Source organism: Macaca mulatta, chromosome 4 (assembly GCF_049350105.2).
Source record: "Macaca mulatta isolate MMU2019108-1 chromosome 4, T2T-MMU8v2.0, whole genome shotgun sequence".
NCBI classification, from domain to species: domain Eukaryota; kingdom Metazoa; phylum Chordata; class Mammalia; order Primates; family Cercopithecidae; genus Macaca; species Macaca mulatta.
Genome location: NC_133409.1, coordinates 70834603 through 71988035, shown reverse-complemented (window position 1 = coordinate 71988035; position 1153433 = coordinate 70834603). Strand labels below are relative to the sequence as shown.

At 38.1% G+C, this 1153433-nt stretch overlaps 6 protein-coding genes, 2 long non-coding RNA genes, 1 other non-coding gene and 3 pseudogenes across 32 annotated transcripts; 6 read left to right on the top strand and 6 right to left on the bottom strand.

Annotated features, from left to right (window-relative positions):
* Positions 1–107789: 107789 nt before the first annotated feature.
* Positions 107790–233779, top strand: RGS17 (regulator of G protein signaling 17). Of its 3 annotated transcripts, none has more exons than XM_015137102.3 (5): positions 107790–107913; positions 193624–193767; positions 211146–211235; positions 213165–213399; positions 226144–233779. In XM_015137102.3, exons 2-5 carry the CDS (start codon positions 193649–193651, stop codon positions 226330–226332), a joined length of 633 nt encoding a protein of 210 aa, XP_014992588.1. In that variant the 5' UTR covers positions 107790–107913; positions 193624–193648; the 3' UTR covers positions 226333–233779. The 3 variants fall into 3 exon arrangements, with proteins under 3 accessions (XP_014992588.1, XP_077857360.1, XP_077857361.1); XM_078001235.1 differs by lacking the exon at positions 107790–107913 and adding an exon at positions 108525–108732; XM_078001234.1 differs by lacking the exons at positions 193624–193767; positions 211146–211235; positions 213165–213399; positions 226144–233779 and adding an exon at positions 108901–109223 and having other exon boundaries at positions 107790–108732.
* A 1744-nt stretch (positions 233780–235523) lies between these two features.
* Positions 235524–251001, top strand: MTRF1L (mitochondrial translation release factor 1 like). 3 transcript variants are annotated; one of them, XM_028847274.2, is made up of 7 exons: positions 235524–235806; positions 240452–240531; positions 243745–243903; positions 244414–244577; positions 246138–246255; positions 247759–247895; positions 248983–251001. In XM_028847274.2, exons 3-7 carry the CDS (start codon positions 243807–243809, stop codon positions 249181–249183), a joined length of 717 nt encoding a protein of 238 aa, XP_028703107.2. In that variant the 5' UTR covers positions 235524–235806; positions 240452–240531; positions 243745–243806; the 3' UTR covers positions 249184–251001. The 3 variants fall into 3 exon arrangements, with proteins under 3 accessions (XP_028703107.2, XP_014992590.3, XP_028703106.2); XM_015137104.3 differs by having other exon boundaries at positions 243720–243903; XM_028847273.2 differs by lacking the exon at positions 247759–247895 and having other exon boundaries at positions 243720–243903.
* A 3692-nt stretch (positions 251002–254693) lies between these two features.
* Positions 254694–255682, bottom strand: LOC144340722 (uncharacterized). Its single transcript, XR_013417005.1, has 2 exons — positions 255430–255682; positions 254694–254976 (listed from the first exon to the last, which is right to left on the bottom strand). It is a non-coding gene; the product is annotated as an uncharacterized LOC144340722 (long non-coding RNA).
* FBXO5 (F-box protein 5) lies at positions 255288–268844 on the top strand. Of its 2 annotated transcripts, none has more exons than XM_001096104.4 (5): positions 255288–256060; positions 263320–264037; positions 265927–266017; positions 266920–267102; positions 267956–268844. In XM_001096104.4, exons 1-5 carry the CDS (start codon positions 255958–255960, stop codon positions 268205–268207), a joined length of 1347 nt encoding a protein of 448 aa, XP_001096104.2. In that variant the 5' UTR covers positions 255288–255957; the 3' UTR covers positions 268208–268844. The 2 variants fall into 2 exon arrangements, with proteins under 2 accessions (XP_001096104.2, XP_014992589.2); XM_015137103.3 differs by having other exon boundaries at positions 255291–255683.
* A 12292-nt stretch (positions 268845–281136) lies between these two features.
* On the top strand, positions 281137–282216 carry LOC100429441 (uncharacterized protein C11orf98 pseudogene; annotated as a pseudogene).
* Positions 282217–348276: 66060 nt separating this feature from the next.
* On the bottom strand, positions 348277–354431 carry LOC100429520 (tubulin beta-4B chain pseudogene; annotated as a pseudogene).
* A 1217-nt stretch (positions 354432–355648) lies between these two features.
* On the bottom strand, positions 355649–355706 carry MIR548J (microRNA mir-548j). Its single transcript, NR_128373.1, has one exon. It is a non-coding gene; the product is annotated as a microRNA mir-548j (primary transcript).
* A 137879-nt stretch (positions 355707–493585) lies between these two features.
* On the bottom strand, positions 493586–502538 carry VIP (vasoactive intestinal peptide). Of its 4 annotated transcripts, none has more exons than XM_015137084.3 (7): positions 502374–502536; positions 501044–501160; positions 499042–499164; positions 497964–498068; positions 497078–497209; positions 496163–496248; positions 493586–494438 (listed from the first exon to the last, which is right to left on the bottom strand). In XM_015137084.3, exons 2-6 carry the CDS (start codon positions 501148–501150, stop codon positions 496206–496208), a joined length of 510 nt encoding a protein of 169 aa, XP_014992570.1. In that variant the 5' UTR covers positions 501151–501160; positions 502374–502536; the 3' UTR covers positions 493586–494438; positions 496163–496205.
* Positions 502539–530823: 28285 nt separating this feature from the next.
* MYCT1 (MYC target 1) lies at positions 530824–552554 on the bottom strand. The gene is made up of 2 exons (NM_001194146.1): positions 552357–552554; positions 530824–531707 (listed from the first exon to the last, which is right to left on the bottom strand). Exons 1-2 carry the CDS (start codon positions 552550–552552, stop codon positions 531196–531198), a joined length of 708 nt encoding a protein of 235 aa, NP_001181075.1. The 5' UTR covers positions 552553–552554; the 3' UTR covers positions 530824–531195.
* A 62157-nt stretch (positions 552555–614711) lies between these two features.
* SYNE1 (spectrin repeat containing nuclear envelope protein 1) lies at positions 614712–1144473 on the top strand. Of its 16 annotated transcripts, XM_028847246.2 has the most exons (147): positions 614712–614964; positions 622476–622762; positions 711377–711438; positions 729143–729238; positions 739351–739434; positions 747208–747228; positions 747694–747786; positions 748417–748595; positions 753295–753491; positions 756234–756343; positions 759863–759913; positions 770353–770460; positions 773578–773715; positions 775278–775442; positions 788302–788414; positions 788953–789121; positions 794525–794621; positions 795167–795369; positions 797119–797283; positions 798360–798512; positions 799507–799650; positions 802306–802479; positions 805172–805330; positions 805626–805790; positions 807452–807586; positions 809999–810157; positions 810371–810579; positions 811559–811667; positions 813559–813723; positions 816651–816818; positions 818706–818876; positions 819682–819822; positions 824895–825055; positions 827070–827220; positions 830324–830551; positions 830948–831046; positions 832769–832956; positions 833346–833469; positions 835621–835787; positions 841448–841601; positions 843815–844443; positions 847281–847460; positions 850819–850969; positions 851296–851454; positions 853331–853513; positions 856221–856322; positions 859426–859629; positions 860949–861156; positions 862021–862133; positions 863760–863965; positions 865080–865235; positions 869220–869511; positions 870327–870499; positions 873436–873745; positions 874970–875134; positions 879812–880168; positions 884607–884743; positions 884961–885138; positions 888278–888460; positions 891659–891802; positions 892148–892303; positions 893859–894023; positions 896839–897011; positions 899232–899385; positions 902063–902206; positions 902982–903146; positions 906561–906878; positions 907813–907968; positions 908124–908294; positions 909196–909522; positions 910782–910934; positions 911193–911360; positions 914306–914482; positions 922517–922663; positions 927542–927667; positions 930233–930409; positions 932966–933231; positions 935344–937504; positions 940593–940930; positions 941126–941270; positions 941931–942149; positions 943201–943460; positions 944759–944924; positions 945260–945412; positions 947140–947292; positions 947892–948074; positions 949137–949274; positions 954877–955062; positions 955228–955350; positions 955726–955908; positions 957114–957257; positions 963967–964161; positions 965247–965387; positions 971931–972098; positions 972309–972470; positions 981709–981903; positions 983856–984029; positions 985727–985918; positions 994664–994795; positions 995762–995871; positions 1001926–1002082; positions 1007305–1007436; positions 1007996–1008151; positions 1008652–1008861; positions 1014727–1014828; positions 1019381–1019500; positions 1021581–1021781; positions 1024766–1024939; positions 1027847–1027978; positions 1028495–1028691; positions 1030496–1030628; positions 1031331–1031513; positions 1033050–1033199; positions 1033748–1033924; positions 1034613–1034768; positions 1039720–1039875; positions 1040881–1041051; positions 1044002–1044135; positions 1044516–1044720; positions 1046380–1046562; positions 1047169–1047315; positions 1050496–1050650; positions 1051819–1051966; positions 1053979–1054073; positions 1057384–1057618; positions 1059251–1059445; positions 1063963–1064088; positions 1076971–1077126; positions 1085507–1085665; positions 1089183–1089349; positions 1101778–1101940; positions 1110318–1110505; positions 1111367–1111517; positions 1114223–1114405; positions 1114673–1114810; positions 1116684–1116875; positions 1117967–1118300; positions 1120790–1120858; positions 1122544–1122686; positions 1125010–1125136; positions 1125862–1126073; positions 1129173–1129373; positions 1130733–1130861; positions 1132505–1132717; positions 1133768–1133860; positions 1135207–1135265; positions 1143489–1144473. In XM_028847246.2, the coding sequence occupies exons 2-147, from the start codon at positions 622696–622698 to the stop codon at positions 1143727–1143729; spliced, it is 26484 nt and encodes an 8827-aa protein (XP_028703079.2). In that variant the 5' UTR covers positions 614712–614964; positions 622476–622695; the 3' UTR covers positions 1143730–1144473. The 16 variants fall into 16 exon arrangements, with proteins under 16 accessions (XP_028703079.2, XP_028703078.2, XP_028703077.2 ...); XM_028847245.2 differs by lacking the exons at positions 614712–614964; positions 622476–622762; positions 711377–711438; ... (33 more) ...; positions 832769–832956; positions 833346–833469 and having other exon boundaries at positions 835512–835787; positions 994661–994795; XM_028847244.2 differs by lacking the exons at positions 614712–614964; positions 622476–622762; positions 711377–711438; ... (33 more) ...; positions 832769–832956; positions 833346–833469 and having other exon boundaries at positions 835512–835787; positions 981697–981903.
* Positions 656262–679692, bottom strand: LOC144340303 (uncharacterized). The gene is made up of 3 exons (XR_013416253.1): positions 679615–679692; positions 664252–664356; positions 656262–656399 (listed from the first exon to the last, which is right to left on the bottom strand). It is a non-coding gene; the product is annotated as an uncharacterized LOC144340303 (long non-coding RNA).
* On the top strand, positions 722305–723527 carry LOC704129 (m-phase phosphoprotein 6-like; annotated as a pseudogene).
* Positions 1144474–1153433: the final 8960 nt, after the last annotated feature.

Sequence of the window (1153433 nt, the reverse complement as noted above, 5' to 3'; positions counted from 1 at the left end):
CCATTTCTTTTCTTGTTTTTTGTGGGGTTTTTTTGTTTCGTTTTTTAATTTTGAGATGCAGTTTTGCTCTTGTTGCCCAGGCTGGAGTGTAATGGCGCTATCTCGGCTCACTGCAACCTCTGCCTCCCAGGTTCAAGTGATTCTCCTACCTCAGCCTCCCTAGTAGCTGGGATTACAAGCATGCACCACCACGCCTGGCTAATTTTTTGTATTTTTAGTAGAGATGGGGTTCTCCATATTGGTCAGGCTGGTCTCGAACTCCTGACCTCAGGTGATCCCCCCCGCTTCAGCCTCCCAAAGTGCTGAGATTACAGACGTGAGCCACCGCACCCAGCCAGGAAGTCCAGTTTCTTTGCATTTCATCACAAATGTTTGTTGTTTTTCAAATTTGTATTGTGGGTTGCATTATTCGTTGAAGCCATCTTGAAGATCTTGATCTTTTCAAAGTCTTGTCATAAGAAATTGGTCCCCCAAAAACAAGCCAACTAACAAAAAACAAATTAAAAATGCTTTTTCTTCTCCCTGTCGGTGATGGTATAATGTTTTACTGAATATTATTTCCTGAAAATTGGTAAATTGTTAAGTGGTTATACATTTTCATTTTCAGAAAAAAACAGGAATAAATTTGAAAATCTCTCTTCACTATCAAATCACAAAATCATAATTGTGTTGTTTTAATTTTTTTTTTTTTTTTTTTCCTGAGACAGTCTTTCTCTGTCACCCAGGCTGGAGTGCAGTTACACTGATCTCGACTCACTGCAACCTCGGCCTCCCGGGTTCAAGCAATTCTCCTGCCTCAGCCTCCCAAGTAACCGGGATTACAGGCACCCGCCACCACGCTCGGCTAATTTTTGTATTTTGAGTAGAGACGGGGTTTCACCATGTTGGCCAGGCTGGTCTCGAACTCCTGATGTCAGGTGATCTACCTGCCTCAGCCTCCCAAAGTGCGGGGATTACAGGTATGAGTCACAGCGCCAGGACTGCTTTAATCTTAACAAAAGTAACTGCTGTGCTGTCATCACATATGTTCTCTACAAAATTTGGCAGAAGCAAGTATTGTATTTTATTGTATTGTATTAACAGTAATTTTTCCTATTCTTAATTGTTTTCCTCATTTTTTTTCTGTTATAAATCATAGGAACAGGAGAGATTGTGAAATTTTAAGTGGTTTTTTTTTGTATAAATGGTGATAGATGTGAATAAATTCATACGCAATAAACTTAGAAGACATAGATACCTATTACTTCACATTATTCCTTAGGGGTAGGTTTCTTCTGAAGTTCTCAGTTATTATATTTCTTAAAGAAGAAATGACTTCTTGTTTAAGAATAAATAATCTATTTTTTAGCTTTAAAGTCATCAATTTATGGTTTTTCTCTTATTTTGCCTAATGAACAGAAAATATAATTGTAGTACATTTTGAGATTTTGTTTTTATTTTATTCATTAAAAACACTTTTTCTGAGAATGTCCAATATAATATGGCCATTAAGAAGCAAATTCCTTCCTAGGTGTTCACAACTTACCAGTTAAACAAATCAGTATTCATAAGGACAACTCCATTGCTGCTATCAAGTGATTTTCATTGTTATGAAACCATATGATCTCAGAATTTTAGAAAACTTCAGAGAACAGAGACCCCAGCTCCCCTGAGAGCCCCAGCATAGCCCATCAACATCAACAATCGGTAATCACCAAGCTCTGACAGGGCCTCATTGAATGGCAGAAGCAAAAAATCTATGATACTGCTGACTACTACATAGATGTTTTAACATAATTTAAAACTGAAGTGCTCTGTTGTGTGTATGCTGCCTTACTAGCAAATATATCTGTAAAAAAAAGAAAAATTTTATGGAATTATGCCCAGCTTTGCAACTGCTTTCCATCACATTTTCTATCTATAACACAGCAGTGATCTCTCATTCTATATTCTAACTCAAGAAGCAGCAAGAATATCTGCTTTTCTTAAAAACTTTTGCATTGACTATAACATGCAATCTCAAAATTTACCATTTGCCATTTCATCGTTTTGAAAGGCAATAGCGTCAGTGAAAAAGAAGAAAACTAGTTCTTATATTTTTCTAGGTTTTCAAAAATGAAGTTTGCTTCTTCACTACACTCCAGGCATGCACCCTTCTAGTTCTTTCTAAATTATCCCTGAGCCTTTGCCTGAGGGTCTTTACTTCCTGTCACTTCCGTAATTTTCCTTACTAGTAATTAATTTAGACAGATATAGCCAGTTACTTCTTTCCTTATATCTCAGACACCTAACCACTAATTTTTCCATCAAGAACAAGAGACAAAGGGGAATTAAATGCATTCTTGAGCTCACCTGTGAAGAGTTCCCTCTCCTGTAGAGAAGGAAAACAGAGTATATCCTGTATTTAAACATGAGCTAAAATCAACTATAGTTCAAGTTTGCCCTTCTCTGCCCATCCCTCAGTTTAGCAATATGTACAGAACACGCGCTGTGCGTAGAACAAGCTGTGAACATCATCACCTCGACTGGCAGGCAGGCAACTAACTGTAGTGTTTTAGCGCCGTCTGGTGTTGGCGCCTAGAAAAGCAGCTGGCATAATTTATACCATATTTTGCATGTGACAGGTACTGATCTTTCTGCGATTTTCAAGGAGTTCTCTGTTGTAAGCAACAAACACAACTGAATGTGAAAACATATGTATTAATTGTTGAAAGGAAGAAAAATCTCACAATAGCCTTTTAACCTCTGCATCATTTTATTTCTATTCAATGTCCCTGTTATTTATCCGAGGAAAAGATTTTGAACAAAAACAGTATACAACATACTCTTTCCAAAAATATACTAATTAAGGAAATATAGAGAGTGCCCTCAATGTATTTAAAATTTATTTTACATTTCAGGGTGTTTAGGGGAATGTTAATCTTAAACAACAAAGAGATTAAAGTGATCAGAATTGCTTCATTCATTTTTTAAAAAATTATTTTTCTATGTTGCAACTCTTATTTCACAGATAAGAAAACTACTCTCAGAAAATTCGCTTTAAAATAAAAGTAGTTTGGTTTGTCTTTCACATGATTCTAAGTGTCTGACTATGCATTTTGACTATGAAAAGGGATGAGAAGAAATAGCCAAAACCAAGTTAATGCTAGAAGAACTAAGCAGCTGAACTTGCATAAGAGCCAAGCAAACATCTCCCAGAGCAGTGAGGGTTCGTTTAGCAAATGATTTTTTTCCAGTGAACTAAGGAGTAGCTTTATAAACCCCTAAAGGCAAGTCATTTATCCACCCTTCTCATGTATCTTTTGGACCATATTCATGTCAAAATTAAAGTTGTACACATGGAGGAAGACACAAAGTACAAGCAAACCACTTTCTCCTGAAATATGTTAAAACATTTTATGCCCTCCATAATGTAAAAACTACCCAAGCCAACATGCACAGAAGGAAAATAATTAAAGGCAGTGGTGTTGTCCAGAATCTAATTGTTAATGACTTTGAGAAATATGATCAATTTTAATATCCCTAGTCATTATATCCTATTTCACAAGCTCAATAACTTTTCATTACCATGTAAAATAGGCATAATAATGTTAATATACTGACTACTGTGCTAGAGAAGATCATTCTTAGCTTTCTCTAATGAGCAGTTTGAATTTAAATTGAACTTTTTTTAATTCAAAGGTTAGAAAACCAAAGCTGCTTAAAATGAAAGGTAAAATGGAACATTTGTTTTGCTTTTAATCAAGTAAAGCACAAGAAATTATAACCAATTCTTTATTTATTTAAAAGAATATAAGGCATGGTTACTTTTAAGACGTAACCATTTTCTTAATATAAGTAACCTTATATTAAGCTCCAACTCCAGATGGTACCTGGACATGGGAATGCTTATACATAATCATGGCAGAAGTGGGCAAGGCCCTTAGAGCCATGTGCGAGATACTGTCCTATGTTCTGAGTCCCCGCTTGCCCTTGCAACACAATGGCATTTTCCTTCCTGCTTGCTGGCACCTGTTGACACCCACTTCTGAAGTCAGGAGTTGGTGAATCTAGTGATCTGCTCTTTTCAGTAAGCTCAGAGCCTAGTGTCCCCTTCCTGACTCAGCCCACCATGATCTTGGCCATATTCTCAGTGTGGCTTCTGTCTAGGCCCTGAACCTTTGTTTCTGTCCTAAGGTCATACCGCCCCTTTCTACAGAAGCCCAATAATAGGTCTGAAATTTCCAAACTCATCTTCTTTCCCTACCTCCCTGGGAATTCCTAAATGGCTTCTGGGCCACATGGGAGCTTAGAAAGAACATGCACAGAGGAGCACAACTTCTGCTCTTTTTCTGTCTGAATGCACTATCACCACTTCTCAATTACTATGGCTGCACTAGTGCACACGGCGAAGTGATCTCGCCCCAAATCCCCAAATGTGAAACTAAGTATAGCCCTTTAATATCAGCTGTATGGATTTCCTTCAATCTTCTGTTTTTCCCATGAAAGATGTCTACATTCTGTTCCTGAGGGACAGCAACTTCCCATACATCAAAATCTTCTCCTACCTCAGAATCATTCACTTGCGCGCGCGCGCACACACACACACACACACACCCCACCCCACTGTATTCTTCACTAGCACTAAAAATAGTGGAAAGAATGCAAGAGGAGGAATCAGACCACCAAGAAGAGAAAAACATCCAGAGTTAATTCACAAATGTCTATTCAAATAAAAGTATTTCCTTGATACCCCTACTTATATGTGTTAGATAGGACTCTCCAGATAAAGGGAGTTTTAAGGAACACTTTCCCTTTTCCATTATCTGATTTCTTTTATTGTTTAATTTCTTATAAATTAAACACCTACAGTTATCTACATATGAGTGAAAATACAAGGTCATTACTTAGACCCTCTTCAAACAAATACTCTCTAAATGTTGGTTCAACCTCCAATTTTTGTCAGCATACTGAACCTAGCTAGAATATGTCTAGCATATTCTTTATGTACAAAATAAAGGACTGATTATGTTTAGTGATGGAACATTGCATTTTTACTTATTTGGAATTCTGTTTTACTTCAAAGTCTTCTTCATTCGTTACCGGATAACATTAGTCACTAGTATTTACTAGGCATCTAGATACTTTACTTGGATATACTAAAAATGGCTTTTTTCACTACATCAGTTTCATAAACTATGCCGCATCTCAGGAGGTATATTTAAAGGTTCATATTTAGATGGTTAAGTACAGTTCACTTCCATGTTACCATAGTACCTCCTGCATTATTCCAGTTTAGAAGGAAACAGATGGTAAAAAGAAACTTCAAACCTCAAGAGGCTTCAGTTGGCTGGTCTTGTGGTCAAATATAAGGTCTAAGTTGCCCCTGATAGTATGCACCTCTACCTCTACCTCAGCAAGACGTACGTTAGGAGAAACAAGACATGATGTCCTATTTTGTGCTCAAATGTATAGCCTATGTTGCAAGAAGCAAGATCATTTTACTTTTCATCAGTTACCTAAGGCCATAAGTGAAAGTCTGGCTTAACTGGCACTGTATTTTTGTCAAGTTTAGTGTCGTCTATAGATTGGCTGTCTGTGGTCCTTGGACCAGCAACCTTTAATCAGGCTCTACCTGGGTAACTAGATTAATTTTTGTCTACTAGGTAGTTTCTCTGGCTCTAGTCCAATTCCCCTCCAATTCAAACAACTTCCAGAGTGATTTCTCTAAAATACTCAAACAACTTCCAGAGTTATTTCTCTAAAATAAAAATATGGTCATGACAGATCAAATTCCTTTAGCTTTCAAAAATAGAGTTAAAACTCTCATATTGGTTAATAACACTCTTCATTTCCATGTCGTCATTTTTCAGTTACACTCCAATTTGGTCATCGTCCTCATCCTTGCTATTCAAAGTCCCGGGAACAGCAGAATCTAGATCTCTGAACTAGAATCTACATTTTAACAAATCCTTAAGTCATTCTTAGGCACCTTAAAGTTTGAAAAGCACCGGTATATAAAATATTAATATATTAACTATTTGTATGTATTTCAGAACTATAAAAAACTCAAAGGAGTACTCTTTTAAAAGTGGTTCATTTACTTGCAGCAAAATACATATACATCTATAAATTTGTCTTTGTCCATAAAATCTCAAAACATTAGCAAGACATTGGTCATGAAACTGAACTTCAGTTACCTGTCATCTTTTGGGAAAAAATTTGAGATGTATATTCCCAGGGATCTTGCTTTGTCGAAGAACCACGTAGTAGGGGCCAGAACTGCACTCATGCCTGCAGTTTAAGAGGGGCAGTATCAAGGGCTCTCGTCCCCAGCGCATTGCAAAACCTTACTAAAAGCAAACTCCTACTGTTCTTAAACCAATCAGGGATTGGTGGGAAAGGCTCTGAGGAGGATATGAACATTCTTCTAATATAAGCAAGACCACATTAGTCTCAAACCTGAAAACAGAATCTACACTTGCCAAAATTATTTCACTTCTGCCAGTTTCCAAAAAAATAATTGAGTAAAGCCCTATTTTTATTATTATCTTAATATTTTACTTATATAGGTTTTGGGGATAATTTTTGACATGTTGTTGAGTTTAAAACAAATCTGTATATTTAGGACGAATTTATTTTAGCTCATGGTACTTTTTTGGTTGAAAGATAACGTTAGCAGATGGAAAGTCCTGGCTGCGAGTTGTCCAGGTTCTTGGCTTGTTGAACGAAGAATTGAACAAAATGCACAAACACAGCAACAAAGAGTGAAGCAAGGAAAGCACAGATTTATTGAAGCAAAAGGACACTCCACAGACTGGGAGTGGGCTACAGCAAGCAGCTCAAGGGCCCTGATTGCACTGTTCCTTAGAGTTTTCGTTAGACTAAAATAATTTGGTAACACCCTTAGGTACCTTTTAGAGGCCTCCAACTGGTTACACCCTATGCAAATAAAGGCTTGGCCCATGACCAATCAGAGGCTGAAGTGAAGGCTTGGCCCAGACCAATCAGAGGCATTTCCCATTTGTGTCATGGGGGGAAGGGGTTTTTTCGAGGGAAAGCCCTCTAACCTCTTGTCACTTGGGCATGGAGAGGTAGGGTTTTCCTCTCAGTCCAATTCCAAGAAGTCAGCTGCAGTTTGGCCTTAGGCTCCCTGTCTCCAGACCCCATTCTCCTACCTCAATGATATCCTAGAAATCTAAAAAAATAGTTTGACAAGTGAGTAATACAAAAATACAGGCCAAGTGCATATACCTAACTTGTTACAATTTGCTGTTGATGAAATCATTAAAATGCATGTTATAAAAATGTCCAGTATTTTAAATTAGCTAGGAAGAATATTAATTTTTGCTTGTACTTTTCTTAATATTTTTATTTCATAAATTTCTATTACTAAACTCAACGCAAAAAGTATGAAAGTCAGGCCGGGCGCGGTGGCTCAAGCCTGTAATCCCAGCACTTTGGGAGGCCGAGACGGGCGGATCACAAGGTCAGGAGATCGAGACCATCCTGGCTAACATGGTGAAACCCCGTCTCTACTAAAAATACAAAAAAACTAGCCCGGCGAGGTGGTGGGCGCCTGTAGTCCCAGCTACTCGGGAGGCTGAGGCAGGAGAATGGCGTAAACCCGGGAGGCGGAGCTTGCAGTGAGCTGAGATCCGGCCACTGCACTCCAGCCTGGGCGACAGAGCGAGACTCCGTCTCAAAAAAAAAAAAAAAAAAAAAAGTATGAAAGTCAGGTGTTTTACTATGTATTTTCCTACATATTATGTTTTGAAATCTCAAAAATCAAATAAAATCACATTCTCTTGGTTTCCTTTCCTTTCAATTTATCATCATATATAAACAGGACTAAAAATTACTCTTTCATAACTTCTAAACATTTATTCTCTAAATAAGCTAGAGAGTAAATAAAATGTCATAAGTAATCTCTACATATTAGGAAATTGGTCCAATACCTCAGAAGTACTTGGCACATGGTATTCTCTCAAGAAAGCATGAAAAAAGAGATTTTAATAGAAATTTAACAGATAAAATATGTGTGTTGATCATATTAGCATATATCACCTGAAAAAGTAGGGTTGTAGATGCACATTTTTATTATTAAAATGTATTTTAAGTCTAGGCACGGTGACTCACGCCTGTAATCCCAGCACTTTGGGAGGCCAAGGGGAGTGGATCACTTGAGCTCAGGAGTATGAGACCAGCCTGGGCAACATATTAAAACCCCGTCTCTACAAAAACTACACAATTTATCCCAGGATGGTGGTGTATGGCATGTGCCTCTAGTCCCAGCTACACAGAAGGCTGAGGTGGAAGGACCATTGCTTAAGGCCAGGAGGCAGAAGCAGAGGTTGCAGTGAGCTGAAGTCGTAAAACTACACTCCGCCCTGTCTCAAAAGAAAAAGGTATTTTAAATGTTTTGTCTTCTTTCTAAATAGCCTATTTGTCCTTTAAATGGATTTGAAACCATATATATATAAATAAATGCCTTAGATAAGTTTGTATTATGATCTCACCTACAGCTTAGTAATTTTGATTTATTTCTTTTTTAGTTTAAATACCTCTTCTGTTCATATCTTTTAGTAAGTCTTTTTATCTAAAAGGCAATAGCAGACATTCAGAACTAAGAAAATGTATACCATGAACATACTCTCACCAAAAAAACTGAAAATGAATGAGATCAATTTGGCTACATATTAATAAAAACTTCTTTAGCCATCTGGGGTTTACTTTTGTGGAATAAGACTGAGACAAGCTAAGTTTTATTATTTTTATAATAAATAGTTTTGTATTCTCTTTTTTTTCCTGCTCAAATGCCCTTCTGCTTAATTGGAGGTTCCCAAACTTCCTTGGTTCATGGCACCCTTAAATAATGTAGTATTACCTAATAACTACTCTTAAACTATTCAATAACCACAATTACATATTAATGAAGCATGTGTGCCTACTCATCACAGCCATAACTTCTCAAACCTCAAAAGCAGATTGGACACCTCCAGCCTCATTTCTTGTTACACATCGATTTTCATATAGGATGTGCTTTTTTATCAAAACACCCATCAAAAATCCAGTTTCGCAAAAATGTGACATCATAGAAAGAAATGAAGTACAATCAAAATTATGAACTACCTTAAGCTAGTAATTGCACATATACAAAAGATGTCCTGTATTCTTCTGTTTCTCTCAATAACTGAAAACATCAAACATCCCATTGTGTCAGTTTATGGCAATACCCCCAGACATCTTGGCACATTGGAAACCACAAGATTCTTTTCTTAATCTTGAAATTGTATAATACTGTCATACTACATGGAAGTATTGGTCTCTTATAATTAAATATGCTTGCTTATAAGGACCCATTTTTATTTGTAATATTTGAGGTTTAAATGAATCCTTTAAAATTTTTATTGTTATATTTTTCCTATCAAAAAATATACCCAATATCTATAAATTGAATCCCTATTCTCTGTCATCCAAGTCTTACATCTCCCTGCTCCCTTCTGTTGCTTGGTTTTTATTTTTCTCCTCATTCTGAAAAAGATTCTGAAGTTATGATTCTTCCATATAGTCTTTCTTTCTTTCTTTTTTTTTTTAGACAGAGTCTTGCTCTGTCACCCAGGCTGGAGTGCACAGGAGCGATCTCCGCTCACTGCAACCTCCACCTCCTGGATTCAAGCGATTCTCCTGTCTCAGCCTCCCAAGTAGCTGGGACTACAGGCATGCACCACAACGCCCAACTAATTTTTGTATTTTTAGTAGAGACGGGGTTTCACCATGTTGGCCAGGCTGATCTTGAACTCCTGACCTCAGGTGATCTGCCCGCCTGGGCCTCCCAAAATGCTGGGATTACAGGGCGTGAGCCACCACAACTGGCCTCCATATTAGTCTTTTAACTTTCTCCAGTTTCAGTTCTGCCTGTCACTGCTTGAGGTATGTATTAGTCTACTAGGGTTATATCATATCAAAATGCTGGAGGACTTAAACAACAGACGTTTATTTTCTCACAGTTCTGGAGGCTGAAGTCCAAGATCAAACTGCTGGCAGGGTTGGTTTCTGGTGCAGACTCTCTCCTTGGCTTGTAGACATCACCTTCTCCCTGTGTCCTCCTGTGGCCTCTTTGCGTGTGCTCACTCCTGGTATCTCTTCCTATTCTTACAAGGACACCAGCCTTTTGGATTAGGATCCACCCTATGGGGGAGGCCTTTATTACCTCCTTCAAGACACTGTCCCCAAATACAGTCGCATTTGAGGTTAGAGCCTCAGCATAAGAACTTTAGGGTCACATAATTCGGTGCATAACAAGGTGTATATGGAAACTCTGTAAGTGTATTCATTTAAACACACCTTTTTCACTTCACTCGCTTTTCTGTTAATTTTGTATACGCCTCTTAGCTCCTCTTTCATCTTTTTGTTTTATCTTGTCTTTTATTTCTCATTCCAGATAGTTTATGTTTTTCTGAATTTAGTTAATAGAAAAAGAGGCCATCTTCTAAATGTTTTCTACAGGATATCCTTTCTCTGCTATAACCTTTGTCTTTTATGTTACAGGATGTCTCCACCAGACCCACTCTGTTGGTTTTCCTGCTATTCTCGTCTGTTGATTTATCTTTCTGTAAGTAGAAAACTACTATGACACCATTTCTAGTTTTTGTTTACAAACAAAATTAAAGTTCTGTGAATTATCCATGGCTCCCTTCACCGTACACCCGGTTGCTTTCAGAGTTATCTTTCTTCGGGTGGAAGCCTCATTGATGTGCATTGACTGACTCTAATGAATGTTTCAGCGCTTTGCAATCTCCTATTGAGTGTGAAACTGCAGGACTGAGAAGGGATTTAGTAGTTTCCATTACTTGGTCATCTGATTATGATAATTGGAGTTTATTTCTGAAGTCAAAAATAGTTCACTTATCTTTCTTCCCAAAAAAGTATATATGGAAGAAAAAAACCCAGAATGCACCACTTCTGTGAGTTTTCTAAGGTTACCCCTTTATATCTACTGATTTTATATTGAATGTAAAGTACTTTATTCTAAGCACTTCTGTCAATAGCTACCTTGTGTCAATGGAAACTGAAGTTCCAGAATCTGTTCATCAAACAAGTATTAATGGAGGAATGAGGGTAATGAATACCTATGGCTGGCGGCTTAAGAGAAATGGTTTCTCTTACTCAGGAATATACAAGCTTTGTCTGTAGTCTAGGTGAGCAATAGACACAGATATTTGGATGACCTAGGAATCTGCCAGTGGTTTGAAATCCACAGACTTTAAAATTGATCATGTAATTATACTCTCTGTTTAATATTAAAAAGATGAATATTTAATTGTCCCTTTGTCAGCATAAAAATCATTAACTTACAAGTGCTCCTGGCCTTCCTTTTCCCTACCCTCATAAAGGATCTTCTAAGTTGTCCCATTTGGGTCTCTTTTCTACCCCCTCTGCTTTATGGAGGACCTTCCTTATTAGACCTGGTGTTTTGGCTTTTGTGAGAAAGAATTGGAGGAAGGCTAAAGGGTATGAGGAAAATGTGAGATTCACAAAGATTACAGAAAAATTGTGGCCTGGAGAATGGCGGGCATGGGAGCAGCTTTGGGGTGAGTCAGGTGGACAGAAAAGGAAATTCAGGGAGCTTTTAAGCCCTGTTGAGGACCAAGTGTTCCCATTATTGTATGATTTTGAAATTACTCTTGCTTTTCAGGACATTTCCCTTTCAACAGCGGGGTTGAGTTACCCAGGTCAGCATTTCAAAGTGTTACATTTGAGGGTGGTAATGGGAGTTAAAGCCAAGGTTTGAAGCCAAGATTTAAAGCCAAGGTGTCGTACCCAGCTAGATTTCAGATTTAAATTACCAGCCTCAATCTGAGCTGCTTATGTATTTGCACCAAGTCTTCCTAAATTCTGAAGAAAGGGAAAATCTGGGCCCTGTATGAGCAGGGATGGTTTTGGGCCACCACCAGAAAATAAAAGGGGAGTGTGTGAAGACCACACTAAAGTTGGAATTTCAGTTTAGGGGAATGCCTGGTTTGGTCCTGGATGTTCCAGGCAGAAAACCAAATTCGTGCAATGTTATCCCAGTTAACTCAACTGAGAAAATGTTTTAAGCTTCCTTGGAAACGCCAGGAATTTGACTCTTAATTGGACACCAAATTTCTTACAAAGATGCCAGACCTATTGTCTTAGCTGGTACAAAGCTTCAGCCTGGCTCCACCTAATGCAAACAGCCTTATGGACATGGTCTTGGCTTGGAGATTTCCAGTTGGAACTCCCAGGGCAAGCTGCTTCCAGCCAGAAAATTGAAACATTCATAGAAAATCACTGGTAGAATTTAGAAAGGGCTTTCCCTTCAATAAATCAGGGATAAGAAATTCTAGACCTCTTTCTGTGTTCAAACACTTAGATAAGTTCCATTTTGTTTTAATTTGCAAAAAAAGGAATCAAACACATTGATCCCAACTTGTTTTTACAATTAATTTTTCTTATGTGAATAGTTACGCTAAATTTCAAAAGATATAAATTCAACTTCATTTGCTATGCTTCATAATATTTAATAAGTAGAGTACAAATGGTTTCATTTCAATATGGATGCACGTCCAGATTGTTTCTAGTGATTTGACCCTTTTTCTTCTTATTATATTTGTATGCCTTATTATTTTTATGTCCATAGCACAGATTCTAAAAAAACATGATTGTTGGGCCAAAACTGTCAAGAACTGTGAAAATTCAGATTTTCTCCCTTCCTGCAAGCTAACAAGGTAGCCTGAGACAATTTCATGAATGTTGGCAGATGACGTGAGATTCAAGGGTGAGAGAAAAACAATGGTTTATTACTCGTAGCAATCGCATTTCCACCAGTTCCTCAAGTTGCAATTCCCATAGTGTGCTGCAGAAAGGGCCAGGCACTCACAGTGGGTTTGGTTACAACACAGGAAACTAAACTTAAGAAACTTGTGACCAGGCACAGTGGCTCATGCCTGTAATCCCAGCACTTTGGGAGGCCAAGGTGGGCGGATCATGAGGTCAAAAGTTTGAGACCAGCCTGATCAACATGGTGAAACCCCGTCTGTACTAAAAATACAAAGATTAGCCAGGCGTGGTGGCGCATACCTGTAATCCCAGCTACTCAGGAGGCTGAGAGAGGAGAATCGCTTGAACCGGGTGGTGGTAGTTGCAGTGAGCAGAGATTGCGTCATTGCATTCCAGCCTGGATAACAGCTAGACGCTGTCTAAATAAATAAATAAATAAATAAATAAATAAATAAATAAATAAGAAAGAAAAAAAAAATAAAGGAAACGTGGGTCTCTCATAATTAGCAGTAAACGCACCTGCTTTTTGCTCCAGATGGAGATACCAGCTCTGTCTTCCAAGGTTCTTCATGATACGAGTATTTTTGAAAATATAGTTCAGAACAAAGGCAATCAGTGTGTCTGCTTTCAAGAAGTAAAGAAATATGGGAGACCCATAGAAAATTGCCTCCTAAAAACATGCATGTGTGCTGTTGTGTTTTCTTACTTTTAGTAACTATTGCCAAATGTTTTCTTTAAAAAAAGCTGGAGAAATTTAATGCTATAATACTTGCAGAAGCTAGTTTCCCTACATCTCACTGGCCTTGATCTTATGTGTTCCTTTTATTTTGGTTGAATGGTAAAAATAATATAGAACAGTTGCTTTCATTTCATTTCTCGGACTACATTAGAATTATGTACATCTTCATAATCTTATTAGGTATTTGTAGTTTTTCTTTTGTCACGCCTATTTATGTTTGCTTTTTACTCTAGGATTGTTTTTTGTTTGTCTGTTTTGTTTTATTTTTTAGAGATGGGATCTTGCTGTGTTGCCCAGGCTAGTCTGGAACCCCTGGCCTCAAGGGATCCTCCTGCCTCAACCTCCCAAAGTGATAGAATTACAAGGTGAGCCACTGCCCCTGGCCTTCATTTTTTAATTATACATTTCTAGGAAGAATTTATGCTAGGGATAATAAATGTTTGTTACAAATACTTTTTCTACTTTTTTTTAAGATTTCTTAGCTGACTTTTGCCATACACATTCTAAAATTAGGGGTTGGTAAAATTTTTCTTCCTTAATTTCTTTACTCTTTCAATCAAATCATAAACAAGTACCTCACAAATTTTCTTTTAAAATATTTATCATTTCATTTTGTATCAGTGGTTAGTTTAACTAGGACTTATTTTCTATGTAATGTAAGCTGAGAGTGTATCTCTGATTTTGTTGAAGAATTGCTAGTTACATTAACATCATCTACTTAATAAGCCATTCTTTTGCAACTGAATTGTAATACCAACCTTGTCATTCATTTCTCATATATATTTATATCTACTGTTGGTCCCTATATTCTGTTCCATTTATATACTTGTTCATTTCTGTGTGAGCATCATATTGTTTTGATTAGAATATAATCCAAAATAAGGTAAGTTCTCCCACCCAATGGCATACAGGTAAATAATTAACTGACTGTCTTCAAAACTCTGACTTATAAACTTTGCCTATTTCTGTGGTATAATTATTCCATCATGTCTGATTTAAGGGTACCAGTGTGATGTCACTTTTGTTTGCATGTGGAAGAGAGACACACAATTTGTACTTCTACTTTTTTTTTTTTTTTTTTTTTTTTTTTTTTTTTTTTTTACAACGTGGTGGTTTGTTTTTGTTTTTTTCAAGTTTTCTTTTTGTATTTCAATAGGTTTTTGGGGAACAGGAATTGTCTGATTAAATGAATAAGTTCTTTAGTGATGATTTCTGAGATTTTGGTGTACCCATCACCCAAGCAGTGTATACTGTACTCAATGTGGAGTCTTTTATCCTTCACCCCACCTCACCATTTCCCCTGAGTTCCCAAAGTCCATTGTGTCATTCTTATGCCTTTGTATCCTCCTAACTTAGCTCCTCCTTATGAGTGAGAACATACAATGTTTGGATTTTAAAATCATAATTACCTATTCTTTGACAGTTTGGAGTAACTTATCTATAAAATCGTCCTTGCCATGTGTTGTTTTCATCTTATTCATATGAATATGTGTTTATGTAAATGCAAAGATTGTTACTAATAATTTAGCTTCTTTAATGATATAAGATGATTCAACTTCCTATTTATTCCAAATTCAGTTTTGGTAGTAATTTTTCTACAAATATGTTCACTTATCCTAAGTTTTCAGATTTCAGCCAACCAAATTATTATGATATTCTACGTTCTCTTTTTAATATGCACTGTAGCTAAATTGTGCCCCCTTAATCATTTCTTAACAAAGTATTTCTGACTGTTTTCTTGTTATCTTGATCAATTTTGTCAAAAGTTTGTCGAAAAGATTTTTCTTTAAAAGATTCTTGTGCCTTTTCGATCCTCTCAATTATGACTTCATCATCATTATTTCTTTTGCATTCTTCTATCCTTAAGAAGTCTTTTCCTAAAATAAGAATTTAAGACTAAAAAGTTTTTGCTGGGTATGATGGCACACATCTGTAGCCCCAGCTGCTCAGGAGGCTGAGGCAAGAGGATCCCTTGAACCCAGGAGGTCGAGGCTGCAGTGAGCTGTGATCGCACCACTGCACCAATCCAGCCTGGGTGACAGAGTGAGACCCTGTCAAAAAAGGGAAGGGAAGGGAAGGGAAGTAAAGGGGAGGGGAGGGGAGGGGAGGGGAGGGAAGGGGGAGGGAGGGGAGGGGAGGGGAAGGGAAGGGAAGGGAAGGGAAGGGAAGGGAAGGGAAGGGGACAGGAGAGGAGGGGAGGTCAGGGGAAGGGAGGGAAGGGGAGGAGAGGGAAGGGGAGGGAAAGGAAGCTCCACAATTTTTTTGTAAGTACTGCTTTAGCTGTGCCCATACGATTTGATATATATTTTTGCTATCATTTAGTTCAAAATAGTTTCTAAATTTCAAAACTATTTTTGAGTTATGATTAGTTTTAATTCTTCAACTTCATAACACATAGCAGTTAAAAGTAATATTGTGTTAATTATTTCAAACTAAATTTCAGTCTTTGTAGATCTCTCCAGAGATTTCTCTGTTTTATGCATTTGTCCATAATGTGAGCAGGACATGCTCCAGCTGTCCTCTTGGGACTTGCCCTCAGGCTCCAGGCTCTAGAGTCCGTCCCACATGATCTTAGCACTGGGGGTCCTCTTGTCTCAGGAGACTGCCTCTTATGAGAGGCCACTCAAAGATTGTTACCTTTTATGGTATGTACTTACCATCTTGATTAAAGCAGCCTGCTTTAGCAAAGTGAGGAGAGAGGTCAGCAACTGGGGAAGACTGACTTCCCACCATTTTGCATAGCATGGAAGCATGAGTTCTAAATGTGTTCACACTGTAGACGAGGGAAGCTTTATTTTATCTTTTGATTTTTATTTTTTCGAGACAGGGTCTTACTCTGTCTCCCAGGATGGAGTGCAGTGACTCAATTATGGCTTCCTGCAGCCTTGACCACTCCAGGTTCAGGTAATCCTCCCACCTCAACCTCCCAAGTAGCTGAGATTACAGGTATGCACCACCACGTCCAGCTACTTTTTAAAATTTTTATAGAGACAAGTTTTCACCACGTCGCCCAGACTGGTCTATAACTCTTGGTCTCAGGCGATCCTTTCACCTTGGCTTCCCAAAGTGCTGAGATTATAGGCATGAGCCACTGTGCTGGGCCTGAGGGAAGCTTTGAATGAGACAAGGCTGAAATTGTGATACTATAAAATTTATGTAATTATGAAACTATGCCAAAACCATCTTTAAATGACAAAAAAATTATGAAGTTGCATGCCCCAAATTTTGTTCAGAAACTAGAAAACAGCCCACAGATGAGGATTTAAACTCCAGAAAACCCAGGACTCTACATACCTAATAAGTTGTATAATGATAAATTTCTTGTTCTTAAAATTTTATCTAAACCTCAAAGCAGAGGAGTAGGTAGGAATTCTGCATTCTAGGGAGTGATCATGAAGTTGTCACTCCTATCTTTTCAGGGATTGTCCAGCAATGGCAACCAGTTGTCACACCATCCAGCCCATATCAGCAGAAGATTGGAGTATATCTAGAAGAAAGAACCTGTGCTGGAAGTAGGTTTTTGGCCTATGAATGAAGAAAAGAGGAGAGATGCTGCCCCCTGCTCACATTGAGCACCAAAAGAGGGTTCTCCAAGAGATCTGCTTCAAGAGATGGCAGTTTTCGGTAAGAAGGAGAAGTTGGCCCCTCCCTCCCTGGCTTGATGTTTGCAGAACTGCTGGGAAGTGGAGCTGCTGGGAAGTATATTTCCACACCAGTGCACCGAAGTCAACTGGTAAAAGAGTTCCTGGGAGAGCTCAACTTGGATGCCCTGGATTTGGTAACCAAGGAAGAAAGAGAAACTTGGAAGCATCGAAATGATGAGAAAGTGGAAGTGAAAAGCAAGGAAGAATAGAAGAATAAACCAACTTTCTCCCACCCTTCTCTGCTGCAGGCCCACTAATGATAGTGGGGGCTTGAGCTAGAGAGAAGGAGAAGGTTTCCATCAGATGTGGGCTTGAACCTGATTGGAAACCTTAATACCTCTAAGTGGATGGATTGGCCTCAAATACTATCAAAGAAATGGTGAAGGGAGAAACAGGCAGAAAGTGTTTGAGGGCAAAAAGACAAACACATCTGCTACTCGTATCTCTTTGAGTTTAGTCCATTCAGTAAAACGCAAAGCAAATATAAATTTAGATAGAGAATAGACAGGTATACAACTAACATATTAAACTGTGAAGTATCATGTACATATGCATTCCTTTTTTAGTAAATGTTAACTTATCTCTGTTTTTTCTATCTTTTCTGTCAATATGAATTTTATTCATTTATTTCCTAATGTTGAACTATCTTATTAGTTCTATAATGGATGTATTTATGATGAAATCGTCTTTTAATATGTTGATGCACTGTTTGCTAAATTTAGAATTTTTTAACCTTAATATTTATAATTAAATGGAACTATAGTTTTGTCTGTGTTTTCTTTTGTTTGTATTACCTTATCTTTATGCTTCGTTATCAATCTTATCTAATTTCATAAAAAGATTTTTAAATGTTCATTATTTTTTTCATTTCCAGAATAATTTTTTTTTTTGAGATAGAGTTTCGCTCTTGTTGTCCAAACTGGAGTGCAATGGTGCGATCTCAGCTCACTGCAACCTCCGCCTCCCAGGTTCAAACGATTGTCCTGCCTCAGCCTCCCGAGTAGCTGGGATTACAGGTGCCCACCACCACACCCGGCTAATTTTTTGTATTTTTAGTAGAAACAGGGTTTCACCATGTTAGCCAGGCTGGTCTCAAACTCCTGACTTCAGGTGATCCGCCTGGCTCAGCCTCCCAAAGTGCTGGGATTACAGGAAAGAGCCACTGTGCCCAGCCTCAGAATAATTTTTAAAACACTGCCATAATTGGCTATTGTTCCTTTGTAGAAATAATTTTTCTAAAATATCAGTTTCTGTATACTTTCTATATCTTTGGGCAATTTGGTCATTTGTATTGCAAAAATGCAAAGCTAAATTGACAAATTCACTATCATAGTGTAGTTTTTAACATGGGTCTTAGTAATTGATAAGTCAGTCAAGTTTTAAAAATAAAAAATATTTGAACAACATAATTACCACCGTTTCAAATTTTACAACTTAAGGCCTACAAATGCCTAGATTACGACAGTATTTGTTTGCTAAAGGACCTTTGTCCGCTTTCCTGATCCTTCTGTCTGTAGCTCTCCACACTCACAGAAGGCAGTCAATGATGGTGTGTGCATCTTGAGTAAAAGTAGGGAACATCAGATAACTGATTCCACTAGTGGATGATCTATGAACGTGTGAGAATATCTCATGTAAGAGCGAATTGACAGGGCACCAACTCCTAAATGCAATTCTACAAATGCAATTAAGACTGTTGCCCTGGTTCTCGCAATGCACAGTAATACAGCATATAGGCGCTCAGGGTGAAGAGCTGCAAATGGACTTGGAATGAGGAAACAGAAAACCTCATTGCAGGCACATCCTCTTCGTGAGGGCAGTGCCTTGCCTCTGACTGTCAACTTAATGATCACTTCCTCTGGTGGTGAGCCCTGGCGACCCACCCCATCTTAGGGTCACATCTTCCCTCCAAGCAGTGCTGTTCAGTGAGATTCCTTTCAAGATAACTTCCTGCTATCTCCCTTTCACAGGAGTCACATCTGGTCCCCAGACATCCATATCACTGCACTGTTATCTACAGAAGAGTCAATGTCTCTCCACGCAGGCGTCTTTACTCCATTATCAAGCAGAGGTAGTCCCAGCCTCTTGTTTTTATTTTTCTCATAGTGAGAGTCAGTCTCAAACCCTTAAGCTGTCTCATAAACAGAGAGAATAAACATCTACTCTATAAAGAGAGACTATTTTAGAAGTTAACATTCTTGGAACTATAGAAGAAAATAAGTGAAAATAGGAAAATCTGAAAAATAGAATAATAAGGGGAAGACTAACTTTAGAACATACTCAAATATAAAGCTACAAAATTCCTAATCTTATTTGAAATCAATGGTGTCGGGAGAAGGTCTGGGGCTATTGCTACAAACGTCACAGAGTGTGAGTGGGAACCACAGGAAGAGAACACAGATGTTTCCCATCTCTCCCAATCCCCTGGAGACACACACTTGGGCTGGGCAAGTCACACTTTTATCGTGGAATGTGCTCTGGCAGTAAGACCTTACCAGCCTGCTGCTCTCATTCTTGTAGGTTAATGTAGATGCTGTCTGGCCAAAGAAGCTGCACAATTGTGCTAGAAGCACCCGAAGACCTTGTGGAAAGTTGAAACCAAGTGAACCCTTCTTATCAGGAGGAAGAGAAGCCACAGGTCTCCGCTACTGTGCCGTCAGGCCATGCAGAGAGAGCTATCGGGGATAGCAGGGGACAAATGTCTCTCCACAAATTGGAAGAAAAAGTTCATAAAAAGAACCAAACACATACAGGGACTCAGTACATGATAAAGGTAGAATCCCAAATGATGGAGGAAAGATAGATTACTCAAGCAGTTTCGAGACAGTGAGATAAATACTTGGAAATATACACGTCAGTGGGGTCCAAACTATGCCTAAACATAAGTAAATTCCAAATGCGCTGAACATTTAAATTGTTTTAAATTATAAAACCACGGCAACTTAATTCAACATATACATAAACACAGATACATATATACTTGTCGGTGTTTTATTTTTAAAATACAAACAGAAACACTGTGCACACTCCTCTGCATCCTGCTTGTTTCTACCTAATAATACATGGACACACACAGACATCTCTTGGAATATTAAATAAGTGACTGATAACAGTGGCGGCTTCTGCGGATGGGTGCTGGTGCTCTTTGAAAGAGACTCCAGGTACTTTATGCCTTTTACAATTTTGTCCCATTTACTTATATTGCACCTTACAAAATAATAAGCAAGTTCTTAAGGAAGCAAAAAGAATTCAAGATAAGTGAGTTTTGAGGATCTTTATGTTATGGGCTGAACTGCATCTCCCTAAAATGTATACCTTGAAGTCTTAATCCCCAGGACCTCAGAGTGTGACTATATTCGGAGACAAGGTCTTTATAAAGGTGATTAAGTTAAAACGAGGTCCTCAGGATGAATCCTAATCCATTGTGACTGGGTGTCATTACAACAGGAGGAGATTAGAACACAGACACGAACAGAGAGAAGACCATGTTGGAAACAAAGGGAGAAGACAGCTATCTACAAGCTAAGGCAAGAGGCTTCAGAAACCAACCCAGTCAACATTTTTATCTGGAACCTTCAGCTGCCAGAATTGTGAGAAAACAAATTTCTGTTTTTTAAGTCACTCACTCTGTGGTATTTGGTTACGGCAGCCCTAGAAAACTAGTATTACACACACACATACACACACACACACACACACACAGATATTTACATAAACATACATATATGCAGTAATGAAAAATCGAAAGCTGAGTTTAATTGGACTTTGTGGCTTTTCTCTGCTGTACTAATTGGAAATGAACCTTTTCTTCAGGATTTCTATTAATTCACTTGGATATTAGCATTCTTTACTTTTTAAATAAACTCAGGATATTGTCTTTTTTTTTTTTTTTTCTGACACAAATGCTGAGTTTTAAAGAGAAATCACCCTCATTACCAGGACAAAACAGTTCAAGGAATCATATGGCAGCCTCTGTAGGGCTTTCATAAAATTAATTGGTAATCTCATTATATTCTTTATGGAAAAGACTTTCATTAGTTATTTTTAGAACTCTTAAATGGAGTGGCAATTAACACTCATTTTCACTTCTTTTAATAATCAACACGTGGGAACCAACAGCTAATTGCCAAAGCTCAAGCATCCTGATATATGGCACCTCAAATCTTAGGATTTCCATAGTCAGACATAGGGATTCCATCACAGAGTGGATGGGGACGAGGGGACACCGGAGTGACTTATCAGATATTAAAAAGGGGGTAGGAGCTCTGTTTGGTTTGGAAAACCAGGCACGCCGGTTGTTCTTATTTTTCACTCTCCAGCATCATATTCACAATTTAAAATAACCAACACGCAGTGTCCATTTTATAATACACAGTGAAAATGAACCAAGCAGGAATATACCATGGTAAGCCATTGAACTCAGATTAGGAAATTTAGATTTTTTTTATTGCTTAACAGCAAGATGATTTGAAAGGAAAAACATGAAGGGGCCACATTTTCTCCTCTGTTGTCCCCCTCTCCCCATTCACCTCTCTGCAAAGTACACCCCGTTTCCAGGCTCTGCGAGTTTCCAGAAGCAACTGCGCTCCTTGCTATACACCAGATTCTTTCTTTTATTTTCCTCACTCTCAACTTCCAAAATATTTAACATTTTTCCGAGTCATGCTGGACTCGATTATTGAATGGATATCAGTTGTAAAAGAAGAAATGATGCTTCTGCTGCAGCTTGGAGCTCTATTCATTCATACGGCAGCAAGAGCAGAAAGGATTTTTTTTTTTAGTGTGTAAACCTTTGTGATGCTAAAGTTGATAATGAATTTCAATAATGAGGAAGACAAAATCCCTGCCCCCTAGAAGTTTGCAGTCTATGATATATCAGTTTGTTTTACTTATAAAGAATATATTCATATGTTATTGCCCTTCTTGTATTATACTGTTATTCTTCATAATACCAGAAGGGCAATAACATTTCAATATCAAAGGCAGTTTTTAGTAACTTTGAAGGAGAACGATTCCTAATCAGATGAATATCTACATAGGGACTGGGGGCTGAGGGCAAGTACAGGTTAAATTGGCACACTTCTTGTCTGGATTTCCAGCAGATCTGGGCAGATTTTGCAATAGAATGAGATTTCAGTAGCTCTTGAAATGATGAGATAGAGACGTGTTTTTCCTAGGGCATGTAATTTTCCAAATATTCTAGCACTTACTTCCATCCTACCCTCTTACGCAAGAGCATGACTTAAGATTATGTGTTTAGCCTATATCTGTCCTTTTCCTAAGGGTTGCGATTTAGGTAACCCACAGTCAAGGACAAACTTGAGATACTGAAAAGCCAACTTTAATCTTCAGGATGTATGAATTGTATATGAGTAGGCAGGTATTAACTGAAATAAAATGATAACATTGTGTCTATAATATTGTTACAACATTTTCCCCACCACGTATCACCTAAATTACTACCAAGTCAAGTATGTGCACAGAATTATCCTAGTGTTCTTTCCAAATGCATTTTGAGTTTGTTCAGGATTTAACATTTTTTTTCTAAGTGCAAAACTATCTTTTGATGTAGCTTACCCTCACTGGGTGAAAAGCAGCAACATAGCCAGAAATATTGTGGAATAAGAATGAGGAAAATAATGCCAGTGCAAGCCATCTACAGCCTCACAGTCCAATACAGTAACCACTAGCTACACATGGCTATTTAAATTTAATGTGCTAAAATTAAATGAAATTCAGAATTCCTTTTCTCAGTCACATCAGCCACATTTCAAGTGCTTAATCGCAACTGGCAGCTTGTAGCTACCATATAGGGCAACACAGAATGTGAGCATTTCTCTTATTATAGATTCTATTGGATGCTATTGATCTAGAGACATTTTTAAGTTGATGCTGAAAGTATTACTTGATGATTATTTCTGCCAGAGCATCCTGCGTTTTCACTAAGTAAAAGATAAAGTAATTCTGAATTTTTGTTTGGTATTATCTATGCACAAAAACATACTTAAATAACTTGCAATTATTAATTTCCATAACTACCCTCTATTTTGTAACAATTATTTAAATAGAAAAAATAATTTTTGGCAGAAAAATAGAATGGAAAAGAGAGGCTCAAACTTCCCACTGGTGTTGGAGCAGCGGAGGAGGAGGAAAGCTGTTGGTCTCTTCTGTGCAATCAAAGAGGAAAATGAAAAAGGAGAATGGAAGAGAAGATTCTCTTGATAGAACTCTACATGAAAAAGCCCAAGATAAAACTACATTCCCGTAGAGCTAGCGCTAGCAAACTTTGAGGCTTTCTTCTCATTCATGGAGGCACTTTGAGGTTCCTCAGCAATCCATTCATTTTGACTTCCTTTAATAAAATACTTAACAGAAGGGAAAGAGGGTGAAGAAGCAAAATATCCATTTGATACAGACAGTTCCAGCTGATGAAAATGAGTTAACATTATCACCTCATGTTTTTTCATCTGTAGAAAGGTTAAAAGCACTGCTTTTAAGCAATCACTTTCAATAACTTTGTCACCATCCTTAGGGTACTTGTAGGAAGAAAGAGAGGAGCAATAACCTCCTTTTTAAAAGCACCAGCTTTACGAATTATCTTAAATAATTTGTTTTTATGTCATTTTGTATCACCATAATTTTTCTTTCCATTCTAACTTTGGTACTCTGGCTTTTCTTCACCTAGCAATTAAAGTCCTTCAGTGAAGCCAAATTATAAGTAAAGCAGCTGTTCAGAGCTGAGATAGAGACAGGAAATTGTGGTTTCCTTAGCAATGAGAATTATTCGAATGCTTTCAGAAGCCAGTTTCTTGGCTTCTCCTTTCTCTTCTGTCTGTTCGCCTTGCCATTCCTCACAACCTCATTCACAAATTTATTTTTCTCTTGCTCTTGTACACATTTTTGCTATTTACCTTAGGATATATTTTAAATTTATTTATGTATGGTAACCATCATAATTTGACAATTGTCCTATGTATATATGCAGTGAAACATTACCTCGTACCCCATAAATATGTACAATTATTATGTGTCACCGACAAGGAAAAAATTAAATTTAAAAAGTGTCCAAAATAAGTAAATAAATTAATTTTTAAATCCCTTTTCTTCAAATACCACCGTATTTAAAATCATACATATCATATTTACCATCAATTGACAGTGTTGCTTACCAAGTATACTGACTGAACAGTGGTCTCCAAAATGTTAAGTCCTAATCCCTGAAACCTGGAAATGATGTCACCTTATTTAGAAATTTGGACTATGCAGATGCAGTTAACATAAAGATGTTGAGATGCTGTGTTAGATTACCTGGGAGATCCCTAAATGCTATTACACACATTCTTATAGGAAAGAAAGGGGGATCTCTCTCACACACACACAAGCATCGTGAAAATGGAAACAGAGATTCCAGTGACGTGGCCAGAAGCCAAGGAATGCCAGCAGCCCCCAGAAACTGGAAGAGACAAGGAAGGATCCTCCTCTAAAGCCTCTGGAAGGGGCATGGCCCTGCCAACACCTTCACTTCAGACTTCTGGCCTCCAAAACTGTGAGAGAATAAATTTTTGTTATTTTAACCCACCAAGCTGTGATAACTTGTTATAATAGCCACAGAAAACTAATACAACAAAAATAATTAAAAAGTGTTAATATCCTTTCCCAAACAGGCATAAAATATAAGTGTTATCACATGCCAGAAGTCTAGTGAAAATGAGCACACCATAACTATTAATAATTGGAATCTCTGTTGGGTTGGGAGTCGCAGATATTGTCAGAAAAGTATATTGCTAATTCTTAAGACTGGAAGTCAACCCACACCTCTGCTCTAAAAAAGCAATTATAACCCTAACAATATTCTGTGCTGTAACCAATAATGGTTACTAGCTGTTAAGATATTCCTGTTAATATTAACTGCTGAAATTAGTGACTACTTCCAAAGCAGACATGAAAGAATATTGGCTGTCTTCATTTTCTCTGTAAAATCCTTTCTGTGTCTAAGATGGAGTGAAATCACTTTATCCTTTGTCTCTGGTTAGCAGACAAGCAGTCCTATGTAGGGCAAGCAACTAGGAAAGACAGCCCCTGTGCTGCACTTGATGGAGGAAAGGGCCATGCTGTCCCCTGCCAGCTGGATTGGCTGTGACAGAAGGAACAGCTGTGCAGGAGAGGCTCTCCAGCTGTCAACTGAGAACATGCAATGACTATGTGCAAGTGTCTCTTCAGGCTTGCGAGTCAAGTCAAGTGTTGCCTAAGCATGGGGGATGGAATTTGGGATAAATGAGCCTTTCTAAAGGAAAGAGGAAAAAAAGGATTTTCTGGAAAGGTACTCTGTTACAATTTGGATATAGATCATGTACAAATGAGACCGTGGCAGAGTCTGCTTGAGGGAAATGCAAAACAGAACTTCCTCTCCTAGTGCAGTCTTGCATGTTGTCCTACTCAAGTGAGTGTCTTAAAGACATCCCCTAAGCGCTGAGTGGGGTGTCCAGTGTAATTCCCACCCCGCTAGCTTAAGGACTGGGATAAAGTTACAGACTTTATATATGCTGTACAAAAGTGTGGCTTGACTGTATCACTTGTGAAAGGGGACATGAATATCAAGGGCGGTGTGGGGACAATAAAAATAGAAAAAGCTAAGATGTTTTTCAAGTCCCCCGAATGGGGTCTTAACATAATTCTGTGGGGGGAGGGCTCCAGCTCTTCTCTCTACAGACACTCAGCAGGAGAAAATGAAACATCTATAGGGTACATGACAAGCACTGTGCTAGGCACTTTATGTCTGTTATTTCATGTAATCCCTAACAAAAACCCTATGGAATATCATGCTCCTACAAGCCATGAGATTTTCCTGTTTTTATAAACAGAGACAGAGACTAAATAACTTTGCTCGAATCACACAGACAGTAAGTGGAGAAATAAAATTTTGTACCCAATTCTGCATGACCTGAAATTCCATCATTATATCCAACCAGGACTTCTAGGAGAACTGGGTGAACCCCAAAAACTCATCAGATTAATGAGTCTCCCATTGCTTTATAATCAGTCAGAGAGGAGAAATCAACAGTGACCATGGTCTTCAAAACAGATGAGATGAAGAACAGCTTCTGTGAGACTATAAAAGCAGCTTGAATCCTTTAGAAATAGACAGATGTATAAGCCTACTGTTAGGACAAAGTAAGCTGAAAATTCCTCAACTCCCGTTTTCTTCACCCAGCTCCCAGTCCCACATATACATATGGGGACTATCCTTCTATTAAGAAAGAAATAGAAAACTTTCCTTCGTGGCAGTCGTGTCTTTGTTAATTAAGATGATAAGCCTTTATAATAAAAATCAAGCCAAGAAAGAATGTGTATTTACATAGCAGGGTCAACTACACCATTTTTGCAAGGAAGTTATATTCGCAGAAAGAATGTGCATCCCTCACATAAACCAGCAGTCTTCAGCAGAAACAAAATTAATTCCTGTATTGACAAAGTATGTTTACCTTTTTGTGTTTTAGGAAAGATCGCTGCCATGGAATAACTGAAAGTGAAAAACCAGATGCATTTTTACTCTTCACCCCTGTCCAAACTACCCCAGCTCTTGGAATCAGCAAAAGGCTAATCCAAGGAAGATCCCATGATATCTCATACAATGTGGTCAAGAAAGGAGGGGCTGCCATACTGGTTTCATTTGAATGAAGGCAATTTATGTGAAGAATAACAGGAGATGGAAGGCTGTAAAGAAAATAGAACTATAAGAAGAAATTAATGATGAGAGAAAGAGACAATTGCAGGGGCAAATCTTTGTGTTCTCTAGAAGGATGACTATGCTCTTGAAGAGATGGGCAATCACTCATCATGACAATATGGACATCAGGTAGCAGCTAGTTTGGCAGATTTGATGGAGAAAGAATGTGGAAAGCCTCTTCTGGTTGTCTCTATTTTCTCAGTAAGCTATTAGCTGAGAATAAGGAAGTGGGTATTGAAGAGTTGAGGAAAGAGGAGGACGTGTTGCATAGTTTCTGAGAAAGTTGACTATATAACAATTATCCATATGTCCCTAAAAACATAGCTAAAATAGATAAAACTTTAATGGGAGTTTGACATCTCCAAAATCATTATCAGGATATATTGGCACATGGCTCTCAGAAACTCCTGGACCAAGCAGACAAAAATAGAGAAGGTAAGGAAGTTTTGAGGAGTGTGATTAATAAGTTTGAGCTAATAGAGATCTAGTCTCCTATATAACCTCTCTTTCCAAAAAAAGAAATAGTAATAATGTGCTTTAAGTCAACTACATGTCTCAATGAGGCCCAAAGTTATTATCATATATATCGTTCTCTAACCCATTCTAAAAAACTTACAAGTCAATAAGCTCTTCCTATCAAAAAAACATAAGTTAAGAAACTAAAAAAAGAATTCACTCACAAATAACCTGTGGGTTAAGGAGAAAATGACAATGTACTGTACAAAATATTTAGAACTGCATGATTATGAAAGTGGTATTTATCAAAAAATAGAAAGAAAAAAATACAGAAAAAAAAGCAAGAAACGCACAAAGCCATGTAAAGAAATTAAATCTTAATTGTACCATCCAAAACTAATCAATTAACATGTGTTGTGTAATCTTTCAGGCTATCTACACTACTGCAAGGCAAGTTCCTTCATTCTTAGGAATGTGTTTGCCAGGCTGAATATTCAGGTCTAGTGGGTAAAGTGCTTTACACAGAGCGTCCTCCAAAACACAGGTAAGTTTTTTCCTCCAAAACACAGGTAAGTTTTTTCCTAAGGAGAATTTCATGAAGCAAAAGATTTTTTATTTCATTACTTAATGAAATATAATAGTTTTAATTAAAATTTCTATGTAAGGTCATGCTTACAATGAATGTTCTTTCTATTTACAATGTTTTTTATTCTTCTGAAGTTCAGTATGGCTTAAGATGTGAGATGTGTTTCTAACTTGATTGATTAGCATGCCAATTTATTTTCAAAAACGTTCCCCAGTTATCACGTATTAAAGAATCACTCTTTTCCTCTAAGGACCCAAAGGTTTGTGTTTTCTAATCTATTTATCTGTGTTTAAATTAACCCTTGCTGCATAAGAAAACACCACAAAGCCCAGTGACCCAAACACTGAGAATTCAGTCTTATACTTAGGAGCCTGAAAGTCAGAGTGCTTTCTGCTCACTGCTGAGCTCAATCACATACCTACAGCTAGCTTCAAAGTGGGTGGAAAACTCTAGGATCTTGGGTGAGTTCTTTCATGTACCGGGGGTCAGATGACCCTAGAATAGCCTAGGATGGCTTTGGTTGGAACCAAAGAGAAGAAAGAGAGCAAGGATACAAAAGGATAAGTCCTAATGTGTAAGAATCCCTCAAGTCTACGTTATATCATACTGACTCACTTCTTCTTGGCCCAAGCAAGACACATGACTGAGCCAAGTCAGGATGGAAGGCGACTGCTAAGTTATAGTGCAAAATACAATGGAATAGAGGGAGGCCATCAACATAAGTCATTAGTAAAATTAGTCTACCATGATCTGTGTTCAGGGATGAAAGTTCTATAAAGGAGTTTAATGTAAGGTAGAAATAGTCAACCTAGCAGAAAATTTTTTTTAAATCTTATTCCTGAGAAATTCATGAAGTAGATTTCATTGTGAATGCTGTATCTTTTTTATTCTACTTTTCAACTATTTAATGATGACTCTTTTCATTCATGTATTTCTTTTTCAATCAAACAAATATTATTTGATTTGGCCATTTTATACTTTTCATCTATGTAATGACGTGGTCTGAAAATAACAGTACCCAATCTCATGTTTTCTACTACTTATGGTTTTGTGTCTAATTCAGTGTGCTATAACTTATAAAATAATATCTTGTTCCAAAATAGATTGTAGATGTTTCTAATTTTTTAAAATGTAATATAAAGTTAGCTATTAAAGATATTTCTTATAAAATGAAAATATTTTCATTCTATTTTATAATCTAGAATGAAGTTGCATTTTATATAACTTGATATTGATCAAGATGATCAAAAAGTCTCCCTTGGATATGAATATGAAAAACTATGTTAATAAGATTCTTATTGATGAATTCCTGAAAAAATTCATTAGCACTATTTAATTATTTTGTGGTATTTGGCTTTATTTACTCATATTTAATATTTTTAATATTTTTGTCTATATTTATAAGCAAAATATCTCCGTAATATGGTGTATGTGTGGAGAAAACTACAGCAGTTTTGCTGTCGAGTTGGATTGGGAAGACATCTATGTCCCCAAGGATCTTAAATAATATATAAATTATCTGTTTCTGTAAAATTTGATGGATATCACCTGTCAGATCTCTTCAGCTTGCTTTTCATTATCAGAAGCCCAATCTAAACTAGATAAAGCACAAACATATAATACATACATTTGTGTTGGCTTACAGAATTGACAAGTCCAAAGTGACATAATTGACTTTGAACCCTTCTGGCTTCAAGTGCTCAGATGTAGTCTTGCAGCCTCTATACCATTCTTCACTAACTCAGCTCTGCCTTCTTTTGTGATTACCTTATTCTTAGGCAGACGCACTTCATGTAGTAGAAAAAAACATGGTCAAGAGAAGCTCCAGGCTTCTGATACCTACAGAGAAAAAAAAAAAAAAATGACCCTTTCCCACTCCACATCTATACATGTAGTAATAACCTTGGCTGAACTTGTTTGAATGACAACAATCACCTGGGCCATCCTGGAAAAGGAGGTGAAGAAATAGGATTGAATGCACCCAAGTCACAAACCTACCTGTGGATAGGACATTTAGTGCATGTGAAACCTTGTTAATAAGTCATCTTCTACACTGTCCTTGGTGAAAATTTTACTTTCCACCCTATCAATGATTATATCTGTATTGTAAGTATTCCTTGTTTTATCCTAGACCATTGGATTTTTTTAGAAGAAAAAAAATGAACCTGTGTAATTAGGGAAGAACAAATTACTATAGTAAAAGTAATATGAAAAACTAAGAAGTTAGAATACATAAACAGAGAGAGGATAATCAAACACATTTTAATCTAACAATTGTTACCATCCTCGTTAGCTAATTCTATTAAATCCCATACCTATAAAGCATTATGAATATTTTATATTAGACTATTATATTTTGTATTATCCTCAAGAATAATCAGAATACTAGAAAATTTATTTCACTTCATAATTGTTTACATCATGAAAATTCATATCAATATGTATTCAACAAAATAAAGTTACAGACTTAGAATATAACTTTCCGATTTCCTAACCTGCAATAATCATTTAAGCCCAACAATAGAAAAAAGAAATCTTTCAATGCTGCTATTTTCTTTTGTAAAATAAATAAATAAATATGCCAATAGTGCACAAATAACTATCTTAAGTACACTAAGTTCAAAACTAGTCGATGAATTTGTGCTTGTGTCTTGGCAATCCAATTTTAACATATTTCTACATAACTGAGTTTATCCTAAATCTAATCTTCTATAATTTCCTATCCTTGAAAAGAATTCCCTAATGAATATTCATTTTCAAATACAGCAATTGTTTTGTTTTGTTTTGTTTTTTAACATAAACTGGATATTGGAAATAGTCTCAAGAGAAACTAGCTCCATGGTCACTTAATAAATTTTAATTGGTCAGGGATTTAGGACTAATTACTAGTACTTTTAATTACCTTTGAATTTCTATATTTCAGCACTTTTCTCATGATTCTTTGGTAACTAGCTCAGATTCTTAATGTTTTTTCCCTATTTGAAATATTTTCCACTGCTCATCCTCTTTGCCTAGCTGACTCTTTAGCTTTCAGGGCTCAGCTTAGACATCACAACTCAGGAGATCGTTTCTCAAACTGTCATTCAGATGTATATCTCCCTGGCATATTTCATAACTGAACTCTGTAATATTTCTTCACATTTGTATCAGTGTTTATAATTTTATATCAACTACAAGGTAACCTCCTTGAGAACAGGTATTTTATCATTTTTCTTCACACTTTATTAGTAACATCTAGAACAGTGAGGAATACATAGGAAATAATAAGTATTTACTAAATTTGTTAAACAAACTGATTTAGATTCTTGGTGCCATAGTTAATAACAATGTATTGTATGCTTGATTTTCAAGATTTGCTAAGAGGGTAGACTTTTAAGTGTTCTCACCATACACACGAAAATAAATACGTGAAGTAATGCATATGTTAATTAGCTTAATTTAGCCATTCTCCAATGTATAATTACTTCAAAACATCCTGTTGTCCACTATAAATATATAGGATTTATGTTTTTCAATTTGAAAAAATAAATACATATTTTATTAATGTTTCTATTCTCCATGATGTGAGCTCAATGAGAACAGAAGATTTTCTTGTCACTACAACTTGCCAGTTCCACACCCAGCTTCCAGCAGAAAGCAGGTACTTAATACACTTTTGCTAAATGAAGAATGGAAAACATCAGCAAAAAAAAAATTCAATTCTGAGATGGTGACAATGGAGAAAGTTTCAATAAGCAGACCTCAGATGGACGATGAGCATAGCAGACAACAATGTGGCCTGCAATGAAGTTTGGGTCAACCACAGGGAAGAGAAGAGATGACATTTCGACTTGACTGGAGCTGAAATGCACAAGTTTTTGGAAGTCCCTGAATGATAAAAGTCTGCATTTTTTTGCCCTTTTTAATGGCAAAACCAGTTACTTTTGCACCAACTTAATATAAAGGCGCTAGGAAAGTATACAAAATTCTGGTAACCCTCTTTGTACTTAATTAATTAATTAATTACCTGAAGAAATCCATTTAAAATGAATTGATTGTATTTGAATGGATTTCATGGAATTCTGCTCATTTTTACACTGTTATATAGTGACAAACATTTCTGAAATGATCTCAAGGTTTTGTAGATAGAGACCAGCAAAGCAAAGACTACAGTCTCTTACTGAGCAATCCAAATTGACTGCCAAATAGACTATGCCCAATTTGGATCAAGTATTTAACCTTAGTCCGAGTGTCTCTGGCCAAGGGAGCAAAGTGACATATCATTAAACTGGCTACTAAGTGATAAGACTTGACCTGTGACCTGTGGTGTGTGAGAGAGTTGAGCCTCCAAAGAGAAATGAATTGGGTAGATACCATCTAGGTAAACCAACTTTAACTCACTACTTTATTTCCTGACATCTTAAGCTTCAACTCTTCATGAAGGAATACCAAAAGCAGTTAAGGAATGTCCCCTGAAATTTCCCTAGAAAGTATCCAGACGCTATATGGACCACACCAAGCAAATTTGGGGAAGTAGCCCAGATATTTACTTGCCCAACTTATTTTAGTCTTTAGCCAAACTCCATAACTATGCTTTCCTTATGCTGAAGTATTTTTAAAAAACTATCCAAGGGCCCTTTTTTTGATGTCTGAAAACTACCTATGTTAATTCCCAGTGAACTCTTGCCAAATATGCCAGATATGGGGATTAATATTATTTGCATTGACTTTTATGCTGAGAGTTGTAGTGTTTTATCCTGCTTTACAACCAAAATACCTCTTCACTAAGCCTTCCTTTATTTAGAGGGAATCATTTAGAAGGATAGAAATTCAAATCAGAAGCCACAGAGATTTAGAATCCACAAATCAAAAAGTAAATGCCTGCATTGGCCATGACTCTCATATCACTTTGGAACAACTCCTCAAATAACTTTTTTCTGGAAATACTGCAAGAGAGAGACATAAGTGCATAGACTTTATTTATGGTTTAACATCAGTTACAAGAGACAGATTGCAGAGACTTCTTCGTGTCTAGTCCTTTAGGTTTAATTTGGTCACTCTGAGACAATTTTAGCACAGACAACAGCAAGTTGGCCACACCCATATTTGTGTATTTGTGTCAGTCCTTAATTTTTGAGTCATGTGGAACAAGAAAAAATCTCGCCCTGACTCCCCCAACTCCTACCACAATTCTAGACAATTGTTCATGTCTACAACCCAATCAGTTATCCCAGAGCCTGATTCGAATACTTGAGTCTGCAATCAAGCCAGAATTTCCTTTCCCATTCTACCACTACTTATTGCCACCAATACGTTGTCTAAAACATTGGATTTTTAAAAAGGCAAAATGTTCTCCCTCCTCTTCCAGCACTCCAATGTCTTCTCAAGAGAGCCTAACCTCAAGCCAGCTGGCGCAGGCACCTGCAATCTTCAGGATCTAATTGCAACATCACAAAGCAAGGCAAACAAGGGTGAGTTGGGAGTTGAGAGGCAATACATTAATAACTGGCATAGTCTCCTCCTTTATATCTGCCGTATCTACATATCTATATCGACATCGATGATATTACAGCCACCCCCGCTTCTACTTCTTGATTCCCAGACCCAGGTCTTATGACTGTGGGGGAGAAAACATCCCGTAGTGCTGATTCAAAGAATATACTGTGTCCTGTAAGATAAAAGCCCCTCCTCTCAAGGTGTAGTCTTCTAAGTAGCATTGTCACTGAGACCTCAGGAAGCCATTCCACCTTTCCAGTAGACCAGTTGATAGTGGATGTCTGAAGACCAGGGAATTCCCTGGGCATGAGACACTGCTGCACTTCCTTCACTATGAATGAGTTCCTTGATCAGAGGCGTGGTGGCTCAGGCCTGTAATCCCAGTACTCTGGGAGGCCGAGGCAGGAGGCGGATCACATGAGGTCAGGAGCTGGTGACCAGCCTGGCCAACATGGTAAAATCCCGTGTCTACTAAAAATACAAAATTAGCCGGGTGTGGAGGCAGGCACCTGTAATCCCAGCTACTCAGGAGGCTGAGGCAGGAGAATCACTTGAACCCAGGAGGCAGAGGCTGGAGTGAGCCAAGATTGCGCCACTGCACTCCAGCCTGGACAACAAGAGTGAAACTTTGTCTCAAAATAAAAGAAGAAGAATGAGAAGCAATGCTGAGCAGGATCTCATGACTGTAGATAGTGTATTTTGTGAGTTTGTGGACAGTGGTACTGGCGAAAATGTCACAGTCAGGGAAGATAAATTTATATGCAGAATACACACCTTATCCAGTGAAGGTGGCTGTGCACCCACCGTGATGGAAACAGTTTGGTGTAACCTCTCAGCCACCATGCCTGGGACTGGATCCCCCAGGCTTCAGTGCTACATTGAGGATCCAGCCTTACTCTCTCTTTTGGGGAGGCTGAGTACTCGGCAATAATCAGTAGCCACAGCAGCCTATTTTAAGGGAAAGCCTCTGTTGTTCTGCTCATAGAGACACTTCATCTCTGTCATCACGGTCTCTCTGTTCTGAGGTCATCGAAAATCAAGCACTGAGGGGGTGCAGGAAGAGGCAGATTGATCTCCACCTAAAGTTATCCATCTGATTATTGAGATTGTTAAGAAGAACAGCTTTCAGGCCGGGCGCGGTGGTTCACACCTGTAATCCCAGCATTTTGAGAGGCCAAGGTGGGCAGATCACCTGAGGTCAGGAGTTTGAGACCAACCTGGCCAACATGGTGAAACCCTGTCTCTTCTAAAAATACAAAAAAATTAGCCAGGTGTGGTGGCAGGTGCCTGTAATCCCAGCTTCTTGGGAGGCTGAGGCAGGAGAATTGCTTGAACCCGGGGGAGGTAGAGGTTGCAGTGAGCCATCATGTCACTGCACTCTAGTCTGGGTGATAAGAGCGAGATTCCATCTCAAAAAAACAAAAAAAAAGAGAAGAAGAGAAGGAAAGAAAGAAAAAGAAAGAGAGAAGGAAGGAAGGCAGGGAGGGAGGGAGGGAGGGAGGGAGGGAGGGAGGGAGGGAAGGAAAGAAAGAAAGAAGGAAAGAAAGAAAGAAAGAAAGAAGGAAAGAAAGAAAGAAAGAAAGAAGGAAAGAAAGAAAGAAAGAAAGAAAAGAAAGAAAGAAAGAAAGAAAGAAAGAAAGAAAGAAAGAAAGAAAGAAAAAGAAAGAAAGAAAGAAAAGAAAGAAAAGAAAGGAAGGAGGGAAGGAGGGAATGAAGGAAGGAAAGAGAAAGAAAGAAAGAAAGAAAAAGAAAGTGAAAGAAAAAGAAAGAAAAGAAAAGAAAGAAAGAAGGAAGGAAGGAAAGAAAGAAAGAAAGAAAGAAAGAAAGAAAGAAAGAAAGAAAGAAAGAAAGAAAGAGAAAGAAAGAAAGAAAGAAAGAAAGAAAAGAGAGAGAGAGAAAAAAGAGAAGAACACCTTTCTCCAAAATCCTCTGCAAAATTCAGGACTCCTATTTTGCCTGTCTCTGGAATGCTACAATCAGGAGTACTTTCAGTCCATCTCTGCATTTTTGTCTTTTCCATTGTTTCTCTTTTTCATGTGCAGTTCTGTTCATTATGAATAGAATTTTAAATACTCATTTTCAGGAAGAAAAATGTGATTGTTGACATCCAACTTAAAATTAGATGTTTTCATCATGGAAGACATAGTGCCGTGACACACTCTTTGCTATATCATTAGGCATTTCCTGTGGCTGTGACAATTAAGTGGGTATTTACTTTTAATCAGGTTATAGCTAAAGTCATGTGGATTATACATGTAGACCACTACTTTAACCTGTGTCCCAATTCCATGTTCCCCCTAGCTTTCAAGATTTAAAATCTGATTGAGTTTTTCAGTTACAGCCTTTAAAAATATATCCCTCCAAATTTAAAAACTTGTGTTAGCAGTGCACTTTTCAGTTACTCAAGAACTGTCCCATCCTTGAGCCTGGCATGGACTTAGAGTGAAATTTCCAGGACTTCTAAAACTGTAATTTGAGTAGAAATTATCTGAACATATTATTAAAATGAAGAATCTGATTAGGTATATCTGGCATGGAACTTGAGATTCTGCATTTATAACAAATTCCTAAGTGGTGTTGATGATGAAATGCCAGTCTGTAGGACCATATTTCGAAAACAAAGGAGTAAACACACAAAACATGTGCTTTTCTGGAGCATGCTTTTATCAGTTTATGGAAGCCTGTTGTTAAATTTTCAGGCATTTTGCAAGCTGGTTGTTAAACATAGTGGTTATTTAAAGTTAAATTATATGAACTTCTAATTAAATAAATAATACTAAAGCAAAGGAAATAAATATGCAAAACTTATCATGTCCTAATTAATTTCCTACATTTACTTTGACCTATGCCCTTGAAGTTATTCACGTCTATCATGCCTGTGCGATGAAAATATTTGTAATGGTGTCCCCCAGTACATCTCTTTCCAGCTGTATTTCGGTGACATTGCATTGGTAGTCAGAAATGGCCACAGTGGTAGTATTTATAGCACGAAAATTGGCAAACACTACAAATCAGTTCCCTACTTTTTTTTCAAACAGCCTGTTGTGAAAACATTTGCCAGCACACCACTGGTCCATAAGCAGAGCCTCGGTCCTTTAATCTAAAATATTACCTTAGTCCATTCTGACTCCTATAACAAAAATACCATAAAGTAGGTAATTTATAAATAACAAATTTATTCCTTGCAGTTCTAAAGCCTGGGGAGCTATAGTCAAAACACCAGCAGATTTGATGTCTGTTGAAGGCTCACTCTCTAGTTCAGAGATGGTGCCTTCTCACTTGGTAGAAGGAAGAGGCAGCTCTCTGGGCCTTTTCTCTAAGGTCTCTAATCCCATTCATGAGGGTTCTGCCATCATGACCTAAGTATCTCCTAAGGCCCCACACTTTAATACTATTGCATTGAGGACCATGAACATTCAGACCATAGATACCCAAAGGGTAGACGAGGTAAACACAGAGTAACTCCACTCAAATCCCACTTGAAAGACAGAGAAAAAGGTCCCACTTTATTTCTTCCATATCTGAAAAGAACAGTACTCAGCACTGAAACGCATAATGACTAGGACAAAAGAACACATTTAGGGGCAATTGAAATTTGTGGGAATGAATACATGTTTAACCTGGCTGTTATGAGTAGCTCAGAACTTAACATAAATATTTTGATGATTATATTGTTTCTGCATTCATACCTTAAATAACACATTTATATTTGTTTTTAGTGATAATGTTCTTGTCACATTATAATAAATCAAAGGGTTTTAAAAAATATTTCTTTGAAAGCTCTGGCTCTTTTGCCATGCCAAGTAAATGGTTTTTCATTTAAAAGCTCCTTTTGCAGTGAAATTTTTGAGACTCTGTGGATTAGAATGTATGCGGGTTTTAGAAATCCATATTAATACTCAAAAACATAGCAGAAACTAAAGTACTCTCTGACAGTTCCTGGCTTTATTTACATTTTAATTGGTGCATATCTTCATATGCTTACCTTCCCATGGAGTTTTACAGGTTCTAATTTTGTCTTACACATATTTTTAGCCTTGATATATGTAGGAACACAGGGTAAAAACTTATCTCTAATAATAGACTCTAAATATATAAAATCTATTGTTTAATCTGTAAATACTTCACTCATTTAAGCTAAATTCAAATATTTCCTCACTCCCTCAATCTCCATTGATCAAAAAAGCTCAAAATAATCTCACCCGCCTCACCTCTGAGTTCCTGTAGTATTTTCTGCTTGGAGAAGAAAATCCACCAGAGCACCATTCCCACAGGACTTTATTCAAAACTCTCTGGCAGGAGAAGACAAGACTGTGAAGGAGGGTAGAAACACTCTAAATCGGGGAAGGGAGTGGAATATTTTAGGAAGTTTTGAGGTTGGTCAAAGTTCAACTCTTTCTGGAAATGCTTCTTCTTTCCAGAGGGATTTTTCATGTGGATTAGCAGCCATTGTTTGGGTAGCCTGGATTTGATCAAAAGAGTGAAGAGAAATAGTTAGGGTTTATGTTACATGCAAGAGAGGCTGGAACAGCTGCCAGGGATGGGCATGTGAAGGCCATAGTGGAAAAATCTCAGTCTCAAGTCCTTCAGTTTTACATTTATCTATCCACCATTTGTCTTTTTTAAATGTACCCTATCAGTCAGGGTTCTCTAGAGGGGCAGAACCAATAGACTAGATGTCTATATGAAAGGGAGCTTATTAAGGAGAATTGACTCATATGCTCACAAGGCGAAGTCCCACAATAGGCCATCTGCGAGGTAAGGAGCAAGGAAGCCAGTAGTGGCTTAGTCCAAGTCCCAAAACCTCAAAAATAGGGAAGCCAACCGTGTAGCCTTCAGAAGGCCCGAGAGCCACTGGAGTAAGTCCGAGAGTCCAAAAGTCGAAAACTTTGGCGTCTGATGTTCAAGGACAGGAAGCATTCAGCAGAGGAGACAGATGAAAGTCAGAAGCCTCAGCAAGTCTGTTTCCCCATCTTCTTCTGCCTGCTTTGTCCTAGCCATGCTGGCAGTTGATTGGGTGGTGCCCACACATACTGAGGGTGTGTCTGCTTCTCCCACTCCACTGACTCAAATGTTAATCTCCTTTGGCAACACTCTCACAGACACACCCAGGAACAGTACTTTGCATTCTTCAGTCCAATCAAGTTGACACTTAATATTAACCATCACACTAACTAAGGTGACCATAAAAATTATCCTTGACACATATATGAGTAAAAATAAATGCTATTAATAATTACACTGGGAAAATAGGCATGAACCACATAATCAGACATTCAGATAGTTTTATCATTTTTTTTTCTGTTTGTTTACTCTACCCAATTAAATTTTAAGTCTCCATGTATCACAAACCAGTACCAAAGAGACCTTAAAAATATCACTTGATTGACTGGAGTAAAATGATAAATATAAAAGACTCTTTATACAGAGGATTCACTAATTATAGCTGTGATATCCTTTCAGGTAACTTTTTTCCAGTTCATATTTATTACACTCTTCCCGAGGCATACTTGCCGTTTGTGCCCTTACACATCAATGATACCGTGAGGTCATCCAGCTAGTTTCCCTGATACACACTACCCGATTATTTTCCCTCTTTTAAATTTCCAAAGAAAGAAAAAATATTACTTCTTTGTGTAAAGGAGAAAAGTAATATATGTGAAAATCAGTAAATTGTACTGACTCTAGGCATTTCAATTTGTGGGAAATCACTGTACTTTTTAGTAGAACAGTCTTCAATTCAAGCATGATGGCTTTTTAATTATGTAACTATGAGATTTTTAAATTATACATTTTTTCAAGCCCAGTATTTACTGAAAATGTGTAAGTAAGTACAAGGATTTTTATGTAGGTTACTTAGAACTATATCGTATCTATGAAATAGAGAAGATAAATAAGAAAATTTGATGGGACCAAATTACCTGAACACATAAATATTTCATCTGTTTCCCATTTAGAAAAAAAAAAAAAAGAAAGAAAGAAAGAAAGGCAGAAAAGTGCAACTTGTTGCCAGAGCTCATTTCTCAGGGTAAACAGGAAATAGGTTAAGTTGGTAAATTAGGAGAATACAACATTAGAAAACCCACATCCAAAGTGCTTTGTATTATTAACTGATTTTATAAACCGTTTATTCTGCCTGTAAGTTTCTGTCTCCATAAGCAAAGTTGAATAAATTCATTCAATTCAGCCAATATTTAACAAGCATTATCCATATGTGGGAAACAGGCCATTGTTGAGGTGTTTTGTATTAAAATATTAATAGAATAGGATACCTAAAACTGAGGGGGCTTATAGTCCCTGATATGGTTTGGATCTGTGTCCCCAGCCAAATCTCATGTCCCACTGTACTCCTCAATGTTGGAGAAGCAGTTAGGTGGGAGGTGATTGGATGATGGGGGCAGAATTCTCAGGAATGGTTTAGTACTATCTCCTGGTGCTGTTCTCATCATAGTGAGTGAGTGAGATCTGGTTGTTTAAAAGCCTGTGGCACCTCCAGCTCCTGCCACGTAAGACACCTGCTCCCTCCTTGCCTTCCATCACGAGTAAAAGCTCCCTGAGGCCCCCCCTCTTCCCCCGCAGAAGCAGATGCTGCCATGCTTCCTGTACAGCCTGTGGAAACATGACCCAATTAAACCTCTTTTCTTTATAAATTCCCCCAGTCTCAGGTAGTTCTTTACAGCAGTGTGAGAACAGACTAATATAGTCATAGTCCTAAAGATAGAGACAAATATATTATCAACTGAGTCCAAATAACCCCACAGTTTAGGTATCTTCAGAGAAATGCATAAAGGATACTGTAGTTTACACAAAAGATAATTCCACCTGAGGAATCAGAAATAACTTTTGAGTTTGAAAAATAGTCAAATGATTCAAGCTAAGGAAAAAATTCACATTATTTTATTTTCAGCACTGGGCAAGTATTTTTAAATCATATTTTATTATAACATTGATTTACGATTACAGTTAATTTTGGAAATACACCAAATAAAAAGTAAAACAAAAATCACTCAGAATTCTAGCATTCTTAAATATCTGCTTCTATTTTTATATTTTGGGTTTTTTTCTATAAAGATACTTTAAAAATAGAATTTGAAATGAAAATTTATTAACCTGCTCTTTATTATTTAACATTATTAACTATGGGGATTGTCTCTGTCATCACATATATTTCAGAAACACAACTCTAAGTGGTTACAACATAATCTACTTTAAAATTTGTCTTTAGTAAAATATAATAGGAAAGAAAAACCTGTTTTCGTTTTTTAGTAGCACAAACACAACTATGATGAACTCTCTTACAACATATTATTGAGTGAATACATGCATTTTTCCCCTAAAATAAATGCTGAGAAGTGAAATTACTGAATCAAAGGAAATGAATATTTTAAGGCTTTTGATACAAGTAACTAAACTCCCTTTGAAAAAGACTGGTAATTTATGGGTCTGTCAACAATGTATTAGAATTTTCAATTACCTACGAACTCAAAGTTGCCATTATTACTTTAAAAACAAAATGACCAAAAAAAAAACAAAAAACAAAAAAACAAAAAACCTACACTTGTCATATTAGTAGGTGAAAAACAGATTGTCACTTCATTTTGCATTTCTTTGATCTCTAATTGGGTTAAACATTTTCACACTTACTCCTTCCACTTCTTTTATTTTTTTCCTCAACTATTTATGTTGCCTTTAAGACTTTTTTAAAAATGCTGAAAGCTTATTGACTGTAGTAAACACTGCAAATATTTCCCAGATTTGCCTTTGCCTTTTAATTTTATCATTGATTTATTTTAATTTTTCTTTGCCCCACTTAATGATTTCCAACTATTAAATGACTTTTACCTGGAATTCTGAATCTCTAACACTAATATTGTAAACCTTTCATTTGCCTGATAAATCTTGGCCTATTCTTTTATTTGGAAATCATTTTGTACTTTTTTATGATACTCTTAATAAATAAGATTTTTGTTTTTACCTTACCAAAGAGCTCCATCTTTAAATTAAAACAGCCTTCTGAAATATTTTATATGATTTTAGAATATTTTTCTTTACCTTTGTGATTTTAAAAATTGCCACAAAATATTTAGAATGGGTGTCTTTTTAATGCTATTGCTTATAATAACTCATTCCTCTCAAACAGAACACACAAATATTTTTTTTCCTAGCTCAGTTTTAGCCCATATATCTGCTCTAGCTTCTGTTTTCTTGTTTCAGGGTCTTGCTGCTTCTTTTGTTTTCTTTGCTATATAGGCTTTTTAGAAGTTTTATTTTACTTATAGGATCCACAGTGTTTCAGAAGACATACATTCTATTCTACTGTGTTAGCCTTTAAGTTTTTTGAGTTTTTCTAATTCCCATACTGGTCTTTGTTAATGTAATATTACATCAGCAATTATACAGCAATGGCTGTTAATGTTATATGTTTTAAATATCTTAATTTTAATTTAGAAAATATTTTTATTTTGTTCTTTTTGCTCAAGATTGCTTTAGCTGTTCAGGGTCTTTTGGGGTTCCACACAGATTTTAGGAACTTTTTTTTTCTAATGGTGTGAAAAATGTCATTTGTGTTTTGATAGGGAATGCATTGAATTTATAGATTGCTTTGGTTAGTATGGATATTTTAACAATGGCCATTTCATCCCATGAGCAGGGGATATCTTTCCATTTTTTGTGTGTCTTCTTCAATTTATTTGATAAATGTTTTATAGTTCTTGATGTAAAGATCTTTTGCCTCTTTGGTTAAATTTATTTCTAGTGTTTTTTTTGTACTTGTTGTAAAAGGGATTGCTTTGTGATTTCTTTTTCAGGTAACTCTATATTGGCATATAGAAATGCTACTAATTTTTGTATGCTGATTTTGTATCCTACAACTTTATTAAATTTATTAGTTTCATTTTGGGTGGGGGTAGAGTCTTTGGGGTTTTCTGTATATTAGATCGTGTTGTCTGCAAACAGAGATAATTTGACTTTCTCCTTACTAATTTGGATGCCCTTTCTTTCTCTTGCCTGATTATTCTGGATAGAACTTTCAGTACTATGTTGAATGAAAGTGGTGAAAGTGAGCATCCTTGTCTTGTTCCAGATCTTAGAAAGAAAGCTTTTAGCTTTCCCCCATGTAGTATGAAAATAGCTATGGATTGTTTATGTATGTGCTTTATTATGTTGTGGTATGTTCCTTCTATACTTACTTTGTCGAGAGTTTTTACCAGGAAGTGATGTTAAATGTTATCAGATGCCTTTTTTGTTGTTTTTGCTTCCATTGAGATGATCAGAGGGTTTTTGTCCTTCATTGTATTGATATATTGTATCATGTTTATTGATTTGCATATGTTGAACCATCCGCATATCCCTGGGATTAAATCCATTTGATCATGGTGAACAATTTTTTATATACTGTTGGATTCGATTTGCTAGTATTTTGTTAAGAATTTTTGCATATATTTTCACTGGAAATATTGTCCTATAGTTGTCTTTTTCTGTTGTGGTGTTGTATTTTCTGGTTTTGGTGTCAGGCCGATGCTGGCCTCATAGAATGAATTTGGAAGAATTTACTCCACTTTGATTTTTTTGCAATAATTTAAGAAGAATTGGTTTAAGTTCCACTTTAAGTGTTTTGTAGAATTTAGCTGTGAAGCCACCTGATCCTGGGATTTTCTTTGATGAAAGACTTTTTAATCACTGATTTAATTTTGTTACTTATTGGTATACTAAGATTTTGTATTACTTCATTATTCAGTCTGAATAAATTGTATATGCCCAGGAGTTTGTCCATTTCTTCTAGGATTTCCCATTTGTTGGTATACAATTGTTCATAATAGTATCTAATGATCTTTTGTATCTTGTGGTGCCAGACTCCATTTTCTTTTCTTTTCTTTTTCTTTTTTCTTTTTTTTTTAGAGTTTGGTAGATTCTTTAGTTTCTTTAGAAACATACAATGTACCCAAGTTATAGCAAATAGTTCTATGCATAGGTACATATCAATTGCACTTTTATTTAATTGTTATTAGTAGACTCCTTTTTCATCTCTGACTTCATTTATTTGAGTCTTCTCTTTTTTTTTTTCAGTCTAGCTAAAAGTTTGCCAATTTTGTTTATCTTCCCAAAAACCAACTTTTTTGTTTTTTAGGGTTTTTTTGTCTGTATTTTATTTATTTTTGCTTCAATATTTATTATTTTTTTCCCTTCCACTTATTTTGGGTTTGTTTGTTTTTGGATGGCATCACTCCACCTGACTTCAAAACATACCACAAAGCTATAGTAACCAAAACAGCATGGAACTGGCATAAAAACAGCGACATAGCAAAATGATACTGAATAGAAAGCCTACAAATAAACACACACAACTACAGCCAATTGATTTTCAACAAAGGTGCTAAGTACACCATGGAGAAAGAACAGCCTCTTTAATAAATGGTGCTGGGAAAAGTAGAAATCCACATACAGAAGAATGAAACTAGACTCTTATCTCTCACTATAAAAAAATTACTCAATATCAACTAAAATTTTAAACATAAGACCTGAAACTGTGAAGCTACTAGAAGAAAACATAGGAGAAAAGCTCCTTGAAACTGGTTTAAGCAAGGATTTTTTGGATAAAACCTCAAAGCATGAGCAACAAAAGCAAATACAGGCAAATGGGACTGTGTCAAGCTAAAAAGCTTCTGCACAGCAAAGGAAACAATCAACAGAGCAAAGAAACAACCTACAAAATGAAAGAATTTATTTGCAACCAATATCCAAAATTACAAGGAATTGAAACAACTCAACAACAACAAAGCAAGTAACCCAATTTTAAAATGGGCAAAAGACCTAAATAGATATTTATCAAAAGAAGACAAATAGCCAACAGATAAGTTTAAAAATGCTCAGTGACTGTAATTATCAAGGACATGCAAATCAAAACTACAAGGAGATTAGGCACTATCCAATTAGAACAATGGCTATCAAAAAATCAAAAGATAACAAGTGTTGGAGCCTTTATACCCTTTACACACTGCTTGTGGGAATGCAAATTAATATAGTTATTATGGAAAACATTATAAATGTTGCTCAAAATATTAAAAATAGAACTACTATGTGATCCAGCAATGCCACTACTGGGTATATATCCAAAACAAATGAAATCAGTATGTCAAAGAAGTTATCTGCACTCTATGTTTATTGCAGCATTATTCCAATAGCCAAGATATGGAATAAACCTAAACATCCATCAACAGATGAATGGAAAAAAAAGTGGTAGATATATACAAAGGAGTATTATTTGGCCACAAAAACAGAATGCAATCTTTTTGGATGAATCTGGAGATTATCTTCAATCTCCAGAAAGAGAAATATTGCATGATCTCACTCATAAGTGAAATATACAGAGTTGTTTTCATAGAGGTAGAGAGTAGAATAATGATAACCAGAGAATGGGGAAAAGAGGTTTTGTGAGAGTTTGGTCAATGGGTACAAAGCTACAGTTAGGAGAAATAAGTTCTGGTGGTCTATTGCATCTATAGTAGGATGGCTAGAGTTAACAATAATGTATACTGTATATTTCAAAATAGTTAGAAAAGAGATTTTTGAATATTTGCATCACAAAGAAATGACAAATGTTCAAAGTGATGGATATGCTAATTATCCTGACTTGGTCATTACATAATGTATACATGTATGAAAACATCATCTTGTTTCCTGTAAATGTGCAGAATTATTATATGTCATTTATACATTTTAGAAAATAAAATATTGCATTTCAATATTCTTCATCATTCCACTGAATCACAATATACTACAGTTAATGTTATTCTTTTTTTTATCTCCTCAGCCTGTCATTCAACTTCTGATTTCCATTTCACTTCTGTGAACTGGTGTTATTAAGTGATTTTTTAAAAGAATATCATAGAGGTGGCACTTTTATGTACCATTTCTATATCTGAATATATTTTTATCTCCCTTAACAAACAAAAGACAAGTTGGCTAATTATACAATTATTAGATCAAATTATAATTTTGCAAAATATGCTCTATATTTTTGGCATTTTAGATTGCATCAAACATTTTAGTAGATGATGTTTTTTTCTCCATGGTTGTTTATAAGGAGCTTGTTATACTGAAAGGGGTTGGTCATTTGATTTTTTAATTTTGCTTTCTTTGTACAGACTCAGGCTATGTCATAGTGTGAATCTGTTCTCATTATTAATGAGCCTTTCAATTTGCACATGCAAGGTAGTTTTAATTGGTTATAGCTTTAACTATTATTTCTCTCATTCATTTTTAATATTTTTTCAGCAATAAGATCAGTTTTTTTATTTTCTTATTGCTGTCATTTACCTCCGCATTCTCAAAAAACTTCTAAATGTTATCCTCCAAACAACTCTTCCCATTTCTCACTTTTTAATTCTGACAGTTACCCAATCCAGGGTGGATTATTATTCTATTTTACTTGCTGTCCTTCTTTGTCTCAGATATATTTTTTGTCATCACATCCTATATCTCCCTTTAGGGTTTTTCGATTCTGTTTCACTGGAATGATGTATTGCTGCATTCTACTGGGATTTTTTGTTATCTACCTAATGTGTTCTAGTCAATGCTTTACTAATAATTTTTAAATTCACCTTCTCCCTCTGCGTCTTCATGAAGATGTTTCTTATCCTGGTCCTGCACTGTTTCTTCACAGGATTTTATTACTTTTCTCTTTTTCCAATAAAGCAGAACGTATAGAGATGAAGCGTTTGCCAACAGATCTGTTATGTGATTTGCCCATGACACTGCTAATCTTATGTGAGTGACAGTTCAGTTGTGTTCTTGGGTTTACAGCTAGAGAACAGGTTACTGTGCAGGATCCCAAGGTCAGTATCTAGTCTCCAATGATAATTTATCTGGTGCAGTTTTGCTTCACTGGGGTTGATTCTTTTCTTCTATTCATTATTTCATTTCTCTGAGTTAAAAATAAATAAATAAACCTTATACACAGAATCCACTTTTGCCAGGCTTGTTCCATGTTTTTTGTGTGTGTGTGTGTCTTTTTTTCTTTTGTCCTCTATGTCTTGTTAATTGTTAGGTCAGTTATTGTTTTGTTTATTTTTATGTTGCCATTTGAGCTTTCACATTTGTCTGTGTCTTCTCAGATATTGGTGAGAAATTTAAAAGTGCTACATCTAGAGCTTCTGAGTGGAGGTTATTTAAAAATTAAACATAAACCCTCAGTTCTCACCCCTAGTGAAGTTCTTTCTCACTAATTCTTAAGTCCTGACTCTTCTAGCTGTATATTGTCCATTGTTATGGAATGAATTGTGTCCTCCCAAAATTTATATATTGAGTCCAAACTCCTGGTACCTCAGATGTCACTGTTTTTGGAGACAAGGTCTATTAAAGAGGTAATTGAGTTAAAATGAGATCATAAAAATGAGCCCTAATCAAACATGACTGAGGTCCTTTGAATAAAAGGAAATGTAAACACAGTTGGGTACAGAGGACAGACAACGTGAAGACTCAAGGAGAAGGCAGCCATTGACAAACGAAGGAGAGGGGCTTGGAACAGACCTTTGCCTTAAGCTCTCTCACACTTCCAGCCTCCCGGACTGTGAGAAAATAAATTTCTGTTGTTTAAGCACCAGTATGGTACTCTGTTATGGCAGCCCTAGTAGACTAATACATCCATTCTGTCTCCCGTACTGATAGAGGACCGTATCACCCACTCTCATCTTCCTTCAAACCCCCTTTCCCTCTTCCACCATCCTCACTCTCAGCTGACAATCCTGCTTATTATTTCACTGAGAAAATAAAAGCAATCAGAGAAGAACCTCCATGGACACCACCACCACTTCTACCCAGGAACACATACAGCATGTATGTGGAGCAAATATAGAACATATAGGACATCTGAAACCTTTCCATTGGCTGTTCCTATTGCTGAAGCACTCTTCCTTGAGATACCCCCAAGACCAATGTATTCCCCTCCTTCAAATAATTGCTCAAGTGTCACCTTCTCTGAGAGTTCTAGTCTGCCCAAACTAGTTAGAATAACAATGCACTTCCAATACCAAGCCCACCTGTACCCTGATTAATTTTTCCACAATACCTTCTAATATTCTATACAGTTTATGGCTGTATTATATTCATTATTTATTGTCTGGTCCAAGTATGTAAAAACATATGACTATTTGTTTGATAGTATATTTTATGCCTCCAGATCAATGTCTGGCACATGAGAGATATTTGTTTACATACCTCTCTATTTAATAAATAGGTATTTATTAAATCTATTAATAAACTGAATATCTTCAAACAATACCAACTTTCCTCAACCCAAACTCTCTGTGTTGTTTGTATCATACTTATAAAATAGAAAGAAAAAAAAGATTTGATTTGGCATCATATAATGAAGAGCAACAGGGACACCACCTTTCTGGGCACAGCAATGGATTATCAGTTTCCTAGGACAATAATGGATTTGGCATTATAATGAAACCACCTCACCTTCCTTACTAAGCAGAAGTGCCTTCTCTGCTACCTTGTACCTACAACCTATGAGGTATCCACATGAACATCAAGCGGCAGTCTCCCTAACTAAACCACTATTCTTAACCTTCTTTACTGGTTTACAGGCTCTTCCTTCAAAGCTGTTCCACTCTGACTCTCATTGTACAGTACCTGCCAGGCTCATTCCCCAGGGTATGTTTCTGTTCTTTCGCCCTTATGCTCATTCTTCTACAAGATGAGGCAAAGTTACACAGAGCTCAAGGTTGTGAGATTTGGAGCCAAGTAGCCTGAATCTGGGTCCTCCCTCTGCCCCTTCCTGGTCAATTTGACTCGTCTTATCTTCAGTTTTCTTAGACGTAAAATGGACCTAATGAATGTAGAGTGTACAGAGTTTGTGAGGATTGAAATAGATGATGCATGCACACTATTTAATAGTGTGTTTGCAATTAGTAAGCACCATTTTCAAATAATGTTACCTGTATCACACATTTGTTACCAGGTATCAACAAATGTTACCTGTTGTTGCTAACTGGCTCTGGTATCCATCCAATACAAAAGATTATTTTTTTTCTTAGAAACCCTTGCAAGGGCAATTTGTTTCACCATGTTCCCTTTAAATTGACATCAGCTACACTAGAACTTTATTTTGTATGTTTTCTTGGATATTGTAACTTGGGCTGCAGAAAGCAGACACATTTGTAGGTAAAACTAATTTTTCTCTAACCCTGCCCTGCACCAAGCCTGCCTTTGGAGCTCCTAAATGCTTGATGACTATGGATATCAGGGTTATCACAGTCTCCAGTGGAGAATTGCCTGGCTACCTGACACTCAGCCTCCCCAGGAGAAAGTTTTTTTCTGCTTCATAGGCTGTGATACCTCTAGGACACCAACTAACTATCTGGATCTGCACTTAATTTTGGCTTATTAGATTTTCATCATTTTATCTCTAATGTCTCTGATTGTGAGCTAGATAGATTCATATGAAAATTCTCTAAATCTTATCAATTCTCTCCCACTTAGACACAAACCATGATTATATATAAAGATGATATCAAGTCATACAAATTAGTTTTCTCAATATATCCCAATGTATGACAGCTTCATTTGGTAACATTTTATTGATTCCCTATTATGGGCTAGTCCTGAAAAAAAAAATAATCATAGTTCCTGTTCCAGCATTTTACAGTACAATAAAGGAAACAAATCTTAAACAGTTACTCCCAAACACTGACAAAGTGGTGAATAAAATAGCCTGAAATACAATATAGTGGGTTGTTAATTTTATTATGTCCAAATAAAGTTGCTTTACCAATGAGTACTGTTATACTTTAAGAATGCTTCATTGTTTTAATAAGAATTTTTGGTGAAATCTGTTAAATTACTTCTTTATAATCAAAGAAATGTGTGAAGGGAGAAACCTGTCACTTCTCATCATAATTCCTGATAAGAAATTCTTGTACATGATTGATATTCAGTAAATCTATTTTGAATTAATGCATGTATCTATATCTGTTATTTAATTAGAAAGAAAAGAACTTTATGAACAAGAGCTCAACTCTGGAGCTCAGCAAGAGGACCATTTTGATGTAGCCTCACAATTTACTGGAAAAATTTCACATTTTACCGTAGATTTATGGAGTGTTTGATCAAAAACAATTCAGTATGTTTAAGAGTCTCCTTCCGGTACCTTTGGCTTTTTGCCCAGTTTCAATCAAAGCAAGATTTTTATTATCAAGTGGCTCCTTTCTGTCCCTTTGATGTAGATTTAGCTTGTTAAATGCATGCTCAGTTCATTCCTATCGAACTTTTTCTCAGCCTGATTCCTAAAGGTAGACAGCATTTCCACATCCAACTCTAACTCTTCCACTTGCCCTATCAAATCTCAGAATTGCACACATTCAGGTAAGGACCAGCAAGGACAAGGGGAATGCAATCATCAATCAAAACCCAATACATGGTGGGCACGGTGGCTCACATCCGGCATCCCAGCACTTTGGGAGGCCAAGGCGGGTAGATCACCTGAGGTCGGGAGTTCAAGACCACCTAACCAACATGGAGAAATCCCGTCTCTACTAAAAATACAAAATTAGCCAGGCATGGTAGTACATGCCTGTAATCCCAGCTACTCGGGAGGCTGAGGCAGGAGAATTGCTTGAACCCGGGAGGTGGAGCTTGCAGTGAACCAAAATTGCGCCATTGCACTCCAGCCTGGGCAACAAGAGTGAAACTCCATCTAAAAAAGAAAAAAAAGAAAAAAAAAAAAAAACCCAACACATTGATTTTGGAATCTGGCCAGAGTGAACCAGTGGTTACATTTTCATTTCCTCATCTGGAAGGTCAAGTGTCCATCAAAACCCCTCAGTGCCATTAGGCTTCGGAAAATACCTGTAGCTTCTCTTTACAAACTTTTGGGAACCCACATCATTTGTAAATGAATATTGCTGAGAATACTACGTTACCGAGGTAATTTTCAGCTGATGGTTAAGGCTGCCCACACTGTCGAATGTATTTACTTTATTAATGCCAATATCTATATTTGAAAAAAAATCTAATAAATTACTTAACTATACTCGGCATACAAAAATACATCTGTCATGGCAGTAATTGTTGACTTACCCTCATGTGCTTTGGCTCCAGCTAGATTTTAGCAAAGACTATTGTCTCTTTAATTGTTACAGCCCACATTAGACCTTAATCTTTCAATGAATAGAAACCAAGTCTACATTTTCCCCACTGGATACCCAGAATTCTCATTATAAGAGCTTAATAACTGCTCAATAAATATTTGTAGAATGAATAAAAGGATGATTAAATACATAAATGAACAAACTAACTCTTAACGAATGATTTTTAGTTTTTGACCCAAACCTACCCCATGCCTGGAAACATGAAATCTGCAGCTAGATTGTTCAATAATGCTACATTCCTAAGCTTCCATTTTGTGTTGCATCTAAGAGTCCTTCCCTAATTTCCATTTGTTAGAAATCTTTGATCTCATGCTTATTTTAATCCTTTTGTTGATGAAGCCTGGGTCTCTCATCCTCACCATGTAAACTGAAATGCCTCAGCTCTATTCTCAATTCATGGTCATCTGACTCTTCTCTAAGGCATATTGAAATTTCAAAGTCAACCAGCAAAGAAACATGAAACAAAAGAAGCTGGGTTTTAAAGACTTCCAGTAAAAGTTGCCTTGAGTTTTTTTTCAGTTATCGTTTGTCACTCTAGATAACAGGTATTAGGCAAACAAAAACAACCTCGGTCACCATGGAAGATATCAGAATTTGCTATAAGATTTAGATGTCTATCTTACTGTCATCTTCCAGGAAACTTTCAGGGGTTCACTTGACGGAGAAAACTGATGCCTCAATTATTATCAGATTAGGATCTAGCTCTATGTCCTTGATGAATAATATTAAAAATGTAAGTAGCTTCATGCATATTTCAAAGCATTATAAATATAGCAACTTAATTTCTTTTACTTTTAATTTCAGGAGAGTTTGTAAGATCCTTCCAAAGAGGTGTCAAAAAGTCATTGTTAGTTTTCGGATCAAGTCTGATGAAGTTTGAGCAAGTCTCACCAAGAATGCAGACTTAGAGTAGATGCTTTTAGAGTAGATGCTTGTCTCCATTACTTCCAATGACCCCAATAAAATAATCACACATAGACAAGCTTATTACATCAGAGAGAATGGTCCATCCTAAGACAAGAGGTTTTTAACACATTTCTGAAAGACAGAAACAGAGTAAAAGCCTGTTGACAGATTTAAAACAGCATTGAAAAATATGCACAGGAATATGATAGCAATGGAGAGATTTTATCTTTAAGGCAGAGTCCAGAGAGGCTCCAGACACAGGTAGCAAGCAAACAGGACGACACGAGAACAAAGGGAGCATGATATTGAAACCTTCAGAACTAGTGACTTAAGCTTGAAATCTCCTTCATTTCACACTCCCAAGGCAGTCCAGGTTTTACCCTGGAAAACTCCTGAGAACTCCAAATAAATCTACCAAATAACTATGGAAATGAAGAGCTGATGGAAAGATTTCTGGAGCTCCAGGAAAACCTTTCCCATTCTGGTAGGTTGGAGGTCCCAGTCCAAAAACCAACTCCTTTTCTGCTCATCCTCAAGTGAAGCCTGCCATTGATAAGCCCTTTCCCAGACACAGAGATCACAGTCATATTTCCTATTCATTAAGACCTAGTGGGAAAACACCCTACACACACAACACTGGGAGAGCAACCCAGACTAGCTTCCTTCAAATTCAACCAAGTCCTGAATCTTAGACATGAACAAACGACTAAAGATCACCAGGCACATGAAGAAAAGCAATAGCCCTAAAAAATAAAAGAAAGAAAAACCTCCAAGGGAACACATGGAACATACTAAATAGTATAGTTTTAATTTTTTTGGAATCAGCCTATGAGCACAGATGAAATACTTCTTGTGGTTGTGAATTTAGTACAAATGTAATCCTGAGAATGTGAAAGTAAAGGCAGAGTTGATATAAGGTGGGAGAGGTGGGAGAAGCAGAAGCAATGACAATGGTAGAGTCACTGGTAGCATCATCCTTCAAGGTGGTCAAGGGTCTCAAGTGATGTTGCTTAAATCTGATGGAATAAGAAATATTGCTTAAATCTGATGGAATAAGAAATACAGTCTGTTACTTAGAGTAACTAAAGAAGGGCCTTATCAAAAAGTGTAATAAGAGGAGGGGAGAGCATACAGTAAGCTAAATCCTATTCTTTTGAATCTAAGCAAATAGGCAAATCAGCAAATCAAATGATAGAAGAGAGTAAATTACCAGAACAAAAAAATACATGAATTATTCATATTAGTTTTCTCTGGAAAATGGAACTGGAAATGTCGAAGTTATACAGGGGACTATTGTTTTTCTATTCTAATAAATCTTTCTGGCTGGGTGCAGTGGCTTACGCCTGTAATCCTAGCACTTTGGGAGGCCGAGGTGGGTGGATCACTTGAGGTCAGGAGTTCAAGACTAACCTGGCCAATATGGTGAAACCCCATCTCTACTAAAAATACAAAACTTAGCCAGGCTAGATGGCATGCACCTGCAATCCCAGCTACTCGGGAGGCTAAGGCAGGAGAATCGCTCAAACCCAGGAGGTAGAAATTGCAGTGAGCCAAGATGGCACCACTGCACTCCAGCCTGACAACAGAGTGAGACTCTGTCTCAAAAAAAATAAATAAATAAAAGAAAAATCTTTCTGTTTTATTTCATTTGTATCTTGTAAACAAATTGATTGAAAATAGTAACATTAAAATATTAAAGGAGATTAGTGGAAGAGAGAATTATTTTCTCTGACTAGTGGCTAGATTTCCAATGTTTAGATGTCATGAGCCATAACTTACTGAATTAGTTTCTTCATTGGTGCAAGCATTGGGTTGACTACACAGTCCTTAAGGATATGAAAAGGTCAGATCCATTTACCCAGAAACTCCCAGCCAAAATCCACATGTATCGTCACAGAGCAGTTGTGTGTGGCCCAAGGTGGAGAATCACTGTCTTGGGCAGCAGTCATTTAGACAGTCCAGACACAAGGCTCACTGCCTCTTCTCTTGGCTCTGTCCACTACTCATCTCCCCAATTCTTCCTGTTTCTGATTCTCCATGTTTGTCATCCTTTCTTGACATAGATTGTGGCCTCCTTTATTTTAACGACATTCAACCTGGACTTGTCTCAAGATCTATCTCTGGTTTAATAACCCAATTCCAATTCCTACTTATACCCCGGATTTATCGTTTGGGTTCAGCATTTTTTTCCTAAACTACTTTGGTGACCCCATAATCATCAAAACCTAAACACCACAGCATGAGACTGCCATAGACCAAATCATTTCTACAAGACACCATACAATTCTGAAGAGATTGCAGTGACAGCCCCTGAGGCTCATGAATTGATGTCATAACTTAGTAGTTATATACAGGATAGTTCAGATTAGGGAAATATCACCCAGCCAGAAACCTGGTTAATTCAAATTCATAGCATCATCATTCTCTGAAGGGTCTTTCTAGGGCTCACTTCCATTCATACTATATCCTAAAATTTCTCTAGTAACTATGTTAACTATTTAGGTTAGAGTTCGCTTTTACCAATTAACTAAATTAATATGGTAAAATTCTGTAATTCACACTTCATCACTTAATCTTTATTGCACACATGATAATGTATCTCAAAATTTACTTATTTTACACTAAGCTTTGTACAACAGAGGGTACTCCAGAACAAGAGACAGAGGCATCAAGATCATAATAATATTGGGCAGAGCATTTACCAACAAAAGTGTCACAAAATGAAGTTTCAGTAAATGTCTCAGTATTCCAGTGGTAGTTGCCTCACATTGCTCAAAACAAAACAAAACCTTCTTTCAAATATCAAAGAACCCTACTTAATTATTCACTAAATTAAAATATTGATTGATCTTTTCACAGAAAACTTAACAAAACTCAGCCATTACTTTAAAGGAAGCATTTCCAAGGATTTATTCTAGTAAAAGGAGCTCACGGTATTGCAGTAGGGATAATGCATGCTGAATTCCTTCTTTATTCTTCACCAGTTTCAAGAACTTGAGTAAGACTTGTAATCCTTCTGAGCCTCTTCCTCTTAAATATCCAAATGGGGATGTACTAGTCCGAGTTTTTGTTTACAAACAGCAGAGGCCAACTCAGACTAAATTAAACAGAAAGCAATGTATTGGAAGGCTACTGGATTGCTCAAAACCTGAAGAGTAGCCCCATTATAGGATCATAAAAGGCTCAGAAATCAGGGGAAGTGAGATAACACACAGGAACAGTCTGCTTAAGACAACATCTCTGGAGCCTGCACCACAGGCATCTTAGATTCAGGGAATCAGTTCAGACATACCCATTGAATCTTTGAATTCTTTCCCAGGCAGGGACACCTTGATGACCACGCCTGCCACCTACCTTGGGAATCTCTGAAAGTAAATATAATAGTTAATATTTTTATAGCAATTGCCACATGACTGGCGCTATTCTAAACCCCACATACATAATAATCCTCACAACATTACACAAGGATGACTTACTTTTATCAGGTAAGTAATAGGGTTGTTCATTTTGATCAACTAACTAATGAGGCACATCCTATGATGAGCCTCGTTACATAGATTAGGAAACTGAGGGAGAGAGATGTTAAGTCACTTGCCGAAGCTGGTGAATGGTGGTGCTAGAATTTTAACCTGCTCATTACACTCGTGTGTCTTCCAATGGCAAATAATAGACCAGTCTCACAGATTATCAGGGTGCCTGGCATAGCGTGTCTGCTCAGTAATTACATGATAATGTTATTTTCCCCTAAGGCTTCATGAAACAGAAATAACTGAATATCAAATATTTCATAACAGTTTGCTATGGTGTTTATATTTCAAAAATGCTGACTGAATTTTTGTAGTGTGAGAGGGTACAATCTCTCTTTAGTAGAAGACACATTGACATCTGCAGATCAAAATTCCACAGACAGTAGGGAAACACACTGGTGATAAAATCAAGAAAAGGACCTTAGCACAGTGCTTCTCATCCATTTCCCATCATGACATTCAGAGAAAAGGACAATATTCATACAGCATAAGAATGAAACCAACCAGAGTATTGGCAGCTGGAGCTGCTGTGGGCCCCACCTGGCCTTTCGTGAGAAGAGAAGGAATCAGTGTCTCTGGACACCTACAACTCGTTCATGACCAATCAGTATGAGTGACATGCAGCACCCGTTTGCCTTAGAGAACGTCTCAAATATCAATAATTAATATTTTAGATTCTTCTTTAATAAAATATTCCATTTCTTCTTTTTAAAAAATCACCGAAAGATGATTCACCAAAATCCTCAAACCTTCTACTTGTCTCACACGCAGAGATTTTCAAATTCATGCAAGCAGCATTTTTAAATGATGCTATGTCATAGCTCTCAAATATAAACATGGAGGTTAAAAAAAAAAAACTGCTTCATTAGTGTTGATGTGCTGGGCTGTTGTTCTCTGTTGAGTGTCTACCTCTACTTCCTGGGAGACATCTTCACGCTTGCGGAGGGATGCCATAGTTCACAGAATGCAGTGTGGAATATGTTGCTTTACATAAAATAATCTTTTCTCTTTCTCTCCCTATCTCTACACCCCTCTATACAAAGCTATTTATATTTCTGCAAAGGTAGCCTACTTTCTTCACCCCTGGCCTTTGCATATGCATAAAGCCAGAGGGACCCCATTTCTATTCTAGGAAACATAACCTGAAACACAATGGAGGATCGTTCGCAATTCACACTTTCTTGGCCACCTAAGCAACCAAAGCTACCTGGAAAACTGTCACACAGGAGAAGCTACCCCGCTGAGACTCTGGCACAGTCTTCCCCACATCTCCCCGCTGGACATTTAAGGATCTTTGTAACAGCAGAGCCTTTCTCATGACTGAATAAATTAGGAGCCAGGAAAATGAAGCCACATAATAAAACTAATTTTCAGAGCATAAACTGCTCTTAATGAGACTATTACATGCCCAAATCAAATTATTTTATTAACAATGTAAAAGACAAAAAAAATAAATTAAATTAAATTAAATTAAAAAGCTCAAAGGCTTAACAATAAATCTCTTCCATAAGTTGGGATATTTTAGGTAAAATAGTTAATTGACCTCTTTCAAAAGCTTCTCTTCATGAAAAACTGTGAAAATCACTAGAGTAAATAGCTATTTTTATTGCAAAGTTAGCCATGTCCTAAAAGTCCTAAAATCACCCCAAACATGCCAATTAAAATGTAACTGTGCTCTTAAGTAAAACGTACTGCTTTCTTACAGCCTCAAATGACTATAGCACAATACCAATTAAATTAGGATAAATGTTTCTTTCCCCAAGTAAGACAGGATTATTAATAATGCATCAGGACACATTCTCTGGATGGGCCAGGTTTTCAAAGTAAAGTTCCCATTACCTGACTGTGCTTGGAGCATTTTGGATTTACATTTTAGTGTGTGAACAGCTTCCAGCCTCTGAATAGATCACAGGTGGAGCTGCACGGCAGAGTCTCTAACCTGCTGTCACAGGAGATTTCACCAGTGCAGAGCCATGTGACAATCACAGCCATCTGGGAGGCATCTGGGAGGCAGGTTCAGCCTCAATTCTCCAAGCACCAAAAGGGAAGCTTTCACTTAGTATGAGGGAAGATGTGAACAATGTTAATCGTGTGCATTGCTGCCATTATTATTTATTGTTACATCTCTTCTTGCAGCTTTAATAGGTGATTTTAGAGATCCCATCCTAATTTTTAAAATCATTATTTCAGGAGGAAAAAGTGTACTAATAATGGCAAAACAAAACAAAACCATTCTCAGTTCTGAAACACTTCTATCAAAATCCCTGAATCTTCCACTCCAAGTTCACCAACAGAGTCCACAGTCTTGTTCAAAATCCTATCTGCTGCAGCTGCAGCCTCTGCTTGCCACTCTCTGCCATGGGGCTCCTCCCTCCTAGAGGGATCATTGTGCCTGGATGCAACCACACCCAGAGCCTGGCACAATGCTGTTCCCATCGGGACCTCCGTCCTAAGGTGGGTGCGAATGCCTCCCCACAAAATACGGAGTGTAGAATCACAGAAAAGATGGATTTATAACCCAGCCATATATTGTAAGGGACTAGTCTCTATTCCCTGCTCCTCCATTCCTGTCTGAATGCTGTATTCAAAAATAATTAAGTTGAGTTTGTTATCAAAGGAAGTTACACACTTTTTGGATCTAGAAGCAATAAGTGGGCTCACCAATTAGTTTCTTAGGATTATAGGATAAACCATATCACATTTCATAGACATATAGAAATAGAGAGTTAGAGTATGTGACTACTCATAATGACAGTAAGTCTACAAACCTTTAAAATTAATCTAATTTCTGTGTGCGTGTCTGTAGGTGTCTATATTCACAGTGTACACACACACACATTCACATTCATGTGCGTGTATACACCGTACTCTTCTCACTAAAAACTATCTCTGGTAATGCCATCCATACTCATAGCTTCAGTTATCACCAATAAAAAGGAACTCACAGATCTTCAGACCAAATCATTCCTCTGAGCTCCAGTCTTGTCTATTCAATGTCTTCTCAAAATGTCCACACTGAACACACATCATGCCATCCTGCTGCTCCCTCTTCCCATGGGGCAGGATGGGATTACAGGGAACCTTGGGCCTCTTTCAGTGTTTTTCACTGTACCAGCATCCACTGGCTATGTAGAGTATAAAACATAGACACTTAAGAGTCACCCTGTGTCCTTCTTCTTCCTCACCCTCGATATTCAATCGATCACCATGTAATATGTGTTTTGTTTTGGTTTGGTTTGGTTTTTTGTTTGTTTGTTTGTTTGTTTTGAGACAGAGTCTCACTCTGTTGCCCAGACTGGAGTGCAGTGGCACAAGCTCAGCTCACTGCAACCTCTATTTCCCAGGATCAAGCAATTCTCCTGTCTCAGCCTCCCAAGTAGCTGGGACTACAGGCGTGTGCCACCACGCCCAGCTAATTGTCGTATTTTTAGTAGAGACGGGGTTTCACCATATTGGTCAGGCTGGTCTCGAACTCCCGACCTCAGGAGATCCACAGGCCTAGGCCTCCCAAAGTGCTGGGATTACAGGCGTGAGTCACCGCACCCAGCTGTAATATGTGTTTTATCAGGTACTTTTCTGGCCTAGCCCAGCGTTTCCATGTCCTTTAATGTCATTACAGTTCCAAACCATTTAGGATTCTGAAGAAGTTGCTTTTTGCCACACTAGATCAAAGCAGAAGCCAGAGTTGAGAATATAAAGTAAAAGTTACTTCACATACTAAACACCCCAGAAGGCATTTGGGGACCAGATACATCCTTGGGATTTATTAAATATCCAAACCAGCTACAACCTGCAGCCATCATCCCACCATCTTCCTCCAGCCTACATAAGAAGATGACTGTGAGGAAGGAAGGGACTCAAGGGCAATAGTGGAAGTTATGGTTACAGCAGCGGTCTGCAGCTTTGTGATGCACCATCAGCCCCACTGACAGCATCCCTACTCCTATAAGTTCAGGTGAAGTGGGCTCCACGAAAATCTCTTATAGAGATTGGAAGATGGATTTTCATTGGCTTCTCTTTTTCTGGTACATCTGTTTATATAGTTTACATATACTTAAGTAGTCACAATACACTTGTGACTATTTAAGTGAAGAAAAGCAAGAACTGAAAAAGAGATGTCAATTTAGAGAGGCAGCCCAGAAACAGCCTGATTTCCTACCTTTGCTTGGGCAAGGATGAGTAAGTGTCCCACGGGTCCAGCAGACACTGTGGAAGTTCCTTGGGTGGGAGTCATCTTGCCAGCAACTTATGTAGGATGATGACTGCTGGGCAAGGAAGAGCCAGCAGTAAGAAGGCACAAGTAGGACATGAGAGATGGGAGCAAGGGCAGTGGCGCAACAAGGCGGCAAGGAGCCCCCCATGTGCTATGGAAGAACCCACACGTGCTCCATGGAAGACGGTGGCATCTGGGGAGCTGTCCCAAAGGGGACACTTGAAGCCCATTGGAATTCACCAGAAAAACAATGATGGTCAAGAGAGGATGGCATCATCATCACCACTAAGAGAAAAAAGCATCTGACTCCTTCTCCCTTCATCTCTTCTCCAAGTTCTCAACATACGAAAGGAGAAATGGCTAGTGGAATGGGGAGAAGGTACGGAAGCACACATAGCACTTTGTCATTTTTGGAAGTTCTTTAGCAAAGCTGGATGCAGTTGAGAGAAGAGAGAAGTATTCCAATGTGAACATGAGACTGAAGTTTTGAATGGGCCCAACGTGAACTGGACTAAATGATTAAACGTGTGCAAGCGGTATGGATCTGTTCAGATGTCACTAAGGGATGAGAAAATGAGATCTGACAAGGTTTACTTGAAAGAAGTAAGGGGAGAAAATAAAACGATTTCACTTCACATTTGTGCTTAAAGAAGTGTGGACCTTTTAAGGAACCAGATGTAAAACCTACTATATCTTTCAACCAGACAACTATGTGAAATTGCTCCAGGTCTACCAGCATCCACTCTGGTCTCTCTCAAATGTGATTATGAAAAAAATTACATCTAACTGTGTCACCTTCCCACCTCTAATTAAAGCCCTCCCATTTTTAAGACCCATTATTTTAAAGATGTTTTTATGTAAAGTATGAAGATCTCAATCTGGATTCCACCTAACAACCCAGCGTCATGTTGTTCCAACCTCTCTGCCTTTGCTATTTACTCCAGCCTTCTTTCAATCCTTCTTCTTGCCACTGTCTCTCATGCCACAGGACATTTGCACATGTTCTTCTCCCTGGATTCATCCCACATCTTTAACACTTAACTCTGAATAATTCCTTGGATCTTAGCTCAGAAATCATTTCCTCAGAGCATCCTTTCCTCTGTCTGCTACATCCTGCAATTAGAACTCTGAAAGCACGTGAATCACTCCTTCAGGTATTTATCAGAGATGCAATTTTGTATTAGTGTGTGTGTTATTTGGTTATGTCTTTCTCTGTGTGTTTATCTTCTCCCACCTCCCAACACTGAGCTCTGTGATGACAAAAATGACGTCTATTAGGACTCATTTTTGTGTCCCCATGGTCCAACACAGTATCTGCCACATAGGTATAATAAGTCAATGTTTAATGAATAAGTGAACTGCAAACTTTATATATTAGGATAAATAAAAATAATTGCTACTAAAGTTACAACCCTAGAGTCCATCCATAGCTTTTCTCTTAAACAAAATTATTGTTATTAAATATGCCAATGATCTCAGTATTTTGGTTCAGCTGGTCATAGTCCATAAAAACTTGAAAAATTGACCCTGAGATCCAAGATGTAAACAAGTTATCAAGTATTAACCCTGTAATCTGTGTGCCCCAGGCCACAGAGATGCTGCTCCTTCAACATCCTTAGATCCCAGCAAGCATTTAGGTAAACCAACTAGGGAATGAAAGGTAAAGAGTAGAAGAATACAGACCCACTAACAAGACCAAGCTCCCAATACAAAATGGAAGGGAAAGTATACCCGCAAAAGTACTGCAACAGTGGGTACATAGTAAGTCCCCAGCAAATGCAGGAGGATTCCCATAATTAGTATATATGCATAATGTTTTATTTGCTAATAAATCCTGACCATGTGCAAAATTCAGCTGCAATTTTCTTTGTGTTTCATTTTTAAATAAATCACTGTTTTTAAAATTCTGACCAAGTTAATTTGTTCTTTTATACTCTTAATAGCAAACTTGTCCAAGGGTCTAACTTTCTGGAACTTTTTTTTCACATTTTTAAGGAACAAATAGTACACTGTTATTAGAATTCAGAGACAGTGCTAAATTAATTTATTTTATATTTCTCTCTGGACACAGCTGAACCTTACAAACATGCAACAGCCAACCTGCCCAGCACCAGGCGGCACATGGAAAACCACCCAGATTTCTCTAAAATCATTGGTTAAGAGAGACTGTCATGGCTCAATAGTATTTTGTGTTTCTGATACTGACGCAATCTCAATGCTAGATGAACTTATTCTTAGTGAGAATTTGGCTGCTTACCTCTGGAAAGATCATCTGAAAATAACCTAATGTGTTCAAGGTTCCTCTTAGTGTGATTAAATAATTTCCAAATGGCTGCTCCAGGGTGAAAGAGGTTTTTTTTCTTTCTGGAAATAACTTCACCCTTTTTTTCAACCGCAGAATGTCATCCTCAATCTACAAAATAGATCATAAACGAAAACATTAAAGTAAAAATCAAACCTTATATGTACATCAAAGATTCAGCCTGTGTCAAGCAGTGGCAAGCTTTACAAAGAAAGGAAAGAAGAAAGCCAGCACTCTTTGGAATAGAAGTGCTCTAATCCCTTACTAAAAACTCTTTGATTTAAACATGTGGTCTAAATACCGTAAGCACAGGAGTATCGTACAATTAGAAACACACTTCAGGCAAGAATTTTAAAAAGACATATTTATGCAGTTCTGTACTTTACTCAATCTAAAGCAAGGTTAATCATTAGGATTAGTTTAAATGAAAGTGGCAAACTGCCTCTGTGTTTTTTTCTTGAATTTCCATGGTGAGCAATAACCAAAAAAATTAGTATTCCATGTTATTCATGATTCTCCTATTTCACAACTTTATCAGTATCATTTGTAAAAAGAAATTACGTTTCTGTGGTTGCTACTGTGTAAAGTCATTAAACAATGCAAGCAAAAAGCTTATGATAAAAGCAGCATGCTTTCATTCTATTGCCAATATTCCACCAGTGAAGGCTGAACATCTATCCAAATCATGTGGGGAGGGCTGAGATGCATGAGGGTGGAGAAATAGTTGAGACCACTGCCCACTGTTGGAGAATATAATGTTCACAACTCATTTTCAGGAAGCCATGCTCTCTGTGTTTCAATAACAGTGATGAGTTTGTCTTGAGTCATCCACACTCTTGCCCAGATGTTTCTGTGAGTCAGTGCTTAATTTTTAACAAGTACATTCCAGGAAAACAAACATATAGCACAAGATATTTATATTAATTTTTTAATGTTTATGAAAATCAACATGATATCAAATTACTATAATTTCTAAATAATCTCCTATAATTATGTATAGATTTACTCCACAAAATGATTTAGGTCATCAGTATTTTTTAGCACTGGTGGCTAAGGACTCATGCTGACTTCTAGCAGCTTAGCAGGGACTCTAGGTAACAAGCAGCTTAACAGGACAATTTTGTATTACTCATCATTTTATTCATTCAGTAAAATGATCCCATTCATCCACTGGGGTCATTTTACTGTGATTCCCAAATCCTTCAGGGCCACACAGATTTTTGACCCTTTGTTTCACAAGATAGGAAGCAGAAAAGATTTTCCAAGTTGGCTGCATGCTTAGCAAGATTATAGACTATTCTGATAAATCATTCTATTCACATTAGGCTGCATGGTCGTCTTTTCAAGGCAGTTTGTTTGAGTATCAAGTCATGATCATGGGGACTTTTTCATAAGTTAGTATGTTCTAATCAATGAAGTTGAGAGATGACAGATTAATTTGGAAATGAAACCAATGATTATCATTCATATCAACTTAAGTCATAATTACTCTTATAAATGCAAACTATATAATTAAAACATTGCTTGAGAACAAAAACCAACCTTGCTTTATTAGGGTGGTGTGCAAAGGAATATAAACTGAGCCAATAGAGTCCTTTTTGGGGACTGATGCTTAAGATTACAGAATATAGCCAGTGCAGTCTGTGTATGAGAATCTGAAATATTAGGCAAGGCCATGTCACATAATTGAAGAACTGTCACAACCAAAAATGGCTGCCACTTTTCTGAAAAGTCACACTGGGGAAGTGCTAGAGCCAGCCAATCCCTCTGCAGATCTCACACTTAGTGACAAGACCTGCTGAAACTCTGACAGGAGAAAATTAACAACAATAGACATAGAAAAAACAATTGGAATATTTCAGAAAGTACTATGTTGCAGGAGTACTACTATGAACTTCAGTGGCCCTGTTAAAAACCCTCTTCTAGAGAAGTCACGCTAGAACGTGCAAATTTACTTGATTTTTGTTAAAACCAAGTCTTAGTGAGTTAAAATAGGGAGTCCTCCTAAACTGTAGGACCTTCCTCTTTCTTGTCCTGCTCTATTTACATTGATTGCCCAATAAATAGAGGTTGTACAAGACAGAAATCATGAGATGCTCAGCATAGTTAATACTAGCAGTGGGTTTATAATAATCTGTATATCTATTTGATTATTCAATATAAATACTTAGAACCAGGAAGCTTAACTTGAAAAGTGGTTTTATTTAGAAAAGCAGATGTGCCATAGATAGATAATTCCTATCCTTCCATTATTATATGAAATAGAATTTGTAAAGAAAATATGTTGTTACAGAAATTCATAAAATATTTTTAAGCAGAGGACATTATCACATCTGCATTTTGAAAAATATTTTTGAAAGGCAATCTATATTGCTTTGAAGCAATTTGAAGAGTTTGAAGAGCATAAAATCAATTAAAAGTCTATTTCAATGGACTGGGGAAAGCAACAGCCTAAGACTGGACTCTTATCTGTTTGATCTGTGCCCCAGCCCACCACCACCCCTTACTCATCCACCACTGTTGGTAAAAGTTGAAGTGAAAGCCAAGTAAATATTCATTGCAGCTAAGGTAGCTGATATGGTTTGACTGTGTCCCCACCGAAATCTCATCTTGAATTGTAGCTCCCATAATTCCCACATGTCATGAGAGGGAGCTAGTGGGAGGTAATTGAATCATAAGAGTGGGTCTTTCCCATGCTGTTCTCATGATAAGGAATAAGTCTCACGAGACCTGATGGTTTGAAAACGGGGAGTTCCCCTTGCGCATGCTCTCTTGCCTGCTGCTATGTAAGATATAATTTTGCTGCTCATTCATCTTCAACCATGATTGTGAGGCCTCCCCAGCCATGTGGAACTGTGAGTCAATTAAACTTCTTTCCTTTATAAATAACCCAGACTTGGGTATGTCTTTATTAGCATCATGAGAACAGACTAATATTGTAGTCATCCAAAGTGTCTAATTAGAGTCAAAACTCAGGAACAAGGGAAGGTGATGGGCAGAGAAAAGACCAGCCCCAAATCACATTTTGGAAAGAAAGGCAGGAGTTAGAGGACTGAAGTGCCAGAACTTAGCAATGAGCAGTTATTTTTATGTATATATACTCTAAGTTCTGGGATACATGTGCAGAACGTGCAGGTTTGTTACATAGGTATACATGTGCCATGGTGGTTTGCTGCACCCATCAACCTGTCATCTAGGTTTTAAGCCCCACATGCATTAGGTATTTGTCCTAATGCTATCTCTCCCCTTGCCCTCCCATTCCCCAACAGGCATTGGTATGTGGTGTTCCCCTCCCTGTGTCCATGTGTTCTCGCAATGAACACTTTTTAATGGAGGCAGTAGGGAGATCCTGCTGTCAGCTGCTGGTAGAAAAGAAGCTCTCAGGGAGAGATGAGGCCAACTTGAAAAGCAATAGTACAGGCAAGCATTCTTGCGGGCTGAAAGACCCATTACAAATGTGGTGGAGAAGCAACCACAAATGTGAGTGCTTGATGTACTGGAGAACAAAGCACAGTGCCACAATGATTCTGCATGCAGGTGTGGAATGGGGGAAGTTGGACACCTTTCCCATGCTTCTATTTGGCTCCAAAGGTTGAATGATCCCAGACCACCAGACCATATTCACAGGAAAGTTTAAAAATGCAACTAATATCAAAATAATAGGTTTCTGTATTATTGTCTAGTTAGGATTGTTTCATCACCTACTCCAATTGCGCAGACAATTTGGAATAGACTAAACCTTTCTCTCATTTCTTTTCTATTTTCATATTTTATTGACTTTCATGTACTCACAATGTATCAAATATTTAGGATTTCATTATCAAATAAATATCATAATGTTTATTTTTAAAGTTACTAAAACTAGACTTAGTTGATACAAGTTCTCACTATGATTGCTTTTTTGTTTTAAAAGTAATTTGGAAATGGCAAGGATTTTGAACGTCTTGAGCACAGCTTCAGAGGTACATAGTTTAGTTTCATGTGTAGAATAAAATTTAGATAGAATCCAGTTAAACATTTCAAAGGAGTTTGTGTCATACATAGAATAGTCAAGGAAAGCACTTATCACATAGAAAGGGGGCTAGGAGCTTTACAGAAATTAAACTTCAACGGGTATCAACACTTATTTTTTATTTCTACCGTCTCATATGTTGTTTCCTTCCCTAAAAATTACAAAAACAGATAAATATAAAATACAGATTTTTATATAAAGGTTTTAATATTATAATTTAATCTTAAAAGTAGCCAATTTATTTTTAATATTTTTATTGTGACAAAACATATATCATAGTATTTGCCATTTTAGCCATTTTAAAGTGTACCATTCAGTTGCATTGATTACATTTACAATGTTGCACAATCATCACCACCATCTCTTTCAAAACTTGGCACCCGTAACAGTACCAATTAAACAATAACTCCCCATTCCCTCCTCTCCCTATCCCTTGGTAACCTCTAATCCAATTTCTGCGTCTAGTTGTCTAATCTAGATATTTAATAAAAGGGAAGTTATACAATATTTATTAGTTTTTATCTGGCTTGTTTTACTTAGCATAATGTTTCCAAGGTTCATCCATGTCATAGCACGCATCAAAATTTGATTACTTTTTATGGCTGAATAATAGTTCATTATATGTGTGTACCACATTTTATTTACCCGTTCTCCTGTTGATGGACACTTCACTTGTTTCTACCTTTTGGTTATTGTGAAAATTGATGCAGTGAACATTGTCATACAACTATCTGTTTGAGTCTTTTTTTCCAATTATTTTGAATATAAGCCTATGATGGGAGTTGCTGGATCGTATTCTGTGTTTAACTTTTTCAGAAACTACCAAACATTTTCGCAATGGTTGCACCATTTTATATTCCTGTTCATAATGTAAAGGAGGTTTCAGTCTCTCTACATCCTTACCAACACTTCTTATTTTGCTTTTTTTAAATTATACCCATCCTAGTAGCTGTGAAGTGATAGTTCATTGTGATTTTGATTTGCATTTCCATAATTACTAATGCCAATTTATTTGCAAAAACTACCTTTAATACAATAATTAATATTTTGTGCTTCTAAATGTTCATTACTAACATTTTATTTTCTTAGGTTGCCTTTAAAACTTTATATCCTTAGATAAATATTTTAAAATGTGTTTTATAAGAGAGAATACACTCATTGGCATTTTTAATTTGCAATATATTCTAGAGCCAACATTCAGCAATATCGTGATGAAAATATAGTTTTATTAGGTTGGTGCAAAAGCAATCTTTTTAAAGTACAAATACGCATGAGGCATTTCAAACAAAACTGACAGCAGCAGAGAACACCTTCAAATCCAAATACTGTCACACTTTTTAATAACAGCTTCTCATCCACCTGATTTAAATAATATATAACACTGTTACAGTTCTATGAGAGACTCTTTCAAAGGTTATATAAAGGACTTTTTCCTTCTATTGTTCCCTCCTTGACTAAAAGTACATGCCTGATTATTTAAAAATGTAAATTTATTTTAAAATACCTTAAGAATGTCATCTAGTCCCTAAAACTTTGTAATACACACACAAAAAAATTGCCTGTCTTTAAACTTAATCCCCTTTCCAATTCATGCCTGTGTTCATATTATTTTATTCCTCTCGAAGTGTAAAAATTGGAATTTATTTTTTAGGCACTGTTGTGCATGACAACCCGGAATTAATTATCATACTTTAAAATAAGCAAAGTGAGTCAACGATTATGATATGTAGATAACTTCATAATTAACCTATAATTTAGATATCCAGTAATTTAAATGCATTAAACTATGTACTCTGTGTAGAGACATGCAGATTACCCGTTCCTGATATTAACATATAGCTCCCTCCAAAGAACTTTTTGTTTTCATAATTTATTCTCCATTAAAGTACATATTAATTTAATATTTCCTAATTTCCTAATTTGTACTAGTGTGGAGAAAGAAATGAGTAATGATTGAACATACTATGATTAAATTATATTCAGTAGTCCAGTGACTATGAAATACACACATCTCATTTCTTAATGGCATTCCATTAAAAGTTTTAAAGCAAGGAGTAATGGAAGCTTTTCTGTCTTCTCTTTTTAAAAATGAAACTCACTTAGGAAAAGGATTGCCAATTTATCTTTAAGGTTTTCCTCTTTATCTGTTTCCAACAGCCACACTCACCAACAAACCTCTCCCACTCAAAAGCATTGAAATAGACATGCTGCAAATGCGCAGGATGTAGGTCTATGATGTGAACACAGGAGTGGGTTGCTTCACTTCCCGCTCCTTCTGGAGGATTAAACAGATACTAATCCTGAAAAATACACAGAGAAAAGCTTCTTTCCCAAAACATATGCTCACACACAAATCATTGTAGTAGTGAGCAGGGGAGGATCCTTTATCAGCCCTAACTTTAAAAAGGGGAGGGTGGCTTTTACTTACTATCATCCTAGTTTAAAACATAAACGATTATTGGTAAGTTGAAAATACCTATTGTCCAGAAGCCCCTAATGAATGCCGTTCACTAGCAATTCTTTAAGTAATAATGTGTACCAATGGACTGAATATTCACCAAAAAGACAGAAAATAGAAAGATCTGGCCTAAAAATAAAAAGCTGGCAAGTGTTTTACACTGGTCTGAACTAGTCTTACATCTAGTAAAGAGGATAAAATACATCTTGACAGTATGTAAGCATCTTCACCACTTGGCTAGGATGTGTCATCTTAACAACAATAAAATAAATAAATATATATTATATATAAAACAAAAAACCAATGGCAAAAATATAAACTTAGAATGTTTGCCTTTGCTCCTAAAGGAAATTGCTAAATCATGTCTGATTCTGAGGGACTTAACTTACAAAGTGGGATAAGAAAACATAATACCATCTTGCAGCAATGCCCCAAAGTTTCTGTAAGGTCATAGTGAGCGAAGTACTGACCAGGTGCACTTCAGCTTGCCCAAGAGAACTGTAACACCCAATTCCCCCTAATGCTTAAAAAAGGATGTGTCACTGAGGGAGCTCCATCTTTGTTTTTCTTTCAGACATGACTGCAAATTCCAGGACAAGCCCTAAGGAGCGAAGTCAGGAGACTCTCAGGCAAGAGCTTTTCACTAATTTACTCTCTCTTAATTGTAAAGAAGAGGTCATTTAAGTGATCAAAGGGGTTCTGCTGTTAGCTAAGTACCTGAGAAATCCTAAGGAATATATGAGTTCTCTCTCTCTATCTCTCTATATTCAAAGGCATATCTGAGAGTGAGATAAGGAACTAGTTCTCTGCTAAATATCTTGACCAAAAGAAATGCTTGGATATTTTCATCAGTCATAGTACATCACCTGGAGTTCTCATTTGCAGTAATTAGGAAAATGAAAATAATGGTGCTTCTAAACATCAAACATACACAAATACTTCCATCTTCTCTTGATAAACTGGCATAGATATCTCAAACAGGAATGTATTTTCAGTTGTTTTAGGTACAACATGTATAATAATGAGCATGCTATGCTATATCTTTTACTATACCACACCTAGTTTTGTAATTTTATATTTCATAGGTATTAGTCTGTTCTCATGCCGCCAATAAAGACATACCTGAGACTGGGCAATTATAAAGGAAAGAGGTTTAATAGACTCACAGTTCCACATGGCTGGGGAGGCCTCACAATCATGAAGGAAGGTGAAGGAGGAGCAAAAGGACGTCTTACATGGTGCCAGGCAAGAGAGCGTGTGCCAGGGAACTTCCATTTATAAAACCATCAGATCTTGTGAGACTTACTCGATACCACAAGAACAGTATGGGGGAAACTTCCCCCATGATTCAATTATCTCCACCTGGCCCCAACCTTGACATCTGAGGATTATTACAATTCAACGTGAGATTTGGGTGCATACAGACCTAAACCATATTGTCATATAAATACCCCTAGACCTAATATTCAAGGATTTATTTAAATCCATCTTCTCCAGGTTTCAGGAGCAAAGAACTTCCCTTTTAATATATAAATTAAAAACGCAAAGACCATTTGTTTCCACATTAGGAATCTACAGTCTTGCTGGTACTCAAAAGAGATATCTCACATTTGTCTTTGCAGCCAGTTTTCACCTACAATGACTACTTAATCACTGCTCCACCTTTCTCAAGTCTTCATCCAATGTCTAACAATAACTTTTTCCAGACTCTTACTTCTCAAGTGAGCATAAATAACGCTATTAATTCTTCAGTGCATGGTTAAAATAAGGCTGCGGCGTTCAACAAAAAAATTTTATTACTCTTATTTTCTAGCAAAATCAGTGATCTCCAAACCCAAAGAATGGCCCAGGGAACACAAAACAAATGCCTAACGACCATCCAAAACCAAAATAAACATTGTCTTCCCCCTGGGTCTAGGTCAGAAAAGGGAATTATCCTAGACCTCTGTCTTTGTTGAAGGCTGACTAAACACTGAACAACAGCGTGGTGTCTATGAAAATCACCACGGCTCACCATATTTATGACATCTCACTGATGGGACCTAGTGAGTAGGAAGTAGCATGTATGTATCCTCAATACCTTGTTAAGAAATGTGCATTCCAGAGTACAGATGATAAAGTACCAGGAAATCCAGGAAGCTGTAACCACAACAAAATTTTAGGCATCTAATGTTTGAACTGTTCCTCTCAGATCCACAGTGAAATGCATGTTGCCTTATTTTGTACATCCCATTGTAAGAGAAAGTCACAACACTTGGTTGCCTCTTTGAACTTTGGAGGCACTCCATACTGCATTTGGATATTCTGCTCTATTTACCAGGTAGCCCATGAGGCTGACAGCTTTGAGTGGAATCTGTACGAGTAAAGACACTAAAACTGGATTCAGTTGGGTCAGGCCCCATTGTAAGAAGCCATGTTAACTAGTCTCTATGAACTATTGTCCAGTAATCTGTTATGCCATAACAAATAACCCCAAATCATAATTATTTAAAACCACAACAATCATGTCTTTAACTCACAAATCTGAAATTTGGGCAGGGCTTTGTGGAGAAGACTCATTCCTCTTCTACTATGTCTGGGCCTCAGATGAGCTAACTCAAATGGCTGGGGGACTGGAATCTTTCCATGTGGTCTCTACCTATGATCTTTCCATGTTGCTTACATTTCCCTACAGCATGACACCTTTAGGATATTTGAATTTCCCATATGGATGCTCAGGGCTCTAAGCGGGAAAAGTAGAATCTGCCGGTCCTTTAAGAGGCTATCCTCAGAACTGGCTATGCATCACTTCTGCCATACTTTATTGGTTAAGCAAGTTAATAAGCTAGACCAGATTCAAGCAGAGAGGGATTAGGAAACTTTTCAGTGAGTGTTGTAAAGACTATGCAGCCATCTTTAATCTATGATAGTCAATGGATCCAATAGCACTCAAATTACCTGTGGCTGAACAGGTTTCTGTAACAACCCTATGGTAGGCCTTAAATTCAAAATCATAGCTGTGGACAAAGGCATGCCTCCTTTTTTTTTTTTTTTTTTTTTTTTTTTTAAGACAGGGTCTTGCTCTGTTGCCTAGCCAGGAGTGCAGTGGCACAATCTCGGCTCACTGTAGCCTCTAACTCCCAGGCTCACACCATCCTCCCACCTCAGCTTCTGGAATAGCTGGGACTACAGGTACTGGGTCACCAGGCCCGGCTAATTTTTGTATTTTTTTGTGAAGATTGGGTCCCACCATGTTGCCTAGGCTGGTCTTGAACTCCTGGGCTCAAATGATCAGCCGGTCTTGGCCTCCCAAAGTGCTGGGATTACAGGCTCTCCTTAACAAGTAGCTGCTCCCTTTTTGAGAAATGGTTCCTGTCTATGGCCATACCACCCTGAACACACCTGAACTCATGTGATCTTGGAAGCCAAGCAGGGTGGGGCCTGGCTAGTATTTGGATGGGAGAAACAGCTCCTGGCTTGTCGTTAAAATCCCGATACAGTTGAAACACATGAATACAGACACCAAGTGATCAAGTGAACTGAGCATGACATCAGGTGGGTGTTATCTGATATAGTATAGACTTACCGAAGACAGGCAGGACTAAATAAGCCTCTGTTTCCAAGTGGGAAAGATATGTACTTTATCAGGCTTTGGCAGCTCCTGAATGTGTTCACAGTAACATGGGTGGGATCTTCACATTCCCAGAATGTCTGTATTAGTCCATTTACATGCTGCTAATAAAGACACACCCGAGACTGAGTGATTTATAAAGAAAAAGAGGTTTAATAGACTCACAGTTCCAAATGGCTGGGAAGGCATCACAATCATGGTAGAAGGTGAAAGGCACGTCTTACATGGCAGCAGGCGAGAGAGAGAATGAGAGAACCAAGCGAAAGGGTTTTCCCCTTATAAAACCATCAGCTCTCATGAGACTTATTCACTACCACAAGAACAGTATGGGGGTAATCACCCTCCCTCCTCCTGTGATTCAGTTATCTCCCACCGGGACCCTCCCACAACATCTGGGAATTATGGAAGCTACAATTCAAGATGAGATTTGGGGGGAGACACAACCAAACCATGTCAATGCCTAATCCTGCTGCATGTTAATAGTTAGCCCTCAGGACATACCTGGGCCTCATTCAGAATTCCCTCTGACTAGTTGAGGAAAAAAAATGAAAAACAAACCTCAAGTCTGGCTTACAGATGGTTCTTCATGGCATCCTGGCACTACACAAAACTGGATCGTTACGGCTCTGCTTTTACCATTTTGAGTGGTCTGGAAGGTCAGTGGGAATGGAAACACCTTCAAGTGGGAAGAACTTCAATTACCATATTCCTTATCTATTGTGTTATCTAGGGTAAATGATTCTTACTATCAAGGAGAGAGGTAGGATTGCTGACGTATGACTGGAGATAAGGAGGAGAATGTCTATCATTCAGGAAATCCTGCTAGTTCCTTCCTAGTCCGCCCACATGCAGTTGAAGGAGTGAAGGAAATAAGTCAGCATCTTATAAAGGCAGGATCCACAGTGCAAACTTCTCAGGGATAAATTTCAAATGAACTGTCAGCTCAAGAAACTTTCCAATAAAGGTGTTGGCTGAAAACAAAGGAAATATGAAATGAGTAGTTAAAACAGAAATTATTGTATATCAAACATGACCTCATGAAAAGCTGTAAAAATGAAAACTATCATGAGGACCCCTATCTTTTTCGTTGGCCTGTTATGTTCTCATTTTTATATAATTCCTTTTATTTTCCACTCTCCCTTCTACCTGTGATTTTATACAGGATGTGTAGGTAATATCTCAGTGCACAGATTACAGGATACCAAAATACTGCTGAGTTATAAACTAAAAAGAGGATAAACATAAAGCAGAAATTAATGCAAGAACTGATGAGACTGTGTCATCACTTTCAAAGAGATGGTTTGTTTTTGTTTGTACAAGGAATAGATGCATTATGTTAGGCAGTAGCACTTTGAAGTTATGATGAGTTTATTTGGAACTTCAAATATCAGAAGATGGAGAGGGATGAAATGTTGCAAAGTCCAAAGGATGTAGTGGGGCACAGATGATACATTGACTCACCCAACACCAATTCTATCCCTTTCTTGGGCTTTCCTTCCTATACTGCAGTGACTGGAAATGGAATTTGCACACTAACATACCAAAGGAGCATAAACCTTATTTTAATAAATGCAAACAGTATCATTGTGTGAAAACCAACTTGTATTCATGATTGTTCAAAAGCTCTTAGCCAACAAGAAATAGAATTTAACTTCCCTAACCCAATAGAAGAATTAACCAACCACAGTAGCAAAAAATCACACCTCACGTTGAAATATAAAGGCATTCCTATTATCATATATGCTATTCCAAACTAACACAATAAATCAAGAAAAAGAAATGAGATATAAATATTTAAATAAAAAATGTGTCATCATTTTCAAGTGACACATTTGCATACCAAGAAAATAATAGTAATGAAAACAATTATAATACCATTTAACATTTATTAGGCCCTTATTATGTCAGACACTTTACTAAGCTGTTTATCTATATTAAATAACTTAATGAAAATAAATTAACATAAACTACATTTTTATCAAAAAGATAGATTCTTTAGATAAAATATTGTAAATTTTTTAAAGTCTGGCAAGTATTTGGATGTGTGCATAACATACACAATAAAATAATGTTCCTTTAAATAATAAAACATTTTTTAAAAGAAAAAGTCTAGTTCCCAAAATAAATAAATGGATTAAAAAGCTAGGAATAACCAAACAGATGATGGATAATGCCTATATGAAGAAAATTGGAAAATATCATTGAAAGACATAAATGGTCAAATGGCAAGATATGCCAATGTCTTAGAAGAAAGAATTTAATATGATACATATTTCACTTCTCCCCAACTTTATATATATAATTCAATGCAATCTAAATCAACATAGCAAGAACATTTTTGCTAAACATTGACAAGCTGATTCTAAAATGCATGTGAAAAAGTACATGTATAAGAATAACCAATAAATTAAATGACAAAATACTAAATAAAGAAGCAAGACTTATTTTATAATAATGGCAACTAAAACATTTTGTTATTCCACAGGGAGAAACAAATATATCAATGGAGACAACTTTGGAAACAATGGAAACAAAGAACCAAAAATAAACTTGCACATAAACAAAAACTCCATATATGACAAGCACAGCGTCATGAATTAAGTCAGACGGAAAAATAAAACAAAATACAATCCTACATGCATTAAATAAACGAGTACATAAAACAAGCCAAGTAGTTCAAAACTCAGAAAAAAAATAGAAGAATATTTTGTGACATTAATACAGGGAGAAATTTCTTAAAGAAGATGTAGGAAACTCAAATCATAAAGAAAACACTACAAAATTAACATATTCCCCATGATGACATAATTATAAACAAGGCTAAGAAATAAGCAATAAAGATGTTTGAAACATATATAACATGCAATAAGTAATTTTTTCAGAGTATATAAAAAACTCCCATACACGAAAAATTGAAAAATTAGTAGAGCATTTGAACAGCAATTCACTGAAAATGAAACTCAAATGGGCAGCAAATAAATTTTCCATCTCATTGGCCATTAGATTAGGTGCATATAAATGAGTTTTGGAAAATGGGATATGGGCAGAAGTGATGAATGCCACTTACGGTTCTGGGAAAAGAAGGAAATAAAATGGAGGAGGAGAAAGAAAAAATGTAAGAGGAAGAAGAGAGGGTAGACAAAGAGAAGGAGGAAAACAGAAAGGAAAAGAAGGAAGAGAAGTAGAAGCAACTGTCAACTCCGCTCTCTGATCCTCCCGCTAGCTTTCCCTCTGCTAAAACAAAAGCGAAGAAAATGTATTCATGATGGCAGAGCTAAATGATAAAGGATGGCCACCCCTTCCCCACCTGCTTCTTACTTGTTATGCAAGAAATTGTTTAGTGTTTGTTACCTCAGTATAGGCTAACCCTAACCTAATACGACACTCAACCTGGTTTAGCCACATTTGCGACATCCCAGCTAATGACAACTCCATCGCTTGAAATATTAAAATAAAACACTTGATGCTCTTTCCACCTCCTCTTTTTCTTTAACATCCAACATCCAATCCATCAGAGAATCTTATGGTTCTGCCTTCAGAAGACATTCAGAATCTAACTTTGACAGACATCTTCCAAGTGGTCATCATCTGTCTCTTCGATTATTGCAATGGTCTAAAAATTATTCTCCCTGCTTCCTTACTCATTCTCCTATAGTCTAATCTCAACCCAGGAATCATAGTGATTCTCTTGTAATGTATGGCGGAATTTCTGGAACGTGATTATGTCAGCAGTGTAGTTGTTTTAAGTGTCCCAAACTTGTCTTGAAAACCAAATAGAGAAGCTAGTATAGCTGAGATGATGGGAACAACAGCCCCAAGAATGTGGGTATATCCTGGGGACAAGGTAGCTACAGCCGCAGGACATGCACGATCAACAGTTGTGGTGAGAAAGCATGAAGTGAAAGACACTAAATAGCTTAAAAGTCATAAAAATCAAAAAGTCGGTAAGAAATAAACGTGACCCCCTCCCCCGCCCCCCCCCAAACACACACAAAAAAAGAATTTGCCCTGAGAGGAAATCTGGGAAGAAAAAGATATCTAAAACCAATTCATGATATTGGAAAAAGTCCTCACAGCCTCAGAATTGCAGATCAGCGCCAAAATGACACAGATGTTGGGGAAACTAACATGGGTATGGTGATTCTGGCCTTCAATAAAATCTCACACACTTCCCTCCAGTAGGACAAGGCCTCATTCCACTGGAAATAGCAAAACTGAAAAAGGAAAGAATCATGAGAATGAAAGGAGAGAGACACAACGAGAAAATGTTTGAGAAGCTCAGAGAAAGGAGGTATCAGGAAGTACTTTAAGAGCAAATGCTTTTGAGCTGCTCTTGCCAACAACAACAAAAAAAGTTGCTATGTGAGATGATGGATATGTTAATTTGCTTCACTATAGTAACCATTTTACTATCTACATAACATCATGCTGTAATCTTCAAATATACACAATCCAATTTTTTTAAAAAAGAATTCAGAACATATAGGAAAATATTTATCATTGTTAATGGATAAATAAAAATAGAGCAAAAATAATAAATGCAAGACCTGATGCTGAGAGCACAGCCATGGATGACAAGACAGTGGACCTCACAGATGAGTGGCAGGGAAGCCTTTCTTTCCTTCTTTTTTTTTTTTTTCTTTTCTTTTCTTTTTTTTTTTTTTTTTGAGACAGAGCCTCACTCTGTCGCCTGGGCTAGAGTGCAGCAATGGCGCGATCTTGGCTCACTGCAAACTCCGCCTCCCGGATTCAAGCAATTCTCCTGCCTCAGCCTCCTGAGTAGCTGGGATTACAGTCTCCGGCCACAACGCCCAGTTAATTTTTTGTATTTTTAGTAGAGACAGGGTTTCACCATGTTGGCCAGGCTGGTCTCGAACCCCTGACCTCATGATTTGCCCACCTCAGCCTCCCAAAGTGCTGGGATTACAGGCATGAGCCACCTCGCCCCGCCAGAGAAACCTTTCTTAACCAGATACGGCTTAGAGAAACAAAGCGACTCGTAGAGAGAGGACATATTTTTAACCTTCCCTGATAAAAACAGAGAAAAAAATTCTTAAACTGTGCTACAAAGAAAGCTACCTTGTCTTGTCTTTCTCTTATTAACCCAGAAAGTTCCATCTTATTTTGTTCCTCGTTCAAACATTGTGGGAAAAAAAAAAAAAAAAAAAAAAAAAAACTTTCTAGCACCATACCAAATTATTACAATAAAAAGTTAAATGAGGCCTTAATAAAATTAAGAAAGAATTCATCAGTAAAATGAGGTCATGAAACAGATGAAAACTGTCATATAACATTTAAGTATTAGAGAAGAATGAGAGCTTTAACAAAAACAGCACAAACAAGCAATAGAAAAAGCTCAGAACAAGTGAATAATCAGTAAAAAAAAATTAAGGAAAAAATAAAATAATTTCACAAAAGAGGACTAAATTAGAAAAACACAAAAGCAAAATGACACCATAAAAGGTACAGTAAAGGAAATAAGAACAAAGAAGGAAGAAAATTGAGGGGAAATGAAACGCATTTTTTTAATGATTCAAACAAAGGTTTTGAGAATTATTTGCCTGATAGGCAGAATAATGACCCCACAAAGATGTCTACATCCTATATCCTGAGGCCTATGAGAGTTGCTTGGAAGGCAAAAGGACTTTATGTGGTTAAACTGAGGATGTCCTGATGAAGTGATTATTCTTGATTATCCAGGTGGGTGCAATATCATTACCAGGGTACTTAGAGGCAGCAGGTTTAGAGTCAGAGGAGAGGTGACGATGGAAGGAAAGGTTCTAGGAATACAGGCCCTTGAGTCAGGTTATAGAGACAGCTTCTAGAGGCTGGAAAAGGCATGAAACTGATTTCTCCCTGGAGCCTGCAGAAGGAACACAGCGCTGCCAACCCATTTTAGATTTCTGACTTCCAGAACTGTAAGAAAATAAATTTGCGTTGTTTTAAGCCACTAAGCTTGTGATAATTTATTATGAACATCAGCAATAGGAAATGAATACAATGTGAGAGACATAGGACATAGGAAACCTAAGGGCCAACATACATAAAATTGATGTCTTCAAAGAAGAAAATAAAAATAATGAAAAAGAAATATTTAAAATTATAATTGAAAAATATTTCCTGAAATAAAATATTAAAAAGCACAGCACACTGTGTGTCAGATTTTGGGGTCTGGGTCCAGCCTATGCTGAAGTCCGAGGGGAGTGGGTGGATGAGCAGCAAGAACACTCAGGGGGCCGTAGGCAGGTAAAAGATGATTTTATTCAGCAGCAGCTCTCATCAGCAGCTTTCTCACACTAGCTCTCTACACTGCCTTTATCTTGGCTGTTTGCTCGGGCTCTGTGGCTCCTGCCACCCCCACACCTGCAGCTGCATGGCCAGCTCTCCCTTGCCTTCAGAGTCAGCAGCTTCACTCTTTCTCTCTCTGGGCACCAGCACAAGCCATGCTGTGGCTCACCTCTGTCCATCTGCAAGAAGGACAACTCTGGTTCTCTTTCTCTCTTTCTCTGGGTGCCAGTGAGCCTGCCATGTTAAGCCATGTTGAGCCAAGCCGAGCCTCAAGAGCCCCTGTACGGTGTTAGCAAGGCAATTATACCTTTTACAGACAATGGTGGCTCAGAGCCAAGTATGAACTTACACAAACAGGTTATATAACAAATGGAGGTGTGCACCTGTGCCCCAAACTCACTGAGTCAGGCAAGCCTGGATATCCGCCTCGGCCTATTCCTTGACCAAAGCACATCCATGTACCTTACACTCCACGCTCTAGGCCGAGGGAGACATAGACCTTGGACACACAGGTTTAATACACAGGTTTGGCACAAAGGCCTGACATATAAACTCGGGGCCTGATACGTACACATAGGCTTGACACATAAGCCTCACACATAAGCTCTGGGCATGCAAGCCTGATATACAGGTTTGGGCACACAGGCCCAATACATATACATAGGCTTTGATAAACTGTCCGGCTATTGATGCAGATTACCATAGGTGTCACCTCCTTGGTGATTACTATTCACACTGCCCTGAGTTTAGCTTATTAGCTACTTTGCCGACACCTGGTTTTAAACCATATGGTGTCAGTACTAGGCTGTTGTCAATACTGCAGTAGCAGCAGTAAGTACTCTGGCTAGTTCTATCTGTATACCATGCCCCACCAGGAGTGAGGGTATGCCCTTCCTTACGGTAAAGGCTCAGGGTCTAGGGGTGCCTCAGGCCCCATGGCCTTATCTTGCATTAAGGATATAGACCCTAAAATCTCTTGTAACTCTGCTGCTAAGGGACTTGTACTCAGTGTACATTACCGCTCTAAGTAGGCGCCCCACTTCGCTAAAGTGGATGTCTGTACCATCCCAGTTTGAGGGGTTGTAACCCATGAACACACCACCTTGCTGTCAGGTAAGTCATCTGCACGACGACTGTAGCCCATCCCGCCACACTCTTATGAGACTGACAGGCACCATATACAGTTACTAACCGTGTTCCCAGTCCCAGGGGATGGTTATCCATGAACACACCCATCCTGCTATTAAACTGTTTCTTTCTTAAGGAATACCAGAGCTCAGCTCCCTTCCATAGTGGGGACTAACAACCCACCGGAGCGTCCAAGCGTTCCATGCATTGCTGTAGGCCCTAGCCCAAACTATCTGTGGTTACATGTACTTCTAGTGTAAACGGGCACCCTTGGTTAGAAAGGCTGTCTCAGCCTTATCATCCCAATCTCGGGCAAGAGAGGTGTTGCCACTTCTCAACCTGCAAGAGAATTAGAAGTTAACATAATGTCATTAACAAAATCATGACACATGATGGGGCTACACATTGCTGCAGCAACACTGTAAAAGTTCATAGACGCCCTGAAATGAAGGCAAACTGTTTCAGGCACTCGGTGGATTGTCTCAGTTCAGTTGTCAAATGGTCCATTACGTCCCTGACAGACAGCACAGCTGCCAAGCCATGCAAAACATCCGCCCCCAGAGTGTCCTCAGCTATGGGAGAGACATACACAGTGCGTAAGCGGAGAGCCAAGCGGCCAACGGCAAGATGCAGAGATGTAGGTTTCACTTTCACTGACCAGCCTGTATAGCCATTAATAAACGCAGCTCCGCCTGAAAACTTATCCAGATTCAGGGACCAGTAGATTGCCAAGTCCGCATGTGGCTCTGGTTGTCTGGTTCCCCACACAAGCCAGGCATCTCGGCCAGTTCTCTTATCAATCAGAAAAGGCTTTACACTTCCGCCAACTGCAGCAGGTACTTTTTGAACTGGAACTCTTGGGCAGGACCGGGTTGCTCAGCAATGTCCTCCCCAATGACTTGCATTAAGTTTGTACATGACTACAGATGTTACTTACTTCACTCCTACAACTCAGTGGGGGCACAGGGATCATAGGAAGTGTGCTCCACCACAGTAGACGGGCTCTGGGCCCACCCTTGGGGCCCAACAGCTGCTCATGCTCTACTTTCTGACGGGTCACTGGGCGAGCCTGCAACGGAGGTTCTTCCTCCTGTGCTGGGTCCCGCGGGGACTGGGCATGCACTTCCCGCAGCACAGTCACAAACGCCCATCTGACTCTGCGGCAAAGGCATACTTCTCGGTGCTGGGCACTTCCAGGTGCTTCAGCTCCTTCTCCACACTCACGAGAGACCGCTCCACCACCTCCCACGTTTCCACTGGGGCCCGTCCAAGCAGCTCCGCTGCTACCGGCTACCACCGGCTACTGCAGCCACATAGCCGACCCGGGAGCTCTCAGGGGCTGAAGACCCACTCACCTCATCCCATCCTCATGGCCAATTGTCAGATCCTAGGGTCGAGGTCCAGCCCATGCTGAAGTCCGAGGGGAGCGGGTGGATGAGCAGAAAGAACACTCTGGGGGCCGTAGGCAGGTAAAAGATGATTTTATTCAGCAGCAGCTCTCATCAGCAGCTTTCTCACACTAGCTCTCAACACTATTCGCCTTTATCTCGGCTGTTTGCTCGGGCTCTGTGGCACCTGCTGCCCCCACGCCTGCAGCTGCATGACCAGCTCTCCCTCGCCTTCAGGGTCAGCAGCTTCACTCTTTCTCTCTCTTGGCACCAGCGCAAGCCATGCTGTGGCTCACCTCTGTCCCTAAGACAGACAGCTCTGGTTCTCTCTCTCCCTTTCTCTGGATGCCAGCACACCCATCATGTTAAGCCATGTTGAGCTGAGCCGAGCCCGAAGAGCCCCTGTACAGCATTAGCAGGGCAATTATACCTTTTATAAGGTATAACAGTGGCTCAGAGCCAAGTATGAACTTACACAAACAGGTTATATAACAAGTGGAGGTGTGCGCCTGTGCGCCAAACTCGCTGAGTCATGTAGGCCTGGATATCCGCCTCGGCCTATTCCTTGACCAAAGCACATCCATGTACCTTACACTGTGTATCTGAGAAAATTGACCAAAATTATGAACATCATGTCATATTCTAAGCAATGATTATTATATTCTTAAAATGAGTTGGAAAATCCCTGTGGTATCCAGACAAGAAGTTAAAATCACTTACGAGGAAACAACTATCAGATTGATGTAAAGAATTCTCAATAGCGACATTTGTTAGAAAAAGAATGTAGCCTTTTAAAAAATAATTTAATGGGAAGAAAATATGAGATGAGAATTTTATGTCCAGCCAAAGTCTTCTTCAAAATAAAAGCCACAGACAAACAGCTATAAATATGCAAGACGTCAAGGGATGTCATTCTCATAATTACTTCCTGACAAATCTACCAAAAAACCAAAATCTACCAAACACACGTCTGTTAAAGGTTTAGGAAATATTTAACTTAGTGGAACTAAGGTTATAAGATGGAAAACTGGTGAAACAATAATCTGTACTTTTTATATGTTCAAATATTAACACTAACAAAAATACAAGGTAGGAATAATGGATAGTGAAATAAACTTTTCTCATGTGCATTAACGGGAGGTAAATATTACTTGAAGCTAACAAATGAAGTAGTACATGCTTAAGCATATTTAAGACTTAAAATACATCTAACAGTTAACAATATATAGTAAATTAATAAATGAGGTAGAAGCATGAGTAATTTGTGATGTAATGATGAACACTAAAATAACGCTAGTGATTAAACTTGGAAGGTAGGGGCAAAAGTGAGGGACTAACTTTAGTCTTATTTGTAATAAGAAAGTCAACACAGAGTACGTTAAAAAGAGGTGATTAAGTAACGTTTTTAACGGTATAAATTAAACTACAAGATCTAAAAGTCAAAACTTCCTAAACACCAAAAGAAATACTGATAGCAAGATGAAACAAAGGCAAACACATAATTGAAAGAATTTAAGTAGAAATAATGAGCCATATAGAAAATATATCATAAAACAGAATAACAAACTGAGACCAAAAATATAAATCACTAAGTAAATGTAAACTAGATTAAAAATTGGCTGGGCTTGGTAGCTCACACCTGCAATCCCAGCAGTTTGGGAAGGCTGAGGCAAGTGGATTGCTTGAGCTCAAGGGTTTGACACCAGCCAGAGCAACATGGGGAAACTCCATCCTACAAAAATATATATATATAATATATAATATAATATATAAAATATATATTATATATAATAAATAAAACATATATTATATATAATAATTTTATATAATATAATAAAATATATATTATACATATAAATATATTATATATAAAATATACAATAAAATATATATTATACATATAAAAATATTAGCTGAGTGTGATGGCATGCACCTGTGATCCTAGCTACTTGGGAGGCTGAGGTGGGAAGATCGCCTGAGCCTAGGAGATGGAGGCTGCAGTGAGCCTTGATCTTGCCACTGCCCTTCAGGCTGGGCAACGGAGTGAGACCATGTCTCAAAAAACAAACAAACAAAAACCTAGCTTAAATTACCTACTAAAAAATTCAGATTACGAATACAGCCAAACACAATTCTTTCTTCATACTAAAAGTGCTACAAGCTATATTTCAAAAAAGCATGTGACATAATAATGTCTACCAAAAAACACAACAGTTCAAATCTCCTAATTCACTCCACAAGCAACCTCTCTTCCAGTTTTTATTATCATATATTTGATTTGCTTATTCTTAAATCCATATAAATAGAATCATTTGGGTCTGATTTCTTTCTCTCAATATTATGTTTCTAGATTTATCAACATTGTTGTGTGTTTCAAAATCATGTACATATTTTATTACGAATAATTATTTACTTTAAATATTATTTTTTAAAATATGAACTAAAATGGAAGTCAAGGCGAGTTTTTTTCACCAACATAAATGTCTGGCGCCATATGTTTAAAAGATATTCCTTTCCTCCATTGATTCCTATTGGTCACTCTGTTGAAATTTATTTAACTGGTAAGGTGTGGATCTACTTCTGGGTTGTCTAGTCTCTGTCACTGACTATTTATTATTCTTAAGCAAATATAATAATGTCTTGATTATTATATATTTTACAGGAATTTTTAAATCAGGAAGTTTTAAATCAGATTTTATATATAAGTCTTCAAACTTTTTCCTCTTTTCCAAGATGAATGTGTCTACTACAGGTATTTATGTTTACTGAAGTTTATAAAAATTGCTATAGAAATAAAATACAGATTCTTTTCCAAAATTGACTTTGTATCCTTAGGCCTTACCAAAGAAACTTACTGATTCTAGTAGTTTGGGGCTTTTTTCTTAAAATGTACTATGTTCATAATCACATCATCTGCAAATAACACATTGTTTCTTTCCAATTCTTATGCCTTGTAATTTTTCATCATTTATTGCACTAAGTAGGATCTCTAGTACAATAGTGAATAGAACTGGTAAGAGTACATTTCCTTGCCTCCTTCCTGATCTTAGAGGGAAAGCATTTACTACTTCACCATTAAATATGCTATTTACTGTAAGTTTGATGTAAAGTTTCCTAATCAAATTGAGGAAGTTCTTTATTTGTTCTTATTTGCTAAGAGTTTTTAACATGAACAGGAGCTGAATTTCATCAAACACATTTCCCCAATTTATTTAGGCAATCATTTGTTTTATTATTCTTCATTCTGATAATATGGAGAATGACATTGATTGATTTCCTTATGTTAACTCAACCTTGAATTCCTGAGACAAACCCAACTTTTATGATTTTTATGATCCCTTTAATTTATTGACAAATTATATATATTAATAACTTGGTTAAGAATTTTTTGTCTACATTTAAATGAGTACTATTGACCTATAATTGTCTTTTCTTAAAATGTAATTGTCCTCTTTGGGTCGAAAGCAGTGTTATTCTAGGCCAGGCATAATGGGTCATGCCTGGTAATCACAACACTTTGGGAGGCCAAGGCGGGTGGATCACTTGAGGTCAGGAGTTCGAGACCAGCCTGGTCAACATGGTGAAACCTTCTCTACTAAAAATACAAAAATTAGCCAGGTGTGGTGGCATGCACCTGTAATCTCAGCTACTTGAGAGACTGAGGCAGGAGAATTGCTTGAACCTGGAAGAGGGAGGTTGCAGTGAGCCTAGATCATGCCATTGTACTCCAGCCTGGGCAACAGAGCAAGGCTCCATCTCAAAAAAAAAAAAAAAAAAAAAAAAAAGCAGGGTATTCTAGACTCATGAGCTGGGAGGTGTTCTGCCTTTTATTTTCTGATACCACTCATACAAGTTTGGAATTATGTCTTTCTTAAGTGTCTATAAAATTCATCGTAATGCTATCTGAGCAGAGTTTTCTTGGTGAAAAATTTTTAATTACAAATAAAATTTTTTATAAAATATCAGGAGATTCAGGTGTTTATTACTTCTCCTAACATATTAGTTAAGTTTGTATCTTTCATTTTGTCAATTTTATAAGCTGTCAAATTTATTGAAAAAAAGACATTTATTATACTCCTTAATTATTCTTTTAATTGCTGTAGATCTGAGATGCTATCCCTAATTTTCCTCTTAATTTCAGCAATTGTGTTTCCTCTCATTTTTAAATTAAGTATTGATAGAGGTTTATCAATATTATTCATGAGTTTTAAAAACTTGTTTTTGGTTTTGTTGGTCTTCTCTATTGTTTTTTTCTCTTTCCTAGGTTCCCTTTCTAAACTTTATTATTTCTTTCCTTCTTACTTCTGGTTTGTTTTGCTCTTCTTTTTCTAGCGTTTTGAGGTATAAGCTTATTTCATTTATTTTGTATTATTTTTAATTTCTAATCATTTTCTTGGCCTGATAATTTTTCCTGCTTTTGTTGGAAAAAGGGAAGAGAAGTTAGGACTGAAAAGCAGAAATAACTTGCAACTTTGGACATTTTCACAGTGTTTAAAATGTCAGGCACTGCAGCAGAGGCGAAAGTGCAGCCCAACTGACTCTGGACTCTTACAAAATCACTAAAAAATATAATATCTAAAATAAAAACATACATTAAGTTTAACACACTAAAGAACACTGTAGGAAAAAATAGCAGTAAACTTAAAGACAGGTTGAATGACATAAATTATTCCAAATAGAGTTAAAAATTTTTTTTGCTTGGGTGTTGTAATATTAGAAAAGTAGACTTTAATACAAAAAATGTCACTAGAGATAAAGGAAAATTGCATAATGCTATAATCAATAAATCCAATTGTGTGGATAAATGTGTAATTCAGTATCTTGGATAATAAAAGTTAGATAGATGATTTTTTTTTTTTTTTTTTTGAGAGAGGGAGTCTCGATCTGTTGCCAGGCCGGAGTGCAGTGGCATGTTCTGTGCTCACTGTAACCTCCGCCTCCCGGGTTAATGCAATTCTCCTGCCTCAGCCTCCCGAGTAACTGGGACTACAGGCTCTTGCCACCACCTGCAGCTAATGTTTGTATTTTTAGTAGAGATGGGGTTTCACCATGTTGGCCAGGATGGTCTCGATCTCTTAACCTCATGATCCGCCTGCGTTGGCCTCCCAAAGTACTGGGATTGACAGATGGTATTTTTAGGTGTTGGTAATGGAACTGAAAAAATATATCCAAAAAAATCTTATAGAAAACATTATTTTACCAAAAAGCAGTGAGACTTATAATTAATAACAAATTAAAAAACAAAGAAGTCTTTTCCAGCTAGAAATTCTTTTTTCCAAGGGAAAGACATATTAAAATTGTAATTGCTAGAAAAATACTACGTACTTTAATCCTTGAGAAAGCATTTGAACAATCCTCAGTATAAAATTTATAAACTCAAATATTTATAACATTCAACATGAAAAATTATATTGTTCACGTCCTCGCTATTATTTTTTACTTTTTGATTGATGTATCCTGGGCTAAGAGAGATTTATTAAAATTTTCCATTGTTAATGTATTTCTATTTCTCCTGCATTTTTTTGGTAATTTCTGCTATATTAAAATTTACACTGTGTTATTTAAACTTATTATTTTGAATTTTGTTCCTTATAAAGTAACCTTCTTTATAGGTTTTTATAAATGCATTTTTTTGTTTTAATAAATGCCTTTTAGTTTGAAGTAATGCCAAGTTTGAGGGCTCTCCTTTCTTTTTAATGAATTTCCTGTTATACATTTCTCAACTTCTTCTTTTTAACTTTTCTGTATCATTTGTTTCAAGCATGTCTCTGGTATATTATATGGACTGGTTTTACTGTAATCTAACAGAAAAATCTCTTTTTGTGATAAGAGTAATAAGCCTATTTATTTTATGATAAGAGTGATAGCCCTACATATTAGTATATGAGCCCTGTTTAAGTCTCAATTCTGTCATATAATTTATATTGTTTACTAATTAAATTTGTGAGCTTTAATAAAATTAGAAATAATACAAATTTGTTTCTAGTTTTTTCCCTTCCTCTTGTCCTTCAACACCTAAATCCCTTCAATATTACTAGCCTTCTTAGTGTCTACCTTCGTACTAAAATATTGTTAAGTATTTACTAGTTAACAATGTCTCGATTTCTCACTTTAAATAATATCTTTTGACTTTCTGCTGTTGTTTAGGAAGACATTTGTGAGCTTATTCCATTTTTCTACACTCTCTCATTTTCCCCTAAATTTCTGTTAGCTCAATTATTTCTACATCATCAAAGCACATAATATATACAGACTTAAGATGGTTCAAATTAACAACTTTTTTATTTTATGGTGGTGTGAAATCATCACAATTTCGACATGTCAAAATTTGAATTCTGATATTTTCCAAGACCTGCAGTATGTGGCATAATACTCTCTTGCAATAGTGAGCAGCAGCAGCAAGCCGTGGTTCCCAGTCAGCCACTCCATCACCAGGGTAAACAACTGATACTCTACAATGCACTGTGTTGCCAGCATATTTTTGATATTGTGTTTTGCGTTTTTGCAACCCATTGTGTCTACAAAATGCCCATCTGTCTTACTGTGTTTAGTGTTGCTATAAAGGAACACCTGAGGCTGGGGAACTTATAAAGAAGAAAGATTTGTTTGGCTCACAGTTCTGCAGACTGTACAAAAAGCATGGCACCAGTATCTGCCTCTGGTGAGGGCCTCAGGCTGCTTCCATTCATGGCAGAAGGAGAAGGGGAGCCGGCATGGGCAGAAATCATATGGCAAGAGAGGAAGCAGGAGGTGGGGAGGTGCCCAACTCTTTAACAATCAGCTCTCATGGAAAGTAATAGCATGAAAATTCACTCACTCCCAACAAGGGAAGGTATAAATCTATTCATGAAGGATTTGCCCCATGACCCAAACCCCTCTCATTAAGCATGAGTATTATTCTATGTTATGTGCAAATGTTTATAGCAAATCCTGGGTAGTTCCAACACTTTCAAAGGCATCATGACTTTTATAACGTGAAGGTCAGTGGTGAAGCAACAAGTGCCAATACTCAAGGTACTGAAGCTTTTAGGGAAAAGCTGCACAGGATAATGTGGCTGAGAAATGTTTGCCAGAGTAAATATTTAATGTTGATGAAACAGATTGTTCTGGAATTGTATGCAGAGCATACTATACTACTCTGTTTTGCATTGCTATAAAGGAATACCTGAGACTGGGTAATTTATAAAGAAGAGAGGTTTATTTGGCTCATTTGGTTCTGCAGGAGACACAAGCATGGCACCAGCATCTGCTTGTCTTCTGGTGAGGCCTCAGGAAGCTTTTACTCATGGCAGAAGGCAAAGGAGAGGCAGATGTGTTATATGGCAAGACAGAGAGGAGGAGGTGTCAAGCTCTTTTTAAACAACCAGCTCTCGGGTGAACTAACAGAGTGAGAATTCACTCATTATTGCAGGAAGGGCACCAAGTCATTTATGAAGGATCCACCCCCATAACCCAAACACCTCCCATGTTGGCTAGACTGGTCTCGAACTCCTGACCTCACGTGATCTGCCCACTTCGGCCTCCCAAAGTGCTGGGATTACAGGTGTGAGCCACTGCATCTGGCTGATGGTAGTATTTTGATGGGAATTACATTGAATTGGTAGATTGCTTTTGGCAGTATGGTCATTTTTACAATATTGAATCTACCCATCCATGAGCATGGGATGTGTTTCCATTTGTTTGTGTCATCTATGATTTCTTTCAGTAGTGTTTTGTAGTCTTCCTTCCAGAAGTCTTTCATGTCCTTGGTTAGATATGTTCCTAAGTATTTTTTTTTCAGCTATTTGAAAGGGGTTTAGTTTGTGATTTGATTCTCAGTTTGGACTAATTTTTGTATATTAATTTTGTATCGTGAAACTTTGCTGAATTCATTTACCAGTTATAGGAGCTTTTTGAGTGAGTCTTTAGGATTTTCTAGGTGTACAATCATATCATCAGCAAATAGCAACAGTTTGACTTCCTCTTCACCGATTTGGATGCCATTTATTTCCTTCTCTTGTCTGATTGCTATGGCTAGGACTTCCAGTACTATGTTGAATAGAAGTGGTGAAAGTGGGCGTCCTTGCCTTGTTCCAGTTCTCAGGGGGAGTGCTTTCAATGCTCCCCCATTCAGTATAATGTTGACCGTGGGTTTGTCATAGATGGCTTTTATTACCTTAATGTATGTCCCTTCTATGCTGATTTTGCTGAGGGTTTTAATCATAAAGGGATGCTGTATTTTGTCAAATGCTTTTCTTGCATCTATTGAGATGATCCTGTTATTTTTGTTTTTAATTCTGTTTATGTGGTGTATCACTTATGCTAAACCATCCCTGCATCCCTGGTATGAAACCCACTTGATCATGGTGTATTATCTTTTTGATATGCTAGTTGGATTCAGTTTTGTTGAGGACTTTTGCATTATGTTTATCAGGGATATTGGTCCATAGTTTCCTTTTTTTTTTTTTTTTCTGTTATGCCCTTCACTGGTTATAGTATTAGGGTGATACTGGCTTCAGAGAATACTTTAGGGAGCATTCCCTCTTTCTCTATCTTTTGGAATAGTATTAATAGGATTAGTACCAATTCTTCTTTGATGTCTGATCGAATTCTGCTGTGAATCCATCTAGTCCTGGACTTTTTTTTTGTTGGCAATTTTTTTTATTACCATTTCAATCTTGCTGCTTGTTATTGGTCTGTTCAGAGATTCTATATCTTACTGGTTTAATCTAGGAGGGTTGTATATTTCCAGAAATTTATCCATCTCCTCTAGGTTTTCTAAGTTTTGCACATAAAGGTATTCATAGTAGCCTTGAATAATCTTTTGTATTTCTGTGGCATCTGTTGTAATATCTCCCGTTTCATTTCTAATCGACTTTATTTGGGTCTTCTCTCTTCTTTTCTTGGTTAATCTCACTAATAGTCTATCATCTTTTCAAAGAACCAGATTTTTCCTTCATTTATCTTTTTTTTTTTTTTTTTTTTTTTGAGAGGGAGTCTCACTCTGTCGCCCAGGCTGGAGTGCAGTGGCCGGATCTCAGCTCACTGCAAGCTCCGCCTCCCAGGTTTACGCCATTCTCCTGCCTCAGCCTCCCGAGTAGCTGGGACTACAGGCGCCCGCCACCTCGCCCGGCTAGTTTTTTTTGTATTTTTTAGTAGAGATGGGGTTTCACCGTGTTAGCCAGGATGGTCTCGATCTCCTGACTTCGTGATCCGCCTGTCTCAGCCTCCCAAAGTGCTGGGATTACAGGCTTGAGCCACCGCGCCCGGCCTCCTTCATTTATCTTTTGTATTGTTTTCAATGTTGTTGTTTCAATTTCATTTAGTTCTGCTCTGATATTTGTTATTTATTTTCTTTCTGCTGGGTTTGGGTTTAGATTGTTCTTGTTTCTCCAGTTCCATGAGGTGTGACCTTAGATTGCCTATTTGTGCTCTTTCAAACTTTTTGATGTAGGCATTTAATGCTATGAACTTTCATCTTAGCCCTGGTTTTGCTCTATCCCAGAGGTTTTGATATGTTGTGAGCTATTATCATTCAGTTCAAAGAATTTTTTAATTTCCATCTTGATTTCTTTGTTGACCCAATGATCGTTCAGGAGCAGGTTATTTAATTTCCATGTATTTCCATGGTTTTGAGAGTTGTTTTTGGAATTGATTTCCAATTTTATTCCACTGTGATCTGAGAGAGTACGTGATATAATGTCAATTTTCTTAAATTTACTGAGGCTTGTGTTGTGGCCTATCACATGGTCTATCTTGGAGAATGTTCCATGTGTTGATCAATAGAATGTATTCTAAGTTATTGGGTAGAATATTCTGTAAATATCTGTTAAATCCATTTTTTCAAAGGTATAGTTTAAGTCCATTGTTTCTTTGTTGACTTTCTGTCTTAATGAAATGTCTAGTGCTGTCAGTGGTCTATTAAAGTCTCCCACTATTATTGTGTTGCCATCTGTCTCATTTCTTAGGTCAAGTAGTTGTTGTTTTATAAATCTGGGAGCTCCAATGTTAGGTGCATATTTATGTAGAATTGTGACATTTTCCTGTTGGACTAGTCCTTTTATCATTATATAATGTCCCTCTTTGTGTTTTTTAACAGCTATTGCTTTAAAGGTTGTTTCATATAATAATAGCTACTCTTGCTTGCTTTTGGTGTCCGTTTGCATTGAATATCTTTTTCTACCCTTTAAGTTTTTGTGAGTCCTTATGTTTTAGGTGAGTCTCCTGAAAACAGCAGAAATTTGGTTTGTGAATTCTTATCCATTCTGCTATTATGTATCTTTTAAGTGGAGCATTTAGGCCATTTATAGTCCATGTTAGCATTGGGATGTAGTCCCAATGTAGTATTGGGACTACAGGTGTATATATATTTCATAATAAAGAGTATATAAGCAGTTTAAAACATATTAATACAAAATAACATGTATTTACACTTTGGAGAATTAAAACATTTGCCAATACCTCAGAAGTCCCTGAGCACACTCTCTAATTCTGGATTCTGTGTTGATTCACTCTTGTATCTTAAAAAATAACTTTGCTACACATATATTGTATTTGTTTTCTACTGCTTTTGTAATAAATTACCACAAACTTGGTGGCCTAAAGCAATACAAATACATGATCTTATAGTTCTATAGGTTTGGAGTCTAATGTGGGTCTTGCTGGGCTAAAATCAAGGTGTTCATAGGGCTGCATTCCCTTCTAGAGGCTCTCAGGGAGAATCTATTTCCTTGCCTTTTCCAGTTTCCAGAGGCCACCCACATTCCTTGGTTCATGGTCATTTTCCACCTTTGAAACCAGCAACATTGTCTTTCTCTGACTCCTCTTTCTTAGTCATGGTTCCCTCTAACCACAGATGGAAAAGATTTTATGCCTTTAAAGTTCCATGTCATTAGATTGGGTTCACCTGGACAATCTCTTCATCTCAGGTCTTTGATGTCATCATAACTACAAGGTATTTTTTGCTATGTAAGGTACTTTTTGCTGTGTAAGGTAAAACCATATTCACAGATTCCAGGGAATAGGTGTAGATATCTGGTGGGGGGATGCATTGTTCTACCTACCACATGTATATATTTTCAAAAAATATTTTGGAGGAATTGGGGATTAAGATGGCAGACAGGAAGCAGGACTAGCTTGCAGCTCCTGTTTGGATGCACAGAGCAGCATGTGGAGACTCACATTGTGAACTTTTGCTCTAAGAACTACCACAGGAAATTACCAGGAAAGCCAAGAGACTCCGCAGACACTTTGAAGGAACTGAATTACTGTTGCAGGCTCCCTGAGTTGCTGAAAAAACTGTTAATGGGCTTGCTTTCTCAAAGGGGAAGTTCATTATCTGGGGAAAGTTCTCAGCCCTGGTCACCAGCTGCCTGGAAATAGACTTTGTGCCATTAGGGGGGCACAGTGGGAGTGAGACTGGCCTTTAGGACTGTCGGCTACGTGGCAGCAGGGTGAGGCCAGTGACTGCTGGCTTTCCCCCGACTTCCCTGGCAACTTGTATGACTCAGCAGAGGCAGCCATAATCCCTCTGGGAATATAACTCCACTGGACTAGGAACCATATCCCCATCCCTTTCAGCAGCTGCAGCAAGCCCCCTCCAAGGAGAATCTGAGCTCAGATGCATCTATCCCTGACCCACCTGGTGGTCTTTCTCTATCCACCCTGGTGATCAAAGACAAAGGTCATAATTTCTTGGAAGCTCTATGGCCCTACCCACTGCCTGAGAAACTTGAATACTTAGCCAGGTGTCCCTAAGGCAAGTTTGCATGCTCCCTACAGGACCACAGCTGATGCGCTCTTGAAAGCATCACCTCCTGGCTAGAGGCCAACTAACACAAAACCAGTGCACTAAACAAAAACACAACCAAGGACCCTCAGAGAGTTCACTTGACACCCCTGCTACCTCTGCCAGAGCAGGTGCTGGTATCCACGACTGCAAGGCCTGATGATGGAGCACATCACAGGACTCTTTGCAGACACTCCTCAGTACCAGCCCAGAGCCCAGTAGCTCTGCTGGGTGACTAGACCCAGAAGAGCAAAACCAATTACTAAAGTTTGGCTCTCAGGAAGCCCCATTCCTAGCGGAAGGGAAGAACGCCACTTCAAGGGAGCACACCATGGGACGAAAAAAATCTGAACAGCAGCCCTTGAATCTCAGATCTTCCCTTTCACACAGTCTACCCAAATAAGAAGGAACCAGAAAAACAATCATGGTAATACGACAAAATAGGGTTCTTTCACACCCCTGAAAGATCATACTAGCTCACCAGCAGTGGATCCAAACCAAGATGAAATCTCTGAATTGTCAGAAAAGGAATTCAGAAGGTCGATTATTAAAGCTAATCAAGAAGGCACCAGAGAAAGGTAAAGTCCAACTTAAAGAAATAAAAGACATGATACAGGACATGAAAGGAAAATTGCTCAGTGAAATAGACAGCATAAATAAAAAACAATCACAATTTCTGGAAATCAAGGACACACTTAGAGAAATGCAAAATGCACTGGAAATTCTCAGGAACACAACCAAACAAACAGAAGAAAGAACTTCAGAACAAGGCTTTCAAATTAACACAATCCATCAAAGACAAAGAAAAAGGAATTTTAAAAAATGAACAAAGCCTCCAAGAAGTTTGGGACTATGTTAAACATCCAAACCTAAGAATAATTAGTGTTCCTAAGGAAGAAGAGAAATCTAAAGGTTTGGAAAACATATTTGAGGGAATAATCGAGGAAAGCTTCCCTGGCCTGCTAGAGATCCAGACGTCCAAACACAAGAAGCTAAAAGAACACCTGGGAAATTCATTGCAAAAAGATCATCAACTGGGCACATAGTCATCAGGTTATCTAAAGTAAAGACGAATGAAAGAATCTTAAAAGCTGTGAGTCAAACGCGTCAGGTAACCTATAAAGAAAACCTATCAGATTAACAGCAGATTTCTCAGCAGAAACCTTAAAAGCTAGATGAGATTGGAGTCCTATTTTTAGTCTTCTTCAACCAAACAATTATCAGCCAATAATTTTGTATCCAGTGAAACTAAGCTTCATAAATGAAGGAAATATACAGTCTTTTCCAGACAAACAAATGCTGAGAGAATTTGTCACTAGCAAGCCAGAACCACAAGAATTGCTAAAAGGATCTCTAAATTTTGAAACAAATCCTTGAAATACACCAAAATGGAATCTCTTTATAGCATAACTCTCACAGGACCTAAATAACAATAACACAATGAAAAAAAAAAAACCAAAGTGTTCAGGCAGCAACACAATAAATAGAATAGTACCTCAATAATGAAATATATACTTATGAAATATCTATAGATATTTGTTATAAAATTTATATATTATGAGATATATTTTATAATAAAGTGTATATAAGCCTCCCAACTAGCTGGGACTACAGGTGCACACAACCATGCCCAGGTAATTTTTTTTTTTTAGAGATGCGATCTTGCTATGTTGCCCAGGTTGGCCTGAAACCCCTGATCTCAAGTGCTTCTCCTACCCTGGTGTCCCAAAGCTCTGGGATTACAGGCATGAGCCATCATGCCCAATCTAAATGATATATTTCATATTTTAAAAAACTATGTTTAAAGACAAAAGCTATAGGCTAGAGTGTCTGCTACAGAGGCATCACCTTGAGTACACTGAATGGACATCTCCTAAGTGGGAATTATCTCAATACCCCATGACTAGATGGATAACAGGGCAGAGAGTGGAGATGGCAAGAGAGCTTCCTGTATTCTCTACCCTTTGGGATAGCAAGGCTATGTGAAGGTCTCATGATTGTGAAAACATCAGGAAACTTACCTGTGAGTCAACTTACTGGAGCCCCAGTCACGAAGGCCATCTACTCATTGAGGAGGCCTCAGCAATAAAAGTCTGTTGGGAGACCCCCCATGGCATAAACTGGTGTGAAAGGGGCTTGTAGAAGTACTGGAGCAGCAGCTGAATCTGAAATATCAGCGAACTATACAGGAGGAGTCCATGCACTGCCCTCCAAAGAACCCAGTGGCGCACCTGTAGTCCCTGATATTCCCAGTGTCTGGTCCTCACCACACCCATGAATATGCCAGCCTATTAGTGTGTGTCTCCAAAGCACAAACAGCCAACAAGGAGAGAATTGTGGCCAAGACCAGTTAAGTAAAGACATGCTTGCCCTTTTCTCTACATCTTTCCTCCCTGATCCCTCCCACCCTGTGGAACTGGACCCTAGCACTAGGAGGTGGGGAAGGGAATGACGGAGCAGACTGTACCCGGTCTGCATTCCAAGTCCCTTCAGCCAAAAGCCTGTCCTGTAATAAGAAAAAAAAGTTGTAGAACAGATAAATTAAAATTTTAAACTGTACTGGAGTTAGTTTAATAATGGAAAGTGACCAGATAATTATGGAATCTGCCCAAGATATCATAAAGGAATGGGAAAAGGAATTTCACACAGAAAAGTTTAAAACTGTATTTGGAAAAATGAAGACTGTCAACTTAATATTCTACCCAACCGAGACTGCTAAAAACAATGTTACATAGATGTTTATGGGGGTCACAGGGCAGGGTCACATGATCTCATCTAAGCAGCAGAATGTAATGCTAAAACTCAAAGGGGATTGTAGCTCCTGTACCAAGGGCTATAGTTTAGCCACTTTTTCACCGTAGATAACTTATCTACACTTCAGTTTACTCATGTATAAAACGTAGAATAATTTCTTAAAGTAAGTTTTTAAGTTTGCAACTTGAAAAATGATAATAATAGTACCTTTTTATGGGATTGTTGTGAGGATTACATCAATTATGGATACAAAGTACTCACCAGGAGGCTTGACACATGTGAGCTCTTATTGAAGGTGAAGTTTAATGACTGGCTGGGAGTAATGGAACTTGGAAAGACTCGTGGAGTTGGTGAGTCTTGGGCTAAAGTGTGAGTAACAGCAGAGAGAAAGGGATGCTAGTGATGGGGGAATTGTGGTATTGGTGATGGAGTGGAAGGGAACATTTCAGGCAGTGAGAACAACATAAGCAAAGAAACAAAGCAAGAGAAAGAAGCATTGTGATGTCAGCAGGATGGGGGAGGGCTGGTATACAAACATTTTGGTGTTGCCAGAGAGTAAATTTTTAGTCAAGAAAAAAGTCCGAAAAAGAGAAGTAAGGACGACATGGTGAAAAGCTTCAAGTACCTAGTTCCTACTCAATTTTTTTTTTTTTTTTTTTTTTTTTGAGACAGGTTTTCACTCTATCACCCAGACAGGAGTGCAGTGGCGCGATCTCGCTCCCCCTCCCAGGCTCAAGCGATTCTCCTGCCTCAGCCTCCCGAGTAGCTGGGATTACAGGCATGCACCACCATACCTGGCTAATTTTGTATTTTTAGTAGAGACGGGGTTTCTCCATGTTGGTCAGGCTGGTCCCGACCTCAGGTGATCCGATGGCCTTGGCCTCCCAAAGTGCTGGGATTACAGGTGTGAGCTGCCGCGCCCGACCTAGTTCCTATTCTTATGTGCTCTGCATATCAGAAAAAGGTCCAAACTCTTTAGCTAGCATACATCCAAGGTCTTTTTTGTTTTTGTTTTTTTGTTTTGTTTTGTTTTGTTTTGAGACGCAGTCTCACTCTTTTGCCCAGGCCGGAGTGAAGTGGCGTCATCTCGGCTCACTGCAACCTCCGCCTCCCGGGTTCAAACGATTCTCCTGCCTCAGCCTCCCAAGTATCTGGGATTACAGGCACCCGCCACCACGCCCAGCTAATTTTTATATTTTTAGTAGAGACGGAGTTTCGCCATGTTGGCCAGGCTGGTCTCGAACCAAAGTGGTAGGAGTACAGGCGTGAGCCACTGCGCCCAGTACCAAGGTCCTTTTTAATTTGATTACTGCCAACCTTTCAAAATTCATAATTTCATGCACCACATAGATAGACATATATCCTAGACTCCAGCACTACTTCAGATTCTTTAAACACATGGAAAGGTCTCATATCTTGCTTTTCTGCTCACACTATCCTTAATGCTTGAAACAGTCTGACTCTTCCGTCATCTGATTAATTCTTTTTTTAAAAAAAATTATGCAACTGACATCACCATCAGGAATTCTTCTATTATTTTTTATTGCTATTATTATTTAACAAATATTTATTGGGCACGTCTTCATACATGCCACTGTGCAAGAGGCTGGAACTGCCAATGTTAGCAAGCAAAGTCCCTGCCCACAGAGACAAAAGTCTCATGAGGGAGAGGGTCAAATAAACAGGCAATTACTAAACCATGTTATGACTGAGATCAGAGCAGGTCACTATGAGAAGCCTGGATTCCTATCCAGGCCACTGTGCTCAGAGAACATTTTCCTCCTACCAAGAATTCTCTTTCTCTGTTCCTTTTGCCCCCATTTAGACTGTTAGATAAAGGAGGAGGAGGAAGAGAAGAAGAAAATGAAGACATGTTAAAATTTATTGTGCTCTTAGTATGTGTCAGAAGCTATGATAAAACACTTTACATGAACACATTATTTAATTTTCCCCAAAACAGTAAGACATCTAGTTGTTATTCCCATTGTAAAATGAAGGAATCAGAGGTAAATTAACTTGCCAATGACACTCAGCTAGGAAGTGGGAGAGCCAAAACTCCAGCCTCAATCAAATTAACTCCAATCCCAGGCAGTAAAACACTATACCACACTATTTGCAAGGGAAAAAAAAAAAGTCTCAATTTTTTAAAAAAAGATGATTATAGATAGAGGGAAATTATCACAGTTCCCTTTCAAATATGTTTTCACCATTAGCCTATATCCTTCTCAACTCTAAGAAATTCTCTATGACCTAGACAATAAAGCATACAGAAGGCTCTATCTCTTTTAAAATTATTCACCTTTCTTCTGCAGATGAACCTAAGAGACAGACGAACCACAGTTAGCCTTCAGTAAATGTTAGTCTGAATGCACAAATACAAACATGAATGAGTCAATCCTTAAATGAATGAATTAACTCAAGGACTGGTAAGACTGAACACATGGAAAGAGCCACAGAGCTTTAGAGGATGGTGACAGTGGGCAACTGGCAAAGGTCCAGGATGGCAAGGTGCCAGCATCATAGAACTCCAACCATAGGCAGCAGGCAGATGTCCCGGCAGTCAGGCAGGCTCTGTGTCAACAGATTTAGCAACAGGAAATAGATGGAAAACCAGGCAGGCAGGTGGTTGGCATCAAGGATTTTGGAAGCAGGTAGCCAGTAATACAGCACTATATCAGGACCTCATCCCATTGAAGGACTTGGGTGATAGAATGTCACTCCTATCCCAGACAACAAAAGCGGGCATTCAGAGGCATGAGGATTGACACAAAAGAGCAAGGTCTGAAGCCGGGGTACAAGGCCCAAGCTGCACCAGCATGAGAGGCTGACAGATGCTGAGCCACCAGGCTGTGCTTCAGGACCCTCTGAATTTCCTCTGTCTGGAATCCCTATTGCTCTTTATACCTGGCGGCCCAGCAAGGACAGTGAGTTAAGCCTATTCACAGGAATGTATTGGTCTCAGTTGTGGGTACTGGAGGGCTCTAGGAGCAGGAATTCAAGCACATCATTATTAAAGGAAAGTTTCTGTGATTAGACCAATACCAGTGAAGTCTTTCTTGATGCCTCAAATTATTTTATGCCACATATCCAAACAGCAAATCCTACAAACTCAACCTTGAAAATATCTCCAGTCCTTGAAAATATCTCCAGTATCTGACTACTCTTGAACACTTTCACTGCTAGTACTCCGGTCCTTGCCATCATCATCCCTCGAACAGTCAACTCCAATAGCCGGGCGCCTTCCGCATTCTGTCTTTCCCCATACAGCCTATCCCCATTGTAGGAGCCAGCATCATTCTATTCTTATTCTGCCTCATTTTCTATTTGGTTGTTGTCTCTTTCTTACTTATATTTAGCATTTTTTTGTACGGCAATCCTTCATTGAAAATCCTTCAATACATCTCCAAGTCACCCAAAGTACAAGGCAACCTCCTAAGCCGAAGGTGGTACATAATTACCTTCCTTTTCTCTAACTTCATCTCTTGCCAGTCCCTTCATTTGTTCCTTGCTATTCTTTGTCTATGACTGGCATACCCTGACCTGAGGGCCTTTGCCCCAGTTGTTTCCTCTGCTGGAACGCTCTCTCTCCAGAGGTCCAGAACTCAACTCCTTGCTTTCTTCAGACCTTGACTCAAAATTTCACCTTCTCAGTGAGGTCTTCTTTGCACCCCTACATAGAATTCATAACCCCTTCCAACTCACATGCACATATACTTCCTATCCCCTTTTCCTGATTTGCTTTTTTCCCTTAGCATTTATAATTGTCATATTATATTTTGTTCTTATTTACCTTGATCTTTGTCTGTCTACCTCATTAGAATATAAGCCCTGTATGGGCAGAGATTTTTGTTTGTTTTAGTTCCTTGCTGCATTCTCAGTATCTGGGACAGTGCCTGCCAAATAGGCACATAATAAATGCTCAGTGTATATTGGCTGAATGAATTAAGAAAAATAGAGGTGAAGGACACTTCTGTGTAGAGCAGGTTCTGACTATGACTGAAGTTAATTTTAATTTTAGGTTACAGTGTCAATAAAAGTGAAATCCTTGATACCACATACACATGCATATGTGTATATATCTATGTATGTGTGCATGTGAGCTAGAAGGGGTTAAGAATTACATGTGGGGTTACAAAGAAGACATTGCTGACAAGGTGATATTTTGAATCAAGGTCTATAGAAAGCAAGGGGTTGAGTTCTGGTTCTAGTATGTGTTGTGTGTATGTGGGGTGTGTGTGTGTGTGTGTTTGTGTGTGTGTGACAGAGACAGAAACAGAGAGAGAATTTGCAGTATTTAGAAGGCATTGTGCCTTTTTTTTGAGCAAGGGGCTTTTCAGAGCTGTTAATATGCCAATGTATTTATCAAATCCTAAGAATGAATTTAGAAGGCAACTTTTATTACCCAAGCTTATTCACCAAGTGAATTCATTGTTTTCAAAGTACTAATTTTGGAGGGAAAACAACAGTTTGGGGGTTCTTCAAGAACTATGACCCTGATACTTGTGAATCCCCTTTTTCCAAATTATTTGACCCCCTCGACTAAAACAGATAACTGAAATACTAGGCAAATGTACTAACAGCATATTAGACATTGCTAATAATCAACATACTCTTTCTTGTCTAATCCCAGATACAGCCTCATAATCCTATTCAGTGCAGTACTACTGGCAATTTATTAGAATTGGTATGGAGATGAAACAACTTTGCCATACCTAAGATTTTAATCCCATTCCAACACAACGTAGCCTCAATCTGCATTTAAACTTTTATAACTTCATATAACTTAAAGCCATTAATTGAGTCAAAATACAATCATGATGCCATATTGTAACTCCTAACCCAAATGCCTTCCACAAATCTCAGCATACACAAGTGATCCCATTCTTTGCAGATCATTAGAAGGGCCACAGTCATCCACAGTCACTAAGCTGAGCATGATCTTTCTAGACTAGATGTCATTTATCACTTTGTTTCTTACGTTCTGACTCATTTTACAAACATCACAGAGCCCTGCACAATGCCTTGCATATTAAGGGTGCTTGTGATGGTTAATACTGATTATCAACTTGATTGGATTGAAGGATACAAAGTATTAAACCTGGGCGTGTCTGTGAGAGTATTGCCAAAGGAGATTAACATTTGAGTCCGGGGGGAAGCTAACCCACCCTTAATCTGGGTGGGCACAATCTAATCAGCTGCCAGCACAGCTAAAATATAAGCAGGCAAAAACAAAAAAAAAAACCAGGGAAAAGAGAGACTGGCCTAGCCTCCCAGCCTAAATATTTCTCCCGTACTGGATGCTTCCTGCCCTCAGACATTGGACTCCAAGTTCTTCAGTTTTGGAACTCGGACTGGCTCTCCTTGCTTCTCAGCCTGCAGACGGCCTATTGTGGGACCTTGTGATCATTTATTAAGTATTAAGTTAATACTTAATAAACTCCCCTCTGTATATAAATATATATTCCATTAGTTCTGTCCCTTTAGAGAACCCTGATACAGTGCTTAATAAACATTTTCTAAATGGCTGTCAACCAAAATTATAACAAATACATTCCTATTTTAAAATCTTATATTCTAAATTTCTCCTTCCTTAAATTCCTATTGCAAATCTGCAAAGCCATTAAAATTATTTCCATGCAAGGCAAAGAAAGTTTTCAGTGTGTGACTTCACTAGGCCACTTTGATCATTTATAATTTCTATGCTGTGCAGTTCAGAGTTCTGATTATAAAACACACAATTTCTTTTTCATCATTCTCTGGTGTAACTCCTGGAAAGAAAAGATAATACCACATTATCTCAAGTGTTCTCACTGAATTATTTTGGTTATGTTATGTATGTAAAGCCTATTTCTCTTGGATTATATATCCTGAAGGAAAGGGACAATATTTTCCATCGTATTTCTATTCCCCACAATGGTAGTGTAGATGCTTTCTGAGCCTTTTAAGTGGAGAATGAAGGAATGAATGAATGAAACTTGAATATACAATATTATTGTATTGGGTAAATTCTACTAATTTTCAAGTGTGAAGACTCGGACAAGACATTGTGAGGGATTCTCATATACTTCTTTAACATGTTCCACACCGCAAAACCAGTTCACAGAAAATCATAAAACCAAGGAATCTTTAACAAACCTTTTGCCATGTGAGTATAGAACTTCTGGTTTGTAACTTTAGTATATTTCAATATGAAACTCAAAAATTAGTCACCTGGTCCCTTCTAGATATTAAACATCTTTAGCAAACTACCTCTCTCCACACACATATACACAAAGATCACTGTTTACTTTACACATCTCTGAATTTGCTCTGCCATGAACCCAAACATAGTAAAGACACTGGACACTACAGAAAAATAAACCATTGTCTCTCTCTTTTCTTATTTCCGTCAGGCCCTGGAAGTAGGTCTGACAAGTCAGAGGTCTGTTCCACAACCCAGAAACTATCACCTAGGAACTTGCACAAATCTCAAGATGATATAATATTAACCATTAAGTTTTAGAATTTTGCTTCACCCACTAAGAATCTGACTATAATAACTAAACATTGCCTTGTTCTCTAGATAAGAGAATTTTACTTTTTTTTCAAGGAAGACTGTTATCCAACAATATGATAGATATGATAGGTTTGTTGAATGTGAATATACAGGGTCCATCTAAAGAATACTTTTATAAAGTATTTAGGGTGACCCCAAGCCAACTCTACATTGTCAAGGCATTGTGGGAATATTGTAGGACCATATGATATACAAAATAGGGCATAAATGATTTTAAAAATCCCATAAAGATGTTTATATCTACTTCTAGGGACTCACTGAATTACTTTGAGATATAAATTTACTAGCGCTATTCTGAAAGAGTAATAGTGAGCCTTTTAAGTTCAAAGCTGGTAAGTTAAACAATTAAAGGAACATTAATAGCTAACGATTTATTCAAAATTAAGTACAGGCTGGGTGTGGTGGCTCACGCCTGTAATCCTAGCACTTTGGGAGGCGGAGGTGGGCGGACCACCTGAGGTCAGGAGTTTGAGACCAGCCTGGCCAACATGGAGAAACCCTGTCGCTACTACAAATACAAAATTAGCCAGGTGAGGTGGTGCATGCCTGTAATCCCAGCTACTCGGGAGGCTGGGGCAGGAGAATCACTTGAACTCAGGAGGTGGAGGTTGCAGTGAGCCAAGATCGCGCCACTGCATTCCAGCCTGGGCAACAAGAGTGAAGCTATGTCTCAAAAAAAAAAAAAAAAAAAAAGTGTCTTTATAGCAGCATAATTTATAATCCTTTGGGTATATACCCAGTAATGGGATGGCTGGGTCATATGGTACATCTAGTTCTAGATCCTTGAGGAATCGCCATACTGTTTTCCATAATGGTTGAACTAGTTTACAATCCCACCAACAGTGTAAAAGTGTTCCTATTTCTCCACATCCTCTCCAGCACCTGTTGTTTCCTGACTTTTTAATGATCGCCATTCTAACTGGTGTGAGATGGTATCTCATTGTGGTTTTGATTTGCATTTTTCTGATGGCCAGTGATGATGAGCATTTTTTCATGTGTCTGTTGGCTGTATGAATGTCTTCTTTTGAGAACACATGCACACGTATGTTTATTGCAGCACTATTCACAATAGCAAAGACTTGGAATCAACCCAAATGTCCATCAGTGACAGATTGGATTAAGAAAATGTGGCACATATACACCATGGAATACTATGCAGCCATCAAAAAGGATGAGTTTGTGTCCTTTGTAGGGACATGGATGCAGCTGGAAACCATCATTCTTAGCAAACTATCACAAGAACAGAAAACCAAACACCGCATGTTCTCACTCATAGGTGGGAACTGAACAATGAGATCACTTGGACTCAGGAAGGGGAACATCACACACCGGGGCCTATCATGGGAAGGGGGGAGGGGGGAGGGATTGCATTGGGAGTTATACCTGATGTAAATGACGAGTTGATGGGTGCAGCACACCAACATGGCACAAGTATACATATGTAACAAACCTGCACGTTATGCACATGTACCCTACAACTTAAAGTATAATAATAATTAATTAATTAATTAAAAAAAATTAAAAGAAAAAATAGAAAATCATAATTAAGTATAGTACATAGAAAATATGAAATTCTATATTTCATTTTACAGTTTTTGGTGAGCAGGCTATCTTTCCGTTTTTCTCTTTTCTCTTCTCTCCCTTGAATACTGATGAAGAAACGCAAGTATTTTCCATCTAAATAAGTTTCCTGGGATGAACCTGTCTCAATGGTTTGATTAAAAGCAGTTGGAGAAACATGTTTAGCCCTATTTACTAAAAGTACAGAAAAAGTCTGCTGAAGCAGTCATGTTCTAATTATCCTTTCACATTCCACTCCGGAGAAGTCTGCCTGGCTGGAGCAGTCAGGGTTTTCTAGATTCAGCCAAACAATTAATTTCCTTTCCCTCTGCTTTTCAAAGGAAAACAGCTTCTTTTAAATAAGCATGTGGGAAAAGAGAATAAAATTTTAAAATGCTACATAATTCCTTCCTGTAAATACTTTTGTAGGGTACCAAACTCACTGAGGTAATTTCCAGCTCTCCTAATGATGACAAATATTCCTAATTATGGATAAATGTACACTAAATATTTTGATGTTGATAGTCTGTGCTTTTGCAATATTTTCTGTCTGCAAATATCTTGTCTGCAAATCTCCTTTGTGCCTTACTATAAAGCCATTATACCTGTTTAAACTGCTGCTGTGTCCAGCTTTTCTCTACTTGAAAAAAAAAAATTCATTATGGTAGGGAAATGCTCATGATCAAATGATCCTTTTCATAATTACCACATAGCTGTTTAATGACGACTGGCTCAGTGAGCCCTGAAATTCTGCATAAAGAGAAGGCATCCCCATTGCCAAAATGAACTGAAATCTATTTCTGAGTCCTATAGGATAATTGTATAAACATTTACTTTTGCAAAAAATTTGAAGACATCATGCCAGGCATATAGTAGATATTAATGAAGTTTACTGAATTGAATTATTGATCTGGTCATTACTTGATGTCAGTGGGGTTGCAGACAACTCCCTAGACCAAGTGTCCAGGTCTGTTTCGTGTTGCTATAATGGAATACTTGAGACAGTGATTGGGTTTATTTAGCTCACAGTTCCACAGACTGCGAAATTCAAGGGCATGGCCCTGCCTTCCACTGAGGGCTTTTATGCTGCATCACAACAGGGCAAAGAAGGTCAAACGGGAAGTGGACACATGCAAAGAGACAAGGCCCGAGGAGCATCCTGGTTTTGTAAGACTCTCCCCTCTAGGGAATTTGTTTTTCCCATGAGAACTTTTCCAGTCTCCTCCGAGTGAGAACTGACTCACTACCTGGAGAACTGCACTAAGGCATTCAAGAGGGATCCACCCTCATGACCCAAACACCTCCTGCTAGGCCCCACCTCCCAGCACCACCAAGTTGGGGATCAAATTTCAATACGAGTTTTGGAGTGGACAAACTCAAACCATACCACCAAGATATACACAGGGACTGCAAGCGATCAGACTCCACAAGGTGACTTTCATTAAAGTCGCAGCTACTGAACAACAAGCTGTGGTTGTTTCCACCCATCTACTCAACTCTCAGACGGTAGAAAACATTTTCAGTCCTACAATACTATTATTACAGATTCTGGCTCATGCATAAGGGATTACACAAAAAACTGCAACCATGAAAGAAAGTCACCAAGGGGTTACATTTGGCTTAAGCAATTAAATGAATGGCAGAATAGCCAAGTTGTCATACAAAAATTGCCCAAACAGTCATTATAAGAATTTATGGAAGTAAAGGTCCATTTTTTTATTGAGCATGCTTGTTTTAAAAGTGGGTTGTAGGAACCTTACCCTGACATCTAGTTTAAATGGGCACTCCTGCATGGAGCAATGTGTGATGATCTAGGCAGAGGAAACATCATGCACCATCTGGGATAGGTTGGGCAGAGGAAACAATGTGGCCTATCTGTTTACTTCTGAAAAGCAACAGATCCTCAAAGGCAGCAATTAGGATCCAAGAAGAAGCATCAGCAAAAAACAAAGAACACTTTTTCTAAGTTTGTTATTTATTCAATCTGTCCTTCATTCGCTAACTATTTACTGAGTATATACTATGTGTCAAATCTTGTTCTGGGCACTAAAGATAAAACACTGAAAAGTGAAAGCAAAGCTCTTGAGATCCTTTATTTTAGCAGGGGCTGAGGAGAATGAATAAGCAAACAAATGAATCCAAGCTGATTCAGATAGTGAAGTGTTTTAAAGACAATGAAATAAGGGGATCCAACAGAAAAGAACTCACTGGGGCAGATTAGATTGGGTGGTCAGATGAAGCCTTCTGAAAAGTGTTATTTCCGCAGACATCTATGTGATATTAAGGAGTCTACTATGCAAAGATCTGGTGCAGAGGATTCCCAGCAGAAAGAACAGCAAATACTACAAGTTATATTTCTTCAAGAAACCTAAATAAGCAGGTCTACATGGCTAAACCACAGTAGCTATGATCTACAGAAGCATGGTATAAGGTAACTAGTTAGGGACAATAGTATATAGAATCTAGGCTGTGGTAAGAATTACAAATTGTATTTGAAGTGCAACGAAAAAAAAAAAAAACTCATTTGAGCATGTTAAGAAAGGGCATGACACAACCTGATTGTTTTTAAAAGATCGTTCAGCTCTTAGGAGGGTGTTGTTTGGGGTTGTGGAGGATAGCAACGAGCAGACAGAATGGGAGACTTTTGTGGTTGCCCAGGTGAGAGATGACGATAGCTTGGACTAAGGTTGTGGCAATAGAGAATGATCAAAGTTGATGACTTGGAGATATATTTTGGAAGTGAAGAAAACGTGACTAATTAATTGAGTGTGGGGATGAATAAAAGCAACAAAACAAGGATGACTTCTAAATTTTTGGAATGAACAATGGAGTAGAACAATTTGAGGAGGAACAGGTTTGGAGGGGGTAGATATCCGGAGTTCTGCTTCTGAGATGCCTGTTAACCATGATAATAATAGTATCTACCTTGTAGGGTTGTTGTGAACAACGAATACGAAATATGAGGAGAATTTAGATCTGTACCTGACATGTAGTGATTCTTCAATAAATACCAGCTATGACAATTATTCCTCAAGTGGAGATGTAAAGGTAGTGGAGGACATAAAAGAGTTCTGTTGTGAGGCCAGGACTAAAGATATAAATCTGAAAGTTATACAGGATTCAATGTTGCTCAAACCATTTTTGGTGAAGAACTTTTATCTTTATCTACCATGGATCAATACTGCAGTGGACTAGATGTGTTTGAATCTCCAAAATTCATATGTTCGCATTCTAACCCCCAAGGTGATGATATAAAGAGGTGGAACCTTTGGAAGGTGGTTAGGTCATGAGGGTGGAGCCCTCATGAACGGGACTAGTGTCCTTATAGAAGAGACCCCAGAAAGCTCCCTTGCTCACTTCCACCACGTGAAGACACAGCAAGGAGTCGGCAGTCCATGAGCTCGGAATTGGGCCCTCATCAAATAAGGAATCTGCCTACATCTTGATCTTGGACTTCCCAGTCTCCAGAAGTGTGAGAAATCAGTTTCTGTTGCTTATAAGCCATCCAGTCTACGGTATTTTGTAATAGCAGCCTGGAAGACAAAGACAAGCACTTTTGTGAAATCCAACAGAACTGAAGGCACTTTCAAGAGCACTAGTACTCAAAGCCAAGGGAGGCCCTGGAGGAGGCCCTGAGCACATTTTTTTAACTCAAGTATCTCTGAGCGTATTAGGGTGGAGGCACAGGAGAGTTCAGTAGGCTGAAATAACACAACGCTTGCTTACATGAACACACGAGCAAGGGGAACTCACGCAGATTTACAAGTAATCTGCTTTAATTAGGTGTAAGAAAAAAAAGCCCATTCACTCCTGCAGGAACTCCCTCCTCTTCACACAGATGTGGTATCTGAAGAGCAAGACACTGCTTCTCCACTACCTCCGCACAAATACTTTAATCATCGGAGGTACAATCTAGCGCTCGGACTGCATAAAGTATCTCAAGCTCCTTCCCTACCAAGCTGGGCTCCACTTGGGCACAGAACAATTATCAGACCTGGTAACTACCAAGCTGTTCCCTAGGGATGCTCTAGGCCCCAAGCATAAGCACCTCCGTTAATAATTCACCACTCTTGCCTTGTCATAGGCTTTTCTCACTCAAAACTCTGCTCCAGCGAGTGTTCTGGGGGCCTGAGGCAGTTGGCATGGGCCAGGCCAGAGAGCACCTGCACTGATTCTTAGGAGAAAAGGTCCTCTTGCTGGGTGAGAAAGTCAGTAAAGTACAGGACGCTTTATAAAGTCCTTCAGGCAGCAAAACTTGCTTAACTTCACACTTTCTTGACAGGCAATACCCACGCAGGCAATACCTCCTCCGGGACCCGCAGCAGGCAGGCTGCTGTGCCTGGCAGGCCGGCTCCTGGGTGCAAGGCTCTCGCGCAGCCCAGGACAGCAGCGCGCGGGCTGCGGAAGAGTGGAGTTGCAGGGACCCGGCGGAGAGCCGCTGTCATTCAGGGAAGCTCTCGGGACTCCGGGGCTCCCGCGAAGCTCCGGACGGGCGTCGCCGAAGCCGAGAGTCCCGGCCCAGCCCCTCCGCACGGTGGGCGCCTCGCCCAGGCGAGCACGCGAGGTCGGACGGGGCCGGGGGCCGCCCGGGGAGGGGGCGGGGACGGGACTCTCGCGGCCGCGCGCCGGGGTTGGGAAGCCGCCCCTCCGGCCGCGGCGGGCGAGGGGCTGCGCCGGCCGAGAGGCGCATGCGCGCTGCCGAGCGGCTCCCGCTCCCTCCCCGCCCACCTCTCCCTCCTCCCCCTCCCCCTCCCCTGCATCCTCGCCGCTCTCCCTCTCTCCTCGCCCGCTGGGTGCTGAAGTTGGGCGGATGGCAGCAAACCGGCTCTGCTAGAGGACCGAGCCACCCAGCCCCGCTCCCCTGGACCCATCGGCGCGCTGCCCACATCTCCAGGCGACCGGGTAAGACGCTGCCTCCAAACCGAGCGGTGCTAAGTAAATGACATCAAAATGTCTGCTTTGCACCAATGGATGGATTTTTTTCAAGGTAGGGGGGAGGTGAAGGAAGGAGGGGGCGGAGAGCGCGACCGCCCATGCCCCGGCGGGGACGGTTGCGCGGCGCTGGGGTCTAGGCTGTGGCCGCTGCGCCCCGGGCGGGAGCGGGGGCTGCGCCGCGGGTCCGGGAAGTTGAATCCCGCGTCGCTGCCTAGACGCGGTCCGCTCGCTGCCCTCAGCTGCTGCGGGGAACCGAGCGAGTGTCCTGCCCGCCGGGAAACGCTCGGCCAGGTCCCAGAGTTCCCGCGGAGAGCCGGGAGCCTGCTGGGGGCGGCCAGGAGGACCGGGCCGGGGGCGCGGGAGACCCCGCGGGGGCGCGAGGTGCTGCGGGTTTTGTGCGGTTGGCTGGGAGCGAGGAGAATGTGCAATCAACAGTGTCCGATCGACCGATCACCTCGGGTGCTGTGTTTCCTTCTTTATGTCTCTTTACCTTTGGGAATATGCACTGCTCAGGTGGGGAAGGTGTTCGCAGAAGAGGTTGCGAAAATGAATCCTTTGAGCAGCAGTAAAATACCGGAGGGTTGTGTGTGTGTGTGTGTGTGTGTGTGTGTGTGTGTAGGGGGTGGGGGGTCTCTTTTGTTCCTTCCCCTCCCCTTAGTCAAAGGAAAGGGAGTCCTGGCGTGTGCAGCGCGGGGTGGATTCCACAGCCACCGAGGGGGCGAGGACGAGGAACGCCCACCAACCGCGAGCCGCTGCCCGGATGGGCGCATCGGAGCCTCCTTTGCTGTAGGTGATGATGGTCTTACCGTGATCGATGGAATCAGTTTAATCTCTGCCTCCCCGCCGGCCTCCCTGCTGTCCCTCTTCGAGTGCTGCGGCAGAGGCTGGGTGCAGACACGGCCGCTTTCTCTTCTCCCTGCCTCTCTGTCTCCCTGGAAAATGCCGGAGGACTAGAGGATGGCGGAGGGACAGAGCTGGCCTCGGAAGCTGCGGGTGGGAGCTGCTCCTCGCGAGCCGCAGGCTGCTGGCACCGCGTCCGGGGCAGCCCGCGCCAGCCTCGGGAGTCCCTGGGCTCCGGGAGAGCGAGCCGGGGTCGCCTGGCCACAAAGATGCCCGCGCGCCCGCCCGGCGTACGGGACCCGCCCTGCGCCCTGAGCCCTGCGCCTCGCCCGGAGCCCGGGACGCCGGCTTACCTGGGAGAACCCCTGTCGCCCAGGGACAATTGACCCTGGCTCCTGGCATAACTCTCCTGACCTCCCCTGACCTTTCCATAAATGCTTCTTTCCTTAAAAGAGTCACTGTAAGATTTGTCTGGAGAACTTCACACGCTTCAGAGTTCTTTCTTTTCTTAAATTGTTTTACGGCGAGATTCTCTCCAGCGTGGGATCGCTTTCACAAATAATAAAGAGAAATCTTAGTTTGGTTCCCATCTAGAATAAGCAGTTCTGAGGCTGGGTGCCATCTGCATTTCCGGCGTTCATACATACTGGTTTTCCGGGTGATGAACCCTTCTGAAAATCATTTAATTGAAGACGTGAGAATTGATTTTTATTCGTGTAGTGGAAAATAATGCTTTCCTCCTCAATTCATAGCTGCTAGACGCTGCGTGTACGAAATAATTTGCAAACCGTGAAACATTTAAAGTACATTGTACTTGTTTCCAAAGTCTTTTGTAGTAAGAGTATTATCCAAGAAATATACATTATAGCACTCCTATCTAATGAAAGGGTGGTTTAATACAAATGAATGAGAAGTTTGACCCCCTCCAGTTGTTACTATTGTTAAGCCATTTCTTCTGTTAACATGAACTAAAACAGTAATTAGCACACTCAGGGGAGACTGGATTTATTCACTAGTTTTTATAATCTTTTGAAACCTACACTTAGAGCGACCATAGGAGAGTAGTTTATTTAGTTTTAGGCAACGAGAAAATAAGCGTTTGTTATTACAAAAAGATGGGTGGTATTATTCATTAAATAAGATAAATCTCCATGGCAATGACATCTGATCTCAGAGCCACGGGCACTCATCCTTCCTCCTGAAACTAGTCTGAAAGATTAAGAAAACCGTCTAATTTACAGAACAAACAACATAAGGTGTCTGTTATGCAGATTGATTTCGACCCTTTTTGCTATAGTTCCTCAACGACTCCTTGGCGTTTAGTCCCCATGGAAGGGAATTAACAAGGACAGTTAATTTACTATCCTGTTCATTCTAAGTGAAACAGCATTTCCTTCTCAAATAGGTATCTCTTTGGTTGTAGGGCTCTTCCTCTGAGGTACTCATTTATTTGAATTCATCATGTTTAAGGTCTAAGTTCATTATCATTGCTATAAATATTTTATACTTTTGCATAATAAGAAATAATAATAAAAATAATAAACCTTCCTTAACATTTCCTACCACGAGGGCCACGGTCTTTGAAGAAAAGGAGAAATATATATTCTTACCCATTTGTTGTTCTTGTTACAGCCAAGTAAAAGTGAAAATTTTGAATCTGAATTGATCAAAATTCTGGTTGACTTACAGAGTAAAGTCTAAGAAAGAATTTACCTGTTAATCTAAAGCTGTAGAGATAATGGCCTTTGTGTCAGAAGTCCATTTGCTAAAATCATGGGCTTTCCTGGAAAAGGAAGGTAGGCATGGATGATGACCTATGACGCTAAGAGGGCTGGGAGTCCATTCAACCACATTTCTGCTGAGAATCCTGTTTCTGATACTCTCCAACTCTGCTTACTTAACACTGAAAATACTGCACTACCAAGGAGGGCAAATTGAAGGACCACTATATATCCAGAGGATGAGAATAATGCTATGTGATGTTAAAAGCATTTTATTTCACCTGATTGCTATAGTTAGAGTATAAGTGTGAATGCATTGGGGAGGCTTAAAATTATATGACATTTCCAAGGGAGTGTCAGGGGTCCTCAGACAAATATATTTTTATGGAAAACCTTAAAATAATCCTTTGCTATAGGTAGCCATTAGGTAGCCAAGACTGTCAATGTGAGATTGATGGATACTCCCACCTTCCTTCTCTCCCTACCCACAGTTATCTCTGAAAAAAAGACACTTTCCTAACTTCCAAAGAAATTCATTTAGACTATTATTTCTGCTATTGTGCCAGCACCTGGCACGGTATCTGGCAAAAGCAGGTGTAAAATAATTTTTCCTAAATTAATACATTTTGCAGGGTCGACATGGCTCACAAAAGTCTTCCAAGGTAAGAATTGCATTTTTAAAATCAGCACTTAATACTGTTTACCAAGTACACTAGTTGGGCTCCTGAAACTCATGTTTATGGTTCTACATCTTTGGAGGAAGCAATTTTCAGAATTGTCATTTTGAGAATATATATGTGTTTAATACAACGTTTAAGTTACTGATTTGTTTCCCAATTATAAAAGCAATATTTGCTTATTTTAGATCCCCTACAATACAAAATTACCTATTGGCAGATATGGATGTGAAGAGCACAAATTTTGGGTCAAGCTGGCCTTAGCTTGTATTGTGGCTCCCCCTTTAACAACTTTATTGCTGTAGGCAAGTTACTAATCTGTCCTGAGCCTCAGTTTCCTCAGACATACAAGAGGGATGAAGGCAGGATGCAAGCATAAATACAATGCAGTGTATATAAAGTACTGAACATAGTGCTTGGCATGTACTGAGTGCTTATAATTATCTCAATGTCTAAAGAACTGCTATTGAAAACACAGCATAGTTTACCACAAGTTTATTTCCTTTATATAAATGTACCATTGTTTTAAGAATTTGAATCATGTTGTAGAACAGGGGTCCCCAACCCCTGGGCTGTGGATGGGTACCAGCCCATGACCTGTTAGGAACCCAGCAGCACAGCAGGAGGTGAGTGGCTGGTAAGTGAGCATTATCTCCTGAGCTCCTCTTCGTGTCTGATCAGCAGCTGGCATTAGATTCTCATAGGAGCGTGACCCCTATTGTGAACTGCGCATGCAAGGAATTGAGGTTGTGCACTCCTCATGAGAATCTAATGCCTGATGAGCTGATGTGGAACAGTTTCCTTCCAAAACTATCCCCCCACCCCCACTGCCATCCGTGGACAAATTGTCTTCCACGAAACCGGGCCCTGGTGCCAAAAAGGTGGGGATGGCTGTTTTAGAACCTCATACTTCTAAAAAAAATTAACATTCCTTTGTTGCTGTTTCTCAAGAAATTAAAATTGATATTTTTAATGCGATTTAGTGACTGCAAAATAGTTCACCTTATGGATGTCTTTATTTAGCCATTCTTTTATCTTTGGGTTTTGATCCTCATGCCTAAATTTTGTACGCATATCTCTATTGCACTTTCTCCTTTGGGCACGATGCTTAGAACAGCTAGTTCTTGCCAACATAATGCCATTCTTTAAAAAATCTTTGCTAACTTGATAGGTGAAAATAATATTTTTCAAACTTTTATTTCTTTGGCTACCAATAAGACTGATTACTTTTTGACATACTGATAAGCAGTTTTTGTCTTTGAGGATGGCTCGTTCAAGTCTTTAGCCTGTGTTTCCACTGCTAGTCTGGTACATTTCTCTTATTTGTTTGAGTGCTAATATTAATTTTTTTAAAGGCAACAGCAAACAAGGAAAGGAAATGCTCAGTGACAAAGGCTCCATGTGGTAAAGATACAAAGATCACTGTGGCTAAACCAGAAAGGCTGGATCAGCCAGGGTATCGGGGTTCATCACATACTGCTATACCCCCGAGTTTTCCAGACTTTACAGTTCTTTTTAGAAGTCCAGAACCAGTAAACAATTTGCTCACAAACACCTTACTATGAGAAGCTTGTGTCTGAAGAGTTCCCAGATAGTCATGGATTGTTTCTGCCAGTTGCCAATGTTATGGAAGAACTTCCGAGTTTTTCTGAGATAAAGGGGTTGAAAGGAAAGATGGGAGTACATGGAAAGCTTAGGGACGTTCTTTGTGATTTCTCATCAGAATGACTCAATTAAGCTTAATTATAAAACCATGTCAGGTTAGAATCATATCTTACCTCAACTTGTAAGCTCTAGGTGAAATTTAAACATGTTAAAAGTAAGAATTTAATGTGTTACCTTAATGAGCTCTGTATCTGCGATGTTGCACATGATTCAGTGGTCTTGTAAGCTCCTGTTTTTGACTTTCAAAGTTCTGTAACTTTTGATAACTTTGTTTTCAAAAGTTTAATTATCTAGCTTGGAAAATCTACAAAGTCCTTAGGTATTAAACTATCTAGAAAGTATAAATGTTTTGTTTTGTTTTTTTGAGACAGGGTCTCACTCTGTCACCCAGGCTGGAGTGCAGTGACTCAATCATGGCTCACTGTAGCCTCAACCTCCCTGGGCTCAGGTGATCTTCCCACTGCAGGAGCTGGGACTACAGGTGTGTACCACAACGCCTGGCTAATTTTTGTATTATTTGTAGAGTTGGGGTTTCGCTGGTCTTGAACTCCTGGGCTCAAGCAATCAATCCACCCACCTCAGCCTCCCAAAGTGCTAGGATTACAGGTGTGAGCCACTGCGCCCAGCTGAAAGTGTGTAAGTTTATAGTCATCAGTGGTACCAGTTTATCAAATACAGTAAAACCTGAGTAATTCAGAATTTATAATGATGAGAGTTCCCTTTAGGAGAAGCAGTGACCTATGGTGGAAAATAACATCTATTTCAAATAGAAATGGATTTGAATTTTTACTATTTATTAGATGTGCAGAGTTTTTCATGAAATTATAGAAGTACTTTATACTTTGTATTCTAGCATAAGTAATAAATATCTAAAATCGCTGAATTTCTTAAGCTTTGTATGTGAGATTTTTTAAAATCCCTGTGTCAGTAAATATAAGTCTATTGTAGTCAATGATTGTGGTTCACAAAGCAAATATTTACTTCCTTATCTCGGGTCACAGGCTTTTCACAGTACAGTACTGTTGATTGGCTGTTGAAATACACAGGTTATAATTCAAGAGCCATCGCATTACAGTAAAACAGACACAACCTGGGGGAAATTATGACATAAATGGAATGAGCATGTGTTTATTTCATTTTAAAAATTATCTTGACTCTTCCCAATAGTATAGTGAGTTAAATCCAGTGAAAACTCTTGTGCAAGTTGTTACTTTCTCTATTTTCCAGTCTCTATGAAAGGTAGGAGCCTGTTTTTTTGGTGTATTTATGATAAGTCATGTAATCTACAGATTTTATGAGTTAATTTTGGCTCTTGGTAGATGACCCCATGTCCACGTCCTGTTACCCTAAACTCTCCTATTTTTTCAGGATTTATTTAATCAAACTCAACAATATTTGAAAGTTTGCTATTTGAAACACAGCAATCCATATGATTGAATTCATATGAGGCAAAAAAGCTTATGGAAAATTGCTCTTAAAAGAAGGAGACTTTAAAAGCAGAGAATGTAATTTGGTGGAAAGAGCCCAGGTTTTAGATTCAAATAACCAGGGATTTAGTCTTCACTTCTTTGAGCCTTAGTATCATTATCTGTAAAACTGAAGACAATTTTAAAAAGTTAAAGGATTAAAAGAAATTATGTCTATAAAATCCTTCATATATTGGTACTCAGTATGAAAATATCAGGTATTTTACTAGAGTTAATAAATCAAAATAGATACAAGAAACATCGTGTAAACAATAAGTGCTTGAAGGGGTTTTAATTTCGTGCCAGTATTTGTCTTGACTAATTGGTCCTTGTTAATGTTTAGGTTGTTCTCTATGTATTTCCTGTGTTATCCTTTCCTGACTAGTTTGTTTCACCAACCTATTTATAAACATATTTGAGCACCTACTATGTGCTAGACTCTGTGATGTTTTTGGATACAAAGATTAATTAAACATGGTCCATTTCCACAAGGAATTCATATAGAAGCTTCTTCAACTTATTTTTCTTTTATCCAGTGAGTACTGGTCATTCTAAGCTGTGAAGTCATAGCTAAATACAACATGGGAGTAATAGGCAACGATTTCCTTAGGGTTTAGCGATAGACTAATTGATCTCAAAATTTAGGAGCCTTTACCACTAATATTCAAGCAAGCTGCTAAGCAGAGACTCAGAGATAAGAAGAAAAGCAGGAAGTGGCTCTGTTTATGGATGATTTAACAACCTCGACCGTAATATCAAAACAACAGACTGGAGGCTTAACCCTCTTTGTGAACCTACCTCAACACCCAATTCCTTCTCATAGAAATAAAGAAAATGTATACATACATCTGTACTATGCCTTTTCCTCCCTCACTTACAGGCTACCCTGTGTAATCATTGTAATGTAAGTTATTCTAAAACGCTGGTGTAGGGGATGAACAAAGGGGGAAGGAGAGTGAGATCCCTGCCCTTCTTCAGGGTTCACATTTCCCATGCACTAGCAATATTTTAGAATTTGTTCCTGATACTGTTGCAGTTCCATCTTTGATTGCAATCTGTTTATAATATAGTACCTTGACCAAAAACCCAGAGTCCTCGGTTTGGATGAAAAAAAAAAATACATTTAATTTTGAGAAAGAAAACCATTTTCCATACCAGCTTGTTAAAATCACTAGGGCAATTTCTAAATCTAGCAGTTAGATTTGCCTTGATCTAGGAAGATTTTATATGATTTATAAGATCAGAGTGAAGACTTCAAACCCTTTTGAGAAATATGTCATGAATATATAGTTAATATGTCTAACTATGGAAATGAAAGACATTGACATTGTGAATCAATTAACTTGAAGGTTAGTTCTGCACTCCTGTCAGCCACTACATTTAACATGCTTGTCATTAAATCTTTGACCAGGCTGTTAATAAGTAAAAATGTATGCTAATGTAAGATTTGAACCTATTTCTTTCTCAATTTATTTATACTCAGCACTACCATACAGTATTTTACCTGTGACCTGTGAGTTTAGTATGATCAAAATTCACTAGATAAAAGCAAAGGAAAACTAGTATCTTTTATTGGAGCACTAAGGCATAGACATGCTATAAAGCAATACAATGACCTATATAATTTACAAACTATTATGATTAACTGATGCCGTATTGTGAATTGGAGTATTAAATACTCCAATGTAAATTGCGGTAAAACGCTTCATTGTGAACTGGAGTACTAACATTTTCCCTACATACTGTTTGGGTGAGGCTTGACATTTGATTTTCCCCACTCTTTCTTCTTATTATTATTGTTATTAGTATTTCTAAATAGATAAATTGAGGAGAAAGGAGTATCTTTGCTTTTTGTACATCTAATAGTTCATAGAAAAATAGATGTTTACTCTTATTTTATGTAATTTTAGGATGTTTACATAATTTTGTTGCCTGAAATTTAAAACGTATCAAGAGCTCAAACGTTCTGTCTGCCAGGAAACAAACAAACAAACAAAACCCTACTGTCTTATTTTCTTCTGGTAGTCAGGAATAAACTGCCCTGATTGTGATTTCTGTGCTAATTTATGAGAAAATAATATTGGCAAATTTGACTCAAGCTATTGGAGTCCATGTTTTCTTCATCTACTCAAGTCCAGTAACTTCAATTTTCACTGATGAAGAAATATTTTAGACTAAGTTACTTTTAGTAAATTCAATGTCTAATGACCACCTATGTTTATATAAATGATGGATTTCATTGAAAGTTACATTTATTTATCATTTTAAATACTCAAAACCAAGCCATAGAGAAGTCCTTCCCACACTGGAATTGTCTCCAAAATGTAATATCTTGAAAAGATGATTTTGTGTGTCAGTATATGCATATATGTGTGTTTCCCCTTTTATTTATGGGAAACAACTGACATGATGCCTGCATAATCCTAACTAAATATTCAGGAAGAAAGGATACATGCTTGAGAATAGAGAGGGAGGCACCAGTGAGATGAGAAGGAGAGTCAAGTAAAAAGCAGGAAGGCTGGGCTCAGAAAACAAGACTATTAGTTAAAAACTCATTATATCTTAAAGTATAATATCATTCAATACGTGATTATGTAACTCTGCTATATTATGTAACCACTTCCAGTTTCGTGAATTCATGTGACCTAATCTTAAGAAGGTAATTTTTCCCAATAATTCAGTAATTTCATTGACTGAACATCTGAGTAATGCAAGTGGGGTTTCATAAGGTAGAATTCCATTAAATAAATGTTAATTCCAGGAAGGAAAAAATGTGAAGCACTTTTCTTGACCGAACATAGGTTATGTTAAATAGTTTAAAATTCTCGTAGGTGATACTGAAATTCAATCACATTGATAATCTATCCCCAAGTTTTCTTTCTAAATGCAACTATTTAAGTACATCTTATATAAAATTAATTTTATCTTTGTGGTGCAAAGAACTTTATGTCTTGTTTCAAAATACCAGCAATGAATAAATGTGTATGATAAACTTTTTCTTTCTTTTTTTTTTATTGAGCAACAGGGCATTGCAATGACTTAATATCTAAAATATTTATTAAGACTTTGGGGGAGTGACAAGTGAGCTTGGAAAAGCTTGTCTGCTCATTGCCACTGAGATTGTTTTTAAGAGGATGGAGATTTATGACTTAGTAGGATCACTGAATGTGGTTACTCAGTGAGGTGGCTGATTGCAACCAAAATCAACTTTGGCACTTGGTGTGCTGGCCTCTGACTATTAGCCCCAAGAGAGTTCTAGTCTGGTTAGATTTTAGGGAAAAAGAAAGAGGTTATGTGCCTGAAAGTAGAGATCAGAGGATACAGTCTAAAAAGTTATATTAGAGAGAGGTAGCAACAAAGGAAAGAGAGAAAAGTCTTTCGGTGCATTGGTAAATACAGCCTGTGTGGGTCTGAATTTCCAAGTGTTTGCATTAGATTTGCAAGTTTTCTTCAGTTTCTGCTACTCATCAGTTTTACCTCTTCTGTTTCCTGCCTCCTTTTTCTTAATTAATGTGCTGTGTAATTCAATCCTTACTCTGTACCAAAGAATAGCAAAATTAAAAAAAAGAAAAAAATGGCCAAGTCTTAGGGATCCTAAAGAATAAAGAGATAAGACCTATATGTAAATTTCTGTTGTTGTTATATTCTAGGAAAGAACTAAAATGCTGTGAGAAGTCAGCAGCATGAGATTAATTTTAAATGGCTAGACCAGGATCTGGCAAAAGTGTCATAGAGGTTGTGACATTTTCTCAGATTATTGAAAGATAGAATTTTGACAGACAAAGAAAGGTTTCCAGGCTCAAAGACAATGTAAATAAAGATAGATGCAGAATCAGGAAAATTAAAACCATTTTGTGCACAGTATTTCAAAAGCATACCGCACTCACAGGAAATCACTAGATGATAAGGCTAAAAAATAAGATATATACTGGCAGCTGTTAATATCAGAGTAAAAAGGTGGAATTTTCCTTGCTAGGCAGAGTGCTGCTGAAGCTGTCTGAGCAGAGGATTACCAGGTAGGAGCTGTGCTATGGGACAGGCACTTCATCAGTCCATGCAGTGGGGTGGTCAAGGGAAGTAGGAACACCACAATTTCAGCTGTCCAGGTGAGAGAAGAAGAGGCCTAAACTGAGAAACAGCAAAGAGCAGAGTGCATGAGAAGATGATGATGTGAGAAAATGTTTGAGTCAGAGCCTTCAAGACTTGGTGAACAAAAAGATCTAGAAGATGTAAGAGGAGCTATAAAGCTGTCAGGGAGCATTTTAGTCTATGAGTCTGGGAAATAAAGATGTCATAAGACATGGAAGAGTCAAACTGATGAAGAGGTTAGTGAGGAAATAAATTGAGTTCGGTCTGGGAAATAGTTTGACATAGCCATGAGAGTTCTCACAGATGTTTAGTACGCCATTGATTAAAAAGCCTCAGGGATATTGGTAGATTAAGTAGGAAGCAACAAGTATGATCTTAGGCTATGTCAGTAGAGCCATATAGCATCTAGAATGAAGTTGGCAATTGTTATGTTCTATTCTGCATATCCAAGTCACAATTGCAATGTTATTTTGAACTTATTTTTGACACTATCGTTAGAAGTCAGGAATACAGGTGGTGAAATTAACTTACAAGACAAAATAATTTGTGTGAGACATGGTTGGAGGAATTTGTACTTTCTTAACCTGGAAGACAGTGGTTTCCCTGGAAGATATGTGTGTTTCACCATTTGGGGAAAAGCCGTGGGAAAAGATTATACATTCTAAATTGTCCCAATGATATAATGAAAATAATAAAACCACCTTGCAGAGTTGTAGAGAGATAATGTGTGCAGTGCCGCTAGAACACATTTCGTATTCAGTGTGTCTTTGCTCTTATTGTTACCTTAGGAATAGCATTAGAATCAGTGGACACGCATCATAGAGATGTTGCCATCCTATTGGAAATAACTTTTTTGGTTTTTTTGTTGTTGAGATGGAATCTTGCTCTTGTCGCCCAGGCTGGAGTGCAATGGCATGATCTTGGCTCACTGCAACCTCCACCTCGCAGGTTCAAGCAATTCTCCTGCCCCAGCCTCCAAAGTAACTGGGATTACATGTGCCCACCATAACGCCTGGCCAATTTTTTTTTTTGTATTTTTAGTAGAGACAGGGTTCCACCATGTTGATCAGGCTGGTCTCAAACTCCTGACCTCAGGCGATCCACCTGTCTGAGCCTCCCAAAGTGCTGGGATTACAGGCATGAGCCACCACACCTGGCCAGAAATAACTTTTAAGAGTCATAGCCAGCTGGTTAGGTAAACTGCCTTGAAAGGTAGCAAGTTTAATGTCACTGAAAAAATGTAGGGTAGACAAATACTTGACAGAGATGTCATGGAGGAAATTTAATGACTGGGAGGCTGAATGAACTACAAGGCCTCATTCTAACTCTGAGGTCCAGATGGTACCAGAGAATTTGGACTGCAAACCCAAGAGAATGAATAGAGCTAGAAATAAAACTTGAAAGTCTTTTACGTCCAGGTAACAATAGTAGAAAAGTGCCAAAGGAAAAAGAGAAGAGAGCAGGTGAGCTTAGAATTCTGGAGCATATTTGCATGAATGGACATGTGGAAAAAGAAGGAAACAAAATATACACATATGCATATATGTATACATGCATATATTCATGTATATACACATTCATACATAAGATGGTCAGAATAAAAATGTGTTATAAAGAGAATGAAGACACTGTAATATGCCATAAAACCAAGAATGTGGAAATTTTTTAGCCAGTTTTATTCATATATATATTAATCCTACACCAAAGATTAGAAAAAGTTTAAGAAAGGAGATCAGCTGAGTTATGTCATGTGGAGAAAGGGTGAGTAACATCAAGACCAGGATGACACATCAGATTTTGCAATGAGGAAGTTACTTGTGTTTGTCTAGAAACTACTTGTGATTAATGATTTATATATCATCTATTTCCAAAAAGTTTGAGGCAGCTTAAATAAAAGCACTTTCACACAAGGCAGTAAAAATAAAACAAAATAAAGATAAGAAACCACCAAGAGAAATAAATGGGGGAAATAGTGAATGTACCACAAAACCTGGATAAGATCGTTATTGTAATAGGAGCACTACCTTTTAGCTATGTGGTTCCTGGCAGCCAAAATAAAAGGGTAACAGGAAAGATTATGTATAATTCATTGGTTAAGGAAGGAAAACAGATCTTTAGGAGAATTTTTGTTTCCTGGCACTAAATTCCATGAAGAGTATATCCCATGCATTCTTAGATAAGAGGCTGTGACATGTTAGACAATGTGATCAACAGTGGTTCTGCTGAAGATGCAGGTTTGCTTTAAATTGCTATTTCTTCTTTAAGGCCTTGAAGGTCAAGTGTGCAATATTAAGATGAGGCTGGTAAAAGCCAATAAGGCAGTAATATTTCTTGTGGGCATAGACCAGGTGGGCGTCTGAATACTCCTGGGTGTGAAAAATCAGCATAAGAGAGCATTAGAGAAGAGGACATCTCAGAGAAGAAATGCAAGGATAGTACCATGAATGTGAGGAGAGAGAGCACCAAGCGTCCTGCAACCTCCTTTCCTTGGCACTTGCCACTCCCTCTGCCTAACAAGCTGTTCCCCAGTCTTTCTCATCATTCAAGTTTCCATTCAAATGTCACTACTTCAAAGAGACTCTAAGAACTGTCTTCTTAATGTGGTCCCTTCTTCATCCCTCCTCCTATCTGTCACTTATCTCTAACAATAATCCGTTTTATTTAATAGTATTTAGTGCTCTGTTAAATTATTTTATTTGTTATTAGTCTCCCTTATTCCAGAAACTGGAATGTAAGCTAGTACACCAAGCAGTGCCAGTGATTGATATGTTGAAGGAATGAATATTTTATGAATAGGAAAGAAGTCAGCTTGGTACTGATGTGATAATAAATAGGATGGTAGTATTGGGCATGGAGTAAATTCTTCCTAAAATGTTAGCTGAGAAGAGGATGATAATTATGATAAGGACATAATTTTGTCCTGGGAATATCAAGAACATTGGGGCTTGAAGGAAGAGCACATATTCTCTGTATACATTTCTGTCCACTCACAAAGTGCAGGAGTACTAATGTTAATGGTACTAATATGAATTGATCATGATTATAAGGGGTGGAGCCTAAGTGGGAAGAGTACAAAGAGTCCTATATCATGGCAAACTCCCTTTCCTCTCATATTGGATGAGATTGATAGTGCCTGATATGGTTAGGCTTTGTGTCCCCATCCAAATTTCATCTTGATTTGTAATTCCCATAATCCCCACGTGTCTAGGTAGAGACCTGGTGGGAAGTGATTGGATCATGGGGGCAGTTTTCCCTATGCTGTTTTCATGATAGTGAATGAGTTCTCACAGATCTAATGGTTTCATGAGAGGTTCTATGCCTTTTGCTCACATTCTTCTGTCTCCTGCCGCCATGTGAGAAAGTCCAAGCTTGCTTCCCCTTCACCTTCCGCCATGATTGTAAGTTTCTTGAGGCCTCCCCAGCCATGCAGAACTGTGAGTCAATTACATTTCTTTCCTTTATAAATTACCTAGTCTCGGGTATTTCTTTTTTTTATTCTTTTTTTAAAAATTATTATACTTTAAGTTCTGGGATACATGTGCAGAACATGCAGGTTTGTTACACAGGTATACACTTGACATAGTGATTTGCTGCACCATCAACCGGTTATCTACATTAGGTAGTTCTCCTAATGCTATCCCTCCGCTAGTCCCCCACCCCCTGACAGGCCTTGGTGTGTGATGTTCCACTTCCTGTGTCCATGTGTTCTCCTTGTTCAACTCCCACATATGAGTGAGAACATGCAGTGTTTGGTTTTCTGTTCCTGTGTTAGTTTGCTGAGAATGATGGTTTCCAGCTTCATCCATGTCCCTGCAAAGGACATGAACTCATCCTTTTTTATGGCTGCTTCGTATTCCTTGGTGTATATGTGCCACATTTATTTTATCCAGTCTGTCATTCATGGGCATTTGGGTTGGTTCCAAGTCTTTGCTATTGTGAACAGTGCTGCAATAAACATACATGTGCATGTGTCTTTATAGTAGAATGATTTATAATCCTTTCAGTATATACCCAGTAATGGGACTGCTGGGTCAAATGGTATTTCTGGTTCTAGTTCCTTAAGGAATCGCCACACCACACTGTCTTCCGCAATGGTTGAACTAATTCACACTCCCACCAACAGTGTTCCTATTTCTCCACATCCTCTCCAGTGTCCGTTGTTTCCTGACTTTTTAATGATTGCCATTCTAACTGGCGTGAGATGGTATCTCATTTTGGTTCTGATTTGCATTTCTCTAATGACCAGTGACAATGAGCTTTTTTTTCATATGTTTGTTGGCTGCATAAATGTCTTCTTTTGAGAAGTGTCTGTTCATATATTTCACCCACTTTTTGACGGGATTTTTTTTTTCTTGTAAATTTGTTTAAGTTCCTTGTAGATTCTGGATATTAGCCCTTTGTCAGATAGATAGATTGTAAACATTTTCCCCCTTTCTGTAGGTTGCTTGTTCACTCTGATGATAGTTTCTTTTGCTGTGCAGAAGCTCTTTAGTTTAATTAGATTCCATTTGTCAATTTTGGCTTTTATTGCCATTGCTGTTGATGTTTTACTCCTGAAGTTTTTGCCCATGCCTGTATCCTGAATGGTATTGCCTAGGTTTTCTTCTAGGGTTTTTACAGATTTAGGTTTTATGTTTATGTCTTTCATCCATCTTTAGTTAATTTTTGTATAAGGTGTAAGGAAGGGATCCAGTTTCAGTTTTCTGCATATGGCTAGCCAGTTTTCCCAACACCATTTATTAAACAGGAAATCCTTTCCCCATTGTTTGTTTTTCTCAGGTTTGTCAAAGATCAGATGTTTGTAGATGTGGCGTTATTTCTGAGGCCTCTATTCTATTCCATTGGTCTATATATCTGCTTTGGTAGCAGTACAATGCTGTTTTTGTTACAGTAGCCTTGTATAGTTTGACGTCAGGTAGTGTGATGCCGCCAGCTTTGTTCTTTTTGCTTAGGGTTGTCTTGGCTATACGGGCTCTTTTTTGGTTCCATATGAAATTTAAAGTAGTTTTTCTAATTCTGTGAAGAAAGTCAGTGATAGCTTGATGGGAATAGCATTGAATCTGTAAATTACTTTGGGCAGTATGACTGCTTTCACAATATTGATTCTTCCTATCAATGAGCATGGAATGTCTTTCCATTTGTTTGTGTCCTCTCTTATTTCCTTGATCAGTGGTTTGTAGTTCTCCTTGAACAGGTCCTTCAGATCCCTTGTAAGTTGTATTCCTAGGTATTGTAGCAATTGCGAATGGGAGTACACTCATGATTTGGCTTTCTGTCTGTCTGTATTGGTGCATAGGAATGCTTGTGATTTTTGCACATTGATTTTGTATCCTGAGACTTTGCTGAAGTTGCTTATCAGCTTAAGGAGATATTGGGCTGAGATGATGGGGTTTTCTAAATATACAATCACGTCATCTGCAAACAGAGACAATTTGACTTCCTCTCTTCCTATATGAATACCTTTATTTTTTTCTCTTGCCTGATTGCCCTGGTCAGAACTTCCAATGCTGTGTTGAATAGGAGTGGTGAGAGAGGGCATCCTTGTCTTGTGTTGGTTTTCAAAGGGAATGCTTCCAGCCTTTACCCATTCAGTATGATATTGGCTGTGGGTTTGTCATAAATAGTTCTTATTATTTTGAGATACATTCCATCAATACCTAGTTAATTGAGAGTTTTTAGCATGAAGGGTGTTAAATTTTATTGAAGGCCTTTTCTGCATCAATTGAGATAATCATGTGGTTTTTGTTACTGGTTCTATTTATGTGATGGATTGTGTTTATTGATTTCCATATGTTGAACTAGCCTTGCATTCCAGGGATGAAGCTGACTTGATCATGGTGGATAAGCTTTTTGATGGGCTGCTGGATACAGTATTTTATTGAGGATTTTTGCATCGATGTTCGTCAGGGATATTGGCCTGAAATTTTCTTTTTTTATTGTGTCTCAGCTCGGTTTTGGTATCAGGATGATGCTGACCTCATAGAATGAGTTAGGGAAGATTCCCTCTTTTTCTATGGTTTGGAGTACCAGCTCATTTTTGTATCTCTGGTAGAATTCAGCTGTGAATCCATCTGGTCCTGGGCTTTTTTTAGTAGGCTATTAATTACTGCCTCAATTTCAGAACTTGTTATTGGTCTATTCTGGGATGCGACTTCTTTTTGGTTTAGACTTGGGAGGGTGTATGTGTCCAGGAATTGATCCATTTCTTCTAGATTTTCTAGTATATTTGTGTAGAGGTGTTTATAGTGTTCTCTGATGTAGTTTGTATTTCTGTGGGATCAGTGGTGATATCCCCTTAATCATTTTGTATTGTGTCTATTTGATTCTTCTCTCTCTTCTTCTTGATTAGTCTGACTAGCGGTCTATTTTACTAATCTTTTCAAAAAACCAGTTCCCGGGTTCACTGATTTTTTTTTGAAGGGGTTTTTGTGTCTCTCCTTCAGTTTTGCTCTGATCTTAGTTCTTTCTTATCTTTTGCTAGCTTTTGAATTTGTTTGCTCTTGCTTCTCTAGTTCTTTTAATTATGATGTTAGGATTTTTATTTTAGATCTTTCCTGCTTTCTCCTGTGGGCATTTTAGTGCTATGAATTTCCCACTAAACACTGCTTTAGCTGTGTCCCAGAGATTCTGGTACTTTATGTCTTTGTTCTCATTGGTTTCAAAGAACTTATTTATTTCTGCCTTAATTTTATTATTTACCTAGTAGTCATTCAGGTGCAGGTTGTTCAGTTTCCATTTAGCTGAGCGGTTTGGAGTGAGTTTCTTAATCTTAAGTTCTAATATGATTGGACTGTGGTCTAGAGACTGTTTGTTATGGTTTCCATTCTTTTGTATTTGCTGAGGAGTGTTTTACTTCCAATTACGTGGTCAATTTTAGAATAAGTGCAATGTGGTACTGAGAAGAATATGTATTCTGTTGATTTGGGGTGGAGAATTCTGTAGATGTCTGTTAGGTCTGCTTGGTCCAGAGCTGAGTTCAAGTCCTGAATATCCTTGTTAATTTTCTGTCTCATTGATCTGTCTAATATTGACAGTGGGGTGTTAAAGTCTCCTGCTATTATTGTGTGGGAGTCTATATCCCTATGTAGACCTCTAAGAACTTGCTTTATGAATCTGGGTGCTCCTGTATTGGGTGCATATATATTTAGGATAGTTAGCTCTTCTTGTTGCATTGATCCCTTTACCATTATGTAATGCCCTTCTTTGTCTTTTTTGATTTTTGTTGGTTTAAAGTCTGTTTTATCAGGGACTAGGATTGCCACTCCTGCTTTTTGGTTTTTTTTGGGTTTTTTTTTTGTTCTTTTTTTGCTTTCCCTTTGCTTGGTAAATATTCTTCTTCTATCCCTTTATTTTCAGCTTATGTGTGTCTTTGCACGTGAGATGGGTCTCCTGGATACAGCACATTGATGGGTCTTGACTCTTTACCCAATTTGTCAGTCTGTGTCTTCCAGTTGGAGCATTTCGCCCATTTACATTTACATATATTTGAATTTCATTCTGTCATTATGATGCTAGCTGGTTATTTTGCCCGTTAGTTGATGCAGTTTCTTCATAGTGTTGATGGACTTTACAATTTGGTATGTTTTTCAGTGGCTGGTACTGGTTTTTCCTTTCCATATTTAGTGCTTCCTTCAGGAGCTCTTGTAAGGCAGGCCTGGTGGTGACAGAATCTCTCAGCATTTGCTTGTCTGTAAAGGATTTCATTTCTCCTTTGCTTATGAAGCTTAGTTTGGCTGAATATGAAATTCTGGGTTGAAATTCTTTTCTTTAAGAATATTGAATATTGGCACCCACTCTCTTCTGGCTTTTAGGGTTTCTGTAGAGACATCCGCTATTAGTCTGATGGGCTTCCCTTTGTGGGTAACCCGACCTTTTTCTCTGACTGCCCTTAACATTTTCTCCTTCATTTCAACCTTGGTGAATCTGACGATTAGGTGTCTTGGAGTTGCTCTTCTCAAGGAGTATCTTTGTGGTGTTCTCTGTATTTCCTGAATTGGAATGTTGGCTTGTCTTGATACATTGGGGAAGTCCTTCTGGATAATATCCTGAAGAGTGTTTTCCAACTTGGTTCCATTCTCCCCCTCACTTTCAGGTACACCAATCAAACGTAGATTTTGTCTTTTCCCATAGTCCCATATTTCTTGGAGGCTTTGTTCATTCCTTTTCATTCGTTTTTCTTTAATCTTGTCTTCAGGTTTTATTTCATTAAGTTGCTCTTCAATCTCTGATATCCTTTCTTCCACTTGATGGATATGGCTATTGATACTTGTGTATGCTTCACAATGTTCTCATGTTGTTTTTCAACTCCATCAGGTCACTTATGTTCTTCTCTAAACTGTTTGTTCTAGTTAGCAATACCTCTAACCTGTTTTCAGAGTTCTTAGCTTCCTTGCATTGGGTGAGAACATGCTTCTTTAGCTCAGAGGAGTTTGTTATTACCCACCTTCTGAAGCCTACTTCTGTCAATTCGTCAAACTCATTCTCCATCCAGTTTTGTTCCCTTGCTGGTGAGGAGTTGTGATCCTTTGGAGGAGAAGAGTTTGAGATCCTTTCTGGTTTTTGGACTTTTCAGCCTTTTTGTGCTGTTTTTTCCTCATCTTTGTGGATTTATCTACCTTTAGTCTTTGATGTTGGTGACCTTTGGATGGGGTTTGTGTGGACGTCCTTTTTGTTGATGTTGATGCTATTCCTTTCTGTTTGCTAGTTTTCCTTCAAACAGTCAGACCCACCTGCTGCAGGTCTGCTGGTGTTTACTGGTGGTCCATTCCAGACCCCGTTTACTTGGATATCACCAGCGGAGCCTGCAGAATAGTGAAGATTGCTGCCTGTTCCTTCCTCTGGAAGTTTTGTCCCAGAGGGGTACTTACCAGATGCCAGTTGGAGCTCTCCTGTATGAGGTGTCTGTCGACATCTGCTGGGAGTTGTCTCCCAGTCAGGAGGCATGGGGGTCAGGGACCCACTTGAGGAGGCAGTCTGTCCCTTAGCAGAGCTCGAGTGCTGTGCTGGGAGATCCGCTGCTCTCTTCAGAGCCAGCAGGCAGGAACATTTAAATCTGCTGAAGCTGAACCCACAGCTACCCTTTCCCCCAGGTGCTCTGTCCCAGGGACATGGGAGCTTTATCTATGAGCCCCTGACTGGGGCTGCTGCCTTTCTTTCAGAGATGCCCTGCCCAGAGTGGAGGAATCTAGAGAGGCAGTCTTGCTCCAGGGGCCTTGCAGAGCTGTGGTGGGGTCCGCCCAGTTTGAACTTCCTGGAGGCTTTGTTTAGACTGTGAAAGGAAAACTGCCTGCTCAAGCCTCAGTAATGGTGGACGCCCCTCCCCCCACCAAGCTTAAGCATCCCAGGTCAAGTTCAAACTGCTGCGCTGGCAGCAAGAATTTCAAGCCAGTGGATCTTAGCTTGCTAGGCTCCGTGGGGGTGGGATCCACTGAGCTAGACCACTTGGCTCCCTGGCTTCAGCCTCCTTTTCAGGGGAGTGAACAGTCCTGTCTCACTGGCATTTCAGGCACCACTGGGGTATGAAAAAAAAAAAAATCCTGCAGCTAGCGTGGTGTCTGCCCAAATGGCTGCCCAGTTTTGTGCTTGAAACCCAGGGCCCTGGTGGTATAGGCACCCGAGGGAATCTCCTGGTGTGCGGGTTGCAAAGACTGTGGGAAAAGCGTAGTATCTGGGCCATAGTGCACCGTTCCTCACAGCACATTTCCTCATGGTTTCCTTTGGCTAGGGGAGGGAGTTCCCCGACCCCTTGCACTTCCCTTGTGAGACGACGCCCCATCCTGCTTTGGCTTGCCCTCTGTGGGCTGCACCCACTGTCTAAGCAGTCCCAATGAGATGAGCCAGATACCTCAGTTGGAAGTGCAGAAATCACCTGCCTTCTGCATTGATCTCACTGGGACCTGCAGACTGGAGCTGCTCCTATTCGGCCATCTTGCCAGCCACCAGGTATTTCTTTATAGCAGTGTGAAAACAGATTAATATAGTGCCCATTTAAATTTTGGAGACTATCTGTGCTATTATTGCATTAATAATGTCACAGTGTTCTTTCTAAGAGTCATTAGCCAATGCATCCTTTTATGACTCTTCCTGGTAACTAACAACAAAACCCTTATTATATTGACGTGTGTGTGGGGGGGTGGGGAGCGGGGGGACAGTTAAGAGTGCATCAAAATTGCCTAAAATATAAAGCAAGTTGCTGACCTATAAATGTAAAAGCAGAGGTGCTGGTAGAGAGAAGCTCATCAGAATTGAAGAGGAAACTAGAACCAGGAAAGGAAAGACTGCAGATAAGACTAAGAAGTGAGCCAAACATCTCTTTGAATGTGGACTGGTTGTTTAAAAGAACTATGGAGAGGAGTAACTAGAGGAGACTTAACAGCAGCCCGAGATGGATAGTAGAACAAAACAAAACTCTCTTGACACTGATTTTGGGTTTATGGAGCTTCTTGGCCGTGAAAAGCAAAATTATCAATGGAGAAGGGTCAGGAAAAGTACCATGGAATATGCTGGAACATCAATTTTATTCATTCTTGAGAAATTTAAAATGTTTCCATATCAAAGTAAAAACAAGTATTAGGAAACAATATATCAGTTTTATGGATTCACTTGTTTATTTATTTGTATGTTTTTTAGGTTAGACCTCATGTTTGGAAGAAATTTTGATTATTCAGGTACCATATTGGGCTTTGCCTCAGGGCTCCAGGGGGCAAGTTTGCAGTTTAGAGATAGTGGAATTTCCCCAAGGTTGTGAAGCAAAAGGTTTTAGACTCATATAGCATGATAAGTTTAAATGGCACCGCGAAACTGTCTGAGTCCACGGGTCCTTTTTTCCCTCATTTCCTTATCTCTAATATTTTAACTCCTAACTAGAAGAAATATGTTGTGAGACAAATACTACAAATTGGTTTTTCTCTAGTGGCTTTACTTAAAGCATCTGAAATGACAAAAAGTATTTACAGCTTTGCAAAAGACAGATTAAAAAACAATCTAATTTTCCTTGCATGCTGAAAGAGGAGGTTTTATCATGATATTATCTGTATTACTTAGTCCATTAGCCAAATGTGTGGCTGCTAAAACAAACGCACAAGTAAGCAAACACTTTCTCGGCTGTAATTTGTTAGATTGTTCCACAAGGGGATGTCCCATCTAGTGAATGTTGCCTGTGTGCAATTGACCAAGTAAGAAGATACTCTTAAAAAATGGAAATGAACATTTAAAGGAAAAATAATCACGTCATAAACTAATTGGGAAAGTACTCTTTGGAATGCAAATATGAAATAAGGTAGATTTTCATATACACTCATCCCTTATTTGAAGGCAGAACAGTGACCTGTCATTCAAAATAAGGGGATAAACAGGAAATTGAAGTTGAAATAATAAAAATGAAAAAAAAATGGCGTGTAGCTGCAAATTTTTCAAACCATAGAGTAAGAAACTAAATTTACCTCCTGTCCTGTTTTATTGCTTGTTTATTTGCTTGTTTGTTGTTAATGTTTCATTGCATTTGGCTTTTATAGACATAGTCTGGGAAAGAGGAGTAATTGATTTTTTAAAAAAATACTTATTGAGCATCTACTATGTGCTAGCACTGTTCTGGGAGATGCAGATTAACTAGAGAACAAGACAGACAAAAATGCCTGCCGTCATGAGATGGCTATACTTGATCTTTGAGGTTTTTTTATGGGCTCATATAGCTCCATTTGGACTCCTTTGTAGAGCAAGGCTATAAAGATTTATCTGCCTGTCTATACACAAACACACACACACACGCACACTATCATTCATACATTAATTAGGTAGAAATATATAAGGCTAAGTGAAGGGGTACCAAAGGCATAGTGGCTGTATCAGATTGGAATATAGGGGAATTTTCTACATCTTAGTTTTTTTAATAAAACTGACATCAATCCATTTCAAACCAATATATTGTACTACAAATATATAATTGCAGTAGAGAAAATATTGGAATGAGAGGTCAGAAGAAGGAGATTCCACTCTCTTGCCTTCTCTCATTCAAGGAAATATATGGCTCATAGCATCTGAAGTCTGGGCACAAGCGGGAGAAGTGAGCTCATTTTTTCTCAGGCTGGAAACCTGACTTCCCTCCAGGAATTTCCCAGGAATGAATTGCCTGTTTCATCTTCATCCCTGTGCCATTTCTGCCATTTGCCTGCCAAATTTGTTTCCTAGTGCTCTGAGGTACGTTTCTGAGAATTTAGAGCATAATTAGCTGAAGCACAAGAAGTTTGAGGTATATCAGAAAATTTAGATCACATTTAATGGAGATAGAAAACTGAAAGGAATATGTTCCTCAAATGCATATTAGGTGATAAGATGGAATGCAGCAATTTTATTTTGTCTCAACTTTTGGGAAAATTATGAATGGAGGCTATATAATGTGCTCAGCCAGAATGGGAATGAAATGAATGAGAATCAGAAGCAGCCTCAAATAACAAAGAAGGATGTGGAACTTTTTGGGGGATGGGAGAGGATAGATATTTTACAGATTGCCCCCAAACTGACATGAACTCAGGGTTTCTAGTCATATCATAGGAGAAGTAGTATTTCCTGAAAGCACTCATTTGGAGCAATCTGAGCTCCCCTTTTACCTGTGATTTTTTTTTTTAATGACATATACACAATAATGGATGGCTTTGTTTTCAAGAATGGCACTGAAGCAAGAAATGAGAAATTATCAAGAGCTGTTAGGGATTTGATTGCTGCTAAGGGGAAATGAAAGAAAAGAATCTGAATGTATTCCAGGAAAATATGTAATGATAGCTAATGCACCAGTTGGTGTTTTATTTGTTTTTAAATGGTGGATGTGGAGAAGACATAGCAAGTATTCTACTGCTACTTGCAACAATTTAAGGTGAAACAGAGCAAGTGATATTTTTACAGCTGAGAGTTTTAAATAGTAATTTTTTAAAGTTGTGTGTTTGGGTGCAGTTAAAATTTCATTATCATAGTCCCCAATATAGTAGATAATATAATATAGGCTTTAAGAAGTTGATTTTGTACTTGAATTTTTTTTACAAACAGCATAAAACATTCATTACAGAATTTATTTGGTTTAACTTATAAAAACAGCTAATGGCTCCAAGGTGAAATAAAATATTTAAATAAAGTATTGTTAAATTTGTATTAAACCTGTTTTTGACATTTCAGACATAACTACAACATTAGTTGTTTGGAGAGAACATGGTGCCAGTGATTATGAATACCAAACTAGCTAAAAAATTTTTTCATCCAGAGATGACATCAAGAGAAATGAGTTCTAGCTCTGGCTATAAAACTCTGTGAATCCTAGTATGACAGAAAATTATAATATACATACGACTGGGTGTGGTGGCTCATGCCTATAATCGCAGCACTTTGGGAGACCGAGGCGGGTGGATCACCTGAGGTCAGGAGTTTGAGACCAGCCTGGCTAACATGGTGAAACTGCGTTTCTACTAAAAATACAAAAAATTAGCTGGGCGTGGTGGTGTGTGCCTGTAATCCCAGCTACTCGGGAGGCTGAGGCAGGAGAATCGTTAAATCCAGGAGGTGGAGGTTGTACTGAGCTGAGATCGCACCATTGCACTCCAGCATGGGCAACAAGAGCGAAACTCTGTTGTCTATATAATCACTGTGAATTAACGTCATCAGCACGTTTATGATGGCTACCATTACTCTCTAGGATTGTTGATGAACAGTGAACCCAGTTGCCTTACAAAACAGTGAATTTAGTGAATTCTCCCTTCCCGAAAAAACAGAAGTCCTGAATGTAAACCCCATACCATTCAAGGGCCAGCCTCTTCATCCCTTTTCTTCTATCCTCTCCTACTTGCAAAATTCCATATACTTACCCCCAGAAAATGGTTTCTCTTTTGCCTCTTCTGTGTGCCTTTGCTCAGCTGTTTTCAGCCTGAAGTGCTGTGCATACTTCTCTTTACTTTTCTAAGTCCTGACCATCCTTTAAGGTCTAAGGTAAAGTCCTAAGGCCTTTATGAATCCTTGCCTGGCCACCTCATAGTGACATCCCCCTCCATTGAAACTGCCTGCATCAGAACGTGACACGTGCATTCCTGTCTTCCCTATGAGTCACCCCTTTCCTTCTCATACTCTTACCAAAGGGTCTACACAGTCCCCAGGAGTCAACCTTGACCCGCTTCTCAGTCACACCCATATGTAAACTATGCATAACCAGGGCTCAGTCTACCTCTTTGGAACTCCTTACCTCTGTTCTGTTTCTCCGTTTCTGCTCTCCCAGTTCCCGTCATCCTCTTGCCTGGACTGTGGTGGCAGCCTCCCTGCCTCCATTGCCACTTCACTCCACTTCTCTTCCATGCGGGTGCCGAAGTGTTCACACGAGACTCCTGATGCCACACTACAGTCTGAAAACATTCACTACCTCCCCCATTACCTACAGAATGAAACCTAGAGACTTTTGCATGGCTCGTCCCCTGATTCCTTCTGCCTGTCTGTCCTTGGTTGCCACCACCTCTCAGACACCTTATGCCCCAGTCACACTGATGGATGAATGGATCTTTAAAAAGTAAGCCATGCTATTTAGGCCTCCTTGTTTTTGTCCATGCTGTCACCTCTAGATGAGATGTTTTACCTGCCTTCATCCACTTGGAAGACTTCACCTTACATACTGCTGTCAGACCTCACCTCAAATTTTTTCTTTAATTAAATTGTCTCTGGCTACTCCTGGCATGATCATAATTCTGAGCTTGCCCCTCCAGCAGCGAACACTTGGTATAGACCTTCATGATTTCACAGCTAAGTTATAAGCTCATTATGAGCGGCAACTACATCTTTTTTGTTGTTGTTTTTGGTAGGAGGCCGAGCCCGGGGTGGCAGCAGGATGCAGTGAGCACTTTTCTAAATGCCCAGCACAGATAATAGGTCTCTAGTAAATATTTGTTAGCTGTCCATGTTTTCTGGAGGCTTACCTGTCAGCCCTCTCTAGAATAAGCCACGTTTAATAGCACAGCGACAAGGTAGACAGAACAACAACTACATACCGGGTAGCCTGAGATTAAAGTGGACAATGAAGTAGACTTATTTGGGATGCCTAGGACAGAGTTATTGAACCTGACCAGGTTCGAAATTCCATGAGGCTATGTCCCTCAGGTCATCATTTTGTTCTGTGTAAATCCCAAAGAGTTTACATTGGCCGTCAAGGCCCAGTGTGATCTGTCTGTCCACCCCCCTGCCTTTGGTACTGATCACCTCCAGGCTCTTCCTTTCTGATTCTGCCCTGGCCATCCAGCCTCTCAGCTGTTCATGCAACGAGCCAGGACATTCCCAACCGGGCCATTTTCCTTCCTCCTGCCTGAAATGTTCCTCCCCCAGATATCCATGTAGCTCACTTCCTTATCTCCTTTTTCTTTCTCAAATGTCACCTTTTCAGGGGTGCCTTCCTTTTCTTTTTCTTTTTTTTTTTTTTTGAGACAAGAGTCTCGCTTTGTCGCCTAGGCTGGAGTGCAGTGGCACGATCTCGGCTCACTTCAAGCATCTTCCTTAGCCACTATTTAAATTATAAATTCCCCCATCCTCCTCCCTCCAACCTGTTTCTCTCTATAACTCTTAAATGTTCCATGTGATTTTAGTTATTTTATTCACTACTGTATCCTAGGTACTAAAATAGAGCGTAACTTACAGTAGCCATTCAGTAAATGTTTATTGAATAAATCAATGAATCCATCTGACATGTGCAACAGCTTTTCCTATGTATCCAACAGATACATTTCTCTTTGAATTATCTTTATGTCCATGTTCTAATTTCAGATCTGAGAGCTGGTTAATGTCTGACCTTAGTCAAACATGTTCTGGATTCAGAGTCATTTATCTTGGGTTTCACTCCTGGCTCTGTTACTTTCTAATTATATGACCTTGAGTGAGTCATTCAATTTTTTTAGGCCCGGTTATTCTCATTTGTAAAACAGGCCTAGTGATACCTAGTGAATTACTAGGAGTATAACAAACATGTCAACAACTATCAAGTTCTGTAAGCATGTTATTCAGTAACTCCTTTTATCTACTATCTGTGCAAGGAATTGAAGAAATAACATTGAATTAAGATGAGCTTGAACATAATAGTCAAACAGATAGGGATTTGAATTATGTCTCTACCCCTTATTAGCTGTGTGACTCTGAAAACCTCGGTTCTGCTCTTTTTCTGTAAATACATAGGATATTTTATCTCACAACTGATTGAAATATCAAATGAGTAATGTGCCATATTTCAATAATTCTAAGATGCATATTTTTCACATTTTCACATTCCAGAAATCAGTACACATTTTACAATCAATGATATCTTTGGTTCAATAAGATGTGGTAGCCTCTTGAAAGCTTTTATATGTGTAGCTGGATGGTAATTATGATTTAGAATCTTCCAGGTCACTCTGACAATTTAAGATGTTTACCTCTCTTCCTCTATTGGGAAAAAGTAGCTTCTACTGACTAATAATAACGTGGTTTTGTCTTAAAATGTTTAATAGCCATTCTTTTGTGGATTGTCTTTAAAATTTGTTTTCTGATTTTACCCAAAAGAAAATAAATGGTAGATTTTTTAAGCATTAACAACAAAATAATTTGCTCAATTGATTTCTTCTCAATAAGAGGCTGGCATTTGCTTTTTGTAGGTCTCCCTACCTGTGTCTTTGCCTCGGTTTGGTTTACACTTTCTCTTGTCTTTGGTTTGATCATGGAGGACAAGAATAGAAGAATATCCTGGCAACCTCAGCAACTGCACTTTAACATAATATGGTTGCTAGGAGAAAAGGGTGGTAGCAGCACTTGAGAGGAAGTGTGGCTCTGCTGTCCTGGAGGAGCCAGTGGCAGAAGCCAACAGCTCACAACAGCATCCTCCGCCCCACCTTCTGCTGAAGGTCACGGAAATATAACTATCGTATCAGTGATAATAATTTTGGCATGCATTAAATAAATTATGAACACAAAGGGAATAAAGAGTTACTTCAACACAAAGGGAATAAAAAGTTACTTCTAGAGATGTCATCATAAAAATATGAAACATCTCAGCCCATTATTCCTTAACTACTGTTCTATTAAACTGAAACGACTACTGCTGTGTTACAGTCCAGCAGCAGGTCATTACTCAAATGTTAGATCCTCCTGTATATCTTCTGATTTCTTGTTGTGTCCCTGGTTTTCAGCTAATGAAATTGGAAAAGAATAACTGAAGAGTGCTGTCTGGATTTTTGTAAGAAATTCTACACCCATTAGCCTTATTCTTTGTTCAGTGAACTACAAAAATTCTAAGATAGATGTAGTATACCTCTATAATACTTTTCAATAGCAAAAGCTTGTAGAATTCATTTTATTCATTCAGCAGTTATGGCTGAGAGTCTACTAACTGCCAGCCACTGAGTATCAGGGCAGTGACTAAAAATAAATATTTTAGGATAGAATGTGTAAAACGAGACACATACAGAATGAACATGGAATGCCTAATGTTTGCATTGTACTTTATTTGAAGGGGACAACAAAATGCTTTGGGCCTAACCCTTATTAGCATTTGAAAGAAAGTAATATTCAGAAAAGGAAAACATTCGAGGATCTGCCCACATAGGGCCAGACCTCAGTTGACAACTGTGATTAGATTCCTCCACATGTAGAGAGGGGCTGGAGGAACTCTGAGGGACCATCTGTGTGACGTTGACAGTGTTACTCACTCTCATGAGAACGGCATGGGGGAAACCGCCCCCATGATCCAATCACTGCTCACCAGGTCCCTCCCTCAACACGAGGGAATTATAGTTCCAGATGAGATTTGAGTGGGGACACAGAGCCAAACCATATCAGACGCTTTTTGTATTACTAGTAAAGATATGTATCATATATAGAGTTCCAGTATAATTGATTGGCTTGCTCCTGCATAGTCCAAATCGCATCAATAAGAATGTGACAACTCTGGAACTACTCTGTCTGAATTTTCACACAGGTTCACATACATACATACACGTTATTCTTGTAATTTTACTTGACAGGTAAGATGTGTTAATTTTGCCTGTTTTACCCCTAAAGAAAAACTAGAGACAAAGTGTGTCTCTGTCATGTTCTATTTCCTATCCTCCCTGCCGGTGTCCCATCAGACTCTCTTGGAGCATCATCTGGGGTCCAACTGTTAGTACTGAGTTAAGTGATGAGGCTTATCATTTCCCTTAATAGAAGACTGTGCAGAAGCAAAACACCTTTGAGTACAAAGGCAGATCGTTGCATTGATGGCAGAAATGCCAAACAATGGATTTGATACCTTGTTGGTAGGTACCAATTCATAACCACCTGTATTAGTCCATTTTCACACTACTGTAAATAGCTACCTGAGGTTAGGTAATTTGTGAAGAAATGTTTAATTGACTCACAGTTCTGCAGACTTAACAGGAAGCACGACTTGGGGGGTCTCAGGACACTTATAATCATGGCAGAAGGTGAAGGGGAAACAAGGTATGTTTCCTCTTGGTGGCAGGAGAAAGAGAGAGTGAAGGGGCAAGTACCACATACTTTCAAACAACCAGATCTCACGAGAACTCACTCACTGTCCCAAGAACAGCAAGGAGGAAGTCTGCTTCCATGATTCAGTCACCTCCCACCAGACCCTTCCCTCAACACGTGAGGATTACCGTTCCAGATGAGATTTGGGTGGGAACGCAGAGCCAAACATATCACCACATATGTAGTCACCAACAGTAGCATATACTGTTAACTGCTAAGGCCAACCCTGCCAGTTTCCAGTTCCATTTTATGAAGGAATTCTTCTGTATATAGACATGACATCTGCCATCACTTTTAAATCGATAGCATACAATATGATCACTAATAGATGCAGTCTTCCCTTGGTTTCCATGGGGGATTGGTTCCATGACCTCCCGAGGATAACCAGATCCATGTACACTCAAGTGCCCAGTTGGCCCTGCAAAACCCACCTATGGGAAAAGTCAGTGCTCCTTATACTATGCAGTTTTGCATCCTGTGAATACTGTACTTGCAGGTCACGTTTGGTTGGAAAAAGAAAACTGCGTGTAAGTAGACTCCACAGTTCAAATCCATGTTGTTCAAGGTTCAACTGTACAGAGTAGAGTGTTCATGGTCTTTGAAATCTGACACACTAGGTTCAAATTTTTATTGCATTGCTTGGAACATGGACAAATTACTTAAATTTTTCAAAACTCAAATTTCATTTTGTTAAAAGAGATACAGTAGCCAAATTAAGTTTAACCGAGTTTGAGCAAAAAATGATTCGTGAATCTGGTAGCCTCCAAGCCTGAATAGGCTCAGAGAGACTCCAGTACAGCCACATGTTAGAAGATTATTTATGGACAGAAAAAGGAAAGTGATGCTCAGAAAACAGAAGTGAGTGGCAGAAACAGCCGGATTGGGTACAGCTTGGCATTTGCCTTTTTTGAACATGGTTTGAACAGTTGACCACCTTTGGCCAAAACTCAGTGACTGGCACAAGAGTGGGTTACAGTCTGTTTACACCTTCATTTAGGTTATAGTTCATGATGTCCAGGGAAACCTTTAAGCCAAATTTAAAATATTTAAGGGGCTGCTGTAGGCTTGATTTAACAAACTTGATTTAAAATATTTAAGGGGCTGCTGTAGGCTTGATTTACAAACTTGATTTAACAACTTCTAAAATGCAGAGAACATTTACCTGGTAGATGTTCCTCTAGGAACGTTCCTGTAAGGAGTAAGTTAGGTAAAAGGAAGACTTCTAGCAATATTGGCATTTAAACTATTGTTTCCATTCCTTTTTTTTCTTTTTCTTTTTCTTTTTAGGTGATGGGTAATAATTTTACATATGTATAGGATATAAAGTGATAGTTTGATAATATGTGTATACAATGTATAATGATCAAATTGGGATAACTAGCGTTTTGCTCTATGAATTCTAATTCCAGTTCTAACATTTGATTCTAGTCAAAGGTTGATATGGAGAATTATGTCAGGATATAAACAAGTATCTAGGAGAAGTAACAAGTTTCTAGAAGAAAGAACAGATAAACTGTGTGACGAATAGGAGTTTATTATTGCCTCTTACAAAAAATATATGATGTAAACAAGAAAAATGTGGCAGTATATGCACATAAATAAAAGTAATTTTGTCTTTAATCACATAAATTGCCTGATATTAGCCTCATATAAAATTTTGGTTAATCAGAATGCTCAGGGTGTGTAGCCTCTAGGTAAATGGTCTGCCAGGTTAATTAAGGCTTCTTTAATTAACTAAGGCTTCTTTAATTTCTTAGGAAAAATTATTGTCAAATTGAAAATGTATTAATTTCCCTTTCTGCCCTATCAAGGATAATGTACTAAATATAGCCCTTGATTTGGGAACTAGTAGCACCTTGCAAATATCATTATTAAAAGTAGTTCTCATATAACAAGCTCTAGATTGAAACAGAAACTGGAAGTAGAGTCACTACGTGACATTTGAGGGACTGGGTGCCAGGTGCTGTGATAAGCCCTTTCATACATATTTTCTTATTTGATCTTCACCCACTCTGAAAAGTACTTTTTCTACTTGTGGAATAATAATTGTACAGATAAGGAAACTGAAGTATAGAGAATTTAGGTAATCTGCTTACGCTTAGTTATTGAACTAATGAGTGGTGCAACCAGAAACAAATACAAGACTTCTAATTACAAATCCTGACATCTTTTTTTCTACCCAAATGCTTTTATATTGTTCTTCACAAAGCCACTTGTGAAATACAAAATCACTTAGATTCCAGCAAGGGAGAAACTTGATATGGGCAGAATGCACACTTCTTCTAGGACAGATACAGCAATTTTTTTTCTGAATATATTTTAGAAAAGGGTTTGTCTCACTTACGCTTCTCTAATTATAGCAGGGTAAAAAAATAATTCAAGTTAAGTCAGGGTAATACTTATTTGAACTTCATTGTCTGTACAGAGATATTTAAAATTTAGCCCAAATATTCTCCACTAAATCTTCATATAAAGATTAATTAAAAGTCCTCAAGTTATCTAAATATAAATCAATAAGTAGTAAATGTTAAAAATAAAGAGACAAAGTCACTTTTCTCTAAACTCTCTTGCTAGGAGAAAAAGAGAAGGTAAGGCAAGGAAGTCATGCTTTCATTTTAAAAGTGTATGCAGAGTGAGTCGATTACACTTTTATTTCAGCTAAATGCCATGTGTATTTGTGTATGTGTATCTTACTGGTGTGTTCATTTTCATTTTTCAATCCACTGTATCTAGAGTGATCAGATAATTCATCATCCAAGTCAATTTCATTTTAGAAAGTGAAAAGGGGCATTGGAAACATTTTTTGGGGGGGACCAAGAGATGCACCATGAACATCTCCAAGCAAATCAATATAAATGATCACTTAACATTGACCCCAACAATCTTCTGCTCCAGTATTTTTGTTGGTTCCTTCTCTTTTACTCCATCAATGCACCAGGTGTAGTTCTGGCTAATTTTCTGGTTTATAATGTCAATTTCAGATTCAGGTTTATTCTGTTAAGATAATAGAATGATAGTGTTCTTATTGGAAGCAACTTTATTAAAAATCTGATTTTTGAGCCCCCCTTATGTGGCAGACAACCCCACATTTTCACTTGACTTTGACTTTTAAAACAGAGTTGCCACCCAGTATCTGATACATTGATTAAACCCTGTTTACTTTGAACTCTTTGTGCTTCCTCTCAATTGCCTGTCCCTTAGGTTTATAATTCATGGAGAGAAGCAAAGAAGCGCAGGACTTCTGTAAGGTAGCTGATCACCTCATGGAGAGATGAGACCACAGAAATCACTGCATGAAAAATACAATAATGATATAAGAAGGAGAAAAGCAAAGTGCCAAACAAAAGCAGATATTTTATAACATTTTAGAACCAATAAATATGTTGAATGCATATTCAGTTTTAGGAGTGGAAAGTATTAAAATCTGAAATAAATTTTTCAAAAACAAATTTAAGTGAGAATTCTAAAAGCAGTGGTTCCTGATATGTCATCATTAAAGATATTAGTTGGTCATCATGGAAATGTTTACTTTCTCTCCCCTTATATAAGTCACTACAGGAACTCCTCTTGACTAAGGTCACCCCCTCATCCATACTCCAATACCTGAAAGACTCTATATTTCCCTCTTTTGTTCCTGTAATCCAGTCCTCCCTAATTCCTGATAGGTCTTCAGCAGCAGCGGAAATCACTGTATATCCACCCTCTTTTCTGGATACTCCTTTTACTTTCTCGATCTAAGAAACCTGACTCTTCCATTAAGTCATTACGTCCCTGGCAGCTGTTGGAAGTGATAGTTTTTCACCCGTTTCTACCACTATCCAAGAGGCAGAAAAGAGGCAATGATGAGTGAGAAGAATTACTTATTCCACCTATTGGACAGTGGTAGAAAGGGGTGAAAAACTATCATTTGCAAGGGCTCCCTTAAAATCTTCAAATTTGAACCCCACATCATCAGATTGTGTCACCCTGTACCACTCATTATTGCCATCATTTACGTACTACTGTGTCACTCACCCTAATTTTCACCAGTCTTCACTCAGGCATACTGTCACTCTCACAACCTTCCTCCTCTTTCTAATCACTTCAGAGATCTCTCCTCGAGTTTCTTGACCTTCTCTTTCCTAGTGACCTTGTCCTCCACAGTATGCTAGACATTCACTCCCATGTCATACCTCCTTAGACTGAGGCATGAATTCCTTCTACAACACCTCCAGAATCTCAGTGTTGCCCACGTCTTTGACCCCAATGCACATCGTGCGCCCAGGCTTCCAAGGATCCTTTGGCTCCACAAGGACCTAAAATTCATGAAATTACTGTTCTTTAGTCCCTTAATGTCCTCTCATTCCTGGGTGCTGAAGTTTTCTTTTTAAAAAATCATTTATAAATTACTATTGTGGGAGGCTGCGGCAGGAGAACTGCTTGAGCCTAGGAGGCGGAGGTTGCAGTGAGCTGAGATCATGCCACTGCACTCCACCCTGGGCAGCAGAATGAGATTCTGTCTCAAAAAAAAAAAAAAAAAAAAAGAAAAAATTACTAAGCCCTACCAGGCACATAATGGTTGTTCAATAACCATTGAATTAAAGGAGAGAAAATATTTGGGATCAAAATTTACATCCATAGGTCATTTTTCCTAGCTTTTGCTCATAAGAAATATTTGATAATTGTTTCATGCAATTACAAAACGTATTTTATTAAAAGCCACAAATAATTGCTGGCTAGTTTATTTTTTCCATGATTTAAGGAACAAATAAATCAAAGTTCCTGTTAAGCTATTACATTTTGTTCTGAAGTCGCAAACCAACAAGATATTGAGTTGAAACAGCCAGAAAACAAACAGGTTCTTGATGCTTCCCCTATCATCAGTGTTATTTTATCTAGAAGAATAGGCCCTGGTATGAAGAAGGGACAGAGTCCACCTTGGGCCATGTTTTTCAGATGCTCTCTGTCATCTTTCTGAAATCTTTCAAAAAAAGTAAATATACCTGAAATAGAAATGAAAGTTAGAGGTGTTCAGTTTTGAATGGATCATCCAACCTGAAGACTTAAAAGCCAGTTCTATGACCCTATTATTCATCAAACTTGATATGTTAAAATGCTATAATGTACAGTATTCCTCATAGAAAAAATTTCCTAAATTTTACATATTTTACATTTTAATGTGAATTTTTACTTATGTGGCAATGATCATATAGCTATGACAGTCTTCGAGTTGGAAGGGACTTGAGATCAACATCTAGTTTGATCACTCGCCTGTTACAGAAAAGTGAAAAGGAAGCCCAAAGAGATTAAATGGCCAGCTTAATGTGGTAAGGAAATGAACACAAACTGACACTCAGAATCTCCAGTCTGCAGCCACTCATGCTTACTGAGCATTTAAGTCTGGAGTAAACACTTTGCCAAGCATTTTACATGCATCACAAAACCCTCAGTGAGGATAGGTTTTATTGTTTTAAATGAGGAAACAACCCAGAGAGGCTAAATAACATTTCTATATTGCACAGCAAGTTAGCGACAGAGCCAGACCTCAGCCACATTGAACTCCACTTTTCCTCAGCACTTACTAGTCTTGGCTAACATTATGCCCTTGCAGATGATGTATCTTTCATCTGTCAGGCCTGCTGACCCTCCTTCCCTCATTCTTAGCAGCCAGCTGAAACATCATGACTTGGAGAAGCCACTCTAGCCTTCCTCTGAGTTCCAGTAGCATCTTGTTCAAAGCTCTGTCAAAGCTGTTTATCTTGTAGATTATTTCTACCCAGATTATGAGATTTCTACCCCAATCTGTATTCCCACAAGACTATTGGCTCCTTGAAGACTCCTGCTTATCATTTTTCCTTACATTTCTTAGACCTAATACATATCTAGAACACAGAAGGTGCCTACCATGTTACTTGGATGTGTATTATAACACTACAGACAAACTGTGTGTTTCAGAAAGCTGAAGCTGCTTTGAATTTTAAGAGATGAAAACAATTTGGATCCTAAGTATCATTTGTAATGTTTTGCAAATCAAGCTATAAATATTACTATAGACTCTAAAGAATTAAGTGCCTTCCTTTATGGAGATTTATACATGCTTTTATGCCTCAACAAATATGAATAATATGTATAATTAGATCACTTTTCATAATTGGCCAATAAAATTGCAGATCCAGCATTCTGGTAACCAGTTTGATATCTTTCCTCTTTAAATACTTTAGAGAATCACGTGAAGTAGTTTTCAAAATTCAATTTTATATCTATAAAATAAGGTATCTATTATCCCAAAGCCTGCTATATCACAGATTCAGTTATTAAGTGGGTACATCTTCGTAGAGTTAATACACCTAGTATTTAACTTCAAAATTTATTTTTTCAATTGTGCATTTTTCCAGAACACAATGTAGAAATATTTTAAATTGTGACCATAACAATACTATTTCAAAATGTTTCTCCTGTTTTATTCATGTTATGTTCTTTTTTGCCACTTCGGTTTTTAAAACATATCTATTACATGGTGACAAAGATATACCACTTAAATGTTTTAATAGACTATCTTCAATATCCAAGAATATTTCATTATGAAACATAATGGTTTTCTCTTTCTGTTACTCTGGATCTCTTAATGATTTGCTGAGAGATAAACAAAACCAAATTTCATAAATACTAATCTAACCACAAAAAATGAGCCACTTAAATTTCTATTTTTCCCAAATTATTTTCTTAAAAACATGACTCTTTCAAAAATTCCCATAAACACATACTAAGCAAACCATATTAAACTCTTAATGGATATATCTGAGATTCTGCATCATTATTAATATTTTTATTTTTGGAGACAAATATTTACCTTCTTTTATGTATGAAGATTATGTTAACCACAAAATTCAATTCACAATTACGTTGTGAATGTAGTAATTATAAAAAGTGATTTAAAATGTTTAAAAATTAAACATTCTGATTCAGAAATTATTTGTAGAGCTTTCATTGATAAAACTGGTTATACTCTTTGAAAGAAGGTATAAAAGCCCTCCATGAAGGTATGTGCCCATGTGTAAATGAGGAAGGGAGAAGAAAGAAAGAGGGTCAAAAAGTTATTCTGAGACCACCTGCCATTCTTTCTCCCATTGACTGATTGTGTAATTTTCAGATTACTGACATATCGAGAATATCTCAAAACACTACAGGAAAAGCCTGACAAAAAATTAAAATCATTATGTTGAAGCCGATCTTTTTCCTAGTAATCCTGAGTCAACCTTCTTAAAACTGTAGAGTGTTCTGAGTTTTCTTATTTGATTTTCAAAAAGTATCAAAATGAAAACATGGAAATTAGGTAGAGAAAAGCAAAGGTACAAGGATGAGAAGTTATCTATAATTTGACTTAATTATCAATATTATTATATTATCTAATTATCAACTTTAAATGCATGTCATTTAAAAAGTTCAAAATTAGCCGGGCGTGGTGGCGGGCGCCTGTAGTCCCAGCTACTCGGGAAGCTGAAGCAGGAGAACGGCATGAACTCGGGAGGCGGAGCTTGCAGTGAGCGGAGATCGCACCACTGCACTCCAGCCTGGGCGGCAGAGCGAGACTCCGTCTCAAAAAAAAAAAAAAAAGAAAAAAAAAGTTCAGTAAGCCACTGAGCATGATGGCTCACGCCTGTAATCCTTGCACTTCGGGAGGCCGCGGTGAGTGGATTGCTTGAGCCCAGGAGTTCAAACCCATCCTGGCCAACATAGCAAAACCCCGTATCTACTAAAAAAAAAAAAAAAAAAAAAAACCCAAAATTAGCCGGGCATGGTGGCATGTGCCTGTGGTCCCAGCTACCCAGGAGAGTGAGGCATGAGAATCGCTTGAACCCAGGAGGCAGAGGTTGCAGTGAGCCAAGATCATACCACTGCACTCCACCCTGGGTGACAGAATAAGACTCAGTCTAAAAAAAAAAAAAAAAAAGTTAAGTATACCTACCTTAAGTCATGGATGTGTGTAATATATTTGGGAATAGTACATACAGAAAGCCTCCTCCATTGATGATAGCAGATATTACATAATCATATTTATATAATGCACTTTCATATACATTGTGACATTTGGGCCTGAGAACAATCCTGTGGGGTGCTAGAGAATTCATCCCTATATCACAGTTGGGAAAACTAAGGCTGAGTAAATTTAAGTGACCTGTCAAAGATTACCCAGGGGTTTAGTATAGGTAGGGCTGAAGTCCAAGTCTCCTGACTGCAAGATCAATGATCTTTTCACTAGAGCACTTTGAGTCTCCAGAAAGCTTCAAATGGAAATTAATCCCCTTATCTACTAAGTCAAGATTGTGTTGAGTAGGTGGTGCCATTCTGGGTGCCTTTCTGTTCTCTTTGACTATGTGGATTCTGTAAAGTGTGTGTATGATTTATCTTCCCCCTTAGGAACCTGCCCCAAATGTGTTCCAGTATTCTCACCACTTTTCCCCTTATTTAGTCCTCATCCTTAAAGTAAGGCAAGAAATGATCATCATCAGGAGTTGGGTCCCTTGCCTGGTACTGAAGAAGCTTGTGGAAGATAAAGTGAACATTTTCCTAGTGGAAAAAAGAAAGATGAACCAAACCAAGACTAGAGTCACAAATATTGCATTGACTTACAAAAAGGGTCATCACACTGGGTACCAGTGAGAAGTCATCCTTGGAGAACCATGAGTTTCAGAGATACAGAGAAAATCAGATCAGATTGATAATCTAAAATGTAGTTCATCTGCCTGTAGATAGCATGAACATACCATAAAAATAGCCATTGCTTTTATAGCCATTAGATAGCCATTAATGCAAATCTCTATTGTATTAACTATTCAAAATTAGAATCAAATGAGACACTAGATATGTGATATCTTAAAAAAAAAAAAGAATGTTTCAAGTACATAGTACTTGGTTGGAAGACTAATTAATTATTGATAATAATATTTCCTAAGTAGCATCTTTATGTTGTCTGGTTTCTTTAAGTTATTTGTAGTCTTTGTTAGGACTCTCTTCCCTGATAGAGGGAGAGTGGAAATTTAGTATTGTGAAGCCCTGATAATGCCAGGAGTTAGTCAGTCCATTTCCCCCCACCTTTCACTGGTTTTCAGATGAAAGCGAATCATAGAGGGAAATTGAAACCGTAACTGCTTCTGTAACACTTTGTTCCTCAGCGGGTAGCTGGACTGAAAGGATGCACAACAGCAAAATGCACTTAAGGTACAAGTTATATGAGTCATCAGACACTGTTTGTATAATTCCAAAACATTCACAGGCTAAATTGAACCAGGATAATTTGTGAGCAATGTTCTGACCTCTAGCATTTCCAAGTCTTATTTGACTCTGTAGCCGAGAGGTATTTTTTAAGTGTGCCACTTTAGTTGTGTGGCATCCCAAGCCCATTCTCCACCAAGCCATATATAATTGTACATGTTTTATCCAAAAGGCAGAATGAGTAAAGATGGGACTGGAGGCGGGTGGAGACAAAGGCATGCTGTGACAAAACAACCACATTAACTAACAGGGAGTTGCTTTAGAAAACTGATACCATAATACTATAGTTTCCTAGAGAGAGCTTCATAAAACATGTTAGTAAGAAACTTCAGTGTCAAAAGCCAAAGAGCAAACTCTCTTTTGACTTGTCCTAAAGCAATGTTACCTGAGTCTTCAACTGCTTCCTTCAAAATCATATAAATTTGTACCTTAGTGTTTAGATATATCAACATGACAGCATTTTATACAGGCAAAGAAGTGCCCAAAGTGAACAGTTTTCCATAAAATTTGAACACAGGACTTGTGTAGGTGGGTTTAAAGAAGATGAATTATGTCTATATTTTTAAAAGACAAAAATTCAAAAAGTAAGTCCGTGATCTTTTGCAATTTTTTTAATGGTTGGCTTAAGATTTTCAGGTGGTAGTAAATACAGTGGTAAATGTCGATCTTGAGATACATCCAGCTGAATCTGGACATCACATTTCTACTAGTTTTCCCAAAAGTGGGAATTTTTTTCTATTTTATCTAAAAAGCTCGTGGCTTGATCTAAAGATGTGTCTGGTCAAATATTGATTAAAAATTGAGATTCTTGTTTTTCATTTCCCCAGATTTACAGAATATGATTAAACAGAAATAATATTTTAAGGTCAAGTACTTTCATTAGAATCTTTAAAGTATGCCGGCTGGGCACAGTGGCTCATGCCTGTTATCCTAGCACTTTGGGAGGCCAAGGCAGACAGATCACTTGAGGTCAGGAGTCCGAGACCAGCCTGGGTAACATGGAGGAACCCTGTCTCTACAAAAAATACAAAAATTAGCCGTGTGTAGTGGCGCACACCTGTAATCTCAGCTGCTCAGGAGGCTGAGGCAGGAGAATCCCTTGAACCCAGGAGATAGAGTGAGCTAGGATTGTGCCACTGTACTCCAGCCTGGGTGACGGAGCGAGATTCCGTCTCAAAAAAAAAGAAAAAGGAATCTTTAAAGTATGGATGTTAAGTGTCATATCTTGTATGCATAATATGTAGTTATGGAGATTTTTAGCTCAACAGCCAATAATGAAGACGTTTTCTTAAAAATATTCATGTATTTACACTTAGCAAAATCTTGTAAGACAGTTCCCCAAACTAGCCATTATCTTCATGTTCAAGAGTGGAATGCAACATCTCAAGAAACCAGGGGAATGTATTTTAGAATCAATTGTGCCTTTAGATTGTTTTCCTAGGCAGCAGCAACATGTGAATATCATTCTGAAGTAAGATTAATGAGTGGGAATCTGTCCCAGGTTCATGCTATTTCTAAACCAAATTCTTTTTCCCTTGTAACTTTCTGGCTATATAATTAAGGAAATGCAAATACCAAAATTTTCTTTAAAATATATATAAATGTTTACATTACTTGGCATTTATATTTTCATCCTTGCCTAAATCATTGATTTATTATTTTTAAATTGTTTTGTTGAATGGTCTTACTTTGTTAAGTGTTCTTATTGTAGGTATAAGCCACCAGAGGAAAATGTGTACAGTAGTCCCTTTATCCTCAGGGGATTAGTTCCAAGAGCCCTGTGGACACCTGAAACGCCTACAACCCTGTATATACTGTGTTTTTGTACTGAACCCTATATGTGCTGTATTTTTTCAATCTGATTACCGAAACAGCCGTGACTGATGGAAGGTAGGACATACAGCATGGACACGCTGGACAAAGGGATAATTCATGTCCTGGGCTGTAGACAGCATGAGATTTAATCATGCTACTCAGAACAGTGCACAGTTTCAACCTTACACATTGTTTATTTCTGCAATTTTCTTTTCTTTTTTTTTTTTTTTTTTTTTTTTTTTTTTTTTTTTTTGAGACAGGGCCTCATTTCGTTGCCCAGGCTGGAGTTCAGTGGCTCAATCATAGCTCACTGCAGCCCTGCAGCCTCCAACTCCTGGGTTCAAGTGATCCTCCCGCCTCAGTCTCCTGAGAGCTGCAACTACAGGGGTGTGCTGCCACGGCTGGCTTTTTTAATCAGTAGAGATGAGGTTTCACTCTTGCCCAGGCTGATGTCAGACTCCTGGGCCCAGCAGATCCTCCTGCCTCGACATCCTGAAGTTCTTGAATTACAGATGTGAGCTACCATGCCGCGCCTGGAATTTTTGATTTAATATTTTTGGACCACAGTTGACCTTGAGTAACTAAAACCACAGAAAGTCAAACCACAGATAAGGGAGTCGGGTATTGTATTTTTACATCTCCCTGTTTTAGAAGCAAACACCTTCAGTAACCAAGAAGTTACCAGTTTCCCAACTTTTCCTTTTTCATAAATTGATAATAATTTTTCTTTTAGCTAAACTGATCGGTTTCCTTAACATCATACAGCACATAGCAGTTATGAAAAGGAAAATTTAAACTGGGAACAAAAAATGATTATTCATACATGGTTCAATCCTTCAGTTAATCTAAGAGAAGCAGTTAATCAAGAGTAAGATGCTGCTGCCAAGGGAATTGTCTGCTAATAATTATGTGGACTAGACACTGATGCCTGGAAAAGATTTATTGACAGTTTATCTTTTATATGAAAAAAATATTCATAACACATTTGGTAGACTTAATCTAGACATATTAACCAGCATGCTATAAAAGTTACAAAATATTTTTTAAAATTATATATACTTACATTACATATATAGGTATAGGTGTTTTTTAAAAAACTTAATGCATCTTTCTCTTTTCTCTACAATCAGTTAAATTATTACCAGATCTCTTTATTTAACAGCTTGTAAAATATCCAACGATAGTGGAGAAAAACTAAGTCCAAACAGATCGTGAATGTGGTTAATTGCCCTTAGGAAAAAAAAAAATTACCAAGTCATCTTTATCAACTTCAGAATAGCACTTTTTGGACACATCTACTTAGATTTTCTAAATATCATTTTCTTACACACAGACTGAAGTACCATGTCTCCTTAATGTGTTGATGGCAGAAGCAGCATTCACTAAATGACTGGACCCCTTCCTAATTGTTCGTTTCGACTGCTTAATCACCAGTATTACGGTTGGGTTAGATCCAGTATTTTCATTTTTATCAAAAATGGACTTTATTTCTAGATGAACTCTTAAGAGTTCTCATTTCAAAAATATAAATGTTTTTTATTAATTGGATTCTATTGGCAAAAACCACATATGTTTACTTCCCCCTACTCAAACCTCTTAAGATATATATATACACACATACACACACACACACGTACCTATGCACATTTGTAAAACGTGTTTCATAATGCATGCATACCAATAATGCAGAAAGAACAAAAAAAGTGTACCATTTGTGATCAGAGACTTTGAAGCATCCTTAAAAGACACACTACAAGAAAAAAATCACAGTCCAAACAGTGTTTGAAAAAAAATCCTCTTATAGGTGGGAGCAGTTCTTGAGATTCTGCAAACACATAGTCACAAAATACACAAAGTAGGGTGTGTTCCTGGGAAAATCATTAGGTGAGTAATTTCGAATAGTTGAAATATTACTCATTCCTTTTTCCCTTATAATAATCTGCGGGCAGCCGCAGTGTTTACCCTAGGCCAAAGTACTGAATCTAGCTAAAAATACATGGTACTATCTCAGGGAGGTCTAATCTGAAATAGAATGAGTAAACTACTTTGGGTATACCCCCAAAATAAGCTGCCTGCACAGTTACTTCCAGTATGTCACACTCTGCACCCCACAGTCACCAGAAGCATCTGCACGTGGGCAAACAAGGAATCTCACATGCCAGGATGAGTGGAAGGAAGACCACCAGTACCATGAAAGAGATGCCAGCAAGCTGAAGAACTGACACCTGAGAAAACAAAATAAAAATCTTTAACATAAGAATAATGATTTCCTCAGAGTTTATAAGATCCACATATCTTGCTTATAAAATAAACATATGAAAAGGAAACAATTAGACATACTGGAAATAAAAAAGCAATTTAAGAAAACTGTGCTTTATTTAAATGTATGCATTTATTTGTAAACATGAATAATTGGTCAGGTTCAATGCATATGAAATCTTTAATCAGAGTAACAAAATAAGGGTTCAATCTTATATCAAACTCAACATCTGTATTAGTTATTTACTGTTATATAACAAATTGCCCCAAAATTTAGCAGCAAAACCAATAAATATTATCTCACAGTTCCTGTGGGTCTGGAATTGAGGCACAGTTTACCTGAGTGCTTCTGGCTTAGAGCATCTCACAAAGTTGAAATTAAGGTGTTCGCTGTGGGCAACAGTCATCTCAAGGCTCAACTAGGGAAAAATTCACTTCCAAACTCACTTACATGGATGTTAGCAGGAGACCCCTAGTCCACCCTGATTGTTGGTACTCCAACAAGGACTGTATCAGTTCCTTGCTACCTGTGCCCTGGCATGAAATGACAGAGTGAGGAATGGAAGAGAGAGGGAGCCCAAAACAGAAGCCATGTTCTTTTAATAACCTAACCTCAGAAGCAATATCCCATCACTTCTGTCATATTTTCTTCCTTAGAGGTGAGTCAGTAAATGTAACCCACATTCAAAGGGAAGAGGATTATACATTGATGTGGAATACCAGAAGGCAGGGATCATGATGGGCCAGCTCAAGGTCCTCAGAAGTCTTCTCCCTTTACATAACCAGCTGGAAGCCATGAATTTCATTCTTTAAATTAGATCCAGGGATGGAGGAGGCTTCTTGGGTAGTTTCTTAATTAGAGCTCATTAAGTATCCTCTCTCTTCACTGCAGACTGAAGAGATGAGACATTATCTGCCTCCCACACACCCAGCATACAGTGGTGAGACACACAAAGGATAACTGCTTATAAACATTTCATAAAGGGGAAATGGAAAGCTCAAAAAAGCCACTGATCCTTAGAAATCCTGACATCCAACTGGGCAAATGTTGAAAGTTCTTGATTAGATCGCAAAGCCTAGAAATGATTTTCCATGGCTCTCAAATCTGCGTCTGAGTTATCTTTTCTTTCCTTTGGAATGGCAGCATGTGTTTGCAGCTGGCTAGTATGTGTGTTTGTATTTATAAAAGATTAAAGGATATAGATTCGATAGATTTGATAGAGAGACAGACAAATGTTAGCATTATTCCTGGGTTGTGAAATATTTTTCATCATTATGTATATCTGTGTTTTCTAAATCTCCTCCAGTACACATTTTCAGCTGTTTGTTTGTTTGTTTGTTTGTTTTGAGACAGAGTCTTGCTCTTGTCGCCCAGGCTGGAGTGCAGTGGTACAATCTTGACTGACTGCAACCTCTGCTTCCTGAGTTCAAGTGATTCTCCTGCCTCATCCCCCTGAGTAGCTGGGATTACAGGCGTGCACCACCACGCCCAGCTAATTTTTTAAATAAAGATGGGGTTTCGCCATGTTGGCCAGGCTGGTCTCAAACTCCTGACCTCAGGTGATCTGCCCGCTTCAGCCTCCCAGAGTGCTGGGATTACAGATGTGAGCCATTGTTCCTGGCCTTTTCTATTTTTCTTAAGGATGGGAGAAAACTTACTTAATTCAAATATCCAAAGATAATGTAATGAACTGATTTTTACTATCAGATCACAAGACCAAAAAAATGTGTAAACTATACTACCAACTTACTAATTGATGTCAATAAATATTACTGCTAGCATTTTTTTCCTGCATGAATAATAATGTGAAAGCTAAGTCATAATGAGAAGGTTGCATGGTGAACTCCCGGGTTCGTGTGGGACATGTGTATGTTTAGTCTAGGGTAAGTTATGTTATTAACCTCCCTGTATCTTAATTTACTCCTCTATATGATGGAGTTAGTTAAATAATAATGCCTACCTCTTGATGTGTTTGTGACAGTTAAGTGATTTAATATATTCTGTGTGCTTAGAATTTTGCCTGCTGCTATTAACAGTAGTAATAATAGTGTGTAAACACATGGAACCAAAAGAAGATACCTATTCCGGAAGCAACATTGTAGGACTTAGCGTTTCCTGCAAGGTGGCTATAAATCTATTATCTACCACGGTGTTTTTGGCATCACCTCTTCCTCTAGAGATCTTTCACTGTTTCTTTTCAGTATAACGTATGTACAGGCCAATTTGTAAAGTGAAAAATGAAATCAATGATCACTAGTATTTTGTTTTACCCAGGTGATACTATAGTAATTTTTCTCATACTTAGAATGAACTTTCAGATAGCCTGTGAGTTATAAAACATACTTCTAAAACCACTACATCAAAATGTATCATGAGTTCCGAAAATCAATTCATATTGAGTATGATGAATCATGACATCATGTCATTCTGTGTTTTTTTAGTATTTTTCGTTTTTTCTGTTCAGAAAAATACAAGAATCAGATGATCATGATTCATGTGATGGTTAAATTTATAAAAGAATTATAAAACAATTATTTTAGCAGTAGTCAGGAGAGCTGAAACCCATGAGTTAGGAGGGATGTAATTATCTTTCAAAAGTCTGTCTCTCAGACATACACAGATAAATATGATCCCATGAACTCCCAAGAACTTTCCTGAATTGTCAGACAATAAAATGACCAGGTTAGAAGCCTGTTCCCTCTACAGTTGTTTTTCCTGTGTCAATCTCTCTAAATAAAGCCATTTATATCTGCATGGTAAGCCCATCATTTTCATATTTGCACCCTGGGTACATGGGCTTTATTTTTTAAAGGGTAATCTCTTGGACACTTAATGGATTTGTTAAAGAAAAAAATGGAAGAGTAATGAAGGAAATGTAGCTATGAAACTTCAATAATATTTATTAATGCCATTCATCGTTACGGAGAGAGTCAGACATTTTGTGATTTTTCTTTCGGAGTTGTGCTACTCAAAAGTATTATCCTTGGACTAATCCTGATAGGTGACTGACAGCCTCTGATCAGCAACAGAATATAAATTAATGCACTGCTTCCCTTATTCTTTTGCAAGCCCCTTATCTCAGTGTGAAGCGGTAATAAACATTTTACAGACCAGAACTTTGAACAGTACTGAGCTGGAGCATTGCAGGTGACATCACTTCTGTTTCCTGCCCTCTGTCCGTGTTATGGCACAACGGTGTGGTTTTGACCCTGCTGCTCATTTCCAGTGTTATCCTGATAGAATTCACTTAAGTGCTTTGTTTCTTGGTCTTCTCTGCATGAGGAGGATGTGGTATCTGATAATCTCTGAAGTCCCTTGCAGAGCTGTAATTCACATTTATGCAATGATTACATTTATGTTAGTTATAGCCATGGCTAGCAATGAGAAAAGGCTAAGTCAATCATGGAAATTAAATATCATAGTATCAAAGTGTTGACTATGGATACTGTACAAGATAGAAACATGATTATAATAAGTAAAACAAACAGTATGTCCTATGCCATTTGCATATATACCTTACGACAACCATGGAAAAGTACATATACAAGAGAAGACTGAGGGTAAATTAAAACACAGTTTTAAAGCATTCTGAAACTATGACTTGTACATTCAATTTGTTTCTTTATCCAAATTTTTGTAACATGTTATCTTATTTACAAATATAAATAAATAGCATACAAATGTACTCAAAAATAATATCCCTATGATTTTTAAGTCTTTTTCTAAGTACTTTAATGGATGGAACTGCCCTATTTTCACTATTTGGAATTTCCTTTGGCATCTCTCAGTGTCTTGTTCTTGCATCACTTAAGGCTTTTCCAGAGCAAATGTGTGTATACTTCTGTCCACTCCAGAGACAAAGACACCATTCCCTAGACAGTGCTTACAAAACGTCCTGTTACATTAACGGAGGCACAGCTCCTCCTAACTAAGGCTGTCTGTCCACCTCTCCTTGAGATTGTACTCCAGTCTTCTGAGGAACCTTAAATCACTTCCATTTTTAAAAATAAAATTTCCTCCCTTGACCCTGCAGCCTTTTACAGCTGTTCTCTATCGTTCCTTTCCCTTTCACAACTTTTTAGAATGAGTCGTTTAAGCCAAGTGGCTCCCTTTGCTCCCTTCTCCTCTGTCCCTCGCCCACCTTCAATCAGTCCACCACCCTATGACTCTGTTAACAGCCCAGACCACCTCTGGCTCTCGTGACCCCCATGTAATGAAATCCATTGACTCTTTATTTCTGTGTCAGTTGGTTTTAGAATCCACTCTAGAATAAAACAGAAAACAAATTGATTAAGGGATTTTATGTAGCACCCAGATCTCTAAGAGGGCCGGGAAGACAGGCTCTATAATTGATCGTCCAGGAGTGAGATCCAAATGGAGCAACTGTAGAGAAAACACCACATCTGCTTCTGTTCTGCATTGATAAAGCTCCAGGCTGGATGGTAGTAGCTCTGCTACTCTCATCCTTGAGTAACCAAATCCTTCTACTGCCTTGTATGCCGGAAGACCAGTTCTCCCCAATGTGGCCATCTCCTCCTTCTGCTAAATAAAGGAACTAGTCATTCATCAAAATTTCAATGAGTTATTCATCACTGCATGCTGATAGCCTGAGGTCACCTGTCACACCTGAATGTTATGCATCAATACTGCAAATATTCCTATTTCATCATAATGAGATTTACAATGATTTTTAATATTTATGCATATTTTATAGGTGTGTGTATGTCTTCAAAAATAAACCCTTTATCGATAGAGCTGTATCACAGTTTTTCATGCGGCAAAACTAACATTGTTTATGCAAAATGAGAATACCATTGTATAATTTGTGGCATCAACAAATTCAAGCAAGTTCAGTTTGCCATTTCAGATTTTTCTTTGTTAGAATAAGGCTCCTGTGTTTAAATGTAATTGATGTCGTAGCAATACTTTACTTGCATTTCAATTCCAAGATCCAAGCCAGAAAGTGGTATTTACTGATTCAGTTTCTTGTTTGTTTCTCTTTCTATCCTCCCACATCAATATTATCCAAAAGTTAATGAATTGTGTCCATCAAAGATTAGTACTAATTACCTTATTTCCATAAAAACAGACTTACCACTCTGCCAGCTTTTTCTTCTGCAAGCTTGCCTGTAGGAAATGATCCATTAGTTAAAAATTAAAAAGAAATTAGAAAATATTTGTCTCCGTAAATCTGGCAACGGCATAGACCTTGGTTTGTTTCAGCTTTTTGCCAAAAGAGAATTTTTAAAAATCTATTATGACAACTATAACTATTTTCTTTACTCTGTTTCCTGAAAGTTAATGAAGAAAACTAATTTTCATAGTCTCATGATGTGTTCTTTGTAAACAAGACACAAATGTTTTCTCACCATTGGAATTCAGATAAACATTTAATTAGAGATACAATCTTATCTTGGAGAAGATGGTGACAAGAATTTGTAGGGAAGAGTTTCAGAGGAGGGAACTTTTCAGATAAAGAATATCAGAAATCTGCCTACGGTTTTCTTGAGTCTTTCCAGAGAACTAGACCATAAATGTAAAAGTGAAATTCTACAAAGCCAAGCTAAAAACAAGAGAAGCGCTGTAAACCAGAAGGTTCCCAGGGCTTACGGTAGGCAGAAAGCCATTCAGACTCCAGCCAGAATGGACACAGAGTCCAAAGTAATCACCTGGAGCATTTAATGTGGACTCTGGTGGGGTCAGGCCTACTAGTAGGACTGCACTGGCCCTGGAATGATGGCTACTTTAGACTCGTGCAGTAAAGCTTAAAATATGGGCCTTGATTGGTATGATTAATGGCCTGCCAGGACTAAGTCTAACTTCCATTAAAAGATGAAAACAAAATTTATGTATCTAACAATGTCAAATTAACATAGTATCCAGTGAATGATTACTAGATATGCAAAAACACAGTAAAATATGATTCTTAGCCAGAAGAAATATCAGCCAAGAGAAACAGAATTTTAAGAGAGAGTAGATTATGGAACTTGTAGATAAATGCTATAGCAGTTATAACAATGTTTGGGAATTTAAATGAAAACATGAACATGATGTGAAGGAAAATGGCAGATACAAAAAAAAATTACAAAGTAAAACTCATAGGTAAAAATTCAATACCTGCGGTCAAATAAAACCATTGGATGGGCTTAACAAAAGATTAGATTGTGGAAAAAAAATTTGAAGATTTAGTGATAACTTGAAGATTCAGTGATAGAATTTTTCCAGCTTAAGAGACAGAGAGGAAAAAAAAAATACTGAAATGAAAATTGACCCAGCCTCAGTGTCAAGCTGTGTAACGTATATGTAATTGAAATTCCAGAATTTGGAAGGGAGCAGTGCACAAAGTTTATTTGAAGAACGAATTGCCAGCAGTTTTCCAAATTTGATGAATTCTGTAAAGTCACAGTTCCAAAGAGTTCAATGAACTCCAAGCAAGATAAACCATGCCAATATACACTATTAAGTAAAAGCCAGTAATAAAGAGCAGTCTTAAAAACAGCCAGAAACCACACACATGCACAGTGTATAGAGAAACAAAAGTAAATATGACTACAAACTTCTCCCAAACACTGTGCAAGCCAGAAGATGATGGAATGACATTTTAAAGTGCTGAAAGAAACAACCAGGAATCTTTATATTCTCCCCAGTCTATCGTTCAAAATTGAAGCCTAAATAAAAACTTTATCCAGTCATCAATAACTGAGAAAATATGTGTTAAACAGAACTGTAATACAAGAAATATTAAAGTTATTCAGCCACAAAGTAAATAATACCATGTAGAAACAGATCTGCACAAAGAAGTGAAGTCTGTCCTAAATGAAAATGTGGATAAACATGAAATACTTTTTTTCTTTTTCTTTTTTTCCTTAAATATTTGTTTATTGGTTAAAACAAAAAGAGTAACATGTATTGTAGGATTAATAACATGTAAAAATGCCATGTAAAACAATAGTAGCACAGGAAACTGGGGGCATGTGAAATGAAAGTATGCTCTAGAAAGAAAACAGAGGGGAAAAAAAGAAGGAGATGAGACAAATAGAAAATGAATGGCAAGATGGTAGACTAAAACCAACCATATCAATAATCACTTTAAATACAAACAGTCTAAACATTTCACTTAGAAGCTAGACATTATCAAGACCCAACCATATATATTATCTACAAAAATACTGACTTAAAATATAAGGTACAAGTAGATAAAGATTAAAAGGCTAAACAAAGATATACTGCCAAATCAGTAACCGTAAGAAATCTGGAAGAACACATGAATATCAGAGATCTGGAGTTCAGAATAAAGAATATAGCCAAAAAAAGGACTTTAATCAAGAAGACATAACAATGATAAATGTGCATTTAAACAATAAGAGGACTTCAAGGTATCCAAAAAGGAAACTAGCAGAACTGACAGGAAAAACAGAAAAATTGACAATAATAATTGGAGATTTTAACATTCCTTTCTGAATAATTGGTAGAACAAGTAGAAAGGCTAGAGAAAGGATAAAGAAGAGTGAATAGCACTGTCAGCCAATCTAATTGAAATTTGTAAAACACTGCACCCAAATGCAGCAGAGTATACATTCTTTTAAAGTACATATAGATATATATCACAATAGATGCTGAGCCATTAACCAATTATTCTTAAATTTAAAGAACCTAAATTTAAGGTAAAAATTTAAATATACACAGTATATTTATTCCAAAATGGAATTAAATTAGAAATTAACAAGAGAAAGATATCTGAAAAATACAACAAATAGTAGTCAAATTACACCTTTCCAAATCATGGATAAAAAAAAAAAAAACAGGAGAAATGAGAAAATGTTTTGAACTGAATGAAAATAACATTATAATTTTTATAATGCAGCTAAAGCAGTGCTTAGGGGACATTTTACAGCATTCAGTGCTTCTTATGTTATTAAGGAAGAAAGAACTCAATTACCTACAATTTCAGAAAAAGTAAGCTAAAATAATAAGAAATTTTAATTCAAATTAGAGAGAATGAAATAATGATTTAATGCAGAAATCATGAAAATCAGGCAAACAGAATGGATAATAATACAATATTGATAATCATAATGATTTAAGATTAGAAATCGTAAAAATTCAGCAAATAATAGAATTGATAAAACAAAAGATGGTTAACTCTAATAATAATAAAATTGATAAATTTCTAATGAGACCGAAGGGGAAGGGACAGAAATTACCAATATCAAGAATGAAAAAAAGAGGATGGTAGCACAATAAATCTTATAATTATTGACAGAATAAAGAAATGCTATCAGCAGCTTTATGCCAATGATGAACAGTTTACATAAATAAATTTTTTGAAAGACATCAAAATGAGAAACAGAGGCTGGGCACGGTGGCATATGCCTGTAATCCCAGCACTTTAGGAGGCCGAGGCGGGCTGATCACGAGGTCAAGAGATGGAGACCATCCTGGCCAACATGGTGAAACCCCGTCTCTACTAAAAATACAAAAATTAGCTGGGTATGGTGGTGTGTGCCTGTAGTCCCAGCTACTTGGGAGGCTGAGGCAGGAGAATCGCTTGCACCCAGAAGGTGGAGGTTGCAGTGAGCTGAGACCACGCCACTGCACTCCAGCCTGGCGACAGAACAAGACTCCATCTAAAAAACTAAATGAAAATAAAAAACAGAAAAATCTAAATGTCTCTGTAACTATTAAGTTTGGAATCCAAAACTTTAAAACTTCTCCCCAAATAAGGTCCAAATAGCTGGTTAATTATCTCAAATATTTAAATAATTAAACAATATGAATCTTCACAAAGTATTTCAGAAAATGAAAGGAGGAACACTTTTCAACTCATTTAATGAGACCATCACTGCCCTTGTATGAGCATTAAATTTAAAAAAGAAAACTACAGATCAATATGCTTCATATTGATAGATACAAAAATCCTTTGAAATACATTAGCTATTCATATCCAGCAATATATAGAAAAGTTAATCGATTATGACAACGTAAGGTTTATTCCAGGATTATGAGTTTGATTTCAAAGTCAGTTAATAGAATTTCTTGTATTAGTGGAATAAAAAGAAAGCCCATATGATCACATCAGTACATATTTAAGAAATTACAAAATTCAACATTCATTTGTGATTAAAAAGAAATTAGCAAAGACAAATAGAATTCCCACAATCTGTTAGCATTTATGACAAATCAGTAGCAAACACCACAACACTGGTGAAATCTGCTTTCTTTTTATTATGATAAAGAACAAACCAAGAATGTTGGCTGGGTGCTTTGGCTCACGCCTGTGATCCCAGCATTTTGGGAGGCAGAGGCAGGCTGATCACCTGTGGTCAGGAGTTCAAGACCAGCCTGGACAACATGGTGAAACCTCGTCTCTACTAAAAATACAGAGATTCGCCAGGCGTGGCGTCATATGCTTGTAGTCCCAGCTACTCAGGAGGCTGAGGCAGGAGAATTGCTTGAACCCGGCAGGCGGAGATTGCAGTTAGCCAAATTGGACCACTGCACTCCAGCCTGGGTGACAGAGCAAGACTCTATCTCAAAAAAAAAACAAACAAACAAAAAAAGAAAAGAAAAGAAACCAACCAACCAAACAACAACAAAAAGACAATTTATCACTTCTTTTCAACATTGTTTTAGATACTCTAACCAGTGTAATAAGGTGAGAAAAAGAAATACAGATAGAAAAGGAAAAAGAAAAGCTGCCTTTATTTATAGAAGACATGGTTTTTGTAGAATATCCTGAGGATTTTTTTTTTCTTAACTACTGGAGTTGAGATGTAAATGTAGCTATCAGGATACAAAATTAAGATGCCAAAACCTACTGTATTTCTGTATGCTGGCAATGAATGACTAGAAATTGGAAGTAAATGTTACCATTTATAATATTGTTTAAAATCTGAAATATATATAGATAAATCTTTTTACAATGTATAATGCCATTTACCAAAAGCACCTGACGTTGTTTTCGTTTATATGATTGAAAATAAAGTTGCTAAAAGTACAAATTTTGTTAACTTCATTAATTTATAGAGAAGTGAGCCAGAAAATTTTATGATTACTCAAGATATCACTTTAATAAAGTATTATTTTAATATATAAAATTATGACACCAACTTTTAAAAGCAGTTTGTAAGTTTATATTGTTTCTTATGTGTCATTATAAACCCTATTGTATTTTATAAGAAATAAAGTATTTTTAAAAGGAAAAAATGTGCAAGACCTAAACTCTGAAAAGACAATAAAACAGCACTGAGAAATTTAAAAAGATATAAATATATGAAGAGATACCATGTTCATGGACCAGTAGAGTTAATATTTTTAGGATCTTTAATTTCCCCTAGTTAATCTAATTCAACCTCAATGAAGATCCCAAAAGGCTTTTTGCAGAAATTGACAAAGTGATTCTATAAATGTATACAGAAATGCAAAGCATCCAGAATATCCAAAACGATTTTGAAATAGAAGCACAAAGTAGAGAGGCTTACAGAAGCTGATGATAAATTTCCTATAAAGATAAGAGTAAGTCAGCTGGGCGCAGTGGCTCATGCCTGTAATCCCAGCACTTTGGGAGGCCGAGGCGGGCAAATCACCTGAAGTCAGGAGTTCGAGACCAGCCTGGCCAACATTGTGAATCCCCTTCTCCACTAAAAATACAAAAATTAGCCAGACGTGGTGGCTGGCTCCTGGAATCCCAGCTGCATGGGAGGCTGAGGCAGGAGAATTGCTTGAACCCGGGAGGCAGAGGTTGCTTTGAGCTGAGATCATGCCATTGCACTCCAGCCTGAATGATGGAGCGAGTCTCTGTCTCCAGAAAAAAAGATACGGTAAGTCATTTGCTCACATTGGAGACTCCAAATATAAACTCACAGATATATGGTATTTCTTGGAAGACAAAAAGCATAATCCATGAGAGAAAAAAATTAGTAAGTGTAACTTCATCATAATTGTAAGTAGCTACAATTTAGTTTTGTTGTCAGTGATAATTTTCTTCCTTTTATTTTTTGCCCCAACTTTCTAATTATGAAATTTGAAAACATACAGAAAGATATACTGCAATTTAGTTTTGTTGTCAATGATAATTTTCTTCCTTTTATTTCTTGCCCCAACTTTCTAATTATGAAATTTTAAAGCCTACAGAAAGATATGCCATTTAAAAGGCCACAGATGTCATAAAGCTACTCCTGAACTATTTCAGTATATATTGTCAAAGAATAAAGGCCATCTCCTACTTAATTACAGTACCATTATACAGCTAGTCAAATTAGCAATAATTCTATAGTATCATCTAGTATCCAGTTTCCCCAATTGTCCCAAGTATTATTTACAGCTATTTTTTTTCCCCAAACTGGATCTAATCCAAACTCATCTAGAACAATCTCCCTGTATTTTTCTCCCACACAGCATTGATTTTGCAAGGAGCCCAGGAGAACTGTATTTTAGAAATTCTCATGTTTAATATGTCTTATTGTTTCTTCTTAATATCATTTAACTTCCTCCTTTGTCTTTTTTATTTCTGTAACTTGAAAATTAGGTGTGGAAACTCGGTGATATTCAAGTTACATACTTTGTGGGAAGGCTAGCAGATGAGTGAGTATCTCCTTTGCATCAGTTATGAGGCACACAATGTCAGGTGGTCCCTCATTAGTGATGTTTTCTAAAAGTGGTCACTAAAACATTGCTTCATGATCAAAGTACATTTTTTCCTTTGTAATTAGTATGGAATCTGTGATATTTGGGCCCCATACAAAGGTTTTGTTCTTAGCCTTTCATACTACAGTTTCAGAATCCACTGGTAATCATTGAGTAAATCAATTAGTTTATTGGGGAAAAATGATGATTTTTAATTCTATCATTAGCCGGCACTCTTCTGTAAGAAGCAGCCTTATATTCCCCTATTTAGTGTTACTATGGACATGAATTTGTATCTATTCAGTGTAGTAAAATCTATCGCATATATTATTTTTTAGATGCTTAAATTACTCTGACCTGGCCAGGAGCCTCTTCAAACTGACTTCTATTTCTGTTTATGGGAACCCATTGGTCTTTAAGCATTTCTCTACTGTCTGACACAAGATGCCCTTGGCTCGTCTTAAGATTTTTCTGCGTCAGACCTTGAATCACTATTTCTCCATCCAGCTCTGGTTCCTTTTTGTGAGGAATGATATTTAGAACCCAGGATCCAGATACTATGTATGTTCGTTCATTGCCACTGGCGTATCGTTGCTTCTGAGACTTTCCAGTGGAAAGAACAAGGAAATACATTTTAAAAATCACAGGGTCTTGTGAATAATTCTAATTCAGTTGTAGTATTACAGTTTTTCTTCTATATTACGTTGATAATATTGGTTCTTAAGAATATTCCATTTATTTATATTTTTACATATTTTTGTTATTATATTGTATATAATAGTTTCATAATGACAATAACAGTGTCACTACCAACAGAACCCTACCAGGTGAAATTTAAGATTTCCTTGTTTATATCCAACCAAGGATGTACAGGGTGTAATGTTTAAAATTTGCCTAAATGGATCCTTCCGTGTATATATTAATAATTTAGCATATATTAAGGTTTCTTTGTGTGTGTATTCAGTTTTAGAATTTACAACTTTTTGAACATGATACATAACTCAAAAGTGAAAGTTCTGTAAAAAGTTACACTCTGAGAAATCTTTCTAATTGTCCCTATTTCCATTACTCTATTCCCACCCGCCTACTGTAAATAACCATTATTACTATCTGATTTCTCCCCTATGTGTCATTGTTTTGTAAAAGTAAGCAAATATGTATGCAGGTGTGTATGAATGTGTATGTACGCATATACACACACACAAACTTTTTTATACACATACACAAATGAATACATTGTTTTCTTTTTCATTTTTCACTTAACACATATGCTGAAAATTACTCGATATCAGTTTATAGAGATCTTTCTCATTTTTTTAACAGATGCACAGTTCTCCATTTTACAGATGTGCAGTGCCCTCCAGGGAGTTTTCTTAGGCTGTACTAACCATTCAGACTCAGAAGACTCTCAGTCTACTTAGAAGGATAAAGGATGAGAACCCTGAGGGCACCATCATTTGTTTCTCTCAGTTGTTCCATGCAGCAGTCCATGCCAGTGACAGCCCACAAGGCAGTTCAAGAGCTCTTTTCTCTAGGTGACACATCTCAGGTGCAAGAACATGAGATCCACATTAGACAGAGTAGAGGCAGGGATGGGGGAGGAGGCTAGTGGGGAGACACCCAGGCTCCCACAGAAGCCTGTATCTCTTGCAACAGTTGAATAGACATAGTTTTCAGGGTCTCCCTGAGACATATGCGCAGTTACAAAAGTGAAGGCATTTATAATTTATTTACAATTCTCCCCAGTGCAGATGCAACTTACAAGTTAGGGTCCCATTTTTATCAGAAGCAAAATTGCTGGGATATAGTTGGCGTTCTACCTTTATCAAGTGCTAGGATTAATGTTGGACAGTTAAAAGTTTAGACAAAAGTTTCAGTTTCCTTAAAGCTAGATTACCTAGTTTATCTTTGCAAATACTTTTTAAATATAACACAGAATAAAATGTATGAACTAATTTATCTATATTGTTTCTACTCATCATTTCATAAAATCATCCAAGTGAAATAATCAGCCCAATCTTGCTCTTAATACTAATGAGCATCCAGGGGAGGGCAGCGCGTGGTTTCATGCTGAACTGCACTAAACTGGGAGCAGTTGATGGTCCCTGCCTCGCCAAGTCTTTCGTGAAAGTGTACTTCCAAAGAAAAGCTTAAAGAGTGGATTTTAGGTTTCTTCCCAGACTGAGATATCCATGTAGAAAGCAGACTACCAGTCAATCAGTAAATAATCTCTCTTTGATACCAACCATGGACTGTTGTATATACCAAAAAAAATCCTTTTTAAAATATTATTAACCCAATTAATGATGAGAGTGAAGATTGCTGACAACATCCAATTTACAAAAACTAAGAAGGAATTTCTAATAAACCATATCCTGTTTATAACATCTATATACCTGGCAACTATGAAGGCAGCCTTTTCCCCCCTCAATTACAGAATTAAAGAAACATTTTTTATTTCATCTACTCCACAGTTGTATCAACATGGTAATTAAAGAGTTACAACTATTTCCAACATCCATTCTGCTTTAAACAGGGAGTATTGTAGTGAGGAAGCTGTTGGAAATGTAGAGTGTTCTTAGTAACTTTCTATGTGACTGGTTAAAGTTAAGGATGCAGACCCAAACTAAATGAAGAGGATGCATTAAGAGAAAGATTACCCATATTGAATTGATTTTGCCCACCTGTTAAAACCCTGAAGCACTAACTTGCAATCAACAGAGCACCGCTGGCTGTGCGGGTTCGGTAGAAATGAACAGCCGGAAGTAAATTCAGTGTTATAGAAACAAGCCACAGAAAACACTATCAGTTTTGGAAATGTAAAAAATTGTGTAAGTTTGTCTCATAAATGGGGGTAGCTCTTTTCTGGAGGATGTCGGGGTTCATTTCCTCATCAAGTTCATTTCCTCATTTAAACGCTGAAAAAACAATCTTGTTTTTGTATATCGAGTGACATGAAATACCTAATAGTGCTAAATTGCAATGGAATTGTTGCACAACTTGAGGTAGATCTGAGTTTCATTTCCTTCTTATTTTAGGTCTGGATATTACACTTAGCAACATACAGTAAGCTTGAAATCTCTCTCATTATATTTTGTCATCAAGCAATCAGTACACAGGACCTGAGAGAAAATGGGCCAACAGGACCTCCCTCCTGGCTGGATATCCACCATTTGCCCCTGCAGAATATTACCTTCTCTCCCTTTCCTCCTCTGTCCCAGGAGACTCATCTATAAGGGTTACATCAATTGGTTGGACCCTGAGCAAGCACTGACAGGAGGTGAAAGGGAGGACAGTTTCACCTCCTGTCAGTGAAAGGGAGTGGCTGAGAATATTTGTTTCCTGCACAGTCACCTAAGCTGATGGCTTCTCTTCACCTACCTATATTCACATCTTTGGTGGGAAGGGTTGTCTCCACACATCCCTCTCTGTCGCTAGATTCTGTTAACTGCTTTCTCTCTCCTTGTGCCTGCGTGGCTCAGAAGGGTAGTATCACCTACTACTTATCACCTAATTCCAGGGTGCTGCACTGTCCCTGGGGTTTCCCAACATTTGCCAACATCTTTTTTAAACAACCCATTTCTAAACACCCTGATTGACTGTGCCCTTGGTTACTTTCTGGGACCCTGACTGCTAAACCTTCTTTGAGAGCGTATCCTCAGGTTTGCAAAGGCATGTCTGTGGCACCTCAAGTGGAGTCAAAAAGTCGTAGATGCTAATAAGACTCTGTAAAGTGGACCAAGCCCATTTGGAGGAAAAGATAGTTACTGCATCTCCTGGGCTAGGGTGGAGGAGGGATTGAAAGAGGCAATGGAGCAGAGCAGGATGATTACACAGAAGATGAGAGGTGCATTTCCTTATGGTAATTCTGGTGAAGTAGCATTTACACTGTTTTCTGAAATATATTAGAAGCCCCTCGGTAGCTGTTTGCAGTGAAGGGGACACCTACATCCTACAAACTTTCATTACAAACTAAGTCAATGGAATTGGTATGTCATCGAGATGGAAAGCAAGACGCTGCCTTTGGCCTGATATGTGTGTAGTAGGAACTTAATACATGCATGTTTGTTGATTTTCTGAATTTGTAAAGCTTTAGTTATAAACCATGAGACATAGATTTTTAACTCTGGATCAAATATTTCACAACTCATATGAAATGGAAATCAAGTACTGTAAGTTTATTTGTATGATAAACCATGAACAGGTATTTAAGTGCTGATTTTTATAGGCTCCCTTGCTGAATAAAATAATTTAACTCAAGTGATTCCAAGTTATTATAGAAAAGTACAGAAGCCTAGTCCATTGAGGGAGATTGACAATTCATGCATCATGCATCATGGATGGACTCAGGCAACCAACCTTTCAGGGCATGAGGCCTCTACTTCTTCTAGCTGTGATAACTTCTTGAGTCCTATAAGGGCTTAGCCCTGGAAGTTTGTGCTAGTTCATGTTGCCAAGGAATTATTGACAGAGAAAGAAGGATTAGAGACTCTGGAGATACCAGTCTTAAATTTAAATGTGTAGGGATATTAACTGGACGTCCAGTGACTAAGTGATCTCTCTGATTTCAGTTTCCTTGTTTATAAAATGGCAATGTCTACCCTATAGGTTTGTTATGAGGGTTGTATGACAATCTATGTAAAAACTCCTCAATAAAAGAAGAACTACGTGCATCCCATTTCTATGGGTAACACATTGCTGAAGACCCTTACTTCATGAGACTGACTTTTGCTGAGACATGATAACCTATGTGTGTTATTTTTTAATGCTTCAATTGCTTACGAATTATTTGGAATAGAGCAATGCAATTATATGTTTTCCAACAGTGTGGTGAATTGCTTATATTTTTCATACTTCTTAATATTTCTGCTTCTTCATGACAAATTATCATCGTTAACTGAGCAGCCTGGACAGTTGGGCACTCCCTTAGATGCTGGGAATACAAGTAATAATGTGATAGGATTCTTATCCTCAAAAGACTTGTAGAGAAAGTACAAAAGCATAAAAATAAGGAGAATTAACATAAATTGAGAGCTCACCATGTGCCCAGCGCTGTGCTCATTACAAAGATCTTATTTAATACTAACAATCCAAACAACAACCTAGTAAATTAATTAATGTCTCGATTTTATAATTGCATGACTTAGTGCTCAGAATAGTTAGACAACTTGCCCAAAGAGTGAGAAGTAGAGGTACAGTTTGAACTGTCAGCTACTACTATAAAATAGATTATCCCTAATAATGCTAGTTCTGATATTTGGTACCGAAGGGAAGTGTTAGAACATGGCTACTCAATGTGTGATCTGTGGGCCTGTGCTCATTTTCAAAACGGTTGTTATTGGTTATTTGTCTAAACCAATAACAAAGACAGAAATTGAGAACGAGCATTTAGAAACTTTTATAGCAATTTGACACAGCAGTTTTATGTCTATTAAATCTAATAGTGAAAACGAATTGGGGCTTGTGTTTTGCAAGTTTTTTCACTTTATCGTTCATTTTAATTGTATTTGACAAAAGTATTGCTCTATGGCTGATTGGAAACTTAAAAATAAAACAACATAAAAACTACCTTGGTCCTACACCATTGATAGAGTCACTCTTCTAACCAGGAGGATTAGTGAGGTGGGAAAGTGTCATGGATGAAGTAGGAATTATGATGACAGTATGAATAGCTAATGAGAGCCAAGTACCTACTCTGTGCCCATTGTTACACTTAGTACCTCATAGTTTATGTGTATGTGTGTTTATATCTATGTATGTATGTACACACACACACACACACACACACACAATCTTCCATGGGGTACTGAGGGATGGCTGTATATAGACAGCCGGTATCCATGGAAGATTGATTCTAGAACCCCCAAGAATACCAAAACTCATGATGCTCAAGTCCCTTACAGTTCGTCCTCCATATCTGCAGGTTCTGTATGCTCAGGTTTTGAGGGATCAGATCAAATCCACTGTTAATTTAATCACAGATGTGGAACCCACAGGTATGGAGGGCCAACTTCTATACATAGATATAACTATTTAAAATCCTAGAACTTAATAAAGTAGATATTTATTATGTCTCATTTATCTGATTATGTTCTATATTTTGCTGCCATTATCCACGTCTCTCCCAAGAGTTATTCTTTGCTAAAAGCTGAACCAACTGGGCTGCTTTCATTACCAGTGCTCTTCCATGGATATGTTAGAATAGAGAATCATCATACTTTCCCACACCCCCCCAAAAAAAGAAAACAACTTGTCATTTTACTCATTATTTCTTCTGTATATCAGAGAGTACTTTAGTGGGAGGTTGGGAATAGCTGTGTCAGGGCTGCTGAGTAGCGCCTTTATTCCTTCATCATCTTACGAAGCCTTTCTACTAGCTGCTGCCCACTCTTCCTGGAATGAGCAAAAATGTTTTGCTATGTGAGGAGTGCTGATTGAATTGATTCCATCACTTCTGTACTTCCTGGAAGTTGATGTGTTTATTAAAAAAACAAAAAGGACAAAGATAGAACCGGCATGAGCTTTACAACAGGACCAGTTTGCTGAGAATACATTATATTAAAGGTAGAATGATGGGAAGACATGATTTTGATTCAACAGACATAATAAATAATGTACTGAAGTGAAAGAAGACCATACATCCTCTCCAACAATTTTTTTAATTTTTAATTTTTGTGGCTACACAGTATATATATATATATATATATTTATTATATTATATATATTATATATATACACACACACACACAAGAGGTGTATATATGTATGGGGTACATGAAATGTTATGATACAGGCATGCAATCCGTAATAATTATATCATGGAGAATGGAGTATCCCCTCAAGCATTTATCCTTTGTGCTACAAACAGTCCAATTATACTCTTTTCGTTATTTCAAAATGTACAATTAATTTATTATTAACTATAGTCACCTTGTTGTGCTATCAAATGGTAGGTCTTACTCATTCCTTCTATTTTTTTGCACACATTATCCATTCCCACCTACCTCCCACCCCACACCCCGATACCCTTCCTAGCCTCTGATAACCATTCCTCTACTCTCTGTGCCCATGAGTTCAATTGTTTTGATTTTCAGATCCCACAAATAAATGAGAACGTGCAGTGTTTTTCTTTCTGTACCTGGCTTATTTTACTTAACATAATGATCTCCAATTCCATTCATGTTGCAAATTACAGGATCTCGTTCTTTTTATGGCTGAATATTACTCCATATGTGCCATATTTCCTTTATTCATTCTGTAGCTGGACACAGGTTGCTTGCAAATCTTGGCTATTGTGAACAGTGCCACAACAAACAAGGGAGTGCAGATATCTCTTCAATATGCTGATTTCCTTTCTTTTGGATATATACTCAGCATTGGGATTGCTGGATTGTATGGTAGCTCTACTTTTAGTTTTTCGAGGAACCTCCAAACTCTTCTCCATAGTGGCTGTAGTAATTTACATTCTCACCAACAGTGTGCAATGGTTCCCTTTTCTCCACATCTTTATCAGCATTTGTTATGACCTCTTTTGGATGTAAGCCATTCTAACTGGGCTGAGATGATATCTCATTGTAGCTGTGATTTGCATTTCTATGATGATCTTTGATGTTGAGCAAATTTTCATATGCCTGTTTGCCATCTCTCTGTCTTCTTTTGAGAAATATCTATTCAGATGTTTTGCCTATTTTTTGATCAGATTGTTATATTTTGTCCTATAAATTTGTTTGATCTTTTTATATATTCTGGCTATCAATCCCTTGTCAGATAGGCAGCTTACAAATATTATCTCCCATTATGTGGGTTGTCATTTCACTATGTTGATTGTTTCCTTTGTTGTGCAGAAGCTTTTTAACTTGATGTGATCCCTCTTGTCTATTTTTACGTTGGTTGCCTATGCTTGTGGGGTGGGTTTTGCTCAGGAAATTTTTGTCCAGACCAGTGTACTAGAGAGGTTCCCTAGGGTTTTCTTGTAAAAGTTTCATAGTCTGATGTCTTAGATTTAAGTCTTTAATTCATTTTGTTTGTTTGTTTGTTTGTTTGAGATGGAGTCACACTCTATCATTCAGGCTGGAGCGCTGTGGTGTGATCTCGGTTCACTCCAACCTCCGCCTCCTGGGTTCGAGTGATTCTCTTACCTCAGCCTCCCAAGTAGCTGGGACTACAGGCGTGTACCACCATGCCCAGCTAATTTTTTGTATTTTGAGTAGAGATGGGGGATTCACCATGTTGGTCAGGCTGGTATCAAACTCCTGACCTCAAGTGATCCACCCACCTTGACCTCCCAAAGTGCTAGGATTGTAGGCATGAGCCACTTTTAATTCATTTTGATTTGATTTTTGTATATGGTGAAAGATAGGGATCTAGTTTCATTCTTCTGCATTTGGATATCCAGTTTTTCCAGCACCATTTATTGAAGAGACTGTCTTTTCACCTGTGTATGTTCTTGGTACCTTTGTCAAAAATGAGTTCATTGTAGGTGTGTTGATTTATTTCTGGATTCTCTGTTCTGTTCTGTTGGTCTGTGTGTCGGTTTTTAGCCAGTACCATGCTGTTTTGGTTACTATAGCTCTGTAGAATAATTTGAAATCAGGTAATGTGATTCCTCCAGTTTTTCTTTTTGCTCAGGGTAGCTGTGGTTGTTCTGGGTCTTTTGTGGTTCCATGTAAATTTTAGGATAGCTTTTTCTATTTCTCTGAAAAATGTCTTTGGTACTTTGATAGGGATTGCATAGAATCTTTAGATTGTTTGGGGTAGTATGGACATTTTAACAGTATTGATTCTACCAATCCATGAACAAGGAATATCTTTCCATTTTTTGGTGTCCCCTTCAATTTATTTCATCAGTGTTTTACAATTTTCATTATAAAAATCTTTCACTGCTTTGGTTAACTTAATTCCTAGGTATTTAATTTTATTTGTGGTGGTTGTAATGGGATTACTTTTTTGGTTTCTTTTTCAGATTGTTTGCTGTTGGCATATAGAAATGCTACTGATTTTTCTATGTTGATTTTATATACTGCAACTTTACTGAATTTATCAGTTCTAATATTTTTTTTCAGTGGAATCTTTAGGTTTTTCCAAATATAAGATCATATCATCTGCAAACAAGGAAAATTTGACTTCTTCCTTTCCAATTCGAATGCCCTTTATTTCTTTCTCTTATCTGATTGCTCTACTCAGGAATTCCAGTACTGTGTTGAATTACAGTGGTTAAAATGTGTATCCTTGTCATGTTCCAGATTTTAGAGGAAAGGCTTTCCATATTTTCCCATTCAGTATACTAGCTGTGTTTCTGTCATATATGGCTTTCATTATGTTGAAGTATGTTTCTTCTATACCCAGTTTTTTGAGGGTTTTAATCATGAATTTTATAATATCAGATGCTTTTTCAGCATCAATTGACTTTTTTTTTTTTTTAGACGGAGTCTCACGCTGTCACCCAGGCTGGAGTGCAGTGGCACAATCTTGGCTCACTGTAAGCTCTGCCCCTGGGTTCATGCCATTCACCTGCCTCAGACTCCCGAGTAGCTGGGACTACAGGTGCCCGCCACCACGCCTGGCTAATTTTTGATAGAGATGGGGTTTCACCATGTTAGGATGGTTTCGATCTCCTGACCTCGTGATCCGCCCACCTCAGCCTCCCAAAATTCTGGGTTTACAGGCGTGAGCCACCACGCCTGGCCGACATGTTCATATGTTTTTTGTCCTTCATTTTGTTGATGTGATGCATCACATTGATTGATTTGCATATGTTGAATTCATTTTTGCATTCTAGGGATAAATCCTACTGGGTCATAATGAATGATCTTTTTAATGTATTGTTGAATTTGGGTTGCTAATATTTTGTTGAGGACTTTTGTGTCAATAGTCATCAGAGATACTGACCTGTAGTTTTCTTTTTTTGATGTGTCTTTGTCTGGTTTTGGTATCAGGATAATACTGGCCTCATGGAATAGAAGTATTCCCTCCTCTATTTTTCAGAATAGTTTGAGTAGGATTGGTATTGGTTCTTCTTTAAATGTTTGATAGAATTCAGCAGTGAAGCCATCAGGTCCTAGGCTTTTTTTTTACAGGGAGATTTTTTATTATGACTTTGCTCTTGTTACTTGTTATTGTTACCACCAACTTACATTCTTATAATCTTACATTCCCACCAACAGTGTACAATGGTTCCCTTTTCTCCACATCTGTTCAGACTTTGGATTTCTTTCTGGTTCAATCGTGGTAGGTTGTATATGTCTAAGAATTTGTCCATTTCTTCTAGATTTTCCAATTTATTGGTACATAGTTACTCATAGTAGCCTCTAATGATCCTTTGAATGTTTGCAGTATCAGCTGTAATGTCTCCTTTTTCATTTTTGACTTTGTTTATTTGGATCTTCTCTCTTTTTTTCTTAGTCTAGCTAAAGGTTTTCCAATTTTGTTTTAACTTTTCAAGAAACCAACTTTTTGTTTCAGTGATCTTTTTTATTGTTTTCCTCATTTCAAATTCATTTATTTCTGCTCTGATCTTTATTATTTCTTTTCTTCTACTAATTTGAGGTTTGGTATTGTCTTGCTTTTCTAATTCTTTAAGATGCATCATTAGGTTATTCATTTGAAGTTTTACTTCTTTGTTGATGTAGGCACTTATATCTATAAACTTCCCTCTTAGTACTGCTTTTACTATATCCTATAGGTTTTGGTGTGTTGTGTTATCATTACCATTTGTTTTGAGAAATTTGTCAGTTTCCTTCTTAATTTCTTCATTGACCCACTGGTCTCCTGAATGCAGGAGCATGTTGTTTGATTTCCGTATATTTTCATATTTTCCAAAATTCGTCTTGTTATTGATTTCTAGTTTTATCTCATTGTGATCAGAAAAGATGCTTGATATTATTTCAGTTTTTTAATGTTTTGAGACTTGTTTTATGACCTAACATATGATCTGTCCTTGAGAATGATCCATGTGCTGAAGAAAAGAGTGTGTATGAAATGTTCTGTAAATATCTGTTAGATCTGTTTGGTCTATAGTGCAGATTAAATCTGATGTTTATTGACTTTCTGTCTGGAAGACTTATCCAGTGCTGAAAGTGCAGTGTTGAAGTCTCTAGCCATTACTGTACTGGGGCCTCTTTCTTTAGCTCTAATCATATTTCCTGTATATATCTGGGTGTTTTTATGTTGGATGCACATATATTTAAAATTGTTATATCCTCTTGTTGAATTACCCTCTTTATCATTATATAGTGACCTTCTTTGTCTCATCTTATAGTTTTTGTATTGAGATTCATTTTGACTGATGTAAGTATAGCTACTCCTGCTCTTTTTTGATTTCTGTTGGCATGGAATCCTTTATTCCATCCCTTTATTTTCAGTCTATGGGTGTCTTTATAGAAGTGTGTTTCTTATAGGTAACAGATCAAGGGGTCTTATGTTTTTATCCATTCAGGCACTCTGTACGTTTTGATTGGAGAGTTTAGTCCCTTTACATTCGATGTTATTATTGATAAGTAAGGATTTACTCCTGCCATTTTCTTGTTTTCTGGTTGTTTTGTGATCTTCTCTTTCTTTCTTTCCTTCTTGTCTTCTTTTAGTGAAGGTGATATTCTCTGGTGACATGATTTAGTTTCTTGTTTTGTATTTTTTATGCATGCATTGTATGTATTGTGGTTTGAGGTTACCATGAGACTTGCAAATACTATACTATTATCCTTAAGTATAAGCTGATAACAACACTTTTTGCATAAAGAAATAAAGAAGCAAAATGAAAACTAATAAAAACTCTAGGCCTTAACTTCATCCGCCTACTTTTTTTTTTTTTTGAGACGGAATCTCGCTCCATTGCCCAGACTGGAGTGCAGTGGTGTGATCTCAGTTCACCGCAAGCTCCACCTCCCAGGTTCACGCCATTCTCCTGCCTCAGCTTCCTGAGTAACTGGGACTACAGGCATCCGCCACCACGCCTGGCTAATTTTTTGTTATTTTTAGTAGAGATGGAGTTTCACCATGTTAACTAGGATGGTCTTGATCTCCTGGCCTCATGATCTGCCCACCTCAGCCTCCCAAAGTGCTGGGATTACAGGCATGAGCCACCGTGCCTTGCCCATCCCCCCACTTTTAAACTTTTTGTTTCTATTTATATCTTATTGTATTGTCTATGTCTTGAAAAGTTGTTGTAGTTATTTTTGACTGATTCATAGTTTAGTCTTTCTGCTTAGAATAAGGTAATTTACATACCACAGTTACAATATTATAGTACTCTGTGTTTTTCTGTGTACTTTCAGTAAGTTTTGTACCTTCAGGTGATTACTTATTACTTATTAACTTGCTTTTCTTTCTGATTGAAGTACTCCGTTAGCATTTCTTGTAAGATAGGTCTAGTGTTGATGAAACCCTTCAGCTTTTGTTTGTTTGGGAAAGTCTTTATTTCTCCTTCATGTTTGAAGGATATTTTTGTCAGATTTGTTATTCTAGTATAAAAGTTTTTTTTTTCTTTCAGCACTTTAAATATGTTATGCCACTTTCTCCTGGCCTGTAATATTTCCACTGAAAAGTCTGCTGCCAGATATATTGGAAGTCCATTGTATGTTGTTTCTTTTCTCTTGCTGCTTTTAGGATCCTTTCTTCATCCTTGACCTTTGGGAATTTATTTATTAAATGCCTTGTGATAATCTTCTTTGGGTTAAATCTACTTGGTGTTCTGTAACCTTCTATAACCTTCTTATAATTGGATATTAATATCTTTCTCTAGGTTTGGGAAGTTCTCTGTTATCCCTTTGAGTAAACTTTCTACCCTTCTCTTTCTCTGTCTTCTCTCTAAGGCCAATAACTCTTAGATTTGCCCTGTTGAATCTATTTGCTAGATCCTGTAGGCATGCTTCATTGTTTTTTATTCTTTTTTCTTTTGTTTCCTCCGACTGCGTATTTTCAAACAGCCTGTCTTCAAGTTCACTAATTCTTTCTTCTGCTTGATCAGTTCTGCTTTTGAGACTCAGATGCTTTCTTCATTATGCCAGTTGCATTTTTCAGCTCCAGAACATCTGCTTGATTCTTTTTAATTATTTCATTCTCTTTGTTAAATTTATCTGATAGAATTCTGAATTCCTCCTCTGTGTTCTCTTGAATTTATTTGGGTTTCCTCAAAACAGCTATTTTGAATTCTCTGTCCGAAAGGTCATATATCTCTGTTTCTTCAGGATTGGTCCTTGGTGGCTTATTTAGTTCATTTGGTGAGGTCCTTTTTTCCTACAACTATCAACAATGTCTTGATAGTTGTAGATGTTTGTCTGTGTCTGGGCATTAAACAATTAAGTATTTATTGTAGTCGTCACTGTCTGCGCTTGTTTGTACCCATCCTTCTCAGGATAACTTTGCAGATAGGACTTGGGTGTTGTGATGTTAGCTGTGTCTGCTTTAGGGGGCAAGCCCAGTAATGCTGTAGTTCTTGCAGACCTGCGGTTCTTGCAGCACCACAAGGTACTGCCTTAATGGTCCTGGGCTCTTTAGTTAGCAGGTGATGAATCCTGCCAGGACTGGGTGCTTCCCTTCAAGGCAGCATGTTCCCTTCTGGCCCAGGGTGTGTCTAGCAATGTCATCCAGAAGCTAGAGCCTTAAAAGAGCATCTCATGATTCCGATTAGTGCTGTATCCTGTTTGGCTGAGCTGGTATCCAAGATGCAAGACAAAGTCTTCTCCGCTTTTCCCTCTCCTCTCCTCAAGTGGAAGGAAGGGATTTATTTTGGAACCACAAGCTGTGCAGCCTGTGGTTAGAAGAGTGGAGATGACAGCATTCCGGTAGCTGTAGCCACCGTGACTGGTATCTTGATAGGTCGTGCCCCCAAGTCTACTATCTCTGCACCCAGTTCAGCATAGGACTCCTGTAAAAGTTATAGTCCTTGTAGCCTAGACTGCCTTTCAACTTCATTAAGGCCCTCAGGTACTTTAGCCCACAGTGGCGAGGTTTGAGGGAACTCAAGTTCCAACTTCTGAGAGTAGTGATTCCCCTCCAGCTGGGGCTAATATAAACACTCCCTCTGTGGGAGGGCATCAGCTGAATTTGGTCCAGTTTTCCCTTCTGCTCTAACAGTACAGCACTGAGCTCAAAGCCTTACAATTGCTGTGCTGTCCCTCCCTTAGTGCCTAGAGATGCTCTTCCCACCTGGCCACTGCTGTGGGGTAGGGAGGAGAGGTGGCAGGTTACATGGTGGTTCAAGACTGTTTCTCTTTACCTCTTCAGTGCCTCTTTCAGTGACATGATATTAAAACCAGGTATTGTGAGTGTGCACCTGATTTTTAGTTCTTATGACGTGCTCTTCTTGTGTAGATAGTTGTTAATTGGTGTCCTTGTGAAGGGTGGGGTGGGTGGGAGGCACAGGGATCTGCCATCTTGCTCCGCCTTCTCAATGCCATCTTTATTCACTCTCCAACAAATTTTTACCTTGAGTAGAACACGGATTTTTTGAAAAGGCTGACTGATTATTTGATTGTATCTTTCATATAGATATCAACTAGTTTAAGACAGAATATACGAATATAGTTTTGGAAAATATGGATAATGTTCACTGTCATATGCTTAATATCTGGAGAGATGGCCAAGTAGAGCTGTTCTTCAACATACAGGTATTACGAAGTACAAAAGAGAATCACAGGTAACCTACATTGTTTTAGTTGTTCAAAAAAAATATATAGGTATGTTACATTAAACATAAACATAAATGGGATACATTTCGTGTGTTTTAACTCCTTCTGGGGATAGTTCCATGTATTAATCTCTTCATTCCCATTTAAGGTATTTAAACATTGTCTTGTATTGAATTTCCACAGCTGTTATCCCTGTTTGTATAAGTATCTTAAATCATTATATGAATAATAACTATTAGGGGAAACAGTCTCTGGAATACCCTTTTTCAAATGTTGTGGGGTTTTTTTGTGTATTTTTTCACACTTTAAGTGGTTTTTCTTCTTTCCTTATTTTAACCTTATCTTCTTTATGTGTATTGAAATACTGAGCATGTCTGCTCTCTGAAAAAGAGTTTTATGAATCTCAAAATGAACATGTCACATATATGAAAGTGCTGTCAGAATTTTCCTAAGTAAACACATTATGACTCTATATTAAACACAGAGTTTTTATTTTAGAATGGCAGAGTAAAAGTAATAGGGCCATTCTAAGGGTTCTTGTTGTCACCATGCAGTATTTCTGACAAAAGCTGCTCTAACTGTAATGCATTTTTGGCCCCATTAAGACATTCACCCCAAGCTAATGCTGCTGTTCTAAAATAAAGCCTGAATAAGTCAGGTAAAAATTGGATTTTTAAAAGCATTACTTTGTCCATATTTATCTTCCAGTCTTTCTAAAATTTCTAAGCAATTGAATGACTTTCCACTTCATTTTAACTGTACACATCTGGCCTCTGTTAGAGAACCTAAGTGCTAACCTACACTAGAAAGATGCCTTCTCATTCTGCTTTTTACACTCATTTAACATACATTTACTGAACTCACTGGTTTTCAAGGTTATTCATGATGCTTCTTATCACACAGCATTCTCAAAATACTAGCATCAAAATAATTTTTAAATGGTTGTTCTAGATGAAATACTGGGTTCGGAATTTCATAATGGGTTTTTAAATATCACTGCAAGGGTGATAGATTTATTGTGCATTTGAAATTCCAAAATACACAAACATTAGTAGGCACCGACATTTTAAGGGGAAAAAAATGTGCGATAAACCTTATTAGAGACATTTCTCCTGATTAAATTATTTTTTTTCCTCTCTGAGCAAAATAGAACAATGGCTCCAGCTCACAAAATATCAGTGCTTGGTTGGAGCTTAATTGAAACTCATAATTATTTTTTCTTGTGTACCAAGAGTACTAAGATGAATGACCCAGCCTCTGCCCTCAACGAGCTCAGAGCCTTGTAGGAAAAACCTACAAATGGCAAAACTCTAAGTCAGTAGGGAATTACAGGCCAAAGAAGATAGAGCAGTGCTGGGCACCTTCCCAAAGGCCAGGAGGGTCTGCAAAGATTTTCTGGGGGATGTGCCTCTGCCAGGTGCTGGTGATACCAAAAAGGATGAGACTGTTTAGGATGTCCAAGTCCAGTGAGAGAAGCCAGCTTGTACGTAAATACAACTCAAAGTGGCAGGTGCACAGTACTATGAGTGAACACTGAGAGGGCCTATTTCTGCCCAAAGAGCAGAAGGAGAGGGTGAAACACAGGATAGAAGTTCAACAACCCCTTAATCTTTTCTCTCACTTGGGGCTTCACTAGGACACCCCGTGTCCTTCTGACTCTGGGAATCAGACTTCCCCTACACACCAATCACAATGCCTAGTAGGTCAGACCTTCAGGGTCACAACTCAGTGTGGCCTGAGCCAGTGCTTCCCAGGTCTCAGTGCCTGTATTACTCACCTGACCTGTAACTCTGTATTGGTTGATACTGTTAACATGCAGATTCAGACACAGGAAGCCTCAGGTGGGGCTTGAGATCCTCATTCCTAACAACCTCCTGGTGGAATGCCAGAATGCCGCCTGCTGGTCCAGGAACTAACTACATTTTGAATAGCAAAGACCCAAATTTTGACTTGTGTTAACATTGTTATTTGGTAATTAGCAAATAAATCTATCACCCTTGAATTGATATTTAAAAACCCATTATGAAATTCTGAAGAAATGTCACCAGCTGTTTGTTGTAAATATGAAAACAGAAATTGGGCCAGGAGTAATAGCAACATTAGAAACAATTGTTATAATTGGGATTACAAATTATCGAGTGCTTTTCACTTGGCTCCTTGTTTCAGTTGGTAGTAAAAACTAGTAATAAATAGGGTTTCTTTCATTCCTTACAATTACTGAATGAAGCAAGTATCATTTTCCTATTTTGCAAACAGAGGCAGAGGTTAAGTAACTAATTCAATGCCACACAGCCAGTACAAGGCAGAACTTTGTGATTCAATTCCAGATCTCTCTTATTCCAGAGCCAATACCCCCTAAAGGGCATAGCCAAAAGAAGCAAATGGAAAGTTGATAGAAGTGCAGAATAAGAAGAGTGAAAAATGTGATGGCCTGTGGCATACAAATGGCTTAACCTTCTGGGGACAAAAACTAGCAGCTACACAAGTGCCCATGTCAAAGAGCTCTGTTGAGTGATGCTTTTAAATGTGACCAATAGATACACATGAGCCAAAACAAGGAGGCAGCTGGTGCTAATCTGATTCAGTACGTTAATTGGGGAAAGCACCGGAGCAACTATTTTATACTCTTTTTACATATTATATATAACTACGTATATGTAAATATTACGAACATGAAGAGAGAACTGCTGACTCGCCATCAAGTGACATCTCAGTGAAGATTATATATCAAGTCGGAAAAGAAATTACATGGATATACGCACTGATGGAGCCAGATTCTGACCACCCAAAGTATGGACCAGAACCGTATTCTTAGCAGTTATTCAGTCTGAATGCACAAAGGATTTATTTCTTGAATTTCTGATCATTTTAATATAATCATAAAAATGGCGATTTAAAAAAAAATGCACTAACAAGTATACCGTTCCAGGAGTAGTAGTATTACTCCAGGGCAACTCTTTTCAGATAAATGGGTCATGAATTAAGAGGTGGCATTGAAAGCTTGCTCAGTTGCATAGATATATGCTGGCTTAGCTGAAGCAGGGTACCTATCAGAAATTTTAAATTGAGAAGTGAGTTGCTTTTCCTCACAGGGAAAATTTGTCACAACTAAGAATAACTATCTGTACTTGGTGAATGGCTTCCTTGTCCACCCCAGTGCTAAAGTGGGCTTCACAAATTTGGCTTATTTAGCAGATAAGTTCGTGGGACCGACACTGAATCAACAACAGCATGGTAAAACTGGATGCTTTCAACAACCATGACAAGACAGCGCGATTATAATGAAGTTTGATTGTTGGATAACGAGTTGATTGTGGGTACTATGAGTCACTTGAGGCTCAGTTCATTTACATGTGATAAAAAGCACAGTGTCAATGGTGAAATAATAAACCAAACCATTAGTCCTTCTTCCTCACTGACTAAGCCTTTGTGTAGAACCCTGAGATAGGAAGATCCCAGCCAATGAATACAAAAACTTTACATCCCACCATATAAGTGAAATGATCTCTCAGCAGGAAGATAATGACGAAAACCTTCAACATCTGTAGCACTAAAACATTGAACCACACTAACTTTTGGCAACATTATGAACAACTCTCCTCTGTGTTACCTTGAAAGAGCTACCACATACTGAGCACTTACTATAATTGTAAAGATTTGTTCCAAGTGTTTACGTGTCAGATTCATTCAGCTCTTGTAGCAGAATGGACGTACTTTTGTGTTCTATTATTATCAATTATTATCTGCCAATGAGGAAACAAGGATAAGAATAGGTAAAGTCAGGGGTCCCCAACCCCTGGGCCATGGACAGGTATTGGTCTGTGGCCTGTTAGGACCTGGGATTCATAGCAGGAAGTGAGCAGCAGGCCAGCAAGCATTACTACCTGAGCTCTGCCTCCCCACAAATCAGCAGTGGCTTTAGATTCCCATAGGAGCCCAAATCCTATTGTGAACTGCGCATGCGAGGGATCTAGGTTGCATATTCTTTATGAGAATCTCATGCCTGATGATCTGTCATTGTGTCCCAACACCCCCAGATGGGAATGTCTAGTTGCAGGAAAACAAGCTCAAAGCTCCCACGGACTCTACATTATGGTGAGTCGCATAATTATTTCATTATATATTATAATGTAATAATAATAGAAATAAAGTGCACAATAAATGTAAGGTGCTTGAATCATCCCAAAACCATCCCCCACCCCCATCCATGGAAACATTGTCTTCCATGAAACTGGTCCAAAAAAGTTGGGGATCGCTGGCTTCAGTAACTAACCAAAGGTCATCCAGTTGATAACAGAGGCAAGATTTGTACAGAGGCAGCCTGACTCTAGAGCTTGTTTACTCATCATATTGTAATACAGCTTGCGAGTGGTGATACAGGAGACTGCCCTGTTTATAGCTGTAAGTTTAAATCCTAAAAATTTGGTGACTTCAAGAGTGAAATGAGAACTAATTCTGATGTGTAGACTCATTTATTTTCCAATTCAGCCTAATTTTCCAAAATTGATCTTACTTCAACGGCATCTTGACCATTAAGAAAGATGGAGGAGCATTTTTTTTTCTTCCAAAGTTGAGAATATGAAACTTTTATTTTTATATTTATGTATAATATATATCAAAATCCCAGATGTTATGTGGATTTTAAAATAAAATAAAATATAAGTGTTTACATTGCAGCAGGTCATTCAGACTTCAATTTTTCCCTTCCTCTGTGAGGGATACTTTGGGAAAGGATGAGGAGCACCATTCAGACTTGACACTGTGCTTTAGGGCTGTAAGAATTATATGTGAAACTTCCAAATCTCTGCCTTGGGAAAATAGATGTTTTTAGTAATCAGAGAAATCTGTCATATTCATCATCCTCAATAATTAATATTTATTTTGCATCTACAATAGAGAACACTGAGATTCCAGGAAAACACACACACACACACACACACACACACACACACACACACACAGCCCTTGCTCATAAGAGTTTTTCAATCCTATTGGAAAACAATATCTAAACAAAATGGTGAAGAATAATATTAGTCAATGCTCAAGGATTGACAATATAATCTATAAGAATGTCCAGATTGATAGAAATAGAGATTCATCATCTCAGTCCCAGCTGTATTTTGAAGAGAGCAGTTAGGTTAGGCAGCCCCTTTCAGGAATAGTAACCTCAGAACCAAGAGAGATTTTCTGTCTAATCATCTGTGTAAACTTGAGGCCCCTTTAAATCAACCTCTTTCAAGGACTTGTTCACCGGTAACTTAAATACTCAAGAATGCTTGGCTTGAGGCTCATCTTACAGGTGAATTAAGATCTTATCTGAGTATCAGTGAGACTTTCTATATATGGAATCAAGAGTCTTTCTATTGCTTCTATTTGTCAATCCATGTTCTAACATTTGGGATCTTACAAGTGAATGCATATCCTCTTATCCTCTTCTACATGGCATCACCTCAGTGATTAGAAAATTATGATTTTGATTATCTTTCTCTTCTTTAGAGGAAACACCTTTGTTCTAAAAGTAGTGTTCTTGTAAGACGCTCATGAGTTCTTGTTAACTCTCCTCCTTTTAGTCTTCTGAACATATTTCAATTTATTTCTTAAATTGTAGTGAGCAGAATTGAACATATCTGTTTAACCAGCCCAGAGAATATCTATTACATCTTGTTTTAGAAAACATTTCTGTTAATGCATTCTAAATTCCCATTGACTATTTTAACATCACACTGTTGGTTAATGCTGAATTTACTGTCCCGAATTTTTCATATGCTCCTGTTAAACCATGTTTCTCCCATCCTAGCCGTAACAGTGTTTTTAGACCTAAGTTTGTAACCTTAAATTTATCCTTTTTACATTGTATTTTGTTTTATTTGGCTCATTGTTCAACCTGTGAGATGGTTTTGATCATTGCACCTGACCCTGGGGAAGGAAAAGAAGTAACAGAGTAAAACTGTGGACAGCGAGAAGTTAAAGCATTTCTTGGAAGATATAACTAATGCACAACAATGAAAAACCTTCTGTGATTAGTACACCTGATTTATATGAGTTCCTTACTAATAAATTTGCCTAAGCTTTGAAAGGAAAACCATTATGCTGAGTCCATTAGTATTTATTCCATACCAGCTTTCCCAGCACCTCACCATAAGGACTAGATGAAGTGTTTTTACAGGTGTCTGATAGGATGCCAGCTGTAAAACACTTTCCATCCTTGCTCAGCTCAAAAAAATCTGAAGTCCCAGTTTTGTGCACAGGTGCATCCTTCTTTGCAAAGGAGAGACCAGCTTCTCCTGCCTTGTTCTCCTCCACCATGTGAAATCAAATGGGTTTTTTACACTCTTCCTCCATAGGGAGGTAGGGAGGAGGAAAAAAGAATTGACCTCGACATATTAAAAAATATTTGAGAGTGTCAGTCCATAGTTATGCTTCATTTTACATAATTTTTCATTTTTTTAACTTATAACATTAAGAAAATGTGGTTGGCTTAAAAAATTAAAATCGGTGACCTGAAGGAAAAAAAAATAACAGACAGATTTTTTCCCTTCTGTATTTACTGATAAACCCACACCAATCCCCTGAGCACCAGTTTGCAGTGATGCACAGGAAGTAGAAGCAAATAGGGGTTCCTGGATGTGATCACCTGAGGGCATGCAGCCATTTTCCATGCTTACTTACCACGGGCAGGGGTTTGGGAAGGAGCTTCCTAGGCACTGTCACTAAGCAGCTCTCTGAGATAGTGCGTCTTCCGCCTGCTCTGTGTCTAATTATTCAGACGCGCCAGCTAGGTAGCAAAATATACCTCATTGCTTGCTGGGCGGTCCAGAAGTTTAGACTGGAAATACAGATAAGATGCTGAACTGCTGGTATTCAGGGACTTAGAGAAATCAGTCAGAAAAACAGGAGTGATTTGTTCCAAATGGTATGGAAACTACCCAAAGGAAATCAATGAGTAGGAATTTGTTTCCCGAAGGAAGATGATTATGGGACAGCATACACAATTACTTCAGAAGAGCACAAATAAAGCGTTTGCCTGTGATGTTTCTTTTTAAGCCAGCCGAAAGACATAGAAGAGAGTGAAAGTCTTGCAAATCGTTTTATTTATGTACTTATTTAGTTCTTTTTTTTTTTTTTTTTGAGACGAAGTTTTGCACTGTTGCCCAGGCTGGAAGTGCAGTGCCGCAATCTCAGCTCACTGTGACCTCCACCTTCTGGGTTCAAGCGATTTTCCTGTCTCAGCCTCCCAAGTAGCTGGGATTACAGACTCCTGCCACCATGCCTGCCAACTTTATGTATTTTTAGTAGAGACAGGGTTTCACCATGTGTGGTCAGGCTGGTCTTGAACTCCTGACCTCAAGTGATCTGCTCACCTCAACCTCCCAAAGTGCGGGGATTTCAGGCATGAGCCACTATGCCCGGCCTTGCTCTTGCAAATCTGACAAATAATATTTGAACCCCTCTACAGTGATTTCAAACCACAACAATCTCAGAGATTTCATGAATAAATGGATATCCAAGATGGCATTTACTTCGGATTGTTTCAAAATTGAGTATTTAACAGTGAGAAAATTAAGGTAGTCAATTCTCAAGAAAGTTTTTGAGTCTTTCTGCAAATTTTCAGGAGATAGACAAGAAATTCCTGCCTGGTATAAAGCTATATATATATATATAAAAAATGTGTGTGTATGTGTGTGAAAAAGAAAAGAAAATATAGATAAGTATAAAAGATAATAAAATAAATACTCCCATACCCAAAACCCTATTTCTTTTTTCTTTTTTTTTTTTTTTTGAGACAGGCTCTTGCTTTATCACCCAGGCTAGAGTACATGGTGCGATCCTAGGTCATGGCAGCTTCAAACACCTGGGTTCAAGCAATCCTCCTACCTCAGCTTCCCAAGGAGCAAGTACCTGGGACTACATATGTATGCCACCATGCCTGGCTACATTTTTTATTTTCTGTAAAGATAGAGTCTCACTGTGTTACCAGGCTGGTCTCAAACTCTTGGCCTCAAGTGATCCTCCCAAAGGTCTGGAATTACAGATGTGAGCCACTGTGCTCTGCCTCAGTACCAACATATAACTATAAATATTTTGCTTTTTCTTCAGATCTTTTTTAAAGAAATGATTAAAGTTGAAATTCTTTCTTTTCCAATCACACCCTGATCGTCATCCTCCCAAACACCCAGTAATGGATTCAGTCCATGCTCTGTAACTGCATATGTTACATATATTGTCCAGAAAAGATATGTATTGTTGTTTTGTATGCTTATGAAAATTATATTGATACTGTATTTAATATTTTGCAGCATTTGTTATTCAACATTGTTTTATGATTGCCTCAGGTAGATTCATATAGATCTAAGTTACTCATTTTAAGAGCTGTTTTGTATATTAACATATAACTATATCACCATTTTAAAATTCATTCCTGGAAAAGTGAGAATATTGGTTGTGTCTTAGCTCAGGCTGCGATAACAAAATGCCATAAACTGGATAACTTAACAACAGAAATTTATTTCTTATGGTATTTCTCTGAATGTTGAAAGTCTGAGATCAAGGTGCCAGTATGGTTGGGTTCTGGTGTGAGCCCACTTTTAGGTTGCAGACTACTGACATCTCATTTTATCCTCACAGGGTGGAAAGACAGCAGGAGAGTTATCTGGGGGTCCCTTTTTTAAGGGCACTAATCTCATTCATGAGGCCTCCACCGTCACTGTCTCATGACCCCGTCCATAGGCCCCGCCTCCTGATATCACCGTGGAGATTAGATTTCAACATACTCGTTTGAGGAGGACACACACATTCAGTATTTAACATTCTGCTCCTGGCTCTCCACAGTTCATGTCTTCACATGCAGAATGCATTATTTCCATCCCAGTAGCCTCAAAAGTCTTAACTTGTTCTAGCATTGGTTCTCAAGTCTCAAGTCCAAAGTCTTATCTAACTATCATATAAATCAGATATGAGTGATTCTCAAGGTGTCATTCATTCAGAGACAGAACTCCTCTCCAGCTATGAACATGTAAAACCAAATATTAGGTTGGTGCAAAAGTAATTGTGATTTTTGCCACTTTTAATGGCAAAAAACACAATTACTTTTGCACCAGCCTAATAAGTTGTGTACCTCCAAACTATAGTAGTGGGACAGATGTAGAATAGATATTCCCATTTCAGAAGCAAAGGAATAGGAAAGAAGAAAAGAGTGACAGCTTTTAAGTAAGTCCAAAACCTAGCAAGTCAAATCTATATCTCAGGGCTGGAGAATAATCCTCCTGTGCTTGATGCTGTGCACTCCAGGCCCACTGGGGCAGAGGTCCCATTTTCCAGACCCAGTAGACTTGAGATATTGCTGCCAAATTTGGGTCTCAATCCCAGGGTTCTGCTGGGCAGGCACCAAACCTCCAAAGCTCCTCCCAGTCCTACCCCTACACCTTTGACTGGAGGTAATCTAACTTGTTGAAAATGAGGCAATTCTTCCTCCACCCTTTGCAACATGGGATGAAGCCCTGATGATCTCTGAATCACTTTTTTGTGGTCATTCTTCCCTTGTCTTGAAGAATAGATCATGTTTGCAGCTGAAAAGTTTTATGGTCTTCCCGGTAAAATCCAAAAAGTCTGACAACATATCTTCATTCCTTCCCATATCCTTCCCATTCAGTTCAAACTGGCAGTTTTCCTGCTGAGGTAGCTAATTCAGTCCATGCTTCACACCATACTAATCTCCTTATCAAATGGTGGCTTGGTAATACTCTTAGTGTTCTCTTTTAAACATGCGTTCTCATTTTGTGCAATATGGATTGGCTGAGAATTTTCCAAGCTCATAAGTTCTAGTTTCTTGTTGTTTGATAAGTCCCTCTTCACATCATTTCTGTCTTCTCCGTTTTACTAAACAGTCAGGAGGAACAAAGCCACGCCTTCAATACTTTGCTTAGAAATATCCTCATCTAAATATCTGACTTCATTGCTCACGAGTCCCAACTTCCACAAAACACTAATAATATGAACACAATTCAACCAAATTGTTTGCTGCTTAATAACGAGAATTGCCTGTTCTCCATTGCACAAGATGGAGAAAAGGACAGTGAAATTTACAGTGTTAATGAGGATAATAACATGCTTTTACTGCAGTCTGAGAATTCATCAAAATGGCCTTCACTATCCATATTTCTACTAACACTCTGTCCATGATTACATATGTATTCTTTAAGAAGATGGAAGCTTTCTCTGCAGCTCTTCTCTTTCCTTTCTGAGCCCTAACCAAATCACCTTTAAAAGTCCCTTCATGACAGTCTTGGTTTCTTCTAGATGTACTTCACAACTCTTGGTTAGTTCCAAAGCTGCTTTCACATTTTTAGGTATTTGGTATAGCAGCACCCCACTTCTTAGTACCAATTTCTATCTTAGTTTGGGCTGCTATAATAAAATACCATATATAGGTGGCTTATCAATAAGAGACATTTATTTCTCACAGTTCTGGAGGCTGGAAAGTTCAAGATCAAGGTGATGGCCTATTTGGTGTCTGATGAGGGCCTGCTTCCTGGTTGCAGATGACTATCTACTTTCCATGTCCTCACATGGAGAGAAGAAGAACCAGCTCTCTGGCCTCTTCCTGTAAGAGTACTAATCCCATTCATAAGGGCTCTGCTCTTGTTACCTCTGAAAGGCCCTATCTCCAAATATCATTACATTTGGGATTACATTTCAGCATATGAATTTGAGGGGACATAAGCATTCAGTCCATAACAGATTGTTTCCAATTTAAGGTATTAAATATACTGTAATTAGTGTCTTCATATACAGGTTTGAGTTTCTCCAGTGTATAAATATAAAAATGGAATTTGTCATAGGTTATGTGTATTGTGAACTACGTGTAGTCAATATTGTTCTTCAAAGTGATTTCTCAATGTATATTCCTACCATTAATGTGAGGAGGAGTTTTTAATTTACCCAAATACTCTTCCAAAATTGATATTATATGACTTTTTAACTGTGGAAAATTTGGATGTGGAATACTTTTTTATCCACATTTCTCTGTTTAATAGTTCTGAGCATCTATTCATTTAATTTGCAGTATTTATATTTTCCTCTTTTATGAACTGCCTCCAAATTTGTTTGCCAATTTTTCTATTAGGTTTTTATGTTGTTAAATTGCAATCTGTTACTTCTTATTATGGATAATATTCCTTTGTATTTTCCAGTATGATTCTCTATTTTTCTTTTATTTATGGTTTCCTTATTTGCTCAAAAGTTTTTAATAAACTAAACTATATAAAAAGAGCTTTTCTTTTTGAGCTTGATCTTGTAGTAAGAAATCCTTTTCTGCTCTGAAGCTATAGTCTACATTTTTATGACAGTCTTAGAATTTGTAACTTTTTTTAATTCATTTTTTGAGTTTATTTTTGCAAGTATTATCACTTGGAGGTGTAATTTTTTATATATAAGTGCAAATATCTCAACACCATTTTTGAGTAGTCTGTCATTCCTAAATCATAAAGATGCATACTCTAATTTAAGCCAGGATTGCATAAATGCCTGAGAAACCTCAGCTGTCTGAGAGTTTTATTATTTCGATCTACATATCTGTTCCCATGCCATTGCCTAATTATTATGATTCTATATTATTAATAGAACAAATGCTCCCACTTATTTTTATTTTCAGACATGTCTTGATTATACTTTGCCCTTCAGTCTTCCATGTAAGTTTTAGAATTCATTTCTTAAGTTCCATGAATGATTCAATTAGAATTTTTACTGCAATCACATTGAATTTATAAAATAATTTATGACAGTTAAGATTTTGGTCTTCCCACTTGAGAAAATAACCTAACTCTGTATTCAGGTCTTATTTTATGTTTTTTGATAAAGTTTTGTAGTATTTCTATAAAGTTCTTATACAACTTTTGTTATAAATATTACCAGTTACTGTTTTGGTTTTGCTATTGATTTGAATTATGCCTTTATTTCTCTTATATATTCAAATTCGTTATTGCTAGCATATTAGAAGTATATGATATTTTAAAACTTAAACTGACATCCCTCTTGAGCTCCCTCTAATATCACTGAATCTCTTGGAATTTTTATGTAAATAACCATATCATTTGTCAATAGTAAACTTTGTGTTTCCTTTTCCAATATTTATTTTTTTCTAATTTTGATGCAGTGGCTGCAAAATTAATAATTTTGAATGTTGGGTATATAGACTTTATTGTTTTCTTCTTATCATTAATAGGAATGCTGTAAAATTAACCATTCTACAAATATTTGTGTACCTAGTATGTGCCAAGCATTTCACAACAATGAACGAAACAGACAAAAGTGTCTACCTTCATCAAATTTGTTGGCTTCTTGGTTAGACAAACAAACAGGTAAAACTTGTAGTATGACTAGTGGTGATACATTATATGGCGATAAGTTAAACAGGAAAAGGTAACAGGCCATACTGGGGATGGGGTGAGGGAGTTCATTTTTAAATAAGACGGTCAGGAAGGTTTCAAGGAGAATGTAACATTTCAGTAAATACTTGAAGGAGTGAAACCCTAAGTGTGGAACAAGTGCAAAGGTCTTGACGCCTAATTGTACCAAGCATGGCTGAGGAGCAGCAAGGAGGCCATTGTGATTGAAGCAGAGAAAAGGAGATACATTCAGGGGAGTAACAAAAAAGCAGACTGTAAGAACTTCACTCTGAATACAGATGGTAAGCCACTGGAAGATTTGGATTAGATTTGAATGGAAGAGTCTTTGCTGAAATTATCTGACTTAGGTTTGAAAGGCTCATACTGGCTGCTGTCTTGAGAACAGAATAAAATGGAATTGTAATAGAAGGAGACAGGAAGTGGTAGAAACAGAAAATGGGTGGGGGATACCAGTTTAGAAGTCTTAAATTTGCTGATCTGCTGATGTGACATCCAAATGAAATAGAGGAGTCAAGGATGAGTCCAGGGTTTTTTGGTGTGAATAATGAGAAGGATGAGGCTTTTCATTCACTAAAATTGGGAAAACTGTGGGAAGAACACTTTTTTGGGAAAAGATAATGAGGGCAGATTAGAGCATGTTAAGTTTGAGAAAGCCAAGTGAAGATATTAAGTAGCTGGATATATGCATCCTGAATTCAGGAAAATTGTCTTCACTGGGCATGTAAATTTGAGAATTTTGTACAGAAAGCTGGTAGACCCAAAAAAGTCTCAATGAGTTCATCAAAGAAGTGATAGAGAAGAAAGAACACTGTGGCCATTCAAAATTTGGAAGCGAGGAAGATGAAAAGGAAACAACAAAGTAGACTGCAAAGAAATGATGAGAAAGACAGGTGAGTGTGGTGCCCAGGAGGCGAGAGAAGAAAGTATTTCAAAGAGGGTGGAGTTAAAATAGTCAGTTTGGACTACTGTAGACAAAGTGTCATAGTTGGGTAGCTTAAAAACAACGTAAACTTGTTTCTCACAGTTTTGGTGGCTGGGAAGTCCAAGATCAAGGTGGTGGCCTATTTGGTGTCTGGTGAGGGCCTGCTTCCTAGTTGTAGAAGATTGTCTTTCTGTATCCTCACATGGTGGGGAAAAGCAATCCAGTTCTCTGGCCTCTTCTTATAAGGGCCCTAATCCCATTCATGAGCGCTCAACTATCATGAGCTAATTACCTCCCAAAGGCCCCAGCTTTTAATACCATCACAATGGGGGTTTGGAGTTCAACAAATAGATTTTGGAGGGGCAACTTCAGTCCACTGTAGTGTAAAATGCTGTTGGCCCAGAAGGAGATGGCAAAATAACTCTGGGACTTAATAATATGGGGACATTGAGATGTCTACAAAATCTGTTTCATTAGAGGGTTAGGGCAGTCCACTCATTTTTGTAATTGATGTAATCTTAAATTTAATTATTGAGTGTATCTATACAGAGAAATGTACTTTTATTTTAGCCAGGTCATTAAGTTCAGCATCCTATTTTACCAATTTGAGTTCTTTTTTCTTATATTCTACTCTTTCCCTCTAATTTTGTTTTCTTCTGACTGAAGTAGGTTCCAGCAAATATTTGAGTAATCTACTCAGTGAGTTTATCAGAAATAATCTTCACTCTTGAATTTTTATTTAGCTGCATATAAAATTGTAGGATGATTATTATTCCTCAGCACTTGGAACACATTACTCCATTGCCCACTGTCTTCAGCATCTAATATTGCTCATGGAAAGTCCACTGTCAATCAAAGTATTACTTGTGTGTGGGTAATTCAGCTTTTGTCTTTATCGTCTAGATGTGTTTTTACTATTTTGTGTAGAAGTGTAGATTTATTTTTATTTTTATTTTTATTCATCCTACTCAGCATGTGGCATACTCCTTTATGTGAGGCTTTGTTCTGTTTTGTTTTCTTCCAATTGTAGGGAGTTCTTGGCCAATTTTCCTTAAAATATTATGACTTTCCTGACAATCCATTATTTCTCCCCTTATGAAGAAAATCTTGTTGGGTGTATATTGGGACCTTTCAATGTTACTGGTCTATTTATCTCAATTCTCTTTTCATGTTTTAGCTTTTTATCACTCTTTGCTGAATTCTGAGTATATTCCTTGGCACCATCTTTGGGATTGTTTGGGAAAGAGCTGATTATGTGTAAATCTTTTAATAGCTATTTGTGTTTGTTTTTACATTCCCATTATGTCTTTTCTTATTTCATATTTGCCAATTTTGTTTTATAATTTATTTTATTTTATTATTTGTTTTTAATTGACAAATAATAATTGTACATATTCATGGGGTACATAATGATGTTCCAGTACATAAAATGTAGAGTGATAAGGTCAGGGTCATTAGCATATTCATCATCTCAAACATTTATCATTACTCTGTCGGGAATTTTCGATATCCTCCTTCCAGCTATTTGAAACTATATATTATTGTTAACTTTAATCATCCTACAGTGATGTAGAACACTAGAACTTATTTCTCCTATCTAGCTGCCATTTTATGTCCCTTAAAAAATGTGTCAATGTGTCCATATCCCTCCTTTACTCCTACCCTTCGCAGCCTCTGGTATGCTATGCCCTTCTTTTTACTTCTATGAAATCAGTGTTTTTTAAACTTTTACATATGAATGAGAATATGTGGTATTTAACTTTCTGTTCCTTGCTTATTTCACTTAATATAATGTCTCCCAGTTCCATCCCTGTTGCTATGAATGACAGGGTTTCATTCTTTTTAATGGCTAAATTAGTATTCCATGATGTATATATACCGCATTTTCTTTATTCATTAATCTATTTTTGGACACCTTGGTTTTGGACACCTTGGGTATCGTGAATAGTGCTGCAATAAACCTGGAGGTGCAAGCATCCAAAAGGCATCCAAATTGGAAAAGGGGAAGTCAGATATGTTTTCTAATTTATTGTTCTCCCATTTAAATTGTATTCTTTTCTTTATCACATTGTTTATCTTAAATATATATTTGTTAAACTAATTTTAGGTGATTCTGTTATTACCACTTGATCAGGAATATATTAATCTCCTAATTGTTGGTTGTCTGTTTTCTGGTGTTAATATGGATTTTTGCTTTCAGGTAACACATTGAGTGAGAGATGTATTTCTTACTGTCACTTACTCTTCATAATGTAATGCTTTTCATTTGTTTCCACTAATCCCCTTAAGACCCTTAGTCTTGAAGCAGCTCTTTTATCAGTATCTCAGGATTCCCTGCCATCTGGCAGTGATTTTGGAAAATTCCCTGACGCAGTCACTGAACAAATAAGCTGATTGGCTGAAGTCTAATCTGGATGGCTTTTTCTGCATCCTACCCTTTCTGCAGCTAGGCATTACTGAATAGCAGAAATAATTTTTTCAGTACTTTTTTGTGAATGGCACAATCACAGCCCCTGATTTTATGCAGGCAACCTGGAATCAGACTCCCACTCCTCCTAGGGGAGCATCTGACACCTCACTGGAGTGTGGGACCTTTGCCCGCTTCTGTTTCAGTATCTGAATTGCAGAATGACTGTGGCTTTAGACCCCATTTACCTACCTCTGTGGTTTTCTGCTCTGTTTCCGGTCAAAAAATGTGGTTATCTGGTTTTCAAGAACACAGTATTTTTTAAAGTGTTTATCATTGTATTCAGAACCGAAAATATCATTTTAAAATAATGAGCTCATAATGCCAAAATAACCTGAAGCACTTTATAGTTTTAATAAGTACTGCTCTCAGCCACACATTTGACAATGTATGTGTATGATTTACATACATGACATATTTATGAAAAACATCATTCAGTAGATTGCATTACTTTTTCTAAGAGTTCATGCTAAATCTGATACTACCCTAAGATGAAACTTTTTATTTTAATCCTCAACACAGTCTTAGATCAGGATTGGTCCTATAAATAGGTAGCAACTCATTTCGCCTTATTTGTAAGATCACAGATAGGACACTCTGTATCCCACTATTTATTTTATCTGCCATGATATATAAATTCCACCAGAGTAATTCCCCTGAATTTGATGACTTTTATTTTCCCCTGAGTCTCTATTAAATAACAATAAATTTGGGCGATGGAGGAAGAGAAGCTAATGCCTTTGCAACACTGACACCTAACAGAAAATAAGGCCCTTTGGTAATGTTATTAAGGTTAGGCCTCTGGAGGATGAGTCAAAAGTGCCAAAAAGGATATTGAATGTTTCAAAGGAAGTGAGAGAGGGCCAAGAATAAACTTGATCTTCCTCATACTCTTATATAGTTAGAAACCATGCAACAATCATTTATAAAGCTCAGTTTATCTTACTGTAAACATTAGTGGAAAAACGAGTTACATACACCCTCTATAATCATTGAATGGTGTCCATAAAAAAGGCAGACTTAATCATTCTTGAGTAAAGAAGGAAGTTAAAAATAAATTTTCAAACCTTATCATATTTACTTTACCAACAATCTTGATTACATGGCAACTTTGTTGCTATAATTTTATGCAGCAGATCATGGTAGATGTTCCTCCACAAAGTTTTTAGTACATTCTTCTAAAAAGTTTTCCTGAGAACTTTTAGTTTGACTTCTCAAGCTTCCTTGTTTTACCTTTTCTTAAATTATCTCCCTCCTCCCTTAGTGAAATGAGCCTTCCTTCAGCATGGTAACTTATCCTTACTGCTTTTTTCATACCCCATTTTTTTTTTAATCTCTTTCAGCCAGTTGGGTCCTGAAGTAGCTGAAATGCGAAAAAGGCAGCAGTCCCAAAATGAAGGAACACCTGCTGTGTCTCAAGCGCCTGGAAACCAGAGGCCCAACAACACCTGTTGCTTTTGTTGGTGCTGTTGTTGCAGCTGCTCCTGGTATGTCATGTTACCTGTAGGATGCCACACCCAGGCTTGGCAGGCACTAGCGTGAACAGGCATGCCAAGTCTCAGAACTGTAGAAACTTCTCAACATGTCTTTTTTTGTTCTTTCTTTGCAAGTAGGACTTATTGAAGTCTATCATTGGTTTAATGCAAACACTTCCACAAAGAAAACATATAATATTTCCCCCAAATCTACATTTAAATTGATAATAAGGTAAAAAAAAAAAAAAAAAAGGTGTGTTTTATATCATGTTTTTCTCCATCTATGCTTCTTAAAGATTTGGGTGAAAATAAGATTTTAGTTACATAGGTATTTATCAATAAGCAATGTTCTCCAATGTTACAGTCAAGAACATTAAAATAACATCTAGTAACACTGCATGTAGTATTGAATGTGTGTGTGTGTGTGTGTGTTTTTAGTTCTCTGCCTCTACTTGATAGGGTGTTGAGCATTCAGCTGCATGACCAGATAACTGTAAGTCAGGGTAACAACCTCTGCCCAGAATTCCTGCCAATAAGGACAGAGAGAAAAGAGTCACTGACTCACAACCACCGATCTAAAAGGTCAGTGGCTGCGCTTGGAATGAAGTCCAACTCAGTTCATTGAAAAATCCTGAAATTAGAGCCAGAGAACCTACTTCCCATTGCAGTGTTATCACTGGCAGGCTCTGGGACATCATGCAAACTCATAATCTCTATGTTCTTTGATTTCCTCATTGGCAAAATGATGAAGAATTAGACAAGCTAATTCCCAAGGTGCCGTCTAATGCTAAATGCCCATGACCCAGGGAACTCAGAGAACCTGCTCAAGTTCCAGATTCATAAAGTGCCTAACATTTATGCAGGTGAGATTCTTCAAGGGGATGCTAGACTTTTTGAACGATATATTTTAGGGTCTTTTAAAATCCAGTTTACAAGTGGATCTTCTAGCCCAACAGTGGTCTTCTGGGTCTCCCCAGACTAATTCAGAACCTAAAGAAAGGCCCCTATGTTGGAGTCATCTCTCTGTGTATTATCTCTACAGTTTCCCAACGTATGTTGAGGTGGTTTTTTTGTTTGTTTGTTTCTTTTTTTGTTTTTTTAAATGGCAAAACGTTGTATCACTGGGGCCAAAATAGAAGGTAAAGAGGGCTGTACTAGAGTGGTACCTTGGTGATGAACAAGCTTCATCCACTCTAGAAAACTCCAGTTCCAGAAAAACATCAGATATTGCAGTAATCTGGAAAGCTTAAGTAGTTTTTATAAATATCAATATTGCTTCCCAGATGATGATTCTTTGTTACAGAAAGTCATACTGTATTAGTCCATTTTTATACTGCTATAAAGAAGTACCCGAGACTGGGTAATTTATAAAGAAAAAGAGGTTTAATGGACTCACAGATCCACAGGGCTGGGGAGGCCTCACAATCATGGCAGAAGGTAAAGGAGGATCAAAGGCACATCTTACATGGTGGCAGGCAAGAGTGCGTGTGCAGGGGAACTGCCCTTTATGAAACCATCAGAACTCATGAGATTTATTCACTGTCATGAGGACAGCATGGGAAAAAACCATCCCCATGATTCAATTACCTCCCACCGCATCCTTCCCATGACAGATGGGATTGTGAGAGCTACAATTCAAATGGGATTTGGGTGGGGACGCAGCCAAATCACATCATATACATAATTAGTTTTATTTCATTCTTAAGCCTTAATAATTTAAGATAGAGGAAGCAGAGTTTGAGATGAAGTAAATATTTCAGTCATAGTTGTGTAATCTTTTTCTGTGTCATGCCTGAAGAGATTATCTAGCTCTGGTCTTAATCTGTGAAGTACCATGTAGTGACTTACTATAGTGGTTCTGAAGTCAGACTGCCGGACTTCAAATCTTATCCTCACCCATCTCTATCTGCATGACCTTCAGCAAGTTAGTTAAATGCCAGTAATAAAAATCCCTGCCTCATAAGGTCATTGTAAAATTAAATGAGATAAAATACATAGCAAGCCGAGAACAGTGTCTGATACATAGTAAGCATTTAATAAGAGTTACTCTCTGGGCTATGGAGCACTTCATATTGAAAAATAAAGATCACTTTAAAGAGGAACTGGCTTGAAATAATGCTTTAAAAAAAGATCAGTTTGTAGCTATAACACAAAAATTACCTTGGAAAAGAAAGCTATTTTATTTTAAATTCTGTATAAAACATCACCAATATATTGTTACACAAGGTTGAGGAATAGACCTCTATTGCTCATTTGCACTATACCAGGTTCGTGTAATCAGTATATAATTTTCCTTAGCTGCCAAAACTTATTTCTGAATTGCTTTGAGATTAAAACACCAGAACAGATAGAATACTGAAGTTTCTTTGTGCTATATGTATTAGCTGCCATATATTTAGTGAGATTTGCTTTTATCAAGTTTTAAAGGACATATTAAATAACAGAACATTTAGCATTAACACATGAGCATGAGATTATTGCAGTACACAGACAATGGGTGAAGAAAAAAACAACTTTTGGAAGCTGCATCAACTCTCTACACCTCTAGAGTGGATCCCCAAACATTGGGTACATTGGCTCCATGCTCTGTTAGCTCTAGACTAGCAATACCCTTGTCAGGAACTGCATTTGTTGTCAATGAACATTGGATGCCTAAGTCTAGGCCGTAAAATGTACAGTCTGTAAATTTATAAGTCCTTCTGTATATGATAAATGATAGATAATTTCTAATAATTATAAACCACTTGATTATTATGTATTTATTTATATTTGAGACAAAATCTGCTCTGTCATGTAGGCTTGATTGCAGTGGCACAATCACAGCTCATTGCAAGCTCCAACTCCTGGGCTCAAATGATCCTCCCTCCTCTGCCTCCCCAGTAGCTGGGACTACAGGTGCATGCACCACACTTGGCTAATTTTTTTTTTTTTTTTTTTAAGTGGAGTCAGTGTCTTGCTATGTTGCTTGGGCTGGTCTTGAACTCCTGGGCTCAAGCAATCCTTATGCCTCAACCTCTCAAAGTGCTGAGATTTACAGGCATGAGCCACTGTGCCTGGCCACTTAATGTTTTTTAAAAGGATAAAAGTTAAAGTTCCTTGAACTATGGATTTTAATTATGACTATATTGTCTTACTACAAATGAAAATGTCCTTTACCCATATGTTTTTGAAGTACCATTATTTTTGTACTTCAGGTTTATAAAAGAAAATTATAAAGGCTTTTTGGAGTAAAAAGAAAAAGAAATAAATGTTCTTCAGATTTTCCAGGCTAGGTCAAAGGAGCAGAACAAAAAGAAACACTAAAAATGTAATTTAGGGACTAAAGAAAAAAGTTAGAAATCAAAATATGAAGTAACTGTCATTCGTCAATGGGAGCAGTTGTCATGTGGCTGAATTTACTTCCTTTTAAGGAAACAGAGTGGTAGGAAAAATTTCTATATCTAGTAATAAATACAAATACCTCACCCTAAGCTTCATGTTATGGGTTTTTTAACAATGTAACATTTTCCTCAAATTTGCACTTCTCATTCATATTTCATTGTCAGCTCTTCTCTCATTTTTAAATTGATTCCTGTCTTTATAACATTACCACCACATTTTTGGAGGGGAGGATACAGAGAGTAAGTACATAACTGCTGAATTGTTCCCCAGTTTCTTTGAAAATTCTAAACTGTTTAGACAGCCTTCATAGTGACTGATCCATTCTCTATCTCTGTCATAGAGGCACTTTCTCCCCCCACATCAGTCTCTCTCCTTATCTCCCTTTTCTCCTCATAGCCCTTGCAATTAAAGAAGAGAAAACAGGAGGATGAGGTTTAGAACCATTAACATCCTTAAATACGTAAGCAATGGATACCCAAATCCAGGGCGTAAAATGGACAATCTGTAAACATGTAAGACCTTCTATTCATGGGACTAAGCTAGGGTGAAGAGACCATTTTGTCAAGACCATTTGTCTACGGGTTCAAGGTTGACACTGGCAAGTGGAATGTCTTGTTTCTTCAGATAGTAACCTTCTTCCCTTTTCTTTATAAGAAAGAAATCTTTGAAAGATACTGAAGGCTCCTCTCAAACTGCCTTCAGTCAGGACAGTGTGAAGCAGTGAGGTTGTTCAGATGCTCACACGTGAGATAACACATATAAAAATGCAGGGCAGACTAGAAACTGCTGTGTGCTTACAAAAAGGAGGGGCATCAAAAATGGCCATAGAGCTTTCAAAGTTTATTATGAGCTTAAAGCTCATTTTCAAATTGTCCTACGAACTCTCTTGCAACATCATTCAGTGGTTGCATTAAAATAACCCATGCTACTTTTTCACATAAAATCTTCAGGTACTAATTCCTCTTTTAATACTGGATGCTTCTGTGGGTGTCCCATCAAGCAAAACAGGGTTCCCTGTGTAAAAATTAGAACTCCAGAGACCTCAGCTACAAGCTCTCCAAAATGTTTACGTTGCCCTCTGCTTGGCACATCATGGTTGTGAGTTGATGGCTGTGGAGAGGAGAATAATGAAATATCACTGGCCATAGCCCTGGCTCCAGCTTGCAGTTACCAAGAGAATGGTTCTGTCTTTAGCTACTTTATAAATTAGACTTAGGTATAAGCTTTCATTTGAAACAACAACAACAACAACAGCAACAACAAACAATGTTTGGAAAATGTTGTATCTATTTTTACAGGTAAGGAAACTGATGGCTTGCTGATGTCAGTAGACCCATTAGGGATTGAAGTGGAACTGAGATGCAGGCCTCTGAATGTCTAGTCCGTTGTTTGGTTCATTTTAACGGGACACTTCCAAACTTTTCGTTTCCAGGTTTGATATGAGCCATTTCCAAATACGACTTTCCCAGTTGAATTCACAATCTCATGCACTCCTGGGTATTGCCCGTGAGATTTGGCCCACTGCACTGGACTCTTCTCAGGAGAGATTGGTCACAGACTGAATTTAGTAAATTAACTAGCCTTTGGAAAGCTAAAATTGTCTCTCTTTTGGATACATTGGTTCCCAGAGTTTCCAGACCATGGGATGGATCTCACTAAGTAAATGTTAAGTGCTTCATAAATATGCTTTGGACTGCCCCTCCCTCCATTTCTAACAAGTACCATGGCCTCTATAATTCAAAACAGTGCAAAAATAATGTCCTATTTTATCCTCTGATGCTGTCACACTTTAGCTCTCTGCCAAAGGAAATACTAAGATGCATGCTTTAAAAGTCAAAGGATATTTTTTGAAAGGAAAAACAAAAATCCATGCCTCCACCATGGTAAAGAAACCACTCCCTGGAAATAAAAGTCCTCACACATGCAAGGTGAATCATTTCATCTGAGGCACCAGGGAATACGTGGTTTCCTCTGTGCCTGTCACCCTCGGAGAGCTGATTCATCTCACATGGCAGAATATGTTAATCCTGCAGAGTAACTCACACTGCACAGGATTTCCAGAGTACTTGTAAACAGACCGTCCTGCATACCACTTACAAAGAAGCAATACAGAAGTCTCCAGTTTGGAAACTCCATCTGGCCATGGCATGGGTACATGTCCTCAATGTTTTTATCAGTTATATCAACTTTACACAATCAAAAGATATCTATCAAAATGAACCCAAGTTTCTCAGGCCATATACACAAAACCACAGTGGACAATAGGACTATAGACTGAATGAGAGTTAATGGTAGAAGGAGCCTCACTCTGGTGAAGAAATCCAGAGTCCCAAGAGGACAGGAGGAAGAAACTGTAGATAAAGAGGTGGCAGGTGCATTTGGTGACAGGGCTGTGCACGGTGAGATCTGCTGACCCCAGATACCCCAGTCAGCTTCAAGGTTCAGACCCGGACAAAAAATCCAAATTTCAACCAAAGCTGACTCACCCTACGTGGCAATGTGGTGAGGACTGTCTATGTCTGGATGGGCCAGGAGGTACCAGAGCTTCAGGGATGACCTTAGTAGTGGGCTGGTGCTGTTCATACCCTCTGCCCTAGAAAAGGGTGAACACATGAAAGGTCAGAGTTTGACTCACCAACCCACTGAACCATTTTTTATACGAGTGATACTCCTGTCTGTCCCATGTTTTTGTTTTTTAGGTTAATACCTTCAGTAAAAATTATAGTACGTAGAGCTTGTATTTGAATTCACAAACCTCAATATTGGTCATTGCTGCCAGGCATTTTAGTAAACAGATAACTGAAGTTGCATGCATTAAAATAGCAAAAAATAGGCCAGGCACGGTGACTTATGCCTGTAATCCCAGCCCTTTGGGAGGCCGAGGTGGGTGGCTCATGAGGTCAGGAGTTTGAGACCAGCCTGACGAACATGGTGAAATCCTGTCTCTACTAAAAATACAAACATTAGCTGGTATGGTGGCGGGTCCCTGTAATCCCAGCTACTCAGGAGGCTGAGGCAGGAGATCGCTTGAACCTGGGAGGCTGAGGCTGCAGTGAGCCAAGATCACGCCACTGCACTCCAGCCTGGGTTACAGAGAGAGACTCTGTCTCCAAAAAAATGAAAAATAAAAAATAAATAAATAAATTATATATATATATATGTATATGTATATAAATAAATTTTGGCTTACATTATTTGGCCAATATTAGTAGGCATTTAACATTTGTTGAATGGGTGATGGATTTGGATTTGCCATTTGAGCCTACTTTATGAAATATAAAAACTTGTGTCACAGAAATTCTGTTCAAAAATTACAGGCACATTCTCCCAAGTCACCAGATTTTTTTATGCACCATTTTTCTTCATACACCTCTGTGTGTGTGTGTGTGTGTGTGTGTGTGTGTGTGTTTTAAAGGTAGTAGTACTAATTAGTAGTACAGAGGGGCATGAATTTGGGGAGGGAGCACTAAATCTGTTTAGTATTTGTGGGATATAAAATCAAGAAGAACAAAATAGAAGACTAGGGAGATAGGCAGTGACAAATAATCAAATATCTTTTACACCTTATTAAGGAGTTTACACCTTTTTAGAGATGGGAAGCAATTGAAGAGTTTTAAGTAAGGAGGGGACAAAGTCCATTTTATATTTTAAGTATTCTCCTGAGGGAATGGAAAATGTTTGGAAGGAAAATACAAAAAGTAAGGGGGATGTTGAGACTTTTATAATAGCCTTGGTGAGACATGGTGAGGCCCAACATAAGGAGACAATAAAAGGGATGGAGAGAAGTGCATTTTCAAGAAAAAATTAGGATATACTGCCAAGAATTAGTGATAGACGAGAAAAAGAAGGATGACTCCATATTGCTTGCATGAGTAGCTGGGTTGCTAGTGATCTCATCAAATGAGAGGACACTGCAATAGGAAGTTATTTAGGTCAAGGATACAAAGACGAGTTCAACTTGCTCTGATTGAGGTATCCAAGAGTTAGTTGCATAAATGAATTTGAAGCTTGCAAGGCAAGCATGGATGAAATATGACAATCTGGGACTCATCAGTTGCAAGAGATTAGAATGATTGGCCCTGGTGAGTATTCCAGGGTGAAAAGCAGGGAGCTACAGACAGAAACCTCAGGACGCACCACATTTAAAGAACAATGGAGGAGTGAGAGAGTTGCAAACACAGAACGTGGAGAAGAGGTGATGTAAAAAATGACATGCAAAATGCGGCAAGGGGGCCGGGCACAGTGGCCCACAACTATAATCCTAGCACTTTGGGAGGACATGGCAGGAGGAAAGCTTGAACCCAGGAGTTCGAGACCAGCCTAGGCAACATTGTGAGTCCCCATCTCTACAAAAAAATTTAAAAATTAGCCGAGTGTGGTAGTACACACCTGTAGTCCCAGCTACTCAGGAGAGTGATGTAAGAGGATGACTCGAGCCCAAGAGTTGAGGCTGCAGTGAGCCATGATCACATGACTGCACTCCAGCCTGAGTGAGACCCTGTCTCAGAGAAATAAAATAAAACACAGCAAGGGACTGTTACAGAAGCCAAAAGAATTGAGAGTTTCACAAAGGGAAGTCTGAGGTTGCACATACACCAGGGAAGTCCAATACAATAAGAATCATAAAACATTTTGTGATTTGACCAACCTGGGGGGCTTCTTGGTGAACTTTGAGAGAACAAAGCTTCCCTGTAAGATGTGCAACAAGGAAGAACTTGGAGAAAGAAAAGCTCCTGACAGAGAAAATGAGTGAGCCCCTCTTTAAAGGCTCTGAGACCCCATATGCTCCTCCTTCAGGGTGAAGGTTTGCTTTGAGAGAAGTTGGAGTTTCCTTCCTGACTCATTCAAAGCAAATTATTCATTTTCCAAGGCAACATGAAATTCAGCCATTCCAAATCCAAGTCAGCTTTATTAGCTACCCGGACAATATTTAAGAACTTCCTCCAGAAAATTCCAATCAATAATGCAAAAATGAGGTTGACTTCTTTGCTACCCTTATTTATAAAATTTCATAGTTGTGTTACACCTGATTAAATTAAGTATTAGCCCTACTTTTGCTTCTCCCATTAAAATTCATTATTTCTTATGGGCCTAACCTATTGTCTTTCATGGTCTAGGTGTGGTAGACCTATTACAATCTGCCTGCTATTTTAGCACATGATTCAAGAATTACTTGTTCTGTTTTTGTCAGATAAGACAATCAAATTCACTTTTTGTGAAAATGAAATTGATTTTATAATTCTGCTGGACTGGGTGCTATAAATTATAGCATATATAAATGCTCTAAAATCCATATCTTTGTTTCAGATATTAATATATTATGTATTAATATACATCTTTTTGCATGGGAACGTCTGTTCCTAAGTGAAACACAAATTTCTGTCACTGACACTTTGTGTATAAAGTGATATACTTTTTTTTTTTTTTTTTTTGAGAGAGAGAGTCTTGCTTTGTCACCCAGGCTGGAGTGCAGTGGTGCAGTCTTGGCCCACTGCAACCTCTGCCTGCCAGGTTCAAGCGATTCTCCTGCCTCAGCTTCCCGAGTAGCTGGGACTACAGGCACACACCACCACACCTGGCTAATTTTTTTTTTTTTTTTTTTTTTTTTTGTATTTTTAGTGGAGACAGGGTTTCACCATGTTGGCCAGGCTAGTCTCAAACTCCTGACCTCAGGATCTGCCTGCCTCAGCCTCCCAAATTGCTGGGATTACAGGTGTGAGCCACTGCTCCCAGCCAAAGCAATATAGATTACTTAAAAATACAGAGCCATTTAACTGCCAATTCCATAGTAATAGTGGAACAGTAACTTTAAGTGTTTCGTTCTAGAAGTAGTCTTGCCATATTTGACAATTACACACAAATTCTAATGGCATGTCTTCCTCAGAAAGCTGACTTTCAAGAGGCTATATGGGATAAGGAAAGACCAATGGCACTGGAATTTTACAGACCTGGGTACATTCCCGTTTTATCACATGTAACTATGAAACCTTTGGCAAGTTACTTACTACCTCTGAGTCTGTTTCTTCCTCAGTAAAGTGAGATTACTAATGTACATAAATTCCTGCATAATCCTTTATTGATAGGTATTATTTCTGTCCCTTTACAAGTCTCAGGCCCAGAGGAATTTACCAGTCTGTGTAAGATGTGGCTATTGCAGGCTTGGCAATGCTCTGTTTGCATGTTGCCAGTTAAGGTAGCAGATGCTGTTTCTTCAGATTGTATCACTTTGCCCTTTCTCCCCAACTCTGACATTAACCAGCACAGGTATAAGTCAGGACAGCCCTGGAGCATGCACTGCACAGCCACAGGGCTCCCAGAATGTTGTAACTTTTATGTAGCAGGGTTTTGTTTCTCTACAGATCAAGATTGTTGTCTTCCATGGTGTCTGTTCCCAAGGAAGCCCCACACATTCATCCCATACGCATTCACACACACACACACACACACACTAACTGGAAAATGCGAGGGAAACATGGATGGCTAGATGAATGAGCAATCCTTCCAGCTATCAGATATATTTCTGAATATTCAAAGTCAGAAGCTTGAGCTCCAACTGAACTAATGCACTTGACACAGACGATTGCATGCTATTTTAATAAGAGTAACACTGTTATTGCTCCTAACTAAATAGAAGTCCATTTGGCCTTTTCACGTCTAAGATATTTGCTTTCCCGCTAAGGCATTCACTTAGTTATAAATTATAGGTAAAATTACAGTGGGTTGAAGGAATAGCTTAAAATAGGATTTTAATCAATGTTAGAACCGAGGTGTAGAAGATTCTGATGATTGGCGTGTATTTTTTATTTTTATTTTTATTTTATTTTATTTTATTTAGATGAACTCTCACTCTATAGCCCAAGCTGGAGTGCAGTGGTGCCATCTCGGCTCACTGCAACCTCCATCTCTGGGGCTCAAGCAATTCTCGTGCCTCAGTCTCTCAAGTAGCTGGGGCTACACGTACGCGCCACTGTGCCCAGCTAATTTTTTGTATTTTAGTAGAGACAGGGTTTTGCCATGTTGCCCAGGGTGGTCTCGAACTCCTGAGCTCAGGTGATCTGCCCACCTCGGCCTCCCAAAGTGCTGGGATTATAGGCGTGAGCTACCACGCCTGGCCTGGCATGTATTATGTATCTTTGTATTCAGACCTGTAATTCTCTTAATTTTAAGGAAAAATAAACTCTGTGCTAAATAAGAAGCTTTGGTCATCTAACTGAACATAAATGTACAGCGTAGATTTCGATTTTCACCATGTAATTGCTTGTTAAATGAAGTTGGCATTCCAGATGAAATCAATGTGTCCATGAGCCGAAAACCCAGAGCTTGGGGTTTCAAATGAAAATTTAATATAGACAAAAAGAGGGAATTTTTGATACCCATCTTTTCGAACAGATGCATATATAGAAAGAAATTGGCAACAGAGAGAGAGAGAGAGAGAGAGAGAGAGAGAGAGAGAGAGAGAATCAGAGAATGAAGAAATTTGTCTTTAGTTTCCATGGGTCGAAAGAAGAAATGAACGTTTACATACCACCCGAACCGGAATTGAAATAGAAATAGTGTGGAGAATCCATTCTCAGGATGGCTCTTCGAAAACATTTTAAATAAAAAATACTTCCTACCTGTTGGTAGTTAAAACCCTTTTCTAATTTATTTGTTCTAATAATGTACGACCTAAGTTCCGTATTATCCCAGCATGAGACTGTGGAATGCAAAATGACTTCTTATTGGAAAGGATAATGACAATGATGATAACATTATGCCTACCTGTTTTTAAGACTAAAGTATTCCTAAATCAAATGACTTTTGGCTGGGGTCTATTCAGAATATTTTGTAAATATCAAAAATGAAAAATTATTGCAGTTATGCAAACGTCCCAAGATTAAGTTTATCCTCTTCAATTTCGATTATTACACTCACTGAAAAACTGAATGACTCCTTTTAGATTCCTTAGAAAGATATAATTATCAAAACTCCTTAAGTGAATGAATAGATTCTTTTTCCAAATAAGGATATTTACCCACAGAAATTTTTTTCAGTTTTTGCTTTCTTCTGACTTGGTTTAAATATTGTATTTATAAAGGTAACACAGCCATCTAGTGGACAGATACTTGATAGCTGATTATTTTACTTGAGTTTAAGTTCATGAAACAAAAGCTTAAGCCAAATGAAATACTTGTTTCATGACACACGGCACATGATTACAAAATGCGGGGTGAGCCTTTAGAGGGGCAACATGGGGTATTTTTAGGCAAGTGTTTTATAACATTTCCAGACACAAATTTCTAACCACTGTCCCCATCCCCACACACCTCACTCAAAACCGTACTCTATTATAAAAATGTAGAAATCAAAGAGGTGAAGTTCAAATCATAGGTTTAACATGGAGTTTCTATGTGTCTGAAATGTTGTATGTTATGTGGTTACCAGCCCATCCTCTGGTGTCTTTTTGGCTTGAGGTTTTAGTTTTTTGGGGGAGTGGGTAGTCTTTTGTAAGCGAAACATCAGTTCTATTCTCCTTTCCTTGTTGCCCTCTCCCCAAGTTATCTTTGCTAATGAAAGAAAGTCATACTTCCTGGGACGGCCCCCCTCAGCCATAGCAACACCCTGTCTGCAGTCATTAGCGGTGTTACTTTTGTCCTTCCTCTTTCACTCTTTGCTGTCAAAACCTTCCATAACAACTCCTTTTTGTTCATCTCAAACTCCAGGGAATTGAGAAGTTACTCTTCATCAAATTCTACTGCAAACTCGGGCGTCTGGGCAACAGCTCCTATGGAGTGATAGCTGTGGGATGACGCCTTAGAGAGGGCATTTATACTCAATGCACTGGATTGTACTAGGAGGTTTATTTTTCCAAACCTTAAAGAAAAATCATTTGTATAAACAATTGCAATACCACAATTAACTCTTCTATGTAAAGAGAAATGGCATTGCAGAGTGAAAATGAGTCTGAGACAGGAAGTCAGAAGATGTGAGTCCCAATCCTAGTTCTAATAAATTTGAGTTGTGGGTCCTGTGTAAGTCAACCCCGATAACTGTTTCCTTGTAAATGAAACAAGAATGACTAATAACAACTCCCCTGTTTACCTTCAAGGACCGTTGTGAGGAGGAAGTGACAAGGTAATGTATAAGGTTTTGTAATAATGGCAAAGGAAAAGTCTCTATTTACTCAGGTGGAAATAAAAAGCTCTTTGGTAAATTTGGAATCGGAATTTTAATGTGCAGCCAACTTGCCCTTCCATTCAACTACGCATCTGTAATAATATGTGCCTTTTTGTCACAAGCTTTTATTTTTTGTTTTACATCCTTATGAAGTAGGTCGTTGCCATTACTCCCATTATGAATGGTGAAAGCAAAGCATGGAAAGCTTACACCATCCTAAAGGAGGTGTATTCTACATTTGGAGTCCACCTCATCGTTTTCTTGGATAACACATACTTTGCTGCCTGTTTTAATCTCCTGGTCCAGCCCTGCAACATCTGATATGTCCATTCTGGTCTACATTTGTATCGTGCCCCTGCATGCTTTTATCCCCGCTCTGAATGAGATTGCCTTTGTCCAGGTCTCCATCTGGCAAACAACTGCCCATTTTCAACCCAATTTAATCATTACCTCTTCTGTGAAGCCTTTCTCAATTCTCTTATGGAAAAGCACAGGTACCATCAAGGATGTCTAAGAAACCCCATATGCACAATTCTATCTGAGTTCTTATCACAATGCCGTCTGAGCTCCTCAGTAGCAGAGCCTTTGTCTTTTTCATCTTGTATGTCCAACCCAGGGAACGTTGCATGAGCCAGTATTTCTTACACATTAGTAAAGTATTGCTAACTCCTGTAGTATTTACTGTGATATCTTGAATGCTAAAATGAAATATTTAAAGAATAATCTACCAACTCATTTTCAGAGCGTGAAGGATGTTGATTTCATTTTTGCACCGGGAACTTTGAGGTAGAAGCTGTTAAATAAAAAGAAAAGATTGATATCACAATGTGAGACTATTTCAATATTGAATAGACTGCTTTTACCAGAGACAGTAGTTCTCTCTTGGAGCCTTGATGTCACTCTGTATGAAATTTAGACATCTTATTGATTCTTCAGTTTAATTTTTCTGTAAATATATGTGGTTTCCTGACCAGCCTCTATCCCAGAGTTACCATGGCGACTGGTAAGTTTTCATCTTCTTTGCAACCATTTTAGCAGTTTTTCTTAAGAACCAATTGTTTTCCTTACAATAGAAGACTGTCTTCCAAAACAGACCCTGCGCATATCCATGATGACAGATCAGTAGATAAACTCTATAATTGGCAGCAGGTAATGTTTTGTCTCACCCCACTATCCATACTCCCCTGTAAACAGACGAACAATCCACCCCCGTAGAGAGGGGGCACATTTTCTTAAGTTCTGAAATGTCCCAAGTGTTTTTCCTCCCTTTTCAAAGTCACTATTTAAAAAATCTCTAATGGGATTGTAAATGCTTCTTTTAATATATTTGGCCAAGGATATTGGCACTTTTCTTCCATAAAGTATTTAAGGTTTGATCAGGACCCCCACTGTGTATGCGTTTAGTTCTCTTTGTGGCTTTTATTGCTTAAAACGTAGAAATGTTAGTTTTAAATGTTACATATATAAAAGTCGGTGGGGGGGGGAGTGTCTCTTCTTGGAGAGAGATGGGCTAAAAAAGAAAAAAAAAGACCTGTAATCCCAGCACTTTGGGAGGCTGAAGTGGGCGGATCATAAGGGCAGGAGTTCAAGACCAGCCTGACTAACAGGGTGAAACCCCGTCTCTACTAAAAATACAAAAATTAGCTGGACGTGGTGGTGGGCGCCTGTAATCCTAGCTACTCAGGAAGCTGAGGCTGGAGAACGCTTGAACCCGGGAGGTGGAGCTTGCAGTGAGCCGAGATCGTGCCATTGCACTCCAGCCTGGGCAACAGAGCAAGACTCCGTCTTAAAGAAAGAAAAAAAGTGTCTCTGTGGGACCCTCAAAACTGTTGATCTGGCATGTTCCTTTTAGGGCTGTCCTCAAACACATATAACATATATACGTTGATCTAGAGCAAATATTTCCAGTGAATTATTACCTTAAAAAAAACACACACTACTTGGAGCAGAACCAAGTAGGACAGACATTAGTCAGTAGCAATACAGTCAAACTGTTAGTATCAATCCCTTGTCTATTTTCTCCATTTCTCTTTAACTTAAAATGATATTTTCAGCAGTTCTTGATAACTGAAACCTTGCAACCCATTTTTTAAGACCAGTAGTAAAGGACAGTTAATAAAAAGAACAACTTGTCTGTTGCTGAAGTTCAATTTCTTTCTACAGGGCAAGACTGTGGCCAATATTAGATCAAGAGCTTCACAAACAGTGAACAGTTAAACATTTACTGAATGTCTGTTATAAGTAGTTTTAGTCCAAATATGTGCCCATATTTTACCATCTGTAGAAATGAAAGATGTAAACTCAACCTAATATTTTGTAATGATGGCTCTAATATGGTAGCATTTGGGATGTTTGTAAATATCACAGAAACAGATAGAAGAGCCAGAATTCATGTTCAGAAACTCGTGATTCATGCCTGTGGACTCCAGATTTGTCACTCTACAGCAAAGGCACAACGGAGAACAAATTTCTCAAAGATGTTTAATGAAGTGAAGGATACCTGAATCTTGTGTACTGCCTTCTGTGGGACACTGTGTGGAAATGTAATAAAAATAAACTCAAGGAGTTTGTTGTTTAAGCAGAGAATGAGAGCTCTTTTGCTAGTTGTGTTATAGTGCCTTAATATATCTCTGCACACACACACAAGCTCAATAAAGCTTGGCAGAATGAGTGTCAATTTCCTATTTTAAAAAGAGTTGAATAAAATTTACCAAAAAATTGTACATTTTAGATATACAGGAAGTTTTATAGAATATTGTCAGCAGTGTATCCACATCACGCACAGCAGTGTACCCCTCATCCACTTTTCCCATCATTACTGGAAATACATTGAATTCCAGAGAAGAACTCTTTCTTACTCATTAGTGAATCTCCTCTAAAATACTTCTCTGGCCTATTTGTATAGCGACATGGAGGATTGAGGTTTCCTAGGCTATCTAAAGCCACAAACATAGTCACAGCATTCACATGCAGATACCTCCAAAATTAGGCACTCTCTCTGAATTCCTCCCCAAAACTACACTACGCTGAAGGCTCTGCTGTCTCTAACCCTGGAACTGCTGCCTCCCGCAGGGGTCTAAGGGTCTGTGCAGCGGTTCCCAGGGACCATCCACTCTAGTTTCTGCTCCCCAGAATCCTTTGGGCTACATTACCTTTCCCTCCATGGTTCTATACCAATAAACCTGCCCCTGTCCCTAGAAATGGGGAGAGGCAAACTCACTGTATTTCGCTATGAAATCCTATGTTTCCTGTGTCCTTTTCCTGACTACAGAATCCTTTTCAATTCCTACTGGGTTCTCTTTTTTCCAGTAAGTCTGCTCTCTCAGGTCAGTTTTCCTATCTAGCCTCACTTTCTGTTGTCAGAAATTATTCCCTTTGCTCCATTCGCTCCATCCTCATGCTTGCACTTGAGAATGAAAGAATGAATTAAGGAGACATTGTCTTGGTTTCTCCTATCGGACTTTCCAGATTGAGAATAACTGCTTGTTGGGCACCTCTTCCTAAACATTTTTAGGAACTTTCTTTCCACACCAATGATGTTTAGTGACCCTTCTTTGCATTCACATAGTAAGTGGTCTATGACCTCAGGGTCTCTCAGCAGCCATGGTTCATTGTAGGCACTCAGAAATACAGGGTTGTTGAACGGAGTAGGCTCCCAATTCCAACTATACCACCTAGTTAGTGTTCAGTTTTGGGCCAACCTCCCAGATGGGTCTGCACCTCACTTTGCTCTTCTGTAAAATGGGGATAATAGTATTAATGGTAAAAGAATGGTGCCCAGCACATAACGGGCACTAGAAAATCATCATTTCCATTGCCTGTTATTTTGAGTAAGTTAAAGAAGGAACAAATGAGAGATGTTGTCTGAACTTCTTGTGCTCTCTGCCAGGCTCTTAAGCTCCTCGGCTTCTAGACAGATGGATCAGTTGGCTAATGTAGGAGCTTAAATTTTCCCGAGCCACTGACTCCCTACCCTGCTTCTTAGTATCTCCCATGACCTCACCTGTTATTTCTAGTCTACACCTAGAATTTTGGATGTTCCGCCCTAAAGCATTGCTACGCTTTAGGGAGCAATTGTCATTGGACAATTCTTATTTTTATTCTTGTTCTGGGCAATTAAAACCTTCGGCATTATCCTCTGTCCTCTATGATGCTATAATATTCCCAAACCTATGCCACACAGACACAGGCTCCTCCCACCCAATGCTCACCTGTTCCAAATGCTTAGTTACGGGTCTGTCCCTTTCAAGACATTGGAGATTGGTTTACTGGGGTGAAAGGGCAAAAACAAAGTCAAATATAAATCCAGTAGCTTGATTTTAGCAATTGAAGGAATGATATTATCAGTAACAATAACTTGGTCTGTAAGGAAGGATGATGTAAATTTAGGAAAATCTGTATTAGATTCTGACACATTGTATCTTCTTAGCTCTCAATCGGGGAAAATTAATGGAAAACAGACTATGAATAGAATTAACCAAAAATCAAAATGACATTTTGTTTAAAGAGTAAGGTAATTATGTGTGTGTGTGTGTGTGTGTGTATAAAAGCATTTAATCATATATCTCAGAAATATTAAGTAATTCAGATTATGTAAGGATGAAGTCAGAATGTTTAACAATATCCACTTTTAAGAGTCTGGTGTACTTTATAATTTTATTTAAAAATTGTTCTCTTCCCTTTGACATGGATTTGCCCATCATTTAAAAATGGTATTGCTCTTTTATACCTTAAATATTCTCACATAGTTGAATATAGGATCTCCTGTGAAATGTTTCTCCGGAAAAATTTATTCTTTTCTTCAACTGGTTGAGTTTCCCTTGACAAAATTAAAATGTTCTGCTACATTACAGCCTCACTGTTAGGAATGAAGAAAGAGGGGAAAATGCGGGAAGACCTACACACACCACAAAAATGGAGAGTATCCAGGTCCTAGAGGAATGGTGAGTGTGAGAACCATATAGCTATTGTTTCTTGTATTTACATGCCATTTACATCCACTGTGTGCCGAAGTATTACCCCTTGCTTCATGGTACTCTTCAAAATGATTTTGGGAAGTGAATGCAAATTCAGTCTGGAAGACCTTATTTTGTCATTGCAGTTGCTTTTCAGCAATTTTTCTATTAGCTATGTTAAGTTATTGGCTAAAACATGGTCTGAATTTACTTTTCTCTTTAAAAAAAAATAAATAGTGTCATATGAATTAGCACCCAAAATTGTCCTAATTCATTACTTCTCATTTCTGAGAATTTAAGTTTTTCTCTTTATAAAAGAAGTGTCTAAACACAGACACAAATGATATGGAATGTCCAAGTGAGTCATTCCAAGTGAGGAGGGGCACCCAGCCGGCTCCTGGTTCCTTTTCCACCAGAGCAGACTCTCCCCATGTGTTTCCTCCCAAATGAGGCACCTATGAACTAAAATCAAAATATAAATAGTCCAGTCATATAATTATAAGTGCTTTCTTTTTCTGCTTTTTATGAGAAGGTTTTAATAATGATGCTTCATGGTAATTTTTAAGCTCTTTAAAATTAAAAATTGTTTTAAGTGAATGAGGAAGTGCAGACATTATGGAATAGTAACGATCTATTTGAAATACCTGGTTAAAAAGTTAAATATATGTATATATAAATATATATAAAGGTATATATATGAATATATAGAAAGATAAATATATATACGAATATATATAAGATATATATATGAATATATATTAAGATAAATATATATTTATATATATATGAATATACTTCTTTGGCCAAATGTCTTTTAGGTTGGAGAATTATTAAATAGATCATTGAATAGGAAAGAAAGATCAGAATCATTTTAACCATAAGACTCTCCAAGCTTCTCTCTTCTACTTCTTTAATGTGTAAGCAAGTGGATTAATTACTGGTGGTTTCTGCAGTCACCTAGTCACTAAAAAATCTGTACATCATTTTAAATTCTCCAGTGTCAATGTCATTATAGAAACACTCTGCTTCCAACTGTGATAGCTCCATTCATGACTAACAATTTGTACATAGAAAAACTTTTCGTAGAAAAAAATCTTTTTTCTAGAGACAGGATCTCACTTTGTTGCCTAACCAGGAGTGCAATGGGATGATCATGGTCACTGTAACCTCAAGCTCCTGACTCAAGTGATTCTCCTGCCTCAACTCCCAAGTAACTGGTACTACGGGCACATGCCACCACACCCAGCTAATTTAAAATTTTTCTTTTTTGCAGAGACAGGATGTTGCTATGTTTCCCAGGCTGACCTCAAACTCCTGGCCTCAAGAGATCCTCCCACCTCAGCCTCCCAAAGCACTAGGATTATGGGCATGAACCGCCATGCCCAGCAGAAAAATTATTAAAGTTTAGGAAAATATGTGACAAGTGCACACAGTGTTTTCTTATTTTAAATCAAGTGACAAATGAAAAAAATGGCCACCAGAGATGAGAAAAAAAAACCTGTATCTTATGGCTGGAAAATTGAAATCCTGAATAGAAGCAAAGAAAAAATTCATTTTGTCCTTAGTCGCTTACAGACTGTTTCTATCAACTTTCAATGTATTGATAAAGTCTGAACATTTCCAAGCTTCATTAGGAATGCGTGACTGCATGCATGTTATGCATAGCCCCCTTGCTGTTTGAATGCTTGGCCCCCTACATGCCTCTTATGCCTGTGTGAATTTTTGTCAAAACCCAGAAATAACTGACCTAGTCCTGGCAGATACGTATTTGCCAGATCAGGCTGGACTGAGTGGCAAAGTACTGACCACTAGATGGCAGCAAATTGATAGAATTTCTATCTGCTCCTCTCCTTACCTGGTCTAGCATTCACCGGTCACAAAGCTCCCTTTGATCATGGCCCTGTTCTGTTTCTGCAGCCAAAACCCCACTGCAGAGGAAGTCTTGTCCTGGTCTCAAAATTTTGACAAGATGATGAAGGCCCCAGCAGGAAGAAACCTTTTCAGAGAGTTCCTCCGAACAGAATACAGCGAGGAGAACCTACTTTTCTGGCTTGCCTGTGAAGACTTAAAGAAGGAGCAGAACAAAAAAGTAATCGAAGAAAAGGCTAGGATGATATATGAAGATTACATTTCTATACTCTCACCAAAAGAGGTAAAAATCTGGAAAACATTGAGTTGGGCTTCCTAAGACCAAGGATAACCTTCAAGGGATGGCTGTCCACATTGTGTAGGGCATGGGGTGTGGAGACGGTAGAAGACTTCACTGGGTAGATAATCCAGCTTCTAGTGAGATAATTTCCCTGAGCACATGGGTGAAGGCTAGGTTTCCCTACTATGCTTTAACTGTTTATCTCGAGCTGACTTGTGTGGTAGTTCACTTGCTTTTCAGAACTAACACTAAGGAGCCTGCTTAAACACAATTTGCTGTGACAAACGAAAATGGAAAGAGAGAATGTATTTTAGGGCGGTATTTCCCAAAGCATGACCCCTAGATCATGTGAATAAGAATCCCCTGGGGCATTTGTTTAAAAAACAAATTCTTAAGGCCTAACCAGAACTTCTGAATCTGCATTTTTGGAAATAGGGCTCAGAAATCTGTACTTTTAACAAGTTTTCCACATACATACTGGTTGGAAAACCTCTGGTATAGGGACTCAAAAAAAAAATCTGACATGTTTGATGATGTTTATGATTGAATCTTTACAGAAATGAAAAATGAGCCTTGATGACCACTAATATTCTTAGGTGGGAAATGGAAATTATTTTACTCATTCTAGATTATCTGTTATTGAAAGTGCAAGCATCTTTCCCGTTGCCAGAATGTACCTAATCAATAAGCAATACTTCTAGCAACCAAAGAGCACTTTTCCATGGACTTTTTAAAGCTTAATTTGTTCTTGAGAAATGTTCCAGCTAACAGAGTTAAAAGCATTTGGTGAAGGAATGGTTGATAGTGTGTCCAGGTCCTTGGAGCCCTGAGTGATAGAGCTCCAGAGGGATTGAAAGTGAGAACACAGAGGTTCCTAGAATGTCTTCTCTTTTCCATACCAGCCTCCTATTGTCTGTTTTGTTTCTCCTAAACAACTGTGATTTTCACCTTTGCATTTAAATAGCATGCCCCTCTCTTGTGCACCTGAACATTTATGGGCTGCAGTCATCTGTTCCTCCTCCAATACTTGGCGTGGTTCCAGGCTGCCTTGCACTTCTTGCTTTGAGATCTGTAAAAGGAATTAGTGTCTATTTTATTAATCTCTAAGTTTGGAGTGCTACATAAACTATTTCACTTCTAATAAGATATAGAGTACCTAAATTATTTAGTTTTTTTTTTTAATTAGTTAGGTTAAAATGCCATTGGTATTCCACAGTGCTCCAGGACTATTGCCTGTACGAAATGAGAAACCCTCTAGAATTAGATGTACAAAGGATTGAGTTATTTTTTAATTTCCTACATGAACCTGAAAAATGTATTCATAAAAACAAGGTGGGGAGAATTTAATAAATGTAATACAATGTAACATCAGTAATAAATGTGTAGCCTCAACGCATTTGTTACTGATGTCACACGGTATTTCTAACACTGGTATAATTCTGCATCCTAAAACTATATTCTTCAGGCTTCTGGCCTGCCTTGAATTTTAGCATCTAAACAACTCTATTTGTATTTTATCAGAATAATAATTTTTTGCTAACTTTTGTTATTTTAAAGATATTGCATATAGCAAATAAACCAGACGATCCAAATGTGCCCAAATATGTGCTGCTTTTGCCTTTAATTATACAAAATGAGAGTCCTGGGGAAGATTATCTAGCCCATTTCTGCCCCCAAAGTATGTAAGATGTGACATCTTAAAGTGATAGTTGTCTGGATTACTTCATCCACTCCTTTGTGCTATATCTGTATCATCTTAAAATGATGAATGTTCCATTCTTTTTCAGTGTTAGGATAAAAAATATTCTCCATACTATGTACATATAATTCCCTTATTTTTACAGTTTCTGTTATTTAATGTTTAGTTTTTTATGTAAAACATTTTCTTATTATCCACACAGCCCCTGATTTTCTGATGTCACTGATTGATGGAGCTTTGTAAAATACTTAATTTTTTCTCTTTGAGTCATATTTAGAGTTACAGTAGTGATTATTGAAACATAAACTAGTGCATTTCCATTGTTTTTGCTAAAGTAACAGAGGTTTGTTTTCATCTTTTTTTTTTTTTTTTTTTTTTTTTTGAGGCAGAGTCTCACTGTGTCACCCAGGCTGTAGTGCAGTGATGCAATCTCAGCTCACTACAGCCTCCACCTCCTGGGTTCAAGCGAATCTCCTGCCTCAGCCTCCCAAGTAGCTGGGATTACAGGCACCCACCAACACACCCAGCTAATTCCTTTATTTTTAGTGGTGACAGGGTTTCACCATGTTGGCCAGGCTGCTCTCAAACTCCTGACCTACCTGCCTCAGCCTCCCAAAGTGCTGGGATTACAGGAGTGAACCACTGCGCCTGGCCATTTTCACCTAATTTCTTTCTTTTGAACACAAGTTTCACCAGAAAGTCACTAAAATCTCATTTCCTGATCAAGAACGTGACCTTTCCAGAATTACATACACTAATGTTTACTGTCTTAACCATATTTATTCTCTCCTTTATGTTTCCTAATACCCGTATTTTGGCCATTACCTGTTCTTTAATATCCTCAAACTATCACAGAGAGAAAGAGACAGAGACAGAGGTGAAATTCAAATTGTTCTAATTTTGCTGACTTGTAATTAACTCTTGATATAGAAATTAATAGACCATTGAAGTGCCATTGTTTAGCCAGCTGATTTCTATCCTGTCAACAGAGTAATTAAATTTGATCCTTGTTTAATGGCAAAAACAAATAAGCAAAAGTAGATCTTTTCAGTTATAAAAGATAACTGTTAAAAAGCTATGTTTTAAACCAAGGTATCATGTTCATTGACTCGACTCATTGATATACTCAGTGCATGGCATGCACTTTCTAGTTATTCTGGAGCCCTTTCAATCTATTATATACCTCACTGAACTTCCTGTGCAAAAAGTCATCCATTTCTAATCAGCTATAATACATTACTAACTTATGACGTCGAGTTATCACTCTTCAGATTTTGTTTTCTGACATTGGAGAGAGCACATGTCAGATTGAGAGAGCCCTGATTATACAGGAATTAGCGCATTCGACTAATATTCAGGTGCACAGGATTTTAATCCTGCCTTTGCTACATCCCAGTTCTGTGGCCTGGGATGAATCACTTTACCTTTCTGAGTCTCAACATTCAGTTCATTTGTTTGCAAAAATGACAATAAAAAAAAGCACAGAAACTAATAAACCAAATGCGTAATGGCAACTGTAAGGCTATGAAGCTATTGAAAAGGTCTGTTAGGCCGCTCTGGGCTTTCTACCTCTGAAATTCTATACATGTTTCTATTTATTCAGAGTATTTGTGCTACTACTTCTTCCTCTCCACCTAATGGCATAGCTTGTCCGTCATGGTCCTCCTTACTGCTGTCCCCACACTGAACCTCAGAATCTATTTAAACACAGTACTCAAGGCAGTTAATACCAATCTGAGTTCCTATTTCTCATTTTGGGGCTAGACAATCTGGGCTTTCTACCTCTGAAATTCTATGCATGTTTCTACTTATTCAGAATATTTTTAAAGAACATGAACATTTGCATCATTATAAAATGGTAATGACTAAAAATTGTGATGATTTTACTATTAAACAGAAAGCCATTTTTCTTCACTAGACTTTCATTTTACCTTAATTTGATTGAGTGTTGTGTTCCTCTTTGTTAAATACAGAAAAACAACTACATTTAAAAAATTACTTATATATAGATAACTTTTTCCCTTAATGAAACTATTGAAGTCAATGTGCTAAAATTTACATTACCTTAAGAACATGTTTTATGCATTTGTAGTAATTTGAGCATTATGTTATAAAATAAGAAATATCATCGGGCACAGTGGCTCACGCCTGTAATCCCAGCACTTTGGGAGGCCAAGACGGGTGGATCACGAGGTCAGGCATTCGAGACCAGCCTGGCCAACATAGTGAAACCCCATCTCTACTAAAAATACAAAACATTAGCCGGGCATGGTGGCAGGTGCCTGCAATCTCAGCTACTTGGGAGGCTGAGGCAAGAGAATCACTTGAACCTGGGAGGCGGAGGTTGCAGTGAGCCAAGGTCGTGCCACTGCACTACAGCCTGGGCAGAAGTGCGAGACTCTGTCTCAAAATACATGTATTTAAAAAAAAAAAAAGATATTTGCAATTAGGAGGTGATATAACTTCTGTTCTTGGTATAGTGTACATTTTATGAAGGAAAAGGCCAAACTAAAAAAAAAACAAAAACAAAAAGAAAACCTAGAAATTTAAGCATTTGTTTTAAAAAGTAAATTTTTTGAAAGTGATGTCTTCAAGAGCAAAACACATGAAGATAATAAAGAGGCCTTTAAGTCTAATAGTAGACTTGCTCCACGTAGCAGATTTTGGTGGCAGCTTATATTTATTATTGAAAAGATGTGTTAGGCCAATCTTGCATTGCTATGAAGAAATACATGAAACTGGGTAATTTATAAAGAAAAGAGGTTTAACTGGCTCACAGTTCTGTAGGCTTCACAGGAAGCATGGTGCTGGCATCAGCTCAGCTTCTAAAGAAGCCTCAGGAAGCTTATAATCATGGTGTAAGATGAAGGGGGAGCAAGCACATCACATGGGCAAAGCAGGAGCAAGGGGTGGGGAGGGGCCACTCACTTTTAAATAGGCAGATCTCGCAAAAATTCACTCACTATCATAGGGACAGCACCAAGAAGATGGTGCTAAACCATTCATGAGAAATCTGCCCCCAGGAACCAGTCATCTCCCACCAGACCCCATCTCCAACACTGGAGATTACATTTCAACCTGTGATTAGGGTGGAAACCAACATCCAAAGTATATCAAAAGACAAACCTAGCAAAATAAATAACTTGAATAAAAAATATATGTAAAGGCTCTTATCAACTGTAAATAGCATTAAGCTACTGAAAAAAGAAATAATTATAAATCCTTCAACAAATGTAAGACATTTATCTGAATTGAAGAAAACTATGGTCCAGTTATGTAGAAATCTGCCTAGTGATGGCGTTGTCATTACCGGGACTATAAACTGGACCTGTCACTTACCGTCTGTGAGCCACTTAGTAGCTCACTTTAGTGCGCTGGAACCTCCACGTCGTAGTGTTATGAATGAAGGCATGGATGGAGAAAGCCTAAAAACCCACGAAATCTGTTACGTTCAAGCTCTGGGGAACGGTAATTGTAATAGTAGTAGGAGTTTGCTTTTTCTGATTTTTCTAAATTCCCAGTTACCATCTGAGAGAAAAGAATAATAGACCTATTTAAACACCAGAATTATCTAAAAAATAATGCTTATGTGATAGACAGGCAGATTCTGTGTGTCCATGTAGATATGTCTTTAAGTGAAATTTTGTGAATTTAGCACATTCAATGATTTAATTCAGTTTTCCTAAACAGAACTCACTTGACTGTATTTTCCTAAATGTATTTTTCATGCACGCATATTATCATTGAAAAAATATTTATTGACTGCTTACTATGAGCCAAGCACTGGGCTAGATATTGGGGATATGATGATAAACAAGAGATACTGGCCAATCCCTTAATGGAGCTTACATTTCAGAAAGACAGACAAATCTTGTTGAAACAAGTAACTAAAAATTGTGATGGGCTGGAGATTGAATTAGATGGAATAGAAGTGGTCAGGAAAGGTCACTCTGAGAGGTAAAATTCAAGTTGATGCAAAAGCCAAACACATTGGGTTTGATCAAGATGATGTCATAATTATGATCAATTATTATTACTTTACATTAGCTTCATTATTGGCACAGTGGTCTTACATGTATTATTACAGTCTGAGTCTCACAGCAATCTTTCAGCCACGAGGACAGATGGTACCACTTTAAAGCAAAAGAAACTGATTCTCAAAGAGGTAAAATGAATGTTTGAGCACATTAGAAATATATCTGGTAGAGATAGAATGCTAGCCCAAGATCTTCTGATTCCAAATGTGGTGCTTTTCCAACTACACCATGCTGATTAGTTCTTCCATTGCCTATTATTTTCTTCCTGTTGTTACCGTAGATTTCTATAAACCCAACCGTAGAACTTCACACATGATGAGAAATAGCAACCTTAACCACAGGCCTGAACCCTCCCCCTAGACGAGCAGGATATCCTCTCCTATTATCCAGACACCACCAAGAATATTACATTACAGTTTACCCTGCCAATCATCTTTGTTCGAAGAGATAAATTCAAACAAAATAAAACATGACTAAATGTACACAAAGCAAAAATTTATTAAAATTGATAGGAGGATCACATATTCTTTCGATTTATAAAATTTAACGTAGGAATACCAAATTTAGTTCAAATTAAAAACAGAAAAGAAAATTTCCAGTGGTAGATGTTATCATTGGTAAAATTTGATATGGACTTATAAAGGGAAAAAATTAATCAGAATTTTACTTGGAAAGGAATTCTAAATAAAGAAACTTCAGTAACAGTAAAAATAAGAGAGATAAATGGAGAAAACACTTGGTTGTGATACATGAAAAACATTGTTCAGGGAATTAAATAACGTTAAGAAGGGTTCTCTATGGAAAAAAAGACTTTCAGTGAAAATTCATCATTCTTGTATATTTATGCCAAAAATGTCCATAGGATCAAATTTTCCCTTGCATCTTGATGACTAGAATTAAAAGGCAGGGTCAAAAGTTGGTGTACTCCCTTTCAGCAATGCTAGCCTACCTTCATATCCTCCTTCAATGAATAGGAAATCTAGTAAGATTAACTAGAGTATATGACTCAGTTTAGCCCAGATTTTCCCAAGCCACACTAACAAGATTTCTCTGTCTTCATTCTCCTCGCTTTACCTCCATACTCTTGTTGAACAGTTCACTCTCATGACTATTGCTTGCAAGTCCCTTGCTTTTCTGCCTCCCTGTCTCCTACTCCCTGTGGGAATGAATGCTTCCAAGTTCACGGAGACCTATTGCAAAGTCACTTGTGTCTTTAAAACTTCAGTTGCTATGTCTCAACATTGCCGGACTTTTCAGTACTGCTAGAACTGCCAGTTAAATGCGGTCAAACCTATCATGCTGTCTTGTGTCCTGTCTCACAATGGTGGTGCTATTGTGCTATAAATTCTGTTATTGCTGGAATGCACTCTTCCCCCCACACCACCTCGGTAAGAGTCTATGTGGCCTGAGTTAAGAGGAGACGTGCATTGCCTGAGGATAGCTCTTATCTTGTGCTACTCAACTTTCTCTTCCCTTAGGATGAGTTCTATGCAGGAAATTCCTCAGTCCCTCATGCAATGGAGCCCAGATAAGATGGCTTTAGAAGCCATCCAGACACACCTGAATCCTAGGGTGACTGTGGCCCAGGCCCAACTGGGATCCACCACCAATACCTTGTATTATAGATGATCCACATTCTGAAGCACAAAGATGCTACAAGATGAAACAATAGATTGTTATCCCCATGGGGCTTATCCTTATTATTTGACCTCGCTACACTTCTTTTGACTGATCGACAGCCTTTTCAGGCAAACAACCTGCTATTAAGGTAAATATTTTATTCTTTAAATAGTAATAACAAATGCATTTTCATTATAGATTACTAAATATTGAACTGTATGACGTTACAATATTTCACTACTGCCTTTAGCTTGCAAAATTAAAAATTAAACAATGAGGACATAAGACATTTAATAGTTTGTTATTTTATTTGTCTTAAGATAATATAAGTCCATCTACTGAGAAGAAAGTTTTACACTACATTTAATGATACTATTATTTAAGAAGTAAATGACCCCCTTTTTTTAAATCACTAATGTAAAGTTTCCTGCTCTGTTGAAACAAAAAGTTCTCAAGTTTGAAAGAAAGCACCATTTCTAAAAACAGATGTGTTTGGTAAGATTTTACCTTACCATAACATGATGTTTCAGAATAAGATAAATCAGTTTATCTCAGTTTAAACTCCAGTGTCAGCATTTCCCTCTGGCATATAAATGCAAAAATACATTTTTAGATAAAATAAAAACGTTGGAGAAAAATATTCTGTACTTTTAAAAATTACTTTGTACTTGATAGTGACCTCATGTGGTAATAACAGAAAATAAAAATTGAACAATTCATTTCCAGAACATTTTTATTTTTAAAGAATTCCCAACAAAGACAAATGTGTAGTTCAGCCAAGTAATGTTTTTTAGGCTTGCTTCAGCAGGACTGCAGGTTCAGTTACAGACAACCGCAATAAAGCAAATATCACAAAACAAGTCGCACAAATATTTTGGCTTCCCAATGCATATAAAAGATATGCTTGGCCAGGCACGGTGGCTCACGCCTGTAATCCCAGCACTTTGGGAGGCCGAGGGGGGCGGATCACAAGGTCAGGAGATCGAGACCGTCCTGGCTAACAAGGAGAAACCCCCCTCTCTATTAAAAATACAAAAAATTAGCCGGGCTTAGTGGTGCCTGTAGTCCCAGCTACTCAGGAGACTGAGGCAGGAGAATGGCCTGAACCCGGGAGGCAGAGCTTGCAGTGAGCCGAGATCGCGCCACTGCACTCCAGCCTGGCGACAGAGCAAGATTCCGCCTCAAAAAAAAAAAAAGATACGCTTATACTATACTGTAGTCATAGTATAAACAATACTTAGCAATAGCATAAAAACAGCATTATGTCTTAAAAATGTGCATACCTTTATTTTAAAATTCCTTATTGATAAAAACTGCTAACAATCATCTGAGCTTTGAGAGAGTCATAATCTTTTTGCTGGTGGAGGAAGGGTCTTGCTTCGACATTGATGGCTGCTGCCTCATGAGGCTGGTATTGCCGAAGGTTGGGGTAGCTGTGGCAATTTATTCAAATAAGACAACAATGAAGTTTGCCACATCGATTGACTTCCTTTCATAGAAGGTATCTCTATAGCATGTAGTGCTTTTTGGTAGCATTTTACCCACAGAAGAGCCTCTTTCAAAATAGGAGTCAATCCTCTCAAACGCTGCTGCTGCTTTATCAACTAAGTTTATGTAATCTAAATCCTTTGTTGTCATTTCAACAATGTTCACAGCATCTTCGCCAGAAATAGATTCCATCTCAAGAAACTGCTTTCTTTGCTCATCTATAAGAAGCAAGTCCTCATTCTTTAGAGTTTTATCATGAAATTGGAGCAATCAGTCCTATCCTCAGGCTCCACTTCTAATTCTAGCTCTATCACCATTTCCACCACATCTGCAGTTAGTTCCTCCCCTGAAGTCTTGAACTCCTCAAAATCATCCAGGAGGGTTGGAATCAGCTTTTTCTAAATTCCTGGTAATGTTGATATTTTGACCTCCTTTGATGAATCACAAATGTTCTTAATGACGGCCGAGCGCGGTGGCTCACGCCTGTAATCCCAGCACTTTGGGAGGCTGAGGCGGGCGGATCACGAGGTCAGGAGTTTGAGACCATCCTGGCCAACACGGTGAAACCCCGTCTCTACTAAAAAATATGAAAAATTAACCGGGCGAGGTGGCGGGCGCCTGTAGTCCCAGCTACTCAGGAGGCTGAGGTAGGAGAATGGCGGGAACCCGGGAGGCAGAGCTAGCAGTGAGCTGAGATCGCCGCCACTGCACTCCAGCCTGGGCAACAGAGCGAGACTCCGTCTCAAAAAAAAAAAAAAATGTTCTTAATGACTAGAATGGTGAATTCTTTCCAGAAGGTTTTTCATTTGCTTTGCTTGGTTCCATCAGAGGTATCAATCACTATGGCAGTGATAGCCTTATGAAATGTATTTCTTTTTTTTTTTTTTTTGAGACAGAGTCTGGCTCTGTCACCCAGGCTGGAGTGCAGTGACATGGTCTTGGCTCACTGCAAGCTCCGCGTCCCATCGGGTGCACGCCATTCTCCTACCTCAGACCCCCAAGTAGCTGGGACTACAGGCACCCGCCACCATGCCCAGCTAATTTTTGGTATTTTTAGTAAATACGGGGTTTCACCATGTTAGCCAGGATGGTCTCAATCTCCTGGCCTCGTGATCCACCCGCCTCAGCCTCCCAAAGTGCTGAGATTACAGGCCTGAGCCACCGCACCTGGCCTCTGAAATGTATTTCTTAAATAATACTTGGAAGTTGAAATTACTTCTTGATCCACGGGCTGCAGAATGGATGTTGTGTTAGGCATGAAAACAATACTAATTTCCTTGTGCATCTTCATCAAAGCTCTTGGATGACGAGAAGCATTGTCAATGAGCGGTAAAACTTTCAAAGGAATCTTTTTTCTTTGAGCAGTAGGGCTTGACAGTGGGCTTAAAACATCCAGCAAGACATGCTTTAAACAGATGTGCTGTCATCTAGGCTTTGTTGTTCCATTTATAGTTCACAGGCAGAGTAGATTTAGCATAATTCTTAAGGGCCCTAGGATTTACAGGATGGTGAATAAGCATTCATTTCAGTTTAAAGTTACCACTTAGTATTAGCCCTTAACAACAGAGTCAGCCTGTCCTTGAATCTTTGAAATCAGGCATTGACTTCTCTCTAGCTCTGAAAGTCCTAGATGGCATCTTCTTCCAATATAAGGCTGTTTTGTCTATATTGAAAACCTACTGTTTAGTGTAGCCACCTCTATCAATTATCTTAGCTAGATCTTCTGAATAAATTACTGCAGCTTCTACGTCAGCCATTTGCTGCTTCACCTTGAAGTTTTATGTTATGCAGATGACTTCTTTCCCTAAACCTCATGAACCAACCTCTGTGAGCGTAAAACTTTTCTTACACAGCTTCCTCACCTCTCTCAGTCTTCACAGAATTGAAGAGAGTTAGGACCTTGGCTCTGGATTAGGTTTTGGTTTAAGGAAACGTTGTGACTTGTTTGATCTTCTGTCCAGGCCACTCAGACTTTTTAAATTTCAGCAACAGGCTGTTTTGCTTTCTTACTCACACGTTCACTGGAGTAGCACTTTTAATTTCCTTTGAGAACATTTCCTTTGCATTCACAACTTGGTTAACTTTCAAAAGAGGCCTAGCTTTTGGCCAGTCTCTGCTTTCGACATGCCTTCCTCACTAAGTTTAACCATTTCTAGCTTTTTATTTAATGTGACAGATGTGTGAATCTTCCTTTCACTTAAACACTTAGAGGCCACTGGCAGGTTATTAATTGGCCTAATTTCAATATTGTTTTCTCCGTGGGAAATAGGGAGGCCTGAGGAGAGGGAAAAAGATGTGGGAATGGCAGGTCAGTGGAACAGTCAGTATTCACACCATAGTCATCAATTAAGAATTAACTAAGTCTTATATGGGCATGGTTCATGGCCTCCTAAAACAATTGCAAGAGTAACATCAAAGGTCACCTTAAAATATATAATAATGATGAAAATTGTGAAATATTATGGGAACTACCAAAATGTGACACAGAGACACAAAGTGAGCACATGGTATTGGAAAAATGGTGCCAGTCGACTTGCTTGACACAGGATCGCCACAAGCCTTCAATCTGTAGCAAACACAGTATCTGCGAAAAACAATAAAGGGAAGCGCAGTAAAATGAGATGTCCCCATATGAGTTGGTCTGGCTAAACCACAGAAATGTAGTCCGGATTGCCATCTCCCAACAAATCTAGTAGCCATCCCTGGGGTGTAGCAAATCAACCCAATTCCATGTGGTCTACTGAGCTCAGGAACCTGGGGACACTAGATGGAATAGGAGAGGCTTCAGTAAGAGACTGTATTAGTTCCCAGACTTAGTCCAAACAGTGGTGGGAAAAGAAGCCAGAACTAAAAGGCATGTGCAGAATGCTTATGACAACGTGTTTAAATATAAATATGGAAGGTTTGTATGTGAATATATCATGAAATAACTGTGGTTCACAGGTCCTATTCCTTGCTAAATAGTGAGGATCGAGGAAAACAATCTGGACTCTGGTTATTTACCACTCGTGGGGTTGTTCTAACATGGTATTTCAGTGCAGAGCTTTAGTTCTGTTCCTCCAACCATGCCTTTATTGCCAAGTATTTTTCCCCATTTCCCTTTCCAACATATTTTACCAGTTCCAAGAGGATTCACATTTAGTGAGGAAGAGGGAAAATCCTAAATCATTGCAGAATTTAATTTCTGTACACTTTTCAAATAACACTGCATTGATTATCTTAATGTTTATTCTGCATTCCTATTCTTATATCTCCTCTCAAAGATTTCACTCCAAGCAACTGATCTGCTTCATCGTTAGTAAGAGGTCTTTGGATGTATAAGAATGTTTGCTAGTCCTTGCCAGGCAGATGTGAGATATGAAGCATCCCTGCTCATTGCATGCCCTGCCACACTCTTGGTTTCCTACTTTTGACACAGTAGGACTTGTTGGGATACAAAACTGTGGGGAATTGGCATTTTATATGCATGTTAATTTTTGCCAGGGAACTCTTTTCTGCCAGTAGATTTTTATCTTCTTATCAATATTGCCAGCCTCCACCAATCACAGAATAGGAGGAGGTGAATTCATATTGTAGCTAGGAAATTTCGGGTACCTCAACCATGATTAGAAATTGTCAAAAACTCCTGAATGAATGCATAGAAACCGTAAAACCAAGTAAGCAAAGACATCTGTAAACTAAATTTCTGGTTTAAAAGACTTAATTTCCTTTTTTTGTTGTTTAGTGCAAATTTTGAAGGGGAAAAGTACATAAGGTTTTGTAGTGTGAAAAGATGAACTCAAGACTTCTGGTAGTTGGATTTGCTCTTTGAAGTTTCTCTAAAATGTCACAAACTTACAGTTACTTAATTGAGGTCTTTTGAAAAAAGTGTTATTTGATGTATTTGCTCTTGTTTCTTTTTAGGTCAGTCTTGATTCTCGAGTTAGAGAGGTGATCAATAGAAATCTGTTGGATCCTAATCCTCACATGTATGAAGACGCCCAACTTCAGATATATACTTTAATGCACAGAGATTCCTTTCCAAGGTTTTTGAACTCTCAAATTTATAAGTCATTTGTTGAAAGTACTGCTGGCTCTTCTTCTGAATCTTAATGTTCATTTAAAAACAATCATTTTGGAGGGCTGAGATGGGAAATAAAAGTAGTTAAATAACATCAGAAACTGAGTTCCTGGAGAACTACAGTTTAGCATTCCTCAGGCTACTGTGAAAACACAACCATTATGGTCTTTGTCTCCATTTTTATCAAGGTTTTCCATGGTTAAGTTTGGAGAAAATACCACACAAAACAATGAATTGCCAAATTGTTTGTTTTATTCAACACTCATTCTACTTGCAAGCAAAGTGTATTTGTAGTCCTATGAACAGTCTCCTCGTGTATCTCCAGAGACTGCATGTGCAAAGTAAAACTGCTTCATTTGCCACGTAGTTGTTGTAATATTTAATCCAATAGCATAACTTACATCTGTATTTAAGGACTTTTGTGCAATATGGTCTTAAGAAATAATTGCCAAAAAAATCGGCCATGGTTTGCATTTTTTAACATAATCTAAGACAGAAAAAAGCAATTTTTACAATGTAACAATGGTATTCAACATTCTATATACTGTGTTTAGTACACTAATTTTGAAGCCAATATTTCTGTACATGAAAAAGAGCTATTTATCTCTGTTTGTTGGAAAATCCTAATGGGGATTCCTCTGGTTGTTCACTGCCAAAACTGTGGCATTTTCATTACAGGAGAGTTTACTATGCTAAAAGCAAAAAACAAAAAACAAAAAAAAAGAAGAAGAAAAAAAAGCACAAAACAATTTGAAGATATCCTATCTCAATGACAAATCAAAGAGTGATACTGCTTTTAATTGTAATAGAAGAAAATGAATTTATGTATATATCAGATGTCCAATACTGTAATTAATTTATTAAAGACTGGCTCTCCAGTTTTAAAATGGTTGTGTAAAGTTATGTACTTCAGCAAGAAAAAAATAATAATAAGCTTGATAACTTAGTTTTGGAATATAAACAAAAGGACTTAATAAAGGAATGCCTACATGTAGCACTGTAAAACATTTTGATGAATAGCATCTGTCCTGTGGCATATTTTCCTTGAAAGTGAAATCCAGTGAAAAGCTGTTTTTACCAGGAAAAGTTTTATAAGGGTTATGAAGAAAATAATTCTCTACTTCAGACCTTAACTGTTTTCACAGAATATCTTAAGGATGACATTTTAAAGATGTTTAAACCAAACTATTCGTTTTCATCCATAATTAAAAGGCAGTACAGTGCTCAAATTTTCCAGCTGCCATATTATTTTTTATAAGTACACTAAATCTTTACGACAAAAACACTTGCCTGACATTGTCATGTACTTCTGACCTTCAAGGAAACAATATTCTGTCATGCAGAAAAGTGATAATTAAAATAATCAGTGTCATATTTATATCAAAGTGTTACATTTGAATATTAATATCCCCTGAAGACTATTTTTTTAATATTAAAGTGAATGAATATAATACTGAGTAACCTAAAATGAAAGTTTTAAAAAGATTTATATCCATTGAGAACACTGGCCTTATATTAAGGATGATATTACAGTTACAGGTTTTCTTTGTCATTTTTTTAACTACCTCTCATTTTTTAATTTATTAAGCATATTTTTTAAAAAAACGAGTGTGGGGGTTTCTTTTTAAATTTAGTTTACTTGAAAGGCTGGCATCATAAGTTTCTTTTTCCATAAACTTAAAACATTTCAAAAATTGTTTTTTTAAGCAAGTATGATTTTCTAATTCATATAAAATTCAGGAGACATGAATAAAAGGGCTATTATCTATTCCCTATGCAAATATTTTAACTGTTGCAGTGTTTGACAAAATGGGATTTTTAAAAAATTGCGGAGTAGAAAACAAAATATTCTGTTTACACTGGCGTTGCTGACTATCCTACCATATTCAGCACTTTTAAATACGTTATTTATGGAAATGTAGTTAAAATGCAAGATAGAAAATATTTATAATAATCATTTCTTTTAACAAATGCCTGTGTTTTCTGAAAGTGTTAGTGTGTTGACATATTTTATTCATGTCATTTAAATACTCTTTGAATAATAGTTTTCAGTAATATGTTGAAAAAAGATAGCTATGAAGATGTTTACAAAAGTCATATTTTTTCCTAAAGAGTAAAGAAAAACCTAAAAGAATCATCACTTCTATTGTGAAGTTCTATTGTTCCTAAATTATTTAATTTTTTTTCTTGCTTAGAATTGAGTTTATTATGCTACTATGATATATACACATGTATGGTGTAGTATCGTATTTGTTTCTGTGTTTGAGGCACAACAAATTGGTGCACATGACTAGAAAATATGTAATATACTGTGATACACTGCATGCATCCATCTTTTTAAATGTAGCCTTTATATTCTTGTTGTTACTATATATGATGGTGACCTGCTAGTCATAAGTTATCTTTATAAGATACTTTGGACTATTAGATGAATTGTCTGTTTGACAATATCTTTAATATTTTACCAAATGTAAAAGATAAGGGCCCTTATAAAGAGTCCTAATCTCTAACCTGGGCATTTGTAGAACACAGATTTTAAAGTTGGTATATATCCTTTTGAAACCTGATTAGGAAGTTGTGCTAAGAAAGATTCTAGAGCAGATTTACACATCAGATGTTGATAACCATATGCTATGTGAGCATTTCTGTGCTAAACTCATGTTTTTGGGTGAGGGAGGGTTTCTCATTTAAGAGTATGTCTGTATATTTGCAACTCTACTAATTTTCTAAGTATGATATAATTCCTTCGTTTAAGTTACAGAGCTATTATAAATAAACAAAAAAGCCTTCAACTGGTGTCTATGCTACCATTCCAAGAGCACAATATTTGTTTTATTAGAATTTGAGTTTTCCTAGTGAGTAAATTCCTCCCTGGGGAAAAATTAGCACTTTAAAATGGACACTTTGTGTTTTCGATTGTCAAGGTATCTTTGTATACTGTTAGAATTTGCTGATGCACACAGAAAGAGATTAATGCACTTTCTATAGTGCCTAACTTTAGATGTATCTATAAAAGAAAGAAAGTAGAGGATATAGATTATGTATATATAAATAAATTGGAGAGCCAGATTTCTTCAGAGATTGATCTTGTACATTAATCACACCAGTGATGGATGGATGGCACTTCTTTACTCGGGCTGTTATGGTGTTATCCAAAGGTAGTATAGATGCTCTGACAGTGTTAGAGTGTGCACATGAACCACAAGAGCAAAACACAACTTTGATACTGAAGTTATTAAATGCAGAACTCAAGACCATAATGTGATTTTTTTTTTTTTAAATCTTAAAATATGTACATAGAATGACCAGTTCTGATATGTGGTCATAGTGCATGGTGTGTTTATTAGTATCCTTTAATGCTGCCTAGGTTCTGACTTACAGAATGAAATATGTGTTGTTTATTTACCTGATAGTTCAGTTTTGCCAAAGGACTATAGGGATAAGTGAATAATGTTTATTTATTAGGAGCAAAAATACATTTTCATCCCATTAAGCTGATTTAAAATCAGCTGATTTTTACTTTTGAGTTTATCCATTTTTCTATACCTTTAACTTATTTGTACTTTTAAAAATCATATTGTAATTGTGACAAATTATATCTCAAAAAAATACCAATTATTACATGCTTTGGTGTTGAAATGAAAAGAGAAGGAATTTAAAATACAATCAAAAAGTAAAAAAATAAAACATATTGGAAAACCACCTAAAATTTCTTGGCCAGGTACAGTGGCTCAAGCCTGTAATCCCAGCACATCGGGAAGCCAAGGAGGGCGGATCACTTGAGCTCGGGAGTTCGAGACCAGCCTGGCCAACATGGTGAAACCCCGACTCTAGTAAAAATACAAAAATTAGCCGGGCATGGTGGTGGGCGCCCTTAATCCCAGCTACTCGAGAGGCTGAGGCAGGAGAATCGCTTGAACCCAGGAGGCAGAGGTCGCAGTGAGCTGATATCATGCCACTGCACTCCAGCCTTGGTGACAAAGCGAGACTCCATCTCAAAATAATAATAATAATAATAACAACAATAATATTTTTAAGTCTTAAAGAGACAGAAAATGTCTATAGATAGAAGTCTATCAAACATGTATTTTGAATATTTTGATCTTGACACATTGCCAAATTATTTTGAAAGATGGTAAAGATATTTCCAAAAAATATTTTCGCCTATTTACATTGACAGTTTACGACCATAATTTTCTAACTATATTTTTCAAACATGTAGTTTTGTGTTTTCCATCTTCAAATTCCTGACCAATGGTTTTGTTCTCCTGTGAAAACAACATCCAATCTGCCAAAATTTTTAATTCTTCACTTGCTACAACTGCAAATATTTATCAATAAAACTGATAACCCAAAACTTGCTTCAGATTTTCTCTGCAATGCTTAAAATATCCTTGCAACACAAGACAATGCACAGTGACCAATACTATTTCTAAATACCCAGATTTTATTTCTTTACAAGTATTTTTAAAATTATTACTCTTATAGGTGTAGTCCTCTCCAGCCCCAAGTGACATTTTTTCCGATGAATTCAAGGGACTGGTCAAGACTTTGACTTTAGTGAAAACAGTACCAAAGGCAAAATGTTGCCCTAAGTGATAGAAGGTCCTAGTCTGGGAACTGATTTTATTATGATAAAAGCTGTAAGATGAGTAGGGAAACGGAACACTATATTAAGCATTGATGACAATAACCAAATATAATATTCTTAAATATGTCATATGTGCCACATGAAATTCATTTTTCCCTCATTATTTCTCATGTTACATCTCGTTTCAGAAGTTTCCGAATTTTAAAACTGTTGACTTACACCTAACTGCTCTCACTGCATTACAGCTTTTAAACAGTTAGAAATAAAGATTTTAGAATAATAAACAGATTGTGTTTCTGTCCTAAGCTTGGATACATGTCCTTTCTAAAGATTTAGCTTTTATTGCTATATTAAAAGAATGCCACATACAGTGCTTACTAATGGAAATGTATGTCCACAGATTCACTTAGGTAGGATACTACAAAAACATCACGCACTTAAAATTACAAATTTGATTTCAAGTTATATTTCTGTCTCATGTAACTTTGGTCAAATCATTTATCTTCTCTGAGTCATTTCCTCATCTACAAATGACAAATAAAATATGTAATTAGCAGGACTGCTATGAGCATTAAATAAAACAAACATGGAAAGAATAAAGTGTGGCATACATTATTATTTTATCAAAGTACTTCACGTCAATAATTGTTATTGTATACTTGTATTAAATGTCATTTTAATGCATTTTCCCCTATTTTTTTTCAAAACATGCATTAAACATCTGATTTAGCTAGTCCTTAAAACATACAATCATATTTTAAGATGGAACACTATATCAATGTTATTGCTTTTCTCAGTAATGTGATCCCAAATCACTACTTTCAGTTCACCATCACCTCAAATCTATAGAAATGTTTCTTTCAATGACATAGATAGATGATTGATAGATAGATAGATAGATAGATAGATAGATAGATAGATAGATAGACAGCTATACAATTATAGGTTAAAATTAAAGTTTAAATAAGAAAATCATTTGAAAATTTTATTTCCAAAGGAAATAAAACAACATTTCCAAGGACAGAAATAATATCAAGTTACTTGCTAAATATATAAATGAATTATAGGGCTAAGACTAAGTTATAAGAGATTGACAATTAGAAAACACTTTTTAGTATTAAGGTGGTATGATTTTCTTTAACAATTTTACAATGAAAATAAAAACTTACTAAAAGGTGGTAATGGGCCAGACACGGTGGCTCACGCATATAATCCCAGCACTTTGGGAGACTAAGGCGTGAGGATCACTTGAGCCCAGGAGTTCCAGACCCATCTGTGCAACAAAGTGAGACCCTGACTCTAAGGAAAAAATAAAATGTATAAAATTTAAAATAGTAATGTGCCCATTAAACCTTTTATTTTAGAGTAGTTTTAGATTTATAGAAAAACTGCAAATAGAGAGGTCCCTTATACATCTATGGGCATTAATGAACCAATATTGATCATGAAGTTCATACTTTATTCAGATTTCCTTAGTTTGTAACCTAATGTCCTTTTTCTGTCCCAGGATCCAATTCAGGATACCACATTACATTTAGTTGTCATGTTTCCTTAGGCTTCTCTTAGCTGTGACAATTTCTGAAACTTTCCTTGTTTCTGATGACAGTTTTGAGAAATAAACTGGTGTTTTGGAGAATGTCCCTCTGTGGGGATTTGTCTGATGTTTTTCTCATGACTAGACACAGGTTTTTGGTTTTTGGAAGAACACAACAGTAAAGTGCCATGCTTATCACGTGATATCAAAGGTACATGCCATCATTGGGACTCTTCTTAGCTGTGACACTTTCTCAACTTTAGGCGACTCTTAGCTGTTGATGTTAACCTTGATCACTTAGCTGAGGTAGCATCTATTATGTTTCTCCACTGTAAAGTAATATATTTTAAAAGAGATTATATTGAAGGTAAATTTTCTGGACATTTACACTGAGCTAAACAAATTCTAAACACTAATATTAGGTTCCACTAACTGATTGCTAATAAATGCTTTAAAGAAAATACAGTGAAGTGGAAAAAATAAAACTCCAAAAGTCTTAGCCTGAATATTCACCTAATAGAGGTGAAAGTGAATTTTTCCCTTGAACTATCTGTGCAATTAATTACAATAATCATCCACATACTTTGGATATTAAAGATCTTAGTCTTACTAATTGTCGTAAGAGGTAATTTCAATTTAAACTACCATTTTGCTTATTGCATTTCTATATTGCCCTCCACTAATCAATGAATACTGAATATTGAAATAATGTAAAAAACCTGATATATTTCCTGCTGGCTTTAACCGATTTGTCATAAATACATTTCTTGTATATGATTTTTAAATGTTTGCTAAATATTAAGAATTTCAATGTGTTTGGTTTTATAAAATTACATATCAAATGTGTATAATTTTTTACTACCATGTTCATCACACTTAATCTATATCCATATATTGTACTCCACCAATATTTATTAGTGGACAATAAAGAAGTTTTGAATGCATGAATACAACTTAAGAGGCACCACACTTGGTTATTTTGCAATGCCAGAATAACGGTGGGTATTCATAAATTGAATAGAGAATCCAGATTATGTTTCCATCAATTTAAGTTTTTCTGGGTTTTTTATTCCCCCTTCCTAGAATCAATTTTATCATTTTACCTATGTAAAATAATATACTTCTGGAAAATGCTAGAATTTTCACCATGTAACAGAATTTGAGCATGACAATAATGTAAAAATATTCAGAAGTCTCAAACTATAGATATCTTTGAGTTTTCAAAGTAAACAAAATACAGATGTTTTCATTTTACTATATTGTGGAAACCTATGGATGTTATTGTAAAATGCATATGCATTACACTGACTTTCTTAAAATGTTTTGAATTAATAAAGAATTCAACAATGTATCCTTAGAAAGTTATTGTTTCCTCATTGGTATGACACTATAGGAATAAAAGGTACACTTCTATGTGTTACTTAAATTGCTTATGCACTTGGGGGAAAATAAATTCTGGCTAGATTCTTTACATTGTTCTATAATGTTTTAATTAAAATTTTGCACCTTTTATAAAAAAATATATTGTTGAAATGACTTATGTTCTGAGAATTCAACTGAGAGATATATCATATTGAGTTCAAGTGATTCTCACCATTTCCATGGTTACAATAAATTCAAAGTTAAGTTCAGACTTGGGAAACAATTGTTGTAATAGAGATAAAAAACATCCTGATCAGTCCTGTGCTATCCTCAGATCGGGATTAAAATAAAATGGGTTTCAACAGTAGAACGATTGTATAAAGTTGTGTAGCCTGAATACACAAAGGGAAATGAACTTAGGTAATTAGTTGGAGCTTTTAAGTAGCAAAAAATTATTTTTGCTTCCTGTTGTTTGAAGAGTCATTTCATTCTTCCACTCACTCTGCATTTGGATCGCATATCGTGCTAAACGATGAAAAGAGAGAGGCAATGCAAACGTATTGTCTAAGAATTTTATACTCAACCTCAAGAGTTTCGATTAGATGATCTAAGGATATTTTAACCTTGATAAGGGTTCCCATTTTTTACCATTTTATTTTTTATGAATAAATTAGAAGTTACGTTCTTCTAATATATCACCTCTCTCAACAGTGAAACACCACTTAGTAGACGCTGCCCCAACCAGTTAGGTAGTGGCAATTCCCAGATTGAGCGTTTAGCCCTCGCATTCCCAGGACGGTCCTGCTTGTGTTTATTCCCTCATATCTATTTCTCCGTTGAACTGTGAACAGGTCTTTTGAAAAGTGCAAAGCATTATGCCAATAAATGTCGGTATTGCTGGCACCTATCCGCTACCAGTTTTTTGGAAAGGGACGAGAGTTGGACTCCTGGAGGCAGATAGCTGAAGACTTTATTGGGCTGTAGTTACTATAACACGTAATCACCTCTTTAAAAAGCTGACGACAGGTGGGACTAAGTGAAAATGAATGGGCAGGTGAATAACAAAGTCCTTTGAAAGCAAGTAAATGACACGGCAATGAAGGGCACGCATGTCTATTGTGCAAATTCATTCAGTGGTTATCTCATAATACACTTGTCACGTCCTTATTAACACGAACCTGACCCACCGTGGACAAGAGAAACATAAGCAGCAAAAAGGAAGAGGAATACACACACGCGTGTCCATAATAAAACTCGCTCTTGGAGACTCAGGGCCAGCCGTGCACTGGAGACTTGACGACTTGCGTGGCTGTGACCTCCGCCCTGCAGCGTCTAGACCCTCGATTGCCCTCCACTGCGGCTCTGGAGGTCCCGACTCAGGGCATGGGAAAGAAATCCTCACTATCAGAAAACAGAGGGGCAATTTGCTGCTCTCCCTTTCCGGCCCAACCCGACACCCATCAAGTGGGTCCTTGCGAAGAGGCTTTCAGAAGAGGACCCCAAGGTCTCCCAGGCCCGCCCCGCCCCAATCACGCTCCGCTCAGCCCCCTCAACTTTTGGCCTCCGGGAAGTTCGCAACGTTCTCACGCTTGGCAGGAAGCTCCTGCCAAGGCTTCCGGAAAATCCTTTAAAAAACAGCGCGTGCGCCGGGCGGGGCTTGGTGAGCTCTCACCCCTATCTCCAAGTTCCGGGTGTTGTCGCGAGGGCTGGTCTACCCGGAACTTCCGGTTCCGGTCAGGCTCCGCGGTCTGGGCCTGATGATGCGGCCCCGGCTTCTGTGGGGCGCTGCGCGGTGCCTCTGGCCCCGCAGGGCAGTTGGCCCAGCCCGCCGGCCCCTGAGCTCCGGTAGCCCGCCGCTGGAGGAGCTGTTCGCCCGGGGCGGGCCCTTGCGGACCTTCCTCGAGCGCCAGGCGGGGTCTGAAGCCCATTTGAAGGTCAGGAGGCCGGAGTTGGCGGCAGTGATCAAACTGCTGAACCAGAAGGAGCAGGAGCTGCGGGAGACCGAGCCCTTGCTGCACGGTAAGAGCCGGGCCCCGGGGAGCGGCGTCAAAGCACATTCTTGACTCTTCGTTTGCCTTTTCCACTACCCACACTACCCGGGTTTGAAACTCTTACTCACTTGCAGCCGTTTTTATTTTGGATCAGAGGTAAGGACATCATTGCGTGCTCTCTGATCCCATCCTCTCCTGTGGGCTCAGTTGTGCTCCTTTGCCACGGTGCTCTGCCCCCTTTTACATGCTTATTAGTTGTGTATTCGGGCAAGAGATCATTAGCTCAGCAAGGATAAATAAGGCACTGTCCCTGTGATGGGTTCCACAGCGGTGTTTCTCAAAGTGTGGTGTGGAGACCCATCTGCAGTAGTATCACGGGCAGTGCTTGTTAATAGCAGACTTAGGGCTCAGAATCTCAGACCTAGACGTGCTTTTTTCTTTTTTTATTTTTAGACAGAGTTTCGCTCTGTCGCCCAGACTGGAGTGCAGTGGCGCGATCTCGGCTCACTGCAAGCTCCGCCTCCCAGGTTCACACCATTCTCCTGCCTCAGCCTCCGGAGTAGCTGGGACTACAGGCGCCCTAATTTTTTGTATTTTTAGTAGAGACGGGGTTTCACCGTGTTAGCCAGTCTGGTCTCGATCTCCTGACTTCGTGATCCACCCTCCTCGGCCTCCCAAAGTGCTGGGATTACAGGTGTGAGCTACTGTGCCCGGCCTAGATGTGCATTTAACAAGTTTCCCAAGTGATTCTGGAAAGGGGCTTAAGTGTCTGCATTACTATAAGCTCCCAGGCCTGCCAAGCTGCTGGTCCAGGCACCACTTTGGGTAGAAAGCTTCCACAGAGATTCGCAGTCTAGTGAGGGACATAATTAATTACCTGTAATATAGCTGATAAGAAAGCATAGATATAAATGTATGAATAAAGACCTAGGAGAGCAAGCACTTGTTAAACACTGGGGAGGTGTAAAGGCCCACCCATATAGGATATAATAATAGTTTAACTTGTATTGATCCCTTACTGTACTCCAGGGTTTATTTAGTCAGACACCACTAATTACTAAAAAAAATTACGGAAATAGCTTTTAGGTGCTTACAGTCTAGTAAGGGAGATGTGTAAGAAGTAAAAATATTAAGTGACTTTTATAGTTATAAAGATTAGTGTTTAACATCTGCAATAAACCCCAGAGCGTTATCAAAAACAAAGGCTGGCATTTAAGTGTATCTCGAAGGGTAAGCAGGAGGTTGTCTGTCAGATGGTGCAAGAGATTAAAGGCAGAGAGGTGACCAGCCTAGGTAAAGGTATAAATTGGGAAACTCAATATGACCTAAGTATAGAATAGGTAGGAGATGATAATGTCATAGAAACATGAAGCCAGAAAGACAGTTAAGAACCTTGCAAGACAAAAAATTTGGATTTATTTTTTATAGACCATGGAAAGCTGCATATGTTTTTAAGCAGAGAAGTCACGTCTTTGTAAAGAAAAGTTAATGGTGGCATGTGTTGAGGATGAATTGGAGTATTCTCCAGAAACCCTGGTGACTGACAGGCCAGGGAGGAGGCAGTTGAAACAATCCAAAGAAGAAATGGTGATAGGAATAGGTCTGACTCACAAAACATTCTGAGGAACCAATTAGGATTTAGTGGCTTATGTCCTGAGAAGGATGAAGGAGAGAGAGTTAATTCCAAGAAAAGTCTTAGGTTTCTGGCTTCAGCACATGAGTGGTACTGTTAATTAAGACGAAAGTATAAAAGTTGGACCAAATTTTTTTAAAAAATGAGTTTTGCAGTGAATGCCATATTAAGTTAAAAATACCTGTGAAAAGGAATTCCAATAAAGATATCTGTACTAGTCTAGGAGAAAAAATTACTGACAAAGGAGAAAAATTGAGCCCAAATAATCATAAGAGAGCTCTTGAGATATACAATACATGGTAAACTAAACCTTAGAAGTAGATGAGAACATTCAGGGAAAATTCATTAAGATAGAAACAAGTCTAAAAAGGCCAGAAATACATAGTATTTGAGGAGCAGGCAGAGAAGAAAGCTATAAAAGGTTGAGAAAAAAACAGCCAGAGCTTTGTGACCTTGAAGTAGATAAATAAATGAAGCTGTAGAAGCCAATTAAAGAAAATTTCAAGAAGTAAGAGATCCTTGGCCAGGCGTGGTGGCTCAAGCCTCTAATCCCAGCACTTTGAGAGGCCCAGGAGGGTGGATCACTTGAGCCCAGGAGTTCGAGACCAGCCTGGGCAACATGGCAAAACCCTGTCTCTACAAACAATGCAGAATTAGCTGGGCATGCTGGTGCGTGCTTGTGGTCCCAGCTACTTGAGAGGCTGAGGTGGGAGAATTGCTTGAACCCGGGAGGTGGAGGTTGCAGTGAGCCAAGATGGTGCCACTGCACTCCAGCCTGAGTGACAGCGCAAGACCCTGCCTCAAAAAAAAAAAAAAAATTCCTCAGTACCTGACATAGAAAGGTAAAACTCAACCTTTTCAGCTCACACTGAAGTAACTCTTTCGATTTGGCAATTTTGTTATTGGTAATTTGAATAAAAATAGTCTTGATATGATTATAGAATCCAATGTAACAGCTTGAGAAGTAAATTAGAGTTAACAGGAGAAAAGTAATAAAAATGGCATTTTATCTCCAGAAATCTAGGTGGGAAAAGAGGGGTGACAATAAGCAGCTACTCAAAGGGTTGAAAAGAATGGGATCCATTTAGAATAGGAAACCATAAACATCTTTGTAGGGAAAGGGGAAGGCGGGCACGTGGTAGGTGTCCAGTAAACATATGTTGATTTATAATATTCAAGAGAAATTAAAGAAGTAGTGTATTACCATTGGCTCTGAGTAACTCCTCATTCTAAACCCTTTAGAGCTGCACTATCCAATATAGTAGCCAGTTGCCACACAGCTGTTGAGCATCTATTTGTGGCTAGTCTGAATTGAGGTGTGTAAGTGTAAAATACATATAGATTTCAAACACTTGGTATAGAAAGTAATATTTTTATGTTAATTACATGTTGAAATAATATTTGGAGCATATTGGGTTAAATAAAATATAGTTTTTAAATTACTTCTAGACTCTAGTTCCAATCTCCTTATCTTTGCAGAACTGAAAGGCACCTTAGAGATCATCCAGCTCAGAACTTTCATTTCATTCTTGTCATAACTGAGAGAAGTTGAGCCTATTGCCCTAACAGTACCTTAGCGATTAAACTAGGGCTAGAATTCATTTTTGCTTTTCCTAACTCAACACATTTTCTATTCTACCAGATTTCTTCCATACCATATGCGTGCCAAAATAATTTTCAGCAGTGGTTCCTGTACTTACTTATTTCAGTTTTGCTGTTGTTATTCTCTCCTTGAGTTAATCTTTCTTTCCTTTTTCTGCCCATTCCAAAATCAACAGATTCCTTCAAGGTGCAACTGTTTTAATATTTGATCACATAGTGTATTAGTCTGTTTTCACACTGCTGATAAAGACATACCCAAGACGGGGTAATTTTTAAGAAAAAAAAGTTTAATAGACTCACAGTTCCACATGGCTGGGGAGGTCTCACAATCATGGTGGAAGGCAGAAGGCACTTCTTACATGGCAGCAGACAAGAGAACTTGTGCAGGGGACTCTTCTTTATAAAACCATCAGATCTTGTAAGACTTATTCACTATCACGAGAACAGCACGGGAAATACCTGCCCCCATGATTCAGTTACCTCCCACAACAGGTGGGAATTGTGGGAGCTACAAATCAAAATGAGATTTGGGTGGGGACACAGCCAAACCATATCACATAGTGGTTTAGGTTATTTTTTGTTTTACTCTTTTAGAAAAATATAAAGAAACTAAAATTATCTATAATGCTCTCTTGAGGGCAGGTCTTACATATGTATTATCCCAGTTCCCAGCACTGTTGGTTCTTAATAGAGAAGCATACAAACTGATACTTTGTAAGGGTTTGAACTTTCCATAGAGAGAATAATTTGTTAATAGCCAGAAATTTTCCCTTTCCTCCTCCTTTATATAGGCTGCATATCATCTATAGGGTAGAGGAATGAGAAAGTATGTTTTATAAGATAAAAATGAAAATTTAAAGATGAAACAACAATAAGGGTAAAGCCAGAGAGAGAGGAGTACTTCATATAAACATTCTGTGTACATTAGGCAGAGTCTAATAAATGTTTTTGGGTGGTTACTAAAATAGTAATGAAACATTTGCTTATAAGAGAATAAATAACTTTCTACTTTTTAATTGAATTTTAGTTTTACTGGTGTAAACTTCTGTATCCCTTCTGTCCATCTTATTAGCTAAATGCACTCATTGGTTTATTGTATAGTCTAAGTTGGAAGTCTAAAAGCATATTTATTAAAGTGCATATTTCATGGAGATGAAATTATGGAAGAGTTTAGCTTTTTTATATTTTTATAGAAATTTTTACTTGTACTTTCTTTTGTCAGAAAAAAAAACTTTATACTTACATGCTTATGAAAACTAATGTATAAAATGGTGAAATTGATTGAAAGGACATTTATTGAATGGCATTTATTGAAAGGACAAGATAGACATTTTATTTTTCTCTTCAGCTATAATAACCATAAAACTATTTCCTAGAAGTCTGCTGGCAGTTCAACACTAATTAAGGAAAACCTTAACTTCTGCCCTTTTTTTCCTAGATGAGAATGAAGATTTAAGGAAACTTGCAGAGAATGAAATAACTCTGTGTCAAAAAGAAATAACTCAGCTGAAGCATCAGGTATGGTATTTCTGCAAAGAATAAAGCATTTGTGCTATTCTTAGGCATTAACGTTTATTAAAGGTTTATAAAAACAAAGAAGTGACTAGCTTGTTACTGTTTAGAATAAATTGGGTTTTTAAAATTTATTTTCTAGATTTATTGAGATATAAATTGACCCCAAAATTGCATATATTTAAAGTATATGATGTGATGTTTTGATATATGCATACATTTTGAAATGATTATGACTATCAATAAACTGGCTTTTAAAGAACAAACTTCACGTGGTCCTGTTTTCATCATACTAAAAATACTGTACAGCTGTCACAGAAAGGTAACTGTCACAGTGATAGTATTTTCTGGAAAGGCAGCAAAATAGTGACGTATCTTCCCTCTGTTTTTTTTTTTAAAGAAGGTTGGAGGTAGACATGGGGCAGAAGAGGTTATATGAAAGGACTTCAAAAGTTTTTGGAAAACTGGAATTAAAAGATATATATAAACTTTAATGTATTGACATAAGTGCCACCATCAAGTTCAAGACACTTTTGTAAGCAAAAAGGTGATATACCAGCATTTAATGCATCCCTAAAGAACTGAGGGTCCTGGGAATTTAACCATGTCAACGTAGTCTTTTTTATATTATTAACTAAAGAACAATGGGTACCCTTTACACATTTTTTAAGATTAGGAAACAAAAAAAGGAGAAGCCAAATAAGGACTGTAACATGAATGCCTATGGATTTCCCATTGAAACTCTCAAAATTGCCTCTGTTGGATGAGAGGAATGAGCAGGAGCACTGGTGTAGGAGAGGACTCTGGTGAAGCTGTCCCTGGTATTTTGCTAAAACTCTGGCTGACTTTCTCAAAACCCTCCTAGTAAGCAGATACTGTTGGCCATCCAGAATGTCAATAAGCAAGATGCCTTGAGCATCCCCAAAACGACTATTGCCATGACCTTTGCCCCTAGCCAGTCTGCTTTTGCTTTGACTGGACCCCTTCCACATCTTGGTGGCCATTGTTTTGATTGTGCTTTGTCTCCAGGATCATACTGGTAAAGCCATGTTTCACTTACAGTTACAATTCAAAGAAATGCTTCAGGATCTTGATCCAATTTGTTTAAAATTTCTATTGAAAGCTCTGCTCTTGCCTCCAGCTGATCTGCATGCAAAGGTTCTGGCACCCATCCAGAGGAAAGTTTGCTCACCTTTAATTTTTTTGTCTGAATTTTATAAGCTGAACCAGTTGAGATGTCTTTGGTGTGGCTATTGTTTCTGCTGTTAACCATCAGTCCTCTTCAATTAGGGCACAAATAAGATTAATTTTTTTCCTCACAAACTGATGTAGATGGTCTGCCACTGTGGACTTCTTCTTCAACATCATCTTGTCTCTACATAAAACGAGTTCTCCATTTGTAAACTGCTGATTTTTTCAGGGCATTGTCCTCATAAACTTTTCATAAAGCATCAATGATTTCACCATTCTTCCACCCAAGCTTCACCAGCAATTTAATGTTTCTTCTTGCTTCAGTTTTAGCAGAACTGATACGCCCTTTTTAGTGCCTTAAACTAGAACCTGTAACTTGTTATAACAAGTAGCACGAGTTTATTTTGTTACAAAATAACTTGGAAATACAACTTCTTGAAGTCCCCTGGTACAGTGACAGTAGACCGTGAGCCTCAGGGCCAGGAATATTTATTTTGCATCTCTTACACTATTTAGAATGTCAGACCTAGAGTAAGCCCTGAGGATTTTAAGAATTGGATTACACTGCTTTGGTTATACATCCAGGAGAATTACAGAACATATAGAGTTAATGAAGAATAATTATATGAAATTAGAGCCACTCTTTGCTAATTCTGTAAAGCAGAGACTAAAGGTTGACAGCAGTTACCTCTGGGGATAAGTGAAAGAATGTGTTAGGTAAGGAAGGACCCAGGAAAGGGGGTACTTATTTTTGAGAATCTGCCTCCCCTTTAGCCAAATGTGAAAATTACTAAAAATTAATGTTCCTATAACCTATGTTAGAAGGCGAGAATTCCACTCTAAGGTGAAAAGTGTAGTGTAGCTCGCGTTTTACCAATTTTCTAAATTAAATTTTGTGTGAATAAGAAGGATATGTGTATTAAAGGTTTCTGTACAGTGTGTAGTAATCAACAAACAAGTAAAATCCATTTGTTCAAAATGTGAATGATAATGTTGTATTGGCATCGGCTAGAGAGATGGAAAAGTAGTAACTAGCATGGCTTCTGACCAGTGTCTAGTGTGATAGCAGTGTACTCAGGTATATTCAGGTTCAATTCTAGCTCTTGCACTTACTTTCGAGTTGGGTAATGTTGAGCCACTAGATTATTCAACCCCTGTAAAGTTAGTTTCACATCTTAAGGTAGAACTGTTAATAATACTTACCCCAGATTGTTTTAAGAATTAAAGTATGTACAGTGCTTAGAATGCCTGCCATATATTAAAGAACCAATAAAATGTTGGTAGCTTTTCTTATTAATTAACTTAATCTAAGAAGTCTTTGTTCTAGATCCCCTTGATTAGAAACATACTATTGTAATGGAGAGAAGACTGATCTAGGCACAAAGGTTTGTGTTCTTGTGCCTGCTTGGTCAGTAACTAACACTTTGCCCTTAAACAAGTCATTTAATCTCTGTTAACCTCTGTTTCCTTTACAAGTAAAATTAAAGAATTGGACCAGATAATCTCTAAGGGCCTTTTTAGTTTCAAAATTACAAGTTTATCTTCCATAATAAGAAATCTTAAAATAATACAAATGCAGTTTTGAGTGCTTTGGGTTTTCTGCCATACTAGGCCTTAAATTTCAACAGGATGGAGCTAGAATCTTCTTTTGCTTTCTACAACAGTGTAATTTCCTAACCACAGCAAGTACTTAGTTCTTATTAACAGAAGAGAGAACTGATACAAAGCATACAAGAACTCCAACAGACAATAAAACAAGCCTGAAGTTTTAGCTGAATCTTACAGCATTTTTATAATATAGTTGTAACAATACTTTATGGAAGTTACACATTATACAGTTCTAATTGGCAAGATGGTTGAACAGTACTCAGCAATATTAAATTATTTGCTTGGAGAAACTTAAGTTAAATATTTAAAATTCCTGAATCTAATCATTTAGCTTTTTATTTTTTGGTAAATTTTAAATCTTAATTATAGGAGGGGTGATATTTTTATATTTACAGATTATCTTACTTTTGGTTCCCTCAGAAGAAACAGATGAAAATGATTTGATCCTGGAAGTAACTGCAGGAGTTGGAGGTCAGGAGGCAATGTTGTTTACTTCAGAGATATTTGATATGTATCAACAATATGCCGCATTTAAAAGATGGCATTTTGAAACCCTGGAATATTTTCCAAGTGAAATAGGTCAGTAAACTATTCATTTTGTTTCGGGTAAAGTGTTGAGGAAAAGAGTTGGAAAGACCATGACTAGGCTTTAGAACTTATCTGTAAGGATGCTTATGTAGTTTTATGCTCATCCTTTACCTAATAAATTTGAAGGCAAATACAATAATTTTGAAATGACCTATAAAATCTCATGGAGAGTCTTTCAATAATACTAACCATTGAATTGCTAACAGTCTTTAAAAGTAGTCTTAGATATGTTACTGATGTCAGTTGATTAGCCTCATACATGTTTTGTTTAGTACTTGTAAGCAGTAAAGATAAATATTAAAACACTAAATATTTTAATGTTTTACAGTCTCCATGTTTATCTCCTTTTATAACTTAAAAAATATACCTCAAGATTTTTAGTCTCCATGTTTATCTCCTTTTATGAGTTTAAAAATATAGCTCAAGATAGTAGATGTGATGATCAATTATTTATAAATGGCAGGAATAACAAAAATAATTCTATTTCCCTGTATTTTCAAGGTGGCCTTAGACATGCGTCTGCCAGCATTGGGGGTTCAGAAGCCTATAGGCACATGAAATTTGAAGGAGGTGTGCACAGAGTACAAAGAGTGCCAAAGACAGAAAAGCAAGGCCGCATCCATACTAGCACCATGACTATAGCGATATTACCCCAGCCTACTGAGGTAAGGCATAAGCCCTTCTCCTTGGAATCCTGGGCCTAGCACAGTGCCTTGCCCCCAGAGTAACATTTAGAGTTTACTGAATTGAGTATCTATTTGGTCTTCGAAGCTTGTGTATTTTGAGTTGTATATTATCTCAGTCTAAAACATGTTATAATGTTAAAAATCAAGGATTTGTAAATGATACAATGTTGCGTTGTCTATTAGTATTTTCCTAATTAGTTACTGTGAGATCATCTCTGTGGGTGAAAATAATAACCTATTTGGTTGCCTTTATAATGACTTCTGCCTTGTGTGACTGGTTTATGGGTTATTAACAGTAACAATCCTATTTAACAAAGGTAATTAACAGAATTGCTGCTTCATAACCCTGTTACATTAAAATTAAAGTATATTGTTACACTGTTCATAATGAGTATACTGTTTCTCACAAAGCAAATTCTCAGTCTATATTTTTAAGATAACTTAGTGTAGGAGTTCTGTTTTGCCTCATTTCCCTTCTGCTAAAAAGTGATAGGAGATATCTGACTTGTGTTTCAGAATGAAGTGTGAATGCTTTGAGAAGGAACTCTCAGTGGTTCCTATGCTAATTTTGGGAAAAAGTGCTATTGACTCTGTAATAGGTTTCATGGAGTTGCTTTCTTTAGGTCTTCATAGTTTCTTTAGATCTAATTTTTGTGTGAAGCGTAGATGAGAAACTAAACAGTTAAGGGAGAGAGTGAAGTAGAATAAATGGCAGGAGCCACACCTAGCAACCTAGTCACTTATGTTTAAGCATCTTGGGGTGGAAATTTTCAGGAAAAGATGAGACACTGAGGTCCATGTATCATCTTAATTCTTCTAGCAACCATAAGAGGGAGTCACACAGGGAAACATAGAGGTGGAAGGCCCAGGGAATGGTAGGATTCTTACCGCCAGCATTGCAGACATGTCACAAAATGGTTCTTAGTTGTTCATGAAACAGTGCTTTTGATGGTGGCTCCCAGGACAAAGCATTACCTTGACCTCAGATCCCAGTGTGTTGAGGAATTGAGACCCATGATTTCTTGGTCACTCCCATTTCCATTTGGTTCATCTTTGCCTCCAAACATGTTTGAAATAAAATGAAACAGACCCTTCCCACAGTTCTGAAGCTACCATTGTGTGTGTGTGTGTGTGTGTGTGTGTGTGTGTGGTTTTTTTTCCTGCTGCTAGGCTCTTTAAATTTAGAAAAATTTGAAAAAACCTTACCTTAGCTCACGCATTCAGTTCTAAAAGTAGGCAGAATTGTATCAAGTTCTACTGTTTCTTTGGTAAGAAATGGGTAAAGAGAAGCCAGGTTTTTGAGAACTAGAAAGGATTTGTTTTTCAAAACTGTACAATCCTGTACTATTTCGATTCCTTACTCTTCCAAAAAGCAAAACAGTTTTAAATTGGTATCCTTCTAGCTACTTTCTAGTCTTAAAATTAAACCTCCCAAATATATGAATTCTGTACATGTTGTGTATTTATAAATGGGTCGCTCTTGCCTTTATAAAGTCGGTACATATAACCTTTTAAAATACCAGTTTTTCTTCTGTATAGATTAATCTCGTGATTAATCCGAAAGATTTGAGAATTGACACTAAGCGAGCCAGTGGAGCTGGGGGGCAGCATGTAAATACCACAGACAGTGCTGTCCGGATAGTTCATCTTCCAACAGGTATGTACTTATTCCTTCAAGATATGACACCAAAGAAATCAATTTTGGAATAATTTGACTAATTTTCCACTGAAATAGATCCTCGGTTACCAGAGAAATGTATACTACTAAGGATTGTTATTAAATACTTGATTTACTTAGAATCCTTACCTGATACTCTGGGCGATAATTGCAAGGCCAGGAAGAGGGAGGGATCCAAACTCAGGGAATGTCTGTATTAATGATTTATAGAAGGTGTGGATGGTCCTTCCAGGTGGAGTTCTGAGGTTTATACTTAAAAAGAAAATTCTCACAATGAAGTTATTATCATGGGTTCTTTATCAGAAAATGCTCTAAATCATTGGTTCTGAGCATTTTTGCAGAGGGGAACATGGCCTCCTTTGAAAAAATGATATGAAAGCATTGTATAGTTTTGTATATAACTGCAGGGGCATCTTTCCATTAACTTCATTCACATACCTCCAGGGGATCTGATTCTAGATAGTTAGGCAAAGGGACTACATCCAAATCTTTAAGTCTCCAGTACACTGTAGGTTGAACTAAACGTCTTTCACAAGTATTACCACAGTGATTCACATGTGATAAAGCATATAGATAGCAAATCTCAGTTATCTAGAAGGGAAACAAGAATCTCTTACTATGACTGATTTCAAAGGGGCATAATCCCTATTAACTAATAGTGGTTGAGGCCAGTACTGGATTGTTATGATTTTGTTCTTTTAATTATGGGAGTATCCTTATGTTAAACTGGATGATGTCTTAGGTAATACAGAATACAAAACAGAAATTGGGGGAAAAAAATGGATAGCCTAAAAAAATTAAGTGATTTTCTCTAGTAATAGGATTTCTCATTTATCTTCGTTTCTATAAGTAGTTGTTACTTTTAAAACATGGTGGCTAGCTGAGGGGAAACAATCTGTATTAAATGATTTATGCTTATTGTTTAGTATGTATGCCTTCAGTATAGAAATACTTTGTGCTAGGCCGGGCGCAGTGGCTCACGCCTGTAATCCCAGCACTTTGGGAGGCTGAGGCAGGTGGATCACGAGGTCAGGAGATCGAGACCATCCTGGCTAACATGGTGAAACCCTGTCTCTACTAAAAATACAAAAAAAAAATTAGCCAGGTGTGGTGGCAGGCGCCTGTAGTCCCAGCTACTGGGGAGACTGAGGCAGGAGAATCGCTTGAACCCGGGAGGCAGAGCTTGCAGTGAGCTATCACCACTGCACTCCAGCCTGGGTGACAGAGTGAGACTCCATCTCAAACAAACAAAAAAAAGAAATACTTTGTGCTATTTGTGCTATTGCTCAAACTTAAATTTTCAGTTTTCTGATAAACTCTGCAAAAGTGAAGTCTATAGTCTCTCCCTTTTTTATTAGAGTCCTGTTTTTTCCCCTTCATAAAGGAAGAAGAAAAAGGATGAGGAGGAAAAGGAGTATTCCTTGATAATAAGTAAAGAAGATTTTTCTATTAAAACTTTTTAATTCTCGTAATACTATTCAGGTGTTGTTTCTGAATGTCAACAAGAGAGATCTCAACTGAAAAATAGAGAGCTGGCTATGAAAAAGTTACGTGCAAAACTCTACAGCATGCATCTAGAAAAAGAAGCAAATAAAACACAGAATGCTAGAAAAATTCAGGTAAAAAATGAATTTTAAAAATGCTTTTAAAGGATCGAAATATTTTTATATAACTCAGCTTTTTAAAAAATAACTTGGTTTTTACATATCATATTTGTTTTAACCTGTGTTGAAAACAATTCAGGTAGTCTGAGGGCTATCCTTGTTTGATAGTAATCTTACACCTCTGCCCTGTTTTCTATATTCAAAGGTATTTTTCTCAGACTTTTAATCAGTTACTAAAAATAAAGATATATACTGAGTCCTCATTCATTTTTAATCCTTTGAAATTGTAATATGCAAGGAAGTTTGAAATCTAACTCAACTTGGCTTTCTTCCTGTTTGGTGTTTAATTTTTGTTGTCGTTGTTTGTTATTGAGATAAGAGTTTCGCTCTTGTCACCCAGGCTGGAGTGCAGTGGCGCGATCTCGGCTCACTGCAACCTCTGCTTCCTGGGTTCAAGCGATTCTCCTGCCTCAGCCTCCTGAGTAGCTGGGATTATAGGTGCCCGCCACCACACTCGGCTAATTTTTTGTATTTTTACAAGAGACGGGGTTTCGCCATGTTGGGCAGGCTGGTCTTGAACTCCTGACCTCAGGTGATCTACCCATTTCAGCCTCCCAAAGTGCTGAGATTACAGGCATGAGCCACCGCGCCCTGCCGGTATTTAATTTTATAACTACAGAGCCTTTTAAGAACTCCTCAATATGGGAAACTCACCACCTTGTTATCACGGAAGATGACTGCATTAATTCACAGAGATAATACGTATTCAGCGACTATAGGAATAGCAACTATGTACCAGGCTCTATAGCCATCATCACTGTGTAGTAGACACAGTATTTTGCAGATGGGGAAACTAGTTGCCCGAGGTCATAGAACATTGAAGTGGCTGAGGCAGGATTCAGATATTAATCTGATTTTAGAGCACATGTTCTTTTTTCTATATCATGTTCCCATGTCATTTGGGGATTCTAAGTGTTTAAAACCTGATTCTCACATTTTGATTCATGTTATAAATCAAGAACTTAAGTCTTCAGATAAGTTAAATTTGTAGGTTTAAATTGCCCTGAATCTAACTGCATCTCATCTTTTTTTCTATATACAGATTGGAAGTAAAGGAAGATCAGAGAAAATAAGAACATATAATTTTCCACAGAACCGGGTCACAGATCACAGAATAAGCAAGACACTGCATGATCTTGAAACTTTTATGCAGGGAGATTATCTACTGGATGAACTTGTACAGTCATTGAAGGAATACGCCGATTATGAATCTTTAGTAGAAATTATTTCCCAAAAAGTTTAAGTTGATTTGTTATTTGTAGACTTTCGTAGCTTAGAAAAATTCTACAGCACATCCACATAGGGTGAAAATACCCTTATTCTCTTCAAAAACATGAGTTAACACAGTTGGAGGTAATATGTGTATTTTGAAGTCATAGATAATTTACACAGATCTCTCTCAATGCATTAGCAAAAATCATACAATATACAGATGGTCCTCGATTTACATTGTGGTTAATTCCCAGTAAACCCATCATAAGTTAAAAAAGCATATAACGTTAGCGACACAGCAGGCTCCTACTTAATGACAGCTTGACGTAACAATTTTCCAACTTTACCGTGATATGAAAGAGGCATGATTCGTAAGTCCTAAGGAGCTCCTCAGCTTGAAATGGGGCTGCATCCCTGTAAACCCATCATAAAGTCAAAAAATCCTAAAACCATCATATGTTGGTGACCACCTGTAATCATGACGTAGTGGTAAATCTTGGACACTTCCTTATAATAAGTAGACAAAGGAAAATCATCCTTTGTCCTGTTCTATGTAAGTATTTAATGAATGATCAAAAATTCAGTTTAAATATTACGAAAAACTTTAAACAAGTAGTAGAAATGTGACAGTAAATACTGTATCCTGATAATCTAGTCAGGAGACAGAAACCATACCATTAACTTGAACAGGGATAATTTTAATATAAAAAAACTGTTAACTGATAATGATATTAGCTTTTAAGAGAGATGAAAGAGAGCTACGATGTTCTAGGACTGAGAGTACCAAAGTTAAGAATACCCTTGAAAGGGGCTCCTCTTACCCATGGTGAAGTCAGGCCTAATGGAGAGAGAGTGGCTATAGCCTACTCAGTGATGGGGAAATTCCCTGTCTTGCCTTGGGCCAGAGCTGGTGTACAGCTGGTGGATCGGGTCTTAGAAGCAAAGAACCTCACACCCTCTACTGGTAAGCCAGAAGCCTCTTGCTAGGGTGTGAGCAAAACTTGGACAGGAACTCTCAGTAGATGTTTGTGTTTGTCAAGATTCTCCAGACAAACTCCCTTAAAAGGATTGGCTTGTGTGATGATTATTAAGTCTAACAAGTCCAAAAGCTGGAGTGTGAGGCAGGCGGCTGGAGACCCAGGAAAGCTGATGGTGCAGGTCCAGTCCAAAGGTATCTGTTGGAGGATTCTCTTGTTCTTGGAAGAGGACAGTCGTTTTTTCTCTTCAGACCTTCACCTGACTGGATCAAGCCCACTAACATTGAGGAGGGCAGTCTGCATTACTCAAAGTTCACTGATTTAAATGTCAATCTCATGTAAAAACACCCTCACAGAAACACCTAGCATAATGTTTGAGCTTATAATTGGAAACTCAGAGCAGAAGTTAAATCTCTTAAAAAAATAAAGTATGACCCAGTAGCTAGGCACCCTGTGGCCTAGCCAAGTTGACACATAAAATTAACTGTCACAGTATCATCTTAGAAGCAAGAGAAGCCCCTTTATTCTGCAGTGCCCCTCTACCAACACCTACTGACAAAGAACATGGTGCTATCTGGCATGGGAGAAATGTTCAGTTTGCTGTGGCTTGAATATGTCCCCTCAAATTCAGGTGTTGCCAGTGTGACAGCATCAAGAGGTGGGCCCTTTAAGAGATCACTAGGCCATGAGGGATTCTCTCAGGACTGGGATGAAGGCCCTTAATAAAAGAGGCTTCAGGGGGCATCCTGCTAGCTTGCCTTCTGTATGTGAGAACACAGCAGGAAAGCCCTAGTCAACAAGTGCCAGCTCCTTGATCTTAACTTCCCATCCTCCAGAACTGTGAGAAATACATTTCTGTTCTTTACAAATTACCCAGTCTCCTGTATTCTGTTAAAGCAGCACAAAATGAAGATAACACACCTGAACACCTGAACATTCTTCACAAGGTAGTAAATGTACTGCTTTATTCTGGTCTCAGTGTTGTGTGCTTACTAAGGAAATGAGAAAGGGTGGATGAAGGCATAGGATAAACAAGTTACTGCTAGACCTCTCACAATGCCATTAATGGTAAGACTATTTTTGTCATTCTTGTCTCTTCGGAAGCTAACACCATGTTGTAATAGGCACTAAATAGATGTCTAAAAACATACCTTAAGTGTTTGTCTAGAAATCTGGTGTGTTGCTCAGAAAGAACCAAAATTCAACTTAATTTCAAAGGGCCTGAAGCCCTAGTTAATCAAAATTCATTAGTTTTTAATGGTACTACCACTCTCAAATTTAAAATGGCATCTTAAGTTCCCCTTCCTCGCGTTGGATTTATTGCTAAAACCTGTGATCCTTTTTAGTTCCATTACCACTGCTCTTGTCCAGAATTAACTTCCCAGACTAATAGTCACCTGACTTCTCCCCCGCATCCTATTTGCTGTCTAATTCTGGTTACAAATAAGTAACTGCCAAACTAATCTTTCTAAAAAGCAAGACTGATCTCGTCACTCCTTTGCTCAACAATGTAAAAGCTCCCATTGCCTCCCAAATAAAACCAGCTCTCCACTGTGTATACATCCATGATCTGTATCCAGCATCATTTTGTATTAGCTCACTTTACACACCACCCCCCATGCCACATCAAATTAATTTATCTTAATAAATGCAACTGCATTTACCCTTTCCCTTATTTTGTTCTTTATGTTGTAGAAGGCCTCCTTTGTGCCCGTTTCTTCAGAAGACATCCCCTACAGCCATGGTTCTCATCCAGAGGGCCTCTGGCCCCCAGGAGACATCTGGCAGTGTTTAGAGACAGTTATCACAACTGGAAGACAGAATAAAAGAGATGCTGCTAAACACCCTACAATTATCTGGCCCAAAAGTGCTGAGGTTAAGAAGCCCTGTCCTACAGATTATTCCCTTATCCTGGTACACAGAAGTAACTCTAAGAAAATTTCCACAATTTCCTTTTTGAGATGGAGTTTCACTCTTGTTGGCCAGGCTGGAGTGTAATGGCGTGGTATCAGCTCACTGCAACCTCCGCCTCCTGGTTTCAAGTGATTCTCCTGCCTCAGCCTCCCAAGTAGCTGGGATTACAGGCACCCACCGCCACACCTGGCTAATTTTTTGTATTTTTAGTAGAGATGGGGTTTCACAATGTTGGCCAGGCTGGTCTCGAACTCCTGAGATATGCCCGCCTAGGCCTCCCAGGTGCTGGGATTACAGGCGTGAGCCACCACGCCTGGCCAAAATTTCCACAAATTTAAATGTATTTGACTCATCCAGTGTTCCACATAGCTTTACTTTATACACCTTACCCCCACAGACATGCCTCATGATTGGTATTCAGAAATTATTTATTAAACACCTATTATGGCTATTAATGTGGCAAGCTCACAGATAAGCACAACGGCAGATATCATGTCCCATTTATTTCCATATATCCCACTGTTTTGCATGTGGTAGGTCTGCGATAAGAATTTTATGAAAGAATGAGGGCAGTTCTCTCTGCACTTCATGTTCCACCTAAACACCCAACAACTGATTGATGCTAATTTGAAAAATGAGGTGTATACATCTACTGGCATCTAGTAAAATTCAGAATGTCCCCCTGCCCTTTATTTTTTGGTCAACAGGCTGGAGTGCAGTGATGCGATCTCAGCTCACTGCAACCTCTGCCTCTGGGCTCAAGCCATCCTCCCACCTCGGCCTCCCAAGTAACTGCGACTACAGGTGTGCACCACCATGCCCAGCTAATTTTTGCTTTTTTTGTTTTTGGTAGAGATGGGGTTTCACCATGTTGACTCCTGGGGTCAAGCAATCCTCCTGACTCCCAAAGTGCTGGGGTTACAGGATTGAGCCACCATACCCCGCCAGAGTGGCCCTAAGTTTCTCACTTAGATGAGAATTAGCAGGTGCCAGTGAACCGAACATATTGACAGTTACGAATAATATAATTAAAGCTCAAACATCACTTAATGTCAATTATTCAGTAACCCAATAAGCTGAAAAAAACTGACAAATTATTCTAGCATGCAACAAAACATGCTTGGTTCTTTATATTACATTATGACAGAAATTTTGATTTCTCCAATAATCTATCAGCCTTTTTCTGGAGAATAAAAAAACTGCTGAAGAACAAATCTAAGCTGAGGATAAGATCCAAAGGTTGTATTCCAGATGCTCAACTAATTTAATGAGCCAGGCGCAGTGGCTCATGCCACCCAGCACTTTGGGAGGCCAAGGAGGACGGATCAGTTGAGGTCAGGAGTTCAAGATCAGCCTGGCCAACAAGGTGAAAGAAACCCTGTCTACTAAAAAATATAAAAATTCACCAGTCGTGGTAGTGCATGTCTATAATCCCAGCTACTTGGGAGGCTGAGGCAGGAGAATCGCTTGAACCAGGAGGCAGGGGTTGCAATGGGCCAAGATCGCACCACTGCACTCCAGTCTGGGCTACAGAGTGAGACTCAGTCTCAAAAACATAAAAATAAAAAATAATGTAATGAGAACCCTTGCCTGCTTCAAATTTTGTATTTCTGCCAGCATCTGAAAATAAAAGGTGAATACAGTTATCTCTAAGGTCAAATTGTGAAGTAATGTGAAATGTACTAAAACCAACCAGGGCTCCAGCAGACAGTGCTATAGGCTAGCACAGCATAGGCGGAAAGCACATGGACTTTTTGAATCCTGCAGACTGGCACTAGAATTTCTGCTTACTAGCTGTGTGGTTCTGGTAGCCACAGTGAGAATTCACTCACACTGAGAAGCACAACCATTATACACTGAAAATAATGCTAACCTATTGTGAGAATGAAAAGCTAACATTTACATTATTTTTTACATAAAAAAGCTGTTACAGTTTTAATATTCTATCAACAAATACCTACCTTGCCAAAATTCTTCCAACAACTAACCACTGCAATCAGAAGAAAGTCTAAACTCTACATGGAAAACCCACAAGGTCCCACAGGATCTGGCTTCTGCCTACCTCTCTAACCTCATCTCCTCTCTTTCTTGCTAAGTTGTAGTCAGGCATTCCCTCTGCTTATTATTCCCTGTTTATTATGCAGCTCTGCATGGCCAGTTCAACACTCACATCCGGGTTCAAAGCCTCAGAAAGCGTCCTGACCATCCAAAAACCTTAACCTATACTAATCTGCATTCTCTACCCCAATACATTATTTCATATCCTTTTTCGTGTTCTGAAATTGTTCACTGTCAACTTCTTTCCCATTGATCTCTGTAAACTCCCTGAAGGACAGGACTTTGTCTTTTCAACTCTGAAGCTCCAGGACCTAGCCCCAGGGCCAGGCTAGAGTGAGGCAAGGAAGCACAGGCCTCAGGTGCATTTACGGGGATGAAAAAAATTTCAGTCATCAAGAGTGACACTATTTTAATGTAACCTTTTTTTTAAATGGAAAAGGCAAAAAGCCCATAATGAACTAATTATCAAAATTGTAGGTAGACAGGATCCACTCAGCACTTGTATGACTCATCCTAATCCTGACCGCGCCACACAGGACTCGTCACTAACGGTACTGAACACTGACTACAAATAACTCACTCCGAGGCTGCAGAAAGGCACCAGAGGGAAACAGCAAACGAGGATTCGCCTTTTTGGAGTTCACATCCCGTGGCATCACTGGGCTGTAGCCATAAAGCTGAGTTCAGGGAATGCACTGTCCTACTTAAGTGCATATTCAAATTGTGAAAAGTTGAGCATCACTAATACTCCGGTACACTTTCATACTGATGTCCACGCCAGCCATCACTAAAAACTCCCTTGGCCAGGGGCGTCCAGGGGGGACTTCTATTTATTCTTTTTTTGGGAGCAGGACTACTGTCTCCTACGCTTGGTCCTTGAAGGAGAGGAACAAAAACCCAGGAAAGTGTAAACCAAGTGTCTGAAGGGTGGCTGAAAATACAAATAAATGCGCTCGCAAGGAAGAAGTGCCTCGGTCCCACCCTCGGCCCCGCCGGAAGGCCCTGGGAGACGCAGCCGCAGGTCTCCCACAGCTGATGTCAGCCAGGCGCAGGGAGAGCCGCACAGCCCCTCTAAGCGGGCCGCCCCTCATCCAGCCCCGGGAAAAAAAAAATCGCGGGGAACCCCGGTGCGCAAGCGCCGACCCGCCAACTTTGCAGCCACAACCCGCCAAGGCGCCTGCGCAAAGGCGTGGGTCAAGGGGAGGGGCGAATTAGGAGGGAGAGCGGAGCGCGCGCGTAAATCCTAGAGAGGCGGGCTAAGCTGGGCTGGGGGGAGGGTCCGTCTTCCGGAAAGTCTGGATTCCCGGACGAGCCGAGTTGCCGCTCACCGAACTGCTGTTCGAGAGATGATCGAAGAAAGTCGGCTACCATTTGTACCCATCGAAGATCTCCAGATGGAAGCCGGCGCTGAATTTGGGCTGAGATTAGGACTTGCAGGAGGCCGGTCCGGAAGACGGCGGAGGGAATCTTGGCGGGCGCACGCATGCGTGTTAGGCCCTCCACACGTGTGGCCGGGCCGCGGCCTCCCCGCGCTCGGAGGTCCCGCCCCCGGCCGTAGCATCTTTCCGGACGTGGGTAGCCGGTAAGCTGGAAGGGGGCTGGGCTTCGCGGCTCGGCCCCGCCTCGGCAGCGTCCAATTGGGCGTGGAAGAGGGCGCCCCCACCCACCGCCCTCCTATTGGTGCGTGCATGCGAGCGACGCGCCTCATTGGACCGCGCGGATTTAGGCACCAAATTCAAAGATTTTAAAAGTACCAGCTGGCGCCTTTTAAGAGATACAGGTCTGTGAAGCAGGCAGGTTGCTCAGCTTCCCCCGGAGCGGTTCCTCTACCTGAGGCGGACTCCACGTCGGCTGGCATGAGCCGGCGCCCCTGCAGCTGCGCCCCACGGCCACCCCGCTGCTCCTGCAGCGCCAGCCCCAGCGCCGTGACAGCCGCCGGGCGTCCTCGACCCTCGGATAGTGAGTGAGGGGAGCGGGCGCGAGGGGGGCGCGCACGCTAGAGGGGTGCATGGGGAGGGCTGCAGCCTGAGGCCCTGACCCGACATCGCCCGGAGCCTGGACGCGCGGCCACGCCACACGCCCGGCCTCGGGCGGCGGCAGCGGTTCCTGGGTCGGGGAGGAGGGCGGCTGGGGATCTTGGGGAAGCCAGATGAGCCAGATGTGCAGGGGCCAGATGGCGGGCCGCAGGGTCCCGTCACTCACGCTGACCCTGGACTCCAACCCCAGGAGGTGCGGGTCGTGGCATCCCAGGGCGCCCTTTTTCCTTCTCGGAAGACCCACCAACCCCACCCTGCTTGAATAGGCGCCAAATGCCCCTCCCCTCCCCCACCCCGGAGCCCCCGGCGGTGACAGGGCTGCGAGCAGGCAGCCCCCAGGGCCTGGCCAGGTGCCTCACCTTCGTCCCTCTGCGCCCCTTTTCTACATCTGCCCCGCACCCTCACAGCCAAAGGCAGTTTCCCCGATTTTTCGCGGTCCCAGCCTTACTGGCGGGCGCGGGAGATCGCGCTCGCGGTTATCTCCCGCCTCCTCCGCGTGTCCTGCGCCCTGTGGGGCAGCCTCACCGATCTCTCAGGAGTTCTAGGGTCTCCCTCCCCACTCCCGCCAAACGGAGAGACCCCCCACCTCATTGGACCAGACTCAACTGGGACATCCAAACAAAAACGTTACGTTTTCCCATTTTTTTCTCCCTTTGCCCATTAACCCAGTCTCAGGGCCTGGAGTGGAAAGGGAAGAGTTTTTAAAAAGCAGTTTTTACCACAAACCTTGAATTTGTCCATAGTATTAAGATGATTTTGTGAGAATCGAAGAATTGGTGACTTTTTCCCCATAACTCATGAAGAACTAGATAGTCCTTTATTTCAAAGCTTGTAGAGAATGGAAGGCACTCAAATGCTTATTTTTACCCTCTTTGTTGCTACCTCTAAATAAAATCCATATGCCCTTATTTTTACCTGAGAAATAACCCAAAATGAAAAAAAAATAGCAATTCGGCATTGTACTATTTTGTAATGACTCTTTTATTAGAAAAGAACTCTAAACGTCTCTGGAGAAAAAAAAAAAAGCTTAATTTTTATTTTAATAGAAAGTATATTTCTAGAAGATCCTGGATCATCAATCTACCATTGAAATTTTGAAGCTTGATGGCTTTATGAGGGTTTTTTTTTTCTTTTTTGATAACTCCATTTGTCTTTACTACCTTGCTCCTCAGAAAGAATTTACTGCCTATTGGAATTTTTTCCCCAGTTTACAGGTTTGAGGAGATGAAATTAAAAATACATATATGTTACCTCCAGATAGTTTTGAAAGTAGGCTTTTCTAAAATTTTCTCTTAAAGATTATGGTCACAAGCATTGGGCCTCTTAAACTCTTAAGGAATGGCCATGCCTAACGTTGACCACATGGTGGTTATCTGTAGGTATTAGAGACTGGAACTTAATTATTTTAGTTAACAGAAGAGTTACAAAGATTTTTAAGGACTGCAGCCTTATTTATGATATTTAATATGGAGGATCAGGTCTATATTGGAAAATTAAATGTAAAGTCAAACATTGTAAAATTTTCTTTTTTCTGTATGACTGGGCTGGGAGTCGGTAAATGAGAAATTTAAACAATGCCATGTATGAGTCTTATTACTATCTGCGCTTGGGGGAAAAGTAGGAATAGGACATTCCAAGTTCACAAAGCTAGTCAAAAGGTTAAGCCAGGATTTTCATTCAAACTTGGATCTGATTCTTAACTCTATACATTCTAATGGAAAAGTATGTGTTATTCTGAAATATATACTTCTTTGTGAAATGTGCTTTACTACTTTTAAATGTTAATGATTGGCAATGTAAGGAATATGAAGGGATTTGGCTTATGTGATTAAAAATAGATTGTATTGACTAGACCCTTGTGACAGGGACTTTGCCTTGCATTTAGTCCTGTTTTATTGTCTTACTCCCATTTTATGGATGAGGAAACTAAGGTTTTTAAGCGTTAATTTCATCAGTTTTTCCATAACTTAGTAAATAGCACTATATCACCTTAGATACTCAAGCCTTAAACCCCAGGGTGTTTTTTTACTCTCCTTTTCTTCATATCCACATCTAGTAGATTAGCAGCAAATTGACTTTACCCTCCTAAATAACAGACCTTGAATCTATGCAGTTATTTTCATTTCCACTACAATCCTTCTAGTCTGAGTTTCCCACACTCTGTACTTCTGTGATAAACACTTCGAACTATATTCTCTCTGCTTCTACTTTTACCTTCCTGCAATTCATTCTCCACAACTGCCAGTGATCTTCCAAAAATGTAAACCAAACCTCAGTCCTCCACATAGGACCCAGCCTACCCCACAAATCTGCAGATCATTCTACCTCTTCAACTATAATTTTCAATAACCTCCCCCAACTCAGCCCTACAGATATTTCTCTTTATTGAGCACTCACATTTTTCCTTGTTTCCTATGTTTCCCACCATCTGGAACTCTTCCACTAGATTTCCATAAGGTGTTCAGATTTCAGAATGTCAGCTTTGCTAAAAGATCATCCCTAATTAATATCTTTCTCTCCCCCTACCCTGGCACTGAGTGGATGTTGGATAAATAAGTGAAATGGTTCAACTGAACTCTTAGCCCTCATCTGTTTAATTCAAGAGGTTATGAAGCCATATAATATTTTCTGTCTTTCTGGATAATAAGTCAATTATATGAATATTTCACATATTTCCCAAATTTGGCCTGGTCATTGGAAAACACTTAGCTAGTTAAAAGGAATGGATTTAACCTTTTGCAAACAGTTGCTTCAGCTTCCTTTTTTATAAAACATCATGCTATGCTAATCTGTTTCTTCTGCAGTATTGTTATGGAAATGAAAAATACATTAATTTCATGTTTTAAAATTAAATCAACAACCAACATCCAGATTTCACTTTCATTTAATACCTTTCTCCAAAAAAAAAAAAGGAAATCAGAGTTCTTTGGAGAAATGACTGATTCTAGGGCTGGAACAGGGAAATTAGAAGATACGCTTAGAGCATCTTGTAGTCCCAGAAAGTAAGGGATGTTCAAAACACAAAATGATTTAAGTATGTGAAATGGACACCAATGTCAACTGAAAGAGCTCACAATAGCAAAAGCTGGAACAATTTGAGCAATACAATAAGTAGTATTGGATTATAACCCAAAGTCTATGAGTTTATACTGATATAAATGATTGGTAGTATGAATAAATAGGAAATTAATGGACAAATCTGCTGTACAGAAGAATTCCAAATGATTTATAAATTTACTTCTTTAAGTGTGAGGTGTGCATAGTGACTTCCTTCCAAAAAGTTTCAAGTGGAAAAAGAACAAAAAGGAGTAACTTTACATTTGGAAGAAGCTCAGAAATACTACCTCAGCCAAGTCATCAAGGTTAACATCAGTTCAAATCATAGGACCTTACCTCTGTGGTCTAAAAACCCACAGCCCCAGACTAAGGCTGAGAAAAACTTGACAAATCCTAATTGTGGAACAGGCTACAAAATAACCAGTATTTCTCAGAATTGTCAAGGTAATTATCAACAAGGAAATTGTCATAGTCAAGAGGAGCCTGAGGAGATATGATGACTAAATATAATGTATCCTAGATAAGACCCTGGAAGAGTAAAAAGACTTAAGGTAGGAACCACAGCAGTCCACATAAAATAGGGATTTTAGTTAATGCAGCAATATTGGTTAATTTGTTGTGACATGCATTCATGTTAGTAATATAAGTTGAGCAATGGGGGTACAGGAGTTCTGCACTATTCTTGCAGCTTTTCTGTAAATTCAGAATAAGTTTATTAAAATTCTTTTAAAATACCAAACCTTTTTTTCTTTTTTCTTTTTTTTTTAAGACAGGGTTTCCCTCTGTCTTCCAGGCTGGAATGCAGTGGTACGATCACAACTCCCTGCAGCCTCAACCTCCCAGGCTCAAACAATTCTCCCGCTTCAACCTCCCTAATAGTTGGGACCACAGGTGCATGCCACCATGCCCAGCTAGTTTCTTTTTAAAATTTTTATAGAGATGGGGTCTCTTTATGTTGCCTAGACTGGTCTGAACTCAAGCAATCTCCCAATCCCAGCCTCCCAAAGTGTTGGGATTATAGGCATGAGCCACTGCACCTGACCTAAATACTAAATCTAATTATTCATGTGAAAATATATGTTGTTGCAAGAGGAATGTGGTAGTCATTTTAACTCCTTAAGTGCTAATTTCATGAGGAAGAATACAGATTCTAATGTTGGTATTAGCTAACAAAAAAAAATGGGAAACATTTTTATATCATATGTCTTCATTGTGTCAGGCACTGGTGTTTGCTTGGATTTTGTCATAAGCAGTAACAGTCATGTCTGGCCTTTAAGAAACTTAAAAGTACTTTTAAAAATTTCAATTTGGTAGTGCTTTAAAGTAGGGTTTGATGAGGTCTGAAAAGTTCCCTCAAAAAAAAAAAAAAAGAAGAAGCAGCTCTCCATGAGTAATGGATTAGAAGGTAAATAGGCAAAGGAAGCGGAAAAGATATTCTAAGTAGGGAAAGACATAATGTACAAAGCCCCTGGGATGGAAAGGTCATTGTTACTAAGGACTGAAAAAGGGCCAGCTCACATGAGAAAAAAAATGTACACATTTTTTTCTTTAGTACCTTAAGTGCGCTTGCACCATAAATTCTGGCTTTTCTGTCATTTTTATAAACAGTATAAATGTTATTCGTAAGATCTGTTTTTCCAGAGCACCTCATTATAATGAGGAAGAGAGATCTGGCTCATTTAATTAACTACCTGTATTGGGCAAACTAAGCTACACACTTCAGTATGCTCAATTGTAAAAATAACAATTCCCCATCCTACTTCAAAAGGTTTGTAAGCATTGGAAATTGCAAACTTCTAAACAAGTATAAAGTATTTGCATCATTATTAGCTCTAATTTTAAAGAACTGTCCATATTCAAAGAACAGTGTTGAATGAAAGAGGTTCTATAGGACAACCTCCCAGTAACTGTTCTAAAGACAGCAGAAAGAGAATGACTTTGAATTCCTGAAGTATTTTCAGGCCTTTTTGGTTTAGGCAGCTAAACAAAGCAGAGCGTGCCTTCATAAGTGGCTTCTGCTTTTTTATCCTCTCATGTAAATTGTGGTCATGTATAAATCAAACCTAATTCTTTAGTTGATTTGAGGCAAAAATAGAAGCAGTCTCTTGTTATTTTTTACTTTTCCTCTGAATGAAAGTAAACCACTCAGAATCATTTGTTCTAGATTTAGGGTTAATTAGGGAGCTAGAATTTGTATATCCTTTATTTTTTATGCAGCTCAACTCTTAATTTTCTGTTTAGTGGATCCTGGAGCACATATTATGTGTCTTTCACTGTATTAACATTGGGAATTTACAAGCAGTTTCTCTCTACAAGTTACGTTCTATGAAAGTATCCATTTGTACTTTGAGTTGAAAAGTTTTGCTCTATGTAAAAAAATGGTTAAATTTAATGTGAACACATTGCCAATATTTAGTGCAGACTAAGCATACTGATGCCATATACATTTACTGACAGGATAAATTGTTAGCTATATATTTAGAGATGTGGGGATGGTAGATGGCTGTGTGGGGATGGTAGATGGGGCACATTTTAACCTGGCATTTAATATTCAGGCTTTCTTAGCTCATGTCTGCATTGTTTCCCTACTCTTATTCTCTGCCTTCAACAATGCTAAACAGTTTCTGAACCCATCTACCATATTCCTTCCCAGCATTGTGCCATTGCTCAAATTGTGAATGCCCTTACCAGGCCACTGTTGCCTGACAATCCTAATCACTTTTTAGAGTTGTGGTTCTCAACTGAAGAACAGAGGAAATTTTGCAGCTGGCCTTTTCCCCTCCCCAATATTTGGCAATAACTGGTAACTGGAGATATTGCATATTGGGAGTGGGGGCTGCCCCTGGTGTCTAATGGGTAAAGGCTGCTTAACATCCTACGATGCACAGGACAACCCCTGAGAACAAAGAGGCATTCACTGCAAAATGTCTATAGCACAGGGATGGTGAAACCTTTCTTTAAAGCTATCTTAAGACGCTGCCTGCTCCATTGTGTCTTAACTGATTTCTTAGGTCCTGAGTGTTGGAGCAGGGTGGTAATAAAACCCTGAACAAATCTTTCCCTTTTTTCTATTTATCATTAATAGCAAGTTTATCTTAAGTTATTTAAAGCAATTGAACAGTAATTTACACCTGCTGCCCTACCACTCATATTTTTAAATCTGGTTAATTGATTAGAGTGTCATTCTTTTCTTATTTACCAACTCTTATTTTTGATTGATAGCAGAACTATTCATTCTTACGGTGGAATGTCTTTGTTCAGTGATTAAAAGACAGCAGTTTCCAGCACATTATTAGAGAAGATACAGGGAGATGTCCCTGTACTTGAGTTTACTATCCAGTAAGGTAGACAAACACTTGAAATATATTAGAAGGTCACCAAGAGCACCCATCAGAATAAAACTTGGAGATAAGAGCTGTGGGAATTCAGGTAGACTTTAATTTATAGTTGTTTAAATGTGTTATTAGTTCTTTTCTCCATGCTACCTATAGATTTCTTGATTAGTTATTTTAAGGCTTGCAATCATTGCTAATGGTGAAATAATATACAAAATTTTTATTATTTTTATCAAGATTATTCCCACCCTTATACGTTGTCCTCCTGTACTAATCTTAACCATTTTTGCTGTCAGTGGCTTGGGTTGTGCTTAAGTCAAAGAGAACCATATGTCATTTAAGTCCAAGGAATAAACACTGAATCTAAAAGTATTTGTGGTTACTTTAAGGATAACTTTGACCATAGAGCCTACTCTTTTGATACATCACATTTCCTCATTTATTCCATAAACACAGATGTTTATTATATAGCCCCTTTTTCCACTGTTTTTTACTCAATCAGTTATAGATAACAGTCAGATGTTACAGCTATCCAAAAGCAGTCTGTTCTGAAATGCCTTCTCAAGAATAATATAATTTGTATATACTTACAAGATTTAAGTAATATTTTCACATATTGTTGTCATCTCAATAATTAAACTTGAATAACATCACAGCTGTATAAGCAAGTACACGTAGACAATACCTAACGCTGAGAGATTGCAAAGTAATCTTTGTATATCCCAATTGAAGAAGTAGGGATGTGTGGAAATTTTGCCATTAAGATGTAAATGTTATGTTCTTTTTATAGGTTGTAAAGAAGAAGAAAGTTCTACCCTTTCTGTCAAAATGAAGTGTGATTTTAATTGTAACCATGTTCATTCCGGACTTAAACTGGTAAAACCTGATGACATTGGAAGACTAGTTTCCTACACCCCTGCATATTTGGAAGGTTCCTGTAAAGACTGCATTAAAGACTATGAAAGGCTGTCATGTATTGGGTCACCGATTGTGAGCCCTAGGATTGTAGAACTTGAAACTGAAAGCAAACCCTTGCATAACAAGGAAAATCAACATGTGCAACAAACACTTAATAGTACAAATGAAATAGAAGCACTAGAGACCAGTAGACTTTATGAAGACAGTGGCTATTCCTCATTTTCTCAACAAAGTGGCCTCAGTGAACATGAAGAAGGTAGCCTCCTGGAGGAAAATTTCAGTGACAGTCCACAGTCCTGCCTGCTACAAATACAAAGCCCAGACCAATATCCCAACAAAAACTTGCTGCCAGTTCTTCATTTTGAAAAAGTGGTTTGTTCAACATTAAAAAAGAATGCAAAGCGAAATCCTAAAGTAGATCGGGAGATGCTGAAGGAAATTATAGCCAGAGGAAATTTTAGACTGCAGAATATAATTGGCAGAAAAATGGGCCTAGAATGTGTAGATATTCTCAGCGAACTCTTTCGAAGGGAACTCAGACATCTCTTAGCAACTATTTTAGCACAACTCAGTGACATGGACTTAATCAAGTAAGTACTGTTTTGAATATACATGTTAGCATAATCCACTGAACATTGCTATTAGTGGCTCAGTACCACCAGCTCATGCAAAGGCTGTTGTACAGGTTGAGTGTCTCTCATCTGAAATGCTTGGGACCAGAAGGATTTCAGATGTTTTTCGAATTTTGGAATATTTGTATTATACCCTACAGGTTAAACAGTCGAACATCCCTAATCCGAAATCCAGAAGTGCTCCAATGTGCATTTCCTTTGAGCATCATGTCAGCATTCAGAAGTTTTCAGATTTTTGGATTAGAGATGCTCAACCTGTTGTAGGTAACCTTACAATGTTGTTTAATTGCGGTAATGACTTTTGCTGGTGTTTTGCTACCTATGTGCCACTAAGATGAAAGAAAACTTTAGAATTATGCATTTAACCTAGTCATTTCAAATTTTATATTCATGCTATTACAAAACTGTTTCTATTGGATTAGGATCTTTGTTCCTTTTAGTTTTGACATTTCTAATATGTAAGTTACATCTTTGGGGCTTAACTATAAAACAGCCTAGTTCCAGTCTACATGTCTAATAGGCATTATGACTTGTCACACCAGAAAGTATGAAGTAATTTTTGTTCTTTCTGAGCCATTTTTTGGTGGTAGGGCTCTCCTAGGTTTGATAGTCATGAAAATATGAAGATCCACAAATAGGGATTTGTGATTTATTATTATTATGTATGTATGTATGTATGTATGTATGTATGTATGTATGTATTTTGAGACAGGGTTTCACTCCCATCACCCAGGCTGGAGTGCAATGGTGCAATCTTGGCTTACTGCAACCTCCGCCTCCCAGGCTCTGTTTATAATGATTTCTTAGAAACCTTGTGCTAACCACCATTTCTTTCTCAATCTACCAAGGAAAATCATTTAGTCAGATAACTTTGAGAATTAAGGTGATTATGCAGACTAGAATTAGATAGGACTCAACTGGGGTTGGGTTTTTGTTTTTTGTTTTTTGTTTCTTTTGGCTTTTTGAAAAATTATCTGGAGGTACTCTTTGCAAGTATGAGTTTACACTGGTCTTTATGAAACAAGAGCTAAAGCAAAACAGATATAAACAGCTTCTTGGTTTTTTTTGTTTTTGTTTTTTGAGACGGAGTCTCGCCCTATCACCAGGCTGGAGTGCAGTGGCGCGATCTCGGCTCACTGCAACCTCTGCCTCCCGGGTTCAAGCAATTCTCCTGCCTCAGCCTTCTGAGTAGCTGGCACTACAGGCACGTGCCACCATGCCCAGCTAATTTTTGTATTTTTAGTAGACACGGGGTTTCACTGTGTTGGACAGGATGGTCTCTCGATCTCTTGACCTTGTGATCCGCCCACTTTGACCTCCCAAGGTGCTGGGATTACAGGCATGAGCCTAAACAGCTTGAGGGACAATCAAATCAGTATCACAGATTCTACTTTTTCTGTTAACATAGTGAGTTTCTAAAGTTGGTTTCTAATAGCAGTCTGCCTAGAGTACTTTGAAATTTGTCTATTACTTTTACCAGATAGCTAACATGGTATCATATATATATGTATATATATATACACACACACACACACACACACACACACACAATGGTGGCTACTATTTGATGTTTGCAGATATTGTGAAAAAATACTGTACAAAGCAGTGGTTCTTAAGCCTCAATGCACTTAGAATTACTTGATGAGGAGGGAGCTTTTTAAAAATACAGAGCCCTGAGCTCCATTTTAGACCAGTTAAAACTGCCAGGCAATTGTAATGTGGTCAGGTTTGAGAAGCACTACTAATAATGTAAATACTTTTTTGCACTGCTAATGTTTTTCTACTGTATTCATCTTAGCTCTTTGTGATGCTTTAATTATTTCATTTATGGTAATTTACTTTTCCAGTGTGTCTAAAGTGAGCACAACTTGGAAGAAGATCCTAGAAGATGATAAGGGGGCATTCCAGTTGTACAGTAAAGCAATACAAAGAGTTACCGTAAGTGTTTGCAGACGATGTTTTTAGTTAAAAATGCACTGCTAGTGCTCTTCTAGAAATAGAGAAGAAAAAAAAAACAGGTAATCTGGAAACACTTCTTTACATTCATAAAGTATTTCAACCTTATACTAGAACTTAGAAACCACATTCAAAAATAAATCTCAACTCAATCATTTATTTCTTGGATTCTTCCTAGAAATAGAATGTCTAAAGTAACAAAGGGAAAATTACTCAATTCTCAGATAGAGTTGACCATTTAGTCAATCTTAGTTGCCAGTTGTGTGTATGTGTATTTTACAACGTGGAAAATTTGGAAAAGCTGTTTCACTTTTTAGGTATTAAGTACCATATCTCTGCCTTTAAAGTGATTTCTCACAGTTTTAGTTCACAGTTTCTGTCTATAAGTTAGGCTTGGTATGTGTGAGTATTTAGGTATTGCTTTGTTTAAGTATGTGCAGGTAAATTGCATGTAGGGATAAGTCTCTTACATAATCTTGTCATTTCTTTTTGTTTGTTTGTTTTTTTGAGACAGAGTCTCGCTCTGTCGCCCAGGCTGGAGTGCAATGGCCGGATCTCAGCTCACTGGAAGCTCCGCCTCCCGGGTTTACGCCATTCTCCTGCCTCAGCCTCCCAAGTAGCTGGGACTACAGGCGCCTGCCACCATACCTGGCTAATTTTTTTTATGTGTTTAGTAGAGACGGGGTTTCACCGTGTTAGCCAGGATGATCTCGATCTCCTGACCTCGTGATCCGCCCATCTCGGTCTCCCAAAGTGCTGGGATTACAGGCTTGAGCCACCACGCCCGGCCATCATTTCTTTTATGTACAAACATAAAAATGTCTCATTGTTGAGGATACAGGAAATAATTTCTAAGTTCTATTGAAACTTTTTTTTTTTATTAGGAAAACAACAATAAATTTTCACCACATGCGTCAACCAGAGAATTTGTTATGTTCAGAACCCCACTGGCTTCTGTTCAGAAATCAGCAGCCCAGACTTCTCTCAAAAAAGATGCTCAAACCAAGGTATCCAATCAAGGTGATCAGAAGGGTTCTACTTATAGTCGACACAATGAATTCTCTGAGGTAATTTTTTGTCTAATCATAAATCTTAAAACATAAGGGATTTAGAGTAAGAAATGTAAAAGAACTTTCAAGGTCAAAATGTAACTTGGCTCTAGATAATAACTAGTTTATTCTCTGACATTATGAAACCTGATATTGGTGATCATTTAAATTTAATTGTAGTATGATTAGAACTATTAGGGATTTCATTAGTGTCCTGTTCATTTCACTCACAATAATGTGGAAAACAAACATGAAATTAGGAAAGTACACAGAAATGTATGTCTGAATATTAGGTACTGTTTGGCATTGTTTATGAAAGTTCAGTGATTTTGGGTTCTAATTTAGAAACTGAGGAAATAATGAAAAACCTAGATTTCTTATAAAAGTAGTCAATATTACATTTTGCAGTTTCCACCTTTAAGAACTGAGGAAGAGAGTTAAGTGGAAAAAGGCAAGCTTTCTGAACTTGAAGGCCTTCTATTATACCCTCAGATCAGTGAGTGATGTGTGCTAAAAGTTCTACTCACATGTAGATAACTTTGCAAGCTTAATTTAGATAACTTACCAAAATTATAGAATATTTTCTGATTCATGTTGATCAGTAAATGTAAATCCTACATAACAAAACTAGTCTTAAATTTTATGCCATAATGAGTAATGCAACATACAAATTTATTCAGAAAGTATTTATTGAGCATCTGCTAGCAGGTACTACATAGATAAAACTTAGGGCAGTAGTTATCGTATGTGTGACAGTGATATTTCATACATGTATTGGGGAAGGTGCAAGGGTGTCCTTCTTGGTTTTACTAACTAAAGTACATGTAATCCTTGCTGAAATTTGTTTATAGTTGTTTTTTTTTCTTTTTAGGTTGCCAAGACTTTGAAAAAGAATGAAAGCCTCAAAGCCTGTATTCGCTGTAATTCACCTGCAAAATATGATTGCTATTTACAACGGGCAACCTGCAAACGAGAAGGCTGTGGATTTGATTATTGTACGAGGTGTCTATGTAATTACCATACTACCAAAGACTGTTCAGATGGCAAGCTCCTCAAAGCCAGTTGTAAAATAGGTCCCCTGCCTGGTACAAAGAAAAGCAAAAAGAATTTACGAAGATTGTGATCTCTTATTAAATCAATTGTTACTGATCATGAATGTTAGTTAGAAAATGTTAGGTTTTAACTTAAAAAAATATTGTATTGTGATTTTCAATTTTATGTTGAAATCAGTGTAGTATCCTGAGGTTTTTTCCCCCCAGAGGATAAAGAGGATAGACAACCTCTTAAACTATTTTTACAATTTAATGAGAAAAAGTTTAAAATTCTCAATACAAATCAAACAATTTAAATATTTTAAGAAAAAAGGAAAAGTAGATAGTTATGTGATACTGAGGGTTAAAAAAAAAAAAATTGATTCAATTTTATGGTAAAGGAAACCCATGCAATTTTACCCAGACAGTCTTAAATGTAAGTCTGGTTTTCCATCTGTTAGCATTTCAGACATTTTATACTCATCTTACTCAATTGATACCAATGGGAATATCAACTTCTGGAGTCTATTAAATGTTTTGTCACCTTTCTAAAGCTTTTTTTGTGTGTATATTTCCCAAGAAAGTATCCTTGTAAAAACGTGCTTGTTTTCCTTATTTCTGAAATCTGTTTTAATATTTTTGTAGACATGTAAATATTTCTGTATTTTTTATATGTCAAAGAAAATGTCTTTTGTATGTACATACAAAAATAAATTTTGCTAAATAAAATTGTTACAAGCTTAATGTATACCTTTTATAAACATTGTAATCCTGGAAACAACTGAATTAGGAAGCTGCAGTAGACGCGTTTGTGTGAAGGCATTGAATGGATTTTTGTGATGGTTTTTCTGGGGAGCTTCTGAGATTTTTAGACAGTACCCTGATCCCGGTTTTTCCCCACTTAATAGCTTAATTCAGTAGTTGTGGGTTGGGTCTTGAGATAAATATCTCGAGATGATTCAATACAGGAAGAGCATAAAAGACACTGGTAAATACTGATGTAATTTATCACTAAACCAGCTGAACTTGGATTAAATAGCACCCCATACCCCCAAAAAAGCTAGAAGGATTTAAATTGTATAGAATAAGACACCGTCTTGGCTGTAGTCAAACACATGTGCTAGTAACAAGAGCCCAGAACAAGGATGTCTTTATTCCTTAATTCCAAAGTTATGTTTCAGTTTCAATTATGAATATGGGGAAATCCTAAGAGGTTGAATTCAGACTAGACCCTTCAAAGATTGAAGGGTGGGCCTTGAATGCTATCAATTAGGCCCCAAAGAAGTTTAAGGGCTTTGCCTTTGATCTCAACAAAAACCTAAGGTAGAGGGTCCCTCCTGTCAACTCCCAGGCAATCACTGATCTTTGTCACTGTAGACTTTTCAAGGATTTTCTATAAATGGAGTCAAAGTTTGCTTTCACTGAAGGCTATTTTGACATTCATCTGTGTGCATGCATCAGTAGTTAATGGGCTTTCCTTACGAGGCAGTATGCTGTTGGATATACGAGTTCATTCACCAGTTGATGGATGTTTCGCTCTTTACTCCATTTTCTGCTATTACAAGTAAGGTGCTGTCAGTGCAATCAAATTAGAACTCAAGATTAAGGAACTCACTCAGAACCACACAACTACATGCAAACTGAACAACTTGCACCAGAATGACTACTGGGTGAATAACAAAATTGAGGCAGAAATAAAGATGTTCCTTGAAACCAATGAGAACAAAGACAACGTACCAGATTCTCTGGGACACATTTAAAGCAGTGTGTAGAGAGAAATTTATAGCACTAAATGCACACAAGAAGGCAGGAAAGATCTATAATTGACACCTAACATCACAACTAAAAGGACTAGAGGAGCAAGAGCAAACAAATTCAAAAGCTAGCAGAAAATAAGAACTAAGCAAAACTGAAGGAGATAGATGAAAAACCTTCAAAAAAATCAGTGAATCCAGGAGCTGATGTTTTGAGAAGATCAACAAAATAGACCGCTAGCCAGACTAATGAAGAAAAGAGAAGAATCAAATAGATGCAATAAAAAATGATAAAGAGGATATAACCACCAATCCCACAGAAATGCAAACTACCATCACAGAATACTATAAACACCTCCACGCAAATAAACTAGAAAATCTATAAGAAATGGATAAATTCCTGGACATATACTCCCTCCCAAGACTAAAGCAGGAAGAAGTCAAATCCCTGAATAGACCAACAACAAGTTCTGAAATTGAGGCAGTAATTGATAGCCTACCAACCAAAAAAAGTCCAGGAAGGGATGGATTCACAGCCGAAATTCTACCAGAGGTACAAAGAGGAACTGGTACCATTCCTTCTTAAACCATTCCAAACAATAGAAAAAGAGGGAATTCGCCCTAACTCATTTTATGAGGACAGCATCATCCTGATACCAAAACCTGGCAGGGAGATAACAAAAAAAGAGAATTTCAGGCCAATATCCCTGATGAACATCGATGTGAAAATCCTCAATAAATTACTGGCAAACTGAATCCAGCAGCACATCAAAAAGCTTACCTATAATGATCAAGTCAGCTTCATCCCTGGGATGCAAGGCTGGTTCAACATACGCAAATCAATAAATGTAATCCATCACAAACAGAGCCAATGACAAAACCACATGATTATCTCAATAGATACAGAAAAGGCCTTCGACTAAATTCAACAGCCTTCATGCTAAAAACTCTCAATAAATTAGGTATTGATGGAACATATCTCAAAATAATAAGAGCTATTTATGACAGTCCCACAGCCAATATCATACTGAATGGGCAAAAATTGGAAGCATTCCCTTTGAAAACAGGCACAAGACAAGGATGCCCTCTCTCACCACTGCTGTTCAACGTAATGTTGGAAGTTCTGGCCAGGGCAATAAGGCAAGAAAATAAATAAAGGATATTCAATTAGGAAAAGAGGAAGTCAAATTGTCTCTGTTTGCAGATGACATGACGGTATATTTAGAAAACCCCATCATCTCAGCCCAAAATCTCCTTAAGCTGATAAGCAACTTCAGCAAAGTCTCAGGATACAAAATCAATGTGCAAAAATCACAAGCATTCCTATATACCAATAACAGAGAAACAGAGAGCCAAATCATGAGTGAACTCCCATTCACAATTATTACAAAGAGAATAAAATACCTAGGAATACAACTTACAAGGGATTGAAGGACCTTTTCAAGGAGAACTACAAACCACTGCTCAAGGAAATAAGAGAGGACACAAACAAATGGAAAAACATTACATGCTCATGGATAGGAAGAATCAATATCGTGAAAATGGCCATGCTACCCAAAGTAATTTATAGATTCAATGCTATCCCCATCAGGCTACCATTGACTTTCTTACAGAATTGGAAAGAACTACTTTAAATTTCATATGGAACCAAAAAGACCCCACATAGCCAAAACAATCCTAAGCAAAAAGAACAAAGCTGAAAGCATCATGCTAACTGACTTCAAACTATACTACAAGACTGCAGTAACCAAAACAGTATGGTACTGGTACCAAAACAGATATATAGACCAATGGAGCAGAACAGAGGCCTCAGAAATAACACCACACATCTACAACCATCTGATCTTTGACAAACCTGACAAAAACAAGCAACGAGGAAAGAATTACCTATTTAATAAATGATGTTGGGAAAACTGGGTAGCCATATGTAGAAAGCTGAAACTGGATCCCTTCCTTACACCTTATACAAAAATTAACTCAAGATGGATTAACGACTTAAACGTAAGACCTAAAACCATAAAAACTCTAAAAGAAAACCTAGGCAATACCATTCAGGACATAGGCATGGGCAATTACTTCATGAACAAAACACCAAAAGCAATGGCAACAAAAGCCAAAATTGATAAATGGGATCTAATTAAACTAAAGAGCTTCTGCACGGAAAAAGAAACTATCATCAGAGTGAAGATGCAACCTACAGAATAGGGGAAAATTTTTGCAATCTATCCATCAGACAAAGGGCTAATATCCAGAATCTACAAAGAACTTAAACAACTTTACAAGAAAAAAACAATCCCATGAAAAAGTGGGTGAAGGATATGAACAGACACTTCTCAAAAGAAGACTTTTATGCAGCCAACAAACGTATGAAAAAAAGCTCATCATCACTGGTCATTAAAGAAATGCAAATCAAAACTACAAGGAGATACCATCTCATACCAGTTAGAACTGCAATCATTAAAAAGTCAGGAAACAACAGATGCTGGAGAGGATGTGGAGAAATAGGAAAGCTTTTACACTATTGGTGGGAGTGTAAATTAGTTTGACCATTGTGGAAGACAGTGTGGCGATTCCTCAAGGAACTAGAACCAGAAATACCATTTGACTCAACAATCCCATTACTGGGTATATACCCAGAGGATTATAAATCATTCTACTATAAAGACACATGCACACGTGTGTTTACTGTGGCACTATTCACAATAGCAAAGACTTGGAACCAACCCAAATGCCCATGAATGATAGACTGGATAAAGAAAATGTGGCACATATACACCATGGAATACTATGCAGCCATAAAAAAGGGTGAGTTCGTTTTCTTCTCAGGGACATGGATGAAGCTGGAAACCATCATTCTCAGTAAACTAACACAAGAATGGAAAACAAAACACCACATGTTCTCACTCATAAATGGGAGTTGAACAATGAGAACACATGGACATGAGGGGAATGGAGTGGCATCACACACCAGAGCCTGTTGGGGCTGGGGGACTGGGGGACGGATAGCATTAGGAGAAATACTTAATGTAGATGACAGGTTGATGCCGGCAGTGAACCACCATGGCCCGTGTATAGCTATGTAACAAACCTGCACGTTCTGCTCGTGCACTCCAGAAGTTAAAGAATATATTTTAATAATAATAATAATAATAATAATAAAGTAAGATGCTGTAAACATTCATAACAAGTCTTTGTAAGTGGTTATATTTTCATGTCTCAGGTAAATAAGAGTAGAAAGGTTAAATGGTATGCTGCATGTATTTTCAGCTTTTTAAGAAAATAACAAAGTGTTTTCTAAAGTAGCTGTGCCATTGTATGTTCTCAAATAGTGTGTGGGAATTCCATTTATTTCATGTTCTTGTCAAAACTCGGTATTGTCAGTCTTTTTAATTTTAGTCATTCTAATGAGTGCGTAGTAGTATCCTGTTTTAATTTCCGTTTCTCTAACTATTGATGTTTAGCATCTTTCATGTTATTTGCCTCTGTACATTTTGGTGATGTGTTAAAATTATTTGCTTTTGCAACCTCATGAGAGAACTTGAAAAAAAGTTATTTCCCTTTTTTAATTGTGTTATTTCATTGTCGAGATTTGAGAGTATATATTCTGGATACAGGTGCTTTATCAGCGTATGCCTTGTCTTTCATTTGCCTTTTTATTATTTATTTATTTATTTGTTTGTTTATTTATTTATTTATTTATTGAGACGGAGTCTCGCTCTGTCGCCCAGGCTGGAGTGCAGTGGCGGGATCTTGGCTCACTGCAAGCTCCGCCTCCCGGGTCCACGCCATTCTCCCGCCTCTGCCTCTAGAGTAGCTGGGACTACAGGCGCCCACTACCATGCCCGCCTAATTTTTTTTTTTTTAAGTAGAGATGGGGTTTCGCCATGTTAGCCAGGACAGTCTCGATCTCCTGAGCTTGTGATCTGCCCGCCTCGGCCTCCCAAAGTGCTGGGATTATAGGCATGAGCCACCGCGCCTGGCCGTCTTTCATTTTCTTAGCAGTATCTTTGGAAGTTTTTATATAAAGTTCAAATTATCGATTTTTCCTTTATGGATCACACTTTTGGTGCTGTATCTAAGAAATACAGTGGAATATGTGGATCTAAGTGGATATCTATTTGTTCAACACCATTTGTTGACAAGACCATTCTTTCTTTACCGAACTACCTTTGCACCTTGGTCAAAAATCAGTTTTATATAAATATGAGGGACTATTTCAGGACTTAATTCTGTTTAATTAATATCTTTGCCTCCTGAACTCCAAAACCACACTGCCTGGATAACTGTAGCTTTGTAAGTCTTGAATTCAGGTAATGAGAGTTCTTTATTTCTTTTCTGCCAAAAAATTAAAAATAAAAAAATAAAAATTCCCTCTTTTTCCCCAAGTTGTTTTGCCTATCCTACTTTTTTGGCATTTCTACATAGATTTTATAACCAGCTTACCAATTTCTATAAAAACATGATGGATTTTGATAGGGATTATAATGAATCTATAGATCAATTTATAGAGAACTGGTATCTTAGCAACCTTGAGTTTTTCAATCCATTAACATAGTTCTTCCACTGATTTCCATATTTCAAAATCTCTCTTAGCAAAGTTTTATCTTTTCATTGTATGTCTTGTGCACTTTACATCAGCTTTACCCCTGTTTTTTGTGCTATTGTAAATGGCATTTTAATTTCAATTTTCAATGATTTATTGCTAATGTATTGAAATACAATTTATTCTCATATTGATCTTGTATTCTGCAACCTTGCAAAACTCAGTTAAAATTGAAAGTCTTGTTCTCTGTAGGTGATTTTTGTCTTCTACAAATAAATACAGTTTTATTTCTTCCATTTCAATCTATATGGTTTGTATTTATTTTCCTTGCCAATTTGTACTAGCTAAAACCTCCAGTAAAATAGAAAAAAAAAAAATGTTGATGAAGATACGCTTGCCTTGTTCCAGATGTTAGGGGAAAACATTCAGAATGATGTTAGCTGTAGGTTTTTCAAATATCCTCTTATCAAGATGATGTTCCATTTTATTCCTAGCTTGTTGGGAATTTTTATCAGAAATGGCTGTTGGATTTTGTCAATTTTTTTTCTCCATCAATTCATACAACCATGTGGTTATTCTCTCTGGATTTGTTAACATGAATTACATTGATTGATTTTCTAATGTTAAAGCAATCTTGCATTCCTGGGGTTAATGCCACTTCATCACAATGTATTAACTACCCTTTTAAAATATTATATATTTAAATATGTATACATATATATTTGTTAATTTGTATTTATATTTATGAGGACTATTGGTCTGTAGTTTTCATACAATGCCTTTGGGACATATTATTTTCTTTTCAATTTTCTGGATGTTTGTGTAGAATTGGTATGATCTCTTCCCTTACTATTGCTGGAATTCTACAAGGGAGCCGTCTGAGTCTGTCATTTTCTTTGTGAAAAGGTGTTTGAAATACAACTTTTTAATAGATAAAGGTCTATTCAGGTTATCTATTTCTTCTTGAGTGAGCTTTAGTAGTTTGTATCTTTCAATGCATTTTTAATTTAATTTATTGTATTTATTGGAATAAAGTCATCACAATATTCTAGTATCTTTAATGTTTATAGAATGTGTACTAATGTCCTTGAGGAATCACCATACTGTTTTCCATAATGGTTGAACTAGTTTACAATCCCACCAACAGTGTAAAAGTGTTCCTATTTCTCCACATCCTCTCCAGCACCTGTTGTTTCCTGACTTTTTAATGATCGCCATTCTAACTGGTGTGAGATGGTATCTCATTGTGGTTTTGATTTGCATTTCTCTGATGGCCAACTAGATGTACCATATGACCCAGCCATCCCATTGCTGGGTATATACCCAAAGGATTATAAATCATGCTGCTATAAAGACACATGCACACGTATGTTTATTGCAGCACTATTCACAATAGCAAAGACTTGGAATCAACCCAAATGTCCATCAGTGACAGACTGGATTAAGAAAATGTGGCACATATACACCATGGAATACTATGCAGCCATAAAAAAGGATGAGTTTGTGTCCTTTGTAGGGACATGGATGCAGCTGGAAACCATCATTCTTAGCAAACTATCACAAGAACAGAAAACCAAACACCGCATGTTCTCACTCATAGGTGGGAACTGAACAATGAGATCACTTGGACTCGGGAAGGGGAACATCACACACTGGGGCCTATCATGGGGAGGGGGGATGGGGGAGGGATTGCATTGGGAGTTATACCTGATGTAAATGACGAGTTGATGGGTGCTGACGAGTTGATGGGTGCAGCACAGCAACATGGCACAAGTATACATATGTAACAAACCTGCACGTTATGCACATGTACCCTAGAACTTAAAGTATAATAATAATAATAAATAAATAAATAAAGATAGAAAAAAAAAAAGAATGTGTACTAATGTCATCTCTTGCATTCCAATATTGATAAATTCTGTCTTTTCTCCCCTTATACTGATCAGTCTAACTACAGGTTTATCATTTAGATGGATCTCAAATAACTCATTTTTGGTCTCAGATTTTTCCCTATTTTTCCTTATAATTGAATTTTTGTTTTATTTCTTCTGTTTCCTTGTACCTGAAGGACTTTAATTTGTTCCTTTTCTACATTATTTTTCTAGATTCTTAAGGTAAATGTTGAGTTCATTGATTTCAGACCCTTATTCTTTCCTAATATAAATATTTAGTCCTAAAAGTTTCCTCCAAATTCTATTCTAGCAGCATACCACTAAATCTGATATTTTGTCCTTTCCTTTTTATTCATTTATAAGTGTTTTATAATTTTCCTTTTGATTTCTTCTTTGACATGTAGGTTATGTATAAGTCTGTTATTTACTTTTGCAATATTCTGGAATTTTTCATATATCTTTTTATTAATTTCTAATTTCACGGTGGTCAGAGAAAACAGTGGTGTGACTCAATTCGTACAAATTTATTGAGTATTTTTTTATGGCCTATAATATGGTCTAGGAAGGGAATATGGTGTGTTTTGCTGTTCTTTGGTATAATGACCTATAAATATCAATTGGGTCAACTTGGTTGATAGTGCTCTCCATATCTTCTATATCCTTACTGATGTCTATGTATTTCTGCTATTATTGAGTGAGAGGTATTCAGATCCCTAGCTATAATTGTGAATTTGTCTATTTCTTCTTGTAATTCTATCAGTCTTTGCTTTTAAGTACAGATGCTCCTCAACAATGTGGTTATGTCTGGACACACCCACTGTTTGAACTCACAGTGTGTTTATCTGTGCACAACTTCATAAGTCAAAAAGCGTACTGAATGTGTATCCCTTCTGCACATTGTAAAGTTGAAAATTTGTAAGTCAGAAGCTGTTTGTATTTTGAAGCTCTGTCATTAGTTGCATAAATATTTAAGATTATTATGTTCTCTTAGTAAAATGAACACTTTATCATTTTTAAATGACCCTTTTATCCCTGGATATGGCTTTTTCTATGGAATCTACATTGTTTTGTATTAAAATAAGCACTCCAGCTTTGGTTTTTTTGAAATTAATATTGGCATAGTATATTTTTTCATCCATTTGCTTTTAACTTTTTTGTAGTTTTCCATGGTAGTGTGTTTCTTACAGACAGCATATAGTCAAGTATTCATTTATTTTTTAAATCTACTTCAAAAATGTTTGTCTTTTAATTGAGATAATTCGACAATTTTCATTTGATGGGATTATTGATATGGTTGGATTTAAACCTACCTTCTTGATATTTGTTTTCTATTTGGTCCAATTGTTCTTTGTTCCATTTTTTCCCTCTTTTTTTTTTTTGCCATCTTTTGGTTATTTTTATGGTTCCTTTTTTATATCTAGTTTACATTTTATATCTAGTTTATTTTTTATATCATTTATATTTTATATCTAGTTTATATATAGTTTATATTTTATATCTAGTTTATTAGCTCATTAGGTATAATTCTATTTTGTGATTCTAGCTATTACTTTTGGATTTATAGTATTTGTCTTTAACTTGTTTGAGTCTAGCTTCAAATATTATTATATCCATTTATATATAGTATAAAACTGCCATACTATTTCTTCCCTCTAAGCTTTGTGCTATTATCATACATGCTAGTGCAATATATGTGTGTATATATATATATATACACACAAATATATACATATTCACTCCCACTCTATGGTTTTTTTGTTTCTTTGTTTATCATTTAAGAGAATTATGTAATGAGAAAGTTTTCTTATACTTGTATTTGCCCACACAGTTGCCATTTCTGGTATCTTCACTCCTTTGGGTAGAAATAAATATATTTCTATCTGATAAAACTTTCCTTATGCTTGAAGGACTCCTTTAATTTTTCTTATAATACGGATCTGCTGATCTTTGATTTTTTTCAGCCTTTGTACATGTGAAAACATCTTTATTTTTGTCATTTTAAAGTTTATTTTTAATTAACAAATGATTCTGTACATTTATGGGGTTCATGATGTATATATACACACACATACGCACTGTAGAATGATTTAACATATCCCTCAACTCACATACTTATCAGTTTTTATGTGTAGCGAGAACATCTAAAATCTATGTTCTTAGCAGTCTTCAAATATACAATACATTATTATTCACAATTGCCTCCATGCTTCACTGTGAATCTCCAGAACTTATTCCTCCTGTCTAACTAAACTTTTTACTTTAACCAATATCTCTCCATTTCCCACCTCACTACCACCTGCCCCAGTCCCTGGTTACCTCCATTCTACTCTTGATTTCACATAAAAGTGAGATCATTCAGTTTGTCTTTAGTCTTTCTGTGCCTGGTTTATTTCACTTAGGATGATGTCTTCCACATTCATCCATGTTGTTGCAAGACTGCTATGTGGAAAGCAAGACATCTTTCTTTTCATAAGGCTGAATAGTATAACGCTATGTATATATATCACATTTTCTTTATCCATTTATCAGTAGACAAGCACTTAGGTTGATAAACACTTAGGTTGACTCCATATCTTTACCATTGTGAATAATACTGAAATGAACATGGATGAGGGAATATTTCTTCCTTTCCTTTGGTTATATACTGAGAAAGAGAATTGTTGAATCATACAGTAGTTTTAATTTTAATTTTGGGAGGAACCTCCATACTGTTTTCCAAAATAACTATACTAATTCACATTCCCACCAACAATGTACTAGGGTTCCCTTTCCCCCACATTTTTGTTAACACTTGTTATCTTTTATTTTTTTGATAAAGACTATTATAACACATGTGATATAATTGTGTTATATTGTGGCTTTCATTTGCATTTCCCTGATTCATTATTAGTGATGTTGAGCACCTTTTCATATACCTGTTGGCGATTCACATGTCTTCTTTTGAGAAATATCTATACAGATTCCTACCCATTTTTTAAACTAGTTGTTTTCTTGCTATTGAGTTGTTTGAGTTTCTTAGATATTTTGGATACTGGCCCCTTTTCAGATGCATGGTTTGCAAATGTTTTCTCCCCATCCCATAGATAGTCTCTTCACTCTGGTGATTGTTGCCTTTGGTGTGCAGAAGCTCTTTAGTTTGGTGCAATCCAATTAGTCTAATTTTGCTTTTGTTGCATGTGTTTTTGGGGTTGTATCCAAAAGTTTTTGCCAAATCCAATGTTAAGAAGCTCTTTCCCTGTGTTTTCCCCTAGTGGTTTTATAGTTTCAGATCTTATATTTAAGACATTAACCCATTATGATTTGACTTGTGTACATGGGACAAGATAAGGGTCTAAGTTCATTCCTCTGTGTGTTTATATCTAATTTTCCCAACTTACTGAAGAGAATGTCCTTTCCTAATTGTATGTCCTTGACAGCTTTGCTGAAAATCAGTTGACTGTAGATGTGTGGGCTCTGTTTTCTATTTCTTTGGTCTATATGTCTGCTTTTATGACAGTATGGGTTGTTTTGATTATTATAACTTTTTGGTACATTTTCAAGTCAGGTAGTGTGATGCCTCCAGCTTTGTTTTGCTAAAAATTGCTTTGACTATTTGAGGTCTTTTGTTTTTCTATACAAACTTCAGGGTTGTTCTTTTCTATTTCTGTGAAAAATGTCATTTCAATTTTGACAGGGATTGCATTGAATCTGTAGATCACTGGGTAATATGGACAATTTAACAATGTTAATTCCCCCAATCCATGAACACTGTATATATTTTCATTTGTTTTTCTCTTAAGTTTATTTCATCAATGTTTTATAGTATTCCGTGTATGGATCTCTCATATACTGAATGTATTTAGTTAATTGTATTCTTGGTTAAATGTATTTCTAAGTTTTTCATTAATGCTATGACAAATAGGATTGTTTTCTTGATTTATTTTGTGAATAGTTTGTTGCTAGTGTATAGCAATGATACTAATTTTAATATGTTAATTTTGTATCCTGCAACTTATCCTGAAATCAGAGCCAGTCAAGGACATTACAAAAAAAGAATTACAGGCCAAAATCTCTGGTGAACACACATGTAAAAATCCTCAACAAAATACTAGCAAACTGAATTCAATAAGACATTAATAGGGTTATTCACCAAGTTTCTCACTTGATTTTGTGCTGCTGTAACAGAATATCTGAAACGGGGTAATTTATAATGAACAGAAATTTATTGGCTCACAGTTCAGAAGGCTGAGAAGTCCAAGATCAAGGGGCTGACATCTGACAGGGGTCTTTTTTGCTGCATCTTTTTGTGACAAAAGGGCAAAGAAAGGGCAAGAAGGCTGGGCGTGGTGGCTCACATCTGTAATCCCAGCACTTTGGGAGGCCGAGGCGGGCAGGCCACCTGAGGTCAGGAGTTTGAGACCAGCCTGGGCAACCTGGTGAAACCCCATCTCTACTAAAATACAAAAATTAGCTGGGTGTGATGGTATGTGCCTGTAATCCCAGCTACTGCAGAGGCTGAGGCAGGAGAAACGCTTGAGCCTGGGAGATGGAAGTTCAGTGAGCCGAGAGAGCACCACTGCACTCCAGCCTGCGTGACAGAGCTAGACTCCATCTCCAAAAAAAAAAAAAAAAAGGCAAGAGATTGAACTTGCGGCTTCAAGCCCCTTTATAATCAACCTTAATCCAAGTAAGTGTGGAGCCCTTACTTATAGACTAAACATCTTCTGTTAGGTTCTACCTTTCAACACTATTAGATTGGAAATTAAGTTTCTAACAAATGCTTTTAATTAATTTATTTATTTTTGAGAGAGGATCTTACTCTGTTATCCAGGCTGCAGTACAGTGGTACGATCATGGTTCACTGCAACCTCAATCTCCCAGACTCAACTGATCGTCTTACCTCAGCCTCCCCAGTAGCTGGGACTACAAGTGTACACCACCATGCCCAGCTAATTTTTTGTTATGATTACCTTTTTTTTTGGTAGAGACAGAGGCTCACCATGTTACTCAGGCTGGTCTTGAACCCCTGGGCTAAAGCAATCCTCCCACCTTGGCCTCCCAAAATGTTGAGATTACAGGTGTAAGCAACGGTGCCCAGCCCACACATGCTTTTCTGAGGACACATTCAAACCATAGCATTTTTTTTTGGCCCCTGGGCCCCAAAATTCATGTCTTTCTCACAAAATACATACATTTCATCTAATAGCCCCCCAAAGTCTTAAATCATTTCAGCATCAACTCGAAAGTCCAAAGCCCAGAGTCTCATCTAAATCAGATATAGGCGAAAGTCAAGGCAGGATGGCAAGGAGGCAATTTCCTTCAGGCATGAGCCTGTGGAATCAAGCAAGTTATGTGCTTCCAAAATACAGTGGTGGGACAGGCATGGCATAGACATTCCCGAGGCCAGATAGGTAGTCAAGGAAGTAACCATGTCTTTGGGACTCAGTGACTGCACCATCAACACAACAAGCCCCACAACCGTGTCCTCGGGACGTGAAAACCACCCCAACACAACAAACCCCAGGCGGAAGTACGCACCGCCTATTGGAGTCGCAGAGCGACCGTGGGGAATCTCGGGGGAAAAATCAACTGGCGTCGAACCCAGCTGAAGAAAAAGCTGTTCAGCGCAGGCGGGTGTTGAACCGCAAGCAGCGTCTGAGGCACTGGGAGTTCGGGGCTGTGACAGACCAAGCGCTGATCATGCGGCACCACCTCAAGAAGCGGGCATCCAGTGCACGTGCCAACCTTACTCTGTAGGGGAAGAAGCCTGGAAAACTCCTCCAGCAGACCTGGCTTGCCCAGAAAGAGAAGGCAGCCATGGAGGTGGAAGCCCCTCAAAGTCAGCCAGGACTATCGAACCACAGCTCAAAATGCAAAAGAAGACAAAAGCCCCCCAGGATGTAGAAATGACGGACTTTGAAGATGAGAATTAAACCTCTTCCACTTCCACTAGAAGATTCTCAACTGGAGCCAAAAGGACTCAGTGGTTGTTTCAGAGCACGTTGGCAAAAGCAGTGCCCCTTTTCACTCTCCATATTTCCTCCTTCCTAATGGCCTACTGACCTCCCCTGGAGGGATGTCTTTGGGAGGGAAGAGGGTACAGAAGAAAGATTGGAAAAGGGCCTCTCTAGCAATCAACTCCATTTGTAATAAAACCCTAGCACTCTGGAAAACAAACAAACAAGCAGCACTCACTACTGGCTTCATAGTCAAGAGCAGAACTATCCTCAGTAGGAATTTTTCTTTTTTCTCTTCTTTCTTTCTTTTCTTTTCTTTTTTTTTTTTTTTTTCTGAGATGGAGTCTTGCTCTGTCGCTTAGGCTGGAGTGCAATGGCATGATCTTGGCTCACTGTAACCTCCACCTACCAGATTCAAGCTATTCTGCCTCAGCCTCCCAAGTAGCTGGAACTACAGGCACGTGCTACCACGCCCAGCTAATTTTTGTATCTTGAGTAGAGACGGGGCTTCACCATGTTGGCCAGGTTGGTCTTGAACTCCTGACTGAGTGATCCACCCACCTCAGCCTCCCAAAGTGCTGAGATTACAGGTGTGAACCACTGCTCCTGGCCAGGAAATTTATCCTGTAGACAGTATGCACATTTTAATTTTACTTGTCTTCAGACAGACTCATTGCTCATTATAATGGTAAAAAACACACCACTGGAAGGAGAGTTAAGATGTGAATGGGACACGCAATGTATAAACAAATACATACATGGCTGGGCACAGTGGCTCAAGCTTATAATCCCAGAACTTTGGGAGGCCAAGGTGGGCAGATCACTTGAGGTCAGGAGTTCAAGACCAGCCTGGCCAACATGGTGAAACCCCGTCTCTACCAAAACTGCAAAAATTAGCCAAGTGTGGTGGCGCATACTTGCAATCCTGGCTACATGGGAAGCTGAGGCAGGAGAATTGCTTGAACCTGGGAGGTGAAGGTTGCAGTGAGCTAAGATTGCCCCACTGCACTCCAGACTGGGCGACAGAGTGAGACTTCATCTCAAAAACAAAAACAAAAACAAAGCAAACATATACAGCTACTGAGCATGTGCACCCAGAGAACCACCTGTAATATACTTACTCTTAGGTTGATGTAAAAGTAATTGTGGTTCTGCCATTAAAAATATAGCAAAAACTGCAATTACTTTTGCACCAACCCATAGCAATGCCTTTTCCCACCCCCTTATGAATAATCATGTAAGACTTTCATAAAGAGAGTTTCCCTTGTAATAGTCAATGCTGTCTCACTCTCAAGCAGCTTACACTGACTCAGCTCTGAGTGTACTTTTGCTTTTGCACCTACCTTTCAGAATATACTTATTCTTTTGCAATATATTGCTTCATGCTGTTTATTGCTGCGTGTGTTTTGCTTAAATTCTTTTAACCTAGAAGACAAAAACCTAGGACTCACAATCACCATCAACATTCCCATTCCAACAAGGAGAAAGAGATAACTGGTCCCAAGTAAGTCCAAAGGCCAATGGAGTAAACAACATTTTCAATTCAATTTTTTTAAACAGGCTCTCACTCTATTGCCCAGGCTGAGTGCAGTAGCTAGATCACAGTTCACTGTAGCCTCAACCTCCCAAACCCAAGTGATCCTTCCACCTCGGCCTCTGGAGTAGCTGGAACTGCAGGTGCACACTACTATGCCCGACAATTTTTGTTTGTTTGTTTGTTTGTTTTATATAGCGATAGGAGTTTGTGCTATGTTGCCCAGGCTAGTCTCAAACTCCTGGGCTCAAGTAATCCACCCACCTCTGCCTCCCAAAGTGCTGAGATTATAGGAATGAGTGTCACTGAGCCAGGTCAACAACATTGAACTTAAAGCTCCAAGAATAATCCCCCTTGACTTTATGTCCCACCTTCTGGGCACACTGGGGTGGGAGTTGAGCCCCTAAGGCCTCGGCTAGTCTCACTCCTATGGCTTTGCTGGGTATATGGGTTAAAGTCCGGTGACTGCAGCTCTCCCAGGCTGGTGTTGCACATTGTAGTTCTGTGTCTTGGGGGTGGACCTACCTTTATAGCTCTACTAGCCATTGCCCTAGTAGGGGCTCTCATGGTAGCTCCAGACCTGCAACAGTCTACTGCCTGTGTTCCCAGGTTGTCCCTGACATTCATTGAAATCTAGGTGGAGGAAACAATTCCCCCACAGCTTTTGCATTCTGCATACCTACAGACATAACATCATGTGGATACTGTCACTTACACCTTCTGAAGCTGGAGCCAAAGCCACACCTGAACCCCTTTAAACCATACCTGGGGTGGTCAAGGAGTTCTGCATCAGAATGTGGGAAGCAGAGGCTTGAGGCAGCCCTGGGAAGTAAACCCCAAGACCTTGAGGGCACCCTAGGCTCTCTTTTGCAGGATTTCCTTCCCTCAGATCATGACACTTTGGGCCTATGATGGGAGGGACTATGCTAGTAATCTCTAAAGTACCTTTGAGGTTATTCTCCCATTGTCCTAATTAATAGCTCTGGCTTTGTTCTATCCATACTGATCTCCTTATCAATCAGTTACTTGGCCACACTCTTGGTTCCCTTTCCTGAAAATATTCTTTCATTCTCTATGACATGGCCAGGCTGAGAATTCTTCAAATTCCTAAGTTTTGTTTCGTTTGAGACAAATTCCTAAGCTTTGTTTTGTTTTGAGTCTCGCTCTGTCTCCAGGCTGGAGTGCGGTGGCGCAATCTCAGCTGACTGCAACCTCCACCTCCCTGGTTCAAGCAATTCTCCTGCCTCAGTCCCGAGTAGCTGGGACTATAGGTGCGTGCCACCGTGCCCAGCTAATTTTTGTATTTTTTTTTTTTAGTAGAGATGGAGTTTCACCATGTTGGCCAGGATGGTCTTGATCTCTTGACCTCATGATCCGCCCACCTGGGCCCTCCAAAGTGCTGGGATTACAGGTGTGAGCCACTGGGCCAGGGCTGTTTTTTTAAATGATAAATTTTATATTTAAATAATTTCCTGTCTTCTCTTATTTTACTGAATTTAAAAGAAGCCACACATTTTCAATATTTTGCTTAGAGGTTTCTCCTACCAGATATCCTAGTTCATTGCTCTTAAATTCTACCATTTATAAAACTTTAGTGCATGACACAATGCAGTCAAGTTTTTTTTTTTCTTACAGTTTGTTAACAAAAATGGCATTTACTCCAATTTCCAAGAAAATACTCCTTTTTCTTGTCTGAGACTTCATCAAAATGACCTTTACTCTCCATATTCCTACCAACATTCTGATTACGACCACTTAAACAATCTCTAAAAAGTTTCAGACTTCTCCTATAGCTCTCCTCTGCTAAGCCATCACTAGAATCACACTTAATGCACTGGTTCACTGCAATCTATGATTTTTATAGCCTGCTCCTTCAAATTCTTCTAGCCTCCACCCATTACCATGTTCCAAAGCTGCTTCTGCATTTTCAAATATTTGTTATAGCAACAACCCCACTTCTAGGTACCAATTTTACATCTTTGTCTACTTTGTGCTGCTATAACAGAATACCTGATACTGGGTAGTTTATAATAAGCAGAAATTTATTGGCTAATGCTTCTGGAGGCTGGGAAATCCAAGATCAAGGCAACAGCATCTGCCAAGGGCCTTTTTGCTGCAGCCTCCGAAGGACAAAGAGAGCAGGAGAAAGAACAAGAGATTCAATTTGCAGCCTCAAGACTTTTAATAATCAGCATTAATCCATTTAAGAGGGTGAAGCCCTCATGAATTAAGCACCTCCCATTAGTCCCTACCTTCCAACACTATTGCATTGGAAATTGAGTTTCCAACATGTGCTTTTGGGGGGGCACACACATTCAAACCATAACACTGTGAATCAAGTGGGATTGATCCCTGGGATGCAAGAATGGTTCAACACAGGCAAATTTCTAAATGTGTTACACCACATTAAAGAGTAAAGACAAAACTACATGATCATTTCAATAGATGTTGAAAAAATATTTCACAAAATCCAACATCCTTTCTGATAAAAATTCTCAACAAATTATGTATGGAAGGAGTTTAACTCAACACAATAAAGGCCATATATGGCAAGCTCACAGCTAACATCACAGTCAATGGTGAAAAGTTGAAAGTTTTTCCTCTACGGTCACAAACAATCAAGAATACCCACTCTCACCTCTTCTATTTAATGTAGTACTGGAAGTACTAACTAGAGAAATTAGGCAAGAAAAAGAAATAAAAGGCTTCCAAATCAGAAAGGAAGAGGTTAAATTATTTCTGTTTGCAGACAACATGATCTTATATATAGAAAATCCTAAAGACTCTTTCAAAAACAATTAGAACTAATAAATGAGTTAATTTTTGTATACTATAGAGCTTTATTATGTGTTAAGTAGTGTGTATTTTTTTGAGATATAATGCATTTACCACAAAATCTACTATTTTTAATTGCAAAATGCCGGGGTTTTAAAAGTATATTCACAGATTTTGCAACCATCACCACTACTTAATTCCACATTTTCTTCATCCACAAAAAAAATTGTAATTCTATTTCTTGCTACCTCCACCTCCTGGCATTCACTAATCTACTTTCTGTCTCCATGGATTTGCCTATTCAAGACATTTCATATGAATGGAATTATGCAATAGGTGGCCTTTTGTGTTTGGCTTCTTTTTTTTGAGACAGAGTCTTGCTCTGTCACGCAGGCTGGGGACCGTGGGGCCATCTTGGCTCACTACAACCTCCGCCTGTCAGGCTCAAGTGATTCTCCTGCCTCAGCCTCTATAGTAGCTGGGATTACAGGCGTGCACCACCACACCCAGCTAATTTTTTGTGTCTTTAGTAGAGACGGGGTTTCATTATCTTGTTCAGGCTGGTCTAGAACTCCTGACCTCAGGTGATCCATCTGCTTTGACCTCTCAAAGTGCTGGGATTACAGGTGTGAGCCACCACACCCGGCCTGACTTCTTTCTCTTAACATAATATCTTCAAGGTCATCCATGTTGTAGCGTCTATAAGTACATCATTTGTTTTTCTAATTAAACAATAGTCCACTGTAAAGATATGCCACGGTTTGTTTATACATTCAGCGGTTGATAGATGTTGGCTTGTTTCCACTGTTTGGCTATTATGAACACTGCTTGTAAGAAAATTCATATACAAGTTTTTTACGTAAACATATGTTTTCACTTCTCTTGGGTTTATCTAGGAGTGGAATTTCTGGGGCATCTGGTAACTCTTTGTCTAAGTTTTTGAGGAACTGCTGAACTGTTTTTCACAGCAGCACATTATTTTACATTCCCACCAGCAATGTATAAGGATTCCAATTCTTCCTTTGCAGTTTGGATGAGTTTTATTTATTTTTCTTGTCTAATTGCCTTAGCTGGAACTTCAAATACAATGTTGAATCTAAGTGATAACAGTGGACATCTTTGACTTGTTCCTGATCATAGGGCACTCCTCTGGCTGTGCCACCATTGTACGTTGGGTATTTGAAGGACAGATAAATTATCCCTTTAGTCCATAGATTTTTAAATTGAGAGGAACCATACTTGAGGAATTGTATGTGAGGAACATACCTGAAGAGCCTCATCTATGCCAGGACCTAATTTAAATATGATTCTGTCTTTTGGGCTGAAGCTCTAATGGGATACGTTTTTTTCCAAACTTTTGAGAGTCTGGGAAAAGGGTAAGTGTATTTTTCCTGTAAAAAGGATGTGAGTCACTGAGGACCAGAGGAGACTGTGGCAGTCAGCTTCTGAAATGGTCTCCAAAGATCCCGACCTCTTGGTATTCACATCTTTGTGCAATCCCCTCCCACACTGTATCATGTTTGGTCCGTGGGATGGCATGCCACTTCTGAGACTAGATTATAACAGACCTTGTGATTTCTGCCTCTCTTTTTCTCTTTTGGATCACTCACTCTGCAGGAAGGTAGCTGTCAATTATGAGCAGCCTATGGAGAGGCCCACACTATGAGAAACTGAGGTCTTTGGAAGGTCCTGAGTAGAGAAAAACTGAGGCTTCCTGCCAGTTACTAGGTCTGTGAGTCTTCTTAAAAGCAGATTCTCTAGTGCCAGGCAAGCCTTTTGGCAACTTTAGTCCCTGCTGACATCCTGAGTGCAACCTGAACTACAAAGCCGAACTGCTCCCAAATTCCTGAGTTTTGAGACGGAATCTCGCTCTGTTGCCCAGGCTGGAGTGCAGTGGGGCAATCTAGGCTCACTGCAACCTCAACCTTCCAAGTAGCTGGGATTACAGGCATGCACCACCATGGCAGGTAATTTTTGTAATTTTAGTAAAGATGGGTTTTCACTGTGTTGGCCAAGATGGTCTCAAACTCCTAACCTCAAGTAATTCACTCACCTCAGCCTCCCAAAGTGCTGGGATTATAGGTGTGAGCCACTGTGCCCAACCAACATTTCTTGTTTTAAGCTTCTAAGTTTTGGAATAACTTGTTATGCAGTAATAAATGATAGGAGTGGGCCCACCCTTCTAGGAGGATTAGGCAAGAGAAAGATGAGCAACTGTCTCACATCTATTGATTTGCTATAGTAACTAATATTGAAAAGACTAGGTCTTCCCCAGGACTCTGAGACATGTCATTGTTTGACATGTAATTGATACTGGCTTAGGTACAGAATGACAGCCACGTTGTGGCTGTATAGAGTGTTCTTCAAAAAAGAGCTCACTCTCCCCAGGCCACAATAGGTTTAAGACTGGTCTAATCACAAAAATGGACTATTTTGAGCCTGTTACATAAGGGAGAATGGATAACGTATAGATGTATTTTCATGGTTCCTGTGACATATATGCTACTTTTAAAAATTATTCGTTCTTCACAGAAAGTCCCTGTACTAGCTTTAAGCTAACTGAAACTTCTTTCTTTGTATTCCAGCATCTAAAGAAGACCTATATGTTTTCTAGATTGAATTAAATAAAGTCTATTTCGAAAGATTCATTAGATGGCTTACGTTGTGGCAAGAATACATGACAAAATTCAGAAAGATCCTTAAGCTTACTCTGGCCAAATATGGGCTGAGCTTGAAGGCCAGCTCTGGAGTGACTTCTGGTCAAACCACTTACCAGGCTATATTCTCACATGGTAGTATTTGGCCATCCTAACATAGTATGGGACCGACTAGAATTTCAGATTGGTTGAGTGATTATTTAATGGCAGATGCAGCTTCATTGAAGCCTTTATTCTAATGAAGAAAGTTTAGGGTTGGCAGCCCTGTAGTAGCTCCGTTGGTATTTATAAATGGCGGGGATTATATTTTAGTGTTAAAATCTCAATGTGTTCATATGCACTGGTGTTTTGTGGGTGTTCTCAGCTTTTGTCTCACACAATTCAGTGAAACAAATACCATATTAACATATTAGCACTGAAGCCTGCTTGCCATTCTCCAAGGCTCATGTTTGAGTGTTATCTGGAATTCAGAAATTAGCATTTTCGCGTCCTATGTCCAGAAAGTGTATCATACCCAGTATATACAACTTGAAGACCTGCCATAAAGACTGCGTATAAGGTCTGGTGCGGTGGCTCATACCTGTAATCCCAGCACTTTGGGAGGCTGAGGCAGGTGGATCACCTGAGGTCAGGAGTTGGAGACCAGCCTGACCAACATGGAGAAACCCCATCTCCACTAAAAATAGAAAATTAGTCGTGCATGGTGGCGCATGCTTGTAATCCCAGCTACTTGGGAGGCTGAGGCAGGAGACTCACTTGAACCCGGGAGGTGGAGGTTGTGGTGAGCCAAGATCGCGCCACTGCACTCCAGCCTGGGCAACAAGAGCGAAACTCTGCCTCAAAAAAAAAAAAAAAAAAAGGCCGGGCGCGGTGGCTCAAGCCTGTAATCCCAGCACTTTGGGAGGCCGAGATGGGCGGATCACGAGGTCGGGAGATCGAGACCATCCTGGCTAACATGGTGAAACCCCGTCTCTACTAAAAAATACAAAAAAAAAAAAAAAAAAAAACTAGCCGGGCGAGGTGGCGGGCGCCTGTAGTCCCAGCTACTCGGGAGGCTGAGGCAGGAGAATGGCGTAAACCCGGGAGGCGGAGCTTGCAGTGAGCTGAGATCCGGCCACTGCACTCCAGCCTGGGCGGCAGAGCAAGACTCCATCTCAAAAAAAAAAAAAAAAAAAAAAAGACTGCATATAAGAAAAAGAAAAATTATAGTACCTCTACTAATTTCTTAAACTCCTAATTCTACCTTGATTATTTGGCATTATTCCCTTTTTCCCCAATTCTGTTTCAGCAATGTAAATGCAGCGCCACAAGATGGCGCTGTTATAACATCATACTTTTGAATTTGTCTATTCATGTGAAATTGACTGTAAAAAGGGATGAAACAATATTACCGCTATTCTGTTCAATGTATACTGTCAGAATATAAACTGAAGTCTGTATGAAGTGTTAAGCTAGGATAGGAAGATATAAACAATTTGCTTTTTGGTCTTGAGTACGAAAGACACAAATCTTGTTTCTCTTCAACATTTTTATCCACTGCTTATATTTAAAGTCTAGATCTGCACTATGCAATGCAGTAGCAACGTGTGGCTACCACACACTTGAACTGTGACTCTTTCAAAGCCAAACTAAGATATGCTGTAATAAATAATAAATAATAAAATATAATAAATAATAAATAATAAACACTACATACTGCACACATGTAATGAAGAAAAGCAAAATCTCAGTAATTTTACATGGACTACATGTTATTTCAACGATATGTTGGATATAGTGGAGTAAAAAAAAATACTATGAGGATTAATTATACCTGTTTATTTGTACTTTTTTGTGTGTGGCAATTAGAATTTTTTTTTTGAGACGGAGTTTCACTCTGCCGCCCAGGCTCGAGTGCAATGGCATGATCTCGGCTCACTGCAGCCTCCACCTCCTAGGTTCAAGCAATTCTCCTGGGTTTTCACCATGTTGACCCGGCTGGTCTCAAACTCCTGACCTCAGGTGATCCGCCCAATTTGGCCTCCCAAAGTGCTGGGACTACAGGAAAATTTTGAATTATATATGACTCACTTTATGTTTCTATTGGACAGTGTTGGTCTAAGATCACACAATAAATAATTACCAGAGGAGTCTTTTCTGGCACCAAAACCTAAATATGTCATAGTAGGGTAACCTAACAGTAACCTAATACCCAGATCTCTCATAATTTTAAAAGACAAGTCAAGTTCCAGATACGGAGATTGGAGGGCATTTCCTAAATGAAGGAGGAATAGATTTCATTTAAACTGACTGTAATACTATCCTTCCAAACTCCTAACCCTCGTGGTTTTGCAGTGACTGACTCCTCATTTGGCTTCTGCCCTTAAATTGACAGGAAACCACTGTTATCAACACAGGTCACCTAGAAAGTGGTCAGTGAATATGTCTGGAATGAATCAATGAATGAAAGGATGACTAGATCGATGCAGGTAGACATCATCTCTGAGTGTGAATGGAGTGCCATTAAATATGGCTTTGCCTCTGCATTCGAACCTGCTGTGACCTTTTCAAATGCCTTCTCTACTCACTTTACTCAGAAGTAAACTTTTCCCTTCCTCCTGAGCTTTGAAGTCTCTCAAGAATCTGTAAGTCTAGGTTTGCAAAATTTACTTTGCTAATGCCTCATTTGTTTTGGTTTCTAAGGCTTATATTTTGGTGCCAAATCCATTTACATATCGGAGACAGATAGGAATGAAGATAATAGTCCAAGAGCTCAGCTGCACTTTGTCATTTGGTTTCCAAAGGCTTGGACTTTATATTCATGTGAGGATTAGAGAATAGACAAAGTAATAAAAAGAAGTGGCTGGTCATTAGAACGAAAGTGAAAATGGAAGAAACTCTTCATTCCTTTCTTTTAAGCACTGATAGTTAAATATCCACTATATTTAGTGTGTGTGTGTGTGTGTGTGTGTGTGTGTGTGTGTGTATATATATATATATATTTTTTTTTTTTTTTTGAGACTGAGTCTTGCTCTGTCACCCAAGCTGGAGTGCAGTGGTGCGATCTCGGCTCACTGCAGCCTCCACCTCCTCAGTTCAAGCTATTCTCCTGTCTCAGCCTCCTGAGTAACTGAGACTACAGGCGCATGCCACCATGCCCAGCTAATTTTTGTGTTTTTAGTAGAAACAGGGGTTTCACCATGTTGGCCACGATGGTCTCAATATCTTGACCTCGTGATCTGCCCGCCTCGCCTTCCAACGTGCTGGGATTACAGGCGTGAGCCACCGCGCCTGGCCAATATAATCCTTTTTATGTTGACAATATGCAAAAGATAGCTCTATCCATGAGTAGAAGAGGCTACATGGTCATATATTAGATATACCCGAATTTTTATTTACACAAAGTACCTGTGGGATAATAGTGTCCCAAAATGTAAAGATGATATTTTACCATTAGATATGTCTGGTTTGAAATTCTAACCTTTCCACATACTGTTTAACCTTGGGCAAGTTTTTAACATCTATGAGCTTCAGTTTTCATACTTACAAAGAGAAGGCAATATTGCCTAGCTGATATTATTAACAAAATGATTAAATTTGGAAACACAGATAAAATACTAATGCAATTTCTGACACAAAGTAAATAAGTGTAGCTATTGTAGATCTTTAATCAAGGCCAAAGTGTTAATGCTTACAAGTATCTGTACGTGTATGACAGTCAAAATAATGAAGTCCCTTAATAAATAATTCTAGAATTTTGATAAGACTGGAATAATCGGATGCTAAATTTTCTCTCTCTTATTTTATTTACTTCTGAGAACTGAAAAGCTTTTTTGTCCTCAGTAGATAAGCAGAGAAAGTAAACTTACTACTAGAAAATAATTCTGTTAAAAGCATGGACTGAATGGACCTTAAAATGAATTCAAAGCTGACACTTAAAAGTTTAGAGGCATTCATGTATCTGTTTGTTTACAGAAACATTTATTGAATGCCTTCTATGTATAATGAACTCTGCTGGGTGATGTGTAATGCAGTGTTTCTCAACCAGGCGTCCAGGAGAGAACTGAGCTGTCGTAACCTAGTGCATCTATTATATGTAATGAGTTAACATTTTTCCTAGGCACCTAGAATGGTACAAGTTATGCACCTTCCTTGAGGAAATTAGGAAAATTATCACGTAAATAAGTTTCTGGGTTTTATGGCCAGGTAAGAAGTCCAGTTGAGAAAGTCTAGGTGGCAGGGGGGAAAATCAAACATATATACTAATTATAATAGAAGATAAAATGAAATAAATGCAAAATAAGTGAAATATAAAATAGAATGGAAAGAAAATTACTTTTAGCAAGAGGATCAGAACAAATAAATTACTGAAGGGAATCTTGAATGATGAAAATCATTGCCCTCTTTTTTTGTTCTTTCTCCTCTTTAGAATGTGCAACCTATTGTATTATGCCCTGGGATTGTTTCAGGGATGAAATGGTCGAGAAGCTTATGCGGTTTCTGGAGAAGTGGTAAGGGCTATTGAGGGTTACACTAGCAAATTATTGTGTGAATTCAGAGTGGGAGGCTGATGTCTTCAGAAATTCCTTTGCTACTATGAAAAAAAGTAAATGTCATAATTTATTTTCTCCTCATACTATGAAAACCAGTATCTATTTCACTCTGAGAGTTAGGAAAATCCCATAGAAAGCTTTTTTAAAGACCTAACAATAGGATAGCAGAAGGGAAAACTCAGGGGTGACATTAGAGATTGTGACACCCCAGAGAAAGACATGCATTAGTGACCCAAATTCTAAACACACCTAAGTAGTTATTTATTTTTAAGGACTAGTGCAATTTCTTTCTTTCTTTCTTTCTTTCTTTCTTTCTTTCTTTCTTTCTTTCTTGCTTGCTTGCTTGCTTGCTTGCTTTCTTGCTTTCTTGCTTTCTTGCTTTCTTGCTTTCTTTCTTGCTTTCTTGCTTTCTTGCTTTCTTGTTTTCTTCTTCTTCTTCTTCTTCTTTTTTTTTTTTTTTTTTTTTGACAAGATCTTGTTCTGTTGCCTAGCCTGGAGTGTAGTGGCATGACCATAGTTCACTGCAGCCTCAAACTCCTGGGCTCAAACGATTCTCCTACCACAGCCTCACTGGGACTACATAAACTTATTTTTTAAGTAAAATATTTCAGTATTTCAAAAGATGAATTTTCTCACTCCAGAGCATAAATTAGAAGCACTCTAAAAAAGTGGATGGTGAATTGGAGGAGGGTAAGCAAGCAGATATAGTATAATGCCAATGGATTTCTCTACTGAAAAATTAATTTTCTAGGACCAGGTATATGAGATCATATTCTTTCTTTCTAGATAAACTAACATTTACATAAAGTCACACATTCTCAGAAGACAGATGCACAAACAATCTCCAGTGTCAACACCATCTTCCTGAGATATCTCAATAAAGAAAGGAGAATCCCTAGCCAAAGAGGGTAGTTGAGCGTGATAGTTTCTTACTACTACAGGGAATACAGGGGATAGTGACAGAGTCATTCTGAGAATCTCCTGGCCTCCAGGGAACAAGGAGCTTGTCACTGCTGAGACTGAAGGGAGGAGGGAAGAGGTGTCTAAGAGAGTAACACTTCCTGCCCTTCCTCAGATCCCCGTGTACAGGAACAGTATTAGTGACTTCATATAAATGCCGTGCAGGCCGGGCATGGTGGCTCACGCCTGTAATCCCAGCACTTTGGGGAGGCCGAGGCGGTGGATCACGAGGTTAGGAGATGGAGACTCTCCTGGACAACATGGTGAAACCCCATCTCTACTAAAAATACCAAAAAAATACAAAAATTAGCCGGGTGTGGTGGTGCGTGCCTGTAATCCCAGCCATTCGGGAGGCTGAGGCAGGAGAATTGCTTGAACCAAGGAGCAGGGAGTTGGAGGTTGCAGTGAACCGAGATCGTGCCACTCCATTCTAGTCTGGCGACAGAGCGAGACTCGTCTCAAAAAAAAAAAAAAAAAATATATATATATATACACACACACACACACACACACACACACACACACACACACACACACATATTGTGCAGTCGTTGAGTTGGAGCAGTCAATGCGTATTTACTACCTATTGACTTTAATTGCTTGAATGCAAAGTCTGATGAACAAAGAAATAATGTATTATTCCACATAGGCTTTTGCTTGGAACTAAGGGGTGGGTAAAGAATGCAGACGTGTTTCTTAATGTCTTAGGAGGGCGTCATCTTAGAAACTCATGAGTCTTGAAAATTCTAGAAGTACAATGAAAGGAATGTCACATTTCCCATTAGCAATTCATTCCTGAGAAGGTGATGTACAGTAGACTTGTGATAATGCTTTTTGGCATGTTGATAAATATATTTTTACTTAAAATTATTTCTACTAAGATTGCTAACTCTTACATTATCCCTTGAGATTTTATCTTCCGTTTCCTTTGCACGATTGTCACTCTGAAGGCTCTGCTGTGTGGAGTCAGCACGGGAGGCATCTACGGCCTGTGGATTCCTTAGACTCTTGCTGGGTATTCTTATCTTGTTCCTGGAAGATTTTCCTGCCATTTTCATGAGCCTGAAAACTTTTCAAAAGCTCAGGATATCAGTAAACTCGCCGTTGTCTGTTTCTGTTGCACTTAATATTCCTTTTCATTTACTTCCTTGAATTTCCACCAGAGGGCACAATAAGCCTAGCTAATACACAGTTTAGCGCTATTCAGTACCTGAAGTGCAGCTTCCTGGACTTGTTTACGGTGGTTCTAATTTCGTTACTCCAAGGTGTTGTGGTTAAGAGTGGGGTCTCTGAGGCCAGACTGAGTTTGAATCCCAGCTCTGCTATTTGCTAGCTCTGTGATCTTGGAGAATTCCTTAATTTCCTTTCTGAGCAAGTGTTCTTGTAAAATGAATGTACCAGTCTTCCTTTTGGGCGGCTGCGAGGATTAAATGAATTTAGACACATATCCAAAGTACTTGGAATATGTCTGGCATATAATAAAGCACTAAGTGAGAAATGATCTCAAATTTTAAGAAAATGACATTTTTACTTACCTGGAGGTTACTTGAAAAGCATCAGAGAGTTGAAAGCTACTAAATAGAGCGAATTACTACCATTTTGAGTGTTAGGCGTGTGGCAAGGGCTACGTACATGCATTATTTCTATCCAAGAGATATATGAGGAAGAATTCTATGTTCATTTGCTCACTGACTTATCCCAAGTGCTAGAACAGTGCCTAACACATCGTAGGTGCTCAATAAATATGTTCTAAATGAATGGAAGATAACTTTATTAATCCATGTATACAGGTAAGAAAAATGGAGACTTAGGAAGCTGATAAAAGTTGCCCAGGATCATACAAGTAAGTGAAATATGTTGTACCTTCACCCAAATCTATCTACTTCCAAACCAACTTTCTTTCGACAGGGTGGAAGAAAAATTGAGAGGGTTGAAGAAAATGAACTTTCGGTTGACTTTCATAAATGAACTGCCTGGCTGAGTTTTTCTACTATTAGGAGGGAGACTGTAAGGCATTCTTTTTAGTAAGGTTTAATGAAGATTGTTTCACCAAGATTTCAATGGTACTTTGAAAAAAAAAATAACAGATTAGTTACTTTCAATTAAGTCTAACAAATATTCGTAAATCATATTTTCCTTTAGACATTTTGAAATCTATTTTCCATAACCGAATGGAATAAGCAAAATATAAAGGAAAAAAACACTTCATAAGGCTGCTTACATTTAAATTCACATTTTTCGAGAGCTCGATGGCTGATTCACAGTTCATGCTCAGCATGTGTCTGTTGAATGCCTGTGTATGAGACGGAAAGAAAACAAATAACTATAGCTGAAGTTTTCTAGTCCTTCGGTATAGGAAGAGCAGGCTGCTGGCCAGCAGCTTCAGTGTCACCTGGAAACTTACTAGAAATGGAGTCTCACCCCCTGACTGTTGCATCAGAATTACCATTTTAATAAGGTCCCCAGGTAATTTATATGCGTATTAAAGTTGGGGAAATTCTGCTTTAGCCAATATGGTTAACTGTGGAAAACAAATGATTGATTCCCACCAACTAATTAATCACATCACATTGAGAATGTTTCAAAAGCAAGAAACTGGAAGGAAATTTATGCTGGGGACCATAAAACCCCGAAATATTTTTTGGGGGAGGGGGTGAAACTCTGTGAGAATGTGTTAAAAAATGAAACTACAAATGAATGTGTTTATTCTTTTTAGAGACTTACACCCATCATGCCCATTTAGTAGAGGTTTCTCCAATTTTACAAAATGATTTCTTGTGTGGATTTACTTGTATGAAAGGTTTGATTTCCCTTTATTTATGGGCTTACATAGCCTGAAGTCATTTTATTGTCATATTATCCTTACACTGTGTGTGAATCATCAAAATGTGTTTCTTAAATCCAAGGCGGAGGTGGGGAGCCAGGCTAAAATGTATGAGACTGTCATTCTCTGTGACAGATGTCTCATGTCAAGTTATAAAACATTTCTGTCTACGAAAAGACAAAGAAATCTGCAGTGATATATACAAGGTTCAGTTACGTGGAAATATTGAAAAACATTTCTGCTTAATATACTATACTATATATAATACATGTATACATATATTATACATGCATGCATATATGCATATTTTGTATGCGTAGACATCTATAGCTATCATTTTAGTGGTTTATATGTAATATCATTAAATATAAATCATTTTAATGAAATTTGTTATGCCTTTTCATGTCTTTTCACAAGTTTATAGTCACCAAAATATAATTTTTTATAATAAAAATAGATACTTGTCTTTGTAAATACTTAAATTTTTTTTTCAAATTTTATTTTATGTTTATAGAGACAGAGTCTCCCTGTGTCGCCGAGGCTGGTCTTGAACTCCTGGGCTCAAGTGATTCTCCTGCCTCACCCTCCCAAAGTGCTAGGATTACAGGCACAAGCCACAGCTCGGCCTACTTTTAAAAATTATAATGGACTATTAATATTGGGATATCTTGGTAGAGTTTTTTTTAGTGTTCCCTCATATCTGTATAGTCCAGTACAACTAAAAATTGTTAATAAACTAGCAATAATAATGGTAATAAAGTGATTTCCTCCAATGATTTACAAATTTTCTTTCATCTACACATGATTTTTCATCTGTAAAACTGAACTTTTTCTTTTTAAAATATGACCTGGTTACTGCATTTTAGTGGTCACTTGTGCCTCTGTGACTTGAAACTGACTCATCTGTAATATATAGAATATTTTGGTTAGATCGTCTTGAAATAACTTTTGGTTTAGTTCAAAACCAAAATGATAGTGTTGGTTTTCCCATTAAATTGCTATGAATTGGCACAAAACCATAGATTTTATATGCCTAACGTTTTGTCCTTACCTCAAATGTTATTGAATAAACTGGCAGCATTGGTGGGCTCATTGAACATCTGAGGATTCTTTCCCTTCCACCAAAGGAAAGGGGAAGGAAACAAACTGGCATCATCGGTGGCTGCAGTGAATTCACCTGGAAAATACTGTGCTTTACCTTGCTATTTTGTACTTACTTCAATAAAGCAGGTGTTCTATTCTGCTGAAAATAGTTTTATACTTGTTTTTGAAGACAGATGTTCTAACTGCTTTTTTCTCTCTGTCTTGTTTTTCAATGATGAGTTCACAGAAACTGCACTTCTATGCATTGGCAGTGTTGTAGTGATCTTTGGAAATGTAGTCAAATTGGAGAATTCCCTCCATAACAGTAGTTTAGATCATTATCAATGGGAAAAATATTTTTATACCCTTTTTTTTTTTGGTATACTAAAAAATTTTAGTATACTCTTGTTTTGTTTCATTCGAAAATAGTTTTTGTGTACGATAGAGTTCGTAGGCAAGGTCGCAGTCTTATGATTTAATGTCTGTAAGAAAAGAGAACAACAGATATCAGGAAACAAATGCTTTGATTTTGTTGTCTGTTAAATAAATTCCATGGAAATTTGATCTCTGAAGGCTAATAAGCAAGACATGATGCTCAAATCGATGGAATAATGTGAACATTTTTACCAACAGCAAGACCATGTCAAGAACTCGTTAACTGAAAATGCTGCTCCACTCCCATCAAATCACCCAGTAGAAGAGGGGTGCTTTTAAAAAGTAAATCAGATTATGTGCTAGACACTCTGGAGGAAGAAAATCTTAGGACAAAATAGTCCCATCCTTAAGGAGGTTTCAGTTCAGTGATGACCCTGGGAGTAATGCTGTACAACGGGTTAGCTTCTGAAGTGAATAGATGTGAGCTCAAATTTCATTTCAATTATGCATAGATATATATACACACACACATATGTGTATATATATGCACACACATATACATATAAAGATATATGTATCCCAAAAAAAGAAGAAAAGAAAAGAAAAAGTAATAAAAGCAAAAGCAACCACAAAACATATATGTATCTTTAGTTTATTTTGTCTGAACTAGGTTATGAATTTTTATTTTTGTTTATTTTATAATGTATTGTCATAGAGTCATAGCTTGCTGTTTTAATTCTTTTAATTTTTCTCTACAGTTATTTTTACCTTTTTCAGTCCTAATATAATTTATTTGAGAATTCCTTTTGTCTCTATCAAGCCTCTTAAAAATATTTTTATTAGTCTTTAAAAAATACCAGCTTTCAGCTTTTTTGTGCATCTCCTTATTTTATTGATTTCTACATTATGAGTTTCTGTTCTTGTTCTTGCAATTTCTTTCTTTACATGTCTTTGTGCTCCTCCCACTGTTCTAGTTCTTTTTCTTGACTTAAATAACTAAATGACCAACTTTCAATCTTTCTTTTTAAGCATATGCAATTAGGGCTATGAATTTCTTTCCCAATATTACATCAATTGTAGGCCAAAAGTTATAATATGTATTTTTTTTCCACTGGCATTTCATTGTAAATGTTTTATTAGTCCCATTACTAAGTTTTTAGACTCAAACATTACTTATAAAAAAATACTTTTAAATTTCTAAATAAATAGAAATTCAGGTCTATCTTTTGGATTTGGATTTTGAACTTTATTTTACCATAGAAAATACAGTGAGAAGGCGGTATACATGATATTGATTTTCTGAGATTTGTTTTGGGGACTAGTGAGTAGTCCAGTTTTAAAAGTGTTCCATGTTTACTTTCAACAAATGTGTATTCTCTACTTGTTGAGTATAGACTGCTATTTGTGTTTGTTAACTGTATTATTTAAGCTTTCTAAATTCTTACTATTTTTTGACTGTTTTATGTATCAGTTTTCACAGAGGTATATTAAAAGTTAGGAATATATCTATTTCCTCTTGCATTGTTGCTACTATAACAACAGGAATAGTTTCTGAGTAATGTGTCTTTAGGCAATTTCATCATTGCGCAAACATCATAGAGTATACTTACACAAACCTACAGCCTACTGCACACCCAGCTGTATGGTAGAGCCTCTTGCTTGTAGGCTTCAAACTTGTACATCATGTTACTTCACTGAATACTGTAGGCAATTAACACAATTGTAATTATTTGTGTGTCTAAACATATAAAAGGTACAGTAAAAATATCATATAAAAGATAAAAAATGGCATACCTGTTTAAGATACTTACCATTCACAGGGCTTGCTGGACTGGAAGTTGCTCTGGGTAAGTCAGTGAGTTAGTGGTGAGTAAGGGTGCAGGCCTAGGACATTACTTTAAACTATTGTAGACTTTATAAACTCTGTATACCAAGGCTACACTACATTTATTTCAAAAGATTTTTTATTTTTTAATAGTAAATTAACCTTAACTTACTGTAAGCTTTTTACTTTATAAACTTTGCTTTTTTAAACTTTTTGACTTTTCTTTTTCTTTTTAGACAGGATCTTACTCTGTTGCCCAGCCTGGAGTGCAGTGGCACGATCATGGATCACCGCAGCCTCAACCTCCTAAGCTCAAGCAATCCTTCCACCTCAACCTCCCAAGTAGCTGGGACTACAGGCACACGCCACCATGCCTCTCTAATTTTACTTTTATTTTTTGTAGAGTATCATTAGTTACACATGGGCATTTCTAAGAGTAGATGTTTATTGCATATTCTATGTTTATACGTTGTTTGAGGGTTCATTCCCCCATATCCTAACCACAATTTATGACTTGTTTAATTAAAAAAACTTCATTCCTGTGGAACTACTGATAGAAGCATCACTGTATCCAAATTTGGAATATTCTCTACCAACTGTCAAACATATAATTTTTATTGACTTAAATTTCCCCTGCAAATAAAATCTTGTGCAGGTTTACATGAGGAGTCAAAGCAAAACGACATTCTCTTTCTCTCCAGCATAGTTGAAGAATGGCTTTCTGAACTCGCGGTATCATTAAGTGCATAACTAGCTGAACAAACCATCGTAGGACCAGAGCATCTCATGGCAGGATGCAATTTTAAATAGCTTCTAGTCTAATAAAGTTTCCTTTATGAGTTTTCCAGGCATGCAGCCAGGTACACCTGATTTGTCTGCCATGAGAATTTTTCTGTTCTACTTTGAGAAACAAGGATAATTATGGCAACTAACATGTTTAAGTGCCTTCTCTGTGTTAGGCGTTAAGCTAAGCACTTTCCATGGTATAAACTCATTTTGCTCATCTAACTCCCTCCTCCACTCCCGACAAAAAACTCCCAAACTCTTTCAGCCAGGTGCCTTTTTGTGCCTCTCAAGTTACTAATGTTTACCCTGGGACTCTCAAAGGTGAGGTAACTTAAGCCTAGGTTTATCTGACTGGCAAGATTGTGTGCCCTTGGGCTTGAACGTGCCACAACCTCCTGTCAACTCCTCCCACCATGGGTACCCAAGATCTTTGCACTTTGCTCCCTCTCTCTGCCTTTCCACTTACTCTTTCTTTTTAGAATAGCTTTGATACTAAACATTGCTATAAATTTAAGTAAAAATGCCATGCCTTTGGAGGACTCATAATTTCAGTCTTATCCCTAACTGAGATAAAATAATACATCTTGTGGAATAAACTTTGGGATCGTTGAGAAGATATTTTGGGAACAGGAACCTTCCTTAAGGCCTCTGGAATCATAACGCACAGATCTATACTCCTTTATGACTAAGACTGACCTTTATGGGCACTATTGGCTTTTCAGCTCTCCACTCCTGGAGCTATGACAACCATCTCAGATGAAGGAAAAAAAATGGAAGCTACAGATGATGTATAAGGGAGTCATAGGAAGAAAATGATAATGTATCTATTCCCAGATGGCAGTTATATTTTAGGATAATCTACCTTTCATCAAATACAGGGTGTGCACAGAATTATTATTTTTATTGCTTTTTAAAAAATCACATTCTTCAACATATTTCAAAACTTCATTTTTTATGATAGCTTTTAAACATGATTATAAGAAAAATGACATATCAGAGGGATAAAATGATATTTTAAATTTCAGTTGCCATCATATGATTGACTTTCATATTGATAACTCTTTTTGCTTATTTATACATGAGCACTGTGTGTCAATTTAGGGGAAAAACACCTATTTCTCATTTTTTTTCTGTAGTTTTCATTTTATATCAAGTTTATCCTAAGTGTTTTACCAATTGTTCTTTAAATTTATTTGAACTGTGTGTATAGTATAGTATCATCTCTTGCTGTGTGACACTATTGGTTTTATAGCTTTTATACAGCAAAACATTACTCCCTGGAAATAATTGTTAATGTTAAAATACCGAGCACATTATTAAAAGTGACGGGTTTATTCAGGCAGATTGAAGGGCGCGAGCATGGGTGAGATCTGTGTATATTATTTTGAGATATAGCTTTGAGTAATTTAGTCCTTAGTTACCAGAACTGAAAGGGAAAAAAATGATATTTAAAGGTCTAGAACACTCTTAATAGCCTTATTTTTCTCTTATGATTAAAATGTAATGCCAAAATACATTAAGTCATTTCATTTATTATTCTAATATGCTCATTAAGATTATATAGCAATAAAAAACAGAATTGGAAAATAATAAAGGGATAGATTGACCAAATGTTATCCAGAGGCATTATGAAAAACAGACAGGAACATCTACTAATCTGCCAAAATATGTTCTTTTGCTCTTTCCAAATTTTGAGTATATGTGTATCTTTAAAGTATGCATTTCTGATTATTAGATGCTACCATATATTGCTGTTCAAAAAATTTCTTATTAAAATGAGTTTAAAAGATTTAGGCCATCAGAGATGTTCTTTTATTGATAAGCATTAGAGAATACCGGTGTTCTTGCCACTAACACACAAACAAACAAAAAAGGGAACATGCGGAAACTTTGGGAGGTGTTGGATATGTCTATTGTCTTGATGGTAGTACTCTGGTTTCTCTTGAAATCATATTGTCTTGATTGTGGTGATTGTGATGATGAATAGGTATTCAGATATGTCTAAACTCATCAAGTAGTACATGTTAAATATATGTGGTTCTTTGTGTATCAATTACACCTCTACAGAGCTGTTGAGAGAGAGTGAGGAAAAGCATTTCAGGCAGGCAGAATATGTTTCAAGGTCCAGAGGCAGGAGGGGGCATGGCTGGTGAGAGGAAGTCGGAATGGAGGGAGGTCAGGCTGGATGCCTGTTCTCCAGGTCCTGGCAGCTATGGTAAGCTATGGTATGAAATCCCTCAAGTGCCAATGGCAACCTTTCGCAGAAGGTTGTACATAGGGAAAGGACATGGTGTGATTTGCTCTTTTGGTAGATCGCACTGACTGCTTTATGTAGAGTGGAATATATATATATATATATATATATATATATTCTTGTGAAAATGAGAGTTAAAAGAAGGTAGAAGAATATATAAAAACAATTTTCTCTTTCCAGAGAAGAAGATGCTGATGGCTTCTATCTCTAGGGTTATGAAAAATTGGATTCAGCTTTTTTTTCTTTTGGCTTGGAAAGTTAGCATAGACTTCAGAAAAACAAGTTGTGAGCAATCAGGAACTGTATGTTAAACCTAAAACTTTTCTGGCACCCATTGTACGGTGAGAACAAAGAAAATTATAGTTGAATTAATCAGCAATTATTAACAATTGCTAATTTATTTATTTATTTTTTATTTTATTATTATTTTTAGATGGAGTCTTGCTCTTGTTGCCCAGGCTGGAGTGCAGTGGTGCAATCTCAGCTCACTGCAACCTCTGTTTCCAGCAATTCTCCTGCCTCAGCCTCCCAAGTAGCTGGGATTACAGGTGTGCACCGTCATGCCGGCTGTTTTTCGTATTTTTAGTAGAGACAGGGTTTGATCATGTTGGCCAGGCTGGTTTCGAACTCCTGACCTCATGATCCACCTACCTCAGCCTCCCGGAGTACTAGGATTACAGGTGTGAGCCACCGTGCCTGGCAACAGTTGCTAATTTATTTATTCCTTTAACAAATATTTATCTTTGTACCTAGCATTGTGGTAGACACTGGAAACAGTGAACAAAATATATGTGTCTTCGCCCATGGAATCAGTAGTCTATACTTTCTGAATCAAGATGTTGATAACTTTGGCTGGGCACAGTGGCTCACACCTATAATCCCAGCACTTTGGGAGGCCAAGGTGGATGGATCATGAGGTCAGGAGATCGAGACCATCCTGGCTAACACAGTGAAACCCTGTCTCTACTAAAAATACAAAAAAAAAAAAAAATAGCCGGGTGTGGTGGTGGGCACCTGTTGTCCCAGCTACTGGGGAGGCTGAGGCAGGAGAATGGCATGAACCTGTGAGGCAGAGCTTGCAATGAGCCGAGATTGTGCCACTGCACTCCAGCCTGGGTGACAGAGAGAGACTCCATCACCAAAAAAAAAAAAAAAAAAAAAAAAAAAAAAAAAAAAAAGATGTTAACTTTTTGAAGTCTGAACTCTGCTGGGTAAGCTCTGTTAATTGCAATGGCCTGTCCAACTTTTCATCCCTCACAGTCCATAAACATTTAGTCACTGAGCTCATTTAGCCCCTAACTCTGTATCTGAATTTTCTTCGTCCCACCAGGGCAATCTTGCCAAATGTTTGTTATGAGAGTAATCTTAGTGTGTGTAAGAACCTTGGTGTGTATAAGGATCTCAGTGTCAGTAACTCTCTGGCTCAGTTATGTCTTGCTGGGCCTCTTTCTCTGTCTTTGGTACCATGAGTCCTGTTAATGGGCTTCCTGGCTTTTATTAATGCTTGAGTGACTGGACCCTGAACCTGACCTAGCCTCCTCATCCTCCCTAGTTCCTTGGCTTTCTGTCAGTGGTCTATCCCACACCACGTAGATAGGTACTATGAATGATGATGGCGCTGATGATGATGATGGCGTTGTTGATGATGATGGCTACAACAGCAATTATAGTGCAAACTAACATTGAGTAAATGTAATTGTCTTTGCTCAGTCCTTGGATTACCTCACTTAAAATTTCATTGGGCTTTTGTCTTTGAACACAACTGTTAATTTTGGATCTACCTTTTAGGCTTATGGGTTGGCATGTCTACTTGGAGTAAAAGCACTGTAGACTCAAGTTATTGACTGGATGTTACAAAATAGTTTTAACTTTTTTCTTCCGGTTGGAATTCTTTGTTTTGGCTTAGCTTCAAGAACTTTAAAAAATGTAAACATTTAAAACATTTTATTTGGTGGAACTTAAAACACTTATTTCTATAATTTCACAGTTGCTAAGGTTTGAAAATGTTAACTAAATTTTAGTAACAAAATTAAATTCAGCTTAAATAGCTAGCCTGATTCAGTATCAATGCTCACAATTCAAAGTTTTAAAAATGTTTTAGTTGATTATTTCAGTCAACAAATACTTACTGGACAACTACTATGTGCCAAGCACTGTGCTGTGTTCAGGGCATACAAAGTGGAAAAAACAAAGTCCTTGTTAGTTTAGTGAGAACAGATCTCTGGCATGTCATGTATGACAACCAGCTGTGCAAATTAGGCACCATTTGTTTGCAGGTTTATAAGTGACTGTGGAACTGATTTATACCAATCAATAAATGTTTCTGAATTCTGAATAGGTAATAGAGTGTATTAGCCTTGTAAATACTTAAAAATTTTTATGCTCCAAAAGTTGCTACTTTGGACTTCTCTATTTTGTCATATCCTTGTCCGTAAAACTGCTTCCTTTATGTCCACACAATTTTTGTCACTTCTTTTCAATACTTAGGACGTAAAAACTTATCTGTAACAAATCACTCAGTCAACAGATGCATTTATTTACCATATCCATCAACTCTATGTATAATGCTAATAGATTTGAGAGATGCTTGGAATTCAGAGATTCCCAGAAGAGGGAAGGAAGTGGAGATTTGATTGGGATAGAGAGTGTTGGGTTATCAGGAGAGAGAAAGATGAAAATTTGGGAAGATTTCATGGGAAGAGATGTAATTTGATTTGGACTTTGAAGGATGGCCATTACGATGGATGAGGAAAAGGAAGATTCTCTAGGCAGGAGGGCATAGCACATTAGTGGAGAATATATATTGGCAGTTTATTAGAAAAATAAGTTGGGTAGTACAAGGCGAAATTACGAGAATCTGGACACCACCAAGCAAATGGTTTAGGTACCCACAGAGAATGTGTGAGACAGACTGACATTGATGTCAGAGTGCAGGAAGGCGAATCAGGTGATGATCGTCCACATACATGGAACCAAGGGAAGGAGGGACTTGGAGGTCACTCTCATTTCATTGGAATCTACTCATAAATCCTGTGTATACATAGCCTTCATAAGAATGAAAGAAGAAAAAGACAAAGAAACCAGCAAAATGTAATTAAACAATATTCAGATATTAAAATATCTTAGTGACTCTCATTTTTTGCACACTGGAAATATTTTTCCTCTTAGCTAAGGGACTAGCTGCCTGATACATTTTATATCCATAAAACTTCAGATTTGGGTTGGTAAAGAGGTATTACACAATAAAAATTTTGGTAAAGATAAAAGAAGGACAGATTTGGGCTGGGCGCAGTGGCTCACACCTGTAATCCCAGCACTTTGGGAGGCCAAGGTGGGCAGATCACAAGGTCAGGAGTTCGAGACCAGTTGGGCCAAATATAAAAAATTAGCTGGGCATGGTGGCGCGTGCCTGTAGTCCCAGCTACTCGGGAGGCTGAAGCAGAAGAATTGCTTGAACCTGGGAGGCAGAGGTTGCAGTGAGCCAAGATTGTGCCACTGCACTCCAGCCTGGACGACACAGCTAGATTCTATCTCAGAAAAAAAAAAAAAAAAAAAGAGAAAGAGAGAGAAGGACAGAGTTTTCACTTTTAGCAAAATAGTGGGATGACTGAGCTATCATCCTCAGAAAATTCTTTTTTTTTTTTTTTTTTTTTTTTTTTTTTTGAGACGGAGTCTCGCTCTGTCACCCAGGCTGGAGTGCAGTGGCCAGATCTCAGCTTACTGCAAGCTCCGCCTCCCGGGTTCCCGCCATTCTCCTGCCTCAGCCTCCCGAGTAGCTGGGACCACAGGCGCCGCTACCTCGCCCGGCTAATTTTTTGTGTTTTTAGTAGAGACGGGGTTTCGCCGTGTTAGCCAGGATGGTCTCAATCTCCTGACCTAGTGATCCGCCCGTCTCGGCCTCCCAAAGTGCTGGGATTACAGGCTTGAGCCACCGCGCCCGGCCAGAAAATTCTTTAATCTTTTCTGTACATCTGTTTAATATCAGAAAGAATATAGCTAATATCAGAGGCCTTATTCCTACATGATGATATTCTTTTTACTTGCAAAGCACATAACATTGTAACTGTATTCATGAAATGAGACCTGATCTCTTTTGGATACTTTAAGAGACTGCTTCAAAGGTGACATGGAGTCTGGCAAGACATGAGCAACTCCATAACGTCAAATAGCATTGATTGGATTTGTACAGCGCAGATGTCAGAGACCACTCAGCAAATTGAATGTAATATTATTGAAACTCATGACAAAAAAGGAAGGACAAAAAGAGACTAATTGTCAATTAGGATTTGAAGAAAACGTTTGTTTATGGTTACTCACATTTTTAAAGGTTAGATCCATTTTAAAAGTCTGGAAACAGTAAAACATTTTTATTACTTTTCAAAAATGATGAAAATAGGAAACTATGACTATAAATAATATAACTTTAAAATATTTCTACATGCATGAATACCACAGTAATGAAATTTTAATTTTCATTCGGAAAAGATAAAGGAAACGAATTAGTCCTCAATCTACTCCTCTGTGAATTAAATGATGATTCATATGCATTCAACACTGGTCAGAACATTATTCATATAATGGCTACTTTTCCATGTTTCTAAAATTTAGAGCAAGGTAGAAAATGTGAATAGATTTCGGCTGGGCACGGTGGCTCACGCTTGTAATCCCAGCACTTTGGGAGGTGGAAGCGGGTGGATCAGGAGGTCAGGAGATGCAGACCATCCTGGCCAACATGGTGAAACCTCATCTCTACTAAAAATACGAAAATTAACTGGGCATGGTGGCGCACACCTGTAGTACCAGCTATTCAGGAGGTTGAAGCAGGGAATCGCTTGAACTCTGGAGGCAGATGTTGCAGTGAGCCGAGATCCTGCCACTACACTCCAGCCTGGCAACAAAGCAAGACAGATAAGAAAGAAAGAAAGAAAGAAAGAAAGAAAGAAAGAAAGAAAGAAAGAAAGAAAGAAAGAAAGAAAGAAAGAAAGAAAGAAAGAGAGAGAGAGAGAGAGAGAGAGAGAGAGAGAGAGGGAGGGAGGGAGGGAGGGAGGGAGGGAGGGAGGGAGGGAGGGAGGAAGGAAAGAAAAGAAAGAAAGAAAGGAAAGAAAGAAAGAAAGAAAGAAAGAAAGAAAGAAAGAAAGAAAGAAAGAAAGAAAGAAAGAAAGAAAGAAGGAAACGGCTGGGTGCCGTGGCTCATGACTGTAATCCCAGCACTTTGGGAGGCCGAGGAGGGTGGATCACGAGGTCAGGAGATTCAGATCATCCTGGCCAACATGGTGAAACCACATCTGTACTAAAAATACAAAAATTAGCTGGGCGTGGTGGCACGCAGCTGTAGTCCCAGCTACTAGGGAGGTTAAGGCAGGGGAATTGCTTGAACACGGGAGGCAGACGTTGCAGTGAGCCGAGATCCTGCCGCTGTACTCCAGCTTGGTGACAAAGCGAGACTCCATCTCAAAAAAAAAAAAAAAAAAAAAGAAAGAAAGAAAAGAAGAAGAAAATGTGAATCGATTTGGAAGAACCAGTCATCTACACTGTTAAAATATTAACGCATAAAATCCAAGAGAGAAGACGAGAAGACTAAAGGAACTGAAATATTTGGTCTAGAGAAAAAAAATCAAGTATATGAAATCTATCATGAGAAGAACAAGAAAAAGTCAGCACTAGCCAAAAGATAAATATTTTTGAATAGATATCAGGAAAAACACTTCCTCACAAGTTAGTGCAACTGTTGAAATGTGATCTTCCTTTGGAGATATTTTAAAGATGGAATTAGGTTCATGCATGCATGCATTCATTCATTCATCTCTTCAACAAGTACTTATGGAGCAGCAACAATGTACAAGATAGGCAAGATCTCTGGTCTCTTTGTTCTTACCTTATGGTAGGTGATAGGACAATAATAAATAAACTCATAAGGTAAGAATTTCAGATATCAAGAATCACTGTGAGGAAAACAACACAAGGCAAAAGGAAAGAAAGTGGCCAAGTTAGGGTTTATATTTTCAAATAAGGGAGTTAGGGAAGTCTCTTTTGAGAGGGCCACACGGGTGCTGAAACTTGAGTGATGGAAGGAAATAGCCTTTTGCAATCTAGGGGAAGAGCATCACAGGCAGGATAAGTAGCAAGGGCAAAGGTCCGAAGCTGGGCTTGGACTCAGGATACTCAGGGAAGACAAGAAGGCCAGAGAACCTAGAGAATCAGCAAGGAGGAGGAAGGGTAGGAGATGAGATGGCTGAGGCTGAGTTTCTGCAAGCTTTGTAGACTACAATTAGGAGTTGGGATTTCATTCCAAGTTCAGTAAGAAGCTACTGGCTGGTTGTAAATGAGGTAGGGAACTAGAATAGGTATATTTTTCCAGTTTGCATCACACTTAGGATTTGACAATCATAGTCAACATTTTTAAGATCTTTTCTTTCATAGAAAAGGGCATAATCTAAACTTGAACACAGAAACTCTTAGATTTCCAGCCATATCTAATACCCTAAAAACATCGTGAGTTTTAGTTTATTCCAGAAAGTTGGTGTCTGAAAAGTCCACCAAACAGGGCTATTTTGTGAGACTGTTAATTTTGTCACTTCTAAATACAACTCAAAGACAGCATTCCCCATTCCTTCTGTTCTGCATTTCTTTAAAATAAGAAAGAACATTATTTTGTCATTAAATCCACCCTTTTGACTGATACTAGCCATTAAATTTATATCACTACATTTATTTTATTTTCAGTGTAAATTTCTTTACTAGCTTAATGTTATAGAATCTATTCTTTTCATTTTGGGAAGATTAGATATGAAACGATCATTTAATATTTAGTAAGATAGAGAGAGAAGAAGGAAGTTAGAAAATATTAGTACTTATTACATCTCTTACACTCTATCTAAAGTTTTACATACAGTGCCAAGAAAAAGTGACTCTTCTGAGGTTATCAAGAACCTGTGAACTAGAATCCTGGAATTCGGTATTTCCTCTTACCTTCCTGCAGCATTCTGGACTCTGTCAAACCTGGTGACTGAATAAAGCCTTTCTACACAATCACTTCATGATAACTTTGGCTTTAGTTCCATGGGCCTCTTACTGTCAAGATAAATTCCTTTTAAAGGAATATTACAGGAAATAGATTTGTGCTGCTACACCATACTTATGTTTGCCTAAATGACACTTATTTCAAAGCCCCCTCTTGATGTTTAATGAGACTCGGTAAAGGACAGATTAAGGACATACTACATTCACTACCTTTAAGTTATCATATTCCTAAGAAGTGCAGGAAACTTGAAGACAATTGATAGAATCTTGATATGATAAATCGTATCTTTCTCACTATTCTTTAAGCTTCTGTCAAATTCCCGATTTCCTCCCAGTGCTTACAGTAGTGATTTATGTAGAAGAGATGCTCACCATATTTTGTTGAGAGAATGAATCTGCACTGTTATCATTTAGTATTCTTTACCAAATTCTTGTTTATAAAAATAGCATAGGAAATTATGTTTTACTAGAAGGTAGTAAATATGTAATCTATTCTTATGTCAGCAAAGACTGACACACTTTCTGATATCTGACTTAAAACTGCTACTTATGTTTTACTTTGCCTATTACCCAAAGAATTTGAGGTAGCTTATAAAAATTCAATGACGGAAATCAGTGAAAATGAATTGGTGTTTTTCTATCCCAACAGAAGCACATCGCTCTATGTGATGGGGATACCAAAATGAGTAAGATGTGTTCTCTGCACCCAAAAGCTCACTGTCTACTGGAGGCTGGCAATTAACTATAATACATGCAGTCAGTACTACAGTGCTGATATGAGCAAAGTGCTCTGATCCAATAAGAAAAAAAACAAATGCGATTAGACCACAAAATCATTGCAATTCTGATAAAGAAATAAGAGTCCTGCATTGGGTGGAAGCAGATATAAAAAGAAAACCTGGACTAAGAATAAAAAACAAGCACCCTACTATAAGTGAGCTCTCCTCTAATAAGCTGGATCATGAAATTTTCCGAGGAAAATCATCTTAGTTTTGTAACACTAAATGTATCATGTTTGTCTTTATGTGAGGGCAATCAGCAAAACTAGTGCCGCTTCATGTAGAAGTACAATTATATAGAACATTTCAAAATAAAGTCTCTTTCTTATATCGATACTTGACAAATGGCTGCTCATACAGTTGTATATTGTACTTTCATGAAGATGTTCCTGCAGGAAATAAAGAGGTGTTGTCAGACCAAGAGTTTTCTCATTATCTGATTTGATATGAGAGTTTAACCTAGAACTTCTACACAAATGCAAAGCATGGTCCGTATTACATAACAGACTACTGCTGTCCACTGGAGTTTCGCCTCCAGGTGTGGCATGTATTATTTTTACTGTCTTCTTGGTAACACCCAGCAGTCAATTTACAGACAGCATCACCCATTCCTTCTTCAGCTGTTGGCTCCTCAAATTCCCCACCAGCCTAAAAGGCAGACCATTAAAAGTAGAAGTTGGGCTCCTTGCAAGTAAGCCTTGGACAGCTTTAGACTGATAATGAATGTTAGGTGTTTGGGGTTAATCAAGGAAAAATATATGCCCACAAGAGGCAGCAACATGCTGTAAGCTTGATTGGGTAGTACTTGGACAGGGTCACTTGAGAGAAGAAGTTGCTCACAGCAGGAGTCTGTCCAAAGGCTACATGGAAGCCACCATCCAGAAAGGGAGGAGGGCAAGAGGACTCCCAGGAGAGAGGAAGATCAGGCAGACATTTTATGTTCATGTGTGTCTGGTGATGTTTCTCAGCAGCACAGTGGGAAGTTTCCGGACCAGGGAGTTCCAAAGGGCATAGCAGTTTTGGATCTAACTTATTAACATCCAGCAGAGGTTGTGTGGAGTTTCACAGAGTATGCAAAGTAAGCAGGCTCTAAATGGCTACAAATCTGCTTGTTGGGTCTATTTTTTTTTTAGTAACATGAATAAAAAAACGTAACATGAAACTTCTTAAATTTTTGAATGTACAGTATAGCATTTTTAACTATAGGTACATTGTTACGCAGCAAATCTCTAGAACTTTTTCATCTCGCGTGACTGAAACTATACCTGTTGAACAGCAACTCTCCATGTCTTCCTCCACAGCCTCTGGCAACCACCCCTCTACTTTCTGCTTTTGTGAATTTGACTGCTTTGGATAGCTCATGTAAATTAAATCATGCAGTATTTGTCTGTCTGTGAATAGCTTATTTCACGTATTTTTAAAGACCTCCAGGTTCATCTATATGTAACATATGACAGGATTTTCTTTTTCTTAAAGGCAGAAAAATATTTTATTGTGTATATATATCACATTTATTTATTCATTCATCACATTGAGACATTTAGATTATTTGCACCTCTTGGTTATCATGAAGAATGCTGCACTGAACATGAGAATGCAAATGTCTCTTCTGGATCCTAATTTCAATTATTCTGAATAAATACCCAGAAGTGGGATTCCTGATGCATATGGTAGCTCTTTTTTTTTTTTTTTTTTTTTTATACTGTGTCTCGCTCTATCACCCAGGCTGGAGTGCTGCGGTGTGATCTTGGCTCAATGCAACCTCTGCCTCCTGGGTTCAAGCAATTCTTTGGCCTCAGCCTTCCGAGTCGCTGGGACAACAGATATGTGCCACCACACCCGACTAATTTTTGTAACTTTAGTAGAGACAAGGTTTCACCATGTAGGCCAGGTTGATCTCGAACTCCTGACCTCAAGTGATCCACCTGCCTCGGCCTCCCAGAGTGCTAGTATTACAGGCATGAGCCATTGTGCCCAGCCTGGTAGTTCTATTTTTAATTTTTTCAGGAACCTCCATACTGTTTGCCACAGTGGCTATACCATTTTATGTTCCCACCAACAATGCACAAGGGTTCCAATTTCTCTACATCCTTGCCAACACTTGTTATTTTCTTTTCTTTCTGCCTTTCTTTTATTAATAATGGCCATCCTAATAGGTATAAAGTGATATCTTACTGTGGTTTTGATTTCCATTTCTCAGATGATTAATGATGTTGAGCACCTTTTAATATATTTTCTGGCCATTTGTATGTCTTATTTGAAGAAATATCTATTAAAATTCTTTGTTCAGTTTTAATTGGGTTATTTTACTATTGAGTTGTAGAAGTTCTTACATATTTTGAATATGAATTCCTTATATGTTTGAAAATATGTTTTCTCATTTGGTAGCTTGTGTTTTCACTCTGTTGATGGTCTCCTTTGCTCTACAGATACCTTTTAGTATGATGTAGACCATTTGTCTATTTTTGCTATTGTTCCCTGTGCTTTTGTTGGCATATCTAAGAAATCATCACCAAAACCAATGTTAGGAAGTTTTCCCTTATGTTTTCTTCTAGGAGTTTTATAGTTCTTGTCTCACATTTAAGTCTTTTTTTTTTTTTTTTTTTTTTTTTTGAGACGGAGTCTCGCTCTGTCACCCAGGCTGGAGTGCAGTGGCCGGATCTCAGCTCACTGCAAGCTCCGCGCCCCAGGTTCACGCCATTCTCCTGCCTCAGCCTCCCAAGTAGCTGGGACTATAGGCGCCCGCCACCTCGCCCGGCTAGTTTTTTGTACTTTTTAGTAGAGACGGGGTTTCACCGTGTTAGCCAGGATGGTCTCGATCTCCTGACCTTGTGATCCGCCCGTCTCGGCCTCCCAAAGTGCTGGGATTACAGGCGTGAGCCACCGCGCCCGGCCTCACATTTAAGTCTTTAATTCACTTTGAGTTGATTTTTGCATACGGTGCAAGATAAGGATCTAGTTTCATTCTTTTACATGTACATATCCAGCTTTCCCAGCACCATTGTTGTAAAGACTATCCTTTCCCCATTGTGTAGTCTTGACACTTACTTTTGACACCAAAATCGCTACTCAGTTTAAATAATCCCAGGTTTTTTGCAGGCAAATTCCTATTTTCCTTTTCACGTATCTTCTAACAAAGATAAGACTGAGTAAAACTACCACGTGGTTCCTCAATCCTGATAGGGCCATTTATTCTTCAATTCATAAGTAGTCAAATGCCTCAACCATTTTTCCCATCAGGCAGTGATGATACCAAATGGGTATTTTATAATTCCTTAAGTTTACTTTAAAAGTTTGAATTAGAAGAACAATCTCAGGCCAGACACGTTGCCCACGCCTATAATCAAAGCATTTTGGGAGGCCAAGGGGGAGTATCACTTGAGCTCAGGAGTTCAAGTCCCCCTAGGCAACATAGTGAGACCCCCATCTCTATAAAATATAGAAAAATAATTAGCCAGGTGTGGTGGTGGTGCATGTCTGTGTGCCAGCTACTCAGAAGGCTGAGGTGGGAGGATTGCTTGAGCTCGGAAAGTCGAGGCTGCAGTGAACTGTGATCATGCCGCTGTACTCCAGCCTGAGCAACAGAGTGAAACCCTGTTAAAAAAGAAAAAAAAAAAAATCTCATGTAAGGCACTGGTAGGTGCACATGCTCATTTCTAGGTGTAATCATTATTATTTAATTGAATTTCCAAAATTTAAAGAAATTTCAAACTATTTTTATAAAGCCTGATCGTTAAATTTTATCCAGTATTTTTGTGTTTTCCTACAATATTCTTAAAGTTTCAGAATGGATTGTACTAAAGTAAAAACAAGTGTGACTTTTGTGCATAATTGCACAGTTTCAAATTTAACGATAATTCAGAAAACCAATATGTGCAGTTGTGGAGACAAAAGTGACTCCATCTTGGATACCAATCCACCCGTTGAGTTCTGATTAACCCCAGTTCCGGGAGTGTCTCCAGGCTTCTGTTTTATTTACTGTCCCTAATGTGAGAACATGTACTCCTATCTTTAGGCCAAAGCAATCTTGATGTTACTACATGCATCATAGGCTGTGATGCATATAGCATTCTTGTCTGTCATGGAGAGTGCCTTTAATTATCTTGTTAGAGCACATATATCCATTTCCTATGGCAAGTAAGCCGTGGATTAGGGAATAACAGTGCAGAGATCTACCTGTCTTGTGGGCATCGAAGACCACGCTTCTGTTGACAGTAAGTTCCCTCAATAAATCCCTTAATAAATCCACCAATCCTGACAAAAGGGATTTATCTGCGCCCTTCTTCTTGGTTTCTCGGCTCCTTTGACAATTGGGGCCAAGTCATTTTGTTGACTTGGCCTCTTCTAAGAACCAGAGGTAGAATAATAGGTAAATGTATAGTCATGTGTCCTAGGAACTTAACAGACATTACTTTTTTTTTTTTTTTTTTTTTGAGACAGAGTTTTGTTCTTGTTGCCCAGGCTGGAGTGCAATGGCATGATCTCAGCTCACTGCAACCTCTGCCCCCTGAACTCAACTGATTCTCCTGCCTCAGCTTCCCAAGTAGCTGGGATTACAGGCATGCACCACCATGCCCAGCTATGTTTTGTACTTTTAGTAGAGACAGGGTTTCACCATGTTGACCAGGCTGGTCTCGAACTCCTGACTTCAGATGATCTGCCCCCCTCAGCCTCCCAAAGTGCTGGGATTATAGGCGTGAGCCACCACACCTGGCCAACATTACAATTTTTTAATCTGGGCAAATAATGTTAATGAAATAGGTTCCATTGTTATTGTCATTTCTATACAGGCCTAAGCTGAAAAAGGTTAAATGACTTACTTAACATCACCAAGCTTATAAAGAGAAGGAGTCCAAACCTATGAAGTCTAATTTCAAAGCATACTCACTTCCCATGACACCATACTGGTTATGGAAAAGGAGCCTTGAATACACTGACAGAAAATTTTGGAAAATATAATGCATTAAATGATATTAAATATTAATTAAAATGGAATAAATTATTATTTAAATTATGCAGGGTCTACATTGAGCTACAGCCACTTATATAGGGAAAAATATTTTAAATATTGAATATTTGTTGCTTTTGTTTAGAAACTTACAGCCTTAGTTCAGATCTTATTGATCTTTGTTTTATGCTACTTCTTAGTTTTAAATAAAGCTCTAAGATTTGTTCTCATGATTTAAGAAGCAGGAAGACTAACTATTAATCTGCAGTCATGAATTTGAAATGACATAGAGGAAGATACATTCTAAAGGGCTCTTTAATAAGTAATCGAGATGTCAGGATGCACAAGTTGGTTGAAATACTTCCTGGTGTGTCTTAGGAATCACTTAAGTTTAAGTAACCAAATTAAGTATTTGAAGTGTCAGAGACTCACTGGATCTATTTGTGACCATGGAAATAAAAACAAAGATGGTTGACTATGTTCTGATTTTAACACCCCTCCATGTCTTTACTTTCTCCTGCAAAGATAGAGCCATTTGAATAAGAAATTGTGATTTGTAACTTAACCCTGTCTAGTGTGGTCAAGCAGTAGTAGCAATTAATATGTCCTTTGCTGTTTTAGGAGAAATTTGGATGTATGTTTTTATATTTTATATTGAAACAATATTCAGTTGTGTCACATTATTTAATAATTAGTCAAAATGGCTTGAACAAATTTTACAAATTTTAAGAAAAATTTTTCCATAAAAATTTTGGAGATAACATTTAGTAAGGGCTTAATGGTGTCATTATGACAATGAACATTTATCATGTTAATTTTTATACATAAGTCAGTCTAGATTGTGACTTTTCTTTGTAATGGTTTTAATTTGTATATTTCTATTAGCTTACTTTTAGTCATCTTCAGTTTCTAATACTGAATGGCTACTATACTTTAAAAATTAAATTTCTGTGTTCTATCTTTACTTTTTAATACTAGAATGAACAATTTATCTTTTCATAGTATTTTGAAAATTGTGAATCTGGTAATAATCATGATATCATTTTATTGGTCAGTTTTCACACTGTTACAAAGAAATACCCGAGACTGGGTAATTTATAAAGGAAAGAGGTTTAATTGACTCACAGTGCTACATGGCTGGGGAGGCCTCAGGAAACTTACAATCATGGTGGAAGGCAAAGGGGAAGCAAGCTTGAACCTTATCACATAGAATCAGGAAAGACAGAGCTAAGAGCAAAAAGGGGAAGAACCCCTTAAAAAACCATCATATCTCATGAGAACTCACTATCATGAGAACAGCATCCTAGAAACCACTCCCATGATCCAATTACCTCCCACCTGAGCCCTCCCTCTACTGGCAGGGATTATGGGGATTGCAATGGGGATTATGGGAGATGAGATTTGGGTGGGGACACAGAACAAAACTGTATCAATCATTTTTCATGTTAGTAAATGCCAATCACATTTTTGATTCATAAAAGCATTCAAATTCAAAATATTCAAATTATAGTAATTTAACAGGTAAAACCGAGGAGTAATGAGCTAAATAAATAATCGCCTCAATAATTTTTTTTTTTTTTTGAGACAAAATCTCACTCTTGTTGCCCAGGCTGGAGTGCAATGGCGTGATCTCAGCTCACTACAATCTCCACCTCCTAGGTTCAAGTGATTCTTCTGCCTTAGCCTCCTGAGTAGCTGGGATTACTGCCACCACGTGTGCCTGCCACCACGCCTGGCTAATTTTTGCATTTTTAGTAGAGACAGGGTTTCACCATGTTGGCCAGGCTGGTTTCGAACTCCTGACTACAGGCGATCCATCAGCCTCGGCCTCCCAAAGTGCTGGGATGTGAGCCACTGGTGAATGTACATCTCAGTGTTCAGCAAAAGCATATCAAATTTTTATTTCTGTAGCTCTTTTTTTGCATAGTTCCCTCTTTTTCAGAATTCTGCTCTTCATATTCTGCTGCATTAGACTACCTGAACTCTGATTTCTGTCTCTTCAACTGAGCAAGATCACTGTAATTTGTGAAGGCTCCCCCTCCCTCTTCTGTAGTCAGTAATCTGCCTCTAAGCAAAAATCCTGGTCGGTAGACAACCTCCATTGCATCTCATCTCTCGGGGATCCAAGTCCTGTGTTGGCTGTTGATTAATGTTTGAAAACAGTTGTACTATATATTTAGTCCAGCATTCCATGTGTTTAATGTTAAAGGATAAATCTAACCTTTATTACTACATTGTGGTTAGAAGAGGAGGTATTCCACTGTCTGGATTTTTAATTTTCAGTTATCAGTTAGCTCTTGAGTTCTTAGTTATCCCAGCCCGCGGGATAGTCAGTGTAGGCCCTGGAGGAGGGGGTGGGAATTTGGGGAACAAGAGACACGAGAAATGGAGACAAGACAGTGCTCTGATCAAGTCTCGTTTAATGGCGGTAATGCACTGCCTTATATACACTTGGAAGGGAAGGGGTTGGGCTAAGGCGGAAATGATCTCATTGCCGAAGGCGTGGCCAGGTTAGTTTTGGTTTCTCCGCTCGGACGTCATGTTGCGCTTGCGCTATTAAGTAACAATTTTCCCGGGCGCGGGAAAAGTGAGTGAAGAAGAAGCAGGAAGAGCGCCATCTTTAACGAGGTATTAGTACAGGGGAAAAAAGGCAAAGATAGGGAGGAGGTAGAAGGTGGAAATGAATAGAGCTCAGGCGTTTTAATCGTTAATTATTATTCGCTATGGCCGGGGCGTGCAGCTCCGGACACTTAGTCTATGTTAGAAGTCTCTTATTCTGAAATTCTGAACATTTATTGCCTTTGAATGACTTTTAAAATAATTCTTGAATTGTTGCTTCTATGATAGTTGGTATTTCCATTAAAAATAGTAGAACTATGCTTTCCCTGTAAAGCTTATTTTGGAAAATCCATTTACATACTTAGAATTTATTATTGTACATAACACCTGTCTGCTCTAAAAGCTATAAATCTATTGTAACTTGATGCTTATTGAAAGACATAAGCTAAAAGGTGGGCAGACATATTAGATCTCCTTTCTTTTATTTAATTTCATGATTTTTATTGTGTTAGAAGCCATTATATGTTTTTAAATCTTATGATATAGTGGGGGGTCCTCTTAAGACTGGGCTCCCCAGAGTTTTTAACCTAGGCTAGTCCACCCAGAGACTCTAGCAGTTCATCAAGTACAGCTACGTGTTTCTACCAGTCTGGCTCTAGCGGCAGGCGTCTGCTCTGGGAAAACTGTGATTCCCTCTATGCACCTCTCTCTTTGGTTCTCAGGGCAGTAGCTTGTCCTGTGACCTCAGTTTTCTGATGGATCTAAGAAGAGTTGTTGTTTCTCTGTGTTTTCAGCTTTTGTTGTTGTTGTTTCAAGTTTTCTTGTTGGATGAGAGTGACACCTTCCAAGCTCTTTACATGTCAGAATGAAAACCAGAAGTCTCCAGCAATAAACTTTCTAAATGGTACCGTGCTAAAAAATGACAATTCATTTCCAATTCAGGAAGTCTGTCTTACAGCCTGCACACTAAACTATTATGTGTATGTAAATAGATTCTCCAGTTCACTGAGTCGTCTGGATGCTCGATATTTTCTTGTATTTTCTCCAACTAACTTACTGCTTCTTTTGCTTATAAACAAAATACTTAAAATATAAGGCTACCTCTGAGAAGAGCTTTATATATGCCATAGGTTTCACTTGCAGACTCAAGTTGTATTGTTTTTAACTCAATTAAGTGTGGTTTTATTATTTCTGTGATTGTTACTACTTCTAGAATTTTTGTATTTTCCTCAGTTCAATATTTATATTCTCAGTTATTTGTCATTGCCTTTTTTTTTTTCTTTTTGACACGGAGTCTCTCTCTGTCACCCAAGCTGGAGGGCAGAGGCATGATCTCGGCTCACTGCAACCTCCACCTCCCGTGTTCAAGTGATTCTTCTGCTTCAGCCTCCCAGGTAGCTGGGATTACAGGTGCCCACCACGATGCCTGGCTTACGGTTTTTTTTTTGTATTTTTAGTAGAGACGGGGTTTCACCATGTTGGCCAGGTTGGCCTCAAACTCCTGACCTCTGGTGATCCACCTGCCTTGACCTCCCAAAGTGCTGGGATTACAGGTGTGAGAAACCATGCCCAGCCTCTCATTGTCTTTGACATCAGTTTTGCCCCTTTTCCTTTTTCTTGTGGAAGGGCATAAGCGTTTGTTTTCCTGATCACTGATTTCATTTTTCAGGGTCAGTTATAAACAATACAGCTTTAATTCTTCTCTTGCACTTTTCATTTTCATTTTCTAAAATGCTCTGCTTACTTTGGTCAACTCACTCTCCATTTGTGACTTGATGTCACATTCTCTCTTCTTCTTATGGTTTTCTGCTTCTGCCTCATGGCATCATTCTTGAACTTGCCAAGGAAGTTGTTTCTAAGACCTTTCCCTGGTTCCTACCGAAAACTGTATTTAGAGATATTTTTATGCTTTGTGTTTTAGGAAACTTAATGAGGTGATGCCTTTCTGTCTACAAATAGTAAGATCTGTCCCAGGCATTTCCCTGCTTTTAGATAATATTTGAGGAATGTCCTTGGTTTTTCTTATAACTGCCTTAGGTGATGACCCAACTTCTAACTCAGATCTGGAAGAGGATGTGGGTTGATTTTACAAACCAAAGAAGTAATTCTACTTTTTAGTGGATTTGCATGTAATGTGACTAACATGAGATCTTACATGCTGTTAGAATTGAGTCGTTGGATTGGATCCAGGAAGAGTTGCTGCTGCTAGAGAATCAGCTGCTCCAGAGAGTCAGCTACAGTCCTTGTGTTCTTTTGGGTAATGCACTGGTCCTTATCTTTCCCTATGTGCTTACCTCTGCTTTCACCTATATAAGTTTTTTGCATGCACATTTCAGGAAGCAAGACATAACTGCCTATTACACTCTATTTGGCTCATGTTATAGAAGTTGTAGTGTCTGAAAGGATTAAAAATACAGGAAATGAAGATAACAATGGGGGTGTGTGATGAGAAGGCATGATTTTGCCCTCCTGATCAGAGAGTCCTCATGAGGTTGGGTGCCTGTTTTCTGATTAGAGTTTCATTTTAAAGTTATTGGCTAGTCCTCAAAAGCTCAGCTTCACAAAAATCACGTCCATCTTGAAGTGGTTTAACTGATACGAAGATAGGTTTTTCTCACAACATTTCATAAAATAAAAATTAGGAAAAAATATATTTCTATTAATATTTCCATTAATAAATTTCTATTAAAATTAGGAAATAAATATATTTCTATTAAGATAGAAAATTAAATTCCCCAGTGCCCCATGTGACTGATTTTCTGGATTATTTTGATTCAAGGACATATTAGAGTAGACACTGTCATGCGCCACGTGGGTTGGTCTTCCGACCAGATTTCCTTTCCCCAGGTCTGGCAGAGAGCTCACAGCCAAATTTCTACCTGGGAATAGACCTTGGCTGAAGGGAGCTGCCTTGGTGGAGGTTATTCTCTCTCCCCTCCAGTGGATAGCTTCCAGTGATTGACTAAGCTGGGAACAAATGCCCAGGTCACTTTTCCCCATTCAGAACATTTCTGAAGTCCTGCCCCAGCTTCAGAGCCCTTGAAGGACCAGCTGAAGTTGTTGCTGTGACTGCATCATGCTCAACTTTTACCTCACTCCATCATGCTTCCCTCCCTTGGGTGTTGTTCTCAAGAGCGTCTTCCTGCTAACTTCCTACACTCAAATCTTTTTTCTCTTCCAGATTCTGTGTTTCAGGAATGCAACCTGAGACAATAGTTGTGTTGCATTTTCCATGTCAGATTGTATTGGTCTGTTTTCATGCTGTTGATAAGGACATATCCAAGACTGGGCAATTTACAAAAGAAAGAGTTTTAATGGACTTACAGTCACTCATGTGGCTCGGAAGGCCTCACAATCATGGCAGAAGGTGAAAGGCACGTCTTACATTATAGCAGACAAGAGAAGAGAGCTTATACAGGGAAACTCCCCCTTATAAAACCATCCGGTCTGGTGAGACTTATTCACTATCATGAGAACAGCACAGGAAAGTCCTGCCTCAGTGACTCAATTACCTCCCTTCAAGTCTGTCCTGCAACACATGGAAATTCAAGAGGAGATTTGGGTGGGGACACAGTGAAACCATATCACAGGTCAACCCTTTGCTCTTCTCTGCCCTGCTCTGCTCTCACAGGCTCATCTCTAAAGCATTTGGGCTCCCATGCTTTCTGGTTTCTGGTTGTCTTCAGCCCACCCTAAAAACTCACAGGAGATCAGAGAGTGGGAGGAGAGTAGGGCCGTGGTATTTACAAATTTCCCATCTTCTTTTTTTCCCTCATGGTTCTGGAAGTGGCTGGGTCAAGACTTGATCTGTCCCTTTTCCATGGCTCTGGGCCTTGGGTCAGTAGTGGCTTCCTGTTGTTACTGGTTCAGCACAACTCTGCCTACAGCTCTGTAAATACTCATCCCATGAAGATTTTCTTCAGTTACTACTCTGTTTTCTTTCTTTTTTTTTCTTTCTTTCTTTCTTTTTTTTCTGAGACGGAGTCTCACTCTGTCGCCCAGGCTGGAGAGGAGTGGCAAGATCTTGGCTCACTGCAAGCTCCGCCTCCCGGGTTCACGCCATTCTCCTGCCTCAGCCTCCTGAGTAGCTGGGACTACAGACACCTGCCACCACGCCCGGCTAATTTTTTGTATTTTTTAGTAGAGACGGAGTTTCACCATTTTAGCCGGGATGATCTCGATCTCCTGACCTCGTGATCCACCTGCTTCGGCCTCCCAAAATGCTTTTATGTGTGCCAGCTGTTTCCTGCTAGGCCCTTGACTGATGGCATTTGCAAACTTCAGTGTTAACTTACTCGTTCTAATTTCTGTCATCAGGCATTCAGTGATACAACATTAAAAACCTACCAGGTAGCACTTATTCTCTTGTGCAACGAAGCAGAAAAAACGTTTTTGAAACGAGTTTCCTGCTAGCACCATAATTTATTCAAGAATCCCAATGGAGCATTCTGATCTGGGGAAGGATGACAAAACGCTTTACAGGGTGTAGGTGGAAGGGTCAGCTGAAGTTCTGCTAGTTTTGGGAGCAGTTGGTCAAGGTTGGTTCTTTTGAAGTAAAAAGAGTTTTTCTTAGATTTGAAGCTATTGTTTGTACAATTTGGAGTTTATCAAAAGGAGTGAAGAAGAACAATTTGGGTAAGGTGATAGGATAGAGGGGTTGAGGGGGAGCGGCTATGAGGGAGAAGACCATAAGAGAGGCATAATGAAACATTCTCAGCCTTTTAGTATGTCTTAGAGAGAGGACAGACTTTATCCTCAGATGGGTAAAATCATAACCAGAATAATTTAAGGCTTATGAATATGTAAGGAAATGAACATAGAGTTTTAAAAAGTTTACTTAAACTTTTTAGAGGAAGAAATGCCAAATACAAAAATGGGATTAAAATAAACCAGCTCAGGGAGTGGTTGGTGCATGCCTGTAGTCCCAGCTACTTGGGAGGCCAAGGCAGGATGCTTGCTCAGGCCCAACAGTTCATGTCCAGCCTGGGCAACATAGCAAGACCCCATCTTAAAAAATATATAAATAAAATAAACAATAAAACATGTGAATTGTTAATAAATAAAACAATCCAGGATGCCTCTGAGACATTTGCATTAATTTTTCAAAGTGAATGTAATGTGTCTGGTTGAAGTGAATGTGTCTTGGAAAAAAAATGAAGAGAGATTGAGGTAGAGTTTGCCTAAATGTGCTATTGTAATTTAAACTAAATTAGAGAGCCCAAGAAAATACCTAACACAATGTTTGAGCTGCAAATAGTGACTTTCTAATGTTCATATCTCCTTTTCTCCTTCTTAGGTTACTTTGTTATTTGCTATTAGCTTTTCATTGAGAAGGTACACTGAGTAAGAGAAAAGGCCAGGAAGCCACTGTTTCAGAAAAAAGGAAAAGCAACACAAGTCCCAGGAAAGTGCAGCAGTTTATACTAATTCTTTCTCCTTCTCCACTCACCTCATTATGCTGCACAAACTGCATGCTAAAAAGTTAGATGCTGAGCAGTCTAAAATCGACTGTGTACAAGAGAAAGGGACATTTACATGTGAATGGTTTTAGTGGGTGTTGCAAATTTTCAGTCTTCAACTCAATACTCACTTGTGCTAGTGGGATCTATGATGCTTGCTCTACCATTAGAGATTTGGTTGACTGAGGTGGGAGCTGCCTTTCATTTTTACGTATTTATGTATTATAACAGTTAATAATTTCTGTTCTAAAGCAACTATACTCAGTTTTTCCTACTGTGATTCCTTTTTTGCTGTCTTTACAGTTAATGTGGAATAGTATTTTCTTTTTCATAAAGCCAAACGTGTTGATTATTTCATTTGTTTTATAGATTGTCAGAGTATGGCATCTAATGGGGACTGTTTACAATCTCATGAAAATGAAACAAAAACATCAACAAAACCACCACCACCAACAATAAAATCTCACAAAAACAAACGGAAAAGGACCCTATTTTCAGGCAAAAAATAGATTTGTTTTACTTTTAGGAGTTCATAAATTCTTTTAAAAAATCTTTTCATTACTTATCTGATGAAATACCTACAATGGAGAGTGTGAAATTAAGAGTAGTAACAATTGCATATAGCTTACTGTTTCCTGATTTACTAACTTAACTTATACAATTAATATCCTGTAGGATTGCTACTCAAACAATCTTTCCTTTTCTGATGCTTTCTTACCTGTTCTTGTACTTGTTTTCTTTCTGTCTGCCTTTGTCATATTACATGCCTTCACTTCTTCTTATCTCATTCATCTGCAATCACTGATTTTCTATTTCTAAATTGGCCCCATAATGTCACTTGCTGTATATAAATTCTTTCGTAGTTTGTCTTAGTTTTGGGGACAAATGACAAGCAATAGTATCAGACCCAGAAGGTAAAGGATCAGCCTTATTCTGAAATCTCATATTTTTCACTTCTACATTAGCATTCTTTGCTCCAATTGTAGTAGAAATTTCCTTAATTGTATTCTGCTCATTTATACCATATTGTAGGAAAACATGCTGTTTCTTTATCCTGGAATTTTTTTCTTACCTACAAATAGTTTATTCCTATTTCTTCCTTAAAATGCAACTTAAATATTTTTTTCTCTTAGAAGTTAATATGGTTTGGCTGTGTCCCTACCCAAATCTCATCTTGAATGGAGATGTTCCCATAATCCCCATGTGTCATGGGAGGGACCAGTGCAGATAATTGAATCATGGGTGCAGTTTCCCCCATCCTGTTCTCATGATAGTGAATTCGTTCTCATGAGATCTGATGGTTTTATAAGGGGCTACTCCCTTCACTGAGCACTCATTATTCTTCTCCCTCCTGCAATGTGAAGAAGGACATGTTTACTTTTCCTTCCATCACAATTGTAAGTTTCCTGAGATCTCCGCAGCCCTGCTGAACTGTGAGTCAATTAAACCTCTTTCCTTTATAAATTGCCTGGTCTTGTTATGTCTTTATTAGCTACATGAGAACGAACTAATACAGATATCCTTCCTAATCCACAAGTCTAGTTTGTATGCTCCTTCTCTTTGCATGCCCTTATTCATTTAACAAGTATTTATTTAGTACCTATTATGGATTGTTCCCTGAGTTAGGCACTGAGTGTATTGGAAAAGCATAAATGAAGCTCTCAGCCTTATCTGTTACACTTAATATTTTTTCATTTATTTGCTTGTCTTTTACTGTAGTCTTCAATTCTATTGGGAAAAGGTCATGTTTTATTCAACTTTGCCTCTCTAGACCTAGTCAATAACATGATGTATATAATACATGTTCAGTAAATATTTGTGGAGAGCAAGAATTAATGAAGGAGGAAACTAAGAATACGAGGTTTTGGGGAAATTAAATTAAAAACAAAATGGGCTGTATTAGTTTGCTAGGGCTGCCATAACAAAGGATCATAGACTGGGTGGGTTAAATAACATAAATCAATTTTCCCACAATTCTGGAGGCTAGAAATTTGAGGTCAAGGTGTTAGCAAGCTTGTTTCTTCTGAGGCCTCTTGTGTTGCCTTGTAGATGTCCATGTTCTCTATGTGTCTTCATGTCGTCCTCCCTCTGTGTGTATCTGTGCTTTAATCTCCTTTTCTTATAAGGTCCTCAGTTATAGTGGATTAGGGTCCCACCCTTAAGACCTCATTTTAACTAAATTACCACTTTAAAGACCCTATCTATCTCCAAATACAGTTACTTTTTGAGGTGTCGAGGGTTAGAACTTCTTCTTTTTTTTTTTTTTTTTTTTTTTTTTTGAGACAGAGTCTTGCTCTGTCCCCCAGGCTGCAGTGCAGTGGTGTGATCTCGGCTCACTGCAAGCTCCGCCTCGTGGGTTCACGCCATTCTCCTGCCTCAGCCTCCCAAGTAGCTGGGACTACAGGTGCCTGGCACCACACCTGGCTAATTTTTTTGTATTTTTAGTAGAGATGGAGTTTCACTGTGTTAGCCAGTATGGTCTCGATCTCCTGACCTCATGATCTACCTGCCTCCCAAAGTGCTGGGAGAACTTCTACATATTAATTTTAGGAAGGCAAAATTCAGTCCATAACACCTCCCAACCCAAAAGATCTTCTAAAAAAAAAAAGAAGAAAAAAGTTTTATTATTTAATGAGTATTAAATCAGAATGTGAGTCACATCACACACATCACAAGCAATCTGCTAAAGAGATTGCAAAAACAGAAATTTTACCCTTTCATATTGCTGAACAGATATTTGCAAGTCCAATCTGTTACATACATTCTCTCAAGATAAATGATAACTAGCCATCAAGTAAGAGGAGTTGACTGCTCCAGTTCATGTTCCTGATAATTTCACTTAGTAATTGGGGTAACTATCCATGTTTGATAATTACTTTTATGTAAAAAAATACAATTGTCATATTTTTATGACAGACGGTGTTTTGCAACCTGAATCAAGGCTTCTAGCCTCCCACAGAAACAGGGAGATAAGTACTCTATCTTCCTTGATGATTACATTACAAAAAGATCCAGACCTTGAGAAAAATATTCCTTTTAAAAAAAAAATTATTTCTATAGGTTTTTGGGGAACAGGTGGTATTTGGTTACGTGAGTAAGTTCTTTAGTGGTGATTTGTGGGATTTTGGTCCACCCATCACTCAAGCAGTATATATTGAACCCTATTTGTAGTCTGTTATCCCTCACCCCTTTCCCATCCTTTCCCCCGAGACCACAAAGTCCATTGTGTCATTCTTATGCCTTTGAATCCTCATAGCTTAGCTCTCACTTATAACTGAGAGCATACGATGTTGAGTTTTCCATTCCTGAGTTACTTCACTCAGAATAATAGTCTCCAGGCCAGACACGGTGGCTCATGCCTGTAATCCCTGCACTTTGGGAGGCTGAGGTGAGCAGATCTCCTGATGTCGGGAGTTTGAGACGAGCCTGGCCAACATGGTGAAACCCTATCTCTACTAAGAATACAGAAATTAGCCAGGCATGGTGGCGGACACCTGTAATCCCAGCTACTTGGGAGGCTGAGGCAGGAGAATCGTTTGAACCCGGGAGGTGGAGGTTGCTGTGAGTGAAGATCACACCACTGCATTCTAGCCTGGGCAACAGAGCAAGACTCTGTCTCAAAAACAAAACAAAACAAAGAACAATCATAATAGTCTCCAATCCCATCCAGGTTGCTGTGAATGCCATTAATTCATTCATTTTTATGGCTGAGTAGTATTCCATCATATATATACATATCTATATCTCTATCTATCTATCACAGTTTCTATATTCACTTGTTGATTGATGGGCATTTGGGTTGGTTCCATATTTTTGCAAATGCGAATTGTGCACTACAAACATGTGTGTGCAAGTATCTTTCTCGTATAATGACTTCTTTTCCTCTGGGTAGATACCCAATAGTGGGATTGCTGGATCAAATGGTAGTTCTACTTTCAGTTCTTTGAGGAGTCTCCACATTGTTTTCCACAGTGGTTGTGCTAGTTAAATTCCCACCAGCAATGTAGAAATGTTCCCTGAGAAAAAAAAAAAGGCATATTTTAAAGAATCCTTTTAGAAAGAATTTCATAAATCTCAAAGGGTCAGAAACAAAAATTACAATTTTCACAAAGCTTTCTAAAACAAAAGCTAAAATAAAAGGTGGGATAGCAAGGAGTCCCTTCCATTATTTTTAAAAAAGTAAAGTTAAGCCTCTTATTTTTAATTGGTATTTACCCTTAGAAAGACAAAAAGGAGAAGATGTATTACAACAGGTATTTCAGCCTCCTCTCTGAGGTGGTACTCGCCATGGAACATTTACACATGGCACATTCCACAGCTGTGCCTAGGGCTGTGTTCAAATCCACTGTGCCCATTTGCCCTTCCTTCCTGTCGCTACAGCTCAGAAAACACATTAGAATTTAAGCTGATGAAAGTACAGTTCATCCATTCTAACTTATAATAATGTGAGTCATGTACACACATTCATAATCTAAGTATTAATAGCAACAATTTACTTGCCATCTATGCGTCTTTACACCATAGCAGAGCCACTAGAAAGAAGACAGAATAAAATGAGAAAAATAAGACATAATGTTTACCATTAAAAATTACCTTAACATGTGGATTATTAGCCTCTTCCTTCCTGTAAAAACAAGATGAAGCAAAATCAGAAATTATGTATATAAATGACCACACTGATAAGGTACATATGCAACAGCAGCTGCCTCAGAAGCAATTGATTTTCTCCCACCTTTCATTGCCCAAAGTCATGCTACTTTACTCACAGTAACAAAGAATGTCAATGTCTGGATACGTACTTTTTATCCCCCTAGAACCAGGTTACTTGTGCAAACACAGTAAAGACATTTACAAGATGATATAACTTATGCATAGAAGAATAGCAGGAAATGCAGAAAGTGTGATGGTGAGTGCTTGATGTGATTATGGTCAATTTTCCCTGGAATACTTTTTGTTTCTAAGTTTTAAAAAATAGGATGTATAATAATTATAATCATAATTATATTAACACTAGAAAATTGCTAATTCCATGATTTTCTAGGTAATTTCCCCTAATTTTGTGCTGAGAAAAACATGTATACATAAATTTATCTCCATTCCAGTGCCTGCTCTCTGTTAAAAACATGAAACATTCAGTTGTGAAGAGCAACCGCTGAAGAGAGTAAAATAGTCAACAGGTTTGTACTTATTCTTTATGATTTCCATCATGATCTTGAAGACAGTCTTATTTAAAGCTGGCACTTTATCTTATACATAAATAAGATAGCATTTGGAGTCACGTGTCTGAATTTCGTCATTTTCCACATAGCTACATGGTAGTATTAGACCACTGAGTTTTAATTACATATTTTAACTGAGATGCAAAAATGAAGTGAATTTTTATGCATTCTTTTAGAAAGAACTACATAAATCTTGATGCCTTTGAGGTTCTTTAAAGTTATGTATGCTTACCCCTACCCACAACCTCCCGGCCCTGCAGCCTCTTCCCATCTCTTTGCTGGCATGAACTTGCTGGTAGCTCCCCCACCACTTTGCTGGAGCATGTATGGATGGACCACACTGCACTGCCCCAAAGGCATGCATGTGCGCTAACCCCACCATGTTGCTGCTGTGAGCACATGCACACATGGATACCACTGCCCCACCTTCACCTATGCCCTGACCTCACCAATGTGCATACATCCTGCCATGCTGCTGTTGCTGCTGGCCTGTGTGTGCAAGTGTCGACCCTGCTCTCATGGCACCAATGAAGTGCTTTGTTTGGCACTGCTTCACTGGAGTCTTGTTACCAATGGACCTGGAACACTTTGGCTTTTCCAATGCAGTAGGTTCCTAACCTCAAGGGGTCAGACAACAAAGTTGTGTGCCTGGTTCCAGCCCTTTATGGTTAGAGCATGAGTCCAGAAGTGCTAAGTTGAGTGTTGGCCACCTGAAATCTTACAGAAACAAAGCTAGGTGATCGAACCTACCTTAAACAGCAGTCAAAGTGTCAATGGCATCAAGGAATGTAAAAGCAAATAATCTTATCCAAGGAAAGCAGCTTCAAAGATTAAAATAACATCAGCTCACACAAATGAAAAAGAACCTGTGCAAGAACTCTGGCAACTCAAAAAGCCAGAGTGTCTTCTTACCTCCAAATGACCATACTAGTTCACCAGCAGCTGTTCTTAACCAGTCTGAAATAAGACTCTGGGTAAGAATGAAGATCGTCGAGACTCAGTAGAAAATCAAAACCTAATGCAAAGAATCTAAGGAATTCAGTGAAACCATACAAGAAAAAGAAGAACAAAACCTGCCAGGCATGGTGACTCATACCTGTAATTCCAGCACTTTGGGAGGCTGAAAAGGGTGGATCACTTGAGGCCAGGAGTTCAATGCTGGCCTGGCCAACATAGTGAAACCCTGTCTCTACTAAAAATACAAAAATTAGCAAGGTGTGGTGGTGGGTGCTTGTAATCCTAGCTACTCAGGAGACTGAGGCAAGAGAATCACTCAAACCCAGGAGACGAAGGTTGCAGCAGTGATCTGAGATTGTGCCACTGCACTCCAGCCTGGGCAACACAGCTAGACTCTCTCAAATAAAAAATGAACAAAACCTGAGAAATATGGGATTATATAAAGAGACTAAACCTATGACTCATTGGTGTCCCTGAAAGAGAGGGAAAGAGCAAGCAACTTGGAAAACAAGTTTGAGGATGGTGTCCACAAAAATTTCCCCAAAATCCCTAGAGAGGTCAACATTTAAACTCAGAAAAGGCAGAGAACTCCTGTGAGATACTACACAAGATGACCATCCCCATATAGTCATTAGGTTCTCCAAGGTCAATGTGAATGAAAAAATATTAAAGGCAGCTAGAGAAAAGGGGCAGGTCACCTACAAAGAGAACCCCATTGGGCTAACAGCAAACCTTTCAGCAGAAACACTACCAGCCAGAAAAGATTGTGCATCAACATTTAGGATCCTTAAAGCAAACAAATTCCAACCAAGAATTTTATATCCAGCCAAACTAAGCTTCATAAGCAAAAAAAAAAAAAAAAAATAATAAGATCCTTTTCGGACAAGCAAATGCTAAGGGAATACATTACCGCCAGAGCTACCTTACAAGAGGTCCTTAAAGAAGTGCTAAACATGGAAAGGAAAGATCATTACCAGCCACCACAAAAACACACTTAAGCATACAGACCATTGACAGTATAAAACAACTACAAGATCAAGCTTGCATAAAAACCAGTTAACAACATGATGACAGGATCAAATCTGCCCATATCAATATTATCCTTGAACATAAATGGGCGAAATACCCCACTAAAAAGACACAGAGGCATGTTGAATAAAGAAGCAAGACCCGACTGTATGCTGTTTTTAAGAGACCGATGACACATGCAATGACACCCATAGGATCAAAGAAAAGGGATAGATAAAAATATACTAAGCAAATTGAAAATACAAAAGAACAGGAGTTGCTATTCTAATTTCAGACAAAACAGACTTAAACCAAAAAAAAAAAAAAAAAGGCATTACATAATGAAAAAGAGTACAATTCAACAAGACGTAACTGTCCTAAATATATATGCATCCAACACTGGATCACCCAGATTCATAAAACTCTTTCCTAGAGATCTACAAACAGCCTTAGATAACCACACAATACTAGTGGGAGACTTCAACACCCCACTGATAGTATTAGATAGATCATCAAAGCAGAAAACTAACAAAGATATTCAGGACCTGAACTCAATGCTTGCCCAAATGAACCTGACGTCTAAAGAACACTCAAGAACAGAATATAGTATGAGAATATTCTTCTCATCTGCACACAGCAGATACTCTAAAATCAACCACACAATTGGCCATAAAACAATTCTCAAAAAATTAAAAAAAACTGAAATCATACCAACCATACTCTCAAACCACAGAATAAAATCACAGAACAAAATAAAAATCAGTACTAAGAAGATCTCTCCAAACCAAACAATTACATGGAAACTAAACAATATTCACTTGGATGACTTTTGGACAGACAATGAAATTAAGGCATTACTCAAGAAATTCATTGAAACTAATGAAAACAAAGTATACAGCATACTAGGATCTCTGGGAAAAGCAAAGTCTTATTTATTTATTTATTTATTTATTTATTTGAGACAGGGTCTTGCTGTTACCAAGGCAGGTCTCAAACTTACAGACTCAAGCAATCTGCCCACCTCAACCTCCCAAAGTGCTGGGATTACAGGCATAAATCACTGTTCCCAGCCTAAAGCATTGTTAAGAGGAAAGTTTACAGCACTAAACACTCACATCAAAAAGTTAGAAAGATTTCAGATCAACAACCTAATATCACATCTAGAGGAACTAAAAAAACAAGAGCAAACCAACTGCAAAGGTAGCAGAAGATGAGAAATAACCAAAATCAGAGCTGAACTGAAGGAAACTGAGAGGTGAAAAATCATACACAAAAATCAACGAGTCCAGGTTTGGTTCTTTGAAAGAATTACTAAGATAGATAGACTGCTAGCTGAACTGATAACAAAAGAAAAGCTCCAAATACACACAATCAGAAATGACAAAGGGCACATTACTGTCTACCCTACAGAAATACCAGAAGCCCTCAGGGTATTGTAAACACCTCTATGCGTGCAAGCTAGAAAACCTAGAAGAGATGGGTACATTCTTGGAAACATACAACTGCCCAAGATTGAACCAGAAAGAAACTGAAATCCTAAACAGATCAATAATGAGCTCTAAAATTGAATTAGCAATAAAAAGTCTATCAACAAGGAAAAACCCTGGGCCAGACAGATTCACAGCTGAATTCTACTGGATGTATGAGGAAGGGCTGGTACCAATCCTACTGACATTATTCAGAAAAACTGAGAAGGGACTTCTCTAATTCAAAGTTGATGCCAGCTTTATTCCAAAACCAAAATCTGGCAGAGATACAACAAAAAAAGAAAACTTCAGGCTGATCTCTCTGATAAATATAGATACAAAAGCCCTCAACAAAATACTAGCAAACTGTATCTAGCAGCATGTCAAAAAGTTACTCCATCATGATCAAGTAGGTTTTATTCCTGAGATGTAAGTTTGGCTCTTCTCTACATTCACAAATCAATAAATGTGATTCATCGTATAAACAGAACTATAAACAAAAAACACATGTTCATCTCAATAGATAAGGAAAAGGCTTTAGATAAATTCAACATCTCTTCATGTTAAAAACCCTCAACAAACTAGAGATCAAAGGAACATACCTCAAAGTAATAAAAGCTATCTATGACAATCCCACAACCAACATTAAATGGCAAAAGCTGGAAACATTTCCCTTGAAACTGGAACAAGACAAGGATGCCCCCTCTCACCACTCCTCTTTAGCATAGTACTGGAAGTCGTAGCCAGAGCAATCAGGCAAGAGAAAGAGATGAAAGGTATCCAAATAGAAAGAGAGGAAGTGAAACTATCTCTGTTTGCAGACAATATGATTTTGTACCTAGAAAACCCCAGTCTCTGCCCAAAGACACCTAAATCTGATAAACAACTTCAGCAAAGTTCATACAAAATCAATGCACAAAAATCAGTAGCATTTCTATACATCAACAGCATTCAAGCTGAGTGCCAAATCAAGAACACAATCCTGTTCACAATAGCCACAAAAAATAATAAAATACCTTGGAATACAGCTAACGAGGGCAGTGAAAGATCTCTACAACAGCTGAAAATAAAAATCAGAGACTATAAAAGGAATGGAAAAGCATTTCATGCTCATGAATAGAAAGAATCAAAATTGTTAAAATGGTTAGACTGCCAAAAGCAATTTACAGATTCAATGCTATTCTTATCAAACTACCAATAATATTTTCAGAGAATTAGAAAAAAATTATTCTAAAATTCTCATGGAACCAAAAAAGAGCCCAAATAACCAATACAATCCTAAGAAAAAGAGAAAAGCTGAATGTATCACATTATTCAACTTCAAATTGTACTATCAGGCTGCAGTAACCAAAACAGCTTGGTACTGGTACAAAAACAGGCACATAGACCAGTGGAACAGAATACAGAGTCCAGAAAAAAAGACACACACTTACAACCATCTGATCTGCAACAAAATTGACAAAAAAATAAGCAGTAGGGAAAGGACTCTATTCAATAAATGGTGCTGGAATAACTGGGAACACCGAAACTGGACCCCTTGCTTATAATATGTTCTAAAATCAACTTAAGATGATTAAAGACTTAAGTGTAAAACCTAAAACTATAAAAACCCTTGAAGAAAACTTTAAAAATATCATTCTGGACATAGCCCCTGGGAACAATTTTATGATAAAGATGCTATATTACTTAGGGTTCTCTAAACAGACAGAACTAATAGGATAGATGTATATATAACGTGGAGTTTATCAAGAAGTATTGACTCACACGATCCCAAGGTGAGGTCCCACAATAGGCTGTCTGCAAATTGAGGAGCAAGAAAGCCAGTCTGAGTCCCAAAAGCTCAAAAGCAGGGAAGCTGACCGTGCAGCCTGCAGTCTGTGGTCGAAGGTCCAAGAGTCCTAAAGCTGAAGAACTTGGAGTCCGATGTTTGAGGGCAGGAAGCATCCAGCATGGGAGAAAGATGGGCACCAGAAGACAAAGCCAGTCCGGTCTATTCATGTTCTTCTGCCTGCTTTTATTCTGGCTGCAGCTGGCAGCTAATTAGATTGTGCCCACCCAGGGTGGGTCTGCCTCTCCCAGTCCACTGACTCAAATGTTAATCTCCTTTGGCAATACCCTCACAGACACACCCAGGAATAATACTTTGCATCCTTCAGTCCAATCAAGTTGACACCCAATATTAACCATCACCGATGCTAAAAGCAATTGTAACAAAATGAAAATTGACAAACAGGACCTAATAAACTAAGGAGCTTCTGCATAGCAAAAGAAACTATCAACAGAGTAAACTGATAATTTACAGCATGGGAGAAAATATTTGTAGACTATGTATCTGACAAAGGTCTAATATCCAGCATATATAAGGAACTTTAACAAATTAATGAGTGAAAACCAAACAACCCCATTAAAAATTGGGCAAAGGACATGAACAGACACTTCAAAAAAAGACATACACATGGATAACAAACACATGGAAAAACGCTCAACATCACTAATCATTAGGGAAACGCAAAGCAAAAACACAATGAGATACTATCTCACATCAATCCGTATGGCTATTATTAAGTCAAAAAAACAGATGCTGGTGATGTTGCAGAGAAAAGAGAGTGCTTCTACTCTGCTGGTGAAAATGTAAATAAGTTTCACTACTGTGGAAAATAGTTTGGAGACTTCTCAAATAACTCAAAGCAGAATCACCATGAACCCAGCAATCCCATTATTGGGTATGCATCCAAAGGAATGTAAATCATTCTACCATAAAGATAGATGCACTTGTATGTTCATTGCAGCACTCTTCACAATAGCAAAGACATGGAATCAACCTGAATGCCCATCAGTAGACTGGATAAAGAAGATGTGGCACATATACACTATGGAATACTAAGCAGCAATAAAAAAGAATGAGATCATATACTTTGCAGCAACATGGATGGAGCTGGAGGCCATTATCCTCAGTGAACCAACACAGGAATGGTAAATCAAATATCACATGTTCTCACTTACACGTGGGAGCTAAACCTTGAGTACATATGGACACAAAGAAGGGAACAACAGACACCAGGGCCTACTTGAGGGTAGAGGGATGAAGGAAGGCAAGCGTCAAAAGACTAACTATTGGTACTATGCTTATTACCCGGGTGGCAAAATGATGTGTACACTAAACCTCTGTGGCATGCAATTTACCTATATAACAAATTTGCCCATATAACTCTGAATCAACAGTAACAGTTTATTAAAAATAAATCTAGAATAACATTTATTAAAAATAAATAAATGGAAATAAAACTGCCTATTTTATAATCTAAGTTACTATGAAATTGTATTTTAACAGTACATGTGAAAATACATTAATAAACATAATAGCACTCTACAAATGTGTAAGTCTTTCATGTTGATGAGAGTTCATTATATTCTGAGAAAAATCTGAGTAAAAGGGAAATTCCTTTCTTCCTTTCTTTCATCCTTCCACAACTACTCATTGAGTGATGAATCTGGAACAGGCATAACTATAGGCTCTTAGTATATAACAGCAAACAAGTTCAATGAAAGTCCTTGTTCCCAAGGTTAATAACTGTAACAAAAACACTACATAATAATAAACCAAGCTAAATCTCTGTCGAGCCGAATTAATAGTTTAATGGTCACTTACAACTTAAAAACTAATTTCATTTAAATTTTGTCAAAAATGGATTAAAGAGTCAGTTATCAAAAAATGTCATCTATCATGGCTTTTAACTGATATTTCAAATGGTAACTTAGGGAGTACAGCAACCGATGCTGAAGGAATTCTATTATGTTTCTTATGTCTGATAGTTCTATATTTTATTTTCCTTAAGAAAAAACTAATTGGAACAAATTAATAATAATACTCAGAAAGTTTAATATTAAGCCATTTAGGGATTATAAACGGAGATCCCATTTCCCACCCTACATGTGCAACATTTGTTTGTCCAGAACAGAAAATATTAGCATTTGATTCCAACTTATAAAAATATCTTGATGACTTTATAACAGAACACAATTAGCTAAATAATTATATTGTCTTCAGAAACCTTTTTTGTAGAGAAATTGTTGAACGGGGGAGTAGTGAGAAAACTAGTAGGCCAATTTGTCCCTTTTAGTATTATCATGGGTAAAACATAGAAAATAATGAAGCCAATGGAAAAGAAACAATTTAAATCAAGTAAAAAGGTTTTCAGAATAATGCTATTGCAACATTAGTAGGAAGAAATTTAAATTCTGTTTGGCAATTTGAAGTAAGCTATTATATAGGATTTTATTAAAATTTGAGAAAATCACAGTTTAAATGGATTTGTAATATTAACTCTAACATTGTCTTTATCAGTTCTATAAACCCATAAGATCCACATGTAAGTTCATATAAATATGAATGTTTACAGGTCTTTAAAATAAATATCATAAATAAGCATGAAGCAAAAGCCCTTGTAATCTTTCCTGTTATTTCTTTACAGTCATCCATCCATCTGCTTTCTCTATGATCTCCTGAAGCATTCCACTTGAAAGAAGATCGAATTAATTGAGTTCACCTTTCCTCTAACCTGTTTAAATTCTTCTTCCAGGATCACTTCACAAAATTTACTTTTAAGCTAGTCCCACATTTCAGAAATGACCTTGGTTTTATTGCGTGTCGCTAAAGACATTTATCTTTTTCAGATAGGAAATAAAATAGCTTTTTGTGGGAAGATATGAATGGCCCTAGTTCAGAGTAGGTATTTTCTAGGATAATTTGCCTCTCTTCTGTTTCTGTCTTCTCCAAATTTACATTCAATTATATGCATTCAGATTATTAATTACTATAATAATAACCTTCTATGTGCTTTTTACATGCATGTTCATTACATAAATCAATATTAGTTGAATGTTTTCATTTGACATTACTATATATCAGGATTTTTATTTTACTATTTCACTGCAATTCTTTTTTTATTAACTACTGTGCACAAATTATTATAAAAGGTTAAAGAAAAAAGATGAACAAAACACTAAGACCTTGGAAGAGGCCGAGTGTGGTGGCTCACGCCTGTAATCCCAGCACTTTCAGAGGCTGAGGCGGGCGGATCACCTGAAGTCAGGAGTTCAAGACCAGCCTGGCCAACATGGTGAAACCCTGTCTCTACTAAATATACACAAAAAATTAGCTGGGCGTGGTGGCGGCTACCTGTAATCCCAGCTACTTGGGAGGCTGAGGTACAAGAATCGCTTGAACCTGGGAGGAGGAGGTTGCAGTGAGCCAAGGTCATGCCACGGCACTCCAGCCTGGGTGACAGAGTGAGACTCAGTCAAATAAATAAATAAATAAATAATAAAAAAATAAAAAAAGACCTTGGAAGAGTTATCAAAGTAGTAAAGTACAGAAAACTCATTACCAAATAAACACAACAAAAAAGGTGAAATGATATTTCTTCTACTTGAAGTGAATTAAAAACTAAAATAAGAGTTCCCCAATATCGATTTTTGCTTAATTCTGCAAAGTGTAAAGAAAAACTAAAAAATACATTAATTTTATTTTAACTACTAATTTTGGGTTTCACATTATCTGATCTTCAGATGACTTATTGGTGAAGTTTTAAAAGTATAAGATTTCATTTTTTCTCATTCCAGCATTAACAAATTGAGAAGTTTCAGAATACAGATGTAAAAAGAGAAAGATCAAAGTGTAGAGGGACCATATAAACAAGAGATGGGATTAGTAGTATCATACATTTAGGGATTTTGTATGGAAAACATAGTTCTTCATTTAATAATCAGTTTCTGCCAAGTCAGTTATTTAACACATTACTTGTAATAGATTCTGTATGGTGTCAGTTTGGATAAACTGGAACTACAACACCCAGAATCCTCCTCTCTGTACAGTTTCAGGCTAGAGTTGGCCAAATGAAAATGTTTTACAGGATTTTTCAGGCAGAAGTGACGCAACAACCATTGCTTTCTGAGGGTCAACATTGTAGTTGTGGTGAAAGACAGATGCAGAGGTACCCACAAATTCCATCTTGTCCTGGTTCTTTCCCTCTCCAAGTCCAGTTTTTCTTCTGCTAGCTCTGGGTAGAAAGGGTAACCCAGATCACCACCCAACACAGAATCAGTCACTTTCCATGGACTTTCTCACCAGCTCTATCTGTGCAGTCTTGCTGTGGCAACGGGATGTGCTTATTTTGACATATTTCCTTGTAGACTCTGACTTACCTATGCCTACCAATATTTTAGGAGGGCTGGCTAGTGGCCTCTCCCTAATTCTCCAATGCTCCCTTAAGACCTTTACTTCCTAGGTTTTAATAAAAAATTGTATAAGATTTTATTGCTATAATAACTCCCTTATTTCAAAATGCTCATAGTAGTTCTGTTTTTTTATTAATTCCCCATTGATATTACTAGAGGTTCCAGGGGAGCAGAAACTTAACAATGGGAATCTGGAATTGGTTCTTGATCTGATTGGTTAAAATGACCTCATTGCCAATATCAAAGCAAACATGGTATTTCATGGTATGTGGTGGAAAAAGACTTACTTCAATTATAATTCAGAGTCATCTGTAATCAAATGTCTATAGAAGACAAGATTTTGGTTGACTATGTAGGTACTTCCATATAACTTTTTAGTGGACATAAGAAATATAATGTTTTGTAGGTGGTTTCTAAGAGGAACCAACTTGGAGAAAGAAAATTTAAGTTCAGGATCAAGGCATAAGTAAAAGGTCAGAGCTTCTGTAACTGCCCTAAAAGAAACCTTATTTTCTATAATTACAGGATCAAGTTTCTGGAAACCAAATCCAAAGTCTAATCCTTCACTTGGCTGAACAATAAAACAAATTCAATCTTTACTCTCACAGAGTCTCTTAGGTTAAAGTTAGGATAATGGTTGAGAAGGAGTGGGATCATGGAAAATCAGGTAACATTTGAATGGATTTTTAGGAAGCTGGGAAAATTGAATCATAAATTCTGCCAAGACTCCTGGGCCTATAAAATAACACTGTTCTCTCCTGGAAGTTAGTGTCCCTTAGCTTGTAGACACTGTGATGGTTTCCTGTGAAGTAGTTGTCTTGCAAAGACTGATGATTCCTCTCAAGATCTGCCTTCCCTACAGTATAGAGCTCCTATGGGAAGCCTACAGGTGGAAAGCTCTATTCTCATGCAAAACTCCATCAGCTCTTTTTGTTCTGCTTGTATCTATGACTTGACAGTTCAGACTCAACAGTCATCTTAAGAAACCTTCTATGTGAAACAAACAATATAATAAAACCACTAATCAAAACCCAACAAAAACAAAAACAATTTAAAAAAATACAGAGAAAGAGAGTGAAGAAACAAAAAGAAATGTAATAGTATCCCTGAAACAAGAACACAGTACTGTACAAAAAGCAGTCAGGGAATAAGAAAGAGCTCATGGGAATTAAATATGCAATGCAGAAATTAAAAAATGAGTAAAACATTCAAAGCGTAAAATATCCTACAAAATAGATTAAAAGGCAGATATAAAAACTAGGAGCAAGAGGATAAGAAACCTAGAGGATTTGTATGGTAGGACCAACATGCATATACTAGACAACTAAAAAGAAAAAATGAGGAAAACAAAAGGGAGAAAATTGTCAAAAAATAATTTCCTGCTGAATGACCTATGTTTCCATACTGAAGATGTTCACAAGAGGTGCTGTGAAAAATAAATGAAAACAAAATCCACATTGTATATTATTGAGAGATTTCAGAATATTTGGAATAAGAAGATTCTAACCACTTCCAAAATTGAAAAACGTAGCTTAAAAGGATCAAGAAACAAAATGTAATTGAATTTCTCATTAGCAACATTGGAAGCAAGATGATGAAACAAAGTCCATGGTTCTTTACCAGGAATCTACTGGAAAATGCATTCCACTAAAATGGGAGGACATCTGAAGGGGACAAAACAGACATAAAATACACAAGAGACATGCAGGGAGACATGTGGGAGACCTATGATTGTGGTCAGGAAGCTCTCAGGTTGATGACCCATGCAGCACCCAGCAGCCAGGCAGTCCATGTTGGACCAGGTCAGGAGACTTTGGGAAGTTGCCTCCGATGGATAAAATTAATAGAATCTATGTAACAGGTTTCAACTTAATGAGAAAAGAGTTATACAAATAAGGAGCATGTGGGAGACGAATTAGTAACATAATAAACAAAGGAAACAAGCAATGCAAGACTGCCAGGAGAAAACAATTATACAAATCATCATTGTATACTGTGTGGCTTAGTATTGAATATAAAACCACAAAGATGATGTAACAATACTGGGGAAATGGAGAAATGAGGGTGCATATGGGTTTGGTAGGGGTAGAGAAAAAGAAGTAAGTCTCTGTTTCCATACTGCCAAGTCCATAGATTATGCCTAAAACTGAAAATTCAGAGTGTGGCAGTCTAAGTAGGTTATATAGAGATAAAGAACTAAAAGAGTTAAAATAGTTGCCTGGAGGATGGAATGGAGGCAAGAGGTGTGGAAGGAAGCCATGTTTGTCTTAGTAAGTCATGTACAACTATTTGACTCATTAAATATGTATGACTTTGTAGAACTGTTTGACTGAATATGTGCATGTATAACTGACAAAATATTTTAAAATTAAAAACTACACAGTTTATTCATAAATAATTAAACATATCTGATCATAAGTGAGATTTGGGAAGATTAACACAAGCTAAGGAGAATAAGTGAATAATTGTAACTGAATATACTATAGTTCATATAAGTTCATCTAAATGTTACTCAACTTAAACTCAGTAATTTGAGCGAATCATTAATGATACATAGATGATAGTAGAAAAGGAAAAACCTGTTTTAAAAGTGATTGATTCATTAATTTCTCCTGATTATGCAGGAAATAACTTTTCCAATGTCATTGTTTGCTGTAGTCAGGTGAGGTGCTTCCCTTGACATCTTGTCGCCCAGGAAAATCTTTCTTGTGAACCTCCAGGCTGAAGTTGGATATTCCTAGTACTCTAGGTGTGCTAATTTCACCATATTCTTGAACATTATTCTTCCTTTCCAATCAGAGTGTGGTGTTTGTGGCCAGTCACTGTAACCCCTTTTTTTCTTGTCTCCATAAATGTTGACCAGCTTGAAAGTCTAACGTCAAAACATAATGAGTGTAATCAAGTGGAGGAAAGAAAAGCTGTTTGAAAATGGTTATTTCTCCCCTACCTAATGTATAGGTTCTTGTGAAAATGTTCTTTCTGTTATTTTTAAGACTGCCTAAGACTGAAATAGTTTCCTCATTGAACAAGCTGTAAAGAATGAATACATCCAGATCAGGGTCAATCTGGTCTTCAAAGACCTCCTAGTTTATGTGATTAACTTCAGTCAAAAGATAAATTATATAGTTATGTGACATCTGAAAGTCACTTTGATAAAACTCGGTACGTGGCGACCTAGAAACGTTAAGACTTTGTCGGAGAGGAGTAATTGTGACACTGTAGATCCTTTTTTTTTTTTTTCCTTTGTGGTCAATACTCACTGGATCAAAATAGCTATTACCCTCTGTGCTTCTGTCTGCCCTGGCTTCTTTCATTTAATCAGATGCCCCTTTGGTAATTTCATTCCCCCACCAACCCTCTTTAGCGTTGTTTCCTAGAGAGATATTGTTTTTAACCTAAGATTGTGTTGGTATCTATTCTGTCCTTCCATATGGCAATGGAGGAAACAAAGGGAGTGTTAATGGAGACATGGCTTTGCATAACTCCCACAGAATGACTTCTAAATATGATGTTTACTATAATAATACTGTTGAATTAGGATTTATAGTCCCTTTTCTGAGATGTGTTAAAGTAGTACATGGAAAACTCTAAAATTAAACAAGTGCATCAATTTCAGACATTAGTTTCTTAATAAGCAACACATATCTAGCAGTTTCAGCCCTGCACGAAGACTGTGCAAATCCAATAAGGTGAAAGAATCTTTCCTTCATTAGCTTTGTCTTCCTTTTATTTACCATTATTTCTTACTATATATACAAATACATGTAGTAAATATATCTCTTATAATATATATTAAGAAATATATATATATTGTAATATATATTTGCTAGAAAGAGAACAGAGATTGTGGATTGTAACTTTCCTTGAACAACTCTGACATTCTTACCTTCGTTACCAAGTAGGAAATCCTTACAAAGGTATATTTGTTGTCTCCAGCGGCCCTGGTTTAATAATTTCTATTGTATTACCTGATATCTAACTTGTACATTCATTGAGGTGAAATCCCAAGCCTCTTTCTAAATAGAATTATAGTCTAGACTGATATCTCACAAACAGAAAAATTCATTTACTAAGAGTTTTCTGAGAATAGATAACTTTTTGTTATATCATAGGCTTGGCTATTATTTGTCTCACAAACTTCATCTTTATTTCTGTTACCTATAGGTTTAATTATAATTTGGGAGTTTTTTTGGGGAAATGAGTCTCATGGGACTCTTTGAAGTAGGGTAAGAAAATTGCTTTTCTGTTTTCTTAAGCCTAGTCAGAAGGAAAGAATGAGAATGAATTAATAAGTTGGAAATATTCTATTTTTTACTATTCAAAATTAAACATTTATAAAATATTTGGAATAATAAAAGACTTTATTCCATACACATATGAATAATTTGGACTGATGATGATAATGTAATGATTTGCTTGATTTATTTCCTGTGTATCCGTTTTTTAACAAAAAGACAATGAAAATGCTTTTGTCGTGGTACTTGGTGCAAACAACTCATGCAAAAGTTATCAGGTGACAGTCTCAAGAATACAAACATTATGAATACAGAACACGTCATAAGCAAGGGTCAGCTTTGGGAAAGGAACCATAATATAATTTACATTGTAGTGAATGAAAGAGTTCTTTGAATTTTATTCCACAGTCCATGATGTTCTAGGAAGCCTTTCTTTTCTTTTCTTCTCTTTTCTTTTGTTTTCTTTTCATTTCTTTTTTTTTATTTTAACATAATTGAAATAGGGAAGTTAAGAATGTGCTTTTCAACTCAATTCCAGCACAATGTTCTATTAATTCAAATGGTACCAATGGAGTGTACATTTTTGTCATGTGGATTCTGGGAAGTCTATGGAAGATGTAACTCAGGAATCCAAACTTCTAAGAAGCTTCTTAATGGCATTTCCATGAGGAGTATGACTTTTACTTTATTTGAACACTGATAGAAAAATTAATAATAAAGAATTCTTATAAAATCCTATTTTATTCAGTAAATAATTGATTGGAATAATTTTCTAAATTAAAAATTTTTAAACTTCAACTTCATCATTAGTGGATGTTACTTAAAGATAAAGCAATTGTATCTAATGCTAAGTTGTACATTTAGTATACTTTTATTTATTTTAAAAATATTTAAATTATTATTTATTTGCAACTTTTATTATATTTTTAAAACTTTTATTTTAGTTTCAGGGGTACATGTGCAGGTTTGTTTTATAGGTAAATTGCATGTCATGTGGGTTTCATATACAGATTATTTCATCATGCAGGTATTCAGCATGGTACCCAACAGGTAGATTTTTCAAAACTCACCCTTCTGCAACCCTCCACCCTCAAGTAGGCCCCAGTGTCTCTTGTTCCCTTCTTTAATATCCATGTGTTCTCAATGTTTAGCTCTCACTTATAAATGAGAACATGCAGTACTTAGTTTTCTGTTCCTGCATTAGTTCACTTAGGATAACAGCCTTCGACTCCATTGATGTTGCTGCAAAGGACATAATCTCATTCCTTTTTATAGCTGTATAGTATTCCATGGTGTATATGTATCACATTTGCTTTATCCAGTCTACCATTGCTGGGCAATTAGGTTGGTCCTATGTCTTTGCTATTGTGAATACTACTGTGATGAACATATGCGTGCGTCTGTCTTTATGGCAGAATAATTTATATTCCTTTCTGTATACACCTAATAATGGGATTGATGGATCAGAAAGTAGTTCTATATCATGTTGTTTGAGAAATCACCAAACTGCTTTCCACAGTAGGTGAATTAATTTACCTTCCCACAAGTAGTGTATAAACATTCCCTTTTCTCTGCAACCTCACTGACATCTCTTCTTTTTTTGACCTTTTAGTTATAATCATTCTGACTGGTGTGAGATGATATCTCATTGTGGTTTTGATTCGCTTTTCTCTAATGATTAGTGATGTTGAGCATTTTTTTCATAGGCTTGTTGGATACGTGTATGTCTTCTTTTGAAAAATGACTATTCATGTCCTTTGCCCACTTTTAAATGCTATTGTTTGTTTTTTGCTTATTAATTTGTTCAAGTTCCTTGTAGATTCTGCATATTAGACCTTTGTCAGATGCATAGTTTGCAAATATTTTTTCTCATTCTGTAAGTTGTCTGTCTACCCTACTGATGGTATCTATTGCTGTGCAGAATCTTGTTAGTTTAATTAGGTTCCACTTGTCAATTTTTGTTTTGTTGTGATTCCTTTTGGTGTCTTCCTCATGAAATGTTTGCTAGAGCCTATGTCCACAATGGTATTGCCTAGGTTTCCTTCAAGGATTTTTATAGTTTTAGGTTTTACATTTAAGTCTTAATCCATCTTGAATTGATTTTTTGGGCATGGTGTAAGGAAGGGGTCCAGTTTTAACCCTCTGTCTATGGCTAACCAAGTTATTCCAGCACCATTTATTGAATAGAGAGTCCTTTCCTCATTGCTTGTTTTTGTTGATTTTGTTGAAGATCAGATGGTTGTAGGTGTATGGCTTTATTTCTGGGCTCTCTATTCTGTTTCACTGGTCTGTGTGTCTGTTTTTGTACCAGTACAATGCTGTTTGGGTTAGCGTAGCTTTGTAGTATAGTTTGAAGTCAGGTAATGTGATGCCTCCAGCTTTGTTCTTTTTGTTTAGGATTGCTTTGGCTATTTGGGCTCTTTTTTATTTCCATATGAATTTTAGAAGTTTTTTTTTTCTTTTCTGATTCTCTGAAGAATGTCATTGGTAGTTTGATAGAAATAACATTGAATATTCAAATTGCTTTGGGCAGTATGGCCATTTTAATATTGATTCTTCCTGTCCATGAGCATGGAATGTTTTTCTGTTGGTTTGTGTCATCTCTGATTTCTCCTCCTTAATTCATTCCATGAGATGAACATCATTCTGATACCAAAATCTGGCCAAGACACAACCAAAAAAGAAAACTTCAGTCCAATATCGTTGATGAACATAGATGCAAAAATCCTCCAGAAAATACTAGCAAACTGAATCCAGCAGCATATCAAAAAACCTAATTAACCACAATCAAGTAGGCATTATCCCTGGGTTGCAAGATTGGTTCAACATATGCAAATCAATAAATGTGATTTATAACATAAACAGAACTAAAAACAAAAACCACATGATCATCTCAATTGATGAAGAAAAGGCTTTTGATAAAATTTAACATCCCTTCATGTATTAAAACCTTCAACAAACTAGGCATTTAAGGAACATACTTCAAAATAATAAGAGCCATCTGTAACAAACCCACAGCCAACATTATACTGAACAGGCAAAAGCTGGAAGCATTCCTTTTGAAACTGGAATAAGACAAGGATGCCTATTCTCACCACTCTTATTCAATGTAGTATTGGAAGGCCTAGTCAGAGCAATTTGACAAAAGAAAGAAATAAAAAGCACCCAAATAGAAAGAGAGGAAGTCAAACTATCTCTGCAGACAGCATGATTTTATACCTAGAAAACCCCTAATGAGTCTCTGCACATAAACTCTTACATCTAATAAATAACTTCAGCAAAGTTTCGGGATACAAAAAGCCAAAGTACAGAAAACAGTAGCATTTCCATGCACCAACAACATTCAGGATGAGTGCCAAATCAAGAATGCAATCTTATTAACAATAGCCACACATTCAAAATAATTTACATAGGAATACAGCTAACTAGGCAGGTTAAAGATCTCTATTTTGATTTTTTTAAAATATTGATCACCTACTATATCCAGGTCCTACACTATTACGTTTGAAGTGGTAAGAACTTTCACCCTCAAGGATTTAGGATTTTCAGTGTTTTAGGATATTGACATATTTTCCAAATTTACCCATTCTACAAACTAAATGCAATCAAATTGATTGAGATGCATCCCAGAGGCTCAGGAGAGAAAGCCCCCTGAAAATGCCGAGGATGTTTTGAAATTGCAAAGCTTCACAGGGATGAATGATTAACTGTTTTTTGTTTGTTTGTTCGTTTGTTTGTTTTTGAGATAGAGGTTTGCTCTTGTTGCCCAGGCTAGAGTATAGTGACATGATCTCTGCTCACTGCAACCTGCACCTCTTGGGTTCAAGAGATTCTCCTGCTTCAGCCTCCCAAGTAGCTGGGACTACAGGCATGCACCACCATGCCTGGCTAATTTTTTTGTATTTTTAGTAGAGAAGGGGTTTCACCATGTTGACTAAGCTGGTCTTGAACTCATGACCTCAGGTAATCCGCCTGCCTTGGACTCCCAAAGTGCTGAGATCACAGGTGTGAGTCACTGTGCCGGGCCAACAGAAATGAATTTGAGATGGTTCTTGGGAGATGCACTTTCTTTTCACTATGAAAATGCTTTTAATGGTGGTGTCTGTACAGTGTGTGATATAAAGTCAGGAAGAACTCTAAGTGCACACACAGAGAGACCTGGTTATCAGAGAAAAGATTGTGAGTAAATAGAGTTCCCACTGCTTCCCCACTTTACCCAGTGTCCATGTCTGAAGGCTCTAGGCCACCTTCCTCTTGGCCTCTTTCTCAACCTTTCTCTCCTCCATGGCTGAGATGTCCTGGTATTACTGATATTGGGACACCAAGTTGTTCATGTTGCTCTCGGCCTTGGTGAACTTCATCTAGTCCATGCTCTTGCCCATGTGCCAGTGCAGAAAGGCTTTGCACTGAAACATGGCCGTGAACTACTCAGACATGTGCTTGAACAGCTCCTGGATGGCCTTGCTGTTGCTGATGAAGGTGGCAGACATTTATAGCCCCAAAAGTGGGATGTCACAGACAAATGTTTTTACATGGTTGGGGATTCACTCAACAAAGTAGCTGCCGTTCTTGTTTTGGGCATTAAGCATTTGCTCATCCAACTTCTTCATGGACATGTAGTCCGTGAACACCGTGGCCACCTTTAGGCAGGGGTCTCAGGGAGCCATCATGTTCTTGGCATCAAACATCTGCTGGGTAAGCTCAGGCACTGTCAGGGCCTGGTACTGCTGGCTGCCGTGGATGGTCAGCAGGGTGAAGCCAGGCATAAAGAAGTGCAGGTAGGGAATGGGACCATGTACTTAGCTGGTTTCTGCAGGTCAGCATTGAGCTGAGTGGGGAAGCTTAGGCAGGTAGTGACCCCACTTATGGTGGCAGACATCAGGTAGTTCGGGTCACCATAGGTGAGTGTGGTTAGCTTTAGGGTTCAGAAGCAGATGTTATGGAGAGTTTCATTATCAATGCAATAGGTCATAGCTGTGTTTTCTACCAGTTGGTGGACTAAGAAGGTGATGTTTTAGGGCTCCACCCCCATATCTGACACCTTGCGCAAGGGCGCCACACTGAACATGTTCAAGATCCTGTCTGGATACTTCTCTGGGATCTTGCTGATGAGAAGGGTACCCCTCTCAGGCCCAGTCCCTGCTCCCAGGGAGTGGGTCAGCTGGAAACCCTGCAGGCAGTCACAGCTCTCAGCCTCCCTCCTCACAATGTCCAGCACCGAATCCACCAGCTCCGCACCTTCTGTGTAGTGCCCATTGGCCCAGTTGTTTCCGGCACCACTGTGATGGAGGATGAAGTTGTCCAGCCGTAAGATCTGCCTGAAGGAGCCTGAGCACACGAGAGTCCACGGTGCTGGGCTCCAGATCCGTGAGCTCAGCGTGGGGCACATACTTGCCACTGGTGGTCTCATTGTAGTAAACACTGATGCACTCCAGCTGCAGGTTGCTATGGTAGAACTAGTTGCCAAACTGACCGGTTTGCAGGTGCACGATCTCTCTCAAGGTGGCAGCAGTGGGGATAGAGGCGGTAGGATAGTCACAGGAGCAGAGGCTCAGGCCTGCAGAGTGCTGGAATCCATTTTGTATCCGGAGAGAACTATATACGATTTATAAACTGACCCTTTAAATTCAGATCTGATATCCTATATCTGTTGATGTGTTAATATTAGGTTGGTGCAAAAAGTAATTGCAGTTGATGGTAAAACTGCAATTACTTTTTGCACCAACCTATAACTTGGGAAAACCTTTAGATCACTCCTTTTTGTTTATGAACAAATAATATTATTTTGCTACTTTATATGGGGATAAAATATACCTTAGTAATAAGAGACTTTTTTCCCCAAAATATATCATCTTCATCTCCCTAAAGCCAAACTGTTTTACCAACTTCATTATGATTTGCATTGAGCAGTTTATTTTTCTTGCAAGGTCAGGCAATTCCTGTCTTCACTTGCTGATGGACAGATGCATATAGGAAAAGGCATTATGGTTATTAATGAAGTGAAAGTAGTAATTACAGAAAGATAATCCTGAAGTAGTCTTCTGTAAGGGAGTCCAATATGTCACATGAGTCTTCACTTAGAGTGACAAAATTATAATAGATTTTGGAAACTTTAATTTTCTTGTGCAGGCAATTTCGAATTAGCTGTTCTCTTTGTCTTTATTAGCTACATAGAGTTTCAAAAAACATCATGTATTTACTATAACTTCTGAATCACAGGAAAGTTTTACTTGACCTGAAAAATGACATGGATCTATATATACCTTCACTGCTTATGTATGAAACAAAATGAACTTAATTCTCTGAGAAATGAACTTCCCAGTGGCTTTGGCTCAATTTTCCTTTAATGATGATTCATGTAGTTTCAGAACTCCAAAGGTCACTAAAGGTTGTGTCTGTGCAAATTTGAGAAGTCTGCCAGCTCAGAAGATAACTTGAGGCAGTTCTGTCATCCTCTTGTGTTACCAAAGGATCTGCAAATCTGTAAACATGAAGCTTCATATTCCCCAAAGTAATTTCTTCAAGGAGCAACAAGAAAACCGTAGTTGGAAAGATAAAATACAAAATAATGTTGACAATTACAAAAAAGATATATAGATGATTTCAGTAAATTAAAACAAAAGGGGAGTAAGCTCTTCATTAAACTTTTGGTATTTTTTTCTGATATAGAGTATTAACATTCAACTTATTTTTACTTTGATGAAATAGGACCTCTACGTCTGTGTGTGTGCATATGCATGCGTGTGTGCACACTTGCTCACGTGTGTGTCCCTGTGTGGTGTGGTTTTGTAAAATCACCCAGATGATTCTAAGGCATTTCTCTCTTTCCACCACCTCCCCATAATCATTGATATAATGTCTCATTTTCCTTTAAAGACAAGGTTGGAATATTGCAGAGGGTAAAAACATAAGCCCACAATATAGGCATGCTAGAATGAAAAAGCTCCTTTAGTTTATTATATTTGTAAGTAACAATTTAACCCTATTATCAGGGTTAAACTATAGGCAGTTTCTAACTAAAAATAACCAAACTCAAATAAAAAATAGTAACATTTATTTGTAATAAATAATACCTAGTTCAATTATAAAATTTCTAGTTGTAGAACTCTACTATAAAGTAATATACATACTACTTTCTACAGCAATAAAGAAAACAGATTGCATATTTTAGTGTCTCATAAGTACATGATATTAAAAGTTTACCTTATAACTCTGTTCTATCTTTTTTTCCTGATTGTGTCTTTTGTTGAATTAAAAAAATGTATCATTTCTATAATTTGGGGACTGTTTTTACCCTTCACAAAATAATCATACTGGATTTGTTTTGGAGGGTTGTTTGTGCTTTCCTTTTAAATTGGCTCTAGATGATTTTCAGTGAGGCAAGTACCAGGGTACCCTACTCTTCCGTTGGTGGTAGTTGATTCTCTTGCTTTAACTGTTATTGTTAATGTATTTCACAAGGCATCTCCTTTTGCCTTAGTTCTTCTGCTACTTGCACTCTGATTTTTTAAACAACTTTATCATCTCCAGCACATCTGAGGGATAAGACATATTCCCCCAATGATAGTGGTTCATCATGGCCCTGGTTCTGAATCATGAGATCATGCCACTGTTGTAAGCACATTAGATCCTACAGGGATGTGTGTGTGTGTGTGTGTTTATGCACGTGTGTAATGTATGGTGTGGTTTTATAAAACCCTCCAGATAATTCTGAGGCATTTCTCTCTTTCCCCCATCTCCTCATAATCATTGACATAATGTCTCATTTTTCTTTAAAGGTGAGAATTTCCTTGGCTTATCCTTAAGTCTTCTTTTAACATTTGAGGACATGACTCTCCTCTTTTACAATTCTTTATGGTGCTGCCTTTTTAGGGACTCCCTTTTTTCCCCAGTTTTGGAAATCCTTTCTCTAATCTACAGTACTTCTATACAAGTAAGAGGAATTAGAAGCATGTATCTCAATTAATGTCCTTTGTTGGGAAGAGGCCCCCCAAAATCTAGCCATAAACTGGCCCCAAAACTGGCCATAAGCAAAATGTCTGCAGCACTGTGACATGTTCATGATGGCCATAATGCCCACCCTGGAAGGTTGTGAGTTTATCGGAATGAGAGCAAGGAACACCTGGCCGGCGCGGGCGGGGAAAACTCGCTTAAAGGCATTCTTAAGCCACAAACAAGCATGAGCGATTTGTGCCCTAAGGACATGCTCCTGCTGCACTTAACTAGCCCAACCTAATCCTTTATCTCAACTGTCTGTTCATTTCCCATTGGGATACTTTAGTTAATCCCGTTTCCCATAAGGGACACTTTTAATTAATCAAGTATCTATAGAAACAATGCTAATGACTGGCTTGCTGTTAATAAATACGTGGGTAAATCTCTGTTCAGGTCTCTCAGCTCTGAAGGCTGTGAGACCCCTGATTTCCCACTTCACACCTCTATATTTCTGTGTGTGTGTCATTAATTCCTCTAGCGCCGCTGGGTTAGGGTCTCCCTGACTGAGCTGGTCTCGGCAGTCCTTAGCATTAATATTGACAAACAGACAAAACACAGGAAACCATAAAATAACTCTGTAATTACCCCATTGGCACTGAGTTTGCTATTCTAGAGGGTCATAGGAAAGGTTTTCCTCACTGGAAACAGAGTTCTCATTGGCATGTTGTGGTAACAACACAGAGCTACTAAACAGAAATTTGGTTGCAGGAACAGCTTTATCGCCTTTGCCTTACGTTTAAAAAGAGACGTTTAAATCATTTATTTTCTCCTTTTTGTTTTTGGGCTTTTTAAACTTTTTGAAATATCCTTCTAGAATTCTCATTGGTCTAATGTTCTACTTTACATGTTCATTTACAATCTCTTGGAAGTATTTCTGTTTTTGTTGTTGTTGTTTGTTTGTTTGTTTGTTTGAGACAGAGTCTCCCTCTGTCGCTCAGGCTAGAGTGCAGTGGTGCAATCTCCGATCACTGCAATCTCTGCCTCCCAGATTCAAGTGATTCTTGAACTCTAGCTGGGACTACAGGCATGGGCCATTACACCTGGCTAATTTTTGTATTTTTAGTAGAGACGGGGTTTCACCATGTTAGCCAGGCTGGTCTTGAACTCTTTGCCTCAAGTAATCTGCCTGCCTCGGCCTCCCAAAGTTCTGGGATTACAGGCGTGAACCACTGCACCCACCCTGGAAGTCTTTTCTAATTCTTCCACTAGTGTGAGGCATTGCTTAACACATTTTTATCTTCTTTACTAAACTGTAAGCATATATAGAAGTCAACAAAATGTTACACATTCTTAACCTCTAACACTTAGCACTGTCTGGCATATTAATAAATGACTGAAGAAACTATATTCCCATTTTTCTTAGATTATTTGTTCTCTTGACTTGTATTCTAACTTTTGTATTAGTTTTTTTTTTTTTTTTTTTTACATATTTTAAAAGCCTCTACCCTTGTTCTTGGCAGTATGTTATTATATGTCATATGAGATACAGATATATAGATATATATACACGCATGTCAATAAATGGATCTATACATAGCTATGTATGTCACATGCCATATGCTTGGGTTTAGACTGTATTGCAAAGTATCTTTGTCATTGTCACTCATCATGTCTCATATATTTGATGTTCTTAAGATTAGAACCATGGTGGGAAAATAACATAAGGGATATGTAGTCAGCCTTGGTTTACTTATATTTATTTCCTTAGCAGCACATTAAGCGTGAGGATGCCGCTTCCATGTTTCACATCAACATCTTTAGTTATCTTTGCAGTGTTTCTGGTAGCCACTAACTTTCTATGGTCTTAAAGAGAAAATGATGGCCTTAGCAAAAGCTTTTTTTTAAAAAAAGATCTAAACGTAATGAACATTCTTTCCATTTTTTTTCTTTTAGTGTGTTTTACAATTTCTCTTAAGTTTATCAAACATGCATTGTGTGCCTAGTTGGACTCCATCTGGTGTCTCATGTCATCTGCTATTATTTCTATGTGGTTTAAGCCTCTATATTTCTTAACAATTAATTTTAAGAAATGTTATTGCTACTTCAGCTTCCTTGTATTAGTCATTTCACCTTTCTCTAGAGTCATAAAAAACTCCATCAGGGTTGGTTCAAGAAAAATAAATCCCAATCAAAGTCGAAGTTCCCAAGTACGACCAAAAATAATGGAAAACAAAAATGTACGAGACGGTGGAGGCCATCAAATTCAGGTGGGGAGTCAGAGAACCCATGTCTGAATCTTGGCCCTAGGATGTATCAACGTGCGCAAGTTACTGAACTGATGAACCTCCCTTTTCTCATCTTCTTTTAATAATGGGGACGTCTTTTTCCATTATGCAATAACCTTGTAAAGCTGCTTCCACTGGCTTGGCACTTACAAAATGCTTCAGTACAACTCAACACACAATTGTGTCATCACCGGGCCTGACCCTGGCAAGATAAAGGGGAAAAGGAACGCCCCTGGCCTCAGAGTTCAGTCTCATCTGGCTCCCACCCCACCTTTGACCCTTTCCTTCAAATCATGGTGCCTTCCCAATAGATCCCAAAGAATGCTGATGAGTGATGTTCTTCGGGTCTCATGTTGGAGAAAGTCTTGATGTGAGGTTGCAGATGAAGGTCTATGATTTGGAGAACATTCTATTAATAGAACTGTAAGCACAGATGGCCCAGAGTTCTTTTCAGGGACAGCTTTCTGAACCACATCCATGGCAGCTGGTTCACATGAGATGGTCTTTACCAGTGGAAGAAGGAATCAGGTGGCCTGGCACAATTTCAATTGGGTGGCACTCTGTGAAATTAGACACTATTTAGCATATATTTGCTGGTTTGTGATACAGATTATCTTGTGATTCTACAGCTCTTTCCTTACAAAAAAGCTCCACTTGCTTGCAGCTTAGCTAGATTACTGTCCCGCTAGCGCCTACTTTCCTTCTATTTGATTAATGGCATTTATGTTTCAGAGAAAGGTAAATTAAAACTAAAGATTAAAAGCAGAATTTGATTTAAAAACAGCGTGATGTGACATGAGACTATGGAATGAGCAAATACTCTACGTGCTACCAATGTTGTTTGGTTGAAATTAACATCATATTCAACACTGCTCTTTGCCAATAGTCACTAGGTGAAAAAAACATTCAGACAGGGAGAAGGGTCAGTGATGTCTTTAAATGAGATTCTTTTGTTGAGCTGGAGTAAGAGAATGGGACTGCTTTGGTCTGTATGTGTCCCCTCAAAGTTCTGATGCTCAAATCCTAACCTCCAGGGTGATGGTATTAGGAGATGGGCCTTTGTTAGCTGATTAGGTTTTCCCAATGTGGGTTGGGTGTCTGGAGACACCAAATCTACTGGCACTTTGATCTTGGACTTCTTAGCTTCCAGAACTGTTAAAAATACCTTTCTGTTCTTTATAAACCACTCAGTTTATGATATCTTGTTGAAGCAACTGGAACACACTAAGACAGGGCCAATGGGATTTTTACTATTTTAAGTAGTCATATGATGAACTACTATTTTAAATACTGTAATAAAACAAAACCACAGCAACAACAAACTTTACTGATGTTCTGTACTGGAAATGTCTTGTTTGCTGCAAGACTCACAGAACTTGCAAGCTGACATTTCTTCTTGCCGTGAAATTTTTATGTTAACTGCTTGGTCCACAGGCTTGTTTTCTTCCAGTATCTGTCACAGGATTCCTACTGCAGGCTCCGTTTGTGACCTGTGATTGGTGGGGGCTGTGGTGATTGTGGATGGAGAAAAGGAGTCCTTGTTTATTGCTTTTTAAACCTGAATAATTTCCAGAATTACCTAGACCTTATAAAAATTCACATTTCTCGCTTCACAATTCTGATTTTCTAAGTCCAGTGGGAAGCTTAGGAGTACATATTTTTATAAACCTTCTTAGGTGAATCTATTTAGGTTGGTGCAAAAGTAATTGCGGTTTTTACCTTTACTTTCTATAGCAAAGCCCACAATTACTTTTGCACCAAACTAATAATAAAGAACCAGAATTAAAACCAGAAGAAGATGTGCTTCTGGTCTTGCTTCTAGTAACTAGATTCTGGCATTTTTATCTTGTCCCCCATTCCTAGGAACTAAATCATGGGTAAGTTAGTTTAGTGCCCATGTCCTTTTTTTGACACACTGCCTAGAAAACTTTAAAACTGTGCTATTGCTGGGCATAGTGGCACATGCCTGTAATCCCAGCACTCTGAGAGGCCAAGGTGGGCAGATCGCTTGAGGCCAGGAATTTGAGACCAGCCTGGCCAACATGGCAAAATCTTGTCTCTACTAAAAATACAAAAATTAGCCAGGCATGGCAGTGCACACCTGTAATCCTAGCTATTCGGGAGGTTGAGGTAGGAGAATCGGGAGAGTCGCTTGAACGGAGGAAATGGAGTTTGCAGTGAGCTGAGAGTGCGCCACTGCACTCCAGCCTGGGTGACAGAGTGAGACTCTGTCTCAAACACACACACACACACACACACACACACACACACACTCACCACAAAACTGTGTGATTTACTTTGTTATCTCCAGTTGGCTTTCTTTCCAGTTATTTTCACCTGGAACAAAGTCTTAAACTTGAACTCCCAATACCCAGGGCCATATGGAGGGGACAGGATGCCTTGCTGTAGATCTCTTTGGATATGCAATCTTGCCTCCTCCTGGGTTCGCTGACACTGTCCTTGCTCTGTCTCCACCTGTCAGAACATCTACTTTTGTTATATTGGATGTCCCTTACTTGAGCTTTCTGCACTACCACCAGTTGCCTGACAAATCCTTGCAAATTTAGGCAGGACAGTGATCACCTGCAGCATGAGTTAAATAGATTTTTGCATTCACTCACTCCAGTCAATAAATCAGAAATCCTGGGAACTGGTCACAGGAATCTACATTTTTAACAAGTAGCCAAGTCTTTCTGATACAATTACTCCTGGACCACACTCTAAGAAAGGGAACCTAGAACTAGATTCATTTCCCTAAGTTCAGTTTCTATCTCGTGGGTAGATCTTATTTTAAGTCTTAACTTAGGTAAGTCTCATCCATCCTGTTACAGTTAACACACCACCCATGTGTCTGTGTGATGAAATACACTAGCATTAAGTTAATCCAAATGTCACCTCTTCCAATTCTGATCTTCCCCACTTGAGATGTATCTTGCCCTCTCCTGGACTTTCATAACTATTTGTTCATCTCTTTAGGTAGTCTTCATATCTCATTGTCTTTTATAGCCTTTTATCCAACTTAACAGGCTTTGAGCTTCTTGAGGCAGGTCTAGGTCTGGGTTTTCTCTGTTTTCAGCACTTGGCGCAGTGACACAGGCCTGGTACATAGCAGGTGACCAAAAATGCTTATTGAATAAAAGAGATATAGTGCTGGATGCTGCATTTGGAACTGGAGGTATAAGAAAGTCCTGTGATTTTCAGAGGTTTATTCTTTTCTTAGAAAGTAGTGATTTGAAAGCATTTTAAGACTTTCCTTGAAAACGTTAGTTACAGAAAATTTTTCTAAAAAGAAGAATAATTGGTTGTAATAGTGAAAAGAGGGAATATTCCAAGAAGGACCATAAAAATGATAATGCTTAGTCTTTCTGTCTAGTCACAACTTTGGTAGATTGTTTATAGATGGGACTTGGCAGACTGTTTATAGATAGGAATTATTTGGCCAACATGAGTTAGGCCACAACAAAACTGTGTTTTTGAAAACAGTGTGTGCAATACCTTACTCCCCATAGTATTTGCCTGTTTTTAGGTCAAAACAAACTAAATCAGCTAGCTTCAGAAATTGACCCCTCAGAAACATTTTTTCAGAATGTTTGAAACACTTTCTTTCAAGAGAGACCTCGATGTTGGACACTATTTTTCCATTTCAATGCACAGAGAACTGAGTTTTTTCCGAAGCGCTCCATAAAACTCCCTAAGAAGCAAAAGACCAATTCACCTGACCATTTCTTCTACAATGCAGCTGATAACCAGGTTTGGACTCTTGGTTTTATGTATTTCTTTTCCTTTTCATCAAGGAAAGGGACTAAAGGAAATAAGTTTGTGTTAGTTTCTTCACGTATTTCTCTTTCTCCTCTTGGCCATAAGAACAAAAAAGCTTTACAGTGTTACTCACAAAATGAGGTGGTAAAACTAAAGCTGCAGGCATCTGTTTTCAAAAAAATTAGCCAGTATCAGCAAATGTATAATAATTACTAGAAGTCCTAAAGTGTTCACCAGTTGAAGAAGTGGGATATGCGAGTTGATGTAACTCAATAGCAAGTTTCCAGTGGAAAAGTCTATTAAAAAAAATCATACAAGTTAGTTTAACAGACTTTAATATGAAGAATTACCAATCACTTTTTAGGGAACTGAACATTTAAATACGTAAAAGTAGTGATTCAAAGAGTGTTTTAGTGCTGTTATAACAAAATACATGAGACTGGATAATTTATGAAAAACAGAAATGTATTCCTCACACTTCTGATGGCTAGGAAATCTAAGATCAAGGCATTGTCAGGTTGGGGTTTCTGGTGAGGGCTGCTCTCTGCTTCCAAGATGGAGCCTTGCTCAGCATCCTCAGGAGAAGAGGAACATAGTGTCCTCACATGGAGGAAGGTAGAAGGGCAAATGAACCGGAACAATGCATGAAGTCCTTTTATAAGGGTCTTAATACCACTCATGAGGGAGGAGCCCTCAAGATCTAATCACCTCTTCAATGTTCCACCTCTTACTGTCATCACATTGGGCATTAAGTTTCAATACCTGAATTTTGGAGAGGACACATTCAAACCATAGGGCAAAGGTGGTAACTGCAGGAAGTAGGTTTGCCCCTAGGGCTTGGCAAAAAGAAAAAAGACTGGGATTATTAAATTTAGAAGTCAATAGAAGAGCTTGTAAAATTGGGATCTGGACTTTGAGGAGGAATGTTTTGGGTTACCAAGTAGCACCTCAGGAACTTGCAAGAGGGTACCCATGGAACCCGAGAAGCTTAAGGCTATAATATAGATGAACAGAAATCTCTGTTCCTAAGATGCTCACAGTGTAGTGAGGAAGGTAATAACATATGCAAAGGTAATTTGCAAATTGCAAGATATTGTATAAAAATAAATTTATACTACAATTATTTATAATAAATTTCAAATGTATGTATCATGAACATTCAAATGAGACATTCTGGGAGCAATCTAGATGTGATATCTTCTGCCCATTGTCAAACTGGTGTTAGACTATGGGACCTAAATTTTGCTTTGTAATATACAATAATCAGTTATAAACCTATACACCACAATCGGTTTCTAAATTTATTTAATTAGGACCTAGACTTATTAAAAGTAACATAAATTTCACAGTATGTGCCTCATTGATATTCATAATTTGTTTATTATAGCCTAGCTTTCCTGGGTCAACTTCAGAAGGTTCTAGTGACTATTGAGCTTCTTGAGGGGGTTGGATAGGGTGGAGCCAAGAGAGGCGGGAAAGTGTTGCTGTTGTCATATTTTTTGAGAAATTGTTAAACACACAGAAACAGAGATTGAGTCATTAAATACAGGGAAGATAATGTAAACTAAGTGTTTTCCTCATTTAGTGATTCTAATTTACTGTCTCAGGGGCAAAAAATTATTTATCACAACTTCAAGAGTTAGAAAATAGTTCCTTAACAGTCCACAGATTACACATACTTTCAGGTGAAAAATGATTTCAGGTAAGTCTTTCTCAGCTGTACTTAAAAACACAGGTGGCAAAATCAATGTTTATATTTTGGTTGATTACAAGAGAACATGAAATTTAATTATGAAATAATAGGCACAGAGAATACTTCCTTTTGGTTAGGATAACAATCTTTCCCTGTACAATTTCATCCCAGAAATCAACTGATTTATGTAAATGCCACATAGATATTCTGCATTTTGTCAAAAAGAAAATATGCTACAAATATCTGCATAGAGGATCTCTCCCTGTAATTAGCTTCTCATTATGCAGCTCATCCCTCAATCCACTCAAATAGTCCTCTATGCTAATTGCACAATATTTCATTGTTAGCAGAAAGTGCAAATAGCATCCTCATCATTTAACAGAAGTTAGTTCCTTAATACAGACCTTTTGTAAAATGAAGCACATTTTCTGGCACATCTATGTTAAAGAAAAATAGTATTCATGACACTTGAAAAAGATAGTAGAGAAGACTTCTCTACTACAAAGGGGTTTTGTGGTAGGAGTGAGAAATCTGTCTCAACTCCAAATACAATAAGGACAAGTGGAGATTTTTAGCCAAGGAGTAGGGTTAAGGGGTGAGGTGGTCAAGTGGATAGAAAATTACTAAGAGGAAACATCAAGGATGAGGATAATTCTTGCTAAGTCTACTTGCCAGGATGATTGCTGAAGGCAGGCCAGAGTGATAAGATATTGAGGGTGGGAGAAGTGGGAAATTGATATTAAGGGTGGTAGATTTTTGCTAACCTGATACAGCAGGATTCTTTCTAGAAGTGGACTAAACCAGATGAACCCAAAAGCCCAAAAGTCAGACCTCAGTTTAGAAGACTTCAGAAAAGACTGACTTAGAGTTAGGTCAAGGAAGAGTCTTTGTCAATAGCACTTAAAATAGTTATTGACTGATTTATTAAATTTCTTATAATTAAAACATAGGTAGGTATATTTTAAGTCACACTTTATATTAGTGTGATCTGTTACGCAACAGTTTGTCTTCTGAATACCTCAGTATTTCTTTGGCTTTCTCATTTTTACCTTTAAAACTTTAAACGAATGGCATTAAAATTACTTGTGGCATTTAATGACATGACTTTTTAGGAATTATGAATTATAAAGATAGTCTATACTTAGAATATTTAGGGTCTTTTTGCAATTATTCTCATCTGCCCAAGAGCAATTCTTATTAATAAACTAATAACAGTAATTCTTAGAGTAAACCTTTGAGTCTTTCCTATGTGACAGATAATGGGTTAAAATCTTTACATTATTATTATTATTATCATCATTATTATTATATAACAGTTTATTTCAGCCATCACCCATCAGACAAGTATGCTTTTGTAGAGGACTACGTGCTTGCAAACAGGGTGTTCCTGATAAGTCCTGCTCTTGCAAACGAAGCAGGGCGTTCCTTCCCTGTTTACAGGGAGGACAAAGGAGCCAGCTGCTAACAGCAGACACTGGGGGCTTGTTTATGTGTAAACATCTTGAAAATCCAGAAAGTCAGGGAAAGGTCAGAAAAACAACAATGTGTCTTGTGACTTGGCAACATTCCACAAACGACTGTATAAAATAAAGCAGAGTGCGCCATTCGAGGCGGCCGCCATGTTTGTCTTGTCTTGTGTTGTCTTGTGTGTTCATTCCTTTGTTTAGGAAACACGCAGACCCCAACATGCTATTGCCATTTTTCTCCATTACACATAGTACTGTGAGTAAGAGCAGTCGTGGCAGAATTGCTAGGAGAGAAGGCATGAACTTTTTTTTTTTTTTTTTGAGTCTCACTCTGTCTCTGGGCTGGAGTGCAGTGGTTAGGCTCACTACAACCTCAGCCTCCTGGGTGGTATGAGCTTTTTCTTTCTTTCTTTTTTTTTTTTTAATTATACTTTAAGTTCTGGGATACATGTGCACAACGTGCAGGTTTGTTACATAGGTATACATGTGCCATGTTGGTTTGCTGCACCCATTAACTCATCATTTACATTAGGTATTTCTCCTAATGCTATCCCTCCCCCTGCCCCCCACCCCAAGACAGGCCCCCATGTGTGATGTTCCACCCTGCCGTGTCCAAGTGTTCTCATCATTCAATTCCCACCTATGAGTGAGAACATGTGGTGTTTGGTTTTCTGTCCTTGTGATAGTTTGCTGAGAATGATGGTTTCCAGCTTCATCCATGTCCCTGCGAAGGACATGAACTCATCTTTTTTTATGGCTGCATAGTATTCCATGGTGTATACATGCCACATTTTCTTAATCCATTCTATCATTGATGGGCATTTGGGTTGGTTCCAAGTCTTTGCTATTGTGAATAGTGCCACAATAAACATATGTGTGCATATGACTGTGAATTGATTTGGTCCTGGAATTTTTTTGGATGGAAGGCTGTTAATTATTGCCTCAATTTTAGAGTCTGTTATTGGTCTATTCAGAGATTCAACTTCCTCCTGATTTAGTCTTGGGAGGGTGTTTGTGTCCAGGGATTTATCCATTACTTCTAGATTTTCTAGTTTATTTGCATAGAGGTGTTTATAGTATTCTCTGATGGTAGTTTGTATTTCTGGGGGATTGGTGGTGATATCCCCTTTATCATTTTTTATTACGTCTATTTGATTCTTCTCTCTTTTCTTCTTTATTAGTCTTGCTAGTGGTCTATCAATTCTGTTGATCTTTTCAAAAAACCAGCTCCTGAATTCATTGATTTTTTGAAGGGTTTTTTATGTCTCTATCTCCTTCAGTTCTGCTCTGATCTTAGTTATTTCTTGCCTTCTTCTTGCCTACTTTTGAATTTGTTTGCTCTCGTTTCTCTCGTTCTTTTAGTTGTCATGTTAGGGTATCAATTTTAGATCTTCCTGCTTTCTCTTGTGGGCATTTAGTGCTATAAATTTCCCTCTACATGTGCTGCTTTAAATGTGCCTGAGATTCTGGTACGTTGTGTCTTTGTTCTCATTGGTTTCAAAGAACATCTTTATTTCTGCCTTCATTTTGTTATTTACTCACTAGTCATTCAGGAGCAGGTTGTTCAGTTCCCATGTAGTTGTGTGGTTTTGAGTGAGTTTCTTATTCCTGAGTTCTAATTTTATTGCACTGTGGTGTGAGAGACAGTTTGTTGTGATTTCTGTTCTTTTACATTTGCTGAGGAGTGCTTTACGTCCAACTGTGTGGTCAATTTTGGAATGAGTGTGATGTGGTGCTGAGAAGAATGTATATTCTGTTGATTTGGGGTGGAGAGTTCCGTAGATGTCTATTAGGTCCACTTGGTGCAGACCTGAGTTCAAGTCCTGGATATCCTCATTAACCTTCTTTCTTGTTGATCTGTCTAATATTGACAGTGGGGTGTTAAAGTCTCCCATTATTATTGTGTGTGAGTCTAAGTCTCTTTGTAGGTCTCTAAGGATTTGCTTTATGAATCTGGGTGCTCCTGTATTGGGTGCATATATATTTAGGATAGTTAGTCTTCTTGTTGAATTGATCTCTTTACCATTATGTAATGGCCTTGACTCTTTTGGTTTAAAGTCTGTTTTATCAGAGACTCTTTATTGGTTTAAATTCTGTTTTATCAGAGACTAGGATTTCATTCCTTGCTTTTTTTTTTTTTTTTTTTTTTTTTTTGCTTTCCATTTGCTTGGTAGATCTTCCTCCACCCCTTTATTTTGAGCCTATGTGTGCCTCTGCACGTGAGATGGGTCTCCTGGATACAGCACACTGATGGGTCTTGACTCTTTATCCCATTTGCCAGTCTGTGTCTTTTAATTGGGACCTTTAGCCCATTTACACTTACAGTTAATATTGTTATGTGTGAATTTGATCCTGTCAGTATGATGTTAGCTGGTTATTTTGCCCATTAGTTGATGCAGTTTCTTCCTAGCATCGATGGTCTTTACAATTTGGCATGTGTTTGCAGTGGCTGGTGCTGGTTGTTCCTTTCCATGTTTAGTGCTTCCTTCAAGAACTCTTTTAAGGCAGGCCTGGTGGTGACAAAATCTCTCAGCATTTGCTTCTCTGTAAAGGATTTTTATGTCTCCTTCACTTATGAAGCTTAGTTTGGCTGGATATGAAATTCTGGGTTGAAAATTCTTTCCTTTAAGAATGTTGAATATTGGCCCCCACTCTCTTCTGGCTTGTAGAGTTTCTGCCGAGAGATCCGCTGTTAGTCTGATGGGCTTCCCTTTGTGGGTAACCCGACCTTTCTCTCTGGCTGCCCTTAACATTTTTTTCCTTCATTTCAACCTTGGTGAATCTGACACTTATGTGTTTTGAGATTGTTCTTCTGAAGGAGTATCTTTGTGGTGTTCTCTGTATTTCCTGAATTTGAATGTTAGCCTGCCTTGCTAAGTTGTGGAAGTTCTCCTGGATAATATCCTGATGAGTATTTTCCATCTTGGTTCCATTCTCCCCATCACTTTCCAGTACACCAATCAAACGTATATTTGGTCTTTTCACATAGTCCCATATTTCTTGGAGGCTGTGTTCATTTCTTTTTACTCTTTTTTCTCTAAACTTCTCTCATTTTATTTCATTAATTTGATCTTCAATCACTGATACTCTTTCTTCCACTTGATCGAATCGGCTACTGAAGCTTTTGTATGCGTCACATAGTTCTCATGCCACGGTTTTCAGCTCCATCAGGTCATTTAAGGTCTTCTCTACACCGTTTATTCTAGTTAGCCATTTGTCTAATCTTTTTTCGAGGTTTTTAGCTTCCTTGCGATGAGTTCAAACATCCTTCTTTAGCTCAGAGAAGTTTGTTATTACTGGCCTTCTAAAGCCTACTTCTGTCAGCTTGTCAAAGTCATTCTCTGTCCAGCTTTGTTCCTTTGCTGGCGAGGAGCTGTGATCCTTTGGAGGAGAAGAGGTGCTCTAGTTTTTAGGATTTTCAGCTTTTCTGCTCTGGTTTCTCCCAATCTTTGTGGTTTTATCTACCTTTGGTCTTTGATGTTGGTGACCTACAGATGGGGTTTTGGTGTGGACGTCCTTTTTGTTGATGTTGATGCTATTCCTTTCTGTTTGTTAGTTTTCCTTCCAAGAATCAGGTCCCTCAGCTGCAGGTCTTTCGGAGTTTGCTGGAGGTCCACTCCAGACCCTGTTTTCCTGGGTATCACCAGCGGAGGCTGCAGAACAGCAAATATTGCTGCCTGATCCTTCCTTAGGAAGCTTTCTCCCAGAGAGGCATCCGCCTGTATGAGGTGTCAGTTGGCCCCTACTGGGAGGTGTCTCCCAGTTAGGCTACACGGGGGTCATGGACCCACTTGAGGAGGCAGTCTATCTGTTCTCAGAGTTCAAACACCATGCTGGGAGAACCACTGCTCTCTTCAGAGCTGTCAGACAGGGACATTTAAGTCTGCAAAACTTTCTGCTGTCTTTTGTTCAACTGTGCCCTGCCCTAGAGGTGGGGTCCACAGAGGCAGTAGGCCTTGCAGAGCTGTGGTGGGCTTCACCCAGTTCGAGTTTCCCCAGTCACTTTGTTTGCCTACTCAAGCCTCAGCCATGGTGGACGCTCCTCCCCCTGCCAGGCTGCTGCCTCGCAGGTTGATCTCAGACTGCTGTGCTAGCAGTGAGCAAGGCTCCGAGGGTGTGGGACCCACTGAGCTGGGTGCAGGATATAATCTCCTGGTGTGCGGTTTGCTATGACCGTTGGAAAAGCACAGTATTTGGGTGGGAGTGTCCTGATTTTCCAGGTACAGTCTGTCATGGCTTCACTTGGCTAGGAAAGGGAAATCCCCTGACCCCTTGTGCTTCCCAGGTGAGGCAATGCCCTGCCCTGCTTCAGCCTACCCTCCATGGGCTGCACCCACATCCAACCAGTCCCAATGAGATGAACCAGGTACCTCAGTTGGAAATGCAGAAATCACCATATAAAAGAGTTCCTATTTCTCCACAGCCTCATCAGCATCTGTTGTTTCTTGACTTTTTAATAATTGCCATTCTGACTGGCGTGAGATGGTATCTCATTGTGGTTTTGATTTGCATTTCTCTGATAATCAAAGATGTTGAGCTTTTCTTCACGTTTGTTGTCCATATAAATGTCTTCTTTTGAGAAGTGTCTGTTCATGTCCTTTGCTCACTTTGTAACTTTTTTTTTCTTGTAAATGTGTTTAAGTTCCTTGTAGATTCTGGATATTAGACCTTTGTCAGATGGGTAGATTGCAAAAATTTTCTCCCATTCTGTGGGCTATCTGTTCACTCTGATGATAGTTTCTTTTGGTGGGCAGAAGATCTTTAGTTTAATTATATCCCATTTGTCAATTTTTGCTTTGGTTGCAATTGCTTTTGACCTTTTCTTCATGAAATCTTTACCTGTGCCTATGTCCTGAATGGTATTGCCTAGATTGTCTTCTAGGGTTTTTATAATTTTAGGTTTTACATTTAAGTCTTTAATCCATCTTGAGTTAATTTTTGTATAAGGTGTAAGGAAGGGATCCAGTTTCAATTTTCTGCATATGGCTGTCCAGTTCTTCCAGCACTGAATAGGGAATCCTTTTGTCATTGCTTGTTTTTGTCAGGTTTGTTGAAGATCAGATGGTATAGCTGTGTCATCTTATTTCTGAGATCTCTATTCTGTTCCATTGGTCCATGTATCTCTTTTTGTACCAATAACATGCTGTCTTGGTTACTGTAGACTTGTCGTATAATTTGAAGTCAGGTAGTGTGATGCCTCCAGCTTTGTTCTTTTTGCTTAGGATTATCTTGGCTATATGGGCTCTTTTTTGGTTCCATGTAAAATTTAAGGTATTTTTTTTTTTCTAATTCTGTAGAGAATGTCAATGGTAATTTAATGGGAATAGCATTGAATCTATAAATTGCCTTGGGCAGTATGGCCATATTCACAATATTGATTCTTCCTATCCATGGGCATGGAATATTTTTCCATTCATTTGTGTCCTCTCTGATTTCCTTGAGCAGAGGTTTGTAGCTCTCTGTGAAGAGGTCCTTCACTTCCCTTGTTAGCTGTATTCCTAGGTATTTTATTCTCTTTGTGGCAATTGTGAATGGGAGTTAATTTATGATTTGGCTCTTTGCTTGTCTATTGTTGGTGTATAGGAATGCTTGTGATTTTTGCACATTAATTTTGTATCCTGAGACTGTTGAAGTTGCTTATCACCTTAAGAAGCTTTTGGGCTGAGATGATGAGATTTTCTAGATATAGGATTGTGTCATTTACAAACAGTGACAGTTTGACTTCCTCTCTTCCTATTTGAATATGCTTTATTTCTTCCTCCTGTCTGATTGCCCTGGCCAGTACTCCTATTATTATGTTAAATAGGAGTGGTGAGAGAGTTCATCCTTGTCTTATGCCAGTTTTCAAGGAGAATGCTTCCAGCTTTTGCCCATGCAGTATATTAGCTGTGGGTTTGCCATAAATGGCTCTTATTATTTTGAGGCATGTTCCATCAATACCTAGTTTATTGACAGTTTTTAACATGAAGGGATGTTTAATTTTATTGAAAGTGTTTTCTGTATCTATTGCAATAATCATGTGGTTTTTGTCTTTAGTTCTCTTTATGTGATGAATTACATTTATTGATTTGCATATGTTGAACCAGCCTTGCATCCTGGGGATGAAGCTGACTTGATTGTGGTGGATAAAGTTTTGATATGCTGTTTCTGGATTCAGTTTGCCAGTATATTATTGACGACTTTTGCACCAATGTTCATCAGGTATATTGGCCTGAACTTTTCTTTTTTTGCTCTCTCTCTGCCAGGTTTTGATATCAAGATGATGCTGGCCTCATAAAGTGAGTTAGGGATGAGTCCCTCCTTTTCAATTGTTTGGAAAAGTTTCAAAAGAAATGGTATCAGCTCCTCTTTGTACCTCTGGTAGAATTCAGCTGTAAATCCCATCTGATTCTGGGCTTTTTTATGGTTGGTAGGTTACTCATTACTACCTCAATTTCAGACCTTGTTATTGGCCTATTCAGAGATTCAACTTCTTCCTGGTTCAGTCTTGGAAGGGTGTATGTGTCCAGGAATTTATCCATTTCTTCTTGATTTTTTAGTTTATTTACATAGAGATGTTTATACTGTTCTCTGATGGTTGGTTGTATTTCTGTGGAGTCAGTGGTGATATTCCCTTTATCATTTTTTGTTGTATCTACTTGATTTTTCTCTCTTTTCTTCTTTATTAGTCTAGCTAGTGGTTTATTTTATTCTATTTTTTCAAAAAAACAGCTCTTGGATTTGCTGATTTTTTGAAGAGGTTTTCATGTCCCTATCTCCTTCAGTTCCTCTCTGCCTTTGATTATTTCTTGGCCTCTGCTATCTTTGGGGTATGTTTGCTCGTGGCTCTCTAGTTCTTTCAGTTGTGATGTTAGGGTATCACTTTGAGATTTTTCTAGCTTTTTGATGTGGACATTTAGTGCTATCCATTTCCCTTTTAACACTGCTTTAGCTGTATCCCAGAGATGCTGGTATATTGTCTCTTTGTTCTCACTGGTTTCAGACAACTTCTTGATTTCTGCCTTAATTTCATTGTTTACCCAGGAGTCATTCAGAAGTATGCTGTTCAATTTCCATGTGGTTGTGTGGATTTGAGTGCGTTTCTTAATCTTGAGTTCTAACTTGTTTGAGCTGTGGCCTAAGAGACTGTTTGCTACGACTGCAGTTCTTTTGCATTTGCTACTTCCTCATACTTCTGGTTCAACCAGCCCTCATTTCTTCCAGCCACCATGACCCTCTATAACCCTTAGACAGGTCAATCATGCTTCCCCTTAGGGTATTTTTGTTATGTTTTCCACTCCTTTGGATTATCTTGCCTCAGATAACTGCTTGGCTCCCTCTCTACCTCAAGTCTTTGCTTAAATTTCACCTTTGCAAAGTGGCCTCTTCTGACTGCATTAATACTAAACCTTTACCATTTCCCCTTCCACCATCTTGCTGTCCTCTACTTTCAACCTTCCTTTCCATGGTATGTCATGCTTTACTTCTTCTTTATTACCAGCACTAATTACCTTCTACAACATATAATTTACTTATTATTGTGTTGTTTGTTGAATCTCAGCCTGCTCCCTCCACAACGCAATCTCCTGGGGTCTAGGATTTACATTTATTTTGTTCCTTGATATATCCCAAGTATCTAGAATAAAGCCTAGACAATCATACACGCTCAGTAAATATTTGTGGAATGCATTAAAATTAATCATCAAATTGAATTTTTAAGGGACTTATTGTTAGGAAATGCCAAAGTCTAAAAAGAGAGCCTTGAGTGCTTATAATCAAAGGCAATTATCAGCTCTTCCAAGTATGCCAAAAGGAAGAAAGGTACTAAAGCCATGCAGCCCCAGGAAGGGAATCATCTCCCATCCCCTGCCCCTGACTTCCCCCTCCCCTACCCCCAGGCTCCCTTCAGGTGTGTCAAGAAAGTCTTCAGAACAAGAACAACTGTAACCACCCAGATTGCCTCTGGGGGCCTCATTCTACTGTAGAGCAAGGAATCGTTACCCTTCCTCCTGACAGGGATTAGTAGCACAGACCACTCACAACTCTGTGGCTCTTCCTTTTCTCTATTTTTTCAAAGAAAGCTCTTATTATTATGAGGATATTGCTATCTTTGACGGTGGTACTTTGAGTGTGTTGGGATGATAAGATTTCTCATTAATTGGGACCACTGACTACTTGTTGGGCCACGAGGAACCACAATTGGAACTTACCAAGAAGAATTTGCAGCCCTTAGAGCTCTGAAACTCAGCACAGTACCCAGAAACTGGACATGACTGTTGGTGTTTCCTTGAAAAGAGGATGGTGTATTATTTATTTTCAATTGAGCATAGAATATTTGTGTGGGACTATATGCGTCATGTTTGGAATTGGATGTATGCAGAAAAAGAGAAAGTGTGTGGTCCTGGCCATTGATGAGGATGGTTTGTAAGGAACAATAATTATTAGTTTGAATTTTTAAAATGGAAACAAAACACAATCAGAAACACGTACAAATTATAATAGATTGATGGCATATTACAAAGTAAATAAACTCAAGTAACCAACACTTAGATCAGGAATGAATATGGGCAGCATTTCAGAAGCCCCTCTGCCTTAGGCCAATTACATGCCCTTCCTTCTCCCCAGAGGTGACCACTCTAACATTGGCCTCTAACATCATAGATTACTTCTGCTTGTGTTTGGCTTCAATAAACGGAATCATGCAGTTTGTGTTGTTTGTGTATCTTGTTATTTTGAATAATATGTTTGTAAGATTATTATGCTTTTTTTTTTTTTCAAATACCAGGGCTTTTTTTTCTTCCTTTTCATGCTGTGTAGTTTTCAATTACCATGCATACCACAATTTAACCATTCTACTGCTTATGGGCATTTGTTCTTTTATATACATTTTTAAATACGTGTATACATTTCTACTGGTTATCTAGGAGTGGGCTGTGGATTTGCTGGGTCATAGGGTAAATATTCTTGCATATATTCAGATTTGGTAGATGCTGATAAACATTTCTTAAAGGTGATTGTACCAACTTGCAGTCCCACCAGCAGTCTTTGAGAATGTCATCTATTCTGCAATTATCATCAGTTGTTTTAATTTTAGCTACTCTAGTGAAGGTGTAATGGCATTTACTGTGATTCTATTTGCATTTTTCTGCTGACAAATGAGAAGTGAGCACATTTTCATCATTTGCTTTATTTTGTTTTTGTTTTTTGACCATCTGACTGTTCTCTTTTACTATTAAATTTTCTTTCTTATTGATTTACAAGAGTTCTTATATATTACAGCTACAGATCAACCTTTTGATAATATATGAATTGAAGATATATATACACACACACACACACACACACACACACACACACACACCCAACCTATGGATCAATTTTTCACTTCCTTAATATTATCATTTGGTAAACAGAATTATTAAATTTTAATGAAGCTTAATTTCTGTATTTTATTTTATGACTTTTGCATTATTGTGTTTTCATTATGAAGTGTTTGCTAACTACAAGGTCATAGAGATAGTCCTCTACAGTGTCTTCCAGAAGCTTTATTATATACCCTTTTACATTTAGCTCTATAGCAAATGTGGAATTGATTTTTATAAAAAGTACAATGTTAGGAGTCAAGTTTCTATTTTTTTCTATTTTAATGTACATTTAAATAGCACTATCTATTGAAAAAATACCATTTCCCTATTGCTTTGCAGTGTTACTTTTCACAAAAATCAAATATTCATATATGTGCAGGTCTATTTTCAGACTCTCTGTTTTGTTTCATAGTCTATTTTTGTAGCTTTGCACCAATCTTATACTATTTTAGTATTGCCAGTTAATATTGCCAGTCAACTATTGATTTATCATAACACAACTCTTCTAACTTTATTCTTTTTCCATAAGACAATTTTGGTTGTTTCCTGGACTTTTGCATTTTCATACATATTTAAGATCATTTTGACATATTCCATAAAAAATTCTTGCTAGGATTTTGATTGACAGTTTACTGAATCTATAGATAAATTTGCAGAGAATAAATATGGTAACATTATTGAGTTTTCCAATTCACATACATAGTACATTCTTTAATTTTGATGTTTTAAATTTCCCTGTCAATGTTTTATAGTTTTTTTGTAGTGATCTTACATGACTTTTGTTAGATTTATGCCAACTATTTGTAATTGTTTGATGCTATTGTAAGTGATGTGTTTTAAATTTTACATTTCTATTTTGTGTTACATAGAAATTCATTTTTTTAATTAAAAATGATTAATCAATTTAAAACTTGACTTTTAAAATTATTTTTAATTTTTTTTTATTTCTATAGGTTTTTGAGGAACACGTGGGATTTGGTTACATGAGTAAGTTCTTTAGTGGTGATTTGTGAGATTTTGGTGCACCTGTCACCTGAGTAGTATACGCTGAACCCAGTTTGTAGTCTTTTATCCCTCTCCCCATAATTGATTTTTATGTAATAAATTTGTAAATAGAAACATTACTTATTCATTTACTTATTAACTGTACTTATTAATTATAATCCTTATAGATTCTTTTGGATTTTCTATGTTAATACTTATATCATTCACAAATAAGGACTGTTTCATTCTTTTCTTTTAACTCTTATACATTTCATTGTCATTATTCATGGTAGTTCTATTCTATAAGGTGCTATAAGTTATATTCTATAAGGTAGTGACAAACATTGGATTAGTGAATGCTGCATCATTGCTCCAAGGAGAAATACAGGGTTAAGTTGCTGTGCACCTCTGATCACAACTTTTTAAATCAATATATCCACATAACCTTAATATATATTGTTGATTCATTAACACTGAACTCATGGCATTCAACACTGTAATGATGCCTGAATAAAGTTTACGTAGCACATATTTTTCTGCATAAGGCATGTCACAGCCTTCTGACTAAGGAACAGTAGATAGCACTTCAGCACTATGCTTGGGGGCTGTTTTAAACAGTATAATTGCCAGTAAAAATACAATAATGTGGAACTAAATAGACCAAGGAAAGGACACTTGTTTAAGGTATGAGCGCTGAAACAAAAAGGCGAAGCAAGACCTGTTCACCCTTAGCTGGAAACGTGAGGATTGGTGAGTCAAACTTTGCACTGCTCTATAGGTGCCTGTCAGTGTCTGCAAAAGTGCGGAACTGATTTTGAGTGACAAATTTCTGCCAGTAGGTAAATTTGCAAAAACTGAATTCTTGTAGAATTCAGAATTCTTTCGCAGTTAACTTTTTATCAAATTAAGGAACTTTTCCTTTATTAGCAGTTACCACAGTTTTTAAAACTATTAATATGTATTTTATTTAGTTATAATTAAGTGAAAACCTCTGCCATTTTCCTGAATGAGAAGACAATTTTCTTAAGTCAATTAATTTATGAATTTAATTTAGTTCCAATTCCAAATCTAAGAGGGGTGTGTGTGTGTGTGTGTGTGTGTGTGTGTGTGTATGTGTATTGTGGATGTGTGTTTGTGTGTGTATAAGGGGTGATGGGGAAGGAAACTAAAAAATCATCTTTACAAAAAATTTTTAAAAATCTTAAGAGTGCCCTATACTTTGGGTGGAAAATACAGAGAGTTACATTTTAGATTAAAATATTGGCTTTTACTTTTATTGTCACACTTCTTAGGAATGTATAGTGGACTTTGTTATGTGTACCTAGCTCCCCCTTCAGGCGTGGAGGACTGTCACTCCAGCTGCTGGCTGTGCTGCCATCTGATAGCTCTCAGCTGTCAGCTCTCTTCAGCATTGTCTCTGTTCACAAGAGTCTCTCCTTGTCCAAGAGCCCACCCTATTCCCAGAGCAGCCCACAACCAATAACTGATGTGGGGGTATCGTGGCCCAATACTCTGTCCATACTGGAAGGCTCCTCACTTCAGAGTGTCCCATGGGATCATCTGAGGACTTCATGGAGACTAAATTCCCTCTCTGCCCAAGCTTACTTTCTTTCCTTCCCTCCCCCTGGTGTTGAAACCAAGAGCACTTTTTAATAAAGTCCTGCATGTTAATCTCCACCTCAGAGTTGGCTCCAACCTACCTTCGGGTACTTTTGGTATATAGTGTGTAGGGGCCAGGTATGCCCAACATCCTGCAATGAGGACTGTCTTGCCCAGCAAAGAATAGTCTTGATTTTGTACAGTTTTTAAAAATACACCACCAGACACTTATGTACTTAGAAAACTTTATAATTTTCAGAGCCTAGAACTGAGTTATTTTAAATACACAAATGCAGAGTATATTTTGCAAGATTTTATGTTTTACTGATTTTTATCAGCAATGCAACTACAATGTAAAAAGAAAGAAGTTTGTGTTGTGTTTTGTTTGGAATTTTCCCAATCATTATTCACTGTTGCGAAAACTAAAGGCAGTAACATTAGTGTTATTCATGGCGTTTGTTTTAACACAGCACACTAATAGTAAACTCTACATATAGCCGTCTCACCCATGATGAGTCTACATTCAGGTACAAACATCTGTCTTATCATGTATTCAAATTCAAATATATTTGTATGTTCATGATAAAATATTGACTTATATGTTATTTTATATTAAATTACTTTTATTTTCTCTCCCTTATAATTAAGACTGTATATTGATTCTTTTGCAATCACAAGTGTTTCAATTCAATAATTTTGTTAAAGCTCCTATTCCAATTTCCCACAAAATGTCCTTTTCAGTTTATTTTTTTAAATTGTGGATCTAGAAGTCAATCAAATACTCGGTTTTGTTCCAATGTCTCTTTAGACTCCTTTATTCTAGAATGGCTCTTCCACATATGCCCTTTGTGACACTGATTTTGTGCAGTGGTTTTGTGTATTGTCTCACAATTACATATGTCTATGATTAGGATTTCTCTGATTGTTTACTCATTATCAGATTCTTTTTGAATCATTTTTTGGCAAGGATACTCATAAATGAGGCCAGGTGTGGTGGCTCACGCCTGTGATCCCAGCACTTTGGGAAGCCCAGGCGGGCAGATCCACAAGGTCAGGAGCTCGAGACCATCTTGGCTAACATGGTGAAACCCCATCTCTACTAAAAATACAAAAAATTAGCCGGGCGTGGTGGCGGGCGCCTGTAGTCCCAGCTACTCGGGAGGCTGAGGCAGGAGAATGGCGTGAACTCGGGAGGCGGAGCTTGTAGTGAGCTGAGATGGCGCCACTGCACTCCAGCCTGGGCAACAGAGCAAGACTCCATCTCAAAATAAAATAAAATAAGATAAAAGATTACTCATAGATGAAATGGTGTTCTTACCAATGCGTTACATTAAGAAGCAAATAATATCAGCTTGTCCTATTACTGTTACATTTGATCACTTGGTATTGGTATTCTTCTGGAAAAACAACTTTCTACACTGTGTAATTAGTTCAACGTTTTTGGGGTAACACTTTTAAACGATATGAATATCCTATTTTACAAGAAAATTTTACCCAATGGTTTTAGCATACATTGATGATTGTTGCCTGAATCAATGATTCCACTGGGAATTCCAAAACAGTAACTTTCTAATTCCAGAATTTCTTCTGGATGTATTAGCTGTCATTCTTTTGTCAAGAGGAGTGTGCTTTTCTTCATTTCCCTTTCTTTTTGGAATATCATTCAGAGCTTTATTTATTTATTTATTTGAGACGAAGTTTTGCTCTTGTTGCCCAGGCTGGAGTGCAATGCTGCGATCTCCGCTCACTGCAACAATCTCTGCTCACTGCAACCTCCGCCTCCCGGGTTCAAGCGATTCTCCTATCTCAGCCTCCTGAGTAGCTGGGCTTATAGGCGTGCATCACCACATCCAGCTAATTTTGTATTTTTAGTCGAAACAGGGTTTCGTCATGTTGGTCAGGTTGGTCTTGAACTCCTGACCTCAAGTGATCCACGTGCCTCGGCCTCCCAAACTGCTGGAATTATAGGTGTGGGCCACTGCGCCCAGCTCAGAACTCTATTTATTTTAAAATTTTATGCCTTATAATATATTGTTTTGATTATTATTTTTACTCAAGTTCACCCACATTTTGCTAATGGTAACCCTTGGATCTTGTTTTGGGGCACTTTCTTACTTTGTGGCGAAACGAAATATTCTATTCTCTCATTGTACTTTTCTCCTTCTGACTGATGTGCTTATAGCTACTGCAGGTGTCACTGCTTCTAGACTATATATAAATCTATTTATAAATCTATAATATAAATCTACCTATCCATCTACTGAGAGTGAGTAGTTCAGACTGATATCTAGAATTTCAATATACAGAATTCTTCCTCTCCATTTCCATATCTTGTTCAACAATATCAATGTACATACTCATTGACTCTTTTCTACAATACAAAAAATATTTTCAGAATTTCTCCGCTGATACCACATCAACAGCAAACTGATCAAGTAAAGTTCACAATTTCTTGGCAGTCCTTTTTGTCTTTAGAATATATGCCCTTTTTGTGTTTAGAATATATCCCTCTTAGGGTATAATCAAGTTACTTGATTAAATATTTTTCTATATGATTATTTTATTAATTTGATATAGATATATAGGCTCATTTTTTTTTCTGACTGGTGTCCTATTTTAGATTTTTTCCTCCAATTCTTGTGAATGTTGTTTTATTTTTGGACTATGAAAGTAGTAACATGTTCAAAAGTAAAGTTTATATAAAAAGATGTGCTCAGAGAAATCTTATTCTCCTCTTGATTTCTTTTCTCATTTCCCCTACCCTTTTGTGGTAATCCATGACATTAATTTTGGATTTACCCTTCCTTCCTACCTTCCTAGGTTTTTTTCTGTACAAAGAAGCAAATACACATATATCTCTCCTCTTTTTAAAATAAAAGTTGCATACTTTTTTGCTTTCATCATTTAAGAAGTATGTTAAAAATCACGCCATATCAAAAATTACGGACTTAACTATTCTTTCCAGTTGTAGAGTATTTTGTTGTGTGGATGTAATGTAGTTTATTCAACTCTTCTCCTATTTATGAGCAATGAGGTTTTTTCCAGTATTTTGCAGCTAAACACAGTGCCACAGTGAAACCGTAATTCATGTTTTTGTATTGTAGGAGATATATGTTTAGCATTAATTTCTAGAAAAATGAGATTGCTGCAGCAAAAGGTCAATGCATATGTTGTTTTGTGAGTTATTGCTAAATTCTGTTCCATGTAGATTTCACCATTTTGCATGTGTGTATGCAATTACGTAAGACAGAACCAGTAATGTACCATAGAACCTGTTTCCCACAGTCTTGTTGACAGTGTGTAATGATATTTGAGAATGTGATAGATGCCATACATGATGTCTGTTTATTTTTGTTTCTCTTGTGTTGAACATCTTTCCATGTGTTTAAGTGAGTTTGAACACCTTTTCCTAAGTTTGAGTATCATTTATTTACATGTCTTTGTGAAAGAAAGAGAGACAGTGCGAGAGAGAGAAGAGAAAGAGAGAGAGAGTTGGAGAGTGAGGAGGTTGGGGAGTTATTTGTGCCCTTTGCCTAATTTCTTTATCTGGTTTTTATATTTTTATATTTGCCCTCATATTTTAAGAGTTATTTATATATTATTTTTTTGCCATGTACTTTTTAGTTTCAATTTTGGTCCTCAGAATCTTCCAAGCCTTATTTCATAAGAAAAATACATAACATGACAAAAAGAGACATGGCATCAAGGCATGTCATGTAGTTTATTTTTCCTTGCATGTTACTTGTATGGAGTCTTCATCTGTAGATTTCAGCTGGTTTAGCAGTCGTTGTCCAATGTGTCTGGAATGCTGTCCACACCTTAGAGGAGCATTTGAGAAATCTGCACAGAGGATACACCATATGGGTAAACAGCTGTGGAGAACTAAAGCAATTTCCATCGACTACTTAGTTAATTCACTCAAGTAGATAAATACTTTATGAAGATTATTAAATTGTTTTATTGAATTTTTGTAGCAAACATAGCTGTGTTCTACTATTACCTAATTTACCTCTATTAAGGAAGTACTTAAAAGAATATGATTGGGTCCTTTAAAACTATACGATGCATTGGACAGTCTTAATGCAAAGTATTAAGATAGAAATACAACGTTCATTGCCATTAGAACAAGGGGTTTTTCACTGTATGTTTTAGATGTTGGTTTAATGAACCTGGTTTATTTTCCTCTGTCATTCCTTTGACAATTTTTATGTATGTCATTTCTTCATCTAATTAATTTAATGCATTCTTTCCGGTGCATTTTTCATTGCCAACTAGTTATCGAAATACAAATAAATGCCATAAAAACTCAATTAATTTATTAGATGTATACACTTGCATTTGTGGATTTCTTCTTAAACTCTTTAATCTGTGAGAGCATCAGCATGTGCAGGCCAGTTGCTTTGAACAGATTGCAGAAGATTCAGGAGCAAGGTGAACCTAGAAAGATTATTTAGAGCTTTGTTTTCAAATGTATACATTCAAATTTGTTTATAGAAGGTTACCCTCAATATAGACATTTTGGTAAAACAGGAAAAGATGAAAAACCCTACCTAGTTCCAACATACTTAAACATACAGTGTGTGGTTATTTCAGCATGGTTTCCTATCTATTAGTCCATACATAATTTTTTAAAATATGTATCTGGCTTTGTGTGTCTCAATTTATAATACTCTATAATATTTTATTTCATCAGATATAAAATAATTTATATGACATTTCAATAGTATTGTATTTTTTTCCGTATTTTAAAATGAATTTACTGTTTAATTGAATGTATTCTTTTCATTTGACTCTTTAAATACTTGTAGCAATAGCTATAGAAGAGAAGAAAGTACAATTAAAACCTTGAATACCAGGTGAATTGATTTTAAAAACTGCTGTATTTATTGGCTTAGTCTCATGTGATACAGCTAAGAATAAAAAAAATGATGTAGACCTGAACAGTTGATAGAATTACACATTCTTCTTCAGAAGTCAATGGTAACGTCTTTCAGGATGCATATATTTATATATTGGTACTCATGTATGAATCATTTTTGTTTAGTTCAAATACTAACTACTTTCTAATTGCATGGGATATTTAAGGATGTGTGGAGAATAAAATAAGTACTTTCTGATTCTAAGGTATTTTAATCCCAGTAGATGGTAAAAATTCATAATTTTTTCATGAAGTACATAACATGTATAAATTTTTGATATAACTTAAAAGTTTAAGATTGGAGTTGGAGAGATTTACCTTTTATTCACTAAGAGAGAGAACAATGTACATTTACAAATTGATAAGTACTTAGAATTACTTTTCAAAAAAAATTAGCCGGGACAGAAAAATAACAGCAAATATTGCTAAAAGACCACAAACTGAAAAACTGTAGTCTAAAGAAACAAAGTTGTAAGCCCCTTACTGGTATACCAATGCTTTTTTAAACTATTGACAGTTTTTGCCTTTTTGAGACAGGGTCTCTCGCTGTCTCACCCAGGCTTGAGTGCAGTGGCGTGATCATGGCTGACTTCAGCCTCGATCTCCCGGGCTCAAGTGATCCTCCCACCTCAGCCTCCCAAGTAGCTGGGACCACACTTGCAGGAGCCACCACAGCCGGCTAATTTTTGATAGTTTTTGTAGTGGCAAGGTCTCACTACGTTGCCCAGGCTGGTCATAAATTCTCAGCCTCAAACAATCCTTCCACCTTGGCCTCCCAAAGTACTGGGATTATAGGCATGAGCCACTGTGCTCAGCCTTCCCCTCCCATCCCCTCCGTTCCTTCTTTTCTCCCAGGCTGGAGTGCAATGGCATGATCTCAGCTCACGCCAATCTCTGACTCCCAGGTTCAAGGGATTATCCTGCCTCAGCCACCCAGAGTAGCTGGGATTGCAGTTGCCTGCCACCATACTCGGCTAATTTTTGTATTTTTAGTAGAGACAGGGTTTCACCATGTTGGCCAGGCTGGTCTTGAACTCCTGACCTCGGATAATTCACCCGCCTAGGCCTCACAAAGTGCTGGGATTACAGGCATGAGCCATCGCGCCTGGCTCATTTTTTTCTTTTTTACAACACTTTTTTTTTTTCCTGGTTGGACTGCCACAGCACAACATTTTTCTGGGTCTCTTACTTTTCTTATTTCCCTTCCTCTTTTAGTTCCTGAAGTGTGTGCATTCTTCCTCTTTTACTTCCTGAACTGTGTGCATTTTTGAAGACTACTTCCTGAGTCATTTTTCTTGACCCCTTCCTTATTCCTCATATAACTCATGGGCTCATAAAACTTCAACGCTCCAGCTCCCTGTGCACTATTGTACAGAAATCTCCTCCACAGACCAGCCACGGTGGTTCATGTCTGAAATCCCAGCACTTTGGGAGGCCGAGGTGGGTGGATCACCTGAGGTCAGGAGTTCAAGACCAGCCTGGCCAACATAACGAAATCCCATCTCTACTAAAAATACAAAATTAGCCAGGCGTGGTAGTGCATGCCTGTAATTTCAGCTGCTCAGGAGGCTGAGGCAGGAGAATCACTTCTACCCAGAAGGCGGAGGTTGCAGTGAGCCAAGAACGGGCCTTTGCACTCGAGCTTGAGCGACAGAGAGAGACTCCTTCACATTTGTGATTAGCCATGGTTTTTCTTCAAATTTGATTTCTTAATTTGGTAGGAAGGGAAATAAAGATAAATAATTATAATATTTCCTTAGCGAGGATACAAGGACAATTGGGATCATTGTAAACCAATCCCTTCTTACCACATGAAAAACAGAACACATTTTAATTCCTCCCTCTCTTTATATTCAGCCAAGCCCCGATGAGACTTCCTTTGTGGTGCTCACATTCATTTCATTCACTTCAGTTCCAGCTGTCATAATGCAGACCCTTATCACCTGACCCTGATTTAGGGTAACATTCTTCTAACTTTTTCTTCACTATCTGCTGAGTCACCAGATGAATCTTCCTTTAAAAAAAAATTAGAAGAATATCACTCTAATATGAAAATTCCTAAAATATGTCTTTCATAATAACTTTCCTGTTTTCGAGTCTTAGAAGTTCTGCACTACCAACTGGCTAATGTCCACTTCCAGCTTTCTGCTCCTGACCTCAATCGAACTTTCCAGATTTTACTTTCCTCATTCTTCTCATATCTGTGCTCTGTTTTGGTTTGTTACATAGCTGCTTGAAGTGTCCTTTCTCTGTTGCTTTCTGCCTTTAAATGTTTAATACCAGTTAAAGTCTCAATTCTCCTGCGAAGTCTTCTTTATGAACTTGAAGCATTTGCAAACACATATTTGTTCCAACTTTAATCATGTATGGCAATGGGATAGCAAATTCAATCCATAATTGTTTATGTGCTGGGTATGGTGGACAACAAAAATGTTACGTTCAACCCATAATCTTGGGGAATGCACAGCCTACACCTGCACTGTTCAAATTCAATCCATAATTGTTTATGTGCTGGGTATGGTGGACAACAAAAATGTTACGTTCAACCCATAATCTTGGGGAATGCACAGCCTACACCTGCACTGTTCAAATTCAATCCATAATTGTTTATGTGCTGGGTATGGTGGACACAGTGCAGCCTACACCTGCACTGTGCAGTTGGGAAGCTGCTTACCACCTGAGGCTACTGAGCACTTAAAATATGGTTCCTGTGACGGATACATGGAGTTTGTTATTTTATTTAGTTTTAATTAATTTATATTCGAATTTAGAATCTGAAGCAATGCAAATAACATTTTTTATTAAACAGCAACTCTTTCTTTTGGTAGGACAATATTTTATTTTTTTGTTGTACCACATAAAACAGTATTGTATTGCAATGTATGTGAATAATATAAATTTGAGGCTCCAATAGAAAGAAAAAGCATATTTGTGATTAGGTAGACATGCATGAGAACTTCTGTTGAAATTAAACCTTTTTATACTTCTAAACAATAATAAATATTTTACAAATATTTATAAATCAGTATTCAGAAGATTGTAATTGTAATTGACAGTTTTATATAAATTGGCTGCACAAACTACATGAATGGAGTGGATGGGGGTATGGACTTCATTTCTAGATAAATGCATCATCCATCCAGTCAATATCACTGGACTGACTCAAGTCCAAATATGTTTTCTAAGCACTGATAAAACAATGTAATGTATTTGAGTTGTTAAGACAGACAGCCAAAGTCACAGTAACTAATTGTAAGGTAGGTATAATTATGGTACTATATTGGGGATTTCTATTATATCTTAATTGTAATATAATTAAATTATTTTTCTGTTAAAAATACAAGCATGGACATAAATTTTTAGATTCAAAATGAAGGCATGCTGCTGATTTAAAAATCAAGAGTTGCAGAAGCTAGCACTATGCCCAGAAGACTGGAAGAGAGAGAAAGAGTGAGAGACAGAAATTGGAAGAAGATATGTGCCAACGATGAATGGCAATTGCAATTTGCTGTGGCAGAGCAAAACCTAAAAAGCTTTTAAAACTGTTGTGAAAAAAGATTTTATGTTAATAAGGTGGATAATATTTAGATGCATTTTCAGGAAATACACAGTGAATTTAATAATAATGTTCCTCTCAGCAGTTACAAATTAAAAAGGAATCAACAAAATTAGTTGCCAAAAATAAGAACGAACAGTTCAATCACCACAATGAAAACATTATGTTTAAGTAAATCTGAACTTGTAACTAGGGCCAGCTATTAAATGGCTTATATATTTGTATAACAAAGAAAGCCACTTTTAGATGGAGGAATGTAAAAGGAGTCACTATGTCAGCTATGGCACTTCTGTTTTCAAATATTGAAGAAAGCCTTAAAAAGGTATTTTATGAAAAGTGAAATACGTACAATTAATTCACCAAACAGTTGTTTCATAATACAAGACCCTTATAACAGTATCAATGATCTAATGAATCCAAACTGGAAAAACTGAAAGCATTTTCTTTTCACTTTAGTTGAGTCTTGCAGTAGAAGAGACACTGTTCAATTAGCCACGTGGGTGCCTTTTGGATCAAAGGATTTACTTCCAAAGATATGAAGAAGTATAGTTTCACAACTGCACAGCATAGATATTTTTGAGTCTTTCATATCTCCAAAGAAGAATTTAAGCTAATTATGAAAAAGTTAATTTCTATTGTGATGACACTGCTCTAGTATATTGGAGTTTTAAAACGAGAGTTTTTCTTTATTCTTTCATTCTGTGCTATGATACATACAGTCTATATGCAGTTTTTTCAGACAGACTCTTCAAAATATTCAATGGGTATGCTTGTTCGGTATATATGGGTGTATGCTAGGAATCACTGCAGGTTTGGAGGACTGCTGAAAGAAACACAAGACTAGGACTCTAATGATCTTAAGTTCTTTGACCAAAGCTCATGCATTAAGTCATGGAAGACTTTTTACAAAATTTACTGTGTTGTTAATTCCAATTCAAGATTTTCTTGAAATTAATAAATGTTTATCATATATTAATAATTAAAGACAAAAGAAACGACAATGTGGTTTATATTCTGTCACTGATACCACACTACATGTGAATAACAAAAATTTGAAGCTCCAATAGAAAGAAAAAGCATATTTGTGATTAGGTAGACATGCATGAGAACTTCTGTTGAAATTAAACCTTTTTATACTTCTAAACAATAATAAAAATTTTACAAATATTTATAAATCAGTATTCAGAAGATTTTAATTGTAATTGACAGTTTTATATAAATTGGCTGCACAAACTACATGAAAAACATGAAGAATGCTTTGTTGATGTTGATTAGGAGTTGATTTTTAATTTACACAATAGTCTTTGAATTCAATATTAACAATAACAGTTTGACTTAAGAGTTAGTGAGTTTACTTAACTTGGGGAGCTATTGTTTTAAAGGTATATGATTTTGCTTCAAAATCTAAACAGTTCTTTTTTAAAAATGAACCAGTTTTGTCAATGTGCATATGAATATTAAACAAAAATAATTTTTTGGTACTCAAACTATTGGAAATGTTTTAAATGTATTTGGAACAACTTGAGTATGTGAATCTACTTTTCAATTGTAAATTGTAAATTGTTAGTAATCTCAGTACAGATCAAGTGTTTCTGATGAAAATATTGTGTCTGAATTGAGTTGTCCTTTAAGTGTAAAATATACACTGTATTTCAGGCTGTGTGCAGTGGCTCATGCCTGTAATCCTAGCACTTTGGGAGGCCACGGAGGGCAGATCACTTGAGCTCAGGAGTCTGAGACCAGCCTGGCCAACATGGTGAAACCCTATCTCTACTGAAAATACAAAAATTAGCTGGGCATGGTGGCAGGCATCTGTATTCCCAGTTACTTGGGAGGCTGAGGTAGAAGAATTGTTTGAACCTGGAAGACGGAAGTTACAGTGAGTTGAGATCATGCCTCTGCACTCCAGCCTGGGTGACAGAGGAAGACTCCATCTCAAAACAAACAAACAAACAAAAAACAAAAAAAACCCCTATCTATCCATCATCTATCTATCTATCTATCTATCTATCTATCTATCTATCTATCTACTTATCTATCTTTCTGTCTATCCAGATATACATACTGAATTTCAAAGACAAAAAATGTAAAATCTATCATAATAAATGTTTTATATCAGTCAAATGTTGAAATGATAATATTTTGGATATATTTGATTAAATAAATATACCACTAAAATTATTTTTACTTGTTATCTTTTACCTTTTTAATGTAGCTACTAGAAAACTTTCAGTTGCCAATGTGCCTCTCATGTTTCTGTTGGACAACACCACTGTAGACAGCTCATATTTTGACATTGTATTAACTTCTTTAATATTATTCAACTTTTCAAGGTGCCTGACTCACGTTTCCTATTAGACTAAATTCTACTTGAGATCAGGAATCATGTTCTTCTTTTCCCACTTAGGCAACTATTATTGAGAGCTTACACAGAAGACAGAAAGGTACATTTAAGGCCCATTTCTTGCACTCAAAGAACTCATAGTCTAGTGGGAAAAGATATGTAAGTAAATAATCAAAATATGGAGACATAAGAGCTTAAAGATCATAAAGACATAAAGAGCATAAAGACATAAGAGCTTAAAGCTTCAAAGCACCATGGCCTTAGAAAAGAAGGGAAGACTAAAGTATCCACCATAGCATTCTAGCAAGCAGACTGCTATGTCATTACTTAAATGGCTTTGAGACTAGTTTTACAAATGGAATTTAAATCCTTGATTGTACAATGGAGTCAGAGTAGCAGAAGAATGCTAGTGGGAAAGAAATAGTCATGAAACAATTGAAGGTGAAGTAAGAATTTTGAAAGAAAATGAATTAAATTATGTCCAATGTGTTTGGATGGAAGTCTTGGTTCCATGTGAAGTTCATGCTGAGAATAAAGGAATGTGTTTCCACGTGATAGCACAAACTCTTAGCTTTGTTGCACAATTTGGAAGTAACCAAAGGCAGGAATGACAAAATATTCATCTTATCATATCTGCCAGTTTTAAAGATACTCTTTACCTTGCAGTGGTGTTTGAGGCAAGACCATCTATAAACAGAAATGTAGAGCAAGCAAGCAGTTCTCTGAAGGGCTAAGAGGACTAAGGACTCTTATTGCTTCTGCTTTGGCGCCCTCAAGTGGCCATTTGAAATGAGTAATTCAAGGTATTGTATAATATTGTATTGAACTTATTTGCAGTTATGCACCATCCTTGCATTAATTGGTTTCTCCCAACTATGTCACTAATAGATGGCCCTATTGAAGATGAAGGCTTTGGTAAGTTGTTTCAGAGAATTTTCCTTTCCAAGTAAAGGAAGAAACCACCATTTTGTAAGTGGATGCTTATTTTAGGCAATACAAGGCCTAGACATAGTGATGAAGTACTGGCCCTGGGGTGTTTTGAGAGAAAGACAGAAACAAATCATCCGTCTTTCAAAACTTCTGTACAAATATTTCTATACTATCAGAGACGACTTGGAATCTTCCAATGTCCAGAGTGTCCCTTAGATGGTAAGGCTAACTGATGAGAGAAGGGGCCACCTTCTATATCTTTATTTAGTTCTTTAAATGTCCTCTGGGCTGTAGAGATGAGCATCATGAGTCGCTGATGAAGCCTGTCCAGTAGCCAAGCTAAAATATGCTCCATCTAGTCACTGCGCCAAGAATGGACCTATTATGACACATACTAGTATACTATGTGACCCAATAAAAAGTCTCTGTTATTAAAGGTCATAGTAAATGGATATACCTCAGTACAAGGAATGAAAGCAACAGTCATTCTTTTAGGAGCAATCAACTGATTTCAAGGAAAGTTTTTATGCCATATTTTTAATGTTTGACAAAGCATAAATGATGACACTTTCGTGTGATGAGTAAAACTTTGCATTTACTGTCATACCTTTCTTATGAAAGTCATGAACTATTAATGAACTTAATAGTTGATTATTTCATTAACTTTGACACAATTCCTGTAAGGTAAGGTTTTCAGATTCTTCAATTTAATAGGAAAGGAACTGTCAGGACTTAGAAATAAAAATAAAGACGTGGTAGTTGATATTTGGCAGGAGAAACAATTCTGAGTAATCCACTGGGAATTAACAGATGCAGAATCTTAGCACATTAAAAATAAAAATTCTAAAAGATTCACTGCAGAGCCAGATGATATTTTTATCTATTCTCTGATATATTTTCAATGTTCTAAAACATAACATTATGATATAAAAGGTCTTCTCGTTAAAGATGACGAAGGAGAAAGAAGAAACAACGACATGCCGGGATTCTGCTATCTGATAGTTCTGAAGAGCACTTTCCATAATATTAATGTACTTTTGTTACTGTGAGATGAATCTAATATTGATTTTTGAAATGACACATTTCTTTATTGTGGAATTTAAACTGCAGTTTAAAGATTTTTCCCCATGAAAAGAAACCCTTCATTGCACTTGATTTGAGGTTTTTAAAAATTATTATTATTATGGATGAAAAACCTTTCAAATAGGCAGACCTCATGTAAGCATATTGGATTTAAATTAAATTGTAGCACCAAGTATCAGAAATTTATTATTAAGAATAATAATTTTTGTAATAATTATTATTAATAAAAATTCTTAATATTATTTATTGAACTTATATTTATTAAATGTCTTTAATGTATAACTGCCAACTCCCATAAAATGTCTTGAAATAAAAAACCAACTGGGAATAAGCTGTCCTGGAGGCTTATATTGACACACTTCTTCAAACAATAATCTTGGCTTCTGTGGGCGCCTGGTGTCTTACTAGTAAGGTAGGTAGGAAAGGTCTGTTTTCTTCAATGTTTAGGATTTGTGATGCATAAATAAAATAATGTATGTAAAAGGCATTTTGAAATTCTAGAATTCTGACTTCTAGTTGTAGTTCATTTTTTAATTGTATGTAACTAGACTAGCCAAACCAGCAAATTCAGACAATGGTATCTGTTTGATTATAACATGTTTCCATGTAACAATAAACAACTAATCATTTGTTGGTCTATATCAGAGGGAAAAACGATGATCAAGTTGATAATCTCTGGTTAGCTCACACTGTTATTTAAGGAAAGACCTTTCATCCTAGTGTGTTGTATCCTCTCTGGGGTGAATTTTTGTGTCTTTTTTATTTGTACAAATTTATGGGGTACTTGTGAAATGTTGTTACATGTATATAAGACATAGTGATCAAGTCAAAGTACAATACATTTTTGTTAACTATAGTTACCCTACTCTGCAATCAAACACTGTATTTAATCCTTCTATTTAACTGTAGGTTTGCACTTTTAAACCACTTCTCTTCATCCTCCTCCCCATTTTTACCAGTCTCTGTTATGTTTTCACTCTCTACCTCCATGTAATCAAATTTATTAGCTCCCACATATAAGTGAGAACATGTGATATTTGTCTTTCTGTGCATGGATTATTTCATTTAAGATAATAGCCTCCAGTTCCATCCATGTTGCTGCAAATGGCATGATTTCACTCTTTTTTATGCCCATATAATATTCTGTTGTGTTCTGTTGTGTATGTATACCACATTTTCTTTATCCATTCATCCATTGATGGATGCTTAGGTTGTTTTCATATCTCTGCTATTGTGAATAATACTGCAGTAAATATGCAAGTGCAGGTATCCCTTTCATATATTTATTTCTTTTTGCTTGGGTAGGTACCAAGTAGTGGGATTGCTGGATCACATGGTAATTCTATTTTTAGATTTTGAGAAATCTCCACACTGCTTTCCATAGGGGATGTACTGGTTTACATTCCTACCAACAGTGTATAGGGGTTTCCTTTTCTCCACATCCTCACCAGCAGCTATTATTTTGTCTTTTTATAAATAGCCATTTTGACTTGATAAAATGATTATTGCATTGTGGTTTTGATTTGCATTTCTCTTATGATTAGTAATGTTGACTATCTTTTCATACACCTGTGGACCATTTGTATGTCTTCTTTTGAGCAATGTCTATTCATGTCTTTGTTCACTTTTTAGTGGGATTATTTAGTTGTTGTTATTGAGTTGTTTGAGTTCTTTGTATATCCTGGATGTTAGTTCCTGTTGGATGAATAGTTTTCAAATACCTTCTCCTATTCAACAGGTTGTCTCTTCACTCTTGATTATTTCTTTTGTGGTGCAGAAGTTTTTTAGTTTAATTAAGTCCCATTGGCTATTTTTGTTTTTATTGCCTGTGCTTTTGATATCTTAGTCACAAATTCTTTGCCTAGACCAAGGTCCAGGAGAGTTTTCCCTAGGTTTTTTTTTTTTTTTTTTTTTTTTTTTTTTTTTAGCATTTTGTATAGTTTTGGGTCTTACATTTAAGTCTGTAATGTATTTTGAGTTGATTTTTGTGCATGATAAGAGACATGGGTCCAGTTTCATTCTACTTCATGTGGCTATCCAATTTTCCCAGCACAATTTATCGAAGAGGGTGTTTTTCCCCAGCAAAAGTTCTTGTTGGCTTTGTTGAGAATCACTTGGCTGTAAATGTGTGCCTTTAATTCTGGGTTTTCTATTCTGTTCATTGGTGTAAGTGTCTATTTTTATATTAATACCACGCTGTTTTAGTTATGATAGCTTTGTAATATCTTTTGAAGTCAGGTTATATGATGCCTCTGGCTTTATTCTGACTTGGTTTTGAATTCCCCTGGGTCTAGCCAAATATCTGGCACAAGTAGGTGCTCAATAAATCACTTTAAGTTTGTTAGTATATTAACAAATTCTTATCAGGTGAAATACATTCTTAACAATAAACCAAAGTTCTAGTAAAGGCTAAATTGACTATAATAGTAGTTACAGCAGAACACTTAATTGGTATTATATGGAAGTTACTAGAGAGACAAAGAAAGCCCAATAGTAAAATTACTGACAATGCATACGCCTGAAAAATGATAGCCCATCATTGATAATGCAATGCAGAGCTCCACTGAGATGAGACTATGTAGTAGAAACCAAGATAAAGGCACTCTGAAAATGAATTTATATATAAACCTATAAAGTGAAAAACAGTCTTCGATGAATAAACAAATGATACATTGAAAAGGCAGAATTTTACGTAACTCCATATGAATTTTACATAAAATTCCAATAAAATGAAATTCTGAGGTATTCAGCAGCTTTGGCAACTGAAGCTCTGAATATTCTAGGCTACCCACAGTTTATTTGTGAACTCTGTGATAAAGAAGAAGAGCTGCACATAGAGAAATAAGTTAGTAAACTATGTTTTGTGATAGATAAATATTTTGGAAATCAGAAGTTTTGTGTTATTGTTATGTCTTAAAAATGTATTCTGAGATTTAATTTTCCTAAATAGTGTATTTGTTTGATTCCAATTTCTCCGAGGAAAATGATGGCATTTCAAAGAAAAATACACTTTTGTATGTGAAAATAAGAATTACCACGAAACATTTTATATAACCACTGACTTATATTTTTATTACATAATTTATACTGAAATAAGTTCAATTCTCTAACATGCTAGTCAATATCAGCTACAGCCCACCCTAAACGGGTATTTCCAGCTCATTTTTGAACATTTATTCCTGCTTTATCATATTTTTCTGTCACTGTCATTGAGAAGTAGCTTACAATCAAACAGCTTTCACCAAAGCTCCCTCTTCTTCCCCCAGACTAAGAAAAAAAAAAAAATCAAACAACGACAATAAAGAAGTCAGACACAGCACATGCTATGTGAGTTCCTTGACATTGACACTTGACATTTTGACTTGCGGTTGCACTTGTTTTGGCTCCATTTACATCTGGTTTCAATTTGAGTTATAACCAGCCACGTTCAGGAGAAGTAACAGAGTTGGAGTTGACAAGACATTAAGAACTTTCCTTTAAGGTAATTGTCTGTGAAATGAAAATTAAAGTTGACATCCAGGAATCGATTCCTTGGTAGCAGAGGTCCAGTGAAATAAGGTGTCACTTGATGAGAGAGTTACATACAGGAATTTGATTCAGATGATGTGGAGAACTTGTGGTGGTAGAAATGATAGGAATTGAACATTTACTAGACATGGCTATCAAATTTCCATGTCTGAGTGACAGGATAGATTTTTGACAGGGTAGATTTTTGTTGCCATTAATAGATACAAGAAAACGAGGAAGAGGAGACTGGTGGAAAAGATTTGATTTGTCACGACACACAGGGGAAAATGTATAATAGAATTCTAGAAGTATGGAGCTGAAGTTTGGGAAAGATGACCCAATGATGTATTCCTAAATCAAAAAGGCTAACCTCCTAAAGGAGGGGGAGTTAGTCAAGATCTAAAATCTGGAACAGTGCTTTGGGTAAAAGCAACAGCAAGCAAACAAGAATGACCTGAGGAGGATCCATATTATAAAATGCTTCCATTTGTGTTTTTAATTGAGAATAGAAGAAAACAAAAAAAAAATAATCAACTTATTTCTACCAGATTATTAAGAGCACAGTTTATTACTTCCCTATGTAAGACAACTGAAATGCATTTGACAAATGTTTACTGATTACCTACTAAGTGCCTTTTGTTTTTCTAGGCACTAGAGCTCTGAGATGAGGTGATTTGAAAGTCGTCCGTTGTAGAGGTTAACAGTGTAAGCTTCAGCGTTGGAATTATGCTGGGGTTTGATCAGAGGCTCTGCTTTGCCATCTCCTGCTATTGGGGAGCAGGCTAAGCCTCCTTGAGTCTCTGGTTTCTCATTTGTAAAGTGGAGATATTTAATGTCTCTAGAGTTGTGAGTTAGTAAGGAACAAATGTTGAAAACTGTTTATTTAACACAGTGCCTGATGCATAGTAAGAATTAAATAAACGTTTCCATTTTTGGACCAAGGGTTTAGGCCATCTGTTCATTTGGGAAGGTTTCAAAATATCATTTCAGCTTTCCAAAGGGAAGTGACCTAAACTGCAGTCTCTTTTTTTTCACATTTTGGTTCATATATATCTCAGGAGTTCTTTTCTTCATTCCATTCCTAGTCATTCACATTTGCAGCATGAGATTTTTCTTCTGCACAAAGAATATCTCATGCTTAAGGAAAACTTTCAAACTGTCTCAAGCATAATTTGTCTCTACCATTAGGCTCTAATGTTTTGGCAACAACAAAAATTTTAACCACAATAGTAAACTTGTAGTGAAAACATTTGGATATACTTTTAAAAACAGATTTATTGAGGTCTAGTCTACATAAAACAAAATTCACCCTTTGTAAGTGTATAGTTCAATGATTTTCCTAAACTTATAGTTGTACAACCATCACTACACCCATTTTTAAACATTTCCATCACCTCAAATGTCCACTAGTGCTCTTCTGCAGTTATTCCTGGCCTCTACCACCAGTCCTCAGCAACTGTGAATCTGTTTGCTGACTCTGTAAATTTGCTTTTCCAGCTATTTCATATAAGGGGAATTATACACTGTGTGGACTGTTGCATCTGGATGCTTCTTCAACTTAGCACACTGTTTTTGAGTTTCATCCATGTTGTCACAGTAGAGGTGCATCTTTTATTTTTATTGCTATATAGACTTCACTGTGTGACTATGATTCGTGCACTGGTCATTTATTCAGGAACCATTTGGATAATTTCATATTTTGGCTATTATAAATAATGTTGCTATGAAAGTTAGTGTTCATGTTTTTCTGTGAGTGTATGGTTTTATTTCTCTTAGATAGATTCCTAGAAGTAGAATTGCCGGGTCAGATGGTAATTTATGTTTAATTTTGTGAGAAACTGCCAAACTGTTTTCCAAAGCGGCTATGCCATTTTAATTCCTAATGGCTGTGCAATAGAATTCCAGTTCTCCGATCTTTGCCAATGCATGATATTGTCTGTCTCTTTTAATTATAATCATTCTAATAAATGAAAATTTATTGGTAATTTCTAGGCATGTTATTGTGATTTTATTTTGCATTTTCCTAACAATTAATAATGTTCAACATTTTCTTCTGTGTTTATTAGCCATTTACATTTCTTTTCCTTCTCCTCTTCGTCCTTTTTCTTCTCCTTAGTGAAATGTGTATTCAAATCTTTAGGTTCAAATATTTTATTTGGATACTTTGTCTTATAATTGAGTTTTAACTGAATATATTTTAAAATAATAAACTTTATAAAAATTATTTTCTGTTTAGCCACCACTCAAAGAAAATAGTGACACATAGCCATGTGGAGGATTTGAGAAGAATTACATTAAAACAGGTTTACATTGCTCATATAAGGGGATGGATGGGAGCACTCTGTGGATGGCTAGTTCAAGGACAGACATCATCAAGGATCAGGCCTCACTGTCCTCATGGTTTGGCTTCCTTCCTCAAGCTTGCACACTGGCCAATGCACCTCTGGGAATCAGGTCCACGTTCTAGACAGAAAGAAGGATGTTGCAGAACAAAAGGCATGGGACACCCCAATTTAGATTATTTTAATCCGGAAGTTATATTGGGTTGGTGCAAAAGTAATTGCGGTTTTTAAAAGTAATGACCGAAAACCACAATTGCTTTTGCACCAACCTAATAGCTAGTACACTTCTGCTTATATTTCATTAGCCAGCACTGGGCCAAATGACCCTTCCAAGCTGCTACAGAGCATGGGGTTGGGGCTGGGATATTGTCAATGTTCAGGGTGCTGCTCCGGGTTCTTTCATTAAGGAAGAAGGGGATAGTGGATATTGGACAGGCAACCAATAGTTTGACAGTGCTACATTTATGCGGACATATATTTATAAGATGTCCACCACAGAGTAATTTGTACTTAAAAAAAATAAGAAAAATTAATTAGAAAATGGAACTAGCTAATAATGGGATACCTGTCACAGCAGGGACTTTATGATTTTATTAAAACTAGACTTAAAAGGCTATCTAGTGATGAGAGAAAATATTCTTCTTATATTAGGTGAAAAAGCATTATAAAAAACATTATATAAAATAATCACATTATTGGCCAGGTATGGTGGCTCATGCCTGTAATCCTAGCACTTTAGGAGACCGAGGTGGGTGGATTGCTTGAGGCCAGAAGTTCAAGACCAGCTTGGCCAACACAGCAAAATCCTATCTCTACTAAAAATACAAAAATTTAGCCAGGCGTGGTGGTGTGCTCCTGTCATCCCAGCTACTTGGGAGGCTGAGGCAGGAGAATCGCTTGAACCTGGGAGGCGGAGATTGCAGTGACCCGAGATCGTGGCACTCCACTCCAGCCTGGGTGACAGAGCAAGACTCTGTCTTGAAGAACAATAAACAAAAGACTAAGATGCACAAAGGGTCTGTTTTGTAAGAGAAAGTAATGCCACTGCACTCCAGCTTGGGTGATAGAGCAAGACTCTTTCTCAAAGAAAGAAAACAAAATACTATTTAGGATACAGGAAGGGCCTGTTTTGTAAGAGAAAGAGTGAAAGATTTGGGAAAGGGCCGGGCGCGGTGGCTCAAGCCTGTAATCCCAGCACTTTGGGAGGCCGAGACGGGCGGATCACGAGGTCAGGAGATCGAGACCATCCTGGCCAACATGGTGAAACCCCGTCTCTACTAAAATATACAAAAAACTAGCCGGGCGAGGTGGCGGGCGCCTGTAGTCCCAGCTACTCGGGAGGCTGAGCCAGGAGAATGGCATGAACCCGGGAGGCGGAGCTTGCAGTGAGCTGAGATCTGGCCACTGCACTCCAGCCTGGGCGGCAGAGCAAGACTCCGTCTCAAAAAAAAAAAAAAAAAAGATTTGGGAAAGGAATCACCCAGCTGTGGCACAGTAGGTCTGATGGCAGGAGATTGTCAAAAAAGGTAAGGTCATCCAAGATGTTTGGGTCATTTTTTTTCCCCTTCCATTGGTGCTAGTAGATGCCTGTTCATCTTTCTATTATAACAAACAGCCTAGTGTCTGACACATATTAAGCACTGTCAGTGTCAGTGTTGACTGAATGAGTCAATAAATGAATTAATGAATGGGAGAGGTCCCCTTTAGTAAATGAGACAGGAGCCCCAGACACACGCTTAAGTATAGGCATACCAAACTGTGGGATTGTCTATGGAACCCAAGGTCAGGTGGGAACTAGCAGTTACTGTGCTGGGATGTTACCCATCCTGACATGCAGCTCCTGAAGCCTGCCCACCCCCATCCTCACTGCTCTCCCTCACCCTCCCCCGCTTTAGGGTCCATCTTGGTTTTGGAAACAGGAGTAGGAGGAGGGTTGAGCCTTTATGTACCTCAGGTGTTAGATAGTAAACATGTAAAAGACCAGAACTGAGCAGATTCTGGTGTTGGCCTTTAGACTTGCTTTGAAGTAAATAAATATTTAAGATAAATGTAACGATATGTCAACTCCTGAAGCATGTTTGGTTTTTTAAAATGTTCTTTCAGTAAAGTTAATTTCTGTGTAGGTTGTACTATATATTATTCCTGAGGTAGATTATAGTCTTGAACATCTAAAGATATAGGTGGATCTTTTCAGGCACTTTTTTTTTTTTTTGAACAGAGTCTCACTCCATCGCCCAGGCTAGAATGCAGTGGTGCGATCTCGACTCACTGCAAACTCCGCCTCCCAGGTTCAAGCCATTCTCCTGTCTCAGCCTCCCAAGTAGCGGAGATTGTAGGCACGCACCAAGATGCCAAGCTAATTTTCATATTTTCAGTAGAGTCAGGTTTTACCATGTTGGCCAGACTTTTCTCAAACTCCTGACCTCAGTTGATCTGCTCACATCAGCATCCCAAAGTGCTGGGATTATAGGCATGTGCCACTGCACCTGGCCACTTTTTAAGAAATCAGAATGGCAAAGAACTATCAGATGTTTGTAAATCTGTTTTTCAAACAAGTTTGTTAAAAGGCCAAAGGAAACAGAGACCAGATGCTCTGAGAGCAAGGAGGATGGACCTTCCTTGAGGGCCAGATTCTAAACTTGTGAGAGCCTTTTTATGATCCTCTTTTCTAAGACAGTCTTCAGCATAAGTACTCATACTTTCACTTACAAGTCAGGGACATCTGGACAAAAGCCTCTCAGCTACAGACTTTAGTTTATAACCACAAGATTTCATGTGCAGGCAGATGTTACATTTACAAGTATCGTAGGATGGGCTGGTACTGTATGACACAAACATCATGATGTTTTTATTTCCAGAGACCTTCACAGGGAGAGTCTTATTATGGAGAGTGATCTATTTTTTAAAGATCGATATCTCTGGACTTGATAAACTAAGGAGATATAATAAAACATGCATAACCTAACTAAGGAGAGAGAAAGAGAAGACCACATTGTTCTTACGACAGACGGGGCCAAAGGGTCCCTTTATAGGATGCAGGGAGACTTTGGTATAACAGTGATGTTAACCTTTGCTTCAAAGGCAACTGTGTAATGTGAGAACAACCAACTCTGCCTCGGGATAGTGAGACCAACTTTTCCTACGATCTAGTGGCTATATACTCTACTTACTCACTAATACAGATTCAACGAGGTTTTGAAATACAGCTTATTTTGCCTGTAGGAGCAAGCTTAAAAGAGATCTGGTTTATCTTATCAATTTTGCTTGACTCCAAACCACTTATTATATCTTAAATCAAATTTCTCTCTTACTTTTCCTTTAGGTTAATTTTCACACATCTATAAATTAAGAAGAGGCCCACTAATTATTTTATTTGCATATTAGCAAAAACAAATTTAGCTTGGAATCTATTTACTACAAGCTTTTTCTTATGGTAATTCTTATTAAATCCTTTCTTTTCCCATGGATTTAAATTTTTGTGTTGAGTAATCCTTTCGCTTCTCAGCAATTTTAATTTTTTTGGTTATATTCACTAGCCTTAAGGCACTCACTTTATCTTTGTGTACACACACACACACATACACACACACACACACACTCACTCACACGCAGACATTAGAACAGTGTATAATTCAGTTTAATGAAATTTTAAAATATTTGATTTTAGATATGCACAATCAACTCATACAGATACTCGCTTCTCATACTAACCATTACTGGGGACAGATAGAAGGTATTAGTAAACCCAGCTGGGAAGATTCGAATTCAAGTTCCAAAATTTGTATGATACTTTACTTGGTTGCCAGAAACAAACAAGCACAACATTAACGAACTAAGCATAAACAGAATGAAATAGAAGTTAAAATGGGAGCTGGTAGAGAAGACATAAATAAGGACAGTGAGGGAGGGGTCAGAGAGCCTGGAAGATGAACTGACAGGGCAAATGTCATGGTATTTTGAAGAATGTTGAGGAAAAGAAAGACAGATTAAAGACCACTAGGTAAGTTTAGGCTCCTGGGCCTACTAGGAGGTTTCTGGTAGCCTTGAGTGCAGTTTAAGTTGAAAGGAGACAAGAGAAATTTAACTAAAGAAGTTAAAGAGCGGTTGGGGTGATAAGACAATGAGATAAATCAGTGTATGTGTTAAGAAAAACACTTAGAACAATGCTTGGAGAGCATAGCAAAGTCAACAAAGGGTTTTGGGTTGGTTACTTGTGGATGGGAAGACCTGAGATGGTTAGGCGAAGAGTCAGATTTCAGAAATTGAAAGATCCAGGAGCAGAAAGAAAAGGAGCATTGAGGACAAACAATAGAGGCTGTGGAATCAAGAGTGCGTGTTTATACTTGAAAAGAAAGAGGGAAGCAGCATCACTCGCAGACAGAGTCAGGAAGAAGCATCGTGGAGCAGGCGTACATGGATTTACAGCAGGAGGGAAAGGATGAGTGAAATTTATGAATTGAGGAAAGTTTAAATGGTGAAGTATCAGCCACTAAAGCAATATTGCAATATTCTCACAGAAGAGCCAATGATACTGGAAAATGCTTTGACAGAAAAGGTAAGGTACAAAATGTGTGTACAATGTGATCTTAATATGATAGAAAAATGGAGAGAAAAGGAGGAAGAAAGGGAGGGAGGGAGAAGGGAAGGAGGGAGGGAAGAGAACTTAGGCTTCTGCACAAACAGAAAGCTGGAATGGGAAATGATGCCTGAGTGACAGAGCATTGCAGGCAGCCTGGGCAGCAAGAGCAACACAGAGATGAGAGAGAAGTGAGCTATTTTAGGAAACCGAATCAAAGAAGCTCCACTTCTCAGCTACCAGGGCCATTTTGAACACACTGAGTTTAAAATGGCCATAGCTATAGGGACTCTTCACTTCTGTCACTGACATTTACAAGGACTGTGAGTTTTAATTCTGCTAGCACAGGTGAAGCTTGGTAGTATTCCCTTTAGAATCGGGCCAAGTCCCATTGGAAAGTTAGCATCCTGGCAAGGTGATGGGCGCTAAGGATTGAGCAAGGTGACGACCAATAAGGATTAATAGTTTGACTTAAGACTGACAAAACAAAGGCTACTAAACAAAGATCTAGAAAGGAGTTGGCGAAAGATGTGTTTCCTTGTAAGAGACTGTCGCTTAAAACGATCACCACTCTAGTATCCAGCAACAAGTGTATAAACTAGAAAGAAGTCAATAGGAATGTTTCACAGAGGTAGGATTCAGAGATAAATAAATTTTCAAAGGAGTTGAATTTTTTTTTTTTTTTTTTTTTTTTTTTTTTGATATGGAGTCTCACTCTGTCACCCAGGCTGGACTGCAGTGGTGTGACCTTGGCTCACTGCAACCTCTGCCTCCCAGGTTCAAGCAATCTTCCTGCCTAGCTTCCCCAGTAGCTGGGATTACAGGCATGTGCCACCATGCCTGCTTAATTTTTATGTATTTAGTAGAGATGGGGTTTCATCATGTTGGCCAGGCTGATATTGAACTCCAGACCTCAAGTGATCTGCCCGCCTTGGTCTCCCAAAGTGCTGGGATTACAGGCGTGTGCCACCACGCCTGGCTAATTTTTGTATGTTTAGTAGAGATGGGGTTTCACCATGTTGACCGGGCTGGTCTTGAACTCCTGATCTCAAGCGATCTGCCCGCCTTGGCCTCCCAAAGTGCTGAGATTACAGGTGTGAGTCACTGTGCCTGGCCAGGAGTTGAAAAATCTTAACATGAAAGTAGAAGTCATTTATAAACCTTGCATTCAACAGGAATCTAAAGTTCACTTAAAAACATGCTTTTATTTCCACATAGATACAGTAAAATTTGAACTCTAGGAAGATCCTTCATCCTCAAATTCCTCCCTTTGTTGTCAAGCTGCTCAGAATTTATGCATTTAAAACAGATTTCTTTGTTCAAATGTTTTCTGGTAAGAGTTAGCAGAATGTCTAGCTAACGTTGGTAGATTGAAGGGACATATATTTATAAGGGCTTTAATCCACAAGAACAAAGAGAACACAGGAGAAGATGACAGCAACAAAATTCCGGAAACTGGAAAGAAGAAGAACGTGTAATAATCAACTTCTCAGGCTGAAGGAAGCTCAAAGCTAAGCTGGAAGTGAGTCTTAGAAGTAAGCTGATTTGCACTGCAAAACCTCAGAAAGCTCAGAAGCTAGATACATCTATTATCTTGAATAGTGAGATTCATGGGAGGCTAGAACAGAAGAATTGGTTGGTTGTCTACATAAAAATAATTCAGACTTCTATAGCTGAGAATACACTGAGATCCCATGCATGCACACAGAAAGATTTAGGAATAAAGGAAAGGCATCTAAGATAGTTTCTAAGTTCCTGCATGCTGGATTTCCAAAGAAGTTTTGACTTTTGACTATATTCAAAAAAAAAAAAAAAAAAGCTGTTCCTTCAGATTTTTGGAAGATTGCATGTGTATCCATTACACATTCAAATCCAGCACTATCTTATTTCCCAAATGAAGGTTTATATATCGGCAATCTTTCATTATAAAATAGGAGCTAGAATTTTTAGCTTGAGTCATCCTTCTTAATGGGCAGCTGGTCTCTTTTACCAACTGATATTTCATATTAAATTGTCCCCCAGATATTTCATCAAAAGGGCTTGCAGCACACACCCTACATTTACCTCATGTCTCTTTTGTGGTTCATTGTAAATCTGCACAATGAGGGCGTCTGTGCGGCAGCTGCAAATTTTCTGGTTTTCAATACACACAGCATATTTGTCAGCAATTACGTCTCAGCTTCTCTTTCTGCACTTGTATTCTCCGTACCGAGCAGTGATGCAAATTAATTATTACAAAGATCTGGATTGGGCACTCCCATCCCTACAATGCAAACTGAAGTCCTTCCAATTTATGGATCATTCGAACCACTCAGGAGCAGAGATCAAGAAAATATAATCTCCATATGTTTTAGAATTATTTGAGTGTCTCAAAGTTTTCTTCCTAAAGGTAGCGTTATGTTATCTTTAATTCCTAGATAAATGTGCCACATCTTCTTACTGCCCTTGAACAATGATTTTCAAAAACTTTCCTAGTACACGTTTAAAGGTAGAAGAAAGTGAGTACCAAGAAGGGTAGTTACATAGTCTAAGATCATGGAAAAGTGAACATTAAGTCCCAGGTTTTAGTTTAAAAAGTGTACTAGCTTTGTATTCCAATTAAAAAGATAATTTTTGTGTATTATCATAATACTCAAATTACTGGCCTAAGGGAAAATTATGTGTAAAACCTTTTGTGTAGTTTATACCATTTATTTGAGTATACCTTGCCACACCCTCTCATATGCCTGGGATTTGTGCTTTCCAAATCTGAAGTACAAGGGAAGATTCCTTGTAAAAAATTATGACTTAAGTTGCCTCAAATTTCATTTATTTAGGGCAGGGCACAGTGGGTAGTGGCTCATGCCTGTAATCCCAGCACTTTGGGAGGCCAAGGCGGGTGGATCATTTGAGGTCAGGAGTTGGAGACCAGCCTGGCCAACATGGTGAAATCTCGTATCTACTAAAAATTACAAAAATTAGCTGGGCATGGTGATGTGCACTGGTAGTCCCAGTTACACGGGAGGCTGAGGCAGGAGAATCACTTAAGCACAGGAAGGAGAGGTTGCAGTGAGCTGAGATCATGCCACTGTACTCCAGCCTGGGCAACAGAGTGAGACTCTATCTCGAAAAAGAAAAAAATTTTTTTAAAGCTTTTTTTTTTTCTTTTTTTTTCTTGAAAAGTTACTCTTTTCTGAATTTGGCAGATATTGAAAACTTTCTTATAAGTTCTTCCTGATGACCATCTATAGTTTTGTTCTCTAATAGTCTTAAAATTCAAAATTCCAAATTAATTAAAGTATATAACTATAAATATATTTAGCACAGTTCCTAGGCCTACAGGCCCATCTCTCTTTGCATTCTAGGTTCAAAACCCAGCTCCTTCATTTTCTTGATGTGAAATGGAGCTACTTTATTCCTCAGTTTTCTCATCTAAACAATGGACTTGAATATAGTGCCTATGTTTTAGGACTATTATAAAAATTAAATGAAATCAAGTATGTAAAATGGTTTAGTGCTGGGCAATAGTCCAATGATCAATATTCTTACCTCTCATACTTAGACAAGAAAATTGAGCCCAGAAAGAAAGAAGTTCTAAACGCAATAAATCTTTTAGTAATTTTCAAAATTTGTAACCACCATACCTGTTTCCAGAATTCTCTCATTAAGAAATAGTGACTATTTCTCCTCAGATGGTCACAGATTTTGCAAAATGTTGGCACATCTTTCTACATAGCTATTCTCAACAAAAAGTCAAATGATAGACTGTAGTAGACACCTGGAAAATGAACACTGAGAGGGAAGGAAATGTCCATACATTTATTCATTCGTTCTTCACCGATGCAACACACGTGCACCAAGTCCCTACAGTGGGTGTTCACATGTGTTGAAGACCGCTGAAAGCTCATGTCTTTGTCCATTCTATTGTAAGCATCAAATTAGTCCCTAACCTAGCATTAGAGTCTCTGTTTATGCTTTAGATGCATTTATAAGTGCTGATGGTTCGAATCACAACAGCAGAGTAAGTGATTCAAGTCATTCTTTGCAAGCTCAGCTGTACCTTTACTATTGCTAGATTTTTTTTTTTTACAGTAGCATGTCTGTTCTACCACCTACAGTAGCTTTTCTAAATCTTCCTTTTGTTCACACCCCTCTACTCCACCACTATCCCTCTGGTCTTCGCCCGTGACCTATAGACATTTTATGAAGTTTGAGATTATTTACTGCAAATTGCCTCAACTGGCTCCCCTCCTTCTCCAAAGGAGTGGATGTGAACCCATCTTCCCTTTCTTCTTCTCAGAGAAGTAGACATCTCTCTTTGCAAAGGCTAATTCCTTGGCGAAGTTCCTGATCCTGTTCAAGTTCTTTGTTTTATCAGCTAATGTTTCTCATCCCCTCACCTGACTCCTTTCCTAATCAGAATCAAAGCAGCACCTCCTTCCCACATCACACTGCTCACTAAACTTCATTGTTAGTATGTCAGTGGGAGCTGCCTGTTAAAACATAACCATGTGTTTCCACCAAGAGATCTAACAGCTGCAAGTAAAAGAAATTAGTATGATTTTCAAAACATATTTGACTAATAACTTAGTCACATATTATGAGTAAAATAACATGTTCTGACTATAAAAATATTTTTTAAAAATCACACAATCTTCAAGAGAGGTGTTCTACATAGAAAATAAAGCTATAAAGTTTCGTGATAATATGTTCACTATGTGACCTTCTAAAATTTGCACATGCTAGAAATATTAAGTAGACCATTTATATTCTTTAAGTGTATGTGTGTGTGTGTATATATATATATTTTTTGTTTGTTTTTTGAGACAGAGTTTTGCTCTGTCACCCAGGTTGGGGTGCAGTGGCGCAATCTCAGCTCACTGCAACTTCTGATTCCCGGGCTCAAGCAATTCTCCTGCCTCAGCCTCCCAAGTAACTAGGATCATAGGCAGGTGCCACCACACCCGGCTAATTTTTGTATTTTTTGTAGAGACAAGGTTTCACCATCTTGGCCAGGCTTGTCTTGAACTCCTGACCTCAAGTGATCTGCCTGCTTTGGCCTCCCAAAGTGCTGAGATTACAGGCCCTACATGTTCATATTCTAGAGGAAATTTTAGTTCCTCAACAGGCTAATGAACTATTACAAAAGTTTTACAGGAAATTAGATTGTATCATAGACTTATGCTACAATCTTTCAATACTTTAGGCAGAAAAAGAACAAGTTAAATTCTTTCAATACTTTGGGCTGGAACAAAACTGTTGTAGAGTTGCTTAAGTCACCTGCTTTTAAATATTTATATACTGAAAACTTGAGGGGACGTTGAAGGACTCATTAAGATGTATTTCTTTCACTTCAGTTGTGATGATTAGATTTCTTGAGTCTCTGAACACCAACTACAGATCCATATTTCTCTCTATTTCATTACTCACTGATAATTTTATTTTATGCTGCTTTGGAATTCATCTTATAAAATGCTATGTATTCTCACATCATGTTATGCTCCTGTTTCTTGATTCTCAATGACATAGCATACACTTAAAACAATAGTCTGCTTTTTCTTTAGGAACATTTTAAAATCAACTAATATTTGAGAATGAGACAAAGGGAAAAATTATCATATTTTAATCAAGCTACATGTTGAAAAATTTATTCTTAAATTACAAAATCCTTTATAACAAAAAGGTATAGAAAATAACTTTTCACTGCCTAAAATATTTACAACGAACAAATTCGAAATTCAAGTAAAAGCAAGTTTTGTATTCAAAACCTTTTAAATATATAAAACCAAGAAACAAATGGCTTTTTTTTTTTCCTGTATGCAAACATGAGAAGGTTCCCAAACCTGGCGTGGGTCTGTTTTTGGGTAGCAGGAAGCACTCTGCTGTAAGGGAAATGGCTGTGCTTTAGTCAAGAGTAGGCCGAGGTGGCCTTCCCATGCAGCATGACTCAGAGGGTTTGGAGCGCAGGCGCACAACCCTGCACACTATGTAACCATGCCACGTGAGGTGCATTAGGTGAACACTCACGTGAGCTCATGCTTGGCTCGGAACCACTGTTATCTGTAAAAGGTATAACTGCCCTGCTGATGCTGTACATATGGCTTGCACCCAGAAAGAGAATAAAGCCATGTCATAGTTGCCTATGATTTCTCAAGTGTTTTTCCAGCTACCCACCACTCACCCACCCACTCCCCTCAGACCTCAGCTTGGGCTAAAACCTGACACTTGGCATGACATCTGCCTACCATTGTAAACCTCTTCTGTTAGTTAAATCACTGGGAACAGTAGCCCACAGTAAAAGTGCCCTCTGTAATATACCCCATACTCACCTTAATCCATTGCAATTTGCCTTCTACCCAAAAATGTCTGTATAAGCTTTTTCTAAGGTCAAGAATGACTTCCATGTTGCTCATTTCAGTGAACACTGTCATGATTTTATTTGATTCTGAGCATCATTGACCCCACTCTCCACTTTTGTCTTTTGTTGTTCATACACAGACTGATTTAAAATAGTAAAATTGGGGCAGTAGAGAACTAGCTAAAGATAGTATGGCACAGCTATAAAATAGACCACATCATCTTTTTAATTTTTTTGATTTGCTTCAGACTTATTATATTTTATTTTTTGACACATTTTAACCACGTATAATTATATGTCACACAGTGACGTTATGATACATGCATATAGCATGGGATGATTGAATCAAGCTAATTAACATATCCATCCCCTTAAATACCTATCATTTACTCCTCCTGTCTAACCACAGCTTTCTAGTCTTGGATCGCCTCCCCATGCCTCCCACTTCCAGCCTCTGCAACCACCATTCTACTGGCTGCTACTATGAGTTTGTTTCAAATTCCACATATAAGTGAAAACATGGCTTTTTTCTTTCTGTGCTTCGCTAATTTCACTTATCAAAATGTCCTCCAGGTTCAGCCATTCAGTCATGTTGTAAAAAATGGCAGGATTTTCTTCTTTTTTTTCAGGTTTTATTTTAGAATTAGGGGTACATATACAGGCTTGTTACAAAGGTATATTGCATAGAGCTGGGGCTTGGAGTATGAATTCTGTTTTCAGGCTAAATAGCATTCCATTGTGTCCTTCAGTTCCATGATGCAACTGACAGGATTTCACTCTTTCTTATGGCTGAATAGTATTTCATTATGTATATAGACCATATTTCCTTCATTCATTCGTCTATGGATAGACACTTAGGTTGATTCGACATCTGGGTTATTGTGAATAATGCTGCAATGAATATGGCAGTGCAGATGCTTCTTCCCCACGTACTGATTTCAAGTATTTAGGATATCTACCCAGATGCCCTTCTGTTCTTTGAAGCTCACTCTCTCTCAGCTTTTGAGGTTCTGGGCACTCCTGCTTTTCTTCATTCCTTTCTTGCTGATTCTTCTTAGTCACCTTGGCTCCTTTTCTTCCATTTGGTTCTTAGAATACCTGGACTCCAGAATGAACATACTTAGAGATGGCTTGGGATTACAGCTGTGAATAAAGAAGTGAACAAATAAATAAACTATCCACTAATTCTTTTGATTTCAGAGTACTAAGACCCTCTACACCTATACAATGACTGCTCCTCACCAACCTGCTGATACACGAAATACCCTAAGTAGGAAACTCTCAAAAGTCTTACTGTCGAACACCATCACCTTGGGAATTAGGATTTTGTGGGGACACCGGCATATAGACTATAACAAGAATGTAAAATTTAGAAAAGCTGGGTGATATGTCCCTAGCACCTAAACAATGCATCACAGATACTCAATGAATAATTGGTGACTGAATAAATGAACACATACATACAACTGAACTATGTAGCAGGGAACATGTGAACTAGAGCTACATGCTTTTATATGCATGAATATCTCCAACATAGGGTAGAATAATAGTTGCCAAAAATATGTATGATATAAAATATTTGTATCCATTTAAAAACATGAAAACAACTTAAATATTAAAGACGTAGGAATGAAAAACAATGAATTCAGGATAGTGGTTGCCTTTGGTGACAGAATGATTCATAGTAGGAATAGGTGCATAGCAGGCTTCATAGCAGGAGTGTTAATAAAAGACTTTATTTTTTAAGTTGAGGGAATCATGGGTATATATTTTATTGTCATTTATGCATCTTTCTGAATGTCTCAGATGCTGAGTAACGTTTTTTAAAAACTTGAATTGTCCTAATTCAAGAAAAATCACTTACTTACTCACTCTCTTTGCCCCATCATGGTATTCAGGCTACATTTTCTTAGTACATGTAAGCATTGATTTTAGGTAAATATCCTCTAAATGATAAAGTTTATATGAGGTTTAATCCTTTATTAAAATTATACTCTAGTAGGGTGCAGTGGTTCATTTGTGTAATCCCAGCATTTAGAGAGGCTGAGGCAGGAGGACTGCTTGAAGTCAGGAGTTTAAGACCAGCCTGGGCAACATAGTGAGACCCCTTTTCTATCAAAAAATACAAAAATCAGCCCAGGTATGGTGGCATGCGTCTATATTCCCAGCAACTTGGAGGCTGAGGCAGGAGGCTCTCTTGAGCTGGGAGGTCAAGGCTGTAGTAAGCCAAGGTTGCACCATTGCATTCCAGCCTGGGCAACAGAGTGGGAATCCATCTCAAAAAAAATTATAATGTAATCTTATGGTAGTTATTTACTTATAGATATCTTTTACACTTGCGTTGAGTGCCCTGAGGGGCATTCTCATTTTTGGTGAGGACAGAATCATAACTATGTATTTAGTAAAAAATTATTGAAATGTTTTATGAAAATTTTAAGCTCCCAAATTAGGTACTCAAATTTCTATCTTTATAATAAAAAATATTTGATAACAGCCATCTGAAAGAGCCACTATTTGCTTTAATTCCCCTAAAAGGATTTAGTACAGAGATATGCATACTAGTGAGATAGATTAAAGAGTCTTTGGAGTAGAATTGATTTTAGCTTAATTCTAAAGCAGGCAAAGTTTGTCTTCATTGTCTCATCTTTTTTTTTTTTTTTTAAATGTGGTAGGAAACTACACCTTCTTAAAATTTTAAGTGTATAATAGTAATTGTTGACTATAGGTACAATGTTGTTCAGTAGATCTCTAGAGTTTATTTATTTGGCTTGACTGAAATTTTAACTCACCATTTCCTCTCCCCCACCCCCAGCTCCCAGTAACCACCATTGCACTCTGATACTATGAATTTCACTATTTTAGATACTTCATATAAATGGAATCAAGCAGCATTTGTCTTTCTGTGACTGGCTTATTTAACTTAGCATCATATTCTCAGGATTCATCCGTGTTGTGCATATTGAAGAATTTCCATTTTTTTTTAAGGTTGACTAGTATTCCATTGTGTATATTGTCCCACATTTTTTTTATCCAGTCATGTGTTGATGGGCATAATAGGTTGTTTCCACATCTTGGTTTCCACATCTTGGCTATTGTGAATAGAACCGCAATAAACATGAGTACTAACATCTCTTCAAGACTTAAATTTCAATCTTTTAGATAAGTATGCAGAAATGGGATTGCTGGATTATATAATCATTCTGTTTTTGATGTTTTGAGGAATATCCGTACTGTGTTTTTCATAGCAACTGGACTATTTTGCATTCCCACCAACAGTGTGCAAGGGTTCCAGTTTCTCCACATTTTCACCAACACTTGTCTTTTGACTGTTCCATCTCTTTCTGTTCTGCATACTTTCTTCCCACCTGGAAAATCCCCTTCTAAACTTTCTGCTGATCCTGAACTTCAGGATCCATTAGAATCTTTATTAATCTCTTAAACTTCAAGAGAGAGTAACAGGGCTTCTCCTTGGTAGAAAACAGAAATGAAGAATCAAAATGTAAAATTTCATCTGACTCAGAACCTTGTCTTTTTTCATATTTCAGCAACATCATCACTCATCTTTTTACTTTCTCTGTTTTTAGTTAGTTCTACTATTCTGGCATGCGTGCATATTACTTGAGCCTCTAATTAATTCCAATTGTTTGAAGTCATTGCCCTATTTTTTCCAGTTTTACCCTATCAGAGTTAAGGCAAATGGATGGCGGGGAAAAAGTTCAAAGTGATTTCTGAACTGAAGACTCAAGGACGAGGCAAAGAATCCTCACCAAGATGATGGCAGTTGTGGAACTCAGAGAAATATAAGCTAATGGCAGCCTACCTTTCTCCCTTCCTGCGCTTTGCGCTTTGATTATGTAATCTCACTGCCTTCTGGCCTCCATGTTTTCTGCTGGGAAATCAGCTACTGATCTTATGGATCCCTTGTACCTGATGGATTGCTTCTCTCTCACAGCTTTCACGGTCTCATTTAGATTATGATGTATAGATCTCTGCGAGTTTATCCTATGTGGAATTTATGAAGCTTTTTACACATATAAATGAATCTTTTCATAAATCTTGGGCAGCTTTTGGCCATTATTTCTTCAAATACATTATTTGTTCTTTCTCTCTTTCCTCTCTCTCTGGGACCTCCATTATTTGTATATTGATACATTTGATGATGTCCCACAGGTCTCTGAGGCTATATTCATTTCCCTTTCTTGAGTTTTTCTTTCTGTTTCTAAGATGAGATAATTTGAACTGACCTATATTTGAATTTACCAATGGTTTATTCTGCCAGTTCAAATAGGCTGTTGAGACTACCTGGTGAAATTTTCATTTTAGTTATTTTACTTTTTAACTCCAAAATTTTTATTTGGTTCTTTTTTATAGTTTCTGACTCTGTACTGGTGTTCTCTATTTGGTGAGATATCACTCTCATGCTTTCCTTTAGTTATTACTACATGGTTTACTTTACTTTTTTGAACATGTCTGCAATCGCTGATTCAAAGACTTCATCTAGGAAATCACTGTCTGGACTTCCTTAGAGACAGTTTCTAATGGCCACTTTTTTTTCCCTGTGTATGAACCATAGTTTCTAGTTTCTTTACATACTGAGGAGAGCCAAGATCACTTAGTGGCCATCAAGCAGACCATCCAGAGGCAAAACTCCTTATCTGAGAAATTTAGAAGTAATTAGACTTCCAGGATCTGCTACTGGGCTTCTTTCCTAAAATGTATAAATAACTAGAATGTCTATACATCTCTGGAATGCATTCATATTGAAACTCATTCTGCAACCCTTGTTAATATTAAGGCACCAAAATGTCTATAAATGTAATAATTTATCATGACCTACATGGCCAATATGGTTCAGATTATCCTTAAGCTCCTGCTTTAAGGTCCGTAAATACCCATAAAGGAAAATCCACCATGGCATGCTCAGTCAGTCCTCTCTTGCCGAGGCTTCCCAGTGCACTCTTCTGCAGCATTCTTTCTATCTAATAATAGACTTCAATCCTATCTAATAAAAGGATTTCAAACCTACACTATTGTCGGTAAATTCTTCTTATTACCTGTAAGCTGATCACTTCACATTGCTGCGACTCTGACTCCTCATCCAGCACATGCCTCATACATTGTTTGTTATAATTGGATATTTAAAATAATACATGATAACTTTGAAAATCAGATTCCCCCCTTTCGAGACTGACATAAAAAAATCTGCTAAATCCCAAAACCCTTAGGTTCCTGAGGCAAGAATGGAAGGGTTGGTCTTCAGAGCCATAAGAGCTGAGAGAGTGAAGATTTCTGCAGGAAGGGCTAAGTACTCTTAGAGCTGATCTGCTCTCTGGATGTATTCTCTCTGCTTTTAAAAAACTGGACGAGAAAAATATTTCCTATGTATAGCAGAAAGGCATTCTTATAATAGTCTTCTTTTTATTTTTCTACTCTCAGAAGTTCTTTTGTTTGCTAAACATTTAGTTTACTCTGCCCTCTTAAACTGACTTTGGCATTACATGGTGAACATGTTCCTTTATGCAATTCTTTGAAGCAAAATCAAAACCAAACTAAACTAAACTAAAATAAAATGAGTTGACATTTCCATAGTTATCTATTTACTTTCTTTATATTTTCAGGTTCTATGTGATCTACACCAATTTTATTTTTGGAGAAAAGATCACACTTGTTAGGCATATATTATCATTACAGGTAAAATATTCCTTTAAGTCTTTAGTTCTAAGGAAGAAAAATAGTGAGAACTGTCCCTCCTCATAGTGATTCTATAAGTTATCAGAACAAGGTGAAAAAATTAGTTATAAATTTTCAGCTTTGCTTTTTTTATACGTCCTACAAATAAACTAGAAGTGATTTTAATTTTTTTAAAACATAAAGTTGCATACATGTCTCCAAATGTTTTGTAACTCAGAAGGCAGCTGGAGCCCTCTTTAATCTCTGAGACTTAGATATCTCCAGATCTCCCTTGGAAGTTCAACACCTTTCTATCATATCTGCTTATATCTTGGTGTTCTCCCACTCTTTTGTGCCAGGTTCCTTAACTCATATATGTGAGTCTTCAAAGATTCATGGAAAATGTTTATTAAGAAAAAAACTATGCATGGATTTCAAAACTTTTTTTGCATCAATATAAACTCATACTAACTTGTTATAACATATCTGAACAGGATATAGTTTGAGATACTAAGAAGAATAAGACATTAGTTTACAAAAGTCTGTATCAGAGCAACATGAGTTCTGCTAAAATGAAGAACAAATATCTATTGACAGTAAAGCTTGGGTGGAAGAATAGTGAAATCATTGATGCTTTTTGAAAAGTTTATGGGGACAAAGCCCCAAAGAAACCAGCAGTTTACAAATAGATAGCTTGTTTTAAGAAGGGAATAGACGATGTTGAAGATGCAGCCTGCAGCAGCAGACCACCCACGACAATTTGCAAGGAAAAAAAATTTGTGCCCTAATTGAAGAGGACCAATTGTTAACAATAGAGACAATAGCCAACACTCTAGACATCTTAATTGGTTCAGCTTATGCAATTCTGGCTGAAAAATTAAAAGTGAGCACATTTTTCAGTCAGTGAGTATCAAAACCATTGTGCCCAGATCAGCTGCAGACAGAAGCAGAGCTTTCACTGGAATTTTGAAACAAGCAGATCAGGATCCTGAAGCATTTCTTTGAATTTTAACAGGAGATGAAACATGGTCTTACCAGTATGATCCTAAATACAAAGCACAATCAAAGCAATGGCTACTGAGAGGTGGAAAGGGCCCAATCAAAGCAAAAGTGGACTGGTCAAGAGCAAAGGTCATGGTGTTTTGGGATACTCAAGGCATTTTGCTTGTGAATATTCTGGAGGGCCAAAGAACAATAATGTATGTTCATTATGAGAGTGTTTTGAGAAAGCCAAAGCTTTAGCAGAAAAATGCCTGGGAAACTTCATGAGAGAGTCCTCTACAACAACAATGCTCCTGCTCCATGCTCTCATCAAACAAGGGCAATTTTGAGAGTTTTGATGTTAAATAGGCATCCACCTTATAGTCGTGAGTTGGCTGTGACTCTTTTTTTCCCCCTGATTTGAAAAATCTTTAAAGGGCATCCATTTTTCTTCAGTTAATAGTATAAAAAAGACTGAATTGACATGGTTAAATTCTCAGGATCCTCAGTTCTTTATGGATGGATGAAATGTCGGTGTCATTGCTTACAAAAGTGTCTTGAACATGATGGAGCTTAGATTGAAAAATAAAGTTGATATTTCTTACTTTTTGTTTAATTTCATTTTTCCATGAACTTTTTGAAGATCCCTCATACCTTGGTTTGTTTTGTTCATGTCAGATCAGACTCAGACAACTTTGTCTCTACCTTTTGTTTTTCTTGTAAAAAATCAATATATACTTTTGTGAGATTAATAATCCTTGTTGAAGGTTTAGAAAAAGATTCTCATTTGAGTGTGTGGACTTTTACTGTCTCACCAAGTCTTCCTCCTCCTTTGCCTTTTGATATCTGCACTTCTTCTGCTCAGACCTGTTAATTCTCCTTTGGTAGCTATTTACATGTCTCTAATTTCTACACCTAAAATTTGCATAATCAAATTCATCAATGATTTTCATTTGGCAGAACCCACCCCAGCTAAAAGATAGTTGGGTTACTGATAATGAAAGCATTTCATACCCTCAGACACAAAACATATCCATTGGAATTCTGAAAATATGAGAACAAGCAAATTTGGAAGTTAGTCTCAGTATTATTTGTCTCAAAATGTCAGCAGTTCTTTAATTAGGTCATACAAAGAATGATGTTAGGAATATTTACAAAATTATCCATGCCATTAGAGCTACTATAGTCCAATATATTTTGGAGTAATTAACCAGCCTTTGTAATTTTTTCTGAGAATTTTATACTCTCCTCCCATAAGCTGAAGATATAAAAGACACAAGATGAAGATGTAAAAGACATTGGGAATAAACCCTGAGCCAAAACCAGATTTACATTTCTTACTATTTGTCTGCTAACACCAGGTGTAATTCTAAAACTGAACATCCACTATTTTATATAGGAGCTAAAAAGCAGCTTAATTTTTTATGAAAAAAATAAAGGGTATGAATGAGCTTTCTGAAACATTAATTTTATAGTTTAGAGCACAGGAGCATCTTAGTTCTTGAACTAGGATTCTGGTTTTCTCTGCTTGTCTTTTATATTCTTTATGTTTGTAAATGTATGTCAGAATTCATATATGACTTATTTCCCTTGAAATAAGTATACTTATGTTAAAACAAACAGATGTTACCTGCCTAAAATTAGAAAAAAATACTTGCTTTATAATTGAGTGATCAAAGTCATGTTTGTGTCTGTCATTTAAAGTTGGAACAATTCTGTGTCCATGAGCTCGCTTGAGATTTATCATGCCTAATTCAGTAATGTTGACTCAAATCTTTCCAGAATTTTTGATAATTCTGTCTTCACTCAACAGTTATAGGCCATTTTTGCCTCTGAAATATAGGATGTGAAGAACTTTTATCTATTACAGTGTCTCTTTTATAGATCTGTTCATTTTTATAACCAAGTTCTTTTATTTCAACTTATTCTTTAATCTTTCTTCCTAATCTTTATGATTAAACTTTCAACCTCCCCTAGTAGAATAGATTCTAGATGCTGAGGTATATAACTCAATTGTGCAATTCAGAATTGACCTCAGAGTTTTGTATGTCTCCAGTACAACCGTTTAAACTACTTGACATTAAAATGTTAAGCCATTCTGTCATTTTTGAGCAATTTCCTGAATAATTTCCAATTTCCAAGCTATTTGTACACAGGAAACTGCTGTTTAACAAAGGTTGCACCCAATGAAGTCAGGGGCCTTTCATCTAATTATAAACATCCCTTATTATCTTCAATTAAGTCTGCTGTGACCCTGAAATAACTTTTCATAGTTGAAACCAAACTATAAAAAGAATCTATTGGGTATCAAAAGTACCACTTACCTCCCCAAAGAACGAATTTTTAAGGCCTCTATCAAAATCTCTACTTCAGGGATCTCTGGAGATGCATGTTTGGCAATGGTATCTATTTACTAAGAATTCATTTTCCGTGAGACTTCTAGAAATATCTTCCACTCAATTAGGAGTTGACGTTCTTCCTTAATTAGACTGAAGTCCCGCAGTATTAGAGTACAAAGCAGAGACCTGTGGGAAGAGGCATTCCTTACAGGAATGAATCTTTATGTTTAAGGAATACCCCCTGGGAAGGGCTAAAAAGAATAGCCTTGTCAAGCCAAGGGGTGTGAATTGCTGCTGTGAAGATTTACAATTCTAGAGTCCTCTGTATTTTAGTAACATTAGGAGAGGTACCATATGGAAGGGGTATGAGCAGATGGTACTGAGTAAGTGTAAAATGTAGATGATATGGTTTGGCCCTGTGTCCCCACCCAAATCTCATCTCGAATTGTAATGCCCACCTGTCAAGGAAGGAACCTGTAATCCCCACCTGTCGAGGGAGGGAGGTGATTGGATCATCAGGGTGGATTCCCCCACGTTGTTCTCACCATAGTGAGGGAGTTCTCATGAGATCTAATGGTTTTGAAAGTGTGGCACTGGCTGGACGTGGTGGTTCACGCCTGTAATCCCAGCATTTTGGGAGGCCAAGGTGGCCAGATTACCTGAGATCAGGAGTTGGAGACCAGCCTGGCCAACATGGTAAAACCCTGTCTCTACTAAATATACAAAAAATTAGCTGGGTGTGGTGGCCGGTGCCTGTAATCTCAGCTACTTGGGAGGCTGAGGCAGGAAAATCACTTGAACCCAGGAGGCAGAGGTTGCAGTGAGTTGAGATCGCGCCATTGCGCTCCAGCCTGGGCAACAAGAGCGAAACTCTGTCTCAAAAAAAATTTTAAAATGTGTGGTGCTTTCTTGTTAGCTCACTTTTTCTCTCTCCTGCTGCCTGTGAAGAAGGTGCTTGCTTCCCCTTCACCTTCTGCCAGGATTGTAAGTTTCCTGAGGCCTCCCCAGCCATGTGAAACTGTGAGACAGCTAAATCTCTTTCCTTTATAAATTACCCAGTCTCAGGTAGTATCTTTATAGCAGTGTGAAAACAGACTAATACAGTAGACAAATATGCTAACCACCCTGATTTAATCATTATAAACTGTATACATGTCTCAAAACATCACACTGTACCCCACAAATACATACAATCATCGTCAAGTGAAAATAAAATAAAACAACATAATAGAGAAAGCTATGTCTCTTTCTATATATATATTTTCACACACACACAAACACACACACACACACCCACACACACACAATTTGCCAGATTACTATTATTTGAGCTTTTAATAAAATGTTATTTAAAATTTAATCTGGATCAACATTTTACATCTTGATTTTTAGAATACTTGGGTTTTTGTTTTGGTTTTCTTAAGCCAGGGTCTCTCTCTGTCACTCAGGCTGGAGTGCAATGGCACAATCTCAGCCCACTGCAACCTCTGTCTCTCAGGCTCAAGTGATCCTCCCACCACAGCCTCCCAAGTAGCTGAACTACAGGTACACAGGCCACCATAACCAGCTAATTTTTGTATTTTTTTCTGGAGATGTGGTTTCACTGTGTTGCTCAGGCTGGTCTCAAACTCCTGAGCTCAAGCAATCTGCCTGCCTCGGCATCCCAAAGTGCTGGGATTAGAGGTGTGAGCCACCACGCCCAGGTTAAAAATACTTGTATTATGAAATAAATGTAACTCTAGAAAACATAGACACTAGCTGCTTGAGAAAATTGGTCTGAGGTAATCTCAACTTCAAACAAGTAATAGTATTTTCAAAATCAGCCCATATCAGTTAGCCCTGGCTCTCCATGTTTCCCCTACTCTCTTGCTATACTCAGGCTACAGGACTCAAGAACCAATGATACATCAAGTCATAAAAATAAGGAGGTGACTCAAGTAAAATGAGTCTTCATAAATATTAGAGCCTTTTTAGCTTGATAAAGTTTAACAAAGCAACTATTTTATTTCATAGCTGTAGTCTTTAAAACTTAGTTTTACAAATGTCCAAATTGCTATTTAAAATTTTTAATGTCCCTAAGGAAAAAAGCCTAAAAAATGGTTTTTAAAAACATTTTTTATCGCAAAAAATTTCAAACATAAAAATGTAGTTTCATTCATATTTCTGCCTAATCACCACCATTGGAATAGTTTAATCGAATTCCTAGATATGATATCATTTTATCTATAAATACCTAACAGTGTATCTTTAAAGGGCAGGGACTTTAAAAAAAAATATGATGAGAATATCATGATCACACCTAAAGACAAGGATTCCAGAGCATCAAATTGTATCTAAATACTGTTCCAGTTTTGCTGGTTCTATTGTAAATGTATTGTTTCCGTTGGCTTATTCAAATAATGATACAAAGTCTACACATTGTCTTTGTGTAATATGCCTCTTAAGCCTCTTGATATATTACAGTTTTTCTCCTTCATTTTTTCCTGCCATTGGTTTGTTGGAATTTCCCACAATCTGAATAGCAGCATCCTGGTATTGTTTTAAAGATGCTCATTTACTCTATGAATGTCCTGTGAACTGGAAGTCAGATCTAGATGCTTAACTAAATTCCTCTTGACAAGAACATTTCATAGGTGGTTGTGTGTGCTTTCTGTTGCTCTGCATCAGATGGTACATGGTATCTTGTTTCAATCTCTTTTACTTGATATTAAGATTGATCTGTGAATTCATGTGTGATCAACCTGATCCATCCATCATAAGGTTTCCTACTGACCTTCACCTAAGGATTTTAAAACTGATGAATGCTACCTAGATCTATGATTTGATTAGGAAAAATATTACATGTATTTTAAATTCTTTCTGAATTTGTTTAGAATTATTTCAGAAAGAAGGTTCTTTCATCAACTATTTGATTACTCACAAATGCATTTTGTACAAGAAAGGTAGAATAGATGCTTAATTCCCAAATTTATTCCTAATAAACTAGGACGATTTGTATATCCTTATCAAGAGCTTTCCAACACAGCAGGCATTAGAAAACAGTTATAATTTGATTTGATTTCCTTATTTTCAAGTGGGACAAAATTGTTTGAGGTTGATTTCTTTCATTTTCACTTGGTTATGAATAGAGTATAATCTTTCGTAAAAATATGATTGGTTGTCTAGAAAGTAATTTTTTATCCAAAAATTATGTGATTCAGAATATTGACAATGAAAAGCTGGTGAACTGGAGAAGAAGAAATAAAAATGAGAAACTTGTCTTTCACCAGGGTGGTTTGAAATGAGATAGATATTATGGGGAGAAGGGATAGGGATAGGATAAAAATGGAGTGACACTTTTCCTAGTATACGTTCAGTATGGATTTGATTTTTAGAACATGCTATTTAATTAATTAATTTTAACTTTCATTTTAGGTTCAGGAGTACATGTGCAGGTTTGTCATAGAGGCAAATTATGTCTCACAGGGTTTTGGTGTATGAATTATTTCCTCACCCAGATAATCAACATCATACTTGATAAGTATTTTTCCTGATCCTCTCCCTTATCTCACCATTCACCCTCAGATAGGCCCCTGTGTCTGTTAGAAAATGCTATCTTTTTTTTTTTTTCCATTTTCAGGGAAAGAATATGTTATTTTTTTAATCTTCAAAAACAAATAAAATAAATAAAAAGGGAAGGGCAACATAGAATACAAACAGAAAGAAATGAATAACATAATACCCTCAACTGAGAAATAAAGAGCTAACCCAATCACTTGTTGAATCTGATATTTTGACTATAAACTTTCTGGCTAAAAAAAAAAAAAAGGCAAAAAAGTTAGTAGTTTGTAGATTAGTGTTTCAGAGGTATAGTTTAGAAATTCTGAAACTTCTTAGTACATATTGTAGGACTGAGCAGATACATAAATGAATTAAGCATAGTAGAAGTCAGGTTTGTTATTATCAGAAAAGAGTATCACAAAATGGGAAGGGTCAGCGTTTGGAGCAGCAATCCATGAAGGGCTCTGGGCATCCCTGTGCATCATTGCTGGGGGTGCCAGGAATGCAACACCCTCATTACTTTTCATCTAGGCCATTTTTCAGCGTTGGATGTGCTAGCAGTTTTGAGAGATGAAGTCGTGACTCCCTAGAAGACAAAAAACAGGTTTACTTATTTTACTACCAAACAAGAAGTTCTTCAGCCGTGCCGCAAATCCACTGTGCATCCAGTTTCCACCTGCAGCTCATGCATCATCCCCACAGGACTTGAGAGCAAGAGGATCCCACGCAAATCATGTTGCTTGCTGTGCTGCGCATAAAATGTCCTTTGTCTCTGACTCAGAAGTCTTGTATCTTCTATCAGCATGCATGAAACAGTGGCAGGCTAACTCATTAAAATAAGGTAAAATCAAATTCCAAGTCTGAATGATGCTAGAATGACATACGGTATTTTATTAGAATTGGAGGGATGGGGATGAGCTCATAGTTATAAAGATAAATGATAGATGATAAATGTATAGACAGCTAGATATTCGTGTGTATGTATAAATAAATGTTTTTACAAAGATAAATATTTTTATGAAGTAGATTGCTACAGGCTTCACATAGCCCTTAGCTCTTTGTTTATAAATACCTTTCCTCTCTAAAAAGATCCAGGGCTCCCTGGAGAACTGGCTAATTCTCAGGCATGGAATGAAAAAATACAAGATGAACCTGGAGAAGCTTTCTGTGTCAGAAAGTAAGAATGTGCTCAAAGAATGATGGGAACATGCGAAAAGGACATAGGAGTCTATTTGAAAGGCATCCCACTGGCCAAACATAGGATAACTTTGAGGATAAAAATAATGGCAGTAAAGAATTATAACCCACTGAAATAAAAAATGATAAATGGATAAATGAAGGCATTATTTATAGTAGAATGACAGCTAACACATTTTAAAAGAAAAATAGAGATACAAGATCAACATTTGGCAACCACCATAATAGTTGTTCCAGGCAAGAAACATCCATGAAAGCTAAAAACTAATGGATGCAAATTGATGAGAAAGATAATGTTTACATAACCTCAAAGTATCTCTTTCATAAAATACTTATTAGTGACAGAGTGAAAATGGTGAGTATAAATGGAGAAACCTGGCAGACAGCATCTTAACCAAGGGATCAAGATGGAACAATTGTGTACTATAATGTACATTCTTATATCAGGCACTAAGTACGCAACATCACTTTTGTGCTGCTCTGCACAAAACACATAACTGAAATCTAACTCTGAGGAAACATCAGATAAAAACAAAATGAACAATATTCTTTGTAATAAGTGATCTGTGCTCTTCAAAATGTGAAAGTCATAAAAGACAATTCCAGGTCAAACGAGACCAAAGGTACACAACAACTAAATAAAAAAGGAACCTTATATTATATTTTGCACAATAAACTATTTTTTGCCCTCTCTTTAGAGAATATTAATGGGAAGTTGGTGAAATTTGAATAAAGTCTCTGTACATGAGATTATAACATTATATCAAAGTTAATTTCTTAATTTTAATCACTGTTAGGTGGTTATATAAGTGAATTTGTTTTCTGGGGAATACAAACTAAATAATTTAGGAATAAAAGGATATATATCTATGATTTACTCCTAAATGACTCAGAAAATATATATATGTATATACACACACATATACACATATGTATATGTATATATAAATTTGTTATATATAACATATGTATGTGTTAATATAATAAATTTATATATACACATATATGTATATAAATACAATATAGATATTATATATATAATTTATATCTCTATCTATGGAGACAGCGAGTAAAGAAAATGTGAAATGTTACCATTTGGGGCCTTTAGCAAATGGTTGACAGAGATTCTTTGTATTATTTATTTATTTATTTATTTATTTATTTGAGATGGAGTCTCACTGTGTCACCCAGGCTGGAGTGCAGTGGCATGATCTCGGCTCACTACAACCTCCACCTCCCATGCTCAAGCAATTCTCCTGCTTCAGCCCCCCAAATAGCTGGCATTGCAAGCCCGAGCCATCCTGCCTGTCTAATTGTTGTATTTTTAGTAGAGATGGGGTTTCACCGTGTTGGTCAGGCTGATCTCGAACTCCTGGGCTCAGGTGAACCGCCTGCCTTGGCCTCCCAAAGTTCTCTGTATAATTTTTGCAACTTTTTAGTACATGTGAAATTGTGTTTTCTAGAAACATTTATAAAATTTCATTTCTTGCAAAATTCAGTACTTTTTTTTTACTTTTAGATTTAGTCAAGAGGTTTTAGTAAAATTTAAAGTAATTGGAATTAAAAAGAATTATTTCTAATCCTGGCTGAGCACAGGCTTGATAACTTAATCTCTCTGAGCTCCAAAGACATATAATTGCAATATTAATATATATATACACTTACTTTTCTCATACACTTAATACTTTTATATAGCAAACATAGATTGAATCCTGACTTGCTTTTTAATGAAAAGTTTATGGCAGGAAATTGAATAGAGAGATCTGATTATAACCTCAAACTGTAATTCTTAATCTCATGACATACTAATCCAAAGTACTACAAGTGACTTATTTCCACAAATATTTAAAGTAAAACTTTAACTCATAACATTTTTTTGCAGAGTAGAACATGGTTATTGTCATACTAATGTTATTGGTGTTTTGGTACATTTTCCTGAGTTGGGGATATAGGGTTGGATTATGGTCAGGATACTGTGCCTTGTACCAGCAGCTGATGGTCCCATCTGGGACCCACCTGTCATTAATAAAAGCAGTATGCACGAATTACTGCAGTGCTTTATGTCTCTATAAATATTGGGTTTCATCAAAATATAATTGTAGGCATGGGAAGGAGCGCATCCATATTTGAACATCATCTGTCATGAATTGTTTGAGGACATAACATTTAAAAATTATTGCTCCAAAAATGCAAATGATTTGAAGACACCATAACTTACGATTCATAAATGTGTTCATAACTGAACAAGGTTTATGTGGGACATTTCAGTATTTGTAACTTATAGAAGTAAAAAGTGATAAATCTTGCTGTTTTATCATTTATAGATAAAATAATTTTGAGAAAGAAAACATTTTGGAGATAAATATACTACCTTTCCTAGAAGTAGTTCTAGATCATTGCAGATAATGTTTCTAGAATAACTAAACAACCACATTGGATTTGATGAGCATACCACTGCTGCAAAGCACTGTGCAAAGGAGCACTCAGCTCCTTTAAATTCATTGCATTTGTATAAATGGAACTGGTTTGGTCAAAGGCTGTCTTTTAATGAGCGAGATTTTACATTCAAGAGTGAACATAATCCCTTGGTTCAAGAGTCAATGAAATGAAAAAGTGATTAATTCGCCAAATTAGGGCTGAATTTACTTTTGTATTCTTTATAGACTAGGCGCTACTGGATACATTTGACTCATTTGAAAAGTCCACTCCATCACAATTAACTTTTATCATTACCACCTACTTCAGGGCCTGCTTTCCCAGTTGTTTTCAAATATAAATTTCCTCAGGAATATAAATAGGTTTACTTAGTGATGATTCAATTTGAAGTGGAAACTCACTTAGATCTACTGGGGAATACAGAAAATCTATTATATTAGTCTTGGTTATAAGGAATTATAGTAGTTAATAAAACAAATTATATTCACATGAAATAGAGCATATCATAGATAAATAGCAAAAAATATTTGCTAAATCCTAACAGATGCCCAGATTTTTGGTTCTTTACTGTTCCCTCTATTTTTGTGTGGAGATTTAGAGAGATTGAAAAACTAAGCCATCACCTCACCATCTTCTCAGAATCGATCAATTGAATTAATAATTTTGAATATTTGGGAACAGTTAATATAATAGAAGACAAGGAATTTTAAAATGTGCTCTAAGGCATGGATAGAATTTACGTATTTGAAGGTTATTCTAACTACCATGTTAGAGATTGTTCAGCATGCTGTAAATCACACATATCTCATTTTAACATCGCGGAGGCCAAGTGCAGTGATTCGTGCCTGGGAGGCCAAGGCAGGAGGATCGCTTGAGCGCAGGAGTTTGAGATCAGCTTGGGCAACATGTGAGACCCTGTCTCCACAAAAATAATTTTAAAAATTAGCCAGGCATCGTGGCCTGTAGTTCCAGCTACTTGGGAGGCTGAGGTGGAAGGTTTGCTTGAGCCCTGGAGGTCCAGGTGGCAGTGACCCATGAATGAACCACTGTACCCCAGCCTGGGCAACAGAGTGAGATCCTGTCTCCAAAAAAATTATAATAAAATAAAACAAAATCATGGCATATCTGGGCCCTTGTTATTATGGTTATTTTTTTTTTTTTCCAAATTACTATTTGCTGATACAATACTGAGGTAACAGGGACTGGATTGAGGTAGAAGGAACCATGCATAGTTTCAGTTGTGTAGAGTGAAGGGACAGGTAAAGTAACTAGTCCTCTGTCACCGCAGCAGGCCTACACACCACTTTTGTCTTCTGCAGCTAGAGCTCAGGTCAGGTGGCTTTCTGTTCCTTCTGGTCTGCAACCTCCAGTTACCTTCCAAATACTAGGAATCATGGGCATGGCAGTAGAACCCCAAAGCCCCCTAAAAGCCATGAAGAAAATATCCAGACTCAGATATGTGGCAAAAAATTAGGAGCAGGTCCAGATTTTGTGACCCAGAAACTTTTACAATTGGGAGAAACTTTTTTAAAAATGCAAAATAGGAAACCCAGAATTGGGAATAAAAGTAAATATTTGTTTAGAATGAGTAAAAAAACCTTCCTCGGTTACTAATTATAAAGGCTGATAAACACCACAAACATTAAAAATGCAAATAACTCAATATTTTTATTAATTAACTCCCTGACATACCTTTATCAGCTTTATTTGGATATAACTGCATAAAAAATGCACATGCTTAATGTGTACAACTTGAAGCCTTTGGATGTAGGCACACAACTGTGATACCATCACCAAAATCAAGATAATAAACACGTGAATCCCCTCCAGAAGTTTCCCTATGCCCCTTTATGTGTGTGTCTCTGTGTATACGTATGTGTGTATGTCACACATTCTATTAGTGCTTACTCTGAAGGCTATACCTGCATTCTTGATTCGTTTATTGTAGTTATGAATTTTAATAATATATATTTTAAATTCAATGAAAGATTACATCATTGTTTGGAGACTTAACGTAAGTCTACAGTCTTAAATTTTCAGGTGTACAATACCAGTGTTATTTACAGGCACTATGTTGTACAGCAAATCTTCTATTTCTCCTTCTTTTCTTATTCATAAAGATTTAAAAATATAAAAACCATACCTAGCTTCAAGAAACTGACTGTGAGCAAGATTTGCTCTTGAGCCATAGTTTGCCAGTTCCTCTTTTGGTATAAAAAATTTATTTTATCATGCTTCACTTCATTGTGCTTCAGAGATACAGCATTTTTCACAAATTAAAGGTTTGCGACAATCCTACTTCAAGCAAATCTATTGGTGCCATTTTTCCAACAGTATATGCTCACTTTGTGTCTTTGTGTCCCATTTTTGCAATTTCTGCAATATTTCAAACTTTTAAAATTATCATTACGTCTGATGTGGTGATGTGTGGTCAGTGATCCTTGATGTTGCTATGGTAATTGTTTTGGAGCACCATGAACTTGTGCCCATATAAGATGGTGAACTTAATAAATGTTATGTGTGTTCTGACTGCTCCACCAACCAGCCATTCCCCTATCTCTCTCCCTCTCCTTGGGCTTCCCTATTCCCTGAGATACAACAGTACTGAATTTAGGCAAATGAGTGCAATGCCCTCTAAGTGAAAGGAAGAGTCACACGTCTTTCACTTTAAATCAAAAGCTAGAAATGGATAGTGAAGAAGGCATGTTGAAAGCCAACATAAGCCAAAAGCTAAACCCCTTGCAAAAAAAACAGTTGGCCAACTTCTGAATGTGAAGGCAAAGGAAACGTTCTTGAAGGAAATTCAAAGTACTACTCCAGTGAACATATTAATGATAAGAAAGCAAAACAGTCTTATTGCTGATATGGAAAAAGTTTTAGTGGTCTGGTTAGAAGGTCAAACCCACCACAACATTCCCTTAAGCTGAAGCCTAATCCAGAGCAAGAACTTCTATGGAAGCTGAGAGAGGTGAGGAAGCCATAGAAAAAAGTTGGAAGCTAGCAGAGGTGGGTACATGAGGTTTAAGGAAAGAAGGCATCTCCATAACGTAATTGTGCAATGTGAAGCAGCAAATACTGATGAATCTTTCTCTTTTTGCTTTTAATATGTATATTTAAAATTATAAAAAATTTCAGCTTGTTAAGGAATAACTGAAAAATAAAATTCACATATTTAAAGTATATATTTAGCTATGTTGTCCAGGTTGGTCTCGAACTCCTGACCAGGCCTGGGCGAAAGAGCAAGATTCTGTCACAAAAAATAAACAAATAAATAAAGTATATATTTAAAGTGTACAACATGAAGATTCAATATAGGTATGTATTGTAAAGTGATTACCACAGTCAAGTTAATTAACATATTCATCCCTCAACTCACATAGTTCCCCTTTTTAATTTTTGTTTTTTTGATGAGAACTCTGAAGATAAACTCTTTTAGCTAATTCCATGTATACAATACAATATTATTGACTATTGTCACCATGCTGTACATAGATCCCCAGATCTTATTTTTATAACAGAAAGTTGGTACCCTTGGATCAACATAAGATCACAGAATTTTATTTAAGCACCTCTTTTGCTGTATCTCATGAGATTTTTATATGCTATATCTTTATTATCATTTAGTTAAATATATTTTCTGATGTCTGTTTTGATTTCTTTTTTGGTCTATGTATTAAATAGACATTTATTGCTTAATTTCTAAGTAGGCGGGGATTTTTGTAGCTTTCTTCTCATTATTTTGTCTTAATTGTGCTGTAATCAGAGAATATAGTCTGAATTAGTATTCTTTGATAAGACATAATTTGTGGACAGCATATGGTTAATATTGGTATCCATTGCACTTAAAAAATCATTCATTTCCTTGTTGTTCAGTGCACTATTCCATATATGCTAACTAGGTCAAATTAATGATGATATTCAAATCTTTTCAAACCTTACTAAAATTTTTTGTACCATTATTCTATCAGCTTTTAGAACTCTATTTCACTTTTATTCCCTTCCATTTCTGCCATATATTTTGAAACCTGGTCTATGAGTACATGCAGACCCAGGAGTATGTCACTGCGTTGTTTCATGACCCCATTATCATTCTGAAATGCCCTTCTTTAACTTTTATAATGCCTGTTTCCTTAAAGCATACTTTTCTGATCTTAGCATAGCTAGATGATCTTTTTTTTGTTAATGTTTTTCATAGTAAACATTTTCTGTTCTCTTACTTTTAATTTTATACGTTCTTGTATTTAAAATGTGTTTTTTCTATGCTGCATATTGCTGGGCTTTCTTTTCTATTCATTGTATTTTATTTCTTATTTGGTTTATTTAGTTTAACTTATACTTATTGTAATATCTGATATATTACATACATATGTGTGTGTGTGTGTATGTACATATATATATATATAAAGTTGTGTTTATGTCCATTTGACCCCCTGAATTTATGGTTCTCTTTCTCTGCATTCATATTTCTTTAATTTATCAAAACTTCTATTTGTCCACTAATTTCTTATTAATTTGTTAGTCACACATTCTATTAGTGCTTACTCTGAAGGCTACACCTACAATCTTGGTTTTTTATCATAGTCATGAATTTTAATTGCATATATATTTTAAATTCCACAAAATATTACGTTTTTGTTTTGTACAGTGAATGTCCATTTATGTTTGGGTTTAACACAAAAAAATTAAGAATAATGACTCAAATAGTTTAGTTTTAAATTCTTGATTATTTTATCTAAATTTTATTTACATACCACTTGGCTTTCCTTTTCTCATTCAGAAACCAAGGTCACAAGCAAAGATCCCAACATTTAAAATGTCAGTGCAAGATCCCTTCTCTGTTTATGAAGGCCGTTTTAAACCAAATGAAATTACACAAACATACAAATAAATGTTTTAGTGAAATAATTTTAACTTTCACCTTTTAGTTTTAGGCAGTGAACATTAATATACAAAATTTTTCATCTTAAAATACTATCCACTTGTTTATAACAAGACATCTAATAACATGTAAGCAGAATATGCTTCAACTTAGGTTAAGTAAATGATACACATAATTGTAAATAAGCAGTAAATGTTTAGAAGGAATCTATGAAAACTTTTGACTCAAAACCATTGAAAATGCAAAATCCCAGTTCTTGAAGATAACAAGTTAATGGATACATTTTCTTTTATAACAGAGAACTGTCTAACCTCAGTGATACTGAGTCTGAATGAAGCATGAATTTATTATTGATAATCTTAGCGAGGCTGGTCCTCCCTAAACGTTCGTTTACTTCATTTTAAAATTCTAATCTGTATTACTGCCTAAGCAAAAGCATCACTGCATGAGCTGTGTAGAATTTGTCATTTAATTCATTTGTGGCCTCTTTTCGAGCCCACCTGTGTCAAACAGTCATGTGTCTATGCTTGGATATGTTAATTAATGTGTTATTTTCTAGGGAACGACTTTTACTCAATAACTTCTGCTGCATGGCCTCTTTGAAGACCACTTCTTGGTTTCTCTGAAATCAGCTACTTTGTTAGTATTTACTGCAAACAAAATTATCTTGTAAAATGGAGAGATCAAGTCAAATTGGTTTCATCTAGTTCTAAATTCCCCCTTACCCGTATGTTCACTCCATCAATACAATTCTCTAATGCAATTTAGGGAATGGTCCCTGTACCCAGTTTCTTATTTTTTAAATTAACATCTTCAAGTATTTAGCCTGCTTGGCTTCCCTTTTTAACTTTGCCTCCCCTTTTTAACTTTGCCTCATCAAATACATGCTTTCAGAAGCAGTCCCATATTAGAGCCTAAAGTATAAGGAAAAATAAGAACCCCATATATATTTATCACAGTATCTTCTCATAGTGTGAGCCAAGTGGAGAAGTCAATAACAGCTCTATATTTTTTTAAAATATGACTACATATGAATCTGTGTTGCCCAATCCGTTTTCACACCATCGTCAACATTCAGATGCCCTGGCCATGGGCTGAGACAATTGCTATTGTACAATAATGCCACATGGTAAAACAGCCTGAATTTATTAAAATTTCTGGTATTTTGTGCATCCCAGATTTTTTGTATTAATTTTAGTTTTTAAAAATATTGCACTAAAATATTATTTATCTTGATTACTGGAATTTCTAGCACCCTTTAAACAGTTGTGCCCCAGGAGAGTCCCTCCTAGGCCACACCCTAAACCCCATCCTGAGCTGGAATCCTTTCCTTGAAAATTAATGTCTGAGCACTCAGCATGGTGAATTTCTTTGATCTTTCTCTTTGAGGAGAGAGGAGCATGTACTTCTGTCTCAGCTCCTTGATCATCATCATCTGTCTCTGGAGAGGCTGCAGATGGGAAAAGAAGATTTTTCCACTTCCGAGTCTTCGGAATCATTTGGCAGGTCAACCAAACTGCCCTCCAGTGGTGTCTGCATTTTCCTCTCATTTCCTCTACTTCTGACTCCTCCTCCTGGACCTCCTTAGCAGGTTCATTTTCTTCTACCCGGCTCATTCCGTGATTTCAACCCAGACCTCTTCTCTCTCCCTCCCCCTTGCTACACTTTCCCAGCTCTCTTGTGTCTGTCTCAGCTTCCTGCACCTCTTTTCTCTTGGGAACATCATGCAGCTACCTGCTGCCCTCACTCTGCCCCCATGTCAGACTGTGTTCCCAGGCCTAGGGACTATGAGAAGGATGATGCTTAATGTCAGAATGTTTAATACACATTTAATCCAAATATTATACTAATGTGCTTTAAAAGTGGCCCAGATCATTACTTTCCTGCTTTTTCAAAAAAACCAGGGGGTTAGGGAAAAGATCCAGTTTATAGCCTAGAGGAAGAGGATGGTTCCTTAGTAGAAATAGAGAACAATTTCGACTATTTCTAAACACCATTTTATCTCCTTAATCAAATGAGTTTGTACAAATTACAGAATCTCAAAACCAGAATTTCCTGTAACTCTGTAAAGAGAAAGATTTAGTACTCATTAAACATACTAATCATATAGATTCTAAATGTTATTTATTGTAAATATATTTACTCTCCTTTTAACATTTTAAAATGCATATTATATGTTGTTTTACATTTTTAGCTTTACATCATTTAAGAGCATTCTATTTTACAATACAATTACTGTAGTAAATTATCATCATCAATTTTTAGAGTACATTATACAATTTTAAAAATATTTGCAGCTCAGAATCACAGGTAAAATATTTTCCACTAAGGTTGTTGTTTCCAATATACTGTCTGTGTTACTCACAATCTAGGCAAACCTGAGTAAGCGGCTAAAATTCCTGTTTATCAGTTTTGTCACTACAATAATGAGGAAACATGATTGATACCTACCTCTTAGGACTGCTCTAGGGATAGAGCGAATTCAGTGTGTACAAAATGCCCAATGCTACAAGTATTAACCATTATGTTTATCATTATTAATAGGGCTAATATTAATATGAGTTCCTTAGTGTGAAAGTGAATTTACCTTCTTTTTTTCTAAATTCTTTCTCACATTGAATAAGTTGGATCATTCTGAATTCAAAACACAGCTCAATTATTGTATTAATGCCTTTAATCGGTATACCAATTAGTAAAAAGGAGTATCACAACATAACCCCAAAAGAAGTTATTATTTATTTTTACTCTTCATTAAAGACCAGGATTTTCAGGGACAGGTAGGGTTTCAAATATGGTAACAGCTTTGCCTTATTATGAAATAAAAATAAGTGATACAAAGTTTAGAATATTCTTTTTGTTATAATGTATTTTTTTTAGATTGGAATAGATAGGAAATACTAATTAGGTAATACTGACAGGGACACAAAATTCTAAAGTTTTGGGTAGGGATTTTCTGACTGGGAAAAAAGCATCTTATAATCCTTGAAGTTTAGACAAAGTGATCTTTGCTTTAGGAAAAGTACAGACAAAAACAAAACTTAAAAATAGAACAACTGCATTCAGCAGGATTCCACTCACTTGATTGTGGAAAGCTAGAACCGAAGGGACGTTGGAAATGGCACAGTTTGACATCTGCATTATGTTATGTGATGCAATGTGATCACATACATGCACACACTAGTTAGGGTAGAACATGGGCTTCAAACTATGAGCCTCAGCATTTCTAAAACTCGTCTTCCATATTAATTCCTTTCGGGTCAAAATGTTTTCAAACTCATCATCTATGGAATGTATTTCTCATTTCCCACCTAAAAGATGATATCTTACATTATACAATGCAAATGACTTAGTGAAACACACCATCTCAGTGAAATATTGATGTTCTGTACATTTATTCTGATATATCCTTGGATAAAGTCTTAAGATAACTGAATACTTATGTTTGAAGCAGAAGGATAACTGGCATTCTTTTCCAAAATGAAATTAATTTGTTTAAAAGAATTATTAGAAGAATTTTTCTCTCTCGGTTTTAGTCTGCCTTTCCACAAATCAAGTATAGAGGATAATTGTGTCTTTCCACAAATCAAATACATAGGATAATATAGGATTATATTTTGTCAAAATAATAAAGATAATTACTACTTATTTTAATTTTTAACGAACAATTTATATATATTTATGGAGTACAAGGTGATGTTCACTACTTATTAAGGGTTTTTTGCGTGTCTACATGCCTTGTCTATTTCAATTCCTACAATAATTCTGTGAGCTAGGAATCACTAGGCCCATTTTATTGATAAGGAAACCGAAGCTCAGGAGGTTGCATAATGCGCTCAAAGCCACAGTTCATAACCTGAACCCAGATTCTTCTCACTCAGGGTTCCATATTTTTAACTACAATGCCACAGTGCAGAATGTTCTTTACCCAGAATGTTCTTTACTTGTTAAAATTATCTATTAATGTACACAGCTGTTTTAACTATTCTCCTTATTTCCACGTATAATGAATGTTAATGACTTTTAGTGAGAAGATTATAGAGTTTCATGCAGGAATTCACTCTGACATTTAAGACTAACAATTCTTTGTTATAATGATTTTTTTTTCTGAATCCCAAGTAGATTATTTTCGCCTTTTTATCATAACTTAATTATTTTTAAACATAAATTAATAGTGAAAGTATGTGATGATAGGCAAGGTATCTATTTATTTCTAAGAATGGTGTCTATGAAGTAAAAAAAAAAATCAGCATGATGGGTGTTTTTTAGGACTTTTCATGATTATTTATGGGGCTTGCATGTGCGAGAGTCCCAGGGACAGTCATGCTGGCAGTAGTACCTGCAGGCACAAGAGTGTCACCCTCAGAAGAGAATGAAATGCTTGCCCAAGGGAAGGGAGGAGAAAGAGCTTACCATCTGCTCTCTGGAGCTTGCAGGTATAGATGAAGGAGAGGCTGGTGTTAGCTTTTCACCTGAAGATTTCTGAGAATCATGCTTGCCTGAAGCATTCGTAAGAGCATGGCAAGAGGGACAGTTGCTCTGTTGTGCCAGGAAGAAAATGGAGGTAACCCCATCCTTTCATTCCAGTTATCAAAACTCTCAAAGCCATAGAAGAGACCTTCAAGGTTCTGTTTTATTATTATTATTATTATACTTTAAGTTCTCGGATACATGTGCAGAACGTGCAGGTTTGTTACATAGGTATACATGTGCCATGGTGGTTTGCTGCACCCATCAACCCATCATCTACATTAGATGTTTCTCCCGATGCTATCCATTCCCTTGCCCTCCACTCCCTGACAGGCCCCGGTGTGTGATGCCACCCCCACCCTTGTGTCCATGTGTTCTCATTGTTCAACTCCCACTTATGAGTGAGGACATGCGGTGTTTGGTTTTCTGTACCTGTGTTAGTTTGCTGAGAATGATGGTTTCTAGTGTCATCCATGTCCCTGCAAAGGTCATAAACTCATTCTTTTTTATGGCTGCATAGTATTCCATGGTGTATTTGTGCCACATTTTCTTAATTTAGTCTATCATTCATGGGCATTTGGGTTGACTCCAAGTCTTTGCTATTGTGAACAGTGCTGCAATAAACATACGTGTGCATGTGTCTTTACAGTAGAATGAGTTATAATCCTTTGGGTATATACCCAGTAATGGTATTGCTGGGTCTAATGTTATTTTTGGTTCTAGATCCTTGAGGAATCGCCACACTGTCTTCCACAATGGTTGAACTAATTTACACTCCCACCAACAGTATAAAAGAGTTGCTATTTCTGTGTTTTTATGTGAAGAAACCTGAGTTCAGGGGAGAGGGCAGGAGACAAGGTCCCCACCCAGGAGATAAGTAGATAAAGTAAGATAGAGGCCCATGAGCAAGCCTAAGGCATAGGTGGGTTATAGGGAGACGTGTCTGTGTCTCACTAAGACTGTTCTAAAGATCACCCAAAGGAAGCCATCCACATTAGTGGCAGGGAAACATCTAAGGCAATGACACCACTAGCAGCAGAAAAGAAGAGTTTGTGCCGGAGTAAGACTGGGGTCTCTAGATGAAGCCCACATGGTGCCTCCCTACCACCAATACATGGCCAGGTCTGCTAAACCTGAAGATTCTTCAGTTTACCTTTTCTCCTCTCTGCCATACCCCAAGAAAAGCTAGACCCAGAAAAGAAAGAGAAGAAGGTGTGTAAATAAGAGAAGTCCACATACTTTTACCTTCCCTGCCGTCTTCTCCAAGACCCTGATGTGAGAGGAGAAGAGGAACTTCAGTCATTGGCTCTTTCTCATGTAGGTTCCTCCTTGATAGGAAAAGAAGATAGTGTTAGATAAAATTTGAGATCACAGCTTCAAAGATGCCATTATGTGATGGGAAAAAAATACTAGACAGAGTCTTGTTAAGGGCAGTGATTGGAGAAAAATCAAAATGTTCAGTTTTGGCCCCATTGAGTTATCTTCTCTGTAAGCCAGGTGCACTTACATGAGACAAAATTTAACACAATGTGAATTTTGCGTTTTTTCATCCCCTAAGGCTTTCATACTGCACTTAGTACGTTATTATGATTTTAGTTTATAGTATACACACTAAATATTAAATTTATTACGTCTTGGTTGGGCAGGTGCCCTGTAATTCACACAGTGCCGGGTAACATAGACACTGTGTAACAAAGGCATATACGGTAAGGCTTCCTTTCCAAGCATTTACAATTGGCTGGGGGTAACATACAAGCACTTAAGTTATCCAAAAAGACAGAAGTCAATTAACAATATAAATTCTGCCAACATTTACGTGAAAGACATTTTAAAGAAAATATTGCATTTGTGTAATGTTAGAAAAAATTAAATACCATATGTTAAACCTTCTCATATATTCTTCAGCCAGCTCCTCCTAAATGTTTTCTTTGAGTCGATATTTTAAGTGTAGGTCCCATCATTTGCTTCTAACTGTTACCATTAATTTTAAGTGCACAGAACATCAATGAAAAGAATGAGTGTTTGACAGCCTCTACAAATGGAAAATGTCTTTATTAAGAGCCAAACTGAAGAGGCCAAAGCCCTCTAGTTTGCTGTTTCTGGCATCTGAAGTTCAGACACAAACGACTCTGACCGGTACTTGCTGATGTGACATCTGTCTTTGTCTGCATTTGCTCTAGGAGATGCCCTGTTAGCCCTTTCCTGGACCGCCTTGATTCTGATACCTTGCCTGGACAATCTTATTATTTGTCATCTGGCTGTCTGGCTACTGTGTCCTCTTCCTGTCATCCTAAACTTCCTTTCCTTATCTGAAGCCGGAACTACGCTCATTCGGAAACAGGCACACAAACACACCGAAATAAAAATCTTGAAATTATAGTGACCAATATATCCTTTTACATTCACCTGATTTAAGCAGCACTGTAAATGAGGGAATCATATCTAACATGAAGTCAAGGTATTCTTATATCCAGAAATAACAAGCTTTTGATTCACTTGAGAATATTTTGAGCTGACGTCAAGGCTTTTAATATAATTTTGCTGATGCGGGAGCATAATATGATGAACAAAACGCTTGAGAATGTTGAGGTATGCTCTCAAATATGTTAACATGATCAGATAAAATTTAGTCCTCAAACTGGAACAGAGCAGTTAAGGTAGCATGCACTGGCAGATAATCAAACTCAGGCTTGCCAATTAAATTGTACTGCAGCTGATAACAATGCAGTTGATGATGCCCAGCATATTCCATGCTTGTCACAAATTGCTGTTACTTATGAAACAGAGCAGTAGCTTTCCACTTGAATATTTTCCAGAGCAAAGGGAACTGCGAGTATATGCACATATGCTCACAAGTGCTTGGTGGCTCTTTCTAAATATTTTTAAATGGATGTTTTAATATACAGAGAAGGCTTTGGATTTGTTTTCTGTGATTCAGCATTGTCAAGTACCCCATCATTTGCAACATTAAAGTCAGAAACTTGTCATAGCCTGTCTCCACCAGGAATATATGTGTGCATATATATCTTACACCACTTTTCACTTGTCACATATCTCAGTGGCTGGACGAGAATACAGTGATAATTGTTCTAACTGTTGGAAAGTAGCTACACTTTAACGCATTATATCAAACAAACATTTTTACAACTCTAAAAGATCTATCTGAGTATGGAATGTGCTGCCCTAAGAGAGTTCTTCTCAATGCCAGAGAAGTACAAGTATACACCAGGTAGTCATGTAGCTGTTATGCTGAATTCAAATTTCAAGTACTAGGTGATGGTTAAACATGTTTTGATTGGAGCCTAGTCAGAGAACACGGAAGCTATAGGTCTGATTGGTTGGCCTACGTCATGCTGGCAAAATTCAATGTAAATAACAACTCCTATATATTTTTCTCAGAACTGGCTCCTAAGAGAGCAGAAAATCAGCTATATGAAACCATGGCTAAAGAGATAAATGGCCTCAGTACTCAAATTTGTATACCACGCTTATCTTCAACTGTAGATCACCTGAACAATAGTGAATCAACTGATTAGGAAGAATTTATCTAATGTAAACTATGTGGTCAACGATCTAAGGGATTATTCTGTGAAGAAGAAAATCTGGTTCTAATTTATACTCTGTTCTAGCTGATCGTAGAACCTAAGGAATGGTCCATTTCCCCTAGTATATTCTCTTGTGTCACTATAGATGCTTTCCCAAAATGCTGATCACAATTTTAAATTTTACCTTTTAAGTGTCTATTTGATTACTGGCTGAATCCCTCTGTCAGACTGAAGTCCATGAGAAGAGAAACTCTGTTATTTTTTGGTCTGCATTGTATACACGACATTCAACACAGTACCAGCCACAATGTGAATGCTCAAACATTTACCGAATATATGACTGAATGAATTTAAATCTTCTGGGGCTCAGTTTCTCCATATTGAAAATAAAGAGATCCTTGCATCGTGTTTAAATATTGCTCAAATTTCTTACATCTTTAAGGGTTGTGGACCACCATTTTATGATCCTTATTCTTCAGAAGCATAACAATGTTTAGAAACAGAGGCATGTATGAAATTACTAGAGAAAACAGATATAGCCAACAATCAAGCATTCCCTTGTAGGTTACTGAGTTCAGAAAATGAATGAATAAATTATTATTTTGCATTATGGATGCATTTGAATAATGGAAAGAATGTAAGAAGACATTTTCAGGTTAGCAGTAGAATAATAACAGAGAAAGAAGACAGTGGCAACAATGAGGATGAGCTATGCAAGGGAATGTGAAGATTTTCTCCATATCTGCATGTTTGCTTGATTAAAATTTCCAATTTATTCTATTAATGCTTGTTTCTCTACCTAATTAAATGATGAAGTAAATGTCGTGGCCCGGATATTTGGGACTGGCTTCATCAGAATCATTTAATTATATTTACGGGTTCCTGGAAGTTCAGATGACAAATATCACATCCCAAATCTTGAACAGCCCAAGTGACAATGCAATACTACTAGGGAGAAAAACATGGCCATACCCATCATGCTGTGTGGAGGCTGATTTTGACAATAGAGGTGCTTGCCTCCTTTCAAAGATAAAAGGAAAAACTCCAAGTTCTTTAAGTCTGAAAAGCCGGTAAATAGTAACAGCTTATAATAGTCTCTAAAATGACCATAAAGAAAATCCCAATTGATTTAATGATTAGAAGTGAAACTTAAAGTCAAGAAATTCAAAGCCTCCTTACAAAGCCATGCCCTTCACATTTATTTAAGAATATATGTGATCACAGGCACATATTGTACAAGTCCAGCATCCTTTTGCTTATCCAAGAGAATATACAGCCACATGGCACAATGCTTTTGATTAATACCACTGACATTAAAAATGAGAAATTGAAGTGGAAATAATAGCCTACTAAATGCACACACAATAATAAAGCGTTCCATTTGTTTAAATGAAGAATAAGAACTTTTACTTATTTTAGGTAATTTTTTGAAAAGAAAGGCAACAAATATTTTTCAACAAGTAAAAGATCATATGTATGTTCTATAGTTTTGACTGAGGGTACAAAATAAAAATGTCCTGGATATTAAAGGGTCATAAAGGAATTTTATGAACAACTGTTTGCCCACAGATTTAATTATTGGTTGATTGTAGTGAATCCATTTTATGAAAGATACCATCTGCCAGTATTTGTAAAAGGAGAAATAGACAATCTGAATAGATCTATATCTATTATAGAAATTGAATAAATAATAACCTTACAAAACATAAAGTCCTGGGTCCTCATGGGTTCACTGGGATGAATTCTACTAAACATTTAAGGAAGGAATTAGAGGAATCATCTAAGATCTCTTTTAGAGATAAAAGCAGAGGGCATACTTCCAAACTCATTCTATGAGGCCAGCTTACCCTAATACTGAAACTAGACAAAAACATGGCAAAAAAGGAAAACTGCAGACCAACATCTGTCATGAACATTGATGCAAAAAATCTCAACAAAATGTTAGCAATTCAAATGCAACAATGTATAAAAAGAATTATACACCATGACCAACTGACATTTATCACAGATATGCAAGGCTAGCTCAACAAGAAAAACCAATTAATGTAATCCATCACATCAATAGGCTAAAGAACAGTCATGAATTTAGACATAGACCTTACATCCTTCCTGAAAACCAACTCAAAATGAATCATATACCTAACTGTAAAATGCAAAACTAGAAACTTTTAGAAGATACTATAGGAGAAAATCTAGATGACTTTGGATATGGTGGTAATTTATTAGATACAACTCCAAAGTCATGATTTATGAAAAAAAATGATAAGCTGGACTTCATTAAAATTAAAAACTTCCACACAGTGAGAGACAATATCAAGAGAATGAGCAGAAAACCCACAGACTGGGATAGAATATTTACAAAAGACACATCTTGTAAAGGTCTGTTATCCAAGTTTACAAAGAACTCTTAAAACTCAACAGTAAGAATACAAGTCTGGGTGTGGTAGCTCATGTCTGCATTCCCAACACTTTGGGAGGCTGAGATGGGTGGATGACTTGAGCCCAGGAGTTCGAGACCAGCTGGGGCAACATGATGAAACCCCATCTCTACAAAAAATTAGTTGGCCGTGGTGGTGCACCTGTAGCCCCAGCTATTCTGGAGGCTGAGGTGGGAGAATCATCTAAGCCCAGGAGTTTAAGTCCACAGTGACTGCCACAGCACTTCATCCTGGGTAACAAGCGAGATCCTATCAGGAAAGAAGGAAGGAAGGAAGGAAGGAAGGAAGGAAGGAAGGAAGCAAGGAAGGAAGGAAGGAAGGAGAAAGAAAAGGAGGAGGAAGGAAGAAAAGAAGGAAGGAAGGAAAGAAGGCAGGAAGGAAGAAAGGAGGGAGGGACAGAGGGAGGGAGTGAGGAAGAAAGGAAGGAAGGAAAGAAGGAAAGAAAGAAAGAAAGAAGCGGAAGGAAGGAAAGAAAGGAAGGATTGAAGGAAGGAAGGAAGGAAGGAAGGAAGAAAGAAAGAAAGAGAAAGAAAGAAAGAAAGAAAGAAAGAAAGAAAGAAAGGAAGGAAGGAAGGAAGGAAGGGAGAAGAGGAAGGAAGGAAAAAGAAAAAGAAAGAAAGAAAGAAAGAAAGAAAGAAAGAAAGAAAGAAAGAAAGAAAGAAAGAAAGAAAGAAAGAGGAGGAAGGAAGGAAGGAAGGAAGGAAGGAAGGAAGGAAGGAAGGAAGGAAGGAAGGAAGGAAGGAAGGAAGGAAGGAAGGAAGGCAGGCAGGCAGGCAACCTGATTAAAAAATGAGCCAAAGAAGTTAACAGACACTTCATGAAACAAGTTGTACAAATGACAAACAAGCATGTGAAGAGATGCTCCATATTACATCATTAGGAAAATGAAAACTAAAACAATAATGAGATACCTGTTTGTGTGGCCGAAATCCACTACACTGACAGCACCTAATGCTGGGGAAGATGTGAAGCAGCAAGAACTCCCACTCATTGCTGGTAGGAAGGCAAAGTGGCACAGCAACTTTAAAAGACAGTTTGATGTTCTCTCACAAAATGAAACATACTCTTACCGCAGGATCTAGCCAACACATTCTTTGATATTTACCCCAAAATGTTGACAACTTATGCCCACACAAAAATCTTCATATGGATCCTTATAGCAGCCTTATTTATAATTGCCCACATCTGGAAGTAACCAAGATGTTCCTCAGTAGGTGAATGGATGAATAAACTGTGGTACATCCAGGCAAAGACATGTTCAGTGACAAAAAAAAAAAAAAAAAAAAAAAAAAGAGCTATGAAAAGACATCGAGGAAATATAAATGTATATTACTAAGTGAAATAAGTCAACATCAAAAGCCTATATGACATTCTGGAAAAGGCAAAACTATGAAGACAGTAAAAAGACCAATGGTAGTCAGGGATTGGAGGGGAGAGAGAGATGAGGGGACAGAACATGGGATTTTTAGGGCAGTGTATATACTGTGTGTGCACTATAATGGTGGGGACATGTCATTATATATTTGTACAAACCCATAGATCCTATAAAACCAAGAGTAACCGTGATGTAAACTATGAAGCTTCGAGGACTGTGGTATGTCAATGTAGATTCATCAGTTGTAACAATGTACCACTCTGTAGGGGATACTGATAACCGGGGAGGCTGTACACGTGTCAGGGCAGAAGGAATATGGGAAATCTCTGTACCTTCCTCTCAGTTCGCTGTAAACCTAAAAGTGCTCTTTAAAACAGTGAAAAATTAAAACAAGGGCAATCTGGTTGATATGGAGGATGTACAGGAAAGGTAGAGGGGGAAGCAAGATTAATTTTTGAAATTAGGATCATGAATAAAATGAAAGAGTAATATGATTATAAAGTCTCCTTCAATATCCACAGATACTTTTCTTTTTCCTAAGTGTTAAATTTCTCCATGATCCCTAACATTGTATGAACCAAACATTTACAATCTTGGACTATCTGACAGTTCAGTAATATATCTGATTTTGGAGAATGCATACTAGACAGGCTTGCCTAGAAAGTTCAGAAGGAAATTCTGAAAGCAGTGTTCTTATCTTAGTGGCAAGCCCTCATTCTCCAATGGGAAAATCATGTTTGTATTTCAGCATCATTTTTAGTATCTGCAAATGTCACACACAGACCTTCTGTTTTTACTTCAATAACCTGCACATGGTGTATATTTAGTTAGAGGCCCTGCCAGCTTTGAGGAAACTATTTACCCAAGAGCAAAAATATCTTTACTTAATACATAGATTGTATAGGTTCACTGAATAGCTTGTCTTCTAAAGTAATGATAAGACAGTGATTGTAATTCTTTACTTTTTTTATAATAAGAAAGAAACGAAAGTCTTTCTCTGCAGTTAAATTATCATCTGTTAAAAGTAGCAGTATATGCTGTGTCTTAAAATTGAATTTGGCATGTTTTTAAAATGTTTAATCTTGCCTTAATGTAATTTAACAATGAAATTAAGAGAGTTGTTTTTATTTATTTTTAAAAGTTTTTAAAGCTTTATGAGTAAACAAAGCAATTACCCATAATGTTACATTATAGTATGCCTATTTCTATTTTTGTAATGGTTTGTCCACAGACATGTATGTACACTTTACTAACTTGTTCTTTTTGCTTAATATTGTATTAATATAGTATTGCAAACATTTTTCCTTATTTCCATAGTTTTAAAAAGAAATATATTAGTGTCAATAATTAAATTTATTTTGTGCTTCTTTTAATCTCCCTAATTTTGAAACATTAATTAAGCTATTTTTATTGTTTTGCTTTCATAATGATTCTCTCAAACTCCTTTAGCTTTTCTAATGTAGCTTTTATTTATTTATTTTTGTTGTTACTCTAAATTATCTTCTAAGGAAAGCAGGGTATAACCTCAAAGCCATGTGGCTTCTCCTAGCTCATTATCTAAATTTTAGAATCTGAAATCCCATTTTTTAACCTTTAAATAAACTTTTGTTTTATTATTCAAAATGTTTATTCTACTTTTTTTTTCAAAAATTTACTCCAGTTATTTAGACTTACAGCACCTCTTCCCTTGTTAGACCCCTCACTGACTATTATAAACAATAACCATACACTTTAGTGACTGCTCTGTAATGGGAACACGGTTTTAATGGCCATCAAATGTTTTTGGTTTTTTTGTTTTTTCCGGTCCATAATCCAATTGGAGAGCTTACGTATAATTCAACGTTTTGAAGTTCTGTTTTATATCCTGCTGGGTATTTTGGAGAAAGAATTTCTAGGTGGGAAAGTGAGAGTCCGTAGTTTGAAGAATGTCTTCCTATTGTTTTCACACACAAATGACACATTTCCTGAGTGCCTTGGTTAAGACCTTTTTCCTTTCAGATACCAGGCCATTGGTTGATACTCTATTTGTGATGAGGTTGAAAGGAGTCCCGATTTTAATTCCCTGAAAGTAAGTTTTCTTTATATAAAAGCTTGAAGACTTTTTTTGTAACCTTTAAAGAATTGCACCAAACTATGAAGTGCTGACTTCTTATGATTAATTTTGCTCGGATATCAAAAGCACTTTGAATATCCAATGATACCGGTTTTTTAGTTTGCCTCATGACTTTTACTATAAAACTTTTTCCTACTTCGTTTTGTTCGTCAGTAATTTCTATTATTTGAATGTTTTCTTTCTTTTTTTATTCCACACCTGTCATTTTTGTCTCATTCTCTTCATTGTTATTTTTTTCCTTATTTATTATCAGCTCCACCTTCCATCATTTACCTTCACTTTGAAAGAATTGATTTTTATATCTGCTTTCCATAGAAATCTTACTTGTTTATTTTCGAAATTAATTCTCATGCTTTGTTTTATCTCCCTGAAAATAGATAAAATTTTTGCCTTAAAATACTGCCTTTCATATATTGGACATTTCTTTTTTTTTCTCTCTCTCTCTCTCTTTTTTTTTTTTTTTTTTTTTTTTTTTTTTTTTTTTTTTGAGACGGGGTCTTTCTCTGTCACCCAGGCTGGAGAGCAGCGGCCGGATCTCAGCTCACTGCAAGCTCCGCCTCTCGGGTTCACGCCATTCTCCTGAGTCAGCCTCCCGAGTAGCTGCGACTACAGGCGCCCGCCACCTCACCCGGCTAGTTTTTTGTATTTTTTAGTAGAGACGGGGTTTCGGGTTAGCCAGGATGGTCTCCATTTCCTGACCTCATGATCCACCCGTCTCGGCCTCCCAAAGTGCTGGGATTACAGGCTTGAGCCACCGCGCCCGGCCCATATATTGGACATTTCTAGGGGAGTATTAGCTCCAGGATTTTTCTTCTTTCTTTCGTTTTTTTAATCCCCAGATTTTTTTCGTGAATCTCAATTGTTTGTTTCTGTTTTGTTCATGTTTCATGGAAAACTAGTACTAATTTTAAGAGAAAAAGGAAACATGGACCCTTGCTTACAAATGTTCTTCCTTCAGTCCATTAACGACCGAATGCACTCCTTTCCAACCCACTAGATTTGTCAGGGTCAGTCAGACTCTTCGCAGTATGTTTGAAGTGTAAATTAATAAAATGATTCTGATAGAGAAAGAAGTTGGCAAATATATCCCTTGAATTTAGAACTGAGGAGCACACTTACTTACCTCCTATCACTACTTCTCACCAAGGATTTCTCCATGTTTTAAATTGGAATTGAAAATGGAGGGAGGAGTTGCTGTTTACCAGCTAAACCACGTAAGACTTCCAAATCGGGGACTGGAGATACTTTGGGGTTAGAGAGCTGTTTCTGATTAATTTTTAAATTTTTACTACAGACACATGCATCTAACTTTAGATAAAAGTGCTTACAAACATTTGTAGAAATTAATGTAAGCGTCTGTTTCTTGTCTCCTTTTTTTTTTTTTGAGACGGAGTCTCGCTCTGTCGCCCAGGCTGGAGTGCAGTGGCAGGATCTCAGCTCACTACAAGCTCCGCCTCCCGGGTTTACGCCATTCTCCTGCCTCAGCCTCCCAAGTAGCTGGGACTATAGGCTTGGCTTCTCCCTCTTCTTTCCGGAGCCACCCTCTTCACACTCCCCTCCACTGGTAACTCATGTGACAGCCTAGTATATATCAGTCTATACTTTCTCTGTGTTTTCTTTTCTAAAACAAAATGAGATTTTACATACCCATCTCCATCTTTCATATTCAACAACTCTTTGTGGAAAGCTATCCAAGTGAAATGATTTATTCTTATTAATGAATACATGGTATAATGTATGAATGATGTTTCACTGCATGCTTGTACCATAATCTGTTCAGTCATTCCCTTGTTGAAGTGTTTTATCCCTGTGAGAAATGTTGTATCCTGGTACTTTGACTCCTATGGGATATATTTCTAGAAGTGGGGTTTTCAGATCAAAAGACAAATGATTTTTAATTTAATAGGTTATATATTTCTGCACCCAAAGCTGCTACATATCCTGTAATGGCAATGTACTGTAATAACCTTTACCTGATCTCTGTCAGCAACACAATTTTAAAAAGTTTTTTTAAATAGTCTGATTGGTAGAAAGCATATCTTGCTAATTTAATTGGCATTTCTCCAACGTTTGGTTGCTTTTTTCTAATCTGAGCTTTTTATTTCTTAAAACTTATACTTTAAATATTAATCCTTTGTTTTCTGAATTGTGGTTTTTTTAAACCAATCTATGGTTTATCTAGTGCTTTCTTCCCTGGTATTTTTCGAGGTCTTGATCTTAATGCTATTCTATGATAATAGAATATTATTGAAAACTCTGCAAAATACGTGAATGGCTGTTATTATTTGCAATTGTAGCTCATATTTCATTTTCTGTTTGCATATTACCACCAGTATTCCAATGGAGTTTATTAACAAGATGGTCTCAAAACTTTCACTCAGTTTATTCTTTTTCCTGCATACCCTGATTTTTATTCGCTCTCATAATAGAGTCTTATTACTTTACTCAGAGTGGGGAATAGATAAAAAACAACTTTTTGATATTATAAGAAATACTCCTTCCTGAAGTCTGAATTGTACTTTCAAGAGTTCCTTTTTAATGTAATACATTTTAATTTTTTTTAGCAAAGATAAAATAGGTTTTCTTTCTATTAATACAAAGAAAAAGGAATAATTTTTACACCATTCAGTTCTATTTTGAAAGTCATCTTAGATTCCATATGACAGTGACAAATTAATATCTGTTAAACATTTTTACCATGCAGTAGGCATGGTGCTTTCCACACCATGTATTGTTTGATCCTTAAAACAATACCACGAAGAAGGAATTATCATAATTTTACAGTAGAGGAAATTGGACTCAAAATAACTTGCCAACATCACATAATTAATAAAGATTAGATAGGATTTTAAGCAAATGCTATCCTTACTCCTGTAGCCCCCTCTGTGTGAGTTTAACAGAACAAACAGTTGAATCGCGCAATCAAGTTGCAAAATCAAAAGAGCTACATGCAAACAGTTCTGAGAACTGCCCACCCACCTGGCCTGAGGATTTACAATATAAAAAAGAAAATTGATGTGCGTGGCTCCCTTGTTATTTTGTTAAAGCCTTCAAACGAATAACTGAAGAACTATATGGTCACAGAAAATGAAGTTCACTTTCCATCTAGTCATTCAGGAAGGTGAAGCTCCCGTTTGGGTGTGTAGATTGTCATGAATTTATCAAAGCTTTCCACTGAATATGATTTTCAAGTGAATGTTTTAAAGTACTTCACATCAGAGAGAAGTCCTGGAAAAGGGACCCAGCCTCTGCCAGGCGTTCCTACACTTCCCTTTCCAGGTTATGTAGGGTGGGGCTTCTCAGTTGTGCTCTGTGCAGCACATCGCTCTTGGGCCTCTTTGCTGGAAAGACATAATTCATAGTTCAATATTTGATTTTCCTGAGAGCACAGATTGGTTTTCAAAGTGGCTATATCGGCTCACTCTTGACAAAAGTGCCCAAATGTTGTCAGTTCCCAGTGTCCTCGGTAGCATTTGACAGGTGTGAAATGTAACTGGTTGCTGTTTAAATTTTTTGCTATGCATTTTTCAATGGGATTTCCTGAAATATTCTTCTTGACTCTTTGGAGACTCTTTTTATTTCTATTATTATTTTCTTCTTGATTTACACATTACGAAGATTTCCTCTCTCCTTATCTTTCTATCTCTAGTATCTGTCTATACAAGACTTTTTTCCCTTAGTCATGACTTCTACTGTCCTATGGTATCAGAGTTTGTCCTTCTCTCTGTGTCTTGAACTAAAAACTCCCAATATATACTTGGTCTAGTGTGATGGTTCATATTGAGTGTCAACTTGATTGGAATGAAGGATCAAAGTATTGTTCCTGGGCGTGTCTGTGAGAGTGTTGCTAAAGGAGATTAACATTTGGGTCAGTGAACTGGGAGAGGAAGACCCACCCTCAATCTGGGTGGGCACCATCTAATCAGCTGCCAGTGTGACCAGGATAAAAGCAGGCAGAGGAACGTGGAAGGACTGTACTGGCTAAGTCTTCTTGCCTCCATCTTTCTCCTGTGCTGGATGCTTCCTGACCTCCAACATTGGACTCCAGGTTCTTCAGCTTTTGGACCACAGACTGAAGGCTGCACTGTCAGCTTCCCTACTTTTGAGGTTTTGGGACTCAGATTGACTTCCTTGCTCCTCAACTTGCAGATGGCCTATTGTGGGACTTCACCTTGTGATCATGGAGTCAATACTCTTTAATAAAATCCTTTTCATATAGACATCTATCCTATTAGTCCTCTAGAGAAAACTCATACTAGTACAACTAGTTCATCATTGTCCTTCCTATTTAGCAAAGTTCTCATGTTACTTCACCTTAAGACCATTTTCTAGCTTTAGTTGGAAACTGGATTATATAGTTTTTCATGAAAAATCAAGTCTGGGGTTATGGTGGCAGGACCGGCTAATTCCTACAAGGAATTTTATGCAGAAGACAGATGGAGGTGCAAATCTTTTAGAAGGGGATGGCGAACAGGACAGATATTGTGAAGCTTCAACTTTTCAGGAGGAAGCCCCATGCATCTAATACAAACTGTTAGTAAAACTGGTAATAAAGTTTGGTTTGTGTTTCCTTTGGTGTGGTGATAAAGTTTGGTTTGTGATTTAAAGGTTGAATGAATAATATCTCATTTTTAAAAAAATTTTACATTCATGTTTTATTTCTTCTGGAAGTTGTTTTTCTGTATGATATGAGATAGAGATCTAAAAGCAATTGTTCCCACATATTTATTAAATACTGCACCTACTTACTTGAATTATATTGATATTAACATATTTGATTTGTATCTATTTTGCTTATTTTAGGAACTTTATTAAACCAATCCTTTTATTCTGGCATCAGTACTTTTCAAGTAGTACCACTTGGTAATACATTACTATTCTCTTGAAAAATGCTGGATTGTGTAAGAATTTGTACAAAAATATTAGCTTTATTGTGTGTTCAGGAGAACATTAATTTTATTTGAGAATACATTTGCAAAATTATTGTGCAATTCACCTTGTAAACAAAAGTTAAGTATGGATATTTGTTTTTAAAGCAAGTCTAATATAAAAGTCAAGTTTCAGTTTGAAAGACCTTTATGGGATGGTATGGAACTTGTTTTCATGAAACGTTAATTCACAAGTAATATACAATTAAATAGCAACAAAGAGATAATAAATCTAGACATGATTTGAGTGAACTACTGGTAGTGGTATCATGAAAAGGCTGATCATCATGCATCTCTTTGCTGAGAAGTCTGGCTAGCATGCAGCCCTTACCAATTAATGGCAATGTTTTTTATCTGAGCTCATTTAAATGCATTTTTAAGAGTCCAGACAATGAGGAATAGATGGCTGTAGTTGCCATCTCTGTGGTACATAGGCATGATCACACTGGATGATTTCACCTAGAAAATACAAGGACATCAGAGTATAACTTGACCTAAAACCCCAAATATTCAGCATTTTGATTTATTCATACTAATGCATATACTCTTCATCTTTTGTCTGGATAATTAAAAAATATCAGTATAGAGTACACTATTGAGATTTAAATGAGTGTAGAATATCCAAGTGGAATATTATTGAAATGGAGGATTAGTGGAAGAGAACTGAAAGCACAGAAAGTTTGCAGTAAGATAAAGGAATATTGGAATTTAAATTTTTAGAAGGTAAAACAGACAAGTAAAAACATGACATAGTCATAGAAGAAACTATCTGAATTTACTATCTTTAAAAATGTTTATAGTTAAGGAGACCAAGAATCTTAAATCATGTGTCTATTTCTAGCAGCTTTGTACAGTACACGTTTCACTAACTCTTTCCCTGAAATAAATAAAGAAAAAAACTAAAATGATTGGATAAAATATTTTTAAAATTTTTGAATACATTAATGGGCTGATAAAAAAGTGAGAAATCCACAAAGACCCAAAACTAAATAAAAAATGAAAGTCAGAAAGCTAAATGGAACAATGAAGTAAGTTTTTGCCCTGCGGACATTTATTAACCCGGGGTAGCACAAACTTTGGATTCCATGGGTTATGAGACACAGAGATCAGGAGACAAAGCCCAAAGACAACCAGAATTTGTGGAACTCTAAGAATAATCAGCAAAAATATTAAAAATAAACAATCAAACACAGTAATTCAAAACAAATAGCTAAATAAAGACTGAATCTTTTGTTCATCAAGGGTGAGCAAGAAGTAGACCCACGGTACAGAAGAGATCTAAAAGATGGTAAGTACTTTTTGAAACCTTCATGTGATAGGAAAGGAAGTGAACCCTTGTGGAGGCTTGCAGCCTGAACGCACACTACATGGCAGATACAAATATATAAAGTGGTTCCAGTGCCTGATATGATTTGCATCTGTGTCCCTCCTAAATTTCATGTCGAATTGTAATTCCCAGTGTTGGAGGTTGGGTCTGGTGGGAGGTGATTGGATCATGAGGGTGGTTTCTCATAAATTATTTAGCACCATCCCCTTTGGTGCTATTCTGGTGATAGTGAGTGAGTTCTCATGAGATCTGGTTGTTCAGAAGTGTGCAGCACCTCCTACTTTCTTGGTTGCTCCTGCTGCAGCCATGTAAAAAGAGGAGCCTGCTTCCCCTTTGCCTTCCACTGTTACTGTAAGTTTCCTGAAGCCTTCCCAGAAGCCAAGCAGTTGGCAGCATCATGTTTCCTGTACAGCTTGCGGAACCATGAACCCATTAAACCTCCCTTCTTTATAAATTACCCAGGTATTTCTTTACAGGAGTGCGGGAACAGACTAATAGAGTGTCTCAGTGAGTTGGCTCAAAGCAAATGCAAATCTTCTGAGAATGAACCTCACTTAATCACAAGCCTATAATAGTTTTCATGTGTAAATCCTCAGGAAATAAAATCTCTTAGTGGAGAAAAACAAAACAAAACAACACCAACCAAGATCACAAGGCAGTATGAGTAGGAATCTACTGGAATAAAAAAAATTGAAAAAAAAAAAAACAGCCTTCAAATATTGGTTTATCTAATAAAAACCATCAAATAAAGAAGTTTAATATATTTTTAAAATAGAAAAAGAAATATGAAGTAGAAAAACAAACAATGATCTGATAAAGAGAAGGAATAGATTACTTTCAAAGGAATAACAACTAGGTTGATGGGTGATTTCTTAACAGAAACTATAAAAGCCAGATGACAGTGAAAGAAATGCCAAATTTTAAAAATTTGATTATTCTATGGGTACTTCCAGGTTTCAAATGAAATAATCAAAGCCTTGAAGCTTTTTAAATGCTTGCAAAAAACCTAGGGAAATGTATTATGTGTTGATTCAGTATTCATGGTTGTGACTTAAGCTTTTTATTCATAAAACAGTTAAAAATGAAAGAAAAGATCTTTATTGTCAATTTCATAGATCGAATTCACTGACAGCAGCTCTAAGATCAATCAGAAACTGTTTTCTCTTGGTTATAATGAAATTTTGAATTTGCATGACAAATCGAATAATAATGTTTTCCTCTAACAAATTAAAATCTGATTTTTAGTAGTGCTGTGTGCAAGGGCAAAGTTAGCCTCTGATTGAGGCTCTTAATTTTTTTTTTTAACACACATGATTGATAAACCAATTCAAGGATGACACTAATTGCTTTTTTTTTTTTAGAAACACAAAATGTGGTCTTCTCCTCTGATATAGTTTTACTAAGTATTCCTTCACTCTTCCGTTTAGAAAGAGCTGAATTACTCAAAGAAATAAACAACAAAGCATTCTGTACTTCATCAGGTAGAACTTTTAGTTTTATGTCCTTACTGTTCAGACTCACAGCAAACATTTCTGCTGTAGTGAAGTGCCTGGATTTCAGAGATCTTAGTGTGACTTGTAACTGTTTCTCCAATTCCCACACCTTGCACGTAGGTTCAAAAGTTCAAATGTTGGAAAGGAACCAGAATTGTTATTGTCCCCTGTGACTTAACCAGGATGTACACAGTCAAAAGAAGCTGCTCACTAGAAGTTCATCTACATTAAATAATTCACATAATTTTTGTATTAGTCCATTTTCACACTGCTGATAAAGACATACCTGAGACTGGGTAATTTACAAAAAAAAAAAAAAAAAGAGGTTCAATTGGACTTAAGTTCCACATGGCTGGGAAAGCCTCACAATCATGGTGGAAGGCAAGGAGGAGGAAGTCACATCTCGTATGGAGGGCAGCAGGCAAAGAGAGAGAACCTTGTGCAGGGAAACTCCCCTTTTTTAAAAACAGCAGATCTCATGAGACTTATTCACTATCATGAGAACAGCATGGGAAAGACCTGCCCCCATTATTCAGTCGCCTCCCACTGGGTGTCTCCCACAACGTGCAGGAATTCAAGATGAGATTTTGGTGGGGACACAGACAAACCATATCAATTCTCATCCAGGAAATTATGCAACATAAGCAGGAAAAAGTATTTAGACAATGGTAAATGCACTCAATCAGAAGAGAATCTTGAGATTCTACTAGCAAATGAAGATATAGTATTTTATACACAAAAACTTTAGAGTACTTTCATTTGTAAATATGTTCAATTTAACCTAAAGAAGTTAGAAAATAGTAAAGTAAAATTCTTTTTTAAATAAAACTCTACTAAAGCTTAAAAAATAATTTCAAATGTTATTGAGAAATCCTAACCAGAGCAATCAGGCAAGATAATGAAATAAAAGACATCCAAATAGGAAAAGATGAAGTTACACCATCTCTCTTTGCTGACAATATAATTCTATTACCTAGAAGACCCTAAAGACTCTGCCTAAGGGACCTTGGAACTGACAAATGACTTCAGTAAAGTTTCAGGATATAAAATCAACATACAAAAATCAGTAGCATTTCTGTACACTAATAATGTTCTAGCTAAAAGACAAATCAAGAACATAACACCATTTACAATAGCCATACACACACCCCCCAAACCTCCCATCCCCCCCAACTCCACACACATACATAGAAATACATCTAACCAAGGAGGTTAAAGGTCTCCATAAGGATAACTACACAACACTGCTGAAATAAATCAGAGATGACACAAACAAATGGAAAAAATTCCATACTCATGGATTTAAAGAATCAATATCGTAAAATGGCTATATTGCCCAAAGCAATCTACAGATTAAATTACCAACCCCAATGTTTACAGAATTAAACAAAATCTATTCTAAAAATTAATATGAAACCCCAAAAAGCCTGAATAGACAAAGCAATCCTAAGAAAGAAGAACAAAGCTAGAGGCATCACATTACCCAACTTTAGACTATAAAGCTACAATAATCAAAACAGCATGACACTGGTTCAAAAACAGACACATAGACCAATGGAACAGAATAAGACTAAGAAATAAACCCACACATGTGAAATCATCTGATCTTCAACAAAATCGACAAAAATAAGCAATAGAGAAAGGACTCGCTTTCAATAAATAGTGCTGGGATAACTGGGTAGCCATATGCAGAATGAACCTGACCCCTACCCCTTACCATATACAAATCTTAAGATGGATTAAGGATTTAAATGTAAAACCTCAACCTATAAAAATTCTGGGAGACAACCTAGGAAATATCCTTCTTGTCATGGGCTTTGGCAAAAAATGTATGACTAAGTCCCCAAAAGCAAGTGCAACAAAAACAAAAATTGACAAGTGGGACCTAATTAGACTAAAGAGTTCTGCATAGCAAAAAAAAAAAAAAAAAAAAAAAAAAAAAAACCAACAGAATGAACAGACAGCCTACAGAATGGGAGAAAATATTTGCAAACTATACATTTGAAAAAGATCTAATATCCAGAATCTACAAGAAACTTAAACAAACCAACAAGCAAAAAATAAATAATCCAATTTAAAAATGGGCAAAGGACATGAACAGATACTTCTCAAGACATACAAGCAACCAATAAACATATGAAAAAATGCTCAACATAGCTAATTATCAGAGAAATGTAAATCAGAATAACAAAGAGATACTATCTCACACCAGTCAGAATGGCTATTACTAAAAAGTCAAAAAAGTAACAGATGCTGACAAGGCTGCATAGAAAAGAAATGCTTTTGATGGAAATGCAAACTAGTTCAGCCACTGTATAAAGCAGTTTGGAGATTTCTCAAAGAACTTAAAACAGAACTACCATTCAACCCAGCAATGCCACTAGTGGGTATATATACCCAAAGGAAAATAATTCATTCTATCAATAAGACACAAGCAATCATATATTCATTACAACACTGTTCACAATAACAAAGATATGGAATCAACCTAGATGCCCAACAATAGTGAATTGGATGAAGAAGTTGTACACCACAGAATACTATGCAGCCATAAAAAGAAGAAAATCATGTCCTTTACAGCAACACGGATGTAGCTGGAGGCCATTATCCTAAGCAAATTAACACAAGAACAGAAAACCACATACCACATGTTCTCATTTATTAGTGGGAGCTAAACGTTGAATACACATAAAGATAAGGATGAGAACAGTAGGCACCGGGGACTACTAGACAGGGGTACATGGGCTGAAAAACTACCTAATGGGTACTATGCTCACCACCTGGTTGATGGGACCATCTGTATCCCAAACCCCAGCATCACATAATATACCCATGTAACAACCCTGCACTTGTACCCACTGAATCCCCCAAAAAAAGTTATTAAAAGGAAAAGTAAAAAAAAATCCTCAGATGAGTGGGCAATAATAGCTTTATTTATAAGTAAATTGTAGAGAAAATATTCTTTGTCTTACCTCATTAGAATCAAACTTATATGATATTGAATTTTGTAGTCTATAATTCACTAAATATTGCTCTCATTATTGAAACTGGATCTTGATTTTCTGTTCCTCAAAAAGAATTGGCTTCTTCAAATCTTTTCACTGTAAATCTTCATGGAAATAGATCCCACAATAGGCAAGTTTTTGTTTTGTTTATTTTATTTTTTGTTTTTCCATTTCATGTAATATGATGTTATAATAATACTAAATGGATTTAAATGAAAATATTAATATAATTCTATCAGTGTGAGCCTGCTGGTCTCCTTCCTAGATTTTTTCTTTCAACCAGTAATTAGCATAAATAGAGTCAGGTGGGGTTTTACATAGTTGAAATCAGTGCATTGCTTGTGTGTGTATGTTGATATTACCATGACGTATCAACACTTTTAAAAATGTTGTCAAATTATAGCTTAAATAAATTAGTGTTATTTTTTTCTAACTAATTTGACAAAAACAATAAATTTATAAGCCAATGTAAACATCAGAGTTAGCATAGTAGTATGATTAAAAGAATGAATTCTGGTGATAGACTACCTGGAATAAATTCTAAGTCAGCTCCTTGGACAAGTTACTTCTTTGTGCCTAATCTTCTTTGAATTCATCTGTAAAATGGACATATTTTGTCACTTTCATTAGAGAATTGTTATGAAGATTAAATGAGATGTAAAAATTAAATGCATGGAAAGGCCTTAGAAAACTTCCTGACTCATAATAGATGAAAGGATTAGGCATCAATAGATAATCAACAGAGAAATGAACATGAAAAAAAGGGCAAACTATTTGGGTACAACCTTATTAAGGTGCTTACACTAGCATTAATATTTTTTCTACAAAACCAAATTGTTCTAATAATATGCAATATAATTTTACTTTATATATTTTCCATAATATTATTTCACACAGTTTTTTTGTCACTGCAAAGCCTTTAATCTTGTAAAAGCCACATATCATTCCATCTGGCTGATATATATTACAATATTTAGATTGTTTCAGTTTAGCATTGTAAATATTATACATTTCTTTGTCATAATATCTTTTTACTTCTCATGATTTGTTTCTTTAGAGTAAATTCCCAGAAGTGGTATTACTGAGCCAAAGGGCATGGACTTTTTCAAACCCCTTTTATGTCCAAATTTTACTCAAGAAAGATACAGGAAATAAAAACAAGTGGAACTATGGAAGGACAAGTCTCTGTCTGGAGGGAGGAGGTGGAAAAATGCTTATGGAATTAAGGTAAACTGGAACAAGAACAACAAAGCGAGGACAGGCACACACAGGCGATGGAAAGAGAGACAGAAGACTTCGCAAATTTGCTTTGGGCCATCTGTGAGCTTTCTTTCTCATTCATTCGTAACTGGAATTCATATCAGAAGTAAGACTGGAATCACACAACTTTTGATATAAATAAACTTTTTGTTGGAAGATATGGTGGATAATGATCAAGAAATTCACAAAGCTTTGGAGCACTGAGATAGCAAAGTAGATGCATGACACCTAAGCATTGACTGGTAAGTATGACCATGAGATCATTTAATTGAAATCCCAAGTCCTGGGCAAATATCTTAGAAGAGCCACACTCTCGTAAAGGTTGACTGGGATTATGTGTGCGTGCGTGTGTGTGTGTGTGTGTGTGTGTGTGTGTACACATATATATGTATATATATGTATGTATATGTATATATGTGTATGTATATGTACATATACATTCTTATATATGCTCCTATGTTTTCCAAGGGGGGCCAGGCTTGACAGTGACTTTCGGCAGGAAGAACCAAGGAAAGGGAAGTCATCTAATAGATTTAAAATCAGAACTTTAGGTCCTCTACAGAATCAGAGACCTAAAAATCTGGCAGCCATGGACATTTCCATGTGAAATTTTCAAGGGGGAACATGAGGGAATTTGTCTGAGTCGAGGCCTAGGACATATGAAGTATTGGTACGGATACCTTCCTATGCACCCCCCCCCCCCAGCAAATGCTTAATTTGTCTTTGTGTCTGAGATGATGACCATTTAATGTAAAGTATACATGGAAGTTGGGAAACCTTAGAGTGGAGAACATAAAAGCTTACAAAAGTGCCTTTGTGCTCAAGCTCCATGGAGAGAGGGAAAAATCTCTAAGAAAAGAAATGAACTTGAAAGAAGTTAGAGAATCAAAACCAGCATCAAGAAATTGTCAGCAAGGGAACATGATGGGAAGAGAGAATTCTCAAATAATTGTTTACTATACAATGATAATTACTATTTATTGAAGCTTTGCTACTATACAGCATGATCATAACTTCTCCTATTTTAGTTCTGTGATTAAGCATCTCTGTTTTAGAAATGAGGAATACTAAGATTTAGAGGTATTAGTTAATTTGCCCAAGATTGCATAGCTATTGAGTGGCAAAGAAAGGATTTGAACTCAGACTGTTTTGCCCTGAAAAAGCAACTAATCACTCCTATGAAATATTGAACCTTTTTTTTTTTTTTTTTTTTGAGACAGAGTCTCGCTCGTTGTCCAGTCTGGAGAAGCACCAGCTTGCACTGAGAGAAATGAGAAGAACTGCAGCAGAGCTTCAGAACTGTGATCTGTTACAAAGTAAATGGTCATTGACGAATTACCACTTCAGATACATTTTGAGGTAGATGACCTTGTTAGTCCCTTTCAATGAGAAGATTCTATGATTCTAATATTTCTTAAGATGATCCTCTGAAGTGACTCAATGGCTTAAGAGACAAACATTACTCTCTGATTCATTGTAGCCCTTCCACTGTTTGGCAAACTAGCTAAGTGATTTGGGCTTATTTCTAAAATAAAAGCAGTAAGATTAGTAAAGTGTAGTTTCATTTCAGAAAAAAAGCCAAGGAAATAAGGAAAAAATATATTTGGAGGAATAATTAAAAAGACAGTACATAGTGGCATTATGAACTAGGCATCTTAGATGTATATTTTTATTACACGTATTTGTATGAATAAATGATTTAGATGACATGGCAGCTTTGGATTTTTTCAATTTCTAGTCTCCTATGGGATTTCAGATAAAATACACATAACTTTAACTCTAAGGAGGCTTACTCGGGAAAAAATAGTTGCATTTATTTTGTGGTGGTTTAAAAAGAGAATGTAGAATTTGCACAGAGACCTCAGCTCCTGCCCCATTTCTGTTGGTAATTGGCTCTGTGACCATGGACTCATCACTGAATTTCCATCAATCTCAATTTCTATACCTCAGAAATTCTTTCCTTTCATTTCTGATATTAATTCATTTTTTAAAATCCATTCATTTAAATAAAAACATCTATTTTATTTGACAATGTATTGTAACTAGTCTGTTATGTTGTGATTGAGAAGATATCGTTTCTACTTTAGTTCACTTAAACTGAAGAAGAAGGGTTCCCCAAAAAGGAAAAAAACCAATCATCTGAGAAGTATGAAGAGATACAAGTGAATGAAGTTCTAGATGCTGAGCAAGGGGCAAGCTTGACAAAGTAAGAGATTCACTAAAGAGTGGTCAAGTAGGATGAAGATGGATTTTCACTTGGATTTGGATTGGATTTCACTTTTGGACTGTCACTAGTAAATTAGAGCAATTTTTTTTAGCTTTTGTTTTCAATTTTTGTGGGTACATAGTAGGTGTATATATTTATGGGGTACATGAGATGTTTTGGTGCAGACATGCAATGCATAATGATCACATCATGAAGAATAGGGTATCCATCCCCTCAAGCACTTATCTTTTGTGTTACAACCAATCCAATTATACTTCTTTTTTTTTTTTTTTTTTTTTTTTGAGACGGAGTCTTGCTCTGTCACCCAGGCTGGAGTGCAGTGGCCAGATCTCAGCTCACTGCAAGCTCCGCCTCCCGGGTTCACGCCATTCTCCTGCCTCAGCCTCCCGAGTAGCTGGGACTACAGGCGCCCGCCACCTCGCCCGGCTAGTTTTTTGTATTTTTTAGTAGAGACAGGGTTTCACCATGTTAGCCAGGATGGTCTCGATCTCCTGACCTCGTGATCCACCCGTCTCGGCCTCCCAAAGTGCTGGGATTACAGGCTTGAGCCACCGCGCCCGGCCTATACTTTTTTAGTTATTTTTAAATGTACAATTAAATTGTTATTGAGTGTAGTCACCCTGTTGGTCTATCAAAAAGTAGGTCTTATTCATTCCTTCTAATTATTTTTTGTATTGATTAACCATCCTGATCTCCCCTCAACCTCACTCCCATTTCCCTTCCCAGCCTCTGGCAACCAAAGAACATTTTAGGTGGTACAAAAGGGCAAGATCAGTATTTAAACGAGCTGAAGGATAAATGCACGTAAGAGGAGAGAAAGTAAAGACGACTATTCACAGAAATTTTGCCATGAAGGGAGAAAGGAAGGTAGGTAAGTTTGCTTAAGCAAGAGTTTGTGTTGCTTGAATTATTTTATTATTTTACTTAATACTTCCAGTTTTCAGTGATCACATCCCTCTTTGACATTTTTACTAAAGGATTAAATGAAAGCATTTTTGCTTTTACACGGAGCAGTAATGACACAGAATTGTGACATCATTACAGTGAGAATTGTAACAATTTCCAAAATGACTCTAATGAAAACACTCTAATTAAGGGGATATTTGGGGAATGGAGCTCTACATCAGTTCATAAGCCTGACCTACCCCCCAATTATCCACCCCTTTATTTCTTTATTTGCATCATCGCATTTTAAATTGTTTCCCACATCACACATCAATAGTTAAGTGCTTTATATTGAGAATCTCTTGTGTGCTAAGGATTATTCCAGCACTCAAATGAGAAGCAAGCAAGTCAGAGGAATTACAGAAGTTCTAGATGCTATTATCTACCTCAGAGAACACACCAAAAAAAAAGTCTACATGCTTAGGAATTTAACATGTGTAAAACCACAGTGTCCAAATAGAACACATTACTAAACCATAAACAGATTTAATTAGCTACAAGTTTTCAGAAAGGAAGATGAGATTTTAGGGCTCACACAACTAAGAGGGTAAACACTGCAGCCCTTAGAAAGAGAATCTTATCGCAGAAATAACGTCAGAGTAATCAAAGAGAAAGGTAGAATACGGAATATTGAACTTTTCTTGAAGCCCAGGTCTGGCATGATTTAGGGCCTTTAAGTGAAAAGAGACATATTTTGCATGGGAATGCATATGCTTTGATATATAATGTAATATGCAATATGTTGTTAATTTTCTAAGATCATTGGATAAGATTTGCTCCTTGACTGGTGTAAATTCTCCAAATGGGAAGGAACAAAGTCTGCAAATATAGTAGAAGGAGGGAGGGTCAATAAATAGGTTTTCTCTGAGAATTATACAGATGTGGATTCAACAAATAGCAATTCAAGAAGAGCATCCTTCATGTGCAAAGGACAATGGCATCTTTTGGCACAGGGTATGTGGTGTGAACTTGCCACATCTCTCTCATTAAATTTAAACTTCATGGGCAGCACCTTCTGGGGAAAGTGCACCTCTTGGCTGAGATTAGAGAATCTATTTCTTTTCTCCCAGGGAGCAAGGGGCAGGACAGATAAGGTATGCCTCTCCTATGCAGTGGGGACCATGTTCCTGGCCAAGGAGACAAAGGTAAGCTCCTTCATAAAGATTGTCACAGATACGGTTTGGCTGTGTGTCCCCACTGAAATCTTATCGTGAACTGTAATCCCCACATGTTGCCACATGTTGGGAAAGTGGACTGGTGTGAGCTGATTAAGTCGTGAGGATGGACCTCCCCCTTGCTGGTTGTTTGATAAATATCTGGCACTTTTACCCTCTCACTCTCTCTCTCTCATGCCACCATGTAAGATGTGCCTTGCTTCCTCTTCCCCTTCCACCACAATTGTAAGTTTCCTGAGGCCTCCCCAGCCATGTGGAACTGTGAGTCAATTAAACCTCTTTTCTTTATAAATCACCCAGTCTTAGGTAGTTCTTCATAGCAGTGTGAAAATGGACTAATATAGTCACATTTTTTCCTGAGAAAACAGTCACATTTTCCCTAATTTATTTCACATTTCCTATCCTTGGATTCTTGAGAAAGAGGAAAAAAATACCATGTATTATTTTTAGGTTTTTTTAAAAATCACATTTCTTAATGTCATTTGCCAAGTCCACCAGCAAACAAGTGACACACACTATAGTTTGCTTGTGTCCTGTTCCAGTTTTTGACTTAGATATACAGATCGAAGCCTGTGGTCTTAGGTGGTGGCATAGGTAGGACAACAGGTTAGTTTTGTGTCGGACTTGAAGAAGGCCACATAGGAAGGAAAGCTCCCTAAGACCCTATAAGCCCACAGTGAATGATAAATCGAGGTGCTTATTCTTTTTGACTCCTCCAGAAAATTGAAGGAATAACACACAAGATTTGTCATCATTTCTGAATCATTTAATCCTGAAATGAAATCATGCCTTTTATCTTGGGAATTACTTTGAATACAGACCCATTTGGCATCTAAAAAGTTAGTCTCTTTGACTCATGCATCACACTTCTCAGACAAAGGAACACATTCTTCATTTGGGAAAATAACTTTAAAAAATTCTTGCTACTTGAAACAAGTCCTTGTTAGAGCAGGCTAAAGCTTTGGTTTAGAAATCATATATGAATTCCCTTTTGATCAAACAGACACTAACCTCAAACAGGACCCAGGTTTGAAACTGAGAAAATCTCAGAGGTGAGATTCTCTGGGCCAGGGGATGGCCAATGGATTAAGAATTCAGGATTATCCACAGGGCAGTCTGTTTCTCACAATAAAACTGAAAGGCATATCAAGGAGTAACAAGGTCACCGTGCTATCAAAATGCAATGCGTAATCTCAGAAAGTTCTCAAGAATTAGTGTGTTTCTCTGAAATTGTCTAATTCAGAATGGAAATCTGAAATACTTTGCTGCTTTCAAGGCTAGTTGCTGATGAAACAGGCTGAAAGCCTGCACCAAGTACTTGCTTTTCCTTCTCCTGTTCAATAGCCATCTTTAAAATAAAAATGGAAAACTAAGACAAAGACTTAAAAACAATCCTTAAACTCCACATTCACCTCCAGCTACCATCCTATGTTTTGAGTCTGTCACTCACATGCAAGTATTTTGAAAGTGCGATTGACCCTCACGGTGTTCAGTGAACCTGTTAGCAACTCTGGATATGAAGGGATGGCTTACTACTCTTATCAACTGGCTTTACAATAGATCTTTAAATCTAATATGAATCCTTAAAAATATTTCTCCCAGCAGAAAATGGCATGTGCCAAATTGTATTAGTAGAGAATAGTTATAATAGGGCAAGAAGAACTTTTTGCATCTTTAAGGTCAAAGACCAAGAGATGATATGAGTCAAAATCTTGTTTCCTAAGACAACAGAAATTCCTCTATTTTGAGGTTATTGATTGTCTTACACTTATTTTTCACTATAAACAAGAGAGGAAGAGCTAACAAAGAATCATGCAATGGCCCTGCATTTGTAACTAAGCTGGAGCCAGGAAATGGCATTCATCTGTGAAAGAAGTCACTCACTGCCAAATGAGTTCACTGACATTTGGGACAGCAGTGGAGAATTTGAAATGGTTAACCTAACACATTAGAAGCAGGATTCTTGGAATGAGCCTTAAATAACAGAAATCTCATTATTGCAGGTCAGAAAAGCTGAATTTTGAGAAGATAAAATTTTGAAGTAGGAAGATACGGAATGATTTTTCATTATTCATTTCAAACTTTCAAATGTAATTGTCTCTCAAGTTCCTTACACTTAACCTGAGGCACATTTTCTGTATTTTTTATAATTGATTATGAGACTCGCTACTTGAATCTTTCTTTCTGATTTGTTTATTCTAGGATACTTTCACAAGAAAAATTAATCTTCAATGTTTTAAAATAAAATATCTCTAAACGTTTACAATGTTAATGAGTAGCTTACACAAATTCAATTATACTTCTCTCTTTTTAGTGATTAAAATATTATAGACTATATTAACGTATGTGCTATATGTTATGGTATATATTATACATTGATAAGTCCATATTTAAGTATAGGTTTAAATATATATATAAATATATAAAAGCAATTAACAACATATAATGCAAGTAAAAAGTAGTTTAAGGATTTTTTTAGAGTAATTTAAAATTAATTCTATTTTGACCTATTTGCTAGCTTTAAAAAACATCCTCAAATAAGGTATGCTGCCACAAATGTACCCATGCAATCAGTTTATACAGTTTATACGTTAGTGCTATGTTCACAGGAGAATTTTATTCAAATGAAAATAATCAATTTGGCAAACCCAATAAAATGCCTAATGTTTATCAGGTATTCACAAATATTAATTCCTGTCTTCTCTTAAGAAACAATATTCCATGCAGATGAGAAAGTAATTCATTACACAATAAGCAAGAAGTTGTTCCGAATAAGAAGACAGTAAAACATGGCATATACATTTTAGTCAAATGCAGGAGCTCAAGTAACAAGTGGAAAGATATTTCATAAACGGAAGAAATTTTTAAGAATCAAAGAAGAATATGTAATTATATTTTGGCTGATTTTCATTTATTTAAAATTTAATGTACCCTTTGAAAAGTCAGTATCATTGGAAAGAAAATGCTCTTCATTTTACAGCAGAAGAATATTAGTGTTGAGAATAGTGTGGGAGATATAAATCCTGTGGAATCTATTAAAAAAGATACAATGGTAGAATAATATCACCTTTCTTTATTATGTGCTTATTATAGTTAAGTGACTGAGAATGAACTAGTCATGTCCAGCACAATGACTAAATCATTTGCATTTATGGTTCTTTTTCAGGGTAGGCACTATTTTCTCTCATTTATCCATCCAGAGTATTCACTGAATGAGATATCAGTTGATGACTCCCTGATTTTTAGGGTATATGTAAGGATGCCTTGAATTTTCCCCCAGTCCAATGTATTTCTTTAATATTCCAAAGTTTCCCTAAATTTCTTTAAATCTCACTAGGGTGCTAGTTGACAACAAGTAAATGCACATGCATCTTCAGACTCCTGCACTGGTCAAATTCACTCAAGTTATGAATCATCTCACCATCCCAGAAGCTCTCTCTGTGTTTGGGCAACACATAGAGTCACACGTGAAACTTATATAATGATGCTATCTATGGCTCCTCCCTCCAAATGATTCCCGGGGCCTTTAGAAATATTATAGATGTGATAATAATTTGGTAGAGGAGGATAGAGGAGTGGTCAACATTACAACACAGCTTCAACTTCAAAGTTAGTCACTCCAGTTATTAAAAGTTCTTTAATTGTCCCAGCTTTCAGATTTGCTTTCTGCCTGTTGCTCTCGAGTGGTACCCAGGTTCATGCCTTCTTTCTCTCTTTTGTATTGCTCTTTCCCCCTCTTCTTTTCTTTAAGTATCAAAAAAGAAAACAAAACCCAAAAGAACAAAAACAAAATGAAACAAAAACCCAAATCATTCTTTTACAAAACAATTTGGCCATATCCTACAAGTCTGGCCAATTCTAAGGTTCCCTCAACTCCTAATATTACCTATGCCTTGGCGTTCTCTTCTTTTACCAAAGCTATTCAAGACATTTATCGCTACAAATAGTGTTATATCCCTCAAAATAATTCTCGTGCCCCATATTAAGGTTATAAAAATTTCACCAACAAACCCTCCTTTCCTTTTTCCTTCCCTCCACTCTTATGTAAAGATAAACTCTTTAGAATACACTAGAGTTTTCCAAAATAAGACACTGAAGATACAATTTTCCTGTATCTTTTAGTTCATGAGTGAATGGATTGTTAGTAAGAGCCAGTTTCAAACATTACCTTATGATTTGCATGGCTGCTCTCCTTTTCATTTGAACTTAACAATACATAGGGAACGATAATTATGTGGCTGCAAAGTTAAATGTCCCATTAAAAGTCCTTCACAAACTGTATAAACACAGAACTTATTCATTACTCAATGTAGATGGCCAATGTATACCAATCCTGTTTTTAATTGTGACTCTGCCTCATCGACAGAAACAATTCTTTATACTCAAATTATTTCTCCAGTATGTGACTGTTCTTTAAGCCTGGCTTCAACACATTGCTGCATGACAGTTCAAACTAGAGCATTCATACTGACAAATCTACAAGAAATTTTCTTACCTACGTACATAACAAATGGTATTTTAATGTGGCAGTTTTATCATCACTGACAAGTACTTAAGAAGTACCCACTGTTGTGTTTCTCTGTTCGAATTGCCAGAGAATCTTAGTGGATGGTTCCAGAATTATGAAAGAAAAATAATTTGGAACACAGAAAGAGCTAGCCAATAGCTATTATTTTTCTGGTACTAATGAAAATGTAGCTAGGTTATATAATTAGGAGAGTAATGATGTATAGTTTTGTTTTGTTTTTATCAAGAAGAGTTCAGTTCACCACTGAGATATCCAGTGATTTCACATGGCTGACTCAGAGGCTATAAAATAGGCAGTATTGTTGTGCAAATTAGTTAACTTCTCATGGGAAATTTTTTAGGAGTGTGGAAAAACAGTAGAATCCACAGAGCATTACAACAGAATGGAACTTGTATACAACCTATGACAGAGACATTAATTTCTCTGCCATATATCACTTCCCTCATGGGTTCATTTGCTTCATTCACAGCCATGGAAGAGAATTTCTCTATATAAGGAATGACTCCATCCACCTTGGCCTCAGCTAATTGGGTCAGGACTCATAGGGAAGGCAGTTACTTCTGTGGTTGACTAAGAGCCAATCACATTGCCTGTCTCTTGAGAACTTCACCTGAGGGCAGATAACGGACTTGGGAGCTGTGTCTCCAGTGAGGCCAGTCAGCATCTGGTAGAGAAGGTACTGAATATTTCATTGTTCATTCCTACTGCAGCCTGCTCATTCCCATTTTTGGAGACTCCTGGAATCTCAAATTTAAGTTTCAGTTATTTGCAGTTGGGGATATTGGAAGAATACTTAGAGTAAGTCATTGTTGAACTCCCTCACAAAAATAGAACGAATTCTTAAATGGAATGTGTTATCCTGGATTGGATCCTGGAATAGAAAAAGGCCATCAGACAAATGCAAATCAAAACCACAATGAGATACCATCTCACACCAGTTAGAATGGCAATCATTACAAAGTCAGGAAACAACAGGTGCTGGAGAGGATGTGGAGAAATAGGAACACTTTTGCACTGTTGGTGGGATTGTAAACTAGTTTAACCATTATGGAAAACAGTATGGCGATTCCTCAAGGATCTAGAACTAGAAGTACCATATGACCCAGCCATCCCATTACTGGGTATATACCCAAAGGATTATAAATCATGCTGCTATAAAGACACATGAACACGTATGTTCATTGTGGCACTATTCACAATAGCAAAGACTTGGAATCAACCCAAATGTCCATCAGTGACAGACTGGATTAAGAAAATATGTCACATACACACCATGGAATACTATGCAGCCATAAAAAAGGATGAGTTTGTGTCCTTTGTAGGGACATGGAGGCAGCTGGAAAACATCATTCTCAGCAAACTATCACAAGAACAGAAAACCAAACACTGCATGTTCTCACTCATAGGTGGGAACTGAACAATGAGATCACTTGGACTCTGGAAGGGGAACATCACACACCGGGGCCTATTATGGGGAGGGGGAAGCGGGGAGGGATTGCATTGGGAGTTATACCTGATGTAAATGACAAGTTGATGGGTGCTGACGAGTTGATGGATGCAGCACACCAACATGGCACAAGTATACATATATAACAAACCTGTACATTATGCACATGTACCCTAGAACTTAAAGTATAATAATAAAAATAAATAAATAAAATTTAAAAAAAAGGTCAATAGTGGGAAAACTGATGAAATCTTAAAGTCTGTACTTAGTAGTATTACATCAATGCTAGCTTCTTAGTTTTGATAAATGTACCACAGTTATGTGCAGTATGAACACTGGTAGAAGGTGAATGTAGGCTGTACAGCAACACTCTTCTATCCTTCCAACTCTTCTGTAAATCTAACATTATTTCAAAATAAAAAGTTAGATAGATATCAAGACAGATGATGATAGACAGATAGACAGGCAGGCAGACAGAAAAAGATAAATAGATAAAAATACAGAAAGAAATTTGGAGCCAGAAAAGTGAAACCCATATTCTATGATAGTGAAAGGCAGAAATTGCCCTAAAATTTTATTCTCATTACTTAGAAGACATGTGTTTTTTTCTTTATCAGAATTTTCTGATGTGGAATCCTTTAAATATTGGTTCTTCAGAACATTAAGAGGTTGAAAACAAAAAAAAAAAAAGGTGAAAAGTAAGAGTTTTCCCATGATTAAACTAGGTTTAAGAAACACTGGGATAAACCAAGGTTTATTCCCTACAAATTTTTCTGAGCCTTCTTTGATGGGCTATTTCACAGGACCATTATTCTAAGGAAACCATACTGGGAAATGTCCCATCCCCATGAAGTCCACCTAGACTTTTTTCAATCACAAGTACATTTTGTATATTTCTCACAGAAAAATTCATGAGACAGTAAGTACATGATAACATACCTTGATAGCGGCTCTCACAGGCCCAGCACTTCCCAATAGTGTTGGTCATGCTGATATTTAACCTTAGTGTTAGTTATGGTGACCATGAGGAGAATTAAGAGTAGAACCTGAGGAGGACAATCACTGATTGCCTTGTGAAATGCCTCATTTGAGGTCTCTGCATAGCATTCAAGACAGGGGTCATCTCCCTTACATCAAGGGCGTTGGAGCCACTTCTGAAAGCCAGGAGGACTCAGGGAAGTCCAGGGGACCCAGGGTCTCCAGAGCAAAATCATCCTAAGTTTCAAATAGCCCTTCTTCCCTGTCAAGGCCTTGACTTTGACTTGGAGGAATTGCCTAGGTTCAGAATTAATTCTTAGAAAACTTGTCACTTTTCTAATGAAGTTTGTGCCTGATCTTCAGCCCTGTTTGCCCCTTGGCTGCAGGAGATGAATATCTGTCAATGCAGCTAAGGAGGCTCTTGGCCACTCACACTTTGCTATAAATTGTGGATTAGTCTGCCTGGGCCTGCCATTTGGAGGAGGCTTTGCAGAAGAAAGGGCATAAGGAATGCAGGACAGGCAGGAAGGCAAGCAAGCAAGAAAGCGGTCTTGGCTGGAAATGAGTCTCGTCTATCCCAGCCCCTGAGGGGCTCAGAAGTGGCAAGTATATACACTAGAAGTTGTACCATCTTGAGACAAAGAAGCTGGTCTTTTCTCCTCCTGGATCAGTCACTTATTAACCTCTAGCTGTCCTCTTGAAGTAAGAAGTAAGGTCCTGTTAGAAGAGGCAGCACCTGCTGAGCGCAGTGGCTCACTCTTGTAATCCCAACACTTTGGGAGACTGAAGCGGGCGGATCACCTGAGGTCAGGAATTCGAGACCAGCCTGGCCAACAAAAATTAACCAGGCATGGTGGTTTATGTCTGTAATCCCAGCTACTCAGGAGGCTGAGGCAGGAGAATTGCTTGAACCCAGGAGGCGGAAGTTGCAGTGAGCTGAGATCACACCAATGCACTCCAGCCTGGGAGACAGAGTGAGACTCCATCTCAAAAAAAAAAGGAAAAGAAGAAGAAGAGGCAGCAACTATTCAGCTGAGGGCGATTCTTAGGTGAAGCATGCCACTGTGACGGAAGCAGAGTCACTCACAGTACCTGGAGGCTATATAGGTGGACTGGTAAAGGTGATCCGGGTGGGCCCCAATAGCATCTCTACAGATTCCCCAATGCCAACCTTGAGCTACTCTAACCTTCATTGATTCCCCAGCTCATAGCTCCTCTACACTAACAGCCCATGCCCACTGTGTTTAATCTGCTGCATTTTGCTATGCATATCAACAATTTTATAGATTATCTTTTTATCTGTCCAGCTCTGTTTCTTGGCATCGAAAGATAAGAATTGGGTAGTACATTTGGTTTTTATACCGTTTAAGTCACAATGTTGAACTTTTGGTTGAGACATAAACACTCAGTGATTAGTAGAATAGACAAAGTGTCTATGATATATAACTATTAATACCATACTTCTTCTAAGCTTACAAGAAATACTTTATTGATTAGAGAACGGCAGAAATTGATTAAAACTAACAAAAAGTTAAAAAAATCAATGGGAAAGTATTTATGAATAATGAGAATTCTGTATTAGTAAGGATCAAACATTACATGCAGCAGCCAAAACATTTGAACAAATGACACAGTAAACTATCAAATACTCTCCATTAGGCAAACTGTGAGACATAAAAAATATAAGATGTTACATTAAAGAAAATCTAAAGACATTGTAGCTTGTATTTGCTTAACACAGCAGCCATAGAGTTGATTTTTTTTTCTTCTGGTGAATAAAAGATAGCAAAGTAATCAGAAGTGGTAGCTATATTTTTAAAGAAAGTAAGTAGAAGTGGATGATAACACAGATACATGAGGCCATTTGAGTAGAGAGAGGTGACGTTCCAGAGGACTCAGAAATTGCCACACCTGTACAATAGAAGGACATCCCATGCTCACGGATGGCAAAATCAATATTATGAAAATAACCATACTGCCAAAAGCAATCTACAAATTAAATGCAATTCCCATCAAAATACCACCACCATTCTTCACAGAACTAGAAAAAAAAAAAAATCCTAAAATTCATATGGAAGCAAAAAAGAGCCTGCATAGCCAAAGCAAGACTAAACAAAAAGAACAAATCTGGAGGCATCACATTACCTGACTTCAAACTATACTACAAGGTCATAATCACCAAAACAGCATGGTAGTGGTATAAAAATAGGCACATAGACCAATGGAACAGAATAAAGAACCTAGAAATAAACCCAAATACTTACAGCCAGCTGATCATTGACATAGCAAACAAAAACAAAGTGGGGAAAGGACACCCTATTCAACAAATGGTGCTGAGATAATTGGCAAGCCACATGTAGAAGAATGAAACCAGATCCTCACCTCTCACGTTATTAAAAAATCAACTCAAGATGGATCAAAGACTTAAATCTAAGACCTGAAACCATAAAGATTCTAACAGATAACATTGGAAAAACCCTTCTAGATATTGGCTTAAGCAAAGACTTTATGATCAAGAACCCAAAAGCAAATGCAATAAAAACAAAGATAAATAGATGAGACTTAATTAAACTAAAAAGCTTCTGCACAGCAAATAATAATAATAATAATCACAGAGTTAAAAGACAACCCACAGAGTGAGAAAAAAAATCTTCACAATCTGTACATTCAACAAAGGACTGATATTCAGAATCTACAAATAACTCAAACAAATCAGAAAGAAAAAAAAAAACAATCCCATCAAAAAGTGGGCTAAGGACGTGAATAGACCAAGCATGTGGAAAAATGCTCAACATCACTCATTATCAGGGATATGCAAATCAAAACCACAATGCAATACTACCTCACTCCTGCAAGAATGGCCATAATCAAAAGAAAAACAACAAAAAAATAGATATTGGCATGGACACAGTGAAACAGAAACACTTTAACACTGATGGTGGGAATGTAAACATAGTATCACTATGGAAAACAGTGTGAAGATTCCTTAAAGAACTGAAAGTAGATCTACCCTTTGATCCAGCAATCCCAATACTGGCTATCTACCCAGAGGAAAAAAGTCATTACATGAAAATGAATCTTGCACACACTTGTTTACAGCAGCACAATTTGCAATTGCAAAAATATGGTATCAGCCCAAATGCCCATCAAACAATGAGTGGACAAAGAAAATATTATACATATGTAACATTTATATTATTGAATTTATATGTATTGAATAAAGTCAATCATCTTCTGCCATAAATAAACATTTATAGGCTAGGCGCAGTGGCTCACACCTGTAATTCCAGCACTTTGGGAGGCCGAGGCAGGTGGATCACCTGAGGTCAGGAGTTCAAGACCAGCCTGGCCAACATGGTGAAAACCCACCTCAACTAAAAATACAAAAAAATGACCTGGTCGTGGTGGTGGATACCTGTAATGCCAGCTACTTTGGGAGGCTGAGGCAGGAGAATTGCTTGAACCCAGATGGCAGAGGTTGCAGTGAGCCAAGATCGTGCCGTTGCACTCCAGCCCGGGCGACAAGAGTGAAACTCTGTCTAAAAAATAATAACAAATAAATAAACATTTATATTTATGGAAGAAAGTCAATTTCTTTATCCAATTAATGAGTGGAAAAAGAAATGTTACATATACACACACACACATGCGCATTTATATATATATATATATATATAAAAAATGGAATACTACTCAGCCATAAAAAGGAATGAAATAATGGCATTTGCAGCAATCTGGATGGAATTGGAGATTATTATTCTAAGTGAAGTAACTTGGGAATAGAAAACCAAACATCACATGTTCTCACTCACATGTGAGAGCTAAGCTATGAGACACAAAGGCATAAGATTGAGACATTGGACTTTGAGGACATGGAGGAAATGGTGGGGTGGGGGTGGCAAGGGATAAAAGACTACACATTGAGTACAGCGAACACTGCTTGGGTGGTGGGTGTACCAAAATTTCAGAAATCACCTCTAAAGAATTTATTCATGTAACCAAACACCACCTGTTCCTCCCAAAACCTATTGAAATAAAAAAATTAAAAATTTAAAAAAAAATAGAAGGAATGGGCATTACTCAATATTACAGATGGAAAAATTCTAAATATAGTCATACTATTCATACATGGTTCCCACCTGACCTTTTAAAGAGCTAAATATTTTAGACATTGAGACAAATCTTCAATGAGACACAAATGCATTATTTAGGCGAGCAGGTGCTGGCTTCTGCAGTCATTTCAAAACCTCTCAGTAGAATCAAAGGAAATATGCTTAGCTCACAAAGAACAGTTTTAATCTCCACTACCAGGGTTCAATCACGGAAACAAAATTTTGCTTAATTCTTGTCTTTTTCAAGGCCCAGCTCCTATGAATTTCTTTCTCAGTTCTCTAGACAAGAAATTTAAGTAAAAATAGAAAGTGTGATTCTATTTAACTATCTCTAAGACACTGGGAATCAAGGGAGCACAAGTCTTTAACTCATGTAGTAGAACAGCACTACTGGTGATATGGTTTGGCTGTGTCCTCACTCAAATCTCATCTTGAATTGTAGCTCCCACAATTCCCACATGTCATGCGAGGGACCTGGTGGGAAGTAATTGAATCATGTGGGCAAGTCTTTCCTGTGCTGTTCTCATGATAGTGACTAAGTCTCACAAGATTTGATGGTTTCATAAAGGGGAATTTCCCTTCGCAAATTCTCTCTTTGCCAGCGGCCACATAAGACGTCCCTTTGCTCTTCTTTCATTTTCCGCCAAGACTGTGAGGCCTTCCCAGTCATGTGGAACTGTGAGTCCATTAAACCTCTTTCCTTTATAAATTACCCAGTGTCAGGTATGTCTTTATCAGCAGCATGAAAATGGACTAGTACGATTGGTAAAGAGATTCATGACATGTTGGCAAAGAACATGGCCTGGCTTCAGAATGTGAAGGTCAGGAAGTTAGAGCCAGCTTTGACACAGAGGGCTTGGCTGATCAGCAGAGGTCAGCTTCAGCAGGTGGTGGCTACACTTTGGTGGGAACATCGTGCCCAGAGGCACCACTTATAACTGAGAGGACTGACTGGTGAGTCCTCATGAAATATTTCTTATGGTCTCCATGAAAATGTTGGAGACACAAATCTGCAAATAATCCCTAGAGATCCAGAGATTTCACAATCAGGGAAATATCAATCAATTAGGGTTTTCTGGATGAAAACTTCAGACAGCAACACATGTGATCCAACAGGAAAGAAAACCATTAGAGTGATGGAGGGTAGCTCACAGATTCAAGGAGAAAGCACAATAAGGCAGGAATCAGCATAGCTCTGGATGCCAATAGATACCCCCTTAGATCTGCTTCCTGTGTGAATTTTTGTTCTGTTTTCACTCTGTGCATGGCTTACATTCCAGAAAGATCAACTCTTTAGTCTAGCTTCAGTCGTGTGCTCATTCTTTGGCTACAGAAGAGCTAAGTGCCTTGATTGGCAGACTGTACTTAATTGGACACTAAATAGACTGTATTCTATGGAACAAAGATAATCCTCCCAAAGAGAAATCAGGATCTTGTTCCAAAATTAGGCACATTTTAGGAGGAAAAGGTGTACAGAACCACTGAAGTTTAGTTAATTGTTAGTATACTTAAATAAGTTGGTGTGGAACACCAATGAAGATAATTTCAATGAAAAGATACTCAGTTGTGCAAGACCAAAATGACCTACATTAAACAAAGTAAGGGAACTGAGACCAGCGGCATGAAAAGAAAAGGAAGGCAGCTCAAAGTAGATCGGAAATGAAGAGAAAAAGAATAGAACTAGAGACCAGTCTTTCAAGTTCCTAAATACAATGTGACATCCATCCTTGAGGGTAGAATGTCTTCATGGGTGTTTTACTCATATTTGATTTCAAAGCTTAGTCCCTCCTAAGTATACAGCAGATAGATGTTCTATAAAGTTTTGCTGAATTTTTGGTGAATAAATAAATAAATAGACTAGCAAATGAATGGATGGGTGGATAGATAAAAGGGAGGACAGCTAACAAAATAATGCTAACTTGGCCAATAGAAATAGACAAAATACACCATGGTAGTGTGCTTCTGTTAGAGCAGAGGTCCATTAAGTAAAGTCGGGTCATTAGGTTAACTACAAGGCAAGTTATGACTCATACTTAAATTTCGAAGGTGTCTTATAGAAATCAGAGGGATCTAATTGCTTTCAATTCTGCATACTCAAAGAACACAGTTGCACAGTTGTCGGCCTCAAACAACTTGTGTGAGTGAGGAGTCGACTTCAATGTCTCCTACAAAATTATTTGGTAATTTCTCCAAAGCTTTTGGAAATTACCCAAAATATACCAAAATCCTTTCATCTTGTAAAGTTATGTACAATCGATATCTAGCCATTTTGTTTGCTGTTCTCCTCTAAAGTTTTCTAGAATAGTAGCTAGACTAACCTCATAAAAGCATGTAAAGTAAACCTGAACTTTGACATGCAATGGGAAATAATAAGTTAATTCAAGTCCTTCACAGAAATCCTGGTGAAATTGCCACAACTCAGCCAGGATCATTGCTGTGTTTTAAGGGTTTTATTTCTTAGAACATTTCCTAGTTCAAAAAAGGAAAAAAGAGAGAGCTCAATAATATAGTCCTTTGTAATTAAAATCTTTGAGATGAGATTATCTGATTTCCTCTTTTATAGCAAAGTTTTGCTTGTGACAAGTTTTCTGAAAACCTATGAGCATTTCTGGCTTGACTTCAGCTTGCTGTTTTTAATGTGACTTTTTCCGACAGACCCAATTAGAAGTTTGATATGTTTTTTGTTGTACCGTTCAGTAATATACTAAATACCTTCACATTTTTGTGCAACCAGTCTCTAGAACTAGTCATCTCACAAAACTGAACCTCTATTACTCATTAAACAATAACTCTCCACTTTTTTCTCCTCCAAGCCCCTAGCAAACATCATTTTACTTTCTGTTTCAATTAGTGTGACTATGGTATATTTCACTTAACCTATAACCAGCTAACTATGTTGTAGCATGTGCCACAATTTTAAATCTCCTTTTTTTAAGACTGAATATATTCCATATATTCAAAATAGCTTGTTAAGTGGGGCAAACCCAATGATTGTCTCACCCTCAGTAGGTAACTGGGTGCTTAAAAAGTGCCTTTAAAAGCAGGAAGCCACATCCTCCAAGGGCGAGACAAGTGGCCTTAGAAAGTTGCAGCTTTGAAAGTCAGGAAGTTTGTACAGAGAATAGCAGCACTGGAGGTGAGCAACCAGATGGAGTCACAGGAGAGCCAAGTAGATGGTGGCCTGCCACAGGAACGCCTGCCCACCCAGGTATATCTCTCCTCTTTCTTCCTTTTCTTTCTTCTGTCATTCCTTCTGCCAATATTTACAGAACAACTTTGTGTTAACACTATTTTAGGCTCTCAGCCCGGTGTGGTGGTGGGCATCTGTAATTCCAGCTACTCGGGAGGCTAAAGCAGGAGAAATGCTTGAACCTGGGAGGTGGAGGTTGTAGTGAGCCGAGATTGCACCACGCCATTCCAGTCTGGGTGACAGAGCAAGACTCTGTCTCAAAAAAAAAAAAAAAAAAAGAAAAGAAAAGAAAAGAAAAGAAAAGAAAAATGCTCTGCTCTCATAGAGTTTACATTTTGGTGTAACATTTCTCATTTCTTCTTTCTTCTCTCTCCTGTTTTCTGGAATCAGCTTTTAGAAGTAGAACCAAAGTTTTTGCTGTGGCCAACAATTCAAAACCCCAGTCCCAGAGCAATTAAAAAACAAAAGGTGGCCGGGCGCGGTGGCTCATGCCTGTAATCCCAGCACTTTGGGAGGCCAAGGCGAGTGGATCACGAGGTCAGGAGATCGAGACCATCCTGGCTAACATGGTGAAACCCCGTCTGTACTAAAAATACAAAAAATTAGCCGGGCGCGGTGGCGGGCGCCTGTAGTCCCAGCTACTCGGGAGGCTGAGGCAGGAGAATGGCGTGAACCCGGGAGGCGGAGCTTGCGGTGGGCTGAGATCGTGCCACTGCACTCCAGCCTGGGCGACAGAGCAAGACTCCGTCTCAAAAAACACAAAACAAAACAAAACAAAACAAAAAGGCTTCTGTCAACCCAGTCAGTGCTGGGCCTCAAGGGTTCTACTAAATATCCCCAGATTTTTTTGTTAAGCATTCATCACCACTCATGAAAACATAAGTCTCTAACTCTCAGGGATGAACTAAGAGGCCACAGAAAGGAATGGGAAAATGGTTAAGACCATGGAGTTCGAAATTAAATTCAAAATGAGCTCTACTACAGTCTGCTTGTCGACCAAGAAATATAACTGATGGATAGGGTGATTCTAGGCAGGCTGTTGGCTCTGGGTGTAGAAACTAACAACAAATTATTTCCCAATTTAACTTGTGGTCTCAGTTTGATGTAAGCTGTTCACGGAAAATAAAGTGAACCATTCCAAGAGTAGGCTATTTTTCATATCTTCTTAGGCTTTGTACCATATCTGAATTGCACATAAATTGCATTAAGCCTTCCTACATACAAGTCAACTAAAATCAGCTAAGTTTTTGACAATGTTAAGTTGTCAGGTTGGCAGTGTAATAGTTCACTAGTGTAAACGATGAATTGGAAATTTTAGTGAGTGAATGCCTATCATGAATAGGATTAACAATTCCATGAGCCTTTGAGCGTATAATTACTTATGATCTGCAATATTTATGTTCCCTTTGGGCATCATTATGTTTTTCTATGTGAGTAATCTTATAACCCATACATCTATAAAGGTCCAAAGATATTCACATATGCTTATATTTAATTTCATTTAAAATATCTATATTACACTCAAAAATTCACAGAAGGATAAATGAGAATAATGTGAAACTGATTACTGGAACAGAAAATAAATATAATTCTTCAAAAATGAGATTGGCTTCAAATGTTACATGATAATTTCACATACACTGTAAATATATATATAATTTTACATAAAGTATGAAAATATTAACTCTTCTATAAGTAATTATCACTGCTATTGATTTGCTAATTTTTTTTTTTTTTTTTTTTTTTTTTTTTGAGACGGAGTCTCGCTCTGTCGCCCAGGCTGGAGTGCAGTGGCGCGATCTCGGCTCACCGCAAGCTCCGCCTCCCGGGTTCACGCCATTCTCCTGCCTCAGCCTCCCGAGTAGCTGGGACTACAGGCGCCCACAACCGCGCCCGGCTAATTTTTTGTATTTTTAGTAGAGACGGGGTTTCACTGTGGTCTCGATCTCCTGACCTTGTGATCCGCCCGCCTCGGCCTCCCAAAGTGCTGGGATTACAGGCGTGAGCCACCGCGCCCGGCGCTAATTATTTTTAAATACTTAATGTATTGATTTAAGTTATAAGCGTTGTGGTATATGCATAAAAGAAAAAATCTCTCCCTCTCAGACAAGAAAAAGATACCACGGTCTATACATAACCAGAAAAGTTACATACAGATTAAACTATACAAGGGTCCTAGGGCAGTAAAGAATATCTAAATCTCATATTTCTCATTATTTGCTGTTTCCAGTTTGAAGATATTACAAACAGTATTGCTAGGAATATTCTTGTACATATCTGCTGGTGATTACATACAAGAGTTTACTTTTACTACCTTCTCTGACTAGGACCCATAGTACAAAATTGAATAGAAAAAACAACTGTATCTCTGACATACTCTTAATTTTTAAAAAGATGCTTCTAATGTTTTCCCATTCAGAATTATATTTGCTGTAATGTTTTGGTATAAACCTTTACCAAGTTATATATTTCTACTTTGTTAATTTTTTTTTTTTACCATGAAGGGGTACTGAAATACATCAAATGTTTATGTACACCTATTGTCATAGAGTTTTACGTGCTTTAATCTGCTCATATGAATACCACTTTTAGGTTTGCTAACATTAAAATACTTTTGAATTCCTGGGAAACTCAACTTAATCAATTCGTGTTATCTTATAAACACAGGTGAATTTGGTTTGCAAGTACCTCGTTTGGGGTATTCAGAGGAAGCTGGTAGAATAGGAGGTCCCAGGCTGCTCTCCCTGGCATAGAAAGCTCAACTACAACTATCCACTGATAAGAACACCTTGGTGAAAATCTCAAAACTTGGGAATAAGCTTGAGACACCTGAATGGACCATGAAAGCGAAGAAGAACAGCGTTAGACAGGTGTTGCCTCTCCACATCCTCCAAGTCGACGTAGCACCACACACAGAGGATCCCCTGGATCAACAGCAGGAAAAGAGAACAAAAAACTCACATCCAGGTCCCCTAGCATCCTGCGAAGCCGAAGCCCACTTTGTCTCATGGGGAACACAGGGAAGAAAGGCATGACTAGACCGCCTTGGGACAGATAGAAACAAAGCAAGGAGGCACTGCCCATAGTGACCTGCACCCAGATCTTGGTGGTAGCTCCATATTACTGCCAGCAGAGGTGCCGATCCGAGGTACCAGCAGCACAGCCCACCAGTAGAGCTAGACTGGTTGCTCCCAGAGCATATTAATTAGGCTTGAGTCTTTGTTTGTTTATTTATTAGAGACAGTGTCTCCCTCTGTCACCCAAGCTGGAGTGCAGTGGCACAATGATAGCTCATTGTAGCCTGGAACTCCCAGCCTCAAGAGATCCTCCTGCCTCAGCGTCCCAGGTAGCTGAGATCACAGGGACATGCCATCATGTTTGGTTATTTATTTTTTGTAGAGATGGGGTCTCACCGTGTTGCCCAGGCTGGTGTCAAACTGCTGGCTTCAAACAACTCTGCCACCTGGGCCTCTTAAAGTGCAGGGATTATAGATGTGAGCCACAGAGCCTGGCCTGGCTTGAGTTCCTAGATGGCTAGCCTCCATCCCCAGCCTCAAGGCCCCTTTTAGCAAAGCTCAGGCACTAGACTTGTATATCCAGGCTTTCAAACAATGACTCAGTGCAGCCTCAAATCCTACCCTAAAGCTCTGCCCAGATGAAGAGGAAAAACTCAACCACACATTTCTACCAAGCAAGAAAAAATGTTCAACATCACTAATCATTAGGGAAATGCAAATTAAAACCACAGTGAAATATCATCTCATACCCATCGAAATGGTGATTAAATGTCTTATTAAAAAGACGAAGATTACACATGCTGTTGGTGAGAATGTAAACATAGCCATTATAGAAAACAGCATGGAAGTTCTTCAAAAAACTAACAATAGGATTACCATATAATCCAGAAACTACATTGAAGAGATATCTGCATGCCCACATTCATTGCAGCACTATTCACAATAGCCAAGTTATGGAATCAACTGAAGTGTCCATCAGCAGATGAATGGATAAAGAAAATGTGGTATATATACTGTATTAGTCCATTTTCACGCTGCTGATAAAGACATGCCTGAGACTGGGTGATTTATAAAGGAAAGAGTTTTAATTGACTCACAGTTCCATACGGCTGGGGAGTTCCGTAGTCATGGTGGAAGGCAAAGGAGAAGCAAAGTTACGCCTTACATGGCAGCAGGCAAAGAGAGAGTGAAAGCTAAGCAGAAAGGGAAACCCCTTATAAAAGTATCAAATCTCATGAGACTTATTCACTACCAAGAGAACAGTATGGGGGAAGACCCATCCCCTGCTTCAATTACCTCCCACTGGGTCCCTCCCATGAAACATGGGAATTGTGGGAGCTACAGTTCAAGATGAGATTTGGGTGGGAACATGGCCAAATCATATTATATATGCAATAGACTACTATTCAGCCACAAAAAGGAAGAAAATTCGTTCATCTGCAACAGCATGGATGGACCTGAAGAACATTATGCTAGGTAAAAAGTGAGTCTGAGAAAGACAAAAACCACATGTTCTCACTTATATGTGGAATCTGTAACAACTGAATTCATAGAAGCAGAGAGTAGAAGCGTGGTTACCAGAGGATAAGGGTGGTAGAATGGGGCAATGTCAGTCAAAGGATAGAAAGTCACAGTTAAACAGGAGGAATAAATAAGTATTTAAGATGATGGGTATATTCATTCATTTGATACAATCATTGCACAACATACATATGTCGTGACATCACTGTGTATCCCATAATTCTATACAATTACAATTTGTAAAAAACAAAATTAAAAATAATTTTAAAAATATTTTGTTTGGCCGGGCGCGGTGGCTCAAGCCTGTAATCCCAGCACTTTGGGAGGCCGAGGCAGGTGGATCACGAGGTCAGGAGATCGAGACTATCCTGGCTAACATGGTGAAACCCCGTCTCTACTAAAAATACAAAAAACTAGCCGGGCGTGGTGGCGGGCACCTGTAGTCTCAGCTACTTGGGAGGCTGAGGCGGGAGAATGGCGTGAACCCGGGAGGCGGAGCTTGCAGTGAGCCGAGATCACGCCACTGCACTCCAGCCTGGGAGACACAGCGAGACTCCGTCTCAAAAAAAAAAAAAAAAAAAAAAAAAAAAAATTTTGTTTGGGATTTTGCGTCTATGTTTATGAGTAAGATTGGCCTGTAGCACTCCTTTCTCATGTGTTTTTTAATCTAGTTTTAGCATCAAACGTTATGCTGACTTCATAGAATGAGTTAGATAGGAATCCTTCTTCAATTCCCTGGAAATGGACCCGAGATTGAACTAATCTGTCCCTTAAGTGTTTGCTTAGCTATAAATATACAAGGGGCTGGGCACAGTGGCTGATGCCTGTAATCTCAGCACTTTGGGAGGCCGAGGTGGGCGGATCACCTGAGGTCAGGAGTTTGAGATGAGACCAGCCTGGCCAACATGGTGAAATCCCGTCTCTACTAAAAATGCCAAAAAATTAGCTGGGCGTGGTGTAATCCTGGCTACCTGTAATCCTGGCTACTCGGAAGGCTGAGGCAGGAGAATCGCTTGAAGCCGGGAGGCGGAGGTTGTAGTGAGCCAAGATGGCGCCATTGCACTCCAGCCTGGGCAACAAGGGAGAAACTGCACCTCAAAAAAATAGATAAATAAATAAATAAACAAACAAGACACTGCATCTGGGGCCTCCTTTGTGAAATTATATCTGTCTTAGTCAGCTCAGGCTGCCAGAACAGAACAGCATAGACAGAGTGACTTAAACAATAGAAATTTATTTTCTTGCTATTCTGGAGTCTAGAAGTCCCAGGTCCTGAAACCAGCATGGTTGGCTTCTGGTTGGGGCTCCTCCCTGTCTTGTAGAAGGCAGTCTTTTCAATGTGTCTTCACGTGGCAGGAAGAGAGACAGTGCAAGGTTTCTGGTGTCATTTCTTACGGGGGCCCAGCCCATCCTGAGGACCCCACCTTCATGACTTGATCTAACCCTGACTACTTCCCAGAAGCCCCATTTCCAAATACTGTCACAATGGGGATTAGGGCTTCAACATATGACATGTAAGAGGACACATTCAGTCCACAGCAATGTTAAACAACTTGTAAAGTTTCCTTAATAATTGTAAAATAATTTATTCTTTCTATTCCTACTTGAATATATTTTTCATTGTGCCTATAATTTTAAATTTTTTAGCATAAAAGATGATCTCCTTAGTTTATTATTATAATCTCTTCTCAATGTGCAATTAGTTCTTCATTCTCATGCTTAATATTTTGGTATATACCTTTGCACCTTCTTTCTACTTTTCTGGATTAATTTTGCCAAAGTTCTTTTTTCAACTTCATTAATATATTTCAGATAGCCAAAAGAGGTTTGTAGATCTTTTCTATAATTTCCTTATTTTCTACTTTATTGATTTCTGCTATTGCCTTTAGTTTGTCCAATATAGTTTGTTCTAAAGAAAAGACATTATGGGCCGGGCGCGGTGGCTCAAGCCTGTAATCCCAGCACTTTGGGAGGCCGAGACGGGCGGATCACGAGGTCAGGAGATCGAGACCATCCTGGCTAACACGGTGAAACCCCGTCTCTACTAAAAAATACAAAAAAAACTAGCCGGGCGAGGTGGCGGGCGCCTGTAGTCCCAGCTACTCGGGAGGCTGAGGCAGGAGAATGGCGTGAACCCGGGAGGCGGAGCTTGCAGTGAGCTGAGATCCGGCCACTGCACTCCAGCCTGGGCGACAGAGCAAGACTCCGTCTCAAAAAAAAAAAAAAAAAAAAAAAAAAAGAAAAGACATTATGAATTTTTTTTTTTTTTTTTTTTTTTTGGACAGAGTCTTGCTCTGTTGCCAGCCTGGAGTGCAGTGGCACGATCTCGGCTCGCTGCAACCTTTGCCTCCCAGGTTCAAGCGATTCTCCTGCCTCAGCCTCCTGAGTAGCTGGGACTACAGGCATGTGCCACTATGCCCAGCTAAATTTTGTATTTTTAGTAAAGACAGGGTTTCACCATGTTGGCCAGGATGGTCTTGATCTCTTGGCATCGTGATCCTCCCACCTTCGCCTTCCAAAGTGCTGGGATTACAGGCGTGAGCCACCATGCCCAGCCGTAAAAATTTTTAATCATTTTATTTCTTACTTTCACACTAATTTAAAGGAGGATAAAAAGATGACAAGTCTCTTATGGGTGTCCACCTGTACCAGTTGTCAGTTTATTGCCTCTCTGCCACAAAACCACTGTTCATTGCCCTGCTGAGGATACTGGAGCTGGAGCTACTAAATAGTCTTCCTTTGCCGTTAGAGGGTCTGGAAGGGATGCTGCAGGAAGAAGATTCTTCCTGTAAGGTGCCTGCTTTTTGTTCCTGTTGTTCCTACAGTGCAAGGCTAGGCTGTGGTACACCCAGTGGAACTCACTGCCAACTGGTTTCAATGACGTCCCTATGGATACTTCCCAGCATCTCCTGTGGGTGATTTCCCAGTGAGTCCTACAGGGACCCAAACCCACTTCCCAGAGAATTTCATCTCCCTCCAAATTCCTCATAAATGTCATAGGCACTGCAGCAGGGGATTTTCTGCCCACCAGCACCCCAGAGGGAGCTTTCCAGCTTCCCAGTCCCAGTCCTTGGCCTCCACCTGCTATAATGGAGCAGCTTAAGCCTGGGGCAACTCCACTAACTTCAGCCTCCACTGGATTTTAATTTCATCCTCTCCATTGAGATCTGAATCCCATCCTTAGAGAGGGGTCCTCTTCCAAGTTGTTGTCTCCCTTAGCATTAGGTACTTTGTAGAACTCTCTTTTGTCCCCTTTTTAGTAGCTAATCCCCTGCAAAGAGACAATAATTTTTTTTTTGCATGAAACCTCCCTGTTCAAATTACTTGGTTGTTTCTGTTTTCTGAGTGAACCCTGACCGATACAAACCCCCCCACAAAATATATATATACACAAGAATATTTATAGCATCACCATTTAATAGACAAAAATGGAAAGCTACTAAAATACTTATTGTCAGGCCTCTGGGCCCAAGCCAAGCCATCACATCCCCTGTGACTTGCACATATACGCCCAGATAGCCTGAAGTAACTGAAGAATCACAAAAGAAGTGCAAATGCCCTGCCCCGCCTTAACTGATGACATTCCACCACAAAAGAAGTGAAAATGGCCGGTGCTTGCCTTAAGCGATGATATTACCTTGTGAAATTCCTTTTCCTGGCTCATCCTGGCTCAAAAAGCTCCCCCACTGAGCACCCTGTGACCCCCACTCCTGTCCGCCAGAGAACAACCCCCCTTTGACTGGAATTTTCCTTTACCTACCCAAATCCTATAAAACGGCCCCACCCTTATCTCCCTTCACTGACTTTCCTTTTCGGACTCAGCCCGCCTGCACCCAGGTGATTTAAAAGCTTTATTGCTCACACAAAGCCTGTTTGTTGGTCTTTTCACACAGACTCGCATGACATTTATTAATAATAGAAAGGTAAATTAATTACAGTGTATTTATACAGTATATACTTGATTTCTGTTGATGTATAACAAATTACCTCAAACAAAGTCACTTAAAATAGCACACAGTTATTTATTTCTTATTTTTTATTTTAATTTTAAGTTCTGGGGACATGTGCAGGATGTGCAGGCTTGTTACATAGGTAAACGTGTGCCATGGTGGTTTGCCGCACCTATCAACCCATCACCTAGATATTAAGCCCTACATGCATTAGCTATTTTTCCTAATGGTTTCCCTCCTCCCACCGCACCCCCGATAGACCCCAGTGTGTGTTGTTCCCCTCTCTGTGTCCGTGTGTTCTCATGGTTCAGCTCCCACTTACAAGTGAGAACATGTGGTATTTAGTTTTCTGTTCCTGTGTTAGTTTGCTAAGGGCAATGGCTTCAAGCTCCATCCGTGTCCCTGTTATGCCCAGACCCTCTATTCCCCAAAGAAGACCACCAGAGTCCAGAGTCAAAGCCAAGTGGCAAGGATCTTTATGACAAGTTCAAACTTGGTCCCTCCATTACACAGCATACAAGAGGGCCCCGAACAATGCGAGTGTTTGCTTTTTATAGCCCGAAAGTTACAGGGGAACAAAGGAATTCTTTTGGTTCCCGCGCTTTCAGTAAAACTTTGAACGGCTGCCTCCTTATCAGAGACTTTTCCAGGTGGTGTCTGTACTGGGCTCAGGAAGTTTGAGAGACATATGGCGATATGTGGTGGGATGGGAGGATGGGATGTGTTTGTATTGGGCTTGTTTGTTTTGAGCCCGGGGCTGAGGAATGTGCCCGGCTCCTCTCATCCCTACAAAGGACATGATCTCATTTCTTTTTATGGCTGCATAGTATTCCATAGTGTAAATGTACTACATTTTCTTTATCCAGTCTCTCACTGATGGGCATCTGGGTTGATTCCACATCTTTGCTATTGTGAATAGTAAAACAGCACACATTATCCATAGTTTCCATGGGTCTGGAGTCTTAGCACAACTTAACCGGGTCCTCTGCTCAGGGTCTCACAAGATTTTAATCAAGGTGCGGGCCAGGCTGTGCTCTCATCTGAGGGCTGTATTGGGGAAGAATCTGCGTCTAAGTGCATTCAGGCTGTTGGCAAAATTCCCTTCCTGTGGCTGTGTGACTGAGGACTCTAGCTTCTTACCGGCAGCCTGCAGTTCCCTGCCACATGGCCTTCTCCATGGGGAATTTATAGCAGACCTGGTGGCTTCTTCAAGGCCAGCAGGATGGAAATGGCACTTCATCTTCTTTGACATATTCTATTGGTTAGAGACAAGTCACAGGTCTTTCCTCACTTGAAGGAAGGGGCCATGGCTCATTGTGGGCCTTTAGGGTGTGTCTGCCACAGAGTAGAATTCTTGATTGCAATGGGAATTAACATGGATGAAAAAAAACAATGCTGAGTCAAAGAAGCCAGACACAAAAGAGCATTTACTGTAGATTTCCAGTTATGTCCAGTTCAAATTCAGGCAAACTGATCTACATTGTTAGAAATTAGTGCAGTGGTTACCCTTGGGGGTTGTGTGTCATGCGCCTCCGTGTGAAGAGACCACCAAACAGGCTTTGTGTGAGCAATAAAGCTTTTAAATCACCTGGGTGCAGGCGGGCTGAGTCCAAAAAGAGAGTCAGCGAAGGGAGATAAGGGTGCGGCCGTTTTATAGGATTTGGGTAGGTAAAGGAAAATTCCAGTCAAAGGGGGGTTGTTCTCTGGCGGGCAGGAGTGGGGGTCACAAGGTGCTCAGTGGGGGAGTTTTTGAGCCAAGATGAGCCAAGAAAAGGACTTTCACAAGGTAATGTCATCACTTAAGGCAAGCACCGGCCATTTTCACTTCTTTTGTGGTGGAATGTCATCGGTTAAAGCGGGGCAGGGCATTTGCATTTCTTTTGTGATTTTTCAGTTACTTCAGGCCATCTGGGCATATACGTGCAAGTCACAGGGGATGCGATGGCTTGGCTTGGGCTCAGAGGCCTGGCAGTGTGTATTACTTGAAATGGGGCAAGTAGGGTACTGATAATGGCTTCTTTCTTGATCTAGATGCTGTTATTTGAGCATATTCACTTTGTGAAAGTTCATGGAGTGGTACTGTCAAGCTAATTTTTGTATTTTTAGTAGAGGCGGCATTTCATCTTGTTGGCCAGGCTGGTCTTGAACTCCTGACCTCAGGTGACCTGCCTGCTTCGGCCTCCTAAAGTGCTGAGATTACAGGCATGAGCCACTGCGCCTGGCCACCACTTTAATATCTCTAAATATCTGTCTTTTATTTATTTCCACTGTCACTGCCTTCACTCGAGTTTTCATCTTTTCTTATATATATATTTTTTATTTTTATTTATTTATTTATTTTTGAGACTGAGTCTCACTCTGTTGCCCAGGCTGGAGTGCAGTGGTGCGATCTCAGCTCACTGCAAGCTCCGCCTCCTGGGTTCACTCCATTCTCCTGCCTCAGCCTCTTGAGTGGCTGGGACTACAAGTGCCTGCCACAACTCCCTGCTAATTTTTTTGGTATTTTAGTAGAGATGGGATTTCACCATGTTAGCCAGGGTGATCTTGATCTCCTGACCTCGTGATCAGCCCACCTTGGCCTCCCAAAGTGCTGTGATTACAGGCATGAGCCACTGCACCTGGCCTTATATTTTTATTTTTGTAATAGTTTCTCAATAGGTCTAATATACAACACTGCACCTGACACATTTTCAAAACCAGTTACCTACACTTCTTTCAAGGTGATCTAGTTTAAATTATCAGAAGATCCTCTTACCACCTTCAAAGAGCCCTAGAAACCTATGGACTCTGTCAATTAAAATAGTAACTACCGTCCTGGGTGGAGGTGTGTGGGACTATATACTACAGCTGTGCAAAAGTTGTTTCCCAATTGCCTCCACCTCTGAGACTATATTGAGTTCAGTGCCAAATGCTGTAAAATCTACAAGTTAAAGATAGCTTCAGGATACGTAATGATTTCTTCGAAAGCAAAAGAGGTTATTCATCAGCTAGGTGCTCACCTCTGGCAATAGAATGATACATAAGTCAAGTATCACTGGCCAAGCGGCTCTTTCCTTTGAAGCTGTATATTTCTCCACAGCAGTCAAGGAGTGACCACAGGCATCTTCGCACTCACCCTTTTAGTGTCTGATTTTTACAATGTGTATTTCCCCTGCAAGTTGTGTTTCAACTGACATTTTACGTTATCTTATCCTGGAGAAGTGAAGAAGTACTATTATCATCATATTTCTTTGTTCTTCTGTTTGTGTTTTGTTCCTTGGGTGTCTGGATACCAGTGGCTCTTTTATAAAGTCACTGAAACTCCAGTGAGGGCTTGATGAGTGGTAAGGCCCATAGTCAGGACTCTGTTCACGTCTCCTCTCATATCACATCTTGCGATGCCTCCCGTTTTGTCTCACCCTTCCATTTAGACATTTCCTTTCTCCATGAAAACTCCTGACATGCTCTCCTAAAAGCAAAGTCCCAGCTCCAGCACCTACGCCTGCAATTATAAGACTATATTGATGATAGGATAAAGTGAATGGTGCTTTGTTTTTTGAAGAAACTGACAAACTCATTCCAAAATGAATCTGGAATGCCAAAGTCCTAGACTGACCAAAACAGGATTGAAAAAGAAGGCAATGGTAGAAGACCTCTGCTACATTATTTTAAGACTTATGATAAAGCTACAGTAGCCAAAGCATTGTGGCACTGGGATTAGTATAAATAGCTAAGCCAAGAGAAGAGAACACACAGCCATAAAGAGACCCACACATATACTATCCATTGATATTTTTTAAATCAAGAAGCCAAATCAGTTAAATGAACAACATAATTTTTTTTTTGAGACAGAGTCTCACTCTGTTGCCCAGGCCGGAGTGTGGGGTACAGAGTGCAATGGTACGACCTCGGCTCAATGCAACCTCTGCTTCCCAGGTTCAAGCAATTATCCTGCCTCAGTCTCCTGAGTAGCTGGGATTACAGGTGTGTGCCACCATGCCCAGCCAATTTTTGTATTTTTAGTGTAGATGGGTTTTCACCATGTTGGCCCGGCTGGTCTCGAACTCCTGACCTCAAGTGGTCCTCTCGCCTCGGCCTCCCAAAGTGCTGGGATTACAGGTGTTAGCTACCATGCCCAGCCAAGGAAAATATTTTTAACAAATATTAAGGCAACAGGATGTTCAATGGGAAAAAGCCTCAACTACTACTACTTAACTCCATTTATAAACACTAATTTGAGATCATACATTTGACTATAAATGTAGAACCATAAAACTTCTAGATGCAAACATACTCCACAACCTTGGGACAGGTGAAGATTTCTTGGGAAAAAAACACAACAAAAACTAACCATAGAATAGAAAACTAATAAATCAAAGTTGTCAAAATGGAAGTATCTCTTCATCAAAGGACAATATTAATGTTTTCTAACTCCTAACACTTATATCTTAAATTCATACTGTGGCCTTTCCATTGGGAGCTGCCTTAAATTTTATTAAGATAAAATCCTATGTTATACATTTCTATATTTATATGTCTCAGTTCCCCCATCATGGTCTCTCCTGCTTCTTTCATTTACTCTGATTTTTCAACCAGATCTTCCTCTTTCAAGCTGCTCATTACTCTTGAAAGTATAACCCTAATTTGCTGTATGCTTATTCTTAGTAATGACAGTTTTTAATGGAATTCAGGAATCATAAACTAACACCTAGACGTAAATTTGGCCCAAATACTTGGATTGTTTGGACAAAATATACTTTTAAAAAATGATATGGCTTTATATAGGAGACTCCGTCTCCAACAGATCAAAGCTTCTACCAGTCTTATGATAGAACAGTGTGCAGATTCTCTTGCATGTGTTTTAATGACCTGACTCTTGAAATCCTTTGGGTTTGACCCTCATTGTTGGAGGTCTGACTAGTGGTTTCCCTCAGACACTAGTGGGCTAGCAAGAGGTAAGTTGGAAAGAATGAATCTCTCTCTGCATAGGCTGAGGTTAAAAGGGCCTTCCAGCTGAGGGAGGACTCTGGAGGTTCATAAACTTTCCTCAGGGCATGAGAATCTGAGAGAGCTGGTCAGTCCTCTTGTATATGGGAAGGTAGCGATTCCATTCAAGTTGCTGAGGGCACTTAGGAGGCAGTAGGACTGACTTACCTAGCTCAGGGAACAGTGAGAGAGCTGGCTAGGTGAGCTGTGATCTCCACAACACCCCACTTCAAAGCCAGCCCTTCACCACTTCCACCTCTCCTAGGCTACAGAGACCCAGCAATTCAATTGTAGCTTGTAAACTACATTCCCCTCTAGTCAAGAAATATGGGAAATATTGTATGTAATTCTACATTCTTGAGTAGCCTCAGAGAGTAATCAAGACAGGCAAGGGGCTTACAGTAGCTGTGGGGATCGAATTATTGCCACAATTTTCCCAACTCCTTTAAATTTTATAATCTCCTCTCTTAATGAACTACTTTCTGAAGGAAGGCTATCATAATCGTCTGAAAAGATAAACAAAGAAAGAGTTTCAACAGTAGCAGTATCCACAGAAGTGCAGTTCTAAATTCTGGTGGGTATCTGGACCAGATAACGAAGTTAAGTAACTCTTACATTATTTTATTGGAATAGGAAGTTTGGAATTTGATGAGGCTTTAGTACACTATGCTGATGAAGGGAACACTGGGTTTTGCCTTCAGTAAAGTGTATTTTAAAAATAGTTTTAACATCTTATTTTCCACATATTTTCCACAACGTTTCTTTATTTTAAGTTTTGTCCTAGTAATAATTTAAGAATTGAAATGAGTTTATTAAAATGAGATGGAGCAGGATGAATTCACATTGAGTAATCCAAATTCCAAAACAATTTTCTGTGCTCTGAATCATGGTTACAATTTGTGATCAGATTCCTTTTTATCTGAGCTGAATTCTGAATTTAACTCATGGACTTACTGGTTATTTTTCCTCAAATCTTAATCTGTGATTTCCTTGCAAGCATTTTTGGCATTATAAGTGAAAAATAGGTAAACAAATATGGCAACCGTAAGCACGGAACGGAGACCCATTGTGTGAACTCCTGTAGCTATGTTTTAGGAAAAAATAAGCACCGAGGGTCCATGTGCACTATGCTTTAGTGAATATTGACCCTTCCTGGAACCAGGAAGAGCTATTTCTGTCTCTGAGTTGATCTGTCGGTCAGATTGGTAAGCAACTGATCTTTGCAGTTTGGCGCTTGAGCAGAAATGAACTGTTGACTAAGGCTGAGGCAGGCTCTTGAGGCCATTCAACCCCCTTTAAAGGAGAGATGCTGGCCCTGTACTGGTGAATGGACCGAAGGAAAGAAAGGTCACTGAACCAAGAGAGACCAAAGGCAAACCCTGACTTGGGCAGCTCCTGGGCTACAGAGGGCCCTCGGGACAGAGTCCTGATGCAAACCAGTTACTGCTTTAATACCCTGAGTGTTTGATTCCTGGAAAAGTGAATCTTGCTTCTCAGCCGGTCTGGGACTGTAGATGTACCATGCAGTTTTTAAACACTCAATTCAATGTCCTGAAGCTGAATCATTTTTGTACCTTCCAGGCAGTGAGGCTGATGTCCCTGTGACTCCTTGATTCTGGGGGGAAGGTGAGCCTCTATTCTGTCTTGTAGTAACTCACCAACCATATCAGGCAACAATAATGTAGGCATGAAAATTGTATCAGCCTATGACTTGCATGTCAACGTATGTGTGGGCACTTCGATTGCTCTGGTGTGAACGTCATCAGATTCTGTAACAGACTTGGGCTCTCAGCTCTATTCTAATGCTACATTTTTATAGTCACATACAGAGGCTTCATTTGCAAACCTGAGAATGAGTTCCTGGGTTCCCATGAGACTGCATAGTGACATTAGAAGTTATGAAAAAGGGAGGAATCTAAACCTTCATCTTCATGCTCCAAAGTCATTCAGTCACATGGGTGACCTCTCCCAGTTCTAGGAAAACCAGAGAATATTTGCATATATTCTTTATTCATCACCCATCCTTTTAGAGCCATGTTTTCTTTCTGATAATACGGACTGTTAAGAAGAGTCACAGCCGGGCACGGTGGCTCAAGCCTGTAATCCCAGCACTTTGGGAGGCCGAGACAGGTGGATCACGAGGTCAGGAGATCGAGACCATCCTGGCTAACACGGTGAAACCCCATCTCTACTAAAAAATACAAAAAACTAGGCGAGGTGGCGGGAGCCTGTAGTCCCAGCTACTTGGGAGGCTGAGGCAAGAGAATGGCGTAAACCCGGGAGGCGGAGCTTGCAGTGAGCTGAGATCTGGCCACTGCACTCCAGCCTGGGCGACAGAGCAAGACTCCGTCTCAAAAAAAAAAAAAAGAAGAGTCACTAATTAGCAATTTTTCTTATTACAAATACATGATGACTAATGATATTAATATTCTAGTTCATTCAAGCTAACGGTGGACGGAAGGTTTTGGCTACCTACGTGGACAGTGTCCATTGAGAAACAGCCTCTCCTGTTTAGCCCCTGCTGTTTGTGCCCCACTGAGAGTCATGGGACAAAGAAAAGTGATATTTATACTTTGTCGTTTGTTCCAGTACATCTTGTATCATCAATACTTACTTATTACTTCCCAAAAGGAAGTGTGAACCTTGGTAGCTTGAATTACCTTTCCACCTGCAACATCACTAAATTAGTATAATCCATACAATATCACTTCATTACAAATTATTCCCATTATCATTTAGTTTCCAAACATTTTCCAATTAGAAACAAGTTGGTAGTTATGTCCCACAATTTAGTAAATAGTATTCAATTTGGGAAGTAAAATATTTTTATTTTATTTGTAAAAGTCAGTATATAGTTTCATCATAATATTTTAAAATATTATAATTATAACCTCTACATATAACCCAACTTCTACTATCATCGTTTGTTTATTTACAACTGTCCTTTACTTTTCAGGAATGTTCTCAGCCCAGCCTCTCCTATAAGCAGCTGCTCAACAAGAGCTAAGATCTTTTTTTTAAACCAAGATTCACTTCTTTTTCTTTTTTCTTTTTGTTTGTTTTTATATTTCTTTATTTTTTAAATTTAAATAGTTTTGGGGAAATTTAATTTAATTTTGGAGGGTTTTGGTTACATGGATAAGTTCCTCAGTGGTGATTTCTGAGATTGTGGTGCACCCCTCACCTGAGCTGTGTACACTGTACCCAGTGTGTAGCCTTTTATCTCTCATGCCCTCCCACCCTTTCCTCTGAGTCCCCAAAGTCCATTATATGATTCTCATGCCTGTGAGTCCTCATGAGACCTAATATCTTAAAATGGGAATTTTCTCAGTTCTCTTCCATTAGTTTTATCTTCACTACCTACACACAATTTCAGATTTACCCTTCTGTGATAAGCTCTCTTTTTTGGTATATGCCTGTTGCTCCAAATCCTTATTTCATTAATATCTACCCAAATTTATAAGGGTATAGCTAACATTTCTTTATAAGAATCAAGGTAAGGGGAAATGTCTTTGAAGAAAAATTAAGAATAATGGCATAGTAATTTCCTTAGAAGTCAACTACAAACTTACAGATAATGGCAACTTCTAGCTCAAAGATTCTATGTTTTTAAAGCAGAAAGATAAATGAAATGTAAATTGAGAAAAGTACCTTAACAAGTGTGATGTGTGTGTCTAAGATCCCATGCAAAGAAAATTTAAAAGACAAAAGGAAATCTGGAGAGATCTAGATGCATTTTCTGTCTCTGGAACAGATGAGGTTAATATGTAGGTAGGACATGAGACAGAATGAGATACCCGAGAGAATGAACCCATAACTCTACAGAGAACAGAACAGCAAAGGGGGAAGAAGCAAAATTATGAAACGAGGGCGAGTTTCCAAGGAACAAGAAAAGAAAGAGCACAATTGTGTGGGGGAAAAATGAGACAAGTTAAAGTCTGAAAGGAGATGCATCTTGCCAGAGATTTGCAATTACATAAGGCAAAAGAGAAGGACCAAGGAAATGTTTTCTCTCTAATAGTCAGGGAGAAAAAGCTGTTAACAGGGTTGTGAAAAGGCAGATGCTTTTCATGTATCCTTTCCCTCTTTCTCCTTTCCAAAAACTGCAGCTGTTGTCAGTTAACCAGACAGGAGACCATTTGAATGTGGAACACCAAACAAGAATAGGGAAATCAGTAATTAGAGTATATTTTTCTAAAATCTAGATCTACTAAAATGTTCAGGTCTAAAGGTCTTAGGAACTCATAGATAGGACTATGGAACTCTTACTCTCTGTCTTTGAGATATCCTGTAGGATAGTTTCTGCTTCTGAAGCCCCAAACCAGAGTGTGCATGTGTACGTGTGTGTATGTGTGTATGTTTAGTATGAATATTAATATAGAATACAATAGTATTCATAGTCATATATATTTTATCTTCTATATAAAAATGTATAGAAGAAAAGGTGTAACTTTGATTACTAGAATGGATAGATTCACCTTAATCCTTTCAGAAGTGTTAGAAAACTAAGTATTTACAATTTACCTTCCCAGGTATTGAAAATATAATCACAGTTAAGATGTCTAGAAACATTTTGAGTTTTCTTAAGTGATTATTAAAGAAAATTTGGTGTCCTTCACTAAAGAATGTAGTTTCCAACTTACAAATTCAACACCTGAAACAGTTAATATAGTATGCAATATACATTCATTCATGAATAAAATAAGCATGTATCCAGATCTCACATGAAGTACAATCTAGGGAAGGTAACATTACATTTCTGATATTTCTTTGATTGTTTTCTCCCCTCTCTTCTCCATTATCTTTTTCTGAAACTTCTATTTATCAAACCCAAGACCTCTATTGATTTTCTACGACTCATCCTTAATCTCTCATTTATCTCTAATACTTTAAGAATTTGTTTCATTTTGACATACTTTTAAACTAAATTTTATTTTAATTTAGGCAGTTTTGAAGTCCATGAGCTTTTCTTCTCTGTTCCTGAATGTCATGGTTAATACTGAACGTCAACTCGACTGGATTGAAGGATGTAAAGCATTGTTCCTGCATATGTCTGTGAGGGTGTTGCCAAAGGAGATTAACATTTGAGTCAGTGGACTGGGAGAGGCAGACCCACCCTCAATCTGGATGGGCACCATCTAATCAGCTGCCTCAGCATGGCTAGCATAAAAGCAGACAGAGCAATGTGGAAGGACTAGACTGTCTGAGTCTTCTGGCCTTCATCTTTCTCCGGTGCTAGATGCTTCCCGCCCTTGAACATCAGACTTCAAGTTCTTCAGCATTTGGATTTTTGGGACTTACACCAGTGGCTTGTGAGGGGCCTCTTGGGCCTTTGGTCACGGACTAAATGTTGTACTGTCGGCTTCCCTACTTATGAGGTTTTGGGACTTGGACTGGCTTCCTTGCTCCTCAGCTTGCAGATGGCCGTGTGATTTCACCTGCTAATCACGTGAGTCAATACTCCTTAATAAACTCCCTTTCATATATATATCTATCGTGTTAGTCCTCTCCTTCTAGAGAATCTTGATTAACACACTACATTAGGTTCTTTATTTTATTTATTTATTTATTTATTTATTTATTTATTTTTGAGATGGAGTCTCGCTGTCTCCCAGGTTGGAGTGTAGTGGTGCGATCTCGGCTCACTGCAAGCTCCGCCTCCCGGGTTCACACCATTCTCCTGCCTCAGCCTCCCGAGTAGCTGGGACTACAGGTGCCCGCCACCTCGCCCGGCTAATTTTTTGTATTTTCAATAGAGATGGGATTTCATCATGTTAGCCAGGATGGTCTCGATCTCCTTACCTTGTGATCCGCTGGCCTCGGCCTCCCAAAGTGCTGGGATTACAGGCGTGAGCCACCGCACCCAGCCTGCATTAGGTTCTTGCTTTATATGTGCAATATTATTCATTTTCGGTTAGACTTTATCTTTTATTATCTAGCATCTATTTTCACTACATATTCAACTTTTTTAAAACTTTGGACTTTCTTCAAGTTTTCTTCAAATACCAGGAGATCCTTGGTTGTTCACTTGTAGACACCGTTTATGATAGCCCCTTCCACCATTAATTTAAAAGCTCTTGGACAAAACGGAAAGGGAAAGGAAGGGAAGGGGAAGGGGAAGGGGAAGGAGAGGAGAGGGGAAGGCAGGGGAGGTTAGGGGAGGGGAGGGAAGGGGAGGAGGAGCTAGAAAGTCTGACTACGACATGTGGGATTTCTCCATGTGGATGAAGTTATTTGAAGGCAGGTTTCTCTTTAGGCTGAGCAGGTGTAGGAAGCCAGATGTAACCAAGGAGACCCCACATGGAGAAAGGCTTAACTCTGGGTTCCACTCTCACAATTGTCATCCTAGTTCTCCCAAGGCAACTACTCCCCCGGCTCTGACCCCATTTCTTTAGAGAATGACTCTGTAATTATTTTTCTTCTGGGCATCCAGGAATTTCAGCATTCTGCAGCAGAAACAGGGGATCAATAATCTTGTATGTAAGTCTTCAATTTATGCCCCTGTATTCAGGCCCTTCCACAAGCTTGCCCTCAGTTATAGTGTTTCCAAATTCCTGACAAATATTAATTTTTGGTATTCAGGAAAGATCAATCAGAATTGGCAGGAATTCTCAGGAATTTCCAAACTTGTAAGCAGTTTTGCATTTTTCATAACACATTATTTATATATTTTAAAATAATAAAAAAAATCAAACTGCAACCATGAAAATTTTTCTGTGATGGGATCACACTGAATGTTTCAGAGATTTTCTGTAACAAAAACAGCATAATAATAAATACATGGCTTGTTATTATATACCCATATATTGTGATGAAATATCTTTCAATAACATGTGAAAATAATTTCTTCCTGATAAAGACATTTGATAACACAAAATGTCACAAAAAGGCAACTCCACCGATCAGCGTTTCCTGCTCTTGCTTTTGACTTGACATCAATAGTGCCATGGGCTGAATTGGGTCCCCCTAAATTTTATATGTTAAAGTCCTAACCCTACAGAATGTGACCACAGAATGTGGATGTATTTGGAGATAAGGTCTTTAAAGAAGTAATTAAATTAAAATAAGGTCTTTAGGGTGAGCACACTAATTCAGTATGACTAATGTCCTTATAAGAAGAGGAAATTTGGGAACAGATTTCCTGGATTACATGGAGGGGGGACCAAGTGAAGACACAGGCCCGAAAGAGAGGCCTCAGAAGAAACCAATCCTGCTGACACCTTGATCTCAGGCTTCTAGCCTCCTTGTGAGAAAACAAATTTCTGTTGTTTAAGCTCCCCATTCAATGATTCTTTGTTATGGCAACCTTAGGCAATCAGCACATGAAGATGCCTCCAAGTGAGCAGCACTTTTACGTTGATTGTTAAGCTTTAATTCTTGCATTCCTGATTTTGCAACTGATTTCTCTTTGGATTCAGAACTTGTAAAAGGTTATACATTCTCCCAGAAATATCAGGAAGAAATATCCACTTGTATTTGTCAAATCTGAGCTTTCCCATAGGACAGTTTATCTGCTACAAACTGTCCACATTAGTTCAACATTGAAGTTGCCCTATCAATTTCCTGGATCCGCTCTTCAATCCACTGCCCGTCTTTCCCCAGAAATGTATTGCAATCTCTTGACCATTTATGGCTCCTTTCTCTTATTTTGATTGCATGGGATAATATTTCTTTGGCAAGGAAAGGGAGACATGTTCATGAGCTTAATATACCACATTAAACCTGAGAAACTCCAGGAATATTACGTCTCTCCTTTTTTTTTTTTGGTAGATTTTGTGTGTATCCACTGAAAGGAAAGGAGAAGATAGAATATTATTTTCAGATCTGTAGAGAATTATTTCTAATATAATCTTAGTCTCACTTCAAACTCATGTATGTAGCAATAAGGCTGAAATTTTATAACTGAAATTAATTTGTATCCCAAACCGCCCTTATATTAAAAAATACTAAAATAATAATTTCAGTCAATTTTATAATTATCTTAGTCAATTCAGGATTACCCTAGATAATCTAGGTTTTGACACTTCCTCTCTTCCTGGAATTAAACTCAGTGTCCCAACAAGCATTTTATTTCAGTGGTTTGCTGATGCAGCCTTCCCTAAAGCAATGGGCACTAGACTCAAGTTCTATTCTTTCTCACTTCCACCAGTCTAAATCCAGATCTGTATTATCTCACCCTTGATAAATTTAGTGGTCTACATACCATTTTTCCAAGCTGTAGGGTGGTCTCCACATGACTTCAATCACTACATGATTCTGGAGTAGGGATCTTAAATAGCAGCTGCTGAGCACTGTGAAATTTCATGCATGGGCATGTAAGATTTGGTGAATGCTCTGAAAGTACTATATTGTGTGTGTGTGTGTGTGTGCGTGTGCGTGTGCATGTATACACATATGTATTTCTGGAAAAAGGTCCCTAGTTTTCATTAAATTTTCAAAATAATAAAAAATATTGTACTACTTAATTTGACCCATTCTTCTAAGTTACCTCAGTCATCACTGGACTCTAAGTATAAGAACCATATTTTCCTAGTTATTTACTCTCCCACTCATCCACCAAACTCTTTTGTATTTTTCTTTTACTTTCCTCACATCTCCTCACTTATCCTTACTTTCAACTCTTTCCCTGAGAAAATAGGTGTAATCAGAAGAGGCATTCCATAAACTTCCACCACTTCATCCTTCCATTCATCCACCTTGGAGCCAACCACTCTGCCTGTTACTGTGGTTGAAGAGAGCTTGTGCCAAGCAAAGGTCAATCCCTCTATTTTTGAATCACCCACTTCCCTCTCTTCTCAAGGACATCACTCAAGTAAAACCCCACTTTACCTTCTGCATCACCAATTTTCCCTTTCTTGCATCTTTCCCCTTAGCATGCAAACATGCTTTTGATATTTCTCCCACAGAAAGCCAAAGTACTTGATGGTTTGTCTATGTCTCCACCCAAATCTTATCTTGAATTGTAGCTCCCACAATGCCCGCGTGTTGTGGGAGGGGCCTGGTGGGAGGTAATTGAATCACGGGGTGGGTCTTTCCCATGCTGTTCTTGTAATAGTGCATAAATCTCATGAGATCTGATGGTTTTACAAGGGGGAGTTTCCCTGTGCAAGCTCTGTTTTTGCCTGCTGCCACCATTGTAAGACATGACTTGCTCCTTCTTGCCTTCTGCCATGATTGTGAGGCCTCCCTGGCCATATGGAACTGTGAGTCCATAATTTATCTCCTTTGCATTTATCATTTTCTAAAGCAATATATATTTTACTGAACTATGTTTTACCTGACTATTTTATTATCTGTTTCAAATCAAAGAATGCAAGCTCCATGAGGGCAGGAATTTTGGTGTATTATTCACTGCTTTATTATCAGAACTTAAAATGGTGCTGGGTAGATAGTAAGTTCCTTATAAATATTTGCAGAAGAATTAAATAAATGAATCTTAATCTACACTGTAGCAGCATTTGATTCTGTTAATTATACCCTCTTCCTTGAAAGATCTTCTTCACTTGTTTTCCAGATGACATGCTCTCCAATTTTTCTCCTATTTCAATAGCTTCTTCTTCCAGTCCGTTTTTATCCCATTTGTTCCTCAAAACTCCAAACTCTTAATGTTGGCACGCCCCAGAATTATGGGCTGAACTGGCTGAACTGAAAGGGGTGTATGTTATTGAGAGTTTTGCTGAGCAGAACCATCATAATAACCCTGACACCTTCTTCTTGACTTATGTGTGAAAGAAATTTCTCTTTTATTTAAGCCACCATTATTTTAGAACTTGCACACAATCAAATTCATATGTGAAAGTCCTTAATCCTAGTCCTTCAGAATGTAAGTAACCTTATTTTCAGATAGGGTTTCTACAGAGGAAATCAACTTAAAATGAGATTATTAGCATTGGCCCTAATCCAAAATGACGGATGTCCTTATGTAAAGTGAATATTTGGAGACATGCACACACCAGGGAGAATGCTAGCTGAAGGTCATGATAGAGATAGAAGTGATACTTCTACCAGCCAAAGGTTGCTTGCAAGTGACCTGAAACCAGGGGAGAGGCATGGATCAGATTCTTCCTCACAGCTCTCAGAAGGAGCCTACCCTGTTGACACCTTGCTCTAGCACTTTTTGTCTCCAGAACTGTGAGACAATAGATTTCTTTGTTTGAGACACCTGGTCTGTGGTGCCTTCTTATGACGGCACTCAGAAATAAAAACACTCAAGGATTATGTGTTGAGGTTTCTATTTTTGCTGTGTTTTGTTTTTTAGTAACACTTCATCTCTTGCTGATCTCATCCAGTCTTGTGTTTCTGAATCCCATCTATATGCGAGGTCTCCCACTTGCCCATCTGCAGCTCAGCATCTCCTCTTCATGACATCTCCAACTCCCTACCCAACATCAGCCTTAGTGCATCCAAACTAAGCTCACCTTTCCCTGAAACCTTGCTCCTCCCAGTCTTCTCTGTCTCACTTATTAGCAACCCATCCTTCAAGTTGCCTCAGGTGATTTACCTTTGATATCATTCTTGACTTTCCTCCTTCTTGAACTCCTGGCCTCAAGCAATCCTCCTGCCTTGGCCTTCTAAAGTGCTGGGATTGCAGGCATGACCCACCATGCTTGGCCTCTCCTCCTTGTTGTCTTCAGTCTATTTGCAGAAAACCTGACTCTCTTTTCAAGATATATTCAGATACCCCTTCTCAATACCTCCAGTGCTTCTGCCTTGGTGGCACCATCATCTGCCACTTGATTTATAGCACTTGCCCCCTAGTTTGTCCTCCTGCTTCCACCCTTAGCACTCCTTTACTCTATTCCCATTAGAGTATCTAGAAAGATCCTGTTAAAATGCAGTTCAGAAAATATCACACCTCTGTCCAAGACTCTGCAGTATCTCATCTCACTTCACAAACAATTACAGTGGCCTGTGAGGCCCTACAAGGTCCAGTCCTTAGTAACCTCTTTGACCTCCTCTCCTACTCAGTCCCTGTCCAGCTCACCCTGCTCCAGCCACATGGGCTTCCTTGCTGTCCAGATATGCCAGGACTGTTCCCTCATTTGCACTTGCTGTTCCCTCAGCCCAGAACAATCTCTCAAATAGCTACATAGCACATCATAATCATTCAGTGAATATTTCTTCAATGAATTTCTTGAAGCAATAGGAAATACATTGAAAAGATTTATATTAATAAAATAAAATTAAAACTCTTTAGTTTCACTCAAATTATGGTTCCATTTCATCTTTACAAGCTTCTTACGTACACTTAATACTCAGCAATTGTCTGTTTTCACTGCAGTGCTTCTCATAAAAATGTCACTTAATAAATATGTAATAATTTGAAGAATCAGATAAGAACAAGAGATACAAGGAGCTCAATTTACTTCAATTTGTGAAAACTGCTTTGCAATTACTGGTAGTTCTAGACTAGTTCCTCCCAATGTAGCCATTTGTCCTAATTGCAGCAAACAAAACCAAGCAAAACTTTGCCTTCTGGGAATAATGCTTCTTCATTAATGGTAAGGCTCTGACTCTCACTCTCTTTATTATTTGTTTAAGCTTTTTGGATGAGAATTTAAGATCCAAGCCTGGAGTTTTTTTTAATCACTATATAAATTTATTCTTTCCTTGTTTTATATTAATAGAGTCTTAGTTTTAAGTTGGGTACATGATTACCCAGAAAAACAAAACAAAACAAAGAAAACATACTACATTTCCCAGACTCTCTTGCAAATGACTGGCCATAAGACTATGTTCCAGTAAAGGGGATGTTAGTATAAGATATCGGTTCAAAGAGAACTGGCATATACTATTTGCTCCCTTTTTTCTGTGCCTCTTCCTATAGCCTGTTGCCTGGAATGCATACATGATGGCTGGAACACTAGCTGTAATTTTGGATCATGAGGAAAAGTGCCACACCGTTGGAGATGAGGGATGAGCTGAAAGGGGTGTATGTTATTGAGAGTTTTGCTGAGCAGAACCATCATAATAACCCTGACACCTTCTTCTTGACTTATGTGTGAAAGAAATTTCTCTTTTATTTAAGCCACCATTATTTTAGGACTTGCACACAATCAAATACCACAAAAGCTATCTAGTGCCAAGAACTTTAGAGCTAAAATGAGTTACTGCTGAACCATATAAAATAATCAAACAAAAAAATTATCTGCAGTGATAATCAAAAGTCTTTATTTTCTCTATTTGAGTTCTTAAAATTATTTTGGAAAAATAGTTATGTCTTTAGATGTACTTTCACAGAAGGAAGCTCATATGACCAAAGCAATATTCTGAGTAATTATGGCAAAAATATTTATTATTGAACAACTGTTTCATTCACTTCACATTTTACACATACTTAACACAAGCAGAAAGGGAAGGTTCAATGTCAGAAGCAGGGGTCGTTCTCCTTAACTGAAAGACTATCAGGAGAGAGCCTTTGGTGATTAGCAATCCAAATTTGAGATTTTTAAAAATACCATTAAAAATAAAGGTTGCCTATAAAATATGGGGACACATAATATTTTCTGAAAATCTTTTTGGAAGAATGTCTTTTTATCTTCATTGTTACTATCTTAGACATTTTGAGGTTTATTTAACACAGCATTCCATCTGCTTAACATTCAAATTTAGCCACACTGATTATCTGTTCTACTCTCCTGAATAGTTAAGTACACTCTATAAATAAACACATCAATTTTGCTCTATTACTACTCTTCCAAAAAAGTCTTATATAATTGGAATTAACCTAGCATTTACTTATCATTAAATATATTTTTTTTTGTTAGAAAGGATATACAGCATATGAAATTGCAGGCTTTTTATGAGTTAAAGACAAAATGTAGAACTCTCAAATAATATTTACAATGTAAACATCACAGTTATTACATTAGCTAGAATACGTCACAACATTCACAACACAATACATTTTATTTGGTTTGGATATTGAAGTTTTTTTCTTGAATTACTGATGTAGAACTCAAAATTTAATTATGTTGCGTATCGTTTTCCTTCAAGAATTCTGAAAAAGAAAAAATTGTTGCTTTAGGCATAAAATATATTTTATTTCTAGCATCTTAGTTTCATTCACTGATTTACTTATCTGATAAACACTTATTTCTCTTTGTCCCTTGTTAGCAGCCCGTAGCAGGGGATCATGTCCTGGGACGTATCAAGAGAGCAGCTTCTACAGGACTGATTATCAGAGAGGAACTGGAATGTGAAAAGACGTCTAACTAACCATTATTAATGATTCACTTGTAATTTTCACAAATGGACGACCCACATGATTTCCTCTTCAAAGAATTTGTCCAAAGTCACCCATTTAAAAAAGAAAAGGATGGAAGATGGAATCTCATAAGTGATCTTATCATTTACAAAGCACAGTGTGATTAATCAATTCTCCTTTATATTTTAGTGCCTACTCTCTTTCTTAATTTGATGGAGAAGGCTTCTCATAAACACTCTTTCAAAAAGCTGTATGTAATTAACGTTCTTCTTTGAGCAAAGGGACTTGTTTCTCTGAAATGTCTATAAAAGATAAGGAGTTTATGTGAGTCACATTCCTGCCTCTGCCTTTCTCTTAGAGGTCGAAGAGTAATTAGTGGACAAAAGCAGTCAGTTAGTCTTCCCAGACACCATGTCCACTCTTGATGACACTTGAAAACCTTAGATAACTCCATCAGGAACTGAGGTAAGGCCGTGAATTGCCTTTAGTTCGAGCATGGGTGATTTTAATCTCCTTAACCTAGTCAGGGATTGGAATCTGGCTCGCCTTCAGGCTTTATGAATAAAGTTTTATTGGAACACAGTCACTCTTATTCATTTTACATCTAACTGTGGCTGCTTTTGTGCTACGATAGCAGAGTTAAGTCATTATAACAGAAACTAGATGGCCCACAAAGCCAAACATATTTTACTCCATAGCCCTTTGAAATCCGCTAATCTTTCATATGGTGACAGCATGAAATTTCTTTAAGCACTTGCCCAGTATTATAGATTTTTTATGAGCTAATGTAGATAATAATGTGACATAACTCAGGAAAGAAATATGTCTTGAACCCACATTTATATAAAATCAATTTTGATAGCAAGCTTATTACTTCACAAAGAAAAAAGTCTATCCATGTTTTTTCTGCTAAAAAAAAATGTTTACAGAGAATGCTATTGGAGTCATGTAGGTAAAACAAACTTACAGGTAAAACAAGCTGAATTTTACTTTTGCTGTAAGAAGTCTGCCATGTTTCAAGGAATATAGTTAGACCCAGAATGCCCTGATATTTTCATGATAATGGGCCATGCTCTAATTTGGTGGTATTTCCCTGTACTTACTTAAGTGAGGTGCTAACAGTCAATTGTGGGACTAAACCTTCAATTAATAAAAGCAGCATGGGTTGATCCTCAAAAGGAAAGCCCATTTTTTCTTGTCAGTCTGAGTCAGTCTCCTCTGTTTTTTTTATCTTGATACAAATGTAGAAATAACCCCAGGTGAACCAGGAACACTATTCAGATCTCAAAACGTTTGCTTATTGTGAGTGTGCTCTTTTATGAGATCAAAAAATTGCATGAATCATTCTAAGCTGTTTACTGGGTTGGGGTCCACTGTTGTAGGAGTGTCTGTCTTGGATGAGGTCTCATGATGAGAAACTCTTTAACCCTAAGACGTTTCTTACTAAGCGACTCTTAGCTACTTATATAATCAGAGACTGCCGTAAGAATACAGAAGGAATGCACAAATATACCCACCACTGGGAAGTTGTCATCAGCTTTGCTCCAAAGGGCTTTTTCATCATTTTTCTAGCACTTCTGGAAAGTCAGGGGATTCTCCCTCACTGCTGCAGAGCAGAAAAACATTGTGCATATTAAGGCTCTCAGATGAGAAAGGTTCTAAAGAAACTATTTTGACATAATGGCTGTGCTGTTCTCTGTGCTCTGAAAGTGTATTGGGGGCTAAACAATTACCTTTGAAGTTTGTTAGTACCTATGAATTATTTATCCATCTTAAGAGTTTCTAAAATTATTCTTACAGAATTATCATCTGTAATGGGCAAAGAAAGTCATCTTGTCTGATCACACCCAAACAGAATTATCCTTAATACTCATCATTTAAACAAAAACAATTGGAATAAAAAGACAGAACACTACACTGTTTATGTATTGTGTCCGATGTTTACACACCACAGAGAGATACCGATTTTACAGAATCTAAATATACAAAATACCTAATGGTTTAATTTGATTAAATAAGAGTATTGAATATGCACATGAAGTGAGTTTCACATGTTACCAAATTGCAATTGACTATGCTTTACATGTTTTAAAAATCATCACTTTTGATGAAACTTGCTCCTAGATTCAGACTAGATGTCTCTATAGTCATCATTTTTAACACTGGCAGCACAGTAACGTCAACTGGGGAACTCTTAAAAGAAATGAATGCCTAGGGCCACACCACGGAGGACACTGATTTCCTGGCAATTGGTTTGGGGAAAGGCCCAGACATCGGTATTTTTAAAGTTCTGCAGGGTAGTCTAATGTCAGCCAAGGTTGAGAATCACTGCTTCATGTGGTATAGATAGTGAGATAGAGAGGTCTTCATGTGCAGCTTCTATTTTGAAAGTCAGTCATGATTTCTCATTTTAGCAAGTTCTTTTTCTTTACCTCCTCTTTCCATTCAGAATTGAGTTCAAATATTTCTTTACAGCCATTTGTTTTCTAAGGCGGGTATAGTTGTCTGTGAAGACTGCATCTGAGTGACGTTTGACTGGCACAGGGTCTTCTGAGATGTTGCTGCTAAGGAACATGAGGAAAAGGAAATCAAAGAGTTTTCACAAGAAATGATAAATACACACATGTTCCAAGTTTTTTGGAGCCACATAAAAAGGAATTCCCACGGCCAACTAATTTTCTATCATAAAAAGACTGAAAGAAAAATACAACTGAACCTAAGGATGAAGGCGAAGCAAGGAATCATCTGTCATATTTTGGCACGACCTGGGAATGTTTTATGACACATTCTGTACAGCTGAGCAAAAAATTCATCCAAAAATAAAAATTTGGGGATAGCTGAAGTTGTGCTCTGCCACTGGGAGAAAACCTTTTTAAAAAAACATAGTTACTTCTTTAGAAGCTATGCTACCCTGAGCAACGTCATCTAAATATTTGACTGTTAACCATTTGGCATTCTCCATTTAGTTTGAGCAGGAAGTAAAAGGAATATTCTATGGTTGACCTTAACATTTACCTCAGTCTATTCTATGTCTTCTTGATTGTTTTACTGAGTCTTGTTCAATTTGATTGCAGATTGGTAAACGATTGCTACTTGAGAAAAACGTGTGTCTGGAGTCAATGAGTACGATATTATGAAAAAGTCTTAATCCATGGGCTTGATAGATATTATTGAACAATACAAGTTATTTCATTTAACTAAATTAAACATTATCAATGAGTTTTCAATTTCAAACAAGGTAAATAGCTTGTTAAGAGTGAAAATACAATATTCAGGTTGAATAAGAACACATTTTATAAAAATAATAAGTTTCTTTACCTAACACGTTTTCCCATAAGAGACTCAAGGTACTTTTTGGCAGAAAGTTGACCCAAGAGTTTACTGAAGTCACTGGTGAAAACTCCATCAGCATGCCTGGCATTTCTAAAACAAGGAAGAAAAAAATAGCTATTATTTTGTAAATGGCTTTCTAGAATATTATTGTGGCTCATTAAATAACAAAAAATTATGGGTTTATTATGAAAGCTTCTCATTAAAACTAAAGTTCAAAAGGAGATTTCTTAACTCCCTAACAAAAGAGATCTAGTCACTTATATCAAGATATACCCTGTATTTCTAGCCCAAGACACTGAAAAATTAAAGAAACAGGCATTTCTAGAAGCACATTTCAATATTCCTTCATGGTTGAATCTTTATAACTACTTTTTTCTAAGAAATATTGGTGTAAAAATATGATCTATTTAAATAGGCTGCTATTTGTACATGGTGCTTTGTGTCTGCCCCACTGAATAAAGACATACACAATGGGAAAATATTCTGATTTTGGAAAGTTCATAAACCCCAGTATAGCTTTTTTTTTTCTTTTTCCAAAATACTTGGAAACAATACCTCTTAAGATAGAGAAGGCATTAAAGCCTATCATTCTACCTTTTCTCTTTCAAATGAAGAACCTTTTATACTTTGTCTATACCAAGTCCTGTAGAGCTACTTGGTCTGTACTTGAAATGATGCTCAGACAAGCAGTTCTATCAGCTCTAACTATCAGATACCTTTTCTTTATATAGAGACAAAACTCCTCAGCAACTCTTCATCATTGGAATGCTAAATGCTGGAGTTTTATCAGAATTGGTACAATCTGTAATGTTGTAATTATGTGCAACAGAATGGAAGTGAATGATGTGTTCATCCTGGCTTGTTACAACCTTTCAGTATGAAAATCATGTACAGCTGTAAGAGCTGCAATAAATCAGGATGAATGAAGCCATGACACATGGAAACCTCTAGTGTTTTGCTATTGGAATAGCTTCGTGGTGAGATAAAATTAGCACGTTTGTAATTCTTAAATACATTTGCTAAAATAAAACTCACTGGATAGTTTTATAAAAAATAAACTCACCTGGATACATCATAATAGGGTGTGTCATTTTCAGCTAATGCATTTTGCAAGATGTCCATGTCTTCTTTTAATGAAACTTGATCAGGTTCATTTGCTCCCTCAAAGGGTAGTCTGTCACCCAACCTGATAGGGAAGGTTACACGAGAAGTATAATACATTCCTTTTTCAGAAGACAGTGCGAGCGGTTCCGCAACCATTTAAAATAAGATACTTAAACTCTTGGGAAGTATTACCCAGTCACAATATGAGAATAACATAATTTGACTTAATGGCTCACATAGTTAATGAGAGCATAAATAGGAAATTCCTATTGTCCTACAAAGTAGATGTCATATGACTTTTATAAGCTGAATATACAAAACGTAAGAGCTACTTAATTCAATCTTATCGAAGCATTAAGCAAACTATACTTCTTTGGTGTACTTTACTATGCCAAGAATATCTTCACTTTGCAAAGTCAAATTTCACATGTAGAAAGATTTTATGCAAAATAGAAACTTGGAAAAAACTAATACTGAATGAAAACTGGTAACAATTTATGTATTTGGTGATGTTCAGTATCACCTGTTCCAAACATCTCTGAAGAATGGAATATTAATTGCTTCTCTCTCTCTCTAGACCCTCAAGCTTTGCTTCAAACATTTACCTTGGCATGATATATTTCTCTGTATTGGCAAAATTCAAATAATGTCTCCATAGATGAATAGCTCATCTATGAAGATGAATTTGAATTCAATAAATTTTATGGGACCTTCCGGTTTCTAATCTTATGTATTAACACAACTTTAATAAGGGATGTACAATGTTACACTGAAGGACTAAGAATAGTCATATGCATACATGGAATACGACTATATTTGTAGATGCCTGCATATTTCAATTACTGACAACTCTTATACTTTTGTGTGTACAGATTTTCACTGTTAGGGCAAACCTCCAAGGAGTGTGTCAGCTCCTGGACACTGCGTATCTTTCAGTGATTTGGGAGTTGGGAGTCACTAGCAAGTAGTCCTCTGTGGGTCTGAAGCTTAGCAATCAACAGAAATGTCAGCATTCTTATGATTGTTCATCTGCTGTGATAGAACTTCAGATGAAACCATTTTATTTAGTTATCGAAGCAACACAGGAGCTGTATTTAAACAAATTTCACAGAGAACACTAATAGCTAAGAGGTTATTCTCTCTATTGAGCATAAGTCTACCTTAATCAAAAAATCAAGAATGAGCAAATAAGCAAAAAAAAAAAAAAAAAAACCAACTGAATTATTATTTTTCCTTTGGAGATATAGCGGTGCCCGTAAACCGAAAAGAAAAATTCAAGCTAATGTAGTTTTCATTTACTGTTTACTTCTTTAGCATACATTAAGAAAGTTTTAAATATGAGTTATATTATACTTTCTAGATTTGAAATACATAATATAACATATAGAACAATAAAACTAAGGATTTATGGTTCAAAGTATATCAAAATTTACCCATTGGGGGAGTGTATCTCAATAGATCAATTACCTCATATTTAATATTGGCAAATTGACTCTGCCTAGATAGATTTCTGTGCAACATGATTTTATACATGTTTCACTAATCAACTGCTAATCTTATGATTATTTACTGATTAATCTTGAAAAATAAACTAAAATGTGGTTGGCAACTAAACTGCTTTTTCTCCACCAGAAATTGAACTGACTTAACAATGGATAAAAGCTTATTATTCATCTAAAATTGGTGTTGAATAAAAAGAAAGTCAGAGCCTCCTTTCACCATGTTTGGGAATGTGATCCACTCAGCCCATAAAACTAATCACTGACAGTGTCTCTCATGCCCTGAAAGTGAATTCCAGGATTCAGAATGACCTGACGTTGACCTCTCACTCAACACATCAAGCAAAAATGTAAATTAATAATACATAATTTATACTATTCAGTTGTCCAACAAAACATATAGGAAATTCCCATTTAGATGAAGAAGGAATGCTCAGATGTCTGAATTGAAAGGGAGCTTACCCGAGAGCAGAAGGTGCCCTGTAAAGAGGCCACGCCGACGTCTGTGAGAACAGCACACTGAGAAGGGTCAGAAGCACAAGGAGCTGGGCCTTATTTCTGGTGTCCATTTCTGTGCCTCTAAAGAGAGAATCACCTTAGTTCTTCCAACCACAGATGTCACCAGCAAGGTAATTCTGAGTGCCTAGCAGTAATTTTCAATGGCTCTTGAAGAGTTTGTAAAGAGTAATTTTCCTCTTGTAGAAAGAGATAAATTGCAAGATGATACATTCAAAAATCAATATTTCTCTCAGTGACAGGTACTTGAATAAAAAGTAGAATCCTTTTCACCTGCTGTCTGGGCACATGGTTGGCCCCAGTATCTATTGAATGCCATACTTCTATAGTGCTGGAAATAACCCTGGGGACAATCTTTTCATAACAGGGCTGTACCACCCAGGCTTAGTGTATTTTTTGACGAAGGAAACAGCTTCAAGACATTGATTTTCTTCGCTTTAAGATTTCAGTATCTGATTAATATAAGACTGGGGTATCATCTATTTAATAATTCTTCTGCTCGTGTTTGTACAAATGTATAAATATAATATGTATATATACATATAATTTTTTAAAAGATTTTGGATCTACATTACTTTTTCCTCTTTCAATTGTAGATATTACTGGAAACTTATTTCCTTACACCTGAATTTGAACATCTTAACTCAGTAGTGAATATTAATACTCAAAATATCACTGAATCATATATTGTCACTGAAATGAATTTTTCCATCAAAGGAAAATATATGTTAAAAGCAAAACTTGCATTTCTTGCATTTAATCAACTTACACATTTCATTTCTAGTTTCTAGATTAAAAATTTAGGAGTTCAAGGTCTGTTTCTCTTGCTGCCTATAAAAATTACAAAATTTAAACTTAAGGCAAAAATTAAATGCATCTTAGATTCACCTAACCAACATATGAAATAGGAAAAAAAAAAGCAGTGTAAAAATAAGTTGAAAATTTCAAAAGCAAATGTGCCCACTGAAATTTTCAGTCAAAAATCTACATACAAGTAAACTTGATTTGAATGAATTATTTTTGAAAATCAGTATTCAGTAAAAGAGCAAGCAGAGTAAAGCATCTTACAAACAAAAGAATTCAGAAAATCTATCTATATGAGAGAAATTGAAGTATTTCTATCCTTACCAGGTGACTTGAGAAACTTGTCTTTTTGCTATTGCAAAAGCAGAGCACTATCAAATTCTTTTCAATAGAGAGAAAAATTCAGTATGTTGTAAGAAAAGTTTCAGAGGCAGGAGGGAAAAAGAAGAGGAAAGGTAAAGTTTTCACTTACCTTGCCCACTCGTGCTCCCCAGGAGCTGCCTGTTCTGGTTTGTTTTGGAGCTGTCTTAGGTGCTGAAGTCCTGGGAGTAAGAGGAAGGCTCCACCAGTTCTCTGCCCTTAGCAATGGCTAAGGGTTGGCTGTTACTGCCTGCTGGTGCTTCTCACTCTACCCTGACCAGCATTTCAAAGCCCATCATTTTATAGGGCTTATACTTGGGACTGAGCAATCACAAAGCGCTCTGAAAGACGTCACAGTATGACGGCCATGGGATGAATAGTGCTTGAAGTTCTTACTTAATTGTCATTATGTCTAATTTATATAAGTTTATAGTGAGTAACTTCAAGATGTAAGATAAGAGGAAATTTACTTTTGTTTAAACAAACAAAGTAGCAAGCTCAATGTGAAATGTTTTAACCTTTACTTAATTGTAGTGAAATAAGAAAATGATTGTAGTGTTATAGCCATGGCCACTGGGATTCCTTCAGAAAATAAAGACTTCATGTGTAGAAACAAATGCAGAAAGCAACAAACACTTATGTTCATTATGCTTATAAATGTGTAATTATACTTTATTACCTAATATCAATTCTGTTAATATTTTTAATTTGTATGCTATTCATATAGATCCAGATTTAATCTTTCTTGAAATCTATCCTAACTTTAAAAGCTCTAGAGATAACTTTCACCTTTCTATTATTACATTTCCTTTTTGTTGAAACTAATCCCAAGATAAATGTTTCAGAAAGTCTCTAAGATAGTAAGATATACACGCTGTTGTACAAAGCAGTAGAAGTAGTGCTATTTCATATTTGTATAGAAAGCAGTAGAAGTAGTGCTATTTCGTATTTGTATAAAAAGGCACAATTCCCAATGCACTTTTACATACACTGTGTCAAATGATCCAAAAAATAAATTGTTGTCAGACTATATACCTCAAGGAATTTAATTATCTTTTCTTTTTAAAGGTTTTCCTCATCACTTATATAAGTCTTTGCATAATGTAGAATTAGTTTTCTACCCTCACCCCCAATGCACACACACATACTCAAACCAGTTTGGAACATCTCTGATTCAATCACTTGACAGGTGGCTTCAAATAATTAGTTGAAAAACATTTATGTAGTCCTTTGATAAATACTTCACTGCTATTTGTGGATTTGTAACTAAAGGTAGCTTAGTACGCATTCAATCAGAGTTTAAGGTAAAAAATGCAGCCACATGAAAAATTTCCTAAACAACAGAGTAAAATGTCATTTTTCCTTTTGTGTTAAAGAATTTCTGCCATGTGTATTATTTTTACATTTTGTTTGTAAGTTTCATAAGAAAGAATGACTTTACAGTCCTCTTTCTTCTACTTTAAGATTTTAGTATCTATTTGCTTCATTCAAAGTCAGACTGATCCAGTAAAAGACTATCCTGCTATGCTTAATCATATTTTCTAATCCAGTTACCAGAAAAATTAAATGAATTAAATTTCAAAATGTCTGGAAATTTGTTTCCCAGTTGACAGCTCTGACTTAAGCCAGAGTTCCTGTGGCTTAATTCCAGGAAATCTTTTTTTACCTGATTATTACAAACTAGAGGTTGAAATGGCTCTCATATGGAATTTTTTTATCCTTAGCTCTTCATCACCCAATTCTTAGTGAATCAATTTTATTTAAGAGCAGCAACGGCAAAGCAACTTAATTGAGGGTCACAGACAAATTACTGCTGAATGATAAGAAGAAAAATTTTAAACATAAAAGATGTAAAGCTGATTATTATTTGGCTTAGGCAAGCACTTAGCATTTACAAAGAGTAACTATAGTGGCTTTTTTCAATAGAAAAGACAGTTGCTTCTATTATAATAATAATAAACTAAAATAAAAAGAAATAATTCAATTTTATTACCTCTGAATAAAAGTAAACTTAAAGAACTGCATTTTCTCTTACAAATTTAAACTAGAAAGCAAAACAATTTGAAAATGGAACCATAGCACCATCTGCAGGTTCAAAGTTTTAATTCACAGATTTTATAAAATTGTGTTTATTTTTTTCTTTTCTTTCAAGGAAATGAATTGTAAACCAGAGGTCCTTTAACCGGCTTAACTTATGGATGCTTACAGAAAAAATAAACATAAAAAAAAGTACTGCAGTTGAATTTATCCTGAATTCTCGGTTACCATAAAACTTAGTAAATAAATACAAAAATACAAATGTGAATTTGCTCTTTAAATCTGTCTTTTCCGTACTTTGACATATTCTTCCATAATTTGCCTACATTTCTGGCAACGTTTATTTTTGCCTTACGCCTTCTTAGTAAAGTGGTGTTTGTAATAAGGGGAACTATAATTCATTTGTATGGGTAGAAAAATCTTCAAGATCCTTCTTTTACAGATAAGTAAACTGATCTCCAGAAAGTTTCAGTAATTTTTGCCACTCAGGTGGTTAATAATAAATACGAGACTGGAAGATAGACTGTCTGATTTTGAGTCAGCACTCCTTCAGTTTAGAATTGGTAATATTCTGTAATTGTTACTATCACCATTTTGATGCTAGCAGGTCAGATATGGACATTGACAGCTCATAAAAATATTGGCCTCTCCTCTCCTCTTTTTCACCAACAGAACCAAGAGCAGGGAAATAAAACTGGCATTCTAAATTCAAAGGTAGTGGATGCAAGGGAATTAGATGGAAGGGATTTTTAAGCTCAAGATATTAGCAGAAATCCAAATTTGCCTTTTTTTCTTTAGTGCAATATGCTAATAGAGGGTCCATATTCTTCTTATGGATTAAATGCCTAAGCTTATGCTCTTCTGCCTCTTTGTATGATGGTTTTATCTGCCTAATTTCCCCTGTTTCACCTCCAGTCCTGAGACCTAGCCAGTGTCTACCATGGTAATCCTGAGTGGGTGAGTCTAGATCAGAGGTCTGGAAACTACAGGCTGTGAGCTAAATAGACTGACCCCTCTGGGTTTTGTTTGTTTGTTTCTTCATTAATTTGTTTTTGTTTGTTTATGTCTTTCAAGCTAAGAAGGGTGTTTATATTTTTAAATGGTTAAAAAAATTAAATGAACTTTTTGTGACACATGACAATTATATTTTATTATTTTATTTTATTTTGAGATGGAGTCTCATGTACTCTGCCATCCAGGCTAGAGTACAGCAGTGCAATCTTGGTGCACTGCAACCTCTGCCTCCTGGATTCAAGCGATTCTTGTGCCTCAGCCCCCAGAGTAGCTGGGATCACTGGTGCGCACCATGTTGGCCAAGTTTTGGTCTGGAACTCCTGAGCTCAAGTGATCTGCCCGCCTCAGACTCCCAAAGTGCTGGGATTACAGGTGTGAGCCACCTTACCTGGCCAAAACTTATATATAATTTAAACATCAGTGTCCACAAATAAAGTTTTATTGGAACATAAAACATTTCATCATATATGTATTCTCTATAGTTGCTTTTGTGCTACAACGGCAAGGTTGGATAGTTGCAACAAACTGCACAGCTCTCAAAGGTTAAAATAAGTACTATTTGGTCTTTCACAAAAAACGTTTTTCAATCCTCTAGATCCTCCTCTTTGGTAGATATTTAAGATGACATGTTTGCTTTAATATTCTTAAATCCAGTATCTTTCAATAACTTGTATTAGGAAATACACATTAGTGTATATATATTTTATATACCTAATGTATAATGTATTATGTGCTGTATATATGTATATATACATAAATAAATATATCCTATACAATATATTATACATGTATGTATGTATAACATACAGAATGTATACATACATTTAATATACATGTATACTTTTACTAAAAGTATACATTTGCATAAGATGTATATACAAACGTATATTTGTATAGCATATTAAAAGTTTATATATTTAAAGCATATATATTAGAGTATATATAAACACTTTCAATTCTTTTAACTTAGAAAATTTGAATTTATTTTCAGGATTTTGTATTCTTGTCATATTAGTGATTTGATGAAAATAATGTTACAAAAAAGGTCAATTTTCCCTTTAAAGTTACCTATTAGAATTCATTCTGGAATCTAAAATTATATCAGCAAATATAAAGAAAAACAAGTAATGATCTAAATATGATTGAGGACAACTTCTCCCTTAACTCCAGAACCTTGTTATCTGTCCCACTTACTGATGCTGAGAAGTTTAGAGAAAATTATTCCTTTGTCTCAGAATTTTCTTGCTTCAAATCGAATTAGATGTAGAAAGAATAATGTGTAAGTGCTGCAAGTCATTTGAACTTTATTAGGGTTGTATTTATCAGATGATTTCCTGAAAATAGATTTCAAAAAGAAGGCTGTAGAGAAATCACAAGAACACAAAATACTAGGATGTGGAAGTTGAAAAATAGAGTATTGAAGATTTTAAAACCAATTTTATCTACTTCACAATGTCATCTCTTACATATGTGTTCCCCCACCACGTAGAGTAGTTCTCCCTTATCTATAGTTTCTCTTTCCGTGATTTCAGTTACCCATGGTCAACAGCAGTCTGAAAATATTAATGGAAAATTCCAGAAATAAACCATGTATTCATTTTAAATTGCGTGCCATTCCAAATAGCATGATGAAATCTTCTGCCATCCTGCCCATTCCAGTCCGGGATGTGAATCATCCCTTTGTCCAGCATATCTATGTTGTCTATGCTACCTCCCAGGTAGTCACTTAGCCAGTTTGTTGACAGATGGAAAATATATGGTTTATATAGGGTTAGGTGCTATCACCGGTTTCAGGCATCTGTCGGAGTGTTCGGAGATGATTGTACACATTTCATGTAACCAACCTTTAACTTAATCACACCCTCTGTTTACTGTATGGATCAAATGAAAAACAACTATGTCTAATTTCTGGCTTTTAACCTTAAGAAAGGTGCAGTCTAGATGTTAGAATGAAGATTTGGCAAGAATATTTTCTGAGTGAGTTCTTATGGCCCCTCTACCACTACATCTTTTCTCCATAGGCCAGGGAAGCACCTCTGAGATGGGGAAGCTGGTGTGAGTTTATGGTAGAGTGGAAGGGGTGGATGACAGAACCCTGTGTTATCAAGTGTAGGGACTGAACAATAGAGGTTAACTTGGCTTCATTTCACATCTGGTTGACATAAGACAAAGCAAATCATGGAGAAACACTCTGGATAATGGTACAGGAGACAAACCTGGATGACAGTTGCACACCCTGCTTGGGAAAACCTGAAATGCCATCCAGGGAACAAAGAGTGGAAAGGGCCTAGCAAGGGACAGGTTTTAAACAACCTACCAAGAGCCAGTGTGGGTGTCCACACCCAGGGACCAGATGTCACTGAATATTTCAATCAATGACAGCCAGCCCTAGATCATCTCCGAAGTGACCAGAGGAAGCCTCACAGGTTTCATATTGCTCTGTCCTCCCTCAGAACCTTAGATGCTGCTCTGAGGGAAAAGAGGAGACAAATCCCCTTTCCAAATGTGGAAAGACAAAATTTGAAATGACAGAAAATCTGAAATGACAGAATTTTAAATCTGAAAAGTATTGCCTTTACCTAGAAATGATTAAGTTAAACTTTTTTTCCCCCTAGACTTGGAGTCTCTCTCTGTAACCCAGGCTGGGAGTGCAATGGCACAACTGTAACTCACAGTAGCCTCCAAATCCTGAGCTCAAGTGATCCTCCTGTCTCAGCCTCCCATGTCGCCAAGATTACAGGTGTGAGCCACTGCACCTGGCAGAGGTAAACATTTTTAAAAACAAATTTTTATGTTCATTATATTCTGTGGCCTGTGAAAATATATACTCACTGTTACTTTACAAATGGCCTTGAATAGTGTATGGTCATGGTTTGCCTGGGAAGAGCCTGCTAGGGACCCTATACCCTACTTAGTGTTAAAACCAGTTTGAAAGAGGCCCTGGGACGAAAGCTTGGTAACTTTGAGCTCTGTCCTAGAATGGAGCACGGGGGCAAGATGGAGGCCTGCCCTGACCCTGGAGGCCGCAAGTCTCACTCCCTCTCTTTGTTCTTCAGTTGTTCTAGCTGGTCTCCAGTTTTGCCATCTGGTTCCTCACCTTAGGCTTCTCCAACCCATTCTGTGGACCTAATGCTAAGCCTGTTTCTTTCAGTTTGCCTCAGCCCTAGAGGACCTCCCAAGAGCCCTGAGTTTCGGCTTACTCTTGGGCGAGATCTGACGCCACAGGCTCTCCCCCTAGCTCCTGCCTCTGCTGGGCACCCTCTCTGCTCTTCTCCACTGTTTTTGCTTCCTTGAAGGTGACCTTTATGGACTACATCTTCCACACCCTGGTCCTCTGGCTGCTGGCTGGGCTCAGCAAAAAGAGATGCGCTGGTTGGAAATGAAAGGACCAAAGAGGAGAGAAAGAGAGCTCTGGGTATTTATTCCCCTAGGCCATGGCTTGGAAGAGGCTACATTCCTCCGACAAGATCCAGTTTCTGTACGGTGGCCTCTCTCCTGCAGCCCTAGAGGGGCCAACGGCTTCCTGCTGAGGCTCATTCATGGATTACTTGCTACCTCACTACTTCTACCTCTTTATTAAACTCTCCTCAATTCTACCTCCTTATTAAACTGTCCTCAATTCTTCTTTGAAAAGAGCCTTCGGAGTCCTTCCTGGACCCTTCCTGTTGTATTCCCACTCCCACACCCAATATTTAATTTTAGGATTGGATAGCTTCAGAAGGCCTGCACGTTTTAAAATTTTTGGTAGTTTTCATTTGAGTTGGAAGAATTCTTAAAATAATCAATGTGGGAGCTTGGAGGAAGGGCCTCCTAGCCCCAGGCAGGTCTGTCCAATTGGTGAACAATTGATTTTTGAAGACTAGCTGAAACACAAATACATTAGAAGTGCATTCAGACCCTTGACGCTCCTCCAGTCCCTCCAGGAAAAGAAGCTGGATCCTTTGCTGACACAATTCCAGAGAAAAGGTCAATGTGCTGCCAGAAGCCAGACACCAAACCATCATGGGGTCTTTGTGAGGAGGTGTAGAGTAGCCTTGGGAAGGAGACTTGAGGCAAACTGGGCCTTGTGTCTCCAGGGCTGCTGGCGCCTGACCCTCAGGAAAGAAACTCCCTCTGTCAAGGAAGCAGGAGCTGCAGCTATTTGATAAGCTTTTAAAATCACCATTCTTCTTAATCATCATTCTAATATCCTGTATCTGTAGTCACTTCCCTGTACTTCCAAGTCTGGAACACTAATGTTTTCATTTCTGACTCATAAAACCATCATTTTCAGCTAGAAAGAATTTAAGGTAATTTAGTCCTGTCACTTTGTTTTGAGACATTTTAGCAACTTCATAACTGAAAAGAGGCAAGTGACTTCCAACGAGTAACGGAGCTGAGATCTGGACCTTTCACCTTTCTCTTCAAGTGGGTTGCGAGGACAGCAAATTCAAAACCCACAGAATAGAGCATGGAGAGTGGGGAGGGCGGCGTGGTTGTCTTGCTGCTGTGACCCTCTGGATTTACCGGGATGCTTGAGCAATGTGTAGTGATGATGTTAACAGGTAGTTCAATCGAGTGATTTACATTTGCTTGGAAATAGTTCTTATCCCCAAATGACAACCAAAAGAAATGTTGCTGAGATGCACCCTAACGGGGAGTCGCTTCCTAGGTCCACACTCCTTTCTGTGGCTGCAGTGCCTCTAGGGTGTCTCAAAGAAATCCCACGCAAGAGCCGGGCGCAGTGGCTCATACCTATAATCCTAGCACTTTGAGGGGCTGAGGCAGGTGGATTACTTGAGGCCAGGAGTTCAAAACCAGCCTGACCAACATGGCACAACCCTGTCTCTACTAAAAATACAAATATCAGCCAGGCGTGGTGGTGCATGCCTGTGTTCCCAGCTACATGGGAGGCTGAGGCAAGAGAATCAAGCAAGAATCGCTTGAATCTAACAAGCAGAGGTTGCAGTGAGCTGAGATCATGTCACTCCACTCCAGCCTGGGTGACAGAGCAAGATTCTGTCAAAAAACAAACAAACAGAAACAATCGAAATACCATGGAGGGAAAGAGAGAAAGCCACTTTTTCTGTCAAAATAGGGCTGAGTCTAAGTACTAGACAGAGAAGGCACAGGGTGCTTCTTTCTTCTCTGCATTCACAAGGACTATTCTTGGCATTTTTCTTAGTAAGGAAATGAGAAACTCTTTTTGCAGTCATCAGAGTTTCTAGAAACAGATATCCATGACCTCTTCCTCTGACCATCATACTTATGTGTATAAACAGGTATCAACGACCTCTGCCTCTGACAATCATACTTACACGTATACAATCATACGTTACGTGTGATGGGGGAAATCAATGTGGGACTTCAAGTTCTTTGGATGACAAAACTGAGAATCCACTAAAGAAGGCCCGCCCTCCATTCTCCCTCTCCTGTGCAACTTCTACAGACTCAAATAGGGTTCCACTAGCTCCAACCTTTTTTCTTCCAAGCTCTCTTCCATAATGCAGCTAAAGTGATCTTCCCCCAAAATTTCTCTAATCATATCATTCACTTGTGTAAAATCTTTCTATGGTTCCCCATTGCTCTTGAAGGAAACGGGCTTGCAAGCCTGGATCGCGCTATTCTCATCAATGGCCCCTCGTTGTCCCCTCCCCATCCACCCGCAATCTATTCTCAGCCACTTAGAACAACTTTCAGGTTCTCAAAAGTACCGTATTCTCCCATGTTTCTGGCTTTTCACACATACCATTTCCTCCCTCAGAAACACCCACTCCAATCTCTTTTTATCCTTCGGGTCTCAGCTTACAGTAGAACATATTTTTCCAGGAAGACTGTAACCCATTCTCCCATCAAATTTGGGTGAGGTGCTGTGTTTTTGGGCTCTCGTTTAACTCCGTATTTCCCCCAGCTTAACACTGAGCATGTTGGATCATTACAGTGTATGCCATATCCTCCACTGCCAGACACTTTTAGCAAGCAAAAGCTTGTTGCTGTCAGGTAATAGGTGCTCAGTAACTACTTCAGATAAGAGAATGAAAGAGATTGAAATTGTGCTTATTTCAGCTCTATTTGATTTGGACCTCAAGTCTTTTAAAAAAACTTTTATTGTTTTACTTTTCAGTTCTTTTGGTCCAGTGTTCAATACTTCTTTCCCATCCTCAAATAACACTTAGTCTTAGTACAGGATGGCTATTACTCAAATCCTACCAACTTTGTTTTTAAAGATTCCTCAGCCATGTCTATTTTTTCTCTAGAGCTGAGTTTCATTCAATGATGGTTGTTTTCTTAGTCCTTTAAGTCATCTGAATAATGCTTGATTCATATATTGGGATGTATTTTTAAATGCATGAATGTTGGTCTAGGTCTTGTTAGAAAAATAGTGTAACTTCACAAAAGAAAAGGGAGTATTTTCTATTAAAAAAAATCATACAGTTTTTAAATTCTATGTTTCATTACCCCTCTAGAATGCCTTTCTAGCCTTGTTTTTATTGCATTTTATCTGTATTTTTTGTGATAATATAATTTACAGCACACTTACGTAATCAATTGATTTAATGATGCCTCTTACTGAAACCGTCTTTTGTATCATTATATCCCCAATACCTGGTACATTAGAAGTTGCCCCCAAATGAGTGCTGATCAGAATAAATATTCAAAGGTGGAAAAGTGGGAAGGTTTTTGTTTTTGTTTATTTTTGCAGCCAGTATTACTTAATCTTAATGTTGAATCTCCTCCTTTTTGCTGAAGCAAAAAGAAAACAATCTGGAAATGTTCTTAAGTGAAAAAGGAAAAAGAATTCCAATTAATGTTTTTAACTTTAAAGCCTTTAGAGTAATTCCAGGATCTAAAATCTCCACTTCACTCAAAAGCAAAGGGGTTCTATTTAGACTGTTTAAGAGTTTTCCTTAGCACAAATGGACATATTAGATGTCAAAACTTCATAGTCACTTTACCTAGACTGGAAACATTGCCAAAGTTGGGATTTTTTTTCTTTGTTCTATGAAATAATTTCAAGTCAATGCATCACACTAGGGAAAAATTATTCAGCAATTCACTGTTCTTAGAACCTTGGTACACTTATGCCGCCCTTTTTCATTTCTATAGCTCCTATACATTTATCACAGGAAAAAAAAGTGACTGGGGTTTTCCCAAAACTCCTCTCTCAGCTTCGTTAACTGTCTTTATAAACTTGACCTATAAAGACCTTTCAAAATTAACTTCATGTTTCTTAAATTATTCTTATTAAGAATGTGCTTATGGCTAAAGAAAAATAGATCTATAAATCAAATGTAACTAAATATGCTGTAAATTTTTGTATAAAAAATTAGTTTTTCAAAAGTAAAAAATAGTTGCCCTTTTGTTCTCACTTCCTAGCAAGAGGGCTCCATCTAAAAAGGATTTCATCTGGGAGAGGTGTACTTGTTTAAAACAAACTGGAGCCTCTTTTGGAAGAGAGTAACTCACTGAAATGATGTCAACTAATTATGCATTTACGTCAGATGTATACTTTAATTTCCATCACTTCATAAAAGTTAGAACTATTTTATTCTTATTTTTCAAGTTTAGATTTCTATTTTTGTACAATGTCTACTTTTGGTTATTTAAGGCTCTTTTGTCAGTTTGCCAAAAATTCTATATGATTAAACAGTAAGAAGCAAATTTCTAAGCACTTTCAGAAAGTGAAATGGAAATTATCATGCTTTTTTGATAGGAATAATGATTATAATATTTCAGGCCAGGTGCAGTGGCTCACGCCTGTAATCCCAGCGGTTTGGGAGGCCGAGGTGGGCAGATCCCCTGAGGTAGGGAGTTCAAGACCAGCCTGACCAACATGGAGAAACCCCATCTCTACTAAAAATACAAAATTAGCCAGTCATGGTGGTACATGCTTGTAATCTCAGCTACTCAGGAGGCTAAGGCAGGAGAATCGCTTGAACCTGGGAGGCAGAGGTTGCGGTGACCCAAGATTGTGCCATTGCACTCCAGTCTGGACAACACGAATGAAACTGCATCTCTCTCTCTCTCTCTCTCTCTATATATATATATACACACACACACACGCACACATATACAGATATATATATATATTAAAAATGTTTAAGAAGGAGTCTGTATTTTTATATTTTTAATTTTTTCTTCTTACTCTGAGTCAAGAATTCTAAAGAGAAAGAAACTTGGAAGTGAATATAAACACCTTCCTCAGATAGATGAACAGCCAGTTGGATTCAATTTTCACCAGACTAAAGAGTTACATACAAATAAATGAAACTGCCTAACAACTTAGTATTTTTAAAAACATAGACTTGAATATTTATCAAATTTATGACATTAAAAATATTTAAAATTTCAAGTAAAATAAAAAAATGCAAAGGAAATTATGGGTTTACTCGAATACATGTACATGTACAACTTCTGTTTAAAAATATTAAATTTAAAATGGAAAAAGACACAGAGGGAACCCTTGAAGAAAATATAACAGAAAGTTAATATTTTCCAAACCTAAAGCATTCATTACAAATTGGTAATAAATATTAAATGCCTAAAAAAAGGACAAACAATATGAATAGAAAATTCATGCAATACAAACTTAAAATGATCAATTAACATAGTTAAATGTTCCATCATAAATTGTTGCCCTTCATCAAAAATGAAAGAGGCTTAAGTTAAAATTATGGAAACTCTCATGTCGCAAAATTTTTAAATTACCTTTATTCATTCTTTGCTGGCAATGTGGTACATCAATCTATATCAAAATCATTAAAAATATTCACAATTTAAACCAATGATTCTAGCTCTAGAAAACTATGCTAAGGAAGTAATAAAAATAATCCTAAAACAAAAAAATTTTTAAAAAATTTAGAATAGTTTTATTTTTAATAGTGAAAAGGTATACTATTCATTGCAGATTATAATTTATTAAAATATTCTAAAAACTACTTATTGTAGAATATTTTAATAAATTATAATCTCCGATCGATATAAAATAATGTAGCCATTTTTTTTAGGGAAACTATTTGGCAATGAAGAAACCACTTCTAGTGTTAAGTGTAAAGAGAAATATAAAACTCCCAATATAATTTTATTTTTTTAAAAAGTATCCTTCGTGTATTAAAAAAAAGGCCTAAAAATAAACCTCCAAAATGTTAACAGGAGCTGTATTTTGGATGAAGCCATTGATAAAATTTTCTCTTTTTCATTCTTTTCTGTATTTTGCAAATTTGTATTTTTATTTTGAGCTGTATTTAATTGAAATACCTTTGTTTCTAAAAGACTAGAAAAACTGTAATTGTGCCTTATATTTAAAATTCTGTGATGCATTATATATTTTTTATCAACATGGCTTTAAAAACAAAACTAAATTTTGTTCTGACATGTTAATTACATTTTTTTCTTTCACCATTAAAACGATAATGTCTCACACATTAGTCCAAACTTCTGAATACTCAACAAATGGTAGCTAAATGTACTAATCCATTTGGGTTATTTGCTTTGTTTCTTTTAAGCACACACTATGTGCTGGGAAACACTGTAAACTTAAGGATTAATTTACATTATCTCACTTGATCTCAACAAGTCTATGAGGTAAGCGTTATTCACTCCATATTCAGCAGGCAAAAAAATATGGTATAAAGAAGTTAATTAACTGGCACACAGTCATCCAGTTAATGAGTGGAGGAGCCAGTATTTGAAAGGTAGGAATTCCATTAACGGTTGGTGAAATCCTGAAAACCTCTAGTGAAAACCTAGGAACTTGTCAAGGAATTGGCAATGTCCACTGGAAGATAAAAATCACAATATTAAGGAAAGAACAACAAAATAATTGTAAGTTTACTAAAATATAGCTATTTCCATTTTCTCCATATTTCCTTTCACAAGTATACATTTTAATTGCTGAAATTGTAATAGATGTTAAACATGTCTACAATATATGTTCAACATATGTCTATATATGTTGTTAAATATATGTCTATGATAGTTGTTAATGCTGTTTTTCCTTGACATTTAAGCAATTTCCATGATTTTACAAAATTTTTATAATTATTTATATTTGTGTTTATATAGCTGTCTTTATGTCCCTTGATATAAGACCTATGGTTTTCCCCACTAATGTTTTCTTATTTTCTGTTACAAATAAAGATACTCTAGATGTCTTCATGAATATGGCTTTCGGCTTTCTTCAAATTATTTCATTGGGATAAATTCTTAGAAACAGAATTGCTATGTCAACTGGTTCAAACAGTCATAAAGCTGGCTGGAGAAACTGAGAGAGGAAAATAAATCACTTAAATAAACCCTCTTAATTTTGTACAAGTGAAACAATACTTCCTACACTTCAACAGCCACTGGCTAAAAGAAGAGATACAGCTATTATATTAGCTGCTCTGTACGCCTCTTCCTTGTGAAACCTTAAACAAGATATGGATTATACCAGGTCTTGAAAGAGCAGTTACTAATTTCTAGTAGTAAATAAGAGGGGTTTATTCTTTCTTTCACAATAACTTGCTCTTTTATGACTTAATAGCATTTTGAATGAAATAGACGATGCCTTGTTCCTCTCCTAGATCCCTTTTACAGCGTGGAGAGTGAACATTTCTTCATAAGCAAGTAGTATGATCATATTATCGTACATAGAAGGAGCATAGTGTAATGGCTAAGACAGGAGCTCTGGAGCTGCACTGCCCTTGCTTGAATCCCAGCTCCACCACATAGATACAGTATAAGACCTTGTGCAAGTTATTCAATCTCTCTGGGAGACTTTAGAAATAGATATAGATATCTCCAATATTTTTCTTAATATACAATATATAATACTAAATCTTAACTCATATATAAACACATACATACATAAGAGGCATAGTAATTTTATCCTCATGATCTAGTCAAGACCTTAAGAAACTTCTGCCCCAACTCTGTATTGCCAGAAAAAAAAAAAATCTTTTAATTTATTTATAGCTAACAACCCCATTCACAAGGTACCTCATTCAGTTAAAGAGAAGTACATTTTGAAAGCAATTTATCTTAGCATATTGTTCCAGGAAATTACATTGCTCAAAGCCAGACAGTCTATGAGTGACTTACTCAACTCTTTCTTTTGTATTATTCAAGATAAGCTTTTGGTTATACCTGCTTTAAAAATACTTGTGTTAAACTTATTAACACACTGCATGATAAAAATGCAAAGTTTCATAATTTCATTTGGAACGTTCACAACATCATTTTCTGTTAAGATCTATATCTTTCCTAGGAATATACACCGTGCTTACTTCCAAGCATATATGAAGCCAGGTTCTCTACCAATTAGCACTAAATCAGCATCTCAACTTTCTTAAGAGGAAGTAAAAACCACCCTTGTTGACTGATTCTTAGAGCTTATGTTTTTATTCTTTAACGTGTCATACAGAATTGTTTTATTCCGAGAAGTAGGCATGGAGTACACTCTCAAAACTAAAGATCATGCATGTTCATGAATTTCTTTTTTTTTTTTTAAAGATATTAATAATGGACGTGCAGCCTATTCTTTTCCCTCAACCTTTTCTAAGGCAAAGTTTCTTTGTTAAAAACTGCAAACCCTGTTTTCAGAAAAATGCATCCATGGCCATATACACCCACCGATGTACACAATTTACAGGATTCCTAGAGCTCTCTTTCAAAATTTATCAATTCCCTTTGGGGTCTTGAACCTGGTCAGGAAGTTCTCTCCAGATACCCTTACAGGACCATGGAAATGAATCCTGCCTCATTGATATGGTGGGGTTTGCCTCAATAGGATTATTTTCACTGATTTTTTTTCTGTCATGATGACAACTCCCTAAATTAAGACACACCCCCATAAAATTCCTTACTGTATTTATCCTAAGGGTATTACTTAGCAATTTGTTCATTGCATCACATAGGATCCTTTTTATGATAAAATTCAAATATTGTTAGGACCTAAAATCAGAACTCACTGTGCTTCTCTGGAATGAAAAATTTGTCTTTATCTTATGAGCACTGTGAATATGTATCTGTTCCTATTCCTTTCATTAAGTGCACAGCTAAAAAGCTAAGAGCTAAATCCATGGCCCTTTGCTGGTTTTTATGATGCAAGACTCTTTTTTTTAGCACTAACCTTATTACTGGCTCCACCTTACTTCCCCTTGGCCCCAACTCTATCACCTACTTTATATTTATGTTATCTTGTTTAGAGACCCTTTTATAAAAGTTGTATAACAAGGCAAAGGGGAAAGAAATAAAAGATGGAATGAAAGAATAAAGGGCTTTTTAAAAAACTGCTATATTCCTTTACATTCAATTTCATTCAAAGTAAGCAATTCATCCATGGCTATACCACCCTGAATGTGCCTGATCTCATCAAAGTAAGCAATTAATTAAATACTTAATTCTGAAATTAAGTAAATAGTTAAATATTTAAAATTTTCTATTTCAAATTGTTATAATACTTTAGAAATTTTATATTAAAACAGAAAAGAGTAATAAAAATTATTTCATCAATTTGTGTGATCCATTGGTGATTGCAAAAATCTCAATTGCCAAAACTTCTAAACTTTAGAATGCATGAGGTAAGCATATTTGGAGTTCCTCTTCACCTCTATTTAGACATTTTGTTTACCTCTAAACATCAATATCCATGGATATAACTAAATGGTTAATATAAATGTAGTGACAGAATTCATCATTTGGTGATCCAATTCAGTAGCAAGAATTAACTCTAGACTACTTAAGTTATTAATAAAAAGTATCTACTAGGAAAACTTCAACTTTCAATATTACTACCAAATAAGATCTTACTTATTATGAAATATCCAAAGGTTCTATTAATTCAAACCAATACGCATTTATTTCTTAATAAAGGCTCACTTACCAAAAAGTTTATCTATTTATAATATTTACAGCTTTGAAATAAAGACAATCTTCTCCTCCAGTTCTTTCAACAATGCTAAACATTTTTGCCTTTTTAGCATTTGAGCCTCCTCTCTACCTGCTTTACAAAAAAAATTCGATGGTATCCTTATAATTTACACCCTTCTTTGTACATTTTCTTCTCCTATTAAAGAGTCTTATTCTTTTATGTGCTTTAGAAACATTGGAGATAAATTTCCCTTTTAGAAACCTTCTTTCAGCAGCATTACCTCATAAGCATTGCCTGATTTTATAAATCATCTGTAGATCAGGGATCTGGCATATGTTGTTTTATTTTAAAAAACAAATTTCCAGTAAATGCATTTTTCAGTTTACACTTAAGAAGTCAAAATGTCAAGATGACTCAAAAACAATACATTAAATTGCCAGTGAACTTTACAGATTTGATTTGGTAAAGATAGCACAAGATTCAATGAGACCGAGAGTCTACAATATGCCTGAGTGAGCAATCAGAGATCATTCAGGAAGATAACGTCAAAGGCCAGACCCACGCCACTTATGCAAATACCTTGGGGTGGAATTAACCTAATAGAATGAAACATTTTTCAGAAAAAAAAAATGTCAAAGCATGTGGGAAATGTTACTGAAGTGTCTTTTCCAATGAGAATTTCCATGAGGTATAATCTGTGGAAAAGCATGCATGCACATAGGGAAAGAAAAAGGACAAATGTGTCACTGCACACAGTTCCCACCTCTTGTTTCCACCAAGAAAGAACACTGCTCATGACTATGTTCCCTTCCAGGCAGGTGAATGGAAGTGTCTAAACACCAACATTGCAGTTTTGCCAAGCAACACAGTTGTCTTTAGTGTTTAACACACATGAGCATCTCCTCACTTCAGAATCTTTTAGGGAGGAATTTGAACCATAAGTTTTGCACTTAACCAGAAATAAGTTTAATGAATTCGGAGATTTATTCTGAAGAGTTGGAGGATTGAAATCCTTAGAATAATATAGTTACAGTTTTAAAACTGAAATATGATGTGGGAACTTTTTAACAATCAGTAGGAATTCCACAATCTGGTCTCACAAGGTATTTATGATTGAGGAAGAGTATGCTCTTAAAAGCAATCATCTACCTCTAAAGGAAGTCTTGAATCCTACATTTCATTTCATAGCATAAGAAAAGCAGAGACAGGAGAAATCACCACAGTATTCTGGTGAAGGACTGATAGACTCTCTTTTTAATTTTTAGGACCTGGCTCTTTATGCAAGTAGACTTTATATGTCAAAATGTTAACAAGCAGAAGCACTTCTGGAGTGATGGGATAAGGTCTTCTGAACATTTTCTCTGCCATAAAAACAGTGGAAATAAATGGCAAAAGAAAAAGCAACTTGTTAAGTACTTTGGAAATTAACCAAAGACTTGTGACAACCCCAGGAGCATTTATTCAAGAAAAGCAACTGAATTTTGTTAAGAACAGAGATCTAAGTGACATTTTAACTTGCCTAAGTCCTTGCACAAGTCCTTCTTGCCAGCTCCAAGGTAGCCATGAAAATCAGCAGGCTTATAGAAACCAACAGCCATTTAATAGTCATCAGAGAAGTCAAAATGGGTTAGAGCTTCTCAAAAAGCTCCATGCCTCAGCAATAGTCACTATTTGACCTGACTGGCAACTTATTGAAAACCTCATTCACAGGGCTTGTCTTTATATAACTTCATTCAGAGCTCACTAGGTGGAAAACTCCCTTTTTCCTCCAAGGCGCTTGTTAAAAACAATCAGCAGCAACTGTCTGATTTTGTAGCTGCATTATAAAGAGACACCAGTTGGAGTAAAAAGAGGCTGAGCAAAAAGTGTTTAAGAAAACCATGGAAGACCAGGCATGGTGGCTTATGCCTGTAATCCCAGCACTTTGGGAGGCCAAGGCAGGCAGATTGCTTGAGCTCAGGAGTTTGAGACCAACCTGGCAACATGGTAAAACCCCATGTCTACAAAAAAACACAAAAATTAGCCAGGAATGGTGGCAGGTGTCTGTCATCCCAGCCTCTCTGGAGGCTGAAGTGGCAGGATCACCTGAGCCCAGGAGGTGAAGGTTGCAGTGAGCCAATATCGTGCCACTGTACTCCAGCCTGGGTGACAGAGTGAGACCCTGTCTCGAAAAAAAAACACAAAAAACCACAAACAAACAAAAACAAAAAACAAAACAAAACAAAACAAAAAAATAAAAACAAAACCACACACACAAAAATAAAAAATGAAGTGTCTGTAGGAAAAAGCTCTGACATACTCCTGGGGATCTAGAAATCCACACACATGTGAAGGGCCATGCGTATGTCCAGGAAGGCTCTGAGAAAGCACTAATGTCTTAACTTTAGCTCACCTTACGGTTCTGCATTAAGAGCATCTATTCCTTGCATCTTCCATGTTCTGACAGGGGCTGACATTCCTTGGCTTGTGGCTGCTTCACTCCAAAATTCAAGATCAGAATTTCCAGAAATCTCTTTCTGTTCTATTTTCACATCACCTTCCCTTCTTTGTGTCTGTGCCAAATCTTCCTCTGCCTTTCTTATAAGGCCACTTGCTATAGTAAATAAATACTACACACTTATAATAAATCTGAATTATTTTGAATCTATATTTGAAAACTTTAGTTTTTAAAAAACTAATTTCAAAATTTAAAAAATTTTGAAATCACATTGTTCAAAGACTAGCTTAGAAAAGTTTTTCCCATGTAAATATTTAAATATTTATTTTTATTGCATGCCACTATTTCATTTTTTGTTTACATTCTTTATTCATTTTGAATTTATTTTGAATCAAAGAGACTTTTCTCTACAGCTAATTTTCTCCCAAACATTAATTAATCAATTGTTTTCATTTGTTGAAAATACCACTCCCATCATAACTAATTTCCCATATATGCCTAGTTCTATTTTAGTATTATTTATTTTCTTCTGTTGATTTGCATGACTTTTAATTTTTATTTTAGCTTTAAGACCAGTTTGATATCTGCTAGGCCAAGGATATTCTGTTACTTTTCTTTGTCAGAATTTTGATGACATTGTTTCTTATTTCCACATGACATTTTATCTTCATCTAAGTTAAAAGACAAAAGCAAATATAAAAAAGAAAGTCTGTATGTCAGGATTCTGGCTTTCATCACATTGAATTATAAATTAATTTGGGTATAAACTATCTTAAAATGCTACACTTCTTATCCACAAATAAGACAAGGCTTCCAAACTTACTCGTATATTCTTTTGCATCCTTCACTCTGTAGTTTGTTTTTTAAAGTCATTTCTGCAAACTAGGCCACATGGTGAAACCTCATCTCCTCAAAAAATATAAAAATTAGCCAGGTGTGGTGGCATGTGCCTATAGTCCCAGCCATTTGGGAGGCTGAGGTGGGAGGGTGTCTTGAGCCTGGGAGGCAGAGGTAGCAGTGAGCTGATATCGTGCCACTGCACTCCAGCCTGGACAACATGGAGATACCCAGTCTCAAAAAAAAAAAAAAAAAAAAAAAAAAAAAAAAAAAAAAAAAAAAGAGGCATTTTCTGGTGCTTACTCATGATGCTTTACACCTCATTCCTCATTGGGAGTGTGCTCTTCATTAACTTAAAGTAATATTCTTTGTCCTATTTCACATATTTCATCTTGACCAACTTTTTTTCATGCTAGGTACACACTAGCATACTTTTGCCTATCCTTTTACTTTCACATTTTCTGAGCCACTTCACTTTAGGCAAGATTTATTGACTTGCAGTTAGAATTTTGGATTGAAAAGAAGTCTTCTATCTTGTGTATATGTGTGTCTCATTGTATTTATTTTTATAAAGATTATAATCTATTTTAATTCTGATATCTTATGGTTTAAATTTTTGTTTTCATTATTATTTTCTGTTTCTACCATTTGTTGAATAACCTATGCTTTATTTGTCTACATGCCTATTTTCCCAAAAGAGATCTTCTATATTTAATTTCGCCAGCAGTTGCTAACATAGTTTCAGATAATATGCTTAGACACATATTTCTCAATTTATCAGCTTCAGAAATAAAGCAGTATGTATTGAATCCCTGTATTAGTTAGAAATCTTTCTGGCAAGTTATTGTAACCTAATCTAATGTTGTTTATATAAAAATGAAAATTTGATAAAATGCGATTGTGGTATCTAGTAGATTCCAATAAAGGTTTCATTACCTATGAAGGAAAGAGAGATATATCTAGACTTCAGAGACTGCAGGGACCAACGTAACTAAATGCAAGTCGGAATGCTCCCACTCGCAAAGTCCAATTAGCAAGAGTAAGGTCTGGTAGAAAGTGATTTTATTAAACAAAAGTAGCAATGGAGACATGGCCAGATTCCCATCCAAAGCAACCACTTCAATTGTGAAGGGCAAGGCAAGGACTTAAAAAGGGAAAACTTGATATGGATGGCATGCAAGACTTGTGCAGAGTATAATGTCTGTGTGTCTTGTTCCAGTGGCTATCTTGGGTCTCAGTCCACTGGGGAGCGTGGGCTAGTGTCGTTTCGACAATGGCCAAGTTGTTGAGTAACCACTTTGAAGTAATCTCTGGAATTTTGCACCTGAGTCCACATTTGGACTTTCTGTCTCAAGATTGGCCCCTGGAACTTCTAAGATGGCACATAATTAGATGCTAGCATACAGTTAGATAAATGTGAAGGGAGTATATATGGTGAGAAAGGGTGGAACGTGGAATCTATTTTAAGGCTAAGGAAAATGTCTCTGCAGTTTGCTGCAAGGTTATATCTTGAAATCCAAAAAAAAGAAAAATGCAAGTTTTAAAATGCATTTTGAAGTTAAGCTGCCTGGTTACACTAAGAATTTCAATGTGATTGGCACATCTACTTTTTCCTGCCTCTCTCTGAGGGCTAGTTTAATTCCCTTCTTTCCATTTTGAAGAAAGGGGCCTTTAAATTTTACTTTTTATAGTTTGAGCCATCTGGAAGATATTTGCCCGACTCTGTCTGGATCCCTACCCCAAAACACTTTGCAAAGGCCACTGGATCTACCCAAGTCTGCGATTTGCCCAGTTAGAATGTGGTGGAATCCCTTGTTTCCCTCAGACCCTTTTGGTCTGCTGAGCACCTGTGGTGTAGGTGCTCAGCAGATCACAAGGTTTGAATATGTAGGCTTGAATATTCAGCACACCAAGTGGGTAAAGCAGGGGGAGTCTGCAGTCTGAGTTTTGACTCTGCAGTTTCTTCCTTAATTTGTGTTTTTCTAACTGTGGCCAATTCCATCCTACTAGGAAACGTTCCTGAGTTGTGTGGCAGCTGTACCTTGGATATCAGCTGGGTTCTCTGCATTATACTTAGATGATTTGGTGATAAGACATTCAGCAAGCTACTTTGGTGATAAGACATTCATATTTAAGAGCAATCATTTAACATTTGAAATTTTTCATATGTACATATACAGACTTAGGTATTTATGTTTTTGCTGTAACACTATATATGTATTCCTCAGGTTGTACAAAACCAAGAGCTAAAAATAGCAGGGCTTATAGAAAAATAAGGTTAAAGACAAACCACTTAAAAAAAAAAAACTGTGGAAATTTGTCACCGGAGCACTAACCAAAACTAACGATCCTAGTAACAATATTAGCATAGTTAAATTTCCAAAGAATATTTGCACCTAGCATCAGTGTGAGTCAATCCTTATAGCTCTGCAAAGCATTTTTATAGCGGTATTCAGATATTGTTAGAGTTCTTTTTCTTAATTTGAAAAGTTATATTCCTAACTGCTTCAAAACATGAGTGTCTCTCCAAACCAGATATTCAGAGATACAACGGTTTTCTCCAATTAACTCATTCTCCACAAATCATACTGTGTCCCTAAGCTGGAAAGCACATGTTGTTCTTGATTCTTGATATGCTTGTCAATCATCAAAATTCGACTATATTTTGTGCTATTCTTTGTGAATTATTTTTAGTTAATTAATTATCTATTTATTTGAGACAGGGTCTCACTCTGTCACCCAGGCTAGAGTACAGTAGCATGATCACAGCTCACTGAAGCCTCAACCCCCTGGGCTCAAGCTATGCCCCCACCTCAGCCTCCCAAGTAGTTGGGAATACAGTCTCCTGAGTAGCTAGGATTACAAGCCTGGCTAGTTTTTTTAATTTTTAGTAGAGATGAGGTCTTGCTATGTTGCCCAGGCTGGTCTCAAACTCCTGAGCTCAAATGATCCTCCTGCCTCACCCTCCCAAAGTACTGGGATTACAGGCATGAGCCACCATGCCCTGCCTCTTTGTGAATTCTTAATAGGAGTTTTTAGTGTTTCCACTTTCAGTGTTGTTGAGGGTTTTTTTTTTTTCTACTTAGGATTCTTTATGTTCATTTTCACCAGTGAATTTCTTAATTTCTTTCTTATAATGATTTTTGTAATTGATCCTGTGAGCTCTTTATGTAGAAGCATTAACTCCTTGTCATGCATTTTGTCAATTTTTTTCCCTCAATTTGCTCCTCAGCTTTGAACAAGTACCTTAGGCTACTCCCATCATACCCTACAGTCCTCTACTCTCAGATTCACATTGACCATTTGACTGATTTCTGTTACTTAATGGCACCCATTGCCATTCCTCCTGCCCAACTGTAGTCAATAATCTAATTTAACTTTCAGCCCTCTTGTTCTCTATTTTAGCTAAGCAGAGGCTTAACTATGAAGCCTGCTTTTTCCTTTTTTTTTTTTTTTTTCAGACAGAGTCTCACTCTGTTGTCCAGGCTGAAGTGCAATGGCATGATCTCGGCTCACTGCAACCTCTGCCTTCTAGATTCAAGGGATTCTCCTGCCTCAGCCTCCCGAGTAGCTGGGATTACAGGCCCACACCACCACACCTGGATAATTTTTGTATTTTCAGTAGAGGCGGTGTTTCACCATGTTGGCCAGGCTGGTCTTGAACTCCTGACCTCAAGTGATCTACCCACCTTGGTCTACCAAAGTGCTGGGATTACAGGCATGAGCCACCATGCCCGGCCTGAAACCTGGTTTTTCAATAAAGACTCTTCTCAGTCTTGAAGTCTCTGAGTCCCTGGCACTCTGAGGACCCCACAGATCATAAAGGTGTCCATTTCTGCTGCAGATTTTCAGTAGTGTCAGAGTGACGGCTATTGACAGCAGGGATTTGTCACTGGCAGCAGTGACACCTACTGGCCCTGCAGCTGTAGCTCCTGGTCAGGCATTTTGGAACTAACATCTCTCCTTTCCCCAACATACCTTACAAAGCCACCACATATGCTAGAGCACTTTCATGACCGTTCTCTATTTTACTTACACCACAATGAAAATCTCATTAAATCTATTCTTCCAGCATGGCTTCAGCTCTCGGAACCACTCTCAAGCTATAGCTACAATATTCTAAGCTCTTCTGTGGTTACAGACACAAAGTCTATACAACAAGGATGAGAGGCCGGGCGCGGTGGCTCAAGCCTGTAAGGCGGGCGGATCACGAGGTCAGGAGATCGAGACCACCCTGGCTGACACGGAGAAACCCCGTCTCTACTGAAAAATACAAAAAAAACTAGCCGGGCGAGGTGGCGGGCGCCTGTAGTCCCAGCTACTGGGGAGGCTGAGGCAGGAGAATTGCGTGAACCCGGGAGGCGGAGCCTGCAGTGAGCTGAGATCCGGCCACTGCACTCCAGCCTGGGCGGCAGAGCGAGACTCCGTCTCAAAAAAAAAAAAAAAAAAAAAAAAAAAAAAAAAAAACAAGGATGAGAGATGATCAGCATTTTACCACAACAAAGCATGGATGACTTGCTTTTCAAATCAGATTAGGCTCACGCTTTGTGTCTCCCCATGTCATCTCAGCACAGGGACAGAGCTACAGTGTGTGAGGCCCTGGACAGGGCCTTATCTTGTATTTTAAAACTTGGTTAAAAATGTTTTACAAAATTCACGGGCACAAATGAGGTATAGTGATCTTTCCATAATTTTTTTTTTTGAGATGGAGTCTCACTCTGTTGCCTAGGCTGGAGTGCAGTGGTGTGATCTTGGCTCACTGCAACCTCTGTCTCCCAGGTTCAAGCGATTCTCCTGCCTCAGCCTCCTGAGTAGCTGGAATTACAGGCTCCCACCACCACACCTGGCTAATTTTAATTTTAGTAGAGTCGGGGTTTCACCATCTTGGCCAGGCTGGTCTCAAACTCTTGACCTCGTGATCCACCTGCCTTGCCCTCCCAAAGTGCTGGGATTACAGGAGTGAGCCACCGTGCCCAGCCTCCATAAATATTTTAAGTGAGTTGAGAAGAAGTACTTAGACAGTTATTATCTACAGATTCTTCATTCTGAGTTAAAGTCACCCCAGATCAGCATGTCAGTACCATTCTGGCTGTCCACTATCATGTGATTCTGTGAAAGAAATACGCTCCCATCAGCAGCAGTGACCTGATTGCCAGGCTGTCCTCCTGAAACTGGGGTTCAACCCTGGAGACCCCATAGATAAAAGTCCTGCAGAGCTCCTGAGACATCTGGTTGACCTGACATGCTAGATACAGGGTCAAAGATCACCTGAAAGGGACAGAAAAAAACAAAAAAGGACTAGCATCCACGCAGGTCTTGGTCTAGGTTCATGTGCCCTGTCCAGATGGCATTGCCAGCCCTGGCCAGTTCTACACACTGAACTGTGATTTAGAAAACTTCAAAGAAGGTATTCTGAAGTGTGGGGCCCCATGAGACATGGGTCCCGCTTGCCTGGGTGAGGGTAGAACTATCCCAGTGTCTAGACTATACGGTCTATTTCTCATCAGCCATTTTTTTTTTAATTTTTTATTATTATTATTTTTTTAGACGGAGTTTTGCTCTTCTTGCCCAGGCTGGAATTTAATCGCACAATCTCAGCTCACTGTAACCTGTAACCTCTGCCTTCCAGAAATTGCACAATCTCAGCTCACTGTAACCTGTAAACTCTGACTTCCAGGTTCAACCGATTCTCCTACCTCAGCCTCCTGAGTAGCTGGGATTACAGGCATGCGCCACCACGCCTGGCTAATTTTGTATTTTTAGTAGAGACAGGGTTTCTCCCTGTTGGTCAGGCGGCTCTCAAACTCCCGACCTCAGGTGATCTGCCTGCCTCAGCCTCCTGAAGTGCTGGGATTACAGGTGTGAGCCACTGCGCCCGGCCATCACTCATTCTTTGAATTGGTATTGGGATGAATTTATTTCAAGTTGTAACGTCATAAAAAGATATGAGTAATCTTAAGTAATGGAAGTTTATTCAAAAGATACTGCAGCCATTTTACTCCAGGTCTTTATTATTTTAGTCTCTCCTTTCCCTTCGAGGTTTCTCAGTGGCAGTTCTCCCATTCTCTCCCTTCATCCCCACCCTCTCACGCAAAGCAGGGCAGATCTAGTTCGGTCGGTTACTCACATCTGATACGGAATGCTCTGATCCAGTCCCACAGGGCCAGCATAGCAGGCTTGGTCTCCATACAAGTTCATCGCCACTTTTCTCAGAGAAAACCGTGTACCTGGCACGTGCCAGGAAACTTCATGGTCTGTTCAGTGCAAGACTCCTGATACATTTCATCCAACTGTCTTCCAAAAGGGCAATGCCAGTTTACCTTGCCACCAGAAATATGTGGGAGCATGCCCTTCTTAGTACATTTGCCAGCAGTGAGGAGATTCATTATTTCATAAATAATTAGTTAATACGGGCCGGGCTCGGTGGCTCACCCCTGTAATCTCAGCACTTTGGGAAGCTGAGGTGGGCGGATCTCTTGAAGCCAGGAGTTTAAGTCCAGCCTGGCCAACTTGGCAAAACACCGTCTCTATTCAAATAATAATAATAATAATAATAATAATAATAAGCTAATGTGATAGACGAAACAACTAGAGTGTTGTTTAAATGTACATGGGCACTTTCTTAGTAGTAACATGCAGTATAAACTTGTTAATCAATTAATTTTTCTCTTTGGTGAATTGCTTATTTTGGTTCATTACTAATTTATCTATTTACAGCTGAGTATTTTCCACATCTATTTATGTGTGCTAATCATAACTTCAAGCTATTGGCCATTCTTGCCATATTTATATGAACTTAACTTCTTTCTTCTTTTTTCTGTTCTTGCTTGTTTTTAGACTTGGATACATTTATCTTTTAATGAACAGAATTTTAAAATTTTTTAAATAATCAAAACTGCTAATATTTTTCTTTGTAATTTATTTCATCCCTTTGGCTCTTAAAAAGTGCCCCTTTTCTATTTCATAGATTTGCTAAATATTTGTTTCAAATTTCCTCTATTTTTAAGATAGCCATTATTTAAAATGCTTATTCTCTAAAAACATTAATTAAATAATTCTGTAATTATATATTTAGCTAATGAGATAAGAATCTAAGTTCATGTTTTAAATAAATAATTTACTAATTCTTCCATCTGCGTTAATTTTAAAAATCTTGTAAAATTTATTTGTGACATTAACCTTTCTCCATTATACATTTGTGTATGAAAAAGGATTTGTGTCTCAGTCCATTCATTTACAAATAGTCTAGATGAGGTTTAAATACTAAAGTAAAAAGGAGACTTTTCTTATTCAATAACTTTTAATAAGCTCAAATTCTGCAGTATAATTTTTCATCTAATGTGTTTTCCTGATTTAATCTGAATTTTATAATTTCTTGACTCCTTGCTTTTTAGAACAGTGTTGGCTTTATTTCATAAATGAATTTTGAATAAAACTTGACATCAATTTATTTTTATTTCATAATCCACAAAACATTTCAAATTAAAGAAATACAACATTAAAAGTCTCCAGTTTTTGCTTTAATTTCACATTTCATACACTCACAATATTTAGGAAATAGTCATTTTGACTGTCTTATAACTGGGATAAGGGTGCAGCAACAATTCTGCCAGATGGTTAAATGCCCCAGAGGATTTCTGGTCTTCTCTTCCTAATTTGGAAGATATAAAGCAGTTTTTACTCCCAACATAAATTCTTGATAAAAATCATATTCTGTTGATTTTTCATGTTAGACATTAAGGATGACATGTAAGTTTAAAAAAAAAAAAAAAAGTAGCCTTGATACCAAGTTAATATTCTCTTGAAATCTTACTTGGCTGCTAAATTTCTTTGTTGAAAACCAACTTATAACAAATTGGTTATCTTGTTAGTCTTTTTCCCTTTTTCTTTTCTTTCTTCCATTTTCTTCCTGTTCCCTCTTTCCCTCACTCTTTCTTTCTGGCATGTTTAATTAGAGAACATTTTCTATAAGCATTATTGAGAATAATTGTCCTTGAGGAATGATGGGTAATGTAAGCGAAATGAAAATAATAAAGAAAATGCTACATGGAATCTCTTATTCTTGAACCATGTTCAGACACTATTAGCTGTGACCACTGCAATAGGAAATGAAAAAGAGAGCACTTTTTCACTGAAAATCCCAGTGTTCAAAGAAACAAAGAAATGGCCACATAAACTAAATATTCACAATACTGGAAATGAACCACAGGCTTTTTGAGTAATACTCCAGTTAACTCATGTCCTTAAATGAGAAGGGCAGCCACAGACATCTGCCCACTGGAGCTCTCTGGTGCCCACATTTAGGGATGCATCCTTCCTTACAAGGGCAGCCACCTGTGGAAGTGGGTTCTTAAATAACTGTGTGCACCAAAGACCATCTGGCATGGCTTAATCACTGTACAAAGACTCTGCAGAGAAGTTGGAATTGAGATTCGTAGAGAAGCAAACAAGGGATGATGCCTGATGATTAAGAGTCAATCCAGGAAGGAGAATTCTTCATGGGTAACATCTATTTCAATAACAAACTCTCTCCGCAGTGACTCATACTTATTTGTCTGTAAAGTTACAAAAGAAGATCCCCAGAGAAAGTGCTTTCCAAGTTGCTAGATGTAAGTTTAAGAAATAAAATTTTTCCCTTAAGAAAAATGTGAGCTTGGTTTTAAACTTGAGGATTGTTTTTAGGCCAAATGAATTGGGTTTTTTCCTGTTGCTTTTCTAACAACGTAATGACAACGGTGAAGAAAAGGTAAATCATCATGTTAGTAAATCCAAGGATTTTGCCTCAAGAAATTAGATAACTATTCTTGGGAAAAACACATAAAAATTTGTCCAGAAAAAATTAGTGTCAAAAATGAAACATCCAACGACACCAAAAGAGTTCAGTTTCCTATGCTTGAGTCCCACACTTTTCATAATGAGTAAAATCAAGGAACTTTAGAATGTCCTATGTTCTGTCATTTCGTGCCCACATATTCCATTAAAAATCCAAGATTGGCCAGACATGGTGGCTCATGCCTATAATTCCAGCAATGTGGGAGGCCGAGGCAGGAGAATCATTTGAGTTTGCCCACCAGCCTGGGCAACATAGTGAGACTTCATTTTTACTAAAATTCAAGCAAATTTAGCTGGGCATGGTAGTGCACCCCTGTAGTCCCAGCTACTTGGGCACTAAGATGGGAGGATTACTTGAGCCGGGGAGATAGAGGCTGCGGTGAGTCCTGATCATGCCACAGCAAATCCAGCCTGAGCAACAGACCAAGACCCCGTCTCAAAAGAAAAAAAAAAAAAAAAGAAATCCAAGATTGTAAAATGTCAATATAATTCACTTCTCATTCTAAAGAAAGTAATATCCGAATTCCTTAGAAGATTTCTCTTTAAAGTGACACTGATTTTTTTTTCTCTTTCTAGTCACATTGGAAGTAAATGAGGATTGTAATCCACAAATATCTAAAGTTTTAATTTTAATTAAAATATATATAATGCATCTCAGTGGATTCTTACATTAGAATCACTGTTTTTAATAAGCCTCACATTGAATACAAAATACATAAATATAAAACCCTTGGGAGAAAATATTACATTTTTTGAAACAAAAGGGAAAACATGTGCTCCAAGAAAATACGTTTTACATTGTAATGTCCAACTCGCACAACCATGCTTCAACTTGGAACTCGTTAGTTATTTGGGCCATGCCCTCAAAATTCTGTTTAGCCTATTTACGATTTCCTTTCAATAAAAGACAAGACAAGAAAGAAACAAAAACCAAAAGCACCCTACTCAGGAATCTGGGAACGCCTTGATGATGGACTCATAGGCAGGTGGGGGCGGTGTTGAAAGGCCCACTCGAAGACTGTTACTGGACCAGTAATCAGGACGGCTCAGACTGTGGGAAGTGCTGATGGTGGGAGAGATACTGGAAGAAGGGAGAGTCACCAGCTGACTCTCAGTTTCCACAGGAAGTGGTGGACATTGCAGAAAGGGATGGAAAGTAGAAGCTCTGAAACTTGATTTTCTTGGAAAGGAATTTGCTTGTTCCAGGGAAGCTTGTCGCTGGAAAGTGAGACTGGCCAGGCTGAGGTTGCTGCGACGTTCACAACCACTGTGGCGGTAAAATCCAGTTCTGTTGAGGCCATGGGAGTAAGAAGACCTAGATCTCCTGCTTGAACTCCACTGTGAAATGGGAGCACTGGCTCTTCTTCTTCGAGACAGACAAATGAACACAGCCCAAATAAATCCTCCAAGTACCAGCCCGATTGCCATGGATACGGTGAAGGACATGATAAGGTCCTCTGAAACAAAGAAAGTAAATTACTAAATCCATTTTTAAATAGGTTTTCAACCAAAAACAAGGGTCAGCATATATGCTGTAATTCATAGAATACTGATTAATTTAAACATACTTTGAATCAGGAAAATAGAAGACGGTGTTAGGTGGATATGAACAAATGAAAGCTGATAATGCTTCCATTCATTCAAGCAGAAAGATACAAAATAACACTTTCAGCTGTGGCATTCCAGGTCACTTAAGCTGTTTTATCATCTTTAAGAAATAAAAGATAAACGTAGTCTTACTTGATGTCATTAATTTATGGCATTTAGCTCATACATTTTTTATAGAGTTGCAAATGTAGCCCAAAGTTGATTTCCTTTTGAGTTATGGTAGTAACTAATGTGCTGGATTGATAAAGAATTTTGTCAACACTTTAACGTTGCCTTTTCCTCTGTCTGCTTTCATCAATCACATTGATTTCTGCCACCTGCAGTCTTCATGATGCCTCACTTCCTTTGCTCTGTCTGAGATAGGAAGTGCTGGAATAGAACCATCTGGCCAGCTGACTGATTTATGTCATATTTCCTGAACTCCCAGACAGTCACCTATATCTCTGACTCTTTGATGACTTGACCTGTGCAGACTACTGGGCTCTTTCTTGTTTCCCAGGTTCCAGCTCATGCTTCTATTATGCCCTTGGGATGATGAAATTCCTGTAGCCCGAACCTCCATAGAGTCTCTGCTACACACCAGTATTTTCTAATTCATAGAACTTGTAATTTGTTCAGATTTCCCTTTCTGGGGAGAAAAATGCCTTTTCCTAATGGAGATGCTACCTTATTGTCTCTTGTAAACTAAATACATATTCTCAAATGAAAATGGGTAACTCAGTCTCCTCTTGCCACACCACTTTGTATAGAAAAACTCTGGATATTAGAAGACTCCTCCAGCCTCTTGGTCCCCCATATTTCCCCACAGTGATGTAATCCACAAGTCATGTTGGTTTCTCACTGTACCAAAGCCTGTCATTCTCTCTAAAACTCTGTGATTTTCCACATATTTTTCCTTATATCTGAATTCAATTTTTTAATCTTCTGTCTGGAAAACCCATTCTTCAAGCTCTACTTCAAGTATCACATCTTCAATAAAGACTCTGACATTTCCTAGACAAAAATGAATTGCTGCTAAGTGGAAAGGTAAGCTATCATATCTAATTGCTTATCTAGGTATTCTGTATTGAGAGAGCCATAGCCTGAAAATTAGCTGATGGGTGTTGTGAGACTGGGGAAGAGGGGGAGAAAATAGCCACAGAAGTTTTGCTGTTCTTCGCATCAAGAGATAGTCTATTTCTCTACCCCTTGAATCTTGCGGGCTTCATGACTGGCTTTGATGAGTAGGATGCAATGGAATTGAAGCTATACAAGTTCAAGCCTAAGCTGCAAGAGGCTCAGCTTCCACCCTTCCTGCTCTTGGGACCCCTGCCATTGTCAGCATATAAATAAGGTCAGACCAGCCTGCCAGATGATGAGAGACACATGGCCCAGAAACCCCTACAGCCCTAGCCAAGAGCCTGCTAACCTGGACATATGAATGGCATCATCCTATATAATTCAAATGCTAGTCAACTCACCAAATGATTGTGACACATGAGCAAAGACCAACAGAAAATCCACCAAGCTGACTTCATCTCAAATTACCAATCCACAGGATTGTGAGCTAAGCAAATTATTATTATTTTAAGTGACTATGTTTGGGGGTGGATAGTTACATGGCAAAAGTTCTCTGATACAGGGTTCCAAACTCAGCTCTGTTAGTAATATGTTTTGTGATTTTTAGGGAATTTGTTTAGACCCACTGATTTCATTATATACGTGTGTGTGTGTATATATATATACACACACATATATATACACACATATATATGAAGGAGTTAGATTTTATGATTGCCAAGGTTCTTTTTAGCATATTGTTGTAATCTGTGATAATATATAGACTACCTAGAATGCAGAAATAACAAAACAAACTAACGTTAATAACTACAAAGGAATAATCACTGCTGTCTAATTTTAGGATATAGTTCAGTGTCCTTATACTGTATATTGTCACATTTATCTCCTGTGGAAAAGCTATATTTATTGTGTCCTACTTTCACAGTTATCTGTACAAATAGTTATATCGACATTCTCTAAAACAACGGCTTTAGGCAAAGGTCCCAGGCACATTTTTTAGTGTGTTATATCACTTAATCCTCAAACATCCCAATAAAGGAAATGCTAGTGTTATTCCCATTTAATAGTTGTGGCTACTGAGAGGTAAGTAGCAAGCCCATAGTCCCACATCTGGTGAAGGTCAAGTGAGGATGTGAGACCAAAGCGTCTTAATTAATAGCTAAATTGTTTATTTATTTTCTAAGTGTAAGGTAAGAAAATATTAATCTAAAATGAAAATAAGCAATACAAAGTTCATAAAAATTTGTCGATTCAATACCAGAGTATCTTGTAACCGGTTATGAACAGAAATACTTGAGAGAATGGTGGTTAAATAATATTGTGTGTTCTACAGATATATTTCCATGAATCAATAGCCTTTAGTGGAGACTTTTAAATATCAACAAGTTTAGCTGTGGACGCACAAAAATGGAGTTTCAGCTAAAACAAAATCAAAAATGTGTTGGACATAAATTCCTCATTTTATAGATATTGAAACGGAAGCTAAGGTTTATGTGGTAGAACTAACACTTGATTTACTGTAATAACTGATTGACAAGTATCACTGGTTAGGGAACTATTAGTTACACTCGTGTGTGATATAAATGAGAAGACAAATACTCAAATGTACAAAGTATATGTCCTTGCTATTGTGTGTAAATGTACGTAACCACTACTAGAGTCTGACTATCTCAGTATATAAGCAGGCATAATAGATAAAATTTAGAAAGAGATATTTCCTTGATTTCAGCAAAATGAAGTGAAAACCAGAATCTGAAAGGAGAAAATATATTCAGTTAGTCAATGAAAGCATTTAAAGTTTACAAGAGTCCTTATACATGGTCTCTGGGTATGCCCTTTGAGATTCTCATCTTCTAATAAATCAGATATTCCAAATATAAACGTTATTTATAGTGGAATAATAGCAAACTTTAGATTCAAGAAAAAAATAGAAACTATTTAAATCAATGAAATCAATGAAAAATAATTTCTTGTCTATTATTGTGATTCAGGCCAGGCGCAGTGGCTTATGCCTGTAATCCCAGCACTTTGGGTGGCCGAGGTGAGAGGATCGCTTGAGCCCAGACCAGCCTGGGCGACATAATGGGATCTGTCTCTACAAAAAGTAAAAAATAAATAAATTAAATAAAATACAGCGATTGAGCAAAACAGCAATTAGCAAAAATACAGCAATTAGCAAAAACAACAAAAATAGATGGAGTAAGAAATACATTTAAATTTCAGATGACTGTTTTATTTCCAAAATATATTATTGTTCTGATGTAAGAAAACTAAGATAATATCCAAACTCTAATGGACAAGTTATTATAGAATATATTGAACCATCACAATCTTCTTAAATGACAAGTTTCAGTTTGGGGAGTAAAAAGATTATTTTTGTGGCACTAAAACTGTAACAATATTTCCATAAAAGGAATTTGACAACAAACCTATTTAAAATGATCATTCTCTGTGGCTTGGTAATACTTTGATTTGATACTGTAAACCTATTGTCTATGCCCAAAATTTGGGGAAATGACTTAAAATATCATCAAATACTGGGTTATATAGATATCCAAAAAGGATTAAAAAATGAATTTAAAATGTACATGAGAATCATAAGAATAACATATACACACAATAATAGGCTATTTAAATTTTGAATGAATATAAAGTAGGATAAGATGGAGGTGCAACAGAAATTATAAAAATTACAAAAAAATTTCTTTTGATATGGATTTAATTTTTGCTCAGTAGAGTTCACGTATCATGAAAATAACTTTTTAATCCACAAAGTCAGTAAAATACACACATTAGAAATTGTATTAGTCTGTTTTCATGCTGCTGATAAAGACATACCTGAGACTGGGCAATTTACAAAAGAAAGTGGTTCAATTGGACTTACATTTCCACATGGCTGGGGAGGCCTCACAATCATGGTGGAAGGCAAGCAGGAGCAAGCCACACCTTGCGGGGATGGCAGCAGACAGAGAGAGCTTGTGCAGGAAAACTCCCCCTTATAATAACCATCAGATCTTGTGAGACTTACTTACTATCACGAGAACAGCACAAGAAATTCCTGCCCCAATGATTCAATTACCTCCCACTGGGTCCCTCCCACAACATGTGGGAATTCAAAATGAGATTTGGGTGGGGACAGAGCCAAACTGTATCAGAAATCATTGCACTAATTCTTATACCTTGCAGAATATTAAAACACATACAAATAATACTGCTGACAGAAGAATTTCTAAGACTTCCTGAGATATGTGGTAAAATGCTTATCTAACTTCTTAAGCTCCCTTAAGTCCAAACAGCAAAGGCAAATGTAGAAATGAAGAAAGGCAATGAGAAAGAGATGCTGAGTCAAACAACAGCAGTGGTCTTTCATACACTTTTTTTTTCATTTAATTATAGTTAATGATTTTTCTGACCTATCCACACTAGAATTTAGAAACTGTGTGATGAAAGCAGCATCTACTGGTGATACAGCTTTAAATTTTCATATATGTAATTCCATTCTGGCAGACTTTTAACAATGTATTTTGGGAGCCTTTTTAAAACCTGGTGTAGAAGAAAATATAACTGAAAAAAAAAAGACATTGGCACAGATATTGCTTTTTAAAAAATGATTTGCCTTCTTACTTCTCAACAATCTTAGGAGAAGAAAAATGAGCCATAATCTTTCTTCTTATAATTGCAATATAATGCAACTTATAAGACCAAATGGTTACTTTTAAAAATGTAACTTTCCTTTTGAAAGCAGAAGGAAAAAACTCTAACATTGGTAAGGTATGCCATATAAATTAAATATATGTCATCCTAATTTGTAATATGTACCTACAAAACTAGCAAGTAGATGGCACATAACAAGCCCTCAATGAACACTGCTAATAGTTGTGTAATTTACTCAAGTCATTTGACCCTTCTTGGCCTAATAATAACAGCCACGTTCGTGTCTTTCAGTTTTAATATTGTAATATTGAGTATGATTTTTAGTAAATATAATCAATACTTCAAATGCCTTCCACTGGTATTAAAATTTAGTAGAGGTCACCATCTAGTGGCTTGAGTTGAATCATTCCAACTCTGAAAGTGATTTGATCAGTGACAGCAGAATGAAACATTGTTTAAAACATTCAGAAACCCTTTGCAGTTGTAAGAATGGTAAGTTCAACGTTCACCAAAGCAGGCCATGAAGTCCTTCGTATTGTAGAGTGTACAGGAGAATGGTTCAGGAAATAGAATGACTTTTGACAAGAAGGATTTTTAGAGACAGTAATATTTAGAGCCTAGAAATTTGATTGATTATAATAATGTAAACAGCCAAGGAGTATTTTCCATTGTATCTCATCTGCCAGAACATCTTATTGGGTCTGTTTTCACAAACAAACAAACAAAAAAATCCAGAATTCAACTTCTCACTACCCAGTCTGTGACTTCACTGATCCAAGTGGCCACATTCCCACATCTGTGACATGGACTATGGTCTTCCTGCTTCTGTCCTTGCCATATCCTCACACCCCAAAAATATGCTCAATACAGTAGTCAGAGAACATTTTAAAATGTAAGTCAAATCATATCACTCTTCTGTTCTAAATCCTCCACTTTTCCCAGAGGAAAAACAAATGCTTAAGAATGTCCTAAAAGTCCCTACTTGACAGGCTCCCAATTATCTGAGCCCATCTCCTCTACTCTTCCTCTGGGTCACTCGCTCTGTCTGCACTTCCCTCCTCACTATTCCCTAAGTAAATCAGATGGGCTGGCTCCTGACTTAGGGCCCATCACTGGTTGTAATCTACTCCTACAATTATTTCCTCAGCTATCTGTATGGTTAATTTCAGGTCTGTTGCTCATATGTAACTTTCTCATTGAGGCCTACCCTGGCTGCTCTACCTAAAATGACACCCTGTCCCACCTCTGAAGCCTAAATGGAACTCTTGTTTTTCTTTTTTCCTTTCTGGTTAATGGAAACTAAATTCATTAATTTATACTCTTTAAGAAAATGTGAATGAGATGCATAAGCATTATGAGCTGGAAATGTCGTTATATTTGAAAGATAGGAGGATAACATATATCTGGAATGCTTTAAAAAGCTTCATGGAAAAAATAAATTGTAGATGCCTTTTTGTGAATGGTAGTGGTCAAATAAACAAAAGCCTTGGAGACTTGAAAGTAGTTTTGATCAAAAGCATAAAGCACAAGCCATATTCTGAATATAATTAGTTAACAGTATTGCTAGAGGAGAGGGTAAATTCAAAAGGATCAAGGTAGCACACCGCTTTCTGTATATGATAGACTAACATGTATCAAGCCACTGAGAGCAAGCATACAATAGAGAATAAAATATTTTCTTAAATTTGTTTGAAGCCATCAGAGACTTATCCAAACCATTAAATCGAAGGAGCAAATTCCAGGAGAAAAGAAAATCTCTCTCCACAATAATCTGTAAAGAGAAACAAAAATATCTGAGTAGAATGCTGTGCACTATCAGTAAGCTTAGAAAACATAAGTTGGTGTTCAGGGGCTGCCAAGGAAATTGGACCCTAGGAAACATCCCAGACTCTGGAATCAGGTGCCCTAGGATCTACTCCCTAAGATTAATGGTAAACAGGTAAAAGACCAGACCTCACAAAGATAGAAATATAGATCAATCCCAAGTTGGACTGAGGTGATCTTTCCCTAACTAACTGTCAGAAGGCAAGTTTTACATATAAATAAAATAGAAAGTTATATATTTAAATAAATTTATATATACCTAGTAATAAATTACAAGTCATCCTAAGAGGCAAGACAAAGTAAACAAAAACTAAGAGAACAAATACAAAATTGAAAAATATCTGTAAGTTATGAAGATATTTGAATTATCAGACAAAATATTAAAATAACTGTTGATTAGTATGTTTAAAAAATTAACAAGAAAAAATTTTCAGCAGAGATTGAGGATCTTATAGATAATAAAATATCTAATGAAAATTATAAAATATTTTAACTGAATTCTGATAAAATTGTGAAATATCAAAACATGTGAGATGTGCCTAAAGCCACATTCATAAGAAAATTTATAGCTTTATAGGTATATATTTTAAAATAAGAAAGCCTAAAAAAATCAGTTATTTTGGTTTCCACATTAAGAAGCTAACAAAGGATCACTAGCTGACATATAAGTAAAGTAGCATACAGTAAATAAGAGAAAGCAGAACTTAATGAAACAGGCAAAAAAAAAAAGAAAAAAAGAAAAAATGGAGATTATCAAAGACAGATACGAAAAAATCTAACAAAAATTAATAAAATACTAATTGGAATGACAAGGATGGAAAGAGGAGAGAAAGAGAAACGGGAAAAGAGCAGGCAGGAGCAAGAGAAAGAGACTGAGAGAAGAAGAGAAAATCACCAATATCAAGAGTAAGAAACATTAGAACAGATTATACAGGCAATAAAAACATAAAGCTAGGATTCCAAATCAGCTTTTATGAACTGACCCTTTCAAGTAATAATGACTATAAACATTGAAAACAACACACACACAAAAAATTCTACCTAAAGTCCTTAAGAATGACAAATGCTTGCAGCTACTAGAGAGGAATTGACACCTGGAAGAAAAGAACACCAAGTATTAGTCAAACTCCACTTTTCAAACCTTTTAACCTGAGGGCAACTTCCAATCTGGGACAGGTAGTGATCATTGAAAACCTGCACTGTTTCTGATCTTAAGAAACAAAGGACAGAGATTATGGAAATAAGAACTGCTAAGAATGTGAGAAGGAAATCCTGGAGAAGAGAAAGCCAGAGAGGAGAATCCCCAAATTTTACTTATAAACATTTCACATATCTTTGGTTGACTCCTGAATCACACATATACGGGACATATTCCAAACAGCACTAGAGAAAAATAAAATAAAATAAAGTAATATTTAAGCTGCTGCCCAAGGGACAGGCTTTACAGGTTTCTGTAGTTGTAGTTCCACAGAGTTATTTGCCTGTGAAAATAAACTAGGGGGAAAAACATACATCACAACACTCTTCAGAGTAATACAGCAGAATCCATTCAAAATGTTCAAGATACAATATGAAATTACTTGGCATATGAAGAAACAGGAAAATGTGACCCATTCTTAAGAGAAAAAAAAGTCAACAAAAACAAACTTTAAGATGACCCAGATATAATTAGCAGACAAAAATTTTTAAGCAACTCATATGTCCATGTTCAATGATTTCAAGTAAAACACTCACAATGAATAAAATGATAGGAAATTTCAGCAAAGAGATGGAAACTATGAGAAATAACAAAATGGATATTCTAAAACTAAAAAAAATTGAGAACTGAAAAAAATTTATATGATGAGCTTAACAGTGAAATTAAAGTGAGAGAGAAAAGAATCAGCCAACTTAAAGGTGTATTAATAGAACTTATCCAATTTGAAAAATGGAGAAAAATACTGGGGGGAAAAAGCAAGCCTCTAGGACTTGTAAAACCGTATAAAAATATTTAACAGATGTGCAATTATAATCCCCAAAATAGAGGAAAGGGTGAGTGGAGCTAAAAAAATTTTGAATAAATGAGGCTGAAATTTTTCAAAATTAGTGAAACAAATTAATCTACAAATCAAGAGTCTCAGTAACATCAAGCAGAATATATATAAAGAACTATGCACATCATAGTCAAACAGCTGAAGATCAAAGGTTAACAAAACAAACTTGAACACAGCCAAATTACAAATAATAATAATAACACTACATTCATAAAAGACAATTATTTGAATAACTACTTGCTTTTAATAAAACACAATGATATTTTAAAGTGATTTTAATAAAAAGCTGTCAACTCAGAATTTTATATCCAGCAAAAGTATCCCTTAAGTATAATAGTGAAATAAATACTCTTTCAGGTGAAACAGAATTCAAACTAATCACCAGCACACCTACACTAAAACATGTGCTGAAGAAAATCCTTAGTCTGGGGAAACTGAAAACTGGGATCTTTAAGAAGAAATTGAGACCATCATAAATAGTATCAGAGTAAATATAGAAGATTCTTTCCCTCAATTTCTTTAAAATTCATTTTTCTAGTTAGAGCAAAAATTAAAATATTTTCATATGGAATATATAGTTTATATAGATTTAATATGTAATAATTATAAAGAATTGGGACAGGATATAAATAAATCTATTAGCTTGATCGATTGATTTAGTTTTTAAGAGATTTTAGAGGCAGGGACTTACTATGTCACCCAGGCTGGTATCAAAGTTTTTTGCTCAAATGACCCTCCCAACTTAGTCTCCAAGTAACTGAGACTACAGGCACACACCAATGCACCCAGCTATTAGATTGTTTTTTATATTGAAAATCTTATGTATTCTAAAATACAACTACAAATTTATATTAAGCAAGATTGCAGAATTTAAGATTTATATATAAAAATATGTTTATATACTAGCAGCAAACTACTGGAAAGTGTAATTACACCATTACAATAGCATCATTAGCATAACATACCTAGGAATCTTTTTTCACAAAATGTATGTAATATATCTGCACCACAAATATTGAAATACTACTGAAAGAAATTAAAGGTCTAAAAAGTGGAGAGATATACTATATTTGTGAATTACAAGCCTCAATATTATTAAGATGCCAACTGCCCTTATATATAAATAAATTTATATAAATAAATCAACTAAAATTCTGATAAACAGGCTTTTTGTATTATTTTACGAATGACACTAAGTTATATATGATGACAATACAAAGGAACAATAAAAACAAAGCTGGAAGCATCACACCACTTGATTTTAAAATATACTACAAAGCTATAATAGTCAAAACAGCATGGCACTGGCATTTACATAGACATTTAGATTAATGAAACATAATAGGGAGGAAGCCCAGTAATAAATCCATGCATTTGTGACAATTGATATTTGACAACAATATCAAAAATGCTCAAAGGGGAAATTATTGCCTCTTCAATAAAAGGTAATGGGAAAACTGTATATCCACATGCAGAAGAATAAAATTGAACCCTTATCTCATACATATAGAAAAATCAACTCAAAATGGGTTAAAGATACAAACCTAAGACCAGAAACCCAAAAAACTACTAGGGGACAACATAGGGAAAAAGCTTTATATTGATCTGGGCAATTATATTTTTGCATATGACAGCACAGGAAAAAAGCAAAAACAGACAAGTAGAATTGTGTCAAACTACAAAGATTCTGCACAGTAAAGGAAACAACAGAGAGAAGAGACACCTACAGAATGAGAGAAAATATTTGCAAACCATATATCTGATAAGAAGCTAATATCTAAAGTATATAAGAAGCTCACACAACACAAAAGCAAGAAAACAAATAATCTGTTTAAAAAATGAGCAAGGACCTGAATAGACATCTCTCAAAAGAAGCCCCACAAATGACCAACAGTTAGATAAAAAAATGCTCAACATAACTACTCATCAGGGAAATGCAAATCAAAGCCACAATGGAATATCACCTCACATGTGCCAAAATGCCTATTATCAAAAAGACAAAAAATAATGAGTGTTGGTGAGGATATGGAGAAAAGCAAACTGTACACTGTTGATGAAAATGTAAATTGATGCAGTCATTGTGGAAAATAGTATGAAGGTTCCTCAAAAATTAAAAATAGAACTACCATAGAATTCAGTAATCCCTCCAGGTGTACATTAAAAGGAAATGAGATCAGAATCTCTAAGAGATACCTACACTTCCATGTTCATTGCAGCATTGTCACAATAACCAAAATACATAATCGATCTAAGTGTCCATCATCAGATGAATGGATAAAGAAAATATAGTGACATAGATATGCATATGCACACGCACACACACACACACACATATATGGTTTCTATAATGGAATGTTATATTTCAGATGTTCTTAGACTTAGGATGAGGTTGTATTTAGATAAATCCATCGTACATTGAAAATACCGTAAGTTGAAAATGCATTTAATACCCCTAACTTACCAAATTTCATAGCTTGGCTTAACCTACCTTAAATATGCACAGAATACTTGAAATAGCCTAAATTAGGCAAAATCATCAAACAAAATCCAGCTTTATAATAATAAAAGGTAAAATTTTTAACTTTAAACAAATTTTTATTACATAAAAGTTGTCACGTAATTGGATATTTCTCTACTTTGTACACGATTGTTCTCACTCTCCACAGAAAGGCTGCTTAACTTCTCATCTGGTGGTGGCAAGCACCAAAATCCTTATTTTAACAGAATAGTAGTAAAAATACCTCAGTGATTTAAGTTGAAAGCAGTACATTGGTACATGGGTCTTATACCCAGCATCAGGAATATACAAATGTCTTTTTATTCGAAAATACAAAATAAATTATCTGTAATCATGAACAATGATGGCAGTAAACCATTATATATTTTGTCAACTAAACCAGTAACTGATGGTTACAGTGATTTCTTAAACATCAGTCAGCCGTTCCTTCATTTTCTCCGACTGACTTCTCTGAAGTTACTGGTGAGGAACACTGCCTTGGGCTTCCTGTCATAGTTCATTAATAAAGGTAAAGCACTATCCTAGGAGTTAGAACATGCTACCTCTCATACCACCTCCCATTCCATCCATTGCACCCATTCCAGGGTCCTTCTCTTCTTTAGGAATTTCTGTGACTACAACTTCTACTGTAGTTAACAGAGAGAGCACACCAGCAGCATCCGATAAAGCAGCTCTCACAATCTTTGTTGGGTCAATACTTGCTTTTTCCACCATATTCACAAAATCTCTGACTATAGCATCGTAACTAACTTCTGAGGAACTTTGCATAATTTTCGCAACTATCAAAGATCTTTCAACACTTGCATTCTTAGCAATGGTCATTGCTGGAATTTTGAGTGTTCTTTCAACAATTTCTATACCAATTTTTTTATCTTAATTAGCTGGAGTCAATGAGTCCAAGGCTGGAATGCCCCAAAGCAGGGGAAATTTTTATAATAATAATAAAAAATAAAAATAATAAACATTAAAGATCAAAATTCAAAATTCAAATTACAATTTCTACTGAATGCGTGTCACTTTCATATCATCATAAAGTCAAAAAATTGTAAGTTGGGTCAGGCGCGGTGGCTCAAGCCTGTAATCCCAGCACTTTGGGAGGCCGAGACGGGCAGATCACGAGGTCAGGAGATCCAGACCATCCTGGCTAACACGGTGAAACCCCATCTCTACAAAAAAAATACAAAAAACTAGCCGGGCGAGGTGGTGGGCGTCTGTAGTCCCAGCTACTCGGGAGGCTGAGGCAGGAGAATGGCGTAAACCCAGGAGGCCGAGCTTGCAGTGAGTTGAGATCCGACCACTGCACTCCAGCCTGGGCAACAGTGCAAGACTCCATCTCAAAAAAAAAAAAAAAAAATTGTAAGTTGAACTATCATAAGTCAGGGACCATCTGTATATAACAAGGGAATGTTATTATTCAGCATTTAAAAAAAAACCTGTCATTTTCAGCAACCTAGATGAATCTGGAGGACATTATGCTAAGTGAAATAAACCAGGCACAGAAGGACAAATACAGCCAGCCTCCAGCTTACCATGGTTGGATTTGGGATTTTTTGACTACAATGGTGCAAAAGCCATATGCATTCAGTAGAAACTGTACTTCCAGTACCCATATGACCATTTTGTTTTTCATTTTCAGTAGTGTTCAACGAACTACATGAGTTATTCAATACTTTTTAATAAAATAGGTTTGGTGTTAGATGATTTTGCTCAACTATAGGCTAATGTAAGTATTTTGAGCACATTTAAGTTAGGCTATGCTAAGCTATGATGTTCAGTAGTTTAACTCTAGTAAATACAGTTTTAACCTGATATTCTCAACTGACAATGAGTTTGTCTGGATATAACCCCATCATAAGTGGACGAGCATCTGTACTGCATGATTGCACTTATTTGTGGAATGCAGAAAAGATGAAGTTATAAAAGCAGAGAAGAGAACTATGATTGCCAGTGATTTGGGGGTGAGGAAAAAAGGGAGATGCTGAGCAAAAAAATGCAAAGTTTCAGTTGTGCAGGAGTTTGGAGCCCTAACATAAAACATAGTGTCTGTTATTACGAAATTATTTCTTATACTTGAAATTGGCCAAAAAAGTAAATCTTAGATGTTCTTACCACCACAATAAAGCTAACCACCTGAGGTGATAGTTGTATTAATTAGCTTGATTGTGGTAATCATTTTACAATATATATGTATATCAAAATACGTTGTATACCTTAAATATATTGTTTTTATTTGCCAATTATACCTCAATAAAGCCTGGGAGTGAGAAAATACAAAAGGTCTAGAAAAGCCAAAGTAATCTTGAAAGAGAAAAACAGTTAATAATGTATTGTATAGTTTTATTTATTTATTTATTTATTTTTTGAGACGGAGTCTTGCTCTGTCTCCCAGGCTGGAGTGCAGTGGCCGGATCTCAGCTCACTGCAAGCTCCGCCTCCCGGGTTTACGCCATTCTCCTGCCTCAGCCTCCCGAGTAGGTGGGACTACAGGCACTCGCCACCTCTCCCGGCTAGTTTTTTGTATTTTTAGTAGAGACGGGGTTTCACCGTGTTAGCCAGGATGGTCTGGATCTCCTGACCTCGTGATCCGCCCGTCTCGGCCTCCCAAAGTGCTGGGATTACAGGCTTGAGCCACCGCGCCCGGCCCTTGTATTGTATAGTTTTAAATAGCTAGAAGATATTTTGAATGTTCTAGCACAAGGAAATAATAAATGTTTGCAGTGAAGGAAGTACTGATTATCCTATACTTGTTTTGATGTTTCACTCTGTACCCCATAAGTATGTACAATTATTATGTGATAAAAATTGTTTAAAAAAATAAAAAGAGAACAAAGTTGGAAGATTTATGTAACTTCAAGACTTACTATAAAAGTCAACAAATGAAAATGAAACAGAATGGAGATCTCAGCAATAGGCTTACACTTATATGACCATTTGATTTTCAACAAAAGTGCCAAAGGACTTGAATAGAGAAAGTCTTGGCTGGACACAGTGGCTCAGGCCTGTAACCCCAGCACTTTGGGAGGCCAAGGTGGGCAGATCACTTGAGCCCAGGAGTTTGAGACCAGTCTGGGCAACATGGCAAAGCCTTGTCTCTACAAATACAAAAAGACAAAAATTAGCCTGTTGAGGTGGCATACACCTGTAGTCCCAGCTATGTGGGAGGCTGAGATGGGAGGATCACTTGAGCCCAGGAAGTTGAACCTGCAGACAGAGTGAGACCCTGTCTCAAAAATAAAATAAGATAAAATAAAATAATAAAATAAAATAAAATACAGAAAAAATATTTTCAAGAAATTGTGCAGAAAAAGCTGGATATCAATATGAAAACAATCCCTCAATTTCTACACTATATGCAAATATTTAATTTGAAGTGGACAATTATGGATCCTAAATATGAAAGCTAAAATTTTAAAGTCGTAAAGCCTTTAGATTGGGAGGGGGCATTTGGAAATTTTTTGGGCTAGTGATTACGTATCTTGATTGGGCTTTGGGTTACTCAAGCGTGTGTGTCAAAATTCAACAAATGTTCTGTTATGATTTGTACACTTCATTTTTATTCACCTTATATGTTTCATTGTATGTAAATTTGACTTTAAAAGGAAAAGAGTTGTAAAATATAATTGAATTCCTGTTAATGATATGCATACTAAAGTAATTGGGGGAACTGTATTGATGTCTTCAGTTTACTTTGAAATATATTGACTAATAAGATGAAAGAGAAAATGACTTTTATAAAAATGTTACAGATAGAATTCAGATGGTAAGGTATATGGGTGTTCACTGTAGAATTCTTCTAATGTTTACGTGTATTTGAACATTTTCATAATAAAAGGTTGAAAAACTAATGAGAATGGCATAAACAACATTTAAGCAATATATTTTGAAATTTAATTCAAATGGTCAAATTCCTGGAAAATACAAACTCCTTTAACTAACAGAATTGATAGAAAATCTAAGTAATTCCAGTAATCCCAATGAGATCACTTGGACACAGGAAGGGGAACATCACACACTGGGTCCTGTTGGGGGGAGGGGGGAGGGGAGAGGGACAGCATTAGGAGATATGCCTAATGTAAATGACGAGTTAATGGGTGCAGCACACCAACATGGCTCATGTATACATATGTAACAAACCTGCACATTGTGCACATGTACCCTATAACTTAAAGTATAATAAATAAATTAAAATTTAAAATTTAAAAAAAGAAAATCTGAGTAGTTCACCATTGTTAAATAAATGGAATGTGCCATTTGAAACCCTCCAACTGAAAATACTACATATAGTTACAATAGTGAATTTTCCCAAGCACTTAAACAATAAACAATGCCATCTTATACAAACTTTTCCAAGTAATAGAAAAGTAGGGAACATGTCCCAATTTGTTTTACAAGGCTTGCATAACACTGATACCTGACAAAGCTGTCAGAGAAAGGACAATTACAGGCCACTTTCTCTCATGAATTTAGATGCAGAAGTTTGAGGTCAGGGATGTATTAAAAAGTCCAGTCTCATGGGCTCCATCTCACATCTATTGAATCATAATCTCTGAGCATGGAGTCCAGTGAGAGATGAGTTTTCATAATTCTAAGTAATTCTGATACAGTTTAAAGACAAGCATTTGTAAATGTTTTTCAAACTTTCTAGGTAACTGAGATAAGGGAACTAATGAATAGACTATTAATATGCAACATAGACGTTTCTTTTTAAAATACAAATTGAAAAAATGAATTTGTGAAATAATATTTGTTTCCAAATTTGGGGGAGATATAGTGGAAATTCTTGGGACATATGCCCAGCCCATAAACCTGTTCCCCTCTCAACTTCTTTGGGAACATCCTATGCCCATCTGCTGGGGTGCCCCTAAGAGCCGTATTTTTCTACAGGCCAGAGAACAGTATTTTCCACTAGTAGCCAGGGATCCCCGCTCTTGACAGCACTTGATCCCTAACAAATCAGTTCACAACCCTGCATCTCATCAATTACTTTAGAGAGTATTAAGTCTGTTAGCAAGGATGCACAGAAGAAAGAAAAGTCAATGCTTCACATTTAAATTACTAAATAATTTTTAAAACATATAGAATAAATAATAGCTTGAAAGTCAACATTTTTACTGCAATAGTTGGATATTTTGAAATAGAAAAGAGCACTTTGAGTTGTTTTGTTTGGTTCAGTTTCTAAATGCTAAGAGCCTAAAGGACTTAAGAACATAACTTTTGATCATAAACAGTATAGGAAAGAATAAACCATGGCCTATGAGTCCATTTCCATGCATCTAAAGAGGAGGAGCTTTGGAGAAGCAAAGAGAAGAGCTGTATAGAATATGACCTGTAAGGGTTTTGGAGAAGCGAAGCATCACTCTCCATCCCTCCCTGTGATGAGCTACAGGTTGATTAGGGAATCCCAGAGAAACTGGTACTCATTTTCAGCTTCCTGGGGAAGACGGCAAGCCGCTCTGAGAACCCCTGGGTGTCTAAAGGGCAGATAAGGAAGTGAGGTAGGGAGTGGGGGACATGGTGTTACTGCATCCAGGCCAAGGGCACCTGATGTAGCCCAACCTCCTAAGGAAGGCTCCTGCAGTTCTAGGGTTATGGGACAAAATTGAAAATTGTTCTGTGCCATTGAGACAGATGGAGAAGTACCTGAATAAGGGCCAGTAGACCAGAGGGATATACAGAAAGGAAAAGCCATGCTGTTAGCTAACATTACACAGATCATGTGAGCCAGATTTTATAGTAGGAGATTTCAGCAGTGAAAATCAGAGAAAGGGTAATGTCTCAAAAGCTGATGAGAAATACATGTCAGTAGATGTCAGCAGAGGCCAGAACTTGATCAAGCACCAAAGGTCCCCTCTCTCCAATACAGAGAATATAACCCCTCCACCCATCCACACCCCCTCTCCAACCTTAAAGAAAATTCCCAGAGGGAGGAATATGGAGAGATTATAAATCACTGGATTGCAAGTGATCAGGTTAAATTAAATCAAACTTTTACGCTGACATTCAAAATCTTGCAGAAATCTGCCTCCAACCTGCCTTACCAACTATGTCCCTGAAACAACCACACACAGACTCTCTAGTCAAGCTGTTCTTTCCTCCACAAACTTGCCTGGGTGTTTTTACTTCTCCATATTTGCTGATGACATTTTTCCTGAGCTCCCCAAACCTCTTGAAATGCCTTATTTACGTCACTGACTCCTAACACATTGCCTAATACGGTCAGCGAATGCTTCTGAGTGAACTAATGAACTGAATGAGAATGAGATGACGAGCGAAAGAAATGAATGACTAGAATGTCCTTCTTAGAATTATCTCCCTGTCTGAAATTTATCTTTCTAGGAACAGATAGCACCTCATTTTTTTTTTTTTTCTGAGAGAGCGTTAGGGCTGATTTCTGCCACATATTGTGCTAACTCATATTATCAACCATTGCTATTTTATCATGTGTCATCTTGTGTTATTCCACAACTATATAGGTTTGTATGTGCATATGTATAGATGCATAATCACGTGACTCCAACAGCGTAATCCTTTTGAGGCAAACGTTGTACTTTTGGTGAGAACTGAATTAAGTGAATAAATGCAAACTCCTGCAACCGTATCTTCCCCCAACGTTTCATAATGCTAGCCATAAGGAAAAAAATGCAAAGTAAGACAGTGAAACAACCAAAACTACATCTTCTACAGGACTCTCAAGTACTAAGAGAATAACTGAGTTCAGTATTTGTCTCCTATTGCCTTAGAGGAGGACACGGCAAATTTTAACGGGCCATGTTTCCTGCAGCTTTTATGGGAATGTTTATAGAGAAAGGAAGTGCATTAAAGAAAGCAAAAATAGAGAGTGGAAGGTGATAGTCTGCATCTGTGTTGTCACTTTCAGGACAACTTTGTTGCCAACCCTTGCACTTAAATGCTTGCACAGCTTTAGGAAGTTTTAGTGGGTGATAGCTATGAAAATGCAAGCTATTGTTTTTGGTAATAACCCGATATTACTATCCCATCATTTAGCGCTCATTAAAGTAAACCAGAAAAGTCCTATCGAGAAAACAACTTTTTATGTAGCTTAAAGTGCTACGTCTGAGCGATTTATATGGTCAATGTACAAGTTTTCCTTTTCTAAGCTATTTTTCTTTATTTTCCAAATTCAATGTCCCAAGCAGATGACTGATTTGGGAAGCAATAGCAATGCATTTCACTGCATTGTACAAGATTCTCAAAATAATATTTTTGAGGAGTCAGTGGTCAAAATAAACATCAGTTTGGATACAAAAAAGCAATGGAAATTTAAAAGATTGACGTTTCTATTTCAGGAAATGTACATATTTTATGTGTTTATACTTTTGTTCACATTTTATACTTTATATTTTTACCCCAGAAACAATAGTACAATCTTTTATATATTTTCCTAAAATCATCAAACATTATATCTGCTCTCCGTATTTCCATTCGCTTTGCTAATGTTTATCAATGTAACACTCCCCTTTCTGGTTTTCATTATTTTCATTACAGTCACATAACAAGAGAAAGGAAAAACTAGTATTTGTCTTTGAAATAATAGGTTTTAATTCCCTCTTAAACACAGATTTCTATATTAAAAATATCTAAATTTTTAGAATCAATGGGTGGACTCCAACTAAACATTCTCTTATTAATATCCAGTTTATTTTAATGATTATTAACCATGTTTTAGTCAGTGAATAATGATTTGTTGTTTTAAATAAACCTGAAATTTAATTTTGAATGGCTTGAAAAAAATAGATTGACTTCTACATATTAATTTTTGCCAAAAAAAGCTACTTTACTTTTGAATAATTTATACAGATAACATTTTTATAATGATGAATTTGATTTAGACAGACTATAGGTCTTTTTCAGTGTGTATTTAGCACTTATCTTCTCTAGAAGTGAGGACAGCAAATAATATTTTAACAAGCATATAATCAGACATCCACAATTCAAAGACTTCTGTCTAGTGCTAGCTACCTAAAATAACCTATTACCAAAGCCTTTCTTTACAACGTACTAGAATAATCTATTTTCTTCTTAATTTTGTTACATAAATTTATTAGGAGCTCACCAATATCCTTCGTTTTCAGGCTTCCAGCAAACATAAATGTAGGTGAGAAAAAAAGAATGAGTTAGTTCTTTTTTTTTCTTATGCTGAATTTTTAGTATCTTTTAAAACCAATAAATATTTGTCCCCACATTTTTCATCTAAGAAAGTACATAGGTTAAAGGACTGGAGTGAATTCTTTTCATGCAGATTTCTGTCATGGTAGACATACAGATTGCTGGGAAAAGTCGCCACTACTGCCCACTGTCTATGTGAAAGTTCCCAAAACCCCGCCTTGAATCACAGCAGAAAGTCTGTGTCGTTCACTGAGAGGATTAAAAACTTGTTCTGGGCATATAAACAGATCTGTTCATATATACTATTTTCTTCATTAAGGTGTTTTTCTGAATTTAATTTAAATTGCCTCCTTTAATATAAAAATATCCCTGAACCCAAGAGTACAGTCAACTTCCCATGTGAGCCCTTCTTCTTTGTACCTCTAAGCCTGGAGCAACTGAGTTTTGACCTCAGTACAGTCCCACTGTCAACATCAGGGAACACTGGACTGTTAGCTGTGGCTGGACTCAGACAAAAATACTCCAAAAAATACTTCTGTATTGTTCTTTTCCCCCACCCCCGTAATAGGCTTCCACTGAATGTTACACGTGATGTTATTTCCACTTAATCTTTTCTACTAAAGTTTTCTCAAATTTCATATTTTTCCATATTTTATTTGTTATACTCTAAAGTCATTCATTTATTTTACCTGTGTTATCGCACTTTAAATTCACTCATTTAAGTACAGTTGTAATTAGGATTCACTTTGGAAATTAAAACATATAACATTCACAACATAGGTGAAAATAGTCTCTACGGAAAATCTTGATTTCATAAAATAAAATATATAATCTACAACCTTCAAACAAATGAAAGTTAATTTTTCCCACACAATCTATATGCCATATTCTAAGCAGGAATTACCTCCACCTTATGTTTTTTATTTTTATCCTCATTATTTCCTAATTTTATTTTGTAACACCAGCCAAAATCTGTACTTAACACCTAGATTCTTCTTGAATATCTTCATAGAACACTATAAAGACATATAAATACATTTCTATATATTTCTATAGAGAAATACATTTCTATATATAAATATATTTTTATATATTTCTATATATAAATATATTTCTGCTAATAAACGTATGAAATAAATTTCTGTTAATAAACATATGAAAACTTTAAATAATCACTTTATAGTAAACAAAATGTCTCAGAGATGTTCAATGTTTTAATAAATCACGCGGTGCATTTCTCACATCCTAATTTTAAATTTTAAACAGTAAAAGAAATACCTTACCCCAAAAGTTTCCTGGCCATGGACTCCCTAAACTTGTTGTGTTATTAGCCATAATATCCACAAGAAATAGAAGAAAGAGAAGAAAAAGAGAAAGAAAAATCAGTATGTCGAAAAAAAGCAGTTCGATTCTATGTCTTTGTAGTACAGCAAGAGAAAAATAATTTTTACACAACCCCTCATATACTTGTGTTGGCATAAAAGGAAATAAGTGTATCATGTTTCCTGCTTTTATACTCAAATTAGCAACTGTTTTTCTTATCTTGGAATTCCACATGGTTCCTGAGACACAAAACAATGTCCTTTTCATCATTTCCTCAGCTAAGTTCCTAAGTTCTCTCCTCTCAGCCACCTCCAAAACCGCTTTTAGGATAACAGGGGTGTGTGTGTGTGTGTGTGTGTGTGTGTGTGTGTGTGTGTGTGTGTGTTTTCTCATCCCATACTGACATAGAAAGGAAGACTCCAAACTCTCAGCTACAGCACCTTGAATTAAACGTATACAGAATTGAGAAATAGACCACGTTCCAATGCGTGAAAGCTAGATTTATATAGTAAATTTGGGGGAAGAACTACTCAAAACTCAGATACTTACTGAATTCTTTGTTGTTGTTGTTGTTGTTGTTGTTGTTGTTTTTGAGACTTAGTCTCGCCACTGTCGCCCAGGCTGGATGGAGTACAGTGGCATGATCTCGGCTCACTGTAACCTCCGCCTCCCGGGTTCAAGTGATTCTCCTGCCTCAGCCTCCGGAGCGGCTGGGATTACAGGCGTCCACCACCACAACCCGCTAATTTTTTTTAATTTTTACTAGAGATGGAGTTTCACCATGTTGGCCAGGCTGGTCACGAACTAGGCATGACCTCAAGTGATCCACCTGCCTTGGGCTCCCAAAGTGCTGGGATTGCAGGCATGCGCCACTGCGCCAGGCCACCAAATTCTTGACATGTCTGTTTCTCTATTTGGTATACAAATTTTGAAAGTTATTTCTTTAATTCATTTCCTAAATATCTAAGTGTAATTTATATACAATTTGTGTTACTCTTTACTTAGTATTTAGTATGAAAAAACAGTTTCTACATTGAAGAAATATATTTAAAATCAAGGAGGGAAACCATAAATGCAAAATTTTTCATTACAAAGTTTGTTAAGTGCTATAGCAAGGGGTGTAGAATGTGAACTGCTATGGCAAAGGGTACAATGGTCTCAGGAATTTGTTTTTCATAGAGAAGTTTGAGAGCTGATATAGGAAAGAGTTACATGAAACATTTTGAGAGACACAGGTTAGTTTAAATTTCAAGAGTCTTTCCGCAAGCTTTGCTTGTTTAGACTGGATCCTCTGAGGACTGTGAGCCACTGGAAATTGTGAATAACAGTGTCAAATTGCACCTAATAACTGCGCTAAACTGCATTCCACGATCTGGCTTCATCAATCTTTGAGTATCTCTAGCCTGAACTCTTGTATATATCTTGCACTAATCATATTCTAACTTAATAGTCGTTAGAATATGACTTAGTGCAAAGTAGTATTCCTCTTTGTGAAGTCTGTAATATATTCCCACGTAGTTCTAAGAAAACAACAAAAAAAAGACAGTTATAATAATTTTTGCAGTCCTGCTTCTTCCAAAATGAGGTTGTTTCTGATCAGTCTCATTTTTTTGTGAATTTAAGTATAAATGTATTAGAAATTAAAATATAAATCATCTAAGATAATTATAAAACGTCATAGAAAATTTAGAGAATTCACTGAGCAAATATATTCACCTCTGTAATATTCTTGCTAAAGTTTATTTTCAAATAATCCAGTAAATAAAAACTCCTACTATTACTTAACAGACAAAAAGGGCTTACATTTCAACAGTTGTCTTTACCTTTCAATATTGTTAACAAAGTTCATAAAAATAGAAAATTAAAAGAACATGTTATTTCTGAAAGAAATGTAATCTGGATGAAAGTATATTGAACTACTAACCACTTTACTGTTCTAAAAGCATCGAGTATGATTCTTAATTACTAAATGTATTTTTAAATACACATTTTGCATTATTAAAGGCTACCTGATTGCAATAAATCCTAATTTCAAAGGTGTATATAATTTCCCAAACACTGCATAGATTGCATTTTCCTTAAAATAAACCAAAATGAGTGGAATGGGGTAACTGACATTGTCTCAACTGCCTTCTGTGCAGAAACAGAGCTCATTCCATTTCAGGGCTGGGATACAGGCTGACACTTCCTTTCATTGTTCTATGTTTAACTATGTAGATTTTCTCCCAATAGGTTTTCATTTTTGCAGATGGCCAGAACCCAGTCAAAACTCTAAAGAAAATGTGTTTCTTAAATCAGTTTATGACCTAGGAATAACTTGCCTGTGGGTAGCACTGGCTCTTGTCCATGTACGTAGTTTGCTTGGTAAGGATTCATACCTTTCGCTGGCACAGATCCATCTAAGTGAATGTTGGTGTCTATGTGATTTTTGAGTCCCATGACTTGTCATGCCATAACAGGAAATTGATTTTTATCTTCACAAAACTGTTAGGTTTGCTTTTCTACTGCTCATTATTTCACAACCTGGCTCTTTAGGTCTGGGTTCTTCAGTGGTCATAAAATACATTGAGAAGTTTGTTCTTGCCTCAGATATTCACAGGACTTCCTCACTCTCCTCATTCAGGTCTCTGGTCAGAAGTCACCTCTTCAACAGGCACTCTCTAACCACCTGTCTAAAGCGTTCCCACTTGAACCACGCTCTGTCTCCTGACCCTAGGTTGTTTATCACTCTCTGACATGATGCTATATATGTGTCTTAGTCTGTTCCAGCTGCTGAAACAAAATATCCTAAACTGGGTGGCTTTAAAACTACAGAAGTTTATTTCTCACAATTCTAGAGGCTGGGAAGTTTAAGATCAAGGGGTTGGCAGGTCGGTGTCTGTTGAGGGCTCACTGTCTCGTTGACAGTCATCTTCTCGCTGTAACCCCACACTGTACAAGGAGTGAAGGGTCACTTTCAGCCTCTTTTATAAGGACACTAATCCTATTCATGAGGGCTGGATAACTAATCACTCCCAAAGGTCCTACCTCCTCCTACCATCACCTTGGCGTGGAGGATTTCAACATACTGATTTTGGGGGAACATAAGCATTCAGGGTATGTAAAAATGCTTTGCTTTTCTGGTTGTGTTTTGTCTCTTCCACCAGAAATAAGTTTCATGAGGGTAGGAGCTTTATTGATTTTGTTCACCAACTGAAATCCAGTGGCTAAAATAGTGCCTGGCTCGCAATAGGCTCTTCATAAATATTTATTAAATGGGGAAATGAAATAATTTGAAGGGATCTCAAGATGAAAGTATTTTGGACACTCCAAGTTAATAAAAGTGTCACTTAACACTAAAAAACAAGTTAAAAATCTCTATTCACCTGCATTTTAATATTTTTAAATTATAACTTATAACTTGATATCAAATGATGCAAAAGAACATCATTACATTTAAGAGAAGGTACACATTTGACATTGAATTTCCTTTTTTAGCTTTACCTTTTAAAAATATAATAAGTTTTATCTTCCCAATATTAAATTGACTCAGTTTCACTAAACTGGGAGTACGCTCAGAACCTATAAGAACTCCCCACAAAAAATTAAATTTTTAAATCTATTTTTTAATTCAAGTTTTTAGAAAGTAACTAGGAGGATGAATAAAAATATGAACATGTCATTTTAACAGAGTTATGCCTTTTTTCTTTTATGTTTACACGGTATAAATGTTGGTCCTCATTTTCTTTCTCCTTAAAGTCATTCGCTTTGGTAGGGAGAATGACAAAATTAAGAAGAGAGGTGATGATGACAACCTTAAAATAGAGGTCAGGTAATAAATGTGAAAATCTAGCTGTTAAATTTTAGGATTTTACAAACTACAGTGGAAATAAAGATAATTTCCCAAGGTCAGTGTCACCAATTTTTTTTCTCATTAAATAAGACTTCATGAATGTCTGATTGTGGCTATGGAAAGTGATGATCAGATTTGAGAGGGAAATTGACTTAAACCTGAACAATGAGAGTCAGAGCTAGAGCCACAGGGAGAAAGTGCTGAAATCAGTTCTGATAGTTTTTTGGCTGAGTCTTCAGGGTTTTCTACACATACGGCTAAACCATCTGCAAATAAAAATATTTTTACTTCTTCTTTTCTGATGTGTATGCTTTGATTACATTTTTCTTCTCTAGTCTCTGACTAGACGTCCAGTACTATGTTGAATAGATGTGGCAAAAGTGGGCATTCTTGCCTTTTTCCTGATCTTAAAGGAAAAGTTTTAAGTTTTTTTCCCATTGATTATTATGTTAGCTGTGGGCTTTTCATATATGGCTTTTATTGTGTTGAAGTAAATTATTGCTATATCTGTTTCTCTGAGGGGCTTTATCATGAATTGATGCTGAATTTTCTCAAATACTTTTTCTTCATCTATTGAGAAAATTGTGTATGGTTTTTAAGCTTCATTTTGCTAATGTAATGGGTCACATTGATTAACTTTCATACGTTGAATTTCCTTTCATCCCAGAGATAAATCCCACTTGGTCATGGCGTATAATCCCTTTAATGTGCTCTTGAATTTGGTTTGCTAGCATTTACTTAGGATTTTTGCATGTATTTTCATCAGGGATATTGGCCTATATTTTTCTTTTTTCGTGGTAGGTTTGTCTGGCCTTGGTATTAGGGTGATGGCCTCATAAAATGAGTTTAGAAGCATTCCCTCTCTTCTGTTTTTTTGCGAGAATTTAAGACAATTGTTATTCTTTGAATGTTTGAAATCAGTACATTTGCAGGCTACAAAATCAACATACAAATATCAATGGTATTCTATACACAATGAAAAATCTGGCAAGGAAATTAAGAAAACAATTCCATTTACAATAGCATTAAAAAGAATAAAATAGGAATAAACTTAACTAAAGAAGTGAAACATTTTTACACTGGAAATTATAACATTCTGATGAAGAAAATTAAAGAAGACTCAGGTAAATGAAAAGACATTCCAATATCATCAACTGGAATAATTAACATTGTTACAATGCTTACTTGCCCAAAGTGATCTAAAGACTCAATGCAATCCCTATCAATATCTTAATGGTATTTATTACAGAAATAGAAAAAAAAAATCCTAAGATTTAGATGGAATCACAGAAGACCCTGTATAGCCAAAACAATCTTAAGCAAGAAGGACAAAGCTGAAGGCATTCCAGTACCTGATTTCAAAATATACTACAAAGAAATAGTAATCAAATCAGTATGGAATTGACAGAAAAACAGAAAAACAGACCAAAAGAAGATAATAGAGAGCCCAGCAATAAATCTATGCACCTACAATTAAGTGGTCTATGAAAAGAATGCCAAGAAGACATAATGAAAAAGTATAGTCTCTTCAACAAATGGTATTGGCAAAACTAGATATCTACATGCAGAGGAAAGAAATTGGACCTTTATCTCACACCATATACAAAAGTCAACTCAAAATGGATTAAAGACGTAAATATAAAACCTAAAATCATCAAAAGACTAAAAAGAAAACACCGGGGAAATGCTTCTTGACATTGGTCTGGGCAACAAACTTTTTTGCTATGACATCAAGAGTGCAGGCAACGAAAGCAAAACTATACAAATGGAATTGCATCAAACTGAAAAGCTGCACAGCAAAGAAAACCATCAACAGACTGAAAAGACAACCTACAGATTGGGAGAAAATATTTACAAACCATGTATCTGAGAAGTGGTTTGTAAACATGTAAGAAACTGAAACAACAGCAATAATAAAAATGCAATAACATGATTAAAAAATGGGCAAATAATCTGAATAGACATCTCTCAAAAGAAGGCATACAAACAGTCAGCAAGTGTATGAAAAGGTGCTCAACATGATTAATCATTAGGGAAGTGCAAATCAAAACCACAAGGAGTTATCACCTCACACCTGTTGGAATGGCTATTATCGAAAAGACAGAAGAAAACAAGTATCAGTGAGGATTTGGAGAAACTGGGATCCTTGTACGCTGTTGGTGAAAATGTACATTGTAAAGCCATTATGGAAAGCTGTACAAAAATTCCTTAAAAAATAAAAAATAGAACTACCATATTACCCAGCAACTCCACTACTGAGTATGCAGCCACAGGAAATGTAATTGGTGTCTCAAAAAGATTCCTGCACTGCCATGTTCATTGCAGAATTATGCAAAATAGCCAAGATATGAAAACAACCTAAGTCCATTGACACATGAATGAATAATGAAAATGTGGCACATTTATACAAAAGAAAATTATTCAACCTTTAAAAAGAAGGAAATATTAGCATTTGTGATGACATAGATGAACCTGGAAGATGTTATGCTAAGTGAAATAAGCTAAAGAAAGACAAATACAGTATAATCTCATTTATAGGTGGAATCTAAAATAGTCAACTTGGCCGGGCACAATGGCTCATGCCTGTAATCCCAGCACTTTGGGAGGCTGAGGCTAGAGGATCACCTGAGGTCAGGAGTTCAAGACCCACCTGGCCAACATGGCGAAAGCTTGTCTCTACTAAATACACAAAAATTAGCCTGGCATGGTGGTGCACACCTGTAATCTCAGCTACTAGTGAGGCTGAGGCAGGAGAATTGCTTGAACCCAGTAGGTGGAGGTTGCAATGAGCTGAGATTGCACCACTGCACTCCAGTTTGGGTGACAGAGCGAGACTCCATCTTAAAAAAAACAAACAAAAAATAAGTAAATAAAATAAAATAAAATAGTCAGATTCATAGAAGCAGACAGAATGGGGGTTGCCAGAGGCTGAAGGAAGGGCAAATGGAAGATACTGGTCAAAGAGCACAAAGTTTTGGTTATACAAGATGAGTAAGTTCTGGAGGTTTAATGCACAGCCTTGGCTATAGTAAACAATACTGTACTGTACACTTGATATTTGTTAACAGGGTAGATCTTAAGTGTTCTCATGAAAGAAAAACATGGTAGCATGAAATGATGGATCTGTTAATTAGTTTGAGTGCAGTGATCATTTTACAGTGCATGAATATATCAAAACACGTTGTACACCTTAAATACATAAAATTTTTATTTGTCAATTATATCTTTTTTTTTTTTTTTTTTTTTTTTTGAGACGGAGTCTCGCTCTGTCGCCCAGGCTGGAGTGCAGTGGCGCTATCTCGGCTCACTGCAAGCTCCGCCTCCCGGGTTTACGCCATTCTCCTGCCTCAGCCTCCCGAGTAGCTGGGACTACAGGCGCCCGCCACCTCGCCCGGCTAATTTTTTTGTATTTTTAGTAGAGACGGGGTTTCATTGTGTTAGCCAGGATGGTCTCGATCTCCTGACCTCGTGATCCGCCCGTCTCGGCCTCCCAAAGTGCTGGGATTACAGGCTTGAGCCACCGCGCCCGGCCTGTCAATTATATCTTAATAAAGTTGAAAAAAATTGTTTGAGTTGATGTTTACCCTGAGGATGGGTGTGAGACTTCAAGGTGCAACTATAGTTTAGAGTAGTCAGTGGCATTAGCAGTGACCAACATACCTTGAGAAATAAACTTTCTAAAGAAACACACTTTAGGCCGGGCGCAGTGGCTCATGCCTGTAATCCAAGCACTTTGGGGATGCTGAGGCGGAAGGATCACCAGGTCAGGAATTCGAGACCAGTCTGACCAACATGGTGAAACCCTGTCTCTACTAAAAATACAAAAATTAGCCAGGGTGGTGGTGCGTGCCTGTAATCCCAGCTACTCAGGAGGCTGAGGCAGGAGAATCGCTTGAACCGGGAGGTGGAGGTTGCAATGAGCCGAAATGGCGCCACTGCACTCAGCCTGGGCGACAGAATAAGACTCTGTTTAAAAAAAAAAAAAAAAGGCCGGGCGTGGTGGCTCAAGCCTGTAATCCCAGCACTTTGGGAGGCCGAGATGGGCGGATCACGAGGTCAGGAGATCGAGACCATCCTGGCTAACACGGTGAAACCCCGTCTCTACTAAGAAATACAAAAAATAGCCGGGCGAGGTGGCAGCGCCTGTAGTCCCAGCTACTCGGGAGGCTGAGGCCGGAGAATGGCGTGAACCCGGGAGGCGGAGCTTGCAGTGAGCTGAGATCCGGCCACTGCACTCCAGCCTGGGCTACAGAGCGAGACTCCGTCTCAAAAAAAAAAAAAAAAAAAAAAAAAAAAAAAAAAAAAAAAAAAAAAGAAGAAGCACACTTTAAATCAAGATATCAAAGAATTCCCAAAGATAAATTCTAAGAAACATGAACTTAAAATTGGAAAACAGTCAGTATCCACATGTACTAGGCAGAATGACTTCCCAAAGATGTTTATTCCCTAATTTCTGGAACCTGTGAACGTCACATTACATGGAAAATGGACTTTTCAGATGTAATTAAGGGAGATTATCCTGGATTATCTGGGGCAGGAGGGGCTCCAGTTAATCACATAAATTCTTAGAAGCAAAGAACTTCCTCTGCTTGGAGTCAGAGAGATGTGGTGGAAGAGAAGAGAGAGATACAGTGAGCATGAGACAGCACCACATGGAAGGCAGAGAGATGATTCCCAGCATGCCCTGGCTGGTTCCAAAATGTGCGAAGACCAGAAAAATGCTTCTAGGAGCCAAGGGCAGCCCTCAGCTGACAGCCAGCAAGGAAATGGGTATCTCAGTCTTGCAATCACAAGGACCTGAACTTAGACAACAACCTGAATGATCTTGGAAACAGATTCTTCTCCAGAACCTTGAGTAGTGGGTACAGCTCTGCTGACCTCTTGATTTTAGTCTTATGAGACCTGGAGCAGAAAAATCAGCTTCTGAAAGTGTAATAAAATATAGTCATCTTGATGAGAAAAACTATCAAATGCTTAAGGATACACTTAATTTTTATTGTATGATACCTATATCAAGAAAATGACAAAATTGAAATTGTTCATGAAAGAAAACTTAAATTTATAAAAAAAAGACACTATGCTCTTGGAATGGGAAGATCACATAAAGATATGTGTCTTCCCTTATATTCAAAGTAATACTGAGGCAGGATAGGTCCGTCAAGGAAGTGACCATATTCTCAGGTCACTGTGGTGACCGTACAGTCAACACAATAAGCCTCAGCATTCACATCGTAATTGAGTTTATTCAAGAAAAGTTATCTTCAGTAGGAACTTTCCCCTGTAGAAAGCATGCACATTCTGATTTTACCTGTCCTCAAACTGACCTTTTGCTCATTTTAATAGTAAAAAAGACACCCTTGGGTGGAGATTTAAGATGCTAATGAGACCTGCTACATATGAACAAACATGTACAGCTACTGCACATGTGCACCCCGAGGACCACCAAGAGCATGCTTTCTAGTCGCACCTTTTTCCACCTCCCTATGAATAATCATGTCAGATTCCTATAAATGGAGTCTCCCGAGTGCCAGTCTTTGCTGTCTCATCCTTACAAGCAGCCTGCCATGAATTCTCTCTCTCTCAGGGTGCACTACCTATTCCGCACCCAACTTTCAAAATCTTCTTTTTCTTTTGCAATAAATTATGCTACACTTCTTTTGCTGTGTGTCTCTTGTTTGAATTCTTTTAGACTAAAAAGATAAGAACTGAGGTATCACATCAGCCTTCAAAAATACCAAAGATTAATTTACAAAGATTTTGTTAAGAAAATGTATTTTATTGGATTTGCTGTTTCTAAAGTTCTCACGAAAAAGTAAATATGCAAGAAGGTTTAAATGAATATATACTTTGATGCATAAACTGCTCTCGATAGATCTATTCCATAGAACTATACCCACAGCTTACTACAACACAGGTCGTGGTCATAAAATTCAGTATCTTTGTGAAATAAATTTTTAAATTGCAAAAAAATTAGAAACAGCCTAAATATCCATTAATGGGGACCAGTTAAATCATGTATGGCATGACTACACTGTCAAATTCTAGGCATCAATAGATTTAGATAAAACCATACAAAACAGAATAGGACCATCTCTAAGACATATAGTTAAATGAAAAACCAGACTACGTAACAAAAATAGTAACATTTTTATTTGGTTTATAAAGGCAGTTGAATAGGTGTATAGTAAATATGATATGTTATCACATGAAAATACAAAGAAGAAAGCATCAAAATGTTAATTAACAGTGGTTAAGTCTGTGGAGGAAAATGGAGATGGAGTGGAATGTTAAGGAGGATTTCTACTTTGTTCTATACTTAACACATTTTACAAATAAATTTTAATGTGTACCTTGAGTTATTATCTTTAAAAAGAAAATGTAATGCATTATTAGTTCATGAGTTTCAATTTCTCATTGTACCTCCGAAAAGCATTCTCTTCTTATCTCAGAAAATGGATTTTTAACTCTTACATAGCCTCCCAGCTAAAGCCTAATGTTCCAGTCTCCCATAGAACCAGGCGCGGCAGGCAATTAAGTGCTGGCCAATCAGACATAAACGGAAGCGCCGAGTGCCACTTCCTGGTCCTGACTTAACGTTAGGATAAATAACACCTCACCCTGCATTTTTCATTTCTCCTTGCTGGAATGCATATGATGTGGAAGTTGCTGGGCAGCCATCTAGGACCGTGAAATGATAGCGACAAGTTGAGAATGGTAGAACCAAAAGAAGGGGGCTTGGGTTCCTGATAATTGGAGTTGCCATCCAGTCTGGATCTCCTACCAATGTCATTACATGAGTAAGAAATACTATTGTCTTCTTGGCTAGGCGCAGTGGCTCACGCCTCTAATCTCAGCACTTTGGGAGGCTGAGGCGGGTGGATCACGAGGTCAAGAGATGGAGACCATTCTCGCTAAACATGCTGAAACTCCGTTTCTACTAAAAATACAAAAATTAGTTGTGCGTAGTGGTGTGCACCTGTAGTCCAAGCTACTCGAGAGGCTGAGGCAGGAGAATCAATTGAACCCGGGAGACGTAGGTTGCAGTGAGTCGAGATCGTGCCAGTTTACTCCAGCCTGGCAGAGTGAGAGTCCGTCGAAAGAAAGGGGGGGGGGGAGGGAGAGAGAGAGAGAGAGGAAGGAAGAAAGGAGGGAGGGAGGGAGAAAGGAAGGAGAAAGAAAGAGAAAGAAAGAGAAAGAAAGGGAGGGAAGGGAACTAGTATTATTTTAGTTCTGTGTCACAGCAAGCAAAATCATATCTGCCCTACCATAATATTTACTGGTGCTTAACAACGGACTGGATAACACAGAATTTATAACAGTAACTTATCTTGGTTTATATGACAAACATGATGATATCACCATATATGTAAAACTCTGATGGATTGTATATTCAAAACAAGAGTCAAAGCCATACTGAACAAAAAATTATCAAATTGGGGCATATTCAAAGGCTATTCAAACATACATGTGCACTGAGTTGTTTGCTGTCATTGATTTGCTATTTACAGTTACCTCAAATTTAAAGTATATGGGTCACATGCTAAGTAAGTAAAAAAGAATTAATTTATTCATTTATTTACTTATTTTTGAGACGGAGTCTCGCTCTGTCACCCAGGCTGGAGTGCAGTGGCCGGATCTCAGCTCACTGCAAGCTCCGCCTCCCGGGTTCACGCCATTCTCCTGCCTCAGCCTTCCGAGTAGCTGGGACTACAGGTGCCGCCACCGCGCCCGGCTAATTTTTTGTACTTTTAATAGAGATGGAGTTTCACCATGTTAGCCTGGATGGTCTCTATCTCTGGACCTCGTGATCTGCCTGCCTCAGCCTCCCAAAGTGCTGGGATTATTGGCGTGAGCCAATGCGCCCGGCCAAGAATTTATTATAAAGTGCTTGGAAATGAAACTCTAGATACTCTTATTTGACTTAATAAAAGTGTTGCTTCATTGATTATCACCTGAAAGAAATGAAGAAACATTCAAAATTGTTTAAATTTGAAAATTCGGGAGGGTAATATCTAAAAAATCAATTAAAATGTCTTTATAAAAAAAAAGAAGATAAACAGATTTTGGAAATTAAAATTTTTATCTACTATGTCTTTTTTTTTTTTTTTTTAAAGTAACATGTTTTTCCAACCTATGGATACTATATTAGAGATTTACTCCAGTATAGTAGTTAAGAGTGTGGTCCCTGTGTGGATTTGAATCACAACCCTGCCGCTTCTTTTTGTATGACCTTGAACAAGTTAATTTTGTCTCCCTGTACGTCTGTTCCCTCACCTTTAAGCAAGTATCTTTACTGATTATAAGATTGCTTTAAGGGTTTAAATGAGTTATCAAATATAAAAATATTTAGGTCCATATCCACCATACACTGATCTGCCACACATGTGAGTTACAGTTTTTTTAATCAAATATTTATAGAAGGCCGGGCGCGGTGGCTCAAGCCTGTAATCCCAGCACTTTGGGAGGCCGAGACGGGCGGATCACGAGGTCAGGAGATCGAGACCATCCTGGCTAACACGGTGAAACCCCGTCTCTATTAAGAAATACAAAAAAAACTAGCCGGGCGAGGTGGCGGGCGCCTGTAGTCCCAGCTACTCGGGAGGCTGAGGCCGGAGAATGGCGTGAACCCGGGAGGCGGAGCTTGCAGTGAGCTGAGATCCGGCCACTGCACTCCAGCCTGGGTGACAGAGCGAGACTCCGTCTCAAAAAAAAAAAAAAAATATATATATATATATATTTATAGAAAAAGTGAAACAAAATTTATCTATAACTTAAATGAAATGCAAAGGTAAATTAATATCCAACTACATATCAACATTTTGACGAAAATATTAAAGTTTGCATCAAAGGTTACTCAATATGGCTGCATGAGTTTAGGAGCTCTTTCATGGTTGAGTTCAAGAGTTCATTCATTGCTTTGGTTTGCCCAATAACTGCATCAAATAGACTGTTCAATATTTCCTCTGCATATCGTCAAGGTATAACCAAATTCGGAGAGAGGAGATGATCAATCACTGCCTCAAATACATTGTTCAATATTTCCTCTGCATGTCCTCAAGGTATAACCAAATTCGGGGAGAGGAGATGATCTGGCAGTCATCTCCTGGGGACAGGCATTGAGACCATTGTAGTATGTTTTGTGCTACAGAACACCTGAGCCTGGGTAATTTATAATAACAGAATTTTATTGGCTCAGAGTTCTAGAGGCTGAATCCAAGATCAAAGCATCACCATGTGGCAAAAGCTTTCTTCCTGTATCATCACATTGATACAGAACTGCTGTGCTCCCAGCTAAACCCGCCCCCCACACTTAAGCCTGGAACTAAGTGAAAACAGCTGACCCCAGTTTTCTGCCCAATGTTGCCCTTTTGGCCTGCCACGCCCTAGCCTGTGCCCATAAAAGACTGCAGCTGGCAAAGCAGCACAAGCGGCTGAGCGGTGGGGATACAAGTGGCTGACTTAGATGGTGCAGCTTCAGGGACCTTCTTCGGGTACCATCCCCTTTCCAACTCCCGTCCCGCCGAGAGCCACTTCCATCACCCAATAAAATCCTCCACATACACCGCCCTTCAATCCATTTATGTAACCTGATTCTTCCTGGATGCTAGACAGGAACCCGGGGGTCTAGAGAGCAGGGGCTTGGATGCTTCTGCCAGGCCTGCTCAGAGAGTGCTTCCGCCAGAGTGGAGCGAGCCGCAGGTTCCAGCGTTCCCCCCGGTTCCGTACTTGCTTGCTTTCAAGCTCCCTCTAGAGAGAAGGTGTCAGCGGCCAGCTGAGTGAAATGAGCCACTGTAGTTCTGCCCACGAAGGGGGTCAAAGTCAAGGGAATAATCCCATCTCAACATGGCGGGAGGTAGAAGGGCAAGAGTGAAAGAGGGGAGTGAACTTGCCCCTTATAACATTATTAATCCCATTTATGAGGGCAGAACCCTCACGACCTCATTAATGCTTAAAGCTTCCATTTCTTAATACTGTTACAATGACAATTAAATTTCAACATGAGTTTTGGCGCCGGCAAACATTCAAGCCACAGCAGGAAGCCACCTGGTAGGGCCTGAAGGATTCAGTAGGGCTGAGAAGCAGTGATGCTTCACTGATTTTCCCTTGTAGCAGGAGGAGCGGCAGACAAAACTCCTCAGACACAGAGTAACAGAAGGAAGGGGTTTATTCGGCGGGGGGCATCCGCAAGACTTCAGTCTCAGGAGCCAAGCCCCCGAGTGAGTAATTCCTGTCCCTTTTAAGGGCTCACAACTCTAAGGGGGTGCGTGTGAGAGAGTCGCGATTGAGCAAGCAGGGGGTACGTGACTGGGCGCTGTTTGCACCTGTAATTAGATCGGAACAAAACAAGATAGGGATTTTCACAGTGCATTTCTATACAATGTCTGTAATCTATAAGATAACGGAACCAATTAGGTTAGGAGTCCATCTTTAACTACCAGGCCCAGGGTGTGGCGCCAAGCTGTCTGCCTGTGGATTTCATTTCTGCCTTTTAATTTTTACTTCTTTCTTTGGAGGCAGAAATTAGGCATAAGACAGTATGAGGGGTGGTCTCCTCCCTTACCCTCACCCATAAGAATATTTGACTTTGCTCATATGATCACAGTTTATAGTAGGAGTCCTACAGCCTAGGCGTATTTTAATAAGAAAATTACTTTAGCATGACATGATTTGCTGTATTGAAATACAGGTTCCCAAAATAAATTTGAAAAATAGTGTTCATTCTTGAATATCCCCTAAGTCATTTATTTAAAAACTCATTCTAAAACCCATTAGGATTGATGGAAAATATTTATATTAAATTTTAGAAATCAATTTCATTTTTTAGATAAAAAATTTCCTTGTCACTCTGATTTTTGAAACCTACATTTGATAGATTGATATTCAAATTCTCATTAGGCTAGAATCCCAATTGCTCAGACCCAGAAGATACTACTCATTTGAAGCAGCTAAATATTAATATATAGTCTCTTGAAACACCAAGGACTTCAGTTCTTTGTTTTCCATCTTTAGTTTCCCCTTTCAGTGTAAAGATCTTTATCCTTAATTAGAAAAAAGCAGAAGAGGTGAAGATTTCGGTTTCTTCACTACACCATTGGCTTTTATTTCCTTCGACCTGGCTCTGATCACAAATTTTTAAAAATTATGTTATTAGATTTGCAAATCTCATTTTGTGTTTTTTACATTACTGTAAATGTATAGCATATTTTTGTACATATTTTCCTATTTTTCCTTACTTTTTCACATATTGCTTTTAAAAAAAAAAAAAAAAGGCTGAGCATGGTGGCTCAAGCCTGTAATCCTAGCACTTTGGGAGGCCGAGGCGGGTGGATCACAAGGTCAGGAGATCGAGATCATCCTGGCTAACACAGTGAAACCCCGTCTCTACTGAAAATACAAAAAATTAGCCGGGCATGGTGGTGGGTGCCTGTATTTGAACCCGGGAGGCGGAGCTTGCAGTGAGCCAAGAATTGCGCCACTGCACTCCAGGCTGGGGGACACAGTGAGACTCCGTCTCAAAAAAAAAAAAAAAAAAAAAAAAAAGGGAGAAGGCCTTTCTCTGTCACACAGGCTGGAGTACAGTGGCACGATCACAGCTCACTGCTACCTTGACCTCCTCCGCCCAAGCAATCCTCCCACCTCAGCTTCCCAAGTAACGGGGACTACAGGTGCAGGCCATCACATCTAGCTTTTGGTTTGTTTATATTTTGGTAGAGACGGGGTCTTATTTTGTTACCCAGGCTGGTCTCAAACACCTGGACTCAAGTGATCCACCTGCCTCAACTTCTCATAGTGCTGGGATGACAGGGATGAGCCACGATGCCTGGCCATATATTGCCTTTTTCCTGAGTTAGCTTCAGCTCCATTTTTCAAAATACCTTTTCTTATCTTTTTCTGAATTCCTGTTGAAATTTTAATTATGAAATTGTCTAACTGATTATTTTCTAAATGCCTTCCATATGTTGAGTTTTTCTCCTTCGATCATGATACATGCTGTGTGTCTCCTTCATATTTTAAAAATCTTACACTGTCTCTCTGGCATAAAATAGTTACTTAATAACTATCATATTTACCTTATTTATTCAATAATTGATATGCTGTATGACATTAACTATTTTGATTGTTGAATATTAATTAACTTAATAAAATTAAGTATTGAAATGAAAATAATAGTAATTTTCTATTATACATTTATAAAAATACAATGTATATTTAAAGATGCATGATAAAGTTTGTTGATTCTTGGGAGGATGGAGTATATCCTCATTGATGGTTTGAAGGCTTTTGAATGAAATATTAGAGCAAACTTAGAAAGTATCTTCATCTGAGAATTAAAATGTTCATTCAAAATCATTTTATTTCACAATCTACTATACTTACCCCATACTTCTCTAAATGGAATTCATCAGCACGGGATTGTTTCACTTGCGTCCATGTGAAGAGACCACCAAACAGGCTTTGCCTGAGCAACAAGGCTGTTTATTTCACTGGATACAGGCGGGCTGAGTCTGAAAAGAGAGTCAGCGAAGGGAGATAGGGGTGGGGCCGTTTTATAAAGTTTGGGTAGGTAACAGAAAATTACAGTCAAAGCCGGGTTGCTTTCTGGCCGGCAGGGGTGGGGGTCTCAAGGTGCTCAGAGGGGGAGCTTTTGAGCCAGGATGAGCCAGGAGAAGGAATTTCACAAGGTAATGTCATCAGTTAAGGCAGGGACCGGCCATTTTCACTTGTTTTGTGGTGGAATGTCATCAGTTAAGGCAGGAATAGGCCATTTAAATTTCACTTCTTTTGTGATTCTTCGGTTACTTCAGGCCATCTGCATGTATACATGCAGGTCACAGGGGATATGATGGCTTACCTTGGGCTCAGAGGCCTGACAGATTGTTTCTGTGACCCGTTTCTCTAGGTAATTGCACATGTTTCATAGAGTGAGAGCCAGTAAAGGAGTAAGTTGTGTTGATCTGGGGATGTCCTTTAATTTTGCTGCTTTTTTCATGCAGAGGTCCTTAAGCTTAGAGGATTGGGTTGACCATACTCATCCCTTCATAAGATGCTTCATCATCAGTTCATGATTTCTTTTCTTTTTTTTTTTTTTTTTTTTTTTGAGACGGAGTCTCGCTCTGTCGCCCAGGCTGGAGTGCAGTGGCGCGATCTCGGCTCACTGCAAGCACCCCTCTCCGGGTTCACGCCATTCTCCCGCCTCAGCCTCTGAGTAGCTGGGACTACAGGCGCCCGCCACCACGCCCGGCTAATTTTTTGTATTTTTAGTAGAGACGGGGTTTCACGGTGTTAGCCAGGATGGTCTCTATCTCCTGACCTTGTGATCCACCCGCCTCGGCCTCCCAAAGTGCTGGGATTACAGGCATGAGCCACCGCGCCCCGCCGGTTCATGCTTTCTAACATTCTTTTGTGTTTATTTTCACCCATCATTTATTATTATTAATTTACTCCTTTCATCCTCAGTCAGCACTTCTATTTCCCTTCCTCCAACCATTATTCTAATGTGTGACCTATGTATCATTTACTTGGATGGATCCTCTGAAACATATAGAGGGTTTGAGTGGGTGCATACATTTTTAATAGGCATCATTGTACTTTAAGCTTCATTTTGTCTCTTACCTTTTTCCACATAGCACTGTGTTTTTCAGTCCCATCCATTTTGCTGTGTGACCATCTGGTCTGTTGTATGGCAGTTATTCATTACAGCTTTCTGTGGTGAGTGCCTCCGTTTTTTACTTATTAATGAGGAACACATTTTAAAGGTCTCTTTCATAGACACACTTTGGGTCATGTTTAGAGTCATTTGTTCCCTGCTCATTTGTATTGTCTTGTTTCTTTAAACATTTTATTCATAATCATTGGAGTCAATTTTGATTCTGATTCCAAGTTCTTAGGAGGTAAATGTAGTTTTTTGTCCTTTTAATCGAGTTTCATTCATACTTATTTACTTCCTCATGTATTTGGTCCTTCTTTGTAATTGTAAGTTCATGTTTGGCTGAAGATTATGAGACTCTTGAGTGTCAGTAAGGGAGGAGACCACCCCTCATATCATCTTATGCCCAATTTCTGCCTCCAAAGAAAGAAGAGGTAAAAACTAAAAGGCAGAAATGAAATCCACAGGCAGACAGCCCGGCACCGCACCCTGGGCCTGGTAACTAAAGATCGACCCCTGACCTAATTGGTTCCGTTATCTTATAGATTACAGACATTTTATAGAAAAGCAGCGTGAAAATCCCTATCTTGTTTTGCTCCGATCTAATTACGGTGCATGCAGCCCCCAGTCATGTACCCCTGCTTGCTCAATCAATCAAGACCCTCTCACACGCACCCCCTTAGAGTTGTGAGCCCTTAAAAGGGACAGGAATTGCTCACTGGGAGGGCTCCGCTCTTGAGACTGAAGTCTTGCCAATGCCCCCAGTGGAATAAACCTCTTCCTTCTTTCATTCGGTGTCTGAGGAGTTTTGTCCATGGCTTGTCCTGCTACAGCAGGACTGAGGCTGCTTTCCTCTAGAATAGATTTGCATTTTTCTCTCTGCGGACAGTGAGTGCCCTTCCAACCTGGGGCCACTTTAATTGTTATCATGGTGTAGGGTTTTTCCACAGGAGATGTAAATTTTAAGCCCATACAACATGAGGGCAGATCAATGATTACAAATTCTCAGGGAAAACACCTCTCTGGAAGCCTTGGAGCTATAGCTGAGCAGAGCAGAGCAAACATTTTTCTCATTATCTCTCTGCCTACAGGCAGATTTGTTTTTTAACTACTCTTTCACTAAGGTGGGATTTTGTTAAGAATTGCAGCTTAATGCAAGGGTTTCAGGTTCCTCCCTTCCCCTCCCCTCCCCTCCTCTCCTCTCCTCTCCCCTCCCCTCCTCTCCCCTCCCCTCCCTTTCCTCCCCTTCTCTCTCTCTCTTTCCTTTTCTTTGTTTCTCTCTCTTTCTCTTTTTCTTTCTTTCTCTTTCTTTCTTTTCTTTTCTTCTTTTCCTTCCTTCCTTCTTCCTCTCTCCCTCCCTTCCTTCTTTCCTTTCCCTTCTCCCCTCTTTCCCTTCCTTCCCCTTCTTTCCTTCTTCCCTCTCTCCTTTCTTTCTCTTCCTTCCTTCCTTCCTCCTTCCTTCCTTCCTTCCTTCCTTCCTTTCTCTCTCTCTCTTTCTTTCTTTCTTTCTTTCTTTCTTTCTTTCTTTCTTTCTTTCTTTCTTTCTTTCTTTCTTTCTTTCTTTCTTTCTTTCTTTCTCTATCATCTCTCTCTTTCTCTTTCTTTCGTCCTTCTTTCTTTCTTCGAGTCTTGCTCTGTCACCCAGTCTGCAGTGCAGTAGTGTGATCTCAGCTCACTGCCACCTTCGCCTCCCGGATTCAAGCAATTCTTGTGCCTCAGCCTCCAGAGTAGCTGGGACTACAGGCAGGTGCCACCATGCCTGACTAATTTTTGTCTTTTTAGTAGAGACAGGGTTTCACCATGTTGGCCAGGTGGGTCTCAAACCCCTGACCTCCAGTGATCTGCCAACCTTGACCACCCAAAATGCTGGGATTACAGACATGAGGCACAACACCCAGCCCAAGGCCTATCTTTCTTATATCCTGTTAAATCAAAATTTTCAAAACTGTGAATTCCTTCTTTCAATGGTTGTTCCTAAGCAACTCTAACTTTAGAGCTTGCTTCCTTCTCCAGTTTCAGTTCCATATTGTTTGTTATGTCTGTTGTCATTAGTTGTTTTTGTTTTTGCCTTTGGACATGTCTCTTACTTTCCAGAGAGCGCAGAAATTCATTTAAAAGTATTGATTTTATTTTTATCCTAAGAGAAATGTTCATTGATTTGGAGGAACACAGGAGTGAGGAGAATGTGTATGAGGGGAGGGGAGATGGAATAATTTCATTTCAGAAAGGTTTGTTTGTTTGTTTGTTTTTGTCTGCAGAATGGAAACTAGATTGAGAGAGGTGTAGCTGAGGAAAACAAGTACTATTGCACTCATTCGGGAAAAGTATTTATGGTAATGTGTTCTAACCTAGTGGCAATAGAGCTGTAGAAAACTCTCATAGTCAATAAATATTTAGGAGATATAAATGAACAGATGTTGTTGAGAATTGGATGGGATTGATAGAACAGAATTGCTGGCATATGTAAATGATGGTTAAGGAGACCTGGATGAGGGTAGATTCTTGGGAAGCTCAATGGTTTAAATTGGGGCAAGCTGACTTTAAGGTGTCTCTGGGATATTCAAGCAGAGATTTCAGTTAGGCAATTTCATATAACGTCCAGGGTTCTGAAGAGAAGCAGCTTGTGGATATAAACTTGAGTGAGTCTTTGTGTGTGTTATTATTTTTGCTTTGATGGTCATTGAAGAGATGGTGTTGATGTGTTCAGTCTGAGAGCACATAGAGAGGAAAAAGTGATTCTAGGATTGAACTTCGAGAAACTGATACTTAAAATCTAGGTAGAGGAAGATGAAGCAGAAGGATAAGATAAAGGTAGCAACAAAAGAGAGAAACCCAGATGGGTGTACTGGTATGGATGCTAAGGAGAAAATATATTTTAAAAAGAAAGTGAAACTCAATATAGTAAGTATCAACTTTTCCCAAGTTAATCTATAGATTTCATAAAATTATTGTCAAAATCTCAGCAAAATTTGTAGTAAACATAGACAAGTTTACTCTAAAATTTACGTGGAAAGGCAGAGGCTATAGACTAGCTGAAACAATCTGAAAAACAATAAAGTTGAAGGAGTCACTCTACTCAATATAAAGGTTAACTACATAGCTTCAGTAATTAAGACAATGTGGTATTGGTGAGCAGTAGACACACAGATCAACAGAACAGGATACAGACCCAGAAGCAGAAGCACACAAATATGCACAAGTGATTTTTTATGAATGTGCAAAACCAATTCAGTGCAGGGTCATCATCCAACAAGTAGTGCTGGAGCAACTGGACATCCGCAGACAAACAACAGCAAAATTTAAGCTCAAGTCTCACGACTTGTGCAAAAATGACTAAAAATAAATCACAGGCTTTAATGTAAAACTATAAGAATGTAAAATATATAACCAAAAAAATGTGGATTTTTTTAAAATATAGGAGTAAACATTTGGAATCTAGGACTAAGTGAGGAATTCTTAGATTAGACACCAAAAGTATAATCCATAAAAGGAAAAACATATAAATTAGACCTCATCAAAATTTAAAATTTTGCTGTCTGGAAAAAACCTAAGAGGATAAAAAAGGAAAGCTACAGGTTTGGTGGAAATATTTGCAAACCATATATCTGACAAAGGACCAGTACAAGAGTGTTGATAGCAGCTTTACTCATAATAGCCTCAAACTGGAAACAATTTGCATGTCCTTCAATCAATGGGTAAATGGTCGAACAAATTGTCATATGTCCATACCATGGAACATTACTCAGCAATAAAAAGGGACAAATTGTAGCTCCATGCAACAACTTGGATGGATTTTGGGGGAATTATACTGATTTTAAAAAGCCAATTCCAAAAGGTTATATAATGTGTGATTCTGTTTATAAGACATTCTTAAAACGACAAAAGTTTAGAGAGAGAAAACTGATTAGTGGTTGTCAGGTATTAGGAATGGAGGGTGGTGGTGGGATGGAAGTAAGTGTGCTTATACAAGAGCAATAGGAGAAAATCTTTGTGGTGATGGAACTGTTTTGTATCTTGGATATACGAACTTACACATGTGATAAAATTGCAGAAAAATAAGCAAATGCATGCACACACACATGCACACAGATGTATATAAAACTGGAAAAATCTAAGATCAGTAGATTGTATCCATGTCAATATCCTGGTTGTAATGTTGTACATTACAAAACTATAGTTTTGCAAGATGGTTCTATTGGGAGAAACTGGGTAAATGATTCAAGGGATCCCTCCATATTATTTCTTAGAACTGCATGCACATTTATAATTATCTCAAAATAAAAAGCTTAATTTAAAAAAAAGAATGGGAGTATAGAAATGCACTACAAGAAATACACAATTGGATTTAGTAAGGAATTTCAATGCTTTCTGAAGACTGACATGAATGATGGCATGGTGAACAAAAGAAGACAGAGAGAAGCTCATTAGGAGTCAAATCCATCTACCTTCCCAAACCTCAAAGAATCTTGGGACATGAATATGCCTGGCTTGAGTAAAAGTATGTGTGAGATATGGGAATGTAAATAAAGAGATTAACTATAAATATGTTCATTGTGAAGACTACTGCCCATTTCCCCCACAAGTCCCCAGCCTGAGAAGGGCATCTGACAGCCAGGTATCCAGGCATTCTCCCATACCATCTCCCCAAAGCCCACTCCTCTACTGCCAGTCTCCACTCCTCTCCCTCCTGCCCCTCCTCACACACCCCTTCCCCACCCCAGGTAACAAGTGATGTCCTTTCCAAAAAGGTTCTGTGAAGTTTTTAGGGAAAAGTAAGATACCTAGTCTAGTGGGTCCATGCTCCAGAGTAAAGCCCATGAACCCTAGCATTTATGGGGTTTCATAGAGCAACAGCCATCTCCTCATCCACTCATAGCGAAGCAAAGGTCTTCTCTGTAAAATGAGGATTCTAGTAATATTTGGTGTGTATGAGTATGGCAAGAATTAAATAAGAGAGTAGATATAAACCCAGATTCACAACACATAGCAGGCTATGCAAGGTTTGGTTAGTTAAAATACAACAAGAACAATGACAGTGTTAAATCTAAGGGGGAAAGAGCAAAATGGAGAGTATGGCTGAAGACTGCAGGTGGGAGTGGGGAGTGACTAGAGATGGCTAAGATGCTAAGCGCAGTGGCTACCACAGCCTGTGGTCCTCTCTTCTCAACGCAGCCACTTCTGCTATGCCCCTTCTGCCCTCGTTCAGGTTTTCACTTGGCCAGAGGGTGCTCCATGGTTTTGTTTTTCTTGAGGACTCACAGTCAGATCACCTGCCCAGATTCTTTCTGTGCCTGTCTGCCATGACATCAAGGCAGATGGTAGAGTTGGAATTGGGAACTCTTTCCTCCTCTCAAATAATTGGAATGTTGGAAATGGCTCTAAGGAGTGAAGGAGGTAAGCATCTCTTTGTTTTTTCCCTTCCATAATCTTCTTCCGTGAGACACCAGACCCTGGGCTAGGCTTTCTTGTCGACATTCAGGTATAGAGGAGTCGCTGGTGGTCATTGAACTCCTGTGAGCCTTTTTCCTAACCAGTAAAATGGGATCCAACAATTTAATCTAAAACCAGTATCACTAAATTTTGTTTGCCTTAAAATCTCATTTTACATAATAATTAGTTACCCAGTGCCAAAGGGCTTACAATAGAACACTTCTACGGGAAACCATGAGAGCTTCATTTTTATCTTTAAAGTCAGTTCTAATTTGTATTTCTTCTTAAATATAACAATTTAGACTCCCACCAACAGTGTAAAACTGTCCTATTTCCCCATATCCTCTCCAGAATCGGTTGTTTCCTGACTTTTTAATAATCACCATTCTAACTGGTGTGAGATGGTATCTGATTGTGGTTTTGATTTGCATTTCTCTAATGACCAGTGATGATGAGCTTTTTTTCAGCCACATAAATATCTTCTTTTTAGAAGTGTCTGTTTAGCCCGGGCGCGGTGGCTTAAGCCTGTAATCCCAGCACTTTGGGAGGCCGAGACGGGCGGATCACGAGGTCAGGAGATCGAGATCATCCTGGCTAACGCGGTGAAAACCCATCTCTACTAAAGAATACAAAAAACTAGCTGGGCGTGGTGGCGGGCGCCTGTAGTCCCAGCTCCTCGGGAGGCTGAGACAGGAGAATGGTGTAAACCGGGGAGGCGGAGCTTGTAGTGAGCTGAGATCCGGCCACTGCACTCCAGCCTGAGCGACAGAGCAAGACTCCATCTCAAAAAAAAAAAAAAAAAAAAAAAAAAAGAAGTGTCTGTTTATATCCTTTGCCCATTTTTCGATGGGGTTATTATTTTTATTTTTATTTTTTGGAGATTCTGGATATTAGCCCTTGGTCAGATGGATAAATAGCAAAAATTTTCTCCCATTCTTTAGGTTGCCTGTTCATTCTGATGATAGTTTCCTTTGCTGTGCAGAAGCACTTCAGTTTAATTAGATACCATTTGTCAATTTTGGCTTTTGTTGCCATTGCTTTTGGTGTTTTAGTCATGAAGTCTTTGCCCATGCCTATGTCCTGAATGGTATTGCCTAGGTTTTCTTCTAGAGTTTTTATGGTTTTAGGTCTTACTTTTAAGTCTTTAATCCATCTCAAGTTAATTTTTGTATAAGGTGTAAGGAAGGGGTCATTTCAGTTTTCTGCATATGGCTAGCCAGTTTCCGCAACACCATTTATTAAATAGGGAATCCTTTCCCCATTGCTTGTTTTTCTCAAGTTTGTCAAAGATCAGATGGTTGTAGATGTGTGGTGTTATTTCTGAGGACTCTGTTCTGTTCCATTAGTCTATATATCTGTTTTGGTACCAGTACCATGCTGTTTTGCTACTGTAGCCTTGTTGTATAGTTTGAAGTCAGTAAGCATGATGCCTCCAGCTTTATTCTTTTTGCTTAGGATTGCCGTGGCTATACTGGCGCTTTTTCAGTTCCATATGAAATTTAAGGTAGTTTTTCTAATTCTGTGAAGAAAGTCAATGGTATCTTCATGGGGATAGGATTGAATCTATAGATTACTTTTGGCAGTATGGCCATTTTCACGATATTGATTCTTCCTATCCATGAGCATGGAATGTTTTCCGTTTGTTTGTATCCTCTCTTATTTCCTTGAGCAGTGGTTTGTAGTTCTTGAAGAGGTCCTTCACATCCCTTGTAAGTTGGTTTCCTAGGTATTTTATTCTTTTTGTAGCAATTGTGAATGGGAGTTCACTCATGATTTCGCTCTCTGTTTGTCTACTATTGGTGTATAGGAATGCTTGTGATTTTTGCACATTGATTTTGTATCCTGAGACTTTGCTGAAGTTGCTTATCAGCTTAAGGAGATTTGGGGCTGAGACGATGGGGTTTTCTAAATATACAATCATGTCATCTACAAGAAGAGACAATTTGACTTCCTCTCTTCCCATTTGAATACCCATTATTTCTTTCTCTCGCATGATTACCCTGGCCAGAAGTTCGAATATGTTGTGGAAGACAGTGTGGTGATTCCTCAAAGATCTAGAACCAGAAATACCATTTGACCCAGGAATCCCGTTACTGGGTATATACCCAAAGGATTATAGATCATTCTACTATAAAGACACATGAGCACGTATGTTTATTGCAGCACTGTGCACAATAGCAAAGACTTGGAACCAACCCAAATGCCCATCAGTGATAGACTGGATAAAGAAAATGTGGCACGTATACATCATGGAATACTATGCAGCCATAAAAAAGGATGAGTTTGTGTCCTTTGCAGGGACATGGATGAAGCTGGAAATGAACCCACCATTCTCAGCAAACTAACACAGGAACGGAAAACCAAATACCACATGTTCTCACTCATAAATGGGAGTTGAACAATGAGAATACATGGACACAGGGAGGGGAACATCACACACTGGGGCCTTTCGGGGAGTGGGGGGCTAGGGTAGGGATAGCATTAGGAGAAATACCTAATATAGATGACGGGTTGATGGGTGCAGCAAACCACCATGGCATGTGTATACCTCTGTAACAAACCTGCACATTCTGCACGTGTATCCCAGAACTTAAAGTATAATAAACAAAAATTAGATTTTAGCTAAAATTTTCATTCTGTTTTTAGTAAGTTTTCCAGTAGCCTACCACTATTTATGATTTTTCTGTTTATATTCTGGTCTTTCCTGTTTTAGGAGCTGGCACGTGTCTTGACTACGTCACTGGTATTTTACATCCTTGGTTCTTTGCCTACTGATTTCCTTCTTTCATTCCTTCCACTCTTTCCTCCATGTTTGCTTCTCTGAATTTAAATTTCTTCATTTGTTAATAGGGGTGACAATAACACTCATCACACAGAACTGAGAAGTGATGTAATGAAATGACCCTTGTAAAGCATTTAGATCATTAGGTCAATACATAGTAGCTATAATTAGTGTCTGATATACATAAAGCCCTATTATTAATGTCTTATGAAAGCATTTGTATTAGAAAATCTCTAAGCTATTCTAGCTATTATTTTAATCTAATTTCATGGTAATTATTATCTAATTATAGTGAGTTCTTGTGTATTTTTTAAGTGTAAGGCTATTAACATGAGAAGATAGTTATTTAAAATGAAACAATGGTAGTAGAGACTTTAACAGAGACAAAATAGGTTTATTAAATGTCTCAATCAGTATTTTTGTAGAAATTATATTTATGCAATAGAACTGAAAATTAAATGACTAGTAGAAACAGAGAAAAGGGAAACAGTAAAACAATGGTAGAAAATTTTGTCAGTAAATATTACATTTTGAGCATAAATTATTAATTTTCACATTGGAATGGTAGCATAATTAATGCTTTTGAATAATTTAAAATAATTTTACCTTGAAAAAATGTAGGTAAATAATAAAGAAGATAGTTTGTGTTTTCCCATAGGAAGAAAAAATATATCTTCATTATACCAATTTGTTTCAAGGGAATTCATGACGTGTAGAAGCTTATGGCTAACTGGCTCAGGTAAATCATCCAGATACAAAATGTTCCCAATAGTGTTGTCTGCGGAATGTACTTTTTTGTCATCAATAAAAATACTGTCTGAGCTTTGGAAAGGTATTATAGTAAATATAATAATCAATTCTTTTTCCTCTGACTTTTGCTTCCATCAGTCTCTTCTCTATCTCTTACTGGTCATTGAAATTTTGAAAGCAAAATGCAAGCCAGTGCTGAAGTAGTTGTTTTTAAGTATATTAAAGACTCATTTCCTCTTACTTGGTTCACACCCTTATGAGAGGAATTACAGGGAAGGACACAGTAGAGAAATGTCCTTGAACGTGTGTGTATAATCAGTGGAATTGTATTCCACTGGGAGTGATTATGGTTTTTTGTTTTTTTTTAATCACACACAGTTTACATTAATGGATAATGAACCCCCATAAATCCAAAGTTCTCAATGCCCAAATACTTTTCATCTCATAACTGAGACTGTGTTAAACACTCTGAAGTGCAAACTTTTGCTTGAAACAACTCCAGTTTCTTTATTATTATAACCCGAATTAACCCTCATCAAACTGATTTTAGGTGTATCATACAGGCAATAGATATGCTTCCTTCAAAATAATAGTAATCTTTTAATAAAACTTGGGAGTTCATGATTTAAAGGAGCCTTTAGAAGATTGTTTTTGTAAAATAATGACTAATTTTATAATAGAAAAGGATCAAACAATAAGTGACACTTTAAAAAAGTAGAGATGTATTGTGTGGATCTATATTTTTACGTGACTTTAAATTTTATTTCAAACAGATTTTATTGTATGTTTTAGCTTGTTAAAAATGTATTTTGTGAAGAACATCTTTTTTAAAAACAATTATGAATAATAGTTTTACCCCAATTCATTAGGTCTTTAAAACAAAAAAAAAGTTTTGGTGCGTAAATTATAGATGGTTCCCAGCTTATGATGGTTTGACTTATAATTTTTTTACTTTACAATGGTGCGGGCTGCCATTTGTTTTGCTTTTTGAAAAAAACTGACAATGACTTTGTCTTGAAATAATAAAAATCGCATTCTGCTTTCACTTTCTTTTTTTTTTTTTTTTTTTTTTGGGACGGAGTCTCGCTCTGTCTCCCAGGCTGGAGTGCAGTGGTGCGATCTCGGCTCGCTTTCACTTTCAGTATGATATTCAGTAAATTACAGAAGACATTCAACATTTTATTCTAAAATAGGCCTTGTATTAGATGATTTTGTCCAACCGTAGGCTAATATAAGTGTTCTGAGTATGTTTAATGTATGTTAGGCTAAGCTATGATGTTCTGTAGGTGAGGTGTATTAAATGCATTCTTGACTTACAATATTTTCAACTTATGATAGGTTTATTGGAGTAAGTCCAAGAGCATCTGTAAATGTAACATGTAATTTTTGACATGGAGATAATAACCCAGGGTGTAGAAGGTATAACCTCAGCCTTTTTTCACCTTATAACTACAAAACATACAGAGAGAAAGAAATGATGCTATGCAACGAAGAAAATAAGCTGTGAAGTAGTGGTGTTAAAGGAAACCCTTTACATTACACATTGATGCTAATTGTCTCAATTAAAGACAAAAGTGTTACCTTTTTCACATTAAGTGAAAAGAAGCTAGGCACCAACAAAGATACATTGTGATGCCATAATATTGCTCTTAGAAATTGACATTTCAAAGTGATTGCCATTAACACTCGTTACTATGGTTACAGTCAAGAATTCGGTTTTTTTTTTTTTGTCCTTCTCACAGTAGTTTCAAAGTGGTTGAATGGAACAGAAGACCTAAAAGTGGGCAGGTGATGCTATAATACTGGAATAATTATAAAACAATCACAAGAAAGCTTGTGTATTCTATATCCATATTATCCAATATGGGGGACACATTTGTCCACCATAAATTTAAGTTAATTAAGACTAAATTAAATTAAAATTCAGTTTTTCAGTAATGCTAGTCATGTTTCATATGCTTGTAGCTAGCAAGCTTTCCTTCACTTGTAGCTAGCAGCTGCCATATGGACATCATAGATAAGATTTCCTTCAGCACAGAAAGTTCTATTGGACTGTGCCATTTTATAATCATCAGATTTTTTTAAGTTACCATGAAATTATGTATTATGTATTTGGGGTTATCCATATTTTGTAAAATAGCGATGGCATAGTAGAAATACTCTTCTATAGTACTGAAAGGCTACGTAACCTCATGAGAAGAACACAAAATTCAGACTCACATAATTCTAGATTCTAATCTTAACTCTGCTGACTGACCTTGCACATCCTACTTTTGGTTTCTAAGTCTTTGTTCCTTTATTTGCAAAATGACGTAGGAAAATGCTTGCCTCATAAGAAGTTTATAAATATTAGAAAGAAGGTACGTAAAGGTGCTTCCTACGGTGCCTGACACATAGTTGGTATTTACTTATGGTTGTTATTGTTTTTATTAATTAGCAAAGGAGAAGACAGTAAGCTGTAGGTGGTCACATAAATCATACTTTTGCATAAAAGATGAATATTTTCGAGAAAAAAATATCTTCTAAGGTCAGTTCATTTTCATAGTATCACACTAAAAATATTTGTGATCATAGTAATCACAGAATAGTGAGGAAATGACCAAGCAAGGATAGGAAAATATATAACCACAAAGGAATCAGTGAGTCAGGAAGAGGATAACGAGAATTTTAAATGGTATGAAGCGGAAAAGACAGAGATAATAAAGAAGGACACAAATATGCAAGAACGGAAAGGAAGAAATAATCCCAGATACAGTTCCTCCTGGAATTATACCAGAAAGATATGTGAAAACATAACGACACAATCAAATAGGGAAGAGAAAATGATTTCTCACTACAAGACTGTGCGGAAACATCTTTTCTGTAAAATTATTTTTCCTGTGCTAGAGAGGCATATACATCTAAAAGATTAAAGAGAAAAAAAGAAGGCAAAACTGCTGCAGAGTATCTACTCCTGGTGTGCTTCCTAACCTTAAGCATGTTCTTCTAAACTGATGTGCCACTGTTTTTAATACATAAAATGAGTAGGATGAATTAGACATTTAATCCCTCCAGATTTAGTATGTATTGCTCATGGTAAGAAGTTTGGCTTTGACGACCAAAATGCACGCTCTCTGAGATGTTTCATCACAAAAAGGCACTCCTGTAAAGTCATGTGGCTCAATTGCCAGGAGGGGCATATATGAAGGATAACACAGTAATGGAGAACAGAAGAGTCACATGCCACTTGTGGCCAAAGCTTCCATAATGGAGAATTAAGGAGTCAATGTGATAAAAGTGCAGAGCTAGGGAGGGATCTCAGGCATTGCCTGTATATTCCGTGGGGAAAACCAGCTGCTTGAATTTAACCTGGACACTAGAAGAGATAAGGTATTTGGAAAGGAAAGCAAATCATCCCTTTTATATAAGATCGGGGCTTTTTAACATCCAGAATTTGGGTGAAAAAAGAAGCAGAGTGAAAAATTTGGGCAGAAAATTTTGAGACAGCACAGACTCAGGAATAAATTTATTCCTCAGACTCAGGAATAAATTTCCATTTGATCTGGGGAAGTAAAGTCAAGATCAAATAAAGATAAAAATGAGACCAATTAATAGAACCCAACACATGTGTATTGAATCCCCATATTTGGCATAAAAGTATTAGGTGCTGAGAATGCAATGATGACCAAAACGATCACAATCCCAGCCTTTTGAAACTTAGCAACCATCTGTGTCTAAAAACAGGTAATTTTATTTCAGTCACTGTTAATATTGTTAGCTTAACAAACACATATATTCTTATTGATAAAGGCATTTGTTTGGAAAAATCAGTCATGTAAAGAGCCTATTGTAAAACCTCAACTGCCATCTCATTAAGTACTGCAAGGAGTTAATGAAACTCACCAGAAGATGGCAATACATAGCTTCCTATCTCTGCTTTTACAATTGCTAAGGCCAAAAGCTAAAGCTAAAGACTCCTATGACACCTCTATTACAATTGCAAATAACACTTTTTATTTTAGTTGTTTTTATCAGGGATTCTATGTATATTATGATCGCCAGGCAGTATAAGTATTATTAGATTTACAGGATTGTATTGATAAGTAGGTAGCTAAAAAGTGCAATGTTATAAAAATCTCAAATCTGAAGGCCCATAGCAAGACATCTCTTTGTTGCATCTTTTCCAAACTTAACACTAAATTACATTGCTCTCTTTATCCTTTTCTTATTCTGAATAATGTAGAAGATTCCACAGTGGCAAAATTTATGAATATAAAGTATTAATACAATGGTCCTATAAAAATTAGTTGTTTTTACATTTGAAACTTTAGCCTCAATATGTATTTATTGTATCCTAAAAATATTCAAGTGCTTTTATTTTTCTTGAAAGGCAATTCAAAATTTTAACTTTAATTAGTTATGCTAAGTAGGTCTTATTTTCTGTTTTAAACTCAAAATAAAAATATTTCAGTGATTTGGCCAGTTTTTTTTTTTTTTATGGAACTAGCTAAATATTCAACTATTGAAGTCAACTGAGTTATCCTTAATAAGAATATAGCAATAATAATCTAAAATTATGAGTGAGTCAGTTATATTCATTAAAATGTGGAAGAAACCTGTTATCTATTCAAGCAGAAAAGGATTATTACCCTAGACTTCTAAAAGTGGTTGAATAATAAGGATGTGTGTTTAATTTCGGTTGATGTTGTGATTGACTACAGTTAAAATTCTAAAAAAAAAGGGAGACATAATAAAAACCGTAAAAGTTTGATCTTCTTTTTATGGAAGTAAAAAATACATTATAGTTCCCAATAGAGAGGTTGAATAGGCAGTGTCAAAAATAAATGCACTAAAGTTCTGGTGTACTATGTAGAAAATGGCCAAATACTTAAGCAGTATTAGGTTGCATCTTTTCCAAACTTAACACTAAAATACATTAGAGCACCAAAACCAGTCAAAATTGTGGGAATGAAACTCAAACAACATCCACAATTTAGGAGAAATTTTACTCACTATAAAATGGTAGAACTGGATAAGAAATGAAATCAGTGACTTATCATTGTTCTGACATGCTAAAAACAGAGAGAATGGTTTTCCCCTTCTTTGTAAAGGGAAGTTCTATTTTTGTGGTGAATCCAGAAAACCAGACATGCATTATTAATGGGAGTAATAGTAATAACAAAAAATTTTTTTACAGGTTTGAAAAAAGTTTCAACTAAGTAGATCAAAGGTATATATTTTTACAGGCAAATCAATTTGTAATCCAGATGTCTTGATTTTTATTGATGCTATATCTACCCTTGGTTCATTAAGAGTAATATTCTGTATCTTGAAGGTATATCATCTCTAATGAGAAAAATTCCTGACTCTTCCATAGTTTTCTTCTCCGTTGATATTTCCAGGAATCCTTTGAAATGTTATCAGTTATAATATGAATCCATAAATGTTACCAAATTTGATGAGCAGCCTCTGTAAAACATTAAATAAGAGTTAATATACCAAGTAACTTAAGTTTAAACATATTAAATATATAAGGATAAGCAGTAAGAAAAATAATACGATATTGCTGTAAGTAGGCTAGATAACAGGAGGAAAAAAAAGAAGAAATATACTAAATCTGCATTGCTCATATCTAAGAGTCAATAGATACTGTCTAAACAAACAGAGACTATGGAAATACTAAATAGAGTTAGGTAGACGTAACATCAGCAAGATAGGTGAGTAGGCAATCTCAGCCCTTGTCTTCTACAAAAACAATAACTTAACCACTATCCATAGGCCAAAAATAACTCTGGAGTTATTAGACTCTGGAGAGCTCCAGAGTCTAATAAAGAAGCTGTACCAAGCCTGTGGAGCACAACAACTGAGGATAGCCTCACAGAAAAGAGTAGGAAGCATTTTACTTGTGTCACCTCATATCTCAGGCCTGCATAGCTCAGCACCAAAAGAAATCTTCTTGGTTGCCACTTCATCCCCTGGTGAAAAAGGAGGACAGAAAGATACCATGGTCCTTACCACTGCCACAGATACCCACAGCCTTCACCACAGAAAATGCTCACAGTCTTTGCCAATGCAGATCTCATCTAATTGAACTACATGGAGTCCATGCCATTGTGCCCTGCCCTCCTGCTGTGGCACCATCACATGCACAACCATTGCCCAAATCTGATGCCATCCACCCTGGATCTGATGTTGCCCATATCCTTTGAATCCAATGCAAATGCACCCCAAATCAGATCCATCACTACTGTGTGCCCCCAGAACCAGTGTCCCTATGGATCCCTGAAACCAGTCCCCGCAAATGTTCCCAAAATTTGTGTACCCCACCCACCTAGCACCCTGTTACTCACCAGCAGGTAAAGATCTTTCCCCATAGAAGTCAGTTCATAAAGTCTGGAATAAGGTGAGTCTTCCATCAAATACACAGATGTTAATTCAAGGTTTAAATAACAAGAAAAATCAGGAAATATCCCCAAAACAGAAAATTTCCAGTAACCAACACCAAAGAAATGGAGATCTATGAATTGCAAAATGAAGAATTCAAAATAGCTTTTTTTTTTTTTTTTTTTTTTTCCCCTGAGGTGGGCTCTCACTCTGTCACTCAGGCTGGAGTGCAGTGGCACGATTTCAGCTCACTGCAACCTCTGCCTCTCAGGCTCAAGTGATCCTCCCACCTCAGCCTCCTGAGTAGCTGGAACTACAGGCATGCACCACCATGCCCAGCTAATTTTGGTATGTTTTGGTAGAGGTGGGGTTTCACCATGTTGCCCAGGCTGGTCTTGAACTCCTGAGCTCAAGCGATCCACCCAACTTGGCCTCCCAAAGTGTTGGGATTGCAGGAGTGAGCCACCATGCCTAGCCCTCAAAATATTGTTTTAAAGAGGCTTAGTGAGTTACAAGAGAATACAGATAGACAACTCAACAAAATCAAGAAAACAATACATGAAAAGGATGAAAAGGTGCACATGGAACATTCTCCAGGATATATAATGTTAAATTACAAAACAAGTCTGAAAAAATTTAAGAAGATTGACATCATTCTACATAACTTTTCCAACCACAATGGAATAAAACTGGAAATCAGTAACAGTAAGAAAATCAGCATATTCACAAACATGTACAAAATAAACAACACAAATATGTGGAAATTGAGTCAAAGACAAAATCAAAAGGGAGTTTTAAAAATACCTTGAGAGAAATGAAAATGGAAACACAACACATCAAAACTTAAGGGATGCAGCAAAAGTAACACTAAGAGAGAAATATATAGCCATAAACACCTATAATAAAAAAGAAGAAACATTTCAACTAAACAACCTAACCTTACACCTCAAGGAATTAGAAAAAGAAGAACTAAGCCAAAATTTAGCAGAAGGAAGGAAATAATAAAGATACACACACAAACAAGCAAGATTAACAAATTATCATGATAGAATAAAGAGGAACTACATATTTTATATGAATAAATGCAAATAGTCTAAACTTATCTATTAATACAAAGAAATTTCAGATTGACTCTCAAAACAAAATTTGAGTCTGTTGTATACAAGAGATACATTTAAAATAGAATAACTCTGAAAGTTTGAAGTATTTTTAAATAAGTAAAAAAGTACCAAGAAAATATTAACAGCAAAAATAACAAATTCACACTCTTGGTATCAGACAGGGTAAATTAAGGTAAAAAAAATAAAAGCATTAAACAAGACAGAAGAGTATCTTACAACTATAGAGTGAGAAATGCACAATGAACTTATAATAGCTATGGGATGTTTATCAACTAATATCACATCAAAACTCATTAAGCAAAATGTAAACTAAAGGAAATAAAAAGAAATTAGAAACACATTAAGAATGGAAGTCTTTAATTTACCTACTATATCAGTTTGCATCCAGTCAAGAGGGAGGAACCCACAGTTATTTTAACAGAGATAATTTAATATAAAGAATTCTTAACTAGGTATTTGTTGTGGTTATTTCTCAGAAACAGGAGGGACCCCCAACCAAAATTCTGTTGAGCTGTCAAGACTGATGATGCCTCACACACACCAAGAGAGTGTAGAAAAGTTTATCATCGCATCATGAGGTGGTCTAGGAACAGCAGGGCAAACTTCCCAGAAAGGTCTAAAAAGTCTTTAGAAAACAGAGAAAGAAGACAAATAGGTATTTTTGTGATATTTAGAGGGTGGGGTGGGGCCAAGGTGCCAATTCTGGTGTGGGCGGAGTTTGTATAGTTTGATTTTCCCTCTAGAACCAAAGGAGGGAACACCCAGGGTTTCTCATCAGCTCGTCCATAGGTGAGCAGAAAGGAAAGAAAGAAAGGTGACAAACATCAAAATATATCGAGTCAGGCCCTTTGTTACAGTATTAAATAACTGAAAGGCCAAAAGGAACACCAACACAAAGGAATCAAGGAGAGTGCAACTTCAGGAAGCAGCTACCACTCCTAAAGCTGACGAAACAAAGGAAAGATATTGGAGTTATAAAACTTACAGGTTTCAAAGAACATCTCCATAGAGCTAAAACTGAAACCCTGAGTAAGGAGCCCTGCTTGGCTGGTGCTGGTATCTCCAGGCTTGGTGGAGGGTCCGCATGGGCATAGTACCAAGATCTCTGAAAAAATAAATGGGAATGTGGTAAGTTTCAGCATGCTTGGATTTCTCAAATCTGAAGACACGATCCAAAGCAGTTCCTGGGCTTACTATTTTGAAGAAGAGAAAGTTTCAGTGGCTTCTGCTTGATCTTTCCTACCATAGAGGTCCTTCTTCCGTAGGTCAGAGAGTCAAAGCGGGATTCTACAAGTTACTGCATATGTCTTTTCCAGTTATGCCTTCCAGAAACGGAGAACTAGACACAGATGGACTAATGAACGAATGTACTTCAAATTTTGGAAAAAATTCCATTCAACATCTGTCCACTATAGACCTCATGTTGATTGGTGAAGCAAAACAGCATTTTGAATCCTTAGGCATTTACATCAACTTGGAGCTAGTGTCCAACAATCTGTATAAAGTCCAAGTATTTCCCTTTTCCTCTGTACACAACGACTCTAGAAAATGTCTTGGAAAGAAGATCTACAGTATAATGTTGTGTTACTTCTGCATGTCCTTCCTCAAAAGAATTTGATCTTCCCTTCATAAGAGGCTGTAAGTAAAGTAATTCTTCTATTTGGAATTCAAACTTAGAAATATTTTTCTGTTATTTGGATCAAGAACATTTAAGTAGGCTATCAATCTATTTCAACCCTAGGGATATTGTGATCAAATGCCCCCACCAAAGATTCCTTAAGGACAAAATATGCTGATATTTTCAACGTGTTATCCACTAAGGTAAGTATATTCACCTTGTCTTTGGTGATTAGGAGCTGCCATAACCTCTGCCACACCACTATCCACACCATTATCCTGAGCAAAATCAATGAGCCCACCTCTCACCATCATATCCAAGGCGTCAAAGGACAGCCAACACAGAGCTTTTCAAGGATGCTGCTACTCACCTCACCAGGTATTTCTCAATGCCTTAGTGATAGGACCCCTTACGTCAGGGGCATTCAGACATCTCAACCTCATTCAGTGTAAGCCACAAATGAATCTAAATTTTAGTCAACTAACTAAATAAACTATTTAGGGTTTAGAGAAAAGTGGGTTAAAGAGTTAATATTTATATTAACTATTTCAAATAATGTTAAAGAACCTTTTAAAAAGCAATAAAATGCCTTCTTAAAAACACCACTAGAAAGTCAACTAGATCACTATAATCCAGCCTCAAAAATATTTTAAAGATCTTATTTTTCCCTTTTGTGCTTTCAATATGCTGAATTCAAAAAGTAATTACTATACTTTCCTCACATATAATTGCCTCATGTATAAGCAACAAAAAAAATATAGTACTATCAGGGATACAATGATCCTATGTGACCTAAGAGGCTGCAGATCACAAATCTGAGTATGGAATAGTAGGTTTGAAGTAAATAAAGAGCCTTGGCATTCCTTGTAGTTGTATTACTTCAACCTCTGCCTCCTTCCTCAATCACCTTTTTCTCTGTGGTTCCATGTTTTCTCCCCTTCTTAGAGGGACACTTGTGGTTGGATTTAGAGCCCACCCCAATAATCCAGGATGCTCTCATTTCAAGATCCTAAATTTAATTACATCTGAATAAAACCTTTTTTTTCTCTCCCAAATCAGGTTACATTCACAGATTCCAGGTGGACATGTTTTTGTAGTGGATGGAGAAGGGAGGGTCACCATTCAACCCACTATATAGGCGAATTAATCCATTTTCAAAGTGCTATAAAGATACTCCCTGAGACTAGGTAGTTTATGAAGAAAAGAGGTTTAATTGACTCACAGTTCTGCATGACTAGCGAGCCCTCAGGAAACTTACAATCATGCCAGAATGCGAAGGGGAAGCAAGGCATGTCTTACCTGGTGGCAGGAGAGAGAGAGAGAGTGCAGGGGAAACTGACAATTCGTAAGAACAGCATGAGAAAAACTTCCCCTATAATCCAATCACCTCTTACCAGGTCACTCCCTTGACACATGGGGATTAAAATTTCACATGAGATTTCAGTAGGGACACATAACCAACCATATCAATAGGATAGTAGAGTTCTATGTTAGCTAGGGTAAGAAACTTCAACTATTTTACTGACTACCTCCAAAGCTCAGCTTATTGATCACTCTAATTGCTGTCCAATGCACATTAGTGGGGAGAGGAAGACTGCTCTATGCAGTCACTCAGGGATACATGCTCTATCATCATGTTGTCCCACCATCATCTGGAAGCTTGTCATCTTCATTCAACTGGCAAAGGGGAAAGAGATCATGGATAGTTGTATAGGAGGTTCTAGGGTCCAGGCCAGGAAGTGGGGTTCATCATTTTTTGCCCATATTCCATTGGTTCAAACTCAATCACATAGCCCTCATTTTATTGCAAATGAGGCTTCTTGTTGAGTGCTCAAAAATAAGAGGAATAAGTTTGAAGTGCAGTTTCTGCCACCAGCCATATGTTAAAAAAAGTCAATATTATAAATCTAGTTCCTATATACATCAAAAACTAGACCTTAAAAATAGAGAATTACCTTACTTTTTAAACTCCTATGGAATATTAAAGGCCATTGACCTTACATTAAACCACAATAAAAATCTCAGTAAATTAAAATAAGTAAAAGTAGAACTAGCAGTATTCTTACTTTCAAATGTAATTAGACTAGTTTCAGTTCTTTTATGGGCATGGAAGTCCACTGCAGTGCATCCTTTCTGCTAGTTACAACTAAAAACTCTTGGAAAATCCACTCCCCAATCCACCAAAGAAAAGCCTACTTGAGGACTATGAAAAATACTAAGAATTTAAAAACAGAAGGGAACAAATAGAAAACAAATAACAAAATAGTAGACTTCAGTTAAACTATATAAGTAATTGCATTACGAGTTAATGTTATAAGATAGTACTGCTAATAGGAAAATAGTAAGTCATTTTACCATTAAAAAATTTTTAGCAGCCACATTAAACAAATAAAAAGAAGCCCATCTATCCAGATATTGTTTAAACATGCAATCAATCTAAAAATCATTAATGAAAAATATTGCATTCTTTCTTTTGGAACATCTTTGAAATCCAGTATGTATTTTACAAGTATATAGCAATTTGGACTAAGCACATTTCAAGTAGCTAATAGCTACTGTATTGGACAGTAAAGCTCTAAACCTTCCAGTTAAAAGGTTGACATTCACAGAGTGGGTAAAAGTAAGATCCTGCTGATTGATTATTGGTTCAGTTTCTCTGGAGAGCCCTGACTGATGCCTTCAGACATTATGCAAGACAATTGACCCAGTTTCAGTAAGAAATCAATGGCAGGAAAACTAAGAGGGAAAAGGACAACTGCTCTATACTAAAGAGATTTAACAACCAAATGCATAATTCAACCATGTTTGATCCCATGTTAAAATCACTGTAAAAAGCATTTTCGAACAATCATGAACATTTAATTATAGATTGAATATTAGATGCATCAAAATGCTATTGCTAATTTTGTTACTGATAGTAGTACTGCAGTTGTGTAAGAAAATGTCATTTTTAGAGATACACGCTGATCTGTGTAAGGATGAAATAACCTGATGTCTACAATTTGCCTAAAAATGATTTATCAAAGGAAAAAACTCTTAAGTATGGGTGAAAGAAATATAGCAAAATCTTGAACATTGTTAAAATTAAATAATGGGCATATGGGAGTTCTCTCTACTTCTATATTTGTTTAAAAATGTTTTATTATAAAAATGTAGAAAGCCACAAATAGAATCTTGTTAATAAAGAGGAAAAGAAATACCTGCTTTAAGAGAGCATATTCATGAGCCCCCATCCTTTCTGACATCACCATGAAATCAAAGAATAGAAGCACAAAAAAGGAATAACCACAAAATGAGACAGATATTAGGAGTGAATACCTTGAGAAGGGGAGAGACTCCAACAGATTTCCAGAAGACTTTAGGAATTGTGTGTGTGTGTGCGCGCATGTAAGGATGAAACCAGCTAAGAAAGCCACAATCAGGAATACCTAACACGGTTTCTATAGAGCAAACTAGGAACTGTACCTCAAAGTCAGGAAGGTAAGCAGAGTGGGAATGAGAAGTAATACTGAAAAGAAGTTAATTGAAGACCTGTACACACAACAAATACTCCAGGTGGTACTCCTATACCTTTTCCCCACCTGATTGTGCCAACATAGGTGCCCTAACTAAGATGATTAACTGTGTCCGCTTGCCTAAGATTTAAGGAAGGTGGGATGGGGAGAAGCAAATCCTACGACTCCTCCCAAAGAATTTTAATGAGCTTTCTGGAGAAGACTAAGGCTTCTATTGACAATGTTGATGCCCAGGAGGAAAGTTCTCTTCCATCTGCTAATCCGCAACTAGATAATCACTCAACAAAAGTGATGCCTATTAGATGACACACAACCCACCCCTTCCCCACACAGGACTTCATTAGAAATTCTTAATAAGAAAAAAGAGAGAAAGAATAAAGACATTTATATATTATAGAAAGAAAACCCACACCCTTTTCCTGTCCTCCTTCTTAAATGTAAACAGATACTCAAGGATTGGCAGTTGTACGAGAAGAATTGGCCATTTAAAGGGGAAAGACACACATATGTTAATAAACAAACAAAATTGTTCTTAGAGGAAACCAATAGAGGAGGCCAGATTAATATTGTAAGAGTGATTTAAGTTATTACATCCATGAGGGAAAACATAAGATAAGAAATAAATGTTCTGCAAGTTCAGCAGCCTAACTCTCTTGGTACATTTCTAGGGGTCTAGTGATACGAAACATGGTAATATCCCTTCTAGAGTAACAGGCTTGTGCCTTGCACAGCTCACTGTGGAACCAGAAGTGTGATATGTGCTGAGCTTCCTAGGATTTTGGAGGTAACAATACCACCTTTAATCAAGTTGCTCTAGTCCACTTACTGTAATTGATAAAGCTACTAGTTTTGAATAGGACCTAGAGAAAGAAAAGGCTCTGCAGCAGGTCCGGGCTCTGGCAGCCATCCCAATCCTTGGGCCTTATGATGCAGCAGGTAACAGAAGTCTCTGAGGCCGACAGAGATGTTGTATGAAGCCTCTGAATAGCCCCATTAAAAGAATAATAGTACAGACCCTTAGGATTTGGGGAGTAAGATCTTCATGCTCTCTTCTATAAACCACCATCCTTTTGTGGTTTTTTTTGGCAGAGTCTTACTCTGTCACCCAGCTGGAGTGCAGTGGTGCAATCTTGGCTCCCTTCTCGCTCTGTCATCCAACTGGAGTGCAGTGTTGCAATCTCGTTTCGCTTCAACCTTCACCTCTCGGGATCAAATGATTCTGGTGCCTCAGCCTCCAGAATACCTGAGATTACAGGTGGGTGCCACCACACCTGGCTAATTTTTTGTATGTTTAGTAGAGAGGGGGTTTCACCATCTTGGCCAGGCTGGTCTTGAACTCCTGGCCTTAAGTGATGCACCTGCCTCAGCCTCCCAGAGAGCTAGGATTTACAGACGTGAGCCACCGTGCTCAGCCAAACCACCATTCTTGATTAGAAAAGAAGGATTTTATGGTTTTGGTGGAGTTTGAACACCTGACCATGGGACCATAGGTATACTGGGTTGAATGGTGTCCCTTTAAAATTCATATCCCTCCTGCAACCTCAGAACACAATCTTATTTGAAAGTAGGATCATTGCAGATGTACTTAGTTAAGATGATACTGGAATATGGTGGGCCCTTAACCCAATGTGATGGGTGTGCTTACAAGAAAAGAAGAAGACACAAAGCCAGACACACAAGGAAAATGCAGAATGCCATGTGACAACAGTGGCAGAGATTGGAGTGATGGGTCCACAAGTTAAGGAACACCAAGGATTGGCAGTGACACTGGAAGCCAAGAGAAAGCCATGGACAAAATTCTCCTCTAGAGCCTTCAGGGAGAGTATGGCCCTGCCAATATCTTGATTTGGAATCTCTAGGTTCCAGATTGTAGGAGAAAAAAATTCTGTTTTTTTAAGCGACCTAGTTTATGGTGCTTTGTTCTGGCAGCCCTAGGAAACTAATGCAATGAGTTACCATGCAACCTGTGTTTCATGTGAAACCATAAACTTGAGTATACACAGCAAAATTACATTGTAAAGTGGAAGTGGTATCCATGAGGGCTGGCCCCAGTGTGTCTGGAAGGCAAATGCATTGCATGAAGCTCAGACTTTCAGTTTACTACTTTGCTGCCTCACTCTCGTCCCAAACTGAGGACCTCCTGCAGAATTTCCTACAAAAAGTTACAAGAAAATCTTGGGTCTTATACAAAGACGAATTCCTGCTATGCCAGCCCAGTTAAAAGTAAACAACTGATGTACTAAAGCTCACATAGAAATGCCTCTGGAAAAATAGTAGTGATGGCAAGTCCTCCCGGCTGGCAGGCTTTCAAGTGTTGCAGATGATAGTTCACTTTGTGTAGAAGAAGAGAGGACTGAGCTATTGATCCACCATGACTCTTGGACAAACTAGCAGTTTTGTCACCTGAAGAGAAGAAAATTAGAAAATTGATTATAAGAAAATTTGGAGGAGAACTATATAGTGGTTTGGAGGGGAACTATATATGTGTGTGTATATATGTTTGTGTATATATATAACTAACTATATATGTATATACTTACATATACATATAACTATATGTATATATAACATATATGTACATATGCACATATAGCTATATAACTATATATACATATACATATATGTATATACACATATATACATATATACTATGACATATAGTTATATATACACATATATACATATATATAGTTATATATGCATATATATAGTTGGAGGCCTTGTAAAAGGAAGAGAGTATGAAAGTATTTGTTTTCCACTTAATGTTTACCAAGGGCACACCGAGGTGGAGAAAATTCTCAGTAATAAGGTGGACAAGATTATTTCTCAATGGATGTGAGTCAGTCTCTTTTCCACTTCCTGTGCTGCCGATGGGGCCTATGTGCAAAGTGACCATGTGACACAGATGGAGCCTAGGCATGAACTCAAAAACATGGACTTCCCATCACTAAGGCTGACCTGTCTGCTACAACTGCTAGGTACCGAGTCTGCAAACAGCAGCAACTAACTGTGACTCAATACAGCCAGCCACCTACTGGATTCTTCCATCATACAGAGGACAGTGCTTTGTCCATACATATAGGAATGGAAGCAAAATTTATGTAGTCATTTGCCTCCTCACTCATAAACTTCATTAGTATCTCCTCCACTCATCACTGTTAAGATTGTCTATACCATCTGCTATGGTCTGAATGTTCTTGTCCCCTTGAAATTCATATATTGAAACCTAATCACCCATGTGATCATATTAGGAGGTGAGGTCTTTGAGAGGGGATTAAATTATGAGAGCAGTGCCCTAATGGGTGGGATTAGTGACTTATAAAAGGAGCCCCAAGAGCTGCCTTGCCCCTACCATCATGTGAGGACAAGGCTAGGAGGTGCCATCTATGAGCCAGAAAAGGGGCCCTCACTAGACACTGAATCTATGGGTGTTTAGATCTCCTCCCCTCCGGAACTATGGGAAATAAGTGTTTGCTGTTTGTAAGACTCCTGGTTTATAACAGTTTGTATAACAGCCCAAACAGACTAAGACCTGATGGTATACCATATATCACCTCTGATCATGGGATACAATTTATAGCAAAGAAAATGTGATAGTCAGTTCATGGCCATGTACTCCACTGTACTTACATGTGCTTCAATAAAATATACTCTTATTTTTCATATTGACAAATTCTAGTTATATACGTTTATGGGGTAAAAAGTAAGTTTATAATTTTTCATGTAATATGAGATGATTAAATGAAGCTAATTAACACATCCATCTCCACAAATATTTAACATTTTTTGCAGTGAGAACATTTGAAATTTCTCTTAGTGATGTCAAAATGTCTATATTCACCATGCTGTGCAACATTCCTCCAAAAAATCAGACTATTCCTCCTATCTAACTGAAGATTTTTACCCTTTAACTATTATCTCCGAGCTTCTGGTAACCACCCTTCTACTCTGTACTTCTATGAGTTCAATTGTTTTAGATCTCACAAATAAGTGAGAACATGCAGTATTTGTCTTCTGTGTTTGGCTTATTTCAATCAGTGTAATGTTCTCTGCTTCCATCCATGTTGTCACACATGACAGGATTTCTTCCTTTTTGAAGGATAACTAGTATTCTATTGTGTATATACACCACATTTTGTTGATTGGTTTATCCATTGATAGATGCTTAGATTGATTCCATAACTTGACTACGGTGAATAGTGTTACAATAAACATGGGAGTGCAGACATCTCTTAAACATACAGATTTCAAGTCTTTTGGGTAAATACCCAGAAGTGGGATTATTGGATAATACGGTAATTCTACTTTTAGTTTTTTGAAAAGCCTCCATACTTTTTCCGTAATGGTTGTACTAATTTACATCTCCACCAACAGTGTACATGGGTTCCCTCTTCTCCACATCTTTGACAACACTTGTTATCTTTTGTCCTTTTGATACAGCTATTCAACAGGTGTGAGATAATATTTCATTGTGGTTGTAATTTGCATCTCTGTAGTGATTAGTGGTGTGGAGCATTTTTTCATATATCTGTTGGCTAAATATATTTGTATGTCTTCTTTTGAAAAATGTCTGTTCAGGTCTCTTGCCTGTTTCTTAATTTTATCTTTTGTTTTCCTTGGATAATTTAGATAAAACATTTGGAAAGCATTGCTAACACATAAGTCAGAAAATGTGGAAGAAAATATCTTCAAATAATACAATTTCCATTATAATCTATTTTATTTTTTTAATTTTACTTTAAGTTCTGGGATACATGTGCAGAACATGCAGGTTTGTTATAAAGTTATACATGTGCCATGGTGGTTTGCTACACCTATCAACCCATCATCGAGGTTTTCTTTTCTTCTTCTTTTTTTTTTTTTGAGACTGAGTCTTGCTTTGTCACCCAGGCTGGAGTGCAGTGGCACTATCTCGGCTCACTGCAACCTCTGCCTCCTGGGTTCAAGCAATTCTCCTGCCTCAGCCTCCTGAGTAACTGGGATTACAGGCGTGCACCACCACGCCGGGCTAATTTTTGTATTTTCAGTAAAGACGGTGTTTTGCCATGTTGGTCAGGCTGGTCTCGAACTCCTAACCTCATGATCCACCTGCCTTGGCCTCCCAAAGTGTTGGGATTACAGGTGTGAGCCACCATGCCCAGCCCATGTAGGTTTTAAGCCCGCATGCATTAGGTATGTGTCCTAATGCTCTCCCTCCCTTTGCCCCCACACCCCCGACAGACTCTGGTGTGTGATGTTCCCTTCCCTGTGTCCATATATTCTTATTGTTCAACTCCCACTTATGAATGACAACATGTGGTGTTTGCTTTTCTGTTCCTGTGTTAGTTTGCTAAGAATGATGGTTTCCAGCTTCATCCATGTCCCTGTAAAGGACATGAACTCATCCTTTTTTATGGCTGCATAATATTCCATGGTGTATCTGTTCCACATTTTCTTTATCCAGTCTATCATTGATGGGCATTTGGGTTGATTCCAAGTCTTTTCTATTGCAAATAGTGCTGCAATAAACATACGTGTGCATGTGTCTTTATAGTAGAATGATTTAGAATCCTTTGCGTATATACCCAGTAATGGGATTGCTGGGTCAAATGGTACTTCTGGTTCTAGATCCTTGAGGAATTGCCACATTGTCTTCCACAATGGTTAAACTAATTTACACTCCCATCGACAGTGTAAAAGCATTCCTATTTTTCCACAGCCTCACTAGCATCTGTTGTTCCCTGACTTTTTAATGATCGCCATTCTAACTGGCATGAGATGGTATCTCACTGTGGTTTTGATTTGCATTTCTCTAATGATCAGGGATGATGAGCTTTTTTTCATATGCTTTTTGGCCTCATAAATGTCTTCTTTTGAGAACTGTCTGTTCATAACCTTTGCCCACTTTTTGATGGGGTTGTTTTTTTCTTGTAAATTTATTTGAGTTCTTTGTAGATGCTGGATATTAGCCCTTTGTCAGATGGGTAGATTGCAAAAATTTTCGCCCATTCTGTAGGTTGCCTGTTCACTCTGATGCTAGTTTCTTTTGCTGTGCAGAAGCTCTTTAGTTTGATTAGATCCTGTTTGTCAATTTTGGCTTTTGTTGCCATTGCTTTTGGTGTTTTAGTCATGAAGTTTTTGCCCATGCCTATGTCCTGAATGGTATTGCCTAGGTTTTCTTCTAGGGTTTTTATGGTTTTGGGTTTTACATTTAAGTCTTCAATCCACCATGAGTTAATTTTTGTATAAGGTGTAAGGAAAGGGTCCAGTTTCAGTTTTCTGCATATGGGTAGCCAGTTTTCCCAGCACCATTTATTAAACAGGGAATCCTTTCTCCATTGCTTATGTTTGCCAGGTTTGTCGACGATCAGATGGTTGTAGACGTGTGGTGTTATTTCTGAGGGAGTCTATTCTCTGCCTTTGGTCTACATCATAACCTGTTTTCTAACGATGGTCCATAAATTTGTCTAACCTGTCTCTTTCATAACCTCCTATGTGGGGTCCCTCATTTCTGAGTTTGTGTAACCTTCCACATTTTAGTCAGTACTACTTCGGGAGATTGAGTTCCAAAAGTACATGAGATCATTTATAAAATGGTTGTTTTTATTTGTACTGCGTTTCCCTCCTTCATAATAAACTACCTTTAAAATCGTCTCTTTACATATAAATCATCAAGTAATAACTTGGACATGATGGTTTTGGCAATAGCTGAGACTGAATAAAAAATGACAACAGAAATAGGAGGGAGGAAGATTAACCAAGAGCAACAGAGGAACTAGCAAACAGATAAAGCAATCAAAAAGAAACAACTGCACTGCCTGACAATTTAAGAAGAGGGACAGAACAGGGCACAGTAGAAGTGATATGTTGGATTTGTTTATATGGAGGATTTGTTTCCTGGAATTGTCTTAAGGAAGATTAACCAAGTGGAGAATGTCAGAATTTCTGCTGCAGTAGCAATTTGGAGGAGATAGAAATAGAGAAAGAAATGAGGGTGGAAGTGTGGTATCTAGAGAAACTAAATGAAGGACAAAGTGAAAGATGCAAATACACATAGAAAAAGAACCCATGTTTGTTTAAGGTCAGAATCTTTCTCCTTGCTACCCAGGTTGAATACTTATGATTTGTCATTGATTTCTCTCTCTTGGCTTCTATATTGAGTCAACTGCTCAGTTATTATAGCTTTTACCTATGAAATGTCTTTCAGAGCCACCTTCTTTTCCTTTCCACTATGATCAGCTTAGTTCAGATCCCAATTTCCTCCCCGCAGTAAACTGATAACACTATTCTTGGCTTGGCTTTCATGACCCTCTGTTTTGGATGGATTGTGTCCCCGCCAAATTCATATATTGAAGTCCTAACCTTCAATGTGACTATATTTGGAGATAGGGCCTTCACAAAAGTAATGAAGGTTAAATGACGTTAGAAGAATGGGGACATTAATCCAAAATGACTGGTGTCCTTATGAGGAGACATAGAGACACCGGGGATGCTCAGGCACAGAGAAAAGGCCATGTGAGGACACAGCGAGAAGGCTACCAGCCACCTGCAAGCCAAGGAGAGAGGCCTTAATAGAAACCAACACAGGTAGTTCCTCGGTTTCAGACTTCCAGCCTCCAGAACTGTGAGACAATAAATTTCTGTTGTTTCAGCCACTCAGTGTCAGGTATTTTGCTCTGGTAGCCCTAGCAGGCAAATCTGTCCTTTCCCTGAGGTTGCATAAAGCTTTTATAAATGCAGCACCCATGCTGTTACTTCCTTCCTCACGAATTGTTAATGACTCCACATAGAGATGAATCACCTTGGTCTTAAAAGCCATTCTTCCTGGATTCAGCTTTTGCCAGTCCCCCATTTCAACAAAATGTGACTCTTCATCATTTCTACACGTCAAATAATTTCTTACTTCCATGCTTTTTTCAATTTATATATCTCTATCTGGAAATTTACTTCTTTTCTTTAACCCAATAACAGTCAGGAGTAGCAGGAACCCAGTCTAAAGAAGTCCCGGGAGCCACCTCTAGTAAATGCAGACTGATGCATTGTCAGAAAGTCCTTGGGGCAGCAGCTGAAGCAGTACAGGCTGTAGGAGCCCCAGAAAGATAAAAATGTCTCTGTCATTATTACTGACCTTCCTGTTCTGTTAGTATTTGAGTCTTCAAGAGAGATAAGACTTCCAGGTGCATTGCTTCTGGCTCTTAGCTTGCCTGGCTTCCTGTCATTTAACCTGCTACACTTCCCATTAGGTTTCAGCCCAGTCCTGGCCTCTAATATCAGACCTGGATTAGCTAAAACAATATAAAGAGGACTGCAGGACTGTAGCTCAGCAGCTAAGCAGCATATTGGTTATGCTGCCAGCCCAGCTCTAGCCTTGATTCTCTTTAACTAGACCCTTCTCTGAGCCAATGAGTGGCTGTCTTTTTCCATAATGACCAAACTACTGCCTAATACTCCAAATTTGCCACAGTCGAAATTACCATGATGCATGTTCTTAGACATGCCTGATGCCTTCCTGCCTGGAGATGTGCCAGTCATCTGATACAGAACTGCCAATCACTTTCTCAGCCATTCTTACATCACCTTGATTCACTCTGGATGTTATCCTGGGCTTAGAATCTTTGTTATTCCACCCATTCTGATTGGTCCAGAATTTCACTCGGAACTTATCCTATGAGAAGGATGCCCTTTTAATTTCAGACCTGTTAGAACTCCAGTTTTCTCATGAGAAATCTTTGGAAACATTCCACTGATCTTAACATCCTGATGATTTTTCCATCTTTATTCACATCCAGTCTGTGAATAAATCTTACACGTTTCCAAATGTATCAAGAATGTGATCACTTCTCACCACCTTCATCACCACCACCCTCTTCCAAGCCACCATCCCCTTTCACTGTGTTGTAGCAATGGACTCCTAATTGGTCTCCTTCTGACTTCAATCTGTCCATCTATTCTCAACACAGTAGTCAGTTATCTCCTGTAAACACAAGTCACTTCACGCCATTCTTGTGTTCAGGGCTATCCAGGGGATTCCTACCTCTCCTGGAATAATAGCAAATTCCCTATAATGACCTACCAGACTTATACAGTTCATCTTCACCACCACCATCATTTCTATGACTTTATCTCCCCCTCACCCACTCCATTCTGGCTACTCTAGCTTCCTTCTCCTTCCTTAAATAGAACAGGAAGTTTTCAACCTCAGGGCCTTTGCCCTTGCTCTTTGCTCTCCCCAGAATGTTTTCCCCAGCTATCCTCCTTATGATATCCTCATTTACTTTTCTCAGGACTATTTTCAGAAATTCAGAAAAACTAAAATTTCAGCCATTGACTTGACACATCTTTTATCTCTTCTCTGCTATATATTTTCTCCCTAGCAGCCATTATTATCCAATATGGTATATATTTGTATGGACATTGTTTGCTGTCTACATTCTCCACTAGAAGATAAACTTTATGAATACAAGATTTTCTTTCTTTCTTTTTTTTCCTGTGCACTGCTCTAGAAAGCACGAAAAACATTGCCTGGCACATATGTAGTAGGTACTTAATAAATATTGAGTGACTGAACGAATCTTGTATGCCCTAACTTGGCATATCTGCCTGGATTTTGAGACCTACCTTTGCTGGTCTAGCCTATCATTTTATGCTTTTATCCTTATCATGACATATGAAGTGAATGAAGGAGGCAGTTGAGGAACCTGCTCTGCAGTGTGATGACTTGGTCATCTGAATTGCCCAAGGCTAGCTCTGGATGGAGATGGAATGAAGTCCACTGCCCCTACAACCATAGCAGTTGTCACAGTGGGAGCCCCCCGGGACACACAGTAATTCTGTGCTTGGGGAGCCGAAATTAATTATATCCATTTTAGGCCCCACTGGTTGCCAGAAGGATTTTAGAACATAGGCAGAGAAATTGCAAAATGGTGCTCAAAGATAATCGGGGGGGAAAAAAAAACCTTTTAGAGTTTAACATATCTGATTACCAAAAATATCTGCCTCTATTTAATCAAAATATTTCCTGCTTTGTGAACTCATTTTTCTATTATTTGATCTTCAAGAAAGAGAGAATATGACTTCTCTATAATCCATATGATCATCTTTCACATACAGAACATTTTCAGCCATGAAGCTGTCCTAGAAGTTAAGCAATATGAGCCATCATTAGTCAATATCCTTTCTGTAACTGGTGATATAGCTGATGACAATCAATAGGGTTAATTAAGATACATAGTTGGTCTATGCTTCTCGTCATTGAGGTAGGAGAATAGATAGATAGATAGATAGATAGATAGATAGATAGATAGATAGATAGATAGATAGATAGATAGATAGAGTGGCATTATATTTAAAAGGCTTTTTGTTTTGTATTATTTTTTGGAATACTAGGTGTTGTCCTAAGTATCTGAAGGCGTCTTGGTAAGATTAGTGAGTCAAACACTTCTGGTCTGTAGGCAGCATTGACTGGCTGTCTCTCTAGCATTTATTGTCCTCTCCTGTCTTCTTTACAGTACCCATGATTTAATTCAGACACTGCCCAGAATACTTCCCATTTGTTCCTGTCCTTTTCCACCCTGCTCTGTCCTGGAAGAATGACCAGTGTGAACAACATCACACTGCTCCTGCATCCTCAGGCTTCTGGTTTGTTTTAAACAATGGGGAATCCCAATAGAAACAGGAGAAAGCAAGAATATCAGAGTGCTAATTTTGCTAGTTCCCTCCCTAAGCTCCTCTGAGGTTACCTGTGTTCTCCCAGGGTCATTGCTCCTATCAACATGTTATTCTCTATAGGACTCTACCTCTGCGTTCCAGTAAGCTCTCCCTCCCTGATTTCCTCTGGGCCTGGGATCAGTAGCGGCTCTGCTGTTGCTCTCTCCAAGTTCGCTGGCTATGACTTACGGTTCCACTATGCCCCATTCACACTTTGTAATTGGCCCTTTGAATAAAACAAACCAAAATAAAATGCGCTTCACTTCATTTTACCCTCATGTGTGACTTCTGACTTCTCGTTCCTTTTGGGGCCAAATACAGGTATGTACATTTTGCTATGTAGGCCATTTGCTTCAGGAAGATCTTATGCCATCGATGGGTCTGACTGGGTGAAAGGTAATCAGAACATTTTATTTTTCTTGGCCACAGTGATTGGGAGGAGGCCACTAGGCACAGAACCTAAGCTAGCCTAATTAGAGCAATATTCAACACATTTGCCTGGAACTTTTAGACATAAATACTTTCTCTCTCAGTGGGTGAATCAAAAGTATGTGCCAGTCTAATTATTGCAGGTACACATCCCACAAACATAAGGATCAACCTCAGAATGAACTCAACATGTGGACAGCAGAAGAGAAGGATAGAAAGAAAACAGATCATTGATGTAAACTTGGATGAATCCTGAAACTTATCCTTTTGAATTTTTCCAAGCTAATAAATCATCTTTATTTTTATTTTTGCCTGTGTCCACTGGCTTTTCTTTTCCTGGCATCACAATGCATCTGAACTGATACATGTTCATCCAGAAATATGATTATGGTGATATCTCACAAATTTTCCAGCTGGAAATAGATATGGGTAATAAAATAAACCAGGAAGGAGAAACTCACAAGTAAAGATGGTCTTTTCTTTTCAGAGGCTCCTTGAAGTATTTCCAAGTGGTGGATAAAACTGTGTGTACTAGTGAGTTCACTCAGTCACTCTGGAACACTCTTGGTAGGAATCCAGTTAAGAAATGATATAATCCACATGATCCTCTCCCACTGCAAACCCAGCTACAACCTGATGTCATTACTGGCACAGTTATCTTGTAAACAAAAGCTCAGTTCTAAATAGTATTTGGCAAAGTCATTATGCACAAGTCAGATAGACTGATAGTGGCCTACAAAAAAGCTTAAGATCCAGAAAAAGTTAAGAATCTTTGGGAAAAAAATAAAAATAAGGACAGACAAAAGGTAGATGATATTAACACAGGATGAAGAGCAAAGAAAAGTTGCCAAAAATTCCCAAATAATTACACAAACTCAAGGGGAATATGAAAAGCTCTACAACATCTCAGAAGTGGATTATCAGGAGATTTCAGAGCTGTCTACTTACGAGAAACCATTTCAGACATAAAACTGTATATCCAAACAGAGCCAAAAGCACAGTGACATAAGTGTTTTAGAGTAGTTTAAAAATATGAACCAAAAAGAAAGGATAATATTAAGAGCTGAAGAGAAAAAAATATATTTTTCTATTACTTTATACCATGAAACATGGGATTATACTAATTGATGACCCGTTGAAGATGAGGATGTCTCAGAGATTTGAGCAATCAGTTTCTAATGGGTTTGGTAATAACGTAACTTTATAATTGATGGTATGTAGAATTCCAGAAGGCATAGTGAGATTGGTATGTTCATTCATTTATTTATTCAACAAACATAAATTGTTTTAAATGCTAAGAACATAAGAGTTAACAAATAGACTAAAATAGCTACCCTCATGGAGCTTAAATTTTAGGGACAGACACAAAATAAATTAGAAAAGTAGAATATGTGTGTGTGTGTGTGTGTGTGTGTGTGTGTATATATATATATATATATATATATACACACAAAGTTAGTGCTGACTGCTGCAGGAAAAAAGAAAGTATGGAATAAAGGTAGAATGTTCAAAGAAGAGTGGAGAGTATTTAAAAATTTTATACAGGACATTGAGGAAATTGTTCACTGAGAGGGTAATGCTTCGATTGAAGACATGAAAAAAGTTAGAAGGCCAGACGTGTGAATATGAGTAACTTTCAGGATTGAATTTGCCTACAGAGAGAATATCATAGAAAAAGGTCCTGCAGTGGGAGCTTGCTTAGTAACCTTCAGGAACATCAAGGAGGCAGCTGCAGGTCAGTGAGTGAAGGGGAGGGTTGCAGTTGGAGCTAGGTAGTTAATGAGGAGATGGGGCAAATCATGTAGGGCTTTCTAGATCATAAGAGGACTTCACTGTAAGTAATATGAAATGCTATCAGAGGGTTTTGAGCAAAGGAGTAACATCATCTGGTTTATGCTATAATAACATTTATGTGACTGTTACATTAAGAGTAGCCTGAAGGCAGCCAGGCACGGACGCTCACACCTGTAATTTACCTGGCACTTTGCAAGGCTGAGGTGGGTGGATCATGAGGTCAGGAGTTCAAGACTAACCTGGCCAAGATGGTGAAACCGTGTCTCTATTAAAAATACAAAAAATTAGCCGGGCGTGGTGGTGGGCGCCTGTAATCCCAGCTACTCAGGACGCTGAGGCAGAGAATTGCTTGAACCCAGGAAGTGGGGGTTGCAGTGAGCCGAAATCATGCCACTGCACTCCAGCCTGGGCAACAGAGTGAGACTCTGTCTAAAAAAACAAAAGAAAAGGAAAAGAAAAGAGTAGCCTGAAGGCTAGAGATGGTGTCTAGGGTAGTAACGGTGGAGCTGATAAGTAACAGATTTTAGATTCATTATTAGACTTTGTAACCTACAGAAAAGTTTCTAGAGTATTACACAGAACTCCCTGGATGCCTTTCAACCAGATTCATCAGTTCGTTGACATTCTGCTCCATTTACTTTCTTCATCCATCCTTCTCTATGTTTCATTATATTATGTTTTCTGAACTACTGGAAAGTATGTTAGGGACACCATGCCCTACAATTGCTAAATATTTTAGAGTCTTTTCTAAGAACAAGGACATTCTCTGAATATGTTTTAAAAATAGAATCAACATGTTTGCCAATGGACTGAAGGTGAGCCATGAGAAAAAAGAATTGTCAAGTATGACGTCAAGACTTTAGGCTTGAGCAACTGAAAAGGATAGAAGTTACCATTAAATGATGTGAGGAAGCCAGACAACGGGGCAAGTTTGGATGAAAAGGTCACAGATTTAGTTTTGAACCAGCTTTATTTGGGATGCCTCTTCAACTTCCTGGGAAGGCAATTGGATATACAAGTCTGGAGTTCAGAAAAAATATCTGGGCGAGATACTGAAATTTGGGAGTTCGTTACATATACATGATATTTAACATCATGGAATTGAATAAAATCCCCCAGGAATTAGTGTAGCTGGGAAATAGAAAAGCACCAAAGATGTAGCTCTTGGTCCCCCAAAGTCTAGAAGTTGAGGAGATAAGAGGGATGCCGCAAAGGAGACCAAGAAGCAGCCAGAAGAGAGAAAGTGAGGAAAGAGGTAGGTTCAGAAGCCACGTGAGAAAACTGTCTTGAGAAGGAAAGAGGAAATAACTAAATGCTTCTAATACGTCAGGATAGGGACAGAGAATAGGAACACTAGGTTTAGCAAAGACGTCACTGGTAACCTAGCTAAGGTGGCATGCCGGGGGTGAAAGCTGGCCTGTGGTGAGTTCGGAAGCAAATGGAAGGAGAGAAATTGCCAACAGTGAGTGTAGACAACTTTTTCAAGAAATTTTTCTTAAAACTAAGGATAGAAATGAAGTAATACATGGAGTTTAGGTAGTGAACAAGAAAGTTTGTTGTTGTTAATATGGGAGGAATAGCATGTTTATATGCTGATGGGAATCATCTAGCACGGAGAAAAGAAAGTCATGATGCTGGGAATAGAGAACAACATTGTTGACAGGAAGGGATAGAGTGAATATATAAGTGGAGGAGGTGGCCTTAGCTAGGAGCTTAAAGAGTTCATTCCTAGCAACAGAAGACAAATTGGAACATATGCAGGCACTGACAACATGTATGCATATGCTAGTGGCAGCTTCTGGAAATTCTCTTTGATTGCTTAAAATAATAAATAGGAAACAAGGTTAATAGCTGAAACTTTAGATATGGGGGAAGATTTAGGGGAAGTCTGGAAAGACAGGAAAAAGTGTGAGATTTGTTTAGGAAAGTGGGAGAGTATATTGATCAGAGAAACAGAGCATTTAGGGGCATTTGATTTAGTGATCATAAAGGCAAAGACCAGCTAGCATAATGTAGTGTTCCCCCAGCCATCTTCAGCAGTGTGGGTGCAGGCACGGAGTAGGCAGAGCTGAATTTAACAAGGGATGTGTGTTAGCCAAGTGAGTATGACAAGGCAAGAGGGACAGAGCTTGAGGATAAATTCAAGAGGTGAGTAGGATGGTTACATGTGGAATTTAAACCATTTTAAAAGGGATGAACATAAAGTGGGAGATAGACAATGAAAAAAATGGCAAAATCAACTGTCACTGAGCGGCCACATATGGTTAATGTGGGTTATGCAGTACATACACCTAAGGGGACCTCTAGCAGGTGGGTACCATCCATAACTGGAATTTATGATTCATGTATGCTTTATAATTTTCTGAAAGATGGCACTCAAACATCTTGTTTACCAAAAAAGTGATCTTTTACAATAGTTTCCAAAAGATGGAGTTCAAATATCTGCTGGGCACGGTGCCTCATGGCCGTAATCCTAACACCGTGGGAGGCCAAGGTGGGAAGACTGCTTGAGCCCAGGAGTTCAAGACCAGCCTGGGCAGCGATGAAACCTCGCCTCTGCAAAAAACAAAAACAAAATCAGCCAGGCATGGTGGCAAGCACCTGAAGTCCCAGCTACTCAGAGGCTGAGGTGGGAGGATTGCTTGAGCACAGGCGGTTGAGGCTGCAGTAAGCTGAGATTGTACCACTGCAGTCCAGCCTGGGTAACAGAGTGAGACTCTGCCTCACACACACACACAAAAAACAAAACAAAACAAAAACAAAAACAAAAAAACTTGAAGAATTCAAACAAAGGCATCCTAAGGGTCATCAGGCCATCAGTGACCCTGACAATGGATGTGAGGCCCTATTAAGTTGAGGGGTTATTGGAATTGGAATGCAACAGAGAGAGTACTGGGAACAAAAGAGTCAGTGATCAGAGAGTAGAGTGTTTCCAGTTGAGATTATCATCACAAATAATTGTTACTGTTAATCATGACAAGGTCAAGACTATGATCATGGGAGTGGGTGGCTAAGTAGAGGAGAGACAAATGGTCTAAGAAGACCAACTCCTGAAGGAAGCATGGGGAGGAAGGGACAAGAACATTTCACTGGGGAATTAATATTTTAAAATTTATTCAGCAATGCTAAAATGTTTCATCTTTTAAAAAGTACTAAAATCTTAACTTTTAAAATTCTAAAACAATATTAATATTAGAGTTATAAGAGATTTAAAAGATTGAACTTATTACAGTAGAATTTCTATACATTTTTCCCCTTCCTTCCTTCCTTCCTTCCTTCCTTCCTTCCTTCCTTCATTCCTTCCTTCCTTCCTTCCTTCCTTCCTTCCTTCCTTCCTTCCTTTCGACACAGTCTTGCTATGTCACCCAGGCTAGAGTACAGAGCACAATCTCGACTCACTGCAACCTCCATTTCAGGAATTTAAGCAATTCCCCTGCCTCAGCCTCCTGAGTAGCTGAGATTACGGCCGTGTGCTACCATACCCAGCTAATTTTGGTTTTTTTTTTTTTTTGGTGTGGTTTCAGTAGAGACAGGGTTTTACCATATTGGCCCACCTGGTCTCGAACTCCTAAACTCAAATGATCCACCCACCTCAGCCTACCAAAGTGCTGGGATGACAGACATGAGCCACCGCGGCTGGCCTAGAATTTCTGTAAATGTTAATTTAGTAAACGTTTGCATTCACCAGTTCCACCCAAGTCTGTGTTTGTACTGGATACTGTTTGGCAAACAACCTTCATTCACACCTCTTTCTGTGCTCTCTCCTGTATCTCTGGAGCTAGAAGTCCAGGCACTACATTTCTCAGGCTCCCTTTCCTGAAGGGTTTGGGTGAAATTTGCATTCTGCCAGTGCTCTCACATGAGATTTGGAAGGCAAAGTGGACACTGAGAAATTCTCCCTCTAGCGGCAATGGCAGCAGTTTTACAGAGGCTGGCTGAACACCCAGCTCCCTCACCAGATCTAGCCTCTGAGCAGGGGTGGCTGTGATGCTGTTGGCGGTTTGCTGCAGTATCTTGACCTCTGGGTGGCAGCAGCAACTTGCCGAACTCTGGATTGCCCTTGCAATGGTGTTACCTGAAAGCTGAAGGCAGCCTGATGATGATCACTTCTCTAGCCTTTCCAACACTCCTTAAGTTGCTTTGATTTTTCTTTAATGAATCTGGACTGACACAATATTTCATGCCAAGATTGGTTCCAGAGCTTCAAAGATGAGAATCTTGTTGTTTGACCTGGTTGCATTTGCTTACAGTGATGACCTAATTGCCTAATTCTAGTGCAAAATAGAATTATGAGGAGACATGGCATGTGGTGGCAAACAGCTCCTTAAATTAACACCTACGGTTGTCAGAAGAGAAGGACCTATTGAAATCAAGAATTGAGGAGACTAAGTTGACCACTGCTCTAGAGTCTGAAAGTAGGAAAGAGAATGAGGAGGACCATGGGGTATGTCATCTACTTACGACTACACCAGAGACCATAGAAAGAAAATAGCAAGCTGGGAAACTTTACACTTTTGGATCAAGGCCTGGTCAAGAACTAGAGGACTTCTAGGACCCTTGTAGCCACATTGTTGATATAGCCAAAAATCAGACCTAAAGTCTGCTTCTGCATATTGCAAAATTACAGTCTAAGATAAATTCAAAGACTTGCCAAGTCTCTTACGTGACAGTTAAAGTTCTTATGGTAAAGAGTGGGCTATGAGAACTGGAACAGGGGCATTTGGAAGATTTGGGTGAATCTGAGGACTTTGAATGCAAATCCTCCTGAGGCTTACTTGTCAGGAAAATAAGTCCCTCCGTCTTCGTTTGTCCTTTCTCCCTTGTCAACAGACTATTGATTCCACTTGAGGCCATTACCTAACAAGTGACTCCTAGATTTCTGAAAACCAAGCCAGACCCCTACTGACTACATCAAGACCCTGACTGATAAAATGCCCCTTAACCTTTAAAAAGTAAGAGAGCTACTTTGATTGAAGTTTCACTGCACTGTGTGTATGAGTTGGTTTTGAAGAGATTTAAGACTAAGGGAGGGAGGTGGAAGAAGAGAGCCATTTGCTGAGTTGCACATGTGTTCATTTGAATAAAGATGCACTTCTGGTAGACCCTGGGGCCACTGCTTTTGACAAATCCACAACATATTTTAATTATGGCCATTTTTTAATAGTATCAACACAGTTACATAAAGTAGGAATGACAGAAATAGAAATGATTATTCAGGTCAGGCACAGTGGCTCAGTCTGTAATCCCAGCACTTTGGGAGGCCAAGGAGGGCAGATCACCTGAGGTCAAGAGTTCGAGACCAGCCTGGCTAACATGGTGAAACCCTGTTTCTACTAAAAGATACAAAAAATTAGCGAGGTGTGGTGGCACATGCCTGTAATCCCAGCTACTCAGGAGGCTGAGGCAGGAGAATCGCTTGAACCCGGGAGGCAGAGGTTGCAGTGAGCTGAGATTGCACCGTTGCACTCCAGTTTGGGCAACAAGAGTGAAACTCCATTTCAAAAAAAAAAAAAAAAAAGGAAAGAAAGAAATGATTATTCTCTGATTTCATATGGGCACAATGTCTTGTATTTCACAAATGTATAGAACACCATGATGCAGGCATTGGGATAAAGCTGGGCTGAAGGCAATCTGCAATTGTTGCTATCTTTGGTACCTCTTGCTAATGCAGAGAGGGGACCTTGGGGACCCATCTTCTGTAATATATAAGAAGAAGATTTTTGTAAAGTGAAATAGAATGAAAAGACGGATGAGGAGGACAGGCCCTGGGCCTGGTGGAGGAGGAAGTCAGGTTGCTGTCCTGGCAATTGTCTCTCAGCCTATGATGGCCCTCGTATTATATTTTGTTGCTCTCAGGATCTGGTGTCCTAGCTTTATTAGGCAATTGTGAAGTGAAATGGAGAGTGATTGTTTTCCTTTATTTGCCAACTTCAGAAACATCTAGACTAATAGTAATAATAACTAGAACCATAATAATGATGCTAATTATATCTTTCATTTATTGACCACATACCAGGCACTGAAGCACTAAGTGCTTTTCAGGCATTAGCTCACTTAGTCCCCACAACAGCTCTACGAATGAGATACTATTAGAATCCTGAATTGCAGGTTTATAAACCTGAATTCATGAGAGGTTAAATTCCTACCTAAAAATCACATAGGCAGTCAATGGTAAAGCTGGGACTCAAATCCAGGCCTTTCTTGCTTTAAAACCCAAGACTTTAACCGTTACACTCTTCTAAATCCCTTTTGACACGTCTTAGTCTGTTCGGGCTGCTATAACGTAATACTATAGTACAGGTGGCTTATCAACAACAGACACTTATTACTCACAGTTCTGGAGGCTTTAAGTCCAGGATTAGTCACCTTCAAATTCAGTGTCTGGTGAGAGCCCACTTCCTGGTTGATAGATGGCTGTCTTCTTGATGTATTCTCACATGGTGGAAGGGGCAAGGACCTCTCCAGGTTCCTTTTATTAGGACACTAATTCTATGCATGAGGGTTCTACCCCTATGACCTAATCGCCTCCCAAAGGCCACACTTCCTAATACCATTGCACTGGGGATAGGTTTCAACACATGAATTTGGGGATGGGGGGTACATACATATTCAGTCTGTAGCACAACATGGCCTTATGCCCTGTAAGTTTTATCTATTAAGTATCTCTCAAATCTGTCTACATTTCCCCACCACCATCACTCTAATAATAAATACCATGGTCTTTTCTAAAGGATTACTGCACCACCTTCCTAACTAGTCCATGGTTATTGATTCTGGCTCCACTTCTAATCTGTTTTTCACATTTTAGCCAAAGAGAAAATTTTAAAACATAAATCTAATCATGTTGCACCGAGAACAGTTTAATGACTTCATGTAAAGGACCATCCCTTTGGGGCAGTTTTTAAGACTGGCATAGTCTGCCCTTGGCTCTGTTTCCAGCTGCACTGGGCCCACCATTCCCTAAACCTCCTGGCCCCTCCCTTGCTTTTTCTTCTGCAGCCTCATTAAGCTTCCTCAGTTCTTGCAATGCACCATGTGCTTTTCTTCCATAGAGCCTCTGCATATGCTGTTCCCTCTGTCTGGAGCGCTCTCCCAATTCCCCACCTGCCCACGTTCACCTAGTTCCTGCACCTCACTGTTTAGATCTCACTCCCTTAGCAAAGCCTTTCTAATTCCAGAAATAAATTAATTCCCCTCCTTTTATTTTTTATTTTTATTTTACTTTTTTTGACCGAGTCTTGCTCTGTCGTCCAGGGTGAAGTGCAGTGGCACAATCTCGGCTCACTGCAACCTTCACTTCCCAGGTTCAAGCAATTCTCCTGCCTCAGCCTCCCGAGTAGCTGGGATTATAGGTGCCTGCAACCATGCTGGCCAATTTTTTTTTTTTTTTTGACAGAGTCTCACTCTGTCGCCAGGCTAGAGTGCAGTGGAGCAATCTTGGCTTACTGCAACCTCCGCCTCCCAGCTCCAAGTGTTTCTCCTGCCTCAGCCTCCTGAGTAGCTGGGACTACAGGCATGCGCCACCATGCCCAACTAATTTTTTGTATTTTTAGTAGAGACAGGGTTTCACCATGCTGGCCAGGATGGTCTCTTGACCTTGTGATCCGCCTGCCTTGGCCTCCCAAAGTGCTAGGATTACATGTATGAGCCACCATGCCTGGTAGTTTTTGTATTTTTAGTAGAGATGGGGTTTCACCATGTTGGCCAGGCTGGTCTCAAACTGCTATTCTCAAGTGATCTGTCTTCCTTGGCCTCCCAAAGTGCTGGGATTACAGGTGTGAGCCATTGTGCCTGACCAATTTCCATCCTTGAAAGCTCTCACAGCAACATTTGCCTTTGTTTGGAGAATGGGGTTTTACAAGTATTTGTGTGGTTCTCTGATGAATGTCTGGCTTTCCCCCATCATACTGTAAGCTCCGTGAAGGCAAGAACCAGGTCAGAGTTTGCTTACCACGGTAGCCCCAGCGCTTAGGACAATATTTGTTATGTGGTAAGCGTTCAAGCAATAGTTGTTGAATAAATGGAGCTACAACAGCCTTCCCTGGGGTGTGGGAAACTAACAAGCCCTTTGCAAAAGTCTAAAATGTGCTTAGTCCTTTTACAGAGGATAAAGTTTAGCTGAGAACGGGCGTTCAGCTGCATAGGGAACCAATGCCAGCACGACAGCTCTATGCTTCTGTCTGTCTCAGCCTGTGAAAACAGAGATTAGGCCTTATAGAGGAGTTTTAGTGGGTGGAAGCAATGTTTCAGGCTTGTGTTTTAAGTGGCTCACTTCTCAAGTAAGTAAACCCAAAGAAAGTAGTTGCTTAACATGTAGAATAGCAAGTTGGTGGCCTGGCGCAGTGGCTCACACCTGTAATCCCAGCACTTTGGGAGGCCGAGCCGGATGGGTTACCTGAGGTTGGAAGTTCGAGACCAGCCTGACCAACATGAAGGAACCCCATCTCTACTAAAAATACAAAATTAGCCAAGTGTGGTGACACATCCCTGTAATCTCAGCTACTCGGGAGGCTGAGGCAGGATAATCGCTTGAACCCGGGAGGCAGAGGTTGCAGTGAGCCAAGATCGCACCATTGCACCCCAGCCTGGGGAACAAGAGCGAAACTCCATCGCAAAAAAAAAAAAAAAAAAAAAAAAAAAAAAGAATAGCAAAGTTGGTACAGTAACTTTCTGCCTCTCTTCAAAAGGCAGCAGGGTGGATTGGTCCTATGAAGGTGGGGATTGAGAGGACGAGCTGAGCCATTCTGATCTGTTTCTTCTGAGTGGGAAGCCTGGAATTCTGGACCCCATTTTGTGGCCACTGCACACAGAGTGCTGACCTGGAATAATTATGCTCTGGTGGTCGTCTCCACAAGGGGCTCTGGGCACGCCTCAGGATTGTTTCCCTCAGGCAGAGGCAGGGCATGCATTGAGACTGATCCCAAACACCCCTCCTCCAGGCCCAACTTCTGGATGCAGCAAGTTCTGCAATTAGAGATCCATTATTTGGTCTCTCTTTCCCTCTAAAAAAAAATAATAATAATAATATTAAGTCAACACAAAGAAGAGGAACACATCAGATTGGTGTATCAGATTTGTTCTATCAGGTTTGTGTCAGATGTTATTATTTTGACGCGATCCAGAAGGAGAATTTGAAGAAAATGGAAAGCTAGGCAGTGGGAATGTTGGCAGCAGGTAAGGGAAAGGTAGACAGCAAAGAGAAACTTCATCTACTTTATAAACTGCTCCTTCCATTCAGCAAATTTAGAGGATAAAAGACTGTTTTGTTCAGATTGGAGATTCAAGGGGGGAATTATTACTTTTAAGATTATTGCAACATAGCTTCGATTGTTGTAGCTGCAATCGTCCTATTGGGCTTGGACTTTACTGTTGTTGAAGAGAGACTGTGTTTGATTTTGCTTGGATACCATAAAATCACAACAAAATAAATTCTCCTGCATGCTACCAGGCAACACCAAGATCTCTTACACCACGAGAAGGACTGGTGGCCAAAGATGCAAATGGCTCTGCAATGTACAGGGTGCATACAGTGCATCTGAAGAACCTAAAAGTGATTTTTAGAATAATCTTAATAAACAGTCAAGAATTAAAGATGTCAAGCGCTTTCTCAAGAAGTTTAAACTTTATAAATAACATTTAAAAAAATCTATAAAGCCTGACCAGTCTTCCTCAAATTAAGTTATTTCCTACTGACTTGGCAGCCAAAACGGTTTAGGATCTTTTGGAAGTTGATGAAAAAGGAGTCGGCGGATTTTGCTCTTTGCTCTGCATCACGCCCTTCCTGGGACCATTAGGGAACCTCCCAGGCTTTCAGGATAGGTTCCGCTCAGAAAGGTCACCCGGGCAATGGAAACCCCGGGCAAAAGTTAGCTGGCAGGACAGCGCAGCTCCTCCAGGGAGCGGAGGCAGCGCGTCCCGGCTCTCAGGGACATTTCCTTCCCACCTCGACCCCCGGGAGGTGGTCCCGGTATAAAGGCTCGCTGAGAGGGTGGGTCACAGCACAGCTTTGCAGCTGCGGAGAAACGCCCAAGGCTGTGTATCTCCAGGAGGTAGGGAAGCCTGCGAGCCTCCGGGTCCCCGCCCCCAGCTTTCCACGCACCGGCGCATCCCGGAGACGGGCGCTGGGCTCGGGGCACTGAGCCGGGGAGGGGGTGTGGCGGACCAGGGCGGTGCAGGGACCCTGCCCAGAGGCCCAACCGGCCTGGCCGACCTTCCTTCCCGACAGGAGCGGTAGCTGCGAGGTGGGGAAGGCGGGGGGGAGGCCTCACCCCACAGCGTGCGGCCGGGAGGAGGAACCGGTCGCGGAGGGCGGGGAGCCGGGCTCAGCAGCCCGGCGCGGGAGTGAGTGTGGGCGAGCCAGCCAGGGTGAGAGCGGGCGCCGGGCCGCGGCCGCCGGCCGCAGCGGGCTGAGATTGTTGTCCTCTGTCACCAGGGCGGCTGGGCTCCCGCAATCCTGCACACCGGGCCCGATCCAGGCGACAGGGCGGGCGGACAGCAGCGCATCCCCGGGGTCCCGCCGAGCCTGGGCGCAGCGAGCCGGGAGGAGGCGTTCGCTTGCATCGCCTCGCTGCTGGGAAACTGAACGAGGCCGAGAGACAAGGTAAAAGGAAAGACAGAGACTGGGAGACAGGGAGAGACAGAGACAGGGAGAGGAGAGAGAGGTGCAAGACGAACACATTGTAGACAAATTGTCAGCAAGTTTGTGCCTGCACGCTGGGGCTCTGCGTGCTTGATGGGAGGGGGTGGTAGCAGTGATGTGTGTACGTGTGCGATACTCATAGATGAGACTAGGAGGTTGGGGAGCCTCTTTGCATCTCGTACGTAGATGTCCCTATTAATATCCCCCTCTCTGAGTTGTCATTTCCGCTTGTGGCACGTCCCCTGGGCTCCCATGGTGCAGAAGCAAAAGGCAGCCACCCTCTTATTGTGATGGTCGGTACTGTTGCTACTATCAGATGGGAGAGGTAGGGCGTTGAACAGATTCTAGGAGCCTCCCTTCCTCCACCCCCTGACTATTTTTGGAAGGGCTGGGGGGAGGGAAATGGCTTGAAGGCTGCGCGGAGGCCCGGGCGCGTCAGACTCCAGCGGCGCTGTCATGGTGCAGTTGTTTCCCGGCAGAGCCTGCATTGGAGGGCAAGATAACTTTCATCTCCTCTTTGAAAGATACGTTTCACATAGAGATCTTGCATTGCTGGCGGAGGAGTTCTGGGAAATGGTGGTGCACAGGCGGCCAGGTGCATCGCAACGGGCAGGCATCCGTGCAAAACGAAGCAGCCATCAGCCGCACAGGAAGGAAAGCCCCTTGGGAAGGGAGGCTGGGTGTGCTGACTGGGATCCCAGGCTTTGGATGCTGGAAGTTCTGCCCCCTTCTGTAAATAGAGTCAGGTCCAGCCCAGAGGAAAATATCAGCAATGAAGCCTTAGCATCCCAGAATGTTCACTTCTGAGCTTTTCTTTTTGGGGTGGAAAACTTGTATCTGAAATGTTCCTGTGAATGTTAAGAAAGTTAAAAATTAATTATTTTTCTCTTCTTTAATGCCCATCCATTTGTCGTCTTGATCTGAGAATGACTTTCCCAAAGACACATTCATATACAGAAGCCAGACCTATGCAAGAGAAAGTATAATAATTTTCAATGAGGCAAAGGTCATTAATATGACCTACATCTTCATAAAATGCAGATTTAATCACAAGTCATGACGATTGTTCTTTGAGAGGCTTTTTATTCCCCATGGTGAAAAAAGATTTGTAATATGGATAAAAAGTACCTGACATCACCAGAACAGTGTGACAAAATACATATCTATTTTTTCTTGTCTGTTCATCACTTTGTGGCAGATTTAGAACAAAATGTGAGAGATCTATACTCACTTAGTATGTTTCATGCTGAAGATTAAGAAACAGCTTCAGACTGACCCAGATAATAATATTTGCTAGGCTTTGAAAATATTTGCCTAGCTCTTATTTTATAGACTCATTTTCATCTTTGTGAACTAATGATTTTCACAAACTGGTTTTCTTCTGTCCTCATTGACCTCATTTAAGAACTCTTTTTTTACTTGATTCCTTCCTGCCAGGGAGTGGGGATTGGAGAAAGCTAGTTTGCCATTTAAAAATGTTCAAGAATTGTTTGGTGCTGCACTGGGCCTACTTTCTGATAACTATGCTGCGCACACAGCATCTTGGAAATGAAAGGAGGCGTGACTGTCACAGGATGTAGGAAGCCCATAACTGGGCAAGGTTGGTGGCATTTTCACAACTCCAGCTCTAGCTACTGCAGCCACACCCTGTGGTCTGAATGTGACAGGCATGCAGGGCCCAAACACCTCTGCAGGGTCCTCTGTGTGTCTGCTCTTAAATGTGTACTTCCTTGTGGTCTGATCTAAGGAGAACTAATGTTTGGCAAGGCATGCAATGTATCTTCTAGCAAGGGATGGAAAGAAGGTTGCAGATGTCTTTGGGTGTAATTTATACTTTAGGCTTACAGTAAACAAAATTTAATTATGACACTGAATATCTTTCATGCTGATCTGCTATACACTTTGTCTTTTGCTTACTTGTTCATGTTCTTCTAGGGAAAAGATCATTTCTTATTGTTACTCTGTGTAATTCATACTAGTGAATAAGAAACAGCATTGTTCCCTGGTAACCTGCACACATATATTAGTAGTATACTTGTATTAACTCAAACATGTCCCTGTTCTTCTCTACCTTTCAGCCATCTTAGTGTTCATTAATTAGTACCATTATTAATGGGTGAATAGAAAAAAAAATTACATTTAAAATTAAACAGCACGTGAACTCTCTTCAGCAAAAGACTTGAATAGAAGGGAAACTGAAATTTATTCATGACTTTAAAAATTTTGTTCAATAGTGGGCTTCAATATTAGTGCTATTCTTATACATGTTTAGACATTTAATTAAGTAATGTCTGTGCTTCCTTCTGTTGTGAATCTGTTTATGTATTTATGTTCTCAGTTCATTTTCTTTTTGGTTAGAAATGAGCCACGTTGTCTCTGGTTGTCGCAGGGTTTGAAATTTTCTGCAGTAGTTTCCTAAGACCTAGAAATTCAGTCGCATTGCTTATATATATTCTTGTGGCTTAGTAGTATTTCTTCAGTGCTTTTCTTAGTGTATTCCTTTTTAGTAACACAAACAAGAAACTGATTCAAGAGCCAATGTCCATTCTGCCAAGAGACAGAAAAAATTGAGTTGTGGTATTTCACAACTGTGCTTTTTCACAGAGTAATGTTGAGAAGAGTATGTCTTTCAGCTGGGAGCATCCCAAATAGCAGATAGTCCAAATTCCCTCTGTGTCCTGAATTTTAAAAAATGCAGCAGATGGTTATTGATTGGGTGGGTGTTTTTTTTTGTTTGTTTGTTTGCTTCCATAGTAGCCTGGACTTTTCCATTACAATACTTGCCCTCCTTTGTTGTAACGTTGTTTATATCATCTTCCTCTACTGGCACATAAGTTGTAAGAGGGGCTTGTTTCTCCTGTTGACTGCTGTTTACTCAGTACCGTGGTCCCTTACAAATAGCTACTCAATACATATTTATCGTGAAATAATAAATACAGGAGTCTTACCTTTCTGCTAATTATGAGGTGGATGTATTTAGCTGCATCATAATCTTAGTTCCTTCCCCTGGAAAAATTTGGAGATGGTGCAGGGACTATTTATTGGTATACAGCCCATCAGTGTCCACCAAATTCTCCCATTCCATCCCAATGCCTAGCTTCACTCTTCATTCCCTCTCCTTCATGCCCCCGCAGTATCCTGCACCTATTAAAACTGTTTTATTGATCTTGGGAATAGTGAGTTCATTGATGTTCTGGATCTGCCTCTGGTGTTCTGGTTCTGTCGTGTCCGTGGCCAGAACACTGCTACATAAACAGTCAGCTGGAGGATCTCATGACCTTGCACCAGCCGTTGTTTTAGCTGTGCCTTGTGCTGCCATTGGTTTTGGAACTGAAGAGCACACTTGGGAGTACCTCTGCATTTTAGGGTCATCTCTCATATTGCAGGTGGAGAAACTGGGACCAGGGGAAGGAAAATGGAAACTAGCATTTGCAGAAACTCTGCTACATGCCAATCAATCTGCTGGAAACATGACATACTTATTTTTTAAAAAATAAATTTAAGCAGGATAAAATTAAACCTAATTTGGCATAAGTATACCTCATTTTACAGATGAAGAAAGAAGGACTCAGAGAAGCTCACTTTTCTTAAACCTGCATGCACAGCAAGAGAGAGAATTAAGATTCAACTCCAGGTCTTTCTTAGTCCAAAGTCTGCGCATTTCCTGGTGCCAAACTCTCCTCCAATAGGTAGTTGTTGAGGACCTTCATACACAGAACCAGCTCAAAATCACCCAACTAGCTGGGATAAAGTTTAGCCTAGAACTGATATTTCCTAATTCCCAGTCTCCTTTTACTAGCTTCTTTTTATTAACATCATTTTAAATTTCTTATCAAATCATGTAATAAGACAAAAGTGTTAGTAAAAAGCAAGAAAATCATGATTTCACAATATAGGAAATATGTGTACATGTGAATGATGAAAGCAAAATGTTTAATGTCTGAAAAAGGAAGGATATTGCATCCACTTTTTTTTGCATTGAAGAGGAAGAGGTTTTGTAGGGATTTTCTCATAGATGTAAAGTATTATGAACTTGATTCAATGAAACAAAAAATATATATCAGAGGCCTAGGATGTGGTCAGGGATACACTTGGTGTCAATGAATGAGATTTTGCAATGTTATAGCCTCTATACCAGTGAAATGTTCACAGTTTGTTTAGAGTGAGGTAAGACTAGCAGTAGTGAAAGGTAGAAGCCAAATTGTACCTATGATAGTGTGGATTACTAGTGTTAGAGGCCTCAGTGGAAAATAATGGTGAATGTTGGTTGGTGTGTTTAGGAAAAGCTTCAAGTGGTATGCGGATCCTGGGTTAGGTATTTAGATTTGTTCAGCTGAAAGTGTTCTTCAGAGGGGTGATGTGAAGGGGCAATGAAGAAATTGCTCCTGAGTTGTTCCAAGATATGAAGCGTGAAGGGGAGAGTGTTTGGCTGTAAAACTTATACAGCCCTTCTTCTGCTGCGCTCAGTTAATGGCATCCCCAATCCTGAGAGTCATCTGCGACTCCTCAGATATACACCTGGAAATCCCACCTATACCCACCCCCACCCGGGTGACCCGTCACCAAGTCTTACAAATTCTGCTCCCTAAAACTGTGTTATATTTGATTCTGCACTCACTCTGCTCCCCTCTGTCTGATTTCCGTCTTCTGTCATCTTCCACCTGGATTCCTGAGATACCTTCCCAACTGATCTTTCTGGATCTTCCAGTTTTGTCCTTCTTGAATACACCTTTTAAAAAACCATAGCTAGAATAATCCCAGTTATACCTTCTCACTTCCAGCTTAAAATCTCTCAGTGGCTTCCAGTTGCCTGCTAGGGAGCCAGAACCAAACTTCTGAGCATAGCACTCAGGGCCCTCTGCCATCCGGACACCACCTCACTCTCCACCCTCTTTTTCCAGAATGTCACCTTGTAGAGTTTCTCAGTGTCTGACTGGTGGTAGTTCCATGTCCCACTCATGCTGTTACTCATGCCCAGGCCTTTGCTCAAGCTCTTCACCCTGCCCAGGATGTGTCTTTCATATGTTTCACCTGAGTGACTAACCCATTTACTGAGACTCAGCTCGGGTGTCTGCTCCTTGCCAAGAAGGACACCTTTCCAGAACACCCACACTGGCAGAGCCGCCATCCTCTGTATCCTCGCATCTTGGTATTTGCACTTAGCCCTGGTATTTTTATATTATCTTTTCTATGTTTTATCTCCCACTGTGTCCTAAGCTCCTCAAAAATAGTCTCTGTGTCACATCCACCTTAGTAAGCCCAGCATTGAGCTCTGGCACTCTGAATGTGTTAGTTATGCTGTGAAAGTAAAACTGGATGAATAGTGGGCACATGCAGGGAAATTCTGAGTTTAATGTAATGAGAGAGAGAGAGAGAGAGAGAGAGAGAGGGTGTGCACAATATTTCAGAATTAATCTACCAAGCTATGTGAATGTAAATTAGAAGAGGATAGAGGCAGAGTGATTTCTGTTGCAATGATTTACTGAAATCCCTTTTAATTCCATAATTCTTGACTGAAGATAGGCACTGTGTGTTAATCATCTGTGAGCTCCAGTGCTGAGCCCAGCTTGGAGTGGGGTATCTGAAATGAAATGAATGTCTTTAATATACATGCAGATACATGATATAGATAATAGAGTGGTTGATTGATTGATTACAGAAAGTTTTATTTTTGCATTTGAAAACCTAACTTCCTAACAGCTTAGGGGAGTCATTTTTAAGGTCCTTCAGGCACTGTTCACTATGTATTATTCTCCCAAATTAAGATAGCTTTTGTATGTGGGCAGGTGGAATATTTTTCCCCAGGAGATACAGGCTGCTAATGGGCACACAATTCCAGCAGGGCTATAGGTATGTATGTGACAGCCCAGCCACAGGTAATTCTTTCTCTACGAAGACTCCCTTGGAGAGTCACCCACTGAGAAGTACCTCTCTAGCCTATAAGACACCAAGTTCGGTCCTACTTCTAGTAAATACTCCTTTCAAGTAGCCAAGAGAAGTTTGCCTCTATCTTTCCTACCAATGACTGCTGTTCACTGCATCACTGTCCTGTGTCTTGCTTAGTAATTGCTTTCTTGCTCCAGTACATCCTTCTGATGCATTGCACTTAGAGCAGCAGCAGTGTGCAAAGGTTTACATCCCTTTTTTTTTTTAAGATAATAGGCTAAAGCGCATATTACTAGCTTTGCATTCATACATCTGACCAGATACCAATATATAATAGTATTAGCAATGCCATTTTAAAATAAATTGTAATTCATAATTTCACTCTATTACTTAAGAAATCCTTCATGAGCAGTGCTCTTTTATGGACTATAATCCAAATTATAATATGATTTTTATAGCACTCACAGACTCCTCTCATTTTCTTTTTTCCTTCAGGAAGGTGGACCATCTCACATGTATGAGCTTTCTTTAGGAGTTTTGCTTTTGCCATTCTCCCCTTCTTCCCCTCTTCCCCTATTCCTTTTTTTAACTTTCATCATCATAACCTAGAAATGCAATGGGGACTGTGGCCGGGTATGGTGGCTCACACCTGTAATCCCAGTACTTTGGGAGGCTGAGGTGGGCAGATCACGAGGTCAGGAGATCGAGACCATCCTGGCTAACACGGTGAAACCCTGTCTCAACTGAAAATACAAAAAATTAGCTGGGTGTGGTGGCAGGCACCTGTAGTCCCAGCTACTCAGGAGGCTGAGGCAGGAGAATCGCTTGAACCCGGGAAGTGGAGGTTGCAGTGAGCTGAGATCACATCACTGCGCCCCAGTCTGGATGATAGAGTGAGACTGTCCCAAAATGAAAACAAAACAAAAACAAAATCTTAACCAACACAGATAATTTAGAAGGAAAATGTCCACTCTGCTTAGCTCACCCCACCCCTAGCCTTACAACTTTTGAGTCTTTATACCTAGGGAGGAGAAAAACTAAATCAGACCCATTTGGCTTCTAAAATTGGAGTACTTGAAACTCAAATTTTTAGAATGAAATGGTTTTTACATTTATGCTGTTTTAATTCATCAAATTGGTATGGGAAACTAGGATTTGGTCCTATTCCTGGAAAGTGTACAACACAACAGAGCAAAACATGTGCAAAGTGGGCTAAATTAGCAGATAAGAGAATCCATGCATATTGAAAACTACAATGGAGTGTTTTCAGTATAAGGCAAGCCACTTCATAGATCAATGGAAAAACTTTAGAGTTTAAAAAGAAAACAGAATGAAAGTGAACGTTTCTTCTTTTAGCAACCCAATTTTATTTTATATATCTCATTTATGTATTTATTTTATCAAATATCATGGGAATTCCTAATATTTGCACAGTACTTTATAGTTTATAAGTGCTTTTCACTAAGTTGTTTCACTTGATAATAGACCAGGCATTCAAATTAAATAGAAATATTTCTCCTTTTAGCACTGTGGTGACCTTTGTAGATTGTTTTTTTATGTTGTACCTTTTCTTTTATGTTTTTCAGGTTCTTCAGTTGATTTAAAAGGACAGTGTTAAAACGAAAGAAGAAAAAGCAGTTCAGTCTTTGGGAGAGCTGCCTCCTTGTTGACTGCTGCAAATGCCTGGAATTCATTAATGAAGGATTAGATCTAGAAAAGTCCAAGCATGTTTTCCAGAGTGGTGTAGCCCTGTGCTGCCTCCAGTGAAGAGTCTCTTGGTGTTGGCTTCATGCTTCTGGAGGGACCATGGCAACCTCCAGAGGGGCCTCCCGGTGTCCTCGGGATATCGCCAATGTGATGCAGAGGCTGCAAGGTAAGGGGAAGAAATTTCAGGGTTAAAAATAATTCAAATACCGTCTTAACCCACAATCAGTTAAATTTTGTTTGGGGTTTTACTCAATTTCATGGAACTATAGCCCAGAATGGGATGGATGTCTTTTATTCCAGTGTTTTCAAATAGGGGCATGCTGTCTTCAGATGCTATCTTCATTACATAGAAGGAAAAGATAAAAATACAGCTTTTTTTTTTTTTTTTTGTAATTGTGTGTCTGCATTAGCATGTCTTACATGTTATTCATTGTCCAGTTGGGAATTAAGAGTTATTGCCAAATGTACTGCTGCTGTCATTCAATAATACCAGTGACAATACGTTCCCCAATTGTCTTGATAGATTACAGACAAGTTGTGGACATATAACTATATGCTATTGTCAAATAAGTGAACCAGTGGCATTTCCCAACTAGAAGACCCTTGGATATATATATATATATATATATATATATTTTTTTTTTTTTTTTTTTTTTTAGACAGAGTCTCGCTCTGTCCCCCCTGGCTGGAGTGCAGTGGCGGGATCTCGGCTCACTGCAAGCTCCGCCTCCCGGGTTCACGCCATTCTCCTGCCTCAGCCTCCGGAGCAGCTGGGACTACAGGCGCCCGCCACCTCGCCCGGCTAGTTTTTTGTATTTTTAGTAGAGACGGGGTTTCATCGTGTTAGCCAGGATGGTGTCGATCTCCTGACCTCGTGATCCGCCCGCCTCGGCCTCCCAAAGTGCTGGGATTATAGGCGCCGGGCCGATATTTAGAAACTTTTTAAGAAAAATGAGGCAAAAGAGGCCCAGAGAGATGAAGCGATGTGATGAGATGAATGGTTCGTGGCAGGGTACAGACTAGTCCTGTATCCCTCAGTGGTGCTCTTCTCTGCTTTGGATTTTCTTTTTAAGATGGAATTTTGCTCTGTCTTCCAGGCTGGGGTGCAGTGGCGCTATCTCGGCTCACTCCAACCTCCGCCTCCCTGTTCAAGCGATTCTCCTGCCTCAGCCTCTTGAGTAGCTGGGATTACAGGCATGCGCCACCATGCCCGGCTAATTTTTGTTTTTTTAGTAGAGACAGGGTTTCACTATGTTGTCCAGGCTGGCCTCAAACTCCTGACCTCAGGTGATCTGCCTGCCTCGGCCTCCCACAGTGCGGGATTACAGGCATAAGCCACCGTGCCCAGCTGCTGTTCTCTGCTTTCTAGAAGAGAACTCACAGGGAAATGCTATAGAAACTCACAGGTGAATAGATTCTAATTGTCAATTTTTTTTACATTTGTGTTTCAATATTCCTTGAAACACATATAATTATCGCCTGTAGTTATCTAAAAATATTTTTACTTTGTCATAATCCCAATGATATATTCATTGCTTCATTGTCAGAATTCTAATGATATATTCAATGTCATAAGCCCAGCCTTCAAATGAATGGTTTTAAGGTATAAAAATACCCCGATTTAGAAGAGTTTTGTGCTAGTCTTTGCTAAGAGAACTTAAAAATAATGTTGTAGCTTGACTTTTAGGTTTTCTAGTATCTCCAACAAATGATCATTGTGGTTTCGCACAGTATCAGTGATATTAATTTGTCACAGACCCACTTTCTTTGCTTACAATGTATTTGCTGTGCAGAGCAGTGATTTCCAGCTAAGCATTCTTGACCTTCAGATACATACTAGGCTCTTAAATCTGGATATTCATGACCCAGAACGTGCTCACAGCTATAGAAACTCAGGATATTGGTGGAACTAGGAGTTTCTCCATGGCTGTCCAGAGACCACCAACTTGATTGACAGCTTCTGTCTTCAAGTGACCTCCCTACTAATGTTTGTCTGCCTGGACTGGTTTGTGATGCTTCAGTGTAAGTGGTATGTGTTTCCTATTTCTTGCTGACCAATCCCTCATGTCATGCCAGAAAGAGCCTTGTTAGATAAAAGATCCTTGCTGAATTGGGTCTAGATCTTTTCCATGGGCTGAAAATTTCTCTGCTTGGGTCTGCCCAGTACCCAAGGATCTCAGATTTCAGTTGTACATTGTCACCTGGGTAGATGCAATGCTGAATTTGAGTTCCATTCCACTGTCTATGTTTGTCTTGGCTGTTTGTCTGAGGGTAAATTACTGAACCATTTTGTGCCTCAATGACATCATCTATGAAATGATGGAAAGGAAGCCTGTAAATCCCTTACAAAAGTGTGGGGAAGATAATAAGGTAATAAAGCAGATTTTCCTTTGAGTGTATTAGATGTGAACATTCTCTGCATGACATACATGTTGACCATAAGTGAAAGTTGCAAACAGCAGATTTGAATAAACTCAATCAGAATCAGACTGTGTTCCTACAAACTCTCTACTCTTCATTCTGATATTAGTTTGAGTGGAAGTCCTTTTATTAAGATAATTGGGTTGGGGTGAGAGGAAAGTGAAGAGTATGGATAATTTAGTGTTGTGTTTTATTATGTTTTTATAGTAGATTTAGTTTTGCTTGAGAAATCTGTGGCGTGGATGAAAGAGCTGGAGCCTGCCACCCTGTCACACACTAGGCCTGTGACAGTGGATGCCTTATTTAACATCTACGTGTCTAGGTGCCCCATTTGCAAAATGTGGATTGCTCCCATCTGCTTAGCCCCCCTCAGAATTGTTGTGAAGCTCGATGAGATAATTTACTAAAGGAGCTTTAAAAATGATAAATTCTGTGATATGGTGAGTCATTCAAATAGTCACGGAAGAAAACTAGATGAGAAGGCACAGCTTGATAATTTGTTGCAATTTTTTCCTGCAAATTTTTCTAACTATCCAGATTTTTGGAGGAATGTTAATCGTTTTGTATATTCTGTGTTGTATAAAACTAGTCATTTTATTACATAACGAAGTAACTATACTTATTGCATTAATTAGCTTTCCTTTCTATAAAAGAGAGAGTTACAAGGTGGCATAAGGGTACCTGATAAAGTTAGAAGAGTAAGCCTTAAAATTCAGAAGACAAAACTCCTGAGCACGAGATCCTTATCACCAGCCTTTGGTATCAATTACTTCATGTCTATAGGTTATGTTGGCTACAAAATGTAAAGTCTGTACTGCTACAAAATATAACACATCTAGCCTGCATCAAAGGAAACTCAGTGAAATGGCAGGAAGTGAAAGTGATCTGGTGAGTGTGTCTTAACAAATTGATCAGCTGGATTAATTCTGCTGATTCAGTTGGTGGGGTGCAGGTCTCTTGCTCTCAGTTGTCACTGTGCATATTTACTACTGCTTTAAGTCCAAAGACGGGCCAATCTCCACAGAAAGAGGAGATCTGTCCCCTGTCAAGGGTATTTACTAACGCTGCTTACCCGCTGGAACCTCCAAACAAGTGCCCAAGATCCTAATAAATGGAGGGCTGGTGTTATTGCCCAGATAATGAAGACAACTTTGAAGAAAAGTAAATTTCCATTAGTGTAAACAGAACCAGAGTTGCTAATTTTCAAAGTTTAAATTCATAAGAACATTCTCCTAGAATCCTTTTTCTTTGTCTAGATATATATAATGAGTAACTAATGTGTTTGGGGTTTTTTTCCTCCCATTTTTGGGTTTCATTGTCATTTCAGACCTGTGCATAACTAATAAAGAGCATGGAGCTTTGAATAATGGCAACTTGGCATTACTCCCTTGCTTATTTAGCTTACACCCATAATTGCTGACTATTTTTCCTGCTTTTAGTTTTTATTTCTGGGACTAGGAAATTAAAGCACACACAGAGATTGCTACATAATTTAGCTGCAAGAGTAACCGTTCAATATTTCACCTTTGCCAATATTTGTGCTTGTTTGAGCATAATGTTTTAGGCTGGGATAGTGAATTATGGATGAGCAGTCAGACTGCAATGCGGAGTTTCATTTGCTTTTAAGAATAATGAATGTTTCTGGAACTTTAATCAATTTAAATATAACCTTAAAAGCAAATACAGGACAATAGTATAATAAAGGAGTATTAAAACTTTAAATGCACATAATTAGTACATACATATTCTGCTTTTCAAGACTAACTAAAGGGGATCCATTTAACAGGTGGCTTATGGAGTTACTTAGTTTATAGTCACAACTAAGAAAATAAATGGCTGAACTCTTCAGATTATAAACTTCTTTTAGATAGTGACAACATTTTAAGGCTTTTTGTAATCTTTCATAGTTACTTAAAAAGAACTTGTTGGCTGACTTTTATTAACTACATTATAATGTGAACATACTATATTAAACTTTATGTTTTTAAAATGAACATATCAGTGTTGGTTATTGTAGGATGGGGTGACATCAATGCAATCTTATAGAACAAGTGATAAATGCCAGAAAACATTAAAATGTGTATGCTTAGGTGTTGTATATACAAAAAAATTAATAGGAGAGTAGGATTATTTACTGCAAGGACAAATTTTGATTTTTAAACCTTGTGAATAGATTCAAAGAGAAACAAACAAACAAAAAAGGATAAGAATTTACCCTTGGAGATACAGCTATGAAATTTGCTAATTGTTCAGTGTAAGGTAATCACAATCTCCTCTTGAAAATTTTTTGAGTAATAAAAACCTTAAACCTTTTTTGTTTTAAGTATTATATTTCCTATAAGTTCATTACACAAAAGAAAACTTCAGACTAACAGAAAGTATACTGAAAAGTAGAATGAAATAATAATGAATAATTGATGAAAATGTAACTTTCTTTTAATTTAGCATAATTGGCTATGATCACAGCTTGGGAAATAAAAAGCTTGGCATTTTGTGAGGATTGAAACATTTTTATAATGCCTTGATTAATTTTTATACTTATGATTGTTGGCTGCTTGTATATCTTCTTCTTTTGAAAAGTGCCTGTTCATGTTCTTTGCCCACTTTTTAATGGCGTTGTGATTTTTTCTTGTAAATTTAAGTTCCTTATAGATGCTGGATATTAGACCTTTGTCAGTTGCATAGTTTGCAAAAATTTTCTCCCATTCTGTAGGTTGTCTGTTCACTGTGATGAGTTTCTTTTGCTGTGTAGAAGCTCTTTAGTTTAATTATATCCCATTGTCAATTTTTGCTTTTGTTGCAGTTGCTTTTGGTGTCTTCATCATGAAATCTTTGTTCCTGTGTCCTGAGTGGTATTGCCCAGCTTGTCTTCTGGGGGTTTTTATAGTTTTGTGTTTTACATTTCAGTCTTTAATACATCTTAAGTTAATTTTTGTATATGCTGTAAGGAAGAGGTCCAGTTTCAGTCTTCTGCATATGGCTAGCCAGTTATTCCAGCACCATTTATTGAATAGTGAAGACTTTCCTCACTGCTTGTTTTTGTCAGGTTTGTCAAAGATCAGATGGTTGTTGCTATGTGGTCTTATTTCTGGGTTCTCTGTTCTGTTGCATTGATCTATGTATCTGTTTTTCTACCAGTACTATGCTGTTTTGGTTACCATAGCCCTGTAGTATAGTTTGAAGTTGGGTAGCATGATGCCTCCAGCTTTGTTCTTTTTGCTTAGGATTGCCTTGGCTTTCATATGAAAAAAAGCTGAACATCACTGATGATTAGAGACATGCCAATCAAAGCCAAAACTATCTCACAACAGTCAGAATGGCTCTCATTAGAAAGTAAAAAAAAAAAAAAAAAAAGAAAACAAAAAAGAAAAATAACTGATATTGGCAAGCTTGTGGAGAAAAAGGAATGCTTATATGCTGTTGGTGGGAGTGTAAATTAGTTCAACCTTTGTGGAGGACAGTGTGGTGATTCCCCAAAGACTTAAAGACAAAAATATCATTCAACCCAGCAATCCCATTACTGGGTATATACCCAAAGGAATGTAAATCATTCTATTATAAAGAAACGCACTCGGATGTTCATTGCAGCACTACTCAGAATAGTAAATACATTGCATTAATCTAAATGCCCATCAATGGTAGAATGCATAAAAAAATGTAGTACATATATGCCTTGGAATACTATGTGGCCATAAAAAGAACAAGATCATGTTTTTTGTAGGGACATGGATGGAGCTAGAGGTCATTATCCTTAGCAAACTGATACAGGAACAGAAAACCAAATACTATATGTCCTCACTTATAAGTGGGAGCTACATGATGAGAACACATGGACACATAGAGGGTAACAACAGACACTGTGGCCCATTGGAAGATGGAGGCTAGGAGGAGGGAGAGGATCAGGAAAAATAACTAATAAGTACTATGTTTCATATCTGGATGATAAAATAATCTGTACAACAAACCATGACACAAATTTACCCATGTAACATACCTGCACATGTACCCCTAAACTTAAAAGTCAAAAAAACTTCATACTTTATTACTCTAACTTAATGACTCTTATTAAAACACAAAACAGTGTCAAAAACTCATTTATTATATTTAGGCTGAAATCCCTTTGGGTTTAATCTCTCTTTTCCCACATAAATGTTGTGTAAAATTATCTCAAATTTAAGTATGATACAATACAGTGATCATTTCTTTATGTTTTGGAGCATCATAGTTAAATACATTTTTGATAAATAAATGAATAAACCATTATGCCTAACTTAATGAACCAAAGATAAAATTGGTTAAGGCAATGAACCAATTAAACCAATTAAATTGGGTCCTGCTTTACCTGCCCTCTTTTTGAAGAATGTATATCTGAATTTTGGTTTTAATCAAGAGTGGTTTTTTACTATAAAATCAGTTTAACTTTGGGAGGCCGAGACGGGCGGATCACGAGGTCAGGAGATCGAGACCATCCTGGCTAACATGGTGAAACCCCGTCTCTACTAAAAAATACAAAAAACTAGCCGGGCGAGGTGGCGGGCGCCTATAGTCCCAGCTACTCGGGAGGCTGAGGCAGGAGAATGGCGTGAACCCGGGAGGCGGAGCTTGCAGTGAGCTGAGATCCGGCCACCGCACTCCAGCCTGGGTGACAGAGCGAGACTCCGTCTCAAAAAAAAAAAAAAAAAAAAAAAAAAAAAAAAATCAGTTTAAAGATACACATCTTGCCTGAATGAGTGATGTGTTTGTTGTTTTTGTAAACACAATGTTTTAAGCACATTTTCCTTTTAAATGGTATATTACTTGTTCACATTACTTTTATTAATAAATTTATGAAGTCTTTACATTTGTGTAGTGCTTGGTCCTCTAAGCCTCTCTGTTTGCAGACCTATTTTGTCCATTGTGCTTTATGGAGAAAGTGCTTCAGGCCTTCAGGGTCTTCAGTGACCTATAAAATATTGTCTCTCAAATAGAAAAAGAAAACTGTTAAAAAAAAAAAAAAGAGCAAAGGTTTATAAATGCTAAATTATGGCAAGCAGTCAAATGTAAATCAATTCAAAAATTATATATGTGTCAATATATTTTATATGGCATGTAAGTACACTTTATTGCACCTTTGATATAGTGTGTGGCAGGCCTCTAAAAGTAAGAGTGTCTAAGGCTTACAAATAAAACATAAAGTATCCCTCTATATCATATTGCCTCCACATGAGTTTTTGTAAACATATTACCTTAATTTTGTTACTCTTATGATGTAACATTAAACACATGTACCAAAATTACTTCTTTGACCTCCCTGTTGAATTCCCAACTTCTTTGGCTTAGATTCCATATTCTAAGTCCATTTTAACTGTAACAGCTCTTTTTCCTCTAGCTCCCCTAGATATCCACCTATGTCAGCCAAGTGTCACTACTTTCCATGCTCAGAAGATGTCCCGACTCTTTCATCTCCTTCTGGGGCACCTTCTGGAATGAGCTCAAGTCACTGTTCCTAAAACCTGACTTATCTTCAAGGCCTAACTTCAATGCAACCTCCTCTGCAAAGGCTTTATTGCCAATACAATCAGAAATTTCCTCTCCTTCCTCTAAACCCCTCTAGCTCTTTATAGCACAATATGACAATTATCTCATGTTGCTTGTATTGGGTTGCACATATGTATCTAAACTATTCACCCAGAATATAAAAACCTTGAGGACAGGAATTGGGTCAGACTCACATCAGTGACCTACACGTTGTCTAGCATAGTGCATTTCATAATATGGACACTTCATAAGTATTTGTTAAGTGCATATAATATAAATAGTTAATATTATATTGATTTTCAATGGGGGAAGTTGGGAGTCCAGAATAGAGGTTATTTTTGACAAGTCAAGAGACAGATGATGGCTTGAACGGTGGATGGGGAGAGGGGTGGTAACATTCTGGATATATTTTGAAGGTAAGATTAAAACAATGTGTTGATGGATTAGGTTTGGTGTATAAGAGAAAAAATTAAAGTTGGTCCTCTCATTTTTAGTTTTGAAATAAAGAAAAACCATTATGGGGAACAGCATTGAGGAGGAAAACTGAGAGCTTATTTTGGACATGTTACATTTTAGATGCCTGGTAGACTTCCAGGAAAGGAGTTGAGTATATGTATGTAACTGTAGAGATCAGTGGAGGAGACACAGCAGGAGAAAATATTTGGACGTTGTCAGCACAGAGGTAGCGTTTAAAGCTGTGAGATTGGTTGGCACCACCCAGGGAGCCAGGACAGATAAGAAGAAAAGAGGTTTGTGAAATGGGGCACTCAACACTGAGGGAAGTGGGGAATGAGTAGAGTCCCATATATGAGACTAAGAAGCTGCAGCCTGTGTGGTAGGAAGAAAAAAGATAAAAGGAAGGTCTCAAAGCCAAAGAAATAATGAGTTCAAGGAGGGAGCGATCAACTGTGTTAATGTTGTTAATTTTCTTTACATGTACATGTTTCTACATGTTCATAATGTATAAAAAGATTATGTGGATTTTATATATAAATATCAGGTCTGAGCAGGTGTACGTGTGCCTGCCTATCGTTTAAAATCATTTCTGGAAAAATAAAGAATGGTTTTGTGCATTGCCCATAAGGAGGTTCAGGATGCTCAGAAATTCACTGGTTAAGAGCAATTCTTTAAGAACTCGTTAAATATGATTCTACGCCTTATGTAGAGCCCATTGAGAAATCAGTCCTAAGGGTAAGACGTCTCTTCTTTCAGGCCCTCCCTCAATCCGCCTCCCGCTCTTGTGGAGTTGGGGACCGTGCTATGGGCTGACGATGACCCTTGTGAAATTCTCCTCTCGGTACCATCTTGAACGCTTGTGTGTGGCTGCCCCGCCTCTCAATGCCTTCTTTCCTTGGGCACCCCTCCCCTTAGACGTCTCCACTTGCACCCCTTGTCATTATTTCTCTAGATTTTTGCTATGTAACAAAACTAGTATTATTCCTGCTTGTGTTTTGGGGAAGATCTTTATGGAGTCAGAAATGTCTATTTTCCTTGCTTTGGTCATTGTTTTATTACCTCTGCCAGGGCTCTGATTCTTTTTTTTTTTTTTTTTTTTTTTGAGGCGGAATCTCGTGCTTGTGCAGTGGCGCGATCTCAGCTCACTGCAAGCTGCGCCTCCCGGGTTCACGCCATTCTCCTGCCTCAGCCTCCTGAGTAGCTGGGACTACAGGCGCCCGCCACTGCGCCCGGCTAATTTTTTTGTATTTTTAGTAGAGACGGAGTTTCACCGTGTTAGCCAGGATGGTCTCGATCTCCTGACCCCGTGATCCGCCCGCCTCAGCCTCGCAAAGTGCTGGGATTACAGGCGTGAGCCACCGCGCCCGGCCCAGGGCTCAAATTCTTGAAAAGAAAAGAGAAAGTATGATGCTACAGGTGACTGGATTGTCTGAAACATTGTAACTCTGGGATTTCCTCTCCATCAAAACCTGGATGGAACCCTCCCCAAAAGTAAGACAATTGAATTGGGGAAATTGCATCTGCGTTTGGAAAAACTCTATTAGCCACTGTGCTTGCTGGCTAATATGTGACCCTGTCTATGTTGAATCAGACCTGAGGCCTTGGGTTGGCCTCAGTAATAGGAGAGAAGACCACACCAGTGCCCATGAAATTTAGAGTTCCATGAATGTATAATTTAAGGTAATATGTACTTATAAAGTGGGGAACCAGACTTTCAGTTTCTTGTGGCAGATCCCTCATATATCTTAAGAAACTTAGAAAAACAATTCACATCCCAGGTTGTTATTATTCTCTTTTATATTCTTTCAGATTGGGGCTAATGAGGATATTGACACGTGTGTGTGTGTGCTTCTTACACCTGAATACCTAGTTTCTGATCTTTGTATGACAGTCTGTAGTTTAATTCGGCAATTGTTAATCATAAGTATTCAGTGTTAATCATAGGTATTCAGTTAATCATAAGTAGTAATTTATTTTAAATAGTTGAGAATTTACTGTATAAGAATATATGCAGCCTTTCTATAATGCTGAGGATAGACAATGATAATTTTCTATTTGTTTCTTCTCAAATAAATACATGGAAACATCTCAAAGAAGTTGGTGACTGCACCAGACAGATTCAGTATCAAATTATCCATGTGCAATTTTGACTTATTTTAATGTCGTGAAGTTTGTTAAGTATTTAACAAATGGTTTCTGTGGTAACTTATGTTCCTTTTTGTTTTTCATTGTTCACAATGACTCTTAGATTAAAAACAATTCCTTCCTCTGCTGATATTAATCTTTCATATTTAGTAAACAGTGATCTCCACCCACATTAAAAAAGTTATTTACCTACAATTATGCAATTGCCTTCCATTCATTTGCTTCCTTTCTCCTCACATGTGTCACTGGCACTTTGAATCCCTTTCATCTGCCTATTCTTTATTCTGCTGTTGACTTGTTTACTGACTTGGGAAGAATTTTGAGATTCTCAGGACCCATCTTGATGTTCTTTGTCGTTGTCATTGTTGTTATTCGTTGATGTTGTATCTGTTATATGTTGTTGTTGTTGTAAGTTAAGAGCCACTGTGTTCACCTTGCCAAGAATTACACTGATTCCATATTCACGGCCTGCCTTTTCAGCTTCTTCGCTTTTCTGGGGCTTCTCACGGATTATTTTCATTTTATCCAATTTTGGCTGATATGAGCATTCCTTGCTTTACTATTCAACAGAAAAAAGTGGAATTTTTACAGTACATCCAGAAACCTAGGAATTCAACTGGACCACATCCCAGTGTTGTAATAAGACAGATCTTTAAAAACGCAACTCCAGTTACATCCATTGTCTTTTTCCCTATTTAGAAGCTTGCAGGGACTCACTATAACCTTCCAGATAAACTCATCATGGCTGGAAGGGTGTTCATTGCCTGACTTCGATTAACCTTCCGTTCTTCATTTCTATTCAGCCTCCATAAACCATGGGGTTGCAATCCCCCGAACAATTTCTAGATCCCTTCAAGCCAATCTCAATCTCATTTCCCTGCCTTACATGTTCTTTTTACCTTTTGCCTTTCTCAAGCTTCAAGACTCAGCTCAAATCCTGCCTCCTCTGTGAAGCCTTTCCTAATACCAGCAGCCAGAGTGAGAGGATTCCTCGTTTGTACTCTACTTTGAACATGTTTCTGTTAAGGTGTTGACTGCATTAGTCTGTAAGGGTTTATGTAAGCATCTCTGTGCCCCATTAGTATATTAGAACCTTGAAAGTAGGCATCTTGTCTTATTCAACTTTGGATATCCAGTACTAAGCACAAGTAGGTACTCATGTTTTTTCAGCTGACATTTAGCAGGTACTTAGTTTATTCAATCATACATTCATGCATTTAACAAATATTTGTTGGGCATCTACTGTGCTCAAGTCTTTTGAAAACAAATGTAAGAGTAACTTAAAGACTTTGTTTCCTCATGGAGCTGTGGTCTACGAGAGTGACATAGTAATTGGGGATATTTAAAAACTGAGTGGTAGATACTATGGGTATTTATTTAATGAATAGTTGAGTAAATAAAACTTCCACAAAAACAGACACATATAATTAAGGAAATTAACCAGGGTAGCAGACTACTGGATGGTCTAAATTACTTTCATGTCATCCTTTACTCTGCAAAAACCTCTTCCCTTTAAAAAGTGCAAGTCCTTATAGGCTGATGTGGCTGTTTAGATGGGAAGGAACTTAGAGTTCATAATTTGCTGTTCTTATTTTGCAGATGAAATAACAGAGTTCTAGAGTGGTTAAGTGGCAAACCAAGTTCCTAAGTATATATTTGAGGGATTTCAGTCTCCGACAGAATTGAGGGGTAACTCAGTATTCATATATTCAAGCATATTCTTTCAAGGTTGTTCTTTTGCATCGCTGTTAATGACCACAGGATCATTATGGATAGGAGGCAAGATTGGCTACCTTATTTTCAGTACTCAGCACAAAATAAACAGTTATTAAGAGCAATTAATACACAGCAGGGCATAAAACTGTGTGCAGGACCCACCAGAGTGCAGGACCCTGTGCAACCACTCAGCTCACACACCATGAAGCTAGTCCTGGGAGGAGGTCAGAATTTGGAGGACTTGGGACCCTGAAGACTTTAGGGTCATTGCAGAAGAGAAATTAAGAGGTAGAAAAGTATGAAGAAGAATGGAAGCAAAACATCAAAGGGAGCCATTAGCTGTTTCAAATTGTATCTGGAATCAGTCTTGTAAAAGGGAGACTCTCTCATCCTCATCTCAATGCTCCCTTGACCAGAATCAACACTAGCTCCTTTTGTTGTTGTTGTTGCTGTTTTGAGACAGGGTCTCACTCTGTCATTCAGGCTGGAGTGCGGTGGTGAGATCACAGCTCAACACAGCCTCAACCTCCTGGGCTCAAGCAATCCTCCCACCTCAGCCTCCCAAGTAGCTGGGATGACAGGCATGTGCCACCATGCCTGGCTAATTTAAAAAAAAAATTTTTATAGAGACGAGGGCTCACTATGTTGTGCAGGGTAGTCTTGAACTTCTGGCATCAAGCAATCCTCCCACCTGGACCTCCCAAAGTATTGGGATTACAGGCATAAGTGACCGTGCCTGGCCCAGCACTAGCTCCTGAGCGCTGTCAGGCAACCTCTCTACGGCTTGCTTATGCTGGGAGCCCACCCATCACTTACAACTTTATCTTTCTGGGTTCAAAATACTTATTATAAAGATGATTTCATGGTTATTTAATGAAGTGAAGCTTGCCTATACATTTCTTTACAAGGAAAGATCATTTTGAATATTAATTATTTCAATATCAAGTTTCCCACCAAAATCATTTAGGTTATACTGAATAATCATGATGAGAAACTAGTAATCACTTTGCTTATTTCTGGATATATTCATGCTAATGATATGTCTTTAATTTCTCTGTTCCAACAATTAGTAGGAAATGTGATACATGGCATACAAAAACACTGGTGAAAATTTCTGTCTCTGGACTTTGTCTTATTCAGTGAAGATGTAAACAATTCCTAAACAGTGCTTTGCTCTTGTGTCTGTAAAAGTCAAAAGGTGTGAAAACACTTTGTTGAGAAAGAATTGCCAAACTCTTGAGTAAAAGCCAGATATTCTGAGATCATTTTGTGCTCTAATGGTATGACACTTCTTTGAGTATATAATTATTCTAGGTAAACACCTATGCATAATTAATGAATTTAATAACTAATTAATATAAAGGATGTTTTAATCAGACTGGAAATGCATGTGTACAAATAATACTCTAACAACTTTTATTTGATTTTATGTTTTTGTTTCTTATGAAATATGTCTCAACTGTGTGATAAAATGACTCCTTCTCAAAATAATAACTCTTACCACCATAATAATAATCAAATAAAGAATGTTATTTCTGATATATTTGAAAGTTTTGTATATTTTCTTCTTATGTTACTTTGTGCTTTAAAAAAATAGTTTCACGGCAACACTGAGTCTTGAAATCATCTTTATGCATTTAATATGATGATAACAATAGTTGTATAAAACTCCATTAAATATTTATAAATATGTGGAAGATGGCTAGTAATATTAAACATCCTACTTTGGCAATTTAACATTACCTATACAATGATCTGCATTTTTTAAAAAAGTAAATGTCACTAGCAGGAATAGATCTGCATTTTAAAATAGTTTCCTAGGTGACACTTAATGGTTGAAATGTTGTGATCTTGAAAGAGTTATAAAATTTCGTAATTTTTGATGGAAAAAACTTTCTTTTTTATTATACTTTAAGTTTTAGGATACATGTGCACAGCGTGCAGGTTTGATACATAGGTATACATGTGCCATGTTGGTCTGTTGCACCCATCAACTCCTCATTTACATTAGGTATTTATCCTAATGCTATCCTTCCCCAGCGCCCTAGACAGGCCCCGGTATGTGATGGACCCACCCGCCCACCCTCCCATCTCCAAGTGTTCTCATTGTTCAATTCCCACCTTTGAGTGAGAACATGTGGTGTTTAGTCTTCTGTCTTTGTGATAGTTGCTGAGAACGATGTTTTCCAGCTTCATCCATGCCCCTGCAAGGGACATGAACTCCTCTTTTTTATGGCAGCATAGTATTCCATGGTGTTTATGAGCCACATTTTCTTTATCCAGTCTATCATTGATGGACTTTTGGGTTTGTTCCAAGTCTTTGTTATTGTGAATAGTGCTGCCATAAACACACATGTGCATGTGTCCTTATGGTAGCATGATTTATAATCCTTTGGGTATATACTCAGTAATGGGATTGCTGGGTCAAACGGTATTTCTAGTTCTAGATCTTTGAGGAATCGCCACATTGTTTTCCACAATGGTTGAACTAATTTACACTCCCAACAGTGTAAAAGCATTCCTACTTCTCCACACCCTCTCCAGCATCTGTTGTTTCCTGACTTTTTAATGATCACCATTATAACTGGCATGAGATGGTATCTCATTGTGGTTTTGATTTGCGTTTCTCTAATGACTAGTGATGATGAGCATTTTTTCATGTGTCTGTTGGCTGCATAAATGTCTTCTTTTGAAAAGTATCTGTTCATATCCTTTGCCCACTTTTTGATGGGGTTGTTTTTTTCTTGTAAATTTGAGTTCTTTGTAGATTCTGAATATTAGCCCTTTGTCAGATGGGTAGATTGCAAAAATTTTCTCCCATTCTGTAGGTTGCCTGTTCACTTTGATGGTAGTTTCTTTTGCTGTGCAGAAGCTCTTTAGTTTAATTAGATCCCATTTCTCTATTTTGACTTTTGTTGCCATTGCTTTTGGTGTTTTAGTCATGAAGTCCTTGCCCATGCCTATGTCCTGAATGGTATTGCCTAGGTTTTCTTCTAGGGTTTCTATGGTTTTAGGTCTAACATTTAAGTATTTAATCCATCTTGAATTAATTTTTGTGTAAGGTGTAAGGAAGAGATCCAGTTTCAGCTTTCTACATATGGCTAGCTAGTTTTCCCAGCACCATTTATTAAATGGGGAATCTTTTCCCCATTTCTTGTTTTTGTCTGGTTTGTCAAACATCAGATGATTGTAGATGTGTGGTGTTATTTCTGAGGCCTCTGTTCTGTCCCATTGGTCTATATATCTGTTTTGGTACCAGTACCATACTGTTTTGGTTACTGTAGTCTTACAGTATAGTTTGAAGTCAGGTAGCATGATGCCTCCAGCTTTGTTCTTTTTGCTTAGGATTGTCTTGGCAATGTGGGCTCTATTTTGGTTCCATATAAACTTTAAAGTAGTTTTTTTCAGTTCTGTGAAGAAAGTAATTGGTAGCTTGATGAGGATGGCATTGAATCTATAAATTACCTTGGGCAGTATGGCCATTTTCATGATATTGATTATTCCTATCCATGAGCATGGAATGTTCTTCCGTTTGTTTGTGTCCTCTTTTATTTCGTTGAGGAGTAGTTTAGTTCTCCTCAAAGAGGTCCTTCACATCCCTTGTAAGTTGGATTCCTCAGTATTTTATCCCCTTTTTAGCAGTTGTGAATGGGAGTTCACTTATGATTTGACTGTTTGTCTGTTGTTGGTGTACAGGAATGCTTGTGACTTTTGCACATTGATTTTGTATCCTGAGACTTTGGTGAAGTTGCTTATCAGCTTAAGGAGATTTTGGGCTGAGACAATGGGGTTTTCTAAATATACAATCATGTCATCTGCAAACAGGGACAATTTGACTTCCTCTTTTCCTAATTGAATAGCCTTTATTTCTTTCTCTTGCATGATTGCCCTGACCAGAACTTCCAATACTGTGTTGACTAGGAGTGGTGAGAGAGGGCATCCTTGTCTTGTGCTAGTTTTCAAAGGGAATGCTTCCAGATTTTGCCCATTCAATATGATATTGGCTGTGGGTTTGTCATAAATAGCTCTTACTATTTTGAGATATGTTCCTTCAATACCTAGTTTATTGAGAGTTTTTAGCATGAAGGGCTGTTGAATTTTGTCAAAGGCCTTTTCTGCACCTATTGAGATAATAATATGGTTTTTGTCCTTGGTTCTGTTTATGTGATGGATTATGTTTACTGATTTGCATATATTCAATCAGCCTTGCATCCCAGGGATGAAGCCAACTTGATCGTGGTGGATAAGCTTTTTGATATGCTGCTGGATTCGGTTTGCCAGTATTTTATTGAGGATTTTTGCATTGATGTTCATCAGGGATATGGGTCTAAAATTCTCTTTTTTGTTGTTGTGTCTCTGCCAGCCTTTGGTATCAGGATAATTCCGGCCTCATAAAATGAGTTAGGGAGGAATCCCTCTTTTTCTATTGATTGGAATAGTTTCAAAAGGAATAGTACCAGCTCCTCTTCGTACCTCTCATAGAATTCGGCTGTGAATCCATCTGGTCCTGGACTTTTTTTGGTTAGTAGGCCATTAATTATTGCCTCAATTTCAGAGCCTTTTACTGGTCTATTCAGAGATTCAGCTTCTTCCTGGTTTAGTCTTGGGAGAGTGTATGTGTCCAGGAATTTATCCATTTCTTCTAGATTTTCTAGTTTATTTGCGTAAAGGTGTTTATAGTATTCTCTGATGGTACTTTGTATTTCTGTGGGATCAGTGGTGATATCCCCTTTATCATTTTTTATTGCATCTTTCTTCTCTCTTTTCTTCTTTATTAGTCTTGCTAGTGGTCTATCAATTTTGTTGATCTGTTCGGAAAAACAGCTCCTGGATTCATTGATTTTTTTGAAGGGCTTTTTGTTTTCCCATCTCTTTCAGTTCTGCTCTGATCTTAGTTATTTCTTGCTTTCTGCTAGCTTTTGAATTTGTTTGCTCTTGCTCTCTAGTTTTTTAAACTGTGGTATTAGGGTGTCCATTTTAGATCTTTCCTGCTTTCTCTTGTGGAAATTTAGTGCTAAAAATTTCCTTCTACACACTGCTTTAAATGTGTCCCAGAGATTCTGGTATGTTGCATCTTTGTTCTCATTGGTTTCAAAGAACATCTTTGTTATTGCCTTCATTTTGTTACTTACCCAGCAGTCATTCAGGAGCAGGTTATTCAGTTTCCATGTAGTTCTGTGATTTTGAGTGAGTTTCTTAATCCTGAGTTCTAATTTGATTGCACTGTGGTCTGAGAGACAATTTGTTGTGATTTCTGTTCTTTTACATTTGCCGAGGAGTGGTTTACTTCCAATTATGTGGTCAATTTTAGAATAAGTGTGATGTAGTGCTGAGAAGAATGTATGTTCTGTTGATTTGGGGTGGAGAGTTCTGTAGATGTCTGTTAGGTCTGCTTGGTGCAGAGCTGAGTTCAAGTCCTGAATTTCCTTGTTAACCTTCTGTCTCGTTGATCTGTCTAATGTTGACAGTGAGGTGTTAAAGTCTTCCATTATTATTGTGTGGGAGTCTAAGTCTCTTTGTAGGTCTCTAAGGACTTGCTTTATGAATCTGTGTGCTCCTCTATTGGCTGCATATATATTTAGGATAGTTAGATCTTCTTTTTGAATTGATCCCTTTACTACTATGTAATAGCCTTCTTTGTCTCTTATGAGCTTTATTGGTTTAAAGTCTGTTTTATCAGGGACTAGAATTGCAACTCCTGCTTTTTTTTTTTTTTTTTCTTTCCATTTGCTTGGTAGATCTTCCCTCATCCCTTTATTTTGAGCCTATGTGTGTCTCTGCACGTGAGATGGGTCTCCCAAATGCAGCACACTGATGGGTCTTGACTCTTTATCCAATTTGCCAGTGTGTGTCTTTTAATTGAGGCATTTAGACCATTTACATTTAAGGTTAATATTGTTATGTGTGAATTTGATCCTGTCATTATGATGTTAGGTGGTTATTTTGCCCATTAATTGATGCAGTTTCTTCATAGCATCAATGGTCTTTACAATTTGGCATGTTTTTACAGTGGCTGGTAGCGATTGTTTCTTTCCATGTTTAGTGCTTCCTTCATGAGTTCTTGTAAGGCAGTACTAGTGGTGACAAAAATTTCAGCATTTGCTTGTCTGTAAAGGATTTTATTTCTCTTTCATTTATGAAGCTTAGTTTGGCTGGATATGAAATTCTGGGTTGAAAATTCTTTTCTTTAACAATGTTGAATATTGGCCCCCACTCTCTTCTGGCTCATTGGGTTTCTGCCGAGAGATCCTGTTAGTCTGATGGGCTGCTGTTAGTCTGATGGGCTTCTCTTTATGGGTAACTCGACCTTTCTCTCTGGCTGCACTTAACATTTTTCCTTCATTTCAACCTTGGCAAATCTGACAATTATGTGTCTTGGGGCTGCTCTTCTCTAGGAGTATCTTTTTAGTGTTCTCTGTATTTCCTGTATTTGAATGTTGGCCTGCCTTGCTAGGTTGGGGAAGTTCTGTTGGATAATATCCTGAAGAGTGTTTTCCAACTTGATTCCATTCTCCCCATCACTTTCAGGTATACCAATCAAATGTAGATTTGGTCTTATCACATAGTCCCCTATTTTTGTAGGCTTTGCTCATTTCTTTTTACTCTTTTCTCTCTAACCTTGTCTTCTCACTTAATTTCATTAATTTGATCTTCAATCACTGATACCTTTTCTTCCACTTGATCAAATCGGCTATTGAAGCTTGTGCATGCATCATGAAGTTCTCATGCCATGGTTTTCAGCTCCATTAGGTCATTTAAGGTCTTCTATATAGTGTTTATTCTAGTTAGCCATTTGTCTAACCTTTTTTCAAGGTTTTTAGCTTCCTCGTGATGGGTTTGAACATGCTCCTTTAGCTCGGAGAAGTTTGTTATTACCTACTTTCTGAAGCCTACTTCTGTCAACTTGTCAAAGTCATTCTCCTTCCAGTGTTGTTCCATTGCTGGTGAGGAGCTGTGATCCTTTGAAGGAGAAGAGGTGCTCTGGTTTTTAGAATTTTCAGCTTTTCTGCTCTGGTTTCTCCCCATCTTTGTGGTTTTATCTACCTTTGGTTTTTGACGTTGGTGACCTACAGATGGGGTTTTGGTGTGGATGTCCTTTTTGTTGATGTTGATGCTAATCCTTTCTGTTTGTTAGTTTTCCTTCTAACAGTCAGAGCCCTCAGCTGCAGATGTGTTGGAGTTTGCTGGAGGTCCACTCCAGACCCTATTTGCTTAGGCATCACCAGTGGAGGCTGCAGAACAGCAAATATTACAGAACAGCAAATATTGCTGCCTGATCCTTCCTCTGGAAGTTTTGTCCCAGTGGCGTACCTACCTATATGAGGTGTCTGTCGGACCCTATGGGGGGTGTCTCCCAGTTAGGCTACACGGGGGTCAGGGACCCACTTGAGGAGACAGTCTGTCCTTTCTCAGAGCTCAAATGCCATGCTGGGAGAACCACTGCTCTCTTCAGAGCTGTCAGACAGGGACGTTTAAGTCTGCAGAAGCTGTCTGCTGCCTTTTGTTCAGCTATGCCCTGCCCACAGAGGTGGAGTGTATAGAGGTAGTAAGTCTTGCTGACCTGCATGGGCTCTGCCCAGTTTGAGCTTCCCTGCCATTTTGTTTACTTACTTAAGCTTCAGGAATGGAGGACGCCCCTCCCCCAGCCAGCTGCCACCTCCCAGTTCAATCTCATGCTGCTGTGCTAGCAGTGAGCAAGGCTCCGTGGGTGTGGGACCTGCTAAGCCAGGCACAGGAGAGAATCTCCTTGTCTGCTGGTTGCTAAGACCTTGGGAAAAGCACAGTATTTGGGCATAAGTGTCCTGTTTTTCCAGATACAGTCTGTCATGGCTTCCTTTGGCTAGGAAAGGGAAATTCTCTGACCCCTTGTGCTTCCTGGGTGAGGTGACGCCCGCCCTGCTTCATCAGCTTGCCCCCCATAGGCTGCACCCACTGTCCAACCAGTTCCATTGAGATGAACCAGGTACCTCAGTTAGAAATGCAGAAATCATCCGTCTTCTGTGTCAACCACGCTGGGAGCTGCAGACTGGAGCATTTCCTATTTGGCCATCTTGGAATGGGTCTGGAAAAATCTTTCAAAATCAGCTTGTCTAACTCTGATTTTTCTTTTCTTTTTTTCTTTTTTGTGACAGAGTCTCACTCTGTCACACACTGGAGTACAGTGGCATGATCTTGGCTCACTGCAACCTCTGCCTCCCAGATTCAAGTGATTCTTCTGCCTCAGCTTCCTGAGAAAGTGGGACTACAGGTGTGTGCCACCACACCCAGCTAATTTTTGTATTTTTAGTAGAGATGAGGTTTCACTGTGTTGGCCAGGATGATGATCTCCTGACCTTGTGATCTGCTTGCCTTGGCCTCCCAAATTGCTGGGATTATAAGCATGAGCCACCGCACCCTGCCCTAACTCTGATTTTTAAAGACAAGTAACTGAGGTTCCTAAAGATGGACTGGTACAAAGTCATGCATTTAGTTAAGGCAAAATAGGACTGGATTCTAGAGTGTCTGACCCTCTCCAGAGTTATGAAATTGCAAGCATTTTCCCTTGTGAATAAAATTATATACTTCATTAAGAAACATGGCCTTTTTAGCTCTCTTCTGAGTTAAAAAGCGTGACTAATATTTAGTGTGTGCTTAATTTATATAAAATTATGAACACTGCATTTACCTGTAATTAGAGCACTTATTATAAATAGTTAGAGCTATTGAGGCCATAGCCAGTATCTTTTTCAACTTTGCAAAATGATGTAAATAGTCACTAAATATTTACTGAATGGATATTAGTGAATTCACCTTGTCCACAGTGTGCCTTTGAAGAGAGAGAGAGAGAGAGAGAGAGAGAGCAAGAGAGTGCACATGCTTTAGTTCATCATTTTAGTGTTTTTTATTATTTATTTTTATTTTGTATTTATTTTAAGTTCCAGGATACAGGTGCAGAATGTGCAGGTTTGTTACATAGGTTAACATGTGCCATGGTGGTCACCTATTAACCCATTATCTAGGTTCCCTCCCCTTGCCTCTCACCCCTCAACAGGCCCCGGTGTATGTTGTTCCTCTCCCTGTGTCCATGTGTTCTCATTGTTCAGCTCCCACTTGTGAGTGACAACAGGCAGTGTTTGGTTTTCTGTTCCTGTGTTAGTTTGCTGAGGATGATGGCTTCCAGCTTCATTCATATCCCTGCAAAGGACATGATCTCATTCCTTTTTATGGCTGTATGGCATTCCATGGTGTACATGTACCACATTTTCTTTATCCAATCTATCATTGGTGGGCATTTGGGTTGGTTCTATGTTTTTGCTATTGTAAATAATGCTGCAATAAACATATGTGTGCATGTATCTTGATAATAGAATGATTTAGATTCCTTTGGGTAGATACCCAGTAATGGGATTGTTGGGTCAAATGGTATTTTTGGTTCTACATCCTTGAGGAATCAGCACACTGTCTTCCACAATGGTTGAACTAATTTACACTCCCACCAACAGTGTTCCTATTTCTCCACAGCTTCACCAGCATCTATTGTTTCTTGATTTTTTAATAATCACCATTCTGACTGGCATGAGATAGTATCTCATTGTGGTTTTGATTTGCATTTCTCTATTGATCCGTGATGTTGGCCAACAAATATACGAAAAAAAAAGGACTGTTGCCAACAGTTTTCTATAGGACTTCCTTACTCACTGCAGTCACATGAACTAGTAAATTTTAACTTCCAGGCTATAGGTTAAAAAAATAAGGACACTCTCTTTTGAAAACTTTGCCATATGATTGATTCATTTCTTTGCATTTGTGTGCTCTTTTATTGGTAAAATGCAGTCAGAGTGGCAATTTAGTAGATACTTTATTCCTAAGACACATATAAATGGAGCATCTCCTGTGATCCAGATACGGTTAAAGGTAAGATTCTAACTCTGCAACTGACAGCTATGTGTTGGCCCTTCAGGAACTGTAAAGTTGTGACCAGATTGTAATCGCAATTTTGCTTTTGCAATATTTTGCAGGGAATTGCTGGTTTAGGTCCTTCCTGGGCTAATGCCGGGTAGTCCCTAGAGTCTCCCTGTGTTCTTCTACACTTCGTCTTCAGCTTGGACCCTGGCCCTTCATCACTTTAATCCTCATGCCAGGTTTTAGGAACTAGGCCACATTATGACAGAAATGCCAATGAGATCCCCTTCTTGCCACACTACAGATGGCCACTGGGTCACAGACAACAAACTGTGGCTCTTTCTCTCCAAGCACTGCCAAGCCACAGACTGCGAACATGGAGGGTATTTAAACCACAGATTTGTAATGTTAACGCACTCTTCATTATCCTAGGGGAAACTGGCTCCGGTTTCGTGTCCAAGACATTTAGGAAGAATAGTTGTTAATTATTACTTTCCTGAACTTAATATTTTAACTTTGCTTTGGGAAGGTAGGAACCACTTGAATAGCATACTCTGCCTATTTTATTTAAAACCAAGCAATACTCTAATGAACACATACACATCCAAGAAAAAGAAAAAAGTACCTTTTTAAATTAGCAAAAATCCCAAGCCTTAATCACAACTATAAAAATATCTTTAAAGATGTGCATTTAGAAAAGTAAAATTGTTTCTGTAAAGAGAGCCTTTCTGCTCAGAAAGCTATGTGTGGAGTTTTAACCTGGAATTGGTTTTAATTGGCTCAGTTATTGGAGCCTCAAAGATGAAGCTGTATCATGGAAGTGTTGACTCAGCCTTAAGTACAGGCCACCAGACTGAAACGCTCTAATGCATTTCTTCTTGGCAGGGTCGCTTTACAATCAGCCACATATTAACATGAACTTTTATATGTTTGATAAAGATAACTATTTCCTGTTATCCAAAATAGCTTCTGATGTGGGTCAGATTATTGATGTGGAACATTAGACATTCCCTTTACATCTCAAGGACAATCAGTACTTTGAAGTACCAAGTAACTTTTGTTTCTGATTTAAGAGAGGAAACATGATTCCATTTTTTATTTCTTCATTCCTAGTTAGCTATTTAATAGTTTAACATAGAAAATGTGATGCCTAGAAAATACGAGATTTCATCGTTGCTTCTTTAGATGAGAAATTAATTCAAATGGAAAACTAGTAAGATTTCTGTATTTTAAGCAAAGATATTCTTTATAAAATATAGTTGTTAATTTTTAGAATTCTATTAACATTAACCAAAAAAACTTTTCTTTCTTTTCTTTCTTTTCTTTCTCTCTCTCTCTCTCTCTCTCTTCTCCCTCTCTTTCTTTCAGATAGGGTCTTATTCTGTTTCAGTGCAGACTTGACCTCCTGGGCTCAAGTTATCCTCCTACCTCAGCCTCCTGAGTAGCTGGGACTATAGGCACACACCACCACCCAGCTATTTTTTTTTTTGTATTTTTTTGTAGAGATAGTGGGAAGGGGGCCTCACTATGTTTCCCAGACTGGTCTCAAACTTCTGTGCTCAAATGATCTGCCTACTTTGACTTCCCAAAGTACTAGGACTGTAGGTGTGAGCCACTGTGCCCAGCCCCCAAAAATTATTAGATAGGTTTCTAAAATTTTTTCCCAAAATTAAAAAAGCTGGGATGGGCACAGTGGCTGATGCCTGTAATTCTAGCACTTTGGGTGGCTGGGGTGGGTGGATCATTTAAGTCTAGAAATTCAAGACCGTCCTTGGCAACATGGCAAAACCTTATCTCTACGAAAAATAGAAAAATTAGCCAGGTGAGGTGGTGTACACCCTGTAATCCCAGCTATTTGGAAGGCTGAGGTGGGAGGATCATCTGAGCCCAGAGGTTGAGGCTGCGGTGAGCTGTGATTACACTACTGCACTCCAGCTGGGGTGACAGAGTGAGACCCTGTCTCAAAAATAAATAAATAAATCAAGCTTAATTTCCTCAGATTGTATAGTGGTGCAAGTTTCTTAAAATTCAACCAACATAGAACAGTATAAAGTGATAATCCCTTCCCGATACCACTACACACACACACACACACACACACACACACACACACACTCTCACATATCTATATCTATATCTATATATAAAAGGTTAGAGACTTTATCTGAAAATATTACTTAGTAATGGAAAATTTATGTAAACTCATCTCTCTATTTTATATCTAGAACATATATACATATATATGTTCTAGGTATAGATATACATAGTTATATATACAGATATAGATATATATACACATATATAGATACATTTATATTATATATAGATAGTACATCTATATATGTATATATATATAAAATATGTATGTGTTTCTATATGTATATAAAATAAATAGATGAGTTTGTATAACCCTTGAATTCCTGGGCTCAAACCATCCACATATATGTATGTATAGATATACATATCTATATATTTTAGAACACATATACATATATATTCTAGATATAGAATAGACAGATGAATTTGCATAAATTTTCCATTACTATGGAATATTTTCAGATAAAGTCTCCAACTGTTTTCTTCAAATACAGCCAAACTACCTAACCCAGAAACAATAACTCCTGTCATATCCACATCCCCCAACTTGCATGGGAAGTTCTGAAACGGAACTTATGTCAGGAGATGCTGCTTCATTTCCTTTGATCAGACTTACTATCCTGTGGCTAAGGACAGAACAGTCCGTAGCATTTTCATTTAAAATGGCGTAAACTCATTTTTGCAAATGACAACCACCTGTGATATGTTAAAGCCAAATTTAGTCATTATGTTGCGGAATATAGCATGGAAATCAGGGAGGAAGACCAAAAATGTCTCCCTCAACTCTGATGTAATATATAGGCATAGATACTGGAGTTAATTTTCCTATTCCTTGAGTCACCCAGGCAACTGCCTCAGTTCTCAGCCTCATCAACTTGTGCTGTGAGTGAGAGTGAGAAGTTGGGAGAAATTCTCAAAGAATTGGGCGCCAAGAAGCTAAAGTCCTGTCTCATGTTCCTGGCAATGATTGTTTTATCTGCAGGCTAGTGATCTGAGTCTGAAATACAAAGATCCTCTGCCCTGGTTGACCCCTGGTGCTGCTTCTCCACCCTTACTTGGCTCATATTTGCTTCTCCTGTTCTTTTCTTCATTTTATGGGTATGACCTGTTTGTCTTTCCTTGAAATGCAACAAAAGGGGGCACCTCTCCATTTAAGCCAGCTCTTACAGGAGAACTTCTCTTTTTTGCTGCCTCACCTGTACACACACACCTTCATCAGTTTTTGTTATGTCTCTCCCTCCTTTCCTCTCTCTCTCCCTTTTTCTTTCTTTTTTTCTTTCTATGAATAGTAGCTACTTAAAACTCAACAGGTATGAATAAAAAGAGGAAACAACTGTGGGTCTAGTTTCAGATCACAAGAAATCTGTATTCATAACTTACGTGTTCCAGAAAGGATTGAAAATAACAAAAACACATATAACCAGAGGCATTTTGTTTAAATGAGGAATTGAGTAACATGGGCCTGTGGAAAGTACTAATTAACATCACCTTCATTCTTCACTTTGTGCAGATGTGCCTGTATTACCTTGGGGGGATGGTCATTTTAAAGTATCATAACTGGGTGACTTGAACAATAGCAATGCATTGTCTCTTGGTTCTGGAAGCTAGAAGTCCAAAATCAAGATTTCAGTAGGGTGGCTCCTTCTGAGGGCTGGGAGGGAAGGATGTGTTCCAAGCCTCTCTCCTTGGTTTGTAGATGGCTGTCTTCTCCCTGTGTCTTCTTCACATTGTCTTCCTATGGGTATTTCCGTGTCCAAATTTCCCCTCTTTCTAAGGACACCAGTTATTGCAGATTAGGGCCCACCCTAATGATCTTACTTTAACTCGAAAGACTTTTGTCTCCAAATAAGGTCACATTCTGAAGTCCTGGAGGTTAGAACTTCAACAGATGAATTTGGTGGTGTCAGCGGGTGGAGGTGGCACAACTTAACCCATATCAATATCCAAGTCTTTCTCAAGCTGAGGGTTGACGAAGTTGGGACGGAGGCAGAGAGGAGAGTACAGAAGGTGTATTAGGCAACTTACCTCCAAGCTCCTGACTTGAGCATCAAAGGAGCACAGGCACTGGATCAAAATGAGTGGAGACCCAGGGGCAAGACCATCCAGGACAAGGAGCATGTGGGTAGGCAAGTTCAGAATGGCCAGGTGAACCCTGGGGATGAATTTCAAAGGCAGGTGTTACTTTTTACACACAGTCTACTTCTGAGTATAAGGGGGTCAGTAAGGAATCAGTAATGAGTGGACATTCCCCTCCCTCCTGTTTAGACATTCTCATTTTATCTACTGCTGGGATCTCATCATAGGAACCAGTCATCTCAATGACATTTAATTTCCATTCAAACTGCAACTCCGGTTAGATTCTCAGAACTATTGCTAAGTCTAGTGACTCCACAAGCATTTCGATGATGGTTTGTCGTGTTTTCTGTGAGTGTTTAAGGGCTCCTCCTGCCTGTGGCCTGAACTTCATTTTTACGCATACCTCTTCAGCAGGATAGCAGTCTGCCTGGATTCTTTACATATTGGGAAAGTTAGGCATCTACATTCTAATCCTGCTGCGAAGTTTCCTCATCTTGTGTAGGCTACAGTGGGCTGTCTTGTATTTGCCTTTTTTGCCCTACCAGATATCTCAATGGTGTTGACAGTTAAATGTCAACCTCAACCTATTGCTCCTTATTATTTGGTTTGCCTAAAATATATTTATTAACCCATGGATAAGGATGAGTACCCACTTAGGTGAATCTCAATTTCTTCAATTAAATTAACCCTGTGCCTAGCCAGGTCTACTATTGATCATGGCCTTGACAATGATCACATCATCCTTAAATCCTGTCTCCCAATAATTATCAAATGCTTTGCTTCCTATTTTTAGGCATCTGACTTGACTCACTGTTGACCTCTGCCATTGTTTCTGCTTTTGATTTGAATGGATGCTCCCTAGCTCGGTGTAAACCATTCAGCATATATCCCATATCCATTCGAATAAGCAAAGCTTTCTCACTTCTCAGAGTGAGAAGTTTCTTTGGCTGTTTTCTTAGATTTGGAAGGTTATCTTCCCAAATTGTCTGATTTTAAGCTTGCAACTTTAAGACATTGTAAATACATGGGAAAAATCACAGCATGTTTCCCATTTAGAAAAGATGAAACTGTGTGTTCAGACCTTCACTGGACATTTAGTTCTTTATGAAAATATTATTTTTACCATAGCTTCATTTAAGTAAGAATTTTTAATTTCACAGTGCATACATTCATATTCTAAATTGCTGAAAACTTTTCTGACTCTATCTCGTTTTTTTCTTTATAAAATAAAGAGCCATCTAGAGGAAAACTTTCCTCCAGTGACCCCAGTTCCTTCCCATCTCTTCGTTTCCCTGAACATCAAGGAAAATTTAGACCTGAAGCAAAGCCAAGAAGAAAGGGGAACGTGAACATGAAGACTGGAGCTAAATGACTGTCATTAGTTAAAAGAGAAATACAGAAGTAGATTTTCAGCAGATCCTTTGGTTTCTTGTTTTGCATTATTTGCCAGCAAACAGATACTTCTACCCTAAGGAAAAAAGTTACCGTAGCTTCTACTCAGCCATAAGCAGTCTTAAGATTCTGCACTTCAGTTTCTATGTAAGACAAAGGAGAAGATGCTAAAAAGAAAGGTTTCTGCTTGCTTTTTAAAAAAAATAGGAAAAAATTTTAAATTGTGAGGTTTTTTGAACAAAATTATCACCCTTTACCAGCCATTTGAATAAAAAGTATTGCTTGGATTATACATTTTATGTTCTGGTGTCTAAAAGAAAGCCATGCATAGGTGAGATCTGTTTGGACTCTCAGTTCCTTCTCACTTGGGTCATGGCAACTGTTCCTTAGCCTCTCGCCATCTGTTGTTTTGTTTCATCACTTCTTCTAAGGTTTGTGCCACATCAGAGCTATCCTCTTGTTAAACTGTTTGCCTTTGTTACTCACTATATGTGAAGTCATAGGGCTTGTCAACTGCTACTGCATTTAATGGAGTGGTCAGTCCTGATGAGTATTACTGGACTTTGCTGGCTGTTGTTGGCACTAAAGGGGAGACATTTTGTAGAATATACAGAATCTCTTCAGGTCTCACATTATTTTTTGGTTCAACCCAAGCTGCACCTTTTATTTTCCAGGTAGTTCTTGTGTCTCCAGTTACCTCATCTTCTACGTTTCACCTACCAGATATCATTTCATATATTTCATCTTCATCCATTGATTTGTAGCACCTTGTTAGAGTGTTTGTGTCTGACTTTATATGCTATAGGATATGTATATGATTTCATAATGCCATTGCTTTTGTAGGATAAGTAAACAATAGAAGACATAACAATGTAAATAAAATAATATCCTTCAATACACTTGACTCAAATGAATCTGGCCAATGGATTTTAATTCTTACTATAGAAAGGCAGTAGAATTTTAGTTACATAATGATAAGTTTTATAATTAGTAGTTTGGGATTCTTACCAAAGGAACTGACCAAGCCTCTTTCAACTTTTCACAATTTATTCATCTTTATCTAAAAATTAGGCAAAAAACCCTGATGTATCTGGCTCTGGTAGACAGAGTGTCCAGACCACTAATTCCAAGCATTTGTTGTTCTTTTGTCATTATTCCTTTGGGAGTCAAAGACATTTTTAGTTCTTTGATCTGATAGTGTCACCAATGTAGGATTGCTCAGCATGTCAAGGGCGGGAAGTGGGAGGAGTTCTGGAAAGCCCTGTGGGTGTGTGATAACCTAATGCCATCAGATAAGTAGATCCAAATAGTACTGCACAAAGAGCATTCTTCCTCTGTATTCCAAGCACTTACTCGAGCAGCCTACAGTGATGTTTTCCTTGGCAGGCTTGTGTAGTCATTATTAGCCAGTGACTTGTCCATTTTAAAATTGGTGATAATTTGAGGACTCAAGGGGCTGGATTTACTTTTTTAATACACTCAGAATGATAATTTTTCTCTCCTGTGAATTTGTAGTATCGAAATTATTAAAGAAGCAGTACGTTTCCTTGGAGTGTGCTGTTTGTTATCTCACAAGAAGGGTGAAAATTAAATCCAGATGTTTGTTCTCTGTTTGATTATGGTGTAAGACTCAGAATAGGCCTCTGATCTATTAAGAAAGATAATAACATCACTTAAATTTCTTATTATTAGGTTTCTCTCCGGGACAAGGATGAACAGCAGCAAAACATCTGGATTAACATGGAAGCACAGCTAGATGAAAAATAACACTGTTAATTATACCATAAAATACTCTTGTTGGCTATTGTATTATGTGTCAGATAGATCACATATTGAATATATATTTATATGTTACCTGCTTCTGTACCCGCATACGGAGACCAGACTTACCCAGATTCAAGAATTTTGAATTCTTCAGATTCATCCACTGTGATGACTAATTGCCACATTGCCCTTCTTCTTGCACTCTACAAATGGTAGACTTTCTTTTAACTTTGCAAATGAAGAGGATACTACATTCCCATGATGCTATTTTGAAACTCTTGAAGCTAATTCATTATGGGAAGTATTGCTAAGAGACCACTGAGTTTATGAAAAACTGGCAAATATGACTTAATTAAATTACTTAAAGAGTAATTATTTTAATATTTTAGGCCAGGCACGGTGGCTCACGCCTGTAATCCCAGCACTTTGGGAGGCTGAGACGGGTGGATCATGAGGTCAGGAGATCGAAACCATCCTGGCTAACACGGTGAAACCCCATCTCTACTAAAAATACAAAAAAAAAAATTAGCTGGGCTTGGTGGCTGGCACCTGTGGTCCCAGCTACATGGGAGGCTGAGGCAGGAGAATGGCATGAACCCGGGAGGCGGAGCTTGCAGTGAGCCGAGATCAGGCCACTGCACTCCAACCTGGGCGACAGAGCGAGACTCTGTCTCAAAAAAAAAAAAAATTTGATGTGTATATTCAGTTTTTGTATTAGTCAGTTTTCACACTTCTGATAAAGACATACCTGAGAAGGGGCAATTTACAAAAGAAACAGGTTTAATAGACTCACAGTTCCACGTGGGTGGGGAGGCCTCACAATAATGGCAGAAGGTGGAAGACACATCTCACAAGGCAGCAGGCAAGATAAAAGAGCTTGCCCAGGGAAAATCCCCTTTATAAAACCGTCAGATCTCGTGAGACTTATTCACTATCATGAGAATAGCGTAGGAAAGGCCCGCCCCCATGATTCAATTACCTCCCACCGTGTCCCTCCTACAACACATGGGAATCATGGGAGCTATAATTCAAGATGAGATTTGGGTGGGGACACAGCCAAACCGTATCAGTTTCTGCATGTGAATATCTGAGCCTAAGCTTTTTTCTCCCTAAGGCCCAGGAAATATTTCCTTTTTTATAAGGGAAAATCCCCTTTATAAAACCGTCAGATCTCGTGAGACTTATTCACTATCATGAGAATAGAGTAGGAAAGGCCCGCCCCCATGATTCAATTACCTCCCACCCTGTCCCTCCTACAACACATGGGAATCATGGGAGCTATAATTCAAGATGAGATTTGGGTGGGGACACAGCCAAACCGTATCAGTTTCTGCATCTGAATATCTGAGCCTAAGCTTTTTTCTCCCTAAGGCCCAGGAAATATTTCCTTTTTCTTACTTTGTTTAAATGTAATAAAGGGGTGGTGCTTTTATTACCACTTCATCAATGCAGTGATACTACTACTAAATTAGATGGAGCTCGTGGATCAATTCGTAGTCTTAGAAAAATGAAAATATGTATGTATTTATAAAAATCATCATCATATAAAAAGTAAATAATACTCACTACCAAAAATGCTATAACGAAAGAAAAAGGGAGATTTTTCTAGAGGAGAAAAACTTCATTTGACTATAATATATACTACATATTTAAGCATGTATTTTGGGGATTTTTCCTTATAAATATATTCATAACAGCTACAACAAAAGAAGGAATTCATTATATGTAGCTATTTCTTCAGTGGACACGCAGTCTGTAAATGTATAATAGTCAACGTGGTCTCTGGAGTTTGTGCTTACTCATTCTGAACACAGCAGATATCTGGCTGCTGAATTAAATCCAATTCAACAGACATTTATCTTGCACTTGCTAAACTGTAGGAGGCCAAAGCAGGAGGATTACTTGAGGCCAAGAGTTCAAGACCAGCCTGAGGAACATAGCGAGATGCCATTTCTACAAAAAATAAAAATAAAAAATTAATTAGACGTGGTGGTACACATCTGTAGTCCCAGCTACTCAGGAGGCTGAGGCGGTAGAAGGATCACTTGAGCCCACAAGGTCGAGGCTGCAGTGAGCCCTGATCATGTCACTGCCCTCCAGCCTGGGAAACCAGAGTGAGACACTGTCTCTAAGAAAAAAGAAAGTTTGAGACAAACAGGAAAGTGCTTTAGGTAGTTTTAGTTACTGTAAGATGCATGTCTATTTAATGTTTAAAAATAAATTAACCTCCATATGCTCAATGGGAAAACATGTTGCTCAAAAATCAAATGTCTGTTGGTTTACTAAAATATCTAGAGCCTCCCAGAGCAAGTGAATGTAAATGAAATCTACCACTTCATATCAATTTAACAAAAATCTTTTATGCTGTTAGAGAAATACCTATGATTGGAGAAGAGGGTAAGAGCGATCTTATTGAATTTTATTTTGTCTACCAATTTGGTGCCCACATTTTCCCCAGACATATGGAGGCCCTCATGTTCTTGGCACAGAGGATGAGCAGTTTTTGCTTGTGCCTTTGTCTGTGCCTTTAGAGAGAACCAGTCCTTTGTGAAATAAACCAACTGCTCTGGTAAGTTGGAAAGTCTGTAATGCCAAATGTACTTGATTGTCAAATTCAACAGGAAGGGAAGATGATAGGAAGAAAGATCTCTTTTCAACTAATTTTTAAACATGTTGTTTTGTGAATACCATAGTTAACAAGATATAAATCCTTTATATATCATGCTTCCCATACCTTTTCCTTTCATTCTGCTTATGTACAATATTTACCTTGAAAGTAACTAAGCAGTGAACACTCCTAGTCACCATGCATAGTGGAAAGCTTCAAGAAATAAGAATAATAATAAAAAAGTTAAAACTATAAGCATAACTTGGCTGGGCATGCTGGCTCACTCCTGTAATCCCAGCACTTTGGGAGGCCAAGGTGGGCGGATCACTTGAGGTCAAGAGTTCAAGACCAGCATGGCCAACATGGTGAAACCCTGTCTCTACTAAAACTACAAAAAATTAGCTGGGCATTGTGGCACACCCTGTAATCCCAGCTACTCAGGATGCTGAGGCATGAGCACCTCTTGAACACCCTGGGAGGTGAAGGTTGCAGTGAGCTGAAATCACTTGGGCAACAGAGTGAGATGCCATCTCAAAAAACAAAAACAAAAACAAAAAAACACAAAAGACTATAATCATAACTTTGTAAAATAAGAAAATAGTCAAAAAATACCTCATAATGCAAAACTGGCCTTAAAGTAAATACTGACAATTATTCTATCTAAGTTTCACCCAGGGACACAGATCACAGGGTTTTTTCATTTGTTTGTTTGTTTGGTTTTTTTTACATTGCCCTTTTTGCCAGGCACACTCTTTTGGAAGAGAAGTGCAAGGAATAGGAAAGAAATCTGTAGAATCAACCCCTCGGTTGGAGCCCTCAGTTCTCCACTGTGATGGCCTGATCAGGGCAGCTAGCTCCATCTCTCCTCTCATTCTATGTACAAGCAGATGCAAGGACAAGGTCCCCATTTAGCTATTCAGGATAGAGAATATTTGAAACATAATAGCATAGAATTTCAGAGTGGGGCTAGACCTTGGAGAACATAGACCCAACAGCCACACTGTACAGGTGAGACAGCTGTGACCTTGGAGTTTACTGCTTTGTCAGAGCCTAAACTCTAGGTTGGCTGCTGCTGTAAAGTTTCCAGAGTTCCCACTAGGGGCAGATGTAGAGCCAATTGCATTTTCCCACAACAGCTCTGTTAACAGATTTCTGTTTCAGTGTTTCCAAATTTGAGAAAGAATATATAGTTTCTGGCAAGGCAGTTTGGAATAGCTAGTGGCAACATTTTTAAGTATTACGATTAAAAAAACAGATTGCTCATTTATTCATTTGCCTACTATTTAATAAACTTCTACAGTCCTACTTGAGATAAGGGGTGTCAGCAAAAGCATGCTAAAGAGTTGATGTTGCATCTGAGACCTGCATGAGAAGGACAGAGCCTTCAAAGAGGGGAAGGTATTCTAGGCTGAGTAAATAACAAACATAAAGGTTCTTGCAGTAAATTTAACCAATGTATCTGGAGCTTAGATGATGATGCATGAAATCAAGCAGTTGTGCTTTAAAAAGTTCACATCCAGTAGAGATGTTGAGAAATCAGTTTTATTGAACAGGCTGGAGCTCAGGAGAGAGTTCAAGGCTGAGGATATGTGTTTGTGATTCGGGAGCATAAAGATGACATTTATCCGGATGAGATTTACTGAAGGAAGAATGTAGAAGTGATTGTTGTTCACTTGGTCCTCTCCAGTATTTTTAATTCAGAACAAAAGACAGGAGACCGCAAAGGAACCTGAAAAGGAGCAGCAGTATGGTAAATCGCAAACCAAAAACAGAAGATGATGGCTGGGCATCCAGGGGATTGGAGTTTTAAGAATGAGGGTGTAAACTAGCAATGGTAATGTGCTGAAAGGTCATGTCATATGAGAACTGAAAATTAAGCTTGGAATGTGGTACGGTGAAGGTGTGGCATTGATAAGAATGTTTTCATTAAAATAGTGAAGATGAAAGTCTGATTGGCCTAGGCTCAGGAGAAACTGGGAGTTGAGGAGGTGGAGACTGACTCAGTAGAAATTCCTTGGAAGAGTTTTTTAGTACAAGAGAGTAGGGAAATTGATGGTAGCTGGAGGGAGATGTGACATCAAGGGAAGTATTTATTTTAATGAATTGTTTGTAGATAAGTTTACAATAAATATGTGACACAATTCTGTAATTTAAAATAATTGACCCTGTTTCTTAAAAGCTGGGTCTTGTGTAGCATCAAAACAAAGTTTCCTGAAGATTTCATAGATTTATTGGATATTAAGTTTAGAATAACTCCTAAAGGTAGTATAATCTGACCTCTTAGAACCACTTCCCTGTCCATCTTTGGATAGAGCAAACATCCAAAACCCAGTTCTTTATGTATACCGAACAGAAATGTGTCTCTTTGTAACTTCATTCATGTGTCCTAGTTTTATCCCATTGGGCCTCAGGGGACCTTGTCTGGCTATTCCTGCACATGAGGTGACGATGGTCTCCCCAGCGTTCCTCTCTTACAGGTCAACACTCTTATGTCCCCCGTCCACTCTTTGTATGATTTGGTTTCAAACTCAAAAATCAGTCTTATGACTATTCCTTACAGTGATCCCTGTCCCACACAGAATGGCAAGACCAGTAGAGTTTATGGGACTTTACCTCTTCCCTTGACTTTGTGCACCTGACAGTGGCTCCTCCCTCCAGCTACTGAAGCCTCTCCGGAATCAAACTAAATGAAATTGAGCAGAATGGGGCGGGGGCCGGGGGGCGGGGGGAGAATTTTGTCCTCATCTAAAACATTGGTAAAAAGAAGTTAATGAGAAGGTGGGTGGGTTCTGCTCACTATGGTTTTTTCCAGACCTTAGCGATTAAAGAGCTCTTGTTTGTGGAGCCCCACGTGCTGTGAACACATCTAAGTGCTCTACTTAAGGATTTCATACGATTTTCACAACCCTGTAAGTAGGCATTTCTGTCTCTGTTTAATAAATGAGAAAATAAAGGCCCAAAACTCTAAATATAATAAATTGCTCAAGGCCACATGGTTTACAAATGGCACCATCAACATTAAAAATCATAGTCTGTCTGACCTCAAAGTCCTAGACTCAACCTGGCATTTCTCAGTGCACTGGGATTATAACCCTAGAGTGCCTTGAATGTTTTCCGCCCTCTATGTCTTCAAGCTGTGTCATTTCATAACACATTTCATTAGAGTATAATTTTCTTTATGGTACAATAAATCCTCATTTAATGCTATCAGTAGGTTCTTGGAAACTGCAAACTATGACTTCAAGTGAGATGACTTTTAAGGAAACCCATTTGACCACAGGTTAATTGATATAAACAGGAGTCAAGTTTCTGTGGCATATTTCTGGTTGCAAAAATTTCACCAGACTTCTAAATAAAGACCAGAACACTTCTCATATTAAACATTGAAATAAACGAGTTGTACATACATTTAAGAAAGATAAATACCTACATGTTCCAGTTCAGGGTTGCGGGTGGCCAGAGCCCATCCCAGCAGCTCAGGTGGGAACTGCCGCAGCCAGGCTGCTGTCGCATTGCAGGGCACACTCACACCCACACCCACACCCACACTCACTCACACTGGGGCCATGTGGACACGTCAGTTCACTTAATAAATACACAGATGACTATATAAGGGGTGACATGATGGATAATCCTGAAGAGTGGCACTAATGAATTCTCTACCCTCTCATCTGTGAGTGAAGGTGGAGAGGATATTATCAAGTGAAGGACCTTCGTATTTTTTCTACTTTTATTTTAGATACAGGGGGTACATGTGCAGATTTGTTACATGGGAATATTGTGTGACACCGAGGTTTGCAGTACAGATCCTATCATCCTGGCAGTGAGCATACTATCCAAGGGGCAGTTTTTTTAACTCACCTCCTCCCTCCACCCTCTGGTAGTCCACAGTGTCTATTGTTCCCATATTTATGTCCATGTGTTTTCAATGCTTAGTTCCCACTTACAAGTGAAAACATGCAGTATTTGGTTTTGCACAGTTCTGTTCCTGTGTTAATTTTCTTAGGATTATGGCCTCTAGCTCCATCCATGTTGCTGCAAGGGACATGGTTTTATTATTTTTTATGGTTGCATAGAATTCCATGGCATATCTGTGCTACATTTTCTTTATCCAGTCTACCATTGATGGACACCGAAGTGGAGTTCATGTCTCTGTTATTGTGAATAGCACAGTGATGAACATATAGGTGTCTGTGTCTTTTTGGTAGGATGATGTATTTATTTATTTTTTTGTGGGGGGTGGGGGAAGTATATACCCAGTAATAAGACTGTTGGGTCAAATGGTAAATTTGTTATAAGTTCTTTGCGAAATTTCCAAACTGCTTTCCAAAGTGGCTGGACTAATTTATGTTCCTACCAACAGTGTGTAAGCATTCCCTTTTGTCTGCAGCCCTGTCAGCATCTGTTGTTTTTGAGTTTTTAATAATAGCCATTCTGACTAATGTGAGATGGTATATCATTATGGTTTTTTTATGGTGAAAAGTAGGGGCCCAGTTTCAATCTTCAGCCTAAGGCTAGATAGTTATCCCAGCACCATTTATTGAACAGGGAGTCCTTTCCCCATTGCTTGTTTTTGTTGGACTCCTTGAAGACGATTGTAGGTGTGTGGCTTTATTTCTACATTTCTAAGTTTATTTCTAAATTTTATATTCTGTTCTATTGATCTGTGTCTGTTTTTGTATCAATATCATGCTGTTTTGGTTACTGTGGCTTTATAATATAGCTTGAAGGGGGGTAGTGTAATAACTCTGGCTTTGTTCTTCAGTAGCATTTCTGTACACCAACAACATGCAGTCTGAGAGTGAAATGAACACAATCCCACTCTCAATAATCACAAAGAAAATGAAATACCTAGGAATGCACCTACCGAAAAAATTAAAAGATCTCTAAAAGGAGAATTACAAAGCACTCCTGAAAGAAATCAGAGACAACATAAATAAATGTAAAAACATTCCATGCTCATAGATTGAAAGAATCAACATCATAAAAATGGCCATACTGCCCAAAGCAATTGACAGATTCAATGCTATTCTTATCAGACTACCAATGACATTTTTCACGGAATTAGAAAAAACTATTCTAAAATTCCTATGGAACCAAAAAAGAGCCCAAATAGCCAAAGTAATGTTAAGCAAAAAGAACAAATTCAGAACCTGACATTTTTAATGAATTAGTTAGTATGTGAGATGAGTTTCAAAGGATAAGTGAATTAGATTGTCCATTGGCAGGCAGACAACTAGCATAAGCAATGGAGTGGAGGTGGGAAACCTTAAGGTAAATTAGGAAACGTACTATAATTTATGTTAGATGGGACAAAGGATGTTTATTAGTGATCAGTGACAGGCAAGTTAGGAAAGCCAGAACCACACCGACAAAGGTAAGACTATTATTTTGCACTTGGCAACAAGAAACCATATAAGACTTTTTTTAGAAAAAAAAAGCAATATTTTTAGAAACTATGGGAAGCTTGTCTTTTTTTGGTAAATACAAATTACATTTGTAATTATTATAAGAATAATATAATAATAATTGTTTTTGTCTTTTTGGCACTGTAAAAAAAATTTAACATATAAAATTAAGTAGTATGCTATGACTTATGTGGAAAGTTCCAGAAAAACCAGATGGATTTTCTCTCATACGCATCTTAATTTAAATGTGTTGTTATAATCTGAGATTATATTTTGTTATGCCTTAGGTGATTATTTCATTCACATGAACACAGTTTACAAACTTATGGTCCAAGACATAATTTTTTTAGCTGGGCACAGTGGCTCACACTTGTAATCCCAGCACTGTGGGAGGCCAAGGTGGGAGGATTGCTTGAGGCTGGGAGGACCAGCCTGGCAACAAAAAAATTTTTTTTTCTACCAAAAAAAAAAAAAAATTGATTTAGCCAGGTGTGGTGGCATGCACCTGTAGTCCCAGCTACTCCTGAGACTGAGGCAAGAGGGTTGCTTGAGCCTGGGGTTCAAGGTTACAGAGAGCTATGGTGGCACTACTGTGCCCTAGGATGGGTGATAGAATGAGACCTCGTCTTTAAAAAGAAAATGTTTAGGGGGAAATTGGTTCTGATTCCTCCACTGAGTGAAGTATGTTTTTATATATTGAGACAGTAGGTTCAAACAGCAAACTGGTGGAACATGAAAGAATGTGTATTGAAAAAATGGATCCAGCTAAGGTTTGCTAAAGTGGTAGTTTCATTTTGCATTAATGTTTCAAGTGGGTAACTGCAATTCATGTGAATTAAGGGAGCCATGCTAGATGGTCATGCCGGGCCTTTGCTGCCCTTCTAAGGGGTGTCCCTTAGGGCTGGTCACATGCACATGTGATTCTTGCTTGCCCCAAAGCTTCCAAATATTAATAGTGATATGAATTGATGGGTGAAATGTTGACTGCAGAGTTTTTAGAAGAAAGTTCCCATATGGTTCTATTTTTGTACCTTTAACATTGTAACTTCTGACCTGCACTTCTACCTGTTTAGATCCATTTATTATCAAAACTCATTTTTATGACTGATTTTCTGATAAGAAGATGAAGAATTTTCACATTAACTGGTTTTTACTTAAAGCCACCATAAAAAATAAGACTTTAGGCCGGGCACGGTGGCTCAAGCCTGTAATCCCAGCACTTTGGGAGGCCGAGACGGGCGGATCACAAGGTCAGGAGATCGAGACCATCCTGGCTAACACGGTGAAACCCCGTCTCTACTAAAAAAAATACAAAAAACTAGCCAGGCGAGGTGGTGGGCGCCTGTAGTCCCAGCTACTTGGGAGGCTGAGGCAGGAGAATGGCGTAAACCCAGGAGGCGGAGCTTGCAGTGAGCTGAGATCCGGCCATTGCACTCCAGCCTGGGCGACAGAGCGAGACTCCGTCTCAACAACAACAACAACAACAACAACAACAACAAAAGACTTTAAAATAAACAATATTTACATTAAATTTCATGGTAGAAAATGGTTTTCTGAGATTACTAGTAGCCTTTCCCAGATAATCAAAACTAGTAATAATATATTTCATGATTACATATTTCTTCCATAATCCCATGAAATGACTAACAAATACCCATGATCTCTACTAAAAGGAAGGATTAGAATAATACAGCATTTGGCCAGGCATGGTGGCTTATGCCTGTAATCCCAGCACTTTGGGAGACCAAGGTGAGCAGATGACCTGAGGTCAGGAGTTCAAGATCAGCCTGGCCAATGTGATGAAACCCAGTCTTTACTAAAAATACAAAAATGATCCGGGAATGGTGGCGTTGCTTGAACTAGGAAGGCAGAGGTTGCAGTGAGCTGAGATCATGCCTCTGCACTCCAACCTATACAACAGGACAAGTCTTTGTCTAAAAAAAAAAGAAAGAAAGAAAGAAAGAAAAATAATACAAGCACTTAAAACTCCTGGCTTTCCTGACTGATTTCTTGCTTGCTACGTGGCTGTAGAGGGTTAAGCCTGGCTTATTTTCCAAAAGGTGCCCTTAGTGCTAGGTGCCCTCCCAGGAGCCCACGTGGATGGACCTTTGCAGGGAAGGTGTCCCTATCAGCCTTTTTTGGATGCAGGGTGAAGAGGAAAGACAGTTAATTACCTAGAAGACTTCAAAATGCACCTGGATTTGTGCACTGTCCTCTTCTCTCCTCCCCTCTAATGTTCATCAGAACTGCAAAGCCACGAAGCCTGGATATGTGAGTTTCAAAAGAGTTCCTCCGGCAAGTCTGACATCCCACACCTCCCTCTTTCCCAACCCTTTCTGTTCATAATGTAGGGGCAGCTTGACTTGCTGAGAGGATTTTTTTCTTCTCCAAGTCTAATCTTGACCTTGCTTGTCCTAGAAACTAGTTAGCTACTGATCAGGCCTCTCATTGGCTGTCTGTTTACTTGGGGAGTAAAAGCACACACACAAAAATCCAGACCAAAGAACTTTCTTCCCTTTCTGTGTGACATTGTATGACTGATCATTTCAATCTTGAAAATTGTCATCTCTATTTAGCCCAGTACAGCTTAAGCTTCTTCAAGGCACAGATCATATAAGATACTTCTTTATCCTTAATGCCCAGTACAGACCCTCAACAGGACAGTTATTTTAAAGTTTCTTGTGGGTTTGTTGTTGACATTTATGTTTTATTCACTGCTGCCCACCTTAGTACTAAGTCTGATTTGAGACATCTGTATCTGATGAACCAGCTGGGGGTTAAAGAAGTTAAAGAACTTGAATGTCAGCTAGACTGTGTAAATCTGTATGTTCTTCAGACAGAAAAGAGATAAAGGTGAAGCAGTTTTGAAATTTTACAGCATCTATGTCTAAGATAAGTGTCCAACTAAATCCTGCTATTATTCTTTAACAGAAAAACATTTACAACACAGTGTAAAAGCTTGGTTCTTTGATTCAAGGTGACCGTCCCTCTTACTTAAATTGATGTACTATTCCCAGTCATAATTTATAGCAGTTGAGTTCTGCGTGGCAGGAAAGGAAATTCTTCTGGACCATGATATTAGAACCACTTCTGTGATTACTAATGGCTATCCTGGTTTTTCCAATAAGTGAGAACTCAAGAGAATGGAAACAAATAAGGTCGCCTGCCACCACGCCCTAGCTTGCACCTTACATATCAGAGAGAGGTGTCCTAATCTCATACAGCAATATTGCCACAGCAGACCCTCTACAAGAGAGGATGTGGGAAGGGGAAAGAGCAGAGATTAAATAAGAGGAACTTGCTAAAGAGATTTAGTTCCCTTTATTCCCTTCTGCCTGAGAACTCACCCCATGAAAGCAGCTCCTTTTCATTAGTTTTTTCATTATTCTACACGCATCCTTTACTTTCCTACCTGTCACTATTTTGGGTGAATTTGATTTTCTCCAATCTTGATTTTTTAAAATGTTCCTTCTTTTCAGTGATATTTATCACAGTGAAAATTTGGAATAACTTGGCTGAGTGCTGTGGCTCACGCCTGTAATCCCAGAACTTTGGGAGGCCGAAGCAGGTAGATCACGAGGTCAGAAGTTTGAGACCAGCCTGACCAACATGGTGAAACCCCCTCTCTACTGAAAATGCAAAAATTAGCCAGGCGTGGAGGTGCATGCCTATAATTCCAGCTACTCGGGCGGCTAGGGCAGGAGAATCATTTGAACCCAGGAGGCAGAGGTTGCATTGAGTGGAGATCACACTACTGTACTCCAGCCTGGGCGACAGGGCAAAACTCCGTCAAGAAAAAAAAAAAAAAAAAAAAATTGGAATAACCTAAATATCTAAAAACAGGATATTGTTTAGATAATTTAAGTACGTCCATTCAAAGGAGCAGCAGCTAGCCCTTGGAGTAGGAGTTCTGGTAAAAGATTGTAAGGAAGGATATTTTTATTTTTCCCTGAGACTTATCAAAAGTACCAAAATGAATGCAAAAGTTTTGGAAAAAATTCAATGTTGGTAAACTTGAAAATAATCATACTCTTACCCTTAAGACTATCTGCCAAATAATAGTGATAATTGGATCAGATCAAGTGAACAGCATTAAAGACTGATACACAGCACTCTGAAGCTCAGTTAGGGAGTGGGCTTCTCTAAAGATGAGTGAAATGGTCCTGAAATAACCTTTTACGAAGATTCTATGACTTGGCCCATGGGAAGCCATTGTAGATGTGGAGAACGTTGTAATATAGATCCATTTCCTTTCTGAAGAACATCAGAGAATCAGGGCTGAAGAAGAAAACATAGAGCTGCAATTATTATCTGTGACTTAGAATAAATAGACTTAGCAGTTTGTTACAACAGTAATGTGCTACTAAACGGGGGAGTCTTCTGGGAATGTAGGGATGATTCAATATTATGAATTATATTAATGTAATTTACCTTAGTAATAACCCAAAGAAAAAACTCTATACCCATCCAAGTGCAAAATAAGTTTTATGAAATCTGCACTTAATTCTGAGTTTTATAAAATCTTCATAGTGTGGTGTGAGTGTATGTGTGTGTGTGTGTGTGTGTGTGTATGTTTGTGTATAGGCTGCATCAGTGCTAAGTTTTAAGAACATTCCCACCAAAGTCAGTAGTCACATACCAGCCAATATAATTGGGTACAAATAAATAACAAAAATAATTGGAAGTGGTATGGCAAACTTACCATTAGTTACATATAACATCAATATATGACTGGAAGACATAAAAGAATTAACTAAAAAGCTGTGAAAAAACAGTAAGAGAATTTAGGAAGGTGGAAGATGTCAAAGGTGGAGGAATTCTATGAAGAAAAATCTGACACAGTCTTTTGAGGAATATATAGAAGAGAACTTGGACTATTGAAGACAAAACTTGTTCCTGGACAAGAAAACTCACTATAAATATGTCAGATAACAAATAAAGCTAAAATTGCACTCTTGAGCAAGGCTTTCTAAAAATCTGAATTGTTAGAAATAATTATATTAATTCAGAAAAATAAACATTATATGGTATATAGAAAAAAGTCTACAAAACAAGAGTTATGAGGGAAACCTAGTTCTATTAGATATTGGAATATACTTGCCAACCATAGTAATTTATACATATATATCCTCAGGGTGGAATATGTAGTTCAAAATAGGCCCAAATATGTAAGAGATGGGAATATTCATGAAATCATTTGGAGACACTTGGATAGGGAAGCAGAGGAAAGAAGTTGACTTATTATCTCATGCCTTTATATTTCACATAGCACACACATACACCCCAAACGCACACACATACACACAAGCACATGCAATTTCAAGTAGACCAAAGGTTTAAACACATTTGTCTGCAACTGACATTTTTGTAGGCTAAAATCACTTGATTTTTATTGATTTCGTATGGCTTAACCTAAATTTTAAAAGATGAAACCATAGAACTATTTTAAAAATCATGGCGGTGTTTTTCTTTTTCTTTCATAATCTAGTAATGGGGAAATCCTTTCTTAGCTTGTCAGAAACACAGAACCAAAAATAAACGGATTTGTACATTTCAGTGCTTAAAAATATCTGCACAATGAAATGTATAAATAAAAAGCAAATGAGAAAGTTGGAGAAAAATGTGTCACAAATATGACAGAAGTTATATAATTTTGTAATAGACAAAGGTCTTTATAAATCATTACACAAAAGAAAACTAGTCATTAGAAAATGGGAGAGGACAAAAGGAAACATCTGCACTTAGGCAATATTCCTTTAATTAGAGATGTGCATGAATATTGAGTCAGTAATTTTGCTTCTATGATTTTATCCCATGGATCTCTTTGCATTTGCATGCAAAACTAGACCACAAAGTTGTTAATTGCAACATTTTTGATAATGCTAGTGTATTAGTCTGTTCTCATGCTGCTCAAAAAGACATACCTGAGACTGGGTAATTTATAAAGGAAAGAGGTTTAATTGACTCACAGTTCAGCATGGTTGGGGAGGCCTCAGGAAACTTACAGTCGTGGTGGAAGGGGAAGCAAACATGTCCTTCTTCACATGGCGGCAGCAAGGAAAGAAGTGCTGAGCAATAGGGGGAAGCCCCTTATAAAACCCTCAGATCTCGTGAGAACTCACTCTCAGCAGAACAGCATGAGGGTAGCCTCCCCGATGATTAAATTACCTTCCACTGGGTCCCTCTCATGACACATGGGGATTATGGGAACTACAATTCAAGATAAGATTTGAATGGAGACATAGCCAAGCCATATCAGCTAGAAACATCTGAAGTTTCCCTGTAAGGAACTCTCTAAAAATAGTAAAATGCATTCATACCATGCAACATTATGCAGCTATTAAAATATGATGAAGATTTAAATGTAATGTAATGTGAAGATGCAGAAGCATGTGTACATTTTTATTCCAGAAATATTTTCTGCATATGTAAGAGCGTAGGGGTACATATAAATATTGTATTAATTTGCTATATTTAATATTACATGAAAAACATAAGGCTGGTGCAGTGGTTCATCCCTGTAACCCCAGCACGTTGAGAGGGTGAAGAGGGAGGATCGCTTGAGCCCAGGAAATGTACAGCAGCCTGGGAAACTTAGCAAGACCTGGTCTCTACTAAAAATAATTAAAAAAAAAATAGTTGGGCATGGTGGTACACACCTGTGGTCCCAGCAACTGTACTCTCAGTGAGGCTTGACAGCGCCATTGCACTCCAGCCTGGGTGACGGAGCAAGACGCTGCCTCAAAAAACAAAATAAATAAATAAAATAAGTAGGGATACAGAGAAGCAGATGTTATTTTGCACCAAGGGGAATACATTAAATATGTATTTTGGGTTATCTCTACTTAGATTATAAATTGTAAATCACAATAAATTAAGTAGAAAAAGTCAAAGTATAGTATGATCCGATTTTGTGACCTCTTTCTCTGTCTCTCTCTCTCTATATATATCTCTCTCCATTTCCCTCTCCATATTTGTTGAAACTTTGTGGCCAGGCACTACTGCAAGTGTATATTACATGTGTCATCTTCTTTAAATCTCACCAGAACCCTAAGGAAAACTTTAATCATTGTGCTCCTCAATTTAGCAGATGAGGATATTGAGGCACAAGTGTAGTAATTTGCCAAAGATCACAGAGCTAGTGAGTGCCAGAGCCAGGATTTGAAAGCAGGCAGTCTGGTTCCAGAGTTTCTGTTCACAACCCTCAGGCAATAATGCTTTCGTATACATTACCTCTAAATCCATCACAAAGATGCACACAGAAAAATGTTTTTCTCTTTCCTTGTATGGCTATGACTAGTTTTTAGGCAATGTTGAGTAGGATAAACATGTTTGTTAGGACTCCCCACCTCCAGTCCATCTTTGCTTCTTTACTGTCTGCCCAAGGCCCACACATGGTCTAATCCACCCACGTCTGTTCTCAGGAAAAGAGCTGATAAATTCAATCAAGTAGAGGATCATATTACCAGTGGGGCATAGTGCTCTCTTCCAATGTCCCTTTTACAACAGCAGGGAACCATTGATCCAAGACTGACAGGTTCATCTGAGTCACTGCCAGCTTTCAGGGGATTGGAAGCTGACAGGGGGATTTGAGGTAGGAGAATTTCTGGAACCTGTAAAAGCAGACACAGCCTGTTTACCAGTCTCTGGAAGTAAGGCGTCTTCTGTTTCTCTAAGTTTTCTGATAAAGGTCCCACGCATTGAAATTGTTGTAATGAAACAGGCAACATTTATAGATTTCCTATTATTCTGCCCAATCCTCAAAGTAACCTTAGAAAGCTGGTGACACTCAAAATAATGCCACAAACTAAGGGTTATTTATTCCTTAAGGATGTCTTTGTTGTTCCTCTTTGTTGGAAATGCTATTACAGGCTATTTAATTGACTGCTAAGGATGCTCATTGCTACTGGGTCATCATTGCTTTAGTCTTTTCAGGGGACAGCACTAAAAATATGCATTTTTTTAAAGATACAAAATTGTGCAGTCATTTTCATATTTCCAACTCAAATTTAATAACTTCTATACGCTTAATCTAAACATACAGAACATCTTTAGAACAGGATTGGAACACCTACCATGTATTGGGAAGAGTCAGATGACCTACTGTAAAAAATAGTGACCTGTCATAAAACCTGACTTTCTGCCCTGATGTAGCAAACTTCCAGGTAAGACAGTCGGTTATGCTCTGTGGACCTGGATTTCTCCCTATGCAAAATAAGAGTGTCGAACATGATGATCCTTATATTCCCTCTCAGCTCTAACATTTTCTGTATCTATGAACACGGACTCCATAAATAGAATATGCATTTTTATCTGCCTAACAAGCATTTGTTGAAGGAGTGAATGAATGGACAACATGCTTAGAAACAACACTGTTACTAAATATTTATTTTTGGTGTTTTGTGATTAATAAACATTTGTTAAATGAGAAAAGAAATAGAAAGCTGGTGACACTGTTTTTATTCTCATAAATAAGGGAATGGGCCTCAGGACAGTGAGGTAATGATGCCCAACTAGTAACAACAGAGATGTCACTGCAAAGCCTGTCCTCCCAGGGAGACAGGGATGGGTTGGGGATGTGAGAAAGGGAAAGTTGCGATGGTCCTAAACACTCCTCCACCCTGAGTGACCTTCATTTTAGGATGTGACGCATGAAGCCAGGGCACGCTAGAAGTCCCAACACATGGTGGTTCCTTAATGAGGGTCACTGATTTAGGATCTGAGTAACGGTAACTCAAAATGTATGTTTAATGTATTCCCTTTGGTGCAAAGTAACTTTTATATTACTAAGTAGCAGCTTATGTATTGGTCTTTATCAACAAAATAATTATAAAATGTATAAGATTTATAATAGTTTGGAATCTCTCCACTCTAACAAAGTACCAACTTGATTCTAATAGCACATCATGATTTTGTTTGTATTCATAGCAAAACAATTACTAAATATAATAATCTGATGAAAAATTTGAAATATGATTGCAGCTTTCTACAAAGTATTTAGAAATTATGAAATAAATTTATATTGTAGAATTATAAATTTTAGCAAATTTTGAAAAGGCCACTATATATAAGTGGCCAGTATACTCTTTAACGAAGATGAAGTATTTAAAAAAAAAAGATGGAAGTAATGGAGACTGAAAACTCCAAAAAAGGGAAGGATGGAAGGTGGCTGATGATTGAAAAATAACCTATCAGATAGTTTTCACTGTTTGGGTAATGGGAACGCTAGAAGCCCAGTCTCCACCAGTACCCGATATTCTCTTGTGACAAACATGCAAATGTACTCCATGAATCTAAAATAAAATAAAGTTAGATATATATATATATGTGTGTGTGTGTATGTGTATGTGTGTAATGTGTGTGTGTGTATATACATATAAAAATTTGGCTTTTAAAATTTAACTTAGTGCGTGTACAGACTTATGCACACACATGTATACATACACATATTTGAATACTTTTGGGGGTGAGTGGGACTAGCTATTAGGTAAATACTGATATTGTCACTATAAGGAGGGATGTGAGAGACACTGTGAGAATATTTAAGACAAGGTGCTACAGATTTTGAGAGAAGGGAAAGAGAACTTCCGGATATGATGATATTGTGGAAGATCTTAACTTTCTTTGAACTAGGTGCTAAGGAGAATTTTTACCAGCTGCCACAGAAGAGCTGAAGGTATTCAGAGGGGCAGGCTAACTTGCAAAACTTCCCTCCGGGCAGGCAGCTGGAGGGAAGTCCAGGCTGTGTTTGGGAAGTGGGGGGTGGAAGGGGATATGATTTGGCAGAAGCAAGCTATATGTCATACAACTAGCTCTATGTGGGTTATTGGTGACATGACTAGGAAGTAGGTTGAGGCCAAATTGTAAAAAGTTTTGAGTACTAGGATATAGAGCAAAAGGGCTGCTAGGCACTGGTAACCCATTTTAAGGTGGCAAGGGAGTGATATTATCAGAGTCAAGCTCTGAAAAATTAATCTAGGGTACTCAAGAAGAGTGAATCGGATAGCAGAGACTGGAGTGGGGAAGACAAGAATAGATGCATCAGAATCAGCAGGGGGCATTTACAAAAATTCAAACCCTGGATCCCAGCACTGGTAATTTTGACTCATTGAGTCTGGAGTGACCCAGGTGTCTGCAATATTAACAAAAACCCCAAAGTATTCTTAGGCTGGTGGACCACTAGGTACCCTTTAAGAAACATCAAGGGAAAGTGATGAGGTGTTTGCACTAAAACTGGAAAGGGAGGTCTGAGGACAGGACAAGGAATGAAAGCAAAGGTGATGGATGAGATATTGGTGCAGGGAGGAGGCCATAAGGAGTGGGAAGTTGGTGTGCTTATGTCTGCTATAGTACTCACAGCCCAGTAACTGTGTGTTTACATGGTTATTTTCCTACTCTGAATTCTCTACATCATCCTTTTAGGATGCAGTGGCTACTCAGTAAATATTTGTAGAATGACATTATTCTTTGCACCCTCAGAGACTCCTGTGTACTTACTGGTGAGACTTCCGGTCTCTCTCCAGGAAACTGGGAGGTCATTTGATTTGAGGTACAGGCCGCAGGTTGTGGCTGATGGAAAAGCCCTCTCAATATTCCAGTCCCTGGCCCACCAGGGCATCCCCTCATACCTGTGCACATATAAGTCCTAGTCGATTCAGGCACATACATGGTTTAGCCTGCTGCACTTGGCCAGGAATTGAGAGAGCTGTCAGTGCTATGTGGAGGGCACTCTCAAGGAAGCAGGTCTTTGCACACATCAGTGGTTCCTGCGGCCTCCTTGGAAGACGTATTGTTCATTTTAACTAGCTCTGCTTAGGTAGGTTTTGCTAAAGTTTACAAAGTAGAGACTAACTGATCAGTGAAGAATGGAACACATTGTATAAGAAGCCAAGAGAAGAGCAACATTACAGGTATTAACAGATGTAGCCCAATGAGTGCCAAATACTCTTCCTGCAAATGTTTACATCTAAGTGTACATGTGTTGTGGTCATTTGTGGCTCTGTAACAAATTGCAAAACTCAGTAGCAAAAAACAATCACTTATATTATTCTCACACATTTTGAGCATCAGGAATTTTGGATAGGACTCAGTAGGAATGGCTTATCTCTGCTCCACAATGCCTGGGTCCTCAGCTAGAAGGCTTAAATACTGCTGGCTAATATGCAGAAGACTGAAACTGGACCCCTTCCTTTCACCATATATAAAAATCAACTCAAGATGGACCAAAGACTTAAAGGTAAAATCTGAAACTATAAAACTCTAGAAGAAAACCTAAGAAATACCACTGTAGACATAGGCCCTGCCAAAATTTCATGATGAAGATTCCAAAAGCAATTGCAACAAAATTGCAACAAAAAAAACTGACAAGCAAGGCCTAATTAAACTAAAGAGCTTCTGCATAGCAAAAGAAACTATCAACTGAGTAAACAGACAACCTACAGAATGGGAGAAAATATTTGCAAACTATGCATCTGACAAAGATCTAATATCCAGAATCCATAAGGAACTTAAACAAATCAACTAGCAAAATAAATAAACAGCCCCATTGAAAAATGGGCACAGGACATGAACAGACATTTCTATAAGAAGACACACATGCGGACAAGTATATGAAAAAATGCTCGACATCACTCATCATCAGAAAAATGCAAATCAAAACCATAATGAGCTGCCATCTCACACCAGTTAGAATGGCTATTACTAAAAAGTCAAGAAATGAGAGATGCTGGTGAGGTTGTGGAGAGAAAGGGAACACCTATACATTTCTGGTGGGAATGTAAATTAGTTCTCCAAGAACTTAAAACAGAATTACCATTTGACACAGCAATCCCATTAGTGGGTATATACCCAAAGGAATATAAATTGTTCTGTCATAAAGACACATTCATGCAGATGTTCATTGCAGCACTATTCACAATGGCAAAGGCATGGAATCAGACCATCAGTGATGGACTGGGCAAAGAAAATGTGGTATATACACACCATGGAATAATACACAGCCATAACAGGAATGAAATCATGTCCTTTACAGCAACATGGATGGAGCTGGAGGCCATTACCCTAAGCGAATTAACAAGGGAACAGAGAAACAAATACCACATGTTCTTACCTGTAAGTGGGAGCTAAACATTGAGTACATATGGACACAAAGAAGGGAATAACAGACACCGGGGTCTACTTGAGGGTAGAGGATGGGAGGAGGGTAAGGATTGAAAAACTACCTATTGAGTACTATGCTTATTACCTGGGTGACAAAATAATCTGTATACTAAACCCCCAATACATGCAGTTTACCCATGTAACAAACCTGTGCATGTACCCCCTGAACCTAAAATAAAAGTTGGAAAGAAAAAACAAAAGTGACGCAGTAAGAAAGGAAAAGAAAATGCTGGTGGCTGGAATCTTATGAAAGCTCTCTTCTTATATCTGGCAGTTGATTCTGGCCTGTGGCTGAGACTTCAGCTGGAACATCTGCCACGTGGCCTCTGCCTGTGGCCTGGGTATTCTCACAACATAGTAGCTGAGATCCAAAGGCAGGTGACTCAAGAGAAAGAGCCAGACAGAACTTTTTGCCTTTAAGACCTAGTCTCAGAAGTCACACAGTCTCACTTCTTACATATCCTACTTGTCACGGTAGCCCCAATAGCTCTCCCAACTTCAAGGGGAAGGAAAAAAGTTTCTACCTCTTAATGGGGTAGTAACAAGGTTCTGGAAGAGCATGTAAGACCAGAAATATTATTGTTGTCATCTTTGGAAAATGCAATCTTCTGCAATATGACTTAAGAAAAGAAATACTCTCAGTTACTAAATTTAAACCAATGGAGACTGTTTTGCGAGAAGTAGTAAGTAAAATATTGTTATCTTTACTATAGATTTGCATTTCTTGGTTATAGGCATATGAAGTCAAATCTCTTCTGAAATAAATTAGAATATTAAATTAATATCTGTTTCCAAAGACTTGATGGATTTTGAAATAAATAACCTGGAAACAAAAGATGGCTCTTACTGTTAAAAAAAAAAGTTAATGAAGTAAACGGAGAAGTGACAGTAATATAAAATGTTATTAGATAAATTCATAAAAGAGATGTATGCATAGTAATCAGAGGTCAAATTCTTAATTATGAAAGTTAACAGGAAAACAGGGTTATAGACTTTATAGGGTTAAGAAGCCTTAAAAAATTTCAAAAGGAAATCTTGAAATCAAAGTTAGATACTGGAAATTAAAGAAGATGAAGGGTTTTTGTTTTTGTTTTTTTATTTTGTTTTTTGAGATGGAGTCTCACTCTGCTGCCCAGGCCGTAGTGCAGTGGCACAGTCTCTGCTCACTGCAACCTCCGCCTCCCATGTTCAAGTGATTCTCCTGCTTCAGCCTCCAAGTAGCTGGGATTTACCACGCCCGGCTAATTTTTGTATTTTTTTTGTGGAAACGGGGTGTCACCATGTTGGCCAGGCTGGTCTTGAATACCTGACCTCAAGTGATCCGCCCACCTCAGCTTCCCAAAGTGCTGAGATTACAGGCATGAGCTACCACACCAGGCCAAGAATATGAAATTTTGATATGATATTGTGGTAATGAAAGCTGTTAACATTGGGGGAGACTGGGTGAAGGTGTACATGGGATCTTCCTTTGTATTTCCATGTAACTTCCTGTGAATCTGTAAATATTTCATAATTTAAAAACTTTTTAAAAAGTGAAAAAAATATAGTTTCAGATTTCATGAATTTAACAAAAAAAGTTTACAATTGTTTCACTGCCTATTGTAGCAAAAAAAACCTATTTTTGCTATCTAGATTTATATATTTAGTAGAAAGAATGACACTTTATGCATATACTCTGACAATCACAAAAACACTGCATCAAATCACAGAATATACAGGGAAAAATACAGGATGTAGAGAAGATGTGGAGTTTGTTATTCCAAGAAACATTTGTTTCTGGTTGTTACTTTCTAAGTAAGGCCTGTCGGATACTATAAGTATTTTGCAAGTAGGCAAGGTATAGTATAACAAGTAAATTATTTTGTTGACATATTGTTCACAAATCTAAATTAAAACAAACAAACAAACCAGAAAACTCAAGCTGGTAATAATGGGGAGTTGTGATACAGTCTAAGTGAATGTAGGCCTTCACTTCAACTCCCGTCTGGAAAATCACCAGAGTTTAGAAGCATTTTCATAGTTAGAGAATTTTTTTTGTTGTTGAGACGGAGTCTCGCTGTGTCGCCCAGGCTGGAGTGCAGTGGCGCGATCTCGGCTCACTGCAAGCTCCGCCTCCCGGGTTCACGTCCTTCTCCTGCCTCAGCCTCCCCAGTAGCTGGGACTACAGGCGCCCGCCACCATGCCCGGCTAGTTTTTTTGTTTTTAGTAGAGACGGGGTTTCACTGTGTTAGCCAGGATGATCTGGATTTCCTGACCTCGTGATCCGCCTGCCTTGGCCTCCCAAAGTGCTGGGATTACAGGCGTGATACACCGCGCCTGGCCGAGAATATTTTTATGATTTAAAATGAAGTAATGATGTCATTTTTTAGACTCAGTTGTTTTCATGGGTGTTGGTGAGTTCTTGCAAAGTGGCAATTGTGTTCATATTTCTGCCTAAAACCATGGGCCCTAGGTTAGCAGTGTGACTTCTTTAAAGTCCTGCATTAATTATGCTTCTAATAAAATTCTTTCTATTGTTGAGCCACTTGCAATAGCAAGTTTTATTCTTTGTTAAGAACAAAAACACTTTATTAGCTCCAGTGATTATAGCCTTCCTATCTGAAGCTCGAATTAATTTAAAGAAATAACAAAAAATGCCTTCTTAACATATGAACAATTTTGATTGACAATAAAAGCTGGCATTTTATATGTGTATGTGTCCCTCAAGTTATTTTTAAATTACTAAAAATGCTGTTTGCTTTAGACCCCAATCTGTTTGCCATGTATCTTTTGTTAGTGCTTAATCATGAAGTCAAATTGTGTCTCCATTTCCTGTTTGCTTTGAGGGAGATCTACTCTTCTTTAATCTAATCGGACTAAATGTGATTACATTCAGGGAAGCACAAATTCAAAGTTGGATTTTTCCACTAATTCTTGACAGCCAGGTTTAGAGGAGTGTAAAATAATTTTCCCACTTCCTGTAGCTAATTTTAATAGGAAGGTGAAGAATCTGGCTATCTGTCCTTATACCTGCTGTGATTCAAAACATGACAAGGTTTTGAAAGCCTTTGCTCTGTGTGTCCCTATGTCACTTGGAAAATACCTGTGTCTTTTTGGGGTAGCCTGCATCCCATAGTAGTTAATTCTTTAGTTATTTACCTCAGAGATATAATAAGGTAGGCCTTAGAAGTTAATTTGGTGGCAAAAGGAGGTTTAGAGAGGAAAACACACCAAATTGCATATGATTTGTCATAAAGAAACTTGAGTACGATGTACTCTTGGAAACTGAGTGACTGGAAGAAAAACCTAGCACTGTCTAAATACATGGGAGTGCTGCAAACTGTGCGTAGCAGGACTCAAAAACCAAGACTCTGCTATGTGCTAGTATTTCTGCTGTAAATGCCTACTAATTTGTTATTCCCAATCTGTAGTTGGACCTTGAACACTGGCTCACGCAAAGCAAGTTTTATTGATTTTGTTTCTATCCTATAGATACAGAATATGAATGCATACCAATAACTGCACAAAGCAAGCAGCTAATGTGGATTAGATTTAACATTAGCAAAGAAAGATGAGTTGGTATATATATATATATATATATATATATATATATATATATATATATATATATTTTAAAACCACAGCAGGAACAATTTAATAGCTGACTGAATTGCTACCAGAAAGACATGCACAGGCATGTTTGCTGATTAGCCAAGGTCCACTTTGTTCTTATTTGGCAGATTATGCAATAGCCGTTTCCCAGAACATTACTAATAATGCTGCAAGAATTATAAGGGAAAGTTTGTTTACACTGAATATTTTAAAAGAGATTACAGTCACATCAAGTTGCTAAGATAGAAAGTAATAATAATAATAACATGTAGCATGCATTAAACGCCTATTACATTCCAGGCACTGTGCTATGTGTTTTGCATATACATTGTTCATTTAGCTTTCAAGCAACCCTGTGAGGTAGCTGTTAATAATTTCCTCATTACAGAGATGATGAAACTGATGTTCTGATAGGCTGAGAAACTTGTTCAAGGTTGCACAGCTAGTGAGCTGTGGCAAACCTAGGCTGTTCTGACTCTAAAGATCATGTTTATGTTGACACCACAATCTTAAAATGGAACAACATCCTATTGGATTACTGAACTGTAGTGAAATGCAATATAACTTCTCTTTTTAATGTTTTAAGCAGTTTGCATAATTAAATTATTGAACAAATATTTTAAGATTCTAAAGCTATGGTTTTTGAACTCCAGTTTGTATAAGAATGACATGAGGAGTGTGTTCCAATGCAGACCTCTAAGCCTTGTCTCAGAGAATCTCAGAGCATCTGATGCAGAACCCAGGAAGCTCCATCTCTAATGAGCATTGCATTCTGATGTCATTGGTCCATGAAACACATTTTGACAGATACAAATCTAGAGGCATGTAGTTCAGGCCAGACCACTAAATAAAAGCTTCTTTCAGAATTGGTCTGCTCAATGCAGTATGATATTACGAAAAACTTTATCAGGTGTTGCTCCTTGAAATAGTCCTTTAGGACATTTATTCCCAGGTTGAAGACCACCATCCTATACCATGGGAGTTAGAGAAAACCTCATCAGCTGTGCACGCCACCATCATGTGTCATTCAGGGATGGGATTATAGCTAAGATAGAAGAGTTCTTACATTTCATGTTTTGATATATTCATTCACATTATTTTTCTTAAGAAAGCATAATTCCAAAGGTTATTCTCTTAAAGTAAGTACTTCCATGGTGGCTTAAAGAATCTAAAGCCACAGAAATAAAAAGCAAAACAAAATTAAAAACAATCAGACAAAACAAAAACAAACAAACAGAAAACAGCTAAGAGTGAACTGAAGTTTCAAGAGTCCTGTTGTATAAGGATTTGACTGAATGGTGCCTGTCCCAAGAATCTGAAAGTGTTAGTGTGCCTGAAAAAAACAGAAGTTAGATTACACATGGGGGCAAATTACTTTGATTACCTTAGATACTTCAAATACCTTAATGCTTTCACACAAACATATAAAGTGTATATCCTTCAAGTGGGGTTTTCCATGGTTGAGAAACAACTATGGTATTTACTTAGCACCTATTATACTCATATCCTTTCCTTCCCTCAAAGCTTCATTTAGTACAATTAATGAGATAAGATTTGGATTGATTACCAGACTGCTTAAACTTAATCAACCAACAAAGACTGAAAAGCATCATAAAAGAAGTAAGAGCAAGAGGAGGAAGGGCTCCCAGTCCTTGTTGTTCAATTACAGCAATTAACTGTCAGGTTCAGAAAGGAAAGGCAAGTACAAGAGCAAAGAGGAGGTAACTACACAGGGTTGAGCTTGGAGATGCCTTTGCGGAGGTGCAGACACATTTCTGAGGCAACTCTCCAGATCTCATCTCTGAAAACAACCTATATATAAAAAACATATTATATATTTTATATATTATATATAACATATTACATATTATATATAGTATATATTATATAACATGTTTTATATATATTATATATAATGTTATATATTATATATAACATTTTATATATAATATATAATATTATATATATATTTCCTCTCTAAACCTACTCCTTTTGCCACCAAATTCTAAGGCCTGCCTTGTTATATCTGTCATATATATCTATATATATCCCATTATATATTCCATGACTATAGATTTGGCCCATTTTCTCCATTCTTACCCCATTATGAGGCTCAAACCATAGTTACAGTCTGGGACTTCATGTAATTTGTTTTTGAGAATCTATAACTCATAAAGAGATGACTCAGAGCTTGGTCAAACATCTCTAATGTTTTTGCTTCCCCCCACTCCCACAACCTGTAAAGTTAAAATATGTTCTGTGGTTCCAACAGGTGAAGCAGAGCTTTGATGCTATTATGCTATATCTAAAAATGAACCTGTTTTGTTTCTTAGTCATAGAAGTTTAGTGTATATGATACATACTCTTTTAGGATAGGTAGATGCTATTGTTAGTTAGTTTTATCATTTTCTTCATAGTTTTAAAAAATAATTAACCTAATTCTTGAACACATGAGTTAGAGTGTCAAGGTAACAGACTTTTATAGGGAAATCCGCAGAAAAGTTTTAATTCATGACAGTCCCAATACTACATTCTTGACATTTCTTGAAGAGAGGTTCTAAATCTTCTTGAACATTTTTTACTGTTTTCAAAATTAGAGAATGGTAAGTTGGGGTCATCTGAGGGAAGAAGAGTTGTGAGCAATGGAATTTCAACCTGCTTTTTAATCACTTCTCTTCAGTTCCTCTCAGTTGAAAACGTCAGCCTCCTCTATAGAGACCTCAAGTAGGTACTGCCCAGAGGGGAGTCTCCACCTCTAAGTACCTCACCCTTAGAAAAGTAATCCTTTCTCTTTCTTCACCCTTAATTTTTCATTGCCTGAGGATATTCAAGTAGGTGTTATCTAATTCGAGCAGTTGACAATGAGGTGTGAATGTCAAATAGACATGTCCTTCCCAGAAGGTGTTTACATTCCTAAAATGTTTATTAGACCAAACGCAACTCCCTCTTTCAGAATTTGTGGCTGATTTGCTTTTGTATGCTCTGTGGGCTTTTCCTGCCTTCCCTCATAAACCAAATGACCTGGAAAACAAACCAATATACATCATTCACACACAACACCCATGAACAAATACCAGGAAATAACTTTTATTCCATAGCTTTTGGCATTACACCAATTCATTCCCCTTACCTCTGCTCTCTCTCCTTCTTAAGTTACTCTTCATCCCTAGCAAAAGTTGAGTTGCCCTTCAGGAAAGACTTTTTCTGTAATGAATCTTTCCAACTGCAGAGGAAGGAGCTTTTGAGTATCCGGCAATGATGCGTATTATTACTGACATTCTGGTTTTGTGACATTGGGTGGGTCATAGACTCTGGAGCTGTTTCCTAATCCATAAAAAGTGCTCTTATTCTAGAAATCTATTATTCTGGGAGTTCCCTTATTCTGTTTATTGGCATTGAAGCTCTTCCAATCCAAACAATTTCTCCCATAAGGCACAGGAAATGAGCACTTTTACAAAAAGCAAGACATTTAGGACTGAAATGAGTTGTTCTAACAGCTAATTAGATTGCTCTGCATTTTGGATACACATAATTAATGGACCCCGCCTTTAAGACCAATAGTGAGAAGAACTGAATTGGCAAAATGGACAAAAATAGAACATACTTTGGTTTGTAGAAGTTTGAATTTTGGTAAGATGGTAGTAAGATTACCTCCATTGTTACACTTCATTACAGGAAAATGCTAAGTATTATGTTATGCAATGATAATAGAAATATCACTCAGACACCTCAAAAGTGTCATTAAAGATGTAGGCATTATACAAAAATATATTGATTTCTACTTACCTTTTCAAATGCTTCAGGCAAAAGGCCAGTCCAAGATTGCGATGATAGCGCTGCCTCAACACCTACCCCTTCCTTAATTCAGGAAGTGACTAGAGTTTTGTCATTGTAATTGCAAATATGATAATTTCCTGGGAAGGAAATGTTTAAAAATTGTGATGATGCACAAACTAGCATTGAAAAAGTTTAAAAATGCATTGAAAATAACAAGTTAGTTGCATATAGCAAGTAAATAGAAAATGATTACAAACTAAATTTAGTTACATGTTACTCTTTCCTTTTTAAATTATTTAAGAAAATACACTAAAATGTGGATCTTTTTCTCTGCCAGGGAGAATGCCTCTTCTGTCACGGTAATTGACCCAATACAAATACAGCCATAATAAAACAATTTTGTTTCCTGAGACCCATTCTCTTTCTCTCTTTGTGGGTACTTTACAGTCATGGATTTTGGGTTAAATCACACCATTTTATTAGTGACAGGAAGGTAATTTGCATGCTTTCTTCCTTCCTTTTTTTAGGGTAAAAAGTATGCACATATAGAAATTAAATATAAATCCTCCCCCTTCATCATGCTGCTGTCATGAAATGCCTCTGAAGGATTGTAGGTGTGTAGCTCTAAATTTCATGGTGCTCCAGGATTCACATACACATATTCACATACACATATTCTCCATTCCTTCAGAAATTGCTAGCATTTTAGTTTGTTTGTTTCTGCACATTGAATTTTTCTTTCTTCCCTTGATTTTCCTTTTCTGAAGACCCAGATTCAACACAAGTGTCAGTTCTCAGCTAGAGGTCATTGCCAAGGCTGTTATTTAAAAAGCAAGCCTAGTAATCAGTTCTTTGTTTCCTGGTCTTAAGCAGTCTCAGAAGACAAACCCAGTAGGGGTCATTTTCATTCCTTTGGGTTAAAAGAAACCTCAGAATGGAACACATTGTAAGGTAATGTTTACTGGTTAAATTTGTTGAAACTAAGTAATTGAGATGGAAAGATGTCAATTGAAAAATATCTCTGTATTACTGTGTAGGTCAAAAAAGACCAGAGTAAATATCAAATTAAATAAGCAACTTGATTTCTGAGCAGAGTCCCCTCCTTGCTTTCAGACCAGTGGGATGAATCTCCCTTTGTGTATCCCTTTCTGAGACTGGGCAGGGCGGTCTCATGTGAATTCCTCCACATCTGGGTGCCTTTAGGGGAGAGCTCCTAGATAGATGCTTACCTTACTTATTGCTGTGAATAGGAGTTTTTTGGTTTGCTTGTTTTTCTTTCTCTTTGGTGAGGTACACTACAAAAGAAAGACTTCTTATGATAGCAGGGACTGAGCCTTCCTAGGTAGCTCCCTTTATGAATTTGTAGAAAGAAGGGGATACCATTGTTTCAATTGCCTCTGATTAACGGAACAGCTGTTAGTAATCTGCAAGACCGGCTTCCTGGTGGGCATAGGTGAAGCACACCATCCATCCCAAAGTTGGTTGGGATGAAGGACTGGAAAAAGCCCAGTGCTGAGACACTAGAGGCCTCAGCAAGTCCGGCCTGTAGTGCCAGCAAGGCTGCACCTCCCAGAAAGGGTCAAGTTGACCACTTTGGCCTTTAACTAGCAACCTTTTTGTTTTTCAGAGATCTCACTGGCTCCCCCATCTGCCTAACCCAAAAGGTATGTTAACTCCCTGGCTATCCTGTTCACAGGAGAGAAGCTAAATATCATACACAGAGAAGGAAGAGTATGAGTTTTATATATGATATAGTAATGATTTATAGGCAGAGACTCAAAAGATTTTTCTGAAAGCATGGAAATATTTTGATGTGTTTGGGACAAATACCTACATAATACAGAGGAAATATTACTATTTTAACTTCTATATTGCTTGGTGCTGAACAAGAACATAGGAGCAAAAGTACACGGAAAATGTAAGATTGTGTATTTTATTTTGCTGTGACTTCATAATGATCTATTTAGCTATTATTAACATGGAAATAATTGAAGAATTCAGCAGAGTTGTCACACAGGGTCTAGACAACATGAAATAATTGCTAGACTTACACTTTTCATTTTTAAATTATTTCAGAAACTAAATTGTAAACTAAATGGTAGGTCAGTGTATTCAGTAGACTGAAGTAACTAAGAACACATCTTCATGACGGGCTAAGACCATATTCAGATCACCTGTAATTTAATAAAGGTGTATTTAGTTTATGAAAGTATGGCCTCAAGACTTGTTTCTACAGCTATTTTATTAGCATCGAAAATCAAACTAACATATCTTTACCATCAAGGAGAGGTGGTTTATATTCCCAAATTGTTTTAGGCAGAGTGCAAGAATTCACACTTTTAGGGGCATCTCCAAGAAGATCTCTGAATTAATTATATGTGTGGCTCTCCACTGGCAGAGTATTTGAGAGTATTTTGGATGCAGCTTGTGTATATTCTTTTTTCTTCCTCCATTTCTTCTCATCATTCCTAAAGCTGCTTATGACCTACTTTTTCTGTTCTACTGCAGATATGCAAATCTAGTTGTCATTTCCCACAGTGTGATTTTTGATTATCTTTATTTTTAAAATTTTAAAATATGGTCTTTTCCCGTCTTTATTCAACTTACTTAAAAAATTTAAATGTAACAATAGACTAAGCTATATAAGCACGGATATATGTGCTTTTCAAACATAAACTCCTGTTATCCTACCAACAACCTTATGAGGCAAGTGTCATCATTATCTCCATTTCACAGATGAGGAAACTGAAAGAAGGAGAATCTAGATAACTTGCCCACAAGGTGATGATGAAACTAAACCCAGGAAATTGGATGCATGCTGTGAACCACTGCACCACAACATTTTCTACAGCTTATGATCCATACAGTGAGCCCCAGAGTTGATTGTGCATAAGAATCACCTGGGAGTCTTGTTAAAGCCTATTGCTGATCTGCTTCTGTAGGTCAGGATTGGAGCCAGGAATTTACATTTCTAACAAGTTCCCAGGTGGTGCTGCTGCTGCTGCTCTGAGCACTTTAAGGACCACTGATGTGTGATAATACTGAGACCAGGAGCAATAAAGAACTAATTCATTAATGTTACTTAATCTTCATTATATGAGTTAAAAATACTGGCTTTCAAAAATGGCAACTTATTACAGCTCAAAATCTCTTTTTTTTTTGTTTAAAAGTTACCCCTGGATATTATGCTTATCTCATTGTTTTTTAAATTGAATAATGTAAAACTTTATTTCACATGTTTTAAAGACCATTTTGTGAATTGCTGGTCCACATCTTTGCTTACAAATGTAATGGGACTGAAAGTTTTTCTCATTGGTTTTATTTAAAATTCTAAGCCAGGTGCAGTGGCAAGAGCCTGTAGTTCTAGCTACTCAGGAGTCTGAGACAGGGGGATCCCTGAGACCAGGAGTTGGAGGCTGCAGTGTGCTGACTGCACCCGTGAATAGCCACTGCACTCTATCCTGGGTACACAGAGAGACCCTGTCTCTAAATATAAATAAATAGGCCAGGCATAGTGGCTCATGCCTGCAATCCCAGCACTTTGGGAGGCCAAGGCAGGTAGATCAACTGAGGTCAGGAGTTCAAGACCACTCTAGCCAAGATGGTGAAACTCCATCTCTATTAAAAATACAAAAATTAGCCGGGTGTGGTGGTACACATTTGTAGTCCCAGCTACTCGGGAGGCTGAGGCACAAGAATTACTTGGACCCAGAGGTACAGGTTGCAGTGAGCTGAGATCGTGCCACTGCACTCCAGCCAGCCTGAGCAAAGGAGCGAGAGACTGTATCTCAAAATAAATAAATAAACAAATTAAATAAAAATTTAACTCATATTTTTAGCATGTATTTTCTCACTATACTCTTTGCCTTTATGTTTATAATACATTGAATATGCATTTTTTAATTCTTATGTAATTAAACCTATTCTTCTTTAGTTATTTTTAGGCCTAAAATGTCTTTCTTCATTATTAAGCATATTTACTGCATTTTCAGGTAGTTGTTATAGTTTATTTTAATTCCCTAAGCCATTTGGAATTTATTTTGGTGTAAAGTGAGGTTCTCAATGATTTTTTGTCTACTTTTATTTGCCTTCTGGTTTTCCATAAACTATGCATTGAATGATCTTTCTCGTTTTGTCTAGATAGACACAAGTCTCTTTCTGGACTGTGTATTTCATTGCATCCTATGGTGTGTTCTTTCTCTCTTACCACATTGCTTTAATTAATGTACGTTTTAAATCTTATTTTTAATATTTGATAGGACAAGTGATGTGTTCCCTTCCCTTGTTGTTTTTCTTTTTCATATCTGAGATTTTCTACATGAGGAAGTCAGACCGCCCTCCTTTTCTCCAGAAAGCACCCAGGAAGCTATTTTTTGACAGTAAAGATCACTTTTTTTTTCTTGGATTTTGCACAAAAATCTCTTAAGTGCAAAGTTACTGCTATAATAACTAGTTAGCATTGCAATAGCAGGAGAGTTTCAGGCTCGGGGCATCATGGCAGATGAAAAAATACTCTGTTCTTTTATTCTTTTATCCTTCTCTGTTGCCTTTGCTTCAGCAGATGGTAGAAGGACTCAGTGCTAATAATGGAGCCAAAAAATCAATAGAAGCATCCAAATTATCTGTTATATATACTTCACCAAAGGCGAATTAAGATCTTTACTATTAAAGAGAAATGTCAGCACTGTGTAGGTTAGGAAAACAAAATAATGTACAGTTTTATATTATAATGGGAAAAGAAAATATTTTTCATTGAGTTATTAGTAGAATGATTAAAATGGTTATGCTTAGCATTCATCCATCTACAAATGAATGGATGAAGAAATTGTGGCATATATATAATGGAATATTATTCCGCTTTTAAAAAGAAGGAGGTCCTGTGACTTTTGACAACATAGATGAACCTAGAAGACTTGTACTAAGTGAAAAATACTGCATGACACTTACACAATAAATGTAAAAAAAGTCAAATGCATAGAAACAGAGAGTAGAACAGCAGTTAACAGGGGCAGGGGGAGGGGACAGGTTAGGGAGATGTGGGTCAAAGTGTACATGGTTGCGCCACACACACACACACACACACACACACACAGAGTATGTGAAGAGATGGATATGTTAGTGTTCTTGACCATAGTAATTATTTCACTATGTATTTAAAAACATCATGTAATACACCTTAAACATATTCAATAACATGTTAATGTTTAAAATAATATAGAATAATGTAGAAAAACAAAAGATGCTTGGCAGTGCCACAAAACAAAGGGTTTGTGGATTGTTATTCTACCTGAGATTAGACGCTTAAATAATGGAAGTCACTCTTACAACTGCAGTTGTTTGTGAAATTAATATTTGAGTCCGGCCAAGTTCTAGGTGGAGTAATCCCGTAAAGACACCTTGCTGAAAATGCATCTGTGGTTTCTCTTCCTGCCTGATGTCCATTTGGCATCCACACTCTGTTGGTAATTCCACTAAGCCTTATCCTACAGCACTGTGAATTTAAGATTTAGTGCCAAAATGCTCTTTCAACCATGCTTTTAATTTAATTTGAAAGGTAGTGGATGGACTCAAATCGCCTCTGAATCTATATTTTGCTGCCCTTGGGTCTTCCTGTGTCCCCTCTGCACCTCCCTTCCTCTCACACTTCTTAATTGCTGCTATGTTTTTTTATGTGGATATTTTTTCTCAAAGCTGGTATTGTTTCTTCCTGAAAAGAAACAACATTGGCCTTGACAGTGCAAAACGAAAATACAAAGAAAGGTCATGCTAGTTGCTTGCTTCAGCTTGAGAAGACAGAACATGTTTTTCTCAAACCCGCCAGCAAACCCTGTATTACCCCCACGTCATCCCTTGTTCCTTCAGTCTTATCTCAGTGGACTGGGATGCTTAACCTTCGTTTTCAAGAAACCTTGGTTTTCACACACACCCCAGGTTCAACACTGGAGGGGTAAGGAGCTAGAAGCTGCTACGTTTGCTTGGTGCTTCTTCCCCTGTTTTCCCCTATACACAGCTGTAGTGCTGTGGAAGAAAAAAATAATTTTCAAGGATGTAAAGAAACTAAGTTTACAAGGACATTAGTTTTAGGTTTTGTATCTTCTTTTTCTCCTTGCCCCTGTGTCCTCTGCTCCCATCACCCATGTATGTAGTCAGCGCTTTGCACATAATTTGTGTGCAGTAAATGTCTCTTGAGTCATTTAAGAAGCCTGGTCCTCATTTAAGGCTACAAACCATGTTTATTCTAACTTTTTATCCCCACAGTTCCTCGCCCTTAGTTGGCACTGAGTAACTGGATTTCCAAATGGAAATAAGGCTTAAGTGAAAAATTGGAAAGGACAAGAAATCCTATTTGTAAAGCAATTGAAAACCATCTCCTCTTATTTTTTCAGTTTTTAAGAAATATGTCCTTCCTTAGAGCCCCCTTTTTTTTTTTTTTATTTCAGCAGGGAACTTGTCTGAAAAAGGGAAGGTTTTAAAGCAAAGTTTAGCAACCTTTGACCCTTTTCTGGGTCTTAAGTGAATACCAAATAAGAATTTACAGTGATTCTAGGAGGCATTCATTATTATTTATGTCTCTATTTTACATACGGCTAAATGAAGCTATAAAGTGGCGAAGTCACCTTTTGAAATTCTCGCAGTAAATGATGATGCTGGGATCCTGAGTTGGATCTGCTGCACTCCTAGATCCCCAAATCTGTGAGTCAGTTTGATTTTTTCCCCTATAAATCATGAGAATAGTTAACATTTTTTATAAGCAAACTTTTGGGGGTTAACAAATTTGATGTTATAATAAACATTCCTCTCCAGGCACGGTGGCTCACGCCTGTAATCCCAGCACTTTGGGGGGCCAAGGTGGGCAGATCACTTGAGTTCAGGAGTTCGAGATCAGCTGGACAACATGGCAAAACCCGTCTCTACAAAAAATACATAATTAGCCGGGTGCGGTGGCGTGCCCCTGTAGTCCCAGCTACTTGGGAGGCTGAGGTGGGAGGATCACTCAAGCCTGGAAGGTTGAGGCTATAGCGAGCCCAGATTGTTCCACTGTATTCCTGCCTGGGTGACAGAGTGAGACCCTGTCTCAAACCAAAACCAAAACAAACAAAAAACAAGCATTCCTTACCCTACATGAATCAGAAACATTTTTACCAATGATTTTGTTTGTGATGTTGTTTTAACAGGCATGAGTAGGATACAACTGATTCGTGTTTTGCCTTGAAATCCCAGGCCAAGGAATTATTTGATTCTAGACCTGGAGAGTCTCACACATCTGTAAACATTTCTTGCTTAAAAATCTAGTCTTCAATTGTCTTAGGCAGCATAAAATGGAATTTAAAAAATACTCTTTGTACATTCTTACACCTATATTTGTTTGTCCTTTGTATCACTCTTTCTTTAACTGATATTTTACGTGCTTAAGTAATGTCAAACCTCTCCAATATTGTTTGCAAGTTTCAGAAAAAAAATGGTGTGATTCTCTTGGCAACTTGCTATGTGTATTTCTAGTATGGCAATTATAATTTGTAATGAGTGTTTTGCAATATTAGATATATGGGAAAAATTCCAGAAAGCTCAAAGAACAAATCAGAAATAAACAAGATTATATCTTGTGTAAATATAAATACTAGAAATTAAATGCCCAGGTAACAGTGATCTAAAAAATGTCCATTTAGTTTCTTCTCCCAAATTCCAAAATTAAATTTCTAAAGTAACAATTCTGGAAGTTTTTATAAGTTGGATAATTTTTTTTCCAACAAAAGTCCCTTAAAAGTTATAGCAATTTTTAATTGTTTTCCAGCTTAATTGAGATTAAATAAAAATTGTATATATATATATATACGCACACACAATATATCTTTTCAAGGTGTGCAATGTGATTATTTGATATATTTCTTATTGTGAAATGATTACCACAATCAACACTAGGATTTTAACAAGATAAAATGCCTAATTTTCTAAATATCAGATGAAAAATGTCTCTCTTTTTTTTCACCAAAAGTGCATCTGAAGCACTTTTTGTAAATCGATATGAACACTGTCTTTGTAGACACGCTGGCACTGGGGAGCGGTGCATTTGGCTGGTAAGCAGGGGGTAAGGATGAAGAATGAGGGAAGAATAGTATGCTTTTATAGAGATGTTGCTATAGTGATAATATCAGGAGAATGCCGCTAGGGAGTTGGAAGTTCCCTGGGTGAAAGCTGAAAGCTGTGTTTGGTTTAGATACGACTGAATTAGGATAATTTGCCAAAGTCAGTAAAATAGGTGAGATATGATAAAAACAAACTGCAAGACTCCGGGTATGATAAAAGGTACTATTTTGTTATTGTTGTCTGCATGTGTGTTTCTCCCTCTCTCTTTCTGTTTCTCTCTCTTTGTGTGTGTGTGTGTGTGTGTTTGTGTGTGTGTGTGTGTGTACTCTTTTTCCTTTATTATAATTTGAGTTGAAATACTTGGTACCAAAAAATGAATGTGTGGAGTAGACATTAAAAGAACTCTAAAAGTTTAAAATCTTTTCTTCCTATTGTATCTGAACCTAAAACTAGTGGAAGTGAAATGAATAATACTGATTTACACTCATCATTTTGGAAAACCTAAAACCAATATTTATAGTGAAAGCCTGAATAGTGAAAATTTAGATGATTGATATTTAGGGTTTTTAAAAAAAAAAAATATATATATATATATACCTTAAGTTCTGGGATACATGTGCAGAATGTGCAGGTTTGTTACGTGGGTATACATGTGCCATAGTGGTTTGCTGCACCCATCAACTCATCATCTTCATTAGGTATTTCTCCTAATGCTATCCCTCTTATCCATTTGTCTGTCAATAGACAGACTGATTCCACATCTTAGCTGTTGTGAATAGTGTGCAGGGCATATGGTGGTGCAGATGTCTCTGTGATATACTGATTTCATTTCCTTTGGATACATACTCAGTAGTGGGAATGCTGGGTCATATTTTTAATTCTTTTGAGAAACCTTCATACCATTTTCCATAATGTCTTTAATAATTGACATTCCCACCAACAATGTCCAAGGGTTTCCTTTTCTCCACATCCTCACCAACACCTGTTACCTTTTGTTGTTTTGATAATATGCATCCTAATGCATGAGGTGATGTCTCACGGTGGTTTTAACTTGCTTTCCCTGATGTTTTGTGATGTTGAGCATTTTTTCTTGCAATTGGCCATTTGTATGTATTCTTTTGAGAAACGTCTAGTCAGTCAGGTCCTTTGCCCATTTTTTTGTTTTCCTGCTATTAAGTTTTTGAGTTTCTAACATGTTTTGCATATTAATCCCTTATCAATTGTGTGGTTTGCAAATATTTTCTCGACTCCCTAGGTGGTCTCTTCACTCTGTTGATGTTCCCTTTGCTGTGCAGAAGCTTTTTAGTTTGGTGCACTTCTGTTTGCCTATTTTTGCTTTGTTGGCTGTGCTTGTAAGGTTATATCCGGAAAATCATTGTGTAGTCCAGTATCAAGAAGCTGTTTTGCCCGTGTTTTCTTCTAGTACATTTATGATTTCAGGACTTACATTTAAATCTTTAATCCATTTTGAGTTGATTTTTGTGTATGTTGTAAAATAAGGATCCAGTTTCACTTTCTTGCATGTGAATAGCCAGTTTTCCTAACACCATTTCCTGAAGGGACAGTCTTTCTCCATTGTGTATTCTTGATGCCTTTTTCAAAGATTAATTGACTGAATATTATATATGGGTTTATTTCTGTGCTTTCTGTTCCATGTATTGTTTTTTTACAACAGTACCATGCAGTTTTGATCACGATAGCTATATAATATAATTTAAAATCAGGAAGTATGCCTCTAGCTTTATTCTTTTTCCTTAAAATTGCTTCATGGTCTTTGATGGTTCCATACAATTTTTGGGACTTTTTTTTTCTATTTCTATTAAAAATGCCATTGGAATTTTGATAGGAATTACATTGAATCTGTAGATCATTCAAGGTAATATGAACATTTTGACAATATTGATTCTTCTGATCCATAAAAGGAAATATCTTTTCATGTATTTGCCTTGTCAGTTTTTTGCATCAATGCTTTATTGTTTCATCATACAGAGCTTTTATCTCCTTGGTTAAATAAACTCTTAAGTATTTTATTCTTTTTTATGTGATTGTGAATAGAATATTTTTAAAAATTATTTTTTGAAAAAAATAAAAAATGTCTTTTTGGATAGTTCATTCTTATGTATAGACATGCAACTGAATTTTGTATGTTAATTTTGTACCCTATAACTTAATTTATCAGGTATAACAGTTTATTTGGCGGAGTCAAGGGTTTACTCTATATGAGATAATGTCATCTGCAAACAAAAGTTTACTTATTCCTTTCTGATTTTGGTGCCTTTTATTGCTTTTGCTTGCGTAATTGATTTGGGTAGGAATTTCAGTACTATGTTGAATAGAACATAGCACTATGTGAGATTGGGCAGCCTTGTCTTTTCCTTGATCCTGGATGAAACATTTTCAACGTTTTACTATTCACTATACTATTAGTTGTAAGCTTTTCTTATGTGGTCTTTATTGTGTTCAAATACATTTCTCCTGTACCTAATTTTTTGAGAGTTTTTAATCATAAAAGTATGCTAAGTTTTGTCAGATGCTTTTCATGTATCTATTGAGATGATCATATGACTTTTATCTTTCATTCTGTTATTATGGTGTATCACATTGATTAATTTACATATAGTGAGCCGTTCTTGAATCTTGGGTATAAATCTCATTGACCATGGTCGTGTTGAATTTGGTTTGCTAGTGTGTCATTGAGAATTTTCATGTCTATGTTTATCAGGGATATTGGCTTGTAATTTTCTTTTCTTGTATTCTGATCTGGCTTTAGTATCAGAGCAACACTGGCCTTATAAAATGAGTGTGGAAGTGGTTCATTCTCATTAATTTTTTAAACAGTGTGAGAAAGATTGGTATTAGTTTTTCTTTAAATGTTTGGTGGAATTCACCCATAAAACCATCAGGTCCTGGGATTTTCTTTGTTGAAAGATTTTTTCTTACACTTCAATCTCCTTCCTCATTATTGTTCTGCTCAGATTTTCTATTTCTTCTTCTTTTATTTTTCTTTTTGAGATGGAGTCTCACTCTGTCACCCAGGTGGGAGTGCAATGGTGCCATCTCAGCTCACTGCAACCTCTGCCTCCCAGGTTTAAGTCATTCTCCCACCTCAGCCTCCCAAGTAGCTGGGACTGTAGGTGCATGCCACCACACACCCAGCTTATTTATTTATTTATTTATTTATTTATTTTGTATTTTTGATAGAGATGAGGTTTCACCATATTGGTCAGGCTGGTCTCGAATTCCTGATTGCAAGTGATCTGCCCACCTCGGCATCCCAAAGTGCTGGGATTTGGGGTGTGAGCCACCACGCCCAGCCTTCTATTTCTTCTTGATTCAGTTTTGGTAGGTTGTATGTGTCTGGAATTTATCCATTTCTTCTAGGTTATCCAATTTGTTGATGTATAACTGTTCATATATTCTCTTATGATCCCTTATATTACTGTAGTATCAGTTATAATATCTCTTATTTTATTTATTTGAACCTCCTTTCTTTTCTTTAGTCTAGCTAAAAGTTTGTAATTGTGTTTATCTTTTAAAAAACCAACTCTTAGTTTCATTGATTTTTTTCTGTTGTTTTCTAGTCTCGATTCCATTTATTTCTGCTCTGATCTTAGTTATTTCCTTCCTTCTCCTAAGTTTGGGGTTAGTCTTTCTCCTTTTGCTAGCTCCTTGAGGTATAAAATTAGGTTGCTTAAAATCTTTCTTTTTTAAAAAAATAGGCATTTATTACTATAAACCATCCTCTTAGAACTTATTTGGTTGCATCTCTTAAGTTTTTGTAGGGAGTATTTCCATTTTCATTCATCTCAAGATATTTTTTATTTCCCTTTTATTTTTTGGCCCACTGGTTGTTCAATGAATTGTTTAATTTCCACATACTTGAGAATTTTCCAATTTTCTTCGTGTTACTGATCTCTTGTTTTTTTTTTTTGTGGTCAGAAAAGAGAAGATATGATTTCAACTTTCTTAAATATGATAGGAGGCAAGACAGCAATACCTTATGCCTGTAATCACAGCATTTTAGGAGGCCGAGGTGGGAGGATTGCTTGAGGTAAGGAGTTCTAGACCAGCCTGGGCAACATAGCGAGACCCTGTCTCTACAAAAATTTTTTTAAAACATTAGCTGGGCATGGTGGCACTCAGCTGTAATCCCAGCAGCTGCTCAGGAGGCTGAGGTGGGAGGATTGCTTGAGCCCAGGAATTCTAGGCTACAGTGAGTGCCACTGCACTCTAGACTAGGCAACAGATGTGACCCTCTCTCTAAAAATAAATACATAAGTAAAAATTAAATATGTTAAGACTTGATTTGTGGTCTAATATATAAATATATTATCTATCCTGGAGAATGATCTGTGTGCACTTGAAAAGAATGTGTATTCTGCTGTTGCTGGATGGAATGTTCTATATACATCTGTTAGATTGTTTAGGTTTATAGTGTTCTTCAAATCTATTGTTTCCTTATTGAGTTTCTGTCAGGATGATCTATCCATTGTCAAATGTGAAGTACTAAAATCTGCTACTATTCTCATATTGCTGTTTATTTCTTTTGGTTCTGTTAGCATTCATTTGATATATTTAGGTGCTCTGATGTTGGGTAAATATATACTTACATTGTTATATACTCTTGGTGAATTGATCCTTTTGTCATTATATAATGATCTTCTTGTCTCTTTTGACAGTGTTTGACTTAAAATCTACATTGTGCGATGTAAGGATAGCCATCCTTGTTCTTCTTTGCTTACCATTTACATGGAATTTCTTAATCCATACCTTTACTTTCAGACTGTGTGCTTCCTTAAACCTAAGTGAATCTCTTGTAGGCAGCATATAGTTAGATCTTATACTTTTTAATCCATTTGGCCACTCTTTGTCTTTTGATTAAAGAATTTAGTACATTTACTTTTAAGATCATTATTGGTAGGTAAGTACCCAGTACTGACATACTGTTAATTGTTTTCTATTTTGCAGTTATTTTATTCCATTCTTCCTCTCTTGCCGTCCTCTTGTGATTCGATGTTTTTTTTTTGTGGTGGTATGTTTTAATTCCTTTATCTTTGTGCATCTACTTACAGATTTTTTCTTTTTGGTAACATGAGGCTTACATGAAACCTCTTATAGTTATAATAGTCTGCTTTAAGCTGGTAACAATTTAACTTTGACTGCAAACAAAAATTCTACACTATAACTTCTCCTTTCCCTATGTTTTACATTATTAATGTCACAATTTACATCTCTTTATGTTGTGTATCCATTAACAAATTATTGTAGCTATAGTTGTCTTTAATACTTTTGTCTTTTAACTTTTATATTAAAGTGACTTTTATGGCACCATTACAGTATTATGATATTGTGAATTTGACTATACTGTCACCTTTACAATGAGATTTTACTTTCATATAATTTTATTTTGTTAGTTAGCTTTCTTTTAACTCAAAGAACTCGAACATTTTTTGTAAGGTAGTTCTAGTAGGGACTAACATCCACAGTTTTTGTTTATCTAGGAAGATCTTTATCACGTCTTCATTTCTTAAAGACAGCTTTTCTGGATATAGTATTATTGGTTGACAGTATTTTTCCCCCACCAGCACTTTGACTATATTATCCCACTTTCTCCTGGCCTGCAAGGTCTCTACGGAGAAAACTGCTTGTAATCTTATGGAGTTTCTCTTGTATGTAACAAATCACTTATCTCTAGTTGCTTTCAAAATTCTTTGTCTTTGACTTTTGAAAATTTGATTATAATATATATTGGTGAAGATCTCTTTATGTTTAATCTTTTTAGGGTTCTTGGTAGTCAGATATATTAATGTTTATTTCCCTCTCTAGATCTGGGAAGTTTTCTGACATTTTTTTTTTAAACAAGCTTTCTTCTTCTTTCTCTCTCTCTGTTTCCTCTGAAACTCCCATAATATGTATAGTGATTAGCTTTATGGTGTTTCATATGCTCCGTAGGCTTTCTTCTTCCCTTTTCATCCTTTTTTCCCCTTCTTGATCTTCTGACTGAATAATGTCAAGCCTGTCTTCAAGCTTGCTAATTCTTTCTTCTATTTGATTGAGCCTACTTTTGAAGCTGTCTATGCAATTTTTTCAGTTCAGTTATTATGTTCTTCAGCTCCAGAATTTTTGTTTGGTTCTTTTGTATGGCGTCTGTCTCTCTGTTGAACTTCTAATTTTTTTCAGGTGTTGTTTCTAGATTTGGGTTAGTTGCCTTTCTGTGTTCTCCTTTAGCTCACTTAGCTTCTTTATTAGAAGATTATTTTAAATTATTTCTCGAGCAATTCATGGATCTTCATTCCTTTAAGTCAGTTACTGGTACTTTGTTTGCTCCTTTGGTAGTGTCATATTTCTCTGACATTTGGTTTGTTGTGGCCTTGAGCTGGTGCCTATGCATTTGAAGACATAGGCACATTTGCCAGTCTTCAACTGGCCTTAAAGGGAAAGCCCTTCACCAGTCAGCCTGACCAAGGATTCTGAAAAGGTCAGCTGGAAAGGTCCATGGATAGGCATGCTACTGAAATCCTTGGGAGGGCTGGCCTGATGTCTTGGTCAGGGGACAGATGGGCTGACTTGATATTTTGGACCATGGGAGTCAACCTTGGAACTATGGTCCATTGGGGTGGGCCTGGTGACTGGGTCTGTGGAGGATGGCCTAAAACCTAAGTCCACAGACAACAGTCAGGCACTGGGGTGGACTTGTGGCCTGAGTACATGGGGGCATTCCTGTACTGGAGTTGGTCTGGCACCTGGGTCTACGAGGGCAGTCCTGAAACATAGATCTGCATGGGCAGGCCCAAATCCTCGGTCTGAAGGGGCCAACTTGACACTAGAGTTCACTGGGGCAAGTGCTGGAGTCTACTGTGAAGTCAGGTGCTCACTTCACTATTCTCCCTCATATAAAAGTTGTCTCTCCATGGTATGCTGTTCAGGCTTGGGAAGGGGGTGATATGGGTGGGTAATATGAAATTGTCCTTCATACCCTCTTCGGTGTATGTGTTTATTTCTGTGCTCTACTCAGGCACTATATTCCTTAGCTCTTGTGAAGATATTTTTGTTGCATATGAATGGGTTGTTCAGATTGATGTCTCTGAGGAAATGAGCCCTGGAAACTGCTATTCTGCCATCTTACTGATATCACTTTGTTTTCAGATCTCTTTGAAAATGTGAGGATGCCTCAGAATTTCACCTCTTTTTCACCATGTTTACATATAGGATGATAACCAGATGCTCTCAAGTTTTCCTCTGGTATCACAGCAGTTTTTCTTCAGTGATAACCTTGAGGACATAGGTAACTGAACCATTTTCCCTACTAGGAAACAAATGTAGATACAACAGTAAGTTTTATTCCGGTTTAGCTACGTGGAATTTACTGATAACAAGCTTGCTCTGGATATAGATTCTCATATTTTCTAAAATCTTATATAATATATACCATGCATTCTTATAACTCATTGAAATTTAGTTATGATGTTTGTTTATATATAAAACCAACATGTTATATTGTTATTTATCAAATTACATGAATTTATTCATATCTTTACATCATTGCAAGTAACTTTCCTTAGGTTCCGATTGTTCTGGATTTCAGCGAAATAATGTACTTGCTTAAACGTATACTAATTTAAAATACAATCAGGTATTGCTTCACAATGAAGATACATTCTGAGAAATGGATTATTAGGCAGTTTTGTCATTGTGCGTACATCACAGAGGGTACTTACACAAGCCTAGATGACATAGCCTACTACACACCTTGGCTATGTGTTAATAGCTGTTTGCTCCTAGGCTATCAACCTGAATAGCATGTTACTGTACTGAACACTGTAGGCAATTGTACTACAATGTTAAATATGTGTGTGTCTAAACATATCTAAACATAAAAAGTACAGTAAAAATACAGTATTATAATTTCATGTGGTTCATCATTGGCTGAAAAGTTATGTGATGTATGCTTATACTGGGGGAAGGGATTGAGAATGTAAACAGAATATCTTTTCCAATTTCCCCAAAGACATAACATATCTATAACAAAGATATAATAATCATAACAAAAAATATGAGTTTATTTAAAATCAAGAGTCTCTATTTTACTTCTTTGCCCTTCCTAAGATTTCTCATCATGTTGCTTTTTCAACATCTCACTTCCCATTTGTGAGTATTTGAAATATAAGTCTTCCTCTTTTAAGATGTCTTAAACCCCGTTACCTTCTGGTGATTTGAGAAGTAACTGGTTAAAGACAAAAGAAAGTGATGGGCCTGTGGAAAAATTAGAACTTAAGTTGTACCTACAAACTTTTAAATTAAAATGTTTTCTTGGAAGGTTGCTGATGAAGGAAAATACATTTGGGGCCCAGATTCTGCCTACATGCCACTACTTGGCAATCCATGTTTTTTATTTGTATAGGCTCTTGGGTGATGATGTTTAACAGCTGGAAAAACAGCATCATATTCAGGAAAAATAATTATGCAAAGGGTGGATGATGATATGGAGGTCAGAGGGCAGAACTAGATAATGGCTGCCAAAGTTGTCTGGTTAGAGAAGTAAAATGGTACCTTAGACAGGCAGGCTCAGAGGGTAGAAATATACAACCAAGTTTGGTTGGTTAAACTGAGGAAGCATATGAATTAGTAAGAAATTGATCGAAAAACTAAGGTGTCTAAGATGGTTTGGAGAACTCCATGAATTGGCTGCCTCAAGAAAGCTATGGTCCCTTCCCTGTCCTTGCACTGTCGATCTTTTGATCCAGAAGTCCTCAGACTTTTGATCCAGTCCTCAGAAAAGTACAAAAGTGGGCCTTGAACACTTTGTTCATTTTGAAATAAATGGAGGAGGCAGCATCTCTTGGTGGTCAGGTGTTTGGCTGTAGTCCCAAATAGAAATAGGAGCAAATCTTCACCCGCTTTGAATGGAGTCTATCGAACATAGCATACAACTAATGAGAACTACAAATCTCATTATTGTTGGGACTGTGCTGCTATTTTCATTGTTACTGGGACTGTTTAAATTTTCAGAATTTAGTAGTTAACATTGTAGCTAGTGCAGCAGATGCCTGGGGCACAGTGCAGACCATGTCCCTCAGCTCTGAGGCCCTCATTCCCAGCTCTCCAAGTGTTGCCTGCTAAAGACTCACAGCTGAGCCTCTCCCCAGGACTGGTCCTCAGCCCCGGGAATCTGCCTTTCTCAAGTTATACCTCCTCCCAGGGCCACCCCATATCCAGCAACTGGCCAATACCTGGATGCAAAGTCCCAGCCCCTTGCCTTCATTTAGGACATCTCTGAAAGACTCTCCTAGCTTCAGCTACATAATTGCATGAGTCCAGCATCTCCCAGTGTCCTATTCGTCTTCTCCACACTTAAAGTTTTCAGTTCTTGAGACCACATGCTAAAAAACCTCCTGCTGATAAAATTGCTTCTAGAATTTGTTTCCCTGTTATCCTGACCTATGACACATGATATAATACTAATACCAAAGGCAGATGCAAATACAGACATGTGAAAGGGAAATTATTCTGTGGATTCATAGGTGAGCCAATTCCCATAAACATTTCCTGCTCTATTGAGGAGGCTTAAGCAGTAGTAAGATGGGCTGAGAATGAGGATAGACAAGGTTGAAGAACTGGGGATAGGCGGTCAAGTTGTCCCTGGATAGAATTCTTTATAGTTTGTAGCTCAGGAAGATAACTGAGCATCATGGCCTAGCTTAGAGGTGCTCTATCAACCAGCTGGATTCTGGCCATGTCATTTTTAATATGGCACAGGGGGAAAGGGAGTAAGGAGGGTTTCACCTGACTTTGGCACTTGCTTGCTGAGATACCCATTTCTGACACGGCTTCCCCATCTGTGAGTTGGGAATTGCGTCTACATTGCCTATCTCCAGATAGGATGTGATATGTAAAGTTATTCTGGAAACCCCAGTGGGCAATTTGGACCTGAGAGTAGAATGAAGTAATTGAAGGTATGGGCTTTTGAGGCAGACAGATATCCATGCTCCGCGTTTAGTGTCTGTGTCACCTCAAGCAAGTTGATGAACCTCGTTTGCTCCAATCTCTTTACATGTAAAATTGGTGAGGGTAGAGGATATTTCCTCACATGGTTATTGCAAAGTTTTTTTTTTTTTTTTTTTTGAGACGGAGTCTCGCTCTGTTGCCCAGGCTGGAGTGCAGTGGCCGGATCTCAGCTCACTGCAAGCTCCGCTTCCTGGGTTTACGCCATTCTCCTGCCTCAGCCTCCCGAGTAGCTGGGACTACAGGCGCCGCCACCTCGCCCGGCTAGTTTTTTGTATTATTTTTAGTAGACACGGGGTTTCACCGTGTTAGCCAGGATGGTCTCGATCTCCTGACCTCGTGATCCGCCCGTCTCGGCCTCCCAAAGTGCTGGGATTACAGGCTTGAGCCACCGCGCCCGGCCAACTTATTGCAAAGTTTTAATTAGATAATATGTGTAGTGAATATGTGCAACATATGCGTGCCACATATATTCTAAATAGAACATAGATTCCTATTATTATTAAAAGTGACCTTTAAAATTATTCATTACTATACAAATACATTTTAGCATATGAGGTTGGATTGACACTCAGGAAATTTATTTCTGACACCCACCAGCTGCTGTCTCTTGTGGAAGCCCCTGCAGCTGCCGCTGTGGCCACAGGTTTTGGAGTCCAGTGGATCTTCTTTTATGAGGAACGTGGCTAATACCATGCTAGATCTGAAGCAGCCGAAAGCAACAGCACCACCTGGTGCTCTGTTCCGGATTAACCACTGACCAAGTGGCTCATTGAATTACTTGCTGGGGGTTGAGATTGTTTGAGATTGGAATATCTAACATTGGCTCTTCAAACTCTATGATTTGACCTTATTTCTCAGGTTCACTCTTTCAGGTGCTTGCTGTTTTTCATTTCATCCCCATCTAAGATTTATGATTTTTGTTGTTAAAATTGTACCTCTCTTTACATCTTCTCAAGGGGACAGGCAGTATAAAATATAAGTGAAATTGTGTCAAATTATTGTATCTGTCCTTGGATACTGATGAAATAATATATAAATCTGTAATATAAATATGTAAATATATAAATATAAATATTTATATATTATGAGAGAGAGAGAGACAGAGGGAATATTTAGATCACAGGGTGAGACTAAGAAATAATATTAGCAGTAATTTGAAATGCAAAATCCCAAAATGTGAAAATGTAAGATTGTAAAATCTTGAACCTACTTAAGGTAGTAATTTGATGAAAAGCAACGACCAAACTTTGAAAGCACTCTCTGAGAACAGTCATGTTTATTTGAGAGAACAGTGGGTTTTTTAAAAGTGTAGACTAAATGTTGGACTTAAATATATGAACACTGTGACCAGCTTTTCTCCCTGCTTCTCCCCTATTCCACACAAAACAATGTATTTTGAATGGTTGAAACTCTTGGTATTGAAATACAGTTTCAGGTTAAAATAAAGTGGTTGTTGGGAGGCTGAGGCAGGAGAATGGCGTGAACCCAGGAGGCGGAGCTTGCAGTGAGCCAGGATCGCGCCACTGCACTCCAGCTTGGGCGACAGAGCGAGACTACGTCTCAAAATAAATAAATAAATAAATAAAAATAAAAAAAAAATAAAGTGGTTGTATGAAGGTAGTATTTCAGGGCATTTTTCAAGACTCCCTTTCTTTCTTTTGCCCTGGTATTGCTAAGAGCTCATGACAGGAAAATATTTCATAGTTTTGGTGGCTTTCTTGCAAAAGCGGGAGACGCAACATTTTACAGGAGGGAGCTGGCTACATGTGGCAAGTTTGTCCAGCCTCAGCTTGAAGTCCTTCTCAAGGCTTCTGTGCCCTCTGAGATCAGTTGTCTTCTAAGAGATCAGTTGTCTTCGTGTTTTCATTAATATATACCTTTATAGGTAATTCAGCAGGAAAGCTCTTAGATGTAAAGGCAGCATTTTCTCCTTGGCTTCCATCGTAGCAAACAGTGGGAGGGTAGGCTTTCATGTTTTCTACCAGAATAATCTTTAATCATGTAGCAGTGATAGTTTTTAAATCTACTAATATATTTCTTGTCGCTGTTCTTAACTTTTCTTTGCATATACAAAACCTGGACTGTGGTGTAATTCTTTTTGATTACTGTTTTCCCCGCTGGACTCTCAGGAACCAAACCCATCCTCTCAGATTGCATCCACAGCTGGTCAGCAGAATGGCTGGGACACGTGAGGGGCACAGTGGAATTTATTAAATAAGTGAATTAAATAATCAGCAAATCGATCTGGTCAAAATTAGATTAGGGTAAGAGTCTGATTATTTAAACACTGGTCATTATTCTGTAACTCTTCAGCCTTCATTCTAGTTTCTAGATTTTTGGCATATTTCCTCACCCCCACTACTCTTTAGCTTCCTTGTTCACATCCACGTTAGTGATCTTCTCTGTGTATGTGGCATGTTATTTGTGAGAACCCAAATGAGAAATGTATACAAAACATGAATAAGTTCAAGTGCTGTACAGATAAGAGGTAAAAGGTATTTTCATTACTTTACTATCTGATCACTGTCTTCTGCAACATTATACACAAAAATAGAGGAAGAAAAAGGTGTCAGGAAAAAAATCCACAAAAGTTCTGCTTGAAACTATTCAAATGTGGTCTTGATTTAGAACTAAAAGGTTTGAAGTGCCACAATAAGCTGTGCTGTTTTTCCTCCCGTTGTATTGATTGCTTCATTCTCTCTATTGTGATTATTACCCTCTGAGTGCACATCTCCATCCCTGCACTTCTGTGTGATTCACACAACCCTTTTTCTGTAAGTCTTTGTTTTCAAACTCAGAATCTTTTGGATTTTAGAAACGTAATTTGATACACATACTATTTATTATGGTTCACTCTCAATCAGGGTCTGTGGCAGCACCTTGCAATCAAAGACGTTGGTACTTCTGCAGAGAAAAGTATGAATTTTCACATTAAGTGGGATAATGAAAGACTATAAATAGCATTTTCTCAATTCAGGTCATTTTTTTTGCTACCAAATTATTTACTACAGGTCAATTTTTTGCTACCAAATTATTTGCTACAAAGTTACAAACTTGAGGCCCATCCAAGGCTTCAAGGCTGATGCATCTGTCCCCTCCTCTCTTCCACACCCCGACACATATGAGACAAATTCTTTGTGAGATGACAGCATTTCCACATTGTTGTTGCCCTAGAAGCCAACCCAGTGCCTAGTACATTTTCTAATATGTGTGTCCTTGTATAACTGCACCACTGTGACAGATATATTAAAATTTGGTAAATTTTAAGATTTTTAAAATATTTGTTTTTTAAAAAATAGATTTTGCTTTATAAAGTTCTAAAATATTTTTTAGAGGTTTAGAATTGTAAGATAAATCGAACACACTATCAGGATCTCTACACCCTCTCCCACTCATACCTGCCCACCACATAAGGCCAAACTTTCCAGATGTGAATGACATAATTTTAGACATCATAAGATATTTTAATTCATAATCGAAAAATTGTGTAATTTCTATATAGCCTTTCAGCAGAAGTCTCAGATTTACTATATTTTGTCGCTTCTCAAATAGATACATCTCACGTTAAAGGATTTCTGCTTAAACAAACATAAATTGTGTTAATAGCCCAATATGGTAATAACTGTGGAGTCATGTATTGGACAATAATAACTCAGTTTAAACATTGATAGTCATAGTAATGTTATATATGTTTTCAAAAGTTTACACTGGTTTATGCCCATTGTCATACATAAATGAAAAGTTTAGGTAGAGGTTGTCAACTGGGATGATTTTTACCCCCAGCAGAAATTTGGCAATGTCTAGAGGTATCTTTGATGGTCAGACTAGTGTGTAGGGTACTACCAGCATCTCATGTGTAAAGGCCAATGATGTTGCTAGACATCCTATAATGCATAAGACTGCCTCCCATGACAAAGAATCATCTTCCCCAAATGTCAATATTGCTGAGGTTGAGAAACTCTAACTTAGGAGCTGAGATAATTATATTCCTTTCGTTCTATCTGCCTTAGATTTAAAGTGAAATGGTACATTTTGCAAATGTAACTTTAACAAAATTAGACTCTTTCAATCTAGCCACTGGTTTTAAATACAAAAGAAATGCAACTCCAATTCTGAAAGTCTTAAGAGCAATGTAAGTCTTTACTGACATTCACTTGAAAAAAAAATTTGAAGCAGTCATTAGAGGACTCTACACAGGCAAGACTCCCTAAAAATTCTCTTATCTTTTCCCTCAAGCCCACAGCTGTAGATAGATGTTAATTTTCTCTCCTCTTCTCCTCTGTCCCTTCCCATCAATCCATGTCAGAACTCATGTAGAGTAACTTTGGTTGCCTTTGTTCTTTGCAATTTTTAATCCATTACTTGTCTGATTAGAAGAGGAAAAGCCTAGGAGACAGGCCCAAACAATTAAGCCTAGAATCTTTTCATTATGGAAAACAGAGTGAGGCAGGAGGAGAAGGACCCCTCCACCCCCACCACCCACACACACATGTAAATGCCTTTATTTCAGTTAGCCTTTGCTGTGTAACAAACTGCTCCAAAATTCTGTGACTTAAGCCAATCACAATTCATCCTTCCTCACAGTATGTGGATTTGCTGGTTAGTTCACAGTTAAATATGGATGGTTTCATAAGGACACATCTATAAGACAATATACCAGGCAGGGGGCTGATCTTTAGGAATGCGATATTGAGAAAAATGCTTTCTTTCCACAAGGAATTTGTATCAAGTATGTATGGATGTGGGAGAGAGGAGGTATCAGAAGCATCAGCCTTGAAGTCTCAGGCCTCAGTTTGTTGACTTCCCTTGGGTTCACCTGTGGCTGAGTTCACCTGCAGGGCTGACTGAGCTTGAAGATCCAAGGTGATTAGTTCGTGCCTGGTGGTTAGTTCTAGCTAACAAATGGGACATCTGAATTCTTGCACAGATGGAAACATTTTCTAATATAAACTGCTTTCTTTGCACAGGGGTTTTAGGATGCAGATCCAGGACAGCTAAAACAGAAACTTTACGACCTCTTAAGGCCTAGATCAGATGGCATAAAGTCATTTCTGCTGCATTATTAATTAAACAAGTACCGTACGAGTTCAGATTCAAGGGGAAGGGAAATTGATTCTACCCCTGGATGGGAGGAAGGACAAAGTCATCATACAAAGGATACATAGTTGGACCAGAGGATTTTGTGGCCATAATTTAAAATCTGTCCTCTGGTTGCTACTGTTTGTTTTCTTCCTGCATGGAAAATACATTCATCCACTCTCAAGGTATCAAAATCTCCTGTAGCCTTCGGTTTGGCATCAAGCTCTAAGTCCTGTGTTGCATTGTTTGCATCTTGTCCAGATAGAGATGAGGTTCCTCAGGTGAAATTTCTCTCAATCCATAGACCCGTAAACTAAAAAGAGAAGTTACCCACTCCCCACTTCTTCAACATGGAGTGATGAGGCAGGAGTGCGGTCACTGCAATAGATGCTTCTGTCCAAGGGGCGAGAGAATTGAACAGAGGGAGCAATTGTGGTCCAGCCATTCTGAAATCCAGTGAGCCGCATGTGGCCAGTTCCTTTCATCCAGGGGCAAGGCATGTTCCTTGTTATCTTGGTAAGAAATAGCTCAGGATTGTGACTGATAGTTTCCTTAGCCTTCTTCCTAGCCACACAAAGTTGTGGTTCCAGTCTCCTGTTCATTCGGAATGGTACTGTCCCTTCAGTGAAAGCTGTGGCTTCCTAAAAACTTGTCTGTAGTGCGTTCTGTGCACTCAACTTTGCAAAAAAAGATTTGCAAAGTAAGAAAAAGCTTCAGGGTAACAGTAACTCAAAGGTATGACTATTGTTGAAAACTCAGAAAGTGTTTGACTTATTTAAACTCCACATATCTCAACTTGAAAATCTCAACTTTGAAACAAATATTGGACACAGATGAGGCTGCTGTGGGCAGTGCTCCTTAAGATGCTTAGAAGCTGATTTGTCTAGTTGGGAAGGTCAAACTGGGCGCCACCTTAAATCTTTCCAAATGCTCTCTTTTCCCCGAGCCTTATTGAGGTATAATCGACGAATACAACTTATATATATTTAAGTTGTATAGTGTGATGGTTTGATGTACATATAAATTGTGAAATGATTACCAAAATCAAGTTAATTAACACATCTATGACAGATAAATAAAGAGAATGTGACACACACGTACAATTGAATATTATTCCTCCATAAAAAATAAGGAAATCCTACCATTTGCAATGATGTGGATGAACCTGAAGGACATTATGCTAAATTAAATAAGTGAGATACAGAATGAAAGGTACTCTGTGATATCATTTATATGCTAAACAAGGCAAACTCTTCCTGAGTTTTTAACAATAGATTTGCTCTTTGATTTGCTCTTACCCAGAAGCTTTTTCTTACTTTGCAATTTTTTTTTTTTTTGGAAAGACTAGGAATAACAAAACATCTTATTTTTCAATTCATCATATCCTAGGCCTCTGTGTTTCCTCTGCCTTGTACCTGCAAATGAAACAGCTCATTTCTGTCTCTTCCAGCACCTTATAAAGTGTAGCTAAAAGAAGCCAATGGACACTGTCACCATTCTGCAAGGAAATCTCCCTAGCCAGAATCATGAGTTCAAGTTACTGCAGGTGACAGAATATATAATATACAAAATACGTACGGCTCTTTCTCCAATTTCCAGTGGCGGTTCCCTCACTGCTCAATCAGCTTCCACTAATAGGCTCTTTGTGTCCTTCCACTCTCCTTCCCCTATTTGGTCCCAAGGCCAACGCCGTATGTCTTACTTAAATTTTTGTTAGAGCAACAGCACACTCCCAGTAGCAATTTCTGTTTTGGTTAGCCTTTCCTGTGCAACAAACCACCACCAAATCTTAGTGGCATGGAGCAACAACAGTTTAGGATTTCTCATGTTTATGTGAGTGAGCTGAATGTTCCTTCTGCCAGCTGTGCCTGGGCCCATTCACATGGCTGCATGCAGCTCTGGGGAATCAGTTGGACTGGCAGGTCCAGAGCGGCTCACTCATGAGTGAGGCAGCTGTTGCTGGCTGCCATCTGAGGTACCTTAGTTCTCCTCCAAGTGACTTCTTTTTTTTTTTTTTTTTTTTTTTAAAGCTGTATTTTTACTCATTGAAACACTAGGTGAAATCAGGGTAAAGTCAACTAAAGGAGAAATGGTTGTTTCATTCATTTGTACTTAAACCAGCCAAAGTAGTACAAATGTCATTATGATGCAGCAAATACAAGACCTCTTTCTACAAATATTAGCATAACCAACAAATCAGGGGCTATAATGAAACAGAGCCAAAAAGGGTGAGGACATCAAAGAAGTATGTTACAGCTTAACCCTTTACCTCAATAGAGTTTTAAAAAAATAAGTAAAGCCTCCCAATCTCCCAAAATAGGAATATACCTTCATCACACCAATTTGTACTTTTATTACTTATTCTTAAGGTTTAGAATCTATCCTCCAAGTGACTTCTTATTCACGAGGATCTTAGAGCAGCTTCCTTGTGTAGAGGTCTCAGAGCAGAGTTGAATTCCAGTATAGCCAAAGTGGAATCTCAAGTCCTCTTAAGGCCTAACCTCAGATGTCACTTAAAATCACTGCTTTCATATTATTGATCAATGCAGATCTCAATGCCAGCCCAGACTCAAGGTCTGGGGAAGTGAGACCACATCCTAAGAGAAGGGGCAATAAGATCACATTGCAAAGGATGTGCTAATCAAAATGGGAAGGATTTCTGGTCGTATTTGGAAATCCGCCTGGTCCTGTAAATGTTTTTCATTCATATACTCAATTTTAAAATTTTAACATTGAGTAGTTATATGCACCTGTAAATTGTTCATTTTATTGTGTTGGACTATTCAATATACTTTAGTCCCTACCCATATGTAATAAAGTTAGCGTTGATTTTAGCAACTGTAGATATGCAATCCGTATAATTGTGATCCCAAATCAAGTCATTTGACTGTGGCTGGTAATTAATAATCATTACCTTGTCACTCCATGCCTTTGCTGTTGTGTTCCCCCTTTGTAGTCACATCATTTGGTTGTGGGAAGAAATTCAATCTGCATTTGTCTGTTTTTTCAATTTCATTCCAATATTTTATTGAGGTGTATTTGCCTGCATCAAAAATGATGAAAAATCTTTATTAGATACTACCAGGAATGATATGATTTTAAATGTGTGATTTGTTTTAAATTAACATTTACATATATATTTTTAGATAATTTAAATCCTTAAGACATTTATTTAAGCTATCATTATCATTAAAGCAACCTATCAGGCATAATAATCTGCAAAAAGAAAACCCCAAAAAGTTTGTCATAACCTACTGCAATTTCCTGTAAATGTATCAATGCATGGTACCATTTATTTATTTATTTATTTATTTTTGCCAGAGATTGCAATTTCATGCTTACCTATATATATTTACATAAACAGCATTTCTTTCTTCTTAGTATTAGTTAATTAATTAACTTTTGAGACACAGTTTCACTCTGTCTCCCAGGCTGGAGTGCAGTGGCATGATCTCGGCTCACTGCAACCTCTGCCTCCCAGGTTCAAGTGATTCTCCTACCTTAGCCTCTCATGTAGCTGGGATTACAGGTGCCCACCACCATGTCTGGCTAATTTTTGTGTTATTCATAGAGACAGAGTTTCACCATGTTGGCCAGGCTAGTCTCAAACTCTTCATCTCAAGTGATCTTCCTGCCTGGGCCTCCCAAAGTGCTGGGATTACAGGCATGAGCCACAGCACCCGGACTCTTCCTAGTATATATATATTAAATGTGATATTAATTACACATGGATACTTCTAGAAATTTACTATTTTGCTCTTTATGATAGTTTATGATTCTGATGCAAATACCTTATGCATTATTATGTACATACTGATACATGAAATGCTATATCTCTCAGAAATAAATTATTATGGAAGAATGTATTCAATATATTAAAATATACTAATTTCATTTACTATCTGAATTTTAAACATACCATCCGTTAAGTGGATATTGTCATTTATTTTAATACTTTTGTAATTTAGTAAATCTATTTAAAAGTTAGTGGTCATAAGACCCTGTGACACAGTTTCACATCACAAATTTGGTAAATTTGTTGTGTATGGTAAAAATAAAAGTATATTTAATATGTTTCTAGACAGTATATTATTTGTGATTGATTGCAACGGCTGCACAATAACCCAAGCCACCTTTTATTATGATCGCTGGGCTTCCAGGTACATGTTTAAGTCACCTGGAGTAAACCACAATTGCGTAGTACCCACAGGTGACTATTAGTATGACTCATCAGGAAGAAAATCATGAACTGTCATCAGCTGTGATCATTTCTTAATAGTCATATGGAATCACAGTTGCTAAATTGGGCCTCATTTGTGCATTTGTTGTGTGTCATGATCTTGCCCTGAAATGGCAAAACACTGAGAAAATATCTAAAAATGGGCAAAGAAATACAGAAATTGAATATCTCAGCCAGAACCCTTTATTTTTTTACTCATTTCTACAGAGGGATATTACCTTATGATATTACCCAGAGCTAGGTGTTTATATAGCCTCAGCAGACTCCAGCTCCTGAGGTCTGTAGGACTAGCTGCTTTTGAAATAGGGAAAGCAACGCGAGCCTCAAGGATGAAGGACCCAGAGAGTTTTTGGAACTCGTTTGTGGTTGTTGCTTTTAATGTTACACAATCTGGCCTTTAGGAACCTATTACGATTTAGGTTATAGGAGAGAAGGAGAATTTGAACCAATTCTACTCAGTAATAATCACCCACACCAAAAACTGGTCTTAAATCAGAGCCTATTACAGCTGTATAGCACCCACACTATAGTGTGGTTTCCCCAGCCCCACCTCTCCTCTACCCTGATGCTGCTGTCATGTCATCCATTTTATGATGCCTTTGCTATTGGTCTAAATTCTCATAACTCTTCTCAAGTAGAAAAGTTGTAGACAGAAACATTGTTAATAAAGTTGTTACTTGTTAAATATATTTAAACTGTTTTCTTAAATATAATGACATATAAAGTCATGTGTAGCTTAATGATGGAGTTATATTCTGAGAAATTTGTCTTCTAGGTGAATTCATTGTTGTGGGAACACTGTAGAGTGTACTTGCACAAACCTAGAGAGTATAGACTATTACACATCTAGGCTACATGATATAGCCTGTTACTCCTAGGCTACAAACTTGTATGGCATGTGACTGTACTGAATATTGTAAGCAATTGTAGCACATGGTAAGTATTTTGTGTATCTGAACATGTCTAAATATAGAAAAGGCAATGGGTTACCTAAGTATAGAAAAGGCAATAGTGGGAGGAGGTCACTAGACAACTGGAATTTTTCAGTTGTGTTTATAATCTTATGGCATTACTGTCATGTATGAGGTTTGTCATTGGCCGAAAAATCATTATGCAGTGCATGACGGTACTTAAGAACTTCATAGACCTCGTCATGAAGGTTCATTTTGTTCCTTGTCAACAGCACTAAAAGGAAATGTTATTGCTCGTTAAACTTTTAACACAAGTTGATAGACATTCGTTGCGTGTTTCTGTTACTTCCACAAATTAAACATTTTATGTTCTTGGTATCAGGTTTAACTACCAAATCTTGGGAGTAAGTTTTTCAAGTTTTACATAAAAAATGAGGGTTTGCTGAATAATTAAAAAATTTTTTTCTTTTAGGAAAATAGTAAGTAAAATCAGAAAAATATTTACTTAGAATTCAGCGAAGTCTGATAATACAAAAAGTGAATTGTAGGACCTTGTAAAATCTGTTTTTGCAACCATAGTAAAAAAGGAAACACGTAAAGAATTTGACATTTAAATATACGCTGTGCTACAAAAAAAGATAATTTGAGGATTCTGAAAAAAGGCCAGTTAGCTGAAGTCTAACTATAAACTCAGAGATTTACCATCAGAGGAAATTGTTACAATAGTATTGTTATTTCATTAAAGGTTATAATAGTGAAAATATAACAATTTATATTAAGAAGTAATATATCATCAGATTATATATTTAATTTTATGACAGTATACATTAACATATTATACTAATTTATATTGACATTTTTAAGCAGTGGTATTTTGTGATGTTTATAAAAGAATATAATCTCAAGTTGAGTATAAACAATTTACATATAATCTGTGTTTATTTTAGATTTTGAATTGGATTTTATGCATTATAAAGTTCCAAATTCCATCAAACCTACCTTGATTAGTTAAGATCATTTTGCTGCTACCTAACTTTATTTATACAACCTAAAGTTTCTCAGGATAAAAAATTTGAACTATAAATTTATAATTTTCATGAGATTAAAATTTGATAGATGAATGTGGTAATTTTTATGCTACCCTGAGTGACAGTATAATGGCAGAGTGTACTACTAGATTTCTGAAGTCTACAGCATGGCTCTGCCACTGGATGACCTTAGTAGTTCAGTGTCTTGACAGCTTTGTATGTAAAATGTGCATTATAATAGTTCCCGCTCATAGATCTGTGACAAGAATTAATGGATTAGTATATATATCATATTATATGTAATATATGATAAATGATAATTAAAATATAAAGTGATTGATTTATCTAAATGTCAGTGCCTGGTATACAGGAAATGCTACTTATTTTTATACTGATTTGTTTTTTATATACACTTGAAAATTAAAGAGCATGTTAAAATATATTAGAGGTAATGGATTCTGTCAGTTTTATAGATAGATTCAAAATTTCTCCAAATTAAAAGGTTTTGTATTTATTTTCTTCACTCATTCATTCTTATTGGTTGTACTTGTAGGCATTGGGAACCAAGTTGCTGTCCTCCTGGGCTTTACATTCTAGTAGACAAGCAAATGGTCTGGGCTGAAGCACAGACAAGGTCAGAGACAAAGACAGAGATTTGAGTATCATCCCTCAAAGGCAAGGGATTGAAATTATTTCTTGTTTATGCCCCCCACAACATAGTGTTTACTAGTTTGTTAACAGCTGACATGCTGGTAGGGTAGATAAAATTCACTTCTTCTTTTGAAGGTATTAAACCACTTCTCTGTGGCTTTTATCTCTTTTTTTTTTTTAGCTTTATTTTATGTGCAGTGATTACATGTGCAGGTTTGTTACATGACTAAATTGTGTGTCGCTGAGTTTTGTGTATGAATGATCTTGTCACCTGGTTAGTGAGCATATTACCCAGTAGATAGTTTTTCAACCCACATCCCCCTCCCAGGATACAAAATCAATGTACAACATTTGGTGGCATTTCTATACACCAACAACTTATAACTTGAGAGCAAAATCAAGGATGCAACCCCGTGTACAATAGTCACACACAATAAAATACCTTGGAATACACTAAAGAGATGAAAGATCTCTGCCAGAAGAAACATAAAACACTGCTGAAAGAAATCATAGATGATACAAACAAATGGAAAAGCAACCCATGCTTATGGATGAGAAGAATCAATATTGTGAAAATAGCCGTATTGCCCAAAGCAATCTACATATTCAATGCTGTTCCTGTCAAACTACCAACATCATTTTTATCTCTTCAAACCTCTAATTAAAGCCTTCACAAACCCTACCTCTTTCCCTTTCTATATTAGTTTCCTCTTGTTACCTAACAAAGTACCACAAACCTTGAAGTTTAAAGCAACAATCATTTATTATCTGCAAATGTTTGCATGTCAGGAGTCCATGCAAAGCTTAGCTGCATTATCTGTTCAGGGTCTTGCAAGGCTATAACTAAGGCATCAGCTGGATTTCATTCTTATCTGGAGGCTCAACTATGGAAGAACCCACTTTTGGGCTCTGTCACCATGTTAGCAGAATTCATTCCCTGTGACTGTTTGACAAGGGCCTGGTGCCTTGCTTGCTGTTCAGTGAGATTGCACTTCACTCCTGAAGAGAACCTCAAGTTCCTTGCCATTGAGCCTTTCCAAAGGAACTTCACAACCTGGCTGGTTGCTTCTTCTAGGCCAGCAGGAGAATCTCTCATTCCAGTCAGCTAAGCTGGAGTATCATAAAGTAACATGATCACAAGTGTGGCATCTCATCACCGTTGTCATATCCTATTGGCTAGACACAAGTCACAGGTTCTGCCCACATTCTGCCAGCATAAAAATGGGGACTCCATGTGGTGGGAATTTTTGGAGGTCACTCCAGGGTGTAGTCACCACACTCCCATCTGGGTGAAGTTCCTTTAGTGCTTCATGTATATGGCTCTATCTTATTGCATTACTCTGTAACCCTCTGCTATTCATAGCCCTTGCTTGTCCATTTCCACCTCTAGATATTTTATAGCAGAGACCTTGCCCTATTCAACCCTCTATATTCCTTTGCAGTTAGCATAAAACTCAGCACTTAGTGGTCTTGGTGAATTTTTATTTTTAACAGGTTTGTTGAAGTATATGAATTTTAAATAAGTGGACGAAGGTAAACATAGTGCTAACATATGGCAAATTTTAAAGCATTTGCAGATAATTTTAAAAGGAATAGTCTATATGATTATACAGGTCGACTTTTGTTGACTTTCCCCTTCAAGACAATAATTGGTAAAATGAATGAGAAAACTATTTCACAATTCCTTCCAGATTTGTATAACTAGGACTTTTTCTCATTATACAACTTCATGAAATATTACATTATTTAACCAGATTTCTTTTTCCTTCTAGATGAGCAAGAGATAGTACAAAAACGAACTTTCACAAAATGGATCAACTCTCATCTGGCCAAGGTAAAGGAAACTACCCAGCATTACGAGTTTACTTAGGTTGAGCCAGTAGATCATTAAATGTCCAGTATAACAAAATGCTTGTGTCCCCGTTGTCACTGTTGCAAATAATGATACTGGCAATCTTACTGGTTGGTCTAGCTGTTACCTAAGAGTGGAATTTGCTAGCATTGCTTCTGGGAAGAAATGAACTTATAGCTAGAGTGAAGAGCAGTTACTTCATGTCAGTTCTGTGAATCTTGAGAAACTATTTCATTCAATTATTTTTTCTAATACTAATGTGTGTGTCATATCAAAAGGAGAATTTGTGCTGGATTTTCGTTTGTGTGTGTTTGTTCCTATTTGGAACACAAAGAAGTTATAAGTGATCTGTGCTAAGCAAAAGGTTTTTTCTAAAGAGATTATGATAGTATCTCTCATCTCTGGGGCTTTGATTTAAAAAAGTAACCATGGTAATAGGATATGAAAAGGCTAAAATCATTCTAGTATTATCCCCACTGTCATTCAATGATACTAGGTGACTATATGTCTATATATTGTAATGTCTTTGAACATAAATACTAATATAAAATAAAGCTTAATCTTGATACAGTATAATAAAATTGATCTCTTGTACTGCTGATGAAAAAATAAGCAAACCAAGAGACATCATATTTGTAAAAATAAATTCAGATGATGGGACAGTTGTGTCTGAATTCAGTTAGAGGATTTGCTGATAATTTTTAAAGGAGTAGTCTATAGGATTATGTAGTTGAAGTTATGTGGACTCTCCCTTCAAGACAATAATTGGTTAAATGAATTAGATGATAAAGCAATTTTATCTTCCAATTCTTTATACTCACTTTTGCTGAGAGTGGTGCCTGTAGTATGTAAAGCAAAACCCTATAGGCAGGTTTTGATCAGGGGCTTCTCCAAAGCCATTTTGATAGTGCAGAAGCAAACAAAGCATGACAGTTTATTTTAGTCCCATTCTACAGATTCACTGCTTACTTTGTGTCTGTGCTAGCCTTTGAAGACAGGAAAAAATTAGTAAAACACTTTCCCAGGCCTCGAGAGGTTCTCAATCCAGCCATGAAAACAGCCTAGAGTGACCTGTCTAGATACAGGATAAACCAGGGTCATCTCTCCTATGCTTTCTTTCCCAAAGCCACTTGATGAGAAGGGAATTTGGCCCAGTAGTTGCCCCACAATCTGCTCTGTAAAAAGGCAGTGGATACATAGGACTGATGACTTTGGGGCTTATTTTTTAAAGTCTCAGTTGGTCACACCTGGCCGCTATTTGTACTACAGAATTGTCATCAATTGGGGAAAAGTTGTTTTTTTAATTTTTCCAAAATGAAAAGAGTTATTATTTTTTCATAGTGTAAAGAGGTTACCTAATTGAAAATAATGTTAATAACGAAACTTTTAGAAAGTGTAAAGAAAGTAAAAGTAATCTTAAATCACATAATCCAGATACAGTCATCATTAAGATATTGGTCAACTGTATTCTACACACAGTTTCATATAAAGTGGTTTTATAGGATATTGTTTTGGAACATCTATTTCACCCAACAGGTCAATCCATGACAACAGATAGAAATATGTAATTATTGTAATGGCTAAATAAACTTGGTCATGTTTATCTGTGATGAGTTAGCTAGTTGCCTGTTGAGGGTTATTTAGGTGGTTTTCAGTTGTTTCATATTATATAAAATACTACAGTGAAATTCCTGAGCATACATTGTTTGAACACTTGTATGATATTTTCTTCTTAGGATAAACTTCTAGAAGTGGGTAGTCAACAGCTATGCACAATTATGATTTTAATATATTCTTTCTTTCTTTCTTTTTTTTTTTTTTTGAGATGGAGTCTGGCTCTGTTGCCCAGGCTGGAGTGCAGTGGCCGGATCTCAGCTCACTGCAAGCTTCGCCTCCCGGGTTTACGCCATTCTCCTGCCTCAGCCTCCCGAGTAGCTGGGACTACAGGCGCCCGCCACCTCGCCTGGCTAGATTTTGTATTTTTTAGTAGAGACGGGGTTTCACGGTGTTAGCCAGGATGGTCTCGATCTCCTAACCTCCTGATCTGCCTGTCTCGGCCTCCCAAAATGCTAGGATTACAGGCTTGAGCCACCGCGCCCGGCCGATTTTAACATATTCTAAGATGTTCTAAGAATCCCCATTTCCTTGCACTATTAAAACATCCTTCAAAGTTTTTAACAGTTAGGGGTTGGAACCCAACCCTGGAATTATAGCAATGATGAACTTGTTTCCCCTTTCATATTTGATGTTTCCTTGCATGGTAATCCTGGTATACAAAGCTGTATGCTTTGGAATGTTTTCAGATAAACTGACAACCAAACCATTTATAAGTTAAATTTACCATTTCCAAATATAGCTTTAATAATAGGTAGTGGCAGGTTTAAGAACTGAGGTGTTTAGTTGAGAAGAAAGGAAGTTGATCCTTCTCTCCTAAAATTCTTCAATCTTGGGAGCATTGGGAGCTGTTCAGAAGATGCTTATGAAGATAAATTTAGGGGCGCTTTTTAATAGGAAACTTTACTTTTGTGCTTGATTGCTTTGCTCAGTTGCAAATTAATAAACTTTTGACTTATAATTAAATAAAAGTATTTTACTGATGACATTTTTTCTAGTGTAACAACTCTTCGTAAATATTATGACAGCAGTATGAAGAAATAGTGTGCAAATAAGATTGCAATCTGTTTTTTTAAAATATGCTTTTATTATTTTTTCTTTTTTACATTTATTATTATAAGTAAAAATATGCTTTTCTTAAAACAAAAATCTTGTTATAAGCAAGAAAAATCCTAAGGATTTTCTGTGTTTGTGTTTTTATTCTATTTTTACTACACAAATGTTAGATCATTAAAGCTTGTGGGTATAATTATCGTTCTTTTTTGATGTTTATTATCAAATTGAAGTCTTAATGCTTCTCCAATTATGTAAAACATTGCAAATCACAAATTGTTGATATAACATTAAGAATTGGTGGGTTGTCGTTATTTCATACACCTGATAATTTCTTTCAGGAATGGGGCTCCATTGTTAGATATGAAACCTGTAATTTTCTCACTTTTCAAGAAGAAACCAGTATCTTTCTATTCTGTTAGCTCTGCTAATGAAAGAAGGTGGGGTATTTTATTAAATTAGCCCAATATTGATTTTTAGTGATCGTTTTTCAAAGTTAAGTTTCTGACTCACATTTAGCTTATCAGCACTTATTGATAAAACATGTTCCTAAATTCTTACCATGTGCCAATTACAGTGCCTTAGCAACTTTATCTCTTATGTATTTAATCCTCACACAAGAAAATGCATTATTTTTATTATTTTATAGATTATGAACCAGAAGCTTAGAATTAATTAATAAGCTCATAGTCACATAGCAAGTAAAGGACAAAGACAGATTTCAATCCTATGACTCCTAAGCATGGACACTGTCGGTCAGCCCGGGCTGCTTTAATGAAATACCATAGACTGGATGGCTTAAACAGCAAACATTTGTTTCTCACACTTCTGGAGGCTGAAAGTCCAGGATCAAGGTGCCAGCAGATTCAGTTCTTGGTGAGGGCTGTCTTCCTGGGTTGCAGATGGATGGCGGCCTTCTTTCTGTGTCTTCTTCTTCTTCCTGTAAGGACACTGATAAATCCTATTGTGGGGAGCCCAACCTCATGACCTCATCTAAACCTAATTACCTCCCAAAGACCCCACCTACAAAGATCATTGCACTGAGAGTTAAAGTTTCAACATGTAAATTTTGGGGGGACACAAACATTCAGTCCTTAACAGGGACCGATCATTGTGTTATCCTCCCATGCTTCATTTATTTATTTAGTTATTCATTCAGTAAATACTTACTAAACACCTGTTATGTGCTAGGGACTGTGGATACAGTGATGAACAAAGGCAGATACAGACTGTGCCATCATGGTACTGATTATCTAGCAGAGGAGAAAAACAATCACAAAGAAGTGTGTGTGGTGAGTTTATGACAGGGGACATGCAGGGTGACAAGTGAACACGTGACAAGCACAGCCAGCCACACAGGTAATCTGAAGAAGGGCATCAAGAGACTTTCAGAGGAGAAAACATTTAAGCTGGGCCTGAGAAAGGTCCTGGAGTTGGGTAGGTAAAGGAATGAATGCTTTCAAAAGTGGAGAGGTAGAAAGCATGGTACAGGAAAAGGAAGGAAAGCAGTTCAGAATATCTGAAAGTGTAGATTGCAGGTGTAACAGTCTGTCCTCATGCTGCTATAAGGACATACGTGAGACTGGGTGATTTATAAAGGAAAAAGGTTGAATTGACTGACAATTCCAAATGTCCGGGGAGGCCTCAGGAAACTTACAATCATGGCAGAAGCGGAAGCAAATGTGTCCTTCTTCACGTGGTAGCAGGAAGGAGACGTGCCAAGCAAAAGGGGAAAAGCCCCTTATAAAACTATCAGATCTCATGAGAACTCACTCACTATCGCAAGAACAGCATGAGGGTAATCTCCCTCATGATTCAGTTACCTCTCATCGGGACCCTCCCATGACATGTGAGGATTATGGGAACTACAATTCAAGATGAGATTTGGGTGGGGACACAGCCAAAACATATCACCAAGAACAGGGTGGCAACAGAGAAAACTGAGAACTGGTCAAAGGCCAGTCATTACAATAGTTTGGACATTGTGTTATGGGCAGTGGAAGACATGAAAGAATGTTAGGCAGGAGAATAAAGTGATCATTCTGACCCTGAATATATATATCTCTCTCTCCTGAATTAGAGCAGGAACAAGAAAGACTGAAGACGGAGTGAACTTGCAGTAAGTCAGATGAGAGGTGAGGGCAGCTTGGACTAAAGTAGTGGTGGAGAAATGGAGAAAAGTGTATAGAATGAAAAGGTGTTTAGGAGTGGACTTGATAGAACTGAGTAATTAATTGGAATCTTGGAGGGGAAGGAATCAAGAATGACTTGTAGATTTCTGACTTGAGCAAATGATTAAGATTATTCACAGATATAGGGAATACAAGAGGCTTGGGGAAAAAGCTAGGAAATTCAGTTTAGAAGGAGAAATTAGTCGGTAAAGGTGAACTATTCGATTTGGCAGTTTGGAAGTCATTGGCTACCACTGGGAGTGGCCATGTTATAGTAGAAACTAGATTCTAGTGAGCAGATGAGTAAATGAGAGGTAAGGATGTTAGTACACTTAATATATATTACATGTTCATGAGATAGAGTATTAGCTGGTGCAGAACATTGGATTTGGTAAAAGTTTTAAAAAAGGGTGATCTTGAGCCTACATCTGTACAGAAGGGAATGAGCAAAAGCTTGTAGAGAAGGAGAGGCTGAAAAAGAAGGCAAGGCATGGAATTCTGAAGGAACAAGGCTCCCGAGGAGGTAGAATGAGAGAAGAAATCAAGAGCAGAGGTGGAGGGTGTAGGTTTGTTCCAGAGCAGAGATATCTCCCCTTCTCTGAGACTAGCATTGGGAATAGGAAAGTGGGTGTGGCTGCGCCTAACTTTGGGATAGGCAGAGAGACGAAGACAGAGGTGGCATGGACTTGAATTTGAAGGAATTCTCACCTAATGACCACAGATGTCTTAGGCCTAACAGCATAGTCCTTGCATAGGCAAAGAAGTTATGTTATGATGAATCTATTTAAAATTTGACAGTTAAAAATGCTTCTTTCACATTTTAAAATTTATCTTTAAAAAATTCCTACGTTTTATATAAGATTCATAGACTGTTGTAGTTATTTAGTACTTCAGCCACCCAAATGGTACAATCTTAAACAACCCTTTGTAAAAAGTTAGATTTTTAAATTAGACATATATAAGCAATCTTGATATTTATATTGACTTTTTCTATTATCAAATGCTTGCAGTTTCATATATTCTCTCATTTTATCAAATAGAATGGAATGTTATATTTTTATTTAAACACCCTTGATTCAATCTTTATGGTATTTGACTGTGAGATAAATAGATTGCTTGTCACTAAGCCCTTTGAGGAAAAATAGATCTCAAATAGCCATGTTTTAGTGTTTCTACAAATGGAGCTTCTTTCCAATATGCAATGAGCAGTCCTTTATCCTTCTGCCAGCCGTAAGTTTATGGAGCCATCAACAAAAGGCACTGAACATTTTAAATACTATCTTTGGGATGAACTCAGGCATGATACGAGCATCTTCTCACTTTTTAGAAAAACTGCAGGAAAAAAAAATTTATAAAACATTATTTAGGTTCCCCATTAATTGCTGGGATTGCCATAACAAAGTACCACATACTGGGTGGCTTAAAAGGAGAAATTTGTTATCTCAGAGTTCTGGAGGCTCGAAGGCCAGGCTCCTTCTAAGTCTCTGGGTAGCTGCATCGTTTCAATCTCTGCCTCTGTGCATGTCTGTGTCCAAATTTCCCCACTGTATGAGGACACTAGTCATACTGGATTAGGACCCATGCTAATGACCTCATTTTTAACTTGATTACCTCTCTAAAGACTCTATTTCCAAATAAGGCCACATTCTGCAGCATTTTGGGGGGTTAAGATTTCAACATATCTCTGGTGAGTAGGCACAATTCAACCTATAACAGATTCCATTAAGAGCACATTTTGTTTTAATACCAAGTTAGATGCGTGCTGTCTTTCAAAAGGAACATTTTGGATTTTCCGTGTTTTTTCTAAAAAACAAAAATCCATGCTAATCGTGAATTTAAATGACATCTTTATAGTCATAAAATATCACTTTAGTGGTGGCTTTCATCTTCTTTAGTTGTCTTTCCACCAGCAGTGCTGAAAGATAACATGGAAACATGTTCTGAATAGAATTTTACTCCCATCTGTTTCCTTGTACACACTTTGGTGAGACTATTAATGAGCTCAGACAGGAAGATAAAGAGGCAAAGAGGAAAAGGTAAATGCAGTAATTCACCCCTCAAATAATTTTTTAGTTGTTTTTCTCAAGCTACGATAAGTAGGTGAGATGATGGATATGTTAATTAGCTTGATTTAACCATTTCACATTGTATGCACATACCAAAAGATCATCTTGTATAACAAATAAATGCAATTTTTATTTGTCAACTATATCTTAATAAAGCTAGGGAAAAAAATAAACCCACTTTAATTTGTTAATCCTAAACATTCTAATGAATTAGTTATTTCCAAATATGTAATTGAAACATTGCAAAGGAAAATCCCCATTTCAAAATGAATAGCATTTGTTAATTCATTTATAGAATATATTAGTTTATGGATAACAAAGATCTAGATCTCACAAAGTTTATGCAGATTAATAAACATTTTGCTAATATTAATATTTGTCCAAGTTCCTTCTTTAGAAATATATTATTTTATTCATTTATTTATTTTTTTGACATGGAGTCTTGCTCTGTTGCCCAGGCTGGAGTGCAATGGCATGGCCTGGGATCACTGCAACTTCCTCCTCCCGAGTTCAAGTGATTCTCCTGCCTCAGCCTCCTGAGTAGTTGGGATTACAGGTGCCCACAACCATGCCCAGCTAGTTTTTGTATTTTTAGTAAAGACGAGGTTTTACCATGTTGGCCAGGCTGGTCCTGAACTCCTGACCTCAAATAATTGACCCATCTCAGCCTCCCAAAATGCTGGGATTACAGGTGTAAGCCACCATGCCCAATCAGGAATATATTTTATTTATCATACATTTATTCAATAAATATTTTAAAATGCTGTTTAATAAGCTAGGGAATATTATAGGTGCTGAAAATGTAGCAGTGACCAAAACAGAAAAAAAAAAATAATAACCATTTCATTATGAAGTTTATATCTATTATAATGGGGGAGAGAGACAGTAAAGATCAAGAAGCTCTTCTGCTGAACATAGACTGAAAAGAAGCAAGAGCAGAAGGAGGCAGATAAGTTAGAGGTTATCGAAGCCATCCAGCCAAGGTACTGGTGACTTTGAGTAAGATAGTAGCAGTGGAGGTGATGAGAGGTGGTTGGATACTGGAAGAATTTTGAAAATGAAGCCAACAAGATTTGTTGATGGATCAGATATTGAGTGTGAGCAAAAGAGAGGAGTCAAGGGTAACCCCAACTTGTACCAAATAAATAACTTGGAGAATATGCTTCTTTTATACTATATAGTAAAACAAACTTTATTTCATCTGAAAATTGTTAAGAGCTGAGTTTTCCAAGCAGATTTAGAGCTGAGCTGGAGGGCAGTTATTGCCTTTGGTATATTTTTTCAGAATTGAATTAAATAATCGAGGAAGTGGAAAGGATTATGCTATCTGTCACAGGAAATAAAAAAGAATGGGAACGACCTTCCCACCTTTGCTAAGCAGAAGTGGAAAATGATCACAATAGCGCTGTTATAAAGGGAGTGAAAGAGAAGCAGATTACATGTACAATTTTTAAATTACTACATCTTGTTTTGAAGATATTGGAAACATTCAATTAGATTTTCTGAATAAAATGACAAAAACTATTGGACATTAATTTTGTTTGACTACTGTCAGTGGTTTTAATCATGATTTACTTGATCTGGCCCAAGGACATGTTGGCATTCTGATACATTTTACTGTGAAAGGTTCTTTGCCAACCTTTGGGAAGGTCACTTGCTCCAAATCTGCTGGTTAGCCTCTTTTCCTTCCCACTCTTCTATATTGCTGTTGTTTAACTTGCTGTTTCTACCCAGAAGATGATCATCAGAGCATGCAAAAACTCCAGACTGGCCCTGGGATGGGAATCTTTCTCCATATACAATCTCTTAGCCTGTGAAATAATTCCTACCTGAAACTTACATAAACCAGAAGTAGTGGTTTATCTGGTTCTAGAAGTTATGGGTCGTTCTGTGCACAGAGGTTTCAAGGGTGCACAGAATGCACATGGAGAGTCAGCTCTTGCATTGGGACCTCCCTACATGCTCTGCAGAAGAAAATTTTGTCACTATATCAGGTCATGACTCTTCATCCTGTTGAGCAACGCTGACTGTGCTCAATATTGTGTGTGCCTCGACTGAAGTGAATACTTAACTGTGGCATGCGCTGTTCTAAGCATTTTCTGGTTCAGTTTTATTGGTATCACAAGGTGCCCAGCAATCATAAATATTAAGCCATAGGATATGTGTTTAGTATTTTAAAGTATAGTGTTGTAGCTTTTTTTGATGATAAAATGTTTTGAGAGCTCTTTTCCCAAGAGGAAAAAGCATTTACTAGAAGACTAAAAGTGATTATGGATGATGGCAAATGAGGACCTAGATGGTCCTGGCATGAGACAGGTGATTTTATCATTTTCTTTGTTAAATACTAAATTATTAATACTGAAAATCTACTTTATAGCTGCATGATATTGGTCAATAGGGATTCTAAGATTGCAGAAGGTTTGTAGAAATTTGTACCTCATAAAGTGATGACAGGCTAGTAATATTTCAAAGTAGGTTTTTATTCTTCCACAAAGCAGTCACTATGGAAAACGGTATGTCAATTCTTAAAAAAATAAAATAAAAATAGAATTAACATGTAGTTCAGCAATTCCACTTCGGGATGTATATCCAAAAGAATTGAAAGCAGGGTCTTGAGGAGACATTAATACTCATGCTCATAGTAGCATTAATCACAATAGCCAGAAAATGGAAACAACCCAGGTGTCCATTGATGGATGAATGGATAAAAAATATGTGGTATATCCATATGATGAAATATAATTCAGCCATTTAAAAGGATGGAATTCTGACACCTGCTACAACACAGATGAACCTTGAAGACATAATACTAAGTGAAATAAGCCAGTCATGAAATGACAGATACTGTGTAATTCTGCTTATAAGAGGTATCTGGAGTAGTCAAAATCATTGAAAAGAAAATAGAATGGTAGTTGCCAGGGGCTGAAGGGCAGAGGGAATGGCTAGTTGTTGTTTAACGGGTATAGATTTTCAATTTTGCAAAGTTAAAATGGTGGAGATCAGTTTTACAACAATGTGGAAATATTTAACACTACTGAACTGTATGCTTAAAATGGCTAACATGGTAAATTTTATATTATGTGTATTTTAGCACATTTAAAAATTAAAAAGTTAAACTACATTCAAAAGAGGGATGTCTCAATCCCCAGTAGATGCCTGAAGCCACAGATGGTACAGAACTTGATCACTGTCCACTAGAACACATTTCTGTTCATGTCCTCTACCCACAAATGTAATGCCTTTTCCATTTTAACTAAGCACTTATCATTTACTCTGGCCATAACTTTTGTTAAGGTGTGACAGCCAATTTTCCTTTTTTACAGTTTCACAAATAAAAGATTTATTCTTACCATGGATCTTAGCAATCTCAGATTTTTTTTTTTTCATTTTCTTATTGAGAACTTTCATCTTTTCACTTAAAGGAAGCACTTTACAGCATCTTGTCAGCATATCCAAATTGCCAGCATCACTACACTTGCACTTTGTGGTCATTGTTAAGTAAAATAAGGATGACTTGAACACAGGCACTGAGATACCGCAGCAGTAAATGTGATAACCTAGACAACTATGAAGTGACAAGCAGGTGGGTCAGGTTGAGTAGACAGCATGAAAACCCCGGGCAAAGGGATGATTCATGTCCCAGACAGGGACAGTGTAAGATTTCATCACACGGCCGGGCACGGTGGCTCACACCCATAATGCCAGCACTTTGGGAGGCCAAGGCGGGTGGATCATGAGGTCAGGAGATCGAGACCATCCTGACTAATACAGTGAAACCCCGTCTCTACTAAAAATACAAAAAAATTAGCCAGCGTGGTGGTGGGCACCTGTAGTTCCAGCTACTTGGGAGGCTGAGGCAGGAGAATGGTGTGAACCTGGGAGGTGGAGGTTGCAGTGAGCCAAGATTGCACCACTGCACTCCAGCCTGGGCAACAGAGCGAGACTCCGTCTCAAACAACAACAACAACAACAACAACAACAACAACAACAAAATATTTCATCACACTATGCAGAACAGTGTGCAATTTAAAACTTATGAATTGTTTCTTTCTGGAATTTTGTTTAATATTTTCAGACTACAGTTGACCCTAGGTAATTGAAACTGCACATAAAGGGGGACTATTTTAGTAAAAAAAAAAAAAAAAAAAAAAAAAAAAAATACAGAGTGAGGTTTGTGGCCGGAGTGCGGCACTGGGCGGAAGCCACCATGGTGGCCGAGCGAAAGACAAAGCTGTCCAAGAATCTGCTGCGCGTGAAGTTTATGCAAAGGGGACTGGACTCAGAAACCAAGAAACAACTAGAAGAAGAAGAAAAGAAAATCATTAGTGAAGATCACTGGTACTTGGATTTGCCAGAGCTTAAAGAAAAAGAGAGTTTCATAATAGAAGAGCAGAGTTTCTTACTATGTGAAGATCCTCTCTATGGAAGAATGTCATTCAGAGGATTTAATCCTGACGTTGAGAAATTGATGCTTCAGATGAATGCTAAGCACAAAGCAGAAGAAGTCGAAGATGAAACAGTGGAGCTTGATGTGTCAGATGAAGAGATGGCTAGAAGATATGAGACCTTGGTGGGGACAATTGGGAAAAAGTTTGCCAGAAAGAGAGACCATGCCAATTACGAAGAAGATGAAAATGGAGACATAAAACCGATTAAAGCAAAGAAGATGTTCTTAAAGCCCCAGGATTAAGATGGATGCCTTAAGCGATGGACCACGGGTGCTTGATGGAAGTCAGCAGCGCATCTGGAGCTCATCCCGATAGTGTCTCTATAGTTATTAATACTGTAACGTTTACTTTGTAAAGAGATGTATCATTTTGGAACCATGCTGTTTAAAAAAACAGATGTGTGATGGATGTTGTACATCCTTTGCTTCATGGTATTCATTCATAAATTTTTAGCCCCCGATCTACAAATGTATATGTTTTTACAGGGCTGCTTCCTAAAGTTTTTTTGACCTTGGGTTTATCGTAATACAGTTCTCCAGTCACTGACCTTGAATTGACTGATATAAATTACTGCCAATGTTTAAATTGCCCTTATGTTTATATTTAAATTATTATGTCAAGCCAATTCATACATACAGTTTGGAATCAAATATTCTAAGAATTTATTATATAAATTTATCAAGAATAAATATGCCTCTCCAGCCTTAAAAAAAAAAAAATACAATTAGGTTAGGTTCTTCTGAAAATATGCACTTCTGGTTTACAGAACAAATTTACTTTTGGTCACTTACGTGAGTGGAAGTGGGGAGACACTAACATTTAAATTGTTACACTCAGAATAGTGTTTACACACTAAGAAATTAGACACATGTCAGTTTTGCCTCATCTTGTTGCAAGTAAATAAAATTAACTTTAGATGATTTAACCAACAAGAAAGAGCTATTGAAAGGCTACTAGGTGTCTCAAAGTAAAAGAAGGAAAAGCCAACTGGGTAAGACGGACTTAACTCAGCAGGCCTGCGGTGCTCAGACTCTGTGCTCCTCAGAAGGGCCTGTCTTTAAGAATGGACTTGGCTGGCTTCTGGGAGACAACCTCTGAGCCCTCGGAATATTCTGCCCCAATAGCGTGGTTTTCTATGCCTGAGACCTTGAGCCACACTATATTTAGAGTGAACATCAGTTTTTGTGTGTCCTGGGGCCTTGGCCGTGCTGTACCACCTTGATCAGATCTTTTTATGTTAACAGTGTGATTTGGGTTAATAGCTTTTTTTGCTGGGGTTGAGGGTGTGGGAGAGAGCTGGAGCTGAGTAGCTGAGGTCAGTCACATGGATATTGCTTGCCTATGTCATAGACCCCCCCCCCAATAAAAACCCTGGACACTAAGACTTGGGGGAACTTCCCTGGTTGGGAACACTTCACATGGGTTGTCACATGTCATTGCTGGGAAAAATAAGTACATCCTCATGTGACTCCCCTGGGAAGGGAAAGATCACTCACCTCTGAAAGCCTGTGCATCGTTTCTTCTGGACTTCACTGCATGAATCTTTCTGCTTTGCTGATTATAATCTGTATCTTTTTGCTGTCATAATCTGTAACCATGAGTTCAGTAGCACTTCTGAGTTCTGAGTCCTTCTAGTGAATCATCAAGCCTGAAAGTGTTCTTGGGAACCCCCAACACACTGACTAACCCAGTTGTGAGAAAGACAGAGTCAGAATGGCTCTTGGGACCTCAGCAGCATGACCTGATGACACTAGTCCCTAGGTCACTGCCATGGGACAATGTGACCCCAGACATCTTCTGGACCCAAGAGTATCATGGGCCCAGCTCAGGTCACTCACATAACAAGATAGAGTGTCGCACAATTGTGACCACTGGGGGACATTGAGACACAGATGTGACTTGAGCTGGCTTGTGTCCATGCCAGTATATGTTACATATGTTGGTACATATGATGCTTCTCTTAATTACTTTTTTAGTCTTTCTTAAATCCACATTTAGAAGTTAATAAAGTTAGTGTTTCTAGTAGAGTAGCAGGCACTTCAGCTGATCAGTCAATACTTTTTCTATTGATAATAAATACAGATTACTTTTATAAGTTTGTGTATTATTCAGGAAAAATTAATGTTAATACCATCGTTTTTATACTAAGCTTCCTGTCTAACAAGGTGACTCAAAGTATAAAATCCTGGGCTCTAATCCCAGTCACTTAATGTCTCTGAGATTCAGATTCTTTGCTTTTCAAGAGAGGGTGGTGTTCCCGTAGGTAGTGGCTGTGAATATTAAATAAGATAGCAGGTAGGAGTCCACATAATAGTGCTCAGCACATTTAGATGTTTAACAATATTTTATTCATTTTTTTCTTCTCTTCCTATTTTATTATCTTCCCCCTTTTATCCTTACTTAAACACCTACTAAATTTGAATAATATCTAAGCCATAGAAATATCTACTGAATATTGGAATTCATATGTTATATGTAGTCTATACTAGGACTGTTTTGTCATAATTCCTTTATGCACCAACATTTTTATTTCATATATAATATTTAAACGTGAGAACTTCTGAAATTTTTGTTTCATACTGTATTAGTCCATTTTCACACTGCTATAAAGATATACCCAAGACTGGGTAATATATAAGGAAAGAGGTTTAATTGACTCACAGTTCCACATGGCTGGAGAGGCCTCAGGAAACTTACAATTGTGGCAGAAAGCAAAGAGGAAACAGACATCTTCTTCACAAGGCGGCAGGAGGGAAGTGAAGTGAGAGCACAGGAAAAACGTGCCCCTTTAAAAACCATCAGATCTTGTGAGAATTCACTCACTGTCTCGAGAACCCATAGGGGAAGCCACCCTCATAATCCAATTCACCTCCCACCACGTTCCTCCCTTGGCATGTGGGGATCATGGGAATTATAATTCGAGATGAGATTTGGGTGGTGGGGACACAGAGCTAAACTGTATCACATACCAAATAGTTATTTTGAGTACAATTTTTTCATCAAATTATTCTCTTAATCTTTTTCACCTTCAGAATGTAATTGTTTCTCAGGACATAAAATTGACATGCAGCACAGCAAACATAGCTATCCTCTCATGAATAAAAATATGAAACAGATGGCGGATCAGTGTTTATACATCCTGATGTTAAATACATCCTGATACCTATAGACTGGTAAAGAGACACACACATACACAATGTTAGAGAATGAATTATTTTCCCAAAATATAGGAAATGATCAGTAAAAGTTACATCAAAGATGACTGTGCCTCCCTACATTTCATAAGGTTCAGGAATAAATATTTGCTCTCCATTAAGTCCTAAGAGAAGGGAATGAATCGCATTACATATTATCAAGGGGGCTCCTGTGGCAAAAATAAAGGGGGAGGAGGAGAAACAGAGGAAAGCACGCTGTGAGGTCTGCTCCACTTGTGAGTTAACCAAGGCTGTAGCCAGGGAAGGCCAACTCTCCAGCAACAGAGGCCTGTGCATTTTCCCTGAGTTGATAGACATTTTGAGACCAGGCAACCCTTCTAGAGCCAGAACTTCGAGTTTAAATCTAGTTTGAGGAAAGCTTCTAGAAGGGGTGGCACAGAAGAAAGTACTACTTTCTCTTCTTGTTCACTCCCATCTCCCTCTCCCATCACCAAGTCAGAAGGCCCATTGTTTGAACCACCTCGGATTCAGCATGAACATGTCTTGCTTCCATGGAAGAACGTGCTAAATAGGATTGGGAAGGCCAACAGAGAATATAATTTCCTCAAATATTGTACAAAAAAAAGAGAGCTTACCACAATTTCCCATTAATAAATAAAGATCATTGTGGTCTTGAAAAGTGCTTGATAGATGTCTATCTGTATTTTCCATTAAGTCAAGATCCAATAAATTATCTGCATCTCTAAGTCTCCTTTTTGACCTTCAACACTGTGACCCAAGTCTTACCAAAGTCACCATATTGGTGGTATAGATATTTGTACATGTGACAGGAGAAATATTTTAGCTGAAAGATTTTCTATTAAAATATTGTTCCAAAAATTAAATGTGAGGTAGTCATCATAGTAAAGTTCCCCTTAATTGATTGTTTGGTGTATATAAACAATACCTTATACAAACTGGGATGGCAAAACTTGTCCAATAATTACTATTTTTTTTTATTCTGGTGTAATAAAGCTGTTTATTGGTTTCACACAATATTTACATTCATTCATTCATTCAATCAATCAGCCAGCAAGCCAGCAATAGATATGAAGTGCCTGCCACATGTTTGACAAAGTTTAGGAGAGGTCGCTTACCTGGATTTAAGAGTCATATATAAGCAGAAAAAAAATTGTAAAGAACAAAGGACTCAGGATTGAGTGGTCAATGACCACAGTTAGGAAGAAGAGAGGAGAAAGAAAGAGAAAGGCCTGTGAACTAGGCAGTCTGGTCACAGAGTTTTGGGTAGGAACAGATCAGGGAGAGAATGGTATCGGCAATGTCCCATGCAGAGGGGCCAGTAGGCTGCTGAGCTGTTCAGCTGTTGCTGCTGATCGGAAGGCCAATTCTGGAGCCCTGTGGAGGGAACAGCTGGAGGAAAAAGGAAAGCATGTGCAGCATGAGTAGCAATAGAGGAGGGAAAGAAGAGAGGCAGAAGTGAGGTGAGAGGACATGTTCCTCAAAGTGGCAGACACCTGTGTATTTTTTAAATCAAAACAGATGAAGGCATGCATTTTATCATTTTTGGGTGTAAAATTTCTTGAAATCTTTATTATTTCATGAGAATTCCCTGCTTTCCTTACTTTTTGCTTATTTATAACAATGCACGAAAAATTTTATTTGCATTTGCTCACTGAATATATCAAACATTTATGAACTTGTTCCTCATTGTTTTGCCTGATTTAAAGAATTTGGGTACAAGTGGATACTTTGAATGATAGACTGCATTTTTAATGACTGTATATGGCTAAGACAATAATTTTTATTCTTATTGCACCAAATAGTTTTCTTTGTAATGGCTTCTTTTATTCTGATTAATTTTATTTATGTGCTTAGAATAGAAAGTCACTATTACATTTTTGTTATATAAGTAAGAAGCAGCGTGAATGGTGGAATTTGAAAGAGAATGATCAAAAATGAAAACTCTGTTATTTTTGAACAAGCATTTCACAGCATGAGAACAAAATGTGTTCAACTGTTCATTTTATAACGAGAGAAAAATACATTTTAAATTAGAATTGTACTGCTCAGGCATTATAATTCATGCAGTCGTAAGAGAAATATAATGCTCTACATCAGTTGGTAGAGAAAAAAAGTCACATTTCAACCAAACATTTGGTGTTAAACCTCTTAGATAGAACACATCCTTTTTAAAGAAAGAAAGACAATTGAAAGTCAGGAATTGAGCATTAGGCCTTTAATAAGATTCAGTAAGAATCAGAAAACTATAAAGTTTGAAATCAGACGCTAAATGGAAAACAAATTCTGATTCTGTGCTAAATCAGTGAACACCTCCCCTCTATAGACCATCAACATTGCCACAATGGCTTCTTTACTTTCTCTGAGCCAAGATAGACCCTAATTCAATGTTTGATGAATTCCAGTATATTAAGTATTTTAATAACCTTCATAAAAAAAAAGATGCTCCAGGAATTAGATGTGGGCTTTGGCTTATTTTTCCAGCAGCAGTGATGGATTTGCACTGATCTGTCTGTACTCTTGTGCTTATGATATTTTGGGTTCAATGACACACTGAAAGAAGTTTTGCTAGATTCATCAGGCTGTAAAACACAACATAACAACTAACTAACCCACGGGAAGATTGAACCTGCAACCTTAGCTATGCCAACAGTGCTCCTCCAGCAGATCACTGAGCTAATGAGGTTGCTATGGTGAGAATGTCCTATAGAAGGGCTGCACCTTGTTAAGCCCCAGTAGTGTGGCTTGCACAGAGTGAGGCTGAGGTTGGTCCCTGCAGCTGTTGCTCTGCTTTTATGTCCCACTATAATCTCTCTCCTATCTTTTAGGTTGATAGTACCCTTTTTTCCTTGCCTTATCCCACAACATCCTGCCCTTCAAAAATCACTTTCTAGAAAGAAGCTGGTACATACATTAAGGCTCAAGCATTAAATCTTCTGAGGTTTTTGAATATTGAGTTTTATCTCCACAGGATTGTTTTATTCTCACAGTCATCAAAAGGCAATTGGCAACTCAATCCAAAATAAAGAATTAAAGTATATAGAAGCCTCTCCTACAAATTGCACCACCATAAGTAACAAAGGTGAGACAGAGAGAGAGAGAAAGAGAGAAACAGAGAGGGAAGAGATATTTTCTGCACTTATTCCTCTTTGCTTTTACAGCGGAAACCTCCAATGGTGGTGGATGATCTTTTTGAAGACATGAAAGATGGTGTTAAACTGCTTGCCCTTCTGGAGGTCCTGTCTGGGCAGAAGCTGGTAAGAATTTTTTTATGTTATCATACTTGTCAAATTGTTTCCATTTGGAATTTGGGGACTGTGGAGTTGAGAGTGCTAAGATGTGCTGCCCATCTAAAAGAAAGTTATTTGTTGTGGTGGGTAGTATACTGGAAACACTGGTCTGCTTGCACTTCTACTTCTAGGTGCAAGGAATATATTTCCCTTCTTGTTCTTGCAAATCCCTAGTGCATTTAAAACGTTATGTTTATAATAACAACCGGACAATTAAAAGTAAAGAACTTCATCAGTAACTTAACATGATTAACCATTGTATCTATATGGTATACAAGAAGCTAGTTGCAAATTACCAAATCCCTCACTTTAAGTGTTTGTCTTCCATTTAGAAAGAAATGTTGGTCCATATCTGTGTATTTATATAGTTGTTTGTTGAAAATTAAGCTGGAAACCAGTGCGGCATTTTTCATATTCTTGTTGACATCATCCATCATCCATCATTTGTAGCAAGAACAACCTGTTCAGAGTTGTTTTTATGTGCTGTGGAACCAGCAGAGTGAAAAACAACATTAACAGTGTGCTAGAAAGTGTATTTTCTACATTGTCAAATAATAAAATATTTTTTCTTGCTTATCTCTTTTTCATTTCAGAGTAGTAGAGCAGTAAGTAGTTCATAAACATAAATTATTTATAAATAATGTTTACCATAATTTGGAAAAAGGAATTCAGGAAAAAATCTTCAAGACGTTAGATAACACACTAGACACAGAGTCCAAAATTGAAAGTCCCTTTTTTTCTTTATCACTTGTATCTTGGCAATAACGGCACAGTCATTATTACTTGGATAACTAAGTTTTTAAAAGAGGATTTTTACCTCTTTAAAATTAATTTCCATTCATTTTGTACAGGGATCCCTCAAATAGCTTTTGTAAGAATTGTGTGTTGAAAAACAAACTGGTAATAATTTTGTATCAGTCATTTATGTAATTGGATTCCCAGGTAGCAGATGCTTCTGGCACCCCATGTCTCATCTCAGCTACATCAGTGGTAGACATTCCCATATACTCTGACAGCCTCTTTCTTCAAGCACTGGTAGTTATCTGTCTGGCTTTCTGCCTCAGGGCTTTTATTAAAGGCACAAGTTGCGCAGAGCAGCTTTGAAGTTTTGGGGAGTTAGTGGTACCAAGGGACCCTCAACCAATGGATATGGGAGTCTATGAATAAATGCTCCACCCTAAAATTCTTAGGGTAATTCTGAGACAGGTGATTCTGAGGCATGTTTTACACATGTCTTATAGAGTTCCTGTAGGGTCACCAGTGGGATTGAGTTCCAGTTGCCAATAACAGTAACCCTCAGTAGCACATCCTTTGTTAGCTTTTGCTCCTTCCCCATCTCTCTCTCCACACATCCTTATTCTTGCTACCTGGGATCACCTCCCTAGTAAGCTACATGCACCCAAGAGCTTGTCTCAAGCTCTGCTTTGGAAGAAATCAAGCTAGACATAGATGAACAGGCAATTTGGAATGTGTATAGGCATATGCATGAGCTAAAGATACTAGATAAGCATTAGGATGTGGGAGTTGTTAGACTGAAATACATACTCTCTTGATTACCTGATATAACTGGCCATTTAGATATATCCTCCTGAATTAAGCTATTTTCTTGATGGGTAAAGGGATCTTTATATGAATATTCATGTGGATATTCAAGAAGTTTATGTGTCATTCTAAGTGTCATTACAATCTGCCGTTATACTTGACAGTAGAATACAGTATACAGAAATCTTGATGGGCATTTAACTGCCAGGCTAAATTATTCTAGAAAAAAAGCATATATTTTTGACATGACAATCCTACTACTGTTTTAAGTACCCTACTCATTCAGATATAGTTAGAATTATGGGATCTTAAAGCTAGCAGGAATTTCAGAAAAAAATCTTAGCATTCTCATTTAACAGGTAGGGAAACTGGTGCATAGAACAGCAGTTTCTGATTTGACCTTTATTATTTATTTATATTGAATTCTTCAAGAGTCTGAATTACATAAAATAAAATCATTCTGAAATTATAAATATGCTGTGGCAAATGTTATTTAATTTTTTTACATGTATATATTATTGTTCAGGACCACACTAAGATGAAGAGCATCATTTAAAGGTCTGAGCATCCTAGGCATTCTTTTAGAGCTTTTCAAAGGGACAATATGGGCAAGAGTGTTTCCCTTAGGAGTGTTAATATTGTTCAGGAATGTGATTGTGCAATAGAACCTTACTGAGAACCCTATACTTAATGTCACAGTTCACATAGGTCAGGATTCTGGATCTGATTATGATCATCTGAGAAATGTGACCAAATGGCTTCACATCCTTTATATTGTGCCAGCATCTTAGGGTAAGAGTGGAATTTCAATATCCTAATACCCTTTAGTAGCCTATTGTGACTCCCTTGTCTATGATTTTATTTAAGGTATTAGGGAGTTATAAAAAATTACAATTCTTATCCTTGGATTTTTCTACATCCCTTGAATATTATTTGTGAAACATTTGTTCTTTGAATGGATAAGTAATTACTTAGCTGCAATTGCACATAAACATAGGAAAACTAAATTTAACACTGCACTTAAGAGTTGTTTTTAAGAACATGAGGAATTACAATTGAAACATTAGAAACAATAGAAGCAATATGAATAGAGATTAAGGGCTGCAGAGAAACTTCTTTTTTATCTATGTTGTTAACCTTCCGAATAGTATTTTTGCAAAAGACTCCTGAACACTTTTCCTTTCAAGAGAAGGGTAATAATCCATTTAGAAATGAATGATGGATGCTCAGAAAATCTTGAGTGTCAGATTTCCCTGCATGTCCACCAGGTGACTCTGTTAGTCATTGATCATATATTTAGAGTAGAACTCAATTCTCCAATGGTATTTGTCATTGTCTAATAATCATTCAACTAACATTCCTAGAGTCCCTATTATGGATAAGGCACTATCTTGTGCCCTCTAAGAAAAACACAGATGAATGAGATATAGTCAGTGCTCTCAAAGAGATTATAGCCTAATAGGGATAATAATAATAATAATTATAGGTTAAGTTGTGTGAAAATAGATGCACATATGTGGTGGAACAATACAATAAATGTTTGTGTCTTTCTCACTTAGCAGGATACATCTGAAGAAGAAAAACAGGAAGAAAGTATTTGTCCTACTAGATATCAGATCTTACAATGAAGCTATATCACTTTAGACAGTGTGGTCTTTTTACAGAGATGAGCATACTGACAAATACCATAGAGTCCAGAAACAAGCCAAGGCATGAAGGAACTTTAGTATATGTCAAAGGTGGATATCAGATATGGGTGAGCAGAGTGGGGAACTGTTCAATAATTGGAACAGCTCAAAAGAAACCTTACAAGCCAGAAGGGATTGGGGTCCTATCTTTAGCCTCCTGAAAAAGAATAATTGTCAACCCAGAATTTTGTATCCGGCAAAACTAAATTTCATAAATGAAGGAGAAATAGTCTTTTCAGACAAAGAAATTCTGAGAGAATTTGTTACTACCAGACCAGTCATACAAGAAATGCTAAAAGGAATTCTAAACCTTGAAACAGAAGGTAGATATGATCCTCTTGAAAGCATAAAACTCACAAGGTCTATAAAACAATAACATAACTAATAAAGTAGGTTACAATCAACATGATGACTGGAACACAACCTCTCATCTCAATATTAACTTTGAACATAAATGGCCTAAATGCTCCACTTAAAAGATACAGATTGGCAGAATGGATAACAAAATGACAAACCAAAATGTTTGCTTTCTTCAAGAGACTCACCTAAGGAATTTTATAAACTCCAGATACATGAGTGGAAAAAATATTCCATGCAAATGGAAACCAAAAGTGAACAAGAGTAGCTATTCTTACATCAGATAAAACAGATTTTAAAGAAACAATGTAAAAAAACACAGAGGAGGTCATTAAGTAATGATAAAAGGACAAATTCAACAAGAAGATATTACAATTCTCAATATATATGTGTATAACTCTGGAGGTTCCAGATTCATAAAACGTTACTATTAGACCTAAGAAAGTAGATGGACAGCAACAAAATAATTGTGGGGTACTTCAACACTTCACTGACAGCACTAGACAGATTATTGAGGTAGAAAGTAAAAAAAGAAACAGTGGATTTAAACTACACTCAGAACAAATGGACCTAACACATATTTATAGAATACTCGACCAAAGAACTGCAGAATATATATTCTTCTCATTAACACATAGAATATTCTCCAGGATAGACCATATGATAAGTCACAAAACAAGTCTCAATAAAATTTTTAAAAGTCAACATTACCTCAAGTATCTTCTCAGACCACAGTGAAATAAAACTAGAAATCAACTTCAAAAGGAACCCCCAAACTAAACAAACACATGACAATTAAACAGTATGCTCCTGAATGATTTTTAGATTAACAATGAATTCAAGATGGAGATTTAAAAATTATTTGAAATGAATGGTAATAGTGATACAAGTTATCAAAACCTCTAGGATACAGCAAAAGCAGTGCTAAGAGGAAAGTTTATAGTGCTAAATTCCTACATCAAAAAGTATGAAAAATCACAAATTGACAATCTAACATCGTACCTTAAGGAACTAGAGAAACCAAAGCAAATCAAATCCAAACCTAGTAGGAGAAAAGAAATAACAAAGATTGGTGCTGAACTGAATGAAACTGAAAAAACTAACAGAAAATACAAAAGATAAATGAAACAAAAAACTTGGGTCTTTAAAAAGATAAACAAAACTGATAGACCATTTGCTAGATTGACCAAGAAGAGAGAAGATTCAAATGAGCTCAATTAGAAATGATAGTGGAGACACTACAACCAACACCACAGAAATACAAAACATTACTCAAGACTGCTATGTACACCTCTATGCACACAAACTAGAAAATCTATAGGAAAGGGATAAATTTCTGGAAACACACAACTCTCCTAGGTTAAATCAGGAAGAAATAGAAACCCTGAACAGACTAAAAACAACCAGTGAAAATTGAATCAGTAATAGAAAAATTGCCAACAAAAAAAGCCCAGGGCCAGATGGGTTCACAGCTGAATTCTACCAGACTTTCAAAGAAGAATTGGTTTTAATCCTACTAAAACTATTCCAAAAGATTAAGAAAGAGGGAATCCACCCTAACTCATTCTAAGAAGCCAGTGGCAACCTGATACAAAAACTAGGAAATGACATAACAACAACAACAAAAAAACTACAGGTCAATATCCCTGATGAACATAAATGCAAAGACCCCCAACAAAATACCAGCAAACTGAATCTAACAGCTTATCAAAAGATAATACACCATAATCAAGTGGGTTTCATTGCAGGGATGCAGGGATGGTTTAGCATATGCAAGTCAATAAATGTGATACATCACACAAACAGAATTAAAAACAAAAGCTGTATGGGCATCTCAATAAATGCAGAAAAAGCATTTGATAAAATCTAGCATCTCTTAATGATAAAAAGTCCAACAAACTAGTCATAGAAGGGACATACCTCAAAATAATAAAAGCCATATATGACAGATCCACAGCTAACATCATAGTGAATGGGGAAAGGTTGAAAACATTCCCCTTGAGAACTGGAACAAGACAAGAACGCTCACTTTTACCACTTCTTTTAAATATATTACTGGAAGTCCTAGCCACAACAATCAGGCAAGAAAATGAAATAAGGGGTATCCAAATTGGAAAAGAGTAAGTCAAACTATCATTGTTTGCTGATGAAATGACTGGATACCCAGAAAACCCTAAAGACTCCTCTAAAATTCTTAGATTTGAAAAACAAAGTCAATAAAGTCTCAGGTTACAAAATCAGTGTACACAAGTGAGTAGCACTGCTATACACCAACAGCAACCAAGCCGAGAATAAAATCGGTAATTCGATTCCTTTTACAATAACTGCAAAAAAAATTCTAGGACTATATTTAATCAAGGAGATGAAAGATCTCTACAAAGAGAACTACAAAACACTGCTGAAACAAATCACAGATGACACAAACAAATGGAAACACTCACGGATTGGAAGAATCTATATTGTGAAAATGACAATACTGCCCCAAGAAATCTACAGATTCAATGCAATTACTGTCAAAATACCAACATCATTTTTCACAGAACTAGAAAAAAAAACAATTCTAATATTCACATGGAACCAAAAAAGACCCCAAAGAGCTAAAACAATCCTAAGCACAAAGAACAATCTGAGGCATCACATTATCTGACTTCAAATTATACTACAAGGCTATAGTTACCAACATAGCATGATATGCTGTTATAAAAGTTGATACATAGACCAATGGAACAGAATAGAGAACTAAGAAATAAAGTCAAATACTTAGGATCAAATGATCTTTGACAAAGAATACAAAAACATCAACTGGAGAAAAGACATCCTGTTTAATAAATGGTGCTGGGAAAACTGGATAGCCACATGTAGAAGAATGAAGCTGGACCTCTATCACTCACCTTATACAAAAATCAACTCAGGATGGCTCAAATACTTAAATCTAAGACCTGAAACCCCATACAAATTCTAGAAAAAAAACTAGAAAAAAGTCTCTGGACATTGGCCTAGGAAAATAATTTTTTGCTAAGACCCTAAGAGCAAATGTACAAAAATGAAAATAGATAAATGGACCTAATTAAACTAAAAAGTTTCTGCACAGCAAAAGAAATTATCATCAGAGTAAACAGACAACCCACAGAATGGGAGAAAATATTTGCGAACTATGCATCTGACAAAGGACTAGTGTTCAGAATCTACAAGGAACTCAAAACAAATCAGCAAGAAAAAGACAATACCATCAAAAATTGGGCAAATCACATGAATAGATATTTCTCAAAACAATATACAAATGAGTAATACACATGAAAAAATGCACAACATTACTAATCATCAAGGAAATGCAAATTAAAACCACAATGAGATATCACCTTACCCCTCCAAATCGCCATTATTAAAAAGTCAAAAAACAATAGATACTGGCATGGAAGTGGTGTAAAGGGAACGCTTATAAGCTGCTGGTGAGAATGTAAATTAAAACAACCTCTACGGAAAAATGGTATGGTTTCTTGCCGGGCGCGGTGGCTCACGCCTGTAATCCCAGCACTTTGGGAGGCCGAGGCGGGCGGATCACGAGGTCAGGAAATCGAGACCATCTTGGCTAACATGGTGAAACCCCATCTCTACTAAAAATACAAAAAATTAGCCGGGCGTGGTGGCGGGCGCCTGTAGTCCCAGCTACTGGGGAGGCTGAGGCAGGAGAATGGCGTGAACCCGGGAGGCGGACCTTGCAGTGAGCCGAGATCAGGCCACTGCACTCCAGCCTGGGCGTCAGAGCGAGGTTCTGTCTCAAAAAAAAAAAAAAAAAAAAAAAAAGATATGGTTTCTTAAAGAACTAAAAGTAGATCTACCATTTGATACAACAGTCCCACTACTGGGTGTCTACCCAAAGGAAAATAAGTCATTATTTCAAAGACATCTGCACACGGATGTTTATAGCAGCACAATTCACAATTGCAAAGATATGGACCCTACCTAAGTGGCCACTGACCAATGAGTGGATAAAGAAAATGTAATATACATACAACCATGGAATACTACTCAGTCGTAAAAAAGAATGAAATAATGTCTTTTGCAGCAATTTGGATGGAGCTGGAGGCCATTATTCTAAGCAAAGTAATTCAGGAATGAAAACTAAATACTGTATGTTCTCACTTATAAGTGGGAGCTAAGCTATGTGTACAATGAAGGCATATAGAATGGTATGATGGACTTTGGAGACTCAGAAGGATGAGGGTAAGAGACAGGTGAAGGATCAAAAACTAAATATTGGGTGACAGGTGCACTAAAATCTGAGACTTCACCACTATATTATTCCTTCATGTAACCAAAAACCAATTGTACCCTAAAAGTTATTGAAATAAAAAAATGAAACAGGAAATGAAGTTCATTCTAGCAGAAAAATGTAAAATTGAATTCTTATTTCATGGCCTATACAAAAATTAAATCTACATGAATTAAGGACCTACTGACAGTAACACTTTCAACTCTTAGTAGAAAACATGGGTGAATATCTTTTAGACACAGGGATAGGAAAACAATTATTCAATAAGACACAAAAAATATTGACTAAAGATTGCTATATTTAATATATTAAAATTAAGAATATCTTAAAAATTAAAAACCTTTTTAAAAAGTGGCAGGAGTTACAAACTTGTTGAAGATATTCACAATTCATGTTGTAAAAGGATTAAATCAAGAATATATAAAATACATCTTCAAAACAGTATGGGTGCAAACAGCCCAAAGGAAAACCTGGACAACAGATGTGAAAAGGCATTTTACAGAAGAAATACACATTACCAATGAACAGAGGAAGAGAAGTCCCTATTGCTGTTGATCAGGGAAATGTAAATGCAAACTGCAATGGAAAAGAGTACATATACATTTTACATACATTCAATTGAAAAAAATATGTTTAAGGTATCTGCCAAAATCAAACGGTGGGGAGGATACAGATTAACGGGATTATTTTTGCAGTGCTGATAAGAGTAAAAAGTAGTGCAACCATTTTAGGATAGTTTGGATATAAATTCAAGTCATATTCCCTTTGACTCAGCAATTCTACTCTTAGGTACGTGTCCAAGAGAAACTGTGCTTGTACAAAAGGTGAGAAGTACAAGAATAATCTATCAACATACCAAAATATCAATAACCTGGAAATAGCACATTCATATCAGAAGGAGGGTGTAGAAATAGCACATTATATAGCTTTTGAAATGGATGAAATACAGTGAAAGGCAATGATATGATGAATCTTAGCAATATAATGTTATGTGGAAAAGTAGGTCTGAAAAGATTAATACAGTTATGCTCTTCATATAAAATTAAAAAGTAAGCATTCTTTTTAAGAAAGCATGTGAAAGAAATAATCTCTATAAAAAGGCAAACACTGGACTGGAGTTAGTGTGACGGGTGCCCTCGGTGTGGTCACGTAGGAGGATGGGATTAATGGTGGTCGTATTTCGGGATATGGCTTTCATACTTCGTTGTGGGTCCTTAGTTGTTTTAGGTTGCACATTCTGGGTGTTTACATTTTTAAAAATAACTAATAAACTAAAGAAGTGGGTTGTGCACAGAACAATGATGAGACTGTGTCATGTCTAACAGAGGTCTCAGTAAAGAATAAGTAAAAATTTAAAAATATCTTCTATTTATGTATTTGCTTTAGAAATATATCTTGTATTTATATATTTGTTTTAAAATCATATCATAAAAATTACTACCTGGCACACTATTACTTGGAAATGAAAAGATACTTGGTTTTCAATTTTAATAAGAGATCATTTAGAGCTCTAGGGTTTTCTCATTTGGGGAAGAGAGCAATTTACCAGCTATGCAGCCTTACAGCATACTTCCTGTAAATGTAAATGAGGCTTACAATATCTACTTCATTGAAATTTTTAGTTTTCAAATTAACAGTGTGGTGCAGAGAAAGTACACAATAAATTTTGGTAACTTAAACATAATTTTGAGTATCCATGTACCAGAACACACTATTTCATTCTCAGAATCCTATTTCTTAACTTTGGTTTTTGTGCCCCATGTATTTTGGTCATTCAAATCAAGAAATGTCACTATTAATGTTAGTCTCTTTGCATGTTTGGATGACTGAAAAAATGGTGAGTGACTAAGAATATTTTTCATATACATGCTTTGCTAACTTATAGGAGTGATAGTCTCAGTAGATAACATAGGAGTTTTGTGATAGTAGATAATGTAGGAGTTCTGTGCATTTCTGCTCTTAGACATAGAGAAAACTAAAAGGCAAATGCATTAACAGATAATCTGAGAATGAATGCTCTTATTGAGTGAATTAGTACATCTTCAGAGTGCCATGGGGAACACCCCTTTATGTATTTGCTAATCTTTATAGAAAGTGAACAATCTTGGTTGCTTTTGAATATTCTTCAAGTATATTTTTAATCCATTTAAATAGATCTTATAACTAACATTTTAATATGCAGATTTTGTCTTATTCCTTTTCCCCCCCTCTCTTTACAGCCTTGTGAACAAGGACGCCGGATGAAGCGAATCCATGCTGTGGCTAACATTGGCACGGCACTCAAGTTCCTCGAAGGAAGAAAGGTAAGAGAGAAACAAAAACAAAACACCAAGGAAGAAGGTATGGGCATACTTATGTTTTCAGTATTGACTGTAGATCAAAACACTGCGTGTAGTCTATACAGCATAGACAAATAATGTCACTGTATTGTAAAATACTCTTAGATTTATGGAGAAGTTGCAAAAAAAGAAATTTTATTTCTACAGTTCATTTCAGCATCTAGTGTTAAGAGCTTACATAACCATAGTATAATTATCAAAGTAAGGACATTAAAATTGGGATGATACTATTAACTAAAACATAAACATTAGTCCAAGTTCATCAGTGTTCCCCCTATTGTCTGTGTCTGTTCCAGGATCCACTCTAGAATTACATCTTGTGTTTAGTTATGTCTTCTATTCTATGACAGGTCTTCTTTCTTTCCTTGTCTTTCATGACCTTGACACTTTTGATAACTGCTGGTCAGTTATTTTGCATAATGTCTCTCAATTTCAGCTTGCATGATATTTTCTCATGATTAGGTTGAGTGTATACATTTCTGGAAAAAATCCCAAGAAAGTTATGTCATGTTCTTCCCAGTGCACCATGTCAGTAAATATAGGGTGCTGATATGTCTTATGACTGGTTACATTAACTTTGAATACTTGGCAATGTGGTGTCTGCCATGATTTCCTACGGTAGAGTCGCTGTTTTTCCCTTTATAGTTGGGAAATAACTTAGGGGAGGTAATTGAGACTATGCCAAGTTTCTGCTTTTCCTCAAATTTTGCTCACTGATTTTAGTATCCATTGCCTTCAGTAATTATTTCTGTGCTGTTTGCCTAATGGTGATTTTCTATTTTCCTCATTCCTTCTGTATTTATTGATTGGAATTGTTCTGTACGAAAAAGATGTCCTTCCCCACAATTTACTTATTTATTCAGTTATTTATTCCAGTAGGGACACATGTATATTTATTTTGTTAGGTAGTTAAAATCCATCATTATAATCATTGTTATTATTTTGTCACTCAAATTTTTCTAGCTTTGACCACTAAGAGCTCCTTCAGGCTGGCACCTGTACCTTTTTGATATGGGCTTATAATTTTTCAAGCATTTTTTTATTTGCTAGAACTACAAATATTCCAGGTTTTTCTTATATTTTCCCTGCCCCAGTCCTGGAATCAACCACTTCTTTAAAGAGGCTTTGTTCCTTTTAGTGATGAGTATGTCACTAACCCATGCCCCTGTGAGAAACAGATTTACAAACTAGAGAACAGGATTTGTATATAGTTTTTTTTTTTTTTGTCTTTAGCATTACAGTATCCAGTCAAAAAACTATTTTTGAAATGTTCTTACATTAGTTCTATTATTCCCCATCCCTTTCAGTGGGAGTATGTCATCATTTGTTACAGAGATAGGTTTATTTGTTGTTGTTTGTGTTCTATTTTGTGCCCCACCGCCATCCTGGTCAATTTTATTTGTTTTGAAGAGTGGGACATTATTATGGTTCTAAAATAATAAACGCTATATTTAAAGAAGTCAAACCCCTTCCTCATCCCTACTACTCCATTCTCATTCCCTGCCTCTAGCTGCATCTCCCACCTTTAGGTAACCAGTCTCTCTAGTTTCTAACATATATTTTGCGTTTTTTTCCCCACAAATAAGATGTGTTTTCATATATTCCCTTCTTTCTTACATGAAGGATAGCATACCATAGATGCATTTTGCTTTTTTCACTTATCAGTATATCCTGGAAACCACTCCACATCAGTTCATAGTGATTTCTCTGCTATTTTTACAGTTACACAGTGTCCCGTTGCCTAGATATGCCATTGTTTATTCAACCACTCTCTTATGAATGGGAATTGGGTTGTTTCTAGCATATTTCAAACACAAACAATGATGCAGTTAATAACTATGTGCATAAGTGCTTCCATATAACTGAAGGTGTATCTTCTAGATGCATGCTTGCTAAGTCAAAAGGTAAATGCACATGTAATTTTGGTAGATATTACCATATTTCCCTCCAACAGGGTTGCACCAATCCTCTTACATTTAGCCTTTTCTAATTTGTGGGAATTTAGGAAGTCTGTGCTTGGTAATACCAAAACTAGTTTTATAAATGGAGATCCAGATTACTTCTGGAAAATAGACCCATTCAGTTATTTCCTTCTCAGTTTATATGCACTGAATTAATTCAATTACTTTACAAATGTCTAATTGATGACTTTCTATAAGACAGGAACTCTAGAAAATACAAATTTACAGAAAACTTAGATTCTAGCCCTTAAATAATTTACATTATTGATAAGTTGGTAATGCAATGAATCAGTATACATTTCAGTCAGTTGTGCAAACTTCATGACCAAGAGAGATTCCAGGCATTAGGATAGTGTGAAAAACAATTTTGGCTTCTTATGCAATATCAGGCAGTGTTTCCATATCACACTAATCTCATTCTTATTGAAGGTTTTCTCTTCTTTCTGCTCACCTTTCATTAATTTTCATCGAAAGCTGAATGAAGCCTTGTTAAACAGGATATTTAGAGTTTTTCAGGACCGGGTGCAATGGCTCACACCTGTAATCCCAGCACTTTGGGAGGGAAGGGCAGGTGAATGGCTTGAGCCCTGGAGTTTGAGACCAGCCTGGGCAACATGGTGAGACCTTGTCTCTAAACAAACAAACAAATTAGCCAGATGTGGTGGCATGTGCCTATGTTCCCAGCTACTTGAGAGGCTGAGGTGGGAGGATCTCTTGAGCCTGGGAGGTCAAGGCTACAGTGAGCTGTGATTGCATTTCAGCCTGAGCGACAGAGTAAGACTCTTTCTCTTAAAAAAATAAAAATGAAAAACAAAGTTAGAGTTTTTCAGATCATTCATTCTCCCATTTCAGCTGTATGACAATAGTGTCCGATTTCATTCTGAGTTATATTGATCGGCAGGAATACAAAAACAAAATTTCTCTTATTAACTTGGAAGCCTTGGAGAAAACTTTAACAACTTAACCTACGAAAGGCATTGTTTGTAAAGAAGACTTGTTTTCACAATGTCCATTTTCACAGAACAACCCAAAGTAATAAAAAAATAAAGTTTAAATATATTTGCTAAGCACCAAAAGTAATGTCTTGAGAATCAGAACAAAATGAAAGAATTTCTATTTTTTCCCCACAAGTCTCTTAATCTTTTAAAAATCACTCCCTCTCCATATCTCCCTGAAACATTCTTTTTGGCCACACTCTCTTGCACTTCTATATCCCATAGCCTCACAAAATGTTTGGCTGTGGGAAGTAATGAGTTTTTTTGGAAGGTTCTGTAGTGCACTCTCACTTATTATCTTAGCATACATCTTTACAAGTTAAGACTTATGTCTCAATTATAGTTTTAGAAATTTGTCTTTTGATCTTTGTACTGACTTTGTCTTCCATTTGGAATTTTTTTCTTTTTATAACAGGACATTTATTTAGTCCTTTTATTCTTATTTAGCTTGACTTAGGGAATAATGAAGGTATTCCTCATTTTACTGGGGAAACCCTAACAATGTCCTTAGCTTTTCTCTTATTTGCAGGGCTATTGAAAAAACATATGTAAGAATCTGATGAGAAATGTGTAAATGTGACTCTGGTGAATAGATCCATCACCACTTTCCACAAGTTTCCTTCTCCAGCAAGGTGTCAGGTAGATCATTCAGAACAGTAATACAGGGAGCCAACTACTGCCCATCAGAGTGCAGATAGGGGCCATAAATTCAGGTTCCTGTGAGGTCCAGAAAGATGATGTAGAGGAATGAGGTGAGTACCAGGCTAAGTGTGGTAACAGGAGAACTGAGTGGTCCTGCGTCCTGTCTGGAAGAGGGGAGCAAATAGTTCCAACTAAAGTAACCTCAGTGAACTGCAAGAACTGCGATCCCAGGTTTTCTAATTTACCAAGAAAAGCCAGTCATCTGGACTTTTGTTAAAATGTAATTAATGATTAAAATTCCTTTAAGTTACGTATTAAATAAGACAGGCAGTTGACTACTTGCATTATTGTTGAGAATGAGGAACCTGATACCTCATTGTAGAAAGCAACTAGTGGAAAGCGGTAATGGATTTATTCATTAAGTTTTCAAATTTGTCAAGAAAAGCTAGTAATATGGATTTTTCCTGAGCGTTTTTGAAATTTATTTCCAAATAATTCAAATTTTTTTCTTCCTTGTGTTGTTGTTGTTGTTGTTGTTGTTGTTGTTGTTTGGGGACAGTCTTGCTTTGTTGCCTAGGCTGAAGTGCAGCGGCATGAACTTGGCTCGCTGCAACCTCCATCAGCCAGGTTCAAGCGATTCTCCTACCTCAACCTCCTGAGTAGCTGGGACTACAGGCATGCGCCACCAAGCCTAGCTAATTTTTGTATTTTTAGTAGCGATGGGGTTTTGCCATGTTGGCCAGGCTGGTCTTGAACTCCTGACCTCAAGCTATCAGCCTACTTTCGCTTCCCAAAATGCTGGGATTACACCGTGCCTGGTCTCAAATATTTTTTTAAACATCTGTGAGCTGTGTGTCAGCCCACTTTGGCTGCCGTAACAGAATATCACAGACTGGGTGGCTTAAACTACAGAAATTAATTTTTTTCAGAGTTTTGGGGGTAAGAAGTCCAGGATCAAGGTGCCCCAGGACTGTTTTCTGGGGAAGTGTCTCTTACTGGCTTGTGACAATTCCTTTCTCTTTGCATCCTTATGTGACATTTTCTCTGTGTGAGTGTGGAGAGAAAAATCAATCTTTGGCATCTCTTCATCTTTTTTTTGTATTCATTGTTTTTTAAAAAAAATTTTTTTTATTATTCTTTAAGTTCTGGGATACATGTGCAGAACATGCAGGTTTGTTACATAGGTATACACATGCCATGGTGGTTTGCTGCACCCATCAACCCATCATCTACATTAGGTATCTCCAAATGCTAGCTCCCCTAGTCTCCCAACCCCTGACAGGCACTGGTGTATGATGTTTCCCTCCCTGTGTCCATGTATTCTCATTGTTCAACTCCCACTTATGAGTGAGAACATGCAGTGTTTGGTTTTCTGTTCTTGTGTTAGTTTGCTGAGAATGATGGTTTCCAGCTTCATCCATGCAAAGAACATGAACTCATCCTTTTTTATGGCTGCGTGGTATTCCATGGTGTATATGTGCCACATTTTCTTTATCCAGTATGTCATTAATGGGCATTTGGGTTGTTTCTAAGTCTTTGCTATTGTGAATAGTGCTGCAATAAACATATGTGTGCACATGCCCTTATAGTAGAATGATTTATAATCCTTTGGGTATATGCCCAGTAATAGGATTGCTGGATCAAATGGTATTTCTGGTTCTAGATCCTTGAGGGATTGCCACACTGTCTACCGCAAGGGTTGAACTAATTTACACTCCCACTAACAGTGTAAAAGTGTTCCTAATTCTCTACATCGTCTCCAGCATCTGTTGTTTCCTGACTTTTTAATGATTGCCATTCATTGTGGTTTTGATTTACATTTCTCTAAAGACCAGTGATGATGAGCTTTTTTTCATTTGTTTGTTGGCCACATAAATGTCTTCTTTTGAGAAGTGTCTGTTCATATCCTTTGCCCACTTTTTGATGGGGTTGTTTGTTTTTTTCTTGTAAATTTGTTTAAGTTCCTTGTAGATTCTGGGTATTAGCCCTCTGTCATATGGATAGACTGCAAAAATTTTCTTTCATTCTGTAGGTTGCATGTTCACTCTGATGATAGTTTCTCTTCATCTTTTTTAAGAACACTAATCTCATTGGGCCTGGCATGGTGGCTAACTCCTCTAATACCAGCACTTTGGGAGGCCAAGGTGGCTAGATTGCTTGATGTCAGGAGTCTGAGACCAGCCTGGCCAAAACCCCATCTCTACTAAAGACACAAAAATTAGCCGGGCGTGGTGGCGCATGCCTGTAATCCCATCTGAGACAGGAGAATCGCTTGAACCTGGGAGGTGGAGGTTGCAGTGAGCCAAGTTCATGCCACTGCACTCCCTCCTAGGTAAGAGTGAGACTCATCTCAAGAAATTTAAAAAAAAAAAAATCTTATTGGATTAGGGCCCCATGCTTATGAACTCATTTAATTTCAGTTATCTCTTTAAAGACCCATTCTCCAAATACAGTCACATTGGGAGTTACATTTCAAAATATGGATTTTGGAGGGACACAAATAATAATTCATTCAATTCAAGCCTCTTTCTTATAACTCAGACTTCTCCAGATTACATGGGCCAGGTACAATGGTCTAGTCTAGCATTCTGAAGCACTAATGTGCATCAGAATCACCTGAAGGTTTTAACACACTTTCCAGAGCCTCACTTCCTTAGTTTCTGGTTTAATGGGTCCAAGATGAAGTCTCAGACTATATATCCCTAACAAGTTTCCAGGGCATGTGCTTGCTGTGGCTCTGGGAATCACACTTTGAGAACCTCTGGCTAAACATCCTTCTGCTCTGGTTTTATCTGTCAATATGGTCCCATCTTCTTTCTGGCTTCTGGAAATTCTTCAGTCTCTTTGGATGTGTCTCTATTGCCCATCCTACCCTCCTAGGCTATTAAGAATGTATTGTAAATTCAATAGGATTTTGCAAGAGATGGGAGGTTAAATAAACAGACAAACCAACCTGTGCTCCCTAAACTCATTGTGAAACACATTTTAGGGTAGATGATCATGAAAAACATTTTTTTTCACAAGTTAGGCAAAAGACCCTTAGGTTCTGTAATAAATTGAATATGTTAACAATGTACAATTCCAAGTACAGTTGGAACTGGGTTGAGGTAGGATATTTCAAATTATATTCAATAGCATTTTTAAAAAAATGATACACAAGGAAAAGGAAGCAATTTTCCCCTATGAAATGCATTAATCTTATGGATATTAGCATATATTATAAATGTTTGGTGTATATATGCTAAAATGGATGTGGGAAAATTCTGGAGAAGTTGTAAAATGAAGCTCTCACAACGATCCTAGAGATCATAGTATATTCTTTCACAAAAAGTTAAAAAAAACCTGGTATTCTTTATTTTCCACAAACATATATTAAATGTCTTACACTGCTTGATTCAAAAGAAGTAGATATACAAGTTTATAATCTATGCCGGTTCTCAATTTTTATTATCTGTCATTGAACCTGATGAATGAACTTCACCAGTGAGACAAAAATCCCATAGGCATACCTCGAATCATTTACAATTTTTGTGCCAGCTTTTACTCCACCCCTGTGATGTAAAACAAGTAAATTTAAACTTTCAGGAGTAAAGTATTTGTGAAATGATTTTGCATCTGACAAAAGTTTTTTTAATAAAAAATGTACAAACATCTGAGCTTTTTATTAATAACACACTTCATGAAATCTTGGCTGAGAATTATTGAGCTAGAGGTCTGAGGAGTACTTTTTTATTATTGTTTCTGATTTGTGTTTAAGAATTACTAAAAGGATGTTTTTGAAGGTAGGTTATAGAAATTGAATGAGATAGATTTAACCATATAAATCCATTTTTGGGGGACTTAGCAAATAACTTTGTAGTAGCTGGGAAAACATTAGCATGAATAATTGGGGACAATTGTACATGAATTGACGTCTCTCCTGAATGCTTTATATGTCATTGTCCAAAAGTAGGGAACTGAATGCTAATAGTCTCTATTTTGCTATTTCTTGCCTTTCCTTTGTTTTTCTTTAAAACGTATTACCACAGTCAGGCTCTAAACTGACTACCTACCTCTTTATTCCCTTTGAACAAATAACGCTGATTTTGAAAGATGATTTATGTATATCTATTATCTTCTCCCTTTGTTTTTCATGTCAGTCCATGCACAGAGGATCACCGGTTAGTACAAATTTTAGAATTCTTAACTCCTGATTTTTATAGGTAAAAGGGAGCATAAGTTTCATGCTATTTGGTAACGAACTTCAAAGTAAGTGCATCTTCTTAAACTTCTCATTGTGGTTTCTCTTAAGCTCCAGTCAACCTCTAAATATAAAGAATAACATTTTTTTTTTCTGTTTGGCATTTTTGTTGGTAATTCCCTGCGTGTTATATTTTTTCAACCTTAAACAAAAGAAGTTTCTGAAATCCATTTTGTAGTTTTTACTTTGTACACCTAACAAATCCCCCTGAAATTTTCACTGAAACCATGTGCTTGTTTCGATACCTCACTCTACTTACTCCCGTGTACCATTACATAGGCATGATCAGAGCGTATTGATGTCTACTAAAGGCCTAATTGCTACATAATTAAATGAGTTGTAATATTCTAGTACATTACTAGTACAATTTCTCTTTTTTAAACAGATTAAATTAGTCAACATTAACTCCACCGATATAGCTGACGGCCGACCCTCAATAGTTCTTGGATTGATGTGGACCATTATTCTATATTTCCAGGTATTGTGCTACAGTTCCTTTTTTAGTTGACGCAATGTCTTGGAGGGAGATGGTGGTGGCCATTTTAATAATGCTCTCATTTGCCGTATCTTTGGGGTTGATCCTTAACTTAGCAGAAATGTACCTTTCACACATACATTGTTTCTTTGGTAGCAGAATTTCCTCTTCTCCCTTGCAAAGCTGTTGCACATGGAACCTCAAATCCCAAAGTACTCCCGCAGAGGTGCCCAATCTGAAAAGTTAGCACCTCACAATGGAGATGAAATATGTTGCAGAAGGAGCTCAGGAAACTTTTCTGTTTTCTTTGGAAGGGAGCAGTTCTAAACTCCTTTTAGACATGAAGGAGAGAAATGAACTTGCCATTTTATCCAGAATAATTGTTCTAACCAGTAGGTTTTAGTTGATTAATTCATTCATGTATTCTATAAATATGTGTGTAAGATACAGCTGGGGTGGAATGGGAAGTGCAAAGAGGAGTAAAATATTAATCATGCCTTTTAAGAGCTTGCATTTTGTCAGGAATGTCAAGGGTGTTAACATAACTCATTTGTAGGTGGAAAAGTAAAACATCCGAGGAAATAATAACAAAGATAATGCTTCTATTTTTGCTGGCTGTTAACTCTCAAACAGATCGAAGAGTTGACCAGCAACTTGCCCCAGCTCCAGTCTTTGTCCAGCAGCGCATCCTCCGTGGACAGCATAGTTAGCTCTGAGACTCCCAGCCCACCAAGTAAACGGAAGGTGACCACCAAGATCCAAGGAAATGCTAAGAAGGCTTTATTAAAGTGGGTTCAGTACACGGCTGGCAAGTAAGTATAAGAGTTTGTCTAAATTCGCAATCCATAAATAATTTGAGTTATGAATGTATTACTAATTGCACCTTCTAATGATTGCAAACTGTGAAGAGACATTTGAATGAATGACTTTGCTTTAGTGCTTGTTTCACTCTTTCCTTGAATCACCACTAAGACTCTAGGAAAATGCTCTGATAAAATTAATTTTTTCTTTATTTATGTTATTGGGCCCAATTAATTAAACTGATTTATCCTAAATTTTGAGTAGAGTGAGGGCTAATTCTATTTAGGTCATTGTTTAGAGTTTCTGCTCCTATTAAATAATCTTTACATAAATAAATTCTAAGTTTAAACTTGGTTATCTCTTCATGAGACCAGTATGTTCTATTTAAGAAAAATGTGAACTAAGGTACACATTCCAAAAACATTATTTTTTTTTTATGTTCTGAAACTTTCTAGCAATTTTAGTTTTTAAATTTTTTTCCTTCGGTCTCATTTTTTATCCAGAGTGTAGATTTTTTTGTCAACTCTAGCTTTGTGAGCTGAGAATTTGCATCTAGTTTTCGGTTCTCCTCTAGGCATAATAAATTTACATGTGTGTGCATTTATATGATAATAGTGGATAGAAAATGACTGCTCTCAGACAGGTACAGTGACTCATGCCTATAATCCCAGCACTTTGGGAGGCTGAGGCAGGCAGATCACTTGAGTTCAGGAGATCGAGACCAGCCTGGCCAATATGGTGAAACCCCCATCTCTAATAAAAATACAGAAATTAGCTGGGCATGGTGGAGTGTGCCAGTAAACCCAGGTACTCAGGAGGCTGAGGCACCAGAATCGCTTGAACCTGGGAGGTGGAGGTTGCGGTGAGCTGAGATCAAGATTGCGCCTTTGCACTCCAGCCTGAGCGACAGAGCTAGACTCCATCTCAAAAAAAAAAAAAGAAAAAAAAAAAGAAAAAAAGAAAAGGAGTGCTCTCAAAAAGTATTTTCTCATAGCAATTTCAATGGAGTTTTCAGTTGACCATATAAGTATTTTGCCGTCTGATGTGGTCGAGGTAAGTACTTTCATGTAGAGTATGCTTTTGTTTGATTTTCCTAAACGTCATGTAAAATTACTCATTTTTTATCTTGTTTTGCATGCTTAAATCTAATCTGAATTTGATTCTCTACTTCTGGAAAATAGTTGTAAACAAGTACTTATTATAAAATATTGAGGTGCTAAACATAGGGAGTTCTATTTTTAAGGTGTTTGAAGAGCAAAAATAAAAACATAAAAAGAGAAACACAAAGGATGTAATTAGTGTTACTAATTTATGTTGTTTTGTTTAACTTTTAAAGTGTGTTGCTGGTTTTCTAATTTGGGATATGTTTTCATGATTCAAGTTGTAGTCAAATATATTTCTGAAAACAAAGCTTTATGGCACTTTAGAATCTGAAGTAGAAATGAAATTAAAAAACCCTTCCCACATTGTTGGAACACTGTTTAATTGCATCCACGGTGGCATTACTAATGTCTCTTACAACTTAACTGGGTAGGGAGAAGACTGGTGACTGCGTGCGATGTGTCACGATGCTATTGCAATTAAACTTTGCAATAATGTCAAGGTGGTATTCTGTGCGGCATTAAATTAACCAAAAACAAATTGATTTTCTTTTAATAAAACAGTAGCTTGAAATAAACTCAAATTTAATGCTGTTGGAATTATCCAGCATTTAATTTAGTTTCATGCATGCTATGTTGGGTTTCAAAGATGTGCAAGAGTCTGGTGACAGCTCAAAGTCATTGCTACAACTTATATATTGGTAACATCAGTGGAAGTTTTACTTTCCTTATCTAGGCCAATGTCCAGAATCCTGGGCCTGAGGATTCTCCACCCGTGAGCAATAGATAAGATCCATTTCTTTTGTAGCTGCCTAAGTTATAGAGGTTTGGGGTGATGACTTTTCTCTGCCATAAAAATTCTGTAATGAACACATGATTCCATGATGCTACCAAACCGTTGATAATTTTTTCTAAAAACTGCCTTTTATACTATCCCGGTATGTACTTTTCAAGCAACTTATTATCTAACATGTGTGAAAGACTTTAGAATCTGTATCCATTTTGAGGTATGAGTGATGTTATTCCTAAAATCATAATATTTCGTGGGACTCTAGTTTGGAAGTTCATCACACTCATAAGATTGAAGATGGTGGGAAATGATAAAACATCCAGTAAACACTAAACTAGTTATCAGGATGTATCCACTGTTTTCATATAAAGTTTAAAAATATTTGAGAAATAAATTAAAAAATGGTTTCAGTAACATATGATAGTTAAGTCCTCTAATTTTTAAAACTAATTTCATCCACTATCAGCACATATTATCAGAAATAAAAGCATTAAGTTATAGCATATCTTACATTTACATACCTATTATCACATATATAAGCAGAACAATTATATTTTTGGACAAAAATTAGTAAGGTAACAAAATAAATATATGTGTAGCCATAGTTATTCAAAGTAACTTGAAGTAAATACATATTAGAGGTCAGAAATGCTTATAAATTGGTCACCCTTCATCACTTCTTTAAATGGTGTGTCTAAGTTTTCTTTGGGTTTGTATCTAAAATACTCAAATAAGAGGTTTAAACTAAAACTTTTAAGGAATATTACCTACTACTTTAACTGACTTTAACTGATGTAATAGGAAACAGCGTGTGTATGTGTGTGTGTGTGTGTGTGTGTGTATACCTACATATATTTTTTCAACAAATATAGAAGAAATAAAACATGCTGAAATGTTTTTAATTATTTCAGTATAGTAAATATTTAGAAAAGCATATTATGTCTTTCTCTTTGAAAATGTCTAAAACAATAAACAAGTTCAAGAAAATTAGAAATAGCTAATTACATGGTGAATATTTATTAACTAATTATGTATTTACACCCCACTGAATTTTGTTAAAAACTAATTTGAAGTGGCTTAACAGGGTAAAAAAACATTTTTAAATGAGGAAATGTGGGCAAAGAAAAATAAAATTAAGTCAGAGATGGATTACAAATGAATAGATAAAAAGGACATACTGTTCAACCTGCATGGATGTCAGCTGTCTGCTGAAAAAAATTATATCCATACTACCAGAGAAATAAGCTTGAAAATAACTAAGAGAAGATTCAAGATTACTTTACAATTACTGGAATCTCATAAAATTGTTTTTAGGATATTTGTAGATGAAGCCAATGATCAGGCTCAATGATGCATAATATATTTTATGCAAACAGTGTACATTGGTAAAACATGTTTTAAAGTGAATGAGAAGTTGTCTGCAATAAAATTTAAGGATAGGCTGGGCGTGGTGGCTCACACCTGTAATTCCAGCACTTTTGAGGCCGAGGCGGGTGGATCACTTGAGGCCAGGAATTTGAGACCAGCCTGGCCAACATGATGAAACCCTGTCTCTACTAAAAATACAAAAATTAGCCAGGTGTTGTGGCACATGCCTGAAATCCCAGCTATTTGGGAGGCTGAGGCACAAGAATCCCTTGAGCCTGGGAGGTGGAGATTGCAGTGAGCCAAGATTGTGCCACTGCACTCCAGCCTGGGCAACAGAATGAGTGAGACTCTGTCTCAATAATAATAATAATAATAGTAATAATAATGGACATTTATAAACTTGTTATATTAATCAGCATACCATTCAGGTTGTATTTTTCATGAAAATTTTGAAATTTTAGTAAAAATTACTTGAGTGATATTTTTGCTTTATTTAGCAACAACTATAAGGTTAATGAGACTAACTTTTTAAAAAGAAACTACCAGATGACCAGATGACTTTATCCATTGAATGTTCCCTAATTAAGTGATCATATTTGCAGGCCCTCCACTTAATCAAGGGGTACAGCTAATGCTCAAAATCATCTTTACAACTCTGTTTTCGGAACTGCTTTTATAATTGATAAATTACATGTAGAAAAAAAATCATTCATTATGAACTTGCCTCATTTCTGCTTTCCAAAGGCAAAATATGACTACTAACTTGAAATCAGTTTCTTAATAACTGGCTTTGAGTTAATCAAATCCACCACCAAAGAAAAAAGATTTACCACCAGGGCTTTGCCCTCAAGACAATTACAAAAAAGGAGTTTACGAACAGTTTTATTGGTGGAGTAATTGGAATTATTGTTTGCATTTAGGTGGAATACAGGGTCCCTTGTGAACACTTGAGAGATATAATTGCAATATTTGCATTTGTCTGTTCTATTGCATTGGAAAGCATTCAGCCACATTATCTTAGTCTGTAATAACCTGTGTACAACACAATGCTGCTTCCCATTAGAAATGTGTTAGATCTCTCTACAAAAAATATACAGTGGTTAATTACTATCACTTTTGGCATCTTTATAATTTGTTTTCTTAAAATTTTTTAGCATTTTTCTCTAAATTGATTTTTCTTTATAAAATGAATGTAAAAATATGCTTTAAATTAACTATCTTAATTACCGAAAAATCCAACATAGAAATCTCTAAATATAGAACTGGAATTTCGACATCTTATCTTGTTACCCCCTAAAAATTTTGTTTTCCTTAATTTTTCTCAAACACAATGAACTGATACAGTTCTCTGCATATTGTTGGTGAAAAGCACTGGATTTTGCATGAGGCCTTGAAGAAAGTCCTTGTATCTATTCAGAATGTGACATCATTTTATGTTTTTATAACACAAAGGCAGACTGGAATAGAAGTAAAAGATTTTGGGAAGAGTTGGAGAAGCGGGGTTGCCTTTCATTCAGTTATTCATGCCATTCGACCCGAACTGGTGGACTTGGAGAAAGTGAAAGGCAGATCCAACCGAGAAAATCTGGAGGATGCTTTCACTATCGCCGAAACGGAACTGGGGATCCCAAGACTGCTAGATCCTGAAGGTAGGCTGAATAATCATTGACTGCTGTATATGTTAACACAGAGGGTTTAAATGTCTTTTTCTTTTTTTTTTTTTTTTTTTTTTTGAGACGGAGTCTCGCTCTGTCGCCCAGGCTGGAGTGCAGTGGCGCGATCTCGGCTCACTGCAAGCTCCGCCTCCCGGGTTCACGCCATTCTTCTGCCTCAGCCTCCCGAGTAGCTGGGACTACAGGTGCCCGCCACCACGCCCGGCTAATTTTTTTGTACTTTTTAGTACAGATGGGGTTTCACCCTGTTAGCCAGGATGGTCTTGATCTTTTGACCTCGTGATCTGCCCGCCTCGGCCTCCCAAAGTGCTGGGATTACAGGCGTGAGCCACCATGCCCGGCTGAGGGTTTAAATGTCTTAACTTTCTTAAACTCAGAAATACACATGACTTCCAAGATTCTTCCAAGCCAGAAAGCTGGAGAAAAGTGGGAAGTAATGGTATTTTCCTGCATCAATTTTCTTCTGGATAAGTATCTACCACCTTGGTTGGGGTAAAATATGATTTCATTGCTCCAAACAACACTTTGGCATTGGTATATCAGTCAGGTGAACGGGACTTAATATACTTAAGGGTGGAATGAAAGTTTTAGAATGAGGGGAGGGTGTATGAGGGGAGGGTGACAGGATAATATATAATCTCAGAGGTCTGGAAGATGTAGATTATTCATACTTAGAAATGTTTTTAACCATGCAGTGTTTTGGTGTCAATCAGCAAACTACATAAATGTTTGACTAATAGTTGTCATTTTAATTGTTTGGTACATTTTTTTGGTAAGGCTGTGAGTGTTAAGACTTTTTGGAAATGGAATGAACTCTTTCAAGCCTTCAAAAGACAATTTAGATGCCTTTGATAAACTTTTATAAACTAGTAAGTTGTTAGCTATGTTGAAACAAAAGTATCAAAGTGAAGTTCCAAATGTCACAGATAATTTATGTGGGTTGTCAATTATGGATATTTATATCAGTGAATGCAGAAATGTAAATACACAGTGAAAGCAGATTATTTTTCCCCTCTCCTCTCTACCCTCCCTGGCCTCTGGTAACCACCGTTCTACTCTCTATCTTCATGGGATCCACTGAAAATTATTTTTAACGATGGAATTTCAGACTGAACTTCCCTAGCTCTGAAACAAAGAGGATAGACTTGTGTTTCTAAGAGTAAGTTACAGAGACCCAGTTAGGTTTCTTTGAAGATGAAGGGCCCCATAGAGATTCCTTGACATTTTAGGATTCTGTTTTGAGTCCCACTCTGCCCCCACCCCCACTTTCACTAGGATATCAAAGGGCTTTCTGCCTTCTCTCTGCACAAAAATAAATCAAGGGAAAAACACGTATTCCAGCCATCAATTTCAGAGGATGTAACAGAGCTGACATTATTCCTAGAGTGGGATGAAAAAAGAATATACCTGATTCTTTCATATCCACCAGACCGCAAGATCTTAATATTTTCTTTGATGGTCAAAAACTGAGGTTGCCTAAATACAAGGCTATCCTAGATATAAGACTTTCTTCTAATTTCTTAATGAGAACTTCCCCTTCAAAAAGTTATTTAACCAACTTGGATGTATAAGCTTTTGGGGATACAGATTAAGTACTCCAAGTCTATTATAATAATGATTTTATGATTTACATATATAGTTAACAGCATATACTATGTTAAATCATGTATTAAATATTGCTTTTCTTTCGACTTTCATATTTCCTGAAAAAAAAGTTTTAGTCAACGGTTTGACTCATCACCTTTGAGTCATTTAACCAATTTCAGAATTCGTTATCTTTGCTTCCTTTTAAATGGTGTGAATTGTAGCACTCTTTAAACCCTACATTGGAAGTCTTAGAAATTATACCTCTGACCAAAAAGAACTTGTACAAAAGATTAGATTAGTTTTATACTTTATTGTAGCAATTTGGTTTGCTTTTTGCTCTATAAATTGCTCTGAAGACATAATCATTTTCTGCCTTTAAAATTGATATTTAAAAGACTTGTTTACAGCATTTTTTACTTATGCATTCTTACTTCCATGTATAATTACTAACTCTGTATAAATCTATTTGCCTGATTTTTACCGTTTGTATTGGATAAATATCTATAAGCTTCAAAATCATGGTGATTGCGGCCTTCTCAGGCAGTTTCCCTCGAAGAGTGCTTGATTGCTCAATGCACTGTAATTTGGAGAGAATGCTCCACAAAGAGGCTGCCCAGGAAATGGAATATAAGGCATCTCCCTTTCTTCTAAAGTAAAATTTGTGGGGGCAGAGAAGAGACTTGTCTATATTTGGCCATATATAGTATATGAACTGTCATTCAGTGTCACACTTGTAAGCATTTTTGTACTACCCATTTATGCCAGTTCTAAAATTTACATATTATTTATGTTCAGTTAACTAGACAGAATGTTTGAGTAACCATACAGTATCTCGTATTTGTGAAATACTGTCTCATGAGATACTGTATGTCTTATTTAAATGACATATATGCTACTTTCTTAAATGCCGTTTGTTAAAATGTATCATCTTTCTGAGTAATATAATTTCCATCATGTAATGTCCAGACTAAATTTGATTTACCCTCCTCCCCCTCCAAAATTCTAAATAGCGCTTCTGTTTTCCTTCTGCGTTTAGTGTTTTTGGTATGATAGCTAGATATTAAAGCTTGTATTATTAAAATCCAATGAATGCTAATTAATTTATTCACATTTCATTTTTTGTTTTTTCAGATGTTGATGTGGATAAACCAGATGAGAAGTCTATTATGACCTATGTGGCCCAGTTTCTGAAACATTATCCTGACATCCACAATGCAGGCACTGATGGGCAAGAGGATGATGTAGGTATTTGCTTTCTTCAAGTATTGCTAGTATATGCAATGACGGTGACTCAGATTTTTGAGTATGCTGTTCTCAAAAAATTAAATTTGAATGCATTTTAATATGAGAGCAACTGATTTAAAAAAGATACCACCAAATGGGGCGATGATTAAAGGAAAAGGTTTTTCTGGTTTGCATGTTGAATATGTTAGAGAAAGCATTGCTGATAATAAATGTAAGACTATGTGATGCTGATACACTCAAATTGAGAAAAGATAGCAGTGTTGGGAACTCCATTTTAGTGATCTGAGAATTGAAGTAATCGTATTTCTGTCATACATTTGAACATCTAGATCTTGAATCCCCTCGCTCTGGTTGATCTGATAAAATCTAATTTTGACTTTTGGATTTTAATATATCTATTGACAGCGAACATATGGGAAGTAAGGCACAATTTGTAAAAGTTCTAATTATTCACTGTGGTTAGATTTTTCAGGCTTTAAATAATTTAAATAACATTAACATTTTTCATGCTGCTCAAATTACATGTTAATTGTCATAAATTTTTTAAATCAGGAAAAAAAGGAAAAGGAAAAAATTGTATTTGACCTTCTAGAGAGAACCTATACTAGAAAAAATTAATATGTTGATGTTAATTTCCAACATTTGCATATGTATATGGAAGATACATATAATATTTTAATAAAAATAGAATTATAGTATCCATACAATTTTATAATTTTCTTCTTCCATGGACATTATAAAGAATTCTGCAGGTCATCATATGTATGTACAGTAATTTATTACCCAATCTTAATAGCTTTAATTTGTAATTTTTGTTGTTATAAGCAGTGCTTTTATGAACAATCTTGTAATAAAACATTGTTCTAAGATTCTCTCGCTCTCTTTTCTTTTTTTTTTTTTTTGAGATGGAGTCTTGCTCTTTCGCCCAGGCTGGAGTGCAGTAGTGCAATCTTGGCTCTCTGCAACCTCTGCCTGCCAGGTTCAAACAATTCTCCTGTCTCAGCCTGCTGAGTAGCTGGGATTTCAGATGCACACCACCACGCCTAGCTAACTTTTTCTATTTCTAGTAGAGACTGGGTTTCACGTGTTGGCCAGGCTAGTCTCAAACTCCTGACCTCAAGTGATCTTCCTGCCTCTGCCTCCCAAAGTGCTGGGATCACAGGCACGAGTCACCACGCCTGGCTAAGATTCTTCTTTAGAAGTGGAATTCCCAGACTAAAGGGCATACAAAATTTTAATGCTTTTAAAAATGTTTTTTGAATTGCCTTGTAGAAAGTTAGTCCTATTTTACACTCCAGCCAAGACACCAGACTGCCTGCTTTCCTGTTTATTAGCAATGGATATGACCATTCTTTTAATATTTTTGAAGTAGTGTTGTATTCTATTTTTAATTATATAGACAGGTGGATTCATTGCTGAACTTTAATTTAACTAGAAGGTGCTCCTCTTCTTCCTTTCTCCTTTCCTCCTAAAACAAATAATTATAAGGTAAATGACATCAGGAAAAAAATAAATGGAATTTTCAAGATGAGTGAAAACCTGTCTGTCTTCATTGTTCAGGTCTCAACTGGAGTTTTCAGAGCAGTTTGAAATGAAAATGAAGAGTAATAAGAAAACCAAAAAATGTAAAATATGTTTTCTAAATAGACTTATAAGCATACATAAAGAAGAATAAGGCCAAGGAGCATAACCAAAAGCTTCCAAGTAGACATTATGCCAATAGTTAGAAATCAGTGACTTCATAAAAGAATAAGCAAAACAGAGGTAACTCCTGTTTCCTAGGTCTCTTAGATGAAATTAATCTGGCATTTGATAGAACTATGTTAGCTTCTTAAAAACAGTAAGTTCAGGAAACCTCTTTTGTTCCTTGTCAGGATTGGAGCACAAACATTGGCCACCAGAGTGACTTATCTATAGTTATTACTAGTAAAGTAATTGTTTCTAAAAAGCACCACAAACGGCTAAAGCAAAGACTCCATGTGCAAATGCTGGCATGGATTGATGCAAATATTTTGGAGTCATCTGGGGCTTGCTGGATTTTGACAATATTGTTGTGTGAATAAGAAACTCTGTAAGAAAACACATTAGACTTACCTCATATAGCACAGAGAAAATCCATGCAAACTTCCATCTGGTTTTTATATGTGAAGTCCTTATATTACCCAGATGGATTTATATCTAATTTGGTGTCTGTGGTTTTACCGTTTTAGAGTCTCTGACATTAATCATCTCTCCAGATTAGTAAACTTTGTGGCTGGAAACATCTAAAAACACAAAAGGAGATGCTTTACTTAATGCTCATGAGCAGGAGTTTAATGCAAAAATTCTCAGAGATTTGAAACTCACAATCTATTCATATAAGCTTTTTAATATACTTTACTAAAGAGGTTTTATTATTTTCAGAGGTTACTTTAATCATCTAAAAAATAAATTCTGGTCATTAAAAAAATTCCCTCTATCCCTTTCCTAAAAAGAGGATGCATATGATTTATTCAGGCTTATCTCAAAAATTATTTTTGAGGAAAATTTATTGGAAGCTTTGCCCTTTTTTAGTGGCATTTGTCATGTAGTGCATAAGCATCTAAAATTGAATATTTCGAATAATGTATTTTTTGTTATGATGTAGGGTTTATATTTGTTTAACACAGTTAATGGTCACCTAATTCTGTCTAGTGAACCTTTAATATTTTGTAAACTATGCATATTAGTTTTGAGCCCCCACCTCAAAGTACTCAGTATTTGTCACTCAGTTCTTACTCTCTTAATTCATTAAATAAAAAAAATTTTCTTGGCATGAACATATCTATCAGGCTTTCATTTTTGTGTGTATTTGATTTATATATCCCCTTTGTGATTTTATTTGAATTAAATATTTTATGGCTACCATTTTAAATATGATTTTCTTACTGAAAATCGACATCACCATGTTTTTTTAAATCTCATCCAATAAAACTGATAAACTTCCCCCTTAAGATATTTCTTGAATAATTAGCACTCAGTCGTAAATAAACAATATAGGCCTATTGACTTATCTCATTCACCTTCTAAACTTTCATTAATTTTTTCACCCATCCGTTCTTCCATTGCCACACACATTCCTGACTGCCCTAAGAAGCACAACACAGGCTTAATTCTTATGAGGACAAAGAAACATGTGTGCTGTGTATATTTACAGGGAAAGTAATATGAGTTCATATACCTCTTCTTTACATAGTTCACCTTCTAAAATATTTACTGTTGTTTTGAGACATGTTTACAAAATATATAGCTACATATGATTATTTCAAGTTAAAATAAAAATGTCATTTTCTAGAAAACGATGTTGTCTTATTGGAGTTGAATATTTTTGTATTTTCAAAAGCTATGAAAATGTCTTAAAGTAATTATACCCTTGAAATGATCACCTATTTCTCTAAAGGCAGATGCCTCTCCATTTATTTTTCTTCTTGTTTTCTAAATAATTTTTGACCCTGATTTATATTATATTTCTATATATTATCTTTTCGTATTGTTAGGAAATACTTCCAGGTTTCCCATCTTTTGCAAATTCTATACAAAATTTTAAGGTAAGATTTAAGTAATCTTGCATTGAATACCTCTTTCAAACATCCTGCATTCTGTATCGTTTTAGTCATTCCCTTGCATGTTTTTGTCTTTATGTATACATTTCTTTTATTTAATCGCATCATTTGCGTTTCCTTTCTAACAGAGCAAATAACATACTTATGTGTTATCAAATGTTAGTGATAGTCTAAGCTACTCCCATGCACTTGCCCATTAATCTTTCATTATAAAATGGTATCTATCAATTAATTTCTTCTTTATAATAATAACACTAATACAAAGAAGGACTTACAGTAACTATATTTGGTGTCTTTAATGTGACACAGAAAATAAAAACAAAATAAAGGTTTAGTTTTGTATCTTAAAATGTTAGCAGAGAATCAACGAACAAGGTAAGTATTTGGTTACCTTGTTGGTCTGAGTTTCCTCACTCTCTTCTGCTCAGTATTGGGTCTCGTGATTTAGTAAAGTTCATGACATGTAGTAGGTGCTCAAAAGATATTAGCAGAATGAATGGTTATGAATTGCTGTCCATATCCAAGTTATTGAATGCATGTCCCATATTTTAACTTTTCCATTTTTCTTTATGTTCCGTCTAGGCTGCAGGTTATATATTGTATTGATATATTGTATTTATATCAACATAAATCAGAAGTAACTAATTTCATATCAAATACTAAATTTTTTAAATGTCATGCTCCATAAAGTTGAGTTTATGTATATGTGAACGTGGTACACAAATGTAAATGTGGTTTATGTGTTTGTGTGTGTGTGTATGAGTGAATGAGAGAGAAAGAAAAACAATAAAGTGAAAGAAAAAGTAGATAGAATGCTGACAGTATAGCTGCTTGGAATTTAGATATAAGCAATAGGTTGCCATGTCTTCTGAATGTGTGTGAAAGTTATCAGTTGAAGAAAAACCTTAGACTAATGGGCTATAAATATTGTTTTGTACTCCATTTTTCTCTTAGAAAGAAGAATCTTGAGTATATAAATAGCGACATCCTTCTCACCTTACTGCAATCTGCTAGACACTTTCTAACCATTAGAAAGTCATTTACTAAATAGGCTCTAATAAAGTTATTTTAAGAACATAACCCTTTTCTTTCAGATGACTTTGTGTAACAAATAGCTCCTCTTCAGGGCAGTCAAGTGCTTTATAAATGCAGAAGTTGATGAGCAGCCTGTTCTCAGAGGCTCACACTGAAGCCCTGTGCTCACTGTTAGATGGGTCACTTCTGGTGGCCACACTGACCTCTGGTACCTTGGAGACACACCAAGAACAAGTTTTCTCTCTGAGCTCATAAGAATGTGGTATCAATGCTTTTCTGGGCATGAGAATCAACTGATAATAAAACGGGTACCTTCATTATATTCACCTGTTCATTCAGAAAAGACATCCTGGGAAGAACTGAAGCTTTATAGTCTTGGGCTCCAGTTCCATTTCTTTCTGCTTTTAACTATGTTTCTAACTCATCTCTTATTCTGCAATCATATATTGAGTGATTCTGAGTGCCAGACACTGTGTTAGATGAGGGAGATTAAAAAGATACCTAAGGAATGTCAAACGCATCCATGTGAAGAGTCCACCAAACAGGCTTTATGTGAGCAATAAAGCTTTTTAATCACCTGGGTGCAGGCAGACTGAGTACAAAAAAGGAGTCAGCAAAGGGAGATAGGGGTGGAGCAGTTTTATAGGATTTGGGTGGGTAGTGGAAAATTGTGGTCAAAGGGGGTTTTTCTCTTATGGACAGGAGTGGGGGTTACAAGGTGCTCAGTGGGGAGCTTCCGAGATTCATTGTCCAGGATAAAGAATTTCACAAGGTCAATTGATCAGTTAGGGCGGGGCAGGAACAAACCACAGTGGTGGAATGTCATCAGTTAAGGCAGGAACCAGCCATTTTTACTTCTTTTGTGGTTCTTCAGTTGCCTCAGGCCATCTGGATGTATAGGTGCAGGCTTGGGCTCAGAGGCCTGACATTCCTGTCTTCTTATATACATAAGAAAAACAAAACAAAATAGTGGTGAATTATTGGGGTGGTGAAAATTTTTGGTGGTTGTTTCTCCGGGCTGCTTTGAGTGGGATTAGGGGCGGCGTGGGAACTTAGAGTGGGAGAGATTAAATTGAAGAAATATTTTGGGGGAAGGGGTGATATTGTGGGGTTGTTAGAAGGAGGATTTGTCATATAGAATGATTGGTGATGGCCTGGATGTGGTTTTGTATGAGTTGAGAAACTAAACAGAAGACACAAGGTCTGAATAAGAGAAGGAGAAAAAGAGGTATTAAAGGACTAAGAATTGGGAGGACCCAGGACATCCAGTTAGAGAGGGTCCAAGGGGGTTCAGCATAATTATTTGCTTGGTTGGTGAGTTTTTGGACTCTATCCTTGAGTTTTTTTATGTTGTCATATACCAGGCCAGATTGATTTAGGTAAAAACAACACTTTTCATCTAAAAATATACAGAATTCTCCTTTTTCAGCAGTAAGTCGAGGCCTATTCCTGTCTTCTTATATTAGTAAGAAAAATAAAACAAAATAGTGGTGAAATGTTGGCATCATGAGGGGAAGAGGAAGCTGTTCGGTCCTATTTGCAAATTGAATTTTGGCAGTAAGGAAAGCTAGTGTGCATGTGCCTGTCCAATTAGCAGGTAGACACATGTAGGTAGACGAGCCACAGAGGAAGAAGAGACCTTGTACAAGGCAAAACTGGAAATGCAAAGTGAAAAGATGAGGAGTACTAAAAGAGGTGTCTTGTACCCAGACTTATAGATAAAGTTTCTGTGCTGCAAAAGAAATAGCACTCAAATATAAAATTTTCTTTTTAATTCTCAGCAAGGCAAGGTACTTCTATAGAAGGGTGTGCCCTTACAGATGGAGCAGTGGTGAGCGCACACTCGGACAAAGGAGGGGAAGGGGTTCTTATCCCTGATGCACTGTGGCCCCTGCTGCTGTGTCGTTCCCCTATTGGCTGGGGTTAGACTTTACAGGCTAAACTAATTTCGACTGACTAATTTAAAGAGAGTGACGGGGTGAGTAGTTTGGTGGGAAAAATGGTTACAGAGCAGGTAATCAGAATGAGTCAGGACAGAGCAAATAATCAGAATGAGTCAGGGTGGAGCAGGTAATCAGAATGAGTGAGGGTGGAGCAGGTCATTGAAATGAGTCAGGGTGGAGCAGGTAATCGAAAAAGGTTGCTTTATGAGGAAGTTAAGTTTAAAAGTAGAAGGCAAAGAATTGAACCTACTGACATAGTGATTCTTTGAAAAGAAATTTAGAACTGATGTCTAACACTAGGGATCCAGCTAGGGCAGCAGCCATTAGAGGTTGTAATGGGCATTGATGGAACAACTAGATAGAGGGGGAGGCTAAATCGAGAAATTATGTCTACAGAAAGGAGGAGATGACCACGGTGGCCTTCTTAGACCCTGAGGGAAAGGCCTCTACCCATCCAGTGAAAGTGTCTACCCCGACCAAGAGGTATTTTAGTTTCCTGACTTGGGGCATGTGGGTAAAGTCAATTTGCCAGTCCTGGGCAGGGGCAAACCCCTGAGTTTGATGTGCAGGGAAGGGAGGGGGCCTGAGAAATTCCTCAGGAGTGGTAGAATAGCAAATGCAACACTGAGAAGTAATTTCCTTGAGGATAGATTTCCACGATGGAAAGGAAATGAGAGGTTCTAAGAGGTGGGCTAGTGGCTTGTAACCTACATGGAAGAGGTTATGAAAGGACGATAGAATGGAATGAGCCTGTAAGGCTGGAAGGAGGAATTTTTCTTGGTCCAGGAACCATTTGCCTTGAGTGGGGAGGGATTGATAGGTGGAAACTTCAGTGAGAGAGTAAGTAGGAGTGACTGATGAGAAGGAGAAAAACTGGCTGTGAGGGACATAAGTAGGAATACCGGCTGCTTCTTTAGCTGTCTTATCAGCATAATTGTTGCCTTGAACAATGGGGTCTGAGGCCTTTTGATGGCCTTTGCAGTGAAGGACTCCAGCTTCTTTTGGAAGTAAAGCAGCCTTGAGAAGAGTTTTTATTAAAGAGGCATTAATGATGGAAGATCCTTGTGTAGTGAGGAAACCTCTTTCTGCCCATATAACAGCATGGTGGTGCAGGATATGGAAGGCATATTTAGAGTCAGTATAAATATTGATGTGTAGTCCCTTTGCAAGAGTGAGGGCCTGAGTTAAGGCAATGAGTTCAGCTTGCTGAGAGGTAGTGGAGGGGGGCAGAGCAGTAGCCTAAATGGTAGGTGTGGAAGATACTATAGAATAGCCTGCCTTTGCTGGTGAGTGGTGATTAGGCCTGGTGGAACTGCCATCAATAAATCAAGTGTGATAAGGGTGAGGAACAGGAAAGAAGGAAATATGGGGAAATGGAGTGAATACCAAGTGGATCAGAGAGATACAGTCATGGGGGTCAGGTGTGGTATCAGGAATAATGTGAGTGGCCAGATTGAAGTCCAGGCCAGAAACAATGGTAACTGTAGGAGATTCAACAAATAGTGAGTACAGTTGAAGGAACTGGGGGGCAGAATGTATACGCATCAGGTGTGAGGAGGAAAATAGATTTTGAAAGTTATAGGAACTGTAGATTGTAAGTGGAGCATAGCTTGTGATTTTGAGGGCCTCTAAAAGTATTTAAGTGGCAGCTGCCACTGCATACAGATATGAGGGCCAGCTCAGAACTGTGAGGTCAAGTTGTTTGGACAGAAAGGTTACAGGGCACAGTCCCGGCTCTTGTGTAAGAATTCCAGCCACACAGCCCTGTACTTTGGCTGCGTGTAATGAAAAGGGTTGGGATGAGTTAGGGAGAACTAGCGTGGGAGCAGCTTTTAGGGCTGTTTTTAAGGAAGAGAAAGAGGAGTGGGGAAAGGATTTAGGATCTATGGGGTCTGCTGGGTTTCCTTTTGTGAGTTTATATAATGGTTTAGTCAGGATGGCAAAACCAGATATCCAAAGACGAAAGTACCTAACTATGCCTAGGAAGGAAAGGAGTTGTTGCTTTGTAGAAGGGGCTGGGGTTTGGGAGATTAGCCAGACACAATCAGCAGGGAGAGCATGTATGTTTCTATGAAGAATTATGCTGAGATAGGTAATGGATGAGGAAGAAATTTGGGCTTTGGCGGGGGAGTTGCAATATCCTTTTGAGAATAGATGTTGGAGGAATAGGAGGGTTCCTGTTAGGAAGATTTGTAGGAGGGGCTATAAAGTAGAAGGTCGTCAAAAGATTGAATAAAGTGAGAAGCAGATGGACAGAAAGTAAAGTATGAAAAAGGGCTTGACTGAAGTAATGGAGGCTGTCCCTGAAGCCTTCAGCAGTACAGCCCAGGTAAGTTGCTGAGACTGATGGGTGTCACGTTCAGTCCAAATGAAAGCGAAGAGAGGCTGGGATGAAGGGTGTAAAGGAATAGTAAAGAAAGCATCTTTGAAATCCAGAACAGAATAATGGGTTGTGGAGGGAGGTATTGAGGATAGGAGAGTATATGGGTTTGGCACCATGTGGTGGATAGGCAAAACAATTTCGTCGATAAGGTGAAGATCCTGGGCAGGCTTTAGTCCTCTCAAAGCCTGTTGTGGGATGGCATACTGGTGTTGAGCAGGGTAAGGGTGATTAGGCTTTAATGGGATAGTAATGGGCGTGTGATCGGTTGCTAGGGAGGGAGTAGAGGTGTCCCATACTTGTGTGTTAAGGTAGGGGGATACAAGAGGAAGTCGTGAAGGAGGTTTTGAACAGGGGAAAGGGTGGCAATGAGATGTGGCTGTAGCCCAGGAATAGTCAGAGAAGCAGATAATTTAGTTAAAATGTCTTGACCTAATAAGGGAACTGGGCAGGTGGGGATAACTAAAAAAGAATGCATTAAAGAATGTTTTCCAAGTTGACACCAGACTGGGGGAGTTTTAAGAGGTCTAGCAGCCTGGCCATCAATACCCACAACAGTTATGGGGGCAAGGTAAACTGGCCCTTGGAAAGAAGGTAATGTGAAGTGGTTAGCCTCCGTATTGATTAAGAAGAGTACGGACTTACCTTCCACTGTAAGAGTTACCTAAAGCGTCTGTGATGGTCCAGGAGGCTTCCGAGGTGATCGGGCTGTGTCAATCTTCAGCTGCTAAGCTGAGAAGATCTGAGAAGGAGTCAGTCAGAGAGTCTTGGGCCAGAGTTCCAGGGGCTCTGGGAGTGGCTGCCAGGCAAGTTGGACAGTCCAATTTCCCGTGGGTTCCTGCACAGATGGAACACAGCTTAGGAGGAATCCTGGACTGTGGGCATTCCTTGGTCCAGTGGCCATATTTCTGGCACTTGAAGCAAGATCCTGGGGGAGAAGGTCCTGGAGGAACGCCTGGCCACTGTGGTTTAGGTGTTTTGAAGTTCTTGTGTACTGGAAATGTGGCTGGGGTTTCTCTTACAGTGGAGGCAAGTAATTGCAACTCAGAAACAGACTGCTGCTTGGCTCTCTCTATTATTGTACACCTTGATGGCGAGGTTAAGTCCTGTTGTGGGGTTTGAGGGCCGGAATCTAATTTTTGGAGCTTTTTCTAATGTTGGGAGTGGGTTGGGTAATAAAATGCATATTAAGAATAGGACGGCCTTCTGGCCCCTCTGGGTCTAGGGCAGTAAAGTGTCTAAGGGTTGCTGCAAAACAGGCCATGAACTGGGCTGGGGTTTTATATTTGGTGAAAAAGAGCCTAAACACTAACTGATTTGGGGGAGGTCAGATTAAAAAAAAGGAGGGTTAACCTTGACTATGCCTTGAGCCCCAGCCACTGTAAGAGGAAATTGTTGGGCAGGTGGGGGAGGGCTAGTCGTGGAACGAAACTGTAAGCCAGACTGGGTGTGAGAAGGGGAGGTGATAGAAGGATTATAGGGTGGGGGAGCGGAGGCTGAGGAAGAATTGGGACCTGACTCAGCCTGGTGAGGAGCAGCCTGAGGAGGAGGGGAGAGGTCAGATGGGTCCGTAGAAAAGGAGGATTCAAAGGACTCAGAGCTTGGGGTGGAGGCTGAAGGAACAGACAGGAGAGAAAGAAGAAAGATTTGGGATGAGTTGCACTGGGAGCAGAGACTAGGGAGGAACTGATGAGTAAAAGAATGCCTGGACATCAGGCACCTCAGACCATTTGCCCATTTTTCGACAAAAATCATCCAGGTCTTGTAAGATGGAGAAATCAAAAGTGCTGTTTTCTGGCCATTTAGAACCATTGTTGAGTTTGTATTGGGGCCAAGCGGTGTTGCAGAAGAAAAGAAGGCATTTAGGTTTTAGGTCAGGTGTGAGATGAAGAGGTTTTAAGTTCTTGAGAACACAGGCTAAGGGAGAAGAAGGGGGAATGGAGGGTGGAAGCTTGCCCATAGTGAAGGAGGTAAGTGTAAAGTGAAAGGTAGAGACACAGAGAAGTGGGTGGTGAGCAGCCCTGGGCTGTAATGTGGGTGAGCAGCCAAAGCAGGCATCCCTGCAATTGACTTGCCACCAAGGGAATGTGGGTGAATGACCAAGGCAGGCATCCCTGTGGTGACCAGACACCAGTGGAATGTGGGTGAATAATCAGGCAGGCGTCCCCGCAGTGATTAAACACCAAGGGAAGCCTGTCTTCCCGAGTCTGTGACCCACACCGGAGTTTTGTGTCCACAGATAAAATATGTCTCCTTTGTCTCTACTACAGAGGAAAAACAGCTGGAATTGGAAGGAAAGGGAGATTGAAAGGTAGCGAGAGAGACTGGAGAAGGTAGTGAAAAGACCACTTACCTGATTTGAAATTGGTGAGATGTTCCTTGGGCTGGCCTGAGAACCCGAGGTCAAAGGTGGATCTCCTTACAGAGTGAGGGTGAGGACAGGGGACCGGTCTCCTGAAGGAGTCCCCCTGTCCTGGGTCTTCAGCACCAAATGTCACGTGCATCCGTGTGAAGAGACCACCAAACAGACTTTGTGTGAGCAATAAAGCTTTTTAATCACCTGGGTGCAGGCAGACTGAGTCTGAAAAAGGAATCAGCAAAGGGAGATAAGGGTGGGACAGTTTTATAGGATTTGGGTGGGTAGTGGAAAATTGCGGTCAAAGGGGGTTTTTCTCTTGTGGACAGGGGTGGGGGTTACAAGGTGCTCAGTGGGGAGCTTCTGAGATTCATTGTCCAGAAGTAGGAATTTCACAAGGTCAATTGGTCAGTTAGGGTGGGGCAGGAACAAATCACAATCATCAAATGTCATCAGTTAAGGCGGGAATCAGCCATTTTCACTTCTTTTGTGGTTCTTCAGTTGCCTCGGCCATCTGGATATATACGTGCAGGCTTGGGCTCAGAGGCCTGACAAGGATTTTGTACAGCTGTCCCTAGATATTCACAAGTGATTGGTTCCAGGACCCCCCAAGATAGCAAAATTCATGATGCTCAGATTCCTGATATAAAATAGCATAGTCTTTGCATTTAACTTACACATATCCTCCCATATACTTTAATCTCTAGATTATGTATAATACCTAACACAATGTAAATGCTATTTAAATAGTTGTTGGCCGGGCGCAGTGGCTCAAGCCTGTAATCCCAGCACTCTGGGAGGCCGAGACGGGTGGATCACGAGGTCAGGAGATAGAGACCATCCTGGCTAACACGATGAAACCCTGTCTCTACTAAAAAAATACAAAAAACTAGCCGGGCGAGGTGGTGGGCGCCTGTAGTCCCAGCTACTCGGGAGGCTGAGGCAGGAGAATGGCATAAACCCGGGAGGCGGAGCTTGCAGTGAGCTGAGATCTGGCCACTGCACTCCAGCCTGGGCGACAGAGCGAGACTCCGTCTCAATAAATAAATAAATAAATAAATAAATAGTTGTTATACTGTGTTGTATTTTGTTTGTATTATCTTTATTGCTGTATTGTTATTTTTATTATTTTCTGAATATTTTCAATCTGCTATTGATTGAATCTAAGGACACAGAGGGCTGACTTTATCACCCAAATGCATTTGGGTGAATATTAGTGCTGAGGTTGTCACAGGATCATAGAGAAGTGTTCTCAATATATGGTTCCTTCACCAGCAGCATCAGATTCACCTGGGAACTTAGACATACGGATTTTTGGCTCTACTCTACATCTACTCAGCCAGAAACTCTGTGGGTGCTGCCCAGCAATTTGTGTTTTTCTAAGCCCCTCAGATGATTCTAGTGTGTACTAAGTGTGAGAACCACTGGCATAGGAGACAGATGCCCTCACTCAGACTTCTGGGTTAGAAAAAGCTTCCTAGAGTAGGTTGTGCCTGAGCCAAGTTCTGAAAAAGGCATTATTCAGGGGAAAATGTGGTAAGTGTTTAGGCAGAAGATGACTGCTTTTGCAAGACAAGAAAGTGAGAGAAGGCATGGATCATGAGAATGTGACAACCTCGGTACTAGACATGCTACACAGATTACCTCTAATTCTCATCAAAATCATTGAAAAGGTGCGTGATGATTCAACACACCGTGTAGTACATCCTGTAGTACAACAGTAGAGAGATTAAGAAAAAAAAAAAAAAAGGACACACCAAGCTCACAGAGCTAATGCGTGGTAGAGCCAGAATTTGAAACCAGTTTGGCCTGTCTCCATAAGTGGCATTCTTTCCACTCTGAAACATCACCTGCCAAGGGGGACAGTCATTTTACCTGTGTCACAGCACTGTCAGCAGCGAGTGAGATGGTGGAGTTGAAAGCTGTTTTGTAAATGCCGAAAAACCATGTTCAGTATGGTTATGAATACTTGACGTTCTTATGAGACACTACATCTTGATGGAAAGTCAGGATATTTTCACTAAATCAATGCTATTATATAATGGTGCTTGTCATTATTTGTGAAAATAAGTATGAAAATCCCAATCTTATTTTTCATTTTTGAGATGAGTAGTGACCTGGATACATTTATTCACCAAATAACTTGGTACATCTCTAAAAGGTATCATGTTCCCAGGGTCTGGGAATACCATATTGAACCAGATAAAGGTGTTTTCTGTCCACATGGAGATTGTAATACCTAATATCAGTTTAAATAGTAATATAGACAAGTCACCCAATGGTATTTTGGGTGTAACTCCTCAAATTCAGTCAAAATGAACCCCATCTAGAACTGTCCTCTGGGTTACCAATGGCCTTGGGTTAGGAAGCAACTCACAGGACTGTGTTTCTACTCCAGCTATGACTCTTATTTTTTGTGTACTTAGGAAATTCCCTCCTGGGCACATTTTCTTTATTAAATTAGTGTTACTTGGCCAAAAAAAATGGAGTTGGTTAATTTCATTATTCAATAAGATAACTAAGATATTTTTCTAGAGTTAACTTTTGCTTCTTACTGTCCTAAAGGTGTGGGGGTGAGGAGAAAGAAAATTTTTCAGAGACAGTTGGGACTTACTAAATATTAAGTATCTTCTAGAATCAATCAGGTATTAATCAGCAATTAAATAAATGCACAGATACTAATAAAATTATAATGTCTCCCTGTTTCCAGAGAGAAGACAGGCTAATTTTGAAGGAAATGAAAGTTTGGATAGAACAATTTGAGAGAGATTTGACAAGAGCACAGATGGTGGAATCAAATTTACAGGATAAATATCAGGTAATGTATGGAAAAGCTTTTTGAATTTTTCAAAAGCTACTTTTGACTAAGATTTATATATGTCATTTGATCTCTGTTTAATGCTTCGAATTACATTAACGGGAAAAAGTCTTTAAAGACATAATATTCATTACCCTAAGTTTGCATATAATTTAATAATTGTATTTCTGACGTATGTAGATAGTCTTAAGTTGCATTGTATCCACACTATATATGGAGCACTGAGGCTTCATCACTTTCCCATAACTCAGTCTTATAGATGACTTGGAAAACAAATGTGGAGTCTTTGTGTTTATAGAACTCATGATCTTGTAGATGTCATCTAACACAAAAATCTACCAAGAACAAAGAGTTGAGTCAAATTGAAAATTACTATAAAATAAGCTGAATTTAATAAAGGATTGCAACATGAGTATTGGAGGTCCATTAAAGGGATCAGTTTCGGCTGCGACCTGCCTAGTCCAACACCATTGCATTCAAGTTGAGCTCAGTTTTTCCCCAGTCTGACTACAGTGTCATTAATTGGACTTCTGCTTCCGATTTTCATTTCCAAGACACAAAACACAGTTTGTTCCCATTTAAAAAGTGTGATTTCAATAGCAAAGACACAGAATCAACCCAAATGCCCATCAATGTAGACTGGAGAAATAAAATGTGGTACATATACACCATGGAAGACTAGGCTGCCATATAAAGGAACAAGATCATGCCCTTTGCAGGGACATGGATGGAACTGGAAGTCATTATCCTCAGCAAACTAATGCAGGAACAGAAAACCAAACCCTGCATGTTCTCACTTATAAATGGGAGCTGAACAATGAGAACACATGGACACATGGAGAAACAACGCACATTGGGGCCTGTGTAGGAGAAGGAGAGCATCAGGAGGAATAGCTAATGGATGCTGGGCTTAGTACCTAGGTGATGGGTTGATCCGTGCAGCAAACCACTATGGCACATGATTACCTATGTAACAAATCTTCCTGGACATGTACCCTAGAACTTAAAACAAAAGTTGAAGAAAAAATAAAAATTAATAAAAATTTTGATTTATTTGATGCAGCATTATCACTTTTTCCAATGTAAAACATCACTCCATTTTAGTGGCAAAATTAAGTGTAGTATATTCTGAATTATATTCTGCAATATATTCTACTCACCATCATATTTCAGTCATTTCTGCTACAGAAAAAGGTCAAATAATGTGAGAACTTCAACATGGTAGACAAAAGATTTATCTATGGCATTAGTGATTTTGCGTAATCGTATCTTTAAGATATGCCTGAATTTAGATGGATGATAGCATCAATATTATATTTGTCCAACTTAGCAAAGCAATAAATATGTGGTTAATATGTATGTACTCTTTTGCTTTGAAATTCAATGTGAGCTTTTTTCCCCAAAATAAAATTTTCTGGGCTGAGATCCATTAAAAAATGATTAAGCCAGTAAATGGAGAAAAGAATTGCAAGAACAGAGTGAATATACTTATTTAGTCGACTGATGAGGTTTAGGTTTGGCATCAATTATCAAAAAATAAATCTCAAGTTATAAAGCTACCTGTTACATAGATGCTAGTTGGTGAGGGAAATAAAGGCTTAGAAAAGCAAAAAACAGAAACACTCCTTTCAGTCCAAAGGTGATCACTAGTCTCTTAAAAATAGATTTAGAGACTACCTGAAATCTGAATTTAGGGAAAATTTCATTTCATCTTTACATTATGTAATCAGCATTTTAAATCTCTTTCAATCGATAGTAAATGCTGTATTTTCCAGTTTTTTCACTCAGAATCCTGTGGAATAAAATTTAAAAGTTGATTTTGTGTTTTGGTTTATTTTTATTTTTTATTTATTTTATTATTTTTTTATTTTATATATTTTCTTAGAGTCTCACTCTGTCACCAAACTGGAGTGCAGTGGCATGATCGTGAGCTCAGCTCACTGCAACCTCTGCCTCCCAGGTTCAAGCAATTCTCCTGCTTCAGCCTCCTGAGTAGCTGGAACTACAGGCGTGCGCCACTACCCTCAGCTAATTTTTGTGTTTTTAATAGAGACGGGGTTTCACCATGTTGGCCAGGATGGTCTCAATCTCTTGACCTCGTGATCCGCTCACCTTGATCTCCGAAAGTGCTGGGGTTACAGGCGTGAGCCACCGTGCCCAGCCTATGTTTCAGTATTTTTAAAATTCCATTCAGTTAGAGAAAATGGAAGAAAAACTTGTAGGTAAAATTGTAGTTCACTATCTCCCCCCAGTGTTCTTCATGTGAATTTACATGTTTGTTTATAATTTTGAAATTCTTTTAGTTGTGTTATCTGCTAACTTTTGTGGGGCCATTCTCCTGTTCTGTAACATAACTGCACATTTTAATGATATTTTAATTTTATGTTTAGATTTGGAGTCACACTTTAGGATGTGTCAATTTAATTAATGTAAAATATAAAACTTTAAAAATTGTTTTAATGTTAGCATTAAGCTTATAGTTAAGTCTACATATAATAAATTGATGTCAACTGTACGGTGACATGCTTAATATTTTAATACCATGAAATTAAAGCAAAGGATTATCATATAAGCATGGTCCCCTAAAGTAAACCTCTTTATGCAGGCTTACTTAAGCACAAATCTAGACAGCTTTCATTCTGCATTATTTCCATATATGCAATTTCTATTTGTAAATTGTTTGGTACTTGAAATAAAGCAACTATCTTGATTATTAGCTAAGATTTATACTCCTGTTTACTATGATCTCCTGACAAACGTATACTGGTACATAAATTACTTTACTGGAAATGAGAAATCCTAGGCTTTAGTCCTACCTCTACTACTTGTCCTTGGTAAGTCACTTCTGGGCTTCAGGATAATAATGCATGTCTATGTTGTAGGGTGATGGGGAGAACCAGAGAGGATAATATGCAGAAAGCACTTAGCACAGGGTCAAGCTATGTCAGGGCTTGATGAATGACAGCTGCTATTAGTAACATAACTATCATTGTTATTATCAGTAACATATATCGAGTGTTATCCAAATAGAAAAGGTTGTTATTTAGGAAATGTGCTTTCCTTTGCTTTTGCTGTTTTTGACTCATTGCCATACTGTTGCTGTTTTTCCTCTTTTAGTCATTTAAGCACTTCAGAGTTCAATACGAAATGAAGAGGAAACAGATTGAACATTTAGTACAACCATTACATAGAGATGGTAAATTGTCACTTGACCAAGCATTGGTAAAACAATCTTGGGATAGAGTGACTTCCAGGGTAAGTTCTTCCACAATTAGTTTTATTGGGGTTTAATAAATTCAGAAAAGAATATTTTTCATTATCTGTTTCTACACAGTGATATGACAACAGGTTCTACTGCCTCTGTCTGAGGCTAGAAAGACTTAACTAGGGAGAATCTTTGCCTCCTTGTCTGGTTTTCCTGTAAGTTAATGCAAGTCTTTGGTTTAACAGCTATTTTCTTGCTTTGGCTTCCGTGTATGTGATATCAGCCATTGACTCGATGATAGATTAAAATCTTGAGACCATCTGAATCACTTCACACTTTACACAACTTCCTTCTGGGTGGTTTAGAAGAGGTGACTCTCTGGTCTTGTAGCAGATTCTCCAGAATGGAACCATGGCAACTCCTCGTATTCCAAAACCATGTTTCATCAAAGTTAATGACCTTCCTGTATTGACATACAGTTTTATATTCTTTCATTCAACATCTCTTTTTATCTGATTGATCACTCATCTGAAGGAAAACTGCTCAGTATCTTTCATATTCGTATTCTTCATGCTTAAATACCAAGATTTCAAGCCCCCGGAATCACTAATAAGAATATTTGTCTTGAACTTACCATATGTTCTTTATTTTTTTTAATTTTATTTTTGAGATAGTGCCTTGCTCTGTCACCCAGGCTAAAGTGCAGTGGCACAATCACAGCTCACTGCAACTTCAACCTCCTCGGCTCAGGCAATCCTCCTACCTCAACCACCCGAGTATCTGGGACCACAGGCATTACCTACCACCATGCTTGGCTAAATTTTTTTTTTTTTTTTAATAGAGATGAGATCTCACTATATTGCCCAGGCTGGTCTTAACCTCCTGGGTTCAAGCATCTCACCCATCTTGGCTTCCCAAATTTCTGGGATTACGAGAGTGAGCCACTGCACCCAGCCAAATTTTTTTTTGATAGTCTCATTTTTTTCTAGTGACTCCATTAAAGAATAGACTAGTTCCTAAGCACCTGCACTCATCCCACCTGGCATTCCAGTAAGCTAGGAAATGTGTCTGAGAATTGGGTAAAATGAAAGAGATGGAGAGAAGGGTAGACAATCATAGGATTATGGAAAGAATCTTTTAAATCCATCTTTGTCCAGAGCTGCTTAGATAATCCTCATTTTTCTGGACTTGTTCTGATCATGTGGGAGGTTTTAATGGGATTCTCATTCCGAAGACCAAGATACACATCAGCCAAGTGTATAACTGCTGCGTCCTCCAAGCATGTCAGCAAACCTGATCCCTTCCCTTTCAGCAAAAGCCACACTGAAAGTCAGTGGGTGCTTTATGCTACTCCTGTAAGAGGAAAATTTCTTACACTTCTAATAATCTTCCATGTTTAAGATGTATTTTGAGTTTCCTCAAAATTTGCTTGTAACTGTAATTTTCTCCCCATCCCTAAAGTATCAAACTCAGAACACAGACATTTGCTTATTTGATATTTATTAACTTAGCCTGAAATCATTAACTTAAAGCTTTATGTATGGTTTACTATTATTTTATAAATTGTCATCTGTATTAAAGATATTTTACTTTTCTGCTTTTTAAATTTTAGCTCTTTGACTGGCATATACAGCTTGATAAATCTCTTCCTGCACCTCTGGGCACCATAGGTGCCTGGCTGTACAGAGCGGAGGTGGCCCTGAGAGAGGAAATAACCATTCAGCAGGTCCACGAGGAAACAGCAAACACGATACAACGGAAACTTGAGCAACATAAGGTAAAAATTCTGGTCGGAAAACCTTGCAGCATAACAGCCCTAGTGTGGTCTGGAGAGGTAGCCTAGTTACAACCTGACCTGTTGGGAACGCCACAAGTTTTCATTCTACATGACCAGAGATGTCACACCTTCTTAGAGTTCTCTAATTTGAATGTTTCTTTCTTACACTGGTTAATGACAGTTCCAGTAGGTTGATTTCCTGAGATATTTTCCGTACCTGTGTGGTGTTTTTTTCATCTGCAGCTATCTTGGTTATTTCTGTTGTTGTATGTTATTTTTCAAAAGATAAGCGCAGAGATGGTATGCATCTACATAATAATGTGGCTGGCCTTGGCTCCAGACCTCATTTCTGCCTCCATTCTCAAAGGCAGGCAGGCAAAAGTTCTTATGTCCTGGTGCTGTGGGGTGGGGGTAGAAGGAGTGGAGGCTGTAGGAAGTGGTGGAGTTAGGGTTTGATGGTCTCTTAGTCATTTGGGACATTTTAAACTTAATATATGATCAGTTGTATATGGTATAGTTTCCAATATACTTTCTCTTTGTGTTTTGTGATACTACAGGCCTAACTAAACATGCTGTTTTTCATTAACATCACATTAACGCAATCTTGCATTTTATGCATTTGAATTCGTATACTTCATTTTCTGTAGTGTGGTGGAGTATTACTGCATATGTGAAAAACAGAGATTTCTGCTCCTGACTACACATGGGCAATATATAGCCCCTATGTATTTTCTGCCAAATTATTGATATTTAAAAAAAAATTACCCCAAGGAAATATACTGTTCTATATCTAGACAAGATCATAAAGCAAATCTATGACAGATTTTATTTTATGCCTCTCTGAGGCTTTACTTTTGGAGCTAGAGATACAGAGACACAGAGATACGATGCCATTGCCAATCTTGGCAGTTTCAACTCAACAGACTCAACCTCAGACAAACTTATTGAACCCGATGGCCACAGCAAGATTTGATGGTCTGCAGAGACCGTCACTCAGGGTCCTGCCTCCATTTCTTCTTGGCCTTTTCCAATACTCAGTGCCTTTGGACACTTTTAAAGTTGCTGATCTAAACTCTCTGTCATCTGACTTCTCACATGCCATGACTTTGGGGTCTTCTTCATCTGTGCAGATACTCACATATAAAAGCTGGGCCAGCTTGTCTGTGCCTTAGTGCCCTAATGTGGGGGCAGCTATGCCATAAGGGACCCAGAGTTCAGGCCTCATATGAGATCAAGTCACAAGAATTTTCCTGGGATTGAATCAGGTTAAGGTTTCTCAAAAGCATAGAAACACCTGGGCCATGTCAATTCTGAGACCACCCCAGTATATTAAAAATGGAGGAAAGTGTGAAAACAATATTACACAAACAATAACATCTTTAACAAATTAGCAATTAAGCCTATATAACATTCAATAATTTTTTTCATGTAAAACTTTTTAATTTAAACTTTTTTTTTTACCTTAACTGGCATTTATTTATTAATTTTTAAATTTTAGATTCAGGGGGTACGTGTGTGTGTTTGTTACATGAGTATGTTGCATAATGGTGGTGATTAGGATTCTAGTGTACCTGTTACCTACATATGAAACTATTTTAATTGACGTAAATATTTGATACAGAAGAAGTCACTTTAGAATTTTAAATGAAAGGTACAATGTATAGTAATTGGGAGTTAAATACATTAATTCAGCAAATAGGCATGGTAGCAAATATTCCTACTATGTGCAGGTCTTCAGCTCGAGGGCAACAGGTGAGGGGCACAGACAAGGTCCAGGCATTTGTGGTGCCTCCAATCTAGAGGTCTGAGAAACATCTACACAGTTGTTCTTTATATAATGCCCTTAACTTTGACTTCAATGTCCCACCATAGAGAAAATGTCTGACAATGTAACTGCTATTTACTAGTTAATTATAACGATTTGTAAAAATGTTAATTGAAGGCACATTATAGACAGTAACATCTCCTATGGGGGAGTGAGTCCTAAGTTGGCCAATGCACATGCTGTCTGCATGTTTCCATGGCTATATGATTTCAGGCCCTTCATGAGCCCTTCTAGCTCCCTTGAGAGACAGAGTGAGAGACAGACCCTGTGCCAGCCCCCAAGAATACAGCTAGAACAATCTCTCTGCCAAAGGCTAGTGAAGAAGGCATACAAACCAGAAATGAAGTGAGTGGATCAGGGAGAGATAGAGGGGCAGGAGTTGGAGAAAATGGTTATCTGAGGCAAACAAACAAACAAAAACCCAGAAAGGGCTAGACTTAAGAGAAAACCAAGGAATGTAATAAAGAGATAAAAGTAAAAAGCAGAGGTAGGTAGGGGCTCAGGCCAGGTTCAAGGTGCATATTAGAATGATCTTTTTATTGAGGTAGGAACTTTTGCTAGGCCTGGGCATGGGTACTTAAAGTAGCTCATAAAACAATTAAATTGTCAATTTTAAGATCAATTCTCATTTATTGAAAAATATATATTAGAAGACTATAATAAGCTAAGCTTTGAGGGTGAAAAGTTTGAATTATTATTATTATTATTATTGTTGAAATGGAGACTCGCTTTTTCGCTCCCAGGCTGGAGCGCAATGGTGTGATCTCAGCTCACTGCAACCTCTGCTTCCCAGGTTCAAGTGATTCTCCTGCCTCCATCTCCCATGTAGCTGGGATTTCAGGCACCTGATAACACGCCTGGCTAACATTTGTATTTTTAGTAGAGATGGGGTTTCACCATGTTGACCAGGCTGGCCTCGAGCTCCTGACCTCAAGTGATCCACCTGCCTCAGCCTCCCAAAGTGCTGGGATTACAAGTGTGAGCCACCACGCTTGGCCAAGTTTGACTTATTAAAACAACTAAAAATTATAAGTTTCCTCAATGGCACTAACTCAGTCCCTCGATTTGATGTAACACCTCTATGCTGGTGTATTGGGCTGACTTGAAGATGCAATAAATTGGGAAAATCACAATTTAGGACTCACTGATGCATGACCAAAATGTTTGGGAATATTGTCTTCCCATCTTGGTCTAAAAAGTAATTCTGATTTTTGTCAAGAAAACTTGAACAGGCTATTAAAGTTGCAATGCTTGTTTTTTTTTCATTCTTTTTTCATTCTTCACAACTTTTTAAAAAACAACACAATTTTCAACACTTAATGCATAGGCAATGCTTGCAAGTTGGATTCAGATCAATTTTTAAATGTGTGTTTCCAAGAGTTCACTTTGTGAATGGTTCTGCCAATGGTTTTGTTTTACTATTTCTGAAAAATTAACATATATATGTATGTATATATTAGAACATATTTATTCTGCAAAACATAGTGTACCTGTATTATCTCTTCTATTTTCCGGTTACCCTAATGTTCAGTTATCTATAAAAATAACAATAACCACAGCTAACTATTATGGAGGACTTAACCATGTTTCAGTCCTTAACCATGTTAAGTGTTTGATTTTTACCAAACACTTAACATGACGGATGTGAGATAGGTATTATTGTCCTCTTTTGCTGATGAGGAAACTGTAGGCAGAGAGAGGTTAAGTGACTTGCCCAAGGTCACATAACTGATGATCCAGGTTGTCTTCAGCACTAGGCTTAAAACGTGACCACAAAGCTATTGCTTATCATACTTGTAAAGTGATTATACTGACTAATTTATTATTCTTGGTATTGATTTGGCAAAGTAAGACTTTCAGTCATAAGGAATCGTGAAAGTAGCCATCAGGCTGTGCCACCTGCTACACATCCTTACTGCAGTTACCAACCCTACCTAGGTCACTTTCCATCCCTTCTTGAAGATTTTATTTCCTGGATGACAATGCATGCCATAATTCTTAATAACTTCAATAACCCAGAGACGATCCTCCCAATATCGTGACCTCTCAGGTTCTTGACCTCCTCTTCCCCCAGGATCCTGTCCGACACCCCACTCACTCCACAGTCATAGCCTAGAGTGCTCATCACCAGCAAATGAGACCCCTCCACAAACTCTTTGTCAAGTACCTTCCTCTCCAGTCAGACAAGGCTTCATCTCCTCTGTGCCCTATAATCTGTTACCCTACCATCTTTTCACTGCATCCTGTTCTCTTTACCACCTCCCTTTGTGCTCTGCTTAAATGCAATATAAAAGCCCCACTTGTCCACATCCTCGCTTGCCTTGTCCACATTTCACTTTGTTTTACTGTCCTGGTAAAAACACGATGCCGGTGAAAGCCAGCTCTCTGCCTAGTTGATGCCCACACACTCCAGTCAGATGTAGCTGACTGTGGCTGGAGAAAAACACACCCCCAGGCTCGATGACTAACCCAAGTTGGCCCTTAATGGTGCCTGGCAATCAGAAGGCATTTCCCGACTCCATTCCCTCTTCATTTCTGGGACAACTATTTCATATCTTGTCTCTTCAAACCTTCCACACCTCCTCCCCATCCTCACTCTTAGCTGATGACATTACTTCCTTTTTCTTTGAGAAAATAGAAGCAATCAGAAAAGAATTTCCACCAGCTCCCACGGCCACATCAACCCACCTACTTACATCTGTGCCCGAATACGCGCTCTTCACTTCTGTTACTATGGGTGAACCATCTGTGCTCTGGGCCGAGGCCAACCTCTCTATGTGTACATTAGATCCCACCCTCTCTCCAAAAGGTAATTCCTGTCCTTCCTCCCTTCTATATTTTTTTCTCTTTCTTTCTTTGTTGGAGTTTTCTCATCCACATACAAATATACTGCCATTAACTCATCTTAAAAAGTCTTTTTCTTAGCCCCACTTCCCCTTCCAGCTACTGTCCAATTTTCTTCCTTCCTTTTACAGCAAAGCTCTTTGAGAGAGTTGGCTCTGTTCTCTTTCTTCTTTCTAAATTCCCTTCTCTCATTCTTTCTAAAAACCATTCCAATCAAGCTTTTCTCTTGCCATCTACCATGCCACGTTTACCAGACTTTGCCTCATTCCTCACCCAACGGCCATTTCTCAGTCTTCTTACCTCACCTGTCACAAACATTTCCCTTAGTTATCCCTTTACCCTTGAAAGACTTTCTTTAGGGCATGGCAGCTCATACTTGTAATTCCAGCATGTTGAGAAGCCAAGGCAGGAGAAGCACATGAAGCCAGAAGTTTGAGACCAACCTGGTCAACCAAGCGAGAGACCCTGTCTTTACAAAAAATAAAAAAATAAAAAATTAGTCAGGCATAGTGGTGTATGCCTGTAGTCCCAGCTACTCGGGAGGCTGAGGCAGGAGGATCGCTTGAGCCCAGGAGTTAAAGGCTGCAGTGGGTGAGTTATGATTGTGCCACTTGTAATTTCCTTCCTACTCCCCTGGCTTTACCTTTCTGGTCTTCCCTATTCTTTCAACAAATATCTGTTGAGCTTTCTCAGTGTGCAAAGCAGTGTTTTAGGCATTTGTGATACATCTGTAAGCAAAACAGACAAAAATCCCTTCCCTTAGATAACTTACCTTCTAGGGAGAGGAGGCAGATAAAATTAATAAACATAAAAAAATAAGTAAATTTAGGTTAGAAAGTAAAAGGACAGGGGAAATTAGGTGTCATCGCAATTTTAAATAGGGTTGTCAGTGAAGCCTCATTGGAAAGATGACATCAAATAGGCAAGCACATTCCCTACCTTGAGGTCTTTACCTTTGCCATCCTTCTGGAATGTTCTCATCCTTCAGTCTGAAACATCCTCTTACTGATATTCCTGTTACATTCTTCATCTCTTTAAGGCCTTTACTAAAAGATCCCCTCTTCATCAACCCTTTTCTGGACACCTCTTTTGAAATTACAACTTCTCCCAAACTCCCCTTCTCCTTTCCCATTTGATGTTTCTCGTTAGCATTTATCATCACCTCGACTGTTACCTGTTTTAATCATTTACCTTATCTTTTGCTTGATTTTCTGCACTATAATGTCAACTCTATGAAAGTGGGAATTGTTGCTTTTTTTCACTGTTGTCTCCCCATATTCAGGCTCTCAAAATTGCGATTGGGTCAATATTGATAATGCATACTTTCTAAAAATGTGTGCATTTGACTAAGTCTTCAGAATTATTGGCATAAAATAGTTCAAAATACTGTTTTATATATTTTGTGGTATTTTCTGTGCCTGTATATTTTCCCCAATATTGTTTCTTTGAACCGCCTCACTTTCCTTAATCACACTTTGGCATTTGCTCTACAATGTTCTAACCTTCTTTTTTCATCCATTTTCTTTTCTGCTTGCTTTCTTCTCTCTCTCTCTCTCTCTCTCTCTCTTTCTTTCTTGGTGTTTTTTTTTTTTTTTTTTTTCTGAGATAGGGTCTGGCTCTGTTGCCCAGGTGGGAGTGTAGTGGTGTGGTCATGGCTCACTGCAGCCTCTGCCTCCCAGGATCCAGTGATCCTTCCACCTTAGCCTCCTGAGTAGGTAGGACTTCAGGCATGGGCCACCACAGCTGACTAATTTTTGTATTTTTTTGGAGAGATAGGGTTTCACCGTGTTGCCCAGGCTGGTCTCAAACTCCTGGGCTCAAGCGATCTGCCCACCCTCCTAAAGTGCTGGAATTACACGCATGAGCCATAGCACCCAGCCCCATTTTCTTTCCCCCAAAGGAATGACAGTATTTTCATGATATGGCTGCTGTGTGAGAATATACTGGGTTAGGAATGGAGACCAGAAGCCAGGGTACTGTTTCAATCATCCAGTTTGAGTGCCTTGAACGAAGGAAGTTGCTGTAGAGATAGTGAGAAATGGACAGATTCTGAATACATTTTGAGGGCAGAACAATTTTCAGCATTAGATGCATACTGTGAAAGAACAAGAGTCATAAATGACACTATGATTTGGGGGCTATGCAAGTGAAAAAACAGAGTTTCTATCGATTAAGAATAGGAGACAATGAAGTGACTTTGGGAGGAAAGCTAAGGAATTCAGTTTGGGGCATGTTGAGTCTTTTTCTCATCCAAGAGGACATGTGGAGTAGGCAATATGTAAGAGAGCTCAGGAAAGAAGTACAGCCTGGAGATAAAAAATCAGAGTCATTCGCATCTAGAGGGATGTTTAAAGCTCTGAGACTGGAGAAATTAAATAAAAAAGTATGGCCGGGCGCGGTGGCTCAAGCCTGTAATCCCAGCACTTTGGGAGGCCGAGACGGGCGGATCACTAGGTCAGGAGATCGAGACCATCCTGGCTAACACGGTGAAACCCCGTCTCTACTAAAAAATACAAAAAAAAAAAAAAACTAGCCGGGCGAGGTGGCGGGCGCCTGTAGTCCCAGCTACTCAGGAGGCTGAGACAGGAGAATGGCCCGAACCCGGGAGGCGGAGCTTGCAGTGAGCTGAGATCCGGCCACTGCACTCCAGCCTGGGCGACAGAGTGAGACTCCGTCTCAAAAAAAAAAAAAATAAAAAAAAAAAAAAAAATAAATAAATAAATAAATAAATAAATAAAAAAGTATATACAGAGAAGAGAAAGGGACCAAGGTCTGATCTTGGAGGGAATCCAGTATTAAGAGATTGAAGAGTAGAAAAGCCAGTAAAAGTCTGAGAAGGAGCAACCAGTGAAGTTGGAGGAAATCCAGCTACAGTGTTTTCTTAGAAGCCATGGGAAGCAAATGTATGGAGGATAGGGTATTTTCAGAAGAGTCGCCACAGTGATCCTTAAAATGCAGCTGAGATAATTCCACCAACCTGCTCAAAATTCCCAGCTGGCTTCCGTTATCAAAACACCACAAGTTCTTTTTTTTTTTTTTTTTTTTTTTTTTTACATTTTATTTTATTATTTATTTATTTATTTATTTATTTTTTAAATTTATTTATTATTATTATACTTTAAGTTGTAGGGTACATGTGCATAACGTGCAGGTTTGTTACATATGTATACTTGTGCCTTGTTGGTGTGCTGCACCCATCAACTCGTCATTTACATCAGGTATAACTCACAATGCAATCCCTCCCCCCTCCCCCCTCCCCCCTCCCCATGATAGGCCCCGGTGTGTGATGTTCCCCTTCCTGAGTCCAAGTGATCTCATTGTTCAGTTCCCACCTATGAGTGAGAACATGCGGTGTTTGGTTTTCTGTTCTTGTGATAGTTTGCTAAGAATGATGGTTTCCAGCTGCATCCATGTCCCTACAAAGGACACAAACTCATCCTTTTTTATGGCTGCATAGTATTCCATGGTGTATATGTGCCACATTTTCTTAATCCAGTCTGTCACTGATGGACATTTGGGTTGATTCCAAGTCTTTGCTATTGTGAATAGTGCTGCAATAAACATACGTGTGCATGTGTCTTTATAGCAGCATAATTTATAATCCTTTGGGTATATACCCAGTAATGCGATGGCTGGGTCATATGGTACATCTAGTTCTAGATCCTTGAGGAATCGCCATACTGTTTTCCATAATGGTTGAACTAGTTTACAATCCCACCAACAGTGTAAAAGTGTTCCTATTTCTCCACATCCTCTCCAGCACCTGTTGTTTCCTGACTTTTTAATGATCGCCATTCTAACTGGTGTGAGATGGTATCTCATTGTGGTTTTGATTTGCATTTCTCTGATGGCCAGTGATGATGAGCATTTTTTCATGTGTCTGTTGGCTGTATGAATGTCTTCTTTTGAGAAATGTCTGTTCATATCCTTTGCCCACTTTTTGATGGGGTTGTTTGTTTTTTTTCTTGTAAATTTGTTTGAGTTCTTTGTAGGTTCTGGATATTAGCCCTTTGTCAGATGAGTAGATTGCAAAAATTTTCTCCCATTCTGTAGGTTGCCTGTTCACTCTGATGGTAGTTTCTTTTGCTGTGCAGAAGCTCTTTAGTTTAATTAGATCCCATTTGTCAATTTTGGCTTTTGCTGCCGTTGCTTTTGGTGTTTTAGACATGAAGTCTTTGCCCATGCCTATGTCCTGAATGGTACTACCTAGGTTTTCCTCTAGGATTTTTATGGTATTAGGTCTAACATTTAAGTCTCTAATCCATCTTGAATTAATTTTCGTATAAGGAGTAAGGAAAGGATCCAGTTTCAGCTTTCTAGTTACGGCTAGCCAATTTTCCTAGCACCATTTATTAAATAGGGAATCATTTCCCCATTTCTTGTTTCTCTCAGGTTTGTCAAAGATCAGATGGCTGTAGATGTGTGGTATTATTTCTGAGGACTCTGTTCTGTTCCATTGGTCTATATCTCTGTTTTGGTACCAGTACCATGCTGTTTTGGTTACTGTAGCCTTGTAGTATAGTTTGAAGTCAGGTAGCGTGATGCCTCCAGCTTTGTTCTTTTGACTTAGGATTGTCTTGGAGATGCGGGCTCTTTTTTGGTTCCATATGAACTTTAAAGCAGTTTTTTCCAATTCTGTGAAGAAACTCGTTGGAAGCTTGATGGGGATGGCATTGAATCTATAAATTACCTTGGGCAGTATGGCCATTATAAAGACCATTCCTGCAGCCTTTTCCCTTCTTTACCCAACAACCTGCTATAACACTGCCTCCTTTGCTCTATCTCATTTAGAGAGGCATGTTGATAAACCCCACAGTGATGTTGATGATTCAGGTTCTCCTTACAGTTCCATTAGTTTTTGCTGTATATATTTTGAAGTTTAATGGGCATGTTCAAGTTCAGGAATAATATGCCTTCTAGTAAGTTAAAAGTTTAATCTTTATGCAATTAATTATAGATGGTTTCCAACTTATAGTGATTCATCTTACAATTTTGACTTTACAATGGTGCAAAAGCAATATACATTCAGCAGTGACATGTGATATGATATTCTTAAGTGAGATATTAAACATTTTATTATAAAATTCGGCTTTATGCTAGATAATTTTGCCAAATTGTAGGCTAATGTGAGTGTTCTGAGCACATTTAATGTCGGTGAAGCTGAGCTATAATGTTTGGTTGGTTTAGGTGTGTTAAATACATTTTTGACTTAACAATATTTTCAACTTACAATGAGTTTTATTGGGACACAACCCCATGGTGAGTCAAGGAGTGTCTGTACTTACAATGCTTCTGTTCTGAAATCCATTTTGTCTGATATTAATACATTTATATCAGATTTCTCGTAGTATTTGCTTGACATGTGTTCCATTTTATTAATTTTAACCTATCCATGTTCTTAATGATTAGGTGTATCTTTTGTAAAAAGAAGATAGTTCTATTTTGTTTGTTTGTCCAATCTGATAATCTTTGTCTTTTAACTAGTAAATTTCTACTTTATTCACATTTATTTATTATTATTGATATACTTGAATTTGTTTCTGGCATCTGAGTCTTTGCTTTCTAATTGTTCTACTTTTTCTTCTTTTCTACTTTCTTGCTATTTATAAGTTGATTAAGGAGGTTTTGTTTTTGTCTCCTTACTCATTTTTCTTATTCCATGGTTTTATTTCTACTAGCATGAAAGTTATAAACTCTGGTTGTACAGTATGATTGCCCTCGAAATTTGACCATAGATACTTAATAAAATTGAAAGTTAATCAATATCTAAACCTCCTCTTAATCAATATAAGGAATTATGAATACTTTAGCCAAACCACTCTCCTTTTTATCTTACACATTGTTGTCAAGTATTAAATTATTGACATTTTTCTAGCATGATAAGTTTGTTGTTTCTGCTGGTTCTCACTCATGGTGGCTTGTTTCCTGTGGTTGGTAATCTCTGCTTTCCTCCTATTATATTTGCATTTGCTAATAACCTGGTCATGTTAGCCCTCATTGAGGGTTCTGACTAAATGGAGGGGAACTCGTTTCAGTGTCTTTACCCTGTTCACATTCCAAGACTCAGTCTCTCTCAGCAATGGTGTAGATATTTGTCCAGGACAATCTAGATTTTTCTATTTGTTTTTTGCCTACAGATCTGTGATCTGTGATCTAATTTTTGGGTCATGTTTTACTGAGAATAAGGAACTAAAATATTTCACTTACTTCCTATGTACCCAGCAAGGTGAATTAAAACCATATATTTTGCCCAGCATCTAGCTGCTTTATTGTGAGAAGGCCTTTCAGAGGAATCAGTGACATCATGCCAACTGACGAAGTTCTTTTTTATTTTTATTTTTTGAGATGGAGCCTTGCCCTGTTGCCCAGGCTGGAGTCCAATGGCGTGATCTCGGCTCACTGCAACCTCCACCTCCCAGGTTCAAGGAATTCTCCTGCCTCAGCCTCCCAAGTAGCTGGGACTACAGGTGCACGCCACCATGCCTGGCTAATTTTTGTATCTTTTGTAGAGACAGGGTTTCACCATGTTGGCCCAGGCTGATTTCGAACTCCTGATCTCATGATCCACCAGCCTCAGTCTCCCAAAGTGCTTATTACAGGCATGAGCCGCCATGCCCAGCCTAAGAAGTTCTTTTATCATATGTGTGAACATGCTTTTGTTTGGGTAGCTTGTAAAGACTTTTTCAACATAGTAGATATTTTAAAACTGTCACAGATCAGAGCTAGCTGGGGTGATAACTCCAAGTGTGCCCTGCAGTCACTTGGGAAAGTTTCAGTGCAACCACAAGCTACAGCAATGTGTCTGCATGTGATAAAGGAATTAGAGCATGGCTAGAACACTCATCATCAATAGTTGCTCTAAGAACACCCGCTTGTTCCCTGCCCTCCCGTGATGAGTTCTTGGCTTCACATAGTACCCTCCCTTGAGGCCATGGGAAGCAAACGTATGGAGGATAGGGTCTTTTCAGAAGACTCACCACAGTGATCCTTAAAATGCGTGACTTGTGAGTATCTCTGCGCTTACCTACAGAATCGAAGCAGGTCAAAATGTGATCATAGCAAAATATATCAGGATTGAAATCATTTAGCCCTAAGGTTTTTCTACCGTGTTAAAATGTCATATGTGTACAATCATATACAAACCTTAACATTTTGATTTATAATAGAAAACTCTTCACTTGCCCCATAGTCAAGTGTGTCTCTTTTGATTTTAGGCTGATTTTGCTGCTAATTTCTCCAATTAATCCACTAAATTTTGGTATGAGATAAAAATATTCATTTTAATGTATTATTTTGGTGGCCTAATGTCTTACTTTTTCAATGAGTGATGCATTGTTAAGTACTGTATTTATTCTGCCATCAGGACACAAACTAAGCTCTAGAAATTAAGGCATGAATCTCCCTTCACCTAACTCCTTTTTGCTTCTTCTATGTGAGAAATGAGTGAGGGAGTGTAAAATACATATACAACTTTTTAGAAATTAGTTTGTAAGTGATGAAAAACGCAGCAAACAAATCAAAGCAGATTCAAATTAACCTAAATAAATAAATCAAACCTGTGGAGTTCTATGCAGTCTATAATGAATATTTATTAACATCACATTTAATCTTCCCACTGTGTTACTTATGGGGTATTCTCTGCACTTGTTTGAAATTTTCTAATCAAAAGGGTATTTCAAAATATATTGTAATATGATTGACTTACTTTAGATGGCAAGCAAATATCACTTTATAATAGTGTGCATGCATTCAAAATAAAATAACAGTAGAAAGCCTAATCTCTTTTGCCATTAAAGGTTTCAATTTGTCATGCTTAGTTTTAAGCTTTTAAAAACCAACATATCCAAAATCAAGAAAGGCGAAAAACACTAAAATCATTTCATAGCAGTAATTACATTTTCCATGGGATCATGTGCCTTTAAAAAGTCTGAATGCATTGCTGTGCAAGTGTCATGTGTGTTTAAAAGATGCATAATTATTAGATGCAGTTCCAGCATAGTGTTTTAAGTACAAGCACCCAGCTCCTGTTGAAGGTAAGAGCCTTTGACAGGCACCAAGCTGCCTCTGAATGTGGCAACAGGATCAAATTGTTGAATACATTGACTCATCGGTGCAGGCTGGAAATTATGCTTCTTAGCCCTCTGTGAAACATGTTTTTCATTTTTTATTTTTTTTTAAACTGTATCTTAGGATCTGCTTCAAAACACAGATGCCCACAAAAGAGCATTCCATGAAATCTACCGGACCAGGTCTGTTAACGGGATTCCAGTGCCACCTGATCAATTAGAGGACATGGCCGAGAGGTAAGAGAATATCTGCATTTAAATGAAATCTCTTTTTAAAACGCTAGGTGGATGTTTTTTACATGTCTTTTTCCTTTTTTCATGATTTTTTTTTTAACAGAGGCGCCTGCCTTTGGTAAATAGAAAGTGGGCTCCCATAAGACTTGCTAAGAATGCCACCATTCTAATGTATTATTAACTGAAAAGAGTGAACCTGAATTTATCCACAGCATGGAAATCACAGAAATGGTTTCTTCAGAGGCTGTATTTTTGTTCAGTACTGTAAGGAACATTATGTAATATTGCAAAAACAGCTTATAAAAGAAACAGACGAGAGATGTGTTGGCAGGGGAAAGAACTAAATCGAATATTTCAATCATTCATGTTTTGCTTTTAAATCCAGAGCTAGAAAAGGAATCAGAGCTCCAGAAAATGATCAGCCAGAGTTAGAAGAGCTTGTGGCTGCATTCTATTTAAGGCTGACATGTAACAGGTTAAGTAAGCATCGGTTCTGTTACTATTAGTTACATTCTCTAAATTCTCTCTGTTTTATTTCTAGGTTTCATTTTGTTTCCTCCACATCGGAGCTACACCTAATGAAAATGGAATTTTTAGAATTAAAGTACCGTCTGCTTTCACTGCTGGTTCTTGCAGAGTCAAAGCTGAAGTCTTGGATCATTAAGTACGGGAGGAGAGAGTCAGTGGAGCAGCTTCTACAAAACTACGTGGTGAGTCCCCGGTGCTTTGACAGAGAATTCCGATGAGCCATGGATTTAGCAACACAGTTCAGTTTCTTTGATGCTGTTACTTTAATCTTGAGTTTAAACATAATGATAGCTGTGTGTTAAATGGGTTAGATATAAGTTTAAGAGCTTTTCGGAATTATCTGAAATCTAAACCTATTTCTTTGGAATTTTATTATTTAAAATCCCCTAGTTCAGTTAAGTTTAATGCTTTGCTGCATTAATCATATGAGACCATCCTGACTGGCTTTATTGATTTTTTAAAAAAGTTTTTGTATTGCATACCCACATTTTTTATTGGAGGTCACCATTTCAACTACATTAAAATACTTAAAGATTGACTACCTTTCTTTTAAAATTCAACTATGACTAGTTTAGAACCATTCTCAAGTGTCCAAATGGGAACTGTCTGTTTTTTTAGATTGTGTCCACTGTGTCTTTTTTTATCGTCATTCCCTGAGCTTCATTGCCCCTTGTGTGCACCCAGGAAGAGTAACATTTTATCTATGAATCTCTGTACCAACTTAATTTTTAAAGATTGTCTCATATTTTGGGCTATCAATATAGATAATTCTATGTTTACTAGAATCATAGACCTGCATTGATGAAAGAATTCGTTTGCTCTGTAACTAGCAGTTTTCACTTACATGTAATTGGTGTATTATACTTACTAAAGACAGGTTATTTCTTAGTTAATTACACATGCCCCTCCTACAAATTAATTTTCAATGCAGGTTTGCTCATAAAATTAATGTTAATAGAGTATCTTCGTCTTGTACTATTTCATTTATGTTTAAACACAAATTCTATGATAAATCAATGAACTTTTAAAATATAAACCCATTTATAACTTGATTAGTCACAGTGACTCTCTAACATGTTCTGCTTGAAATACTTATTGAAACCATATTTTCACTGACGCATCTTAGAACCGTAATCTATTTTGCTACAATTTAATTTCATTTTCTATGATGAGTGAACAACATATAGTTGAGAAAAAAAAAATGATTTAACTGCTTTACAGTAAAATCTTTCCCTAGATTTACTAAAATTGTCTAGGAAACATTTGTTCCAAAATGCAAAGTCTGTTATGTTCCTTAATTCATTTTTAGTTATTCTGGAAAGTTATGAAAAAACTTGATTTTTAACTTCAAGCAATTACATTAGTTCTTCAAATATGAAATACAAATGCATGTATATTTTCAGATTTAGTCCTGCCAAATGATACCCTCTCTGCCTAGTAGTTATTTATACCAGATACAGTCTTTGTTCTGGATATTTCAGAACAGCCCATCAGATTTAAACAGCTAATAAGACTGTTCCACCAGGTTAATGTTCCAACACAATGATGTTAATAATTCTCTTTGATTTTCTCAAATGGTATGTGAATAAGGAATTATTATTAATGATAAAAACATTAGTACTCCCTGCCTACTTCATAAAGTTAAAGACAAGTTCACTCAACTGCTAATTCCAAACTGCTTTGTAACTTTCACAACTATTCATAAAATTGCTGTTTATCCTACATATGTAGAATGTTTTAATGAACATTTCCTAGTAGTCTCATCTGCTACTGAAAAATACCTACTTATGACTCTGTTTCTTTTCCATGAAGGGTTTTAAGGTAATTTTGTTTAATAGTTTTGATAACCGTGGAGTATGGAGCATTTCCCACGTGCCAAGTGTTTTACATGTATCATCCTTCATCTCAGTGACAGCCCTACAGGCTGGGAGTTCCACACTGTTTTAGATACCAAGGAGCCAGTGCAGAAGCACTGAGGCTTCATAGGCTCGAGTCACTTGCTCCTGGTGGCACATGCTCCAGGTGGTAAATTGTGGAATCAGAAATTGAATCCATATCTTTCCAAATCAAAAACCCTTGAGCTTAAGTGCTATCACAATCTAAAAAAATAGTAAAAAAAATATTTTTAACTTAAAAGACCAAATCATTGATATGATATCTTATGCCTTAGTGATCTAAAGAATGCAATTCACATGAATATCAGTTTGATTTAATATTGGTCCATACCTGACAATATTTTACACTTACGTACCTGTAAGTGTACCGTCAAAGCCTGATAGTTGCTGTTATTTATGTATGAGGCAGCATGATTGTAGTGATGGGGAAATGACGAAGTGCAGATACCAGCCACTAGAAATGTGTTTGATCATGGTTTAGCTACTGAGTACCCATGTGTCTGGGAATAACTTAATTTCTAGAAAACTTAGTCTTTCCCAAATGTTTAAGAATGATGATGATAATAATAATAATAATAATAATAATAATAAAATGGTAGGAATTTTTCTAGGGAACAAAGACTGACATATACTGTTTTTATTCTATGTTAATACCTCATAAAACCTGTCTTATCCTTTTAGAGTGTTATAGCTCACACACACCTGTAGTCCTAGCACTTTGGGAGGCTTAGGTTGAAGAGTCACTTGAGGGCCAGGAGTTTGAGACCAGCCCGGGAAACATAGTGAGACTCTGTCTCTACACCAAATTTTAAAAATTTAGCCTGGTATCATGGTGTGCACCGGCAGTTTCAACCGCTCAGGAGGCTGAGGCAGGAGGATAGCTTGAGCCCTGGAGTTCATGGCTGCAGTGAGCTATGATCTTGCTACTGCACTTCAGCCTGAGCTACTGAGACCCTATTTCAAAAAAAAAAAAAAAAAAAGTATTATAGTAAGCCACATGCTGCTACATCATCTAATAACCAAAGTAATATTTAGGCCGTAAAGTTTCCATAATTATATTTTCCTTAGTCATAATTCTTACTTCAGACTTATCCATCCTGCAAAAAAGAAAGAATACTTTTTTTTAAGTGTTAGAGAAAGAGAATGTACATCCTGAGTGCTTAAAGAATTCTTGGAAAATACTTCACAAATACTTGCCATCATTAATCTAGGCCACGTGCCATCGGTAAGTGAGTGCATGCTGTTATGCAAATCAAAAGGTAATTGGTTTAGTCCTTGCTGTCAGAATTGTTGACAATGGCCAAAATATGCGCTTCCATTTCACTATGGAAAAAAGAGGCTAATATTTCAATCTTTCACATGAAAGAAAGTAAAAGAGCTCTTGAATTGTGGACTGTGTGAATGCAGCAAAATATGAATATTCATTTTATTATTCATAATTATATTTTAATGTAAATAGTCTTGATAAACCTCTCCTCAATGTTAATATTAAATATCTTGAATTATCTGGCATAGTTTCATTCAAGGGAAATTGATGAGCTTCATATTTATTATATTTACACTTATCTTGTGAAAGCAGAAATGCAGTCACTAACACTAAAGTTAAATACCAAAAATAAGCATGCCACTTACTTTTCTTGAAGCATCGTCAACTTCAAAAGTCCCCTGACTAAAATGGCTTATTTGTTGAACTTGGGATCCAAGTTTCAACTTTATTTTGAAAGAAATAAATGGATCTTGTTATTATTATTTTAAATATGCCTTTGTATTTACTTTTGCATTTTTCTGACAGGTGTGTCTAAATAGCTTACAGTAAAATGGAGATTTAGCAATTCTGCTACAGTGGTTCGATAGACAAAATAATCCATATTGCTGAATGCATTTACTCCACATTCAGAAAAAGAAGGACCAAATTAAATGGACCAATACAAATTTAAAATTAAAAAAAAGTATCTTTCTTTAAAAATTAATCATCCAGTCTTCCTAATAGTCAAGTTCAAAAATATATTAATGAGTGTCTACGGCATTTATAAAACATTCTTTCTGAAAACATTCTCCGCTGTTTCCTGCCTTGTGGACTAAAAATTAAATTGGAAATAAGCTTTTCTCAAACTTGCTCATTTTTAATTATTTTGTAAACTTCTCTGGCAAAAGCATATTTAAGTCTTCCTGTACACCACAGGCACTATTTCCCATTTCTCTGACACTTAGAACAATTGTTTTGCTCTTAGCTTCTTGAAATTTGCACCAATACTAAATGCAGACTTTTTTTTAAACTTTGCCAAATATAATTATTTCTTCAATTTCTTACACAGTATCTCGAACATTAGGTATAATTTTCCATTTTTGATCAAATAATGACTTGCTTGTTTAAATTATTCAAAATTTAAATTCTAGTAAATTATTCTTTTCCCAACTGGATTGTAATAAGAAGATATAAGGCTAAATAGTGAATTAATCAGAATATTGTTGTCTGACTTCATTCTCAAACAAATAAAATAAAGCCAATTAAAGTTATTGAATGTAGTATTCATCCTGGAACTTCTCATTCCAGCTCACAGCTTTCTCTATTCACTTTATCCCTGAAGAATAGTTAATTCATAAGTAAATGCTTTATAAACATAAAATGATATGAAATATATTATAGATACAATTTTTAAAATGTTATCTCAAAACATGATAAACATTTATCAATAAAAATCCAGAGATTTGTATGAAATTGCTATATGAATAATGTTTCCTCTGCACACAAGTGTCTTGCATCTCTATATGAAGCATTCATCAGCATGCTATACAAGAATTCAGCTGGTTTTTGAAGGCTAATTTTGTATTTATGACAGTGACATTTATCAAGTATTTTAATAGATTCAAATCATAGGAACTCATTACACTATTGCAAGAAATTAAAGAGCCTTTGGTGATATGCTGTTAACTATAATTGCATTAATTTTCTACTTTTGAGAATTAAGAATAATCTTTGAAACAGGCATTATTTTATATTTCTAAAAGTGAACAATAATAAAAATTTACCTAAGGGGTTTTTTGTATATTCTCAATTTTATAGTGTTCACTTGCCAGTAGTGATTCTATTTTATATATATATATATATAAAAATTACAGATGATATGTAAACATGTCTTACTGTAATTTTTCTATAATAGGTCATTGAAATGTGAGACCACTGATAGCATGGATAGAATATGTAATTATTTCCAATTTTTCTACTTTTTATTTTACAGAAAGTATTTGTGCACTGTGTGATTTATTTATAATCTGGAGTTCCTCAGAGCAGTCATTCACCAGGATTAATGTTCAAAGAGCAAGAGAATTCCACAGCTGAAACACAGTGGGACACTTTAAAATGTTCTTCTAAATTTAGTGCTTTCTAAATGTTAGACCCAAGTTCTCTGGAGACATTTCTGTTTCTTCAAAAAGCAAACCCTTGGTTGGTGAAGAAATAGAATGTTTTCTCAGTCCTGAACTGGGTTAGAATAAAAAACGTGGAATCAATTTATGTGTTCAGAATGATCTTAGGTAATTTGTAGCATTGGAGTTAATTTTATATTTTCAGAAAGAGTGAGATTAACAAATTTGGGTAAACTATGCTTCTAGTTATACTGAAGAAAATTGACTTTGGCATTCCAGATGAGCCTAATGTTTGTTATCTTCTAACCATTCCTCCTTTTCTAGTCTTTTATAGAAAATAGCAAGTTCTTTGAACAATATGAAGTGACATACCAGATCTTGAAACAGACAGCTGAGATGTATGTCAAAGCAGATGGTTCAGGTAAAACATACTACGTAATTTGTTGCAACGTAGACTGCAATAGAATTTAGAGCCTGCAGGTTTCTATCTGATCAGGTCATTCTTTCTGTCCGTGGAATTTTTGTGTGACCTCGCCATTGGCCAGGAGAACACATACTGAATTCAGTTCCTTTGGCTTTGTACAATGCTTAACCTGCATAACCATACTCTCTCCCTCTGTCTCTCTCTCTCTCTCTCTCTCTGTGTGTGTGTGTGTGTGTGTGTGTGTGTGCGCGTGTTCTCTAAGAGAGAACAAAATAAGCTTTCATTTTCTAAATTGCATCTAAGGATTAAAGGCAAAAACATAGAATAAGTTGAATATTAACAATCAAGTAAATGAGTGTAAAGATACAATTTGTAAAATATATTTGTTTTCAATTTGTAATTACGTCTGTCAAATTTGTTGGAAATGACCTCTGGCATTTGTGATGGATACTATTGCACACCAATGTAAAAGACCATAGAAAAACAGGTGTGGAGGATTTAAAATATAAGATAAGGGTTATAATTGGTTTTATCTGTTTCAGTGGAAGAAGCTGAGAATGTGATGAAATTCATGAATGAAACCACTGCTCAGTGGAGGAATCTCTCAGTAGAAGTTAGGAGTGTGAGGAGCATGCTGGAAGAAGTGATCTCTAACTGGGATCGCTATGGCAATACAGTGGCTAGTCTGCAAGCCTGGCTAGAGGATGCTGAAAAAATGCTCAATCAATCAGAAATTGCCAAAAAGGTAAAATTGTTTCATGCGAAAAGAAAAGACATTTGCTGTATGTCAAAATGAGAGACTTTTACAGCATAGCTCACTGGGGGTCTCATATATTTACAAGTGTCACTCAAGAATCTTGACTTTGCCTGAAAAGTTGCACTTTCAGGTTAGCAATAGACCAATAAATACACTGCTTAATAGAAGCCGATGGAGGGTTGAGTAAATCCAACAGGCAACAAAGGGAAGGGCAGTATATTATTACACTGAACTCTGCCTATAAAGGGGAGTGACCAGGGCCCCAGCCTTCGTGGATTTCCTGATTTAAGAGAGGATGAAAACAACTTTGGTTTGTTTTCACATAGTGCTGAAGCACATACCACTGAATCTATATGGGAGCATACACCAGTTGAACAGCTGGACCATGACATTTGTATCTCGTTAGATATTCTGTTTTGGATTTTATCAACCCTTAAGCAAGGGTCTTATTCTGGGTAGGAGTGATTTCTTTTTTGGCCAGTTATAAGTGTGTATGTGTGTGTGCCTGTGAGAGGTACTGTTTTATGTTAATGTCACTTATATGTAAATATCACATGAAATGGACTGATTTCTGCTTATATACTTCCTAATGGAAGCCTGGCATTTTTACATGGAAAATCAATTTATATGTAAGTGATACTAAAAATGCATGCATTAGAATTGCCACATGCCATCCAAGATTGGTTCATCTATTATTGTTTGGGCAAGTAGATGTATCACTTTTAAATGTTTTACCGTTCTATATTTCATGTAGATCAACTATTCTTGTGTTGCTGAGGGAGGCAATAACCATGTACCCATATTGATTTTGGCTTTTCTGATTAGACTAGCAGTGCCCTAGTAGATGTCATCTGTGTTAATTTGATCCAAAGAAATATAACCACCAGAAACAGAAGTGTTCTCATCTATTTATATATGTAGGAAGTCCTCCCACACATGGCTTATGAAATGGATTTTGAATTATCTTTGGTATCCTTGTTTTTCACTGTGATATGTGTTGCGTGTGTGCACGTGCACACATACGCTTCATTTAAAATGAGTTGGAAACTGTTTCATTGCCAAGAGGGAACCCTTAAATAAACAAGAAAGTGTGTTATTGTACTAAGTGCTCTTAACTCAGATATCTAATTCAAAATTTTTTTCTTTGATGGTTTATCTCCATGATTGCTAATTATCTTAATGTACTGCATTGAAATTTAAAAATCAAAAGTAACAGGTCAAAAAGAAATTATTAAAGAAAGCTATTCTTTCTTTAAAAAAGAATAAAAGCCCCAACTTTACCACCACACGATCTATGCGTGTAACAAAATTGCACTCATACCCCATACATTTATACAAATAAAAAAGGAAGCTATATATTTCCCGAATGTATTATGCTTTTATATGACTCTAGCACTGGTATTTACTATCCTGAAGGTTATGCACAGGTGTCTTACACTTACAGAAATTCAGCTTTTTAATCTGTAAAATAGAAATAACAGAAAGTGGTCATCATGTTTTGTTTTGTCTTCAGCAAATGATATGGCACAAATGTTCTTTTAAAAAAGACAGTATCTCTAGCTCACATTTTGAAACTTTTTTTAAATCAAAAATATGTATTTTTAAAGAGATTTATGATTTTTCTTAAAATTCACATGAACATTAAAACAAAAATATTTTTCCTACTTTAGTCACTTTCATATCAGTCATTGATATTTGGTTTATGGTTTACGATATTGTGCATTCTTTATTGTTTAGGATTTTTTTCGAAATTTACCTCATTGGATTCAGCAGCATACTGCCATGAATGATGCTGGCAATTTTCTAATTGAAACCTGTGATGAGATGGTTTCCCGTGACCTGAAGCAGCAATTACTGTTGCTAAATGGGCGGTGGAGGGAGTTGTTTATGGAAGTCAAGCAAGTATGTCTTTCAAATCTATATACACCTCAAACGTGTATGTGTTACAAATGTGATAAGTAGTCTGTTTAGAGAGAATTCTATTTTTAGAGCACGGGTTTGTTAAGGCAAAGCATAGATATGTTTAAAACCAGTGTGTTTTATGGTTGATTATTCATTCTTTTCCATGTATAATGGAGGAACATTACAGAAATGCATTAGTTTGATTAAGGATTATGTTGACATGTGGCACCTACTTATATGGAATGATTCTTTTTTTTTTTTTTTGAGGCGGAGTCTCGCTCTGTCGCCCAGGCTGGAGTGCGGTGGCCGGATCTCAGCTCACTGCAAGCTCCACCTCCCGGGTTCACGCCATTCTCCTGCCTCAGACTCCCGAGTAGCTGGGACTATAGGCGCCCGCCACCTCGCCCGCCTAGTTTTTTGTATTTTTTAGTAGAGACGGGGTTTCACCGTGTTAGCCAGGATGGTCTCGATCTCCTGACCTCGTGATCCGCCCGTCTCAGCCTCCCAAAGTGCTGGGATTACAGGCTTGAGCCACCGCGCCCGGCCATATGGAATGATTCTTGTTTCAAATCATATTTCTTCATTTTTTTGCTAGCTTCTTTTTTTCTTTAAAACTAATTGGAGCCGGGCACGGTGGCTCAAGCCTGTAATCCCAGCACTTTGGGAGGCTGAGACGGGCGGATCACAAGGTCAGGAGATCGAGACCATCCTGGCTAACACGGTGAAACCCCGTCTCTACTAAAAAATACAAAAAACTAGCCGGGCGAGGTGGCGGGCGCCTGTGGTCCCAGCTACTCCGGAGGCTGAGGCAGGAGAATGGCGTAAACCCGGGAGGCGGAGCTTGCAGTGAGCTGAGATCCGGCCACTGCACTCCAGTCTGGGCGACAGAGCCAGACTCAGTCTCAAAAAAAAAAAACTAATTGGACTTACTTCAAATTTATCTAAAATAAGAATCAAGGATTAGAGTCTTTCTTACCAGATAACAATTCCAGAAAATATGTGAAAGTGAAAGTTGTGGTTCCAGTGGTCGCAGCTGAATGGCTTTCACGATGTTCCCGCCTCCCTTTCCTTAACAGTATGCTCAAGCTGATGAGATGGACAGAATGAAGAAGGAATACACAGACTGTGTTGTTACCCTGTCTGCTTTTGCAACGGAAGCCCATAAGAAACTTTGTGAACCCTTAGAAGTCTCTTTTATGAATGTCAAGTTATTAATTCAAGACTTGGAGGTGAGGGGTTTCTGAATCAAAATGAAAAACCTACTCTATGGTGAGAAGAAAGATCAACAAGTTTATTCAGATCATTGCAAAAGCTGTTTCTGTGTCTCTTGAGCATCATTTTGACATGTCTGTATGTCCCAATTTGTATCTGTCAGAAAAAATGTATTGAACGTAAAAAAGACATGTCTTGATCATGTAAAGTAACTTCAAATTGTTTTTCAGTTTGGAGATTTTTTTTCTACAACCAAATTATAAAGTACTAGGAAAAAACAGGAGACATCTATAGATAGCACCTCCACCTAAATACTTTCCATAATAAAGGATGTTTTGCATGAACTGTGGTATTTGCATATTTTGAATAGCCTGCAGCTCTCAAAAATGAAGTAGTGGAAGAATTTTTAATGACATGGTAAGATTTTGCAACATATTGTTACATGAGAAAAGCGAACAACAGTATCATTCTTTTGTCTTTGTAAAAATTTAAAAATGGGTATAAACACAGGAAAAAAAACTTAATGATGTATAGATAAGATGTTGGCTTTGGTTTTTTCCTGTGGGAGAAGACTGTAAGTAATTTAAATTGTCATTATCCTAAGATTTCTAATGTATACGTTTTTATAATGGCAATGAGTTATTTTTTTTTTTTTTAAAGAAAACCAGTCTAATTTTTAAAATCAGAATTGCCCCACATTTTAAATATACATTCACATTATATTTTATATTTCCATACTACATTAACATGGGGTTTGTTTTGGAAAGTACAAAGATTATTTCAGCTCATCCTGATGTTTTGGTCACTTTTAAAGGAAAGTTTTATTGACTATATAATATTACCAATATTTATTAGTAATGAAGGGAAGCAAAAACTGGAATCGTCGAAAGTTTAGTGTAAGTATTGGATTTTATACAGTGCATATTGATCTTTGTTCTGCCTTCTGTGGAATCCTGAAACTAAGAGGAAATGTGTCATGTGTGAATCTGGCTGTTTCAATGATTCATGCAGGATATTGAGCAGAGGGTGCCTGTGATGGATGCCCAATACAAGATAATTACAAAGACAGCACACCTCATTACCAAAGAAAGCCCCCAAGAAGAAGGAAAAGAAATGTTTGCAACAATGTCAAAGCTCAAAGAGCGGCTAACCAAGGTGCGAAAATAATTTAATGCACAACAGGCTGTGTGCACCAACAGTGCCTTCAGCTTGCTTGCTACCTCCTTCTCCCCATGGGCAAAGTGTTTACTTGTTAACAATGCTTTTGTTTCTGATTGGGACTCTTGATTTAGTAACTTTGTCATGAATTAAAAAAAAAATAAAACTATGATGCTGATACCAAGTATTACCTCTGTTAATTTAGAAGTATTATAGCTGTATTTTAATAGAAAGTTAGATACTTTGGGGGAACAGTTACATGTGATAAAACCAAGAGAGGGAAAGAGAGATAAAGAGAAAAAGGAGATAAGGAGGAGGAAGAGGGGATCATAAATTTAAATGAGAATTTATTAAGATTTGTTTGATATATCTCCACTCCAAACTCATTTATGCAATTTTCTGTAAGCATAGCAACAAAGCCATGGAAATTCTGCCCTCCTCATCTCATGGAACTCACTTAGGCTTAGAATATATACATTTCGGCCAGGTGCGGTGGCTCACACCTGTAATCCCAGCATTTTGGGAGGCTGAGGTGAGCGGATCACGAGGTCAGAAGTTTGAGACCAGCCTGACCAACATGATGAAACCATGTCTTTACTGAAAATACAAAAATTAGCCGAGCGTGGTGGCATGCACCTATAATCCCAGCTACTCAGGAGGCTGAGGCAGGAGAATCTTGAACCTGGGAGGCAAAGGTTGCAGTTAGCCCAGATCACGCCATTTCACTCCAGCCTAGGTGACAGAGAGAGACTCTGTCTCAAAAAAAAAAAAAAGAAAAAAAAAAGAAAATATACATTTATATCTTTACAGGGAACTAGATGGATGTAAGAACTAGTCATAAGCATTTCCTGTTCTATTCAGTGATTTTCCTTAGGAACTTTGGAAGTTCCATTGGGATTTGTTATCTATCCAAATTTGAATTTTAGGAAGATGGTATTGTTTGCAAAGTCCACCTAGATTGGGTAATTAATTTCTGGTAAAAGAGAGAAGTGATTATAATAAATGAATGGAAACATTTTAAAATGAAGAATGGAAAAACAAAGTAGAAACAAAGTAGAAGACCCTGTTAAATAGGAAAGAAAGGTAAAAAGGAAGAGAATGACCTTTGTGACATCAGTAGTAGGAAATTAACGAAAAAGAATGCATTCAAAAAGCGAAAATAGGAAAAATCATGACCATAAAAAAGAGAAAATTTTATCTGTCAATCTGGTATGCATGAGAATGTTTATATTCTATTCATTTTATTTTAACATTCAAGTTAGAATTATTTATAATTTAAAGGTCGTGGACAATAATGATAATATTGGCTACTAGTAAAAGCTGCTAAACAATGAGTACAATTTGAAGTCAACATTTCCAATTTGATAACTCCCCAGCAGCTTTTAGGGCCTTAGCTGAGCTTACATGTCTTAGGCTGAGCCATGCTTGGGTGTTCAGGGCAATCCCTGAGAAAGCAAATTATCATTTGCCTTTTTACTGTTTCAGATGCAGCATCTTGATAGGTTTTCTCTTGTACCCAGGAGAGATCAATAAAACACACTGATTTGTATACATATTAGTAGACTCTCTTGGTTTTGTTCAAGGTAGTTATATCAGGGTCTTGTTGCAGTAGCAGGATGGCCACTTTCTTTTGATGAGTGTGTACTTCAGGTAATACATCCTAGAACATAAAAACATTTCTTCATACGTAATTCTGTGTTTAACAGTAGAGCAAAACGTTGCCCTCTCCCCTTCCTTCAAGGATTATTTTTGGAATATGCCTCATCTGGTTAGAACATTATTGTCTTTATACTATATGAAAAACAAAGAATGGCTTACTAACAAATACTGATTAATTTCCTTTCCCTGGTTATCTGAAAGTAAGAGAAGAGGTGGGAAGTTCTTAGAGGATGACTGAGTAGACACCTCCTGGAGCTCTTGATTTCCAGAAGCTAATGGCCTCATCATTAAGACAATGCAGGTCTATAGACTAAAACATATTTTACAAGACAAGTGCAAGTGACAGGTAACGGCTGCCTCAATTCAGACTACAGAGCCCTCCCCTAGCATGGGAAGCTTCGTGAGTAAATTGGTATGACTTTAGTGCTTCAGATGAGTAGGCTGTTGATAAGCAGGGAGCAGAAAGCATGGAGCTGGTGGGAGGCAGGAAAGCACAGGCCTGTCTTGGAAGAGTGAGCCAAAAGGTTTCTAAGTTTATCAGCAGTCAAGTGTTCAAGTAGGCGACCTCTTGAAAACAAAGCTGGAAGACACAGGTTGGTCTAGATAATGTAATAATAATTCGTGACTCTCTTAGGTCAGATTTCAAGGCCAAAGTGAAAATGAGTTGCATGGTTTATGAAGTATAATTCGATGCCATCTGGCTCACTAAAAACAATCATTTAGATGAGAAAGTGCTATCCAGATGGACGATTTAGATGAATTTTCATGAGAAAACTCGGTAGCCATTTATTTGTCTCAGTGGTACAGCACTATTATTTTTCACAGCAAAATTTGACAATATAGAGGAAATATCATTAAAGAAATGTCTTTGAATATTTGTAAGCACCAAATGATCATGTCACTAAAGAAAATGTTCCTCAGAGCTATGAACGTTCCCTGAGCTAGCGGCACTTAATGGTCTTTCATGGAATTTTTGTCTTTATGTTTTTAAAGGTCAAAGAATGTTACTCCCCACTCCTTTATGAGTCTCAGCAGCTGTTGATTCCGTTGGAGGAATTAGAAAAGCAGATGACGTCCTTTTATGACTCACTTGGGAAAATCAATGAAATTATCACAGTTCTTGAGCGTGAAGCACAATCGAGTGCTCTTTTTAAACAAAAACATCAGGTGAGAACAATCCCTTTCAGGAGACAATTATTCTAAAACATGTGTAACAAGACCAGGGTGTTGCTTACAGGAATAGAAATTCAGTTGGGACAAGAAACATTTTTCTAGAGTAGTATTACTAACTCAAAACAAAAATACATGTCTTGTCCAAAGATGAAAATCCATTCACTGTCAGTGGAGGAACTATGTGAGCTGTTTCCAGGGAACGGTCTAGCTGGACTCAGGAGCAAACCAGGCTCTTCATCTGAATCAGTAAGTTCACTGAGTTGAGCAAAATTAGGAAACATGGTTTGTTTTGAGCATCCAGCTCCCCTTTCTATCAGTGGAGCAACATTGTGGGCTGGCAATACTCAGCAGGCATTTGTAAACCTCTGCTGTGTGCACACGTAAGCCATGCATCCTGAGCCCCAAGTACGGAAAGTGCAAAGTTCACAATGTCTCTGGGAAATAAGGGATGTGTTCCAGAGATGGAGCCAAATCCGCTCTCTAACGTCAAACATTAAGGGTACCCACAGTCAAAGGACTTTCTATTATTTCTCTGCTTTGTGTCTATTTAATTTTCTTACAGTGCCTGTCTACTAGCAATAGACTACATATAGTCTAGCCTTTTAAAAATACAAATGAGAATTTATTTATGTTAAACTTTTTATGGGATTTGTTCATGAAAGATGATCCCTAGCTTCGCTAGTAGAAGGACACTATAAGAAAATTAAATAAATATCCTGTCTCTACATTAGATAACTAGAAGATAAATACATATAAATTATATAGAACACATACAGAGATGATATTTATATAAAATATATAAATATTTGTGTCATATCTACAGATATAATATTTTCATTCTGATGTTGACTTTCTTTTGGAGAATCCTTTACTGTTACTTCCCACATATAGCTTTAGGCATTAAGTGCTGCCTTGCTGATTGACAAAATGGTTAATTTCACTTAAAAAGGTATATGTGCTTTCATTTCTTGATACTTTGAAAACAGATAGATAGATAATTTAGATGTATATTTACATATATATAATAAAAACAATTGCTTTCCATTTTCACCCAGTATCTATAACCTCTGTCTTATGAGATCTTTTCTTTGCCTCTTGGAATACGACAGTATAAACAACCTTGAAACTCTGGAAATGTATTTGATGTGATAATCATTTTTCTTCGCCTTATTTTTAGTAAACATATTGCATGTATAGCAGTCTCCTACTGAGTGTTGTAGTTAATTGAGTTATTTGGTTTATTATAAATGAACCTATCCATCAGAGGAGAGAGAAACTAATGTACAAAAGGTTTGCCACTGCATTAATTGAAATAGATTCATGGGAGGAAGGTGGCATCATTAGTAGAAAGAGCCAAGAGTGTCTGAAATGAGTCTGACAGATATTCAGATCTTAGATCTAATATTGAAAATTAGGAAGCTTTGATTAACTTTAATTTCCTCACTTTAAGATGAAGGCTACAATACCTGAGTTTAAAGCTTATTGCAGATATTACATTAGATATACCATAATGTCACTATCATATAAGTGGCACTATATGACTGATAGCACTATTATTATTATTATTGTCTGTAGTGAAGCCACAATGATAATGATTATACCACCAAACTGCATTCTCATTGTATTGGATAGAGATTATCTTTCATTTTTAGACATGGTGACATCTCCTGCATTTCTAAATTTGTGCAAGTTGTCAGTAAAAAATCTTTCCATAATTCAAATAATATTCATAGCGTTATTAATAATAAAATCTAATAGTACATTTTGAACTTATATTACCCTTTTATCTCCTAAGTTTTCAAAAGGAAAAAGTATGTCTTTATTCTGTTTTTCCCAAAACAAACAAAAAATCCGTGCTCTTGATATTTGCATCTGGATATCCAAAAATGGCATCCAAATGAGCAGTTTGAAATATACTTTTTTAATGCAGTTGAGGATACTGAAATGCAAATGGTATAATTCAAGTCAAAAAATGACTCTCTGCCTTGTACTGGGCTCGATGACTTCCATGCTGTCTACTGCCAAAAATCACAATTGCAGGCCACAACTCAGAGGTGGAAGTGTCTGTCAGTCACCATTGCATCTTGTCCTGCAAACGTGGGACAGTTGGAAGTCTTCCCCAAGTGCATGGGTCTGCTGCCTTTTTTTATTAGGATCTGAACCCTACCATTTCATTAATAAGACTGATAGGTTGTACACCTTTAATACTATAAATTTAGGATATACAAAATACATATATCGTGCATCTCTTTCAGCAAAGTGAATGTGCATTGATGCTTAATTTGTTTAGTCACATTAAAACCTGGTATGTATTCACTGATTTCATGATTGTTCTCTCAATAAACTATAGGCCTATCACCTTTCTAGAGGAATGCAGACTTAGACAAATAATTTTGATGCTCTGTCATTTTCTTAACTACAATAAAATGTACATGAGGGATTTAAAAATCTCAAAAAAACTTTCTGTAACATTTAAATGCTCTATATAAGAAAGCGCTGACTTCAGTGATTATTTAAAATTGAGATCTTTTGAAATGTTCCACCGTACTTTTGGTTTTACTTATTGCTGATTAGAAGCCTAAAAGCTATATAATATTGTTCTTATTATCTGTAATGGTCACTCTGTTTCTTTCTCTCTCACTCTGTCTTGTAAATAACATTGTTGTGGGGTTTCCTTTCCTTATAGGAACTGTTAGCTTGTCAAGAAAACTGTAAGAAAACCTTGACACTTATTGAGAAAGGCAGTCAAAGTGTTCAAAAGTTTGTGACCTTGAGCAACGTGTTAAAGCATTTTGATCAGACGAGGCTACAAAGACAGATTGCAGATGTTCATGTTGCTTTTCAGGTAATTTGCTCTCTCTGCTTTAGAGTTGTGAGCCAGGGAAAATGCAGAGTGAAAACAAGAAACCATCACTTGCGCTTTCAGTCTTGCTAAAACGCCTCATGTGCTGGTGTTTGGAAGCCAATCATTGTCCTACTTTCTTACCTAATATTAATTAATATTGAAAAGAGTTCATTATTCCCATGATGATGAACTGTCTTTTTTCCAAGTGCTTTTTAAATCAATAATACCCTCTAACAAAATGATCCTTTCAGTAATGAGAAAGCAGCATCACATTGTGATTGTTTTTCACATCAAGAGTATGGTAAAGAAAACTGGAGATTGGAAGAAGCATGTGGAAACCAACAGTCGCTTGATGAAGAAGTTTGAGGAGTCTCGAGCGGAGTTGGAGAAGGTGCTGCGGATTGCTCAGGAGGGCTTGGAGGAAAAGGGGGATCCGGAGGAGCTCCTGCGGAGACACACTGTGAGTCCACCCTTTGGGGGGCACTTGACCTGAATACATGGACAAACAACCTTGGATGAAAACCTTAAAAAAGGCACACTGATCTCATACAGAAGGCGAGCAGGCAGATGAGTCAGGAAAGCACAGACTTTTTAGGTATGAGACCCACAGATATGGTGAGCAAAAAGAAATTCAAGAGCAGTTAGTGAGCTGACTTGTCATTGGCCATTCCTAAGCCCCCAGAATAGTAGTCATAGAATAATTCAAGTTCTCCAAATTACTAATTCATTATTTAGCTGACAAATTCTTCTATAACTAAAGATTCTTTTAAATCAATTCTTTTAAAGATTCTCTTAACTCGAGGTGACTGGCTACGTCCTTTGTGCTCATTTTTATACATCCACCATATCATAGTATAGATACTGTGTCACTTGAAGTCTGGTGGCTGATACACAACTTGTCCCAGTATTGTAAAGCCATCTTCATGTTTATCATCTCTGTATCAATATTGAGAACATTAGTCTTAATGTTTGTGAATGGTATATGGAAATAACCAGCACTCTGAGAACGTGTATTTGAGTTATCTTTTCTGACATTTCAGTGGCTATTTGTATAAACCACACTCTCAAATGATATATGCAATGTATTTGTGATTCAGCAGACTAGATTTAGGGTTAATGTCTGTGACCACAAAACACAAAACATCTCATTCAGTTTATTCACCTCTACAGTATGGTACTTTTTGTTTTGAATCACTATTTTTACAAAATAATTCTGCATGTCTTCTCCTAAGACTGTGTGAGACTTAGTCATACGTAATATTGTCTTTATCTTCTTGGCAGTCATAGTGAAATATCATAGATGGGTGGCTAAAACAACAGAAACTTACGTTCTCACAGTTCTGGAGAAGGGAAGTCTGCGATCAGGTGCCAGTATGGTAGGGTTCTGGGGAGGGCTATCTTCCTGGCTTGCAGATGGCTGCCTTTTCCCTGCACCCTCACATGGCAGAGAGAGTGAGCTAGCAAGCTTTCTGGTGCTCCTTGTCATAAGGGCACTAATCCCATCATGAGGACCCCACCCCCATGACCTTATCTGAACCTAATTACCTTCCAAAGTCCCCATCTCCAAATATCATCACATTTGGGGGGTAGGGCTTCAACATATGAGTCTGAAGAGGAACACAATTTGGTGTGTAGCATGTGTGCCTATGTGTGCACATGTGTGCTTCTCTGTGCACTTGTGTGAATGTGACAGTGGCTTATGATGAAGCATCAGGCCCTGAAGCACTGCAGTTGGGGAATGTGGAATTATGAGGCTTAGTCGTGGCTTCTGTCCAGTTCTTCTGACTTCACCAAAGGGGAACCAACGCTCTATCGCTGCAGAATCAACGTTTTGGCATCTCCCCTTGGAAGATGAGATATTCCTTTTGGAATATTCTACCAAATTTGAAAATCACAAAGAATTTTTCTAAAAAATAAAAAAAAACTAGTAGAATTTTGGATATGATGGCTTCTGATTCATAACTATAGGTGCACGTAGTTCATTCTTAAAAAGCAATAGTGGGTGCCTGGAAGTCTCAAAGAGGGCAGCAGCTGGCTTAGAGGCTGTTTAGAGGCTGATCATGCCTGATGCTGCCTTTTCGTCTGTCCAACACTCTTATCCACTTTCCCCCTCCATGTCAGGAGTTTTTCAGTCAGCTGGATCAGAGGGTGCTCAATGCGTTCCTGAAAGCTTGTGATGAACTCACCGACATCCTTCCAGAGCAGGAGCAGCAGGGGCTTCAGGAAGCTGTTCGAAAGCTCCACAAACAATGGAAGGTGAGTCAGGACAGGACGGAGACGCCGTGCATCCTCAATGAAGGGAGAAGCTTGAGTGTGTTGAGGTCCAAATGTAAGAGAAATTTAGAAATTCCTGGAAAGTCACTGTAACTATTTCCCTCATTTAAAAAATCAAAAAACTGGACTTAAATAAAACCTGATAATATATGATAGAATTGTGTTATTCCTATTTGTTATCAGCATCAATTTTATCCTATTACTCCAGCATTCATTTTGGTTTCCTGGTTTTTTTTTTTTTTAAATCCTGGGTGACAAGAACGTTTAACTTATTCAAGCAACATTTCGTAAGCTTCTCTCTGCTGAATAAATCTTGTTAGGTATACCTACTGAAATCATAAAACATGTATTTATAGTTTCTCCTCCCAAAGGTTTATACCATCTAGGTGAGATAGCTGTGATCAAAAAATATAAATGAAAACATTTTGTAGTCAAGAATTCAATGATGAACAAAGCATACTCCTCTTTCTCCCAAGAGCTTAAAAGTTCAGTAAAGGAGATAATTAGTTGCAAATAATACAAGTATAATATACGACAAATCCAAAAGTGCATATATTTATGAAAGCTTTGAAAGAGGGAGGTGGATCCACTTGGAAGTTGGAAAACAGTGAATCAAGTAACTAGTTTTGAGCCAGAACTTTAAAGAAGCAGCAGAAATGGGAGTAGGCAGGGGGTGACACAGCAGCCCAGAAGAGAGAAAGCAGGAGAGTGTGCAGGAGGACATGGGGGCCCATGGGCGTCCATCTGACTTGTGTGTCATGGGCTGTGGAAGAACCATGGGAGATGAGCTGGGTCTGTCCTGTGGAGGCCAACTTCAGACTGCATGTCAGATTCTGGAAGTAGCTGCAGCACAGTGGAGACCCATGCAAGGCTGTCTGCCTTGAGGTAGACAGGAAGACAGCTCTAGCTGTAGGTGAGTGTGTTCTACCTTGAGGTGATATTTCACATGCGTTATATGGAGGAGTTTTGGAGTTCAGAAGATAGGCAGCTGAAACTCTCTGCATCAGGTTGCCTCACTTTGTGTATTTTAAAAATCTCAGTAGTATAAGCTAAATAATTATCCCTGTGCACAAGAAAAACAAAAAATATCCTTTTTACTTGCTAAATTGCTAAATTTGAAAATTCAAGTTTTTCATTAAAAAAAAAAGGATTATTAAAGAAATCCAAACTTTGTTAGGTATATTTGAAGCATATCATATTGTAAATGTGTTACAGAATAAAGACTATAACTGAAGATTGCATTTTATTACGCGCACACACACACACACACACACACAAACACACACACACCCCTCTAGGATTTAATCTAGGTGGGACTTTCCATAGGCCTACCTCATTTTTCTCATCAGTCATCTTAGTATTCTCTTTCAAAGGTAATCCTTTAAAATGCCATAGGATAGAAGTTAGTTAAAATTAATGATGGGACTAAAGTTAATGATGAAGCTTATGTTTATAATTAAAAATAACATGAAATGTTATGGATTGTTTGAGTGCTTGCTTGCTTGCTTGCTTGTTTCTCAGGGTATGATCTAAGGAAAAGAGGATATGCCAGGTGGTCAGCAGCCTGAGCTATAGTTTTCTTTTTTTCTTTTCTTTTTAAAACTTTTTTTCACTAATAAGCTTTCCTCATGTTTTTCCTTTTGGAAGTAGGTATAATATCTGCCCCTCCTACCTCACAAGGTCATTGACAAAATCAAAAGGGACACATACAGGGGAGAGGGTATGATTTAAATCTATGGTAAAATCCTAGCTTTTGTACTTACCCCTGAGACTTAATGATGTAATCTGTAAAATAAGAACATTAATACTCTGCAGGACTGGCCAGACTTGGTGGCTCATGCCTGTAATCCCAGCACTTTGGGAGGCTGAGGTGGGTGGATCACCTCGGTCAGGAGTTCAAGACCAGCCTGACCAAAATGGTGAAACCCCGTCTCAACTAAATATACAAAAAGTGGCTGGGCGTGGTGGTGCTGTCTGTAGTCCCAGCTACTCAGGAGGCTGAGACAGGAGAATTGCTTGAACCCAGGATGCAGAGGTTGCAGTGAGCCAAGATCTCACCACTGTACTCCAGCCTGGTCGACAGAGCGAGACTCCATCTCACCACCCCGCCCCCCCCCAAAAAAAAGGTACCTTGCAGAGCTACTGTGCGAATTAAATCAAGTAATCACCAAGAAAACACCTAACCCCCAGCAGGCTGAAAGGATTTGCTGTGGTCCTGGTACTTGGAAAAATACAAAGTAGAGAGACCAGGTGTGGAAAGTAGTGACTCATTCACACTGGCCCTAAAAGGAATATGTTACGGATTTTTTTTTTTTTTTTTTTTGCCACTTCAATTGGGAATATACATAATCAGGAACATCATCCTAATTTTCTGAATCTTCCTATGGAATGTAGGATCTTCAAGGAGAAGCCCCTTATCATTTGCTTCATCTGAAGATTGACGTGGAGAAGAATAGGTTCTTAGCCTCTGTAGAAGAATGCAGAACTGAGCTGGATCGAGAGACCAAGCTGATGCCCCAGGAAGGCAGTGAAAAGATAATTAAAGAGCACAGGGTACGTCTCCCACACCACAATGTGGATAGCAATGTCAAGTCACATTGTTCCATAAAGGATGTTACTAATATTTTGATTTGGATCTGAAAAAAATAGCTTAATTACCCTACCTTGGTAGTCTGCGTGGGAATCTTCCTTTGGTTTTTCTGTGAAAAAAATAAAAGTACTGTGTGGCTTCTCACAGGAATTATAAAAACATTTATTACACATTAGGTTTTCTTCAGTGACAAAGGTCCTCATCATCTCTGTGAGAAAAGGTTACAGCTCATCGAGGAACTCTGTGTGAAACTCCCAGTCCGGGATCCAGTAAGGGACACACCTGGAACCTGTCACGCGACTCTCAAAGAGCTCCGAGCTGCCATTGACAGCACCTACAGGAAGCTCATGGAAGACCCAGACAAGTGGAAGGACTACACTAACAGGTAGCCTCGGAATGGTCTCCAGAGAGCGGTGTAGTCAAACTTCATTCTGTTAGTTCAGAGATCATGATAAAACAAGAAATAACATATTTCATATTTATTGCTCATATTCTTGTACAAAAATCCTTCATTTAATAAAGAATGGATTTTAGTCAGAATCAGGGTGAGGCACTTTGCTTCCAAGTGACCCAGATGTTATCTCTTTGAGGCAAAGTTGGTCAATCCTTTTCTCCCCAATATCCTTATGTATTAGTCCTTTCTCACACTACTAATGAAGACATGCCTGAGACTGGGTAATTTATAAAGAAAAGAGGTTTAATTGACTCACAGATCAGCATGGCTGGGGAGGTCTCATGAAACTTACAATCATGCCAGAAGGGGAAGCAAACATGTCCTTATTCACGTGATGGCAGGAAGGGGAAGTGCAGAGCAAAAGGGAGAAAAGCCCCCTGTGAAACCATCAGATCTTGTGAGCACTCACTCACTATCGAGAACAGCAGCAGGGGGGTAACTGTCCCCATGATTCAATTACCTCCCCCCAGGTCCCTCTCATGACATGTGGGGATTATGGGAACTACAGTTCAAGGTGAGATTTGGGTGGCAACACAGCCAAACCATATAACCTCATATCCCTAAAGGGTGGCTTCTTACTCTATAGGTTTGTGTCTCACCCTGGTGGGGACACACGAGGCCAGACCTCAAGTGGTCCCTTCCTTCTTTCCAGGAACTCATTCCCTAGAACACATCTTTTTCCTCAGCTGAACTCCCCCACTACCCCGCCCCTAGTAACTGAGCACAGAGGTGGTCACCCCTGCCCTTCAACATGAGCTTCATGTTAAAAGAACAGTTTCCAGAAAAGGTGTTAATCAATTTGGTAATCACTTAATTGTTAAATTTCCATGAATAAATTCAAAATAGAAAACATATTCTAATCATTCTGGTATGTTCTCCCTTTAATAAGAAAGTACTAATGTTATTTCAGATTCTCTGAGTTCTCATCTTGGATATCTACAAATGAGACACAATTAAAGGGGATCAAGGGTGAGGCCATCGATACTGCCAACCACAGAGAGGTTAAACGTGCCGTTGAAGTAAGTTCAAGGTCATTATTTGCTAGAGGAAAATTTCCCATAGTGGAAAAATAATGTTCGAGAATTTAATGGTTGTCTCCTTTGTTCTTTCTGGGGAAAAAAAAAAAATTCTTAAAAATTGTCTTTAAAATAAATCTCCTCATATTACTGTGGAGCATTGTAGAGTTTTTTCCTATTGAATCTTTGGCAGCTTTGAGAGTTAGTCATGCTCTGTGGTGCCACAAATGCATCTTCAGCTAATGGGGAGTCCTGAGTGGAAAATTGCATGCATGGGCGTATAACCCAGTGGAGATTTAAGAATCATCATGGAAAACAAGAACACTGTATGCTTTTATACAATACATTTTCAGCCATGCAAAAGGCAGGTCACAGAAAAATCAGGGAACTGGGCAAGGTCTCTGGGCATCCTTTCTATGTGACATTAAGCTGGATTGGTTCATTTCAGCCTCTATGAGTGTGGGTGCAGCCTGAGGAACCCCACCAGGGCCACAAAGACCCAGGTTCAAACACAGTTTGCATTCTGTAAATGGCACTCTCTCACTCTTAGACACATAATATTGTGAAAAGTCTTCATCTTTCAACATTTTTAATGCTTGCAAGTCACATAGTTGCCACATAGTTGCTGTTGAGGACAATACATTTCCTTTCTGTTCCTGTCCTTTGAGTTTTTTTTTTTTTTTTTGAGACAGAGTCTCTGTCACCCAGGTTTGGAGTGCAGTGGCACCTTCATAGCTCACTTCAGCCTCAACCTCCTGAGCTTAAGCAATCCTCCCACCTCAGCCTCTTGAGTAGCTGGGACTATAGTCACATGCCACCATGCCTGACTAATGTTTGTAGTTTTTGTAGAGGTAAGGTTTTGCCATGTTGCTCAGGCTAGTCTCAAACTCCTGGGCTCAAGCGATCGGCCCCACTAGGCCTCCCAAAGTGCTGGGATTACAGGTGTGAGCCATTGCCCCTAGCCCATTTCTTTTTCAATTAAATTATACAATGCTAGTGGTGCTCAATGTCATGGTATGCATGTGGAAGGATATCGACATTTGCTACTGGTTACTTTCATGGTACACACAAAAAAATCACATCCTAGAGTGAAGACATCACTGGGGTCTGGAACCAGCAGTTTCCTGTCCAGTGTGCATTTGCCCTGGCAAAGCCCTGGAGTGGTCCTGGTTGGAGACCCCTGCTCCCAAGCCACCCCAGAGCTGCTGTAGGGAGGACAGACTGCTCCAGTCACCTCTCCCTCAGTCAGCAGCCCTGCGAGGTCTGAAACCCTGGAGTCCTTCTAGCATTTTCTTGTCAATAAAGCCTCCCTTCCTGAATTAGAACTGTGCTCCCATTTATACTTCTTGCTATATGGGATATTGGCTTCTAAAAGCTAATAAAAATTAAGGAGAAAATATAAGTTAATGAAGTTAAAATAAATCTTTAGAGCATCCATAATAATATTCAACAAGTAGAGTGTGCAATAAAAGAAATCAGCTGATTGAAAAAAAGAACTTTCATTATTTTTTCACAAAATACCATCTTCTTTCCAGCTCACAGGAAGTGAGATAACAAAGTGTATGTATGTTATAGTTGCCAATTGTGGCATCTCATGTTTTTCTACAGTATTTTTAGAATCATCTTTTTTATCATCAAGGACATATCTATAAGTGTCTAACCAATCTAATTATGAAGCTGATTTTTTTGTATAGACAACAGTATTCTTTCAAGCACTTGTGGACATTTGTTAACAATATGTACACAAAGTAAAATAAGCAGGCACTGTATTGCTGAATGATGTCTGACTCTATTCTGCTCCACCTACAAACCTTCTTAGGCTGAGTCCTCTATTGCTGGTAAGTTATGATTTCACAATTGCGCTGTGTTCATCAAAAGTGTTCTCTCATTTCAGGAGATCAGAAATGGTGTTACCAAAAGGGGCGAGACCCTCAGCTGGCTGAAATCCAGGCTGAAAGTTTTGACAGAAGTTTCTTCTGAGAACCAAGCCCAAAAGCAGGGAGATGAATTGGCAAAATTATCCAGCTCTTTCAAGGCTCTGGTGACGCTGCTGTCAGAGGTATAGCGTTTACTCACACTCTAAACAGACAGTTCTGGGTGAGGCATCTGGAAGGTTCTTTTCTTCTGGTAGTTTAGCAAGTAATTTTATAAAGAAACCATAGTTGAAACAGAATAGTTGTTACGCTTTTTTATATGAAGCTTGTTGGGAAAGATGAAGAGGATGTTTGATGTCTGGTCTGTGCCATTATTGGAAATGTTAGTTCACTTTCATGACCTATATCTGAAATATAAAACTTATCAAATCCACACTTTTTACTCCTATGAAAAGCATTGTTATTTTATGGTCAGCTTAAGATATGCCATGGAGACTAAGAATAAGGCTTAGGCTCAAAGAAATCCAGGGTTAGAGTTTAAATGTGATACCCTACCTCCTAGGTAACCTTCAATTTACTTAACATCTAGGTCTTGATTTCCTTATTTATAAAACAGGGTTAAAAATACTCACTCTAAAAAGCAGCGTCATGAATTAATGCAGTAATGTATATAAAGCACATAGTGTAGTTCCTGAAACACAGTAAATGCTCAATAACTGGTCCCTAGTAATAATAAAATATTCAGCATTTAATCAACAGGTCAGTAAAATTCTCTTTTTAGTGTTTTGATATGCATTTTAATGTTTTTCTATATTCCTTTATAGATTAAAATATACAAATCCATCTACTTCATTTCCAGTAGGGCCACTTCCACCATCAGCAAAAATATTTTTACTGACCAGATTTTTGTATAAATCTAAGTTTGTGCTTTGGAAGATAATATAAGAATGTAAAGTAGAATAGATATTTACCAGTATTTCTTGAAATCATTTAAGTATAAACTTGCATGGAAAAATGGCCTAATGGATGACAACAAAATGACCATAAAGGTCTGTTTCTGAAAATCTGAAATTCTCCATGGAGATTTCTCATCTAACAGTTCATCCGTTAACCTTCATGTTTTTAATCCATTTCAATATGCTTGAGACTCTAGTGCTGAATTTACATAAGGCAAAAATACTCTGAACTGCTTATGAGTTTAGTTTTATGTGAGAATTTTTATATATAAATTAGAGTTTCCCCGTGAGTTTTTGACAAATTGAAAATAGTTCTGAGTAATCAAATTTTGGAACATAATCTATTTCAATCCTTTGATTATCCTTCTTTCAAAGCAACGGTCAAATTTAGTCAGTTGCCACAACCATAACTTTAGTGAAAATTTGGCAGTTGCCTCTTTTGCTCTTTCCTTCCCTCCTTTGGTGACAGGAAAAGTAAAAACAACATTCTAAAAAGTTAGTGTATATAAGGGTGATCTTTGAGCCAAGATCAAAGAAATAGTTTTAGTTATTCACAGACAAGCTTGTAGTATATTTTGTCCCACCAAAAAAAAAAAAATAAAAGTTGGCTGCCTTTAAAGTTAGAAGTTAGTAGTTTCCCTAACATTTACCAAGGCCATTTGCTTTATCTTCCAAGTACTCTCATGATTTTGCCCCAGGACTTGTAGCAAGAATCTATCTCTAATGAATGTTCACACAGACATTAATTTTTTACACACTCATCTACCTTAAACTTCTTTATAATTTATATTAATACCCCTTTCCGCTACTTGGTCACTTACTTAGTGAAAGCAGAAAGAGAAGAATGGAGAAAAACACATTTTGTTTACAAATGGATTTGTATGAAGAGATGGATTTGGCACATTCAGCCCCTTTCTTTGATAAGAATTCATTTAGTATTTAAATTAATGTTGAACACAATGTGTTTGCAACTGTCCAGTGTAAGAAAAAAAAAAGACTGTGGGTGGATGCACAAGATACAGTGAAGAGTCATTATTTCAACAGATTTGCTCGATTTATACTGAAATTGGGAGTTTGTGGTTTTCATACGTTCTTATTGCTGCTTGTTTGGAAAACAGATTGCTCTCCTTGGAAAAACTTAGATCAGAAGAGAGTCAAAGAAAAAAGATAGGATAAGAAAAGAAGAACCTGGAAGGTTTCTGTGGTAAATAAGTGATAACACGTAAAAATGATGATCTTAGTGAAGATAAAGGATAGGCTTCGAAAACAAAGGATGTTGGTAAAACGGAAATAGAGGAAGCAGAAATTAGACAGAAAAGAAAGTTCAAAATTTAGGAAAATGATAAGGAAGACAATCCATTAGATGACTACAAAATTGTAAATTATATTTATTTTATGTAGGAATATTGAAAGTACATTTATAACAAATACTCTTTTATTCTCTTTTTCAACTCTACAAATCTTTTCCTATTTGCTTTAAATAATATGGACTCACTTTCTTGTAAGGCACTTTTATAATTAGGTTTTAGTCATGCAATTATAATTAAACAGACCTAGAAGTCAATATATATATAATATATGCTGTTTTGTTATCCTTCCTTGATTACCAGGTTGAATGCGTTTTTAATACGCCACAGAGCACCATATCAAATAAAGCCTGCAATCCCCATAAATGATTATGAAATTTAATAATAATGGAATAAACCTAAGTAATATGAGAAAGAATAAAAATTAAAGATCTGTGTTTATATTTCAAGTCATTGAGGTAGACTTTATGCACACTCCTAAAATATGTAAGATTACATGATCTTCAACAGGGGGGTTTTGATCAAAGGGTACAAACATCAAGTTCTAAGATGAAAAATTTCTGGGGTCTAATATACTGATGGTGGCTGTAGTTAATATTACCTATTGTATACTTGAAACTTGCTAAGAGAGTGGACCTTAAGTGTTCTCACAAAAAAAAAAAGAGAGAGAGAGAAATATGTGAGATGATAGGCTAATTAGCCTGATTTGGAGAATCATTTCAGTCATGTAGTATACCTTTAACATATACAATGTTTATTTGTCAATCATACCTTACCAAAAAAATTATACAAACTTCAACAAGTAGCATATGATTTATGTGTTTTTTTTTTTTTTTCACGAAAATGCAGGTTGAAAAGATGGTAAGCAATTTTGGGGACTGTGTACAGTACAAAGAAATAGTCAAAAATTCTCTTGAAGAATTAATTTCTGGCTCTAAAGAAGTCCAGGAACAAGCTGAGAAGATCTTGGATACTGAAAATCTGTTTGAAGCACAGCAGTTACTTCTTCATCACCAGGTAAAAATGCCTCTTTCTTCCAACGAGATTATGTAAAGTTGATTTGCTACTGAAAGAACCAGAGAGATAAAGAATATAACCACTGGCTTGAGGGAGTGGGTAAGGAGGGCATGGGATGGAACCAGTTGAATGGTTAAAAGAATTTGGCACTTCTAGGTTTTTCTTCTCTGTTAAATATTAAACATTTCAGGATATTCTGCAACATAAATTTTCCAGACTGAGTGACTTGATGACATCAAAAAGTTCAAGGAATACTGTGGAGAGAAAATTGATTTAGCTAGGAAAAACTAGACAAAACTTACTAGACTCTCCTTTTCAAAACAGAGAGGAAAGGCATAGATGGACCAGTTGCTTCATATTTGAGATCACTGTTCTTTTGCCATTATGTTAAAATCTTTCTCTTCAACTTACAACGTTGAACATACTTTAGTTTGAGAAATGATGACTTACTTGAAGTACTAGACCTTCCTGGAGTGTACACCCTTATAAAGGATTAGAGCTAGAAATAAAGAAATTCTGGTACATATATTAATAAGAAATTATTTTGATCAACTTAATTTCTGATAGTCTGGTAGTGTACATCAAAAAATGTTTGCATAAAAGGAATATATACCTTGTTAAATGCAATATAAATGGAAATTTGATTCAAATAAAATATTTTAATGAAAAAATTCTAGCTAACCTGATACACAGTAGCAAAATGGTAGCTAATTATATAATATGTTTGTGTGTATTATTATATACGCATGTATTCTGTAATATATAAAAATGGAAGTTGCATTAAAAGTATGTGTAAAATCCCAGCCTTCAGGATTTCTAGATTTACTTAATAATTATAAAAAGGCTAGGTATAAAAAGTTAATATTTGGTGTTACATTGTTCTCAATCATTGTGAAATGGTTTTTAAGGTTTCCATTTACTTTAGGTTCAATAAATTTAAGATTATAGATATTTATGTTAATATTTTAAAACTCTTCTCATATTTCTTGGGCCAGGTACTTTTCATATGGGTGCATTTACTTTGTGAAAATTTATAAGCTGCATATCTGAGATTTGTGTACTATGCTATTTGAAGATTATACTTCAATAAAAAGTTTACTTTAAGACAATTTCCCCCCCCACAAAATCTCAGCAAATTAACCCTTCCGAATATACTGAGGAAATACATATTTATTCATTTATTTTTGGAGACAGCATCTCACTCTGCCACACAGACTGGAGTGTTGTGGCACAATCATAGTTCACTGCAGCCTTGAACTCCTGGGTTCAAGTGACACTCCCACCTGAGCCTCCCAAGTTACTGGTATCACAGGCATGCACCACCACACTTGGCTAATGTTTTAATTTTTTTGTAGAAACAGGGTCTCGCTATGTTGCCCAGACTGTTCCAACCTTTTGGCCCCAAACAATCCTCCAGCTTTGACCTCCCAAAGTGCTAGGATTACAGATGTGAGCCACTACACTGCCCCTGGCCATAAATCTCTTAATATTTGCTTTTTAATAAAATAATTTTTTTTTTTAAATTGGAGTTGGGACTTCATGTTTTTAAGCAGAAAATAATTATTTAAGAAGAATCATGTCAAATGAATTGTTTTGCCAGACTCTTCCTGCAGTATTGCACAAAATGCTAAATGTTCTCCAAATCTGCACACAAAACACTAAAGCCAAATTATTTATGCTGTTTACCATTAAAAACATACAATATTTATAAACAATATTCATCTTTGACTAATATAGCATCCGACTACCATTTCAACTGTTAATCTTAGCTGTAAAATAAATTTCGGGCCCACTTTTCTGTACTTCTGTTAAGCGTGGGTGTTGATGTCCCTACTTAGCTGTTTAGAGAGCACAATTTATATCCATCTGTTGAATAAATGCTTCTAGCAAAAGACAAAGCGGATCTCAGCAAAGAAGAGAGATGTGCAGCAGCAGATCGCGCAGGCGCAGCAGGAAGAAGGAGGGTTGCCTGACCGAGGCCGCGAGGAGCTGCGGAAGCTGGAGAGCACCCTGGACGGCCTGGAGCGAAGCCGGGAGAGGCAGGAGCGCCGCATCCAGGTAGGACCCGGAAGTCAGGGGCCATTTAAACAGAGACTGGGCAGTGTTCACTTCCTGTTGTGCCTCATAACAGCGAGGCGAACCTTTGTTACTGCCTCTGATGTTTCAGCCCTGTGTTAAATTCTGTACATGAATCATCTTTTAATCATCACATCAGCCTTAGAGATGGATATTGGAATTAGCACATTTTGCAAGTGTGGATGCTTAAGAAGAAAGAGTTTGAGGACTTGCTGCTGTATCACACAGCACTGATCAATAATAAAGCTAGGATTTCATCCACACTTGTCTGAATCCAGAAATTTGATCATACTATTTCACTTTTCCAGGAAGCCATGCAGCCACACGTTTATGCCACCTTTATGCTTTATTGGGATGCTGACACATTACCTTTAAAAATGTTTTTGAGTTTTTGCCAAGTGCTCAATTCTCCCTCTTCATTTCCTCGTCCCTCTCCCTACCTTCTCCTGTGCTTCCTTTCTTGTTTGAGACAGATTGAGAGGCCTTTTTTTTTTTTGTGGTTACTTATCTACATTTTAAGTAATATCTTTACATTTCTAAGACTTTACAAATTATAAAAAACTCAGAAATCATCTGAGTCCATGTGTCTTCTCTTTTTGTAGATGAAAACATTGACAGAGAGAAAAGAAATTCTTACAGAAGATGCTAGAATCATCTCTATTCATTGTGACTGTGTGAAAATTGAAATGAGAATTCACTGAAAGTTGACAGTTTTGCAAACGAATGAACATGTGATAGTATTTCGTGACATTTGTAACCCTATTGTTGTTTATTTTTTCAAATTTAGGTCACATTAAGAAAATGGGAGCGATTTGAAACAAACAAAGAAACAGTAGTAAGATACCTTTTTCAAACAGGTTCCAGTCATGAACGCTTCTTAAGTTTTAGCAGTTTGGAAAGTTTATCTTCAGAATTGGAACAAACAAAGGTATATTATGGCTCCTTGGTACTCAATATTCAGAAAAAACAAAGCAACACAAAACAAAATTATTTCTCCTCCGTTATTACTATAATCGTTGCTGTTAATTTAATCAATACTTACTATTTATTGATGACCCATTCTTTCAACATATTGGAGAATGAAAACATAAGTAGGATTAAACATCAAGAAGAAAAACATTTTATCAAATTGGAAAATGGTTAGTTCCCTAATAGATGTGTATAGAGTTTTTAAAATCTGGAGGCAGGCCAGGCGTGGTGGCTCTCTCCTGTAATCCCAGCACTTTGAGAGGCTGAGGAGGGCGGATCATGAGGTCAACAGATTGAGACCACCCTGGCCAACGTGGTGAAACCCCATCTCTACTAAAAATACAAAAATTAGCTAGGCATGGTGACACACACCTGTAGTCCCAGCTACTCGGGAGGCTGAAGCAGGAGAATCACTTGAACCCGGGAGGCGGAGGTTGCAGTGAGCCGAGATGGTGCCACTGCACTCCAGCCTGGAAACAGAGTGAAAGTCCATCTCAAAAAAAAAAAAAAAAATCTGGAGGCAATATTTTTTAACTGAACCTTAAAGAGCAGGTAAAACTTAGTAGAATTTGGAGCAAAATACAGACATTCTTTGGAAGTTGGAATGGCATACGGCATATAAGTGTTGTGAATAGGAATTCTGTGTTGTAAAATAGAACAATGGGAAATGAATTTGTAAAGGAAATTTGGCCCATATTTCAGAGTCTTGAAGACCTAAAACATTACTCTCTAGGCAGCATGGAGCCAGACTTGTTGAAGGCTTAAAAAGCCACACGATCAGAGCTGGGTTTTGGATAAATTTTTAGGCATGTGTAGAAAAGTGACTGAAAGTGTGAAAGACTGGGGTCATGGGATCCATTTAGAAAGTTTTTGCATATAGGCATATGGGAGTTAATATGGGCATAAATAAGGGTGGTGGGGTGGCAGGTGATACACAGAAACAGATACAAAAGATGTGGAGTTCACAGGAAGATAAGGAGACTAACCAGACAGAGTGAGTGACGAAAATGTTGATACCTCAGGTTTTGAGTCTGACGGAGATAATGGAAGTGAGATGGGAAATGTGAAGGAGCAGCTGTTCATGGGAAAAGATGACCAACTTCATTTTGGAGATAGCGATTTTAAGACTCCAATGGGGCATCAAACAGTAGTATTTAGTAGGTGTACTTGGTGAACCCAGCCCGGCAAGCTCAAACACCTTGAACGCTCTAAGCAGACCAATCACTTTGTACCAGGCATTTAGAGTTGTACAGGCACAGCCCCTTGAAGTTGCTATGGTGCCTCTGGGGTTTATAGAAAGACTGAATTAGTAGAGAAATGAGTTAACCAGTGTCTTAGAAAGAAGAGCCTTGCGCTCACCCATCCCTAGGCTTTATAGCAAGAAAACCTTTGTGTTTCTGTTTTCTTACCTGCAAAAGGCTTCACTGTCTCCCATACTGCTAATTTTTTGTTTCTCCTAAAAACTTACTGAGGAGTTTGAAGTTTTCTAAGACCACAGACTCTTTCAAGTCTATACAATATTCATCAGCCATTTAAGTAGAACATTATTTTAATTTTTAATTTAAATTGTTTGGCCGGGTACGATATCTGTAATCCTGGCACTTTGGGAGGCTGAGATGGGAGGATTGCTTGAGGCCGGGAGTTGAGACCAGCCTGGTCAATACAGCAATACCCCATCTCTATTTTTGAAATAAATAAATTATTTCATATATTGAAAACATATCAGGTGCCTTTTATAAATACAAATATATTTATTGGGTTAATTTCCTAAATGTTTCTGCCCACGTTCCATACAGAGTTTCTGACCCCCTATGATTCCATTTGCACTAATCACTTTGGATCAGTTCAAGTACCTGTAGATTGAAACAAATGTCATCTTTTGAGTCTTGTTATTCAAATTCTCCTTTGTCCATGACCTTCCATACTTTGGGATTGATGTAATAATATAAGGTAACATTTATCAAACACATACAATATGCCAATTTAATCATTTGATGTTTATCATCGCCTTTAATCCTCAAAACAATCCTAAGAAATAGGTATCATTATCAATCATGTTATATGAAGAAGGATACATAAGGCATGCAGTTGGTGATGAACTCACTCAAGATCTGTGGATCACTAAATGGTGTGAGGTTGGGATTTCAATCCAAAAGGTCTTCATCCAGAGCCCACACCTTTAGTTACTACGTTATTTTTTCATTCAAAAAACAGAGCCATTTTACTAATTGCCTATGCTCACTGCCAATCTAGAATCATTGTTCTCCTCTAGTTCTTTGCTCACTTTGCTTTGTTATTGCGAGCCTTTATTCAAGTTGATAGCCCTTGAGTAGTTGTGCTAAGGAATGGTTATGCTAAGGGACTTGAGTGTCCTCTGTGTGCTGGTGTGTATGATAGAGGGCTCATAGCAATATCATGTTTAATCTTGAAAATAAGGTATGGCTTTACTGATGAAGAAAGGAAAATTCAGAGAGATGTGGCCAAAGGTCACTCAGCTAGTGAAGGTCAGAGCCTAAGTTTCATCCCAGATCAATCTAATGTGAATCAATTTGTACCTGATGCACCCTGCTGCCACTCATATGTTTTCTAAGAAGTTAGAGATAAGGCCTTACAATGTTATTCTGGTTTTGTTTAATTTTCTTTTTTGTCAACATCATTCTGCTCTTTTGATTTCTCTGCATTATGCTTTTTCCATACATAGCTCACACAAAAAGCTCTAAAATTGAATGTATATAAGCATTTTCAAACATTACTTTTTCCATGTTTTTCCTGGGTTCTGAGAAACACTAGCAGAAAAAAAAAAAACACTTTATTTTTCACTTCTGATTATATTCATGGGATTCTAAGAGATCATGTGATGATTTGTAATCTTCACAATTGAATCTACAATGACTGTCACGTATAGTAACAGTGAATGCTTTTAACCAAAGAATTCAATGTTGTGACATTAGCAACTACCATATTTTATTGTACTATAAATCTCTTTGCCATAAGGAAGCTGTACTCATTCATTTTTATGCTTTTAAATTGCAACGTAGTTCTGTGAAGTAACATTGATTTTTTCTTTTTCTTTTTTGAGACAGAGTCTCACTCTTTCACCTAGGCTGGAGTGCAGTGGCACAATCTCGGCCAACACTGATGTTTGTTGGCTGAGCTCATGATATTTCTATGAGAACATTGTCTTTTAAACATGAAGATATAATAGTATTATTTAGTAACTCTATATTATATGGTATTATGTAATAATTCTAGGAGATACTCTTACTGAAAAGCTGACTTCGGAAAAATACTTATATTTCTACATTATATTTAGGAGAAGGGAGTTGATCAAAATTGAAACCTCCTGTGAGATTCTCTTACATGAGAAGAAGTGAGATACCAAGTACATTTTCTTCACTTAGGTTATTACTGTGTTTACCTTTTCTAATTCAGTATTCAATATATTTACTTGACAAAATTCAAGTAACATCTAATATTTACCGGCCACATACATACTAAATCAACTTTCCAATTAAAATAGTTCAGTATTATTGAAAATAAGTATATGGGCTTAATAAATCATTTTGTCCTTAAGTTTGTATGAGAGACATAAAAAACAATAATCAGTATCTGCCAAAACCAATGATCAGTATCTCCCAGAGTGCTAGGCACTTTAAAAGTGAGATTGCAAGTAGAATGCTAATAGTAACCTTCTAAGAAAAGCATTATCATCTGCATTTTACATGAAAGAGCCTGAAAATAATTCACCAAAGTCAAACAACTAGTGATCCTGGATTCTAGCCCAGGCTTGACTGATTCAAAACTTAAATTTTCTTTCCATCATGTGATACACATGTATGTAATAAGATTTAACAGCACTAAGATTAGATTATAGCTCTTTTCAGAGAACTAGTTAACAAAATGGCTTGGCTACTTTCTCTCTCTCTTTCTCTCTGCCTCTCTCTCTTTTTTTTTTTTTTTTTTTTTTTTTTTTTTTTGAGACAAAGTCTTGCTCTGTTGCTTGGGCTGGAATGTAGTGGTGCCATTGTGCCTGCTCACTGCAGCCTCTATCTCCTCTCACCTCATCCTCATGAGTAGCCAGGACTACAGGCGTGCACCATCATGTCTGGTCACTTTTTTTTTTCCCCCTAGAGATGGAGGTCTTGCCATTTTGCCAAGGCTAGTCTCAAACTCGTGGCCTCAAGTGATCCTCCTGCCTCAGCCTCCCAAAATACTGGAGTTAAAGGCGTGAGCCATCATGCCTGGCCAAAGACCATTGATAGTCTGTTTTGACTAAGATATTATATTTAATAAATAAATATTTCTGTTCATTCGCCTAGAAATCTGTTATCTCTATGATCAATCACTATTGATTTTGTGAACCGGCCTGTAATAAGTAAACATATTTGTGAATAAATTAATTATTATAATGGATCTAAGAATTCTAAACAATGAGACAAAACCAGAAAACAAAGGAGAAACAATTTTTGTGAGTATTATTGGATAACTATGAAGGTAAACAGCTGGTTGTGTATATAAAATTAAAAAGTTAGCCAGGCATGGTGGCGCCCACCTGTGATCCCAGCATTTTGGGAGGTCAAGACTGGAGGATCACTTGAGCCCAGGAGTTCAAGATCAGCCTGGGCAACATAGTGAGACTTCATCTCTACAAAAATCAGAAAATTAGTCAGGTACAGTAGTGCCTGCCTGTGGTCCCAGCTACTCGGGAGGCTGAGGTAGGAAAATCATATGAGCCCAGGAATTGAAAGCTGCAGTGAGCCATGATTGCACCACTGCATTCCAGCGTGGGCAAAAGAGCAAGACTCTATTTCAAAAAAATGAAATAAAATAAAATAAAAAAGTGTTAGCAAAGTGTCTTTTTGCCATATGGAAATAAGTCAGCTGTATTGTTGAGAACAATAAAAGATCCATACATGTATGAATCTATCTCTTCATCCACCCATCTGTTCTGTATACAACATGTGCACTTTATTTGAGGGCAGAGATAAATAATATAAAGTGCTTACCTAATGATCATAATATCTTTTCTAGGAGTTCTCTAAACGGACAGAAAATATTGCAGTCCAGGCTGAGAACCTTGTAAAGGAAGCTTCAGAGATACCACTTGGGCCCCAAAATAAGCAGCTGCTTCAACAGCAGGCCCAGTCAATCAAAGAACAAGTCAAAAAATTAGAAGACACGCTTGAAGAAGAGTATGTGATTGACAAGTCCTAAACTTTCTTCTCTGAGATAAAGTTTCATACAATCTTTCCTGTACCTTGTATTCAAAACATTCTTTTCAAATCTCAAAGTGTCTGTGTATTTCAGCATGTTTTGAGGAAACAACTCACAGTTCAAAAGAAAGTATCACTAATGCAGAAACCAGTATCTCTAACAGAGCCCCAAAAACATAAAGGATGTGGGTTTTGCATCTTAAACTGATCATGTTCTTGAGAAAGCCATATCTATTCTATTCTGTGGCCTTTGTACATTGTAGAGGGAATCTTGAAAAAGAACTAATATTTAAAATAATTTTTTTACTATATTATTCTGCTGTCACCAGTTAGAGTGAAAAGGAGATATTTTGTTAGTGTAGATTCCAGGTCTAAATACGCATCACATAGACCATATGTCTCCAACCTGAAGAAGCTCCTGGAGCTTGTTTACAGTGCCTCGGTATTCAAGTTATCCTGACTTACATGATCTTCCCAGAAATTAACTTTAAAAATCAATTTTATTTTTAAACTTTTACTGTTTGTTTATCTGAAAAGAAATAACTGCTTGGCCTATTGATATCCTGTTATATACACAATATATACAAAAAAGTTTGGAGGGGAAAAATATATGAGGATACAGCCAGTATCATTCAAAACAATATGGCTAAACATTTCTATTTTAAATGTAATTTAAATACATTTTAAATTACATTTGTGGCAAATCAATGATACACAATAGCATATTATTATTAAGAGACAGGCCATCATTTCTAAGGTGGATTTTAAAAAGTAAAATGTGTTTTTAATACTATTAACAGCTTAAAATTAACATTTTACATTTGCCTAAACTTTAAAATTTGATACATATTTTATTTAAAACAAATTATGACTTGATATTTTGAGGACTTTATATTACATTAAATATTCTCTGTCAGGTTATGGAAATAGTAAAACTTAGAGTTGATTTGAAGGGAAGCTACTTCTATTAAGAATAGCCATTTTAACCTTTATTTAATTTAAAAAGTTGCAATATAGCACAGCTTGCATTACCTGTACTGCTGACAGCATTAGGCACATCCAGGGTATAAATTTGAGACTGCAATATTATTTAACTTGACAATCAGTAATGCCATTGTATTTTTCTTGATGTCTTCAAGTGCCTTTTGGTAAACAGGGATATTCTTTCACTTTTTGTTTTTAACCCAAGGACTTACCAGTTCAATTATATACTGTTAGTTTCTTAGTCTTTTTCTAAACTGAAAGCCAGTCACCTAGTTATACATGCATAGCTAATACAAATTAGAAATCTATAGTTGAAATTTTGTTCACTAGATTTGATACAAATAAAACCTAAGTTGTGTAAAATTAGTTAGGGTGCTCATATACAAGAATTTATAAACGTCTTTTGGAATCAAGACCATAAGACATTTATGAAAATGGCTGACATCACAAAGATTATACATCCCAGGATTAGCTCTGATAATAGAAACAGTTCTTGCCCAGCAGCATGGGATTGAGATCACGAACTCTGTCTCAGTTGATAAGATGCTGTTTATAAAGGTCTTTCCATAGAAAACATCACTGTAGTGTCTCTCCTTTAAGTGTAAGAAGAACATGTCTTTGGAAATAGGACTATTGAAAAGCTGTGTACACTGAAATCTCCTCTGGTGTAGTTTATAAAAATAAGTCCTGGCAACTACTGGTCACATGCAGAGTTTAATTAGATTATACCTGGATTCAAACCCCTTTGAACCCAGCAATATTTTGTTCAAAGTGCAGTTTCACTCAGAGTATAGATACTGCCTCATTAAATGTTCATTCTCAGAGAAGATAGGAAAACCTGATCAACTACTCAGAACAAATGTGCAAATTTTTTTTAGCTCGAATAGTTTCAACTTTGAAATGGTCACAAATGTCTTCATTATCTTTTCACCTAGTGATTTCAAGGAAAATGTGTTGTTTTTCTCTATTAAAATACTGAGTTTTATTTACTTAATTTGGTTAATTTTAGTATTAAAACCATGGAAATGGTGAAAACCAAGTGGGATCATTTTGGCAGTAATTTTGAGACTCTGTCCGTCTGGATAACTGAGAAAGAAAAAGAGCTCAATGCCTTGGAAACTTCGTCATCTGCCATGGACATGCAAATCAGCCAAATTAAGGTGACCTGCTCACACGTTATATTTATAATCCATGTCTAGCTTTTAAGAACTACTTTCTTACATTTCATCAAATGCTGTTCGGTCCCAGGAAAAGACTTTCATTGCAATGTGAACTATCAAAATTCAATTCACACAGATTACCAAACTAAGAGGTCTGAATTGATACTGGGCAACACTTTATAGTTGGAATTATGTATTAACATTGTCTGACTTGTGCATTCAAAGTTAATATTGTGTGAAATATCATTAAAATATTTTTATGGTTACATTAATTCTTTTCCTTGATTTTGAATTAAGCTCAATAGAATGCTCTGCCGATTCGTTATACAACATGAAATGTATTCATCCTGTACAACTCTAAAATCCCATTTCCAATGTCTAGCTCAGGTATTAGTGGTACTTACCCGCACCAATCACAAGGAGGAGTTTGAAAAGCATCTTTCTTAAGTGAAGCAATTCTACTCCATGGTTGTGTTTTCATGTATGACCTTGGGGCATGGACAGAGGTCCTCTGATTCCTTAGCTCTCCCAGCTCTAAAATGACCAGATGGATAGATTATCATTGACCACTTCATTCAGACAATTCAAGAAGAAAAACGGGCTTAAAGAAATGAGCTTGGAGGGTTTATTTCTCTTTCTTTGGTACAATTTTATACACACATTTTCAAAATTCAGCCACTTTTTCTACCTCAGCTTTTTTTTTTTTTTGGAATGGGAAAACCCTCTGCTATTTCATTCAATTAAATATAGTGAAATAAATACCAAGGTGAGGGAACATTTCACACTGTGACTCAGAACAAGTCATTACCATGTGGAGGGTGGGAGGGTGCAATGTTGCTCAGATAAGATTACCCACTGTGCAGATCATCCTTGCTTCTCACACATCTTTAGCAATCAAGCATACGTGGAGTGTCATATACACAGTCTGCTATGTCTTCTTTGGTATACCAGGAAAAATAGATGTGAGGCCATGGAAAAATATTCATTAAATATTTTTAATTGTTCAAATCGTTTTTAAAAGTTGTTATTTAATCATTTTCACTAAATTCTAAGAAAAAATAACACATTTAAATAGTTTTGTCTCAAAAATGTCCCCTTTTGAAAATTAACACACATTTTTCAACATATTTACTCTTTCTATAACTCATTTATTATTATTTCCACCATTGTTCCAGAACTTCTGGAATGTACCAACTATCTAATGTCATGTCTTTGTTGTTCTCCAGAAAAAAAGATTACATATTTTCTTAAAATATGTATTCACTCGTCTATTTTTATTTTATCAGACTAGAAATACATTTCAATGCATCCAATAAGGCACTTTTTAAACTATCTAAAATATATAAGTGAATATGAACACCAGGGAAAAGATATTTGCTAGAAATAAGCAAAGTTACAGTGGAATACACTGTCCTGTGGAAATTGATCTATTAGGTTCATGTTTTATTTCCAAACAGAAGACTACGTTACAGGAAATGTTTAAAATATAGTAACACTTGTGATAGTGTTTTCCCTTTAAAACGATTTTAGGATTAAAAGTAATGAAGCATTTGCCTTGTTGGAAGACAAATACACTAAGCCCATTTTTGTTCATTATTACATGCCATTTCAAATGACTGATGTCTTATTCCTAACTTATAATTGATAAATGATAAGAACATATGCTGGGTTCATCTTCCATCTTCTTCTCTTGAATGGATTTATTTTTACCACAATCCAACAATATGATTGAGTGATTTGTATATATGAATTTGTTGATGGCAAGTATTACTCTAATAACTAAGAGCTCTGTTCTTAACTAAGTTTGTTTCACCGATGTGTTATAAGCAACTAGAACAATTATTAGTGCTTTATAGACAACCTATATTTTTTAAATTTATGATTAATTTTTCTAAAAAATATAATCTTAAAAAACAGCAAAACAAAGAAAGCCTGTATTAATGCTCAAATAACAAATATTGATGAGATACACCACTTCATTCATTCATATGAAAAATAAAAATACGTGATGCGTATCCAACATTTAATCGTATGTAAATTATTTCTGATTGTCTCAGCCAGAGAGAAATTATTTCCGACTATGGTGTCTCATCTAGACAGAAGTCAAAACTTTATTTTTCTCTAGGATAATAGTATTTTCTATTTAAATTATCTGAAACTGAGACTTGGCTGAATTTTTTATGTATTTTGATTGAATAATTTGGCACTTTTTCTCAGAGAAATAATTTTCATCTTCTTATATACAAACAAGCTTCTATGTTTGTGAGAGACACTCCACAGACACACATAAAACACATGTGCACATGCACACATTTCCTTAATAGTTATCAGTATTTTTCAGGTGTTGGCTAAGATGTAAAATGTCCTTTCTTCCCCCAGTTGAAATAAATTGAAATGACAGTATGTGGGCTTTTCCCTGTCAAGTACATAGCAATGAAGTCCCTCAATCAGCAGCCTCAGCATCACATGGGGATTTGTTAGAAATGAAAATTCTTGAGCCCCACCTTAGACTTAGTAAGTCTGAATCCTGGAGAATAGGGACCAGATGGTCCTAATGCATTCTAGCTTTGGAAACCACTGGCATCAAGAATAGATGACAAGTTTGAAAAAGGAAAATTGCTTTTAGGTAGGTGTGCAGTTATTAAACCTTTTAGTAACATATAAAATACTCAACTACATTTTAGAAAAATAAATGAATGTCAATATTTAGCATTCTAATGGGTTACTGAAACACAGTGCTTTCCCAGCTCAGTTAATTAAAACGCCTAATTTATAACATAAACAGATAATTCTCTGTACCTTCAGAGATACTGTAAGTGTCCCAGAGACATCTCCTTGCTTACTTCACTGCAAGCAAGAGTAGCTATTTCTCCTTATTCTCTATCCAGCAAGCACACCCCCAACCCCCATTACTGTATTTTGCAGACATTTTCGGCATGTCTCATCTCCCCAAGCACATGGTGTTTACTCATAGCTGCGCTCTAACCATCCAAGTCTTCAAATATCAGTTAAGGAAATATTCCCTCTTTGCAGATAATTGTATCATTTCAGGAAGGCAAGCTTGCTCAGCCTACATTGTCATTTTTCTTGTTTTAACTATTAGGTCACAATTCAGGAAATAGAAAGTAAGCTTAGCAGCATTGTAGGATTAGAAGAAGAAGCGCAGTCTTTTGCTCAATTTGTTACCACTGGAGAATCTGCTCGAATTAAAGCCAAGTTGACACAAATAAGAAGATACTGGGAAGAGCTTCGAGAGCATGCACAGTGTCTGGAAGGAACAATCTTGGGACATTTATCTCAGCAGCAAAAGTTTGAAGAGAACCTTAGAAAGGTAAGAATTGGTTCACCTATACTTAAGTTTACATATTTCACATTGTATTTGTGGTAAATGCAATAAATACTTTACAAATAGTGGAATAAGAAAAAGACATACTTTGTCAATCATCTAACAAGGTGTCAATGATGAGTAAATTTATAATTATTTATATGGCACCTTTTTTAGTGGCATGTGAGAATGTTACACATTGTGTTCAGTTAGTCATTAAGACAGTTATTTTCCTTTCAAATAATGAGACACATTGATTTTAGATGTTTAAAGAATGCATGCATTTTATAATTACATTAAAAGTTATCCATAAAAGGTAGATACGCCATTTTCTCAGTAACATTTTTTTGCCTGGCTATGTGTTTTTCCCACTGTTATTTTTATATTGCACCCATGTTTTAGATCCAGCAATCTGTGTCTGAATTTGAAGATAAACTTGCTGTTCCAATTAAAATATGTTCTTCAGCTACAGAAACATACAAAGTTCTTCAAGAACATATGGTAAGAGTATGCTTCAACATTTCTACTATTTACCAACTTAAATTTTGACAATTCCCACTTGAAAAGAAAATACAGTAAACTTTTTAAGAGAATTGAAATTGGAAAAATGTTTATATGAGTGGAGTAAGTATATAGATTTAATGTATTCACCTTATATAATACAAGACAGGTAAGGATGTGAATAAATTTTCATTAAAGATGCATATTAAAGGAGTATTCATTTCAAATGTATTTCTCTCTTTTAATTAGAATGAGTAACATTTTTAGAGCTTAGCTTTAATAAACCCTGTTACCTATTGCCAGCATTATAAAAATGTATGTGTGCAAGGAAAAAATATGTATGTATAGCTGTCTTCAGATTTTAACCCACTGTACTCAGATGTTTAAGGAATATATCCTCACTGACCAGTTTCCAACAAATGGCTTTTGTCATCATTGTGAATCTTCTGCAAGGCAACAAACAGATGGCTCTGGCAGAATTTAGGGGGAGGAACAAAAGGGGAGAATTATGCACAAAGAAATACTACCATATGTTAATTAATAAACAAAAATACGAATATGATTCCTATTGCACGTTCATGTGTGCAAACATTTGTAAAGGTGTACGTAATAGAAAACAAACCATTGACAAAGGCACTTCTGGAAGGGGGAGTGAGATTTCTATTGTTTAAATATTTATAATGAGAATACACATCTGTGTTACTTATTTGTAATTTCTTTATGCAAAAAATGAGGAAAAGTAGGAGAATTCAGTGTGATGAAATTATTTTTATAGACAACTAAGTTAATAATGGAGGACCAAAGAGACTAATATTCTATTTTTCCAATATTTAGATTTCCTAAAGCAAGTTGTTTTTCTGTGTCTTGATTTTCTAATCTGTAAAATGAAGGTAATGAAAAAACATACCTCTTAGGGTTCTCAGGAAGATGGAATGAGTCAATGCATGGGAAGCAGGTAATGCAGGGCCTGCCACATTCTGAGGCACTGTGTAGCTATTATTATTATTATTACTATTGAGATAGCAGCTTCTTCAGCCATAATTCTTTTTATATGTATTTTTTGTAGTGTTTATAGCATGTTACATGTGGGTTTCATGAGTTAAGAATAGTTTTTAAATACATATCTAGCATAAAGTCACTAATAATCTTTACAAGTTATCTAAATTGTTTAAATACATATTTAGCATAAAGTCACTAATAATCTTCACAAGTTACCTAAATTGTTAAGGGAAAGTTGAAAGTTTTCAGATAAATAGCAGCGCATTCTTGTTTGGAGAAGTGTCTCCATTTTCATTTTTTATTTCTGTATTTATGAAGTCACTTTCTTCTCATTTTCACTCTGTCTTGCTGCAAATCATGGGCACAGACCTTTTAAAAATATATTTAACTTTTATGTGTTTTGGGGGGTGCACATGTGATAATTTAATACATTCATATAATTTGTAAAAGTAAAATCAGTGGAATTGGGACCTTCATCACCTAAAATATTTGTGTTTTATTTATGCAAGAAACATTCAGACTATTTTCTAGCTATAGTCCCCTGCTAATGTATTGAACACTAAGTCTTATTTCTTCTATCAACTGTATATTTGTACCCATTCTTAGTACCATTCTTGTCTATTATGACTGAGAGAAAACATTTTGCAATGATGGGTGTCAAAGAAAGATGCAGGCTTCATTGGCTCTTTTGCTTTCATTGTATTCTTCTCACACTCTTCTTAGGATCTCTGCCAGGCCCTGGAGTCACTGAGCAGCCTGATCACCACCTTCTCAGCCAGTGCCAGGAAGGTTGTGAACAGAGACTCCTGTGTTCAGGAGGCTGCGGCTCTACAGCACCAATATGAGGACACCCTACGGAGGGCGAAGGAGAGACAGACTGCACTGGAGAATCTGCTGGCCCACTGGCAGAGGTGAGCAGCATTTTTCCTTGAGTTGCTGCCACTATTAAATAGGAAATTCTAGATTAGCAGTTCTATATGTGATGGGGAATAATTATCCTACATGCAAAACACATGAACTTGTGGGTCTACTGTAGGAAACTCTTGATCTTTGTTATAAGGCAAAGATTCCTGAGAGTGGAGAGGATGTATATGGATCTTTACATATTATCCAATATAAACGTGAATGCAGGGACGCACATGAAAACGAACGGAGTGATTTTTGTGCTGACACATCTAAGACTGAGATAACTGAGACTGTATTTGCTATGGTTTGTGTTGGACCCTCCAACTTCAGAAAGGTTTAATCTCCTAGTATGACAATTTTCAATGAATTTGTTTCTGTTCTCTACTTCCTTTAGGCTAGAGAAAGAACTATCATCCTTTTTGACCTGGTTAGAGCGGGGTGAAGCTATAGCCAGTTCCCCAGAAATGGACATTTCTGCAGACAGAGTCAAAGTGGAAGGTGAACTTCAGTTAATACAGGCAAGTTCAAGGAAGTGTGAGGAAGGAAAAATAAAATGCTTTTTGTTACAGTTACATTATTTAAAAAAATAAAATAATGAAATAAATAAACGTGTATCTCCCTTCTTGCTTTCGTTTTGTGATTCCCGAAGCATCATTTGACATTAGGGTGTTCCAAAAAGAAGAAAGCAACCATGACCTGAAAGGGAGAGAAACTGACAATGAGAACTTTGTGATGATCAATTTCCGTGATGTGTTAGAAAATCCTGTAATGTAATGTCTGGCATCTGAATAACATGCTTTGGCAAAGGAGTTGAGGAAAGGTTGGGTGGGAATATAGATGAAAGAGGTTGGCTATCAGTTCATAATTTCTGAGGCTGGAAATAGATATAATCTCTTTACTCTTGTAATTATATGAATTTTGGGCAATAAATGGTGTTCTTTTAAAGAAATAAGTAATAGAATGTAGAAAGAAGTTGTGGTAATGATTATTCTCATGGAAGACAAAAAAATGAATGAGCACAAATGTAGGTAATAAGTACAATGACAAAGTTTATTTCATACTTGAGGAAGTCAATTATTTAAACTCAAAGTAAGAAAATCTTTGAGTATAATTGAAGCTAAAGGCAATGTTACTGATTTCTAGAGATTAATAACTTGCCTCAAATGATGCTATCTATGCTGGAAAATTCAACAGTCAAAATTGCGTCTCAAAAGAGATTTATTTTATTACAGATTTATACTCCAAATTCCTCCCATCAACTATTATAAGACGTTTAGGAGGAAGCTACATTCTTTTGCCTTTTGTAATTGCGTCTCTGAAAACTCTGTCACCAGTGTCTGTAGCATCGGAATCTGTTGCCCCACCTTTAAATGTTCTCCTTCCTTGACTTGGGGGGTACTCCATTCTTCTGGTTCTTCTGCCTTTCTGGTTTATTAAACACTGATTTCTGCACTCATCTTCCACAAAGTCCCTTCTCAGAAACCTGTAATGACTGTTTCTTGCCCTGAGCATAAAGGGCAATCCTGATCTGCAATCTGGTTCCTGTCTTCTTTCAAATACACACGGGGTGTTCCCAGAAGGGACATCACAGGTCTTTTCCTTATAAATGAGGAAATTGACATAAATCTAAGTGGGCATGTCAAACTGTTGTTGCACATCTCCACGTGGAAACTGAGTGCCATATGACTGAGAGGACTACAGACTCTGTTACTCCTGCATCCTGACATTGCATCAAGTAAGGTGGCCTCACCTCGTGGGCTGGACCTGACTTGTGCATTCCCACCTCCTGGCTCTGCATCCTGCACTGTTTCTTTGCTTTGTACCCAGCGTAAGTTGCAGTTCTGCTTTATGATCTTATCTGTCATCCACAGGCTGTGCACTCCTTCCTCTAATCCCTTTAGCAATCTTGCTTGTATCACATATGTGGCCTCACTAGGAAGGGAAGGAGAGCATTTTGACAAGCATCTACTTACTATCTGCTGTGCCATACCTATCATTTCGCTTAACATCTTTTTTTATTATTATTACCTATCTATTGGAGTGTTTATATTTTATCTCTTGTTAGGTAGGAGCCACAACTTTTATGCACCTCACAGCACCTAAGAGATTCATTACCTGATTATGTTTTAAAATGAAGGAGTTCTGTTGCTTAAAAGCAAAATGAAGAGCCCCTAAGTTCTCCAGTTTGGCCTAATTTGGTCTCTAAATAGAAAGGGAGAACATGTCCCAGGCTAGAATTGCATCTCTCTTATTGTTAGCCGTGCACTGAGTCTCTCCAGCAATAATTTTTCTTTGATTCTCTTTGCCTACTCAGTCTCTTAGTCGTGAAAGAAATTCTACAGCTTCTAGATTTGCCTAACTTATAACTCAGACTCCAGAAAACTTATTCAGGTTCTAGTCGCATTGTATTACTTGATTTAGAAATGGATCCACTTCACCTTTAATGGAATGGAACCAAATTCCATTAAAGGTTAAGTGGATGAACCAAATTCCATTAAAGGTTAAGTGGATCCATTTCTAAATCAAGTAATAAAAACTCTCTTCAGCCTGGCCCCGATGACTTACATTTCGCAAGAATGCAAATCCTTTGGACAACAGCCCCCTGTGTCACATGGTCCTTACTTTTCAGTCCTGTTGGGATGAGATCTGTAATGTCTTGTATTTTTCAGGCACTGCAAAATGAAGTTGTATCCCAGGCCTCATTCTATAGCAAACTTTTGCAATTAAAGGAATCATTGTTCTCAATAGCCTCCAAAGATGATGTGAAAATGGTGAAACTACATTTGGAGCAGTTGGATGAGAGATGGAGAGATTTACCACAGATAATTGACAAAAGGTTGGTTCTAAAAGATAAATCTTCTAATATTGTTAATTTTTTTAAATGATGAGCATGTAAATTAAGAAAGCATAGTTTTGTTTACTTTTATTTAACTTGGCTACTCACCTGATAACTACAGAAGGGAAGAAAACTTTTATTTTGAAAATCAAGATCCACAAAACTGAGCATTTCTGATGAATCCCAACTCACAATTTAGTCTAAAATAAGGACAAGTGATTAAATCATTTGAAATAGATTAAAGAGAGTAGGATTGCTAATGCTGTATTATTTATTGCTTAAGCTGTTTTGTATAGGAAAAAAAATGGTACCTAAAATTTTATCTCACATGACATTTCTCAACCAGAGGCATTTTATACACATATGCTAGTCCATTTCATTTTAGTATAGATATTTTGGAGACAGCAAGGGAAATTATTGATAAATGGAAGAAAAAACTGGATTAAATCTTAATTAACTAGGTGATTAACAACTGGCATCTATCCCTTTCCAATATACTAGAAAACAAATTTTCTCTTTAAGTTGATGTTGATCACCTGTGTGATCTTAGGCATTTAACCTTTCCACCCTTTTAAAAAATTCATTCATTCAGCAAATATTTCCTGAGTTTCCACAATGAGTAGCATACTCTTCTATGTGCTGAGAATCGCAACAATAAAGAGTTTCATCCTTTGCTTTCATGGAGCTTATATTTATTCTATTATTTATTTATTCCTGTATTCAGTCAATCAACAAATATATATCAGGTGCCTGCTGCGTACAAGGTACCATATCAGACACCAAAAGCCATAAAAATAAATAAAACCTAACCCCAAATAATTTACCGATTAGTGTGGGAATAATGAGGGGTGAACACGAAATATTACAGGATCAAAAAAAGGGACATTTGAATGGGCTGAGAAATTTACAGAAAGATTTGATGCCACCTCTTGAAAGGTGAGCAATTATCTGTAAAACAAAGCAATATCTGCCCTCTGCCTATCCCTTAGAGGGAAAGTAAAGGACTTTTAAAGTGATACCAATGTGTGAAAGCATTGAAAATATAATGCATGCATATAAGGATAATGTGTAGAAGATTTTGTAAATATTAAAATGTGAAAACTGATTTAAAAGTTGAACTTTGGATACAAACCATTTTAATAAATACTAGTTTTGATTAAGGTATTATTTTTAATACATTTAGTTTCTGATCTCCAATCGCCTACTATTTATTAACTAATTCATTTGTTACACACACATTGATTGGTCCCTGATGATATCCCAGGCACCTTTTTAGGTGCTGAGGATACAGCAGTAAGCAAGGCAGTTACAGTCCATGTGTGGAGAGAGGGGAGGAAGGAGCTAGGTGGAAAATAAATACATAACTAAACAAGTAAACAAACAAGACGATTTAAGGTACTGTTCAGGATTATGAAGACAACAAAACAGGGTAGCATGGCAGGGACTGCAGGATGGTGTATCTTTAGAATTGGGGTCAAACAATGCCTCTCTGGGGAGATGACATCTGATTAAGATCTGTGGGCTGTGCAGGAAGCAGACCTACACAGGCAAAGGGAGCAAAAATGGCAAAAGCTCTAAGGCAGTAATGAGTTGGTTTTATCGGGAGACAGAGAGGTCAGTGGGAATGTGAGGCAGAACTGTCAGATGAGACCAGATAAGTAGAAGATGTGAGGTTTCTTGTAGACCACAGTAAGGAGTTTGGGGTTTTGCCTTCTTAAGTGCAATGGGAAACCACCTAGTGTTTAAGCAGGACAGGGCATGCCCTGTTTACATGAAATCATGTCTACTTATTATCTAGAGAGTATATTGTAAGGAGGCAAAGGTGGGAGGGAGGAAGCCAGTTAGGAGGCTGTTGAAGGTCAGGCAAGATGTGAAGAGGTTTAGACCAGGATGACGGCAGTGGAACTGGAGGGAAGAGCACAGAATCAATGTATAGTGTGTGTTGGCAGGGAGGGAGGAGTGGGGGGATTGCAGGGCCAAGGCCCTTGGCCCTCTGGAGGTTAGAAAATCACTGACATGAGGCAGGTTAATAGAAAAGGAATTTAAATTTATTTAATGTATATACACAGGAGTCTTCAGAATGGACACCCAACCTCCATTGACATACAAAATATATACCATATTGAGGTTACAGAAAGATTGTGAGCTCAGAAAATGGCCCAAAACAGGTTTTCATGGTAATACAGGTTATTGGAGGGAGAAAGGAAGAGGCTTGGCTAGCAAAACTGGACTTGCAATGTAAATGAAACCTCACAGGTACAGCCCTCAAAGAGAATAGACGGTAAAGGTCTCTTTCAGGTCTTCATGGTGTTTGACTCTCAGTTCATATTTCCTAGATCTGGACAAAGGCAGGGCTAGCTCATTAGTGCAGATTCTCTACAGATCTACAGAAGCAAGTTTACCCCCTCCCCTGCCCCCCGTAAAAGACAGTTTTGCAGGGCCATTTCGGAATTTGTTGAAGAAATACATTTTGGAGTCAAGTATTTTTATTTCCTTCAGATCCCATTTTGAAACTTAAAAAACGTTTTCACATTTTAAAAGCTAAATGGAAAGTTTTGAAGAGATTTGTGTTAAAGTTTGTTTGATAGAGGTTGGGTGCGATGGCTTATGCCCATAATGCCAGAGTTTTGGGAGGGCAAGGTGAGGGAATTGCTCGAGGCTGGGAGTTCAAGACCAGCCTGGGCAACATAGCAAGACTCCATCTCTACAAGGAATTTTTTTAAAAGTATCCAGGCATAGTGGCATGTACCTGTAGTCTCAGCTGCTCAGAAAGCTGAGGCAGGAGGATTGCTTGAGCCCAGGAGTTTGAAGTTATAGGGAGCTGTGATTACAGCACTGCGCTGAAGCCTGGGTAACAGAGTGATACTTGGTCTCAATTTAAAAAAAAAAAGAAAAAAAGGTTATTTGATAGAGATAGACAAAGGAGTGGAAAAGCAAATTAAGATAAACAGAAAAAAAAGCAAACTGAAATATGTTGTTCCATGTCTTCTTTAGTCAGTCTCTTAGTCCTGAGAATAGATCAGTTCAGTTAAATAGCTATGTCCCATTCCAGAAGGTGGCATTGCAAATGGACTGGGCCTCTATCTATGATGCAGGCAAACAGATCTTTAATAAGAAGCATTTCTAAGGAAACAGAAGAAAAACAAAGTTTAATATCTAGAGTAGTCTACAGACTTGTTTTTCTAGAGTTTGTGAAATATCTTCAGATTGCAGTAGTAATCTGAACAGATTTTTCTGGATTGTAGTTCAGTTCAGATGAACGGTCAAGTGAACTTTCTGAGAAGTCAGTATACCAGCAGGCACATAGGTTGTTTACTTACAAGTTTCTGTTATTTCTCACAAAGTTTAGCTGCCTAGCTTCAGTTTGTGGGGATTTAAGAAAAGCAGTTTTTGAGCATGGTGGCTCACACATGTAATCCCAGCATTTTGGGAGTCCGAGGCGGGTGGATTATCTGAGGTCAGGAGTTTGATACCAGCCTGGCCAATGTGGTGAAACCCTGTCTCTACTAATAATACAAAAATTAGCCAGGTGTGGTGGCAGGTGCCTGTAATCCCAGCTACGCAGGAGGCTGAGGCAAGAGAATCACTTGAATCTGGAAGGCAGAGATTGCAGTGAGCCAAGATCACACCATTGCAGTCCAGCCTGGGCAATAAGAGCGAAACTCCATCTCCATGAAATAAATAAATAAATAAATAAAATAAGGAAAACAGAAGGAAGATTTGGAAAACCTTAGTTGGAAACTTGTAGCCAGGAAAGATTCAGGATTCAGTCCAAATTGTGGGAAAATAATAAAAACTCAAAAACAATAAACAAAACTAGAATCTAATAACATGCATACTATAGTTTTTTAAAAACATATTTTTTCTCTCTCCAGCCCCCAATTTCTACCAAAGGCAAATCATAGTAGGACCAACTTATTTGCAAGATAAATTTTAGTCTTATTATACTTGGCCTAATTATCCATATAAAGTGCAGCAAGATTAGTGATTGGCCATACAGGCTTTTTAAAAATTGACTTTGCTGGTACATTTTTCATGAGAAATCTCAGATTAGACTTTCAAAAGTCTCTCAAGGTTAACCAAACCAAAGGTTTATCTGTGCCTGCAGATAATCCGCATGAACTGGGTGAATTCCTTTCTTCTCAAGGTCCCAATATAACTTGAGATTCCTGGGCCTGTCAGAAAGTAAAGTTCTTTACCTACCACAGGTCAGGAACTTTATAAAGGCATCACATAGAGAAGTATAAAGCCAGTCTTCCCAAAGGGCTTTTCATTGGTTCTATAAAGTAATCTCAATTCCTCAAAGCAGTCTGATCAGCTCTGAAAATATGCCGTTCCAGTCAAAGCCTGGGTAAAATAACCAATGTTTCCAATTGTGTCCTATTACAAAACATATTCTTATTGAACTTACACAAATAACTATATTACCATACATTAAGAATACTCACAAATAGTTTCTGATTTCTGGAGAAATCAAATAGAGCGAAAAAATATGCTACAAATTTTGCTCACGGAAGTGTAGTTTGCCCAATTTGAAGTAAACTATAGACAATTCAAAGAAAAAAAAGTTATCTTGACTTTGGAAAAGAAAACATAAAAAGAGTCAGCAATGTTTCAAACAAAACGCCACTAAAAAAAGTATTTCAGGCCTCTATTAGTTCAGTCCCATGTAATTAACTCTTGTTCTACTTAATGTTGAGTTAACAAATCTCTTGAATGTATCCGCTTTTTAATGAGAGTCCTGGAAGTTTTTTCTTTTGAGAAAGAGTCTCACTCTCTTACCCAGACTGGAGTACAGTGGTGCGATCTCAGCTCACTGCACCCTCTGCCTCCTGGGTTCAAGCGATTCTCATGCCTCTGCCTCCTAAGTAGCTGGGATTATGGGTGTGCACCAGCACACCTGGCTAATTTTTGTATTTTTAGTAGAAATGGAGTTTTGCTGTGTTGGCCAGGCTGGTCTCAAACTCCTGACTTCAAGTGATCCACCTGCCTTGGCCTCCCAAATTGTTGGGATTACAGGCATGAGCCACTGCACCCAGCCATGGAAGTTTTTTCTTAGTCCAATAGCATAGTCTTTAAAGTTATCAGAAATCTGTATTTTGGAATACTTGTAAGAGTCCTTTCCATGAATTTCCTTAAAGAAAAAGCAAATTTTGAACTGCAGCTGACTATAAACCACTTTTTGAGAAGAATAAAAGTAAAACAATAATCGTCTATGGATGACAAAAGTCTTAGGCCAGCCATGGTTAAAGACACAATTGATTAAAAAATTTGGTTACTTCTGTGGCACACAGCAATTTAACATAATGATAATTATTACTGATAACATATACTAAGGCATCAGAATTATAGGAATTTCATTCAATTTTGGAACACATGTTATACTGAGAGGGTATCCATAGATTAGATGCGCTTGTAAAGAAAGGAAAAGATGAAGAGTGCCTCATAGGGCCATCAGGGTGGATGGTGGCAATGTTCACTGAGACAGGGAAGATTGTGAGTAAAGCAGAGTTTTGGAAGTAAAAAATATCAAGAGGTATAGAGTGTTCATGTATGACAACATTGCTTTTGCCCTTGGGTTAGCTTAATTCCCAAAATATATCATTAATCCTTTCTGTTTACTTATGGGACATTTTAACTTTAATACTTTGTCTATGTAGGATTAATTTTCTTCAGTCTGTGGTTGCTGAACACCAGCAATTTGATGAGCTGCTGCTTTCCTTTTCTGTCTGGATTAAGATGTTTCTCAGTGAATTACAAACTACTTCTGAGATTAGCATAACGGACCATCAAGTAGCTCTTACTCGGCACAAGGTAAAGTGTTTTTTTGTTTTTTTGTTTTTTGTTTTTAAGATTGAAGAAGAATTTTTTCCTAAAAGAGAGTTCTCAAATTAAAAAGAGATGCAACATTTAAAAAAAGTTTAAATGGTGGGAATTTAACTTTTTATTTATATGAAAATGTTTTAATAATTGAGCATATGAGTTAAGGCAATGAATTATGCAGACAAATTAAGCAGATAAAGCCACTTCAGATAAAATTGGCAACCATCTTAAGAAACTCTCTCTTCATAGTGGAGCAAATGATTTCTAGGATAAAGTGACAAGAATGTCCATTTTTAAGCTTCCCAGTTTGTTTCATTTCAATACTGAAAACTAACACTGAATTCAAATACTTTAAGGATATAGTTTTTCTGAATTACTATTCAGCTTTAAAGTGATGTAAAGTTTATTTCCCTTCTTTATAAATTATGCATATGGAGGGGTGAAAAGATCTTTCTTCTGCCCTCTGAAGGTTCAATTAATTTGAATCTATGAAACGAACTGACAATAGACCAATTAACAGGAGAAATGGCAAACACATTTATTATGTGCATATTGTATGGGAGTCCCACAAAATATGAGGCTCTAAGAATAACTAGATGACTAAAGTTTTTATGTTATACAGAAAGAAATAGGAGCTGGGGCTTCAGGAGGGTAGTAGGGACAAGCTATGGGAGGGTGAGGGGAGGAAATGCACTATGAACAAAGGCTGTCTTATTATGCAGAAAAAGTTTCTCAGGTAGCATACTTCAGAATTACAGATGGCATCCTGTGCTGAAAGTCTCTCTGAGTGAGATGCCAGACCTTAAGGGACTTTCCTGTGAGTTATTCTTCCCTGGTTGATGATTATATTTCTTCTGGAGGAACTTGCCTTAGTCAGATAAAGGAGCATCAGGAAAAGCTCTTATTTGAATTTGCTGCTCCTCAGGTTTTCTCAGTTTAAAGTCCAAAGTGACATATTTTAGGGTGTAATTTTCTGAGTCCCCAACACATTATATCTATCCTAGCACCAGAAAACATTTGAAAATTCAGATATTGATTGTAAAGCATTGAAACAATGGAGATAAGCTACATAGTAAGCATATAGCAACATTTAACAACAGAGTATTTCATATTTATTGAGTGTTCACTCCTTGCTGGGTTCACTATTTGGTTTTGTGTCAGGGAAAAGCAACTTTCTTCTACCTTCAGGACAGGAGGTAGTTTTTACATCTTGGAGGAAGGTGCTCAGTGAATTTAGGCTCTACCCTCCAAAGAAACTGAGAGAGAGCAGATATTTTCACTGATGTTTACATTTCAAAGGGATGGCTCCCACATCCTTCAGAAAAATATTCCAGAGGTGGAAAAACTGGCCAGAGCTTCAAGAAGAGTTACATCTCAAAGGGGCAGAGAATGAATTCACAATTACAAATTTTCTAAAGTAAATACTCTAAGAAAAAAAAAGGTCGGGATCTGTAGTCAAAAGTAAGCTATCTGAAGTTTAGTAGTCAATCAGGGGGATCTTAAAGTCATTGTTGTCAAGATTAAGATAGGTGATAATTTCTATTTAATGGAAACCCCTGAGAATATTGCCAATTTTCTGCTAGATTTTAAACATGATTTATTGTGAGCTAGTCAAATTCCTATACAGAAGTCTTGCATAAAATAAAACTCTGATTTGAAACTAATTTAATGGAAAAAGATGTCTTCATGGATTTTTGTCAACAGAAATTTTTAGTTAAAAAAATTAAACATTTAGATTTTTAAATTTTTAAATTTAAAATTTTTTACATACATGAATCTTTTAAAATTAAAAATTTTTAAAGTTGAAATATTAAAAATATGAGATATCTAAATACAAATGTGTGTATAAATATATACCTATATGCATCTTTAAAATGTTAAAATTAAAATGTAAAATATATAGAGGCATCTTTAAGAATCTTCCAATGTTTTCATTTCTTTTAACTAACAATTTCTATCCACAAAGAAATTTTTTTCACAGAATTAATTACATAGTGCCAAAACAGAGTTGTGTTTTATGTGAAATATGTGGATCAGCAAAACAGAAAATTTTGTGAATTTTCTAAGATTCACTGTAGATGATCTTTAAGTACTATACTATCCATGGCACTTAAAACAGGTCTTCACATCACGAACCCTGTAGAATACCTCTGTCATGGACTGTAGTGTATCTGAGGAATCAATAACTCTCTCTTCCCTTCCAGGACCACGCAGCAGAAGTAGAGAGCAAAAAGGTTGAATTGCAGAGTCTGCAGGGTCACTTAGCAAAGTTGGGTTCTCTGGGCCGTGCTGAGGACCTCCACCTCCTGCAGGGCAAGGCTGAGGACTGCTTCCAGCTGTTTGAGGAGGCCAGCCAGGTTGTGGAGAGGCGGCAGCTTGCCCTGTCCCATTTGGCAGAATTCCTCCAGAGCCATGCCTCTCTGTCCGGCATTCTCCACCAGCTGAGGCAAACGGTGGAAGCAACCAACAGTATGAATAAGAACGAGTCTGATTTGATAGAAAAGGACCTCAATGATGCTCTTCAAGATGCTAAAGCATTAGAATCTGCTGCTGTCAGTCTCGATGGCATTCTTTCCAAAGCCCAATACCATCTGAAAAGTGGGAGCTCTGAGCAAAGGACTTCCTGCAGAGCCACGGCTGATCAGCTCTGTGGAGAGGTAGAAAGGATCCAGAACCTTCTGGGAACCAAGCAGAGTGAGGCAGATGCCCTGGCAGTGTTGAAAAAAGCATTCCAAGACCAGAAAGAGGAGCTTCTGAAAAGCATTGAGGACATTGAAGAAAGGACTGACAAAGAGCGACTGAGAGAACCTACCCGCCAAGCTCTTCAGCAGAGGTAAAGGAAACTGTCACTGCCACTTGTCTCTTTTCTTTTGTATTTGTTCTGGAATTAACTTTTATGCAAAACTTTATTAGTACCGTGAAAGGAAAATAAAAACTCAGGACCCCAATTCACTCTGCCAAAAGAAAGAAATTAAGCTGAGAGCTGAGTCATGCAAGAAGCGGCCTTTCGTTTTGTTCCTAAACAGATAGATACAGAGAAAAGGTTCAATATCTCCATAGGTAGCTGCTCTATGTTCACCTTATCTTAGGTAAAGTGCTGATTTACTGAGCACGAGATGAATTCATAATTGACTATTCCATGTCTGCTTCTTTTCTCTTGCAACACACGGATTAACCTTCTCCTCTCTCTTTCCCCTCCAGCCCATTTTTCCCCTTTAAGTGTTGAAGCCCTCAAAATCATCTTTGGAGAAAGGTATAAACCACAGACTGTTTCTGTGATTTCATATTTATTTCTTCCAGGCATGTCCTTAACCCTGTCTCAGATACTTTTTGGTTTACAGTACCATATTTAGCAACTTCTATTTTTTTTTTTTTTTTTTTACCAGTTTGAAGATAAGATTAATGACTAATTTGACACTTGAGAAGTACTAAAATTTCTTTGGATTTCTTAAGGATTTCCCTAAAGTCTTTTTATGAGCAAAGAATGTATAGATCTTATTATCTATTTTTAAATAATTTTTTACTGAGGGGAGAAAGGACTCATCTTCTGTAACGAGAATGAAGGCAGAAGAGAAAGGGAGTGATCCTAGTAGTTTTGGTGGTAAAAAGTATGAGGGAATTCCTCCCTGGTGGCTGAGAGCCTCTTGGTAGAGACTGATGCAAGCTCATCAGTTCAGAGGAGAGGGCAGATGTTGGAGGAGAGAAAATGGTGTGAAACAGTTCTCTTGTAGAGGGTAGCTTAGGAGGGTGATGAGCTGTCATTTGAGCTCTGTGTTCATTTAAAGTGAAACCAATCAGCTTGGCAGAGTCATTCTCTACAACTACATTTAACTGTTTGCTTAGTGGTATGGAGAGGCAGAGGAGTGGGTTTAAGTAACCAAAGCTGAGCTTTTGTCAGGTGAGTCCATTTGAGAAGCAAACAGGTCAAAGATAAGTTCCCTTAGTAAATTTGAGAAGTAACTGTTTTCTTAAAACTGTAGCCTTCTTTTCAATCTTTTTTCTTCTTAATAGAACCTTCTGACTCCTGTTTTCAGGGCCACTTTCTCTTCCATTTTTTTTTCAGTGGGCAAAGAAACAAGTGAAATGTATTCATGCCAAGGTATTCATGATTGATAAAGATTATGTTGTTCCTGACAAGACCATTGCTGGTTGTTTGCTTTTAACCAGAATCAAACATTAAGTTGAGGATTTAGTCAGATGATAGTGGAGTCAATATTAGGACTGGGCTTCTGAGATTATACCCTTTATAGGCAATAGATTATCTCATTAGTTTAGCACATTTACAAAAGGGAATGATACTTGGGAAGAAAAAATAGCCTCCAGAATAAGGTGCCTAGTGTCACTCACCCTGGAAGCCAGCAGTATCATTGGTGCTGCAGGGTGGCATGGCCTTCTTAGGCCAAGCAGACAGGAGATCCTAAAATTGCCAGAGTAGAAAGCCCAGGTTGGGCTAAAGAGCCACATCAGTACCCACAACACTGCACTCACCAAAGTCACACATCGGGTACAGAAAATGTTATATTGAATTAATGGACTTATTTAAATTCCAGTCATACTAATGCTTCACTGTGCCACCTTGGGAAAACCTCTTCTCTTCTTGTAAGGTGGGGATAATGAGAACATGTGCCCCAGCCACCATCTTTTGGGAATTAAATGGGATAAAACATGCGGACTCATTTTGTGAACTCTGCAGACCTATATCAAACTGTAAGAATGAAGAGTCAACAGCTGCCTCTATATGGCCACTTTTTTTTTCTTTGAAACAGGGTCGTGCTCTGTCACCCAGGCTAGAGTGCAGTGGTGCAGTCACAGTTCACTGTGGCCTCAAACTTTTGGACTCAAGTGATCCTCCAGCCTCAGCCTCCCACATAGCTGAGACTATACACATGTACCACCACACTCAGCTAAATTTAAAAACTATTTTTTTTTTTTGTAGAAATAAGGTCTTGCTGTGTTGCCCAGGTTGGTCTTGAATTCCTGGTCTCAAGCAATTCTCCCACCTTGGCATCCCAAAATGCTGAGATTATGAACGTGAGCCACTGTGGCTGGTGATATGGCCACTTTTTTATAAATGCTCTGATATTAATAGATTAGAGACAAAAATGATCATTTCCTTATGGTAATCTTTTCAACAAGGTAGGTAATTTAAATTATATATATATTATATATTATATATATATATGTGTGTGTATATATATATATATAGCAGAGCTCAATAAAGCTAATATGATATTGAATGAAACAACTATAATCCTTAAACATTATTATTTACATGGATTGAACCTCATGACCCAGAAACATTTCTTACCAATGATTTTACAGTAAGTATTTACCTAGTTAGCCTATGAGATCAGCCTTAGTTTTGAAAATCTTATACCATCAAAGCAAAGTACAAAGAAAATACAAACTTAACAGAAGGTTGATGGTGAGTATTAAGAATGACTTTCAATGTTTTCTGAGGTACAGTCTGAGTTATTTTGCAAAATTAACTTTAAAAGTACCTTCATCCATTGATAAACATCAATTTAATTTCTGTGTTAAAAGTTTCTACTGTCTAAATAAGTAGAAACTTTATGGTTTCTGCTTTATGGTCTCATCATATACTTATGGAGAAGAAATTTGTTTACTACTTTTAGTAAATTCATAGGAAAATAACATTTTAATTCACAGGTTAAGAGTGTTTAATCAGCTAGAAGATGAATTGAACTCTCACGAGCATGAACTATGTTGGTTGAAAGACAAAGCCAAGCAAATTGCCCAGAAAGATGTAGCTTTTGCACCTGAAGTTGACAGGGAGATAAACCGCTTAGCAGTCACCTGGGATGATACCAAAAGACTAATTCATGAAAAGTAAGTCAAAACCCACCCAGTTCTTGTTTTTAGCTTCCCACTTATTTTGTGACATTGGGACATTGCCTGTTTTGCATTGATGTGATCAGTAGTTAAATATATTTTACCATTTTAGGTATTCTGTGTCACTTTCATAACATTGAAAATTTACTTATTTCTACAGAACTTTATTGAGAATGTTGCTTTGAGATAACAATTATAGGCCAGGCACGGTGGCTCACGCCTGTAATCCCAACACTTTGGGAGGCCAAGGCAGGCGAATCACCTGAGGTCAGGAGTTTAAGACCCTCCTGGCCAACATAGTGAAATCTCGTCTCTACTAAAAATACAAAAATTAGCCGGGCATGGTGGAGGGTGCCTGTAATGCCAGCTACTCGGGAGGCCGAGGCAGGAGAATCACTTGAAACCTGGAGGTGTAGGTTGCAGTGAGCCGAGATCACATCACAGCATTCCAGGCTGGAAGACAGAGTGAGACTCTTTCTCAAAAAAAAAAAAAAAAAAAAAAAAAAAAATTGCATATGGAATTCAATGCTTAAAGCAGGAGTTGTCAACAGTTACGAAGTGCTACCATGACAGCCTTAACTTTTAATTTCGTATTTTTTTTGTTTTGTTGTAGTTGTTTGTAATTAAGGTATAATTTAAACACATTTAAATTTACTTTTTTTCCATATGCAATGCTATCAGTTTTGACAAACTTGTACAGTTGTGTAACTGTTAAATTTCACAATGAAAGTTCTACCACCTAAAAAATGGCCTTATCTCTTCCCTTTGCCCTTAGCCCCCCTGGCAACCAGGGATCAGTTTTCCACATCTATAGTTTTGTCTTTTCTTAAAATCATTTATAAACAAAAATCACATAGAATGTGACCTGGCTTCTTTTATTTAGCACAACATATGTCATTGTGTGTGTCAAAAGTTCATTCATTTTTTTATAGCTGAATATTCCACTGAATCGGTTTACTACAGTTTATTCAATTACTAGGTGATGGACAGTTGGGTTCTTTCCAGTTTGGATGATTATAAATAGTGTTTATAAACATTCACATTCAAATTTTTGCATGTATGTAAGTTTTTATTTCATTTGGGTAAATAATCTAAAAGTGAGACTGGATTGTATAGCAACATATATGTTTAACTTTATAAGAACCTGCCAAATTATTTTTCAAAGTAGTTGCACCATTTTGCACTCACACCAGTCATGTGTAAGATTTCCAGTTGCTCCACGTAATTTCCAACACTTGGTATTGTGATGTTTTTGTTTATTTGCTTGTTTGACATTCTACTAGATGTGTAGAGCCATCTCTCTCTCTCTGTGTGTGTGTGTGTGTGTGTGTGTGTGTGTGTGTGTGTGTGTCTTTAACTCCTCACTGTGGAGCAGGACTAACTCATAAGCATTGTGCCAAGAATTGGCACATTTTGTTTTTAATTTGTATATCCCTGATGACTGATGTTGAGCGTATTTTGATATGTTATTTGCAATCTGTTTATCATTTTAAATATTCAAGTTGGCCGATTTGGGTGATTTTTTTGTTATTGAGGTCTTTTTTATATCAATACAATCCCAATCAAAATGCCCACAGAAGGTTTGTAGAAATTGACAAGATGATTTAAAAATATATACATAAAACCAAAAGACCTACTAGAATAGCCAGTACAGTTTTCAAAAAGAATTGGAGGACTTTGCTGGCAGCTCTGGTACCTAAAATAATTAAGTAAGTAAATAAATAAATAACAAATGAAAAAGAATTGGAGGACTTATACTAGCTGGTTTCAGTGTGGTACAGGCTGAAGGATAAACATATAAACTAGTGGAACACAGTCAGAAATAGACCCAGACATATACAGTCAATTGTTTTGACAAAGATATAAAGAAAATTTGGTGGAGAAAGAATTATCTTTTCAATAAATGGTACTAGAACAATTGGACATTCATATGCATTTAAAAAAATGACCCTCAACATATACTTTACATCATGTACAAAGGTCTTTTAAACAAAATTCAGAGCACATTATATAATGTAGACTATTAATGCAGGCATTTTAAATTGAATCATGTTGTGCAAACTTTATTCTGTATTATTAAACATTATCCTACATTGTGATTTCTTAGAGGTTGCACAGTGTCCTATCATAAGAATGTATCAGGATTTATTTAATTATTGACCTGTTTTTAACATTTCGGTTATTTCTATATTTTCTCCTATTACAAATAATGGTGTGAAGAATATCACTTTACCTAAATCTTAGTGCACATAATTTTATTTCTTTGGAAAAATCTCTAGATGTAAACTTGCTTGCTCAACAGCATTTTATTCTTTTGCTATTGTTTCTTTTATGAAACAGTCTCCCTCTATTGCCCAGGCTGGAGCACAGTGGTGTGATCTTGGCTCACTGCAACCTCTACTACCCGAGTTCAAGCCTTTCTCATGCCTCAGCCTCCTAAGTAGCTGAGATTACAGGCGTGTGCCACCAAGCCAGGCTGATTTTTGCATTTTGAGTAGAGACGATGTTTTGCCTTGTTGGCCAGGCTGGTCTCGAATGACTGGCCTCGAGTGATCAGCCTGCCTTGGCCTCGCAAAGTGCTAGGATTATAGGCATGATCCGTGACACCCAGCCGTTTTGTGTGTGTGTGTGTGTGTGTGTGTGTGTGTGTGTGTGTTTGTTTAAAAAAAAAAAAGCCTACAGCTTCCAATATTCCCAGAGGGTCTCCCATCCAAGTACTAACCAGGCTGGAACCTGCTTACCTTCACAAGATCAAATGAGATTAGGTGCATTTGAGGTGATAGGGTTGTAGACCACCTTATTTTTATAAACAGCAGCTATCTTCTCATTTTGACAGTTTTCAGGGTAGTCATATCCAATGAGAATTTATTACATTGAGATGGAAGAGAAAATCTGATATATACGTTAATTACTGAGTAATCTTTTTATTTGTTAGTTTGGGGCTATGTTTTGTTTTATTGTTGTTTTATTTCCTGCAACATATGCCATTATGAAATAATTAAAACCACATGGGAAAAGACAATTTAAAAAAACCAAAACATTTGGGTGACTCATCTATGTAAGTTTGAGTTGGCAAGAACATATATTACTTCTTTGTCTTTGAGTTCATAGATTTTATTTCAATGGTTGTGTGCATCCCTCATTCACAGAGAATATTTTGGACATTGGAGTAAGTAGGATTAACCAGCAGCACTAGTTTGAGATCAGTATGTAGAAATATGCTTTTCTCTTGATTCCAGAATCCATCTATGAGTATTTATACCTTTATGTAGTGAAACATCAAGTCCAATTGTAGGGAACTCTCCCCTTTCCTGATACATGACACCAAATAATATATTTTCTTTAATCATTACAGTCAGGGTCAATGCTGTGGACTTATTGACTTAATGAGAGAATATCAGAACCTGAAGTCAGCTGTATCTAAAGTCTTAGAAAATGCCAGCAGTGTGATTGTAACCAGAACTACCATTAAAGATCAAGAAGATCTTAAATGGGCTTTTTCCAAGGTAAAATTCAAAATGTGTTTATGTTGGTGTTCTGCTTTAGTAGATCTGGTTTTTAGTCATAAAGCAATTATCTGCCCAATTCTTGTCTGTATACTTAGATGTGGATAATTCATGCTAACAAGCTCAACTTTTTTTCCCCTGGGAATACTGACATTCTAGGATTCTAGCAACTCAAGCAAATGGTATTATATATATTTGTATAGTTAATTAATATCAAAAATTTCTGCATAAGGTCAATTATGAATTAAATTTCCTAGAGGCAAATGGTTTTAAACTCATGACTTATCACTGACTATTTTATTAATTAAGAAATCATTTATCCACAGCATGAAACTGCCAAGAACAAAATGAATTACAAACAGAAAGACTTGGATAACTTTACCAGCAAAGGAAAACACTTGTTATCTGAACTGAAAAAAATTCACAGTAGTGATTTCAGCTTGGTGAAAACAGACATGGAGAGCACCGTGGACAAATGGCTGGATGTAAGATAATCACCTGGGAGTCTGCAAATCATTTCAATAATCACATTTCCCAATCAAATTTTTGGGCAAAGGGTTATTCAAGGATGTGAATTTCACTTTTTTTTTTTTTTTTTTTAAGATGGAGTTTCACTCTTGTTGCCCAGGCTGGAGTGCAATGGTGTGATCTCAGCTTACCGCAACCTCTGCCTCCCCGGGTTCAAGCAATTCTCCTGCGTCAACCCCCCGAGTAACTGGGATTACAGGTGCACACCACCACGCCCAGCTAATTTTGTATTTTAGTAGAGACAGGGTTTCTCCATGTTGACCAGGCTGGTCTCCAACTCCTGACCTCAGGTGATCTGCCTGCCTTGGCCTCCCAAAGTGCTGGGATTATAGGCATGAGCCATTGCGCCCGACTGAATTTCACTTTTAACATTTAGTACTAAATGTGAAATGATAGTCTGAAGTAAAACAGTGCTCACATAAAGTTTAGAAATAGTAAAAAATGTATCTGTTTTGTAAAAACTTATCATCAGACTCTTGGGAATTTCACTTAATAGCCTCGGTCATAACAAATTATAACTCTGAATGTTTTTCTGTCCCAAACTATGAAATTATAGATAAAAAAGAAGAATTTATAAATATTCTATAGGATATTAAACCATAATATATAATAATTTAAAGTAATAAGGCTATAATTTTGCATTGGAAAACATTGCACTTGTAATTTACATCTTTGGGTTTTAGTTCTTGCTGTGTCACTTACCAGCTATGTGACCACAGAACAAGTCACTTGATTTTCCTGGAACTCTATATATCAATCCATAAATATTTTACATTACCTTTCAGCTGAAAAATTCAGTGCTCTGTTGACCTCCTATCAAAATCTAGTTTCAGAAGTACTGTGGTTCCCCTACTTAAGCTAAATTTACCAGTTAGACTTTGATATTTGTGTAATATAATAAAATAATTTGGGGGCAGCAGAAAACCCTATATATATGCTTCCACTTTTAAAAGAACATTCTTTGGCTGGGTGCGGTGGCTCATGCCTTTAATCCTAGCACTTTGTGAGGCCGATGCGGGCGGATCACTTCAGGTCAGGAGTTCGAGACCAGTCAGGCTAACATAGTGAAACCCCATCTCTACTAAAAATACAAAAAATTAGCCGGGTGTGGTGGCAAGCGCCTGTAATCCTAGTTACTCTGGAGGCTGAGGTGGGAGAATCGCTGGAACCCAGGAGGCAGAGGTTGCAGTGAGCTGAGATCGCGCCACAGTACTCCAGCCTGGGAAACAGAGTGAGACTCCATCTCAAAAACAAAAAAAAAGAACATTCTTTTCTTTTCTTTTTTTAGCATGCTATTTTTTTTTTTATTTATAGCCTTTGGGATGTTAGTGCCTATCATTATAGGAAGAGTGATAAGCAATATTATTTTATTTTAATGTGCAAAATTGGTTGCTTTCATATGCATTATGTTATAAATATGTTTGAATCTAATTAATGCTAATTATACCTAAACATTACAAATAAAAATGCTTATTGTTATTACTTTCAAAAATCAGTACAACACTGTTCTTGATGGACCTTTGTCCTGTAGAATTCAACCTTATAATGAGTTACAGTAGATTCTAGTGGACCTGTTGTTGTTAGTATCCCAATTTACAAATGAAAATGCAATGTCTCAGGAATTCATACACCTCTCCCAATGACAGAAGCAATTTATGTATTGGTTAGCATTTACATGAGTCAGGTGCACTTATTAGATTACAATAATTTTTGTGAAACTGTTTGTCAGTCAGAATATACTTTTCTGATAAAAGAAGCATTGGTACTTTGCTTGGGGGGATGATCATGTTACGCCTCTGACTATGAATGCCATGGCTTCTGTTTCTCTCCTAGGTAGCAGAGAAACTTGAAGAAAACATGGATAGGCTGAGAGTAAGCCTGTCCATTTGGGATGATGTACTCTCAAGTAGAGATGAGATTGAGGGATGGTCAAACAACTCTGTTCCACAGATGGCAAAAAACATCAGCAACCTGGACAACCGCCTCAGAGCTGAAGAACTGCTTAAAGAATTTGAGGTAAACTGACTGTGTTGACATATGGGAACTGGTGGCATATTGTCGACCAGAATATGAAAAAAAAGAAAAAAAAGTCTTAAAAGTATATTCTTCTTTTAACTTTTATTTATTTATTTATTTATTTTTTATTATTTTTATTATTTGAGGCAAAGTTTGGTTCTGTCGCCCAGACTGGAGTGCAGTGGTGCTCCAGATCTCGGCTCTGCAATGTCCGCCTCCTGGGTTCAAGCAATTCTCCTGCCTCAGCCTCCCGAGTAGCTGGAATTACAGGCATGCGCCACCACACTTGGCTAATTTTTGTATTTTTAGTAGAGATAGGATTTCACCATGTTGGCCAGGCTGGTCTTGAACTCCTGACCTCAGGTGATCTACCCACCTCAGCCTCCCAAACTGCTGGGATTACAGGTGTGAGCCACTGCTCCAGACCTTCTTCTTCTTTTTAGAGGCATGGAAGAGCATTAGAGAACTCTTACCTATCTTTTGCTGTTTAATTTGAATAGGTTATGAATAAAAGGATTTTTCTTTGTATTTTTATCTATGCTTATTTAGGGCTCTTTAAAGCATTAGTAGAAAAGCAAAAGTCTATAAAATCTATAATTGTTCCCATTCATCGGAAAATATGGCATCTTTCTACTTAAAAATCAAATTGGAAGTGTTTGTAATCTAGTAATATTTAGTACCTATTTTTCCGTATTCAAAAAAATCCCAAACTGCTCACTGAGTCCTTAGCATGTCCTCTTATTATGCCAGGTAGTGGGTTCTTCCACTTCCTTTTCAAAAATGGAAGAAAATCAGAGATTGGAGGGTCACAGGCTTCCACAAGAGTCCCTGGCTTTTAAAGTTCTAGTCACCAATTCACTTTAAACTTTATTCCTATTTCTTGCAATGATTTGTTAATCATTCTTCAAACTCTTAATGAGCACCTAAGATATGTCAGGCACTGTTTTAGACATTGAAAATATAATAGAAAAACAGAAAGTCTTACCCTCATAGAATTTACATTATTTATATTACAGTATATATTATATATAAAATATCAAGTAGTAATTGGGCTATGATAAAAGTGGAGTAGGGTAAAGAGAAATAGAGTGAGGAGATAGTGACTTTGGTCCAGAGAAATATACATGAATGAATTGTATTACCTAACTTATTTGTCTTTGATCCAAAGAACATTCTCAATGTTTTGTTACCTAGTTCCAATCTCTGAGGGCGATCAGGAGAAGAAATTATTCAGACTAAAAGCACAGGCAGGGGTGATGGATACCGCAGTGTCCTCGGCTGTTGTCTCTGATGCTAAACTAACATCACAGCTCCAGAGTGGCCTGCACTGGATCCAGCTTATACCAGCTTGCAAAAGTCAATTGTTAAATGTTCAGGAATTTTGTGAGCCAGTGTTAAAAACAACCATTATTAAAAATTAGACTGTAAATAAATTTACAATTAAATAAGTTCCATTGAATACAAAGGTAGTGACAAAAAAAATATAACACTTTCCATTATTCTTCTACACATCACTACTGTTACCTAGGTCTTTGAGTTATTGACATCTATGGTATCATGGTTGAAATATTTTAGAACAATGTACTACTGTGTATGTCTTCCACTCCGTGTGCTGTGACGTCATGTCATAGCTTACCATGGTGGTAAATGCTACAAATGAGGGCTTTTTGTGGGAGGTTGAGAGGGAGTTGTTAAAGTAAGCAACTGCTATTGACCTCAGAAATCCAATGATTCAATATGCTTCTGAGCCACATTAGATATGAGCAGGTTCAGTTAGTCACAAAGATGGGTTATTTATGTTACCCACTGTCCATGTGACACACTAGCTAATAAAATCAGTGAATTGGATTCAGCCCAGTGCCCACAGAGCTGTTCCCACTGCAGTGTAGTGAGTGTAGATAAGGAGGGAGATTCCTCAGTTGCCTGGCCAGCTTCTGGAGAAAGCCAGAGGGACTGACAGCTCATCATGTCTTCCAGTAAGGAAATTCCTTTCTGAATTGAAGGTATCAGTAGGTTTGCTAGTGTCCACAAAGCACCAAAATGCCATTTTTGAGAGGAATAGTTTACTAAATGCTCCTTCGTGGCCTCAAATAACTAATGAAGTTTACAAGCCTCTCATTTGTATCATAATTCTTTGATCGTTCTTTCCTCTTCTTTATGTTACTATTGGTACAAAAAAAGGCAAAATAGTATATATCGATTTCTTAATGAATCTGTTTCTCCTTTAATATCCTTTAAATTTTTATTTGAAACGTTCGTTCATATTACATATAGCCTACAGTAACTAGGCACTCCTTGTTAGGCACTTCAACACTCGCTTTGAAATGCTTCTTCAAGAGTTTCATGCTGCCATAGTAACCAGTAATATTAAAGTTAATGAATAAACGACAGTTAGCCTGTTGAAAATCCCCGCTGACTCAAGACTTTGGATCAGTGTTTAATTTTTTTCCAGCTTTTTTTTCCTAATAAAAAGGAGTGGAGAGAAACAAAAGTTCTGCACACTCCTTCACATTCCCAGCGGAAGCTAATTGTAACATTTTCCACGTTTCTACGTCACAACAGCCCTCAGAAAAATGAAACAGATTTTATTTTTTACACTGGCTTAAAGTTGGGGTATTTTGACAAAGTTAGCTCTTCTTGAAATTATTAAATGCCAAATATAGCATGTCAGTGTTTTTCATTAGTTATGCTTCTTCCCTTTTGGCAGTCTGAAGTTAAAAACAAAGCATTGAGATTGGAAGAACTGCATTCCAAAGTTAATGATCTGAAAGAATTAACTAAAAATCTAGAAACACCGCCAGACCTTCAGGTAAGCATTTTGTAATAACTGCTAGACTTTCATCCGTTTTGTAATAACTACCATATACTAGACTTTCTGTCTCTCTCTCTCTATCTGTGTGTGTGTAGATATATATCTTATATATATGATATATATATATATGTATCTCCTTTATATGTCCTCAATGTTATCATCATCATCCTAATTCCAAGGAAACGTGGATCATATCAGACATGGGGGTCAAAATATTAATATATTTTCACATTCCTTGGGCCAGTATTAATAGCATATTTCCAACTTGAATATTATAATAAGGGTAGTTCTTTTTTTTCCTACTGAATTTCAGAAGCATTATCAGCCAAGTTGCCTCATGGACCATTTCATGTCTAGACAGGGACAGAACCCCCTCTGTTTTTGGTGTTTTTGATGTTGTTTGTTTGTTTGTTTGTTTTTTGAGACAGGGTCTCACTCTGTCACCCAGGCTGGAGTGCAGTGGTGCAGTCTCAGCTCACTGCAACCTCTGCCTCCCAAGTTCAAGCAATCCTCCCACCTCAGCCTCCCTAGTAGCTGAGACGACAGAAATGCGCCATCATGGAAGGCTAATATTTTAAATTTTTTATAGACAGGAGATTTCACCATGTTGCCGAGGCTGGTCTTGTACTCCTGAACTCATGCAATCTGCCTGCCTTGGCCTCCCAAAGTGCTGGGATTACAGGTGTGAGCCACCGCGCCCAGCCTAGAAACCCCTCTTATGAATGTTGATATTCTTATTGATATTTCCCTAATGCTGTTACTCAATAACTGAGTTTAGAGGGATCACCACTGTAAACCTCCCTTCGTGGCCCTTCAGATGGCACAAATCCACAGGAACCATGAAGCAGGCCGGGGTAGATCGGCACTGGTCAGGACACCTGGGCTATTTCAGGGCCCAAGCCCTGGAAGCATCCAGCATGGTGGGTCTCTTTGGCCTGCCAGCCCCACTGGCTCCAGGCTCAGGATTCTGCTGTATCCCTTTAGCTTCTGGATGTGTTACTGCTTTTGTCGATTTTCTCTACATTTCCTTTCTTCTTCTTGTGCCTTTGTCTTTGATTTGCTGCTTTGGGTCAAGCAATCAATCTAGTTGATCAGTTATGCTTTTGCTCTGACCTGAGACTCCTTGTTCATCAGTACCATTGGGGATGATATACATGCACAGGAATGCTAGAAGTTTCACAGGAAGTAAGAAGACACAAAGGAGGTGCTATTCATATGTAAAAAAAGATAAAGAGTCCTTATGCATGCCACCTGTGTTGGGGATATCAATGGTTAACAGTTGGACTTTTGCAGAGTTGAGGCAGGATCTTCAGAGAGAGTTATTGTTGTACTCTAGTCTTCTCTTTCTTCCTTTATCTCTCTCTCCTTTTCTCTCTCTCTCTCTGTCTCTCTCTCTCTCACACACACACACACGTGCATGTGCACATACACGCACCCCTACGTATACTCAAGGAAGTGTGAGGGGTGGCTTACCTTACCTCAAGGCAGAAGGATTCCAGCAGTGCCACCTGGAGAATGGGATATTTGTCCCCCGTATTTGGCAGGCGTGGGAGTCTGATTTCTATCCCCCCAAGAATCCTAAAAGTGACAGACAGGCTGGCTAACTGCTGCTATATTTGCCAAAGGATAGATGACGGCTTGGGGAGACCTGCACCTGAAGGTTAGTTGGAGGTGAATGCTAGAGTGTGACCTCTGGCCCAAATATGAACCAGGAAAGGAAAAGAAAGGAAGAGACCACTATGCGAAGATATTATAGGTGGTCTAAGAAGGCTATCTGGGGGATAAACAGACCTTAGCAATGAGAAGTTAAAAAAAGGCCTACAGGCTGAGGAATGAGAAAGTAGCCAAAGAACATTGCACTGTCGTGTTTAGGGAACTTTAGTGGGAAGTGCAAGCATGAAAAAAGTCAGAAAAACCCACAGACCAAGGCCTATGCGAGGAGGAATGAATGCTAAACCTTGTCTGGCCTAGAGGGCACAGATGCCCATCCAGTGAGTCAGAACCCCTCACCTGCCTCCTGCCAGTCCAAGCCTACAGGAGAAAGGTGCCTTACACAGGGTGGCAGAATAGAAATAAAACGAAGGAAGAGAAAGAAAGACATTTACTCCCTTCCACACTATGGGCCTCCTGCTCCCAGCAGATCTGAAGTGGGGGTAAGAATAAAAGCCTTCAATTTAAGTTAAGTTCAAAGTTTTCATTAACAAATAGGCCAGGATGTTTGAATTGTGGAATTGAGACTGTTTTTCAATGTATAGTGACTATATGTCCTTTGACTAACTAGGGGGCCATAGAAGTCGACCCTCCTGAGCTATATCATCCAGAGAAAAGAGAAGAACTAGCCCCACTCAATATTTTAAAGCAACAGTGGAGACAAAAATAAAATTGTTTTATGATAAAATCCTACAGTGATGTTTGCCCCAGACAGTGTTACATCTGAGCAGACAACCGGTGTTTCCAGGGAGAATCAAGAGCAGATTTTTGGTCACCACCTGGGAATTTTCAGTAGGTCTAGCTCTGCTTTCACAATGCCCTCTCACGTCTTCCCTGGAACCTCAGTTAGAGCTGCCACTCTCCCATCCAGTGTTAATACAATCCTTCCTCTTTCTTTTTTTTTTTTTTTTTTTGAGACGGAGTCTCGCTCTGTCACCCAGGCTGGAGTACAGTGGCCAGATCTCAGCTCACTGCAAGCTCCGCCTCCCGGGTTTACGCCATTCTCCTGCCTCAGCCTCCCGAGTAGCTGGGACTACAGGCGCCCGCCACCACGCCCGGCTAATTTTTTGTATTTTTTTAGTAGAGACGGGGTTTCACCGTGTTAGCCCGGATGGTCTTGATCTCCTGACCTCGTGATCCGCCCGTCTCGGCCTCCCAAAGTGCTGGGATTACAGGCTTGAGCCACCGCGCCCGGCCAATCCTTCCTCTTTCTATTTGCCTGTCACTTCATATGTTTGGCAACTGTGTCCACTGATTTTCCTTCTTGTAAAGGCATATTAGCATTGGAGCTGGCTTCCATGATGAGACTTGTGTGGCTTTGAACAATTACATGAACAGAATTTCTACTGAATGAGTGGAGATCTTGATGAAATCTTGCTTGGTTATTTAGTTTATAGAAGCAGACTTAAGACAGAAACTGGAGCATGCCAAAGAAATAACTGAAGTAGCAAAAGGAACCCTGAAGGATTTCACTGCTCAAAGTACGCAAGTGGAGAAGTTTATTAATGACATAACGACATGGCTCGCAAAAGTGGAAGAATCGTTGATGAACTGTGCCCAAACTGACACTTGTGAAGGATTGAAAAAAGTCAAGGTAGGTAATAAACTATCATTAAGTGCTTCCATTCGAATGGTGATAGTAGTTCTCCTGTTTTGTGGTAACTGTAATAAAAAATATAACTTCTGCTCTGAGTTACCCATATGAACACCAGACCAACTTATTTATGACATTGACCACAGCAAAGTAAGCAATGAAGAACTGAATGCAGGTGTTCAGAAATCAAAAATGAATACCTTGAAAATAGAAAGCATGTGTTGCTGTAGCACCAGCCCATAGTCTACACTTGTTTAAAGTTTTTTTTTTCTTTTTTATAAAAGGGTGGAGCCTGTGGAAGAACTATTTGACTTCCACAAATTTTCAGACTTGAGTATTCGATAGTTTTTCATCACTTAATTATATTTATTGGCCATTATGCCTGCTTTCATCCAGAGAATGTATATTTTTTGAAAAAGAAGAAGTTGAGAAAACATTACATTTCCATGTTTTCTATTTTTTTATTTTTATTTTTTGAGATGGAGTCTTCCTCTGTCACCCAGGCTGGAGTGCAGTGGCACAATCTGGGCTCACTGCAACCTCCCCTCCCAGGTTTAAGTGATTCTCCTACCACAGCCTCCCCAGTAGCTGGGATTACAGGCACCCACCACCATGCCCAGCTAAGTTTTGTATTTTTAGTAGAGATGGGGTTTCATCATGTTGGCCAGACTGGTCTTGAACTCCTGACCTCAAGTGATCCACAGGCCTCAGCCTCCCAAAGTTTTGGGATTATGGGTGTGAGCCACCTCCTGGCCCATTTTCATGTTTTCTATCCATATTAATAGATAACATTCCTAATCAGCTATCTGTCATGCATTGAGTTGACTTTTCAACAAATGCATTTGTTCTCTTTTAGCATATTTCCTTACTGTACTAGAAACTGAGGTTTTTTTGTTTTTGTTTTTGTTTTCTTTTCTTTAAATTAACTACTGGTGCTTTTGGTAAGCCTGTGACTCTGAAACAAAGTTTAAGTGTCTCACTGAAGAATGTGAACTGTGATGGTCTCTAATCAATTGATTAAACCCAAGATCATGGACTGGAATCTATAAGGACCTATTCAGTTTGCTTGAAATGCTAGATTACACCTCATCTCCTAACTACTTCCCAACAGCTGTTTGTTCCCAAGGAGAACTTGGCAAAATTCTGAAAGAATCAATACAGATCTAGTACAAATACTCAAAAACTTGCATCAAAATGTATACACCACAGAGTGGATTCAACAATGTCAATTTCAGATTGTAGAAAAGTACCATAGTGAAGTAAATGGAGTATTTCTCTCAAGTTATGAATATCCTTCATAATTTACTTTTATTCTGTAGGATATACAAAAAGAACTTCAAAGTCAACAAAGCAATATCAGCTCCACCCAAGAAAATCTCAATAGCTTGTGCCGCAAGTACCACTCAGCTGAGTTAGAGAACCTAGGCTGTGCAATGACTGGTCTGATAAAGAAACATGAAGTCGTGAGCCAGTTGTGCTCCAAAACCCAGGCCAGCCTGCAGGAATCTCTGGAAAAACACTTCAGTGGTGAGTTCTGAGGGGCCTTAGCGTGAGAAGTTTGTTTCCAAGAAAGAATCCAAACCAAATGCTGCCTAGAAACTGCCAGCAAAAGTTTGAGGAAACTTTCCAGAAGGGTATCATTTCAAATTCATTTGTGCTTTGCGATTCAGGCAATAGAAGTGCTGTGCTGGAGGCTCTCACACTATGCAGAATTTTTTCTTTCTTTTTCCTCTTTTTCCCAAGAAAGCAAGAGTCCACTAACTTGATGGTTCTGAATTTCATCTGCATTTTCTCTATATAGCTCATGTGTGTGGAAAATTACTTCCACTGCTCAAGTGGCCAGCAGCCACTGTCCAAACAACTATTGAAATTTTTTATGCCATGATGAAGTGACACAATAAACTTGGATGTTGGAAGAAGCCATGAAACAGGGGCAGCAATAGGGGCCAGGAAATTGCCCGTCCTGTGGCCCTGCCTCTGCTTTCCACACAGCGGTGCCTGACATGGATCCATCATGACTCCCCAAAAGAGGAGGTGGTTCCTCCCTTTGCCATCAAAATGGCTTTAATGTCCCTGGAGCATTTCTCTCCTTGCACTTTTACATATTCAGGCAATTAATTATTTTTCTTGACCAAGAGAAAAAACACAACAGGATATTAGACATTCTAGGAATATACATTTCTTTTTAGTCTTTCCTCTGAGATAACTTCTCAATTCTACCATGAACATTCACCGCTGTAGATCATACTGTATTACTTTATTATTTTCTTTCTGGAATATTTTGTAAGGCAAGAAGAAATGAGCTAAAGGTCAGAAATAATCCATTGTGGTAATGCTGGGAGCCCATTCAATATTTTAGATTGACTCCTGATTTTTTTTTTTTTTCAAAAGAGTCTATGCAGGAATTCCAAGAATGGTTTTTGGGAGCAAAGGCATCGGCAAAAGAATCATCAGATCGCACTGGTGACAGCAAAGTTCTAGAAGCAAAGCTCCATGACCTTCAGGTATAAAAGTTGACATCCTTTTTCTTCTTCCCCAAAATGTACTCAAGTGCCTGTAGGCAGACCTAAGTTATCTTATTTCTCAAATCTTATCTGAGCCAATCTTCTCCTCGTCCCTAACAGAATTAGGCTGATTGAGTCAGAAGGAAATAGATAACATGATAAGTATGTTGAGAAATAAGTTGAGGCTACAGAATTTCCAGATCCCTTTCTCTCTCTTTTTAGCCTATTGACAATTCTTTGGAGTTCATTCTAAACTAAACCTAGTTTTAATTTTTATAACAATAAGAGTATAATAATTATCTCTATGTTATATGACTATTGTGGAGGAGTTTTAAAAAGAAGAAGAAATCGTTTGTGTTTTTTAGTACCTTATTGTCTATATTTAGAGATAGGATATATTCAAACTAAAATAATAGATATTACAGGTTTTATAGGTTTTACTGACTGAAAATGTATGAGCTCAGGAAGGAGAAGGCTGTGGTGAAGTAGAGTTAAGAAATGATTTGCAGAAGAATAGGCTCAAGTTAGGTTTTGGCCAAGCTTGTCAAGCGGCTAATCTGAGTAAAGTACTATGTTAAGTATTATGAAAAGAAATCTTTTTTTTTTTCGAGGTGGATTCTCACTCTGTCACCCAGGCTGGAGTGCAATGACACGATTTCCATTCACTGCAACCTCCTCCTTCTGAGTTCAAGTGATTGTCCTGCCTCAGTCTCCCAAGTAACCGGGATTACAGGTGTATGCCAGCATGCCCAGCTAATTTTTGTATTTTTAGTAAAGACGATGTTTCACCATGTAAGCCAGGCTGGTCTCAAACTCCTGACCTCAGGTGATCCACCCGCCTCGGGGTCCCAAAGTGCTGGTTACCGGCATGAGCCACCGTATTCGGCCAAAAGAAATCATTTTAAAAACTAATGAGAACCATGAGGATTTTGTGACTAATAGGGGATTAAAATAATGTTGATAATTCATTAGATTAGAAGTTACGATAGAAAGATTGTTATAGTAAAGGAAGCTGGTTTTGCAGGAGGTGTGGAGAATTCAAATGTAGAATTGTCTCCTTTTAAGCTTGAGATGTAACAAACTCCACAAAGAAATGTCTGAGTAACATTTGAGATGCCACTCTAGAGCTCTGGGGAGAGGCAGGGCCAGCCCTGGACTCTGGAATTCTTTTACTTTGTTAAAGCCCTGCCCAAGCATAGATTTTCCAAGAAAGAGATGCAGACCAAGAAAAGAAAAGACCTGAGGATTTTGTATGCAGGGTGGATCAGGGGAGGGGCTGGAGGCAGCTAACCAGGTAGAGGATCTCACATGAACCCTGGGAGACATTGGAAACTAGACCATGTTGGTACAGTGAGAATGGGGAGAGACTGAGAACAAGACCTTGGTGAGAACGTCCTCGGTTCCAGCTCAGCCTTGTTTACACTATGTCCTCAGTGGTTCCAGTGGCTGGCTGACACCATTCTCAATGAGGAGCCTTGGTTGTATCCAATTGTATGCATCATTTTTACTCCAGCCTTGTTAAGCTTTTTCCCTTTGGACTCTGTTTTTCTTCTCCTGCTCTACTATTTCAGCTCACAATTGTAATGCATAGTCCCATGCACCTATTACCTTTATTTCCCGAAACAGAACCTTCTGGACTCAGTCAGTGATGGGCAGAGCAAACTTGATGCGGTGACTCAAGAAGGACAAACTTTGTACGCACATTTGTCTAAACAAATTGTCAGTAGCATTCAGGAACAAATTACAAAGGCCAATGAAGAGTTTCAAGCATTTCTGAAACAGTGCCTTAAAGATAAGCAGGCTCTTCAAGACTGTGCTTCAGAACTTGGAAGGTAGGTTACGTTAACAAACATAGATTTCATCATACACCAAGTGTGTTTTTAAAGGCTTAGAGAAAAGAGTCCTGTGAATAAACAAATAACGTTTGACACTGTGAGTTTAAATTATAATAAGCTTTGATCATAAACACAGGTTGATACTAGGGCAATAATCAATTTTTCAGACTCTGAAGTTGTGACTTGGCTTTTTTTAATATAGAGAAAACAAACTATATTTACTAGTAATTGAAAATTATATAAATGCATATAATTTTTGTTTATTTGGTTCACCAATGTATAAAGCTCTGACACCTCAATTTTTAAATTATACAAGGCTTTTCCTTGTATGCACTTCATTTGGGACAGAGTCATAGCAGAAAACAACGATTGAATTCTGTGAATCTAGAGACCAATAAGGAATATATGTCATTATGGTGAATACACAATTAGAAAGGGAGAAAAAGCCACTTATGACTAGGGTGAGAAAAGATGTCAGTAGAATGTAATTGCCTCTCTGATGCAGAATAATTTGCCTGACTCTTGTCCAGCTTTCTTGGAGAGCTTACATTGTTTCCAAAACTTAGAGCTCTTGAGCTATATTTGAAAATCCCTTAAGAAACAAAGACACAAAGGCCACTTTCCCTTGTCTTCCCAGGGCTTCCATTGCCCTACTTATTCACTGGCCCCAACTCAAGGGTCTTTGTAGTAAGTCACGAAATTAAGTGCACATTGACATGGGAATGTAATCTTGTTGGCAATTACCAGCTGTGAAATCAATTCATATCCATTGGCCCCATTTCAGGGGTCTTCGAAGTAAGACATAAAATTAAGTGCTCATTGACATGGGAATGTAATCTTGTTGGCAATTACCAGCTATGAAATCAATTCTGCTAGGTGAGATGATTCTTTTCCTGCTTGGATCTCGAAAGAAATTGTCATGACTGTCACTTTGTTATTAAAATAAGTGATAATTTGGGTGGGTTAGTTGTTAAGTTTTGTTCTGTTTTAGTAACTTGAACATTCCTGAAATCTTAATTGCCATTTAAAAGACATTGTGACCCCAGCTATTAAAACTAATTTATCAGAACAAACATGTAAGAATTTCTCTAAGGCATTTTCTTTTCCTTAGCTTTGAAGATCAGCACAGAAAACTGAACTTATGGATCCATGAAATGGAAGAAAGGTTCAATACAGAAAACTTGGGAGAGAGTAAACAGCACATTCCTGAGAAGAAAAATGAAGTTCATAAAGTTGAAATGTTTTTGGGAGAACTGCTGGCTGCGAGGTATGGTCCAGAAATGGAGCAGGTCCTTTAACTCTTACCATGTTTTAGACTAGTTGGTTGGTTGTTTGGTTTGGTTTTGATTGGTTGGTTAGTTGGTTTGTTGATGGTGGTTTGTGCCTGTCCTTGAATGTCTGGAATACAAAGGCCATGCTGCACTCTTTGCAGCAGTGCAATATTCTGGTTAGAGTGCAGGATGGAAGTAAGAAGCTCATCTGCATTCCAGATCCAACTCCTGTTTGTTCAATGAATTGGGCAGGTCACTTATCTCCTGTCACTCTTAATTTTAGCCTTTAAACATTGCGTTAATAATACTGTGCTTTCCTCTCTGGGGTTATTTTGAGGATCAGTTAACATAATGTGAAGCTGATATGAAGGAAAGAAAACCACAAATTCACACTGACTGTAAAGATAAAAAAATGAGTGCTGGCAGGGTGCAGTGGCTCATGCCTGTAATCCCAGCACTTTGGGAGGCCAAGGTGGAAAGATCACCTGAGGTCAGAAGTTCGAGACCAGGCTGGCCACATGGTGAAACGCTGTCTCTACTAAAAATACAAAAATTAGCCAGGCGTGGTTGCGGGCACTTGTAATTCCAGCTACTCAGGAGGCTGAGGCAGGAGAATTGCTTGAATCCGGGAGGCAAAGATTGCAGTGAGCCAAGGTCGTGCCACTGCACTCCAGCAGTAGTGACAGAGTGAGACTCTATCTCAAAACAAAACAAAACAAAACAAAGAAAAGAAAAGAAAAGAAAAAAATGAGTACTGTATATGTCAATTTTCATATGTTATTCACACATTTCAGCTTCCAGTTTCATTTCCCACCCACCCATCCTTTAATCTTAATAAACTGAAAGGTTTGGTCAAGTCTGACTTTCTTTGTGGTCCCTGTTCCCAACTACAGTATTTATCTCTTCACTGCTTCCCACTGAGAAAATATTTCTGGCTCCTTTCCCAGGCAAAGTTCCCCGATCTGTACTTTTGACCCTACCACACTGAGGGCTTTGCTCCCACATTTGTGCTCCACCTCTGGCATTTTCAGTTGCTTGCTGTCCTTTGGAAGATAGGGCACTTTCCATAGGGAAGTGCAGCTTGGCTTCAGCTCCTTGGGCTCCTTAACTGTCCTCTTAAAGAGCCAGTGCATTTATGTGAGAAGCAGAAGAGGATAGCACCCACTCTACTTTATCAAATAAGTCAGAAACAAGAATATTATAAATCATTCTACTATAAAGACACATGCAAGTGTATGTTTATTGCAGCACTGTTCACAATAGCAAAGACTTGGAACCACCCCAAATGCCCATCATTGATAGACTGGATAAAGAAAATGTGGCACATATACACCATACAATACTATGCAGCCTTAAAAAAGGATGAGTTCATGTCCTTTGCAGGGCCATGGATGAAGCTGGAAATCGTCATTCTCAGCAAACTAACAGAGGAACAGAAAACCAAACACTGTGTGTTCTCACTCATAAGTAGGAGTTAAACAATGAGAACACATGGACACAGGGAGGGGAACATCACACACCGGGACCTGTGAGGAGGTGGGGGGCTAGAAGAAGGATAGCATTAGGAGAAATACCCTAATGTAGATGACAGGTTGAAGGCTGCAGCAAACCATCATGGCACTTGTATACCTATGTAACAAACCTGCACATTCTGCACATATATCCCAGAACTTAAAGCATAATAATAATAATAATAATAAAAAGAAATTCCAGAATTCAAATCATAGTCATTCTCTGTTTCCACTGAGTCCCCTTTTTAGTCAAACATGCCCGGTAGTCCTTGTCTTGAAAAACAAACATACAAACAAATGCACAAAAGAACCCATGCTGATGACAACTTGTTGGTGTGCTAGTTTGATGACTACTATAAATTGTCCCTGAAAGACATTGGAACATCTCGAAGAGCCCTTACTATAGTGTAAGCTCTTCATTTACTCTATGCACCCCAATTTCCAGCTATGAGTTTCTCAAAATCAGGGACTTAAGATCTATATCATTTCTATTCATTATCTAGTATGGTGACAGAAAAATACAAAATGTTCACTGAATTAACAGAATAATAGCATCATTGCAGCCATATAACTTTCTGAAAACTACATTGCACTTAAATTTTGCTTTTTAAATGTTGACTCGTGTCTAGATACAATAGAACACACCCAGCCCTACTTCCTTTCTTCCAGATGTTTTAAATGGCTTTCCATCTTCTCAGCTTTTATTTCTTCTCTACAGACTGCTCATTACCTTCCTCTGTATCTGCTTCTCCTGCCATTATTACACCAAAACCGCATTAGAGAAAGTGGCCCAAATGTACTTCATCACCAAATTCAAGGTCTTTTATGTTCCTCTTTGTTTTTCTAATAATTGCAACTTTTTTGGCATTGATAAGCATGCAATCCTTCTTGCAGTTTCACTCTCTGATATTCCAGGACCAGATGCTAAGAGATCTTAGGTGTGCTTGTTTCTGGGTTCTTTCCCTCCAGCCTGGCCACTTCTGCAGACAATCCTAACGCACTTTTCTGGTCACTCGGGTTCTCCACTGGGCCACCTGACTTCTTTCACTGGCTTGCTGCTTGCTCCTCCCAGTCTTCTAGATTTCTTTTCACCATAATATTTCACTACTTGAAATATTTTAAGGAGATACCCTGTATAAAAGTACTTCAGTTTAAGACTCATTGAATTTTTATGATGCATTAGCAATTTATCTCATAATAAGAAAGGAACTCTCTTTTCCTGAATTATTATTTAACTCACATCTTTGCTTAAGCTACCTTCTTGTCTCACCAAACAGATAACAGGTATAATAAATGCCTTTTAGAGTAGGTGTTATTTTATTTTATTTTATTTTATTTTATTTTATTTTATAAGTTCCAGGGTACATGTGCAGGATGTGCAAATTTGTTAAAGAGTAAATGTCTTGTTGTATAACTCTTTGCAGAACTCAGGGTGGCCCATAGGACATACTTGTATAGTAGCCAGTCCAAAAAACTTTGAAACATTCCATTTTCACAAGAGATTTGCTTTGTGTTCTTTTTCTAGTAGTCACAACAGTTTATGTTACGACATCTCATGCTACTCTCTGGTATCCTGGGCTTTTTCCTGGGAAATGTGCAGATAAGAATTTTAGAACTCTGTAAAATGGGAATAAAACCAACTGTGCCACAAAGTGATTCTGTTTTTCCCTTGATCTAATTAGCATGGCTCCAAATTAAGATGAGCTCAATACCCAAGATATAACAAGAAAACTTTTAAGCACTCCTACAACGACTTTTTGAAAGAACATTTTTTTTTCCACTTAGTCTCTGCACAATATTGTGTTAGGTCTTGGGAACATAAGATGAATATAATGGCCCTGGCGTTTAGAAAGTGAAAGCCTTTTGGATTGAGATAGTCAGTATCCATGGCGATAGAGCAAGACAAGGAGCAGAGGGCACAAGGAGGTCCCACATTCTCCACCCACCCTGAGTTGGGATGCTCCTGGGGATATGATGCTTGCACCGAGCTTTGAACAGGCAACTAGGAATGCAACAGTGTTGAGCAGAAGGGTTTTCATAAAGGGGGAATCTCCATGTAGATACAAGACAGGAGCGGTTTTGAGAATTTCAGGGAGCTTTTTCATCATCTGACCATTAAATAGGAATGGAGAGATGCTACAGAGAAGCCTGGAGAGGCAGCTGAGCCCATTTTCTGAACTGATTTTCTGGAAATACGGTAAGTAATACGGTAGTCTCCACCACTGCTATTTGGATGCAGGCACAGCACAGACTGAATGGTATCCCCAAGTGGGTACTGACAACATTAAGAGAGAACATAAGAGAATGATATAGCCAGGTCAGTTCCCAGTGTCTTTATTTAAAAGGCATGTCAGCTATGAGCCTGTGTCTGGTTACTGCTCCAATATCAACAATCGTTTGTCGCTCCCCTGCACTCCAGAATGTCGGAATTAATTTTCTTTTCTTTTTTCTTTTTTGTCTTTTTTTCAGAGAGTCTCTTGATAAGCTTTCCCAGAGAGGGCAGCTTCTGAGTGAAGAAGGCCACGGTGCTGGGCAGGAGGGCCGCCTGTGTTCCCAGCTCCTCACAAGCCACCAGAACCTACTTAGAATGACCAAAGAGAAACTGCGGAGCTGCCAGGTTGCCCTTCAGGAGCACGAAGCCCTGGAGGAAGCACTGCAGAGCATGTGGTCCTGGGTGAAGGCCATTCAGGACAGACTGGCCTGTGCAGAGAGCACTCTGGGGAGCAAAGACACCCTGGAGAAACGGCTGTCGCAAATACAGGTACATGCGACACCAGCCAGACACTGACAACTGCTGACTGTTAATTTGATTAGATTCACAAGTGCTTGTGTTGTGTCCTACTTGTTCTGTAAGCCTCTAAATGAGGATTGTGTGGGCAAAATGGAGAAACTGGGCAAAAAGGATATGGAGGCATCATTTATTCCCCTTTGTAAGGAAACGTTGTTTTAATAGCTTTAAATAATTTTAAATTTGATTTTGTAAATATTCAACAAGCGTTACTGAATATCTACTCTGCTCCAAGCACTCTGCAAGTTGCTGGGAATATAGAGATAAAAGTTAGGCCCCGTTTTCTAGGAGTTCACAGTCTAGGGGAAGACACCAATTCGTAAATTGTTACTTTCAATACAGTGCGTGTGTAGGGGCCATGATTGAAGCCATCAAGGGTATATTGAAAGCACAGAGGAGATCACCAACCCAGACTATAGCCAATGAAGGTGACCCTGAAAGAGATAAATTAGCCAGGCAATTAATGTAGGGGACTGCTGAGTTTTAGACAGGTGTGTCTTCATTTTCAAAAGAATTTACTGTGACTCTTTGAAACTGAAGTCAATAAAATTATACTTTCTAGGTTAGTGGCCCAAAGTTTTCTAAGAATTTATATTGGAATTAATCTTTGACTCCTAGACTCCTGGATACCAATTTTAAGTAAATATTATATTGCAATAAGGCCCAGAGTTTGTTGTTTTCATTTTGAGATAAGTATTCCTACCTCAATTCTTATAGAAAACTACCTTTTTTAAAATAGAAGAAGTTTTTTACATGCCTCCTGATGTGTATTCTTTCTTCCTTCCCAGGATATTCTCCTGATGAAAGGGGAAGGGGAAGTTAAGTTGAATATGGCCATCGGCAAAGGGGAACAGGCCTTGAGAAGTAGCAACAAAGAAGGTCAGAGGGTGATTCAGACTCAGCTAGAGACCCTTAAAGAAGTGTGGGCTGACATCATGAGCTCCTCCATCCATGCTCAAAGGTACAGAACCTACTTTTAGTGTTTATTTGTCTAAGTCCAATGCAGTGACTTAGTAAAATGATGGAGCAGTGCTGAGGTCTTCTGGGGTGGAATTCCCAACCATGTTACTGTAGCTTGCTGTAGGCATGACTGTCTTTGTCTAAGTTGTGTTTTCCATAGGCCGATGACTGGTTTTTGCTTGTTAGCTTGCTTTGTTTCTGTGTTCCTGCTGCATTTATAAAATATTTAAATCTCCCCTATTATCTCTCATGGAATCTTACATGACATGGGCTCAGCAAAACATCTCCTCTCAAGCCATCAAAGCAAGAATATATGGTTCTTTCATAACTTGATACATTTTAGCTTAAGGAACATATGGAAAATTAAGCTATTGGCAGCTGTTGAGCTTAATTGTAAATCTATTCTTCAACTAAAAGTCATACCACCCCCATTTACATTATAGGAAATGGGTAGCATGGTTTTGATTGTCACAGTGATGAGGGAATATCCCCGGCATTTAGAGACCGAGGCACAGAGAGCTCATATCCTACAAAGTGTGGAACATTCTCACACAGCCAACAGTCAATCCATCTGGAATACAGCCCAACTGTAGACCCTCTGTCGAAAATCACCTGTACCAGACACTGACGAGGAAGTAGGGAAGCCCTTGATTGTTATACCAGGTGGTGTTTTTGCTGTTGTTGTAATTATAAGTGAGAGGTTTCTACCTACCTCTCTCTTCTCAAAATATCCATAAATAATCTGGCTCATTTGTTGGACAAATGACCATCAGAATTACAGTAAAAAAGATCCATATTCTGATGGTTATATATCCTGTTAGATCATTGACAAACTGGGTGCCCAATGTGATCATAACAAAATAGATGAATAGAAGATTAAAGATCATACAGAGAAGGGAATAACAGACACTGGTGACTCCTTGAGGGTGGAAGGTTGGAGGATGGAGAGGAGCAGCAAAAAATAACTGTCATGTACCAGGCTTAGTACATGGGCAATGAAATAATCTGTGCAGCAAACCCCCATGACACGAGTTTACCTGTATAGCAACTCTGCACAGGTACCCTTGAACCTACCATAACATTTAAAAAATCTTTAAAGAAGATTCAAGTTTATTACAAAGCAAAACAAAAATAACACTACAGTTATCCACGGCAATATAAACAAAAATTCCTGGTTACAACTAGCAACTTGGAGGTTTTGTTTTGTCGTTGTTGTTGTTTTCACTTTTTCCTTTAATATGGAGCATAGGCAGTGACTCTCAAGGTCAGCAGGACTTTGCATCTTGGTAATAACTCACAATGGTCAGCAAAGAAAAAAAAATCAGATGCTATGGTTGTCTTACTCTATATCATAGACTGCTGGAGCGTGAACTAAGCTTCCAGAGGCTTGGCTTAGGCCAGTGTCCTAAAAGTTCATAAGAATATGGGTAGGTAGTTTCCAGATGTTAGAATAAGATGTTACATGCAGGAAGCAGACTCTGGTCCTTGACTCCACTATTTCAGCAAGAAATTAAATTTGACAGTGACATATTGAGCAATAGCAATGTTCAAATTATTCTGTTAAAATAATAAAATAAAACAGAAAGGTTTTTGCCCTCTAAAAGCTCAGACACTAGCATAGGATGTATTTTGGAATACTCTGACTCAGACTATGTTACTAACCATTTTCAAAATGCACTGCGGGGCTGTAGAAGAATGCAGAGTCTTAGTGGCTCACACCCGTAATCCCAGCACTTTGGGAGGCTGAGGTAGGCAGATTGCTTAAGCCTAGGAGTTTGAAACTAGGTTGGGCAACAGGGCGAAAATATGTCTCTACAAAATATGCAAAAATTATACGAAGTCACAGTCAAAATTCAAAAAAAGAAAAAAAGAATACAAAAATTAGCCAGGCGTGGTGGCACGCACTTGTAGTCCCAGCCACTCGGGAGGCTGAGGTGGGAGGATCACCTGATCTGGGGAGACAGAGGTTGCAATGAGCTATATGATTGCACCTCAGCACTCCAGCCTTGGTGACAGAGTAAGACTCTGTCAAAAAAAAAAAAAAAAAAGAACCGGGAGGGGGTGCTTTTTAGAAAATTATTTGAGGAACAGGTAGGACTTTAAAGCCTGAATGATGAGGTTCCAGTGGATCAATGGATGCAAAGATGCAAAAGCAACAGTTTGAGCAAATGCTGGAAATTCATTTACCACAGAATGTTAATTTCAGGTTCATAGGCTTTTATGCAAGGAGGGCTGGGGAAATCACTGCAGATGAGTTTAGAATAGTTTGTAATGTTTAATAATGGAGGGATTTTTCCTAAATGCCAGTCTGGAGAGCCTTTGTTTGACTATCTAGAAAGCTATTATATTTGTGACTATATTTCTTATAAATACTTGAGCATTCATTCACACATTCACCACAAAAGCACTGTATATTTTGTGTGTGTGTGTGTGTGTGTGTGTGTGTATGTGTCCCTAAATGAAAATCAACCTAACGATATATCATTTACACTGGAAGGATACCTTGAATTTTGAATTCCAGTCAACAAGTAATCACCATCTGATTTTAATAAGATAAACTATTAATAATTCCAAGAAAATTAAGAACCGATCTATATGAAATAAAATTTCATTGATGTTCCCATGCTGATTTTTAACAACATAACATATAAATGTGTCTTGTTCATTTAGTACAGTTAGCATTTGGAAGACAAATTCCAGATGCATGTATGACCACAGCTGCTTATTTCATGTTTTAATATAGATTGACTTTGTTCAAAGGACCTGAGGTAAGGATCTTATGGATCAGAGAAGTAGTGTTTTTCCCTGCACTCAAAAGCAATATGTTCATCACTTCCAGAAGCATTCAGTAAAACAATTGGCATGGATGTCATGACTTGGTTTTCAGTAGAGATGTCAAAATAATTCATTTTTGTTAATATGTGACATTATTTCTAGCACTTTAGAGTCTGTGATTAGCCAATGGAATGACTATCTAGAGAGGAAAAACCAGCTGGAGCAGTGGATGGAATCAGTGGATCAAAAAGTAGAACATCCCTTACAACCGCAGCCAGGTCTGAAAGAGAAGTTTGCCCTGCTTGACCGCCTCCAGTCCATCCTGTCTGAGGCAGAGGATCACACGAGAGCCCTTCACCGTCTAATTGCGAAGTCCAGGGAGCTCTACGAGAAGACAGAGGATGAGTCTTTCAAGGACACAGCTCAAGAGGAGCTGAAAACACAGTTTAATGATATAATGACTGTTGCCAAGGTTAGTGCTTTATATTGAAAGTGGATGCTTTATAATACATTAATATAATATATTGATTTATATTAATAATATAATGACTGTTGCCAAGGTCAGATAAAGAAGAAACTGTGAATTAAATTGTTGGAGAATTGACTGCTCTAAAACTATTTATACATTCAGTAAATGGGTATGACATGAAGATCATTTCTTACTATGAATGCCTATTCATTTTTCTCTTTCTACAATCTTGGGATTATTCTTTATTCCTTATTTTTTTCTTTCTCTGCTATTTTAGTTAATCTATCTTGCACATCAAATGTTACTGTTAAAGTTGTTTTTGTTTTGCTACACTTATATTTGTTATATTAAATGCAAGTCTATTTACCTTCAAGATTCAATCACGTACAAAATATTGTGTTCATCTCTCCTCTTAGTAAAAACGGTTTCTATTTTCCAAAGTATAAAATCCTTTATATGATATCAAAAATATATTTCCAATTCTCTATATGAATCTTTCATTTCCTTCATGATTATTCTTTGGCATATTTGTAAATATTATAGAAATTAGGGGAGAGAATTGTTGTTTGCTGCTTTTTCTTTTCTTTGGTTTGCTTTGTTGGGAACTAACTCTTGTCTTCTTGACACTACAATTATTAACAGATGTGCTTGTCTTCACTTTCATCTTGGTAATGATTATGAGCTATGACTCTAGTCAAAAAGATGTAAGTTTGAATTCTGGCTTTGACACTTTCGAATGTGTGACTTTGGCCACTATTACATGTTAGCTAACCTCTCTAAGCTTGAGCATCTTTTCTTATAAAATGATGATAATAATAGTATCTTCCTCCCAGGACTGTTATGGAGATTAAATGAGCAAATGCATTTAAAATGCTGAACAGAATGCTGGACACCAAGCTAACAAAAAATTGCTTTAATAAGAATGGTTATGACAATAATTATTAAGAGGATTGTTAGTGAGGGATGTTAGCCAACATACAGTAAGCATATATTTCCATACTAAGGTAGAAAATAGTAAACTTACAGGAAAATAGTTGCTTTTCCAAAGCCTGGACATTTAGTTAAATTTGATAGTTTCTTTTTAAGATATTAAACTCAGAGAAAATTCAAGAACAAGAATGAAATTTTCTGAGATTTATTAAGAGAACTCTATCAGGCCTGTTGCCTTATCTGATTTCATGTTCTCAAAAGGACCACTGTTAAGGTAGTCTTTTCTTTGTTTACTAGGAAAAAATGAGGAAAGTGGAAGAGATTGTGAAAGATCATCTAATGTATTTAGATGCGGTCCACGAGTTCACAGACTGGCTCCATTCAGCAAAGGAAGAACTTCACCGGTGGTCAGATATGTCTGGAGATTCATCAGCCACGCAGAAAAAGTTGTCAAAAATTAAGGTCAGAAAATGAACAGATGCTATAGCTACATTGCTTCATTACTTCTTGAGTACAACACCCTTTTGATAAAGATTTTGTGGATAAGATTCTGTTATTTAAAATGTTTCCTTCCTGTTTTCTATTTGATGCCTCACTGATTCTAAACATAAACAAGAGTCATGAGAAGAATTCAAAAGACTTTACACTTGTGAACACAATGTAACATTGTCCTTACATTTCTGTATGCAAATGTGCTTATTGCTGTAATAGTACTGGCTAGGAAATGGCTAATTTGGTGGGCTGACAAAACCAGATACTATTGTTTAGCACCATGGAAGAAAAGTTTATATAGTAACTTAGTTAAATGTATTCTAACAATAACCTCAGAATGTCATTCTGGATGTTTTATTCTGCTTTCCTAGAAGACATCCAACAACATAATAGATGGGAGTACTTCAAAGGACCTTAAAATTATCATCTCGTTTACTCCACATAAGGACAATTTCTAAAACAGAAATTTACCTTTCTTGGGGAGTTGCAGACTCTGGTACATTTTAGTAAATTTCTAGTTGCTTAAATATTAAATTGTAATCATTTTCCCCCATGGAAAATGGATTTTTACATTAAAATGAAGCAGGAATGAAATCCTCAGTGGTTTACTTTTAGAGAAGGAAATGTTGGGAATAAATAGTGTAATCGTGGTCAGGAATTTAAAACTCAGATTGTGTTTTGATTTCAAGATCAGAATATGAAAGTAATAATTTTTTTTTTTTTTTTGAGACGGAGCCTCGCTCTGTCGCCCAGGCTGGCGTGCAGTGGCGTGATCTCCGCTCACTGTAAGCTACGCCTCCCGGGGTCACGCCATTCTCCTGCCTCAGACTCCCTAGAAGCTGGGACTACAGGCGCCCGCCACCACGCCCGGCTAATTCTTTTGTATTTTCAATAGAGATGGGGTTTCACCGTGTTCGCCAGGATGGTCTCGATCTCCTGACCTCGTGATCCACCCGCCTCCGCCTCCCAAAGTGCTGGGTTTACAGGCGTGAGCCACCGCTCCTGGCCAAAAGTCATAAAATTTATAGCTGATGGTTACAGTTGTAACTACACTTTGCAGATCTACATTTTTTTTTTTTTTTTTTTGAAATGGAGTCTTGCTCTGTGGCCTAGGCTGGAGTGCAGTGGCGCAATCTCGGCTCACTGCAACCTCCGCCTCCTGGGTTCAAGCGATTCTCCTTGCTTCAGCCTCCTGAATAGCTATAATTACAGGTGCCCACCACCATGTACTGCTAACTTTTGTATTTTTTTTAGTAGAGACGGGTTTTCGCCATGTTGGACAGGCTGGTCTCAAACTCCTGACCTCAGGTGATCCGCTTGCCTTGGCCTCCCAAAGTGCTGGAATTACAGGCATGAACCACAGTGCCTGGTGCCTGAAGATCTACTTCTAAGTGCTTTAAAAGTATTATCTTATTTAAATCTTATAACTATGTATGTTTTAACTGAACTAATAACATAAAACCACTTTTTAAGTCCTTTTTTTCTGTTTGTTTCTTTAAAATTCTTCTTTGATGCATTTCTTAGTGATATTCTAATTTATTCATCCATCCTTCCATCTATCCATGTAACCATCTATCCATTTATTCAGCCAGGACCGTGCATTCCCTAAGGAACTTGCAATCTAGTGAGGAACAGTGATCCACAAACTCGTCTTTATAAAGTAATACAAAAAATGTAATGAGAGCTTACTGTACTATTAGAGTTCAGGCTCTGGAATCAGAGAAACCCAATGCGGCATCCTTCTTCTATTGGCCTTCTAGCTGTGTCTTTCAGCAAGTTACCTGATATCCTCAAGCCTCCGCCTCTCAATTGGTTAAAAAATACATGCATAAAAATAGTACCTGTCTGATAAAGTTGTTTTGGCAACCAAATTAGATCACGCACATAAAACCTGTAGCATCATGCCTGGCACATAGAACACACCCAGGAAGAAAATCCAGTGGATTTGGTAAATGAGTGATTAATTGGCTGTAGCATGACAAGGTGGGAAGAGTCAAGCGCGATGGTCAAGTCTTTACCTAGAATCCGCAGGACTATTACCACCTGAGGAAAATAATTGCATGCAGAGGAGGCCAGTGATAGAGGCGAAGACGTGAGGAGTTGCTTATTGATGATCAGATCCAATTTGAACTTCGAGGTAGTAGTAATGTCTTGGGGGCAGTTGCATATTCAAGCCTGAATTTCAGGTTAGGAAGATGGATTGAAGGCACAGAGGTGAAAGTGAATCGCATCTAATTTGTTGTTAAAGTCACTAAAATGGATAAAACCAAGACCTATGTATACAGCAAATAGAACATTGGGCACAGGACCAAAAGCTAGGTACTACCAATACTTAAGGAGCCTTAGGAGAAAATGATTTGAAAGGTAGAGAGAAAAAGGAGGGGAGAAATCAGAAGAGGAAGAGTAGGAGGGTGAGATGCCACTGAGGCTCTGAGTAGAGAAGGTGGACACCATCACAGGCACAGCAGGAGGCTGCCATTAGGAGGAAGACTGAAGAATCTCAACTAGGTTTGACAGTGAGGCTATTGGGCAACCAGTCTGAGAAACATTTGCACAGCAAGGGAAGGTGAGAAACCAGGTTACATGGATTTAGGAGTAAATGGCAGCTGAGGAAGAGGAGATAACAGAAATGGACTAAGGTTTCGAAAAGTTAATAAGAGAAAGTAAGATAATTCTTTTACAAAGGTTGCTTCCTGGGTTGACAAATACTCTTATTTGGAAAAGCCTTTATAAAGTGCTTCCATAAAGACAGGGAATATAGGAGAAGGAATTGACGGAAAGAAATTGGGATGGAGAAAGTGAAGACTATCAGAAACTGCCTCTCAGAAGTTCAGGTCCAGCCTGAATGTAGGTTAGTGTGTGGGTGATTTTAAAAACCTTGGAGGAAATACATAAAGCACCTCCTCTGTCCTTCAGCACCATACCTATCACATCCACAGGAATAATCACTGAGAAAAGGCAACTCTAAAGGAAATGGTGTGTGGGTATGAGGGCGTGAATGCACATATGTGTGTATGTGCAATTAATACATTTAAAAATGTAAATATAAGATAAGAAAATGTATGCAAAAGCCATTTCAAAACTCTTGACAATGATGATGTCCTGATTCAAATTCTGAATGACTAGATTTCTCATCGCAAATATTGAAGTGTTCGGTTTTCATGCTAAGGAAAATTGGGATAACGCATAAGAGAATATTTTGGGAAACTTCAAATTGGAAATTGGTCACAAAGGCAAAATAGTTACAAGTATTAAAGTCTATTAGTTAGACATAGCACTGGTTAAAAAGTTACATATTTTTTTCTTCATCAGGTAACTACTATACACTCTAATAAACAGGGATGGTTCTAATAAACTAATAAATAACTACTATACACTCTAATAAACCTGCTGCTAAGAAAAGGTTGAATATGCATATCATGCTGTGTGTAAGGATTTTCATGTCATTGTAATTTAGACTACTGCACAACTGAATACTGAATACTTTCAAATGATCTATATTAAAATATGGCTCTATTGTATATAATTGTGAACAGATATGTTTATTTCAGGTTAATTTAATGAGACTCAAACTATATTATATAGACTAGTTAAGACATACTTTATGCTTGACATAATTTATTAAGCATGCTTCCTACTTAACATTCCAATGTTTTTTTACTTGCTAATTGGTCACTGATTTTCTTCTCGAACATTTTTGTGCCTAATTATCTTTTATTTCTATTTAATCAGGTAGTAAAGTCATAATTTTGTAACAATATTAAGAAAATCCTGCCTTTAGCAATAGATATGTCAATATATAAACATCAGATGATTATTTCACCAAGAAAAGTGGTAGTAAGAGAATCTATTCTCCGAGAGAAATGCCATGATTATATCAATTTACAATGCGATTTAATTTCATCTTGTCCTTTAGAGTATTTGTGTGCTTTAAGACCAAGCTAAATTGTTAACTTGGCTGTAGCTAAACCGTTAAATTTCTAATGACTTTTTTAAGGTTAAAAAAATACTAATAAACGAACTCATTCTAGAGGTTACTTTAAACTTTTGAGTAAGTCAATCTATGAATGAATTATTCATTTTATATCCTACAAAAATATTTACTTAGTATTGAAGTATTTGGAATTGAGTCAGGCTCCTTCTTTTGCTGCAACGGGTCTGCTTGATTCCTAGTAGAATGGAAGTGTGATTTAAGCCACTACCCTGTGGAAGAAGATGAATTGAGGATAGAGACCATGAGCAGAACACAGTTCTGCCACAATCTTTATTAATTCAGCATCCACTTTGAGAGAAATATGGGTTGGATCATTTACAAGAGCAATCCACCACAGGCAAACACTTGAGTCACTATCTAAACATTTTCACGTATGCAAATAATGCCTGATTTCAGGGTGTCTCTTTAGTCTGTTTCAGGATATTGAGGATTCTCGGGATTTTTTTTTTTTTTTTTGCCATAAGCCTTAGGTGTTCATGATGACAACTCCCGCTATTATAATTTAAGAGCGGGCAGATGAATTGATTCTGGGTGCTTGTGGCACACTTCTTAAAACTTCCCAGCAGGACAGGGTCCCCCTGTGTACACAGTTGAAAACTTGCAGCCAAGTGACTCACAGGCTCTTTGGTTACCATGGTGATATTCCATTACAGGAGCTGATAGATTCCAGAGAGATTGGGGCAAGCCGCCTCAGCAGAGTGGAGTCGCTGGCTCCTGAAGTGAAACAGAACACAACTGCCAGTGGGTGTGAGCTCATGCACACGGAGATGCAGGCCCTGCGTGCCGACTGGAAGCAGTGGGAAGACAGTGTATTCCAAACGCAGAGCTGTTTGGAGAACCTGGTCAGCCAGATGGCCCTTTCGGAGCAGGAATTCTCAGGCCAAGCGGCTCAACTGGAGCAGGCCCTGCAAGAGTTCAGTGCCCTTCTGAAAACCTGGGCTCAGCAGTTAACCCTCCTGGAAGGCAAGAACACGGATGAGGAGATAGTGGAATGCTGGCACAAAGGACAAGTAAGTTGGCTTCCTGTTTTCTATTGGTAGTTATGCTTAAAAAAATGTTTTGACTTTCATCATTCCTAAAAAAAAAAAATCTTGCTAACGAAAAACATGCAACATGCACACTTGGAAGAAGCATTTATCTTGTTAAATAAGCAAAGTCTGATTTGTTTCCTTTTCTCACATATCAAACTTTTGTAAAAATAAAGATTTGGGTTATTATGTGCGGTAGGAAACATCCGTTGTTAGTGGAGACATTTTACTTTCATTCCTATGGTGTAACAGTTAGTAATACTGTATTCAGCCATTCAGTCTGAAAAATGGCCTGTGGGCAGGGGCATAAATAGACAGAGAGTCATAGCTGTTTTCTTGCCAGTTAACTATTTCATACAACTAAATGATTGAATTTATAGCCTTAAAGGACTCATTTGGTAATCTCCTAAAACATAATGAATAGTTTTTGCTCCGATTAGCTCTCCTCTGTGTGATTTTGACATCTGTTCTTGAATTAGCCCGTTAACAGAACTCTACGTCACACTCCCTGGTCACCTTCCCGGGACTTTTTTTTTTTTTTTTTTAGAGCTAATGGCAGCTTCTTTAGAGTGTGAGAAAGGGAAGCCTACGAGGGAGACTGAAGAATGAGCAAAAGCTTAACCTCCTCATCCTTTCTTTCACTGTTAAACGGTATCTTTGAAAGCCTTTTCAATACTTCCAGTTTTATAATGCCCTGATTCATGGATGTCCTTAAAAGGAAGTTTAGTAAACTTCTCTGCTCCTATTTATATTACAATCATTTCAAAATAGCTCCTGCCAGTAAGAAAGTCATGTAGTATTTCCAGCAGTGTCTGGTTTTAAATCAAGTATTTGAAACAAATGCAGCATGCCGTAAAATAAAGCCTTCTACCTCTTTATTCTACTTTATTTACAGTGTTTCTAGGTTTGGGGGTTTGCTTTTGTTATTCTGTTGCATTTCCCGTCTTTTGGATTTATGTGCCAGAATAAACCATAGAAATCAGTTCTGTCACCCAGGGACAAAGTTGATCATTGCTCTACATGGTATAATATGAAAAAATCAGTTACACTATTTTGATTCCTTTTTCTTTCCCTTTCTTTCCATCCCAGTAATATGAGTGAAATTTTTTTAAAAAGGGAAGATTTGGTTGTGCCTAGATTACATTACTATTCTGTTATTGTTATTTTTTACGTTGATATTATTAGTGAAAGTAATAGTTGAGGCCTATAAAAATACACAGGAGAATGCAGTAGCAAATATGGGTTTTCAGTTGTATTAAACAATTAAAAAATGACAGCCCCTGTGTATGTCTGCTTCAGGGTCAGTGCTTTCGATGAAAATACTACATTGCTTCTCAGTATTCATATTTTCTTTTATTTCTAATAATGGCATTTTATCTAAAAGTGGAGATATTTCTATCACAATGAATATGTAAGAAAATGTTTACAAAACAGTAGATATGCTAGGGTTCTTAGAGCATCGTTTTGCTTTTAGGGAGGACTTGTCTTTGTTGATCACAGTAAGAATTACAAGTGTTTATTTTATGCAATTAGATGACAATACTCAAGAAATTCTTTAAAACACAAAAACAGATGACATATAAACTATAGAATATAATATTGCAAAAATAATTCTATTTACTGTGTTTGCAAAACTCGTTTATCTTAATATCCATTGGGACATTAGTGTTGGAAATAATTTTCTTAAGCCGTATAAGGTGAAAAAATGCATTCTAAGACTTAACAGAATCAGAAATATATATAGCTGATATTTATATAATGAAAGACTCTACTGACATACTTTAATTTAGGATGAAGTTATAGAAATGTTTTAAATGTAATGTTTTGGTCAAAAACTTTTCACTTTTAATGTCATCCCATTTTTAAGTAACTGACTTGAATCTCTAGTATTTTTATGTTTTTGTTGAATGCTAAGTTTCTTTAGTTCTTACAATGTTCTGTCTTAAGTAAAAGGTTCAATACGGTGTAAAATAGTTGGCCCTAGTTTAGTGTTTAGAATTTCAGAGAGAAATTGTTTAGTTGTTTATGAATTTTTGTAAATAAAGATATCTTAGACTCCTCCAGCCTACACACCGAGTTAAATAAAGAATCGACAAACCAGCTGGGTGCAGTGGCTCATGCCTGTAATCCTAGCACTTTGGGAGGCCGAGGTGGGCAGATCACGAGGTCAGGAGATCGAGACCATCCTGGCTAACACAGTGAAACCCCATCTCTACCAAAAATGCAAAAAAAAAAAAAAAAAAAAAAAAAATTGGCCGAATGTGGTGGCAGGCGCCTGTAGTCCCAGCTACTCGGGAGGCTGAGGCAAGAGAATGGCGTGAACCCAGGAGGCGGAGCTTGCAGTGAGCCGAGATCGTGGCACTGCACTCCAGCCTGGGCAGCAGAGCAACACTCCATCTCAAAAAAAAAAAAAAAAGAAGAGAATTGACAAACCAAGAGAACGTCATTCCTGCTCTCATAATCACAGTCTAGGTGGGGAGATACACAAGTATGCGATGGGGATACTCCTTGTGATGGATGTCCTCAAGTTTCCTGTGTATCCTCAGCTGAGAAGCCCGAAGAGGTGGGAAGGAGGGTAGGGGGTACTTAAAGGAGTTGTTCTTTGAGCTGAGTCTTGAGGTATAATTAAAATGTGACCTGACAGGTGAGGTAAAGGAACAACATCAAGATGCAGGATCATTGAGGAGTCAGAAAACACAGGAGAGGAACCTAGAGAGGAGGAATCAGATTAGGAGGATGTAGTGCCACCCCAGAAAGAAATAATGAGTATGTAAGTGGGTCTGTGAAAGTCAATGTGCAGAGGCGAAGAGGGGAGTGATGAAAGAAGCTGAGACACAGAATAAGCTAGCCTGGGTATCTCTTGCATGGAGCGAGAAGGAAAACAAAGGGAGAGGCCAGGATGATGCTTGATCTTCTGATTGACATCAGCGGGGGACAGTGGTGCCATTTACCAGGACGAGGAATGAAGCACAGGGCTGGTTTGTTGAGGGATGTGGTTTCTCTACAAATCTGGGCCATCTCTTGACAAATATCTCATACAATAATGGTCACAGCAACAGCTGTTTGAGTAGTTACTCATCTTTTTGCCCCTCCCCCTCAATTTATTTTGGTTTTCGCTTCAGTGCTACCGTTATCCACACAGTGTTTACATATTTGGGAGTCATTCTCCTGCTGATTTTATGAATTAGACACTTAGTGTGCTAGGAACTGTGCTAAGTATTTGACATTCATGATTTCATTTGCTCCTTGCGACAACCCTATGAGAGGAACACTCTGATTGCAGAGCACCTTGTGTAACTCAGCTGACCATGGCCTCGATTTCAGAGGTGTACTTTTCAAGTCCTAAGGCTTTATTTTGGATTGGGTGTACACAGTACTGCAGCTATTCACCTGTCTCCCTCATCTATTAAATAGTGAGTTCTTCAAGAACAAGAATATTACCTTTATTCGTGGGGAGACGAAGGGTCCCAGAATCCAGCAAAATGCTTGGCACATAGTAGACATTTAGCAAATACTTGATGACTTTATGAACGAAACTATGAAATAAATGAATTACTATTTAAACCAGACTCATGGATTATGAGAAATTTTTAATGTAAAAGCTGTATATACTACATAAAATCTATTGAAACAGGATTCAATTTTGTGTATATACATATATATATAGATATATACACACACACACACACACACACACACACATATATATATATATATTTTTTCTTTGAGACGGAGTTTCATTCTGTCCCCCAGGCTGGAGTGCAATGGCACAATCTCGGCTCACTGCAACCTCCATCTCCTGGGTTCTAGTGGTTCTCCTGCCTCAGCCTCCCAAGTAGCTGGGATTACAGGCGCCCACCACCACGTCTGGCTAATTTTTGTACTTTCAGTAGAGATGGGATTTACCATGTTGGTCAGGCTGGTCTTGAACTCCTGACCTCAGGTGATCCAACCACCTTGGCCTCCCAAAGTGCTGGAATTACAGGCATGAGCCACTACACCTGGCCCTCAATATACATATTTAATCCAAAATAAGTGTTGCTTTTCTTTAAAATGATTTCTTTTCACCTTTAAAAAATATACATATCTCCTGATGGCCTAGTCAGACTATTTGTAAACAATGTAGGCTATTTTCTCTTTTCTCTTTCTTGTCTTATTTTTAAGTCATTTGACCACTTAATCACTTAACTACTTTGCAATATTTGATACTAGAGTGTCTATCTATGGCAAGAAAAAAGGGACAAATGAGCCAGGTGCTATTATTTGTCAGAGAAATCCTGAAAAGAGGCCTCGTTTCTTCATTGAATCTGCTATGTTGGTTCCTCTGTCACCTATAATATGATTGATGCATGTATAGTATGAAGATATGGAGATCACCCAATGTAAGTGCTTGCTTCTCTGTCTCATTATTTCTGAACAGGAGATACTGGATGCTTTGCAAAAAGCGGAGCCTAGAACAGAGGATCTCAAGTCTCAGCTGAATGAACTTTGTCGATTTTCCAGAGACCTGAGTACCTACAGTGGAAAAGTTTCTGGCTTGATTAAAGAGTATAATTGGTGAGCATGAACCTTATTGGAGTTCAAGATATTTTTATACAAATTAGAAGCTAGAGGTTTATTTTAAGGTGTAATTTCAAAATAATATTAATTCAGCATTAAATATATTACTAAATGAGGTAAGTGCACATTCTAAGAACTGCTGATTCTATCAAACATGATTTTCATCAACTTTATCACTTTTTCCTGCCGTTAAATTTTTGCATCACCCTTTCAGTCTTTGTTTGCAAGCATCCAAGGGCTGCCAGAATAAAGAACAGATTTTACAGCAAAGATTTCGAAAAGCCTTCAGGGATTTTCAGCAGTGGTTGGTTAATGCAAAAATCACTACCGCCAAGTGCTTTGATATACCTCAAAATATTAGTGAAGTTTCAACTAGTCTTCAGAAAATACAGGTAAGGGTGTTATCAATTAATTCTAGAAGTGGGGTTGATGTGAATTAAAGTTACTTCCAAATCAAGGGTCCCCAACTCGTGGGCTGCAGACTGGTACGGGTCCCTGGCCTGTTAGGAACCAGACCGCACAGCAGGAGGTGAGCAGCAGGCCAATGAACATCACTGCCTGAGCTCCGCCTCCTGTCAGATCAGTGGCAGCATTAGGTTCTCATAGGAGCGTGAACCCCATTGTGAACTGTGCACACAAAGGAACTAGGCTATATGCTCCTTGTAAGAATCTAAACAATGCCTGATGATCTGAGGTAGAACAGTTTCATCCCGAAACCATTCCCCCGACCCACCCCGTCTGTGGAAAAATTGTCTTCCATGAAGCCACTCCCTGGTGCCAAAAAGGTTGGGGACCGCTTCTCTAGATCTTTTCAGAAGAGCATCGCATATAAAAGTTTTGCCTAAGAAATTCAAATTTTAAATAAATCCCCACTTAAAACAATTGATTCTGTATATGAAGAGGAACCAATTCATTTATATAAATGCACACTATTTTTACATATTAATAGTGATCTAGGAAATAATAAAACGTTTTTTCTATGTGATAAGCATTGTTCCTGAGCACTCTAAGTGGATTTTCTCATTTACTTTTCACAACAACCATTTCAGGTATGTAAATTTATTATTGCCAGTGTACAATAGGGTAAAAGCGTCAGTGAGGTCACAAAGCTGGTGTGTTAAGATAGCCAGAGCTGTGGTTCTATTTTATGTTTGTTCATTCGGGTTTATTTTGCTAGTCTTGTCTTTACCTAACTGTAACTTCATGGTGCCAATTCACATACCACCTTAATTCATTCAATAGCATTTTTGAGGCACAGTTGTTGAAATTGCCTTTTGTACTTGTATGTCCGCTCATTTCACGTAGCAGCAGTTCTGAGTGATTGGTTATGAAGTTTGAGTTTCTTTCAGATGGCGCAGGTATGTAGAACACTGTGTAAGCACTTGTTCTTGAAGTGTCTCTAGTAGGAGCAGGCTCTGAAACAGTATTGTTCATATCTAGTTTACCTTTGAAAATTCTTAGTTAATAACTTAATATAACAGGACAACTCTGCCTTTGAAAATTTGCTCCATTTAAAATTCTTCCCAGTCAGGTGCAGCGGCTCACACCTGTAATCCCAGGACTTTGGGAAGCTGGGGTGGGCGGATCACTTGAGATCAGGAGTTTGAGACCAGCCTGGCCAACATGGAGAAACCCTGTCTCTACTAATAAAATATGAAAAATAGCCAAGTATGGTGGTGGGCGCCCATAATCCTATCTACATGGGAGGCTGAGACAGGAGAATTGCCTAAACCCAGGAGACGGAGATTCCAATGAGCCAAGATCGCGCCACCACACTCCAGACTGAGCTATAGAGCGAGACTATCTTAAAAAATAGATAAATAAATAAATAAATAAATAAAATAGTAAAATTCTTCCTGTTTTGTTTCAGGCTTGGGGGTAGAACTGCAGAACCTCAATCACCTATTTTTCTGTGTTGGAGAAACACAATATTATTTTTCTTTTCTTTTCTTTTTTTTTTTTTGAGAAAAGTTTTCACTCTGTCACCCAGGCCAGAGTCCAGTGGCCCTATCTTGGTTCACTGCAACCTCTGCCTCCCGTGTTCAAGCAATCCTTCTGCCTCAGCCTCCTGAGGAGCTGGGATTACAGACATGCATCAACACGCCCAGCTAACTTTTGTATTTTTGGTAGAGACAGGGTTTCAGCGTGTTGCTCAGGCTGGTCTCGAACTCCTGGGCTCAGCTGATCTGCCCGCCTCGGCCTCCCAAAGCTCTGGGATTACAAGCGTGAGCCACCGCACGTGGCTAGTACTATTTTAGAGGACAGCCTTTGGCGTTTTCTCTGACCCTCCCACCACAGCATGCCTCCATGGACAGGGGTGGCCATCCGTTAAGACACACGTCCTGGCAGAGTTTCTTTAATCAAAATCTACAACAGAATATCTGTGCTTCTGTTTCTTGTCAGAATAAATAACTTTGAGCTTGTGCTTTCAATTTCTTCTTTAGCACTTGAAAATATTATTGAGAATTAACTGTAGAATACAGAATCTACCCATTTTTTCTAGAAGAAGACTATTCTTTGAGATCTAGCCACATGAAGGGAAAAGTACGTATCGTAGCTACACTTTATTAAACTACACTTTGTCCTCATAAGGACAACCCTATGAAACTCTCTCTTGTTGTTTTTTTGTAAGCCACTACTAATAATGTAATCTGCTCCATTTAATAGCATTTATTTTAATAAGATTCCCCACGGAAATTCATCTCCTGTCTTTTCCTAGAGAGAATTGTGCTTCTGCTGAGTAGATGGTGTGTTTTTATCCTGTGGGCTCTGTGAGTCTTGTCCCTGGTTGTGTTTACTCTTTTACTTTGGCAGCTAGGATCCTCAGAGCCAAAATCATAATCCAGCTCCACCAACTATATGGAACTACAAAGCATTTGTTTTGTAAACGAGTCTTAGCCAGAGTTTATTCTATTTTACAACTCTTATTTTCCCTTGGTCTTCATTTCTTCTCCTGTTTATTTTTATCAAATTTTTAATATTTTATGAGATAGCTCACCACTTTTTTGAGACAAGTCAGAATTTAGTAGATAAAGTAGTTTGCAATTTGACTATTAAAGGATGACCTGGGTCATTTAACATATACAATAAAAAGAGTTTATTTCCTTTTCTTTGACTTTATTAAGAAATAATAGAGGGCGGGCATGGTGGCTCATGCCTGTAATCCCAGCACTTCGGGACACTGAGGCAGGTGGATCAGGAGGTCAGGAGATCAAGACCATCCTGGCCAACATGGTGAAACCCCATCTCTACTAAAAATACAAAAAAATTATCTGGGTGCGGTAGCATGCACCTGTAGTCCCAGCTACTCAGGAGGCTGAGGCAGGAGAATTGCTTGAACCCAGAAGGCAGAGGCTGCAGTGAGCCGAGATCACACCACTGCACTCCAGCCTGGGTGACAGAGCGAAACTCTATCTCAAAAAAAAAAAAAAAAAGAAGAAAGGAAAGAAAAAGAAAGAAAGAAAAGAAAAGAAATAATAGAAACAACACAGAACATTTTTATTATGCCTAATTCTATATTTTCTTTTGTAGGAGTTTTTGTCAGAAAGTGAAAATGGTCAGCACAAGCTAAACGTGATGCTGTCCAAAGGGGAACTTCTGAGTACCCTGCTGACCAAAGAGAAAGCGAAAGGGATCCAGGCCAAAGTTTCAGGTGCAAAAGAAGATTGGAAAAATTTTCATTCAAATCTCCACCAAAAAGAATCTGCTTTGGAGGTATATATAGCCATCCACATGGAAATATTATGTGTTATTTGTTATTGCTGTTGTTAGTGAAACCACAGTTTCTGTATATCAAAGTCCCCTTGTCAATGATTTTGGTCACTCCGTCTCTGAATGTAAGAGGACAAAGGGCTAACAGTAAGATATAGCCCAATGCTAGAAGTGGGAGCCTCCCTGAAGAATTAAGTAGCTTCTTGCATGTTAGGGTCTCTTGTCACTGACCTGCCCTTGCAATCTCCCAGCAGGGACAGTCAGTTTTACATTTCAGCAGAACACTTAGCCTTTCATGTGAACTGCCTCAATTCTGGAAGGTGGTCTAGGAGAATAAACAGGAATATCTATATAAGCCACAAAATGTTACAGATGAGTGTGTATATTATAACTAATGCAAATACCAGGTAGTAGGTTTTTAGGCATTAAGTATGCAGAAACAATGTTTATATAATTTTATTTTTTCCAGACACAATAGAAGATGAATCTATTATAACCATTAAATAGTTACTGCCGCAATATACTTATTTTTTTTCTTCTGAGATTATCTATTTTATGTATCGACTCTTCTTTCAGAGGAAAATTTAGAGACATAGAGGGTATCTTTTCCTTTTAAAACACTTTTTGGCAGAATAGATCCTTCATTTGCTTATGATCATTATTGATGAAGGTTGGAAAAAGATAATGATAGAGAAATAATATTCAGTAGGAGAAAATGTGTATTTCCTCAATTCTTTCCTGATCCAAGACCATTGATCTCTCTTTTGTAATGGTGACTGTTTTTTCATGGCCAGCACCCTCCATTTAACAGAGTGATAACCATTGTGCCTAGAAATGTTTCCTTAATCCTTCAGGAATTATTAATGCTATGTGGTCTGACCTGGGGGGCATCAGCTGTTGAGTGTAGCATATTTAGCATTGATTATAAGGTTATCTAGTTCAAGAGATGCCCAAGAGTGGGTGAGTGGGTCATGAATTGCCTGTTTTCTTAATCTGCTGTTCCCCTCAGAGTAGGTATCTGTCTATCTGTTTTGATTCTTTCCTTTCCTTTTTCCCTTCCTTTCTCTTCCTTTCCTTTCCTTTCCTTTCTCTTCCTTTCCTTTCCTTGCCTTGCCTTGCCTTTCCTGTCCTGTCCTGTCCTGTCCTTTCCTTTCCCTTCCCTGCCTTCCCCTCCCCTCTCCTCCCCTTCACCTCATCTCCCCTTCCTGTCTCCTTATTCCTCCCTCTCCCCCTTCCTCACCCCTCCTCTCTCCTCCCATCCCCTTCGCCTCCCCTCTCATCTCCTTTCTTTTAAAACCTAAATTTCTGATCATGGTCCCCCATTTGCCCTGTTTTGTGGCATATTAGTTCATTCTCACAATGCTCTGAGGACATACCCAGGACTGGGTAATTTATAAAGGAGAGAGGTTTAATCGACTCACAATTCTGCAGGGTTGGGCAGGCCTCAGGAAACTTACAATCATGGCAGAAGGGGAAGCAAATGGTGGCAGGAAGTAGAAGTATGAGCAAAAGCAGGAAAAGCCCATTATAAAACCGTCAGATCTCGTGAGAACTCACTATCATGAGAACAGCAGCATGGGGGTCACCACCCCATGATTCAATTACCTCCCATCGGTTCCCTCCCAAGACACATGGGGATTATGGGAACTGCAATTCAAGATGAGATTTGAGTGGGGACGCAGCCAAACCGTATCAAGTGGCCCCATGAGACTCCAGTAGCAGGAAGATGGAAACACCTTGAATTTATGAATTTAATTATTCCACAAATATCTGTTGAGCATCTTCTGTTTGTGAAGGACTAGTCTAGGCTCTGGGGCTATAGCAGAGAATAAAACAGAACCAAGTCCCTGCCTTCATGCAACCTAAATTTTAGTAGAATACTCCAGAAGTTATTTTGGTATTTTACATTTGTGAGATACTAACTTTTCAAAGGATTCTTACAGCTAACCCATCTCCCTCAGAGGTGAGTAAGGCAGATGTGATTTTCCCCATACTGTAGACATCCCAGACCAGATACAGGTGGAACCTTCAGCTATTCTCTCATAAGCGTCATTAGCCCTTGCCACTTAGATTTTTCAGCTAACCTTTATGTATTCCCTCTTGGACAAAACTACCTAAAGTACTGGTTGTTTTTATAGCCTTTAGTTGACTCACAGTGTAACATAAATAACAAATTCACATTCACATCCACCTACCACTTTTATAAGACACAGTAGATGCAGACACCTTTGCTAAAGTTAAGCAGTACCATATAAAACTTTATCAAACACATTTTACACCTAGGGTACTATATAGTAACTGTGAAAGTACTTATGATATTCTTATGTGATAAGCACATAACATTATTTAGTATTTCTTATCACTTTATAAATCAGAATAAATTATTTATTAACAACATAAGCATGTAAACTACACGAATATGCTACTTCTTGTACCCCCATTAATGAAAATCAACCAAATGTTGACTAATGTTTCTTTACGTTCCTGTAAGGTACTATGGTGTGTCTCAGGAAGTGTCAGACCTGGGCCCTCCCCTCATGGAGCTTGCAGTCTAGTTTTGGAGACAAGGCATGTCTGCATCAGATGAAAATTCACAATCCAACCTACTCTATGATGAAGTATATAGGCATGGTATAGACAACAAATGCTCTAGAAGTTGAGAAATGGGTGTGATCTCAGAAGTGGGCTGGAATGTTAGGGGGTAAAAATTACATTTTCCAAAGGAGAACCCTAAAAAGTTCTTAAAGGATGTTCAAAAAATATATTTGTGCCAAGGTAAAAGATGGAATGTTTCAGACTTTGGGGCAGACTTTGTTTTTTTGTGGATTTTTTTGAGACAGAGTCGCCCTCTGTCACCCAGGCTGGAGTAGAGTGGCACAATCTCAGCTCACTACAAGCTCCACATCCTGGGTTCAAGCAATTCTCCTGCCTGGGCCTCCTGAGTAACTGAGATTACAGGCACCTGCCAGCACAGCTGGCTAATTTTCTGTATTTTAGTAGAGACGGGGTCACATCATGTTGCCCAGGCTGGTCTTGAACTCCTGAGCTCAAGCTATCTGCCCACCTCGGCCACCCAAAGTGCTGGGATTACAGGCGTGAGCCACTGCGCCCAGCCTGGGTGGACTTTGAATGCCAAGTGAAGGACCTTGGACCTGCCTTTAAAATATTTTCTTGTCCTGGACACTATCTAAAACCTTGCAGAATCTAAAGATCCAAATGAAAGACTTTGAAGTAAGCGCTGAGCCTATCCAGGACTGGCTGAGTAAAACTGAGAAGATGGTCCATGAAAGCAGCAATCGCCTCTATGATCTGCCGGCAAAGAGGAGAGAGCAGCAGAAGCTCCAGGTGATGAACCCGCCTCCCCAGATCCCCATCTGACCGTGTCTTTGTCCCGTCCTCTGTCGACTCTACAGATGCATGCTCAGCACCCTTGAGTTAGACTGTGCCGCCGTGAGATGTAGTGTGTTCTTTCCCCATTGCTGGCGGATTTTATGTTTTCTGACTTTCCTTGGAAGTATGATTTGTCTCCTTCCATGATTTGTGCTCCACGGTGTGTAGATTGGAGATAATAAAGCCTCCAGAGTACATGGACGGCCTGCCAGTGTTGATTTCCATGTTCTCCGGGCCAAAGCTTCGTACGCGATGTGCTTTTCCACAGCCTCTGAATAGTAACTTGCTTGTGCTTTTCAGTCTGTCCTTGAGGAAATACACTGCTACGAGCCTCAGCTCAACAGGCTAAAAGAGAAAGCTCAGCAGCTGTGGGAAGGACAAGCTGCCAGCAAGAGCTTTAGGCACAGAGTGTCGCAGCTATCTTCTCAGTATCTAGCGCTAAGCAATTTAACAAAGGTAACGCCTGGCACGTGCTGTGTGTGAGTGTGATACTGATGTCGCAAAACTGGAGTTGCAGCAGGTTCTGCGGGGTGTGCATTGCGTCCTGACCTGCCGACAGTGTGGGTCTCCAGGTCAGCAGTAAGGGGCGTGTGTGTTGTTTCCCTCGCCTTGCAATCTAAGTTCATCATTGTTGTTGCATCAGCTTGATGTGGCTCTCTGAAAAGGCCGAAACAGATTTCAAAAATTGAAAGGACTTCCAGTCTTCCTTATTGCTTAAGATATTCCTTTTAATACTGAAATGATATGTTCCCCAGAGCTCCGATTTGGAAGATTCAAATCATAAACATACAGCAAAGCTCAGAGCCTTTGTTCTAAAGAGGCCCAGATTAAATTGCTTTAGAAAAACATGAATTCTAAACAGTTTAAATTTTATTAAAGTATATATAGTGGTATATTTAAAAAATTCATCTGAATCTGTGCATTAATTATATAGTAGTCAAGGATGTGTTGATTGAGAGTTTCAGTTCAGATTCTAGAGCAGAGCTCAAAATTGGCAATGGTTCAGACAACTGATTAAATCTCTTTTCAAATAGCTTAGAAGAAAACAAATGGAATCCTACTACAACCTCATTTAGAACATTCAGCCAGTATAACATAGACCCATTTTGAACTGTGTGGTGCAGGCCTATCTTGAGCTTTATGTGGCTTACAACCTTTGTTTCCTAGATTTTGAAATTTCAGGTGTTAGAATATAGGGACCCCGGTATAATTTGATCTTTAATTTGGCCTCATCTGTTCTGTAAGTGTGGACTTACAGGGTCTGTTGATTTGGGTCTTCAATACACATCACTGAGGCAGTCACACTAGCTTAGATCTGGAAGTAAATAGTCTATGTTTACACCCATGTTTATTCTATGAATGTTACTTTTGTTGTCTTTATAAAATCTGGCACATATCTAAGTTAAGATAAGGAATGAATCATCTTAGAATGAATGAAGAACATCTTTCAATTCCTTTGTATTTACTTAGATACCAAAAGTAATCGATATATGAATGTTTTGAGAGCTGTAGATTATTCTTGTAAAGTCTTCACTGTGTTAGATTGACCTATAATTAATATGCAAAACCACACGGACAGTCCCAAGTTTTAAAATTTAGAGATATTACAAAAATCTCAGATTATTTTTTTTAGAACCCTGGCTACAATGTAGGTCATGTGGGTTGTAGTGTCAGATGAGCCCAATGGAATATGTGAAAGGTAGAAACTACTTTGACCAGTCTCCCAGACAAGGCATTAGGGAGAAATTTTACTGATTTAAAATAATCATGATGGTCATAAAGAATTGGAGAGGCATATAATTGTAACTTTTTCTTGCTTTTGAGCCAGTTTTTCTAACAGTTTTATGATTTAGAAAGATCTTTGACATATCTCATAGAATTAGGCCAGACTTGCCTCGTATCTGGCAGCGTATGAAGCCATGACTGATTGCCATTGTTTCAAACAAACTGTTAGCTTTACAATTTGTCTCTGCGGGATGGACAGCTCGAAAAATGTTTCTGTCATTTCCAGGAGAAAGTGTCAAGGCTGGATAGAATCGTTGCAGAACACAATCAGTTCTCTCTCGGGATTAAAGAATTACAAGACTGGATGACAGATGCGATTCACATGCTGGATTCGTATTGCCACCCGACGTCCGACAAAAGTGTGCTAGACAGCAGGACGCTCAAGCTTGAGGTGTGCATCTTTAGATAGAAATATCTCCAACCTACAGAATTTGTTTGTTTTTCTCAAAATTTCCCGTCTCCATCCACCTGGAGTGATGATGTCGCATTCTCTCCTTGAGCAATCTCAGATGCTTTGTGAGTGTAACCCTGTCTGCCTTGGGTGGACATGCCAGAGAATTCCTGAATCATCTGACCCCAGATGTTTTCCAAAAAATGATAAAGCCCAAATGTGATTACTTGTGTGATCACTTGTTAAGAGGCTAGTTTTAAATTAGATCACAGACATATTTATTATGGGAAAATATTTTGAGGAAACATTTTATAGGGCAAAACATTTTCCATCTTTTTCAACTTTTGTCTTCCTGTATTTAGCCAATTCTCCTCCCGTCCCAAGATATAAGTTCAATTTTGCATTTGCGATGAAAACAATGAATCTGCATTCATTTGTATACTGGGTGCCTTCTAGGAGACTGGCACTCCATCTTGACTCCAGGGAATCAAAGGTGAATAACGTAGTCTTTTTACTCAAGGATTTTACTGTCTGAGGTTGGAGGAGGTCGAAATACAGAAGACAATAACCACAGATGCAGATGTGCTTATGGTGTTATAGACACACACAGGAGTGGAACCATGCAGGAGGGATGGGGTTGAAAGTTGGGACAGGTTTCTTAGGAAGTGTGATAGGTTGCTGGGCACGGTGGCTCACGCCTGTATTCCCAGCACTTTGGGAGGCTGAGGAGAGCAAATCACGAGGTCACGAGATCGAGACCATCCTGGCTAACAACAGTGAAACTCTGTCTCTACTAAAAATACAAAAAATTAGCCGGGCATTGTGGCAGGTGCCTGTAGTCCCACATACTCGGGAGGCTGAGGCAGGAGAATGGTTTGAACCTAGGAGGTGGAGCGTGCAGTGAGCGGAGATCCTAGATTGTGCCGCTGCACTCCAGCCTGGGCGACAGAGTGAGACTCTGTGTCAAAAAAAAAAAAAAAAAAAAAGGAAGTGTGATAGGTAAACCGAGTTATGTGGGGATTTTTTTTTAAGTAAAATTAAGACAGAGTCTTGCCTTCTTGCCTAGGCTGGTCTTGAACTCCTGAACTTAAGCAATCCTCCTGCCTTGGCCTCCCAAAGTACTGGGATTACAGGTGTGAGCCACTGCACCCTGCCATAAACCAAATTTTGGTTTTGTTTTTGGTTTTCGTTTTGTTTTGTTTTAGATGGAGTTTTGCTCTTGTTGCCCAGGCTGGAGTGCAATGGTGTGATCTCAGCTGACCAAAACCTCTGCCTCCTGGGTTCAAGCGATTCTCCTGCCTCAGCCTCCTGAGTAGCTGGGATTACAGGCATGCACCACCACGCCCGGCTAATTTTGCATTTTTAGTAGAGACAGTTTCTCCATGTTGGTCAGTCTGGTCTCGAACTCCTGACCTCAGATGATCTGCCCACCTCGGCCTTCCAGAGTGCTGGGATTACAGATGTGAGCCAGCCAAAACCGAGTTTTTAAGAATGATAGGGGAATTATTTTGGCAAAGATAACCCGGTGGAGACTTGGGAATGGTGGCAGAGGGTGGAAAAGTGTGAGGAAAAGCCAGAGGAAAGAACAGCTTAGTGTGTGAGAAATTGCTACCAGTTGCTCATTGCCACAGCAGAAACTGGTGGCAATGGGTGGCTGAAGCTGAGGTTTTGGAAGTTGTCAAGAACCACGTTTTAAAGAGAGATGAAGCTTTGTCTTTTAGGTGACATTATCAGTTTTATAACTTGGAATTTAAACTTCCTTCTGGCTGGGCGCAGTGGCTCACACTTATAATCCCAGCACTTTGGGAGGCTGAAGTGGGAGAACTGCTTGAGCTCAGGAGTTCAACAGCAGGCTGGGCATCATACTGAGACCTCATCTTCACACACAAAAAAAACATTTAAATTAGCTGGGCATGGTGGCATGTGCCTATAGTCCCAGCTACCAGGGAGGCTGAGGTGGAAGGATCACTTGATCCCAGGGGTTCGAGGCTGTGGTGAACTATGATTACACCACTGCACTGAGGCCTGGGAGAGAAAGATAGACTCTGTCTCTAAAACAACAAAAGAAAAAACTTCCTTCTCACATAGAAAAAGAATAGTGCTTGCGGTGGCTCAAGCCTGTAATCCCAGCACTTTGGCAGGCCGAGACGGGCGGATCACGAGGTCAGGAGATCGAGACCATCCTGGCTAACACGGTGAAACCCCGTCTCTACTAAAAAATACAAAAAACTAGCCGGGCAAGGTGGCGGGCACCTGTAGTCCCATCTACTCGGGTGGCTGAGGCAGGAGAATGGCATGAACCCGGGAGGCGGAGCTTGCAGTGAGCTGAGATCTGGCCACTGCGCTCCAGCCTAGGCGACAGAGCGGGACTCCATCTCAAAAAAAAAAAAAAAAAAAAAAGAATAGTGCTTATGAAGAACATGAAATGTATAATCAATTTCTATAGGCTTTTTTGTTGTAGAGACCATAACATTTATAAACTCTTCATCCTATAACCTTTGAGAAATCATGAATTCTACTGTACTATATTTTTCCCTTGTTAAAACCAGTAAAGTAAAACTTCATTGGAAGGAAGGGATTATTCAGAGAAGATTGGAGACCTTCAACACCAAGGCCACTTAGCAAAAACTCGCGGGTAACTGGTGACTGGTACTCACCAGCAAGCCACTTCCCCACCCTCCATCTCAGCCGACTGGGAGCTCCAGGGCTGGATACAATTGCATATTATTCTGTGATCTTTAGGAGCTCTGCAATATTTAAAGCCAGAAATGTTAAACATACAAATGACAAAGGACTTCTGTATTTGTTTTCACAGGCTCTATTATCAGTCAAACAGGAAAAAGAGATTCAGATGAAAATGATAGTAACCAGGGGAGAATCTGTCCTTCAGAATACCTCTCCAGAAGGCATTCCCACGATTCAACAGCAGCTGCAGAGTGTGAAGGATATGTGGGCATCCCTTTTGTCTGCAGGGATTCGTTGTAAAAGGTGAGGGAAACTACGGCCAAGCACTGGGGAAGCTACTACTAAAAAATCAATATAATACTACTGAACAGACCATTTCTGTGGCTCCCTTCCCTTCCCTCCCCTCCCCTCCCCTCCCCTCCCCTCCCCTCCCTTCCCCTCCCCTCCCTTCCCCTCCCCTCCCTCCCCTCCCCTCCCTTCCCTTCCCTTCCCTTCCCTCTCTCCTTCCTCCCTCCCTCCCTCCTACCTTCTTTCCTTTCTTCCATCCTTCTTTCCTTCCTTCCTTCCTCCCTTTTCCTTCGATTCCTCTTTCTTTTTATTTCTTTTCTCTTATTAGAACAAAAGAAACTGGCAGATGTAATCTCACATTTAGATTGACCTGAATACTGTGCTTACATGTTAATATAACTAAAAATGCATGTTTCTCTTTGTTGCTGTTGTTGCTAACATAAAAATACAAAAAAAAGATTCATAATGTAAAAATATAGGGATTAAAACCAAGTAGTGGACATGGGAGGTAAACCCAAGAAATACAAATAGAGGAGTAGGAAAGAAATAGCAGGCAGGGGGAGGGCAGTAAATAAAGGGTGTTGTATTAGCCTGTTCTCTCGCTGCTATGAAGACATTCCTGAGATTGGGTAATTTATAAAGGAAAGAGGTTTAATTGACTCACAGTTCCGCATGGCTGGGGAGGCCTCAGGAAACTTACAGTCATGGCGGAAGGGGAAGCAAACACGTCCTTCTTCACGTGGCAGTAAGAGAGACGAGTGCTGAGCAAAGGGGGAAAAACCCCTTATAAAATCATCCGATCTGATGAGAACTCACTCACTATCACAGGAACAGCATGGGGGGAACCGCCCCCATGATTCAGTTACTTCCCACTGGGTCCCTCCTGTGACATGTGGGGATTATGGGAACTATAATTCAAGATGATATTTGGGTGGAGACACAGAGCCTAACCATATCAGGTATGTTATCAAGCAATTTGCCCACCATTGTGAGCAACTGCAACTTAATCTAGTCAGGCAATGCTGGGAGCTGATATACAGTGTGAGCCTCGGTTATACCATCCAAGGGCAGGGGATCTGGGGTATTTGGAAACAAACTCCTATGAATTAGAAGAGCAGTTGAGGGCTGCCCCTAAGGGTGAGGCTCCCCTGCCCTTCTTGCCTACATTGCCCTCAAACTGAGAGTACATCAGAGCCTAGAGAATGTCTTCAAGCTAAGAGATCTAGGAGCGATTAGAAGTCCAGTTGGCCCTGTGCTGCAGTGGTGTGATCTGGGGGTGTGGATGGATGGAGCACTTATAGTTTCTGCTGCAAAAGGACCCAAAACCTGGTAGTACAACTAGGCAGAAATGATTAATGGAATTTAAAATATAGCATGTGTAGGCCAGGCGTGGTGGCTCACGCCTGTAATCCCAGCACTTTGAGAGGCTGAGGTGGGTGAATCACAAGGTCAGGAGGTCGAGACCATCCTGGCTAACACAGTGAAACCTCATCTCTACTAAAAGTACAAAAAAATGAGCCAGGCGTGGTGATGGGCACCTGTAGTCCCAGCTACTCGGGAGGCTGAGGCAGGAGAATGGCATGAAGCCAGTAGGCGGAGCTTGCAGTGAGCCAAGATAATGCCATTGCACTCCAGCCTGAGTGACAGAGCGAGACTCTGTCTCAAAAAAAAAAAAGAAAAAAAGCATGTGTGTGCTTAGACAAGAGTGCTTAACTTATCTATAAGAGAAATAATTAAGTTTTAATATTTAGACCAAGTCAGGAAATATTGTCCTTTTATTTCATTGTGATTTTCTGATTTTTAATCTCACGCAAGGTGGTTACTGTACTTGTTCTTCTCTCCTGCTCTGAATGTCCTGCTCAGTTTGATAGAGTTAAGTATTGCTTCTCTCCCTGCCCAGGGCTTTGGCTCCAGAAAAGACCCACTCAGGGGGATCTCTCCCAGTTTTGCCTTTGAACCTCTCTCAGTGTCTGCTGTCCCCCTAGCTGCTGACTCTTGAGTTGATAGCCAGTTCCATGTTTCTGCATATTGGCCTGGGGTTAAATGTCCCTTGCTTCCTGAGGCTGCCCTTCACACCTGGACTCAGTGTCGTTAAGCCCTGGGTAGCCTGCTCACTCCCAAGTCAGCTTCTCTTGACCCCTTGCTGACTGGAGTGGATGGAGCAAACACAATGACAGATTTTAGAGTCCTAAGGATTGTCAATGTGGATTTATTGTCCTTTCAAATCCCTCGCAGTCAACTCGAAGGAGCTCTCTCAAAATGGACAAGTTACCAGGATGATGTTCGACAGTTCTCCAGTTGGATGGACAGTATGGAAGCCAACCTAAATGAATCAGAAAGGCAGCATGCAGAGCTGCGGGATAAAATAAGTATGCTCGGAAAAGCCAAGGTGAGAGCTGGATTCCAGATTCCATTTGTTTTCTTACAGGCTTCTTTAGAATGCCACAGTCAGACAAAAATGGGATTACGTGTATGCTGGGACTGTGCACATAACCAAATTATGTTTGGGGCTTATAGTATAATTTCTAAAGCCTTCTTAAACTGGAATTTCATTTGTGGTTATTTTATTAGTGAGTAAAAATTTTCCCTTCCAGGAAAACCATGTAGACCCATGTTTTATAATACAAACCATTGAAAATGTAGCACCATGAAATATCTATTAATGCATTCAGCCTGCTTATCGTTAGGAAGTCTTTCTTTTTTTAATCACATCCTTTTGTGTTATTTTTTGTGCATTTGTCATAATGCTTATATTAGTACAGTACTACATGGAAAGATTTTTAAAATAAATAAATAATGGCATGTTCTTAAAACTTATTGACAGTAGTATTCAAACATGAAGTTTTACAGTCCTTTGGTTTACAGCTGCAGCCTTACTCCAGGGCATGATCATTGGACAGCCTGTTCCTTCACCCCTTTACCATTGTCCTAAACAGCACTTGTGATCTTCTACACAGAAATCCTTTAACCTCTCACATTCTCTATTTCTGCTCATTTGTGTCACCTCACCCTGAATATATTACATTGGAAACCTCATTATTCCCAGTGCCTTCTTTCTCATTGCATCGGGCACTAGGTTCTACTGATCCATCCTCTTCACCTGAACTGGAACAGACTCCTGATTTTTCACCTTGTTTCTTGCCTGTATCTATTGTTATCTCCTATAAAGATGAATGTCTCACTTCCAGCCTGAGGTCCTGTGTTGGCTTCCCATTGTCCACAGTATAAGCTCAATCTCCCTTGCCTGGTTTGTAAGAATGGAAATGAGCTCCTCTGCCATGCTCCTTTCCTTCATGCTCCCAGCCTCCTCCCTTGTGCTCTCCAGCCTTGCTGAATCTCACACTGTCTCCCGAACATGCCACAGTCTTCACAGTTCTGTGCCTTTGCATAATCTCTTCCCTTTTTACAGAAGGTCCTTGCTCTGTCTCTGCCCCTGGCAACCTCCTACTGATCTTTCTGAATGAATTTTGAAGTCATTTTAGCTATGCTACACCACCACCGCTCAGGCTTGATTCATTGTTCTGTTCTCTCATAGCCCTTGGTTCAAAGCTCTTTATCAATTTCATAGGATACATATTTGCATGTCCCTCTCCTTCAGTGGATAGAGATGCTTAATTTTCTTCATATCTTCAACACTTGGCTCTCTGTCTGACACAGAGCACATGCTGAGTAACAGTTATTTAAATGACTAAATGATCTTATGTGACCTATGCCAAGGTACTTAATGTTTCTGGGGCTCATTTGTGCATCTGTAAGTTAATATAATTATAATTATCTGCTTCATAAATACCTGCAGTAATTAATTGCTTAATTAATTGGATTCTTCATCTATTCAATCAACATTCATTGAGAAATTGCTACATGCAGGCATTGTGCCTGATTCTAGCAGTAAAAACAGTCAAGCGTACATTAGTGGGGATGCATTCACTCAGTAACAAATGTACAAATAAATAATTATAACTGCTGAGTACTATGAAGAAAAAAAGTGGTGTGGTGTGAGAGAAAGTAATTTTGAAAAGGTTCATACAGTTGTTTGAGGCCAGGGGAGAGGGACAGGAAAGGCCTCTCTGAAACAGCAGACATTTAGTCGATGCACTAAAGAATTTAAGGCAGAGAAATGAGCCTGGGGAGGAGTTGAGGAACCAGCATTCTAGATAGAATAAACAGCTGGTCCTCAGGCCCGGTGGAGGGAAAGATCCTGTTGCAATGGGGAGCTGCAAGGAGAAAGGTAGGTGTTGTTGGGGCAGAGAGCAGGCAGGGAGGGGCTGCGAGGGGAGTTTGATGAAGAGACAGGGCCTGATCCTCCATCGCCATGTCAGCTGCTCTGAGGATTTTCCTCTTGATCCTGGCAGCATTGGGAAGATAATCCAGGTTTTAAGCTGAGAAGTGACATGATTCAACTTTTAATTGCAAGACATTATATCACTTAGACTGCTGTGTGGAGCATGAAATAAGGGACAGGGAAAGAACTGGTGGCCAGGAATCTGCCTGGGAGACTACTGCAAAGTCCAAGTGAAAGAGGAGGGCAGCCTGCGCTGGGGAGTTTGCAGGAGATGTGGGGACAGATGTCACGGTATAAAAGGAGGTAGAGCTAACTGGATTTCCGAATGGTTTAAGAGGACAGAGAGCTAGAGAAGATGCTGAAACAATTCTCATGTTCTGGGTTGACCGGCTGGGTGGGAGGTCATGGCATTTGCTGTTTGAAGAGATGGAAAGAGAAGGGGGTTTCATGGGAGGCTGGGGTAGAATAGGGATGGGGTGAGCATCAGGGGTCCATTTCTGGTCATAATCAGTTTGAAATGTTAAAGTAGAAACATAAAGTCATTAATTGGGAATTCATATCTTAGAGAAAGTTCTAGACCAGACATAAAATACACACATACACACACACACACTCCATGCATTCACACACATATCTGTGTCAAATAGATAAATAGATGGAGGGATGGACGAATGGGTAACCGGAGGTCACTTGTCAACTGTACAGTTAAAATATCTTGGTTTTAGCATGTCACTGATGTGATGGTGCATGGGTAACCACTTTATTTTTCTTAAATGCTCTCTAGTTATTAAATGAAGAAGTGCTGAGTTACAGCAGCTTGCTGGAGACCATTGAAGTCAAAGGGGCTGGCATGACAGAACACTATGTCACCCAGCTAGAACTCCAGGATCTACAGGAACGATACAGAGCCATCCAAGAGAGGGCCAAGGTACGGCAAAGCACTTTTCTTGTAGATTCACCACAAGGGGAGTATTTGGAGCTGTGCTCCTTTAAAGACTCATTTATTTTCAAGAATGACGGGCTTGGGAAAACAGAACAAAAGCAAAATGAATTTTTAATATTTTAAAGGTGTTACTGGCAAAACCTTCAAACATTGTTAGTATTATGAAAGCTGTGAAAGTAAGATAATTTTCAACTAAAAATTCCTAGAAATGTACCAATTTTTAAAAAATTCTGGACAGCTTCATAATTAAGACTCATAAATGCCTTAGTATGTCTGATCGTGAGAGTTTTCTAAGATGGAAAATAATCACTGATAGTATTTATCATTCTTCATTTAGTCCTCACAAAGAAAATAAATACGCTTTTTCAGAGCACATTCTACTGTGGAAAATTAAATCCACAGTAAGTCCAAATCCTCATTTAAGGCACAATATAAAAATTTCAATTTTCTTCATTAGCAAAAGTGAATTTTTATGAAATTAGTAAAGTGAATTCATTTTTTAATCTGTCTGTTACATTTTATAAGGTGTTCAGAGATCATGTAGTTAATTCAACAAAATAGTTAATAACACATTTATTCCTGAAATATTAGATTTTTATATTTTTACATAAATCTTGAAGATTCATGATTCTAGGAAATAACTCATATTCCAATGTCTCAATAACTGTACTTTTCTAAAATTACAAAAGCGAATTACAGCACTTTGATGCTTTATAAAGTAATGTGTTCCTATCTTCATTATTGTAAATGCTAATTATAGGAAGCCGTAACCAAGTCTGAAAAACTTGTCCGCCTGCACCAAGAGTATCAGAGAGACCTAAAGGCATTTGAAGTTTGGTTGGGGCAAGAACAAGAAAAGCTCGACCAGTATTCAGTTCTTGAAGGTGATGCTCACACTCATGAGACAACATTGCGTGATCTTCAGGTAAAGCCTCCTTTATCCTAAAACAAAGGAATCTTCATTCTGAATATGGAATTATTATTTTAAGCAATAGGAAGTTAATAGAAACCTTGAGCCCAGTGGCTAGCTGATACACATTAAGTGCAATCCCCATAAGGTCTGATCAAGAACATTCTGAGACCTCAGTAGTATGTGCTAGTTGACATCATTTTGTAGCAATTTAGATAGGGCAGGACTAGCACTTGGGGAACTCATAGAGCTGCTAGGGTGGCCCTGACAAGAATGGCTGGAGATCCAATTGATGGGGTTGTCTGGCCTACCTGCCTGTTTCTCCCTAAGGGATCAAACCAGATGTGGGGGACAGCAGCAGAAAGCATTAGAAGGTGACATGAAGTCAAACTAGTGGCAATGTATTGAGCCATGTGGTTTTAAGCAAAACTTGCCACATTGCTGATGGTACAGGTTTGGGCTCAGGATTCTAGAAGAAGGAATTAAAGAAGCCAAAAAAAAAAAAGTGTTTGGGCCCAGGCCAGCAGGCCATAATTCATGGTGAGAAGTCAGACATGGTGGAAAAAGTGGTCATAACCTATATACTTATTTACTCATTCAGTATTTACTGGGCACTTAAAACAGTACACATACTTTGCTAGCTACTTCAGGTAAAGGTGATTAAGATACGATTTCTGCCTTCAAGGAACTTGAAATCTGATGAGGAACACAAACCCATAGCAAGATGATTATAAAGAATGTGGTGAGGACATTAACAGACTAATGTAAGGAATCTTATGGTAGCCTCAAAGAAGGGCCCATAATCTTACCTTAAGGAGTAGGTAGGAATCAAGGAAGTTCACCAAGAAGGGGCCACCATGTACAAAACAAACAGCAGAAGATGGAGAAAGGCCAATGAGATCACTTTATGTCCCACCAGCAATGTGTTGGAACTTACAAATGTGCTATCAGCCCGGATTAGAATTGGTTCAGGATTGGGTAAGTTTTACCTACAGCTTGGACAAGGTGGAAAAACCAGGGACCATCATGATTATCAGTCACATATAAAATTTCTGGCTTTTTCTGTTAGGTCTGGGAAATTGTATAATGTCAAGAGAATGGGGTTGGGATTAGGAAGTTGGGACTCTAATCCTTGGGGAACCCAACACTAGGTGACTTCAGGCAAGTGAGAACTTCTCTGACCCAATTTCATCCACAGAGTTGTAAGGATTAAATGGAAGAAAATCTTGTTTAAATATACGGTCTACTCATGAAGTAAGTAAATAATAAAAGTTAGAAGGGTCACAATTTCCTCAGCTTACTTACGGGTCTCATCCATCCTGCCTCCAAAGAGTAGGATGTCCTAGTCCACAGGTTTAGCTGTTGTAATTTATTTGACTCAAATCGACTATTTTCTTTAAATAACCCTTCTTAGTTCTACACTACCAACATCATTGGCAAGCAAATGCTGAGCGCCCTGTGCTTTTGTGTAGGAACTAAGCCAATAGTTACCCATCGCCAGCAGATGTTGCTGTTGCTCTGGTCAAGAGAAAATATTTCGCTTAAGCCGGTATTTAAGTGGTGCAAACCTAACTTCCCCCTGATTTCACCGTGCATTAATTCTTACATTTTCTATTGTGAGCCACCACAAAGGTTAAAAAGGAAGGAAGATGCTAGTGACAGGAAGCAGTGGTGGAGAATTGTGATGCCGCAACCACAAAGCAGAATTTCTTCAGAATCCTGATGTTCTGTAGCATGTACATGGTGTGGGGATTGGCCAGTCGTGTGGACCATATTCAGAAATTATTCTGTATAACCTGAAGGCCTAGTTTGGGTCATAGAACATATATAATTTATATATATTTATATAATATTTTAAATATATTAATATATTTTAATATGTTTAATATATTATATACACATATTTATGTTATATATATTTTATATTTTTAGTAATATTATATATAAATATATATTTATTTAAATATTGAGCTATATTTTTCCTTCAGAATACAGAGTTGAAATTTGGGATATATGAGAATTTATCTAATAGAATATTAACTTGGATAATAGATAAAGTGGTTATTTATGAAGTATGGAAAAGATGCTGAGAAGATTAATAAATCAGTCAACTACTGTCCAGGGCCACAGTGTCTGTATTTTTAAATAAAATATTATTGGAATGCAGCCACACCCATTTATTTATGTATCATCTGTGGTTTTTTTCATACTACAATGGCAGAGTTAAGTCATTGCAACAGAGACCTATGGCCCACAAGGTCCAAGTTATTTACTATCAGGCCCTTCATAGAAAAAGTTTGCCAACTTTGAATTAGGAAAATGATTGTAAAAAATTATCATGAAAAAAAGTCTAAGAATTTTAGAATAAAGTTTATGTATTTGTTGCCAATTTGATTAATATTTTACCGTGTATATCTATAGTTCTTCTCTTTCCATGTGCATATGTGTTTACATTACACCATGCTTGAAGTGACATCGTATTTGAAGAAAAATGTTCTATTAGTTGAAACCATATGAGATTGTTATTTTTGTAAGAAAAATATTTTAGCAATCTTAAGTGGTTTTTAAGGTATGGTATTGAGGAAATACTATGTTTTAACTACATATATTGATATTTTTAGCATTGTTGATGGGATTTGACATGATTTATTTTACTTTAGGTGATCAGATCAAGTGACCATATAGATTTATGTTTATCACCAGAAATATAAGTGTGCCATGTTGTTTTACCAACATCTTTAAGGATATAAGTTTCTTTTTATCCTATAAAAAATAGCATATGCTCTTCAAAACTTGATTTATACTAAATTTGTAGGGTAAATCTTTGGGGCTTAGGCTTTGGTGGAGGAAATGTGTTTGCACCTGGGAGCACCTGGTGGGCAGGTGTGATGAACTAATTTCCCAGGTTTGTGTGCCCTGCACTCTCCAGGTTCAACTTTTCTTGGCCACCACAGTGCCTAGAGTACAGCTTTGGCAAAAGATTCCTCCTTAGCAAAAAGAGGGTTCATTGTTTCTTTCTCAGTCACAAATGTAACACTGAGCTATTCAATGTCAAAGCAAGAAGCTTAAGGCACTTTAAGCAGATTATGAGCCATAATAAGCCTAGGTCATTCTTTTAAACAATAACTCTTTACTCACAAGTGTTTTTGCCTATAAGCTAAAAAGTCAAATTTCAAAAACTGTTGATTGAGAAAAATATTGGGGTGTGTGTATGTGTGTGTGTGTTGATTATTTTAATTGGAAAAATTTTAGGAATCTTTCTGACTTGGAAGAAAATATTGTTAGGGACGTATTTTTGTATAGGGCATAATAAAATCATTTTTTTCTAATGAGAAGTTCAAGCAATCACAGTTGGCTTGGGCGAGACATGCTAACCCATGCAAGTGTGAAATATGATTCAGAGTAACAGCCATACCTTTTTCTCTGCAGGAGCTACAGGTACACTGTGCAGAGGGGCAGGCCCTGTTGAACTCAGTGCTGCACACCAGAGAGGATGTGATCCCATCAGGTATCCCACAGGCAGAGGACCGGGCTTTAGAGTCTCTCCGGCAAGACTGGCAGGTTTACCAGCACAAGCTGTCCGAGACCCGGACTCAGTTCAATAACGTAGTGAACAAACTGAGGCTAATGGAGCAGAAGTTTCAGCAAGTAGATGAATGGCTCAAAACAGCAGAGGAGAAAATTAGTCCCAGGACCATACGTCAGTCAAACCGAGCAACCAAGGAGATACAGTTACATCAGATGAAGGTATAACTCATGTAGATTCCTGATCTTTCTCAAAGCTACAGTTACCTTGCATAGTTTGTTCCATAAAAATATATCGTATCTTTTGTCCAAAGCTTAGGCTTTGCAAAAGCTTTTCGATTACCTAGAAAGTTAAAATAAATTACAATGGAGCATTCCTCTTACAGCAATTATTTCATAAATTAGCCTTTGATACAATGTAGTTTAATGTGATTATTTTATATTTTCCTTCCATACCCTATTACCTTGTTTTGTGAAGATACATGAATGTTTGTGTTACACTAATTTAAGTTTATGGTTCTGATATGAAATAACTCCAATATAGTTCATTGAAATGATACTGGAGAATTAGTTTTATTCTAATTTTTATGCAATTTTAGTGCACACATCTAAAATAGTGCTTGGGCCTTAGGAATTTATTTTCATTATCCACCCATTTTAAAATTGATCTAAGTACAATAGGAGGTCTAAAAAATTATGCCACTTTGTTTTCAGGTTTATTTATTTATTTATTTATTTATTTATTTATTATTATTTTTTTTTGGAGACAGAGTCTCATTCTGTCACCCAGGCTGGAGTGCAGTGAAGTGATCTCAGCTCACTGTAGCCTCCATCTTCTGGGTTCAAGCAATTCTCCTGCCTCAGCCTCCCAAGTAGCTGGGACTACAGGCATGAGCCACTGCACCTGGCCTGTTTTCATTTTTAATTTTTGAATGGAAGTGTAATAGATACAGAAAACTATCCAACTCAAGTGTACAGTTTGTATCACATTGTTTTAATATATTTATGAAGATAACATTTGGCATTTTCACAATTATGTCTCAAAATAAACGTCTTCTAAACATACACTGAAACCATTTCCCATTAAGAAGATATATATTGGTCTTATTCAAATGGCTAAGATTGAATGTTTCCCTTCAATACTTTGTCATTTCAGAAGTGGCACGAAGAAGTGACTGCGTACAGAGATGAAGTTGAGGAAGTGGGAGCTAGAGCTCAGGAGATACTGGACGAAAGCCACGTGAACAGCAGAATGGGTTGCCAGGCCACCCAGCTGACTTCCAGATACCAAGCCCTGCTTCTCCAAGTGCTGGTGAGTGGGTCACCAGGTGCTCAGCATAGGCCAGCAAACTTCACCGGCCAAAATAGCCTTCCTTTCACGAACATCCAGTGAAGATACATATTCATCAACAAAGGCCCTGGCACAGGCCTTTACTTCACCGTTCAGTTTTCTCTGTTCTTTCATAGGAACAAATAAAATTCCTGGAAGAAGAGATTCAGAGTTTGGAGGAATCAGAGTCATCCCTCAGTTCCTATTCGGATTGGTATGGCTCTACGCATAAAAACTTCAAGAATGTGGCTACCAAGATTGACAAAGTAGATACAACAATGATGGGGAAGAAATTGAAGACGTTGGAGGTAGGCACACATACTTCAGATTTGTGTCCAACCCTTCCGTTCACCGAGCTGCCCATTCTCCTGTATAGATACTGGAAGCACAAGTGATCATCCCAACCATTATGACTGGTGATCCTGAGCTCATCGTTTTACTTGAAATACTAAGTTGGCTCTTTAAGGCCAGAAGCCGGCTTTCACTTATTTATGATGTGTTGTTATCAGAATGACTTACACATGGACACCCGTGAAAGTCTTAACTGAATTCCAGTGTGACACTTCAATATTAAGAGAAAACGACCTCTCAAATTAATGGCCCAGTGCCTGTCCAGAGTTTAAACTCAGGTCTTTTGAAAAAGATTGCTAGGGATGAGAGAAACATCAAGTTCTTTTTTGATTCTCTGAATTGGAAATGATATATCAATCAAGACTTTTAGAACCTATATCGAAGTAAAGAAGCCAGGGTTCCTGATTCCTGGCAGGTCAAATCTGGTTATGAACATCAACAACTTAGTTTAAAGGGAAATAGGTAGACTGAAGAACAGACCTTGAGAAACCTTTCTTTAAAAGGAAAAGAAATGGCCAGGCTCAGTGGCTCACACCTGTAATTCCAGCACTTTGGGAGGCTGAGGTGGGTGGATTGCTTGAGGTCAGGAGTTCAAGACCAGCCTGACCAACACGGTGAAATCCTGTCTCTACTAACAAATACAAAAATTAGCCAGGCCTGGTGGCACAGACCTGTAGTCCCAGCTACTTCAGAGGCTGAGGCAGGAGAATCTCTGGAACCCAGGAGGCAGAGGTTGCAATGAGCCAAGATTGTGCCACTGCACTCCAGCCTCAGTGACAAAGTGAAACTCCATCTCAAAAAAAAAAAAAAAGAAAAGAAATAAGGTTACATTTGCTTCCTACTCACTCTCTTTTTCAGGTTTTGCTCAAAGACATGGAGAAAGGTCACAGTTTGCTGAAATCAGCCCGGGAGAAAGGAGAGAGGGCTGTTAAATACTTGGAGGAAGGTGAGGCAGAGAGGTTAAGAAAGGAGATTCATGATCACGTGGAGCAGTTGAAGGAACTGACCAGCACTGTCCGGAAAGAACACATGACACTGGAAAAAGGTCTTCATTTAGCAAAGGAATTCTCAGATAAATGCAAAGCCCTGACACAGTGGATAGCAGAATACCAGGAAATCCTACGTGTTCCTGAAGAACCCAAAATGGAATTATATGAGAAAAAAGCTCAGTTATCTAAATACAAGGTAATGTGTTTACTCACTGACAGATGCATGCGGAGTTCATGCAGAGACTAAATGGGAGGGAGGTAATTCTTGCTGTGTGTTACCCGTAACAGCTGCTGGAATGCATCCCGCACGTGTCCGTTCTGCAGCTGTCCAGCGATGCCATGACCTGTGGAGATCTACTGGGTTAAATCCACTACTTCAGAGTTATTTTTCCATTCAGAGATCTGATACTCAAAGATTGTGTCAATACATTTATTGATTGTATGTATCTGTCAATCAATGAAGATCTTTTCTGATGTGTGAGCCAGGTATTTGGATACTCCAGGTAAAATATTGCTGGCACGAGGATCCCATATCTTTTCCATATTGAGGCTTCCCTTCATCTTCTAGTACCCAAGGCTAGAAGCTGACCTATGGTAAATTGAAAATGACATATCGTATTTATAAGAAAATAAGTTCTAATTAACAAACTCTAGCTGAGTACCTTAGAAACTGATTTTTGAAAGAATAAATAGTGATGTGGATATACCTATACATGACATAGACAAAGGTACTTCACCCGCTCCAATATTTGAAGCAATTATGCAAGCTTACATGTGGAATAATTTGTGTTATAAATTTGATCTGGATGATTGAGTGATACCTTTTAAGAATTACAGTGTGCTGGCTTACCCCAAAGCTTTCCCTGTTGGAAGCTTTTGTGATGGCCTCTTCCAGCCGATGTCTATTTCTATCCTTGGCTTCTCTGCCAAGCCTGACAACTTGTCTTTGAAGAGGCCACATAAGAATCACAGCCTCTTCCTTCCGGCCACTGATTTCTTGATAGATTTAAGTAGTGCTTTTAGCCTATTTCAGCAAGGTCACAACTAGAATTGTTCTTGCTAACTCCCTGAGTAGCTCAAATTGGAACTAACTTCATGACCTCAAAATCAAAAGACAGTGGCCTTTTCATGTTGAGAATTTTTTTCTCTGATGAAAGGAATAAGGTAGAAGCCAGAAATATGAGCTATATTAAATTTAGCCAAATAGAACTATTTCCCATCCTTTTTTCTCCACATAGGACGGTCCATTTGATGTGTGACTTTTCTTTTGTATTTAGAAACTGTGTTAGCCATAATAAATCACTCTCTCTTTAATGTTTTGCACTTATTGATTCATAAATATGTACCAATCTTTCTTTGAGGTGGATCATCTCTTGGCGTGCCACGGGCGTATGTATGTATTCATCTTGTTCACAGAGATGAGCAAGCTCATTTTTTTTTTCTTTGTAATTCAAGTCACTTCAACAAACGGTGCTGTCCCATGAACCATCAGTAAAGTCAGTGAGAGAGAAGGGTGAAGCTCTTCTGGAACTAGTGCAGGATGTCACTTTAAAGGACAAAATAGATCAACTTCAAAGTGATTACCAGGACCTGTGCAGCATAGGAAAGGTAAGGAGAGATGAAAGACTCCATAAAAGGGTTTATTTTCCAAAATGTGGGTCCTGACTCCTTTCTCTGTGTCACATAATTTTAAGATCTGGTATGGGTTAGTATTTTTTTTTTAATTCAGATAGATATTTAATTGGCATAATGACTATATATTTTTTCCATTCCTGGTAGTTTTCTCTTGGGTTTTTTGTAATACAAAACAGTTTTGAGTAGATTTTTCACTTGAAAGTCACCTCTGATGGGCACCTGGTTTTGCAGGAGCATGTCTTCAGTCTGGAGGCGAAAGTCAAAGACCATGAAGACTACAACAGTGAGCTCCAAGAGGTTGAAAAGTGGCTGCTGCAGATGTCCGGCAGACTGGTGGCCCCTGACCTCCTGGAGACGAGCAGCCTGGAGACAATCACCCAGCAACTGGCCCACCACAAGGTACCCCTGACCTTTAAAGGGCTGCCTTTGGGACAGCTTCACCAGTGTGTGTATGCGTGTGTCTGTGCATGTGTGTGCATGTGTGGGGATGCACACACAGGTGCATCTCTGGTTTACAATGATTGTACTGAGAGAATCAGGTCTATATTAGTCCGTTTTCACATGGCTGACAAAGACATACCTGAGACTGGGCAATTTACGAAAGAAAGAGGTTTATTGGACTTACAGTTCCATGTGTCTGGGGAGGCCTCACAATCATGGTGGAAGGTAAAGGCACATCTCACATGGTGGCAGACAAGAGAGTGTTTGTGGGGAAACTCCCATCTTTAAAACCATCAGATCTCATGAGACTTATTTGCTATCATGAGAACAGCATGGGAAAGAGCTGTCCCCATGATTCAGTTATCTCCTACCGGGTCCCTTCCACAACATGTGGGAATTCAAGATGAGATTTGGGTAGGGAGACAGCCAAACGATATCAAGGTCTAAGTCTCAAGCACTTCTGACAATTGACAACAGTTGAACTTGGTGTTCAAGTGAATCAAGAAGAGTTGAATCCTCTCATTGAACTTCTGAACACATTGTTGCATTTTCCCCAGCTGATAATTTTTATCTCAGAATTTAGTCTTTATGGGATCTATTTTGGAAAATGCAGCCAAAGGCATCAGAAAATCTGGATTCTAGTCTGGACTCTTCCCCTTCCTGGAGAGACAACTTCGCCTATCTGAGTCTGTCTTTTTCTCCTTTAGGATGATAACAATACCAGCCCATCTCATAATTGTTGTGCTAATCACAGGAGATAATATTTGTGAAGACATTTTGTAAATCACAAAGTACAAAACTAATGTGAGGAGTTCTTATCTTTGATACAGGTGATAGGCTAAAAGCACTATTTAAATCTGTCAAGATAAGAACTTAATAATACGTATTTTTAGTAATTATGTTTACCAGATGATAGATGTTGTGGTCACAATTTTATGGAGCAACTTATTTGTGATCGTAATGGAAAGCAAGTTTATTCATGATGTGGTCGGTGTCTGATAGTGTGTCTTAGGAAAGCCAGTTAGCCTCTCTGGGCGCCAACATTTCCATCTATAAGAAAGGATTTTATTTAACAAATATGAATTAAAAAGCAGCTACACTATACCTTCTGGTAGGCACTGAGGAGATGACAATCCAGAAGGTAGTCTACCCCATGAATGACCTCGTGGTGGAGTGGTTCTGTTCCAACTCAGAGACAAAGTGGTTCCTTTCAACTGAGCATATATAATAACTGCTAGCCCAGCACTGTTTGAAAAAGTAGTAGACCCTGGACTGCTGAAGGGGCCACCCAGGTTTCCTATAGATATAATGATGGGTTACCCAGGCAACCGTATATTGGATTGTGTCACTTGTCCTTAGCATCATATAACAGTTAAAAAAAAAAAAGAAAAAAAGAAAAAACACTAGAACTTGATTTTATTTATTTATTTTTTTGAGGTGGAGTTTTGCTCTTGTTGCTCAGGCTGGAGTGTGGTGGTGCAATCTCAGCTCACTGCAACCTCTGCTTCCTAGGTTCAAGTGATTCTCCTGCCTCAGTCTCCCGAGTAGCTGAGATTACAGGTGCCCTCCACCATGCCCGACTAATTTTTGTATTTTTAGTAGAGACAGGGTTACACCATGTGGGCCAGGCTGGTCTCTTAACTCCTGACCTCAGGTGATCCACCAGCCTAGGCCTCCCAAAGTACTGGGATTACAGGTATGAGCCACCACACCTGGCCAGAACGTGATTAAAAAAAATAAGTTTTTCTTCCCTGAGTCATCTATAAGAATGCTCACTAAAGAATGCCAGTGGGTATGGTGGTGTGAGGTGAAATCAGGCTGAGCTATGTACAAAGCCTGGGGTCTGTGCCATACCTTGACTGTGTTGTACAACCTCACTGTGCTTCAGTTTCCTCATCTATAAAATAATGATAGTACACATTCGTCGGGCTTATATGTAATTCCTGGACTATAGCAGGTGCTTAATAAATGATAAGTTTAAATGCTGTTTTCATTATTATAAACAGTAGTAGATGTAAGTTAGATATCACATGAATTAAAAAATAGATATTAGATTATTACAGAAACTAGAATTAGATTATTACATTTGTGCAGAAGTAATTGTTTTGTCATTAAAAGTAATAACAGGCTGGGTGCGGTGGCTCACACCTGTAATCCAAGCACTTTGGGAGTCCAAGGCCAGCAGATCACTTGAGGTCAGGAGTTCAAGACCAGCCTGGCCAACATAGTAAAACCCGATCTCTATTAAAAATACAAAAAAAAAAAAAATTAGCCAGGTGTGGTGGTGGACACCTATAATCCCACCTACTTGGGAGGCTGAGGCAGAAGAATCGCTTGAACCCGGGAGGCAGAGGTGGCAGTAAGCCAAAATTGTGCCACTGCACTCCAGCCTGGGCAGCAGAGTGACACTCTGTCTCAAAAAAAAAAAAAAAAAAGAAAGAAAGAAAAGTAATGACAAAAACCACAACTACATTTGCACCAACCTTATAGAAATGAGATATTATATAAATTGGATGAAATAGTAATCAGACTGTTTTAGACAAAAATTACGCCAGAATTATAACTTATCGACCTGAAAAATATAGGAACATCCTTTTGTCTGGTAGTAATACCATGGAGCAGATATCTCTCTGAGATCAGCCATGAACACAGTCTAGTCTTAAAGGTTACTTCGTCAGTCCTTCTGTAACTAATCTCTCAAGCTCATTGACTCTTCCCTTTGGAGTATCCCTGAAAACATGTGCTTTTGTTTTCATTTAATGTATAACTAAGATAAATTGCAATATTCTTTCAAAAACAGTATTAAACAGTGAAATTATCTATCTTAAACTTTGTTTGATGGATAAGTTATTTAAAAGTAAAAGTAGAATTCTGAGAACTCTGTATTGGTTTTATTTTTGCAGGCAATGATGGAAGAAATTGCTGGTTTTGAAGACCGTTTGAACAATCTTCAAATGAAAGGTGATACTTTGATTGGCCAATGTGCAGACCACCTGCAAGCGAAACTTAAACAAAACGTCCATGCTCATCTGCAGGGTACAAAGGACAGCTACTCAGCGATCTGCAGCACAGCTCAGAGGGTGAGTGTCCCCAGAACGTTTCATGATGACGAGGAATTATGGAGACAGGCTGTGTAGTCTAGAGACTTTTTATAAATAGAATCAATGCTCAACTCTTTGGATTAGTTAGTTTTGGTGTGTTGCCAGACAGGAAATATGAGGATAAATTTCACAGTGGCTGTGTGAAGACAAAACTAACACATTTTGTATTTGATTGATGTGACTAAGCAGTGAATTTCAGATATTGTTTTATCCAATTTGTTTATTCCATGAATTGATTATGAAAAAGTTTGTTAAAAGTTGATTTGGGCCGGGCATGGTGGCTCAAGCCTGTAATCCTAGCACCTTGGGAGGCCAAAGCAGGTGGATCACTTGAGGTCAGGAGTTCCAGACCAGCCTGGCCAACATGGTGAAACTCCGTCTCCACTAAAAATACAAAAATTACCCGGGTATGGTGGCAAGCACCTGTAATCCCAGATACTTGGGAAGCTGAGGCAGGAGAATCTCTTGAACCCAGGAAAACCCAGGAGGTGGAGATTGCAGTGAGCTGAGATTGCACCACTACACTCCAGCCTGGGAGACAGAGAGAGACTCCATCAAAAAAAAAAAAAAAAAAAAAAAAAAAAAATGTGTTTTTTTTTGTTGGTAAAAGGAATTTGAGGAAATTTTAAAAGAAAAAAAATAGTTGATGTGTTTGAATAGATGATGTGTTTGTTTTTCTTTTTTTCTTTTTATTATACTTTAAGTTCTAGGGTACATGTGCACAATGTGCAGGTTTGTTACATATGTATACATGTGCCATGTTGGTGTGCTGCACCCATTAACTCATCATTTACATTAGGTATATCTCCTAATGCTATCCCTCCTCCCTACCCCCTCCCCACAATCGGACCCAGTGTGTGATGTTCCCCTTCCTGTGTCCAGGTGATCTCATTGTTCAATTCCCACCTATGAGTGAGAACATGCGGTATTTGGTTTTCTGTTCTTGTGATAGTTTGCTGAGAATGATGGTTTCCAGCTGCATCCATGTCCCTACAAAGGACACAAACTCATCCTTTTTTATGGCTGCATAGTATTCCATGGTGTATATGTGCCACGTTTTCTTAATCCAGTCTGTCACTGATGGACATTTGGGTTGATTCCAAGTCTTTGCTATTGTGAATAGTGCCACAATAAACATATGTGTGCATGTGTCTTTATAGCAGCATGACTTATAATCCTTTCGGTATATACCCAGTAATGGGATGGCTGGGTCATATGGTGTTTCTAGTTCTAGATCCTTGAGGAATCGCCATACTGTTTTGCACAATGGTTGAACTACTTTACAGTCCCACCAACAGTGTAAAAGTGTTCCTATTTCTCCACATCCTCCCAAGCACCAGTTGTTTCCGGATTTTTTAATGATTGCCATTCTAACTGGTGTGAGATGGTATCTCATTGTGGTTTTGATTTGCATTTCTCTGATGGCCAGTGATGATGAGCATTTTTTCATGTGTCTGTTGGCTGTATGAATGTCTTCTTTTGAGAAGTATCTGGTCATATCCTTTGCCCACTTTTTGATGGGGCTGTTTTTTTCTTGTAAGTTTGTTTGAGTTCTTTGTAGGTTCTGGATATTAGCCCTTTGTCAGATGAGTAGATTGCAAAAATTTTCTCCCATTCTGTAGGTTGCCTGTTCACTCTGATGGTAGTTTCTTTTGCTGTGCAGAAGCTCTTTAGTTTAATTAGATCCCATTTGTCAATTTTGGCTTTTGTTGCCATTGCTTCTGGTGTTTTAGACATGAAGTCTTTGCCCATGCCTATGTCCTGAATGGTATTACCTAGGTTTTCTTCTAGGGTTTTTATGGTTTTAGGTCTAGCATTTAAGTCTCTAATCCATCTTGAATTAATTTTCGTATAAGGAGTAAGGAAAGGATCCAGTTTCAGCTTTCTACTTATGGCTAGTCAATTTTCCCAGCACCATTTATTAAATAGGGAATCCTTTCCCCATTTTTTGTTTTTGTCAGGTTTGTCAAAGATCAGATGGCTGTAGATGTATGGTATTATTTCTGAGGGCTCTGTTCTGTTCCATTGGTCTATATCTCTGTTTTGGTACCAGTACCATGCTGTTTTGGTTACTGTAGCCTTGTAGTATAGTTTGAAGTCAGGTAGCGTGATGCCTCCTGCTTTGTTCTTTTGGCTTAGGATTGTCTTGGCAATGCGGGCTCTTTTTTGGTTCCATATGAACTTTAAAGCAGTTTTTTCTAATTGTGTGAAGAAAGTCATTGGTAGCTTAATGGGGATGGCATTGAATCTATAAATAACCTTGGGCAGTATGGCCATTTTCACGATATTGATTCTTCCGATCCATGAGCATGGTATGTTCTTCCATTTGTTTGTGTCCTCTTTTATTTCACTGAGCAGTGGTTTGTAGTTCTCCTTGAAGAGGTCCTTTACATTCCTTGTAAGTTGGATTCCTAGGTATTTTATTCCCTTTGAAGCTATTGTGAATGGGAGTTCATTCATGATTTGGCTGTTACTGGTGTATAAGAATGCTTGTGATTTTTGCACATTGATTTTGTATCCTGAGACTTTGCTGACGTTGCTTATCAGCTTAAGGAGATTTTAGGCTGAGACAATGGGGTTTTCTAAATATACAATCATGTCATCTGCAAAGAGGGACAATTTGACTTCTTCTTTTCCTAACTGAATACCCTTTATTTCTTTCTCTTGCCTGATTGGCCTAGCCAGAACTTCCAACACTATGTTGAATAGGAGTGGTGAGAGAGGGCATCCCTGTCTTGCGCCAGTTTTCAGAGGGAATGCTTCCAGTTTTTGCCCATTCAGTATGATATTCGCTGTGGATTTGTCATAAATAGCTCTTATTATTTTGAGATATGTTCCATCAATACTGAATTTATTGAGAGTTTTTAGCATGAAGGGCTGTTGAATTTTGTCAAAGGCCTTTTCCGCATCTATTGAGATAATCATGTGGTTTTTGTCTTTGGTTCTGTTTATATGCTGGATTACGTTTATTGATTTGCATATGTTGAACCAGCCTTGCATCCCAGGGATGAAGCCCACTTGATCATGGTGAATAAGCTTTTTGATGTGCTGCTGGATAAGGTATGCCAGTATTTTATTGAGGATTTTTGCATCGATATTCATCATGGATATTGGTCTAAAATTCTCTTTTTTTGTTGTGTCTCTGTCAGGCTTTAGTATCAGGATGATGTTGGCCTCATAAAATGAGTTAGGGAGGATTCCCTCTTTTTCTATTGATTGGAATAGTTTCAGAAGGAATGATACCAACTCCTCCTTGTACCTCTGGTAGAATTCGGCTGTGAATCCATCTGGTCCTGGACTTTTTTTGGTTGGTAGGTTATTAATTATTGCCTCAATTTCAGAGCCTGCTATTGGTCTATTCAGGGATTCAACTTCTTCCTGGTTTAGTCTTGGGAGAGTGTAAGTGTCCAGGAAATTATCCATTTCTTCTAGGTTTTCTAGTTTATTTGTGTAGAGGTGTTTATAGTATTATTTGATGGTAGTTTGTATTTCTGTGGGGTTGGTGATGATATCCCCTTTATGATTTTTTATTGCATCTATTTGATTCTTCTCTCTTTTCTTCTTTATTAGTCTTGCTAGTGGTCTATCAATTTTGTTGATCTTTTCAAAAAACCAGCTCCTGGATTCATTGATGTTTTGAAGGGTTTTTCGTGTCTCTATCTCCTTCAGTTCTGCTCTGATCTTAGTTATTTCTTGCTTTCTGCTAGCTTTTGAATGTGTTTGCTCTTGCTTCTCTAGTTCTTTTAATTGTGATGTTAGGGTGTCAATTTTAGATCTTTCCTGCTTTCTCTTGTGGGCATTTAGTGCTATAAATTTCCCTCTACACACTGCTTTAAATGTGTCCCAGAGATTCTGGTATGTTGTATCTTTGTTCCCATTGGTTTCAAAGAACATCTTTATTTCTGCCTTCATTTTGTTATGTACCCAGTAGTCATTCAGGAGCAGGCTGTTCAGTTTCCATGTAGTTGAGCAGTTTTGATTGAGTTTCTTCATCCTGAGTTCTAGTTTGATTGCACTGTGGTCTGAAAGACAGTTTGTTATAATTTCTGTTCTTTTACATTTGCTGATGAGTGCTTTACTTCCAACTATGTGGTCAATTGTGGAATAAGTGTGATGTGGTGCTGAGAAGAATGTATATTCTGTCGATTTGGGGTGTAGAGTTCTGTAGATGTCTATTAGGTCCGCTTGGTGCAGAGTTGAGTTCAAATTCCTGGATATCCTTGTTAACTTTCTGTCTCATTGATCTGTCTAATGTTGACAGTGGGGTGTTAAAGTCTCCCATTATTATTGTATGGAGTCTAAGTCTCTTTGTAAGTCTCTAAGGACATGCTTTATGAATCTGGGTGCTCCTGTATTGGGTGCATATATATTTAGGATAGTTAGCTCTTCCTGATGAATTGATCCCTTTACCATTATGTAATGGCCTTCTTTGTCTCTTTTGATCTTTGATGGTTTAAAGTCTGTTTTATCAGAGACTAGGATTGCAATCCCTGCTTTTTTGTTGTTTTCCATTTGCTTGGTAAATCTCCCTTCATCCCTTTATTTTGAGCCTATGTGTGTCTCTGCATGTGAGATGGGTCTCCTGAATACAGCAAACTGATGGGTCTTGAGTCTTTATCCAATTTGCCAGTCTGTGTCTTTTAATTGGATCATTTAGTCCATTTACATTTAAGGTTAATATTGCTATGCGTGAACTTGATCCTGTCATTATGATATTAGCTGGCTATTTTGCTCGTTAGTTGATGCAGTTTCTTCCTAGCATCAATGCACTTTACATTTTGGCATGTTTTTGCAATGGCTGGTACCTGTTGTTCCTTTCCATGTTTAGTGCTTCCTTCAGGAGCTCTTGTAGGGCAGGGCTGGTGGTGACAAAATCTCTAAGCATTTACTTGTCTGTAAAGGATTTTATTTCTCCTTCACTTATGAAGCTTAGTTTGGCTGGATATGAAATTCTGGGTTGAAAATTCTTTTCTTTAAGAATGTTGAATATTGGCCCCCACTCTCTTCTGGCTTGGAGCGTTTCTGCCAAGAGATCTGCTTCCCTTTGTGGGTAACCCGACCTTTCTCTCTGGCTGCCCTTAACATTTTTTCCTTCATTTCAGCTTTGGTGAATCTGACAATTATGTGTCTTGGAGTTGCTCTTCTCGAGGAATATCTTTGTGGTGTTCTCTGTATTTCCTGAATTTGAATGTTGGCCTGCCTTGCTAGGTTGGGGAAGTTCTCCTGGATGATATCCTGCAGAATGTTTTCCAACTTGGTTCCATTTTCCCCGTCACTTTCAGGCACACCAATCAGACGTAGATTTGGTCTTTTCACATAATCCCATATTTCTTGGAGGCTTTGTTCATTTTTTTTTACTCTTTTTTCTCTACACTTCTCTTCTCACTTCATTTCATTCATTCGATCTTCAATCACTGATAACTCTTTCTTCCAGTTGATCAAGTTGGTTACTGAAGCTTGTGCATTTGTCATTTAGTTCTAGTGTTATGGTTTTCTCTATCAGTTCTTTTAAGGACCTCTCTACATTGATTATTCTAGTTAACCATTCGTCAAATCTTTTTTCAAGGTTTTTAGTTTCTTTGCGCTGGTTACGTAGTTCCTCCTTTAGCTCTGAGAAATTTGATTGACTGAAGCCTTCTTCTCTCAACTTGTCAAAGTCATTCTCCATCCAACCTTGTTCCATTGCTGGCGATGAGTTGCATTCCTTTGGAGAGGGAGATGCGCTGTGATTTTTTGAATTTCCAGCTTTTCTGCACTGCTTTTTCCCCATCTTTGTGGTTTTATCTGCCTTTGGTCTTTGATGATGGTGACGCACTGATGGGGTTTTGGTGTGGGTGTCCTTTCTGTTTGTTAGTTTTCCTTCTAACAGTCAGGACCCTCAGCTGCAGGTCTGTTGGAGTTTGCTTGAGGTCCACTCCAGACCCTGTTTGCCTGGGTATCAGTAGTGGAGGCTGCAGAAGATAGAATATTGCTGAACAGCGAGTGTTGCTGTCTGATTCTTGCTCTGGAAGCTTTGTCTCAGGGGTGTACCCAGCCGTGTGCGGTGTGAGGTGCCAGTCTGCACCTAGTGTGGGATGTCTCCCAGTTAGGCTACTCAGGGGTCAGGGACTCACTTGAGCAGGCAGTCTGTCCATTCTCATATCTCCACCTCCGTGCTGGGAGATCCACTGCTCTCTTCAAAGCTCAGTTGAAAATGCAGAAATCATCCGTCTTCTGTGTCACTCACACTGGGAGCTGGAGGCGGGAACTGTTCCTATTCGGCCATCTTGGGTGCACCCCGTGTTTGTTTTTCTTTGCACATCATCAATACTTTCTAATTTGTCATTTATTTTGTAACAAAAACATAAATTTATTTCATAATTTTCACCATAATTATTTTCTTTTTAACTGTATGCAGCCTGGGTTTTAATCTAAATCAATACTTGCTTACATTCATATAGAATTTGAGGAAGGAGTAAGTGACAAATATGACTTACACTTAAGTGGGTATACTTCCACTAAAACAGAATTCTTAATGTTTTAAAAATAAGTCTAAGAGGGGTAAGAATTGCTGTTTTAACAAAAATTTACTAAAATAAGTAAATTGCTTTACATTATTCTAGAATTTTTAAATGACACTGCAAAGAGTTTTTATAAGCCTTTAAACTTAGTATTCTGTGTATTTTTGTTTACTGGACTAGCCAGTAAGAACTGGTGATAAAACAGTGACGTAGTTAGAATGGTCCATGTTCACCATAATAATAAAAAAAATTCTGAGTGACATTAGTAACTTCCCAGACTTAAAAAAAAATCACCTTTAAAGGTTAACAAAAGAGGAATAAAATAATCTAATAAATAATTGAAAATGATGACAAGAGGAGAAAAGGGAGAGTTAAGAGAGAAAATGAGGCTACACATAGAACTCTCCAGTGAGTTCATTCATTCACTCATTCAACAGAGATTTCTTGCACACTGACTTCCTTCACAGTAAACATTTTCTTTGCATTAGGGATACAGTTTAATTTTTTTTTTAACTGGTGGATGTTGGAAAGACCAACATAATTTTTAAAATTTAGAAAGCAGATGAAATTCTAAGAACATAATCAGAACTTCATAATTAAAGTTTGCAAAAGTGATAAAGAGAACAAAACACCATTCTTTTAAAAATTCTGCTTGGAATAAGAATAAATAAGGGATAAACCTAATATCAGATGAAAGTGATGAATTTAAAAGATGACAGAGAAAAGCAGAATTCAATGATTGCTTCTATTGTCTCAATAATGAAAGAAATGCCAGGTTAAACTAATTTCCTTCTTTTTTCCTTTTTCTTAAATGGAAACATCATAGATATATTTCCTCTTGATCTCAAGTAGATACATAATTTTTCTTAATATGTCTTTATGGATAAAATGAAAATTGGTTGGCTTGTTAAGGATTTATTACATAGACATATCAGAAAATATATGAATTATTCTGGATTATTTTTGCCCTAGAACATAACTTCTAAGATGAAGTGAGGGCATCCACCTCTCTGCTCCTCATTTTATAATTTAGTTCAAATTTTACCCTACCTCTATTGCAGAAGCATCACAGTTAGAGAAACAATGGTTATCTTTTTTTGAGGTCATGTTTTATTTTTACTTTTAGTTACTAGCTTAAACAAAAAGTGCAATATTTATACCATAGGAAGAGAAGCTGCAAAAACCTCTGACTTATGTTTATGACAATTAAACTTCAATGATTTTATGTATTCTAACATGCCTCTACAGTTATATTTACCCTGCGCATGTTCTCTTCCCCTAATCCAGATATTACATTGTGATGTGTGGACCGAGAAGTTATCAACTGGGGGATAGCCATTGCATTTTGCAACACTTGGGGAGGCATACAACTACCTTAGATATGTGTATGAAATTGCGGAGTCTTGGGGGGAATATCCATTTAGATCTACTGGTCATGTTTCATTGAATTTCAATTATCTTTATAGAGGTAGAAAGCAGTTCTCATAATCTCAGCATGGTTGTATTGTCTCAGGTGTACCAGAGTTTGGAACATGAACTTCAGAAGCACGTCAGCCGACAAGACACCCTGCAGCAGTGCCAGGCCTGGCTTTCTACAGTCCAGCCGGATTTAGAACCAAGCCCTCAACCACCTCTTAGTAGGGCAGAAGCCGTTAAGCAGGTAGTAAACTCCTGAAAGTTTGTGTTATTTTTGTGAATCATTTAGACAGTTCAATGAAAATGTGTGAAGTACCTACGATGTGCCAAACTGTATTGACTCCTGGGAATCTTAAAAGTAGGAAGAAGGTCTGTGGTTTGCGTTAGTGGAGTTCATGTGCCAGCCGGAAGATGGACATGATAGTGAGCGGCCAACTTGGTAGACTACAAAGAGAATGGGGCCGGGTGCAGTGGCTCATGCCTGCAATCCCAGCACTTTGGGAGGCCGAGACAGGCGAATCACTTGAGGCCAGGAGTTTGAGACCAGCCTGGCCAACATGGTGAAACCCCATCTCTACTAAAAATATAAAAATTAACTGGGCATGGTGGTATGTGCCTGTAATCACAGCTACCCTGGGATTGGGGTAGGAGAGTACCTACCCTCCTGAGGATGCGGAGGCTAAGGCAGGAAAATCGCTTGAACCTGGGAGGCAGAGGTTGCAGTGAGCCAAGATCATGCCATTGCACTCCAGCCTGGTGACAGAGTGAGGCACTATCTAAAAAAATTAAAAAATAAAAAATAAAATAATAATAAAAATTAACTATTAAAAAGAAAAAAAAAGAAAAGAAAGAGAATGGGGCCGGGCACAGTGACTCACTCCTGTATTCCCAACACTTTGAGAGGCCAAAGTGGGCAGACCACACAGGTTCAAGAGTGCAAGACCATCCTGGCCAACATGGTGAAACCTCATCTCTACTAAAAATACAAAAATTAGCTGGGTGTGGTGGCAGGCATCTGTAATCCTAGCTATTCAGGAAGCTGAAGTATGAGAATTGCTTGAACCTGGGAGGTGGAGGTGGAGGTTGCAGTGAGCCAAGATCATGCCTCTGCACTCCAGCCTGGGCAACAGAGTGAGAATCTGTCAAAAAAAAAAAAAAAAAAGAAAAGAAAGAAAGAAAGAAAGAGAGAGAGAGAAGGAAGAAAAGAGAGAAAGAAGGAAAGAAGGAGAGAAGGAGAGAGAGAGAGAAAGAGAGAGAAAGAAAGAAAAGAAAGAGAAGGAAAGAAAAGAAAGAAAGAAAGAAAGAAAGAAAGAAAGAAAGAAAGAAAGAAAGAAAGAAAGAAAGAAAGAAGGAGAAAGGAAGGAAGGAAGGAAGGGAGGGAGGAAGGAAGGAAGGAAGGAAGGAAGGAAGGAAGGAAGGAAATGGGCACTGTAACCAAAGATCAATTCTGATATTTATTCTGTTGGGGGACCGTGGGTAAGTCACTTAATTTCTCAGAGCCTCCGAGATAGTTTCCTGCTATTAAAAGTGACATTTATAAGTATACTTGCTTCTAAAAGTTATAATGAAATGCAAATATCACACTACAAGTAAACATTACTTATAAACAGAAAAGTAGTACTAGCTTCTTGCATAGTTTTGGGGCATAAACAAGGTACTTCATAAATAATTATTGAATGGATGATGAATGCAATGTTAGTTTTTATCATGTGAAAGGAATTCTATTCCGTATTAATTTGACATCCACATGCTTAAAATGTTGTTGCTGAGACTTAACCAGAATATGTGGGAATTTTTTTAAAACTTTTGTACTAAGCAGCTTTGGTATGCAGTGTTAACCCTGTGGGAAAATATTTTAGAGGAATTTAGTTATAAAGGTTATTGCTGCCAGATATGAATTAACAATATTTAATAATTTAATTTTTTACCACAAATTGAGAATAACATAATGTGTTTGATCATTGAGTCTACATAAAGAATGTGTCCAGTTAATTCATTCCCTAAAATATACTTTCTAAAGGCTAAAATGATTTGCATTGTCATTAAATGGTTCAGAAAAATGTTCATATAATACTTTATAAGAATAGGATCAGGAAAAATGAAACAAAAAAAAAATGAATTAAAGACTGCCTATATTCTGCTTTTTTTATTAGACTGAGAGTTTTCTTGAATCACAAGCCACCTTGTCTTGTGGCTGTTTCCAATGCACTTTGAATAAATTAAGATCAACACTTAATTTTTCTCTTTTGTTACCAAAAAAAAAAAATAAATAAAAGAGATGAAGGGAGAAGAAAGTATTAATGCCAGTGATCTTTTGCTAGAGTAGGAAGAGATTTACTACACATACCAGAATGAGCCGTGGTCACAGGAGGATACTGATCCTTCTTCCAGATTATGTGACTGTATGGTCCCCTGTTTCTGCCTGTTTCACATCTCTCTAAATGGTCTTTGAAAGTAGCCAGAGAAGGGAGTTCGAGGTGGTGGAGACACTTGGACCACCGTCACTCTGAGGAGGAAAGATTTTTTTATTTTGTTTCCTGTTTTATTTTATTTTTGTTGTTGTTTCTTTTGTTTTTTGTTTTGTTTTAGTTTTTCCCTTGGCAAGTGCAGTAAGTCCTCACTTAATGCCATCGATAGGTCTCAGAAACTGAAACTTTAAACAAAACCATGTACAGCGGGTCCTCAAATAATGTCATTTCCTTCCATATGCAGGTTTATTACAGCGTTGATGGTAACAAAAGTTGTTTCATTATACAACTTCTTGCTTAAAGAAGTCACAGTTTCCAAGAATCTGCCGACAACATTAAATGAGAACTTACTGTGTTCATGTAAAACTGACCAGGCCCTTAGTGGCTGGCAAGCTTGGATGTGTGACTGGAGAATCCACTTACAATGGGCATGGTACCAAGATGCAGTGTGCGTCCCCAGCACCACCTGTCTAGTAAACCCTCAATACATATGTGAAGATAATACACTCCCTACTACCACAAGAAAATGACACATGGATTTGATTCCATTCAGAGTGCTATGTGTTTTTATAAGGCATAAAACTTTAGGGAATGGGAAAAAAGTACTATAAGATTTTTCTGTAAAGTTGATTTTAGCAAATATTTTTGCAGCTATGTGGTCACTGACACTCTATGTGCTACTTCCAATGCTTTCGGAATCAGACCAACTATATAAATTTCAAAATATAGCATCATTCCTTTCTATTAAATATGTTCATAAAATAGACATTCTGACAACTTGTTCTCTTCTCATATCCAAAAGTTGCTTGAGACAAATAACTTTCTCTGGGTCATAGGTGCATGATATGGTACTTGTGGACAGTGGCTGATGACTCACAATACCATAGTTAGCTTGTACATTCAATTGAAAAGGTGCTACTTCTGACTTAATGGGAAATTAATCTGTATTTATCATATCCACAGGAGCATAGCATGTCTAGGTAATCCACACAGTGCAGAGGAAAGATACTGAGATCAGAGTCACAAAATCAGGTGACATGATTGACGCTATGATTTGGGAAAATCCTGGAGGTCGACTTTATCCCTACAACTTGCGGTCAATACTGCCTTCCTTATTTATCCCCATTTATGTAGTAATCAAGAACCACTTCTCACTACCTCAGCCACCGCTCCCAGTCAGGCCATCTTCACGGTTCATCTGATCCCTGCAGTAGCCTAACACCTGGGCACCGTTGCTGCCTACCGCCCCTGTGGCGGCCAGTTCTCCACGCAATGTTAGGAGGGAGTCTTTGAAAGCCTGTCTCAGATCATGATGCCCCAAGTATTTTCCCATCACACTTAAATTCCAACTTTCTTACCATGGCTTATGAATAGGCTGGTTAATTTGTTTTCCCAAATGGAACCTTCTTGATAAGACAGAGTCTGCTTTACATAATCCAATGGGACCAGAGCAGTGGTTCACAACTGGAGTGGAGGAGATGGCGACTTTGCTCCCACAGGGGACATTTGTCACTGTCTGAACACGTTGTTGGTTGTCACAACTGGGATGGTGGGGTCGCTGCTGGCATTAAGTGGGTAGACGCGAAGCATGCTGCTGACAGCCTGCAAGGTATAAGTCAGCCCACACAACAAAGAATTATTTGGAGTCAACTGTCAATAGTTCTGAGTCGAGAAACTCTAGACTAAAGACAAAACCCAACAAACAGGGATGTATGGTCAGCTCTTCTTATAAGGGGCTCCATGACTTGCCCCCGCCCCACCCTCCAACCTCTGCTCCCACCTGGTTCACTGTACTCCAGCCTCACGGCTTTGCATTTTCTCTCTCTCTGCCCACCATGTCCACCTGCCTGGAATGTTCTTACCTTATGCCATGCCATGCATTCAGGTCTTTTCCTCAGAGGGACCTTTGAGATACACTGTCCTTGAAGTGGCAGTGCTTCTTCCTCATACCCTATCTGCTTAGCACCTTGATTTTTCCACCTGATATTTAACAGTACTAAACATTCCAGTGCATGTTTGTTTATTTATATATTATTTATCTCCTTCCTAAGAATGTAAACTCCATGGGAGCAAGGGTTTTGCTTTATGGGCTGCTCTATGCCCAGTATCTAAAATGGAGCCTGAGTAGAATCTGAGCATCTGCAAAGAAACACATTTCTTTGTTTCTGTAAATGGATTAAAGATCCACCTAGAGAAGCCTCTCTTGGGCTTGTGGAAAGAGAATATCACAAGGTGAATCTCCTGCAAAGCTCACTCCAATGAAACCCACCAACTCGCGGACCTTAAGATATGCAAAAACATGTTAAGAAGGAGACCAGAGCAGGCTACAAATTCTTTCTCTGAAATGGAAAATAAGCTGGCATGTGAGCAAGTAATCTGGAAAGATTATAGAAGTTTCTTGTGTTTTCCCCTTTCCCAGACCATACAGAATATTTTACATACAAAGAGAAGCAAAGAGTGGACAAATAAATCCTCATCGGTGATTTGAATTTTTTCCTGGGAGTCACTAATATATGTCACTTGAACACAGTGGTGAAAACACTGAGCATAGCAAGACTATTTTTGAAGTGTTAACAGAATTTTACAAATGATACAAGTATTTGCTATCTAAATAGCTGATGCATCTCTTTCACTCTGACGCTTGCCTTTTCCAGGTCAAACACTTCAGAGCTTTGCAAGAGCAGGCAAGGACCTACCTAGATCTCCTTTGCTCCATGTGTGACCTGTCAAATGCTTCAGTGAAAACCACAGCAAAAGACATTCAACTAACAGAGCAAATGGTAAGAAAATGAAAAATCACATTGAATTTGTTTTATTAGATTCTCTTGCTTGAATATTTCATGTGATATTGAAAGAAAATAGCTCTTGAGTTGTTCTTGCTGTATATAATGGTTCTACAGTCATTATAATAAATAGATATTTGGGCCGGGCGCGGTAGCTCAAGCCTGTAATCCCAGCACTTTGGGAGGCCGAGGCGGGCGGATCACAAGGTCAGGAGATCGAGACCACAGTGAAACCCCGTCTCTACTAAAAATACAAAAAATTAGCCGGGCGCGGTGGCGGGCGCCTGTAGTCCCAGCTACTCAGGAGGCTGAGGCAGGAGAATGGCGGGAACCCGGGAGGCGGAGCTTGCAGTGAGCCGAGATCGCGCCACTGCACTCCAGCCTGGGCAACAGCGTGAGACTCCGTCTCAAAAAAAATAATAATAAAATAAATAAATAAATAAATAAATAAATAAATAAATAGATAGATATTTGAATTTCAGCTAAGTCATAGAAAATTAAGCACATCCTGACATTGCTGACAACAGATTGAGACTGAATCACTTAGTCCCATTCATTCACGGCCCATTAGAACCTGTCTTTTTTGCTCCTCCTTAATGACCATTCTCTCTCTTTTCCTATTTTGCCACACCTTTTTTTGTTGTTTTCTCCTTTTCCATCTTTTTGTTTAGGCAATACTTAATATGAAAGGGGCTCTTGACCCTTTCTTTATTTTATCAAGGATGCCAAAGAGCATGCCATCTGTCACAATCCTTCTAGTTCATTGGTAAAGTGTGGTGTTCAGAAGGGTTTTGAAACTGTCTGGGCTGTGATGAGTAGCAGTACTGGTCCCCACAGATAGATGGCAGCACTGGAGCCGTGTATTCCCCGCTGTTGCCACTGCAGCCTTAAACTCTTCCATGAAACACATATGGGTTTGTTTGTTTGTTTTGAGACACTCTGCCAACCAGTCTGGAATGCAGTGGCGCTATCATCACTGACTGGAGCCTCAACCTCCTGAGCTCAGGTGATCCTCCCACCTCCACCTCCCAAGTAGCTGAGATTATAGGGATGAACCACCACACCCAGCTAATTTTTATACTTTTTGTAGAGACACAGCTTCGCTATGTTGCCCAGGCTGGTCTGAAACTCCTGGGCTCAAGCAATCCTCCCTCCTTGGCCTACCAAAGTGCTGGGATTACAGACGTGAGCCACCACGCCTGGTCCACATTTGAGTTTAAAAGAAAAATAAGACTTAGTTTTGGTATTTAATTTATTAAATATTCACAGAATAGTAAAATGATTCACAGGAAAAAAAAGTCAAAATAATAAGGTTTTTCTCTCTAATATTATCAAAACACATCTGTTTTTAAATCCTTACAAAAGATGATGTAACTATTTTATTTTATTTTATTTTATTTTATTTTATTTTGGAGAAAGAGTCTCACTCTGTTTCCCAGGTTGGAGTGCAGTGGTGCAATTTCGGCTCACTGCAACCTCCGCCTCCTGGTTCAAGCAATTCTCAAGCCTCAGCCTCCCCAGTAACTGGGACTACAGGCACTCACCACCATACCTGGCTACTTTTGGTATTTCAGCAGAGAAAGGGTTTCACTATGTTGCCCAGGTGAATCTCGAATTCCTGAGCTCAGGCAATCCACCTGCCTTGGCCTCCCAAAGTGCTAGGATTACAGACATGAACCACCATGCCCAGCCAATAAAACCCATTTTTTTTTTACAGAAATGATTTATTGAAACAAATTACACAGCTTCAAAAATCAGTGAAGCAGATCTAAAGACATATCCAAAACATTAATAATTCAGCATGTTGTAAGAAGGATGAACAAATGTACAATAGAGAACAACGGAAGTATTTTCTGGTTAACCTTAACACCAAATTCATGAGTCAGTCAGATGAATCTACTGAAATGTCCAATGAGAAAAACCATTAGAGCAGCCTTAGACCTAATAAATTGATAAAACTTATTAGAGTTTCGCCAGGCATGGTGACTCATGCCTGTAATCCCAGCACGTCGGGAGTCCAAGGCGGGCATATTACCTGAGGTCAGGAGTTCAAGACCAGCCTGACCAACGTAGAGAAACCCTGTCTCTACTAAAAATACAAAATTAGCTGGGTGTGATAGCGCATGCCTGTAATCCCTGCTACTCGGGAGGCTGAAGCAGGAGAATCACTTGAACCCGGGAGGCAGAAGTAGCGGTGAGCTGAGAATGTGCCATTGCACTCCTGCCTGGGCAACAAGAGCGAAACTCCATCTCAAAAAAAAAAAAAAAACAAAAAACAAACAAACAAAAAAAACAACTTACAAGAATTTCACAACACTGATTAAAACTGAATAGCATAACTCATAGACATTTAAAGTCTTTAGAAACCCTCAATAAAAAAAGAAATCTGCTTTTCCCAAAGCAAATAAAGAAGTACTTTTTAAATTTATGTATTTGCCTGTGTGTGTGTGTATGTGTGTGTCAAATGAGTGCACAAGCCAGCTGGAGAGGTCCATCTCTGATTCATTAACCATAAATGTTTCCATGTGTGGTTGCTAACTTTTATCCCTGTGTCTTCTCAAGATTGAACAAAGGCTCGTCCAGGCCCAGAACTTAACTCAGGGATGGGAAGAGATCAAGCACCTGAAGGCAGAGCTCTGGATTTACCTGCAAGATGCTGATCAGCAACTGCAGAACATGAAGAGGAGGCACTCTGAGCTGGAGCTGAGTATTGCACAGAACATGGTTTCACAGGTTAAGGTGGGTATTCATTTGCCCCCAGGGGAGATAAAAGAGGCCAACAGAATAGAAAACTTGAAATGTGTTGAGTGTATTCACTTCAATATGCCTGAGTGTTTGTCAATCCTTAGACATTAATACAACTCTTTAAGGCAGGGGTCCCCAACCCCCAGATTATGGACCAGTACCAGTCCATGTCCTGTTAGGAACCTGGCCGCACAGTGGGAGGTGAGCAAACATTACTGCCTGAGCTCCACCTCCTGTCAGATCAGAGGCTGCATCAGAGTCTCATAGTGCAAACCCTACTGTGAATTGCGCATGCAAGGGATCTAGGTTCCATGCTCCTTATGATAATCTAACTAACGTCTGATGATTCGAGGTGGAACAGCTTCATCCAGAAACCATCCCCCTCCAGCCCCGTTCATGGAAAAATTGTCTTCCACAAAACCCATGCCAGGTGCCAAAAAGTTTGGGGACCACCGCTTTAAGGAATAGCAAATCTGAACAAATTTCACTGGGTGCCAGGGAAAATAGATTATAAAGTAAACATTCAAATGTATTACTGAAGCTTCAGATGGCCACTTGCACCAGAAGACATTCATTCTCTGCATTGTTCCTGTAAAAAGCAGGTGTGATTTAGTCTACAGAGTAGACTGCTTAGTCAGAAGATTCTGTGACTAAGCAAACAAGGAACATTATTACTTTTTAGATTTTCATCACCATATTATGCTAAAGCTGTAGGACTGTAAGCTTATCAATTCATTAATTATATATTTGAGCTATATGTAATTCATTTAAAGTATAATATAAATGCAGTTTGTATTACATATTTATATATAATTTAAATAATTTACAATACATAGAAAATTTGGCAGGTGTGGTGGCTCATGCCTGTAATCCTAGCACTTTTGGAAGCTGAGGTGGGCAGATCACTTGAGGCCAGGAGTTTGAGACCAGGCTGGCCAACATGGTGAAACCCCATCTCTACTAAAAATACAAAAATTAGCCTTGCGTGGCACATGCCTATAATCCCAGCTACTTGGGAGGCTGAGGCACGAGAATCATTTGAACTTGGGAGGTGGAGGTTGCAGTGAGCCAGCCTGGGCCACAGAGAGAGCCTCTGTCTCAAAAAAAAAAAAAAAAAAAGAGAGAGAGAGAAAGAAAGAAAAAAGAAAATTAAAAGTGTATTAACTTGATTGGAAGTTGGGTCAGATTTTTAACAAACTTTAAGATTTTTTTTTTCTCCATGATTAGGAGTCAATAATAATATATTGTTTACTGAAGTGCTGTTTGCAAGTACAGAAAAAAAAAAGAGAATAGGGATAGGGATAATAAGATTTATTTTTTTTCTCAATAGCATGAACTTTTAAAAAAAATTTGTGAACCATCCTAGAAATTTAATTTTTTAAAATGTATTTTATAAGAAAAGTTTTATTATAAAAGGCTTAGTAAATACAGAAATGTCTTAAGCAAATTTAAATCACTTATGCTACTACCATTCAAAGATAATAAACAATGCTAATATTTTGCTGTATTTGTTTTAGATATACACATACTTAAAACATTTAAGATGATACTGTTGTTTTATTAACATTTTAATTGTGATTGAACCTAGCTTTAAGGACAAAATTTCATATGTCAGTCAGGGGATTTAGGAGATTTTTTTGGGTAGTGGAAGTAAATGGAAATGGGAGTGAGCAGTGGGAGAGTATGGAAGTCCATGAACCAAACCCTCGGAGGAATCACTATCCAAAGAAATGATCCTCTGGCCACGTGTTGGGCTGGCAGAGATGGTATGTTAGAGATTTCTTTTTTGCTGTGTATGTAGGGAGTAGATGAATCTAAACCATTGCCTTTCCAGTTGGCAAATGTACTCCAGCCTTCCCCAACTTTGTACATAGCACCACTGCCCACCTGGTGACCCAAGCTACTTTGCCTTGTCTCTTACATTTGGAAGGTTTCTGTCAGAGGCGTTCAAACCAGAGCGACTCCATCCTGAAGAGGGGCTGAGTAAAATGAGGCTGAGACCTGCTGGGCTGCATTCCCAGAAAGTTAGGCATTGTTAGTCACAGGATATTTAGTTAAGGGAACAGGTTCATAATGTTTACTGAACAGATTCAGAACTTGACAGACCCAGGATTTAGCAGACCTAGGAAATGTCCTAATGTCCTGATATCTTGAGAATAAAAGCACTCTTAGTTTAAGAATAAATTTTGAAAAACGTGAACGCTTTAAATTCTTAGAAAACGAAGGTCACACTTCAAGGTAAGATAATGACTTTTTTCAATAATAACCGTAATGTTTCACATGTATTAGTTTTTCTTTGTGCCTTTGGAAATAGTACCATAAAAGAATATACCACAGCTACCCTGAATCTCGCACACATGGGAGTTAACGTTCATAAAGAGGTATGGTGATTTTTAGATTTTCTCTTTGTTTCCCATGACTTGTACATTCTTCAGTTTTTTCATATTAACGAACTTAGAGTGTTCAAAGGTCTTATGTCTATGTCACTCTTTATATTTATTTGGGGATTTCTTAACACCTTACATATTTTTTGTTGCTGTTATCCTTTAGGATTTTGTTAAGAAACTACAGAGCAAAGAGGCATCTGTGAACACCATAATAGAAAAGGTGAATAAGTTAACAAAGAAGGAGGAGTCGCCTGAACACAAGGAAATAAATCATTTAAATGATCAGTGGCTCGATTTGTGCCATCAGTCTAATAACCTGTGCCTGCAAAGGGAAGAGGATCTTCAGAGAACAAGAGATTACCATGACTGTATGAATGTCGTTGAAGTGTTCCTAGAAAAATTTACTACAGAATGGGATAACTTGGCCAGGTAACATAAATTATCCGATGGGTCACCAAAATGCTAAGCCAGACATTTCCTAATATCTATAAAAATGTAAAATGTGCCCAGGTGCAGTGGCTTATGCCTGTAATCCCAGCACTTTAGGAGGCCAAGGCGGGTGGATTAGTTGCGGTCAGGAGTTCGAGACCACCCTGGACAACGTGGTGAAACCTCATCTCTACTAAAAATACAAAAATTAGCTGGGTGTTGTGGTGCATGCCTGTAATCCCAGCTATTTGGGAGGCTGAGGCAGGAGAATCACTTGAACCTGGGAGGAGGAGGCTGCAGTGAGCCAAGATTGCACCACCGTACTCCAGCCTGGGTGACAGAGCAAGACCCTGTCTCAAAAAAATAAAATAAAATGTCTTAGGTATATCATCTATTGTTTATTATTATTAATATTGGTAAGTAAAACATTGTTATGAACCTAATGTTTTCACCTGGATATAGAGTCATGGTTTTCCTAGCTCTATATTAATTTAACCAGTGGGTAAAAGAGAAATGTTTGAAAATGGTACCATTTTCTCTGTGACCTTAAAGAATATTCTAAAAATATTTCTAATTTTGTTTAATTACAAGTTATGGGATATCATCTATGAATTCATGAAATGAATCCTTCTTGAACCTATATGCTCCCTAGGTTTCTTATCAAGTCTATAAGGTAATGAATGCATTCTGTGTCATTCAGTCCGGTTTTTTTCTTATAAGAGTCTAGAAATTAGTGAACAATCCAAATTCAGTTAATGTGTGTCTTTTGTAGTGATTGAACTCCTCTTAGCTTTCTTCTTTGAAAAATAAGAATACACACACACATACTGGATCATTATGTAAACCATTCTATACATTTGATCACTATAATTGCTAAAATCTACACTTCTTCTGCACCGATTTACTAGTTTACAGCGATGAAAACTGCAAACATTGTTCTAGATATCATGAACTCATGGTGGGGTTTTGGGGGTTTTTGTTGGTATACCATTTTCTGGTCTGTTTGCTTTACTTTGATACTTCACAATTTACTGGTCTTTGGGATTAGTCCAGTCAATATTAACAACTCATATTTCTGACTTACAGCAGGCCCCACACACACCTGAGACTTACTGTGTCCCAGACAGAACTTCTCATACTGCCTCCCAACTCTGCTTTTCATACCTCAGAACTGATCATTTAGTATAAAAGACTGTAAGATTCCATTTTTTATGTGTGCTTCATAGCAAAGGGATGACAATTCTTTACATTTCACACTTATTCCTAAAGATTTCTAATGATAAGCAAAAAATATCCAAGTACACAAGTAGCCATTAGAGCTGTTGGTTATACCTTACAGATCATACTACCTAGCACTCTATTGTTTGTTGAACCCTTTTCACAAAAGAAAGCACACAAATCATGCATCACTTATTAATTTCTTTCAGTATCATTTTCTAGAGTACACTAGATCAGTGCTTCTCACTGTTTAACATTACACGAACCATCCAAGGATCTTGTTACCATATAGATTCTGCTGAGTTGATAAGAGCCAGAGGAAGATAAAAGCGTATTCTGATTTGATTGGAAGGCATTATCAGCCAGAAAGAAGTAGGCAACTTGATTTGATTCAACTTCTAATATTGACTTCTGATGAGACTTGTATTCCATAATTATAGCACTCTGTAAATAAACCATGAATTGAACTACTCTCGTTTATTCTAAGCTCAGAAGATCCACTTAAAGAAAATGGTGAAGTGTCAGCCAGAAGTAGTGGCTCATGCCTGTAATCCCAGCACTTTGGGAGGCCAAGGCAAGTGGAGGTCAGGAGTTAGAGACCAGCCTGACCAACACGGTGAAACTCTGTCTCTACTAAAAATATAAAATTAGCCAACCGTGGTGGCGCATGCCTGTAATCTCAGGTACTTGGGAGGCTGAGGCAGGAGAATAGCTTGAACCTGGGAGGCGGAGGTTGCAGTGAGCTGAGATCACAGCATTGCACTCCAGTCTGGGAAACAAGAGCAAAACTCGGTCTCCAAAAAGAAAATGGTGAAGTGTAATTTAGCATAGTGTGAACAAACATTGATATTGACTACAGCTAATTTGCTCTTATACCTTTCCATGTATTTTCAGATCTGATGCGGAGAGTACAGCTGTCCACCTGGAAGCTTTGAAAAAGTTAGCATTGGCATTGCAGGAGAGAAAGTATGCTATTGAAGATCTGAAAGATCAAAAGCAGAAAATGATAGAGCATCTGAATTTAGATGACAAGGAGCTAGTCAAAGAACAGACGAGTCATTTAGAGCAACGTTGGTTTCAGCTTGAGGACCTCATTAAAAGGAAAATCCAAGTGTCAGTCACCAACTTGGAGGAGTTAAATGTGGTGCAGTCCAGATTTCAGGAGCTAATGGATTGGGCAGAAGAGCAACAACCCAACATCGCCGAGGCCCTTAAGCAGAGCCCTCCTCCAGATATGGCTCAGAACCTTCTCATGGATCACCTGGCCATCTGCAGTGAACTGGAGGCCAAGCAGATGCTCCTGAAATCACTCATAAAGGACGCAGACAGGGTCATGGCGGATCTTGGTCTCAATGAGCGACAGGTCATTCAAAAGGCTCTCTCTGATGCACAAAGCCACGTGAATTGTCTCAGTGACTTAGTGGGCCAGCGAAGAAAGTACTTAAACAAAGCCTTGTCTGAGAAAAGCCAATTTCTCATGGCAGTGTTCCAGGCCACCAGCCAAATTCAGCAACACGAGCGAAAGATAATGTTCCGTGAACACATCTGTCTGTTACCAGATGATGTGAGCAAACAAGTCAAAACATGTAAGAGTGCACAAGCCAGCCTCAAGACTTACCAAAATGAGGTCACTGGACTTTGGGCCCAGGGTCGTGAACTAATGAAAGGAGTCACAGAGCAGGAAAAGAGTGAAGTGCTGGGGAAGCTTCAGGAATTGCAGAGTGTCTATGACAGTGTTTTACAAAAGTGCAGTCACCGGTTACAAGAACTAGAGAAGAATTTGGTTTCTAGGAAGCATTTTAAGGAAGATTTTGATAAAGCTTGCCACTGGCTAAAACAAGCAGATATTGTTACATTTCCTGAAATCAACCTAATGAATGAGAGTACTGAGCTTCATACACAGCTGGCCAAATACCAACACATTCTTGAACAATCTCCAGAATATGAAAATCTTCTACTTATGCTGCAGAGAACTGGGCAGACCATATTACCATCGCTGAATGAAGTTGATCATTCCTACCTCAGTGAAAAGCTAAACACTTTGCCCCAACAATTTAACGTAATTGTTGCCTTGGCTAAAGACAAGTTCTATAAAGTCCAGGAAGCAATTCTTGCTCGGAAGGAATATGCTTCCTTGATTGAGTTGACAACCCAGTCTCTGAGTGAACTTGAAGCCCAATTCTCGCGGATGAGCAAAGTTCCCACTGACCTGGCTGTGGAGGAGGCTGTGGCTCTGCAAGATGGTTGCAGAGCCATTCTGGACGAGGTGGTGGGCCTTGGGGAGGCGGTGGATGAAGTGAACCAGAAAAAAGAAGGTTTTCGCAGCACAGGTCAGCCTTGGCAGCCAGAAAAGATGCTGCACCTTGTCACCTTATATCACAGGCTGAAGCGACAAACAGAGCAGAGGGTTAGCTTATTAGAAGACACCACCAGTGCTTACCAAGAACACGAGAAGATGTGCCAACAGCTAGAGAGACAACTGAAGTCTGTAAAAGAAGAGCAGTCCAAAGTGAATGAGGAAACGCTGCCTGCAGAGGAGAAGCTCAAAATGTATCACTCCCTGGGAGGAAGCCTTCAGGACTCGGCGATTCTACTGAAACGAGTAACCATACATCTCGAAGATCTTGCCCCACACCTTGACCCCTTGGCTTATGAGAAAGCCAGGCATCAGATCCAGTCCTGGCAAGAGGAGTTAAAACTGTTGACTTCTGCCATTGGTGAGACGGTGACAGAATGTGAGAGCCGAATGGTGCAGAGTATAGACTTCCAGACTGAGATGAGTCGCTCCCTGGACTGGCTGAGGAGAGTGAAGGCAGAACTCAGTGGGCCGGTCTACCTAGACCTCAACCTGCAGGACATCCAAGAGGAAATCAGAAAGATCCAAATTCATCAGGAAGAGGTCCAGTCCAGCTTGAGAATCATGAATGCACTGAGTCACAAGGAAAAGGAGAAGTTCACAAAGGCCAAGGAGCTGATCTCTGCGGATTTAGAACACAGCCTCGCTGAGCTCTCAGAGCTGGATGGAGACATTCAGGAAGCCTTACGCACCAGACAGGTGGGTATGATAGGACTTCACTTCTCTTTATTCCATTCTGCTTATTTGTAAACAGGTACAAGGAATTCATTTGCTTGGTTATAATTGCTTCTTTAAATATTTCTTTCTAAATACTATACAGAAGCATCTTCAGCAGTGACTTAAATGGTTATTTTAATTTTGTTTTTTAATTGAGATGAAGTCTTGCTCTGTCGCCCAGGCTGGAGTGCAGTGGTGTAATCTCAGCTCACTGCAACCTCCGCCTCCTGGGTTCAAGTGATTCTTGTGCTTCAGCCTCCCGAGTAGCTGGGATTACAGGCGCCTGCCACCATGCCCAGCTAATTTTTGTATTTGTAGTAGAGATGGGGTTTCATAATGTTGGCCAGGCTGGTCTTGAACTCCTGACGTCAAGTGATCTGCCTGCCTTGGCCTCCCAAAGTGCTGGGACTATAGGTGGGAGCCACCGTGCTGGGCCAGGTGATTTTAATTGTTTATGTGCATGCTATTCATTTTTGTGCGGTTTCCATCTTGACTTCACTTTGCTTATAATAGTGATGCCTCAGTGATCTCTCGCCTTTAAAGAGATGATAAATGGTATTAGTAACATAATTCATATTGTATATTAGTACATTGATAGTACAACTGACTAACAGTGAATAATTACTGATGCCCTTTGTAGACAATGTGAAGGCTGGTATTTCTAAAGTCAGTGCTAGATGAAGAGTCGAAATGGAGAGAAGCAGATAGACAATGCAGCCCTGACCTTGCTAATAAGCCACTTTTTTGTAGGGTATCCCATTAGTTGCCCCGTCTCTTCACCCCTTCTGTGGGGATGAGTGCTGTCCTTCTTTTGCTTCCCTATAACATAGCAGAAGAAAGACTAGAATACTCGTGATTACTTGACTTAGGGATAACAAAAAGAAATGGGAGCATGTACAAAACTTCCCAGATTGGCCTAATTGCGGCTTGCTCTGGGGCTTGCAAGTTCTGTGCATTCAAAAATAAGAAGAGGGCCAGGCATGGTAGTGCACACTTGTAATCCCAGCCCTTTGGGAGGCTGAGGCAGGTGGATCACCTGAGGTCAGGAGTTCAAGACCAGTCTGACCAACATGGTGAAACCCTGTCTCTAGTAAATACAAAAAAAAAAAAAAAAATTAGCTGGGTGTGGTGGTGCATGACTGTAATCCTACTTGGGAGGCTGAGGCAGGAGAATCGCCAGGAGGCAGAGGTTGCAGTGAGCTGAGATCACACCATTGTACTCCAGCCTAGGCAACAAGAGCAAAACTCTGTCTGAAAATAAAATAAAATAAAATAAAATAAAATAAAATAAAATAAAACAAGAAGAGAAAAATTGTGGCTAGAGGATTATTTCCTTTAATTTCTTGGCTCCTTTTCTCCATGTCTGTCTTCAGTCCCTCTGATTCTAGGAGATGTCAACCAACCCTTTAGGTAAAAGATACTTTCATCAGGATAATACAGCAGCTAAAGCCTGGGAGGAGGGCATATCTGAGTTCTAATAGCAGCTATTTGATCTCAGGCAAATGACATCCTATAAGGCTCTGTCCCTCTTTGTAGAAGAGAGATATTAATGATTCTTTTATTAGGTTTATCTTCTTAGCATCGGGTCTGACACGAAGTAACTTCAGATGAATCTTAGCTCTCATTTAACTTTATTTTCCGCAAAGATTAAGGTTAACACTTTCAATAGTAAAAATGTTAATATTGGATAAAATCATAATAAACTTCTTCATGGAAAATTCTGACTTTTTAAACTAAAAACTATTTAGTACACTTTAACCTTTTCATGTTGATTCAAGGCTATTGTTTAAAAAAATTTTTTTAACTATTTTTCTAGACCTATTAGTATAAACAGAGATATAGAATCTAGAATGTAGAGTAGAACAGAAGTTACCAGAAATGTTCATTCTTGAAGGACATTTGTCAGGTAAGCTTGCTTCTTTTGGTGAGTTTTGAACCAAAATCTTAAATCTATTAAGATGTCTCTATTTGTGCCATCTTGTCTTATTGATGATCTTCGTCCAAATAACTAAAGGTCATGGTTCCTGGGGCATTTCTTATTTCCTCTGCTGATTCTATGCTTTGCTGTCCCTGTTCTTTCCTTAACTGGTGCTCATCTTACGGGTACTTTCTCTACCTTTTCTATGCATCTTCGCTTGCACAGTCACAGCTTATCTTGTCCAGTCATTGATGGCTGGTTAGAGTGTTTCTTTTCCTTCTGGAGTTGAATGGACCAGCCTTCTGGACTTCAACTTCTCAACTTTTCTATTTTAGTCTCTATACAAGACTCACAGGTTACTATTTCGCTTCCAGAAATTACTCTGTGGCGTGGTCTGGTAAATGCCAGTTTGGAAGTTTGATGTTGCTATACTTCTTTTTTTTTCCTTTTTTCTTTTCTTTTCTTTTCTTTTCCTTTCCATGTTTGTTTGTTTGTTAATTTGTTTTTTGAGAGACAGAGTCTGGAGTGCAGTGAAACTATCTCGGCTCACTGCAACCTCTGCCTCTCAGGTTCAAGCAATTCTTGTGCCTCACCCTCCCAAATAGCTGGGATTACAGGCATGCGCCACCACACTCAGCTAATTTTCCTATTTTTAGTAGAGACAGGGTTTCACCATGTTAGCCAGGCTGATCTCGAACTCCTGGCCTCAAGTGATCTGCCTCCCTCAGCCTCCCAAAGTACTGAGATTACAGTCATGAGCCACCATGCTTGGCCGTGTTGTTATACTTCTAACCAACGGAGACATTACTGCACTTTGGTAAACATTCAGTCTGCCACATATTTCTAAGCATTATATTATTTCTTAGAGAGGGAACTTTCAGAACTAGTCAAGATACTGACATAAATTTCAATCCCATCTCTGTCCTTATTATTTGATGTAATGGCAATAATACAATTATAACAAGAATAGCAGAAGGAAAAATCAAGGCTGATGATGGATGGCACCACAAAAATATTCCCCTAGCTTATCAATGCACTTACACACATACACCCATGAGACTGAGGACTGGAAAACAAATGAATGAATGAAACTCTTTCCTGCAAATACATTGCAAAGGAGAGTTGATTATGTTTGCAACTGCTGTTTTTCAGGCTACCTTGACTGAAATGTTTAGCCAGTGTCAAAGGTATTATCAGGTATTTCAAGCGGCCAATGACTGGCTTGAGGATGCCCAAGAAATGTTGCAGCTGGCAGGCAATGGCCTAGATGTGGAGAGCGCAGAGGAAAATCTCAAAAACCACATGGAATTTTTCAGTACAGAGGATCAGTTCCACAGTAACCTGGAGGAGCTCCGCGGCCTGGTAGCCACCCTGGACCCACTCATCAAGCCAACAGGCAAAGAAGACCTAGAACAGAAAATGGCTTCTCTGGAACTCAGGAGCCAGAGGATGAGCCAGGACTCTTGTGCCCAAGTGGATCTCTTGCAGAGGTATTTCAGGATGTTTCGTGTTTTATATTTAGTGAAATGAATTTCCACGCTGAAAGTAGTAATACACAAATGACATACGTTAGCACATACATGCATTCTTCTCTCTTAAGTATCATTAGACATACTGACACCAGAGCTTCGTGTAGAAATACATGATTTCATGTTACTTATCAATTTCTGTTGGACTCTTTCAAGATGCACAGCTCAATGGCACGATTACCAGAAAGCAAGGGAAGAGGTTATTGAATTGATGAATGATACAGAAAAGAAATTGTCTGAGTTTTCTTTGTTGAAGACTTCTTCTAGTGATGAAGCAGAAGAAAAATTGTCAGAGCACAAGGTCAGAGTTTTGGGCTTTTTTTTTTTTTTTTAAATCCTTTTTCTATAATTGTAATGGGTCTTTGCAACATGATCAATAAATCTTCACTTCTACCTGGAATTTTTCAATATGATAAGGATGCATTTAACCATATTTTATAGAAGTTTTAAGTTTATTAAATGCTGTTACCTTTTAGGATTCCCGTTGGAAATGCATAGCAAAGATTTTAAAAAGATGTTCAGAGCAGTTTGCTTCCGATAAGATGTGGCACTTAATAAATGTCAGTAAATACTTTTTGTTGATAACAGATTAAATAAAACTCAAAAATTAATAACTGAGTCTCCCTTTATCAGAGCAATATAAGGAAAAAATGTAACATACTAAAATATTACATTTGGTTCACTTACATTTATGCTGCTTTTTAAAAATGAAAAAAATGTCATCTCAAGTAGCAAAATACACTATTAATACATAAATAATATTCAACTCACCTCTTTAAAAAGCTTTAAGACTAACTCTGGTTAAAAAATAAACATGAAAGAGTACCGAGAGGAGAATCAATGTATATGTAGAAACATTCCCTTTTGCAGGTAATTTTGGGCTTTACCAACATCCATAGAACTTAAAAAAAATTAATCTCTCCCTTGTCTCCTCTCTTCCGTCCTCCACCCCCAACTCTAGGCTTTAGTGTCAGTGGTTAACTCTTTCCATGAGAAAATCGTGGCCCTTGAGGAAAAAGCTTCACAACTGGAGAAAACCGGAAATGATGCTAGCAAAGCCACCCTGAGCAGGTCAATGACCACTGTCTGGCAGCGCTGGACACGCCTTCGAGCTGTGGCCCAAGACCAGGAGAAGATCCTGGAAGATGCAGTGGATGAGTGGACGGGCTTTAACAACAAGGTAGTTTCCGCTGTCCACGGGCTCACCTTTCTTTCCTCACTAATTATAATGTATTTTGAAACACGGTATTTTGCTGCTGTTTGAAGTCAGCCTTCTGAAAGTAATAAAGGCTTTTTCAAATCTCTGTTTCAATGACATAAAAACTAAGTTATGAAACAAAGTACAAAATGCAATGTGCAGTTTAGTCCCAAGTCACGGTCAAATTATTTCAGTGAGAAAAACCAAGCAAATAGATTTTGAAAGGAGAACAAGTCCATTTTGCCCCATTTGTTTTCTTAACTGGCCTTGTAAAAGAACGAGATACTTTTTCTTTACCATGAAACCTGAAAATGAGCAGAAATTTAACTCATTACGGAAAATGTATATTCAACGTTTTCCTTTTTGGAGTCTTGCTCTGTCGTCCAGGCTGGAGTGCAGTGGTGTGATCTCAGGTCACTGCAACCTCCGCTGCCTGGGGTCAAGCAATTCTCCTGCCTCAGCCTCCTGAGTAGCTGGAATTACAGGCACCCACCACCACACCCAATTAATTTTTGTATTTGTAGTAGAGATGGGGTTTTGCCATGTTGGTCAGGCTGGTCTCAAACTCCTGACTTCAGGTGATCCGCCTGTCTCAGCCTCCAAAAGTGCTGGGATTACAGGCATGAGCCACCACATGCCTGCCTGGCCACTTTTTCCATCTTTTAAAGGTTTAATGTTTTAAGCCATGTCTTCCTTCATGATTTAAAGGTATTCATTTATGTTACCTTAAATATTGGAAAGAGTATTTTGTTTTCTTAGTTTAAAAAAAAAAAAAAAAAGCTTTTTCTGTATTAAGTATAGTCTCTGATTGTCCTAATATTATTTTGAGATTAAAGCTTTAAACCCAGAGGTACAGAGGTGATATCTCCTTTCATGTTAAGAAGGTGGCTCAGGTTCCAGTTTCCTAAAATATGGAATTTATACCATCATCTTTAATTGGCTTCATACACTAGTGTGTGGCTTTTATGGGAATGACCTTATTTTTTTCAGTTTATTTATTATTGAACTTCATAGTATGTACATTTGTCATCAGGTTAAAAAGGCCACTGAAATGATTGATCAGCTGCAAGATAAGTTACCTGGCAGTTCAGCAGAGAAGGCGTCAAAAGCGGAACTCTTAACTCTTCTTGAATACCACGACACGTTCGTTCTGGAGCTGGAGCAGCAGCAGTCGGCCTTGGGCATGCTCCGGCAGCAAGCCCTCAGCATGCTCCAGGATGGAGCCACCCCGACCCCCAGGGGAGAGCCACCGCTCATGCAGGAAATCACCGCGATGCAAGATCGGTGCCTGAAGTAATTAAGCACCTACTTTATTCTGTTACTAAACTTGGCCTTGACCCAAAGGGATAAGCAGGGCACTTGAGTATGAAGGTGCTCCTTTACACCACCTTAAAAATGTGGGGATCCGTTCCCATCACCCTTGCTTTTCGGTTTCTTTGACTCTTCAATCATTTGTCTGACAAATACATATCTCATAGTACTTAGAGATACGATGAGAACCATGCAGACTCACTGTCTGTCTTCACGCTGTTTACAGTCAAGCAGCAGAGATAGGCAACTAAGGCAGCCTTTCAGTCAAGTGTGAAAAGGGAGCTGAGGGAATCCGAAGCAGAGACAAGCAGCCGAGGGGAGGAGTCAAAGAAGGCATCCCTTCAGAAGGAGAATTTAAGCAGAAGCCTGAGCAGCCTGGAGCTAGGCATTGAGTTTTGCAAACAGGGGAAGGACATGTAAGAAAGGAAGAAACATGTCACTTTCAAGGAGCTCCTTGGGTGATGCAGGGAGAGGAAGGGAGATTCAAGAGAAATGAAGCCTGAGAGGGAAACAATTGAGAGCTATTCAGAACTTAGATTTGATAAAGCTTGAGAACTCATTGGCTATCTGGGGTGACAGGGATATAGGAGCAAAGATGACACCACAGTCCAGGTAAATAGTAGTCATTGACTGGCAGTGAATTTAGTAGAAAGAGCAAGTTAATGTTGATATACAACCAGCCCTGATTCACTTATTGGGCCAGCGAAAAAACATTTATAGATAATTTAATTTCTATATTTACAAATATTACCTCATTCATGTCCTTGCATTCACCTCTTTCCCTTATAGGTGATGTGGGGGTAACCTAACACTTATTAAATTTACATTCATTCAAATAAAGACTTGAAATTTGGACATTATTAACATGATTAATTATGAAATTTCCAAAGCTTGATTTTTTTCTTTAAAAACTACTTTCTAATAGATAGCCATATATATTCCAGTTATACATTACTTTTAAATGTGCCATTTTAGTAGATTTCCAAAGAGGAAGTAAATAATGAAATAATCTCCAGGCTACGTTACATAGGAAATTAATTGCAATTCAGTGGCATGTGAGACAGTCAACTCTCAATTTTTCAAGGACAAACTATTCACTTTATATGACATTTATACATGAACTGAAGTGTTATTTGACAGTGTTGAGGAAGTGTCTTTACTTGCAAAAAAGATATTAGATTTCCCATTTCTGTATATGTATTGGATAAAATGTTGTCAAGTATTTGGGGGTTCCTTTCACTTCACATCACTTCTGTTTTATCCCTATAATGTTTCTGAAGCATGCAGGAGAAAGTGAAGACTAATGGAAAGTTGGTGAAGCAAGAGCTGAAGGACCGAGAAATGGTGGAGACTCAGATCAATTCTGTGAAATGTTGGGTTCAGGAAACGAAAGAATATTTAGGGAATCCAACAATAGAAATAGATGCTCAACTTGAAGAACTTCAGGTACAAAAAAATCTCCTCATTCTCTTTACCCCTCGTTTCAAAAACAATTGCCCTGATTTTAATTGAACATACTTGTTTATATTTATTGAATATTGAATTTAAAAATTTCAGAAATGTGTTCTATAGAAGATATTTAGTATTACTTCATGGGATTTTCCTTTGTTTTCTAAAGTGAACATGCTTTATATTCAGAGACAAAAGAAGAGTGTTGTATTATTTTAAGATATTTCTCTAATTCCACACTTAATTATATGTTGATGAGCAATGTATAACCTTGTCTATAACAGTGTCCTTAGAAGGTCCCCAGAAATTTCTTATTTTGATCTTTTCTTCAGATTCTCCTAACAGAAGCCACAAATCACCGACAGAACATTGAAAAAATGGCAGAAGAACAGAAGGATAAGTACTTGGGTCTTTATACCATATTACCTTCTGAACTCTCCCTTCAGTTGGCTGAAGTAGCATTGGACCTAAAGATCCGTGACCAGGTAAACCTATGATCAAGAGTGTCTTTCTATTTTGTTTATAGGGTCAATCCTCTTGTGTCAAATATTTTTGTTTCTTTAAGAAGAAATGCATAGTCCTTTTTGGTGTTGAGACCAGAGCGAGATTTCTGTCTCTGGTCTCATGAAGAGTACAATTTCATGTAGTGAAAATAGGCTCAAATAACATCTGTATGGAAATATAATAGATTTTTAGGACTTTCTTAGTGGCTTAATGCTAAAGCTATTAAAGTTTAATTAAAAGCATTCTATATGAGACAAAGAGAAGACATACTACAATTCTAAAGTGCTACGTGAAATAGGAAGTAATATCCCATTTGTACGAACTGTCAGATTCATACAGTTGTGCTCTACTTTGGAAATCTTCAATGTATGATGCAAAGTGTTTTAAAAATCTCATCAAAATCCGATCCTACTTTATCATGACTTTGACCTAAACTACTAATATGTGCTATTTACTGTTTTAAGTATTTAATTGATATATTTGGTTTTCTTCTTAGACATTGGAAGATCTATTGGGAAGGATGACTTGGCAAGTTCATGGTCTTTTTATATTTTTGAGACAGAGTCTTGCTCTGTCCTCCAGGCTGGAGTGCAGTGAAACAATCTCAGCTTACTGCAATCTCCACCTCCTGGGTTCAAGCAATTCTCATGCCTCAGCCTCCCAAGTAGCTGGGATTCCAGGCATGCACCACCACACCCAGCTAATTTTTTGCATTTTTAGTAAAAAGAGACAAGTTTTGCCATGTTGGCCAGCCTGGTCTCAAACTCCTGGCCTCAAGTGATCTGCCTGCCTCAGCCTCCCAAAGTGCTGGGATTACAGATGTGCACCTCTGTGCATAGCCATGGTTTTTTTTTTTTTTTCTTTTTTTCTTTTTTTTTTTTTGGTTCAAATGTAAGCTTTTCTCTGGATTAATTTTCCTATCATAGACTTATTCATATGTATTTCATTTACTTTGACACTCAATATAATGAAGGCCAAACACATCATTAACACTCTTTTAATGGTGTGTTTTCTCCCTACTAAAGAGGTTTTTTTAAAGATCTTTAACTATATAAAGAAATGTTTCCTCTCTTTAACATCTTTTCTTCAGCATTTTATCCTAAGCAACAGTGTGAATGTTTGTTATCAAATCAAACCGAAGTCATTGGAAATTTGTAAATGCTAACTGTCTTTTTTCACCTTCCTTTGCATTAGACGTGCTTAATACTTTGTTGGCATACTATAGAGTTGTAGTTGGAAAGTTACAAAAAGAGTTAACAGATCATTAACAGTCATTGATTAAAAGGTGCTTGGAAACAAATCAGTGTTCCTCCAACTGTTTAGGAGGATTTTCCATCCTATGAAGAAAAAAGCTTAGAGGAGTTTGTGTGCTCAGGGTCATTACGTTAGTTAATGGAGAAGATAGGATTCAAACTCAGCTGTCTACACAACCATCTATAATGAGTATTCTGTAAATATTTAATAAGTGAATTCCTCTACACACATTGCTTGTATCTTTGCTGGAACACAAGGAGTGCAGTAAATACATAAAGATAGTGAAGTCAGGGAAAGCCGGGAGAGCTTGTAACTAACTGCACATCTCTGGTGTGACCAAAGGTATCAATGCCAAAGCAGTTAAAATGTGTCTTGTCAACATCATTTGAGATTTTTAGTATCTATTATACAATTTTAACCATGGCTTGTTTTGCTGTTCTCACTGATTTTTTAGATCCAAGACAAAATAAAAGAAGTTGAGCAGAGCAAGGCCATGAGCCAGGAACTCAGCCGGCAAATTCAGAAGATAGCTAAAGACCTCACAACTATTCTAACTAAGCTGAAAGCTAAGACAGATAATTTAGTTCAAGCTAAAACTGACCAAAAGGTAAGAAGTAGAATTTTAAAGGGTGCCACTGAATGAATTAAATAGTTTTTGGAGTCAGTTTTACTTGGGGATACAGGATAAAAACCTTTTAGGAACCTTTATTAAAGCCAAATAGTAACAGCAGGCGGTAAAGAAATGTTATAACTGAATCTACACAGATCCTCTTCCATAACTTATCATCATAATTGAACAGTATTAATAAATATACATGCACGAGTGTGTAAGAAAGAAGACTGTCAAAGGACTAAGTGATGATTTAGGAATGCAAGTATATAAATTCCAAAGTGAATTGTGTCCTTGGTAGCTAAATCTGTGTTCTTCCTCTGTTGATGAGTTCAGGGACTGTAATCCTTTTTGGGTGGGGCAGAAGGAAAATGTTAGCCTTCTCACTCAGCCTCATAGGAAACAAACACCAGGATTACAACATATCCTGCTCTGCCTTTCCAACCGAAGAAACAAAAATGACCTGATCATAGTAGAATTATAGTAAAGTTATTCATTATAATATTTGGCTTTGACAAAAATCAGTCTGATCTTGGAAAATCTGAAGAAATTTATTTTCTATTCTCTAATGTTCTTTCATTTTGATGACCATCAAGGTGCTGGGAGAGGAATTAGATGGTTGTAATTCAAAGTTAATGGAATTAGATGCAGCAGTACAGAAATTCTCGGAACAGAATGGCCAACTGGGTAAGCCACTGGCCAAGAAGATAGGAAAACTGACTGAACTTCACCAGCAGACCATTAGACAAGCTGAGAATCGGCTCTCCAAACTCAATCAGGTATGTGTTCCGGACCAGAATTCCAAATCCTCTAAGGCAGAAACTTCCATGTTCTGCTTTTCTCTTTTGAAAATAAATAAACATAAATAAAAAGATAAAATGGACAATGAGAGAGTAGTTTAGGTATAGCTTATTTCATGCTACACTTGTGTTCCTAAGACTTAGGTGTAAACCAGCACTTATTTTATATCCAGTCGTATGATAAAGTCACTGACAAAGATGGTCCTATAAACGGACTTTGGAGTGAATATTTTTTAAAATGGAGAAGTATTTTGTGAAATGAATATTCACCCGTTAACATGTTTTATGAAATCAGTTTGGGGTTAATTCAAGTACCTTTAAGTAAACTACATATATATTAGCTTACATTGACTTAATAGGTTCAGGTTGCACATCTGTAATAATTGTTGCATATAGACTAGACTTTTGAAACCGATTAATATAATCAGTGACAAGTTAAAACTAGGAGTTGGCAACCCATTGATTATAGTATTGAAACTTTGACTGCTGTAATCCCCACTTGCCACCTCCTTACACAGGGGAGGGTGAAGGAAGGGATAGAGGAAGGCCTGGCATGGTGGCTCATACCTACAATCCCAGTACTTTGGGAGGCTGAGGCGGAAGGATCACTTGAGCCTAGGAGTTTGAGACCAGCCTGGGCAACATGGTGAAACCTACAAAAGATGCAAAACATTAACTGGGCATGTGGACATGTGCTTGTGGTCCAGCTACGTGGGAGGCTGAGCCCGTAAGATTGAGGCTGCAATTAGCCATGATCCTGCTACTGCACTCCAGTCTGGGTGAGAGTAAGACCCTGGTAAAAAAAAGAAAGAAGAAAAAGAGGAATAATTCAATCATATTAAGAATTTGAGCTTTATCCCAAGGTCACTGAGAAGCCTTTGACAGATTTTCAACAGGGAAACGATTTTTTGATACCATTGAATATCATAGATATTATAACTATCAACCCCTAAGATTGTTGTGTCCAAAAAGACAGAAGACTGATTTATAGCTCAAGAAACTGAGTTTACATTTGTTATCTTAATGTTATTGGTTTTTCAGGCAGCATCACATTTAGAAGAATACAATGAAATGCTTGAATTAATTTTGAAGTGGATTGAGAAAGCTAAAGTCTTGGCTCATGGAACTATTGCATGGAATTCTGCAAGCCAGCTTCGAGAACAATATATTTTGCATCAGGTAATCTTAGGAAAAATAATTTTTAAAAAGTAACCAAGGGCAATTTGATTTAACCGGGCAGACTGATACAACACTTAGAGGGCCGTGATGTAAAATTACTGGAGCTATCAGATAAAAAGAATGCTAAGGTACCCCTGAGTTGTTCAGTAGTTGGACAGAAAGGAGCTTCTCATGAAATTTCATGAAATTGAATAAATAAATATCCTTGATCTTCCCTAAACCTACCTTACACCAAGACGCAAACCAATCAGCCTTGTAGAACTCATTTTCTGTAGCTTCTTTGAAATAATTATTTGCAGGGATCTGGTGGGAAATTCTTTTTCGTGAAGAGATACAATGAAGTGTGGAAAGATTCTAGATCCACACTCAGACTGGCGGGAGAATCAAACTCCGCCCTGCAGGGTTGTGTGATTTGGAGCAGAATGCTTTGCCTCTCTGAATTCTGTCTTCTCATCATTTGTATGAAGATGTAAATAATATTCGTATTTCAGACTTATCATGAGATCAAATGGTTTAAGGTACATACGTGCAAACATCTACCTGGCACATACATCTGCCTCCTCCCTCAGCCCTCACCCAGGCCTGTCATCTGGCCTTCCACAGGAGTTCAGGCAGCCCAGAGCAAGCCACGAGTCCACATCCACATGCTGGCTATGTTACTTCATTTCCTCTGAAGTTACATGAGAAAAATGTTCCTTTTCTCTCAGTCACGTCATCCAGGAAATTATTTCATCCTTTTGTAACTTAAGCTTAAATTAGACCCAGATAGCTAATAGGCTAGTTATCTTATAATAAAATATAGGGTGACTTCTATTGGAGTTACATGGGTATCCTTGAGTATTCTAGATTTTTCTCTCTTATATTATTTATGTATCCTTGTGGCCTTTAAATGAATCCCCGTATCCATTCTTCCTTACAGGGTTCTAGATAAAAGCTTATTTTTCCCTTTTTGGAATGCTTTAACAGCTCCTAATTTTTCCCTATATTCACAGTCTTTCTTCTCTGATCAATCTTGAGTATTCTTCCCACAGTGTCTTTAACTCCAATCTTTTGCTTTAAGATATGCTTAGATATGAACAGACAGGACTTAAGTTACCACTGATTTGAAAACAATGAAAAAAAGCCAACATCCTTAGAAGTCTAGAAATGCAAATTTCAGCAAAAAAAGAGAGGAAGAAAGACAAAGTTAACTGTCAAGTTCATAACTGTTTCTTTCAAGTTCATATTTATGGAAGTGAGCTCTCAAACATTGCTGGTATCCTGGTAAAATCTCTCTGAAAAATAATTGGCAAAATATATGATGATTGTCAAAAATGTTACTACTCTGGGTCAGGCATGGTGGCTCACACCTGTAATCCCAGCACTTTGGGAGGCTGAGGTGGGCGGATCACAAGGTCAGGAGTTCAAGACCAGCCTGGTCAATATGGTGAAACCCCATCTCTACTAAAAATACAAAAATTAGCTGGGCGTGGTGGCGGGCGCCTGTAGTCCCAGCTACTCAGGAACCTGAGGCAGGAGAATGGTGTGAACCCAGGAGGTGGAGGTTGCAGTGAGCCGAGATCACGCCACTGCACTCCAGCCTGGGTAACAGAGTGAGAGGCCATCTCAAAAAAAAAAAAAAAAGAAAAGAAAATGTTGCTACTCTGACCTGTTGGCTCCTTTTGAACTCCTTTTTATGGCTATAATCCAAGTATAGAAAATACTTTCCACAGTATTAATAACTGTATTGAAATTTTAAAGAAAACTTAAATCTGAAATAACCTTTTTCTGAGTAAATATTTGCATATAATAAAATATAATGAAGTATTTAAGGTAATCATGACTTTTTTTTTTTTTTTTTTTTTTTGAGACAGCGTTTCGTTCTATTGCCCAGGCTGTAGCTCAGTGGCCTGATCTCGGCTCACTGCAACCTCCACCTCCCGGGTTCAAGCGAATCTTGTCCCTCAGCCTACTGAGTAGCTGGAACCACAGGCACGCACCACCACGCCTGGCTAATTGTTGCATTTTTAGTAGAGATGGGGTTTCACCTTGCTGGCCAGACTGGTCTCAAACTCCTGGCCTGAAGTGAGCCCCAACGCCTTGGCGTCCCCAAATTCTGGAAATACAGGCATTTGTTTATTTATTCAACAAACATAGAGTCCTTTCCCAAACTAGAACTTTGGGTAGGCATTTAGTGTACAAAGAATATTTCCTGTCCCCACCACAGGGAGTTGATTATTTAGGGGAGGGGACAGATAGAAGGAGACAGTACAATATAGTGTGATTAGTGCAGAGACAGAGGGCCCAGGTGCTGAAGGAGCCCACAGGAGGGTCCTCAACCCAACCACCCACCAGGAGTCTAAGAGGAAAGCGCAGAAAGGCTTCTCAGGAAAAGGTGATGCTGGGCTGAGTCCTGAAAAACATGACAGCCTACTTGTGGAATGTGTTTAGATAAAAATGCATGCTGAAATCCTAGCAGTGAACGTGAGGAGTGTTTTTTGGTGCTGGTACAAGGGATAAGAGAGAAGAATAGAGAGATAAGAAAAAGATCCTAAAAGTCTGTTGGGAATTTGAAGCTTATCCTAAAGTCACTCTGAAGCCTCTGAAACAATATTCTGCCTGCAAAGGACAAGTTCAGACTTGTATTTTCAGAAAGCAAATTTAGCAGCCTTTGGAAAACACATTGAGGAAGGTAAGACAATATAAAAGATGGTTTCAGTATTTCAGTAGATGACAAGGCTTCTCTTTGGAGATTAGGAGGAGAAGACAAAGTCAAGAGATACTAAGCAGCTAGAATTCTCCAATTTGGAGACTTGAATTGGGTGAAGGAGAGGGAGGAGTCAAGGATGATTCCCAGGTTTCTATGACTTGAGCAGTAGGGTGGGTTGACTGCATCATGGGGCACAGTGAAAAAGACACCAGGTCCTGAGATGATCTGGTTCAGAAGCTGAAGAGAGAACGCAGACTGTAGACTCTATTTTGGTGAGTTCTTGCGTGCACCCTTTGGGAAGTAAAGCAGCCTGTGTTTATTTAAAAAGAATGCACCGTGAGAAAAGCCATTGTGTTTTTTGGGAGGCCGAGGGGGGTGGATCACTTGAGGTCAACAGTTTGAGACCAGCCTGGCCAACATAGTGAAACCCCATTCTCTACTAAAAATACAAAAATCAGCTGGGCGTGCTGGGGACCGCCTGTAATTCCAGCTGCTCGGGAGGCTGAGGCAGAGGTTGCAGTGAGCCTAGATCGCGACATTGCACTCCAGTCTGGGCGACAGAGCAAGACTCCATTTCAAAAAAAAAGAAAGAAAAGAAAATCTATTGTGTTTTTCCTAATGTCAGAGATGTGAGAACCAGAGTGACTTTATAGGGGCCTGAATAGGGGCTGGGTAAATGAGGATGAGGTCAATGAAAATGGGTAGCATTCCCAGGTCAGGCATTCTTAGGCACAGAATAATTATGGTTAAAGAGACAGGTTGATAATATTTACCAAAGAGACCCAGGACTTAATAGATCTGGGAAATAACAGACTCAGGAAATATCCTGATGTCCTGGTATCTTACGAATAAAAGCGTTCTTGGATCTATACTTAAAAAATTTTTTTAACATAGATTCTTGTGGAAGACAGCAGTTACACAAAGATTAACAATCTTTTGTCGCAGGCACTTGTAGAGCACATCTCCGCCAATTTTTCGCCTTGTTGTCTTATGTGTAAGCAGACATCATGCCTAAGGTGGATGCATTCCTCTTTCTGCTTTTGGGAACACCCTACTTTGTCAGTGGAATAGCCATTCTTTCATCCCTTTACTTTCTTAATAAACTTGCTTTCATTTCACTCTGGATTTGCCGCAAATTCTTTCTTGCACAAGATTCAAGAACCCTCTTTTGGGGTCTGGATTGGGACCTTTTCCCAGTAACGCTAATATCAGGTGAAAAAGAAAGATGGAAAACTATAGTTATGTTAGGACCTCAATTATTAATACCTAAAAATATGCCCAAATGTATCAGCAGTTAACTCTTAAAGTTATTTCTGGGTTATAAGATGATGAGATATTTTGTTTTCTTCTTTATATTTTCAATATTTTCCAAGTCATATATTTTCTGTTTAATATATTTATATATTACATATATATTTAAATCATTTATTAATAAATATTCTTAAATTATACATTTACATTAAATATATATTTAACAGATTATATATATATATCTCCTTACTATATATATTTATCTGTAAAAATAAATATATCTTGTATAGGGGCTGGGCATGGTGGCTCACACCTGTAATCCCAGCACTTTGGGAGGCCGAGGCTGGCAGATCACAAGGTCAGGAGTTCGAGACGAGCCTGACCAACATGGAGAAACCCCACCTGTACTAAAAATACAAAATTAGCTGGGCGTGGTGGCACATGCCTGTAATCCCAGCTACTCAGGAAGCTGAGGCACGAGAATCGCTTGAACCCAGGAGGTGGAGGTTGCAGTGAGCCAAGATCGTGCCATTGCACTCCAGCCTGGGCAACAAGTGCAAAACTCCATCTCCAAAAAAAAAAAAAAGATAAATATATCATGTATAAATATATATCTTATTATATATCCTATACAGATAAATATTTATCTGTTAAGTATATCTTATTATATAGCTTAGATATATATTGATCTGTTAAATATATATATTTATAAACATTTATTGTGAGAAAAGAAAGTACTTCATTAAAAAAATACAGTCTATTGCCTAAGAATAATATCCTATTCTTCATTTCTCCTCTTTACACATTACACACCCCACTAACTGCACATGCTAGGCTCACCCACCTCTGTACCTAGGCAGATGCTGTTCTCTCTGTGTGAAATGTCTTTCCTCTTCCCCCTCATCTGTCAGATTGCAAACATCCTTCTGACTGGGCTCAGATGTGACTCTTCCCGGAGACCTTCTCCCAATCTTCCCCAAGTCGCAGTCATCTCTTCACACTGGCTTCTGTTTCATTCTACTTTTCATGAAATGTACATTGTATGGTTACTTATCCATTGTATTTCTGCTAGACCCAGTAGATGATACCATTCTGAATGATCAGGGCTGTTTTTTCTTCTCTTGATATTTATTGCACGTATCTTCTACCCCTTTGTCTCACTTAAAGCAAGTGAGCCAAGGTTTTTGCTTGTAATACTCTTGTTCTTATTTTCATTTCTTAGGTAAATATGAACTTCAGTCTTAGCTATAGAATATGAGAGCTGAAAAGTAATTCTTTAGTTTAAATATGAGAAAAGGTAGACCCAGAGACACGAATAAGACACCGAGTATGTTTGAGCTTTTCACTGCTAGAATTCCTGTGTTCTGGCCCTCATGAGGGTGCAGCTTGGGTTTGACAGAGCAGGAGCCCCATGGTCCCACGCATAGTATGACATGTGACCTCTGCACATGGTTTACAGTTCCTGAACTGTGATTTCTTTTTCTGTGAAATAGTTACAATAGTAGATGGCTACCAACTAGAAAGTGGTCACAGGGGAGTTGAAAGTAAAACACAATAATGGACACACAGAACTTACACAGGGCACTTTATGCCATGTCATATTGAATATCTATACCCCTCTACCTATGTGTCAATGTCATGAATGTTGACAATTCACTCTAGACCCTGCTGGAAGAATCCAAAGAAATCCACAGTGACCTGGAAGTAATGACTGAGAAATTACAGTACCTCACTAGTGTGTACTGTACAGAAAAAATGTCCCAGCAAGTGGCAGAACTGGCACGGGAGACTGAGGAGTTGCAACAGATGATCAAAATTCGTTTGCAGAACCTCCAAGATGCAGCTAAGGTAAAAAAAAAAAAAAAAAAAAAAAAAGCAGAAGAAAAAGTCTGTCATTAAAAGAAATGCCACTGTGGAAACAGTGCTCACCTGTGATGTGGTTTCTTGGCTGTGATGTTTTCTTCACCTATGACTTTGGGCTTCAAGTACAATATATTGATATTTACTCTCTAGGATATGAAAAAATTTGAAGCAGAGTTGAAAAAGTTACAAACTGCCTTGGAGCAAGCCCAGGCAACCCTGACTTCTCCAGAAGTTGGACGTCTCAGTCTCAAGGAGCAGCTCTCTCATCGGCAGGTAAGCCGAACTAACTTGGAGTAAACAGGGACAGGGACCTATACTTTTAAAAGAGGATAGCAAGGAAAAATGCCTCCTAAACTCAACACTGTTTTTTTTAAAAAATTTATTTTTAAATAGAGACAGGGTTGCCCTAGGTTGGCCAGGCTGGTCTCGAATTCCTGAGCTCATGTGATCCACCCGCCTCTGCTTCTCAAAGTGCTGGGGTTACAGATGTCAACCACTGTGCCCAGCCCCTAAATTCAACACTATTTTTAAAATGTTTTTGCAAAATGTTTATAACTTGCAACATAACTATAATTTAGTAAGTGCCTCTTGCTTATGAAATAAATGATTTAAATATTAAATTTTTGAACTATGAAATCGCATTTTCAGCATCTGTTGTCTGAGATGGAGTCACTGAAGCCGAAGGTGCAAGCAGTGCAGCTCTGCCAGAGTGCCCTCCGGATCCCCGAGGATGTGGTCGCCAGCTTACCTCTGTGTCATGCTGCTCTGCGGCTGCAGGAAGAGGCCAGCCGGCTGCAGCACACCGCCATCCAGCAGTGCAACATCATGCAGGCAGGTGAACGGTGCCCACGCCAGCAGAGCAATTGCTGATGAATCATGGGCTTCTTTTCTTAGCATTGTGTGGGCTCAGCCATCAAAACACATCCAGGGTGTTGAATCTGACAGGCTGTTGTGGTTTTATAAAATAAGGAGATTAAAATGCTGTCATTTGGATCACCCACAAAAGCCTGGGGAATGCTATATAAAAAATATCCTTGGTGAAAATTATCTTTTAGTGATATTTTTAAATAAAGAACTTGTAAAGATTTATTTCTATGCAATGAAATGTTTTTATCTCTTATTATTCACCTGAGAATCATCTACAAACTGATAATACAGGTTTACTGTTATCTTATGTTACAGAGTTTTTTCATATTTTAGCTTATCGAGGCATTAAATCCATTTTCTTTTGACTGCCTAAAAAAAATGCGCTCAAGTATAATTCTTAGTCTCTTCACCTAGTAAGAGAAAAATCATTTACCAGGAAGAAATGACACTATTTACCTTATGTTTCCCTTCAACTAATAATTCTCGCTTTATCCAAAAATTGTATCAATAGCATCTCATTAAAATAACTAGTGGCTCATTTGGTCAACTGTCCTTTTCCCCTATTATCTTGTAATTTGTTGGACAGAAAATTCCTGAGGGTAAAAGTCATGCATAATTCATATGTATATATACTTTTGTTTGGTAGAGATGGGGGTGTCATCATGTTGCCCAGGCTGTATTGAACTCCTGGGCTCACATGATCCACCCACCTTGGCCTCCGAAAGTGCTGAGATTACAGGCTTGAGCCACTGCGCCCAGCCCATAATTCGTATTTTTATTCCCTACCGTAGCACTTAGTTAAGTGTCTTACTTATATGTTCAGTATTTGTTAGATGGAAAAATGAAATAATGTTTCCCACACTGCTTCACCCTTTCTGATTATCATATTCCATCTTCAGGATGATATCGATAGGGAAAAGAGAGAGAAAGAATCCTAAGCACTTAACTATTTTGATTCCGTCAATAATTTTGCTACAATATTTTAGAGAGAAAGCTCTGAAATATCTAAGTAAAGTGAAGAATTCAAACCATTAGGAATCTTACCCATCATTTCTTTATTCCCTACCCATACAGGTAAAAAAAAGGAGTTAAACTACAGAATCACTTACCTAGTTATTGATCGAGAAAAAAAAAAAAACTATCTATCTTTCTATGTTGTTTTTTCAAAGGAGGCTGTGGTGCAGTATGAACAATATGAGCAAGAAATGAAACATCTCCAGCAACTGATAGAAGGAGCCCACAGAGAGATTGAGGATAAACCTGTTGCCACCAGTAACATACAGGAGCTGCAGGCTCAGATTTCTCGGCATGAGGTGAGAGAGAAATGTAGGCAAAATACCGAGGGCAGGAAACTGGATGGATTAGCGTTTACGTTTGGTTTCTAGTGAATGGAAGGGAACAGTTTCCCCTGTCCTGCACTTAATGTGTTCAGCTCTTGGGAGGCCTCTTTGACTATCTAAGCACTGTGAGTGCCGTTTTTGCTGATTCAGTAACACGTGCCTTCCCCTTGATTCCACCTCTCTACACGTTGTTCACATTATACGGGACTCACGGATTGTCGTCTCCTTCACCCAGAATTCTCACAGTTAATACACTAAAACACAGTCCCATACCCTGTTTTTAATGCCTGCAAAAAACAGCAGTGCTCAAAGCTTTGCTGCATTGGTCGCTCTCTTGGTGGCTCATGCCTGTAATCCCAGCACTTTGGGAGGTCAAGATGGGCAGATCACGAGGTCAGGAGATGGAGACCATCCTGGACACCATGGTGAAACCCCGTCTTTACTAAAAATACAAAAATTAGCTGGGTGTGGTGGCACGCGCCTGTAATCCCAGCTACTTGGGAGGTTGAGGCAGGAGAATCACTTGAACCCAGAAGCCGAGATCGCGCCACTGCACTCCAACCTGGCGACAGAGCGAGACTTGGTCTCAAACAAACAAACAAAAACTTAATATTTTAAACATTTTCTTCTTTGAAATATTACTCATTTCAGTTCCTCTTCCCAAAATCAGAGGATGGTCCACGTTGCTTACTTTGCTAGTTTTCAGATTGGGCCAGCTAACATGTACCTCTTTTTCAAATGTTCTTTGTTTGTTCCTTTGGCATCATTATGACCTTAGGACTTGTCACTCCTTGTGCTGTCCCTGTCCCAGAGATCATGGTCCTTGAGTGATTGAGCTTAGCAGGGAATTTCCTTTCCTGAACTGTCAATTCCATATAGGTCAAGTTCACTCTTTCCCTTGGGGGCTGGTTCATAGCACTGTGAATTTTGGTAAATAACTGGGAGGAGGGTGTCTTATTTTTTCTGTACTGAGGATAGAGTATATGGAGTATATCCTTCCGTATGCTCTATTTTAACTTTGTCACGAGAACAAGGAACAATTTTTCCAAACCACTTACGTTGAGATTCTCAAAAGATTCAAAGCATTGCTTTGTAAAGATGAAAAATCTCACCCCCTTCTCCAAATGCAATTAATTCTTTAATTTATTGACATATATAAACATTAATAATTTTCATTTATATATGATTTACAAAATCATTTAAATATGCCATCTACATTTACTCCTACAACTATAGACATCATCTATGTTAGTGATTTTTCTTATGCAATGGCTAAATGAAAATGTAATGTAGATTTTTGAAACCACTGTTTATGTTGGTCTGTACATTAGACTATATATTATGTATTTATTTTGAAACTATTTTTAATCCCATCTAGGAAGATCCAAAATTTTGTTGTAACAACTCTTCTATCATGGTACAGATATTTTTAAAATCGTTTCTGGAGTAATAATTGTTATTACTACTAAACATTTTTGTTGTATGGTTTTTCCTCCCCAAGAAACTTGTGCTTTTTTTTTTTTTTTTTTGAGACAGAGTCTTGCTGTATCACCCAAGCTAGAGTGCAGTGGCGAGACCATGGCTCACAGTGGGATCATGGCTCATTGCAGCCTCTACCCCCTGGGCTCGGGCAGTCCTCCCACCTCAGCCTCCAAGTATTTGGGACTACGAGCACATACCACTACCTCAGGCTAGTTTTTGCATTTTTTTGTAGAGTAGAGACAGGGTTTCGCCATGTTACCCAGGCTGATCTCAAACTCCTGGCCTCAAGTGATATGCCTGCCTCAGCCTCCTCACGTGCTGGGATAAAAGATGTGAGCCACCATGCCCGGCCAGCTTTATGTTTTTTAAAGTAATTTATAAAATTTTACATCACTTTTTTATATCAACCCTATGAGGTAAGAATTTATATATATATATAATTTGATGTTTATTTTTAATTTATTTTTATTTTTATTTATATTTATTTTTTTTTAGATGGAGTCTTGTTCTCTGTTGCCCAAGCTGGAGTGCAGTGGCACAATCTTGGCTCACTGCAACCTTCACCTCCTGGGTTCAAGTGATTCTCCTGCCTCAGCCTCCCGCGTAGTTGGGATTACAGGTGCACACCACGATGCCCTGATAATTTTTGTATTTTTAGTAGAAACAGGGTTTGACCATGTTGGCCAGGTTGGTATCGAACTCCTGACCTCAAGTGATCCACCCTCCTTGGTCTCCCAAAGTGTTGGGATTACAGGCGTGAGCCACCACGCCCAGCCGACATAAGGATTTTTTTAAAATCATCTTTATTTTACTGACAAAAAAACCGAACCTAGAAAAAAGTGACTTCCTGAGCTCCCAAATCTAGTAACTGATTGAAATTAGACTCGATCTCAGTATCTTTGTCTCCAAATTCTGTGATTTTTCTTCCACTGTAATAGAAACTATCTGGGCTACTTAATGAAACAAAAGAGAATAACGAAGTCCCTGGAAAATAAATGAGTCTCCCAAGGTCACACTCAGCTCAGCCAGCAGTGGACTAGGTCTTCCCAGCTCTTGGTCCAGTGAGCTGTTTATTTTGTCGCATTTTCTTCCACAGTTCTGAACATCCATGTTACGTTTGTTAGTTTTAAACCAACTGTGGCTTAGAACACATTTTCATGTAAAAAATGATGCAGTCCTGTGTGAGCTTCATTGTATGTATAAAACAAACACAGGAAGGAAAGTGCCGAGTGGAGAAAGCTTAACCGATGATAACATACAAATTGGGAAGAGGGTTTCTTCCTGTATTTTCTATCTTGTTTTAATTGAATTTCAATCTTATGGTGAATCTAGTTTTCTTACAAATAACTTTAAAAATAACTGATCATTTATTTATGGCTAAAGAATTCATACTTTTAAAAATAATTTTTCGGCCGGGTATGGTGGCTCACACCTGTAATCCCAGTACTTTTTGGAGGCCAAGATGGGTGGATCACAAGGTCAGGAGTTCGAGACCAGCCTGGCCAATATGGTGAAACCCTGTCTCTACTAAAAATACAAAAATTAGCCTGACATGGTGACAGGTGTCTGTAGTCCCACCTACTCAGGAGGCTGAGGCAGGAGAATCGCTTGAACCGGGGAGGTGGAGGTTGCAGTGAGCTGAGACTGTGCCACTGCCCTGCAGCCTGGGCAACAGAGCAAGACTCTGTCTCAAAATAATAATAATAATGATAATAATTTTGCAAAGGTTGCATTTAATTTTTAAAAAATCATCCTGCCACTTTTAAATCATAGGAGAGGATACTCAAACCTCTTTTCTTTCCACCTGATGCGGAAAGCCTGCTCCTGAAAACCAGAGACTGGCCACAGAGGGCTGCTTGTCTTTTAGTGGCCACTCTACCTGAAATTCCTACCTTTATAAACATTTTCAGAAATTTTATAAAGAGAATGGGTAACATGAAACCGAGTGTTCCATTTTATTTTAGTGGATTTGACCACAGCTTGAATAACCAACCCTCGAAGGTAATGAGATTACAAGAGGTTTATACTTACAGAAGTAAGTCGTAGAGTACTATTTCTCAGTGGAAGTCATGTGCATTGGAGTCACATGGGCTAATCATGAAATGCAGACTCTCATACACCTAGTCAATCAAAATCTTTGGAAGTGGTGACCAGAGGTTCATTTTTTAAAGAAACAATCCAAATGAGTTTTGTATACAATAAGGTTGAGAATTGCAGCTTAAGAAATGGTCACTTGCTGTCAGTGTGGGCACATCTTTGCAGGATACTGCAGTAGGGAGCTGTGCCCAGCCATGTGATTACAAGGGGTGGAAGGCCTAAAACTAACTCTGTCTATTTCATAAAGATTCCTCAAGTTGCCAGGCACGGTGGCTCATGCCGGTAATCCCAGCACTTTGGGAGGCCCAGGCAGACAAATCACTTGAGGTCAGGAGTTCGAGACCAGCTTGGCCAACATGGTAAAACCCCATCTCTAATAAAAATACAAAAATTAGCTAGGCATGGTGGCGCGGGCCTGTAATTCCAGCTACTCGGGAGGCTGAGGCAAGAGAATGACTTGAACCCAGGAACTGGAGGTTGCAGTAAGCCGAGATTACGCCACTGCACTCCAGCCTGGGTGACAGAGCAAGACTCCATCTCAAAAATAAAATACAATAAAATAATAAAAAAGATTCCTCAAATTTTTGTACAATGGCAAACCATTGTATGAAAGCTTGGTGACTTGAAATTCAAGGAGTCCAATAATCTGCTAGATCTGTCTTCTATTATTAACTAGTTACAGTAAATGGCATTTATTGAGTACCCACGTGCTAGCCACTAGAGGAGATATGGTAAGTAGCTATTCAATCACTGCTTTTAAAAATCCTATTAGGTTTAATTAACTACATCCCCAGAGGTAAAGAAGCAATGATTTCTACTTTTTAAGTCCTTGTTTAAAAAATTCCTGGCTGGGCGTGGTGGCTCATGCCTGTAATCCCAGCACTTTGGGAGGCTGAGGTGGGCAGATCACGAGGTCAGGAGATCAAGACCAACCTGGCTGACACAGTGAAACCCCGTCCCTACTAAAAAATACAAAGAAAAAAATTAGCTGGGTGTGGTGGTGGGCGCCTGTAGTCCCAGCTACTCGGGAGGCTGAGGCAGGAGAATGGTGTGAACCCTGGAGGCAGAGCTTGCAGTGAGCCGAGATAGCACCACTGCACTCCAGGCTGGGCAAAAGAGCGAGACTCTGTCAAAAAAAAAAAAAAAAAAAAAAAAATTCCTATACTATTATGAGTCAAGAAGACTGCTTGCTGGCTGATTTCTGCTGGACTGTTTTTCCCTCCTCTCAGCTTCGGTTGGGTGGGAAGAAACAAACAAAACAACAATAATAACAAAATGCGTGTGTGTGTGTGTGTGCGCGCATGTGCACGCATGTGTTTTGCATACAGTCAGCCCTCCATATCCATAGGTTCTGCATCCATGAATTCAACCAAGCATGGATGGAAAATGTTTGAGGAGAAAAAAGGATGGTTGCATCTGTACATGTTGATCTTCTTTTCTTGTCATTATTCCCTAAATGGCACAGTATAACAACTATTTATAATACATAGCATCTACATTGTGTTAGGTGTTATTAGTAATCTAGAGATGATTTAAAGTATTTGGGAAGATGTGCATATGCAAATACTATACCATTTTACGTCAGAAACTTGAACATCTGTGAATTTTGGTATCTAATAGGGTTCCTAGAACCAATGCCCCTCAGTTACTGAGGGATAACTATGTGTACATATGTGTGTGTGCATGTGTATATATGTGTGTATATATATGAATGTATGTGTATGTATGTACACAATTATTTTAAAGACATGATTTAATATTTTTGTCACAAAATGTTGTCTTTTTCTTTGAGACAGAGTCTCACTCTGTTGCCCAGGCTGGAGTACAGTGACACAATCTTGGCTCACTGCAACCTCCATCTCCTGGATTCAAGCGATTTCCGGCTAATTTTTGTATTTTTAGTAGAGACAGGGTTTCACCATGTTGGCCAGGCTGGTCTTGAACTCCTGACCTCAAGTGATCCCCTCGCCTCAGCCTCACAAAGTGGCATGAGCCACTGCACCTGGCCCACAAAATGTGTTCTGTGCGTACAATAAATGACAGTCTCTCAAACAAAGAAGCCAAAAAAAAAAAAAATTAAAAAGAATAATAGTTTTGTACTTTTAGGAATCATATTTTGAAATACGTATTTTCATTTTTTAAAGATGCAATAAAGTATAATTTTAATATTTGATACTTAAAATATTTAAGCAAGAAAGTAAAACTTTAATATTTTAGAATTACCATACTCCTAAAATGAATCTATAGTTACCTTTTTAAGGGCTATGTGCTATCCAGAATATATTTCCAATAAGCTCCTAATAAAATATTTAAAACTTCTATCTCTCATAATAAATTTTTTTCATTCTTGTCTGCTCAAAAACAAAAAAACAATTATTTTTTCAAAAGCAAATGAAATTAAAAGCCATTAAATCCGAATTGCACGTCAAGCCTAAAGTTCTAGTTAAAGCCTCAGCATCATGATGAAATGCGCAAGAGAAAATTTGATGAATATGCTAAATTTTATTTGGGGGTCAATCTGCATTAAAAATTAGGATTTCCATATGCAATATCTAGCTTATCTAAAAAAAATTCCTAGGGACATAGGAACAGATAGGCTATTGACTATGTGACCCTACGTAAAATAAATGATTGTCAACTCTGTTGAATGTACTCAGTAGGGTAAGAGCTGAGCCTTGCATTTTTTTGGTGTGGTTTTAGCCATCACATGACCTAATTTCCATGGCATGAACCATCTGGTAAATTTCAGATGCTTTCCGCTTTTTAAGAAAGTTGTCAGTTCCTAATGTTGCGGAAGTTCATGGTTCCATATGGGGCCTCTCGCGATTAGAAACCATTCATTCGGCCTCATCCCCTCATTTCTCCTTTTGTGCGGACGCGGGGACGCGGGCTCGGGCACTTTGGCTGTGCCTGCGCTGCGCCGCGCAGCCTGCGGTCTGGCTCGGTAGCGAGATGCAGGAGGACTCGCCGCCTCCACATCCTGCCTCCCGGGCCCGCGCGGCTCTGCGCGCTCATTGGCCCGCCCTGCAGGAAGATGAACGCTACTACTTCTGTTTCCTTTTGATGCTGCTCTGACACCCCGGTGGGGGAAATGTTTCCTCAGGAGCTGGCGCAGAAAATTAAGGGCTACCAGGAGCAGATCGCTTCTTTGAATTCCAAGTGCAAGATGCTGACGATGAAAGCCAAGCACGCCACCATGCTGCTGACGGTGACCGAGGTCGAGGGGCTGGCGGAAGGGACAGAGGACCTGGACGGGGAGCTCCTCCCCGCGCCTTCGGCCCACCCCTCTGTGGTCATGGTAAGGATCCAGTAGGTCCCCGCGGCTCTGCCCTTTGACTGGAGCCTGGGGAGTGGCTCCATGTTCCCTCTCCGTGGCTGATTTCAGGGACCAGCCTTCGATCTTGCAGACTAAGAGGGAGAAACAGTTTCCTCAACTCTCTTTGACTACCTTTGGGCCGGGCCAATCTTTGACACTGTAAACAATGACAGTTAAAATGAAACTATGTGCTCGAGACAGCTGAATTACTTAATTTGTCAGCGGTCTGCCCTGTATTTGTTTATAATTTCGCAATAATACTGAGAGGCTCTGAGCTTTAAACAGTAATTTATTTGCACAATGTTTTAGTTGTCTGGGGGATGGGAAATTCATGGCACATATATTTAGTTGTGTTTTGCAGGCTAACTAGCTAACTACCTATGTGCAGGTACTCTACTGTATAAATGTTTAATACAATTTGGAAGAACAGCTATTGTTAGAAAAAATATGAAAACAGACGATCTAAAGCTTGGCTTTGGATTAAAATAAATCAACTGTTATTTTCTATTCTGCGCCACTATTTTCCTATACACTTGATATCTAAACTGCATTGAGTATTTTGGTGACTATAATGTTTTCCAGTGCTGTGTATTTTCCCTAATATGTGCTGTGCCTCAGGTAATGAGTAACCAAACCTGGGCCCATTTGGCAATATACTACTTTGGGTGCATTTATCTCCCTACGATATTAGAAACTTGAGATGTTCGCGAAAGACCAAGCTTTATTTCGTAGACCTTTCCTCATTTGTATGATTCATGATTTTTCCAGTTATTTATAAAGCCACAAACTCTCCAAAGAAAGGAAAATAATGGAGTATTTAACCAACAACCAAACTTCAATGTCATATGCACCCCCATCCCTGATTGTTTTACAAATGATTACTAGCATCATATTCTCTTGAAAACACAACTTTTAAATACTAACACAGGATTAATATGTGAATTTGGGTCCTGGTAATTCTAACCTTTGTTTTATAATTAACTCTGTTTTGGCCTGTGCCTGAACAGGACTTATGTTAACATAGCTAATTGATTTTCATGTCCTTTGGGCTACATTTTACGTGGCAGATGACTGCAGGTCGCTGTCACACTTTGCTGTCACCGGTCACTGAGGAGTCTGGGGAGGAGGGAACCAACAGTGAGATTTCCTCTCCACCTGCCTGTCGCTCCCCTTCACCTGTGGCTAATACAGATGCTTCTGTTAACCAGGTACATCCCACTTGGCATTCCTCTAGCAATATTCTCTGGGCAGATGCAGGACTCCATTCTCTGATTCCATTAGACCGTGGGTATGAATCTCAGACTTTGTTGCATTTGGTTCCAGGGACACACCAGTAGGTGTTATAGTTGCACAAACTATGATTGTCATGTGTCTCAGTAGGTCATCTCTCCTCTCCTGGGCTACAGAAAACGGCATGAGCAAAAATTAGGTCATGGGAATGATAGCCCAGAAGGCCCTATTTTAAGACATTATGGCCTTAGTTTCTAGCAATCATCTGGAATGGGGTTCTGCATCCAACAGAAAATGAAAGATCTGTGTCACCATTGTAAAATAACATGATTCGACGGCTTTATAACATGCATTGAATATAGTGTTGGCATTTACCAGCTCAGATTTCGAAGATGGGAAACTTCTGTTCGTTATGTCAGATTTCTTTATTGACAACTTGTGTACCAATTTAAGGAATGTCTGCCATGTTTATACTAGAATGCCTAGTAGATTTCAGTGTTTAACTTATCTTTCAATAATCTTAAATTTTATTTTCTATAAAATGGGGAAAATAAAATAACCATTTTGTTATAAGAAACCTTTTACCATGTATTAAATGTAGATAATACTAAAATTAAATGTCAAAAAGGTTTTATGTCAAATATTAGATAGAAATCAAAACGATGCCTTTATAGTAACCAAAAACTTTTAATGAATGTTAAGTAATACTTTACTTTTTAGTGAAGACAACTAACAAATGTAAACTATCCTATGAAATCATGTTTTTTCAAAGAAGTTGATATGTATTATTAAGGGAGAAGCATTAAACAGAGCAAATGTTTTATAACCTGTATTATAATTCAATATAATTCAGTTATATTACTTTTATTTTAAAGCAGAAGCATTCAGACTATCATAGGATTTCTGTGATGAAGAGAGTCCTCTCTCATTAAAAAGAAAAGGAACGTCAAAATGATGAAACCTTTAGTTAATACAATTACACAGTTCTCGGTAAAAATCAGGATAGCTCTAGGGAAATTATCAACTCATCCATTCATCAAACACATTCTGACACTTGCTCAGCATGAAACCTTGTGTTGGTTCCTGAGGATGCAGCTGAGAAGGAGTCAGCATGGTCCTACCTGCAAGGCCCTGACAATCTAGAGAGAAAGGCAGACATGGGACAGATAATAACAATGTGATCAGAGGAAACTAAAAACAGCAACAAAAAAGGAGAAGTTCAGGGAGCCATGGGAGATTTGGGAAAGTGTTCTTCAAATTCTGATTTAAAAATATGTATTACTCATTCTTCGATGATTTGTCCTTCCCTGTGGTTACAGATGTTATTAGAGAAATTGAGCTATAGTCAGCTGATTATTATATAGAAAAAAGTTGTTCTATATAATATGGTCTAGGTTCTCAAATTTTTCAAACTGAATAGTAAATACTTATTTGAGACTTTGTGGAAAGAATATACCTTTTCCAAAATTGTAAATCTCCATGCTATTTCTTGTAAAGTGTCAAAGTATACATGAAAGTGCCCTAAAAATGATGAAATATGCAAACATTTCTATCATTATTTCATGACATTAACCACAAAGCTTCATCAGATCCTAACCCTCAGTAAGATTAGGCTTTGTTTTAATTCTTCCGTCTCCCCTAGACACAGGAAAACATCAATAAAATTGCATTGTTAATCTAAAATACTTACATGTGATGCTGCAAAATAGGGGGAAGTGCCTTCACTTAGTTTAAGACAGACAGGTTTACTCTGAGGGAGCTGTTAAAAAGGAAATGTAGTACGCTTGGTGTTCATCAAACAAATCAACCCCATCATTACAGCCACATGTTATTTTTGTATAGTAATATAAGTTAGAAGACAATGAAAAAATATGACACCATGGCCAGCGATGCACTGGATTTATAACATTGTCTCTTGAAACTGAGGAGGACATGTAGGATCCCCGTAAGTTTCAGTTTTCAGATTAAAAACCCTGAGTTTTGTGTACAGAATGTGTACAACTGTTTCAGGGAGCAGCCAAATAGAACTGCTTTATAAAATCACAGTTGTTAAAAAAAAAAAAAAAAAAAGGTTTCGTGCCTGCTGTTCCTGCAAGTAGATCTCCGTTATATAACTACCTGGTCCCACTCACAGTCAGTGTATTCTGTCTCTGACAGTAGCTATTAGCTAAAACGTAATAACAATTTAGCTTACTTGAAGGTAGAAATACTGAGGCATTCCCAGATTTTGCTGCAGGCTTCTTGATTCCCCTTAGAAGCAAGCCAAGTCTTAGACTCTGCAGAAGAGTTGAGAGAGGAATAGATGTGAAAAGAGCGAGCAAGAGTGTAATGGGAAAATCACTGGCCTCCAAGTGAAAAGCTCACACTGAGTTGCAGCTCTTCCTCCTCTCAGCTGAGTGCACCTGGGAAGTCCCTTCATACCCTCGTTTGTAAGTGAGAAGCGATACTACTCAATTCACAACGTTGTGAAAATGAAATGTGACATTAATCATGAAAGTGCTTTTCAAACTAGAAAATGCTGATCAAATAGTAGCTACAATTGTCCAGATTTATTTCCTTAGGAATCTACTCATAATAACTCTTATAACTTAGGCACATAAGCAATAAGAAATGTATTTTTAACAGTGACTCCTCACTACATCAAATATTGACTTTAGTAGTTATTTATAGTACTGAGTGATTTATTTTAATTGAATTTATGTATGTACCTCAAATAAATAGAAAGTATTCATCTGTAAAAGGTGATGTATTTTCAAACCCTTTTAAGAAACCAGGAGTTGTCATTCCTATCTGTAGGCATCAGCCATACACATGTATACACACACACACACACACACACACACACACACACACACAGAGCGAGAGAGAGAGACTGCCAGAAAAAATTATTTGTAATACATTTATTTTATTCTGGCTCTTTTGGGGGCCTTCTGTATTTATAATAGAGTATCTAATGTAAAATGTTTACACCATTTAAAGCCATTCCTGCTTTTCCTTGTGGACAGTAATAGTATTACTTTCCATGTATATAAAATAATATAATTGATAATATAAAGTGCATTTACAAGCATGGTTTATTATGAACATATAGGCCAGCTTTTTATTTGCCAAACACTCCACAACATGCTCAGGGTGAAGACGAAAAGCACTGACCCAGACAGCCCTTAGGGAGCTTGCAGTGTGTGTGAGGACAGGCAAACGCTTACAATAGAGGGTGGCAGGTGGTGTGGCAGAGGGCAGCACAGTGTTGTGGGAGGGTCTAGAGAAAGCACCTAAACTAGCTGGGGTCAGGCAGGGGTCAAGGATGGCCCTCTTTGGTTTTAAGGGGGGAGCACAGTTAGGCAGTTGGAGTGCAGTTGGGTCGTATGAGATGAAGATTTTCAGGCAGAAGAAAACCACCTGTGGGAAGCTGTGGAGGCGGGAAGCAAAATGGCCCATCAAGGCAACTGCAAATAGTTTCACTATAATTGGAGAAACATTGGTGGAAGAGGAGGAGAGGGGGAGGTGAGACTGAGAGGGATATGGGAACCACATCATGGAGGCCCTGGATGCCACAGGAAGGAATTTCAGCTTCCTCCAGAAGCTAATATTTAACCATTGAGGGAATTTAACGAGAAGCTGTGTATAGAACTGCGTTTTAGAACTGATACTTCTGGATCAATGTGGACAGGAGAATAGAGGTGTGCACATTCAGAGCCAGGGGAGCGGTTAGAAACAGAAGTTGCACAGTCTCATGCTTGGTCCACCCTGGTGATAAAAATGAGAGAAACAGGTCAGGAGGGACTACAGAGGCCTGGACAGCTCCTGCCCCACATAAATGAGGCAATGTCTCCTCTGTTAGCATTACTTCAACAAAGACACAGGGCCCAGTGTTACCATACCTTGTGGTTTGCAAAACAAGCTGTGAATGTGAATTTTAATGAAATCTCTCTATCTTTATGAAGAGAGATTTTAAACAATTTAAAACGCTGTATAAGCCACACTAAATGTGTGCAGGTCAGAGGCAGCCCACAGGCTGCCAGTTTGCAACCTCTGAGTTAGGAAGTTGTTACTGTAATGAGAACTTGAACCAAGGCCGTGGCCAGGATATGCGTCGTTAGCACTTCATCCTCCCATAAGCAGTGGATGGTAAGGGGGAGGAGAAATCAGGAATAAATCCCAAGTTTATAGCTTAGGTGAGAAGACATTCCGTTTATTGCAAGATGGATAATACTTCATTGTTTCATCCTCAATTGGTTCATTTTGGAAATGCTGACTTTGAAGAGCCTATAGGATATGCGTGGATATGTGAGTCTGGAGCTTATCAATTCACCAGTATTGGTGAGTGAGTGAAAAACAAACTACAAAAGAGCAAGAGTTGAATGACTAGAAAGCTGGGAGGAGAACAGAGAGATTTTTTAGAAAGTGTTTCCAGAAAGGGTTTTTCAGTGCTATTGAATGCTAGAGGTCTGGCAAGGGAAGGGATGAAAATTCATCATGTTTTGTCATAGAAGCTGGTGAGAGCAAGCTCTGCAGTCATCAGGATCAAAGCCCAAACTGGAATTTAGAAGTGGATTGAGGGTGAGAAAGTCCCATGTGAAAATCACCCTTTTAGAAGTTGGATTATGAAATGAAAGGGAGAAAACAAAGAAATGAGGATGCAGCCTGTGCGTGCAGGTGCATTCACGTGTGACGGCCCATCACATTGTGAACTGCGGACTTTTTAGAAAATGTGATCTCCTTCAAGAAAACAAAGAAAAGAAACAGTGTGTGTAGGTGTTTTTAGATGGAAAAGTGAAAGTCAACAAAGCAGGAGAGGATGTTAATAGACAAGGTCCTTGAAAAGGCAGTTTGTGGGATTCTCAGGGTCTGTGGGAGAGTCAGGTTTAAGCAATGAAACTGGCAAGCATAAGATAAGGGTGAGTGTGAATATACACAGACTTTTGAAAATTTGAGAAGTTGTAGTATCTCCGTGACAGCTTGGATTGCATGTGTGTGTGTGTGTGTTTGTGTGTGTATTTGTGTGTGTGTGTGTCAATAAGACACATGCATATATGCACCCTGGAAAGAAAAGCTGGATTGAGTCATGTTTGCGGTTTTCCAAGTGGATGAAGTAAAGGTTAAAAGAGCAAGAGAAACAAGAGTCTTGGCAAGAAAGGGGTTTAAGTAACTTTAGACATAACTGCAAGTCCAATTGAGTGATGACAGCATACAAGGGTGTGGAGGACTGAAGTGGGGTGGAAGTGAGTGAGGATCAATGGATTTAAACCTATTAAGGACATGAGGAGTAATCCACTCAAGACAGTGACAGGGTTAGGAATGAAGAGGAAGCAGTCTTCATGTTCCAATGTCATCAATAAATGTTGGGGACTCATCTGGAGACCTCAGGAACAACAACAGAATGGATAGAAGCTGTCATAGTCACTCAAATATTATTTCATGTAATCCTCAGTCCCACCCAAGGTTGGACCAGTGAGTGAACCAGTGTGCAAGATGTAAGTTATTTGCTCCAATTATATAGCTACACTAGAGGAGAATTTCACTAGAATCTCAGCTGTCCCAGTCTGAATTCATTCTACTGCATGACACTGCTACATTTGTTTCTCAGATGGCTGGAGCCTTCTTCAATACTTTTTACTAATACATGATTATCAATAAGACTCAGGTATTTTAAGCTGACATAATTCCCTTCAACAGTCCAACTGCAAAAACAATGAACTTTATAATAGCAATTACTCCCCCAATTAAATTTCTACTGAAATACAGATAAATAACCATAGAAACAATTGAAAACCATCTTTACTATATCTCTTGATATATCTTTACTATCTCTCTTGATATAGTAAATTTTATCAATACAAATAAAATATGTAATGTTACTTATAACAATAGATTTAAAAAATTTGAAAGCATGATATTTCATCATTCACTTTGATTTTGTGTGTGTGTATACTTTGAGGAAATGAATAGAAGAAAACCTTTATATTATTTGTTTCTTAGAGTAGTTGTGACTTCCCCATTCTATTTTTCCTATTTAATATCAAAATATTTAAATTAATTCTGCAAATAATGAACCCACAAATAGTGAAGATCTGGCTGCATCTGTAGATTTAATTTTATTTACGTCAAGTAGTTTTTAAAATTATTTAAAACTTTAATGAATACATTTGGCAACATTTTAGGAACTAGATCATTAGGATTCCCTTTTTTTGCTATTGTAATCAATCTTTAAATACATGTGTACTGCTTAAATCCTTTGTATTTCCATTTAACAAACATAGAATAAGAATGAGTTTTGGCAGCTTGAAATACTGGTAAAGTTGTTTTTTGATGTATATAAACAAAAATTCTGAAACAATTATAGTGTGCTTCGATAGTCTTTAAACTTTTCTAGTCACAAGCGTTTACTAATTTACTAGTTTGTAGTGCTCCATAAAAGGTGTAGATCTGAAATCTTTCCTTGACATGACCAACAGTACCCAGAGCATATTAATCTAGACTTTTCTTCTTGTTTAATTCAGCACTGTGCTTTGCACTCACAGGACATTGCATATTACCAAGCCTTGTCTGCTGAGAGGTTGCAGACAGATGCCGCAAAGATTCACCCCAGCACATCAGCGTCCCAGGAGTTGTATGAACCAGGATTGGAGCCATCCGCTACTGCCAAACTGGGTGATTTGCAGCGTTCTTGGGAAACCTTAAAGAATGTGGTAAGTCTTCAAGGTGGACTTGGTTATGCCCACCAGACATCAGTAAACTTAGCGGTTGTCTTATGAAACACATGCAGAGAGTTTACACATCCAGTCCACAGCTGAGTACCCTATGCTGGGCCACAGAGGTAAAGCACTGAAGAAAGAAATGTTGTAATCTGAAAGATAAGGGCCTGGGAAGTATTTGGTAACATCCCTTTTCTGGTGTAGATCAGTGAGAAGCAGCGCACACTCTATGAAGCTTTGGAACGCCAGCAGAAGTACCAGGACTCCCTCCAGTCCATCTCTACGAAGATGGAGGCCATTGAGCTGAAACTCAGTGAGAGCCCAGAGCCCGGCAGGAGTCCAGAAAGCCAGATGGCTGAACATCAGGTACAAATAGCCATGACTTCAGTTTCCTGCTTGATTAAATAAGTGCACTCTTGTGACTGTTTGGCCTGTCAGGCATGTGTTTGAGATAGCCAGTTGACTTTTTTTTTTTTTTTTTTTAACCTTATCAGTTCTTCCAGAGTAAACAAGAGTCCTAATGATGGTCGTTTCTACTGCTGATTCAGGCAGGGATCTGAGAAAGAGAGAGAGAGAGAGAGAGATTCAGACTTTGAATCTAATTAAAGAAAGCTACATGCATGGATGTTGCTTTTTAACTTTGATTACACAAAATGTGTTTCCTTAGAGTTGCCAGGTTATTTTGGTTTTGTTGTGAGCCATTGTTGTAAGAATAAAATATACTCCAAATCTACCTTTTCTGGATATTGTTGTTTTAAGAAACTTAGCCAGGGGGTGTCCCTCCATTATTACTTCAGAAAATATGTCTCAGGCTTCATAAGTTCTGAGTCTCATCTTGTGATTGTCCCTGACTTAAATCATTTTTTAGAAGGTTAGACTAGGCAAAAAATTAGAGATCATTACATTAATCTAATGCAGAAAGATAATGTTAAAAATGTGTCCATTTAAAATGCATGCTAAGAAATGTTGAGAAATTAAAATCTGGTTAATACTTTGGCAGTCTGATGAGGTATGCTGTTAAAATTATATTTATTTGGTATAAGTAGGGTCTTAGGATACTGAGGCACACATTCTCCTACATATTCATCACCCTGATGTAGGAAAATGCTGCCTGTCTGGGACAAGAACCCAGGAGCGTTGACAGTCCTTCAGAAGGCAGGAGGGAAGAAAGATATTTTTAGATGTTAATTAAGAGCTATGAAAGCATGGCTTTCAAGCATGTTTATCAAAGACAGGGTAACTTAACAGCTTTAAGAGTGAAACATTGTACTTTGTCTTTCTTCTACTTTACATCTTCCTAGTTTTGGAAGCAGGATAACCTTGGAATACACTGCTTGTTCATATGTATAGTCAGATAAAGTTGCATTCTTTTGCAATATATATCTTTCAGTATAACACAAAAATGAGAACATTTCATCTAGAGACAGCATATTGAGAAATAGTGGTTTCAGGTTTTTTACACTCTTGTAGCTTCTGAAGATAGAGATCAAAGTGAATAGTGTCCATTTTTAGGCCTTATTTTGGTAAAAAAACAAAACAAAACAAAACTACCTCCTGTAGGTCTTTCTGCTATCCCATAGTCACCCACCCTCAGCCACATTTGTAGAGGGTGCTATGAAAGCACAAAGTGAGAATTAACCCTTGTTATCCAAGACCAGATCAATCAGGGGGACAGTCAGGGGCTTGGGGGACTATTAAAATGCCATTTACTTCTGAGCTTCCCCCGTTTTATCACTAGAGTGCTAGTCTCCCAAACCCCTCTCCTTTCTAAAGGGGCCTCAGTGTCTCCCATTTCTCTTTAGCTGGTACGCCAGTTTTCTGTTGCCAGTGGCCACCTCTTTCTCATCTGAAGGGGTGTCCCTATTGCTCCAGTGTGCTCCCTGGGGCTCCTGGGTCTTCCTTGCTCCTGCGGTTCTTTCTGTCCGGCTGTTCCCTGCACCTCTGCTTCACTGTACTGGAAGGAGCCAGAGGGCTTCCTTCAGGTTGAGTACGTGCTCCTCAGGGCAACCTCGATGGCTGTTCTGCAGGAGGCCCCGTTCTTTAAGCATTCAAAAGGAATATAGTGTAAATTACGCAGGGACTGGATTAGAATGCATTTGAGGATCACTCACTCAGATTATCAGATGCCGATGTTGCAGAAAGTTTAAGTAGTTTGAGCCTCTCTCCAGCTTCAGGACATCTCCACCTTTGTTCAAGCTCCCTATTCTTGTAGCCCGGGCGGCTGCCCACAATTGCCAAAGACCCATCACTGGCTCCCACAATATTTAGGAGCTGCATGAAAACAGGATCCTGGTGGCCTGCTCTGCCCTTCCAGAGTTCCTCACGGAGAATGCAAGTTAGCTTCCAATCAGCACCACCACCCTGTTGCTCAGGCATTAGGATGGAAACACACAGAAACCGAATGTGGAGCAAAATGATGATTCTGTTCAAGAGAGTTAATGGAGACAACTCAAAATTGCACATTAATTCTGAGAATTATAAATTAGAAGTGAATCTGTGACTTTTCTTGTCATTAAGGTCAACCACGTGACTTTTTGTCCCTTTCTAAGTTGGCAGTAGCCGTGCTAGCCATCGCAGCAGTAAGGAGGTACAGCTAATTTAATGAAGATGACCAATCACTGGGGCTTAATGTTTTATTAAGAGAGAAAATATATTAATGTTATATTAACTAATTCTATTAATATTTTATATTAATATAATTAGAACATATTAATGTTCTAATGGGAGGGAAAGAAAATAGCAATAATGTAGAATTTAGTATAATTTCATGTATCATTACATATCTACTATTTTTTCATATGAGCTATTTTTGCTACCTTGTGCTATCTGTGCCTAAGTTCTACAAGTTCTGGAACACAGCTGCCTACATGAAAAGCTGGTGGTATCTCAGTATCTAAATTTGTTCTTAGCTTCTGGAATGGTACTTTAAAAATTTCAAGCACTGTTATAGAATTACTATTTCTAAATTTCAACTGAATGGGCGTGAGGAAGTCCAGTATGGTTTTTTATATTTCCTAAAAATTAATAGAAATACTTTAGTTTTTACTTCTTTCCCAACACTCTTTTGGAAGTATTCACATTTTTTTAAGGAAGTAACCTAATTCCTGCATTTTCCCTTTAAACACTTGTCTAAACTACTGAATTTGTGTGGAATGCTGTGCCTTTCTGATTATCCTCTCTAAATTGTCTTATAGATTTCATTTTTTTTTTTTTCTGAGACAGAATCTCACTCTGTTGCCCAGGCTGGAGTGCAATGGCGCGATCTTGGCTCACTGCAACTCCGCCTCTCAGGTTCAAGCGATTCTCCTGCCTCGGCCTGCCCAGTAGCTGGGATTACAGGTGCTTGCCACCACGCCAGGCTAATTTTTGTATTTTTAGTGGAGATGAGGTTGCACCATGTTGGCCAGGCTGGTCTCGAACTCCTTACCTCAGGTGATCCACTCACCTTGGCCTCCCAAAGTGCTGGGATTACATGCTGAGCCACCACGCCTGGCTGTCTTACAGATTTCATTTTAAGGCTTGAATGCAGTTCATGAGCTGACTTGTGGCTGTTGTTCTGACTGTTAAGCCCTCTGTCATTGCGAACTTATTATCGTGGGCATCTGGTGCTTTGGGGACATGTGTTGCCACACTAAGCTCAGTGATAAATAGGACACAGAGCTCTGTGGTTATTTTGTTTTGTTTTTTCATATATGTAACAACTAAAATAGAATGTGGGAAGAAATGTGGTCTCTCATCTGATCTTGGAAGTGAAGCAGGGTTGGGCCTGGTTAGTACTTGGATGGGAGACTGCCCAGGAATACCAGGTGCTGTAGGCTTAAAAAAAAAAAAAGAAAAGAAAAGAAAAGCCAGGCGCGGTGGCTCGTGCCTGTAATCCCAGCACTGTGGGAGGCTGAGGCGGGCGGATCACAAGGTCAGGAGGTCGAGACCATCCTGACTAACACGGTGAAACCCCGTCTCTACTGGAAATAGAAAAAATTAGCCAGGCATGGTGGTGGGTGCCTGTAGTCCCAGCTACTTGGGAGGCTGAGGCAGGAGAATGGCGTGAACACGGGAGGCGGAACTTGCAGTGAGCCGAGATCACACCACTGTATTCCAGCCTGGGCGACAGTGCGAGACTCCATCTCAAAAAAAAGAAAAAAATAAAGAGAAGGAAACATTCCAGCCTGGTCAACACGCTGAAACCCCATCTCTACTAAAACTACAAAAATTAGCTGGGAGTGGTGGCGCACACCTGTAGTCCCAGCTACTCAGGAGGCTGAGATAGGAGAATTGCTTGAACCTGGAAGGTGGAGGTTGCAGTGAGCCGAGATGGCACCTGGGTGACAGAGAAAGATTCCATCCCCTACAAAAAAAACAACAAAAAAAAATTATGTTCATGTAGATAGTTCTGAAAGTCACATAACATAAGGTCTGTGTTTCTTTTCACCCTTGCTATTAAAGAGTTTTTATGTTAGAGAAGCTCATAGAACTTCTCTAAGCTATGTAAGTGTCATACACATGCCAAGTTTGCAATTACAAATCAGAAACCCAGAAGCATGCATTTCATCTCTTTCTCCTTATCTTGAATCATATATTGTCAGGTAGCTGATGGCCACCAGCTCTTATACTCAGAGTTATGGGACTGAAGACATATTTGATGGCTGAATTTTTTTTTAATTGAGGTGAAATTCACATAACATAAAATTAACCGTTTTAAATTGTCCAATTTAGTGGTATTAGTACATTGACAATGTTGTACAACCACTGCCTGTCTCTGGTTCCAAAACATTTTTATGGCCCCAAAGGAAAATTTCATGCCTCCTGAGCATGGCTGCTAGATCTTTAAGTTAAAAACTCTAGCTACCTTCCAAAAATGTCCACTCACCTTTAAGAGTAAACTCAAGCATGAGCGGAGAGGACTGCCTCTAACAAGATTTAAGTGAGGCTGGGCACAGTGGCTTACACCTGTAATCCCAGCACTTTGGGAGGCCAAGGCGGGTGGATCACTTGAGGTCAGGAGTTCAAGACCAGCCTGGCCAACATGGTGAAACCTCGTCTCTACTGAAAATACAAAAATTAGCTGGGCATGGTGGCGCGTGCCTGTAGTCCCGGCTACTTGAGAGGCTAAGGCAGAAGAATTGCTTGAACTCAGGGGGCGGAGCTTGCAGTGAGCTGAGATCCTGCCACTGCATTCCAGCCTGGGCGACAGAGTGAGACTGTCCCCCCAAAAAATAAAAAAAAGATTTAAGTGAACAGTTCCAGATTTTCCTAATTCCTTCGTTACTGACTGCAGAACATTCAGAGAGCTATTTTAGAACATTGTGAGTTTTAAATGGAAGCTGATAACTTCAGTGTGCACCTGGTCAGTCAAATCCACTGAGATTTAATGAGGTAGTGCTGGTGAGAGTTACCAACACATCAGACAGAAAACAGAAATCTGATTGTGGGCTACATTTGGTGGAAAGTAGGTTAAACGAGATCTAACCAGGACTTTGAGGAGACAGAGTTTGAAAATTTGGAATGGCAACAGGAGTGGGTAGGAGGCACTATAAATGTAAATGTGTGTGGAAAAGCACAGAAGAGAGAATGAGAATGAACACAGTGTGAAATTGTTAGGAGGCTCTTCTTGCTTGTACAGAAGGATCAGTGTAAAAACAACAACAACAACAACAACAAAGACATAATAAGATCCATCTAATTATGGAGGAGCATTTAAAATCAGACCAAATATAGATTTGATACTTTCAGCATTCAGGCACAAAACATTATTATGAAATAATAGAAAATACTGAATGGAAGTTTTTTTAATGTATAATACTTTGAATGTATAAAAAATACTTTGAATATGTAATAAACAATATCAGTCTGTAAATTCATTGCAATCACATTTTAAAAATTGCAGCAAGTTTTTTGGTGGAGGCTGACAAGCTAATTCTAAAGTACACTGCAGGCTGGGTGCGGTGGCTCATGCCTGTAATCCCAGCACTTTGGGAGGCTGAAGTGGGCAGATCACTTGAGCTTAGGAATTCAAGACTAGCCTGGCCAACATGGTGAAACCACGTCTCTACTAAAAATACAAAAATTAGCCGGGTGTGGTGGTGCATGCCTATAATCCCAGCTACTCTGGAGGCTGAGGCAAGGAGAATCACTTGAACCCAGGAGGCAGAAGTTGCAGTGAGCCAAGATCTCGCCACTGACTCCAGCATGAGCAACAGAGCGAGACTCTGTCTCAAAAATAGTAATAATAATAATAAAGTATACTGCAAATGTGTGGGAAAATATGTATTAAAAATGCCAGAAGTAAAGAATAACCAGGACAGTCTTGAAAAAGATTGATAAAGTTGAATGACATATCCTACCAGATACGGAGATTTATAAAGCTACAATAATTAAGATTGCGTGGTATTTGCACAAACAGCCAAATGAGTTGATGGAACAGAATTCGAGGCCAGAGCAGAATCACATTTATACAGACACTTGGTTTGTGGCAAAGATTACACTGCAAAGCCGTGGGCGAAAAGAAAAAAAAAAAGAATTTTCACCTCTTTCTACACTGGACATGAAAAATAAGTTTATGTGGTTTGTAGATCTAAGTGTGAAGTTATTACCAAAGAAAAGTTTGAAAATAATATTTTAAAATATCTGTGGTGAATGATCTTTTTAAAAAACATTCTAATCCATCACAGACTGATACTTTAGTAAAATTCAATCAAATGCTGCTTGGATGTCATAACTGTCAAATTACTATAAAAGTTTCTTAGCACTTGCTCTCAATATGTTTATCTCGTCATAAGCCAGTAACAAACATTTTGCAGACTGTTATTATTCCGTGGGCCATGCTTTGAGTAGCGTTGTTCTAGAAGATAACCTATGAGATTGTATTCTATTTATGACCTTGGGTTAGGCAAAAGATTTCCTGTATAGGACACCAAAAGCCCTAACAGTAAAGGAAAATATTGATTCTATTAGACCATGATAAAATTAAGAACTTCTTTCCATCAAAAGATATTATTAAGGAAATATTTCCCCATTAAGGGAAAACCATGCCTCAACGTGGGAGCAGATTATTTGCAATATGCAGAACCAAAAGAAACACAGGCACTCCTATCCAGAATATACAAACAACTCCATTCATCAATAAGAAAAGGAACAACTCTAGTAGAAAATGGGCAAAAGATGTTTAGCAGTCAGTCACAAAAGACACTCAATCTCATTAGTCATCGGGGAAATGGAAATTAAAATTACAATGAGATTGCACTAGTAAACTCACTAGAAAAACTTAAAGTGAAAACAATTCACAGCCAGGTGACAGTGGAATCTGATACAATGATAAAAATGGATTAACTCTTTCTACATGCAACAAAATGAACAACTCTCACAATCACGAAAGAAGCCAGACACAGAGCAGTGCACCGTGTATGATTCCATTTCTATAAAGCTCAAATAAGGGCCAAAGTCCTCTGATATTTACGAGTTAACACAGTGGTGATTTTTGAGGACAGCAGTAGCAAAAAGGAGGAGGTCAAAAGAGCTTGTAGAATCCTGGAAATGTTCCATTTCTTGATCTGGGTAGCAGCAGCATGGATATATATATATATAGTTGGTGTGCTTATAATCTGTTCACTTTTCTAGATGTATATAATATTAATAGTTTATTTAAAAATTATCATGATGATATTTGATATTAGGAAAAGATAAGGGGTTTTTGCTGTTTAACATTGCGAGAGCCCACTCTGAGGAGGCGCTGTGCTTACAGCAAAGCCTCCAGTCCTGTGGGAAAAATAGGAATTATGCAAATAAGGGCACATTGGAAACTATGAAATGCTGGCAAATATAAAACCTATGTTACTTTACTTGAAATCATAGTTGCCTCTGTAATGATAGAGCCTGTTTTTCCAACTTCACTGAAATCCTAAATAAAAATTTCTCCTGTGAGGATTCCATCTAAAGAGCAAGTCGTAAAATACCCCCAAAAGAGAGAAATAAAATCAAGTATAATTATGATAGACAGGAAAACAGGGCGCTATTGAGAGAGAATGATGGAGATTTTCTTAGGATTGGGTGGTCATGAAAGGCCTCTCTGAAGATACGACAGTTAACCTAAGAGCAAAGGATGAATAGAGCCATCACACACAGAGCGGGAAGAGTTTTCCACGTTGAGGGAACAGCATGTTCAAAGGCCCTGAGGCCAGGAAGTGACTGAAGTGGGGCCTTGGAGTGGCTGAAGAAGGCAGGAATATGGTGAGCAAGAAGGGAATGTGGCACACGAGGCAGGAAGAGTGAGATCACACAAGTTTGTTTTATTTCACAGCAAGAATCCAGTACATATTTTAAAGAAGGGGAGTGAGAGGACCTAATTGATATTTTCAAAAGGTTGCTGTAATTGCTTCATACAGACTGGACTGGAGCAACGAGAGTGTAAGCAGATAGACTCATCAATAGAACATTATATAGCAACTCAGTCAAGAGAGGAAGTTGACTTTGGCTTCAGGTGGGGGCAGGGGGGATATTCAGATATACACGATATAGTTTTGAGATAAAAGCCATTGGACTGGGTGATGAATTGGATCTGGTGAGTGAAGGAGAGGAAGGTGTGAAGAGTGACTCCCAAGTCTCCAGCTTGAGCCATAATGAGAGGTGTTGGAAGACAGCAGGGGAAGCAGGTTTAGACTTAACACTATGCAGACACCCGTGAACTAGGTAAGTTGGACACACAGCCTGAAACTTAGGGCAGGTGTTTGGGTTAGGGATGTACCTTTGGAAGTGCTCAGGATTAGAAAGCATTTGAAGTCTCGGGAATGGAAGACATCACTTGGGAGAGACCCTTATTTTTTTAGAGTTTGATAAATGAAAAACAATGAGCAGTGTGACCACATAGAAATAGGTTACAGGTTTCTCCCATCCTGTGAGAAACGATGTGAGTTTTGGACTAGAGTTCAATGCTGTTTCAGATTTGGGGAAAGCAATAGGTGAATGTGGGAAAATCATGTTAAGTAAGAAAGTAATACATTTTATTTTCAACATCGTATTGGAGACTCTTAGAAATGATTGAGAAATGTGGTGGCTCGTGCCTGTAATCCAGGTTGGAGTATTCCCTGAGGCCAGGAGTTTAAGACCAGCCTGAGCATCATAGCAAGATCCTGTCTTTACAAAAAGTAAAAAAATAAAAAATAAAAAATTTAGCCAGGTGTGATAGCACACACCTGTAGTCCTAGCTTCAAGCGGGAGGGTCGCTTGAGCCCAAGAGTTCAAGATTACAGTGAGCTGTGATCATACCACTGCACTCCAGCCTGAGTGACAGAGTGAGACTCTGTCTCTAAAAAATAAAATAATAAGTTGGTATTACAGATGATCCTTGTATTACAGATGATCCTATTGAAAACTAGAAAGATTAATTAAGTTGCTCAAACTCACTTTGGTTAGTGATACATACGTAAAATCAGAAAAGTCCTGGCCTTTCATTTAGAAACTTAGGTGAGTAGCCCCCTATTTGCTGGTTGATAATGATTCCCAGGTGAAATATCTTTCGCGAATCCCAATGGATGTGAGACTCAGCTTGTGCTAATGATCCCTCAGTGAAGAAAATCAATACATGAGTGTGATTCCACAGTCTTTCCTCCAGGCATTGATGGATGAGATTCTCATGCTCCAGGATGAAATCAATGAGCTCCAGTCCTCTCTCGCAGAGGAGCTGGTATCCAAGTCTTGTGAGGCCGACCCTGCGGAGCAGCTGGCCTTGCAGTCCACGCTCACTGTCTTAGCCGAGCGAATGTCCACCATCAGGATGAAAGCCTCAGGGAAACGGCAGCTTTTGGAGGTAACCAATAACTCTAAAGTGGCCTCCTCACTTCTGAGTTAACTTTTAACATTATGTTACCAAGTATGTGGGTTACTTACCTATCTACATTTTCATTGCTTCCCTCTCCCCAACTGGGATTTTGTTTCAAGAATGGTCTTCATGGCTGGGCGAAGTGGCTCATGCCTGTAACCTCGGCACTTTGGGAGGCTGAGGCGGGTGGATCACGAGGTCAGGAGTTCGAGACCAGCCTGGCCAACATAGTGAAACCCTGTCTCTACTAAAAATACAAAAATGAGCCAGACATGGTGGAGTGTGCCTGTAGTCCCAGCTGCTTGGGAGGCTAAGGCAGAAGAATCGCTTGAGCCTGGGAGGCAGAGGTTGTGGTGAGCTGAGATTACGTCACTGCACTCCAGCCTGGGCAACAGAGCAAGACTCTGTCTCAAAAAAAAGGTCTCCTGAAGAGAGTACAGTCGATGTGTAGCCACGAATATGTCCTTTGACCCCCTTCTGACTCATTTCAGGCGTGAAATATTGAGAATGTGGAAAGCAAATTCTTGGTAGACATGAGCCTTGTGAAGAATAATTGTAGAAGGTTTGCATAATGGTTAGCTGTGTTTACATGACAGCATTTGACGGATGATATTACTAATACTATAAAGAATAAATCCTACTCAGTCACTGTTAGCCAATTCAAATATAGTAATTCATGAAAATACTCTTGCAATTCTGGTTCCCACATTATTTAATTTAAATATTATTTAATATAGAGACAAATTTGGGCAGCAGTAATATCTGTGTTAAAAATCAGCTATCTTCCTTTTTTTATTTGTTCTCTTGTAAATTCTTGGCCCTAAGCTTCTAGGCTACTTTTATTGTTGCTTCTATAATTTGGTTAGACTGGAGGCTCCCTAAAGACCTTTATAGTATCTATCATCTTGTATCTTTTGGCAGCTTCTCTGACACATAGTGGGTTCTCAATACATTTCTTATTATATGAACCAAATATTATTTTATTTAGCTGCTAATTATAACATAAGGCAATTAACCATGACCCCGTTGTGGGGTGTGTAGTCTGTCTCTAGTTTTACCTATTATGTGATTAGTCAAATAATCTATTGATATATTAGGTTGGTGCAAAAATAATGGCAAAAACCACAGTTACTTTTGCACCAACCTAATACTTCTTGTATTAGAGAAATTTAAAGCCAATGTGTCTGCCCTACTTATTAATTTCCATTTTAAATTGTTTAATAAAATTTTAAAATAATGAATTATTCATAAAATAATTTATAAAATATTTATTTTAAAAGTTAACTTTTAATTCATTTATATTGTCCCCAGTAACTCTATGAAAAACTTGTGGGGGTTTCAAAATGAAGTGATTGGCCTGATTTTTTTTTAACATGAATTATTTGCAATCATTGAAAAACTCAGAGAGCTAACCTAGAAATTTAGATTTCTGCCTTCACTTGAGATGAAAGTTAATAGTGGACCACTCCTTCCCACAGGGATCAATTGCCTGGAACTGTATGTGGCTGCTGTTTTAGGCAGGCCACATGTTTTTCAGTTTGCCACAGTCTCCATCACTTGCTACTCTTCCCAGCCATAGAGGTCCAGTGTCTGCTGCCATTTACCAACTGCTTTATGCCATTGTTTTGTTCTAATCCTTGGCTGATTTCCACCATTTATATTGCTGCCTGGTCGTATAGGTATATTATTTGAGAATACCTTGTTCAACTCTAGATGCACATTAGAATCACTAGGGCGTCTTTTTTTAAATACCAATTTTGAGAGTTACCCCTAGAAATTCTGATTGTTGTTCTGGGATGTGGTCTAAGCAAAGATAATTTTTTAAAGTTTTACCGGTGATTCTTATGTGCAGCCAGGGCCTGGAACCATTGCTTTACTATGTTAAATTCTCAAGATTTTACCTTAGCGTGATCTATGTTACATTTTACTGAATTCATTAGGAGAAGTTGAATGATCAGCTGGAGGAACAAAGGCAGGAACAGGCCCTGCAGAGGTATCGCTGTGAAGCCGATGAGCTGGACAGCTGGCTCTTGAGTACCAAGGCCACTCTGGATACTGCGCTGGGTACACCCAAGGAGCCCATGGACATGGAGGCCCAGCTTGTGGACTGCCAGGTACCAAAGGATGTAGAATTAAAGAATATAAAAACAATGATTTCTGTAGAAAGTAAAACATGTTTGGGGTTTTTTTTTTTTTAAGTCTTTTTTGTTTTTTGTTTTAAGTCTTACCTAGGAAGAAGGAAGACGATTTTTCTCCTTCTCTAATATAGTCTCCATTTTAGAGGAAAACCCTGTAGCACCAAAGACTTATTCCAGAACATGAAAGTAAAAATGTAGGGAAAACCTTTGGAAATGTAAGATTAAAAGTATACCAAATTTTAAAAAACACGTGAGAGCAGCCACCTGAAAAAGAAATCAATCCAAAGCAGTAATGTTTCAAAAAAGAGGATTCTCTTTAAATTAATAAGAGTTGATTATGTGATGTCTTATTTTTATTAGCCATAATTATCATAATCTAACACAAAAATAACATAATAGTAATGGATAACACGAAGGCAATGGCCTTTTCTCCTTATCTGTTGACTATATAAAAATGTTTTTCAGCTGGGCGCAGTGGCGCATGCCTGTAATCCCAGCACTTTCGGAGGCTGAGGTGGGCAGATCACAAGGTCAGGAGATGGAGAACATCTTGACCAACATGGTGATACCCCATCTCTACTAAAAATACAAAAATTAGGCAGGCATGGTAGTGCGTGCCTGTAGTCTCAGCTACTCTGGAGGCTGAGGCAGGAGAATTGCTTGAACCTGGGAAACGGAGGTTGCAATGAGCCAGCATTGCACTACTGCACTCCAACCTGGGTGACAAAGTCAAAACACTATCTCAAAAAAAAAAAAAAAAAAGGTTTTCATGTTTTTTTTTAAAATGTGTTTTTGTCATTTCATAATAGCTAATCTTAAAATAGAGAAAAATTGGCAGGGCACCATGACTCATGCCTGTAATCTCAGCACATTGGGAGGTCGAGGCAGGCAGATTTCTTGAGTTCAGGAGTTCAGGAACAGCCTGGGAAACATGACAAAACCCTGTCTCTACAAAAATACAAAAAATTAGCCAGGTGTGATAGCACGTACCTGTAGTCCTAGCTACTTGGGAGGCTGAGGTGGGAGGATCACCTGAACCCGGGAAGTCAAGGCTGCAGTGAGCCATGGTCCCACCACTGCATTCTAGCCTGGGCGACAGAGTGAGACCCTATCTCAAATAAAAAAAAAAAAAAAAAAAAGAAAAGAAAAATTGAGAGGCTCAGGTAATTTTTTATAGACCCCTCTAATACCATAACAATTAAAAATAAAAGTCACCAGACACTGTGACTGACACCTGTAATCCCAACACTTTGGGAGGCTGAGGTGGGAGCACATTGTTAGAGACCAGCCTGGGCAACAAAGTGAAACCTGGTTTCTGTTGAAAAAATAAAAAATGTAGCCAGGTGTGGTGGCACATGTCTGTGGTCCTTGCTACATGGGAGGCTGAGGCAGGGGGATCCCTTGAGCCCAGTAGGTGGAGGCTGCAGTAAGCCATATTTATGACTATGCGCTCCAGCCTGGGTGACAGAGCAAGACCCTCCCTCAAAAAAAAGAAAGAAAGAAAAAAAAAGTCTATAGACTACTCACTCATCAAGGCCATGGGAAAACTACAAAAAATCACGAAAGCCTGTCTGTTTGGTAAAAGACTCCAGAGGTCTGTGTTGCACTGTGGGAAACAGTCTTTGCAGAGGCTGGGGAGATGTGTGAGTTCATCCTTATTTCTGTTGCTGCAGAACATGCTGGTGGAAATAGAGCAGAAGGTGGTGGCTTTATCAGAGCTGTCAGTCCACAATGAGAACCTGCTGCTGGAGGGCAAAGCTCACACCAAGGACGAGGCCGAGCAGCTGGCTGGAAAGCTGAGAAGGCTCAAGGGGAGCCTGCTGGAGCTGCAGAGAGCCCTGCATGATAAGCAGCTCAACATGCAGGTGAGGGTTCCAGCCGCTGGCCCACAGCCGAAAGTTGGAGCACTGTTCACGTGCTCCTTCTAAGGTGTGCCAGGTAAAAGGAACAGGTTGGCGGTGACGCATACTCGCGTATGTACCTGCTTTACAGTGACATTTTAGTGTGCAGTTTTAAGTTTACACTCTTGGACTTTGCAAATAGATTTTGTTAGGACTACTAACAACAGCAGTTCAGCGGAGTGGTGGAGGCAGAAAGCACTCTGACATGAAAGTGACAGTGAGAGGAGAGGAACTGGAGAGGGAAAGTAAAGGCTGCTCCAGGAGTGTTGCTGTAAAGTGGTATACAGAGGAATGAGATAAGCTCTAAGGAGAAGGGGGTCAAAGAAAATTGTATCTCTTTTTTTTACTTATACATTCATCACAATGTGAGTGTTTCATTTTAAGATCAGAAAAATAGTAAGTTTACACGTTAATGGAAATAACTCAATAGAGGAAAAATTGATGAAAAAAGAATATGAGCAGGGTGCTGTGGCTCACGCCTATCATCCCAGCACTTTGGGAGTCCGAGATGGGCGGATCACTTGAGGTCAGGAGTTTGAGACCAGACTGGCTAACATGGTTAGCCAAAAAAAAAAAAAAAAAAATTTGCTGGGCCTGGTGGTGGACAGCTGTAATCTCAGCTACTCAGGAGGCTGAGACAGGATCATTGCTTGAACCCAGGAGGTGAAGGTTGCAGTGAGTCGAGATTATGCCACTGCACTCCAGTCTGGACGACAGAACAAGACTCTATCTCATAAAAAAAAAAAAAAAAAAAAAACGAAAGAAAAGAAAAAGGAGTGTGATTGCAAGAAAAATCTTGTTGGGGAGGGAACGGATAGGATAAAAAGTGCACTGGCTGGGCGCGGTGGCTCACACCTGTAATCCCAGCACTTTGGGAAGCCGAGGCGGGTGGATCATGAGATCAGGAGATGGAGACCATCCTGGCTAACACGGTGAAACCCCGTCCCTACTAAAAATACAAAAACTTAGCTGGGCATGATGGCGGGCACCTGTAGTCCCAGCTACTCGGGAAGCTGAGGCAGAAGAATCTCCTGAACCTGAACCCAGGAGGTGGAGGTTGCAGTGAGCTGAGATTGTGCCACTGCACTCCAGTACGGGAGACAGAGGGAGACTTCGTCTCAAAAAAAAAAAAAAAAAAGTGCAGAGTTTGGTCTTCCCTACCCTTCTTGCTAAGTAAGCCAGGGACCAAATAGTTGAGAAGCCCATTAGCTGCCTCAAACCTACAAGCATCTGATGGTATCATCTGCTTCTTCTTGTGGCCTAATCCAAACTGTGCCTTCCTTTACCATTTACACCTTTCTCCTGCAATAATGGTTGAGACCAGGCCAATCTGTTCTCCAAGTAAAATGAGGAGCAAGGGAAAGCGTCTATATTGGAATACAAATACTGGTAGGAAGTAGGACATAAATATTGTCATGGAAACTTCATGGAAGGTCACTGTGATTGCTACTATTTTCTCAGTGTGAGGATGATTGTTAGGACTAACTTATGTATTTTTCTTCAGCTTTTTGCTGATCATATGATGATATGATGTGGAAAACCAAACTTAACTAAAAATTAGAAGCAGTGGAGAAATTTAGGAAGATGACTGGCTTATTACAAAATATGAAGTTAAGTCATTGAAAACCATAAAATAATCCAACAAAAAATAAAAATTAAAAAATGAAATCGGCCGAGCACAGTGGCTCACGCCTGTATCCCCAGCACTTTGGGAGGCCAAGGCCGGTGGATCACCTGAGGTTGGGAGTTTGAGACCAGCCTGGCCAACATGATGAAACCCCATCTCTACTAAAAATACAAAAATTAGCTGGGTGTGGTGGGGCATGTCTGTAATCCCAGCTGCTTGGGAGGCTGAGATGTGAGAATTGCTTGTACCTGGGAGGCAGAGGTTGCAGTGAGCTGAGATTGTGCCACTGTGCTCTAGCTTGGGCAACAGAGTGAAATTCTGTCTCATTAAAAAAAAAAAAAAAAAAAAAAAAAGTCAAGAATTTATAGTTTTTATATAGACAAAAAGCAAGTTAGAGGAATAATGTAATATTCCATATAAAATTTTGTAGAGAGTTTTGAGGGGTTATTAGTCTTATATATGTGTGTAGGTTTTGGTTTTTTTTGAGACAGGGTCTCGCTCTGTCACCCAGGCTGGAGTGCAGGGACGCAATCTCAGCTCATTGCAACCTCTGCCTTCCAGTCTCAAGTAATGTTTCTACCTCAGCTTCCCGAATAGCTGGGACTACAGGTGTGCATCACCATGTCCATGTCCAGCTAATTTTTGTGTTTTTTTTAGAAATAGAGGTCTCCTAATGTTGCCCAGGCTGGTCTTGAACTCCTAAGCACAAGTAATTCACCCACCTCAGCCTCCCAAAGTGCTGAAATTATAGGCATGAGCTACCATGCCTGGCCAATCTAATCATATATTAAAATATAATATTACAATAATTAAAATAGTTTGGTGTTGACACAATAAATATGTGAACAGAAAATTAAACGATAACTATTCCAGAAAGAGATTTGGTATATAAAGGAATTTGATAAATATTTTAGGTGGCATTATAAATCAGTGGACAAAATATGACTCACTCTGTAAATAATCACCTGAAACATGGTAAACTGTATTTTCTACCCCATATTTTACAGAAAAATGTATCACAGATGGATCAAAGATTTAAATATAAAACTTAAGTCCGCAAGGTACTCAATGTATGATTTTTTAAAAAAATCTTAGGATAGGGAGAACTTTTGTCAGTATACCCCAAATCCAGAATTTTATAGCTTCTTTTAAAGTAGTACATGGGCAGGGCGTGGTGGCTTATGCCTGTAATTTCAGCAGTTTGGGAGGCTAAGAAGGGAGAATTGCTTGATCCCAGAAATTCAAGACCAGCCTGGGTATCACAGCAAAGCCCCATCTTTACAAATAATAAAAAAATTAGCCAGGCATGGTGGCACACACCTGTGGTCCAGCTACTAAGGAAGCTGAGGTGGGAGAATCCCTTAAGCCCAGGCGGTTGAGGTTGCAGCGAGCTATGATTGTGCCACTGCACTGCAGCCTGCGTGACAGAGTGAGACACCAACTAAACAAATAAACAAATGGGCCATGGCTCCCACCTGTAATCCCAGCACTTTGGGAGGCTGAGGCGGGTGGATCACCTGAGGTCAGGAGTTCGAGACCAGCCTGGCCAACATAGTGAAACTCCTTCTCTACTGAAAATACAAAATTAGCCAGGTGTGGTGGTGGGAACCTGTAATCCCAGTTACTCGGGAGGCTGAGGTAAGAGAATCACTTGAACCTAGGAGGCGGAGGTTGCAGTGAGCAGAGATCACGCTGTTGCATTCCAGTCCGGGCAATAGGAGTGAAACTCCATCTCAAAAATAAATAAGTAAATAAATAAATAAATAAAAATAAAACCACTACACAAAAATGGAAAAGTTCTGTATGATCCCCCTCCCCCGCCCCCAAAAAAGTAACCAAGTTGAAAGACGTAGACAAGGAGGGATGAGTAAAACAAAATAAAACAAAAGACATAGACAAACAGGGAAGAAACTATATAATTCACAAATCTTTTGTAAAACAATAAGGAAAGATCAAATAGTAGAATATGGACAAAAGATATGAAGAGATAATTCACAGGAAAAGAAATACAAATGGACAATGAACATATGAAAAGACATTTGAACTCTGTGTTGGATAAATAGATGCAAATAAAAAATACAACATTTCACTTGGATTTACACACTTGAAAATGCACATGCAATGTGACTTTGTAATTAAAGTCAAAAGAAAAGGTTACAGATACTAAAACAACAAAAGTAGAATGATTTTCTAGCTGTAAAAGTAGACAGCAATTCACCTAGTTTTGTAAACAACTGTTATAGGTAGAATACGTAATGCTTTCTTCTATTTTCAGTGGTGATCTGTGAATGAACTTAATTTCTAAAGAAGCTTAAATAAAGGAAAAGCCTTGAAAGTTGCCTAGCAATGGGATGGGGATAGGGATAGCAATCATTTATAAAGCTCTTATTACTCCCTTACCCCACCTACCTACCCCTAGAGGCAGGTAGTAAGGGAACGGGTGGCCTGATACTCCCAAGCACAGGAGAGATTAAACAAGGCAGGAACCACAAATTCCAAGGCCTCATGGCCTGGGAAGGGCAAACCAACGAGGGAAGCAGGCCCAGCCTGGCCCTTGGCAAGGCTCCTGTCTAAGGAGCAGCTGTTACTCAGCTCTAGCTATTATCACACAAGAATTTACAAGTGGCATTGCTGGATCTTCTACTTTTTCAAGAGATAGGGAATTTAGATTTATTTCTTAAGCCTCCCAGTTTTTAAACGTTGACATTTAAATCTAAAATTTTTAAATAATTTCTGTGCCAAAGAAAGCATATCCACAAGCCAGGATTGAAATCTGTTTATCTTTTTCTCATTCATTATTAACGAGGTGACCTGGGGCAAGATCCTTAAATTTCCCACAACTTTCTTACGGATCAGTTTTCTCATCTGTAAAATATGGATAATAATATTTAACTTTAAAAAATTCTTTAGAACATGTGGAAAAAATAAAAAGGAAAAAAATAGTGAGGATTTAAATGCAAGTAATACAATAAATGCTCAAATTGCAGCAGTTAAAATAATTAATAACAATAACCAACTGTTTCCAAATCACGTTATTTGAAACGGAGAAGCTTCTGCTATGCCGAAAGGCCGGGCTTGAGACTTTAGCGGGCTGGACTGAGCATGCGCACACCCCTGTGGCGTCGACACCCGGCAGATGCTGCCCAGGTCCGTGGGAGTTGTTTAAATTGAGTCAAGTCCTGACTCTGTCCACATTGGGTGACGTGTAAATACAGAAAAATGTGGTAGTGTTTTACTACATGAAAATTGGTTACTGTTTATTTTTAAACTATCTCTAAATTCCATCGTCTTTCATCTAATGAAGTTCCCAGCATATAAAATATTAATAGATCTTTTAAAATAATTAGAGCTTCCTGGAAGATTGCTTTTCCATCTGTGGGAAGAAAAGGAGCCCTGTTTACATTATTATTGCTATGGAAAGGATCATGTCCCTTTATGCAGAAAACTAAAAATAATTTGGAGTTTATCTGAAATTAATTAAGTTAATTGCAGAAAACAAATCTTCCATTAAATGCAGCCGTCAGCAATATTAATACCCTTTAATTGGGGCTTGGATGATTCAGGAGGGTTGGAATACCTTCCTAAGTCTGTAAGCACACCATTACTTAGTGCTACTGAAGCTGGGAAATGGTAATACTTCTTACCTCCGTTCTTCTTCACTAATTTGACTTACATGGGTATCAGTGAATGACTACGCTTTTTTTGTTTCCTATCAAATAGACTGCTTCTCTATATGAAGAACCACAGATCTTAAGGGTATGTAATAGGATCTCCTGAATTTCGTGGTATCTTCATGAAGCTAGGTCTTTTTCACACATTATCATTCATTAAAGGAACAGAGAGATTGCCCCATAAAATAATAAAAAGCTTTATAAAGAAATGTTTTATTTAATGTTTAGCATTGCCCAGTCCTCATTCATCTTCCAAGGAATGTTCCTGGCAAAAGTGGTTACTGTTCTAGTTTTTCCAAAATAAGCAGTTTATATAGCCCCACCCAGTGGGGACTGATGACAGAAGTCACCTAACCTCCCCATTCCCTAGGTATGGCAGAAAACTGTTATCACACCTCAGAGAAAGTAATTACCATAATTACTTTCCTTCTGGTTGTGCCTTCTTATCCCCAGGGGAAAGAGAATGAAATTTGAACTGGATTCTTAATCATGGTTTGCTTCCTGTGGTCCAAGTCTTATGTTTCAAAATGACTAAATCATTCAGAGAAAAATTCACTCACTGAAAAACTGAATCTAACCACATAGAATCTGAATATATAGCTGTGCATATAAAAGTGAGGAAGTTGTTAAGACCTAACATTTCAGTTGTCACTGTTCCAAACCAAATTTGGTGTAAGGAACTTGAGCCAACCTCTCTCAATCAGACCATAGTAACTGGCATAGAAGAGTGTGTTGGGCTCAGGGCTGGGAGAAGTTTCCAAGGGAGTCTTCAGGTCGGGCTCTGAAAAACAAATTTTTGCTGAAGAGAAAAGCAGAGAGGAAGTGGCCTGGATCCCACAAAAGCAAGTCAGCAGGTCATGGCCAGGGCCACTACGTTGGCAGCTGGAGCAGCTCTGATGGGGACAGCTTTCAGTCTCATCCACTGATTTCTTGAGGTCATTCTCTACAGGTTCCTTTTGAACTGCTGTTTCAACTTTGCTTGGAAGAACCAGGTTCTTTTAGAGCTTATTCTTAGAAGATGGTGGATTCTTAGATGAGAGAGAATCTGTTTTCATGCAGAAAATCATGGGCTCCAGTTCTGGGAGAATGCCCATCCACCCAAACTTCCCATCTTTAGGAAAATCACTGCTTATCTTTGAGAAATTCTGCAGAAGGTGGAGAATTTAGTGTCACTAGTCACCAATTCTGAAGGTCTTTCAAAATGCAACTAGCATCTGTTAGACCATTGCACCCCCGTTGTTCTACCTAAATTGTAATCTCTGGCTGGATCATCTGAAAGGAAAGGAAGTCTGAGCTCGGGTGGGCTCAGGATCTGGGAGAAGGTTATGTATACTATTACCTACAGGTTTTACTGTTCATTTAGCTTGAAGCACCGACACCATGTTGCAAAGATAAAGATAAGATCTATTATCTCAGACAATTTAATCATGAGATTCTAATGAAAAAAAGAAGAAACAGAAGGGTAAACAGATCCCATCTATTTCCCCAAAATTGTGAGTGTAAAACTCCGAAAACAAGAGAGAGAGAGAAGGGTCTGTGGGCAGTTAGGTTGGATGAGCTAGAATGGCTGGGTCCCATGTTGTGCTCAGACATTGCAAAGAAGACCCAGTGGGCAGGGGAGCAGCAGCTCCAGAAACAGATGGCAGGGGGCTCCTCTGGAGAAACAACCTGTGAAATATCCTTCCTCTTCCCCATGCTACGCCAGCCCCACTGGCCTCTTCACTGCTCTGTTCTCTCTGAAATGGCAAATTTCTTTCACCTTGGGGTCTTTGTGCCACCTCTTCCCTGGGTCTGAATGCCCTCACTCTAGGTCTTTGCCAGGTTGGTGGTCTCTCATCATGCAGAGTGCAATTGTCTCTTCTAAAGATGCTTCCTTAGACCTCCCTAAAACTTTCTATCCCATTTTCTGTCTTAACGTTTTCTGTAGGCCTTATCACCAGCTCGGTTATCTTATTTGTTTATAGTCTAACTCTCCACCAGGGCCCTCATCTGGCTTCTTTGCAGAGCACTCCCAGCTCCTAGAACAGTGTCTAGTGAGTGCTTAATAAGTAGTAAATGAGTTATATTGAAATTATAATTTATCCAGTGACAGATGAATCTATGTGAGTAGAAAAGCTCTCATTCAGAACTAATCCCGTTTGATGTGCAACATTTTAGGGCCTTTCAAATTCCATTAGAATAATCAGGCAGGAAGGATCAACTCTTGCCTAGGTGCTGAGTCATTACTTTGGTAAGCCAGCTTAGCAATGGGCCAGTTTCTGGTGATGGTGATAGATGGGGTGAAGGGTACTTTTTTAGAGATCTCACCTTTAATTATCATACCACTGACCTCTCAAGGCTCAATTCAGCTTTTGAATTTGTAAAATGGTAACCACATGTGCCTACAGTAAATGACTTTTTTTAATGTGCTAATTGATGGTTCTGAAAGAAAGACTCTTCAAGAGTTTTCATCTTTGAGTACAGTCTATTGATTATGTAGGTCAGTCTATAAATATTATCATATAATAGCAGACTCTCAAAGATAGAGAATTCTAGGAATAATTTAAATCTATCACCTTAGTAGGGTAGACACTGAAGGTTACACAGACCAGTATCAGGGATGAGGCTTCCTTCCTATTCAGTGTCTTGGGACTTGAGTTACCTGCGGTGAAGCTGCGGCTCTGTGACACAGAGGTCAAGACCCTGGGCTGTGAAAGGTAGAACAGAGGATGTCCAGCCGGCCTGGGAAACTCTTGTTTAGACTCCTTGCCTCTGTGCTGCAGTACATTTTCTCCCATATGAACTGAGAATCAAGTTTAAGTTCTTACTGAATTCCAGAGAGTATGATGCCTTACGGAACTGAACTTTTTGCTTCTCAAAGATATTAAAACGTCTTTGATTAATAATCTTTTAGAACCTCAAAGATATTAAAATGTCTTTGATTAATAATCTTTTAGAAAAGTTTTTAGGAAGATTATTCTAAAACTCTTTCATTGGAGCTGGATTAGAGAAAGTGGCATAGGGCAGGGCAATGCTTTCACGGGAGAGGCACAGTTATTATGGGTAATGATCATTTGAGAAACAATTTACCTTTGTGTGACTTAAAAAACAATCTCGAGTTACGTTTTTGTGGAAAAAAATTCTGGAATATCTGATGACCACATTGGTCAGCTAAAAGACTGACCTCTAAATACATGGGTTTTCTCCTCAAACAGTTCTATGTGTGATCATCTGTTTGTTGTTCTTGCTCCTGCAAATGCCATAACTTAGATGGGTTTTGTGTTACTGTTATTTTTTTTTAAATGTGGTTTCACATCTCAATGGAGCCATTTTGGTATCATTACATAGAACGCACCAAAGTAGCCTTCTCTCCCTTTTGGTTAAGGTTTTCCGGTGTGTAGCATGACTTGATTTCTGCCTCGTTAAAAGCAGGGAACAGCACAGGAGAAGGAGGAGAGCGATGTTGACCTAACAGCCACGCAGAGCCCCGGCGTCCAGGAATGGCTGGCCCAAGCTCGCACCACATGGACCCACCAGCGGCAGAGCAGTCTCCAGCAACAAAAAGTAAAGTGTTTCCTACCTCTCTGTAGCCTGCAGATCTGCCCAGGGAAGAACCTGAGAGGCATGTTTCAGAAGGACAAGTTGCTTCTGTACTAAAGACAGAGTGGCTCTTTATCTTCTCTTTGAATGAAGCAGGATGTGGCTGTTTCAATGTATTGACTCATGACCGCTGGGATGATTGGTCATTTGAAAATCCAGTCTTTAAGAAAAGCTTGTGTTTAGGTTTACAAATAGTGTAACACGGCTATCATCTGCTTTACCAGAGATAACCACTCTGTTTTCAGATTTGCCTTCTGAATCTATTTAATTTTAATATAAATCTCAGGAAAGCCTTTGAGGTTTGGTGAAAGTCTAAGTTGCGTGTTTGTTTGTTATTTTTTTAATGAATGCAGTTTGTATTTTTACTTTCAAGTAGATGATATCACAAAATAGGATTGCTAATTGTTGCCTAGTGAAACAAATGAACTTTGATGAATAAGAATGATTTCTCATTGGTACCTTAACTATATGTAAAAAGCATATTCAAATATTTTATTTTCTCAAATAACAAGAGCATTTATTATAAATAATGAATAATTAAAGCCAAATCTATTGATAACATAATTTATCAAGTAAGTGGAAAACTTTTCCCAAGGATCTATCCTGTTAGCATGACAATATTGATTTTCAAAAATGAGAGAGCATTTTGTACCACTTGAGGGCACTATTGCCCGGCAAAATTTTCTTTTCCCATGGGTTTTTTTTTTTCCCCCCAGATTTTTCAGAGGTATCCTATATCAAAGCAAAAGAATACTACAGCGTACTTTGGAGACACATTTGAATATTTACATAAACCATACGCTTTATGCAATGTGCAAACTTAAAAGCTCACTACCAAAGTTCTCTGAGAATTTTATACCTTGAACTATGACTGTAGGCAATAATCATGAAGTAACACATGTGTTTGCATTTGTCCTTTCCCTTGAGCAGGAGTTAGAACAGGAATTAGCTGAGCAGAAGAGTCTCCTTCGCTCAGTAGCCAGTCGTGGAGAGGAGATTCTAATTCAACATTCGGCCGCAGAGACCTCTGGTGACGCTGGGTATGTTTCAAAATGCTTCAATTTTCTCTTCATTGTGTTTTCCTAGCATTTGAAGAAAAGTAAACATCTCAGTCAAAATTTTATTTTAAACATCTTTAGCAAAATTTAGTCATCTCGTTTTTACTTTAGGGCAGTAAATGTACCTGCGTTTTGAATGTTTTGTTGCATCGCCTGAACACAGCGCCTGTAGGAAGCTAACTTGTTTGCCCTCCTTCCAGTGTGCACAGCCTGTCTGTCCAAAGATGCTCATGAGTTCATTTTTTAATCTAATGAGAAATGCATTATAAAATGAGATACATGATTTTCTAATTGAATGATTACATCTACCTGGAGAGCATTCTCTCTGTAACTTATCTTGCCTTAGCAATATTCTAAAAAATAAATGCATGGGCCCATTAAATATTTTGAAATCTTGATCTGGAGTGAAGACTTTGAAAGTCTTCTACACAGAAAAGTCCAATGTTAAAAGAAAAATTAAGGAAGTTGGAGAATTTTCAAGTTGAAGACTTTTATTTAAAAGGTCATAGAGGAATTGCAGCAGTGTGGAAGCACCGCTGTATTTTGAAGCAGGTCTGAGTTTTATTCTAGTTCCACAAAGGTCACTTTGGAAAAGTCACTCAACTGTGATACTCCTCTGTAGAATTTAGAATAATAATCCACTAATGTCATCACAGAAGTTTTGTGAAAATTATAAATGTCAACTGAGAAGATATACAGGAAAACTTTCTTTGAAATCTAAAACATAAAAAAAAGTTTTCATGCAACCTCTGTGTTTATGCATTACTAAAAGTTGGAATTCGGTAGTATCCTTTGGCAAATAACTCTGACTCCATTTCCCATTTCTGAATATTTATTTTTAGGGGAAATAACATAAAGGAGGAAATATGTATTATGAAGATGGTTTTGGAAATATTATTTGTGATACTAAATAATTAAAAAGGCATAAATACTCACTAGTATAAAAGAGTTGAAGAAAATTTTATACATATAGAATCTTAACCCAAAACAATGTAACCATATCAGAAAATGTATGTATGATGCTAAGTAAAAATGTGATATCAAGTTGAAGTAGAGTATGTGTGTAGATAAGAACTAGAATAGACCATCAATAATAAAAAAAAAAATTTGGAGACGGACGACATAGGAATTAAAAAAATTTTTTTGCAGTTTAATCAGTGCTGACATATGACATCAATGTTGACTACATACAGTCTGTTACATATACACACACACACACACACACATATATATATATGAATTCTGAGGGCAAATGATAGGAGAATAAACAAACTAAAATGCAATGGCAGCAGATATATTGTGACAAAATACGTAGGAAATAGGAAGGCATTCAAGAAAATGAAAAAACAAAAATCTGTGAAAGTTTTGACATGGCTGATAAATATCAATGTAAAAGAATAGGAATGAAGAGTATTATGGCATCTATAGGCAGGGATTGACTTTAACCCTAAAACTGTAAAAATTGCCTTAAAAATATAAAGGAGTTTAAAAACTCTCTGTTGTGTATCATGCTTAAAGATGCTGATAAGACCATGAATATGTGTCTGTAGTAAACCCAAAATGAGACTGTTTCTTTCATGTTGATTGAGGCGAGACTTGCCTTCACGTTGCGTTCCTACCTGTTTCCAGCTCCTCTGAAATGTTTACTTATCTTGCGTAGTTTTCTGAATATTTTTGCCAAACAAATATTTTGACAAAGGACCCATCCAGCATTGCCTCCTCTCCGTATGTATCATCACAAAAGGAGCAGAAGGGATCTTCTGCAACTTTCTTGCCATATATATTTTTTTCTTTCCTTGGCCTTTAGCTTTGGAAAAGACCTAAATGAAATACAAACAACTGTTAAGTTGCTCTTTCAAATATAAAAAAATACTTTAAAAATAAATTTGCAGTGCAGTGCTGGCTTTCTAGATAAGATTCACTCTAATGACTACTTATACATTCTTTAACTTTTATACAAATGTTTAGGAAACTTCACCTTTACATGCAGTTGATAACAGTTCAGCCTTTTTCAAGCCTTTGGGTATCAAGCAAACAATTAACCGTGAATTAATGATATCTACATTCCAAAGTAAACATGTATGTATATGTATATAAACCTTGCTAGGAAAAAGCCTGATATTCAGCCCATAACTTGCTGGCTGCTTTTCTAAGACTATAAATGTGGCTTGGTTCGTGTAAGGAAACCCCTGTGGGAAGGACATGACCTACTTCATATAGTCACACATTTGCCATATAAGGAGTAAGTACTATGTAACTTGTAGAGGGTTAATGGAGGGTGTCTTCCAAGATTACTAAGGAAAAACAACTGGAAATTTGTTGAAGTAAATATAAAAAGAAAGAAGAATAATTTTCATGGAGAACAAAAGGCTATGTTTTAAAATGTTTGCTGCTGGTGTTGTACATGTGTCAATGATTAAATGTAAGAATATAAACATTAAATATTCTTCTGGTTTTATTACAGATTTTTATGTAAATACAAATGAATTCAAAGTGCTGTACTATAGGCCATTACCACAAAAGAAAAAAAGCAATAAAGAAATTTAACCTCATAGGAACTTCAAGGCTTTTTAAAAATAATTTTTCAAAAGTAGAAAAATTCAGATACTAATATTATAGACACTCAACTAAAGGTATCAATTATGTTTTGGCATTTTTTTCACTTGCCATTATTTTTTCAGGTATATTCATGTTGATGTATAGATCTAGTTCTTCATTTTAACTGTTTAATAGTATTTTATTTTGTGAACGTAATTTATTCACCCATTTTCTTATTGCTGGATATTGCCATTGCCATTATTATTATTATTACTATTGGTTTTTTTTTTTTTTCCTGAGACAGAGTCTTGCTCCGTTGCCCAGGCTGGAGTGCAGTGATGCGATCTCGGCTCACTGCAACCTCCGCCTCCTGGGTACAAGTGATTCTCTTGCCTTAGCCTCTCGAGTAGCTGGGATTACAGGCACCCACTACTATGCTTGGCTAATTGTATTTTTAGTAGAGATGGAGTTTCACCATGTTGGCCAGGCTGGTCTTGAACGCCTGACCTAAGTGATCTACCCACCTTGGTGTCCCAAAGTGCTGTGATTACATGTGTGAGCTACTGTGCCCTGCCCTAAGATTGCTGCTTTTAGCATTGTTTAAATTAACTTCCTACATGTCTCTCAGATGGGAAAGATTCTCTGCATTATATCCTAGGAGTGGAATCCCTGCATCACAGATTTAAAGAGTTTTACTTTTCTTGAGACAGGGTCTGACTCTGTCACCCAGGCTGGAGTGCAGTGGTGTGATTATAGCTTACTGCAGCCTTGAACTCCTGGGCTCAAATGAATTTCTTGCCTTAGCCTCCAAAGTAGCTGGGACTACCAGCATGTACCACCATGACTGGCTAATTTTTACTTTTTTTTTTTTTTTTGTAGAGACAGGGTCTGGCTATGCTGCCCAGGCTGGGCTCAAACTCCTGGGCTCAAGTGATCCTCTTGCCTCAGCCTCCCAAAGTGCTGGGATTACAGGTGTGAGCCAGTGTGCCTGGCCAGTTTACAGAAATTTTAAGTCTTATTTCTAGAGACTTATCTAAAGACACTGTTGTGCTTACATTTATTCTAAGAATGGCTTTGGGGTACCATAGAGTATCATCCTGCCAACACACTTGTTATTCTTTTTTGTCACTTGAGCAAAAGGCCCTGTATCAAATTAATTAATATCTACTATTCCTTTTAGATGACATGGTTTTAGTTAGGACTTCAATGGTCCTGAAAAATGAAGATCCATGGAAATTTGGCTACCCTAGGTTGTTCCTGTTTTCGTCTTTTTTCTTTTTTTTTTTTTTTTTGAGATGGAGTCTTGCTCTGTCACCAAGAAGAGTACAGTGGTGCCATCTCAGCTCACCACCACATCTGCTTCCTGGGTTCAAGTGATGCTCCTGCCTCAGCCTCCCGAGCAGCTGGGACTACAGGTGTGCATCACCATGCCCAGCTAATTTTTGTATTTTTAGTAGAGATGAGGTTTCTCCATGTTGGCCAGGCTGGTCTCAAACTCCTGACCTCAGGTGATCCACCTGCCTCGGCCTCCCAAAGTGCTGGGATTACAGGCATGAGCCACCGTGCCCGGCCCATTTTCATCATTATTAACCCTCATTTACTGAGCGACCACTATTTCCCAGATAGGGTTATAGGCCTTATGCATGTATTCTCTTTCATTCTCATAATTATGCAAGGTAGATACTATCTTCATTTTAAAGATGAGAAGATTGAGGCACAAAGAAGTGAAACAACTTACCCAATGTCACAAATAATGTGCTTGAGTGAGGGTCATAATCCAGGTCCATCTCACTCTAAAAGTCAAACTTGGCTAGCCATGGTGGCTCATGCCTGAAATCCACAAATTTGGGAGACTGAGGTGGGAGGATTGCATGAGCCCAGGAGTTTGAGTTTACAGTGAGGTGTGATCACACAAGTCCATACCAGGTTGGGTGACAGAGTGAAGCCCTGTCTCAAAAATAAATAAATAAATAAAAGCCATACCAGTTTCAGATGTCAATTGCTGTCTATCTTTAAGGATGACACTGGAGAGTCTCCCTCCCATATCCCTCTGTGTCCTGTACTACCTTCCCAGGTCCTGTACTGTCTCTCTGTGTCCTGTACTACCTGCCCAGGCTCTATACAATCCTTCCTGTGTCCTGTACTACCTTCCCAGGTCCTGTACGATCCTTCCCGTGTCCTGTACTACCTTCCCAGGCTCTGTACTATCCCTCCATGTCCTGTACTACCTTCCCAGGCCCAGTACTATCCCTCCATGTCCTGTACTACCTTCCCAGGTCCTGTACAATCCTTCCAATGTCCTGTACTACCTTCCCAGGCCCTGTACCATCTGGCCCAGGCCCTGCACTATTCCTCCGTGCCCTGTACTACCTTCCCAGGCCCAGTACTATCTCTCCATGTCCTGTACTACCTTCCCAGGCCCTGTACTATCTCTCCGTGTCCTGTACTACCTTCCCAGGTCCTGTATAATCCTTCCAATGTCCTGTACTACCTTCCCAGGCCCTGCACTATTCCTCTGTGCCCTGTACTACCTTCCCAGGCCCAGTACTATCTCTCCATGTCCTGTACTACCTTCCCAGGCCCTGCACTATCTCTCCGTGTCCTGTACTACCTTCCCAGGCCCAGTACTATCCCTCCATGTCCTGTACTACCTTCCCAGGCTCTGTACTATCCCTCCATGTCCTGTACTACCTTCCCAGGCCCTGTACTATCTCTCCGTGTCCTGTACTACCTTCCCAGGCCCTGTACTATTCCTCCGTGTGCTGTACTACCTTCCCAGATCCTGTACTATCCCTCCATGTCCTGTACTACCTTCCCAGGTCCTGTACTATCCCTCCGTGTCCTGTACTACCTTCCCAGGCCCTGTAGTATCTCTCCGTGTCCTGTACTACCTTCCCAGGCCCTGTAGTATCCCTCCGTGTCCTGTACTACCTTCCCAGGCCCTGTACTATCTCTCCGTGTCCCATACTACCTTTCCAGGCCCTGCACTATTCCTCCGTGCCCTGTACTACCTTCCCAGGTCCCGTACAATCCTTCCAATGTCCTGTACTACCTTCCCAGGCCCTGTACTATCTCTCCGTGTCCTCTTCTACCCTCCTGTGTCCTGCACCGCCCTCCTGTGTCCTATATTTTCTCTGAACTCATAATAGCAACCCTCCCTAGACAAACACATTTTTAAGGTTTTGAACTAACTTTTCTGCTATTTGCCAAAGGATACTAGTCTGTAATCATGCTACAATTTTTTATTACAAATGTTACAATTATTTTTATTCAATGCATTTTTAAGTATCACTTCTGCACATGGTTCAGTTTATCAATGAGTAGGAATATAGTTGCTTTGTGATTGGCCTAAACATTTTCGTTATTTTTAAAGCATAAGCTAATAACCAAGGTAATCTTATTTCATTTGAGGAAGCAGGTCTGGTACACACAATAAGTTACCTATCTTATCACTTTTTTGTGCACATTGTAAACTTAGATTATTTATTCTTCTAATAGCGAAAAACCTGATGTGTTATCCCAGGAGTTGGGGATGGAAGGGGAGAAATCATCCGCTGAAGACCAGATGAGAATGAAATGGGAAAGCTTACATCAAGAATTTAGTACCAAGCAGAAACTACTACAGAATGTTCTGGAACAGGAACAAGAGCAAGTGGTATCAAATATTTTACATTATATATTAACTAATATAAAAGATGTAGAGTTTATGCTGAGGGATTATAACTGTGCAATCATCTTAATTTTCATGATCAATTTCAAACTAAGACATGAAGCCAGTTTTTCACTCTACATTTTTCTTAACAAGTCTATTTCACATTTCCCTTCATAATTATATATTTATATGTGAAAATTTGATTTCTAGACAATATTTTTCCTCAAAGATGATTAATATCTGATTCCGTATTAGCCTAAACCCTTACATTTTAAGTGCCCTCTTTTTGTGTGTGTTTTGCAAACTTGAAAAAGTAGGGTGGAAATCAAGGATATGCACCTCTAGGACAGAAGGATTTCCACAAATCTGGAATGCAATTGTGAGGCCATCTTATTTTCCATTGCCACTTCCAGTATTTAATAATTTCAAGAGATCTTAATGAGAAACATATTGGGACGTTAGTGGGTCTAGGGTAGGGAAGTGAAGCCAGTGGTCAGCTGGAATAGTTACGGACCCATCTGCGAGGCTGGTTCGTGGGAGAGATACTGTGTGATGTCGGGCTTGGTTCCACCAGGCATGCCAAATCCAAGGGAACTGAAGACAGCAACAGATGGTTCCAGGTAATGGCTATTACTTCACTCTAAGCAGAAGCCAGGGAACAACTGGAAGTCAGAGGAATTAGAAAGTTAGAGGGCAAATGAGGGAGTCAGGAACACAAGCCAGCCTGGGATGCCTACCACAGCTGTGGCCCAGAGGAATTCTTCAGATACAAGACTAGTCCCTTGTCCTGGGCCAGCAGCGTCCATCTAGGCTCATTCCAAGTCAGCAGTATTATCGGAGTAAATTCTAAAACCTTTCCTGTTGGTCTGAGGAAGCTGCTGTTCTCTCGGCTCTGGCCAGAACTAGCTTAGGGGCTGGGAGAGGCTGAACTGGAAGCAAAGGGTGTCAATAACTGCAGTGAACTGGAGGAGAGAAAGGCTGAAGCTGACAAAGTAGGCATTAGAAAGCAGGCGCAATCTGCCAGAGTTAAGTGGAAGGAGACGGTCTAAAGCAGGGCTGCGCAACTCCCAGGCTGCAGACAGGTACGGGTCCGTGGCCTGTGAGGAACTGGACCTCTCAGCAAGAGGTGAGCGGTGGGCAGGTGAGCGTTACTGCCTGAGCTCTGCCTCCTGGTTAGATCAGTGGCAGCACTAGATTCTCGTAGGAATGTGAACCCTATTGTGAACTGCGCATGCGAGGGATCTAGGTTTCACGCTTCTAATGCTAATTTAATGCCTGATGATCTGAGGTGGAACAGTTTCATCCTGAAACCGTCACTCCCGCCCCCAAGAAACCAATCCCTGGTGCCAAAAAGGTTGGGGATTGGTGGTTTCTGAAGGTCATGAGGTGTCCTGTCATCTGTGGGTAGCCGTGCATACGTCTCTCCAGAGCCATGCTTTCTCTTCTGTTTTTATAAAAGCAGATGCTTTGTGAACTCTCTGCCCCCTCACTTTCCCTCTCTGGCCAGGAGGCTTCTTTACCTCTGTCTGCGGAAATAGTCACCAGCTCTGCCCTGGGAAACTGAAAGCACTGTATTCCCGGAAGCAGTTGTCCCAGAATCATATCCACCCTGGCAAATGGTGCCCTATACTTTTTGTGTGGACCTCCTCCCTGTGTTTTAATTCATCCTTCCTCAAATCCCTGCTAAAATGTTCCCCAGACTCGTAGCTCAAATTCCTTTTTCCTGATATGGATCTCCTGGACTTGACTGCTAGCTCTCCCTTCATGTTCGAGTATCCTTTGAATAGGAGAGGTATGTATAGTTCTGAATCAGGGACTGCAGTCTTTTCTGACTATCTTAAGTTAGAGAAATCTATGATATTGTCTAGATTCTGTGCTTGCTTACTATTCTCCATTCATAAAGCACCTGTGTGATTCACTGGGCATCTACAGACCTCCTGGAGGTCTCATCCATTACCCTCTTTGATCTTCAAGAGCTGCTTTTGCTCTCAGTCGGAGCCAACACTCCAGCGTCCTCCATGCTGGGCTTACTGAACAAACCTTGCCCTGCTGCCACTGACATTCCACAATACCTGGACTGTTCAAGTTTAGATTCACGTTGTATCTCCCTTGCCTTTGGATTAGAAATAAAAGCATTGAATGCTCTTTTTTAATGACATTTTTGCATTTGAGTGCTTTGTTTCAGCAATCATTGGTCATTTGCACAAAGTGCCTCACAGGTTGTTTTCCTCTCTGTGGTGTGAAAAGGTGAAGGAAAAGGAAGGGAAGAAGCAATTTAGCTGTCAGTTTCCAGGCAGAAAGGGAGTGATCATATAATGAACACGTTTTAAGTTCTAGGTGTTAACATAGCTAACAATGTTGTGGTGAGGCCAATATTATCTCTACGTTGTAGACCTGGAAACTGAGGCTTAGAGAGGTTGGATAATTTCTGAGGGTCTTGGGATTAAGAAGAAGTGAATCTGGAATCAGGAGGCCAATCTCTCTGTTACCTAAGTCCCTCCTCTTTCATACTACCTTAATGGCAATTTTGTACCCTAGAAATACTTACTACTTTCCTATGTAAAAACAGGTACATTTTGGCCTAAAGTTCTCTAGGTCAAAGGGCACTAATCTCTTAGAGCAATTTTTCTTAATCTGTTTACTTCCAATGTATTTAGTGCTTCCATGCACAACAACCTTCTTGGCTTCAGGGTGAAATACAGCTCCTGCTTCTGGGAACCTATAACCCAAATAGGGAAATAGCACATACATTTCTAAGAAAAATTAGGCAACTATGACAGGATCCATGAGCAGGAATTTAAAGGAAACAAAGGTTAAGAAAAAATAGTCAAAAGTTGCTATGATAGGTATGGAAATTAAAGTAGCAGATTTTAAGGGGATGCTGGGTGGTGGATATCCCAGCTGCAATGGGGAATGGGCTTGGCATATTTACAGGATCATGAGTAGTCAGCCTGAAAGGTGAAGAGGTATTTTGAAAAGTCAAAAGAGACTGATGGCCAGGTACAGTGGTTCATACATGTATTCCCAACACTTTGGGAGGCTGAGGCGGGCAGATCGCATGAGGTCAGGAGCTCAAGACCGGCCTGGCCAACATGGGGAAACCCTGTCTCTACTAAAAATACAAAAATTAGCTGCACATGGTGGTGCACACCTGTAATCCCAGCTATTTGGGAGGCTGAGACAGGAAAATCACTTGAACCCAGGAGGCAGAAGTTGCAGTGTGCTGAGATCGTACCACTGCACTCTAGCCTGGGTGACAGAGCAAGACTCTATCTCAAAAAAAAAGGGGACTGAGTGATTGAAAACATGATCAAAAGTTTGAATGCTACACCCTATCATTGCCTTTATTGGGAAGCCATATGTACACATAAAAGAGTTTAGGGGAAATAGAGCTAATAATGAAAGCAAAGAGATCAGCCTAGGTCTTGTATTTAGGATGGATTATTTCACTATAGGTGTTGCTAAAACCAAGAAGAAAAGTTGAGAGGAAAGCTGTGGTAAGATTTTTTTATGATTGCTAATAACTTTCTTATTTAGTCAATTTTAAGAAAAATTACTCTATTATTTTGAAAAATTACATATATTCATTATAATAATTCACATAATGCATCCAAGTGCAAAGATGAAAATGAAAAAGAGCAATTAACAATTCCCATATACTGTAAATCAATTTAATCTTTAAATTCCTTAGTGCTCATAACCAATCCTTTTAGCATATCTTTTTAATTCCTAAATTTTTTATTTTGATCCAGCTCTCAGGGATTAATTCCATTGTCAAGTAATTTTTTTCAAGAAAACTCAGGTTCTATCATATTTGGGAGTATCAGCCAGTTGTCTCTATATTTGATGGGCATTTTTCTGTCATACTTTTATCCCTTCAGAATTTGTATCTATATTTGTTTTTGTCTTCTGGCATTGAATGAAGCTTTAGAAAAATCTAACATCAGTCTACGATTTTTTCCCTTATTTATTTTTTTGTTGTTGTTCTCTGTATGGATGCCAGGAGAATTATTTAGTTTTTTTTTTAAGTTTCAACAGCTTATCTAGGCTATGTCTGATATTGAGTGTTCTCCAATCATATTTTTCCTGTGACACAATGTACTTTTTTATATTTAAGAATCAAGGTTTGCTTTTTTATTAATTGTAGGGAATTTTTTGGTATGAGATGTATTTTATGCTGTATTTATTATATCTCTGCTTCAGGGACATCAATTATCCTTGTGTTAGATCATCTTTTTTCTATACCTATTGACTTCTTTTTAGTTGTACTGATCTCTGTTTTTTAAAATTCGGATTTGCTTTTCATCTGATTATTGCAAGTTTTTTCTCTATGCCAGTGATTCCATTTTCAGCAATGTCTGTTCTCATCCTTTCTGTTTCTAATTTATTTGTGCCTTAATGTTGTTTGTTTCATAAAATTTGCAAGCCACCTTTTAATTTAATTTTCTTTTTTATAATGTCACCTTTTGTTTGTTTTGAAACAGGGTCTTGCTCTGTTGCCCAGGCTGGAGTGCAGTGGTGTGATCTCAGCTCACTGCAATTTCTGCCTCTGGGTTCAAGCGATTCTCGTGCCTCAGTCACCTGAATTGCTGGGATTGTAGGTGTGTGCCACCACAACTGGCTAATTTTTGTATTTTTAGTAGAGACAGGGTTTCGCCATGTTGGCCAGGCTGGTCTTGAACTCCTGGCCTCAAATGATCTGCCCACCTCAGCCTCCCAGAGTGCTGTGATTACAGGCATGAGCCATCGTGGGTGGCCTGCTTTATTTTATTTGTACATATTTCTGGTGTACAGTGTGATGTTTAGATACATGTATATAGTGTGTAATGATCAAGTCATGGTAATTAGCAGACTCATCATCTCAAACATCTATCACTTTGTGGTAGGGAGATTCAAAATCCTCTCTTCTAGCTATTGAGATATACAATATGTTATTGTTAACTATGTTTGACCTCCTGTATAATAGAACACCAGAACTTATTCTTCCTATCTCTCAGGCATTTTTTTTCCACTGCTTAAAAAAAAAAAAAAAATCCATCCATGGAAACATTGCCATTGATGCATCTAGCCACCGTGTTCAGTGGAAACGGTATGTTGTAGAAGTTATTAGAAGAAATTTTGTTACGGACAGTTTTTCCAGCATCTATTTCAGTGTGCATTTCCAAATGAGAAAACTGGGACATAATGCATATGCTCTTCAACAAGCTGCCTTTGTTTGCCTACAGCTTTATAGCAGGCCAAATCGACTCTTGTCTGGTGTGCCGCTGTACAAAGGGGACGTGCCGATCCAAGATAAATCTGCAGTTACGTCTTTGCTGGATGGACTGAACCAGGCCTTCGAGGAGGTTTCATCCCAGGTAAGGCTGTGGTTATCAGTGTGTTTGGCTTGGTTTATAAGAGCCGTGTTTTGCTTGTATTGATTTGCGTGGCCTCTGTGAGGCTGTTCCATCCACCCCTGAGCATGAATTGAGACCCAACCCTGGGGATGAGTGCTGAAACAAAGAGTCACTGGACCCTGGAGGCCCATCCTGTTTCTTCTTTTATATTTTATTTTATTTTATTTTTTCAGACAGTCTTGTACGGTCACGCAGGCTGGAGTGCAGTGGCACAATCTTGGCTCACTATAACCTCCACCTCCTGGGTTCAAGCGATTCTCATGTTTTAGCCTCCTAAGAAGCTGGGATTACAGGCACATGCCACCTTGCCTGGCTAATTTTTGTATTTTTTAGTACATATGGAGTTTCACCATATTGGCCAGGCCAGTCTTGAACTCCTGACCTCAAGTGATCTGTCTCCCTTGGGCTACCAAAGTGCTCAGGTTACAGGTGTGAGCACCGTGCCTGGCCCCATCCTGATATTTTTCCCGGATTTTCAAAAACTGAAATTGATTATTTGACCCTGTTGTGTGTTTCCCAGAGTGGAGGGACAAAGAGGCAGAGTATACACTTGGAGCAGAAGTTATATGATGGGGTCTCAGCCACCTCTACTTGGTTGGATGATGTTGAAGAACGTTTATTTGTTGCCACAGCACTTTTACCAGAAGAAACAGAAACTTGTCTCTTCAACCAAGAGGTAAGTTTAGTAGTTTCTGCCTGTGTGTGTATAATGTTACAAAGCACTTGACGTTTTGATGGGATAATTAATTTTATATATAAAGAAAGTCAAACATAAAACAATTCTAATAATGCAGAACATCATTGCTTGAATGCAGAATATTTCTAGTTTGCATTTTCATTCTTTGTCTTGTGTATGTAAGAGGGAAAAATGGGAAACTCTGTAGAAACACTATTATGTATCACATATCTTCCAAATATGAAACACATGCTTAAAAAAAGTACCAAATTCCTAAATAGCACTTTACAGTGCTCATTATTACTAGTGAATGAGGTAAAGTCCCTGAGAGCAACTTGCCTGAAATGTATAGAAGTATTTGAAAGAGGTTCCAGTTGTCTTAGGTCTAATTATTACTAAGCAACCAGAGAGATTTAGTTGACTTTCTATGAGAAAATAACTTGATTTGCATATCAATTCATGTGTCTAAACACTGAAAAATGCCCTTTTATCACCTCTAGATTCTTGCCAAAGACATTAAGGAAATGTCTGAAGAAATGGATAAGAACAAAAACTTGTTTTCGCAAGCTTTTCCAGAGAATGGTGATAATCGAGATGTTATTGAAGATACTTTGGGTTGTCTTTTGGGCAGGTTATCCTTGCTAGACTCAGTAGTGAATCAACGATGTCATCAGATGAAAGAAAGACTTCAGCAAATACTAAATTTCCAGGTAAGTAAGACATTATCAAAGGATAGTTGACCATTCTTTAGGTATTCAATAATAGTCAGTCATGAGTCTGTGTTACGTACCTGGTTGTTGTTTTTTTAAATGTATAATGAAGAACGAGAGCTTTGTAGAAAATGAAGGGGGTTGAATTAAAGGATTAGAAACTAAAGATTTTTTGCTCCTAGAAATGGAAGGTTGAGAAAACCACCCACTTCAAACTAAGGACGGAATAGAATTATAAATTCAATCAATAAAAGTCAAATTTATGGCTCTTTATGATTATAATTTTTAGTTGCTAATACTGGAGCTTAAACACACTGGGAAAGAATATGCAGAAAATGGCCGGGTATGGTGGCTCATGCCCATGATCCCAGCACTTTGGGAGGCCAAGGCAGGCAAATCATTTGGGGTCAGGAGTTTGAGACCAGCTTGGCCAACATAGTGCATTGCAACTCATCTCTACTAAAATACAGAAATTAACAGGGTGTGGTGGTGCAGGCCTGTAATCCCAGCTACTTGGAGGCTGAGGCAGGATCATCGCTTGAACCCAGGAGGCAGAGGTAGCAGTGAGCCAAGATCACGGCACTGCACTCCAGTGTAGGCAACAGAGCAAGACTCCATCTCAACAAAAAAAAAAAAAAAAAAAAAGGCCAGGTGCGTTGGCTCAAGCCTGTAATCCCAGCACTTTGGGAGACCGAGACAGGCGGATACGAGGTCAGGAGATCGAGACCGTCCTGGCTAACATGGTGAAACCCCGTCTCTACTAAAAAACACAAAAATCTAGCCGAGCGAGGTGGCGGGCACCTGTAGTCCCAGCTACTCGGGAGGCTGAGGCAGGAGAATGGCGTAAACCTGGGAGGCGGAGCTTGCAGTTAGCTGAGATCCGGCCACTGCACTCCAGCCTGGGCAACAGAGCGAGACTCTGTCTCAAAAAAAAAAAAAAAAAGTGTATGCAGAAAATGTTGGAATATAGAAAGGGCCATAGACTGTAGTACCTAAGAGTCTTTGAAAGTGAATGTGGTCTAATTACTTTTACCTGTGTTAAAATGCATTACATTGCTTTCCAATCCTAACTCCTCAGACTTACTGCCTTTTAGCCCCATATTAGAATTCTTATGCATGCTTAGGAAACTTTTCCTATGACTATATACTGGAACAAATGCAAAAGCTGCTGATAAACTTTTAGTGCTGATTTTTCATTTCTAATAAAAAGCACCCTTTGGGAATACATAAGTTTTAATTGTATATTATTTTTAACCATCATGAAAGATTTTATAAAATAGAGACATGTCATTAGGGCCAAGAGTTTAATGTAGAGTTTTGATTTGCAAGAAAACCAAAATACTACAAAGTGTCAAATAAATGTAGCATTAACCAAGAAACACGGAATTTTTATGACATTCATTCAGAGGCACAAATTACCACTGCCTTCCGGTAGTCTACATTCTTAAAACCACAGAGTAAAACTATCACAAACATATTTTTTATTCACAAAATATTTTCTCATATTCCTTGGCTTTAATCTTTGCAACATCCTTCAAACATTGTTCTAATATTAATTTTGCAAAGTCAGAACAGTAAAAATTAAACATGTAGTCTCCGAAGCTAATAGTCTGAGTTCAAATTCTGGCGTTGTAACTTACTGCTGTATAACTTTAGCAGCTTGACTTTCCTGAACCTTGGTATCCTCAACTGTCAAATCATACTCATATTAATTGCCTCATAGACTGTGGTGAGGATGAAATGAGTTGAGTTGTGTTTCAAATACTCTGAACAGTGCCTGATACATAGTAAGTACTCAGCAAGTGTTGTTATTGTTATTAATGATAGTATTATAAGAGATATAGGATCTAAAACCAAGAGAAAGATTAAATTACTTCAATGTTACTCAATCATTAAGAACTACAGCCAGGATTTTACTCAAATAATTTTTTTTTTTATTTTATCATATTAGGGTGATCTCAGGGAAGATGGAGAATGTGGGCCTTCATTAGAGTCTCTTAAATTTTATCCAATATCCTTTGACAGTTGATGGTACCACCAGCAACTCAGTGTTGTCCCTGAGTCAGTGGCACTGCTCTCCAGCAGTCTTCCCTGTTAGTTTCTACCCCCAAGATGATCAAGTCAGAATCCCTGAATACCTCAGCAGTCCCTTTTGCTCTCATTCCCCATATCTTTCGTGAATTGCATTTAGTATCTTTAGTACTTTCATACTTTTACATTTTATTAGTAGTTATCACCAATCACAGTAAAATACGAATTAGGCATGAATGCTCTGGAACTCGTTTTGTTTGAAGGATCTAAGAGAATCATGGAATTCTCTTTAAATCACGTTCTCTATTTTTCTTCTGCCAACAAGTTTCTATTTGTTGGTGGCCAGATCACGAACAAAAAGACATTTCAAAATATTTGTGTTCCAATTTAGTTGAGAGAAAGTTTCCAATGTTAACTTAATTAAAGGTCAAGTCACAAACCATTTTCTTTTTTTTTTTTTTTTAACTTTGCATCAAACACCTGGTATGCTGTCAATCCTCAGCAGTTACTGGAAGGGTATGCCTTCATTCTGCATTTAATCTTTGAGGATTAGCTTTTGCCAGACTGCTAACATTATTCTCTACCAAAAAGGCTATTTGAGAGGATGCGTAGATGTTATGTAGATGTACATTACATATATAGAATCACGATAAAGTCAGTTATGAAGTATTTTGTATTTTTAAAAATTTTACCGATGGATGTAACCTCAAATGAATTCCTCAAACATATAATTGTGGATTGCAAATTATTTTAAAAACTGGAAAATGAAGTAAAGAATTCTTTAATGAATGAGTGAGGCAGCACAACTGATTTTATTTATTTTATTATTTATTTATTTATTTATTTTTGAGACAGAGTTTTGCTCTTGTTGCCCAGGCTGGAGTGCAATGGGGAGATCTTGGCTCACTGCAACCTCCGCCTCCCAGGTTCAAGCGATTCTTCTGCCTCAGCTTCCCAAGTAGCTGGAACTACAGGCATGCGCGCCATTCCCCCACAGCTAATTTTTGTATTTTTTAGTAGAGATGGGCTTTCACTGTATATTGACCAGGCTGGTCTCAAACTCCTGACCTCAGGTCATCTGCCTGCCTCTACTGCCCAATGTGCTGGGATTACAGGTGTGAACCACTGTGCCTGGACACAACTGGTTTTTAAGCCTGTAACTTTCTACAAATCTGTTTCTCAATGGCTAGAATCCTGCTCTTTTTTGCCCTGCCAATAATTCCAGTGACTATAAGAAAAAAAAAGTGATGTATTTTATGTTTGTAATATATGGATACCTTAATTATCCTGTTGTATCACAAGTGTGATAATACAAAAATAGTTAAATTCTTTGCATTTTTATTTTTAAGAAAATGTCATTATCCGTGTGATTTCTAGTATCTCTTAAAATTTTTATTTAGTAATTTTAAACTCAATCATATTCTTTGCTTTACTATCTTCTTGGTTAGTCTCTGCCAATAATTAGTCTGACTTCCAGAAATATGAACTCTGTGTTTCCTATTACCCTGAGTAGAACATAGTTAAGAGAGAAAATATGCTATTAAAAACATACAAATGGGCCGGGCGTGGTGGCTCACCCCTGTAATCCCAGCACCTTGGGAGGCCGAGGCGGGTGGATCACCTGAACTCTGGAGTTCGCGACCAGCCTGGACAACATGGTGAAACCCCATATCTACTAAAAATACAAAAAATTAGCCAGACGTGGTGGTGGGTGCCTGTAGTCCCAGCTACTTGGGAGGCTGAGGCAGGAGAATTGCTTGAACCCAGAAGGCAGAGGTTCCAGTGAGCCGAGATCGCACCGCTGCACTCCAGCCTGAGTGACAGAGTGAGACTCTGTCTCAAAACAAAACATAACAAAGCATAAAAATGGCATATGGAAAATCTATATATGCACTCTTCATTTCTAACCCATGTTATGTTATATATGCTTAGCTACTCATTTAGATTAACTGGACTAATGTCATTATACATACATATGTAGATAATGTAGGCTTCTGTTCAAATGAATGCAGGACATCTTTTACTAGGCTTAAAAACAGATAAATGTGTGATGGTTTTAGTGGCCCACGTGACCTTACCCTGAACACAGTTGAATGATACAGACCTAGTAACTCATATGTAAAACTATTATTTCTAGTATTTTTCCAGGGCTGTTATTATAATTTCCTATTTAGTTAGCCACTAGGCTTGCAGGTTGCTTTGAGTTTGGTTAGTGGCAACTATTCTAGTTCTCATGTTCAGCACTATATTTTCAATTTTATATTTTTTACTGCATAATGCGCCCATTATTTGGCTTTTAAGACCTGAATTTGCATTATAAAGCCTTCACGTGTTCTTATAGATATTTTTCTTGGTACGATTATCCTTCTCCTCATTAGACAGTCAGAATGATTGCATGTAGGTGATGTGTGTGATCAGGCCCTGGTGAAGAGGTCCTGAGTTGAGCTTCAACCTCTGATGAATATATGTTTGCTGACTATTATGAAATAGAACTTATTTGTTGATATTTTAGAGAAAAAAAATAATTTTTTGTTTTTTTGAGATAAGGTCACCCAGGCTAGCATGTAGTGGCATGATTGTAGCTCACTGCAACCTCAAACTCCTGAACTCAAGGGATCCTTCCACTTCAGCCTCCCAAGTAAACAGGACTACAGGCATGCCACTGTGTCCACTTATTTTTTTTAAAAAAACTTTTTGTAGAGACCAGGTGCACTTTGTTGCCCAGGCTGCTCTTGAACTCCTGGCCTCAAGTGATCTGCCTCAGGCACCCAAAATTCTGGTATTACAGAGATGAACCACTGCATCTGGCCTAATTTTTTATAATTTAAATATTCTTCTAATTATTTCCTCTGGAATTAAGCACCAACATTCTAATAGTTGTCTCCTTTTTGTACAAATCTAACTCAATATGAATATATTTGGACATTTAAATGAGTAATATTTTTGAACAAAATACCTAACAAGATCTTTTTGTGTTGTCTCTTCACATGTTTTTGGTCATCATGGATAACATTTATTTTCTAAACTTCCGAATGTCTTTTTAAAAGCTTGTGCAAATTCTCCAAAAATAGAAGAAGAAACTAATAGAGTAATAGGAGGAGAGGAGAGAGCAAAGTGGAAATCATGATTCTTAGGAATCATAGGCCGGGCGTGGTGGCTCACGCCTATAATCCCAGCACTTTGGGAGGCCAAGGTGGGTGGATCACAAGGTCAGGAGATCAAGACCATCCTGGCTAACACGGTGAAACCCCGTCTCTACTAAAAAAATGCAAAAAATTAGCCAGGCGTGGTGGCGGGTGCCTGTAGTCCCAGCTACAGCTACTTGGAGGCTGAGGCAGGAGAATGGCATGAACCCGGGAGCTGGAGCTTGCAGTGAGCTGAGATGGCGCCACTGCACTCCAGCCTGGGCGACAGAGTGAGACTCCATCTCAAAAAAAAAAAAAGAATCATATTATTTCCCAAATCAGGATAACGCCTACAGGTTATTTCCCTAGATAAGAGCCATTAACATAATATTTCTTTGCAATATTTGAATGTGCTCATTTATTTCAGATGTAATGAGATTAGAGTGACAAGCATTGCTTTTTACATGTATGGTTCAGCTTCATTTGTATTAAGTAGAAAATACTTTGGGTAACAGATTCTTCAGGAGTCAGTTTTAGCACATAAGCAAATTGTTACCAGTTCCTTTTACCTTCCCATAGCACAGTATTGTTTCTCCTGGAAATTAAATTTCTATGCCTCGATATTATTTGTTAGAATCTGTGTTATATTTACAAGTATTTCGAATTCCCTGTTATACATTTTGAGTTTTCCTGTTGCTTTCCTCCTTAGAATGATCTGAAAGTGCTGTTTACATCACTGGCTGACAACAAATACATCATTCTGCAGAAACTGGCAAATGTATTTGAACAACCCGTAGCAGAACAAATAGAGGTATTTATAGCTGCCTTTTCCTAGAAGAGAAAATGCATCGAGGAGATATGACTTACTGTGAAATTTTAAATATTCTATGAAAGATTAATGGCTCACAGTAGCACTTTTGTTTGTAGTATTTTTGTTTTTGAGTACTGGGTTTGAATAACGTACCAGGTGACATTGACTCTGTCACTTACATCTGCACAGAACTAGGAAATGTGAGCTGGGAAAAGGTATCCGTGGCAGATGCTGACCTGAAGGAGTTTTCCACCCAATGATGAGATTAGATATGAACCTCAATGACACAGGGCAGAAAGTCAAACTGTCCTGGGACAGGTACTGACAAAGCACTGTGGATACTCAGACCCTTCTGACCTCCAGCAGGGGTAGGATTAGGGACGCTTTGTAGAGGGAAATTTGAACTGAACTTGAGAGTTTGGACACACAATGACAGGAAAGAAAGCTATCGCAGTAAAGAGGACAGCAAGAATAAAGGCACAAATTGTTAGAGATTTCTGAGCACTTAGGGAGAAACACAGGTAATCCTGAATTTAAGATAAATGAATGTGGCTGAGGACAAACAAGATTGGATATGTAAATTTAAGGCAGTTTGTAGGGCCTGTTGAATGTGAGACTTTGGACTTTATTCTATAAACTAGTTACCTGTACACTTTATTTGTTGCAAGCCTCATTAGCTAAAAAAAAAAAAAAGGAAATAAATACGCAGCATAAATATATATATATTTTTATTTATTTATAAATTATAAGCAATTTATGTTATAAATCATAATTAAATTCAGCCACATTTATTTTCAATTTTTGTTTGTGTACATGCTGCAACCAAAATAGAAAATGAATGTGGTTGAATATAAATGAAAGATGTAGTGTTTCATCCTGGTAGATCATCTTGTGCACTTTTGGGTGTTTAGACTCAGCTGGGAGATCCCTGGCCATGGAAAGTTGTAGGGGATGTTTGCAGGTAAAAATGAATGGCAGTTGTAGATCTTGCTTCTGGATAGTTCACATGACAGCACAGGGTCAGGAAACAGGAGACCCATCATGAGGCTTCATGTAGCTGTACTGAAGAGAAAGAATGAGAACCAAAACTGGCATGGTGGCATGAAAATGGGGAGCATAGAAGAAATGGGAGGGATGTTAGAATATCTCCTGTTTCATAAGCTAAGTAATTATGAAAAGTATGTGTTTGAATAGAATTTTCTGATTTAATTTCAGTGAACTTCCCAGGAATCTATGGATAGACTATAGAGAATCATCTGACATATAATGTGTGTGTGTGGGTGTGTGTGTGTTAACACCTCCCAAAATAGTTTCAAGGCTTTTTCTCCATTGTGTTCTAGCTCCCAGTGTTGTCTTAAGGAATCTAAAATAGTTTTCAAAATTGTGAGTGTGCATTTTTCTTTTTATTTAATTATTTTTAAAAATATGTGTGTGTATATATATGTATATACGTGTGTGTGTGTGTGTGTGTGTGTGTGTATAAAAAAATATAGAGACAGGGTCTCACTTTGTTGCCCAGACTGGTCTTGTACTCCTGGGCTCATGCAGTTCTCCTGCCTCAGCCTCCCAAAGTGTTGGGATTATGGGTGTGAGCCACTGCATCCGGCTGTGCATTTTTCTTGACCATAATTTCATCTGCTTTTTAAAGAGATTTCTCATTTCCCCCCATTAAAAATCTCTTTATTTTCTGTCATATCTTCCACATGAAGGGACTTTTTTTTTTCTTGGCGTATAATGTGTGATTCCAGAAAAGACTGGAGCAAATGTAGTGCTGACTTGCTTTGGATTTCTAATATGAATTATAAGATATGTATGATCACAAGCAATCATTTTCACTAATTTTTGACCAATGTAACTGAATGTCACAGATGAAGAAATAACCAGTTAGTTTTTTTTCTTTGAATAAATGGAACGCAACTAATGAACGTGCTGATTCCGTGCCTACCCAACTTAGATTAAAAAGGCAATAATAGCAGAAGGCATGGGGAAGACACACCTCACTCAATGTAGTCGTCTCTTGAGTCGTGCTGTACCAATCCAGAGCAGTTCCCTTGCCTCATCACCCTGGTGCACAGTTGTCTTCCTGGATCTCCCTTCACCACCATCCTGAGAATCCCTTCATTTCTTCCTATGTTGGATCTTCTCTCTTCTGAATCCCAAGTCTTTCTCTTTACTGCATTGCTTCCTTGTTTGGTTAGTGCATGTCCTTTCTTAGAAAGGGTGTATGATAAGTGTATTTTTCCAGATGTATGTCTGAAAATGTTCTTATACCATGTTCACACTTTATTGATCACTTTGCTATTTTTATGTCATCCTTCAGGGTCATTTGTTGAATATGAATTCTTTTGGAGTTTCAAGGCTTTTTGTCCATTGTTTTCTAGCTCCCAGTGTTGTCTTAAGGAATCTAAAGACATTCTAATTCCCAAAGGTTTCCAGTGTCCTGAAATTTCACAATTACACGCCTTGGGGAGGATCTATTTTTATCCGCTGGGCGGGGAGCTCAAGGGGCTCTTCTGATTTGGCAGCTCTCATCTCTCTGTTCTGGAAAATGTTCTAGTGATTTATTTAATATGTTTCTTTCCTCCATTTTACCTGCCTTCTTTTCTGGAGAACTCCTTTTTGTCAGCTACTCTGGTTCAATCCTTGAATTGTCTTACCAAGAGCCCTTTCTCTGTGTTTTTGCTCTGCTTTTTTAGAAACGTCCTCAATTTCAACTCCAGACCCTTATACTGAGTTTGGCATTTCTGCTCTCTTGTATTTAATTTTCCCAGAATTCGTTTTGGTTCTCTGAATGATCCTTTTTGTAGTATTTTTTATTTTTTTTTAATGAATACATTATCGTTTATATCTTTCTGGGTGTATTAATGGTTTTAATGTTTGAAGTTCTACTTTTCCTGTATAATTTGTTTTCCTCCAGCTTGCTTTTATTTGTTTGCTTCTGTTAGTCCCCATCTTTCATGTCATCAAAAGGCATATTGAAATCTTTTGTTATCTATTCAGGTTTAGGATGGAGGACTAAACAGCTGAAAGGGAACTCTGTGTGTGGATGGAACATGACAATTTCAAGAGTTCCTGCAGGATGGTCTCTGTGGACCATTTATTTGTTAGAGAATCCTTCTGTCAAATTGTCAGGCCTGTCTTACTGGTGTTTTCAGATACTTTTCCCTCTCCTGTCTGGAGATTAGAGCCCTGGCTGCAGCCCTTCTTGCTCCAGGAAGAGAAGACTCAGGGGCCCCACATTCAGCATTCAGGGAGCATCCAGTTATTTCATACCTTGCTTTCAGTCCAGCATTCAAGCTCACAGCTGTGTCCAGTGTCCCTCAGTCTGTTTGACCTTCTCCAGAAAACAAACTTTCAGTCTTTTACACGGGAAGAAAAAGGGACAGTATGGAATAAGGAGGGGCATCTGTGGGTTAACTGTCCTTTAAGCAGCTCTTCACTAACCCTCCTTACTTAGCACCCCAGCTCACTTCACCCAGAGTTCTGGAGATTTCTGTTGCTCTGAATTGGGTGGTGGAGATCCTCCACTGGTTTAGAATTCAGCTTCCCCAGATTTCCTAAGCCAATTATCATGTATTCTTCTGACTTCTAGCTCCCAACATATTGTTAGCATTGTTTGCTTTTTCTGTTCCCTTGTCCTTTTAGATTTATGAGGAAAAAATATGCCAAAAACAAGCAAACAAAATACTCACTCTGGCTGTAGGGGGTTTTCAGGAAAGAGGACACTGGACACATGTGTTTCATCTGCCATCTGGAGTCTTGTTTTTGTCCTCCTTCAGGGGCAACCTCTGTTGCCCTCTTTCCAAATGCCTGCTCCAGGGGTTGTGGGCTGGTGTCTCCCTTCTCTAATCTCCACTAATGGGGATGCGTTGCATTATCGAGTTTAGTACTTACTGATAGTCAGCCTTGCTTTATTTTTCTCTGTTTACTCTGGCTTCCTAACCGGACCATCAGCTCCTTGAAGGACAGGATGAGATCTTGTTCTGCTTCTACAGACCTCACACTGGGAAGACAAGGCTTAGCAGTAACTGCCACTTGAACACTTGTTGATTGATTTTCCACTTCACAACAAGAAGCACAGGTTCCTTGACCATGCTGTAATATACTTTTTGTTGCCTCGCTGAATCTCTCTCCAAAGATGCTCACAACTACGTTTCAAGGGCAGCAGAACATGGTCCCTTAGAAAACCTCAGGCAAATACCTTTTATTAACTATGTCCTAAATCATGCTCCTTTTTCTTTAAGTGTTGCTTTTCAAAAACTCCCTTTTTTATTTAAGCAAGACATCCTTCTCCCAGCCCTCTACCCTGACTTTCTCCTGCCTCATTATCTGTAAGATAACTGCTCTGTACTAATAACGGGCCTTCTTCTCTTTTCTATATAGTCTGTAAACATGGCTTTTGGTTTGTTTGTTTCATTGAAATAATTCCTTTTGTATATATTGAGAATGTTTTATGTGGAGAGGAGGAACACAGAAAGAAGCACAATAATCACATCTTCCGTGGGGAAATTGTTCGTGGGAGTTTTAATAAAATGTCATGGATCTTACCTAGGCAATACAACAGGCTGAAGATGGACTCAAAGAATTGGATGCAGGAATCATTGAATTAAAGAGACGTGGTGACAAGTTACAGATTGAGCAGCCGTCCATGCAAGAACTCTCCAAGCTCCAGGTACAGCCTTCAGCCAGTAGTATTCAGCTGCAGGGGTACATCGAACCCCTGCAGAAAAAATCACTTTCTTTATTTTTCTAGGCTTTCTTTATAAAATTCATGCCACTTAGGTCCTAACCTTTCTGCCAAGTAACTCTTAGAAAATTTTCTGAAGCTTAACATGTTTAGTACAAGGAAGTGAGTTGTTTTCATGCTTCTAAGATTTATATGTTTTTCTGACAGTTACTTTATTATTATTCTCATGGTTAAGCATTGCAGTATAGTTTAGTTGTAGCATATTATTTTCTACTGTAGAAAATAGAATAATTTTTAATCCTAGCTAGAAAAATTTTAAAAAGTGGTATCTATCCTTGTATTGCACTCTCTCTTCAAATACTATTTTAAAAAGCAAATAATCAAAGTAATACTTTTTAGAAAGTGTTTTTTTCTAAGATAAGAACTATAGTTTATCCTCCGTATATGTTTGAAAGGAGCGGAGGCATTGTTTCCATTCTAGAACTACAACAACAACAAAAATTAAAGTGGAAGGTAGTTGAAATCTAAACAGACTTCCTATCATCCTTTCAGGAATAGAGAATAATGCTTTGGGTTAATTTCCTTTCCTAGATCTGACATTTAGGCAAGAATCTGATATTGGGGTAAGAAGAACATCTTTGGATATTAAACCGGCAAAATTTAGCATCAGCTAGGCAATGCAGTTATGTTCGATCAAGAAGAAATTGTGTACAATTATGTATGGTCACACAGACACACATGTTAGATTTTCTCTGTATGCAGGACTATTGAGAATTTGTAACCTCAGTCCAGTACAGGCTTATGAGTTCTTTCTTTGAGAAAACAAAATAGGCCTTATAAACAAAAAAAATTTTTATTTTAACTGTATCTCTCCTTTATCTAACATTTCATAATGTCATAAGCCCACCACCCCCACTTTGTACTTTTTTAGACAGTTTTCCGACAGCACTTAAGCATCAGGTGTAAGAGTCAAATGTCATTGCCGTAAATAGGCATTAAAATTGAACTTTTCCAGATCGAGCCATTTTGGCAGGCTGAACCTTAATGTGATATGTTAATCAGGTCCATATGCCTCAAATAAATTTTGTGTTTGGTGTGTCATCATCTCCTAAAATGTCTTTCCAGTTTAAATAGTTATTTACCCCACCACATTTGGCAAAAATATTGCCTTCTTAAGTTTGTGATTCTTTCTGCTCACATTAAACTTGCCTATTTCTCTAGCTCTTTGTTTGATGGATAGTCCCAAATATGATTGTTATTTAGCAGGAAAATGTTAAGTATACTATATTCAGTTGCTCTGAAATTAAATGGGAATTACATTTTCTATGACATGTCCCTCAGCCCCGTGGACACTTTTTCAACAGTTTTACCCCACATTTCATCATAAACAATTAATATTTGAAAACAGTTGTCAAATCTCCCTCATATATCATTTCTAGGAGATACTTTTTCATATCCTTTAAAATCTTAAAATATTAAGCTTACTTTTTGTAGACACATCTTTTTTCCTTTCATATTTTAACTTACTAAATTTTTATTTTGTAGTCAATCTAAATTACATTTCGATATGTGCCATGAGATAAGACATTATTTTTCTTCAAAGAGTTGAGTTATTTCCACATTATTTATTGAATATTTATTTTATCTTTTTACTCAGTCACTTCATACTTACATTTTTATCAATTCAGTTTTTTTTCAGTTTCTCCATTGTGCTTTATTGTCAGTTAAAAATAAAATAAAATTTAAAACAGAAAGATAAGAATACCAAATAAGATTAATGAAAGAACTTGAACTACCAGGTATCACGACACTGTAAAGTCACAGCAAATATATCACAGGCATGAGAATAAAGGTCCAAAGGTTATTTTTTTGTGAAACGTGTTTTCAAAGTAAGGCTCATAGGAAAGACAAGCAGATGGCCTACAAGCGGAGCATTTCCACAGGGCACATCCCTGAAGGCGTTTTCTTGGTTGGGTCTTGGGCTTAGTGCGTTCATAGTTCATATGCCTTTAGAGAGTTGCCAGAATATGAATTGAGAGTGAGTCTTGTGGTCTCTGCCTCTTAGGACATGTATGATGAGCTGATGATGACCATTGGCTCTCGGAGGAGTGGCCTGAACCAGAACCTTACACTCAAGAGTCAGTATGAGAGGGCCCTACAAGATCTGGCTGACTTGCTAGAAACTGGTCAGGAGAAGATGGCAGGAGACCAGAAAATCATCGTGTCTTCCAAAGAGGAAATCCAGCAACTACTTGACAAACATAAGGTACATAACAAAAAAGAGTAAGAGAGAGAGAGAGAGATTGTAATTGGAAAGCATACTCTCAAACCCTGATATATATTTAGTAAAACCTAATATTCTCAGTATTTTATGACTTCTTACTTCTATAGTTATTCTTTAAAATGGTCCAAAATGTATATTCAAACCAACTGGCTTTCAGTAGCACAGAGAAATTACAGGGGATATGTTTCTATAATGTTGGGAATTTAAAAAGAAGATCAACTTACCTGTAATTTTACTGATCAGTTCCTCACTAGTATTAGCCAGGCTTTCTCCCTAGATGAGAAAAATCAAAGGAAAACTCAGAGCCTCCCTTCAAAGGAGCCCAGCTTTGTTCTTAACTCCACCTTTCTCTGTGTTTCCTTTTCGCCCATTTGTCCACCTGGTCCTAGTTGCTCTCTCTGCCCTCCCTTGTCCTGGTCAGGGACTCCTCACTCACTCCTTGCTCTCCTCTAGAAATGTAGAGCTGACTACTCAGTTCCAGGGTTGAGTCGGTGTCTTTTACATGCATCGTTTAGATCCTCTGACCTTTACACATATGCTCCTCTAGTTGCTGTAGACCTCAGACTTTCTCCCTGGGAACAGCAAGGCCGTTTACTATGTAATCAAACTTGAGGGGCCTGAAATCACTCCATCATTGTATGCCACAACAAAGCTCAGGTTGGACACTACTCCATGGTAAAAGAATGCCTATCTCTCACACACACAAACACACACACACACACACACACACACACACACACGCCCCTCTTGCATTATTGGCAATGATTACGGAAAGAGCAATTTTGCTAGTCCAGAAACCCAGCCTTCTAGACTATGGGAATTTCCAGTAGGGAAACTAAAAAAATCCCATTAGGTTATAGAAGTTTAAATCTTCTACCATTGTGTAGCTCTCTGGTGGCTTGTAAAGGTGGATTTTTTTTTTTTTTTTTGTCTTTTTCAAATTGTTCTTCCTATTTTTTCCCAGACGTTTTTGTTCAAAGCTTCATGATTTATTAAAGCCTTATCATTTGGCTTTGAAACCATTGCTTTAAAGTTCACAGCTGGTGTTTCTCAAATTGTTGACCATAGCAATAAAAGATCATTCTGAGTTATTCCAGAGGGGAAACTAGGATCAATGAGTATAAATAACAGGGAAATAAACCTCAATAGAAAAAGAACTATAAAAGGAGTAAACTGCCATTGAGCAGACAGCCCTTCTGGCCATGAGAAGTCCAGCCAAGGCTTTCAGGGCAGATGGACTTATAAAAGGAATCTCAGCTTTCATTGCACATTGGGCTAGATGAACTTCAAAGTCTCCTCCAACTTTAGGACTCTGTGATTTGATAATTGTTGGTTAAAAATAATGATTCTAGCTTCTACTGACCAGCCCATTTTCTGAGGGAAAGTTCTGCAGTCCTGGTGAGAAGCACAGATAAAGCCACACTGCCCTTGGGTTTGAACACCAAGCTCTGCCGTGACTAGCTATGTGACCTTGGGCAAGCTACGTAGACTGGGGGTGGGGGTGAGGCTCAGTGTTCTCATCTGTAAAACTGGAAACAAAACTGCCTATCTCATAGAGTTATAGAGTTGTTAGGAGGATGAGATTAGTCAGATAAAGTATTTATGGAGTGCCTATCAAACAGTAAGCGCACAATTAATGTTAACTGTCATTATCAGTTCCCAGTTCTTCCATTCTTTCATGGTACTGGGTACAGGAAATGGGATAAGGTCAATCTCCATCCTCCAGGGTCTATTATACACAAAGAGTAACATTTCAAAAACGTTTGTAGGATGGCGCAAGGCCTACAGTTCTGTTATGTGTAGGTATAATACAAGGAAAGCAAATCTTTAATATCAATCAGTGCGTGTAAAGCTGTGCTTGACAACATGGAATGAGCACCCAAACATCCTAGAAGTTCAGAAAGTAGAGCCCAAGCCCAGCCATGGAGGAAGGAAAGTCATCGAAAAGTGTCAAGTGAGAACATCTTAAGAACAGAGTAGAAGCAGAGGCCAAAGGTGGGGAACGGGAGCTAATGTGTCCAAAACACATGGAGGTACATGGCGGTGAGAGGCCATGCCAGGAAAGTAAGGAAGGCGGATTGCGCATGGACGAGGTATTACGAGGGTAGATGAGTTTTCTCTGCAGCTGGCACACGTGAAGATCCTTGTTCTGGGGACACTGTGTGTGCAGCACAGCCAGGTATAGGATGCACTTGAGTGGAGAGGGTGGAGAGGCCGATTAGGAGTCTAGAGCTCCCTTCTCTGTAGACGGCGACAAGTGCCTGGGCCAAGGGGGAGACCAGTGGGAGTGAGAGGATATTGCTCATATATTAACTGAGCTCTGTCAGCTTTCACATTTAAAGCATTGGTTTTTGTTTGTTTGTTTGCTTGTTTGTTTTGAGACAGAGCCTCCAACCAGAGCTCCAACCTGAGCTTGGCAAAGGAAAACTCAGAGCCTCTCTTCAAAAGAGCCCACCTTCATTCTTAACTCTACCTTTCCCTGTGTTTCCTTTTTGTCCATTTGTCCACCTGGTCCTAGTTGCTCTCTCTGCCCTCCCTTGTCCTGCTCAAGGACTCCTCGCTCACTCCTCACTCTCCTCTAGAAATGCAGAGCTGTCTACTCAGCTCCAGGGCTAGGTTGGTGTCAACTCCTCTCCTCCCAGGCTGGAGTGCAGTGGCACGATCTTGACTCACTGCAACCTCGGCCTCCCAGGTTCAAGCGATTCTTGTACCTCAGCCTCCTAAGTAGCTGGGATTACAGGCACATGCCACCATGCCTGGCTAATTTTTGTATTTTTAGTAGAGATGGATTCCACCATGTTGGCCAGGCTAGTCTCGAGCTCTTGACCTCAGGTAATCCACCAACTTCAGCCTCCCCAACTGTTGGGATTACAGGCATGAGCCACTGCACCCGACCCTAAACCAATTTTGATTCTAATGTAATACATGAATGAGTTGCTGACTTCTTTCTCCCTGAAAAATTGCAGGAATACTTTCAGGGCCTGGAATCTCATATGATCTTGACTGAAACACTCTTCAGAAAGATAATCAGCTTTGCAGTCCAGAAGGAAACCCAGTTCCATACAGAGCTGATGGCTCAGGCTTCTGCTGTACTGAAACGGGCTCACAAGAGGGGTGTGGAGCTGGAGTACATTCTAGAGGTGAGACCATTGATGTCATGTCTTCTGTGCTGCAGACTTCCTGCTGCAAAATGGACCTTTGATGCAAGACGTATTGATCCATGCAGTTTGCCTCATGTAACCTCAGAGCTAGCTGTGCTCTCCGGCTTAGGACTGTACTTTTCCTATGGTTCTGTGTTGCTTGTTCCCCCTGCGTTTTCTGTTTACATTTGGCTATCTGCTGTGCCATGTTGGAAGTAAGATATATACACACTGACTTCAGACTATGCATGAAGATATTTGGGGTTTTGATATTCAGACTGATAGCTTACTTAAGCATATGAAAAATATAGAAATAGGCCAGGTGCAGTGGCTCACACCTGTAATCACAGCACTCTGGGAGGCTGAGGTGGGTGGATCACTTGAGGTCAGAAGTTCGAGACCAGCCTGGCCAACATGGTGAAACAAACCAATGTGTTGAAACCCCATCTCTACTAAAAATACAAACAAAATTAGCCGGATGTTAATGGCGGGTACCTGTAATCCCAGCTACTTCGGAGGCTGAGGCAGGAGAATCGCTTGAACTGGGAGGTGGAGGTTGCAGTGAGCCAAGATCATGCCACTGCACTCCAGCCTGGGCAACAGGAGTGAAACTCTGTCTCAAAAAAACAAAAAAGAAAAGAAAAAGAAAAATGTAGAAATATTTTTTTCTGTCCCAAATGCGGTTGCTCTTGGAACAGAATAGGTGCTCAGTGGTGGCTACTGGCAAGCTGTAGAACCCTGTGGAAATGTAGGACGTTATGGATGGGACAGTACCCTCCTTTCTTTCTTCAGTAACTGTATCAGTTGCCCTGAACTGTTCCTGCTTTCTCATTCTTCCTGTTTCCCTTGGAAGTTTTAGAGATTATAATCTCTCTCCACTTTTTTGACTCCACCACCCACTCCCACAATATTACTGAATATTGCTGCTCTTACCTGGGTTGTCTGCAGGTCCTATTTGCATTTTTTTCCAAATGAGTTTTTCCCTGGGCCAACATTTTCATAGCTAGCTAACCCCCAAATCCCAGATGTAGAATTCCCTAATGTGGAATTCCCTGTATTTTGGAGAGACATCTACCTTTAACGTTCAAAATTTCTGTAATAATAGTTATGCTTTATTGACATGTCTGGCCCCTGGCAAGACTTCTTAAACTTACATGAATCCATCTCATCCTTATCATAACCCTTTGAGGTGGTATTTTGAATCCCTGTTTCAGCAACGAGTCTGGGAGCAATGGCTTGCCAAGACACGTGTTAATTGGTGGCAGAGTCAGTGATCACACCTTCATCTGTCTGACTTCACAACCTGAAATGTGTGTTTCTCCGTGAAACTTACCTGATGACACCATTTAAATTGTAGCCCCGCCAGGCACACACCTGGGCACTCCCTCCCATCCCTACCCAGTTCTGTTTTGTTCTTCCACAGCACAAGAACTCTATTATACCATACAACTTATTGTTTGTTTTTGGTTTACTCTTTATTATTGATTACCTGTCTCTCCTCACTAGAAGGCCTGGGTTTGTATCTGTTATATTTACTCCTAGATTCCTAGGCATTGAAAGTACCAGGAAATAGATATTTGGTAAGTGTATTTAAAAAGCATGGGTTTCTACTACTGTGCCCTGTTGCCCCTCCAACTGCACAGTAAAGTGAGCATGCTCACACTGAGAAACTGCTGACCCACGGTGTAAATTATTGGAAAAGACTTCAACTCATCTTTTTAAAAGTGTTTTCCAGTTTTAAATAAAAGAAAAGTCTGAACTTAGGAATAAGTGACTTGCTATTTTTCTTTAATAGAATATATAGACTATATATTCATATTTAGAGATATCTGTTTCACATGCAAATGTAATTGTTTTGCTTACTCGTTACATGAAAGGCAAACATCCCCATCTTTTTGACTTAAATCCTTACTGTGGTAAAGAATAAAGCCATGCATACCTGGGCTAGATGTGGTGGCTCATGCCTGTAATCCCAGCACTTTGGGAGGCTGAAACAGGAGGATCTCTTGATGCCAGGAGTTTGACACCAGCCTGGACAACATAGTGAGACCCCTGTCTCTACAGAAAATTTTTTTTTAATTAGCCTGATGTGGTGGAATGCACCTGTGGTCCCAGCTAGTTGGGAGGATGAAGCAGGAGGATCCCTTGAGCCCAGGAGTTCGAGTCTGCAGTGATCCATGATTGTGCCACTGTACTCCAGTCTGGGTAACAGAGTGAGAGCCTATCTGAAAAGAAAAAAAAAAAAAAGGCCGGGCATGGTGGCTCATGCCTGTAACCTCAGCACTTTGGGAGGCCAAGGCAGGCGGATAACGAGGTCAGGAGATCGAGACCATCTGGCTAACACGGTGAAACCCCGTCTCTACTAAAAAATACAAAAAACTAGCCGGGTGTGGTGGCAGGTACCGGTAGTCCCAACTACTCGGGAGGCTGAGGCAGGAGAACAGCGTGAACCTGGGAGGCAGATCTTGCAGTGAGCCGAGATCGTGCCAGTGCACTCCAGCCTGGGCGACAGAGTTAGACTCTGTCTCAAAAAAAAAAAAAAAAAAATGTGCATACCCGTTAGAAGGTACACTGCACACATTATTCCATTTAATCCTCATGATGGAGAAGACAGCTATTATTATCCCCGTTGTAATATATGGAAAAGAGATACAGAGTTTAGTATCTTACTCACGACCATAAAGGGGCTTAGTGGCAGATTCCAGAGCCCATTCACAATGCTTTCAAGCATCACCATTTGATTACTTGCCTTAAAGCCATCTTTTGCTTCCCAAAGCAAACCCCACTGCAAACATCTCTGATGTAACTTTAAGGAAAATCTGTCAAGCACGTATTTTGCACACAAGGAAGAATATATTTCCCTAATGAGCGTTTTTTTTAGCTCACAGACAAATGTTGTGTTTCTAGACGTGGTCGCATCTAGATGAGGACCAGCAGGAGCTTAGCAGACAGCTGGAGGTGGTGGAAAACAGCATCCCAAGCGTGGGTCTGGTGGAGGAGAACGAGGACAGGCTTATTGACCGCATAACACTCTACCAGGTTGGTGTTACAAGCTGCCACATTGCCTTTAGAACCTTACCAATAGTTTTAACAGAATGTAAACAAATTTGTGATCAATTACTTTATTAGTACTTTTACTTTTCTTTCAAGGTATTGGTATTGAAAGGAGATAATGTTTCTGTTATTTATAGTTGGACATTATTAAAAGTCTTTCTTTTTTCTTTTTTTTTTAATGAGAGCTCTTTTTGAAAATTCAGCCTCCACCAAGCATTAATTTATGCTGATGCCACACAATTCTTGAAATAATAACAATAATTTGAAAGTTTTAAATCCACCTAAAGTCACTACCAAAATAATAATAATAATAAACAAAAGGAGACCATCTATACTTAAATATAGATGAAACATCTTGAAGTTTTCAGTGTTACTTGAGTGAGTATACTTTAAGTTCCAATAACAGGTAATGGGAACATTGTAGGTACTGGAGAAATTATAATTCTTAAAGACAAAAATTGCATATCCAAACTTGTAACCTCATAATTTCAATGATTTTAGCATTTAAAATCTAGCCTTAATGAATACCAGCCCAAATTATATCAAGTATTAGATGATGGCAAACGACTTCTGATATCCATCAGCTGCTCAGATCTAGAAAGTCAACTAAATCAACTTGGAGAGCGCTGGCTAAGTAACACCAACAAAGTGTCTAAGGAACTTCACAGACTGGAAACAATATTGAAACACTGGACCAGGTAATACATGACTGTTTTGTATATTTTCAGATGAATGCTACATTGTATTAATAAGGCTAGTGGGGGTGGGGGATGATGGCTGAAACCTATAATCTCACTACTTGTGGAGGCTAATGCAGGAGGATTGCTTGAGGCCAGCTGTTCAAGACCAGCCTAAGCAACATAGTAAGACCCCAATCTCTGCAAAAAATAAAACAGGACTAGGTATGGTAGCACATGCCTATGGTCCCTGCTATTGGAGAGGCTGAAGTGGGAGGATTGCTTCAGCCTGGGAGGTCGAGGCTTCAGTGGGTCATGATCATGCTACTGTACTCCAGCCTGGGCAATAGAACGAGAGTCTGTCTCAAAAATAAATAAATTAGGCAAGTAGATATTCACTTGAAAGTGACATGGCTCCTCTAGGAACTTATTGTATAGTTTGGAAAATAAAGATAAGCAGAGGCCGGGCGCAGTGGCTCACACCTGTAATCCCAGCATGTTGGGAGACTGAGGCGGGCAGATCCCCTGAGGTCGGGAATTCGAGATCAGCCTGACCAACATGGAGAAACCCCATCTCTACTAAAAATACAAAATTAGCCAGGCATGGTGGTGCATGCCTATAATCCCAGTTACTTGGGAGGCTGAGACAGGAGAATCGCTTGAACCTGGGAAGGAGAGGTTGCAATGAGCCAAGATTGCACCATTGCACTCCAGCCTGGGCAGCAAGAGTGAAACTCCGTTTCAAAAAAAAAAAAAAAGGTAAGTAGAAAGTCCCCACTTGGATTCTTTTTTTTTTTTTTTTTTTTTTTGAGACAGAATCTCGCTATGTCTCCCAGACTGGAGTGCAGTGGCGCGATCTCGGCTCACTGCAAGCTCCACCTCCCGGGTTCAGGCCATTCTCCTGCCTCAGCCTCCCGAGTAGCTGGGACTGCAGGCGCCCGCCACCACGCCCGGCTAATTTTTTGTATTTTTTGTATTTTTTTTTTTTAGTAGAGACAGGGTTTCACCGTGTTAGCCAGGATGGTCTCGATCTCCTGACCTTGTGATCTGCCCGCCTCAGCCTCCCAAAGTGCTGGGATTACAGGCCTGAGCCACCGCACCCAGCCCAATTTTTTGTATTTTTAGTAGAGAAGGGGTTTCACCTTGTTAGCCAGGATGGTCTTGATCTCCTGACCTCGTGATCGACCCGCCTCGGCCTCCCAAAGTGCTGGGATTACAGACGTGAGCCACCACGCCCGGCCTCCCACTTGGATTCTTGTATACTCATATAAACATGTAATTAAAAGTGAGCAGGGAGGCAGGTGCATAACGCACCTTGCCTTTGAGTTTCACCCTCCCTTGCCTAATGACTGTGTCTGAGAAATCACAGTAAAGCCTGAGAGGGAGAGAAACAGAAAATGGAAGTGGAGAAAGAGAAAGAGTGGAAGGAGAGAAAGAGAAAAGTGGAAGCTTCTCAAGGGCAATGGGAAACATTCAGCAGGGTGGAGGATTGATTTTTACACAATGACATAGTCTGTGTCTAAGCTGCCTTTATTTCAAAGGACCTTTTGTAACCATCATCTGATATTTTCTAAGTAGCATCAATGTGAAGGAGTAGGGGAAAGATACTTTTATACCCAGCTGAAAGACAGGCAAGCGGAAACCCAGAGAGATGGGCTTGATAAAGGTATCAATATTAAGAAAATTTCAGAGTGCCAACCTCATGCATTTTTCTTCTAAATCTTCAGACCTCTTGTTTTAAAACTGTTGGCATTGGTGAGTAATGTAGGTGAGCAGAAGATAGGGATGAAATGTTTACTTAATAGACTCCGTAATGTACTTACAGATATCAAAGTGAATCTGCAGATCTAATTCACTGGTTACAGTCTGCAAAAGACAGGCTAGAATTTTGGACTCAGCAATCTGTGACAGTCCCACAAGAGCTGGAAATGGTCCGGGATCATCTAAATGCTTTCCTGGTAAGTCTAAGAATCTAAGGCATTTGATTCAGGCCTGTAAGTTAGGCCTGACCCATGCACCAGTAGAAAAGTAGTCAGGCCAGGCGTGGTGGCTCACGCCTGTAATCCCAGCACTTTGGGAGGCCAAGGCGGGCAGATCACAAGGTCAGGACTTTGAGACCAGCCTGACCAACATGGTGAAACCCCGTCTCTATGAAAAATACAAATATTCGCTGGGTGTGGGTGTGTGCCTGTAATCCCAGCTACTCAGGAGGCTGAGGCAGGAGAATCGCTTGAACCCAGGAGGCGGAGGTTGCAGCGAGCTGAGATTGTGCCACTGCACTCCAGCCTGGGCAACAGAGCGAGCGACTCCATCTAAAAAGAAAAAAAAAAAAGGAAGGAAGGAAGTCAACCATCAGTGAATATACTTAAAAAACTAAGCTATAGAGAATATATTAATGTTAACTATGTGTGTTCCATAATTATGCAAAATAATAGGGTTCCATGACTCAACATTGCCTCTTCAGAGTAGTTTTCAAGTAGAGGCTTCGTAGTTTGCTTTCATTCGAGGGCAAGGGTGTACTGGTGTCATTTTCTTTGAGTGTTCGGTATAATCCCCTCCAGGATGTAAAGGAAATTGTTTCATGCACTAAATTGATAGCTTTGCTTTTAATGAATTGTCTGGTTATTTAACCCTAATTTGAACATCGCTACTTGTTTCAGGAGTTTTCTAAAGAAGTGGATGCCAAATCTTCCCTGAAATCATCTGTTCTGAGTACTGGAAATCAGCTCCTTCGACTGAAAAAGGTGGACACAGCCACGCTGCGCTCTGAGCTGTCGCACATTGATAGCCAGTGGACTGACCTGCTAACCAATATCCCAGCCGTCCAGGAGAAGCTCCACCAGGTACAGAAAGAAGGATTGCTTTCGTGGGAAATAACTGACTTAAGCTATTTGACATGGAAAAATATATTCGTTTTTTGCTTTTGCTCACAAATTTGAATCAGCTTTGTCCCAGACACCTGGCCTCCTCTTTCCCATTGTGTTAATATTAAGAGTGAACTCAGGCCGGGTGCAGTGGCTGATGCCTGTAATCCTAGCGCTTTGGGAGGCTGAGGAGGGCGGATTGCCTGAGCTCAGGAGTTCGAGACCAGCCTAGGCAACACAGTGAAACCCCGTCTCTACTAAAATACAAAAAATTAGCCTGGCGTGGCAGTATGCGCCTGTAGTCCCAGCTACTCGGGAGGCTGAGGCAGAATTGTTTGAACTGGGGAGGCAGATGTTGGAGTGAGCCGAGATCGCGCCACTGCACTCCAGCCGGGGTGACAGCGAGACTCATCTCCAAAATAAATAAATAAATAAATAAAATTTAAAAAGTGAACTACGCTACAAAGCCCTGCCCCGAAGGCATTTCCTCTGAGGGTTTCTTTCTTGTATGTATGTGGGTGTGGGTATGTGTATTGGAATGTTTGTCTGACTTTGTTTAAACTCTGTTTTCTCCTGGATAAAATGTGGACAATGACATACACTTTTCTCATAAAGTGAGTGGTTACGAAGATTTAGAACATAATACATGTAAAAAAAATCGTATGTATAGGAGAGCAACTGGCTTTCAGTAGATGTAAATACTCCTCTTATCTGAAAATACACCTACCTTCCCTGAAATCCCAGAACATTTTATCTTTATCTGTCTCTGACACTCATCACTGTGTTTCAGGCAGGATAGCTGTGTTTCATGTACATGCCTAATCTCTCCTAAGCAGCAGCTGTGCGCCCCCAGAGGGCAGGAACCAACCCACGTTCATTGCTATGTCTTTCAGCACCACACAGAAGTTGATATACAAAGATTTTAAATGATTGCTTTTGTTCCTCCAAATCATCATAATACACATATGCATAAATGCGTGATATGTTAAGTAAGATTTCGAATTGTAAGTACTGTATATCAGCTAAGGACTGAGGAAATTGGCTATGTTCTTAGGAATAAATATAAGAGTGCCAAAAAAATCTAGAAAATGATAGCTTGTAGTGTGGTATTTTTCTTTCTTCTTTTAACATTCCTGAGTCAATATGCAGAGATTTTATAAGATAATTAATAAAATACATCTGTTGAATGTTTTATGGATAAGTTTTTTTAAGCTCATAAAACTAGTTATAAAATAAGAATAATATTCTCTTCTTTCTGGTGTTTTGATTAATTAGTTAATGTTTATACAATGTTTATAGTATTGGATGTCAGGTGAACATAAAATGACTATTATTGTTCAGCATTTGCCTGATGTTTGACTTCAAGCTTTCAATAGGGGTAAGATCTCCAAATGTCATTAAGGAGTGTTATCTCTCTTGGTACATTTTTAAGAATTATTGGAGGGTTTTTAAGTTAGCAGAAGTTGGGGTTTCCATTTTAACACTTGGGACTTGTTCTCTCCCTGACTTGGACAGCTCCAGATGGATAAACTGCCTTCCCGCCATGCCATTTCTGAAGTCATGAGCTGGATTTCTCTAATGGAAAATGTTATTCAGAAGGATGAAGATAATATTAAAAATTCCATAGGTTACAAGGCAATTCATGAATACCTTCAGAAATATAAGGTAATTAAAATTTTTTGTTTTTAACTTTTCATATGTTGAGACCATTTTATTTGAAAGAACTAAAAAATTCAAATTATAGTAACCAAGTCTTGGAATGTATGTTTCCTACACATTGACCAGATAGGAATTCAAGAGCAAGAAAAATGCATTATCAGTTACAGAAATAAAAAGTGATATCTGGTACTAGGAATGATTTTGAATAATTTTATGTTATTCTTAAAGAATTGCAGAAATTATAAAAATAAATTTATAAATATTTTATAGTGAGGTTATATAATTTATCTAGTTCTAAATCTTCTACCTAAAAAAAATATATATATACACACACACACACACATATATCTGTGTTTATGTTCGTATAAACATATACAAATATATATATTTGGCTTCCAAAAATAATGAGTTGTGTGAATACAGACAAATTGAGCCATTTTAGCTGAGTTATAGAAGTGATAATATTAATATTGAGGTTACTTAAGGCTTTCCAACTCATGGAAAAATAATGAGACATTTATTGTATAATCTTATTTTCTCCTCTTTTTTTTTAGGGTTTTAAGATAGACATTAACTGTAAACAGCTGACGGTGGATTTTGTGAACCAGTCTGTGCTACAAATCAGCAGTCAGGATGTGGAAAGTAAACGTAGTGATAAGACTGATTTTGCTGAGCAACTTGGAGCAATGAATAAAAGTTGGCAAATTCTGCAAGGTCTAGTAACTGAGAAGGTAAGCCATTGGCTTGCCACCGTCCAGATTTACATGAAAACCCCAAGAACAGGCACACTCTGTAAGGAAGACTGGGTTCACGAGTAGTGTGGCTATACTGGGCAAAGAACGCTTCCAATAATACTGCTGAAGGTTAATCACCCTAAACTTTCTTTAACCTGTTGAAGATTTTCTCTTATACACTCTGTGCTCTTTGTATATTTCATGATGTTTCAGTTTTCTAAAGATGCCTCTTGATTTATTTTGCCTTTGGTTCAAGTTGACTTTAGTCCTTTATTGTTTCCCAATAATAGTCATTGATTCATACTTTATGAAATTCATTTATTAAATCAAGCTTGTCCAGCCCACGGGCTGCACGCGGCCCACGACGGTTTTGAATGCAGCCCAACACAAAATCGTAAACTTTCTTAAAACATTATGAGATTTCTTTTGCAATTTTTTTTTTTTTTTTGGATCATTGGCTATTGTTAGTGTTCGTTTATTTTATGTGTGGCGCAAGACAATTCTTCTTCCAGTATCGCCCAGGGAAGCCAAAAGATTAGACACCCCTGTTTTAAATCATGTACACAATGAACTGTATTTTAAGAATTCTTAATGTGGAGAAAATGCTGGCTAGAATAATTAGCCTGCCAATGATTTGATTTTATTAAAATAAAATTGCAAATTTCATTTTATTGTGTTTGTTCAGATCCAGCTGTTGGAAGGGTTATTGGAATCTTGGTCAGAATATGAAAATAATGTACAATGTCTGAAAACATGGTTTGAAACTCAGGAAAAGAGACTAAAACAACAGCATCGAATTGGAGATCAGGCTTCTGTTCAAAATGCGCTGAAAGACTGTCAGGTAACTAATCCAGATGGCTAACATGAACCTTCTCACAATTTCATGGCATATGCTAATGTGTTTGTAGGCCTTGAGAGTTGCAAGTTAAATATTTTTTAAAAGTTGCATTTAGTAACAAATTTTGCTGATTATGTGAGTTTATAGGTTTTTTTAAATAAAAAAAATACATTAGAGTTTTTCACTTGTTTTTAAAAATTTGAAATTATGAAAATTTTCAAACACACTCATAAGTAGAGAGAAATGCTGTGACCCCTATATACCGAGCATCACATTTAATAATTATCAAGATTTGCAACCTGGGCGACATGGTGAAACCCTCTCTCTACAAAAAGCTACAAAAATCAGCCAGATGTGGTGGTGCTACACCTCTAGTCCCAGCTACTCAGCAGGCTGAGGTGGGAAGATTGGTTGAATTCAGGAGATCAAGGCTGCAGTAAGCCGTGTTTACACCATTGCACTTCAGCCTGGGTAACAAAGCAAGACCCTGTTTCCAAAAAAAAAAAAAAAAATTGCATAAATTATTTCTTTTTCTAAAATAGATTTCATAGTAAATACCAGACATCATGTCACTTTATTCTTACATACTACAATATATATCTTTGAAAAATAGACTTTTTTGGCCGGGTGCGGTGGCTCACGCCTGTAATCCCAGCACTTTGGGAGGCCGAGGCGGGCAGATCACAAGGTCAGCAGATCGAGACCACGGTGAAACCCCGTCTCTATTAAAAAATACAAAAAATTAGCCGGGAGTGGTGGCGGGCGCCTGTAGTCCCAGCTACTCGGGAGGCTGAGGCAGGAGAATGGCGTGAACCCAGGAGGCGGAGCTTGCAGTGAGCCGAGATTGCGCCACCGCACTCCAGCCTGGGGCACAGAGCGAGACTCTGTCTCAAAAAAAAAAAAGAAGAAAAGAAAAATAGACTTTTTCTTAATGCATCCATATTATTATCACCATCAAAAGTTTAATAATTCCTAATATTATTTTATGTTCAACTCATAGTCATATTTCCTCAGGTGTCTTTAAAATGTCTTTTTCACATTAACTTATTCAAAATAAGGATGCAGACAATATCCATACGCTACATTTGCTTGTTAGATCTCTTAAATCCTTTGAATATTTTTTTAAGACTACAACCTGTCGCAGAAACTGTCAATGGGTGCCGTGTTCAGGATTGGCCTATGAATGTCCTTACCTCTGTATGTCCTATAAATGGAAGTTAGCACTAGAGGCTTGGTTGGATTCCTGTTCACCTCCTCTGAGCAAGCACTTCACAGCGGACTTCCTACTATTAATTATTATTATTATTAAATCCTATTATTAGTTAATAGAAAGTATCCATGTTACTTTCTCTTTTGTCACATGGGGAAGTACACAGAGTATGCTTGTTCTACTCTGAGGAATGAGGATTGAAAGCTCAGGTGAAGCAGTAACATTCCAAATGTTTTCCAGTGACTCAGGGACACACAGGTCTTGTTGTGTACCCAAAAGAAAAGTGAGCTATTGCAGTTAATGCTGTAATAAGATTTTTGAAAATAATTCATGAGTTCATATAATGTTACAGATTATGACTGTTCTCTTATAGTGTTTCCTAAAAACAATTGAAAACTCAACAGTGAAGTAATTCTACAGAAAAGCTTCTCTCTGCAAGTCTTGTTTTTCTATTCTGGGTTTCAAAAAGAAAGAACTTTGGTAATGATCTCTCTTCCAATCATCATGTTTTCTATTTGGGACACATATACAGAGAGGTATATTTAAGCACTTCATCAAAGCTTTTCAATTCTGAAAAGGAGGAGAAGTGCTGTCTCCCCAGCTAATGGATTACAATTTTGAGAATGCATAAAATTGATAAAGCAAAACATCATGTAAAGAAATACCTTGAAATAATAATAGTTTTTTATTTAATTATAAAAAGCCTCGTGTCAGAAAATGGGTGCTTAAAGATTGAAGATGAAGAACATGCATCAACTAGTCTCATTGCATTTCCGATTTTCCAGAGGCCAGTGGTATTTCTGATTTAGGCCATAAAATCTAAAATCTATAAATAATCCAGAATTTCAGCTCTTTACTTGTGAGGACAAAATGTCATAACTTTCGTTGAGTTCTTAAGTTAAAATATATCCGTTGATTTTAAAAGGTAATTCTGCGTATTAGAATTAGCAAAGTGAGTGCCTTCTGGTTGCATGGTTGTGATAAACTTTACTGTTGAAAGACTGAAATACCACATTAATATCATTTGCATTTTCTTTTTTTTTTCCAATTCTTTTCTTCCATACTTTTCTTTTTCTCTAAGTATTTTTTTCTTCTCTTTAACATTGCTTTTTCTGCCATTTTCCATTTTGTTTCTTTTCCTGTTCATGTCTTCTATTTAACAGGGAGACACCTTACCATATGGAAAATATAGCAGCAGCTCGACCATGTTTTACCAAGTGTAGGACCTAAGTTTTAGTCTTTCAGAGAGTCAGGTCAGACAGTGTCAGGAGGAAAAGCTTAAAGTGTGGTTTAAAGAACTTTGTACTGATACTAATTCATGATTTGAAATGAAAAGTCATTTAGACAGAATGAAAGTAGCCCATATAATTATTTTGGGACATCACATATAAATAAATCACAGTGGCCTAACTGGAAGGTTCTATTTGGCTATACTACAAGTCTTGTTAGAATTGTCATTTTGGAGAAATTGTTTTTTGGACCAAAGTGTGAAATTCAAGCCAGTATACTTAACTTGGTGACTGGATTCCAGCTTTATTTTGTTTTAAAAATCTTGAATATTTTCCCAGTCTTTAATAGGTGATTTATTAATTTAAACCAACATAAAACTGATATTTATGAATTAACCCAACTTAAGAATGTTTTATTGCTTTTAAAAATGGTAGGTTTGGCCTTTCCCCTTTTTGATCAAAAACAGAGTCATCTTTTAATTATTAATGAAAGCAAGGGAAACACACCTTTATTTTTTACGTAATATATATTTCAGCCCTGTTTCCCTTGTGGGCTTTGCTCTTATACCAACATACATGTGCAGGGCATTTTAGAAATAGTTTCTAAGCAATGGAACATTCATTTAATATTCCTCACTGAGAAAAAGTTAACATCATAGAATTGAATTAGAAACTCAATTTCTGTGGTTTCCATGGAAACTCAATTTCTAATGGTTGAATTTTAGAACCATATTAAAGACATATTGGAAGGATTGTTTCTGGTCTTTTAATCTCTTTACAGAAATAGAAAAGTTCTAAATAGTAAATTAATTATATTTTCTATACTACACGAAGGACCTGTAACCCCAGTAATCACTATATTTATTCTCTGGTAATTATCAAAGCTGTCAAAATAGTGACAAAATTATAGAGTGGAAATAAGAGAACAATATGAAAAACAAAAATGATCACTTTAAGCTGCCAAATGCATGAGTTTCTAACTAATTAACCAAAACAAAAATAGCTTCATGATAACTCAATAGAGAAAAATAAATAAATTCGCACTGAAGCATGGCACATTGCCAAATGGCTAAACATAATAATATCTTACATTTAGCTACTTTTTGACAGCTTAAAATATATTTTGTATATATTTATCTAATTTTATCCCTTTGGAGTAAGCAGAAAATGTCTTATTATTTCTATTTTTAAAATGAGGTAGAGAGAGATTAACAAGTTGAACCACAATAGAAACAGAAATAAAAGAAGCAAAAATTATTTTTAAAGAGACATGACATTTGAAACTAATATAACAGAGACTGGACTCCTCATTAACACCTTAGCAGCAGCACTACCCAATTTCAATCTTATTACCCATGTATGGATCATGAGGGGGTATAAAAAATATTTTTTATACAATTGAGGTGTTATCCAAAGTTACAGAATTTGGGGATTTTCTCCATTCTAATCTCCAAGAACTACAAATCTATTTTTAGTTCTGAGGGTATACTTCTGAATATGGGACTGTAACCATGCCTTAATGCCTGACTTTTCATGCCACACCAACATGGGATTTATATTCCCTCCACAGTTCGAGGTTCAGCCGACTCCCTTCTGATGTCAGGCTGGGAGTCCATAGGCTCCAAAGACTGAGTTCTAATCCCCACTCCAGCCCTCACCAGCTCTTTTACCCAAGACAGGTCAGATGACTTGATCTTCAATGTATTTATTTATAAAATGTTGATAGCAGTCTCAGCCTGCTTCACTGAGCTTCTCAAATTTTCGGATGGCATTAAAATAAAAATTAGGGTTATGATACAGGTTCAGTATGAGCTCCAGATCTTTTCTTCATTTTGCTTTTCGTTCTTGAACATTTTATACTGACAATTATGAATGCATATCCCAAAGAAAATGAGGATTTGATTCATCAAAGAAGCCTGAAATCTTTCAGAATCATGTAGAATTCAGGGTATTTTAGAGAGAGAGGATCATACAGATTATCTTTTCCCATCTGAAATCAGTCTTCTGATTTCCCATCTGAAGAAACTGAGACCCAGTAGAAATTTCTCACCTACCCAAAGTGACACAGCTTTATAGTAGTAGAAATGTGACTAAATCTCAGATACTAGGACCCAGAATACCACATTCAATCACATTTCTTCCTATGGGGTAGGCAGCGTAACTTTTTGAATACCAACATATATGAACTTAATAATATAAATAACATTACAGTTCCTGACATGTATTTCTTTCCTCACAGGCTCTTGAGAAAATTACATAGTACCATTTCCTTATCTGCTAGATTATCAAATTTTACTTTGTTAAAGTTATGCTGATTTGCCATGTGTAAAAAGATGACTTTTCTTGCATTTGAGCGTAGGAAGAAGTACTTCTGTGGAGTGCCTCTTCTGAAAGAGATAAGCTTTTTGGATTAGTAAAAGGTTTTTAGGACATGAAACTGTAATGGCTCAATTTCAGTGCACCCCAGAGTTCCATAATAGAACAATTTAAAGTGACTATTTTTTAAATCTCCCAGGATCTGGAAGATTTGATTAAAGCAAAAGAAAAAGAAGTAGAGAAAATTGAGCAGAATGGACTTGCTTTGATCCAGAACAAGAAGGAAGACGTCTCTGGCATTGTCGTGGGCACACTGCAAGGGCTCGGCCAAACCTGGGCGAGTTTAGATCACATGGTAATATTGCTTGCCGGAAGCCAGCTCCGGGACGGTGTTTGCCAGCTCTGTCCAAACTCGGGGTTTTGTTTTTCCTAAAGTAACGGAGGAAATAATCGAATCTATACATTATCTCTTTGTACTTTTAAGTCTGCTTCGTTATCCTCTTTTTTTTTTTTTTTTTTTTAAGTCTAGTTTCTGGTGTTTTCTAGAATAAGCCTTTATTTTAAACATTACTCTCTTAATGATCTCATCCATTCCTATGGCGATAGATCATTCTCAAACATCTGTCTCCAACCTAGGAAAGGATATACAAAATGGATATCTGTATCTAAGTGATACAGACCAAACTAAACACTTTTCTGATAGAGATAAATAAGTATAAGGAAGGAATATCTTAGATGTTTTGTCTTAAGATATTTATCTGAGTGTGTGTGTGTGTGCGCGCACACATGTGAGATAGATATAGGTATTGATGTAGCTATAGATATATTTCACTTTCTGGGACCTGACTACCTGGATTGAAATTGAAATCTCCTACATTCTAACAGTGTAATCTTGGGTAATTTTCATTACCTCTTAGTGTCTCAGTGTCCTCATCTATAAAATGGGGATAATGATTATACCTATCTCATAAGATGTTGTGAGGATTAAATGAGTTAATGCATTTGAAATACTTATTTAATACAATTCTTAAACTGTTTCATTAAAAGTATCAACCTCTTATGACTTAAAAAATATATATATACACATATATATGTGTGTGTGTGTGTATATATATATATATGTTACCCTTTTAAGCATTTCCACTTAGAACTGAGTGTTTAAAAGTGTGAAAGGCATAAATTTCAAAGTTGATACATTTTACCTTTTAAATATTTTTCTTTTTAGTTTTGTTTGTTTATGATACCTGAAACCCTGATGAAGTTCTTAGATGTTAATATTTTCCCATCAATTGAATATATATTCCATCATTTCAGATATTATGAAATATAAGCAATAAGCAATGTTTGTCTTTTTCAAAAGGTTGGACAATTAAAGATACTGTTGAAATCAGTGCTTGACCAATGGAGTAATCACAAAGTGGCCTTTGACAAGATAAACAGTTACCTCATGGAGGCCAGATACTCTCTTTCCCGATTCCGTCTGCTGACTGGCTCCTTAGAAGCTGTGCAAGTTCAGGTGGACAATCTTCAGGTAAGGAATTAATTTAATACATGCTTAACATTCTTTTTAATTTCAGAAAACTGAAAAATTAGCAAATGGAGACATCATCCTGAAAAATTGCCATATGTTGTTTATACTTAATTATTTTTTAAGATCTTTAAAATTAATTTTACCTGTGTTATTGTTACTTAAGCAAACTTGTCTGTCTGTGTGTGCCAAATTCTGGATTAGCTGGTATATAACTAAATGATTTCAAAGATCCTGTTGTAAAAAATCTTCACATTGTCTTTTATACAATGATTTTATGGCCAACTCAACCTCCTTGATTCATTGTCGCTGCCTTTTGTTTTCCTTTTCTCTTCTTATCCTGCGTCTCCAAACATATTCCAAGGAATGTTCAAAAGAAAACAGAGAAAAATGACAAAGGTGGTAAATGTTTAAACCATCCAGTTGCTTCCATTCAGTAAAATATCAGTGGCCTATCCAGCGTGTCCACAGAATCTTCCTTTCTAGCGCTTACTGCTTGGTTTCCTGTGGGTCCTTTGTCATTGTGTCCGTCTATAATGATATCCCTGGTGTTTGTCTGCAACAGAGCACTCTCTCCTGTCTCAGGAGTGTGTGCAAACATGTGAGATAGATATGACTTTCTTAAGGAAATATATTTTTTAGGGTAGGGTGGGAGGGAGGGAGGACAAATTTGTCTATATAATTTCTTAACCCTTCAATTGTTGTTACTAAAGGTCACTAAAACTTCTTTTGAGGATAGTAAATTTAAAAGCACATCTTATAACATTGAGGAGGTTAGAAATGCTTTTTAATTTAACATATGTTTAATACTTGCAAGAGCTGTCTTAAGACATGAAAGGATTAAGGGTCTTTTCCTTGACTGTTTTCATTTGAGGGTAATCAGATATTGGTGTTAAATAATACTCAATTTTTGTAGCCTACTTAACCTGTGGAGTTTTTTGAAGAACTGAGTCTGTCACTGTTGGAACCGAACTGTCGATTCCCTCCTGGGCAGGGGTCGCCGCGAAGGATCACCGACACGAGATTCACAGCAGAGAGTTATTTATGACTAGCGCGCTAGGGTCCCAAGCTCTAAGTTGGCCCTGGGACCCCGAGTGCTTGTTACAGGTTGTTTATATAGGCAAACACAAGTTCAAACACAGCTTAGGGCGTGAAATTCAAACAAAGCTTTAGGCGCGTGGTAATTGGGTCTGTCTATGGCCTGAGCAAGGTATCTTGTTCTGATTGGTTGGGGCGGGACCTTAGGAGGTTCTTTCCTGGAATTGCTGATTCCGGGAACATTGGGGACATTGAGTCAGGGTGGGACCCCATGAGGTTATCAGGGTGGGACCTCATGAGGCTATCAGGGTGGGGCCCCATGAGGTTATCAGGGTGGGACCCCATGAGGCTATTTCCTGTAATTGTCTTTCTGTTTGGGTTCTGGGAACATCGGGGGGCTATCCGTGGCCATCTGGGGTTTAAGTTTCATGATGGCCAAGCTTTCTAAATTTTATGAGGCTTAGGAATTATGAGGCCTAGTTTCATCACCTCAGCACTATTTCCAGGGAAACAACTTTCTTTCAGTTCCCTTACTGGTCCTTGGTAGAAGACTATTTAGATAGGCTTGGTAGAAGATGCCAAATCTGTCTGATAAATATTCTTTGTTTTAAACAATCTTGACATATACAATGCATTATTATTAATTATAGTCTCCATTCTGTATAGTGGATCACTAAAGCTTATCCCTCCTGTCTAGCTGAAACTATGTTCCTTTTGATCAACATCTTTCTTTTCCCCATCTAATCCCTTATCCCATGCCCTGGTAACTACCATTCTACTCTACTTCTATGAGTTCAACTTTGCTAGACAAAAATGGAACGTATTTGAGGTAATGATAAGTTAATTAGCTTAATTTATTCATTCCACAGTATAAACATATATCAAAACATCATGTAGTACCCTACAAATACATACAATTATTATTTGTCAATTGAAAATCATTTTTTTACATTAAAAATAATTCTTGGCAAGGAAGAACACCTAGAGATAAAACTTGCCAAAGCTGTGCCTTGTTAGTCTTCATCTTTGGGAGTTTGTGGTAGAAGCACTCTAGGTATGCAATAAAATAGAGACATGACTTTGGCTTTGAGTGCCAAAGAGATCCACAGTTTGGCAGATAGCACGTTACATACACCATTGCCATGGCTTTATTAGAAACAAGAGCTTGGCATAGCAAGGAAAACGAGCACCTAAACAAAAGATTTCTCAGCAAGGCAAATTTACTTCTGTAGAATTGTGCCGCTTACACTTCTGGCCGCTGCAAGAGCACACTGAACAAAGGAGAGAAGGAGTTTTTATCCCTAATGCAGTCCCTATCCCTGCGTCCTTCCCCTGTTGGCTAGGGTTGAACCACACAACCTAAAATGACCCTGGTTGGCTAAGACTTAAACTTTTCCAATTAGGGTAAATGTGTGATTCACAAGGGAGGGAGCGAGTAGGAGTGGTCCCTGTGTTACAGCACAAGGCATGTTTGGACATGTCTGGCCAAGTCAGGACACAACAAGAGTGGGAGGGCTGCTCGCAGGCCAGAAACAAGAAATTACAAGGAGGTGGGCCTCTGAACCAAGGACAAAACATTGCACAATTAAACCCTTTGAAGAGGAATTTACCATCTCTGGCAGCTTCCTACCAGACAATGGACAAGGGCACCCTATGAGCTTTTCCAGCAGAATCCAAATGCCAATAGAAGAAGGCTTCATTGCTAATAACCTCTTCTCATAGTCAAAATAACAAAATCCTAAAGAAAGGAATAAATGATTATCTAAAGAAAGCTGATAAAGCATTGATGCTAAGTCATGCCTGCTTTATACATGTATATATGCATATTTATGAAAACATACACAAATTCCTTTTAAACTTGCTTATTAGAATTTAGATCCTGTTATGTCATCTGTGGGTCTTTTTCTTTGGGCAGAATCTCCAAGATGATCTAGAAAAACAGGAAAGGAGCTTACAGAAATTTGGCTCTATCACCAACCAATTATTAAAAGAGTGCCACCCGCCTGTGACAGAAACTCTTACCAATACACTGAAAGAAGTCAACATGAGGTATGGAGTATGTTAATTTTACACACTATTTCTATCACAGCCTTATTATAAATAATGATATAATTAAAACTTAATGACATTTTGAATTTGAGCTACATAGATTCTATCCTTTAAAATTCTCTTTCACAACATGAATTTAAGGATACATAAATGTAGTGAAGAGATTTAGAAAGAATTAGAAGTACTGTACACCCAAAGATTGCCATCATCCTCATTACCTACCCTGAAACTATGAATATGAAACATTGATTTTTATTATGTTAACTAGAAATGGGTATGTCTGTATTCACATGAACCAGGATCATGAAAAATAAAATAGCAAATATCAACATTTGGTGAGAGGTGGTAATCTGCTCATGAGTGTTGATTATTATTTCCAGATGGAATAACTTGCTGGAAGAGATTGCTGAGCAGCTACACTCCAGCAAGGCCCTACTTCAGCTTTGGCAAAGATACAAGGACTACTCGAAACAGTGTGCTTCGTCGGTTCAGCAGCAGGAGGATCGAACCAATGAGCTGTTGAAGGCAGCCACAAACAAGGACATCGCCGATGATGAGGTTGCTACATGGATTCAAGATTGCAACGTATGTTCAGAAGCTATCTTGTTTTCCCAACATGCCCTTCTTAGACTGCCCAAGTTTAGCTTTTGGTCTCTGTAAGCTTTGGTATGTTTCTCTATATGAGACAGTTATCCAAAAATAATTGTCTTAGGATCAAAGAGCCTGCCTGATTTTCAGAACACAGGTGCATATGCATCAGACTAAGAGGTCTCCTCCCATTGTTTGATTTTTTAAAATGAGTCGTTTTCCATTTTTCCTAGTGGAATTTAGTCAATGTGAAAAATTGAGGCTCTCTGTGTTTTCTGGGATGGTCAATATAAGACATGACCATATGGGGAATAACGTTCTATCTTTAAAAAATCTTCTGTTCCAGATCTTGTCCATTTACATTCATTATCTTCTAGGTAAGCATCTACACAATAGTTTCATTTAAGATATTAATGGTAGAAAGAAGTCTTTCTCTCCTGATTTACTGTTATACTTCTTTTAATAGCTTTTTAATAATTATCTTTTTCATTATAGCTGCCAATAACCTACTTAAGGGTTTAAGGAACAGCCTTTCTCTTGTTTCAAGCATTACATGGCTCTTACTATTTGTCCTTATTTGTCTTTATTTTTAAGAGCTTGTTACAAGGATCTTTTAATAAACTTTTCCAAATCAGTTTATTAGAATTAGGCAGGCTATAAAGACTACATAAATAAAAGTTTAACCTAGTCTAATATCTTCAACCTGAATAATCACTTTAAAGCTAAAGATGGATATTTAAAAATAAAGATAATACAGTACTTTTTTCATCCACATAATTTATATATACAAGAACTGTCATTTTCAATACTCCTGAATTGAAATACACTTTGTCTGTTGTCTATGTCAAGCTTAAAGAGCCCTTTGTTTTTCTTTCTCTCACAGAAGTCACTGCCTAGGCATAGCATGACTGGGTGGGATACCAGCAACAGGTAGAAGCAACAGTCACTTATCATCTCTCAATGATAGGATAGAAAGCAGAAACAGGGAATTTCCATTGGCTCATATTTTTTAACCTGTCAGAGGGTCCCACAGAAAGTGAAGGCAAAGAGATGCCATGGAAAAGAATGGGAATACAGGCTACTCTTACCCCCTGCTCACCAAAATCATCACTGTGTTCTGCACCCTACTGAGATAGGAGGTTGTTATACTTGCAATAACATGGCCACACATATAGAAGATACCACTGATAAATTCCTGGTGTGTATAATAATAATAGAAAAAGGAAAAATATAACATTTTGTTTTCAATTTGATATGAATTACGTAGAGGCGGGAAAAAAGCTGCCAAAATATTTCCAGTTATTGGCTCTACTCTTGGATCATGTTTTTTTTTTTTTTGTCTTGTTTATGTATGTTTTTCTGCATTTCCCCAAGGTCCTATAATGAACCTACATAGCTTTTACTAACAAAAGAGTAATTACATATATATATCCATAGGTTATATATATATAATGTGTGTTTAAAATATTAATATATATACATAGCATTTTTAAAAATTGCAGTGCTTGATCATTTTTCCACAGGTGAAGGTTATTTAGCATAATAATTTGATCAGTAGGAATTGTGTGTTTCTACATGTATAGCCCTTTGCCAATTGCTGTTTATGATAAGGAGTATCAACATGCTTCAGAGTGGGCATATTGTCACCTTTTATAGGACCTCCTCAAAGGACTGGGTACAGTTAAAGACTCCCTCTTTGTTCTCCATGAGCTGGGAGAGCAACTGAAGCAACAAGTGGATGCTTCAGCAGCATCAGCTCTTCAATCGGATCAACTCTCTTTGAGTCAACACTTGTGTGCCCTAGAGCAGGCTCTCTGCAAACAGCAGACTTCGTTACAGGTACAGAGCTCCTGTTTAGTATCTTCTATAAATTGGGTGTTCTCTCACATCTGGGCACAAATACAGAAAAAGAATTCCTCATCATTGCAACAATACCTCCTTCAAGACTAAAGAAAAAAAAGGGGAAAAAAACTTGGAAGTTCTGGTGGGGACGATGAAGGTGGAAGTTTTGCGCTGTTCTCTGCAAAATAATTTAAGAATCGGTTTAAGATGCAAGTTCCTAAACCAATGCCTGCCACATGGTCTGTTCAATTAATAAACACTAAGCGGCTTTAATATGAATATTCATGTTTATTTAACTTAGACTTTTACAAGAATCAGAAGATTTTTCAGACCTGTTGTTCAAGTATTTAAAGAATAATTTTGATTGTTACTCACTTATGGTGCATAGAAATAATTCTAGTTTTTAGAAAAATTACATAAAGAAGATTTAAATTGTTATAGCTTTGTTTTTTTAATAGGAATGATGTCTTGAGAATGGCAATTTGATACAAGAATATGAAAAATAATTTTAATATCCACTTGCCCTTTTACTAGTCTTTATTAAAATACCTTTTTTTTTTTTTTTTTTTTACTAAAATACCAATTTCTTTTGTGGAATAAAAGGCTGGAGTTCTTGATTACGAAACCTTTGCCAAGAGTTTAGAAGCTCTGGAGGCCTGGATAGTGGAAGCTGAAGAAATACTACAAGGGCAGGACCCTAGCCATTCATCTGACCTCTCCACAATCCAGGAAAGGATGGAAGAACTTAAGGTAAGTGTGTTAATCTGAGTCCCAGATCTTTTACCATCTGTCTTCAAATTTTTTTTTTTTTTTTTTTTTGAGATGGCGTCTCACTCTGTCGCCCAGGCTGGAGTGCAGTGGCGTGATCTCGGCTCACTGCAACCTCCACTTTCCGGGTGCAAGTGATTCTCCTGCCTCAGCCTCCCGAGTAGCTGGGATTACAGGGGCACGCCACCACGCCTGGCTAATTTTTGTGTTTTTGGTAGAGATGAGGTTTCGCTGGTCTTGAACTGGTCACCTGAGGTCAGGCCTCCCAAAATGCTGGAATTACAGGCATGAGCAACCACGCCCAGCCCTGTTTTCAAAATCTTAGGGGAAACTCAAAACTGATGCAGACCCACTCTTTCTTTCAAGTGAGCTCCCAGTGAGACTCGCTATGGCAAACAGTGGACTGTGTGCTGCCAGTGGGCACAGGCTGATTTCCCAGCTCACTCCTGGAAACCACCTCGCTCCTCCCTCCCACTGCTGGGCCCTCTCCATGTTCCTGTGCCCAGTCCCTCACCTCTCTATTAACTTTTGAACCTCTCCTCTCTGTTTCTAACATCATCTACTCCTAGCTCAAGCTACTCCTATCTCTCTGAGACCCTACGGCCGCCTCCCACAGATCTACATCCACCCACCCAACCTCCCCTCCTCCTGGCTGTCAGAATGACCTTTTTTTTTTCTTTTTAAGGATTTTACTTAATTAGCTTGATTTAATCATTCTACATTGTGTGAAAACATCATATCATACTCCATAAATATATATGATAATTTGTCCATTAAAACTAATTTAATACTTTTTTTTTTTTTTTTTGACACAGAACCTTGCTCTGTCACCCAGGCCGGAGTGCAGTGGCACGATCTCTTCTCACTGCAAACTCTGCCTCTCAGGTCCACACCATTCTCCTGCCTCAGCCTCCCCAGTAGCTGGGACTACAGGTGCCCGCCACCACGCCCAGCTAATTTTTTTGTATTTTTAGTAGAGATGAGGTTTCATCATGTTAGCCAGGATGATCTCGATCTCCTGACCTCGTGATCTGCCCACCTCGGCCTCCCAAAGTGTTGGGATTACAGGCATGAGCCACCACACCTGGCCTAATTTAATAATTTTTAAAAAGAAAAAAGAAAAGATTTTACTTAATTGTGATTTTTTTTTTTTGAGATGGAGTCTTGCTCTGTTGCCCAGGCTAGAGTGCAGTGGCGTGATCTCAGCTCACTGCAACCTCCGCCTCCCAGTTTCAAGCAATTCTCCTGCCTCAGCCTCCCAAGTAGCTGGGACTACAGGCACGTGCCACCATGCCCAGCTAATTTTTGTATTTTTTGTAGAGATGGGGGGTTCACTGTGTTGGCCAGTCTGGTCTCAAACTCCTGACCTTGTGATTTGCCAGCCTTGGCCTCCCAAAGTGCTGAGATTACAGGCATGAGCCACTGTGTCCTGCCAATTGTGAATGATTTTAAACATTCAATCAAGTAAGCAAAACAATACAACAGACATGAAAATTTTATCGTATTATTCCCTTGGTTAAAGCCCTGAAGGGTTCCCACTGCTCTTAGGGAAAAGACCATGTGGCTTCTCAAGGTGGCATCCTGGTTCCACCTTTCCTGAGGATCTTACTCTGCTGTGCCATAGCCCATCTCCCCCTCCAGCCACTCCAGCACCACTGTGCCTCCCAACATCTGTGCATGTGATGTTTCCTCTCTCTGGATTTGTTTTCTTGTCCTCATCAGCTTACTCCTCACTAAAAAGAGTAAAATCCTGGTCATTTTGTTCAATGTCACTCTCTCAGGAAAGTCTCCACTGTCTGTCCAGGGCCAGGCCCCCCAGTGACACGTTTTCATGGCACACTGTTGTTTTTCTTCCATGCCGTATCACCTCATTTAATTACACTCCTGTGCGTAGGGGACTACTGTTGCACTTTCGACTACTAGAATAGTATCTTACTCCCTGTAAGTGCCATGAGGGGAAGGACTGTGTCATGGCTATTTTGTTCATTGCTAATGTCTACCCATGGAAATTATGCCATTTAATAGTTATATTTTGGTTTCAATACTTGAGATTTATTCTTCCTTCAGAAAGCATGAGTCTTTTGCAGAACATGCCAAGAGAAGACACACACATAGCCAAAGGTGGCCTGACATTTTTTCCTTCCTGTAACCAATTTCCTAGATGGAGATAAGAACACCCATCGGAAAACCAGAACCAACAAGGTTGTCCTGTGTTTGAAGGGAGGGAAGAGAGCTAAAAGAGTAGATTGCTCTTTTGGTTGAGTCTCACCAGCTGTGGGGTTGGGGGTCAGAGATCTAAAACTGGAGCTCTTACGGCAATGTGTGGTGACTTCATAGCGCAAGTGAAATTTTATTTTCTCTAGCAAGAACCCAAGGAGGTTCGTTTACCCTCTTCCATTTACTAGCTGGGTGGCCTGGAGCAATTTACTTAGTTTCTGTGCCTCCCTTTCCTCCCTTGCAAAGAGGGAATAAGCAGCATGACTTATCTCAAGTGATCGTTTTAAGGATAAAATGAGTTACTACATATAAAGCTCTTAGCAATGCTTGATTCATAGTAAATGCTCAATAAAAGTTAGCTAACACTGTCACAACTTTTATTAGTTGTGAATAAAGAAGGAGGAAATTAGCATGAACAAATGAAACATAAATGGTAAAAAGTAAGGCCTTTTACTTATCAGCATAATTTTCATCCTTAAGCAGTTCTGTCAAGAATTACATATGAGTAAATAAATCAAGAAAATAATATGATACATGTAATATAATTACATATGAGTAAATAAATCAAGTAAATAGTATATGTAATATAATATATGTAATAAAAATCAAGTAAATAATAGAATACATGTAAATAAAGTAATATACTTGCATGTATAATCCACACAAGTAAATAATATATCAAGTAAATAATATAATACATGTAAGTAGTCAATAAAGGATAACGAGGAGTTTGAGTAGCAATAGCAGCAGCAGTTTAGACTGAATAGGAGATTCTTCTTTTTGCTATTTGTACCACTAGAGATTGTAAGTAAGTGGCCTAGAAATGCAGAGACCACTAGACCGAAGACCAGCTACTTCCTGAAATCAGAAATTCACTGTGCACTTTGAAAAAGCTTTGCGTTTTTTGACCATGGTGCTAAACCTACTTTTAAATCTTCCTTCTAGGGACAGATGTTAAAATTCAGCAGCATGGCTCCAGATTTAGACCGTCTAAATGAGCTTGGATATAGATTACCCTTGAATGATAAGGAAATCAAAAGGATGCAGAATCTGAACCGCCATTGGTCTCTGATCTCCTCTCAGACTACAGAAAGATTCAGGTAGAGTAAACAAGAGATGTCTTGGTTGCTCCAGTCGTCTTAGTCTGGTTTGTGCTGCTATGTCAAAATACCACAGAATGTGTAATTTATACAGAACAGAAATGTTGAACAGTCTCACAGTTCTGGAGACTGGGAAGTCTGCTGTCAGTGTGCTAGCAGATTCAGTTGTCTGGTGTGGGCTGCTCTCTGCTTTCAAGAGGGCACCTTTTTGCTGCATCCTTAGGAGGGGAGGGTTACTGTGTCCTCACACAGTGAAAGGCAGAAGGGTAATGGTGCTGAACACTGTGTGAATCCTCTTTTATAAGACCCTTAATCCCATTCACAGAGGAGTCCTTATGGCCTAATCACCGTGTAAAGGCTCTGCCTCAGAATATCACGAACATTCACCATTAAGTTTCATCACCTGAATTATGGAAGGGACACGTTCACACCATAGCACCAATGTGTCAATAGACTATAAGCCCATGACTTGTGTATGTTTCTAAATTCTGATCTTTCCCATAACACTGACAAAATTTGAACTAAAAGTGGGAAATTCAAATTGTAAAGTCGTTTCTCATGTTTAATGTACTGAATAGCACTTTAATCAGAAAACTCTTTTAAGTAAGAATATATTAAAAGTATATACATAACTTTTATCATTTTTGAAAAGGTACATTTTAAACTTTATATTTTTTCAACTGTCTTTCTTCTTCTTTTTTTTTTTTTTTTGTGTGTGTGTGTGTGTGTGTTGAAGTTTCATTCTTGTCACCCAGGCTGGAGTACAAAGGCGCAACCTCGGCTCACTACAACATCCGCCTCCCGGGTTTAAGCAATTCTCCTGTCTCAGCATACCAAGTAGCTGGGATTACAGGCATGCGCCACTGCACCCAGCTAATTTTTGTATTTTTAGTAGAGATGGGGTTTCACCATGTTGACCAGGCTGGTCTTGAACTCCTGACCTCAGGTGATCTGCGCTCCTTGGCCTCCCAAAGTGCTGGGATTACAGGCATGAGCCACCATAACCAGCCTCTTTCTTCATTTTTTAAAAAAATTTTACCACCTAACATGAAAGCTTTGTGGTAGTTATGAGAATTGAGCACAGAGATTATTTAATCTAGTTTTATATGCTAGAGATATAAGAATAAGCAGCAAAATAACCATTGTTCTTTGCCCTTTGTTCTTTCAGCAAGTTGCAGTCATTTTTGCTACAACATCAGACTTTCTTGGAAAAATGTGAAACATGGATGGAGTTCCTAGTTCAGACAGAACAAAAGTTAGCAGTAGAGATTTCAGGAAATTATCAGCATCTTTTGGAACAGCAGAGAGCACATGAGGTAAGTTGTATCAGTAGATTTGAGGGTAAGAAGAAATTTGTAGGCCCTTGGAAGATGCTATGAAATGCTGTGTGGGAGAATTAAAATCATGCCCTTTGCCCTGAGTGTCCAAATGCATGCATCATTTTGCCTTCTTTCTTAAGCTTGAGGTTTTGATAACTTAATTATAAAAATGTAGTCCTATTCGCTGCTCTGATTGGGTATAAGGACATGTCAGCCTTCAGTTCCTTGTAAAGTATCATGCCAGAGTTGTGGTTAAAGGTTACTTACTCAAGACAGGCAAAGTTGGTGGAAAGTGTATAGATCGTTAGAAAATTTTCAGTTGGGTTAGAGACTACTTTAATATTGCCAAGGTCAATTGCTTAAGAGACTATGCTTTGATCAAAAGTCTTTAAAAATGTTGTGAGCTTCAAAGAGCATATATGAATTTTATACCAGGAAATCAATCTATCAAATGTCTCTCCAGGTGTACCTCTTGATTATATTGTATTATAATTATTTCTGAAGAAACAAAGAGGGAGAAGAACTATATAAAAGTAAAGTAATAAATTTGCCCACTGTTAGTCCTTATGTTGCTGTTTACTGGTGTAACTAAGTTGGTCTGTGTGTTTATGGATTATATGCATATGGAGAGATAAGTCTTACCTAAGAGAAAAGAAAAACAATTCAGAATTTTTTAAATAGAGAATTTAAAGATATCTAAGGTATTTTTAAATCCAGTTTTATTGAGTTGACAGATGATGAAATGATAGAAAAAAACAGCAATGAGATTGCATCTCACTCCCACAAGGATGACTGTAATGAAAAAATAGCAAATGTTGGTGAGGGTGTAAAGAAACTGGAACCCTAATACATTGCTGATGGGAATGTAATATGGTGAAGCTGCTTTGGAAAACAGTTAACATAGAGTTACCATATAGAGTTACATAGAGTTAAATAGCATAATCGTATAACCCAGCAATTCCCAGTATATCCTAGGTATATACTCAAGATAAATGAAAATATGTGTCCACACAAAAACTTATGTAAGTACATTGTTTATAGGAGCATTAGTCATAATAGCCAAAAGGTGAAAACAACCCAAATGTCCATCAACTGATAAATGGATAAATAAAATGTGATATGTCTATGTAATAGAATACTATTCACAATGAAAAGGAATAAAGTACTGATATATGTTGCAACATGTATGAACCTTGGAAACATTATGCCAAGGGAAAGAAACCAGTCACAAAAGACTACATATTGCAAGATACCATTTGTATGAAATGTCCAGAATAAGTAATCCATAGACACATAAAATAGATTAGTGGTTGCTGAAGGCTGGAGGGTTGGGAGGAAATGGCGAATGATTGCTAATGAGGATGGACTTTCTTTTTGGGGCAATAAAAATTCTAAAATTGATTGTGGTCATGATTGTAAAGTCTGTAAATATAACAAACACCACTAAATTGAACATTTTAAATGAGTGAACTGTATGGTATGTAATTGTTGCTCGATAAAGCTGTTTAAAAAACAGTAGAAATAATTAGAGGATCTGCTGTTGAGTTTTTTTAAATAGTGAAATAAATTTATTAACCTGACTGAAACTTAATAACAGTGAGTTTTAAAAGACAGAAAAAGACTAGGCTCTTTTTTTTTCTTTGATTTCTTTAAAGGCCCTAAGCTGTTCTCTATGTTTTGAATATGGACCATATTTTATACACAAAATAAACCAGAAAACAAATTGTGTGTTAATTTATTAGGTGTTTTTGAAAGAAAGAAGAGAAATATAATTCTACTTTTGTCACCTAGTTTTAGTAAACCAAACACTAAACTTTATCTTTGAGTGTATCTTAATTGATAATTTAAAAATAAATGATTCCTAAACTGCAGGATTTCACACATTTTCTGATTCAGCTGGTGATAGCTTTCATAGTCTTGCTAACACTAGAATATTTGGAAAGTTATCAGAGAACCGGTCACTAAAATTAGGAACTCTAAAGTATGTTCTTCTTTTTTTAAAATTATAGTTGTTTCAAGCCGAGATGTTCAGTCGTCAGCAGATTTTGCACTCAATCATTATTGATGGGCAACGTCTTCTAGAACAAGGTCAAGTTGATGACAGGTAAGATCTTTGATAAATTATTATAAAGAAAGGTTCCAGTAAATTAATCATTTTCTTTTTAATGAGCAGATTAGAGGGCATATATCCAATCTTCCTGAGGCAATTGAACTGTGGTGGAGCCTCAGTAATTGGAGGAGAAGCTTGTCTCAATCTCTGAAATGACTGAGTATTGAATCTTTTTAGAGAACTGCTATTATATTATATGAAGGGCATAGAGTAATTGGAAATCACCTAGCCAACCTTCACTAGTCATCTGTAGGAAATGGAATTAATGAATAGATCAGCATGAGCCATATCAATGACCTGTCAGTGGTTTGTAAACAGATGCTTCTAATATTCTCACATAATTACAGAATTTTTTTTTTTGTAAAAGGAGCATAGAAATCACTAGCCCATCTTTCTTACTTATAGATGAAAAACCTGAAATCCATAAATGTGAACAGATTTGACCAAGGTCACAGAACTAAGTAGCAACAGAATCAGGCCTGGAGCTCATGTCTGGTTTTCAGTCAGTACTGGATCATACCAGCCAGCTTTCTCATGCCATGAGAATTCTTCTGTGTTTGAAAATGGTTTGCTACCTTAAGTCAGATTACATGCCGCCTGAAATCTTTCTTCCTCTTCATTTACAATAGCAAATTATCTCTTTATTAAAATTGGAGAGGTAAAAATTTATCTTCTCCCCGGATTTATGGCAAGTGAAATGACAATTTCATACTATATTTATATTTCCTGGAAACAATATTTACTTTATCTAATCTGTTTTCCATGGTGATATTTGAATATTAGCCTCATGTATTCTATTACATATGTATACCTTTCTCATATTTAGGAACCAGTAGTTGTGACTATAGTTAACTTGATATTTTTTCAAAAAATAAAAAATAAATTACATTTATTGAGAGTTTCGTCTTTAATGTTGTAGAAGCAATTTCAGTTTTAAGTGGATATTTCTTTGGAATTGCATAAAAGATCTTCATGGTTAAGCTTGGAACAACAAAATGTGATATCATATTTATTCTATTTTAAGTAAGCCAAACTTAAATATGAGCTTTCCTGAGAATTTAAGGCCTTGAAAATAAAACAAATACAAATACAATTAACTTTTATCTTTTGCTTTATCATTTCTTAGCCAACTCTCTAACAATATTATAAATGTTTGAGTCATTAAGTAAAATAAAAATTAAATACTCACATGCAAGCCAGCGTCTATTAAATTTTAAATACTAACATTTAGGAAAAATACACCAAAGAGATGAAAATGGGAGGTTAGACTTGAGGATAAAGAATTTTGAAAGCTGAAGGAAAAAAAATCAGATTAGAACCTACTGACAATAAGAAGGCCCCAGATTGCAAGTGTATTGTGTTCTGAAAGTTAATTTGTGAGTTATGTTTTTTAGAGCTTCAAGTTAAGCACAGGGAACAATGTCATGTTTTAAGTAATTCCTCATGCTGGCAGGTAGTTTGGGACAGCTTGGTTGTATCAAGAGAGGGTGGGGAATCCTAGGAGGCCTTGGATGGTTACCTGATAGGGAAAGCAGGATTATATGGTATTCTCAAGTCCTGGAGTTGTACATTTTCTGCAATGACAGATGCTTGTAACTTTTAGGGAAGTATCATGAACCTAATTCATCACAATTGAATGCTACTGCATTGATTATATACAGCAGAATTTCCTTTCAAAAACAGAAGTCATCATCGAAATCTTAGTAGCTATCACATGAATTTTTTTATTTTATTTTATTATTTATTTATTTGTTTATTTATTTATTTATTTTTGAGACAGTGTCTTACTCTTTCGCTCAGGTTAGAGTGAAGTGGCACTATCTCAGCTCACTGCAACCTCCACCTTCTGGGTTCAAGTGATTCTCCTACCTCAGCCTCCCGAATAGCTGGGATTACAGACACGTACCACCACACCTGGCTAATTTTTGTATTTTTAATAGAGACGGGATTTCACCATGTTGGCCAGGCTGGTCTCAAACTCCTGACCTCAAGTGATCCACCCACCTTGGCCTCCCAAGGTGCTAGGATTAAAGGCATGAGCCACCGGGCCCGGCCCTTTATGGATCTATTTTTAAAATGAGAGGGCATACGAAATTTTTTGCAGGGGCTTTATTTAGGACATTTTATTTTTAATGCTTGTTTTGTTGATGTTGACTGTATATTATTCATCTTTTGTTTAAGTTGAGTCATTAAATAAGTTTCTAGGACTAACAGCATATTTGGTTACAAAAATCAAAGTTTATAGTGGTTCTGGATAATAGGAAGTTTCGAGAAGATACAAGTTCAGAATAGTAAGTCCAATTCAAAGTTGCTTCTACCCTCAAGAGAAGAGGATAACGCAAAACTATTATAGTTGAGAAGTGCAAGTATTCAGTATTTAGTATTAAAGTACAATATTACTTGCACTTTATGTGTGAATAACACTGTAACCTACATAGAAACTCATTCTGTTTGATATAGGACAAACTCTTACTAGCCAGTTCTAGAGCCATAAGTTAAATATTAAATAAAACTTAATGAAGAACTACCTATATTTTTTTAAAGCTAGAAAACAGGTAAGAACACGTTAGAAGATCTGGTATTCTTTAGCCTGAACTTGAGAAATCTTAAGGAAAATTTATTATTTCTAAATATATTAATGACATTTATATAGACTATGATAACAGGTTTTCATCTTTCTAAGAATAAAGTGAAGTCAGCCTACAATGTAGAAGAGATAATTCAGATGAATGTGTGGAATGATTTGCTAAAAGTTGGGGCTGTTTATTATGAGGGAATACTGAGAGAGTTTATGGAGTACAGTTTTTAAAAAATCTTTTTAAATCACATAGTTTGATTCCAGTGGCTTATGATTCGAACTGAAGACAGAGATTCTATATAAGCCTTGTCCACATGTTTTCCTGCAGTGTGGCCCACAAAACGACATCACCATCACGGGCTGCACGTGTTGCTATGGAGCTGCGTAGGATTTGCAGCTATTCCCATTGCACCTGCAGCTGTCCACTCCTCCCCTTTCATGCTTTCAAGGAGAGAGCGTGAAGGACAATGACCTTATTGTATATTTGCCTTCAACCTATGCTGAGACATGAAAACATTCACCATTTGCAAACACCGGTAGTTTAATTTAAAAAAATAATTACAATAGACCCAATAACCCAATAATAGATCATGGCATGATATTTGAAAACCACCACCCTAGATCACTTCTCAGGGCTTAGGGTTGTTGACAATGCATACATTGGCTGATTGCATAACTGCATCCAAGATAACAGTGTTTTTTACCATGTAATTATTTCTTCACTAGGGATGAATTCAACCTGAAATTGACACTCCTCAGTAATCAGTGGCAGGGAGTGATTCGCAGGGCCCAGCAGAGGCGGGGGATCATTGACAGCCAGATTCGCCAGTGGCAACGCTATAGGGAGATGGCAGAAAAGCTTCGTAAATGGTTGGTTGAAGTGTCCTACCTCCCCATGAGTGGTCTCGGAAGTGTTCCTATACCACTGCAACAAGCAAGGACCCTCTTTGATGAAGTGCAGGTAAGATGCAAAACACAGTGTTCTCACACCTCTTAGGCATTTCCACCGTACACTTTACCTTCGCCTCGGTTTTTCAAAAGGACTCTAGAGTGACATTGCAACTGGGACAAACATTGTTCTCAAATGTCAACAGAAATATACAAAATGATTGCAATACAAAGCCCATATCTAATGGTGAAATGATAGTAAGCCCCGGCCTCTCACAAAAGCTTCTCACACTTCACACATTATGGCCTGCCACAGCTCACTAAATCCCAGTAGGGATGAAAAGGTAATGGCAAGGAAAGAAAAACTTCATGTTGCTTACATACGTTTTATTCTTGAGCAATTTAAACACGTAACTTAAGTACTCCAAAGAAGACAGGAAGCCCTGTCCTGTTTGAGTTATTTGTTCATTTCCAGGTTGCCCCTTACCTTCGGGCTTCTGGCTTCTTAGACAGATACCTCCTATCATTCTAGTGAGTTCTTCCCAGTGTATCCAGTGTACCCAGTCAGTGTACCCAGTGACTCTTCCTTTAAAGTCACTGTTCTTTGGTTCCTTTCTCCTCCAGATTTCTCTGGGAGCCCTCATTCGCAGACATGACTTCAACTGCCCCCTACCAGCAGAGAAGGGGCATATCGGTATCTTCTGGTCATATTTACCTGCTGTACTTTTGACTCGTGTTTCCAACCACCTTTTGGGTTTATGTCTATGTGCATCACAGATGCCTTGTACCCTGTGGGTCCCAGCAGAACCTGTGATCTCTAGACCGACTATTCTCCCTTTCCCATCACACTTCCAGGAAGTGTCATCAGTCTAGGAATCCTAGAATAATTTGAGAGCTATACTTCTCCTTGTCTATCACTCCCTTATCTAATCTCCCCAACTCTATATCCCTGCTGCCACTGCCTTGGTTAGGTACTCGTGATTTCTTGCCCAGATAGACAGTAACTTCCTAATCTTAGTATATCCAACACATACCCTTCTTCCATTCTACTTTTACTTGATTCCTGAATGCTTTTATTAAAACGTTAATCCAAACATCAGTATTCTTCTGTGAACCCCAGTCACTTTTAGTATAAAAACCAAATTTCTGCAAGATGTGGTCTGGCCTCATCTCCTACCACTCTCTCATGTGCCGTCCACACTCCAGCCACTGAAAACCATACTTAGTTTCCTGAATCTATCATATTTTTCTCATATACTGAATGTGCGCATCCTCATTTCTCTGTGAGAAGGTGTCCTCTCCTCCACTCCTGATCACACTCATCTCACCGCACCAGGTCCTTCTTAATCTGGTGAAGTTCATGTCTCCAAGACTCATTCAGCCTTTACTGCTTTGAGGAAGCCTCTCTGCCTCTTGATGCGCCCCCTGCTGGGTCAGATGTCCTTCTGTATTCCCACGCATCAGTCTTAGAGAGTGATTCTTATTGCATCAATTGTACTTACCTTGGAGATAGAAACTAAGCCTGTCTCTAGTGTATTCTCACTCATTTATTCACTGGTGCATGCGTGTGCAAAGCACCACCACAATAAATGTTTGCTGGATGAAAGAGGGCGTGCTACACTCAGTTAGGGCCATTTAAAAAGCCTTGTAGGAAGGAAATGATGAAAGAAATAATGAGAAAATAAAAAGCTATGGTTCCTTTCAGTTCAAAGAAAAGGTGTTCCTGCGGCAACAAGGCAGCTACATCCTGACTGTGGAGGCTGGCAAGCAACTCCTTCTGTCTGCGGATAGTGGCGCTGAGGCCGCTTTGCAGGCCGAACTCACTGAAATCCAAGAGAAATGGAAATCAGCCAGCGTGCGGCTGGAAGAACAGAAGAAAAAACTAGCCTTCTTGTTGAAAGTAAGTTCGGTTAGAAAAAATCGAACCAAAAAACTCTTTTAGTCGTTGTACTACTTCCTCCCGTTGTTATTCTGCAGATCAAATAATGAAATCATGAAATAATATCCTGCAGCATTTTGATCCTCAGTGTTTTATTTAAGACTTTGTCTTATCTTGAACAAACTGGAAAAGTTTCCCAATTTTCAGCATTTAATTTTTCAGGACAACCTCCCAACAAAGTAAAGTCTAATAAGACTGTCTAAGCCATGAATTCTGATTAATGGCCAGTGTGAAACCTTAGCCATGTGATGACTTTATAAATCCATACAGAAATTCAAAGGGTAGGTTCCACTCCCTAATCTGAGACTCTAAAGTGGTTTTCAAGATTGGTATCTCTTCTTTTATGGAAGGGAAAAACCAATCCAGAAAGATATTCTTGATTTATCTTAGCTGATCCAAGCAAGTTGCCACGAGATAAAATCTCCAGGAGGTATATTAAGCCCTTAGTTGGATGCAGATCACATACTGATCACACAGTAAGTTTTGGAAAATGTAGATTTATCCGGACCTCCCACAATATACTTTTCTCTCTCACTCTCCAATTGCATGTATAATGCATAATTAAATGAGCAGTTTCAAAACGACAGGGCCTCTAAAATAAGATAATCTCAAATTAAAATCATGGTAAACCAAGTGACCTGGTTAACTTATCTTATCTAAGCCTCAGTTTCCTCATCTGTAGAGTGGGTGTATAATTTCACCATCTCCATGTGGCCATTGTGAGGACTTAATGAAATAATGATAGTGAATCATGTGGTACCTTACCTGGCTCATACTGAGCACTAAATGAATGATAGTGATATCATAGTTGATGTTATTATGATCTTCAAAAGTAAAGACACCTAAATGTTATGGTCCTGTATATGTTGATAATTACCAACACTTGAATGAGGGTATCTATTAAATTGGGCCTGACACATGTTTGTATCGAAGGGAATGACTAAGATTTTGGTTTTTGTGTATTTTTTAATACTTAAAGTGTGCACACCCACTGGATTTATATTGAATTTTATTTAATAAAATATTGCCTTCTGTGTAGGAAGCAATCCATCAAAAATGCCACTGAACATCTATAAAGAGCTATTATTTGCACACAGCACAATTTCATCAGTAATATAATATGCCAAGTTCATTTTCTTCCTTTTCCTTTTAGGAAAGGATTTAAAACATTGTAACTCATCCTGTAGAGAACATGTTAATCATTTTTTTTTTTATTTTGTGATGCGATTTTTGGAGATGTTTCCAAGACATAATAAGGCATGATGTCTGAGTCACTACATTTGCTTTTCTTGTCTGTCTGTTTGTTGGTGTAGAAAACATCCACTTTAAGAGATATTTGCAGGCTCATGACATTACGTTATTTCCTTATAATTCATGTCATAAAAGGACTTAGTTATAGATTTAGAATCTAAGTCATCCTTGAAAAGAGGAATCCCTCTTCTCTTCTTGTTAAAGTTTATTTTATTTTGACTCTTAACACTACATCTTGTTTGCCTAAGAAGGAATTTATGAATCTACATTTCATTGTTTATATACCCTCATTTTAGTGTATTTTTTTTACCACAGCTATAATATTTAACTTTTAATACTGTTAGTAAGTATGCCAAAAATAGGCATTATAATTCCACGTTCTGTATGTTCACCTTCTTCGCTATCATCTCTTAATTTTGTTCTGAAAAGTAAGAAGCTGATCTTTCTTTCTTGCTTGCTTGCTTTTTTAATATTTGTTTTTTGTTTTTTGTTTTTGACACAGAGTCTCACTCTGTCACCCAGGCTGGAGTGCTGTGGTGCAATCTTGGCTAACTGCTGTCTCCACCGCCTGGGTTCAAGTGATTCTTATGCATCAGGCCTCTCAAGGAGGTGGGATTACAGGTGCACGCCACCACGCCTGGATAATTTTTGTATTTTTAGTAGAGATGGGTTTTCACCATGTTGACCAGGCTGGTCTCAAACTCCTGGCCTCAAGTAATCTGCCCTCCTTGGCCTCCCAGAGTGCTAGGATTATAGGTGTGGGTCGTGGCACCTGTGATGATCTTATCTCTTTTAGATCAATAAACCTTCGTCAACTGCATGTTGATTGAATTCAGGGTGTTTGATAGTTTTATTGAGAATGTTGTTTAATTTAAGTAGACAGAGAATCTTTTTGTCTACCCTCACTATGGTTAGCATGATGAGCTAATTGTAGCCTGGGAACACAAAGATATATATATATATATATATATATATATATATTTTTTTTTTTTTTTTTTTTTTGAGACAGAGTCTCACTCTGTCGCCCATGCTAGAGTGAAGTGGTGCAATCTCAGCTCACTGAAAGCTCTGCCTCACGGGTTCACGCCATTCTCCTGCCTTAGCCTCCCGAGTAGCTGGGACTACAGGCGCCCACCACCACGTCCGGCTAATTTTTTGTATTTTTAGTAGAGACGGGGTTTCTGCATGTTAGCCAGGATGGTCTCGATTTCCTGACCTCGTGATCTACCCACCTCGGCCTCCCAAAGTACTGGGATTACAGGCGTGAGCCACGGCGCCCAGCCAAGATATTTTAAAACAAAGGAGAATTTCAACAACTCTGTCCCTGGTAGACAATTTTTTTTGTTTGTTTTTTAAGGACTTTTTTTTTCTGGTAATTGGGAAGAGGGAATGTGGTTATATACTCTAAGAAGTTCCATGAAGGAATTTTAAAGAGAAATGAGACTTGTGCCAAATTCTCAGTTCAGTTTTTTGAATAAAGATATTTTGAGTAAGGAGGCACTTTAGTCAACACTGCTTCCAGAAGATAGTTGTAGTAATAACACCTCCCGGTTGTTATGCTCAGACTAAGGTGTCAGGAGAGAAGTAGAAAGAATCCAGATAAGACAAGACTGCTGATAATGAAAGAGATATTGTGAAGGAAGATGGAACATGATTTGACACCATATTGACAACTAAAAATGATTCTAGCCATGATTCTAGTTGTCTTGCTTTGGAATTCTGTAATTCGTGGTGTAGGGAGTGGCCACTGGGGAGATGAGTAAGGAGCGGAAAGGCCTGGATTGGAGAATTTGACAAACGGGCAGTGTTGGACAACATGAAGGAGACTTGTTTAGTTAAGTTTAATTTTCACTGGCACTAAGAAACCGGATATGAGTTAATGTGTAGATAAGGTGCTATAAAAAAAATCAAGCTCCACTTTGGTTCCTGTCATTTTAAAAAATTTCACTTTTTTATTACAAAAAAATTACATGTGTCTGATTTTTAAAAATTAGGTAATAATTGACGTATGCAGAGTAAAAAATGAAATTTCCCTTATCATACCATCCAAATTCTCCTATCTTCTTGAGAGGTAACCATTGTTACCAGTTTGCTGTGTAACCTTTCAAAACATAACCACACAATAGATGTTTTATTTTGTCAGTACATAGAGATCTACCTCATTCTATACTGCCAATCTCTACCATCTGTCCTGGCCTATTCGTCTCCAAAGCACTTACCGCTACTTTGTATATTAGATATAGATTTCTTAAATTGTGCATTATCTCTCTTTTTCTACGTCTTAATTTATATGGGTTTTTATGTATTACACATTTAATCCTTTGCTATGTATGTTTCAGCATGAACAAGATAAAGCCAGTCAAAAATGCCTTGCTTTTGTAGTGTGTGTTTCTCTTTCTGTAAGACATTCCATATCCTCTTTTTTTTTTAATCCCTTATAGTACATTTGGGAAAGGGTAGATATTGGGTGCAGTTATGGATGGAGTTAAGAAAGGGACAAGGTGCTGAGATTATAGTCCTACCTCTGCAGAGATAGATTCGGATTCAGATAACATTTTTGGGTACCCATAATATTCTGATCATTGTGCTTGATGCCTTGACACTCATTACTTCCTTTGGGCTCCATTAAATATGGAGAGTTTGTATTTTTTCCATTTTCATAGGGAAAACATGGAGCATTATCTGCTTAAAGCCACCCAGATAATCAGTAACAGAGTCAGTTTTCAACTCAGCTCTTCAGATGACAAGAGCATGTTGCCTCCCCTGGCAATGAGTGTGGGCCTACCTTCATATTGTTCATCAGGCAACTTCCTTTTTTTTTTTTTTTTTTTTGAGAAGGAGTCTCGCTCTGTCACCCAGGCTGGAGTTCAGTGGCGTGATATTGGCCCACTGCAACCTCTGCCTCCCGGGTTCAAGCAATTCTCCTACCTCAGCCTTCCAAGTAGCTGGGATTATAGGAGCCTGCCACCATGCCCAGCTAATTTTTGTGTTTTTAGTAGAGATGGGGTTTCACCATGTTGGCCAGGCTGGTTACAAACTCCTGACCTCAAGTGATCCACCCGCCTTGGCCTCCCAAAGTGCTGGAATTACAGGTGGGAGCCACCACACCCAGCCATCTGTGTAACTTTCATTCTTTCTCTGGGAATGAAGAAGAGTGTATCTTTTCTTTTTCCCCCAGCTTCCTACATCAAAAACATCTATGCTATTTGTTTTTATTCACATGATAGGACTGGGAAAAATGTGAGAAAGGAATAGCAGATTCCCTGGAGAAACTACGAACTTTCAAAAAGAAGCTTTCCCAGTGTCTACCGGATCACCACGAAGAGCTCCACGCAGAACAAATGCGTTGCAAGGTAAATTACTGAACTGAGATTTTCACTGTCATCTATCTGTGTGCCTCTGCTGAAATAATGTCTTCGGGGCTCTATTCCAGTCAAACTCCTAGGTTGTTTGTCTACATGCAGATACAAGATCCTAGTATATGACATAAGGACAAGCAACTCAGGTGAACCTTGTATTGCTGATTTATTGCAGTTCTTGAAATTATAGACTAGTTTATGGATTACTCTTTTAATGTGTTAAAAGATATCTAAAAGCTGAGTCAAGAGCAATAAAGTCATCTTTTAAAAGCATCCACGCTGGGGAGTCATTCTACCAGAAGAATCTACTCTACAAGAAGGGGGAAAAAAAGGATCAACAGCCTGGAAAATCTGCTGACAGCGGACCTCCAAGGGACACACCCTGCCCTCCAGACCATTATGCAAGGAAAGGGGGAAAAATAGCTTATCTCAGTGACTGCATAGAGACACACAATCCTTAAATTGCTCAGGGTTCTAAGTACTTAAAGATTATGATCAACACCTCAAATGGTACTTGAAAGCAAGTCAGTAGCTAATAATACAGACCACTCCCTGGATTATGAGCTCTCAGAGACCAACACAATTCAGTGCCTGTAAGATTCATGCCTTTCACATCTTTGTAGCCAAGTGAAATGCCCAAACAGCAGTTCTTTGCTGAACGATAGGCTGATCATATCAAAAGTACCTTTAAAAAGGTTTTTCTTTCAAATTAAAAGTGCCCTTATGTTCCCCAGTCATTTGCAAATTATTGCTCTAGGGTAATTCTGTTAAAAATTCGCATATACTTAAATGACTTGGGTTTCAATTAGAAATTCTCTGCCTCACTTTAGCAAAGAAATCCCAAGCATTTAAGAGATGATAATTGTTAAAGAGGTCTAGAAATCATGAAAAGTGCAGCTATAAGAATTTTTTCTTCAGTTATAAAATCTAAGGATATTATTTGAAACTTGAAAAAGGCAAATTTAGGAAAATTAAAAGGTAGTATATTTTACATCATGGATGGAAAGTGAAAGAAGTACTATCATGAGCTGTTACATTCAGAAGTATGCAATGGTTACAACGATTAAAAAGTGCATTTTAAACCTGTGATTATAAATTTATTAAAAATATTTAAAGAAGCCAGGTGTGGTAGATCATGCCTGTAATCCCAGCACTTTGGGAGGCCAAGGCAAACAGATCATTTGAGACCAGAAGTTCAAGATCAGCCTGGGCAATATAGCAAGACCCCACATCTAAAGAAATTTAAAAATTAACCAGAGTGGTGGTGCTTGCCTGTAGTCCTAGCTACTGGGGAGGCTGAGGCAGGAGGATCACTTAGGAGTTTGAGGCTGCAGTGAGCTGTGATCACACCACTGCATCCAGCATAACTGACAGAGTGAGACCCTGTCTCTGAAAAAAAAAAATAAAATAAAATAATTAAAGAAAACTTCTGCGAAGCAGGAGTGGGCATTAACACCAGCTTGTGAAAATATTTATTATTGCCCCTTTTCAGATGGGAAGACTGAGGCTTCTGGAATTTTAATAACTTTTCAAAGTCAATAAATATCTGGGTTGCCTGTATCTACAGGCTATATTTTTGCCACACTGACTTGTTTAATGGGTTGGTATACTGTGCATCTGAAACAGTTGGTTTTTGGTGGTGGTGTTATTATGCATTTTTTTTTTTAATCCATATACAAATCTGATGCTCGAGTTGGGAGGGTAGAAATTGGTGTGAAAAATGGAAGATCTTTCCAGTGGTATAACAATTGAATATGTTTAGGAGTATTAGCAGAAATGTTGCATATTTAATTAACCTAGATGGTTTGGTCTTTCAGCCAAATACTGTTGCCGTGGGGCATCATTTTTTTATCTCCCAAAATACATGACAGTTACAAACACATGCTGCTATTGAGTGTGTGGATTTAAAAAATGTATTTTAGTCTAATCCTGCTACTCTTCCCCAAACTGCCCTTAGCAGCAAAACAAGGCAATTACCTGGAAAATTCAGGCTAAAATCTTGTTTGCCTAAATTGCCTGGGAAGTTAGCCTCAGATAGCACCACTAATTGCCATTGCCTTTGGAAACCTTTCTACCCTGTAAAGACACATAGAGGGAGGGGAAAGACACATGAAATACTCTATTTATACACAAAACTAGCTTGAATCTAAAAACAACAGCTGGTTTACAAATTGCAAAACTGGTAATTGGTCAAAATATTGTACAAACTATTGTCAACTCATTCAAATATTGCTATATGAGTTTTTTTTTTTTTTTTTCTTAAATCATTCCCCTAAAAGACATGGTACATAATCTTTTTTTAGTGACTTAAAGAAATGTCTGATCCTGCAGAAAATGTATTCAGTGCATTGTTTTAAATTGAGTAGTAACAGCAACAGATCTTCTCAGCTATTACATTATAAGTATAGATCACAGAATGTAGCAACTCTATGGTGTTTGAAAATGAAAGTTAAATTTGGGTGTCTGTTTTTAAAAGTATTTCATCAGTGTGATCAGCAATTCAGGACAAAAAGAAAGGATAAGTTAGAGGTTTATGAAGTCAGTCGAAAGTAAAGAAGATCAATGCAGTGATTAAACTTCAATTTAGGAAAAAAAAATTTTTTAATCAATACAATGATAAGTAGATGGCAGAAAGATTCTTCAAGCAATCGTACTTTATCAGAAGGACCTAGCAATTTCTCAGATTATGTGGAAGCAAATGAAATACGGGCAAACCTCATTTTATTGAACTTTGTTTTAGTGTGTTTCACAGATACTATGTTTTCTTTTTGTTTCTCGGGTTTTTTTTGTTTTTGTTTTTTTTTACAAATTGAAGGTTGTGGCAATGCTGCATAGAACAAGTCTACCAGCACCATTTTTTCCAACAGCACGTGCTTTCTTCCTATGTCTGTATAATTTTCGTAATTCTCATAATATTCCAAACTTTTTCTTTACTGTTATATTTGTTATAGTGATCTACAATCACTGTAATCTTTGATGATAATATTGTAATTAGCGGCACCACACACTATGCCCATAGAAGTCAGCAAACTTAATTCATAAATGTAGCATGTGTTCTGATTGCTCCACCAACAATGTTCCCAATCTCTCTCCTTCTCCTCTGGCCTCCTTATTTGCTGAGACACAACAATATTGAAATTAGGCCAATTAATACAGTGGCCTCTAAGTGTTCAGTTGAAAAAAATCTCATGTCTCTCACTTTAAATCAAAAGCTAGAAATGACTAAGCTTAGTAAGGAAGACATGTCAAAAGCTGGAATAACCCAAAAGCTAGGCCTCTTGTGCCTAACAGCCAGGTTGTGAATGCAAAGGAAAAGTTCTGAAAGGAAATGAAAAGTGATACTCCAGTAAATGCATGGATGAGAAGAAAGCAAAACGTCCTTATTGCTGATACAGAGAAACTTTGAGTGGTCTGAATAGAAGATCTAACCAGCCACAACATTCCCTTAAGCCAAAGCCTAACCCGGAGCAAGGTCGTAACTCCCTTTAATTATGTGAAGGCTGAGAGAGGAGAAGTAACTGCAGAAGAAAACTTGGAAGTGAGCAGAGGTTGGTTCATGAGTTTTAAAGAAAGAAACCATCTCTATAACATAAAAGTGCAAGGTAAAGCGGCAAGTGCTGATATAGAAGCTGCAGTAAGTTATGCAGAAGATCTAGCTAAGATCATTGAGGGAAGTGGCTACTCTCCCTCCCTCTCTCCCTTCGTTTCTTCCTCTTTCCTTCTGTCCCTCTTTCTTTACGTCTTATCCTTCCTTCCTTCTCCCCTCCCCTCCCCTCCCCTCCTCTCCCCTTCCTGACAGAGGTTTGCTCTTGTTGCCCAGGCTGGAGGTAGATCAAACAGCCCTATGCTGGAAGAAGATGCCATTGAGAACTTTTATAGCTTAAAAGAAGTCAATACCTGGCCCGAAAGCTTCAGAGAAAAGGCTGACTCTCTTCTTAGGGGTAAATGGAGCTGAGTGACTTAAAGTTAAAGTCAGTGTTCATTTACCATTCTGAAAATCCTAAGGCCTTTAAGAATTATGCTAAATCTGCTTGTGCTCTATAAATAGAACAAAACCCCAAGGGCATCATATCTGTTTACACTACGGTTTTTACCAAAATTTTAAGCTCACTTTTGAGACCCACTGCTCAGAAAAGAAAGGCTTTCTTTCAAAGTATTACCGCTTCTTGATAATGCACATAGTCTCCCTAGATACCTGATGGAGATGGAGATGTACAAGACTAATGTTGTTTTCATGCCTGCTAGCACGGTATCTATCCTGTAGCCCATGGATCAAGGAATAACTTCAACTTCCAAGTCTTATTATTTAAGAAATACACTTTGTGAGGCTATAGCTGCCATAGATAGTGATTCCTGTGATGGATCTGGGCAAAGTAAATGGAGAACCCCGTAGAAAGGATTCATCATTTCAGATGGCAATAAGAACATCCATGATTTGACCTGAGGAAGCAGAGCAAAATGGCCAAATAGAATTCTGTACTGATTGTTCTCCCTGCAGGACCACCAAATGTAACAACTACCTATGTAAGAAAGCGCCTTCATAAGAATAAAAAATCAGGTGAGCAATCACATTACCTGGTTTTAACTTCATACTGCAGAAAGAGGCAATGAAGAGGGTAGGAAGGACAGCTTTGAGTTGCCCACACCACTTCTTCTTTTCTATGCCCCAGCGGCAGCCACATGGCACAGAGAGAGAATCTGTGCATGTCAAGGAGGGAGAGCCCAGCAATTGCTCTGCATTGCATTGGAGCTCAGTGCTGCCAACACCAGGCAGAACTCAGCTAATGCCCACGGAGGGAGCATTTAGACAAGACCTAGCCAAACGGGAAGCTCCCATCCCAGCCGACAGAATCTGAGTTTTGACAAGCACTTGCCACCGTGGACTAAAATGCTCTGGGGTCCTACATAAATTTGAAAGGCTGTTTAGGCCACAAGTACTACACTCCTAGGTGGGGCCCAATGCTGAACTGGACTTGGAGCCAGTGGACTTGGGGGCACATGACCCAGTGACACACCAGCAACACAGCTAAAAGAGTTGTTGTGCCAATCCTCCCCCAACCCCAGGCAACACAGCTTGCAGCTCCAAAAGACACCCCTTCCTTCTGCTTGAGAAAAGAGGAAAGAGTAAAGAGGACTTTGTTTTTCATCTTGGATACCAACTCAATTACAGTAAGAAAGGGCACTGGGCAGAGTCACGAAGGCTTCATTCCATGCCCTGGTTTCCAGACGTTACTAGACACACCCTTGGCCAGAAGAGAACCTGCTGCATTGAAGGAAAGGAGCTAGTCCTGGCAGGACACATCACCAGCTGACTAAAGAGCCCATGGGCCCTGAATAACCAGCAGTGTAACCAGGTAGTACACGCTGTGGGCCTTGGGTCAGATTCGGAGACAAGCTGGCTTCAGGTATGACCTAGCACATTCACAGCTGTGGTGGCTATGAGGAGAGTCCTCTCCTGCTTATGAAAAAGGAGGCAAGAACAAAAGGGACTTTGTCTTGTAACTTAGGAACCAGCATAGCAACAATAGGGAAGAGCACCAAAGAGGCCCCAGGGATACTCAGTTCCAGGCCTTGGCTCTCGGGTGTCATTTCTGGATCTACCTTGGGCCAGAGGGAGCCCACTCCCCTGAAGGGTAAGTTCCAGGCCTGGCAGCATTTACCACAAGCTGAGTTGAAGAGCCCTTGGGCCTAATGTAAACATCAGTAATGGCCTGGCAGCATTCCCATGGTTCTGTTGTGGCGGTGGACATGGGGAGGGACTTCTCAGCCTGGGACAGGGAAGGGAAGAGTGGAAAGGACTTTTTCTTATGGTTTCAGTACCAGCTTTTCCACAGTAGAACAGAGTACCACGTAGATTTCTAAGGTTTCCAACTCCAAGCCCTGGCATCGCTGGACCACCTGGGGCCAGGGGGAGCTCACTGCCCTGAAAAGAACACAAGCCTGTATGGCTTCGTCACCTGCTGATCGTAGAGTTCTAGGACCTTGAGCAAACATAGGCAGTAGCCAAGTAGTGGTTACAGGGGGCCTTGGGAGAGATCCAGCACTGTGCTGGCTTCAGGCCTAACCCACTACAGTCCCAGTAGTGGTGGAGGATCCACAGGGATACTTGTAACTCTCCTCCCCCCAGCACCAGGCAATTCAGCACAGAGAAAGAGACTCTGCCTGTTTGGGAGAAAATAAGGAAAGAGAACAAGAATCTCTGCCTGGTAATCCAGATAATTCTTCCAGGTCTTACCCAAGTCCACCAAGGTGGTTCCTCTATCAGTCTGCAAGAACCACAGTGTTAGTGGGCTTGGAGTGGCCCCTAATGCAGATTTGATTGCAGTGACTAAGCACTTAGATCACAACACGCAAGTCCCTTGGAATACCTGGAAAACCTTCCCGAGAAGGTAAATACAAACAAGTCATGACTACAACTACAATAAATACCTAATTCTTCAATACCAAGACACCAGCAAACATCTGCAAGCATCAAAACCATCCAGGAAAACATGACCTAACCCAACAAACACCAATAAATAAGATACCAGGGACCAATCCTGGAGAGACAGAGATATGTGACCTTTCAGAGAGATAATTCGAAATAGCTCTTTTGGGCTGGGTGCAGTGGCTCACACCTGTAATCCCAGAACTTTGGGAGGCCGAGGCGGGTGGATCACCTGAGGTCAGGAGTTTGAGACCAGCCCGGCCAACATGTAGAAACCCCATCTCTACTGAAAATACAAAAATTAGCCAGGCATGGTGGCACATGTGTGTAATCCAAGCTGCTCAGGAGACTGAGGCATGAGAATCGCTTGAACCCAGGAGGTGGAGGTTGCAGTGAGCTGAGATTGCACCACTGCACTCCGGCCTGGGTGACAGAGCTGTGTAAGATAACACAGGATGAACTCAGAATCATATCAGATAAATTTAACAAAGAAATTGAAATAATTAAAAGGAATCAAGCAGACATTCTGAAGTTGAAAAATGTAATTGACATGCTGAAGAATGCATCAGAGTCTCTTAATAGCAGAAGTGATCAAGCAGAGGAAAGAATTCATGAGCTTGAAGGAAGCTACACAGTCAGAGGACACAAATGAAGAAGAATAAAAACCAATGAAACATGCCTACAGGATCTAGAAAATAGCCTCAAAAGGGCAAATCTAAGACTTATTGGCCTTCAAAAGGAGGTAGAAAGAGAGATGGGGATAAAAAGTTCATTCAAAGGGATAACAGAGAACTTGCCAAACCTAGGGAAAGATACCAATATCCACGTACAAGAAGGTTATAGAACACCAAGTAGATTTAACTCGAAGAAGATTACCTCAAGGCGTTTAATAATTAAACTCTCAAAGGTCAAAAATAAAGAAGGATCCTCAAAGCAGCAAGAGGAAAGAAATGAATAATATAAAATGGAGCTTCAGTACATCTGGCAGCAGCCTCTTCAGTGGAAACCTTACCAAACAGGAGAAAGTGAAGTGACATTTTTAAAGTGCTGAAGAAAAAAACCTTTTACCCTAGAATAGTATACCCAGTGAAAACATCTTTCAATCATGAAGGAAAAATAGACTTTTTCAAACAAACAAAAGCTAAGGGATTTCATTAACATCAGACCTGACCTACAAGAAATACTAAAGGCAGTTTTTCAATCTGAAAGAAAAGAATGTTAATGAACAATAGGAAAGCATGTGAAGGTGCAGAACTCACTGGAAATAGTAAACACACAGAAAAACACAGAATATTATCACATTGCAATTGTGTTGTATAAACTATATCTTTTTTTTTTTTTTGAAACAGAGTCTCACTCTGCCACCCAGGCTGGAGTACAGTGGCGTGATCTTGGCTCACTGCAAGCTCTGCCTCCCAGGTTCACGCCATTCTCCTGCCTCAGCCTCCCGAGTAGCTGGGACTACAGGTGCCTGCCAACACGCCTGGCTAATTTTTTGTATTTTTAGTAGAGACGGGGTTTCACTGTGTTAGCCACGATGGTCTCCATCTCCTGACCTCACGATCCACCCCCTCGGCCTCCCAGAGTGTTGGGATTACAGGCGTGAGCCACCGCGCCCAGCCTGTATAAACTATATCTTAAGTAGAAAGATAAAAAGATGAACTGATCAATAATAATAACTACAACAACTTTTCAATGTATAGACAAGTTTGATAAGACATAAATAAGAAACAACATGGCTGGGCATAGTGGCTCACACCTGTAATCCCAGCACTTTAGAAAGCCAAGGTGGGGGGATCACTTAAGGCCAGGAGTTTGAGACCAGCCTGGTCAACATGGCGAAACCCTGTCTCTAATAAAATTACAAAAATTAACCAGGTGGGGTGCCGTGTGCCTCTAGTCCCAGCTACTCAGGAGGCTGAAGCATGAGAATTGCTTGAATCTGGGAGGCAAAGGTTGCAGTGAGCTGACCAAGTTAAAGTTTAGAGTTTTTACTCATTTCCTTTTTGCTTGTTTGTTGGTTTGCTCGTTTGTGCAATCAGTATTAAGTTGTCATCAGTTTAAAATAATGTGTATTAAGATATTATTTGAGGCCGGGCGCGGTGGCTCAAGCCTGTAATCCCAGCACTTTGGGAGGCCGAGACGGGAGGATCACGAGGTCAGGAGATCGAGACCATCCTGGCTAACACGGTGAAACCCCGTCTCTACTAAAAAATACAAAAAAAACCTAGCCGGGCGAGGTGGCGGGCGCCTGTAGTCCCGGCTACTCGGGAGGCTGAGGCAGGAGAATGGTCTAAACCCGGGAGGCGGAGCTTGCAGTGAGCTGAGATCCGGCCACTGCACCCCAGCCTGGGCGACAGAGCAAGACTCTGTCTCAAAAAAAAAAAAAAAAAAAAAAAAAAAGATATTATTTGAAAGCATCATGGTAACCTCAAATCTGAAAACATTCAGTGGATACAAAAAAATAAAAAGCAACAAATTAAAACATACCAACAGTGAAATCACTTTCATTGAAAGGAAGACAGGAAGGAAAAAAGGGGGAGAAGACCATATAAACAACCAGAAAAAAACAAATAATAAAATGGCAGTAGTAAGTCCTTACTTATCAATAACAACATTTAATATAAATGAACTAAACTCAGAAGACATTGAGTGACTAAATGGATTAAAAAACATAAGACCCGATGACCTGTTGCCTAAAGGAAATGCACTTCATCTATAAAGACACACATAGACTGAAAATAAAGGGATGGAAAAAGATATTCTATGCAAATGGAAAGCAAAAAGAGCAGGAATAGCTATACTTAAATCAGACAAAATAGATTTCAAGACAAAAACTATAAAAAGACACAAAGAAGGTCATTATATCATGAAAAAGGGGTTAATTCAACCAGAGGATATAACAGAGGTTGTAACATTTGTAAATATATATACACCCAACACTGGACCACCCAAATAAATATATAATATACATTTATATGTTCGAGACCAGCCTGGTCAACATGGTGAAACCCCGTCTCTACTAAAAATACAAAAAAATTAGTCAGGCGTGGTGGTGCACTCCTGTAGTTCCAGCTACTTGGGAGGCTGAAGTGGGAGAATCACTTGAATCAGGGAGGTGGACGTTACAACGAGCCAAGATCATGCCACTGCACTCCAGCCTGGGTGACAGAGTGAGACTGTGTCTCAAATAATAATAATAATATACATTTACTTTTTTTCCTTGGGTTTCTGTCACTATATACACTCATGTATCCAGATATCTAAAGCAAATATTATTGGAGCTAAAGAGAGACATAGACCCAAATACGATAATAGCTGCAGTCTTCAACACCCCACTTTTAACATTGGACAGATTATCCAGACAGAAAATCAACAAAAAAAACACTAGAGTTAATCTGCACTAAAGACCAAATGTACCTAATAGATATTTACAGAACATTCATCCAGCAGCTACAAAATACACATTCTTCTCCCCAGCATGTGGATCATTCTCAAGGATAGACTGTATGTTAGGTCACAAAACAAGTCTTAAAACATTCCAACAAAAGTGAAACTATATCAAGTATCTTCTCTGATCATAATAAAGCTAGAAATCAATAGCAAAAGGAATTTTGGAAACTATACAAACACATAGAAGTTAAACAATGTGTTTCTGAATGACTAGTGAGTCAATAAAGAGATTAAAAAGGAAATAGAAAAATTTCTTGAAACAAATAATAATGGAAACACAATATACCAAAACCTACGGGAGAGAGTGAAAGCAGTACTGAGATGGAAGTTTATAGATTCAAGCACCTATATCAAAAAAGAAAAACTTCAAATAAACAACCTAACAGTGCATCTTTAAGAATTAGAAAAGCAAGAGCAAACCAAACTCAAAGTTAGTAGAAGAAATAACAGAGCTTACAGCAGAAATACATGAAATGGAAATGAAGAAAACAATACAAAAGATCAACAAAATGAAAAGTTTATTTTTTGAAAAGATAAACAAAATTGACAAACCATTAGCTAGACTAAGAAAAAAAGAGAAGATCTAAATGAAAAAGGAGACATTGCAACCAATACCACAGAAATTTAAAGGCTCATTAGCACTATTATGAGCAACTATATGCCAATAAATTGGAAAACCAAGAAGAAATGGATGATTTCCTAGACACATACAACCTGCCAAGATTGAACCACAAAGAAATCCAAAAGCAGACCAATAGCAAGTAACAAGATTGAAGCCGTAATAAAAAGTCTCCCAGCAAAGAAGCCCAGGACCTGATGGCTTCACTGCTGAATTTTACCAAACATTTAAAGAAGAACTAATACCAATCCTACTAAATCTATTCTGAAAAATAGAGGAGAAGGGAATACTTCCAGATTCATTCTATGAGGCTATTACCCTGATAACAAAACCAGACAAAGACACATCAAAAAAAAAAAAAAAAAAGAAGAAGAAGAAAAAAATTATAGAACAATATCTCTGATGAACATTGATGTAAAAATGTTCATTAAAATACTGGCAAACTGAATTTAACTGTGCTTTAAAGAGATCATTTATCGTGACCAAGTGGAATTTATCCCAGGGATGCAATGATGGTTGAACATTTTGAAACCAATCAATGTGTACATCAGATCAACAGAATGAAAGACAAAAGTTATATGATCATTTCTATTGATGCTGAAAAGCACTTGATAAAATTTAACCTTTCCTGATAAAATCCCTAAAAAAACTGAGCATAGAAGAAGCATAACTCAACATAGTAAAAGCCATATATGGCAGACCCACAGCTAGCATCATACTGAATAAGATGAAAAAAGAGACATTGCAACCAATACCACAGAAATTTAAAGGATCATTAGAGGCTATTATGAGCAACTATATGCCAATAAATTGGAAAACCAAGAAGAAGTGGATGATTTCCTAGACACATACAACCTGCCAAGATTGAATACTGAATACTCTAAGATCTGGAACACAACAAGGATGTCCACTTTTGCCACTGTCATTCAACATGTTTTCCACTTAATGTGTGGGAGTTAAAAATTAAAACAGCTGAACTCATGGAGATAGAGAGTAGAAAGATGGTTACCAGAGCTTGGGAGGGTGCCTGGGGGCTGCAGGGGTGACGAGGATGGTTAATGGTTACAAAAAATAGAAAGGATAACATCTAGTATTTGATAGAACAACATGGTGAATATATCCAGTAATAGTTTAATCATACATTTTTAAATAAATAAAAGAGTATAATTGGATTGTTTGTAACACAAAGGATAAATACTTGAGGTGATGAATACCGTATTTACCTTGCTGTGATTTTTACACATCGTCTATTAAAATATCTTGTGTACCCCATAAATATATACACCTACTATATACCCACAAAAATTAAAAACAATTTTTTTTTTTTTTTTACAAAAGCGACATTCATGATTCATGGGAGGAGGTCAAAATGTCAACATTAACAGGACTTTGGAAGAAGTTGATTCCAGCTGTCGTGGATGACTTTGAGGGGGTTCAAGACTTCAGTTGGGGAGGGAGTAACTCCAGATGGGGTGGAAACAGCAAGAGAACTAGAATTGGAAATGGAACCTGAAGGTGTGATTGAGTTTCTGCAATCTCATGATGCAACTTGAATGGATAAGGAGTTGCTTCTTATGGATCAATAAAAAAAGTGGTTTCTTCCAAGATCAGATGAGATTGGGCACAGTTAGGGTGGTATGGCCGTCAACAAGAAAGTGGCTTCTTGAAATGGAATCTACTCCTGGTAAAAATTCTGTGGATATTGTTGAAATGACAACAAAGGATTTCAAGTATTACATAAACTTAGTTGATAAAGTAGCAGTAGGGTTTGAGAGGATGACTCAAATTTTGAAAAAAGTTCTGTGAGTACAATACTCTCAAACAGCATCACATGCTACAAAGAAACCTTTTGTAAAAAAGAGTCATTGATGCTGCTTAAACTTCCTTGTCTTATTTTAAGAAATTGCCACAGCCACCCCAGACTTCATCAATCACCACTGGATCAGTCAATGGCCTTTCATATTGAGTCAAGACCTTCTACCAGCAAGAAGATTATGACTTGCTGAGGCCTAAGATGATCATTAGCATTTTTTAGAAATAAAGTATTTTTAAATTAAGGTATGCAGTTTGTTTTTTTTTAGACATATGCTATTGCACATTTTATCCACAATAGTATAGTGTAAATAGAACTTTTATATGTACTGGGAAACCAAAAAATTTGTGATTCACTTTATTGTGATATATACTTTATTTTAGCGGTCTGGAACCAAATCTGTAATATCGCCATGATATGCCTCCAGATCCCAAGTTATATATTTAAAGCTGTACAAAGGAGATTCTATCAAGAGGGGATTCAAAAACACTTCAGAAATCATTGGCGGGAGATGTCCATGGGTATTCAAGTTTTTTTTTTTGTTTTTTTTTTTTTTTAATTTAGGAATTAGAAAATGCAGTTGGGAGCTGGACAGATGACTTGACCCAGTTGACGCTGCTGAAGGACACCCTCTCTGCCTACATCAGTGCTGATGATATCTCCATTCTTAATGAACGCATAGAGCTTCTGCAAAGGCAGTGGGAAGAACTATGCCACCAGGTAAGACAAGTTCTACAAATGGAATTATCTTGATGATGGAAAACTGGGAGTTGAATTTGAATGTCAGATGGCTTAACCCACATGTGGACCCATCCCATCATTCTTAGTATGGACAAAGGAAGAACACTGTGGTTACTAAAAGAACGTTTCAGATGAATATATTTATATTTTGCCACATTTTAGAACAACCTAAACTAGATTATTTTCCTTTCACTTTCGCTGACTGGCATAATATTCTTAAGAGAAAGCACCATGTTATGGTTCACATTTGTGATTTTGCTGGGTGGATATACTTGAAACATGAAAAATTGTTGTTGCATTTGCAATATTAGCTAATACTGTGAAGCTGGCTTTGTACAGGGAATATTTATTATCACTCTTAATTTACTGTAGTTGTTTCCTGGTAGTTAATATTCATTTATTTTTAGTCATACTTTATTCATTTATTAAATACCTTCTATGTGCACAACATCTTAAAAAAGATCCCAGATTGACTTTGAGTTGGAAATGAAAGGGAAAGATTGGTGGAAAGGCAGCGAGAAGACATCCTAGGCAAAGAGGAATAGCAGATTCAAAGGCTCATAATGAGGAACAGACCCAAATGCCTTGAGGTTATGCTCTTCAGGAAGTGGGGCCTTGTCTGTGTTGTTACTTCTATACCCCAGGTGCCCCTGCCTGGCACAGAATAGGCTGTGATATATCTCTGTTAAATGGATCAGTCATCTTAATTATTGTGATATTAACAAACTGTAATAAATGTCCTTACCATCAAGTTTAAACTTGATCTGAGACTAAAATCAGTCTAGGAGAATGTGTACGGTTAAGAAGAAAACCAGGCATAAACAGGTCAAAACAATATATAAAACTGTATAAAGGACCCAGGTGCGGTGGCTCATGTCTGTCCTCCCAGTACTTTGGGAGGCCAAGGCGGGTGGATCACCTGAGGTTAGGAGTTCAAGACCAGCCTGGCCAACAAGGTGAAACCCCATCTCTACTAAAAATACAAAAATTAGCCTGGCAGGGTGGTGGGTGCCTGTAATCCCAGCTACTTGGGCGGCTGAGGCAGGAGAATCGCTTGAACCCGGGAGCTGGAGGTTGCAGTGAGCTGAGATCGCGCCATTGCACTCCAGCTTGGGCGACAAGAGCGAAACTCCATCACACACACACACACACACACACACACAGAGAAAAAAAACTGTATAAAGATGTAAGCAAGCTAAGGTTACTGTGGATGGCAAGGAATAAAGGAAATGTTTCTTGAGATGGATAAATTTTGAATTGAGTTTTGAGAAGGGGAGCGAAGGAGATAGATTGATGGGAGGAAGCAAATGAACACGCTGACAAGGTGGCAGCTGGAGCAGAGGGCCTGGCTGGAAGAAGCTGCTGTGGGAAGACTGAGGAAGGGGCTCTGCTGTGGGAAGACTGAGGAAGGGGCTGTTGAGAGGGGACTCTTATGTCCCTACTCTTATGTCCCCGCCAATTGTACTGCCCTGGGATCTCTTTTGTCTCCCATCCTCCACATTTTCTCTAACTTAGGGATGCTTATCCTCATCCTTCAGGAACCATTAGACAGAGTTTAAGAGGCTCAGAGCCTCTTGATTTATGTGATATCAACAAGAAATGTATTTCCAGAAAAATTTCTCTCTGTATATTTAGGTGAAAACCCAGGTTTTTCTCAGTCCATGGACTAACAGAAAGCTCTGGAACACACATGGTAGATGTGTGAGCAGTTTCCTATGAATATATACTTTTTAAAAAGGGGGACACATATAAGAGATGGCTTTCACCAACATGTGAATGGTTTGAGTTCAAAATGAATTTAGCTACTTTCACAAAGCTTCATTTTCTCAGTGAACACAATGAGAAATTTACGTGGAGTTACTCATAGAGGGTGGTAATGTTCATCACAACGCTTCATCACAATGATGCCTATGAAGCCTTCAGAGAGATATTTTAGAGATTGGATCCTATTTGCTTCAAACCTGCCACAAACTTCCCTCCCCAAAGACCTGGATTATGCCACTCTTCCTGCCGACACTTTCTTCCCTTCTAATTTTCTTCTTCTTCTTCTTCTTCTATATTTTATTTTTTTGAGACGGAGCTTCACTCTTACTGCCCAGGCTGGAGTGCAATGGCATGATCTTGGCTCACCGCAAACTCTGCCTCCCAGGTTCAAGCCATTTTCCTGCCTCAGCCTCCCAAGTAGCTGGGATTATAGGCATGCACCACCATATCCTGCTAATTTTGCATTTTTAGTAGAGACGGGGTTTCTCCATGTTGGTCAGGCTGGTCTCGAATTCCTGACCTCAGGTGAGCCACCCACCTCAGCCTCCCAAAGTGCTGGGATGACAGACATGAGCCACCACACCCGGGCTTCCCTTCTAATTTTCTAACCTGTTTTCTTTTACATCCTGCAACCCCTCCCATGTCATTTATGAATTCTTGGCCCTCAGTATGTTCTTGGTCCTCTGAACTCTCATTTCTCTTTTGGTTGTGCCATAATGTGGCATTGTATTATTTTTTTTAATGTTCATGACCTCATTACAAGAATATGAGGATTTTGATATGCAAAGACCATTTCTTTGTATCTCCAGTGTCTATGGTAGCTAAGTGTTCATGATGTATTGTTTATAATTAAGACGTTAGGGCATTTCTTCTATTTCTTCGTACTTATGTTTCTCTTAGTGTAAAATAATGACAAGATTTCGAATATTTTGGAGGTCAAGAAGATTGTGGTTATGCAATATTTTTTGATTTAGGAAAACCATTTCGTAAAAATGCCGTGGAATTATTGTTATTATTAATTGCTAAGTTAGTCATTCATGTGTCGTAAAATTGTTCTCCAGACTTAGATATATCTAGACAACCATCTGAAAATATATTTCGAAAGCTGATGTTGATCATGCGATATGCTGTAAATAGATTAATACCTTGCACCTGTGAGTAGACTAAGAATTGAAAAAGAAACAGCAAACGGAATACGTAGTGTTTTTAGAAACTTTCCATGTTGAAGTGTCTTAATGCTTGAAGCTAAAGCATACTTATCTCATATTATTAATACTTCACTCTGAAAAATAATATTTAAACCAATGAGAGTTTAGTCATGGGTTTGATCAGGGTGCCAGGATGTATGTAACTCTAAGGGGGACATAGATTGGTTTCTAGTTCTTGAGTTAGTTGTTTCTGCTGAATTTCTGTCAAGTATGAAACCACAAAAGGAAATGAGCTTGCGCCTATGTCTCGTTGTAAAAGTCAAAACTTGAGTTCAACGGAACATCCCTACTAAGGAGCAAGTAGTCTGTTCCTATTCTGACCGAAGCAATTGACGAGGAGTCTGGAGTACCTGGGACTGGCCATGAGAATGAGGGAGAGAGGCCGTGAGTAAACATTGCAGGGCAGAGTTAATATATTAAAGTATCTGTTTTCAAGTAGATACCCCAAATGTTTTGTTGTGCCTGTGTACAGCCAGAGCTTCTACTTGTTTTTATTCCTGTTTTGGTTTGTAGATTTGTGTGTAATTCTAGCTGAAATATAAGTATATGTCATCATCGTAATTGCTCGTTGTTTTGTCAAAACATCATGGTAAAAATATTTCAACCAGAAAAGGATGTATTTCCTGTTGAGCTGCTGCACGCTCTGAAAGTTTTAGCTGGTGCTTCTCAGCTGCTGGCAATGCAATGTATTTGTGCCCTTGCAAAAACATAAATATGTGCTAAGCTGATAAATAATTTGAGGGTTTCATCTGAATCCAAAGAAAGAGATGGTAATGTTTACTTTATATTTAGTATAATATAGTAATGTTTACTATATACTTAGTTTAATATTTAGTATATAGACTAAATATTAGATGTACAAACCAGAAGGACAATGCCATCGCCCTTATGAATGCACATCTCTTGAAAAGCATTTGGCCTTGGTTTGCACCCAGTGCTTGTAACCTCACTGTGTCTTTTTTAAGGTACAGCTCCGTGGTAAGAAAATGAAAGCAACATTTTCATGGTGTGTGATAAACACTAGGGATATAATATATATTTTATATATCTATCTATATCTGTCTGTCTATCTATCTATCTATCTATCTATCTATCTATGTATAATCCAGCTGCTTAGTGGAGATATTGAATACATGAGTGTCAAGGGAAGAAAAAAATTTTAAACTTAAGTGATGCCCTGTAGTCGTGTATAATAGTACTAGTAGCTACAGCATAGTAATGGCCAGCTGTTGTCAGGTCTTTAGTATGCATCAGTCAATTTTTTTTTTCTTTTGAGACAGAGTTTCACTCTTGATGCCCAGGCTGGAGTACAATGGTGCGATCTTGACTGACTGCAACCTGCACCTCCTGGGTTCAAGCAGTTCTCCTGCCTCAGCCTCCTGAGTAGCTGGGATTACAAGCACCTGCCACCATGCCCGGCTAATTTTGTATTTTTTAGTGGTAATGCGGTTCACCGTGTTGGCCAGGCTAGTCTCAAACTCCTGAGCTCAAGTGATCCGCCCGTTTCAGTCTCCCAAAGTGCTGTGATAACAGGCGTGAGCCAGCGCGCCTGTCCTTACCAGTCAATTTCTTAAATTACCCTCTTGTTTGTATAATATTACCATATTGATAGGACACTACTGGGCACATAGAGACACTTGTTTACTACAGACTAATGAATTTTTGGAGCAAACATAAGAATAATTTCCAAATGAAAGAAGTAAGTCGCAGAGAAAATGAGGGACCTTGTCCTGGTCGTGCAGTTAGTCAGTGATGCATGAACTATTTTTGAATCTCAGCTGCCTCTGGATATTTAATCATATTTGCACCCCATATCAAAGACTCAAACTTTGCTGGTCTTATCTTGTACTGATTCTAAACAAGTACCCCAAATTTGTCCGGCTTTCACATTCCTTGTCTCTGAAATGGGGATAATATTACCTACCTATGAAAGTAATAGGTAATATTTTTCTATTATGTGGCCATCCTCCCTGCAGATATTGGTGAGTAAAGGCCTAGAGTTCATTCTTGGCTTATGGCCAAGATTTGGGGGAAGTGTGAGGAGTTACTTGTTCATCTTCAGTCTGAAGGGCAGGGGTTTTGATTCTCTTTTTTTTTTTTTTCGTCTCACTCTGTCGCCCAAGCTGTAGTGCAGTGGCGTGATCTTGGCCCACTGCGATCTCCGCCTTCCGGGCTCAAGCGATTCTCCTGCCTCAGCCTCCCGAGTAGATGAGATTACAGATGCCTGCCACCACGCCTGGCTAATTTTTGTTTTTAGTAGAGATGGGGTTTCACTATGTTGGCCAGGCTAGTCTTGAACTCCTGGTTCCAGTGATCTGCCCACCTCAGCCTCCCAGAGTGCTGGGATTACAGGCATGTGCCACCACGCCCAGCCTCGATTCTTAGAAAATGATTACTTTGGGCAGTCCAAATAATAAAAGTATAGTTTGTTTGGCCATCAGTTGAACCAGGACTTTAACTACCAGCCAGACTCCTGACTCTTGCTGCTCTGTGTGAATGAAAGGGAAAAGGCTGTATTCACCAAAGAGTTCTCAATCTGAGAGATCCAGCAGAAGATCAGAGTGCACGCAGCCCTCAGAGCTAGAGGGGTAACGGGTGCTGGAAGGATTGTTTTCTTCGGTGCTGTTTGGGGTACGGTGTAAAGTGACACAGTTTGTCTCCAAAACTGTTAAATCTGTGTTTCCTTAGCTTTTTCCATTTCTAGTAGGACCTATCCCAAGTGAGTTCACTGCCCTTTGACTGTTCTGTATTATTCTGCCTCCAAAAACCTCAATGAGAAACTAAATTATACTAATGGGGAAATACTTAGTAGGTTCACCAGTGTCACCCAACCCAGAAAAACTTTTATTTTAAAAGATCAGAATTGAATCAAAAGAATAAATTTCTCGTGGTGGCCTTTCAAAATTTATGGTAGGTTTTGGGGCTCACTCTGTAGGCAACTCACTATGCCTAAGGCTGGCCTTGGGATACGTATCCTGGGCTCCTGGACTAGTTTACAAGGATGTGGAATCACAGATATTTAGGTTTGTGTTATCTGTCTAATCACTAACAGAGCCAATCCAAGGCAGAATTAATAACTAGAAAGTGTGTAATACCTTAGAAATATTTTCATTTTCATTTTAAAAAGGAAATTTGTTTGAAATACATAAAAAGTAAATGTATTAAGGAGGGAAAATGTCTTAAAACAAAGCATAGCAAAATGTTAACAATTTGAGCCCAGGTAGTATATAATGAGTGCTTACCAAACAATTCTTTCAGCTTTTCTGTGTCGGAAATGTTTTGTAATAAAATGTTGGGGGTAAAATAAAATCGATGGGGACATGTTTAGTGCAGTGGAATGAATAGCGGAATAGCTAGCATTATGACAAAACTGTGGAAGAACATCTTCAAACCTTCTTACCAAATCATATTATGTTTTGCCAACATGTAGTTTAGCTCAACTAGAAACATTCCTTAGTATTTCAACCAGCACTGTGAACACAAGAGTACTATATTTTGAAATCAGAAAATTTTAGAATTCTGGAAAGGATAATTGTAGACCTAGAGATAGGAAAACAAGTCCATTGTATATGTAATGTATAAGAAACTCTCAGACCTCAGTAATAAAAAGGCAGTCTAATTAAAAAAGCAGACAAAGGATTTGAGTAGATAATTCTCCAAAGGAGATTTGCAAATGGCTAAGAAACGCGAAGAGTCTCAATATTGTTAGCCTTCAGGGAAATGCAAACCAAAACCGTCATCAGATACCATTTCACATCCATTAGGATGACTGTAGTCAAAAGTGTTGGTGAAGATGTAGAGAAATTGGAATCCTACTGCTGGCGGGAATATGAAATGGGCAGCCACTTTGGAAAACAATCTATAGTGTTACCATATGACCGAGAGATTCTACTCCTAGATAAATACCTAAGAGAAATGAAAACATGTATTCATACAAACACTTGTGCACAAAATGTTTATAACAGCGTTATTCAGAATAGGCAAAAAATGGAAACAACCCAAATAAGATGAGTTGATAAATACAATGTGGTATATTCACACAATGGAATATAGTCAGCAATAAAAGGAATGAAGTGTTGATACATGCTACAGTACAGATAAATCTTTAAAATATGCTAAGTGAAAGAAGTCAGTCATAGAAGACTGCATATTGTATGATTCCATGTATATGAAATGTCCAGAACAGGTAAATTCATAGGGACAGAAGGGAGATTAGAACTGTGAGGTAAGTGAGGAGGAGCAGTGGAATAACTGTTGATGGCTAGAAGGTTTTCGTTGTTGTGGTGGTGTTGGTTGTTTGAGGCAGAGTCTTGCTCTATCACCCAGGCTGGAACATAGTGGCACAATCTCGGCTTACTGCAACCTCTGCCTCCTGGGCTCAAGCAACTCTTCTGCCTCAGCTACCCAAGTAGCTGTGATTACAGGTGTGCACCACCATGCCTGGCTAATTTTTGTATTTTTAATAGAGACAGGGTTTCACCATGTTGGCCATGCAAGTTTCGAACTCCTGACCTCTAGTGATCCGCCCGCCTTGGCCTCCCGAAGTGTTAGGATTACAGGCGTGAGCCACCACACCTGGCTTTTTTTTTTTTTTTGGAATGATGAAAATATCCTAAAATTGATTATGATGATGATTGCACAAATGCTGTGAATATACTAAAAAGCACTAAATTATACGTTTTTAAACAGGTGATTTTGTATGATATGTGAAATATATGTTAATAAAGCTATCATGCAAAGAAAAAAAAAAGAAGGAAAAGAAACAAAAATAAATAAATAAATAATGAAAACTGCAGAGAAGTAGAGGAACTTGCCTGGAGTTCACGTGTCAGTATGGAGCTGAGCCTCAGGACACCTGCCCCCGCTTCAGGCCGCTTCACTTCGATGCTGCCGTCTCCCTCACTCTCCGGATAACCGAGGCTCGTCTTCCATCCTTTCTTTTCTTCTTTTCCTTCTTCCTTCCCTATTTTTACTCTTTTCTTTCATCTTTCTATTCTTTTTTTCTTTCTTTCCTTTGTTTTCCTCCCTTCTTTACCATCTCTCTTTCCTTTTACTTCCCTTCTTTCCTTCTTTACAAACTCTTTTCCATTTCTTCTTTCTTTCTTACATTCACTGGTCATGTATCCTATCTATCCTCAACCAACTGTGTGAAATTGCATTATCCAGAACCTTTAATAAGCTAATGTGTATGTGAACCTTCAGGAAATAACTAGAGGATTCAATGTCTCCCACTTGTATAATAGCAAGTCCTGGACTTCAGGAAACAGTGGGCTAAAAAGATGTACGACTATCATTCATTTTAGTCCTAGTTTATTTGCTATTTTCCTTGGGGTGTGGGCTTCTCTCTGATAATCATTTTGCCTATTCTCCTGTTTTGAACTTTTCAGCTCTCCTTAAGGCGGCAGCAAATAGGTGAAAGATTGAATGAATGGGCAGTCTTCAGTGAAAAGAACAAGGAACTCTGTGAGTGGTTGACTCAAATGGAAAGCAAGGTTTCTCAGAATGGAGACATTCTCATTGAAGAAATGATAGAGAAGCTCAAGAAGGTATGGAATGCATGGCTACTTAGGTTTTCATTCTTCATAAGGCTTATGTATACTTCTCACAGGTACAGAGGGTGACTTTACTCACAATTACCTTCCTGTCAAAGGAGCAGTATATTTTAAACATCTTATCTTTTTAATATAAAATAAACTTGCAGCCAGGTGCGGTGGCTCACACCTGTAATCCCAGCACTTTGGGAGGCTGAGGTGGGTGGATCATGAAGTCAGGAGATCGAGACCATCCTGGCCAACATGGTGAAACCCCGTCTCTACTAAAAAACAAAACATTAGCCGGGCGTGGTGGTGCTCGCCTGTAGTCCCAGCTACTCTAGAGGCTGATGCAGGGGAATCACTTGAACCTGGGAGGCAGAGATTGCAGTGAGCAGAGATCGCGCCACTGCACTCCAGCCTGGCGACAGAGTGAGACTCTGTCTCAAAAAAAAAAAAAGTATCCAACATAAAATAAACTTGCACGAAAAGACCTGCTTTACACATAAAATATATAGGATACTTGCAATTTGTGATGAAATAGAGCATCTACTATTCAGTTCAGTATTTGGGGCTCTTAGCTACCTGTTCTGTAGGAATCTTTTATATGTATTATTTTTCTTTCCTTTTTTTTTTTAGTTTCTTGTGTATTTTTGTTTGTTTGTTTTTAAAAAGGTAAAGTCACTAGAGAGAAACTGAAAGAAAAGATTCTTAAGATAAATTGAATTGATATTTTCTCTCTAAAATATGGTTTGTAGACCATAGATAGGAATTAAGAGTTTCCTGATAATTTCGGCTTCATATTATTTTAAAGGTATGTATATATTATCAAATTATTTTATATATTCATTTGGATCCAGAACATTTCTGATGTCTGTATAAAGCTGATCAAATTTACTAGCATTTTAAAATTTTTGATGATTTCAGCCGGGTGCAGTGGCTCACGCCTGTAATCCCAGCACTTTGGGAGGCAGGACAGGCGGATTACCAGAGGTCAGGAGTTCAAGACCAGCCTGACCAACACAGTGAACCCCATCTCTACTAAAACTACAAAATATTAGCCGGTCATGGTGGCACATGCCTGTAGTCCTGGCTACTCAGGGAGCTGAGGCAAGAGAATCACTTGAACCCAGGAGACGGAGGTTGCAGTGAGCCGAGATTTGTGCCACTGGGCTCCAGCCTGGGTGACAGAGCAAGACTGTCTCCAGAAGAAAAACCAAAAAAAAGAATTTGGTGATTCCAGTGTTGTTTCCACAGTGTTTGTGAACAATCAGTGATTTTAATGTTATTTTAGTTTGTGCTTGTCGTTAGTACATATCACCATCTAATGTACAATGTATTTTTTGTATTTACTTATTCATTGTCCAAGTGGAGACCCCACTGATCTGTCAGCTTTACAGGAGCATGGGCTTTGTCTATTTTGTTCATTGCTATATCCACTGCACCTGAAGCAGTACCTAACTTCTCATAAGCACTCAGCCAGTATTTACTGCATCAACAAATTGTAGCTTCCTTTATTCTGAAAAGAAATACAAATGATTGTTAAGAAAAATTATTTCTATCCATATGCACACAGTCCAAGAGAATTTATCCATTGGATCAATCCAAATGAATAAGCATTTGTTTACTTGGTATTGTAAACATTAAAATTCTTGGCTGAGATGATACAGATTTCATTTTAGCATCTGCTCATGGTTGCCCTTTGCTAAGTTGCTGGGTGTCAGAGAATGCTATCAGTGAATGATTAATGCACTATAGGTAGTAGAGTAAAATTTGCTATAGAATAAATTTTGATTAAATTTGTCTCTATTCTCATTGCTTTTTTTACTAAATTTAGGATGTATAGATATACATCCTAAAGTATGGGAAGTGTGAGAGTGTGGGGAAAAAAACCATCTCTTTAACAATCTATAACCATAACTTAAAATTTAGAAAAATTTCAGCTTTTCATATAGATTGTATTACATTATTTGGCACAATGTTAGGAATATTATTTAAAATGTTAACTATCTACCTTGTATATTAATAACTCATGGGTTTTTTTTAAAGGGCTTATGAGTTTTCCTCTTTGTGGCGTCTCTTTTGTAAAGGAAAATAACATCAAGATTTGGTAATTTTGGCAACATAGAAAAAGGCAGTTGTCAACTGGAAAGTGCTAATAAGGTGAAGGAAAAAAAAATAAAAGAAAAAGACAATTCATTAAAAAAACTGAAGCCAAGATATTAGTGTCTGTTGGTATTAACACTCAAAAATAGTTTGATTTTAAAGACAATCCAAGAGGATTATTTTACTATAAATACTTTTTAAGTCTTAAAGTAATTCCTTGAAAGAAACACTTCTCAATAAAATCATCTCAAATGTTTGCTGAAATATTATAATATTAATAAATGCATTCAACGTATTGGTCTTTGAATCCCATTGTGTTGAAATAACATAAAAAGGAGGGTGGGCGGGGCTGCAGGCATGAGGACAGCAGTCAGCCCTGGAATGGAATAAAATTTTGTTGGTCCCTACCATTCCTTTGGGGCCCTTAGGCTTAGGTAAATGACTTGGGAGGATAGCTCTGTTACTACACTAACTTTAGAGCAAGAGAAGGTTAAAATGTTCACACTCATATAATACCCGTCTTCATATATTATTTTGCTGAGAAACTTTTTATTATGTAACAGGAGCTTAAGCCAAAAATAAAAAAGTTGATCCTAAAGACTGGATCCTGTCACTGTGGCAAGAGAGTAAGAGGGTCATTGGGGATAGCAGTGGCGGTGGGGGGGAGGGGACTGTCCTTTCATGTCACTTAAATCACACCATTTCGTGCTTATCTCTTGCAAGTAGACCATATGGAGTCTGTCCTCTTTAACTCAAACAACTTAAGAGAAGCTAGCAGAGAAAGTGAGTAAATCAAGAAGGTTTGAAGCCCATCGATTCTCTATAATTAATAGTTATTATTACTGAAAGTTAATTTATCATTGATTTATTTACTGCAAAATACTGACATTGTATAGAGGATAGCTCTTTTAAATGAAGGAACTCTTTTAAAATACTCCACACAAATAACATAATAGACACACACAGTCACATTTACATATATACACATATATCAATTGCATATGTATGTGTGTGTGTGCATTTCATAAGTCTCTCGGCAACTATTTGTATGAGAATTTATTCTAAGTATAACATCAGGTTAGTGTTGAGAGAAATAAGGTATAATTTCCCAATACTAAAATCCTTTAAGCTTTATATTTTATATCTATCTTGTATTGTTTTTAATATGTATTTCAGGTAAATAGGAAGCAGCATCCTATTTATTTCGAGAATGTCTATATAAAAATTCAATCCCAACTCTGCATACATACCGAAAATAATAAGCACTACTAATACTTGTGCACATGGGCTGATGTCCACATGGTATTCCTATGCTCAAACTATTTCCAAGCAGTAGAAAACAGTAATTATCATGTTTCTAGTAGAGCCGGGCTGGATGCATTAAGAATATGCTTTCTGACCTCTGTGATTGCTATTTATTACACAGGATTATCAAGAGGAAATTGCTGTTGCTCAAGAGAACAAAATACAGCTCCAACAAATGGGAGAACGACTTGCTAAAGCCAGCCACGAAAGCAAAGCATCTGAGATTGAATACAAACTGGGAAAGGTTAACGACCGGTGGCAGCATCTCCTGGACCTCATTGCAGCCAGGTAAAGAGGACCTGAGTCAATAGGACACGTGTAGGCAGCATTTTAAAGCCTTTCAGTCTGCCTTTCATCAGCCAAAGATAATCCAATAAATCAGTCTCTCTTTCTGGGTTATCTCAGCATTTTCAAAACTGTTCGTGCTCCTCTCATAATTGGCACTTTCGTTACCTTGAAAATTCTCCTCTTATTTTATAAATCTTGTGTTGTTTGTATGTAGCTGCAAGAAAGAGAGAGAGAGTCATATCTAAACAAAACTCATTCCCAAGAGAAAATTCTTTATTTTAGGGCTTCATGGGTATTCAAACTCTTATCAGGAAGAAACTGCTGACCAGTATTTGTGGAGAGTGGTTTTGTCTGCAGTAGCCAAAAAAAAAAAAATTACTAGTTAGCAAGGTATGGAAATAAATCTGATTATTGCCACTCCGCTCGGTTGTAAAAATCAGCTGCTGCATTACAGTAATGAGCTTAGTGGTAACTATAAGCCTTTGCCTCATACCTAAGAGGAATATTATGCTCACTTTCTGTTGTAGAAGGGTAGGGTTGGGCAAGAGAGATGAAAGTCATAAAGAAAAATATATGAGGGTATTTACTAGCAATATAAAAGTCTAATATGAATGATGCACTATGTTATAAAAATGCTCTATGCTATTAATATAAAAAGGAGTGAATTTGGCTTCATGTTGGAACTTAGGCACCCTGAGGTCAGGAAACTTCCTCCATTGTATTCACTATATATTACAAGCACTGGGAACCGTGCCTAAATATGGATTCAATGAATACTTCAATGCATAAATGAATACTTGAATATTTGAGTAAATGTTCTTCATGGCAATTAGGAGAGCTGGAAGGTTACAAATGGTGCCATTTGAAGTCTATCCCACAATACACTTTTAAAATCTGGGTTTCTTTTCTTGGCCATGCTGCATAAAAGTGAACGTGAAACAATGTCCTTTCCATACCATGTGCTCACCAAAATCGCCTGTGGGCGTCACAATTCTGTATGCTGATTTTGAACACATTTCATATATTTCTTTTCTATAAGAGAGTTACCAAAAAGTATCCAACTCAAGAAAGTGAGATTATCATTTATTTCTGTGGCAGTGAAACAAAATGGAATAAATGTATATCAACTTTTTATTTATTTATATTTATTTATTTAGTTTTGAGGTGGAGTCTTGCTCTGTGGCCCAGGCTGGAATGCAGTGGCACAATCTCAGCTCTGCAACCTCTGCTTCCCAGGTTCAAGCAATTCTCCTGCCTCAGCTTCCCAATCGCTGGGATTCCAGGCGTACACTACCACACCTGGCTAATTTTTGTATTTTTAGTAGGGATGGGGTTTCACCATGTTGGCCAGGCTAGTCTCAAACTCCTGACCTCAGGTGAGCCACCCGCCTCGGCCTCGTGAAGTGGTGGGATTACAGGTGTGAGCCACCGCGCCCGGCCTCAGCTTTTTAAATATTTAACCATAGCACTGATACAGCTAACATTTATTGAACACTTTGCTCGTTCCAATGACCACACTGCAGGTTTCATATGCATCTTTTCATGTGTTCACAATGGCCTTTGAGGTGCCCTTATCATTATGCCCATTTTACAGATGCAGGGGCTGAGGTTGAGGCTTGTCCATCATCACGCACATGTTGCGTGACACAGCCTGTGCTCAGACTCCAAAGCCCGTGTCCTAGAGTGCTATGCCCTCCTGCGTCTCAAATTGGTGACTTCCTTTTCCCTGTTAGAGAGAAGACAGTTACATGGAAGATAAGTTCTGTTTTTGATCTCGACAATCTAATTTCACAGTTCTTTGTAAAGTACTTACAATGTGACAGTGACTATGAGAGTCAAGGTAAAATGACAGAACTGAAGGAGAACTTCTCCTTTCAGAAGTTCAGGATGGGACTGGAGTAAAACAATGAGATAAGTAGGAGCTCTGGAAAAGGCACTGTAAAGAGGTGGAAATAACAGTTTAGCTCAAATTGGTCTTGGAGTTTCGACAAGTGTGTATTTTAAAATCCCAATGCTGTGTTCAGTCCCACTTCTCACTCACTAAAATGATAACAAAATCTTGTTTCAGAAGAAGGAATTGAAGTCCTTCAAGCTATAAATATCCTTGTTAGGGAAACTACCTGTTTGGTAAATATCCCCTGGGGAGTTTTTTGGTCAAATTTGACTCATAGATTGATTGACATTTCCACGTAATCCAGTTAAACTAGTTAATATTCTTTTCTTACTTGTAGTGGCTCAATGATGTGGAGAGTAAGGATGCACTATGTCAAAGATATTTTAAATCAGATTTAATGTAATCTAGTCATAAGCAGCTAACTTGGTGTATGCCCAGCTATGAGCCGACATTACAGCAAATGAGTTTGCTGCTTTCTCCTTGAATTCACATTTATTTATAACATATTTTTTCTGGCTGTTCAGTGGAGAATTTTCTAGATGTTAATTGTTCACTTTGCCAAAAGACATATTAATAAATTTCAATCAATTACATGTTTATAAGGTACCCATGCTTCTCACTGTAGTCACTTATATAATACTAATTTTTGTTTCCTCTTACATAAAGTCTCAGAATTTCCAGATAAAATTCCACAGGAGATTTTTGTATATATGTTGCCTGTTTCTAATTGCCTCCTTCCAAATTAGACTAGATGAGGCACTGATCATTGAGCCATCCTGGAGTTTAGCACCACGTTAGAGTCACAGTCTCCTTTGCAGCTTCTCCTGAAAGAAACCCGGCCGTCACGTCTGCATTCTATTCCCTTGTGTATTGGTGCTTCGTTAGTGCACAGACTGGATGCATGTCTTCCACACCCATCCTCAACTGTGAACTGCCAGCTGAAGTATTAGGTTTCTGTGATTCAGTCCATTCACCACTCTTCCCTCTTCCAGCGCTGATGCACTAAAGCAAAATATAACCCAGTGTATGCCTTTCGACATTTCTGTGCTGTGTCGGTGCTCTTGTGAGAATGGAGAGGTTACTTTTGAAGATGATAATATTTGTAGGTGAACATCTCAGCTAATAGAAACATGAGCTATGGACGCGGTGGCTCATGTTTGTAATCCTAGCACTTTGGGAAGCTGAGGCCGGTGGATCACTTGAGGTCAGGAGTTCGAGACTCGCCTGGCCAAGATGGTGAAATCCAGTCTCTACTAAAAGTACAAAATTAGCTGGGCGTGGTGGCAGGCCCCTGTAATCCCAGTTACTCGGGAGGCTGAGGCAGGCAGAGAATTGCTTGAACCAGGGAGGGAAAGCTTGCAGTGAGCCGAGTTCCCACCACTGCACTCTAGCCTGGATGACAGAGCAAGACTCCATCTCAATAAATAAATAAATAAATAAATAAATGAAAATAAAAAATAAATAAAAATAAAAAATAAATTAATTAATAAAAAAAAAGAAACATGAGCTAGGTCTTTAATATTCAATCGCAGAAGCAAAAAAAAGAAAAAAAGATTTACTGATAACAAACCTATTACATACATAAAAAGAGAACGCATAATTTAGAGTCAACTTGACATCGCCATCAGTTTAACTTAGATTACTCTGAGAACAAAACAGATGTGCTTTGTACTGAGTTTTTAAATTGTGTTGTCAAGCATTGTCAGTTTTTTAGGACAACAAAAGTTGTTCAGTTACTTTTAGGGCTCAGTGGATAATGTTCTAGTATCCTTTGCATACTATCTAGATCTTCTCTGTAATACAGCAGTCACTAGCTACAGATGGCTATTTACATTACAGAATATTTAAATTAACTGAAATGGAATAAAATTAAATTATTCCTTAATTTTAATTATGGTCAGTTGCACAGGCCACATTTTAAGTGGTCAATAACCACATGAGGCTAGTGGCTACCTTATTGGACCCCGTACAATGCAGAACATTTTTATCCTCTCAGAAAGTTCTGTTGTTCAGCAGTGGCCGAGATAATTAAAAGTACCTCTGAGCCGTTGGCTTTTATTAACAGTCAGCATAAGAAACTGTCATTGGTGACATATGACTCTAATTTCTGTAAAACTGCCTTTAAGAATACTGGCTCTCGTTTTGTCAATGAATCCTGTGCGGAATATCCACATAGCAATTTCTCTAGCGCTCAGGGCTAAAAGGAAATCTGTCTTTTAGTATTAATTCTTCAGTGCTGCTTATCACAGACAATGAATTGTGTAACATTTCTCATCTTAGCATCTAGGAAGGTCAAATTCAACTTGTTTACTCTGTTGTGATGATTTGGGGGCAGGGAAGTGGGTAACTGGACCTTGTGATAGTGAAAATTCTTTTTCTCTCTGCTAAACCTAAATCCCCATCACCAAAGCAAAAGCATACTTTAGTTATTTGGCTCTTATCTTTTTGTTTTTTTTTTCAGTAGCAGCTTTTTTGGGGATATAATCCACATGCCATATAACTTACCTATCTAAAGCATGTAATTCAGTGAATTTAGCATATTTATAAAGCTTTGCATATATTACTCTAATCAATTTTAAAACACTTTCATCAGTCCCAAATAAAAACAGTTACCCATTAGCTGTCACTCATTTTTCCCTCCTCTTCCTTCCCCACTTCTCCCAGCCCTAGGAAACTACTAATCTACTTTCTGTTTCTACATGTGTACCTGTTCTGAATAGTTCATATACATAGATCATATACTATGTGGCCTTTTGTGACTTGTTGTTTTTAATCTCTATATTTATTATAATTGCCTCAACATTTTGTAGGAGTAGAAACAAACAATTTTTTAAAATTATTGAATGCCTACTGTATATGAAGTACTATGCTTCTTGCTATAGGGCAGAGGTTGGCAAATGTTTTATATAGAGGACCAGATAGTAAATATTTTTAGTTTTGTGGGCCAAATAGTCTCTGTTGCTATTAGCGTGTTGTTATAGAGTGAAAGCAGCCATAGAAAATCTGTAAATAGAAAACCATGGCAGTGCTCCAACAAAATTTTATTTACCAAAACAGGTGACCTGCTCTAGGGATATAAAGATGAGAAAGAAAATGGTCACTAACCAAATAAGTGTCATAATGCAAGTACACAAGGGTTCCTCACTGCAGGGCCTCTTCCTTTCTATTCTCTCTTCCTGGGCATTCTCTTGCCTGCCCCTGGCCTGGCCAGCTCCTGATTGTTCTTCGTGTTTTTCCTTCTCTCCAGGTTAGATCAGATTCTTCTTATCGGCTCAGTAGGCTTCTCCTTCATAGCATTTCCCTGAACTATTTGAAATCTTGTGTGATCAGTCATTTTAAGCCAGTTTTCTCTACTAAAATGTAAGTGTATCTAACTTTGATCACCATAGTAATCCCAGCTCCTGACCTTGTTCTTTGCACATAGCAATCACTCCAGTATTTGCTGAGTTTCTCAAATCTAAGCCACAGGGTGGAAAGTGTATGCACACAAATGAGAGCATACACAAAGCAAAGCATTGGCTTCGGTCTTCAGCTGCCTGAGTCATAGTGTGATTCTGCTTCACCAACTTGCTTATCTTCTCAGCACCTTGGTTACCACATGTATAAAATGAGCATCATAATAGTAGCTAGCTCAGAAGAATGATTAGAAGAACTACATGAAATGGGACCTGTAAACCATTGTATTAGTCCATTTTCATGCTGCTGATAAAGACATACTCGAGACTGGGTAATTTATAAAGAAAAAGAGGTTCAATGGACTCACAGTTCCACATGACTGGGGAGGCCTCACAATCATGGTGGAAGGCGAAAGGCACATCTTACATGGTGGCAGACAAGAGAGAATGAAAGCCAGGCAAAATGGGAAACCCCTAATAAAATCATCACATTTCATGAGATTTACTCACTACCACAAGAACAGTCTGGGGGAGACCACCTCCATGATTCAATTATCTCCCATCGGGTCCCTTCCACAATGCATGGGAATTATGGGAGCTACAATTCAAGATGAGATTTGGGTGGTGACACAGTTAAACCATATCAACTGCTAAGCATAGAATATGTTCAATAAAGGTCAGCTGTCATCCCAGAGGGAGTTCGAAGGCTGTGGAGGTAAAACACATATGCAGTATAAGCAAGGCTTTGTGAAGTTCCTAGCAGCTGCCTTCAGGAGGACTTCAGTTTAAAGGATGTTCTACCCACATTGGAGGTCAAAAGAAATTAAATTCTTGGAATTCATGGCTGGTATTACGTAAGGGTGTTCGAGTTGGAAGGTGCCTGGGAAGGATCAGGAATGCATTGATGCGATGAGCACAGAAATGGCACAGAACTAATCAAGAGGCCTGAGTTTAGTCCACCTAGTTCCTGCTGTGTGGCCCAGGTCTCACTAAATAACTTCTCTGAGCCTCAAGTTACTCGTTTTCAAAGTGTTAATGAAACTAGCTGTCACATCTCCAATGAGAAAATGCAAGGGAAAGGACCGTGTATACTATAAAACACTATCTATGCCAGTCTCATTCTTTTAAAATCCTGCGGAGTATTCCATAGTGTAAATATACCACAACTTACCTAGGATTTTCTGTATCAATGAACATTGCGATTTTTGCTATTTCAATAATTATATCTTTAAAGCTTTGCCTTGTCTCATATTTAGTTCATTGGTATAAATATATTATGCTAACAATAATAAGCATGAAAAAAACTTCAAAATTTTTAACTCCATGAGGAAAACTAAATAAGGTAAAAGAAATTAAACTAAAGAAATTATGACAATAAAAAGTTTTGAAGATTTCAGGTTTTTTAAAATGTTAGTAATAATCAAGAAAAAAACAAAGTTGCCTATAATGATGGATTCATAACCAATATATTTCTTTAATCACAGCTCAAATATTTTCATTTCTGATTACTAAAAATAATATATTAATATAAGAAGAATGATCGTTTTATAAAAGAATTCACAGTGTAATATCTTTAAGTACTATGTTTTCTAGAACTTATTTCTTATATAAAATACGATTTTCTTTAAATTTTTTTTTTTTTTTTTGAGATGGGTTTGCTGTGTCACCTAGGCTATAGTGCACTGGTGCAGTAATGGCTCACTGCAGCCTCAACCTCCTGGGCTCAAGCAGTCTTCCCCCCACCTCAGTACCTGGGACTACAGATGCATGCCACTGTGCCTGGATAATCTTTTGATTTTTTTTTTTTTTTTTTTTGAGATAAGGTGTCACTTTGTCGCCCAGGCTGGCAGGTATATTTCCTTGTTTGTTTGTTTTTTTTTTTTTTTTTTTGAGATGGAGTCTCGCTGTGTCTCCCAGGCTGGAGTGCAGTGGCACAATCTCAGCTCACTGCCAGCTCCGCCTCCCGGGTTCCCGCCATTCTCCTGCCTCAGCCTCCCCAGTAGCTGGGACTACAGGCACCCGCCACCATGCCCAGCTAATTTTTTTGTATTTTTAGTAGAGACGGGGTTTCACCGTGTTAACCAGGATGGTCTCTATCTCCAGACCTCGTGATCCGCCCACTTCGGCCTCCCAAAGTGCTGGGATTACAGGCGTGAGCCATCAGTGTATTTCTTTTATAAAGAAAATGTGTTTCCTCTAGTGTTCTGTTAGAAAAACAATCAACTCACATGACCAGAACCAAATGCTTTGTTTTATTTTAGTTACAAATCATCATGTAGTCCTTTTTGGAAAGAACTTAGCAAATTTTCATTATTTATTTAATATTTATTATTTATTTGTGTGTAGTTTTTAATCCGCAGAAGGATTTAAAGCATCCAGCATTAGTCATATTTTATTAAATTATAGGAATTAATGATTTGGGGACTTATTTTCTTTAAAAGTATAAATTATTAAATTATCATATGCTTAGTGCAGAAAGTTTGGAAACTCAAAATTCATAAAAGAAAAAGAGTTACCTGAAGTCCCCCCAAGCAAATGAATTGTTATTTTTTTAATTTTCTTAAAATGAAGATGTTATTTTTCTCATCTTACATCATTTTTAAAGCACAAAAGTTTTGCATATGTAAGGGAGAATAATATTTCTTCATTATTTTTCCTGCCCAAATAGTCTACCCAAAGATAAAGAGCATGTACTTTCCCACCTTCCCAAACAACTCCTAAAACTCTTGCATACACTACCGAGCTGGCATAGTGAACCCAAAAAAGAAGGAAGTTATTCCTTTTGCTACTGCCATTTGCTGTGCTTGTGGACATTTTGTTTGTTTGCAATGCGATGATTTGTTTTCCTTAAATAGCCTTCCCCGCATAGCAAACTGCCCGCAAGAAAAGTTGACTGTCCTTACAGAACAGCAGAGTGCCTGCAGCCAACGTTGTTTTTGCTGTCCTTTCTTTAGACCTGTAGCTTCCTCCTCCTTACAGATTACACTGAGCTTTTTCCCCTTCTTACACTCGTGGCCTACATTCCAGGAGATCAAGCCTGGCACATGTTAATGAATGTAGGTTTTATTTAGAAACATGACCACTTGTCACTGCCCAGTGTCATATTATCGGGCAGAGACTACCAACATTTGTCTAGAGTGAACATTTTCATACTTCTATACACAGACAAGGGGAAACTTTCATCCCCACGCAGGATATAGCCTTTTGCTCTGCAGAGTCTAACTTTTGCAAGTGGAAGCTTCATGGTGGTGGCAGAGGACCTGCGTGCTCTGAGGATGGCAGAGGACGGCTGTGTGGACGCAGATCTCCCAGATTGTAACTGCGATGTCACAAGGCAGGCATCTTCTTGAGTTTCTTCCATTGTACATAGCTTTCATGTTACGTGGGGTTTGTAGGATAGATGCTGGAAGCTTTAATCCAGAGCTGTTTTTGCCAATGTTACATGAAGAGGATTGGTGTTGGGAGATAGCTGGCCATGTGGACTCCCAAGAGTTATTTGTTGGTTTGTTTTCTAGTACCTCTACTGGGCATGCAGAGCTGGATGAAAAGGTTAATGGACTTTATTATGACTCGGTATTCCAGTTGTCTCTGGAGCGTATGCGTCATACAAGGAGTATGGCTAGAGTAGAGAAGCTGAGACACAGGAAAGCGATCCAGAAAAAGACTCAGTTAGTCCATCATCTGCTATTTAAAGGATGGGCTTCTGATGAAACTGAAATTTAGCCTTAGCTGGTTCACAGCTTTGTAGTTGAAAGCTTTCCTTTCATTAAATAAAAATATTTCAGGGCTCTAGAAAATGTTGTGTGTTTGAGAAAGTTGCTTTTGTTTGTGCTTGTCAGTAAGTTTTAGTCGCTAATATAAAGCTTATAAAATATATGTGCAAAGTATACAGATTAATGTCTAAAATAGTAATTTAGCACATTATGCAAATGTTTAGTTCATATTTTTTTTAGTTAGAATAAAAATGTGACAGGAATTTTTATTTTTAACTTTTTAAAAATATTTTCCTTTTTCTGTATCATCCCTCAGATACATTTCTACAAATAAATAGGATTTACCCAATGGTAATTTTTGTTCTATTATATTTAGAATTTGAACTTTTTGTTTTGTTTTGGGTTACGGATATACTAAATTACTGTGAAGGAAAGTTGTGAAATATAGATACAATATATATAGATTTATAAGTATATGTGTGTAGGTACGTATATACGTATATATATGTGTGTTTGTATATACATGTTTCCGTGTTAAGAAGCTGGATATTTGCATTTCATAGTAGAATCCTTCTCAAGAAAGGTGAAGTGCCTGGACTGTGAAAGAACCATAAGCTGCGGGGACTTACAGATTTATCAAGCTGCTAAACTTACCCAGACATGTGACGTCTGCAAGTGTCTAATTTGAATGATAATCCTGGATGTTTACCGAAAGGAATGTTGCTCAGACTCCTCACGATGATAGATAAATAAAAATACTGTGACACTTTACCCAAAAATTATCTTTAAAGAAATAATGGAAAGAAACATGGGACATTTCTCCTAAAAAAAAAAGGGTGATCCCTGTCCTGCAAATAAATATCAAGTTTAATAAGCCAAGGCTTATGAATCCTACTATCCATGCCCTCCAGGCTCACATCTGCTCCCCCAGCACAGATGCACACTGCATTTTGCTATTTGTAGTAAAATACACTGTTTTAAAAAATGAAAAAGAACGGCTTAAATGTTCACCCCCATTGACTTTAGCAAATTTACACATTTGTTTGAAAGAGGAACTTGTCCCTAATGGACTATATGAACACACATTTCCATGTCATGATGCCCTTGACATATTGCATACTAACCGCTCTGACTTGGAACTCATTCAGTATTACAAAAGTTAGCCCGTAATTTATTTTTCTAATGTAGATGGTCCTATGGAACAGTGTTTACTTGCATCCTTTTGTGCTTTGGATCTTTTGATCATATTTGTAAGTGAGTTTTGAACCAAGAAAATGAATAAATTTTAGTACTTGACAAATAGAGCATTGGCAAATGTTGAACCTAGAAGTAAAATTTAATACACACTTAATATCAGATAAAAATTTTTAAATGAAAACATGTTAATTAAATAAACACAATTCGCTTAGAATATTCATTATTAATGTTTAGCAACCATTTAAACAGTACCCGATTTAGTGCAAAGCACTGAGTTTAGCATGGCCAGGGTAGGGAAATAGCCAAATATGGAAATTCACATTTCCAGCTTTCCAAGGAACTTACCATGGAGGAGACCAATTAATGCATAAATAATACCAGGGAACTAAAATAAGGAAGGGAGGAAACAAGCACTCCGACCTCTAGTAAAACCCTAACGACATTACCATCCCCAAGCCTAGTAAGTGTTCAGATCCTACGAAATCTGAAGACAAGAAGCTGGTCATGTAGGAGAGGCTGCTGAAAAGACGTTCCTACAGAAGTAAAAGCAGGACAGACCTCTCTGTTCTGTGTGCCATTCTTCAGGCCTGTTCCAGTGGGTTTATTGATGGTAAAGTCTTCTTTCAGTCTGGGGCACTGTGGCCAGAGCCGTGTAAAATTCCATGTCCGTGCTGTGGTTGGTCAAACGTACTTCACAAGCTTTGTACCCAGTAGCCATAATAAAACTGTCATTCACTGACTGATGCCCAGATGAATTTTGTCTTAGCCATGAGAGAAATGTGAGTGAGTTGTATGTAAAAGTTCTTGGAAATAGTGTTCAAGGCCAATGCCTTGAAGTGTCTGGGGGACAGTGTACAATTTGTATTTACAAAGCTAATTGGGGAAATCTTATCTCAAGTGGAATTTTAAGTCATAATAAACAATGCAACATATTTTCATTTTCTACCAATAGAATATATTGTGAAATATGAACATAATTTTTTAAATACACATTTTTTTAAAGAATAAAAGGTAATGCTCCTAAGAGGGTTTTTACAAACTGAAAATGTTATTCAAATAGAAGTGTTATTAATTACAATTATTGAAATATAGATATTACTAACAGCTGACCATAGTGAAAATCCTTTAAGAGCATTTATATGACAGTGCTTTGAGGAAAAATGACAAAGAGGAAAAGCGATCATGTTGTCAAATGACTACATTTTCACTTGAGAGAGAAACATTGATTTATTGAAACTGAAACAGAAGTGATGATATCAATTTTAAACAACTAAAAATACATCAAAATGTTCAAAATACTTTGATTATGAGACATTTTCTTCAGAACAGTGTGTCTTGATCAGAGAAACATATCAGAACCATCTGGAGATGGTGGCTGGTAGTTGGCACCTGTGGTTTGAAAGCACCCTCCGCTGATTGTGTGACAATCCCAGCTTGAGAATCACTTCTTTAAAAGCCTGGAAGTAAGGCGGGGGTGGGGGAGGGGGAGCGAATATCTCATGACTGTAAGTGTAAGTTGTCAATCTTTGAGAACATTCTATTGCAGATCCCTGCCTTTAAATGTATCACAAACCTAGAGTTTTACAAGTCATGTTGCTCTTGACATATTTTCAAGAAGATAGATACCTCTTCAGTTGAGCCAAGATGACACCCTAACAGCTTGAAGTATTTTGCTCATCTGCTGTTTACCTCTGTTATGAGCAGTGCCAATTAGGTGGCCGTGTTTCCTGAACCAAGAAGCGAGACTTATAGTCTAAAGATAGCAGCAATTTTTAAATAAGGGCACTAATAGATCATTGATCGTATGCTTATTATCACCATGACCTTTCTCTTTAGAGCAATCTGTGTACACTCAGCCATGTCAGGCTCTTAACAGGGACTCAATAATTGATTTTTGCTCTAAGTAGGTAGTAATGGAGTTGAGAAATACTACCTGTGTTCCTTCCAAACTTGTGATCACACCCTGCTCACACTGGGAAAACCGTGTTCAAAACTAATTTATCTGTGCGCCTGTGCCCTGGACCCCTGCCTCCTCTGCATCCTTGCTCCATTGTCTGTATTCACCTCTAATTTCTATCCTCCTTTTTCTTCTGTCTTTGGCTTCTTCCACATGAGTTTCTAACTCTCTGCCTAGAAAGATTGTTAAAGCCCAGTGTTCTCCTCTGCACACGAGGGAAACATGAGTGGGCCTCTCGCTGAAGCGGGACGTTCCCCCTTCTCTGCCCACAGGGTGAAGAAGCTGAAGGAGACCCTGGTGGCCGTGCAGCAGCTCGATAAGAACATGAGCAGCCTGAGGACCTGGCTCGCTCACATTGAGTCAGAGCTGGCCAAGCCAATAGTCTACGATTCCTGTAACTCGGAAGAAATACAGAGAAAGCTTAATGAGCAGCAGGTAAGACTTAAAATTGAAATGGAATTAGTAAGCCATGGAATAGCTGTCCTCCTGGCCAGGATGATGGGGTGGGCATGAGATGGTGCCTGGGGATGGAAGGTCAAGAGGGAGCTAGGCAGGACTGGTGAGGAAGGGGGCTTTGCCTAGGCAGGCAATTGAGGCCAAAAGGTTTCATGTGACTGCAGAGTTCAGCCTTACAAAGATGCTTGTGCCATTGTACAGTTAGTGTCATCCATCCACCAAGAAGCCTTCTAAGATGGTAGGTAAGGCTGAGCTGCAATTATGTATCTAAAATAGTACTAACAGATTGACTTACTTATTTGAGAGTCACTAGACCTAGCCCACTACCATACACTTAGAAAAGAGTGAAAGGAACACCGCTCATTTTTTGTCCTGTGTATAGTGTTTGGGGAAAGATTACAAGGCATACTTAGAATTTTTCAAGTTGAAAAAATTTTGTTTTGCAAAAAGGATTACATGACCTGCAGATCGCACATTGTAATTCCACTTTCATGTGTGTAGCAAAGATAGAACATCTCACTGGCAGTGTACAACCCAACAAAGCAAAAAGGGATGATCCGGGAAAATGTATACAGAAGAAATTTTCACCTCCCATTCCCTCCCTCATTTATTTTTTTCTTTTTCTTTTCTTTTTTTTTGGGGCAGGGGTGGGGACAGAGTCTCACTCTGTTGCCCAGGCTGGAGTGTAGTAGTGTGATCTCAGCTCACTGCAACCTCCACCTCCCAGGTTCAAGCGATTCTCATGCCTCAGCCTCCCAAGTAGCTGGGATTACAGGCATGCACCACCATGCCTGGCTAATTTTTGTATTTTTAGTAGAGATGGGGTTTTGCCATGATGACCAAGCTAGTCTCAAACTCCTGACCTCGAGTGATCTGCCCACCCTCGGCCTCCCAAAGTGCTGGGATTACAGGCGTGAGCCACTGTGCCGGGCCCCCTCGTTTATTCTTACTAAGTGTATCAGACTCCAGTTGCCAGTAGCAAACACTGTAAGTTCCCCACTAGAGATATCGTTACTCTGTGCCTTTAGATTGCTTTGAATATTCTGTCCACACTCTGGTTCTCTCCATTACATTTAGGCCGTTTGCAGCAAAGTTGCTTAATTTTAAAGTGCTATAAAATGTAAATACCTCCTGTTTTTAAAATCTTATAGTTTATCTACTTACTTCATTTTACAGACTATTTAAGCCCATGAAATAGGTGTTAAAATACAGTTTTGGGTGTTGAGAGTTTTTTTAATATTAAAATTATCATTAAAATTTTTTTCTTTCTAATGAATACGTAATACTTGTACATCTGTGTGGGGTACAACATGATGCTTCAATGCATATTTGCAAACAAACTGAGGTAATTTGATGACCATATCCATCACTTTAAACATTTATCGTTTCTTTGTAGTAACAATACTCAAAATCTTCTCTTCTAGCTATCTTGAAATGTACACTATATTCCATTGCTTTTAAAAAACTTGTTAGCAAGATATTTTTCAATTTTTATGAAATTAAAGTTTTCTGATGGGTGGTGATGTTTGAGATTCTGATGATTGAATTGTAGGGATCCTGGTTGGCATCCAGCTTCCCAGATTCTTGCAGAGAACATGGTAATGATGTGTACAGTGATGAGTTAAAATGTAAATGGCCAGTATTGTAATTTCGCAAGTGTATGAAAATCAACAAAATATCTAGTTAAATATGGCAAATTGATCATATGGATTCATAGCGCCACCTACTACCAAAACCCCAATAAAATGATAGTAGAGAGGGAAAAAGGTTAAAACCACAATGGCAGAGAGAACAGGAGAGAAAATGGTAGCGATGACAGACATCCAACATAGTTTTGTAAGATAGAAAGTGGATAGATCAGTGATGGTGTTGACAGAATGGAGGATGGAGAAAGTGGATTCATGCCACAGAGTTCCAGGAAGGCTCGGAAAGTGGAGATCAGGTGAAGCTGAAAGTAGAGTTGCCTGTTGAGCTGTAAAATGGAAGAGTACTTGAAAATCTGAATAAGGTGTGCTGAGACTGGCAGATTCCTCCTAAGCCCAGCCAGCCAGGGAACTCTGCTTCCTTTACTCAGGCAGAAGACCAGATGATTACTCTCTGGAGAAGGCAAACCAGAAGGACTCTGGGTTTGGGGATGAGGACACCATGGAGGCTAGAGTCACTATGTTAAAAATGGGGAGATGATGTGAATGGCTCAGTACCAAATGGTCGGGCTCCCATCCCGCTTCCCCAGCTTGGCTCCCACTATGTCAGTACCCAGGCTCCCACCCTAGCCAGGAGATTGGAGCATCCTTTCTGGAGAACTGACCAGACAAGAGAAAAGTACCTTCAATTAGTGATACTTAAGGTAACCCAGCAAAGGCCAGACCCCTGCCTGACTCTCCACGGGGAAGCCTCCCGATTGACATACTTTAGGTGCATATGCAGCTTCTACAGCTGGCTCATTCTTGAACATGTGTGGGTAGGCAAGAATCCTCACCGCTTAAGAAAGCTTCTACCATTAAGAAAAGACCAAAATAAACAGAGGGAAATAAAGAAAGGCGCAATCAGAGGAAACACATTGTAGAGAGAGGAAGAAAATGTAAACAAAACAAAACAAACAAACTCACAGAAATGAGACGTTTTGCATTCATAAAATGAAAGGCTGCCATTTTTCTTTAAAAAAGAGCTTTCAGAATGGAGACTGTCTTCCACAAAGTAAAACAGAAAGATTAATATATGAAAAATAGGAGAGAAATATAGACATAAACATAATAAAATTAACAATAATGCAAGAGTTTCAAAGTCCAATTCAATCATTTTGTAAAAGTCCCCCCCTAAAAAAAATAAAGAAAATGGAGAGGAGAAAATTACCATAGTAGTAATGTAATATATATAATATTATTAAATAATATATGTTTATTATTAAATAATGTAGTAATGTAATAAAATATATTTTATATATTATTAAGTATGTATTTATATCTTTTATTACATTACTACTATGTTAATTTTCTCCTCTCCATTTTCTTTATTCTTTTTTGGGAAGACTTTTATAAAATAACTGAATTGGATTTTGAAACTCTTGCATTATTGTTAATTTTATTATGTTTATGTCTATATTTCTTTGCTATTTTTCATATAGTTATCTTTTTGTCTACTTTGTGGAAGATTACACATATATGTGTACACACATTACACATATGTGTGTATGTATATATATTCATATATATATCTAAAATGAAAAACATGCATTTACAGATTATAAGGGCCATATAAGTACCCAGGAAAATGTAAAACAAAGCAAAGCCACACTGTAAAATTGCAGACCACAAGGAATAAGGAGATCCTAAAGGTTTCCAGGATGAAATAAAATCTGGCTTCTCCGAAACAATACTGGAAGCTAGAAGACAATGGCTCTGCCCACAGAAAGCTGAGAAAAATTCTTTATAATTTAGAATTTTATATCCTGCCACTTAATATCTAAAAATTTTACCTCCTATGTACCCATTTGCAGGAAGCTAATGAAAGGTATGCTACATACACAAAAGTGAGAGGAAACTACACTTCATACTTGCTACACATGCTGCATGCTACTGTGTTGCATACGCTGCATATGCTACCTGCGCTAAAGCAAGAGGGGAAATGCTATTCAACTCAGGAGAAAGAAAAAGGGAATTCCCAGATTGAAGGTGCAGGAAAGTCCCTGGTGACAGCTGTACTGCAGCCAAGCCAGCACCTGTCCAGATGGGAGCAGGGGCTCTGGGTGCTCTAGGAGGGATGTTGCCAGGAGGAGCCAGGAGGGGCTAGAGTATCTGATGGGCTTAACCACTCTGGAAGGAGTTTTATTAGTTCCATAAGAGAGATAATAGAAGCAAGCATTATAAATTTGAGAGAAAGAGAGGATTGTAAAATCCAGGAAAAATGACTTATCAGGAGATCGAGACCATCCTGGCCAACATGGTGAAACCCTGTCTCTGCTAAAAATACAAAAATTAGCTGGGCATGGTGGTGTGTGCCTGTAATCCCAGCTACTCAGGAGGCTGAGGCAGGAGAATAACTTGAACCAGGGAGTCGGAGGTTGCAGTGAGCTGAGATCATGCCACTGCACTCCAGACTGGTGACAGACTGAGACTCTGTCTAAAAAAAAAGAAAAGAAAAAAGAAAAGAAACATAACCGTAGCATATTTTGTTCCTCAAATGTGAACAATATTAAATAACCATCATCATGAGAACAGTGATTATTACCCTAGCTCTAAGTTGTACTGTAACAGTCATTAGAGTTCAGTCAGCCATGTAGAAGTTTATTTCTTCCCTACTAAAGAAGAATTCATAAAGTAATTACTAAAATGGACAAATCAAGCAGTAGCTATGTTACTTAGAAATAGAGAAGTTATATATTACTGAGAAATACAGAAATAGGTCGAATGTGGTGACTCACCCCTATAATTCTAATACTGTGGGAGGCCAAGGCAGAAGGATCACTTGAAGCCAGAAATTCGAGGCTGCAGTGAGCCATAATCACACCCCCGCACTCCAGCCTGGGTGACAGAGTAAGACCCTGTCTCGAAAAATGAAAAAGTGTAGAAGTAATACCAGAAGAAAGAGCCACAAGAGATGGAAATGGTTGCTGCTGAACAGGTGGACTCCGGGGTGGAAAGCACTGCTTTATTCAGAACCTGCTAGTAGTTTTTTACTTTTTACTACATTAAATATGCACATATAGCTTTTTAATTAAATTTTAAATTAAAACTTTAAAAAAATCTTGTATACCAGTGGTTAAAAGTAAACTTTCTGGGTTCAGATCTTGGCCTCACTACATTCTCATATGATCTGATTTATAGAGCCCTGATTTATAGAATGCCAATCATCAGAGTACGCACCACACAGTGTGATTATACAAATTACTAAAAAGAAGCACTGAGCACAGTGCTTACCAAACACAAAGTCAGGGCTTGATAAATTTTATTTTAATCATGTCATAGTTACTACAGTTTCCTTTGTGGAAAATTTTTAAGAATCATTCTGTCTCTACTAAAAACATAAAAATTAGCTGGGCATGGTGGTGTGCGCCTGTAGTCCCAGCTACTCAGGAGGCTGAGGCAGGAGAACTGCTTGAACCTGGGAGGGGGAGGTTGCAGTGAGTTGAGATTGCGCCACTGCACTCCAGTCTGCTGACAGAGCGAGACTCCGTCTCAAAAAACAAAGTTAAAGCTGAGCCTGAAACTTATTTGTCTTAGGGTACTTATGTATGGTTATAAATCCCCTCAAATCTTAGGGTTGCCATTTCACATATTGATTTTAACAAAAACTTTTGAGTATTTAGGGAAAATGAAATAAAAATGCTAACTTTCTTAAATGCATGGTTTATTATCCTTCCAACTGTATATCCTTGCACAAAATGTACTTTAAGACCTCAAATGTACTTGGTAATCTCATTTACAGAATTATTTGTCTTTGTGTTTATCTTTAAGCAAATACTAAGTTTAATTTTTATATTACTTTATATTTTTAGAACAGCAATTCATGTGACATACTCTTTCACGTAAGTGAAGGAGGTTATGTTAGAGATTTGAAAGGACTGTTTATAAAAATATAAATATTTTAGTAGAATTTATCGTCTAGTGTCTAGTTTATAAAATCTCCAAAATGAATTAAAGGTACTGTTAGACATTTGACAATAGCTAGTGTGTTCGTACATGTTGTCAAGGGAAAAAAATAAGAGGAAGAGCAACACAAGAATTTAAATCCCAGGTATCTCCGTAAATTGAGGAATTTTTAGAGCAAGAGAAAAGCTAAGCAAATTCAAGAACTTCCTGATGAAAGAAAAGGAAAACACACTAAAGACATTGATGAATATCGCAAACAAAAAAATTATGCTGGTAGAGCTCACTTTTAATAATGGAACTTACTTGGAGTAAATGGAGTTAAAAGTTCAATAGAGAAAACAACGTACAATTTGGATTTACATTTTATACAGTTAAAATGAAGATTTCACGCTGTTGGACTCCAGGGAAATCCAGTGCTTTGCTTTTATCAGAAAACATTTTACTTCTATCCTACATTAAAAATTGCTCTACGCCAGGCGCAGTGGCTCACACCTGTAATCCCAGCACTTTGGGAGACCGAGGCAGGCAGATCACAAGGTCAGGAGTTCCCGACCAGCCTGGCCAACAGGGTGAAACCCCATCTCTACTAAAAATACAAAAATTAGCCAGGCATGGTGGTGGGTGCCTGTAATCCCAGCTACTCGGGAGGCTGAGGCAGGAGAATCAGGAGGAGAATCAGACAGGAGGTTGTAGTGAGCCAAGATCATGTCACTGCACTCCAGCCTGGTGACACAGTGAGACTCCATCTCAAAAAAAAAAAAAAAAAGTTGTTCTCTGAGGAAGCTGCTGATGTCATGCATGATATAGTCCCTTAAATAGTATTTCTACATATTTGTGGGGTCCATATGATATTTTGTTACATGCATAGACTGTGTAATGATCAAGTCAGGGCATTTGGGGTATCCGTCACCTCTGGTATTTATTATTTCTATGTGTTGGGAACATTTCAATTTCTCTCTTCTAGCTACTTTGAAACATACAGTACATTGTTGTTAACTATAGTTATTCTACTCTATCAAACATTAAAACTTATTCCCCCTAACTGTATGTTTGTATCTATTGACCAACCTCGCTTCATGGCCCCAAAACACTCTTCCCAGCCTCTGCTATCTGGCGTTCTACTCTCTCCCTGCATGAGATCAACTGTTTTAGCTCCCACATACAAGTGAGAATGTGTCATATTTCTGTTTTTGTACCTGGCTTATTTCACGTAACATAATGACCTCCAGTTCTATCCGTGTTGCTGCAAACAACGTAATTTCGTTTTTTTATGACCGAATAATATTCCATTGTGTGTGTGTGTATATATATATGTATATGTGTATATATATGTCACTTTTTCTTTATTTGTTCGTCCATTGATAACCATGTTACCTTTTAATGATGGTGGAATTAACTGTTTAAAAAAGAATGCAAATCAGCTGGGTGCAGCGACTCACACTGTAATCCCAGCACTTTGGAAGGCCTAGGTGGGCGGATCACCTGAGGTCAGGAGTTCAAGACCAGCCTGGCCAACATGGTAAAACCCTGTCTCTACAAAACTACAAAAATTAGCCAGGCATGATGGCGGGTACCTGTAATCCCAGCCACCTGGGAGGCTGAGGCAGGAAAATCACTTGAACCCGGGAGGCAGAAGTTGCCATGAACTGAGATTGCGCCATTGCTCTCCAGTCCGTGTGACACAGTGAGACTCCATCTCAAAAAAAATAAAAAATAAAAAATTGAATGTAAATCTTTGGATCTTAAAACCCAGTTCTTGAGTGCCAGCTCTAGCACGTGCAGATATACAGGCCCTCGGTATCTATGTTTCTACATTGGTGGATTCCACCAACCGTAGATCAAAAGTATTTGGGAAAAAAATTGGATCTGCATTGAATATGTACAGACTTTTTATTCTTGTCATGATTCCCTAAACAATACAGTATAAGAACTATTTCTATGGCATTTACATTGTATTAGGTATTATAAGTAATCTCAAGATGATTTAATCTGTATGGAAGGATGTGCATAGGAGGTATGCAAATACTACAACATTCAATATCAGGGACTTAAGCATCCATGGATTTTGGAATCGGAGGAAAGTTCTGGAACCAATCCCCTGACAGATACTAAGAGATGACTGTATTGCATTGATTGATTGATTGGGATGAAAGTGATGTATTCGTGAAGTAGAGTCTGGGGCAAGATTCCTTTTTTTTTTCTTTTTGAGACGGAGTCTCGCTCTGTCGCCCAGGCTGGAGTGCAGGGGCTGGATCAAGCTCCGCCTCCCAGGTTCACGCCATTCTCCTGCCTCAGCCTCCCGAGTAGCTGGGACTACAGGCGCCTGCCACCTCACCTGGCTCGTTTTTTGTATTTTTTAGTAGAGACGGGGTTTCACCGGGTTAGCCAGGATGGTCTCGATCTCCTGACCTCATGATCCGCCCGTCTCGGCCTCCCAAAGTGCTGGGATTACAGGCTTGAGCCATGGCACCCGGTCAAGATTCATTTTTTATTGATTAAAGAAGTTAGTTTTACTCCTAGTATAGACTATTTCATTTGTTCAGTTTATATGTTGGCATTACTCACATAGCTAAAATATTTCTACATCCATTTTCTAGTACTTTTGAGCTTGCTGGATTTCATAAATGAGGTTCAAGAAATATCATACATTCAGGGAAATTAAATATTTGTCAAGGTGTAGCCTAACCATTTATCAACAGATGTTGCTTCAGTTTCTCTCATCTGTATACATGTAATTGTTGAATAAAGCCTGTTGCGTTCCCCGGCAGGAACTTCAGAGAGACATAGAGAAGCACAGTACAGGTGTTGCATCTGTCCTCAACCTGTGTGAAGTCCTGCTGCATGACTGTGATGCCTGTGCCACTGATGCCGAGTGTGACTCTATCCAGCAGGCTACAAGAAACCTGGACCGGCGGTGGAGAAACATTTGTGCTATGTCCATGGAAAGGAGACTCAAGTGAGCTGGGATGCTGAAACAGGGAAGAGGAAAGACCAAAATGAAAATAAAAATCACCCAGAGTGATTCCACTGTTCACTCTTTCCTGTTGGTTACAATGTCCAAAAATAGCTGTGGCTTCCCAAACTTGCTATTATCTACATTTAGTTGGGAAAATGAGTAGGTATAAAAGTAATATATAAATATAACAAGCCAAGTTATGTCTGACTTAACAGTTTAAAAATAACACGGAAACGTAAAAGTACACCCTTGTCAAAGAAGCATAACATTTCAGAATGTGTGGCTGTGAAAACAGTGATGTTCTTCTATTAAAAATTAAATAAAAACACATTTATCTTTAAGCCCTTTGAAATTTAAGGTGGCAGAAAATCGTGCTGTGTTGGAAAGTGACATCATGGCTGTGCTCTCTGGTAAACTGTTGAAAGCTTAATATTTGTCCTGCTGTCATAGATTGACTTTTGTCAGTGTGAGCTGAATGTTGGACTTCAATGGATTTTCAGACCTCGTTTTTATTTCCGTAAAACACTGGCATGAGTGCACACTGTAAACCTGCTGTTGCTTTTCTAAACTTGTTGCACACGTCCAAGGCAGCTCATGTCATGTGTTTATAATTTTCAATTGGACTAATTCAAAATCCAGAGCTGCAGGACATGTTTTTAAAAAAATAAAACAGCTGTTTTATTTTAGTTCAAACAGTTGTCTCTCTTGCGCTCTGGTCAAATTTGGCTCGAGCCGTGGTTATTGTTTGGCACAGCAGTTGCCTCTGTGGGCACCCTTAATCCAGTGGCAGGCATCAGACCGGGTTCTGGAGCAAAAGCAGCCTCCAATAATCAGATTCTGTTCTTTCCTTTTCTGCCCCAGAATCGAAGAGACGTGGCGATTGTGGCAGAAATTTCTGGATGACTATTCACGTTTTGAAGATTGGCTGAAGACTTCAGAAAGGACAGCTGCATTTCCCAGCTCTTCTGGGGTAATCTATACAGTTGCCAAGGAAGAACTAAAGAAATTTGAGGTGATTTATAATTCCAAATTTTTAATCCTTATTTTGCTATTAAAGTAGCCAGCTGGTAGTTGGAGTTCCAAGACCTAAACTAGTTGTTCACCACATGTTATCTGTTCAAATTGCTGGGTGAGGACTTTGCAGCCATCTTTATTATGACCTCATAAGTAGGCAAAGAAGGAGGAAAAAGAGGTTTTCCCAAAAGATCTTGTCATGATTTTTATTTCAGAATTGTTCCACAATCAACCATCCTTTCTACGATTAAAATATGATGTTTTTATACTATAAAAATCTACCTTCCAAATACATTTTTGTATTTTCTTTACCTAATCGGAGTGTGTGTGTGTATGTGTGTGTGTGGTGTGTGTGTGTATTTGATAAAAGAGTTGGCTCTAGAACGGAATAAAACATTTTCATTATAATTCATTTCTAATTACACAGTGAAGAGTAGTACTGGTCTTGAGTCCCCAAAACTTTTCAATTACACTGCTAACTATAAGGCTAACTTTTACTTTGAAAGTTACAAAATAGACGAAAATAGCTGTAGTGTAATCATATTCATAAAGAAGTCATCCAAGAATTGATTCCAGTACCTTGCCTGCTTGCACGATCTCGAGTCCACTCTGTCACTGCTGTACAATGAAGCTCTGACTTCTCCACTGCCTTTCCTTTTCATGGAAGACCTGACCTAGCCCCACCCTGACCATTTTTAAATGTGAAGGTGTTTTTCCTTTCAGTTCCCACTGCTAGGCAGTCGTGTGCTCAGACATGTTGACAGCAAAGAGTTCAGAAGCATTCTGACCGTTCTCGGTTGCTAATTCTGCCCCAAGTTCCTCGAGATGTTTAGAAATAAGACTAAAAATGCAATGAAATGTAGCTGCATTCATTTTTACCTTGTGACATCAGGTAACCAGGCATTTACTGAGGCCTATGATGGGAAATAGGAAGTTCCCTTTTTATTCTTATGGAGTTTAAAATCTCAGGGTTGTACATGGACAGCTATATGAATCTAGAAAAATGTTCAAATACTTTGTGAAATGAATGAATTACTCTGATGTCTGAGTGGTGAATGAATTTATATGCACTATACCACTAAATTAAAATAAACAATGCTTTTATTCTTATATAAAAGATATTCCCTTAGAAAACTACTAGTAAAAAGCACAGTAAACTCTGCAGTAGATTCCAGGTCATCTCGACGTGAATGAATGTTAGTGGAAGAGCTGCTCAACTGCATCTTACCATACTCAGCTTCATAAAGGTTAAGACCTTTTATAATTAGCTTACACTGCAAAGCAGATTATATAAGATTCTTTTTGATGCTATTTTAGACTCTCAGATTTTAAAGCAAAAGTTAGCCTTATATTTAGCTTTTATAATGATTGATTTTATTATTTATCATGAATTTTGTCATTAATTTTCTTAAGAGACAGAAATGAATTGCAGAAACAAAGTTGTGCTTGTGGACAGTCTTTAGCTGGTCCAATCGCATGAATGTTTAGGCTGGATGTGGGTGTGCTGGGGTATCTCCCTGGGGGTGCTCCAACCTTACGCCAGTGGGCAAACACGTACTGTGGCTTCCAGTCATGGCCAGAGCTGAACTTTCCTTACCACTCCCTTTGCTGGAGAAATAACTTAAGGTTTTGAGACTGGAAGCTAGGATTTCCTAGGATGAAGGCTCTGAAAGCAACTCTCAGAAGGAAAGCGATTTAAGAGGCAGAAATGTGGTCACATGTAAACAGTGTGATGAGCCAAGGAAAACAGAATTTGGGGATTTGATGAGTACAGTTCAGTTTACTAATTATAATTTTCATTTTGGTCTAATGCCAAGATAAAAATCAGTCATAAATCATACAAATGATTTTTTTTTAAGCTTCATTTTATTTTGGCCAAATCACTTTTATGCTATAGGGCTCTTCTGTATTGCAAGGAAAAGGCAGAAAAGAATATTTTACCTTCAGAATCTCTAAACTGTCCCTGGGATAGCCTCAAAAATAGATAGATGCTACTTGTGTAGGGCGGTACACTAGCTCTAACATGTTTTATAAAACCTAATTAAATCACAGGGACAACGAAAAAGAAACCGAGCATGTTCCAAATTTTTTAAAATATAAAGTTACTTGTATTTTACTAAATTACTTTTCTTAAAAGCATGTAATAGCTTGATGTTTGGAAGACCTTTTGCAAAAGGTAGTTTTAAGTTTTTTCCTAATGGACAGCAGAATTGAGGCAATCTCTAGATTTTTAGAAAAGTACATATTTTACAAATAAACAGTTCCATTATAGATATCTTTTCTCCATATTGACAGCAGAAATCTTGGACGTTTCAAACTCACATTTCCACACACGTGTATATGTTTTATAGTGGTTTGCTTTGTGGGAATATTTGTTTCCAAGACATTAATTATTTTTAAAGCTCTGTGTATATGTATGTGTGTGTATATGTGTGTGTCTATATATGTGTGTTGTATGCATGTGTGTTTATTACTACTCCCCGTTTTCATATTTTTCAATTTATTCACTCACTTTCCATTAAGCTGCGCTAACTAAATGACTTTGCTTTAACAAGGGGAAGTATACCATTATTAGACATCATTCTTTCCCTCTGTGATAGTGTAACTTCCCATTCTCCCAGAGGCTACAATAAGAAAACCAGGAGCCACTACTGAGAGTCCTTCGCTGATTTCCCACACTGATATGCTTCCTTGTGGCCTTAGGCTTTCCAGCGACAGGTCCACGAGTGCCTGACGCAGCTGGAACTGATCAACAAGCAGTACCGCCGCCTGGCCAGAGAGAACCGCACTGATTCAGCCTGTAGCCTCAAACAGATGGTTCACGAAGGCAACCAGAGATGGGACAACCTGCAAAAGCGCGTCACCTCCATCTTGCGCAGACTCAAGGTTTTTGCTATGCCTCGTCTGTAATTTAGAGGCCAGAGGATGGGACTGGGCCATTCGAATGCAGTCTTGAGACACAATCTCAGTGATTTTGTAAGAATGGGATGGCAGGAGGAGTAAACGGGGGAGTGCTATAGCAAAGGATTGCAGGCTTCTCACTGCCTGCTGAGAAAGTGACTTTACAGAACACTGGAATTCGTTGTGCCATCTCCATATGTTTATAAGGACTTTTCATAAAAATAATTGTTACTACTTTCCTCTGCCTTCCAGCATTTTATTGGCCAGCGTGAGGAGTTTGAGACTGCGCGGGACAGCATTCTGGTCTGGCTCACGGAGATGGATCTGCAGCTCACTAATATTGAACATTTTTCTGAGTGTGATGTTCAAGCTAAAATAAAGCAACTCAAGGTAATAGATTATTTTTCAAATTATCAATGTGAGGAAAGCCTGAAAAGGAAAGGATTTGTGGCTGTTTTTGTGAAGAACATAGCAAATAACTTTTCTTTTGAAAAATTAGTTCTGGACTGCAAAAAAAAATTCAGAAAATATAAAAGATATAAAAAAATAAGATAAACAGCACTGCCCAGAGATAACCACCATAGCTTATCTCTGGGTAGTGCTCTTATCTTCTTTGATATTGATATTGTTGATATTTTTCAACAGCTTGCTTGATTTTCAGTCAGCATGATTGCCAGGGTATTAGGGATGTTCTGTTGTTGTTATTGTTGTTTTGTTTTTCTTAGAGACTCTCTCTCTCTGTCACCCAGGCTAAAGTGCAGTGGCACAATCTCAGCTCACTGCAATCTCCGCCTCCCGGGTTCAAGCAATTCTCCTGCCTCAGCCTGCCAAGTAGCTGGGATTACAGGCACCCACCACCACGTCTGGCGAGCTTTTGTATTTTTGTAGTTTTTTAGTAAAGATGGAGTTTCACTATGTTGGCCAGGCTGGTCTCGAACTCCTGACCTCAAGTGATCTGCCTGCCTTGGCCTCCCAGAGTGCTGGGATCACAGGCATGAGCTACCCTTCCTGGCCTTGTTGTTGTTGTTTTCGTTTATTTTTTCTAATTTGTTTGTAGCACCTTCACACGGTTCCTTTAACTTCCATGTTGCAAAGCAATACAACTTTCTATATCAGGATTTCATCCCTCACAGTCTACATTCTTAGATACCAAGTTAATTTTAAATACATTTTGTATTTTTCACTATATAATTCAAACACAGTGGCTAGCTAGAAATTTGAATAGGAGGGATATATACATTAGATGTAAGGATTTCCTAAAAGGGGGAGTATTTAACAAATTGAATATTTTCCAAGGCAGCTTATGAAATTTTCTTCCCAAGATAGATGGATTTTTTTAAAGAATGGTCATGATGCCCATAACCTTTGGGTTGTTATAATAAAACAAGGAACTTTCCCTTAGTCATCGATTCTTAGGATGGAAGAAACAATAAACCCTGCTATTCTGCCTCACCCTCTCCCCTGATTCCTCTCTCCTGTCGTCTCACAGGCACATCAACATTTACATTCTTCCACGGAAAGTTTCTGCCAAGTGGTAATTGAATCTTGTCCCTCGGGACCCTGGCAGGATGATGGAACTTTTTACTACCCTCCCTTCTCTCTTGGGAGTCTTTTTCACCATTGGACAATTCAGCTCTTCCACAATTTATTATTGTATTGAATTAAAAGTGAACACTGAAACATACCCCGGTGATTTAAATCTTTTGCAACACATAGTCTAAATAATCTTCCTGGAATTCCTTGTTTTTCAAATCATTATAACTTTACATGCCTATATTCTGAAATAATGAAAGAATCACCTGAGAAAAGGGTGCGGCATTGGATGGCTTCTCTTAGTCATGTTTGACATTAGGATGAGGACATCTGAAATGAAAATGTTCGGGATTTCTTTAAAATGCCACATTTATTTCAGTGGCAGTGTATTGACTGCCATTGCTTTTATCAGGGATAACCACTGCTGTCAACTTACAGTGGGTTTGAATATTTTTCCCTGTTATTCTCTACCCACACTACCTGTAACGGTAAATTTTATTAGCTAAAAGCACTTTTCTGATCATGGAATTCGAATGTTTCTATTTATGACTCCTGTTCTGGCTGAAACTGTGTATGTTTTACTTTAGAAGGGCTTGTCTCGTGATTGTATACGGTCAATTAAATAGCCCCTACACGTCTGTTTTAATGTAATGAGAAATACATATATTATGATTCTTTTATATCAATGTAAGCAACAACAGCACAATCACATGAGATTTGTACTCCCTAGGCCTTCCAGCAGGAAATTTCCCTGAACCACAATAAGATTGAGCAGATAATTGCCCAAGGAGAACAGCTGATAGAAAAGAGTGAGCCCTTGGATGCAGCGATCATCGAGGAGGAACTAGACGAGCTCCGACGGTACTGCCAGGAGGTCTTCGGGCGTGTGGAAAGATACCATAAGAAACTGATCCGCCTGCCTGTATGTAACATTGATTTTCTTAGTTGTCACTAAATCTAAAGAGAATAAATCATGTGGGATTGAGTTGTACAGTGGGTGAGAGCCCAGACTCTGGAGCCGGAGCACCTGAGTTCAAGTTCTGGCTTTGTCCTGCATTGTCGCTGTCGCCTTCAGCAAGCTACTCACTTCACCCTTCCTGCCTCAGCTTCCTCAAATGTGAAACTGGTTTAGTAGCAGTAACTACACTGTACAAAGGATTGTTTTGAGCATTAGATGAGTTAATGTATACAAAGAGTTTAGAAGAACATATTTGACTCTTGTCTTCTATGGAAGATAAATAAGAGTCTTCTGATCACAGAAACACATGGGATGGTGCTACTCTAGAAAAGCCTCTAGAAGAAATAAGGGAAGCCTCCAGAAGAAATATGATAAAAAGAAGCAATGTGAACAGCTTCTCAATTGATGAGGTTAGGTTTAGGTGAATTTTCATTCTTCCATTTTCCTAATTGCTACCATAATCACATCTTACCTATAGAGATGTTACTAGAATATTTGGAATCTTCTACGATCAAATCTATTTTATATCTGGGCTATAAGGGCAAGCTAAGGTCTTAGTAATTTGCTCTTATTTCCGATCCGTGCCAGTGTGTAGGTGTTGTGTGTTAGGCATGGTAGTAGATTGCCTGTCTTTATAAAATTTATTTAATCTTATATTAATTATTTGAAGTAGGTTTTAATGTTATCCCCATTTTACCAACAATGAAACTGAGGCTTAGATAGGATAATTTATAAGACTGTTTAATTTTTTACCACACAGAAACCCTTTGGGGTGCCTGGGAGTGTTATTCCCACTTTATAGATGAGAAAACTGAGGCCCACAGGAATTAAGTTCCTTATCCAAGCTTAAATAGGAAGTACACAGCATAACTGAGATTTCAACCCAGACAGTCAAACTCTAGAGCAGCACTGTCCCCTATATTTCTGTGATCAGAAGATTCTCATTTATTTGCTCATAAGAAGTTAAAAATTGTCCCCACATGGTAGGCAGGTGGCCCAGATAAGAAGCTAGTCTGACCACTACAGTGACGGGGTTGCCTTGACTTCCCTTCCAGCTCCCAGATGATGAGCACGACCTCTCAGACAGAGAGCTGGAGCTGGAAGACTCTGCGGCTCTGTCGGACCTGCACTGGCATGACCGCTCTGCAGACAGCCTGCTTTCTCCACAGCCTTCCTCCAACCCCTCCCTGTCGCTCGCTCAGCCCCTCCGGAGCGAGCGGTCGGGACGAGACACCCCGGCTAGTGTGGACTCCATCCCCCTGGAGTGGGATCATGACTATGACCTCAGTCGGGACCTGGAGTCTGCAGTGTCCAGAGCTCTGCCCTCTGAGGATGAAGAGAGTCAGGACGACAAAGATTTCTACCTCCGGGGAGCTGTTGGCTTATCAGGTAGGAGACAGCCAGTGTGTCAGCTTAAAGGAAAGTCAGAGGGAATTAATATTGCCCTGGAAACATGACAGCTATCCAGAATCATTTGCTTCCCTCTCCCATGCAGGGAAATTGGACCTAAGTGAACACTTAGATATGAATGTGATTATAAAATGCAAATTTTGGTGTGGCCATTGATTTATTCCACGTAGATTTGTGGTAGCAGGTGACAAGCACTTTGCCAGGTCCTAGGGATACACAGTCCTCTCCTTCTCCCAGAGCTTCCCCTTTAGTGTGGGACACAATGAGACACCACTGTGTGAAGTGTTTGGGGCTAAGATGGCAGTGTGGTGGCAGGACACACAAGCAGGGGCAACAAAGCTGGAGTCCTGGGAGAGGCTTCGGGAAAGAAACCGTGGAGCTGAGTGCAGAGGGTGAATCGATGTTGGTCAGGTGGGCTCAGTAGTGCTTAGAGGAAGAAAGGAGGGGAAGCCTCCCTGCTTTGTGATTGGCCTGGTGCTTTTGATCATCAGCAGTTTGTCTGGAATGACAGGCATGGAATGGACAAAGTGAAGAGCCTGGCTGTGAGGCAGCCTGTTCACCATGGGAAAGAGTTTTGGCTCCTATCCTGAAGGTTGTGGAGCCACAGCAGGATCTGTGGAGGGAGGTGCTGGGATCCCCCTCCTCAGGGATGTGCAGATTTTCATATTGTATCTTTCTGGATACCACAGGGAGAAGAGCATATTCGGGGGAGAGAGCCCAGATGAAACCATTTACAACCTCAGACAGAAGTAGGGTGGTGGCTTGAACTAGGGGAAGCAGCATTGGGAGTGGAGAGAATAGGAGAGATTTGAGAAACCACACAGAACAGAGAAGACTTCTCCTTAACTCTCAGTCCATTGAACTGGGATGGAGGCGATTTTCTGGGATGGGCATCTTGGTGAAAGATGCAGGTGGTCCTAGGCCCTGAAGACCACAAGAGGGAAGGAGCACTGTGGGTGCAGTGGGGCAAGGGAGGTGGGGCTGTGAGAGCAGGGAGGGGATGAGTTTGCTTGTGCGAATCCTGATCTTGAGATCCCTGCGCAATATCCAAATGCAAAAGTCCAGTCATAGATGCACAGGTATGAAGTGCAGAAGCCGGAAATGCTGATTGGGTAGTTATTCACAAGTAAATGGCAATGGTCCTGGAGTGAACGGAGGAGCTCACACAGGAAGAGTGTGTGAAGGAAAACAAGAAGGACCACCACCCAAGCCACACATGCAGTGAAGGGATGGACAGAGAAACAGGAACTCTGTAAGGAAGGTGGATAAAAATAGAATAAAGAGTTGGAGGCTGATTTGTGGCACTTGGAAATGCATCTCATACATTCTCTAAAAGGACATCTGGGGATTTCTGTTTGGTTCTGATGGTTTACATCAGATTCCCAAAGGATAACACTGTTCTAAAAAGAAAATTATTTCTCTCATTTCTATTTTGTCTTTACAGTAAGGCCTATTAGTCAGGCATATGGCATCTGAAGCAGAGCTGTCCAAAACTAGCCACTGGCCAATTGGGACTGTTGAGCTCTGAGATGGGACTGTGCAAATTGAGATGGGCTGTGCATGGAAAACACGCTTACATGAATTTCAAAGACTTAGTATAAAGAAAGAAAATAAAATAATAATAATTATGTTGTTTACATGTTATAATCTCTATCTAATATAGTGTTAAAATTAATTTTCTATGTTTCTTTTTACATTTCTAATGTGGCTATGAACCCTTTAAAATTACATATATAGTTCATGTACAAATATATGGGACAGTGCTTCTCTGGAATCTGACTGGGCTGAAATCTCAGTTCTGCCAAGTTTCTATTTAAACTTGGATAAGGAACTTAATTCCTCTGTGCCTCAGTTTTCTCATCTGTAAAATGGGAATAACACTCCCAGGTACCCTGTAGGGTTTCTGTGTGGTAAATTTGTGCTCAGACCAGAGCCTGGCTCATAAAAACACTCTTGATCTCTGTGAGCTCTTTTTTTTTTTTTTTTTTTTTTTTTTTTTGAGACGAAGTCTAGCTCTGTGGCCCAGGCTGGAGTGCAGTGGCATGATCTCGGCTCACTGCAACCTCCGCCTCCCGGGTTCAAGCAATTCTCCTGCCTCAGCCTCCCATGTAGCTGGGATTACAGACACCTGCCACCATGCCTGGCTAACTTTTGTATTTTTAGTAGAGACGGGGTTTCACCATGTTGGCCAGGCTGGTCTCAAACTCCTGACCTCAGGTGATCCGCCCGCCTCAGCCTCCCAAAGTGCTGGGATTACAGGCGTGAGCCACCGTGCCTGGCCCACTGTGAGTTCTTATGATTCATTTCAGGAAAGCTTTGGTGAGCCTGCACGCTCCTCTGTGCACTCAGGAACTTTGTGTCTACAGTAAATGACTTCCTTTTTTTCCCCTAGGAAAGTTATTTTCCTGCACAAGGGATTCAAGGTTTCCAGAACTTAGCTGTCAACTTAGACTGTGCTTTTTTTGCAGATGTAATGATCCCTGAAAGCCCTGAGGCCTATGTAAAACTCACAGAAAATGCAATCAAAAATACCTCTGGTAGGCATGACAAGCCGGAGCCAGCCTCCCTCCCTCCCCTGTATAATAAGCCTCCTCTCTTAGCACATCTGCTGTATCTCTCCCAGCTTTGTGGCTCTAGCATGTTAAGGCACAGCCTTCCTCTCTTACTGCTGTACTAGAAGAAACAGCTGGTTAAATCCACACCAAGAATAAGATTTCACTAATCCAGTGAAACAAAATAACTTCTCAACTCGTTAAATGGTAATTGGTCTCATTAAGTATAGACCTGTCAAGCCCATTAACAGCAGAAAATATGAGACGGAAAACCCAGTCATCAGCCTCCGTGCCCTGGTGTTCTACGTGGTGTGGTAACTTCAGCTTCACTGTGCACAGACCTACCCGGGGCTGGAGAGTCAGGGCGCAGGCTGTGGTCTCAAGTCCGCCAGCCTGCATGAGTGACCTTGGGCACATCCACCACTTTATCCTCCCCATCTCAGGAATCCCGTATGAGACAGGGGGCGAGATCAGATTTCATCTCTAAACAATATATGTAATTTTAATTTAAGAACTCTTATAATTTGAAATGAAAAATGTATTCCACGGTATGTTGAGCCATAGATAAGGACAGAACTGTTCCTGAAACAAGGAGAATTAAAGAAAGAAAAACGAACTGTAGTTCAGCAGTTCAGGATCAGTGATGGGGGGTGTGGGGGGGATAGAGTTTGAACACAGTGATATGATACTGAATCATGGAGTTACTAGTTTACGCTTCAGTTTTTGAAGAAAACTGAAGGGACAGAAAGCAAAGTAACATTACTGAGAGGGTGATTCCCAGGGAGAGACCTCTCCTAGGTGTATCTAGAAGGCCTTTTTTAGAAACGAATACATTTAATAAGGCTTACTAATATTTGTTCTGCTTTCACCCCATGCTAACTTCACTCTGATGGTCAAATGTTCTTGTGTAGTTCAAAGATTTTGATACACACACACGCACACACACACACACACACACACACAATAATTTTACAAAGAAATGTTACAACTTTGAGAGGAGAATGAGCCAGAATTCTAGGCTATGAGTAAGAACCTGCCTAGGTGGAAATGCTAAAATCTTAGCTTTCCTCCTGGTTTTGTTTCAGATCTTAGATAAAAGCAAGTCATTGCTAGTTTGATATCTCTGTATATATCTATTCTGAGGCACTCTTTTCTTGATTAATGAATTTATGCCTTCAGTAAATGATGGATCTACCTGAGCCTTCCGTGACACTATCTTCCCCCTGAGGTGCACAAAGAAAAATCAGAGGGAGGACCTTCCCCTGCTCACTAAGCGACAGCAGAAAGAACATGAGAAAAGAACAGCTTTCTCCTTACTGAGACGCAGTAGACACCATTGCAGATTTTTAGAAAGGCCTTCCAGACAACATTCAGATGATCAGGGTTTCAGCTTGAAGAGGGACAGGTGCACGAAGCTGTTCAAAACTGACGGAAGAGCCGTTTTGCGACGTCCAGTCTGCTAGGGCTCTCAGTCAAGCACCTTCATTGGTTTCGCCATTTTAATGTCTAACCCACCGGCACGATGGTACTAAATTTGCTTTGTAATTACCCACACCTGCCATTTCTGTGCTGCTGTAACTGAAATCATTTCTGAAACTTCTCCTTGAATATCAAGCTTTAAATAAGTCAAATAGTTTGTCCGGTAAAGATTCTTATGGTTGCCACCGCAGGGGACCACAGCGCCCTAGAGTCACAGATCCGACAACTGGGCAAAGCCCTGGATGATAGCCGCTTTCAGATACAGCAAACCGAAAATATCATTCGCAGCAAAACTCCCACGGGGCCAGAGCTAGACACCAGCTACAAAGGCTACGTAAGTATCCTGGCCATCCTCATTCTGACCTGTACGAAACCACAGTTCTATGTCAAAGAACAGTTTGTCTGCAGCATAAGGGCTTATGTGGTCTCTGAATACCATGCTGCCCTTGAACTCATGAACCTAGATGTGCAAAGCCAAGCCCTGTTATTAAGTTACCATTTGAGTAGAACTTGTCTGTTTTTAGGCCCACAAAACTGTTGTAATGACAAACCTGTTCCTTTACACTGAGCACTTAGGGAGATCATTTTCATTGAGAGCCACAAAATACTTTGGCTCTCAAAAGTCATTAGGCATTTTTCCAAATTCAACTAATAATTTGGACCAAGGCTAACCTTGGAGCAGCAGATTTTAGCTAATAGATTACTAACATGCAGTTCATGCAGTTTTTTGGGGGTTTTTTTGTTTTGTTTTTTGTAGTTCTTTTCCTGGGTTCACCGAATGACCTTGGGAATGTTTTTCTCTTCTGTTTTTAGTGTGCGCATTCTGAAGAAAACAGTTCTAACAAGAGGGATTTGGAGACAAGATAGCAAGGCATTGGATATACTACCAGTTCTATCTAGGCAGCTATTGGCTGTGTATGATAAAGTCTAGCAGAGCGTTATTTGCCCTACTTGAGTTACTGACCAGTTAATTTTCCCTGGAGAACTACCTGTTTTCCTGCACATACTTAAGGAAGAGAATTTTAAAGCCAGTCTTTTCTCTGCCTCACGTCTTCTTTCATATCCGAAAGACTGCTTAGTACAAGGAAAGAAACATGAATTTCCCCAAGTCCGGTCACAACTCATATGTTCTACTTTTTGAAATTAGGGAAGAAAACTGTTCTAGCTATGTATGTTGATTTTATTATCCTCGCAATTACAGAAGAGCCATCAATCATGAGTTTGTTTCCTGTTCAGTTTGGCCTATTATACCAATTTCTATTATAGTGAAGCCACTTTTTAAAAATACCTATGATATAGTTTTATGATAATCATACTGACATCACTGGGATTACACTTAACCTCAATCAAAAGTAATCAAAGTAACTTAATGGCATTGTGATTTGTTAAAGGCTTTATAGTAAGCACAGCAGGAGTATCTTGAAATGATTTGTTCTTTTAATCTTTGAATACTGTATCTGATATTAAAAACGAATTTGGAAGCTTTTCTTTGACTTTAGAATTTAGTCCCTTGATACCTATTAAACATTGCTTACATTTTTTGCTAAAACAGCTGGCTTTAACATTGCTGTATAATTTTAAGTATTTTAATTATTTAATGCAAGAAAGTTCCCATGAGATTTGTGGTAACATTAACATTCCCATGTTTCAATTTAAGAAAGAGAAAGAGGGAGCAACTTGCCAAAAATTACATGCTGCATTGCCAGCTGAGGGCTCTGAGTTTTAAATTGCAGTTTGGTTTAATCTGTTTTGATTCATGAATCTTAAAGAAATTTCAAGGACTTCTCATGCAAAATCATGTATGCACAGTACATCTTTAAGGCATTGCTTTTTGTATATGTGAATGCATCACCTGTTTAAAAGGCGTGTTTTTGAACTTTGCTTAATTTTTTTTTAAGAGACAGGGTCTCACACTCTGTCACCCAGGCTTGAGTGCGGTGTCATGATCTTAGCCCACTGCATGCTGCTCAATTCCTGGGCACAAGCAACCTTCTCACCTTAACACCCTGAATAGCTGGGACTACAGGTGCCCACCACCATGCCTGGCTAATTTTTATATATTTTATAGAGACAGGGTCTCGCTGTGTTGCCCAAGCTGGTCTCGAACTCCTAGGGTCAACTGATCCTCCCACCTCGGCCCCCAAAGTGCTGGGATTAGAGGCAGGAGCCACCATGCCCAGCCTACCTCTGCTTCTTTTTTCTTTTTTCTTTCTTTTTTTTTTTTTTTTTTTTTGAGACTGGGTCTCACACTGTGGCATAGGCTTAGGGCAGTAGCACAATCATGGCCCACTGTAGCCTCAACCCCCCGGGCTCAGGTGATCCACTTCGGCCTCCCAGGTAGCTGAGACTACAGATGCACGCCACCATGCTCAGCCAAGTTTTTTGTATATTTTGTAGAGACAGGGTTTCGCCATGTTGCCCAGCCTGGTCTCAAACTCCTGAATTCAAACAATCCATTTTCCTCGGCCTCCCAAAGTGCTGGAATCACAGGCCTGAGACACCACACTCGGCCATCTTGGCTTATTTTTAGCAGAGTGGCACAGAGGAGCCAAACACAGACACTTCTCTTGCTGAGAAAGTACAAAGTTATTTTCCCCTGAAGTTTTTGCACTCGTGAAGATTTGGGTGACAGGGGCCGGTTGTTTATGTCTGAACAGATGAAACTGCTGGGCGAATGCAGTGGCAGTATAGACTCCGTGAAGAGACTGGAGCACAAACTGAAGGAGGAAGAGGAGAGCCTTCCTGGCTTTGTTAACCTGCATAGTACCGAAACCCAAACGGCTGGTGAGTGCGTAGCGTCTAGTTCAAGAGTGAATGAAATAGAAGATCCTGAAGCACTTTGTTAAAAGCCAAGTTCCCCTTAGGCTGCTTGGCCTTCTTCTACACCGTTCTATCCCGAGAACTTCCTTCCGAGTTGTAACAGTCTCCTTTGACAGTGAGGGGGGTGATGCATGCCATCGTGGTAGTGTTTACCCATGTTTCATTTATTATTATTATTTTTAATATTGAGATGAAGTCTCGCTATGTTGCCCAAGCTAGACTCCAACTCGTGGGCTCAAGTAATCCTCCCGCCTCCCCTCGAGTAGCTGGGATTACAGGCGTGCACCGTCACCCCACCTCTCATGTTCCAATTATTTTAATGTACCATTTCTCACATATCTAATCAGGCATTTTATATGTGTGTGCTCAGAGCCCTGTTGTAGACAGGATCCAAGAATTGAATGATACTTCGTGCACATGACTGCTTATTACTTCGTAAAGCTCTTTACAGTGTTAACGCCCATGTAGCTAACTTTTTTGCTTCATTATTATTAGAAATACAAATAGAAAAAACACAGCCATTGTAGCCATGTAACTGTTATTTCCAGATGACAACAACGAAAATGCCCAGTGGAATTACTTTTATTTCTGTTGCTATTTAAAGTTAGCTGCCAACCTGTGTTTAAAGCATTTCATAATCCTCACGTGTGGAGGAAAATAACCTCGCTGTTCTATGCATGTCTTGCCAGGTGTGATTGACCGATGGGAGCTTCTCCAGGCCCAGGCGTTGAGCAAGGAGCTGAGGATGAAGCAGAACCTCCAGAAGTGGCAGCAGTTTAACTCGGACTTGAACAGCATCTGGGCCTGGCTGGGGGACACAGAGGAGGAGCTGGAACAGCTCCAGCGTCTGGAACTCAGCACTGACATCCAGACAATCGAGCTCCAGATCAAAAAGCTCAAGGTAGCTGCCCCTTGCCTTTCCCACGGCAGACAAACAGAGAGCCACCGCATGAACGACTGTGCAGATGGCACCTCTAGTTTGAGCTGCTCTTATACAGCAGCAAAAAAAGGATCTAACAAAAATGAGTGAGAATGCTCTCTTCACCTCTAGCCATCCCAAATTCCACAAAGATGGTTTTCTTTCTTTCTCTCCTTCTTGCTTGCCTGCCTGCCTGCCTGCCTTCCTTCCTTCCTTCCGTCCTTCCCTCCCTCCCTCCCTTCTTTCCCTCCTTCCGTCCTTCCCTCCCTCCCTCTCTCCTTCCCTCCCTCCCTCCCTCCCTCCCTTCCTTCCTTCCTTCCTTCCTTCTTTCTTTCTTTTGACCGAGTCTCGCTCTCTTGCCCAGGCTGGAGTGCAGTGGCATGATCTCAGCTCAGTGCAACCTCTGCCTCCCAGATTCAAGCGATCCTCCTGCCTCAGTCCCACTAGTAGCTGGGATTACAGGTGCACGCCACCAAGCCCGGCTAATTTTTGTATTTTTAGTAGAGACGAGGTTTTGCCACGTTGGCCAGGCTGCTCTCGAACTCCTAACCCCAGGTAATCCACCCACCTCGGCCTCTCAAAATGTTGGGATTACAGGCGTGAGCCACCGTGCCCGGCCAAAAGATGGTTTTCAAGGGCAGAAAAGGGGACCATGTTGTAGAAGTATCCACCATGTAAATAATCATGCACGATTTAATGAATTGGTATTTTAAGAAATGCCCAATTAAAATTTCATGAAGCATCCAGGTACTTCTGGGAGCTATGAGAACTCTTTGTAAGGGAAATACAGAATGACCAAGGTCCTACAGGTCTATATCTAGAGCTTTAGAGAAATCCTCTCCCAAATTGTATCTGCGTGAATTTATGGGGGACGTAATGAAATTATTCTACCTTAAGTAAAGGAAACTTCTGAAATTGATTACAGTAGTGGTAGAAGCAATTTTTGCTGTAATAAATAAAACTATAGAGTAATTGTGGTGAAACACCTGGCATTTGCATTTGATTTTGGTTTGGCCCACAGGATATAGTACACAAGTTAACTTCCCTTACTTAACTCCAGCTCTAGATTTTAAAATCCTCCTTAACCCAGATACTAAAATGCTTTAATATATGGAGACTGTTGTGAGCATCTCATGAACTGAGAGCTCAGTTTCTTTTTAAAACCCATCAGTGCTTTTTTTTTTTCCCTGTTTGGGCAGCCTTAAGATGTGCTGCTCCTCAAAATGTAGCTACCCAGGCTCTCGGAGGTCGGGATAAGGAATGAAGTGTGTGCTTCTTTTGTGTTTCTGTGGTTTTAGTATATGCTTTTAATTTGGGGTTGAAGTTTTTTGGCTTTCTTTTAGTGATTGTATGATTTTGTTTTATTTATTTATTTATATGTTTGTTTATTTTTGAGACAGAGTCAACTCTATCACCCAGGCTAGCATGCACTTGGCTCACTGTAACCTCCGTCTCCTGGGTTCAAGTGATTCTCCTGCCTCGGCCTCCTGAGTAGCTGGGACTACAGGCATGCACCACCATGCCCGGCTATTTATTGTATTTTTAGTAGAGACAGGGTTTCGCCATGTTGGCCAGGCTTGTCTCGAACGCCTGATCTCAAGTGATCCACCGGCCTCATCCTCCCAAATTGCTGGGATTACAAGCGTGAGCCACCGCGCTTGGCCTGTTTTAAATTTTCAAACATAGAAAACTTCAAACAAGAGAAATGAATCTCCCCTCCAGGTGATCCAAAAGGTGCATCCTTATAGAAAGGCCTCTACACTACCCCATGAATTTCAGGACAAAGTACCACGTGGGAGATTTATGATATCTGCATTATGAAATGCATTTTTATCTAGAGTCCCTAAATTACTCTAGTAAGGCAGTGTTGCATTATAACCAGATTCCTTAAAACATTGATGAAGCAAATGCTGGCCAGGGTCTGAGACCTTAGAGAGATTAGCATAGGGAAATAAGACCTTGAAAGTCATCCTGCATGACAAGAAAAAAGACACCCTCCTTTGTACTTTCTCCGGATCCTTCCCGTCTGTATTTTCTCTGAATAAATCTGTGGAATAATCGAGTATTTTCACAGTGTCTCTTAAATGCATGTTGTCTGTGTGATTGAATCTATTCTACAGTATGTTAAGAACCTATTGAAAAGTGACAAATCAAGACAGATTGGGAACATAGCAGGACTAGCGAGAAATGATTTCAAAATGCAGCATAGGTCAATGTGACTTCCAGGATCTCTCACCCTAACTGGTTTGGGGGTTTTAAAACAGTACCCAGATACTCAATTACTAATACAGACTCCTGTGCTCAAGTTCTTGGAATTGAGCATTGGATGTTTTAGAAATGCACAAAGCCAAAAATCAGTCACCTGGTTTTTGTGAAATCAAACCTAACTGGTTAGCTTATGAAATACGCAATTCATTCTACCTTCACATCAGTGTGGCTTGTGACACAGGCAGTATTCTCAGCCTGTGGGCCACTGAACCTGCAGATTCAGTACATCTGGAGTCCAGGGCCCTGACATCTGTTTTCTTTGCCTCATTTTTAGGCCCACACATTTGAGTTTCGTTGTGGTTGAACCTCTGTACAGAGTGTGGACTCAATCATGCTCCTTAATGAGGCCATTGCCCAGCGTTATTGTTGCTTCCTACAAGACTCCTCTTCTCTTTATTCCTCCCCACTACAACCCCTACCCTGGCTGAACTCTAAGTTCCCATTTGATTTTCAAAATGGTAGCTATTCTAAAATATTTAGCAGACATTCTTTGTTCAGATATATTCTTTAAAAATGTAGATTTGTGTGTGTGAATGTATTGAGGCTGTTGTGTTCCATGTAACATTCTGTTTCTGACTTTTTCACTCTACACCCTGTTTTTTTAAGATTCATCCATGTTATTAAGTACTCATCTAATTCATGTCTTCCAACTGCCATACAGTTATCAGTGGTGTGCACCTTCTGTCTTTTACCTAGCCATCCTGTTAAGGCCAGTTTAAATTAATGGATCTTTTCATTCAGGTGAAACATTTTCAAGGGAAAATATCTTTGTCATTATTGTCCTTGTTTGATTGTCTTTTTTGTTCTTTTCAGGAGCTCCAGAAAGCCGTGGACCACCGCAAAGCCATCATCCTCTCCATCAATCTCTGCAGCCCTGAGTTCACCCAGGCTGACAGCAAGGAGAGTCGGGACCTGCAGGATCGCTTGTCACAGATGAATGGGCGCTGGGACCGAGTGTGTTCTCTGCTGGAGGAGTGGCGGGGCCTACTGCAAGATGCCCTGATGCAGTGCCAGGTCTGTAGAGCTTTGGGCAGGAGATGACTCAGAGCCAGACATTAGCGGTTTAGCTGAGTGTGTGACTTGATGTGTCATTGTTTCTAGAGGGATGCAGTTGCTCCCCAAAGTCAGTATTTCAGTGAGACAACCTTGTGCCCAAAGTTGTCATTTTACTGGAGCATTTCTACATGTTCAAGACCATGTTCAAAATCTCTAGATCCTATCATCTGTCCAGATAAGAAGAGACTATTCCTCATGTTTATCTCAGTCCAAACGCTCCTTCTATGACTCATTCATTTATTTCCTTTATTTATTCAACAGATATTTACTGGGCAAGCCTTTCTTGAACATCAAAGTGAGCATTACAAATATTATTTATCCATTCATACTGTAATTATTTGCTGGGCATCCACTGTATGGCAGATGTGGTGCTAAAACATTGAATAAAGCATGGCCTCTGCTTTTGATGGGGATGACAAGATCAATAAAATGCAAGTAAATAGTTAAACAAGATACTTACAGACATGGACGATAAAAGTAACTGAGAAGAGCCACTTTGAGAGGGTAGTCAGGGAATTTATTTGGCTCTTTGAGCTAACATTGGAAGGATGTTGCTATGAAGGTGATAGAATAAATGGAAAGTCCCAGAAGCAGGAAATGACTTAGTGTCTTTAGGAACAGAAAAGAGGTCATTGTGACCAGAGTGTAGTTGGTGAGCCGAGCCAGGGAGTGATAAGAAAGACTGAGGAGGTCCTGACCAGGAACCAGATGGCTTTGTAGGTCCAAGCCAGGAGATTGGATCATATTCTGAGCACAATGGAAAGCCGTGGAAGGATTTGAAGCCTGCTCTCCAAGTTTATATGTGCCCCAAGAGTAATAGTTCCTTGAAAGCAGGTACCTAAACTGCTGTTTCACCTCTGCACCCACTCCTAGTACAGTGCCTTATCTGTAGGAGATCTTTAGTAACTGTATGTTGAATAAATAAATGGATGAATAAATGAATGAAGGGGATATGAGATTCAGCCTAGGTAGGCCTTAAAAGATGGAAAGATTTGAATACACAGAGAAGAGAGGGCAGCAGAGTTGCTTCCTTCTAAACTGTATAATGGCACTACCCTTTTTTCAGAAATAAGGTATTTTGATGCCAATTTTCTTTTTGTCTAAATTTTCCTCCAAGTAATAAATTAGATGCTTTTGGTAAGAATGTGAACTCATGATCAGGTCATTGCAAAAGCACCAGTGCCTTCCTCAGAAAGGAGTTGCATGTACGTTCTTAAAACCAATGTGTGTTTGCTAATGGTGGCAGTTGAAAGACATTTAAGTTGTGAGAGAAATAAAAATATTTTATCTACAGTTACTTTAAACTGTTTTCTGTAGGGTTTCCATGAAATGAGCCATGGTTTGCTTCTTATGCTGGAGAACATTGACAGAAGGAAAAATGAAATTGTCCCTATTGATTCTAACCTTGATGCAGAGATACTTCAGGACCATCACAAACAGCTTATGGTAAGATGTGTGAACTCTGGCAGCCTCCAGTTATTTTTAGCAGGGTTGTATTTCATTTGCAGAAAATGGATATAAGTGGTAAGTGTTATTATTATTTTTTTAACTTTTTGCGTTATACTCTCTATTTTATACTTTTTTAACTCCCTGTGGTTTCCAATCTTGGTAAAGCAAGCATGTGCATAGAAGATGATATCTGCCAGCTTTAGAATCTGATTTAGAATCTGATTTAGAAGCTTTAGAATCTGCCAGATGATATCTGCTCAATTGTAAAAATCTTAGTGTTCTCAATCAATCTTAATTAGCTTGTGTTGTTTATTAAGGCAGCTTAATTTAAACTTTATGTTACATCTGTGGCCCAAAAGTATATTTGGTGGCTTATAATAAAAGTTCATTAAAATATTGGAATAGAACGAGACAATTAAGTCTTTGTTTGTTTGTTTTTGTTGTTGTTTTTTGAGACAGTCTCGCTCTGTTGCCCAGGGTAGAGTGCAGTGGTGCGATCTCAGCTCACTGCAATCTCCACCTCTGGGATTGGAGCAATTCTCCTGCCAATTCTCCTGCCTCATCCTCCTGAGTAGGTGGGACTACAGGTGTGCACCACCACGCCTCGCTAATGTTTGTATTTTTAGTAGAGACAGGGTTTCACCATGTTAACCAGGCTGGTCTCGAACTCCTGGCCTCAGGTGATCCACCCACCTCAGCCTCCCAAAGTGCTGGGATTACAGGCATGAGCCACTGCACCCAGCCAACTCTTTTAAAGAGGAATTAAATATAGCAGATTAAACATGAATCTTAGCATCAAGTTTTCTGAAAGCTAAGACAAAATGGGAAACAAGGAGTAAACTTACTTTCATTATCTGACAAAAACAAAACATAACAGTTCTCAAGGAAGGAGAAACTTTTTCTAGTACTAAATTCAAAAGGAAATTACCTGGTAGCCCCTTATACAAGGATCTTTGGACAATATAAATTACAGTGTATTTAAGTGACTTTATAGAAGATAAGGAAGCATATTTGAGTTCCATTAGAAGAAAATACTATGCACTTTGTAGCTCTCTGTATTTTAAAAATGTTATGTCTTAACATTTAACACTCACCTAAACTACAGCATTGGTACCTTTTAATTCAGTACCATAATAGTCTTAGAAACCTAGAGGAAATAGCTGTGGAACTGCATTGTCACTTCACTTTGACCTCTGGCATTAGGCTGTGAATGATGAATCACCCCTTTTTAAAAAAAATCTTGACTAGATATTGGAGGATACCTAGACATACTTCTGTTTTGGTGTATTTGATGTTGTACTTTTCTGTTTAAAAGACTATCTTATGTCTCACTTGCATACTAATCTACATTTTAAGTACTGTCATATATACATTAAGCAATTCGAACCTTCCAATAATACTGTGGACCGGGCGTCAAATCACACTGAGATCAGAGAGGGTCAGGGGTCTTATAGAATATTTTTGGCAGAGGCAGGAGTAGAGCTCAGGCCATGAGCTGCTGCATCCTTTAGTGTGTGAGCTCCACGTTTGATACTCAGATATAATTTCCCACCAAGTTAAGTTGATCTCATTCTGCACTTTTGGAGCTTTTGCCATTTATCAAAAATGCTTAGAAAAATTTTTTATTTTTGTATGCATAGCAAATAAAGCATGAGCTGTTGGAATCCCAACTCAGAGTAGCCTCTTTGCAAGACATGTCTTGCCAACTACTGGTGAATGCTGAAGGAACAGACTGTTTAGAAGCCAAAGAAAAAGTCCATGTTATTGGAAATCGGCTCAAACTTCTCTTGAAGGAGGTCAGTCGTCATATCAAGGAACTGGAGAAGTTATTAGACGTGTCAAGTAGTCAGCAGGTAAGCTCTAAACAGACATCATCGTGTCGCATTTCTTACTGGAGACCCAAGAAGCATCATCTTCATGCATTTTAGAAAGACTTTAAATATAGTACTTGTCAGAATGGAGTGTCTTCTTTCAGCCACTGCTCTTACAAGGCCTATCTCAAAATAAAAAAGCAGCCACATAAACTTGTACAACAGGACACTGCTTTTGATTCTATTAAATCCAAAAGCTCTCTTGTCATCATTACTAATGCTGTTACCACAACTGCTGTGGCATTTTATTTCACCCTGTTTAAGAATTTACACACGTTAGTTACACAGCCATGGTAGAGCAAACCAACTGTTGTATCTGAGTTTTGTATTTAACCCCTCTCAGGCATGAATTCTCCATTAGGTATACAGGAAAAAAAAACCATTAAAAAGTGGTCCTCTGCTTATTTAATTTTTTATATTTTTTCTACAATCGCCTCCATTGTGGTATTATTGGTTTTGAGAAATGCATTTGCTGGTGTGATGATGCCTGGTAAGATTTCAACCATTCTGTTGGGAAACCCTGCCATGAACACACACTTTGCCCTGCTGTAAGTTGCAAAAGAACAATCTACTCTGAATAGCAGCAGTGCCCAAAATAATAAAGTCTCTCTAATGCGAAAAGGCAGACTCCTGGATGACTGTCTTTTGTTTCTAACTGGAATATATTGATTTCTGTTCGGGCTGAGTGACCAGCAGGCTCTACGGCAGGTTTCTTCCCCTCCCAAACCAATATCAATTTATTCACATCCATGTCTCCAAGAAATAATAAAGCTATAAGTGAAACTTAGCAATAACAAAATCATAGCTATATTTTCCAGAACAGCCAAACAGACAACTAGGAATCCCAACCCACTAGAAGAATTTGGCCCTATTCTTGTTCCTGTCTGGTTCCATTTTTCCCAAGGAATGGTTTGGTTTTTATGGTGGAGATATGGGGGTGGATGGAGATGGAGTGGGAGATAGCGTGGTGCAACATGGGGGCCCCGTGGGTCTGGGAGGTGGAGTTGTTAAAAGAATCTTTCTCCCACGTAGGATTTGTCTTCCTGGTCTTCTGCTGATGAACTGGACACCTCAGGGTCTGTGAGTCCTACATCAGGAAGGAGCACCCCAAACAGACAGAAAACGGTAACTTTCCACTGGTCATTTTCAGTTGGCCCGTGGGAGGGAACACTGGGAAGTGACGGCATTTGCACCCACCACAGGGTTCACAGGCAGGCGTCCCCTCCAGAGGAGGGCTGTCACACAGGGTAGCGCGCTTCCTCTGCCCTGCCACATCCCCTCCCAGCATGCGCTCAGGAATGGAAAAGAGCGATTCTGGTTTTCCAAAAAATCAGGACTCAACGTGTGGCTGGTATGCAGGGAGAGCATTTATTTTTCTTCCTCAAATAAGAAAATTTCGAGAATGGTGCCCATTTGTCCCTCTGGTGGCTCCTTTCTTCAAGCCACGGCTGCCACAACTATCTTAAAAGGTAGGCCACCACTTGCAGTGGCGCCTGGGCTCGAGGTGCACAGAACCGTGAACGCCTGTGAGCTATTGACTCGTTAAGGCAAGTGGAGGTTCTGTTGACTCTCAAGCTAAGCCGCTTCTGGGTGGTGGTCCTGAAGGTTTGCGGCAATTGTCCCGCCCCTAAGATGGCAACAACTCACCCACAGGCCTTGGCAGGGGCTGCCTCACTGAACACAAAGAGGATGAAAGGACAAATTCGGCCCCTGCTACCCTCTATGCCTTGATTTCTCTGTGTAATTAGAAGATTGTTTTTTGTTTTGTTATATATTTTTTGTCCAGCTTTATGATTATATTCATTCCATTTTTCCTTAGTTTTTAGAAGTTTTGATTTCATTTGACTTTTTTTGTTATAAACATTTGTGTTCTATGCTGATAAATGTATTATCTTTTTTAAGATTTTTTTTTTTTTTTTTACTACATTCACTAGTTTCCTATAGATCCTAGTTTAAGAATGTGAAGGAATACTGGCTTTTCAAGTCCAATTTTAACCTTTCTTTAACTTGAATATTTAAGGTGGGCTTCATCACTACAAAGACCAATCTCATATTGCCATTGTTATTTCTTATGGGCCAAGAATTTTAACACTGTTTTAGTATTCTAAAAGATGAAAAAAAAAATATGTAAAGTGTCTTTGAAATACATGGTATGGCATAGTGCATTTTACCTTTATTGTATGTAAATATACACATGTGTTTCTACCACGAAAAGTCAAGAGAAATATGCCCACCCTAGTATGGACTCCAGAATCCCAATTTATGTTTATCAGTGGCTAATCACATAGATGTAAATTTATTTCACTTCTTCAACAAAAGAAAAGCCAGTTTCCTTAATTCATGGGTACTGATCATTTCATTTGATTTGTTTTTCCTTTGCTGCACTTTTAGTTTAATTTTCATTAGTAGCTTGTCTTTATTTGCCTGGACTGAACATTCTTCTTTCTTTACCCCCTGTTCATTGCAAACAGCCACGAGGCAAATGTAGTCTCTCACAGCCTGGACCCTCTGTCAGCAGTCCACATAGCAGGTACCTCCTTCTCCTGGTTTCCACACTGTTCTAGAACCCCAAGAGGATGATGAAAATTGTCCATGACTTAGGTAGGCCTGTATCTGGTCTGCCTCAGGGTAGTTGGGAAATTACTCATTTCAGTCCACACCCTTTCCTCATAAATTGGAAGAGATGTTTCTAAATGAAATGTTCAAGTAAATTTCGGAGCATAAAATATTTGGACTCCGTGAAAATTCTGTTTGTCTCAACATAGCCCATCTGGTACTTTTCATCAAATTGTCAATAAGGATTTAATTACAACTGGCGGCACCACTGCCATTTGATTCATGGCAGACTTTTATCATCCTCTTTATTTCTAGAGTTTACAATAAGACAGGTAATCGATCAGTGAATTCTTTTACCATTCACAAAACCCGCATATCTGAATAAAATATACTAACATCCCCAACTTTTTATTTTATTTTCATGTTTTATCCAGATTGTGGGTTTTGGAGTCTCAAAATGGCAAGTCCTAATTTGGTGTTCATTGAAAATTTATAAGTACCTTCTCTCTTCTGCTTATCCTAAAACTTCCCTTCAGCCAGCACACCCAGCCACTCACTTTCCGGGCACTTGGCAAGCTCACTCTGGAACCCGCAGCAGCCAGTGCCCCTACCCAGTCACCTCCCAAGGGCCGACTCACAGCTGCCACTCCGCGCTTCCCGCCTGGCCTCCAGCAGCCCCTCACTCCCACAGTTAGCAGTGCTTTGCCTTCTTTGTTGTCGGTGTGGTGTCTGTGCTCCTCTGCTCCTCCACTGATCAGTTCAACTTTCCCCAGACAGCTTTCTAAAAAATGAAAACAGTCCTCGGAGCCTGTTTTCATTCCAGTCCCTAGCAATTCACGGTTAAAGTAGCTTGCCCCTCTGGAAACTTATCACCACTGAGCAGGAATCTGAATTCCTGGAAGGAGGGTGGGGATGAGGAAATGTAGAACTGTAAACAACCCTTGAGTAATAATTTTAGTTTTCCAGCTGTGCATAAGGGACTGGCTCTTTCGTTTGGTCCTTCCCACTCGGCTGAAGTCAGGCAGAACATATTTTCATATGTTCTCTGGTTTTAAACCTCCCTTTACTGTTTTTTTTTTTCTTTTTCTTTTTTTTCTTTTCATTTCCTTTGGTTTGGCTTGAAGACAATTTTATGAGTTTTTTTTCTATCCTAAACAAAATAGCAATCATAAAATATGGAGAAAAACTCACGGGGACTTTTGAAGATAATGACGAGCATCCACAGATGCTCTAAGGTTTGCTCAGTCCCCTATAAGTAGAGACAATTCAGACAGATCATTGTGTTACACAGTCCATCTTTTCCCCACAAATTGCTGATGTGCCGTGAACAGAGGTGAAGAATATCCCCGAGCATTCCTTTGAGGATACCGGAGATCAGTTCTTTGGTTGATACAAATGATGGTGATGAGAAAGGGGAAAGCGCTTACGTTAACGATGCAAACAGCAGTCACTCTGTGGTTCCCAAATATTGCGTCTATCTGCTCTCCCCATTGTTTCAGACAGCCGCATAGACCTTTTGAAAATGTCAACGGCATCATTTCTTAGGGCAGCAAGTGCTTCCTCATGCCTCCTAACAGGGCTTTGCAGCTGGGACAGCCACATTCTCACTATGGCACTCGCAAGGCGCCTTTCAGCTCTGCTCTGTCCAGCACGGTTGATTAACATCTTTCTGAGCATTCAGCATAGTGTTCACTTTGCTACTCAGGTGGAACTGGAACATAAATAATCTTCACCTGAATGGCAAACGTCATCAAACACCTTCGCAGACAGGTTGTGGTTGAACATTCTTGGGCTTCATTACCCTCGGCAGCTCTGTTTGGGGCACACCCAACCCCGCCAATGAAATGCAGAGTCTGCTGGAGAAGAATGAACTTCACCCACAGTCAGGGCTGTCGTGGTGTTCCTTTACATTGAGACTTGAGATATCTTGTGTTGAATCTTGCACTGGTCCAGCAAATTGGAAAGGTTATTGCAGAAGCATAAATAGTTTAGAATGTTGTTTCCAGCGGTCTGCAATGGGAAATTTTTAGATGTGCATTCTTCCTGAGAGGAGAAAGAGACTGAGTTGGAAGAAACTACTAGTTTGAAGGGAGGAGTTACTCATTTGGTTTCTTTATTGTTGTTTAAAGTCAGATGTTAACATTATACTAGCCTGTTACATATTTCAATTTGATTTGATGGTGGTGATTCTATGCCTTCATACAGTATTTTAAACCTACATATGAATTCATGCCAATAGTTACTGAACACCTACTAAATTTAGGCCCTGGGCCTACAAAATTAATTCAATGTGATTCCTACCATTAAAAGACTTGCAGTATATCAGAATCTAGAGATTCCCTAAATCATTATAGGGAGCTCCCTAGAGCTTCTTAAAATTAGAAACATAAAAATCTGTGCGTGCATTCATAATAACCATATTCGTGATTTTTATTTGAGGCTAAACACCTTTAGAAGCATGCTTTCAAAGCAAGTGCTTATGATGCGCTAGCTGGTACTTTTTCCCTACATTTGATTTAAAATTTTCTAACCTTATCACCATTAATTCTTCAAAATGCTACTGCAGCTGAGTTGAAATTGACAACTAGAAAGATTTCACTCCAATTTCCAGCAAGGCAAAGGAATAATTGTTCTGTAGTCTGGATGGAGCAAATTGATGACTTCATTCTAAAGCTTAGAATTGTAAAATGCAAAATTGCCGTGGGCACCTTAGGTCTCTGGCACCTTCTTTACAGAGAACTAAGATGGAATGAGAAGTGGCAAATGACTGGCCGAAACACTGAAAGAGGGAAAAAAGGCCTCATTGAGAAATGTATTCGTTAATCAGATATATTTAAGAAAGGGCAGTGGGGGTTTTTTGCATGTACACTAGAGCCTCACTATAAACACTATTCAGTTTCTTGTAGAATTTGTTTTCAAGTCTTTTCTGTCAGAATTATCTGGGGATCTATTTATTCAAAGCATTCAAAGAGCCTCAGCACAGAGCCTCTCCCCTCTAAGGCAGGTTGGTTACCTGTGCCCCAAGGACAGCTGTAGGGTAAGGCTCCAGTAGTTTTCTCTGTTGCTGTTTGAGGTAGGCCTTCCTGGTGTTTCCAGGGAACAGGACAGGCAGTTTGAGAAATTTATCACATCCTTGAAAGCACTATTAATAAATCAGGTATGTTTTCCTGAGAGAAAAGGCTGAATCCAGCCAACCCCTAAGGGTATGAGTCAGCACACCATTGGTATAATTATACAGATAATAGTGATAAGTTGCTGACATTTATTTAGTACTTAATGTGTTTTAATTATTTGGTGCTTAATTGTATACATGCTAAGCATTTTATGTATGTTACCTCTTTTAACCCTCATGAGAATCCCATGACATGGCTATATTCCCAATTTGTAGACAAGGACACTGGGGATTAGAGGTGTAAAGATGTAGGATTTGAACCCAGGTGTCCCCTGACTCCAGACCCTACCCTGTTAACCATACCACTCAGCTGAAGGGCCGCTGATGGGTAGGAGCCTTTAAACAATGGTTTTAGAGCTGAGGCCACCACAGGCTGCCTCAGGTAGTTTAGGATTAGCCAGAATATTTGGTTTGGAAAAAAAGAAGACCTGGGTTCTAACTTGATTCTGGAAACTTGTCTCCTGAACCACATATCCAGGAAACACTGGGTTTCAAAGACAAGACACGTAAGGGCAGGATCAAGATCATGGACAATCTAGATATTTCTGCACAATAAATTCCTGTTACATACTGCCAGTGTTAGCTGACAAGTAACAAGATAAATTAGAAGTTTTTTCTCATTTGGCTTTAAATGATGTATGCACAAAATTAACTCATTTTCATTTCCTTGATTATGAACAATTTTCAAAGTGAGTCATACCCCATGTGCATGGCATTCAGACTTCTCACAAGTGTGTGTCCTATACCCTTTCTTTTGAAGAGTATGGTTTTAGTCACTACTCCTTCCCTGCCATTCTCCTTATCCTGCAACTGTCTAGGTATTTTGGGACAGAGATGAAACAACTCCTGGGCAACTATTTACCTGGAAATTTGAAGGAGTGAGGGAAGTGAGAAAAATAAATAAAAATTTACTTGTAGAGAATAAGCACTTTTTTTCTGGACAGAACTATCTGATATATCTGTATTGATGATATTCCTTAAGGAGGCTCACACATTTAAGTTTTCCTATATAAACACGATCTAAACTGGCATCCATGTATGTAGTGAGGCCAGAGGAGAATGACCAGTGAGTAGTCAACAAGTCACCTTTGTTCTTTCCCTTATCAAATTTCCCAAGACTCTAAAAACTTAAGTGACTTTTAGGACAGTAGATAAATATTAAAAATAACCCTTTCCCTGGGACCATTAACTTCTTGATACTAACATCACTGGAACAAGTTCCCCCTGAAGAAGAGGCAGCTTTGGGCATGTTGAAACTCTGGTAATTACCCCAAGGGGACAGGCATTTTCCCAGTGGATAGTTTGGATATTTTCAAGGGCAGCCAACTGCATGGATAGTCACTGAGTATTGTGTGTTCTCTGTCTCCGTCTCAGCCCATGACTTCTTCCTAGCTTGGCGTTCTTCAACATTAGAAGTCATGCACAAATTTAAGTTTAATTAAAAAATGCTCTGGTGCTGTTAAATGTGCCATGTCCTTCAACAGACTCCAACATAGGAGCCCATATTCTGTAAATGGTGACATTTTTATCAAAAATGGGCAAGTAAATTAGTCCCTCTGGCCTTCAGTTTTCTCATTTGCAATGATGAGGGGTGCACTAATACCCTAAAATTGTTTTGGCTCTCATGGTTTATGATTCAACGGTTTGCCATTTTTCTCAGGAGTGAACTGGTCAATAGGCAGCCCTTGTTTTGATCTTGATCTTTGACCTAATTGCACAAAGAATTTAAGATTGACAAAGAGGAGCTATTCAGCTCTGTCAGATTGTATTATCAATTAGATATGTAAATATTCCCATCAAGAGAGTCCTTAAATGCCTCCTAATGAAAATTAGTCAGATATTTAATAACTAGGAATTGTGGAGCTCTCTTCTGTCATTCTGTTATAACTCATCTAGCTACAGGTGTTGAGTGTTGGTTGCCAGGGCGTATTTTAAAGTCAGGGAAAGGACATTTTGAAGAAAATTTGATCCAGAGTTTGTGGGTGGCTATCCTGTCCTTCTTAAGACACTTTAAGGCAAACCATTGAATCATAAACCATGAGAGCCAAAACAGTTTTAGGATATCAGTGCACCCCTCATCATTGCAAATGAGAAAACTGAAGGCCAGAGGGACTAATTTACTTGCCCATGGTTATATAACTGCCTCAAAACAAAATGTCCCCACATCCACACAGATTTGATGATCTGCCGGATACTGTGAGGCCTTACGACCAGAGGCATTTATTTTAGACACGAGGAAACCACTTGTTTCCAAGTATTTTAGGATGCAAGTTCGGAATTCTCTTCTTTGCTTCTACATGTGAGATACCTGTGACATGAATACGACCTGAATTACCATCATTCATATCACCAACTGGCAAACCATTTCACAGCAGAGAGTGCGGTGGGCAGGGATTTCGGAACCCCGAGTTCCTGCTAGGCCTCTTCCTTTAATTGTGGGATCTGGAGCAGGTCGTTCGCCCTGTCTAGAGTCTCCAGGTTCTGGTAGTTAAAATCACAGAGTTGAAATCTTCTGCCATCGGCGGTGTGAGCTTGAGCTAGTTATTTCACTTCCCTGAGCTTGCTTTCACATCATCTATAAAATGAGGTTAATAAGTACACACCGCAGAGGACTGCTGTGGGGATTAAATGACAGAACCCAATAGAAATGCTCAGAGTGCTGCCTAGCAATTAGAAGAGTAAACATGAACTGTCCTTAGCTACTCACCTACAAAATTAGCAGATGAATTGGATGCTCTCTAAGGCCCTGTCTCAACGTGAATATTTTATGCTCAGGTAACTCAAGAAGTTTCTATTTTCCTTTTCCACTAATAAGGTATATGACATATTTCTTTTATGTTCACAAAATATACTTTTTTTTTTTTCATTTTCAGCTTATTAGGAATAACTCATTGGTCTTAGCACAAGGGCGGTTAATCAGTTTGACCACTAGATGGTGATTGAGCTCTTGTGACTTCTTGGGAGATTATTTATACTGACAAATCAGTAGAAGACAAAACATCAAACAGGGAACTTAAAAGGTGGAAGACCATCTATTCTAATTTGAAGAGGTTAGTGAAGAGGTTGGCACCTAAAGATGAAGTGAGTTGTTCAAGGTTACATTGCACTGCCGTTAGTTGTGTGGACTTCAGAAAAGAACATGCTTCCAATTTAAGCCAGTGATTTGATTTTTCCTTACACCACAAGAAGTATACTAGAAACACTGTGTGGTGCAGGGCTGCTTCTTGGGGGTTTTGCCAAACAAATCTGTTTGTCTCTCTTTTTTTTTTTTTTTTTTTTTGAGAGAGAGTCTCGCTCTGTTGACCAGGCTGGAGTGCAGTGGTGCTCCGATCACGGCTCACTGCAGCCCCCGGCTTCAGGGTTCAAGCGATTCTACTGCCTCAGCCTCCCAAGTAAATGCGACTACAGGCATATGCCACCATGCCTGACTAATTTTTGTATTTTTACCATGTTGGCCAGGCTGGCTTGAACTCCTGGCCTCAAGTGATCCGCCAACCTCAGCCTCCCAAAGTGCTGGGATTGCAGGCGGGGAGCCACTGTGCCGGGCCCTCTCCCATTTTTTTTTGATGGTTTAATAAAAGAGTTTTGAATACTCCCTCTGTTCCCTTCTAGGGGATTCTTTCTGTTTTTTATTTTAACATTCATTTTCTCAGGTGTCACTCCTCATCCCCCACTGATATTAGGATAATCTGTCTTCAGAAATTAACAGCTAATAGGTGAGCTACAAACATGGTGCTTTCTTCCGGGCCAAACCTACAGTTACCAATACAGCTTTCACATGCTCATATTATTCCAGTAGCCTCACATTCAGTGTCCTTATCCTTGGTGATATTAAAACCCTTAGGGAATTTATACTAGTTGTAAGGGAATGTTTCTTTTAGCTATATCTCTTATTTTTGCTCATTCAATGTTGTGTGGGTCTGTGTGTACACCAGATGCCTGTTGTAAACAACATTTCTTTCTTCATCTTTTCTACTAGTAACTAAAAAAAGTTAATGGCTGTTCACAGAAAGAAAACAGCACCCAACTCAGAATCTACTTCCAGATCCTGTATTTTCCAGGCAGTCCTTCTTAAGAGCTCTGAAACCTGTACTCAATCTCTAATGCACTGTTTGAAAGGAAGATAAAAGTGAAATAGAAAAACTTGTCACTTTGAGTGTAGAAGGGGCTACAGGATGACAGTCCATCCTCCAGAAAACTTGTCACTTTGAGCGGAGAAGGGGCTACAGGATGACAGTCCATCCTCCAGAAGAACTTGTCACTTCGAGTGTAGAAGGGGCTACAGGATGACAGTCCATCCTCCTCAGAAAATGGTGTCTGTTTTCCAAAGTAACGACATCAGTGATAGGATCAGCCTAGCATCTACATCATACAACACTAGTGTTCTGTAGACAAACCCCACTGCTATTCCTTGTTCGTACAGCTTTGGAACCTGCTAATGTCAGGGCCTGATGCTGATTCAGTGCAAGATGAAACCAGGGTATACTCTGTGATTAATGAAGCTTTTGTGGGTCTGTGCAAAATGACTAAGACTGTTTTTATTTTCGCTGCATGGATTTTGGCAAATCCAGGATGGCTAGATGGGATACTTGGTATGATTCTGACAGCAACTAATTTTGCTGAACAATGTTCCTGATATTCTTAAAACAAAAATGTACTGCATCAAATATCTACATTTTAATTATTCTGGATCTACTTAATTTATGCTGGTAGAATGTGTATAGAGGAGTTATTTTTGTTGCTAGAAAACGCTTCACCAAAGTAAGGGATAAAAGGAATAGAATTTGAACCCAATTAGTTACGTTTAGTTGATTGACTAAATGTTTATTTCTCATCAGTGCAGTTTCCAACAACTTCATTTGGTGGTGGGGGTGACCTGGGCACACGGTGGAAGGCTGGCAGCTGATCGCCAGGCTGGGGTGTGCTTGGCATGGCCCTTTAGCTTCCAGGAAGGTGCAGAGGCAAAAAGCAGCGTCGATCCAACACTGGAGTTATCTGAGTTGTTTATGTCCATTCTTCTCTCAGGTCCACAAAAGGTGGCTCCGATTCCTCCCTTTCTGAGCCTGGGCCAGATCGGTCCAGCCGCGCCTTCCTGTTCAGAGTCCTCCGAGCAGCTCTTCCCCTTCAGCTTCTCCTGCTGCTCCTCATCGGGCTCGCCTGCCTTGTACCAATGTCAGAGGAAGACTACAGCTGTGCCCTCTCCAACAACTTTGCCCGGTCATTCCACCCCATGCTCAGATACACGAATGGCCCTCCTCCACTCTGAACTAAGCAGATGCCATCTGCAGAAGTGCTGGTAGCATGCGGAGGATCGGGTCATAAGCAATCCCAAGCTATCAACAAGAGGACCTTGGTCTTGGCAAAAGCCCTCAGTGTGGCAGCTTTAGCCCTCCTCCAGATCACGTGTGTGCAAATCATGGCTTTGGAGGTGGAGGATAAACAGTGACAGGAGAACAAACAGACGACAAGAAGGTTTGGAAGAAACCTGGTTTGAGACTCTGAACCTTAGCACTAAAGAGATTGAGTAAGGACCCCCAAAGTTCCCTGGACTCATGAATTCTGGGCCCTTGGCCCATTCTATGCATAGCCAAGGACTTCAGTAGACCATCTGGGCAGCTTTCCCATGGTGCTGCTCCAACCATCAGATAGACGACCCTCCCAAGCACCATGTCAGTGTCGTACAATCTACCAACCAACCAGTGCTGAAGAGATTTTAGAACCTTGTAACATACAATTTTTAAGAGCTTATATGGCAGCTTCCTTTTTACCTTGTTTTCCTTTGGGGCATGATGTTTTAACCTTTGCTTTAGAAGCACAAGCTGTAAATCTAAAAGGCACTTTTTTTAGAGGTATAAAGAAAAACTAGATGTAATAAATAAGATCATGGAAGGCTTTATGTGAAAAAAGTTGAATGTTATAGTTAAAAAAAAGATATTTATGTATGTACAGTTTGCTAAAGCCAAGTTTTGTTTGTATTGATTTCTTTGCATTTATTATAGATATTATAAAATATTTTGTCTGTGCTTTTTTTCCCTAAACAAGTAACTCTAAGTTTCATTATTAAGCAGGCACTGATCAGAATGCAACCTAAATGATCATTTTTTTTGTGCAATGAATGAAGCTGGAACATAAGTATATATTAAAGGAAAAGGATGACAAGAGGCAGTGTGGATTTAGACATAGAAGACCCTAGGTGATTCGTTTTTTTCCTCCTTCCATAGGCAATCAAATCTCCTGAATTCTTGCTTCTGGAAACCTCTCATTCTCTCTTCTCCATTCCTTTTCCACACTGGGAGGGGCTTCCTAGGAGCTGCTGTCTGAAGTCCCTTCTCCATTCCATTGTGAGCAGACAACAGCCACAGAAATCTTCTTAAAGCACACTTCTGTTCAGATTCCTTCTTTGCTGCAAAGCCTTCTATTGTTCATTGTCTACCAGATAAAATACAATTTTCTTCTATCATTTAAGTCCATATGCAATGAGATTTTGTTTTGCTCCTCTGAACTTGCCTACTATAGTGGCCCTCATGGAATTATGTGATGCTCATGGCATTTTAATGTATCATTTAATAATTTCTGGGGGATGTAAAACTCAGGTCTCTGGCTTCTCTTCTTGTAGACAGCTCTGGTGCCCTAGTCTGGAGCACGTATTCCTGCATGGCAGTAATTGCTGGAGCTTGTTGGCTGCTGTTCCTTTCAGAATTGGGAGACAATCTCCTATTTATACTTGTAAACCTTCAACTTCTCTCAAGGTCTGTATCACCCTAGCCCCCAGAGGTATTTAAGTTTACAAATCTTGCTCTAAATTGAGTATTTAAACCAAACTGAGGCCCTTCACCTTGCCTGAAACTGCCTTCTGTGGTTTCCATAATGCAGGTAGTCTGAGTCCATCTCAACTAGGGTTCCTGGGGCTTGCTAAACTTTCCCAGTCCTGGGCTTGCTTCAGACCTTCTAGTTCAATCTCTGGGATAGGGCCTGGGAGCTGGCATTTTAAAGAGATGCCTGAGGTGATTTTATGCCTCCTAACTGCTGGAAAGCACTGCCCCGTACTTCCCTAACTTCATTCCTCCTTGCCTGCCTCACCAGACTCAGCTCACAAGCCACCTCTTTCTTGAAAAATTTCCTGATCACTTTCACACTGTATTTAAGACTTCTCTCTACTACTCCGCTTCTTGTCATCAGGTTGTCTGTATCTTACGGCCCACGGCATGGACCCATCGTGTTCCACAGGAAACACGATGGATCCCCCCCACCCCATTGCTATTTTATAGAGAAGACCACCTTGTGGTTAAAGTATCCCATCTTCCTGCTTCCGGAGAGGCTGTGAGCAGCAGTGGCCATTAGCATTGAAGGGTGCCCTGCACCCTCATCTGAGATGGGACCCTCTTCAGGCCTCGCTCTTCCTTCACTCCCCTGTCACTCCTCCCAATACCTGGAAGGGGAAGTCCTCCCTCCGGAGCAGTTTTGCCCTTCAAGGGCTATGGAAATCCCACACAATGAGAGTGTCGTCATGGAAAAGGCAAGCGTCATGGAAAAGGCAAGAGCAAAGAGACTTCAGAGGCATTTCTTCTCCACATCACCGTCAACTGACTTCCTAGGCATCTCCCATCACTGAAGAATCAAACAGTAAATGTTGCTGAGAAAAAACATTTGGTTTCAATTAAGAAAGATCTTAGCATACATTCCATTTGTGCCTTTCACAAAACCCTGTGAAACCCCCAAAGGGGTGTGGAACGTCCATTTCCATTACATTTTTTGAAGATTTAAACAACAGAGCCTTCGAACAGGAAAGAAGTAGGGAGCCCTGGTGAGTGCAAACATTGAACCCATGAGGTCGTGACTCTTCCCCAGATGATCGATTGGCCAGTTTAGCAAGGGCCACGCCAGACACCAATGATGGGGAGATGGGGGGTATGGGGCCATGAGCATCCTCACCCGCACCCAGCGTTTGCTCTGGCAACAGAGAAAGAAAGCTTCATGGAAGGGATGTGGGATGGTCTAAAGAATAGTAAGGAGATAAAAGGACACTGATGGATGATGGTTGAAGTAGCTCCCATTTCTGCAGTGAGGACTGTCAGGAGCCCTGCTGTGGCCTAGAGAGAGGGAATGGTGTCCCAAATGAGTGCTGGGTGAAGAAGGGCATAAAGAGACCCTCCACTGACCAGGAAGGATGGGAAGGGAAGGTTTAATAACATGGTGGTAAGGAGATTTGCACAAGCAAATGGGAAATGCTAGAAAAGTGGACAAAAGAATCCAATAAAGCTAACATGGAAAAATAAGGCATTAGAATCTAAAAGTAGTAACTTAATAGGAAATCCCAGGAGAAATGAAAGGGTTTTTGGGAAATGATGGCTGAGGAGCAGGAATGTCCCTCCTGGAGAATGGACCCACAGGAGCTTCCCTTGTTTTTGTAAGAAGTGAGAAGAGAAGACTTCTGAAGGCCCAGATGGGAAGTTCAGCATGCCGAGTCCTGAGATTTACTGTAAAAATGCAGGTTGGGGTAGACTGATAGCCTACACCCTGGGGCCAAATATTAAGACATTATAGCTACAAAACTTAACTGACAAGCCACATAAAAGATCGTAAAGCAAAGAATAGTGGAGAGAGATGATTTATGAAAGCTGATCGTGGCCAGAAGAGCTGGGCCTCCAGGGGCTGGTCTGGCAGCCCGATGGACAGGTTCCTTGTTGGGTGCAACCCATTCACCAGCACCATCGCCAAACATTCATAGGGGATTGTGGAGAAACGGAAATATCCTGAGTGTGTACCAAGTAGGTCCAGAAGTGCCTGGGGAGAGCAACAGCCACTAATCTCTCAAGTAGTTCATTGAATGCCCACTATGTGGCAGGAACTGCTCCAAGCTCCCTCAGGGAGTCCTCTCGGGGAGGATCTCAGAAGTTCTTGTATTTTGTTTGTTTGTTTTATTTTTATTTTCTATTTTACTTTAAGTTCTGGGATACACATGCAGAACGTGCAGGTTTGTTACATAGGTATACATGTGCCATGGTGGTTTACTGCACCTGTCAACCCATCATGTAGGTTTTAAGCCCCTCATGCATTAGGTATTTGCCGTAATGCTCTCCCTATCCCTTACCCCCCACCCCTCTGACAGGTCCCAGTGTGTGGTGCTCCCTTCCCTGTGTCTATGTGTTCTCATTGTTCAACTCCTACTTATGAGTGAAAATGTGTAGTTTTCACTCATTTGGTTTCCAGCTTCATCCATGTCCCTGCAAAAGACAAGAACTCATTCTTTTTTATGGCTGCATAGTATTCCATGGTGTATACATGCCACATTTTCTTTATCCAGTCTATTGATGGGCATTTGGGATAGTTCTTGTTTAATGACTCATTAAAGCAGTCACCACTGGGCCTTTGACATAGAGAAGAATCCATATTTCCCAGCACAAGCTATGTCCTGAAATGGGATGAAGGCAAATGAGGAAACTAGAAGGGAATTTAATAGAAGCAATATCTAATTTAGGGGAGGAAAGGAGATTAAAGCTGTTAGATCTCTGTTTTCTATGAGCAAATATCCTCTGCTTTTAGCTTCTTGGTCACCCAGTTTATATTACAGTGAAATGTGTTTTTGAAGAGTGTGAATGTCCATCTGTGGAAATGGAGGCAGGTGGAGTGGTTTATAAGCATGGAGGCAATTTTTCACTTAGATAGAACACTGAGAAGTTAATTCGGGAAATGAGAGGTGTTTTGCTGAGTGTGGTCATCTCAGTTTTAGATTTAGTAGTACCCTGGGGTGACTGTGGCTGATTGCCATACCTAAAGTAACCCAAAGATAATGAAACTGAAAACGAAGGACTTTTATTCTTCAATTCCCAGCTTCTCACTAACCTCTCCCTTGAAGTTTTAAAATATGCACCAAGAATCCACTGGAGGCTACCACAGACAGGCCCAAATTTGGGAGAGGACCTTCACTCAGATAAATAAGTGCATGAACAAGGTGAATCAGGAGAACTTCCCGTAGCCTCTGCTAAGCAGCCTTCTGCAGCTGAAGGAAGCTAAGGGGGCTGGACAGTTAGGAATGATTAATGAGAAGCAGCGTGATGTGCTGTAACACAAGCTGAACAATAAGAACATTTAATCTGGGGAGCTGAGGAAGCCGTTTGGGACTTGGATATAATCTTTCTAAAATACGAAGGTCACAGAAAAATAAATCAGGCTCATGAATTTGTTTAACCTGTTACCTAATATGAGAGTGGGAACATAACTGAATTTGAAAACCACAATTATGTCAGGAGAAGAAAGTCCTGGGTAAGCCGCGTCACAGATGACTGCATTTGATGCCACAGGCCATCGAGAAGAAATCCACATCTCCCTGCTGAATATTCAAGTCAGGGCCTCACAGATGTGCGTTCCCAGCTCAGGCCTAAATCCTGCAGAACACATTCTTGAAGAGGTTGTTGGGCTCAGAAAGCAAAGCTGCCAAGCAGCTGCCAACTTCGGCGGCAATTCCAAGTAGCCAACCCCAAACCCCATTTATTGGCAGGAATCCAGCGCAGGCCATGACCACCCCTTGCCTCACACCTCCTTGTGGGATTTACAGGTTGTAAGTAGGGATGTAAGTAGCTATGGCTTTCAGAGTGGGTTTGGCTCACCTGTGGCTCAAAGAATCTATATTACCTGCAAACCTGTTAAGAATGCACCACATTCAGCCCTAGGGCTGGGCCTCCAGGCTACCACCTGCACTGGATTTCTCCATCTTTGGGCCTTTTAAATCTCTCCAGTTGGCCATGATGGCAAGCAGTAACAGCAAGGTTCCCCATCCTCCTCCACTGGCTCATAATATATCGTCTTCACCGAACAATTGGTTTCCAGATGAATCTGGATTTTTATTCTGAACTCTAGTCAATGGTTAGATCTACCTGGCCATTGCTGTTTTAATTATAGCAGTATGTACTATAATTTATTATAATGATGTATATATTTGTATAATATAAAAACAAAATAAAATAGATATAAATAATACAAATATATAAGTATGTACTATAACTAATAATATAGTAGTATAGTACATTTGTTACTTCATTATAAGTTTTAATACATCTTAGGAAAAGCCTCATTTCTTTCTCGCTGTGTATGTGTCTATTTTAAAGGCTAATTGTTAAAAAAATTATTTCAATTACGAAAGATTCTCTTGTGTTTCAGAGAAAACTTAAGTTTCCTATCTACTCTCTCTACATATTTCCCACTTTTATGTTACCTTTCTACGCCTTTTGATTTTCTTATTCAAACAACATACACATTTTTAAAAATTGGATCTATTCTTACTATTCTGTAACTTGCATTTTTCACTTAACGATGTCCCACAGACATATCGGTACCTATGCCATCATCCTCACTGCAATGGAGATCTCAGTATCTCTTTCTCAACCACTGTTTTCTTCCAGGGCTTTGTTAGGAATCACGGCTGTAGTAGACACTCTTGCATGTAGATGCATGTGTATCTTTTGATAGTGCTGCTTTTATTTCTGCAAGATGTATTGTTCAAAGTGGAATTACTGAACCAAAAGGTATGTACATTCTAACTTTTAGTAAATTGTATTAAATTCTGCCAGTTTGCTTTCTAAAAAAGTTGTGATGATTTACACTCCCACCCACACCAGAGATGAAAACCTCCTTTGCCTCTTACCCTTCTTTAATGTACACTGGTGGTTTCCAAATTACGGGACTTATTCCCAAACTACTAGTGTTCGAATTCTGTACATTAGACTCTCTCAGGGAGCTTTTAAAAATGTAGAACCCCAGGCCATACCCCAAACCAAGTAAATTGGTAGCTGGGGATCAATAGTTACTTGAAGCTCCCCAGGCGATTCCCGGGTGCAGAGCGTTGAGAAGGGCTGGCCTAGATGCTATCAGTTTTCTAAAAATATTGCCCAATTGAGAGCAACAGTAGCTCATTGTTTTTCAAATTTGCATGTCCACGGCTAGTTTGTATAATAATTGTTCCATTTGTATGGTCTGTTCTGTGAAGTCTCTTTTATCCTCTATTTTTCTTTTACATTTTAATATTGTTTTCAATGACCTCTTTGCATATTAGAAAAATTAAATCTGGATATGATGTGTCCTGACTTCATATAGTTCCTTCAGTCACACAGAAAGTTTTCATTTTTATGTCACCAAACCTGGCAGGTTCTTTATCCTTGGTAGATTCTAGTTAGTCTACATTAAGGCCTTTTTTATTTTAAGATTATGCAAAAGTTTGCTTGCATTTTCTTCTAGTAGGTCTATAATCTATCTGGAATTATTTTGGTCATTAGCATGAAGTAAGGAACTAGTTTGTCATTCTCCAGATGAATAGATAATTGTCCCAAAACCAATCAGGGATAAGACAGAGAGGCCCCCTGTTGTTATAATTTTCTAGCAACCTAGATGTTCATCAGCAGGAGGATTGTTGCATTAATTATAGTGCATACCTAGTATTCAGTATGATGCAACTATTTTTATAAAATGAAATCAATCTCTGTGTATTGATTAGGGAAAATATCCACTATACTTATATTTTTAAAAAACAAGATATAGAATAATACGATTCCATTTTGTAGGGAAAAACTCATGTGTATATAGTAATGGCATAAGGCAAGGTAAAAGTTTGGAGAGACGTGAAATATAAGGCTTGACATTTTGACTGCAGTCAGACGGGGGGAAAGCACTTGAAACATTTTTATTTAAATTACATCAAGGAGCATGACTTGTTTTTTAGATCCAAGTTGCTATAAGAAGAATGATAATTTTAAAAGACAAAAGAAAAGTACTTCAGTTCTTATATGAGGAAACAACATCTGACTTGCTTTTTAATGAAAAAAGTTTTCTTGGTATGCCCAAAATAAATGTTAACCAGTCATTTATTAAAAGTGACCAAATTCTGATGGATGACTTTGCTCTAGGTGTTCATCTTAAATGCATGGTTGGTTTCGTGGCATAAGAGCGAAGGCCCGATTTGAGGTAAGGGGGGTCCCTGACTGGGGGATTTATGAATCCTGGGAGATGAGCTTTCCTAGGAGAGATGTCCAAATGAGACCTATTTGTTCACAAAAATCCCCCAACTTCCTAAACTACCACCTGCCTCCGGAAGTCACCCTGCCCACAGGTGACATCTGTTCTTGAGATGCAGACTGGTCCTCAGAAATGATGGGGCGGGGAGGGACAGTGACTCGAAAGTCAGAGGCGGCTTCTCTACTTGTACCTTTCTTTCCTGATGTGGGTGCCAGAGAGTCAACCTGCTTTCCTTCTGCCTTGAAATCTGTTCCTGTTCAACAGCTTCGCACAGGATTCTGCCCACCCAAGCCTGGCTTGGGCACGGGGCTCAGTTCCTCCCTCCCCCACCTTCCCTATGGTGTTTTCTGATCACGGTGGGAAAACTGATAGGGTAGCTAATGATCTGGACATTTATAAAATCCCTTGTGTCCAAATTTTAGAGAGGCTCCTTCCATAACAGACTCTGGAGCCAAAAATACCTTGGCTCAGTCCCCAGCTCAGCCACTTCCTAGCTGTGTAACCTGAGCAACTTAAACTTTCTATTCCTCAGTTTCTTCCTCTGTAAAGTGGGATAATAATGGTGCCTCCTGTGTGGGTTGTTATGATGTTAACACATTAATGTATGGGATGTGTTGACACAGTGCAAGGCAAGGACTGAGGGACAGTTAACGCTATTTTACTCTTTCCTCTAGTTTGGTTTTGGAACTCGTTACTGGGAATTGTTTACACACTTGTTTTTAACTTTTTTAGGAGGAGAACGTCTTTTAAAATGTTTTTTTTTTTTTAAGATTATGGTTAAACACACACACACAAAAAACATGAGATCTTCCCTCTTCACACATGTGTCAGTGTACAGCTCAGTTCGTTACTTCTCAGCACAATGTTGTAGGGCAACCTCTGTCTCGGACTCTCGACAGCCCTGCAGTGACTGAGAACTCAGCCAGTGGGAATGGAAATGCTCCCTCCCAGGTGAGTGCATTTCCCAGGCCCTCCCTTTTTCCTTTCCAGGTGCCCCACCGCCCCCCTTCGCCGCACAGAGGATCACCTACCTGTCAGGGACTCTTACTCCTTTCATCAGGAGGGTACCTGTGGCTCAGCGGTGCCTGACAAAGGTACACTATAGTCCCTGCGTGTTTTATAGGCCCCTGAGCTAAGAATGGGTTTTATATTTTCAAAGAATTGTAAAGCAATGAGAGACAAACAAACAAACAGAAACGCCTAAAATGCTTACTCTTCGGCCCTGTACAGAAAAAGGTTGCTGACCTGTGGTAGAGCCGCCCAAGACGCACGGCACTGACGCAGGGCTGCACAGGCAGCGGCCCCAGCCGTTTGCGCTTCTTTCTCCTGAAACAGTTCTCAGAATGGGCATCACCTCTGGGTGAGCTCAGCACTCACCCCACCTCCATCTGACTGCCATTTGGGGTTCTTCCCTGAAAACACGTTCGTGACATCCATCCATGCGGAATTCTTTCGTTTTGATTTTTCCTTTTTGTTTTTTCTTGGATTCTGTTGGGGATCTTGGGAACAGGGCCTTCACGTTTTTGTCTTCAGAATGGGAATGGCATGGTCTTTTGCAGTGGGCTTAGAAGGTTCTGCAAATCCCTTGGCCGCTTCCAGGTTCCCTTGTTCATTTCCTGGTTGGGGCGCCTGCCAAGTCAGCAGGCCTGGCTCTGCCCTCAGCTGCTGGTGCTGACATCAGGATTGCCAGTAGCCGGCCCCTCTGCAATGTTGCTTTCTGGGGCTGGGTATGTCCCTCCGGCAAGGAGAGTGCACATGTGGTTCCCAGAGCTCCGTGGGAATGGGAAGTGTGGTACCAGGATGGTGACATGGTTTGGCTGGTGATAAACCTTGTTTATTCAGGGTTTTCAATCCTTTTGATTGGCCTGATGGGATCCTGGGGGCATTGTTAAGCCCTTTCTTCCTTTGGTGGCCCTTGTAGTACTCCAGAGGCCTAAAGAGCCATGGTAGCTGCTGAGGTCTTGA

Coding starts and splice junctions, on each gene's coding strand:
- RGS17 (XM_078001234.1), top strand. CDS start 107,962: ATGTCTGCTTTGCACCAATGGATGGATTTTTTTCAAGGTAGGGGGGAG. Junction 108,733..108,900: donor GCATCGGAGCCTCCTTTGCT/GTAGGTGATGAT, acceptor CCGGAGGACTAG/AGGATGGCGGAGGGACAGAG.
- MYCT1 (NM_001194146.1), bottom strand. CDS start 552,552: ATGCCAACACAAGTATATGAGGGGTTGTGTAAAAATTATTTTTCTCTT. Junction 531,708..552,356: donor ATGGCCAGGAAACTTTTGGG/GTAAGGTATTTC, acceptor TCTTTGTTTCAG/AGGACCTTATCATGTCCTTC.
- SYNE1 (XM_028847246.2), top strand. CDS start 622,696: ATGGCAACCTCCAGAGGGGCCTCCCGGTGTCCTCGGGATATCGCCAAT. Junction 865,236..869,219: donor GGAGAACTGCTGGCTGCGAG/GTATGGTCCAGA, acceptor TCTTTTTTTCAG/AGAGTCTCTTGATAAGCTTT. Junction 995,872..1,001,925: donor GAGACCTCTGGTGACGCTGG/GTATGTTTCAAA, acceptor TTCTTCTAATAG/CGAAAAACCTGATGTGTTAT.
- VIP (XM_015137084.3), bottom strand. CDS start 501,150: ATGGACACCAGAAATAAGGCCCAGCTCCTTGTGCTTCTGACCCTTCTC. Junction 498,069..499,041: donor CCCTATTATGATGTATCCAG/GTGAGTTTATTT, acceptor TCCTTGTTTTAG/AAATGCCAGGCATGCTGATG. Junction 497,210..497,963: donor CTTATGGGAAAACGTGTTAG/GTAAAGAAACTT, acceptor CATGTTCCTTAG/CAGCAACATCTCAGAAGACC.
- MTRF1L (XM_015137104.3), top strand. CDS start 235,545: ATGATGCGGCCCCGGCTTCTGTGGGGCGCTGCGCGGTGCCTCTGGCCC. Junction 235,807..240,451: donor GACCGAGCCCTTGCTGCACG/GTAAGAGCCGGG, acceptor TTTTTTTCCTAG/ATGAGAATGAAGATTTAAGG. Junction 243,904..244,413: donor ATATTTTCCAAGTGAAATAG/GTCAGTAAACTA, acceptor TGTATTTTCAAG/GTGGCCTTAGACATGCGTCT.
- FBXO5 (XM_001096104.4), top strand. CDS start 255,958: ATGAGCCGGCGCCCCTGCAGCTGCGCCCCACGGCCACCCCGCTGCTCC. Junction 266,018..266,919: donor AAGCAATACAAAGAGTTACC/GTAAGTGTTTGC, acceptor TTTTTTTATTAG/GAAAACAACAATAAATTTTC. Junction 267,103..267,955: donor GACACAATGAATTCTCTGAG/GTAATTTTTTGT, acceptor TTTTCTTTTTAG/GTTGCCAAGACTTTGAAAAA.